Genomic DNA, 1,153,433 nt, shown 5'->3' with positions numbered 1-1,153,433 from the left:
TATGCTCTGAATCAGCGTCCTATATATGGTACTGTTTCTCCTATAGCCCGGATTCACGGGTCCAGGAATCAAGGGGTGGAAATGGGAATGGTCCCACTTGCCATCACCCCAAGTGACCCATAAGCTAGATTTTTGCTTCCTGTTCCCGCAACCTTATGCTCTGCTGGACTACAAATCTTGGTCCCAGAGGGGGGAGTGCTTTTGCCAGGAGACACAAAGAACATTCTATTGAACTGGAAGCTAAGACTTCCCCCTGGTCACTTTGGGCTCCTAATGCCCTTGAGTGAACAGGCTGAGAAAGGAGTTACAGTGATTGCAGGGGTGATTGATCCAGATTACCAGGGGGAAATTGGGCTGCTCCTCCACAATGGCGGTAAGGAAGAGTATGCCTGGAGTGCAGGAGATCCTTTAGGGCATCTGTTAGTGTTACCATGTCCTGTTGTCAAAGTCAATGGACGACTGCAACAACCCAATAGAAGTAGTGTGATAAATGGCCCAAATCCTTCAGGAATGAAGGTATGGGTTACCCCTCCAGGTAAAGAACCAAGACCTGCTGAGGTGCTTGCTGAAGGTGGAGGGAATACAGAATGGGTAGTAGAAGAAGGCAGTTACAAATATCAGCTAAGGCCACGTGATCAGTTACAGAAACGAGGACTGTGATTGCAATGTTTCTGTCCTGCCTTGATAACAGAGTGTTATATCTATACCAATATTAAGATTGTATCATTAGCTAAACTGTTGAATTTATATTAGACCCATTGTATTAGAGACTAAGCTTGTGTTGGGGGGAAGATTTTGCGGTTCCGGTTGTACGTGTGATAGTTATGCGATGTTAGGCGGAATTATGAGCTTGTTACTGTTTTCATTTGGAAATTAAGTATGATGTAAGGAGACATGATTTGATGCCAAGTTGACAAGGGGTGGACTTGTGATAGTTAAGGTGTTGTCAACTTGATCTGTTTAGTAATCCACAGGCTGCTTCTAGGAAGGATCAACTAAAGGAGGAGGTCTTTCCCCCAGGTTGAGCCCTTCCCCCAGAGTGGGCGGTCCCGCTCAGAGAGGGACTTGATATAAGGAAGCTCTGGGTAGAAGAGTTCCCTTTTTTCCTTCCTTCCTTCCACTTGGCTGCGGGAGCTGCTCCCTACCTTCTAGCGTGGATTGAAGACCAGTGCGGACTAAAGACCAACATCAACTGAAGACCCACCTGGATCGAAACCCAGCGGCTCCTCAGGAAGCCTCCAGGCTTTCCGGCTCCTCAGGAGGCCTCCAGGTTTTCCGGCACCATCTGCAGTGCCGGTCGGGACTGCTGAGGCATCTGGCCACGTGGACTGAGCAGCTACCGGGTTCGGTGATTCTCAGGCCTGCAACTGCTATTGGACTACTGTAAGCTAATCCAATAAATTCCCTTTATAAAATAATTCATTCTAGTAATTCTGTTCCTCTAGAGAACCCTGACCAATACAGTAAATAAAGAGTAGAGTCAAACTATGCTAATTTTAACATTAATTTACAATTTCTCTTATTTCCTTCCATACCTGAGCCTGTCCAAGACAACATTCTACATTGCTTATATACAATAGTTCAGTGCTATGGACAAATCACTGTAATTAATTTATTAATTTCCTCAATTCCTGTAAACAAACTCCTGAAGAGTATATAACCTAAAGGATCAATCAGTTGTCACCAACTGATGTTCAGGATTTCTAGCATCTGCCTGAAAGCTACAATTGATGAATGCTCTCAGACTGACAACTTCCATGTCCAAAGAGTTTCACCAAACTGTTGATTCAATCTAGTAACTGAAGAAAACAGACACCCATAACTAGATGCTTTTCTTTTCCATTCCCTGTATTAATTATGACAGACATGTGAAAAGGATTCTCTGACTTGTTACTCCATTCAGCTGACACTGAGACTGATACACACTGGCACATATTTATTCAGAGTAACTGTTCACACTTTATTGCATGTGAGTACTTGATTAGTACTTGTAGAGAGCTGTTACATTAAAGCTTGCAGGAACCGGGTCTGATTTCTGAAAACACAGATTATATAGCCCAGGAAAGGTCATCATGGCTCTGCATCCCTGAGTCCCCTTAAAAGTATGGGATGGAGAGTGGAAGGTCGGGAGATGAAACTGTGACAGGGGCCATAGCCTGTGTGTTAAGTGTCAGCACCCTCCCTGGGATCTCAGCCTTGAATCACACGTTGGGGTCGTCTAAGACAGCAACAGTATTACATGGTACTCCTGCGCAGGGATTGGCACCCATACAGCTTAGGTGGGTATTTGAGATCTGCCACTTTCTAGCTGAGTAATCATGGCCTTGGGTATGCTAGAGGCATACTACCTAGTGTCTAGAGCACATCTGTCACACCACAGACCTGTGAGACCAGCCAAAGTATCGTAGAGGTAGGTCTCCTTAGACATGACCACAATGAGCCAACCATATTCCCCTCTACCTCAGACCTCAAGTTCTGTCCCTTAGAGAGCAGAGCTGTGCAGGAATGAGAGGTTTGGTGTGCCCTCGCCTCCGGTTGCCCACGTCCTTATGTGATGGTGGCTGTGACACATATAAAAAACTACTTATCTTAATGAATCCCTAATTTACAAAATCAACTTGTGAAAATGAGCACCAAAAGAGCATAAGGGAACGGGTGGACAAGAGGAGATGAAGAAAGGCATTAAGCAGGCCAAGGCATGAAGACTGGGAGATGTTTGCCTCCTGATACTTGCTTTCCTGTACTTAAATTATAGATACTGAAAACAAAGTGTGGTACCCTGAAACAAGTTTTGTTGCTAGTTCTGGAAGCACATATACAAATTGGAAAATTATATGGAAGACCTAAGCCCCGAAGGGCCAGTGCAAGTGAGGGAACAGTACACAAGGCTGATCTCCCCGGCAGCTTGTGTGGAACAGGTCTGTGTCTCACTGAGGACATGAAAGCTGTGGCAGGAAACTTGCCTCCCCTGAGACCGCAGGAGGAGAGGAAGGGCAATTTCCTTCTGTGATAAGGAAAGACAGCAAATAAGTGGAACTTCTAGAGAGAATACAAACACTACAAGATCATAGTTTGTAATAGCAATGATTAGTCTGGAAGGAAAATGCATTCTTGTCAAAGCTAGATAGATGGCATAGAGATACTTTTAAAAATACAGAAATGTAAAGTATCAAAAAGAATTAAAAATTCAATCACGATGACTAAATTGTATGTTGAAGTACAAAAATATAAAATAAAATTCTTCCCTAATATAACATTCCTAGCACAGAACTCAGGCTTAAGATTTCCCCATAAACAGTTGTCAGCAGTCTTCCTTCCCATGTAGCTGTACATAGCGGACACCTTTATGTGGTGGTTTTTGTTGTTAATTCTACTGTATTACTTCTAATGTCTGCTGATCATCTCATCACATTATGTTTATTTTTTAACTAGCATAAAATGAATTCCACTTTTAAATGCAATCTGTTTCCTTTGATCACTATATTTAATGCAAATGCTCCTTTCTGCCATTGGAAATCTTTGGATTGTTTCTGCTTCATCATTGATTATTAAAGAATATGACCTCAATAAAAAGAAGGACCCTCAGTGAGAAGGGGCCAAGGGAGAGGTAACATGAGAATATACAATTTGGTAATATGAACAATATGCATGATGTCAATGCAGTAAAGTTCTCAATTAATTAAAAAAATAAAATAAAACAAAATAAATTATACCTACATACTGTTGCAGTTACTGTTTCAATACTGGGACAAACACATGACCAAAATCAACTTGTGGGAAGAAAGGGTTTCTTTCAGACTTACAGTTTCCAGGGGAACCCTCATCATGGTGGAGGAAGGTTGTTCACTCCATCATATTTAGAGAGCACAGAGATAAAACCAACAAACAGCAAGCACAGCCAGGGCTCAAGCTGGCTCTGTACAGACCCAGTAAGGCTGGACTCAGGATCCACCCCAGTGGCGCCTCCTCCAGCAGGGCTGTGTGTGCTGAAGACTAAGTAGAAGCTTAGTCAAAAATCAGTGTGGAGGTTCCTAAGAGCTAAAAATAGCTCTACTATACGACCCAGCTATAGCACTCCTAGGCATATATCCTAAGGACTCAACCATGTTTATTGCCACTCAATTCACAATGGTTGGGAAATGGAACCAGCCTAGATATCCTTCAACTGATTAAGTGGATAATGAAGATATGGCACATTTATACAATGGAGTTCTACTCAGTGGCAAAGAAAAATGAAGTTATGAAATTTGCAGGAAAATGGATGGATCTGGAAAGGATTATACTAAATGAGGTAACCCAGGCCCAGAAAGCCAAACATCACATGTTCTCTCTCATATGCAGATCCTAGATACAGATGACTGGACTTCTGTGTGAGTAGGAAGAAAATTCAGTAGCAAAGACCAGTAAGCTAGAAAAGAGATATAAAGGGAAGAGGAAGGGAAGGTATACTTAATAGTATGGTATTGCATATAAGTAGAAGAATAGATTAATGTGGGTGAAAAGGCCCAGGTGAGGTCAGGGAAAGAGATTGAGTAAAGGAAAGGAGGAGGGAGAGCTAATCAGAATCTAAGAGAACAATGGAACACTCAGGATGCATAGATTGTTGCTAGAAAATTTCCAGTGCCAGGAATGGGAAACCTTTCAGTGAGTTATTGGCCAGGGAGGACCCTGATGCCCCCAAAACATTGTAGGCCATTGCCAAAGCCATTGGTTTTCCACCAGGAATAGATGATAAGACCATATTGCTTATTGACCAGCTGAGAGAAAGCTGGAAGAAGCCATTCTGTATGCAGTTCCATGGGAGAGAGAGAAATCACAAGTGAAGATACTCAACAGTGGACACTGCAAGCCTTAAATTTTGCCAGCCAGGCCAAATGAGCCAACGGATTCAATATTGGCATGGCAGTCATGGTAGAAACCAGCTGCCCTCTAACTGGACTGGAGGCCTGCTCCATGGGAGGGAATACATCCCTTATACTGAAAACTAAAAACAGGGGTAGCCATTAGCCCTAGGGGTGTAACGTCTGCTGCTGTCTGGCTAAATGTATATACTATGCTTATCAAACTGCCCAGTAAGCATTTCTCTTAATGTTCATACCCATATATCAATGCTACTCTCACTTTTGGTAGAGAACTTTCTCTTTTTAGATGGCAGTGACCTTGGGATGATTCAGAAGGCATTATGGAGCTAGAAAGAAGTGACAGACCTACACAGCACTGAAATATCTGTTCCACACCTTCTAAGGCTCAAGGTCTATTGCAGAAGAGGTGGCGGAAAGAATGTAAGAGTCAAAGGAAGGGTAGGACTCCTTACAACGTGCTCCCCTTAGACACAAAATGGCCTGGATATCCATGACCTCACAGGGCCTGACACTACCTACACAAGACCATCATAATAGGAGGAAAAGACATGACATCAAAATAAAAGAGAGACTGATTGAGAGGGGGAGGGGATAAGATGGAGAATGAAATTTCAAAGGGGGAAGTGGGGGGAGGGAGGACATTGCCATGGGATATTGTTTACAATTGTGTAAGTTGTTAATAAAAAAATAATAATAAGCTTGTAACTTGGGTCTCCAGCTGCGCAGCTAGAGGAGGTGTCAGTGGGGCAGATCCTAAAGTCCAGCTCAGAGGTGTGGAGAGAGCAGTTCAAGCTTCTGTGGCTTGTGTTCGTGCCTTGCCAGTGGTGCTGGTTGTTTGGTGGTCTCTATCTGCTTGAGTCTAACAAAGGGAGTCAGATTTTCTTGCCACTAATGGAACTTCTGTATCTGTAAACCTGAGCTAAACCCCTTCCTCCAATTAAAAAAAAAAGTAACCAGGGCTGGAGAGATGGCTTAGTGGTTAAGCGCTTGCCTGTGAAGCCTAAGGACCCCGGTTCGAGGCTCGGTTCCCCAGGACCCACGTTAGCCAGATGCACAAGGGGGCGCATGTGTCTGGAATTCGTTTGCAGTGGCTGGAAGCCCTGGCATGCCCTTTTTCTCTCTATCTGTCTCTCTCCCTCTCTCTCTCTCTGTCACTCTCAAATAAATAAATAAAAATGAACAAAAAATATTTTAAAAAAATAACCAAATCTGGGCTGGAGAGATGGCTTAGTGGTTAAGGCATTTGCCTGCAAAGCCAAAGGATCCTGGTTCAAATCTCCAAGACCCACATAAGCCAGATGCACAAGGGGGCACATGCATCTGGAGTTTTTTTTTTTTTTTTGCAGTGTCAGGAGGCCCTGGCATGCCCATTCTCTCTCTCTCTCTCTCTCTCTCTCTCTCTCTCTCTCTCTCTCTCTCTCTCCCTTCTCTCTCTTAAACAAATAAATAAAATATTTTTAAAATACCCAAAGTTGATGGGGACACAAATTTACATTCAAACCACCACATAAAACTTAAAAACACAAGCTTTTACTATATAAGATTATCTAAGTGGAATTGTGCAGGAATATGAAGAATTTTATTTACAAATTTTAATTTTGATAAAAAAATCACAAAATTATAAAATTACTATAATAACTTAGGCTCCCAATCACATGTAACAATACCATTTATATATATATATATAACTTAAATTACTTGTTTGTTTGATTTGATCTTTTTATTTTGGAGGAACTGAAGATTGAAACTTTGGCCTTGTACATGCTAAACAAATATGCCACAAGTTACCCTCAAGTGTTTTCAAAATTCCAGTCATTCAAATGTAGGAAAACCATTTCAAGTTTTACTTACAAACATGAAGTATGATTTTGTAGGAACTCATTTAGATTTCTTAATATTTCTGTAAATAGTATTTGCTTTCTGATTTTTTTAATAACAACTTCCATGATTATAAAAATTACCCCATGGTAATAACCTCCCTCACCCCACTTACCCCTTTGAAACTCCACTCTCCATCATATCCCCTCCCCATCTCAATCAGTCTCTCATTTACTTTTGATGTCTTGATTTTTTCCTCCTCTTATGATGGTCTTATGCAGGTAATGTCAGGCACTGTGAGACCATGGATATCTAGGCCATTTTGTATCTGGAGGGAGCATGTTGTCTGAAGTCTTGCCCTTCCTTTGGCTCTTACATTCTTTCTGCCACATCTTCCACAAGGGATCCTGAGCCTTGGAAAGTATGATAGAGATATTGCAGTGCTGAGCCCTCCTATCACTTCTTTCTAGCACTATGATGCCTCTGAGTCATCCCAAGGTCACTGCCATCTGAAAAGTGAAGATTCTCAAACAAAAGTGAGAGTATCATTAATATAAGGGTGTGAACACTAACAGAAGTTCTTACTCTGCAGTTTGACAAGCATAGTATATACATTTGGCCAGACAACAGCAGACGTTACACCCCTAGGGCTTATGACTACCCCTGTTTTAACTTTTCTGTATCACTCCTAGGCATATATCCTAAGGACTCATCTCATTTCCTTAGAAATACATGCTCTACCATGTTTATTGCTGCTCAATTAAACAATAGCAGGGAAATGGAACCAGCCTAGGTGTCCCTCAACTGATGAATGGATAATGAAGATATGGCACATTTATACAACAGAGTTCTACTCAGTGGTAAATAAAAATGAAGTTATGAAATTTGTAGGAAAATGGATGGATCTGAAAAGGATTAAACTAAGTGAGGTAACCCAGGCCCAGAAAGCCAAGCGTCACATGTTCTCTCTCATAAGTGGATCCTAGCTACAGATGACTGGGCTTTTGTGTGAGAAGGAAAAAAACTCAGTAGCAGAGGCCAGTAAGCTAGAAAATGGAACAGAAAAGAAGGGAGGAGGGCACTTAATAGGATGGTATTGTATATATGTAAGTAGAACAATAGATAAATGGGGGTGAAAAGGCCCAAAATGAGTTCTGGAGAAGAGATTGAGTAAAGGAAAGGTGGAGGGACAGCTAATCAAAATCTAAGAATATATAAATAAAACATATGTAATCCTAGTTTTTTGGACAATGGAACATTCAGGAGCTGTTGATTGTTGCTAGAAAATTTCCAGTGCCAGGGATGGGATATCGTCCAGTGAGTTGTTGGCCATGGAGATCCATGATGCCCCTAAAACATTATAGGCCATTGCCGAGGCCCTTGGTTTTCCACCAGGAATAGATGGTAAGACCCTATTGCTGAAGACTCCATATTCTTGGGCTGCAAGGCCACTGAGAAATACTGCTGGAACTGAACTGATAACCTCCCCCATGTAGACCAGTTTACAGAAAGATGGAAGAAGCCATTCTGCATGCAGTTCAATGGGAGAAAGAGAAATCACCAGTGAAGATACTCATCAGCGGACACTGCAAGCCTTATAATTGGCCAGCCAGGCCAAATGAGCCAACAGGTGCAATAGTGGCATGTCTGCTATGGGGGAAACCAACTGCCCTCTAATTGGACTGGAGGCCTGCTCCATGGGAAGGGAATGCCTTCTGATTTTATGACAGACCATTTCTTACTTATTATAAGATACATTAAAACTTTTAAACTGTTAATTTTTGGTCTCACATGCTCCATGAATGCTTCCATGATATGTTATGCTGAATTTTCAGGTTTTTAAGTAGCATCTGTTCATATTTGCTCTATGACTTTAGGTTTAACATTTTTCAGGTAAAAGAGTTTTTCCAGTTTCATGAAACATAACTTTGGAGTACATCAACCCAATACTATCTAGTACTCTCACAATATTGAACTGCTATCACAACAACCTAGTTTCATGTTTTATCATTTGAAGAGAAAACCTTGTAACTGCCCCACCCACTAGCAGTCCATAAACTGGTTTTATTTTTATAGCTATGTACTTGCCAGTTCTGGATGTTTCATAAAAATGAAATCAGAGAATATGTTATCATTGTACCTGACATTATTTATCCAGGTCTGGATATTTCATATAAATTGCATCAGAGGATATGTTATCATTGTACCTGACATTATTTACTTACCATAAGGTTTTCAAAGGTACACCTTTGTTGTAACATGTGTCAATACTCCATTCTTTTTGTGACTGAACAATATTTTTCATCTACAATGAGTATGTTTTATTTATCCATTTAGCAGTTCAGGGATATTTAGATTTTGGTATGAAATTTTGTTTTTTTGTTTTTGGTTCTTTGGGTATATATAGAAAAAAATGAGTATCTGAATCATATAGTAATAATTTACTTGATTTATTGATAATATGCCAAGATATTTCTCATAGAAGCTGTGTATTTCATATTGTTACAGGCTATACCATGAGGGTTCCTATTTCTCTACATCTTCACCAGCATTTGTTATAATGTTTAACTATGTCCCACATGCACACAGTACACACACACACACACACACACACACACACACCATCCTAATAGGTGTGAAGTAGACTCTCAATGTGGCTTTGACTAGAATTTTCCATACATGGCAATGATGTTCAGTACATTTTTATGTATTTTCTGGTCTTTTGTATATCTTCTCTGATGAAAGAAAAATGCAACATTTCTCCATTTTTAAATTAGTCTTTTTTTTTTATTTTTGTGTTGGAAGTGCTCTTTATAAATTCTGGCTATTAAATCCTTACCAGACAAGTTTATTTATTTTTTTAAAATATCTTCTCCCAGTCCATGAGTTTTCCTTCCACTGTCTGTAGTATCCATGGATACGCAGATTTATTTTTAGCACTCAGAGCTTCAGTCATCTGGAATTCAGTTTTTATGTATGGTTTGAATTATGGGTCATCTTTATTTTGTTCCAACCAGTTGATCAAACTTTACTGGAAATTTCACCATTTATCTTCTTATTTGAGATTATACTTTTCTATGTATTATATGCTTGTTGGTACTTAAATATAATTCTGGACTTTTTATCTTTTTTTTTTTTTTTGACAGAGAGAGAGAATGGGCATGCCAGGGCCTCCCACCACTGCAAACGAACTCCAGATAGGTGTGCCCCTTGTGCATCTGGCTAACGTGGGTCCTGGGGAATCGAAACTGAGTCCTTTGGCTTTGCAGGCAAATGTCTTAACTACTAAGCCATCCCTCCAGCCCGGGCTTTTTATCTTTCAAGTTGATAAAAACAATTTTTTGTCATTGTTCTTTTCTTCCTCAAAACTTTTCTAGGAAACACAACCATACCAAAGCATCACTAACATGGTTCACTGGGTCAGAAACATCCAGAAATGATTCCTAGATTTGATAATTTTTCACAGGCCTTCCTGAATCCCCTGTGTTCTGTCAGGAAGGCCATCCTCTGATCTCTTGCATTCTACCAAGTCCCTGGCCAGTGCTACAAACAAAGATAGCTAGAATTCTGACTTTAGTACCTTTTATCACCAGGCTGGTGGCACCATCCTCAAAACTCAGCACTATTCTTCCTCATCCTTGGATTTTCTTTATTTTAAAAAATATTTTCTTGGGGGCTGGAGGGATGGCACAACAATTAGGGTGCTTGCCTGCAAAGCCGAAGGACCCAGCTTCGATCCCCCAGGACCCATGTAAAACAGATGCACAGTGTGGCTCATGCATCTGGAGTTAGTTTGCACTGGCTGATGGCCCTGATATGCCCATTCTCTCTCTGTCTCTCTGAAATAAGTTAATAAACATTATTCATTTGGTACATTTTTAAAATTAAATTAAATTTTTAAAAAAGTTATACCCTTAAGCTAGGCGTGGTGGCACACGTCTTTAATCCCACACTTAGGAGGCAGAGGTTGTGGATTGTTATGAGTTTGAGGCCACCCTGAGATTACATAGTGAATTCCAGGTCAGCCTGGGCAACAGTGAAACCCTACATCAAAAAAAAAAAAAAAAAAAAAAAAAAAAAACAAAAAAAGAAAAGAAAAGTTATACCCTTATATCTCTTCTCTCAATCCTCATTCCACTAAAGTCCCTCCTCAGTGGGGTTATTGGTATTTACTGTGAGGTCCTAAAGGCCTCTGTCAGTCTCCATGGGCATATCTTACCTCAAGCTATCCCTACCCACCCTATGGCTCTCACCATTTTTGTGCACCTTCCTAAACAATGTTCTTTGAGCCGTGGTGAGTATTTTAGAAATCTGATTTAGTGTGGGATTCACTGTAGCCTCTGAATTTATGTTTTGATGATTTGAACTTTGGATTTTCAAATATTAACTATTTAGTGACTGCAGAGACCTACTCCCAAAACACCACAGTCACTATTTTCTCCAAGACCACGAGCGACTAGCGTAGTTGAGAGAGGGCAGCAGTGTTCTCTTTCTGTGCTTGAGTAGCAAGTATCACATGAAAAGACATATTATTATGTGAACGTACATGATATGATTTTACTTGTGAATCTTTCAAATAACACAATTAATCTCTTTTCTAGTTTTCTGCATCAATCAAGTGGAAAGCAATTGCTAGAAGGATGGTGCAAGAAGATGGGAGAAAATCCATTTTATACTGAGTGACTAGTAAGAGTTATGAGAGGTTTGGGAAACCTAGTAAGAGGTATGCCATAGTGTGTCCATTTCAAAGTACATGCACCAATGGAATAACAACTCACCCATGCTGTTGCTGAGTGATGGCAATATTTGTTGATACTAACAAACCACTCATGGAATGGGCTACATGATTGGTGGATTCATAACAGAAATTGATATGCTCACCCTTCTTCCTCAAAATAACCTACTCAAGACAGATTCTGATGCCTACAGGAATATTTAGATAGATATAGTAGGAGAGTCCAGAAGTCAGGCCCAGAATCGCCTCCTCCCATAAGAGGCAACAACCACATCAACATTATGGAACACTGCTAAGAAACTTTTGCTCTTTACAACCAGGGGAAATATTATTTATTGCTGTTTTCAGGATAATTTACCCACATAACAAGATGCTATACAACTTCTTGTATTAGAGGTACAAAAGGAAAGCAATAAGAAAGGGTACTCAAGAGGCCCTGTTGTTCTGGAAGCAATCCACATTGCCTTCGCTGTAGAGCAGGTGTTTACGTTCACCGGGAGACATATTCTCTGAGGCTACTGCAAAGGTGTGCATTCTCAGGAGCTGGAACATTCAGGCCACTTAGAGTAAATGTCACCTGTCTCTACTCTAGGTAAAGCATGCCTTCATCCATTATCTAAATCACAAGAGCCAAACAGCTTCTCCAGTAAGCTGAGCTACTTAGGAAATGAGACAAAGGGAGATAATCTCCTCCACGAGCCACAAATAAGAAGAGTCCTTGAAATTTAAAATTTGTAGTTCAGCTTTGTAAAGCAAAAATGTGGGCTGAGGATATTTCTACAGCTCCCAAATAAATAGCTTACAAGACAAGACAACTCAGGTTGCCTGACATTGTGAGGGTAGTTTAAAGTTCATGCAAAGGGACTGTGATAAGAGAAAGAATTCATCCTTGGTATCTTAACACTTGGGGAGTTCTCAGCAAAATATCAATAGGGATGCCCAAAGCACCCCTCTGGGTTCTCCCAGGAAGATTCTGGTATGCTGTCCCAGGAGTTGAACAGGAGTCCAGGTAGGCTTGGTGAGTATCAGGTGTCAGCAGCTGACAGAAGCATCTTGAGAAACAGACCATGTCTTATGTTCCTTATCCTTGGTTGGAGGACCGTTGTAAGAAATGAAATCAGTGACAGTCGGTTTGATGTCATAACAAACTCCATAATTTAAGATGCTCATCTAGTGGTCAGCCACTCAGAGCAGAGCTCAGAACACCCAGGCTTGTTATTAATTCATGTCTTGTGTGCTGAAGTGCTAATGAGAAATAATTAAAGAAAACCAATAACCTCCTACCTCTTCTCAGGAATTGTAACATGCATGCTCAGTCAGTTAAGTCTTAAGAATTATAAGTTTCAACTCTCTCTGCTATCTAAAAGAAGAAAATAGAAACAAGAAACTTGAAGTAGCAGCCATATTTGTGTAGATACAATGGGAACAATATTTGGAAGTGCATCATTCTGGTTCGCTAAAGAAAAACTAAAAATTGCATTTCGCTTGAAGCCAAGAACTTCTGAAATTACTTTAAGAGCAAGTAATTATAGGAACAATGCAGAGGTGAGCATCAAGCAACTTTACCTCACCAGGTGTGGTGGTGCACACCTTTAGTCCCATAAGTTTGAGACCACCCTGAGATTAAATAGTGTATTCCAGGTCAGACTGGATTAGAGTGAGACTCTACTAAAAAAGGAAAAAAGAAAAGAAGAGAAAAAGAAAAAGAAAAAAAATACACTTTCTTTCAAACCAAAGTTGTTCCCTGACCTCCACACATGTGCACCTGTGCTCACACACACAAACACACATACATACCTACATACCTACCTACCTACATACATACATACATACATACATACATACATACCCTACCACACACACATATACATGCCACAGAAAATAGAACATAGGTGTCCTATATCCTACATCCAACTTCCCTCATTACTGACGTCTTACATAACTATGGCACACTCTCCACATTCACTGGGCCAGGGTTGATAAGTTGATATAGCCGAAGTCCATTTCTCATGTGCATCCACTTACGTTTTACCGCGTTCCTGTTCTCTCTGGGGACACCGTGCTCACACTGCATTGAGTCACAATGCATCCTTAGACTCTGACTGGTGGATGCAGTAGTTTGAATGTAAAATGTCCTCCATAGACTCACGAATTTGAATACTTAACCTCCCGGTAACGGTGCTGTTCTGGAAAACTGTGGAATCCTTAAGAGGAGGAGCCTTGCTGGTGGCAGCGTCTGGCTAAGGGTGGGCCTTGGGGTGCTTTCCCTGACATCATGGACTCTACCTTCCGAAACTAAAAGCTGAAACCCGCCCTTTCCTTCCTTAAACAGCTTCCAGTTGAACATTTCGTCCTAGCAATGAAAGTACCTGTTATAGCTGTGAAGTTTCTTCCAGTACCCTTATAGTTTTGTCTTCTTTTACACATGTGTGTGAATAGCATGTATGGTGTGGTGTATGTGTGTATGCATGTGTGTGTGTGTGTGTGTGTACGTAGACACATGTGACTCATACAACACATGCAGAAGTGAGAGAACACTAGGTGTCCCTCTGTCACTCTTCTGCTTTGAGGTAGAATCACTCACTGAATTGGAGCAGTCATTTTTGTTTCAATCAAACTGGCTGGCCCATGAGCCTCAGCAATTCTTCAGTCTCTACCCGCCCCCCACAACAGAACGGGAGCCATGGTCTTGCATGGTCATGCTCAGATATCTGTGTGGGTGCTAGGGAATCAAACTCAGGCTGAATCAGACCCTCCTGGGCCCTCAAGCTTGTGCCACAAGTGCTCGTACCCACTGACATATTTCCCCGGACATGCTGTCCTTGTTTGGGATGACCTGGACAGTCTCATGGCTACTTGGTGACATAACCCCAGATGTCTTGCTCAGGGATGGACTAGAGCTGTGGGTTTTTCTAAAAGAGTTTGAATCAGCTGTAATGCAAAGTGGATCATCAGTGTAATCACTTGCTTTGTGTCTTATTCCTTGAATTCTATTCATGGTTGTTTTATTGGCTTGCCATATGACCATGGAGATAAGATGCCTCTTTCTTGCAGTATTGATAGCTGTGTCTTTTGAGGGATGGGTTCTTTTCATCTAGGTTTTCAGATTTGGGAGCATGAAACTTTCATGCCCTTCCTGTATTATTTTCTTTCTGTCCATCACATCAGTAATAATATTATATCTTTTCTTAGTAGAAATAGACATAAGATTGGAGAATAATCACTCTACTTACTAAAACTAAACTAGGAATATTGAAAATGATACATAGGAATTAAAACAAAAACATTAGGACCATGTAATATTATTAAATTTAAACATCATTTTGGCTGGTAGAAAAAAATACAATGTTCTGAGAAAGTTGTTTGAAAAATAGTAATAATGGAACTAATGTCACAACAAATATATGAATATATATACCTACAAATATATATTGTACAATATCATATCATATTATACAATATCATATTTAATATTTTCCCAGCCAGGTGTGGTGGCACATATCTTTAATACAAGCACTTGGGAGTCAGAGGCTGAAAAATTGCAGTACATTTGAGATCAACCTGACACTACATAGTGAATTCATAGTCAACCTGAGCTAGGGTGAGACCCTACCTCAAAAAATCAAAAATAAATAAATAAAAGATTTTCTCATTCCTTCATTATATCCTCACTAGAAAAAGCAATGAAAGACATTTGGTGTATGAAGTAAATTAAGCAGTATGTATGCGTTTGATAGAATTAGCCCTTGTGATAAGAGAACAAAGGAAGTGGCTACCTATATAAGACAGATCCAGTAAAACAAAGATTGTTATAAGTTGATGTTATTTTCCAGCAAACTCATCAAGTTAGAAGTTGTAGAACTCCATGTTATAAGTAAGATATAACCAAAGAACATAGACATGCAGTGGGCTATATCCAACAGTTCTGAGCCATAAAAATGTCCTGGAAATGAACTCTCATGACATATTCAGGGACCTGGCAGAAAACAGATCTAAGTGAAGTTGACATATGTTAGGATTAGAATGCAATGGGACCATGACAAGCAGATGTATGACACTGGTTGTTAGGAATCTAGCTAAGAACCATTTAGTAGTGAAAAGCTGTAATTTAACATGCACTTGAGTTCACCTCAGCTTCAATGGCTACCAAGATGACAGCAGTGATACTAATTCTAGACTTCACCCATCAATGGATAAGGGCTAATGGTATGCTGCTGTCCTGGTGAGAACTGGCTTGAAATTGAGTGGAACCAAGCATTTGGGGAAAGATAAAAGAAATTATTGACTAGATTTGAAAAGGACTGGAAGTGATAAGGCCAGCAGCTGATGCCTGGTTGCCTGTTGCCAAGCCTAAGTCAACTCTGGCCAATTGAATCAGCTCAGTGTTGGAACTCCAAGCCAGAGAGACCAGCTGTGATGCTGCTGGAGCATTGCCAGAGAAGCCAGAACTCATCCCAGTCAAAAGGCAAAAATAAGGGGAAGAGAACTTACTAAGGTCAGTAAATAAAGATTTGTATCTGTTCTTAGATCCAAAATACTTGAATTCCATAATCATGAGTTTGGGCATAAGTTCAAGAATAGCAAGCAATTAGGAGAAAGATGTCAAGGAGGACTTAATAAGAGAGTTCAGCAAGAAAGTTAACTTGCCATTATATGGTCAAATTTTCATTAGATACTGTTCACATCATTCCCATGTAACTATTTGGATATGTAAGTATTTATTCAGTAGTAACTACATGCTAAGCAATGAGATAAATCTAAGAGGTATGGCTATAAATAAAATACTGCCCTTCCTTCATGCAATTTCAGGTCTACTAAAATAGCAAAGAAAAATGTAATTTGTGTGCAGTGTAATATGAGTTATTTCGGAAAAAAATATGTGGCACTGTGGAGAACTTAGATAAGCCACTGAGACTTCCCAGATCACCTAAGGGTTTCTTAGAGGAACAGGTCTTTAAGATAATATCAGAAAGGTGAACAGGAATCAATTTTGTGGTGTAAGTTTAGAAATGATAGAATCTGGAAGGGAGGGGATGACACACTCTGAGCAGTATATTTCATTCAGTGTGATTATAGTATAGCAAGTGTGTTTGTGTGAGAACTGTGTGTATTCATGAGAACATGAATATGTATGAGTTAGCATTTGAGTTCATGTATGTATGTTTGTGCATGGGGAATAATAGTGAGGGCTAAGTGTAACCAGGTATTGAAGGACCAGATACCAAATGATCTTGTGTACATTACTTGCTTTTTCTGTCAAGAACAATGAAGCACTTTTGGTTTTAAAACACAATCACTTTTGAAAATTTCTTAGTTTTTCTTTTACAAGTGACAGTATCTCCACCGTAAATAAGCAGTAGAAGTCACTGTTTAACATAAAAGAAAAAGTAGATTGAGGGGTGTGACTGGAAACAAAGTCATTACATTGCTATGAAGTTTTTCTTTTTCCTCTGAGCTTTGAACCTAATGGTGTCTCTCTTCTTTTGCAAACACATTTCTTCATATTGTTCATTCTTCATAGTGTCATGTCTACCACAGCTGCCATCTTATATCTGTAAGTAAGGTAACAAGCAAGAAGAGAATGAAGTGAGCAAAATTCCAAGACTTATCAGGTTATGTTGTACTGCACATTTTACCTTAAGATAGTTAGAGAAGTGATACTGATATAATTGCATGAGCTTTTCATAAGCATAAAATTTTCTCCAGCCATAAGCAGAAGAATTTAGAAATTCAAAAGACAAGACAGATCTGATGTGCTGTTATTGGCCTGATAAGAGTAGAGGATTCCTAATGGCAAGGAATTCAGGCAACTCTAGGAGGTGAGAAATGTTCTTAGTTGACAATTAGCAAGGAAACTGAGGCCTTAGCTCTACCATGAAAAGAACATGAATTCTTCCAAAAAGAGTGTGGAAGTATATTGCCCAGAGAGAACTCAAGCCAGTAAATACTAAGTCTTGTGGTATAAGCAGCGATCTTATTCTTTGATGGAGTACTCATCAATCCATGTGTGGGCTAAGAAACGCTTGTTTCAGGATTGTGGAACTTTATGTAGCAGTAGAAAATACAAGATTTTCCCCTTGAATCTTGACTCTATTAAGTGCTCATATTATTTCTTTGACTGATCCCCTGTGCAGTATATGTCTGAAATCTAAACCCTTCACCACAGCCAGCATAAGTAAGGACAATCTGATTGGCCCTAACAAGTCATAATTGGTTGCACAAAAAATGGGATCAAAGTGGGAAGAGTAACTTGTAAACAGTAATCGCATGTAACATTGTGCAGATTGTGGATGAGGCAGCAGATGTGCAGCTGGTCTGTTTGCAGAAGGTGAAAGGGGCCTGTACAGCAGCAGGCAAGGACTTATTTCAGCACCACGTGATCATGCTGGCTAAAGAGTGAAGAAAGGGTTACGAAAGCTGGGGCTGAAGACCGGCACTCTGTGCGAAGACGCTTATAGTCACGTCTTGGATGCTATCAGTGGAGCACAAGAAAGGCAGGAAGTAAGAAATCTAGAGGCTGGCACACACTAGACACTGAACAGTTTGTTGAATAAATAGATTCATGAATGAAAGGATGAAAGACCATTGATGGAAATGTGAATGGCTTCTAGAGTCATTTGAAAGATTTTACCAAAATTTGACCAAAGCACTAACATCATTCTATTAAACTATATTTTTAACTATGCAAACTGAGTCTCCAGGGCCATACAACCCCAGGATTCTTCCACAGAGAAGGCATGTCAGACTATACAACAGCCTGTGCAATGTCTTCCTGCATCACTGGGCGTGATTACATAACACCCTGGATGCCTTCAGTCTGCCTTCACAGGCTGTCACTCATGAACCACGGCAAGCTGACGCAACTGCATTTCCTCCTTAGCCATAAGACTCAGATCCTCACTGTCCATCACCAAGGTGATCCCCCTTACTTCTTCTCCATTAATTTGCATGACTAAGATGCCCTCCCAATCAAATAAGGCCCTTTGTCTCCAGGTCCCTGCTGTGTCTTGCCTTTACTGAAAGCTCTTACCTGGGCTGAGGGCTTGTTTCTCTGTGACATTTTCTATTTCATTAACTCTGAAAATGTACTTTGGTAGGCAATGTTACTTCTCTGCATGAACACTCAGAATTATGGCTACATGTTGAGATGTAGGCCCTATTAAGTATCCAGAGCTGGACAAGAGGAGCTGGACCACTGGACCAGGGGGACTGATAACTGGACAAATCCTTTGGCTTCTGCTGCTAATGGTAATTGATGTTTGCATTTGACCTAGCTTCTCCTCACGTGTCCTGAGGTTGCAGCACCTTAGTAGTAGTACTATTTCTTGTGAAGTCACGTCCTTCATACTTAATAATCATATTCAACAAATTTTGAAAGCCATCATGCACTTGGAAAATAAAACCCCTTTAGTAATTTGACTAAAGATTAGCCATAGGAATGTGCTTTAATAAATATGGTCAGGACTGAGGAGATAGCTTAGTGGATAAAGCACTTGCCATGCAAACATGTCTGCCTAGGGTTTAGATGCCCAGCACCCACATAAATGCCATGGTGGTCCACCTGTAATCCCAGTGCTCAGGAAGAGACAAGGGATTCTTGGGGTAAACTATCTAGCTAGAATAGATAATCAGTGAGCACTGAGTTAAAGTGAGAGATCTTGCCTCAATAAATAAACTGGACAGCAATTGAGGAAGAAAGTCTATATCAACTTCTTCCTTCCACACATAAACAAACACATATATATGTATACATAAATTTATATGTGTATGTGTATATATATGTATAGACTGTGTATGTATATATGTGTACATAATATTTATATTATATACACATAAATATTCATGTATTATATATTATACATATATTGTTATACAAGCATGAGAGCCTTAGTTTGATCATGAACACCCACCCATGGGCATGTCCATGCAGGAAGGTAATTCTAGTCCTACTGGGAGCAGAGATAGGAGAATTGCTGATACTTGCTGGTCAGCCAGTCTGATAGGGAAAATTGCAACTCTAGGTTCAGTGAGAGATCTGTGTCATGGAAACAAAGTGGAAGAGTGAAAGAGGGGTATGATAGTTTGACTAGATGTTCCCCAATAGATTCAAGAGTTTTGTTCAAGCTTGTAATTTGATGTCACTGTGGGGGGGGGGGGGAAATCCTAGGGTCCAGTCCTAAGGTGTGTTTGGGAGAAGATCTGAATTCCAGCCACACGTATTGATAGTGCCTTGGGATCCTGGAGTGAGCTTGCTTATGGGGCAAGGGGTGGTGTTTCTCTCTGAAAGGGGACCAGCTTCTTCTGCCATGATGGAACTTTGCCTGGATCTGTAAGATTTGAATAAATGATTGCTCCCATAACTGTATCTGGTTTGGAAGTTCATCCCAGCAACATGAAGCTGACTGTGATATGGAGGATACCCAATGTTCTCCTTTAGCCTCACATGCATGCACACAGGGCATGTGCATATTCACATTATACACGTGTATAACACACACACACACACACACACACACACACACACACACACACATACACTGAAGAAAATAAATGACAATGTGGCATGGACTTCAGATGTGAAGCATGCATGAATGGTGCTGAGGAGCTGAACAGGGCAGGGGAGTTGATAATTCTTGTCTTCTAGAACTATTTGGAGTACATTTTCTTTCTCTTATATTTGAACACCATAAATAATGCATATATCATTCACATCCATGTTTGCTTGGTTTCTCTCTAACACATTAAGGAGAATGTGATCATTCAAGACCCCTACCGTTGGAATCTTTTTTTCAACATGTAGTTCCTAATGTGTTGCTATCCTCACTGGATTTTATCTCTGCCAAGTCTAGAAAGGAATTTATGCAGAGAAATTCCTGTTTCTTGTCTATTCATGTATCAGCTACTGTGTTTGGTATTCCACAAATGCTCAACTTTACTCATCGAGGAAGTGAGTAGTCAGTGATCACTCTCCTGATTTATTGACTATTTAACTGAGGCAGGCTCTGCTTTAAGCCACACTGCTGTAGGCGGGAGAGCCAGGTCCGCTTGATGCCTGACATGTTACTTCAGCACTACTGCACTGCATCCAGGGATTGGCCACCATCAACATGCATGGCCTAGCAGGACACTAGCTTTTACAGCCATGATGTCCCACTCTTGGCTCTTTTTTTTTTTTTCTTTTTGGTTCCAAAACACATCAAGTCTTCCTTCATGTTTCTGTTTCTAAGTACATGTAATTTATAAGCATGCATGTGCACATATTCACTCCAGAGGTCACTACATTTGTGCTATAAAATAACTGCTTAAATTCTTATCTGTTAGATTTTTTTATTAAGTAAAAACTTTTTTTGTATGAAAAAAATCATGTGTTGCTATCATACCATTCCCCTCCTCCCTGCCCTCATTCCACTGAGGGTCCTCCTCCAGCGGGTCGCTGCTGTTCATCATGGGGTCATGGTGTACGAGCTGGGAGAGCACCCATCCTGTGGACCTTACAGCCTTTCCTTCTCCACAATGTTCCCTGAGCCTTGGTGGGTGTGTTAAGTCTGCTTTAGTGTTAAGCTCTCAGAAACCTCTGGAGTTCTGCTTTGATGTATTTTGTGTGTTCTCCAAGTCTATCACCATCACTCTGGAGCAGGCTGTCACGATCCCCTTGAGAGTGGCACTCATGCTTAACTTACCAAATCCTCTGCGGTTTCACCTGAACCTGGCTGATGTGTGAGACAGGGCTTGTCTCATGAGAGGAGGAGGGTTCTTTTCTTGTCATGCTCCAGATTTTGGTTTTCCCTGGTTTTGTCTGCCATCTGTAAAAGTAAAGCAGATATTCTGGCAGAAAGTACCAATAGCATAGGTTAAGGTGGATAAGCACTGTTAATTAAGAGAGATTTTGATGGGTATAGCATTTCTTATGACCCAAAGACTCATAAGGACTCTTCTCTGGAGTCTGCGACCTTCATCTCCCTAGGATTCTGACTTGGTTCCCAGTACTAGCTATGAGGTCCTATCCTCTGAGCAGGTCTCTTAGCCAATCAGAGAGCCACTGGTTACCACCTAGCCTGCATGCCACTGTTGCACAGGTTGCTGAGATTTTTTTTCCAGTCTGTTAAAAGATTTATTATTGATTCATACCCCCAGGCTGCAGTTCCCCTGTCATCCCTGGGTAAAGTAGATGCATGTTTTCTATGATTTTATCTAAGCCCTCCTGACAAAAGTGATCCATTGGGATTACATTTCATATTTGGAATCCAAAATATTATGTTTTCTAACATCTAATATCATAAATTCTTCTCCTTGCTTTACATCCTTAAAAAGTCAAATCAGTAGCCCCTTTGAAGCACCTAAAGTAACCCCAAATCTGTGACATCCTCATGTATTATTGGCTAATATCCTTTGAGGTCCATACAACTCTCTTTTGCACCTTTGCTCATACACCAAGAATGAAGAATGATGTCTGCAAGCCAACATCAGGATTAGAGCAGAATAATAGGGGCCTTGCTCTCATTTTCGTATAGCAACACAATTTGGCATTACCAATGGACAGAGCACCTCTGTGGGATCTTTGGGGTTCTAGTAGGAGATGGTGATCCCAGATAGAATGAAGAAAGACATTCTGTGAAGCCAGACCTTCACTCAAGTGGCAGTCTAACCACTGTGCTCCTGAATACACACCTTACTCCTGTGGACTTAGCTATAATATTCCAATGTGGCCTGAGTCCAGCCATCATTATCACCTGGCAAGGGTTCCATGGGAAGCAATACCTGTTATACATCATTCCTCAGCTCACAGACCTGTTTATCTCTGTTCTAGCTATGGTTCACAAAGAAGTTCTATATTTAGTTCTAGCCCCTCAGCCATAGTCAGAGAATGTCCCCGCTCACCCTATGACCCAAAAGGAATAACTCTTCTCTATCCTCCCAGAGTCAGGACTGCTAGATTTTGTTGATATGTGAATAATGAAGCAAACTTGTGACTCACTGCTGCAGTATGAGATAGTCTAGCCCTCCCATGGGCCTCCCAGGAACCAGTGGGAGCCACACTGGGTCACACACCTGATAATTGAGCTGACGAAGCAAGTGCAGCACCTGAACTGGGCCACTGTCCTAAGTCACTAAGGGTTTTGAAATGTCCCAGCTGCCCAGGAATGAGGGTGTCTCTATGGCCACCTGAATATTCCAAGTGCTGATAGGAAAAACTGCTATCAAATATTTTCAATAGAAGTAAAGGAGAAAATAGGGAACAGACGAACAAAAGCTGAGGTAGCTCATGACCATTATATCTGTTCCCAAGAAATGCTATGGGACTAATTCAAACTATGATGAAACAATGCTAACTAACATGAAAAGAATATGAAAATGTATAATGCACTAGTAAAGGCAAACAAAATTCATAATGCTCTAACACTGTGGTAAATTTTTAACACTAGCATAAACATGGAAAGAAAAAAATCATTAAATATAACTTTAGCCACATCAATTTGCTAATGAATGTATAATATGAAAAAGGTAATGTTTGACACCCATGCCATGAAATGGTTGGAAATGGGTAGAAAAGAGGAGAGGTATCCTATGAGATTGAATTTGCTATCAGCCTAAAATAGTTGTTGAAGTTAAATAGTTATCACCCTGATACAATGTGTCTCTGATTGTCATTTTCCCTCTCTTCTGCAACTTCAGTTAACTGTGGTAAAGCACAGTCTGAAAACACTAAAATTCAGAGATAAATAATTTATAAGTTTAAAATTGCATGCTATTCACATACATAAAGCCATTGTTCTCCATCCTTCTCGATTCCAGAATTCCCACACCTATCTCAATCTAACAGCTTGCTTATCAGACTGCCTGTCACCATATCAAAGCAATTATGAATAATTATCCTCAAGTTACAATTATTTTACTTAATAATGGTTCCAAAGTGAGACAGGGCTGATGCTAGCAATATTGACACCGTATTTGTGATACACTGGATCCATATGGATGATTTGAAAACCAGGTCCCCTTCTCAAGAGCCTCTACTCAATTACATATAGTCATTAAAAAATGAATGATATCTGACAAGTCCCTTTTCCAACATGAAGTAGCATACAGGTGTGGAGACAAGACCATAATTCTGCCTACCACACCACAACCCTAGAGACCTGCGCATGATCTAAATCTCAGAGTGCCTCGTCATCCAGATTTTAACTTTCAACATGAGCTCAGTCTTTTCCTTAATCATAACAAAATCAAGACTAAAATCAAATATTTATTTGTCTTTACTTTTCAGTGCCCTCCCCTTGAAACTTTAGAGGAATAAAATAAATTACAAATGTAAAAAAAAAATATTGACACAGTATACTCTTGCAGATGTCTTGTGGCATCATTAATTAATTATTGTTGATATTCAGTTACTGTGTGTAATTTAAATTAAAATTTAGCATAGATATGGTCACATAGGAACAAATATAGTCTATTAGGGTTTCAGTATATGCCTGTGGTTTCAGGAATCCATAGGGCATCTTGAAACATATTTGCCTCAGTTAAGAGGGGAATGCTTGCCGGGCGTGGTGGCGCATGCCTTTAATCCCAGCACTCGGGAGGCAGAGGTAGGAGGATCGCTGTGAGTTCAAGGCCACCCTGAGACTACAGAGTTAATTCCAGGTCAGCCTGGACCCAAGTGAGACCCTACCTAAAAAAAAAAAAAAAAAAAAAGAGGGGAATGCTTTGCAAACTGGTAGAATATTTTATGTAAATTTCTTGGTAAACACAAAGAACTCCATTACTAAGCTCATAAACTAAAAAAATAAGGAGATTAAAGCACACTGGTCCAAAAAAAAAAAAAAACTCACATAGGAATAAGTCAACTAAGAAAGAAAGGAACTATAAAAAGTCAGAAAACAATTGACAGAATGGCAATAGCATGCTTTTACCCTGAAAGATCTCTATAAATGTAAACAAAGTGAATTCTCAAGTCAATGACATTGTATGAATACATTTAAAATACCACTAGTAAAAATTCATAGTGCTTACAAAAACTCATGCTTAGCAGTAAAAGTACAGAATGCACACAGTAAAAAGATGGGTAAAGATACTCAATACAAATAATAGTAAAAATAGAGTAAGGTGGATATTCTTAGAAAAATTGAACTCTCATCTTGATCTGCCTCAAGAATCAAAGAAGAAAACTGTAATAATGAAGTTGTCAATTCATAGGTAAGACACGTGTTAACATGCGTGTATACAACATAAGAAAACCCAATAATATACTCATAGACCCAAAGAGAGAAACTAATGATAAAATAATAATAGGATTCTTTAATGCCTCACTTTCAACAATAGAGAGATCATCCAGGTATAAAATAAAGTGAGGAACATAACACTTAAATGACACTAAAGCCCATATGAAATTAGCAGACATACACAAAATTTTATACCAAAGCAGTTCTTCTGAAGTGGAATATTCTCCAAGATATATCATAGACTATGACATGAATCTTAACTAATTTATAAAGAATGATATAATATGAAGCAGTTCTCTGACCACATTGCTATCGAAGTTGGTAACAGTATAAATATGGGCAATTCATACATACGTAGAAACTGAAAAATACACTCTAGAAAGACCAATGGGTCAAAAAATAAATCAAGAGGAAAATCAAACAATATAAAGAGCCCAATGAGATTGGAGATGAAACAGAAAAAAGCAATGGAATGAAGTAAAAGCACATCTAAGAGAAAAGTTTATAATAGTGAATTCCTACTTAAAGAAAAATAAAATATCTCAAATACACAGCATTACTTTCTTCCTCACTGAGGTATGTAAGAGGAAATAACTAGTTTAATAACTTTATACAAGATAAATGTTACATACCAAATAGCTTTTAGTGTAACCATATGTGGTAGTTTGAATGTGTGTGCCTCATAGACTCAGGGTGTGTTTGTTTTATTTAGTTTTATTTATTTATTTGAGAGAAACAGGGAGGGGGGAGAGAGAGAAAATGTGCCAGGACCTCCAGCCACAGCCAAAAAACTCCAGATGCATATGCCCCCTTGTGCATCTGGCTAATGTGGGTTCTGAGGAATCAAACTGAGGTCAGTTGGCTTTGCAGGCAAGTGCCTTAACCACTAAGCCAACTCTCCAGCCTGACTTGGGTATTTTATTAAAGCTTGTAACTTGGGCTATCAGCCACCTGGCTGGAGGAGTTATCACTGGGCGGTGAATTCTAGAGTCCAGCCCTAAGTGTGCCAAAGGTATGCAGAGCTCTGGGGGGGGGAGGGCTGTCCCTGCGGTTTATTGCCTATTCCTGCTTGTTGTTTTTGGTGTCTGCTGGCTGTTTGGTTGTTTCTCTCTGATGGAACGTATGGAAGCACCTTTCGCCCCTGATGGAACTTCCCCCTCGATCTGTAAGCTTGAAATAAATCCTATAAAATGTTTCCAGTTTGGACGTTCATCCCAGTAATGTGAAGCTGTCTACAACAGCTGGGCCTCCATGTATGTCCCTCACAATTATTTTTGGTATCTCAGGAAACAGTGACACTTGCTGCTCAAGCTGGCTAGTGCACTGGAATGCATCCTGTGCATCTCTTCACTTGCATCATGACATCAAGCACTGACTTGCCTTCCTACACTGCTAATCAACCACTGACCCTAAAACTGCTGAGGTCTTGTGAGTAAATCCCCGAGAAACGAAAAACATGAATCTTGCCTAGTGTGGTGAACATACGTCTGATCTCAGCACTTGGGAAAATGAGGCAAGAAGATTGCAAGCTCCAGGCCACAAGTTTAGACCCAATTTCTCTTGGTTAATGGATGTCAAATAGAAAAATAGACATTGGTGATAGATGGCACATAGACTGACAGATAAATGATAAAGGCACACATATTTGTATATATATATGTATATATACATATATATGCATATACATATCATACATATGCATCTAAATATATCTTTACATAAAACATATATACATATATAGAAATGTTCACCAAACTTCTAGACATGTCAAACACTATGAACATGGTCAGATTTAGATCCAACTGAAATCATTTAATCACTGAAAAAGCACTAGGTAACTTAATTTATTAAATGTTGCTCTCTGTTAGAGTTCAATATTATTATACTCCTGTCAGAAGTATAATATTTAATAATTTGATAATTATTATATAATAATTTAGTAATTATTACATAATTATTATTATATCATATACTATATTATATATTATTATATATTAAATTATTATATAATAATTTAATAATTATTAATATATAATAATTAAGTCAATCTTAATTTGTTAAATCTCACAAAATGTTTAATATTTTTTATCCCTGAGTTTAAAAACTAAAATTAATTGTAATGAATCAATTATATTTTCATAGTATGACCATGATGTCAGAAGAATTTGTGTATGAATTGTATTTATTCATATATTTCAATCTATGTACAATATTATTATTTGTTTCTCAAAGGCCAAACATTGTGCACAGCTAAATGCCCACATGTGACATTACTGAAGGAATAACATAGCTTTTATTGTTCAATTTTCTCATAATTTCTGCTACATTAAATTACACTATTACAAATTAATTACAAGCTGCACAATGTTAACTTATTTTTATTGCTTAACTTAGCCAAATCAAAGAGTATGTTTTATTGTGCAATTTGCTAAGGATGATCAAAAGTAATAGTGCAATGCAATGATGATTCAGCTGTTAAAAGCACTTGCTTGCAAAGTTACTGGCCCAGGTTCAGTTCCCCAGTACTTACTTAAAGTCAAATGCACAAAGTGGCCCATGTATCCAGAGTTCTGTTTGCAGTGCCAAGGAACCATGGCATGCCCATACTTTCTCCCTCTCTCTCCTGGTAAATGCATAAATGAATAAAACTATAATTTTAAAAAGTGGGCTGGATAGACAATTTCACAGGTAAGGTATTCCCCTGCAAAACCTAGGAATACAGGTTCAATTCCCTAGGACCCATGTAAGCCAGATGCTCAAGGTGGCACATACATCTAGAATTCGTTTTCAATTGCTGAAGGCCCTGGAGCACCCATTCTGTGTGTGTGTGTGTGTGTGTGTGTGTGTGTGTGTGTGTGTCTGTTTCTGTCTCTCTCTCTCTCCATATATATGCACATGTATATATATACCTACATGTATATATATACTTATATGTCTATATATATGTAGATAAATAGACGTATATATTTATGCTATAAATTTAATCATTTAGTCAGTGTTGATTAAAAATATTACATTTTTCCTACTTGCCAAAAGTTTATAAAGCAAAGATTTCTAATGTCTAGGTTAAGAATTGTTTTGTAAACCAGAAGTTTTCAAATTTAGTGCTGCCAACAGTCAGCCAATATACTATTTAAGATCTCGGGCTGAGATGGCTCAGTTAGTAGTTCTTCCACACCAGCATGAGGACTTAGGTTCAGTATCCAGCACTCATGGAAAAGCAGGTGGATATGCCTGACATGCTAGAACTGGTGATGAGGAGACAGGAAGATCCCAGGGACTTGCTGGACAGCCAGTCTGGCCAGCTTGTTGAGAGTCTCTGAAGGGTAAGACAAACATATGGTATGCCTCCATTTAGTCTGAATTTAGAGGTATTGCTCAGTGAAATTATATTGTACCTCCAGATTACACAATAAGTGAAATTTCACCTTATTAATGAAAAGAGACAATCTCAGAAATTCAGAACAGAAATTCTGGCTGTGTTGGGCAAATCCTAGAAATGAGAGGCTCCAAATCCCGTCCATCTTTAGAGGACCTCCTTGAAATTAACACTGAGTGTTTTAATAAGAATCTAATTGAACGTTTGTTACTATGACTATTAGGCTTCTTTGTCACCGATGACATCCCATGATGATCCAATGATGAGGCAGCAGACTTCCTCATTCCCTTCACTGACTATCACACCAATACCACACTTCCCTAATTTCTCCAACTATTGCCCAGCCAGTTCTGAGCAAAGCAGAGGCTCTTCTGCTTGACAAGAGACTTGCCTAATAGGAATCCTCCTCAAACCACAAAACAAACAAACAAACAAAAATATGACTTCACTCAGCCCCATATGATGGCCTCAAAGAAACGCTGAAAAATGTGCTGTCATAGCTGACTTCATGAGAATCTCTCCACAGGGAAAGTTTACCCTACCTACACTCATAGAAAACACACAGGAAGAGAGGGAGAGGGAGGAAGAGAGAGAGAGGGTGCAAAGTGGAAATTGCAAGATTTAAAATGTAAATCTTAATAAGAAACATGGCCTAAGCTGCATCTCCTCCTTCACAGTGTGCTATGGTTTGTATGTGTTTTTTTCACCCTGTGAAAATGTGGTGACCTATTAGAAGATCGATCCTGAATTTGATATCATCAATAGGTAGTTGTACCTTTAAAAAATGAAGCCTAGAAGGAGGTGACAAGACTAGCCCAACACCTTCAGTCTAATGTTCTGTCTTGCAATCTCCCTGCCTCATGCACTTCTGCTGTTGGAGTGACTTTCTGCTCTTGGAGTGCCTTCAAAGGGATATAGACAAGGCAGCTTTGCAAAAACCAACACTCTTACTGTCTAGACTTTCTGCCTATAATACATAGCAAATATCCCTCTACTATACAAATATGCTGCCTCAATGTATTGTTATTATTAATATTATTATTATTATAACAAAACAATACTCATACAAGGCAATTCCAGTCCCCTCAAAAGATTACCCAAGAGGGTATCAGAAAGCAGAGATTACTGGAGTTCAACTTAGACGCTGCCCTCTCAAAAACTATGATATATGTCCCTCAAAAGATTGCTAGAGCCTCCTTTATTGTTGAAATTCCACCAATTCCCATTGCTTGCTTATGTCTCTTAATATCACTACAAACACATAAAACCTATGATAGAAGGTATATGATAGCTTTAAGGTAAATTTGTATTCCAATGCCTAACATGGAATCCGGAAATGTAAAGAGTAAAACGATAACTTAGAAGAAATGTACTTCAGATCTATGATATGCTTCTTTAACTTCCGAAACAGAAAGGGACTCTATTTAACATGACTTTTCCTAACAAACATTATTATTATATATACCTACTGTACAAGACAGGAAAATTTTATCAACCTTACCATAAATGACAATCCCAGAAATATTTACGGTAGCACACTCTTATTAGCTGATAAAATACTGATATCCTCTCAGCTTGGAACGATAGATACAGTTCTTCCCACAAAGTGTATGGGTGTTTTGTGTTAGTTTATTTAACTTTAGTGACTCAAAACATGCATTTATATCTTAGCTTCACTGTCAACCTTTGACTGATGTCAGCCCTCCTGAAGTAGTGTTTGCACACATATAAAGACTTCTTCACCTTCATACTAAGCAGCAAGGAGAAGAGTTCAAATTCATTTTGCCTGTAGATTGGGGACTTTCGGTCCTACTCAGTAGGCGATGCTTTTTATAAATGGAGATTTGTTCCACCTCTAAAGATCTGGCCTCAACACCATCAATTCCTTACAGCCATTATATGCTCCTTTCATCCTTAGAATGTTGTTTCTTTTAAATTTCTGAGGATGATCTCTTCAAGTTTGCTTGTTCCACTTGACCCTGAATCCCTGGACAGTGTGTTCTCTTTTGATCAAAGCTCCATTCAAACACCTGTAGATAGCTAGTCTTTTCCTGAATGTAATCCAACACTATAGGACTACAGCTAAACAATGTCTTAAATATTACAGACGTATTCTCATTCTTTTGCTTCCATTCCAATTTTCAGCAAATTAGTAAATAAACACATGAATTCATCTTACAACCCAAAGCAGAATATGTGACATTATTGAAATGAATTCTTCCAACAATATTTTGAACATGAAACAGTAATCTCTTACTTTATTCAGAAGGAAAAAAAAAATATATATATATATAATTTAACTCATCAAAATCTACTCTCTAGGGAAAAAACAGATAGAATTGGGATCCATTTTTCCTCTGGCTACAAATCCCATTCCCTTTTGCTTATATACATTTTTAATGTATACACATTTTATTTAAATATATATATATATATATATATATATATATATATATATATATATGTAAAATTTTAGATGGTAAGTGCTATAATTTGAATTGTAATGTACTCCACATGGTCATGTTTTAAATGTGTGGTTTCTAGATGGTAGCATTATTTAAGAACTTTTAAAGAGTAAAGCCCATCTGTCAGAAGTAAGTCACTGTGGCAAGCCTTTAAAGTTTTTACACTGACTCTAGAGCTTTTCCCTCTCTCTTTCTCTCTCTCTTTCTCTCTCTCCTGGTCTGCCACAGTATCAACAGTATCTACCAAGCTACCACCACTTTACCACGCCTTCCCTGCTATGATGGACTGAGACCACTGACCCTGTTAGCTGAAATATTTCATCCCTATGTTATTTCTGTAAGGCATCTGTCATAGTGACACAAAATTAAGTGACATGATAAGCAATTTCTCATCTATTTGAAATATTTTTCATAGATTTTAGTGTGGAGCTAAAGTAGAATTTATTTCATTTACTTTGTAATTGTGATTTAGTTATCTAGCTTTATTTCATAGGAAGTCATTTTAGAAAATTTTACATCTAAGATTATATAAACTCCTGCAAAACTCACCACTCTATGAGGAGTTTTCTCAGAAGAAAGATTTCTTGTCTTCCCCATTACTAGGTGCTCTCTCCCTCCCTCCCTCTCTCTCTCTCTCTTTGTTACCCATGCTCAAATCAGATAACGATATCCTCTTGGGGCTCAGAACTGCTTTTCTCTGAATCTATGAAGACCTAGAAGCCAGGAAGATACTGCTGTTCATTCCTTCTTACTTCTATTCCCCTATTCTCACATCTCTTTTTTTTAACATAGGTCAGGCTGATGACTGAAGCTCACTATGTAGCACCGGCCTTTTGTGAATGTATGATTCTTATGCCTCATCCTCTGGAGTGGCAAGCTTACATCACCATCCCTAGCACAGCGTTCAGCACTGAAATCCTCGTCAGTATATCATTGGCACCATTGCCTTTCTTTCTCTTTGTCAAACTAACTTGGACTAACACTTTGTCAGATAACTTTGTTTGGTTTCTGAACCACTTAAGCTGACAACAGGTGAAGATAAGTGTATACATGTCCAGGTTCACTATTTACTCAAAACATTTATGGGCATCCCCCTCAAGTGGACACATGGTTTTCACAGCAGTGTTGTTACTATTGATTCACTTTTACATTAATTTTCATGACTAATTCACACTTACTCTGCCCTCAGAGCTTAAGGTCTCTCCCATGGTCACACTCATTCCATGGTCTTGTTTTCTATTCCCTTGAAACAACATAAGCAAGCAAAAGTAAATGTCCTCATGCTTTCCCCACCTCATATATAATGCTGACACCTGCACACAGACACATTGCCCCCTTTAGTTACTATAGAAACACATTTAGTCTCATCAAGATATTCTAGTCCTTATAAGAGACAATTCCTCACAAGGCTCAAAAACTTTAAGATATCTTGCAATACTAAACACCTGGGCAAATAAAAACCAACCAAATATAAGAAATAATACCAAGAGATTCCTTCTACCCTTGGCTCATTTTCCTCCATCGTTCTGTTTACATATGTTCAGTTTTGTTTATAATCACAGCCAGAACACTAACTGCTCTATGAGTCACCAACCTTATTCATACCAAACCAACTCATGTGTTTGTGTGTGTATGTGTGTCTGTGTTCTTGTGTACAGCATTATAATTAGTTTCATGCAATGTAACCACAAGTGAAAATTGGTATGTCCACTGCCACACCACACTCAACATAAGAAGATAAGATTTTCAATCTCTCACCTCCTACATCAATTTATCTCTTGGATTAATTGATCTCCTCATTAACACCTAGATTATTCCATTGTAGTCTTCCTAAAGATATGCTTTAAATTGTTAAATAATTTTTGCCACATAACTCAGAGTGGAACTGTTCCTAAAGATAACCCCAAATTCAAAGTCACTCTACCACTAATTTGTAAGATTTTACCACCTGGAACAGGCTAATTTACTCATCTGAACTTTAGGCTTCCTATGTTTAAGATAGAAATACATCTGAAAGTTCTACCAATATTAATAAAGCCTCATGTTTCTTGAGCAGACTTACATACGTAACCTCACTTAATCTTTTAACCAACACTGTGAAGTAGAAGCTCAGTAGGACTACCATTTTCAAGGTAATGATAATAAGATTTGGTGATTTTCAACATTTCTGGCATCACACAGCCAATAATAATAGGAAGAGGGGTAATTGAACCCATACATTCCAATCCAGAGTACACATATATACACACTGATAGGATTATTGTAAGAAATAAGTGGAGCACTTTGTGTAAAATTCTTTAAGTGAAAAAAATGCTCAATGTATTTTGTTTTTAATTTTTTTATTTGGGCTAGAGAGATGGCTTAGCAGTTACAAGCTTGCCTGTGAAGCCTAAGGATCTGGGTTCAAGGCTCGGTTTCCCAGGACCCATGTTAGCCAGATGCACAAGGGGTGCATGCATCTGGAGTTCCTTTGCTGTGACTAGAGGTCCTGGCTCACCCATTCTCTCCCTCCCTCTCTCTCCCTCTTTCTCTGTCACTCTCAAATAAATAAATAAAAATAAAAAAAATAAATGATCACACCAAAACATTCCTTTAAAAATTATTTTATTTTATTTATGAGAGATAGAGGCAAAGAGAGAGACTGAGAAAGCAAGAGAGAGAGAAAGAGAAAGTGTGTGTGAGGTCCTTCAGCTACAGAAAATGAATTCCAGACGCATGTGCCACCTTGTGCATCTGGCTTAAATGGATCCTGGTGAATTGAACCTGGGTCCTTTGGCTTTGCAGACAAATGCTTTAACCACTAAGCCGTGTCCCCAGCCCCATTTTGTTTTTATTAGATTTGCAGAACTAAATTAATACCATCAATACAACATTCTAATTTCCAATTTAAATTTTCTCACTTACAAGGCAGTGATATCATTTGCATAATCATATTATGTAGGACATGGTACCGGTTTTTAGTAATAGAAAGTAGTTGGCATTGATGTCTAATTCCAGCCTTCTTAATGCAACATATACTGAGACAATATGTGAATAAAGAAGAACCAAGAAATCAATACTTGATCAATTATTCTAGTACTTTGTTCAAGAAATTCATGAAATTCAATATCTCAGTCTATTGTTTTCTCAGCTTCCTATATAATTTAATACTCACAACTTAGTAAATTACCTTGCTTAAAGAATCATCACACTCAGGGCTGGAAAAATGGCTTAGCAGTTAAAGCGGCACTTGCCTGCAAAGCCAAAGGACCTTGGTTCAATTCCCCAGGTTGGCCAGATTTACAAGGGGACACATGCATGTGGAGTTCATTTGCAGTGGCTGGAGGCCCTGACATGCCCATTCTCTCCCCTTCTGTTCTTTCTGAAATAAATACATGAAAATATAGTTTTTTTAAAAAAAGAATCATCACACTCAGAAAGCACTATTACTTATAAATTCTCATGATTGCTGATCAAAATAGCAATTGGTACAACTTTCTGGAAAAAAACTTGGCCAACTTGTCAAAAAAGCCTTAAAGAAAAATATTTTTTAAATATTTTATGCATTTTTCTCAGAAAGATGAGAGAGAAAAACAGACAAAGGGGCATATAGAGAATAGGCATACCAGGGCCTCCAGCCACTGGGGAAACAAACTCCAGATGCATGCACCACTTTATGCATGTGGCTTATGTGGGTCCTGGGGAATCAAACTTTGGTCCTTTGTTGGTAAGTGCCTTAACTGCTAAGCCATCTCTCCATCCCAAGAAAAATGTTAAAATGTGAATGGGAAAAAAGTGGATTTATGGATAATATTCTTGAAAAATGGCAGATTTAAGATCTCTAAGCATCTATTGTCCAATATTGACAATTAGAATAATGGCAAAAATGTGGTATACACACAAATACAAGACAATGAAGTCTTATTCAGCCATAAAGTACAAAATAATGTTTTCCTAAAATGAATGGAGCTACAGTCATAATTTTAAGCAAAAGTAAGTCAGTCACAGGGAAAATCAATATCCTATGTCTGCTCTCATATGCAAAATCCAGATTTTTTTCAAAAACACATGAAACCAGAAGGTTGACTTCTTAGGAAGAAAAAAGAGACAATAAGAAAGGGACAAGAGGGCTAGAGAGATGGCTTAGCAGTTAAGCGCTTGCCTGTGAAGCCTAAGGACCCCGGTTCGAGGCTTGGTTCCCCAGGTTCCAGATGCACAAGGGGGCTCATGCGTCTGGAGATCGTTTGCAGAGGCTGGAAGCCCTGGCGCGCCCATCCTCTCTCTCTCCCTCCATCTGTCTTTCTCTCTATGTCTGTTGCTCTCAAATAAATAAATAAAAAATGAACAAAAAAAATTTAAAAAAAAAAAGAAGAAAGGGACAAGAGAAGGTAGTAGGGGATCCAGTGCAATGCTAATAGTATGATATTTGTGTATGAAAATGCCACAGCTCAATGTGGCTGGGGACATGTCTTAGCAGTTAAAAGCAAAATGCTTGCAGTCTGTCAGTCTCGGTTACATATTTGTGAACACATATGATGTAGCACGATTAAATTAAGTAAGTATAAGCAATTTAAGAGTATCTATAATTATCAAAAAATTGAAGCAGGGCTGGAGACATGTTATAGCAGTCAGGGATACTTGCCCGCAAACCATATGGCCCTGGTTTGATTTTTCAGTTCCCCCATAAAGCCAGATGCAGAAAGTGGTGCATGTGAATGGAGTGTGTTTGAAGTGGCAGGAGGCGTTGGAGTGCCCATTCACGTTCTCTCTCCGTCTCTGTCTTTGTCCCTGTCTCTCTCTCCCCTTGCAAGTAAATGATAAATAACATTTTTTTTTTTCTTTTTCGAGGTAGGTTCTCACTCTAGCCCAGGCTGACCTGAATTAACTATGAAGTCTCAAAGTGGCCTCAAACTCATGATCCACTCAGTGGAGTGGAACCCATAGCTAAAGCTGGAAACAAGTCAACCATATCCAAACATGAGCCTGCTCTCCATTATGAAGTTCCCACCAATTGTTGGCTACAAGAAGGCTTACCCTATTAAATTCTATCTAAAAAAAAAATGGCTATCCCATTATTCTGGTGCTAAATTTACTCTCCATTGGAGAATATGCTTCTCTTTTCAAGATACACGCAGATCCTAAGTAGAGAACCACTCCATCATACCTCCAAACACCCTGGCTGAAACTAAAAATAATTGGTGAAACAAGCAAGGGTGCTGTTGTCTTGGTGAACCTGGTACCAACACAAGGGTGAAGGAAATCGACACAGAGAACAATCAATTCTTACCAACTCAGATATACAGAGACACAGATGCTCCCAAGACCTCATCATTGAAGCAGACCTAAAATTAACCCAACATGGCTCAGGAAAATTTGCAGAAGAGGGGGAAGAAAGAATGTCAGAGCCACACGTTGTGTCATGATACACAGAGACACTTCCTCCTACCCATAACTGAAGGCTAACCTCACATTTTATGACCCATATACCCCAACAAGAAGGAGCCAGGTGGAGGGAGGAGGACAGGGAGTAGGCTAACATTGGTACCAACTTGACTGTATTCACTGAGTACAGAACTAATTTAAAAAAAAGAACAATATCTCTAATACCAAGCCAAATAGGAACACAAACACACAAGAAAACTATAGAGCAATTTTGCTCATGAACTTAATGCAAATCCTTCAATAACATACTAACAAAAAATTAAACATGTTTTTAAAAAATCATATCCCACGATCATATTGATTTAATTCCAGGGATGTATAGATGGATTGATGTAAGCAAATTGATAATTATAATATAGCATGTAAGTATTTTTAAGAAAAAAACAACTCAGTCAGATCATCTCAACATATTTATTTATTAAACATATTCAAAATGATAAAATTTCTGTAGAAATTAGGAGTAGACAGAATATACTTCTGTATAATAAAGGCTATATTTGCAAATCTTATACTCAACATTGTAAAAATAGGAAAACTTAAAGCATTTCTAAAATCAGCACAACAATGTTTATTCTTTTCACCATAATTCAATATTATCTTGGAATTATTAGCCAAAATAATAAATTGAGGAAAAAAACAAAAAGGAGACAAATCATAAAGAAATCAACTAATCCCTACTTGCTCAAGGTAGGATCCTATATTTAAAAGATGTTCTATTAGAGAACTCTTGACTCGATAATCACTTTCAGAAGAGTGTTGGGGTACAAAATCAGTGGAAATATCAACAGCTTTTCTATATACACATAAAAAAACATACGTAGAAAGTATGGAAAGTCTGGGGGAAAAAAACCTCATTCATTATGCCTCCCACCAAATATGTATGGATAAACTTAATCAAGGAGTTAGATATTTGCAATGAAAATTTTAAAGCTTTATAAAAGGAATTGAATAATACATTGGAGGTAATAAGACATCTCACATTCATGGACTGGCTGAATTAATATAGTAAAAATGTCTATACCACTAAATGTAATCTACAGATTCAATGTAATCCACCTATATGTTCTGATGACTTTATTCACATGAATTAAAAATTCTAAAATTCATATGGAAAAATAAAATATGCAGACTAGTTAGTGAAATACTGAGCAAAACCACCAAAACTGGAGGCATCATAATACCTAAACTCAGATTATACTATAACCATAGTCAAACCCAGGAAGTTCTGACCCCAAACAATCACATAGATGAATGGGAATAGAAGACTCAGAAGTCAGACAACACAGTTACAACCATCTTATTCTCAAAAAAAGGTGCCAGAAATATAGATTGGTAAATTAGTTACTTTTCTCATGGCTGTGACAACATACCTGACAAGAATCATCTTAAGGGTAGAGGGATTTGTCCTGACCTATAGTTTCATAGGATACAGCCCATCGTGGTGGGGACAGCGTGGCAGGTGGACCAGGTGGCCATTTCTTACGTTATATGTATGCTCAGGAAGCAGAGGGTGAATAGGAAGTAAAGTCAGGCTATAATACCTCAAGACCACCCCCACTGACCCACTTCCTTCAACAAGGACCCACCTCTTAAATGTCTCTTGACTTTCCAAAATAGTACAGCATCTGGGGGTGAAGTATACAAGCACATGACCAGGACATTTCACATTAAAGCCATAACACATAAGAAAGAGGAGAGGCCTAGAAAATGGGGTTGTGAAAGCTGGATGTCCAATGTAGAGGTGAAACTATGTCCCTTTTATGAGTGAAAATCAACTCAAATGAAGCAAAAAATATATACCTTAGTGTAATATTTTCAAATCTGAAATTACTAGAAGAAGATATAGATAAAATACTATATATAAGGGCATAGGCAATGATTTCTGAATGGGATTTCCAAAGACCACAGGATATCATAACAGGAATTAGCAAAAGAAATTGTATGAAATCAAAGTCTTCTGTGCAACAGAGGAAAGAATCAACAGAATTCAGAGATAGCCTACAGAACACAAGAAATTTTGGGTCAGCTATTGATTAAAATCTTGAATATATATTAAAATTTTTGAAGTTAAAGATAAGAAAGATATTCTTTCAATCAACAAATAGGCAAATAATTTGAACAATTATCAAATAAAGAATAGATAACCAATAAATATATTTTAAATGGCTCAACATCCTTGGCCATTAAGCAAATTCAAATCAAAACTACACTGAGATTCCATCTCACAGCAGTCATAATAGCTCTTATCAAGAAATCAACAGAATATGTTAGCAAAGATGAAATTGGAGGAGCCTTTACGTACTGTTGGCAGGACTGATATTATTGCATCTACTATGCAAATCAGTGTGGAGGTTCTTTAAAAGTGTAAAAATAGAACTACTGTATGATACCACTATGCCATTTGGGGTTCCTATAGGAATCTAACTCATTTTTTCTGTTGTTGTTGTTCATCAACAACTGAATGAGTAATGAAAATGAGGTATGCATGCTGATTGGAGTGATATTTGGCCACTGGGAAAAACAATTCACATCATTTATAGTAAAGTAAATAAAATATTATCATTCTATTAGGCACGATAAGGCAGACCCAGAAAGGCAAATAGAGCATGATTTCTTTCCAAATTAAATCTAAACTTTAAAAAAGAACACATCTTGAAAGGAACAAGGAGATTATTTTCTTTTCAGGTAGATCGATAGATCGATAGATCGATAGATCGATAGATCGATAGATCGATAGATCGATAGATCGATAGATCGATAGATCGATAGATCGATAGATAGATAGATAGATAGATAGATGGATCGATCAGGTAATTAACACATTTACTCATATGCTACTTGCTTTTGAATTGCAGATTTTTCAGCAAGCATGGACTATGCAATGTCTCATTTCCTCACTTTGCATAACATTCGTCACTTTTGACTGTATAAAATCTGTGGTCAACAAATGGAAAATCATTAAATATTTCATTAACTAACCATAATGTCACACTCTATGGCACAATATTTACACCCATATGCTTTGTCATATTCACCTTACTTTTAACTTTTAGCTGGTTCCTTTCTCTAATTGTGAACCTTTGCAAATAAATGATCTAGATAACAGAGTCATACAATGGCTTAGGAATGTCCATTTGGGCTAAGTAATCTTGCAAAATTGCTTTACTTCTAGGACTTAGTGTTTATTGCTAGCAAAATAAGGTTATTTAGATATAAGTCTTAAACCTAAAATAATATTATTCAAAGAGCATAAACTTATTTTTTTTTGCTTATTTTGTTTATTTATTTGAGAGTGACAGACAGAGAGAGAAAGAGGCAGAGACAGACACAGAGAGAGAATGGGCATGCCAGGGCTTCCAGCCACTGCAAACGAACTCCAGATGCATGCGCCACATTGTGCATCTGGCTAATGTGGGTCCTGGGGAGTCGAGCTTCGAACTGGGATCCTTAGGCTTCACAGGCAAGCGCTTAACCATTAAGCCATCTCTCCAGCTCCATAAACTTATTTTTTTAATCTCTAAAAGTTTCTGATAAAGAATAAGACCCCAAAAGAAGCCTCAGTCTATCAAAAATATAAACCATCATGTTATTAAGCACACAGATATCAAAAGACAAAACTGGTTTTGAAAATCTCTCTTGCCACAGATTAATGAAGACACAAAGTTTTGGAGTGCTAGAGGCAATGATTACAGGTTATTAACTTCTTCACCATTAAGAAGACACATGCTAATTTGCATTTCTGAATATGCATGAGCAGCTTTCAGCCGAAGAAGAATTCTGCCAGTTGTGACAAGGCCTTCACCCAAACTGTGACATGTGTGTTAAGTGATGGGGAAATAGAGTTTCCATTTGCAACAGTAAGGTTGAAGATCTGGCCAGATTCCCTGTTGGCTCTGTGGGCGAGTATTTCACTTTCTAGCAATCAAATAAAACAAAATCAGTTTAAACTGACTTCCCTTGGCATTAGTGCTCATTGTGAGTTGGATAGCAAACTCAGTTATGTAGACAAGTAGAAATATTAGTAAAATGAAGGCTGAAGGACTAGGGAACACCAAGAAAATCACTGGAGCATTTTTAAATTAATTAAATTATATAACTGATGTGTAAAAATATAAAGTTATGCATATTTATGATGTGACATGTGATATTTCAATGCATATGCACATTGCATATTCTTGAAGTTAGGTAAAATAAATCTATTTCCTCCATTATTTGCCAATTCTTTATGGTAAAAGTATTCAAAATCCTTTCTTCTAGCTTTTTGACAAGCATTAGGTTTGTTGCTCCTTTGGTGTTTTTAGCATCTTGTCAGAGTTGTATTACATTTTTTCTCAAAAAACAGACTTGATATCACCATCTTCATTTTATACTGACATATCTGGGTTCAGAAATGTTCTCTGGAATCCAGTTTTTAAAATAATGAGCAAAAGAACTAAACAAACAATTTTTACAAGAAAACATTCAAATGCTGAAAGAGGTTCTACATCATGAATAACTGTGACCAGAAGTGACCCTACTCTACAATAACACACTAAAAGTTCTTACTCCTGTCTACATGTAATTTTACTTACCACCTATACTTAATGCCCAGTGGGTGGAGCCTTTGGGGTGTGTAGCCTTGCTAGAGGATATGTGACTCCTAGGATGGGCCTCAAGGTGCTTTAGTCCGGGTCTAAGTCTGGCTGCCCTTAGCTCTCTTCTTTACTTCCTCCTTGCTGCTGTGGAGATGTGCCTACCAACTGTCTACTCCTGTCATGCTTTCCTTGTCATAATTAAGTCTCCTCTTAAACCTGTAAGCCAGACATAAGCCCTTCCCTTCCATAAGGTGCTTCCTGCAAGGTGTTTTGTCCCAACAATGAGATGGTAACTGCTGTAATTAGAAAACAATCCAGACTCATAAATTAATCCTAGAGCATAAGAGGCACAAAATTCACTTAGAAAGGCACAGGAAAGGAACCACAACTTACCAATACCACAGCACTGGACAGCCACTTATTTTGAAAAGGGTACTATTTCTCGGCCTTTTCCCCTATTGCTTAGGTGATGAGGATAATGAAGAGGGAGCTATTATTTACCCATTCCCCCATGACCTAGATGATTATTATTATGATGGTAATAAGGTCTACACTGCAAAATTATGGCAGTCTTGGTGAAATATATAAAGTCACATGATAGTCATTAGCTCAGAATAACTCCATAGACATTAACTTCCTGGTGCTCAGATGTGCCCAATTACAAGAGTTACCTACTCAGAAAGCTTCAAGCCAGGAAACGCCAGTGAAGTATGTATATCTCTCTTGGACCAGGTACAGTATACCACTCAAGAGGTAATAACATTGTTTAGCCCAAAGTTGACTAATCACCAACTAGGGCTACTCAACAGGACACTAACTGAAGATCAAATTATCATGCAATGAGAAAAGGTACATGTAATACTTTACCAATATTTATCTAGAATAAATATTCCTAGCAACAATCTATTTTAGTTCATGTCACTTCGTACTGGGTGACTGTCAAGCCCCATAAGTTATCTTACTTTTTCTTTAATATCTATCCTTCAAGCTGTCAGAGAAAAAGTCAATCAAACACAAATCCAATGTGGATATGGCTACACACTCCTATAAAACAGTATGTGGGAGGGTGAGGCAGACAGAGCAGCATGAGTTCAAAACCAGCCTATGCTACATGATATGTTCCAAGCCAACCCAGGTTATACAGTGAGATCCCCATATAAGGGAAAATAATTCATTTCATTTGTTTTATTTTATGGTGTATATATTTACTTTTTTAGATGTGGACATATTTTTTATGTAAACAACACATATTAGCACCATCCTTTCCCTCCTCACTGCCCCTTTTCTTAAGAGACCTTCCTCCTTGGGTATGCAGGCCAACCCCATGGGGATTATGGGTCATGCATTATGTGGGTGGGGAGAGGCAATGTCTCTGTGCAAAATGTCCCAACTTGTGGCTCTTAACAATCTTTCCACACATACCCCTTCCACAAAATTCCCTGAGCAGTACTAAGAGCCCTTCCCCTCATCCCTGCCTCCTTTCCAAAGAGGGAGCTCCTCATTGGGATCATAGTTTATCCCAGTGGGTTTGTGGCTTATCAGTTGTAGAAGCAGCAGTCACTTATTGGGGATACATAGGCCTGTGGGCATGATGTCCCAACTTGGGGTTCTAACAGTCTTTCCACCCCCTCTTCCACAAATATTCCCTGAGCCTTACTGGGTATGTTTTAAGTCTACTTCAGTGATGGGCTCTGAGGAGCCTCTGTAACTCTGCTTTGGTAGGTGTTGGGTGTCCTCAGTGTCTGTCTCTTCACCCTAGTGCTGATTATCAGATTCACCATGGAAGCAGCACTCTTACTCATTTCCCCTATTCCTCTGTAGTTTCAGTGGGGGCTAGGCTGAACTGTATTGGGTAGTTTATTTCCTTAGGTTTTGCTTGGTCTGAAAAAGAGAAGCAAATTCTCCAATGGAGAATGAAGTCAGTATGGTTAAATGGGATAAGCATTATTAATTTAGAGAGAATTGGATGCAAACCCTAGACATTATCTAAAGCAGTAGAACAATCCAATGAAAAATATTCTAGATTCAGATAGAATAGCAGATGAACTTGCCTGATTCTGTCATTCTCTTACCTATACCATGCAGTCTTTGAAAAGTCCAAAGGACTAACAGTCCTGGGAGTTGTGAAAACTAGCCACTAGCTGAGATAAAATTGATTGGTTTGGAGAATTTTTTTAAAAAGTCCTACGTAGAAAATTCTCTCCATTTTCCCATTCAAAGGGCTTATTTTTATTTGACTTGACTCAGAGCTCACACTGTGGAAAGGACCTACTCTTGGGAATTTGTTGAAAACAATCAGAATCAATTAAATATTACAGCCGCCTAAGGCAGATTACATGTTGGAACAAATGTGACTCTGGCTAAAAAAAAAAAAAAAAAAAAAAATAGTAATTTTGGAAATGATAGGTCTATAGAACCTTTAGAAAATTGTAGCATGGTTTTGTCATGACCATAGGCAAGCTGTCTTTTGGACTCTGTAAAAGCAGGTAGTGCTGTCAATTCAGGATTTAGAAAGTATGGGACCAAAAAAAAAAAACAAAAAACAAAAAACCCACAATACTTTTTGAGTAAGGAAAAACAAAGGGCTGGTTCTTTGAAAAAGTAAACAAGATTTACAAACCCCTGGCCAATTTGATCAAGCAAAAAAAGGAAAAGCTTCAAATTAACAAAATTCAAAATGAAGAAGAAGAGATCACAACAGACATAAGTGAAATTTGGAGAATCATCAGGACTTATTTCAAAAACCTCTACTCCACAAAAATGGATAATGTGGAGGAGATGGATAAATACCTGGACACATACCATGTATCAAAGCTAAACTCAGAGAAGATTAACCACCTCAATGAACCCATCTCACTCATGGAGATTGAAAATGTAATTTAAAAACCTCCCCAAAAAGAAGAGTCCAGGACCAGATGGCTACTCAGCTGTATTCTCTCAAACCTTCATGGAAGAACTCAAACCAATCTTCCTCAAACTGTGCCACACAATTGGAGAACAGGGAAAGTTACCCAACTCCTTTTATGAAGCTAGTATCACCCTAATTCCAAAACCAGGCAGAGATGCCACAAGAAAAGAAAACTACCAACCTATTTCCCTGATGAACTTAGATGCAAAGATCCAGAACAAAATCCTCTCAAACTGAATCCAACAACACATCAAAAGCATTATCCACATTGACCAAGTGGGATTCATCCCAGGAACACAGGGGTGGCTCAACATATGGAAATATGTCAATGCAATACACCACATAAACAAGGTTAAACATAAAAACCACATGATAATTTTGATAGATGCAGAGAAGGCCTTTGACAAGATACAACTTCATCATCAAAACATCGGAGATAATTGGCATAGTTGGTGCATATCTGAACATAATAAAGGCAATATCCAAAGCTCCAAAGGCCCAAATAATTCTTAACGGAGAGAGATTGAAGGAGTTCCCACTAAGATCAGGAACAAGACAGGGTTGCCCACTTTCCACTCTGCTTTTCAATCTAGTACTGGAAGTCCTAGCTCAAGCAATAAGACAGGAGAAGGAAATAAAAGGGATACAATTTGGAAAGGAAGAAGTTAAGTTAGCTCTATTCCCTGATGACATGATTGTATATGTAACAGACCTGAGAGACTCCATCCCAAAACTCCTGAAGGTGATTAACTCCTATAGCAATGTAGCAGGATACAAAATCAATGCACAATAATCAGCAGCCTTTCTATATGCAAATGACAAAGATACAGAGAAAGAAATAAGGGACATGGTCCCATTGTCAATAGGAACAAAAAATAAAATAAAATAAAATACCTTGGAATAACATTAACCAAGGAAGTGAAAGATCTATACAACAAAAACATAAAAACACTCAAAAAAAAAAAAAAAAGAAAGAAAAGAAATTGAGGAGGACTTGAGAAAATGGAAAGACCTCCCATGCTTCTCAATAGGCAGAATTAAAATTGTGAAGATGGCAATAATACCAAAGGCAATATATAGATTTAATGCAATTCCAATTAAAATCCCTACAGTGTTCTTCACAGAGATAGAAAAAATGATCTCAAATTTCATATGGAAAGGCAGAGGGCCTCGCATATCCAAACATATCCTCAGCAAAAAATATATCTCTGGAGGCATCACCATACTTGATCTAAAGCTATATTACAAAGACATAGTAGTAAAAACAGCATGGTACTGGTATAAAAACAGGAGTATAGACCAATGGAATAGACTTGAGGACCTGGACTTTGGGTCAAGCAACTATAGCTACTTAATATTTGACAAAGGCCCTAACAATATAGGCTGGAAAAAAGACAGCATCTTCAACAAATGGTGCTGGACAAACTGGATAACCATATGCAGGAAACTGAAACTCGATCCACACGTATTGCCATGCACTAAACACCCAAGTCCAAATGGATCAAAGACCTCAGTAAAAGACCAGAAACTCAACTACTACTGGAAGAAAATATAGGAAGTACTTCTCATGATAAGGGAATGGAAAAAGACTTCCTGAACAAAACCCCAGTAGCTCACAAGCTCACAGTCACTTGACTAATGGGATCACATGAAGCTGAAGAGTTTCTTTACAGACAAGCATACAATAAGCAAAGCCAATTGATTACTCACAGAATGGGAGAAAATATTTGCTGGCTATCCAACTTACAGAGGCCTAATCTCTAGAATCTACAAAGAACTCAAAAATCTAAACAGTAAAAGGTCAAACACACCACTCACAAAATGGGGCAAAGAGCTGAACAGACAGTTCACAGAGGAAGAAATACAAATGGCAAAAACACACTTAAGAAAATGTTCATCATAAGAGCAATGCAAATTAAAACAACTATGAGATTCCACATTACCCCAATAAGGATAGCAAACATCAAAAAATCAAATGACAATAATTGCTGGCGAGGATGTGGAGAAGTAGGAACACTCATTCACTGTTGGTGGGAAAGTAGGGTGGTACAACCACTTTGGAAAGCAATATGGAGACTCCTGAAAAAGCTGACTATAGAGATACCAACAGATCCAGTTATTCCCTTGCTAGGCATCTACCCTAAAACCTTCAAACCACAAGCCAGAGAGATTTGCTCAACCATGTTTGCAGTGGCTCAATTCATTATAGCTCAGAGCTGGAATCAACCCAGATGTCCATCACTAACTAAGATGTGGTATATGTACACAATAGAATTCTATACAGCAGTAAGAAATAATGACACATTGAAATTTGAGGAAAAATGGTTGAACCTGGAACAGATCATTCTCAGTGAACTTACCCAATCACAGAAAAAAAAAATTGCCACATAGTCTCACTCATCTATAGCACCTAACCTGAATCTATCCCAGATACCTTACATGTCCAGGAAGCATCTCGTAGACTAGACACTAGGATGGATGGGGTGGGAGGGGAGGGTTTTGAAGGTGTGGGAAACACAAATCTAGACCCAAACAGCAATGGTACCATAAAATTCTACTTCCTAAAAGACAAACCAAATGGCTGAACCTTTACCAGGCCCTTATAGGGACTGAACCACAAGACACTGGAGAGGGTAGGGTCAAGGCTAACCTTAATCTTCTACATCTTCCCTCCCTCCCTCCTCTCTCCCTTTCTCTCTCTCTTTCTTCTCTCCAACTCTTGTATATTAGTTTTCTTTTTTCCTCATTTTCTTAGTGGGCACTGGCCTGTAACTCCCAATACCAGCATGGGGCTATCATCCACAGTGAGGTTTTGATCAAAGAGATCTACAAGGTTTCCTAAAAGACAGACAGAGTTCTGTCAGAGTACTTGATGACCCAACAAAGGTTAGTGGTAAGACCCTACTGCTGAAGACACTATATGCAGTTGACACATAAAATGGAATGGCATGGCTGGAAGCTAGAAGAGAGTCAGTCCCCAGACAGTCAGTCTGTCTAGTGCCAGAAGGTGCTACATGGGTGACTGGGGGAAAATAACTAATATCTGTCCAAGCAACTCATGGTCTAACCTACTTAGCAGCAAATAACCAATTGTGATGCCCACACAGTGCAATAGTCACACACAGTAATGTTGGGGAACCAACTGCTCTTGATTTGGCTAACTGATCCCCTCAGTGGTATGAGACCCATAGCTGGAGCTGGGAAACAAGTCAGAACCATACCCAAACATAAGCCCACTCTCAAGCTACCATTAATCATGGGGTACAAGAGGGCCTACCTACACCTATTAAACTCTCTATCAAAAAAGTAAGTGTTATCTCATTTGTCCTGGTGCTAACTTACTCTCCATTGGAGATCCGCTTCTCTTTTTCAGGTAGATGTAGATCCTAAGGAGCCACCCCATTATACCTCAAAAGGGCCCCGGCTGAAACTAAGAAAAATTGGTGAAACAATCAAGGGTGCTGTTTTCCTGATGAACCAGATACCAGCCTGAGTGGGAAGGAGACCAACAGAGAAAAATCAACTCCTACCAAATCAGAGAGCCAGAGCCTCAGAGGCCCACAACATGTCATCACTGAAGCAGACCAAAAATGAACCCAACATGGCTCTGGGAAATTTTGCAGAAGAGGGAGCGGAAAGAATGTCAGAGCCACATGTTGGGTCATGATATGCAGAGACATTTATCTTACCCATAACTGTGGTCTAACTCCACAGTGCACGACCCATATACCTCAACAAAGAGGGGCCAATAGGGAGGGGGTAGGTCACAGATGAACCTAATAATGGTTCTAAACTGACTGTACTTGCTGAATACAAAACTAATTAATAGAAAAATTAAAAATTAAAGATTGATGGTGTTAGTCAGCCCTATGAGTTCATCAGTCAAAAAGACAGAACACATACTTCCTTGTCTGTGATTTCAGGCCTGTTTGCACCAAAGATGGGGTAAAGCCATGAGTAACACAAAGAAAAGCAGAGTGGACAGTCCTTTGAATTGTTACTTCAGTGTGTATGCTCTTCGTTTCCCCGTTTATTTTATCCCTCATTTTTGGAGGGTGCTAAGGATTGAAACCAGGGTCTCGTGTGTTGAACGTAGACTCTAGCTGAGCTATTTCTCCAGCCTCTGCCCTCTGCCAGTTTTCTTTCCTGCCTTGTGTACCGCTTTCCATTTACTCAGTTTTCTTTTACTTTATCTGCATTTTCTGTTTGTGAACACCTTTATTAAATGTTAACTTTAATATTGTCCTTACCACATTTTAAAATTTGCTCTTGGTTGCTCCTTCATTAAACATGGCTTTACAAGTTACTATAGTATTAACTGAATTGCTTCAGTTATTATAAATCTATGCCTGTGGGCTGGAGAGATGGCTCAACACTTGAGATGCTTGTCTGCAAAGCCCAATGACATGGGTTTGGTTCCCTGGTATTCATGTAAATCCAGATAAAAGTAGCCCATGTATCTGGAACTTATTTGCAGTGGCTAGAGACCCAGGCATACCCATTCTCTGCTCATCCTTCTCCTCGCAAATAAATATATTTTTAAAATTTGTCTCAGGCTGCAGAGTTGGCTTAGTGGTTAAGCGCTTGTCTGTGAAGCTTAAGGACCCCGGTTCGAGGTTGATTCCCCAGGACCCACGTTAGCCAGATGCACAAGGGGGCGTACGCATCTGGAGTTCATTTGCAGTAGCTGGAGGCCCTGGCGTGCCCATTCTCCCTCTGTCTTTCTCTTCCTGCCTCTTTCTCCCTCTGTTTGTCGCTCTCAAGTAAAAAAAGAATGGTTCCCAATAAACTATTTAACATTTTTTAAATGTATGTTTAGAGATTAAACGTAAGTCTAAGGATATAATGTATGAGAACAATGTTACATCAAATGGACACTACCAGTGAAGAGACCTAAATTATTTTCTCTTTCCCGGGTATCCCAGTTTGTGCCTATAATCCTTGTATTTGTGATGTTGAGGGAGGAAGGTCAAAAATTCAAAGTCATTGTTGGCTACATAGCAATTGCATGGCCAGCCTCAACTATGTAAGGATTTCACACACACACACACACACACATACAGGCATGCACACACACGTGCACACATACAATCATATTTTAAGAGGAACAAAATATTTATTCTGGAGTTGTAAAATAGATTGAAAAATTTAAAAATTCACTAGAAAGTTGCAACAGAATATTTGAGCTGATAGAAGAAATAATTTGGAACCTCGGTATAAATTGATTAATATTATCCACCTTGAGCCAAATGAATATTTAAAAAAAGCAAACAGAGCTTAATGGACCTATGGAAAGTCATCAAGTGTATAAATGAGAATTCTCAAAGAAGAGAGAATGGAAACAAAAGGATAAAGCAATAATGGCTAAACATGCCTCAAGTTTGATTTTAAAAAACCATTACAGTGAACCACAAGTACAATCATATTTTTAAAAGACCCACACCTTGACACATACTAGTCAAACGATGATAAAGCAAAAAGGATTGTGGTGGTTTGATTCAGGTGTCCCCATAAACTTAGGTGTTCTGAATGCTAGGTTCCCAGCTGATGGAGATTTGGGAATTAATGCCTCCTGGAGGGAGTGTATTGTTGGGGGTGGGCTTATGGGCTTTATAGCCAGTTTCCCCATGCCAGTGTTTGGCACACCCTCCTGTTGCTGTGTCCACCTTATGTTGGCCAGAGGGTGATGTCCACCCTCTGCTCATGCCATCGTTTTCCCATGCCATCATGGAGCTTCCCCTCAAGCCTGTAAGCCAAAATAAATCTCTTTTTCCCAGAAGCTGCTCTTGGTTGGGTGATTTCTACCAGCAATGCGAACCGGACTGCAACAGTAAAGTGGTACCGAGGAGTGAGGTTGCTGCTAGATATCTGACTGTGTGGCTTTGGCCTTTTGGAGCTGATTTTCAAGAGGAATGTGGAAGGATTTGAAATCTTGGCCTAAGAAATGCCTTGCAGTGCTGTAAGTACAGCCTGATGGACTACTCTGGTCTGAGCTACAAGACCTGAAAGCAACAAGAACTATGGACTGTGAGGTTTGGCTTATGAGGGTGAGAAAGAGCTTTGCTTGGACTGGTCTAGCAGTTTGTGTGAGAAGCTTGCTCTTGTGCCCATGTCCTGAGAAGTTGTGTAGGGTTGCTTTGCGTAGAAATGAACTGGTGTGTGCAGAGGGATATGGCACAGAAAGAAAAATCTTTGGGTGAACTGCTGCCCGTTCAGCTGCAACTGAGAGATTACAACCTTTGAGACTGGGCTAGCTGACCAGCACTGGGGCAACAAGAAGAATGTCGACTCTTTTGAAGGGGCTCCTGTGCTCAAGGAGTGTCCTGTTCTTCAAAGTCTGCTTTATTCCCCACTGGATTAACAAATTGGCACCCTACCTGGTATCATGAAGTATAAGAAATGCTGGAAAGAGGGTCATTGAGTTTGCAACACGGTCTTGTGTTTTGGAAATGGCCATGGGCAGTGTGAAGCGGGTTTTCTGGTTGCCTGCATAGAGACCCCATGGGGCCATGAGGATGAACCGTGGCTTGCAGTGGAGACCCAGTGGAGATGCCGGGACCATGAGATGGCTGCCAGCCCCAATGAAGTTTTCCAGGACCGTGAGTAGCCTAGCTGGAGGGGCGGAATTGGGATGCCAGAGACTTGTTGCTGGTTAGAATTATCGGACTTGGAGATTTGTCACTGGTTAGAGTTGCTGGACTTGAAGCTACAGAGTTTGATATTTGCCCTGGTTGTTTTAAACCTTGTGTTGGTTGAATGTTTCTTTGCTATGCCCAATGCCATCTTTTGCAGTGTGAATATTTATTCTGTGCCATTATGGGTTTTTTGAGGTTATTTTTTGGTATTATGGCTCAGTTTAAAGATCTTGGACTATGGGGATGTATGAACATCATTGGAATTGATAAAAACTATGGGGACTTTTAAAATGAGATGAATGCATTGCAATTTACATCATGTATGGATATCAGTTTATGGGGGCCAGGGGCGGCATGTGGTGGTTTTATTCAGGTGTCCCCCATAAACTTAGGTGTTCTGAATGCTAGGTTCCCAACTGATGGAGATTTGTGAATTAACGCCTCCTGGAGGGAGTGTATTGTTGGGGCGGGCTTATGGGCTTTATAGCCAGTTTCCCCATGCCAGTGTTTGGCACACCCACCTGTTGCTGTGTCTACCTTATGTTGGCCAGAGGGTGATGTCCACCCTCTGCTCATGCCATCGTTTTCCCCTGCCCTCATGGAGCTTCCCCTTGAGCCTGTAAGCCAAAATAAATCTCTTTTTCCCAAAAGCTGCTCTTGGTTGGTGATTTCTACCAGCAATGCGAACCGGACTGCAACAAGGATCTTCCAAAAATCTGGAGAGGCAACTCATCTTATACAAAGGACTTCTATATGTCTTCATCTGATTTCTGACCCAAAGTTGTGATGGTCAAAGGGCAGTAATATGGCATTTCTAGTGTGCTACAAGTAAAACATAACCAAGAAAAAGAAAGAAAACAGGTGGTAACCAACAATTTTGTCTCCAGAAAAATTATCCCTGAAAACATAAGGGAAAATTAAGAAATTCTTCATAATAAAAATTTATAGAGCACCCCCCAAGCCCCCAAAGATATCTTCAGCCAGAAATCCTAAAAGGAGAACTTTGACTGTGATGGAAGGCAGCTAAGTAATATCGCATCAGATGAGGATATAAAGAACACCAGTGCACTACACTTATTATTATTAGGAACTATAAAAAATTTTCACTCTTTTTTATTGACAACTTCCATAATTATAAACAATAAACCATGATAATTCCCTCCCCTCCCTCACTTTCCCCTTCACAAATCTACTCTTCCATCATATCCCCTCACCCTCCAGATCAGTCTCTCTTTTATTTTGATGTCATCTTCCTATTACGAGGGTCTTGTGTAGGTAGTGCCAGGCATTGCAAGGTCATGTATATCCAGGCCATTTTGTGTCTGGAAGACTGCATTGTAAGCAGCCCTACCCTTCCTTTCGCTCTTACATTCCTTTCCTCCACCATTTCTGCAATGGAGCCTGAGTCTTGGAGGGTGTGATAGAGATGTTTCAGTACTGAAAACTTTTATGTCACTTCTTCTCAGCACCGTTGTGTCTTTTAAGACATTCCAGAGGTCACTGCCATCAGGAAAAAAAAAAAAAAAAAAAGGTTCTCTAATCCAAAGGAGAGAGTGGCATTAAGTACTTGAGTAGGAACATCAAGATAAGTGCTCAGTGGGGAGTTTGGTGAACAAAACGTATACAGGTAGCTAGATATCAGCAAGTGTTACCCTCTAGGGCTCATGATATACCTGCCATAGGTATTCAGTACCAGACATGTATTCCTACCCATGGAGCAGGGTTCTAGTTCAATTAGTGAGTGGTTGGTTTAACTCCTAACAGACCAACTATTATTGCACCCACTGGCCCATTTGGCCTGATGCCAAATTTACAGCTTTCATTGTCCTGTGTTGTTTATCTCCACTGATGACTTCTCTCTCCCGTAGGGCTGCATGCAGTGTAGCATTTTCTGACTTTCTGTCAGCTGGTCTACAGGGAAGAAGTTTTCAGCTCAGCTCCAGCTTGATTTTGCAGTGACATTTCAGCCCAAGCATGTGTAGTCTTCAGCAATAGAGTCTTACCATTGATTCTTGTAGGAAACCAAGAGTTTTGGCAAGGGTCTGTAATGTTTTGTGGGGCATTAGAGACCTCCCTGGCCAAAACCTCATTGGGATGTATCCCACCCCTGTTCCTGAAATTTTTCTAGTAACAATCTATGGCTTCTGGGTGTGCCATTGCCCAATAAAGTAGGTTTCCATATGGCTTATTCATAACCTCTTAAATTTTGACTAACTCCCCATACCTTGATTTACTCAATTTCATACCCTGACCTCACTTAGGCCATTCTACCCACAGTAATCTGTTGATGTATTTACATATATTCAATACCATAACCTTAAGTCCTTTACTCTCTTCTCTCCCTTATAGCCCCTTTCTGGCTTACTGGTCTCTGCTAACAGTTTTTATTCCAACTCACATACAAGTCTAAACATTTGTAGCTAGTATCCACATAGGGGAGAAAACATGCAGCATTTGGATTTCTGGACCTTGCTTATCCATAAAGGACGTCTTTTAACAATAACTTCCCTATCTGACTTAAAAGTTAACCACATATAGCAATAAATTGCAAAAATCTGTTAAGTGGCTTGAAATGTATAAAGATATAATGTATACGATAGCAACATAGTGAAGAAGAAAAAGATGGAGATATACATTGGAGCATACTTTTGCATCATGTGGAAATTAAGTTGTCTTAATATGAATTTTCTTGTTTTAACATAAAATGTTCATTTTAATCTCCAAGATAATTCATTGAGGAAATGACACAATACATTTGTAAAAAAGTATAATTATACATTTAAACCTTCTTAAACCAACATAGAACAGTGATTGATAACTAGAAAGGCAAAAGAGACAAATATTAAAAACAAATAGCAAAACAACAAACATAAATTTTATCAGTAATCACATGAAATGAAAATGAATAAAATGTATCACAATACAGAGATGGACACAGTGAAAACAAAGAAATGGAAAATAGTACTCAACTACATGCTGTTTATAGAGGGTACACTTTATATGAAAACATACCACAAGTATAAAGACATATGATGAAACGCCTGGGAAAAGATCTCAAGTGACCAAAAAAATATCAGATAAAACATACTTCATTGGATAAATTCTCATTGGGGACAGTGAATGGCATTTTATAATGTAAAACATTTCAAGATACACAAACACATGAAACAGGAGCTCTAAAATACATGCAAGATAACGTCTTCAGAAGTCCCTGTAATATTCAAGATTATTTCTGAAATCTGTGCAGAGTGCTGGACACTTCCCTGCATGCACTCTGCCTTACACAACCAGACTTTTCTCCTGACTTTTCTCATACTCCTTTCTCCTATGTATACAAGATAATTGACACTTCTTCCACATTTCCTTTTCCAATCTAACTTTTCCACCTGTATTACTTCTTCTTTGAGTGTCTTAATTTCCCTAATAGGCCTCCTTGAAGTTTCAGCTCAAATACTCATTCTTAAAATAAGAATCTTCAGACACTTTAAGGAACACCAAAATATTTTCTCCTATCTTTACCTGCCTTTATATTCTTATGTCTATTATAATTCTGACTTGTATTTAAGCAATCATGAGAGTCATTGAACAGAAAAACCAGGCTCTGGCAACCTTATTTAACCCTACAGCTACTGTGTATCTAGTACAGGTTATGTTCACTGAAATGAATGTTTGCTGGACATATTAATAACAGAACCTTATTTATGTCTACCTTGCTTTGTGAAAACCACCCACAATGCACAACCCACATTACCCAATAAGGAGTGTCCCTGGGGAGAGGGGAAGACAGGGAGGAGGCTAACAATGGTACCAACATGGCTGTATACCTACTGTGTAATTAAAAAAAAATAGAAAAATAAAATAGGTTGGGTGACTTAAATGACAGAAATGTATTCACTCAGCTTAGAGTTGGGAAGTCTCGGATCAAGGGGCTAGCTCGGTCAGGTCCTGGAGAGGCTTGTCTTCCTTGCTTGCAGATAACACGTTTCTTGCTGGCTGATTCTGTGGGCTTTCCTGATGTTTCCACAGTGAGTGAGATAGAAAGAGGGAAAAACCAGAGACAAAGATAGAAAAAAGTATCTTTCTATTTTTCCAAAGACAACAATTTTGTCAGATTAATATCTAACTCTCATGAACTAATTTAACCTTAATCATTTCCTAAAATACCAGACTTCTAGAATAGTCACTCTGGGATTTAGAACTTCAACATATAAATATAGTGGGTACATAGTTCAGTCCGCAGCAACAAGCATCAGTATATTCTGTTCTTATCATGGGTAATGCTCAGGAGTGGACTGGAGTGCTGGAATTCATCCTGGTCCCAATCACTTCTGTACTTTCTTGTTTTGCAGATGGTGTATTGACCTTGCTGTTTGGTGGATTCCTAAGGTCAGTAAGATATGTTAATTTATCACTGGGTAATCTAAAAATGAGTTTCCATTTTACCAATCCTCTTGTTTTGCATAAGGAGCCTCTTGTCCCAGCCTGACACTAGTAGAAATAGAAATATACCAATTAAATTATTGTTCTGAGTATCAAAATTCTCACTGGAATACGTTGGAAGGGAGCAATTTTCTTCTCACTTATTTTCATGAATATACATAAGATTGAAACATTGAAACTAAAACATGAGTCAGTCTGTAACCAATATGAAAATGTATCTAATTTAACTTTTTACTTTATAGCTAGAGGTAAAATAAAATAGAAAACATGAATGGAAAAAGATGACAAAAAATCACCAAATATTTATACAGAGCTTCACAGTTTAGAAAGAACATACATGTACTTCCCTTTGAAAAGGAGGTATTTTAGCTGTCAATGCTTCACAGATAGGATTCTGAAATGCAAATTTGTCCTAAGATAATTCAAGTGTTACATCACCAGTGCATTTAAATAATTCCATCCCCTAATTTTAGATTCAGTGTTTCTCCCATATCTCTAGCTGGCTAAAAAAAATATAAAGCTTAATTTTAATTTTGCTCAGTATGTTATGTATTATTTTGATACATATTAACTTAATCTATCTGCCCACAACAGTCCTGTGGGTTGGGCATAAGGAAAGTGTGGATGCATTTTTTAGGGGTTTATTAACTCAGGGTAGCCACCAATTTGTCCACATAGAAGTCCCAATTTCCAGTGCACCATGGCTCTGCCTTCTTGGATAAGTGGCAACCCCTCATCCTTCTTAAGGCATTCTTGTCTCATGCCATTTCCCCTCTTTAGTTATAACTCTGGTCTCCAGTCCTTTGGTGTATCAGTCACTCACTATTCTAATTGCTGTGACAAAATACTAAGCAAAAGCAATATGAGAAATGAATGGTTCTCATTTGGCTGTTTGAGGATATAACACAATCCATTATGGTTCAGAAGTCAGGTATGGGGGTTTGATTCATGTGTCCCTCATAAACTTAGGTGTTCTGAATAACAGGATCTCAGCTGATGGAGATTTGGGAATTAATGCCTCCTGGAGGGAGTGTTGTTGGGGGCGGGCTTATGTGTGTTATAGCCAGTGTCCCCTTGCTGTGTTTGGCCCACTCTACTGTTCCTGTGGACAACCTTATGTCCACCTTATGTTGGCCAGGGTATGATGTTCACCCTCTGCTTATGCCATCGTTTTCCCATGCCATCTTGGAGCTTCCCCTCGAGCCTGTAAGCCAAAGTAAACCTCTTTTTCCCATGAGCTGCTGTTGGTTGGGTGGTTTCTCCCAGCAATGTGTACCTGACTCAAACAACTGGTGACAGAGGCATGAAGCAGCTGGTCACATTGTATCCACAGTCAAGAAATAGAGACAAATGCTGGGGCTCAACACACCTTTTCCTTTGTTAGTGCAGGACTCCAGCCCAATGAAAGGAGATGCCACATTGAGAATACACGCTTCCTCCTCAGTTACCACTCTGAAAATGTCCGCACAGACATGCCAATGTGTCCTCAGTCAGGAAGTAGAGATGTATGGATGCTAATACCCAGCTCTCACCCTCACATTCAGTCTCTGGCCCCAGCCTATGGATTGGTGCTATCCTGGATTAGGTTGGGACTTCCCATTTCAATTAGCCTCATCTAGAAACTCCTGCACAGACATGCCCAAGGGTTGAAGTGATTCTAGATGCATTTCAGTTGACAGTAGATACTAACCATCAGATCCTGTCTCCTTGGTGAATCTAAATCCAGTCAAGTTGACAGTGAAAATCAACCACCACATCTGGAAAACTTGAGCTCTTTCACTTGGTTCGTTAGATCATCAATTTTTATTTGTAGAAAAAAACTTTAGTAGTTTATTATAACTGTTAAGACAAAACATGCACTCAACCCCGCCCGGCTAGACACCTGTTTAGATAACTCTTTCCTTCTGGAAAATGCACCTTTGGCCTAAGGCTGTGCCTAGTGAGGAAAGTCAACATTCAGACAGCAAAATAGAAAGCACAATGGAAGATTTAATGTATGCTTAAATGCTTTGAAGATAAAAGGTGATACTAGGTAACATCTGGGAATAGACAGCACAGAGAAAAACATACTGACAAACAAACTATGATGAGAACAAATTCACTATGTGCTCGCGTGCTTGTGTGAGAGGCTCTCCTAAAGACGACAGCAGCAGAAAGGCTGAAAGGAAAAGCACAGAATGCTGCTAGACAAAGAGGAAGCAAGAGAGCTGTTATAAGTAATAGTAAAATTTGATTCAGCACAAAATGTCTTAACTTAGATAAAATATGGAACTTCATTAAAATACCTATTATAAACTAAAGAATTGTCATACTATGCAGTAAGTAGATAAAAGTTTTCAATAAACCATATTGTCACCAAATTCATAAGGCAAAACATAAAATAAAATAAGGTACAAAGGTAGAAATGTAATCGTCCATAAGTAGTTGAACCATCTCCTTCAGAATATAGTGTCAATAGTTAAGAAAGAATTGAGAAGCTGTATGTATCAATAAATGGGTTAAAACTATCCATGGCTGACTAATTCAGTAATCTCAAAAAAATGCATGAGTATTTTTCTTCTAATAGTCTATAAAAGTATTTACAAGAACTTATTTCTTGGGGTGGAGAGATTGCTTAGTGGTTATGGCACTTGTTTGTGAAGTCTAATAACCCATGCTCAAATCTTCCAGTCCCATGTAAGATAGACACACAGTAATGGAAGCATGCAATGTCACACATGCACACAAGGGGTGCATGTATCTAGAGTTCATTTGCAGTAACTGAAGCCCCTAGAATGTCCATACTTTCTCTCTGCCTGCCTCTTTCTCCCACTCTGTCAAATAAAAAAATATTAATTTATTTCTTCAATGTAAGAAAACCCCAATGAATTTTTAAAATAATAGCACACAAATAAAATCACTAAGGACATGACAACAGTTTTAAGTTAGTAGCAAAATCATGTAAATATTCTATCCTATCAAAATGTTTAAGGCTGCAATAATTTGTAAGTCAAAAGGAAAGTAAAAATAAATATATAACTATAAAATTATAATAATGAAAACATGTCAGTGAAAATATAAGTGAAGACACAGCAATAGTTAGTGGAAAATTAAGAAATATTTACATGACTATGAAAGGGAGAAAACAAAGTAATTGAGTATTGACTTGAAGAAGCTAATGAGCAAAAAAATTAACTGAAAGAAAACAGAGTAAAATGCAAGAACTAATGAAATGTTCAAACAATGGGATCAATAAACAGCTCCATCATATTAGTGTGTGCTAATAACACAAATAAGGAGGTTTCACTATGACATTTTCCTATATGTACATGAGGTTCTGATTTGATAACTCTGCCCTCTACTAGTCACACATATCCAGCCCTTCCCACTTTCTCCTTCCCATCCCTAAGTAGCTCCACCTCAGATTTCACATAAATAGGAAAGCATGTAAAACCTGCCTTCCTGAGTCTGGTTTATTTTCCTTAACACGTTGATCTCCAGTTCCATTTATTCCCCTGCAAGCAAAATGATTTTTTATGGTTGACTAACACCCACCCCATTGTGAATACACCACCCTTTCTTTAGTCACTCATCTGTGAATTAGCCAAGGGTGAATTAGCTCCTTTCTATGCTGACTTTGATTTCCTCAGGCACATGCCCTGAGGTGTATGGCTAGATCAGGCATTCATGCTCTTCCTGAAAGTCTAGTTCTGAGGAGAAAATGGCAATGCACCAGATGAAATATCATCAAATCTAATTGAAAAAGCAAAACTGTGAATATAAAGTCAATTGCTTTTTTATACAATGAATAACATAGAATTACAAAAGATCATTTTGCTGTCTTCAATTATTAGTACAAACATAGCCAGGTAGGAAAGCAGGTAGAAAGTTCTTACTGCCAAACCTCCCTTCAGGAGGTACAGAGCATCAAAGAGGAGATGGAGACATTTGTCAAAACAACCATCTCTCCAACAACACCTCAGGACTAAATTATCACCAGGTGATTCTAACCATGATGGAATACATAATTAAAATATGTTTAAACGGTTTCGAGAGGTAAAAAGACAAGCAAAACTTACAAGATATTTTGTGAAGGAAATAAATTCAAAAGTGTGATTAATGTATGAGATACTTCCTTAATGAACAAAAGACATTTAATAAAATTAATTTTGCAGCTGGGCATGGTGGTGCATGCCTTTAATACCAGCACTCAGGAGGCAGAGGTAAGAGAATCACCATGAGTTCAAGGCCACCCTGAGACTACATAGTGAAGTCCAGGTCAGCCTGAGCTAGAATGAGACCCTACCTCAAAATAAAATAAAATAAAATAAAATAAAACAAAAATGGATTGCAGTAGGTCTTTCTAAGAAAAATATTAAACCTACAGGCCATTAATAGACCAAATCATTTGACCTCATAAAAATGAAAAACCACTATGCACAAAGCCATAACAAACTGGGACAAAGACAAAATTTTCACATAAAATAAATAAACTTTGCCTTTAAAGCACATGCTTACTGCTTGTCTAAGTTTTACGATTTGATTTAAAACATTTATGGACTGCTATTTTTCATTTATCTGACTGGTAAAGATTATAAAGCTGGCACAGATGTTACTGAGGTTAAAGATAAATTGGAAGACATTGTGAATTTTCATGTCTACCAACATGAAAATCCTTTAGTCGTCTCTGAAATTCCATCTCAAGAGACTTCCCTTGCAGATATCATTTGCACAAAAACTTTTGTAGAAATGTGTTTATTTTAACTTTGTCTGTATCAGAAACTTCTGAACGTGACTAAACATGTGTCAGTTAGACAACTTAGCAATTTAATTTCCTGAAACAGAGAGAGGATTGGTGAGACATTGGCACATTATGTGAATTAATAAGAAATGTTTTCAAAATGAGACTGGTAAGAAATGAAGATATGAAACTTTGTACAGAGCATGCATACATATGCTATATCATGTGTGTACATACACCTGTCATACCTTAACAAGGTCCTAGGCTCTGGGGACAGTACTCACTTCCCACAGGGATCTGGATGATGAAGTGCTGGTGATAGCACGATACAGAGGGATCTGGGAGATGCAGCACTGGTGACGGTACTCATTTGTCACAAGGATCTGGATGATGAAGTTTCTTGTTCTCAGTGATTTATTTTCCACCAGGTACTCCTTGGAATCTTTATGTGTTTAATTTTTTTTGTCGTTGTTTTGTTTTGGTTTTCGAGGTAGGGTCTCACTCTAGTCCAGGCTGACCTGGAACTCACTACGTAGTCCCAGGGTAGCCTTGAACTCACGGTGATCCACCTACCTCTGCCTCCCAAGTGTTGGGATTAAAGGTGTAGGCCACCTCGCCTGGCTTAACTTTTTTTAATACATAAAAATTCTCAAAAGAGGGCTTGAGAGACAGCTTAGTGGTTAAGGCACTTTCCTGTGAAGGCTAAGGACTTTCCAGATCCCACATAAGCCAGATGCACAGTGATGCCAGTGCATATTGTCACACATTCATATAATGGGCCATGCGTGACTACAGTTCAACTGCACTGGCTGGAAGCCCTTGTGTGCCAATATCCTCTCTCTCTCTCTCTCTCTCTCTCTCTCTCTCTCTCTCTCTCTCCCTCCCTCCCTCCCTCTCCCTTTCTCTTATAGAACAAAGGCCAGTCTATTGGGCCTACCTCAAAAAAAAATTCTCAAAAGAAATTTCCAGAAGGATATAAACAAAATGTACTCCCAGATAAAAAAGATGCTGGTTGAGTCAGAACTAAAAAAAATATTAACCCAGGACAAAGTTCATGGATCCTTTGGCATCCCCTCAAACCAATCCCAGAGTGTTTGCTGTGGCTTTTAAATAGGCAGTAACAATGGTAGTAATAAAAGTCCACTGGCTATGTCATGCTCTGGGCTAGGGCCTCGCTGAGCGCTTTGCAGGAATGGCACCATTCATTTTTGTAATGTGAGTGTAGATAGCGTTCTCATTGCATTGTGGATGGGAGGGACAGAATCTAGACTGCAGCACAAGATTGTCATCTTCCCTGATTGATAGAGTGCCAGATAAAGACATAAGCAGGAGTCTTCAGCCTCCTGCTCAGAGAACAACACATCATCATGTAACTAATGTCATTCAAGGCAGGAAAGTTTTATCGAATGCCACCATACAAAGTGGAGGCCTGAGAAGGGACAATTTATTTACCTTGTGATGAAAATTACTATTCTTATTGTCTGTTGTCTGAGAGCTTAACTTTATGTTAAGTGGGATCATGATTGTAAGCTTGTTTTACTATGCATCAAATGCCAATGAAATAAATACTGCTCCCTGGTTTACATACGTGGTGTTAACTTTATATAGGACAAAACTTGAAGATTAAGTCACCCCACTGAATTATTACAAAGGTCAGATTTTGAGTGTTAGAGCCTGTCTCAGCTTTGCTTTGGCTTAGTTGAGAAATTAATCCTTAAGCAATGGTCAGTAGAACTCCCCAAGCCAGTGGTTCTGAAATCTGTTGTCATAAACTTGCAAAGAAATGACAAATGCAGACATAGCAGGAGGGCAAGTTAAGCAATATTTTATTTTACCTACTTTGTTACTTTGACTAGAGGTCCTTATGTCCCTAAGGATATAAATTAGGCAACAAGAGTGAATTAAATTGGTTATCTTGAATGTAAATGGGAGTTCCGCCCTTGAGGATATAAATTAGGCACCAGGACAAAGTGGATTGATTACTTTATATAAATATGGGGACTTCTGATTAAAAAAAAAAAAAAAGGAACAAGAACACAAGGACTCGTGGTCAATATCTTAGTGAGTAAGGACTTTCTGGAATTCAGAACCTGTACTCTGTGCTCTGGGCTTGTCATGAATGATGATTTTTTAGAGTTTTTAACTCTAACTAACTGTCTATAAAACAGAAGCTACTTAACTACTATTCATATCAACATGACTAGCCGAAGTCTCCAGGGTAAGGATCGTAAGTAGCTTATCCAGCAGTGAGCAGGACATTTGGGAGCAATGAAGAAGTCTGGCTTCTACCAAGATAAAGTAAAGCAACCTGCACCATCATCACAGTAACCACTTCACATGTTTCCCATTTCAAACGCAATGCTCCCTCAACTCTAAATAAAACCCTAACCCTAGGACGTGCTCCTTTTTATACTTGCAAAGGAATGTGTGTAATTGCTGCTATCCTAGTTCAACACTGAAAAGTACTGTTTCTTTGAGTGAAAAAAAAAACAACAATAACAACACAGTTTCTGTTTGGAGGTAAATAGAATAAAAATGTCTCTTATTTCGCTTTTCATTTTTGCCGAGTATATATAAATTAACTCTGATGTGTAAATTATGAACATAGTATGACTTCTCCATTTGTGATTTCCTTTCTTGTCTAGAAGATGTGGTGAGATCCAAGTAACATGACATAAAATTCATCCTTTTAAATTCAAGTTTTGTATTGTTACAAGATCTTACAATAATCACCACAAAATAATTTTAGAACAGTTTTATTGTGCCAAAGAAAACTCATATCTGTTAACAAGTATACTAAAGCATCTATTGTCCCACATCTACCAGCAATCACTTCCCATTCTCTCCTCCCCAGGCCTGGAAGGTGACTTAGGGGCCGTTACAAGTGTGCTTGCTCTGGGCATCTCATAGCAGATAGTTGTAGGACGAGTGGCCTTACTCTCTCACATGCTCTCTAGATTCTGTTATACCAGGGTGCTCATCAGAATTCTATTCCTCTTGGAGCTGAATAGCATTCTGTTGCACAGATAAACCATGCTTTATTTATCAATTCATCAATCATTGGACATTTAGACTGCATCCTCTCTTGGCTAACATAAATAACATTGCTATGAATATTCATGTGAGTCTTTCTGAGTGGACACCAGTTTTCAATTATTGAGAGGAACTACCAGAAAGCTTCAGCAACTTACATGTTCCAAGGCCCTGAATAATTACATGAAAATCCATATTGCTGAACCGTATACATCTACGTTTTTCTTACACATATCTATGATAATTTAACTTGCAAATTGGGCACAGTAAGATGTTAGCAACAACACGTAATACAATGTAACAATTATAACAGCATACTGTCAGAAAATTTTATGCATGTGACTTCCATCTTCAGAGTGTCAAAACAAACATTAATATTCTTAGACCATGGTTGTCCATAAGTAACTAAGCTGACAGAAAGCAAAGCCCCACCAAAAAAGTAAAATTACAAGATGTGTGTGTGTGTGGATTCATGTTTAAACCACAAAGGATCTATAACAAATCAGTACTATCACTGTTACTATTAAAAATTGAGAATATATTATATATGATTCTTAATTATAAACAGAGGACATGCAAGGAAAAAATGCTATTGAGGATTATAACAGAAAGGGACTTGCAGGATGCATATCTGGGGGTTCATAGACTCTAAAGGAGGGATCAATAACATGACTCAAAAGGCAGGCAGTGCCTTTGGCAGTTTGAGAGGAAAGAAAGAAACCCAAGTAAGGCCATGCAAAGGCGGTGGTGAGCCAGCTGCTGGCCTTCCTGGGTGAGCCTCGAACCATAGCCCTGTACCTCCACTGCCACTGCCACCATTGCTGTAGGAATAAACATAAGCTACTCCCGATTCTTATGTCGCCTGCCCCAGACTCCAACACCTGAAGGTAAAAGTCAAGTCCCATGAGTACCTGGGAAAGGAATTCCCTTCCTGCCCTTGATTTTCTTGGTCAAATCAGAATAAAAATGTCTCATTGCAGATAATATAGTTAATAGCATAAAATAAGGTGCCAGGCACACTATGCTAGTTTAACAAATGCATTCTCTTCCTCCTTCTATAGAGAATATGTCTCAGGTCGGGAGGCCAGAGGTGGTGTTAACAAGTAACTCCCAGTTCCCCTGTTCCTGGCCTCTATATCCCAAAGTCCTCCTTCACGTACTGGTGAGCAACTGTATTCCCAAGGACAGTTGCCTTTCCGAGCTCCTATCCATTTTAGATCAGTATTTCTCAATCTTTCTATGCCTTCCAGTTACCTGTGGAGTTTTTAAAACTATTCATGCCTATTTGCTTACATGATGCCTTTGAAAATAAAGTCAGCATGAAGCGCTATGCTTCTATCATAGCTCTTGTCATTCCCAAGACTCTTAACAGGCCAAGAGGATATTGGAAGGTGTGAAATATGATAGTATAATAGTCACCTATGAACCATTGTTTCCGTCAGGCGTAGGTTGAAAATGGGAGGAAAACAGATGATATCTACAAGAGAACCTGATTCCTGCAGACTCACCAAGTCATCTATTGCTTAGAACCCTGACCTGACAAGGACAAAGCAATAGAAAGAGATCCCTGCTTTCATAGCTTAACTTATAAAGCTCTGTCCCTGCATTAACTGGGAACAACACAGGGCACATGGAGAAGACAAGAGCTCTGAGTCCAGGTGACCAACTACAGACCTCCTGAAAAAGATGAGCATCACTGAATGGAGATGCTGCTGTGCCACCTGCTGCTACTGGACTTCAGCAGGGAAGAAGAAAATGGCTATTTTCCCCCTGACACTTTTCCTGATTGTGCCTTTTAATAAATCTTATATTGCATATGTCACCTTGGGTGGTATAGTCATATTTTCAACCTTTTTGATAACTTACCTCTACTGCCTTAGTGCTGCTAGGCTATAGGTGCTTTAATCACTTATACAAAAATTTGTTGCACAATCAAAGGTGAAATGTAACCCAAACAGAATTACTAAAATTCTCCAGTTCTCCAGGCTGGAAAATTAAAGTTCTGGAGAAAATGTTTAAACTTTTTGCATTTAATCTCCCTGTGTTTGCTCTTCCTTGAAGCTCCCCACCCTCGGTTAATGTAAGTGTGGGTGCCACAGGGGCACATGCAGCCTGGGAAGAACTCACCAAGAACCTCTGGAGAGGAAGTAATTGCATGTCAATGGGGAAAACAGCCAGTTCAAAAAATTATCTTCAAAAATGTTACAGCACTTAAACAGACTCCCAACTTGGAAAGAAGAGGGAGGACAATTTCTAACTCCTTAATGAACAATGCTCTTAGATAGCTGTCAAACATACAATCAAACTAATTCTTCATCCAAATTATTTTAGGTCATTTTTCTTGGGTGGAGTGAAAACATGGCTAAAGTTCCTAATTCAATATATTCATTAATTGATACTTAGATTAATAAATGTCCTTCAAGCTTTGAAGTCTACAATGCCCAACCTCCGTGCTAATGAATGGAGCCTGCCCCTGTATAGTTATAGCTCACAGATGAAGGCATAATTTTTTAAAAAGCAACAAGATGTATATATTTTGAGAGGTAAAATATGATGATTTGATGTATGTAATATATGTTTGGGCAATCAAATTAACTAACACATTCATGTTATACATTAGATAACCCAAGTTGTAGCTAACCATCTTTCTTCATAATCAGTACCTTCCCATCTCCCCACATATCCTGCCCCAGGAACTACAATTCCACTCTGTTTCTGTGAGTTTGAACATTTTACAGATTCATATTTACCTTTCTGTGCTCAGTTTATTACACTTATCACAACATCCTCCATTGATATATTCATGTTATATAAATGGCAAGAGTTCCTTCTACTTATGTCTGAATAATCCTTCAGTGTGTGTGTTTGTGTGTGTGTTCAAAATTTTCTATGTTCATTCATCTATTAGTTTGATGTCTTGACCATTGTGACTAATTATCAAATGGACACAGGGGTACAGATTTCTCCAGACAATGATTTCGTTTCCTTTGGATATAAACCAGGAAGAAAGATTACTGTATCATAAGGTAATTTCCTTTTTAACTTCCTGAGGAGCTGCTCTAGCATTTTTCTGCAAGGAGTTCTTTCTTATACATAAGCCAATAACTTTTGATAACCACCTTTGAAAACAACCATTTTCACAGATACAGGGTGGTGCCTCGTTTGATTCACTTTGTCTCATGGTTAGTGGTATTGAGAACTTTTGCATGCACCTACAGGCAGTTTGTACCTCTTCTTTAAAGTCATGTGATGGTTAAGTTCTATCGTAATTGTGGTCAGAGCAGAAAACAGGTAAGAGACACACTGCTAGTGTTTGTAGGAGATTTCCAGGAAAGACTGATGGAGTTAGGAAGAAAGTTGTCCACTGTGGTCAGCCAGGCTTTCCCACTGCGGACTGTAGACAAAGAAGATCCAGCGGAATATGAGGCCTTTTTCCTGGATTCCTATGCTACTTGCTAGTGAGAGCATGTATGCTGTGCGACCATCCCTCATAGACATCAGCTCCTAGGTTCCTTAGCCTTCCGACTTGGACAGAAGCCCAATGGTCCTCTAGAATTCCTCCAGGCCCTAGGGCCACATTACAACTGCTGAGGCATAGAACTCATGGACTGAAACAACTACTGGTTTCTCTGACTCTCCAGCCTGCCATGAGCCAGTACTGAGCTGCTCTGTCTGTATTGTGTAAGTTTATCTAATAAAGCCCCTTTACCATATGGATTCATTCTATCAGGAGAACCCTGACTGACACACACATGTCTACTAGAGTTATTTTCCCCATTGGGATTTTTTTATTTGTTTGCTTACCTTCTATTTAATTCTGCTCATCCCTTGCATATTGTGAATAAGCAGCTTTCAAGTATTTTCTCCCAGGTGTTAGGTTCATTTCTATTCTATTGCATGTTTGTTGTATAGAAGTATTTTTTAAGTGTGATATTAGTTCTCATGTGTTTGTTATGGCTTTTGTTGCCCACATTTGGGGATTATATCCCAAAATCTAACTACCAAAGCCAATGTCAAAGACATTTTTTTTTTGGTTGCTTTTCTAAATTCTGTGATTTTAGATTTTATATTGAAATGTTTAATACAGTAGCACACTTTAAGCACCAATGTAATTCTTTCACTTGTGAATATTCAGTTTTCTTTACATTATTAATGAACAAGACTTTCCTTTCCCCATTATAAACCTTGACACCCTTACCAAAGACTGATATACCATTCATAGATGGATTTCTTTCTGGGATTTATTTTCTGTTTCATTAGTTTATATGTCTGCTTTTATAATAGTGGTATACTATTTTAATTATCATATGTTTATACATTTTGAAATTGAAAGTTATGATTCTTGTCTGACTTTCTCAATGTTGCTTTGGCAATTCATTGTATTTTATGGTCCATACAAATTGTAGGATTGGAGCTAGGGTATGGCACAGCAGACACTTTGCCTAACATATATGTGAGACCTTAGGTTTGATCTCTGAGACAGCAAAAATAATTTACGATTCTTATCTTCTTTTTCTATGAAAAATACTTTTGTAACTTTGATAGAAATGATAGTATATAAAATCACTGTACAACAATCAGTTGTGTTTCTACATGATAACAGTGGTCAACCCACCAAGAAAATTAAGAGAACAATTTCAGTCTTTTAGAATAGTTTGAGAAAATGGGCATTATAATTTTCTTTAAAAGTTTGATAGAATTCAGCAAAGTCATTGAGTCCTAGACTTTTCTTTGAAAACTTTTTTTCTTTTTTTTATTACTGACTCAATGTTACTGCTCATTACTGGTAATTCAGGGTGTCTATGTATTTGTGGTTCAATTTTTGTGGGTGATGTGTGCCCAAGGTCCATACTAGCCAAAGCAATCTACAGAGTTGAAGTAATCTCTGTCAAAATACCAATGGCAGTTTTCATATAAATAGAAAAACATCCTAGGCTATTCAATTTTGGGCAAATTCATACACCTATCACCTTTAAGAGAATTGTGAATGGAACCAGTCAGGGTTGCAGAAGGTGAAGTTATTGGACATGAGGCTTCAGCCTGCACCTTCTGGTTTCCTGGAAGCCAAAGTAGAAACATCAACAGTCAAGGAAGGTTAGGAATTCAAATATTAGCTTTCCCACTTGTTTTTCTCAACAGCAAAATCCAAATCTCCCTGAATTTAGGCCTGCTTGCTATGAGCTTAAATATATAGCATGTATACTATGTTATATATTTTAAAATATTTGTTAGCGTATAAAGCAACAGATTTTCTTGTCACATTTTTCAGCATGTTTATCCATGTATTTTATTCGTGTCTCCCTTCCCCACTGCGCTCTCTTGCTCCCCTTCCCTGCTCTTGCTGGCTCTTTTATACCTCCAACCAGCTTCCCTTCTGCTTTCATGCCACATACATCCTCTTCTTCCTTAAGATCTCTCTTCCCATCTCATAGTCCCCTCTCTGGTTTCATGATTGCAAAGGCCAAAACTCACACAAATCACCTCAATAACTAAGACTTTCTTTTAAAAGAAACAGGACAGCAGGCATCTCTTTGGCGTTACTGTTGGATGAAACTTGGGCTTTTGCTTCCTCTTCCCAGCTTTCAATGCCTTTACAGAGTGCTCATTTTTTCCAGTTTCTTTGTTGCTCTCATTATTCTGGTACTAGCTAGTGAGTTGTCCCTGTATTTGATCATTTAAATTCAAATAAAAAAACAAGCGGGGTAGCTAGGGAGACGTCTTAGTGGATAGGAGTACTTATCAAGCAAGTATGAGAGCCTGAGATGGCCTCAGTTTGATCCCTCACACACATTTTTTAAAATATTTTTTGTTCATTTTTTATTTATTTATTTGAGAGCGACAGTCACAGGGAGAAAGATAGAGAGAGAGAGAGAGAGAATGGGCGCGCCAGGGCTTCCAGCCACTGCAAACGAACTCCAGCCGCGTGCGCCCCCTTGTGCATCTGGCTAACGTGGGACCTGGGGAACCGAGCCTTGAACGGGGGTCCTTAGGCTTCACAGGCAAGTGCTTAACCACTAAGCCATCTCTCCAGCCCCCCTCACACACATTTTAAAATCAAGGTATGCCCATTCATGCCTGTAATGCCACTCCTGTAGAAAACAGAGACAGGAGAATTGCTGGGGCTTGTTGCTCAGCCAGGCAACCCAAAAATAAATAAATAAATAAACTACAGCTCCAGGTTCAGTGAGAAACTCCATCTCAAGGGAACAACAAAGAAGTGATAGTGGATAGCAGTGTCTTCCTCTGTCCCCCACACATATGTGGATGAAGTATGCACATCTACACACACACACACACATACACATGCAAAACAGCAAGGAGGTATAATTTTCTATCACTCTTCTTTCAATTCTTCTATTACCCAATATATCATAAGTCATTTACATTTATTATAACTGGGTCAAATGCACAGCCTGTCTCCAATCCTTGGCTGTTTGCTACGTGAAGTTAGCCTGGACTCTTCTCCTCTAGTAGAGATTTCAACCAGGACTCTACGTTCAGGCAATCTGTGTGTGAGTCCTAGGGTTTTAAAAAAATCCCCTTGGAAATAAAGACACACACTGGACAGAAATGTAGATTCAGATCCCACGAGCTAAGTGACGTTGAGACAGTATATCACCTCTGTTCTTGTGATTTTTCCTCTGTAAACTGGTTTAGCCAGGTGTGTTCCCATAGTCTGGGACAACTCGAGAGCTGTTGAGTCCTACCTCTAAACCTGAGGAAGAGCCTTCCCATCAAGATAGCATCCACTTAACCACGCTTCAGCTCCCAGGATAATTACCAGAATCTGCTTCTGTTTTTCAGAGGGGAGCAGGATCTGAGGAGATAAATGATCCATCCTAATTCAACCCAGCCAAGGTTGAAGGAGACAGACACTGAAGACACTCAACACCTACCAAACCAGAGATTCAGAGGCTCCTAAGAGCCCATCACTGAAATAGACTTAAAATTGACCCAACATGGCTCAAGGAATTTTGTGGAACAGGGGGCAAAAAGATTGTTAGGGCCACAAGTTGGGACATGATGCCAACGACTGTTACTCTCATGGGGATAACCTACTTCCCCAACAAGGAAAGCCCCTTTGGAAAAAGGGCAGAGATGAGGGAAAGGATGGTACCAACATGGGTTCTTCCCACACTAAGTATGTCCATAACTAATAGAAATAAATTTTTTAAAACTTTCATGAAAGCCAGGTGTGGTGACGTATGCCTTTAATCTCAGCACTCAGGAGGCAGAGGTGAGAGGATTGCCATGAGTTCAAGGCTACCCTGAGACTACATAGTGGATTCCAGGTCAGCCTGGACAAGAGTGAGACCCTAGCTCAAAAACAAAACCAAAAATTTTTACCATGAATATTCAGATAGTGATGTTATTTTTACTTTGGTAGTAAGGTTATGTAACAGTTAAGGACAAAAGTTTTAAGCCACAAAAATTCCATGTTGTCTTTGCCTAAATGCTAAGACTTTAGTCTTGTTGCCTGATAGCTCAGTCTCTCCATTTATAAAGTGATTAGAACTATTTCCCTTGGAAAGTTTTGTCTTATGGATTAAATAAGATGATGCATGCAAATTACTTATGTTAGTCTTGTACCTACTTTAATAAACTGTAGTTTACCAAAGAAGATTGGGTGATTCACCAAAGATTACAAAGTAATACACTGTATTCCAAAAAGAAGTATCCAGTCTTACAGTAAACAGTAATCATTAGTTATAAGCCAATCAAGTCTAATCCATTCCCATTGTTACTACAATGGTTGTACCTGTGCTTTAAATTTAATCTGATGGAAGTAATACACAAATATCCCAGAGGAGGATAACACTTTATGGTTTTCAAATTTTCTTGCACACTATTTGCAGTCACCACATGTCTGTGAGAGGAGCTAAGGAGAAGAGTGCCACCTCTTGTTGCCTAATCCCTAAGAGGAGGTAATAATACTGACCCCACAACAGGCTCTGAAGAGCCACCATCACTTGTCTGTGATTATTGGAATAGCACTAGTATTCAGTAACAGACCCATCTCTTCCCTTCTGCTAATTCTATCCTGAGCATCATTTATGCATTCATAGTTTCATTAATTTATTTACTAGATCACTTATTTCGAAAACAAATATCTGATGTTTCGGGTTCTATGCCAGAAATTGAAAATATCAACTTAAATACAACATCATATTGCCAGCTCATCCTGTTTGCTTTGTACCCGCTGCACTGATTTAGTAAGGTTTCTGAAGTTGCCCCAAGTAATTTCAGAACACGTGCTGGCTAGCCATGTACCTAACTGGGAACAGCCACTCCTGCTTCACTCTTGGTCCTGCCTTTGGCACAGTGTACCTGCTCTTTGACACCTAGTAACATGGCTACTAGAAAAAGATGAAAGCTTCCCCTAGCAGACTGGACACTATCTCCCCTCTAGCAAATCAAAATGCATTCATTCACGTAAAGCTAGAAAAAAAATTATTCTAAAAGCCTGAAAGCGAGAACAGCTCCATTAAGTAGACAAATGGCCCTGACCACTTACTTCCCCGGGCTGCAGAGCTGGATATTTTGGAGTAATTACTTGTAAAGAACGACTTAAACACCATTTATTTTCCCAACTTAATCTTCCTACACATCAGAATCCTCCAGTCTTTCTCACCTAACCTCTGTAGCCTGAATAATATGCCTTTCTTAAAAGGTGGTTTGATTCAGGTGTCCCCCAAAAACTTAGGTGTTCTGAATGCTAGGTTCCCAGCTGATGGAGATCTTGGAATTAAGGCCTCCTGGAGGCAGTGTATTGTTGGGGTGAACTTATGGGTGTTATAGACAATTTCCCCTCTCCTGTTGCTCTTGTCCACCTTTTTTGGCCAGGGGGTGATGTCCACCCTCTACTCATGCCATAATTTTCCCTGCCATCGAGGAGCTTCCCCTCAAGCCTGTAAGCCAAAATGAACCTCTTTTTTTTTTTCCCAGATACTGCTCTTGGTTGCATGATTTCTATCAGCAATGCAAACCAGCCTGCAACAGTAAAGTGGTACCAAGGAGTTGGATTGCTGCTAGACACCTGACTGTGTGGCTTTGGCCTTTTGGAGCTGATTTTCAAGAGGAATTTGGAAGTATTTGAAACCTTGGCCTAAGAGATGCCTTTCAGAGCTGTAAGTACAGCTTGATGGACTATTCTGGTCAGAGTGGAAATACCTCAATGCAGTAAGAACTATGGACTATGAGGTTTGGCTTATGAGGATGAGAAAGAGCTTTGCTTGGATTGTTCTAGAAGTCTGTGTGTAAAGCTTGCTAGTATGCCCATGTCCTGAGAAGTTGAGTAGGGTTGCTTTGCATAGAATGGACTGGTGTGAGTAGATGGATGTGGCACAGAAAAAAATCTTTGGGTGAACTGCTGCCAGTTCAGCTGCAATTAAGAGATTACAACCTTTGAGATTGGGCCAGCTGACCTGCACTGGGGCAACAGGAAGCATGTAGACTCTTTTTTTTTTGGGGGGGGGGGCTGAGTGCTCAAGATGTGTCCTGTTCTTCAAAGTTTGCTGTATTGCCCCCCAGGGATTAATAAATTGGCACTCTACTTGGTATTGTGGAGTATAAGAAATGCTGGAAAGAGAGGACTTCCGGTTAAGATGGCGGTGTAGGTACCACGCCAAAGCAGCCTAGGGGGGAAAAAGACCAAAAAAACTCAGCAAAATACACACTTTTACTAAAAAGTGAGGTGTATAGGAAATTGAGGCGGCAGCGGAGAAGTAGAAGAGTTATAGAGCATCCAGAGCCCGCACAGGCGGGAAAAGCGGCTCCGGCAGCTCGGCCAACCCCCACAGCTGCGGCGCAGCAGAAAGCCGCCAGACTTGGCTCCAGCCGCAAGAAAAGCCAGGTGCGGGACTTCCCCTCACACCGCGCTCTCCGCAACTCAGAAACGTGAGGGGAGAGCGGCAGCGAGCAGCGGAGGAGAAGACCGTGAGGTAGAAGAACACGTGGAGCAGTGAGACAACCAGAGCAACCGCGGCTCCCTCCCCTCCCCCACCGCCTGAGCCCAGCTCCAGCGAACACAGCAGCGGCCCGGGACCGGCCACGCCAACTTGGGCTGACAGCGGGACCCAAGCAGGAGCAGAGTTCGGCAGCAACTTCAGTGGCTCCAGCACCGGTACCAGCGGCCCCAGCAGCAGCGGACCCAGGAGCGGCAGCGGCGGCAGATCCCGCAGCAGCGGCTTCGGGGGGAGCAGCGGCGGTGGACACGGCAGCGGCAGCTTCACCAGCGGTGGTGGCTCCGGAGGTGGCAGCTACGGCAGCAGCAGAGGCAGCAGCAGCAACTCGGTTTGCCCCGTAGGAAAAGCAAGTGCCCAGCTCCAGAAATCAGAACAGCAGCCCGACGACCCAGGCAGCAACTTGACTGAGACCAAAATCACCCAAGGTAACTGGGATTGCACCAGGGAAGGGTCTCACTTGGTCACAAGCTGACTTGGATCCCTCAACAGACCAGAAATCTAAACCTCTTTGTTGATAGAGGATCTGGTCATTATAATAACTACTCTTGCATACATACTCGGGGCTGTTTTTGATTGAATGTGTACAGTGTTTAGTTAAATTTTAGAATCTACCTGTATTTTATTCCACTCAGCCTGCTTGAATACTCCTAAAGCAGGGAAACTCAACCCCTAAGAACATCTTTGTAGATACTCTGAGAGTCTTAAGAGCCACACCTAATACCTTAAGGTCCTACCCTGAAAATATATTACATCAAATCAATTGATACAGCTAAGAATACACAGCTAGCTAGAAAATCCAAGCATTAACTTAATCCAAGATGCAAAAATATATACATTATAACACAAGAAACACTAAAAAGGAAGACAATATAAATCCACCTAAAAGTATTAATGCATCAGAAATGTCCTCCAGTGAGAAAGAGTTAGAGGAAATGCCTGAGAAAGAGTTCAAAAGAATAATTATAAATATGTTCAAAGAGGTCAAAGAACACATGAAAACAATCAAAGAAGAAATCAAAGAGGAAATCAAAGAGGAAATCAAAGGAATCAAAGAAGAGGCAGGACACCAATTTAATGAAATAAAGAAGGCAATACAAGACATAAATAGGGAAATAGAAATAATAAAAAAAAAAACCAGTCAGAATTACTAGCAATGAAGAACACAGTTAATGAAATAAAAAACTCTGTAGAAAATCTCACCAGTAGGATGGATGAGGGAGAGGACAGAATATCTAAGCTAGAAGACCAGTTGGCAGACCTAATGCAGTCCAACAAAGAGAAAGACAAACTTATAGAAAAGTATGAGTGGGAATTTCAAGATATTCGGGACACTATGAAAAGATCCAATATAAGAATTCAGGGCATAGCAGAAGGAGAAGAAATCCACTCCAGAGGCATAGTAGGCATCTTCAACAAAATCATAGAGGAAAATTTCCCCCAAATTGGGAAAGAGGTGCCAATACAGATACAGGAAGCCTTTAGAACCTCAGCCAGACAAAACCCAGAAAGAACCTCTCCTCGCCACATTATAATCAAACTTCCAAACACACAAACCAAAGAAAAAATATTGAAAGCAGTTAGAGAGAAAAATCAAGTTACCTACAAAAGCAAGCCCATCAGGATTACAGCAGATTATTCAACACAAACTTTTAAAGCCTGAAGGGCTTGGAGTGATATATTCCAAGTTCTGAAAGATAACAACTGTTAACCAAGGTTACTTTATCCTGCAAAGTTATCCATTCAAATAGATGGAGAAATAAAGACATTCCATGACAAAAGCAGGTTAAAGGAGTATTTGAAGCCAAAACCAGCTCTACAGAAAATACTTGATAGAATCCTCCATGCTGAACAAAAGGAAAAGCACACATATAAGGAACCTAGAAAAAACCAGCTATACTCAAATACCAGTTAACAGAAGAGAGCACAGGTAGAACCAGTAACACACACACACACACACACACACACACAAAAATGGCAAACATAAATACACACCTTTCAATAATATGTCTTAATATCAACGGTCTCAATGCCCCAACGAAAAGACATAGATTTGCAGACTGGGTTAAAAAGCAGAATCCTACAATTTGTTGTCTCCAAGAAACTCACCTTTCTACAAAGGATAGACATTATCTTAGGGTGAAAGGTTGGAAGACGGTGTTTCAAGCAAATGGGCCTAGAAAACAAGCAGGGGTTGCTATCCTAATATCAGACAGGGTAGACTTTAGTCCGACGTTAGTCAAGAAAGATAAGGAAGGTCACTTTATATTGATTAAGGGCACACTCCAACAGGAGGACATTACAATCCTAAACATATATGCACCTAACATGGGGGCTCCCAAATTCGTCAAAGAAACACTATTAGAACTAAGGTCACAGATAACACCAAACACAGTGGTGGTGGGTGACTTTAACACCCCACTCTCATCAATTGACAGGTCATCCACGGAAAGAATAAACAGAGAGGCATCTGGACTAAATGAGGTCATAGAAGGAATGGACCTAACAGATATATACAGGACATTTCATCCAAAGGCTGCAGAATATACATTCTTTTCAGCAGGACATGGAACATTCTCTAAAATAGACCATATATTAGGACACAAAGCAAATCTTAACAAATTCAGGAAAATTGAAATAATTCCTTGCATTCTATCTGACCACAATGGAATTAAACTACAAATCAGTAGCAAGAAAGGCTATAGAGCATACACAAAATCATGGAAACTAAACAATACACTACTAAATGATGAGTGGGTCAATGAAGAAATCAAAAAGGAAATCAAAAAATTTATAGAGTCAAATGATAATGAGAACACAACATACCAAAATCTCTGGGACACAATGAAGGCAGTTCTAAGAGGTAAATTTATAGCCTTAAGTGCCTATATTAAGAAATTAGAAAGGTCGCAAGTAAACGACCTAATGCTTCGCCTTAAAGCCTTGGAAAAAGAAGAACAAGGCAAACCAAAAATCAGTAGACGGGAAGAAATAATAAAGATTAGGGCAGAAATTAATGAGATAGAAACAAAAAGAACAATCCAAAGAATTAATGAAACAAAGAGTTGGTTCTTTGAAAGGATAAACAAGATTGACCAAAAGAAAGAGAGAAGAGACACAAATTAATAAAATCAGAGATGAATAAGGTAACATCACAACAGATTCCAGAGAAATTCAAAAAATCATAGAGACATACTATCAAAGCATATACTCCACAAAGTATGAAAATCTGAAAGAAATGGATGATTTCCTTGATCTATATGACCTACCTAAATTAAATCAAAATGAGATTAATCACTTAAATAGACCTATAACAAACATGGAGATCTGAACAGTTATCAATAATCTCCCAACTAAAAAAAGCCCAGGCCCGGATGGACTCACTGCTGAATTTTACCAGACTTTTAAGGAAGAGCTAACACCATTGCTTCTTAAGCTTTTCCAGGAAATAGAAAAAGAAGGAATTCTACCAAACTCCTTCTATGAGGCCAGCATCACCCTGATACCAAAACCAGGCAAAGATAGAACAAAAAAAGAAAATTACAGACCAATCTCCCTCATGAACATAGATGCAAAAATTCTCAACAAAATATTGGCAAACAGAATACAAGAGTATATCAAAAAGATCATTCATCCTGACCAAGTAGGCTTTATCCCAGAGATGCAGGGATGGTTCAACATACGCAAATCTATAAATGTAATACATTACATAAATGGGTTGGAGGACAAAAATCACATGATCATCTCATTAGATGCAGAGAAAGCATTTGACAAAATCCAACATCCCTTCATGATAAAAGTCCTACACAGACTGGGAATAGAAGGAACATATCTCAATATAATAAAGGCTATTTATGACAAGCCTACAGCCAACATATTACTAAATGGGGAAAAACTGGAAGCTTTTCCACTAAAATCAGGAACAAGACAAGGGTGTCCACTGTCCCCACTTCTATTTAATATAGTTTTGGAAGTCTTGGCCATAGCAATAAGGCAAGAGACACACATAAAAGGGATACAAATTGGAAAAGAAGAAATCAAGTTATCATTATTTGCAGATGACATGATTCTATACATAAAGGACCCTAGAGATTCTACTAGCAAGCTGTTAGAGCTGATCAAAACCTACAGCAATGTAGCAGGATACAAAATAAATACACAGAAATCAGTAGCCTTCATATATGCTAACAACAAACACACAGAGGATGAAATCAGAGAATCACTCCCATTCACAATTGCATCAAAAAAAATAAAATACCTTGGAATAAACCTAACCAAGGAAGTAAAGAATCTATACAATGAGAACTTTAAAACACTCAAGCGAGAAATTGCAGAAGACACTAGAAAGTGGAGAAACATCCCTTGTTCCTGGATTGGAAGAATCAATATTGTGAATGCAATCCCTATCAAAATTCCAAAGGCTTTCTTCATGGAAATAGAAAAAACAATCCAAAACTTCATTTGGAATCACAAAAAACCTCGAATATCTAAAATAATACTGAGCAACAAAACAGAAGCTGGTGTTATCACCATACCTGATTTTACCCTATACTATAGAGCCATAGTAACAAAAACAGCATGGTACTGGCACAAAAACAGACATGTAGATCAGTGGAACAGAATAGAGGACCCAGATGTAAGCCCAAGTAGCTATAGCCACCTGATATTCGATAAAAATGCCAAAAATACTCATTGGAGAAGAGACAGCCTCTTCAGCAAATGGTGTTTTGAAAACTGGATAAATATCTGCAGAAGGATGAAAATAGATTCTTCTCTCTCGCCATGCACAAGAATTAAGTCCAAATGGATTAAAGACCTTAACATCAGACCGGAAACTTTGAAACTGCTAGAGGAAAAAGTAGGGGAAACCCTTCAACATATTGGTCTTGGCAAAGACTTTCTGAATACAACCCCAATTGCTCAGGCAATAAAACCACAGATTAACCACTGGGACCTAATGAAATTACAAAGATTTTGCACTGCAAAGGACACAGTGAAAAAAGCAAAGAGGCAACCTACAGAATGGGAAAAAATCTTCGCCAGCTATATATCTGATAGAGGATTAATATCTAGGATATACAAAGAACTCAAAAAGTTAAATAATAAGGAATCAAATAAGCCAATCAAAAAATGGGCTATGGAGCTAAATAGAGAGTTCTCAAAGGAAGAAATACGAATGGCATATAAGCATCTTAAAAAATGTTCTACGTCACTAGTCATCAGGGAAATGCAGATTAAAACTACATTGAGATTCCATCTCACTCCTGTCAGATTGGCCACCATCATGAAAACAAATGATCATAAATGTTGGCGGGGATGTGGAAAAAAAGGAACCCTTCTGCACTGCTGGTGGGAATGCAATCTGGTCCAGCCATTGTGGAAAACAGTGTGGAGGTTCCTAAAGCAGCTAGAGATTGATCTACCATATGACCCAGCTATAGCGCTCCTAGGCATATATCCAAAGGACTCATCTCATTTCCTTAGAAGTACATGCTCAACCATGTTTATTGCTGCTCAATTTATAATAGCTGGGAAATGGAACCAGCCTAGATGTCCCTCAACAGATGAGTGGATAATGAAGATGTGGTACATTTATACAATGGAGTTCTACTCAGCGGTAAAGAAAAATGAAGTTATGAAATTTGCAGAAAAATGGAGGGACCTGGAAAGTATTATACTAAGTCAGGTAACCCAGGCCCAGAAAGCCAAGCGCCACATGTTCTCTCTCATATGGGGATCCTAGCTACAGATGACTGGGCTTCTGTGTGAGAATGAAAATACTTAGTAGCAGAGGCCAGTAAGTTGAAAAGGAGACATAAAGGGTGGAGAAAGGAAGGGAGGAGGATACTTAATAGGTTGATATTGTATATATGTAATTACAATGATTGTAATGGGGAGGTAATATGATTGAGAATGGAATTTCAAACGGGAAAGTGTGGGGGTGGGGAGGGAGGGAATTACCATGGGATATATTTTATAATCATGGAAAATGTTAATAAAAATTAAAAAAAAAATTAAAAAAATAAAAAAATTAAAAAAAAATAAAAAAAGAAATGCTGGAAAGAGGGTCACTGAGTTTCCAACACGATCTTGTGCTTTGGAAATGGCCATGGGGAGTGTGAGCAGGTTTGCTGGGAGCCTGCATGGAGATCCCATGGGGCCATGTGGACGAACCATGCATTGCAGTGGAGACCCAGGGGAGATGCCGGGACCACAAGATGGCTGCTAAGGAAAGCTGCCAGCCCTGAAGCTTTCCAGTACTGTGAGTAGTCTAGCTGGAGGGATGGAATTGGAACACCAGAGACTTGTTGCTGGTTTGCTGGCTAGAATTAGTGGACTTGAAAATTTGTCACTAGCTATAGTTGTTGGACTTGGAGCTATATTTGGTGTTTGCCCTGTTTAAATCATGTATTGCTTGAATATTTCTTTGCTATGCCCAATGCCATGTTTTGCAGTGTGAATGTTTATTCTGTGCCATTATGGGTTTTGGGGAGGGATTTTTTGGTATTATTGGTAAGCTAAAAGATCTTGGACTGTGGAAATATATGAACATCATTTGAATTGATAAAAATTGTAGGAGCTTCTAAAGTTGGATGAATGCATTGCATTTTACATCATGTATAATTATCAGTTTATGGGGGCCAGGGGCAGAATATGGTATTTTCGTTCAGGTATTCTCCATAAACTTAAGTGTTCTGAATGCTAGGTTCCCAGCTGATGATGATTTAGGAATTAATGTCTACTGGAGGGAGTGTATTGTTAGGGATGGGCTTATGAGTGTTATAGTCCGTTTCCCCATGCCAGTGTTTGGCACACCCTCCTGTTGCTATAGTCCACCTTATGTTGGCCAGGGTGTGATGTCCACCCTCTGCTCATGCCATCATTTTCCCCTATCATCTTGGAGCTTCCCCTCCAGGTTGTAAGTCAAAATAAACCTCTTTTTCCCAGAAGCTGCTCTTGGTTGAGTGATTTCTACCAACAATGCAAACCTGAATGTAACATTACCACCAGTTATTCCTCTCCAGACATATTTCCACATTAATATGTAATTATATAAGTCTCACAGCAACCTTCTGGATAACACAAAATTCATAATTTTATCTCTATTTTCAGGTGAACAAACTAAGGTATTGATAAAGTGAGTTGCCGCAGCTTTCTGACATCAGATGTCCTTATATACAAAGGTTGTGTGCTTTTGATAAAATTATGAAAAAAAAAGTTAGAACCCAGGTCTGGAAATCCCTAGGACTCACAGCCTAGCTAGTCTAGCTGAATGGGTAAGCACCAAGCTCAGAGGGACACCCTGTCTCGAAAGAAAATGCAGCCAAGAGCAATTGAGGAAGACTCCTGAAGTCAACCTCTAGCCTCCACATGCGCGCACGTGCACACACACACACACACACACACACACACACACACACACACACACAAAGAAAAGAAACAGAGGAGATGTGTGGGCAATGTTTCCCAACTTCATCCATACTGTGGTGTATTTAAATATCATAACTTCTATATGGCAGTCTAACAAGTGAATTTATGTGCCTGTCATCTGGCAAATAACTCCAGGTAGATGCCCCAGGCTCTGCTTGGCTGCCTCAAGATTGGGGAGTCAATAAAACTCAGTCCTCTGTAACCAAACTACAGCACATCCATTGGAAACTTTCCCTGAATCATATAATTACATGGGAAAAAAATTAAAGACAGAATCCTGAAATCTTCCCATTACCCTTACATAGTCCCACACTGGATAATTGTTATTTCAAGAGAGAAGACAGCTTTCCAGAAAAAAAATTGGAAAAATATTTTTAAATCTACATTAAAACCTCAATTAATCATTATGTTAAGAGAGTAAAAGTGTGGGTGAAATATGCAGCTATTTAATAACTCATGAATATAAATCAGAGGCTTTAAATTGTTCTTTAAACAAATATTTGGACATTCATTGTTATAAATAATTATATTGCTTATCTGACACAAAGGAAAATTGAAGAAAGCAGTTTGGACTTCAGACTCATTTGACTTTCAGTGGGCTCATTTCCTGAAAGTACAAGCCCAACAAAGTGGCTGCCTAAATCACCACCCTTGCGAGAAGTTCCCACTGGCCCTTCATGATCGCTCAGTTTCTTCAATCCTGCTGGTCACCATCATCTCTTCAGCTAAGGTATTTTTGTTTATTAGGCTGGAGTAATTGTCAGATGTTTATATCCTTAGAAGAAGTTCATTTCTCATAAATCTGACTGTCAAGAAAACATGATTCCTGGTCAGCGAAAGAGATGTTTTCCTGACACTTACAGGAGTCTGTCAGGTCATTCTCCCCAACTCTCCACGCAGGGGCCCTGGGAAAGAAAAGAGCTGGGTGGATGGGGCAGGTAGAAGGGGACTAAAAAACATTTTTTTTTTTTTTGAAGAACCTTACTTTGGAATTCTTTTGCTGCTCACGGGTATTTCTCTCTTCCACCTGTCTGCCCCCTTGGAAGAACGTATTCTCACTCTGACTGTATTCTTCCCTTCAGCAGACTGGAAGTTTTCCTTGATGCCAATTACCAAAAGGTAGGCATGGAGCATGGTATCTGGAGTCTTCCACAAGCAAAAGAGAAGAAGAGTGGGAAGCCCAAGGATTGCACCCACTCTCCCTCTCCTGTCTGAATTCAGCAAAGCAAGAATGAAACTGGTCACGCTCCTCTGCCCAGGCCTGCGACAGCAGAGTCTTCTGTCCCTCCAGCCCAGGGGACACAGCAGTGAGCTCAGGCCATGGAAGCTGAATTTCAAGACTTCTGGCAGCACAATTTTCTATAGTTAGTGAGCTATGGAGATAAGAACTTTTGCCTTCCAATAGCTATTCTATGCTAAGAAGAAAGAATTTCCTGACAAAAATCCCCCCTGACTGAAACAGTTGTAATATCATGAAATTGAGGATTTATGAAATTATTGTTACTCTGGGATCATCCATGCATATATCAGCAAGAACTTCCCAAGGATTTTATTGACTCAGAAAATACTTTTTTAAAGAACATAAAAGGGTATAGATTTCTGATATTTGAAGCTAGTAATCTCCATTAAGAAAATTTTCAATGTCTCTTCAGATCAAGGAAATAAGCAATAGCCTGCTTAGCCCATACCTAAAGAATTATACCTTGACTTATTTGTGTGACTCAGAAAATACTAAATATTACTTTTTAAGCAGGGTCTCATTATAGCCCAGGCTGACTTAGAATTTACTCTGTAGCCTCAGCTGGCCTCAAACTTGTAGTGATCCTCCTACCTTAGCTTCTCAAGTACTGGGATTAAAGGCATGTGTCACCACATATGGTAAAAATATTAATTTTAAAGAACATAGAAATAAATGTCTGGTACTTAGAAGCAGAGATCTCCAAAACAAAAATAAAATAAAATAATTAGTGTCTTTTCCAGATCAAGGAAATGAAAATTGGCCCACTTAGCACATGCCCATATAACTGAAAATCATAGACAAATTTGGAGGAGTCAAAGTGCAGCCCACCAGAAAGCATTCTTCTGATAGTTCTGGTCTTTATATTGATTATAAAGCTACAAGCTACATGAACATGTATTTGCTTAGGGATGAAGAAAGGCCTTGGGGACTGGAGAGATGGTTTAGCAGTTAAGCACTTGCCTTAGGCTTAAGGACCCTGGTTCAAGGCTCCATTCCCCAGGGCCCATGTTAGCCAGATGCACAGGGGTGCTCACGTGTCTGGAGTTAATTTTCAGTGGCTGGAGGCCCTGGAACGCCCATTCTCTCTCTCCCTCTATCTGCCTCTTTCTCTGTCGCTCTCAAATAAATAAAAATGATAAACAAAATAAAGGCCTTGGCCTAGAATTCTGTGAGCAATGAGACCCTCAAAAATCTGTGAGATGTGGACAAGCTTTTATGGATTCACTCACTGAAGGAACGCCAGCTGAGGATCCCTGTGACTGTACTGGGATTATGATGCAAGCACAAAACTTCCCAGAGACTGCAGGAGGAAAGGTACCTATGAGCTGGAAGGTAGCTTAGAAAAGATAAATAAATAGAAGCAGATGAATGGACATTAAAAAAAAAACAAACTCAGCATTGTTACCTCCTTAAGACCTGCCATGTGTGGGTCCATCATCATCCTGACAATGGATGATGCTGGGGAGAGAGTGACAAACAGACATCAAAATAGAGGAGGGAATAGTTGGGAAGAAGGGTACAACAGAAGAGTGAGGGACTGTGTGTCATGGGAAGGTATCAGTAGGAAACTGTGATCAAAATACATTATGTGCATGTGTGAAAACTGTCAATATAAAGGTTTTTAAAAGTGTAATTTTATTTCAGTTACACAGCTTCTGTCAAAATAAGCAGAAAGTGGTCATGCCCAGAGAGCTGACTGGATCAGGCTGTGCTGTGGCTTTTCCCATCGGCATGATTTTTCACCCGCTGTTTCCTCTGCTTGACCCACTGCCTGCCCCTACCATTCCTCCAGATCCCATGGACTTCGAAAGGCAGCTCATGAAGCCCTTGCCTTCATCACTGGTCCTGGCCAGATCACTGCACTCTGGGATGCTAATGGTTTTTATTCATATAGCATAGTTCAACCTATGCCAACAAATAGTGATTCATGAGATCAGGGTCCTGTTCCTCTATCTTATTGCTTTCTGTGTTCAGGGTGGAAGTTTAGGATTGGCTCAAAACACAGTAAGTGCACAATAAATGTTTATTGAACAGTCCTCAGTTGTAGCTCCCTGCAAAGCTTAATTAGTAGGGGGACTTGGAGGAAGTTGGCACATGTCACCATATATCACGGCTCCCTCTTCCCTTATGTTCTGATTTCAGAAAAAAAGAAAACCTTGTTCCCATCCCCAGGGGAGGCTAAGTAAGTGGGAGCTGCCTGCTGCCTCTGCCTGGAGTCTTGTGCAGGCTTACTAAATTTAACTCACTGTCTCTCTTCCCTTCCTTTCCTTCTTAGCAGAAGGCAGACAACATGACTTTGAAACTCAGTGGCAAATACAGCGGTGGAACAGACCAAAAACAGTGAGGCAAACCTGGGTGCCTTTTTTGGGGAAAGAAATTTCTTGATGTTTTTCAAAGCTCACATCATTTCTATCATCTAAAAGTGTCCCAGTTTCGAGCTCCTTCATCCAAGATCACTACATATCCATTGTAATGCACCTTGTAATTCACACACATCCTTTTCCTCTTCCTTCCCTGGAGTCAAAATTAAAGAACTCCCAGTGTACCTGAGATTTCACCTCTAGATGTTACTAATGCAATAAGGACTTCTCCAGTGGTAATTGTGTGTAAGCTAGAACACTTTGGGCTATGAGACAGGCCAGAACAAGCAAATCTACAGAATCAGAAAATGCTATATTTGGAAGCGGCTTGGGAAACCCTGTGCTTCTTGTTCTAGATAGTGAAACTGTGGGTCCTGAAAAATGGAGGTTTATATTTGGGATGTGTTTTCAACACAAAGCAAGTTTGTGTTCCTTGTCTAGGGAGGTGAATTGTAAGTACAGAGAATATTAAGCCATCACACACTAAGGGTCCCAAGCCGTTCAGACTGACAGCATAGTAAGTAAAGAAAAGAGCAAGTTTAACCTCAGTGAGCACCCATCGTCATTGGGAGCCATCTCCATCACCATCACTAACAGCCATCGCTGGTGACTACAGGCCACACTCCTTGCTAAGCGATGCCAGGTATTATCCTGTTTAATCTTCTCCATAAGCAAAGAGGAGGTTTTTTATCAATAACTGCAAATGTGAGAAATATGAGACCTTTAACATTCAGGTTTTAAGGTTTAGGGAGTCAGAATTTGTAGACTTACATTCTGTTGTTATTCCTTATAGCTATTGGTATTTATTACTTCCACTAAGCTTCTTTTTACCGACCTGTACAATGGGAAGCTGGTGTCACCTAACTCATTTTGTTACTATGAGAATCATATGATGGTAATAGTACATCAAAGTACTGAGCATTGAACCTGGTCCTCTATCGGTGACCCATACTCATTAGCTGTTAGTGTTTGTGTCATTACTGTTATGTTGCTGTCCTTGTTGCAGCTTGTTTGATTCAGTGACTAGCATGGTCGTGAACTATATCTTCGGGAAACACCAAAGTATACTCTGAAAGAGCACAAGGCAGTATGCTGCATAAAAGGTCTATAACATCAATCATAGTGATAGTATGTACAGACAGTTCAGTACATTCTCTATGTGCCCAGCAATGTGTTTTTAGGAGACAGTGATCAAGCTTGATATCTAAGAGTTGAGCATAGTGATGCATGCCTGTAACGCTAGCACTTGGAAGAGTGAGGCCGGGATGTTGTGGGTCTGACATAAGCCTCCTGAACATAATACCCTGACTCAAAAAACCTGGCAGGAGTTGGGAGATTGGGTATTGGTATTTGGAATGAAAGGTCCTTGTGAAGATCTGAGCACGAAGGTAGAAATCCATCATGGAAAGCACTGACTCCCAGCAATGGAGTGTGAGCTGTCGTTGAGGAGAGCCACCTCCCCAGCAGAAGGGGAGACACAGCTGAGCTCCTGGGAAACCCCACAATGGCAGGAGAAATACCTTCACAAAAGGAATTTCACTGACATCCTCAGTGGTGTGTGCAAAATGTCCCTGTGGGAATTAGGGTCCCTGTAGATTAAGGACATAAAAAAACAACCTACTATTCCTTCCTCAGAGCACAGGAGTGTTTTAGTCAGGGCTGGATATCAGTAGACAAGCCAGATGGGGGATGTTGAGTGTTGGCTTGAAAGGTTTGTCAGGATGGACTCTAGATGTCTTCTTGGATTGAAGGTCATCTAATGGCTTGAGTGGATAACTAAGTCCATTTAAATAGTCAAAGTAGGACGGAGGAGAATAACTAAATGCTACGATGTCAACATTCATTCATTCATTTATCTATTCACTTATTTCCTGAACATTTAGTGGCATATGCTAGGTGGAAGGTCCTATGTGGAAAGGAAGCAAGTACAACATGGTACCCATCAGTGAGAAATGTGGGTCTTACTTAGGATGACTACGGGACCAGGGACAGGAGCTGGGTGCTGACGACTAGGGCTTGAGTGAGAAAGTCACTTTCCCCAAGTCACACAACTAATAAGAAACAGTTCAGCCAGTACATAGTTCAGCCAGCCAATCCAAACATTAGAGGAAAAAATAAAGGAGAAAGACCATCCCAGTTTCCATCCTCAAAAGCGCCCAGCTTCTCTTTTCCAAAGGGGAAGCGTTTATATTTGGCAGCCTCCAATTGCTTCTCAGTCCAGTCTACATAGCTGATTGCAAGATTTTAGGATGTCACTCTTTGATTAGGGACATTAAAACAAGCTGCTGAGCTACCCTGGCCCAGCACAACAGGGGCTCGATTGGGGTGTGAGTCAGCCAGGAAGCCACAGTGAATGTCAAGTGCAAGCATCCCAAAAATAGCTGCCCAGTGGGCATGAGGCTTCAGTAGCTGCCCCAGCCTGCCAGCGTGAGAATTGGAGATGGCAGCAAGCATGACAAGATGAGTCTAAGCCAAAAATAATCCTCTTGTCTCCAGAAGCCTCTTGACGTGGAAAGAACTTCAAGGAGAAGGAGCTGAGGGTGCTGGACACAATGCGGGTCACAGTGAGCACACGGGTGTGGTGACATAGCCGAGGCCCAGGACCCATCTGTCCTGAGACCACCCTGGACTACCAAGAGGTTTTTTAAAGTGATTTTTGTTGTGGAAACACGAGATCCTCAGCAAAAGAGAAAAATGAAATGAATTCAATTCACAGCCCAGAATATTCATTAATCATGAGAAACAAGGTGAATTGAAAACAGCAAAAGACACAGGCTTTCAGACACCAAATACTTAAGCAGGACTCATAAAGTGTTAGGCAAATGACTTGGCACTGGAGACCCAATAATAATCAATGATTAAATACTGAATATCTATCACATCCAAGTTCATTAAGCAAATGCTCCCGGGATTGTGCTTTCAGAGGGTGCATAATGTATCATTACTTCTTTTTGGATCATATTTAAGATAAACACTACCCCAAATGGACTACAGGAAACAAAAAAAAAGGTGATTTTTTTTTTTCATATAATAGAAGGTCCCAAGTAGGAAGTCTTTAGATATGGCCTGATCCAGGGATTAAAGCAATTTCACCAAAACTATCTCTCTTGCTGCATTTGTCAGCCCCATTCTCCTCTGTTTTGATCCCACTCTTGGTGTGTCTTTGATGGAGAGAAGAGGGGCTAAGAACTCTGAGCTTTCATACTTGCAGCTCATGCAAAAAGTCTCCTGAGCTGGCTCAGTGGGTTCAAGGCACTTCCTTGCAAAGCCTGATGGCCTGGGTTCAATTCCCCAGAGCCCATGTAAATCCAGATGCACAAAGTGGTGAATGCATGTAAAGTTTGTTTGCAATGGAAGGAGGCTCCCTCTCTCTCCACCAATAAATAAATAAAACAAACCGTTCTCAAAAGACACTCCTGAAATGTTTCTGGATTAACTATGATTAAAGTGATTAGGGGAATGTGCTTATCCTGAATAATAAAATGTTAGTGGGATACAGTGAGTGTTGAATTCTAGACACAGCCTCTTAGTAGCTGCTGGTGGGCTCAGATACACAGAATCTGCATGAACTCTAAGAGAAGACTGGTTTCTGTAAGGAAAACTTGTGCTTTGTAGAGAAAAGGTGTCCATATTAGATAGGCAGAAACTATGACTGCATACAGCACATACATAATAAGATGGATCCTGTTCTGAAAGAGTTAAGTGGCAGCTGAGTTCTATTCCTGGCCCTGCCATTAAAGAGCTGAGTAACACCAGAAAGATCCTCCCTTCTCAGAGCCTTGGCTTCGCTTCTGAAATGAAGATTTGTTCCAATTTCTCAGTAGTTGGTTCTTTTTGTTTAATTACATTTTATATGGCAACCTTATACCCAATTTAGACATCTGACAAACACGCACCTGCTTTCTGGAAAGATGCATTACCCATAATCCTCCCTAGGATAACCTCTGGAGCTCCTTGGTTAAGAACCCTGTGGAACTGGTACATCTTCGAGCACTTAGTAGGCATTGTACCAGCTGTAAGGGAAACAACAGAGACAAAATAAAACAGGAAGCAAATCAAAGGTCCGTTGTGCAGTGAGTTACCACTGTTAGAAAGCACAGATGAATCCTACTAAGCAACCTGGGGAACAGAAGGCATGGACTGAGACCAACTGAGGCATTTACCCCACTCATTGGCTTTGTCTGAAGACTACCCATAAAGTGTGAAGACACTTGCTCTGTCCTTGCATGACCATAGAAAACCTTCAGATAAAGAACAGATAGTTCTGTCTGTGGAAGTGTTAAGTAGTAAATGAATAAGGGGTAGTTACAGCAATGACTGTTACATGTTTTGAAAGATAACATACTTTTATTAAGAATATTCTGCTTATGGGCTAGAGAGATGGCTTAGTAGTTAGGGCATATACCTTCAACACCTAAGGACCCAGGTTTAACTCCCCTGAATCCACATAAGCCAGATGCACAGGGCAGCTCATGTGTCTGGAGATCTTTTGCAGTGGCTAGAGGCCCTGGCATGCGTACCTCCTCATCCCCCCATATCCATCTATTATCCATCTATCTATCATCTATCTGTCTGTTTATCTACCTATCTATCATCTATCTATCTATCTATCTATCTATCTATCTATCTATCTATCTATCATCTATCTATATGTCATCTTTTTATCTATCTCATCTCTAATAACTACATTTAATTATGAAAGTAAAAAAGAACATTCTGCTCCTGCCAATGTGTATAGGAATTCCTTCTCTCAAAGACTGTTTAGATTGACAAGTGGTGGGTAGGGTGCATCAAGAGACTCCAGGAGAATATGATAAGTAGTAAGGATTGTTACAAGAGTTATGAGATTGCATATGAGAATGCTCCTGTAGTTTGAACATATCCCCTCCCCTAAATTATTGAAACTAAGGGTTATGGTATTTAGAAGGGGATATAAATAAGCCACAAATTCTCCACTCTCTTTCATAGATTTGTACCTTATGCTTAAAGGTTTGATCTTTTGTTGTTTGTTTTTCACTTTTCTGTCCCTTTGACCAGGTGAAGACAGCATCCAAAGGTGTCATTGTGGAGGTAGAGTCTGGCACTTATTCCACATAGAGAATGCAGATACCTTAATCTTGGACTCTAGTCTTAAGAACTAAGAAATTTTTGTTTGTTTAAAATGTCCTGATATCAAGTATTTTGTTTAGAATAGATGGTGTCAAGGAAGACTTCTTGGAGAAATATCTCAGCTAAAATCTTCAAATTAATCATTTACCCTCTATGCTTCCCAGATCAGGAAAATTCCATTACCTTTATTGGGAATTACTTCATGATATATACTGAGTTGTTCCACCTAAAAGAATTTTCCTGTTGAAATTCTGCTCCCTTAGTTACTTAGAATATTACCTTCACAGAGGTTATTAGCATGGGCCATGTAATTAGTTACTTAGAATATTACCTTCACAGAGGTTATTAGCATGGGCCATGTAATTAGTTACTTCTTCATTGTTATGAACAAATACTGGACCGGAAGCAATTTAAGGAAGGAAAAGTTTTATTTTAACTCATGTTTCAAGAAAGGGAAGGCATGATAGGCTGTCTGGTAACATATCAGCCAGAGTTAGGAAGCAGAAGATGAAGAAGGTAAGGCCAGGCTATCAATTTCAAGTTCAAAGAGGCACTTCTTCCCAAAAGGATCTACCCCCTAATGTTTTCACAGCCATAAACACTGCAACCAGCTAGGGAACACATGTTCACACATATAAACCAATAGGGGACAATTTATTTTCAAGCTACAATAGGCCCTGATACAATATGATGGCCACTCTTACAAAAAGGGAGACATACACAAGGGGAAAACCTTGAGAAGATTCAAATTATAATTCTGAAAACCCAGTATCTACCAGAAACCAGAAAAAAATATTTGACAATGACCCTTTCTTCATGGCCCTGAGAAGGAATTGGTGCTATCGACATCTTGATTTCATAGCTTTAGCCCCATAACTATGAACCAACAAAGTTCTATCATCCATACCATCCAGTTTTTGGCACTGTGTTGAACCAGTGCTACCCAATTCCCTACCCTTTCATTATCTATGGATTTAAAGACTTAGCCATTATTTTATTGATTGATTATCTACATTTAAGAAAGTGATGGAAAAATAATGTAAATTAAATTTAGAAGTATGTCTTATTGATAGTCATTACAATATATCTAGAGAAAACAAATATACATCCAGTACTCAAAAACTATTATTTGATTCAGCAAATAAAAAAGTTCTCACCCAGAAATTGCCTTGATTCAACTGTCATCTTACTCATTAACATAACTGAAACCATAAGTGTTGAAACAACAGCCATTCATCAATCATAGCCAAGCAAAAAGGAACCAAAAACCTCCAAGAAATCAGCTGGCTCTGTGGAGTGTGTCATTTTTTTAATTTGTAGATTGTCTGCTACATAGTCTTTATATATCAAGAATGATAGTAAAAGTGGTGGTTTAAATGCACATTATCACCATGGCCTTATGTGTTTGAAAACTTACTCCCCTGTTGATGGAACTATTCAGGAGCGTTTAGGAGCCTTTAGGAGGCAGAACTTTATGGGAAGAAGTATGTTGTGGGGGGAGGGCCTTGGGATGTTGTAGTCCAGCCCTGCTTGATGCTTTTGATTTTTTCTATTCTCTCCCTACTGATGAGATGATGTGACATTGGCAGTATGCTCTTGCCATGCTTCTTCCCCACTGTGATAGAAACTTCTCCTCAAAACTGTAAGCCAGGGGCTGGAGGAATGGCTTAGCAGCTAAGGTGTTTGCCTGTAAAGCCAAAGGACCCAGGTTCAATTCCCCAGGACCCACGTTAGCCAGAAGCACAGGGGGCGCACACCTCTGGAGTTCATTTGCAGTGGCTGGAGGCCCTAGCACACCTATTCATTCTCTCCCTCTCTCTGTCCTTCCCTCAGCCCTCTTTCTTGCTCAAATAAATAAATAAAAATAAAATATTAAAAAAAAACTGTAAGCCAAAGTAAATCATGTTTTTCCATAAGCTGGTTCTTTCTGGTCAGATATTTTTGTTTCTTAGTAGTAAAAATCATAATAATAATAATAACTGCTACATTAACCTATGCACATCTATCTATGCATCATGTTTTTTGAAGAGCCAGTAGTCGAACCTTCATGAAGACGTTACTGATACACACCTGAGCTGCTGCCATGCTGGAACTGACTCTTCCCTTGGGACAACTATTCCAGGGTCAGGTCACTATTAGTACAAACATTCCTCCATCAGAAGGTTCCAGCCACCAAGGAAACCCTACTGGCTTGTACCAATAACCAAGTTGCAGGAAACCCCTGAGTCTTTCCTCCCACAGGACCAGTCAGCAACAATGCACACTTCCTGTCTTGTCCTTGATATCCTTAGAATTCTTCAGACAAAAGGATTGGGAATGATAGACTTGGATAACTCTATCAAAGAGGTGGTGTATAACTTTATACTCGTGTTTCCTTATTAAGACTGCCCTTCTGATTCTCCCCTAAGCATGAGAAATGCTTATTTTTACTTTTTTTTGTTTTGTTTTGTTTTTATTTTTATTTATTTATTTTTGGTTTTTCGAGGTAGGGTCTCACTGTAGCCCAGGCTGACCTGGAACTCACTATGTAGTCTCAGGGTGGCCTCGAACTCACAGCAATCCTCCTACCTCTGCCTCCTGAGTGCTGGGATTAAAGGCGTGCGCCACCACGCCCAGCGAGAAATGCTTATTTTTACTAAGTCATTACTCCTAGCACTAGAAGTAAAAGGGCATGACAAATCTTAAGTGTGAGATTCCAGCCTGACCTGGGATTCACTATGGAGTCTCAGGGTGGCCTCGAACTCACAGCAATCCCTCTACCTCTGCCTCCCAAATGCTGGGATTAAAAGCATGCACCACCACTCCTGGCAAGATTATCTGCTTTTTTAGGGAAATTAGTATTATGTAACTTATCTTGCTTTGCCAACTACCAGAGTCCACATGCAAGGACTGGAAAATTTAGTCTCCACAAAAGAGCATTGGACCTGGAATTCACAAATTCCATCCTACTCCATTTACAAGCAACATGATCATGGGCAACTCATTTTACCTATCTGAGCTCCAGGTTTATCTTTAGTAAAATAAACAATACATATGTAATTCGCAAGCTTCTTGGTAAGTTAAATGAACATTGTATATGAGGCATCTTACAAATGTAGTGTCATGCAAGCATATGGTGTGTTGAAACTCACTGTACAGAAAGCTCCGTACTTAAGAACACTATGAATATTTGGTGGGAGTCCAAGAATATGCATCTTTACAACCCTTCACTTTCACAAAGGATTTCTGGTATGAATCATTCTTCAGACTCAACTAGATTTTCTCACATAAAGCCATGAGACTGAAATAGTATTTCAAAGCTAAACCTTAAATCACCATGCTAGATTTGGAACTAGGCCCAAAAGTGATATTAATATGAACTAACCCAATTAAGTGAAGTTCAAATGTTATCTATTTCTCAAAGCTGTTTCCTATTTAACTCTCAAAGCCTTCTCATCCCCTCTGTGGTCACTTGCAGTCTGGGATCATAGAAGTCCAGCTGTCCCTGAGCTCAGTAATATCTTAAAGAACAAACTGGAAGAGAGCAAACTGAAATAAATACATTATTGGTCTCAACTTACTATACTTTTCACAGGCAGTAGTCACAGATAGTAGTTCAGGAAACACACACCTCCTCAAGATCAAGAAATTAAATTATAAACACACCCTGAGAATCCTATGACCCAGAGCCGTAGACAAAGTCAAAGGATTTAATGGGACTTAGTCCCCTGGGACCATCTGTGCAGTGTTCGGGTTCTAGTTTCGCTTGCAGGAACTATAGAAATGAAAGTGTAGTCTTTACTTTCACTCTTAACACTGCCTGGCTGGCTTTGAGAAAATTACTTACTAACTTACCAAATCTTGGGTTCTTTATCTCAACAATGGGAAGTGACAATAAATCTCATTTCAGAAAGCTAGTGTAATAAGCAAATGAGAAAATACTTAGCACCAGATAGCAAGGAAATTATTCATAAAAGTTAGCTAATAAAAAAAAGTGCTACTTGGGCTAGAGAGATGGCTTATCGGTTAAGCGCTTGCCTGTGAAGCCTAAGGACCCCGGTTCGAGGCTCGATTCCCTAGGACCCACGTTTGCCAGATGCACAAGGGGACGCATGCGTCTGGAGTTCGTTTACAGTGGCTGGAGGTCCTGGCACGCCCATTCCCTCTCTCTGTCTCTCTCTGTTGCTCTCAATTAAATAAATAAAAATTACAAAAGTACTACCAAGCTGGGAGTGGTGGCGCACACCTTTAATCCCAGCACTCGGGAGGCAGAGGTAGGAGGATTGCCGTGAGTTCGAGGCCACCCTGAGACTACAGAGTGAATTCCAGGTCACCCTAGGCTGAAGTAAGACACTACCTCAAAAAACCAAAAAAAAAAAAAAAAAAAATACTATTGATCAATCTCTACCTTATTCTCTGCAGTCACAAGATTAATTGTAGGATGCAGAAGTAACAATGGATTTCAAGTGTACTGATCATTGTTCCACGTGATTTATGACTGCTATGCTATTTACTGTTTTTATTAGTAGGACGATGTCTGGGTGCCTGTGGGTGCAAAGAGCAACACAAAAATTAGTGAAGGTTGGAAACTCGGGGCTTGCTCTGATGCTGTTGATCTCTGTATGTGTGCAACTGTCTGCCCCACACTCTTGAGTTTTACCCCTATAATTGCAAGCGAGTTAATACAGGTTGGGACAACGTCCATATTGAAAACAGAAATGTAAATGATATATCAGACCCGTCTTCCTTCTCCTTAGCGTCCAGAAAGTCAAGAACTACTCTCATAGAACCACAGTAGATACTGGCAGCCCTAGTACATGGAACTCTGAGGAAGCTCAGGAAGGAGGAGCCAAAGATTAGCTAGAAAGCAAGAGAAAGGCTATTGAGCAGCGCTTTATTTTAAGATTTGTTTTTTTTTTTTTTAAGTTGCTTATCATAGAGAGAGAGAAAGGGAAAATATAAATAGAGAGAATGGGCATGCCAGGGCCTCTAGCCACTGCAAACAAACTCTGAACACACATGCCACCTTGTGCCTCTGACTTCTGTAGGACCTGGAGAATTGAGCCAGGGTCCGTAGGCTTTGCAGGCAAGCACCTTAACCACTAAGTCATCTCTCTAGCCCAAATTGGGCAGTTCTTAAGGGTATCTACCACACTTCATGAAAACCAAATGGAAACGGCATTGTCATCTCTATTTGCAAAATTCAGAACTCCCGGAAAGTAAAACATTTGCAAGCCAAATATTTGGCCAAGGGGGAGCTAGGATCAGTATTAGCTCTGTCACCTCAGAGTCCCGTACACTTTGCCATAAGACACATTCACAATAGACATGAAAATGATCTAAATTTATATTTACATATGTTCAGAACAGGCCTTCAGCCTACAATTTCCTTATTCCTGAAAACAGTTTATTTTCCATTAAGACAAATCCATGGATTTCCTGCCATGGGCACCAGATGTGGACCAAATTAGCCACTGCCCTTTCTTTCTGCATGTTTTCTTTACCAGTCTCATCCTTAATGAAATGCCACTTCAGTGCACATCACTTCAACCTAAATTTTAGGAGTTGAAAAGAATCACAATGAGGTCTTAACAATTGTGCAGGACAAAGAAACAGTCCAAACTGAAAAAAAAAAAAAATCAAAGCTTAATCCCTCTTACTTAAAGAGAAACTTGGATGTGTCCATTCGGGTGGAACTTCTTAAGAGCTTAGAGTAACAGAATTCCTTTGTGGCCTTTCTAATCCATATTTAATTTTTGGATAAAATTAATAAAATAAATGCACTGATGTTACAGGCTGCCTAACTTCCTAAGGGTTTTAGAGCCTTTTCTATATGCATCTCCCATCTGTCTTTGCCAATATATGGTACCATTTGTAATGATAAGAATAATTGTATCTGTTTTGCAGACAGAAGAACTAAGACATGGAGAGGTAGAGTTGCTTCAGAAAGAGCAGACACTTGCCAAGTTAACATTGCCTTCATACTTACAAATCTGATTAGGCCCTGTCCCAACTGCAACACTAACAATTTATTTATTTATTCTAGGGCCTCCCGTGTTCAGCCAAGCACCTACCGTCATTTCAGCAAGCATAATGGAAAGGAAACTTCATCTTGTTGTCTAGCAGCACTGGATCAAGATCCCTAGATACAACTTTGCCCATGAATTCCACTGACTGCTCCCCTTTGGGTTAGTGCTTGTTTCCCCAAACCATTACTTCATGGGCCTCAGCCCCACATCAAAAATGTCTCCCATGTAAGGAGTTTCACACTGTAAGGAATATTGAGAAGGAGGTAAACACCCTCAGCCTACAATTTCCTGAAAATACAGTGTTGGTAGAAGTGCTTGCCTCATCCAATAGAAGTAGGAACATCTCACAGTAAACAATGTTGGCTCATTGCCTTCATTTGTTTACAACTGAGGTCAGTCCATTTGCCACAGAACAGTGGAAAAAATACGGGTTTTGTGAAAAGACAAAACTGAGTTCTAGTCCTATTCCTGGCATTTGCTACCTATGGAATTCCTCCTCTGTGGTTTGAATGTGAATGTATGTCCCCTGTAGACTGAGGTGTTTTATTAAAATTGTAACTGAGATTTCCAGCCACCTAGCCAGAGCCCTAATGTGCCAATGGGGACAGACCTGAATTCTAGCACAAAGGTGTGTAGAAATGTCTGAGTTTGGGGGTCCTGCTTGCTACAGGTTTGTGTTTGCTAATTTTGTCGTTTGCTGGCTGGTGGTGGTTTCTCTGCTTGGGTTTTTGAATGGGAGCCAACTTCTTCCGCCACTGATGCAATGTCCCCTGGATCTGTAATCTTGAAATAAATACCTTCCTCCCATAAAACTGGTTCGAAGTTCATCCCAGCATCGTAGAACTGTCTAGGGCACCTCCCTAAGTTGTTTAACACCTTTCTTTGTGCCAAATGCCACATCTGTGAAAGAGTGGCTCATAGGAAGAGGCTTCAGTGGTATAATACTTCTTGCCACCATACGTAGAAACTGTAGTGGGTATGTGATACATTCACCATTGTACAATTAAAAGGGGAAATGCACTGGGGTTATCCGCTGAATGACTATGTCCTTGTAGGCTGTGAGAAGTCCAAGCTCTAGTCTCTAGACCTCTCTGTTGTGGGATGAGGATATCTAGGTTGACGGAGGGAATGTCTGTACTCATCAAAATAACTTATCCTAGGAAAGGATGCAGATTTGGAGCTGCATGAAAATGCGTCTGAGGCAGTTGGCGGAAGAGATCGCGCTCGTCTGGCCGCCGGGCTCAGTGTTCTCGTTTTACCCGCGTTTGGGCGTCTGCTCCGCGGGGCGGGCTGGGGGTGTCCCCGTCTTGTACTTGGTGGTGGTGGTTGTTGGGCGTCCCCAGTGGCTCTCGGTCGCCTGGCTGGGGCGCAGCGCGGAGGCCCCCTCCCACCGCCCCGACCGCGTTGCACGGAGTAGGTCCGGGACCGTCGTGCCGAAGAGCGGACCCAGCTTGGCCCCCTCCCTCCGCCCCCTCCCTCCTGGTCTCCGCCGCGACGTGGCTAACAACAGCCCGCGCTGACCGGCCACTCGCGGCGCAGCGCCCGGCGGCCGTGGCCCAGCAGCAGCAGCAGCAGTGCAAGCCGGCGGTGTCGGGCAAGCCGGGCAGCGTGCTGCCGCTGTGCGGCAACGAGAAGACCACGAACCTCAACCCCATGAGCCTCACCAGCATCCTGTCGTCTCCGAACTTCAAAGTCCAGCTCCACGAGCTCAAGACCCACCACGAGGTGGTTGGTGGACGAGATCTACTTTAAGGTCACACATGTTGAGCCTTGGGGAAAAAGGAAGCCGGACAACCGCCGGCCAGACGGGGATGTGCGGAGGGGGTTCGAGGTGTTGGAACAGGAGGAATTGTTTCTACAGCTTTTTGCCTGTTATGCAAATTATTTACCCTGAAGTTAACTCGAAAGCAAGTGATGGGTCTCATAACACACACAGACTCAAGAGCCCTTGGATTTATGTATATAAGGTATACACAGCCCCCTACGGATCTATGGGACTGGTTTGAATCCTTCCTTGATGACGAAGAGGACCTAGATGTGAAGGCTGGTGGAGGCTGTGTAATGACCATTGGAGAAATGCTTCGTTCTTTCCTTACAAAACTGGAGTGGTTTTCTACCTTGATTCCAAGAATTCCAGTTCCAGTGCAGAAGAATATTGATCAGCAAATTAAAACTCGACCTAGGAAAATCAAGAAAGATGGAAAGGAAGGCGCTAAGGAAATAGACGGACATGTTGAGTGTAGACGTTCAAGATCTCCAAGGAGATCATTGAGTCCACGGAGGTCCCCAAGAAGATCAAGAAGTAGAAGTCATCATCGGGAGAGCCATGGATCTTCTAGTTTTTTGTTTTTTTTTTTTAATTTTTTTTTTTGGTTTATTTTTATTTATTTATTTGAGAGCGACAGACACAGAGAGAAAGACAGACAGAGGGAGAGAGAGAGAATGGGCACGCCAGGGCTTCCAGCCACTGCAAACGAACTCCAGACGCGTGCGCCCCCTTGTGCATCTGGCTAACGTGGGACCTGGGGAACCGAGCCTTGAACCGGGGTCCTTAGGCTTCACAGGCAAGCGCTTAACCGCTAAGCCATCTCTCCAGCCCCTGGATCTTCTAGTTTTGACAGAGAATTAGAACGAGAGAAAGAACGCCAGCGACTAGAGCGTGAAGCCAAAGAACGAGAAAAAGAAAGGCGACGATCCCGAAGTGTTGATCGAGGGCTAGATCGCAGGCACAGCAGGAGTAGGGAAAGACACAGAAGCCGCAGTCGGAGTCGTGATAGGAAAGGGGATAGAAGAGACAGAGATCGGGAAAGAGAGAAAGAAAATGACAGAGGTAGAAGACGTGATCGAGACTATGATAAGGAAAGAGGGGATGACCGAGAAAAGGAGAGGGACCGGTCAAGAGACAGGTCCAAGGAACAGAGAAGCAGGACTGAGGTAGAAGAGAAGAAACACAAAGAAGACAAAGAGGATAGACGTTATCGAGATGACAAGAAAGAGTCCAAGAAGGAGAAAAGGCGCAGTAGAAGTAGAAGTAGGAGCCGAGAAAGGAGACTCAGGAGCAGGAGCAGAAGTAGAAATGCAGGGAAGCAAAGTAGAAGCAGGAGCAAAGACAAGTCCAGTAAACACAAAAATGAAAGTAAAGAAAAACCAAATAAAAGAAGTAGACGTGGCAGTCAAGGAAGAACTGGCAGTGTTGAAAAATCAAAAAAAAACAGAGCCCCAGCAAAGAGAAATCTAGAAAGCGTAGCAGGAGCAATGACCGTTCTCACAAACGAGATCGTGGTGATAGTAAGGACCAGTCAGACAGACAAGATCATCGGAGGAGCCAAAGCATAGAAAGAGAGAGCCAAGAAAAACATAAAAACAAAGATGAGACTGTGTGAAACATTTGTAAAATTGGATCACATTGAATCCTATTAAATGTTGATTAAATCTGCTTTTTTCTCCCCCCCAAGTTGAGATCGTGCAGTAGTTCCACACTCTTCAAGCTCTATGTAGGCTGCGTTTTCATTTTGTGTAGGGAAGTGCCTTTGTAATCCCATTTATTGCATTGATGTTTTCACCCAATGAGTTGGTCCATGATGCCCAGATTGTTCTTGCATTTTTATTGTTTGTTTTTAAAATGTACAGTCTGTACATATGTCCTGAAAATGTTCTACTTCCTTTGGCATGGTAGCCATGTTGGTTAAATTTGTATAAGGCAATAAGCTGCCAGTAATTCTATTTTTGTTTTGTAGGTGTGGGATTATGCTTGTGTACTGAAGTAAGCATGGCTGTACTTTTCATAATAGAATGCTAAAGACTTTCGGAATGGATCTTGGATGTCCTATAGGAGAATTACGTGCTTTCAATGTACATGAAGGCAAGAGTTGTAGGATTAACATTCTTGTCCACTGTATATTGCCTTGGAAGGCTGTTGTTAATATGGTACACTTAACATTCTCCACAGTTAACTTTTAGAGAGAATTTATAAGAGATTTAAATTAGGCTGTTTTGATCAAAAGTCCTTTTAGCATTCTACCTCAAAGGGACACTTGTTTAGTATGCCTAAAATTTATCCATTTAGTTTTGTTTTTTATTTGAAAAAAATACATGACATGTAATCTTTTTTTTCCCTTGAATTCTTTCTCAGATTTTTAAAGAACTATATTAAAGAAGAAATGTCTAAAGCCTAGCATTCTTGCAGCAGCCCTATACTAATGTGGAATTGGGGAGAGGGTGGGGCAGATGAGTAGAAAAGCATATTCAAGCCTCAGGCTTCCAAAGCATTTTTATAAGTGGAATATACTTAAATTATGAAACAGCTTGATATAGTATCCTTTTTTTAAGATTCAAAACTTTTTTATTGACAATGAAGATTGCTGTTTGAGTTTTTAATCTATGACAAGTATTAAAAGTAATGTTGTGCTGCATTATTTAAGACTATCAGCAAATTATTTGATAGATTGTTCTTATGACTTGTATTCTGATTACAGAGAACCATCATGAGTGTGGAATAAATACTGGATTAAATCCTTTTAAAAAAAAATGCGTCTGAGAAGGGAGTGAACTTGGACCTGAGAGGTGGCCAGACTCCTAATGAGGGTACGGGAGGAAACCCAACTCAAAATGACCTGCCCTTTCCTTGATGTTCCTCCCTAAATCCCACGTCTTCCTGAAGAGTACATACCTTACCCATCTCTTGTTTAAAACACTTTCACCACTATCTGGTCAGATGGGGACAACCTGGCTCCTGGGGAAATGTAAATAACTGGAAAGCTTTAAAAACAGTTCCTATCTCCAGAAGCTAGGACATGAGAAATCAAACAATGAAGTATATCACAAGAGAAAGTGAAATGGGGAGGGAAGCCACCAGAGTGTTTCCTTAATGAATATTCCTTTGTTTTCTTAAAATTTTAGTACTGAACACTTTCTTTAGCTATGTGTGTCTCAAGTCATAAATAATTCAAATTTTTAGTGTTCTTTAAGTATTGACAGAATATAGCATACCAATGAATATGCCTCTATTTTTCTATACTATAACATGCCAAAAATAGAAGCAAAAATCATAACCTCCGTATGGAAAATAAAAAGGCAAAGAAGGTGTGAGGCCTTTCCCGGTTGTGCTGGTTTGATTCAGGTGTACCCCAAAAACTTAGGTGTTCTGAATGCTAGGTTCCCAGCTGATGGAGATCTTGGGATTAAGGCCTCCTGGAAGCAGTGTATTGTTGGGGTGAGTTTATGGGTGTTATAGCCAGCTTCCCCATGCCAGTGTTTGGCACACTCTCCTGTTGCTATGGTCCACCTTATGTTGGCCAGGGGGTGATGTCCACCCTCTGCTCATGCCATCATTTCCCCCTGGCATCGAGGAGCTTCTTCTAAAGCCTGAAAGCCAAAATAATCCTCTTTTTTCCCAGAAGCTGCTCTTGTTTGGGTGATTTCTACCAGCAATGCGAACCTGACTGCAATAGTAAAGTGGTACTGCCGAGTGAGATTGCTGCTAGACCTGACTGTGTGGCCTTGGCCTTTTTGAGCTGATTTTCAAGAGGAATGTGGAAGCATTTGAAAGCTTGGCCTAAGAGATGCCTTGCAGTGCTGAAAGTACAGCTTGAAGGACTATTTTGGTCAGAGTTGAAAGGCCTGAATGCATTAAGAACTATGACTCCCCTTTGCCCGGCTTCACCCAGCTGCTGTGCTCCGCAGGGTCCCAGGGCAGGCTTAATGGTTGCGGGACTTTTCTCCTTGGTATGGCCCTGAAACGCCAATCTCTGCTCCTGCCTCAACCCAAGAAGCCCATACATGCCTCTGTGCTGAAGCCCGCTGACTGGTCGGCTTCGCCGGGCTTGCAGAAGGGAGAAAAAGAACAGCAAGAAGCCATTGAACATACTGATGAAGTACAAAATGAAATAGACAGACTTAATGAACAAGCCAGTGAGGAAATTTTGAAAGTAGAACAGAAATATAACAAACTTCGTCAACCATTTTTTCAGAAGAGGTCAGAATTGATTGCCAAAATCCCCAATTTGGGGGTAACAACATTTGTCAACCATCCACAAGTGTCTGCACTGCTTGGGGAGGAAGACAAAGAGGCGCTGCATTAGCTGGCCAGAGTTGAGGTGACAGAATTTGAAGATATAAAATCAGGTGACAGAATAGATTTTTATTTTAATGAAAATCCTTACTTTGAAAATAAAGCCCTCTCCAAAGAATTTCATCTGAATGAGAGTGGTGATCCATCTTCAAAGTCCACTGAAATCAAATGGAAATATGGAAAGGATTTGATGAAATGCTCAGGTCAGACACAGAATAAAGCCAGTAGGAAGAGGCAGCATGAGGTGCCAGAAAGCTTCTTTCCCTGGCTTACAGACCATTCTGATGCAGGTGTGGATGACTTAGGAGAGGTCATCAAAGGTGACATCTGGCCAAATCCCTTGCAGTACTACTTGGTTCCTGATATGGATGATGAAGAAGGAGAGAGGGAAGATGATGATGATGATGATAATGATGATGAAGGATTGGAAGATATTGATGAAGAAGGGGATGAGAATGAAGGTGAAGAAGATGAAGGTGGTGATAAAGGGGAAGAAGGAGAGGAGAATGAAAGAGAAACTGACTAATAGAAAAGAATACTGATGGATTCCAACCTTTTATTTTTATTTTATTTTTATTTTTTAAATTTTCTTCAGTCCCTGGGAGCAGGTTGCTGTCTTTTCTCCCCCCAACCTCTCATGCTCAGTAGCCCTAATTTTGAGGTCAATTTTTCTCAACATCAGGGTTCTCATCTTATTTTGGGAAATTACCCTGATCAGAATACAACAGGAAAATAATCTATTTTTTAAAATTTGTTCTAAATTCATTTTTATCCCTTCCTGTCTAAACAAGAACTGTATGGAATCAACACCACCACTGTGCTCTGTGGGAAAAAAGAAAAACCTTCTGCTCCTTTTGCTCTGACAGAAGCTGAAGGGTGTCGGCCCTGGGTAGCAGTGCATAGATTTTGGCTTCTTTCCTCCTTTCTCTGTATATTGGGCTCAGAGATTACACTGTTTCTCTATGTGACTATGGACAGTTAGAATTTACCAACATGTACCTGTCTACTTTCTCTTGTTTAATAAAAAGAAAAAAAATATTTTTTTTAAAAAAAATGAGGTATAGAAGGTCAGCAAAGGGTGGATTTGAGATGTCTGGGTGGGTTAAGTGGGCATTTTGACAACATGGCTTTTCCTTTGGCATGTTTAATTGTGATGTTTAATGGACATCCTTGCAGTTTAAGATGACACTTTAAAATAAAATTCTCTCCTAATGATGACTTGATCCCTGCCACTTTATGGGAGAATCAACAGAACCTGTAGAATTTATTTGGAATTGACATTCTCTATTATAATTTTGTTTTATTTTAAAATTTTCTTTGTTTTCACTGCGAAGGAAAGATACTGCTCAGTTTTAAACGTTAAGTGTACCGGTTGCTTTGTTACAATACAACTAAATGTGTACACACAAAAAAAGAACTATAGACTGTGAGGTTTGGCTTATGAGGGTGAGAAAGAGCTTTGCTTGTATTGTTCTAGAAGTCTGTGTGAAAAGCTTGCTGGTATGCCCATGTTCTGAGACGTTGTGCAGGGTTACTTTGTGTAGAAATGAACTGGTGTGAGAAGAGGGATATGGCACAGAAAAAAAAAAAATGTCTTTGGGTGAATTGCTGCCTGTTCAGCTGCAATTGAGAGATTACAACCTTTGAGATTGGGCCAGCTGACCTGCACTGGGGCAACAGGAAGAATGTGCACTCTTTTGAAGGGGCCTGAGTGCTCAAGATGTGTCCTGTTCTTCAAAGTTTGCTTTATTCCCCCCTGCGATTAACAAATTGGCACTCTACCTGGTATTGTGGAGTATAAGAAATGCAGAAAGGATAGGGTCATTGAGTTCGCAACACGGTCTTGTGCTTTGGAAATGGCCATAGGCAATGTGAGCAGGTTTGCTGGGAGCCTGAATGGAGATCCCATGGGGCCATGAGGATGAACCATGCATTGCAGTGGAGATGCCGGGACCACGAGATGGCTGCCAAGGAAAGCTGCTGGCCTGATGAAGTTTTCCAGGACTGTGAGTAGACTAGCTGGAGGGGCAGAATTGGAATACCAGAGACTTGTTGCTGGTTAGAATTATCAGACTTAGAGATTTGTCACAGGCTAGAGTTATTTAAATCTTATATTGGCTGAATGTTTCTTTGCTATGCCCAATGCCATGTTTTGCAGTGTGATGTTTATTCCATGCCATTATGGGTTTGGGGGAATTTTTTTTTTTTTTTTTTTTTTTGTATTCTGGCTTAGTTAAAAGACCTTGGACTATGGGGATATATGAACATCATTGAAATTGATAAAAACTACAGGGACTTTTAAACTTGGACTGTATGCACTGCATTTTATATTGTGTATGGATGTCACTTATGGGGGCCAGGGGCAGAATGTGGTGGTTTGAATCAGGTGTCCCCATAAACTTAGGTGTTCTGAATACTAGGTTCCCAGCTGATGGAGATTTAGGAATTAATGCCTCCTGGAAGCACTATATTGTTGATGGTGGGCTTATGGGTGTTATAGCCAGTTTCCCCATGCCAGTGCTTGACACCTTCTCCTGATGCTATAGTCTACCTTATGTTGGCCAGGGGGTGATGTCTACCCTCTGCTCATGCCAACGTTTTCCCCTGCCATCATGAGCTTTGCCCTCAGCCTTGTAAGCCAAAATAAACCTCTTTGTCCAACAAGCTGCTCTTGGTTGTGTGATTTCTTCCAACAATGTGAACCTGACTGCAACACTGCTCAATGATAAATAAAACTGGATAAGGTCTCCTGTGATACGGTACCTCTCCAAGCCAGTTTCTCACTATGTTTCAACTAAGCCAGTGCCTTTCAGCACATGAGTTTGTCCTCTCCCCTCACCCTTCCTTACTCCCTCGACACACACTCAAATTACTTCAAATGGAAATGTCATTTAGATCAAAGTATTAGAGATGCATCAAGACTTCTAAAATTGCACACAGATCAAAGTATATGAAGTAATATATTTTCAGGATCCCCTTAGGATTATCATCAAAATAATAAAGAGGCCCTTTTTCACCTCCTACACTAATTATAACACAGTCACAACACAGTCATATATTCACATTCACTAAATTGGAATTTGTGAAATTATACACAGAAATGAGTGCACTGTCATAGTTTATGGTTTCAGAGAAAGACACATATATTTTGTGCATGTGAAAATGGGGTTCCTTCCTTGAGTTTGAACTTAACCTAGCAAATAACCAAAGGCTACACTTGTTTCCTTTGCCCACTAGATCCAAGCAGTATAACCTCACTCAGTCTGCTATAAAACTCATCCCTACCTCTGCCAGCTAAACCTTTAAACTCCAATAATCCACAGCATGCATCTCTGATGTCTTCCCATGGCATTTTAAACACCAGAGGTGTTTTAGTATAAAGAAAAAAAGGATGTATTTTAAAGTCATAAAATGAGTTATACATTCTTGGCCCCTGGCTCACTTGTAGAAACTTATGCTCACTGGATCCAGTCAATAGGCATCACTGCAGTTTCTCCATTTGCTAGTTAGTTCCTGGTGAGGAAACAGCACAACCACACCTCTGAAAACTGTAGTCAGCAAACTGTTTGATAACTGTAGAGAAAAAGATATGAATTCTGACTTTTCTGAATGCTTTCAGTGAGACCATTTGGTGAATAAATAGTAAAGCTAGATCAAAGAAAAGTGAAGAAGAATCAAGAAGTCAAATCCCACATCAGGAGTAGCGAAACAGAAGCAATGGAGATGAGGGGACCTGAGTCTGGTGTTTTTGTTTGCACTTCAAGCATAGCTATGGCTTCTGCTATGGTGGGGACAATAGGAGGAGCTCATCTATAACCTTGGGATCCTAATTTACAGGAGGCATTCTCATTTTGCAAAGAGACACAGAGCATGTGAATGAGCTGTCTCATTGAGTCAAGCTCTTGTAGCCTACATGTTTGCAGACTGTTGAGAATATGATGGGTGTCCCACCCCTGAGGATGTGGGCTAGATCTTTTGATAACAAGTGAGTTGTTGCAGGAATCATGGAGAGTTTGTCATGGTTCTGACCTCCTGGACAACAATACTGAGGGCAATTTTCATACTGAGGACTATCATAAATGGCCCAAGTGATAGAAAGTATAGACAAGTCAAGATTAGACACCTATTCTCTGAGCCAGAATGTTAAGTTGCACAAGGCAGAAGACATTAGTGCATATGTCTATAAACAGATTTGTACCTGAGCAACAATCCAGTGTCCCGAGTTTTGAAATGAATTATTCAGGAGAGCAAGAAGCTGTCCCCAGACACTTGCCACATGTTTAATACTCTCTGGATTACACACTGAGCCCTTCAGAAACAAGGTAGATAGATGTGTGTTGCCCACCTCAAACTTTAAAACTAGTAATCAGAACATGCTAATTTATTGTAAATCTTACATGCTCAAGAAATAATAGATTTTTCTTCCCATAAGCTAGCTAAAGGCAAATCAAATAACACTGCCTGGAAATCAAAGAGCATGACTATGGTTGAATCTTTAATAACATGAAGACTCATTTTCCTCTTCACAGTAAGGATACATTTATATCCTTATAAAAGCAGAAATAATTCAAGGACAAATTCTGTCTGTTCTCTCTACTGATCAGTGTTTGGAAGGTCATGGAACCAAAAGGGATTAGCCATGGAGTGAAGGACTAAAACTAGAGACTAGAGCAAAGTGGTGTTAATCATGGTCATGAACACCTATCAAAGGATGTGTTTCCAAAGAAATCCAAGCTCATTCCAGAGAAAATAAAGTCAATGGGGAAGAAAAAGAAAGGTTGAAGGTCAAATGAGAGAGAAAGAGGAAAAAAAAAAAGAGAGACAAAGGCAAGTTGAAGTTTTATGTAATTTGCCTTTATGAAGAAATAATGAAAATGTTAATGATAAACACCTTGGTGGGGATTCACATAGGACTCTGTACTAGGTGCTCTTATAAGTAATGTATTTTTACTGCTCCAGAGATACTTACTTTTCCATATTCCCATTTTATTTATAAGGAAACTGAGGCTCAAAGAAATGAAATTCTTCTTCCATATCTCATATGATTAAGTGGCAAGGCTGTGCCTCAATCCTAAAGGATTACAAACATTGCCTCTGGCCACACAGAAAATATACCTCCATATCATCCTCAACTAGTGTGGAGGACACCTTCTACTTCCGCATAATCATCACCTACTTTAATTCTCATCAAACTCTAGTTTCCCTTAATTTCATATGGTTTGTTCATGAAAATTCCTGCCACATAAATTTTTAGCATTTTTTTTTTATTTTTCATAAAGGTTAGTCTTACACCCTTCTTCCCAGCCCCATTTTCATGAGGGCTCTTCTCAGTGGGGTCATTGGTATTCACTGTTGAGAAATTTTCTTAAGGAATGAAACCATTAATACTTGGACTTACAGATTAAGGAATTTCATATGTAGAAATTTATGTACCATTTCTAGTGAATTTAACAGCTAGCAACCATTTGAAAGAATTTTTCTTTACAATTTTTGATGTTTCTTACAAAACAAATGCATTAACATTCATAATGTTTTCTCATTGTCAGTAATTAAAACAAACATGCTCAGATTCAAAACCCAAGGGACACATCCCTGCCCTAGCTTACATAAAATCCACATCACATGAATCTGGCTTCATATCCATTCTGGTTAGTGGATACATGAGACCTATTATTTTAGAAAACCTGAAAAGAGATTATGCACACTCCAAGGAAGCTCAACAGGTATTTGATTTCATAACATAACTGTAATCGAATAGACCATGATACCAGGCAAAATCTTCGACTGAGTCCCAGCTCAGTCTTAGCTGGCTTGATAGTCTTTGGATAATTACTGTCCTCTGTAAATTTCACTTTCTTCTTCTGTAATAACAGTAATAATAATAATAACAATTTCAATAAGTGCTTTCTACTAATTTAAACTACTAAGAATGTTTATTTTTTCTAAACAAGACTTTGAAAAATAGCATAAGGAAAGATAGCTTTCTACAGGAAGCTATAGATACTGAAGCTTCTTTGAGATCAGAATGCAAAGTACCTTTAGAGACCATATAAGTTCCACTCAGTCCTGAAGCCTAGATGTCTCTGGTCTTTCTCAAAGCAAGGGCTGAAGGCTCATCACTCCATGAGCACAGTAACACATGGAGATAATTTTTGGTTTCTGCTTACAGTGTATCTCGTCTGACTTTTTCCACATGAACAAATGCAATTGTGCCATGAATTTCCCAGTGTAGCCTCCCAAGACAACAGGAGCTGCATGACTCACTACCATGATCTCCTTTATAGTCAGGGAAAAGAGAAACATACCTCAGGATAAAACTCAAGATCATATTCTTATCGGGAAACACAGCCAATGCAGAAATCACAGCCTGTCTTCCAAAACACACATGGACACACTGTATATAATACCTGGTTCTCAGCCAGGCATGGCCACCTGCTTCTGTAATCCCAGTCCTGTAGGGGAGCAGAGACCCAAGAATCACCAGAGATAACAAAAAGAAAAAAAAAAAAACACTCCAGAATCTGTAAAAGACTCTGACTCAAACATGAGAAAGCGCAGAAGAGAAGAGTGATGGAGCAGGACACCGACCTTTCTCCTTCAGCCACTGCCAGCAAATTCACGGGGTGCCATACGGGTACATATACATGCATACACTGTGTGTGTGTGTATGCACACACACAAAAGTACATGTGCACAAACAAAAATAGCTGGTTCTTAGTCAATTCTCACTAAAAAAATATCGTAAATGTTGAAAGGATTGAAAATTTAATTCTGGCTGTCAAAATAGCAGAATTGATGTGGTTGGTAGCTAGATTGTTTGTGCATACCCTGTCTGCCATAACGCTTTAGATACATCTCATCTTTACAGGATCTTAAAAATACTATTATGCTGGAAAAGGAAATTTAAGCTCAGGCAATTACTATATACTGCCTAAGGACACAAAGCTATGGATGTTGAACCAACTCTTACTGGTTGAAGGCTTTATACCTTCAAATACTATTTGCAAGGAGTAGGAAGCTGTCCTGGATGAGAGTCTGAGACCTTTGGCTTTGTCTAGGTCACTAATAATCCATAGGCCAAATGAGCCCATATCTTCAGAAAGAAGATGAGTGAGCCCTATAATAAGGGACACAGCTGACCATGGGAAATGGGACTTACAGGTCAGCCAGGCCACAGTTCCTGGTTATTTGGCTTTCCCAGAGGTCAAACTCCAGAAGTCTAAGTTTCCTGAGCCATGGGTTAGCAACAACATTCCATGGTCTATCAGCCTGAGCACTTTCTGTGAGGGGCAAATTAAAAAGGAAATTGTCTCATAACCATAAGCATTGTACAAATGTGAGTTATTATCACTAAAAAGTTCATTTAAACAAACATTTTATCACATGAAATCCTGAAGCAATGTCTGTTTGGTAATGTTTGTCAGCTAACTTTAAATTATTCATTATCTTTCATATAGACCTATTGAGCACATGCTGTGGCCAGAGTTTGTGAAATTCATGGAAACATAAAAATTAATATGACAAGATTTCTATTCTTGAAATGTTCTCAGGATGGAGGAGGAGGAAAGCAAGAACTGAACTAACAAGATCTGAAGCAATTAAGAAAATGTTACTTCATCAAATTTAGTAAGAAATATAAGATGTGTTTATTTAGGGCTGGAGAGATGGCTTAGTGAGTAAGGCACTTGCCTGCAAAGCCAAGGAACTCAGGTTACACTCCCCAGGATCCATGTAAGCCAGATGCACAAGGTGGCACATGTGTCTGGAGTTTGCAGTGACTAGATGCCCTGGTATGGCCATCCGGTCTCTCTCTCTCTCTCTCTCTCTCTCTTTCTCTCTCTCTTTCCCTGCCTCTTTCTCCCTCTCTTAAATAAATAAATAAAAATAAATATTTAAATTATTTGCCGGCTACAGCAAGGTTCAGAGATTGAAGACCAATGCCTTCAATATCTAATCACAGGGACACTAAGCTGACTCTTGTATCTTTAAATTATTTGTTTATTTATTCATCACAATTTCCCCATTACTTTTCCAACCACCATCATACTAGAGATAGAACAATACAGAATATTGTCTATTTATGACTGTCATCAAACATTCCAATTTTTTTGAGAATTGAAAAATATTCATTAATTATCTGGAGATGTTTAGCAGTTTCATGATGAGGACTTTGTAAAATTGAAAGTGATTCATTCACCAACTGATGTGACCATGTAGCATGAAATATGACATAGAAAGGATGCTGACTCAGCCTGGCTGCAAGGTGGTGGAGGTAAGAACGACAATAAGGGAAGGAAAAGTCACATTCTTCAACCATTGATAAGTTGCACAACTTCTGGTAAATAATCCACCACCCATGTTTATGCAAAAAAATATTCCTGTTAAACTCAGTGGGTTACAACATTGCTCATCCTGGTAGGGCTTGTGGTAGAACAGGGGTTAGTGATAACTGGGGTAACAGTAATGGCTTCAGTTATGATGATGGGTGTGTCAATTGATGTGGAAGATGGGGAATGTAGAGGTGGTGGTGAGTAAGATAGAGGAAAGTCAATGTATGGATAATGGTAGATGACAAACACATAGACAGACTACTTACTGTTTCTTAAATAATCTTGCTTTCAGATTTGACTTCACATCCATACTAAGAACAAAGAGGTAAAGAGTGGATTCCATTCCCTTAGAAAATCATTCCTCTCATTAGACAAGGAAAGAATGGTAAAATGGACAAGACCTGTGTGTACCAGTAGTGAGAAAACCTGACAAGCTAGAAGTAGTCAAAAACTTTTTTAAAATGTATTTTTATTATATATTGAGAAAGAGAGGTAGATAGAGGGAGAGAAAGAATGGGGGCACCAGAACCTCTAGCTACTGCAGACAAATTCTTGATGCACGCATCACCTTGTGCATCTGGATTTACATAGGTACTGGGGAATCCAACCTGGGTCCTTTAGTTTTGCCAGCTAGTGCCTTAACCACTAAGCCACATCTCCACTCCAGTAGTGAGACACCCTTGATGGAATTTCAACCTCAACCGTCTTCTAGACAAAGGTCTTCTAGAAAGACAGAACAATTGATCATGGTTTCCCATCAGAATTAAATGAAAAGACTTTATATCTGAAAAAGCTACATGCTTCAATTGCAGAAAATGGGAAAATCAAGCTGCAGTCTTCCTCCTTGTTGGCTAGCTTTGACAGTGCTGGGAGGCACTACGTAGATGTTAGGGGAAAGGTGATCAAAAGTCTTACTCAGCTGTGGACCATGTATGGATGCTACACAACCAGCTTGACATGCATACCATGCTCACTGGTAAAACTTTTTTCTGATTGAATCTGAGGACCACTCCATGAGAAAGAATTCATGTCTGATATTGTGAATCTGGTTAAAAACCTGTGGATAAGGAAGTCACAGGCCAGTGTGAGGGAAACTACTCTTATTTTGTTTTTTTAAATGAACAACTTATGATACACAAACACACACACACACACACACACACACACACACACTGCCTTCTAATATTTCTTATTCACATAGATCAGTGTTGCTTTCAGCTTTGATTAGAGAAGCTTGTTTTTACAGTTGGGAGCAGTTACTGAAGAGAGTCATAACTGGTCACCATGCTGAGAACAAAGGAGGTTTGAGGGTACCACCAGGAATGGAACAACTGTATCACCTCCTCCAATGCTCAGCAAACATCACAGAAGAGGGGGAATAGAGACTGTCAGGGCCAGAAGACAGAGAGAAGTTCTGTGGGACACTTCTGAAAATGTCACTGCTGTTGCACAAAGAGTGGGCCATGGTCATATTCCATCACAAATGGGTGAGGGGCACATGAACTCCCTCCCTTCCCAAGGAACTATAGTCAGTTAACCACTTCTGGGGAAAGAAGAGTCACATACCTCAACCATTGATAAGTTGCACGATTTCTGGTAAATAATCCGCCACTCATGCTTATGCAAAAAAAGTATATTTTTTATATATATATATATATTCCTGTTAAACTCAGTAGGTCACAAAAATGACCTCAGAGGAAAAGGGGAACTAGTCAGAAAGAAGGAGTTTAGCAGAAAGGGAACAAGAGAAGGTAATGAGTGAATGTGATCAAAATATATTATAGGGCTGGACAGATGGTTTAGTGGTTAAGGTGCTTACCTGTGAAGCCTAGGAATGCAGATTAGAATCTCCAGGTCCCATGTAGCCAAGTGCAAAGTGACACAAGCATGCAATGTTGCACATGTGCACAAGGGGGCGCATGTGTCTGAAGTTCATTCACAGTGACTGAAAAGGCCCTGGCATGCCCATTCTCTCTCTCTCAAAACATAAAATAATTCATATATATATATGTGTATATATATATATATGTATATATATATATATATATATATATATATATATATATATATATATATATATATATATATGATACATATTGCATAGATACAATTATTTTTAAAAATGAGTTCTAAAATGAAGAGCAATTGAGAGGAAGAAAATATTCCCAGAATGTTTTAAGAGTACATAGGTAAGGAAGGACCTTGTATCGTGATCGGTGATTCACTGAGAAGACTTACAGAACTCAGTAAACAGCTGTGCTCATAGCCAAGACGTACTGAGAGAGTACAAAACACACTCTGCAAAGAAAGCTGTGCTTAGGGCAAAGTGAAAAGGAAACAAGACTGAAGATGCTAAATCTTCTCATAGATCATACAGAACTGCTTAATTTCTCCAGGACAGGTTTTAATCACCATTGTACTTTGAATGTAAATGGATGTCCCCCATAATCTCAGGAATTTTCTTAATAAGGTTGCTCTTCTTGCTTAAGTCTCCAGAGAGCTGCTGAAGGGGGCATTTCACTGGAGGTAAGTCTGATTCCAGCCCCAAAACTTATGGAGAGCAGTGTTGAGCTCTGTCTAATGTTTCTGCTAGCTGGTGTTTGCAAGTGATAGTGTTTGCTTTCTGCAGTTGCTTCTCTCTGCTAGGATCTACCTAAGAAAGGCAGCTTCTTCTGCCACTGATGGAACATTCCCTGGATTTGTAAGATGAAATAAATCCCTTCCTACCATAAACTGTGTCTGGTTGGGTATTCATCCCAGCAAGGAAGAGCCAACTACAGAAATGACATTTGAAGGATGTTTTTACCAAGAAAGCTCACCAAAGACACAGTGCCTAAAGTTTTACTGAGGGATCATCATTATATAAATAGCCTATACATAGCATATACCAAAATTCTAGACTTTGGAGGAGTAAGCAGGGATTAATATGAACCATGCCATTTATAAAAACCCATCACTTATGAACCATTTATATTATCATAGGGAATTACTTATCAGTAAAGTTCCAATTCCAGCTAAGATCTACCTTTGCCCCTAGGTGTCACAAGGACAGTGGCTTCATCTTTCCTGCATTCACCTATTTTAAGAGAGTCACTGAAGGCCCTGGCTGGGAACCAGCATCCCCCAGACACAAGAGACTTCTTGGGAAAAATGTCACAAGCTCCTTGCAAGAAAAAGTACCATTGCAATAGCACTGTTTTTGACCTCCTTGAGGTAGTGGATAATTACATAGCCCTGGGGATTGGTTTCACTGATTAAAAGGAGTCCAAGTGCATGACAAGCAGATGTGTAGTGAAAGCTGTGCTTACCAGGGTAGTTTTGAGATGATGAGGCCTCTAACACAAACCAATCTAACTACCTAGAAACTGCATCTCATAAAAGAAATACTTGCAAACCCAATCTCCTTCCAGTCAAAAAGTTTTAGGTCCATACCTAGACTTAGTACTCATTAGTTAGTAACTCTAGTTAAGTCACTTTGGTCTCATGAGGTTGTATGCTCTATTTGGAGAGGTAACAATCAGGACCACAGCACTGAAACAAACACATCCCTCAGTGATTGCTGTACTCCTACCATTTGCCCATACAAAAACACTCTGTTGTGCTGGAGAGATGGCTTAGCAGTTAAGGCACTTGCCTGCAAAGCCAAAGGACCCAGGTTCTATTCCCTGGAACCCATGTAAGCCAGATGCACAAGGTGATACATGTGTCTGGAAGTTTTTTGCAATGGCTGGAGGTCCTGGTGTGCCCATTCTCTCTCTCTTCCTCTCTCATTCTGTCTAATTAAAAAGTGAAATATTAAAAATGCTTGGTTAATGCCATTTTATGACTTCTCCCTGAACTCCTGCCCACTCATTCCTAAACCGTCTCAATCAGCTATTCTATATATAAATGTGTTTGGCAAGTGTCTATAATAAATCTGTATTAAGATTTCTTCATCTGCAAAACAAATAGAACCTGCCTTTATAACCCCACTATGTTGTTGAAAATAAGAAAAATAAAATGATGCCTGAAACATCAGAAATTCTAGGTAAACATCAAGTTTTTAATCTTTTCATTATATATTTTTAATTTTTTTATTAGTTATGTACACCGTGTGTATACAGCCATGTTGGTACCATTGTTAACCTCCCCTCTGCCCTCCCCCCCCACAAAGGGACCCTCCTAGATGGAGAATGTGGGTCGTGCATTGTGGGATTAGCCATCAGTTATGGGGATGAAGCAATGTGCATAATGTCCCAACATGTGTCTCTAACAATCTTTCTACCCCCTCTTCCATGAGATATTTATAGCTATAAATATCTCAAAAAAAGAAGTTCAGGGTTCTTTGTCAGTCTTCTGTCTCTCCTGGCTTAACCAGAGTTACTAGGTTCATATCTGCTATGCATTGGACTTGTGTTTCCCTACACAAGACCCTAATACACACAGGTCCCAGTTCTTAGTACCTGATTATGACGTTGTTTAGACATGAAGTCATTAAAGATATAATCAAGTCAACATTAGGTCATGCAGAATTATGGTGTGCCCCAAATCCAATGGCTGCTATTTTTAGAGGCCAGAGGGCTTTGCACAAAGAGAGGTAATCATGTAACAAAAATTACAATGGCTATAATAATGCATCTACAAGTTGAGGAACACCAAGAATTTCTGGCAGCCACCAAGCTAGGAAGAGACAAGGTCACACCTTTTACACTGAGCTTCCGACAAGAAAGTTACACTCCACATATATTGATTTTGGACTTTCATACTACAGAACTATAAAGAAATAAATTCCTGGTTTTTCAGCCAACCAGGCTGTAATAATTTGATACAGAAGCCCTAGAAAAGATTTATTATCCCAGAACCTCCACAGTATCGCTTCGTGATTTGGGTTTAATCCCTTCATTAGACCCGGACATGTCGATCATATCCAGGTGACCTGAAGCATGGGCAAGCCTCCAGTCCAGCGGCTACTGGAACACTACAGTAGGCCCCAAGTCAGATCACAGAAAAGCCAAAAGAGACATGTTTTCTCCACTGCCCTGAAAAGATGGCTACAACTGCTACATGTTCATTTTTATGAGTGAGTAGAACAAAGCTGAATGAGTTGAAATTCCTCAGCTCTGGCTGCACAGTGACAGTACCAGCGACCACTGACCTCCTCAGTCAGGCTCTCTTCATCATATGTACGATGTCCATTTGACCCTTGGGAAGGGGTGAGGAATTGAGGAAAGTGAAACAACCTGTTAGGATGAGGGGCAAAGGCACCTGCAGCAGGAAGCGTGAGCTTGTGGGGCCTTTGTACAGATCACCAGCCATCTTCCCTTAAGTCAGCATAGCAAACAAAGGGAGGGCTACTTTCCCAGGGTCTCATTGGTGGGTTTTCTGTGGGTGAAGAGCAGACTCTGCTCCCTCATTAATTTTCACAGCAGCTCGGTTTAGAGGGATTTATGACCAAGGAGTAAAAAGAATGATTTGGGTTACAACGTGGCCAGGTCATGTTAGCAGGCAAGGGCACAATGTTTCATTTTCCAGGCTGCTGACTTTCTTCTTAACTCTCTTTCTTTGAGAACGTAAATAAGGGAGAGACATTGAAAAATGATCCTGAGTTTCTTGGTGGTTGAACCCAATTTGGAATCAAAAGAATAAAAGCTGAACAATTGGAGAAAACAACCCAAGAAGGTTTGTAAGCCATCAGGGAGGGGGGAGCTCAGGCACAAGGAACCAGGCTTTCTGCTCTGACCGTAACCCCCTCCTGTCCTGCCGCACCCTGAGTACTCCTGGACCAACTTCACACACTCCACCTCTTCTGTGAGATGTATGAAAGAAAAGCGCCACCCACTCACACAGACTCTGATAATCACCATGTCTGTGAGCCAAACAAACCCTCCCAGCTCTGCGATCCTGAGCAAATTCCTCCATCTCTCTGTGCCTGTGTTTACAAGGTTTTAGTTCAAAAGCAAGACAGGAGACAGAGATGTGTGTTTATAGCTGAACAGCAAAGTTCTATTCGCATAGTTCATCATCCAAATTTTTGTTTCTCATATGATCATATATATGCCTGAAATAGAGAGTGAGAGAGAGGGGGAGGAGATGGAGGAAGAAAGAGAGAGAGCAAGGGTGTATGAAGTCATTTAGTTCAATATGAAACAAAAAAAAGCTGATTAAATGTTCTTCTGAGGATTTCGGACAGATCATGGCTTTCAGAGCAGTAGCCACATCCATCAGTGAACTGTATTACACTGATTGCTAGAAACTGACCATTCTGCAAGTCCCACATCTACTGGAGAAGAAAGGCAGATACGGAGAAGTGAGGTCCCAGAAGAACCACACATTTCCTCTTACAATTCTCTTTCTAGGGAGAGAGATGTTGGTGATACATCTTTGCTATGTTATGCAAAAACAGCTTTGTAACTCATGACAAAATAGTAACAATTGCTATAATTACACGGAATTTCAGGCAAGTTGACTTGATTGTGGGTTTTGTCAAATTGCAGTAGCAATCATTTTATCCATGGGCCTATTTGCACTATAGTAATGATCTTGGCCTTAACCATACCTGAGTTTTAATTTCATCTAAGAACTGAAAGCATTGGGCAAGTTACCTTGTGCCTGTCTGCTTATCTACAAAAGAATGGAAACAAGACCATTCTACTTCACATACGGTCTGTGTGAAATAAAGTCCTCACTCTAAGAAGCATTTAACACAGTGAATGGAACATGTAAGTGACAATAAATAGCAGTCATTGCCATCTTCTTATGAGAAAAGCCTCTCAAAGCCCTTAAAAATGTATCTGCCACACCCCCTTTTTCACTTAGAAGGGTGACTGATGTTCCCCTATTTCATTATTCAATCTCCCAAAAGATTTCAAATTATACTTCAAATGAACTTCCTGTATAGTCAAATCAGTATTCCTAATTTTCAGAAGAAATGCTAATTGCTCTCATTTGGGCCCTTGTTCTTAGATCTTGAGTCCCAAAGGGACAAAAGATTCTCAGGGTCCTGATACAAATCTCCATGTCCTTTGAGGGCAGCAGCAATGACCCCTCTAGACCAATTACTTTTCCTTAAAGACAAAGCTCCAGGTTTTTATAGAAAAATGGGCCACTTCCTTGTGACAAAAGTCTTAGATTTTGCATCAAGACTTTGAAGTGTCTCTAGAATTCTTGGCTAGAGGATTGTCCAATCCTAGTAATCTACATCAAAGAAGCCAAAAAAGAAAGATGATCGAACATAGCACAAAGAGGCCAACATTGCCCTGCTCTGTATTAGTGGACACTTGGAAATGGTTTAATGCTTGACAGTGATATATCAATGTGGTTACATGTTCATTAACAGTGTAGTCAACTACAGCAAGGCTAACTCTAAATTCTCCACTGTGTCCTTGGCTGCCAGCCCACTCATTTATTCCTTTAGCCTTTCTGACACCCTTATATTTTTTAATGCTTACTCCATGGGAGACACGCTATGCCTAACTTCAAGAATATAATGGTTAGTGAGACATTATCTCTGCATTTGAATCATAGTTTTGAACAAGTAGCTAGGAAGCTAATTAAATATTATCAGAAAGCATGACAAGTACTTTAATCCACAAACTCTGAGAACAACTCGATAGGCATGGAACTTTCTGCCTTGAAAATGTAGAGATGGAGGCAGGGGAGTGAGAAAGGGAAGAAAGGAGAGGAAAAGGGAAGGATGAAAAGAAGGGAGAAAATTAAGGTATCAAGCATTCTGGAGATAGGTGATAGATATCAAACATTTGCGAAAGATCAAGCTATGGCATCTATGGGAGTTAGTGGTAAGTTTAGAATGGGAATTTTTAGACTAAATAGAAAAAGTCATACCAAGATAACAGTGGCTGGAATGGTGACAAGACACAAGGACATAGGGTGTTCACACCATCAGGCCACCCCCTCGGTAAGGTTGGCTTTCCACTTTTCTCAGCAACAAACCCTGTAGTCAGGAAACAAAAGAAGAGAAATAAGACAGAGAAGTGGTAGAAGTTTGTGAATGAAAAATTTGCTAATTATTTTAATTAAGATTTTATATATTTTTACATTTTCTTTTGTTTTTAATTGAGTAGAAAGTTCATATGGATGCATCGGGTGTTGGCACCATCATTTCCCTCCTCCCTGCCCCCAGTCCACTGAGGGCCCTCCGCAGTGGGATTGCTGGTGCTCACCAAGGGGCTGTGGGTAATAAGTTGTGAGAACAGCGGTCAGTCATTGTTGGGGGGAGGGAATTCCTCTGGATATTCCCTCCCACCCTGCGACTCTTACAGTCTTTCCACCCCCTCCTCTGCAAAATTCTCCAGGCCTCAGCAGGTGTATTTTAAATCTCTTTAACTGTCGAGCTTTGGTGCATTTTGAGTGTGCTCAGTGTCTGTCGCCATCACCTTGATGGAGGTTGTCAGGCTCACCGTGGAAGCAACACTTTCTCATTTTGCTAATTCCTCTGTGGTTGACTTGGACCCTAGCTAATGTGACAGAGGTGGCTCATCTCACGACAGGGACTCCTGCCTTGTTGACAGAGTTTGGTTGCCCTTGGTTTTCACTGCCTTCTGTAGAAGAAAAGCAGATTCTCCAGTGGAGAGTGAATTCAACATAGGTTAAAGGGGATAAACAGAGTAGATATTTTGACAGGTGCAACCTCACATTTGGCCAAAGACTAGTGGGGGCTTCTCACTAGAGTCTATAATCTTGGTCTCCATAGGATCCTGACTTGGTTCCCAATATTAGTAATTGGTTCTTTTCTACTTAGGTCTCTTAGGAAATCAGAGATTCACTGGTTACCCCCTAGGCTGGGTGCCACTCTTGCACAGGTGTACATTTTCATACATATTTTTTATACTTTTATTAGATATACCTTCATTTTCCCCCTCACCCCCTGTTAGCCCCATTGTACTTTCCATCACATACTAGTGCCTATGCCATGGAAGAGAATGACTTCCCCACCTCCAGCAACCAATAATGGTCATTGGCTGGTTACAGAGGGAATTTTTCTCCCAATCCTGTTCCCTGTCCAAGACTGAATGTTAGATAGCCCCACAATGTGCTGGTCTTGTGCAGGTAGCTACAGCTGCTGTGAGTTCAAATGCAATCGCCTTGTAGTTCTCCTCATGTTGTCTCTCATATGTGGATCTTACCTTCAAATCCCTAGACTTATGACTACAACTTGAATTAACTTCAGAGAGCAGAGTTAGAAAAGGGCTAAGAAGGGGATGATAGTTAAGGAGAGAAGATAGTGGAAGACAAGTGATATGAAAAGAGTGTGGGGGCATGAGGAGATGGCTCAAGGTCAAAGGAGCTTGCTTATAAAACCTGCTGACCCAGCCAGGGTTCATTTCCCCAGTATCCATGCAAAGCCAGGTGCACAAAATGATGCATGTAGCAAGAATTCATTTGCAGCTACAAGAGGCCCTGGTACACACATTCATTTATTTCTTCATTCACTTATTTATCTAAATAATAAAAATATTAAAATGAAACAGTGGGAGAGATACTGGGGCTGGAAGTGGTTAAACAGGAAGGAAAGTGGGGAGAAGTGTGGAGAAAGGAATTGGGGAGGGATAGTCAAAAGTTAAGAGATAGGCAAAAAGCTAAAGAAAATCTACTAATTAATTAGATAATGATGTTCCTAGTAGCCATAGGCTATCAGATAATATCATTGCCAGGCTTAGTAACTTTTAAAGGGAGAGACTTGAACATGTTTGTGGTGATGTGATTCAGCTGTCCCCCATAAATGTAGGTGTTCCAAATGATAGAACACCAATTTATGACAATTTGGGAATCAAAGCCTCCTGAAGGCAGTATACTGTGGAGGGAAGGATTATGGGTATTATAGCCAGCTCACTCTTGACAGTGTTTGGCACACTCTCTATTGCTATTGTCCACCTGATATTGGCCAGGAGGTGATGTCCACTCTCAGCTCATGCCCTCATTTTCCCCTGCCACCATGCAGCTTCCCCTCACGACTGTGAGCCAAAATGAACCTTTTTGTCCACAGCTGCTCTTGGTCGGGTGTTTGCTGCGAGCAATGTGAACCTGACTACAACAGTAAATATGGTACCAAGAAGTGTGGTCATTGCTGCTAGACACATGACTGTATGCCTATTGGCCTTATGGAGCTTATTTTTGAGTAAGAAATATGGGAGAATTTGAAATTTTGGCCCAAGGGATGCTTTACAGTGCTCTAAGTACACATGTATGCACCGGTAGACATGCAGCATACACACACACACATTAACTCCACACACAGGCACATAGGCAAAATAAATAAATAAATACAGTCTTAAAGAATTTGGTAAGGAAAGTATTTAGAGTACATGGGTGGGTGACACAGAGGACCATTTTCTCCAGTTATAGGAGAAAATGAAGAAAAGCAGGGGACAGATCTTATTTCTTAAAGCTTATTGCAGTAAAACATTTTGAAAAAACTACTTGAAAATAATACCAATTGTCTATAATCTCTTCCCAGGGGTAGAACTCCTTCTTAACTCATTTTTGAGGCCAGCATTGGTATAATATAAAATCTAGACTAAAATTTTACAAGGAAAGAAAACCACAGACCATTATCTCCAATGAATATAAAATCCTCAATGAGATATTAGCAAACCAGGTCAGCAACATAATTATAAACAATTTTACATGACAACCGAGTAGGATTTAGTCCTGAAATGGAAGACTTGTTTAACAGTGCAACATTAATTAGCATATCAATAGAAACTCTTGTATTAATGGGCTCAAGAAAAAAAATACCATGCCAACAGATACAGAAAAAGAATTTGCCAAAATTTAACACCTATTCAAACATTTTTAAAGTTTTGGTACATTATAATGAGAGAGAAACTTCCTTTGCTGGATGAAGAATGTCTATGAAAACCCACAACCCACAACATACATAAAGATGCCACTAAAGTAAAAGAACATGTCACCTTCATCAATCCTATCCCTACCCTAGTGGAGACAAGCGCTAACATAATAAGAAAAGATATGCAGGTTGGGAAAGAATTAACAAAATTCTCTTCGTAGATAGCAGAGTTATATGGAAAATGCCAAAGAGTGAATGGCAAAATTCATAGAATTAATAAGCCAAGGTCTCAAGAGTCTAGGCTATGAGGTCCAAAAAATGCCAGTTGTTTTCCTATTACATTTGGAATGGTTAAATTCTGTTGTCAATATGATCACATTAGGAACACCTCTCAGGCTGGTCTTTGAGGGCATTTCTAGGAAAGATTAACTGAGCCAGGAAAATCTTACTCCACCGTAGGCAATACTTCCAGTGGGGGGCTGCATACAATGCATTTCTTTTATGGTGATGTCCATGCTACTTGATGGTGCATGCTTTTTGTCTGACTTATGTTGCATGCTTGTGTCAACCATTCAACTAGCCTCTGACTCTCTAGCCTGAATTCAAGTTCATGGACTAAAGAGCCACCATGTTCTCTAACTCTCCAAACTATAGGCACCCATCACTGGAATGTCCAGCCATTTTCTTGCAAGTTAATTCAATATATCCCTTTTTAATATGTATTTGCTCTACTGGTTCTCTTCCTGCAGAAAACTCTGACTGAGAGAGTAAATGATGAAAAAAGATAAGTTTTGGAAACTAACGACATAACATCACTTATGTTATAATCAAAAATTTTCCTAAATCTAAATTGAACTACAGATTTAATTAAGTCTGAACCAAAATGCCAGCAGCAACTTTGTGAATATGCACAAGCTGACTCTAAAGTGTGTGTTGAAAGACAAAAAATTCAAAATAACCAACAAAATATTGAAAGAAAAAAATAATCAAGGGCAGGAGAGATGGCTTAAAGGTTAAGGTGCTTGCAAAGCCAAAGGACCCAGGTTCAATTCCCCAGGATACACATAAGCCAGATGCATAAGGTGGCACATGAATCTGAAGTTTGTTTACAGAAGCTAGAGGCCCTGGTATACCCATTCTCTCTCTCAAATAAATAATAAATATAAAATATTTTTCAAAAAATTAGCACTAAGGCAATAGCTCAGTTAAATATGAGAAAAAAATATAAGACACATCTCAAGTAAAGAAACATGATATCATATGAATATTTGAAATAGTATGCAATGTCATAGTCCATTGGGGAAGTACAAATTAAACAAAATGAGATGCTACATGCCATGAGAATGCTGGGTCTGGAACAATAGCAATCATTTTAAAAGAAGAAAGCAATGAGCTAAATTAGTTAACATCCTGTGATCTCTATTGGTAGAAACCCATCTCAGATAGGTAAAGTGAAATGTAAATAGGATGGCTTGCATATCTTGTAAGACACAATGATGAGCCTTAGGAGCAAGAACTGCATTTTTCAAGACCTTTCTGTCTCCATTATCCCTTTTCTACTTTCCCTTTATATCTTACTTCTAACGGGATGTGGTGATTTGATTCAGGTGTCCCCCATAAACTTAGGTGTTCTGAATGCTAGGTTCCCAGATGATGGATATTTGGGAACTAATGCCTCCTGGAGGGAATGTATTGTTGGGGATGTGCTTATGGGCATTACAGCCAGTTTCCCCATGCCAGTGTTTGGCATACCATCCTGTTGCTATTTTCCACCTTATGTTGGCTAGGGGTCATGTCCACCCTCTGCTCATGCCATTGTTTTACCCTGCCATCATGGAGCTTCCCCCTTGAAACTCTAAGCCAAAATAAATCTCTTTTTCCCAGAAGCTGTTCTTAGTTGGGTGATTTCTACCAGCAATGTGAACCAGACTGCAACATGGGGTCTTTAGTGTATCATCCCAGTTGCATCTTTCTTCCTATTTTTCAAGAGTTTCTGAACAAATGAAGAATGAAAACACAAAAAAAGACACACGGAAAACAGAAATACCATCTTCATTACCTAGAAACAATAGATATTATTACTTAGACAAACAGGGTTATGGTCACTAGAATTAGGCATATGCAGGCAAGTCAACATCCAGAGTGATCTCATCCAATGGGAACAGCTGGCTTCAAAAGAAAGAGAGTCAAGGGAGAAGGAAGCAGGATACTAGGTTAGCTCAACTCCCCAGTCTGTCCCTGAGAAGCAAAGTTCAGCATGGGGCTTCCCACACTTACCAGTCACAGGTAGTCTAGCTTCCCTGAGACTTCCCACTGAATGAGAAGAACATGGAGAAAGACCAAGAATATGTTTAGGGTCTATGCCTTGCCCATGGCAACCAGAGAAGCAGAGACCAGGACCTTCCTCACCAACACACTCCACCAACCAGCTTTCTCTGTGCCACAGAAGGGTGGATCCAACAGCCTAGATGTCTTTCTTTCCAGCTTGAAACCTTCAAAAGGTTGGACTATCTCCCTTCCAATGTCCTTGTAAGCCACCTCACGAAGTCTATTGGTCTTTCCTGGGACAACTTCATATCCCTAACAGACTTACTGAATTACAAACAAGAGGACCTAAGCATCAATAAAACCTGAATATGCCAACACCTGAGTTTAGGAGATAATTTCTAAAAGAAAAGAGATATGAAAAGTTGCTGATGAGCCATAGCTGAATACAGTGAATTCATAAATACACAAATATTGTTACCTCTAATATCTAAATCCATCCTCTGACAAGTCAAATAAAAAAAATAGTGTCTCTAATTTATTTATATTTTAACATTTTAAGTTTTTGTAAATTTTTAAAATAAAAATATTTATTAAAATTATAATTAAAATAAATTAAATATAAAATAAAATGAATTAAAAATTATAAAAAATACATAATCCCTTCCCTTGACCCTCCTTTGTCCATCCCCCTTTCCCACCCTGTCCGCTGAACTTCCATTTTTTCCCCTACTATTGCAGTGTGTGCAATTTAGACTGCATCACTTGTCACATCAGAGTTATTGAAAGCATTCATCATGGATGTATGTACAAAACCTGACCCTGTGAAACTGATGTTATTATCCCCACTTTATAGAAAAAGAGATTCAGAGAGGTTAAAAAATTGCCTGAGTTTGCATACATAGTAAACGTTGGATCTTTGCTTCACTAGAAGGTTTACTATAGGGGATTACTATGCATCCCTATTTCTGACTGTCAGCACCATGGGCCTCTCCACCACACCTGCTGTGCTTTAATCCCTCATCTCAGACACGGATTTTTTTTTCCAATAGTCCTTCTGCTCTTAGATGTTAAGACTCTGATTTAATATGCATTGAGTTTATCACAACAATCCACGTTTGAGTCACTGCTATGAAGTGGGAACTCACAGAGAGGTCTACAAAGCCACCAAGCCTGGCAACCAAAATTCCAGAAAACACTGGACTTTCTTTGTACCTGTCTTCCATATATCACCCAAGTTGCTCTCACTGCTGAAGTCTGCATAGAAATATTGCAGACAAGAAGATCTAGTTGTGCCATATGGAAAATCTCTCTCTCTCTCTCTCTTTCTCTGTCTCTGTCTCTGTCTCTGTCTCTCTCTCTCTCTCTCTCTTTCTCTCTCTCTCTCTCTCTCACATACACACACACAAAAAAAAAAAAAAAAACCACCTTCAGAATTAGGTAATACTGTCCCATGAAAACATCAAGTTTAGAGATTAGGTATGGAGAGAACATTGCTATGACTGTAAACTTATCTCTGACATCCAACTATATTTTTCCTGACAACTGTTAAGGTGTTTTATTTACAAACTTCCAGATATGAGGAACATTCTTCTCTGTATTTGTAAATGTTTTACATTGACTCCAACTAAGTACAGTTTCCATTCATTGCTCCTGGCTTAAACTCCAAAGCACATGTGTATCAAATTCACTTATTATTCCAGGTGTTAGCCCTGCAAATGTTTAAAGTCCATAGTTAAAGCTTTCTAAAGCCTCTGTCTTCTAGGCTATTACCAACTGTAAGCATGGATCATTTGAGCTGGGTGGAATTTGTGACTTTTTTTTTTTTATTTATTTTGAGAGTGACAGAGAGAAAGACAGATAGAGGGAGAGAGAGAGAATGGGCGAGCCAGGGCTTCCAGCCACTGCAAACGAACTCCAGACGCGTGCGCCCCCTTGTGCATCTGGCTACGTGGGACCTGGGGAAACGAGCCTCGAACCAGGGTCCTTAGGCTTCACAGGCGAGCACTTAACCGCTAAGCCTTCTCCAGCCCTTGTGACTTTCTTAAGACTGTGTTTTCACCCTGAAAATTATATGTCCTTTGCTGCAAGGAACTAAATTCTTAGTTGAGAAAAAAAATCCTAAACATTCTTATTTCTGATCCAGCCTCTGCTCAAGATAACCTTAAGGAAACATAGTTCATAATGCCACCAGATGGGCTGGGCAGGATCTACAATGTCCGTATGTCTCTCACAACTATAGCTCTTTCTCCTTTTGCCCTTGTCACTGAATCCCTCTGCTTTCCACTTCCCTTCTGGTCCCTTAGGCCATCTCTCCCATTTTGCAGAGTCACTGTGTTTCACAGATTCTGATGGTCTTAAATCCTTCTATTTCTTTGTTTCTCTCTCTTTCTGTTCCTTGATTTTCTTCCTTACTGTGTCTTTCTGAACAAGGGCTTAAGGAAGTAAAAAGAAATCAAATCAGGACATAACCTCTCTGGATGAGATTCTCTACAGTGGATGGAAAGTTTCTGCCAGCTAAAACCAGCCCCAGTAATAGTCTCAGTTCATCCAGCCTCTTAGGCTATATCCTCCTCCTCCAACATAGCAGGTGGGTGATAGAAGAATGAATAAGTAAGGGACACTGGAAACGTGGCTGTGCCAAGAGCTAATGGTCTATGAAATGAAAATGCTTGGCCCACCTGCTCTGCGTGGCCACTTCACAGTGGGGACCTGCAGCTGGCCCAGGTCGGTATGGAGTAAATAAGGAGGATACTTGCCCCAGATATCAGTTGACAGAGAGGACTAAGAGAGTCTGCCAAATGCAAATAGCTCAGGCCAAGATTGTTCCCTTGCCAATGTCTTCCAACCCTCCAAATACATTGTAGCATGAGCTGCAAAGGACTCCAGGCGTCAGGAGGCATGAGCCTGACTCACTCAAGGCTTTGCCACTAATTGACTCTGACCTTGGGCAGGTCACTTCTCCCTTCTAGGCCACTAGGCTTTCATCTGTACAGACAGAAGCACAAACCCCTCATGCACTATGGAGATGCTTTAATTGTGAGGTTGTTGTAAAGCAATCTGGTAGGCACGATTTACATACAATTTCTGTATCTGCTTCCCATCAATACACATTTTTTAAATGTTGCATGTTTTTATTAACTATTGACATACTCAGTATATAAACAGCGCATGTTGGTACCATCTTAAGTCATCCCTGCCCCCCTTCCAAAGGGACTCGCCTCCATGGGGATGCCCATTATCCCCATAAGGATAGCGGGTCATGTATTGTGGGGGCAGTTATGGGGAAGAGGCACTGTCTCTGTGCATAATGCTCCAACTTGTGGCTCTAACCATCTTTCCCGCTCACTTCCTCTTCCTCAAATTCCCTGAGCCATGTTGGGATCATTTTAGGTCTACTTCAGTGATGGGCTCTTAAAGAACCAGAGATCCATACACATTTAGGGGTTTCCTCATAGTACTGTTCTGAGAAGCCAAACAGGAAAGAAAATGGGAGTGAATGAAAATACGAGACAGGTCCACATTCCCTAATTTTCTCACAGACATCTGAGGAGTTACAATGGAGGCAATGTTTCGAGGTCCTCTACAGAGCCATGCGGAGATGTGGTGCACAGGGAGGCAATGTTTCGAGGTCCTCTACAGAGCCATGCAGAGATGTGGTGCACAGGGAGGCAATGTTTCGAGGTCCTCTACAGAGCCATGCAGAGATGTGGTGCACAGGGAGGCAATGTTTCGAGGTCCTCTACAGAGCCATGCGGAGATGTGGTGCACAGGGAGGCAATGTTTCGAGGTCCTCTACAGAGCCATGCGGAGATGTGGTGCACAGGGAGGCAATGTTTCGAGGTCCTCTACAGAGCCATGCGGAGATGTGGTGCACAGGGAGGCAATGTTTCGAGGTCCTCTACAGAGCCATGTGGAGATGTGGTGCACAGGGTGCGGCAAAGCCTGCTCTAGCTTTGGTTGTTATGTTCTTCCTCTTGTAGGCTCTTGAGGCTGGTCGTTCCACTTTCTGCATGGAGTACCCCCAAAGTATTCTCTGGAGGTCTGGATCTGTGCTCATATGATCATATGGCTGGATTTTATTATGCAAGGTTTTTCTTTCACCATCTATTATGAGGGATATTTTCATGGGGTACAGTAGTTTGGGTTGGAAACCATAGTTTTGTTTTGTTTTTTTTTTTTTTGAAGTGCTCCATTCTAAGCCCTTCTGCCTTTCAGGGTTTCCACTGAGAAATCTGAGGTAATTCTGATGGTATTGCCTTTGTTGTGTCTGGCTTGCTGCTATTAGCACTCTCTCTTTGTTTTCATTGTTTAGAGTTTTCACTGTGATGTGTTTTGGAGGGTTTCTTCTTTGGTTCAGTCTGTTTGGTGGTCTGCGAGCTTCTTACGTCTCACTTTTGAGAGAGTGGGAAAGTTTTCTTTAATAATTTTGTTGAGTATGCTTTTCATGCCTTTGGCTTGAATTTCTTCCCCTTCGGGTACATCCATGATCTGGATATTTGTTTTAAGGTGTCCCACAATTCCTCATATTCTGGTCACATGAGATTTTTTGAGCTTATCAAAGTGTTTGGAGTCCTGAACCAGTTCTTCTGCCCTGTCTTACAGATCTGAGGTTCTGTCCTCCAAATGACCAACTCTGTCACTGAGTGTTTCTATGGAGGCTTTTACAAGCTGTTTGATACTGTTTTCTATTGAAATTTTCTGTATTGTATCCATCCCTTTTTTGAGTTTCAATTTCGTGTCATGGTTTTATTTTTGTAATGTTTCTTGGAATATATTATTGTGTTTAATCACATCTATATTAGGCTAAATCAGCTCATTGTTGAGAACCTCTATTTTCTTACCTTCAATTCAATTATCTCTCTTTTGAGGTCTCTCTGGATTTCCTCCACAGTTAAGCCTAGTGATGAAACCTGTGTTCTGGGAGAGAGAGTTCCATTCACTTTCATTTATGTGATTGTTATTATTGATTTTTTGATGAGTTGCTTCCAGCCTCCTCTATGTTTTCATTGGACGCATTATTTTGAGAGCAGGCAAACTTGGTTGAGCTCTCTCAGTTTACTGAGTCCTGTTGCTTTTCTTGCATTGGGTCTACCAATCTCGAGATAAAAATCTGTTTTATAATGGGGGAAGCAAGTTTTTGCCCTTGTAAGGTCTTCAGTTAGTGTTCTACTTAGGGTTTGAACTGGATTGGAGTGGAATGACCTGTGTCAACAGACGTGAGGATTGTGGAGGATGCAAGTGTGCCTGCAAGACGGAGCTGGTGGCTGATAGGAGAGCTGTGGTGGGAGGTGTGGAGTCTATTCTGCTCACGATCACAGTGGCGCCTTGCCTCTTGGGTCCAGTGGCTATAGCACTTGGCCCTGCTCCTCCCATACTGTACCGGCTGAGCAGGCTGTAGAGCACTCAGTGGTTGCCAGACGTTGCGGTGCTCCCTGTCTGGGACAGGAACAATGTCCCCAGGGGCACAGGTGGGTGAATACCAGTAGTGGGGGGGGGGGGCGGCTAGGGGCCAGGAGGGGAGTGTGTGGCACTGGGCTCCACAGACCAGGCTGGAGGTTGGGTCCAAAGAGTTATCTGGTGTAGGGCTGTTATTAAGAGGAGGTAGCCAGCAGCTGACTTGACAGGATCACAGGAGGTAGCTGAGGCCCAAAGGATCTGCTGAGGTAGGCGGTAGGGGTGGGGAAGCGGACCCACTGGGTGCTGTGGCACGGATTGGGTCCCACAGGCCCCAAGCACATCAATCCTCACCTGCCCTGAGCAGAAAGGCCCCAGACATGTTCAGTCCTTCACCAGCCTGGAGTGTACACAAACGTGCTGACACTCCCCTCCAAAGCAAGGCCCCAAACACACACCACACCCCTCACACCCCAGGAGCTCACAGGCCCCAAAGAAAGATGCAGGCCCCAAACACGCAGAGCCCTTCACTCACCTGGCACTCACAGTCCCCAAACACACCACACCCCTCACCAGCCAGAATGCACAGGCCCCAAACACACTGGCGCGCCTCCCCTACCGGAGTGTGCAGGACTCCGAATACGCTGCTCTCCCTCTCATGTTTCTTAAGAAGCACAGAACTTTATATAATTTCTCTTATCACATGCCTCCTTCCTTTTGGCATCCATGGTACAATGAGATAATGTGACAGTATTCTTTATTTTCTGCAATCAGACAGACCCAAGTTCGCTGCATTGGGTATCAGTTGATTGACTTTGTCCCACTTTCAGCAGCCTGCTTCCATTGAGTGGCCTATTTCTTCCCATATTCTTCCCATCTAGTGATTCAAATTAAGTCCCCTAACTCCCTGGTGACTGGGAATGTGGAGGTGGAATCTATGATGCTGGCCCAGCCAGGCATCGAATCCAGTTCATCCACCCTCGAATTTGGGTCCAATCGTGGACAAAACCAATTAGAATCAGTCGACAGGGTTTGTTGGATGCTGAGCTGGGAGAACAGGGACCTCGATTTTCAAGTAACAGAACTGAAAGTTTATGAATTGGAACATAAAAATTCAGCCACTACCCTGTACTAGGGCAGTAATAATGCCTGAGATAATCCGTGAAGATGGAACCTTGGATAACAATGATCGGCAGGCATAGAATGGGCAAGAAAGAAGAACTAGCTCCTTCTTCTGTGTCTGCATAGTCTCTAGGGGGCTGAATGTTCCAGAAGGTACAGACTAATTCACACACTATTCAAGTTTTCTACACATCGCAGGTGTCAAATAATTATCTAAGTATGATTAATGATTAAAACCAGAAGAACTAAAAGCAGAATTAGAAAAGGACAGAATGTGGCAGGAGAAAAGGAAGAGCCATTTAAAAACCAAGCAAGCTGGACAGATGACTCAGCAGTTAAGGAGCTTACCTGCAAAGCCTAACAAACCAGGTTCGATTCCCCAGTACATGTGTAAATATAGATGCACAAAATGGTGCTTGCATCTGGAGTTCGTTTGCAGTGGCTAGAGGCCTTGGTGTACCAGACTCATTCTCTCTCTCTCTCTCTCTCTCTCTCTCTCTCTCTCTTCCTCTTTCTCTTTCTCTCTGTCTTTCTTTTAGTATCTCTCTGCTGGCAAATTAATAAAATATGTTTGGCTGGGCATGGTGGCACAGCCCTTTAGTCCCAGCACTTGAGAGGGAGAGGTAGAAGGATCGTCATGAGTTTGAGGCCACCCTGAGACTACATAGTGAATTTCAGGTCATTCTGGGCTACAGTGACACCCTATCTCGAAAAAAGAACAGGAAAAAAAATCAAGCAACTAAGTGGACTTTTTCATCATCACAATGTAGGAAGAAAATTTTTTTTTCAATTATGTCATTTATTACTTCTTCTCACAACTAGTAGATCTGGGGCTACAGCTCAGTGGTAGAAAGCTTGCTTAGCAGAAAATCCCTATCACATTTTTCATGTCATTTTCTAGTAAACAAGACCCTTTCTCAGTCTTACTACATTTGCTTCTCACACAAAACCTTAAAAGACTTAGTAACAGGAGGGACGTTTAGTCTATACCAAGTTAATCAAGGTTTATTTTCTGTTGTAAAATTAGAACACGTTCAACCAAAAGTCATAATTGACCATAAAATGAAGTGAAAGAATAAAAAATAGCAGTCAAATCCTATTCTCTCCCCCACTCTCTCTCTCTCTCTCACATATCCTTATCCTACCCTGAGGCAAGCATGCTGTTGTGTTTATTCCAAATGATGGGCTTGTAAAGACATTTACATTAGTGAGATCATAGTAAAAACCTATGCCTGTAACCTAGCTGTTACATCTGCTTCATCACCACATCAGGCCTCCAGGTTTCCACACTGTTCATGAGCATCAAACACACTTTATTTATCCATGTTTCTATTGTTGGATACTGACTACTTCCAAATTGTTACTGCAATATAAACCCTAAGGATAAATCTGACACCATGAGACAGAGTGAAGGAATAAAGCCAACAGTGTTCTGGTGACATTGGTCAAACCCCTGAATTAAAGCTCTGCTATAACCAACAGTTATTCCTGGGTTTATCAGTGACATATTACCTTTACCATTTAAACCAATACAATTTTTGTTTCTTGTGACCAAAAGTCTCTGCAGTGATAACTTTTAACAAAAATTAACTAGTTAGCCAGGTGTGGTGGCACACACCTTTAGTCTCTGCACTAGGGAGGCAGAGGTAGGAGGATCACCGAGAGATCGAGGCCACCCTGAGTCTACATAGTGAATTCAAGGTCAGCCTGGGCTAAAAGTGAGACGCAACCTTGAAAAACCAAAAAAATAAATAAATACATGAATAAATGAATTAACACAAGTCCAAAAGCAGAGGCTGTTTGTTACACATGTTCTCTGCTTACGCATCTGTGATGGATTAAGTGTCAAATTCCTGCATAGCATCACATGTTTTTAATCATGGCTTAGTCTCAGTCCCCGGCTGGTGGAAGCACTGGGGTTGGAGCCTTGCTGGAGGAGGTGTGTTGTGGGCAGACCTTGAGTTTTATTAGTACAGCCCCCTGGGTGTCCAAGAGCCAGATCACTTGGACAGCTTCCTTCCTACTGCTCTGAACTACAAGGCTGACTGCTGTGCTGAGCTTTCCTCACTCTGATGAAGCTTCTACTCAGAACCAGAAGCAGAAATGCACCCTTCCCTTGACCAGCTGCACTTGGTCAGGTGTTTTGTTCCTGCCATGAAAAGGTAACTGAAGCACCATCACCTCCAAAGGTCTGTTATGTAAAGTGCAAGCCTTTCTCTTGGAAGAGAAGCAAGGTCACATGCATGATCCCAGTGTCTCATCCGAAGGATTCTCCTGTCCTCTCTCTTGTCCTTTCTACCCTATCTCTTTGCAAAAGAACTCAGTGATAACTTCAGGCATGTGATCAAGACTGTAATGAAACTTAAGAGACAGTCATGAGTTCAGCCATGGCTTCTTACCAATAATAACTGCAAGTCAATTCAGCTAATGCTACTGCTTCCCCTGTTCTGAGTTCCAGAACTCGGAGGTTAACTGGGAAAGATGGGACATGAAGAGCTGTTTTACATAACAACATAACAAGTTTGGTGTTTTTTTTTGTGGGGGGTGGGGGTTCAAGGTAGGGTCTTGCTCTGCTGTAGCCCAGGTTGACCTGGAATTCACCATGTAGTCTCAGGGTGGCCTCAAACTCAAGGAGATCCTCCTACCTCCGCCTCCCGAATACTGGGATTGAAGGCTTGCACACTCGGCACCTAACAAGCTTTATTAGGCTGGTCTTAGATCTGCAGGAGAAGGGATGACCTTCAATAGAGGAGACTTCCAGAGACAGATGGCAAGAGCCACCAGCCAAAAGGGGGAAAAGGTGAGAAACTACCCAAAGGAGGGGAGAAAGTGGGGAAAAGACCTACATTTCTAGGTGAGGTGGTCCAATAGCAACTGGGCCCCAATCTCCCCTCCTGCTTGCATATCACATGTGGCCTTTCGCTCAACCTCCACACCTTTTCCCATTTATCTCTCTATACTCACTCTCTGGATCAGATAGTTACAGAAGTTAGAAGCAGCCTAGAGTTTGTCTGAAGACATTGGACTAAATTCCATGAGTTAGGAAAAATAGACAGGTTTTGCATGGCTGAAAATAGGTTTATTTGGGCTGTATTTAAAGCAGAAAGAGTAGGAACAGGAATCTGGTACCACATCCAGTAGTCCTAACCATGCTCTGAAGAACAAGATGACCCTCTCTGAGGAGCTGCAGTTAGTGGAGGCTAGGGAACTGAGAAACAGACATTCCTGCTGAAAGGACCCACATGCCCTGGTAAATAATCCCCCACATGTGTCCTTGCAGACAACTTGAATTAAATTCACAGAACTACCCCATACTCAAGGAAAATAACAGTGACATCAAAGTAAAACAGGGGCTAGTTGGAAAGAAAAATGGGTTCAGTGAAGGAGGACAGAGCAGGAGTCAAAAGAAGGTAATAGGAAGGGATTATGAACATATATATTTTTTAATTGTCAATAAAAATGAATAATATAAGAGCCAATATGCCAGGGTCCACTTTCATTCATTTATATGACAGTACCTGATATTGTAGGTTTTAGAGTTCAGGGCATTTTCTTCATGATGAAAGAAGAAGCACCTTGGGAAGTCTGTGCCTGTGAGAAGAGGAGTGCCAAATAGATAGTAACACGCGTCCTTTGTTTGCCTGTCACAACCAAAACTCTGTTTTATAATACGGTGCCAGTATTATATCCCACTCCTTATTTTGTTTTATTTTGGTCCAGTGGTCTCCAGTCTGAGGTACTGCATTCTTTTATGTCATTCATCTTCCCAAAGCCAACTCACAAAAACTAGGGCTCCTTTCCCCCAAAACCAGCCATAAAAGCCAGAATGATTGGTACAACTGTCCACCTGCCTTGGAGCTGATCATAAAAAAGACTCTTATTCCAGAGAGAATCTCCCCAAACTCGATAGGAGAAAGATTACAATCTGTCAGCCAACAGGAATCCCAGCAGGCAGGCCTTTCTGGGTTTCTCCATTCAGTCCAGTTCCAATGTCTCAGATCTTTTTGTCCAGCTAACTTCTACATTGCTGTCCATCCTTCATCAACTGCTAGAATTAGAATATCTGGTTCACCCTGGGATCTTGGATTTGCAATCGGAAGGTTACTGTGTCAGGCAAACCTATAATCAAATAAACTCATTTTCTTTTACTCCTATGATTCTATTGTCAGTTTATTTTAGCTGAGTCTATTATTAAATTGTCAAAGGAACTGTTTGGTCATTTCTACACTGATACAATCCATGTCCAGTATTTATTAGCTTGGTGAAAACAAGCAAGTTAAAAAAAAATGTTCTTAGCTGAAGTAGACCTAAAATGAATCCAACATGGCTCAGGGATTTCACAGAAGAGGGGGCAGAAAGACTGGTCGAGCCAAAGGTTGGGACATTACATACAGAGACGTTGCCTCTTCCCCATAACGGATGGATGGCCCCACAGTGCACAACCCACAATCCCCATGGGGATAACTGGCATCCCCAGTGAAGAGGCTTCATTGGGGGTAGAGCAGGGATAAGGGTAAGGATGGTACCAATAAATGCTGTTTACGCACTGGGTATGTCCATAACTAATAAAAAAAAAAAGAAATACAATAAGGTCTTAAGTGAAAAAAAATATCCAGTGTTAGGAAGTTTGCACAACACTGGGTGCCTAACCCTTGGTGTCTATCCTGGTTCAAGGTGTGAATATTTTGAATATTGCCCTTGAAATACTTGTGTTTATACATAGCTAATAATATCTATGTCTGCCTGCCTCATCTTCTGGAGGTTAATCTGTAAAAGGAGCTGTAATATTACTTCCATAATTTGTCTAGAGTCAGATTCCTGAAATAATACAAAAATAAGTTAATAGAAAAAAATTGTTTAAGCCCGTATTACTCTACCAGAAGAGAGAAATAAGAATTCCTAGGCTAGTATTTGAGCCAATCCTATGAGACAGCATTCCCATATGGTCCTATCAAGTGCCTTAGGAAACTGAGATACAGGTTAGCCCTCCCTTACCTGTATGCCACTGCATGTACTGACACTTCATCTAGAAAGATCACCTGCCAGCAGGGCTGCTCCAGTTAGCCCTTAAGATTCACCTCAAGCTTCGCTTTACAGAAAGCCTCCCATCCCAGGCCTATACCTCATGCTGGAGTGACTCCTCCACACACTCCTTCATGGGCACCTGAGACCTCCTATAATTATACCACTTATCTCGTGACATGCTGCCAGTTGTTTGACTGTGAGTTTTCTGCAAGACCAATTAGATCAATGCTACAGTGTCTTACATGTTTGTTGCTCTTTGGAATTGAGGGCACTTTTAAGTTGTTGTACACTATAGCCATGTTCTGGCTATCCGCTAAGGGCTCAGTATTATACCCTGAAAGAACTATTATGAAGAGGGACCAGCATTCCCTGTCTCTGCCTCTTAATTTTTTGGCTTGCTGTGTCTTCTCAGAATAACATTCTGGAAGAAAGGCAAACTTAACTGAGCAAACCTCTCTGCCTTCTCCCTTTGAATGCTGGGAGAAGATCAAAGATAACTGAGCAAACCTCTTTGCCTTCTCCCTTTGGGTCTGCTACCACTGAAAGGAAGCTTCCTACGCCCGTGCAGATATGAGCAGACATGTGACTTCCCATTATGAAGGCCAGGCATTTGTTGTCCATTCCAGAGTCTCTCCAACTCATGTGTTTTTACAAGCCTAGCATTTGGACAATGATGAAACGTTTTTCTTTTGCTCAGATATGTGCGTATGGTGTGTAGTGTGTGCATGTATATGGGTGCATATGTGGATGCCATCACATGTGTGTGCATGCACTTATGGAAGAATCTAGAGGCTGATATCAGATGTCATCCTCAATCTCTCCACCTTATTTATAGAGATAGGGTCTCTCACTGGCGCACCTCTCTTCTCAATGCTGGCACAAAGCACCCAACCAAAAGCAGCTGATTTGAGGAAACTTGTCAGTGTTGAGGGAAAGCTTCATGATGGCAGGACAAAGGATGGCATAAGCAAAGGCTGGACATCACCTCTGCCACAGCAGGTGGACAACAGCAGCAGGAGAGTGAGCCTAATTCTAGCAAAGGGGAACTGGCTGTAACACCTCTAAGCCAGCCCCGAAAACACAGTCCTCCAGCAAGGCTCAAGCTCCCAAACTGAAGTCAGCTGAGAATGAAACATAAAAAAATTGAAAAAATTGAGAAAAAAAAACACAATAACTGGGCATGGTGGCACATGCCTTTAATCCCAGCACTTGGGAGGCAGAGGTAGGAGGATCACTGTGAATTCAAGGCGACCCTGAGACTACATAGTGAATTCTAGGTCAGTCTAGATTACAGTGAGACCCTATCTCATAAAAACCATAAAAAAGAGGTTATGGAGGACACATAATTCAAAGCATTATCTTGATGAACCCAGTTCTCATCAATTTGGCTAGTCTAGCTTGCCAGCTTGCCCTGGGAATGTGCCTGTCTCTACCTTCTGAGACCTGGGATTGCAGGCACATGTCTGCATGCCTGGCAGTCCTGTGGTTGGTCAGGATCCAAACTCAAGCCTTAATATTTGCACAGCAAGCACTCTACTAACTGAGCCATTGCCCAGAACCTTTCTTGCACAAGTATGACAGTAAAGAATAGAGGAAGCAAAAGAGTGTCTATGTATTCTGTCCAAACTAGCAACATCATGTTTGTGGCATCTTCTTCTTCTAGTACCAGGACACAGATATAGATTAAAAAAAAAAAAAAAAAAAAACCTTCAAAAATTCACATGCAGGGCTGGAGAGATGGTTTAGTGGTTAAGTGCTTGCCTGTGAAGGAGCCTGTTTCAAGGCTTGATTCCCCAGTACCCACGTAAGCTAGATACACAAGGTGGTACATCCATCTGGAGTTCATTTGCAGTGGCTGGAGGCCCTAGTGTGCTCTCTTTCTCTCTCTCTTTCTGTCTCCTCTCTCTCTCTCTCTCTCTCTCTCTCTCTCTCTCTCTCTCTCTCTCTCTCTCTCTCTCCCTCTCTCCCTCCCCCCTCTCTCTCTTTCTCAGATAAATAAATTATTTTAAAACTTTTTAAAATGTAAAAAAATAATTTAAAAAATTAAAAATCATATGCTGCCCAAAGGGAAGATGGGTTTGGTGATCAATCTATCTGTCTAGGACAGCAATTTTGTTTTTACTCCTACCATGACTTATTCCATTATCCTATCTTGAAAGTCCTACTTTTTTTCCCCTACTAGAACAACCTATTGCATCCATTCTGCATGTGAGGCTTATTTACATCAGACCTGACTAGGAGAAGTAAGAGAATTTAGAGCAATTATAAAAGCCCCTGAAAGAAAATTTAAACTGTTAGGCCACAGGTATTTTTGTGTGTGTGTGTGATGCTAATGAAACTCAAGCTTCGGGCTTCCTCGCTTGCAAGTGTTTATTCTAAATATACATACATTTACATACCTAATTTTATACTCAGAATTTTATATGATTTTCTTAAAAAGAACTGCCTAAATGATATGTTTCCCACTCCGTACCTGCTTTATCTTGTCAACTGTTTTTTGAGCCAGGGTCCCTTGTAACTGTCTAGCCTCAAACTCACCAGGTAGTGATGATATTCCTGCCTGCACCCCTCCAGTGCCGACAGCACAGATGAGCGCCACTGCTCCCGGCCTGTCAGGTTCTCTTTGAGTTTTATAGCAAAAACAGTCATTTCTTTTCAGTCACCAGTGGGTCCTGTTAACAGGCCAGGCTCTGACTTTGCACATCTAACAACCTCCAGGAATTGCTGATGCTATGGAGATCACACTTCTTTTCTAGTGAGTTGTGCAAAATGGTCTAGGATACATCAACCAGGAAGCCTGTTCATTTATTGGAGGTCATGCAGATGGTGGAGTTCCACTTCCTGCCTTGCCACTGAGCATATCTACCTACCACTGTCCTATCATGCAGTGTTAACCAATGATGGGAGCCCTTGCTTCCTTCAAGATTATCTTTTCTATCAAGTTCTGTTTCTCACAAACATACCTGATACTAATCCTTAGTATGAGTTGCTTGACTAAAATCAGCAGAATTCACTTTATATAAAAGTTAAAGCAGAAATAAATTTAAGTTGTGAAACTAATATAAATCACAGGGTCTAGATCATGATGCTATTCTTATAGGAACAACTAAAGCAGAGGAAGAGATGGATTTTTCTGTTGGATGCTCTAATCTCAGCTAGCCACCATTAGCAACTGTAATGGTACAGACCAGAAGCCAGGAAGTTCTTACATCCTGAATAACCAAAGCTCACAACCACAATGTGCTCTGAAAGACACACTTGCCCACCTCGGGCTGGTTCCTCACATGACTTGCTGCCCCTGCCCCCCCTCACCTCCATCCAAGTCTTTGGCCTGTGCTACAAGGGAATCCAGAAATACAATTTTTCATTACCTAGCCTTTACAAGAAAAAAGCACATGAAAGAAAGATATTAAAACTGGTGCTAAATGAGCCAATCTGTAGACCCTGGACAACCAACAAAGACTTAAATATTTTATTTATTTTATTTATCTGATAGAGTATCTGATAGAGAGAAAGAGGCAGAAAGAAAGAATGGGAGTGCCAGGGCCTCCAGCCACTGCAAACGAACCCAGACGCGTGCGCCACCATGTGCATCTGGCTTATGTGGGTCCTGGGGAATCAAACCTGGGTCCTTTGGCTTGCAGGCAAATGCCTTAACCACTAAGCCATTTCCCCAGCCAACTAAGGCTTTTGAATAAGTCATGTACTTACTCATACTGTCCATCACAGTGTTAGCCGAGACAGTCCCTCGACTCACTCCATTTGACTCTGGTACTGCTTCTGTGTAACTATCCATCTCTTATTCCCATGTCAGCTGATGGAAAGTTCTGGGTCTATTAATTCTAATTCTCAGAGGGGGAGAGAAGAATTTTCACCAGGTTGATTCCTGCTGGGCCTATCTCTGTCCCATCAGTCATGTCTATAGACAGTAAAGCAGTAAAATATGAAGACCCCCAATCTGCCCCTGCTGGAGAGGAGACCTGCGGAAAGAAAAAGACATTAAAATAAGAAAACTGGCCACAGGCTGGAGAGACGGCTTAGCAGTTAAGGCACTGGCCTGTGAAACCTAGGACTCAGGTTCGACTCTCCAGGTCCCACATAAGCCAGGTGCACAAGGTGGCACATGCATTTGAATTTCGTTTGCAGTGGCTGGACGCCCTGCCTTACCCATGCTCTCTCTCTTACTCTCTCCCTGTCTCTAATAAATACATAAAAATTAAAAAAAGAAAACTGTCTGTATTGTGTCTAAACTGGATTTTGGAGGGAAAACATAGACAGTTTTAGTGAGAAGGAGATAGAAGAGAAAGACAGGCACTGAGGGCTTGGAAGCATCAAATGTTAAGCCCATTGTGTTGGGCTGTGTCTTTATTTTTCCTCTACAAATATTTGAAATCCCTCCCACTACATATACTTTTTTTAAAAAAGAGAGAGAAAAAGAAATAGATTCCATCTCTTGGCTTTTGTTTTTCATAAGCCCTTTCACTCTTCTTAGATATATTACTTAATTTTATCAAGTTTCTGTGTCAGTAAAATGGAGATGGTTGAATCTATTGCTTCACAGTGTGAATCAAATGGTATAATGTATGTGAAAATATGGGTGAATAGTAAAACCATTGTATAAATAGAAGTAACTAAAATACAAATTGTTTGTTCAATTCAGATTTTTCCAAGACACAAAAGGTGATTTTTGACATCTCCCAATTAACCCATGTGCCCTCCCAGTTCTGAAGGACAACTGTAAGGTGAGGTTCTAGACCAGGCAGCCAAGTCACACAGAGATAGAATGTCCCTGTCCCACCTGTGCTGGGTCAGCAAAGATGCCCCAGCGCCAGCCCAGATGCTAAGCTCCTTGCCTCTGAGGCCTCACCAGAGCTTCATGAACATGCAAGCTTTGTTCCTGTGACTCCTGCAGCTGCTCCCCAAAGATGCTGTGTCCAAAATATTGTCAACTTTGCACTTGCTTGTGGCATCTCTTGAGGGTCAAGGACAGTTAAAGCTAGAAAGATTTTAAGTTCTGCACTCCCAAACCTCACCTTCCCTTGCCTTAGGCAAATGGCATCAGAAGCTATTCTGTTATGCAAGCCAAAATATATGACATTCCTCCCTTTCCTTACCCATCCACCGTTTGCCCACCCATCAATAGTCCCAGCTGCCACTACTTAGAAATTGTATCCTAAATATGATCACCTATTTTGGACTCCATCACAACCCACTGAGATCAACCAAGCTACCACCTCACCTAGGCTGCTGCAGTGCTCTTCTCCACAGCTTTTCTGTTAACACACGTGCCTCTGAGACCTGCGTTCCAGAAGAGAGCAGAGTGCACAAAATCAGTAACTCAGAGAATCTTTCTGTTTAGAATGCTGTGATGATGTTCCAAAGCTGCATCTTTATCATTCTTTCCCTCCCTCTCTCCCTCTCTCTCTCCCTCTCTCTCCCTCCCTCCCTCTCTCTCTCTCTCTCTCTCTCTCTCTCTCTCCTCTCTCTCTCTCTCTCTCTCTCTCTCTCCTTCCTCTCAACCTACTACTTAAACACATTTGCCACCTTACCATTCCTCAAACAGGCCAAGATTTCAAGCTTGTTCTACACACCTCACACATTTGATTGTTCCTAACATTCACACTGTGGATACTAAACAAAGGGTTGGATAGATAGATAGACATATGGACCAATAGAAAATAAAGGGATCTTTAAATTTCTTTCTTGACAAATAACTACAATTTAAACAAATTGTAGCAAGAAAGTCAAGGAAAGTCAGAGGACAGGGGAACCCAACTTTTAATAATGCTAACTGTGAAGGGTCAGATGTCATATAGCCTCTCAATTGCCCTGATCATGAGGAGGGAAATATTGAGATTTTCACAGACAGAAATTATAGATTATCCTGAAGGAGGGAGATTGTTAAGGCCAAGGTGAGTTGAGACAGACCTTAGCACCATGTGTGCTCCTCATTTCCTCTTAGTGGGTGTGTATCCATAACCCTAACAGCGGTAGAACTTCTGTACCTCTAAAAAACCATCGTACACTTCCTAATAAAATATATGGGAAATACCAGTGCCATGCTCAGTTGCAGACAGCACTCAAAATAAATGTTTGGATTTTTTTTTAATTGTCTCTTTTCTTAAACATAAAGTATAGCAAGTTAGGACATCTAATGCTTTCCACTAAAACACATGCCTAGGTCATGGGCTACAGAAAGTATTCCACAATTATAGTAATTAATGGCCCCTTAGAAAGCTATTGAGATTTCAGAAACTCCCCACACCCAACTGCTTCCTGTGATTCTTGCCCAGGTCTTACTGATGCCTAGGACATGGCTAGATATCCAGGACTTCAGATTAGAGGAGTCCTTCCAAAGCAAAGCACCAGAGCTCTAACTTACTAGTAACCTCATTTTTTCATGGGAAAATAATATTCTTTAATTTCTTAAGGTGGAATGAAAACAATCACAGTCCCAAGGAATACTGAGCATTCTGCAACTTCTAACTTTCTTACTGTCCACATGGACATGGAGAAGTCTAATTTCCTCCTAATCAAGCTTGAAAGAGAAAGAATAGTGAAAGTTGAAGAAGGAAAAGAAAGAACTTCCATCTAAAGGCACTTAATATGATCCCTGGAACGAAGAAGGTACTTGATTATATGTCGTCCCTTTCCCCACAACCGCTCCCAAGCATAAACCCAGAATGGTGATTGTGGTTCGGCATTCCTCAGATAGCTTAACTGAGTTCTAATTATGATTGGGAGCTTCTTCCTTTCCTTATATAATTATATCCACCATTCAGGTAAGAACTGCTTGGATTCTAAGCCTGTTTAGGACTTGGCTTGCTACCTAACCTGTGACAAGTTATATAAAATCTCTGTAACTCAAGTCTTCCTATGTATAACAATACAATCATTCCATGTGGTTGTTATGAGCATCCAAATGAGTTATGTACAAAAGGTTTAGGATAGTCCCAGGAGATAGGAAGACCTAGTCTGTTACCATACAAGAGTTAGGTAAGGGACACCTTTGCAACATAAAGTCAGCTTTACAGAGATGCCTTTCTAGTACCTGTTTTCTGTACTTTCTGGGGTGATAATTAACTTTCTGTAGCTTAGAAAACAGCACAAAGTTATAATGAGGTAAGATCTCCCTTGGGCTGGTGCTGGGTGTGAGGATTAAGATTCAACTATGCAAAGAACTATTACTTTAGAACTGAAAATCATCCTTCAAATGATCAGCAGAAGGAACAGCTTTTTCTTCATACGTCTTGGGTTTTCTTGAGACTTAATTTTGGTGTCTAGAAGTCTGAGTTGCTCCCTTGGTTTGTGTACTTGGGAAGTAGTCAGCACAAAGAACTGGAGGAGAGGAAGGATGGGTCAGTTCAGGGTCTCCACCAGCATGCGATATTTTGTCATTCAAGTTGCCTAGGTTTATGCTATTCTACGCTTGTATCTCTTTTGTTGTTTTAGGTTAGCCATGGTAAATGAATTTCGTCAGATATGGAAGCTCTATCTACTCTGTAGGTAGATGTTGCTAATAAACAGGAAAAAAAAAAATGAGTCAAAGACCAGAGCTACATCTGAATTCACCAGTAAATGTGGTAATCATTGATTAGTACCTTCTGCCATGGAGAATGGAGTTACATGGGTCCAAGGACTTTGTGCTCTCTTGATCTATCCAGTCCTGTCTCAATGTCCTGCTGTGATTCTGCCACAACATCAGAATAAAGTAGCCAGGTGTAAATAAGGCACAGTGATAATGTCCTGTCTATACACAAAATCACGCACATCTTCCCGAGCTTTGTGTGAACAAACTTTCTCAAAATGTTTATGATATACAAAACACCATATAAGTGAACTTTGGTTGTTATCTTTCCCCAACCCAGCTTCTTTATTTTTAAGATATTTACCTTTATTTATTTATTTGAGACAGAGAGAGAGAGCAGCAAATAAATAGAAAGAGAGAAAAAGAATGGGCATGCCAGGGCCTCCAGCCACTGCAAATGAACTTCAGATGCATGTGCTACCTTGTGCATCTGGCTTATATGGGACCTGGGGAATCAAACCTGGGTCCTTAGGCTTCATAGGCAAATGTCTTAACTGGTAAGCCATCTCTCTAGCCCCCCCACCCAGCTTCTAATTGTGTCTGTATTACATGACCTTCACCTTTCAGACAAAAATAGAAGAAAAAAACCATGAGAGTTAACCTGAAAAGAACCCTGAATATCAAAACCTTGCCTTCCAAGATTTGAAAGCTACAGCATAAGGTTGAAACAGGAGCTTATCTGGAGTGGAAGAGTAACCATTTAAAGTGTGATTGCCTGACTTCAAATTCATACCTTTTGTCTTAGCTTGTACACAGACAAGTTATTTTACCTGTTTGGACTTCAATTTTCTCATATTTCAATTGTGTAATAAAGACCAGGTTCCATTGCGGAAGAGGTGGCAGAAAGAATGTAAGAGCCAAAGGAAAGGTAGGACTACTTGCAATGCACTCTTCCAGACACAAAATGCCCTGGATATCCATGACCTCACAGTGCCTGACACTACCTACACAAGACCATTATAATAGGAGGAAAAGATGATGGCATCAAAATAAAAGATAGAGTGATTGAGAGGGGGAGGGGATGTGATAGAGAATGGAGCTTCAAAGAGGAAAGTGGGGGGAGGGAATTACTATGAGTTATTGTCTATAATTATGGAAGTTGTCAATAAAAGTTTAAAAAGTAGTTATTCCTCCAAAACTATGATGATCATGAAAGATTAAAAAAAAACTTAGAACGGTGCCTATTACATCATAAGCACCCCATACGTTCCAGCTGTTCTTATTTTGAAAAACATGGATGGGTTTTATTTTCTTGCCTTCCATGACTTAGTTTTTAAAATTCTCACTAGAAAAGAAGAAAAATATTTGAAAGCCTATAACATAGTTACCTGTTGGTGGAATTTTTGAGAAGAGTTCTATCAACCTATCTCTTTCCCACATCTGGACTTAGCACCAAGAATGAGTAAAGGAGGCTACAATAACATGCAAAGAGAAAGAAATGTAAAAACGTTTCAATTGTGTTCCTTTCAAGACATTATACTTCATTTACACATGAGTGCCCAAGGAAGTAAGTGATGGTCTGGATAGCTGGTAACAAGGTCTGAGAAAGAGAAACCTTTCTGCCCGCATGTTGCCCAAGAGTTCAAAGAGGTCACTGAAAAGAGGGCTAAGGGCTCCTGCTTCCCCAGGACAAAGGAAAGACAATAGCTCACTGTCACATAGGACACAACTCCACTGTCGCTTTGCATGTGAGGTGTGGCTTTCTGGGAGGTTGTAGGTATAGGAATTGTGGGGGGAAGGGGGTTACAGTAAGGTGATAATATTGCCAAAGGATGGGGCTTGAGGGGCTCTTCCGTTCAGTTTAGTTTAGTATATATAAATTCTTAATTTGGGAGGCAGAGACTTTAAGCTCTGGAAAGTTGAAGGTGACCGCCACTCCCTCTGCACGGAAGTGGCCTACAAATTCACTTTGCACCGCTGAACCTCTGCTGCATTACGCCCTCCTGGCCCTCTGCACCCTTTCTCATGAGCAAGTCTCTCAAAGGCAAAGCCACCAGTCCTTCCTGGCCCCACGACCGTGGCTTCCAGGCTCTGGACAACGTGCACCCCTTTACTCAGACAGCAGCCTGGCAGAGGGAGGCCCACCTGTGAGCCCACTGATCACACCCACTCTCCCCCGAGGAGTCAGGACACAGGGGCACTGACAGGAAAGCAGGGTGACAGCTAGCTTCCCTCTCACCACCAGCTGCATGCTCTTGGGCCAGTCAGGGCGCTGTGCTGGGCCTAGGTTGATCTGTGCAGTGAGCTGTTAGAAGTCAGCAGAGCAGAGCTTCTTCTTATCTTGAATGGTCCATGACTTGCCATTTCATGCATCCACCCTACCACTTTGCCCTCCTTTCACTGCCTTCCTTTCCCTTCTCTCCGTGGCTCCTGCTCTGCCATGTGGTTGAGGCTGGGAAGCGGCTCTTGGCCCATCCCAGACAGAGTATTTTTGCCAAACTGGACTCTGGAGAGAGAAGCTCCTGCTGGATCCTGCTGTTTCCAGTTTCCACTGCCTCCTGGTGCCAATCAGCAGTGGCGACAGCACTTTCAGAAGGACATTTTTAGAATGGGCTCTGGGCAGAGGAAGCAGATTGCGTAATAGCTCTGTTTTAATGATGGAGCGAGGGCGAGGGAAGCAAGGGAGAGCTTGGCCCAGACTCCGGATTTTAATGAATTGTTAAAGGAAGAACTCTCAGTACGGAGAATTGAGACAAGACGCTGAGCCAGGCGAATTCCTCATTTGTATACTGATCACCGGCACCAAAACGGGATTGATTGTTTTCACCGAATCTGCTAGTTGGGAAAGTTAGACAGCTGGTCAGTTCAGTTAATAGTTACTGTGTGCATGTGTGTGCATGTGTGGAAATCCAGCTCATTTATCCAATTCAGTGGCTGCTTATTTCCTCCAACTGGCTGGAAAAAAATACGAATATGTAACTTTTAAAGGTTTGTTCAAGTATTATTTCCACCTTGATTTCACCTTCTGAGAACTCTCATAACACTGTCTAGACGCTTTTCTCATCTCCTTGGAACAGAAGCAAAAATGTGTGGCTTTGCACTTTTATTGCTCCACAACCAACCTGAGGGCAGAACCTGTACCCAACTCACATCTGACCCTACACCATGACTTGTAGGATGCCCAGAATACAGTGACCATTTCATGAAGGCTTCAGGATGAATGGATGGATGTAAAGTGCCATGTTGCCACAGTGGGAACCCCTCAAGGAACTGCTGGAAAGTGGCACGTGAGCTGCTGGGGTAAAATGGCCACAAACATTAACCAGAAGGGGATCCTGCCAGATGAAAATTTAACCAGACAAATGATATGAACACACCTGTGCAATAATAGCACTCAGTCTAAGTGGGTAAACAATGGCTCTCTGACTGGATAGGAGACCCCCCTCCTAAATAGGAAGGAAACCATAGCTGGTACCAGGAACCAAGTCAGACTCCCATGAGGACGAGTGTCATGGACTCCAGTGAGAAGCTCCCACTAGTTTTGGCCAAAAGAGAGGCTATACCTGTCAAAGTCTCTCTTGACTATGCTTATCCCCTTTAATCCATGTTATTTTACTTCCCATTAGAGGATATGGTTTCTCTCTTACAGAAGGCAGAAAAACCAGAGAAAACCAAATCCATCAATATGACAATAAAAGATAGCTGATGCCCTATCATTAGATGAGCCACCTGTTGCACTTCAGCCAGGATCCGGGTGAAACCACCGAGAAATGGGTGAGTTAAGCATGAGCGCTGCTCTCATGGTGAGCCTGCAGCCTGCACAAGGCTGATGCTGTCCAGCATCAGGGTGATTTCTATAGTCAGCTAGGACACTCAGAATGTTTTAAAACAGATATCCAGAAGACACTGAGAGCTTAACACTACAATAGACTTATACCCTCCTAGGCTCGGGGGGCACTGTAAGGGGGGGTAGAAAGATTGTAAGAGCCACAGGGTGGAAAGGAATATCCATAGGCTTTGACCACTCCCCCGACGATGACTGACTATTGCTCCCACAATTTGTAACCCACAACTCCATGTTGACTACAAGTCACCCCACAGAGAAAGGCCTTCAGTGGAATGAGGGTTAGAAGGGGAATGGAACCAACATATGGTTTGTCCATACAACAAAGTTTCTAATAAATAAGTAAAAATAAAAATCCCAGAAATAAGCCAGATGAGGGGACACAAAGCAAACATTTTAGCACCTGGGACACTATGGCAGGAATTATCTCTGGTGGTTTGAAAGTAACATGTTCCCCATAACCTCAGGTGTTTGCAATTAAGCCTTAGCTTTGATCCCCAGCTGGTGGAGCTTTGGGGAGCTGGAAACTTGCTGGAGGGTGCATCACTAGGGGTAGACCACTGGATTTTGACAGTTAAATTACTCTTGCTGCTTCCCCAAAATGTTGTGACAAGATGTGATACCCCATGGTCTGCTCATGCCATGTCTTCTCCTTCATGATGAAAATTCCCCTTGAAATTAAAAGCCCAAATAAACTTTTTCCTTCCATAAGCAGCTTATGGTCAACTATTTTGTCCCAGCAACTAGAGAGTAACCATACTCTGTCACTAGTTTGAGGGCAGCTCGCCTACATAGCAAACCATTCTCAAAGAATTGAGCAAAATATCCCCAAATGGGAGGTTGTAAGATTTCTGGGAAGACATACTCTATCATATGTCAGCAGTTGGTGAGTCCAGAAGGCACAAAGCCTGTTTCCCATGTTCCAAAGCCTACCGAGCTTCTCTAGCCTATTTTTCAGTGTTTTTCAATCTCCCTCTACTAGCTATGCTTAACATCAGCCATGTTCAGATCCCCAGCTTCAGTGACAGGACCGGTGGCGGCCGTTTACAGAAGTGACCAGAGAGTCAGGCCCTGCGCCTCACATGCAGGACTTCACCTCCTACAAACCATGTGATGAGCATGAGATTAATACTCTATGAATTTTGTGTCTTACCTGTGGGTACCATGTACAGATGAAGGAATCAGAATTTGAATGTCTTAGTTCAAATAGGGATGAATTATCAAACCTTAAAAAGAAAAATGTCCAGTATTACTGTGGTGATTAATAGGAGTTTTAGAATTTTCATCTTTCAATTTTCACCTTAAGAAAACTAGCCTTAAGAAGTATATATTAAAATAAGCTGTTAAAAATAAAAACATTACAATGAATTTTTAACTATAATGCTTTTGATGGAGCATATAGACTAGGTATTAATTTTTTTAACAAGTCCTGGAAATATGGTAATGCTGACAACTGTTGTGAGTTACAATTTGCCATAAGATATCAATCACTTGACTGTTAGACATAAATAGCCCAAATTCATTTAAAAAATATTTATATTTATTTCTTTGAGAGAGACCATGAGAAAGAGGTAGACAGACAAAGTGAGTATGGACACATCAGGGTTTCTTACCACTACAAACAAGTTCCAGTTACATGAGCCACTTTTGTGCATCTGGCTTTAACATGGGTACTGGGGAATCAAACCAGGACATCAGGTTTTGCAATAAAGTGCCTTTAAGTGCTGAGACATCTCTCCAGCCTCCCAATTTCTTTATAATACCACTGAGTATATATCCTATACCTACTGAGGACCAGGCATGCTGCCCTTGAGGTGACAAAAAAAAAAAAAAGATGCAGAAATTCAGTGTAGGAAGAAAGGGAGCAAAATTTATTCTTGTACTATAATTTCTAGTCCGGTGTTCTGTATAACGAGTGGGGTCATTATAGAAGAGGACAACATTGGCACCAGAAGCTACGCAGGCATGGTGCTTAATTGTCCCATATATATGATGAGACAGCCATCAGATGATTCTTAGCATTTAAAGGAAAGTTCTACAGAGTCTGGAATGGAAAAGGTACATTTTGGGCACTCCTTGGGTGTTTTCTGCCAAGTCAGTGTTTTGAGATCTTTAGATATCATCAGAGTTTGTGCTCACTCTGCATATCCCCGATTCTTTCATAGTACATGGTTCTGTCTTCCATGGCCTCTGCAGAAAAATGAGAACTTCCTAAGAGAAAATGACCTTGCACTGCACATATGGAGTTACTCATTTCCTGAGACAAAATAAGTTGGCAGTGGTGCTTTCTCCACCAAGGTAAAAACACAAACACCTTAGTATAATGCTTCCAGCACTCCAGACCTTGCAAAATGGCTTTTTTTGTGAACAATTTCTGAAAATAAAAATAGCCTCTTTCCCCTTTGATCTTAAAAGATGAAATTTAACTGTTTTTTTTTAAGTTCAAAAGATTCTTATTTCTGCTCTAGCATTTTGCCCATCTCTTTAGAAAATATAAGTGGCTGTGAAGTACTTCAGATAATAGCTCTCACCACCGTCCTGAGAATTGGCATGGTGCTCCAAAGAAGAATAAGGTTTTCCTTTCCTGAGTGACAGAAGTCAGAAGCTCAGATGTGGGAGTTACCTTGAGAGCAGCAGAACTGTGGGGATTCTCCAAAGATTCAACGTCTTACTCCTGCCAAGACAACACCTTGGAGATGGCCACACTTCTCCCCAACATACATCTCCCTTCACACTTTAGCTAACTTGAAGATCCCCTTCCTCCGAGTTACAGTGCATTAGACATGTCAGGGTGCCGCACTTACCCTCCCACTGTGGGACAGAACCTAACAACAAGAAGCTTATGGGAGGAAAGGGTTTGTTTCAGGCTTGTAGATTCGAGGGAGGTCTCATCATGGTGGAGAAAGCATGGCAAACTGGCTCACAACTTCATGTGTCAGCAGCAGGGCACAAACAGACTGATTGACCTAACTCTGAATACCCAGTTGGCTGAATAATAACCTCAAAGTCCCATCCCAGTGACACACCTCCTCAAGCAAGGATCCACGTCCCAAGTGCTCCACCACCTGGAGACTAAGTAGGGAACTTAATAGCAAATACTTGAGGCCATGGGGAGCATTTTTAATATAATTTTTATTTATTTATTTATTTGCAAGCAGAGAATGAAAGATATACAGAGAAGAGAGACAGACAGAGAATGGACACACCAGGACCTGTAACCACTACAAGTGAATTCCAAATGCATGTTTCCCTTGTGCATCTGGCTTATGTGGGTCCTGGGGAATCTAACCTGGGTCCTTTGGCTTTGCAGGCAAATGTCTTAACTGCTAAGCCATCTCTCCAGCCATTTTTAATATATTTTTTAAAAATTATTTATTTATTGGGGAACATTTTTATTTTTATTTATGTATTTGAGAGTGACACACACAGAGAGAAAAAAAGGCAGAGAGAGAGGAAGAGAGAAGAGCACACTACGGCCTCCAGCCACCACAGATGAACTCCAGATGCGAGCAGCCACTTGTGCATCTGGCCAATGTGGGTCCTGGGCAATCTAGCCTCAAACTGGGGTCCTTAGGCTTAACAGGCAAGTGCTTAACCACTAAGCCATCTCTCCAGTCCATGGGAGGAGTTTTAATTGAGAATTTTAATATATGAAGATATTGCAAATTTGTCATATTTTCATCAGATTGTACTCTTATATCACCTCTCCCTGGCCCCTACTCCATAGAGCAGTAGTCACTGGGAAGATTCAAAACGCATCCAAGTAGGAAATCAAACATGGCTGAAAGCTCAACACTGAAGGAGACTTTTAACATGCCCTCCAAAGCTTAGCAAACATTACAGAAGAGGAGACAGAAAGCAGGTAAGAGCCACGGGGTGAGAAGGTAAACTCTCCTGTTTGGCTATCCTTCCTATCTAAGTTTCCTCAGCCTTCCAACATGATCCAGTGGCTATCCAAGGAATCCTCCAGGCCATCAACGCTGGATTGGGACTGTTGAAACATCTAGGCACATGGACTGAGTGGCTACCAGGTTCCTTGACTCTGAAGGCTGCAGGCAGCTATTGTTAAACTTCTATAAGCTAATAAAATGAATCCCTCTTTTAATACCAATTCACTTCTGTTGGGGCTCTGTTCCTCTAGAGAATCCTGACTACTACGGTGAGGGAGCAGAGAGCAACGGATGCTGGTGCTCAGCCAGCTCTCTCCTTTGTATACAGTCCAGGGCCTCGGTTCACAGAATTAGTTTAGGTAGGTCTTTCCACCCCAGTTAACCTAATCAAGATAGTTCCTCACAGGTATTTTCAGGGGTTCATTTTTCCAGGCCTGTCAAGTTAACAATCAAGGTAAACCATCGCAGAGATGTAAGTACAAATGAATGGGGGGTGTGGTTCTGCCAGGTAAAGGGCACTCTCTAGTGAGCAGCACAGGCAGCCAGGCAGAGAAAGGGGCTGTGTCTTCTCAGAGCTTCCTTACAGACAGCACACTACAGGGAGAGCCTCCCACTCTGGAGGGAAGACTTCCTACTTCAGTTAATCCTTTGTGGAAACAACCTCAGAGACCAGCATAGAATTCCTAATCTGATCAAATTGGTGACAGAACTTAACACTCATACTCACTGTGAACTGAATATGACTAGGTGCCTCAAGTTCCTACTGTCATGCTTCCCCTGCGAACTCTTCCATCCTTAAGTTGCCTCTGGTCAGGTATGTGATCCCAGCAATGAGAAGTCAACTGGCACATCACCTAACACTCTTGGACTGGGAATGCCTGCTTTCACTTGCCAGTAACACCAGATCATCTGTAAGGATCTACCTTGCCCCACTACCTCATCTGTCAACACGTTCTTCAAATCTTCAGATCAAGTTACTTCTCTATCCTGGGCTTTCCAACTATTTGCTCTCTTACTTGGTGTCTCTTCCTCATTTTTCTACTGTTTAGTTTAGAGGTAAGAAGAGCAGATGAAAGCAAGCCAGGGCAAGAATGTTGCTGTGTGGAAAGCCAACTCTCCTTCTAAAACATTATTGTATATGGAAGAATCATAGTTAAACATCCTGACCTTTTGCCTTTGCTCCTCACATTGATTCAGTTATGTGATTGGCAGGCAAGTCTATCAGTCCACATGTCTGAAAAGTCATAAACTATTTTGGTCTCTCCTTGCATCCCCACTTGAACCTGTGGGAAGCAATGATCTCAACATCACTTTCCTCTGGGAAGGCCTGGGGGAGAAGAATGGACATTTTGGTCACTTAACTAAGCAGGATTCTCAAACCTAATCTGAACCATTAGTAAAGAAATGCTTTGTTTTTCCATCTGCTTCTTATTTTTTTATCTTCTCTCATTAGTTGGTTAAGAGCTCAAGTGGGAGAAGAGAATGCTATAATTGGTGCTACATATAAAAACTCTTAACAACTGAACAAATTGGAGATAATGTAAATTGCCTTACGAGGAGTTTCCATTTGGTTCAATGTCTCACATTCATTTCATCATGGGCACGTGAATAGAATTGTAGAAGAGCAAGGTGTGCGCATAGGTCTCTGTTTCGGAAGTAGGAGACATTAGTGAGTGCGAGGGAGAAGAAGCCATGAGTAGAAGGAGCATCCGTGTACGAAGGTAACAACGTGTTCTCCAGTTCTGAGCCCACTGTGGTTTCAAGCTGAAGGCTTCTGGCTCCTGTTTTATGAATCTCCTGCACAAGGACCTAGCGCTAAAAATCCAATCACTGACAATTCTGCCCTCTGTCTTCTCAAAGTAAGGGCCCTCTTCCCTTGTCCCTTCCTCATCTCCTTCAGTGATAGCCTGCTGGTAAGAGTTCAGACCACATCCTAGCCATGTCAGCAAATCGCCACAACAGGTTGCTGATTCATGTGCAGGGATCCATCCAAGTGTGTTCTGCAGTCTTTTCTTCCTGACATCCTCCTCTCCAAGCAGGGATGTGTTCCTGCCATAGTTCTAATGGAGTCTGCAGCTTTTCAGTTACATAAGACTCACTCAGTAATAATAGTAGCCTGTTAAAAGGGTGATGTTTAAAGAAAAAATATAAAAGGGATAGTAAACAAGTCTGAGGGGGAAAAAAGGCAGAGGAAGAGAGAACAGTCAGACAGAATAGAAAATAGGAAGAGCACAGTTAATGGGGAATAATATAACTAAACCAGCAAACAATATTTTTCTAAAGCCCTAGAATGTTTCTGACACTATTCCCACCTATAGCTAAGCATGCATACATACAAAAGCACAAGCACACACACACTTCACAATGTCTCCTCTGTTATCTGGCGTGGGAGGAGGAGCCATGCTTATTTCCCCACCTCTCTTTCCACAGCAGCTAAGAAATCTTCTCTTTCTCCCCATGAGGCAAAAGGAATAGCTAAGCTAATTTGTATGTGAATCGGCATCCCTGCATATTTTATTGAAGTTGGAATTAACGTGTTAGAAGTTACCAAGCAATAACCAGCAAATATATTTTAAAATGCTCCATGTCATTAGCTATCAGGGAAATGAAATCAAAACCACAATGAGACATCATCTTATCCAATGAAAATGACAATTATCAAATAGATAAAACACAAATGCTAGCCCAGAGTGATGGTACATGCCCGTAATCCCATAACTGAGAGGGTTAAAGCAGAAATATATGGAGTTGAAGGGTACATATGGAGACCCTGTCTCAAGAAGAAAATCTTTCACGCTGTACAAAAATAAATTCCAAATGGATCAATAGCCTACACATAAGACCTGAGATGCTAAGAGCTAGAGAAAAACGTAGGGTGTACACTGCATCATATAGGCATAGAAAAGTAGGACTCTAGTCACCCAGGAAATAAGATCAGTGATTGGCAAATGGTACCTCATGAAGTTAAAGAGCTTCTGTGCAGCAAATGAAACTGTTATTTGAATACCAACACAGCCTGACAGAAGATCCATATCTGAAAAAGAGAAGCAGATTCTCCAACGGAGAGTAAAGTTAGCACCAAATAAATGTGGTAACTATTGTTTTGTAGAGAGAGCTTAATGGAGAGTAGGCTCATTTTTGGATCTGGTTCTGACTTGTTTCCCAACTCCAGCTATGGGGTCCATTCCACTGAGCTGATTAGTTAGCCAAATCGAGAGCAGTTGGTTTCCCACCATGGCTATGCGCCACTATTGCACTTGTGTGGGCATCACGACAGGTTGTTTGCTGCTAAGTAGGTTGGACCATGCATTGCTTGGACAGATATTGGTCATTTTCCCCCAGTTGCCCATGTAGCACCTTCCAGCATTAGACGATATTAACTGTCTGGGGACTGACTCTCTTCCAGCTTCCAGCTATGTCACTCTATGTTACATGCCAACAGCTAGGGTGTCTTTAGCTGTAGGGTCTTACCACTAACCTATGGTGGGTGATCAAGTGCCCTGACATAAATCCGCCTTCTTTTGGGAAACCTTGTAGGTCTCTGTGACCAAAAGCTCATTGTAGATAATATCCACCTGCTGGTACTAGGAGTTACAGATCAGTGCCCAAGAAGAGGAGGAAGAAAATGATGTGATTAAAAGAGATAAAGAGATGAGAGGGAAGAGGAAGAGATTGAGAGAAAGAAACAGAAACTGAAAGAGAAACAGGAGGAGATAAAGGTCAGTTTTTCTCATACCCTCTCCAGGGCCTTCTCACCAGCATTTTGTTTTGTTTTGTTTTGTTTTTTCGAGGTAGGGTCTCACTCTGGCCCAGGCTGACATGGAATTAACTATGTAGTCTCAGGGTAGCCTCGAACTCACAGCAATCCTCCTACCTCTGCCTCTCAGGTGCTTGGATTAAAGGCATGCGCCACCATGCCCAGCTCTCACCAGCATTTTTATGGGTGTGTGTGGTGTGTGTGGTGTGGTGTGTGTGTGTGTGTGTGTGTGTGTGTGTGTGTGTGTGTGCTCTGCATGTTTGTGATGTCTATGCACTTACGCACATATGCATGCATGCTGGTGCACATGGAGGCCAGAGGTTGACACCTGGTGTCCTCCTCATTCTCTCTTCACTTTATTTTACTGAGGCAAGGTCTTTCTCTTGAACCCGGCACTTGTCTTGTCTAGCTAGTCAGCTCGCCCTCAGTATCCTGCCTCAACCTCCATAATGCTGGGATCCCAGGTGGGCCACCATGCCCGCCTTACATTTACATGGCGTTGGGATCCTGTCCTCATGCTTACATAGTAAGTGCTTTATCCACTGAGCCACCTCCCTATTTCCAATACCTGTTTTCTTAATGATTGCCATTCTGACTGGAGTGGAATCCCAGTGTAATTTTAATTAGAATTTCTCTAGTGTCTAGTGGGAATTTCTCTAATGTCTAGTGAGGCTGAAAATTTTTCATGTGTTTCTTGGTCATTTGTATTTAATCTTTTGAGAATTCTCTATTCACTTTATTAGCCCTCTGATTGAGTTGCTTAATTTTTTATTGTTTCATTTTTTTTGTGTTCCCTGTATAGTGTAGATATTAATCCTCTGTGAGATTTATACCTAGTAAAGATTTTATACCACTTTGTAGGCTGTCTCTTCACTTGATTAACTATTTCCTTTGCTGGGCAGAAGCTTTTAATGTCATGAGATTACATTACATTACTGTTAGCATTATCACCAGAGCAATGGGAGCTATATTCAGGATGCTCTTGCCTATGCCTATATCATGAAGTATTTCCCTCTTTTTCCTCTACAGTTTCAAGTTTCAAATCTGAAATTAAGGTCTTTGATCCACTGGGAATTATTTCTTGTACAGAATGAGAGATAAGAACCTGGTTCTTTTTTTCTTTTGCATATTTACATGATTTTACATATAAATATCAAGTTTTTTCACTACCATTTGATGAAGAGGTGGTCTTTTCTCTAATGCATAATTTAGGTATCTTTGTTAAAAATCACGTAGCTGCAACTGTGTAAGTTTATATCTTCACCCCCTATCCTAGTCCTTTAATCTATATGTCTGTTTAGGTGCCAGTTCATGCCATTTTTGTTACTATTACTCTGTAGTATACCTTAAACCAGGAACAGTGATGCCTCTAGTATTATTATTTTTGCTCAGCATTTCTTTGTCTGCCCAGTGTCTTTGGTTCTTCCACGTGAATTTTAAGATGGATTTTTGCAATTTTTGTGAATAATGATATTGCAATTTTGGTTGGTATTGCATTGAGTCTGCAGATAGCTTTTGATACTATTGCCACTTACACAATATTAATTTTTCCAGTCCATGAACACAGGAGAGCTTTCCATATTCTAGTACCTTTCAATTTATTTCTCTGGCATTGTAAAACTTTCACTGTAGAAATCTTTTACTTCTTCAGTGCATTGGTTTCTTTTTCTCACTGTGATGACTAACTACCGGACAAGGAAGAGTTTACTTTTGTGTATGGTTCAAGTAAACACAGTCCATCGAGGTGGGGAAGATAGCAGGAGGCTGCTAGTCATGTTGCATCTGTAGTTAGGAAGGAGAGAGAGAATAAGCCATGCAATAGAACTCTAAGATCCACATCCTCTCCCTAGTACACACTTCCTCCAACAAAGCTCCACCTCTTAAATTTCCACAATGTTCCCAAATCGCACCACCTGCTCTGAGCCAATTTTCAAACACATGAGTTTATGTGGGACATTACACAGTCAAGCCACAATACTTGGTTAAGTCTATTCCAATGTAATCACAAGTTGCAGATGGTATCTGAGAATGTACCCAGACTTTCCAGGGTAAGGTCTATGCTGCTGGATTAGGGACTCACATTTTTTAAATTATTATTAGCAACATTTTGTATGGATGTATCATGTATTGGTACCCTCTTTGCCCTCATCCCTTCCTCCATTCCGCTGGGGACCCTCTTCAGTGGGGTTGCAGGAATTCCTTATGGGGATGTGGGATCCACATTTTTTAACTCTTTTACTGATAATTGTCATACATATACATAATATATTTTGATCATAATCCCTCCCACGACCTTTTGTCCCACTTCTGTCTCATTTTTTCCACTAAATCCCTTCTTTCCACTTAGACACACTTCTATGTGATGTCTTCTTTCAATTTTGCTTTCGTCCATCATCCATGATGAAATGTTGATGTGCCCGGTACTATGTAGGTTTTGTGCAGGCAGTGACAGTTTCTGTGAAGCCATAAATGAAATGGCCACTTCATATCTGGAAAACAGCATTCCAAAGCCCTCTTGGGGGACAACATTTTGAGAATTTTTGACCTAAACACATAAAGAGAGAAATGGTAAGTCTTAAATTTTCATAAACCTCACCCTAGTAGTAATTCCTAGTATGCTTCACACCCCCCTCCTGCGTCACAGAAAGGCAATGGCCTTATTTATCTATTTCTCAATAGTGTCCCCACTGCCTAGCACTTATTAGAAGCTCAATGATTGTGCACTAATGAGTTGTATATAACACCTGTCCTGACTAATGGGTCATCTCTATTACCTACCAAGGCAGTGAAGTATTCAACATAGAATTCCACTGAGGATCAGAGGCTGCAGGAAATAAGGCCTCAGAGCTGCCTCTGTGCAGACACAGACACTGTGTGGTCGCCCAATGTGTCTATTCCCACTAATACTTGCCCTGGGTGAAAATTAGGAAAAAGAAGTAGAAGCTGGGCATGTTTATTTTGCTAACCAGGAAGGTGAGTCTGAGCAGTCATTCCTGCTTCTAGCCCTGGGTGGGAAATCAGTGTGGAAGTTAGCATTACTGTGGCTGACAGCAACGACATGCAAATTTGCTTGGTGTAGGGTTGCTAACAATCAGAGGTGCTCTGACTGCTCATTGACATTTTTTAGACTATATTCCACTGTAGCTGGAGCTGTCATGAAGAAATTATCTCAGAAATAAAGTAGATTTGGCCCAGGAACATCTATATTTCATGTGCCTACTTCTGCAAGGATGCCTTAGTAATTGATTTAAAAATAATCTGTGACATCTGTTGATTCTTCCACTTTTAAGTTTGAATATCCATCTTTGCCTTTTTGGCAAAAATAACAAGATGCTATAAAGCAGAAAACAGGAAGCCAACTTCAGCAACTACATTAAAATGCCCTACATTTCTCCTGGCACTTATGCAAACCAGTTCTCTGGTCAGTCTGGCCTGATGCCAATAGTTCCCTCAGACCCTTGTGAGGACGAATGAACATTGGATATAAATACATGGACATGTCTTTCCATGCTTGACTGTTGCCTGAGACATAGGTCAGTCATTTTACAGCACTGAAACATGGTGTTTGATAATTCTAACTTTTACATATGTCCCAGGACTGAAGGATCCAGTGAAACACACAGACAAAACCACATCTGCCTTTAACATTCAGCTGGAGGAATATTCTGAAAGGCATTCTCATGTGTTCTTGTTCAGTAAGCTACAAAACTTACTGCAAAATGGATTTTTATTAGAGTTAAGGGAGAAAATTGCATGAAATGGGCTTTAACAATAAGGACTATGTAAATATTTTCTCACTGTTATTGTTATTACTGCCTGGAACATCTGAAAGACATTTGGGGCTGTAAGTTATGATGCCCAAGAATACCTCTACCTGACAGATGCTTACAGGGTAGCTGTGGAAACTCTCTTCTGTGATGTTTTCTTCCCTTCTCTCTTCTCTTATGGTCTCCTTATATAAATAAAATTTAAAATAGTGTGTCTCCTTAATTTCCCATTACTCTATCCGATCCAGAGCCAGGGCCCTGATTTGAGCTCCTACCAAAACCTGGGGCACTGCCAGCAATTGTTACACTATAGGATCCTTACTCTTCCAGTGCTCTACCCCTTCCTCCAAATGGTGAGATCCTTGGATTTGAACCTGATAATATTGGATATCTAATTTGAGGTAAAGTAAGTATTCAATCAGCGTATGCACTTCATCAGTCTATGATAAGAATTAACAGCATGCCTTCCATCTGTGTCTTTTGTTAGTTCCCTAAGGGGAACCTATGGGAAAATTAAATGTCACCAGGTAAATGCATTTGGTATAGATTCCGATGAGGACTATGTGCAGAATGGTGAGTACAGGACTGGGATCCTAAATCTGCCTGCATTACTAAATCTGTGACTTTGGCCATGGAATTAATTCAGTTTTGCTCTAGGCTAGTTTTCTCCTTTGAGACATAAATAACTCATAGCATTAAAGGAAAGGGTAAAATTGGTGCTGCTGATACTGGATGGGCAGATACTGGCTTGAGAAAACAGCAGCCATGGGACCAAGCTACATATTAAGAGCAAAACAGTTAAGTCTGACCCCCTTATTGGACTTTAGCCTAGGCAAAATTATCAATTATCAGACCAACTTCAGCTCCAGCCAAAGAGGGACCACTCTGGTCCAGAAGAATGTGTGACTACAAGCATTCAATTTGCAAAGGGGGGTTAAAGTTTGGTAACTGAGCATTGGCCATAAGCATAGTTTCAAAAGGTACCTTCTATCTGATGGGAATATGACCAATATGTGATGCGTTCATACTATAAAGTACATAATGAAAATAATTGATGGCTATGGTGGTACACACCTTTAATCCCAGGACCCAGGAAGCCTAGGTATGAGGATTATCATGAGTTTGAGGCCATCCTGAGGCTACAGAGTGAATTCCAGGTTAGCAAAGACTAGAGCAAAACCCTACATCAAGAAAAAAAAAAAAAGAAAAGAAAAGAAAAGAATTAGTTAGGGCTAGGAAGATGCCTTAGCAGTTAAAGCACTTGCCTGCAAAGCCAAAAACTCAGGTTGAGTTCTCCAGTATCCATGTAAGCCAGGCACACAAGGTGGTGCAGACATCTGGAGTTTGTTTGAATATTCTAATCTTACAATGAGGTTGAAGTACTCTCAGTGAGTGAATTGCCAAGAAAGTCTGAATTCAGAGTAGAAAAAAACTTATGTCTATTCCAACAGGTAATAGACCAATTTAATCTTAGATTTGAGTCTTAGACAAAATATTTCTCAAATGATCAACTTGCCTGTATCTAGAGCAAAGTAAAATCTAATTCAAAGGATAAGGTATGGATAAGGATAGATACAATAAACAAGCAGAAATCTCACACCTTTTATCCATGTTAGCTACTCAGCACTATCTAGACTAGAGGCTGTGGTAACCAATCAGTGCTTTGAACAACAAGAGGCCTTCAAGTCTCTGTAAAGTCACCTCGGCAACTGCTCTCACGACCCACATGTCACAGGTGTTCTTTATATTCAGGAAGTTAGAAGGCTGTCTTAAGTTTTGGATGATTAACAATCCCCCCCAACCCCTTCCTGGTTGTCGTTTGTGTAACCATCTTCAAATCCACTAGTTTTAGCTTGTTCTGGTCCTAAGAGGTTCCTACCTTGAAAGCAAGCAAGACTTGCTGCTTAGCATGTTTGAAAACTTAACCATTAAGTGAATGTAGGCAGTGAAGGCAATGGAGAACATGCAGTATGCTTTGAACAGCTAATCAGAGGCCCAGACATTGTCTTTCATCCTCACGTGGTGGTTCCTACCTGTTACAGTATGAATAGGATTATACTACTTCAGATTCACACATGTTTGAAGCTAGGGACTTTCAGAGACAATCAATCTAAATGAGGTCATGAAAGTGAGATGCTATCCAATGTGACTAAGGGCCTAATAATAATAATAATAATAATAATAATAAACCTCAAAGCTCACTTGCTCTCTCTCTTCTTTTCAATCTGACCTCAGACTGAAGAAAGCATATGGGAGTTGTTATAGTCAGTTCCATGCTGCTGGGATAAACCTCAAAACAAGACACAGTTCATGAGAGGAAGAGATTTGTTGCAGGCTTACAGATCCAGTGGAAGTTCTATAATGGCAGAAGAAGCTGTCCCCCTTTCACAGATCCATGCAGAGAGGAAACCACCACCAATACCACCAAAACCAAGAGCAAAAAAAAACCAAAAACAAAAAACCTGGCAGCCAAACAGCAGGAAACCCAGGCAGAGCCCAAGCCTGCTGCATACCTTTAGGCTAGAATTCAGATCCAGCCCCAGTAACACCCTAGGGCCAGACCCTAGGATCTGCTCACAGTGACACCTCTTCCAGCCAAGGCAGCTATAAATCCTAGTTAGAGCTTTAACAAAAACATTGATTTTTGGGGGGGACATAAATTTAAACCACCACAGGAGGTAGCAGAGAGAAGGCTCCAGGTTCAACTAAAAATGAAATGGCTTGCCAGAAACCAAACCATCCTGAACCTTGATCATGGATTCTTAAACTCCAGAACTACAAGACAAAAAAAAAAAAAAAAAAAAAGATTATTTAAGCAACCTACTCTGGAGAATTTTGATATGATAACTCAAGCTTACTAATATCAAACATAATTGATGAATGTAAAGAAATGAACACATAATGACTATCATATTTCTCAGGTAGTATAAGTGTATAAAATGTCATTTGATGAGGTATAAAAGTTATTTTTTCTTCTTTTAGCATTAACATCCTAGTCTTTACAATGGGGTAATATTACTCTATAAATCCAGTGGATGATGCTCATATCAATGCAGAAAACTACATCAAATATAATTGACTAATTATTTGGAACATCCCTTCTCCAAGCGGTAATGAATGCTTTTATCTCCAGCCTTTAGGTAAACTCCGTGAACAATGGAACTCACCGTCCTTTTTCTTATACCACTGCCCAATTTCTGGTGAGTGAATGTGTAAAGTGCCTCAAACTTTCCTTCATGCCGAATTCTCCTACTGATGCCTGTGCCTCGCTGCTTGCGTTGGTCACATTTTGTTGCTGTGAAAAATATCTGAGCTATACCACTTAAGGAAGGAAAGTTTTATTTTGGCTCAGAGTTTCAAAGATTTCAGTCCATGGTGACTTGGTTCTATATCTAGGTCTGGACCTGTGGTGAGACAGAATGTCACAGTACAAGGTTATGACAAAGGGAAGCTGCTTACATAATGGTAGCCAGGAAACAGAGAGAGGCAAGAGACCTCTGGACAAGATACACTCCAGTGACAAATGTCCTCCAGCTAAGCCCAACCTCCTGATAATCCATTCAGCTGTGGATATACCACTGGATAAATCATCAATGTCAGGGTGGGTGATGATTCAATCACCCCTCCAAAGCTCATCAGTGGGCACCAAGCCTTAATATGAACATTTGAGGACATTTTTAGCTTCAAACTATAACACTCCCAGAAATGCTGCTTTAATTAGCAGGTTATGAGTCTAGATATTGAGAGTTTCCTAAATCAAGGTCCTTCCCAGGTGCTTCAAATGCCAATCACAGTTTGAGACCCACTGAGTAAGAGATAGGGCAGAGAAAGTTGAAAAGTCCTTATTTAAGGAGCTGAATAAACACATCCTTGTCATCTCTGAAAACCCTTCCTAAAGTTACCAGTAACAGCAGGAATGAACATGAATCAGGATCTAGCTACACTGCAGCACAGGCCAGAGTACTTTGCACCTTTTTGTAGGGAGGGGGCATGTTTGGGGGGGTCATATTTGTGTGTATATGTGAGAACAAGTGTATGCAGACCACGGCATTCCTGTGGAGGTCACAAGACAGATTTCAGATGTCAGTCTTTGCCTTATATATCATTTTGAGGCAGGGTATCTCTTTCTCTTTCTCTCTGTTGTTGTTGCTACTAGTTACTTCCCTCATCTCACTGTATGCTTCCAAGAAAATTCTACAATCTCAACTACCATCTTCCCATCATCATGCTGGAGTTACAGAAGCCCACAACGTCGTGCTTATGGGACCACAATGGGTGAATTCAGGTACTCGGGCTTGCTAGGCAAGCACTTTATTCCTAGAGACATGTCTCCATTGAGCCATGTTCTGAACTTTTAATTTCATTTGACCTTTACATCAACCTAAAGCATTACAAACTATTCTTATGTGCATGATAAAGGAGCTAATTTCACAGTGACAGCAAGAAATCATGATCAAATAAACCTTGTTACAAAAAGTAAAAGACATGGCACAAAAGACAAGATGCCCTGGCGCCCACATACCCTGTCTTAGCCTTACACTCTACTGCCGTAGGCTGTTCAGAGAGCTTTGTGTACTGAGCACAGGGCCAAAATGTAGGTGTCCCAAACACTGACTGGGTCTGCTCTCACTCTTAGATCTTGTCCATGTAATCCAAATCCAAGCTCAAATTCTTAGTCCAGGGATTGATGTCTAAGCCACATTCTAGAAAGCTTCAGAGCCTGAGAAATAAGTACAGGGGTGTCAGCTAGGGAAGCAGTAACTAGCTAAAGCTGATATTACTACTGCCTCAGCCAAAAGCCCTCTGTCAGCCAGCACCAAGCCAAGCCCTGGCCTTTAGAGGCTGTGGTCAGGAGTAGCCTGGCAACATGTCCCAGTGCTACCAAAAGCTGCAAGGGAGAGCCAAGAGCATCCAGACACAGGTAGGTGAATGAAGCTGACAGCAGCGCGGAAAGTCTTTGACTCTAAGAGTCAAAATAAATCAAGAAGGCTGGAAAATCATGTCTGCTCTCAGCACATCATGAAGAAGAATGTTATAGGAGCCAATGTTGTGCTGCATACATGTGGATTAGGACAGGGCAGAGAGACAAGGGGAAGTTGACCCACTTTGTGGCAGGATTATCAGCAAAGAGTTTTTGTTCTTTTTTAATGTGACACTAGTGCTGTTTGCATAATATATGACAAATTGATGATAATTTCAAGTTATAAAAGAGCTATCAAGAGCACATCAAAATAAGATCTGTTCTCCTGGTCTAAATTTTGTTTAGAAAGCAGAGTGGAAAATGGTAGGAAAAAAAAAAAAAAACATCCAAACTAAAAATACACTTGAGCATGTCATCCTCCTACCCTTTTGTTCCAACCCTCCTATAATTGTCACAAACCTAGAAATCACATAGATCATGACTGTATTTTTTACACATTTGAATCCATATATCTACATATATACTTTTACATGTATCTATTTATATACATGTATACACTTACCATCATTATAAGATGAAGAAAATGCTATCCTTGTTTATAATATTTTTTCATATTATGTCAAGATTATTTCTGTATAATGTAAAGTAGTAACATACATTTTTAAAGGCATCATAACATTCTCTGTGTTCCACCTTCATAAACACCCTACTTTGGAACTTGTTCATTACAATAAACTGGAATGGGTAATTGATGTTTGCCCATAGAAGACATGCTTATATGGGATTAATGTACCAAACCATGTGGCTTTAATATGTATCACAAAGTTCTCTTCACAAGTACATGAATTAATATACCCACCAGGTAGTATCTGTAACCTACATTATTACGTGCACTGAACATTAACCTTTTTAAATTTATTAGCTGCATCTTTTTCTGTGCATTTTATAAGCAGGGGTTTAATTGCCTCTGTGTCTTTCCATTCTCTAATTATCATTTGTATTCCTTTTGTAATCACTTCCTTGTGATCCAATTGTACAATGGCAATTTAATGAATCCGTGTATAACACCCACTGTCCCTTGCCTAGACCTAGAGTCTATTGCACTGAAGGAGAGTTGGACTCTTGGAGGTCAAAGCATGAGCTTTACTAGGGATGAAGCTATTTACAGCACATTACTTGACCATGTAGGCAAATGGGATTGCAGAAATATAACTCTTGAATATGAAAGATCAGTCCACCCAGCCCTGTGGTAGCTGGATGACTGTGTGTCACACTGTGCAGGGGCAGGGCCTTCTGTCTAGGATGACTGCATGGCTAGAAGAGGCTTTCCAATGAAGGGCACAACCCACAGAATAAATAAAGAGGTGAGCCAAGTTCAGAGTAAGGAGCTACACTCTGCTTCGTGGATAAGAAGAATCAATGAATGGAAGGAATAGACAGAACTCTGCCCCTTGCATCAACCACACCATGTAAAGAAGGTAGGAAAAACTGGGCTTCCTGGTGACGGATACAGTAGAATGGCATTCAGGTTCCTCTGGGAGGGTATAACTGAAATACCACATTACCCAGACTCCTTCATAGCGAAGGCCTTGAATATCTGAGTCAGGAGTACTTGTTTAAAATTGAAAAGACAGAAAGGGAGTAGAGACCATTCCTGCCACTTTTCTTTTCATAAGCATCATTCTGAACCTTCTCAGTAAGGTCCTTGGAGTTCACCATGGGGTAATTAGGATCTCTGTGAGTCTCAGGTGGGGAAGTATCTCAAGATATTTCTACCTACCCTGTGGCTCTTAATTCTCCTCCTCCCTCTTCCACAACATGTGGTAGCAATTTTTTTCTGTTTTTTTTTTCTTTAATTGCATGCAGAAAAAGAAAGAAGAGAAACAGAGAGAATAGGCTAGTCAGGCCCTCCAGCCACTGCAAATGAGAGAAAGATGCATGCTCCACTTTGTGCATCTGGCTTTACATGGATACTAAGGAATAGAAGCCTGGATTGTTAGTGTTGAATTCTCTGTAGCCTTGTATTTCTGCTACGATGTGTTTCAGTTCACTTTCATGTTTGTTTCTATTTCCCTGGAGGCAGTTGTTGGGCCAGCATTGGGAAGAACACTCCTATTGTTGCTTCTTGTGCAGCTTATCCTGGACCCTGCTCAATGTGGTAAAGGTGGCACATCTCATGGTGAGCAGTCCGCTCTCTTTCCTTGTTGAATTGGTGGATCTTGGGTCTCCCCAGTGTTCTCTGCCATCTGTAAAATAAAACAGATCCTCCAATCAAGCAAGAGTAAGAGCAGCTTTGATTCAGGGGAGCATGCATTTAATTTTGAGAGACATTTTGAAGATAACACCTACTCAACTTGTCCAGAGAACAATTAGGGCTTCTCTTTGGAGGTTGTGAGCACTGTCTTGGTACAAAGCACCAGTCATGAGTTCTCTCCCACAGAGCAGATGTCATGTCCATGTGGTTACCCACAATGCCATGTGTCACTATTGCACAATTACGTGCTTGTTGTCCATCTGGTGGGAGCATAATTTGCAGTCTCACCTGCTTATTCATACTGTTGGTGACCATTAATCACACAGTAGCTCCAATAGCACTTTCCAGCTCCATGAGGCTATGTCAGGAGAGGACTTGCTTTCCTCTTAGTTCCACGTGGTCCTTTGCTGTATTGGAATGGCAGCATGTGGTGTCTTTGGCAATAAGGTCTTACCTTTTAGCTTTGTTGGGTAAGAAAGTGCTTGGCAATGGCCTACATAGCATTGGGGAACCTCATAGATCTCCCTGGACAGCTGTTCACTATAAGGAGTAATGCACTTCTGGTCCTGGGATTCACAAGCCAGTGCCTATGGTTTCAGGATTAAGGTTTTCCACCTTCTACTGGGCATGTTGGTCTGGTCCATCCATATCCCTTAGTAGGAGGTTTTATCTTGCATACTGGTATCACAGGGGCAATTCCTAATGTACTAAATACTTTAGTTTTTAGTTCTCTATAGCTACCCCTCCCCACCCTTCCTTCCCTCACCACATCCTTTCACTCCTAATATTCTTTCTCTCTATTCATTTGTCTTGTATTTATTCCTTTCTTCCCTCCCTGTTTTCATATTTTCCAGGTCTCATTCTAGTTATATACTCATAGTCCTGATTCATATGCCCTTTGCCTTCCTCTTCTGCTGGTCAATTTTAGGAACCACATATGAGAGAAAGCTTATGTGTTTGACTTTCATAGACTGGCTAACCTCACTTAGGATGATACTTTCGAACTCTATTTATTTTTCTGCAATTTCATTATTTCATTTTCCCTGAGTGCCCAGTAGAGTTCCATTGGTTATATGTAGCATATCTTCATTACCATTTGTCTGTTCATGGGCATCTGGATGGATTATAATTCTTAACTATTATAAATAGAGCAGCAATAAACATGGTTGCGCAAGTATCTCTAAGGCAATGAGTGTAGTCTTTAGGGTAAATGCTCAGGAGTAGCATGGCTATATCAGATGTTAGACCTATTTTCATCTTTTTTAGGAGTCTTCATACTGATTTCAATGGTGTTATGTTTGCCTTCCCACCACTAGTGAAGACAGGTTCCTTGTTCCCCATATCCTCATCAATATTTGCTGTTATTTTATTTATTTATTTATTTATTTATTGATGATTTCCATCCTGACTGGACTAAGTTAGAAACTCAGAGTTGTTTTATTTTGTATTTCCCTAATGGCTATGGATGCTGAACATTTCTTTAAGTGAGTAGTGGCCATTTGTATTTTTTCCTGTGAAAATTCTATTCAATTTTCTAGTCCAGTTTTTGAATGGCTTTTATTTTATTGCTTAGGATTTTTGTTTTGTATTTGTTTTTTAGTTCTTTGTAGATTGTAAATATTAGGTGTCTGTTGGGGACTACCTGGTGAAGATTTTCTCCCATTCAGTGGGTTGTCTGTTGGCTTTGTTTTTTGTATGGCTATCTGTACAAAAGCTCTTTGGATTCATGAAATCCCACTGGTTGAGTGTTTAATTTACTGAGCTACTGAGGTCTTATATAAGAAGTCTTCTGTATCTTGAAATGTTCTCCCTACTTTTTCTTCCAGTCATTTTTGAGTTTCAGCACTTATATTAAGGCCCTTAATTCATTTGGAGTTTATTTTTGTATAGGGTAATAAAAGTGGTTCTAGATTCATTTTTCTACAAAAGGTTATCCAATTACCCCAGCAACATTTGTTAAAAATTTTGTCTTTTCTCCAATGTGCAATGTTGACTTCTTAGTCAAAGATCAGGGACCTCCCTGGCCAACAACTCACCAGAAGGCATCCCATCCCTGGCACTGAAAATTTTCTAGTAACAATCTATGTCTCCTGAGTGCTCCATTGTCCAAAACAGTAGGTTTCCATATGGCTTGTTTATATCCTCTTAGATATTGATTAGCCCTTCCTCCACCTTTCCTTTACTCATATCTTCTGCTGACCTCACTTAGGCCTTTTCACCCACATTAATTTGTTCTTCTATTTACATAGATAGATAGATAGATAGATAGATAGATAGATAGATAGATAGATAGATATCACCCTATTGAGCTGCCCCTTTCTGTTCCCTTTATATCTCCTTTCTAGCTTACTGACTTCTGCTACTGAGTCTGTTTGTATGTCAGTATCATGCTATTTTTATTACTAGGGCTTTACAGTATAATTTCAAATATGGTATGGTGATACCTTCACCAGTGTTTCTTTTGCTAAGGATAGTTTTAGATATCTGAGGCCTTCTGTAGTTCCATATAAAAGCTGAGAGTGTTTTTCTTCTTCTCTCTGTGAAAAAAAAATGATCCTGGAAATTATACTGGTATTACATTGAATCTGCACATTGCTTTTGGTAGAATAGCCATCTTCACAATGTTAATTCTATCAATTCATGAGCATGGACGGTCTTTCCATCTTCTTGTGTCGTCCCAAGTTTCTTTCTTCAATGTTTTTATGTTTTCATTGAATAGGATTTTTGCTTCCTGTTGTTAGTAATATTTGACATTTTTGGTGGCTATTTGAAATGAGACAGCCTTGCTTATCTCTTTCTCTATGTGTTTGTCTTTGGAGTATAGGAAAGCCACTGGTTTTCGTTTGTTGATTTTGTATGCTGCCACTTTGCTGAAGGAATGTATCACCTGTACAGTTTTTTGGTAGGTTTTTCTTGTCACTAATGTATAGGATCATGTCATCTACAAATAGGTATAGTTTGACTTCTTCACAATTTTTCAACCCTTTTATTTCTTTCTCTTATCATATTGCTTTGGCTAAGTATATTGAAGAACAGTGGTGAGACAGGGAACTCCTATCTTGTTCCTGATCTCAATGGGGATGCTTCAGGTCTTTCTCCATCCAGTATGATTTGGGCCTTTTAGGTAATTTATAGACTTTCTCATGTTGAGATGTGATCCTTTTATTCATATTCTCCCCAGCATCTTGGTCAACAAATGGTGCTATATTTTGTACAATAACTTCTCTGCATCTACTAAAATGATCATGTGATTCTTATGTTGAAGTTTATTTATGTGGTATATAACACTTATCAATTTTCATGTGTTGAACCATCCCTGCATCCCTGGGATGAAGCCTACTTGATTGAGGTGGATAGTACTTTTGTTGTGTTGATGAGTTTGGTTTGTGAGTATTTTATTGAAGATTTTCTTTCATCTAAGTTCATCAGGGATATCAGTGTGTTATTTTCTTTTTTTGTTGTAACTCTGGTTTTGGAATTAGAGTAATCCTGGCTTCATAGAGGGAGTTCAGGAGCACTCCCTCTTTTCAAACTGTGTGACATAACTTGGGGAAAATGGTTTCAATTATTAAATGAAGGTCTGGTAGAATCAGGCTAAAAATCTATCAGGTCATGGACAATTTGTTGGAAGATTTTTAATTTCATTTTCAATCTTCTAGGATATAATAGGATTGTTTAATCTGTTCTGGATTTAATTTTGGTAAGGGTATGAGTCTGGGAATTTATCAATGTCTTCAAGATTATCCAATTTTGTGGAATAGAGGTTTTGCAAATACATTTTGATAATTCTTCCAATTTTCTTGGTGTTAGTTGTGACCTCTCCTTTTTCAGTTTTAATCTTGTTAATTTGAGACTTTCCTTTTGCTTCCTTTTGTTCAAACTGGCCAGGGATTTATCAATCTTCTTTATTGTTGTAGTTAGGCTCACATTTGGGGCAGAAATCAACCAAACAAGAGCAGCTTGTGGGGGAAAACTGGTTTACTTTGCTTACAGAGGGGAAGATCCATAATTACAGGAGAAAATGATGGCATAAGCAGAGGGTGGACATCACCTTCTCACCAACATCAGATGGACAACAGCAACAGGAGAGTATGATAATCACTAGCAAGGGAAAATCTGGCTATAATATCCATAAACCCTCCCCCAACAATACACTGCCTCCAGGAGGCATTAAGTCCTAAGTTGCCATCAGCTGGAGACCTAGCATTCAGAACACCTAAGTTTATGGAGGATACCTGAATCAAATCAAAATGAAAGCATCTATGTTTTCACAAAACAAGCTCTTTGTTTTGTCAATTTTTTTTTGATTTTTTAATTAGTTTTGTACTCAGTGAATATAGTCAAGTTAGTACCATTGTTAGCCTCCTCCCTATCTGCCCCCCTCCCCTTAGCCCTCCTTGTTGAGGTATATGGGTTATGCATTGTGGGGTTATCCCTCAGTTATATGTAGGAGGAAATGTGTCTGTGTATCATGACCCAATGTGTGGCTCTGACATTCTTTCTGACCCCACTTCCACACATTTCTCTCAGCCATGTTGGGTTCATTTTAGGTCTGCTTCAGTGAGGAGGTCTTAGAAGCTCTGATCTTAATTATTTCTTTCTATTTGAAACTCTTAGGATTGGATTGTTCTTGTTTTATTAGTGCCATTAGTTCTCTCTATCTTTGTTACAGAGTTGTTTAATGCTATTAATTTCCCACTTAAGACTGCCTTCATTATGACTCATAAGTACTGGTATGTTGTGTTTTCATTATTATTCAGTTCTAGAATTTTACAACTTCCTTTCTGATTAGTTCCATGACCCATTCTTTGTTTAATAGCATGTTATTCAGTCTGCATAAGCTGGTGTGTTTTCTATTGTTTCTCTTACTGTTGATTTCTAGCTTTATTGCATTGTGGATATAATGCACAAAGTCATTTTTCCTGAATTTTTGAAGCTTTATTCCTTCCCTAATATATTGTCAGTTATAGAGAAGGTTCTATGAGCTGCTGAGAAGAATGTGTATTCTGTGGAATAGTGGTGAAATGTTCTGTAGTTGTCTGGTTTAATTGGTCCATGGTGTTGTTAAATCCCATTATTCCTTGTTAATGTCCTGCTTAGATGATCCTGTTGATTAATGATAGTAGGGTATTGGAGTCCCCTACTGTGGTGTTGTTGAGATTTCTGATTTGCTGTCAAGCAGGTTTTACTTTATAAAATATAGCTGACCTCTGTTTGGTGCATATACATTTATGGTTGTGAAATCCACTTACAGGATCATTCCCTTGATGAGTAAAAGATGGCCTTCTTTGTGTTTTTATTAATTACTTTTGTTTTGAAGTTTATTTTTTCAGATATTAGTATAGCCTTACCCAATTGCTTCTTGTTTTCATATTCTTGGAAAATCATTTTCCATCCTATCACCCTGAATAGGTGTCTATCCTTAATAGTGAGGTGGATTCCTTGAAGATAGCAGATGGATGAATCCATTTTTTTGATCAACCTGGAAAACATGTTCTTTTTTTTTTTTTTTTTTTTTTTTTTCTATCCTAGGCTGACCTGGAATTCACTATGTAATCTCAGGCTGGCTTCAGGGTCACAGTGATCATCCTACTACAGCCTCCAGAATGCTAGGATTAAAGATGTGTGCCACCATGCCCGGCAACCTGTGACTTTTGATTGGGGAATTGAGACCATTTGTATTTAAAGTTAAAACTGTGAGGTTTGATTTCATTCCTGCCGTGCTGAAGGCTTTGTGGGGTTTTGTGCTTTCTTGAACTATGTACATCTTCATGTCCGCTCTAGTTCTGGTCACGGTGTTTCACCTCTTATAGGCTCTTAAGGTTGGCTGTTAGACACTTCTGTATGGGGTCTTCCCTATAGCATTCTCTGTAGTGTTGACTCTGTGCTCGGATAATCACAGCACTGGATTTTATCACGTAAAGTTTCCCTTTATCCTTCTATTGTGAGGGATAATTTCACTGGGTACAATAGTTTGGCTGGAACTCATAGATCTTCAAACTTTGCAGCAGTCCATCCCGAGACTCTGGCTTTCAGGGTTTTCATTGAAAAGTCAGAGCTGCTCTTCTGTTTCTGCTTTCAGCACTCTGTTTTCATTATTTAGAGTTTTAAATATGTTGTGCCATGGAGAGTTTCTGTGTTGGTCCTGTCTGGTGTTCTGTGAGTTTATTGTAACTGGATGGGTCTTTTATAAGAGTGTAAGATTTTTCATTATTAATTTTGATAAAGATGTTCTCAATACCATTGGCCTGTATTATCTTCTTGTATGCCCATGATCCAAATATTTGGTCTTTTTAGTGTATCCCATAATTCCCTCATATTCTGTTTGCATGATATTTTGAACTTATCATAGGTTTTGGTCTCTCACTCAGTTTCCTCTGTCTTCTTTTAGTTCTGAGTTTCTATATTATATGTGACTTAATCTGCTAGTGATGACTTTTGGGAAAGATTTTAAAAGAACTATTTTATTTATTTTTTCTGTTCCTTTTTATGAGATGAGGTCTTTCTCTAGCCCAGGCTGACCTGGAGTTCACTATATAGTCTCAGGCTTGTCTTGAACTCACAGCAATCCTTCTGCTTCAGCCTCCAAAATATTACATTTTTCTGCATCATATCTATCCCTTAATTGAATTTCCAATGTCAGGTCTAGGTTCAATTTTCTTGATTTTTTTGGGGGGGGATTCATTTTTGCAATTGATGATCCCAATAAACATTATTCAGCTGAGTGTTGAGATCACCTATTTGGTTGACTCACCTTCAATTTATATATCTGTCTTTTAAAATCTCTCTGATTTTCTTCAGTTATGTTAAGATGAGTGATGAGAGTTGTTTGGTGTAATTGATGGTTCTGTTGCATTTCATTTATGTGATTGTGGGTGTTTTGATGATTTTCTCCCAATTCTGTTATCCATTTGGTTATGGTGTGATTGCTTAAAAGGCTTGTCATGCTTTCATTTGGGATTCTATATCTGCTATATCCTCTATGTTTTCATGGGAGACTTCCATTGTGTGAGCAGACATTGTTGGTGGGGATCTCTTGACTTGTTTTTCTGTCTCTCTCTCTCTCTCTCTCTCTCTCTCTCTCTCTCTCTCTCTCTGTGTGTGTGTGTGTGGGGGGGGTGGGTGGGTGGGTTGAAGTCTTCCTATCTTGGCATAGATGTCCTGCTTTGTTAAGATTGCAACAAATGGTGGCTATTGTGGGATTTCAACGAGTGATCTGTTCTGGTTAGATCCAGATGGAAGTGCATTAGCATTACATCTGTAGGTTTTTGTTGGGTGCCCTTGGGTCTGTAGAACATCTTCCTTTAGTGCACTATTTCTTAGAAGTTATGAGTGAGACCCTAGGAGGCCTGGAAAAGTTTGTAGCTTAGCAGAGTCTTGTGTTACCCATGCTGCCAACTTTTGGCCCTGGATGGTAAGATTGGCTGCAAGTGTTGGTGGCAGTCTTGACAGGGGGGGGAGGGTGATCCCACTCAGGGCCGAACTTTTATTAGGAAATCTGGAGAGCTGTCTCGCTCATGTAGCTGTGTGGGTGGTTTTGGACCCTGTTGGGGATGCTGCCCTTAATTTGTGGAGTTGGTGGGGTATGCAGAAGGCACTGGCATTTTGGTGAGGACCACTTTGCATGAGTGCATAAGACATAGTCCTCATTTAAGCAAGTTCTTCTGGTTTTCAGTCACTATGTGGTATTCAGGCAGAGTACCCATTAGTGCACTGCAACAGGACGGTGTGCCCAAATGCTGTGTTTGTGGAGGCTGCCTGTTAGAAAGCCTGAGGAGTGATGGGATGGCATGCTCCAGCCCCCTACCCTGGAGGTCAAAGCGACTTTGAGCCTGTGAGTGCCCAGCTGTGCCCGTTGAGCTCATTGAAGTCTACCTGGGCTCCCACCTGGTTGTGTGGCCTACTCTTCAGTGTTCCTGACTGCCCCGGTGCCCTGACATGTGTCCAAGCTGTGCAGGTAGTGAGCACACATCAGCAGCCCTAGGGTGATGGCTTGTTGCACAGTGCACAGGTATAATCCCAGCTCACTCCATTGTTCCTGTGTGGAGGTCAGGGAGATCTTGAGCCCATGTGTCCCGAGCTGTGCCACACCAGTGGATATCAGAGGAACAGGCTACCCAGTTGTGTGGAGCTTTGGTTACCCATGAGTGCCCACGAATGCCACAGCGCCCCACCTGTCCCCGAGCCACACAGGTAGTAGAGCTATACTGAACATACACCTGTGGCACCGGACTAATTGCTTCTTCCAAAGTGCACAGGTATGGTCCCAGCTAACTTCTCCTGCCACACTCCACCCTTTGCAATCCACCCACCCTCTGTGTGGAGGTCTGGGAGACTTTCACAGGCCACCTGTGTGCACATACAGCTAAGAACATTTGCCTCAAGCCAGTATTTATGCAGAAATCTTCCCAGATTAGCAGATGGCTTCTTGTTCTTTCTGTCCACTTACTTACAGCAGAGAACATAGTTCTAAAGTGACAGCTTCCCAGCTGAGGGGCTTTCAGACCAGAAAAGGGCCAGTTGCTCCTAGAGTGACCCTGTTTTTTAGGTGATCCTGACAGCTTAGCCAAGAGGCAACTTCCACAGTCTCTCCAGTGATTGTGAAAGCCATTTAATTTATTGTATTTGGTCCACTTATGCTTAAACATGACAGAATAAATTCTGACCTTTACAAATTAAACTAATGATTGGCCCCTCATCTTTTTTTTACTATTAATAATAATCTAAATCTCTTCCTCTGACCTCACTTTGGGCCTTTTCACCCCTGTTAATCTATTCTTCTACTTACATGAATAGATTAACAGGGGTTAAAAGGCCCAAAGTGAGGTCAGGGGAAGAGATTGAGTAAAGGAAAGGTGGAGGGAGGGCTAATCAAAATCTAAGAGGATGCAAATAAATCATATATAATACTCCAGTTTCGGACAATGGAACACTCAGGAGCCATAGATCGTTGTTAGAAAATTTTCAGTGCCAGGGTTGGGATACCTCCAGTGAGTTGTTGGCCAAGGAGGTCCCTGATGCCCCCAAAACATCATAGCCCATTGTCGAGGCCCTTGGTTTCCCATAAGGAATAGATGATAAGACCCTATTGTTGAATACCACATAATTGGGTTGCAAGGCCACTGAGAAATCCTACTGGAACTGAGTTGATAACCTCCACCATGTAGACCAGCTGACAGAAAGCTGGAAGAAGCCATTCTACATGTAGTTCAATGGGAGAAAGAGATACCACCAGTGAAGATACTCAATAGTGGGCACTGAAAGCCTTATAATTGGCCAGCCAGGCCAAATGAGCCAATGGGTGCAATAGTGGTAGGTCTGTCATTGTGGAAACCAACTGTCCTCCAATTGGACTGGATGCCCGCTCCATGGGTGGGTGGGGGGGAACACATTCCTGATACTGAAAACTTAAAACAGGGGTAGTCTTGAGCCCTAGGGTTGTAACATCTGCTGATGTCTGGAAACATGTATATATTATGCTTATCAAACTGCCCAGTAAGCACTTCTCTTAATATTTATACCCTTATATTAATGCTACTCTCACTTTGGGCAGATAATCTCTTTTCAGATGGCAGTGACCTTGGGATGACTCAGAAGGTATCATAGTGCTGGAAAGAAGTGACTGGAGTACTGAGTAACATCTTGATCACACCTTCCAAGGCTCAGGGTCTAATGAGGAAGAGGTGGCAGAAATAATGTAAGAGCCAAAGGAAGGGTAGGACTCCTTACAACATGCTCCATCCAGACATAAAATGGCCTGGATATCCATGACCTCATAGTGCCTGACACTACCTACAGAAGAACATCATAAGAGGAGGAAAAGATCATGACATCAAAATAAAAGAGAGAATGATTGAGATGGGGAGGGGATATGAGGGAGAATGGAATTTCAAAGGGGAAAGTGTGGGGGGGAGGGTATTACCATGGGATAATTTTTATAATCACAGAAAATGTTAATAAAAATTGAGAAAAAAGATAATCTAAAATATGACATTAGGGCCACTACAAATTTCCATGATATGCTGAATTGTGCAAAATGTATTATTCCTTGCACTTGTCATTGGAATGGCATGGCACTGAGGTTTTAACTACTGATATTTATACTGAGAGATAAAGGTCAGATGTACAGGACCTAATATATATTGAAGAGCAGACACTGAACTATGGTGTAGGACCCACAGCCTATACTTATACCATTCAAATGTCTTTGCCTATTTTCCCAGGATGAAAAGGAAGTGTGCCCAGGTTTCCTTTAGAATAGGTACTTGGTGTTCACCATGGGGTTACAAATGCATCAGCCAGTCTCTTGGGAGTGGAGGTGGGGAGGACTAGACCTCAGTATACTCCATCCCACTGAATGGCTCTGATATTCATTCCACTTCCTCGTTCACAGTGCACCCTGAGCTTTGGCAGTGTGTGTTTTAAGTCTGTTTTACTGTTGAGCTCTCTGCAACCTCTGGATTTCTGTTTTGATAAGTTTGTCCTCAGTGTCTATCACCATCTCCCTGGAGCTGATTGTCAGGCTTGCAATGAGGGTAGCACTTATGTTTAAATTGCCACATCCTTTGTAATGTCCCCCGGGTCCTGGCCAAGAAGTGGGAGAAGGGGAACTGGGATATAAAAGGATAATAGCAGGAGAATATAACCAACACACGGTTTGCTCAATAAGTTCATAGTTAATGAAAAAAGGAAGAAGGGATTCAATAGAGGGGGCTTTGGGAAGACAGAATGGGGAATGGTGGTTGGCGATTATAATCATGGTATGTTATCTATGTTATGAAAGAATAAAATGATTAAAAAATAGATTCTTGTATATTTTCCAACATCTGAGGAGGCCTTCCCCCCAACAACCATGTTGCTATTCAAACCAAACATCTAAGAAAGTCAACTTACAGCCTGAATTCACAGCATTACCCAAGGCCCTCACCAAAGCTTCCGGGACTGTTTCCTCACTTACCAGATGATGAGGCTATAATTAACTGAATAGAAAGTTCCCAGCACCAGCAAAAAGAAAAATTTACAGCTCAACAGTGAGGCCTTGTGAGGAGATCTCACACCCTCACTAGGACTATTTAGAAACAAATCTCCTACAGTTCCTCCTGGAGTACAGGGATTTTCTTTCCTCACCATTTCCCAAACAATGAAGAAAGCTGCTATGGTCAATCTTGCAGCCTGTGCCAATAAGCTGGGGAGCCCCTGCTTGCTTTGACTGCTGTTCTTTGCCCTTTCCCCAAAGCAGAAACTGCTTGCTCAAGGAGTCAGAGTCCAGCTGAGGTCTGATGCTACTGCTTCCAAACACTCCCTCACTGGTATTTGCTCAGCCAAAGAACAGAGGCATAGAGAGGTGCAATAATATAAGTTACACAGCCACGAGGTGGAGCAGTCAAGATGGAATCACTACAAGTTTGGCTTAGGAATAATGCCTCACTAAAAGAGTTTCCTTCCACAAAGCCATGGGGCAGACTGAATGTTATAAACAGTACAAGTTGGCTCAGAGCTTATTTTTATGTTGATTGGTTGGTTGGTTTGGCTTTGGGTTATTATTTTTTGTTGTTTTGTTTTTTCAAGGTACGGCCTCACTCTAGTCCAAGCTGACCTGTGATTCACTGTGTAATCTCAGACTGGCCTTAAACGCACAGCAATTCGCCTACCTCAGCCTTCCAAGTGCTGGGATTAAAGGTATGTGCCACCATGCTCAGCAAAACATCCAACTATGTGACCCAAGCTGGCCTAGAATTTTCAGTGATCCTCCTGAATCTGCCTTTCAGGTGCTGTGATGACAAGCAAGAAGTATCACACCTGGCTCAGTGCTGGTTCTCGCTGTGATTCCTCAGCCACAGTTAGGGCATTACTAAAACTGGCAGATGTAGCAATTACCTACTCAAGGTTGGGAACAAACACCTAACCAGAAGCAGTTTATGGAAGGAAAGGGTGTACTCCAATGTTTACGGCTTCAAAGGGAAGTTTCATCATGGTAGGGAAAGCTTGGCAGAAGAATAGCAGGGTTTCACAACCCATCAGTAGTAGGGAGTAAGTAGAGAAAATGAGCTGAGGGAGGCAAGCTGGACTGGGCCGTAATATCTCAAGGACCACCCCCAACAACACACCTCCTCCGGCAAGGCCTCTCCTTCCAAAGACTCCAAAAGCTGGGGATTAAGTGTGAGATTTAATCATAAACACATGAGGCTATAAGGAACATTTCAAACTATCATAGCTGTGCCAACAGATATTTATTCTTTTCAAGACATTAAATATACAATAATGAATAAGGCAGTGATAATTCCTACCCATAATAAATGTACAGTTTTGATGGGAAAGAGTGTGTGCTTGGAATGCTGGCTGAGAGGGTTAACAGAAGCAGAGAGATCACCCCATCGTCATCAGTTTCTCAAAGTGGAGCATTGATGTTTTGATTGAATAATCCCCACCCACAGACCCCAGGTCAAGCTTCAGTGACCTCACTGAGGCACTACAGTTTGCCACTTGCCTTTTCTCAACAACTTATGATGTCACTTACATCATTATATTTAATTAGTAGTGCAGTAATAACTATTTTTTGTATATATGTGTGTGTGCCTACATGGGGGTATGTAAGTGTGTGCACGTGTGTGTGTAAGGTTGTGGAGAGAACACATGGTGGGGGGTGCACATGTGTGCAGGTATGGAGGCCAGAGGCTTATGTCAGGTGCTTTTATAAACTTTTTTTTATTGACAACTTCCATGAATATAAGCAATATAACTTAATTTTCTTCTCCCACTACCCTTCCATTTTCCCCTTCCAAATTCCTCTTACACTGAATACCTTCGTCTTTGAAAGTATCTTTTCTGTTTGAATGTCAGCATTTCCCCTCCTATCATGCAGGTGCTGTGTAGGTGTCATCAGCCACTGTGAAGTCATAAATATCAAGGCCACTTTGTGACAGGAAGTGAGTATTTTAAATACTCCTCTGTGTCCTTTGGCTCTTACCTTCTTTCTTCCACCTTTTCTGAAAAGGTTCCTGAGTGTTAGTTGTGACTTCTCAGCACTCAGGAGAGTTTTGAGTCAGTGGTCACCATCATCTGAATAGGGACACTTCTCTAACCAAAAGTGAGAGTAGCATTAATATATGAGCATGAACATCAGTATTTAGAGGACAGTTTAGTGGGCATAAAATATCCATGTATCCAGACAATTGTAGTGGTGTCAATCCCCCAGAAGTCATGACCTCCCCAGCCACAGGCTTTTCATTAGGTGTTCAGTGCCAGGCAGGAGTTTCCTCCTATAGAGCAGGCCTCAAGTCCAATCAGGGAACATTTGGTTTCCCCCATAACAGACATGCCACCATGGCTAGCTGGACAGCCATAAAACTTAAGAGTCCACTGCTGGTTAACACCATTGATGACCTCTCTCCTTCCCAAAGCTATGAGCTGCATAGCTCTTTCCAGCATCCTGACAATTATTCCACAGGTAAGAGGCCTCAAGATCAGCCCAAGCTTCTTTCTTAGTGACCTGCAGCCCAGAGTTGTGGAGTCTTCAGCAAACGGATCTTATCATTTGGTCCTAATGGGCAACAAAGAGGCTTAGAAATATCCCGCAATGCTGTGGCAGCATCAGAGGCTTCTCAGGCCAGTAAACACAGTCACATCCCTGGCTCTGACAGTTTTGTAACAATAATCTATGGCTTCTGGGAACAATATTATCTGCTTCTACAGGATACTTCTGTCCAAACTCTTTTCAACTTATATATTATTAGCTAGTGAAGAACTAGGTTTCCAATTGGCTTATTCATACATTCTTAACTTCCTCCTACCACCCCCTACTTAAATTATTTCCCCTTAGACTAACCCTCCATCCATATCCTGCCCCTCTACTTACACATCTACTACACCCTACCATTAAGTCCTCCTTTCTCTTCCCTCCTTCATATCCCATTTCTAGATTCCTGGTCTCCGCTACTGACTTTTATTTCAACTCACATACAAATCTAAACATTTGAATCTAGGATCCATATATGAGAAAGAACATAAGGAGTTTGACTTTCTGGGCCTGGGTTGACTCACTTAGTATAATCCTTTCCAGATCCATCCATTTCCCTGCAACTTTCAGAAATTTCATTTTTCTTTATACCAGAGTAGAACTCCGTTATGTAGATATACCACATCTTCATTATACATTTGTTAGTTGAAGGGCATCTAGTCTGGCTCTATGTCCTAGCTCAGGTATATTTTTTCATGGCTCTCTACTTTATTTATGGAATAACTTGAGCCCAGAACTCAGTGATTTAGCTAGTCTACCTAGCCAGCTTTCCCTGGGGATCTCTTGTCTCCAGTTCACAAGTGCTGGGATTGCAGGTACAGGCAGGTCACCATGCCCACCTGCGATTTATGTGGATGGGGAGCGTCCAACCTCAGGTCTTTACACTTACACATCAGTGTTTCTACCACTAAGCTACCTCTAGCCACATTGATGCTCAGGATATTCTTTCTAGATGCTGTTCTAAGTAACGTGTATAAAGTCATAATTTCTCTCAGGTGGAAGGAGAGGACCAACACCCAAGGTTGTCCTCTAATCTCCACACACGTGCAGCAGCATGTGTGCCCACATATGCTCATTATTCATACACGCATATACATATACATAACATGTACACAAAAAGAGGAAAATAGAAATTCTAGATAGCAAAAAAAAAGAATTCTGAAAGATTCTGGACTTATTTCACAAAACGGAGAAGTTACAACATTCCCTGTAGCACAGTGAAGCTCTCTACTCTGTCTCATGAGGAAACGATGGGAGTCTCTCATTCTGTGACACTCTGAGTTCATTCATGAATAGTTCATGAGCACTGCTCACCCTCCATTTTGGAAGAGAATAGAACAACTATCAAAGCTTGGGATTTTCTAGTTTCATAAAATTATGAAATCTATCACCTCCCACGCTCTCTAAGGCTACCCTCCAAAGCTGAACTAACAGGTGCACACTCAGCCTTTGCTTGGATGCCTCTGGAAGTTACACGTTAATTACTCCTGGGGTCACTTTATTGTCCTATTAGAAAGCTCAGATGCTAGAAATGGCTGAACAGCTTAAATTTGCTTCCCTAAGCATCACCAGACAGACCTGTTGCCTCTTCTAAGTTAATAATATTTCTTCAGCTCTCTGATTATTTTCCATCCAATTCCAGCCCCTTCCACCTCCTCTTCCCACGTCCCACTCATTATCCAGCTTCTCCACAGGAACACTTTGCAGCCTCCTTCTCGACTAGATTTGTTTTTCTTGAGGAAAGAAAACAGACATCAGAGAATTAGCTTTAGATTGCTAATTAACATCCCCAGGGTTGCAGGAAGAGCAGTTTATCCTTTTCTCTTCTCAAGGTAAATTAGTAACATTTACTCTTCTAGAGTTTATGTCCTTTACCCTTATCTTGTTAATTAGTTAGATGCATCTGCAGTCCTGATTGTGAAATCTGTGCTGACCTACGCCTTGCCCAGGAAGTACAGACAACCGAGAATATGGTTTACAGAGAGCTGAGATGTAGATGGTGAAAGAGAAGTAAGTTTTCCACAAAGACATTATACTAAAACAGAGAAATGAGGTTGGTAAGAATGCTCACGTTCATAAGACAGGAGGGCAGCTGAAGGCACTGACTGAAAATGATAGGAAGAGAATGACTTGGAGGACAGAAGAATGTGACTGGTGACCAGATGGTGATGAAACTGTGGTGGCCACATTTTTGGTCACCTTCATCCAGTAGGTTCCGAAGTGACCAGATGGCCTACAATGACTGGACAGAAGTGGAATTTATGAGCCAAACTGGTATAGTCAGCCCTCCATGTCTGTAGGGTGTTGGTTGCAGGCACATCACACTTGCCCAAATATGCAAATGACCTTTCTATGAAGTGCTGCGGTATTTGCACATAACCCACATACATTCTCTGTGTTCTTTAAATATCCCCCAATTATTTACAATACCTAATGCAATGTAAATAGTTTTCATCTTCTGATGTTTAGGGAATAGAATCCATAGATATGAACCCCATAGAAATGGGGTTCTGACTGTGCTTCTTCCCTTTTCCTCAAGAATGATGAGCTAGAATAACTTCAAAGCCCATTCTCATGACTCATCTCCCCTGCTAGGCAAAGAAAGACTTCTGGAAATGAAGTCTACAATGATGGGAAGAAAGTCTGAACCAGGATATGATGGAAAAGTAGATCCATGGTCATCCTCACTGAGCCTGTGTCTCCAGCCGTCCCTGCACCTTCAACTCCTACATAGTCACCAGTGGGTACAGACAGCTACACATGCAGGTTAGAAGCCTGGGCGGTTCTGCTAGGCTAACCATTAAAAGTCTCACAAGTTCGAGGCATCAGTGAGACAAGGTATCTGTAGGCTCAGATGTCAACTCTGGTTCCACGTTCATTCAAGCTATTGACAGAATTTGATTCCATGAGCTGAGAAAGCTGAGGTGCCCTGTCCTTCCTAGCTGAAATGGGGCTCCTGCTTGGAGAAGCCACTCCAATTCTTTCTCACAGGGCTGTCGTTCCACCAAGCTAGAAAGAGAACCAAGGTATGCACCTGATTTTCCTCTTCAATCTTCCTCTTTTGCCACCACCCAAATAAAGCTCTCTGCTTTTAAGGGTAGATGGAAATAGAAAAGACCAACCCAGAAAATTTACTGTTTATACTAACTCATTTGTTTTCTCTTTTGACTTTATTTTGTTTATTATTATTTATTTATTTGAGAGCAACAGACAGAGAGAGAAAGAAGCAGAGAAAGAGAGAAAGAGAATGGGCGTGCCAGGGCCTCCAGCCACTGCAAATGAACTCCAGATGTGTGTGCCCCCTTGTGCATCTGGCTAACGTGGGTCCTGGGGAATCGAGCCTCGAACCTGGGTCCTTAGGCTTCACAGGCAAGCACTTAACTGCTAAGCCATCTCTCCAGCTCAAACTCATTTGATTACATCATCAGTAACTGTGTACTTCATTACCTACATCGGTATCTTATTGAGTAAGTGGGGGTGTACTCTTGGGAATATGTTTAGAATTTTACTGACTATTGAAGGCAACTTAATCCAGACTGTAGGGCTCATGTAAGGCTGCCTGGAGGAACTTGCAAGCAAGCTGAGTTTCAAAGTGGAAAAATAGCCAGGAAGAAAATGATCATGGAGAACAAAGGTCCTTACCCATGGCTTAAGCAAGTGCAGACATACAGAAGAATGGGATATTACTCAGGATGTTGAAATGAAGACTGAGAGGACAAAGGGCAGTGAGAGGTGAGAATGGAGGTGGACACAGAGGCTCTGTGAAGACAGGATTAATGAGGACCGCTGCTCCTCCTGAGCCCCAGTCAAGTGTATCTATAAACTGCCACAAGTCTAAAATTAAAGAATTCGACTTCTTAGCCTCTTCAGAAGAGGGTGTCTGGAAAAAGGCTGGATATTGCACATCAAAATGCCCCAGACACCAACAATCCAACACTCAATAATGTGATCGACTTCTCCTCTTCATTTTTTTTTTTTTTTTTTTGTGATCTAGTTTTCCTTGAATCCTGTTTCACAAATTCCTTCTTTCAATATACCTGGACTGAGCACATTTTCTGCAGTTGCTAGGCATAAACAATATCATGATAAACAGATTAGCTTTCAGGCACCTGAGAAGCTCACAGAACAGAGGGAGGAACTGATATGCATTCAAAAAAATCACAAAGCATGTGAAGATCATAATAATAGAGGCTGTGATGTTGAGGAAGCATTCCATTATAACTTAAAACTCAATCCTGTCCCTTGGTACTGGGACTGGTTATTTTATTTCACATCCACAAACAGAAATGATGGGAAAGGACCCCTCACAGAGCAGTTCTGGGCATGATAAACAACTTACAAGAAAATGTTTAGCTCCAGGTTGAAATACAGTTCAGGCTTTGATCTTTGTTGACTGAATGAAAGGATTTACTGAACTTCTACTTACAAATGTGCATTATATGTAAGAAACTGCAGGTTGGTAGTCCAGATTGCGTACCTTTTTCCCAGTATCCAGCCATCTTTTCATGCAGCGTCTTATTAAAAGTCCCTTTCTCATGCTGGTCGTGGTGGCACACATCTTTAATCCCCACACTCAGGAGGCGGAGGTAGGAGGATCACCATGAAATTGAGGCCACCCTGAGACTACAGAATTAATTCCAGGCCAGCCTGAGCCAGAGTGAGACCCTACCTCAAAAAACAAAATACAAACAAACAAACAAAAAAGTGTCTTTCTCTAATGTCAGTTTAAAATGTTAAACACTACCTGCTCCACTACTTGTACATATTGGTCCTGCATAAGAAATATCATTGGAGAAAAAAAGAAATTCTTTCACTGTGTGTATGTGTAAATTCTAAATTCAGGAAGACAACATTCACAGGCACCTTAACCATCTTTATCACTCTCCACCTTCCCTCTTCATTTCTTTCATCTGATCTATCTCTCGCCTCATTATTTCCTTTTCAGTAGTAATTGTCATCATTGCCTCACAGTGACTGTAGTTACTTGCACAAGACCTGGGCAGTGTTGCTTCTGTCAACATTATGTCATGGATCATGAAGAGGATAAAGAAAATGAACTCAAGGTAGAGGAGGGGCTAACTGGAAAGAAGAAGGGCTTGAGTGGCAGGATGCAGAGGACAGGGGACAGTAGAAGGCAGTGCAAGGGGATTATTATCAAAATGCATTATGCACATGTGCAGAAATTGTCGAGAAGAAAAGTTTTGACAAAACAGAAGAAACTTTCATTCAAATCCTTCATTTTAAAAAACCTGTAATCATTAATGAAATAGCTAAGAACTGTCCAGGCACTTTACAAATGTCAATGATTTTTATGATACCTAGGTAAGCAGACATTAGAATCTTTTGCCTGCTATTTACAGATCATGAACAGAAAAGAAAAACAGACAGATCATTAACCCTAGGTCCACATAGCCAGAGGAGAGCACAGCTGAAATTTAAGCACTGACTCCTAAGTCCTGCTTATAATTAGACCTTCATGTGGTGATAATCTTGAACAAAATGAAATGGATCTCTTCCTATAGACCAAGTAGCTAGAAATGCCTTTTAGTTATAAAACATTAATCAAAGTGTGATTTTACCAAGAAAAGTCATGAAACTTTCTGACCTGGAAGTGCAGAGTCATCATTCTGTGGTGGGCTCATCCATCCTAAGAGGCAAGCCGTGAGTGGCCACAAGGTCATTCTGCAGTAGGACCCCTTCAAAGGAACTGCTGTCCCATGGTCATCTCCTCTTGCATCAGTTACAGACCTAAGAACACAAGCAGACCGCAGACCTCCCTATATACTACTTGGACATGTCCACAGAGCCTGTTTCATAAAAGCAAAAGAAATAGGTCTTCTAATCTTGTTTGTAGATCAAGACATTGAGGTCAAGCCCCACCCCCTTTGGTCACACAGAGCTACATATAGAAGGATGGGAATTTATTTAGGTAGCAGCATTCTCAGGAAGACTGTGCCTTATTCTTCCCTGAATCCACACAGCCAATCATAGCACGCAGCAGGTGCTCTATACATGTGTGCTGATGATGAAATTGAGCACACTGCTCCTCTAGAGATGTCTTTACATCTTCTCTAGGGCAGAGACAGAAAAACCCAAGGGTTTCATTTATAACATCTCAAAAGATGGCTGTGTCAGTTATTTAATCTTCCTACAGCATAGCTTTGTATCCAAAAGGGAAGGTTGTTCATCTTCATCACGTGGGCAGTTCAGTTACTAAGCAGCAGGCTGAGACGGAGTAAGTTGTTTGGTTCAGTGTATATTTCAATTCCAGAGATAGATGATTGTGCTCCTAATGCACATAGCAGAAACAGGGAGCCTTATGGAGCTGTTCTTTGGATTTGAGGGGTACATCCACAGCTAAGATGCTGACAGAGATTTCCGAAACCCAGGGTCCTGCCTCCACAGAGTCCCAAGGATGGAACATGTGTAGGATCCTGGCTCTTTTGAATAGGACAAGGATGTAGGGTTGTATTTCTGTTGTATATAATATTTATCTAGAGAGAGACATACATTTTGTGACATACCCAAGTTCAAATCCCACCCTTTTAGAAAATAGACTAGATGTGGTTCTTACATAGTCAATGTACTTAACCAGCTTTTAATTCAAGAAATATCTCCTCAAGAGACAACCTACAGAATGGGAGAAAATCTTTGCCAGCTATACATCTGACAGAGGATTAATATCCAGAATATACAAAGAACTCAAAAAATCAAACAATAAGAAATCAAACAACTCAATTAAAAAAAAATTGGCTATGGAACTAAATAGAGAGTTCTCAAAGGAAGAACTACAGTTGCATAAAGACATACATAAAAGGGTCTTCTATATCCTTAGACATCAGAGAAATTCAAATTAAAACTTCTTTGAGATTTCATCCCACTCCTGTCAGGATGATGATCAAGGAAACAAATGACCATAAATGTTGGTGAGGATGCAGAAAAGGAGGAATTCTTCTACATTGTTGGTGGGAATGTAATCTGGTGCAGCCATAATGGAAATCATTGTGGAGGTCTTGAGACAGCTACAAATAGGCTGAATGTATGACCCAGCTATAGAACTCCTGGTCCTACATCCTGATGACCCAGCTATAGCACTCCTAATCATATATCCTAATGACGTTTATTAATACCTTAGAGATATTTGCACAGCCATTTCTGTTACTGCTCTATTCACAATAGCTAGGAAATGGAATCAGCCTAGATGTCCCTCAACAGATGAATGGATAATAAAGATGTGGTACATTTACACAATGGAGTTCTATTCAGTGGTAAAGAAAAATGAAATCATGAAATTTGCAAGGAAATGGATGGATCTGGAAAGGATTATACTAAGTGAGGTAACCCAGGCCCAGAAAGCCAAACATAGCATGTTCTCTCTCATATGTGGAACCTAGCTAAGTGTTTAGACTTGTGTGTGAGCTGGAACCAAAACTCAGTGGCAGAGACCAGTAGGCTAGAAAAAGGCTATAAGGGAGGGAGGAGAAGGAAGGTCTTGAGAGGATGGTACTATATATATGTAAGTAGAAGAACAGATAACAGGGAGGACCAACATTTAAGCAAGGCCAGGAGAGGAGATTGAGTAAAAGAAGGGTAGTGGGAGGGTCAATCAAAATCCAAGGTATTCTGAATAAGACATATGAAAGCCTACTTTTTTGGACAATGGCACATCCAGAAGCCATAGATCGTTACTAGAAAATTTTCAGTGCCAGGGATAGGATACCTTCCAGTGAGTTGTTGGCCAGGAAGATCCCTATTGCCTCCAAAACATTACAGATTACTGCCAAGGCCCATGGTTTACCACAAAAAGCAGTCATAATATCCTATTGCTTAAGACTTCACATGCCTAGGTGGCAAGGTCACTGAGAAATCAAGCTGGGGCTGAGCATAAAATCTCTACCCTGTAGACTAGATAACTGAAAGCTGGAAAAAGCTGCACTGAATACAGCCCTATGGGAGACAGAAGTCATTAGTGGTGAAAAGTGTGGACACTGGAAGCTTCAAGTTCAGCCAGACAGGTCAATGACTGAACTGGTGCAATAGTGGCATGTCTGCTCTGAGGGAAACCAACTGCTCTCTAATTGGATCACAGGCCCTCCCCATGGGAGGGAATACATACCTGGTACTGAAACCCTAATAAAAAGCCTAGGGCAGTGGAGATCATGAGCCTTAGGGGTATAAAGCCTGCTCTTATCTGACTAAATACATATATTATGTTCACCAAACTGCCCTGTAAGCACTATACTTAATGTCCATATTCATGTATTAATGGTACTCTCACTTTGGGTTAGAGAAGCTTCTCTTTTCAGATGTCAGTGACCACTTGGATAACCCAAAAGTCATCATAGTGCTGAGAAGAAGTGATGGAGGAGGGTTTGGCACTGAAACATCTCTGTAACACCCTCCAAGGCTCAGAGTCCATTGTGGAAGAAGTGGCAGAAAGGATGTAAGAGCCAAAGGAAGGGTACCACTCCTTAAAATGCAACAGTCCAGACAAAAATTGGCCTTGATATCCACGACCTGCAGTGCCTAGCAATAACTTCACAAGACCCTCATTATAGGAGAAAAAGGTGATGACATTAAAATTAAAAAAATAATTGAGAGAGGGAGACTAATGGAGAGAGTGGAGTTATGAAGGGAAAAGTGGGGGAGGGAATTATCATGTTCTTTTGTCTGTAAATATAGAAGTTGTCAATAAAATCTTTCAAAAAATAGTATCTGCTCAATGCTACATCCCTGCTGGATGCTCAAAGGAACAAATGTCCTTTAGCTACTAAGGACTAAGTCATCTTGGGCAAAGACTGGTGTGACTTAACAAAAGCTTCTTTTCCCATAGTTCTTGGTGCTGGGAAATACATAATCAAGCTCATATCTACTCCAGTTCCTGTCTTCCTTCATAGATGGCTTCTTACTGTGACCTGGCGTGATGGAAAGATGTTTTCCTTTTCTTCTTCTAAGGGTGCCCATCTCATTGGATCAGGGCCCTACATTTACGGCCTCATTTAGCCTTAGTTGTTTCTGTCTTCAAATATAGTCATGTTAGGGATGAAGACTTCATTCAGATGTGCCAAAATTCAGTCCAAAGCAGCTCCACTTTGGGAGAGTTGGGAATCGGAAGGAATGAGTCTGATGTTAGAAGAAGCCAAGTTACAAGCACGCCAGGTACTTGGCGATGGCAGTGGCCTTTCTTATCCACTTACGTTCCTATTCGGCCTCTAACCCAGTGCTGGTGTCAGCTTCACGGTGTAGACACCAGCAACTGCCCACCTCAAAATTCAATGCCTTTCCTGCGGTTCCTTTGGACTCCCCCTACATATGTGTAACTAATGTTTATTCATTAGTCTCTTCCAGTGGAATAAGATATCCTTGAAGGCTAAGACTATATTTTATCTCTGTATCAACTGAGCTATGGGAGCATCTCAACATACAATGTGTTTGTTTATGGGTTGATGGATAAATGGATGAATTTGTTGCATGAGTAGACAGATGAAGAGGTGGACAGGTGGATCAATGGATTGATGTATGTATTGCTCAATGGATGGATAAATGGATCAATGAATTGATAGGTAGGTGGATGATCAGTAGATTGGCCCATCAATTAATTAATCAATCAATGGATAAATATGTGGGTGGATGGATGGATGGATGAATGGATGAGTGGATGAATGGACAGTTGGATAAAGATCGTCCCATCAGAAAGATCAAACACAGAAACATCTGAGAGTTGAGAATCTCAAGCTAGCAACTGGGCACTGCCAGTGGAAAACCTCTCCTTACTTTTGGGCTGGGCTTTAGAAGAAGGTCCAGTTTCTAGGGGCAAGGCTGGCAAGAGGTTCATAAGAAATGGCAGCGAGATAACTGAGACCTCATGACCTCATGTAACTAACCAAAGTAGGAAAGAAATACAAACAGCAGCATCAGAAGAAGAAAGTGAGGGTGGGATGACCCCACCATCCTCGGCCGTGCAGCTGGAGATCTTGACAGGACTTCTGGCTGGCTAGATGTCTTCAGGCAGAGCTGTCCTTGGGACTGCAGGTGGAGCTGTGGTATCAGTTAAGAGGAAGAGCCATGAGGCAGTTCAAACAACCCCCATTCTGTGTGGTAGGCTGCATGAGAAAGATTGGCATGCCAGGGCTTTTTGAGCTCTATAATGGAGGGCTAAGCAAGCTTCCATCTCCTCGAGGATGCAGATATCCTCTAACCTTCCCTGTCCTGAGGTAGCAATCCAGTGCTACAAATTTCATGTCAGACTGTGCAAGATGGAATTGGGTGTGAGATGGTTCTTCCTGTGAAAAGCAGAAAAAATAATTTAGAGAGTAGAGATAAATATTTAAGTTGACATTTAAGCAAACCCAGGGTGGTCAGATTGAGGAAGCTACTTCACAGCAGGAACAGTTCGTGATGGGACATCATGCCAGGTCTCCTCATGTGTCGATGAATTCCTCATCATGATGGAGGGACAAGTAAATGCCACTTTATGAATGTGACCCTGTTTGTGGAGCAATATTTTTCATTTTGATTACATTTGTAATTAAGTTTTATTCTGAAAAATATTTGGAAGTAATACCTGTGGTCCCTATAAATGAAAAACCAAATTGCTTTGGCAGATTCAGATATTTCCTGTGCAAGAAAAAAGAAGGAAAAATCACACCATTTAAGTTCTGGATGTCAAAAGCATTCTGGCTCCAGAAAAGGCATTTCTTATGTTTGTCCATACTTTCATCACATTCTTATTCACCAATAGACTAATACTCTCTCAAACTGAGCATGGTGGCACATACCTTTCATCCCAGTACTTGGGAAGCTGAGACAGAAGGATCACCATGTGTTCAAGGACAGTCCAGGTTAGATTGAGACCCCACTTTAAAAGTAAAATCAGAAGATTGATATACTTTTGTGAACTTAAAGTTATAATTTTTTAAAAAAAATTTGTCTTCTCTAAAAGGTTAAACTCTACTTCCCCATCCACATCCCCTCTCCCATTTCCCTGAGGCCCTTCCTCCATGGGGTTGTTGGTATTCACTGTTGGGTCATGAAGGCTTCCTTCTATGTGGGGTACCATGTCTCAGGATATTCCTTTCAGCTCTGTGCTCCTACAATCTCTCTGCCCCTCTTCAGTAATATTCCCTGAGCCATGGTGGGCCTGATACTCTGATTTACAGTTGAGTTTTCTGTGGTTTCTGCTTCGATGGTTTCCCATTGGCTATGTTGTCTCTGTCTCTTTCCTAGTGCTGGTTGTGGACTTGTAGTGAGAGCCTTATTAGTGTTTCTGCTTCCTGTGCTGACAAGGAATTCACTATGTAGTCTCAGGCTGGCCTCGAACTCCAAGCAACCCTCCTACCACTGCTGCCCAAGGGCTGAGACTAAACATATGTGCCACCATATCTGGTTCCTCTGCTTCTTTATTTTATTATTTTTATTTATTTATTTATTTTCAGATAGAGGGAGGGAGGAAGGGAGGGAGGGAGAGTATGGGCATGTCATATTGACATGACAAACCAACTCCAGACATAAGCACCACTTTCTGCATCTGACTTTATGTGGATGCTGAGGAATTGAAACTGGGCCAGGGTTTGAAAGGAAAAAAAAAATGTGTCTTTAACCACTGAGCCATCTCTCTAGCTCCTTCAAGTTCTGTTTCTATTTTAAAAAGAGAATTATTTTCTGTTTTAATTTTTATTAGCCCATTAATTGTAAATATCAGTGGGGTTCCTTGTACTATTTCTATGTAGTCACACCATGTGCAATGATCAGATTATTATTCTAAGTCCTTTGATTGAGAAAGAGCCAATAGACTGTATGTCCCTAAGAAAAACGCTGGATTTGAATTCAGATGTGAGAAAAGAAAGTGGAGAGATGCTTTTTGGTTCTGTTTGGCCTCATCTCTCTGTCCTCTCCCTGTGAAAGTGGCCTCGAGATGACTTTGCAGGGGCTTGTCACTGTCATCTGGGTATCTGGGCTTTACTGAGCACTTGCTGTGTCTGACTAGTTAGTTGCACTAACATCTTGTTGAGTGCTATCACGTTCTTCTCCACATTTCCATGATAGTGCTGCTCTCATTGAGCCCATTTTCCAGTGGGGATAACTGAGGCCTGACAGCTTTTCCATGGAAGCATGCATCATGGTAATGTCTGCAGTAAGCACGCCATTGCTCACAGATGTGCTTCTGCCTCAAGTCCTAAACCTTTAAATAAGTTAATTCACAGATTCAAGGGGAGTTGGTCATTGTGATGTTAAAGATCTCCAAGCAGAAAGACCATCCTGATCCATAAAGACCCAGTGTATCACGGGCCCATAAGATAGAGAAAAAGGGAAGCAGAAGAGATGATGCAACAGAATAAGTGTTCAATAGAATGTGATTTCTGGCCTGGAAGATGAGAGAGGTTGCCACATTTGGAGTTATGTGGAAAAGAGTGTAAGCATGGTATGGCAGAGATCTTCAATAGAGCCTACATGGAAGCCACTCCATGAAGAGACTTCCCAAAAGTTAAGCACAAGCCCCAGAATCCAGTCATGCTCAAAGCCAGTGATTCCTAAGCTGGTTCTATTGCATGAGACTATACTATAATCTCTCATATCTGAGTGGATTTGAACTGAGTTCTGTGATACACGCAATGAGTCCCACTAACACAGACTTGCATTAGGGTTATTTTGAACACTTACCCTAGGCTGCCACCTGGTAACTCATGAGACATAGAAGGGGGATTGCCGACCTGTGGGACAGAGGATTTACATAAACTGTCATATAAACTGTGCAGGACACCCAGGCCCAGTTGAATAGACTGACATTCCAGGAGATATCTAGTCTTGGACAGAAACTAGAGGGCCCAGCCTGGGAAGATAGACAGATGCCAAGGCCTCAAATGTACCATATGCCAAGACAGGGGCAACTATAAGCCAAAGTTCATGTCTTCCATATGCACACCACGCTCACAAGCAGAAAGACTTGCTTCACTAGATGGCTGGACTGAGGAAGCTGATATGCTTTCTTCTACTCAGCTCCTGAATAGAAGCAGAACCTAGAGTTGCAGATGGTGCCCAACCAGAAAGCTCATGGTAGAAAGGCAGAGACAGGAGAAAGAATGCAGGGGAGGGGTGGAAAGAGCCGTATATCACAAGTAAAAGGAGGGAGACCAACATTCCATAAACACTCCCTGCAAGTCACAGGTGACACAAAGAAAGTGGTAAGATTGTGAAGAAGGGCTGAGACACCTTCCAGGTGAGTTAGCAATGTTGCTTTCTGGAGCCTTTGGTAGATGGCCATGAAGCCGGCAGTACCTGGTGGTGCATGTCATGGGGATGGAGATGCCAATGGTCAGAGTGACGCTGATGGTGTGTAAAGAAGCAATGACAAAGGCAGTAGCTGGTGCTGAGTATCGTGGGGGTGGATGTGCTGATGGTACTGATGGTTAGGGTAATAGTGATTGTGTATGAAAAAGCAATGGGGCTGGAGCGATGGCTTAGTGGTTAATTCATTTGCCTGTGAAGCCAAAGGATCCAGGTTTGATACCCCAGGACCCATATAAGCCAGATACCCAGGGTGGAGCATACTTCTGAAATTTATTTACAGTGGCTGAAGGGCCTAGCATGCCCATTTCTCTCTCTCTCTCTCTCTCTCTCTCCTCCCTTTTTCTACCTCTCTCTCAAATAAAAAAGTAAAATAAAAATTTGGAAAAAAAAGCAACAATGAAGGCAGAACCTGTGGCAGGTATCATGCAGGTGGAGGTAGTGATGATGGGATGACAGTGATTGTGTTACACGGAAGCCATAATGATAACAGGCTAGTGGTGGTGAAGTTGTTAGCATCCCTCATGGTACATTGTTTCAAGTAATCCTCACAATGACAATATGAAACAGGCATTTTTCAGTCCCATTAGGGTGATATCTGTTTGCTGGCCTACATATCCACAGAGGGTGGGAAAAGGGAGCAATTTCACCCACGAGTATCTGACCCCTGCGTTAGTATTTTAGCTTAGTGTTTCCACTCTCCTGTTCTCCAGACACTTAGGACGCCATGCTGGGCTTTACAAGCAATGTCACACTGGTGCATCCTTAAGCTCATAGAGGCTTTTGACACACGGGCCCCTGTATCAGTGGCTTACACTATTTCAAACAAACAAACAAGAAAGAAAATTAACAGCAAAGCATTTTGTTGGACCTTATTTAATTTCACTTGTTTTACAAAGTATCACTGGCCAAGAAAACACATAAAGAAGCTGTTTTAATAGTGCACAACTTAACCACCATGTGATTAATCACAACTGCATTTACCAGTGTTGGAAAGTAGCCAACCATAAACTGAAGTGGAAACTTACTTACTCAGGCTATAATTAAGACTTTGTACATATGGAAAGTAGGCAATAAATAGGGGTGGCCAAGAGTCCAAACTGCCACTGGATGTTAAGTCATTAGCTCCTTGGGATGTTTCTATGTAGACTATGAAAGCAGATGGTGCAAGCCCACCAGAGAATGAAAAGAGATGGGTACTTGACCAGCTCAGCCATGTCCACAGAGCTGGAAGCTACATCCCCCCTCACCCTAAGTGCTGGGATATTTTTGTTTTTGTTTCTGTTTTGTTTTTTGTTTGTTTGTTTTGAAGAGGGGTTGCTTGGCCAACAGGAATAAGCATCAGAATTTTTGACACAGCTCATTTGTGAGCAAACTGTGTGCATCTTGGTCCTGCCACTAAGCCCATAGGAGCTCAAACTCTTCACCTATAAATGAGAACCTTGAGGTAGATCACTGTAGGCTCTCCAAGGTTCATCTGAGAACCTTCATGTGTTTGTGTGAGGTGTGTTTCCCCATGCCAACTTCTTTGTAAAGTCTAGGTTTCTTATCATAAGAAATAGTCAGAATGGGCTGGGTGGCTTAGTTTTTAAGGCACTTGCATGCAAAGCCAAAGAATCTAGGTTCGATTCCCCAGGACCCATGTAAGCCAGATGTACAAGGACAGGCATGTGTTTGTAGTTCCTTTCCAGAAGCTGGAGGCCCTAGAACTCCTATTCTCTCTCTCTCTCATAAATAAATTTAAATTAAATAAACAAAAGAAATAACCAGAATGTGAAAGAGCAATAACTTTTTCAAAATGAGGTTATTATTTTCAAAATCCAGTATTCTTCCCCAAAACTCATTTATATGTTTTATATACTTTTATATACTGTAGTTGTGGCCAAGTCTTCTTCTTTCAATATTATTGTGAATATAGAGTTTGCCTATACCCCATCTAGACCCTCTCCCTGATAAAAATGCTCCCCTTCACATGGGGATTTAAGGAAGGCTATTCTAATGGTAAGAAGTCAGAAAGTTTGCAGCTTCTCTGTCTTTTTTCATCAAAAATTTTAGTCAAATAATTAAAATCTGTTCTCTTCATCCTCAACACACCACTAGTTCCAGTAGGCAGAGGAGGGCTATTCAAAGATGGCCCACAGTAGATTACAGGATATTTAAAGCAGTTTTAGCCATGGTATCCTAGTACAGGATCATTTTTCTCATGATTTGCTTTGCTATACTGTGAAAAATATTGGTCTAGAGAAGATAAAACATTTAAAAAATAGTCCTTTGCTACAAGTAGCTTGAAATGCCCTGATTAGGAAATGTGTATGCCTGATTGTTACAAAATGAAGTAATTTTAATATGAGAAGGTATAAGTTGTGATGCTTAATTCACTCATCCAATATATGTTTGTGACTATCACAGTGAAGGTTATGGGAAGTGATAGGAACACTTAATGTAGAATCAGACTACTTGAGTTCAAATCCTGTTTCTGACACTTACCAGCTAGGTAACCTTGGATAAAGTTCTTGACTATATTTGAGCTTAGTTTCTCTATCCTATAATTGAGCACACTAACAAGACCTATGGTTACTGTGAAACTCATCTTGGTGCTGGAATGGGATAAGCACCCATTGGCTAAAGAGGAGGTGAAAGAAAAAGAAGAAAATGAGGAGGAGCTGAGTGTTTTACCAGGTGCTGCATCTAGAGATTGTTCACCTTCTGGACAATAGAAGTGAGGCAATGCTATCATTAGAGACAAAGCTCAGAGGGTAGTAAGTGGGGTTGGGGATGGTGGAGGGAGGGGAATAAGAAAGTTAAGTGCGGGCTTCCAGAAAGACAAGCTTGAGAGGAGGAGCTCCAGACAGAGGGAATAGCATGTTCAAAAACACAAGGGTTGAAACACAAAAGTCATTCTGAGACCCAGCCCTGAAGAATGAATGACGCATGGCAGTGTGTTGACAGGGGAAGGGCAGTAAAAGACACTGTGGTCCTTTTATATGGTCACTTAACATAAACCTTGACACAAATTTCCATGTCCCACTGGGGCCAAAAGTCACTAATGAACACCATGCTGGAGGTTTGGATTTTGCCTACAAGTTAGTGAGACGCATGAAGGAATGAATGAGGGAAGAAAGGTAAGCACACTGAGCTCATTTGGAAGCTGGGACACAGGCTGGAGAGATGGAGCCAGGGAGCACAGTGGCATAGCTCTTGGGCTCTTAGAGATGGCCTCATTTGTTGTCCCAATGTGCAGGTAATGAGACAGAAGTTTGAAAACCAGTGGCTAACCTGTGGCTCATCTATAGACCTTACAGTTGCCAGGTGTTGTGGATTGCAAACCCCATGCCCATCCCCATAGCCCACACAGGCCATGGATGATGCCTCTGTTCCTACCAACAACTTTGTGCATCAAGAGATCTCTCATATGTGAATCCTAGCTACAGATGATTGGGCTTCTGCCTGAGAAGGAAAATACTTAGTAGCAGAGGCCAGCAGAGGAAGGGAGGAGGGTACTTAATAGGTTGATATTGTATATATATAAGTACAATGATTGAGATGGGGAGGTAATATGATGGAGAATGGAATTTCAAAGGGGAAAGTGTCAGGGGGGAGGGAGAGAATTACCATGGGATTTTTTTTATAATCATGGAAAATGTTATTAAAAATTTAAAAATTAAAAAAAAAGAGATTTAGATATAGGACTGAAGAGATGGCTTAGCAGTTAAACACTTGCCTGTGAAGCCTAAGGACACAGGTTCGAGGCTCCATTCCCCAGGACCCACATAAGCCAGATGAACAAGGTGGCACACGCATCTGGTATTCGTTTGCAGTGGCTGGAGGCCCTGGCATGCCCATTCTCTCTCTATCTATCTGCCTCTGTCTCTCTCTATCTGTTGCTCTCAAATAAATAAATAAAAGCAAAAAATAGAAATAGAAGATTTAGATCTAGAGATCTAGTCCCCAATTCACTCTTGATTCCGGAAGCCAAAATTACCAGAAAGGAAAGAATGGTAGCTGTGGATTTTCAGTCCATGAAGAACGTGTGAGAACACGCATGTGCCTGCACTCCTTCTTGTTAGCATGAGCCACACTCTCAAAACATCTGGTACATAGGAGAGTGCCAGGGCGCACACAATCCAACATACATACCACACTGGAAGCTCAAAGGCGGACCTGAGGAAACATGAATCCAGTGTTCCCAGAAGAAACTGAGGAAATGTGCAAACGAGACAGGACAGACTTCAGCAGGGTAGAAGTTGAGTAGGTAAAAACAAGGATAAATTCCAAGCCCTCGAGGTAACAGAAAAGTGCTGATATTTGGGGGCCACTGGAACTTTAACTAACCATGTACCCCAGAGATGTGCCTTAAGTTTTCGGGGAAGTGGTGAACTTTACAGGTGAGTGCTAGAGACATGGTGGAACTCACAGTGCCCCAAGGTTCCAGAACCAGTGGGAGGAAAGACGGGAGAGATCATTTGGGAATGGCACTTTGAAGGCCACTTCCTGGAAGTAGTGATGCTTGCAAGACTGGAAGGATTTGGTTGTGGAGAAGAAGCGATACTCTCCATGGGGTACATTACAAAGAAAGCCGTGGTGAGTGGACAGCTCTATACAGACTGAGGAGATCTGTGCTCTCTAGAAACAAAAGAAATGTGTTAGCAAGGATCTGGGAAGCAAGAAGTCTAGACAGGGTAAAGTCCGACGGCAGACAACATCAAATAAAAGAGATGGAAGAGGCTAATAGATTTAATGAAGTATTCAACTGTAGAATCTTTATTGCACCAAAGTATATGACCCTGAGGACAAGACCTGACAGAGTCCCTATGGCTTCACCGAACATCTGCTGTGAATATAGCATGAACCAGACACTTGATTCAGAACTCAAGACTCTGGGGCACCTGCCACTGCTACATTCACTAGCCTTCTCCCTCTTACCCCCAGCACTTGTAAGACTTCCACACTTTCTTTTCTGCTTCAGCTCCAACCTCTCCCCTGATATTTACCTGACCTTCATATAAGGATTATGCACTCAAAGAATTCACTTTTAGTGTGTCTCTACTAAATTCCAGGCACTGATTTGGGCATGCAAGAGGTGGACTTTTAGTACCGCATGGCCTCCGATACACAGCACTTATCATATTGAGAGGGAGTCAGGTAGCTTTGTGCAGCAGTCAGGTTGGCTGGACCCCTGACGGTATCCTTGCAGTCTCCGCTGTGCTAGAGATCAAAGTAGGATCTCATGTCTCATCTCTTCTCTAAATCTGTTTGTCCACAGATAGCCTGAGACCCTCCTGGGAGAGAGGTCCCTTTCCTAGGTGGTTACTCAAATTCATCCCCCAGAACTTTGTGTCAGGGCTAGCCTATTCCTGAGATAGCCCCTAACTCATACAGACCAATCAGCAGTGTCTCTGGCTCAGCTGAGCTGAAAGGTAGGACCCACTACCATAAGGTTATAAATACATTTACCAGTGGAGGACAATCTCTCTTGGCAGCCCATTCAGCACCATAAACCTCCAGGTTCTGGTGAGTCTCCCCTCATCTCAGCCCAGTCCCGACTTTCCACACAGGCTCTCTATCCCCTCCTGCCCTCCACGTGGCAGGACCCCTTTATATTTTCTTGTCTTTCCTCTCCAACACTCTCTTTTTATGTTTCTTCCAGGCCTACCACATGGGCCCTCAGACGACGTGGATATATTCATTTTCCTTCCTCTGGTTCTGTACTTCCCTCGATAAATATAATAATTTAATCATTATCCTTTACAGTCTTATTTTATCCAATTCTTTTGTTAGAAGTAGACTCAAACGTGGGGTTTGGGTTCAAGAACTATATTCCTTAACTCTTAACACCCTGTTTCAATATCATGCTGTGATGATATATTTCTTGGTGTGTCTCTTCCACTAAAACATCAAATCCTTGAAACAAGACCTTTATTTCATTAAAGTTTGCCTCTCTGGTCAGGGGTGTTGGCACATGTCTGTAATACCAGCTCTAAGAAGCTGAATCAGGAGGCTCAGAGGTGTGAGGCTAACCTGGTTACATAGTGAATTTGAGGCCAGCCTGATCTACCAAGACCCTGTGTCAAACACACCACACATAAAACACACACATCATCACCACCGTCGCCACCACCACCCCATCAGAAAAGTGCCTTCTTGGGCTAGAGTGATGGCATAGCAGTTAAGCACTTGCCTGTGAAGTCTAAGGACCCCAGTTCATGGCTCGATTCCTCAGGACCCACATTAGCAAGATGCACAAGGGGGCTCCTGCATCTGGAGTACGCTTGCAGTGGCTAGAAGCCCCTGGCGCGCCCATTCTCTCTTTCTCTCTGCCTCTTTCTCCCTCTGTCTGTCACTCTCACATAAATAAACAAAAATATTTTTAAAAAAGAAAAGTGCCTTCTCTAGAAGAGCACCCACAGTGTAGGGAAAGTTGCTTAAATGTTAGCTGACGTGATTAATGGGTGAACCACTGAATGAATGGAGGAGTAGCGGTACATGTGTGATCCACCACAGGACATACACACATCCAACACAGGAGTTGACTGAGCCTGGAGGTTGGAAGGAGATGAGGGCAGATACACAGTCATCCCCATCTCCAAGATACCAGGTTTGGGCACATCAGATCTAAGATTGTGTGGAGAGGGCATTCTGAATCCTTTGAATTATTTCAAGGAGACTGCTACTGTCAGGTTGGCATTGCTGGTAGAAATCACCCAACCAAGAGCAGATTCTGGGGGAAAAAAAAGACGTTTATCTTGGTTTATAGGCTCGAGGGGAAGCTCCACAATGGCAGGGGAAAACGATGGCATGAGCAGAGGGTGGACATCACCCCCTGGCCAACATAAAGTGGACAATAGCAACAGGAGAGTGTGCCAAACACTGGCAAGGAGAAACTGGCTCTAACACCCATAAGCCCGCCCCCAAGAATACACTGCCTCCTGGAAGTGTTAATTCCCAAATCTCCCTCAGCTGAGAATCTAGCACTCAGAACACCTGAGTTGATGGGGGACACCTGAATCCAACCACCTCATAGCCCAACAAGGCTATTACTCCATATAACATAGTCTTCGGTCTTTAGTAAGGAAAACAGCAGAAGTTCTCAGCTGTGTGAGGTAGGAAAGAGACTACATCAAAACAGAACCTTAAAACACTGACAGCATGATGTAGCAGAACAGGGGTACCTTCCAGATGTCGAAGACTGGGCCAGTCTCAGGTTCATTACCCACTATTTGATGCTTGTGCAGTCTTGAGAAATTGCCTCGTTTTTCTCTGAACCTCAATTTCCTTATCTGCAAAGGGACAGCAGCATAATGTAGTAAAGATTCAATAAAATCATGTCTGAAAGGACTCGGCTTGGTGCCTGGCTCATAGTACATCTTCAATGCATGATGGCTTTAAAAGTATACAGGAAAATTCGGGTGGAAGGCAGGGAGAGGTGATAGGAACAGTGAGCAAGAGAAGCAGGCTGGAGGAAGAGGGCTGTGGAGCTGTGTGGACGGAATAATCTCGGTATCCGTGTGCCTTTCACTTGCCTGCCAACTAAAAGCATCTCAACACCTGTTAGTTGTCTTGCCCCTCCTTCCTCCTAGCTCAGTGTTCAAGACAGCCCTTCTGAGATGGAGGGTGCCAAAGCCAAGAATCAAATGTGCCCGGTTCTGAGACAGAAACAAGGGCGCCACCTACTGCCCGCAACAGGCATTTCCCTTGCTCCAAGGGCTGCTTCTAGTCATCTGGCCTCTTGGTCAAGCTGCCCTGTCACGGGAGGTCCTCTGTGAGGCCCAAGAGCAGGGACGTGGACAGTCATGAGTGGGAAGGTGCCATGCGAAATGTTCCCTCTGAATCACTGCTTTCTCTCTCTCTCTCTCTCTCTCTCTCTCTCTCTCTCTGTCTCTCACTCCCCCTTCTGTAAATCACATGTGAAGATTATAGTTCAACAAATTCAGGTGCCTCAGCAGAACCTCACTTTCCAGATAAAGTGAACAAGGGGAGAGTTGAAGACAGCTCAGAATCCATGGACACCGGTAGCTGAACTTGGCCTTCACTGCCTTTTCTTTACTCACCCACCATGCTGCCATCTAGAAATGAACAGAGGCATGCAGTTTCTAGACTCTTCTCTCTTCTGTTCACTCACCCCTTTACTCCCATCCCCTAAGTTTTCCAGGTATGGTCCTATTCATTTCTCCTGCCTTCACTCCCTTCCTATTTTTTAAAGCAATTCCCAATGTCTTAGGATGGCCTTCAGGTCCCAAGAAGAACTCTATATTTGATGGTGTTTGAGCACTCTGTCCTCATTTATGGGTTGACTCAAGCCTGTTCATTGTGTAAAAATCACTGTAGAGTTACGTGTTCTAAAAGCTCCTCCACAAATACCCAGTGTGTTCAACACTCTTACGCTGATTTTACACTTACTCAGAAATCCAGAAGCTGCTGAGAGCTCAACACTAAAGTAAACTTAAAACACATCCACCAAGGCTCAGGGAACTTTGCAGAAGTGGGGAGTGGAAAGACAGTAGGAGCCACAGGGTGGGTGGGAACATCCCAAGGCATTGTCCCCCACATACACATTGACTGACTGCTGCTCTCAAAACTCATAACCCACAACCCTATGGCAATGCCAGCAATCCCACTGAGAAAGGGCCTCAGTGGAATGAGGACAGGGAAGAGGGAAGTGATCGTACCAACACGTGAGGCATCCATACAAAGTTTCTACTTAATAAAAAAAAAAATTAAAGTTCCAATGTCTACTTCTAGGGATAGAGCAATGGCAATATAAAGTTCCTGGTCTTGGGGAATTTACAGATTGGAGTAATAGTTGCAATTAACAAGGAATTTTGATGCAGGATAATTTTTTTATTTTATTTTCTGTTTTTATTATTTTCATTTATTTTATTACTCCCCTCCCCCGCAAATCCCCTATTCCACTGAGGGCCTTTTTCAGTGAGGGATTATAAAGATCTCAGTCAATATCTGGGCAGGGGGACCATGCTTTGGGATATTCATACCCATTCTGTGGCTCTTACAATCTTTCTTTCTCTTATTCTGCAATGTTCCTTCAGCCTTGGCATGCATGTTAGAATTCTGATTTAGCATTAAGTTCTCTGAAGACTCTGGATTTCTGTCTTGGCGATTTTGAGTGACCCCAGTGTCTGTTGCCAACTCCCTGGATCTGGTTGTCAGGCTAGTGGCAAGAGAAGTATTCATGGGACTGCTTCCTCTGAAATTTCTCCTGAGTCTTGGCCCTTAGCAGATGTGGTAGAGTTGATATATCTTATGGCAGAGCATTTTTTTTATTGTAACATTGATGGATCTTGGATGTCTCTAGTATTCTCTGCCATCTTTAAAATAAATTCTCCAAACAAGAATGATACAAGGTTGGATTAAAGGGGATAAGCATAGTCATTTGAGAAACTTGTTGATCTATATACCCACTCTTATCTAAAGAGTAGTGGAGGCTTCTCCCTTGAGTCGATGAGTTTCCAATCCATGGGATTGTGACTTAGTTCCCAGTACCAGGTATGAGTTCTCTCCCACTGAGTGGGCCTCATTTTCAGTACATAACAGTTGGTTACCCACATAGGCTGTGTGTCACTCTTGCACAGGTGGGTACTTCTTGCCTGATTGGTTGATTTTTGTGGCTTGCAGGATCCCCTGCTTATTCATGGTGTTGGTAGACATTATCCCTCCAGCAGCTCCCCTAGCATTTTCCAGCTCTATGAGGACTAACTGGGCACAGAAATCTTGGAAGCACAGAGTAGAAGCTTCCATGTCAATCTAGGTTTACAGGCTTGACAAATATATGGAATGACAATAGTAAAGGAACATAAGTTAAGAATAGTCACACAAGGAACTTAGTTTCCCAGAAGAGCTAAATGGTAAGGCCCTATTGCTGAACACACCACAGGCTGTGAGCACAGAATAATGGGAGAACATACTGGAAAGGAGAAGGAAGTCAGCTCTCTGCTGGTTAAACCTCACAGGACTGGAAAGTGATATGCAAGCTACTGGAAGATAAAGATCACCAATTCTGTGAACAAGCAAGGGATCCTGCAAGCTACAAAATCAACCAACTGAGTAGGAAGTACACACCTGTGCAGTAGTGGCACACAGGTAATCAACTGCTCTCTGACTGGATATGAGGCCCACTAAGTGGGAAGGAATTCATACTTGGCACTGAGAACAAAGTCAGAATCCTATGGAGAGGCAGATCATAGACTCTAGAGAGAAGCTCCCACTGTTCTTTAGCTTGCAAGATACAGTATACCCCCCAAAAATATGAAATCAGGGGCTGGAGATATGGCTTAGCAGTTAAGGCACTTACCTGCAAAGCCTAAGGACCTATGTTCAATCTCTCCTTAGATTCCGTGCAAATCAGACACACAAAGTGAGGGAAGGGCAAGGTAGCATATGCCCTTTAGGTGGCTCAAGCTTCTGGAGTTCCATTGCAGTGGCTGAGGCCATGGCATGCCAATTCTCTCTCTCAAAAAAAAAAAATATGAAATCACTATAGGCAATATGTTTACCCACTTTGATTCATGTTTCCCTTACCCATAGTTGAAGAATCTCTTGGTTTGTTGTGCAAATGACAGCAAATACTGGGCAGGACAAAGGTCCAACAATACAACAAGTAAAGATATCCAACAGCCTAGCACGACGTGAGTCATCTTTATCACATCTGCCAGAGCCCAGGAGATACTACAGAGGAAATGACCATTTAAACTCCATTGCTGCTTTCACTGCCATCCTGACAACATAATCCAGGATAAATTCAGAGCATTCAGACAGCTAAACACTAAAGGAGGCTTACACACCTGACAAGCCTCGGGGAGCCTTGCAGAATTGTGGGTGGAAAGAATATAAGAGCCACAAGGTGGGAAGGTGTATTCTATGACATTGTCCCCACCCCACCCCAAGACTGAAGGTATATTCATGAATCCAAAGTGAATACCATCAGTTCCACTGAAGAGGGGCCTCAGTGGAATGGGGTGTGACAGAGGAGATATAAGAAAGTATAACTTAATGGGAATATGATCCGTATGCAATATATTCCTGCTTTAAAACTCATATTAATAATAGTAATTATGAAAACAAATAATCAGGCAAGAGGGTTACTATGGGAGATAGTGTGTGCAAAAATGGGCTCTTATAGGGAAATAAGGGGGCTAGTACACATGGACAGTACAAGGTTTACTATTCCTAGCTTAGGTACTAAGCATGTGTAGATGATGGCGCTTACTATCTCTGTCCTTTTCTTTCCTAGGAAGAGAACACAAAAAGTTCCTGGCAAGTGCACACGTTGCCCTCTTGAAAAAAAAAAAAAAACTTCTGCCTTCTGCCTCTCCATCCTTCTCCATGGCCACTCAGCTGAAAATGAGTCATGTATCTGCAGGTCTCCTTCACTACTTCTCAGTTTATAAAGAGCCAGAGAAACAAATTATTTGTTTCTCCCCTTCTGGTTTCCAGATTCATTTTGTTTCTAGTCTGTTAAGACAATGACCCACTTACAGGTGGCTGTGGGAGCCAGTGGTGGAGATACATCATCAAATTCCCATCACGATTTTAAGAAGATCAATTTGGCAGCAGGTAAATTAAGAAAAATCTGCTGAAAAGCTGTTTTTAGGGCCAGGGAGTAAAGACAGTGGTGTAAGTTCAACAATCACATCATGGATGGACAGAAAGCAGGGTGATGCGACTGATTTTCATGAGCCCTTGTGGAAGAGAGGGGGCTCAGGGATGACTTCCAGGTGTCGCTTTGGCCACTAGAGTTTTATGCTGCTGTTCTCTCAGATGTACAAGAGAAGAAGAAATATAAGGAGAGCAATAGGGTGCACTCTTACTACATGCCAGACCTGCTCAGGTTTTGTTACATAGCAATCATTGAAGACATGAAGAAAATCATTTTTACACAGTGGAAAAGGCAATACTTACTAATTACATAGGAGATGTTTGTGGTAGGATATAATTAGTGGCAAAAATGTATGTTTGAAACTGAAAATAACTCCAAAGGATGCTGAAGGCTTAAAATCATGGGCCTGGTTTCCATTTCCCCATCCCCTGCCTCCTTTTACCCATCAAAGTCTTCCAAACTCAGTTAAATTACATCCTAAATAGACACTACCCAGGCAAAGCTACCACAGTGGGAGTGACAAAGATATGCTCGAAAAGAAGTGGCTCCAACAAATATATTTAAAATGCCCATAGCTATACTTCAGAGTATGCTGAAGTTGATGGAAATACATTCTATATGGTGTGAGCATAAATTCTAGGGATAGGTATTGGGCAAAGTGGACCCCCATAACTTTCCTGTGTGGGAAGTGGAAAGGGTGTGGGGTCCAGTCAGATAAGCTTGTGTTCACACCCTGACATGAGCCTTATCAATGAGCTTTGTGGTGTCAGGCAAGTGAATTAACCTCTGTATCAACTCCCTATGTGGAAAAAGAAAAGCCATGCTTGACTTTCAGTCCTAAGAAATGTCATGATGGCACAGAGTAAGCAAGCAATGTGTCCATTGCTTTCTGCTATGCCTTCAGAGTTTCTGCCCAAATGAATTTACCCAAATGAAATAACAGAATCCCTGAATACCACGCAACTGTGGAACTGATTACAGTGACAGTTGACACAAGAGTTCTTCAAGTCCAAATCATGAAAGGAAAATACTATGAACTGATCTCTAGACAGGAGGGTTGTAATGTTAAAACTGAACATCTGACTAGGGAAATGCTCAAGTGGCTAAGAGTTCTTGCTGCACCAGAATGAGGGCATGAGGCTGTCTGAACTCTATAGCACCTACATAAAAATTAAGCATAGCCATGGACTCCTGTAACCTCAGCCCTGAGCAAGGTTAAACACCACAGAATGACTGGAGCTGACTGGTCAACCAGGATGACCAAAATGTTGTTTCGTTTTGTTTTTTTAAAAAAAAAAAAAAAAGCGAAACAACTGGCAGCTGCACATTCAGAGAGACTCTATCTCAAGGAAATAGAGCAAAAGAGCAATAGAGGAGGAAACCAATGTTTTCTCTGGCCTCTGCATGTGTGTGCATCTGCTCATACTCATGTGCAGATGCACACATGCACACACCCATGAGAACACACACACACACACACAGTATGCAAATAAATCAAATGATAAATAATTTAACTGAACATGAGCTGGAGTTATGGCTTAGCAGTTTTTGCCTTCAAAGCCAAAGGACCAAGGCTCAATTTCCCCAGAGCCCGTTTAAGCCAGATGCACGAGGTGGCACATGCATCTGAAATTTGTTTGCAATGGCTGGAGGCCCAGGCATGCCCATTCTTTCCCTCCCTCCACCTCTCTCTTCTCTTCTCTTCACTTCCCTTCCATCCCTTCCCTTCCATCCCTTCCCTTCCCTTCCCTTCCCTACTCTCTCTCTCTCTCTCTCTCCATGTGTGTTTGTGTCTTTCTCTCTCTCAGATGAAAATACAAAATAAAATAAAAATTCTACATCATGAATACACTCAGCAAATTGCAAATAGTATATAGGTGTCAGTGTCTTAAAAGTACAGTACTGGGTTGAAGAGATGGCTTAGCTGTTAAGGCACATGCCTGCAAAGCCAAAGGATCCAGGTCTGATTCCCCAGAACCCACATAAGACAGATGCACAAGGTGGTGTATGTGTCTAGAGTTTGTTTGCAGTAGCTAGAGGCCCTGGTGTACCCATTCTCTCCCTCTCTCTCTCTCTCTCTCTCTCTCTCTCTCTCTCTCTCACTCTCTCTCACTCTCTCTATATCTCTCAATAAATAAATAAAAATAAAATATTTTCCTAAAAAGTATAGGACCAACTTCCATGTAGGTCCTTCTTCAACTTTGGTGCCCATACCATATACACCAGTTGTGGGGCATAGTCTGGTCCAAGTCCACATTCATTTCTGCTGTCCCCCTGGCCTCCTGATTCCCTGCTTCTATGAGCAGATGTCAAAACCAACTTCAGCTGCTCCAGATACAGCACGGGAAGTGACTATCTTTCTTCAACTGGACAAAGGAATGCTATTCTTTTGCTCTGTTTACAAACTATTGTGTGAAATAGCTGATTTTTTCATGACTAATTCTTTTTCTCCCTATCAAAAATGTACGTATTGATGTACTAGATACCGGTGGATTCCATAAGTTCCACCAATAGGGGATGAAATTTGTGAGGGAAAATATGTGAGCTGTACTGAGCATGAACAAGTTTCTTTCTCACTCCTTCCAAAATAATGCAGGATAACTATTTACCTAGCATTTTCATTCTATCAGGTATGTTAAGTAACCTAACCATGATTTAAAATATACAGAGGATGTGCATGGCTCGTATGCAAGCACTGTTCCATTTTCCATTAAGGAACTTGAGCATCTCTAGACTTTGGTATCCGTGAGGGCATTGGGTCCAGGTACCTGTACATGCCAACGGACACCTTCACTCATGCAATTGGTTCTCTCTGGCCCCATGTATACACGTGCTCCCCAACATGTCCCCTAGTGAGAAAGTGATTTAATTTTTTAATTAAATATTTTATTTTTTAATTTTTAAATATTTTTTTTTAATTTTTTATTTTTTTTATTAATTAGTTTTGTATTCAGAAAATACAGTCAGTTTGGTACCGTTATTAGGCTCATCAGTGACCTGCAAACCTCCCCCTGGCCCCTCCTTGTTGAGGTCATGCATTGTGTAGTTAGCCCACAGTTATGGGTAGGAGAAATGTCTTTGCATATCATGATCCAACATGTGGCTCTGACATTCTTTCCGCCCCTTCTTCTGCAAAATTTCCCTGAGCCATCTTGGATTCATTTTTGGTCTGCTTCAGTGATAAGGTGTTGGGGGCCTCTGGGCTTCTGGATCTCTGATTTGGTAATTGATTTTTCTCTGTGTTGATCTCCTTCACACTTGTGCTGGTACCCAGTTCACCAGGAAAACAGCACCCTTGCTTGTTTTGCCAGTTTTCCTTAGTTTCAGCCAGGGCCTTTTTGAGGTATGATGGGGTGGCTCTCTACTTAGGATCTACATCTATCTCAAAAAGAGAAGCAGATTCTCCAATGGGAAGTAAGTTAGCACCAGACAAATGTGGATAACCCTTACTTTTTTTTATAGAGAATTTAATAGGTGTAGGCCCTCTTGTAGCCCACAATTGATGGTAGCTTGATAATGGAGAGTAGGCTTATGTTTAGATATGGTTCTGACTTGTTTCCCAGTTCCAGTTATGGGTCCTGTTCCACTGAGGGGATCAGTTAGCCAAATCAAGAGCAGTTGGTTCCCCAGCATGGCTGTGTGCCACTATTGCACTTGTGTGAGCATCACAACAGGTTATTTACTGCTAAGTAGATTAGACTATGAGTTGCTTGGACAGATATTGGTCTTTTTCCCACAGTAGCACCTTCTGGCACTAGACGCGCTGACTGTCTGGGGACTGACTCTCTTCCAGCTTCCAGCCATGCCATTCCATTTTATGTGTCAACTATTTAAGGTGTCTTCAGCAGTAGGGTCTTACCACTTACCTTTTGTGGGTCATCAAGTACTCAGACAGAAATCTGTCTTTCTTTTAGGAAACCTTGTAGGTCTCTCTGATCAAAAGCTCATTGTGGATGATAGTCACATTCTGGTACTTGGAGTTACAGGCCAGTGCCCACTAAAAAAAGGAAGAAAAAGATAACTAATATACAAGAGTTAGAGAGAAAAGGCAGGGGGAAGGGAAGCTGTAGAAGATTAAGGTCAGTTTTCATCATACCTTCTCTAGTGTCTTATGATTCATGTGTTCCCTCTAAGGGCCTGGTGAAGGTTTGGCAATTTGGTCTGCCTTTTAGGAAGTAGAATTTTATGGTACCATTGCCGTTTGGGTATAGATTTGTGTTTCCCACCTCCTTCGATGCCTTCCCCTCCCTCCCCACCCATCCTATTTTCTAGTCCATGAGATGCTTGCTGGGTATGTAAGGTATCATGGGTAGATTCAGGTTAGGTGCTATAGATGAGTGGGACTATGCAGTGATTTTCTTTCTGTGATTGGGTAAGTTCGCTGAGAATGATCTGTTCCAGGTTCAACCATTTTTCCTCAAATTTTATTGTGTCATTTTTTATTACTGCTGTATAGAATTCCATTGTGTGCATACACCACGTCTTAGTTATCCATTCTTCTAATGATGGACATCTGGGTTGATTCCAGCTCTTAGCTATTACAAATTGAGCTGCTACAAACATGGTTGAGCAAATCTCTCTGGCCTGTGGTTTGAAGGTTTTAGGGTAGATGCCCAGTAAGGGAATAACTGGGCCTCTTGATACCTCTATAGTCAGCTTTTTCACGAGTCTCCATATTGCTTTCCAAAGTGGTTGTACCATCTTACATTCCCACCAACAGTGGATGAGTGTTCCTACTTCTCCACATCCTCGCCAGCATTTATTTTCATTTGATTTTTTGATGTTTGCTATCCTTATTGGGGTAATGTGGAATCTCATACTTCTTTTAATATGCATTTCCCTGATGATTAGGAATGATGAACATTTTCTTAAGTGTGTTTTTGCCATTTGTATTTCTTCCTCTGTGAACTGCCTTTCAGCTCTTTGCCCCATTTTGTGAGTGGGTTGTTTGACTTTTTACTGTTTAGATTTTTGAGTTCTTTGTACATTCTAGAGATTAGGCCTCTGTCAGTTGGATAACCTGCAAATATTTTCTTCCATTGTCTGGGTAATCTATTGGCTTTGCTAATTGTATGCTTGTCTGTAAAGAAATTCTTCAGCTTCATGTGATCCCATTGGTTGAGTGACTGTTTAAGATCATGAGCTACTGGGGTTTTGTTCAGGAAGTATTTTTCCATTCCTATACCATGGAAAGTTCTACATTTTCTTCCAGAAGTAGCTGAGTTTCTGGTCTTATATTGAGGTCTTTCATCCACTTGGCTTCAGGGTTCTATAGTCCAGCCCTATTTGGCACACTCGGCTTGCTCTTGCTACTTTTTCCCTACTGATGTGGAGATTTGAGACCTGGCTATCTGCTCCTGTCTTGCTTTCCCCATTATGATGAAGCTTCCCCTCAAAACTTTAAGGCAAAGTAAATTCTTTCCTTCCATAAATTGCTTCCCATCAGTTTATTTTGTCCCTATAACAAGAAGATAACTGCCACAAGAGGAAAAGACAGAACAACATTTCTATAATGACTAACACGGGCTAGAACTAAAACTTTGAAGTAAGAGGTTTTAAAGATGGGGGCAGCTCAGTGGATTAGATACTGCTATGAACTTTCTCCAGGGTCACACTGAGAATTAATATGTGAGGAGGAGAGGGATTTTCTGGGTCTAAGTCTCTACCAGTACCTAGCAGGAGAACCAAACAGTTTCATCCTACCCCAGGCTACTATCTCCCAAGCCACTATCCTTTCTACTAGGAAATTCATAGCTTTTAGACACTTCTAGAAAGCAGCTAGAGTAATCACTGGCAGTGTGAATTATTCAAGACCCATGTCCCAGTTTTCTTCTTCTAGGTCATGACAGCCCTAAGCTGGCTGAACGTGTGTACACGTGCACGTGTGTGTGTGTGTGTGTGTGTGTGTGTGTGTGTGTGTGTGTTGTGTGCTGTGTGTGTGTTTTGTGTGTGCATGCACACATGAATGTGAATGTGAATGATGATGTGTACATCTCCTGCTTTTTTCCCTATTTTCTTCTGTTCATGGCTACTCAAGGACTTTTATTGTGACCCTAACATAAGGCTTCATGTGATAATACTCTCTTCCCATTCATTCACTTAAGGCCCCGGTCTGCATAGGACCATCCTGACCTCATTATTCCTCTCCACACTCTGGACTATCCTATCCCTAACTTCCTATTTTTAAATTTTCTGAAGGAGAAACCAAACTGACCTGGTTTCCTTTTCTATTCTGAGTCACAATTCCGACCTCTGGCTACCTTAGCCTGTCCACAGATATGGCTGGGGTGAGGACAGATGACCCCCCTCAGAAGCATGCAACTATGACATTGATTTGCACTTAATAGATAGCCTTTGTAGAAATTAATGCTTCAATAACTCATAAGAATTAATACTAAAAGGACTGGATCACAGTGTAGAATGAAACAAGAAGTCAGCCAAAGTCATTTCCATCACCTTTTATCTGTGATTGACATTTCAGGTTTGTTGATCTTATAGAACAGTGAAGCAGAATTTCTACTTTATGAGAGTGTTGTGGGACTGAATTAAGAGATGCTGGGTAGAGTGGGTAGAGAATGGTGAGAGTAATATACCTCAAGGTATATTAGGCTTGTTTTTTACTCCTCAGCTAGAGGATTAGAGACAATCTGTATCTAATACTTCACCAAATTGAAGCTGGGCTCACTGAGGCTAGAGCCTGTGGAGGCTGTAGAGTAGTAACATTGGCTAGAAAAGCCCATGGAACTTTTTCTAGAGCAAAACCAAGACTCAGATTCCACTGCAGTCTTAAATTCCTATGAGAAAACATCTCAGTGGGTTTGTAGAGAAGAAAAGTCATCAACAATCTTACCCATCAGAGGATCTTGAAAGCTATAAAACCAACAAATCAAGCAAGATGTGCCTGCTGGTACAATAGTGGTATGGAATGACTGTGAATCGTACCACCTGAGAATCAGAAATGAGACCCTCCTTAAATCCACATCTTGTAGCATCTTTACCTCAGTCATCAAGCCTCCATATCTATAAGAAACAAATGTTTGCTACTAATCAGCCACTATAGTATTGTAGCTGTCAAGTCAGACCACAACACTGTCTTTTCCTAAACCAGTCAGACACATCCAGATCATCCATGTAGTATGACTGAGTGACAGGGCTTTGAGAAGTAGAGGAGTTCTTTTTTTTTTTTTTTTTTTTTTTTCCTGTCTACCTATTAGCTTGCTGACATGTTATATTCCATTGGGGAGAGGGCACTATAAGAAGTAGTCCTGTCTAAAGGGGTCTTGGAATCTCCAGAGAAAGGGTTAATCCATAACTAAAGGCTTGATTTAACAGTACAGATTCCAAGTGGTCAAACACAGTGGAACACCTACAGGAAGTAGCGAGAGAAAGCTATAAAAGGCAAATAGAAATGTTGGAAGAAAAATAATTTCAAAAAAAATGATTTTGAGACTAAACTGAAAAGTGATTTTCTATTCCATTTCCAGGGCCGTCTCAACACCATAATAGAAATAGACTCATTTATAATGACATTGATTGCGTTGTGTGTACACCTAAGAATATAAAATAGGAGGGGAGTACATTCCGTTTTTAAAGAGGTGGCGATCACAAAGAAAACGCACTCATCATTTCCCCGCTACTCCCTCTGGATCTTTTCTGCATGCTCTGACTCCCTGCCTCGCCAAACAATTTAGTTTTATCCACAAATGAAGCAATTTGCGTGCTTTGAGTCTGGCTTTGTTTGTGTATTACTGAGAAAATGTCCTCTGCCTCCACCATCAATTATAATGAACAATATTGTGAACATTTATTTGAAAATAAATTTAGGAGAAACATAACAGAGAAAAAGAGGGAGAAGAAAGGGGGATAGAATCTAATACAGAATGAGGATATAAATTAACATTTCCACCAATAAAATTCAGGCACTGTGCCAATTTATAATATAGGAAGCAATGCATCTCTTATTAAGATGAAAGGGCCTCACTCTGGTTAGGCATGGATATGTAGACCTGACTGCATTGCTGTCTCTCCCTCCTCCTTATGGTCTTCCTCACAAAAATATCTGTCTTGCCATATACTGGATTTTCTGCAGTGAAAGGTGATTTAAATATATTAGATACTTTAATACATGAATATATTGAAAATTGTTCATATTCGTATTAGATTATCTTCCTATGTCCCCTCTCCCCCAATTCCATTTGCCTGACAGCAGAACTCGCATTTTAATGGAAGAATATTATTCTTTAATAAGAATATTTACTGAAGTCAAAGTTTCTCCTTGAACATCAGTGGTGATGAAAAAATAGGTTACTTAACTTTGTATTGGTGCTTTTATACATTTCGAATTAGAGTGTCAATTTCCATCCTGAGACTACATAGTGAATTTCAGGTCCACAGTGAGACCCTACCTCAAAAAAAAAAAAAAAAGGTAATTTGAAAGAAACATTTTTACAAAATAAAATCCAAAACCAATAGTCCTAATCTGGTAAGATCTCTTTCTATAAATTTCTGCCAACATGAATTTGTTGTTGTTGTTGTTGTTGTTTGGCCAAAGTATTTTATTCATTCTCAGGTGATAATCATAATTTATATAAAAATTAGCCACATACTTAATCACAAAATCACTGTCACCATAAAAAGAAACACAATAAAATGCTGATTAGGAGCTAGTTTTAAATTAGAAACATTGTAAATGTGTAAGAGGATTTAGCGTAATAACTGCTTTAAATGTTGATTTTTTTTTTTTTTTTTTTTGTAATGAATGATCCAGTAATGCAACAAGACCAAGGATAGTTTGGACATGATGCTGTCAAAGAAAATGGATGCCAACTGATGCTTCATGACTCCACAGTGATTACCGATGCCCCCGCTGAAGAGGGCCCTCGGGTAATGTGAGATGGGAAAAGGGACATAAGAGGATAGCCAACAGGAATAGGACCAATCTGCAGTATGTTCATCTATTAAAGTTACCCCAAGAATATTTTTCAATGGAGAAAAAGAAAATGGCTGCTCTACAGCTTCCGAGAACAAAGGAGTAGAAGGGTGGGAAGTGGGGGGATGTGAGCATCTGAAGTTTACTTAGAGCTCTTCCTTCAAAGAGCCCGGTGACCCAGGAAGAATGGTGCTGACCTCAGTTCCCTTAACTCTAAGAAGGGAGGAAAGAAGGAAGGAAGGAAGGAAGGAAGGAAGGAAGGAAGGAAGGAAGGAAGGAAGGAAGGAAGGAAGGAAGGTAGGAAGGAAGGAAGGAAGGGAAACACATTTCCATGCTGTATTCTGGGCAATATTTACCTGACAGTACTCACTAAGACCTCAAAACAACTTAATTACAGTAGAAAGGATTACTGTCACTGTTTGATAGATGAGAAAATGAAAACAAATAGAGGTTGTGAAAATCGTGCAGATCGAAGAGCTAAAATGTTCTGGAGACAAGATCCAGACCCTGTGGACAATATACAAAGCTTAGGCTTGTATCTTTCATACTGGCTGGAGACATTTTAGGGACCATCCTATATTCCAGACTAATGATGATTATTTTGAAAAAGCCAATCCATCTAAAATACAGCCAAAAACAAAAACGCTCAATTGCCAGCCCGTCTTCCAAGAAAATATTATAAAATATTATAAAAGGGTACTTGTGACAACAGAAGGGAGGAAAACACAGGGTGGGGACTGGAGGAAGACAGGGAACAGATAAGAGGAAGCATGGGAGCCAACAAAAACAAATTGTATTTGAAAATGCCATAAATAAGAAGGTTGGGTCTGGAATTCTAGCTCTATCCTGTCCTCTCCTTGGGCCTCACCTCCTGCCAGTGGACTTTATATGCTATGCCTTCCAATGACAGGACAGTTGTCATCCCACTGTCCTCTAAGGAAATGACTGCATAAAAGGGGTCGTGGTCCAGCCTGGGCGTGGCATGTCAGCTATTGTTGTCACTGCACTTCTAATTGTGTTGCGTGTAGTGTATGTGTTCATGTGTGTTGGGACTCATGTGTGTTCAGGTGCATGTGAAGGTCAGAGGTGGACATCGGGTGTCTTCCTTTATCACTCTCCATCATATTTACTGACACGGGGTCTCTCACTTGAACCTAGAGCTCACCAAATTTGTCTAGCTAGCACTTGTCCTGAAGACCCCCTGTATCTGTCTCCTGAGGGCTGGGATCACAGGTGGACTGCCACACCACCCCGCACTCATGTGAATACTGACTCTACTAACTAGGACCCCAAGCTGGTGTGAGTACTGCTTTGCCAACTCTGCCACCTCCCCAGCCCCTATCACTACGATTTCACTCAGTGCCTTTTTATATTCTAGGCTCTAGTCTGAATAATCCATAGGGATGGTGCTATTTCAAAACGTCATAATTTCAGTGAGTCACTAGACTATCCTCATATTACCAAAGTTTGAGGATGAAACGAAACCTAGCATATAAAGTCCGTTTCTTATTTTACTTAGCAACATGTCCTCTGGGTTCACTCATGTTGTCACAAAGTGCAAGAGTTCCTTCTTTTTAAGAATACATAATATTCACATGTGTATACATATACATATATATGATAAGAAAATAATTAATATGGGAATGAAGATTGCTCAATTAATTGGAGGGGAGGAAGAGGACCAGCGAGATGGAGGCATGGGGAAATGTGATAGAAGAGCTGGAGGGGAAAAAATGATAATTTTTTAAGAGCTTATTGCTTAGGTTTTGGTCTATATTAAACCCTCCCTTAAAAAACTTATGGCTGTTGTCATTACAACACTATCATTGGTTTTGTTGCACTTTTGCTATGACTTTATTATGACTCATGGAGAATACAGTACAGATTAGAACCTGGATCCATGTGCTTCCCAATCCTGTGCTTTCGTTACTCCATAACGTCTATCAGGAGATCAGCAGCGAAGATGTTGAGAGTGGAAACATGTAAAGTGAGACTGGCAGGCAGGCTGTGCTCAGCAGTGCATTGCCAGCGTTCAAGGACACAGAGACAGCAGTTTGTGTTTTCTTTTCTGCATTGAGGGATGTGGTAGGACACAGACTGTACACTTCATGAAGAAAAATGCTTAAATACACTGATGAAACCTTGTCACAACCTCTCCTCACCAATAGTGGATGGAACCTCCACAACCATAACTTGTGTCTGACCTTGGAATTGCTACGTAGAAGTTACGCAGCCACCAGGCAGGGTGGAGCACGCCTTAATCCAGCATTCAGGAAGTGGAGGTAGGAGGATCTCTGTGAGTTCAAAATCAGCCTGGCACTACTATGTAAGTTCCAGGTAAGCCTTGGCTAGAGTGATACCCTACGTGGATTTAAAAAAAAAAGAAGAAGAAGAAGAAATGAAGCTACCCAGCCATCTATGAGAGACCCCAGGAAGAATTTCTGTGATGTAGTATCATGGAAAAGAGTTCATTAGACTTTTCTCTTACCACAGAAATTCTATGACCCAAGGGCTGGGAAGATTTCTCATTGGCTAAAGGTACTTACATAGAATTCTATGCTTCATGAAGAGCTAACCCTGGCAAACTTCTCTGCCATGTCCCCACTAAGTCACCAAGTTGCAAGCCTTTCCTGCTAATTGCCTTCCATTCCATCCCCTTTAAATAGCAGAGTCTTCAACTGTGTCTTATAAGGTTGTGATAAAAATACATCTGGCTTTAGTGGATTGATATGGTACTCCTCTCAATGGATTTTAAAAAAAATTAATTAAACAAGTAGATATGTTGATTAGAGAGCATTAGGAGACATTAAAAGAAGATTTGAAAATCAGAAAAAGGAAAATCCTGTAATCATCACTATTAATAAATTAATGCATATTTCTCCAGACTTTCCCTTAACTTTTGCAATTTAAAAGATGAATTCTAAAAACAGAGACATGGCTCTAAATATAGAAACATTTCACACTATGACAGGGTGGTAATTATACAATCTTCACTGCAACTCACCAAATATTGAGCACATAACTATATGCCAAAAGTCATGAAACTTACTGACAAGACACAACGCAATGAGTCAAGATCCCTGCTCTTCAGACCCTTGTGCTCTGGTGCAGGGTGTGAGCATGTAAACATTCTAATAAAAGCATGACGTCAGGAGGGCTGCAGGCACAATCAGCATATGTGGGTCTGTTCAGGTCCTGACGCAGAGTAAATGCTCATTATCTACCATCAATGAGCATTCAGCTTTCTACACCTGTCTTAACTGGTTCCAGACTTAAAACGATCTTAACAGTTGACAAGCATTTTTGTTTTAATCTTTACTTCAGAAATAAATGGGGAAATGAAGCAAAGTGGAAAGACTGTGCTCCAGAGACATCCAGGCTCGTCGTCAACTCCAGTATCTGGCTCTGCATGGCCACATGGCCTTAAACTGGCCAGTTAACAGATTCAATCACCTTTCAGGGTTCCCACGAGGTTGAGAAGTAATACGTTCAACGTGTCTGACATATACAGATACTCTCTAAAAGTGGAGCTTTTGTTACTGACCATAGCATGGCATAAGTTAGTAATTCACCCAAAGCCATATGAGCACTACACAGAGCCTGAAGCCAAGCCCAAGTCTGAATCTGACCCTGTCTTACCCTCTTCAGTAACACTCAGAGCACTCAGGCAATCATCTACACTGGGCCAGGGCCAGAGAAAGAACAAGCACCACAGAAATATCAATATCTGCATAAAGATCCATATATGCATACAATGTGTGTATTTCTTAATTTTTTCTCCTTAAGTGACCAGAAATAAAAGGTTAGATAAAAGTTATTGGTTATTTTTCCTATTAAAATATCTGCAGTTCGACTTTGTAATTAACGGTCCATAATGTCAACACTATGCAAGACTAGTTAGAAGAGGACAATAAAAGGGCTCGTGGTGATGCCTAAGGGCAGATCCATGCTACAACTGCAGATCTAGAAAAACAACTCTGCTCATAGACCTGGGCCATGATTTCTAGCTATGGCTCCACTCTTCTGTGGAATAGGCTGAAAAAATCGCACCCTTCAAATCATCTGTTTCTCCTTGGTGGGAGATGAGGCCATTGTTCAGAGATTCTCAACTTTTTGGCAAAATATACATATATATACATACATACATACATACATATATGTGTGTGTGTGTGTGTGTGTATTGTTATGTTTATTTATTAAAGAGGCGGGAAAGAAAGTATGAATATGCCAGAGACTCCTGCCAGTGCAAATGAGCTCCAGATGCATGTGTTACTTTGTGTATCTGGCTTTATATGGATATTGTGAAATCAAGTCTGGACCATCAGGCTTTGCAAGCAAGTGTCTTTAACCAGCAGGCCATCTCTCCAGCTCTCTTAGACCCTTTTAAAAAATATTTATTGGGAGCTGGAGAGATGGCTTAGTGGTTAAGCACTTGCCTGTGAAGACTAAGGACTATGGTTCGAGGATCTATTCCCCAGGACCCACGTTAGCCAGATGCACAAGGGGGCACATGTGTCTGGAGTTCCTTTGCAGTGGCTGGATGCCCTGCCCTACCCATTCTCTTTCTCTCTCTTTCTCTTTCTCTCTGTGTTTGTTGCTCTCAAATAAATAATGAACAAAATAATAAAAGAATATTTATTGGAACCAGGTGTGGTAGCACACTCCTTTAATCCCAGCACTCGAGAAGGTGAGGTAGGAGGATCACCATGAGTTCAAGGCCACTCTGAGACTACATAGTGAAATCCAAGTCAGCCTGAGCTAGAGTGAGACCTTACCTCAAAAAAATGTGAAGAGATAATGGCTTAGCAGTTAAGACACTTGCCTGGAAAGCCAAAGGACCCAAGTTTGATTTACCAGGACCCATGTCAGCCAGATGCACAAGGTGGCACGTGTATCCGGAATTTCTTTGCAGCAGTTGGAAACACTAGTGTGTCCATTCTCTCTCCCTCTCTCTCTCTTCTCTCTCTCTCTCTCTTTCTCCCTCCTTTCTATGCCTCTTTCTCTGTTTCTCAAATAAATAAACAAAGCTAAAAATAAATTCTTATAAAAGTATTTAAGAGAGAGAGACGGGGAGAAAATAAGTGTATGGGCACACCAGAGCTTCTTACCATTGCAAACAAACTTCAGACACATATGCTACTTTGCACATCTGGCTTTACGTGATTTTACAGAATTGAAACCAGGGCCATCACACTTTGCATGCAAGTACCTTTAACTGCAGAACCATCTACCCAACCTAGCCCTTTAAAAAAAAAAAAAAAAGGCAGAACAGAGATAGTGTAGAACACAAATATAGAAAAGTGGTTAAGAAGAAATCTCTAGCTACCAAGGAAATGCCACTGACCCCAGGTCAAGAGGTTGGTGTGCTGTATCAGGAGCCACACCATCCAGGAACTGCCACCCAGCCCGCTTCGGCAAGAAATCTTGAAACTTTGATTTTCAAAGGAAGGTTTTTTAAATAATTTCTAACTCCAAAACACAGTTTTATTTGCAATACAGTGCACTCAAACAAACATCCAATGAAACGCTTACAGAATAACTCCTGTCTTCACCACATGTGATACATCCGACATTGCTTGCCCTGGCCTGTTCTGTTTTTACCACTTAAAAAAAAAAAAACACAACAATGGTCACAATATATAGTTTAAGAAGGAAAAACACTGATTTGGAGACTATCTCATCCGCCCCCAATACAATGCCCATGGAAATTATCATATCCTTAAGCTAATCATTAAGAATGACAAAGTAGGACTGAAGAGATGGCTTAGTGGTTAACATGTTTGCCTGAAAAGCCAGGTTCAATTCTCTGGGACTCATGTAAGCCAGATGCACAAAGTGGCACATGTGTCTGGAGTACATTTGCAATGGCTGAAGGCTCTGGTATGCCCATTGTCTCTCTCTTTCTCCTTCTTTCTGTCTGTTTGTTAAGTAAAATAAAATAAGATAAATCTTTTAAAAAAAAAATGACTTCATTCTCTGTGGGAGAATCTGTTTCTGTTTTTCAGAACATAACAAGACCCGAGTCAGCACCAGGGTGGTGGACATAGACCGTGAGGAGATTGAACACATACCAAAGCAGAAATCCAAAGGCGCCTGAGTTCATCACTGAAGTAGACTTAAAACACATCCGCCGGGCTGGAGGGACCCACTTAAGACAAATGTACAAGGTAGCACATGTATCTGGAGTTCGTTTGCAGTGGCTGAAGGCCCTGGCATGCCCATTCTCCATTCTCTCTCCCTCTCTCTCTCTCTCTGTCTCTCTCTCTCTCTCTCTGTCACTCCCTCTGTCACTCTCTCTCTCTCTCTGTTGCTCTCAAATAAATAAATAAAAATAAACAAAGTTTTAAAAAAATGCTCACCAAGCTCAGGGAAATTTGTGAAAGAGGAGGCAGAAAGACTATAAGAGCCACAGGTCAGGATGTGATGCTCAGAGGCACTGCCTCCCTCCAAAAACTGACTGCTGCTCCTACAGCGCCTTTCCCACAACACAACCCCATGGGGAATACCAGAAACCCTACTGAGGAGGGCTTCCTGCTGAGTGAGGGCAGGGAAGAGGGAAAATAAGGTGCCAACACATGATGTATCCATACAAAGTATGTTCTTAATTTAAAAAAAAAAACACAAAATAATCTAAAATTTTTGAGTTTACCAATAATAAAGTCTTTCTTCGTTATATTTACTTAGCAACCTGGGCACCTGTTGCATACTAGATCCCTTGGAAGCTGAAAGTCCGTGGCTGGTGGGGGGAGGGCTGCTGAGTGGTGGTTAATCTGTCAGTTATCACCCAATGCATTTAATTGTGTGGCTCGCATGGATTTCAGTTGTCTACTGTGGACAGGACACTCAGGACCATGCCATTTGTTTCCTTTTCCCATAAGATGTCACTTGAGTCTGGCATGTGAGCCCTTCTTGACCTTGACTCTGCTTTATGCAATGGAAAGGTCCTAACTGTACCGACCTAGGGCTGGTTGCAGATGACAACATACTGTGCCTGGAAGTGAATCACTATGATGTTCTTTCCTCAGTCTTCACTCTCAGGGATAGCAAGGAGGATAGCACGTTCAAGGCCAGTCTGGAAAACAGTGAAAATGAGTTTATTTTAAGTGGCCTAACCATATAGCTTAGTGGTAGAGCATCTACCTAGTTACATATACAAGCTCTAGAGTTAATCCTCAGTGCTGTATAAAGTAGAAATATACAGATAACAAGTAAAGTAAAAATTTTATTCCACATAATCTAAACATTAAGAATAATTTTACATATGTAGATGTATGTAAATATATGTATATAAATCTTACATATAGTTTATAGATATTGACAGATTAAAAACAGTCTTATCATTTTCTCTCTATTAAATAATCTAACATTTCTTTGAAAGACTTCCTGTTTCCAGCCTCCACCATCTGTGAAGATATAAATTCCACAATTCCTCTTTAACAACTTAAACATTGGTTCTTGCTGTTACGAGTTCATAGCTACCATATGTAGAAGCAATTATGAATAGAGTTATTCATGGTAAAGCCTTAGAGATCCATAAATAGACATTTATTACACAAAGCTGGTGTTAAATACATTTATTGCTTTACTCAACCGTGACAGAAAGGAAGTATTTATATCCACTGCGGTTACTGTCGTGGATTAGTTTTTATCACAGTGACCTTTGTACTGATATCAGAGGGACATCATATGTATTTGATCAGTTATCTTCAATTTAGGGTGGTTAAACCCTCACCACCCCCCAGGGTGACATTTAGTACTATCTGAAGATGCTGTTGATTGGCACAACTGAGGATGTCTTTACAACAGATAGAGACCAGGGATGATACTAAGCATTCTTCACAGAACGCATCCTTCACAGAACACTTCACAGAACAGATCCTTACAGCAAAAAATTATCCAGGCCAAATGTCAGTAACCAAGGAAAAGAAACACTGCTTTAGATGCTATAAGCCCCAAAACTGGCTCAGTTACAAACAGAAACAGCGTAGGTTAATGATAAATGTTTGTGATTTAAGGAATGAATAATTGAATAAGTGGATAAGTAATAAGTGATTATCATTTGCTTCTAAGGGATTTTATTTTATTTGAGACAGAATCTCACTATATATCCCAGGCTGTCCTGGAATGTACCATGTAACTTTGGATGGCTTCAAACTAATGATCTTCCTGCCTTAGCCTCACAGGACTGGGATTATGGGCATATGCCATCATGCTCAGCAAAATAATGCATCTACTAATACCATTATATTTAATTGACATATATACTAGATTATAAGCATGAAATGACCTGTCACCTGTATTTGCTGTGTGTCGTGGTTATCTTCTCATTGCTGGGACCAAACACCCAACTGAAAGCAGCTTATGGGGGGGAAAAGAGATTTATTTCTGGCTTACAGTATCCAGGGGAAGCTTCAACATGACAGAAGAAGCTGGATGACTTCATCACCCATCCACAGCAGAGAGAGAACAGAATAGCTGCAGCTCAAACTGACTCTGAACACACAGTAGATTAGACTCAAGATCCACCCGAAGGACACACCTCCCCCAGCATGACTCCACCTGCTGCAGACTGAGGAGGAAACTTAACCAAAAATACCTGAGGCTGGGACTAGAGAGATGGCTCAATGGTTAAGATGCTTGTCTTCAAAGCCTAACAACAAGGGTTCAATTCCCTAGTACCCATGTAAAGCAAGATGCACAATGGTATATGCATCTGAAGTTTGCTTGCAGCAACTGGAGGTGCTGCATGCCAATTCTCTTTCTTGTTTTTTCTCTCTCATTCTGTCTCTTTCTGTGTCTCTCTTCTCTCTCTCTGCTTGCAAATAAATCAATAAAATATATTTTTAAAAATATATCTGAGGAGCTGGAGGGATGGCTTAGTGATTGAGACATTTGCCTGCACAGCCAAAGAACCTGGGTTCAATTCCCACTAGCCACATAAGCCAGATGCACAAGAGGGCACATGTGCCTAGAGTTTGTTTGCAGCAGCTGGATGTCCTGGCGCACCCATTCTCTCCTTCTCTCTGCCTCTTTCTCTCAAATAAATAAATAAAACTAAGGTTTAAAACAATACCTGAAGCTATAATGAACATTTATATTCAAACTAGAGTGTGTGGTATGTGTGTTAACACATTACGGCTAAACAAATAAGCCACCAAAATATAATTGTAACAAATTGTTTCTTTTCACCATTATCTATTAAACCTTGTTAGGAACTACCTCTGTCCTTCATGTTGAAAAACATGTGGCTTTCTCTCACCTTCCACCTAATCCCACCCCACCCTCTAATGATAACTTTGGATGTTAACATAAAATTTCATGTCAGTCTTTGTTTTCCCTACGAACAGTAAGTAAATCCTAATCAGCAAATCTCATCAAGAAAGTCCCATCCCATTTGCTCAACTCTGACAAGTATTATGCATTCTGTGATGTATAAATTACATATGAAGATTATATGCTAAAAGAGCTGGGGCAGAAAATGCAGGGCTAGCTGCTGTCCATGCAAACACACAATAACAAGAATACACTGAGCTCTGGGCCGCAGTGGAGATAGAAGCTTCCAAGGGATGAAATCTGTGTTGTTAAGTGGATGGAAGAGGTAATTACTGCAAGAGATCTTTTGTTTTCTATTTTTGTTTTGTTTTTAAGCCCTTCCCTTAAGGAAAGAAAATATTTAGAATATCGTAACAACATTTAGTATATCATTTTCCCTAAAACATCCCATCTAGAAGAGTATATCATTCACAGGAAACATTAACTTTAGTTTTGTTAACCCTTAAAAATATACAGGAATCCATAACTCTCTAAAGTGAGTCCGATTATTTTTTTCCAATCTTTCTTTTCACTCTGCCCATCTGTCATCATATTCTTGACTTCAAAAAGTTACTAACTACTGTTGTTGAACCCGTAACCATATGAGTTAATACTTTGATTACAGAACATGTGTAAAAGGCTGAGCTTAAGAATAGCGTGCATATCTTTCTCTTTTAATTAGAAGCACACCTCTGCAAGATAGGCTCTTGTATTGTTTCTATTTTGTACGTGAAGGCTTAGAGTGTGGAGGCCAAAATCAACCTCAGCAGTTAAAACTCTAAATCCCACAGGCCCATGATATCACTGTTGGCCTGGGTGAATTCAATCTAGTTAGCTATGCACATGACTTTGAGTGAGTTGTGCAGTGTCTCTAATCCTTTCTTCCCTGTAAATTTGAGTCCATAATAATAGACAACTCGCTGGGCGTGGTGGTGCATGCTTTTAATCCCAGCATTCAGGAGGCAGAGGTAGGGGGATTGCTGTGAGTTCAAGGCCACCTTGAGACTACATAGTGAATTCCAGGTCAGCCTGGGCTAGAGAAAGACCCTACCTTGAAAAACCAAAATAATAATAACAATAATAATAATAATAATAGCCATCTCATCAGTGTCTTGTGAGGTCTAAATATAAAGAGTTCAGCAGCACTGTCTGTATGAAGTAAGAAATACATGGAAACAGTTGTATAGTCTGAGGGCTCAGCTTCTTATTGATACATTTCACATGAGGAGACAACCCCAAAGTGGGCTTATGACTTGCCCAAGTGGGAGATGAGCACTCAGGGGCTACATCTCAAACATCCGGCCTAAATTTAGAGTGGTTTATGGTACCCTCCCACCTCATCCAGCAATAAGGAAAAGCCTCTTCCACCCTCCTTACAGGAGCCATGTGAAAATAAGTAAACATAAAGGCCATTAATAAAGGTCACCTCAGTCCAAAAGTCACTTCAGGTTCTATAATTCTCTTTTTTAATTAATTCTGTACATACTCAGTGTGTATGTAAACAGCCTACTACTAAGAGGGGTTCATAGATCTGACAACTCTCCAGACATGTGTACTCTGTGCTATGACTCAGGGATGAAGACATCATGTATTGTAACTCTATCATACTAAACCAAGACCTTCAGATCTACAAAGTAGCCAAACAAAAATTAGAAAACAAAGACAGGTATTGTTCCCTGGCTGTTAGAAGTAACACACTACACTTTTACTCACATTTTTGTCTAGAACCAGTTCCGTGGTCCCATCTTACTTCAAGGAGAACAGATAAGTTCAGAATTCCATAGACCCAAAGAGAGGAAAGAGAAACAGGATCTGTTGAATTCATAGCTATCAAGGTTGCCACATGAATCTTAGGAGTGATATAAAATAACTTCTTAGAGTATTATTAATGTTTACAATTCTACAAAATTTCTGGCTTGAAGCCATTTAAAATACACAATGAACGTTGTGAAAACTTCAATATACACATATACATAAATATTTATGTAAAATTCAAAGTTACATTAAAGAAAAACTTTATAAAATATTTATGCAAGAATCTTATAATACATATTTTTTTTAATTTTCGCTAAATGTGATAACTGTGTGGATATGCACAAATGTCCAGAAGAACAGGCACTGGTGTATTAAGCCTGCTTCTCTGTAGAATGTGGCATCACGTATAATTTACTCCCTCATGCTTCCTTTTGCATTTACTATGTTTTATAATTATTACAATAAATAGTTATACTTTGTTATCAGAAAAAGGAGTTTATTTCCTCCTAATTTACTAAAGTAATGTGCCTGCTGTGCCAAAACAGAGTATTATTACATTGCTCCAGAGTGGAGTTACCTTTTAGTGCTTTGAAGTCCGGGATTAATGAAATCTACCCAATGGGAGCAGGGCTTTTGACTTCTCCCAAAACGATAAGCCTAAAAATAACACCCCGCAAGTTTCAGACTTCCCATGTGAGAAACACCAAAGCCCTAAACTTAGGAAAAGAAATCAGCAAAACGTGAAAACATAGGCACAAGCTCTGCCAGGTGGTGGATGGGGGGCGGGGGACAGAAAGCAGCAGAGACCTCAATGGAGTGTCCATAGATGCCACCAACACTCTCCAGGAAGCCATACTGACAGTTGTGTAATTGCTCAGGGGCTCAGATCTGGTCTGAGATGAGAATAAAGGAGAAGTGGGAAGAAAGAAGAGTGAGGGAGATGAGAAAATCCAAAGAGGGAATGAAAAACCCTGGGACAGAGAAGGAAGGAAAGGAAAGAAAAGAGAAAGTAACAATAAAAGGAGGAAGAGCTTAATTACACGTGTGTGTGTGCGTGTGTGTGTGTGTGTGTGTGTGTGTGTGTGTGTAGATGCAAGCGTGCAAGTGAGTATATGTTCTGCATGTGAATGTATGCTCTGCCATTTATTACCTTTATTATAACTATGCTCTGAATTAAGTACTTAGCCTTGTCCATTCCATTTGTGTTGCTGTCATTGTTGCTCTTTGAGGTAGATTTTCACTCTAGCCCAGGCTGACCTGGAATTCAGTACATTATCTCAGGGTGGCCTCCAACTCATGGTGATCCTCCTACTTCTGCTTCCGGAGTGCTGGGATTAAAGAAATGTGCCAGCACACCTGGTTCAGCCCTGCTCATTTTTATTTTTAAATTTTATGTACTTGTTTCAATCTAAATAACATGTGAAAGTCTAGTACTCTCACACAGCAATTGCCATCTACTCTCTTTTGTCTTCACCCCAAATTCCTCTCCTAAAAGAGATCATGTTCAACTCTGCTGCTGTCCTGAATATTTCCTGTGCTATTTCTAAAGAATAGGCTGCATGGGAAGTTCTTAACTCAGAAGCTGCCCTCCCCCTTGACTGGTGAAAGAGAAGAGTATGAATGAGAAAACAGACTATTCCAAAGACAGGAACAACTTCAAAAACTCACAAAGATAGCAATAGGATTCCTGGAAAGTACAGAGAAAGATGCTGCTAGCTTCTAAATTTCTTCCATGTCCTGAACTCACTGTTCTCTGTGGGTCCCTGTCTTTCAGTTCTGCATCTATTTCAATTCAGACTTTCTTCAAAGATGGTGGTCCTTGGTTCTTTCTCTTTGATAAGGAGGTGACAGGACCAGCTTGTCACTGTTGTCTGGGAGTATTTCTGTCTTCCCGTTGCTATGAAAAGATGCACATTTCCCAGAGATAAATCCTGCCGAGGAGAAAAAAGCCAAGCAACTCTAACTCTTAGTCCCAAATGGGCCATGGCTGAGCTCCCTCTGCTCAGGATGCAAGTCTTCCCACAACCCTCCTTACCACAGACTGGTGTTCTTTAATTCAGCCATATTCCAGAGTTAAATCCCTTGGGTCAATACCACCAGAGCTAATTAACTTCTGAGAAAGCAGAGAAACAAATCAAAGGGGGAAAAAAAAAAAAAACCTTTAATCAATATATTAGTTACTGTTCTCATCAACATAACAATGTACCTCATAGGAACAGCCTAAGAGAGGAGAGGTTTATCTGGGCACACTGTTCAAAGGGTTGCAGTTCATCATGCTGGGGAGGTGAGGCAGCAGAAGAATGGGGCAGCTGCTTGTTTCATTGAAGCAGCAGAGCCAGGAAGCAGAGACATCAACATCAACTGGATAGTAGAGCGAGCTGGGCTATAACTTTCAGTGGTCCACTCTCATCAGTCAGGCCCTACCCTCTTCATAGCCTCCCAAAACAGTCGGCCAGCTGGGGACCAAGAGCTCAAAATATGAGGCTGTAAGGATCATGCATTTCATATTCAAACCACATCCCCATGCTATTGTTTTCAGGAACGCTATAGAAGACTCACATAGTTGAGCTTGCATTTTCTGGCTACAGTCCACTGTTAGCCTTAAGGCTTCCATTTCTGCAATCGCTTAATGTGTAGTTGAACCTGAACCAGTCCCCAGGTCCCACTTAACCAGCTGCATCCCCGTCATTGCTGGATTCGCTTGGTGCTTCCAAGGTCAGATCTTTTCCATACTGTCATTTTCACAGTGAGTGTAGAAAACAGTTTCTTCCCCCATGTTTAATCAGTTGATCTCTATGAACCACTGATTGTGTCGGGAAGTTGAACACAAAAGTAATGATCACTGTCATGGTTTTGCTTTATTTCTTATTTGTTTGTTTTTAGTGGGAAGCTGCTATATTTTTTTAGCCTTAAACTTTCTACTTGATTCTTCTTTTTATCTATTAACTTTCAATTGACAAAAAAAAAAAAACCCGCATATATTCATGGACTGGGTATGAGTATATGTTATTGAATTTCTAAATCAGGCTAATAAGCATGCAAGAGCTCACTCCCTGGTCTCACTAACCCAGACTGGTTGAGAACTCACTCTATAGCTAACCTCAAACTCATCCTCCCCTGTGTCAGCCTGTGGAGCGCTATGGTTACATGCGTATACAACCATGGCTGGCCCTCGCACAGACTCTTCTGTGGTGAGAACCCTTAAAGTCTATTCTCTTATCAACTTTCAAATATACAGTGCATTGTGATTGACTTTAGTAGCTATGTTTCTCTATGGATCCCTTGAACTCATTCTTGCCTAAGCGGAATTTTGAGCCCTTTTGCCAGCTTAACTCTTCTACCAGGGCTTATCCTTTTCCACCACCATTCTGCTCTCTGCTTCTATGAGCTCAGTCTTTTCTTACAAGAGCTTAGTAAAATGAAAGTGAGAGTTCATGAGTGTTTCCAGATTTCATGTATGACTTTTCTGTAAATTTTGCTATAAACTAAAACTTGTGACATTTTCACTCAAGAAAAAATGATTTAAAATAATGGGTTTTTTTCAGCAGGAAACATTACTATTATCAGAAAAGTAATTCATAACTCTTAAGCTGAAACATATTTAGGTAGTTTTCCAAAGAGCCTTTTCTCCTCTACTACCACTTGTATACCCATCAAGTCTAGGAACAATGTGGTATTATCAAACATTGAATTCTGTCTGCCATTGTAATTACAGAACATGAATGAAATGAATATTACATTCTTACAAAGCATATGATCACATTTAGCTCTTATGATTCTGTAAGCCACATTTTAATCTCCTTATTTTTAACAATAAGAGGAAACTTAGGCTCAGGAATGTTAAAGTATATCTGAAATCACATTACCAGAAACAGAAGGTAGAAGAAATGTTATTTGAATTTGTAATTCCAAATGTTCAGAACTTTGGGCTCTGAGTAGAGAAGTCCATGCAAGGTAATGCTTCTATGCAAATGGCATGGGCCAAAAGGTAAGATGAGGAGGTCAGAATCAATAACAGAAACATGAGTTCCATCTTTAGCCACCAATTTAGAATTACCCAAAGAGTTCATCTGCCATAGTGCTGTCATAATCAAGGACAAAAAATATGCATGTGAGGGATAGAGAGAGGACTTAGTGGTTAAAGTGCTTGCCTGCAAACCCTAAGGAGCCATGTTCAACTTTCCAGGTCCCACGTAAGCCAGACTTACAAGGGGACACAGCATGCAAGGTCGTACATGCACACAATGTGGCACACACATCTGGAGTTTGATTGCATTGGCTTGAAGTCCTAGCACACCAATTCTCTCTCTCTCTCTCTCTCTCTCTCTCTCTCTCTCTCTCTCTCTCTCTCTCTTCCCCTCTCTCTCACTATCTTTTATAAAAAAAATTGTAAAAAAATTGGCAAGTCTGTGACTTGTCTAAAGGTCCTCAGTAAGTTAGCACCTGGGCAAGAACATGAATCTTTGTCTCTTGGCTCCTGCTTTACTTTTTTATTTTATTTTATTTTATTTTCTCACTACATTGTACTTCTTTAAATACCAGTCAAAATCTAATTACCTGTTCCTTGTCCAGACTGTGGATAATTTCTGTGTGAACTTGAACAATAACCCAGCCCAGAGCCAGTGGATGAATAAAACACTTGATCTAACTCCTTTGGGTTTGTTGAAGGCACATCAATATAGTGAACCAGACAGTGTTTCTAAAAGCTGAGGTGATAAGGAAACTAGATGTTAGGTAGATAGGCAAGTAGATGGTAGTGGATAAATGATATATTAGATAAATGATATAAATTATATAGAAAGAGAGAGAGAGAACCTTTATTTGACTTTGTATACCTTGCTCCCCACACTAATTCTCAAATTGAAAACTTAATTACCAATGTGACAATATTATCAAGTGGGGATTGGGATAGATTAATTGGAGTGGCGCCCTATTGAAGGGACTTCTGAGTTAACTTGCATATATGTGCTGGGTCCATTAAGATTCACCATGGATGATGGAGAGGTCATGAGGTGCTGTCCCTCCCTGAGCAGGTATAGGCAGCTAGTTGTGGGTGGGGGACTGAGAGAGATTTTCTACAGTAGTATAGTTTCTAGTAGGATCCATGTGCTCTGGTAAATGATTGTCCACCTGTGCCCATGCAGGCAACTCTAATTGTACTCAGTGGGTCACATCTGTACACAAAAAAAAGAAAGAAAAAGAGACATCAAAATACAAAAAGGACTAGTTGAGAAAAAGAAGGGGTTCAGTAGAAGGAGGATGGGAAGCAGAGATCAAGAAAAGGCAGCAGGAAGGGAATTATGATCAAAATGCATTATATACATGAATATAATTGTCAGTAAGTAAAAACTACAGCAAAAGGAAAATTTATTCTGTACTATATATGTGCATATTTGTTTAAATCATCATTCCTTAAACAATACAACAAAACAGCTGGTCCTCAAGTTCGTTAGGGAGCCATGGTGCCTCAAGTGGACAGTCACTCTGAATCCAAGCAATTGTTTCCATAAGTATGGAGTCTGGAAGCCAAGCAAAAAGAAATGTCTATTTCCTCCATGCCGAGGAGCACATATTCCTTTGCAGGCACAAATAATGATATTGCTATTGCATGGCCTCCATCATATTCCCCACATGCAATAATGACCCCATAGTCTGGTTTTGGAACTAACAGTCAAACAGACATTTATATTAAATGGGAGCAATGTTTTTCCTAAAACAACAGAAAAATAAATCCCTTAGCAAGAGTCCCAGAAATGCTTATTACTTTCAGAAAATATTTTTTTCTTCCCTCTTCAATGTTTGGTGAAGATTAAAAAAACAGAAGAAAAATGGCACTTCCTTTCTTGTTTTGATGTGTATGAGCTGAAAACAAATCAGAAAGGATCCCATTTTAAAAGTCAATAAAGTTTGTGGAAGAATTGTATAATACAGAGTTACCTAATATAGAATCATCACTTGTAAACAGAAGGAGGGTAGTACAGGTTTACAGATGTACTAATTAAAGAATTTGGCCCAGGGGCTATTGTATGTTCCTGAAATGTTCTGATGCATCAAGACTAGGGGCTGGAAAAGGCCACAAGAGATCATTTGATCATGTCCCAGCTCAAGTACTAAGCCAGAAAACCCCTCTATGCCCTTGTCCATAAGCCTCCAGAAAATAAAGAGAATTTTCACCCTCCCTTTATATCACAGCCAGTCAGAGTCAGTTTTCACTGTGCACTTAGTACCCAGTCTGATACTGTGACAGTCTGAATACAGAAGCTCCCTCATGGCTTCAGGTATCTGTAATTAAGCCTCTTACTCAATCCCCAGCTGGTCGAGCCTTTGGTAGGTGGAGCCTTGCTGGAGAGGTGTGTTTCTGGGGGTGGGACACAACTTGAAGATTGCTAGTCTAGGCACCGCATGTTCAAGAGCTCAGTCATTCTCGCTTCCTCCCTGCTGCTGGGGTACGGGGTTGCAAGCCAGCTCCCTGCTCCTGCCATGCTTTCCCCAACTTGTTGCAACTTCCCCTCCCAACTGCAAGCAAAAATAAACCCTTTATTTCCATAAGCTGCTTCTGGACAGGTGATTGTTTCCAGCAATAAGAAGATAACTGCTGAGGCACTTACCTGCAAAGCTAAAGGACTTTGGTTCATATCCCCAGGACCCACGTTAGCCAGATGCACAAGGGGGCACGTGTGTCTGGAGTTCATTTGCACTGGCTGGAAGCCCTGGCACACCCATTCTCTCTCTCTCTCTCTTTCACTTTGTCTCTTTCCCTGTCTCAAATAAATGAAAAATGAAATATAAAAAAGAAGATAACTGCTACAAATATTAATTGAAAAGAAAAGAATTGTTGGCAAAGCTTAAGCAACCAGGAGAGAAGGAACATTCTAGAACATCAACGTGATAGGTTCTCAGGATACAGAGCTTGCTCTCCTCCCCTTGTATTGTGTGTTATCCACTCTTCCTACACCACTCAAATGAGGATAAAATAGTCCTTACTTCGCATGGTTGATGAGAAGATCACAAAACAACACCGGCTTTGCATTCAGACGGCTATGACCCGGATTGAGAAGGCAGCTTTTCCTTTCCATTTTCAGTGTGCTACTGTCAGTTCTCTGATTTTCTCAGCTCATTTTTCGCCTGTGGAAAATGATAGAGCATCATGCCATAATGAACTTCTGTGAAAGTTGGAGGGAATTTCCACATATGGTAGGCACATGTCTAAAAAAAATGAGTCATTGCTATCTTGATAGTCATACATAATAAAGTTGTACATACAATTCAGGAATCCTCTCCATCCAATGGCTCTGTTGTAATCCCATGCTATGAGTATATTGAGCCGTGTACATGCTTACAGCATGAACGAAGTTGATTTTCTCCTATCACTTCTTTTTCCAGGGCTGCTTCACAGAGCCACAGTGGCTGGTAGCCCTCTTGCTTCACTGTTAAAGCCTGGCTGCAATACGGTGCCAACCCTCATTATCTATGAGGGCCAATTGGGGCATAAGGCTTTTGTATCATCTGCACTCTGTCTGGAAATTCTTGTCTGCTCTTTCCACCTAGTCAGGTGGGTTCTTTAAGAAAGATCCAGCCAGGACGTCTTTTCCCTTAGTTTCAGTACTTCTGCTGCTAGGAGGGTTTTCAGACCCCTAGCCGTTGGGTTCGTGGCAGTAGGCACAGGGTGACCATTCCCACGCCTGTCTCCCTTCTGTTGGTTTGGAGGCAACACTCACTTCACCTTTGACACTGGTGATAACGCCAAGGTCTCGGCTCTCTCACCATCATCTTTGCAGTGGGGAGATGGCACAGGTCACAAAGACAGTGCTAAGTGGGCCATAGCATGTGAGCTGCGTTTTAACGAACCTGAGCCAAATTCCTGACCCCGTGGCCCATTGGCTCCTTAGCGCTGCCGTGTCTCTGTACTCTTCTTTGTTCTCAGATACAGATCGTAAATGCCAAGTCATCCAGAATCTCGTGATACTTTGTCCTCACCCTTAACACTTTAAAAAGCATCACATAAGTTGAATGTACTGTTAGAACTCAGTGTTGTAGTAACATTGATATCCCACCATGGAAACAAGAGGGCTGTTTGTGGAATGAAATTCATCTATGAATGATTATTCCTGTTCTTCTTTTGGCCAGAGTAATTACGGAGTTTTCTTCAGATAAATAATACATTCACAGCTAACATATATTTGGCTCCCAATACACAAATACTCTTGGCTTCCTTCCTATTGTCTATCTTTGGTCAGATTCTGAAGATTCAGGTTCAGAAGCTCATTGTTAACACCAGTAAAAAGACTATAAGCTTTAGCAGATATAAGTTTATTTTCTCCACACAATTACTCTGCGCAGTAGTCATGATTGTCCCCTTTGTATGAATAAGGAAGCAAAGCCAGTGATAAATTGGAAAGCTAAGAAATCTCAAATCTATTTTGCAAATTAGAGCTTCTCTGGTCCCCACCTTCAGTGCTTTCTACTTCTTGCTGTGACTGCTTTACTTACACCTCCAGACTCTTCTCAAAAGTGGCTTTCTTGAGACAACAAAGGATAGGCAAGAATATAAACACTGCCTTTAGAAGGCCTTGCATTAAATCAGAATGGACCACCTAGCAGCTCAGCTGTGGAAAGCTACTGATCTCTCTGAATGTTTATTTATTTTTAAAAAATCGGGCTGGAGAGATGGCTTAGTGGTTAAATGCTTGCCTTTGAAGCTTAAGGACCCCGGTTCGAGGCCTGATCCCCCACGACACACATTAGCCAGATGCACAAGGGGGCACGCACATCTGGAGTTCGTTTGCAGTGGCTGAAGGTCCTGGCATACCCAATCTCCCTCTCTCCCCTCCCCCCCTCTCTCTTTCTCTCTCTCTTTCTCTCTATCTGCCTCTTTCTCTCTCTATTTGTCTGTAACTCTCAAATAAATAAATAAAAATTTCAAAACCAGTCAAGGGCTAGAGAGAAGGCTTAGTGGCTAAGGTGCTTACCTGCAAAGCCAAAGGAGCCAAGTTTGATTCCTCAGGACCCACGTAATCCAGATACACAAGTGGGATATGCATCTGGAGTTTGTTTGCAGTGGTTGGAGGTCCTATCACACCCATTTTTTTCTCTCTCTGCCTCTCTCTCTTTCTCTATCTCTTTCTCTCTCTCTCTTGCTCAAAGAAATAAAAAGAATCAAGGTGCTGCCTTATTGAGAGTTATAAATACTAAACACAGCACTACATCCTACAGGTGCTGGGTAAATATCAAACACCCTGTGAAAGTTAGCCAGCAAAACACTCTATGAAAGTTTTATCCACTGTTCCATCTTCACTGCTCTGCCTCAGTACCTCCTTGATATTATACCTCTTTTTCCAAAACTCAGAGGCCACCCCAATTTGTCATTAACTATGTATTTGTCTGTGACTAACCTATAAGATTCCTAAAAGAGACACCATGGTTGCTTTTCATGTCTATCCCTACTATACCTGATACAGATACCACCACTCGCAAAATCTACTCACAGCAAACTATAACAAACTGAAGAGTGACTCTTCTCTGTATTCTGTTCTGGAGACTGTAAATGCAGCCATTAGGAATGAAAGTTTAGCAGAATTAATGGATAGTTAATACCATATTGCTTTTAAATTTTTTATTTATTTACTTATTTGAGAGAGAGAGAGAGAAAGATAAAGAGGTAAAGAGATAAAGTCAAAGAGAGAAAGTCTCTAGCCACTGCATATGAACTCCAGATGCATGTGTGCATCTGGCTTATATGGGTGCTGGGGAATTGATCCTGGGTCCTTCAACTTTGCAGGCAAGTACCTTGACTGTTAAGCCATCTCTCTAGCCCAATACCATATTATTAATATGAAAAATGTGCAATAGATATATCTGCGTTATGGATGAAACAGTGTTCTAGGAACACCATTTATAAAAGCCAAAAACTAAGCATGAACCAAATATAATTTGCAACCAAATAGATAAATATAGTATAGCTATGTGTGGTGGTTTCAAAGTAAATGCCTCTCCCCCCACCCCAACATAGTGTTAAATTGCCCCGGCCAGCAGGGAGTCAAACAAGGACTTGAGGAGAAGCTAACCTGAATAGGGGGAGGCAAACAGACACAAGAAGGAGACCAAGCTAGGTATTTGTCAAGGTCTCAAAGTTTATTTTTACACATAGGTTTTTATAGGGTTGTAGGGGGAAGGAGTCATATTCAGGCCAGAGATTACAGGATTACTGGCTAAATGCAATTTCTTTGTTTCTTCATCAATTACCGGCAGCACCAGGGGAGGCTATCACCCAGGCGTAACGGCTTCTTCGTTTCTGGTAATAGATCATTAGATGAGGAAATAGAAACTTAACTTGCTATGTGGTGGTTTCTGTCAACATGGCCCAGGTTTGGTTCATAGCTCCCAACATTAAATGATTCTATTCAAGTTTCCTACATAGTCCACAGCTGATGAATCTTTTGGCTGGTGAAGCCTTGCTGGAGGAGGTATGTTGCTAAGGCTGACGTTGGGGTTGATTGGTCCACCTCACCGTGTGTTTAGAGCCATCTTGCTTGTGCTTTTCTTTCTCTGCTGTGGATGTGTGATGAAAAGAGCTTCCACTGCCATGCTGAAGCTTCCCCTCAAAACTGTAAACCTGAAATAAATCCCTTCCTCCTTTAAGTTACTTCAGGTAAGATATTTTGTCCTATCAGTGAGAATGCAACTGCTGCATTGTGTGGGGAAGATTATAGAACAGTGAAAATTGAGTGAACGATAAACATATGGAACCACGAGAATGAACTCACAAATATAATGCTGAGCAAAATAAACCAGACACTAAACAATAGTAATGTACAAGTCCATGTGTGTAAAGTTCAAGAGTGGGTAAAAATTAGTCCACAATGGTCCACAGGAAGACAGAAGTTTTAGGGAGTAATAACTCAGAGGATGATAAAGGGAACTTCTGGGTGCTGGTCATGGGATTTTCTCTCCAGACTGCTTACATGGCTTATGGAAATTCAGCAAATTTTACTCTTCTGTCTTCATGTTTCATATCAACAAAAATGGTTAAGGAAGACTCAAGAATGACTAACAAAAAAAAATACAATGCACAGTAAGTTTTGAAGGAGGAGTCTGAAAAGACCGGTAATAGTTTACCTGAAAACAGCAACTTCCCACTCCTCTGCAGTCTTATCTGTCTTCGCACCCACACCCTGATTCCAACTGTATGTGTTGCTTTTCTCATTGTCATGACGAAATATCTGACAAGAAGCCACTTAAGAAAGGAAGCGTTTATCTCAGCTTGCATTTCCAGAGGACAGTCTATCGCAACAGGAAAGGCACCGCGGCGGGAGCACGATGCTGTCGGCCACCTTCGGCCCACAGCGAGGAAGCAGAGCGCGAAGCTGCGCAGCCCGCTCTCTCCCTTAGATGCGGTGCAGGGCCCCGGCCCATCAGCCAGTGCCTGACCTAAAGCACCTTTTCACAGACATGCCCAGAGATTTGTTTCCACCCTTCTAACTCCTTTCAAATTCACAACTCAGATTAGCCAAGACCCTGACTATATAATATTACTCAGCATTAAAAAATAAATACAAGCCATTTTATTGCATTCACTGAAATTCACTACAAATTTCTCAACTTGCGTTACATTCCTAACGCCTTAGCACATGGTGCAGAATCTACCTAAGATACTCCTGCTGAGGGGAGTAGGTCCAAATTTGGTTTTAAACTATTTCCTTCCTTTTAGATCGTGTGGATTGGCTTTCTTGCTTGTAAGTAGATTAAGAAATCAAGGAAATCCAACTACTTTATAAAGAAACTGCATTATTTTTCATTAAGGTTTTTTTGTTATACGAAACTATTGACCAGACAGAAAAAGTTGTGTCCCCTACTTGTTCTGAACCGTTCATGTCTTGCTACTAGGACACTGTCCCAGCAGTTAAGCCCCAGTCATTCTACTCACCATCTATTCCCAAAGGTGAATTCAAGTATCCTAGTGGCAGGATATGTTCCTTCATGTCCCCTACCCCCAACATTGCCAACTAATCTCTTGATCTACATCTTTTGTACAATTTCTGCAAACTAGATGGCTGTCCCACAAAATGACCCCATCTAGATATTGCGTAGTCTGCTGAAACACGTGACGTTGTTTCTCAAGCATGCTCCAGCAAGCAAGGAAGAAGCAGTCCATCAGCCAGCAGAGCAAGACTTACATTAGCAGCCACCACCTGCAGAATCACTTCCGATACAGATTTATGACACAGCTTTGTAAGAGTGCAGTGACAAATCAGGTCATAAGTTCTAAAACAGTGCTGTATCCCGGGGGAGGGGTGTACATATTTCTTTCATTTCTTTTCAACTCGGTACATTTTATCTTCTTGGAATAAAAGCTGAGATCATGAATTTAGATACACAAGCCTACTTACTAAGACATGAAGGAAAATGAAAATACTGTTCAGAGAGCTTTCGAAACTTTTTTTTTTTTTTTTTTTGGCGTGGGTTCATGGAAGTGTGCTAAATAATAAGGCATGCTTTTCTCCTGACTCCCAAGTCCTTATCTTATGCCCTTCCATCAGATATGCAGCTATTACTGGAGCTTTTCTTCATTTGAGAGAGCGTTCTGAGCCACCTAAGAGAGCTCCAGAGGCTCTACATGAACGCAGCTGTGGAACTTCATGAATACTAGCATTAAACCTTCTTTGCCATAATTTTTATATACTTGCCCATGTGTCACCCTGCATTCACAATTTCATCCTTGTTTCCTGGATGGAGAACAGTTATCAAGTTGCCTGTTCGCATGCAAACTAAGCATTCTAACTAACGTGTGAATTATCTTCTTTGTTGAAAAGAAATTCTTACTGAGAAAAATCAAAAGACTCAGCAAAGATAAAATATACTGGGTGTTTCAGTTTTCCTATCACTCTGTCACAGAAAGAAACACATTGCTTTGATGTTATTGATTCTCCTCAAAGCCCTGCTGTTTTTCACCCAAAACCCTGTGCTCTTATGGCTGCTTAAGAATTGATTTCTGGAGTGATCTTCGGTTTGTTTGTTTGTTTCACAGTATGACATGCTAACGGATCCATAAGCTGCCACGCTAGCTACCGTTGGTCTCCTTTGCTGGGAACAGACTTTAAATTGCTCCTGTCATGTACTTTGACCACCTCCCCCAAGCTTCCAGAATCACTGAAAATCATCACTCCCCATTGTGATATTCCAATCTGACCTTGAGCAAAGTCAACCTTGCTGATTAAAAATACTTTCTACTTACTTAAAATGTGAGCAATATTCCCCCCATTCAATCCATTTTATTACTTTAAAAATGAGGTTTTCTTAACATTAATAAAATGCTTTTTGCATCATATGAGACTCTCATCTGATTCAAAATACTCTCCACAGGATATTCCTGGGGACCACAGAGGACTTGTTGTGTATTTGCAAACTGACTGAGTCACTTGGGGTTCGCTATCTTCCTTTTCTGCTTGCCTGCTTTGGTGTTTTGTTGCTGCCTTTGCTGCTCTTAGAAATGAAATTTCCCTGAAAGTGCTTTACATCCTTGTCCCCATGGCTGTGGCTCAGTTAACGCACAGAAGAGTGATACCCACTACTGCTGTGACCAGCACTTCAGGGTGACTCCAAGGGAAGGAAGCTCCATTAGAAATACAAAAGTGGGAAATGGTGTGTGTGTGGGGGGGGGGGGGGAGCTCTGTCCCAATTTAGATCCAAGGCCCTGTATTTTTTATATATTTTGATTCATGGTGTTTTTATTCTTAGGCTTATGCATGTACATACCATAAATAGCTTATGTATGCACCACAAATAATGATCTTGACTTAAATCCAACTGTCTTGAGAGAATTTTATCCATTTTACGGCATGTGATTTTAAGATAACAGGTTTGTTTCCTAGGAAGGTATCTGGCTATGGTAAACAGAGCACGGGGTCTGTGACAAGGATTTAATTTATTTTACCTAATTGGAGGTAGGAGAAGCTGCATTTATCAATTTGCATTGGCATGCTGTAAAGTGAGAAAAATGTTTTATCTCTCCACAATTCTTTATACCTAGCTTAGAGAAAAATAGAAGTTCAGTGTAGGAGCTCATAAAAGAATGGAATAAAGACTTATTTAAGCAGATGGGAATGGTAGATAAACAGGAGGCTCTGCTCCTCTGAATAGCATTACCCTGGGCCTGCATTGTTGAGCAAACTCCTTAAGGGTAGATCAGCAGGAGACTCCTGGTCACAGGCCTACCTCACACCCCCAGCCACTTCCTGTAACTGACCAACAGCCCTGTTTACACTTTCCTTTTTTGCCTTCCCTATCACATGGAATTCCTCACCATGTTTAAAATTAAAATGTTTAAAATTATAGCTGTAGCTGTAACAAGTGAATTGTGATTTACGGGTTAACTCCCATTCTGTTTTTTCTATAGCCATCATGTGATTATTTCCAGTAAAAGCTGACACTCCGAACAGTTCAGGATTGCATCCTGAGATCCCAAACTCTGGGATGCAGACCTGGTGCACCACCAGCTTTCTTCTATTTTTTTTCCCTTTAACCCAATAAAACTTTGCCTCACATTCCATGAATCGATGATCTTACTTGTGCAACACCAGACCCATAACAATGCATGTTTACTTTTACACACTTATACCGTCAGCATCATTGAGATATGATAGTGGTCTCCAACCTACAACCACTTCTCTACTTGAGAGAAAAGCTAGTTCAACCACCTTCCTAGGTGGCCGATTCTGTGCCAAGCTCGGGAGTGACTCACTATGGGAAATAGCCTTTCCCTACGACCTCAAGGCCTCTGCAATTGACTTTCCTAAAACAGCAGTCTCGGATGTTACACACAAGCCCCTTTCCTTAGGAATAGGCAACAGGCTTACATCAGAAACAAGCTGAATAGCAGTCATGGTATATGTACTATTTACAATGAAACAATGCCTTCCACAAGAAATCCCTACTTCATTGTAACACAAGAACGCTTGAGATATATTCAAGTGGCCTTTAGACTTGCCCAAATAGACTCTTCCCATAGGCACTATAGTTTAGGGTCATAATGAGAACCTTCTTTATATTAAATAACAGAAAATATCCCTGTGCTGTGACTTCCTATTTTTTGCCTTGTCCATAGATTATAGAGGGCATTTAATTTTTTTTTTTTTATTTCTGGGATTCAGTTATGAAGTCAGCTCAATCAAATTCAGTAAGAAGTGATGGAGAACCTCCAATAAGTCACGTACATGGGCTGTTATGGGGTCTGGTGTCTCACAAGTAAGACCATCGACTCATGGAATAGGAGGCCAAGTTTTTTGGGGTAAAAAGAAAAAAAAGTCTGGTATACCAGGGCTACACCCCAGATTCTGAGTGAAGCCCTGAACTGTTCAGAGTGTTAGTTTTTATAAAAAAGAAATAAGATGGGAATTAAGCTATAAATCATAATTTACATGTGACAGCTATAGTCATAGTAAAAGGAGGAACTTGTAAATAGATATGTTGGTCAGTTACAGGAAGTGCCACCTGGGGGTTGCAAGGTAGGCCTGTGACCAGGAGTCCAGCTTATCTTAGGAAGCCCCACCTGAGGGGTGAGAGGTAGGCCTCTGACCTGGAGTCCCACTTATCTTTAGGAGTTTGCTCAACAATGCAGGCCCCAGGACGTGTTATTCAACCCAGTAGAGCATCTTGTTTTCCTGTCATTAGCAGACCCTACTGTTTGTCTGCCATCAGCAGAGCCTCCTGATTTCTGTATTTCTCTAGGCTAAGTATAAAGAAATGTAGAGGAATATAACATTTTTCTCCATTTTCTCCATTTACAGTACTTGCCAATCCTTGGGATATAGTGATTAAAAAAAAATAATACAACTCAATATACTACATTCCTGGCATATGTAAAAGACATGAGTGTTTTTCCTGTGCAGACTGGTTATTTTTATAAGAATTAAATACAGCTGCTGTAGGATCACCAAGTAGAGATTTTTTTTTTTTAATTGAGGAATCAGAAGAGACTTTCTGAAGGAAAAAATACCCAAGTTGACTGATAAAAGACAAATAGACCCACCAAGTAGGTCAGAGTACAGATGCTAAAGGCAGGGAAAGAGTTGCAAACCAAGATTGTGAGAGATACAGCCTCTGGTATTCTTGGACAGATTCCAACTATTAGTTTTTATAGAAACTGAAGATGAAGGATTAGGGAAAAGTAACATAGAGGTTGTACTTGTGAATAATAAGCCTTAGGAACATCTGATTTCCCATCTCCACACCATGAAGATTTGAAATTTTTTCTCCATGATATTTTAGAAAAGAAAGCATAACAAATCAGTTTCTAAAACAAGGTAATGCATTTCTTTCCATTAACAAAACACTTCTACATCTAGACACTCAACAGAGATGGCTTCTGGTTTGGATTTATCAGTCATCAGTGACCAACCTTGAAGCTTCTTTTATTGACCATTGCTGCCAGACATTGGTAGGTAAGAATACTGCAGAGAAAGGACCTCAGAAACGGATAGTTTTTGGTTGAAATGGCATGGCAATATGCCATCTCTAACCCCGGTTACTTCAATAGCTTCCTGTTTGGTCAGCTTCTTCACATGTTTAAAATTGGGAGGCTGTCACTCAGAACAACTTTGACCACTTGTTAATTGCATTATAGATCATTTGATCCACCAATAATACAAAAAACATAGGAAGTATAAAAACTGAATTTATTATAATTGACTAAACTATTACAAACTCCACCTTAATGGGTCAGTAGCATATACAGTTTTGCATGCTTACTATGGCATCTAACACTGTAGCCAGGGTGCTGTGCTCCACAGTCATTCATGAATCCAGATCTAGCCATGTTGTAGGACAACTGCCTTCAACAATTCTCTTTTTTTCCCCATTCCATAGCATATATTAGTTACAGAAACTAATGAGTTTTGACAGACTTTAAAACCTCTATAGAACAGTAGTAACAAAAACAGCATGTACTACCACAAACACAGACACACGGATCAATGGAACAGAATGAAGGACCCACATACAAACCAAAGCACTTACAGCCATCTGATTTTTTAAGAAATACTTTATTTTTATTTATTTGACAGAGAGAAAGAGAGAGAGACAGAGACAGAATGGGTGCTCCAGGGCCTCCAGCCAATGTAAACAAACTCCAAATGCATGTGCCACTTTGTGTATCTGGCTAACATGGGTCCTGGGGAATCGAACCTGAGTCCTTTGGCTTTTCAGGCAAATGCCTTAACTGCTAAGCCATCTCTCCAACACAGCCAGCCATCTGATTTTTTGTTGTTGTTTTTATTTATTTATTTCACAGAGAAAAAGGTAGAGAGTGAGATGGAGAGAGAGAGAGAATGGGCACACCAAGGCCTCCAGCCACTGCAAACAACCTCCACATGCTTACACTCCCTTGTGCATCTGGCTAGCATGAGTCCTGGGGAATCAAACCTGGGTCCTTTGACTTTGCAGGCAAGTGTCTTAACTGCTAAGCCATCTCTCCAGCCCCCCATCTGATTTTTAACAAAAATTGCCAAAAATATTCAATGGAAAAAAGACAGCCTCTTTAACAAATGGTTCTGGGAAAACCATATATGTATAGTTAGGAAGATGACAATATATCCTTATCTCTCACCATGCACAAAAATCAAGTCCAAATGGACCAAAGACCTTACTATCAGACCTGAAACTCTGAAACTACTTGAAGAAAAAGAAGGGAAATTCTTAATATACTGGCATAGGCAATGACTTTCTGAATATAACCCCAGTTGCTCAGGAATTACAATCACTAATCAACACTGGGCCCTCATGAAGAGCTTTTGTACAACAAAGGATACTGTGAATAGAGGAAACAGGCAATCAATAGAATGGGAGAAAATCTTTGCCAGCTATGCATCTGACAGAGGATTAATATCTAGGATATACAAAGAACACAAGAAACTAAATGATAAGAAACCAAACAACCCAACCAAAAAATGGGCTATGGTACAGAATAGAGAGTTCTCAAGATAAGAAATACAGATGGCCAATAAGAATCTTAAAACATACCTGGGCATGATGTTGCGCATATTTAATCCCAGCAGTGGAGAGGCAGAGGTAGGCGGATCACTGTGAGTTTGGGGCCATCCTGAGACTACACAGTGGATCCCAGGTCAGCCTGAGCTGCTAGAGAGCAAGACCCTACCTCACAAAACAAGAAAAAAAGAATATAAAAATATCCTTAGACATCACAGAAATGAAAATCAAAACTACTTTGGGATTCTATTTCACTCTTGTCAAAATGGCTATCAAGAAAACAAGTAACAATAAGCAATGACTTCTGGTTAGGATGGCAAACCTATAAACACACAGAACTCCAAGGGTGAGCACACACAGTGCTAGAGGTAGGCTCCATGCCCAGGCCCCTCCCCAGCAAGGGTTCTCACCCCCAGTGCCAGCCTCAGTTGATCCTTTTACCTCCTGTGATTATGCCAAATGGAGCTGCTGGCTGCCTCCATGCACCTATGCCCCCACTCCACCCACCTCCTTGGATCTGCAGTCTCACCTGGTCCTGTGGAGCCCAGAAGCCTGACCCCCACCTCCCACGATGACAGCATCCACTTACCAGCCTTCCCTTGGCGCATCGCCCCTACTCCAGACAGGGAGCACAGGATTATCTGGCAGCCACCCACCAGAGAGTACCAGTAAGTCCTCCACAGCATGCTGAGGAGCTGGGATAGAGTAGGGGAGCTGGGGAAAGGCACTGCTGTGATGGATACTCAAGAAATTTGGGGCCTCCAGCCATAGCATCCCTATCAACCACCAGCCCAGGGCTGCTGGTGCACTTTGCAACCTCCACAGCTTGTGCATGCACAGATTCAATGCCATCCTACTCCAATCCAGTCAAATCCAAAGCAGAACACTCATTGAAGATCCTGCAACGGCAAATACTGGCTTCCTCCTTAATAAAATAAGACTTCTACTTCAAGATGAATAGACCGAGGTGCAAAAGCAATACGAGACAACAAACTGAGCGATCTCCACTAAGATTGCCTTGTCCCATAGTGGAAGTCTCCAAAGAACAAAAAGAGGGGACGACAGAAATAGAATCCCAAAGTGAAAGCACAACAAGCTTACCTAAACTCAAGGAGACCCTGTGGTGATTTGATTTAGGTGTCCACCCTTAAACATATGTGTCCTGAATGCTAGGTTCCTAGCTGATGGAGATTTGGGAATTAATGCCTCATGGAGGCAGTGTATTTGGGGGAGTGGGCTTATGGGTGTTATAGCCAGGTTTCCTTTGCTAGTGTTTAGCACACCCTCCTGTTGCTACAGCCCACTTTATGTTGGCCAGGAGGTGATGTCCACCCTCTGCTAATGCCATCACTTCCCTGCCATCATGGAGCTTCCCCTCGAGCCTGTAAGCCAAAATAAGCCATTCGTTTTTAAGCTGCTCTTGGTCGGGTGATTTCTGTCAGCAATGAGAACCTGACTGCAACAGTAAAGTTGGTACCAAGAGTAGCGTTGCTGCTAGACACCTGACTGTGTGGCTTTGGCCTTTTGGAGCTGATTTTTAGGAGGAATGTGGGAGGTTTTGAAACCTTGGCCTAAGACATGCCTTGCAGTGCTGTAAGTACAGCTTGATGGATTATTCTGGTCAGAGTTGAAAGACCTGAATGCAATAAGAACTATGGACTGTGAGGTTTGGCTTATGAGGGTCAGAAAGCTTTGCTTGGACTGGGCTAGCAGTTTGTACGAGAGGCTTGCTGTTATGCCTATGTCCTGAGAAGTTTGTTCAGGGTTGCTTTGCATAGAAACAGACTGGTGTGAGCAAAGGGATATGGCACAGAAAAAAAAAAGTGAAATATTTGGGGGAACTGCTGCCCCTTCAGCTGCAATTGAGAGATTACAACCTTTGAGATTGGGCCAGCTGACCTTAACTGAGGCAACAGGAATAATGCAGACTCTTTCAAAGGGGCCTTAATGTTCAAGAGTGTCCTGTTCTTCAAAGTCTGCTTTATAAACCCCTGGATTAACAAATTGGCACCCCACCTGGTATTATGGAGTATAACAAATGCAGGAAAAAGAGGGTCATGAGTTTGCAATGTGGTCTTGTGTTTTGGAAACCGCCATGGGTAGTGTGAACCAGGTTTGCTGGATGTCTGCATGGAGGCCCGATAGAATTGTGAGGATGAACTGAGGGTTGCAATGGAGGCCCAGCGGAGTTGCTAGAACCTCAAGATGGCTGCCAAGGACAGCTGATGGCCCTGGATAAAGTTTTCTAGGACTGTGAGTAGCTTAGCTGGAGGGGCAGAATTGAAACCCCAGAGATTTGTTGCTGGTTAGAATTATAAGACTTGGACAATTATCACTGGCTAGAGTTGTTGGACTTAGAGCTACAGAATTTGATGTTTCCCTGGTTATTTTGAATCTTGTATTGGTTAAATATTTCTTTGCTGTGCCCAATGCCATCTTTTGCACTGTGAATGTTTATTCTGTGTCATTATGGGTATTGGGGGATTTTTGGTATAATGGCTCAGCTAAAAGATTGTGGACTATGGCTAAGTTTGAACTCATTAGGCTTCATACAAACTATGGGGACTTTTAAAGTTGGAATGAAAGTATTGTATTTTATATCATGCATATATATCAGTTTATGGGGGCCAGAGGTGGAAAGTGCTAGTTTGATTCAGGTGTCCAACATAAACTTAGATGGTCTGAATGCTAGGTTCACAGCTCCTGGAGACAGTGTATTGTTGGGGGCAGGCTTATGGGTGTTATAGCCAGTTTCTCCTTGCCAGTGTTTGGCACATTCTCCTGTTACTATTGCCCACCTTATGTTGGCCAGGAGGTGATGTCCACCCTCTGCGCATGCCATTGTTTTCCCTGCCATCATAGAGCTTCCCCTCAAGTCTATAAGCTAAAATAAACCTTTTTCCCCACACACTGATCTTGGTGGGTGATTTTGTCAGCAGTGTGAACCTGGCTGCAACAGACCTTGACCAAGTGAATCACTGAACTGGGAGCAAATCATCATAAAAAGCAACAATTGCATAAATTAAATGTAATGGAATCATCTCTCATAGTAGAGAATACTAGATCTTAACAACACCATAGATCAATTAGACCTAATAGATATCTACAGAGCTTTCTACACAAATTCTACAGAATGCACATCCTTCTCAACAGCCCATGGAACCTTCCAAAATAGACCATATATTAGGTCATAAAGCATGCATCCATAAATTCAGGAAAAGTAATGTAACTTCCTGCCTTGTATCTGACCACAATGCTTTAAAGCTACAAATTAACAACAAGAGACGCATTAGAAAAAAGCACCCTCTCCCTCTCTCCCCTCTCTCCCCTCTCTCCCCTCTCTCTCTCTCTCTCTCTCTCTCTCTCTCTCTCTCTCTCTGCCTCTTTCTCTCTCTGTCTGTCGCTCTCAAACAAATAAGTAAAAATAAACAAAAAAAAGTTTTTTTAAATCTGAGCTGGAGAGATGGCTTAGCGGTTAAGCGCTTGCCTGTGAAGCCTAAGGACCCCAGTTTGAGGCTCGATTCTCCAGGACCCACGTTAGCCAGATGCACAAGGGGGCACATGAGTCTGGAGTTTGTTTGCAGTGGCTGGAGGCCCTGGTGCGCCCACTCTCCCCTCTCTCTCTTCTCCCCCTCTCTCTCTCTCTCTCTCTCTCTCTCTCTCTCTCTCTTTCTGTCTATCAATCCCAAATAAATAAGTAAAAATAAACAAAAAAAAAATTAGAAAAAAGCATCAATTCCTGGAGATTGAGCACCACAATATGGGAGAAATAAAAATAAGAGAATCATAAAATTTCTAGAACTGAATGACAATGAAATTACAACATACCAAAACTTATGGGACACAGTGAAGACAGTACTAATTGAAAAAAATGTAGCACTAAGTGCCTTCAAAACAAAGACAGAGACATTGCAAACTAATAACCTATCCATCCACCTAAAGGTGTTGGAAAAACACAAAAACAATCCAACTTTAAGATTTCTCGGCAGAAAAAAAAATAATTAAGGGGTGGAGAGATGGCTTAGCGGTTAAGCGCTTGCCTGTGAAGCCTAAGAACCCCGGTTCGAGGCTCGGTTCCCCAGGTCCCACGTTAGCCAGATGCACAAGGGGGCGCACGCGTCTGGAGTTCGTTTGCAGAGGCTGGAAGCCCTGGCGCGCCCATTCTCTCTCTCCCTCTATCTGTCTTTCTCTCTATGTCTGTCGCTCTCAAATAAATAAATAAATAATGAACAAAAAATAAAAACAAAAACAAAAATAATTAAGATCAGAGCAGATATTAATGAATTGAAAACTAAGAAAACAATTAACAGAACTGATGAAATGAAGATCTAATTCTTAAAAAAAAAAAAAAAAAAAGATTGATAAACCCCTGGTTAATTTGATCAAATGGAAATAAAGTTTCAATTAACAAAATTATAAATAAAAAGGGAGAGGTCACAACAGACATTGATGAAATTGGAAAAATCGAGTCTTCTGTTCAAGATGGCATTCGCCTAACCATGCCTCACCTCACAGGGAAGGAACGGCAAGATCTCTGGGGTTCTTTGGGGGTTTTAGTGGTTTGTAGATCAAAGTAGGAAAAAAGTAGGGAATTCGCTGATTCCCATGCTGTCTGGAAGCCCACTAGTCCCCCAACCCCTCAGCCACCCTTCCCAGCTACAGTCTCAGCCACAGCCCAGCCACACACAACCAGGTTCCCTTGCACTAACCACAGGCTAGATGGAGCCAGGAAAGCTGGCTAGCATTCACTGGCGACCTCCAGGCGTGGCCACCATTCCACCCACCACCCCTTCACGTGTGGACCCAGACCAGCAGGCTAGCATTCCCTTTCCCTCCCTCCTTCAGTTTTCTACCACCAGGGACCTGCGACTGCCAACCACCCCCCCCCACACACACACACACACATCACCTGAACCACAGCAGTCCTACATCTCTGCACCACCTTGTCACAGGACCTGGCAGTTCCATCCAGCCCCTGCTATAGGGTCCCGACGGACCGCTGTCCCACCATCTCACCCCTCAGCCTCTCAGAACCCCCATGCAATCCCATCCTCCCTCCATCCTAGCCCAGCCACAAAGCCACAAGGCCAGTCTGCTTGCTCCCATTGCCCCCTCAGATGATGTGACAAGGGAACTCGACAGAGGGAATGGAAACTACATAAAAAGGCAGTAGAAAATGCAAGCCAAATTGAACAAGTCCAAAACTCTATAGATGCTCTCAAGAATAGAGTCAGCCATGTGGAGGATAGAAACTCAGAACTGGAAGAAGAAACAGTTCGTAAGTCCAAAGGTTCAGTAAGTTCAAAATTTCTGTAAGTTTTTGTGAACAGAACGTGAGGGAACTGGGGGACACCTTTAAACATCCCAACATTCATATCATGGGAATACCAGAAGTTGAAGAAATTCAGACCAAATGCATGGAGAACTTATTCAACAAAATTATCGATGAAAACTTTCCCACTCTCTCAAAAGAATGTCCCATCAACTTACAAGAAGCTAACAGAACTCCAAACAGACTGGACCATTGATAAATGACAAAATGCAAGTTTGTCATTTGCATTTGGCCTTGATATTCATGGCTTCATAGTGCCTGACGCAACCTCCACAATACCTTCATAACAGGTGACAAAGATGATGACATTACAAGAAGGAGAGATCTTGAGAGATGGCTTAGTGGTTAAGGTGCTTGCCTGAAAAGCCAAAGGATCCAAGTTCAATTCACCAGGACCCATGTAAACCAGATGCACAAGGTGGTGCATGTGTCTGGCATTTGTTTGCAGTGGCTGGAGGCCCTGATGTACTCATTCTCTCTTTCTATCTGCCTCTGTCTCTCTCTCTCCCTCTCTCTCTCTCTCTCAACAAATAAATAAAGTAAATAAATAAAATAAAATACAAGAGTGACTAATTGAAAAGAAGAAGGGATTCAATGGATTTGAGAGGGGGAGAATGGGAGTGGGTGAGGAAATTATAATGGTTTGTTGTCAACATACTAAAGCTATCAACAAAGTTTTCTTTTAAAAATGCTTCTATGGAAAAGAAAAGGAGAACATAGAAAATCTCTCGGTAAAGGGGGGTGTTTGTCTAGAAATGACATATATAACTTTTGTCAGAACACAGTAATGAAGCCCAAAACTGCTTGCCAAAGAAACTGGAAATAAAGGCTCCCTGCATGCTTTACTAAATAAAAAAAAAAAAAAAAAAACTGAGAATATTTAAGTCAAACACATAACATTTCAGACCCTCTACACAGGAAAGAAAAGCTACAGTTGAACATTTTCCTTTGTAATATTGATAACTGACAAAAGGGAATATTTATTACCACATAGTATCTTTGTATTGGACATTAGTCCATTTGCTTATGATAAATTCATACACATTGCAAGTGGCAAATGACAAACATTTGCACTTCTAGACCTGGATATATAAGTGTGTGACAGCTAAAAGGTTTTTAAATTTTGTAAGCTACTACCTAGAACCAGAAGTAATAAGAGTCTGAATTTTACTAATGAACACTGCACTCTGGGGAAAATATTCCTTTTCCATTTTCCTTCTATGTCTATACCTTCAAGGCTGCTAGAATTTTCTCCTTATAACACAATGTCACATTCATAAGAATACTCTGCAATTCACATAGTAATAGAATTTTCCTCACTGGCCATCGCTGCAGTAGAATCAAAGCAAAATTGAGAGGGGAAAAACTGTAACTTCTCATCATCCAGGAGCAAAACATCAACCTGAGAATAGCACCCCACAATGTGTGCCCATGTTGCCTAAGCATTAGCCTTTTGGGAGCAATGACGGAAAATGACAAAGGTGGTTTTGGTTCGTTGCATCGGGTTCTTACAAAGCCTCACAAACTTTTCAGGCAATTTAGGTGGATAGTGTTTATCATTTCAGTGCCCAGCCATATCTATAGCATTACAGTCTCTTTTTCTAACTCACCAGACAATTTCTTGCCAAGCTTTAGATGTCACGTGGGAATATAAAGCAAATAATTTATGAGAAGTCATGTTAATCTCAACATGTACCTGTATAATGCTTTTTGGGGAGTGGTATCTCTTAAGAAGGTAGTAGAGTAAAAATGACATGAAAGCAGAAGAAGGATCACCGGCTGAAGGAAGGACAGGAAAAGATCAAGGGGTGTGGGGAATCAACAAAACCTAAGTATGCATGAAAATGCTCTAATGAAGCAAAGCAGTCTGCATGCTAATTAGAAAAGAAAGAAAGAATAAAGCCATCCTATAGTACAAGACTTTAAGGAGGAACTTTTGAGAACTCAGTTTTATTTTGCTTTCTATATTACACCTTTCACCCTTTGCATAGTTAACATTTTAACAATGCGGATGATATAAATAGCTCTCTCATACTGTGAGCCCTGTTATCAACATGATGCGCTTAATTATTTATTAAGTTGTGAATCTTGCAACTTGGTTCTCTCCAAACACAGGTGGTTCTTCTCCTCCCTCAGTGTGCTCTTCCCTGACACCTTCATCCTCCTGGACTGTGATTATCTATCCTGTAGTCAGGAATTTGTGGCAGATATTAGCTAGTTTAAGGACAAAAACAAAGACCTGTGACAATAAACGACAATAAAAGCAAAATTTGGGTGTTGAGATTATTTCATTCCCTCCTCACACTCTCTCCTTTACTCCCTCCTTCTCTCTATCCCTTCCTTCCCTTCTTAGCTTCCTTCTTCTTTCCTTCCTTCCCCCTTTCTACCTCAAGTAATGATTCCATGAACTATCTAGGGCTTATTTTCCTGGTAGAAAAAAAAAGAGCTCATCAGCTCTCAGCTTATAACACTTTATTTAAGAAAAAAAAAAAAAAAAAAACTCTTTCTTAATCACAAAGTTAGTTCTTTCAGGTGCCACCATAAGAATTTAATGGACAATGGAATCCTGACTAAAATGAAAGAAAATTTATAAATATATATATATATCACCATTACAGAGACATAGTAACAAAACAGTATGGTACTGACAACAAAACAGGCATGTAGATCAGTGGAACAGAAGACCCTAATATAAATCCATGTAACTTCAGCTGCCTGAGTTTTCACAAAAAAACCAATCCCCTCCTTCCCAAAAAATAAAAGCTTCATTGGAGAAAAGGTAGCCTCTCTAACAAATAGAGTTAGGAAAACTGAATATCCACATAGAGGAGAATGGAACCAGATACTTATCTCCTACCCTGTACCAAAATCAATTCTAAATGGATTGAAGACTTTAAAATAAGGCTGATAACTCTAAAACTGCTACGGGAAAAGTAGAGAAAACAGATGAAGACATAGAGAGTGACTTTTAAGTGGGCATAATCAATTTTGTAGAAGATTAAAGATAATTTATACACACACACACACACACACACACACACACACATATATATATATTGTAGAAGATTGAAGATAGTGTGTGTGTGTGTGTGTGTGTGTGTGTGTGTGTGTGTGTGTGTGTAACAAATCATAAGCATTCAGGGATAAAATGATAGACAAGCAGCTTGGGTGGACAATGAAACTGGGGAAGACAGAGCTAAGGATGAGAAGAACCTAGTGACGAGGAAACCTAGGAAGAGAGAAAGAACTGTAAGATGTGTCATTTATAATAAACAACTATACTCTAATTCAACTCCAGTGTACGCTTCTATGGTGGCTTCTGTCTGTTTGTCAATTTGACAGAATTTTCTAGATGAGTGTCCACCCTAACTGTGAGTGTTGTCATTCCATTGACTGGGATGTGACACTTTGATATTAATTCCCTGCCATGCTTTCCACACTCTTGTGGACCTGCCCTCTGGAACTGTGAACCAAAATAAATTCCTTCTTTCCCTAAGCTGATTCTGGCCAGGTATTTTGTCCCAGTAATGAGAAAGTGATACAGCTTTCTCCTCCTCATCTTTAAGATTCAGAATAAATAGGAACAACAACCAAAAACAAAAAAAAAAGTAAGACTTACACATACTTGTTCTTAAACACTGGAGGATACACACTCCCCAGAAAGACTTCCATTTCTTTCTATTCAAAGTTGAGTCATGCAGGCCTACACATTGGTTCTTTAAATTAATTATTGCTTTGCTTTGTGATCTTGTCAGACTGTGTCAGTCACAGAGTTCCTATTTTGAAATCATCAGTATATTTCTTTCTACTGGAGATGCATACCATATCTTTATAACCATATACTAGAACCTCTGTATCATCGTAATCATCAATTAGGCTACATGACACACTTGACCTCCACCCTGCCTTTTCCAACAGTGTCAGCTAATTTAGTTTCCTTCCGGAGGATCCTTCTGTCATGCTGGCATCACGATTATCTCAATTTTGGCTTAAATTCTTTCCTACTTCAGCCAGCCAATAATATACATTTTAAAGGAGAGAATTTATATGTGATGCAGAACAAATAAAAATGAATTAATCTCAAATACACTAATTACCAAAATACAGGCCTGGAGATATTTTCTACTCTTGTTACTTGAGAAGGGATTCATGAATTCATTCTTTTCAAGGTTAAGTAAGCACTTGGTATGATGTCATAGAAGTTCCCTCTTCATGACCCACAGAGCTGTTTCTCTGGTTTCTTCTATTTGTATATTGGACCCTAGCTTGAAGTTTTGAGTTATTCATGAGCTTTTTCTCAAGCCAAGAGAAAGTCACAAGAGGATGCATGGCTCTACTTCTTAGCTCTTGATGTGGTTAGGAAATTGCAGCTTCTCCTTTTGCCCCAGAGAGACCCCTTCTTAGAAGCCAGCCACTATGTGACAAGAAGCACAGGCCCCAGGTGACCAGTTGGCAGTCTCAGCCTAGCACAGCTGTTGAGTCACACACATGAATGAAGACGCCTCCAGAAGATTCCACCCTCAGCAGGCTGAGTCACCTGGATCATTGCCCCAGATACCATGGAGTAGAAAGGCCACATCACAGTGCAATGTGCTAAATTCTTGAAGGAAATTCAGTGAGCATAATCAAGGGATTGTTATTTCCAGGGGTTGTGTTATGGTCAAATTATATCTAAGACCTTCTTTATCCTCCAAATCACACACGTGATCTGAGGACTCCTGTGTATGCTTATAGAAATAGGAGTCATCTCAGGGCAGATGGAAAGGAGGAAACACAGAAAGTGAAGCTTGATGTAAGTGAACCAGGAGTCCTCCAGGAACAAAACACAAAGGAAGAAGTTGGGGGGGGGGTGACACATGCCTTTTATCCCAGCACTCGTGTTCCAGAGGTAGGAGGATTGCCATAAGTTCAAAGCCACCCTGAGACTACATAGTGAATTCCAATTCCAGGTCAGCCTGGGCTAGAGTGAGACCCTACCTCAAAAAAAAAAAAAAAAAAAAAAAAGGCAGAAATGATTTAACACAGTGCAGGTCTCTAGAATTTAGTACAAAAAAAAAAATAGAGAAAGCAGAGGACAGGCCACAGGTTGTGAAGCAAAGACTTATGGTGACTTATGGCTGGTGACTTCAATCTAAGTTTCAGCAGGAAACTAGAAGATCTTTGTAAACCAATGATGATTATATTCTAATCATCAACTAGGACCTGAAGGCTCCAGTGTTGACTATGGGAAACTAACATTTTAGGAATGGGTCCATCTATGCACATTACTTCTGAGACGGATATCTGATACTCGCCCATCTCTCCCCTTTTCCTTATCCCACATCCAATACTGGGAGACAAAAGTGCAGATGGGTGGATGAGTAACTGTGAACCTACCTCTCTAGTTTTGATCCCTGCTAACACCACTTCCTAGCTGTGAACTCTGGCAGCTCACTTTATTTACCACCTCCAGAACTGTGTCCATGTTGCTACAGGGAAATTGCAATAATATCCACAATATGGGCTTGTTTGAAAGATCCTGTGAGTTAACACGTAGAAAGAACTTTAAGCAGTGTCTGGAACAAAGTCATTCTTTAATAAATTTTACCAACTAGCATAATGAGTAATCATACCCTGGCAATCATATTTCTTAATTGCATTCCCACGTATTATTCCCTCCCTTCTTGTCCTCAGTCTTCACATCTTCTACAGTGACCCCCAGTGTTATTAATCTACAGAACATGCTAGCACTCGAGGCAAAAACAACCAAAGGCCTCCCCACGCCATTCCATGGTAGTACATCACCCATTTTCTTTCCTACCACTTGCATACCTATGGCCTTTCTTCTGCTATCTGCAAAGCTTTTCCACACATTCATCTCCTCTGCCAGCATTGGCCTTTGCCCTCACTTCCCTCGCTTTAATACGGTCACATATAAGGGGCAGTGTTTGGCAAAACACATACCCATCCTAATGAGAACACACTGGAAGAAAGCTCAATTCTCAGAATTGTTTCTGTTTGATTCTAAAGCAAAAGGAAGGAAAAAAGATATAAGCAAGTAAGCCCACATCAAGGAATCTGTCTTTAATTAGTGCTGTCTGAATTCCTCTGTAAGAGCAGTTCAGTTGAAACAATTCACTCTCTGATGCATAGGTACAGGGACTCTGGCCACTCTCATGCCTTCACCTCCCAGTGTACGGCTGTTTAAATAAATAAAATAAAATAAGAGCCCAAAAAGCATTTCATAGCTCCACAGTTCCTCTATCAGTGTGGAAGGAAGAAAACAGAAAGGGTGTTCAGAGCAGTTCAGCACATGAAATCATGATAGAAGAAAACCTGGAAGAACATGGTCATTGGTGTAAATGTTTGTCTTTCTTATCTTAGTCACCTTGACACCTATCCAGAAAACAGATGGGAAAGGAGTGTGCACACACAAGCACACCAGTGTGACATGGTCACCTGATGTTACATATTTTGGAAACAGTGTGTCTGCTTCCTATCCCCCCTTGTCACTAAAATGTGACCACTGCCCAAACCAGGATTTGGTATTTTGCTCACCATGATATGTAAGTGTACAGCAGCAGACATACCAGATAGTCAACAAATATGAGGCATGCGTGAAGAATGACAGAATGGTGGAGAAATGTCATTACACTCAGAACCAGGAGTTTACTCAAGGCTAGGGAGATGGCTCAGGGGCTATAAACACTTGCTTGCAAGCCTGCCAGCCTAAGTTGGATCCTGTGCAGTGCTCACATAAAGCAGGAAACATGTGAAACATGACTAGAATCCCAACCTGCCTGCAACAATGGAAGGCAGAGCCAGGGGAACCCAGAAGCATGCAAGCAGCAGCAGCCAGAGAGACCTTGTCTCAACAGGCGAGATGGAAAGAGAGAACTAACCCTGAGAAACACTGTTCTGAGACCCCATCTCAAATGAAGGTAAGGTAGAAAGAGAGGAGAAATACCTTGAAGTTGTCCTCTGATCTCCACATGTGCATAGCGGCATGCATCATACACACTGTATCACACACACATACACACACACATGAGTTTTCACAAATAAATAATAAAAATAAAAAAAGCACTTTAAAAATAATCAGTACTGGGGACTGCCGTTTAAGATGGCCACTGCCTAGCTGCACCACAGTTCCCCGGGAAAGAAAGGCAAGAAATTAAGGGTTCACTGAGTCTTTTAGGGAAGAGTAATCTCCAATAGATTGCCAGTGGGAAGGCACAGAGGGGGAAAAACAGGGAATCGCTGATTCCCTCGTGGGCAGGTAGCCCACCCCTCCCCCCAAGCAGCCACAGGACACACAGTCCCAGCTTCTGGAAACTCCCGCACTTACAGTAGGTAAAGGGTCCCAGGCCAACATAGTTCCACTTGCCTCACTGCACAGGGGCAATCGCCCTGATACCCCTTCCCACGAGTGACCTTGCCCAGGCTACCCCATCATACCTCAAAAGGGCCCCAGCTGAAACTAAGAAAAATTGGTGAAACAAGCAAGGGTGCTATTTTCTTGGTGAACCGAGTACCAGCAGAAGGGTGAAAGAGATCAACACAGAGAAAAAAATCAACCCGTACCAAATCAGAGATCCAGAGACCCAGAGGCCCCCAACACCTCATCACTGAAGCAGACCAAAAATGAACCCAACATGGCTCAGGGAAATTTTGCAGAAGAGGGGGTGAAAAGAATGTCAGAACCACATGTTGGATCATGATATGCAGAGACATTTATCCTACCCATAACTGTGAGCTAACTCCACAATGCATGACCCATATACCTCAACAAGGAGGGGCCAAGGGGAGGGTATAGGTCATGGATGCGCCTAATAATGGTACCAAACTGACTGTTTGCTGAATACAAAAGTAATTAATAAAAATAGAAAAATAATCACTAGTGGCATGTGTGCATGTTCCTATGTGTATATGCATGTGTGTGTGCTTTTGTGCATGTACAGGTGCAGGCATGCATGTGTAAGCCAGAGTCAAAGTCAAAGATCTTCCTAAATCACTGTACAGTGAGCCTCAGGTATTCACAGTCTCTGCCTCCCCTGCACTGGTGATGATAGGCACATGACACAAGGCCCAGCTCTTTTAAATTTAGGTTCTGGGACCTGAGCCCAGGTCTTTTTACTTTCCTCACTAAGCCACATCCCAGCCCAGAGTCATGACTTCTTAGTTTCATAATCTTACCTCAGGGAATTAACCTCATTTATTCCCTTCAGATAGAATCCGGCTCTGGCTTCTGCAGACCCCTCTCACTTGCCATGGTTGTTTGTTGCTATCTTTGTTATTGCTTATTGACTGAGGTCCAAGAATATGCTGTGAAGAAGAAAAGAAGTTTGGGAATGTTTCTGTGTGTGGTGTTTGCATGCATGTGTGTATGTGTATTCGTATGCATGTGGGCACATGTGTGTGTAGGTGTGTGCATGTATGTGAAAGCCAGAGGTCAGTATTTGATATGGTTTGACTCAGGTGTGCCACATAAACTTATGTGATTTGAATGCTAGGTCCCCAGCTGGTGGATATTTGGGAATGGGAACCTTCTGGAGGTGATTTATTATTGGAAGTGGCTTATGGAAGATATAGTTAGCTTCCCCAATATTTGGCACCCTGTTCTGCTGCTGTTGTTCACCTGATATTGGTGAGGAGGTGATATCTGCCCTTTGCCCATGCCACATTTTCCCCTGCCACTAAGTAGTTTCCCCTCAAATCTGTAAGCTAAATTAAACCCTTTACTGCCACAACCTGCTCTTGGTCAGGTGTTTCTGTCAGTAACATGAAGCTGACTGCAACAGTAAAATTGGTACCAGGAGTGGGGTATATATCACCTACTCATGAGTCATACTCTCTGTCTAATCTTTAGGGGCCAACTTTACCTTATATCTTCCTATAGACCTAGAAATGAAGACAGGTGGGCACTGAGGGGCACCAGCATAGTCTTGTTCAGCACCTCCTGCAGGGAAGGTCTTTGTTGGCTTCTTTGAAAAAGAAGGATTAACTGACCTCCATAAGCCCTTACTTTAACTGGAGGGCCACAGTGTGGTTTGGAGTCTCCTGGGATCAATGTCAAGTCAGAGCCAGTGTCCAGTTGGCTTCAAAATGTCTGATTATTTCATTTTCCCCAGTATACAGTTACCCTGGCAAAAGGCCATAGGTCCCTCTGAGGAAGGATAGGACTAAGCTTAATTTTGAAACTTTTGGATGTTGTGGGAGGGTCCTTCTACAAGGGGACCTGGAAATCCCTTCATTCAAAGGCCTGGATCTATAAATTGGCTCAAATCTAGAAACTGGTTAAGAGGTCTTGATTCTCTGTTGCTGTAATTCAAAGTGGCCATTTATTCCTTTGCTCTGGACCTTCTCTGCTTATACAGATCAAGCAGAAACTTAGCAGACTTCTTGTCTGTTTCACTTCTGGGAACAGCATGACTAATCAGCCAGTGCCAAAGGTCTACATGAGTCATAGTGTTATGAACATTGTTTAGCCTATGATGTCCATTATGGCAAATATTCTCACCTCACCTTTGGCAATTCAGTACCACCATGTGGCTCTTGTTACTCTGAGATCCAGTTAGACCCATTGCATCTAACTTACCTAATGCAGCAGCTGTGGCTTTCCACTGTGATGTCTTTACGTGTGACAGAAACTTCTGGAAACTTGAGTGTGCTGCTGCTCCATTCACAAATCTGTTTCTTGTAGTCTTAATGAAGGGCCTCGGTGGTGGTTTGACTCAGATGTCCTTCATAAACTTACATGTTCTGAATGTTGGTTCCCAGCTGATTTGGGAACTAATACCTCCTGGAGGCAATGTGTTCTTGGGGACAGGCTTATGGGTATTAGAGCCAGTTTCCCCTTGCCAGTGTTTGTCACACTCTCCTGTTGCTATCGTCCACTTTATATTGGCCAGGAGGTGATGTTTTCCCTTGCCATCAAGGAGCTTCTCCTTGAGTCTGTAAGTCAAAACAGACCCTTTTTTCCCCAAAATCTGTTCCTGGTTAGATGATTTCTGCCAACATTGCAAACCTGATTGCAACACCCTCCCATTGTGAATGCAAAGATAAGTTTACATGACAAATCTATCCCAGCATTCCAAGTTCTATGACCCTTTTAAGCTCTTTATCAACATTAAGCCAAGGGCTATCAGGCAGCTCAAGCTCATTCACAGTGTCTATCTTTGGATCCATACTTCAGCTATCCAATCAAATTAACTCTTGGCACCTCTTCTAACTGCATAAGCTGCAGTGTTAACTCTAAAATCTCTGCCTACTGGACCCATTTCAATAAATACAGCATGATCTAATCTTATCTTCCTTCCTCCATCATCCCACACCTTTAAAATCCATGCCCACACATATTCATTGTGGTGGCTTGATTCAGGTGTTCCTCATAAACTTATGTGTTCTGAATGCTATGTCCCCAGCTGGTAAAATTTTGGGGGTTGGACCCTCCAGGATTGTTGGGGATGAGCTTATGGGTATTATAGCCAGTTACCAATTTCCAATATTTGGCACACTCTCCTACTGCTATTGTCCACCTGATGTTGGTCAGGAGTTGTCCACTCTCTGCTCATGCCAGTGCTTTCTCTTACCACCATGGAGCTATCCCTCAAGGCTATAAGCCAAAATAAACCCTTTCCTTCCATAAGCTGCTCTTGGTCAGGTGTTTTCTGCCAGCAATATGAAGCTAAGTTCAACAGTAAAATTAGTGGGTTCATTGCTGCTAGAAACCTGATTGATGGGCTTTTGGTCTTTGGGGACTAATTTAAAGGGGGAATATGGAAGGATTTGAAACCTTAGCCTAAGAAATGGCTTGCAGTGCTGTAAGTATAGCTTGGTGGACTGTTCTGATCAGAGTTGAAAATCCAGTAAGGACTATGAACTATGAGGTTTGGCTTATGAAGGTGAGAAAGAACTTTGTCAGGACTGGGCTGAAGCAGTTTGTGTGAGAGGCTTACTTCATTCTGCCTACCTATGTCCTGAAACCTTGTCCAGGACCACACTGTATAGAAATGGACTGGTGTGAGCAGAGGGATATGTCACAGAAAAAAAAATGAAATCTTTGTCCTGAAACTGTTACCCATTCAGCTGCAATTGTTTGAGAGATTAAAACTACTGATATTGGGCAGCTGACCTGCATTGGAACATCAGGAAGAATGTGGACTCTTTCGAAGAAAGGACCATGAATGCTGAAGGAGGTTGCTGTCCTTCAAATCCAGATTTCTTCCCCCTAGATTAACAAGTTGGTGGCCCACCTGGTCTTATGGAGTGCAATAAATACAGGAAATAGAGGATCATTGAATTTGCAACACAGGTTTGTTTTTTGGAAATGGCCATGAGAAATGTGAAGCAGGCTTGTTGGATAACCTGCATGAAGACCTGGTGGATCCATGGGGATGAACTGTGGACTGTGTGAAGATAAAATGGAGATGCCAGTACTATGGGATGACTTCCCAGGACAGCTGCCAGCACCAGGTGAAGTAGCCTAGCTGAAGGGGTAAAATTGGAACTCCAGAGACTTATCACTGGTTAGAACTATCAGACTTGGAGACTTGTCCCTGGTTAGAGTTGTCAGACTTGGAGCTGCAGAGTTTGATGTTTGCCCTATTTGTATTAAATCCTGTGTTGATTTCTTTGCCATTCCCAGCGCCATCTTTTTCAATGTGAATGTTTATTCTGCACCATTATGTTTTTTTTTTGAAGAGGGGGGTTAGTATTGCAATTAAAAGACCTTTGACTATGGAGATGTTTGAACATCAGTGGGACTGATAAAAAAAAAAAAACTATGGTGACTTTTAAAGTTAGCATTTTACATTATGGGTGGCTATCAGTTTATGGGGGACAAGGGTGGAATTTACTGGCTTGATTCAGGTGTCCCCATAAACTTATGTGTTCTGAATTCTAGGTCCACAGCTGGTAGAAATTTGGCAACTGGAGACTCCTGGAGGTGATGTATTGCTGGAGATGAGTGTATGGGTATTATAGCTAGCTTCCCCTTGCCAATTTTTGGTATACACTCCTGCTGCTGTTGTCCACCTTATGTTGGCCAGGAGATGGTGTCCACCCTCTGCCCATGCCATCACTTTCCCCTGCTATCATGGAGCTCCCCCTTGAATCTGTAAGCCAAAATAAACCCTTTCCTCTCCCAGTCTATTCTTGGCCAGGTGTTTTCTGCCAGCAACTTGAAGCTGACTGCAACAAGTTATATTCCTTAGCCACCTTCTTTTGTTGAGACAGGGCCTCTCACTGGTTGAAGAGCCCACTATGTTGACTAGCTAGTCACTAAGCCCCAGGATCTGCCCATCTCCCCTTCCCCATTGTAGGGATTATAGGTGTGTGTAGCCTTACCCAGCTTTTACAAGGGTGCTGGGGATCCAAGCCCAAGTTCTTGTGTTGCATAGCAAGCACTTTATCCATTGAGCTATGTCCTCAGCTCCTCAGCAGAACAGAATTTAAAGACAAGTCGCCCCTGTAAAGCTAATACTGCAAGAGAATAGAACCAAAGACAAACACACCAGAGGACATTGGGAGAGGTCTTTAACAAAAAAAATAATAAGAATAAGAAAATTCACAGAAAAAAAAAAAGGAAGCGAGGAAGCCAATAAGGAGAGGAAAATCACCAATGTGTCGCTAACCTTTGTGAAATCATGAAAAAGCAGATGCTGTTATAGTGTGGGAATTAATATTGAAGGCAACTGATAGCTCTGCCATACTAGATCCTCCTGGAAAGGACCACGGGGACATGGTGCATTGCATCAAGACAGAGGAGGAAATGCCCCCCGGTCCCCACTGCCATTTGGCCAAGTAGAGGAGCCTAACTTACAAAGAAAGCAAGCTAGCAGTTGATTCAGGACTTGGCAGTGTTGAGCCAGAGGGACAGTTGGGAGGGCCTTGCCATCATTGAAGAGGAACAGCGCCACACAGCGTCCTGACGCTTGGGCTTGTTCCACCTGTGACATTTTTTTTTTTTTCCACAGCTAAAGGGAAGTGGAGAATTTCTACAAAGACATATTATCAGTTTAAGTGAAACCAGTTGACTCTTTGTCAAGTATAATTGATGTAGTCATTCATTTTACACTTTGAGGGAAGAAGGATAAATTATGAAAGAAAACAAAGGGGATGCTGGGGCAGGTGCAATTATACGCCATGAAGCCACAATTCAGAGACGGCAAGGAAAGGCAATTAGCACGAGAGCCATTCTCGAAGGATTCTAATTTGGAAGAAGGCTGCTGTCCAACTGGGCAAAGACAAACAGAAGGTTGGCACTTAGCTACTGATTGTGCTAAGCGCAGGGGCTGAAGAAAGATTCGTAATCCATTACTCAGTGGAAGTGAATGATAAGTCTGTGAGAACAGAGGGAGGTGTGATTAACTTGACATGACTAATAGAAAAAAGTAAGAGCCTGGATAGGACCCAAATCCTGGGGTGGTGGTTTGAATGTAAACTGTCCCCCATAAGCTCTTGTGTTTGGATGTGTGATCCCCAGCTGGGAGGCTATTTGGAGAGGTTGTGGAACTTTTAGGAGGTGGAGCCTGGCTGAAGGAAATATGTCACCAGGAGTGGGTCTTGCAGGCTTAGCTTGCTCTTCTCTCCTGCCCTCTCTCCTCCCTTCCCCTTTCTTTCTTGTATTGTAGCTTCCTGCTCAGGCCTGTCTTGCCTTCCCCCACTCCATGATGAAACTTTTCCTCAAAGCTATAAGCCAAACTGTAATGGGAATCTTGGGGTTCCTTGGTAATACACCAATGTACACCAACACAGCAACAAATTTGGGATATCCACGGATTCTTGTCTCATGAATTTAAAGAAATTAAATCCACAGACCAGAGAGTAAGGTTTAGAGAGACTTTATTAGATTAAGGAAAGAGAAGGAAGTACCGTGAGCAGCTGCTATGTGGAGCCCATGGGGGAGTAGGAGCCCCACTCCCCATCGACCCAGCCCAGGTGGGCTGAAAATGGGGGGGGGGGGCTTCCCAGAACACGGACCTGGAGGCTCAGGTGCCAGAAAAGATAAAAAGCCAGAAAGAGGCCTTGCCTACCTAATCAGCATCTATTTACAATCTAACATCCTCCTCTCCACCAGCTGAGCCATCGAAGGGACACTTTATAATCCACTCCAGTGGGCTTCCCTCACTGTCTCAGGTGAGTTCTGAAAGACTGCTAACTAGGCTATTTGGTTTGGACTCAGGGTGTTTGCTGGCTCAAGAAGAGGCCAGCCATGATGCCAAAATCTGGAGCTGAGCTTAACCAATCACAATGCCCAGACTGAATTTCAACCTTAATTCTAGGAAAGGAGAAATGCTTCGCAGGGAGGGACTTGGATTGTTTATGGAAAAACAGATCTAGGTACTTCCCTTAGGAAAGAGTTAAGAGAGGAGAGATCCCTCTCTGATCTCTAGCAAAATGGAGAGTGCAAGGTTAGACTCAAGGACAATTCTGCTTTTTACTTTTCAGGCCCGGCCACTCTAAACTGACTCACTTCCATAAGCTGTTTTTTATCAAGTATTTTGTCCCAGCAACAAGAGAGTAACTGATATACCTGGCTATACTATTTCCTCACTGTGAGTTCTGTACACATTACCTTAAATATCTCTGTATTAGTAAGATTTCACCACTGTGGCAGAATACTTGACAGAAACAACTAAAAAGGAGAAATAAATTGTTATTTTATATTTTTGATAATTTCATGCATACATACATGTACTATATTTTGATAATATATCCAGCCTCTATTACCCTTTATTATCCTCTCCCACTCTTGCTAAACCCCTTCTTTTACCCAACTAGTGCTCTTGGAAGGATTGATTTTGGCTGACGTTTTCAGTTTCTGTTGGCTGTCTTGTTTCTGGGCCATAGTGAGATAGATCATCAAGACAAAGTTGTGAGCCAATTTGCTCACCTCATGGCTTCCAGGAAGCAGAGAGGTGGAGGAAGGGGCCAGAGGCAGGAAATACCCTTCCTTGGCACTCTCCAAGGACCCTTTCCTCTTACTAAGTTCAGCCTTCTAACAGTCTATCCAGCTATGAACTTATCAATGGGTACATTAATGTCCTCTTGGTCTAATCATTAATTATGCCAATAGATACACTTTATCGACGAAGGTGCTTCCTGAGCCACAGCGTCCTCTATGCAAATGAGGATGATGATGATGACCGTACCACATTGAGAGAGGAATCAAATAACCTCATGTACCTGAAAAAGCTTACCACGATGCTAGATAATAGAACATGACAAAAACTTCAGGCTGGGTTTCCACATCAGAAAAACTGCAGAAAGCATTTCACTTGGAAAAATGCCCTTTTAACTAAACTCCAAGAATAAGGTGCTTCCGTTTTCTTTGCTGAAGAACAATGACTTCTCACTTGAGGATGTAAGACAAGATGAGGTGCTGATACAGTAAGGAAGACAGCAGTTTTCCCTCCAGTCAGCCTAGCCAAATGATATTCCACACGGTCACTGGGTGACGACTGTCACATCCAGGACACCAAGACATTCCCCAAGAACATATACATTATTATTCATGAAGAAAGTCCAAGGGTGGAGAATGTTCCCTGTATCCCAAACCCCCTTCTGCAGACCTGCAATCAGACTGGAGTCTCCAGACTGAAGTTGCTTCTTTGCAGACTCGTTGCCTATGGCTGAAAACATCAGGTCTGGGAGGTATGTGTCAAAGTCCACAAGAAAGGTTGTTCTTGTCATTTAGGAGAGTGTACCACTGCTTTCCGCCTGTAATGGAACCAGCAGCTTTGTTGCTGAAGGAGATTAGGCTTATTCTTTTTTAATGTTGTTTTGTTTATTTATTTATTTGAGAGAGAGACAGACATAGGTAGAGGCAGAGAAAAAGAGAATGGGCATGACAGGGCCTCCAGCCACTGCAAACGAACTCCAGACACATGCACCCCTTTGTGCATCTGGCTTATGTGGGTCCTGGGGAATTGAACTGGGGTCCTATTCTTCGTAGGCAAGCGCCTTAACCACTAAGCCATTTCCCCAGCCGGTAGATTAGGTTTATTCTATTCTGGAGATACTGGTTCTCAGAAATGCCTGTTCTCCTGGCTGGAAAACAACACATACTTAAATAGTTCTCAGCTGTAACACTGAAATTTGCACATTCCTGCAAGTCCTGATCAACAATCACAGCACCACTTCAGAGGAGAGAAAAATAAATATCCATTGTGAAAATGAAAAGGCATCATTCCCTCCACACAGCTAAGCGTCAGGAAACACCGCTGGTCTCCATGCCTCGCCTACAGCGCCACCTAACGTTCAGCAACAGGCACTTTCCTGTGCAGAAGCTGCTCTGCTTCAGGAAACATACAGAAGTGGCGGTGTTTCCACCTTAAATGAGGCAATCAAGGAAAATAGAGATCGGGGCTGCACTAGTCACAGGGGTATTCTACGATAAAGGAACGGACACACCTACAACCTGAGAGACTTGTTAGTGTGAGGGAAAAGAGAGGCGTCAGTGAGTTAAATATAATTCAGTAGGAAAATAATCATTGAACACCTAGTATATGCCGGCAATGGCCAAGTGCTAGTGTGCTGTCCTGCTGAGGAGGACGCCAGTTTTGCCTTCAAGGAGCTAACTTTAAAGCAATTGACGTGCCCGGTGGCTAATATGGGATCCAGTTACAAGAGGGGTACTTAGCATGACGAAGGCATTCTGGTCTGGTTTTTGTCTCTGTAACAAGTACCTGACCAAAATGATATAGAAAAGGAAGGATTGATTTGGGTTCACACTTTCAGATCAGTCCACAGTCAGCTGCTCCGTTGACTGGGGCCTGATGTGAAGCGGAATATCACGGTCATGGGAGCACAGTAGAGCAGAACTGCTCCTCTCATGATGGCGAGGAATTGGCAGGCCCTTCCCAGCGACCTCCAACTAGGCTCCACTTCCTACTTTCCACACTGTTCAAAAACTATCATCAAATGATGAGTCCAGTGAAGTCAGAGATCCAATCACTCCGGGTGCCCCGAAGAGTACGAAACCCAAACACGCACTGCTGCAATGGGAGCTAAGCTTCAGCACACAAGCCTTCTGGGCGGACATCCCACTCCAAACCATAGCACATCCCTGTGCAAGCATGGAACACAGCCAGGGGCAGCCAGAATGAGTGTTTAGAACACTATTCGAGGGCTGGAGAGATAGCTTAGCAGTTAAAGGCGCCTGCCTGTGAAGCTTAAGAACCCAGGTTCGATTCCCCAGTACCCAAGTAAACCAGGTGCACAAGGTGGCACATGCATCTGGAGTTGGTTTATAATGACTAGAAGCCCTGGCATGCCCATTCTCTCTCTCTCTCTATTTGCCTCTCTCTCTTTGTCTCTGTCTCTCTCTCAAACTAAATAAATAAATAATAAAAAATATTTTTAAAAACACTATTGAGAAAGAGAAAAGGAAGGCTTATTATGGCTGTGGGCTTTAGTCGATATATTCAGGTGGTGTCATCCAAACTTAGGGCTCATCCAAGACCTGCCTGGGGATGCCCTGCTGTTCTGTTGGCACTATCATTCACCCCTCTCCCCTCATTCATCTACATGGCTAAATGGACTAGAGTGAGTACCTCACCCCTCCTAAGCTGACGGTGGAGAACTGAGCCCAGCCAGCCTCTGCAGGCAAGTGGAGTTGAAATGGTACCAGCCTTGCTGTGGAGCAGCCCAAATGCACCGCGTAGACCGAACTGCTGAGAACAGAAGTCTGCAGTGGGGAGAGGGCTTCCTTTAGCAGTTCTCCTTCCTCTCTGCAGTCAGCATCTGTCTGCGCATAATCTCTTGGCCCTCCTAGTAGGAATCTGCCATCTGTCCCTCCCATGTGTGCTTCGCACAGCAATGAAGTGACTCAGCTCAAGCCCTAGGCAAGTCTTGCCACTCATAGGATAACCTCGCTCTTCTCAGAGCTTTTGAGCTCAGAATAGATGCCTCCTCCTCCTCCATGATCATCTTGGGATCTGATCTTCTATTGACTGACCTTCCCCTCTCCTTACTGCACCCATCTCCCCAGCCTTCCTGCTGAGTATGGGACTTGGGGTTCAAACCTTTAGCACTTTTGTACGCACAGCCAAGAATCACTTCACCCAGGAATCTACATAACTCAGTTATCTCCTTTAGTGTTGGCCCAAATGTTACTCTTAGAAATATCCTCTCTGCTTGCTCAGTTACAAATCAAAACTTATGGGCTGGAGAGATGGCTTAGGGGTAAAGACGTTTGCCTGCAAAGCTATAAGACCTCAGCTCGATTCCCCAAGACCCACATAAACCAGATGCACAAGGAGGTGCTTGAATCTGAAATTCATTTGCAGTGGCTGTAGGCCCTGGCACGCACATTCTCTCTCTCCCTCTCTCTGCCTCTCTCTCTCTCTTAAATATTTTTTTTTTTTAAAAAAATCAAAACTTCTGTAGCAGATGTGTCCAATCTGTGGTCCACAGGCCACATGTGTACCAAAATTGCTATTGTTAGAAAGGAGTTTGGGGTCCCAGAATAACCAAACTGTCCAAAGTATTTTGGCAGGGCTTACACTTCTGCTGAGGTGCGTGCAGCAATAAAGACTTCAGACAAGAAAGCATCACAGTGAGACGGGCATTGGGTCCTGGCCCTTATTCTGGTTAGTGAGGGCTTAGGTTCACATTTTGACAGGATTCGCTAAGCTTTGGTTTCAAGGACTGCAGGCCCAGAAGGGGCTTTTCCGCTAAATGACGTCCTCTAGAAATGAGTTTCTCTATCTTATATAGCCCTTTGATTTAAAAAAAGGGGGGGGGGGAGCTGGTGATATGGCTTAGTAGTTAAGGAGCTTGCCTGCGAAGCCAAAAGACACAGGTTTGATTCCCCAGGACCCATGTAAGCCAGAAGTACAAGGGGCACATGTGTCTGGAGTTTGCAGTAGCTACAGGCCCTGGTGTGCCCATTCTCTCTGTGTCTGTCTCTCTTGTTCTCAGCTTGCAAAGAAAATAAAAATTTAAAATAAAAAAGAAATAAAATGACAGAAGGAATAAAAAAAAGGAACATTTAAAAAAAAAAAAGACAATGTCTACTCACATCGGGCGGTACAATCTTCCTGGTATTCCAATGTAACCCCATACATACACTGAGTTTCTTTAGCTTTTTTCAGCTTCTTTGTTTGGCTGGCCTTGGTTTTGCTTATGCTTTTTGAAAACATGAGGTTTTTATCACTATCTTGAGGATTAGATGTCTACAGACCAAGGCATGCACTGAGTTGCCTCACAGCCTATAAATTTCCATTCTGGAGCCAGGCATGGTGGCGCACACCTTTAATCCCAGCACTCAGGAGGCAGAGGTTGGAGTATCACTGTGAGTTCAAGGCCACCCTGAGACTACAGAGTGAATTCCAGGTCAGCCTGCACTAGAGTGAGACCCTACCTCGAAATATAAAATAAAATTCCATTCTGCACAAAGGAATCTAAATGTCAGGTATTTGATGTTTATTATTCATTATCTGTGTTTGTTAAGATAATAAAGTTAATATTAAGATATATATCATAGATAATATGCACATATATACAAAATATACATAAATAGACCATCATATTTTTATTCTTACAGCTATGAATACATCCATGATGCATTTTAGATGACAATGTCATGTGGCAATGTCCTAAGGTTAGACATTCCTGATCTGCAGTATTCCCCTACCCCAGTTTCATCTTTTGCCACAGAACTTAGAAGCAGACAGCATTTGGCATATTTTATTATGCGTTTCACTTATTCTATCTTTAACCCTATATCACCTCCCACTAGCATTGTAAGACACTTCAATTAATTAATCAGCTAATGAATTTATTGATTAATGGAGCAGGTATGTGCACTTCAAGGAGTTGTGGAAAGAGCTCTTTCTGGGTGCCTGATCTTTTTCTGGACCCTGGTTCTGGAGACTCTGTGCTATGAGCCTGCCACGGGACTCTAGAAAACACCCTTGAATCATTTTCAGAATTCCTTTCTTGTGCAACGTGGCTCCTCCAAGAAGACAATCTTTATCAGAAGCAACTGTGACCTCTTCTAAGAGACACCCAAAATTGGGATTGGGCCTGTTGGCCTTCCCCCCAGGAAAGGGTGGAAAAGATTCTCAGACTTCTACCTAGGGTCTTGGATGCCCGGTGCCAGCTGTACGCAATGATGCAGGAGGCCTCCTGGTCTCCAGAGGAGACCAGCGATATGGAGGGTGGAAGCTCAGGGGCGGAGAGCTGTGGGAAGGGAGGCTGTCATCCCACTGGGACGGGACTTTGACGCTGTGGCTGCTTTGGGATGTCCATGCTGCTGTAGGTAACCCCTCATCCACACTCTGTAAGAAACCCAAGATGCTCATTGGTTCACTTTGGATACACTTTGGGTGGAATTTGGACTTGAGTCTGTCAGAGGTGCCCTACCTGGGGGTAGGGGAGCAAAATGTTCATTGGCTTTGTCCTCAAAAATATTTCATACTACATCTTTCTTTGGCTCCCTAAAATAGCATAGTTCATTTTTGTTTTATTTTCAAATGCAAACTTCTATCCTATACAAGGGTGTAAAAGCCTTTGAACTGGAGGAGTCTGTAACAATGCCCCCTCATGCCCTGGGGTGCACTTGCTTGTTCTGCAGAGGTTTCTGCTTGGCTGCCTGTCGAGGTCCTCTCTGCCTGTCCTGTCGGAAGCAGCCCTTTCCTGCTCCCCATCACACTGCTCCTCCCTGCATGCTCATCATGTATATGTTTGTTCATTGTCTAGGAGCCCCTACTGGAGGGAAGCTGCAGTACAGCAAAGTAAGAATATTTTGTGTTTTTCATTTTGTTTTTGGCAATCTCATACATGTACATAATATATTACAGATATAATATTCACCTCCATTACTGTCTCATATTTCTCCCACTCCAGTTCAACCCCTTCTTCTTCCCAATTAAGCCCCTTCCCACTTTCATGTCTCTGTGTTTGTGTGCACGTGTGTGTGTGTGGGTGTGTGCGTGCATATGTGTGTGTTCCCCATTGTCGCAGTCCGGTTCGCATTGCTGGTAGAAATCACCCAACCAAAAGCAGCTTATGGAAAAAAGAGGTTTATTTTGGCTTACAGATTCAAGGGGGAAGCTCCATAATGGCAGGGGAAATCATTGGCATGAGCAGAGGGTGGACATCACCCGCTGGCCAACATCAGGTGGACAACAGCAACAGGAGAGTGTGCCAAACACTGGCATGGGGAAACTGGCTATAACACCCATAAGCCCGCCCCAATGATACACTGCGTCCGGGAAGCATAAATTCCCAAATCTCCATCAGCTGGGAACCTAGCATTCAGAACACCTAAGTTTATGGAGGAGACATGAATCAAACTACCACACCCACTAAGTTGAGTTATGTTTGCTTGCATGGGTGAGGGTTATTTACTGGAGTATGAGGAACTTTCCAGTGGCTATACTACTGAGGAACATGGTTCCCTTCCTCCAGCAAACATTGACTGCCAATAGCTACTCTAGGAGGGGTGAGGCCTCATGAGCTCAACCCCATTGGTGAAGGACTCAGTCCTATGCAGGAAGCTATATTTGCTATGAGTTCATGAGTTTAATAACCACATCATGTCCAAAAGGCAAAATTCTATAGTACTCCTTTTTTTCTCTCCAATCTCTCTTCTGCAATGTTTCCTAAGGATTGGTAGAGGGAATATAGACATCCTGTTTAGGGATAAGTACAAAACAGTCACTTATTCTCAGCTCGCTGACTGCTATCTTGTCTACACTAACCTCTGCCCACTGAGAAAGGAAACTTTTGTAATCAAGTCTGAAAGCAACACAAATCTATAGGCATAGGCATAAATATTTAAAAGGTAATTTGACAACCTGCTCATTTAGCAGCATAGCAGCAGTAGCTTCCCCACCACACACACTGGGCCTATGACCATCCCAGCCATAGGTTTTGGATCAGGTTTATAGCCCAAGGCATGAGTTCCCTCCAATAAAGCAGGCCTTAAATCCGATCAGAGGACAGTTGGATGCCCACATAAGTCATGCCACTCTTACGCCAATGGGTACATCTTGCCTGGCTGATTGGTTGTATAGTTCACAGGGTCCACTGTTGATTGAGACTGTTGATGATTTTTCTCCCCATCCCCAGGGCCTCAGAAGAGTGCACACCACCTTCCAGAATTGTGAAAGGTATTCATCAAGGAAGACTCCCATCCCATCTAAATTCCAGCTTGAGTATCTATGTGATACAACCACAGCGTGTGATATATTCCGCAGTAGGGAATTCTACTAGTTTTGGCAGCCATCCAAAAGCAATAGCCTATATTATTGTTTTAGAGGCCACTGTAGCCTCCCCGACCAACAACACACCCACACACAATCAGAGTTCTATGTTTCTCATTAAAATTATTCATTCTGTACCAGCTCTTGTCACAAACAGCATGGAGATTGCTAAAAAAAAAAAAAAAAAAAAACCACAATTGAGATCAAGCTAATTCTTTTTTTAAACTATTTTTACTTGTATTTATTTATTTGAGAGAGAGAGAAAGAATCAGAGAGAGAGAGAGAATGTGTACACCAGGGCAGGACCTCTAGCTACTGCAAACAAACTCCAAACACATATGCCACCTTATGCATCTGGCTTACATGGGTACCAAGGAATCAAACCTGAGTCCTTAGGCTTCACAGCCAAGCACCTTAACCACTAACCCATCTCTCCAGTGTCTAAGATAATTCTTTTATAATTTTCTTAACCACTGCACCTTCTTCCCAGGCCCTGTTTTCTAATTTCTAAGTAATGTGCATACATACCATTTTACATAAAGTCATACCTATTCTGTCATTTGGCGATGGGTTGGTTTGATTTCATTGTCTTAACATGTTTTTTGTTCTTTTGAAAGAAGTTCTTTTAGCACTGCTTTCATCCACTGGATACCATCTGTATAAGTCAGAGTTCTCTAGAGGAACAGAAGTGCAAGAATGATTTAAAAAAAAAAAAAGAATTTTTTGGAGTAGCTTATGGTAGTCCAATAGCAGTTGCAGGCCAGAGAATCAAGGAACCTGGTAGCTGCTCAGTCCACATGGCCAGATACCTCAGCAGTCCCCATCCGACACTGCAGAAGGCACAGGATGGTCTGGAGGCTTCCTGAGGAGCCTCAGTGTTTCATCCATGCTGGTCTTCAGCCCACGCTGGAAGCCAGCAAGCAGCTCCGGCAGCCAAGTAGGAAGAAGGCAGGGGGCGGGCTCTTTTCCCCCAGAGCATCCTTATATTAAGTCCTCCTCTGAGAGGGGCCACCCGCCCTGGAGGAAAGGTTCACTGTGGGGGAAGGACATCTTCCTTCAGTTAATCCTTCCTGGAAGCAACCTCTGAGACCCTCCCGAAAGGGATTTCTGTGGATTACTAAACAGCTCAAGTTGACAACATCTTAACTATCACACCATCATTTCTGTGAACTCAGCAATTGTTCTGAGAGCCTTGCTCATGGACACCATTCATGGCCAAGAACAGAGGAAAGGAACATGGCAGATGTCTTTGACCAGACAGCATACACTTACAGACTTTCAAGTTTGGTTAGACAGAATAGCAACATTGGACTGTGGCTGCTGGACTCTAACTGATGCTGAGCCAACTGGTTTGTTCTCTCTAATCTTACTCCTCTTGCCTGACACTTGCATGTAGATGGTAACACGGGAACCAGGCACGAGGAAAGAAAGACTTGCACGCAGTCAGGTACGTGAAATTAATAGCAATCAGGTGGCATTGTTTTCATGTAAATATGGTTTATCCCATTTAACAGCAAAATTACAGACCAAAACTTGTGTGTGGATAGGGGTGCAAATGCTACGGTGTACCTGTGGAAGTCTGAGGACCTCAGAGTGACCTCTCCTTCCACCTTCTTTGTTTTCATTTTATTTTTTTACAAATTCCATAAGTATAAGCAATATACCATGATCATAATTCCCTTCCACCACTCTTCCAACCCCCCTTAACTGAATTCCTTCTTTCCAAATACTCTCTTATTAATTGTTATTTGTGCCATTAATTTTTATTAATTATGAGATTTTCTATGTGAACATAGCATATGACACATACTGTTCATATTTGCACTGGGTTATACTCTTGTACCCCCTTCACTGCCCTCATCCCGTTGGCAGCCTTTCTTAAGGAACTATTGTTACTGCCTGTGGGTTCATGGATGCATCAGTCAGTCTCTGATAGAGAGGTGGCATGACAACGTCTCAGAATACTTCTTCCCACACTGTGGCTCTTATAATTTTTCTTCCCCCTCTTCTGGAATGTTCCCTGACCCTTGGTGGGCATGTTATACGTGTCCTTTAATGTTAAACTCTCTGAATCCTCTGGATTATTGCTTTGATAAATTTTGAGTCTCCTCAGTGTACCATCATCTTCTTGGAGGAGGTTGTCAGGCTAGAAGTAAGAGCAACATTTCCTCTGTCTGTCTCCTGGGCCCTGGCAGATGTGAGAGAAATAACTCAGCTAACGCTAGGCAGTGGGCATCTTTTCTTATATCTATGGATCTTGGTTCTCCCCAGCATTTGCTGCCACGTCTTTCTGAGAGAGCGACTCTTCTTCCTTTTGCCACTGCATACCCCAGTCTAGCTGGCCTGTGAGCTTCCAGATCTCCCTGGAGCCACCTCCCATTGCCGTAGGCTCTATGAGATTACACATACATGTGCCACTTTGTATCTGCTTTACGTTGGTACTGAGGAATAAAACTCAGGTATAAGCAACCCCTGTAACCATTGAGCAATATCCCCAGCCCAAAAGTCAACCTTTTGGACACTTACAAATCAGCAAAATGGAAGACTAAGGCAAGCAGTTAAGTTTTCATCTTTCCCTCTGGGAGTTCAGCGACTGAACCAGCCCTGTTTCACTTTGTTCAAGGTGATGTGTCTTCTGCAGGGCTCATGCAAAATGGAGCAGATTCCACAGGCAAGAAAAGACTGTAGAAAGGACCATGGAGCACCACACCAAAAGGCCACCAGATCTGTGCCACTCAGAAGACAGCCCTAAAGCTTCTGAGCCCACATTGTGCTAGGCCTTTCATTAACATTCATTACCATGTGTGCCCGACCAGTGCTATTTTTTTTCCAGATCTGTTAATTCCTTCTCTTCCGCTTGCTGTTAGACATATGTTTGAGACTTAAACATGCTAGAAATACCAAGTGTTTAAGAAATAAGCCATTTACAGATTATATCAAAAAGAGTTAAACTCTTCAAAAGAGAGTATATGAGCATATTCCACCACCTACACAATCTCTAATCAAATGAAAAAATAAGTTAGTGTTCAGTGCTATGGTATAAATCTGAAATATTTTTTCCCACAAATCTGTGTGCCATAAAGGTTTTTTTTTTTTTTTTTTTTTTTTTTTCTAGCTTGCAAGGACTAGGAAGTGGTAGAATGTTGAAGAGCCTAGTAGGTAATCTTCCAGTCACTGGTGGTAAGTTCTCAGAGATGGTGACCCAGCCTCTTCCATTCACTTCCCGACTGCCTTGAGTCAAGCAGCTCCCTCTTCCCCAAGTCTCACCACAATATGCTGTCTCGTCATAGGGTCCAACCAACCATGGTCTGAAGCATCCAAAATCACAAGCCAAAATAAAGCTCTCCTCTTGTGTGTTGATAGCCTCAGAAGGTTGACAGACGCATTCAGCATCACGAAGTATAAATGCAGGGCTGGGGAGATGGCTGAGTGCCTGACTTTGACCCACAGAACCCATGTTTTTAAAAAGCCAAGAACTGTAGAGGTGGCAACCGGTATATCCCTGGGGCTCTCTGGCCAACAAGCCTAGCCTAACAATTAAGCTCTATGCCAGTGAGAGACTCTTTCTCAAGAAATGCGGCCAGGAAGATAGCAACAAACACTGATGAACTGAAACACAACATAACAGAAATACAGAGGTTACAGAGAAGTCAACACTAACTGAGAACACACCTGCCAAGGCTCCCAGACTGTTCTGGAAAAGGGGGCAAGTAGATTGTAAGAGCCACAAGGTAGATAGAAACACCCTGAGAGATACAGCTCCTCCCTCCAGAGTCACAGGTGCCAGTTATTCCACAGTGAACACCAATAACCCTACTGAGGAGGAACTACAGAAAAATGGAGACCCAGGAGAGGAGACATTTTATAACTTATGTTAACAATTTAATTAACAAATTAGTAAACAAGAAAAATTTCCTTAATGTAAATAACCATTAGAAGTTTGTGGCATATGACTATCAATAATGGCTTCTCCCCACAATCTTTTCTCTGGCTTCCCAGTCTACAATCCTCATGACTGCAACCATGTAAAATGGGCTCAATTTCTGTCCTTCAAAATTCACATGTAGGAAAAAAAAATTCACATGTAGAAATCTTGACCACCCGCCAACCATGTGATGGCATTAGGAGAAGACCTCTTGAGAGGTGATAGGTCCTAATAGAAGATCCTTTATGTGTGGGAGTAATGCTCTTAGAAAAGGCACCAAAGCACCTTTCTCCATTTGCCATATAGCAATGCAATGCAAAGTCATTGGCTGCAGCCTAGAAGCTGGTCCTCCTAAGAACCCAGCCTCACTGGTGCTCCGATCTGAGATTTCTAGACTCCCAACTGTGTGAAATGAATTGCTTCTATTTGTAAGTGCCTCCATCCCAGTTTACAGTACTCTGTGCTTTCAGCCCAAATTATATAAGACACCATACTAACGCTTTAGCTTCTTGGAGCCTTAAGTCTCCCCTTACATATATTTAAATTGACTCTGACTTTCACTTTCCCCTGCAATTTATTCCCTTTTCAGTCACCAGCACTTGACTGACTAACAAGATTTTGAATGGGAGCAATACAGACATTTGTTTCTCTGGCAAAGAACATTTTATTCATTTAGTTCTGTTAAACAATTGTAGAAGATTAAAGCTTCATCGAAAACAAACCAAACCTTGCAGAGGAAGACGGAGATGGAGAGGGAGAGAGAGAACACACTCCAAGACCTCTTGCTACTGCATATGAAATCCAGACACATGTACCCCTTTGTGTATCTGGCTTTAAACTGGCACTGGGGACTTGAACTTGGGTCAACAGGCTTTGCAAGAATGTACCTTTAAGCACAGCACTGAGTCATCTCCCCAGCCCAAGGTATGGGGTTTTATTTTATTTTATTTTTATTTATTTGAGAGAAAGAGGCAGAGAGAGAGAGAGAGAATGGGTGTGCCAGGGCCTCCAGCCAGTGCAAACCAACTTCTGATGCATGTGCCACCTTGTGCATCTGGCTTAGGTGGATCCTAGGGAATCGATCCAGGGTCCTTTGGCCTTTGCAAGCAAATGCCTTAACCGCTAAGCCATCTCTCTAGCCCAAGGTATGGGGTTTTTGGTTTTTTGTTTTTTGAACTTTCTATTTTTTTTCTCAATTTTTATTAACATTTTCCATGATTATAAAAAATATCCCATGGTAATACTCTCCCCCACCCCACTTTCCCTTTTGAAATTCCATTCTCCATCATATCCCCTCGCCATCTCAATCATTCTACTTATATATATACAATACCAACCTATTAAGTACCCTCCTCCCTTCTTTTCTCTTCCCTTTGTATCTCCTTTTTAACTTACTGGCCTCTGCTGCTGAGTTTTTTCCTTCTCACACAGAAGCCCAATCATCTGTAGCTAGGATCCACATATGAGGGAGAACATGTGGCACTAATACAGGCATTTTTTAAGAGCTCTGAACGTGTCAGTCTCATTCATTAATCCCCAATTAAATGTCTGATACTATCATACCACAAGCTGAAGCCATCCAGTAAATGCCTACCTCATGCTAAGATAATGTAATTAACACAAGTGTGCATTGGTGGATGTGTATGTATGTCTCACTTAGTATGTGTTTATTCATTTACTTCAATTCATGTGTTTGTCATGTCATCTCACTTAAGTATGTAATAAAATACACATTTTTGGTGTGTGCAGTATGTATGTGCACATGTGTGAAATTGCACGAACACCATGCACGTGTGCAGAGGCCAGAGAAGGACGCTGGATGATCTCCTTAATTACTCTTCCACCTGTTTCCTTGACACAGCTCTCTCACTTAACTTAGAGCTAGTGCTAGTTTTGGATAGACTTCCTGACCAGTGAGTCCCAGTGACCCTCCTATCTCTGCTCTTTCAGTGCTGGGATTACAATCACACACAGCCATACTTGGATTATTGTATGTGGGATAGTGATCAAACTAAGGTCCTTGTGCTTATGCAACAAGTGATCTTACCAACTAAGCCATCTTACCAGGCCCTGAAATACTCAACTTGAACATGAAGATACCCTGTAAATGAGGTGATTCTTCTCTCTCTCAATCTCTCTCTCCCTCTCCCTCTCCCTCTCTCTCCCTCTCTCTCTCTCTCTCTCTCTCTCTCTCTCTCTCTCTCTCTCTCTCTCTCTCTTTCACACAAAGCTTGTTCTTCTTTATCCAAGCATCCAGTACACTGGGCACTGCTCATGAGCCCTAATCTATGATTTCTTCTCTGAAAATGAATTTATGGGAATATATTTCATGTAAAATTACCTCCTATGAAGAGTATATTAAATTTCTAACTTGGGCTGGGTCTGGTGGCATAAGCCTGTAAGTTTGGCAGCTTGTGAGGCTGAGACAGGAGGAACACAAGTTCAAGACGAACCTAGGTTACATGTAACTAACCTGGGCATCTTAGCGGAAGCATCCAAAGAGAGCTTGGGATGTACCTCAGTGCAAGAATGCAGGGAAATAGGTCAAATCGCACTAAAAAATAGTTATTAGTTAGCCCTAAGCAATTGATACCACTTCTAGATGATGTCAGCAATTTCTACTAACTGGTTTCTTCCTCAACACCAAGTTTTCCTTTATAGACAGAAATAAATCCTTCTGAACTATCACTGGGGCTGGAGAAATGGCTTAGCAGTTAAGGTACTTGCCTGCAAAGCCAAAGAACCCCAGTTCAATTCCCCAGTACCCATGTAAGACAGAAGCACAAGGTGGTGCATGTGTCTGGTGTTCATTTGCAGTGGCCGGAAGCCTTGGTGTGACCATTTTACTTTCTCTATAACTGGCGTGCTCTCTCTCTCTCTTAAATAAATAACAAATAAATAAAAAAATTTTTTTTTAATTTTTAACCAAATGTCTGGAGTTGTACTGTTAAACCAAGGTCAAGTGTCACTGTGTTGTCTGCAGCTGTTGTTTGTAGTTATAGTTATGCAGGTCTGAGTCTGTTCCCCAAGGTTTCATGTGTTAGAAGCTTGGTGCCCAATGTGATGGTACTGATTTTGATTATTTCTATCTGGAAAATAAAATTTGTGGGAGCTAGGTTACTGAAGGGGCTGCCCTTGGCAGAAATTAAGGTAAGGTTTGTTGTTTGTTTTTTTATTGAGGTAGGAGGTAAGGTCTTGCTCTACACAGGCTGTCCTGAAATTTACTCTGCATTCTCAGGGTGACCTTGAAATCACAACAATCTTTCCACCTCTGTCTCCCAAGTGCTGGGATTAAAGATGTATGCCATAACACCGAGCCTTATTTTTTTAAAGCTTTTTTTTTTCATCTGGTAATTTTAGCTTATTTTATTTATTTGAAAGATAGAGAAAAAATGGGCATGCTAGGGCCTTCAGCCCTGCAGATGAACTCCAGATGCCATCTTGCGCATCTGGCTTATGTGGGTCCTGGGGAATCAAACCTAGGTCCTTTGGCTTTGCAGGCAAGAGCCTTAACCACTAAGCAATCTCTCCAGCCCTGTAGTAAGTTAAGTTTTATGGGAGACCTAGCTCTTCGAAGAACAAGTTGTTGTGAGAATATGACGGATGCCCATATCACTGTCTGGATCCCTATTTTGCAGTGTGAACTCTACTTCTGGCAAGAGCTCCTCCATCTGCTAAGAGGCCCTCATCAGAATCAAGCTAATGCTGCTGCCTCCATGCTCTTGAATCCACAGGACTGTGAGCTAAAGAAATGTATTTTCTTTGACCAGTTAGCATGCCCCAGGTGATTTCATGATTTTAACAGCAAACAGACTAATACAACAGTGTACCAAGATCTAAATATATCTAGACAATCAAAATATTATATTTATCCATTATTTGGAAAGATAGCTTGAAAGTATCCTTTCAGATATTCTTCAAAGTGAAAATGCTATGGGGGTTGGCCTCTTTCTTGCTTGCCCTCCTTATTATCCACACTCAGGTGAGAAGATGCTGATGACAAAAATGCCCTTGGGCCCTTGGACTTCAGCAGAGATGCTCCCACTGGGCTCAACAACTTTCATTGAATCCATGTAAGACATTCTGTTCTTTAACTTCCTGTAGCACACTAGGGCAATAAAGGTTTTCAACATCTTTTTAGCATTCCAGCCAGCTTCCAAAACATATGCTGGTTGCATTTTAAAGAACACAGAAAAAATAGCTCTAATATGTACAAAAAGTTTATAGGGGAAAAAAGTGTAGCAGAAAGCAGGGAGAGATAAAAATTGCTGAAGATTCTCTTTATTTCCTGTTAAAGTTGAATCAAACCCAATTTGTCGAGCCTGGGATGGGAAAAGTATAATGACTTTCTATTCAGGGAAGCTATGGAAATCAGAAATTCTTACAGTATTGACTTACTGCAAGGAACAGAAAAGGTCTGGCTTTGGGGAGTGGGGCTGATGTGTGTCCTGTTCTGTGAGGTAGACAGCTAGACATCCATGAGCTTGAAAGTCATTGAGGCTGACCCCTCTCTCATAATCAGCACTGGACCGCCACTCACTTCTGTGGCCTTTGTTCCTGGTAATCCTCTAGTTTTAAAGGAGAATGTTTCATAATTGCCTTGCCTTTGGATCTGAATTACCAGAAAAAGCAAAGAAGAAATATCACAATTTAAAATGCTGGGCAAGGGAAAGGGTTCAGTCAGTCACCCAGTTCTGTGCAAGCATGAGGAACTAAGTTGGACCCCTACCATCCACATAGAGGCAGGGCAGCCATGGTGGCCCACTTATAATCCCACTGAATGAGTCTCAGGAGAAGCTAGCTTCTTTTAGGCAGTTTCATTTAGGGACAAAAACCCAAAGAGAGAACCAGAAGATGCCACCCTGACTTGTCAGGAGTGGAGCTCCTGTCTGATCCAGTTTCATTCACAGCAGCTGCAGTGCCCTCGCCTGCCTTCACAGTCTAGCCCAACTACCTAGATGGGCTGACCTTCAAGATCCCCAAGAAATAGACTTACTCTATGACCCAGCCACACCACTCCTTGGCATACATCCTGAGAACTCTATTCACTACCTTAGAGATACTTGCTCATCCATGTTTATTGCTGCTCTATTTACAATAGCTAGGAAATGGAACCAACCTAGATGCCCTTCAACAGATGAATGGACAACAAAGATGTGATAAATTTACACAATAAACTTTATTCAGCTGTAAACAAAAGTGAAATTATGAAATTTGCATGGAAGTGGATGGTCTGGAAATGATCGAAGTGAGGTAACCCAGGCCCAGTAAGAAGTCTCTCATGTGTGGATCCTAACTTTGAATGTTTAGATTTGTATGTGAGTTAGACTAAAAGTCAGTAGTAGAGGGCATGAATCTAGAAAGGGGCATGAAGGAGGGAGGAGAGGGCATAACTTAAGGGAAGGATATTATAGGTATGCAAGTATAAGGGCAGAATACTGGGAGTCGAATGATCTAGGTGGTATCAGGGGAAGGGATCGAGATAGGAAGCATGGGAGGAGGATTAATCAAAATTTAAGATGGTATGAATAAATCATATGAAAACCTACTTCTTTGCTAGCCAATAATATATATGTTTAAAAGAGAGAATATGTGTGGAAATATCATATTGAAGTGGATAATGGCACACCCAGAAGCCATAGATTGTTAATTAGAAAGCTTTCAGTGTCTGGGTTGAATACCTTCCAGTGAGTTGTTGGCCAAGGAGGCCCCTGATGCCCCCAAAATACTACAGTCCACTGACAAGGCTCTTGGTTGTCCACCAGAACTGGATGGCAAAATGCTATTGCTAAAAACTTCACATGCTTGGGCTGTAGGCCACTGGGAAATCAAGCTGGACTTGAGCCGGGACCCTGCTACCTGTTGACCAGCTGCCAGCATGCAGCATTTGGGAGAGAGAAGTCATCAAAGAGGTTAACTAGCAGTGAACGCTGCAAGGCTTATGGCTGTCCAGATAGGCCAAATGTGCCAACTGGTGCAATGGTGGCATGTTCATTATGAGGGAAAACAAGTGCTCTCTGATTTGACTAGAAGCCCACTCTATGGGAGGGAATCCATGCCTGGTACTGAAAACCTAGGCAAAAGCCTATAGCTAGTGTGGTGGTTTGATTCAGGTGTCCCCCATAAACTTAGGTGTTCTGAATGCTTGGTTTCCAGCTGATGGAGATTTGGGAATTAACGCCTCCTGGAGGCAGTATATTGTTGGGGGCAGGCTTATGGATGTTAAAGCCAGTGGCCCCTTGCCAGTGTTTGGCACACTCTCCTGTTGCTATTGTCTGCCTAATGTTGGCCAGGGAGTGATATCTACACTCTGCTCATGCTGTCATTTTCCCTGTGGAGCTTCCCCTCATGTGTGTAAGACAAAATAAGCCTTTTCCCCCCACAAGCTGCTCTTGGCCAAGTGTTTCAGCAATGCAAACCTGACTGCGACAGTACTGTTGGTACTGAGTGGGGGATTGTTGCTAGATACCTGACTGTGTGGCTTTGGCCTTTTGGAGCTGACTTTGAAGAGGAATGTGGAAGGATTTGAAACCTTGGCCTAAGAGATGCCTTGTAATGCTGAAAGTACATCTTGATGGATTTTCTGGTTAGAGTTACAATAGTTGAATGCAGTAACAACTATGGGCTGTGAGGTTTGGCTGTGAGGGTGAAAAGGAGCTTTGTCTGGACTGGGCTAGAAGTAGTTTGTATGAAAGGCTTGCTGTTACAGTGTGTCCTGAGAAGATGTGCAAGGTTGCTTTGCATAGAAACAGACTGGTGTGAGCAGAGGGATATGGCACAGAAATGAAATCTTTGGGCTGAAACTTCTGCCCCTTCAGCTGCAATTATATGAGAAATTACAACCTTTGAGACTGGGCCAGCTGGCTTGCACTGAAGCAACAAGAAGAATCTCTTTTGAAGGGGGCTGAATGCTCAAGGAGTGTCCTGTTCTTCAAAGTCTGCTTTATTACCCACTGGACTAACAAATTGGCCCATTACCTGGTATTGCGGAGTATAAGAACTACAGGAAAGAGAGGGTCATTGAGCTGCAAACTGGTCTTGTGTTTTGGAAATGGCCATGGGCAGTGTGAAGCCGGTTTGCTGGATGTCTGCATAGAAACCCCATGGGGTCATGTAGATGAACCATGGATTGCAGTGGAGACCAAGTGGAGATGCCGGGACCACAAGATGTATGCTAAAGAAAGCTGCCAGGCCCAGATGAAGTTTTCCAGGACTGTGAGTAGCCTAGCTGGAGGGGTGGAGTTGGAACTCCAGAGACTCAATGCTGGTTAGAATTATCAGACTTGGAGATTTGTCACTGACTAGAGTTGTTGAACTTGGAGCTACAGAATTTGATGTTTCCCCTGGTTGTTTCAAATGTTGTATTGGTTGAATATTTCTTTGCTATGCCCAATGCCATCTTTTGCAGTGTGAGTGCTTATCCTGTGTCCTTATGGGTTTTTTTAGCGGGGAGTGGCTTTTTTGGCATTATGGCCCAGTTAAGAGATCCTGAATAATGGGAATGTTTGAACATTATTGGGATTGACAAAAACTATGGGGACTTTTAATGTTGGACTGAATGCATTCTAATTTTGATCACATATGGTTATCAGTTTATGGGGGACAGGAGCAGAATGTGGTGGTTTGATTTAGGTGTCCCTCATAAACTTAGGTGTTCTGAATGCTAGGTTCTCAGCTGATGGACATTTGGAATTAATGCCTCCTGGAGGCAGTGTTATTTTGGGGGACAGACTTATGGTTATTATAGCAAGTGGCCCCTTGCCAGTGTTTGTCACACTCTCCTGTTGATATTGTCCACCTTATGTTGGCCAGGGGGTGATGTCCACCCTCTGTTCATGCCATTGATTTCCCCTCAAGTCTGTGAGTCAAAATAAACCCTTTTTCCCTAAAAGCTCCTCTTTGTCAGGTGATCTACCAGCAATGTGAACCTGACTGCAACCACTAGGAAGGTCATAAGCCCTAGGTGAGTAACAACTGCAGTTGTCTAGCTAAATGGATATATTATGACCACAAACTGCCCTCTAAATACTTATGTTTATGCCCCTATATGAATGCTACTCTCATTTTTGGTTAGAGAAGCTTCTCTTTTCAAATGGCAATGAACAGTGGGGTGACTGGAAACTCACCATAGTTCTGAGAAGAAGTGACAGTGCTCAGCACTAACTGAGAGTCAAAGGAAGAAAGGGTAGGACTGCTTACAATGCTGTCTTCCACAAAATGGCCTTAATATTCATGACTTGCCTGTCACCATCTACACCAGACCAAATAGGAGGAAAAAGAGATAATCTCAAAATAAAAGAGAAACTAATTGAAAAGAAAAAACTAACTCAGTGGAGGGGATTTGGGAGAGGGCAAATGAAGGTGGTGGGAGGTAATTATTATAATGTATTGTCGATATTTTTTAAAAATAAAATACCTAATGAAAAGGATAAGGTTAGAGGTATGAGGTCATTGTTTATACCCCTTAAATAAAACCTATTTCCTTCCTAATAAAGCCTTACTATTTTATACATTTATCATGATGTTTAATAATATTTTTCATCTATTCTGTTATTTGTTTTATTTTCTTTTGCTTTTGTCTCTATTTCTTGGACAAATACCACTGACCATGAGTACAGACATGACATTCTAAACTGAACAAAATATCATGAGATTTCTACCTAGATGAGAATTTCTGGTAAAGAACAAAGACATACTACTGTCCCCTCCTGCCAAGTTAATGCAAATGGACTTTCAATCACCTGGTCAGGAAAATACTTTGCAGGAAGCTGTTTGTTCCAGAAAGTTCAAGAATCATGGCACATCTGAAGACATGTTAAGAAGATCAGAGGATTGAGAAGATGGTTCAGTGGATAAAAGAAATTGCTTGCAAAGCCTGATGGTCTGGTTTTGATTCCCCAATACCTACATAATGTCCGATGCACAAAGTGACACATGTGTCTGGAATTGGTTTGCACTGCAAGAGGCCTTGGTTCACCCATTCTTCTTGCTCACTCTCTTCTCTCTTCTCAAACAAATAAATACTTTTTTTAAAAAAAATTTTTGTTAATTTTTATTTATTTATTTGAGAGTGACAGAGAGAGAGAGAGAGAGAGAGAGAGAGAGAGAGAGAGAGAGAGAGAGAGAGAGAGAGAGAGAATCGGCACACCAGGGCTTCCAGCCACTGCAAACCAACTCCAGATGCGTGCGCCCCCTTGTGTATCTGGCTAACGTGGGTCCTGGGGAATAGAGCCTCGAACCGGTGTCCTTAGGCTTCACAGGCAAGCACTTAACCTCTAAGCCACCTCTCCAGCCCATAAATACTTTTTAAGATGGGAGGAATAATTATCCTCTTAACTTATGACCCCAGAAGTGTCTTTCCTCAATATCATGGTTTACAGACACTCTTTGCTAAGCCTGCCCACCTTCTATGATCTAACTCAGCAAAACATTTTCTTTTACTTCTTTCAGTCTCTCCCTTTCAGACATGACACTATCCCAAGCCTGCTAACTTTGGCCCTCTGGGCTCTCTCTCTCTCAGGATTATCTTCCGGGCACCTGTTCATAAACTTCTATTACTGAGCCTATCTGCTTTTATGGACCTCTAACTGAGAAAGATAACTTTCTCTCTTCCTCCTTTCCTTCTTTCTAAGATCTTTGCTAAGATCTCTAGCTTCCTTGTCCTGATATCTTTCTCTCTCAAATTCCAATAAAACAGCGCTTCATTTACCTTCTGAATATGTTTTCAAATTATTTTCAGTATAAAGCTAAGAACCTGCAGGAGGGACTCTGCGCTTTCCAGTGATAGTGCCACTCTCTATAGTCAAGGGATTAACTGTCTGAGTAACACATAAACCTGTGAGAAATCATACATTCCAGCCCACAGAAATAAATACCCCAAGTTACTGGTAATTTTGTTCCACCCACCCACCCATCTTTGCTATTTCCAAAATAAATAAACAAATAAATCCTTCTCATTGTTACAGTGGGATATATAGTCTGTATTGTTGCGGTGGGATATATAGTCTGTATTTTTCTTTCAACAAAATGAATCCACACTATGGCAAGGAGTCTTCTTTACTTTTAGTTGTTAAAGAATAGTATAAATGAGATAATTATATTTTTACGTTTTGAAACTTTTAAAAAAAATTATTTTATTTCAGAGAGAAAGAGTGAGAGAGAGAGAGAGAGAGAGAGAGAGTGGGGTTGGGTGTTCCAGGGCCTTCAGCCACTGCAAACAAACTCCAGATGCATCTAACATCTTGTGCATCTGGTTTATGTGGGTACTGTGGAATTGAACCTGGGTCCTTTGGCTTTGCAGGCAAGCCCCTTAGGGCTAAGCCATCCCTCCAGCCCACAAATTTTATTTTCCAAATTTAAAATTCAAATTCTGGGTCTGAAGACATGGCTTAGCAGTTAAGGTGCTTGACTACAAAGCCTAAGGACCCAGGTTCAATTCCCTAGTACTCATGTAAGCCAGATGTGCTAGGTGACACATGCATCCGTAGTCCATTTGCAGTGGCTGAAGGCCCTGGCACATCCATTCTCTTCTCTTCTTTCTCTCTTTCTCTGCCTCCCACCCTCCCCCCTCCAAATAAATAAAAACATATTAAAAAAATCAAATTCTGTCATGATCAATAATCTGATATATTTAGGCATTATATATTTTTTAATCTGTTAAAATATTTTTGGCTATTTTGTACATGCATACAATACATTTTGATTGTGTTCAACCTCCCATGACCCTCTCTTGACCTTCCTACCACTCCTGTTGGGATAAGAAGAATGAAAAGCGGATGAACTCAAGAGACTTATGTTCTGTATAATTGGCATGACTTGATTATGAAAATGGGTGCAGAAGCAGAGGAAGCTAGAGGTCACAGAATTCCAGGAATTTAATCTGGGTGAATTGGAAAGTACCGTGATCACTAATTTAGATGAACCACTTAATTAGATTAAGAAACACTTGGGACATTGCTGTGACACACCTTTGAATAAGTCTGCAAGGGGACTGATTTCTAGAGCAGACTAGCTGAGGGAGGACCATCCTGAATGTGTATCCCCATGGGCCATAGTCAGTGCTGGACTAAATAAGAGAAGAAGAAGGCCAGATGAGCACTGGCCTCCCCGCTCTCTGCTTGCTGCTCCTGTGAGATGTGGGTCATCCTAGCCACATGCTCCTACTGCCATGGAGCTTCATGATGCCATATTTTCATCACCACGGTGATGGGCTGCATCCTCTTAGACTATGAGTCCAAGTAAGTACTTCTTTCCTTGTTACCTCTGTTAGGTGTTTTGTCATGGCAACAAGAAAAGCAATGAATACATTACCTTACGCATTCCATTAACCCAAGAAATAGAGGGCGATTGTGCTTTTATGACCTACGGATAAGAGAATACTGGTGTCTTGGAGAGCAACAGAGCATTTCTCAGCTTTTGGATGGGCTTTTAACTTAGGAGTTAGGATTCTGGACAGTCATGGGCAGACCAAGCTTCCATAGAGTCAGTAGCCTCCAGGATCATGTCTTAGGAATTCAATTAAGGAAACCCACAGACCAAAGAGGGTGAAATTCAGAAAGATTTTATTACAGAGCTTAAAGAAAGACAAGAAAGCAGAGCTCCTGTATAGCAGGAATCACCCCTGGAAATGGGATACCATTGATGTTTGTTTCCTTAGAGTTAATCAGGCTTTACTTGGCAGGTTGGGGAGCACATTGGTGTGTCAAGTTCCCATGTCACATCTGCTCTCCAGTGAGGAGAACCATCTTAGGGATAAAGTGATGAGCAAAATCCACACCCTCTCTTACCTGTCCAAGGACATTTTCCACTTTCAACCAAGTGGCAAACTTAAACTGTCTAGCCAATTTCTGACTTTGCTCTTCATAGCTACAGCTTCGCTCAGATTCACCCATGTGACTTAATTCCCCCGGGCAGGTACACCATTATAAGATGCCTATCCAAAAATCAGCAATAGAGTAGAAGGAGGCCACCAGATATGCACTTGTTTTCCCAGAGAAGTCTAGGAGTGAACTAGTGGGGGATCAAGGTTTCAGAGGCTGGTATCCTCAGCATAACATCAGTGAGTTCTGGTATGTGTGGTTTGAGCTCTGCTCCTGAATATATAGCTTGACTGATGGGTTTGATTTTTAGGGGGAGTTCTTGAGTTACTTTTACTTTCATACATTTCTTATCTGCTCAAACCTGCTAGAAAGGTGTGATGAAGGGTCTCTAACAATGGCTCCCCTATAAGCCTGATTCTTGGTAACCACAGCTTTGCAGGTACTCATGAACCTGGCCTTGCCTTGTGAATAAGAAATAACAGAACAGAACGGTGGAATGACAGTGCGACTTCTAAGACCAGGTAGATGACTGTAGCTTTTACCTGTGCCTCTTAAAGTGATGGCTTTGGGTACTCTTCCATTTAGAACCAGCCGTCCTGCTGGCAGGCACTCAAGCCTAGAGGCTTTGTGCAGGACCAGGACAGATGCCAACAGAACTAAGACGTTAATTCTCTTGGTTGAATAGGAAGAAATTTTCTGTCCTCTTATTCTCATAGATTTTTATCTTAGGAAAATGGTCATTAGAAGTACTTTCTGTTCCCTTGGAAATGTATATAAGTCATTTTAAAGCTAAATATGTCTTTTATTGTCTTTATTACTCAGAAATGCCTTTCTATAAGTCCTGGGAGCCCTTCATTCTGAATGTAAATATAAAGGCAGATAGCTCTCATCTCCCAATTCCCCTAAGAAGATTAGGGAGCCTAACTCTTCCACTGGTATCTTTCTACAAATTGCAAAACCTCTCTTGTCACATACATATAAGAACCTTGTTTTTCCACATATAAATCCAACTTGCTAACAAAAATGGTCATCCAAATTGTATAAATGCAGGATCAAGTATGCAGGACAAATATATTTTCCATCCTCTTACCTGAGGGCCAGTGTCTCGTTTGAAGATGTATGTGCAGTGAGTTATATCTGGCTGGTCGCCACATCTAAGCAGGTTGCCTGTGAGGCAGGCCCATCACATTCTGGCTTCACGATGACTCAGTAACCAAGCTGCTTTCTTTCTCTACTACCTTGCTGACAGGCTTGGGAGGAAATTTTATTCTACCATCTATCTCTCCAACAGTGGGTGCCTTAGCAGTCAGCCTCAGGTGAAGGCACGCCATAGCCAGTATCAATTGCCAGCCATGGAAGACAGTGATGTGATATGCACAGTCCACCACATTCCCAGATGCTGACACATTCAGGCACAATCTGACCACACGTATGTGAAGCGCACCGCCAGAACTGCCCAGCCCAGCCCCGTCAACCATAGAAGCATACACCTTACAATAAGTTATTTCAAGCTACCACATTTTGAGAGGAAAGAGGACGAGATGAGCAAAACAAATTATTTGTATCTTGCAACTTAGATCTCTAATACCTGTCTGTGTTCTTCCCCTCTGCAGGGTAAACACCCTGGGAGATGTGGGTCCTTAATCTCTGGACCCCGCCTTACAACTGCTGATAATTTTTGAACAAAGTAGTTTTGAATGTATTGCCTGCTTCAAACTCTTTTTGGCCAGATTGGTATTTAAATAAAACGAAAACAACAAATTGGATGCAATACGTGTCAGCTGAACTGAACTGAATATTTTTATCTAACAACTGCCTCTAAAAAGCACTTGCTTCTGTTTGTTTACACACACTGTGGATAATTTCCCGGCAGTTTCAAGCCAATACATGTGAAATGATGCTTAGGGAGTACTAAGACCATTTTATCTCTTCAAAACCATTTCTGACTGCTGTCCTTGCTTCATTGGACAATACAGTCACCTCAGGTGATACTTGGGTTTCCATGCCTACCTTTCCCCCATTTTAATGATATAATTAAAAGCTCCCTATTTTTTGAGTATAGGGACCTCTTTCATAAGCATCCATAGAACATTATAAAGACTGAAACAAAATGATTAGGCACAAAGTTCTCTAAAGGGACTCATTGTTCCGTCTCTCTGGAGCATCAGCCTGTGCGTGTAACAATTACGAGATTATGTTTCCGCAGACGCATGCTGTCTCCTGTGATTTGACTTTCCCATTCCCCTGACAAATTACTGACTCAGAGTTTTGAAGATGAAAGCCAGCCAGACGTCCGCTTCATGGTTGGTGTTTTTTTTTTTTCTTCCCCTGCACTACCAAATGCCTTCTAGTTTAATTTTAATTGAACTTTGGAAACTTAAAACTGCTTTCATTAGTTGATCTGGATCCTTTCTGATGGGTTAGTCCCCAGCAGAGATTCTAAGGAAACACGAGCCCAAAGCATCAATATTCTGCCCTTCCCTATACCCACTTTTTATGCCTCCCATGGCAGGAATCCACAGAGCAGCAGAGAAAGGACCTCTGTAAAGGAGGCGAGTGAGTGAAAACCAGACTGCCATACACGGCCCAGGCTACCACTTCATGTCTATCTAGCCGAAGTCTCTAACTTACTGAGTTATCTGTGGAACTAGGGACAGTGACCCAGTGCCTTGGAGCAAGAAGAATTTCAACCATTTGGAGGAGTTAGGTGAGACAGTGAGGTCTGGGAGAATCCACGCACAGTCTCAGGAGTCTTAATTAAAGAATAACTTTTGTGGGGTACGGAGTCGCACAAGTAAGACCACTGACTCACAGAATGCTAGAGGTTGGGGTCTCTGCGTACAGCCCGAAGTGCTTGGGGTGTCAGCTTTTATTGGAGAAAACCACAAGATGTTCACTGAAAAAAAAAAAAAAAGCCAGGATAGGAGTTAAACCACAAAGTTACGCAAGTTACTGTTAAACAAAAGGGTCAGTACAAAAAAGCCACAAGTTATTTGTTACATGGGTCACATGGGCAGGAGTGAGGCAAGAAACTTTGTATGCTGTATAATCACAGAGGTGTTTAGAAACAGAGAGGTACAGGAAGGTCATGGTACATTGCACAGAGGGGTCATCCCAGTTGTTAGATAACAAAAAATACTGGCTTTTTGCAATAAGGCCTGTGGTAATGATTCCTGGAACTTCTCCTTTATCTATCAGGAAGCCAGCTTGGGTGCTGGCCTCCATTACGTGTGCCTGCAGCAAGGGCTGCACAGGAGGAAGCTTAGCCAGGTCTATTGTGTCCCTTTACATTCCATTTTCCACTTCCCCCTCTGATCTGAGAGTAAGCCAAATCCTTGACTCCTGAAGAACAGTGTCTAGGGTGCTTTCATCTAAGTGGGTGTATTGCATACACAACACCATGACTTTAACAGAACTTACTCTATTTCTAACATAAGGGTCCGAAAATCACTGAAGAAAGACCCCAAACTCAAATAGTATGTAAAACACAGAGAGCGTTTATTCTGCAGAATCATCCAGCATGCGGCAGTCAACCACTCATGCAAAATGGCGAGCTCGAGAGGAGCACGCAGGCCTCTTTTAAACACAACTAGGGGAATTCCAGGAATGTTAGGTAATATTTTTAAATGATTGGCTAGGCAAGCAGCCGTCGCAGCTGTACATCTCTTACTGGATGGGGCAGAAGGTGCGAAGGGGTTATGAAAGACGGAAGGGACATGTCTGGGTATGTTTGGACATGTCTCCAGGAACTGAATCAGCCCCCACAGCCCACCATCTTGGGTATGCCCTTTGTTCATGGTTTTTCCCAGAAGTCTTGTCTACCTCTCTGGGAAACTGAAACTTAGGCTTAACTGTAAGCTGGAGCAAATCTGATCCTCTCACTAACATATTTGATCAAAGTGTTAATGATACAAGGTCCTACAGTGAGGCCTAAGACTAATGACAGTAAAGGCCCAGCAAGCGCAGACATAAGAGTAGTTATTCACGGGGACCAGTTATACGCAGATGGAACCAGCTACCAGTGTCTTGTCTTTGAAGTTCTCTTTCTTTAAGGTCTTCTCTAACTAGGGCTAAGATGTTTCGAATTATTCTCGACTGATTGGCATAACAGCAACAAGATTTTACTTAAGGCCATACATAGGCGCCTTTGTTTGTAGGTTCCTTTGTTTCATAAAAAGTAAGTCTAATCCTCTTCTATTTTGTCCCCCCCTTTCATGGCCATTGGAATTGTTAGGACGACTGGTGGGTAGTGACCTCCATTATGTGTGTCTAAAGCTAAGGGTTGCACAGGCAAATGTTTAACCAGGTCTATTGTGTCTCTTTACATTCTATTTTCCAGTAGCTAGGAAGCTCAAAAATGACAAGAATGCAGGTGATGCCTGGAGCATTGGTCTGTCTCCTTGTAATGTGCTGAGTCAGTATCACCTTTGAATACTGTCTTATCCAGAGCAACACAAGAAATCTCTCTCATATGTGGATCCTAGCTGCAGATGATTGGACTCCTGTGTGAGTAGGACTCTGGACAGGCTGGGTCATTTCTTATATTTCATCAACTCCTTGGCTTCAGGTTGGCCTAGAATATAAATTCCAAAAGTATCTGTGGAGAGACTTTCGGTGCTCTAGCCAGATAGAGTGGCCAGGAAAACGCTGGGAAGATGGCACTGGGGCTGGGAGCTGAGTTAAGTGAGGAATGACCTCTGGAGAGTAAAAGCAGCGCTGCACACACAGAGGATTCTAAAGCCATACATTTGAGCCAAGGTTCAAGGAGATAGCCAGAGAGGGAGGTAGAGCACAGGAAGTGGGACCTCAGAGGGGGAGGGGCCAGAGCCTGAGGATGGACAGCTTTGGTTGCCCTGGATACTAGACTTCTCCCTCAGATTAATGATATATAAATGAGAAACCCCTTGCCTACAATGTAAGAGATAATTTAGAATAGGAAAGCTGCAGTGTAGTAAGACTTGGGTTGTACACATGAAAAAGATTGTTCAGGAGTTCTTGGGTATAGCCCTCTTCTAGCCCCAAATACCCTGATGTAATTGTTCTCAGTGTACATAAAGTGGTGAAATTCAGAGCCATGGCGTTGGGGAAGGATATTGGTTATGAGCTGCTACGGGCTGAATTGTGTCGTCATTCATATGTTGACACCCTTAATCCTCAAAGCCAGAGTGTGGTTTTTAGGTGGAGGGCCTTAAATAAGCAATCGCATTAAAATAAAGTCATTGAGATGGACCATGATTCAATAGGACTGGTGATCTACAGCACATCAGGTCATGGGTATCTAGAGGGGGATCATGTACACAGCAAGAGAATCTGGGTTTATGCAGGAAGAGGCCCCAGATGAAGTCAACCTGGCTAACAGCTCAACCTCAGCCTTTCAGCCTTCAGAACTGAGATAATCATTTCCTGTTATTGAACTCATCTGATATGTGATATTATGTCATAGTTACTCGTAAAAGCTAATACCATCAGTTGTGGCCATCTAAGATCTGAAAGGTATTTCCTGCCCTTTGCTAAGGTGGAGAGGTTGCAAATGAAGAAAATCCACACTAGCGTTCAGCAGGAGTCACTTTGTGCTTTACTCCAATTCCAGGTTCCTGATTTTCTCTGGGGAGATGTGCACTCTAGAATCATTTCTTTGGGGAGATTGGGATATCAAAGACTCTTACCACAGTGGCCTGATTTCCCACTCTGTAACATCTGTTGCCTATTTGTGATAAATTGGGCACTGTGTAGATAATCTCACTTAAGCTCCACTGTGATGTTATAACGGACATGTGGCTATTAAACTTTTCTGTATCAGAGAGAACTGAGCTTTAGACATGGCAAGTAACTTTCAAAAGGCCGCTTAGCCATCTATGTCTCAGCTCATTTTCCTTTTTATACTTGAACACTAACATTGATACTAAAGAATTATCAGTTAGAACAGCGTATAGCCCTGGGTGCTCACCAAAGCTGTCTATGTTTGTGCAGGAATAGAAACATATTGAGCAGTCTCTCCATCACTCATTCTGTAGAGAACAATCTCCAGTCTTTGGCCTTCCCAGCGATGAGGCAGAGTCCACGTCACACACTGGAATCTGAGATGCCACGACTTCAGTTTTCTACCCACTTCTGTATCAAAACACTCCTCTCCACACCAGAATCTGAAAGTTTTTCCTGACAGTAAATGCCAGCTGTAAGTTCCACGGAGTTTCTACATGCCTGCTCTATCTTGGCAGCAGAAGCACGAGGCAACTGGTCACACGGCATGTGAGCAAGGAAGCAGGGTTGAAAGCTGCTATGCAGATGGCTTTCTCCTGTTCATTTAGTCTTGAGTTTTAGACCATGTGATGCTATCCCCTACGTTCAGGATGGGTCTTCCCTCCTCCGTCAAATCCCTCTGGAAATGCCCTCACAGCGGTGTCTGCTGGGTTATTCTAAAGGCAGTAAGGTTGACAATGAAGATTCATTAGCACACTTACCATGAGTGTCGGACTCAACACTGTGTCTGCAGGAGAATCTGTTTTTGCAGTGAAAGAAGAAAAATAGTATACTGTTTACAGAACATTGACCTATACCCTGTTGCCAGAGGACTTCTGTAGCAGTGGGAGGCTTTTTGAAAATTCCTTATAACACGGTCTTGCTAGGCTAGGTCACAGTTGTGCATATAAAATGTAAGGCATGCTCTGAGGCAGGTAATACTGTGTAGGCTGTTTCTTCTACAGCCAGGTTTCATTGCACTCCATTTCCACAAGTATGGAATTTAATGACTTAGGAAATTTAGTGACCAAATGAGGAATGTTTCTCTCAGGATATTCAGCAGTATTTTGTTTGAACAGAAGCTACTCCACCATCTGCCCATTCATACTTCTCCACTATAGGAACTGGGGAAAATGAGATCTAGGGCATTGTTTGAGATGACTAATTCTGATGAAGTAAGAGAGGCTGGACTACTTAGTCCACAGCAGGGAGGCGGGGGATATCTCTAATGCCCAGGAGACCTGCTACGGCATTTGTTTGAGCTGGAGCCTTGGATAGTGATGACAGTTAATGGAAGATAACAGTCACCCATGCTACTGAACTAGAATGAGCATGGGAACCCTGAGACACCTTAGACCTGGAGTTAGAATGGAAACAGAAATGCCTTTATGTGGGCTTCTCAAGGAGAGAGATGACATTATTTCAAGTGTATTGAATGAAGTAAGGGTTCTATGGGTTGGTTGGTTTTAACAGAGACTGTACCACCTGGACAAGGTATTTTCGAGGCTTAGAATCTACCTGCTATAAAAACTGAGACTTCAAAGCACCCATTTCCCCATAAGAGCTCACCAGAGGGTCCAGCCAGCTTGGCTTCTTCCCAGAACCCCTAGCCAACAACTCTGCACACTGCCTGTTGCAGTCTGGTTCGCATTGCTGGTAGAAATCACCAACCAAGAGTAGCTTCTGGGAAAAAGAGGTTTATTTTGGCTCACAGGCTTGAGGGGAAGCTTCATGATGGCAGGGGAAAACGATGACATGAGCAGAGGGTGGACATCACCCCCTGGCCAACATAAGATGGACCATAGCAACAGGAGAGTGTGCCAAACACTGGCATGGGGAAACTGGCTATAAAGCCCATAAGCCCGCCCCCAACAATATACTCCCTCCAGGAGGCATTAATTCCCAAATCTCCATCAGCTGGGAACCTAGCATTCAGAACACCTAAGTTTATGGGGGACAACTGAATCAAACCACCACACCACCCAAGACTCTCACCTCGGAAAGCATTTCCCCCTCCAAAAGGCAGAGAAGCCTGTGCCCCCCCCACACACACACACTCTAGCTCACTCTCGGCAGCTTCTTCCTGACGTAAGGTGCATGCCTCTTTTCTCTCCCTTCTCTCTCTCTCTCCCTCATCAGCTCAGATTCCCCTCTTCTGCTCCCAGGTTCTGCAGTCCCTAGCTCCTGTCCTCGCCCCTTCTGTTCTAAACTGCTCCCTGCCCCAACGACTGGCCCCTTTTCCTTTCAGCCTGGTCTGATGGATCCTTCTACCTCCCTCCCACGCCAAACACTTCACTCTGACCCACTCAAAATAAACCTCCCTACCCCAATAAAGCTGCCAGCTCCTAGTCCTCTATCTCTCCAAACTTTGCAGCTTATTGATATCAAACACCCACATGGTGGGGACTTTTGTCTGTCTAGCATTGGAAACCTCTTATATTAGACACTTGTACACTTTGGATGCTCAGTGTCCATGTATTAAAGGGTTCGGCACCCTTTAGGAAGTGGTGGATCCTTTAGAAAGTGGAGCCCAGTGAAAGATCCTTTGATGACCAGGGCATGCCCTTTCTGAGGACTGTGGGACCCTGACCTCTTTGTCTTTTTTTTTTTTTTTTTTTTTCTGCTCATGGCTTGTGTAGTTTTGCTCTGCTATATGGTCCTTGCCATCAGTATCTGAAACTATTATGAAATGCTCAGTGCAATGGATCTGCTCAATCTTAGCCTAGAACCTCCCAAATTGTGGACTAAAAAATCCTGTATTTTTATAAGCTAATTATCACAGTACTTTTTTGTTAGTGAGATAGAAAGCTAACTGACCCAAGAATGCTTGCTTAAAAAGGTAAAATTCTTCTTTCTCTAGAACTTAAATGCCAGTTACTTGTTTCCCCACCTAATCTAGCAGCTGATATTGGACCTCAAACATACCAAGTCTCCCCACATCAAACTCTGAGGGTGGAAGTCATGATGACAAAGAAAAGAAAGCAGGGGCCTCTGTGGATGGGTAACCGCAGGAGAAGCAGAAGGCACCGTGAGCACCAGGGGAATCGGTGGCAGCACGCAGGGTCAGTGACAGGGCTCGGGACAACGCGTCCCCGCTGTAGGCAGCAGCACCAGGCCAGCTCTGTGTTACTCGGCCGCAGCCACAAATATGAAGCCTCCAGCTTTCCCAGCTATCCTGTGAATCAGCCAGTACCCTATACTGGCATCTTATTTTTGCCTTGAAAGTGTAAGACTTTGTATCTGATGCTTTAAATTTCGTACCCAGGCTGATCTATGTAATCGTTCCATGAATACCAGGTAGCAGGCACTGAGCTATGTACTGATGCCACAGTCAGCACACTAAGATATACAGATATGGCTGCTCACAGTCCAGAACAGACAGGTGGTCATAGGATAATACTGAAAACACACTCAAAACGGATTGTGGTTTTACATACATACACATTTTTTTGAGTCCAGGATATTACTTTTTTATGACATAAAAGCTTGAGTGTTTAGACTGAAAAGAAAGAGGAAAAAAAATCTTATTTGTGAGTAAGAATGGGATGAATTAGACATAAATATTATCTTCTCTTTTATAGGCTCTCTTGTTTCTAGATCCTCTGTAGCAGACATGCATTTCTTTTAAAATGTATCTTTCCCACTAAGCAGATTATATTTTGTGCTCCATTTGGAATCAGTGGGAGGCTCAAAGATTGTTAGTTAATGCAATCCTAATGCAATCAAAACCTGCTTTCTACTAGCCTACATCACATAACAGCAATGAGAAACTCTCACTGATTTATGGAAGCTTATACTTAATGTATTAACATGTCTTTCTATGACGTAGAGCATTGCTTCATTTTCTTGATAGCATGGACCTAAAACAGGAAAGGCAGGACAGACTATTCTAAGAAAAGTTTTATTGAACATTAGAATGTGTAGCTGTGAGGGAAATGGTCCTTAAAAGATTTCTAATTAAATTAGATCCCTTTAAAACTGAATTATTAAATGTCTAAATTCTGGCACCTGCCTCATTATGTAGCATTATTGCCTTTTTTCATGATGCATGAAATCTCATATCGACAGAAATGGTTACATTTTTCTCTTTCTCATTCCCTACAGCACATTCTTCATGCTGTGTTTCTCTGAGTCATCTAATAGTCCCTTATGTTCAGACTTCTGTATCCCACCAAGCTTGCCTTTTGTGGTGTTATTTAAAAGTGTACCAAACTTCACTGTGGTTTTGCACAACTAGCTCAAGGCCAAGCTTAATAGCACAATAGGGAATTTCATTTGCCATTTTATTTTGTAAATTATTGAGGATCCCTTGGACTGATGCACTTTTAGATTTCTTTTGCTTTTTAAAAAATATATTTTATTTATTTGAGAGAGAAATAACTGACAGAGAGAGATAGAGAGAAAGAGAGAGGGAGTGAGGGAGGGGAATTACAGGGCCTTCAGTCACTGCAAATGAACTATAGATGCATGTGCCCCCTTGTGCATCTGGCTTACGTGGGTCTTGGGGAATCGAATCTGGGTCCTTTGGCTTTGTAGGCAATTGCCTTAACTGCTAAACCATCTGTACAGCCCTCCTTTTGCTTTTGTTGTCATTCCTGGTTAACTACTCCTCTTTCCTTCCTATGTTCTGTTGTCTTCTTCTATTTTAGACTTTAGTTCAAAATGTGTTTCCTGTTGTTACTAGTGGTCATTCAAACACCAAGCCTCCATGAAAGGCACCTGTGAATTATTAAGATGCCCTTTGGTCTTAAAAAAAAAAAAAGAAGAAGAAGAAGAAGTAAATCCTCTCAGCTTGACATTTAGAAGTAAAAACGTCACATGGAAAGGGAACTTGGACCTTAAAGTCTCACCTGCATTCTCCTGAGGTCCCACACTCTGCTGGTTGCTACTCAGTCTTTACCAAAGCCCTATAAACCTGGCAGGATGCATGATTCAGTTAACAGAGGCTCAGAAATTCCTCAGCTCTAAGTTTTAGTGCACAGTCCTTTCCTTATCTTCTCATAGTATCTCAGATAAAACTGTTCATTCTGATGTAACTGGGCCAACCTAGGGTATGGACTCTCTCTTTATCTCTCTCTCTCTCTCTCTCTCTGGATAGAGATGCTGATTGCCCATAGGGAATTCCTGTTCATCTCAAAGGGTCTCAGTGATACCCAGTGTTTTTTACACCTAAAACAGATCTTTTAAACATCCCCCATATGACAAAAATATTCATGTAATAAAATAATTCAATATCATACCAATTCATTTTTACTTTTATTTATTTACTTTAAAACCCCACAATTTTATTTAGATATTGTATTTTGCTAAACTTCTGTTAAATGAATCAGCTATTCTGTGCAAGAGTCTCAACACCATTCAAAAGACTTTACTCAAATAATTCATGTTTGAAACACCTATCCTATAACATGCAAAAAATACTTAAAAGGTAGCTAATTTTGATAATGTTAAAGACCTGCAATTAGAGAAAATTTTGAGAAAGTCCAGAATCTAGCTTGCTTAAACATGGTTTTAATACAAAGTTGAAACATAGCTTAAGTGCCAGAAATCCACCAAAAATCTTCTTTACATTAAACTCCTAAATCATTTTTTGATGAAAGATGATATATATTTGCCATCTGCAGTTTGAGCAGTCTAAATCTCAATCACATTCTCAAGGAGTTTACTATTTCTACTCATACATAAATACACACACATGTATAAATATATATGATGAATTTTATTCACTCAATTAATCAAATAATCTTTGGGGATATCATTTTTACTTTTTTTTTTCAAGATGGTTCTTTTTTAAAATTTTTATTAACATTTTCCATGATTAGAAAAAAATATCCCATGGTAATTCCCTCCCTCCCCATTTTTACTTTTGAAACAATCAATTTGGCAATGATTTTGTTAAAAATCTTATGCAAAATAGCAAAGATTTTCACTTACCAAATATTATGCCTTTCAGTTCACAATATTCTGTTTTAGCTTTTAAACACAAATAAAAACTCCAAGTATTAATGAAAAATTGAAGAACTTCAAATTTTATTTCTTAGTCATGGAGCTATCATTGTTTATTCCAGATCTACTTTTTGGTTATAAGGATATGCTGTGCTGCAGGGTTTGAAGGCAGAGAATGAGTCAGAATCGACTGTAAGCAACTCAGAGCCACTGTAAACTCAGTCTCAGAATGAACATTATTCATATGTATCAAGTCCCAGCTTCTCTTCTCTTCTTCTCTTTTTTACTTCTCCTCTCTAGTTTTTTTCTCCTTTCCTCCTTCATCTCTCTTCTTTTTTTTTTTTTCAAGACAGGGACTCACTGTGCTTTGCAAGCTGTCCTCAAACTCTTGGACTTAAAGAGTCCTTCCTCTTGCCTCAGCTTCCCAAGCAATTAGGACTGCAGGAATGGGCCACTTCAATCAACTAAAGTCCAATTTTATAATCAGGTGTTCTTCAAAGCTTTTTACATATGGAATATTAAACTAATGGATAAGCAAGGAAAGCATGCTAATTATACATCATTTTAGACATCAACAGTAACCACAGAAATTGACTAGACCAGATCAATCAGACTATTGCAGAGTATTTTTTTTTGCTGACATAGTTTCAATAACCAAAACATGGTAATGATAAAAAACAGATGTCAATTGGTTTTATTGATGTTGTTATAATCTCTCCATGGCATGGAACTCTTTACAGACTGCATCTGAAATAGACTGCCTATTGGCCAGGCTCTGGTATGCCAAAAGAGAGGCCACCTAAGCCTTCTCTACTAGACAGCTCTGTCTACCCCTATCTCCCTTTAACATGAAGTACTTTTAATTTAATTTTCAACACTTACAATTTATAATTCTAACTTTGTTCCTGTACTTACCTACTATACTTCGGTCAGTGTGAAATAGAGTCCAGCAACCAAGTGTCTCATATACAGTAAACATTTAATACAATTTTTATATAAATAAATAAGAATCATGTCCAGTTAGCCATTGTCATGATGATGAGACTATGTGATAACAGCTGGCAGTTATATAAAATTATGGCTATGAAAAGTTATGCCTTGGCCAGCTTACGCATCCTAGATGAACCATAGAGTGTATGCAGCAGATGTCCATATCATGAGAACTACAACTGTTAGTAAGGCTAGGTATTAGTGCCCCTATTAATGTATCCTTTCTGTAGTCATATAGATAAGAAAGCTGGGGTTGAGGGAGGCTCAGTGGACAAAGTGCTTGACATGAGGACATGAGTTTAGATACCCAGAACCCACGTTCTGCAATGGATGCCTGTAATCCAGCATGTGTACAGCTGCTATATGCTGTAGAGCAGAGATGTTAGTGAAGGAAAGAGGAATTCTCCCACCCTTGCTACAGAGAGAAGAGATGATAAGGAGAAAAGCATCCAATACAATAAAGTCAAGAGACAAGATTGACTGTGTGACAGGAGCAAGACTGAACGTTAAAAGGGCTGACTTTCTTTATTTCTTCCCTTTACTGTATAATTTTATGGCAAAAGATGAGATGCAAGACAGATGTTTAGGATGTTCATCCACTGTCTTTTCAGATTGCTCACTCTCTGAAGAAAGAGTAGCTTAAAGATTCAATTCCTGGAATTTGTCGATGTGACAGAAGGCATTGATTATTTCTGGAATAGGTCACAGACTGTGTGATCAGATATAATTGTTTTAGGATCCTCATTCTTGTATCTCTTTGACTCAGTTTCCTTATTTGTAACAAGTAGATAAATGCCACTTATCTTGTGAAGTGGTGATGAGGAATAAATGAGATTTTGGTATTAGATTAGTTTTGTGGTGGTTTGATTCAGGTGTCCCCCATAAACTTAGGTGTTCTGAATGCTAGGTTCCCAGCTGATGGAGATTTGGGAATTAATGCCTCCTGGAGGGAGTGTATTGTTGGGGGCTGGCTTATGGGTATTAAAGCCAGTTTCCCCATGCCAGTGTTTGGCACACCCTCCTGTTGCTGTAGTCCACTTTATGTTGGCCAGGGAGTGATGTCCACCCTCTGCTCATGCCATCGTTTTCCCCTGCCATCATGAAGCTTCCCCTCGAGCCTGTAAGCCAAAATAAATCTCTTTTTCCCAGAAGCTGCTCTTGGTTGGGTGATTTCTAACAGCAATGTGACCCAGACTGCAACAAGTTTGTTTTAAGAACTACCAGCCAGCTCACCTTTATTAGGACCTCACTCGTTAGTGTGGTGTCTGACAGCTGAGTTTGTACAGTCTGTAACTGGGGAGCTAACTGTATTGATGGCACCAGTGTCCTCTCTATACCTACCACCTTTTCCCTGTGGCTTTCTGTTTCTTCCATTATGATGATGGACATTGTCACGTGTTCTGTTTTAGCCACTGGCACTTGGATTTTAGCACTTTATCCTTTGAAACTCTGTGGGTGTTAAATGGGTCACTCTAAGCTAGGCCAGTGAGGGTGAAAGGAGAGGTGGAATGGGTCTGAGTTATCCCAGAAACAGTGATGCTAAGTTAGTTTTTCTCAAAGGAATCTACCAACTCAACACAGATGCATGGATGTGTCTGCTTAATTTCTGTCACATCTGGGCCAACTTAGTAGAACCATCCAGCTGGCACATAAAGTCATGATGAATGGTTGTCTTTTTAGTCTCCAAGTCTCTGAGCAGTTCGTCTTACGGCGTTAGTGTGCCGGGAAGCAACTGTTGTACTTACTTACTCTCTGTTGAGCAGCTCCAGTTGATTGGAACACAATGGGCTCTTCATTCCATCATATTTTCTGGGGGCTTTAGAGCTAGGCTTATTAGAGATATATTCAAGCAGGGCTGGTGTTTTAAGATTTACCTTATGAACATTTCTGACTATACAAATTGTTCAGAAAGAAGGATAGATGGGTGAGAGCCATGAGTACCTCTACAGCTCTTGGTGAACCTCCACTGGATAATCCTGACCATCTGAGCTGTCTGTATTCCTGCTAAGCTTTACATTAACTTAAAATGATTTCTGATTATTGTAAATGAAAGACACATTAGGAGGTAGATTTTAAAAAATATATCTTTAGGTATTTTCTGACAATTTCTTACATGTATATAATGTATTTTTGTCAGAGTCCGATTGTCCTCTGTTATGTATTTTAAAAAATCTAGTGATTTGTCTTATTTTGATAGGTATTTAATGGCAGTAGTGACAAAATCTGATAATTCCATCAATTAGGTATTAGGTAAGTTGCTTTCCCCAAATTTCATCCAAGAAAATTTTAGTCTTTGATATATACATATAGCAAGCATGATCACATGCAGCATATTGTCTCAACTGTAAATGCCATTAGCAGTCAGGTATATTATGGATGGTCTTTTGGAAAAAATAAGAAGCTTAGCATACTTCCCCCACATTTTAAGAACTAATCAAGAAGAACATATATTTACCTTGGAAATTATAGTGTACTTTCTTGTAAATATCATAAATTTTAGGATTTTTAGTTAACATATTCTTCTGAATCTCTGGCATATATAAACATGAGGACAGACTTTTTTTTCATGAATTTGATAAAATATTTGGTTCAGTATTTAGGCTTATCAAAATTTATCAGGATTTTAACTAAATTTTTATATCTATTTCCAAAGTCATAGCATCATGAGTTTTTTGTTTTGTTTTATCTTTTTCTTCACTGAACTTCCAATCATTTCTCTTGAAATCAGTTGAAAGAATTTTCGATAGAACTCTGCACGGTGAGCACTTACACCTGACTTTGGAAAGCATTTACTATTGCTTATTACCTACACAGACGATTGTTTGGAGGGTATTAGCATTAATATTGCACCATGACCTACATGCACACTAACTTTTTATTTTAATGCTGTGGTATTTTTGAACCAATTTAAGCAACAATGAGAATCACAAATTTTACACTAAAATTCAACCAGATGTGATTCTACTAATAAAAACAGCTGTTGGAACAACTGCCTAGACCAAGGCATAATTAAGGCAGCCTGTGACAACCACCAGTGTACAGAAACCTACACACTTCCTTCCATAGCTTGTGACTGTGAGCTGACACCAAATGTCAATAGCATCCCTATTTCAGAAACATTTAAATGAGAAAAGAAAAAAAGTACATCTTATAATCCAGTAAATATGGTGGGCTTTAATATTGCTTTGTTTTTAGATGCAGTCTAACTGTATTTTCCAGGCTGTTCTCAAACTCTTGAGCTCAAGTCATCTCCATGTCTAGGCCTCCTAGTAGCTGAAACTAGGGCCCTGGCACCACATTTGGCTAATTCCTGCACTTTGAGATAAGATCCAAGACACAAGGAGCACGATAGACCACTCAGAATGCTATTCATAGTTTCGCCCCTGGTTCTCTAAGAAAAAGACGTTGCACATCACAATTCCCCATACTGACTTCAGTCTTATGAGTATGAGATATAGACCTACTGCTTCTTTGTCTTATTTCACCATATATAAATAGAATATAGTTGTAACTGGACTTATGCTTCAAAGGAATGAAGTACTCTTCTTAATTTCTAACTACTACCCTTCCCAGGTAAATGTGATTAATGGTAGTAATGTCTAACCATAATTCTATTACCTTATTTGAGACAAATTTAATTGGCATCCCCCAACTTACTAGTTATAATGAAGACCAAGATATCATAATTTATGGACAATTATTTCTTACAGAAACAAACATTGCATTTCTCACTGGAGGCAATATTTTAAAATTTATTTCTCTGAGAACAAGGAACATAAGTAGAATTTATTTTAAAACAATGTGAAATGGTCACAATTTCTTATTCTACCTTTTTATTTCCCAAGTGAGTGGCAAACACAACTATGTCATGATTATAATTCTGCTTCCAGTCTATAAAGCAAGAGTCAATATAAAGCCTGCCAGCATTCTTTAAGGAATTAAAAACCAATAGAAGTCATGCATCTTCCTGTGGAGGACTTGACAATTCTCTCTGTAGGACAAATTCAAAGAGAGACCATAATTGCCTCTTTGTCAGCATGTCTGGATCTGCCTCTCCTCTCGGACCCAGTTTACTCTTCAGTTGACTCTACAGATAGGCTGTGGTTAAGAGCTTGAGTTTGGAGGAAAACATATCTGAATTCAAATTTCGAAGCGATTACTTGTGTTACACTTCAGACTCATTTAATCACCCAGTATCCTCACCTTAAAATGTTGAGCATACTCCTCTACTTAGTTTTTGTGAGGATTATGTCAAGAACAAAATAAGAGGTGAGTAAATTCTTTTTTTTTTTTTTTTTGCGTTTCAGATAGTTTTATTGTTTGTACGCAAATAACTTATCTGAAATTAAGATTTGCAGTCCATACTGTTAGTGGCTACATCTGTCCATCTGTCCCATCCACCTTTCTTTATTAACAATTTCCATGGTTATAAAATATATCCCATGGTAATGCCCTCCCTCCCCTACTTTCCCCTTTGAAACTGTATTCTCCATCATATCCCCTCCCCCTCTCAATCAGTCTCTCTTTTATTTTGATGTCATAATCTTTTAGAGGTGAGTAAATTCTATCCCCATGACTATTTTTATTTTTTTGGGTGTGTACACTATGTATATTCATATGTGTGAGGGAACGTGTGTGTGTGTGTGCAGATGTGCAGGCATGTGTGTACATGTGCACATGGAAGCCATAGAGCAATCTCAGGTATTCTCCTCAAAAACTCTAGCCACTTCTTTTTGAGAAAGGATCTCTCAGTGAGCTCCAGGGATCCCCTTGTTTCTGCCTCCTCAGCAAAGGGATTACAAGTATGTACCACCATGTCTGGCTTCTTTACATGGGTTCTGGAGATGAAACTCAGTACTTATGCTGACAAAGAAAGCACTTTACCCACTGAGCTCTCTCCCCAGTGCCATGGTTATTTTTTACGCAAAGATTCTAATAATGACTCGTTTGCTATAACAACAAAGGGGCACATAGCTGGCTCAGTAGCTTAAAATATCTACTTATTTAGCTTCTGCTTCCTTATGTTGACAATTTGGGCTGCTTTCAGCTGGGTGGTGCTTATTCTGTTTGGTCACTCATGTTTGAGTCTCTGCTCTGCTGTTTGGTCAGCAGGAGCTGACTGGCTCACCAGTGGCCACTGTCGCTATTATCTTCTCATTGCTAGGACAAAATACCTGAGCAGAAAAAAAATAAGAAAACAGCTTGTGGGAGGAAGGGGGCTATTTTTGCTTACAGTTTCAAGGGGAAGTTTCATCATGGCAGAGAAAGCATGGCAGAACAGGCAGCAGGGGCATCACACATTGTCACAGCAGCTGGGAGGAAGCAGCAAGAGTGGGCTCCCTGGTGCTTCAATAATAAACCCTAAGGTTTGCCCCTGGTGACACATCCTCCAGCAAGTCCCCACCAGCTGGGGATTGAGTATGAAGCTTAATCACAAACACATGGGGCTTGGAGGACATTTTATATTAAAACCACCACAACCCCTCTGGATGGTTGGGGTGACTAGGACCTCTCTTCTCCAACATGATGATCAGTATTTGTCAATATTTGTCAATATTTCCATTTGCCAAAGCAAGTTGCATAGCCATCCAAGGTTCAGAGGTGGGGAAAGATTTGCCCGTTTTGTTACCCATTTAATCTCTCCAAACTTATTTTCCTCATTAAAAAAAAAAAATATCAATGAGAGTAGTGTGCTTACTGTCTTTACGTCCTTCAGGTTCATTTCTCTCCCTTTTCTTCTTCCCTTCCTTCCTCCTTCCTCCCATTTTGTCTCTTTTCCCATTCTTTTTCAAATCTATCCCAAGTACCTAATACATTCTGTGTCAGGAGATAAAGCAATAGGTAAGATGTGATTCGAATTGTCATGGTGGCATTGTAAAGAACCTTGCTACATAGAATGCCACTATATTAAAAGGAGTGTTGTCTCTCCCTTGTAACAGCTCCACTCCACCCTGTAGTAAATAGCAATGAGAGATAATGCTCTCCCCTAATTGTTTAAAATGATAGTGTTTCTAAGGGTTTGCAGCTGTTTTGTCTGATTTAATCAAGAACTCTTAACCTCATTATCTCAGGATTTTGCTGCCTTCCTCTTACAATTTTCCTTAGAAAACACAGATAACAGGCTGTCTAGCATAGGTGATGGTCAGGAGTGTCCTGGTTGGCACAGAGAATGCTGGGTAATGAGGAAATCTATCCCTTACATTTGGTCTTGTAAGCATCTTTACTTACCCAGGGTAGTATATAGGTGAACAAACTTCTCTAGCAAGAAGTGTGTGGCATCAGGATTGAGAATAATAATAAACAACAGAAATGGATTCATACTGGGCAGGAGATAATGAACGAGAACCTCCATAAGCTTCCAGGCTCCTTGAGGGCAGCCAAGCACAACTGTGGTGCGTAACAGAAACAAGAACATCTGGAGAATCTCCCACCTGGGCCACGGTCCAGGCTAAGCTATAGACCAGCCTGACAATCTCTGAGTGAGAGCCAGGCTTTGGGATTTTTGTACATTCTCCTGGTGGTTCCAGAATCCAATCAAGGTTAAGAACCACCACCTTCAGGAAATTCTCACAACACTGATTTACCTTTTTGCACCCTGGCAGAAAGGATGACACAAGGGAGTGTTTCCTCATTCATTCAAGGATTCACAATTCTGTCCCGGGAGATCAAAGATTGTCAAAAGATCAGACAGGGGAGAAGATACAAGTCAAACCCAGGTTTCCTAAGTCCAAATCTGCTTTCCACTCCTCATTTATAAGGCCACAAGTCACCACGAAGCCATGGGAGGAACAAAATAGAATAAAAAATTCAAGAGACATGGGCTGGAGTGATGGCTTAGCGGTTAAGTGCTTGCCTGTGAAGCCTAAGGACCCCAGTTCGAGGCTTGGTTCCCCAGGTCCCACGTTAGCCAGATGCACAAGGGGGCGCACGCGTCTGGAGTTCGTTTGCATTGGCTGGAAGCCCTGGCGCGCCCATTCTCTCTCTCTCCCTCTATCTGTCTTTCTCTCTATGTCTGTCGCTCTCAAATAAATAAATAAAAACAAAAAAAATTTAAAAAAAATTCAAGAGACAAATTACTGATGCAAATATTTAGTGTTAAAAATATTATTCAATGAGAACATAAAATTGCAACATCATGACCTTTAGGAGGAAGGTTTCAGGAGAAGTAAATTGTCTTTTGTTATTTCCCTGTAAATTTGCTTACAATTCCCTTGGAAGCAGTATGATCGTGCTAATTAAAAGTGAATCACCTCAGAGCAGGCTTCAGAAATTGGAACACACACTGCTCTAAACTTGGAGCAAGGCTATTTTGAACAATTGGTGCTAAAATCTAATACTCTAATAGGATATTGACAGTGACCTTTCTAATATTATTTTGAAATTTTAATTATTTCTGAGAGGGAATAAAAGGCTAAGGGATAAAGAACTTCTATTTTTAATGGTCTATATTCTTAAAATATTCCATAAACATATAATAGTAAGTATTCTCCTACTGAATGCTAATGAATGTTTTTATTGATTTGAGACCAAAATTAGATTTTGAGACTATAAGTACAATTATGAAATGCTATTAATAATAGTTAATGTATAGATCATTATGCAACATTATGTATGTTACAAGCCTGATCAGAATGGAGGTATGAAAGGCAGCATTTTAATGCCCAAATCATGTTGCTTCTTCACCCACCTGTATGTGCAACCTTCGTCACCTCTCCCTAGAGCCTGCTCCAATTATTTCTGGGAGTTTCTGCTATCTTCCATATGTCATAAAAGGCCCAGGGGACTTTCAGAGATGCAGGAAGGTATGCAAATGAGCTTTGGGCCTTGTAAAAAGTGCCCTTGCCAGTTAGCAGGTTCAAATAGTTCCTCTCCCCTATTCAGTACATATCATCATTATCTGTGTCTGACCTTTCTTTTGTTAATTTTTTCTTCATTTCCCTATTTTTAGTCCTCTTTCTCTCCTCTCCTTATGTACTACTGTGAATATCAAAGCTGTTTTAGATGTATGTTTTTAACTTACAGATGTACTACTGTGCTATAAATATCAATGATCTTCAATTATGTCACTCAACTCAGTATTTTTAAGATGAAGCCATACTGTCGATATGCCTGCATAGCCTAAATGAATCTACCACAAGTTACCCGTGATGAACACCTGGGCTGCCTCCTCTCCACCTACCATGAATAATCTTGCAATGGATCTCTTTACCTCACCTTCATGGGCTCTGTGAGAAATTTTCCAGAGTATAAACCCAAGAGGTTGATCACTGGGCGTATGGCAATCTTAATTATACTCAGTACTACCAGGAATTTGGAAGGATGAACAAAAATTTCCTAGAGTTAGAGGGATAGGCAAGGCCATGTCAGCTGAGAAAATAGCATGGTACAAAAGAAGGAAGAGTGCTACTGTATCTGAGAGGTCTTAGGATCCACATTATTAGGACCAGGGGAGGAGGTGCCTGGGATATGGCAGTGGTGGGGTAAACTGGAGAGATTTTGAACTAGACCTTGAAAGGCCTCTATAGTGGTTTGCATGTGGAATGTCCCCCACAGATTAATGTGTCTGAATGTTTGATTCCCTCTTGGTGGCACAGTTTGGGAAGGTTTTGGAACCTTTAGAATGTAGAGCCTTGCTGGAGGAAGTGTGTAATGGGGACAGAGTTTGAGGTGGCATAGTCCCCATTTGGTAGTTCTATACTTACTACACCCTTTGTGCTGATGTGAAGATGTGACAACAGCTGTCTGTTCCTGTCAGGCTTTCCCTACCATCACAGACTTCCCCTTGAAACTGTGAATCAGATGTGAAGCCTTTCCTTCCATGAGCAGATTCTAGTTGGGTGTTTTTTCCCAGCAATGAGAAGGTAACTAACATAGCCTACTGTGTCATTGTGATAGGTCTTGAATTCTGAGCTATGATAAACGTTTAGCAGGGCAAAGGCATCAGTAGATCAGCATGTTAGAAAGTACACTCTTTTCTGCAATCTGACAAAAACCCAAGTGACAACACTAGAGTGGTTTACACTCGAAGGTAGCGCATCCTTTCCTGAAGAGGTATCTGGCAATACCTTGATGTGTGCCACACCCACAGTGTGCCTGGACAATTGATGGGCAGTGTGGAGGAATGATTCCTGCCTCTTAGAGCAGGTCAGAGGAGAGAAGCACTAGCTCACGGGGAGTGAATGGGGAAAGGTGTTTGCAATAGTGTCAGGGAAAGGATTAAGAGAGGCTCAAGGAGCAAATGAGGTGATGACAGATTCAGGGTCCTCAGCAGTAGAGGATGAGGGGACACTTGGGCAGAAATAGATCCTGAGGGTTCTAAAAGTTAAGGGGCTCTGTAGGAAACAGTGCTACTAAATCTTATGTATAGCAAAAAAAGAAGTATGTATAATATAAACATTATGGCTCTATTATGCCTGACTTTCAGCTGCTCTTGCTCAGAATTTTTGTTTGTTGATCTTATTTTTGGAAACAATACAAAACCAAAAGGCCAGAGAATTTTAAAAAAAAATGAAAACATTATTGGCCAGACTATCTCAAGACTTTTGAGATATGCATCTTTTTTGAGGCAGTGAAAGCAGAGATGTCTGCTTTTGGGAATTGTACCTGTCCTTGCCTTCCAGAGCAGTGTGTCCTCTGGATCTCCTCTGTCCCTGATTGAACTTTTGCTGGTTCCACATCATTCTCTGGCTTTGAGCTCCAGCGTCTGTCTCTAGGACAAAGATCTCCCACACATTTCCTATCTTGGGATCTTTAGAAGGAGCCAGAGCCCATCTTCAGTCTCATATGACCAAGTGTCTTTGGATCTTTTCAATGAGATGTCTCCCTGGAAGCCAATATGGCAAAGAGAAGCTCACACCCTTTCTTCACACCACTCACTAAAGCTGCATTCCCTTCCAATTTTTGAGCTTCTTTCCTGGCACTATGGCTTTCCTTGTTCCAACCTTGGAGTTACATAACTAACAGATGCCTCACTGTTGCTTCCAAGACTGCAGCCAACAAATAACCAGGGTTTCTTTTTCTGCATTAGGATCTCGCTCTAACTTTTCCACAAACACCAAGACTAGACACCTAGCACTCCTGCTTCAGTATCAAAGCCTCCTAAATGGCTGCTTGCCTAGAAAGTTAGCCAATCTTCTCTGCAGAGTCCCATCACTGATAATTAATGCTATCACCCAGGTAAGAAACACAGAATGGTTTACTAAAAGATGAACTCCAGATTATGTTGCTTACTGAGTACTCTCACATTACCTGCTTTGCTGTTGAACTCGTGAATAGCATGCACATAACCTAATGCAGCCTCTCTTATACCTTAAATCATCTCTAGATTACTCATAATGCCTCCGAGTTATAAAAGTGCTGTGTAAATAGTTGTATTCTTTGGGAAATAATAAGAAAAAGAATGCATGCTCATTACAGATTTTTCTTTAAATATTGTGAGTTTAAGTTTGGTTGAGTCTGAGGATGAAAAACCCACAGAGCCACTCTATGCACTTGACCTATAGCTAGAGAAAACTGACATACTCTAGACCCCTACCGTTGGCTCAGCAAGGTTATGTGTATCATAACAAAATTATCACTAGTCATCTATATTCATATTTTTAAATACGAACAAAGTGTTCTTTGCGTTTTCTGAAAAGTGTACAGCCCAGTGGTAGAACGTACATGCATATGAGTTTTACTAAAATTCCAAGGGAAAAGTGCTGCATCATCTGCAAACCATGATGCTGTTCAAGTCTTGGGAGAAAAGTGAGAGCAATGACTTTATAGGTGATAAGAATGCCACAGTGCATTGACTGCCTTGATGGTCTGGCCTTTCCCAGGAGCGAGGAACAGTCTTTTATGTCTTCTGCACTAGTTTCCTGTCATCCACTTCATGACTTACTCTAAATTGCCTTCATTCTCGCTGCAGCCTCCCAGGGCTTTGCTAATTCAAATTCTGCTTTCTTCCAAGTTCACCCAAAGACTAATTTCCCTCATGCCCTTCCTGGCACTTCACCTTCTTCTCTCAGGTCTGTACAATGTCATTTCTTAACCAGAAAGTTGGCACTACTCAAATCTAAATATGCATTTACATCATCCCACATGCCCTTAAGCAATTTTAGCTCAGGACCTAGAAATGTGCTTATTAATGGACCCCAATCCTTCTGGATACAGATGATCCTGACCTGTTTTGAGATACACCTGGGACTGGCTTCTACTTCTGCACAGCCCACCGTGTTTAGCAAGGAGTGTGTGTGTGTGTGTGTGTGTGTGTGTGTGTACACGCTCGCGCATCATTGGTCTAGGGGCGGTTCTAGCAGGTGTTCTTCACAGGCCCTTCAGTTACTAATGATGGCCAGCTTCCAGCACAGAAGCTCAGCCAAGTGTTCAGAGCCCTCTTGGGAGGAGACCAGGTCCTGAGGATCAGATCACTTTGACATTCTCCAGAAACGCAAAAGCAAGTGACATTTCCGTCCTCTGGGGGTGGGAGGGGGGAGGAAAGTGCAACTACCGAGGCATATGCCCCTGATGAGTCTCCAAGCGCTCTGAGGCTTCCAGAGACGGCAGAGCGCAGTAAGTTAAGGAGCTTGCGGGTGGGGGGAGGGCGTTCACAGATAGTTACTTCCCTGAAGGCCACCACCCTCACCATCCTAAAGGGATGCAACCCAAGAAGGCCGCAGTAAAAGCGAAAACCCTCCACATCAGCAGTTCCGAAAGATAGATAGATAGATAGATAGATAGATAGATAGATGATAGATGATATATATATATATAGATATAGATAGATAGATAGATAGATAGATAGATAGATACATAGATACATAGATGGATAAACCGAAGCTCGAAATGATTCTATTTGGCTGCCCAGGACAGCGCCGGTTCCCCGGCAGGGGGCGGGGCCTCCAGGCCAGCGGGGGCGGGGCCTCCAGGCCAGCGGGGGCGGGGCCTCCAGGCCAGCGGGGGCGGGGCCTCCAGGCCAGCGGGGGCGGGGCCGGAGCCGCGGCGGCGCGCTGACGTCACGGCGTGGGTCCGTCCGGCGCGGGGCGCGGGGCGCGGCGGGCGGTGGCGGCAGCTGCGCTGTGGGGGCCGCGGCGTGGGCGTCCGCTCGCTCGCTCGCTCGCCTTCCCGCTTCGCCACTCCGGGGTGTCCGCGCTCCGGTGCGGGCCGGCCGGCCGTCATGTTGCGGTGGGCGCGTCCTGCGCGGCCCCGCTGAGCCTCGGTGCGGCGGCGAGCGCGCCTCGGTCACCATGCCTACCCGTGAGTGTGCGGCCGGACGGGTCGGGTCGGGACGGGACGGGACGGGACGGGACGGGGCTCCCGGGGCGGTGTCGTTGGGCCCAGGCTTCGGGCAGTCTGTGGAAGGACGGACGGACGGGCGGGCGGTGCGCAGTGGGCCCAGGAAGTGCCCGCGGGCCGCCCCGTTTACTTTGGTTTCGCTTTAGTTCCCCCCCCCCACCCCCGGGGAAGGGTGACGGGAGCCCGTGGGGGACACACTTGGGGACACTGAGGCCGGGGCGTTGCGCCTAGTGTCCCGACGCACGGCGGGCGGCGGCGGACGGAGTCGGCTGCCTTAGGTCGGTGGGACTCGAAGTTCAAAGTGGACGTGAGCCCGCCGCCCAGCTTCGCGGGGACGTTGGCGACGTGCTGGGGCGCACGGATGGTCAGGGCCGTCCCCGCGACCTCGTCGGGACAGCCCGCCGCCGGGAGCCCCCTCCGGCATGGGCATCCTCTGCTCTCCTGAGCGCGCCGGGTGCCACCGAGGGCACAGGAGCTGGGAAATTACTAGGTGCGGCGGGGAGTCTTTTTGGAGGGACGCGGTACTACGCTACTACCGGCGACCCCTTTTTAACGTGACCCAGATAATTGCAGTGTGACTTTAAACCCCGGTGGCCCATATGAGTGCGTGCAAACTGGGGTAGCTCCTCATTCTGGACCGACAGGAAGCTTGGTTCTGATGGATTTGAGCATCGTCTCAAGTAGGGCTCTATTGAGTAAGTGTTCTCTGTGGTAGTCTGGGGAAGATATTTAGAATTCCTAACTACTCTTGAATTATGTCTACATAATTCAGGACCTTGTATTTCTAGTCACCATTAAATGCATGATTCTGTCTAATGTGTGTTGGGAGGGGGAGGACTTATTTCTTCCTAATAGAAAGGTTTACGTAATAGCTGTTGGAAATCTTTAATTTAATGTAAAGTTTACTATAAAGCTTTTTAACTCCTTAAACATGGAGTTGGATTTTGTTTTCTTTAAACTGTACTGTCTTTTTTTTTTTTTGGACTTTGAATCCAGCACATTTGTCAGCAGTTTATGGCTCTGTTTTACTTAGCTAGCTTGGAGAAATACCATTTACCATCATATTCATGACTATCATTTTGTGACTTCCAAATTCATATTCCTGTTATTCAGTGAATATTTGAGATTAGCACCTTGCTAATCTGAGAAAGCAAAAGGAAGGGAATGTATTGGTAAAATGGTAGTCAATATCCTATTAAATCACAGGTTTTTAGTTATATCTCTGCATTTTCTGGTTTCGTAGAGGATATAGGAAACTTGTATCTTTAAAATGATTTGTATTGCACGATGAAATTTGGATGGGCCACGGTGTCAGGTTTCCAAAGGTCAGGGAAACATTTGCTTTATGTATGGTTGTTAATATTTGTCATGGTGCATTTCCTGTGACCCGATAAAGTATACAGCTGGTAAGCGATGAATGGTGTTTGCCTTTTCTGTGACTGTGCAGTGCGCATCAGTTCTTGGAAATTCTGTGTCTGGAATCGACTTACAACATATTAAGCATATAAGCAGAGTTCTAGCATTGTTGCTCTCTTTTGAAGAATATGTAGTTCAAATAAGTGGTTTTCAAAACTTTTCAAAAGTTTTATCTAAATAAGTAAAATGCTTTTCCACAAGATTGAAGGGCTGAAGAGGTTCACTGGGGGGCTCTTGTGCTTCAGTGTTATAAAGGCAGTTCTTCTATACTTTATTCTGTTTTTTTTTTTTTCCTGCTATTGAACTGGTGCGTGTAAGTAAAACTCAGCTTTGTATGTTATAGCCATAAGCACATGCGTGTCTCATGACAACTCATGTCAACTGCAGTTGTTTTAGAGATCCTTGTGGAAGAATGACTGATAGGAAGGTGCTGAGACAGGACAGTTCTTTTTAGTCGTTCCATTATCAGCCTATGGTTTGAAACAATCATGGTGCCAATTTCAAGACTGTGCCACTAAATGATCTTTCCAAACCTGCATATGTTATTTGACACATTGTTTTGCTAAAGGTCTTTATTCCATTTCCCATTTAAAGGGTTTTAATTTCAAAGGTTTTCAATCTGAGTTGGAAGGAAAGTAAAGGCTTCTTAATCCAGTCTTTTTGCTTTCTTTTGAGAATAAGGTGTGTGTGTGGGTGTGTGTGGGTGTGTGTGCGCGCGCCCTGCTCTCAAACGTGTGATTTTTTTGCCTTCCAAGTGCTGTGGGATTATAGGAGTGTACCACCATACCTGGGGCTTTATGAATTTTGATGGCTTTGAACCAGCACTTGAACACAGATCTGAATCCTTTAATTAGTATCCACGTTGAGCCTAGATAACGTATATTTTTTTGTAGCCCAAAATAAGTTAAAAATGCTATCTTCTGCTTGAATTACATTAAAACATTACACTAAAACATACACAAGCTTGGCAAGGGTTTCTGTGTGATTACAGAAAAGTTTGCGTTGGCTGTCATCTTGTCACAGGAATCTGTCATGTGTGTGGTAAAGAAATGCTTGCTTATAGAGGCATGGACTTGAAATTTTAGTCAACTACCTTCATAGAAGGGGCTTGGTTATTCACATCTTATGCAAGAAAATGGGTCCATCCATCAGAGTGCTCCGTGACATATGTTAATATATGAAAAGTTTCTATATATTGTCTAGAGGAATCCAAATTTTCAACAACCACTGTTTATAATTAAACTGTACTTTCTGCATGGGTAGTGCTTTATTTTGTTATTTGTACCTTGACGTTTCTATCTGGTTAGATTTGTTAGACTGGTTATGTGGGACCCCTTGTCCACCCAGACTAATTATGTTTAACTTTACTTTTCAATCTATTCTTAGGGAAGACATTTAGAATTAAGTTCTGAAATGTTGAGTGGGAGTTAGTTAAGTGTTTACTTTTAGAAATACATTACATGCTGGGCTTTTCATTGTTGTGACAGTGCCTGAGAAAAACAACTTAAAGGAGAAATGAGTTATTTGGGCTCACAGCTTCAGATGCTTCCATCCATAGTCTGCTGATTCCATCACTGTTAGGCCTGTGATTCAAACATGGCTAAAGGAAGGGCATGGTAGAGAAAGCTGCTCATCTCATGGCAGATGAAGCAGACAAACAGAGAAGAAGGTTCCAGAGACAGAATGCACAACCTTCTTCCACAACTAGTCCTCACTTCCCAATAGTCCAGTCGAGTATGACTTCATCAGTGGATTCATCCATTGATTAATTTAGTGTGCCCATCATCCACCCAAAATTTCATCATTAACACATGGTTGGGGCATATAATACTGGGACTATAACAAATACAAACCAAAGCTTATTTTCACGTTGCTGGATTTTGAGCATTTGTGTTCATTCCTACTCATTTATATTCTCATTTTTCTCTCATCATCTCTCACATTCTTCTTTCTTTCCTACCTGCCCTCCTTACTTCTTTCCTTCTTCCTCCACACTAGAATATTTATGTTGTGTGTATCTTGCCAGAATTATAGGTGAAGGTTTTGTTGTTGTTCTCCTTCACAGAGACCTTTGCCTTGACACTGCTTTGGCTGCTGCCTGGGAGACTTTCTGTTTTTGTTGCCACATTCATGGCTACCCCGGCTGCTTTAAAATGATGATGGTGAGATAAGGCAGTAGGAGATGGATGCCAGAATTTGCCTGTTATTTTTTTAATTTTTTTTTCTTTCTTTGCAAGGAGAGAGAGAGAGGTGAGACAGAGAGAATGGGTGCACCAGGAGCTCTAATCACTGCAAGCAAACCCAGGTGTATGTGCCACCGTGCCTCTGGCTTTATGTGGGGACTGGGGAATTGAACTCAGGTTGTTAGGCTGCGTAGGTAAACAGTCCCAAAGTATTCCAATCTGAATTGTTGGACACATAAAGAGGAAGAAGCCAGTTTTCTAAGAAACTTAATCTGCCTGGATTCCTACCATGGATAATTTTGAATGGGCACTTTAGGCAAAGATAGCTGTAGCTATATTCCTATTTTTCCTGGGGCAATGATGATTTCTGGCATCACCACATTGTTCCCTGTCCACCTGTGTACTCTTTAAGAGGAAGAACAGTCTTTGTGCATTTGGAGGCAGAGCCCCCCTCCCCCCCATTTTGTGGGTCAAGTGGACATATTCTGAGGATAAAGCAATAATAAACACATTGCATGGTTCAGCTCTGGCTAGAAATGTTCCAGTTGTCCTGTGTACTGGTGGCTTTGGTTCCAGTGGACAGACACCATATTTCCCCTTGGTTTATTTTGTTCGTTTCCTTTTTAAATGCTAGATGGCGTGACATTGAATTTTAGTAAAAAAAATAAAAATAAAAAGGAACATTAATCAAGTATTCATAGTATCTTGAATCACATAGTGTTTTTCTCAGAACACCACTTCCATTGCAGCTCCATTGCTGTGTATACCCTTCTTCACTTTCTTAGAGATTCCATTGTGTTACAGCGGTGACTAGCTACTGGAGCTTTCTGTTGGAAGTGAGCACTTCTTTATTCTGTAGAAGTGGACAGTTTTCATTGATACCATGGTTGGAAATTGGTTCCAGACATTTTCAGAATTAGGGAGGGAGGCACAAAAAATCCCACCACTTGTATGACAACCAACCACTTCAGAAACTACATGGTGGACCAGAAGTTAGGACACGTTAGCTAGGTTCAGGGTCTTACATATTTTTGCTAAGTGAATGAACCCTTTTGAAAAACTGATGAAAGACATAATGATTCTTTCCAGGAAAAATACAGGTTCTTCCCCAAAGTTTTCCATGTGACTTGAGGTGATGGTAAGGCATATTGAGGATCTTCCAGGAGGAAGCAGAGGGAGAAAAGTATGAGGAAAAATATGACTTATTAGTTGAGGAAGGAGTCAAAATGAATATCACATAGAACAGAATGCCAGCATTCTTTATACAGATCTGGAAGCCGAATACTACCAACCCTATGTAGTTTGGGCACAGGCGAGCTATTACAAAGGGCAGTACAGTGATTAATAAAGGTTTGGGGAATATGGCTCCATTGCATTAAGAAAGAAAATGCAGATCGAAAGCCTCTTCTTTATGTCCTGTTGGATTTCCAGAAGAGACTAACAGTGCTGAACAGTGGCAGTGAAGGAGAGGGCAAGGTGGAAGTGCAGTTGGTAGCACATTCACAGGGTCTGACGCAGGGACCAGGACTTCTCACTTTTGAGAATCCATTATTAAGAAATAATTAAAAAGAGACTGAAAGCTGGGCGGGGTGGCACACACCTTTAATCCCAGCACTTGGGAGGCAGTCTGTAAATAGTGAAAACCCAGAAGCTTAATGTCCAATAATGGAAAATAGATGCAGATTACTTGCAGAATATTCTTAAGAGTAAAATGCCATGCAATCATTTAAAATAGTGCTTATGGGAGCTTGGGAGATAGCTCAGTGGATAAAAGTGCTTGTTGCAAAGCATGTTAGCCCAGGTTCGACTCCCCAGTATCTAGACAAAGCCAGATGCACAAAGGGGTGAATGTGTCTGTAGTTTGCAAAGTGAAGAAGCATTGGTACACCCATATTCATATTCTCTCACTCTCACTCATATTTACTCACAAGTAAGTAAATAAAAGTACTTATGAAGTCAGGATCTATGGATCTTAGCACTTGAGAGACTGGGGAGGGAGGATTGAGAGTTTTGGGCCTAGTCTGGGATTACAAAATAAGACTGTCTCAAAAAAAGAAAAAGCCCAAATGGGGCTGAGGCTATGGCTGACCAGTTAAATGGCTCACATTCTATTGTCCAGTGTCCATGAAAGGTGGGTGCTAGTGGAACATGCATCTGTGACCCCAAGTGTGATCACAGCTATGGGAAGTGGAGCCAGGTGAATCCAAAGCTCCAGGCCAGCTTCTCTGACCCGCGTTTGCCATGGCAGAGACCCTGTCAGAAAATGTAGCGCAGGTGCCTTAAAGTTATCCTCTGAGCTCAACATGCCTACCCACATGCAAATAAACAATACAAATACAGATGAATGAATAAAACACTTCCTTTTTTATCTTCATTATTTTTTCCTCTGTCTCCCCCACCCCCATTTTTATAGCATAGTGACTTGCCCTCCATCCCTGGCTCACCTGGAACTTGGAAACCACCTGGGTGGCTTTCTGATTTCTGAGCTTCTGGGTATGTGCCTGGCTACTTTTTATTTTCATATTTTAATTTAAGTTTTCCAAATTTTCTGCACTTTGACCACTTTAATATAAGAACTTTTTCATATGGAGGTGCCTGGGCCCCTTGCCACTGTAAACAAACTCCAGACATTTGCGCCACTTTGTATATCTGGGTACTGGGAAACTGAATCTTGACCTGCAGGCTTTGCAAGCAAGAGCCTTTACTGAGCCATCTCCCTAGCCCTAATATAGTAACTTAAAAATAGCTGTAAGATAACTTTTTAAAACTTTTTTGAAAATGAGACATTAAAATGCTAAACTGCTTCTTCCATTAGCTGTAGACAAGAATTTGAAAAACCTACCAGTCACACAGTGTTTACTTTCTGCTGTGTAGGAAAGCAGTCATAGCTCTCTGGTTGTTGTCATGGGCTCAAAAATGTATATTTTGAGAATGACTTGAGCAGAGGTTGGCAGAGTATGTTCTCGAATAAGAAGCAGCATAACGGGACATTTTTCTGATCATTTGTATTTTTTGTTTGAAGTCATTTCTGCTGTATAAGTGCTGGTTTCAGTCTTGAAATCCTGAGAGAGAGAGATGAGTCATTATGGGGGAGTTCAGTTTATTGGGCGTTGGTAGATGTCTGTTAGCTTTTTGGAATGATTGTTGAGTGACTACAGTTCTAGGCATGTCAGATCACAAAGTGAATGTTGGCAGTTCCTCCTGTGATTAATATGTCAACTCTGTCAACATTCCGTCTTGTGTGCCAGGTTCATTCAGCTGGTGAAGTGAGCCAGCTCTTAAAAGTGTTCTGAAGCTAACCGGAGCTAACAGAGTTTTTCTCCTCCCAGGTGAGGCACCCCACTTTTCCTTTGCATGCTCATCAGCTTCTCTAATTGAGTATAGCAGATGGCATAATTCTAACGCTTATTGAAGAAGGAATAACTGTTTAGATTTTTTTTCACTGTACCTCTGAATTAAATTTGCCTATTCTGAAATTAGATGTTAACCCTTCTGCTTTACAGGCTTTAAGAGGCGTTCTCTTCAACTAACACTGTCCTGGTGTATCTTCTTACTTAATTAGCTGCACCTTTTGTTTTTACCACACCTACCCCAGGGTTCCTCTGCCGCTGCTTAGTTTTCTGTATAATGCTAAGTAGTCTTTACACCCATGCTATTTAATTGGGTTTTTGAATAGCTGTCTTGGCAATTTGCCACCAGTTTATCTGTGCTGAGGTTGAAACTAACTTGAAATTGCTCCCACTTCCAGTGAGTGAAAGATGCAATGCCAGGGTCTGCCATGGTGTAAAGCTTCCAGACTATGCACCTTGACAGCAGACGGGCCTGGGAGTTGAGTGGGCTGCTCACTTATGACATGTGACTTAAATTGATTTATTTTAAGAACTTGGTTAAAAGTGTTTTTACTAGCTCTTTGACCCACTCAGAGGAAAAAGATAATATATTCTAGGGATTTGTAGATGCAAAAGGATTTAGGTAAGTGTATTTTAGAGCTAGAAATGCTTTGCAACATGTTATTAGAACCAGCATGTTGGCAGAAAAGGGCAGTTGCTTTGGCCTTATTCTACCATCTGCTCAACTGGCTGGGGCAGGCACTGGAGGGCTAGAGTACTCATTTGAGGTAGAGAAATGTTTGAGATTCCAGGCCCAAATCCTTGTTCTAGTCTGGACTGAATTTCAGAAGTTGAGTTTCTTCTTCACTTTGTAGTTCTCACTGGAAACAGACAGTGACTTGTTTACTCCATGCCTCTTTTTCTCTTGGCTCCATCCTGCTTTTTTGGTTTTACAGGGTGGGTACTCTTAGCACAGTACCGCAGTCCCAGGCTTGTCACAATGTACCTGCTTCATGAAGTGGAACAGTTAGGTCCTAGAGAGCAGTGGCAGACAGATAGGCAGTTCTGCTTATAGTACCTGTATTTTCCAGAGCTCCTTCCCTTCCATGGCACAGAATTGCTGTGGCTGGTTTCTGAGGGGTCTGTGTTGGAGGGTGGTGCATGCAGGGAAGCTTGAGCTGCTTGCAAAGCTTTCAGACTGCTTTCTGTGCCAGTAGCAGACTACTGTGTAGAGAGGAGACTGAAGAGATGAACAGGTGGCCCACCTAGCTTCAGTTGGAATGGCCCTATTTTTATCTCACTTGCTGGTCATATTTGACATCTGACTTCAGTAGGAAAATAATTCTGTCTGCTTTTAAAAAGTAGATGCTGGGCTGGAGAGATGGCTTAGTGGTTAAGTGCTTGCCTGTGACGCCTAAGGACCCCGGTTCGAGGCTCGGTTCTCCAGGGCCCACGTTAGCCAGATGCACAAGGGGGCGCATGCATCTGGAGTTCGTTTGCAGAGGCTGGAAGCCCTGGCGCGCCCATTCCCTCTCTCTCCCTCTATCTGTCTTTCTCTCTGTGTCTGTCGCTCTCAAATAAATAAATAAATAAATAAATAAAAAGTAGATGCTATGAGATACTTTAGAATCAAGAGCTCAGAGATCTTGAGGCAAAAACTAAAACCATTTAGCTTTGTGGTTTAAGGTCTCACCTGCTTTGGTGCAGTGTCCAGGGTTGGAGATCTTAAAGTCTCTTCTTGTAGTCATTCCTGTCCTTGGCAAAGCCAGTCACAGACGTTCTCTTTCAGCTTTTCTTGTGTTCTTGATGCATTTCTGTAGGGGCTTACTCACTTGTACATATTTTAGCACTCAGGTTTGCAAGGCACTGCTGGTAGAGAATACAGAGGTGGATAAAGCAATCCATAGCTCCAAAAAGATTATCCCATGTATTGAAGGATATATAGGTAGCTGTAATGCAGAACATGGATAAAAACACCTTGAGAAAGGGGGGCTGTGTGGGTTGTGGGAAGAGACTGAATTTTTGACTGGAAGAAGGGCATAAGGAGAAGATAGGTGGAAGATAATTTCAAAAGCCTGCATGCATTAAAAGATACGACAGAGGCTGGAGAGATGGCTTAGCAGTTAAGGCTCTTGCCTGTGAAGTCTGGGAACTGCTGTTTGAGTCTCCAGGTCCCATGTAGCCAGACACCCAAATGATGCAAGCATGTGATGTCGCACATGTGCACAAAGGGGTACATATCTCTGGAGTTATTCACAGCAGTTGAAAGGCTTTGGTATGCCCATTCTCTCTCTCTCTCTCTCTCTCTCTGTCACTTTCTCTCTCAAAAAAAAGAAAAAAAAAAAGATGACAGAAAAAATGATTGTAGCAGAAATTCTGGTTTGGGGAAAATGATGGTAAATCATGGTGGAAAAATAGGTGGGTGAAGTGAGACATAAATCCTGTAGAAGGCAAACTTCAAAGACCGTGTGTGTGTGTGTGTGTGTGTGTGTGTGTCTGTCTGTCTGTAGAGGGGAGAGAGATTGAGATGGGAATTTTGTCTTTTGAATGCCTACATATGTTACTTCTGTTAGACGCAGGACACAGTGGTGTTCTCATGTTGGCTGTACAAATGTCACAGACATTGTAATTCCTCATGAAGCTTAGTCTGAAGGACAGGGAAAATGCTGAGTACTGATTGTCCAGGCAGTGAGCTATAAGAGGGCCTGTACCTGTTAACCTTAATATGGAAAAATAGCCTTTGTTTCAAAGCCTGGTCCATGGCACACTGTGTGTATATTCGAAGAATGACTAAAGAAATATAAAGGTTATAAAAGAGAAACACAAGTTTCTGAGGAATCTTGGAGCCAAGGTTGTAGGGAGAGTATAGAGGCTTTGGAAGTACACCATCCTGAGGGACGGGTGTGGACTGGGATGGCAGTAGTGGGCTGGGTTTCAGGGGACAGATCTGAACACTTGAGGAAATACATGTGTAGGACTAATGAGGGATTCATGATTCACTTTGGTTTCTGACTTGACCATGTGGAGGAGTTGCTCTGGTTTTTACAAGGACTTAGAAGGAGAAGCAGTTGGGAGGGTTGAGGTGGAAGATGATCCCATTTCAGAAAATGATAAGTGTTGATGCAGTGTCTTATGGCCAATCCCAGTGGTTTGTAAGGATAAGAGGTGATGAAATCAGGAAGAACAGCTTTGAAGCAGGAGGAGGGAGGCCAAAGGCAGAAGCTGCAGAAGGCGCTCATTCAAGGGTGGAGTGAAGCAGAAGAGTCCAAGGGAGCAGGTGGACATTGTTTTAAAGCCAGTACCTTTGCAGCACATATTTGCATGACAAAGACTAGGTGGAGTCCAGTGTCCTTCAATTTGCAGTAACATTTGAATATTCCACACTAGTAAGAAAAAGGTACTAGACAGTCTTACCTTTTGATAGGATCCTGTGATAATAAAATTGATAAAGCATTAGGAAAATATTTTCATCTTCACAGTGGTCGTCATAGTCCAGCTGCAGAGTGTACAGTCCTGTGTGTACACCCTTCACTTTCTTCACAGTGGTCGTCATAGTCCAGCTGCAGAGTATACAGTCCTGTGTGTACACCCTTCCGTTTCTTCTCAGTGGTCGTCATATTTCAGCTGCCGAGTGTAGAGTCCTGTGTGTACACCCTTCAGTTTCCTCTCAGTGGTCGTCATAGTCCAGCTGTAGAGTGTACAGTCCTGTGTGTACATCCTTAACTTTCTTGCTGCTGCTCCCTAGGAGGGGAGAGATTGTCAAGTTGTAATTGACTGATAGCATGTTACTTTTAATTGTGTAGTTTGCAAGTAGAAGTTAGGGCCGCTCCACATATGTGATCTAAAAATGAAGCATGCAGGATCATACTGCTAGTAACTTGATTTTCAATCGCTGTCTTGTTTGAGAATTCTTACAATGTGGAGTCATGAACGAATTGGATACTTTGCTGGCCGCCGATATGTGTTTGGAAGCAAAGTTACTGTAGACCTGCTTGCTGGTTTCATAGAAAGAACTGCGGGGCAGTTAGAGACCATCACTGAGCTCTTGGAGTTTTCACTGTGGTTTTTGTTCCTGTGCTTCCTCACACTGTCCTGCTGTCCTGCTCCTCCTTGTGTGTTCCTGTCTGGGCTTTTATGTGAATGTCATTGTAAGCAAGCTCTGCTCTTTCTTTCAGAGACATAGAAATACTGCTGTCCTTTCTGTTTAGCCTACCTGGATAAGCACAGCAATACATTGCTTGAAGGTGGAAATATCGTTCCAGCCTTTTCTAAGACATTAGGAGACACAGTTTAGCTCCTGTGCTTTTGCCATAAGGGCAGTAGATTCATCCACTTTTGTTGATTTGGCCTTTTTAAATGAAGACTTAGCTATTTGCATAGAGATGAGATAATTTTCTGTTAATGATTTTTATTTTTAATAGTAAACCTGTTTTTATGAGTGCTGTGGTGATTTGATTCAGGTGTCCCTCATAAACATAGTCGTTCTGAATGTTAGGTTCCCAGCTGATGAAGATTTTGGAATTAACACCTCCAGGAGGCAATGTATTGTTGAGAGCGGGCTTATGGGTGTTATAGTCAGTTTTCCCTTGTCAGTGTATGGCATGCTCTCCTGTTGCTGTGGTCCACCTTATGTTGGCCAGGGTGTGATGCACACCCTCTGCTGATGCCATCATTTTCCCCGACCATCATGGAGCTTCCCCTTGAGCCTATAAGCCAAAATAAACTTTTTTTTTTTCCTCTAGAAGCTGCTCTTGGTCAGATGATTTCTGCCAGCAATGTGAACCTGACTGTAACTATTGATATAAGAAAATGAACTTTTTAGCTCCTTTGTCTAGTGGCACAGGAAAGAGGGTTTATACTCCATGCATTAGTAGCAATGACACACATCTTTAAACTTCAGGTAATTTCGTATACATTGCAGTCTTATGGTAGTGTAAGACTTTGGTTTATGACCCATTTAATAATACTGATTAGGGGCTGGGGAGATGGTGTAGTGGTTAAGATGCTTGCCTCCAAGGCCTAATGACCCAGGTTTGATTCCACAGTACCCATATAAAACCAGATATACAAAGTGGCACATGCATCTAGAGTTTGTTTGCAAAGGCTAGAAGCCCTAGTGTGCTCTCTCTCTCTCTCTTTCTCTCCTTACAAGAAAATAAATAAAAATAAATACTAATAGATTTGTTTGCATTCTTTGAGTTTTGATTACATAAAATTTAATCCTTTGGGTATAGTGTGACCACAGTGTGTTTGTGACAAAAGAAATATGTGAATTGGTTTTTTTAAATTTTATTTTAATTTATTTGAGAACGACAGACACAAAGAGAAAGACAGATAGAGGGAGAGAGAGAATGGGCGTGCCAGGGCTTCCAGCCTCTGCAAACGAACTCCAGACGCATGCGCCCCCTTGTGCATCTGGCTAACGTGGGACCTGGAGAACAGAGCCTCGAACCGGGGTCCTTAGGCTTCACAGGCAAGCACTTAACCACTAAGCCATCCCTCCAGCCCTGAATTGTTTTTTTAAAAGAGATCTTTAAATGTGCACGAGTGCCCACACTGGGAGGGAGGCAGAGGTAGGAGGGTCATTGTGAGTACAAGGCCATGCTGAGAGTACAGAGTGAATTCCAGGTCAACTTGGGCTAGTGTGAAACTCTGCCTTGCAAAAAGAGAGATCTTGGGTGTGAATATAAAATGTTTGGAAGTCTGGAGATGTAGCTTGGTGGTAGAGCTCTTGCCGAGTACTGCTTGAGACGCTGGCTTCAAGCCCATCCTCCAAAGGAAAATGGCTTAGATTTTCTGTGTTTGAGGTGGAAGTTTAGGGAGACTGTATCAAGCACCAAACCTTGAAGGTTTAAGTTAGTGATTAATTTTTTTACTAAACTTTTCATTTAGCTAAGCTTTCCTAGCAAATCCCATATTGTGTTTTGTTATCTTCAGTCTTTGAATAGTGAACTACCTTAAAATATATATTCTATTTAGATACACACTTAGATTGCAACATTACTATTTAACCAGAAAATTTAATCACTTCAATTCAAATGAAAATCTTTTAGCATATGGCTGAGATGCAGTGGGTGTTTTAGGATCTATAAGAAGAATCAATGCTGTTGGTATAGTCAGTATATTTCTTCCAAGAATAATTTGGAATTTACAAACACTCCCACGGATTTAACACCTTTGTTACTTTATGACTAACAAGGGAACAAAGCATTTATTAAAAATTTTAATTTTAAATTGATGGGGAAATGTAAAGGTGTTTTGAATTTTGCCCAAAATAATTTATATTCTGCTTGTGAAATATTCAGAGGATGTTTGATTAAAAATAACCTAAACCAACCTAGTTATCCAGAAAGACCATAGTAATCATCTGTGGAAGATTTTTTATGTACCAGTTGTGAAGGATTGCTTTTCTTTGAGTCTAGGGTTCTCTTTGTGCCTACCTCTAAATTTCCCCTTTTACAAGGACTGGCACCAGTTGCATTTGGTTAGAGACTACCCTAATGACCTCATCTAATTTGATCATTACACTGTGAGGCACTGGGAGTTAGGAATTCAACATAGGGATTTTGGATGGTTTTCAGACATGAAAGTGAAACTTTTTCCTTATTTTTGTTTATGTTTTCATTTTAAAACCATGTTTATAAAACTGATTTGGTGTGAATTGTTGGCATAGTCACTTTTTCTTTTACAAAGACACCAAGTATTCATTTATATAAACATAGTAGATACATGTAGCACTTGAAAAATTAAACCACAATTTTTTACATTATGGTCTGTTGTTTTTTATGCTACTGGGATAGGAAAGGGATGTTTACTTTTGACTCAACTTCCAATGGATGAATAAAATTTTGTGGGAGCCAACAAGTTTTTTGGTCTTTAGAGTTTATTTTACGAATGACATTTACCTATTGCATAGAAAATTTCAGTAGAGCACTGGCTGAGCTGTGCCTTACATGGAATCCTGTTTGTGTTAGATTCCTAAGTCTGCCATAACAAGGAACTGCAAAACAAGTTGCTGAGGACAAGAGTATTTTCTTCTCAAGTTTTGGAGTCAGGAACTCCTAAATCATGGTTTAGTTGGGTCATGTTCACCTGAAGGCTCTAGGAGCTATTCTTGCCTTGCTTAGTTTATGTAGTCCCCAGGAAAATTTTTGGGGAACACAGTTCCAAGCACAAGTTCTCTGTTGCTTTTAAAATTTAGGTGCACTTTGAAGCTCTCTTTGGTCTTCAGGATCCTAAGGGCTTGTCACAGAGAAGCGTCCTTGAGTAGCTCCAAACTTACCTGCTTAGCCAAGAAAATAATGATGTTTGCTTTTTACTTTGTCCTTTTGTCTTAACTGTAAACTACAAAGTTCATTTTGTTTCTTGCTTTCCTTACTCAGTTTTAAAAGTGCTGTTTGAAATTGCTGAATTTATTATTTTATAACTTGTTATGTATTTCACCTCACAAAGCTTTTGTAGTTACTCACAAAACTTTTGTAGTTAGAATTCATGTTATCTCACTACTGAATGCTTATTATCTATAGTACTTTTCTTCCTCCGTCTTTCACTCCTTCCCTCCATCCCTTCCATCCTTCCACAAGTGCCGCAGACAGGCAAAGCTGGGACCACCAGTCCAAGGGAGAACAGGGCCTTGGGAGGTGGGCAAGGAGTCCACAAAGTGACAGACAGACACACACACAAGGTGAATATATCTGAGTGTATTTTACTGAAGTAGAGCATCAGGTTCTATACAATTCTGGCTGCATAAGCTTAGCCTTTGTTTATTTAAGCGGTACAATTTCTATGAATAGCCTGTTCCAGGAGAGGCACAAATACATTGATTAAAGATTACAATCACAAATTTAAGTTAATATCTCACCAAAATCAGTGTTAGACAGTCATTGGTTACAAATGATGTTTGTTTTTTACCCTGCTTCAAGCATCAAGTATTTTTAACAAAAGTTCTAACTAACAGGGTGACTTCATAACTCTAATATATTTTCTTCCTTGAATCATGTCATAAAAATGTAGGTATATCAAAGCCTGCCTTCTCATATTTGGATCCCAGTTGTTTCCTAATGCTTTCTTTTTGTGCTTTCATAAGCAAGCACCAAAATGGCCTCGACCTAGCAAGTCTGTTCACAAAAGTTAAAGATTACCAAGAAACATGCTTCCCATCATTGTTTATTAGTGTATCCCCATTCCTATACACTCCTGTATAAGGTGATGGTTCATCGATTAGTTCTGATCCTCATGATTCTGACTATGGCTTGAAACAACAGCGGGGTCTTTGGAGGAAGCGTCACACCATCAGGTGACTCAATTTTATGGAAACTTGTTCCATATCTAATTTTTAATAAATTGTGAAAGAGCATCATGCTGCTGTCATATGTCAGGAACAGAACAGTAGTAAAGAAGAAAACAGCTATTAGCAGCAAAAGGCACTACAAGCCTGGAGAATGCACGTCCTTCCAGGAGGCTTTCTTCCTTGAAACTTTTGCCTAGGCCTGGTGAACAGGTCACGCAGACTCCACTGGAGTCGGCATGGCACACAAGGGTATTTTGTCCAGAGAGAATGAGTATATTTCATTGAGGTGAGAAAGTCTGGAGCTTGATTGGATATTGGCTTTACTGTTTTCTTGGGAAATGAGGCTAGAAGGGTAGAGATTGCATCCAGGCTTGTTGATGAGCTCATCCTCTTGAGGAAGGATAAGTAAACTAGATGCTCTTGATTTTGATGGAGCATAGCTGACTGCACTAAGCTACCAATCACATCAGCTTTTTAAAATGAGTATTTGGGATTTTCTTTAGGATGCTCTAAAATCAGTACTTCATAAACTATAGGTCTTGTATTAATAATCTTTTATCTTTTTTTTTGTCTTCTTTACTTCTTTTATTATCATCATAGTCTCTGCATCAAGATACATAGCAACAATAGCAAGATTCTTCTTAAAGCTTAGTATTAAATATTAAATATCTTTCCCCATTTAAATTTTACATTATTCTGCTAAGAAAAAAAAATCAAAACTCAAGTAATCTGAAGTCTGGACATATTTCCATGATTAGCTGGGGTACATAAAAGTTGGTGGATTTACTCTTCCTGCTGTGTAAGCAGGTCTAGGCCCTAGAAAGATGGGACTAGGTTATAATTGTTTTTGAAAAGTGTGCTACAAAAATGATGGCTTGTTATAAGCCAGGTTACAAAGTAAGGAAAAGGGCAAGGAAGGGATATTTTCTTCAAGATAAACAAACAAATATAGTTTATGAAGAGTTGCAGGCCATAATTTTTTTCCCAAAATGGTTGGAGGGGGAAAATTTCAATGTGAGTTCTAAAGTCGTGTGTCTGTGAAGGACCAGTAGTTGCCTTGTTGAGAAGGTGACGGCTGAGGAGGGGGATGGCTGCGTTGACCATTCACACCTTCCCCAGGCAGAGAATGAAAATGGAAAGTTCATTGCCCAGTGGCTGTGAAAGTGAGCTGAAGCTTGACTGGTATTGAATTCCGTAAGAGGTTTCTTCTAGAAACAAACAACCCGGACTCTTCCTCTTGCTTCAGCAAAGAAGTTATTTTTTAAAAGCACTTGGGAAGTTCCTTCTCCACCCCTCAGGTGGGAAAGCTCAGAGCAGGGAGTCATCAGTACAGCCACCTTCTAGGCCATAACGGAATTCCTGAAGGTTGGAGACGCCATAGAAGTGAATAAAAGCTGCTGCCACCACCAGGACATGGAAAATCTGATGAGACTGGAACCATATGTCAAATTTTCCAGGAAAGAAGCGTTCAGGAATGCGAGCAGCATAAAGGCCAGCTCCGGTGATGTACATCACGGCCATGAGGGAGAACCAGCCCATCTGGCCCATGGTGATGGCCTTCACAAAGTCCTCTGCAATGATGAAGTGCATGGTAGGCACAACACCACTCAAGCCAAGTCCCAGGAACACTCCTGCTCTTGTCTGACGGTGCTTAGGAGTGGCAAACCAGTCCCACTGTGCCACAATGATGGCAGAAGTGCCCAGGACACAGACGACGGTGAGGTAGATGAGCCCAGGCTGTGGGGAGCAGTAGAAGGAATAATAGAGCCAGGGGACAAAGCTCCCCATGATGAGTAGAGCAATCCCTGAACAGTCCAATTTGGAAAAAGTCCGGGAAACCTTCTCTGAATGACAGTAGACAGTGTGGAAGAACCAAGAGAAGCTGAGGCAGAGCACTGCACCCAAAAAGAACATCCCAAACCACTTTCTCCTGCAGCGGAGCCATGAAGTACATATTTGGTCGGAGCACGGTCAAGATTCCCAAACACAGAAACAGCACAAAACCAAGTAAATGGGTCCAGATATTGCCAGTTTCTGTGTGAATGCGAAAGATGCTCTTGAAGCAAGCCCGGAAAGAGGGCATAGGTGGTCTGTGGCCATGTAGCAGGTAGTCATTGTCCTTCAGCCAGTCAGGAAGTACATCATATGGGATGACCCTCCAACGTCCCTCCCAGACCTTATACACAAACTCCTCCATCTTCTCCATGGCATGGTGGGCCTGCAGGGGAAGTGTCAGTACGCGCACCTCCTCCTCTTCTTCCTGGGGCACTGGGCAGGTTTGCTCTTCTTCAGCTTTGGTGGTGGTGTTGGCAGTCCCTCCTTGCCCTTCTCCTCCAGCAGGGGTCCCAGTTCTGCCAGCTCCAGTGTGTCGGTTTCCCTGTTGCTGGCAGGAGCCCCGCTGCCCTGTGCCACCGCAGATGCTTTGTGGGAAGACATCTTGCTAATATCTCAATACCCTGTAGCTTCAGCTTGGGAAAAGGGTGGGGGTCTCCCAGGTCCAGGGGGCAGAGATCTTCCTGTGGTGGCAAACAGGCTGGGCGGGATGCCTGTGCGGGGGGACACCGCGGACCCGGGCGCTACATCCCGCGGCGCTGGAGGCGGCTGCGCCCGAGCAGCGCCCGATCCTCAGCTGCCTCTCTTTTATCTTTTTGACATGTATTATTTCCATTCTTGATATCAATGTGACATATAATGGAATATTTTGTACTTGTATTTCTTGGAATGTGTTCATTTTGTGGTATATAATTGTCAAGACCTTTACTAAGGCATCTGGAGAAATGTCAGGTTGTAAATTGGAAATGCCACATTCAAAGACTTCTGTGGAAGGATAAATGTCTATTTTTGTGAGTATAGATTTAAACTTTAAACATTCATATCTTTTTAGTATAAAGTGTTTGTTTACCAAGAATAGTAGATTTTCTTGGAACCTTCATGGCAAGTTAATTCAGAAGGGAAGTGTAAAGATGTACTAGTGAGCCTGGGAGCTAATGTAGATGCGGAGGTGTGGCCCCTTCCTTAACTTCTTAGCTGGTGCGCAACCGCACGACTGCGAGCGAGCGTCCTGATTGTGTTAGGAGCTGCCTCCTCACTGCGACTTAGGAAATTGATGTGAGTAGTGAAGGTAAAGGAAGTGTTGACGCTCAGAAAGTGGCAGATTTCAGGGCATTTATGATTGTAGACTTTTGGATTAGGAGTGTTGAAACTTCTAATGTGTAATAACTGACACTTTAATACTATGTAACATTCTGTGCTGAGCATTTTCTTTTTTTTTTAAATTTTTTATTTATTTGAGAGCGACAGACACAGAGAGAAAGACAGATGGAGGGAGAGAGAGAGAATGGGCGTGCCAGGGCTTCCAGCCTCTGCAAACAAACTCCAGACGCGTGCGCCCCCTTGTGCATCTGGCTAACGTGGGACCTGGGGAATTGAGCCTCGAACCGGTGTTCTTAGGCTTCACAGGCAAGCGCTTAACCGCTAAACCATCTCTCCAGCCTGCATTTTCTTAAAGAATAAGGGGAAGCAGGACATGGTAGTGAGTGTGAAGCCAGCCTGGGCTACAGAGTGAGTCCTAGGTAAGCCTGGGCTAGACTGAGACTCTTCCTGGGGTTGGGTGAACAGAGATTCCCTCACCATTAACAGCTATATATATTTAGTAGTCTTGAAGCAGACCGTCATCTGTCTGTTCTTCAAACCCAGCAGCAGCTCATGTTTGCAGTATCTGTGAAGTAGGGTAAAGCTTCTTTTAAGGGTCCTGTGTTGCATCCACCTCAGACCAGTAATGACAGTTGGAGAGTATTGAGATGTGTAAACATTATTGTGAAGAAATGATCATATTTTGGCTTTAAAGGATATAAAAATAGAAAAATTTTAAAAATGGTACAAAGATACCTAAAATATGCATGGCTTGTTGGTAGATAATTACTAGATATCAGTATGGTTTAAAAACAGATGTAAACATAGGCTCCAAAATCAGTATGGCTTTACTTAATTATAAAAAGGATATATATGTATGGCTATATTCTGTCAAGACCTTTTCTTTGGAACCAGTGTGAGTTTAATTAATAGGCTACAAATCTGGTTTTTAATTTAAAAGGTTTCATGTTGAGTTTATTGATTTGCACTTTCAGATTTACCTTTTATCTCTTTCCACTTAATGGAAATTGAGTTATCATTTATTATTTCAGAAGAAGGCAAAACATGACAGTGACCATACTGAAACATAGTAAGAATAGCTTGCCCTTGTGATGGTGTTGGCAACAAATGAATGGACGGACACACACCATTGGTGACATAGCCCTGAAATCCCAGAAGTAAAGGCAAAGGCAGGAGAATTGTGACTTTGGGCCATCCTGGGCTAAATTGTGAGGCCTTTTGATAAACAAAGCAATTCACTGGTGGATCATGTGTCTAGCATACTCAAAGCCCTGGGCTCAATCTCCACTACCACAAAATGAAACAAACCAGACAAGTGCAATATTACAAAACTACGTGATCCTTGTGATAGTCACCCTGTAACCAGAATCCACAAATTGTCTGTTGGCAGAGATGGAATTCTAACAACCAAAGTTGAAAAATATTATTTACTTCTTGCATAGTTTGTGAGCATCTGGAAGACAGATAGTCTTGTATTTCTGATCCCTTGCAAGTACTACCTCATAAGTCTTATTTTAATTGATTGGACTAGTCATGAGGTAGTTAAAATACTCCTTGGCTGTCTATCTTGATAAAACTCAAATGTGGAACTTCTGTTAAGGCATGTCTTATTTGAACCAGCCGAATGCCCAGTCTAGATCCTACTGGCAGAATTCTCTGCTTTCTTCATCTGTTTGGTGCTGGTTGCCAGATGAAGGAAGGGTGGGGCTGGCAGACCTTGTGAGTTTGGTTTTCACTTCAGATATTTACTTGCTAGAATGCTCCTCTTGCTGTTACTTTATTCTAATCAATTATTTATCTTTCCACATTTACATTTATAATCTTAAATTCTGTATTTTAGATAGGAGGCTTTTTCCTAAGGTTGATTAAAATAGTACCAAATACCAAAACAATAGTAACAAATATATTAATACTTTTCTACAAAGGACATCCTTTTTAATTTTTCAGGCTATGTAATTATTCCCTTTTGTTCTTCTTCAAATGAAGAGTCTGACCAACAGTGATTTTCAGTCTGGATATTCCCATCTTGACCTCTTTAGTTATGGTATGAGAAAACCATGTGTTGTGTCTACCTGCCTGTTTAAGTGCCCTGTTTTCTGTTGCAGTCTCATCATTCTTGGCACATTTTGAAATGCCTGTTTATCTTGTGTCCCTGTAATTGGACTGTTTTAGAGTGTACAGGGTTCATAAAACTGTCTGGGCTGTCATGGTTTTCTTCAGATCTTTCTTAATTTTCCCTTCCTTTCTGTTGGTCTTCTCTTAAATGTTTGCAATTTGAGGATTCTCTGTTTTCTTTTCTATTCCTATAGCAACCTGCCACAGCTGTTGCTGTAGTTCTAATGTCTCTGCATCTAATTGTCTTTTCCTAGCAGATTACAAGTTACTAAAAGCAAGGGATTGTGGTCTGGCTTGAAGTCGCCTTGTGCCGGGGGTGTCGTGGGCTTCACTCATACCTACTAAAAGAGATTGGTGTGCATGTTTTTCCCAATCAGAGGTGGTTCTGAGCCACATGTATTCATTAGGTTTTAGATTGAAGCAGTCATATACTGATCCCTATGGGTTTGAAACTAATTGAAATACAGAAATATTTAAGTCATCTTAAGTCAGAATGTCAGCTTTTCTTGCCAGTAAAACTTGTGTTGTGACACCTTTGCCCACCATGAAGATTTCTCCTCACTTTCTTTTTCTGAAACCCTGTTCTCCTCCTGGTGTATCTAAGGGACGTTCCAGGTCAGCAAAAGAAGCATGCCTGGACTTCTGCAGGGAGAGCCCATTGATGAGACACCACTGTGACCTTGCAGTGGCTACCTACTGACATCCTTCCAGACTCGGCGCTCATCACATGGAAGCAGGAAGAGTGAGTCCTGGAGGGCCGGAATGAAAGAGAAATCTTGAGGATCCCTTTGTTGGCTCATTTACTTAAGGAACTGTGTGCTGGACCTGTGCAGTGGCTGAATATTTAGGGTTCTTTTGTTTAGGGCGTGCTTAGTTCCTTTTAGACTCAGCAGAAGTCAAGTTGCTCTTCCTCTCTCATTTAGCAGAAGTCTTCTCTAGGACAGAGAGGGCCAGGGAGTGGAATAGATCCTTCAGACCCTGTAACTCTTCCTGCAGCCATAGTGCATGACAGCATAGGGTTGGCAGATGGGAGGACACAGTGCTCTCAAGTATAGACACACATACCGGAGTAGTCTTAGAGAAAACAAACTTTTAAAAGTCTTCTCATGTTTCTGTTTTCCTTTACTTGTAATGCTTGGCTTAGGATTGTAAAGGTCATTTAGAACCTCCTTGTGGTTTATTTCCAGTGTGAGTCTGCCAAGTATTCATGTACCCAAGGTGCTTAGCACATCCACTCCCCAGTGAAAGATGGTGGCAGCACTAGTGACAGATTCTCTTTTATTATTATTTTTATTACTTTTCTATTCAGCAAATACAGGAAGTTTGGTACCATTATTAGGCTCATCCATGACCTACCCCCTCCCCACTGGCCCCTTCTTGTTGAGGTATATGGGTCATGCCTTGTGGAGTTAGCCCACAGTTATTGGTACGATAAATATCTGCATATCATGACCCAACATGTGGGTCCGACATTCTTTCCGCTTCTCTTCTGCAAAACTTCCCTGAGCCATGTTGGGTTCATTTTTGGTCTGCTTCAGTGATGAGGTGATGGGGCCTCTGAGGCTCTGGCTCTCTGATTTGGTAGGAGTTGATTTTTCTCTGTGTTGTCTCCTTCCCCCTTGTGCTGGTATCTGGTTCATCAGGAAAAGAGCACCCTTGCTTGTTTGGCTAATTTTCCTTAGTTTCAGCCAGGGCCCTTTTGAGGTATGATGGGGAGGCTCTCTCCTTAGGATCTGCATCTATCTGAAAAAGGGAAGCAGATTCTCCAACGGAGAGTAAGTTAATTCCAGGACAAATGAAATAACACTTACTTTTTTTTTTATAGAGAGTTTAATAGGTGTAGACCCTCTTGTATCCCATGATTGATGGTAGCTTGATATTGGAGAGAGGGTTTATGTTTGGATATGATTCTGACTTGTTTCCAGCTCCAGCTATGGGTCCCGTACCACTAAGGGGATCAGTTAGCCAAATCAAGAGCAGTTGGTTCCCCACCATGGTTATGTGCCACTATTGCACTTGTGTGGGCATCACAACTGGTTATTTGTTGCTAAGTAGGTTAGACCATGAGTTGCTTGGAGAGATATTAGTTATTTCCCCCAGTCACCCATGTATCACCTTTTGGCACTTAGATACTAGATACTAGTGACAGATTTTCATTATGACTGCACCTTCTTGATACACTATCATTTATTCTTTCTGATACTCACTAGATACCCTATCCTGCATAGTATTTTACATAATTTTTACATAATACATAATTTTACATAATTTACATAATTCAGTTATTGGTGATCCTATAGGTATGACCTACATGATAACGTTTTATTTTATGTAACACATAAGGCCTGTTGTAAGAAAAGTCATACACTGGATTCTTTTAAAAAATTTTTTATTCATTTATTTATTTGCAAGCAGAGAGAGAGATAGAGAGGTGACAGAGAGAATGGGTGTGCCAGGGTCTCTAGCCAGTGCAAGTGAACTCCAGATGCATGTGCCCCCTCATGCATCTGGTTTATGTGGGTACTAAGGAATTGAACCTGGGTCCTTTGGCTTCACAGGCAAGTTCCTTAGCCACTAAGCCATCTCTCCAGCCCTATACTGGACTCTTTACATGTGATACAAAGTAGACAAGCAGTTACTTAGAGGAATGCCTCACAGTTTAGGTATGCATGAGAGTCATTAGTGGGGCAGACTGATTTGTTGATATAGGAATTCTGGTGTCCACTACCAGGGGCTGATACAGGAGGTCCTGGTAAGAGTACTCACTTGTGAAAGTGCTCCAGGGAGTTCTTCAGATGGCTGAGGCTGTCTTGAGAGAAGATTCGTGGTGTTATGGAGACAGTGATAGGTTTCTGCAGAGGAAGCCTTTCGCCAGATGGGAATGAATGGTGAATGTTGCAGTCATGTTCACATTGCTGGTAGAAATCACCCAACCAGGAGAAGCTTGTTTGGGGGGGAATAAAAAGGCATATTTTGGCTTACAGACTCAAGGGGAAACTCCATGATGGCAGGGGAAAATGATGGCATGAGCAGAGGATGGACATTAGCCCCTGGCCAACATCAGGTGGACAATAGCAACAGGAGTGTGTACCAAGCACTGGCAAGCGGAGACTGGCTATAACACCCATAAGCCCACCTCAACAATACACTGCCTCCTGGAGGATTCAATTCCAAAATCTCCATCAGCTGGGAACCTAGCATTCAGAACAGTTAAGTTTATGGAGGACTCCTGAATCAAACCCCCACAGTGTAAACAGAAGTCTTTCAAGAATGTGGATTTTTGCATGGAGTGATGGTAACTGTGCCTTGCAAATGTGTTAATACTGTGTGTGGTAGAGCATTGATATATTGGAATATATAATTCTAAGAGGCAGAGTGAATTTAGATTCATTTGTTTACCATTGGTATGATTTTATTTGTATCCTTTGTTTGTAGCAAAGGAATTAAACCATTTTCTGTAAAAACCAATTTCTTAGCAGTCTTAATCTCTGTGTTTGGACATTGTTTTTTATTTATTTGTATTTGCACACTGCCCCTTTGCCTGGTAGTACCTTGAACAAGTAATAAACATCATACAACTGTAATTCCAAATGTTGTAGTATTGGGGTTTTTTAAAAGTTATTGTATTATTATTTTTTTTCCTTTGTAGTTATTGTTTACCAGAAAAACGAGAAGAATTAAAGCCAGGTAAATGCTTGAAGTACTTTGGGTTTCTTGTCACCTCACTGTCTCTGCAGCTCCAGTTGATGATTTTCTTCACTTTCTGACATGATACAAAAGTTGACATGTTAGAAATGTCCCAGCGTTCAAAGAGAGCAAGTAGGAGAATCTAAGGTCTTGGTTTGGGAAGAATGGCCAAAGTTTATGTCACTGGTTGTAACATAATTCTTACTAACACTCCTGATTTCTTTCAAGATGCTAAATTATATTAAGTTCCTCTGAACTTGGTACTCTAGATGAGTGATTTGCAAAGTGAGTTGTTGCTGTTGCTGTTAACTAACAGCAGAGCGTTTTTTTGCTGTATTAATAACTTTCTGTATTTTGATTTTAGTGTGAGCATTTTATAACCTTACTTCAAGCAGTACTGCATCTTGTTTGTGATGAAAAGTTTTGTTTGCTTCTGGGCTTTAAGTGTTTTTGTTTGTTTATTTTTCGAGGTAGGATCTCATTCCAGCTCAGACTAACCTGGAATTCATTATATAGTCTCGGGGTGGCCTCGAACTCACAGCAGTCCTCCTACCTCTGCCTCCCAAGTGCTGAGATTAAAGGCGTGTGCCACCATGCCTGGCTTTAAGTGTAATTTTGAACTGTGGTAGCTTGTGATGATTAATTTCCGTTGTCAGTTTGATAGGATTTCCAATCACTGCTGACAAAACTCTGGATTATGTCTATGAGGGAGTTTTAGAATAGGCTAGTTGAGGTGGGTGGGGTTACTCTATGGGTTGAGGTCCTGGACTGCATAAGAGGAGAAAGTGAGCTGAGCTCCAGTGCTCATTCTCTGCTGCCTCCCTGTGGACGAACGTGACCAGCTGTTTCATGCTTCTGCTCTGACCTTCCCCACCGTGAGGGACTTCAGCCTCCAACTAGTATATTTCTACAGATCAGATTCTGGGGAAGTTTTTACTGGAATTTAACTTATAACCTTTTAGAGAGCAGGTCTTGATTGTGACAAACAAAGCACCTTTTACTTTATAAGTAAGAGGTACAGTATAAACCCACTGGCTGGTGACATCTGAAAGAGGCCCAAAGCCACTAAATGCACACCTTCCTGGATAGCCACCCCTTACAAGCTGACTCTCCTTGCACCAACCTGATCATAAGCGCCCAGCCGACACTCACGGATCATGCAGAACTGCAGGGGTTTTGATACGCTTTTATCATATGAGGTCCTGGACGTCTCATTGATTTGGAAACCATTTTCAAAGAGCAACAATTTCTTGATGCAGCCAAAACTTCCGCATCAGTTAGTTACTTTCTAGTTGCTGGGGTACAAAACTGACAAGAAGCAACTTAAGAGAGGAAGAGTTTACTTTTGTTTTATTTCTTTTTGTACAAGTTAGTATTTTTGTTAGGCTGTGTTTTAATAGAACCTTTAAAACTTATTAGTATCTAATATTTGTTTTATCAGTTTCATTATGAATTCTCTGTAGCCTTTTCCCTTTCCTCTATTTTTTTTTCTTTAAATCCTGCTTCCTAATTTTACTCTTAGGTTATTACAAAAATCCCGCCTTCCCTCTGAAACATGCTTGCTCTGTGAAGCGAATCAAAGTACAGTGGTTTGATATGAGAGAAAAGTCACTGCTTGCATGTTGTTACAGTCACAAGTGAAGAAGGTATTAATTCTTTTTGTAGTTATAACAGTCCCACTAACATCACTGTGGGCTTAAGTCAGTATTGCATCTGTCAAAAAGGAAGGGAGTCATGCACCATTCCAGTTTTCAGTTCTGTAGCATCTGCTTACCTCAAAGAGACAGGGACACACAAGTAGTTCACTCTCCTTGCTGTGGCTGTCAACCAAGCACCTTGAAGAGGCTCCAGTGATGTGTCCTCAGAAAGAGGAATAAGCCACACGTCATGTCCTGTGAGCAGTGGAGGCTGAGTGTCCTTCTTTCCGGCCGTGGCTGGTCTCTTTGTCCTTCGTGGATGCACATTAAGCCCAGTCGGGCAGAGGAAGTGAGCAGGGATTACGTTTTCTCATTTTAATTTTGCATTAAACCAATCAATGATTTCAGGGGTTTTCACAGAGCAGCTGTCTGTTGGAGTGTTATTCCCCGAAAGCTAGGAGTATTCTTGCTTTTATTGCTTTGGTCCTTGGGAATGCTACTTAGTAGTATTTAAGTCATTCTTGGTAAACTTGGTAGATGATAGTCAAGTTAAACCTAGATATAATCTATACATTGACTTATTTTAAGTAGACCATATCTAGGATCCTTTGTAATAACAGAAAAAAAGCCAGTGGTTGAATATAGATTAATAGGCTGACTTGTAATAAAAGTTACCTTTAAAAAACACTGGTAGTAGATGATTGGGCTTCTGCATGAGAAGGAAAATACTTAGTAGCAGAGGCCAGTAAGTTAAAAAGGAGATATAAAGGGAAGAGAAAGGAAGGAGGGTACTTAATAGGTTGGTATTGTATATATGTAAGTACAATGATTGAGATGGGAGGTAATATGATGGAGAATGGAATTTCAAAGGGGAAAGTGCGGGTCGGGGGAGGGAGGGTATTACCATGGGATATTTTTTATAATCATGGAACATGTTAATAAAAATTTTGAAAAAAAAAGAATAAATAAATTTAAAAAATACTGGTAGTATCTAAGCAGTTTGAAAATATATGTGGAGTTTACTCCATATGTAATGCCTATTATAGAGCAAAATACTGCAGTCGTAGGGAGACCATCTGAAACAGAGCTGAAAGTCTATTCATGTCTGTGTTGCCCTTTTCCCCCCATAATATTTATGCATCTGGGAATAAAAAACCAAGTAGTGAAATTGAGAATGAAAGAAGAGATGGTATATAATTACATGTGGAAAGAGTCATGTAATAAAATACTCCTCTAATGGATTAAAATCCTTTTAAAGGGAACATTTTCCTGAAGATAAGACTCTTTGTTCTCCCATCTTAGTCCACATCTCTAGTCACCAAGTTCTTTTGTTTGTTTCCTTTTGGACATCTCCCAGGCTTCTTTTGGGCTCTGACCTCTGAAGTGTGTTTGGGTTTCTGTTTCTTTGCAGCTGTGCTTCGTCGCTTCACTTTACGCTGTAGCTCAGTCCTGCTTGCTCCTCAGGGGGCCTTAGCATTCCGGTTGTGTCACCTGGAGTGTAACTGTGTTCTCTGTGTTCTCTCGGCTGAGCTTCAGTGACCTTTTTGACTGTGCGGTCCATTTCACATAAGTATTTCTTGTCCTCTTATGTCTATGACTTGTTTTAAAATGTAATTTTTAAACCTGTGTCAACCTTTTTAATTTTCTTTTTTTTTAAATTATTTTTATTATATTTTATTTGAGAGCGACAGACACAGAGAGAAAGACAGATAGAGGGAGAGAGAGAGAACGGGCGTGCCAGGGCTTCCAGCCTCTGCAAACAAACTCCAGACACGTGCGCCCCCTTGTACATTTGGCTAACGTGGGACCTGGGGAACCGAGCCTCGAACCGGGGTCCTTAGGCTTCACAGGCAAGCGCTTAACTGCTAAGCCATCTCTCCAGCCCAACCTTTTTAATTTTCTGATGTTGTTCAGAATTGTTTTTACATGTGTGTTGAAGTACTTCAGTGACTTCCATATTATAGTCTAGCCTCTCTCTCTCTCTCTCTCTGTCTGTGTGTGTGTGTGTGTGTGTGTGTGGTGGGGGGAGCAAGAGACAGAGCATGTGTTAGATTTTGGGAATTACAGAGCTAGAGTTCTTAAGAGTGAATTTTTTTTCTGTCTCTGTTCACTTGGATGTCTCTGCAGAGACTCGAAATGTGAATTGTTAAAAATACTTGAGTTTGAGGTGCCAGGGAGATGGCTTAACAGTTAAAGGTGTGTTGCAGTCCGGTTCACATTGCTGGTAGAAATCACCCAACCAAGAGCTGCTTCTGGGAAAAAGAGATTTATTTTGGCTTACAGGCTCGAGGGGAAGCTCCACGATGGCAGGGAAAAACGATGGCATGAGCAGAGGGTGGACATCACCCCCTGGCCAACATAAGGTGGACTACAGCAACAGGAGGGTGTGCCAAACACCGGCATGGGGAAACTGGCTATAACACCCATAAGGCTGCTTCCTCTCCCAGAGGTTGATAAGGCTTACCCCTTTGTGAGGACTTAGAGATGCTGGAGTTCAGGAGATGAAGTTTTCTTGATACGTCTTTTAGAGAAGAAACTTAGGAGTGTGTATGACTTACTAAGAACAACAAAAAGATTGTTTCATAGTGACGCCCACATTCAGATACTTTGTATGTTAACAACTTAGGAGTCTTGATTATGATGGGTAGGTGGCAGGGGTTTCTGCTTACTCTCTCAGGCTCAGATGTTCCTCCTAGACATCCTTAAATCTGCTTGCATACTACTGGAGTATTCACTTGTCACTGTTTGGGTCATAATTTCCTCTCCTATGTGAGGGTAGTTACCTCACTTAAGTCTTCTGATTTCTTTTTTTTTTTTTTTTTTAAGATTTTTTATTTATTTGAGAGTGACAGAAAGAGAAAGAGGCAGATAGAGAGTGAGAGAGAGAATGGGCGTGCCAGGGCTTCCAGCCACTGCAAACGAACTCCAGACTCGTGTGCCCCCTTGTGCATCTGGCTAACGTGGGCCCTGGGGAATTGAGCCTCGAACCGGGGTCCTTAAGCTTCACAGGCAAGCGCTTAACCACTATGCCATCTCTCCAGCCCGAGTCTTCTGATTTCTTGCATCATAGTTAGGGTTCTGAGTATCACATACTTTAGGAGAATACTGGCCCACCTTTTGCTTTATTGTGTGCAAACCAAATTTAAAGGCTGAATTTGTATTTCTTACCCTTGTTTATAGCTTAAGGTGTTTTGTAGTATGCCTTGCCCCTTTCCTTCTACAGAAAGCTGGAGTGTGCAAGTGGGGTAGTCTTAGGCTCAAGTAAGTTTGTTGGATACAAGCAGAAGTTAGGATGATCAGGAGTAAGGACTGTTTTAAGGAAAAAGGGTAGGCTTACTTCCCTATTTAAACTAAAAGAAAATGATTTTTATTAAGCTAGGAGTACAAGTACTTTTATTTTATTTTAGCTAATTGGCCTTCTTAGCAGAATTTGATATGGTTATTGTCAAAGGCTTGGTAGCTTTATATTTGATGTCAGCCAGAAGTTAGATAAGCTCTGCACCTTCTGCTAATTAATTAAAAGTAAAATGAACTAGGCACTTACTGAACAGTAAGCAAAGGGATCAAGAAGCAAGCGGGCCAACTGAGCAGACAGCAGTCCGACATGAAGGACTACAGTCAGGTACCTGCAGCTGACCTGGAAAAGCCGTATGAATTTCCTTCAGGGGAGTCCTCAGTGTTCCTATATCTGAGTAGGTCTCGAGCTTTCCTCTTGTGTGCTTTTATGCTTATAGTTAAGAGCTTGTGATTGTTCTTTTCACCACGTTCTAACTTTATGTCAGCTTTCATGTCAGTGGACCCTCCTGAGACATTCTCTGTGATCAGTTCTTGACACAGCAGTGCTGTCTTCCTCTGTTGTATGCAAACTTTATTGCTGTCAGAGTTGTAGACAAAAGTGTTTAAAATAACTTACAGACGGTCTGGTACTTGAATGTAGTGTGGCAGCTACCCTTTGAAGCCATCAGATGGAGGTTGAGATTGCTGTTCCTCTGACCCCGACCTGTTGAGCAATAGTTATGGAGAAGACATTATTATTATTATTTTATGAGAAGGAGAGAACGTATGTGTACTCAAGTAATTAACCCATCTGCCTGTGAGACAGTGAGAGGCCTTGGGTGGTTCTCCGAGGTCTGTCCGACTGCAGAGCCCATGCTCTACTCTCCTCACTGCCTATTGCACATTGGCCTTCGGCCCATCTGCTTCCCCATAGATCTCAGCTTCTGGGAGTCGGGATTATTGCTTGCATTCCAAATTTACTCATTCGAAACCCCCTTTAAATGGAAAACATTGTGTAATATCAGAAAACACCACTGTAAGTGAGCTGTAATAGTTTGCTAAGAATCTTTTCACTGAAAATACCAAAATTGATAGAATACTTAAAGCATTGGGACTTGTTTTGCATTCATTTTGCTGTGACAACTTGAGTTTACTGCTTGGCCCAGCATTCTAAGCAAGTATTCACCCTAATCTTCTTATCAGATAAAAGCTTTGAGTCATCCCTGTTCCTTTGTGTGTGTATACTAGCTGCACAGTGCACAGTTGATTTTATTTTATTGCCAGCACAATATGTATTTCAAGATTTTTTTGTACTAGGTATACTAGACACAGAAATATCATTTTTGATTTGTGTTAATTTAGCTTTTCTTCTTTGCTATAGAAACCTTTGTCTTGCTTTTTAGTCTAACTAATATTCAAGTATTTTGATGTTAATCTGAAATATTGCCTCTGAAGTATATGTTGTCTTTGGAATGTTTTATTCTATTAGGAAACATCTGAACAGTGGTTCACATTTAATATTATCGGCATATACAGCCTAAACACATATTGCTGAATTATTTGATAACTCCCAACAGGCTGTAAGTTCTATCAGGCTACTATCCCACTTGCACTTTCTTGTGTCTAAACTATAGGAAGAGCCCAGGGTATTCATTGCAGACACTGGATTCTTATCCATCCTTTACTGTGACCAAGTTCCTAGATTGCCTTTGCTGCAGTTTCTGTAAAGTGGTAGTGATAGTCTGGCCTTACTCTTTGATGGGAATATTAAACAGTGTATGCACAGTACTTTCTGATCATGAAATAAGATGTGCAAATCTCTGCTCAGTTTTATTTATTTTGGCCAGTGCTAGGCACTGATTTAACACTTGGTAACTAAGTGCATGAATGAATGATGCATACTTTGTAAGAAATGTGAGCTCTGGAGAAAATTACTTCTTAAGTAACATTACTGTTTCTTCTGTTTCAATTTTTTTTCATGTTATTATTTTGGCTTCTATATAAATATAGATAATACTGATAAATCCTCCCAACCAGCTTTATAAATCTTGGGAATCATTTTATATTGTCTCAAGACCAGTTTTCTTATTAAGTTATTGGTTTGCAGGATAAAAAAAATATCCCTCACGTTCACAGTTCTTCCCGGATAGGTGATGTTGCTTATCCAAGTCACATAGCTATTCAAGTAGAAGAACTGGAATGAATCCGGATCTTCTGGGTCCTGCCTCTTTCTGTTTATTTATTAATCTTGTTTCTGTAAAGGGTTTATAAGTTAGACACATATCCTTTGCCATATGTGTTGTAGATCCTAAAGTCTTTGCTTGCATTTTTTATTTCGTTTCAACATGTTTTCATAGACTAGAATATACTCATCACAACATTAAGCTATTTTGGAATATACTGTTTGTGAAATACAAAGAATGACTTAGTAACAAGTTACAGGTTTGAAGGTTGTGAAACATTAGGAAATTTAAACAAATATTGTATCAGTAGGTACTGGAAGTTTCAGTGTGATAATATTGCTGGAGGAGGGATGTAAACACTCCCTCTGTGTAGGAACCATAGAGGAGGATGGGAAACAGGACAGGAACCTGTAGGAACAGGTCCAGGTAACATGAAATCTGAGCTGGGCTGGTAAAGTGGAAAACATAGTAAGGAAGGTATTGTTGAAGTAGATAGAATGCAGATTTTTCTAGGGAAGCTACTTGAGTTGTAATATGATTAATGCTGTGGAAAGAAGAAAGTAGAGCAGGCTGAGGCTAGCCATTTACCTGAAGAAGATAGTTGATAGTCTGCTAGATAGCTAGTTAGAGGAAATTTAGAGGGACCTGACATGTTTGTACTGGAAAGGAGATGCAGGGCTGGAATGAAGGAGACCAGCGTGTGCAGGGAGTTGCTGGAAATAAGAAGAAGCTAAAGTCAGGTTTGGTTCCTGTGTTTTCTTAATAAAACAGATTTGGTACAAGATGTATATGTGACCATGAAATTCTTAGCAACTTTCAGGTCTTTGAGAAAGAGGTAAGAAATTTAACTTTCCCATTTATTGCTGTATTTGCGTGCCTTTATTCTGTGTAAGGTGATGTTATCTTTAAATTGCTTGTAGTATACTAGAAATGTTAGAATTTCTGGGTCATTGTGCGATATTAATCTCTGCGCCTACCCTCTCTTTTTAAACAGGAGTGTGTTGCTGCTGTTCTGCTCTGCGTCCTCGCTACAAGCGCCTGGTGGACAACATATTCCCTGAAGACCCAAAAGTAATTTGATCTACCTCCACTGACCCTTCTCTTTGCTGACCCATTCTACCCCTGCTCACCTCCCTAAGGTTTCCCTAATTTCATTTTTCTACTTGTATCCCTTCGTCTCATCATGTGTACCAGTTTTTAAAGTAGTTCTCTTTTTTAACTTTTAAGTGACTCTTGCTTGCCTGTCTCTTTCATGTTAGGCACAAATCTGGAGTGAGAGATGCTTGATTTTCTTTTGTAGTCATCATTCATCCAACACCTATGACCTGGTGCCACATCATTTATGCTATGTGCTTAAGTATTGCTGTGAAGTTAGACATGGCTCCTATGCTCAGCAAGCTCATACGTAGATAAATATGTCAGCAATGCAGTGGGGAAAGGAGTTGCGGGGTGGACAGAGAGGGGTGATAATCTAATTAGGCTTAGGAAATAAGAGTAAAGGAATTAAAATCTAAGATCCAAAGAACAAGTTGGGATGGGCTGCACAGTTTATAGAAGAGAATTGAGGTCATAAAAGAATATTTTAGATAGAGTCTGCTTTTTACATAATGTTTAGTCAGGTGTGGTATATGTACACAATTCCAACATTTGGAATTGGAAGCTAAAGTAGAAAACTCAGAGAGAGGCCAGAGAGAGGCCAGTGTCAGCTACAGTAACGAAACTCTATTCCCAAATGCCACCATTACTACCAACATAAAAAACAATGAAAATAACCTGCTTACTTTAAAAAAAGTAAACTAAAATATATACGGGAGGAATCCTGATTTCAGAGCTACTGATTTGAGTGGTTTTGTTGGATAATACCATAGATTTTTTTTTTAAAGGATCCATTAGACTTGTGTTAAATGGACATAAAGTGTTGTACAAACAAACTTGATTTTTCAGAATTGACTTTTTTAAATGGAGCCAACTATATAGAAGTCTGTGCTTATAATGTTAATTTAATGTCAATACATGCTGCTTTTAAATGTATTTAAATGGTCCTATATGTATTATATATAGATGTTTAAACAAATGTATATATGACACATTTTAACAACTTAATTGTTAAATTAGCCATTTAATTTAATTTAGTTGTTAATTTGTTTAACATTTAATTGTGAAATTGTTTAATTTTAAACAATCTAATATAATTTCATGTTGGGATATTCTACTTTTAATTAAATGTTTAAACAATCTCATGTATATGTTTAAACAGTCATCACACATGTATATCAAACGCATATATACATACATGTGTATGTATGTATGCATGCATGTGAAGTTAACTATAAGTACTGTTAGTAGCCAGAGATCCTGGATAATTTATGGCATGTAAGAAAACTATAAATTATGATACCTGCTTTTAAGGAGGCTTCCCATCAATTGAAATAAAGCATATTAAATATTACATAAGTAAAATACAAGTAGTAACTGTTTGTCTCTCAAACAAGAAGGTACCATTGTGAGTGTGCAGTCTCTGGGAATCATTCTCAGAGGAAGTGAGATTTTCTCAGCTTTGAAGGATGTCCCCATGTAGAGGTAGAGATTGTTGCCTTCATTGCAAATGAGGGGAAAGAGAATAAGCCTGGACTGTAAGGTACATTCAAGGTAAAGGACAAGTTGGTCCTTTAGACTCAGTCCAAATGAAGATTCCTTTCACCTAGTTGTTCACCATGGTTTCTGATATGAAATTCCATTCATGTGTGTCAGTAAATTCAGTATTCAGGTAATTGTATTACAGAGGTGTCTGGGCCACAAGGTTCTGAAGGGTAGATAGCTGGCAGTGGGAGGGACGTGGTGGGCAGGCTTCAACATCCACTCCATCCACTCACCTTTAACTTGTAGCTGGTGTTGAGTTCTGAGCATCCGAAATGGAGCTAACAACATATGCCCCTGGAAATGGGTATAGCCTAGGTATTTTGTCAAAGATTCAGAAAACACTTATTTAAATCGTTATGGGCTGGAGAGAAATCTTAGCAGTTAAGGCGCTTGCCTACGAAGCCTAGGGATCTAGATTTCCCAGAACCCCCATAAACCAAATGTGCATGGTGGCACTTGCATCTTGAGTTTGTTCACAGTGGCAGGAGGTCCTGACATGCCCATATTCCCTCCCTCCCTTCTGTCTTATAAAAAAATAAATATTTAAATAGCAGTTACCTGTGAAATAAATTTTTAAAAGGTGCTTGAACCTTATACATATGTGATAATCATTACACATTTGTCATATTAACTTATTAAACAACAGCTTAAAATCTTGTAGGGTGTCTGAAATGAGTCTGACAGATTCTTAGATGCACAAGTATACATGCCATAGTCCCTCCCTTCAAAGCTCATTCTAGTGAAGGACAAATGCAAGATTTCCTATAATTATCAGCCATGTGAAGGCAAGTGTGACATCATGCCATGGAAGCAGTAAATAGTACCCATCTCAAAGTGCTCACAAGGAGTCGCTGAGAAAATGCTGCCGTTTGCTGAGCATCACTTCTTTGGAGTCTGTCATAGTGCTGGGCATGCCATTGGGTTGGCATTTAGTATTTGTTTAATGAGTGAAAAAACAGTATGTTGAGTATAATAGTGGAGATAAGTGCAGCAGGCTAAAAGAATGCACAGTCGGAGCATCTCACCCCTTCTGGAGAGCTTGGGGAGGCCATCTGATGCTTTTCAAGGGAAGCTGAGCTCTCAGGGTGAATGGTGTCACCTGGGAGAACTCCAGAAGGGTACCTCTGCCTCTAGGAGGGCTGGCAAGGTAGACAGCGAAAGAATTGATTGACAGACGATTGTGAACTATCTGATATTACTGCAAAGAAGCAAGTGTGAGCAAAGTAGGTGGGTCCAGAATATGTTAGGACATGGCAGCATGTGACCAGGTGGCCGAGGGGCAGATGAGGTAAAGCACACATGCAGATGGTTCACTGTGGATTCACCGTTTAAAGCAATCCTGTGACCTCCTGGCCCATCTTGTCCTGTTTTCTAAATAGCACTTAGTTCTTGAATGATGCCTGGTCAAAACAGTGAGCTAGACTGACTCATCAAGGTGGGGGAAATCAATAGAATCTTCTTTATGGCATGGAGACAGATAACTGGTTTCTAATCTTAGGTCAGACCTCTTACTGTTCATGTGATCTTTTTTTTTTAAATACACTGATGAAGCATAGATCAATAGCATTCCAAATATGTTCTCATTCATTAATTATAGTAAACTTACACTGATACCAGTGAGTTCTGAGTTACTAAGAAAGCTCTGTGCTTACTGTTCTATATGAAGTGGAGTATAGACTAATAGAACATTGAAAATTGATGAGCTGAAGGAAATTCATTTTGAAATGTTTTAAACTGAATATAAAATATATTAAAATATGTCCCATTCCCTATACTGTATGGTTAATTAAGCTAGTCTTTGTCCTTATCTGTAAAGGAAAGTGTTGAAGACAGTCATTGTGAAGAACTGCTTAAGTCCTTTTGCCATAATGGGGTAATTTATGAGAAACTTGTATGTATTTGGAATGGTTAATATTAGCACTAAGAAGTTTAATACCCAGAAAACTTTGGCATATATATAGATTAATTTCAGTCCAAGAAGATCTGAGTCACACAGCGCACTGGTGTAGTGGTATCATGCAAGATTCCCAAGAAGATCTGAGTTGGCAACAATTAAATGAAATAATGAATACAAATAAATAAGAAAACATGGATAATTGATCTTGTCATTACTTTCAGGATGGTCTCGTTAAAGCTGATATGGAGAAGCTGACATTTTATGCAGTATCTGCTCCAGAGAAGTTGGATCGAATAGGTGCCTACCTGGCAGAAAGGTTGACCAGGGATGTCGTCAGACATCGTTCTGGGTAGGAATCTCGGTTGTGGCTAATGTCTTGTCTTTGGAAAATTCCTCCCAGGAAAAGTTATTCTGTAAATTGTTGTGCCATCTAGTCAGGTGAAGATAATATGTGAAGAATAAAGTGTTATAATGTTTATAGATATTGTTGTGCGTACCTCCTGGTGGTATAGACTTCATGTATAGACTCAGCTTCAGCATCCATTCATATTTACAGTTTCTGTCATGGGAAACAGGAAAAGAGAACAGTGAGATGCTTAAAAGGTGTGGTACTGTCCTTATAAATCACTTTCTAAGTTGAAAGCAGAGATCTGGTCACTATTTTTTTTTTGCATGTGTATGGTATGATACTTGTATGTGATATATGCACATGTATCTGCCCCTGTGGCACCCCATATGATGGAGCACTCTCCTAGGGTAACTGGAGCTGAATGCCTGGTGTCCTACTCCATTGTTCTTGTGTCTGGTCTTGTTTTGAGTTGGACTCTCCTCTGTTGATTCCATAGCTTGTGGGACTCCAAAGATTTTTTGGGCTTTTGCTCCCCTGTAGGGCTGAGGTTGTAGGTGCACCTGACCATCCACAAATGTTTACATGGGATCTGGAGACTCAAACTCTTGATAGCCACAGACCATCATGCTTGTGCAGGAAGCATACATTACCACTGAGCCATCTTTCCAGCCCCCTAATAATTTTTTTTTTTTTTTTTTTGACACAGCCTTCAGAGGAGTACAGAGAATCATGTTGGGATAAAATCCTGAACATGCTGATTTGGAACTGTAGTGGTTAAACCTATGCCTATAAAGAAAGCTGTCCCATCTTAACCTATTCTCTGGGCTGGATGGTGGTAACTTTGCAATTTGAAAAGGAACTACTTTTCTGTATTGCTATTTTCTGATCCTTGTTTCATAAAGTACTCCATTTTCCAAGCAGTAATGTTGGCTTACTGGGCCTCCATGTTACCACCCAGAACCTTCTAGTGGTTCATAGATAGCACAAATAATTCAATAGTCAGCTGGTAGATTATCTAAAGAATGAATTATATGTTAAGATTGAATCCTTGTATGAGCATTAACAACTATTACATACAAGATTTAAGAATGGTTTGTTTATAAATTTTCTGAGACATTTTCTTAGCATATTCTGTTACCGAGACTGTTTTGTCAATAGATATTTCCAGATATAAAGTGATCATGTTGGAAACCTAAGGTGTTGTTTTAATAACTGTTTGGGGACATAGACACACAAATAGGATTAACAGCCTAGATAATGCCTGTGGCTTTCAGAGAAAATTACACAAGCATAATGTTAAAGGAATTCCGCAAGAGCTGTTTGCAAAAGGAAATAGAGCCGTGCAGTCTGGTGTTGGTATGCTTCATCCTGGGGGCTATTTTATATCTGAAATTACAGATACTGTGTGAAAATTAAGACTGTACTTAGAAGGTGCTCAGTTGTCTTTCTGTGTTTGCTGCATATAAATAAACTTGGTGTAATTATTCCATGAAAACCACTTACAGGGAATGAGAGCTAAAAGTGCTTTAACATTGTTTGTCTGTTGATCAGGTACGTTCTAATTGCCATGGAGGCATTGGACCAGCTTCTCATGGCCTGCCATTCTCAGAGCATCAAGCCGTTTGTGGAGAGCTTCCTTCACATGGTGGCAAAGCTCCTAGAATCAGGGGAACCAAAGCTTCAAGTTCTTGGAACAAATTCTGTAAGCAAAACTACTATTCTCTTAATAACTTTCATTAGCATATCTAGAATTAATTTCTGCTTAAAATTATTATATCTGGTAAAGGCCAGTTCCCTAATTATGGCACTTTAACAACCAGTATAGATAGAATAACTAGAACACTTAATCTGGACTCTTTCCTGTTGCTCCTTAACAAAACTTGTGATAACAATCACAGTGGACCTGCCTCTCATGAATTTGTACCTCTTCTCTTGAAAACTTCCTGTTAAAGCTTCTTTGCATGTGTTCATTGGCTGTTTGTATGTTGCTGGATAAATGTCTGTGCTGACCTTCTGCTTATTTTATGCTGTTTTATTGTTAAGTTATAAAAATTCTGTATGTATTTTTGATACAAGCCATTTACCATAGAGATGACTTACACATATTTTCTCATTCTGTATGTAATTCATCTTCCCACTTTCTTGATGGTGTGCTGTTACACACTAAAGTTTTTAATTTTGAAGTACATTTGATTTGTATTCTTTGTCACTTTTTTTTCTTCACTGTTTTTGGTGTCATTTCTTTTTTTGTTGTTGTTGTTTTGTTGTTTTTCAGGGTAGGGTCTTGCTGTAGCCAAGGAAGGCTGACCTGGAATTCACTATGTAGTCTCAGAGTGGCCTTGAACTCACAGTGCTCCTCCTACTTCTGCCTCCCTAGTGCTGGGATTAAAGGTGTGTGCCACCATGTCCAACTTGCTATCGTGTTTAAGAAACCGTTGTCTCATGGAAGATCATCAAGACTTAGTCCTGCCTGTGATTTCCTTTAAGAGTTGTATAGTTCATTCTGTTACTTGTTCAGTTGTATTGTGTGGTTGAAGTCAAGGCTTCAGTTTCATGTATATAGTGCATGTGGACTTTCAAGTGTCCCAATGTACTGCTTGTTGACAGACTGCTCTTTCTTCCTCCCCCAGCACTTGGTCTGGGCAGAAGCATTTGTGTCTTCACTCCTCCTTAAATGACTTTGGAATTGTTCCAGCTAACTGCACTCATTTTCTTCTGTCCTGAACCATGCATAGTTTTCAAAGAAGGAATGGAAATGTTATTGCAAAGGAAAATAAAATACAGTGATGGCTTTTTCTTTAGCTTCATTTTATAATTTCAGTTCTCCTGAAAAACTTCAAGGTACTCAGCCTACATGGATACTGTTTCCATCTGTATTTTTGCCAACAATCACCAGAACTGCATATCACTTGCAATTGCTTATGGTTGATTATTTTCTGACATAAGGAGAAGTGTAGGTATTGACTGCAGCACGGATTCCGGAGTCTTTTCCTATCTTGGTTTGAATTATGCCTGCACCTCAGCTATATAGCTTGGGCGAGTTATTTACCCTCCTTTTGCCTCAGTTTTTTGTCTGTAAAAGGAAGGGTAATTATAGTTCCAGTCTGGTAAGACCAGTAAATGATAGAGCATATGAAGCACTTAGTACATGGCACTGGTAGTTATTTATTATTCCTGGGAGTAGTCGGCTGTTTAAAAAAAAAGCAAGAGAGTATTTGACTACAATCCTTATTAGGAAACCTTAAAACGATTTTATCCATTTATTTCAGAAGAAAATATTGAATATTTCCAGATAAAATTAAGTTAATTAAAATTAAGATATGATGGGTTTACGTTCAGGCATGTTTTCTACTGAAGGCTTTTCCAATTTCCTATATAATTAAGACAAGGACAGTTTAGAGAACATGGTTTAATAGGTTTGGGTGGGGGTGTAAGGGTGTATTTTTCCAGAAATTTCTTTACTTTCAGCCAGCAGTGCCATTAGAATTAGTTTCATGAGTCATTTGGGCAAAAGACCAGTAATATACTTTTAAGTGGATTTATTAAATCAAATGTAAAATTATCTTGACCAATAATACTATTTACGTAGTATTCCTTGAAAGTCGTGGTTTTGTAGTAATACTATGCCTCATATTCCTAAATATGATGGGTATTGATTAAATGTTTATTGATAATCTTTGTATTTTAATTCATTGACATTTGTCTTTCTATGCCAGTGTCAATCTGCATGACAATAGATGTAATTCATTTAGATTCTCCTCTGTGCTAGGAAATTGTTATTTTTACCTTTTTATTATAAACTGTTACAAATGGATAACTATAGAAGGTAATGCCATATGCCTATATATACACTGACCTAGGTACAATAATAAGAAATATAAGTATCAATAAATACTAATATACATACATAGTTTGAGCATCTCTAGTCTGAAACCAGAAGTGCACCAAAACTCACACCTTTTTGATCTTTATTAGGATTTCAAGATTAACCATAGTCATAAATTTGAGCCAAATATCCCATGCATTGTCTTCCATCATCTGAATAAGTCTGAAACCTGAAGCACCCTGGTTCCCAAAATTATAAGTAAGGGATGCTCATTCTACTGGTTATAAACAAGTATGCCATTATTGTAAATGTTAACATTGCAACTTCTAGGTTTTTATTTTTCTTTTTTAAGAGGTAAAATAGGGTGTGTGCCAGAGGACACTCAACTCCTGCCAAATCAGAGATGGAGATACACAGAGGTTTCCAAGAACCCATCACTGAAGTAGACCTATGTGAACCCAACTTGGCTCAGGGAAATTCGTGGAAGAGGGGGCAGAAAGATTGTTAGAGCCACAAGTTGGGACATTACACACAGACACACTACCTCTTCCCCATAACTGAAGGCTGCCCCCACAATGCACAACATACAATCCCCATGGGGATGACTGGCTTCTCTAAGGAGGAGGGTCCCTCTGGAGAGGGGACAAGGATGAGGGTAAGGATGGTACCAACATGTGCTATTTATACACTGAGTATGCCCAAAACTACACACACACACATGCACACACACACGGGGGGGGGGGGGGAGGGAGAGGGGGAGGGAGACATGTATATATAAATTAAAATAGGATGTGTGCAAGGCTTTTTGTATATATTGCATAAAGTTGGAAATAATATTCCTTGTTTATATATGAGGAATTGCAGCTATATAACTTGCTGTATGTACTAGGAATTCCATCCTATTTCTTCCCCCAAGTTGGTACACTTCCAATACAAATGTACCATCAGTTTTGTGGAATGAGAAATTAGGGAAAGTTGAGATTGGTTTCATTTTTCTTTCTCCTTTCTTTGTTTAAACCTCGTCACTGTTTTCAAGCCTTGTTGCCAATCTTAATCATTTTCTTTAAATATTGTTAACAGTTCACAGAGAATAGTGCATGAAACCATTCTTTAAGGTAAAGCCATGGTCCTCACAGCCACTTTTTTGTCCCTCCAGTCCCTGTATGTTTAACAAATGTTTGAGAACATTTGATGTATTCAGTGGAAACTGGAGTGTAAATGGAATCCAGGAGGCTGGAGATACCACCTAATATCTAGTAGTACACAGGGTAGTCTCTACAGCAAACACCAGCACAGGATTTTAATAGTGCTTTTGGTGTGAAATCCTGAGGCTGGAGATTGCATTATGGCCTTTTTGTGCCTTTTTAAACATATCAGATTCCTATTTATATTTTCTTCTTTATTAGTTACATACATACTCAGTGTGTAAATAGCTATGTTTATACCATCCTTAGTCTCCTCCTTATCCCCATTTATATTTTGATGCAGAAAGAAATAGAGCTAACTTTGTATTGCCTGTTTACTGTATTCAAAGAACTGTGCTGACTGGCTCTTGCGTGGGCCTCTCCAGTGCTATAAGTTTGTGCCTCTCACAGGGGCCCCACCCAGGGAGCAAACCCGAATCCATCTCCCAGTCTGCTCATAATCTGCTCAGTGCCATCTCGTTTCTCCCTTCCTACATGTGCTAAGTCTGAAACAGTGTCTTTTTATTGAAGTATTTTAGCAGAGACCTTAGTGGATTTAGAAGTTAGCATTAGAGAATGTTCAGAGTTCAGGGAATTCGAACTTTTACACAAACTGTCCAGGTTCCTCTAGAGCAGAGCTCCCTATTTTGTATTCTGTTGTTCATTGTGCTCAAGGGAAGGGGTAGCTGCTGCCGTAAACAGTTACCCAGGTAAGTCTCCTCCAGTAAATGGCCAGAGAATTAAGGTGTTTTTCTTCTAAAAACTCTCTTGAACATTGGAGATTTTAATGGCCACTTTTATTTCTCTTTTTTAATATTAAAAGTAATACAGGTTTATTACACGTCTGGAAAATTCAAAGCAATAAATGATGGGGAACATTATGTATATAGATTTTATTGTGTTTTATTTCATTTCAATTTTATGAGCATTCTCCCATCATTAGTGGTTTATTTTTATGAAAAATATGCATTCACGTTTAGTTTGATGTTTTCTAAAACTGTTAGTATAGTATAGTCAGTGTGTAGTATAAGAGTCTGGGGTATTGGAGTCAAATCCTGAACTCCTATGTCAGTTTCATCATTCCTGTTACCAGTTTGATCATTTGATTCAACCCCTGACCTTCAGTGTTCTTGTCTATATATGAGTAGTGAATTGACATTCTCTTGTAGGAGTTAGAACAATGAGAAAGAACTCAGGACTCAATGTGAAAACACGTAACACATAGTGTCATTCAGAATAGTAACCCATTAGTTTATTCTGAGGCAGGAACAGTCTCTGTGCTCTTTTCTATGTAATACAAACCATGTAAAAACAGTTCTAGCCAAATTAAAGGTTTTTTTTTTTTTCAAATTTATTGTGTATATCTTTCAGCTTTGTTTCCACTGGAGATCAATAATTCTAGTTATCTGATGCTGTGGTTGAATACATATTTTAGCCATAGCATTTTAAAGCCGTATCTATATCTGTATCCTAGAAGCTGTTTATGTGAACAAATGGAAATTAACGTTTGCTGCTGTAAGCCACTTGGTAAACAGATGTAATAAATCCTGTAATGAGTAGGAGTGCTGTAAGACAAGGTGATGATGTCAGGGCGGCCTGTAATCCTGGCTTTGGGGAGGCTCAGGCAGGATAATCTTGATTTTGCGGCCAGCCTGTGTTACCTACTGACGCCTTGTCTCAAAAAGAAAAGAGAAACCATACCATTCTGTAGAGATTAGACTCCAGCAGAGCTTGTTCCTGTCACAGAGGAGGGAGCAGAGAAGCGTTCTGGAGCACGACCTCTCCTGGAGCGCATGCTTGCTCAAGCGAGGTGGGCTGCAGGCGCTCTGCAAGGTGTGGAACGCTCTGTTCTTGGTTTTCCCGAAGTTCATTATTAACAATTTCCTTGTGCATATGCACAGTACTTGGTGTTACATGGATTCCATCTGCTTCTTTCTTGAATGTTGTTCGTTTATGTTTACAGGGTGTAAATGGGTTTGTTCCTTACTTTCAAAAGGGTGATGTATATTGTTTGTATTGTTATTTTGTTTTTTAGTTTGTCAAATTTGCCAACATTGAAGAAGATACACCGTCCTATCACAGACGTTATGACTTTTTTGTATCTCGATTCAGTGCCATGTGTCATTCCTGTCATAGTGATCCAGAAATACGAACTGAGTATGTATTGTTTGACTTCATGATTTCTCCTGAGTAATATGTAGAGGAACTTATAGATGAGTGCTATGTTTACATATCACCCAGTGATTATCAGAGCACATGAAACATCCCTTCCTGTTGCTGTTAGAAAGTAGACCAGCCAACTGAAGTTGCACAAAAGCAGCTGAGATTCAATGTTCTTCATGCTTGTCTCACTCTGCCCGTCTCATTTCTTCCCTCTCTGAAAGCCACGTGATATCCTTGACACTCAAGGTATGCTCCTCTTCTGGGCCTTTGGACATACATAGGCTTCTCTGGCTAGAACAATTCCCAGTAGACACATGACTTCTCACTTCATTTTGTCCAGATTTTCCTTCACATGCTACTTTACACAACCAATGTTCATATATTTCTATTTATTTGCAAGGAGAAAGAAAATATGAATGGATACTCCAGGGCCTTCTGCTATTGCAACCACTCTCCAGAGGCATGCACTACTCAGTGTATCTGGCTTTACGTGGGTCCTGGGGATTGGATCCTAGGCTATCAGTCCAAGTAAGCCACTGAGCCATCACTCTGGTCCTTCTATCTCTGTTTCTCACTCTGGAATATAAACTCCAGGAGGGCAGGGGCTTTGTTTTGAGAACACAGAGTACATGAATACTGCTGTTCACATAAGGAGGCTCTCAAGCCCGCTCTGAACAGATGAGTTGCACCAGTGAATCATTGTCACCAGGTTTGTCCTGACAACTGACTTGGGCATTTAAAACATTTCTTGTGGATACATCCTAGTAAAAATCTTGAATTGAATTCTGATCTGAAAACAGTCTATAGGTTGATTATCTATATGGAAAATGAGAAAATTTGACTTTAAGCTCTGAAGTTTGAGAATTACTAATATGCCTCAAACAAAGGAAATCAGCCTGAATTCAGAGAGTTCTGTTTGTGGAAGTTTAAGATTTAGCACATTTAAAATTTTTATTTATTTTCTTTCACAACAAATATGGGAATGTCTAGAAATACAATTAGGTTTTAGCTAGAGTTTGTAGGCTATAGTGTTGGTTTATAAAAATGTGAACAAATGTGAGGGTTACTGTAACCTGGAGGAAGAAGGAAAGCTGAGAGTTATTTTGATAGTGATTTTCAGATACAATTTATTTTTGTCTGACTCTTCATTTCATTTTTCTTCATTACAGTAAAAGCCATTGGGAGTCCTGTTATTTTTTGTCACAGTATGTGACACCTTTGAAATAAGGATACTAGAATTGTCTTATAATTTCCTATTCATCTCAGTCACCAATAATTCCCTTTTTTACATCCTAAAGGAAATTTTAAAATGAATGTTTTTAACCATAACATTTATGAAAGGCTGTGTTTAAGTAATTCAACTGTAAATTACTTTAAGCATCTGTCTCCTCCTAGTGATGGATCTTTTAGTTTGTTTTTTTTTTAATTTAATTTATTAGTTTTCAGCAAATACAGGCAGTTTGGTACCATTGTTTAGGCTCATCTATGAACTACCCCCTCCCATTGGACCCTCCTTGTTGATGTAAATGGGTCGTGCAGATCTTTTAGTTTTTTGAGGTGGGGTCTTGCTCTAGCCCAGGCTGACCTAGAATTCACTATGTAGTCTCAGGGTGGCCTCCAACTCTCAGGGATTCTCCTAGCTCTGCTGTCCAAGTGCTAGGATTAAAGGCATGCACCACCACACCAGCAGATCTTTTGAATATTAGAAAAGCAATTTGCAGTATTTCATGTACATATGGAAGGGTCTGTGCTACTTTTTCCTACTTCTAGATCTTCCAGTGCTATACAATATCTGAAGTTGGAGCATGCCAGTCTTTATTTTGCCTCTGAAACAGCTGAGCTGATTACAATTCTAAAGATAGGTGCAGTTTTTCTTTTCGTCACTTTAAGTAAAATCCCATGTCATTTTCTTCCAGTGTGTTTTATATCCACCTTCAGGTTTCACTCTAGATCCATAGTCATGTGGAACTTAACTTTGGCAGTGGGTTATAAGGTTGGGAATTATTAAGGTTTTTTTTTGTTTTGTTTTGTTTTGTTTTTAATACTGCCTTTGGAGAAGTGGATGCCAAACTTTGCAAACCATAGTCTTTGGCTCTGAATCCAGTTTCCTCGTGACTTTTCAAATACAATGGGAAGGGTCATTCGCCTTACTTTTACAATGCCAGCAAGAACGCACATTGGTTGAATATTGTGAGCTGGCTCTTATTCAGACACTGTATGAATTATCTCCTGACTCTGCAGCATTCTTAAGCTGGAGACTATGTGCATGTTCTGTTTCACCGATGAGGAAACTGTAGTTCTGCATTGAGGGCCATGAGTAGAATGTGCTGTGGAGTCTAGATGTAAGATCCGAATCAGATGCCAGCTATGTAGCTGAAGTGGCTCTTGGTCAGTGGCATGCACTGTATGGCCCCCCCCCCCAACAAGAGCATCACAATGCTGCTACTCAGGAAATTGTGCTCTGTGCCCCCTTGTCCTTATAACAGCAGGTGTGTAAAGACATGACCCTTGGGGGAAATGTTGCATTTGCCTAGCATGATCAGTGCGCTCCCTCTGTTTCAGAAGCATCCTGTCGACAGCTTTGAAATTAGCAATGCTTGTCTTCATGTCTTCCAGGCATCCTGTTCTGTGATTACTGTGCTGTTCTAGATTCCTATGTTGTGTCCCCATGCTTTGTACAGTACTGTGACTCCTTCCTTCCTGCTTTCTAGTCTTTACACCAATTGATAGTTTCTGGAAAACAGGATTGGGTAAACCTAATAAAACTTCAGTTGTTGAGTATTTGGGGTAGGCAGTGACAACAGAGCAAAAGGAGGCAGTTTGGCTGGAAGGAATGCCTTGTGAGACAAAGATGTTAGCTGCTTGAAATTTCATCCTTCTGCTACTGTTTCCTTGGCATATCTTATATTGAACACACACAGCTTTCTTTTCTTCCCAAGGACAGTGAGGAAGAGCTTTTCTGAGGAAATGGGAGACAATGAACTGGATAGTGTGGCCTTGATAATGTTTCATGATTCTTTCTAGATCACATGTCTCTTGTAAAAGAAGTGGCTTCTCTTCTTTCCTAAGTGATATTTAGCTCTGGGGAAGGCAAAAGAAACACAGAGCTGCTCTGCTCACTCACTTATGCTTGAGGTTCTGCCTGTGAAAGTGTTGTCATCATCTTAGGAAAACCTTTGCTTATTGAAAATATGTGCACTATATGTTTTTGTATTTTCAGCCTTTTAAATTTTAAATCTGATACTTGCCTGGTTTAGATTTTTGGTATTGTAATTTCTTACACTTATGCTTTTTTAAGATATTTTATTGTCCAGAGAACAATGTCAGCATTCTCTCAGATCTATGAACAATTGTTTAACCTTTTATCTTGGGTCATATTTTTCATCTGTATAGAATCCGAATTGCTGGAATAAGAGGTATTCAAGGTGTGGTTCGCAAAACTGTTAATGATGAACTCCAGGCTACCATCTGGGAACCACAGCATATGGATAAGATTGTTCCTTCCCTTTTGTTTAATATGCAGAAGATAGAAGAAGTTGACAGGTATTGAATAAGGTCATTAGACTTGAGGCATGCAACTTTTGCATATATTACCTATGCTTGCTAGGATAAAACCGCTCTGTTCCTTTGATTATGTAAGGGGTAGCCTCATTAACTTAAGCAGGTTTAAAAGTATAATACTTTCCTGGAATTATTAATTTGTAACCATCTTATATGACTTACTAGACATGAAATGTTATTTCTACAGTGAGGCCCTCAGTTTCTTATAGAATGAATTTATACTTCATTACTGCTTATCCCAGATTATTTTAGTTAACATTAAAGTTGCAACTGTGAAAAACAGAAATTATATCTGAACTGTTATTCCGTAGAGATCCAGCATGCATTTCCATAGGAGTTAAAACCAACCAAAATGAAAATAATAGTAATTGCTGTTTGTTATATATATTTTTTCAAGACAAAGATAGACACTTTCTGACTCATTTCTGTAAGATATTTTGAATGGAATATTGGCTTTGAATATATGCTAGTTTCTTTTTTCCCCTGCAATGTTCAGGAGAACCTGGAATGGTATACCCTAGTCTCCTTTTCCAAGTGCCAGAGCAAGCATTCCTCCACATGTCTGTTGTACTACTCAGAGATAATGTGCAAGTCTGCTGCACAAGCTCTTTGCCCTATGATTCTGGCCTTGTTATTTTTATTTTTTTTGAGGTAGGATCTCACTCTTGCCCAAGCTGACCTGGAATTCACTATGTAGTCTTGAACTCATGGTGATCCTCCTACCTCTGCCTCCTGAGCGCTGGGATTAAAGGTGTGTGCTACCACGCCTGGTTTAAATACTCAATTTTATTTGTAACTTCAATGATTGTAGGTATAGGATCAAAATAAAGTTGTTTTAGAAATGAGCTATGGTTGATAATCTTCTGACAGCACATATTTATTCATTTAAATTTATGCTAATTATAGAAAGGACTTGTGCTTAATCCCTAGGTGTGACTAGCTTTGTAAAACTTCCCTAAAAGCATGAAATTTGCTAGATGTGGTGGCACACACCTTTAATCCCATCACTCAGGAGGCAGAAGTAGATGGATCACTGAGAGTTTGAGGCCACCCTGAGACTACATAGTGAATTCCAGGTCAGCCTGAGCTAGACTGAGACCCTCTCTCAGAAAACAAAAGCAAAAAAACCCATGAAATTTGATATATATTATGTACATACATCTAATACAGATACATATCTACTTTTTATTCCTGGTACTGTAGCGAAGGCTTAACATTTTCCTATGTACTATGTAAAAACCACTAGCTGGTTGGGCAGTGGCACGATAGGAAACAGACCATAGGTTACCCAGTTTTAAATTGCATTGTTTCATGGTGTAATCCCAGTTCCACAAATGTGCTTTTATATTATTATTGCATTATAGTTAGAATAAAACAGTGTCTCAGTATATGAACAAAAGAAGTACTGTTCACTGGAAGCATCTCCTGCAGATGTTCTTACTAGTTTTTAGAATTCTTAGTGCACAGGCTGTGCCACTGTTTCCAGCTCGTTTTCTTTGTGTTCAGATACAGTGGGCGTGGGGTACCTGTGATGGTCTCTCTGGACCCCGTGTGCTCACTAAGACTTTGGTGCAATAGGGAGTAGCCGTGTGAGAGCAAACAAGTAGCTGCTGCCAAGGGCTTTCTTGTAGAGGCCGTTCCATTAGTGCGCTTCCTGGCTGAATTTAGTTCCCCTGTTTGAAAGATTATTGTTGGTACTGTGTGAAGTTACAATTAAGCTTTAATGTTGTTTGCAGATAAAATGAAAAAAAAATTCAACATTTATCACAAAGTGCATTCTGTTGAACTGTTAGAGCTAACATTGAAATTCTTGCATTGGGCTTCTTTCTCTTTCAGTCGCCTGGGCCCGCCTTCTTCTCCTGCAGTGGACAAAGAAGAGAACCCAGCTGTGCTTGCTGAGAACTGTTTCAGAGAACTGCTGGGCAGAGCGACTTTTGGGAATATGAATAATGCTGTTAGGCCTGTTTTTGCGTGAGTAGTTTCTAGTTATTTGTGACTTTGCTGTACTAGTCATGTACTGCTCTCTCTCTCTCCCTCCCTCTCTGTGTTTCTCCCCCTCCTCCCCGTGTGTGTGTGTGTGTGTGTGTGTGTGTGTGTGTGTGTGTACGCGCGCATATGCATGTGTTTGTGTTGAGACCACAGAACAGCCTTAGATGATGTTCCTCTGTCTCTTACTGGCCTGGAGCTTGCCAAGTAGGCTCAACTGGCTGGGCTGCGAGCCCCAGGGATCCCCTTGTCTTCCTCTGCTTTCCCACAATTGAGGTTACAGGTGCACACCACCATTGTTGGCTTTTTCACATGAGTAAATTCAGTTCCTCATATTTGGCAAGGCAACTATTTGACTGAGCCGTCTCTCTACCCGTCAGGTAATTTTTTACAGGGGATAGATACTTTTTTACTTGTTTTTAAATTGTTCTTAGCATAGAACGTAATGGGTTTAAACTTTTTTTTTTTTTTTTTACTTTTATGAGTTAGTTATTACTAGAGCCAATGGAACATAAGGCATTATATGTTTGGGCATTGGTTGAACCATTTGTCTAGTTTTTTTTCCCTTAAATATGAATTATAATGTGCTTTCTATCCTATCTGTCATTTAGCATGAGTATCTCCTTACAGACTGTAAAATGCATATTTGCAGGGAGATATTTAAAGTGATATATATTGTTTTACTGGCTATGACCAGTCCCTCCCACCTCAGCCATTTTCTTTCACTTAGCAAGCAGCTTTCTTTATTTCACTCTCCTCCTTTACTCTTCCTCTTCTCCCCTCCTCCTTCCTTCATTCTTCTCCCCAGCCTGGCCACTGTAGAGCCTCTTCACTTCTCTAAATAAGTCTTCCAGTGAGGGCCTGACAAGAACAAGAGTATTAAATGTCTCGGTGGTCCTCACAGGCTGTCTGTCCTCCAGACTATTCGTAAATCTTGAGACTCTGTGTAACATCTTACAAGCCTTGTTAAGCTTATGTTAAGCTCAGTCATCAAATGGAAGTTAGGGTTACTATGTAGTCTATGTAACTGCTAGACTTTTGTGCTGGTCTTTCTCTTGTTGAAGTTCACCATATCCTTTTGCCTTCTGACTACAATAATGGATTTAGCATATATTAGAATATTCTGTGTGTAGCATCCAGAATTCTTTTCTTAGGGCAGATATTTTTAACAGAGTTCAAAGATATCCTTTAAATACAGGAATTGATAGGTCACAAAATAATATTAAAAACTGAGAATCACTGTATTTGCAATACAACTTAAGGCCTTCCCTCCTCCCAACCACATAAGATCTATCGTTTAAAGACCCTGTGGGCTTGGGGAAATGTTACTAAAACATCAGTATTATATGGAATATAGTAAAAGCAGTTTTTTGCCTAATGTCCAGATATACTAATGTAATAGAACTCCAGTCTGCCAGCCTGTAAGATAGTTGTTATCAAGTTGAATTGAGTAATTTTAATTAATTGAATAATTCTTTTCTGCATAGTAGATAACTTAAATCCTGATCATGTGTTAATTAAGTAATATGTTAGCTAAATATTATGTAGTTATAAACTATTCAACTAGTAACTAAATGTTAAATGCCCTCTACAAATAAAGTATCAGTAATAGGTAAACATTTTATATTTAAGCCTTGTATTAGTCAGGGTTATCTAGAGGAATAGAACTAATGGAATGAGTCTATATGATAAGGGAGATGTATTAAATTAGCTTATAGGATATGGGCTGAGCAGTTGGACAATAGCCGTCTGCAGGCAGGACAATCTGAGAACCCAGTAATTGCTCAGGCCACGAGTCAAAATGCCTCAGCAGTCCCAGTCTGGCACTCAGACCTGGAGAGTTCCTAGAGAGCTATTGTTCCTCATTCCATGTTGCAAAGCTGAGGAAGCTGTGTTCTGCCAATGAGGAAGTACAGGTGGCAGAAGCTGGGCATATGTGCACACCAATAAGTGGCATGGGCAGCCAAGGAAAGGCCTGTGCACTGGTGGGGCATCATTATATGTAGCCCACCACCAGACAGGCTCCCACTCTGGGGAAGGGCTCCCTCCCTCCTCCTTTCATTCCTTCCTAGAAGCACCCTCAAGAAATAAGAGGTGTGTCTCTTAATGATCCTTTTTTAAAATTAATGTTTTATTTATTTGCAAGTGAGAGGCAGATAGCTAGATAGGGTGAGAGAGAGAATGTATATGGGCACACCAGGCCTCTAGCCACTGCAAATGAACTCCAGATGCATGTGCCACCTTCTGTATCTGGCTTTATATGGGTACTGGGGAATCACACTCAGGTCCTTAGGCTTTGCAGGGAAGTGCTTTAAAGACTGAACCATCTCTCCAGCCCCAGTAGTCATAAGTCTGTAAATAATTAGGGGAAATCTTAGCTTCAAATTGTAAAATGCACAGACTCGCCCTTTGCACATGTTAGACAGTGCATAAAGGACAGATTTGAACCAGGGACAGTCTGGTAGGTGGTTGCAGTAATAAAATTCTTTATAAGACTGTGTTAAGAATTGAATGGTAGCATGGGATGAAAAGCTTGTGTTCAAACTAAACATGTCGAGTGATCAGCCCTGGTATGAGAATTTTATGTACTGGCCTGGTTTTCTTCTGCACATTTCAGCAGGTTTAGTTTTTAGCCCTAACTTTTGGTCCTGTGCATAGGTGACCCTCAATCAGTGAACCTATGCCTACTTTGCAGTACTTCCTACATAATAACCTGTGTATATAAAGCTAGGCCAGTGCATATTATGCATAAAGTCATAGGACCCAAACACATGGACAGTGCTTGCTGAAGTTCAGCAGAGACAAAAGTCTATTTTTTTGTTTGTTTGTATCATTTCTTCATTGGTTTTTAACCAAACTTCCAAGTGATTTTGAGGCATGTTGTCTAGAAACATGAATGGGAGCCACTAGTTTAGGGAAATGAGCCTTTTGTAAAGGGAAACAATATTTGGAAAGGCTTTTCCTCTCCTGTTTCCAGTTCTTCTTAAACCTCTTTGCAATGAGAATCTGCCTACCTGCCTCTGGCTTCCTCCTCCCCGCTGCATGTGTGGTTGAAGTTTCAGAAAAGGCTTGGTTCCCATGGCTTCCTTCAGAGGCCAGATAAAGTAGGCAAGCTTCTTGACAGTATCTTCTTCAGATTCCTTAGAGGTCTCATCTTCCAGGTACTGAGCTGTGCTGGGATCTCTGATCTGAACTTACAGCCTGTGTAACCTTTGCCTGGAGCCTCCTGTGTCTGGGATGCTCGGCAGCACTCAGTGAGGCATGGGATTGGAGACAGGGTCCCAGCACTGTCTGCTGTCACCTTAGTAGGTGCTTGTACCATGCAGTTGGGCTGAGGGACTTTCTTGCTACTTCATATACTTACTTAAGGTCTTATGTGTGTTTAGTACTTGTTTTGTGACAAGACATGGCCTTTAAAAGAAATAGGATTTTCTTTTAGATACTCTTCTGTTAAGTTTTTCTCATTGAAGGTTTGAAGGACGAAGATATAATAAAAACCTGAGGGACTGGAGGGATGGGTTAACAGTTATGGTGTTTACCTGCAAAGCCAAAGGACCCTGGTTCGATTCCTCAGGACCCACGCTAGCCAGATATACAAGGGGCACATGTGTCTGGAGTTCGTTTGCAGTGGCTGGAGGCCCTGGCATGTTCATTCTCTCTCCCTCCTTCCCTCCCTCTCTCCCCCTCTTCCTTCCTTCCTCCCTTGGTCCTTCCCTCCATCCCTCCCCCTCTGTCCCTTCCTCTCTCCCTCCCTTTCTCTGTCAAATAAATAAATAAAAATTGAAAAAAAAACTAAAATTCTTAATTTTTAATTGTTACTTACAGGCATTTAGATCATCACAAACTGTGGGATCCTAATGAATTTGCAGTTCACTGCTTTAAAATTATAATGTATTCTATTCAGGTAAGACATTAACTGTTTATCATCTTTATACAAATCAGCTTCATTCCGTATAGACAGCATATCACCAAATAGAAAACTATAGGACAAGCTGATTATGGTGGCACACGCCTTTAATCCCAGCATTCCGGAGGCAGAGGTAGGAGAGTTGTGAGGTCAAGGCTACCCTGAGACTACAGAGTGAATTCCAATTCCAGGTCAGCCTGGGCTAGAGTAAAACCCTACCTCAGAATACCAAAGGGGGTGGGGAGTAAGAAGAAAAGAAAACTGTAGGACATGAAACAGGTTCTTCATTTATATCTTGTCTCATTTGCTGTTTATTTTCCAGGATGAAAGAAAACATTTAATAAGAGGGATGAGTTCAGTTTCTCATGCTGTAACTTGATTCTTTCAGTTTACATTCTTTTTATACCCTACTTTATTTTTGCCTGATTCTTTATAAGTGGAATGAGCATATGCCCTGGTTTGCTTCACCCTTATTGACTAAAGTGTCCTGGTTGGATAATAAACTAAGTAGCTATGTTCTTAATAATGTTAACAAGGTTCCCATATTAACAACGTGCACTTTTTCCTCTATTGAAAGCAAATGTGAAAACACAAACTTGGTTTTTAGTTTAGAATGTTAATAAAATGACCATATATTTTGAAAGAAGTGTCAAAAATACTTAGAGATGAAATCTGCTATGCTGATAGAGACTGAACAGTCTTCATAGCTTTGAGTAGAGTAGTTATCATGAGTAGGGGACAGCTGTTTCTGGAAGAACAATTATCCCCTCCACTTTCTCACCCTTCCAGCTGCCCCCTCTGTTCTCTTACGTAGTCTCACTTCTGTTTTTGTTATCTGTATGCATATGATATTATTACATATCAAGATAAATTCTAAGACCCAAAACACAGAGAAAGCATGCAGTATTTGCTTTCCTAAGACTGATTTCATTAACTGAATATGAAATTTTCTAGAAAACAACCTGCCTTTGTTCATTATGGCTGAAAAAATTCTTAGTACGAAGATCCATCACCTTCTTCTTAACATAAAACTACCCGTTGCAGAGGAGACACAGGTACCCAGCCTGTCTAACACAGTGGGCCTATCTAAAGGCCAGCAGAGAAAAGTTTCAGGAACCCAGGCACTTCAGTCTTATAGCCAGATCCACAATAGTCATGACTCTTGGGGTGGGTATTGGGTTGAGGGCAGGAAACCTTAATATTCCATTTAAAATAAGAAGCATCACTGGTGGTCAGTGCTATTCTGGATGATCTTTGTTTATTTTAGGTAACAAGATCATTCATTGTAATTGAAGAAATTCATTTACCTGTGATAAAATCGTGTCTGTATGCTCTGATTTAAAATTTTCAAGTATTGTTATTTTTTTTTTTCTTTGAATACTGACTTGTGCCTAGTTAAGATTCTGACTATTTGGCACTGTTAGATGTCCATACTAGCATTTATCTGCTTTAAGTAAGGGTCAGATACTGTAATTTTCAAAATTGAATTATAAAAATTATGTTTGAAATCATTATGTCCTATTCTGAAATTATTAATATATAGACATATAAAGAAAATGAAAAATTTCATTATCTGTCTCTAGAGTGTTTAAATACTTAACTATAATTCTAGTCATATTTACTTTTTAAATATTTTGTTTATTTATTGGAGAAAGAGAGAAAGAAAGAAAAACAAAAAGAATAGAAAAAAAAACAAGGCAGATAGAATGGGTGCACCAGGGCTTCCGGCCATGGTAGGTGAACGACAGTCACATGTACCACCTTGTGTATGCATCTAGCTTACATGGGTCCTAGGCAGTTGGACTTCAGTTCTTAGACTCAACAGGCAAGCTAACCACTAAGCTGTCTCTCCACCCCCACCCCCCATATTTACTTTTTAAAAACTAAAATGGACACATTTTATAACTTCCTTACTTTACTCGGGATATCATCAGTACTGTGCAGTGTCTGTCCTTATTTGCCAAAGGAATGGTTGTGGTGTCTTCATGCTATCTCAGAAGTACCAGCCCCTTAGACTTGGTGCTCAAGTCCATGTGCTTGTTAGGGGTTCTACCACAGCGCAGGGACTTACCACACCTCACGGTGCTGTTTGCCTCCTTTAGGCTCAATATTCTCACCATGTGATCCAGGAGATCTTAGGACACCTGGATGCTCGGAAGAAGGACTCTCCGCGTGTTCGTGCAGGAATTATTCAAGTTTTGTTAGAGGCTGTTGCCATTGCTGCTAAAGGTTCCATAGGTGAGTAGCAGTTAAAAAAAATTATGTATATTTCAGTGTTTTTTTTCTAGTAAGATGTAACAATACATGAGATACTCTTTAAGACTTTTTTTTTTTTCCTGAAGGCATGCACCACCACTCCTGACAATCTTTGGTCTTTTAAATTTATTTATGTATTTGAAAGAGAGAGAGAGAGAGATAGAATATGGGTGCTCCAGGGCCTGCAGCCACTGCAAACGAAATCCACCTTTATGCATCTGGTTTATGTGGGTTCTGGGCAATCAAACCTGGGTCTTTTGGTTTTGCAGGCAAGTACATTAACTGCTAATAATGTCTCTCCAGCCCTGTTTTGGTCACAGTGCAGGGGCACAAAAGAGTCTCATGTAATATTACCCACAGGATATGTATGTATGTAAGGACCATAAAAAACTAAAGTGAATTTGGTGTTTATATTTGGATCCCACTTCTAACAGATCTCATTTTATATATGTAAATATTCTAAATTCTAACACTGTGATCCAGTCATTTAGGTGAATGTTTTCCTTCACTGTAATCAATTTGTGCATAGAAAGTTTCACCTAATTCTGAAGTATAAAGACAACTTTGCTCATTTGCAGTGACTGGAGGCCCTGGTGTGCCCATTCTTTCTCCCTCCCCCTCCTCTTTCTCTCACTCTCTCTCTCCTTCCCTCCCTCCCTTTTTCTCTGTCACTCTCCAATAAATAAATAAAATTTAAAAAAATCAATGTGGAAATCTATTTGCTAATGCAATATCCTAATATTTTAGTGTTGAATAAGGGTGAATATTTTGGATATGGTCTTTTTATTATTTGTCTTATTGTTCATCTCAGAAATGAAAGTGGGATATTGAACTAGTGAATTAGATGGCCCAGCTGTTAAAGGTCCTAGCTTTGCAAAGCTTGCAGGCAAGCCCAGGTGTGACTCCCCAGTACCTACGTTAGCTAGTTGTACAGTGGAGTTCCTTTGCAGTGGCAAGAGATCCTGGAATGCCCATTCTTTCCCTTTCTCTCTGTTCCCATCTTCTCTCCCCTTTCTCTTACTCCTCCTCCTCCTCCACAAATAAGTGAAAATATTCTTTAAAAGAACTATGAAATTAAGCCCTGATGATATATTGACTCACCACACCTGGTAATGTCTAATGTGTTGTGCATTGTGTGCTAAGCTCTGTACATTCATGCAGTCATTTATTCATGACTCTTTTCAGAGAAGCTTGCAGAAGTGGAACCCGTAATTCAAATGGAGTGTGATAGATGCACTGATGGAGGGGAAGGAGCAAGAAAAGTCAGTTGAGTTGAACCTGACAAGTAGCTAATTTCTCCTAACTAGGGAATTTTATCCCTCTCTTAATTTCAGAAGGTATAAAATGAATTTCTACTGCAGTGAGATAGATTATTCTAATTTTATTGATTCTGCCTTATCATACAAGTTAAATATTTTCTTAGTACATACTATTTTGAGGAGACATGATCTGGTGGAAAGCTTTAGACAGTTCTTTTGTGTACACACATGCTTTGTATGATTTGTACTAGAGTCAAACAGTGAGTTATTTTTAGATAGCCAGCAAATATTTGTTTCTGTGACCAAGAGAATTTGTTACTTAGATATGGCGCACATTTTTTAAAAGAACTGGTTCGCTCATAAACGATTATTAACTTGTGACTATTTAAGAAGTAACCTAAATTTGTTGAGTGACAGAACAGTTGCCTTCAAGGATAATATTCCTGAGAGCGTGCGCTCACTCTGTCCTCCAGGGGTGACATTGATGAGAGCGTGCGCTCACACTGTCCTTCAGGGGTAACATTACTGAGAGCGTGCGCTCACTTTCTCCTTCATAGGGCCCACGGTGCTGGAAGTGTTCAACACGCTGCTGAAGCACTTACGCCTCAGTGTTGAGTTTGAAGCCAATGGTGTGCAGCGGGCCTCCGAGGGCAGCACCAGCCTGACTTCCAAAGACAGCGATGAGAAGGTCGTGCAGAATGCCATCATCCAGACAATCGGTGAGTGTTCAGTGATTCGGGTCCTCCATGTTCAGTGATTTGTCAGCTCACATAAGCTTCTTCACTGGTACAGTGCATTTTTCAATGATGGCTTTCACTTTGAAATATTTTTGAAAAAAAGTCATAAAAATGGAACATAGAGGGCTGGAGAGATGGCTTAGCAGTTAAGCGCTTGCCTGTGAAGCCTAAGGACCCCGGTTCGAGGCTCAGTTCCCCAGGTCCCACGTTAGCCAGATGCACAAGGGGGCGCACGCATCTGGAGTTCGGTTGCAGAGGCTGGAAGCCCTGGCGTGCCCATTCTCTCTCTCTCCCTCTATCTGCCTTTCTCTCTGTGTCTGTTGCTCTCAAATAAATAAATAAATAAAATTAAAAAAAAAAAATGGAACATAGAGACTTAGGTCTTTTACCTATTTTCATGCTTTACTATCTTATGCTCTTACATTTGCTCTGCTTCACCTCCATCTCTCCCCATGCACCATGTGCATATGAACATTTATGTATGTATATATAGGAAATATTACTTTATATATATGCATTTTATAAATCATTAAATATAACAAGTTGCACAGGTCATGGACTTCTACTAAATTCTTAAGTATATTTTTCTAGCAAATAGATATATTTTTATGTAACCAGTTTCCCAATCACTTGATTGAATGTCAGTACTGTAATTTGCCAACCTTCCATATTTCATTTTTGCTGATTGACCCAATAATGTTTTTAAATAGTATTTTTTCCTTGGGTACAAGATACAAATAAACATATTGCACTCCTGCAATCTACAAGCTATAGGTGGGACACCCCTGCTTTAGTCCCTTTATTCTGGAATATTTCTACAGTGACATGGACGTTTCTCATAAATAAACTCCCCTCCATTTGTTTCTATTGATGTTTTATTACTCATTTATTTGGGTGGAAATTGATTTGGTTTAGTCTATTGCCTCCTCATGATTAAATTCCAGATGTGCATTCCCGGCTGGAACACTGCGAATGCAAGATGTACATCCTGAGGTGCACTGATAATAATTTTGATAACTGAGTGGTGGTTTTCATCCTTTTTCTCTGTGATGGAGTTCCATTTTTGTCCCTTCTACAAACAATCTGAGTTGGTCTCTGCTCTTCATCTGTGCGTTCCCTTAGACTTTGCATCATTCCTAATTCCTGCTTCTACTGATCTTACCATGATGGTTACAAATGATTTTGAAACTTCAGCACTCACTCCCTCTGTAATGACCCTTTGCCACTCAGTGTTGCATTGAAGGCTAAATTACTTTATGTTACGAGGTTGTAATTTATTATGGTGTTCACATTGACCAAGATTTGTTCAGTGGGATTGCCAAGAAGTTGTGGTTTCTTCTGTTTGGGAATGATGTTAGAAACTCAAATATAGATATTGTCTTTTAGGGTCTCCTTTTCTTCCCCCTTCCCCACCCCTGTAGTCAGTGAGTATAAAGGATAGCTTCCTTGAAAGAATAAAGCCAGAAGACTTTGTTGAACTTTGTTGCTTGTTGTATTCTCCTCTTTGGACCCTTTGGCATTTCTGTTCATAATTACAATGTCAGCCAATGTAGGTAAGGTGCTTTAGAAACTGCTGATCTTGTTGAAGGCTCCTTCTTAATTTAAGAAAAGGAAGAATAGGGCTGGAGAGATGATTCAGTGGTTAAGGTGCTTGCCTGCAAAGCCCAAGGACCCAGGTTTGAATCCCCAGGGCCCCCCATAAGCCAGTTGCACAATGTGGCACATTACATTAGCTGGAGGCCTTGGCATGCCCATTGTGTCTGTCTTTATCCCTCCTTCCCTCTCCCTGTCTCTTTGTCTTCCCTTCCCTTCCCTGCCCCCCCATGTCTCTTTCTCTTAAATAAATAAAAATATATTAAAAAGAAGGAATACATTATGAAGCAGTTGTATTTCTTTACTGCAATGACTACTTTAGTCTTTTAAGTCTTGTTATATCTAATGGACATGGAGTAGATCAAACACTAACAGAGAAAAATAAGACTTACTCTCATAGTTCTGATTCCTAAGCTTTGCTAAATACCAAAATTATCTCAGGACCTCTTCTTTCAAATATCACTTGAGTTCTGTATGTTGAATTACTTTACAGAGTTAAACTGCAAACCTGATTTGTAATGGCCTTTAAAGATATTTAAGTCATCAAAAACCGTAGCAACAACCTAATATGTCCATCTTGGTGGGCTTCTGTAATACCAGTACAAGCAATTTGCAAAGGGAGGTGGAAACAGGAAAATTTCCAAGAAGCTCATGAACACAGCAAAAGGAGGTAGAAGGAAGGGACCAACTCAGAAGCTAATATCTGACCTACACACATACTGATACACCAAGTAAATATAAATAAAATAAAGGCTGGTCCTGGTGGCACACACCTTTAACGCCAGGACCTGGGAGACAGAGGTTGGAGAATTGCCATGAGTTCAAGGCCACCCTGAGGCTACATAGTAAATTCCTAGTCAGCCTGGGCTAGAACACGAACCTATCTCGAAAAACCAAATAAAGATAAACAAATAAAACTAATTTAAAACATAGCTGTTATGTGGAAACATGAACTTTTTCGGTTTGTGAAATGTATCTTAATGTATTTTCAGGATTCTTTGGAAGTAACCTCCCAGATTATCAGAGATCAGAAATCATGATGTTCATTATGGGGAAAGTGCCAGTTTTTGGGACGTCTACTCATACTTTGGATATCAGCCAACTAGGGTATGTTCTCATGCTGTAAACTGAACTTAATATTGTCTTGTTTTCTTTTTCTTAAGCCTAGAAAAATGTTAATTTTTTTAACTCTTAGTAATAAGAGTCCATGGGAAGCCGTATTTTTAGTATTCTAGATTGTTAAGTGTTGGGCCGATCCTTGCATGTCTTCCAAGTCATGTTTCAGCTCCCTGCAGCTTCTCAGCATCTTTAAAACCAGAGGGAAGACAATTTATCCTGTGCATTGTGTGTAACACTCACAGACAGGCTAAAGCTTTCCTGTCTGTACTCTTAAAACTAATGTTAGCATGCCAGGAATGTTGATTCATTCTGGGGGATTCTCAAACGGAAAGTGACTTTGAAGATGAATTCTCTGTTTCCCTCAATGATTTGATTTGGTGATATGCTTAAGCTTTAATTTATAAATGTTTTTGTTTTGCTAATTTAATAAAAAGAATCACATTGCACCTTATATATGCAATTATTGAGCATTCATCAGAACTTTTTAAAAACACTTAAGGTGTAAATGCTGAGTACTACATTTGATCATACACATCACGTGTGTGTATCACTGTATCCATAAGTTTGTGTAATTAAAACAATAATTACTATAAAGGCACCGTAACTTAAAGAAAATATTAACTATAAATATAATGGCTGAATACATCTTGGTAACATAACAATAAATGGTCAAATAATGAATAAATAGAAAAAAGATTATTATGGGTCTTAAGAGATGGTACAGTGGTTAAGGCTGCTTGCTTTAAAAAGATTATCAATGGGGCTGGAGAGATGGCTTAATGGTTAAGCACTTGCTTGTGAAGCCTAAGGACCCTGGTTCGAGGCTCGGTTCCCCGGGTCCCACGTTAGCCAGATGCACAAGGGGGCGCACATGTCTGGAGTTCGTTTGCAGTGGCTGAAGGCCCTGGCGCGCCCATTCTCTCTCTCTCTCCCTCTCTCTGTCTTTCTTCCTGTGTCTGTCGCTCTCAAATAAATAAAAAATGAACAAAAAAAATTTTAAAAAAGGTTAACACATTTCTTTTAAAATTACTGTAATTGTATATAGTTGTAGGGTGTAGTGTGAGAATTTGAATATACAGTGTGTAATGATCAAGTAAATTAATAGTTAGAATTTTATCTGAAACTTTGAAAGAATTTTTTGATGAGCACTAATGATCATACATACATACATACATATCTGTGTGACATTTCAATGTTTATATAGGGTGTTTAGCTGTGTATTCATATGATTTCTCTTTCATACATAGAGCCAGCAGTTTAATAGTTTTATTTAAATTTGATGTTTTTACATGTGGCTGTTTTAATTTATATGAAATTTACTGTATAACATTATCTATGACTTAAGTTATTATAAAAGTGAAATCTCTGGGCTGGAGAGAGTGTTTTGCAGTTAAAGCATTTGCCTGTGAAGTTGAAGGACCCAGGTTTGATCTCTCCAGATCCCACATAAGCCAGATGCACAAAGTTGATGCAAGCACAAGGTCACACATGCTCACTATGTGGCCCAAGTGTCTGGAGTCCGATTTCAGTGGCTAAGGCCCTGATGCACCAATTCTCTCTCTCTCTCTTTCCTTCTCTCTCTGTCTTTCTCTCTCTCACTTTCACTATCTCTCTAAAAATAAAAATAAAATGTTGGGCTGGAGAGATAGCTTAGCGGGTAAGCGCTTGCCTGTGAAGCCTAAGGACCCTGGTTCCCCAGGTCCCACGTTAGCCAGATGTACAAGGGGGCGCACGCGTCTGGAGTTCGTTTGCAGTGGCTGGAAGCCCTGGCGTGCCCATTCTCTCTTTCTCCCTCTGTCTGTCTTTCTTTCTGTGTCTGTCGCTCTCAAAAAGAAATGAACAAAAAATATTTTTAAAAAAATGTGAAGTCTCTTTACCCAATTAGAGTAAGGCTTTAAATCAGTCAATAGTGCCTAAGTGCAAATTCATATTAGTAACACCAGTGTTTTCTGTTTTTCAGGGATTTGGGAACCAGGCGGATTCAGATAATGTTGCTAAGATCTTTGCTTATGGTAAGGAGTTCAATAGAGGTGATGTGGATGTTTAACCTGCAAGAATGGAAAAGATTAAAGAACAGGTTCAGTGGGTCAGGAGTACTGGCTGATTCTGGAAATTCCAGAAATGAACATGACTTTGAAGATGTACTGTATCTTTTTCACTCTACCAATTTGATCTGATAATGTGCCTAAGCTTTAGTTTCTAAAAGTAAGTGGGATTTCACACTGTCAGAGTTCTGTTCTTTTTAGCATGACCATTACTTCTGTTTTCTCCTCATTTCTCCTGTTATTTTAGTTTGATCTTCAATATGTTGAAATCCACAGAAGGCAGAAATAATTTCTGTTTTATAGGTAGAATACCTGGGCTCAAAGGCTTTGATTAGATGGAGAAGGACTTGACAAAATGTTTTTGTTTGTTAATTTTTGTCCCTTATAATCAGGTAACTTCTGGCTACAAAGCCAAGACAATTGTCACTGCATTGCCAGGGTCATTTCTTGACCCTTTACTATCGCCATCTCTCATGGAGGATTATGAGCTGAGACAGTTAGTTTTGGAAGTGATGCATAACCTCATGGATCGCCATGACAATAGAGCAAAGCTGCGTGGCATCAGGTAATGTGCCTTGTCCACGTGGCCTTAATGAGTTTTTACTTTTCCAAATTACTGTGATCAGTTATGTGATTTTTTTTAATCTAGAACTTTCAGTTATTTGATGGTGTCAAAATGATTTACTAATACATTTAAAACAACAAATGTTGAAATATCATCTCTCTTCAGAGATCTGTTAACTACTAATTAGATGGGTTTGATTTTGCTTAGTTTTGCTTTAAACTTAAGAATGACACTAGTAGTCAAAATAATGTAATTCTTAATTGAACTTTCTAATTCAGTAGTATCATTTCATGTGACATATTTAAAATGCTCTTTGAAATTAATGTTAAATAAATTTAAACTGAGTGAAAAATATACTTTTCTATAAAACAATATTATAGGTAGATATGCTAATCATTACAAGTGATGTTTCTTTTCTAGGATAATACCAGATGTGGCTGACCTGAAGATAAAAAGAGAAAAAATCTGTAGACAAGATACAAGCTTCATGAAAAAAGTAAGATAATATAAAGAGTAAATTCCTGATGTAACTTAGAACCGTTTAAGTTGTCATTCATCTGTGATCTTAAAATGAAGTCATAGAATTTGGAGCTGAAAGATCTCGCCCTGCCACCTTCATCCTCCCCACGCCACGTCAGTCTTCATGCTGTCTCCTCCGGCGCGTGTGGGACAGGGCACTGGCGGGCTTTGGCAGTCCTTTTTCTTCTCTTCTCTTTACCATGTACGTCTTTCTTTGAGGGAAAACGAGCAGTGAGGAATTAGAAGAGGGAAAGTGGATATAGTAAACAGTCAAGTGGAAGGAAGAATGCAGGGGGTAGAAAGGTCTAAAGGAGACAGAGGAAAGGATTAAGTAAAGATGGGATGAGTGAGTACTATAGAAACTATTTTTAATAGGATCTTTCTCCAGAAGCAATTCATATCTTTGATCATACTTTATAAAAAATTTATTTTGATAACTTGATGTACTTCTTGATTTACTTTTCAGTTTATTTATTAGTTTAAAATGTTTAGCTCCATGTGAAACTTACTTCTACAGAGATATAAAAAACAAAGTGGACTCTCCAGTCGCTCATGGAAGACAGGATGACATTTGTACAGACACTACCTTTTCATTGCCAGCCGTGTGTATTCACTAGGTACCGCAGGTTACTGGTCAGCCTGAGACTTGTTTATCCATTCCCAGCTGCCTCATTAGAGGCATGGTCTTTTTGTTCTTGTTCCTTGTTGTTATGCCAGGCTAGCTGGTCTTCAAGCTTCTGAGAAATTCTACAGTCTCTGCTTCCATAAGGTGTTTGCCTGCGAAGACAGAGAACCCAGGTTTGATGCACCATGACCACATATGTCAGATGCACAAGGTGGTGCATGTGTCTTGAGTTCATTTACAGTGGCTGAAAGCCCTGATATGCCCAATTTGCGTGCGCTCACACACGCTCCCTCCCTCCCTCCCTGCCTCTTTTTCTCTTTCTCTCTCCCTCCCTCTCTCAAATAAAAATAAATTTTAAGAAATGAAAAGTCCACCATGGCATCCTGCTTTTTCGTGGGACCTGAGAATCCAAACCTTGGTTCTCACACTCACCCATTACTAGCCCTTATTTTAGTTATTTTAAAACAGTAGTTTAATCAAAAGCATTCCACATGTCCCATTTTCCTGCCTGCCCTCTCTCCTACAGGGAATCACTGTTCTGATTGTTCTTATATTTTGTATTAATCTTATGGGTATCTTTCGTGGTGCAACAGTACCAGCATCCCCTAAGTCATCCTCTTTTGGCAGACATTTGAATTGGTTGGAGTTGCGATGTTATGAACACTGCTTCTTTAAGCATGTATGGGCATGTCTTATGCTGTGTAATTCCCACGTATCTAATGCCCTTTTGAGAGGAATTCCTGAGTAACAGGCTATACATCTTCAGGTTCTCTAGATAATGCCAGTTTACTTCCTACTTCCACTGCTTGTGTTCACATCACATTATTAGCATAGCATACATTTGCCAGTATGAATTCCTTATGGGGTCAAAACCTTAACTCCTTGAATGTAAGCTCTATCTTAGTCCTTGCTAGTGATATTTAGGAGCCAGGGGATTTAAGAGCATTCTTAGGGTTTGAGAAGACCTAACATATAAGACCTTTCCTTTTTTTTCCCACCCAAGTACAAAACCATTTGAGAGAATGACATACTCAAGATTCAGAAGGTAGAGGTTTGAATATCAGCTTCAGAAATAAAGGAATAATCTGGTAGATGAACATAGCTTCATGTCTGGAGGTTAAAAATGGGGTGGGGGCTTGCTAAATACTGTGCCAGGCTTAGGCAATTGCTGTCCCAACTGGAAAGTGACCTATCTTGTTACCAGGATGAGAGCCATCAGTGCATGTTAGAGACAGCAGGATGTGGACTTACTCCGTCCAGATAGCTGAATGCTGTTCTTGCACATCTGCCAGGTGCGGCTGCCAAGAAGGAAGCTCATCACTCCATATGCCAGTGTGTGGTCCCAGTGTTCTTAGCCCTGGACACATTACAATCACCCTGGGGACCTTGGGCTGTAGAAATACTAACACTTGGCCAGAGTTCAGTCAGGTCTTAGTGAAGGAGGAATGTCCATGGGGAGAAAAGGGGAGAAGAGGAACTTGGCGGCCATTTCTGTTTCCCAGTGATCTTAGCTGCAGCTAGGATTGAGATTCAGTGCCCTACATGCTTGCTAAAAATGAGGAACTCAGAAAGCTTTCAACTTTATATTCTTTATTAACAGATATGGGTAATACTTAGGTTAATTAACATACTTAAGTTTGGTTTATGAGGAAACCTTTGTGACCTATTCCTATAGATATGCTTTAGGAGATGGCTTAGCAGTTAAGGCAGGAGCCTGCAAAGCCCAAGAACCCAAGTTGCATTCCCCAGGACCCATGTAAACCATATGCAAAAGGTGGCACATGCTTCTGGAGTTCTTTTATAGTGGCTGAAGGCCCTGGTGTGCCCATTCTCTCTTTCTCTCTCTCTCTCTCTCCCTCTCTCTCTCTTTCTCATATAAATAAAATAAATAATTTTAAATAGGCTTTAGGCTCCCCTGAAGACCCCAGGGGAAGATGTAGCTATACTTAATTCCCAGACAGCTCCTGAGCCATGCATAATGGTTTTTCCCAGAGAACATTTCATTTAAGCAAAATAGTCTTCATTATTGCCAAGGCTGGGATGCAAAAGAACTCTGCCATCCATTTTACTTCTTACACTAATCCATAATTTACTTTTGTTTTTGTAAGTTATTACAAATTACTTTTAATATTCACACTGGAATGATTTTTGTGCTTCATTTTTTTTTTTTTTTTTTTTTTTGGTTTTTCGAGGTAGGGTCTCACTCTGGCTCAGGCTGACCTGGAATTTACTATGTAATCTCAGGGTGGCCTCAAACTCTTGGCGATCCTCCTACCTCTCTGCCTCCCGAGTGCTGGGATTAAAGGCGTGTGCCACCATGCCTGGCTCTGTGCTTCCTATTTTTACTTTAGGTTTGTTCTTCAACACCCAAGTCTGTTTGTAGTTCCACACTGGCCTATTAATGGTGATCATTGAAATGCAGTTTGACTTTCTTATCTGCTTAAATTATTTTCATGTAACATTACTGAATAAAATAACTTCTTTATTGAAGGTTATATACATGTGAAGTCTTTTTATTACAGTTTAAACAAAATTATCTTTTTCCATGTCTTGTCAGAATGGGCAACAGCTATACCGACACATATATTTGGGCTGTAAAGAGGAAGACAATGTTCAGAAAAACTATGAGCTACTTTATACTTCCCTTGCTCTTATAACTATTGAGCTAGCCAATGAAGAGGTGGTCACTGACCTCATTCGACTGGCCATTGCTTTGCAGGTATGGTTGCCTTACTTTTCACTGTAACTTTCTCTTTTTTTTTTTTTTTTTTTTTTTGATGATGACTCAGACATCATTCTTAAGAACTTGTGTATATTCAGGGACATGAGTTTTGGCTGTGGAGGTGTCAAGTTGTGATCTAAGTTTCTCAAGGCTATGATGACACTCTTAATTTTTTAAAAAAAATATTTAAGGAGGAGGTGAGAGAGGAAGAAGAAGAGGCAGATAGAGACTGAGAGAGAATGGGTATGCCAGGACCTCCAGCCACTGCAGATGAACTCCAGATGGATGTGCCACACTGTGTACCTGGCTTATGTGGGTGCTGGGGAATCAAACCTGGGTCCTTAGGCTTCACAGGCAAGCACCTTTACAGCTAAGCCATCTCTGCAGCCGCGCTCTGAACTTTTTAACAATTGAGCATGGGCTGTATGTTCAGTATCACTTAAGGTTTTTAAGAAGGGGATGCGAAGGCCAGTCCTTGACCTGTACCTCCATTGGAATGGAGAAAACAGTCATTAACTAATAACTGTATGTAACAGTAATGGAATTGTGTATTCTGTGATGAAAGAGCCCTGTGCAGTAGTATTCCCTCTGTTCACGTGCATGTATACATGGGGTGTGTGAAATGGTACGTGTACCTACAGGAAGTGCTTTCCTAAAGAAAGCATTTATGTTGAAAGATGTAAATGTTGAGATGGGAATTTTATCTCCTCACATTTTTGCAGCATCCCATACTTCCTGCAGTTTTCTAGTGTGATCATGAGAAAGTGCTGATGGCACATGGGAACTTGACGTTCGTTTCTTATTGTAGGACAGTGCCATTGTCAATGAGGACAACTTGCCAATGTTCCATCGTTGCGGGATCATGGCCCTGGTCGCAGCCTATCTGAACTTTGTGAGTCAGATGATAGCTGTACCTGCATTTTGCCAGCATGTTAGCAAGGTAATTCAGTAGAACAATTCTTAAACCTGAATTTTGTTCAGAAATGTTTAATTTTCTTGAAGTGATCCCTGTTTCTCATTTTGATGTATTATTAAGAAATTCCTGGTGCTGGAGAGATGGCTTAGTGGCTAAGCGCTTGCCTGTGAAGCCTAAGGACCCTGGTTCGAGGCTCTATTCTCCAGGACCCACGTTAGCCAGATGCACAAGGGGTCGGACGCATCTGGAGTTCATTTGCAGTGTCTGGAGGCCCTGGCATGCCCATTCTCTCTCTCCCTCTTTCTCTCTCTCTCTCTCTCTCTCTCTCTGTGGCTCTCAAATAAATAAATAAACAAAATTTTTTTAAAAATTTAAAAAAGAAATTCCTACAAAATATAAGGTACTAGATTGAAACTACAACTAAAACTAAGTACCATCTTTGTTTTCCTTGATACTTGTTTTTTGTTAGATTATTTTAAGATCATGGTTGAACAGAATATGAGGTTTTATTCTGAATCATTTTTTTTCTATTTTTTTTTTCCTTGAAGCCATTATGAATCTTATTATCTAAATTTTCTTAAGCTGTATTGTTTCAAGTGTTCTTAAGGTAGATCTAAAAGTTGAGCAATTAATATGCATCTCTGATTTTTATCATTTGTTAACAGTATTTAACTTTTTTCATCAATAGCTCTAATTATCTGATTTCATATGTATTTGGAATTCCTAACTTCCCTGCAGAAAAAGGTCACAATTGAAGGCAGTAGTGAGAGAACCTCATTTTTATGAAACTTATGCATATCTTTCAGTCCATGATAAATGTAGGATTTTGGTCCCTTCTAAGAAGAAGAATAAGAAGAAAACACATTCATTACAAAGTACTTAAGTAAAACTGTCCAATGTCTGCTATGTGTTATGAAGACAGAGTGTGCTCACTTTGAGTACTTCATGGTCAGTGGAAGAGCCAGACCACAGTACATGGAGGCACAGGGCATGGTGACTCAAAAAGACATTTCTAGGGCTGGAGGGATGGCTTAGCATTTGAGGCACTTGCCTGCAAAGCGAAAGGATCTTAGGACCCACGACCCAGGACCCACGTTAGCCAGATGCACAGGCTATACATGCATTTGGAGTTCCTTTGCAATGGCTGCCCATTGCAGACATGCCCATTCTCTCTTTCTTCCCCTCTTTCTTTGTCGAATAAATAAATAAAAATAAAACAAGAAAATTTGTTTTTCTTTTTTGAAAAAAAGACATTTGATTTTTTCTTTTTTTCTTTTCAAAATATTTTTTTGATTTATTTATTTATTTATTTGAGAGAGAGAAGGAGAGAAAGAATTAAAGAAAGAAAGAGCCAGGGCCTACAGTCACTGCAAACAAACTCTAGATACACACACCACCTTGTGTATCTGGCTTACATGAGTACTGGGGAATTGAATCTAGATCCTTAGGCTTCACAGGCAAGTGCCTTAACCAGTAAGCCATCTCTCCAACCCCCCTTTAATTTTTGCTTATTTGAAAGAGAGAGAGGATTGATGCAAATAAAAATAGAATGAGCCTTCAGCTGCTGAAATTGAACCCCAGACACATGCATCATCTTGTGTATCTGGCTTTTGTAGGTCCTCCAGAATCAAACCTAGATTTATTGGCTTTTCTGGCAATGTCTTAAAAGCTAAGCCATTTCTCTAGCTGTCCCCACTTCCCAACCTCTTTTTTGAGAAAATAGTGTGTTTAAGCAAATGTAGTCATTTCATATTTTACTTTACATATTTTACTGCCTGATTCTGGTGTCTACTGAATGCTTTAATGTGAAAATAAAATGAATCGATAGTATTTCATATAAATGATTACTTGTTCTGAGTTGCTGTGCAGATTTTCCTAGCAAGGTCCTAAGGTGTGAGGTTTTTTACTTCAGTTTTGTTTTGTGTCTGGGTGTTTTTCAGGTTATTGAAATTCGTACTGTGGAAGCCCCTTATTTTCTACCAGAGCATATATTCAGAGATAAGTGCATGTATGTTTATTCTTTTATTTTAAGGAAGAACTGACAAGAGAAATCAGTCAGTCATGATTATAAAGGAGTAAATATTACTACTGTGATTTTCTAGTGCTTTATTATAGTTGTTTTCTGTTCTGTCATTTAATTCATCTAGCCTTTTCCTTTGCATAATAAAACTTTTGCATATTATAAATGCAGTCTTATGCACACATGTAGACAATCCTGAAAATATAGGACCTATCCTACTTTATAAAATGTGATGATATTTTCTTAATTGGCATTTTCTTAGTAGATCCTCATATGTAAGTAAACACTCCTTTTAAGAGAACCGCATGGTGTTGGTTTTTAATAATAGCTAACAGCACTCATAAGATGTTGGGACAGAGACAAAAGGAAGTTGATAGGCTCTTCCAGCACTGCCGTCGCGCTGGGGTCTCGGGTAGCGCAGCAGCGCTGGGAGCACACACAGGCGATCACACCACACCAGGCCAGAAACCTGGAACCTGTTGCAGCCAGGCTCTAGCTTCATGCTCCCGAACCGGCCCTGGTCTTCATTCAGTCTGTGAGCAGCTTCTCACCTGCTCCTTTCCTTATTCCTACTTTTCATGAACACAAGACAGAGCTCAGTGCTCACTGTCCTCTGACGTCCAGGTGCAGTGTTACACAAGACTGAGTTCCTCCTGAAACCTCGCAAGGAGAGGAATCGTGGCCACATGAGACTGACTGACCTCTTAAAAATGTACTAATTTTTTAGGAGTTACCAGTTAATTTAAATTTAAGTTTGGAACATTGGAGCTTTTGCTCTAGAATGTTTTTCCCTCATTTATTTTTGCTCAGAAATGAACACTTACGTGATTGTTTCTTTGATCAACTTGACAGGCTTCCAAAATCCTTGGAGAAGCATGACAAAAATGTGTACTTTCTGACCAACAAGATTGCAGAGTCACTTGGTGGAAGTGGGTACAGTGTGGAGAGGTTGTCAGTTCCATATGTGCCCCAGGTAACAGGTGAGAAGAGACCACAGCTCTTATTCTGGGATTGATTATGCATCAGTCAGCTCCCTACGCTTAGTAATGAAGCTTAATGCTTGACTGAGTATAGTCTATCTCTTTTTAGTTATTTTAAATGCTTTCTGTTTTTGAGCTTTATTTTTGAAAGCAAATCTCTACATTTATAAATATGATTTTATCAAAGGAAAATGAAGTGGTTGAGATTATATGCTTCTTAATACTTTATGATATTAATATATTCTGCATGTATATGTGTGTGTGTGCATACACACACATATGTTTTGCTCTCATTTACTTTTGCTCAGAAATTAACACGTGATTGTTGCTTTGATCAACTTGACAGGCTTACTATATACATATGTATGCATGTATGTATATGTTTGTGTGTGTGTCTATACACATACATACATATATATATAGGTAGATAGATATATTTGAGTTGTGACAGAGAAAAAGAGGCAGGCAGAGATAGTGGGTATGGGTGTAGCAGGACCTCTTGAAAGTATATAGACTCCAAAACATGTGCCACTTTGTACATTTGGCTTTACATGGGTACTGGAGAATCGAACCTGGGCTGATGTCAGGGTTTGCAATTGAGTGCCTCTAACCACTGAGCCATCTATTTAGCCCCCGTTTATACTGTTTTTAAATTTTATTTATTTATTTATTTGAGAGCGACAGACACAGAGAGAAAGACAGATAGAGGGAGAGAGAGAGAATGGGCGCGCCAGGGCTTCCAGCCTCTCTGCAAACGAACTCCAGACGCGTGCGCCCCCTTGTGCATCTGGCTAACGTGGGACCTGAGGAACCGAGCCTCGAACAGGGGTCCTTAGGCTTCACAGGCAAGCGCTTAACTGCTAAGCCATCTCTCCAGCCCCCATTTATACTGTTTTTAAAGCAGCCATGATTGCTGAACTTAAAGGAGGTAGCACTTGTCGCTTGAAAAGAGTCCTGACTGCCCTGAAAAGAAATTTGAATGCTCTTGACCTTGGGAATACCCTTTGCTTTGTGAACTCTGTTTCTTTCCTTTTTCACATTGCCCAGAACACTTCTGTTGTATTTAAAGGAAATTTTTTTTTCACTAAAAACTAAAACCAAAGTGTGTCTTATACTATGATATTCAGTTAATTACTTGAAAATCACATTTGGTTAAGTAAGAGAACTGTTTAAATTCAGCCAGATAATTTTATAGATTAGTCAATAAGATCTTGCAATTTTTACTTGGATCCAGAACATACTCAGTTCTTATAAGACCTAGTCATAGTAGTCTAATATACTGTAAAAATACTGTAAGATGCTTTTAAATTTTATGTCATCAAAGATTCTACTCAGGGCCCCTGAGGCTATGGTGGTGCAAGCCTTTAATCCCAGCACGCAGGAGGCAGAGATAGAGCCCAGCCTGAGACTGCATAGTGAATTTCTGGTCAGCCTGGGCTAGAGCAAGGCCCTACCTAAAAAAAAAAAAAAAAAGAAAGAAAGAAAGAAAAAGATTCTACTCATTAATTCCTTGGAGGGAAACTGCTAAGAATAGGGTATTAGTGGAAGACTAGGTATGGTGGCACACACAATTGTACAGGCTGAAGCAGGCGAATCACCAGTTTGAAGTTACCCTGCACTACATACATAGTAAGACTTCTGTCTCAACAACAACAAAAGTGGAAATTTAAAATTACAAAAACAGGCACATTAGTAGAACTGTGTAATATAAATTAAGTTTTTAACAACTACTTTTAAAATATAAAATTCTTCTACTTTGGATTCAGCTCTCTTCCCTTCAGGCCAGAGCCCGCATAAACGCAGACACGAGTGCAAAGGTAAACCCAGCCGGCAGTGTGTCTCCTTCCCGAGCTTATGTGCTGTCCTCTAGTGGAAAGGTCACCGTACATGCTTCTAGACAGTCGAGCCAGTGGCCCGCATGTCTTACTAGGGATAAGTGGAGCTTTCATCTTCCCTGCCGTCCTTATAGCCATGGTTGTATTATTCTCCTGTTTCCTTTTATCCTGTTGCTTTAGTTCCTAGTTTTGAGTGAAAGCTTAGTACTGTTTTTTACATGGGATTGTGCTTTTTCTACCACTAAACAAGCTGTATTCCCCTTCATAATGCTTCTCGCTCATTTACTTTAAAAAATTATGGATATTTCAGTGTATATTATATAGCTTCATATAAATTCCCAAAAACAAATAGTTTTTCTGATTATAAAGACTGGAGGGACGGCGTAGCACTGGTGTGTGGCTGTTACCTTAGTGAAGAGAGAATCAGTACTAGAAAGTCATCTAAGAGTTGAGGTCTGAATGAGGACATGTTTTAGAATAATGGCATTCTCAGAAGACCAGTGTGTGGTTTAAATGTGAAATGCTAGAACTGGTTTTAAGTCACGCCAAATAACTGATAAATTAGAAGGTAGAGATGCTGAGCTGGACTTGGGAAGAGACACTGAGGTGTTAGTGTCCTGGTCTGCCCCCACAAGTCCCTTTAGAGGGCCTGTCAAGATGCCTGCATTGCACAAGGGAACTTAGGCAATCTCTGGGAGAGCTACAGAACCCAGAATGTGTTGGGTGAATAGATCCCTTCTAAAAGTGGGAGGAGAGTAGGACCCAACTTGTTGCCACTGTCACTTGTAAATATTCCCTGCATCCTTAAGTATTAAAAAGAGCAAAAGTCTCATACTCTTAATTTTATAAAATGGTTGAAATCTGAAATGGGTAGAGACTATGTATTAAAAAAAAATCACTGTAGCATTTCTGAATAACAAATAATACAACAAAATAATTTTTCTTTCAGATGAAGATCGTCTTTCTAGAAGAAAAAGCATCGTGGACACTGTATCTATTCAGGTGGATATTTTACCCAACAGCTCACCTTCTGATGATGTGGTAAGTTCCTGGAAGTTTGTAGTGGAGAACTGTCTCAAGAGAGATGTTATTTAAAAGAAAATTTTGCCCTTCATATTTACAAATGGGAAACCAACTACATTGTTGTGAGAAATTATTTTAGCTATTTGTTTATAATTTTAGTCAACTATTTCTCGTGCTTGTAAAGATTTGTAAACTTAACATTATATGTAATATTATTATATTTTTGCATCATAATTCAGTATAACAAACAATTAATTGTAAAATAGAAACAAGTGGTGTTTTTAATGCAAGTATGAATTGTTATGTGAGGCCTGTTGTTAAGTTTGTAAGCCCTCTAGATCCTGTTTATTTTAAAATGCATGAAATATAAAGCACAGGATCAAATAGAACTGGGCTCTCTTGTGAATCCCATGCTCACTATCTTCAGAGTTCCTCTTGAGGAAAATGGATTATTGTTTTATAAAGTAGATATAACTAGTGTAGCTTAGTGACTTCACTGAACTTTGTCCTCTTTAATGACTGTGACATTTATGGCATGATACACTTAATGCTTTTTTTTAAATTTTTTTTTAAATTTTTTGTTTATTTGAGAGCGACGGACGCAGAAAAAGAGGCAGAGAGAGAGAGGGAGAGGGGATGGGCATGCCAGGGCCTCCAGCCACTGCAAATGAACTCCAGATGCCTGTGCCCCCTTGTGCATCTGGCTAACGTGAATCGAGCCTCGAACCGGGGTCTTTAGGCTTCACAGGCAAGGGCTTAACTGATAAGCCATCTCTCCAGCCCACATAATGCTTTTTTGTCTGTTTGAGTAGATCACAGTATTGTATCCTCCTAAGACAGAGGCAGAAAAAGCAGCCAGTAGTCTCAGGGCTTATTTCCCATAAAGAAGTTTTGGTAGCCAAGTAAACAGTGCCAGTCTGTCAGTCAACCGCCACCTACTTTTCATTAATTTTTTTAAATTCATTAGTTTTGTACTCAGTGAATGCAGTCAATTTGGTACCATTGTTAGGCTCATCCATGTCCTACCCCCTCCCTCCCCCTGGCCCCTCCTTGTTGAGGTATATGGATTACGCATTGTGGAGTTAGCCCACAGTTGTGGATAGGAGAAATGTCTCTGCGTGTCATGTCATGACCCAACATGTGGCTCTGACATTCTTTCTGCCCCCTCTTGTGCAAAATTTCCGTGAGCTGCCCTGCTAGCTGTTTCATTATTTCTCATTAGTAAAGCTTGAGTATTTAAAGAATAGCCACACACAGAAAAGTGAAAGGAAGGCCTGTGGCAATAGCTCAATTGATAAAGTGATTATTTTCAAACAAGACCCATGTTTGATACCCAGAATCCATATAGAAATGTTAGTTGGGGGGGAGGGAGGATATTACCATGGGATATTTTTTATAATCGTGGAAGTTGTTAATTTAAAAAAAAATTGAAAAAAAAAAAGTTAGATGAGGTGGCTAACCAGCCTAGCCTGGTGAGCTCCAGACAAAAATAAAATAAAATAAGATGATAAGATATTAAAATAGGTGGGCTGGGCCTGGTGGTTCCTGTCTTTAATTCCAGCACTTGGGAGGCAAAGATGGGAGGATGGATGGCTTGAGTTTAAGGCTACCTTGAAACTACAGAGTGAGCTCCAGGTCAGCCTGGGTTAGAGTGATATGAACAAAAACAAAGCCAAAAAAATGTAGATAGCATTCCTGAGGATAACACCCAGGGTGATCCTCTGACATGCATGCATGCTCTTACTATGCACATCTGCATTAAAGCAGCCAAGAAAAGAGCTGTCCCTATGAGCGCTTCCCAGTCTCCCTCTCCTCCAGCTACTATCCGTTGCCGTCAGCTTGTTTTCCGGAGGTCAGGTCACTCAGTGGTCAGGAATCAGCCACCCTCACTGTCTCTGCCATTCCACTTTCTGCTGCATGGAACCACTTGGTCATAGTAAGAAATTATTAGAATAGGAGATGGGAAGATGGTACATGGTTAAATATGCTTGCTTGCAAAGTCTACAAGTCCAAATAAGCCAACCACCAAAGAAACTATTAGAAAAATAGTAGTAGTTGAAGAGGGAGTCAGTGTTTATTTTGAAGCCTTGGTCAGGAAGGCTGGTTAAAGCTTCTGGCTAATTTAAGCTTAGTATAATCACCTTCCGTAAATACCCCTCTCCAAAGCCAGTTTCATTTTTCACTTCTTACAAGAGTAAGAAAGAGGAAGAAAGTAAGTAAAGAAGATCTTGCTGGCTCTGTCTTTGATGGCTGTAAGTGTGCTTCTTTTACCTTTTTAGTGGAGCAATTGTTTTAGAACCTTCATTAATAGGCTTAATCTTGTTAGAAGTGAAATATATTTTAGTGACTTACATTTTCCATTCTTTTGCTTGCTTTTTTTTTCTGTTGAAAATCTCTCCAGCTTTGGTCTGGAGAGATGACTTAATGGTTAAGGCACTTGCCTGCAAAGCCTAAGAACTCATGTTTGAATCTCCAGGTCCCACGTAAGCTAGACCCATAGTGACATGAACATGCAATGTCGCACATGTGCACAAGGGAGTGCATGCCTCTGCAGTTCATTTGTAGTGACTGAAGGCCCTGACACATCTGTCCATTCTCCCCACCTCTCTTTTTCTCTATCTGCCTTTCTCTTTCTCAAGTAAAAACAAAACACAAACAAACAAACAAACAAAAAACTATGTTTTACACTTCAGATTGTTGCAGAGAATCAGCGTATTTTGATAAAAATGAATAAAAAATATTTGCATGAAAACTGAATGTAAAAGGAAGATTCTCTTTTTTTGCTACCGAGTTTGTTCCAAGTGTTAAGAGCGCAGCATTTTTAAAAAAATTATTTATTCATGCACACATGTGTGTATAGGTGCACCAGGGGCCTGTGAACAAATGCCAGACACATGTGCCACTTTGTATCCAGTGATATGTGTGCTAGGGAATTGAGCCTGAGCTGGCAGGCTTTGCAAGCATGCATCTTTAACTGCTGAGCCATCTCCCCATGGAGAAAAGATACTTAGTATAAACGTTTATATTAAAAATTATGAGGTATGGGGCTGGAGAGATGGCTTAGCGGTTAAGCGCTTGCCTGTGAAGCCTAAGGACCCCGGTTCGAGGCTCGGTTCCCCAGGTCCCACGTTAGCCAGATGCACAAGGGGGCGCACGCGTCTAGAGTTCGTTTGCAGAGGCTGGAAGCCCTGGCGCGCCCATTCTCTCTCTCTCTCCCTCTATCTGTCTTTCTCTCTGTGTCTGTCACTCTCAAATAAATAAATAAATAAAATTATAAAAAAAAATTATGAGGTATGGAGAGATGGCTTAGAGATTAAAGTTTTGATCTGCAAAGACAAAGGACCCAGGTTCAATTCTTCAGGACCCACATAAGTCAGATGCACTAGGTGGCGCACGTATCTGGAGTTGTTTGTAATGGATAAAGACCCTATAGGGCCCATTCTCTACCTCTTTTCCTCTCTCCCCCCCTTTTTCCTTCTCTCTGTCCCCCTTTCCCTCTCTCCTTCCTTCTCTCTCTCTGAAATAAATAAGAAATATTTTTAAAATCATGAATACATTATCTTTTCCTGTTTGCTTTAAGTCCTAAGCTCTATATGTCACAAACTGCGCATCTGTAGAGTACAGATCAGGAGTCTCAGGTACCTAAGCATGTGTGAGGCTCAAACCCACTCACCATCATGGGATCTGCTTCTGTATTTTAGAAATGGTTGTCCAAGTGCTAGAAGGCAATAAATAAATACATACATAAATAAAATAAAATTAAAATTAAAAAAATCATAGCAAGGACAGGAGAAATTCACATTGGTTGGTTATTCACCAGATGCTGGTAAATATTTATTCAAGCTTTAGTAAGTAAAAGTTAATAAAATAGGGATGCTAGCTTTCTGAGTTCTTCCCTTGCTCTTTCTCCTATTCTTTCATTGTTTCTTAAATTCTTGAAGCTTTTAGCCAAATGTAGGAACAGCAGTGAATTTTTTATTATTATTAGAATGCTAGTGCTAGATTGCTTCTAGATACAGCTAATTAGCCAGAGCCTAATCCTGTATGTCTGCTCCAAATGTCTAGAACATGGCAACTGAAGATTCCCAAGTTTTACCCTGACTTCAACTAGAAATGTGAACCTTCGGTAGCAAAGCTGAGGTAGTGGAACTCTTGCTGCTTGACTTCCAGCTAAGGCCTTTGTGTAACAGAGAAGCCAAGGTGCAGAATGCCAAGTCTTTTGCTTTCCTTGGTATGGCTGCCTTAGAGTAGCAAAAGAAGCTCATGAGCTAAACTGGGATGGCCACAGTCCCAGGCAAGTACTCGTGTGCCGTTGCTTGAGTTTTATCCAGAGATGCTGTGGTAACTAAACGTGAGGCTCCTTCTGATAGTGTTTGGATGCCACAAAAGGTATCATTGCCCATTTTTATCACAAAAGCATTAACTTTCTTAAACTCCTAAGACAATTTAATACATTTTACATGTCTCAAAGCAAGAGACATTTGAGAGCCCAATTAAAAGAAGGGCTGTCAAATAAAACTTGGTGGTTGGTATTAGAGGATCACAAATCTTTTTATTTTCCGATGGACATTTCCCAAAGCAGTGAATCCTGTTTTTATGGCATTTAAAATCTTCGGATATATCACGTTGGTTTTGTAAACTGTATGTAGCCACCAGGTTGCAGAGGCTGTCAGGCTACCATTTACCATATAGCTAAAGATGGATGTGTAACCTCAGCCTCAACTGTTGAAGCATTGCCCACTCCCCTAGCCACAGTTGGTCACTGGGCATCAGATCTTGTGGCCTGTCAGGTACCAGAGCCTATGTCTGTGACTTGAGGGTGGCTGAGCACTTGTGCATTCTGCCAGTCTGATGCTCAGCTGTGTATCTGTTCAGGGAACCACTGCACTCGGGTTAGTGCTGTAGAGAGTTATGTGCTGTTCTGAATATAATCATAGGACAAGCCAACACACAGGAACATGTCATTGTGAAAGTGCTTAAATGACTTCCAGCTAGGTAAACACTCACTTTCTTGACTGTTTTACTTCAATCCTTTTCCTCTAGGTTAGTAACACTGAAGAAATCACCTTTGAAGCTCTGAAGAAAGCAATTGGTGAGATATGGTGCTCCTGTGGCTCTCCTCATAACTGTGGCTCATCTTAGCGTTAGTGCTTTTTGGATGTCTGGCTTTATGTGAGTGCTGGGGAATTGAATCTTTGCCAGCAAGTGTCTTTGTTGGCTGGGCCATCTCCCGAACTCATCTTTGCCTTAGTGCTTTGTAAATGACAGAGTGAGTAGAAAAAGCATGCAAAAAAAAAAAAGTACTGTTCGTCTCCATATAAATATATCATTCACTCAAATATATTATTTAAGCTTCTTTCTTTTTTTTTTTTTCTTTGGTTTTTCAAGGTAGGGTCTCACTGGAGCTCAGGCTGACCTGGAATTCACTGTGTGTTTTCAGGGTGGCCTCAAACTCACGATAATCCTCCTACCTCTGCCTGGGATTAAAGGTGTGCACAACACGCCAGGCAAATTTAAGCTTCTTGAATAGTCTCATCCTACCTGTATTCTGCTGGACACAAACACAGCTCTACCTCATAAGCTCAGTGGTGTAGACAAGGTAGACGTTTTCTGCTTTACTACCTGACAGACCATATAACAATCCCTTTCATGTTGTTGTAAGGTTTAGGCAGTTTGTCTTAACTGGTCCCATCTGTATTTCAGTTTAGGTTAGCAAATTAAGTGAATAGTTAAACATAAAATCATTTTCTGGGAAAGATAGTGTTTTCACCTGTAGAAAATTACTCCTCTCATGTTTATCTACTTATTTAGTAAAAGACAGGAAGGTATCCTGTAAAAGAAGGTCATGTGTAACTTCAGCTGTTAGGTTTTTAATATGTATGTGTGTGTTTGTTTGTTTGTTTGTTTGTTTGTTTTTTGAGGCAAGCCCAACACCTTTTTTTTTTTTTTTTTTTTTTTTTTGGTTTTTCGAGGTAGGGTCTCACTCTGGTACAGGCTGACCTGGAATTAACTATGTAGTCTCAGGGTGGCCTCGAACTCTCCGGTGATCCTCCTACCTCTGCCTCCCAAGTGCTGGGATTAAAGGCGTGCGCCACCACGCCCGGCCCAACACCTTTTTTATGCAAGGTGGGGGATGGAATTGGTGTGCCAGGGCCTGCAGCCATTATAATTAAACTCCAGATGCCCCTGCCACCTTGTGCACATGTGCCACCTTGCACGCTTGCGCCACCTTGTGCATCTGGCTTACATGGGATCTGAATAGCCCAACATGGGTCCTTAGGCTGCGCAGGCAAGCACTTCAGCCACTAAGCCATCTCTCTAGACCTGTACATTTTTCAGTCTAAAGTAAAACATTTTATAGATGTTACACCAGTTGTTCTTTTCCTCACAAAAATAGCTCTTTAAATTGCTCTGGATTTGATTGTAAATCATTAGCTCCCATGGTTATTGACAGGATATTGTGAAACTCTGGCCTCCTTTTAAATGTTTTTGTTTTTTATTTATTTGAGAGTGACAGACACAGAGAGAAAGATGCAGATAGAGAGAGAATGGGTGTACCAGTGCCTCTAGCCACTGCAAACGAACTCCAGATGCATGCACCACCTTGTCCATCTGGCTTATGTGGATCCTGGGAAATCTGTCCTTGAACTGGGGTCCTTAGGGTTCACAGGCAAGCGCTTAACCGCTAAGCCATCTCTCCAGCCCTTTTTACTTTTTTTTTTTTTTTAATTTTTGTCCTCCTTTTAATGGGTCATATAAATACCCACACAGACACCAATGGGATGGAAGAACAGGAGAAGGAAAAGAGGCGTCTTGTGATAGAGAAGTTCCAGAAGGCACCTTTTGAAGAAATTGCAGCACAGTGTGAATCCAAAGTGAGTGGACAGTGGTGAGGACCTGTGGGGTGGGGATGCTTGGTTACTGGTTTCCACAGGCTGTAGACACCTTAGCAGAACCAGGGAAACATGGGACTAAAACCTTTGAGGTTAGATCATTGATGCTGTAGTAGTTTCTTTATGTGATGAAGCCCATAGAAGTGGCAGATTCCACACCTGTCGGTAATGACTGGTTACTTTGATACTTTTAAAAATATTTTATTTTTATTTATTTGTTAGAGAAAAAGAGAGAACGGAAATGCTAGGGCCTCCAGCCTCTGCAAACGAACTCCAAACGTGTGTGCCCCCCTTGTGCATCTGGCTAATATGGGTCCTGGGGAATTGAACCTGGGTCCTTTGGCTTTGCATGCTTAACTGCTAAGCCATCCCTCCAGCCTTTTGATACTTTTTGCAGTGGTTTTCAGTTGATTTTGCCCTGGGTATTTTGTATTGTGTGCTTATCAGTTGGTCTGTAACAATGATACTATGATTGGAAAAAAAAGCAAGAAAGAACCTTTGCATTAAATTGTAGCCGATGATGAAAACATTCTGTGCTGGGTTCAGTAGTTACAGCCACACTTTGTCCTAGTAATTGCATTTGTATTCATGTGAATCTGGAAAATAATAAATCCTTTAACAAATTTTTCTCTTTTGCAGGCAAATTTGCTTCATGATAGACTTGCTCAAATCCTGGAGCTCACCATACGGTAAGGGTTCTGTTCCCATAGCAGCAAGAATTCGCTAGAGCCCTACGGTTTGTGGCTGCATATGTGTAAATGGACGCGCTGTGCCTGTGGATAAATAAGATCACACTGTGACCCTCTGTCCCATGCTCGCTCTGTTTACCAGGCGAAGTCTGGCACCTTTTCTTGTCCGCTTGTCTCCTACCATCTCTGGCTTCTTGTAACCCATGCTTTCCTTCACAGTAGTCGCTAAGGACGTCTGAGTGGTTTGGCAGACCTACATTCCAGTGTTGTGCTTAGGCAGGAAACTGTTTAGATTTAGCCATTCTTTTTTTTTTTTTTTTTTTTTTTTGGTTTTTTTGAGGTAGGGTCTCACTCTAGCTCAGGCTGACCTGGAATTCACTATGGAGTCTCAGGGTGGCCTTGAACTCATGGCGATCCTCCTACCTCTGCCTCCCGAGGGCTGGGATTAAAGCCGTGCGCCACCACGCCCGGCCTAGATTTAGCCATTCTTGACATGCTTGAACTATAGTTAGATCTGGTTCGACCTCATTGTCCTTTCTACAGCAATGAGAGTGCTGCCAGTGCAAATGCTTATTGGAACCACTGACCTTCCTTGTGCTCTCACACCTGTGAGTTATTGCACTCCAGCACCTGCAGTGTCTAACAGATAGTGGTCATTCTGTATCTGTCCGTTGCAGGTAATACAGGATTTGAGGAAGAGGCTGTCACTCGGCTCCCTGCTGAGAAAGTACTTCTGTGTAGTGTGACTTTGGCTTCAGTGGAGAAATTGGTTGTCAGACAGGTGGCCCAGGACAGGAGCCACACAGGCCTTTGCTTCTGGACTTGTTTTCTACATTAGCTCTTTCCTTTATTTTGTTAACTTGATGAATTAGGTCTGTTTTCCTTTAATCCTATGTCTCAAGATGGCAGAAACTGGTAAATATTGTAGCCACTTGAGGTTTTTTACCTTATTTTCTGTTTTCATATGCAAAGCACGTTTCATCAGTATCACAGTTCCTTCCAGACACCTCCTACTAAAAGAGAGGATCATTCCTTCACTAAATGTCAGGACAGAGAGTTGGACTAAAATATGCAATATGTGTTAAACCTCATTTTCAGAGAGAACTGCTGACTAAGAGTACTTGAAGCCTTGATGTCTGCTAGTTAGTTATCCGTGTGTGTCCTGTGTCCTTGACCTTGTGCCCGTGCTTTATTTCTTCTCTTTCTCACCACAGCCCTGAAAGGGGAGGGGGTGCTGTTTTTCATCTGCAGGTAAACACACCAAAGCTTGGAGAAGTAAAGTAACTTGCCACAGGTCACATGCCTAGACAGTGGCAGAGTCACGATAAAATCCAAAGCCTTGCACTTAAGAGGAACTCTGCATACCATTTTAGTTTTACTCACATCAGTTGTATGGGTTTAATATTTTAGGACCAGTATTATAACTTTTGTCTATACTAATTATACACTACTTATTAGCATTTATTGGGCATTTTCTAGTAGTGTTAGTGATACTCCAGACATGGTACTGACTGAGTGCATGTTTTCATTCAGTACTTACTATTGACCCTAAAAGTAAGTAGCCATTATTCTCCTTTCATGTTTGTATGCACAGGCTCATAGACGTTTGATCTCTCATGCAGGCTCACCTGGCCAGGAAGACATGTCACAGTGGTGTGTGGGATGCAGAGAAGCTAAGCAGAAGGCCCTGTGGCTTTATGCTTTCAGTCCTGTCTTGGATGTTTTCTTCTGCTAGTTTGGCTAGCCAGATAGAGAGAGGAGGACAAATTAGCCAGAGGACAAATTTTGTGCTTACCAAAAAAAAAAAAAAAAAAAAAAAAGCAGAAGCAGTTACTTAGTTATGAAAGATAATTTATGAAGTTAAGATTTGTTTATAATAGTAATCGAAAACATTCTTAATCATAGGGTACTAGTAAACACAAACTAGTATTTATTTGAAATAACTAAATTATGTATTTTATATAACAATATATACTGTTTGGCCTGGTGGCACATGCCTTTAATCCCAGCACTTGGGAGGCAAAAGTAGGAGGGTCGCTGTGAGTTTGAGCCCACCCTGAGACTACATAGTTAATTCCTGGTCAGCCTGGACTAGTGGAAGACCCTGCCTCGAAAAACAACTAGTGATAATAATACATACAATAATATAAAATAAATAATTATATATATGTAAATTAAAACTCATAACTTGTTCTTAAATAGGAAGTTAATATAAAGATAACCAGTTTTCAGTAGATTATAGTTTTAGTCAAAACGTGCACAGAATTTATTTATTTATTTATGCCAGGACATAGAGTGCTGTGGGTGGGCCCACATATGGGAGCACTCTACAGATGCCACAGCCCTTACCCTTTACCCTGAGGGATGGAAAGACATGGTAGGTCTTTGCTGCTTCTAACAGGTTGGCTTCCTGTAGGCATAGGATAGAGGAAAATTGACAAAGAATACTTATGACAAAGATAAGATTTCAGATTTTCAAGGAAAAGAGTGAAGTTTCGTTACTCTGACCTGAACACTTAAAAAAGTGGTTTGCCAGTAAACCATGTAACTCTTTTCTAAAATAGAACAACTAGCCCTTCCTTTAGAAAAGTATATAGAGACACCAGAATTTGTTCTGGAATATTTTTTGTGCTCTTGAGAGGAGGTGGGTCATTGCTAACTAAAAAGGTCGAAATAAGGAAGTTAATTTTTGTATGTATAAGATTCTTAATCATTTGGCCAGAAATGTTGAGGATTCAATAATGAATTAGACATAGATTAATGAGATTAATTTCCTACTTTGACTATTTAAGGAAACAAAATAGATACTATAAGTCTATTGTCCAAAGAGATGGGCAAGACAAAATTGTGCATACTTAAAAATAGACTTGTCATGGATGGAGAAATGGCTTAGTGGTTAAGCATTTGCCCACAGAGCCAAAGGATCCCAGTTTGATTCTCCAGGACCCACATAAGCCTGATGCACAAGGGGATGCATGCATATGGAGTTTGTTTGCAGTGGCTGGAAGCCCTGGCGTGCCCATTCACTCTCACTCTCTACCTCTTTCTCTCTCATATAAATAAATAAAGTATATATTTTTAAAAATAGACTTGTCAAGAGGGAATTATCATGGCTTATTGTCTATAATTTTGGAACTTGTCAGTAAAAAAAAATTGAAAGACTTGTCAACATTATTTGTAGTAATGAATATAAACCTGTTTCTTCTCAGTGGATTAAATAAGTGATATCAATATGGTGAAATACCTTATTAGCATCAATGAGAATAATGAATACAAACTTTTTACTTGCAAAATAAAGTAGCTTATATGCATGCACAGGGCAATTCCATTGAAAGAGGGCTAGGACACTGCCTGGTTTAGACTTGACGAGCAAGCCGCCTCTGCAACTAGTTCTCACGGTCGCGTAGCTGGCCGGCACCTGTAGCATGCTGGTCGTGCCAGGTGAGGTGTCTTGCTTTGCTAGCTTGCAGGTAGTAGATTCAATCCTCTGAAATGAGGAGCTTTTTTAAGTGCGCTGGTGACACTGCATGTTGTTCTCTTACAGTCCTCCTCCCAGTCCATCTGGAACTCTGACCATTACTTCTGGGCATGCCCAGTACCAATCTGTCCCAGTCTATGAGATGAAGTTTCCAGACCTGTGTGTGTACTGAGTTGCTCTTGAAGACGGCAGAATTTTAAAGAATTTTAAAGCCTCAACGACAAGGCCCAGATGATTCTTCAGGAATCACATGATGCTTACTGACGTGCGTTCTGAAAACGACGAGGGAATGTGTCTCTACCAAATGCTCACTGTGCCCTGTAGGGTACTTAGAAGATAAGTCTGTGTCGTGCTTATTTGTTTTCAGGTTCATTCATTGTTATTCCACTGTTGAACAGTATATTTTAAACTGCTCAAGTTTGACTTTTTAGGAACAAAAAGGATTGAAAAATGTATGAAGTGTCTGCTGGTTTCTTAGTGTCTACACAGGTACTTACAAATCAAATTTCTTTTGGTTTTGTTTATCTGAAGGAAAAAAAACACACAAAAAACTATGTTCCTAATCCTGGAGTTGCAAACTGTCACATGCTTTTTGTCCCCATGCCTTAGAAAAGTTGCCTATTGTAGTAACATGTAGTAGGCATTCCTCAATTTGTTGACCACAAGAGAATATTCACTGACCCTAAAAATCGCCATACCTTACTGGTTCTTGTAATACTGTGTTTTCTGCTGAGAGTTTGCACACTTGAGAGGCTTAGAGCTTACTCTCTGAGTACTGAACTGTGCAATATTTTTTTACATCATAAGATGTATTAGTTTATAGCTTTGCTTTGAAACTATAGTAGTATTTTCTGTGGTCCATTAAGTAATATATGTATATATACATATATATTTACTACAGAAAAGAGAGGCATTAAAATAGCTACCAGTTCACCTGTGAAGAGTCTATATTGCAATTTCTTTTAAATAAATTAATTTACATTTCATATTATACATTGTTTCAAATCTTTATAGTCTGTAAAATTCCCCAGTGTACTGCATTTTTAATTTGTAAGATTTGAACCAAAACTTGTATGCATGTATGTTTAAGAATAGTTACATGACAGTCAAACAGTGCATATGTCTTTGCTGAGGCCCCCTGTGTAGTCTGCTTTGATTCCATCTTCTGATGCCGCAGGGCCAGTATGTATTCATGCATTTTAGTGAATTCCATCCCATGGTGAAAATGAATATTCTTTTCAATTCTTAGAAGTTTCTCTTAAGACATTTTTATGAAATTGCCTGCTTATAGTTCTGCCTTTGCAGATTTTATTTTCTTTTAACATAAAAAGTAAGTATACCAAAGTTGTAATTCAAAAAAAAAAAAACAGTTTGGTTTTGGCTTTTGTTTTTTTTTTGAAAAATTTCAGTGAAGAGTGACTGTTGTTAACTTTGTGCTTGGCTTGTTGGGCACCATAAGCAGAAACAGAAAAAAGAAAAGGGTGGGTAATAGGGCGTCCATGCTGGAAGTGCTTGAGTGTTTAAACCAAAGCCTGCCGTCTTCAGAAATGTAAAATGACCCTGAAGAGTGTTGGTTCGGAGGGTAGTGTGGCATCCCTAGCAGGTGAAATAGCCCTATTGCAGCTGTCACTGCAGCTTCCCTCTCTCCACATTTCATATTCCCCCCCCCCCCAGCTTTCTTCTTCTGTGCTGCGGAAGGATTTTAACTTCTGACTGTGTTTAAAGTCTTAGCAGGGGGACATGCAAAAGCAATCATCATCCACTCGGATGTCATTTTATAAATGAACACTGTGTGCTTTCGTATGGAAAAATCTATCACTTAGTTGTGTAAGAAAGATGTAGACTCGTTTGCTTTCATGCAAAACACACTCTGCTTTACACAATTCATGTTTCAGTGATTTAAAAAAGCATGTATTGCATGTAAAGGAAAACCCTTACCACTGATGTTTACCATACTTTTCTCTTTGTCTTTGTAAACTGTTGATTTGAGTTTTGTTGCCGTTGTTTTTAAGTCACAGTGGACTTCTAGGTATCCTGAGTCGAGCAGGTGCAACGGGCCTGTTCACAAGGGTTCCCCAGAACTAGACTGCTTCTCACACTGGCCCTTCAATGACTGCCATGGGCTCGGCTTGGACTAGGTATGCAGGCTGGGTTGTAGCCAGTTTAGATGCTGAAACTTGAGGATTTGTTGAAGTTCATTGTATTAGTTTATTTTGTAAGTGTATTAAACTCAAAATAAATTGTTAATTTTTCTGCTGTGTACAGCTGTTTATATTACTCTTCTGTGTGACACTGAGCCATTCGCATCTCAGAGTTCCTCCCCTACACATGGTGTCTCTGGCTGCTTATGTGGATTTAGTTGAAGTTCACCTGAACATGTGCATTCATATTTATCTTCCTCTCACCAAACTCATCTTGTAATGTAAGGCTACTTTACCAGCAATTACCTTTCCACCCCCTAAGATGCTTTTTTTCATGTCTAAAAATAAAACTTAACTCGCTTGTCTCATTTATACTGATTTATGTATTAATGTAAAGTTTTAATGCAAAACGTTACTATGCAATCATATGTAAGCATTAAGAAGTTGATTTTCTTGTGGATAAGTAAGTGCATCTCTTTTATAGGATTAATTGTACTCACCCTTGGGTTTCGTTGTTGGGTTCATCCATGAGCGGCATCGGGACCATAACTGCTAGTGAGCCTGAGAGAAGTGAGCCTCAGATGGAGTGCTCACACAGCTCCTATCGGCTGTGCTCACCCTGGGATTTCTGTCCAGCACCATCTCTTGGCTCCAAATAGGGCATGAAGCTTCTCTTAATGAATCCAGGATCCATTGTCTAGTACCATGCATGCCAATCTACTTGGCTTATTCTTCACTTGCATAGCTGTGCCCCACAGCAGACTGTAGTCAGGGGCTTTTGGTGTCAGGCTGAGTAACAGAATGACAAGGAACTTGGGCTCTGGATTCAAACTCAGCACCCCTAATCCTGACTGAGTGGTGGTAGGGACCTAGAAATGGCAGACAACATGTTGTTCTTTTTCTAAGCTTAGCTGAGAGGAGTAAGAGAACCACTTGAAAAAGCTCACTGCGTCAAGCCTACATTACAAAGTGAGCCTTCAGTTATCTCACAATCCTTGGGATCGCCAGACTAGCTTGTAAGGAACCTGGGCCTCTCTCTCTGAGCTCTCTAGTCTTAGGACAGTCATTCCACATTTCTGAACTTGTTTATTCAGGTATAAAGTCACTGCATGAAATGCTATCTCATAGGCTTTCTTCCTATAGGAACTTGCTGTGATCTTGTCATTTGACAAATGGCTGATCTCAGCTACCAAGTCTGAAGCAAGGAACAGAGCCAAGGTAGAGCTAAGACTCTGCCTGTCGGTTTTGCTCTCTCCAGCTTCGCCTCACACTGGAGTCAGAGACAGCTGATAGTATGTAAAGGCAGTGCCTCAGCCTGAGACACGGCTAGTGTGCACGTGTTTCTTTTGGAAGCAGTCCTGGTGCATCTGAGCAAGGGGGGGTGCGGTGAAATGGACATTGATTTCATTTTGCTTTTAAGTATTTTACTTTCATTTGTTCTTTGTTCTTTGACAATTTCATGCATATGCATTGTACTTAAACCACATAGGACCCCCCCTTCTCCCAGCCTCTCTTTTCCTAGTCCCACTAGAAAAACCCATTCTTCCTCCCACATACTCTGACTCCACCTCCTTCAACAACTTATTAACTACCAATAGATGGGGAGGAATCAGAATCTCCTCCCCATCCATGACTGAATGATGATTGATGGCCTATCTTTGACAAGTACCTGCTGCCTTAAGCATCCTTTTTTTGTTTTTTTGAGATAAGGTCTCACTCTAGCCCAGGCTGACCTGGATGGCCTCGAACCCCTGGTGATCCCCCTACTTCTGCCTCCTGAGTACTGGGAATAAAGGTGTGTGCCACCATGTTCGGCTAAGCACCCATTTTTAAAGTGTTCTGAGGAACAGAACTGTCCCCACAATATGAAAATGGGGAAAGCTTTTGTCCTTGACATGTGCTTATGGTCAAGGGTTTCCCTCTGCATATTAATTTTTCAACCCCTGGATGGCATGTTCTTTAGTGAAGAGCTACTGCCCAGGGAACACCTCCTTATTCTTAGAGAAGGCTTGGGTCAACACCCAGAAGGGGAGAAACAGAAAACACACTACCAGGGATCTACCACTATGTCCATGGGCGCACAGTAGTGAAAAGTGGGAGTGTGAGAATATGAGGTCAGGCACAACGTTCTAATTAGTCCTCATTTTAAAAAGAAAATCGAGGGCTCAGGATACAGTGATGGGCGATTTCCCATGACCTATGGCTGTTCTCTTAGTAACAAGAGTGGCACATGCCAGATGCCAGCTTAGTCCTTGGCATACATCATCAGCAGTTTATTGGTGATACACAGGAAATTACACTCCCATTATTTTCAGTAGAAGAAAGTAACTTCCAGAAGCTAGGGAATTGATATATTTTCTGTAATGTCATCTAACCTTTATGCACAAATACTTACAACTAAACAGTTCTTAAAAACAAGACAAAGCAGATACAAGCACAACAGGGAAGGAGACCAACCCAGAGAAAAATCAACACCTACCAAATCAGAGAGCCAGAGCCCCAGAGGCCCCCAACACCTCATCACTGAAGCAGACCAAAAATAAACACAACATGGTTCAGGGAAATTTTGCGGATGAGGGGGTGAAAAGAATGTCAGAGCCACATGTTGGGTCAGGATATGCAGAGACATTTATCATACCAATAACTGTGGGCTAACTCCACAAAGCACGACCCATATACCTCAACAAGGAGGGGCCAATGGGGATGAGCCTAATAATGATACCAAACTTCCTGTACTTGCAGAATAGAAAACTAATACAAAATAAATAAATAAATAAAAATAAAATGCAAAACAAACAAAGACAAAGCACATGGTTGGAGTATTTATTGAGCTTCCACAGTGTGCTACAGAAAATAGAGAAACACCTGTCGCCTGTCTTCTCCAGTACATATTTCTACGTGAACTGATAAACTTCTGAAGTGTGTGGGTACGGGTCTCACTGTCCCTGTTCCCTCTGAGCTTCTGCTAAGGCTCAGTGGACAGGATGGAGGGCTAATGGGCTGTGACAAAGCAACAAAGCAGAGCAACAGACCTTGCTGTACTCAGGAATCTTGTCTTCCATGGAGTGGTTTGGATGCCGAGGGACCAACAGACTTCCCCAGAAACCTTTTGCTTCTGAGGTGCTCTGTGTGGGCCATGGGCTCCTCGCTGTTCTCCTCAGAGCTGGAGCCCACAGAAGAGACCGAGTGTCCTCCGAGCAGCCTGTCCTCGCAGGACACGGGCTTGCCCTGGCACTCGTGTGTGTCTGCTGACTTGAGGCTTTGGTTGTAGGAGGCAGAGGCCATGCACTCAGCCGTGATCTGGTCACAGGCACACAACAGCTTCTCACACAGGCTCTGCCCCACACCTTAGAGAGAGCAGAGAGGAGAGGACATGAGACATCAGGCATGGGTTACAAAGGTCACATGGCTGGCAGCCCACCCCTCAACCCTTCCCCTCTGCCTGTTGCACACATCCTCTGGCTAATGTTCCAACTCGCTCAGTCCTCCCTGGATTAACTCCTACTTGTCTAGCCCCTGCTTGCCCTCCATTCCAGATGGCTTTCCTGAGTCTCTGTGGAAAGTAGTGCTTTTTTGGTAGGCTCCCATCGAGCCTAACTTTGGGCATTTTGCTTCCCTACAGTTTGAGTTAATCATGTACAGCCATGGATACCCCCTTTCCCTTCTGCCTCACAGAAAACCTTAATCACAGATCCCAACTGTCCAAACACTTAATTCACTCCAACACTAATGTTTGCCAAGTCAGGGCTTGGGAAATACTTGTTGGCCCAATCTAGTATGCCTGCCTTGTTTGCATAGCATTTCTCTGGCAATGGAATTTCATGCCCACACTGTTCTTGGTGACCAGATAAAAATTCAAGGATGCCCCGTTAAACTGGAATTTCAGATATGCCTCCAAGTGTGTCCACTTATGATATACATTAAAAATTTTGTGTTTATCTGAAATTCAAGTTTACCTAGGCTTCCTATGTTTTCTGCCAGCTCTGGCAAGCGTGTCCTTGCTTTAAGGAAGAGATTGCCTGCAGTGGAGGTCCTGTGACCCAAAGGAAAGAACATGCTTGAAGGTGCCAGGCAAAGATAAGCTTTCTGCAAATGTCCTTGTTATCTGCAGTGAAGCTAAAGGTCTTTTTCCCTCCATCTTATCTTGAAGTGTTCATTAGCCAGAATCTCTTCTCACGGTACACCACACGGACTCTCCTTACCTTCTACAGCGGCCTCACCCTGGCCACAGACCTACTGACTATAGCTAGCAGCAGACTCAAGGAGAGGGGGATCGATGGGCAGAGTGGAGGCATACATAGTCTTTGTCCTCCCCAACCCCTTCACCTAGGAATGTTAACCAGTACCTAGCGTCTGGCGTAAGCTCCCGTGTTTGTTCACAGAGGGCCAACACTGGTTCCTGGATGCTGAGAGGGGAGGGTGAAGAGTGAGCCTGCCACCAGCAAGTGTGTCACTGCAGCATGATGATAGTGACCCATTCTTAACTCCTGGACTATAATCCACCCGGGCTCCTGTCCACTGCTCATGGTTCTGCTAATGGGCGCTCAACACACTGACCTCAGTCCTACCCCTTGCTCTCACTTTTTACCCCTGAGTTCCTGGACATTCCAGTGTGACATGCTTTTTCTTTTCCTCTGCTTGGAACACCCGTGCCCAACACAACAGAAGCTGTTAGGCTCCTGTCAGATCTCATCTCTTCTGACCTCTCCCAGATCCTCCAGCCCTCAACTGCAATCTCCAGACACAAAAACCCCTGATGTATGGCCAAGGACAACTGTACTTCTCAGGGTGACCGCTTGCCTGTCACCCCTCCATGCTATGAGCAGCTTGAGACAAAGATTAGACAGGTTCATTGTTGCTACCATTTGAACCAGAAATGTCCCGCACAAAAACTGGTTCCAAAGCCTTGGTTGTCAGCTGATGGGATTTGGACTGATTGGATCCAGAATGTTCAACCCTTTGCGAATGGTGGACTCCTATATGCTGGCGTTGCTGGGAGGCAGTACAAGTTCGGGAGTGGGGCCTAGTTGGAGGAAGTGACTGGGAGTGTGTAAGGTATAGCTCTTCTCTAGCATATCTGGTGTGTGTGCGCGCGCATGTGTGTGTGTGTGTCATGTCTATAATCTCCCCTAGTTCATCACTGCTTGCCAGCCACCATGAAGCAAATAGCTTTGCTCAGCCGCGCAGTCCCTGCCTCCACACCAGCCCACAGCATTGAGCCAAGAGAACAGGGAATGACAAAATCAATCTGTCCTTCTTTATGTTGATTTTTCTCATGCATTTTGTCACGGTGACAAACGCTAACACAGTTAATGTCATTGTTTCTGACAGAAGTTTGTTGGATAAGTGGACAATTGAATGAGCGAGTGGCCCAGAAGCACACGGCACAAATGGTGGCGGGAGACAAGATGACAGAGGTGCCCATGAGGTGCTGAGGGCGCAAGACAGCAGGAAGAAGGACAGAATCCTGGCCAATGGGTCCCAGACAAAATGAGGATGAGACCAAAACCTTACTGTGTATTTATGGAGTGCTAAGGGAAACGTTTCGGTTTAGGTATGAAGCAAGCCTGCAGGAAGTGTGCCTTCTCCTGTGCCCGGAAAGCAAAGCAGAGTGCCCACAGCCAGTTCGGAGTAAGCTCTGACAGGCGCTCCCTTGATAAGGGCACCAATCAGCTCGCCAGGGTACTTCACTGTTCACTATGGGGAGGACCAGAGCAGAGGGGCCCCCTCACCCTTCAGCAGAGCTGCCCAGTACTTCGTAAAACTTCTCAGAAGGTGTCACTGAGGACAGAGCCAGCTTGAAACCCTCTGGATCATGAAGGGGAAGCCCTGGGTCTGAGGCAATGCCTTCTTATGGCCCAATTCCCAGTTCTACCATTTCTTGTGCCTGCACAGTTGTGGGCCTTGGCTGCCTCCTCTATAAAGAGGGTCAAATAATAGAACTGCGTCCTTGGACTGATGTGAGAGCAGCTGTTCTTTTCAAGGGCTTTTACCAGCACCGAGAACATTGTAGTAGGTATGGGCTAGCCAGGTTATTCCTTATACTCTTAACTAGCTTGTTCTTGAGCCTTTTTGTACATGGACACATGGGATGGCATGTCTCACAGTGAGTAAGGGCATGAGATCACATTCTAGGGGAAGGTGTGCCTGGCGTTGTATGAATGCCAGTATGAAGGCTATGAGAAATCATGGTGCAGCCTCCAGCACTTACACTTGGGTGCGTGGTCCACACACACCACCGCTGATCTAGAATGTCTTCCACGCTGGCAGCCCAACTGCCTCACCTGCTCCAGGCAGCAACGATGGTTCAGACAGCACCTAAGACCAAAGAAACCTTTGACCTGGGCTAGGACTGTGACACTCCATGAGGCACGCGTTTCATCTATGCTCTGGGATAGCGAGAGACGCCCTCTGCTGCCCAAGGTTTCCCACAGACCTGAGGCCTACTTGTCCTCACTCTCTAGGACAGTGAGAGAAGCCAGGGCCTTCTTTCCTGTGCATACATACTGTACTTAAAGCCATTTCCAAGGCATCATCAGTCACACTGTGGGAGCCTTGGTATTTTTTTTTTTATGATTCTGTTAATAGTAAACATGGTAAACTGCATATTTATCACATTAACTTTCTTACAAATGGAAATAGTGTGTTTAGGAAGGGGTTCCTTTTTGAGCATGCACTGATCTGTGTGAGTAACAGTGGCCTCCACTGAATCTAACCTACATAGAGCAGTTAATCCCACATCTATCTGTAGGAACCCTTTTAGCCTTTATCCTGAATGAACACACAAACTATCAAGACCAGTGTCTAGCACAGGGCGTAGCAAAGAAGAAGAGCAAGACCCCAGGAAACAGAATTCATCAGTACCTTGTGTTTGGACCCCGCCTTCTGTCCTGACAACCTCACTCACCATCTCCTGTGCCCTCCCCGGTCACATGATGTCCTTAGACTATTTATGATGACTACAGCCAATAGGGAGCTACAATTGCTCACCAAACTCTTCCTTTTCAACTCTTTCCTGCCCTTTAACAACTTTCACCACCTCCTGGAGACCATAGCCCAAGCAAGGGTGATAGTCTCATAACTTTTTTAAAATATTTTGTTCATTTATTTGAAATTGTGTGTGTGAGGGAGTGGTGGAGGAGAGTATGGGCACACCAGTGCCTTCAGCCATGGCAAGCCAACTCCAGACACATGTGCCACGTTGTGCATCTGGCTTTATGGGGGTCCTGGAGAATTGAGCCCAGCAGGCCATCACCAGGCTTTTGCAAGCAGGTGCCTTTAACTTCTGAGCCACACAGCTTCACCATTCACTGGATACCCACTCAGAAGAAACAGCCCACCGCACGCCGTCATGTTAACCTGTAGCTGAGCTCAGTATCTGCTCTGTTCTGCAGCTAGAACAATGGATCCATACTGTTTATGCATTTTCCAGGGTGAAGAGTTGAAAATCAATACAATAGCCAGTGAGTGCATCAGAAGTCATGGGTAATCAATACCTTCTTGCAAATTGCATTGCTCCTAATGGACTAAACACATGGTGTTGAAAATATGTCCTTGCAAAACATGACACCAGTTCCACAAACTGCCTTTAAGGGTTTCCACTTGCGATTTCCAGGTGTTTAGTTTGGTCTGTCGTGCTAATGAGCATCTCCACTGAGACTGGATATACAGAGCCAGCTCTTGAGAGACGAAAGTGAAGCCCAATGCAGGCATGCTTAGCTCTCACCTCTCATGGATGCTAGAAGCATCAGCTCCACTTGCAGCCCACATTCCCCACACTCATACCCCCACACTCATACCTGTCCATGGCATCCCTTGGCTTGCCTCTTCCTTCTCTTCCACAGTAACAACCATAGGACTCAAATTCCTCCGGGCAGCGGGATGTCAGACAAAAGAGCATTTCTCCAAGCTGCGTGTTCACCTCGCTCCCCAGGTGCAGGAAGGCGAGTCTGTCACAGGCTGGTTAAGAACAGCGTTCCAGTTACTTTCTTGTTACCGGCACAACCAAAAGCAGCTTGTAGGAGGAAAGGGTTTATTTTAGCTTACAGAACAGACGCAAAGCTGCATGTTGGCATGAACCAAGGCTGGACACCACCTCCAGGCCAACGTTGGGTGGACAACAGCAACAGGAGAGTGTGCCAAATATGCTGTCTATAAGCCTGCCCTCAACAGCACACCTCCTCCAGCAAGGCTCCAATCCCCAAACTGTTGTCAGTTGGGGACCAAGGATTCAGAACACATAAGTTTATGGGGGACACCTAGTGCAAATCACCACAAACAGGGATTCTCAGGAGAGCAAGTAGAGTTCTCTAGGTTATATAAAAACAACTCTGGAATGGCCTCAGATCACCCCTTGCCTTAGAGAATTATGACTTGACCCTCTCTCTGTTTCAAACTTTTTCTTTCCTGGTTCCTAAAGCTCTACTAGACTTACTAAATCACCCTAAAGAAAGGTAACATATCTGGACCAGAGATGCTCCATGAGCCACATTTCATTCCTGAGCAGAGCCCAACATCCAGGGGGAGTCTCATCTGTCTTCTTAAGCTTTTGAGCCACATCAGGTTAGCACACTTGGTGGGCCTGCCTCTCAGGGCTCTTGGTTTTCTATCCCTGCTTCTGTCTTTCTCTCTCTCCTAGGCTTCCTCCTCTGCCTACCACTTTCAAAAGCAGCGTTCTCCACAACCCTTCACTGGACACCGTGGGAGGCTTGCCAGCCATGGACAAGGCCTCCCCACCCCTTTGTGTCCTACTGTCTGGGGCTCCTCTCCGGTTCAGGACCTTTGGGAGGGCATCCAAGGGAGGAGAGTTCAAGAACTTCATCTTTCTGGCAACCCAGCATCTGCTTCTAGACCAGTAGGAGCAGAATGATGAGGGCACTAGGCTAAGACAGTAGACCCTGGTTTCTGTCCCGGGCTCAACCTCAAAGAAGCTGACACGCAGTAGGCAAGACATGAACCTTTGAGCCCCCAAGTGCTTGTATAGTAAGAGGGATGATGTCTTCAGGCCACACCAACAGAAGAGGGTCCTAGTTAGATAAAGACCTAAGGGGCTTTGTTAACTACCTGCAAGACCCCAATATCAGGGAAACTGGACATTCCTCTGGATGCCAGGTCTTTTCTGTGTGAGTAACAGTGGCCTCCACTCCATCTAACCTACATAGAGTAGTTAATCCCACATCTAACTGTAGGAACCCTCTTAGCTGTCATCCTGAATGACCACAGAAGCTATCAAGACCAGTGTCTAGCACAGGACCTAGGACAGGACCTGGGGGAACATGACCAATTTCTGTCCAGGCAACTGTAAGCCATTCTGCAGCAATTCTTTAGTAGAACACTTTCCATTTCTTCCTCTGAATGGATCTGTCTTTTAATTTTATTTGCATACTTTTGAGGCAATGTAGAAATGCAGTGGGTTTGACTGTTTCTTCCATTTCTGGTTGGGCTCAAGGCTCATTTGTAATACATCCTTATCACAGATTTATTGGGAATAATGACATCTGCCTACCTTTTCCAGTTGCCACCCGAGGACCACTGTTAACAGATGACACTGCCAGCCCCAAAGGTGTAACACCAGCAGAGATGTGAGGTACACCCTTAGCTGTGGCAATAATCCCTGTAGATCCTGAAAATACACATCTTGATGATTCAGCGTCAGAGTGGCTCAAAGACACAACATGGTCAGGGTTAAATGCAGACAGAAACTGAGAAAGCATCAGTGTCAGGAGAGTATGCCTCGTTCTGGGTTTGCAGACATGGAGACAGATTCTTAGGGATCCAGGCATTCTTACGGGAGGACCTCCACGTTTCTAACCTAAACACCACTGGGAGCCTGGGCTAGACCACTTGGATGGCAGGTCCTGGCTGACACACATGACAGCTGCACAGGTCTGAGGATGTGACATATGTAAAAATGTGCCCCTTTCTCGGGAGACGCATCTGGATACTCATAGTAAGTGAAGAGACAGAGGGAACAGCGGAGAAAGTAAGAGGCCTTGTCCATAACTCGTGTAGGTAGATACGTAGACAAATGAAAGTCCTCCTCGAACCCCATATCTCCTGGTTCCAATGCTGAAATAGCTTCTCCTGGTACTCAGAATAATGTGCAGGTCCTGTCTGTGGCCGGCAAGGCTGCCCAACTATGGACTTTGTCCAGCATTCCTACTTCCAATCATTTATCCAAACAAATTAACCAGAACTGGATGAGCATAACAAAACTGAATCTGTACCTTCCATCATAGCAGAGGGATATAGTTAAATAATGATTCCATATAAGGTTGTATTCTGCCACTACAACTCCTGTTGTCGAACTGTAAGACATAGTATCTCATATTGTTCATGAGATAACTGATACAGCAAAGCCATGGAGGCTCTCCAGCTCATGTTGATGTTTATAGGTTTGCATGGGGCAAGGGGACTAGAAACTATCTTAAAAGTCTGGTGTCTACTTTTACATTGTGGAATTACAAGTGATTTAAATGAGTAACTATGGCTCTCCAAATGCAATTCAGGCAAATGCAAATTAAAACAACTATGAGATCCCACCTTACTCCAGTAAGGATAGCAAACATTAAAAAGATCAAATGAAAATAAATGCTAGTGAGAACGTGGAGAAATAGGAACCCTCATCCAGCGTTGGTGAGAATGTAAGATGGTACAACCACTGTGGAAAGCAATATGGAGACTCCTAAAAAAGCTGATTATAGAGTTTCCAACAGACACAGTAAATGGCTTATGGGCATTTACCCTAAACGTCCCATGCTCAGTTCAGAGAAATTTGATCAACCATGTTTACAGCTCTCAAATTTGTAATAGTTAAGAGCTGGAATCAACCCAGATGTCCATCACTAGAAGAATGGATAACTAAGATGTGGTATTATCTACACCATGTAATTCTACACAGCAGTAAGGAAAAAATGACACAATGAAATTTGAAGAAAAATGGTCAAACCTGGAACAGATTGCTCTCAGTGAACTTACCCAATCACAGAAATATAATTGCCACATATTCATCTACAGCTCCAAACATGAATCTACCCAAGATGCCAACATATCTAGCAAGCATCAAGAGGACCAGACAATAAGGGTGGGGGGGGCAAGGGACAGGGAGGGAGACACAAAGCTGGACCCAAACAGCAAAGGTACCCTAAAATTATACATCCAAAATGACAGACCAAATTGTTGAACCTTCACCAGGCCCTTCTTAGAAGGAACACCTGAATCACAAGGCCCTGGAGAGGGTACGATGAAGACCGACCTTAATCTTCTGTTTCAGTTTCTCTCTCTCTCTCTCTCTCTCTCTCTCTCTCTCTCTCTCTCTCTCTCTCTCTCTGCCTCTTCTTTCTATCTCTTTTATATTACTTGTCTCTTCCCTCTTTCATTGCTTGGGTGCTGACCTGTAACTCCCAGTACTAGCATGTGGCTATCATCCACAATGAACTTTTGATCAGAGAGACCTACAAGGTTTCCCAAAAGAAGACAGATTTCAGGGTGGAGAGATGGCTTAGCGGTTAAGCGCTTGCCTGTGAAGCCTAAGGACCCCGGTTCAAGGCTCGATTCCCCAGGTCCTATGTTAGCCAGATGCACAAGGGGGCGCACGCATCTGGAGTTCGTTTGCAGCAGCTGGAGGCCCTTGCGCGCCCGTTCTCTCTCTCTCACTCTCTATCTGCCTCTTTCTCTGTCACTCTCAAATAAATAAATAAATAATCTTTGAAAAAAAAAAAAGACAGATTTCTGTCAGAGCACTTGAAGACCCACCAAAGGTTAGTGGTAAGACCCTACTGCCAAAGACACCATATGCTGTTGGCACACAACATGGAGTGACATGGCTGGAAGCTGGAAGACAGCTAGGAGAGTCAGTCCTCACGCAGTGCGTCTACATGGCGACTGGGGGAACATGGCCAATTTCTGTCCAGGCAACTGTAAGCTATTCTGCAACAATTCTTTAGTAGAAAACTTTCCATTTCTTCCTCCAAATGGATCTGTCTTTTAATTTTATTTGCATACTTTTGAGGCAATGTAGAAATGCTGTGGGTTTGACTTTCTTTCATTTTTGGTTGGGATCAAGGCTCATTTGTAATACATCTTTATCACAAATTTATCAGGAATAATGACATATGCAAAGGCAAGAGAAACTAAAAGGCACGTACCTGGAGGAGGTGTGGTCCTCACAGCATCTATGCCTTGTAGACCTTGGCTAGGCTCTGCCCCCAAGAGAAGAGAGACAGGGTGAGTGTAACCCTCAGCCCCTCACACCCTGGTATGCAGATGGGCAGCAGTAAACACAGACTTCCTACATAGCTCAACATAGCAAGGTGACGGTGGGGCCCCATGAGCCTCCAGACACAAGCTCACTGGCAAATGAAGCCGCGACTTGGCAGGCTGGAAGTGACTGACAGGTACTAGACAGGCTGGAAGTGAGGAACCTAAGTATAGAGAGGCTGACAGTGTGTGACAGGTATTACACAGGCTGGAGGCATGTGAATTTGTTGTAACACTATGGAGGTAAGATTTCTCTGGAATTTGAAGGGGGACAAATGCTAAAGGAGAGAAAAATCACATTTCTGATCAGAGCAAACATGCAGCCCATGGGGACAAAACTATATGCTGCTGTGTGGCTCCAGGAAGGATGCAGAGTACAGATTCTCCTCATAGAGTAAGTTTTTCTCTTTTCTTTTTAAATATATTTATTTTTTGAGAGAGAGAAAGAGATAAAGATAGAGAGCGTGGGTGTGCAAGGGCCTCCAGCCACTGCAAACGAATTCCAGATGCATGCTCCACCTTATGCATCTGTGTGTCCTGGAGAATAGAACCAGGATCCTTTGGCTTTGCGGGCAAATGCCTTAACTGCTAAGCTATCCCTCCAGCCCCATAAGTTGTTCTTTAAAGAAAATTGTGTGTGTGTGTGTGCATGTATGCACACCAGGGCCTCTTGACACTGCAAAGTACTGCCTGACCACCAGAACCTTACACGGCTTGTGAACGGAATCCACCCTGCAGGCTTTACAAATAACTTTTAACCACTGAGCCATCTTCCCAGCCCCCCTCAGTTGTTCTTGTTAACTGTATGAAGCTCCTATTTCATTCCCTATGACACAACAATAAAGACTTGACCATTTCAGTTCACTTATTGACATCCCACAGTGGCCTGCCACTGGAGGCCTCCTCAGAGCTAGAGAGTGGCAGGATGTTTCTGGTTGTATAACAAAGAGCCAGACATGGTGACTAAAATGGTCTGTGGAAAGGGAGGAGCTGCCTTAACGTAAAGTGCTCAAAGTGCTTGCAGATCACAATGATAGTGTTGTTTAAAAGCCAAGCTTTGAAGTTGACCGATGGTGACAAATGCCGCATCAAAGAAAGCATCAGCCCCTCCCTGCCCCCCACAGTGATAGACTGTCCTCACCAGAATCAAAGTCTCCTCAGTTGACCTATGATGGGCAAATGATACTGTCCTTAGAGTTCCTCCTCAGTGGGGACAATAATGGGACTCCTAGAACCAGTGAGGAGGACTCCGAATGTGTGTAAGGGGCTTAAGAACATGCTGACATATTGCAGGCTCTCAACAACAGAGGTGACCACTTGCTTAAGCATTCTGAGAAATTAGCCAAGAATTATTATCAGTTAACTTACTAGTAAAGAACCATGATCAAAGTGTACGGTTAGGTCAATGAGACGTTGGCCCAGATAGTTTTAGGTATGATGGTCACTGTTGCATAATGGGAAGAAAGCCATCTTCAGTGTGGTTCAGAGATCAGGTCAGCATGGTGCTTACTTGGCGACATGGAACTTTTAAGGCTCCCCCTCTCCAGGCCTTGGTGTATTCTAAGAAATGTTTTCAATAATATTCCCTTTGGGTCTTGTCTAGTACTGGTCATCAGGGTTGAGCACTGTTTGGACAATGTCTCCACTGGATCCCACACTGCTCTCCTCTGAAATCCCTCTGCTTACTTGTCCTGGACACTGTGGTGGGCAGTCTGCCGGCTCTGGTCTCACTGGCCAGTGTGGTGCATAACTCTGGACCTGGGTGGGATGCTTGAGCCAAGCAGAGTCATTGTCTGGGAAACAGGTTTGAGGAAAGGAATGGGGAGGAGGCCCATGGCAGCAGCATGGGGGTCACAGCAACCGCCGTGCGCAGGCAGCCCTAGGGCCGCAGACAAGGGCAGGGCGAGCCAAGCACAAAGAGTCACGGTGGGTGAAAGGACGCTATTGCCCCAGGTTGAACAAGGCCTTGCGGGAAGGAACAAGGTGAAGTTTGGCAAAGCAGTAAGGCAGGAGCCTCAGACTCATCCAGTCCCAGCCCTGCCCCTCAGCTGTGTCTTGGACAGTTCATCACTACACCTCATAATGTGGATAAAAACAGTTCTTTCATAGCCCTGGATGAGCATGTACGAGGCCGTACACATTATGCGAGTTGTCCACTGTTGAGCATAATTTATGGTAAGGCCTATTTTTTTTTAATAGCTATACCAGAATCTATACCTTGAAGTAGGGCCTGGTCCCAATTCTCCCATGCTTACTCATTTATCCCTCATGTTACATGGAAGAATGGGCAAAGCCATGCCTTGTTAGAGGCTAGTAAACTATGGTCGAGCCCTCAGACTATTTCTCTAATGGGAGAGTCCAAATTTTTGACATTGTAACATGATGTAGTCATCCACAAAGGTATTGGGGCACGTTCCTAACTCTCCTGGGATGCGTGTTGCTTATGGGCCATTTCACTTGCCCATCCATCACCTGTGGCTGCTGTCATGCTACTGGAGTAGATATGAGTATTTCTGACAGAAATCCCATGTCACACAAAGCCCAAATACTTACCTGGAAGATGGCCAGAAGTGAGCATGTGGCCCTGCTTCTATCCTCTCGAGCCAGCAACAGTGGCACCAGAAGGGAACTAAGAGGCTCCAGGGAAGGGGGTCTACAGCCCCGAGGGCTAAGCATGGATTTAGCATGCTTGCTACAGTTGGATTTCAATGAACAATAAATAGCTTTCTGACAAAAGTTTGTCCTGTGCAATACTGAAAGCATCCTTACACTTGAAAGTATGTGTTGCCGACCTGAGCAGCTGTGCTGCACTTCACCTGCGATCCTCCAGGCATAGAGACAGGAGAGCCAGAGAATGCCAAAGCAGCAGAGGAGGGACTCAGGTTTGGGGAGGACCAGGGCCCTGGGATTTACCTGGGTGGGTTCCATGATGAAGGAAGCAGGGGGCATTTTAAGGGAGCTGACGTCATGGAGGCGTGGGGTAGGCAGAATCAAGGCAAGGGTGTTTGAGTCATATAGATACCAGACGCCCTTCTACTCACCTTCTTCTGACAGAGCTGCCAGGCTAGTGTCTGTGGGCTTTGCAGGAACCCCTAGGAAAGAGAGCACCCCCTATAGCAATGATGGGTCATTGTACAAAAATAAAACCCAGGGGCCTTTAAACAGATCCTCAGGTGGCTATTGGGCCCAGAGAGGAAGGATCTAAGAAAGGTGTCACAAGGGAAGAATTGTGAGTGTTGTCTGAGGATTCCCTTGCTGTCGTTCACCTCTAGGGACATGGACTGTCCAGCACTATGCCTGCTCAAGAAGATACAAAGCCACTGGCGGGTTCTGGTGGAGAAAGATGGCTCTGTGGGGCATGGGGTGGAGACAGGGAGGGACTGTAAAGCCCAAGGTACTCTAAGCCAAGAAGAACCTTGCTCAGAAGGCAGGGGAAGTGGTAGGGAAACACCAAAAAGACTGGAGTTAGAAGATGTACAGAGGTATAACACACACTCATGCACCACACACCCTAAACATAACGCTGCACATTCACATATTCACACACCATAGTCATACCTACACACATTCCCACGTAAGCACCTACACACATGTGCACACACTTCCGTTTGCTCTTTAACCCTGAACATGTTCTGAAAGAGCGACCTCAGCCTGGAGAGGACTGTTGGCACCGACAGAGCACGTGGATGAACAAGGAATGGCAGACTTAAACTTCACTCTTGTTTTTATCCCTAAGGCCCCCAGACTTAGTATAATAATTTCTTAGTCTGAAAAACAGCCTGTCCTCTCCTGAAAAGGGGCTCAGGATCACAAGCTCCATTTGCTCGGGGTCTGGAGAGGGACAGGGAAGGCGGAAGGGAGACACAGAGGCCAAGAGTTCCATTCCAGGAAGGCCTTAATGGCCATGAGCTCACCCAGTGGGACCCTTACTTATCTGAGCCTGAGGCCCTGCCCCATTTCTGACTACAGAGGGAGACGCAAGGAAAGGGTTTGGGGGTCTACACCTCACCGGGTTAAGCCCATACCCATTCATTAGCAAGGGGCAGAGTGGGCACCAGGGACCCTTTGATATTAGATATTTGCATTGCACTGACCAAAGATAATCAGTCCTTCTAATGGGGAGGAGCAGAATCAGTGGAGGCAGGCCTGACGGAGGGGAGTGCCTACACCTGCTGTCATCATCATCATGGGGCCCTGTGGTCCCAATAAGAGCCAGTCTCCCAGGGAACTTTACCTCCAGGCAGCAGCGTCACCTGCTCTCTCCTGCTGGTCGACTCTGCAAGAAACACATTGGAAAGTTTGTAAATCACTGTGAGTGGGGGGGGGGGGGGAGGGAGGCATCTTTGAAGATGCACTTGGCATCTTTAGATGCCAGTTGTTGCACTCCACCTCCTAACTAGAGGCACAGTGCCACTGCAGGTTCAGGACCTGTTTCTCCCACCTGAAGTCTGAGCCAGGCAGAAAGAAGCATCCAGAAGGTTCATGGAAGAGTTGATGCCAGATTGAGCCAAGCACTCAACTGCGGTTTTGTCGCAGGTACACAGTAGGCGCTCACAAGGATCCTCGGAATCTGTGGACACAGCAGAGGCAGAGCAGGGAACAAAGATCAAACACGGAATCCTCGGAGGTAACGCAGGTTCTGAAATGGGACGTAGGTACTCATCTATCCCCACTCCTTTGTATGGGGGAGCCAGCCTGAGGGACTCCCCCATCCCCACCCACACCTCGGACTTCTGCTAGGATTTTCGAGACACATGAAATAAGTTCCCCTGGAGTCACATAGTAAACAAGGTGGTCAGCTTGACAAACTAGAATATCCATGAACACAGGCCTCTGGTCGTGTCCATGAGGGATTTCCTAGGTTAGTTGAGGTGGGAGGCCCCTTAACTGAGAGAGAACTATGCCATGGGCTGGGGTCCTTGACTACGTAAGAGGAGAGAGCTGGCTTAGCAGTCGGCAGGCACTGATTTCTCCTTCCTCACTGTGAGCTGGATGTGACCGGCTCCTGCCACCACGCCTTCCCTGCCAGCGTGGACTGGCCCTGGAACTGTCAGCAGAAAGAAACCCATTTTCCCTTAAGCTGCTTCTGCTCAGATATTTTGACCCGGCAGCAAGAAAGTAATTGCTAAAGAGCCTGTGCTTCTGATTCTTAGAACCAGCAGTCACCATGAGCCTCCATAGTCCATTGCTGCTTCTAGCTCCACTACGCACCACTGACTTCTGACCATGTGCCAGCCGCTGCATTAACCATTCTGCAAGCATGGCTTCATTTAATTTCCACAGCAGCTTTTTAAAGGAGAGTTCCTCCTCCCTGTGTTGAGGTCCAGGTAAGTTAAGGAATTGTACCACTATCACACACGGTGTAGATACCAACCTATCTTCCCCTGACATACTCCCACGATGGTTACAAGTACAAATTATAGATACCATAGTCTGCTAAACTGCTGCTTTGATTTAAAAGAAAATACTGCAGATGCCATTGAAGACCCTCACGCATTTAAGCACCAGCAACGACAGTGTGGATGATAGTGACAAAGCAGGTGGGTCTCAGGAGCCATTGTTCTGCTCAGGCCAGGGGTCTTGGACTGGCACTCCTTGCCCCAGACCTCTGGATGCCCCGGAGGTGCTCACCACATGTGATCCTCTTGTTGGCACAGTCCACGTCTGCACTAAGCTTGGCAGGATCCTGGAGACAGCCTAGCTCAGCAGCCTCTTCATAGCACCTGCGATGCTGGAAGCAGCACCTGGGGCAGGTGGGGCAGGGGAAGACCAGGGTTAAGGTGCAGACAGACAGACAACCTCGGATCACCCTGCTCTTTGTATGGCCCTTGGCATTGGTATGTGTTTTATTTATTTATTTATCAATTTTTTGAGAGAGAGAGGGAAGAAAGGAGGGAGGGAGAGAGAGACAGAAAGAGAGAGAATGGGTGCACCAGGGCTTCCAGCCACTGCAAACGAACTCCAGACTCATGCACCACCTTGTGCATCTGGCTTATGCGGGTCCTGGGGAATCGAACAGAGGTCCTTTGGCTTTGCAGTCAAATGCCTTAACGGCTAAGCCATTTCTCCAGCCCGCATTGGTGTGTTTTAATGCTCATCATATGCAAACATGAGCACATGCACACTAAGGCACACACTTGCCACCTGCTGTCTTAGGAGCTTCATACGAGTGACGTTCATTGCCTCTGTCCACTGTATAGGTTTCGTGACCGGCCTCATAGCCCGAGCTCTCAGCCGGATGACTTAGTGTGGTTCAGGAAAGGCTATGATGAGCGTGAACTGGTCATTGTCAAGGCACTTCCCTTGCTTGCTACTTTCTACGTGCACTTGGCCAGCAAAGGTCACAAACAGCAGCTTCCACTCTCCAGCCCTTCTGCCTGCCTCCAACAAGAAGACCTCATCTTCTTGACAGCACCCCTGTTTGCTGGGGCGGCAGAAGCAGCTCTGTCACTTTCTTAAGCTGACCATTGAAGTCAAGGTCATTGTGTGATGCATCTTCAGACATTTAAATGATGAAATTAACACCTGACTCTAGGAGCGATGATACATGCATGTAATTCTGTCAGGAAGGTCAAAAATTTGAGATAAGGCTGGGCTATATAGTGTGGCCCTGTGACAAGAAGGAAATCACGGGGAAGAGAATAAGGAGGATAAAAAGGGGCAGGAGAGGAAGAACAGGAAGAAAAGAGATAAATGAAGCAGCCTCCCTGCCCTTCCCAGTGAGTTCAGCACTGGATGAGGAGGAGGGTAGTCAGCAGTGCGACCAGCTCCTCCAGTGAAGCTCTGGGCACTGGGAAGTGCTGAGTGACAGCCTGCGGCTGGATCAGCAAGGAGCCGCTTGGATTTCCCAAGACAATGTTATTTTTAAAAACACAAAATAATCAGAGCTGGGGAGATGGCTCAGTGGGTAAGAATGCTTGCTACAATATGAGGGCCTGAGACCACCAGAGTTGGCTTCCCCAGGACCCACATAAACAGCTGACTGTGGCCACTTGTGTCTATAACCCCAATCCTGTACAAAGCAAAGAATGGAGAATCACCAGGGTTTGTGATAACCACACAGAAGACCGGAGCTCAGCAGACATGACTAGGGGAGTCTGTGTTCTCTGCTAAGCTTTAGATGTGAATTGAGAACTGCCCGGATGTCAGGAGAGCTGCACTCATTGGGAACCAAACCGTGTCTGAGACCAGGAAGATGGATAGGCATTCAGTATGAATGGGGCTGGCGTGGAGAGTTGTGAATGACTTACAGATGATACCCCAGGCTAGGAGCCATAGCCTCTCATGTCATGAGGGGGGAATTGCGGCTCTCCTGGCCTTCTCTCGCCGCAGTACTGGATAGGGGGTGTTCCTGGGTGGACTACCAGCCCTGCCATCCATGCTCGGGGTGTGGGGAAGTCCTGAGTAAGGACCTGCAGCCGGACCAGCTCCACAGTGTGCTAGGGATTGTCTTTGGTGAATTACCTATCTCTTTTCAAAATAACCTTGTTGGCCATGAGAAAATTGAGTCTCATGAATAATAGTTGACACACTTTTGAGCACTCCAGGGAAGGTCTGAGTACTTGCAGTAAATGCTCACTTAATTAGCCTGCTGTGGATGGAGAATCTCCAGTTCAGGATCCCAATTCTAGGGAGAAATGAAGGTGACGCCTAGGAATCCGTAATACAGGGTAGGGCAGGATGGAACCTGGGCTCACACTGTAGCTCCTGACACCATCCACCTCTTCCTCAGCAGGAGGCCCTCCTGAGCTCTGCAGACCAGCCAGCCCGCACCCTCATCACAGCAGTGATTTCTTGTTACCGCAGCCAATGTTTTCTGAGCAGTGACCCGCTGGAGACGGCAAGCATGCCACTTAAGGATCACGAGGAATCGAGTCCTGAAGGGCTGCACGACACAGTTCCAGCCCGGCTTCCTCTTCCTTGGAGTCCAGTGTGGCCCCTCTATAGAAATATCTTTGGCTCTCTGTGCTACAGATATCTATGGTTTTCTTTGTATAATGTTTGTCTTTTTCTGTCTTTCACTTGGTACACCAATCTCTAAGTTTACTTTTCCAGCAAAAATTGATGTTAGTGAAGTGTTGGTCAATGTATCTGAAAGAAGCCCCAGCATAGAATTGGGAAAACAAGAAAATGGGTCAGAAATGATTGTTTTCCTTAAAGACCTTAAAGGAAGTCAAGTATGGAGTACAGTACACTAAGGAGGAAACAATGAACCTCCTGGAACAATGTAAAAATTGTTCCATGACTAGTTTCTCTGAATGGTGGCCATAGCAGCAAACTGACTCTTTACCAAGAATCCTTACAGGAAAAACAACTGAGGTTAGAAAGAGTTCAATTGGGGAGACCAAAGTCTAAGTATTGGAGGGACATGGAAAGGGGAATTCTAAAGAAATGGTTGGGGGATAAATGGGTTTATTGGATCAACGGTCAATGGTGGGAACCCCCATTTTGGGGTTGTTCTGTCTCTCACAATATAGCAACTGAAAGTAGGAGCTCATGAAACCACAAGCACTTGATCACACGTACATGGGAAAAGTGTAAAAATAGTTAATCATTATAGGGGCCTGAAGGCTGTGCTTGAGGTACATAATTATGAGATTGTTTGATGTTAAGAAATAGCAAGATGTTTCTATGAATTCTGTGGAACTGTACTTTTCTTGAAGTTTGCTCTTGCATGACATGATCAGAAAATAAAAGACTTAGGTTAAGAGCTGTGGCAGCAGAGAGAGAGAGAAAAAGAAAAAAACAGAGAGACAGAGAAACTCTCCTGCCTTCAGCATTAGCCTGTCAGCTTGCATCAGAACTTGACTTTGAGTCGTTATAGCGCCACTCCCTTTCACACTTCTCTTTGGGGACCCTCCTTCAATCCAGGGCTGGACCTCAGCAGTGGTTACACTGTAGTCTCTGTCCTGAGCCCATGGCATACGTTCTCATCTAGCCCTCACCTGTGTGCCAGGTAATAGGTGAGATAATTGCTGGGAGCATTCATATATATGGATGCTGAGACACTTGCCTAAGGCCCAGGTTGGTCACACAGAAAGCTGGTGCTGTCACGAAGAGGTCAGGTGGCTCTTGAAGTGTCAACAGGCTTTTAGTGGAAAACATGGCAAGGGAGAAAAACTGCGCAGACGTGTGATGGCCTTGGCTACTTGGATACAGCCACCACTGCTGTCATTGCTACTATGACTCCAGTCTCATCCCTGCTGTTACTTCTGCACGCCTCCACTCTGCTGCTGTGGTCACTAACACCCTGGAACGTTTTGATTCCAGGCAGGTACCAATCCCTTCGACTTGAATGTGGTCATTTAATGTTACGTAATATCTCTGTGAAGTAGGTGTCACTATTGCTTCCATAGCCAAGGCCTTGGATACTATTTTCACACCACCTGACGATTTGGGCTTGCGTAAGACCTGAGTCCCGCCCCCAGAGCCCATGTAAAAGCGGAGGGCAGTGGCACACACCTATGATCCCAGCCCTGGAAAAGCAGAGATGGGAGGCTACCTCGACACTCGCTGGCCAGCTAGTGTATCCCAGTAAGTAAGCTCTAGGTTCAGTGAGAGACCTTGTCTCAAAGAAAGTAAGGCGGGGAGTGACTGAGGAAGACACAAGATGTCCACCTCTGCCATCCACATGCACACATGCATCATACATGCTTGTTACCCACATACACATACACAAAAGGAGAATTCTTTGTATTTAAAACAGCTGTCTAGATCTGCCCACCCAGTAGTCACTCAATAGATAATTAACTTTGGAACCAAGATCAAGGCAGAAATAATCTGAACTCTGGGATTCTTGGACATTCCTACTCCCCCTCATTTGGGATGTATGAAGTAATTGAAACTGGGTGTCTCCCGCTGTTCTGTGGGCATGGGCACCTCGGGGCTGTGATCATTCTTCCCAGGTAGGAGAGAGTGCTGAGTGCGAGCTTCATGCCTTTGACTCAGGTCTACAAGGTTGAAGGGAGCAATAAGAGTGAGGGTGGGTGAAAGGAAAACTTGTTCCCCCAAATGGCACTGGTTTCACACGCCCTACAGAACCACCTGTTTCCATCCAAACCTCAACCAGCTGCACCTTTAGTCCAGAGGCCATCACACTGTCTCCTGCAGGACTGGAGGTGGGGCTGGTTTGTTGTTCATGGCCAAGTCATTATTCACTATCAACCAAGAATATATTACTTTTCCATTAGTTTATTTTTAATCTGTGAAAAAGCAACTGGAGGTTGACCACCTGGTCAATCCGTTAACTTACTGAGCTATGTGTGCCAGTCGCTGTAGCGAGTGGGGCGGGAGACAGACCCGCACACCCTCTGGCCTGGGGAGCAAGGGCCACAAAGAGAGGCCCAGAGGTTGGAGAGCGCAGAAACTGAGTCAACCACAGACAGTGTCCTCAATGAGAAATTCCCGGGTAGGTGTCAGCTGCCCAAGAGTCTGCCATGGAGCAATTGTCTCCTTACCTTCTCTGAGCCCACATAAGTAAATGCACACACCCCCTGGCATTGGGTTTATGAGATTTGGGGCCAAGGGCAATACCACCGGGCTGGGACATTGTGGGGTTTGATTTCCTATCTCTATATGGCTTCTGTTGCTGCTATTGCTGTTGCTATGGCTATAGCCTCTGTGATTACTACTGCCATCAATGGTAATTACTCTTGGTAGTATTTATTGCTATTAGCCACCACTTCTGTGGTTGCGATTATGACTTAAGTTCTATCCCTGCTGTTAGTACTGCGCTACTCCAGACTGCTTCTGCGGTCACTAATACCATGGAGCACTTTACATCCAGGCAAGTCCCAATCCCTTCAACTTGAACGAGGTCATTTAATACTAAATAATATCTCTGTGAAGTATGTGTCACTATTGGTTCCATTTCAAAAGTAAAGAAAGTGGAACACAGACAACCTAAGTAACTTGAAAAGTTCGTTAAGAGCATAAATGGGTATCAGGCTTTTGTCAGTGGTACAGCAGGTGAAGATTTTCTCTCATTTTGTGGGTGGTCTGTTGGCTCTGTTTAGGGTATGTTTTTCACACACTAGCTTTTTAGATTCAGGAGATCCCATGGGTTGAGTGGTTGCTCAATTTCCAGGGTTACTGGGCTCTTATTCAGGATGTCCAGGTGAAGCCATAGAGGGATTAGGGAGGTGAGCGTGAGTGCTGCTCTCATGGCGAGCCTGACAACCTGTGCCATGGTGACAGCAGTAGACACTGAGGACACTCAGAATGCGCCAGAGCAGAAATCTGGAACTTGCTGAGCGCTCAACGCTAAGTAGATATGTAACACACCCTCCAAGGCTCAGGGCACATGGTGGAGGAGAGAGCAGAAAGATGCTAAGAGCCACAGGGTGGGCAGGAGTGTCCCGAGGCAGTGACCCCCCCCCCCCATGACTGCTGCTCTCATCACTCATAGTTCATAACTCCATGGTGAAGACCCGTTCCCCACTGAGGAAGGCCCTCGGTAGAATGGGTGCATGGAGGAAGGGACTAGAACCCACACATGATCTGTCCATGCAAAGTTTCTACTTAATAAAATAGAAAAATAAAAATAGAGCAGAGGATGAGAATTCCTTAGTTATGGAAAATATGTCTTAAAATTTGAACATATAGGGAGGAGAAATGGTTCACTGGGTAAGAGCCCTTGCTACATAGGCAAGAGGGCCTGAGAGGGCTGGACACTGTCTGAGTTCTCGTTCCCAGCACCCATGTGAAGAGCTGGGAATGGCTATGGACCTCTGCAGCTCTAGACCTGTGTTGGGGAGGGGCACTTTCAGAGGAATGGGGACAAGACATCACTGAGGGCTTGTGAAAAGGGTAAGCTCTGAAGTCAGTGAAAGACTCTGTTTCAAGGAAATCCATGGATGGGAAATAAAGGAAGTCACTCGATGTTCCCTTCTGGTCTTGGCATGCACAGAGCACACAAATCTATACATGGGCATAGTTACATACATACACCACACCCATGCCACACACAGCACACCACACATGCAAAAAGAAATTGAGCATATGGCACACAAAAAAATTTTTTTCAAGGTAGGTTTTCACTCTGGCCCAGGCTGACTTGGAATTCACTATGGAGTCTCAGGATGGCCTCAAACTCACGGAGATCCTCCTACCTCCGCCTCCCGAGTGCTGGCATTAAAGGCGTGCCCCACCACAGCTGGCAAATTTTCCAAACTGATCACTAGCCCATATGGCCCTCCTGTTCCCATACTGGTTAAAGCTTTCTTAATGCTTTTCAGTTTCAAATGTCATTGTCAATCTTACAATCTTGTTTCAATATGCACTTCTCTTGTACACAGGAATATAACACATATTCATTGGCCATTTTTTTTGTGTATGTGTATGTGGGGTGTGTATGTGTGTATGTGCCAAAAGACAAGTGTTATGCTCAAGTACCTCCAGTTTTTCTTAAACAGGGCCCTTCATTGGCTTGCATCTCACCAACTAAGCTAGACTGACTGACAAGTGAGTTTACAGGATCCTCCTGTCACCATCTCCACGGCGTGGCATTTGCGCAGGAATGGGTATCAGAACACAGCTACTCATGCTGCTTGGCAGGTACTTGACCCGTTTAGCTTTCTCTTCAGCCCCGTTACCTATATGTTCTTATATTTCCCACTAGGTAGTATTTGCATCTTTAGGGCAGAAGCAATATTCTGTTCATCATAAGCAGTGCTCATATGTTGTTCTAGAAGCCTTCAGTTTGCTTGTCTTCTGATGGGCAGAAATTCTCTGAATAAAAAGTAATTCTCAAACTTTATTATGCTGATAAGTCCCATAGGGAGCTTATTTAAAATTTATACTTTCAGGCTTCACCTAATGTTATCCTGGGTGGATTCTGGATTAGGTTCCAGGAACTTGCATTGTACCATGCACCCCAGATGATTCCAATGCAGGTGATCCCAAACATGGAGCAACACTGTAGTGTAGCTTGGCATACTGGCCATGACACAGGCTTTGGGCAGCTGTCTGCCACCAGAGCCCATGACTCACCCACCACTGAGATGGAGGAGAGCTCCCCACCATCACCATCATCCCACAGAAGGAAGTAAGAGAATTAAGCTCTCTCCTGACTCCCTAGTCCTCTCCAGGTCATTGTCTAGTCTGCGTTATGTCCAAGGTGTCACCTGGCAGACCTGAGGCATGTGGTGGTGTGAATGTGAAATATCCCCATAGCTTCTTGCATTTTGAGCACTTGGTCCCCAGCTGGTGGCAATTTGGGAAGGTTGTAGATGCTCTGGCTGGTAGAGCCTTGTTGAATATGTATATAATAGCTGCTAAAGCTCACCTGTGAGTCGTACTCACCTGTCAGACTCGTCCAGGGGCAGTCCTTCCATCTCAAATCTACAGGAGCAGCCATAGTCTTCAAAGTCCCGGGGACAGAGGCCAGCCACACATTTCATGCCATTCACAAACTGGAGCAGCAGGGGGAAGTTGGTGAAGACAGCCTGAAGCCAGGTGAAGTGGGAGCCCAGACAGTCTGCAGATGGGCAGAGGGCAAGTCCTGGTGGGCATGGGGACTCAACTCCAGGAGGAGCCTTGCTCCTTGGACTCCCCACAACCCTGGCTGAGGGAACATCATCAAATGGTAAGCACCTACTATATACTTGGACTTTTGTGAGAGAAAGGAAAGGAGGCAGGTGTCCACCTAGTAAATATTTACTCCTTCCTTATTAACAAAACTGACAATTTCTCAGGGAAGGTAAGCCTTTCTCGAAGTCTCTGAGGACATTTTACAGTTTCTGAGCTGGGTCAGCCCATACTTGCATGCCAGTGGTGAACTAGAGCTGAGCGTGTGACCCAGACTTGGTCCCAAAATACTTAAGGGGAAGTTTGTTAAAAGATCCTGGAAAATACTCGTTTCCTAATAAAACACAATGACATCCTCTGCTCTATACTTTTCTCCTTCCTTAACTGTGCATAAGCTGGCTACAATTGCAGCAACTGCATTGCAACCAGGAGGTCCCAAGCCTAACATTCAAGAAAAGCAATATTAAGCCTAAGGACCCCAGTTCGAGGCTCGGTTCCCCAGGTCCCATGTTAGCCAGATGCACAAGGGGGCGCATGCATCTGGAGTTCGTTTGCAGAGGCTGGAAGCCCTGGTGTGCCCATTCTCTCTCTCTCTCTCTATCTGTCTTCCTCTCTGTGTCTGTTGCTCTCAAATAAATAAATAAATAATTTAAAAAAAATAAAAAAAAAAAGAAAAGCAATATATTCAGGCAGGACCACAGTGGAGGAGGACAGGCAAGCCTGCTGGGTCTCTGCTCCCTGGATGGAGCTACTGCACCTGTCCTGATAGCTTCAGATCACTTTCTGTGTGGCAGAATAAAATGTCTTCATGACCCGTGGATATCTATCTGGCTCAGTGCGTCTCTAGTGACAGAACTAGGACTATAAAATGATAAGGCAGGGTTGGAAGGGAGGCGTATAGACACACAGGTTTTGAGCACTGACCATGAGCAGGAAACTGGACTAGGTATTTTCAATACCACAGTAGTTAAGAGTGGCCTAGTGCATGATGCTACAAAACATTTGCCATAGACCTCCCATGGATCCCGCCATGTGGCACTATTCTATTGCTTCCATCTCATAAGTAATGACAATGAGTCATGCCCAAAAGACCGGCCAAGGGCACGGACTCACTCTAAAGCACGAAGCAAATGAAACTGACCAAAAAAGTTATGAAGTTATATTTCTGACTATAAACCTCAGGTTGGCCTTCTCACTCTCGTCTTTTCTGGCAAGGGAGCATTCCATGCTAAAGGGGGTGACCCACAATGCCTGTATAGAGTGCACAGGGTCCCAAGGAACTGTGAAAGGCTGAAGTGCAGTCCGTGAGCACCAGGTTCGCTTGGTCATTCTAGTTTCTTCCCACCTCAAACATCCTTTTACCTAAGGCTTCACTTGAAAAACCAATTCAATACTGATGGAAAAATGTATCATTTATAAAGTTTTCATGTATATATGTGTTCATGTAAATATGCATTTTCATTAAAAAATGTGCAGGCCACATGCAGTTAGTCACAGGCATATTTTATTATTTAATTCGTTTTTGTTTGAGGCAGTGTATCACATTAACTGGACTGACCTGGAATGAGTCCCAGGCTGGCCTCAAACTCACACTGATCCTCCTACTTCTGCCTCCCGAGTGCTGGGATTAAAGGCACGTGCCACCATGCCTAGTCCCACAGGTACGTTTTGGATGCAGCTCCATGCCCAGCTTCTTCTAACCCAATAGCCAACCCCGGTGTTCCTGCCAAGGCCAAGTAGTATAGCTTTCATGTGACAAGCACTGTTCATAGTTGACGGTAGGAACCCTCGTGATGCTCCATCCATTGTAGAATGCTCGACCTTTAGAAATCCTTAAGCTTGGGGCTGGAGAGATGGCTTAGTGGTTAAGCACTTGCCTGTGAAGCCTAAGGACCCCGGTTTGAGGCTCAATTCCCAAGGACCCACGTTAGCCAGATGCACAAGGGGGCACACGTGTCTGGAGTTCATTTGCAGTGGCTGGAAGCCCTGGCACGCCCATTCTCTCTCTCTCTCTCCCCCTCTTTCTCTGTTGCTCTCAAATAAAAAAAAATAATAATTTATCTAAAAAAGACATCCTTAAGCTTTACATGTATTTGTGGTTACAGAGAGGGAACCAAACTGTAGTGGAAAGAATTAAGCCCTGTGTTCAGAGAAATCTCCCTTCTAGCCCAGAAACCTTGAGCAAGGCATTCAGGTCAGCCTCCTCACTTGTACAATGGGGAGTAGTACCCTTCCCTTCCTGGCAAGTTTGTAGTCAGGACAAAGATGAAGGTACAGAGTGACCGCTTGGCTGGCTTGTAACAAAGTGTCACTATCCCGACAAGGATGTGGGTACACTGTGGACAGCTGGCTGAGTAATTCCAGGGTATTCAGAGATAGACTCTCTTTCCAACCCTAATGCTTGGTGGAGAAAAGCAATTCCAGGTTTACTTACCAAAAATCTCAGCCACACTTTCCACATTTTTAAACACCCCATTGAAGAATGTGGTATCTGTGTAGAAGGAAGGAAAAGGGAATTAGTGCTTGGGTTTCCACCTCCTTTGCCCTTCCCGTCTAGTGAGGCCAAACCTTTCTTCTTTTCTGAGGACAAACTTGATCTTAGGCTAACCTTCTGGTACCCCAAGTTATCCTTGGAACCTGATAAAGATGAAACATGGACTATGCTACTAGGCAGTATTGCTCAGGGTACAACAACAACAACAATAATGATATAAATAAGTAATCGTCCCCTGGATTGAGAGGAATTATAGAATACAAAAGCATGGCAAGACGTCATTGCCCTGGGTCCCTGCAGTTGGGATGACTATTACAATTGTACATGTCTCAGCTAGACATCCTAAATTTTCTATCTATTGTCTTGTTAATAGGGTGCCTTCTATGGAGAATTAAGCCTCTGGGCAAAGTCTGGTCTGTGGCCAATCTATGTGAGCCCTGTTCCCTTGTCCTGAGCTGACATCCAGGGTCTGCTGGACCACTGGGCACATCGTGACAGTTCTCCTCCTGCTGGAGAGGGGGTGCCACTGTGGCCCACTGGCAGGCTGTCTTTCCTAGTCTGGATCTTGCTGAGTACCCAGTGTGGCCTGTGAGTCAAAGTCATAGGGTGAGGGCTGGAGAGATGGATTAGTGGTTAAGCACTTGCCTGTGAAGCCTAAGGACCCGGTTCAAGGCTCGACTCCCCAGGACCCATGTTAGCTAGATGCACAAGAGGGCACACACATCTGGACTTTGTTTGCAGTGGCTGGAGGCCCTGGCAAGCCCATTCACTATCTATGTCTATCTGTCTCTTTCTCTGTCTGTCTGTCACTCTCAAATAAATAAATACATAAATAAATACATAAATAAAAAGTCATAGGGTGGGCATTGCATTTCCTATGAGAATTATGCCATTTGGAGAGAGGCCACTTGTCATGTCAGTCTGTCTGGGGCTCGTCACTCACCCCTTTACTTGAATGGGTGCTGGGAGCCCTCCACCACCGAGCTACATTCGCCAGCCTCCAACTTGAAGTTCTGTCTCTGATAGGTTGACAGTGGGCTCTCAGTTCAGGGAAGACCTCACTAGCTGGTTCATATGCAATATGTTCTCCAGCAATGTGCATATATGGGTCTACTAGAGAAATCCTTATAATCGTCATTGAGACAATGTCCCTGCCCTGAGGAGCAGCAGCCCTCCTTTTCTATAAGCAGAGCTCTGCACTGTGTCATCCACCCCTCTTCCGTCTATAGGGAACCTCAGAGCGCAAACTGGAGTCCAGGCACAGCCCCCACCTAATCCTCACAAGGTTGCATTGACTCTCTTTCCAGGTTTCCCCTCTCCACTGTCCTCAGTCTCAGATGAGAGGTCTTGGGAAGGGCCAGAGAGATGCTTTGGAGTTCCATTTGAATAGCTTTGCTTGCACATTCTACCACTGAAGGACTCCGGGACACATTTAGAAAAGGATAGTTCCTCTACCAGTATCCTAGAGGTACTCCGCTTCCAGGAAAAATCCGAAGGATTCATACTGGTATATATTTTTGACAATTGGTATATATATATATATACAATCTCTATCTATCTGTCTGTCTGTCTATCTATCTATCTATAATATAATGTATTATATGTGATTACAATCCTCTCTCGCTTCTCTTCACCACTCTCCCCCATCCCTGCCTCCCTTCTGCTGAAGCCTTTCTTCTTCCCAACTAGTCTCTGTTGTTGTTGTTGTCATAGTGTGTGGGTGTGACCCAGTGAATTTAATCAGAACTACCTGCATAGGCGCAGGTGGGGTTATAGGCAGCTAATGGCAGCTGGGGGAGTGAGGGACATTTTCTGCCATGATGTAGGCACTGGTGGACCTACTGATGTTTGGTGAAAGTCCTGGAGGCAAATCCTGTGGAAGGTTTGGGGTGTCCAGAGCATGGCCCCCTGTAAATAAGAGAGAATGAAGTTAGTGCAACATTGCCACCACTGCTGGCTGGGTGAAGGTGACAGCCTGCAGTACAACAAGGATGCCCATGTGTGACTGATATGAGCAGTCGGAGATAAAGGGGCGGCCGGCGTAGCCTGGTGTTTCCTAGGGGTTGGCCTTAATAGTGGTATTCCTGCTCAGGAAGGGATAATGCCTGACAAGTTCTTTGCTGTCGTTACATGTGAAGCTACAGTCTCATTTAGATGGTGAGTTTGTTTGGCGGCTTCTTTTGGGGAGGGAGAGGTACGTGTGTACATGGGTGAATTTGATGTGTACATGTGTATATGCATATTCATGTGCGCACATGTGTATGTGGAGATTAGAGCCATAAAGCCCTCCCCATGTTATTTTTTTGATACAGGGTCTCTTAGTGGACCCAGAATTCACCAGTTTAGTTCTAGTAGCTCGACAGTGAGCCTCGGGGACCCTGTCTCTCCAGTGCTGGTGTTACAGGCGCATGGCTCCATGCCAGGCTTTTTACATAGGTGCTGGCATCTGAACTGGGGTCCTCACGTGTCCATGGAAATAAGTTTGCCAACTTTACCATCTCTCCAGGCCCCGGAGGCAGAAAGAACTGCAGGCACGGGAGAGACAGACCCAGGTTTCCAAGGAGCTTGACACTGAGATCATGGCTGTCCCCTGACTATTAGCCTTTGCTTCCCCTGAGAAGCAGGCTCAGTAAGCAATTCGACCCCAGATCCAGCCAGTCTGGAGTAGGAGTCACTCCGTTTTCATCAGTGCCTCAATGACTGTGCAGTTGACAGGTCTAATGTCTCACTTTGAACAATGTCACTGGGAGTTACAATGACAGGGTGGGAGGTGACACTATGCTCCAGCACACCCACTGCTGAAGCCAGCTCTTCAGCGTGGAGGGCACGTGAAGGCAACCAGGCTGGCCTGGGCCCACAGATGGGAACCAGCATCTGATGGCCTCAAACCCATCCTAAGGTCCCGCCAACATCTTCTCCTGTGATGGAAGAACGTGGGCTGTCCGAACCTGGGTCACGATTTGCGCCTTCATCAAGTTGACAATTATGCAGATACCTGTCAGTGTGTCATGATCCAGAATCTTCTCCCATCAGACAGCCATTAGCTGATATCAGCTGTGACAGAAGCCTGTGAGGTTCCGTGTTTGGGAAGATGCCTCCGATGGTCCTGGATCTGATGCCGGGCTTGACCACGGCAGGGTGATACAGCTGGTAGCCTCGTTCCTGGGCTTCGATACTCTGACCACGTGGACTTGCCCTCCTCTCTTCTATGTGATCTAACCTGTGCACAGGGTGTGGCCTCTGCCGGGAAGCTTGGCCATGACCCGACCTGACTGACCCCGCTCACCACAAATGGGACAGTTTGAACAGTACCTTTCTTTTTTTAATTTAATTTAATTTAATTTTTTACTGACAACTACTATACTTACAGACAATAAACCGTGATATTTCCCTCCTCCATTTTCCCCTTCACAACTCAGCTCTCTATCAATCCCCTCCTTCTCTCCATTAGTCTCAATTTCATTTTGATGTCATCATCTTTTTCTCCTATTATGAGGGTATTTCTAAGCACTGCGAGGTCATCCTCACTCTGCCCCTGACTTTAGAGGATTCTGGGTTATTTGCCCATCTTCTGGTACTCTGGGCTTTGACCTTCCACCCTGGTGACATCTACAACAGTACTTCCATGTTGATTCTCTGGGGTTTCCTACATATCTGTCCTTCCCATGAGACTAGGGATCTCCTGAGGGTAGGCTCCTCTTCCTCATGCTGCTTCAAGGCCCGCTGCTCACGTGGTACACCTACCAACAGTCCACACTGCTGAGTGAGTTGAAAGAAACCATGCAGGCTGACTTGGAGGGAAAGATAGGGATCCCAGAACCCAGTAATACCTTGGTGACCCAAGACTGCGAGCCCTGTTCCAGCACCAGATAGAGAAGGAAATGAGAGCAGTCAAGATGTGTGATGAGCCAGAGCTAAGCAACAGTGGAGAAGTAGGGAAGGTCATAGTGAGAAGGGCAGCTGTGTCTCAGCCTCAGGCCATGAGGAAGGAGAGCTATGACTTGAATTTTTTTTTTTTTTTTTTTGCTGCCAATCTGATATCATTGTATATTCTTCCAATTTTAAACCCCTGGCTCAAACTTTCAAATGATACATTGTGCTAAAGGGAACTGCACATCGCTTTGTTTCCAGCACAAGTTTGGTTCCTGTTTTCTATATTTTTTTAGCGGTTCCATTGGAGAATGATTCTCTCCTGTCTGGGAACAATGGTCTTTGGCAGTGTTCTCTAAAATGCAGACTTTCAGACCAGGAGAGGCACACAGGACTTCAGCTCCATCGGAGACCTCACCCCAGAGACCACGCAATAGCTTGGGCATTTGGGCATGAGCACCCCAGAAATGAACTAATCAGCTTCCCCCGTTTCCGCAGAGACTATGAAAATGCTGATACTTCCTGATGACTGCATCCCCGCTGTCCTCTGCGCAGATAAGCCACCTTCCTCTCTGGACAGGACGGTGGCTCGCTGCCATGCAGCCTCATCATGTAGGCATCCCTTACCTCTGCGACATGTGCACTCTGCTGGGCGTCCAGGTTTGACCTTTGTGCCCTGCTCTGCCCTTGATTACTGGTAGTATATTGATGGTCACCTATTCACATTAGTGACTTTAAAAAAAAAGCCATCCTGGATTTTAGGTTGTGTGTCCCAGAGACAGATTTAGATCATGCACCAAGTCCACCTGAGGTGGGAGTGAGGGATCCAGGGGCGGGAGGACAGAGGCGTGTGATGAGAGAGGGAGTCGGGTAGGCTGGTCCGAGGACCAGAGCCGGTGCCACAGTTTACACGTAACGCTTCATCTAGTCTCCCCAGAGCTACAAGGTTGTGATCGCCACGTACAGCCATGAAAACCAAGACCCAGAAATGAAGCAACACTGTCCTCTGGCCTGGCACGTCAAGCTTTCCTGGATCTGGCTTTGTGGCCTCTGCTCCATCATCCCCCACCTTGAACTTTATACCCCTTCCTGTTGACATCCAAGACCACCCTTGCCACCTACCTTTGCTTGCACTGCACCCTGAGTCTAGGGTTCCCTCCCCCCACCCCGGTCCTGATATTCTTTCCTAACTGACCCTTACCCACGTTTTACAGTCTCACTTGAAGTTGACGAAGCCCCCTGGCCTCCTTTGTTGTACAAGAGACAGCATCTCGTGCTAACTTCATTTCACACACAGCCTCCTCTCAGTGCGCCCCACCCCCCTCTGTTTCAATGATCCATTTATGCCGTTGTTTCCACATTACACTAAGGACTCACTGAAGATGATCACTGCAGTCTTACAGTGCGTGTTTGTATTTTCATTGTGTACGAAAGAGCACAGGTTCCATCACGTTGGTTGAGTGACTGAATGAACGAACACTCCATAACTGAACCACACCCCCAAGTGCCCTACCAGAATCACAAAGCAAACTTAGAGGGTATCATTTCTAGGGACTGAGCAACAAAATCTAGAAGCAATTTTGGGTGGGATTTATGTATCAGAATATTATACACAGAAGAGGAACCAGGAATTCCTCCACCCCTTTCTTCCCAGCACCGTTTTTGAGGCTCAGTAGGAAAATAGTACAAGTGAGAACTCACGTGCCCCACGGGGCTGTGGGTTAACCTCCAAGGCACAGCTCCTGGATGGGCCAGGTAGACGGTCTGAGGAGTCCCTTTCCTAAGCTGAGACCGAATGAGCAGCACGTGACTTGTGCCTTTGGACAAGCGAGGCAGCTGGAGGGCGTCGAAGCGAACGCCTGCTGGCTGCGCGGACAAGGAAGCGGCGGGTATGGCTGGCTCCGCACTGTTGCCCAAAGGCTCACTCGCGGGAGACTTGGGGTGCTGCTGGGAGGTGGAAACCTCAGGAAGGAGCACATGGTTGGAAACAGTAGGAGATTATGGGTGTGCCTTTGAAGCGAAGGTTCACCGGGGTCCGGACCCCATCTCTCTGCTCTGCGGTGAGCGGCTTGCTTTCCCACATACCGCTGCCACAGAGGCCTGCCTTATTGCAGGCCTGCGATGAAGACGTCGACTGAACCTTGTGAAATCATGAGTCAGACTAACTCTTTCCTCTTTTAAGTTGATATTTTTTTTTCATATTCTTTTGTTCACTGTGATGGAAAACTAAAACAATGCACAGATCATCGGGCTGGGATTCCGTAGGGGACGGACATAGGGTGGTACCCCCAGGACTCCAGGCTTGGCAGCACAACTGGCTGGGTACCCTGCGGCTGTGTTCTAGTAGCGTCTGCTTGCAGGTCTCACCCTCCCCTATGCCCACATCCCCTGTGGCTATTCCCAGCCCATGGTGGTACAGGCAATGGGCTGGGTTCCTAGCGACCAGAGGTGTCTTCACATCCACGCTTCCTGGATGATCTTGCCAGTCTGTCCTCAGACCAAGTTGCCATCCAGAATGTGTGTCCTGCCCTCCATCTCCCTCTCAGTGCAGAGATGTCTGGTGGCCACCTGGCCTGTCCTGCTTTCTGCTCCACTTTTTCTCACAGGTACACAGAAGTTTCCTTCATAACCCTCTCATCTCTATAGGCAGAAATCCCTGAGACAGCTCTTTACCCTATAGCTGGAGATAAGTTGGTTGGGTGCATGGTCCTATTTGGATGGTGGCCACAAATGCGCCCCGCAAAACTACCTTTAGGCACAACACATTTAAATTCATACATAATCTGTATATTTCCACCTCATGTTTCCATGACTGTGACTTGTTGGATGCCAGGTGTTTGTGTTTGAGGGTAAAAAAAAAAAAATCTCTCAGAGAATAACAAAAGCATTTGTCAAATAGTATCTAATAATGGGTATTATTATCATTTTGTTACTGAAATACAGAAGAAGCAAGAAATGTACTGGAGGGAATGGCTCAGTGAGTAAAGTGCTTGCTGTAACAACATGAGGGCCCAAGTTCACATCCCTAGCACCCCTACACAATGAATGCCAGGCATGGTGGAGTGGATTTATAATTCCAGTACTGGGGACGTGGAGACAGGGAATCCTTGCAGCCCACTGGCCAGAGAGTCTAGCGTAATTGGAGAGGACTGAGCTTAACTAGACATCCTGTCTTAAAGAATGAGGTGCAGAGGAGCCTCCCAGCACTAACTCTGCTCTCCACAGGCGCACCACCCGCGTGCTCCCACTTACATTCGACTCACGTGGAGACACACTCCAGAGAAAAGAAAGAAAGAACGGAGGAAAATGGTCATTGTGAAACTTGTTTTGTGTGTGTCTCCTGCCTGTATTTGTGGGTGTGGGAACACACACATGCAGTGGTCAGAAGACAACCTTGCCTGTTCGTCCCCACCTTCCACCTTTTCTTTGTGAATGTTTTTTAAAAGTATCTGTGGTGGTTTGATTCAGGTGTCCCCCATAAACTCAGGTGTTCTGAATGCTAGCTCCCCAGCTGATGGATATTTGGGAATTAACGCCTCCTGGAGGGAGTGTATTGTTGGGGGCGGGCTTATGGATGTTATAGCCAGTTTCCCCATGCCAGTGTTTGGCACACCCTCCTGTTGCTGTGGTCCACCTTCTGTTGGCCAGGGGTGATGTCCACCCTCTGCTCATGCCATCGTTTTCCCTGCCATCATGGAGCTTCCCCTTGAGCCTGTAAGCCAAAATAAATCTCTTTTTCCCAGAAGCTGCTCTTGGTTGGGTGATTTCTACCAGCAATGCGAACTGGACTGCAACAGTATTTATTATTTATTTATTTATAGCCAGTTTATTATTATTTGAGAGAGAGGCAGAAAGAGGAAGAGAGAATGGCACAGCAGGGCCTCTAGCCACTGCAGCTCAACTCCACACACATGTACCACCTTGTGCATCGGGCTTTATGTGGGCACTGGGAAACTGAACCTGGGTCCTTTAGCCTTGCAGGCTAGTGCTTTAACCACTAAGCCATCTCTCCAGTATTTAAAATAATTTTTAAAAATATTTTATTTATTTGTTTATGAGACAGGAAAAAAGGGTGAGAGAGAGAGAATGGATGTGCCAGGGACTCTAGCCCTTGCAAACAAACTCCAGATGCATGTGCCACCTCCTGTATCTGGCTATGTGGGTACTGGGGCATCTAACCTGGATCCTTTTGACTTTGCAGGCAAGTGCCTTAACTGCTAAGCCCCTTTTAATGATTTTTACTGGGGACTTTAATATATGAAAATATTACAAATTGGTCATATTCTCACTGGTTTCTCCTCCTCTGTGCCCTCTCCCCATCCCACTGTGGAGGTAATCACTGCGAGGTCACGACTGCACCAGTTGGCTTCTGCATGGAGAACAAAGCCTCGTGGCGTACTTTCCCACCGAACGGCTCTTACATTCTTTCTGCCCCTTTTCTGCGATGTTCCCTCAGCCTTGGAGTGTGTGTTAGAAACCTACTTCATTAGTTAATTAGGAGATGTAACTATCTTAAAAAGCGAAAGGAAGGGCTGGAGAGATGGCTTAGCGGTTAAGCGCTTGCCTGTGAAGCTAAGGACCCCGGTTCGAGGCTCGGTTCCCCAGGTCCCACGTTAGCCAGATGCACAAGGGGGCGCACGCGTCTGGAGTTCGTTTGCAGAGGCTGGAAGCCCTGGCGCGCCCATTCTCTCTCTCTCCCTCTATCTGTCTTTCTCTCTGTGTCTGTCACTTCAAATAAATAAATAAAAAATGAACAAAAAAAAAATTAAAAAAAAAAAAAAACGAAAGGAAGAGAGAAGGATCGTCTCGGTGGACGTACTCTGCTTCACGGAAGGTGTTTGATCCTAAAGCCACCTTGTTTTCAAGGCTGGGCCCCTCGTTGCTGTTCGGTGCTGCATGTGGCCGGGCCAGCTGGCCGTGAGCCTCAGGGCTTCTCCCGTCTCTGCCGCTCGCTCACCATGGGCACTGCGGAGGCTGGCTTTACATGGCTCTGGAGCACTTATGTACTGAGCCATCTCCCTATCTATCTATCTATTGGTTATCTATCAGCTATTTATCTATGTGATGGAAGTAAAAGCAGGGGTATTCAAAGAGTAGCTCTGATCAAAAGGAAATTAAAAGAAGAAAATATTAAGTATCGAGGAAAATAAGTTTTGAAAAATAGAGGGAAACATTTCACTTAAAATGAATGGTAGGGAAGAGACTGATAACCTTCCCACTTCCACCTCTGTGAACAAGCTGCGTCTAGGCATGGATGGGATTTAGCATCACTGAATTGGGGTCTGGGGAAGGGAGGAGCTGCTGACACCAACTTCAGTTACCCTGGCAATGAGAACCCAAACCATGACAAGAATGTTTGAACCAAAGAAGAAAAATAAAAGGAAGGAAGGAGACTCAGGAACCAGTGGCCAGCTGTCCTGTCTCTGAGTGAAGGGCTTGGTGGGACTTGGAGGGGGTGTTAGCTGGCTGGGAAGGCTCTGACTCCTGCAACAAATGGTTAACTTGCTATTTCTAACTTGCAAACTTCTGGGCCAGATTACAAACTCTTTGTTCTGTCTGCTGACTTGGGTGATGGCCAATGCACAAGGATCAACCAACGTTGATGGATTCACATTTGAGGTGCGTGAACATCATTGCTGTTTTGAAAAATGCCTAGGAAGTTGAGGGTGAGTGTGGTTCAAGAGTTGCTCTGAAGGTGAGGGGGAAGGAGCAGAGCACTCACACCACTGACAGGAGCTGCCACAGAAGGAAACAAGTGGTGGGTGCTGTGACAGTCTGTAAGTACACACACAAGAAAGCATGTAGGGGGCTGGAGAGATGGCTTAGCGGCTAAGGTGCTTGCCCGCAAAGCCAAAGGACCTCCATTCAATTCCCCAGGACCCATGTAAGCCAGATGCACAAGGGGACGCATGTATCTGGAGTTTGTTTGCAGTGGCTAGAGGTCCTGGAGCACCCATTCTCTCCCCCACTCTCTCTCCCTCCCTCCTGCCCTCTTTCTCTCTCTCAAATAAATAAACAAAATATATTTTGAAAAAGGAAAGCAAGCAGGAAAAAGGCCTGGTGCCTGGGTGAGGCAGACTTGATGTCATCATCCAGAGTGCTAAGGAGGACTTGGGGCGTCTTAGGTTTGGATGGTGTGAACTCACTTCGCATGTGAGGATGGGAGCATTTGCCCTTAACATTAGATGCACCTGCTGAGAGGAAGACAATGCTGCAGCATGTCAGGAAGACTAACCTGTCCTCGGGAGTTTACAGTCCAGGCCCACGAGCTCACGACCAAAGGGAGTGAGGGAGTGGAGCCACTCTTCCAGGTGAAAGGAACTTGTTCACCAGTCACCTTACTTATGGCTGCCCACCTTTTCCTGTCCTGTGTGTTCACATACTGGCCAGGGTTCTCACCAATGAGCAAGTGCATAGATCTACAGCTTAACACGGATGCTTGCCTCCTGACACTCATGAGGCAGGAGGATGAAGAGATGCTGACGAGCACATCAAGTGAAGCCTGGCAACAGCTCCCAGCGTGCACACGAGACAGTAACGCGCTCAGCTGGCAATGCCGTGACAAACAGCGCTACTCACCGACCCAGGGCACCATCAGCACACTCACTGCGAGGAGCACAATCATGGTGGGAGAGCAGACGACGGGACTCAGGCACAGACCGGAACTGCTCCCTGGGAGAGAAGTGACAAAGACGCTGTCGGGAACCCCAAGAGCGCCAGCAGAGGTGTCACGTGTGCCTCCGTGCACCACAAGGCACGTGCTGAAGGAGGAGTCCCGAGAGGGTCCCTGCCCCAGCTTGAACACTAACGTGCAGTTTGGCATGATGAGATAGTGTTCCCTGGTGGAAACTCAGATTCTCCATCTGTAAAATGGACACCTAACTGTGTGCTCCTTGAAGACCCAGCCATGGCTTGGCCTATTCACTCACTTATTACCGCAAGCCTCACATGGGGGAGGAGGCAGGAATTCAGAAGCTAGGAATTCACAGAGAAGAAACCCAGCTAGCTCCCAGAATACACCAGCATTTCAAAGATCTTTAGCAGGCTGGCTTTGAACCTAGGATCACTCCAGATATGATCCAATCTGGTGACCACATGGTGGCGCTGTCTACTAGCAAGTGGTTTCTCCCAGCAGCATTTCCACCTGCCACTGCTTCCTTGGCTTCTCTTTTTTACTTACTTCATTAAAAAAAAAAAAAAAAATCATAGTGGGCTAGAGAGATGGTTTAGCGGTTAAGGCGCTTGCCTGCAAAGCCTAATGACCTGAGTTTGATTAGATTCCCTGATTAGGTCCTGGTCCCGGGGCCCACATAAAGTCAGATGCACAGTGGTGCATGCATCTGGAGTTTGTTTGCAGTGGTCGGGGACTCTGGCACGCCAGTTCTCTCTGTGTCTCTGTGTCTGCCTTTCTCTGTGTCTCTCTTTTTGTACATAAACAAAAATATTTTTAGAATCCTCGAGGATATGCTTCCCGTTGAGCTTCCTGCCCCCCTGCCTCGTTGCCTCTTTTCACCACCTTTCTCACCTCTCCCTCCTGTTTGTCCCCCTTGTTCCTCTAAGAAACTACAGTCACTTATTGTTGAGAAAGATGCCAGAAATGCAGATGGAGAAAAGACAGCCTCTTCAACCCTGACTGGGTGCTGGGACAATTGGAGCTCCACATGTGGAAGAATGAGCCTCGATCCTTCTCTCTTAAGTCAACACCAAATGGATCAAGGATCTTAGTATAAGGCCCAAATCTCTGAAACTGCTAGAGAAGAGAAAGGAAGAGAAGTCCGTCAAGATACAGACATAGGGAAGGACGTTCTGAATAGGGACCCAGTCGCTTAGGCAATAAGGCTAGCCACCAGCAATGGGACGTACCGCAGGAGTGCGGTGAGTAAAATGTCCCAGGCAGTGGGTCACTGTCTGAAGCAGAGAGGTCACTCACATGTGCAAGGATCATGCATTGCAGCTAAAGGCTTCCTAGTGTGGGTTTGGAAAGCTCGCCGCGCCCCTCCCGCACCCTGTTTGCCTGACATGAAGGAGGAAGTTACTTTGGGACAGTGGACTTCCGCATTTTCACCTCTGGTCCACGTTTTAGAATTGAATCCCCCTCAGGCCATTCTGGTGTCCACCTACACCAGCTGAAGGCCACAGCCATCCAGGATGACACGTGAGCAATGGCACGGTGACGTGGCCCTCTGGCTCCTCCCGCACATGCAGCGCTTTTATTTTTCTCACCATGTTTCAGGGATGCTCTGCCGCGAGCATCCTGTGTCTCAGTCTATTCAAGCTAAGGACCACCTTTAACTTCGGCCAGGGCTGAGCGTGGCCCTGCACACACACATGCACCTGTGCACACATGAACAGACACGTGCATCTACAAAAGTCACGTGGGCAGGGAGAGTGGGGGGTTCCTGAATGGGTGCAGAGTTTCAGTGGGGAAAGGCCAGAAAGTTCTCCAGGCAGATGTAGAGACTTCTGACAGCTCAACCGCCTGCTGAAAAATGACTAAAAGGGCGAATTTCATGCTATACTTATCTTACCACGCTTCTTACAGCAACGTTATGAACACGAGGAGCCAATTCTCGTGTTTATTATTCCTTCGCTGTGTCTAGTCCCCACTGACCTAGATCTCTGCACAGAGTGCTAAGACTTCTTTTTAAAGTCACAAGCCTCCTTTTCCAGATCAGGGCTGAGATGGTCCTTAACTTGCCAAACTGCCTTTGAAAGAGACACAAATGCAGGGGAACCACATAGTTACCAGAGCCAAGCTTCAACCTAAGGCCATCTGGCCACATGCATGCATAGCCCACCTGCATGTTAGGCACACACCACATTACTCTAACCTAAGCCTTTGCCTCATGGGCATTCTCCGTATTGCCCCATGCTGCCTTGCTGGTCATGTGATCCAAAAAAGCAGCCTTGTGATAACTGTATATAACTCATGATGACTGTTAAAACTCACTCTTCAAGCCCTCCGAGTGTGGCCTGTTTATGCCTGGGATGGGACCAAGAGGCTTCCCCAGGCCTTGCCTTGGTCTCCATGCCATGTGCAGAGTCCTGGATCACCAGGCCACCACCTTGTGTCAAATGCCATTGTCCACCTGTGCTGTCTGAGAGCCAGGCCCCTGCTGGCCAGGCAGACCTGGCTGGGCTGGGGAGATAGACTACGCTGAGTTCTCTGAGTTGGGTACTAACACCGTCTAGAATTCATTTTTCTGGGCGGTGACTAGCACATGATGGTGGGTTTTTTTTGTTTGTTTGTTTGTTTTGAGGTAGGGTCTCACTCTAGCTCAGGCTGACCTGGAATTCACTATGTAGTCTCAGGGTGGCCTCGAATTCATAACGATCCTCCCACCTCTGCCTCCCGAGTGCTAGGATTAAAGGCTTGTGCCGCCACACTCGGCTTGTTGGTGGCTTTTTCATGCGGCATCGTGAGGAGCACAGGGGAGAGGTTCGTGTACGCAAAACGCCAAAGGAGGCAGGAGCTCAGTGCTCAGCCGCAACAACAGCGATGATCAGAGTTGCTCGCCAGGTGCTCTGGGAGGATGTTTGGCCCCCGGGAGCTGAAGGGCCCTTGCTGAGGTGGCAGGAGGGGTGTTTTACTAGGGGCTTCCAGAAGGTGCAGCCCACCTGGCATTTCATCTCCTCTGAGAGCTCAGAGTGCCTTGAGGAGTAGTGTCCTGCCTTCAGGGAGCCCTAAGGATAGGATGTGACTCCCCATTCTCCTGTCTTGGCTCACTCTTTTATCTTCTTCCTCTTTCCCTCCATCCACTCTTCCTTCTAGCTTTTCTTTTCTCTTTCCTCCCTTCCTCCTCTCCTGTTTCTCCTCCCCAACACTTTCTTCCTCATTCTATTAGTCTTTCCATTTTTCCCTCCTCCTCGTCTTTTCTCATCCCTCTTTCCTCCTCCCCCCTCCTCTACCTCACACCGCTGGGAGAAGAGGGTGCTTACCGTGAGGCTCCCTCTCAATGCACATTGGATGATCGAGTGATGCTGCAGCGGATGAATAAAGTCTTTTATAGCCCAAGGAAAGCTGTCCTGGTCATGTGAGCATCTCAGGAGCTTTGCACGCAAGCTGGCAGGTGGGCTGCCTCTGGGGGAGGAGGTATCTTAATGCTATGTCTTGGCACAGCAAAAGCTCTATATTAAGCGGCCCCATCTTGAGGGCCGGAGGAGACCCAGGCTTTAATTAGAGAACAATGGCTACCCTGTTCCACACACCGCACCTCACTACAATGACTCAGAGGCTCTGTGATTATGTCTTGGGGTCACTAGGGCAAAACTCTTGGGGAAGAGAGATGAAAGTAACAGGGGGACCCTTTGATGAAAGGGGCAGGCTTTCTTTAGCCTAGTCATTTCTGTAGCAAAAGGATCTCTGGGGTGATTCTTCTTAGAGGTCTCTGTTCATATGGGGAATTTGATGCCTCTTTCCCTTTAGGATTGTCTGCCTAAGCTGTAGGCTTCAGTGATGCAGAACTTAATAACTGGATACCTCAGGTTCCACTGCCACCCATACTGTTGGGTAGCGGTATACCCCACTGCTGATTGATCTTGGCTCCCACATCGACTAAATGCAGACAATCCTCAAATCTTGTGAGGTATACCAGGTGTAGTGCAGAGAGGTTTTCGACCTCCTCTTCCTCCTCCTCCTTCTCTCTCTCTCTCTGTATATGTGTGTATGTGTGCATGTGTGTATGCATGCATGTTTTAGTGTGTCCAAATGCATGCTAACCTCATATAGGTCATTCATCTTTTGAGATGGGGTGCCATCAAGACTGAAGCCTTCATCCTCTCTCCCATACACTTGGACACAAGTAAGTTTGGCTGTGAACTCTCTGAAGAAGCCAGACTCACCAGATAGTTATATCAGGGTGCAGTGGAGTCACCCCAGCAGACTCCACTGAAGGGCTTCTCCAGGAAGGAGCTGTCCCTGTGCGCTAAAGCTCCTGTCTGTAACTGTTAGGTCACCTGGATACACTGGAGACCCGGGCCACACTGGCCCAGCCCTGTCTCACAAGCACAGAAGAGCCACTGCTTCTAACACTGTCAAGACGGTGCAGACATATGGCTCAATGTAGCTAAACTCATGTTCTTGGCATCTCAGATCTATAGCATAATGCTAAGATTGTAACCACTTACTTAGGTAGTTGTTCTAGTCCTTTCCAAGGGAGTTGAGGATTGTTCTTCCATAGTCTACAACAGGATATGGTTTAAATATGAATTCCCCCCCAACACACACACACACACACACACACACACACACACACACACAACACGCACGCACGTGTGCAATCGTGGGCTGAGTGCTTGGTCCTAGCTAGTGGCACTATATTGAGAAGTTCTAGAAACTTCAGGAGGTGGAACCTAGCTGGGGGACGTATGTCACTGAGGGTCAGATGATTGGAGTATCTTGTCCCTTGTTTCCCTCTCCTGCCCTGTCTCCCCCCCTGTCTGTCTGTTTCTCTGTGTCTCTCCCTCTGGTTGGTGTCTGCAAAGAGATGAAACTTTCCTCTCACACATGTTTCCAATGTGTTCCAGAGCCTGAGGCTGTGAAAGGACAGAACCCTCTGAAAATATGAACTCAAATAAATTATTCCTCTCTAAAATTATTTATATGGCATGATTTTTCACAGTGATATAAAATTAATAAAACAGCTATATCTCAATATTGCCACTGGTGACATCTGGGGGTCAAGTCATTCTTTTCTATGGACATTGTCCTGGTATTTCAGCATCTCAGTTCCACCCACTGGATGCCATAAGAACTCCCTACCCCAACCTCCTGAAATTGTCACAACTGAAAGCAATGCTTCTGGATTGTCAAGGTTGAGAGCCACCAACTTCCAACGTCCCTGGCGCTGACTTCCTCTTCTCTGCTAGAATCGAATGAGAATTACTTTTCCCAAGTACACACACGTAAGAGAAGAGCTGGTCTAATGAGAGTTTAATGGCAGATTTCATTAGAGCAGCAACTGACTTCTTCATTCTCACAGGCCTATACTATAGTGAACTTGGTAAAAATAGGATGATACATATAATCACAACACTTGAGACACACCCCGGGGCCAAGTTGCACAAACATACTTCTCCGTCTCCCTATCATCCCTCCCATTTTGTTTCACTGACTTTCTTTCTTTCTTTTTCTTGAAGTTTGGTCTCTCTCTAGCCCAGGCTGACGAAGAATTAGCCTCAGGCTGGCCTTGAACTCGCAGCGATCCTCCTTCCCAAGTGCTGGCATTAAAGGTGTATGCCACCACACTTGCCTCTCTGGCTCTCTTTCTATTGTCAACTTAGTTTGTCTTTGGCACATGAAAGAAAAAGAAATAAGAGTGCAGTTCAAGGAAGTTGCCCGGGTAACCAAGCAATCTCTTCTCATCTGGAGCACACACACACTATCCCATCTCTTGTCCCCTCAGTTAACGCTAGTGACCACAGAAACGTGAGTTGGAACCCTCATTCCATGTCATCCCTTGAGGGTTGCTCATCACACTAGTCTTTACCTAAATCAGGATTCACTTGGCTCAGAATTCTTTGGCTCAAGCCTTCCTTAGGTTCTGGGCAGTTCACATGTGGACCCTATTTGTTTCCTGTCATCGTGGCTGATGTGATTGAAGGTGTGTGATTATGAGAAGCTGACCCTCAAAGGTCCTCTGAGCTCTTGTCCTTGATGTTAGGTTAGATCCCTGAACAGGCCTCAGAGGTACCCCACATTTGAGCCTGTCCAAGTTTATTGTCATTACCTAGTCACTGCTCCCAGTCAATGTGGTAGCTGAGTCCACGCAGGGTCTCAGGCCCTGCTCGTGGGCTCAGGCAATCTCCACGCTTTATTTTCCTTGTGATAAGTTGCTCTTTGATGAAACTTGGACATCCTTCCAACCAAAGCTTCTTAATTTATACCACATTTATCCATTAGGAGTCTGTTTACCCCTAGAAAGTTGCCTGCAACTGTCTCATGGTAGCAAACTCAAAGACTATTCTCAAGCTTCAAAACTCATGACAACAAATTCTGATAATATAAACAGTTGCATAACTCAAGCATTCAGTGATTTAAAAGGAATTTTTCGGTGTGCCTGGACAAGAACTGTTTGACTGCTTTTTGTCATAAGTTCAAACTCTACGTGACCAAGCCTCTTCTTGTTCACAGCCAACATCAGGGCCCTGAACCATCTTCTAATGAGGGAAACTGTTATATACTTGGCTTAGGAACAGAAAGTGACTTTTCTCACCAAAAGGACCACAAAATTAATGACTTTGCAGAGCGCTATGGTGACACTGTAGAGAATCAGCACGAGGCACATATGTCCTTGGTGATGAGGGACATTGGGCTCCACACGGGGCCACCAGAGAGAATAAACTTGCTTCATCACACTTCTCTGGGAGTCGGATATTTACAAGGAAATCAGGGAACTGGCAGACTTGGGAGGAGTGAAAAGTGACTGGATGATATGAAGGGGACGTATCAGCATGTGGGTGTGTCCCTAGCGGGACTCAGTGGCGAGTCATTAGGCAGAAATCAAGTTGCTTTGTGAGTCACATGATTTATTAACACTGCATCCCTGTCAGTCCTGCTCACTGCATCCCAAGTTCATATTGGTGCCCCGTGGTTTCTTCCACGCTAGGCCGTAGCACGGGGGACTGCTCTGTGGTCCCCCAAGCGGGTAGCTGGATGGTCACTGTCCAGCCCCGGGGTTCAAAGTAGGATTAGGGAGCTCGCCAGGGTAGTTTCTCTAGATCCACGGCTAGGGTGGGGTCCTTACCCCTCTCAGAAGTGGTGGAGGAGCTGGCAGCCGGTCCTGGTGGAAGTTTCTTGGCGTCATTGTGGGGGCAGATCCCGGACACGGTGTCCCTGTCTCTGCCGTCAGAGCCCTTTTTTGTGTCTGGAACCTCTATCTGTGTCACAGTGTGCATGGCCAGTGGTAGCTGCTGGCGTGAGCGTGCCTGGGTGTGGGCGAGTCCCCATGCTTGTCTACGGCACGTTCTGACTTCACTGTGTCTTGTCTGCAGTGTAGCCATGTCTACGTTTCACATGTCCCGCATTGTGGGAAGCACTTTTCATATATGCATTACTTATTGGGAGGCGTGTGTTCCTAGTATGTAATAAAAGACTACTATCAGCAGATATCAGATTCTCAGAGGAAGAGCTGCTCTCATTGCCTTGCCCCGAAGATCATTCCTAAACCTTCCAAGCCCACAAGGAGGCTCACAGTACACTCCCTTTGGTCCACAGGTTCTGAAGGCACATGACTTACAATAGAGGCCTTGGGCCACATAGTTTCAAGGTCACCTTTTGAACAGGCTGGAGACTGCGTCCACAAGTTCTTCCTACATGACTAGCTTCTGTAAAGTCTGGACACCAATGTTTATGAGATTCCCTGGCTGAAGGTCCTCTGCTGGAGAGGCTAGTGCAATTACTGCCTGCGCCCCCACGTGGAGAGAAGACCTGGAGGTTCATGCCTGGGCTCGCCTGGAGACTGCTCTACATGGGTTCACCTCTGGTGACCTGTGTTAGCATCTCTTTGCTACAATGCATGGTGAGTGTGATCATATCAGGGCCTTTATAAGCTCTGCAGACTGACTGATTCAGAATCTTCTTTGGAACCTCTGAATACAGTAAGACACACAGAAGAGAAGTCAGGACAAGATGTCAATAGAAACATCTCACTCTTCCTTCTAAGGAAAGGTTTCATAACCTCATTTTAGGGGCTTAGGAGATTATCTTGATCCCATAGCATGGCAAGTCTGATTAATTGTACATAATCAAGTCATTAGTCAACTATATAGCAAATAACATAAGAATCTCTTTAGAGGATGGACTCACTCTTCTTCAGTCTGTCCTCTTGTAAACTTCCTAAAGTCTCAGGTTTGAACACCATCAGGCACTGTTAGAGTCTCTGTGCTGGCATATGTAGACTAGTGTATACCTTCCCCCTCAGTTCTCCAGGCATTATGAGGGTTTCTTGAGCCTAGATCTTAGGTTCCCATGACTCTGAAGTCGCTGGGGAAGCATCACACAGATTTCAATGCATTGCACAACTTCACAAGGGAGAACCAAGTGTTGCTTCAAAGAGAGCCTCTTTCACTTTGTTCCTGGATGACCTAGCTGGAGCCTGCATGGATTTTGCAAACATGGCCAAGCAAGGGTGAAGACTTGGTGCTTTAACTCACTGTCAGCTTCTTAAACAAACATGCAGACATTCTCACGGCATTTTTGCTTCAAGGCTGAGAAAGTAAGAAGGTAGTCAGTACGTGGACATGGAAACAGTACAGAGACATAAATCACGACAGTGTCAGCCACAGTCAGGTTCACCCAGAGGACAAATGCAGGCCAGTGTGAAGACAAGGAGTCACTTGGAAGGGATCTATGTGAAACCCCCTTCTCGGCAGCAGAGTTAATAAAGAACCAGCACGTTTTCCCACTCTCTGTCCAGTGCTCTCAGCCCTAAGCTAAGCTGTGTATAACTTATCTCCCCAGGTTTCATGACATGAACGCATACTCATTACTATGAAGTTCAGTAAGGCAACAAGTGGTGTGGATGGAGATGTCAACAAGGCCAGGAGGAAAGCAGCGCTATTGGCGTTTTATGATGGCAAGATGTTCTCGTTCCTTTCTGTACACCAAGTAGAGGGACGTCTGACCTTGACCACCAAACCCACATGCAATGTTTGGCTTTTATAGTAAAGAATGGAGGCGATGGTAGGAAGAGGAAATGGGACACATAGTATTATGGATGTGCATAAGAAACAAGGGACCTGTGATTCAGGGAAAGGAGAACAACTGAAGAAAGATGTTAAACAGAGCACCCACAGTACATATGGAAGCTAAGAGAAAAGTCAGGAAGGCATTGAGGGAGAAATGAAGCCCAGGAAAAGCCTGTGAGAGGCTAAGGGTCTGGGAAGTGGGAGATGATGGAGGGTCAAAAGAACAAAGACACTTTGTAGAAGTGTTGGCTGAGTTCTCAAGATCCCATTTAGTCCATAAGGAAAGATTCAGTGGCTAAATTGCTTGTTAAAGGTAGCACCGTACAGAACTGGACCATGTGAGTACCTGCTGATAACTAGGTCATCAACAGAAGGGGCTCTCCCGAGAGGAACCTCTACTGAGAGGGCCAGGATTTTCAGCAGCCCCTGGGCCAGACAGCTCAGGCTGAAGGCATGAAAACACAGCTAAGGTGTTGGTGTTGGGCAGGACAAACCAGTCCAGCCACTTTGGGCTGTAGAAGTAGGAGAAAAACCAAAGGCTTTGAAGGCATCAGGACAAGGATGGGGGAACCATGAACTACTTTCTTGCTACCTTCAGTTCCTTAAATTATTTGTATACATTTTTCTTTGGTTGGGAATTCCAATGTTCATGTGAGCTTTGTCTCATGTTTTATTTTATTTTTAAATATTTGTATTCATTTATAAGGAAGAGAGAGAGAGACTGTATGGGCAATGCATCAGGGCTTTTGCCACTGCAATTGGATTCCAATGTCTGTGCTACTTTGCACATCTGGCTTCACATGGGTACTGGGGAATTGAACCAAGATTTCAAGTCTTTGAAGGCAAGCACCTCTAACTGCTGAGCAATCACTCCAGACCATCATTTTATTTTTGTTTTTCTCTTTAGCTTGCATGTGGGCTCATAGCTCAAGTTAAAAAAGAAAGCAACAGTATGTGATTGGGCTGATGGTTTTGTTTTTCTGAACTCATTGAAAACACTAAGGAGGGGAGGTGGAGGGATTTCTCAGTGGTTAAAGGGGCTTGCTTGCAAAACCTAATGGCCCGTTTGGTTCCCCAGTGTCCACGTAAAGCCAAATGCACAAAGGGGTACATGTATCTGGAATCGGTTTGTGGTGGCAGGAGGCCCTGGCATGTCTACACTCACTTTCTCCCTCTTTCTGCCACCCCTCTTCAAATAAATAAATAAATAAATATTTTTTAAAGAAAACTCTAAGGGGTGTCTGCATAATCACAAATAACCTACAGTCTCTGTCCAGGCTTGGTGTTGACTCGATCCCTAGCAGTTCTCTGACCCCTGCTAAAGTGAGACAGAGTGTCAGGGGACAGAACCTTTCACAGTCTGTGCACACTGCTGAGCTGCAACCTGGGCAACCTGCGTACTTACTGCGCGAGTGGGACACCTTCTGCACCTTCTGACAGATCAGGGTTGCGTTCTTCAGAAACCAGGAGTAGTGCTCCAAGCAGTACCTGAGGGTGAGTCAGAGATGAGAGAGGTCAATCTCCTGGGAGTGACCATGAGAAGACAACCAGAATCAAAATAGTTGTTTCAGAGCCGGGTGTGGTGGCACACACCTTTAATCTCAGCACTTGGGAGGCAGAGGTAGGAGGATAGCTGTGAGTTCGAGGCCATCCGGAGATTACATAGTGAATTCCAGGTCAGCCCAAGCCAGAGCAAGGCCCTACCTTGAAAAAAACAAAATAAGGCCCTACCTTGAAAAAAACAAAATAAATAAAAAATAAATAAAATAGTTGTTTCACAAATAGGAAAGTGGCCAGTGATCCTAGGGTGTGTGGGAAAAGGCAGTCAAGGAAGCTGGTTTGGAAAGAGCTCAGACTTTGAAGATAACAAAACTGATTTTTAATCCCACATCCACAATTAATTATGATATGTGACTTTAGGTTGTGTATGTAATTCTCTAGACCTTTAGTTTCTTCATATACTAATGAAAGATAATAAGGCTTAATAATATGCACAGAGATGTTGAATAGTACTAATGTAAAAGGCTCAATAAATGACAATGTTTATTTGTAATTCTGGGAGGTTCCTGCTACTGTTAGTGGTGCAGCAGATGCTTTCTAAGGTACTATTTGGCTCTTGGTTTGGGATGACAGTATGCGCCTCAAAGCATTCCAGTGAAGCAGTCACTGGTGGGTCCCAATTTAACCAAAGACAAGCTGAGCCTCAGAGATTAACTAACTTCTCCAGTTTGCTTTCCAGTGGCTATGTGGATTTTAACTCTGGTTGTCCAGCTGGTACTAAAACACCCTGCTGTTCAAATAGTCCAAGTGTCTGGCCCAGTAGCACATAGCTTCTAAGTAGTAGAATCTGATTTTAAACCCGAGTCTGCCTGACTTCCAGCCTGGCCTTCCACGCAGCACAGTAAGCCAGCTGCTGGCTGTGGGGGCTTTGTTTTATATCCTGGTCGCCATCACTTTTGGCTGGTGAGCCAATGTACAAGGCCATTTTCTGAGAGTTCTACCACCAAGTCACAGGAACCTTCTAACACAGTGAGGGTGTCAAAGTACCCTGGGGTATCGTCTGCCTCAGAAAGCGATGCCACCAAGTGGGCAACACAGAGCCATCTGAGGAGCTCTGAGACTCTTCAGATGAGGGCAGGACCCGTGTTACCACGTGACTCGTGCTGTCTCAAGCTAAAAGCTATCATCCTGGGGCTTCATTCACCTGGCCTGTGTTGTTACTTCTGTAAGGCAAGGCCTTTCCCATTTTCTGCCTTAAAACCTCCAATTCATATGATTCAAGATCTGCTACCGTACTTGTCATGCTAGTTTGAAACTTGCCAACTTTTTTTTCTTTTCTTTTTTTTGGTTTTCCTAGGTAGGGTATCACTCTAGCTCAGGCTGGCCTGGAATTTACTATGTAGTCTCAGGGTGGCCTCAAACTCACAGCATTCCTCCCACCTCTGCCTCCCGAGTGCTGGGATTAAAGGCGTGCGCCACCACGCCAGGCCTGAAACTTGCCAACTTCCCTGCTAAATAGTGCTTTGTCTTTGAATCTCCACATCCCTCTTACTCAACACTCACACTGAGTCGCCCATTCTCCTACTCTGTTCTGTATGTGGTGCTTTATTACTTTATGGGACAATTAACCATTCAATGAAGAAACAGGGGAAGGGAAAGATCAGGTAAACAGCTACTGCATTGTTATATGTTTCACTCAAACCATCTCCATGGAAACATCTTCCTTTCCCTCTTATTCTTACTCTCTGGGTAATATAAATGTTTTCAAACATGGAATTTTTTTTTTCCAGAGGATATGACAAACAGGCTTTTGCTTGAAGAGATGTCTTGGTTCTATCACTCAGTTTATTTTATCATGTTTATAACCACTTCTGTCCTCCAGCAATGAAGTTCTCTGTTTCTTGGTCTATTTATGATTCATCTGTATAGATCTTATCTCAGTCTACCACATGACTGACAGGCAGTAAGGCCTCAGTACATGGTGTTGATTTGCAGAGTTAGCAGGAGAAGCAGCTAATGAAATGAGTTGATCATGGATGATAGCAATGCTTTGTCTGGAAGATTTTCCCTTTACTGTACTATTGGCCCTTGCTGTGGAGAAATGCCTCTGCCTCACTTGCTCACAGCTGGGGCTGTGAATCTTGCTCATAAGCTTCTTTGGAGAGAAGAAACATGTGCAGTGATCGAGGCATCCTAGGTCAAGGCTGGAAACGGATGACCGGAAAAGGATGCAGACCTGAGCTGGAGGCTCAGAGGCAGCAGATAATGGAGACTTGAGAGCAGAAGGGTCTGTGAGTATGAAGAGTTTGAAGATGACATCGGCGCCCTGAGAAGCTGACTTTCAAACAACTGGGGCAAGGCTGTTCACCTCTGGCCTTTTCTTACAGATCTACGGACAATAGTAAGTCTCAGCAGGTAGGAGAGCATGTCAGCATTGAAGGGCACCAGAATGTCTGTCCCAGATCCTCTTCACAAAATGGGGTCTGTTGTTTGTTTTATTTCATTTTTACAATCTTTCCATTTGTCAAGCAATGATTATGATGACCTCATGGAAGAACTGTGGTTGATATAGGCAAATGTTTGGGTTATGCTTTCCTATGAAATTTAACTCAGCTAAGGGCACTGAAATTCAAAGGCATTCAAAGTAGTGGTAATTTTACCTGATGCAATGTGACTTATCTCTGTTTAACTCAAACTCAACTCACTTTACCTTATCCAGATTCAACTACTTAATCCATTTCATCTCATCCTAACTTAGCTCCACTCAACTCAATTCAACTCAACTTAGTTCACTTTAATTCAACTCATTTTTACCCACCTCAGCATAACTCAGCTCAACCCATGTCAGTTCATCCAAACTCACCTCATATCACCTCAATGCACCTCAGTTCATCCCCACATGACCCAGTCACCTGGGCTGAAATCACCTCAGTTCAACCTGACTCAGCTCATTGCATCCCATCCCATTCCTACAAAACCAGCCCAGTGCAGCTTACCTCAGCTATATTTATTTTGACCAGTGATGAGCTTGGGAGTACAGAAATGAATGAAGTCCTCCCAAAGCTTTCCAGGAAACGACAGCCTAATGGTGGGCTCACAGCATGGTATAGCTCTTGAGCCATTCCTGTTGCTGGTCTGGAAACTATTTGGTACAGAGAAACCATACAGAATAAACCCATAGATTTTAGGGTTGAGGAAGAAGCCACAGCCCCAGGTTACCTCACGGCCTCTGAGCTGGCGTCCCTCCTCTGGCCCACACAGAGGCACTGCTGGAAGAAACGGCACAGCTCCATCAGGCATGGGCTGAGCTTCGGGATAGCCAAGGAGAGAGGAGTGGCTGCCACAAACCCCTCTTTGAGGAGCGGCTGCGGACACCCTAGAACACAGAATCCCAGACCAGTCAAATCCAGAAGAGCTCAGGAAGCAATGCATCTTCCCATGGGTAAGCCCATACCCGGAGACAACAGTTAGGCCCTGACCCCGAGATAGCTGCAAGGCAGTGAGATAACAGAGTGAGGCTTCATCATTGCTGGCGGAACATGGTGAAGAGCTTTCAAAGGGAGCAGCTGGAAATCAAGTATCCATAGGAGACCAGACATGGATTCCCTCCCTGAAGAACACATGTTAGAGAGAAACCTGAAGCACTGAGCAGAAATGCTTCAGGTGAGGGCATCTCTGATGGCAAGGATAGAGTCCATGATGTCTTAGGATCATACAGGCTTGCTGAGGGGAGAGAGGATGCAGAATGCCTTGACTAAAGAAGGTATGGTGTGTGTGTGTGTGTGTGTGTGTGTGTGTGTGTGTGTGTGTGTGTGTGTAGAGAAAGAAAGAAGGGAAAGGCAAGTTGAAAGATGAAACTGGCAAGCTGGGTCAATAGAGACCTGGGCTCTGGGTTCTCTTCCTTCAATAGGTAAAGGTTAATTAAGTGTCTTATGCCCCAAATTGTCTGATTGTAGCTTTTAGGAAATAAAGACAAAATTAAAAATAATTGCTAATTTTTAAAAATCTCATCCTGTTGGGATCTCCCAAGTCAGCTCCCAGTGAATACACCTGGGCATCCTAACTGGGAAATAAGGAGATCCAGGCCAAGCACACAGAGCAACTGGGATGAAGGGGTGAATACGGAACTCCATTCATACCAGGTACACGGCAAAGTTCCCACCATGCAGAGAACAAAACGTTATGGCTAGGATTGCTATTGTGCATTTATTCAAACTTACTGAGCAGCTCCTACATGCCAGGCATTGCAAACAGACAAGAAATGAAACAGTGAATGCGAAGCAATAGTTCTCACCGAGCTTACCATCTAGTGGCCCAAAGATTATGCAAGATGGGTGTGGTGGTTTGATTCAGTGTCCCCCATAAACTTAGATGTTCTGAATGCTAGGTTCCCAGCTGATGGATATTTGGGAATTAATGCCTCCTGGAGGGAGTGTATTGTTGGGAGCTGGCTTATGGGTATTAAAACCACTTTCCCCAAGCCAGTGTTTGGCACACCCTCCTGTTGCTGTGTCCCATCTTATGTTGGCCAGGGGGTGATGTCCACCCTCTGCTCATGCCATTGTTTCCCCCTGCCACCGTGGAGCTTCCCCTCGAGCCTTTAAGCCAAAATAAACCTCTTTTTCCCAGAAGCTGCTCTTGGTTGGGTGATTTCTACCAGCAATGTGAACCGGACTGCAACAGTAAAGTGGTACCGAGGAATGGGATTGCTGCTAGACACCTGACTATGTGGCTTCAGCCTTTTTGGAGCTGATTTTCAAGAAGAAAGTGGAAGGAGTTGAAACTTTGGCCTAAGAGATGCCTTGCAGTGCTGTAAGTACAGGTCGATGGACTATTTTGGTCAGAACTATGGACTGTGAGGTTTGGCTCATGAGGGTGAGAAAGCTTTGCTTGGACTGGGCTAGCAATTTGTGTGAGAAGCTTGCTCTTGTGCCCATGTCCTGAGAAGTTGTGCAGGATTGCTTTGTGTAGAAATGAACTGGTGTGTGCAGAGGGATATGGCACGGAAAGAAAAGTCTTTGGGTGAACTGTTGCCAGTTCAGCTGCAACTGACAGATGACAACCATTGAGACTGGGCTAGCTGACCTGCGCTGGGGCAACAAGAAGAATGTAGACCCTTTTGAAGGGGCCTGAGTGCTCAAGGAGTCCTGTTCTTCAAAGTCTGCTTTATTCCCCCCTGGATTAACAAATTGGCACCCTACCTGTTATCGCAGAGTATAAGAAATGCTGGAAAGAGGGTCATTGAGTTTGCAACACGGTCTTGTGTTTTGGAAATCGCCATGGGCAGTGTGAAGCAGGTTTGCTGGTTGCCTGCATAGAGACCCCATGGGGCCATAAGGATGAACCGTGGCTTGCAGTGGAGACCCAGTGGAGATGCTGGGACCATGAGATGGCTGCCGAGGAGCTGCGGCGATGAAGTTTCCCAGGACTGTGAGTAGCCTAGCTGGAGGGGCGGAATTGGAATGCCAGAGACTTGTTGCTGGTTAGAATTATCGGACTTGAAAATTTGTCACTGGCTAGAGTTGCTGGACTTGAAACTACAGAGTTTGATGTTTGCCCTGGTTGTTTAAATCTTGTATTGGTCGAATGTTTCTTTGCTATGCCCAATGCCTCTTTTGCAGTGTGAATATTTATTCTGTGCCATTATGGGTTTTTGAGGTTATTTTTTGGTATTATGGCTCAGTTCAAAGATCTTGGACTATGGGGATATATGAACAGCACTGGAATTGATAAAAAGTATGGGGACTTTTAAAGTCAGACTGAATGCATTGTATTTTACGTCATGTATGGATATCACTTTATAGGGGCCAGGGGCGGAATGTGGTGGTTTGATTCAGTGTCCCCCATAAACTTAGGTGTTCTGAATGCTAGGTTCCCAGCTGATGGATATCTGGGAATCAATGCCTCCTGGAGGGAGTGTATTGTTGGGAGCTGGCTTATGGGTATTAAAACCACTTTCCCCATGCCAGTGTTTGGCACACCTTCCTGTTGCTGTGTCCCATCTTATGTTGGCCAGGGGGTGATGTCCACCCTCTGCTCATGCCATTGTTTTCCCCTGCCACCATGGAGCTTCCCCTCGAGCCTTTAAGCCAAAATAAACCTCTTTTTCCCAGAAGCTGCTCTTGGTTGGGTGATTTCTACCAGCAATGAGAACCGGACTGCAACACTGGGCCAGGAAAGGCTTATCCACAATCAAGAACAATGACCTAACACTCGGAAATTAGCAAAAAGGAAAGCAGCTGCCCTTTGAGTGCAGTTCCTATTACTGTCTAGTAGAAGTCCTGGGGGCTGCCTGATGATGCATTAGTATGCACTTTTCACTGGCATCCTACTGAATTTACAGCCCTGCAGTGGTACAAGTTAATTGATAGCAATGCCAATAATTTGTCTGAGAGCAATGTAGATTATTGTAAATTAATGTAATTTTTAATGTAATTTGTGCAACAAATGTTCACTTTATTTTTGTTCATTATTTTTAAAAAGGATTTATTGGTGAAGAACATCAACTGGCAAATTCATTTAACGTTATTCCCTAGACTGATTTGATCAATCCTTGCTCCTCAAATTCCTCACTTAAACAGCTTTAACATCATCCTGGTTTCCTCATTACTTTCTGACTTAAATAATATCTCTGACATGTTGACATGCTTTTACTACAGTTTTTTTTTGGAGGTTTTTTTTAAGTACTGAAGATTGAACCCAGGGCCTTGCTTATGCTGAGAAAGTTACATCTGAACTACATCTCAAGTCATAATTTTTAAAATTATAATTTAGAAGAACATACAAATGAAGGGAGGGTCAATGTAGTTAAAGAAGAACTTTTCAAAAATGTAAAGATGGGGCTGGAGGGATGGCTTAGCAGATAAGGCACTTGCATGTAAAGCCTAAGAACCCAAGTTCGATTCCCCAGTACCCGCATAAGCCAGATGCACAAGGTGGTGCATGTGTTTGGAGTACATTTGCAGTGGCTAAAGACTCTGGTTCACCCATTCTCTCTCTCTCTCCATGGCTCTCTCCCTTTCTCTCTGTAAAAATAAATAAATATTTTTTAAAATGTAAGACTGCTTTTTTTCTGAGCTAACTAGAACATTAAACCCTCCAGAAAATTGCCTGATTTCAGTCAATGCATCATACAAGGTATTTCCTCTAACATTTAGTGAGCAATTGCTATGAACAAGGCACTATCCTAAGTTCTGTACATGTCATCTCATTTAATACTTATACAACCTTGTGAAGTAGGTATTGTAAGTACCATTTTACCAAAGAGGATACCAAGGGTCTGAGTCATTCTACAGTGGATCAGTCATACAACAGGGAATAAATGAGTCTAGAAAGATCAAACTCAGAGCCGAGGCTCAGAAGCACCAATTTCTTATGACACAGTATCCTTAAGGCTTGATTTCCACACTTCACTTCACTGCAACTCCTGTTCTTACTTCTTTACCCCAGGAAATGATAGAAAATTTCCTTGTTCCAGTTTGTTTCCTGCCGACCTTATTATACTATCCTCATGTCCTCTTGATGCCACTGCCTAGTGTCATCCAAATCTCCTTCTACATGTGGTGACTTCCTAGTTCTAGCCACCACCATCAACAGCCACTGTCATCAACAACCACTGTCATCAATAGCCACCACCAACAGCCACTGTCATCAACAACCACTGTCATCAATAGCCACCACCAACAGCCACTGTCATCAATAGCCACCACCAACAGCCACTGTCATCAACAGCCACTGTCATCAACAGCCACTGTCATCAACAGCCACCATCATCAATGGCCACTGTCATCAACAGCCTCCACCATCAACAACCACTGTCATCAACAGCCACTGTCATCAACAGCCACCCTCATCAACAGCCACCACCACCAACAGCCACCGTCATCAACAGCCACACAGCCACCACCATCAACAGCCACCACCATCAACAGCCACCGTCATCAACAACAGCCACCACCATCAACGGCCACCGTCATCAACAGCCTCCACCATCAACAGCCACTGTCATCAACAGCCACTGTCATCAACAGCCTCCATCATCAACAGCCACCACCATCAACAGCCACCACCATCAACAGCCACCGTCATCAACAACAGCCACCGTCATCAACAGCCTCCATCATCAACAGCCACTGTCATCAACAGACACCACCATCAACAGCCACCGTCATCAACAGCCACCACCATCAACATCCACCATCATCAACGGCCACTGTCATCAACAGCCTCCACCATCAACAGCCACTGTCATCAACAGCCACCACCATCAACAGCCACCGTCATCAACAGCCACCGTCATCAACAGCCACCGTCATCAACAGCCTCCACCATCAACAGCCACAACCATCAACAGCCACCACCATCAACAGCCACCACCATCAACAGCCACCATCATCAACAACAGCCACCACCATCAACGGCCACCGTCATCAACAGCCTCCACCATCAACAGCCACTGTCATCAACAGCCACCGTCATCAACAGCCTCCATCATCAACAGCCACCACCATCAACAGCCACCACCATCAACAGCCACCGTCATCAACAACAGCCACCGTCATCAACAGCCTCCATCATCAACAGCCACTGTCATCAACAGACACCACCATCAACAGCCACCGTCATCAACAGCCACCACCATCAACATCCACCGTCATCAACGGCCACTGTCATCAACAGCCTCCACCATCAACAGCCACTGTCATCAACAGCCACCACCATCAACAGCCACCGTCATCAACAGCCACCGTCATCAACAGCCACCGTCATCAACAGCCTCCACCATCAACAGCCACCACCATCAACAGCCACCACCATCAACAGCCACCATCTTCAACAGCCACCATCATCAACAGCCACCACCATCAACAGCCACTGTCATCAACAGCCACTGTCATCAACAGCCACCGTCATCAACAGCCACCACCATCAACAGCCACCACCATCAATAGCCACTGTCATCAACAGCCACCACCATCAATAGCCACTGTCATCAACAGTCACCACCATCAACAGCCACCACCATCAACAGCCACCATCATCAACAGCCACCACCATCAACAGCCACCACCATCAACAGCCACCCCCATCAACAGCCACCACCATCAACAGCCACCGTCATCAACAGCCATCACCATCAACAGCCACCATCATCAACAGCCACCGTCATCAACAGCCACCACCATCAACAGCCACCACCATCAACAGCCACCATCATCAACAACAGCCACCACCATCAACAGCCACCACCATCAACAGCCACCATCATCAACAACAGCCACCACCATCAACGGCCACCGTCATCAACAGCCTCCACCATCAACAGCCACTGTCATCAACAGCCACCGTCATCAACAGCCTCCATCATCAACAGCCACCACCATCAACAGCCACCACCATCAACAGCCACCGTCATCAACAGCCTCCATCATCAACATCCACCGTCATCAACGGCCACTGTCATCAACAGCCTCCACCATCAACAGCCACTGTCATCAACAGCCACCACCATCAACAGCCACCGTCATCAACAGCCACCGTCATCAACAGCCACCGTCATCAACGGCCACTGTCATCAACGGCCACTGTCATCAACGGCCACCATCAACATGAAAGCCTCTTCACTGGTCGTCTGCTCCAGCCACCAACTCTTAGTCACCACTCTGAGGCTGACATCACAGTGAAATGCACATCTGGTCACATCACTCCCTTTTGTCTCAGTAAAGGGACTGGGTTTCATGATATTGTGGCAAGGCATTGGGTGTTTCGCTCTAATTGACCTCTCTGGTGTCAGTCTTGATGACCTTCACCTTCAGTACCAGGCATAGAGCTCTGATGACCCTTCAGAGTCCCTGGGAACACCAGTCCTTCTGGACCCCAATGACTTTGCTTATTTTAAACCTCTGCAGGAGTATATGCTTAGAGATTTCTTATTCATGGAGCATTTTCTCACTCAGACTCAAGTGCTACTCTTTTTTTTTTTTTAAAAAAAAATTGTTTATAACATTTATTTATTTGAGAGTGACAGAGAGAGAGAGAGAGAGAGAGAGAGAGAAAGAGAAAGATAAGAGAGAGAATGGATGTACCAGGCCTCCAGCCACTGCAAACGAACTCCAGATGTGTGCACCCCCTTGTGCATCTGGCTAACATAGGTCCTGGAAAATCGAGCCTTGAACCGAGGTCCTTAGGCTTCACAGGCAAGCGCTTAAAAACTAAGCCATCTCTCCAGCCCTCAAGTGCTACTCTTGATCCCAGCTGTAAGCAGAGAATGCTCTCTGGTATATGTAAATGCTAACTGTTTCTGCTCTCAGGAACCTTGCCTCACTCTCCCTTTATTGCATTGTTCTCTCTTTGTTATGTGCGCACACGTGAAATGAACACAGACTTTGGAATTAGGCAGAGCTGAGCTAAAAATTCAGTCTCATTTATCTGTAGGATTCACCTAACTTGTTTGACGGGGTCCACATTATAGATCCTCTACAATTATTGGGCCGAAAAGTAATGGTTCTACCACTGGGCTAGACACAAGTAAGATCCCAATAAATGTTTAATGCAGGAAGTACTGAATGATTGGAAAAAGATGTTGTTGAATTTTTTTTAATTGAATGAGCAGAATGATTTACTTGAAGATGCTAGAGCAACTTTATTTTATATAATTATATATCTCAGATGATTGCTAAACAGATGGAGATATTTTATAGAAATAGAAGATAGATAGATAGATGATAGATAAATAGATAACAGATAGACGAATAGATAGATGAGAGTGAATGGATAGAAAGATACCTATCAGATAGAGAATTGATAGACATGTAGGCATGAGGAACCAAAGCTAGATGATGGAGACAAAGAGTGATAATAGATACAGCTAAAGATACAGATATTGACATGATACAGATATAGTTAACTTTCTAGAACTCAATCTGACAACACCCCTGTCCACATCACCAGTGTTTCTCTTAGACACCCAGGGAGAAAAAGGGGCATAATTTCTTGGTGGCACAATTGTGTCTTTGTATCTGAAAGGCCCATTCATCATTCACTGGCTGCAAGGTCAGAAGCAGAGCTGAGGTGATAGGAAACAGGATATTGAGCAGGCTCCAACAATTTAATAATGTCCTGTTGACATATGATTGACCAGTCCCAGAGCATTCAGGAAGGTCATATAGAAAGGCATCCAGGAATGGGAGGTGCCTGAGGACACCACTAACTTTGAAAGGCTTACTTTGTCTCATTCATTCTTAGGGAGCTGGAACAACAGAAAAGATGAAAGTGGGATGGTGGAGTTCAAGCTGGAAAAATGAAGAATAAAGAAAGGAAGAGAGAGATATAAAGGGAGGGTAAAGCAAAAACATTCACCTCTCAGGTCTAGGGAGTTAAAACCCAGCTTCAGATACAAGCCAGCAATGCTCTTTCAAACAGAAGCACCACAAATTGCCTAGTAAATGGGGCTTGGGTTTGGAGTCATTTTTCATTCCTTTTCCTTCTGTACTGACAATTAAATAGCCATGCCTATCATAAGAACAGCTTCCATTAGCAAAGTGCCCGTCACACTGTTCCTTAGATGTTCTCGCCATGAAATTTGATCAAATTAACTAACATAGAGCTCTATAATACCAAGACAATTTCATATACATTGTCTCACACAAAACAAAAAAGGAACACATATCTTTAGTATTTAACCATAATAATTATTAATTTTTTTGCTTTGCATTCCAGAAAACCGAGTCCCAGAAGCTGAGAGCTGAAGGTCCACTCCGAGTGTGTGTTAGAATGGGATTCACATCCTATTAGTCTGAATATACATTCATCAAGTGAAACTATTATACTGTACAACTTCATTTAATGTGAACAAAAGCATGAGCAATGATTGGATATTTCTACTCACTTGAAGGTCGGTGGGGTGCCGGGACCAGGGCTGGCTGTTGCTCAGGGGTGAATGACCATTCTACAGGGCCAATACCTTCCAGGAGCCAGGGAGCATTACCCCAAATTAAAGTGAAAGGGACTTCAGTTATTCTTTACACAATCATAGAACGCTAACACTTTTAAGCACAGAGTTTTAAAAATCCATAGGAGAAAGATAGCCAAGGGGAATTAGCTTATCCAAGATCACAAGGCAATTTAACATCACAGCAAGATGGTGCAACCATTCTCTTGCCTGTTCCTTGTGAGACCAATAAAATATAATAACTGGCTGCCTCTGTATGCATACAGGTGCCCTGTCCCACCTCAGCCCTGCCCCACACTGTGCTTTCCCCCCATGGTACTGGGTTTCTTCATCTGCCCATACAACCTCACCTGTCTGTGGGTCTCTGGGGGCTGGTGCCTTGGTTGGACTCGGAGTTTGTGTGCCTGGAGTGACTGCTTCTGGAATGAGAAGGAGGAGATGTGAGTCTGCAGCTCCTCACGGGGGGCATAATATGGGGGAGAAGATGCTTCCCTAATTCATCAATTAGAAGTGAGTGAAAGATGGAGCCATAACAGAGGAGTTCTCTCACAGTCCAGGGAACGGATAAGTCCCATCAGTAATTGGCACAGTGTGACGGCCACTGGGAACCAGGTTATGTCAGTAAGATATGGTGGCACTACCCTGGAGAGTGACGGCGCTGACCAGGCAGTGTGCGATTGTGCTGTGGGTCTCTGGGACAAAAAGAACATGGCATGTTTGTCATCTCTCCATGTCCCGTAGCATACATATGGACTCCGTCCCCATCTCTGGTAAGTCATCTGTCAATCATTTTCACGACATTCTGGTCTCAGCTCAATATTTCTTCTTATCATAAAGTCTTGATTTGAGGATCTGGAGTCTGGCCTCTGGCAAAGCAGAAAGGCAATCCGGTTTTATCCTTGTCAGTGAGCAGAAAGAAAGACTGAGGTCCGTGAGGAGGCCAGCAGATGGTACCCAGTTCAGTGAGGCAGGAGACATCTACTGACACAAGGCGCGCTGGGCCAGTAAGGAGGATGGCCTGCCGGGCAGAGCCGAGCTGGTGCAAAGATGTGGAGGGCTGATCCCCACTGTGCTCTGGCTGGGATACACAGGGTGCAGGCGGAGGATGAGGAGACACCAAGAAGCAGCTGGGACCATGACCTGGTGTTCCACCTCTCACTGCTTTGAAATGACTCCCTGCTCCTCTGACGGACTGTGAGCCTTGTGGTGTCCAGTTCAACATGGTGGCCACTCCATGTACCACCATATGAGTGCCAGAGATTACTAATGTGTGGTCATCCACACATAGCCCATTGTGGACAGGAGTCCTGACTTCTGGTCATTTTCCCATTAGGCACTGATTGGAATGTAGTCCCCAATACAGAAATGTCAGAGAGCCTGATGCCTGAATAGGATTCTGTGTAATTGTAGAAAGTGATCAGTCTGAGCCGTATCTAAGCACACCACGACTTGTCCATGCCTGCATTTATGGCATGATTGAATGGCTTTGGGCTCACAGAAGTTTGGAGTGAAAGGGACTGATGGTAGATGGCTCCCACAAGATGGCCATAGTGACTTGATGTAGCTGGCTGAAACAGCCCCAGGGAGTTATATTGACTGGGTGCTTTGCAGGCATTATATGCTGAGCCAAATACCATGCAGATGTCATTCAAAGATGAGAGAACCAGATTCAATGGGTCAGGAAAACCACCTATGTATAGTGTAAAGCAAGATCTCAACACACTGTGTCTGAAATGGAGAGCAGAGGTCAGTGTTCCCAGGTGGCTGTTGTCCCACTGATCAAAACCAAATGCTTACCTTTAATGTCCCTCATCGTAGCACAAGGCTTCATGGATAGACCTCAAGCCGTTATTGACTGTGTTAGGGATTAGTGTTATCCACAGGGCATTTCCACAAGGTTTTAATCACTACTCATGTGTTTTGAATGCTTGGACCTCAGATGGTTGCAGGCAATTTGGGAGTGGAGCCTGGCCAGAGGAGGTATGTTGCTGAGGGTTAACTTTGGGGGATGATGGCCCATCTCCCCCTTGCCAGGGCTTGGCTCACTCTCCTGTTGCTGTTGCCCACCTGCGATAGCAAAGGTGATGTCTCTGCTCACACGGTGCTTTCCCTGCCGTCATGGAACGTCCCCTTCAGACCGTAAGCCAAAATGAATACTTTCCTCCAATTAGCTGCTTTTGTTTGGATGCTTTGTCCCAGGAGCATTATGGTAACTACACCAGATTTTAAAACCAAATAACTTTCCAAAACAATTTTCGCATATGGGTAAAAATATGGAAAATTAATGGAAGTAGGATAAATAAAGTAAAAAAAAAAAAAACCTCAAGATGAATCTAATTCATAGTTATCATCTGGGAACTATAAGGTTAGATATAACATTAGTATATTATAAATTTCTTTCCCATGGGTTTTTCTTATTTTCCATTCTGTTCATTATATACATACATGTATGCATGCACATACATGAATACAATGCTGAAATCAAACTTGACAATTTAGTCCTGTGTCAAGCTCTCCTCATTACTTAGTGATACTAGTGTATGTATGTGTTGTATATGCAAATAACCAATATTATATATCACATGGTATATACCCAATGGATATTTAATTAATGTTGTGATGTTAAAACCATAGCAAAATACAGTTATTGTGTCTGGAGGGAGCAATGTTGACTTCTAATGGTCATATGTTTTACAGTGATACAAAGAAATGAAAAATAAAGCATTGACTTTACATGAATGTAAATGAGGAAGCTAGGGATATAGAAGGGGAAAGTTAAATGGAGAGGGAGGGAAAATAATGAAGAGTAATAGAGAATGTGAATATGATCAAATTACGTTATGTGCATCTGCAGAGATATCATAATAAAACTCACTGTGTATAATTGTCTATTAAGAAAAACATTAAGAGAGATAGGGAGGGAAGAGAATTCATTCATTTGCTCATAAATGAGAAGAAATGTGGTGGGATGAAGAAAATAAGAGTTGGAGCTATAATCCTTAGCATCACTGCTCATTGTGTTTCCTTACTTTTCTGTAGACATATTACATTTCACAGCTTAAGAAAGGCTTTCAAAATAGACACTTTCACGTGTAATTCCAAGGGGTAGAGCACGGGTGAGTGTCCTCTTTCACCTGAGGCGGTGTCTGGCTCCACTGGGCCACCAGATGTGTCCTGTGTCCCAGGAGGATGCCACTGGCTCCTTGTGCTCATAACCTTGTGGGCCTCTGCAGGATGTGTCCGTGTGGAGGGACGGCTTTCCCAGGGTGGCCCTCCAGGCATGGTGTCATCAGTGGTCTGAGCCCTGGGCATGGAGAGTGTGGAAGCCCATGTCTGTCTGTGGTCTGTCATCCATGGTGTTCTAGCCATCCTTCTGGTAGCTGTGTGTTCAAAAAGACAATCACAGCCTACTGCTACATCTCATCACCTTGATAATACATAAAATCACAGATAAGATGTCATCAAAAGTCATTGCCATGTGTGTGCACAATTCAGACAACCCCCAGTTTGACATAAGTAGACTAAGATCAATTTTGTTTGCTTTAGCACCAAATACAAAACTCCAGAACTGTAGAGATGGTTCAGTGGGTAAAGTACTTCTCACATAGGGTGAGGACTGGAGATTGGATCCTGGCACCCATATTAAAGTGGGACACGTCTATAATACAAGCACGCCCATAGGAAGATGGGAGATAAGCCAGGCAATTCCCCGGAAGCTTGCCCAACAAGCAGGCCAGCAAATGCAGCAGCAGATAATGAAAGAGACACTGTCCCAAGCAAGGTAGCAAAGGAAGACTGACCCTTGAAGTTACCATCTGACCTCTGCACTGGCACTGTGGCATGTGCACACCTGCGCACGCATGCATGCACGCACGCACACACACATACACACACACACACACATGCACACACGCACACACACTCCTTCAAACTCCTTAAACCTTCAGTCAGGTAGAGTATGTATTTGGGATTCAAGAGATATCTACCTCAAATTTAAGAAATGCATTTCTAATTTGATGTGATGTGATGGGAAAATTGCTTGAGGCGTAGAGAGCGAGCGGGATGCATGAGTTGATCCCTGGCCTTCTCAATGCTCTGAAACCTGAGTAAGTTACTTCACCCCTTCGTTCATGGATTCATTTTCTCACTCTCCTATTTCTCCTTCTCTTTCTGGCCCTTCTTCCCTCCATTCTTTAGCGCTGAGAACGAAACGCAGGGCCCTGCCCAAGTGACTTGTGATTTGAACGTGAAATGTCCCCATGAACACTTGGACATTGGGTCATCAGCTGATGGTGCTATTTTAGAAGGCCATGAAAACTTTAGGAGGCAAAGCCTCCTTGAAGTCAGTCACTGGAGACAGGGTTTAAAATTTTACAGTCCAGCCCCACTTCTTGTCCACTCTGTTTTGTGACTGCAGTCTCCATGTGATGATCAGCCTCAGCTCTTCTCACTCTAATCCATGATGCACTGTACCCCCTCACACTGTAAACCAAAATGAACTCTTGATTTAAGTTGCTCATTATCAACTACTTGGTCACAAAACAAGTCAAGTAACTGACACACTAGACAAGTGCTCTGCCACTGAGCTCCATCTCCAGCCCTTCTTTTTAGTTTTAGCATTAAACTGGTGACACAAATGATTTCAGTAAGTAACATCATAGGGCTATCCTTAGGTTAAGCCAAATGTTTCCTAATTCCTTTAAAAGTTTTTAAGTAGTTTCACTATATTATCCCGTGGGAGAAAAATTACAATTAGTTTCTCAAGTTCCATAAAACTAATCCTATTAGAGAATTTTGTAGCAGTGAGTTAAGTAGAAAGCAGCTGTTTTCAAAATATTCAGACTTCTCATCCATAACATAGAATGTCTCTTCATTCACTTGAATATTTCATTATCCTCATTAAAGTTGTTTTTTAGTTTTCTTATACAAAGCAACACATTTCTCCTCAGGTTATAACTAGGTGTCTTATGACTTTTCTTGCTCCTGACAGTTCTATCTTTTCCCATACTCTGCTGGAACATTTTCTAATTCTGCTTAATTGTCATGATGGATTAACCTTTCATAGTAAATCTATCAGCTTCCTGAGTGTGAAGTTGGATCGTCTTCTTCATCCGAGAGTCCTCTTTTCCTTGCCTACCTGACTTCTGTCCCCTCTCTCCTCCTCCAGCAAGTCGGTCCCTGCTTTACAGGTGGGAGGCTCTCACTGACCTGCTGGATAAAATATTCCTTTGTAGACTGGACCATGAACATAGCCAGATGAAAACTAACCTAAGCATGTCAGCCATGTCAGGAAATGTTGGTTTCACTATTTCCTGTAAATTTCTGGGGAGATGGCTAAATACCTTATAAAATAAAAATACACTTTGTGCCACAATGTACTCTAATGACGTGAGACACTTGTGGGGAGGGAAGCTGGGCGAAGACAGTCAGTAAACTCTTGTTGCTATGTTTGCAGCTTCTTATGATCTTAAATTATTATCATTAAATTATTTCAAAATGTGAAAAGCTATTAGTGTGAATGTTCAAGGCACACATTACACCCCGACTTTTGCTGTCTTTGCTTGACCTAACTGAACTATATTTACATTATGATGAGGAATAGTTTAAGGTGGTGGAAATAAATGCAAATATTTTACTTATTTATGTGAGTCTAGAAGGAGCAGAAGAGAGACACAGCAAAGGAAAGAACATTTTAGAGCTGTGAATTAAATTTGGAACAGTTCTCTTTAAAATAATCAGACTTATACAGAACATGGGCTGTCTCACCATATATTTGAATATTTCAAATATCATCTTACCTGAGGCTGGGGGTATATGAGAGGCATGGCCCTGTGTGGCTGTAGGCCCAGCAGGTGGCTCAGGAAGCATTCCTACGTTCCCTGAAACCTCTGAAGGAGGGCTTATCTCTGTCCAGGGAGGAATACTCCAAGCAGATGCCCCCTGTGTGCGCACAGTCCAGTGTATAGGGCTTGAAGTTGGTAGAGTCGGCTGTCTTTGGCTTGTGGGCCTTGAAGTCCTAGCTGTTTCACTGGTAGCTGCACCTACAAGGAGCCAGTCAATGGCAGCATTAGCATCCTTGACACTTCAGATGAACAGAGCTGTTGAACCACTGAGAGACCATCAAGGCAGCCAAGTAGAAAGTAGAGAGGTGCTGGGAGATGGCTCAGTGGGTAAAATGCTTGCTGGGAAAGCATGAGGACCTGAGTCCGGATGCCAAGCTCCTATGTAAGAGCAGGGTAAGACAGGGTGTGCTTGCACTCTCAGTTTGTAGGTGGCTGTAACGGAGGACACAAGAGACAAGGCCAAGGGGACGGTGGTGGACTGGAGGACCGAGAATGCATTCTCCAGGCTAAGGCCCCCGGAGCCTGTGCTGCTGACAGCCGAATTCTGAGCGGTGAGGGGACATAACCCAAGCCCTGGTTGATAGCTATGGCTTTCGTGGAAATGGGTAGATATTTTAGAGACTTAGAAGGAGCACTGGGTCAGTACCTGCACGGGGGAGGACTTGAGCTGGAAAGCTCTCATCTGAGATCCCAGCTGCTGAGCTCAGGGGGAAAGGACCTGATGGCAGTGAGGCAGAAGCAGGGCCGGTCGGCAGGTGTGAGAGGGCACGGGGACGGGGTGGGATCGGTGGGAAGGACCTGGCATTATAGAGCGGCAGCACCCTACGTCAGAGTCAGAATTCTAAGTCTCCACCAAAGCCCAAACAGTTGATATAAGAAATAACGTGTAAGTCAATAGGGGCCACGGAGAACTAAGAAAAAGAAAAGAAAGGTGTCCCTCTTAAGGAGGCAATGGGACTGTGGCTACTCAACTCCAATTGATGTTGTCATGGAAACCATCTTCTGCCAGAAATTCATGTAATACGTGTGAGTATACATATACATGTACATACATACACATGTTCTCCCTCTCTCTCTCTCTCTACACACACACACACACGTGTGTGTATGTATGTATGTATGTGTGTGTTATTTCGTACAATCCTCTGATTTTTATCATAATTTAACCACAGAAAAATACGTGATGGCAGAGCTCATCTTTAGTCTGATGGCAAGGAGCACGCTGGCCTCTATGGTAGGAATTCGGGAAGCTATACTCACCCAAAGCTTTGGACAGACCACTGGTAAATGTGTAATTGACAACAGGGGATTTCTCCACAATATCCCGGAAGTCAGAAAAATTCCTTCCTGCAAAAATCACACCAACAGGATGGGATCTTGGGCTGGTCTTTGGGAGTGCGGGTAGTGCTTACTGCTCAGCTAAGGAGCTCCAAGGGGGCTGTCACTCACCTGACTTCCCTGCCATCACACAGAGGAAGACACAGTCGGATTCATTGGTCTGACTCACTGTAAGATAGACCAGCACACACCCAGACTTAGTGAGGACTAAGCAGCCACTTCTCTGAACCTGCTAGAATCCTCCCAGTTGGACTTTAGTTAGACTGTCCAATTATCTGAACCATAGGAGTAGCTCTGGTTCAAAGACAGGGCCTTCAGGGACTGTGGTTAGAAACTGAACCCCACCAATAAACTGAATGGAGATTACCTGAAGATTTCTGGCAGCCTGGCCTAGGGTAGGGGCTAAAATGGGAAAACCGCATTAGGCTTGAGTATATCCCATGAGGAATGGCAATCCTTAAGCTTGCCAGGCATTTGCAAGATACACACCTGAGAGGATGGAGGTTGACTTAAAGATTTCAGTGAGGTAGCTGGTAGAGTTTCCAACGATGTCCACCAGCAGGGCTGCGAAATCTGCAAAACACATTGGAGAGGTTTTGAATTCAGATTCAGAAACTGAAGAGGAAATATATTTCATTTGAATTTTTTTCAGAATAGATGCTTTGATTGCTCATGTTATTAAAGAATATTCACATACAAAAATTACTAATTCTTTAAAAGATAAGGTCTAAGCCAGGCATGGCGGCACATGGCTCTAATCCCAGTACTCAGGAGGCTGAGGTAGGAAGATCACTGTGAGTTTGAGGTCAGCCTGGGACTAATTGAAGGTCAGCCTGGGCTAGAACAAGACCCTAGCTCAAAAAACAAAAAACAAAAAAAAATTTAAAAAAAGGTTGAAATCAAGCAAGAATAAAATGTTAGAATTTATTCTTATACACTACTTTTTATTTTTAATTTTATTAAAAAATTATTTATTTATTCATTTATTTGAGAGAGAGAAAAAGATAGAGAGAGAGAGAGCCAGGGCATCTAGCCACTGCAAAAGAATTCCAGATGTATGTGCCACCTTGTGCATCTGGCTTAAGTGGGTACTAGGGAATCAAACCTGGGCCTTTAGGCATTGCAGGCAAGTGCCTTAACTGCTGAACCATCTCCCCAACCCTCCTTTCTACTTTTATTGCCTCCTCCCCACCACCTTCTCTGCCCAGACCTAAGAACCAAGAATGGCTACATTGTAGAATTTTTTCTGTGTTTTCTCCATTACCTCACTTAACTTTTTTAGAATACCAAATTTATTTGAAAGGAAGCAAAACCACAGGTATCTAAGGTGTGAAATTTACATAATTTTGGAATTTGTAAATATGCTCTCAAGTTCCTGCAGACTATGAAAAGAGACAAGTCATTTTATACAATCCCACTAGGACATCTATTGCCCACCTTACTTAGAGGGCAGATAGGGAAGTTTAGGAGAATTCAGCAACATTTCTGGTTACAGAATTGTTAAGCTTTTTTTCTCAGAACAAATTTTGAATGAGACCTTTGCTTGACACAGTGAGTGTGACTGGCTGGTAAAATTTCCCAATATGATTCTAGAGAAGTGGCTGCCACCTTCTCTATTCACATATGCCTTTCCAAAATCCAACAAGTTCTTGGCTTCCCTCATGAGGTGGAGGGAAATGTGGGGGGCAGGACAGGAGCTGTTGTAGAAGCTTCAGTCACTTTTCAAAAGAGAAAGCTTTGTGGGTTTGCTGGGCGATTTCCAATCATGCCTTATATAAGTGTCTCTTTTACTAATTAGAAGGATGGTGAGTTACTTGAAAGAGAAAGCTGGCTTCAAAATAAGAGTGCAGGGCTGGAGAGGTAGCTTAGCTTGCCTGTGAAGTCTATGGACCCAGGTTTGATTCTCCAGGACCCATGTAAGCCAGATGCATCTGGAATTCATTTGCGGTAGTTAGAGGCCCTGGAGTGCCCATTCTCTCTCCCCCTCTCTCAAATAAATAAATAAAATGAAATATTGAAATAATACAGAGCCCAAAAATGTAGAAAAACATAGTATGACAAACAAGGGTTTGTACAATGGCCCTGGACCAACAGGAGGTGGGCGTTGATGCGTGTGATCCTGGGGCACAATGGGATTCTGGATGTCTGTGTGGTCACATGGCTAACCTGGATGAGAACACAGAAGCATATCTCTATAGGCGTCAACCCCACCCTTGGGCTTCTTCCTTTCTATGCTATGTTGGAGAAACTGCTGTAGTATCTCATTACTCTTTCTATCTATACTCTTTCTCCTTTGATTATTAACTTATTTACTTAGTGAATATTCACTGAGTGTCTGCAGGTACTGGAGAGTTTTGTAATACATATAGGAGAAGTTGAAGTTAATGGAAAAGCGAGACTCATGAACTAAGCAATAAAATGCAATGCTGGAATCCACTATTAGCTTTGTATAGACGCTATGAGCACAGCTCTGGAGCCAGACACCCAAGGCTTATAGAAATGCCCAGGGTCCTATAACATGTAGGAAATCTTGGACTTGAGCTGAGAAATGCCCTGGACCAGAGATTCTGCAGCTCCCTAGATTCCCACCACTACTAATGTAATTATCTGCTCAGCACCTTCTGCCTGCTCCCCCTGTGAAATCACATTTACATCTTGTTTATTAGGCTTGGAATAAAATTGGTTATCACTATTTCAAGGATATTCTTTGCTTCCATGGAAATTTCATTAACTAATTGACTAGCAATGCTCATAGATGAGTTATGTCTGACAACTTTCACATATAAATAGAAAGTAGAAACACAACATTTTTTTTGTTGCCAATTAGTACTTATTTAAAACTGTCTGAATATGCAGTGTCAGCAAGGGTGTGGAAAAACATGCACTGGAACATTGCTAGTGAGAGTGTAAAACATATGCAAGAATTCTAGGAGAAATCTTAGTAATTTGAATCACCACCAGGTTGTTTCTTTGTCAGCCAACAATTCCACTTTGAGGGCTTTATCCTACAGAGATAATTGAGAAAGTGCTTCAAATGATTTGTACACAGGTGTTCATTATGACATTGTTTATAACTATAACAATTATCAGGAGTTTCTATCAAGGGAAAATGAATAAACAAATCATCACCCCAAAGTTTTAGTGAATTTAATGCCTTCATTTGAAAGGTTTAGGACTATTTATAAGCACTGGGATGGAATATTATTTTTTTAAATACATGCTCTGGGTCTGAGGAAATGTCACAGTGGGAAAAGCACTTGCCACATAAGAATGAGGACTGAGATTGGATTCCCCAGTGACCACATAAAATACTGGGCATTGTTGTGTGGGGGGAGATGCTTATCATCCAAGTGCTAGTAAGACAGGGAATTCCTGGGGCTCATGGGCTGAATCAGTGAACTTGAGGTTCAGCAAGAGAGCCTGTCTCAATAAGTACAGAGACTCTGTCACACACACACACACACACACACACACACACACACACATGTCCTCACATATATGAACATGCATGCACAACACATATATAGATGCATGTAGTATGGTTGCTTATATTTTCCATGATGCATGGAATTTTGATATCACAGTGCTTTGTTAAAATCAAGAAAATATGAACTATTTTATTTAGGGATAAAGAAGAAAACATATGTAAATAAACCCCAGAAGGCTTTATGTCATTGTAGAAAATATTAAGTAGAAAATAGGCTTTAAGATATGCTCTTCCAAATTGTTTTAGTGAGAGAACATCAAATTTTACTTGGGCACATGGTGATTTGTGACTGTATTTTTTTATTATGTATGTGTATATATGTATAAGTTATATGTGTTTGGCATGTGAATGCAGGTTCCTGCATGCTACGGTTCACATGTGGAAGTCAGAGGACAACCTCAAGTGTTGGTCCTCACCTTCCCCCTTCTTTTGAGGCAAGACCACTGTTTTTACTCATAGATTTTCCAGACTACTTGGCTAGTGAGCGTCAGGATTTTTCAGTTTCAGCTTCCCTACTTGCCATAGGCACACTGAGATCACAGACTGTTGCACTTACCCTTCTCATTGCTGGAATAAAGCCCCTTACCAAAAGCATCTGATGGGAGGAAAGTATTTATTCTACCTCAGAGACTTGAAGGGAAGCTCCAGAATAGTGGGGTAAAGGCCTGGCATGTGCAGAGGCTGGACATTACCTCTTCCAAAGCAGGTGGAAAGTAGAGTCAGGAGAGTGAGCTGATTAACCCTGGAAAACTGGGGGTTAATAAACTTCAAGGTCCACACATAGTAACCCACCCCCTTAGCAAGGATTCACCTCCTAAATTGCTATCAGCTTGGGACCAAGTATTCAGAACACATGAGTTTCTGGGGGACACCCAAATCAGGCCACCACATTCTGCCCCTGGCCCCCATAGATTGATGACCATCCATGTTGTAAAATTTAAAACATTTAGTCCAACTTTCAAAGTCCCTATAGTTTTTTTTTTAATCAAATTTTAACACTGTTCAAACATTCCCATAGTCTAAGGTCTCTTAGCTGTGAGCTATAAAACCAAAAATACATAATGGCACAGAGTAAACATTCACACTGTAAAATGTGGCATTACAACCAAAGATTTAACCAAGATCTAAAACAGACATGTCAAAAACACCAAATCCTGTAGCTTCAAGTCCTACAGCTCTAACTAGTGATGATGCCTCTGGAGTTCCAATTCTGCCTCACCATCTTGGTTGCTCAGAGACTAGGGAAGACTGAATTCCAAGCTGGCAGCTCTCCTGTGTTGCCATACTGCAGTTCTGGTGTACACAAAACATCCTTGGGTCTACTCTTCAAACCATAGTTCATTCATACCATGGTTCCTTGGGGCCTCCACACAGGGAACCCAGCTATCCTGCATCCACATCAGCCAGCGGCTGTCTCTAACAAACCCAAAACTACTTTGCATATCAAAATGACTCCACCTTCCCTGCATTTGTTACACTCCATATACCAAGCTACGAAATTTGTTCATCCAGGCAGGGGTAGGATAAAACTGACTTTTAAAAGCAGTATACTTCTTCAGCATTCAGACCCCTACTTTCAAAAGTCAGCATCTTCCTGCTGTCCCAATGCAGAACGGCTGGCCCAATCTCAATGGTTGTAATCTCACGAACAATTTCAGCCTAAAACTTCCAGTTCTTTCTGTACCATATCCTTCTCCTCACACCATCCATTTTTGTAACACTGTACAAGTTCTTAGGACACAGAAGAATGAAATATGCCTCTCACATAACCTGCTTTTAGCCAAGTCTGGACAAAGTTCTTTCTTTCCCTTATAAGCCAAGCTTATAGAGTCCATAGTTCTTTCTACATTTAGGTTTTGCAACCCTGACCAGAATAGTTCATCAAACACTGCTTATAGTACTGCAAGACATCTCATAGGCTAACATTTCAAATTCTTCTACTTTCCTCATGAAAATCAGTTCCAAAATACCAGAAGCCACATAGTCAGGTTTCTATCAGTAATGACCCCACTTCTCAGTACAAACTTTCTGTTGGTTTCCTTCACAGTTCTGCTACAAAACACCCAAACAAAAGAGGCTAATAGGAGGTAAATGTTTATTTTGGCTTACAAACTCTAAGGGAAGTTCCATGATGGCAGGGGAAAGGCATGGCATGAACAGAGACTGGATATCATCTCTGCCACCACAGATGGAAAACAGTGGCAGAGGAGTGAGCTGACTAACACTGGAAAACTAGGGTTAATAAACCTCCAGTTTCACCCCCAGTGACTCAGCCTTCTCTAGCAAGCCTTCATTGTCCAAATTGCCAACATTCAGAAGACATAGGTTCATGGGGATGACTGATACTGCACAGACACTTGTGTTTTAGGTGGGTTCTGGAGACCTGAAGTCTAATAAACATGCTCGTGTATCAAGTACTTTACCCACTGAGATATTTCTCCAGAACCATGGCTTTCTTTTTCTAGTTAAAAATATTTGGGGATTTTTGCATGCATAGGAAAAATCTGGCTACCTCCACACATTGTGCATTGTTTGTGGCTTTTTGTTCTAAGTTGGTTACACAGTAGCTGTTGTATTAGTGACAGATGATTAGGTTGTTCTGTGGCTATTTGAATGCAGAATCCCCTATAAATACATGTTTGGACACTCAATTCCAAGCTAATGGCATTGCTCAAGAAGGTTGTGGAGCTCTTTGGAGATGGGGCTTACTGGAGAAAGTGAGTCACAGAGAGTGAGAGACAGACCTTGAGGTGTTATAGTCTGGCCTCCTTCCTATACTCTTCTTCCTCCAAGCTGGTGTGATCATATGACACTGGCTTCCTGCTCCTGCCATACTTTCCCAACCATAATTGTCTTTACCTTCTCTGGAAGTAAAAGTCAAAATAAACTCTTTTCTTCCCTAACCTGCATATGGTGGGGAATTTTGTCCCTGATACTACAACTAAATAATGGTAATGTACATTTTATTCTTACTGCTTTGTGAATGCACAGCTATTTCTCTGTAGTGAAACCAAGAAAAGAATTTTGTGGGAGGAAAAAAGTTCATGTATTTAAGTCATAGATGCCATAAAAATATCTAAAATGGCACATTCAAAATTGGGAAGGGTGGAGACTGAGTGTACCCACCTGATAAGTCACTGGTCCTATTGTTTAAACAATAGCAGTATCTGGTAGGGAATGTGGCCGGGTCTACTGTCTTTGGGTTGGAAACTGTGAAGAGAAAGGATTTCCTCAGTGATTCTGACATCAAGACTAACTCCTTCCCCTCACCCATCACTGGGGAGTGGCCACACTTACTGTTGTAGATGGCCACAGAAACCTTGTGGAAGGCAAAGGAGCTGTAGGAGGTGATGCTCAGCAAAGAGAAGAACTTCTTGCCCTCAGCTGAAAGAGGGAGACAAAAAAGCAAACAGATACCTGCCACCAGCACATTGAAGAACCCGCACTGGCTAGCATGGTATGCCATGTCTGTGATCCCAGTACTGACTGGGCAGCTGAAAGAGGAGGAACATATGCTTGTAGCCTAGCTGGGACACATTGTGAGACATTATCACACATACACACACACACACACACACACACACACACACACACCAAAAAAGAAGCAAAAAGAGAGCATGTGTGTGAATATGAACAAGGTTCAATGATATATTTGTATGTAAATGTCATAGCTTGCCTGCAAAGCCTAATGACACAGGTTCAATTCTTCAGTACCCACGTGAAGTCAGATGCACAAAGTAGCACATGTTTGTTTCTGGAGTTCGTTTGCAGTGGCAGGAGGCCCTGATGTGCCCATTCTCTCTGCCTTTCTCTCTTCCCTTTCTGCTTGCGTATAAATAAATAAATATTCTTAAAGAGCAATGAAAAAGGCAACAAAAGAAAAAGTGAGAGACACAAAAAAGGACAATATTATAAGCAACCAGGTAATAATAAAAATCAAGACTATAATAAACAAATGCTAAAAAGACAGTAATAAACAACAAAATGACAAAACTGGAAAAAAAAAAAAACCCTACTGTAAAAGTAGGAGCAGCTTGGCTACCTAGTCTACTAGAGGTCTGGCCCTTTGCTGCTGTCATATATTTTGCATACTCGGTAGCTTTAAAAATAGGAAATTTGGGCTGGGAAAACAGCTTGGAGGTTAAAGGTCCTTTCTTACAAAGCCTACCTTTCAGTGTTTAATACCCAAACCACTCACATAAACAGCATTCAAGAAGTGGTTAAACATCTGGGCGTTCATTTGCAGTGGCAAGAAGCCCTGGTGTGCGTACACACACAACACACCCATACACATGCGCACAAATAAATCAATAAATAATAAGATAAAAATTAGAAGTTGCTGTTCTCCCAGCTTTGCAGGGGTGGGAAGCCCAGAATTCTGAGTTGATTTAACCCATGCCTCAGATTATTTTTACTTGTGCCTGACTGGGGCCATGGTTGCCATGTCAGGACCCCTGGGCCTAGGGCACACAAGTTGCCCATAGCGCCCACTGTGTCTCAGCTTCCTGAGCATAGCTCCATCGAAGCCTTGGGCCACATACTGGCTATAGACCAGGCTCATTTTTTATAAGCTCCCTGGGAAGATGGAGTACAAACTGAAGCTTGAATATGCCAGGATGTACTTTTCTCAAGCTTTTCTGGTGATAAAATTCACCAATGGCATTTAGTTAAAAGAAACACACAGTTGGGTTCCAACTGAGACCATGTGAACCAGACTCTGCAAGGCAAGGGTCTAGCATTGTACATTAATAAATGTTCCTGGAGCATGTTGCCACCGAGTGAGTTTGGGCTACATCACAGGCTTGAATTAAACAGACCTGGATTCTTCATTCTTTCTTTTTTTTTTTTTTTTTTTTTTTTGAGGTAGGGTTTCACTCTACTCCAGGCTGACCTGGAATTCACTCTGTATTCTCAGGGTGGCCTTGAACTCACAGTTATCCCCCTACTTCTGCCTCCCAAGTGCTGGGATTAAAGGCGTGCACCACCATGCCTGGCTTGACCTGGATTCTTAATGGTATCTACATCTGTGAAACAGGGGTGAAGCACCACTCCTGGGGGTTGGAGGGGAAGAAGGGTTCTTCAAGGGTGAGAAGGCACAAAGATTTTGAAGCTACAGTCAAGGCCGTGTTCTGCAGAGCCCAGTGCTGGGGCCTTATAGAGGGCCGGACGGGGCTGCAGTGGATTCATGGGCGTAGACCACATGCTCTTTAATGTTCCCATCCTCCCAAAGGTCCCTCTGAAACTACACCATAGTCATCTGATCATCATAACTGCCCAGGTAGCTCCACATGGGTGGCAGACCTCCTGTGAGCAGTGAGGAGGGTCATGGCTTCGTGACTGTACCTGCCAGGCCCAGGGTGGGCTTGGGACCAGCTCTCAGGTAGCATTTGAGATGAAGACCCCAGGGGACGCTGTGTGGCTGACATAGACTGCCAGCTGCTCCGCTCCTTGCCTACTTATTGTGTGCATTAACTATTTCCTCTCTCCGTAAAGAATGTGAGTGCTCCCACATGGATTTTATCAAGGCTTTTCCCCGTTTCACCCCCCAAACAGGATAATGAGTGTCTGGCATGAGGTAGGTGCTCCATAAATATTTACTGATTAAAGCAGAATGAGAATAAGAAAGGAGGTAAAAGATGTCTCCAGGTATTCTTCACGCTCTGCTGTCATTTCGAAAGGTTTTTCTAGACATTTGTCTTCTGATTCTTGTCATAATAGAGTCATGATTTCCCATTCATTAGGTTCATGATACCTATAATTCTTTCTTTGCTAGAAGCTAAAGTAAAAATAGAATATGATTGGAATCATACTGTAAGCACCCGGGACTCCCTTTGGCTTAAAGAAAACAATTCAGAGCCACATTGACTTAGTGCACTCACTCTCAGTGCCTGCAGACACAGACGCCACGGGAAATGCCGCGCTGCACTTACGGCGTCTTTGCTGTGCCGTCTGCTGTCATAGCGCTGCCACCCTCCTGCTCCATGGCGACGTGTTCAGGTCACCACGGGTTAGTAAGACAACAGACTCTCCACTCTGAGCACACAGGCCTTGAGGCACAAGAGCGATGCGATGTCTCTCTCCTAGGTCTCAAGTGGTCCACAAGAGAAGCAGGTAAGAGAAGATAGGATACCTTACCCGGACGGCTTACCTTTTAGAGCTCTCCTCAGCATCCCATTCACAAGCTCCGTCAGGTTGAGGGCAGACAGATCCACTGACCATGCCGGGAGCTCTGAAAGATATCGAAACACGGTATCTCTGCTGGGTTTTTCTCTGCAAAATAGATCGTATCTCATTTCCAAATTTGAAGAACATGGGTTTTCTCTTGAGATACGCGTTAGCATAGATTGAGGGCCAGGTGCCAAGGGCTCAGAGATAATAGGCAGTTTCTGCCAGCAGATCAGGAGATGGCAGCCAATGACACACATAACTCTTGTTTTTAGGGACAGTTTTTAATGTCTGTTTGAAGAAATTAGGTGTGGGCAGGATATCTCTCACCCACACTTGGATATCTGAGCCCATCTCATGTGCTCTCATCCGCTCTGCATTTTTTTAAATTATTTTTATTTATTTATTTGATTTGAGAGTGACAGACAGAGAGAGAAAGAGGCAGAGAGAGAGAGAGAGAGAGAGGGAGAAGGAATGGGGGCCCCAGGGCTTCCAGCCACTGCAAACGAACTCCAGACAGTGCCCCCCCTTGTGCATCTGGCTAACGTGGGTCCTGGGGAACCGAGCCTCGAACCAGGGTCCTTAGGCTTCACAGGCAAGCGTTTAACCGCTAAGCCATCTCTCCAGCCCTCCGCTCTGCATTTGAGAGCGAATGCACAGGGTCAAAGATGAGCCCGGGCGTCACCAGTCCCTGGCTTTTTTTTTTTTTTGGCTTTTTGAGGTAGGGTCTTGCTCTAGCCCAGGATGACCTGGAATTCTCTATGTAGTCACATGGTGGCCTCGAACCCACAGCAGTCCAACCATGTGGAGAGACATTGCTTGTTAAAATTTCTCTACAGCCTGGGTGTGGTAGCTCACGCCTTTAATCCCAGAACTTGGGAGGCCGAAGTAGGAGGATCACTGTGAGTTCAAGGCCACCTGGAGATTACATAGTGGATTCCAGGTCAGCCTGAGCTAGAGCGAGACTCTACCTCAAAAAAAACACCCCACCAAAATCATTCTCTTCAACGAGGAAGTGGTTCATCAGGGAAGGAGGGGAACAAGAAAAGGTAATGGGAGTTGCACTTGAGGAAATCGTATTCTATACGTGCATGAAAATGGTATTACGAAGCCCATTCTTATGTACAATTAATATATGCTAGTGAAGTATATGAGATAATAAATAATTGAGATAAAATCCTCTCTTCTCACAGCTGTTCTTTGAGGATTCGGAAACAAGCATTGACCAGGTGGGAATGGTAGTTGATGCTCTGAATATTTTTTTAAGTATTGGCTTTTCCAACTTCTCCTTAACACCCAGGAATAATTCCATGTTATTTTCCCTCACATGAGGATGGGAAATTCTTCCAGAGACATGGGAGAATTTGCTCAGGAGCCCACCTACCTTTAAGTTACATGGGAGACTTACCTGTGGAAGCAAGAAGCTCCACCCGCTTTTTCTTCCTCTCTTCTGCCCTGTGGACAGACACTGGGAAGGAAAACACTCTCATGAGGCAGTGCACATCCACAGTTCTCACCTCCAGGAGCTGGAGAAGGCTTGACGGAACTCTCAGGTTCAGCGGTATTGGATTACCTAGGAACACTAAGGAGGGCAGGTCCCAGCTATTCCTGAGCTTGGCCCCTGCTTCCAGTTCTAATCTCCTATCTGCTATGGGTTAGACAGACAGACACATATTTATAAATTCAGCAGCTACAATGTAGAGTGTCTACCAGGCATGTCCAACCTGTGGTTTATAGGCCACATGCATCCCAGGATAGTTATGAATGTGGCCCCACACATTTGTAGACACCAAAACATATCTCAATGTCAAAAGGGGGTGGGACAGCCTGGTCTCTACTTATTAGTTGAGTCAGGATATGGTTTCAGAAAAGAGAAGCCATTTGCTTGACTTTGCACAAAAGAAAAGTAGTAGTGAAGGCTCAGACCTATTTCCTAGAACTGCAGAACAGTGCCCTTGACTGCGAGTTTCTGGCTCCATGGGGCTTCCTGCTTGTGGTTTGGGAAGGAGGAGGGGATTCATGACAAGTGAGTGTCGTGAACACCTCTACCAGGACATTGACCTGGCCCCGAGTGGAGGAGAGAGCCTGTTTGTGACCAAGACGGACCTGGAGGAAGATGGATACTCACACTGCACCTGTTGCTGTCATTGGTACAAGGCTTGCTCCTCATGTACATTTGGATACAGAAGGTAGAATAACCAAGGCTAAGATGCACCCAGCATGCCCAAGCATGTCAGGATCAGGCCTGGCATCCTTACCTGTTGCACCAAGAAGGGCACCGTCTTTTTCCTTCTTGAGACCTTTGCTTCCAGTCACTGCAACAGAAGTTTCTGCCAATGAAAGAGTATCCTAGAGCCTCTCATGGTCTTCAGCACCCTTAAAAATAACCTCTTCTACCATTCCCTTTGAAGGATGGATGGACAAAGACCCAGGAAAGTGAGGTGATGGACCTGAAACCCACAGCAGGCAGAGCCCAGGACAAAACTGAAATACAGGCAGCTCTGCCCACTAACCCTAACCCTAACCCTAACCCTAACCCTGATTGTCCCCTCTCCACTTCACTGTGGCAAGAATACACGGCGTGAGATTAATCCCAGCCCTGCTTCACCCTTCACAAAGTTTTGAGTACATAATCTGGTTCTTTTCGTTTGCTTTTTTTTGGAATTGAAGTTTGAATCCAGGGCCTCACACATTCTATGAACGTACTCTACCACTGATCCCTATTTCTAGCCTTGTTCTTACCTTTTTTTAAAATTACATTTTATAATTAATTTCTATTTTATTTATTTATTTCCAAGGAGAGAGAGAAAAATAAAGAAAAAAAGAGAAAATGGGTACACCAGGGCCTCCCTCCAGCTGCTGCTAGCAAATTCAAGGCGCATGTGCCACTTTGTGTATCTGGCTTTACATGGGTACTGGGGAATCAGATCCAGGTCGTTAGGCTTTGCAGGCAAGTGTCTTAACCACTGAACCATCTCCCCAGCCCTTTACTTTCTATTTTGAGAATGGGTCTCATTCAGTTGTCCAGGCTGGCTTTGAACTTGCTGTGTAGCCCAAGCACACTTTGGACTTCTAGTCTCCTGCCTCAGCCTCTTGAGTATCTGAGACATCAGGTCTACACCACCAAGCCTGGCGGCGCATTGCTCTTAATTATAGGCACCAAGTAGTAAAGCAGATCTCTGCAACTTTTCATCTTCATACTTCTTGAATCTCTCCATTTCCTCCTTCCTTTTGTACCCTCCATATCTATGGGCTTGTCTTGTACACTTCTTACATAAGTGAGAGAGTCCAGTATTCTGTCTTCTGTGCCTGGCTTATTTTACCCGGTGTTTGTCTCCCAGGTTCATTCATGTTTCTGCCTAAGGAGGCATTTTCCTCTTTTAAGCAGTCCTATTGCATTGTATGCATCTACTACATCCACTTCTCTAGCTTCGGTTGCTTCCTCCTGCATTTCAGGTAAAACTGAGGTCCAGTCACCTGTTGACTGCTTCAGCCAGTTTGACTTTTTACAAGTTATCAAGCTTCTTGGTTAAATATCAGTGATCATGAGGTTAAAAACAGTGGATGAGAGCTGTATATGGCCTAACAATGGTGATGTTTGAATTAAAACAGGTCACATGACAGTAAAACAAACTGTGACATTGAGTATTAAACAGACCAAACAGCTATCAAACAACCCGTTATCTGGCCTAGAGAACTCAGCTCTGTTCCTCTAGGCATGGAGTAGCAGAATACCTACCTAGTTGTGGCAATGAGGCTGAGGGAGGAAGCACCGGTTTGATTGCTACCTGCCCAGGCACCAGAGTTATCTGGGCAGGTGAAGGCCTGGGATCACCTTAGCTCTGGGTCTCCAGGCTGCAGTGATGGACAAACTGCAGGGAGGCTACAAACTGCAGGAATGGAGAAACGACAAGGATTCTGCAGGCTGCACGTGTGGGCAGGCTAAAGGGATGTGACAGGCCTCAGGGACGTAGATGCTGCAGCAGGAATGGATGGCTCAAGGGAGCATCAAGCAGAAGGGATGTGATACAGGACACAGGGAAGGCTGAACACGCTAAAGGATCGGCTTTTGTCTTTCTTAAAAAAATACCTTTTTTAAAGAAATACCTGGCTTGAAGACTTTCTATATCTTTCCAGCCACGGTGGCAAGCTTGACACAATCTGTGACTAAAAATTATTCTTGAAATCACTCTTTTACCAAAGAAAAGGTTATGTCTGTAATCCAGGCTTTAGAATTATGAATCATTAATTTTGGCAGCCATTTTTCTTTCTCTCTCCCACAGTGATTTTTTGTTTGTTTGTTTTTGAGATAGAGACTCACCACATGCCCCTGAGGGGTCTCAGACTTTCTATGAGGACCAAGCTGGCTTCTATCTTGCAGTTGTTCTACTGGTTCTGCTTTCTGGCTACTGGGATTATAGCATGCCACCATTACTGCAAGTAGATGCCTGAGTAGGGAGTTATGTAGCAGCAGTATTAAAATTAATTGCTGGGTGGGTTATATCGATTCATTTTCTGAACTTGGACAGCCACACACCATACTAGCATCTTCCTCATGGCAGGCACCCGGTGCATTCTGCACTAGAAACAGTGTGTTACTTTATCCTTCATGATTGCCTTTGCCATGGATTTTTTATCTTATTAAGAAAAGAAAGTAGAAGGGCCAAGTAGGGTAAATCCTGTGAAAAATTATAGTACTTATGCTCAATATATTGGCATAATTGATGTCTAGGAAGACAGAAGAGGCTGGTTGGGGAGTGTTTTATCTTTATTTAGTCTTGTATCTTTTACCTTTTAAAAACATTTATATTGTGTGTGTGTGTGTGTGTGTGTGTGCATGTGTCTGTGTGTGCAAGGAGGGGAGAGAGAGAGGAAGAGACTAAGAGAGGGAGAGAGAAGAAAGAATGGGTTCATGGGCTCACCAGGTCCTTCACCATTGCAAATGAACTCCAGACATACACCACTTTGTGCATCTGGTTTTACATGGGTACTAGGGAAGCTAATCCAAGCAATCATGCTTTGCAAGCAGGTGCATTTAACTCCTGAGCCATCGCCCCAATGCCACCCTTTTGCCTTTTAAATCAAACAAATGCTCTAATTAAATTAACTCACAGTGAATATCAATAACCCCACTGAAGAGGGCTCTCAGTGGAATGGGGCCAGAGGAGGGGGATATGAGGATAACCTGAGGGGAATAGGACAAACATGTAATTTATTTATACTGTGAAATTCATAACTGATAAAACTACAATAAAAAACAAAAAACTAAAATAAAAATATTGCTGGGCATGGTCATGCATGCCTTTAATCCCAGCACCTGGGAGGCAGAGGTAGGAGAATTGCAATGAGTTCTAGGCCACCTTGAGACTATATAGTGAATTCCAGGTCAGCCTGGGCCAGAGTGAGACCCAACCTCAAACACACACACACACACACACACACACACATTTTTTTCTATAGAGAGCTGGAATGGAGAGATGGCTCAGCAGTTAAGTATACTTCTCATGCAAGCTCCAGATCACAAGTCAGCTGCTGAGCATGAGTACGTGTGCCTGTCACACACTGCTGTAGGGAAGCAGAGGCTCGACAGTTGTCCAAAAGCTCAGGAATCACTAAGAGACCCAGGCTCCAATCAAGATCTGGCCGAAGAGCTGTGGATCAGCACGCCTAACATTTTTCTTGAACAACCATAAGTGAGTGTGCCCCACCACAAGAAGCATATGGGGTGCCCTTGGGCATGTGTATGCGCATACACCACACTGAATTCCACACTCTACAAACAACATGCACATGGGAGAAAAGAGACAATGAAAAATAAGAAACAGAGGAGATGGCTTAGTGGATGAAGTGTCTGCTGTGCAAGCCTGAGGAACTGAGTGCAGATCCCTAGCACGCATGTAAAGCCTATCTACAGGGAGGAGGCTGAAACAGGAGAATCCTTGGAAAACTAGTGGGTCAACTAGCGTGGCTAACATAGTGGTGAATAGGAGACCCTGCCTCGAACAGATAGAAGGTGAGAACCACCACCCAAAGTTGTCCTCTGACCTCCCCGTTCACACACACACACACACACACACACACACACACACACACATGAATAAAATAATATTTATGAAATAAAGAGTAACTTTCACATCCCCATAAAAGCTTAAAATCATATTGGAAAAGTTATTCTGCTTGTTTACTAAACATTTTGGAACAGAAGTGAGTCCCCTGACGTCTTTCTGTCACAAGTTATTCATAATTTCACAGAACAGCCAGTTTCATCCCATCAGCAAAAGGAAAGACAAATAAAGGCAGGAAATCACAAAGGTGCTTTCCTTTACAAGTCTTCTGCCACTGATCGCAAACTACGGACTGGGTACATGGACCAAGACCCTGAGTGTCCAAGTTGTCTACGAATGATAAAGGAATGGCTCAGAGAATTGCCCCCTCACTGCTAAAGTGAGGCAGGTAAGCCTAGCAAACAGCTTAGCTAAGAAGGATTCCACATGGCTTGCACAGAAACTCTTCCCCTGCTGTGGAGGTTTGAATAGAATAGGTGGCCCCCAATATATTCAGTTGTTTGTTTGTAGTTGGCAGCTGCAGCCACCTGGCTGGAGGCAGTGTCACTGGGTGGATCTTAAGGTGTGGTGGTGGGTTTCAGATTTCAATCTAAAGATATGCAAAGTGTGCCTAGCAGGAGTTCCTGAAGTGTGCTGTGCTGTGTGGCTTTTTGGCTTTTGGGCTTGTGCTTCTCTCTCTCTTCCTGGTCCTGTGAAGGCAGGCCAGTTTCTTCTGCCATAATGGAACTTCCCCAGATCTGTAAGCTTCAATAAATCCCTTCCACCATAACTGTATCTGGTCTGAAAGTTCATCTCAGTGAACCTGAAGCTCTCTGCAACACCTGCCTAAACAATGTGCCTGAGAACCTGCTGTGAATCTGGAGCCCCCACCTGCACTGAGCCACACATATACCCTGCTCCAGATAATGAAATAGATTTCCCCTTCCCTAGTGATCTGCTCGTTATGCTCTTACATATATACAGGACTGGAAGAGTGGTGCTGTCAGGTGCCAGCAGGGGCAGGGGGATGCAGTCTGGACGAGTTTGGGGGACATGCTCAGTAAAGCAAACTGTCTTGTAGGGGACTTTTAAGGAGAAACTGCTAATTAGCAACTTTCACCAGTGTATGACTAGGTGTACACATGATTAAAGTCAGATGCGTCATGGGAAAGAACATGCACAGCAGAAAAAATATGTTATATTACTCAAAACTGACAATCAAGCCACAGGGCCACCCAAACTATTCCCTTAAAATTCATTCAGCCTAACCTCCCTTTAAAACCCAGTATCCACATAAAGCCAGATGAATAAACTGTTGCATGCATCTGGAGTTTATTAGCAGTGGTTAGGGACCCTGGCACACCAATTCTCTCTCTCTCTCTCCTTACAAATAAATAAAATAAAATATATTTTTAAAGGGGGGCTGGGAGATTGCTTAGTGGTTAAGGCACTGGCCTCAGGGCCCAGGCTGTATTCCCTAATATCCACATACATTAGATGCACAAGGTGGTGCCTGATCTGGAGTTCATTTGCAGTTGCTGGAGGCCCTGGCATGCCCATTCTCTGTCCATCTATCTGCATGTTTCTCTCCTCTTTCACACAAAAAAGTAAATAAATACATTTTTAAAAAAGAAAGGGGCTTTTTTGCAGCTCAACTACTTATGTGCCTTTCTGTATTCCTTTAGTAACAAGCCAAGAATCTGGAACCATGCACACAGAGACCACCAGTTCTAAAGGTATTAGACAGAGACATATTCGCCACTTACAGTTAAAATAAGACTCAGAGAGCACAAAGAGTCTGTTTTAGTCCAGAGTGAGCTGGAGGAGCACTTTACCACCTACCTGCTTCACGTAGGAAAGTCATTCCTTTTTCTTTCTTTGCTTCTCCTTTAAGGCCAGAAGCTAAGGTCAAAATAGGTTTCATTAGGAAAAACTATACAATAAGACATAACATCACAGAGAATTGAATCCAGATTATGCATTTCTCAGATGAAAAACCTGTGATCTGAACTATGACATGATTTGCTTAAAACCCCACATGTATTTTATTCATTAGACCCTTAGTCATCAGATGCCTTTGAAGAACTATAATAATCTAGTGATATTATTATTGTGCATCTGAATTTGCTAGATGTCAAGTGTGTTGGGAAATGTATCATGTCAAATGGTATCGATGGCTGCAGTGGGCACGGTGAGGGTGGGTGACAGGTAGCCTTATCTCATGATGATAATTTGGAAGCCTTCCTTTGGAGAGCATGATAGCCTGAGATCTGAGGCAAGTAGTATCTCTGTATTATCTAAGGGATTGAGGTGTATGGGATGTGCCCAAGTCTTGGGTTGGGTGGTGAGCATTTCTCTAAGGAGCTGACTAGTGGACAAGTGGGTGGGGCATACAGATAGAGCATGTTTCAAGTGGAAAAGATGCAGGAGCTGGGATTCTATTCAAAGAGATGTACCACGTCACTGGAAAATTGGTAGGGAGTTAAGTAGGGGAATGGAGTTGAGATGCAATGAGGTGATATCATCATATGTACAGAAAGATCACTTAGGCTGACAAGTGGGGAATGAAGCATGGGGAGGCAAGAGGAGAGAAGCAACAGACTGGTTTAGAAAGATCCCTCAGTGGCTCAGGAAAGAGAGGATGTGGTCTGAACAAAGATGGCAACCAGGGAGGCCTAGAGCCTTCTGTGGAACTCAAGTGCAAAGATGTTAAGAGGAAAACAAAAATGCTCATTTGATCAACATCACTGAAGATTCTGGGTTGAAATGTGGACTTCGGAGAGTCTCAAAGAACTAGAATATTCAAACAGCAGGTAGAACAGACACTTCTGGAACTGGCCACCTCCACCTGTGTTCCAGAGGGACAGGACACACACGAGGCCCATGAACAACCTCACAGAAGGTCCATGTAGCAGGATGCTGGACATGTTGGGACACTCTGGCCACCTGTGAGCAAAACAGAGAAAAGACACACATAGGTATGTGTACACATAGACTACACTTTGGGACCAGAACACAGGAAGTTATTAGGACTATAATCTGAAAAATTCTTTGTACTAGTCATGATAAGTTAGGTCATGCTAAGATAACATATGAATCCTATAATTTATTTGGCTTAACTCTACAATAAAGATAATTTTTTGCTTATAGTTTATAGTTGATTGTATGTGTTTCAAACAGTTACTAGGAAGCCTTAGTGAATAGTTGCTATGGTAGTTTGAATGTATGTTCCCCATAGACTCAGGTATTTTATTAAGTTTGTAAGTTGGGTCTTCAGTCACCTAGCTGGAGGAAGTGTCACTGGAGGTGGATCCTGGGATTTATCCCAAAGGTGTGTTTGGGGTGGATCTGACTCCAGCACAAAAGATGTAAGAGAGCAGTCTGTGCTCTGGTGTGTCAATGTTGATTTCTCTCTCTGTTTGGGTTTATGAATGGAGCCAGCTTCTTCTGCCATTTGATAGATCTTGCCCTGGATCTGTAAACTTAAAAATAAATCCCTTCCTCCCTTAAAACTGTGTTTGGTTGGATGCTTAGCTAAGCAACATGGAACTGAGCCCACAACACATGCTATGCCATCTTGCAGTTGTCTGGCCAACTGGTAGCTGTGGACTCCTTCATTACCAACTCATTATGGCGGTGGAGAGAGCTGAGGGGTTAGACGCTAACTCTTAACTGCTTTGTCAGGAATTGACTTAGTTGCTTACTTATAACCCACTCTAGAATGGTTCACCTGCTCTAAATGGCTGCAGGAACACTAGGAATATTGGAGATGGTTGCATGCACACTCAGGAGACATTCATGTCCTGTCTTTGAATGTTCTGAGTAGATGGGAAATGTCCTTTATTCATAAAGAGGAAGGTGCTATGAACAGGAGCACAGGTGAGATGGAAACCTCCCTGTACTCGTAGCACTGGGTAGGAGCGATCCTTTTAGTCAGAACACTTTCTCCTGTTCATGTTCACCTAGTGAGTCCAGAACCAGCATTATTTGATGCTTGAGGCATGAGTTCTGAGGTGGGCAGGTAACATGACAAGTTAAGTGAGGATTCTTTCCTCTGGCAGCTAGGTTGCTATGGCAGCATCACTATGTGCTTCTGACCTGTGTGTATAAAATAGTCATAGCTTCCTTGAAGATATCTTCCAGAGAGTAAATGACATCGTGAAACCCAATGCCTAGTGTGACTGTTAGAATAGAGTAAGTACCTTTGCTCTTTGTCCCTGGTCCTTCCATTCCTCTTTTTCATCTGACAGAGGCTCAGCATCTCAGTAAAGGTATATAGAATAAACAGACACAAACTGATAGCAGGAAGGTAACATTACCTATATCCCTATGATAGGCACATATTTCTTTGTTTCTTTTTTGATCCTTGATTAAAGTGAGTTCTTTTACTGCAAGTAAACATGGCAAATCTTACTACTTTAGGACTCCAATGATCACTTCCCGGGGAGGAAAGGCTGCCTTTCCTTTCAGGTTAGGTTTGTATTCACTGCCATTGACTGAGTCAACTACGTGTTTGGTGGAAAGTGAGGAGATTGATCAAATGTAAACAGAGAATACACAGATTTGAGATCAATGGGAATACTATTTTTCATATATCTCATTGAACATTTGAGACAATGCTGGTTTAGAGAGTCAGAGAGATCTACAAAGAACTTTACAGTTTATAGAAGCAGATGGGCTGGACTTCAAGTCAGACTTCAACTCATGGCAGGACTAACCTCTTCTGCCTGTGCTATCTTTACCCTTGCAAACCTAGACTATTGTGGAACAGTTTAGGGGTAGCAAGAAGCCTGGGTCTCAGGTCAGACAGACTAGATTTGAATCCTCATTTGGTCATTGTGATCTGAATCAAGCTAGATCTTCCTTCTACCCTAAAACACTAGTGAGGCTTACAAAGTCTGGACAGTTGTCCAAAACTTTACCCAAAAACTATGATCTTATTCCATTATACTTCCATGGTGATTATAATAATCATCTGTAAATCATTTTTTCTGTCGGTAGCTCTCTCAAAGAAGCAAGTCTGCAACGATGTGACAATAGTAACATCCTAGAGGGATTAAAATAAGCCACCCCAAGACATGCTACTTTGGCACATGAATTATTTTGAGCTGCAAGCTATTGAGAAATGACAGATGCAGAAAGAAGCCTTCTTGGGTTATCTGACTAAGCGCATACATTTCTAAGAAACAAGGTCTGTCCTAAATTCCCTCTGTGGGAGGGTTCTAGAGCCATGAAGAAGATGGAAAGCGGGAACCGAGCTGCGTCTGCACAGCCTTCTGGTCTCCTCACGCACTTACTTTCCCACAGTGCACACCACGAGAGGCTCAAAACCCTCTTTCTCTGACATTACTGATCTTCTACACATTTGTTGACCTCATATTAAAAAGGCATATGAGCTCCAGGGTCTAATTTCCTCTGTGGGATTTTCAATCCATTCCTGGGAGGACAGACATAGCTCATGCTGAACATTCTATTTCAGTCCATCTTGCTTTGTCACTTCTATTTGTAGCTCCAGACATCCAACCTAAGAGACTAGGGGAAATAGGGTTTTCGTTTGTTTTCCTTCCCACAGTACAATTTACTAAGCCTCCATTTTGGAGCATGAACTCTATTATTTTATGTTCACCCATTTAGAGAGAGACGTTGAAAACATCCTGTTACACAATAGAAAGGCTGGGGATCAGAAGTGGAGGCCTTAGCTTATGGTCCCACCGCAGAACAGAAGCTGGACATGGTGGCTTGTATCTGTAAACCTAGCCCTCGACAGGCTGACTAAAGGAGGAGGATTGTCATGACTTCAAGGCCAGCCTAGACCACAGAGTGAATTTCGGGCCAGGCTGGGATACTGTATGAAACTTTAGATGAACAAAACCAAACTCAAATAAAGTGAACAAATAACCAAATAATTATAAAATAACCCTCAAAGACTCAGGAATCACTGTGGAAAGGTGGCAGAAAAATGTACAAACCAAAATGTAGAATGTAGAGAGGAGTGCCTTGGAATGCTGTCTCCAGACATAAAGTGAGTGTTGCATTCATGACCTCACAGTGGCTTATCTACACAAGACCTGCATAATATGATGGCAAAATAAAATCATTATATCAAAATAGAAGCAGGACTACTTGGGAAAAAGAAGGGGTTCAGTGGGTTGAGGGATTAGGAAGGCGCTAGGAGGAGATTATGACCAGGGTACATTGGACATATGTATGGAGGCTGTCAATAAAATATTATTTTTAAAGAGGCTAAATTAAACTGAGATTTGAACAATAGTCCATCAGATACTTATCTCTGACCTTTTAATATTCTTCATTTCTACATTTCTGTTGCAAAATATCTCCCTAAAGAGCCATGGAAAGACTCAATGCTGAAAACGAAGAAAGTTGATCATTTTCAAGCATTTCGAAGGGCAGAAGGGCTGTGAACTGAGACGCTCTGTGGGAGGAGAAGGGCTCAGGAGTGCCATTGCGACTGAAGAGCCAAGGTCTGCTCATGAGTCTCGTGAAACTAACTCACCACAACATCCATGTTTTACCAGCAACAGCTGAGATGTGAACCGTAAGAACAAAACTTCTGGAGTCTCAATTCAATGTTGTGTTATTTCCAATTAGCAAGGATTGCACAAACCACCCGACAGTTCATTTAAACTGATAAACAAGCCTACCTTTTTCCCTGCACCGAGCAAGAGTAAAGATGTCCCTTTTGATGTACAGCAATCCCAGTGGGCAAAGGGGAGGAGACAGACGTAGCTAAACCACCAGGCTTGGGCAGCACTGTCCGTGTGAGATATTCTCCCTAAGTTAGTGTGGTCAGTTTTTCTTAGCTAGCTTCCTGCTCGGGGTCACCCCCCTCTTCCTGGAGAGGATCTGGAGGGTAGGGGGTCGAGGCACTTGCCCAAGGTCACTAAGCTAGGGGCAGCAGCCCTAAATTTCAATCTTGGACATCCTGCTGTATCTTCTGTGGAACTACTCAAACAGGCCAGGGGCTGCCTTCCAGAAGCATCTAACAAGATGTGCCATCTATATTTGTTGTGCTGGGACTGTCATACATACTGTCTCGTTGGACTTCTCCTGCTGGTTGTAATTACCTCCCCCCTACAATGTAAAGCAAGTGAGACTCCGAGGAGAAGCTGGTCCCAGCCATGCAGCCCAGAGAGAGTGAGAGAGCGAGAGTGAGAGAGAGAGCGAGAGCGAGAGCGAGAGCGAGAGAGAGAGAGAGAGAGAGAGAGAGAGAGAGAGCGAGCGAGAGCGAGAGAGAGAGAGAGAGAGAGAGAGAGGAGTATTCATCAACATCCATGATGGACTTGGGGTTGGGGGTGAGCACTGACTCAGAAAGTAGAACTCTGTGCCAGTTACCTTACTGCCAACCATGTCTCAGAGCATTCTTTTCTTCTCATTCCAATTCCTTGGATTGTGGGTCATTTTCCTTTTATCACAGAAGTGAGGACAAGCCACCCTCCCACTGTTTGATAACTGCTTGAAGATCCTAATCAATAGCTTGGGAAATCAGTAGACTTGTCAAGTCTCTACACAGCACAGTGTAGACACCAAATGGCAGAAATGCTCTGGTATCATTCAGCATCCGGGAGGCAGTTTGGAAATTAGAGGGATGCATTCCTTAGTTGGCCTCATGCACTTGAGGCGGGGAAGGGGAGACCAAAGGCAGCTTAGAATATCTATAGTGTACAACTTACCCGTCTCTGAAGCAGGATGAATGACTTCAAAGAATTTAGACCGCTGGGAAGATTAACAGTGAGGTCGGAGTGGTGGGATTTATATGAGTTCTTAGTGAAAGATACGGGGAGTGGGGATAGGGGAAGGCTTGATAACTTTGCTTTAAATCCTCCAGAAAAAAAATGGAATAATAATCTCCCCCCAACCCAAAACTCTGGCAATGAAAGAGGATCAGCTCCATGGGAGAAAAAATGCACATGTGATAAGCTGAATGGAGTCTGTGAGCAGAATAACAATGCAGCCATTCAGTGAGGGATGGGAAAACTTTCCTGACAGTAATTACCAAGCCCAGGGAACAAAGCAACAGTTAGCAAGTGATGATTCCCCTTTCCTGTCCTGCAGGTATGTGGGCCCAGCATCACCTGGCACATGCCAGTGGAAGTCTCTGAAGCAATGGGGGAGGGCTCAGCTCAAGGTTGGCGGGTCCCTGGAGCAGAAGAGCCAAGCCAGGGAACCACCTGGTGTAAACACAGTCTGATAACTCAGGCAAGTTATATAGTTTAAATGTCTGGAAAAAAAGAGAATGTTTTATTGATATAAAATTATGTAAGCAAATTTCTGTACTATTTATTGCCATATTGAATAATACTGCTATATAAAGTGAAGTTGATTTTCTTAGACCACCGAGATGCTCAGATAAGCGGACCAAGTCTCTACCTCCAGCCCTCACATTTCTGTTTGGGGAGATTATTGGTTACCTCAGAGTTGCTTTTATTATCTATAAAACAGAGTTTACAACAGTAATCAGTGGATAGGTTTGTCATATGGCCTTAAGGGTTTATACAACCTAGTTTGTGGGAGGCTTTTGAAAATGTCCCCATTTTGTAGGCTCTCTCTCTCTCTCTCTCTCTCTCTCTCTCTCTCTCTCTCTCTCTCTCTCTCTCTCTCTCTGTGTGTGTGTGTGTTTGTGTGTAAAATGTGGTGTGGCCATCCATATGCTCCCCTGTGGCAAGGAGTGCTTGTCTGTAGTGATTGGAGGGGAATCTCTGGTGTCTTACCTGTGTTTCCTTGAGAAAGTGTCTCACTATTTTCTGTTGGACGGACTGAACATTGAGCACTGGTAATCTTGGTCCATGGCTTCCCTCATGACTTGGGTTACAGGTATACATTGTTTTCCCACCTAATTTTTTGTTGTTGTTGTTTGTTTGTTTTCAAGGTAGGGTCTCACTCTGGCCCAGGCTGACCTGGAATTCACTATGTAGTCTCAGGGTGGCTTCGAACTCACTGTGATCCTCCTACCTCTGCCTCCTGAGTGCTGGGATTAAAGGCCTGCGCCACCACGCCCGGCTTCCACCTAATTTTCTTTTGAGCCTAAGTCTGTTTACTGATTTCAGAGTTTGGGAAGCTCCGATGATCCTTGAGGATTATTAGGTTTTTCCCTCTCCCCACCTGCACCTGGCAGTACAGGAGTTACAAGTGTCTGTGCCTGTACCTAGCTGTTTAGATGGGATCTGGAAGTTCAAACTCCAGAAGTGTCAGGTCCCCCCAGGCTCTCAATGCTTGCTCAGAAAGCAACTTAACCATGAGCCATCTCTCGAGCCTAGCTGCCTAAGCACTTCTGATCTTTTGGCTGCTTTCTGTAAAACATGCTGGTTGTGCTAATAGCAAGAACAAAAACCACAGCCCTTGTCCTGCTTCTGTGGCTCTGGGCAGTGTTTAGCTTCTGTGAACCCCATTGCCATCAGACTTGAAAATGCAAGTAACGATTCCTCAAAGACATTGAACAGTCTTTGAACGCGAAAGTCACAAACAACATAACACAGTTGTCATTATATTGACCTCTAGCATCCCGAGTCAATCCATTGATCCCACTGGAACCCAAGTCCGTGATTGCAGATGTGAGCACCATCTCTGGCTCTTCTTCCCTTCTCCCTAAGCAGGGATGCTCCTATCAGCATCATGCTCCATGTGACAGTTTAAATATAGGATGTGTTTGAATGCTTCATCTCCAGCTGGTATCACCATCCCTGAAGGTTGTGGAACCTTTGGGAGATGGAGCCTTGATATAGGGAGTGTGTTACTGGTGCATTTCATAGTCTAGCCCTGCTTGGCATTTCAACCTCTGCTTCCTTTATGCCAGTGTGAAGACATTGCATCAGTTGTTTGTACCTGCCACGCTTTCTCTTATAGTTTCCAAAAGAAACACTTTCCTTCCGTCAGCTTCTTCAGGTTGGGTATTTTGTTCAAACAATTTAAAAGTAACTAACTTAATCCTATCTCTGAGCAGATCCACATCTTAATAATAATTTTAAAAGACATGAAATTGAATTTTTGGTATGTGTGCAGTATGGGTGGTGTGTGTATGTGTGGGCAACATGTCCCACACATGTGTATGAAGCCAGAGAAAAATGTCAGGTGCCCACTTCTATTTCTCCTGTCCAAGTGCTAACCAGGCCCAACCCTGCTTAGCTTCCGAAATCAGACAAAATTGGGCACATTCAGGGTGGTATGGCCATAGATCCCTTCTATTTCTTACCTGTGTTTCCTTGAAACAGAGTGTCTCATTGAGCCCAGAGCTCATGTTGTAATTCAGATGGGGTGACCACTGAGCACCAGTGATACTTGGATCTTGGCTTCCCTCAGGACTGGGATTACAAGTGTGCATGCCTATGCCCCAATATTTATGAGGGATCTGAGGAAGTAAATAAGGGGTGACTCAGGCCCCCTCAAGCTCTCATGCTTGCCCAGCAAGTGCTCTTATCTGCAGAGCCATCTACCCAGCCCCCTGTGATTGTTCACTATTAGTTGGCAGTATCATCCAAAATCCACTTGCTCTGACGCCCAAGCTGCATTGACACTGGGCTGCTCAGGGTCAATTTACATGAACCAATGCATGTACTCCTTGATTGCTGCAGAAATACCAAGTTGATTCTAGGTCAACCTTGGGTTATAGTGAGATCCTGCTTCAAAAACCTAAACAAAGCATGACAATAAAGAAAGAAACAAATTAGTAAAGGAAATGGATTTATTTACGATTTGGCTCAACCAGGAGGCAGAAGAAGTTTACCCCTCCCCCAACTATATCTGTGGATGTAGATCTCGATTTATATAACGCTAAGAAACAAAGGCACAATAGTGAGATACTTAGCCCTTTCCTGCAAGAAAGGTTCCAGACCGGGAAGACTTCTTTGTCCCTAGGTCTATTTCTCTGTAGGGGGACACGGACACCTTTGGACCTGCTTTCTACCTCGGCCAGTTGTTGGCTTCACTTCTGCATGCGTGTTAAACAACCAGGATGATCGCTCTGGTGACAGATGTAAGTGCTCTCTGGGAAGATGGTCACTCAGTTGGTCAAACGCTGGCCTCACAAGCTTGTAGACCTGAGTTTAGATCCCCAGGACCCATGTAGATGTCAGACATGGCTTACAATCTCAGAGCTGGGGGAGCAGAGACAGGAGCGTCCTCGGTGCAAGCTAAACTGGTGAGCTCTGGGTACAGTGGAAACACTATTTCAATAAATATTGTGTAGAGCAATAGACGTAAACACAAAACGTTGACCTCTGGCCTCTACGTACAGTCACACTGATGCATGCCTGCCTGTATGCACACATACTTTCTCTCTTCCCCACCACCACGTGTACACATGTATACACATACCATACAGACACATATATGCCCAAAATTAGGATATTTCCTCTCACAGGGTCTTTTCCATGGGATCATGGTTAGAAAATGATTATCTATCATATGGACCATGTTTTTGCATCCTCAGGTATAAAGTAGAATCTGACTTGCTGCTTTGCTATATAATACATATAATAATATTATACAATACATATTGATGAGTATGTATGTATGTGCATTTCCACAAAACAAAACAGTAGAGAAGAATTGTTAAAAGGAAATGGGTTTATTTATAGTTCTAACCAAAACTAGAGAGAAAATCTCTCAAGTTATCTCCATTCTGTTATAATTTATAGAAAAGATGAAACAAAAGGTAATATGCATTTGGGTAATTAGAATATGTTCCCCTGTTCATTCTTACTCTAATATTAGGATTTCAGGCTATTCTCATTCCAGCACGAGATTTCCTGGGGAAAGCTTAATTCTTTAGTATCCCTGCTACACAGTTCTAAAATCTGGAGTTTGAAAGTCAAAAGTATCACTGGCTGGAGGGGTTCTGAGGAGGCGCTGAAAATTAGTTATTTTCTCATTGCTGTGGTTATACTTGACAAGAAGCAACTTAAGGAAGGAAGGGTGCATTTCAGCTTACAGTTGGAGGTGACAGCCCATCCTGGCACAGGAAGGCACGGCAACAGAAGCCTTAAGCAGTTGCTCACATTCGGCCCACAGTGAGAAAGCAGACACTGAATACTGGTGCACTTGGGACAGGCTGTATGCAACACCTCAAGGCCCACCTCCTAGTTGGCACACTTCCTCCAGCAAGGATCCACCTCCTAAAGGTTCCACAACCTTCCAGACCAGTGTCACCAAGGTATCTGAATGCATGAATCTTTGGCAGACACTTCCTTCAAACTACCACCAAGGTGTAGCCTTGCATTCCCACAGCAGTCCTCAGCACTGTCCAGGCTCCTTGCTTCCCACTTGTGCTGACAGCAGGGCAATCATGGCTGAAGGCAGCCACGCAAGGGTATGGACTGGGCTCTCCTGAACATCCCCAGCCCTGGTATCTAAGAGCTCTGGTGTTGCTAAGCCCACTCTGTGCGTCCAGTGCCTGTTCAAGGGTGCTTGCTCTGGACTTCTGGTTTCTGCACTGCACTGGGTGCTTTGACACCTCACTGACCCTGGGAGCTCTGCTCTCTCTTCATGAGTCAATCCCTATTTGCCCAGGAGCATGATTTTCCAATGCATAGCAATGACTCAATCCCATTCCTCAACCAACTCTTCTACTCAGAGCCACTGCCTGGCTGTCCTGAGCCTGAAGATAGATGACACAAGACCCCACTGACAGGATTCTAACTGAGGCCCTCGGCTTGCTTACCAGGTTTTGCCAGTCCCTTCCCAAGAAAATCATGCTAAAGGCTCTCCACCACCTTCTCCTTTTCCCTCTGCATCCTGACTGGCTCAGGACTCCCTGAATACTTCCTGAAAGTCTTACCATACCTCCTGCTCTCAGGGTATCATGAGCAAGTGCCTTCCTTTGGGATCATTATTTCTATGGCTACACTTCTTACTATACCTAATGAAAGCAAATCTCGAAACTCTTATAATAAGAGTTTCACCAATCTCCAGGACTTCCTCCTCAAAACCCTCTTCACCACTGAACAACTAGTCTGAGAAAATACCAGAGCTTCCTGTGGCCTCCCTTTGCAGCAAGGGCAGTCTATTCTGGTCTCCTTTCTGTCTCTAAGGATGGATAGAGTGAGCTTGCAGAAACTTCCTCCTAACATCTTCCATCAACAGTTTCTTCCTCACTACAAGTTCACTCCCATGAGAAACTATGCTGTTAATCTTTCCATACATACATACACACAGACAGACAGCTCTTCAACTGCCCACAGATTGATCACAGTCCACTCTCCATCTCTCCCTTTCCTTGCAGGGACACTTCTCAGACTGTGTGATGGTTTATATTGATTGCCAATGTGACAGGACCTAGCATCACTTGTGAGGGGTTATGTAGAGTACGCTAACCTTTGTGCACATCTGTGAGGGATTATCTTGATGAGGTTAACTAAGGTGAAAACACTCACTTTAACTATGAGTGTTGGCATTCTATGGGCTGAGGTCCTGGACTGTACTGCTCTGCTTCCTTTTTATTGGACTGGCCTTGTGCAGCTGCCTCCACTCCGGTCATCATGCCTTCCCCTGATAGACTGTAACCTAGAATGATCAGCTAACATGAACCCTCGTTCCCTTAAGCTGAGAAGGTGACTGACACAAACGAGTAGTTTGTTTGTTGGACACAGGCAGGACCCTGGGTTAAAGCAAACCTAAGCTGTCTGACACAAAGGCCCCAGGCTACAGAAAGGTTGCAGCAGCCTGAACCATCAAGGGGCTCTTCCCCCCCCATACTTTGGGGTTGCAGTGAGCCAGGATCCTCCCCCCATTCTTGGGGGTCACAGTGAACCTGAATCCCTGGACAAAATCTCAGACCCCGAGATTGACAGGAAGTAAGGCCACTCCCTCTCCAAGCACAGGATACCTGGACATTCAGATAAGACTTAGGCTTTGCCCATAACCCTGTGACCTTTGGCCAGTTGCCTAGAAAACCCCTTATATGGTATCAGCCAGCAACCTTTGCACAGCCCATCCCCCTATATCATATACCATTGCCTATGTGCTGGAATGTATGTCCCCATGTGCTAATTAGTCATCAGCAAGCAACCTTGTACATCCAATCCCTTTAGGACCGTCAACTCCTTATAAACCCATTACCCTTTTGAGAAAACAGCTGTTCACAGAAACTGGTCCCCTTGCTTCTGATCTTGTCCCTTCAGTGCATTTTCAGTAGCCACAGAAACAAGTGTTAGTGTAAGTATTTCTCATCAGCCCTCTTCCCAAAGCCTGTGGGGACTTCCCTGCTGACTCAGAATGCAAACATGTAGTGGTCTGTAGGTCCCTCTATGACAACACCAGTTACTTCTTTATTTTGCTAACTCGTTTGACTGTGTCCTGGCCTGAGACTGATCTGCTCGAAACAAGAAGACAGGCTGCTGGCACTATTTCCAGCCTTGATGTGGGGACAGTACCTAGGGAAGCTACACTTTTCTCAGGGGAGATGCCTTCCACGTCACCAGTGTGGTGTGGCCATTCTAGGACAAACAGGATGCTCGTTCTTATTGAAGAAAGCTACCATTCTTAGAAACAAGAGCTGGTTCCCAGCAGTGTCTGGGATGTGAGGTTATGAATGGGTTTGTGTCCATTTGTACAGACGGAATGGACTTTTTCTCAGGGATATAGTTTTTCACCTATTTATCTATCATGCCATTGTCTGACACTGGACGTTCTGTTGGGGGAAGATTTCATGGTGCAAGATGCGTGATATTCTCCTAGTGGCAAAGCCTCCCATAGGTCTTATCCATCACAGATCTAGACTTTGCTTGTGGACAATGGCCTTGAAGCAGCACAGCAGCAGTTGTTTGCTCTGGCTCCAAGAGGCTACTGGCACTCTGATTCCTGCTCATGACCAGCTTGCCCAGGACTACCCAGATATGTTATTGGCTTCCAATAGTGGTTTCATTGCCTCTGTGATGACAGAACTTCAATATGAGATGAGATTGTGGGACCCCTTATGCCCACTGTTGGATTCTCCTACAATTGAGTTGCAGTTCTCAACATGACAATAGCTCTTCATTTTCATCAATCCTATCTCATTACTTCGTTATAAGGATTAGCTTCCTGGACCTGACCATGCAGGATTAGGTGTCCTAAATTCCATGAGAAATTTTTATGCTGTTGGTAGATCTGGGATAGATATCCTACCATCCCAATGTGACCTATCTAAACCCTGATCAAATCCTTATAAGCAACCCATTTTCAATAAATCTCATAGTGTTAAGATGACTTCTCCAATGTTAAGATGACTACTTTTACTCAAGTTCATCTCAGACAGATACATCCATCCACTGCTGAGTTGCTTGAGAAACAAAGAGGCTATGTGAAAAGTCTTCATTCAATGAATGGAGATGTGTCTATGCCTAGCCCAGCTAAGAGGGACCCTTATTCAAGTAGAAGTTACTCGTGAATAAGTAGCCTAGAATCAAGCTTTGCAATCGGACATCTTGAGTTTGAATTTTGGTTCTAGCACTAGCTAGCTAGGTGATGATGGATAGTGACCAACCTCGTCTAAGCTGCCTTGGCATTCCAACCTACAAAACTCAAGAAGTTGGTTGAAGACTTACAAGGCACCATAGTGCTGAGAAGTGACAGAGGAGTGTTCAGCACTGAAATATCTCTGTCACACCCTCCAAGGCTCAGGGTCCATTGCCAAAGAGGAGGTTGAAAGAATGTAAGAGCCAAAGGAAGGATAGGACTTCTTACATTGCAATCTTCCAGACACAATTTGGCCCTGATGTCCATGACCTCTCAGTGCCCAGAACTACCTACATGAGACCCTCATAATAGGAGGAAAAGATGATGACATCAAAACCAAAGAGGGAATAATTGGGGAAAATGAAGAGTGGATTTGCAAAGGAAAAATGGGGAGGAGGGAATTCTCATGGTTTGTTGTCTATAATTATGGAAGTTGTCAAAAAAAGTTTTAAAAAAATTTAAAAGGACAATTCATGGAAAACACTTAGAAAAACGTCTATCATTTGTAAGTGGTCAATAAATATTTGCTATTATTCTTACTAAGTTTAACAAACTTAAACCAGGGAGAGGCTTGTGAAAGCTGGCTCTGGAGAAGAAATAAGACCTTTGTAGCTATAGGAAGGTTTCTGAGCATATTTCTCCTTGAGTAGTCCACACATACAGCACCAAGCCCATACTGGCTTGAACAATTTGTTTATAATGTCTGATACAGTCACCTCCTGCTATTCATGGCTTTGGGTAATCTTATCCCTTGTACTTACAGGCAAAGACTTACTGTCTAAGTTTTAAAAAAATAGAAAAAAAATAGAGAAAGAGAGGCAATGAGAGGGAGAGAGAGAGAGGATAGGTGCACCAGGGCCTACAGCTTCTGCAAACAAACTCCAGATGCATAAGCCACCTTGTGCATCTGGCTTATGTGGGTCCTAGGGACTCAAACTTGGGTCCTGTGGCTTTTCAGGCAAGTATCTTAACTGCTAAGCTGCCTCTCTAGCCCACAGCTAATTTTAAGCCAAGACAAGATGTCAAAGGTGGCAGGAAACCAGTTCCCTGGTTAAATTACATAAAAACACAATTTTCCTCTTTCCCAGACTTTTTCACTACTCATTTCAATGAAACAAATCACTATATTGCAGCAGCTGTACGGAGAAGTCATGCAGCAAGGAACCAACCAGGAATAGCCTCTTCCAAACGCCAGTGAGGAATGCAAGTCCCTAGATAACACGCTCCAGAAAGGAGCCATGCCTAATGATGTCTTGGAGGCGCCTTCTTCCTGATCTGTTGCTAAGGACACAGCTCCAGCTGACATCTCAATAACAGTCTGTGAGGCCTGAAAAGAGAGGTCTCAGGCAAGCTTGCCCTGGAATTCTAATCTTAAGACTCTGCGAGGTAAGAAACTCCTGCTGTTTTTAGCTGCTACACTTGGGGAAGTATTGTTTTGGCTCCATCCACTCCGTTTCATTCTCTAGAGCTTCCTCTTGCTGTCCAAGTTCCTGAGGGCAAATGTTAGTAAGAGTTGATTCCTATGTTTAGGAAATTCCCAGGCTAGTTGTAGAGGTACTGGGCAGGCTGATAGCACAGAAATCAAACATCATGAAATGGAGATGTTGTGGTAGGTATTCCTGAAGGACAAAATCAGTGTGGAAAATAAACCGTGGTCAGTTGGGCGCGGTGGCACACGCCTTTAATCCCAGCACCTGGGATGCAGAGGTAGGAGGATCACTGTGAGTTTGAGGCCACCCTGAGGCTACATAGTTAATTCCAGGTCAGCCTGAGCCAGAGTGAGACCCAATAAATAAATAAACCGTAGTCGAGAGGCCAAAGAATTTGGAAAAAGCTTCTCCAAGGTACTGTTTTAGCAAGACCTTTTAGTGAATGCTTCCCTGGCAAAAGAAACTGTTTTACCAACACAGAACACATTCAGTAGCCTGTGATGTCTGGGGAATGGTAGGTCTTTATAGAGTAGAAGAGCATAGGATATGTGTATATGAAGGTTATGCGTGTGTGGGGGGACATGACACGTGACTGGAATATAAGGACCGAGAGAGGGACATGGCTGACCACCAGTGATGATTATATTATAAATAAAAAAAATAAGAATATAAACAGTAGATGGTATTGAAAAGGGCTAAAAGAAAAAGCAGTGAGGGCACACAATGGATTTCTGTTTCTGAGACAATCACTGTGTCACAGATCTTTCGGGACCCAATAGGACAGGAAGCAACTAAAGTCTGTGAGATCAGGAAGACAGCAAGTGGCAAGTAGAGGATCTTGGGGTCTCGGAGCAGAGCAACAAGGCACACATCAGAGGCTGTGCATGGTGAGGGTGGAGGTGGACTCAGGCCTTTGTCTTGGGAACATGGATGGGACCATGGAAATGGAACAAGGATGGATGTATATGGTGGTAGGCATGTGCCTGAGATGATGGCATTTGTTAATGAGGGCATCGTGACAGGAATTGTGACCACAGGCATCAGAGAATATTGCCCAACTCTAGCTTTGAGGGGATGCTTTTCTCTGAAGGGAAACCCCTAAAAATGCTGAGGGTGGTTGGAGGGTTGCGGCAGAAGTCATATGGAGAGTCCTCTTTTGACCAGGGATATAGGGAGAGATTTCTTCCCCATCCTGTGATCTCCTTTTGCTAAAGATAGCAGGTTGCAAGAGCTTTAATGTGTCTGCAAGGACTTCTATTCCCCAACTCCTCTTCCTCTTGGCTACATTCCAAGCATGGAGCTTCCTTACACCACCTGGCATACTTGCTATTTTTCCAGGAGTATATATGAACATACCACTGAATTGCTTTCTACAGGCAGAGATTTCATGGAAACAAGAGTGTCACAGACAACCTCCCAGGGCTGGGCAGATGGTTCAGATGACTGAGTATGAAGGGTGACCCACACCCAGACTGATTCTCCAACACCTCCAGAAATAGCTTGTAACCCAAGTCCTGTAGGGAGCAGAGACTAAGGAATTGTTCATAGAATTGACTGAGAAATTCCTGCAGCTCACAGAAAAAGCAGCTCCAGGTTCAAAGAGAAACTGTCTCAGGAAATACACGGATGAGAGATAGAGTAAAACACCCCATGTTTTCCTCTGGCTTTTGTGTGTATATGCATGTAGTGCAAAGAACTGTACACATACATGCATATACAAGCCACATACACCATCACACATACTACATACACATAGAGAGAGAGAGAGAAAAAGAGAGAGTCAATCTTCCTTTAAGTAGAACTAGCTTTGTCTCATGTCTTACACATCTTCCTCCCAAAGTCTGGAAGTCTCTCCTCCTCACCCTCTTCTTCTTGGTCACTTTGCTCAATCACACTGACTTACTCCACGCAGAAAACACATTCTCTAAAAAGCACCCCATCCCTTTGGCATGAGTTAGCACCTCTCTTGATTTCTTCCACCATTACACATCTCATCGAATTGAAATGATCTTAGGGTCACAAAGTTGTGACATGTTGTATCTTCAATGCTTGGTACATAGTAGACCATCAATTATTATATCTTAAGTAAATAAATGGGTTTCTTGAACTGAAATAAATTGGGTTTTTGCAGAAAAAAAGAAGGATTTCTATAATAAGGGTTATAAATATCCAAATATCAATAACAATTGGGAAACTGGCCTACAAAGAGATCCAAAAGTATAAACCACTAATCAGGAGATACCTTGACAACATTTTGCAATTAAATTGATGCCATGAATGTATTTGTAATTCTAGTGATTCTGAGAGGAAATTTTTGTCTTTCTGATTTTATCCTCTGGGAGACAACTGCATGTTGTGACATTTTGTCACCATTCAATAGTAACACGAAAACCCACAGGATCAATAGTCATATTTTTATGCTGAGCAAACCTATATGGTCAATACATTTCCTCATGTGGAGTTCTTTTAAAGACTATAGTTCCCAACATCCCTTGCAGGTGTGAGTACCATATGATTTAGTTTGGCCAAGGAAAATGTAACTAGAAGTGGTGAGTCACTTTGAGTCCATGGCAGATGGAAGCTGGTATGGTTTTTCCATTTTATGCCCACCTAACCTGATGCTGTGGCATGAAAGGAGGCAGTACAAGTATACAGAAGTCCATGATGGACCTCGTTCAAATCTCTATATCACTCATCTATATACCTGTGCATACCCACATATATGTGTTTGTGTGTGTGTGTGTGTGTGTGTGTGTGTGTGCATGGTTATATGCATGCCTTGGCGTGCATGTGGAGGTCAGAGAACAACAGGCAACTTCATGTGTTGGTCCTTGCCTTTCACTTGCTTGAGGCATATTCTGTCCATGTTTGTTGTTGGGTAACCCCAGGTTACCATCCAGGTTTTTCTAAAGTCTCTACCTTCATTCTCATCCTAAGGGTGCTGGGATCACAGGCACTAGTGAGCTATAGCAGCTGGCTGTGTGGCTTCTGGGGAGCTGAATTCCAGTTTGCATGGCAAGCACTTTATCCACTGAGTCGTCTCACCAAGCCTCAACCCCTCACATGCCTTGCATTGAGGCATCCTAGACTGCACTGTGATTTGAGTAAGAAATAGATTTTTTTTGTGTGTTAGACCATTGCTGTTTGTAGAGATTTTCTGTCATATCTGCCAGTATCCTAAGGGATACAATTTCATAGAGTTGTTCTGAAGCAAGTAACATTCCTCCATAGAACCACTGGAACCTCTATTTATTAATAAGTGGTGCAGACTTTATTGATTTTAAGATAGAACATAAAAAAATCAGGTAAGAATCATTTGCATAATATATATGGAAATCAACCTATTAAAGTTGTTCAAATGTTGGACAGAGCCAGAATATAAATCACACATAGTTTAAAAATCACAGGAAATTATATTATAAAGAGCACTAAAGGGCACTTGTGGAAGAGTTGTGTTCCCGCGTAAGCCAGAATGTGGAGAGCCTACTCGTGTCACAGAGACAAATCCAGGGAGCAAGGCACCAGAATTCTAGGCCATAGAAAGGGGTGAAAGAAACTACAATCCAAAATGAAATACAGCGGGTTCATATTACTGGAAACCTCAGCTTGCTCTTCCATGATTGGTCTTTTCCATCACTGCCACCTTTGACTGAGGGGAGAAAAGGGAACATACCCACTTGACACAAGGGAGAGTTCATCTCTTTGAAAAGGAAGGACTGTTAATCTGATGAAATCTGCCTACCCTCCCACTCTGGCTGTTGTAGTCACATGGCATGTGCACCTCTCCAACAGCTCCAGGTCTGCCAGCAAGCTGAAGGGATACCCAGAGCCTGTACCTGGCCCACCACCCGGGCTCCTAGCCTTCTGGGGTGGTTGGAGGGCTGAGCTGATCTCCCCTCCATGGGAACTTTATTCAGTGGGGTGCAGGAGGCCCCAATCAGCAGATCTGGTTGGCTTCCATGCAGAACCCTAGTCTTTTAATACAGAGGAATACAGACAATTGATTTGAGCTTTCTGCCTCCCAGAGAACCATTTTTAAAGACTTACTTGTTTCTGCAGGATTTCAAAGCTCTGAAATAAAGGTACAGTCCAGAGACAAAAGATGGAGTCAAGAGAGACTGGGAGACAGCTAAACTCATTTGGATACAAACAGTGACAGGAGATCCTTGGGACAGAGGACAGAGGACAGAGGGTGTTTTGTGGGGATATCTGAAGCCAGAAAGTACTACAGGCTAATGGATTCCAAATGTGAATCAGGTGAATAATTGATGTACCATCTTTTCTGCCTCTGACAGCTGGATTGAGAAACCATTTAATGATCTGCTGAATAGCCAAAGGGAACAGCTGACCACCACCTCTCTTCTCTCCTGGGGATCTGTGGCCTGCGGTCATTTTACTGGGAAGCTGACTACACAGAGGACAGCAAGGACTTTTGGGAGGACACAGGACCTGACTTAGAAGCATTTCTACTGCCCCAGGAGAGCTGAGATGGGGTGAGGGCAAAATGAGCTTTGGGAGGTTCATGGCTTTGGGTAAAATCCCAGGTCTTTCTCCTGTGACATGTGACCTTTGGCCAGATGTTTCTTCTCTCAGCTTCAGTTTCCTTGCCTATAATATGGACACAATAATATGCCCATCATAGGCTTGCAGAGTGGCTGGGACAGTCATCAGTGACAGCTGTCACTTGTCCTGCACCTCACAAGGAGAGCTTAGGGTAAGTTTTTCATCCTTTCCTGGACCCCAGGCTCAAGGGCAGAGGAGGAAAATGGAGCATTCAAAATAAAACATGTCCCCATCGTTCATTACTCTTAAATTCCCATTACAGACTGTGTGGCAAGCATAAGAGGAATTACAAATAAGTTATTAAGCACTGGGCTAGGTTTTGGCTGATGAATTTGAAGTCATTATTAGGTTCTATAGAACTGGCTCTTGACTATATGAAAATTACTTTTTTCTCCTGATACTTAATCTCAAAAGATTGCTATTTTGGAGGAAAAAATATTAGACAGAACAACAGTCTTTTCAACTATTCCGTCAAGTAATGCCATCTTGGAACTTGATCACCTTTCCTTTTGATTCTCTTGGGAGCTTTTGGATCAGCTTGATCCTGGGGAGAGCTTAGACATCTTGCCACTGTGTCTCACAGACTGTTGGGAGAGGCACAACAAAAGTGGAAGCTTACTGCAGAGAGCCACGTAGAAGTCATAAGACGAGCGTTTACTCCCCAGAGTAATATCCTAGATGCACAAACATAAGGCTGTAGGGTACCTGGCAATGACCTGGTAGGCTTGGAGATCCTCTTGGAAAATGTAGGAGGAACCAGGCCAGGCTCAGATGAGACCCAGAGATCCCAATGCAAAGGGACTCCTTTGATACAGCTGACTTTATGCGGCAATACAGATCCCCAAAGAAATAATATTCCACTTTCTTAAACCCACAGAGAAGTCTTAAGCATTTGGCCTATAACTGAGAACAACTGAGGTATGAGTGAGCTGTACAAGTCTGAGTGAAGGACCAAAATGATGAAACAGTCCGATCTCCGATTTGGGCAGGACGCGGAGAGGAAGGAGCAGGAGCAGTCAGAGGCATGGAGAGCAGGAGCACCCCTGGCTAAGGGGTGTCTTCCTTCTTTTCTCAATAGTACCCTGCAACAGAAGGTTTGGCTAGGCCTTTAGATGACCACGGACATTTGTTAGAAGGAACACTGTCGTTTTCCAAGACATGGAGCAACGATTCCATTCCAGAGATGAGAAGTCATCTTAAAAAATATATCCAGTTCAGCAGTTTCTCAAGGAAGCAATAAGGTTCCATTTATTTTCTGGGCTCAATAGCATTGCTTTGTTTTTTCCAACATATGGACCAGGGGTCAAGAGACCTGGGGTCTATGTTTACTCCGTCAATCAATCTCTCATGTAATTGCTTAGGGACCTGGTAGCAGCTCCTGCCCTCTGAGCTTCTGCTTCCTGATCTAAAAGAGAGGTGGGTCTTCTGGGTAATTGAAGTCTCCTCTTGTTATAAACATCTTAGAATCTGTGCAATTATATCTCCTTGCATCTATGATACTATGCCAAAATACACTTTTCCTGCACAGATGCTGAGGACAATGCTGTTGAAGACTGGGATCAAAGTTTTCCAGAACTCTCTTCTGAGAGAAGTCCTATTTGCTTCAAGGGTATTGTCCAGTACCATAATTCCACAGTAGAGTTTCCTTTCATAGTTAGCTAGTCCTCCCGCTTGTTACCTCCTATAAATCACCTATCAAGAGAATGTTACAACATTTAGCACTCTTTGTCCAATGGGCTTCCACAGCCTCTCCACTGGGAACCAGCATTCTTGCTGTTCATTCCAATGCTCCTTCTCTTCCACATTTTGATGGAAAAAACATAACCATGCTTCACTGTGGACAGGTACATAGTAAAAGAGCAATTGAGAAAGTGCTTGATTTTATCATGTAATAATTGGGACTATATTCCCACCAGCCTTTCTTCTGAAAAATATTTTCTAGTAAAAATGTAGCATTCATGAGTGATATCGATGAAGGCATTAGAGTGTAAAGATACTGCAACAAAAGAACATGAGTACCCGGATGGGGTATGATTCAGTCACTGTACTAAGGAATTTACACACAGTTGATTGTCTCATTTAAAATTTCAAATAGGCTAGAATATTAAATGCTTTTTAAATGTCTCGCACATCAAAATTTCATTCAAGTTGTCTCTATATCCATCTTATCATTTGACAGCATCATTACCATTCCATCATCTCCATCACTATGAAACCTATGCAGGCAGCCTGGCCCCTGGCATCCCTTGCATCCAGACTCCAGTGAGAGACTACCCATTGCTTTCTTTAGGGGTTAGTTGACTCAATGTTGAGTAGAATAATGTCAGTTAAATGGGAATGTTGGATTCAGAGAAAGGATTATTTCTAAAGTTCATCCTACAATGAGCAAGCTTTCAAGGATGTGCGAAGGCAAATTCTTATGGCTATCTCAGGGTTTCAAAAGCAAAGAACAACTGTGTAGTCCTGGATGCCTTGGAAAAATATTCACAACAACCCAAGAACAGCTTTGCAGCATCTTTGAGGGAAACAAGGGGTTGGGGGAGTCAGAGTGTGTTTGGCAACCATTGAGAAGTAAAGCTGTCCTTTAAAGACATTCCTTCCCTTTTTTTCCCCCATAAGTGGAAGGACCTTCTTGTCTTCAAATAGATGTGATGCCATGACTTGTCCTATGGCATTGCTGCTCCACACAATGACAGAGAAGGAGGCCAACTGCTTGCCTGGCCTCTGTGGTGGCAGGGGTTCAGAGAGGAGAAAGCTGGAGGAAAACCTTCTTTAGAGCTCCTATGTCTTCACGGCTAGTCCAGATTTACATACTCAAAACCAGTGAACCCATACTCAAAGTCCCCAAGTCCCCCTTCAAAACATTCAGCTTCCTCTGGGGAGGTGGGGGTCAGCACCATTTGATGCGAATACTTGCTCTTGCTTTCTATGTTGAATTTCCAGCTTTCTAAGCAGTGGCATTCCTATTGGTGGACAACTGCCTGCAGCAATGATCAGATACTTCCCATGCCTAGTAGGAAGAGTTTGGAAGAACCTCTAATATTTGAGGCTACCAGGTTTTCTATGGTGAAACTGTGGCCTTTAGTCTCTGAACTTCTGTTGCTCAGTTCCTGAAATGCACTGGTACTTAATAAATCATATCTAATAAAGAAACAAATGAATTTCACTTTATTTCACTCTCTTATTAGCATGAATTTATGAAAATCTTTGTTTTTGGAAAATTGTGAGTAGAACCTGTCATATAAGATTTTCTATAGGTAATTGCTTTCTCAGCTAACAGTGTCTAAGAACTGCCTTGCACTGAATAGACACAAGAAGCATAACTGTTAGATAATTGGTTTGGTTGGATCTAAATACTTTGATGTTTTCTAGTTATCTTTTCATAAAATTTTGGTTTTATAATATCAGTGTGATATCTAATGAGTATGAATTTTAAGTTCTGAAAACAAATATAGTTATTGGAAAGAACTTTATCAAACGTGTTTTTTCTTTCCCTACCACAATCCTATTTTTTGTAAACTTTTGGTGTTTCTTGTATGCTAATATTCTCAAGTATTTTTTATCTCTGCCCAATAGGGATTACCTTTACATTTGTGTTTGTAAAATTAATTAATCTCATTCTCATTGAATTTGATCTTGCTAAAGTATTACTTGTTAATTTGTAGTGTGTGTGTGTGTGTGTGTGTGTGTGTGTGTGTGTGTGGTTTTGTGTGTGGTACTGGGGATCAAAGCCAGGGATTTTTTTTTATAATAGGCAAGTACTCTACTACTGAGTTATAACTCTAGGCCCATTGCTTAAATTATATATATATGGAGAGAGATAGAGAATTGTTTCAGAAAAGTAATCCTCATTTATATGATAAAATTCATCACAATTTCAAGGGTTTCTGCCAAAAACCACTATTATTTCCTGAGCAAGTTGCAGAGACACTAGTATAGTTTATAATCTGGGGAAATGTCAGCCAATACTGTTGGATTATTACATCATAATATTTCTTTGATTACAGATATTTATGGAATCACAAACTGTCAGGCTCAACCTCAAATTCTGAACTTCTGCTTCTTCAATGCTAGCCATGTTGGTCTTATAGTCTATGAGTAGATGATGTGAACAGGTTTGTCCTTCCCCATATATATAACCTAGTACCAGAACTATTCTACATCACCTTTCTCTTTCCCATTATTTTTAGATAAGAAAGAACTTCTCTCAAAGTTCTTATCATTATTCATTTATAAAATTTGTATTTTTGTCTCTGCTGTTCTTGATACAGACAACTTACTAGATATTGGAAACAAGGACACACAGCCAATTCTTGCTTCCATGACACTGATCCCACAGGGAAGCAAGATTATTCACCTAAGGCTTAAGAAATGTAAGCTTCACTTCTTTGTACATTATTCAGAGGACTCAATATGATTATAGAAGGTTCTGAAAGAATGTTAATGTTAGGAATAAATGAGTGCATATGTAGAGAGTTTGATTCATTCTCAATCTTTTGCTTGTTTTCAATATCTCATACACATAAGAACTGGACTAGTAACATGTTAGATGGTAGATGTCATAGTCATTTCTAGTGAAATATTCTAGAAAGATCAGATTCAAGAAAAAAGCCACTGGGAAGAGGCATAAGGTTATTTAGATGATAGCTTCAATGGCATTACTGAAGTGATATTGAATAGAGGAGGGGAAGAAGACCACATGGTCTGTGGCCTTTGCCTTTCCAATTGTCAGGTCAAATGGAAAAACATAGGGAGAGAGCTTTGCATCCAATATGTCCATATTCCTTGTGCCTTGGACTTCAAGGTCAGTGTCCATCAATCTATTCACTAAACCCTCTATCTAGGATATTCTTCTATAATTTACCATAGTCACCCCTGGCATGGAAGTGTAGCCTTTGGTTTTAAGTTCCTATAGTCAGGCACTAAGTTTGCATCATTACTAAATTCTCAGGACCTACTGGCATGTGGATTGAAAGGAACCAATCACTAAGAATTCTCTGATCAGTCCAGGGCAGAACAGTAGCATGAGGAAATAATGTTTTCCAAGGTAACCATGGCCCATAACACTGAGTAATTTCATCAGTGGCAGTTGTGTAAAAATGTGTATTTAGGCTACTTCCATCATCTTGGTGGTAACCATGGCAACCATCTACAACCATGTTTAGCTGCTTACAGGGTTGAGAGAGCAATACCATGGTATGGGCATCTAGCTCATGCAGCCAAAGTGTAACAACCTTTTGCATCATTGTTTCATTGAGCAGCAACAGCTCTTAAGAGGCCATAGGGTGGCTTGTGCTTAACATTAACACTTCTGCAGCAGAGCAGGGCTTTCCAGGTTGTTGACTGACAATTTAGCTTACAGCTTTGTGTGGCTTTTGTTGAAAAAAATTCAGAGGAGTAAAAGTACATGGTTCTGGAAATTTTGCCTATTTGCCTATCAACAACTGGATTGCTTGGATTATTTTTTCTAGATCCCAAATGTAGTGTGTTAAGCAAGCACGCTTTGCAGTAAAAGCAGAAATTACCCCTCCCTCTGAATAAACTGTAGGAACTGCTTCCTGTTAACAAAGAGCAATGGTGATTTGGAATGATTTATAGTCTCAGTGTACAAATGGAAGAGTGGTACAAGATGCCAGGGCAGGGAGGGAATTAGCAGATGGAGGCACTGAGTCCTTACTGTCCATGATACACCTAAGTAACTCCGGCACATCACTTTACTTGAGCCCAAGATTTCTCATTTTGAAATAGAAGGGCTTGGCAAAGATAATATCTCTTAATTTGAATTCCTGCTTTGAATGGATATAGTGTTCTTAAGTATCATGGGAAGAGTGAGTTGTAATCTCATTTTGAAGACACTGAAGCTCCTGCCCAGAGAGGAACCCCATTTCAGGTAAATCTTTGGCTACATAAGTTGGGAACTATTTTAATTTTTTGTTTGTGGTGAGAGAGAGAGAGAGAGAGAGAGAGAGAGAGGGATTTCTCTCCAACAATTCATAAGATATGTGAGCTCCTACAGTTGGGATCATGAACACCTTTTAGAGATGAGGAAAGTGAGGTTCGGTACTGACCAATGGTAGGCCAGGTGAGTTCTCAGGGGATTTTTCTAGATTTTGCATCATAAGATAATTGCCAAATTCTTGACTTTAGGGATTGCATGACTTGTTCCTTTTCTCATGGTTGCTCAGTCTCCGTAGGCAGCCTCATTGGAATGAGATAATGTTTTGGTTGAAAAGATTATTTCATTGGTTTAGAAAACAGTTAACTACTGGAGCATTGTATGCAAAGGGGAAGCAATCCTAGAAATAACTGAAACTACACTCTCTGCTTACAAATCAAAATCTAAACCTGCCAGGCAAACAAATAGCACGGCTCGTCAATTATTCTCCCTGCGCTGGTCCACTCGTGATTAAAGGAACAGCACATAGCTGTGTATCCTGGGAGAGACTAGTGGTGCCGTTTACATAGTGCCAAGTCATGCAAACCATGCTGGAAAGGAAGCGGCTTCATTGTGGTGACATGGGAAGGAAGAAGGCCGTGAGAAGCCCCTGCTTGTAAGGGGGCCACCACGCACATGCATGCGCTTGACACAACCACAGAAGTCCTCCCCATAAGCGCTGGGTGTGAGAGTTAAGTGGACTATACAAAGTCTATGGACAGTACGAAGAGGAGTCAGCCAGTGACCCCTTCTAAGTGGGCTTGCTGGAAGGAGTCCATATAGAATCTGAAATGCCATCCCCGGTGGAGGACAGAGGCATGGAGCCGCTGGGTGTGAAGGGGTCTGTGTCCGTGTCGGTCTCACCCTCAGCCAGGTACCGCTTCTCCCTCATCCAGCTCGACCCCCCACTGGGGCCAAACATGTAATCATCATCTCTGTCCTGGGAGATGCTGAAGCCACTCGGAGACCTCTCCAGTTCCTCGTGATTGACTGACATCAGGGACAGGGGCGTGTCGCTGTCCCTGGTGACACTGCGTCTTTGCCTGGGTGAGACGTGGTCCGAGTAGAGGCCATGGAGTTCCGTTTGGGAGTGGTAGCTCACGTGGGAGTCGAGAAGAGTCAAGATAGGCAAGACCGTGGGCCTCTCTGCGTACGTGCCTCCCGAGGAGGGAAGGGCAGCTTGGACCTCTGCAGAACTGGGTCCTCCTCGGGGCCGGTTCACAGGGTCATGTGCAAAAAATGTATAGGGACCAACTGTGTCGATGGGCACCTGCTGGAAGCTGTAGGGGAGCTCAGGGGGGCCTGTCTCAGAATAATTGCAGATGATGGTTTTCAAGTCGGAATACCTGCTGTCGTCTTTCTTCTCCCCGTCTGCTGGTGAGGCGGTCCCCTTGGGGGGGTAGCACTCCGGGATGTGCACCTGCAGGCGCTCCATGTGCTGCATATGCATGTCCACCAGGAAGTCCAGCTTCTTCCCCATGTCATGTACCTGGAACCCACAAGGGACCTGGGGTTACTGCTCGCCGGAGGAAAGTCAGCACTCCTGGCTGGGAGGAAAGACTGTGCTATTGCTTCTCAGAAGGGAGGCCTTGTAGGCCCGAGTTATGCCCACAGCTCATGCCTGACTCTGTCGCCTGCAAGCATGCCATGCATACATATTAGAGTTAACCTAGAAATAATTCAAGAAAGGCTTCCTCAGAAGAAAAGGATGAAAGTACAGAGATGGCATGAGGATAAGTGTCCCAGGGCTGCTAAGACCTCGAGGGAAGGAAGGGGCCTTGCTACTGCCACTTCCGTCCAGGGATGGGAACACTTGACCTGTGTGCAGCGTCTTACACAGAGGAACACAGAGCGGCAGTGTATGTCCTATGTAGTGATGTAAGCCCAGGGCAGAAAGGAGGTTCTCATACCTGGGGACATTTTTCAGGCCATTGGGCAATGGAAGAAGCTGCTTCTGCCTTTGCTGTCATAAACTGGGAATGGATTTGGATGATTATGACTATGTGTACACGTGTGTGTACGCAGGTGCGTGCTCTGGTTCAATTATGACAAAACAGCTGTGAGCGCCCGTGTGTATGACGTTTCTCTTCCGACAATCCACATTCACCAGGTCAGGATACTGAATCATTTGTACAGAGTCCTTGGGCAGTGGAACAGGTCAAGGCCAAGATGTATCTGGAGCTTAGTTGTAGCTAACACCTAGACAAAAACTAACGGGTTCTATTCTATGTACTTTATTGACAGTTAATTTGTACAATTTTGTAAGGTGACTACTGTAGTGAATTCTCCTTCAAGGGTGCGCCAACAGCGACACCAAAAGAAGAAAAACTTCTCAAGAGTCACAGAGCAAGTGAATGGGAGAGTTAGGATTATAAATTGAAATTTTAAAATGAGAAATGAGATTCTTTATGTCCCATTCAAATTTTTCCCCATTTCTCCTGCATGGATCCAATTTTGTGAAGAATCAAAGGGCAGACCTGCACCCTGGAAGACACGGGCAGTGCGGCTGTGTCTAGTGCAAAACTCACCAAATGCCGCTGGACGATGTGGCACTTTTCTGCGGTCTGCAGAGATGAGCTGTGTGGGGTGCAGTGAGGGTTTCTCTTTGCACACCAAATGACCCCTCACCCACAGATTGTCCCCTCCAAGGCCTGTCACACAGGCCATCGATGGGTAGGGGCATAGGAGCAGAAGCTCAGGAAATGGAAGGCAGGGAATTAACCTTCCTAAACCATCATGGAGCAAGAGATAATAATAGCGACTGTCAGCCATACTAACTCACATGTTTTAGGTAATTCCCATGTATCAGCTCTTTATTTTATCTTTATTTATTTGTTTGATTGAGAGAGAAAGAGGCTATCAAGAGAGAGAATGGGCATGCCAGGGCCTCCACCCAGGGCAGACACACTCCAGATGCATGCGCCACCGTGTGCTTCTAGCCTCCGCGGGTTCTAGGGAATGGAACCTGGAACCTTAGACTGCGCAGGCAAGCACTTTAACCACTAAGCAATCTCTCCAGCTCAGTATCAGCCCTTTCAATCCTCAGAAACTTTGTAAATTACTGAATATTGAAAATTTCAGACAAGCAGTTCTGAGGTTCAGAACAATTAATTAGCATTCAAGTCATCATCAGCCACTAAGGGCAAAATGAAGGAATACATTTGCATATTCCTTTCTTGGGAAGTAGGTCGTATGAGTCAAGTACTTTATCTCCCTGTGTGGAAAAATGGAACTTGAAAATAAGTTCTACATATTATCCTTTTGGTGAGGGGAAAGAAGGACTTACCTGCCTTTCAACTTTTACAAACTTTCCCATCATGCTTTGGTCTTCAGTTTCTGATGTGGATGTTCTGGCTACAAATGGTTCATTCCTAAGAAAACAAAACCAACAGTTCTATAAAACCATATTATCTGTTTTCACTTTGTAGGCATTCCAGCTAGGCAAACCATACACAGGGGACCATCATTCCTGTTCTCATGCTGACAAAGCCTGGAGGAGGTCCATTCCGTAAACACGAGTCAGGAAAAGCCAGAATTTTCTGTCCTTCTACACTGTTGACTTCATGCTTACCTTCACTGTAGGGAGACTTGAGGACAAATAATCAATAATTCAAAGGAGTTAAGTACTCTAAGGCATGTTGGGCATTTTGTTAATTTTCAAATAAAACCAAGCAGACTCCTATAATCAGGAAACTGGTTATTTTCAGTTTCAGACACTACAGGAAGAAATGTCAGTTATATGGTCTGAGAGGAGGGCACAAAGTCATTTATACAGAAACTTTCAGATACATATAGCCTAAAATAGCATTTAAACTCTCTTTCCGTTTTAGTGGAATGATAACGTCACCCACGTATAGGATCCCAGCTGAGATTTGCGGGTAGGCATTCCCCATGGGTCTTCCCCCAGCCCACAGCACAACAGTCCATGGCCACAAGCCATACCTGGGAGACTGCTGGGAAGGGTAGGTGAATGCTGACCCTTTCTGAGACTTCTTATGTTTTGGAGTGGATGGTGGTCCAGGGGTGAAAATCATATCTATCCTGAAAGAAACAAACAAAGGGGATGGTTAGATTATACAAAGCTTTGTTTTTGCATGAAAATAATTCATTCCATTTCAAATTCAAATGTGAATTTGAAGTATATCAGAGGAGGGGAGAAAGAATAAGCAGAGATAGCGAGAAAGAAGAAGAAATCAGTATATTGTTGCCTGTTTATACCTGATGGTACCAAGAACATTTTTTTTTTCATCTCGAAGGTACAGGGAAACCGACAGTCTACTGAGATGGAGGTGAAGCTGCACCTTATGCTTTACAGAAAATGCTGCAGGGGGTACAACCCTTATCTCATTATGCAGATCTTTTATACCTACCCAAATCCCACAACTAGGCATTTTTACTGCCAAATCTTAGGCTCTACTTTCAGTTGCACAGACCCCTGCTGCTCCCCGTGCATCTCTGGCCATGGGGCACAGTCCAGTCCTAGCACCTGCACTTTGCTTCTGTTTTTGCACAAAATACCACTTCTCTTTTATTCTTTGGATCAAGAGAATAAAAATGTTCCCACCATGCTGTGGAACCGAGGGAGCAACATGATTATGATACTGGGTACGCAGACATAGTCTTGGGTCAGATCCTCCCTGCAAACATAGCTGCCTGTCAGTACGCAGGGTGGGCCTCATTCACTAGAAGGCGGAAGTCCTCTCTGCCTGGCCCACGGCAGTATTCACACGGCTGGGGATGGGTAGCTCATCATTGCACGCAGGCAGCTTCTAGACACAACTCCCAGAAAGACATTTTTCAGATAAACAGCAAAATCCATGACAGTATAACATTCTGTGAAGACTCAAGTTAGTGGGTACTTTTGGAGTCTGGCATGTCCTACTTTATCTCCGAGATAGTGATATCTGCACAAAGAACAGCATACACAGGGCTAAGAATGTGCTTCCACATCCATTTTTCAGCAGGCATGGAACCCTGACTTTCTGTCTGTCACTACATGATGCTGTCCAAGTTGACATCCCAATTAAAAACAAAGTAAGGTCATAAACAGGAACAACTCTAGCCTGGTACCATTATTAATATCCAAGCCCCTCAGAGTGGTACTACTGTTAACTTAGTAAGAAACTCCAATGGGGAAATGTTCCCTGGATGAGGAAATTAAGGTCCAGGGAGGATTCATGTCAATTTGAATTGTGTTAATTTCTCTTTAGGTCCCTTATATGGGAGAACGTATGTGTGTCATGCTTATTTCTAAGTGAATGTTTGGGCAGTCCTGTGACATATATATATATATATATATATATATATATATATATATGTATATATATTTGTGTGTGTGTGATATATATACACACACACACATACATATGGGTGTATAGCATATATGTAGTATATTAGTTAATATCATTACAAGGTCTTTGTGTAATATATTCTCCAGGTCTTATGATGATGCTATATGTGATATAGACATATTTATATTATTAAGCTCTCTAATTTCTAGCTGGATATGTTTGGGTCAGCCATTTGCCACTACAGCTTTGGTTTCCTCATCAGAATTATGGCACTTGTTATGACATAGAATATTAAAATATTCTAAGGGACTAGACACTTATATGAAGAGTTCTTAGGTCTTCAATGAAGATAGGATTATCATAAGAAAACAACACAAAATAGTGGAGTCACATAATAGTTGGACAAAATTACTATTTCCATATTTTCACTTTTTTTTTTTTTTTGGTTTTTCGAGGTAGGGTCTCACTCTAGCTCAGGCTGACCTGGAATTCACTATGTAGCCTCAGGGTGGCCTTGAACTCATGATGATCCTCCTACCTCTGCCTCCCAAGTGCTGGGATTAAAGGCATGCGCCACCACGCCCGGCTTATTTTCACTATTACAATAACACTTGAAGTTCTTCATAAGACTGAAATTTTATGTTAAATTAGGTAGCTGCACACAGTTTATATTTTCTTATTTTTGTCATTAGCATTGAAAGCATCCCAGTTGAACACATGCCTTTTCTCTCTATTAGGCCTGACCAAGGGCTGACCTTGGCCATGGCAGTGTCATAGAGCTTCTCCACAGCTTTTGGTCTGCTGTTTCTTGGCATGGACATAAAAGTGCTTGGTGAGTGTTTCTCTCCTTGAAGGTTCTCTTCTGCATATTGAGTTACTTCTGATTTCCTTTCATCTGAACCTCTGCACATCACTTGCTTGGATTCCTGAGTGGGTGAGTGTACACGTGGGAACGTCTTACCTTGTCTGAAGGTACTTTATCCTGGAAAGCATGTCGAGATGTCCTGCAGAGTACTGCTCAATCACATCCTTCACATCATAAGGCCTCAAAGTCTCCTTGAACTTTTTTTTATAGAGACGGAATTGTAGAATTCTGAAAGGCCAAGAAGAGACATTTGTATCGCATAGATAGAGAGTGATGGAAATCATAATGTGCTACCAATAAACTCAGGGACAGGGAGAGAAAAGGAGGAACAATAAATCCCTTAGGGAGAAATTTTGGCTTTGGGTTCTGGCCCGAGTCCTTAGCAATAGGCTAGTGTCATCCTTCACTCATTTAAATAATTAGAAAACTACAGCAGTAACCAGAGATGACTCGTTGAGCATCTGTCTCCTGGAAGACGCTGAGCCACTGAGCATTGTGCTTTATGACCAGTTTGCTAATAGATCAAATTACAGAGGACATAGCAGCTGTGGCTCAAAGGATTCCACATCTCCCCAGGGCCAGGCAGCTCATATTGGCAAAGCTGGACCACAAAGCCAGGCTTGTCTGCTAATGAGTCCCAAGCTCCTGTCATTGTCCCCAGGACACAACATTCTGTCTGAGCATAGCTGATGTTTCTGCTCTTCGGTAGCTGTTAATTTCCTCATTGCTGTGACAAAATGCCAGACAGAAACAAGTGAAGAGTGGAAGGACTTGTTTCGGTTTATGGGTTAAGAGGACGCGTCCAACATGGTGAGGAAAGCATGGAGCTCGGACTGGGTCCTGTTTTTGGTGGTGGAAGCATAAGACAGTCTCAACAGACTAGAAAATGGAGTGTTTGGGACAAAACACAAGTCAGGATTCAATCCCCAAGCCCCATTCCCCATGGGCTCTCCTTCTGCCAGCTAGTTCCCATATACAAAAAGGTTCCACCACTTCCCCAAATAGCAACACCACCTTGGGCCCAAGTGTTCAAACACATGAGCCCATGATGGACATTTTACAATCAAACCATAACAACAGCACCTTTAATTGTTTTGTCATGAGCTCCTTGAAAAGTTAATTTTTTTTTGTTTTCTTAGATTTCATAGGTTTATTATTGTGGTAATATGAATGGAAATGTCCCTTATAGCCTCATGTATTTGGGACTAAGCTGCATACTTAATCTCTAGCTGGTGGAGCCTTTGGAAGGTGAAGCCTTGCTGGAGGAGGTGTGCCAGTGAGGGAAGGGCTCGGAACATTACAGCCCAGCTTCACTTGCCACACTGGGCTCATTCTCCTTCCTCCCTGCTGATGCGATGTGTGAAAACTATCATCTGCTGATCCTGCCATGATGAGACTTCCCCTGGAGCATGTAAGCCAGGAATAAGCCCTCTCCCTCCATCACCTGCTTCTGATTGGGTATCTCTGTCTCAGCAACAAGAAATTAACTTCTCTACGTGTAAAATACAAACAAGAACCAGTGGATGAAGTCAAGCCCTTGCTTCTGCCTACCTGGGAGTTAATAAGGTCATCCAGATGGCTGATGTCCCCTGAAAACCCCATGCTGAGGCTGAATCCTTTTGTGTCTAGTGTCAATATAAACTTAGAGGTATAGTCAATGACTCACAGTTCTGCAGTCTGGGGCAGGAGGCTATGCCTACCCCAGGCCCTTCCAACTTGCATGGGCTTGGGTCTTCTCAATGGTACATATCAAGTTCATGTTGTCTTAACCCATTGCTCTAGCTTCTAAACTTTATTTTGGCATATATTGATTACAGCATCCAGGTTTTATGCCATCCTTCTGAGTTTCATGCTATTTTATGTCTGTGCTTTACCCAGCTTCACCTAAGGTAGGAATCAATGAGCTGTGGCTCAGTTAAATACCTGCTCACAGTCTGCTTTTGAAAGGATGTCATAAAACGTAGCCACATGTCTTCATTTATGGACTATCTGTGGCTGATTTTGTGCCTCAGTGGCAAAGATGAAGACTTGCAACAGAGACCTAGGGCTGCATAAGCTAAGATATTTACTCTCTGGTACTTCTCAACAAAAGCTTGCCAATTCTTTAACTAAGATATCATATTAGTGCTAGCAATCAGGGCAGAGATAGGAGCTTGTAATATCCCAACAGAGCCTTTCCTCTGCTCAACAGATTCCTCAACTACTTTTCTTTGAATGAGAATGCCCAATTGGATATGGGTCCAGATGTCTGTGTTTTTATCCAGTGGCCGTTCTGTTATATCAAACAGGTTACAGTTATTCTTCCCTGCCCAGTTGGATTGAGAATCTTGCTGAAAGTATCATGACTATCTCCTGGGGAAGCAATTTGGTTTCTAAAATTCACTGAAACCTTATGCAGTGCATGCCCATATCTTGAACATGTTTCTTTAAGTAGTAGCATAGTCTTTGACTTTCTTTTGAAGAATTCTACAACAAGCAAGAAATAGCCAGAGTAGATTATAGTCTCCTCTCATGCAGAAAAAGATATCTGTAATTAATTACATTGTTAAAATTTTTCATTAAAAATAAGTATACAAATGAAGCCAGGCAAAAGAAAAGCTATATTGAGTGTGACATGCATATAAAACCCCATGTCAGCATACACTCTATCCTGACACAATAAATGCTCACTGAAGCCAGAGAAGGCTGTCATGGTGGGAAACACTGTCAGGAGGACTGTGGCAGCACTCTTTAAAACAAGGAAAGCAGGAGTCCCTATAAAACCTGGCTACAGGAGGAATTTTTAAGACCACATTATGCATACAGTGTTTAACAGCCACGGGACCTGGCTCAAGGTGATTAGAGGTGGTACTGGTCCCTTTTCTAAAGCCCAGGTATATTTCTCCCGCTGTTCTCTGTGAGAGTAGAGTTGGAGCCTGGGAAGGCATACAGGTGGGGAGCTAGGTCATTACCTGACAGCCCGGATGACAGCCTTCAGGGTAGGGATCATGTCTTCCATGAGGAAGTCATTCCCATAGCCCCTGTCTTCAGCCATGGGATCCCCTGTCCCCGCATCTGAAGGTAGCAGGAGAGACACAAGCATCAGTGTAGTCCTCCACACGTGGAAAAGCTCAGGGACCCATTGTTGAGTCATAGCACCCAGATAAATCAAACCCTATCTTCATTTCAGCCTTGTGCAGCCATACCACAGCTTCAGCCGTGACACCTTTCCATCCGCACTCAGGCCCAGGAGTCTGAGTCAGAGTGTGATCAAGTTATGCTAAGGCTGGAGAAGAAGGCAAGGAGACAAGCCTGGGGAGTTCTACGGGACCTGATAGCCCCAGAAGGCAACAACAGGTACTCATGGAGTTCAGAGTGAGACAGATACCAGTTGTGATCTTGCTCTGTCAATATTTTTGCTGGTGACCACAGGCTACCACTTTCTGAGCCTTTCACACCTCAGAGATCTTGGAGAAGTTGTGACACGGTGAGGTTCAGGGCCTTAGTGGTCTCAGGTACTGAGGACACTGCATTCTTCCTTGTCCTCCCTTCTCATAGGTGACAGAGGTGTATAAGGCCATGGCTCCTACAGTCCTGCCAACCCCTCTTTCCTGTCCTTGGAACCACTGTGCACATCTGCAGATGGCTCTGCACCTGCCCCTCTGCCTCTGTCACCCTCCGTGACAATCAATTTGCTCGTCATGGCTTCCCAGAGAAGTTTGCACTGAAGCATGGATGTTCTGGCCTAGCTAACTTGGGGCCCTTCCTAGAGCATTGGTCACAGGACTAGTCACAGATGCTTCCTGCCCAAGGCACGTGAATAAGGCTAGAAGTTGGTTGAGAGAGGGTCAGGAGCCACTGCTTTGTGGACTCAGGTTTTCAGTGGATGGAGGGCGAGGTGAGGAAGGAGGAAAGGAGAGGTACAGAAACTGAGAGAGAAGAAGGGAGTTACCTTCAGAACTCTGCCAGAAAGCGTAGGCTTTCATGCGGAAGGCGGTGCGGAAACGTTCTTTGTTGTTTAAGCCAGCAGGCTTTGGCTCTTTGGGTGGGCTTTCTTCTATGGCATCTACATTCAGAGGGGCAAACAGCTTTCCTTTAGTATTGCTACCACGAGGATTAGAAAGGCGAACCCGATCCAAGAGACCCAGCTTTTGGCTACAAAATAAGCAAAAGTGAACAATTTTCCTCCTTCAGTGCAGGCTCTCATAATTTCCCGTCCCTCCACAAAGACTCACACATTCTGCTATAAGGATGAGTGGGAACTGAGCATCCACAACCCTCATCTGATAGAATAGTTTAGAATTGGATGGGGCTGGGCTCAAGTGCTATCTCAGTAACTAGTGCTTACACCTTGGGCAAGTTTCCTAACTTCCCTGAAGATGTTTCCACGGGCGCTTAAGTGAAACTTAAATGAAATGCAGATATAGGCCCCTGTCCTTGCTTTCAATCTTATGGCTGAGTATCCGCTGCCAACCATAGTCTGACAATATCACTAAAGTGCAGTGAAGAATTAAGGAAAGTGAGGGAGAAAAAAAAAAACCCACAACAACCAAGCACATTCATTTAGCTGTTATTGTAATATCTGTCATAATTTTATTATGTATCTTTGTTAGTCGCTTGCTGCATGTGGTGATTTGAATGTCAAATGTCAAATATCCCCAAGTGTTCAGGACTCGACTTCCTACTTAGATCCCCCTGGTGGAGCCTTTTGGAGGTGCAGCTTTGTGAGCCAAGCCCTATCACTAGGAGCCCGCTTTGAGGAGTCTGAGTCCAGCCTACTGGGTGTTCAGAGTCAGCTAGCTCTTCCTGCTTCTACCCTGTGGCTGATGTACAAAGACAAGAGCCGTTGTCTTCTCTGCCATGCTTTTCTCCACCATGAAGAAACCTCCCCTAAAAACTGGAAGTCAGAAGTAAACCTTTTATGTCCATAAGCTGCTTCTGGCCAGGTGTCTTGTCCCAGTAACAAGAAGAAAGTACTCAATTTCTAAATTAAGTTTTATCATAGTATACAGGCATTAGGAAAACACACAGTATATATATATATATATATATATATATATATATATATATATATATGTTTGTATATGGATAAATACTATCAGCCATTTCAGGTGCCCACTGGGGCACATGGAACAGATCCCTCATGGATAACACAGGGTTATTAATACATAGTTTTATATCACAAATATTTGTTTTGTCCTCACTACTTCAATAACTTCCTGTCTCTCCTCATCATTCCATGGTGCCAAATTAGGGACCAACACAGAGAAATCCTCTTAAAATTACACTGAGTGACAGGAATGACATGAAGCAGGTGCCTTTTACCTGCTGTCCGCAAACAGACATCTATGGTAGAAGGTTTCACGAGCTTAGATGGGAAAAAGCTTATCTTTAAATTACTAACTTCTAATTAAAATTTAACATTACTGTCAATTACATATGCACATAACCAACTCCATCTCTAACCTCAATGCCTATGCCTGTCCACATAAATCACAGGAAATTTTATATCCTATAACTTCAAGGTATCATCCATACTTATCATCCAATATTATGGGGATATTCAACATGGCCCTAATAGTTCAACTAGTCAAAGTTATTCCTATAGTGTCAAATAATTAATCATGAAGAATCACATGTCTGACCACATCTCAGATTCTAAGCATAAACTCTGTTTCAATACAGTTTTTTTTAATATAAATATACATTACACTAAGTTATTATTCCAAGGATTCCATGGTCTTTGACATACTGCCAGGAGGTTTCTGGCACAGAAAACAGTTCGTTACTGAAATATAAAGTTTCTCTTTTCTGAAAAGTCAATTGCATTGCAACTGGAAGCCCAGGACCACCTTTCCTATCTGGCTGGCCTCAGGCTTCTCTGAGGTGGGGAGAAATGATCTAGTTGCTACAGGATGCTTATTCAAGGTTTGGCTCCCATGAACACTAGTCTCTGTGTTCTATTTCTCAGCCACTACTTTCTTGTGTTAGGGAACATTAGGAAGGAGGTCTTTGTGCAAATATTGTGTTTGAACCGAAATAGACTATGTTTGGTGCCTTCCTCTCCATTGTGTCAATGGAAGGCTTGGCATACAGCAGGTGCCCATGCTTTGCAGGAGAAATGAGGTGAGTGGATACGGGTGGTATGATCAGTTCTTCATGGTCTTGAGATAATGTGTATTCTGTAGTGTGTGTCTGGTTATGACAATCATGAGCTTCTGCTAGAAGATGCTGATATAATTTGGTACAGTGCAAAAATCCTAGGGTTCAGAATCTCCTGTTCAACCTCTCCTACCAATCAGATGATGTGCTCCAACCATCCGGTCCTCATCTGCTGGTGGCAAGGTTGGGGTGGGGGACTCACACACCTGTTTCACAGAATCTGTGATGGCATTGCACACACTAACAGCTGCAAGGTTTCCTGTTCACAACCTGCCATGGAGAGTCCCTGAGAAATACTGAATGAATGAATGAATGAATGGTGAACAATAAATTGTTAATCCTGACTCCCTGTGGTCCTCTTTCACCCAGCCTTGCTTGCAGCCATTTGTTTGAAGAACTCATTAATAAACAGCCCAAGGTAAATTTATAACGCTATCACTCACCTAGCTCCATCTTCCCTGAGCTGAGGTCACAGTAACTGGAGCTGCTTCCCTCACCAGTATGAGGTGAGTGACCAACAGGACAGGGAAGATATTGGGGCCCGTAAGCTAAACATAGTGTACAAAGCAGATAAGCAAACACACATAGAAGGCAGTCCTGCCCGAGAGACAAGTAAGACAGTTTTTGTGACACTCGTTTACCCGCCTTACTAGATTTCTAAGTGGCCCCAGTGTTTGCTCTGAATTTCAATCTCAACATCCACCCCCCCCCCACACACACAAAGGTCTTCCTGCCTACAGTGTCATTTCTTGCAATGGCCACCAACCTCATTTCTATGTGCCATTTAAAGAGCCAAAGAAGGGGTACCACTCCTTACAAGGCAACTGTCCAGACAGAAACTGGCCTTAATATCCATGATTTCGCAGTGCCTAGCAACACCTTCACAAGACCCTCATAATAGGAGAAAAAGACAATGACATCAAAATAAAGGAGAGGCTAATGGAGCAAGGAGGGAATATGATGGAGAACGGAGTTGTGAAGGGGAAAATGGGGGAGGGGAGGGAAATATCATGGTTTATTGTCTGTTAAGTATAGAAGTGGTTGGGAAGATGGCTTGGTGGTTCAGAGCGCCTCACTAAGACTGCTGAAGTTCATTTCTCCAGCTGGGCGTGGCCCATCCACCTGTGACCCCAGGCTGTGGGTGGCATAGGGACCAGAGAAGTGCAAGGTTTGCTGACTGAAAAATGGCAAAAAGAGTAGTGACAAGAGGAAGACACCCAGCATTCTCTTCTGGCCTCTGCATGTGTGCACAGAAGGCGTGTGCACCTTCACACCCATGTGCATACACTACACACATCACACCACACATACTACCCCCCACACACATGCCCCAAAAATAAAATAAAATAAACCTCTAGCTGAGCGTCTTTTCTTGGAAATTAGGTACTCTTCAAGTGCCTTAAGGACATATTTTTCCTGTCCCACTATGTGACATACTTTGTAGAGATTATTTATTTCCCCCTCTGTTTTCACGCCAGGATTATGTAGTAGACTCAGTATAGCCCCTGCTGAGCACATCAGGTCACACACACAACATAAGGTCATAGATTTCAGAATGAAATCAGCCTGGTTGGAGATACTCTGGCGACCATGCGACATAGGACATGTAACCTGTACGCTTTGGCCAGCAGCTTCCTCCCATGCAAGATGGTGACCACATGTCCACACTTCTCATGGCTGAGTACGAGTTAAATGAGGTAATGCATGTAAAGTGCTGAGCCCCCCTTCCCCCGTAGGATGCAGGACAACTTTAATAAACTCTGGCTCTCATTGTTATCTTGGTAAATAATCCTCTTTTCAGTGAAGCTGCAGAAGGCTGGTAGCATATGTGAAAAAAATCGACACAATTCCCTGGGCATCAAAGCAGGGTCTTGTGTTTTGATTTTGTAAATATGCAAGCTGAGATAATCTTAGGGGTTTTGTATATTATCCTATAGAGCTTCTTAATGCTGGTCTCCAAACTCACCGTCCTCATTACACTCAGCCTCCGTAGAAGATAAGTATGGGAGGCACTTCATTCCAAATAAGTGAGGCAAGACAAAATGAATGATAGCTATTCTGTCCTGACTTAAAAAAAAATTCAGCACAACTGCTGAATGTCAGAAAGATAATGAAAATGCCTTCTTCTATCTGTTCTGGGATTTGGATTCATTTCCTTGGAATTTAAATGCCTCTCTGCAATCCCCAAGAGTCTGAGTTGCTTTGGCTGTGTTCATTTGATACACTATTGGTCACAGATAACACCCTAGACTGTCTTAGGAACCCAGATATGTTGGCACAGAGGACATGACTAGGAATTACTCATTGCCATAAGGCCTAAGAGGCTTATGGAATTCTTCCTCCGGCAAAGTGAATTCTCAACTTACTCCTTAATTGGGTTTCCTGAAATCCAAGATCCCAAAGGATAATCACATGCAAGGCAAAGTTTGAGCCTGAAATTCAAAACCCTTCTTTGCCCTTCTCTATATGGATTTCTAGTGCATAGCATAGGTCGTGTGCTTGGAGGGGACTAGAGAAGTCACAAATCCCTTCTTGGAACCATTGTTATATTTTCCTGAAACTCAAAAGCCTCTGATTTGTTAAGGGCAAACAATCTCCACACACAAAAAATCAAAAACCTAAAAGTAGATGGGGTGGGCATAAATAAGTGACAGTGAGGTTGCTGAGTCTTGGCAGATAACAGCCGAGGGCCTGAGCTCCTGCCTTGGGTGTCAGCAACAGGGAAATCTAGCCCTGTTGTTAGTTAGACCTCTGATGTGCTATGACCTCCGCCTGGTGAATCTGCATGCTTCTTTACTTCTAAATAATTCTTACTTGTGCCTGAAACTTGGCCAAGACATCAACGCCCAGGCTTACACCTCAGCATATCCAGATGTTCTGTGTGACAACAGTATGTGTTAGAGAACTTGGCACACTTGAGACTTTTCATCCTTGGTGCCTGGCCACCATAACTCAAACTTTGACTTGCTGGGGTCTCTCTTGCTAAATCAGATGTTCTCAGATGAGTTACTTTGACCTCTCAGGGGGCACTGGCAGCATCTGGAGACACTTATTTTTTTCTGGAAAAACTGAGGGGATACCACTAGCTGCTTGTGAATAGAGACCAGAAATTCCACTAAGCCTCTCAAAGTACAAAGGACTCATCATACTCATAAGAAGTTGCCTGTACTAACTTCAAAAAAAAAATTATTGAGAACTTCAATACATTGACATACTGTAATTTGATCATATTCCCATCCTGCCTCTCTTCTGTCCCCCTCCCCTGCCCCTATTCCATTGAATATCCTGCTCGTTCCAACTAGCCCTAGAAGCTTCACTATGTAGATGGCAGCAGAAACTGGGCAGACTCAACAAAGTTGAAAATGAGAGATGGTTGAGAGCTCAACACTAAAAAAAAATTTATGCCACACCCTCCAAGGTCAGGGAGCACTGTGGAAGCAAGTGCAAAAAGAATGTAAGAGGGCTGGAGAGATGGCTTAGCAGTTAAGCGCTTGCCTGTGAAGCCTAAGGATCCCGGTTCGAGGCTCGGTTCCCCAGGTCCCACGTTAGCCAGATGCACAAGGGGGCGCATGCGTCTGGAGTTCGTTTGCAGAGGCTGGAAGACTTGGCGCGCCCATTCTCTCTCTCTCTCTCTCCTTCTATCTGTCTTTCTCTCTGTGTCTGTCGCTCTCAAATAAATAAATAAATAAAAATTTAAAAAAAGAAAAAAGAATGTAAGAGTCACAGGGCAAGAAGGAGGACTTTGAGCCACTCTCCTGAGACATGATCTAATTAGCGTGTTCATAATCTCACAGTGCTTTCCAGTGTCCCCACAGTCTGACACAGAGGATGAAAGAGGACACCCAGACAGAATAAGGACTTCTTGTCCTAACTTTTCAGGGTGCTGAGTTTATAAACCAGGAGACTGGATTTTAAGCAAGAAACTGGCTCATTCAATTAGTACATCTATCACCTAGTGCAGCTCTGTCACATCTCATGTACTAAAGGCATTCTTATGCTGTTGAGTGAAGGAAAGAAGAAGTAAATTTTCTGATCTTCTGATTAAGTGCTTCAAACTTCAGTGGAATGAGGGTATGCTATCTAGTGGAAAGACAGGAGACTTTACCATAGAGATATCAGTTCAAATCTGTACTCTGTTCCCAGATTCCAACTTGGACAAATCATTAATTCTGCAACTTGGTTCTGATTCAGTTTTTTTTTTTTTTCAGTTGTCATATGAAGTAAATATTTTATAACAAAAGTGTGCTCAACATCTTATAAACTCTTGGCTTCTGGTCACATGGTTAGTGTTCAAAATGGTGAGTAAGCTAGATGCAGATCTCATCTGCTTGTGACAGATCAAGAAAACACAAGTGTACAGCTGATTGCATTTTAGAATGGACTGGAAGGAAACAGACAAAAGCCATGCTCTACAAGGAAGGAACTGGAGTTTTCCATGCAGAAGAGACTGGCTGTGTACACAGGGAAACCACTCTGGGAAGGGGGAGGTCACGACTTTGATGCAGAGTCTATGGTTTTATGGTAGAGTAGCAGTAGTCATCCCTGGTGAGCTCTGTATCCTGACATCTGGATGTACAAATGGGTGTGCGCTGATTCCTATTTTTGAGCTCAATGAGACTTGAGGGTGGAGAAGAAATACAAAGCTGAGCTTGGGACATGTTAGTTTTAGGAAGACTGTGAAGAATCTTGTATGCTTGATGTTGCTATATTCTCTCAGGCCCTAGAATGGCTAACAGAACACCTGAGGGACTGTGGTGGTTTGATTCAGGTGTCCCCCATAAACCTAGTTGTTCTGAATGCTAAGTTCCCAGCTGATGGAGATTTGGGAATTAATGCCTCCTGGAGGAAGTGCATTGTTGGGGGCGGGCTTATGGGTGTTATAGCCAGTTTCCCCATGCCAGTGTTTGTCACACCCTCCTGTTGCTGTGGTCCACCTTCTGTTGGCCAGGGGGTGATGTCCACCCTCTGCTCATACCATCATTTTCTCCTGCCATCGTGGAGCTTCCCCTCAAGCCTGTAAGCCAAAATAAATCTTTTTCCCAGAAGCTGCTCTTGGTTGGGTGATTTCTACCAGCAATGTGAACCGGACTACAACAGTAAAGTGGTACCGAGGAGTGGGATTGCTGCTAGACACCTGACTGTGTGGCTTTGGCCTTTTGGAGCTGATTTTCAAGAGGAATGTGGGAGGATTTGAAACCTTGGCCTAAGAGATGCTTTGCAGTGCTGTAAGTACAGCTTGGTGGACTATTCTGGTCTGAGCTGCAAGACCTGAAGGCAGTAAGAACTATGGACTGTGAGGTTTGGCTTATGAGGGTGAGAAAGAGCTTTGCCTGGACTGGGCTAGCAGTTTGTGTGAAAAGCTTGCTGTTATGCCCATGTCCTGAAAAGTTGTGCAGGGTTGCTTTGCGTAGAAATGAACTGGTGTGTGCAGAGGGACATGGCACAGTAAGAAAAATCTTTGGGTGAACTGTTGCCCGGTCAGCTGCAACTGAGAGATTACACCCTTTGAGACTGGGCTAGCTGACCTGTGCTGGGGCAACAAGAAGAATGTAGACTCTTTTGAAGGGGCCTGGGTGCTCAAGGAGTGTCCTGTCCTTCAAAGTCTGCTTTATTCCCCCCTGGATTAACAAATTGGCCCCCTACCTGGTATCATAGAGTATAAGAAATGCTGGAAAGAGGGTCATTGAGTTTGCAACACGGTCTTGTGTTTTGGAAATGGCCATGGGCAGTGTGAAGCAGGTTTGCTGGTTGCCTGCATAGAGACCCCATGGGGCCATGAGGATGAACCGTGCATTGCAGTGGAGACCCAGTGGAGATGCCGGGACCATGAGATGGCTGCCGAGGAGCTGCCGGCCCCGGTGAAGTTTTCCAGGACTGTGAGTAGCCTAGCTGCAGGGGCGGAATTGGAATGCCAGAGACTTGTTGCTGGTTAGAATTATCGGGCTTGAAGATTTGTCACTGGTTAAAGTTGCTGGACTTGAAGCTACAGCATTTGATATTTGCCCTGGTTGTTTTAAATCTTGTATTGGTTGAATGTTTCTTTGCTATGCCCAATGCCATCTTTTGCAGTGTGAATATTTATTCTCTGCCATTATGTGTTTTTTTGAGGATACTTTTTGGTATTATGGCTCAGTTAAAAGATCTCGGACTATGGGGATGTATGAACATCATTGGGATTGATAAAAACTATGGGGACTTTTAAAATGAGATGAATGCATTGCATCTTACATCAAGTATGATTATCAGTTTATGGGGGCCAGGAGCAGAATGTGGTGTTTTGATTCAGGTGTCCCCCATAAACCTAGTTGTTCTGAATTCTAGGTTCCCAGCTGATGGAGATTTAGGAATCAATGCCTCCTGGAGGGAGTGTATTGTTGGGGGCGGGCTTATGGGTATTAAAGCCAGTTTTCCCTTGCCAGTGTTTGGCACACCCTCCTGTTGCTATGGTCCACCTTCTGTTGGCCAGGGGGTGATGTCTACCCTCTGCTCATGCCATCATTTTCTCCTGCCATCGTGGAGCTTCCCCTCAATCCTATAAGCCAAAATAAATCTCTTTTTCCCAGAAGCTGCTCTTGGTTTTGTGATTTCTACCAGCAATGTGAACCAGACTGCAACAGGGACCTAATAAATATTTACCAAAGAAGTGACTAAGTCCATGGACATTGTGTCACTGCAGCCCAAAGGAAAGTGTTTCAAAGAAGGCAACTGTCTTGGATTGTTTGATGTGAGAACTTAAAGCAATGCAATAGGCCCAACCCACAGCAGCCAATTCTACCCTCAGCTATTGAGGCCCTAATTTACATGTGTGTGTGTGTGTGTGTGTGTGTGTTCATATATATGTGGGTGCATATCTATGTAGGGGGTATAAGACACGTGCATGGAAGGCAGAGGACAACTTCCAGTGTCACCCTCAGGAATGCAACCCATGTCCTTTGAGACAGTCTCTTCTATTAGTCTGCATATCACCAACCATGTTAGTCTGGATAGCCAGAAAGCTCTAGCATCCACTGCCCCAGTGCTGGGAGTATAGGTGGGTGCCATCATGTCCAGTATTTATGTGCGTGCCATAGATCAAATATAGCGTGGTAGCTACTTTACCCACAAAGCTATGTCCTAATGCCTTAATCTGATTCCTCTAATCCTCTGTTCTTTAGTTTTTCCAGGTGGAAAGATTGTAGTTTGGCACCATTTCTGCATCTCTTTTTGAAGAGGTTTATTGTGATGGTTTGAATGGCTGCCCCCCCCCCCCCAATAGATCCAGGAGTTTTATTCAAGCTTGCAACTTGGCTGGAAGAGGTGTTACTGGGGACAGATCTGAATTCCAGCCTAATAAAGGCAAGGTTCCTAAACTTGGCCTGGGGTTTCTAGAGTGTGCTTGCCTATGGTGGTGGGAGTTGCTTTTCTCTCTCAGCATGGGCCTATGAAGGGGACCAGCATCTTTCACCCTTATGGAAATTTCTCTATGTCTGTAAGCTTCAATAACTCCCTTTTTCTATAACTGGGCCTTGTCTGGAGGTTCATCCCAGCAACTGAATCTGACTGAGACAGAATTGGTACCAGAAGTTGGGTATTGCTACAAGATGAATCTAGCCATGTGGATTTGAGTATTTTAGACCTAGTGTTGCAATCCGGTTCGCAGTGCTGGTAGAAATCACCCAACCAAGAGTAGCTTCTGGGAAAAAGAGATTTATTTTGGCTTACAGGCTCGAGGGGAAGCTTCACGATGGCAGGGGAAAACGATGACATGAACAGAGGGTGGACGTCACCCCCTGGCCAACATAAGATGGACCATAGCAACAGGAGAGTGTGCCAAACACTGGCATGGGGAAACTGGCTAATAAAGCCCATAAGCCTGCTCCCAACAATACACTCCCTCCAGGAGGCATTAATTCCCAAATCTCCATCAGCTGGGAACCTAGCATTCAGAACACCTAAGTTTATGGGGGACACCTGAATCAAACCACCACATTCCGCCCCTGGCCCCCATAAACTGATATCCATACATGATGTAAAATACAATGTATTTAGTCTGACTTTAAAAGTCCCCATAGTTTTTATCAATTCCAATGATGTTCATACATCCCCATAGTCCAAGGTCTTTTAACTGAGCCATAATACCAAAAAATAACCTCAAAAAACCCATAATGGCACAGAATAAATATTCACACTGCAAAAGATGGCATTGGGCATAGCAAGGAAACATTCAACCAATACAAGATTTAAAACAACCAGGGAAAACATCAAACTCTGTAGCTTCAATTACAGCAACTCTAGCCAGTGACAAATTTTCAAGTTCGATCAACAAGTCTCTGGCATTCCAATTCCGCCCCTCCAGCTAGGCTACTCACAGTCCTGGGAAACTTCATCAGGGCCGGCAGCTCCTCGGCAGCCATCTCATGGTCCCGGCATCTCCACTGGGTCTCCACTGCAAGCCACGGTTCATCCTCATGGCCCCATGGGGTCTCTATGTAGGCAACCAGCAAACTTGCTTCACACTGCCCATGGCCATTTCCAAAACACAAGACCGTGTTGATACCAGGTAGGGTGCCAATTTGTTTATCCAGGGGGGAATAAAGCAGACTTTGAAGAACAGGACACTCATTGAGCACTCAGGCCCCTTCAAAAGAGTTGACATTCTTTCTGTTGCCCCAGCCCAGTCTCAAAGGTTGTAATCTCTCAATTGCGGCTGAACAGGCAACAGTTCACCCAAAGATTTTTCTTTCTGTGCCATATCCCTCTGCACACACCAGTTCATTTCTACGCAAAGCAACCCTGCACAACTTCTCAGGACACAGGCATAAGAGCAAGCTTCTCACACAAACTGCTAGCCCAGTCCAAGCAAAGCTTTTTCTCACCCTCATAAGCCAAACCTCACAGTCCATAGTTCTTACTGCATTCAGGTCAACAGGAGGGTGTGCCAAACACTGGCATGGGGAAACTGGCTAATAAAGCCCATAAGCCCGCCCCCAACAATACACTCCTTCCAGGAGGCATTAATTACCAAATATCTATCAGCTGGGAACCTAGCATTCAGAACACCTAAGTTTATGGGGGACACCTGAATCAAACCACCACACCTAGTATACTTGAGTAAGGGGAAACTTGGTGCTTGCAACTGAAGACACCTTTTCAAATTATAATCTAAGTATTATGAACTATCCTGATGAGAGTTTGAAGATGCTAAATGCATAGAGAATTGTATTTGGAGGTGTGGCTTATGAACTTTCCAAGGGGAAGGAAAGACTGCAGAGAACTTTATTGGAACTGGGCTACTGGAATAAGGGCTCTGCATTCTACTGCCCATGCACAGGGTTTGATCATGGTTAAATTTGTAGGACTGATATTCTTAGCTAAGATATAGAACTGAGGAACTTAAAATTTAATGTTAGAAAAACTCAAGCAAGTTTAAAGTTACTGGTATAGAGACTGGTTGCTGAAGCTGCTATTGTCAAACCCATTAGCATTTGGAAGTAAGATGGACCAACTACTTTATACTAAAACAGTGGAAATGATGCTGGAGGAAAGGCTGTGATAGGAATGAAAATTCTTTTGGAAAAGAGTTGGCTGGAGAAGGAAGAAGAACCTGCACGTCAAGGTTTCAATTTATTTCATCTCTGTATTAACAATATGGCTCCGTCCTGCAACCTGATTTGTGTTGAAAGCATTAAAAATGGTGGAGTGGATCGTGAAGTGCACATGGTTCCTGGAGCTGCTGCTGAGATGTGGCATGAAGCAGGGTGTGACGACCCTGTCAGGCTGACAAAGCCATTGGAAGATGGGACTGTGGTTTGCACTGGAGACACAAGGATGTTTAGATATGCCAGGAATGTGCCAGGGCGACCATGAAAGTTGTTGGCTATGGCTGGAATTTTCCCTGCCTACTCAGCCCAGCTAGACCAGTAGAATTGGAAAATCTGGACACTGTCAGTCACTGATCATCATATTGGGCTCGACCTGCAGGCTTTTTATGTTTGTGTGATGGCTACTGAGTTTGCATTGTTCGAGTCTCTCTTTGATAGGTTTTATAGCAGTTGAAAATGTTTACCCTGTACCTTTATGTGTTGAAAATATGTAACTTGTTTTGACCTTATAGGATTCACTGTTAAGTGACAGCCTTAAATCTCAGATGAGACTTGGCACTTTAGAACTATATTAAGTTGGTAACATCTGTGAAGACCTTTGAAGTTGGACTAAATAAAATTTGTGATATTTATGGTTATAAATCTATTGGGGGGCAGGGGCAGAAGGTGATGGTTTGAATAGATTTTCCTCAACATATTTGGGACTTTTATTAAAGCTGCTAACTTGGCTGGAGGAGGTGTTGATCCCTCCCTTAGTGCAGTGAAAAGATCCTCTCTTCATCTCTTATTCTGGGGAGAACTTAGGGTTCTCTTCTTTGTGACTGCTACCCCAACCATGTGTCTGTCTGTTAGCAATTCACTTGGTACTGATTTTATTGAATGATATACCCCATCAGACTGTGAATAATTACTTTACTAGATGTTGAGTTCCAGTTCCCTAGAATATGTGGCATCATCCTTAGCTAATGGATGAACATGTTCAGTGTTTATGTTAGATATGCAGAAAGAAAGAAAATGAGAGAAAGAAGGAGTAACATAGAAATAAGGGAAGGTAGAAGAAAGAAGGAAAGAAATGAGAAATAAAGGAGGAATAAAAAAGACACAAGGCAAAGGTTCTGATCCTATGTCAATCTAATGCCAGAGCAAATCACAAACCATATGACAATGACCCTGGTATAAAAAAAAAAAAGCATGAAAATGTGTGGGCCAATCAAAATAATAATGCTGTCAATAATAAAAAAAATATCCTTTTGTATTATTTACCAGGGGTTCAATACTATGCTTAGCAAGCAATAGTTATTACAGTTCTAGAAGGTAGATGCTCTTATAATAACTACTGTATACATAAGAAAATGGGTTCAGAGGTTAGAAATTCATCTAAAATAAAAGCCTTAAAAATGGCTGCCACGTGAAGTACTTCATATAGCAAGACAATATAGGTCCAGGACATTCTGCTACAGTGTCTGCAAACATCACACAGGTGGGACCTGCCATACTTTCTGAATCACCAAACCCATCTCTGCCTGATAATGCTGCAGGAGCTTGGGCCTAGGTGGCAGTTGGCTGGGATGGAAAGGGGAGGGGTGGAGATAGCAGAGACAGGAAGGAGACTAGACCAACTCCTGGAAGGGGAGGAGGCAGCAAAGGAGGATTAAAAGAAAAAACACCACTTAGAAGTAACTCAAATATGTTTGATAATCATTTTTGCTTCTCTTACATTTGAAGAGGTTAGTAAATTAAGCTTGGATGAGCCCAGTGGCAGTTTTGGTTTGAACATTGTGTGGGAGTCTGTGAAGATGCTTCTAAAATATCTGCATCTGGAACTCTGAAGACACAGCTCATCTGGAACTCACTGAGAAAGCCAGTGGGAGATACTCTGTGCTCTCTCCTCTGTCGTCATAATATTAAGTCCAGTGAAAGGCTCCCATGGAGTTGTCTTTTCTTGATTAATGTGATGGGTTGGATGTGAATCAACCCATGTAGCATAATGTATCTTGGTTACCTGTTCTCCAGCTGGTGGAATTTGGGAAGGCTGTGGAGCCTTGGGAGGTGGAGCCTTACTGGAGGAGATGGTGCAGAGGGTGACCCTTGAGGTCTATTAGTTCAACCCACTGGGCGCTCAGAGGAGTTCACTTGCTGCTGCCTCCAAGCTCGTGTGACAAGATGTGATGCTCAGTTGCCTGTCATGCTTCATCGCCATGAACTTCACCTGAAGGCTGTAAACCAATATAAACCTCTTCCTTCTATATGCTGTTTTTGGTCAGGTGTTTTGTCCCAGCACGAGAAGGCTGAGCTGGCAACATGAAGAAAGGATCAACAGAGACAGTAGAGTGGAAGCACTGTGCAAGCTGAGCTGTGAAAACAGCAAGGCAGCCAGACACTTGACGGGTGAACAGGCAGAGATAGTCAGGGCACAGGCAAGGCAGTGACAGGGCATGGACAAAGCATGGACAGGGCATGGACAGGGCATGGACAAGGCATGGACAATAGCTGCTAAAAGAGACAAACAGCAAGAGTGAGTGCGGAGCTGAGGCTGAAGAAAGTTAAGGCTGTAAGGAGCTGGAGAGGAGAAACTACAGGCTCTGTTCACCAGCATGGTCCCAGAGCACTAGGAAGTCTTTACAACTAAAGCCCTCATTCTACAGCTGGAGAGTTGTAACATTGGCTGCTTTCGAGGACTAAGGAACCTCCAATACCTAGGCATGCTTGGAAAATGCAGTGCCAATCACAGCCAAAGGCTGATGAATCCTGACTTCCAGAGCTATAATACTTGAGTGACTAATAACCCTCATACCAAGGGCCAGGATAAGGACGGCAATGCCAGGGGTGCCACCTGCTGCTGCTCCCATTTGCCTGCTGCTCACACCCCTGGGCTTTCCAAAACAATGAAAGGGGAAGGGAGAATGCCAATGACCAGAAACTAAAGAACCTTTTCTTTCCCTGTACACCATTTCTATCTAAACAGAGCAAAAGACCCCACCCAGCTGACTGGTAACAGTCCAAGGTTGAAACAAGTTCACACACTACACTAACAATGATGTGTCCTCTGTAGATGTCATCCAGGTAAGATAAGCTCTTACTAACAAGGATGGGCTACTGATCCAATGACAGTTCTTGTCATAATAAAAAGAAAATTGTGATTTTATAGAGACAGACAATTTCACAGCTGGAAAATCCCTTTGATGTTAGATACAAAGAGTGGGATGGTGGCTTTATAAGCCAAAGATTACCAGTCACCATAGAAGCTAAGAGACAAGGAAGAGTTGTTTCCTAGAGCCTGTGGTGAGGGTGGCTCCAGTCAACCACTTGAATTCAAACTTAAACCGCCTGAACTGTGAAAACAAATAATTCTTTTTGTCTTAAGTCATCTAGTTTGTAGTAATTTGTTATGGTTATCTGAGGAAACTAATATGTCCTTCAATGTCAGTTGTGTGGAAGGGTATGCATTATTCCAGACTTTTGGAAACAGGAAATTTGTGTGTTACAATCAGCTCCTCCTTGCTGGGACAAACATCCACCCAGACCCAGCTCATGGGAGGAAGAGGTTTATTTCAGGCTTACAGCGTCTAGGGGGAGTTCCATCAATGGTAGAAGAAGATGTTTACTTCCACAGATCCAAACAGAGGGAAACAACTGCAGCAAGCAAACACCAACCCCAACAAGCTCCAACTTCTAGAGCTCAGACAGCTCTGAGCTCACCTTGTAGGGCTGGATTCAGATCTGCCCCCAAATACACCTTTAGGGCTGGGCTCAAAGGTCTACCTTTAGTGACATGGCCCTGCCAACAGGAATCTATGTGCTAGGGGCTCAAGTAGGAAGTTTAATCAAAAATTACCGTGTCTATGGGGCCATGCATTCAAACTATCATACTCAAACTATGACACTGTGGCCAGTTCTTGTGTTCTAAAGAATGAAAAGATCATGGGAAGGGAAAAATTTGCATGAAGTGTGTACAGAGAAACATCTTTTCTCATGTTTTTATAGTCATATGTCTCTAGTCTTTGAAGAAGTAGGATATATATCCTAGCTTTTGATGAGCTTCTTCACATGGAAGAAGGTAAATTATCTGGTTGGATTATGGTGAGTGTAAAATAGCCCTTTGCCATCCTTTCTTGATTGAGTGGGTTCCACCTTAACTATCAGTATTCACATATAGCTTTTTTCCCTAGTTATTCATGCCTGAGTGGGGTCTTTCAGTCCATAGCATCCCTGTAACTGGCTGGTACAGTGTCTGTAATGTCTCTGTGCTGCTCTCAAGGACAGACTCAGTGGGAAGTATTATAAGCTGTCACTCTCATGGCCAATCAAATAAAACCTATGCAGTAATCCTTCTCTGGCACCTATGCCTGTGTCCCCATTTAATCATAGTTCAGAGTGAAAGGGGTTTTACTAATAGCCGTGACACCCTAATTATTACTAAAGGAAAATAAAAGTTATGCCTTCACAACCTGTCAGAGATCAATCAGGAGAAAATACATTGCCCAGATCTCATTTCCACATTTAAGTTATTCTCTCATCTGGAACAGTGTTTCAGGGCCTGGACAGCAGGAGAAAACACTAACAGCTATGGGATCATATTCAAGCCTCTTGTTTTGCTCTGGGTAACAATTTTCTCATCAGTAAAATGAGGGGATTGGGTTAACTGATCTCTCAGTTCCTCTTCCCCTATAGCATTACTGATTCTAGGGCACAGTTAATTCTTTCCTGCCAATATCACTCTGTGATATGAATTTCATGTGGCTGCTGTCAGAGGAAGATGGAAAGACATGAACAGCAGCCTCAGGCCATGTGTTCCCTTACCACACAGCGGATGTTGGCTCTGTGCCTTTTTGTGCCCCTCTGGCTTCCTCTCCTGGCAGGGACTCCAGCTATGACAGCCCAGATCAGGCAAAGGAAAACAAACAAAGTGAGGGGACACCTGTAGTGACCGCTAAAGTAGCTGCTTTCAACGATGCAGGTCTTCACAAAGTGGTTGAGACCAAGAACTATGGACCAGTTAGATATAAGCCCATCTCTTGCTTCTTTTTAGTTATATGACCTTGTGAAAACTGCTTGCCTCTCTAAATTTCAGTAGTCACATATGAGTATTAAAAACAGTACCTAGCTCTGAGGGTGGCTGTGAGGCTTGGATGTACATAGGAGCCATGCCTGGCAAACAATGTGCATTCATTATGTTACTGTCATTGTTCTTGAATTCTTTGATCCAAAGACTAATCCTCTGATGAATGGTAATGATAAAATCACAAAGTAGGAGAAAAGAAATGTTCCAGGGACAATTTTTCTTCCTCTTCAAAGACATATTTAGAAGGGTGCTGAAGGATGTGGTTCATACTGAATTGTCTAAAAATACACACTGAACAACTGGGCTCAAGCAAGCAGTTGTTGTCAATATAATTACCTGTTTTCTGAATTTAAAACATGCTAATTTTCATCAAAAAATGCTTCTGATGGCCATACACTGAATATTTATCATTTATGTTTATAATGATGGTCCTAGCACAAAAATTCAAACTTTTTCTTGTACATTGTATAGAATAAGTGAGGTTCAGTATTTATGGTTTAATGTTGTTATATCCTGATGTAATATTATTATTAATAGATTGAATATGCTGTAATAGACAATTACTATTTTTTGTCTGCTTGTTATTTCATTCCTTCATCTTTTGGGGCATGGAGCACCATCTAATTTTTAGGAATTTATTTTCCATAGCCTCTCTCTTCACTCAGATGACATTAATGGAGATTGCCAATCATAGGACCTTATACCCTGTGGTAGTTTGCATAGATGGCCCCCAATATATTCAGTTTTTTATTTGTTTGCAGTTTGCATCTACAGCCACCAGGCTGGAGGCAGTGTCACTGGATGGATCTTAAGGTGTGGTGGTGGGTTTCAGATTTCAGTGTAAACATATGCAAAGTGTACCTAGCAGGAGTTCCTGAAGTGAGCTGTATGGTGTGGCTTTTGGCCTGTGTTTCTCTCTGTGTGTCTCTCTACTTGGACCTGTGAAGGCAAGCCAGCTCCTTTGGCCGTTATGGAACTTCCCCTGGATCAGTGAGCTTCAATAAATATCCCTTCCTCCATAACTGTGCCTGGTCTGGAAGTTCATCTCAGTGAACCTGAAGCTGTCTGCTAGATACCCTGACCTATCTACTAACAGGTGGAAACATGGCCCAGAGGTTGGTCAGTAGTAACTTCTGTTCTCCAAGTCATAGAATTTGCCAGTGGTATGGATAATATATATATAAAAAATTGAGCTTATCCATGTCCTTTTCTGGATCTTTTCAAACTGATGCTCCTGAGTGATAAGTTTACAGAAGACAAAGAAAGATAGACATTTGATGTGGGGCTGTTAGCACACGTAGGTTCATCAGTGAGGTGACAATAGGGTGAGGTATGGAGTCACTGTGGGTGAAATAGAGACGAATAATAAAGAGAAAATTAAGACAAACTTGTCCTTTGTACTAGGGGCTCCCACCCTCACTAATTACTATTTATGTGAGCCATTATATTCCTTTTTAAAGATCAGGTAGGTTAAAATTACTTTAGGATACTTGATAATAAAGATTTGTTCCATCTATCAACCCACCCATCCATCCTGGCATCTATTGATTCATTCATCCATCCATTGACACATCCATACACCCATTTAGTCATCTATCACCTAGCTATCTTTTTTTTTTTTTAACCAAGTTTGCAAGTACAGAAATCTAGCCAAATGCCAGGATAGGTCTGGGTTCCTCAAAGACATCTAATCTAGGAAGGAAAGCAGATGAAAAACAAATCTTCAAAACTTGCCAGCACCCTGAAGCAGGATTGGAAGGAGACATTAGACAGAACCCTAACTGAAGCAAAGGACAGACCCATAAGAAGACAGAGGATTGCCCTTGGCTGTAGGAGAACATGCTGTAAGGTCACATATCTGTTGGGATAACCAAGCTCATTCTGTGCACATTAAGATTAAGGAGGGTGCATGGACCATCAGTGCTGCAGGAGAGTCCTCACTTACAGGGTAAAAAGAGAAGGATGGCCCCAACCTGGCTATTTCTGTATGTGACAGAGGTGCATGGCATGTGAACATTTGAAATAAACTTTCTTGAAAAATGACATGGAAATATGATACCTCTTTTTTATTAGGCTAGTTACTCATTCATTCAGCAAATGTTTATGGGGTGCATTCTATATTTCAGGCTTGGAGAAGAGACTATATATCAAAGCATATATATATATATATATATACTTTGATATATGTGTATATATATATATATATATATATATATATATATATATATATATATATATGCTTTGGTATATATATATCATATATACATATACACACACACATATATATATCAAGGAATATATGTATATATGTACATGCATGGATATATGCAAACATATATTCTTTATGGCAGATGTTCTCAGTCCTACCTATGGACACTTCAGTGGACCTATTCAATCCAGGTAGGAAGGAGTGGAAGATATCAACTGTTTATAGTGAGCCTATGATTGAAGTTGGCTATTTTTTTTTAACTTTGGGGTTAAATTCAGAATCATAGATCCTGAGAAAGAAGCATAAAATTATCAGACCAAGGGCTGGAGAGATGGCTTAGCGGTTAAGCGCTTGCCTGTGAAGCCTAATGACCCCGGTTCGAGGCTCGGTTCCCCAGGTCCCACGTCAGCCAGATGCACAAGGGGGCGCACGTGTCTGGAGTTCGTTTGCAGAGGCTGGAAGCCCTGGCACGCCCATTCTCTCTCTTCCCCTCTATCTGTCTTTCTCTCTGTGTCTGTCGCTCTCAAATAAATAAATAAAAAAAATTAAAAAAAATTATCAGGGCAAATCTCTTAGTGAACTGTGTGACTTCAGCCGGATTTATCTTACATTCCTCAAACAAGCCCACAGAAATCAAAGCAGTCACTTTATAAGCACACAGAGCCTTGAGTTCCCAACAACAACTTGACTACATGGATATGTTTTCTCATCTTCAATACTGGACCAGGATTTGGTAAGTCACAGAGAAAACAACTGTTTCTTCAAGTTGACAAACAAATGTGTGGGCCGCCTGTGTCAGAAGGAGGCAGTAAGAAGAACTTCAAGTCTGACTCTGACAATTTGGAGAAAACAATAGGATTGGAACATTAGTTGATTGGCAGCCCATTGAAGAAGCTACTTATGAGCACCAGTAAGTATTGATCTAATGCATGCATGTGTAGCTGAGCATTCTGTAATCCTTTTGCCACCTGTGTTCTGGGGAGGAGGCATTGAGTCCTCTGTTCACAATTCACCCATCCTTCCTCCAGACCTCTTCCTCTAACTCCAGGCTGTGCACCTGACATTTCACTTACCAACCTGCCAACCCCACCTACCACCCTTCAAATCCTGGTGAAGGGTCTATTCATTTATATAAGTAACCTTGTTCTTTGCTGATGAGGATAAGCCAGCAAGCACTCATCTCTAACCTTAAGAAATTAGGAAACAGATTTTCTTTCTGGACCTTTTTTCAAGAGCCTGAACAAGCTTTCAAAGAGCCCCTTTCCATACTTATAGGAATACTCCAGGAAAGCCTCAAATGCACCTATTTGATTTCCAATTAAACCAGAAATTTAATCCAGTGCATAGTGATACTCTACTTATACAATAACCACCCCTTTATCTGAGAGTTCCGTTACCCATAGTCAACTTCAGTCTCAAAATACTACATGGAAAATTACAGAAATAATCAATTCATAGGCTTAAAATCGTGTGCTGTTCTGGGTAACATGATGAACTCTCACACACTGTTCTGCCTGAGTGGTGACTCATCTTGCTTTAAAATTTGGAACAGGTCCAGAGAGTCCCTGACCTTGGACATCTTCTGCAGCAGCATAGGGAGGATGTGAAGGAAAGGGTCCTAACCCCAAGCCTCCTCCTGCCTCTACAGCAGCCGGCAGTAAGTGTGGCTTACTTGGAAACCTCACAGTTGTGGGGATCATAAATTGCAGTCTTGATTTGCTTTCTCAAGTACCATCTGTGAGCCCAAGAAGCAAATGAAGAAAGGTATATTGGCAATCATATCTTAAAATTCAGACCTGACTTTGAATTTTGATTTTGCTACTCAGTCCCTGTGTGATTGAGGAGAAATAAGTCAACCTCTCTGAGTCTCAATTTCCTCATCTATCAAGACGGATAATTAGGCTCATCTTATATTGTGATTGTGTGGCTCAAATGTGATAACATATCCAGAATGTAGCTCAATCAGTAGCTGCTGCTATGATTTACATTAAGTTGCCCTTGACTAAAGCCACATGAAATTGGCAGGGGAATAAGTGGTCAGCAAAAGGAGTGAGCTCCCGAGACTTTGACCAGCGTGGTTGTCTAGGGGCCATCAACCATGCAGAACTGTTCCTACCTCCCCAGCACAATGATGAAAGAAGGATATTCAGGATCAGAAACATACCTGGCTGCTGCCTCCAGCTGTTCTTTCCTATGAAAAGAGGGAGAAACAATACACAAAGCATTAATTGCATAAAATGGTTGCATTTTGTCCCCAAGTTTGCCTCATAGCTTCCCTTCCTAGGACAGGTAGAGCAGAGAGAAGTTCTGGAACAAAATGGCAAGTGTGATCAGGAGCCATGAGTGAGGCAGGTCTCCCTAGTGACCCCGCGCCCGACTGCCAGTATTTGGCTCTGTGCTCCCAGATTCTTCCCAGTTGCCTGTTTGCTCATTTATTCATTGGAACAAAGGTTTCTGAGCATGAGTGCTATATCAGCCCCTGTGCTGGACTCAGTGGATTTTTTTTGGTAGGGGAGAAAGATCAGACAACCAGGAATGCCAAAATACATGTATATATGTACATATCCCCCAGCTGTTACCACCATAGTCAACATTGCCACTACTGCTAAAATTGATTGAGTGGTAAGCTACTTCATGCCCTTATCATTAGATACTATTTAAGTGCCAGTTATGAATTAATTTACTTAATCCTCATAACAACCTTTTACAAAAGAGTTAAATAAATTACATAATTCCTTGGTTAGGAAGAAGAAACAGCATCCAAACCCAGGCCATGTGGCCCACCCTGTAATCCTGCACACATATTTATGACTCTGAGCTTTTACTCAGGCTCTGCCTAAAACCTTCTAGCAGAACAGTCTTACTCACCCACTAAGTCCACCAGGGCCCCATGTCAGCCAGGGCATTCTACCCTGTGGTACCTAGAAGTGGTTCCCCAAGACTGTGATTTGGGAGTTCAGTGTCTTCCTTACCCCTTCCTCTCCACTATGGCTCACGAGAACCTCCCTTGCAGACTCAACCAGCACAGGCTGAGCAACCTGCCAAGGACCAGATCTCGGGGCTGCTGCTTTCACACAGCTTTCTAAGTTTCTACTTTTCAAAATGAGTATCATTATTCAAATCCTTTGACTCAACTTGTACCCAATTCCTTCTGTAAAATAACCATTTCTTTCCAGAGCAACAATGGAAAGACGATAGGCTTGGGCATGAGAACTGGGCTCCAGTCTTTGTTCTATCACTACTAGCTGGATCACATCAGGCAAGCTAATAAATCTCACTGATACTCAGAGTCTTTACATGTAAATATGGTTTCAGGAGCTGAGAAAGAGAGGAGGAGAAGAGTAATTATGAATAGAGGAAATATTTCTGTCTGATGGAAAGAAATTGTTCTGGAATTAGTGTGTTGAATGGTACCAGCTTTGTGAACATATTCAAAACTACCAAATTCCCCATGCTAAAAGGGTCGTACTTTTTAAGGTATGTGCAATCTTGTGTGCAGCAAAATTCATTGATACATCTCAATAAAACTATTGCTAAAAAGATAAGCAAGCATCAAAAATCCTTTGGGAGGCAGGAGAAGACACACAGGGTGTAGGGCTGCTTCTCTGTCATTAGCATGTAGTGTTGGTGGGGACTCAGGGACATTCTTTTCCCTTGTTTAAGAACGGTTGCTAAGCACATTTTTCTAGTAATTTAGTACTTTTGTCCTTGAAGAAAAAATAAAGCAATGTTCTTTCTTAGTTTAAAAGCCATTCCCATATCACAGCAGCTGTCTGCATTACAATGTGGTTCTCCAAGTGTCTGACAGCTAGGACAATACCTTATTTATAATAAATCAACCAAAAAGAATAGGCCCATTGCCAAGGCCTTGGGATGCACAGAAAATGAAAATCATCTTGGTTCCATATCCAATGTGGGTGTACCGGCACATGTACTTGTATCCAAGGTCATTCTGTTTTGTTAAGGGTGACACACCTGTCCATACTAGGATGATTCTGATGTACGCCATCTTAAGCCCTAGACAATTGCAACAGTAAAAGAAAAAGTTTTCTAAACAAACTTAACTATGTAAATTACATTCTGAATAATTAAGTCTAAGTCAGAAGACATATTAAGTAAAGTTAGTACTAAGTAAACCCAAACGTGTCATTCATTCATTTAAATCTTCACTCCTCTTATCTCTATAACCCTTCTACAAGTTACTGGTCCCTAATGCTTTTCTGAGAACCCCTCTCTTGTCTCCCTTTTTACTGCTTTCATCTTGGCTCATGCTATCAGACCCTCTTAAGAATCAAAGTATGGTGGAGTTCAGATGGAACAGGTTGCGTTGCAGGTCCTGAAGGTCCTGATTGGGTTTTGAAGTTTCGTCTCTTTGTTTCCATCACTGACTGAAAGGTGATGTACAGGGTAGAGTCAACAGAACCCCAACCCCTTCTGTCTCCTTCAATCTCTAGCACAATCTAGACATGAGAACAGTAGGATGACCTAAGAGAGTGTTTGGGGTCCAGTCATAAGTCCTATAAATTCTAAGCTGGCAAGGAGCATCTTGCTTTAGAAACCCAGGTAATGAGAGGAACATGGGCTTTGGCAGATGTTGAGCAAAATGTCCTTCAGCTCACTGAACTGAATCACACCTAATCACATAAAAAAAATTCAGCTCATTTTTTCTAAGTGTACACTATGGGTAAATTTGTTAGAATAAAAACAGGGCTCCTGGATAAGATGGTTTTCCTACCACACCTCCATCAGAATCATTGAAGGTGGATGTTGATATTGCATTTTCAGAATACCACAATTCTAGCACACCTTGACATTTGAGATTCTGTAACATCTCTCAGAGGACCTGAGAGGCTTACATATCCTGGAACATGTTGGGTGTCCAACCTATCTACCTTTTCCTACATGGTAGCCATGGGAAGATAGTATGTATACACAGTCCCTTAAATCAACCTTAAAGTCCCTTAAATCAACTTCCTGACTTTTAGAATACAAAACATTTTAGACTAAAGAGGATTTCTCAGTTCTCCTCTTCTACCTTCCCTTTGCTGAAGCTCACAGTGGTCTACAGATACCAGCCACAGCCAGGTAAGATAGCACATGGCAGATTACCATGGTGGGTGACTGAACTTCTCCCCCTTCCTCTGTCCTCTAATTATGCTGAAACATTAATGGGACTTTCCAATCATAGCTACTTCATAATGTCCAACTGCTTACCTCTTGCTGAACACTGGAATTATCTGGTAAGTAAAAGCTAGGGACACCTGGCCACATTCCTGAGGATTAACTTAATCAACCTGGGTGTGGTCTGACATTAGGTGATGCTAATGTGTGGTTTACATTAAGACCATTAAGACCATAGCATTGACCTAAGGACATCCTTTAGCTCTGGCACAAAACCAGCCTATAGAAGGGAAGGTCAGCCACATCTTGAGCATTCAGACAAATGTCCACTTGCCTGAAAAATGGAAAAGAGACAACTGATTCATAAAATCTCCAGGTTGCCACCAGGTCCATCCTGTTGGGGTTGGTAGCATAATATCTCCAGGCAGCCTGAGAATAAAAGAGAGGCAGAAATGACATGGTGACATGAAATTTTCACATAGAATTTGAATGCAACTTAAGATAATATTCACAGAATCTAAGGATCTTGTACATTTATAGCTTCTTTGGGAAGAAAAACCTTCCTCAAAACTATAGTTAGTTTTGCTTTGGGCTGGGCTGTGGAGAGATGAACTGGAATAGAGGGATGAGGATATAAAACCCCTGGCAAGGAACAGGACAGTACTTTCCAGAAGCTTCTCTGAAACTTCTCAGTCAATTAGACAGAAAAGCAGGTATTTCTCTGTCTCTGCGTGTGTGCCACTCTGAGTCTACGTGACAGCATGGAGGATAGTTTTGACTCCAGGATGCGGGATCCGCTAGGATGCGCTAATGGCTTGGATTTGGGAGATAAAGGAGAAATCAGGCTGTTTAGGACTGGGACTGGACTGGAAACCATGTCATGTGGAATATCATTATGGTGCCATCCCTGCTGGCTCAGACACTATTTTCTGTGTCTAATTTTTCCAACAGCCCATATAACCAAATGTTCATGAGGCAGAAACTCCTTCTGAAGTATCACAGGAAATGCTTCTGCTATCTTATAACTTTCACTGCTCTGTCCCCAACCCATGGTGAAAGGAGTGATGGTGATAAGGAGGGGCAGGTATCCAACATTCCCTGGTCCGTAGTTGTTCAGGGGCAGGACAGATGGGTAAAGTGGTTTGATATTTGGGCATGTTTGGCTTTTCTTCCCCCCCCCCCCCCTGCCCTCTCTCTCTCTCTTAGCATATGGGCTTTCTATTGCTGGCAAACATGAGGGGACCACATTAGCTCACTGGATAAGTGCCTGCTTGTATTGTTAGTTTCCTCTTCCCTGTGGGTCATTAGATCAAGCATAGGGTGGGAAGTAGAATAAACAGGCAGCTCAGAAAGGCCACTCTTAATATTAGCACCACAGCAGATGGTTTCGCCCTTGAGTCCTGCATCCATTTCTTGAGTGGCTTAGAACTTAGGTGGGAAAGCAGTAGGATTTTTCACTGTCAACACACACAGAGGCCGTATAGGTGCCCTGGTGATGGTGATGGTCGTGACTACCCATAAAGAGCTCATGCAAGCTAGCCCTCTGCTGCCAGTGGTACACACACACACACACACACACACACACACACACACCACACATACACACACACACACCACACACACACACACACACACACATACACACACACACACACACACACCACACATACACACACACACACACACACACCACACACACACACACACACACACACACACACACACATACACACACCCCCCCCACACACACACACACAGTATTCCTTATCCCATTCTCAGGCAGACAGACCTGGATGAGCTCAGCAGCTGGTTTCCTTCTCTTCTCAAAGTGCTTCTGACGGTGCTGCTCCTGCACCTTGAGTGCCAGTCCTGACCCCAGGATGCCCTGCAGGGAGCAATCAGGCCCATGTCAGCACCACTGGGCTTTTGTGTTAGGTCAGCCCCACTGCTGGGCGGCAGGTAAGGGAGGCTCCCTGACTCCTCAGCCCCACTGCTGGGCGGCAGGTAAAGGAGGGCTCCCTGACTCCTCAGCCCCACTGCTGGGCGGCAGGTAAGGGAGGGCTCCATGGCACTCTGCAGTCTTGCAATGGCAACGCTGCATGGTGGAGAGAAAGGGGAAGATTCCTTCCTTCCTTCCTTCCTTCCTTCCTTCCTTCCTTCCTTCCTTCCTTCCTTCCTTCCTTCCCTCCTTCCTTCCTTCTCTTGGAGAGCAGGCTTCCAGTTCTGACTGCTACAGTCCAGCTGTGAGGCCTTGGACAAGGTTCTTATCTAGGCTACATCACCATCTCTTCCACAGGGCTGTCAGACCATAGTTCCTACCTTGCAATAATCTTAAGAAAGAAACAGAAAATGTCTAGGGCTTGCTTTGGTAAGGAGTATAACACAGAATAGATATTAAATATCAAGAGTATTTTGGGTCAAGGACTATATGCAGAATCCTCTAATTGGGTCTGTTTGATTCCCATGCTAGCACAATGTGGGTATAGTAGATGGAAACACATGCTATCGGAGGTGACGGAGACTTAGATATGGTGCAGTACCTCCAAACATCTCACCTGTGTCACAGGTGAGAAAACTGAGATTCAGGAAGATCATAACAAAGCAAAATAGCTTAGGAAAATACAAGGAAGTTGAGATTGCTAATGGATATCGGGGCACACAGTCCAACAGGTGCCATCTATTTTTACTGTCACCAGTCCACTTTAGGAATGACCCAGGGAAGTAATTCTATCACATGTCAAGAGGTACTATTGAGAAAAATTCATTTTCTCTTAATATAAAGCAGTAAATGTTAGGATCAAGGAAGTGAGCTCACATGTATGAAGAGCCTGTATGTACAAGGTGTTGTGAACACATGGGTGTGACAGACTCCCAGCCTCCCTGGATGTCAATCCTTGAGACACAGGTGGAAATATGTAAGACCATGTGGAGTCAGAATAATGCCCAGAGAGGGAGTGACTAACTCAGCCTAAAGAAGGCGCAGACTTGAACTTGGGTTTTGGGAGAGGTTTTGGTGGGATCACTTAGGGCATGGGGAAACAGTTCAAGACACAGGAGGGGACAAGACAACCATGCATAAAGGAACAGATGAAATGATAAGATACACACACACACACACACACACACACACACACACACGTATATATATCTGTGTGTGTGTGTATGTATATATATATGTTTAGGGTAGAGAAGGGGTTTAAAGTTGAGGCTGAGAAATTGAGCTGGGGCCAGGCAGTAAGGGCATCCCTTGTTCTTGGATTAGAAGAATCAATATTGTGAAAATGGCAATCTTACCAAAAGCAACCTACATTAATCTACATTTAATGCAAACCCATCAAAATTCCAATGGCATTCTTCATGGAAATAGAAAAAAATCCAAAAATTCATTTGGAAGAACAAAATATCTCAAATATCTAAAACAATACTGAGCAACAAAAATAAGGTTGGTGGTATCACCTTATTTTAACCTATGCTACAGAGATATAGTAACAAAAACAGCATGATACTGGCACAAAGGCAGAAATACAGATCAACAGAACAGAACAGAGGACCCAGATGTAAGTCTGGGTAGCTATAGCCACCTGATATTTGACAAAAATGCCAAAAATACCCATTGGAGAAAAGACAGCCTCTTCAGCGAATGGTGCTGGGAAAACTGGATACATATCTATAGAAGGGTGAAAATAGATTCTTCTCTCTCTTCATGCACAATATTAAGTCCAAATGGGTTAAAGACCTAAAATTCTGAAACTGATAGAGAAAAAAGTAGGGAAAACCCTTCAACATGTTGGTCTTGGTAAAGACTTTCTGAATATAACCATAATTTCTCAGGTAACAAAACCACAGATTAACCACTGGGACCTCATGAAGATTTTGTATGGCAAAGGACACTATGAATAAAACAAAGAAGCAACCTACAAAATAGGGAAAAAAATCTTTGCCAGCTCTACATCTGATAGAGGATTAATATCTAGGATATACAAAGAACTAAAAAATTAAATAATAAATCAAACAACACAATTAAAAAATGGGCGATGGAACTAAATAGAGAATTCTCAAAAGAAGAAATACAGATGGCATATAAGCATCTAAGAAAAATGTTCTACGTCACTAGTCATCAGGGAAATGCAGATTAAAACTACATTGAGATTCCTTCTCATTCCTGTCAGATTTGCCACCATCATGAAAACAAATGACCATAAATGCTGGCAAGGATGTGGAAAAAGAGAAACCTTTCTATACTTTTGGTGAGAATGAAATCTGGTCCAGCCATTGCAGAAATCAGTGTGGAGGTTCCTAAAACAGCTAAAAATAGATCTACCATATGACCCAGCTATAGCACTCCTAGGCATATATCATAAGAACTCATCTCATTACCTTAGAGATACTTGCTCAGCCATGTTTATTGCTGCTCAACTCACAATAACTGGGAAATGGAACCAGCCTAGATGTCCCTCAACTGGTGAGTGGATATTGAAGACATGGCACATTTATACAATGGAGTTCTACTCAGTGGTAAAGAAAAAAAAATTATGAAATTTGTAGGAAAATGGATGCATCTGTAAAAGATTATACTGAGTGAGGTAACCCAGGCCCAGAAAGCCAAGCATCACATGTTTTCTCTCATATGTGGATCTTGGTTAAGCATGATTGGGCTTCTGTGTGAGTAGGAAGAAAACTCATTACCATAGCCCAGTAAGCTAGAAAAGAGATATAAAGGGAAGAGAAAGCAAGGGAAAGGGTACTCAATAGGATGGTATTGTATATATGTAAGTAGAAGAATAGATTAATGGGGGTAAAAAGACCCAAGTGAGGTCAGAGGAAGAGATTGAGTAAAGGAAAGGTGGAGGGAAGGCTAATCAAAATCTAAGAGGATATAAATAACTCATATGGAAACCTACTTTCTTGGACAATGCAATACTCAGGAGCCATAGATTGTTACTAGAAAATTTTCAATGCCAGGGATGGGATACCTTCCAGTGAGTTGTTGGCCAGGAAAGTCCCTGATGCCCCCAAAACATTACAGGCCATTGCCAAGGCCCTTGGTTTCCCACCAGGAATATGGTAAGACCCTATTGCTGAAGCCTCCACATACTTGGGTGCAAGGCCACTGAGAAATCCTGCTGGAATTGAGCCAATAACCTCCTCCATGTAGTCCAGCTGACAGAAAGCTGGAAGAATATTCTGCATGCAATTCAATGGAAGAGAGAGAAATCACCAGTGAAGATACTCAACAGTGGACACTGCAAGCCTTATTTATATTTTGCCAGCCAGGCCAAATGTGCCAATGTATGCAATAGTGGCACGTCTATTATGATGGAAACTAACTGCCCTGCAATTGGAGTGGAGGCCTGCTCCATGGGAGGGAATACATCCATGATACTGAAAACCTACAACAGAGGTAGTCATGAGCCCTAGGAGTGTAATGTCTGCTGCTGTCTGGCTAAATGTATATGCTATGCTCATCAAACTGCCCAGTAAGCACTTCTCTTAATATTCATACCTATATATTAATGATACTCTCACTCTGGGTAGAGAACCTTCCCTTTTCAGATGGCAGTGACCTTGGGGTGACTCAGAGGCATCATAGTGCTAGAAAGAAGTGATAGGAGTGCTCAGCACTGCAATATCTCTATCATACTTTCCAAGGCTCAGGATCCCTTGTGGAAGATGTGGCAGAAAGAATGTAAGAGCCAAAGGAAAGGTAGAACTCCTTACAACTTGCTCTTCTAGACACAAAATGGCCTGGATATCCATGACCTCACATTGCCTGACACTACCTCTACAAGACCATCATAATAGGAGAAAAAGATCATGGATTCAAAATAAAAGAGAGACTGATTGAGATGGGGAGGGGATATGATGGAGAATGGAGTTTCAAAGGGGAAAGTAGGGAGAGGGAGGGCATTACCATGGGATATTGTTTACAATCATGGAAGTTGTTAATAAAAAAATAATATTTTTTTAAAAAGTACTTACTGCAGGAAGGGCAAAAAAGGAGACACCAATTAAGGAAAAGGTTGCAGCAATCAGACGTCCTTCCCAGGTTTTGGGTGTCTTGTCTCCATAGCCAATAGTGGCCAATGTGATCTGAAGAGAGAGGAGTTCAGATAGAAGTTCTTCAGGGAGGAAAAAAAAAAAAATCAATGACTTATGAACTGAGCTCTGCCTCTAAGCCTCTGTGCCTGCTCAGGTGTTGTTCTTGTGTGTAACAAGATTCCTATGGGAGAAAAGGCACCAAGTACTAGGGAACTTTTGTGGGAGCTTTATGACCAAAATTTGTGTCTAAAGTTGTCCTACTTACAGTCCACCAGTGAACACATGCTTCAATAATTTCAAAAAAGTAATATACTTTGCATTTGGGTTTGTGTGTGCATGCACATATGTACAGTTGACCCTCTGTGTCTACAGATTCCACATCTTTGTATTTAATCAGCTATGTATTAAATATATTTGAATAATAGTAATAATACAACAAAATAAAAAAATGCAACCAGGAAGCATAGTATGACAGCTACGTACACAGCACTTATATTTGAGTATGTACTAGTGTTAATAATGTAGAGATGATTTGTACCTACAGAAGGATGTATGTGGCTTGTGTGCAAATACTCTAATGTTTTATATACAAGGGACTTGAGCACCAGCAGAGTTTGATATCTTTGCAGGGAGTGAGGTTATCAAAACCAATTCCTTCTTTACACTGAGAGATGACTGCATCTGCGAATGTGTGAACTTATACATGGCATGATTATGAACTGTGCCAAACCTTCTAATGGCTGAGAGGCCTTAAATTAATCAACTAAGTTCCCTTTTCTGATCCTCATCTCTCATTTCCTACCTCAGTTCTAGGTATTTGAACTTAAAGGTTCATTAGGCACATATCAGAGTGATGCTAAAAAGCACAGTAAGACTCCAGTGAGTGTCAGCTCACTGTGGGATGTGGCTGTGCATGTCCAGACGTGTCCTCCAGGCTGGGTGTACACAGGTGCAGTTGTTTGCATGTGTGTGGCTTGTCTGATAGCAGCCTAGGGCTAATTGACTTAGATGACCATGACTGTTGTGAGCTCTGGCTTTGAATACACACCATAGAACTGTCCATTCTGAGAGTGCTCATTGTTGGTGAGAGTTTGCTCTCTTCTGTGCACAGACTCAGGGGTGGAAGAAGACCAGCTCTTACCTCAGACTGCAGAACGCAACTGCCTGATTGTACCCAGGCCAGGTCTTCCCACCTCTCTCTGCGTTCAGCAGTCAGTCCCCTCCCCAGAGGGCTGGCCTTCCAGAAGGTGACTCACCAGGCCCCACCACAGGGCATCTGCATAGGTCTCAAACTCCTCTTTCATCTCCTCGCCTTGTGCATCCACCTCTGGCACATCTTTCTCCACCAGGTAGACGAGAAATGAAGACAGAATGAGCGTCAGGAAACCGATATACCAGGCTGTGATGAGTTCCTGGAACAGTCGGCAGTGAGTGAGGGAAGCACCGGCGTCATCAGGAGTCTGGCTCGAGTCGGACATGCTAGAGATTCATTCTAGATTTACCAGCTCTGTTACTGGGGCAAGTTCCATTCTCTGACCCTCCCCTTCCATTATTGTCAAGTGGGATCATGAATACAGACATTATTTCTATTATTCATGAGTGAAACCATGTGGATTCTAGCAGGAGAGGAAGACTTCCATTCAAGGTGAGCTGGATAGCACAGTTTGTGTGGCTTCAAGGGAAGGCTAGGAGGAACACCCAATGCTCCTAAGATACACTCAGGTGGTAACTAGACCATGTGTATTCTGAGATTGTCACTGGAACCACTGGTAGAATTCAGATAAAGAGTGGGTTTTTTAAAATTATTTTTAATTTTTATTTTTTATTTAGTTGAGAGCGACACAGAGAGAGAGGCAGATAGACAGAGAGAATGGGCCTGCCAGGACTTCCAGCCACTGCAAATGAACTCCAGATGTGTGGGCCCCCTTGTGCGTATGGCTAACATGGGTCCTGAGGAATCGAGCCTCAAACCGGGGTCCTTAGGCTTCACAGGCCAGTACTTAACTGCTGAGCCATCTCTCCAGCCCAAGAGTGGTTTTTTAAAAATATTAAGTGGTCTTATGTTGATTTAAGACTTATGAAAATTAAAGCATATGAAGTGGGGCGTGGTGGCGCACGCCTCTAACCTCAGCATTGGGTGGCAGAGGTAGGAGGATCGCCGAGAGTTCAAGATCACCCTGAGACTACATAGTGAATTCCAGGTCAGCCGGGGCTTCAGTGGGCCTCTACCTCTCAAAACCAAAAGTAAATAAATAAAGCATATGAGAAAGGTGAGAGCTGTGATTTTTAAGGATATTACCGCTTAGAGAGAACACCTAGTTAACAAGTCAGCGTGTAAGTGGGTGAAGAGGCAGAGTGAGGAGAGTGGAGAGGTGGTGATGGAAAAGAATCACTGGAGCCTCCACAACCCGAATGCACACTCCCCAGTGGTCTCTCCTCATTCTCTTCCAGTGCCAATCATGATGGGCTGGATGGGAAGGATGTCAACGTTATAGAGAAGCCCGGGCTCCTAGTGAAGCATCTCTGAAGAAAGTGTTAGCCTTGCCATCTTCCCCGTGGTTGATCATCCACAGTCAGCCTGCTGCCTTTGGGTCGGGAGAGTCTCACGGACAGGGCTGCCCCCCACCCATGTGAGTGCCTTGTGCACTGTCCATGCTGCAGGGACAACTAAAGATCTGTGAACATTTTGCAGAATCACGTAACCTTTGCTCCACTTCCTGGAACAACATTTTCTTTCCTCACTAGAGATAATAGTGTTCTGGTTTTGAATCTGGATTCTCCTAAAATACTTCTTCCCCAGTTAGTAGGGATGGGAATGCCATGGGACCATTTTAGGAGATAGGATCTAGCTGGGGAAAATATGCCACTAGGGTGGGGGTTTCAAGGTTCCAGTCGTACTCTTTGTGTCCTGATTCTCTATGACATGGGTAGACTGCGCTGCACACTCCCACTGCCATGGACTGGACAGATCCACCATGGCGCATGGAAACCCCCTAAAGCCTTGCGCCAAAATAAATCCTTTCCCTTTAAGTTGTTCCTGACAGGTATTTTGTAACAGCAATGAAAAAGAATACAGAGATCACCTGATTTTGCTTTACCATTGTTTTCTAGAAACTTTGCATCTCTAACACCTCATTATGCTTATTTGTTCAGAACATCACCTCCCCGGGACATCACATCCACACAGCCCTCCTATGCGCTCACACCGTAATAGAGAAGAAGAAGGCCAGAGGCTGAGCAGCGCTGGAAAATTTGCAGGTCTTCTTCCTCTGAAAGGATCTGCCCCAAAGGAAGTTTAGGAGAGGAAAAGCAAGTTGCATAGTCCCTCCCCAGTAGCTATCTAAATGCCAGTCTCTTGCTTGGTAAAATGTGGTGTCTGTTTTCTCAAACCCTCTGGACCCTGGATGCAAGTCAGACATTTCCTTCAGTGCCTAGCTACAGAAACAGCTGTCTGCTCATGTGCATTTGGAGGAGCCGGCAGTGCTGGATTATTAAGAGGTGGTATAACAGCATCAATGGGGAGTGAAAATGGGCCCCAAGTCTGTGATTTGCAGTCATTTAGAACACTCTTCAAGGTAATTTTGACTGAACACACTTCTTTCTCCAGCAGCTCTGTAGCAGAAATTGCCTCCTCCACATGCCGAGGTTCCTGGCGGTCACATTAGGGCTAAGGGGCTGTTGTCCAGCCAGTGTGGAGAAGTGACAGATACAATTGCTTTCTTGTCCCTTAAGTCTACTCTGCAGGATGTACTAGACCTTCCTCTCCAGGGTCAGTGGCTTTGGGCCTTAGTGTCCAGACATGAGACCTGCCCAGCATACTCACACACTGGGAACAAGGCAGTAATGATTAGTGCTATGTGGCAGGGATCCTGGGGTTTATTTGTTTTGGGAGTAGTACCTGGCCTGTGCTCACTGAAAAATCCACTTTAAAAGTCTAACCCTGTGTAACACGCTCCTTCCTTTCTGTACGTCCGAGTACTCAAGGGGTCAAGCATAGAGCTTGACCAAGAGTGCAATGAATGGATGGAGAAGTGAATTGTATGTGCTTATCCAGCAAGGGCAGTGATGTCTCTTGGGAGAAGTTTCCTCTCTGCTGCAGAATCCTAGACCTTCATAAGCACCCATGCCCTATGCTGCGGAGCACAGCGAGAGCTCTGTACATCCAGGCACATGAGCAGAGTTCTGCTCAGGAGCCCTCCCCTCCCTGGGAAAGAGGTCTATCTCAGGTGAAGAGTGTGACTGCAGTGTGAGACTGTCTTTGCTGAGGAGCTACTTGCACATAGTTCCCAGCCATTAAATAGAAACTGGGAGATCCTGGGAATTGATTCTAACCTGCAGGGAGGCAGGACTAGATTCAAAACCAGACATTTGTGTGCCAAAGCTGTGCATGGACATGAGGCTATGACTGGACTTTGGAGTGTGCTGGGATCATGACCTCTGTAAAATGAAGTCAAGGAAGAAAGAAGTCTGAAAGGGAAGTTCTAACCTTCCCAATATTTGTGGCCAGAGGTAACACTGATAGGAAGTAAAACACTTGTGGTAAGAAATTTCATTCTGAGGTGAAAGATTCCCAGGGAATTTGTTTTAATTTCATTTCATTTATATAGTCATGCTGCATAGTGATTTTGCTGTAAATAAGGGACTCATGCATCACCAACTGAAGTATAACTATCTTACAAGCACATTCTGTGAGGTTTCCACAATAACAAAGTCACCTAGTTACATACTAGTCAGAAGATATCCCCATTATGTATATGCATGTATGTGGTTTATGAACAAGAACACATTTGAAACAGGAAATGCTTCTGTTAGTTACTTACTACTTTCCAGACACTTACATACACCTTTCCCATGAGAACAGTTAGAAGGAGCCTCATTTTACTCCTGAGAAAGCTTGCTAAAAGTAGAGTGATAACTTTAAAGTCTTGCCATTAGAAGACAAGAAAGCTAAATTTTGATCAAAGTTGCTATGTGTCCCCTAAGCATGTGTCTAATGTACTGTAAGATGCTATCTAAGGAGAAACACCCTCTAGTGAATGTATGTTTGTACCTGAGCTATAACAACCAGGAGCTGTGGGGGAGCTATGGGGCTGTCCATTTGGAGGCACCATGGTCAAGTGAGTACTTACAGGGAAAGCTCTGAGCTCCTAGATGTCAAATTGCCCAGGTTCACATCCTCAGGTCCAGCTCCCTAGAGTCAGAGTCTGAGGCTGGGGCTTAGTACATGTGATTTATATACATGGGATTTCTGATGAGGTGGTCATCTGGGCTTCCAGTAAAGGCATGGCCACCATGGTCAATGCACAAAAAGAGACTCTCTCTGAGCTGGATATGTTCTCAGGACTACTCATGTATTAATGCATTTCTCTTGTACCAACCTTAGGAGGGATTATTATTTCCACTACATCATGTCCTCTGTAAAATGAGAGCAGGCACACACACAGCCTCCAAGTTGATGTTGATGTTGATGGACAGATTATCACGCTAACTTTGGAAACAAGCAAAGTGAGCACTGATGAGGGGTAAGATATTTGATCAGAATAATTTGCACATGGTGGAGTTGAGACTAACTGAGGTCTTCCTGTTGCTCTGGCCACACCTGCATATATATGCCTCTTCTCCTCTTGTCTTGTCATCTTCAGTAGTGGTAACATAACTACCTTTACATGGCATAAGGGACCAAATTCCACTAAAGGGCACAGGTACATGAGGAGACCATGTGGTCTATGGCTACTCCATTGCACTCACTTTGCTGTGGGCACATATGGCTGAGCCCAGGAGCTTCCAGGTACCACCTCTTCTGTCCATCCGCAGCATCCGCAGGATCTGCAGGAAGCGCAGGCTTCGCAGGGAAGTGGCCAGAACATTGCCTTGGTTTCCCACAGCAACCACTGGCACCGAGGCAATCAGCACGAAGATGTCTGGGAATGAAAACAATGGCAGATACAGGGGGAATAAGGTCAGGAGAAAGCAATGCACAGGACCAGCAGTCATCTGCACAGGGCAGATGAAAATATAACAAGCAAGAGGCCGATCTCGTCACAGTTGTCTTGAACATGATATCAAACCTCTGATGGTCAGCGGAGTTATTCTCCTGTGAATTATGAGGAATTTGAGCTGAGATTGAAGCCTGTTAACTCCAAAATTGACTCAAGACCCCAAAGCTACAATTCCCCCAGGATCCCCATATATAACTTGTCATCTGCTATCAGGAGAAGTGGGGGTCGGGGGATGTTCAGTCTACAGAAGTGCAGTACAATTCTCAGACACTATTTTTTTCTCATTAGTTATTTATTTGTTAGAGAGAAGGGGAGGGAGGGAGAGAGGGGCATGCCAGTGCCTCTAGCCACTGAAAATGAATTCCAGATGCATGCACCACCATGTGCATCTGGCTTATGTGGGACTTGGAGACTTGAACCTGAGTCCTTAGGCTTCACAGGCAAGTGCCTTAACAGCTAAGCCATCTCTCTAGCCCTCAGATAATATTTTAACATAGGTTCTCCCAGAAAGCATGGCACAAGATGGGAACTTAGGTGCAATTTATTGGGAGATTACCTCACATTGAATAAGTGGTGGGGTGGGGTGTGAGTGTTATCAAGGTCACTGTAAGATTCTTTCAGCTGTAGGCAGACTACCTCTAATATCATTAATATTGATTGCTAATTTGATTGGATCTAGGATAATCTCTGGTCGTGTCTGTGAGGGCATTTCTAGATGAGGTTAGTTGAGGCAGGAGGCCCATCTAACTGTGGGCAGTTCCATTCTATCAGTTGGGCGCCTGGACTGAGAAAAATACCCGAACATTGGTATTCATTTCTTGCTGCTTCCTGACTATGGATGCAAGATGACCTGCCATATTAAGCTCCTACTTCTTTTCCATCCAAGATGTGATAGACTGTGTGTACCCTTAAACTGAGAGCCAAAATAAATGTGTCCTTCCTCAAGTGGCTTTTGTCAAGTATTCTGTCACAGCAATGAGAAAAGTCACTAATATGACCTCCCATGATCATCTTTCTAGAACATGGCCATCAGTCCACCAATCTTCTGACCCATGACCCTGCTAGTTGAGGGTCTGTCCTGGGATGATTGACATCCTTATACTTCTCATCTGATCTCCCCAAGCTTCACAGCAGGCCCTGGGGTACTCTGAGTAGGGAGTAACAGGACATGTCTACCACAGACATGGCTGAAATCAGAGGTGGGTCGAGGGTGAGACAGTTCTGCAAGGGCCTCCTAGCTCCTAGAGTCACAGAGTGTAGAACGATAAAATGAAAGAGAGGCTTTTCTCTCACACTGAGGTGGTGTCTGATCCTCATGTAAAACAGCTCTCCCATTGTTCTAAGTAGGATTAATAGAGACCGAAAAAAGAGAAAGAGAGAGATCCACCTCCAGAGCTCGGGTGATGGCTCAGTGTGTAAGAATGTTTGTTATGCAAATATGTGGACCTGATTTTGATCCATTCATGCCTGTAACTCTAGTCCTCAGGAGTGGAGGTAGAGACAAGAAAATTGCCAAGGTTGCTGGTCTGCCATTCTGACTGAAAATGTTAGCTCCAGGCTCTGTGGGAGACTATCTCAAGGAAACAAAATATAGAAAAGGACACCCATCCCATTCTGGGTATGTGCACAGGTGTGTGCAAATGGATATAACACATGCACCACATGGAAGGAAGAAAGGAAGGAAAGAAGGAAGGAAGGAAGGAAGGAAGGAAGGAAGGAAGGAAGGAAGGAAGGGAAAAAGACTCAATGGTCAAGTTAATTTAGGAATTACTTGATTACATCAGAGTCATTTGCTATTGGATTTCTACTAGTCATACAAATGAAGTACAGTCTCTCCAACGTTCTTTCTCTGTCATTAGACTTGGTTTTTACTGGCTCCCAGGATTCCGTAGCAAACTTTCTGTTAAGTTGTTTCCATGTTAAGGTCCTAATTTACAAAATGACTAACTTAAATCTGCCACACATATAAGAGTCCTCAAACGATCTACCAAACACCTGCTTTTCCTTCTGAAAATTTCATAACTTATCACTGTCATTTAACAGCTTCTTACTATTAATCTTAAGTGGTCAGCCGAGGAGAAAACACCAGGGCTGTTCTTTTATCATAATTGAATATTGGACATGAGCCGGTAATCCCAGGTGCTCTGTGAGGCAGGAGGATTAGAATAACAAGTTAAGGCCTGCTTGGGCCACAGAGTTGAGACCCTGTCTCAGAATTAAAAAGAATCCTTAAAAAGGGTTTATAACCTCAGTGTTCTTCTCTCGGGTGGCACCTACAGCTTCTGCCTGTCTTATGTCACAGGACATAGGACAGAGGCATTCTCCACACATAGGGCTTCTGGGGACAGTGTCAATCATGGTAGCTTCTTAGGATTTCAGGAATTTAAGGTCAGCTTCTGACGCCTCACCGGGATGGCCATCAGTCATTTCTTTTAGCTCAAGAAACTTGCCAGCAATGTGAACTTGGTGACAGACAGTCCAACACAAGGTTAAGGGCAGGTCCAGCGCTGATTCAGCTTGGGTGGTACAGGAGAGTCAGGAGAGCAGAGAAGCGGACTGCTTCCATCACTGGGTCATTTTTACTGTCACCATAAATGCTACTGCAGTCAACACCCTTGATGGGCATAGGAGTCTACATCGTTTCTAGAAAGATCTTCACATAAAACATTGCAACAGAATTGACTCTAGCTGTGACACTGACTGGAGCAAAACCATGCCAGGTGTGAGGACACCGGTCTCTCCTCAGTCCGCAGGGACAGTATCAGTACCACCAGTTGTACAGTTTCTCTGATGGAATGGATGCAAGGGCTTGTAAGCTACACACGCTGTGAAGGATCCAATCCAAAGCTCCCAGCAGCGTGGCTCCATTGGCACTTTCGCCTCCTTGGGTGACTTTCCATCCTAAATAAGGCATGTTATCACTTGGCTCTAGCACACTGTCCCCTTTCCAAGTAGAAATTGGCATGGGTGCTACTGTGTCATGGTTGTAGCCAATTTCCTTAATGTAGGTGTTGACTTCTTCAAGATTTTCTCCTTATTTCTTCTGGCTGTAGGGTACTCAACAAATTCTTATTGTTAGCACCAGTTATTGCATGTTTCACACTCAGCGTGTAAGCCAGAAGGGCCTGCTCTCAGATCTGCTGGTTCTTGGAGATACTAGTTTCAAGTTCAGCATCACCAACAGCAGCCATTAGGACAGTATAGACAGCCTGGGATGTATCTTTTTTTTTTTTTTTTTTTTTTAAGAGTCTCTGTGCTGAAGCAGCAATAACAGTAACCTAATACTAGCGTGTGTCCAGCTTCTAGAGAGAGATGTTGATAGTGACTCCATACTCACCCTCATCTTTCTGTCTAGAGACCCAGCTATATTTTAAGGAGCCATTCTTATCTCAGCAGCTGCCTCCATAAATTTCCAGGGGTCCTTTTGTTTATATCATATTTTTAGAGTTGCATTTTCTAGAAAAAAGCTACACCTATGTTGAAGACTTTTCAAGGGTGATTGATGATTGGAACTTCATGACTGTGGAGAGTTGGGATGGTTCTGACTGTGGTGGTTTAACTTAATATATATTCCTTAAACTCATGTGTTTGAAATGCTTGGTTTCCAGCTGACGGCAATTTGGGAGGTGGAGCCTTGCTGGAAGAGGTGTGTTATTGGGTAGGCTTAGAGGTGTTATAGCCAGATACCCTGTACTAAAGTTTTGCTCATTCTCCTGCTGCTGTTTTCCACCTGCTGTGTCAAGAAGGTGATGCCCAGCCTCTGTCCCACCATCTTTACCTTGCAAGCATGGAGCTTCCCCTCAAGACTATAAACCAAAATAAACAACTTTCCTCCCATCAGCTGATTTTCACTGGGTGCTTTGTGCCGGCAACAAGAAGATAACTACAATATAAAAATGGTACCAGAGGAGTGGGGATATACTGACTGCATGGCTTTTGGCGTCTTGCAAGTGATTGGTGGGAAGATTTGAAACCTTGGCCTAAGAGATGACTTGCAGTGCTGACGGCAGAGTTAGATAGACCGTTCAGGTCAGAGTTGAAAGAACCCCCCCCCCCCCCATGCAGAAATCATGCAGGCTTGGCTTATGAGGAGAAGAAAGAGCTTTGTCAGAAGTATACTAGAGGCAGCTTCTATAAGAAGCTTGCTGCATTCTTCCTGTGTCCTGAGAACTTGCAGGAGGTTACATTGCAAGTAAGCGGACTGGTATAAGAAAAACAATATGTCACAGCAATGAAAGTTTTAGGCTGGAGAACCTGCCTGTTCAGCAGCAACTATGTGAGATATCAGCACCACTGACACCAGGCCAGCGGTCCTGCATTGGGAAAATAGGAAGAATGCTCATTCTTTTGAAAGTAGGAGGTTTTGAATGTTGAAGGAGTGTTCTGCTCTCCACATTCAGATTCATTACCCATGGATTAACAAATTTGGTAGCCCACTTGTTATTGGAATTGGAGTGTAATAAATGCAGGAAAGAAAGGGTCATTGAATTTTCAATGTGGTTTGGTTTTTGGAAATGGCCATTGGGCCATATGAGACAGGGTTGCTGAACTCCATACACGGAGACCCCAGTAATGAGCATAGATTGTCATGGAGATCCCAGAAAGAATGATGGGATGGTTGCCAAGGAGAGCTGCTGGCTCAGGATGGATTCTTCCCCAGGCTGTGAGCAGCCTAGTTTAAGGGGTTTTCACAGGAGACTTTTCCCTTGGGGAGATGCAGACACACATCTGCACCCCAAAGAGGGCTCACATGGTAGACCAAAGGACATTATTGGGGTTCTCTTACAGAACATAAAGAAATGTTACTTATAGGATTGTGGGGCCCCTAAAGTAGCCATTTTGATGGAAAATACTGTGTGAAAATTATTAGTTGGATGCTCCTGACTAAGCTTCAGGATAAGCGCTTACTTAAGCATCGGGAGTCCAGAACAGCCACATCATGGAAAAATCTCATTCCACCCTGAATGACTATTTCCCATGACTGCTTTTAGAAGCTTCTTGTTCCTGTCCAAGAGTATGAGACCACAGAGCAGCCCTCAGTGGATTCACTGTGCTCCTCCCTCAGCCTCAGGATGAGGGCTTACTTACAGAGCATGAGACCCCACAGCAACACTACAGTGGAGCTTAATATACAAAGATTACCCCCGTGGATGCTCCTCCCTCAGCCTCAGGGTGAGGGCTGACTTACAGAGCATGAGACCCCACAGCAACACTACAGTGGAGCTTAATATACAAAGATTACCCCCGTGGATGCTCCTTCCTCAGCCTCAGGGTGAGGGCTTACTTACAGAGCATGAGACCCCACAGCAACACTACAGTGGAGCTTAATATACAAAGATTACCCCCGTGGATGCTCCTTCCTCAGCCTCAGGGTGAGGGCTGACTTACAGAGCATGGAGATTCCGGAGATACCACCTCAATGGAGCTAAGTGGAGTTCCTTGTTCCTAGCTCTTTTCCTCTCTATATATTCTCTCTTCCCTTTCCCAGTTCACAAGATCTTGTGCATTATCATATACAGCTCGTGTGGGGGGCCATCTCATTCTCAGAGGAGGGTCATCAGACCTTCCCCACACCATCTCCTGTGAGTTGACCCAGCTGCTTTTTTTTTAAATTTTTATTAACATTTTCCATGATTATAAAATATATCCCATGGCAATTCCCTCCCTCCCCACCCCCACACTTTCCCATTTGAAATTCCATTCTCCATCATATTACCTCCCCATTACAATCATTGTAATTACATATATACAATATCAACCTATTAAGTATCTTCCTCCCTTCCTTTCTCTACCCTTTATGTCTCCTTTTTAACTTACTGGCCTCTGCTACTAAGTATTTTCATTCTCATGCAGAAGCCCAATCATCTGTAGCTAGGATCCACATATGAGAGAGAACATGTGGTGCTTGGCTTTCAGGGCCTGGGTTACCTCACTTAGTATAATACTTTCCAGGTCCATCCATTTTTCTGCAAATTTCATAACTTCATTTTTTCTTTACCGCTGAGTAGAACTCCATTGTATAAATGTGCCACATCTTCATTATCCACTCATCTGTTGAGGGACATCTAGGCTGGTTCCATTTCCCAGCTATTATAAATTGAGCAGCAATAAACATGGTTGAGCATGTACTTCTAAGGAAATGAGATGAGTCCTTTGGATTTATGCCAAGGAGTGCTATAGCTGGGTCATATGGTGGATCAATATTTAGCTGTTTTAGGAACCTCCACACTGTTTTCCACAATGGCTGGACCAGATTGCATTCCCACCAGCAGTGTAGAAGGGTTCCTTTTTTTCCACATCCCCGCCAACATTTATGATCATTTGTTTTCATGATGGTGGCCAATCTGACAGGACTGAGATGGAATCTCAATGTAGTTTTAATCTGCATTTCCCTGATGACTAGTGACGTAGAACATTTTTTTAGATGCTTATATGCCATTCATATTTCTTCCTTTGAGAACTCTCTATTTAGCTCCATAGCCCATGACCCAGCTGCTTTTGATAAAGCTTGCAGTAGATGTTTACACCTTTCAATGTGAAGGAAGTTTGTCATACAATAGCAGTGGAATTGGAATACCAGAGACTTTGTCACTGGTTACAGATGTTGGACTTGCAGGTACTTGGAGTATTTGATGTTTGCCCTATTCGTTTTACATCTTATATTGGTTAAATTTTTATCTGCAGTGCCATTTATTGCAATGTGAGTGTTTAGTCTGTGCCATGATGTATTTTGGTTTCATAGCTCACAGCTAAGAGATCTTGGTCTATGAGGATGTTTGAACAGACTTGGGATTGATAATAGTTGGGAATGATAATAGCTAGGGGACTTTAAATTTGGGACGAATGCATTACATTTTACAACATGTATGGTCATCAGTTTATGGAGGCCGGGAGTAGAATGTAGCATTTTAAATAATGGGTGTCCCCATAAATTTATGTGTTCTGAGTGCTTGATCCCCAACTGATGGCAATTTGGTAGGTGCAGCCTGGCTGTAGGAAGTGTGTTTCTGGAGGTGGACTTAGGGGTGTTATGATCAGCTCCCACTTGCTAGATTTTGGCTCACTATTCCACTGCCACTCGCCACAGCAAGGAGGCCTTGTATAGCCTTTGCTCCACCATATTTCCTGTGCCATCATGAAGCTTCTCCTCAAGATGGTAAGCCAAAATAAATTAACTTTCTCCCATCAGCTGCTTTAGGTTGTATGCTTTATCCCAGCAACAATATGGTAACTGCAATGCTACCCCCTAGGTACATCATCTTGGATTACCTTTAGTCCTCTCAGTAGCTGGTCACTGTTCACCGCAGTGTCTGGTGAGGCAAAGCTAACCTGAGTCCTGCTAGGAAAGCTCATCGTGGCTCAGTAGAGATGGCTCCATGGGAGCACATCTGTCATGGAGGCGCCCAGGTTCCACAGGCCAGGATGACTTATCCTGGGAAGGAAGCTCTTTGAATTTGGACACAATCCATCTCAAAATTATTCCTTGCCACACCCATGCACACACAATATCCAGTTATTGTAAAAAGAAAAGGAATTTGCTTCATAGCATTGTGCTGGCCAAAGATATGTAAGGAAGGAAAGGACAGCAAGGGGAGGAAAGTATGGAGTGCATATCAAAAGAGAGAAAGAAAGAAAAAAGGAAGAATAAGGAAATAGGTGAAAAGCAATAACTAAAAAGGCCTCCAGCATCATACTCACATACATATTATGCACCCTACTTGCATTTGATATTCAAAAAAAAAAAAAAAAAAACTGAAAGCCTCCAAAGTCCAAGCTCTGCAGCAGGTGGGAATAAAGCCACAGGTGTTCCAGTGGACAGGGAACCAGTATACAGCAGCCCCAGGCTGCACGGAGGGAGACACTTAGGACATGAGCACGGCCCCGCTTTGTCCTGGTATTTCACCCATGCCCAAGGGGTTATGCTCAGCCTTGGGGGTCACTTTCAAAAGGAAGGTAAGGAATGGATAGCCCTTCTCAGAAGTCAGGGACTTTGGTGCTGCAAACATGTTGTGTCAGGGGCAGCTGATGTCACCTGGCACATTTTCCATGGATAAGAAAAGATGCATGTTCTTATCCTTGCACCTTCTTCCCAGGGGACCGATCCTCTATGACTCCTGCCTTAGCTCAGGGAACTAGTTTCCTGTCACTACATGGCTTCTAGGAGCATTTTCTGATGGTAACACTGTTCACTCTCAAAGTGCCTGCACCTGGATTGAGGTATTCCAGTGACAGTGCCCAAAGCCATGCTTAGATCAAAATAGAAGCAGAATAGTGGTTGGAGGGGTTACAGGCATTTGATTCTCCTAGAAATGATGCAATGAAATAGATCTGCTGCTCACTATGTAGCAATGGCCTCAGCTCTGTAAGTCTTGGTTTCTATCTCTGTAAGATGAGTAAAATGTGGTCTGACAGAAATACATTTTTTAAATATTTTTTTAAAGATTTTTATTTATTTATTTGATTATTTGAGAGTGACAGAGAAAGAGGCAGATAGAGAGTGAGAGAGAGAATGGGCACGCCAGGGCTTCCAGCCACTGCAAACGAACTCCAGACACGTGCACCCCCTTGTGCATCTGGCTAACATGGGACCTGGGGAACTGAGCCTCGAACCGGGGTCCTTAGGCTTCACAGGCAAGCGCTTAACCGCTATGCCATCTCTCCAGCCCCAGAAATACATTTTTAGTGACAACTCCAACCCTTTCCAGCTTGGAAGATGGAGGCAAGTTTGGCTGTCATGGTAACGGGATGTGCCGCTAGTCTAGGTACCAGTGACACTAGATACCTTGCATCCCATGGCTTCTTCCCAACCTAGATACAATCAGTGAGCCTGACCACTACCCTGGCAAGACGCCCTTTCAACATCCCGATGGGTGGCGTGAGTTATCAGAATCCTTCCAGCCATGTCAGAGGCTGCGCTGCCCTCCTCTTCACAATACCATGAAATTTCCTCCGACAGCTAACGTAGGAGAGGAATGAGGCCTCCGCGGGGCTCGGTGGCGGGGCTTACCCAACATGCACAGGGGCTTCCTGGCAAACTTCAGCCTTCCCCGCCAGCCTTTGTATCGGCAGCAGCATCCTGCAGCCCAGATCCTCAAAGCGAACTCAGCTCCAAAGATGAAAATAGCAAATGTTTCCTGCATGAAGAGCATATGGGGAGTAGGTTAACTGGGGCCCAGGGTCAGGACGATCAAGCCGTCCTCTGAAAACCAGCAGAACCAAGCTTCTGTGTCCCTGCTGCTGCGCTGGTGGGAGGCGCTGACGGTGGGGAGAAAGATATACAGGTCACCTCTACCTGATCTTACGTCTTTGTTCTCATGTGCTGACTATTGCTTCTACTATTTAGCTTGCAAAGTGGGTTCTTGGCTGCATTTTTTTCTTTGTATATTTATATGAAATTATATTAAATATAATATATTTATGATAATATATGTGTATCTATCTGTCTATCTACAAATAAGAGGTAGGGAGAGAAAAAGTAAGTATGGGCATGTCAGGGCTTCCCGCCACTGCAAGTGAACACCAAACAAGTGCCACTTTGTGCATCTGACTTTACTTAGGTACTGGGGAATCAAACTCAGGCCATCAGGCTTTATAAGCAAGTACCTTTAACCACTGGGCTATATTCCCAGCCCCTAAGTTTTAAAAACATAGACATTTTTATTTATTTATCTGTAAGCAGAGTAGGGGAGGGAGGAAAAGAGAGAGAGAAATATAAGAAAATGGACATGTCAGGGCCTCTTTCCTTTTCAAATGAGCTCCAGGTACATGGGGTACTTTGTGCATCTGGCTTTACATGGATCCCGGGGAGTCAAACCCAGGCCAGTGGGCTTTGCAAGCAAGCATTTTTAATTGTGGAGCCATATCCCAACCCTTTCCCTATGCTTTTGTATGAATCAATCATTTTGTAAAGTCCCATGGATGTGTTAAAAAGGTGATGACATCAAATTAAAAGAGAGACTAGTGGAGAGAGGGAAGGGATATGAGGATATGATGGAGAGCAGAGTTATGAAGGGGAAAGTGGGGAAGGGAAATACCATGGTTTATTGTCTGTAAGTATAGAAGTTGTCTCTTTCTCTCTCTCTCTCTCTCTCTCTATATATATATATATATATATAGATAGATAGATAGATAGATAGATAGATAGATAGATAGATAGATATAGATAGATAGATATAGATATATAGATATATATATCTCCCTAAAAAGTGCAATAAAAGCTATTGTTCCTAACAGTGTGTTTGGATCCTGGTATTGCTAATTGTGACTGAGGGCTGCTCAGCATAGCTCTGGGGCCAGGCAATGCCTCAGGACTTCCCTTGCATTGTCCTCAATTTTAAATTTTGGGAAAACAAAGCAGGGGTAGGGCTTGAGATGCGTTCATGTGAGCTTTCAGAGGATCAAGATGCTATGCTGTATAATTCTGTGTGTCCCTCTTATCTTCATCTGGAACAGCAAATCTTTGTGTGGAATGCTGTGTCCATGAAGATCTGGCCAGGTGAGGGACTGTGGCTTTTTCTTGAGCCTGGACTTGGCTGAGGACATAAGAAAGGCACAGCAGGAAATACCACATCCAGAGGTGACCTCCTTGTCATTACATGGATGTCATCAAGATGCCCAAGCAGAGCTCAGCTACAGTGGCCCCAGCTCACCAGCAGTAGAAGCCAGTCTCCAGACACTGTCTCGTACTCCTTGAAGGTAGTCAGCACGGCCAGAATCAAGCACCCCAAGACAATCAGGAACCTATAGTGGGGAGAAGAAAGAAAGGAAGGAGCTTTTAGGCATGGTTGGGCAAGCAAAGGCAGGAAAGGGGGTCAGCTAGGAGGTTACATCTTCGACCGGACACTGCCAAATGCTTCATATTCCAGTCCTTGTGTGAGGCTAGAAGTTGGATAGGTTTTCTCTTCTCAGATTCTTGAAGGAACCCAAGAAGGCTGAGAGGTTAAACAAGCTGCATCCTATTACTTACCCAGCTAGCTTGTAGATTGAGTTATTTGGTGTCCCTGAACACAGCTGCTGATCAATAAAGAGCTGCACAGCTAAATGTGTTTCCAACCCTGCCTGGGAACTGCGCCAAGACCCCCAGCCTCCTTGTGCATTGGAGCATAATGCATAATTTCAACTATGTCTGAAATCTACCTACTGTAGGCCTCCTTAGGGGATAATGAGGGTGATGATCATGGTGATGAAGATGAAGATGATGGTGAACACATAAAGCATTCCCACCACTACCGTCGGGTGAAAACCTGCCACTTTTCTCATACCAGTTCATCACCACCGCAAGTACTAAGGTCAACATGACCATTCACCTGCTGAAAGGATTTAAAGAGCGAGATTGTCTAAGATATCAAGTGGTTGGTCCTGTAATGTGAACCACCAGCCACAGCTTCATGACATCCTTTGCCATAAGTTGTCATTGAACAAGGAGGTGGAGCCCAAGGCCTGGTCAGTGTGCGGGAAGAAGAGAAACTTGGAGTCCCCAAGATGAAGTTGTGGAAATTGGAGTGTTTACCCAGACTCAAACTCATCCCTACTCCCACACTGGTGTGAAAGTACACCTTGGGACAAATCCCCAAGGTGTGCTCAGTGGTCCCCAGTGAGTCAGACCTCAGTGCAAGCAGAGCCCATGGCTTACTTCTAACAACAGGATATGGCACAGATGACGGGCTCCCTTCCTTTATTTGCTGTGTAATAGGGCAAAGGCAATGGGGTGGCCGTGCCTGTGGCTATCACCCACTGCACACGCTCTGTCTCCACAGACGGAAGCTCGAGAGTCCTTAAGTGGTCCCACTGTGAGCGACCCGGGAGGCTGTGCGGTAAGGAGCTGCAGTGGTTAGCTGGGTGGGACGCCTGTTCTCAGCCAATGATAGCATGAAAATGGGACCTATCTACAGTGGTTTGAATCAGACACTTCCCATGAGCTTTTGGGTTTTAGGTGCTTGGTCCCCAGTTTATGGCAGGTTTGGAGGTGAAGGCTTATTGGAGGAGGTGTGTTGTTGAAAGGTGCGCTTAGAGTGTTATAGCCAGCTCCCTTCGCTAGAGCTCAGCTCACCCTCCAGCTGCTGTAGCAAAGACGTGATGTCCAACCTCTGTTCCACCATCTTTTCCTTATAATCATGAAGCTTCCCCTCGAGACGTAAGCCACAATAAATCCCCCCCCCCCCAGCTTCTTTTGGTTAGGTGTTTTTGTCCCAGCAACAGAAGTCAGCTGCAACACTTTTACAACTGTAAGGAACATCATCAACCATCAAGAACAAAAGAATGAATATGGCCATGTCATAAGCCACCAGGACCAATATCAACGATCCAGAGGAACCCAGTGGTGGCTTACAACCACGAGGCCCAATCACCATCCATCCAGAACAGAACACAGCCATGCCCTGGACTGCTGGGTTGTGAGACCGCGATCCAGCTAAGCCAGAAGCCAGTGTGGCTACCAGCCACCAAGTGAGTGGCACTTTGTCACAGTGATGAAAACTCATAATAGAATGAAAATCCATGGCCTACACATGCAACCTGCACAGAAAGGGGTGACGACATGGTGTCTAGGGGACGTTTTCCTTGGCCTGTAAGGCTACACACCCAGAAAGCGGAGGTTGTGCTAGCTCATCTCTGTATCCAGGGCCTGTTTAGAAAGTTGGTCACAGTGGTTTCAGAAGTTAGAAATTCCGCATTGTTGGAATTAAAGGCCTAGACTGTAAAGCAGCCCTAGAGAGATGGGCAAGGGTTCCCTGGGCTAAATAAAGACTTTACGCTTGGTCCTGCAGATCTTTGAAAAAGTGCATGGAGATGTAGCTCAGTGGTACAACATGGGCCATACTTCAAGTGCAATCTCCCCCCCCCACACACACACACAAACACACACACACGCACAGTATCTGTATATAGATAAACCCCTTATCTATGGTTTTGTTTGTGGGTTTCAGGTACTTGTGATCAGCTGTGGTCTGAAAATACTAAATGCAGAATTCTAAAAATGAGCAATCAAGAAATTTTAAGTAATGGTATTAAAATATCTTGTCATTATTTTATTAGTTACTGCTGTTAATGTCTTAGTGTACCTAATATAGAAATGAAACTTTATTGTAGGTCTGCAGGAAAATTATCGTGAGTATAGCATGGTTCGAGCTAACACTTCAGGCATTCACAGCACATCTTAGAATATGGATAAGGCAAGGGGAACAGATGTCCAAGGATGGAGGTTAGAGGGTGCTGTCCTTACAGGCTGATGAGAAGGAGGCTGGAGAGGTGATGAGGGACCAGCAAGAGGTGGGTTCTGTGGGGTCTCAGCATGACTAGTGGCAAGGAGGTGGGAGGCAAACCAGAGGAGCATTAGCAGGAGGGTCTCATGGCTGAGGAGCAAGATGGACATCAGGATAATACTGGTGTCCTGCAGGACCATGAAGACAAGAGGTTTCATGTAGAATGGCTGAGGGTGAGGTTCAGGTGGAAATCTCCATAAGACCAATAAAAATCTAATCAAAAGCTTAAAGGAGATGTTTAGGGTGAAGACTTCACACCCTTGTAGCTTTAGCAGGTTGGTTTTATAGTCAGGAGAGGGCATGGCTAATTTATCCTAAACCAACAACCCACTTTTCAATACAGTTCTTACCTGTGGGGAGCACGCAAAACCATCGTCAGCCAGCAGGGGGCAGCAAACACCCACGTAGCTCTGCATTTCCTCCCGCTGACATCATTGGGATCTACGTTATGATACTGGAGCACAATCACTACTTTGTGAAGCTCAAAACATCCAGGAAACAACCCTTAACCAGAAGAGGAAAACCAGCACTTGAAATCTTCAAGTTTCAGTATGTTCTTAAAACCGGAACTGGATTCAGGCAGATTGCATGTCAGTCTCACAGACAGAAGCCAGATGTGTCCTTGAACCCTGACACCTTTTTCCCTTTGGGCCTTTGTCCTTTGCCTCTTTAGGTTACTCTTCTACAGTACTGACTGTTCCCTCCCCTTTCTTATTTCTCTCCCCTCCTTTTCTTCTTTCTTCCCCCTTCCTTTTTTCCATTTTCCTTTCTATTCACCTCTCCCCCAGGTCTGCTCTGTATCCACTGCCTCTCTCCACTTCTGCATTCTCCAGGCCTGAGAAAGGGTTTGTGGCCAAGACCTTTAGGAAGAGCCAACAGGGCGCTCTTGTCTGCAGCTGTAGACTGGGTTTGCAAAGGATGCCAGTCAATGCCAATGGTATCCACACGCCCTTAAAACCCATGCAGTCTTCTGCATGCTTCTCCTTAGTACTCTTTCCTCATACTATGTGGTCTAGACTGCATTAGGATGCACACAAGTTGGCACTGTGTGGCACACGGAGATCAGAACAACCCAGTGTCATCTTGTCTAGGCACACTCTGTTTCAGACCTCCCCAGGAAGCAGATAGGAACATAAGCTTTTCAGACAGAGATGTGAGGGGAGAACCACACTGAGACAAAAAGATGCCAGTCGGGGGCCATTCTCTCCTTCACCCCAAATGCGACAGTCAGTGAGGGGCTGTTGCAGTTAGCTTCTTGTTGCTGGCACAAAGTACCAGACCAAAAGCAGCTTGTGGGAAGATGGTGCTACAATTCCATCACGCACTGGTGCATGCAGTCAAAGTCCCTCTTTGGCTATTTATAAAGAGCTTCCTTTTCTCATTGTATCAGGTCCATCCAACCTTTTAGACACATGCTATGTTTTTGGAGGGTGGAAGCTGCTGACTGGGAACAGGCTCACCAGCTTTCTTGGATCAAGCCTCTCTTCTCCTCTCCATAACAGCAGAAGTACGCAGTGACCCCCTGACGGGGCCACCAACACCCTGTCCACACCCTGCTCACATGTGACAATTTCAGGGCTATGCTATCCTAGCCTTGGAAGGTCACATTTCCCTCCCTGTGGGGTGGCAACAAGAGCCATTACCTAGGTCTTTCCAGCTTCCTGGGCTAGGTTCAGCTGGGCCCAGCAAGCGGAGATGTTTCAGTCCATCTCTTGTATTTTATGACCAAAATACCAAGAGGATAGCTAAAAGGCTAGGAATTGCTTATGTTCTCACAGTTTCAAAGGGTCCAGTTCATGGCTCCTTAGTCCCATGCACTTGGGCAGGACACCACGGTGACAGGAGCATGTGGTAAGCTGCTCACTTCATGCTGGATAGCAAGCATACAGGCGATATAGGGCAAGATGTTACCCCAAAGAAATGTGCTAGTGACCTCATTCCTCCAACTACGCCTACCTCCTACCTTTCACCAGCTCCCAGTAATTCCATCAGATTAGAAATCCATCCAGGGACAAAGCCATTCTTTAGATGAGAGCCCTGAGGGTCTAGTTACCTGGAGATGACCTCACAGACACATCCAGAGCTGTGCTTCACTAATCTCCTCAGAACTTCTTAATTCTGTTAGCAGTTAAAATTAATCATTATGGAAAGCAAAACCCTACCTAGAAAAACTAAAAAAAAAAAAAAAAAATTAATCATTATAATCCTCCCAAAATGACTATAAAACAAAATGTTAAGTCACATAGTATTGCACAATTTGGGTACTAAAATATATCTCTCAATTAACACTTGGTTCAGTCCTTACCTATTCTGATAGTGCGCAGTTGAGATCCTAACCTGTATTTTGTCAATGCTGAGACATAATTAACACAAGTTTTGTATTTCAATTCTGTTTTTTGAGATAAAGTACTGACAAGTCGTTTTCTTTCCTTTTTGTTATGAATGATTAGCTTCCATTTGCACTAATTTCTGGTTAATTGTGGCATAAAAGCCATTTTTTAAAAATCGTCATAGAGGGCTTGAGAGATTGCTTAGTGGTTAAGGCACTTGCCTGTGAAGCCAATGACCCAGGTTCAATTCTCCAGGTCCCATGTTAGCCAGATGAACAAGGTGACACATGCATCTGGAGTACGTTTGCAGCGGCTGGAGGCCCTGGCACACCTATTCTCACTCTGTCTCTTTCTCTCTCTATCCCTCTTTGTGTCTCAAATAAATAAATACAATAGATAAATTAAAATGTTTAAATATAATCCTCATATGATATTCAGCTATACTGAAAGAGAATTATCCAAAAGTGTTAATACGTATGCAGAATTCTGGCAAATGCTAACTTATTTCTTCTGTTTGTGTGCTCATAAAATGCATTAAAATTGACTTAAGGGCTGGAGAGATGGCTTAGCGGTTAAGTGCTTGCCTGTGAAGCCTAAGGACCCCGGTTCGAGGCTCGGTTCCCCAGGTCCCACGTTAGCCAGATGCACAAGGGGGCGCACACGTCTGGAGTTCGTTTGCAGAGGCTGGAGGCCCTGGCACGCCCATTTTCTCTCTCTCCCTCTATCTGTCTTTCTCTCTGTGTCTGTCGCTCTCAAATAAATAAATAAATAAAAATAAATAAAATTGACTTAATAATACACAGGAAAGAAACACTTGCCCTTCAAGACATTTACATATATATATATATATATATATATATATATATATATATATATATATTTTCCCCCCCCCCCTCAGGCTGACCTGGCATTCACTATGTCTTCTCAGGGTAGCCTCGAACTCATGGCACTCCTACCTCTGCCTCCCGAGTGCTGGGATTAAAGACGTGCACCACCATGCCTGGTTTATGACATTTATATTCTTGAATTAGGGAAAGAAAATTCACACTGGAAAGCTGGAAAGTCTTCATTTCTATATCTACATCTAGATATGTTACAGCCATACCAACCTATAGATCGACAGATGTGTAAAATAGATATTGATTTTAATCATCTATTAAAGATTAGAAAACTGTTGTCCTCAGACAAAATTTGGCCCATTGCCTGGTTCTGTAAATAAAGTTTTATTGGAACACAGCCACACTCACTTGTTAATGTGTTGTCTATGGTTTTTAACAGTATCTGCATTGGGTAGCTACAGCAGAAATCTTCTGGCTCACAACAGTTATGAACTTTATTATCTAGTGCTTTGACTAATTAAAAGTTGTCAAGATATGAATACTTGAGGGAAATTTAATCCAATCAGTATAACCCTAGAACAGCTTACATGCTTAATACTAAATAGAAATAATGTCTAAAACTTAAAAGTCAGAGACAATCTTAAAACACCTCTGTTGTAAGTCAATGGGACATTTAAAATGATTACAGGATAAAGCAGGGGCATATCTGAGTTTTTTGAGGCTATCTTTCAGGAAACTGATACAAATGACGGACAATAATTAGAATAGAGCCTCTAGTTAAAGCCCTTTTAGGACAGGAAACATTGGCTTGAATTTCACGGTGCGTCAACATGCACAACCCCCTCCTCCTCTTCCTCATCCTCAATCCTATGAACTAACCTTAGCTTGTTATATAATATATATTGGCAATTGCTACTATTATGAATAGGATTATTATTTTTACTATTACAAACAGCGCCTGGAGGTCTTGTAAATTTTCAAAGAGTAGAAGCAATTATTGTTATTACAATACATTTGAGCTTCAACAAACATACATCACCCTTGAACATAGAGCCTCCTGCATGTTAGGCAAATGTCCTATCACTAAGTACATGTTTTGTTTTCTTAGCTTTTATTTTGAGTAAGGTCTTCCTCAGTCTCTCAGGCTAACCTTAAAGCAGTCATGTAAGTTGGCAGACCTTGAGCTTGTCTGGAACTGCTGCTTAGCCTCCCAGGTGGCTGTGATCATAGGCCCGAGTTCACGGGGGGGGGGGGGGTTGTCACCTCATTTGTGGTTTGTAAATAAACCAACAACCATGTGTACATGGTGCTCCAGCATCCTGTCTGCATGGTCCCAGTGGGTGCTCCCTTGAGCCGTGAGACAAACTTCTCCATGACCCATCACACACTGTGGGAAGCTTCTATCAAACAAAGACCAGGCCCCTGGGGCTGAGCACACTGGGTTTTCACATCCTGGCTCCCCTCTGGGCTTCTGGCTCCTCATCTGAAGGGTGGAATGAGGTACTTGCTGCCTGGTAAGTGGACTTGGGAGATAATGGATATAAAATCCTTACTGGCAGGCAGTAGGCACTCAGCAAATGTAGCTTCCCCTCCAGTTTGCTGACAAAGGCATGCTCACTTACAAATTATTTATAATTGGGAGCACAAATTGGGAGGCAGATGGATTGAGTTTAATCTTGACTGAACGATTTGTTGTTCTGTGACTTTGGATAAGAACCTTACCTTCTCTGATCCAGCAACCCCTCATGTTTCTTTTTTTAAAATTTTTTATTAGTTATGCACACAGTGTATACAGTCATGCTGGTACCATTGTTAGCCTGCTCCCTATCCTTCCCCCTCTGTAAAGACCCTCCTCTTTGGGGAATATGGACCTTGCATTGTGGGGTTAGCCATCAGTTATGGGGAAGAGGCAATGTCTCCGTGTACAATGACCCAACGTGTGGCTCTAACGTTCTTTCTGCCCCTCTTCCACAAATTTCTCTGAGCCATGTTGGGTTCATTTTAGGTCTGCTTCAGTGATGAAGTCTTGGGAGCCTCTGTGTCTCTGGATATCTGGTTTGGTAGGAGTTGAGAATTCTCTGTGTCTATCTCCTTGATCCTTGTGCTGGTACCAGGTTCACCAAGAAAGTAGCATTCTTGCTCACTTCCCTAATTACTTAGTTTCAGCTGGGGTCCTAATGAGGTGTGATGTGCTAGTTCTCTCCGTAGCTCATATTTATTTTACCATCCCCCCAGAGATTTTATGAGGACTAAACATACCTCAGTTTCTCCATATATAAATCATGGATAATGAAAAAATGTTAAGATGAGTGCTTGATATGTATTAGCCATTACTATTATGAATAGATTTGTTATCTTTATTATTACAAACAGAGCCTTGGGGTTTGGTAAATTTTCAATAACTGGAAGCAATTATTATTATTAAATACATTTGGAGTTCATCAAACATATCTCACCTATGGGGCACACTCCCAAGAGACACTTTAACTATATTTCATTGTCTTTCACACACCATCAATTACAAGGCATACCACAATTGCATCGCCTTCTAAGAAAGGGAAACTGCCAATTAAATTATGACAGCCCTTGGTTATATTTCAAACACTTGCTCTTGAGATACAAAAGTGGGAAAATATGTATGTCTGAATTGATTAAACAAGTAGGTGTAGGAATCTTTTGCCAAGACCTTTAAGATAAACCCTTTGATGTTAAGACGTGATTTCAGGTACTTCTCTCTGGGTATGAGGCAGGTTAGAAGCAAACCTTATGTCTCAGGAACCAAGAGGGACCATTCCTCTAATTCTAACACCAAATATTTGCAACCTACACCCAGTACACCAAATGTACTAGCAAACTACATCTTTCTAATTGAAGTAATATCTCCCACCTAGTCTATCTTTCCCCATCTATATGATTAACCCATCATCGTTTCTCTCTGGAATCCCTCTGGCAAGTTCTTGAGTGATCTCTAATATCTACCCTGGCCACTAAATCCATCTGCCATAACCATCATCTGTCATGTATTCTTCTGCCCACTTACCACCTGACCACTACTCTCATTATAGCCTTTGTTATGATAAGCTTCTTTTCTCCCTTTTCTATTATTATTATTATTAGAAATATATTGTGTATGGATACATCATGTGTTGGTACTCTCTTGTCCCTCATCCCTGCCCCTGTTCCACTGGAGATGCTCCTCAGTGGGGTTGCAGGTATTCCCTCTGGGATTGTGGTTTACACATTGTGGGAGCAGCTGTCAGCTATTTTTTGGGGGAAAGGAATGCCTCTGGGCATGATGTCCTAATCTGTGGCTCTTACAATCTTTCTGCCCCCTCTTCTGCAAAATTTTCTGAGCTGTGTTGAGTGAGTTTTAAGTCTCTTTCAGTGATGACCTCTTAGGAGCCTGTGGATCTTTGCTTTGGTAGGTGTTGAGTATTCCCAGGATCTGTCTTCTACACCCTGGTGTAAACCCTGGTGGTTTCAGCTGTGGAATGGCTGAAGTGTGAGGGGTTACGATCAGCTTCTTTCTCCCTCTACTTCCAACCCACTCTGCATTCTCAACTGTCCACGCTCCACGATCACATAGCTCTTCATGGGCAAGTTGGTTCCTTAGAAAGCAAATCTGGGTTTGAAGTCTGGACTACATTTCAAGGCCGTTGCACTTGGTCACCATTGCCTGGGAACCTGGCTGTCCTTATTTATGAAGCCAGGCTAATAAGATGCTGTGTGAGCACATCCAGAAAGCTGTTATACCTGAGTACGTTTTGTGCACCAGTGAAAGTTGGCCGTTTTAGACCTCTGCCAGCCCTGCCCAACAGCTGCACCATAGGCCTGCCCGTCTCCTCGTCAACTTCCAACCATGGCGATAAGGTGACAACAGTAACACCTGACAGAACCTCCCCAGTGTGAACTAGGGGGGAAATACGGAGCTTCTTTTGTGTTCACTCAGGAACGGTGACCCCAGAGTTCTCGCCTCATGTCACCAGTATCAGCTTTATTGCCTTTTACGTAATTTCTTCAAGATTTCTCATAGGACACACAGTACCACAGAGCTGGAAGGGGCTGTGCAATACTCATTAAGACAGAGAAGCAGCTGCCAACATCTCTTTGTTGCAAAAGTCTGTATGACTCTACAGGATGGTCAAACAAAGCTTATATTTTAAAGCTTCTATATGCCTTAAATGAAAGTCCAGTTAACTACTCTGTAAACAAAATATTCCTTGCTTCACACTGTAAGTATTATTGCTGGAGGTCAGAATACATCTTTCCCTGGACACACACTCTGACATCAGAATGATGTCAAGCCAGAAGAGGATTCTTGATTTGTCAAACACTGTAGAACACTCACTCTGGACAGTCAGGAAGCACTATGGACAGGCATTGGATGAAAGAGAGCCTACCTTAGTGGGAAGAGAGTGAACTTTACAATCAGAGGCTACCTTTGATCCCAGCTTCTCAGCCTCAATCTGGAAAAGCAGGCTACAGTATTTGAATTCTCATAGCCTGGAATTTGTTTTTAATTATTTTTGATTAGCATCAGAGTTTCAGTTTTCACTGTGGAGGTTTCAAACACAATTTGTTTTAGTTGATTTCCCTCATGCCCCTTGTTCTCATTCCCCCATCTCCTTGTGCCCTCCATCCTCTCCCCCATGTCCTTTCCACTTCCACGTCACATGCGTCCTTTTGCCCTCCCCCTTCCTGGGCATCTGTTTTTACTCTTGGTCTTCTTTCTAGCTCTTTAGACATATGTTCTGTGAGATTGTGGTGGAAATTGATAAAAGAATGTGAAGTCCAGGCAGATGCAGCAGTAAGCACAGATGTTAAAAATGGGGGATGAATCCTCAAGCGATGATGCAGTGGTAAAATGTTTGCTGCAAAAGAATGAGGACCCAAGTTTGGATCCCCACTGCCCACGTGAAAGCCAGGCCTGGTGATGCATGCCCATATTCCCAGTGCTGCCGAGGCAGAGACAGGAGGATCCCTGGGGCTCACTGGCGAACTAGTCTTGCTGAATTGGAGAGCTTTAGGTTCAGCAAGAGACCTTGTCTCAACAAGTAAGGTAATGAGTGACTAAGAGAGACACCTGATACTCATTTCCAGCCTTAACATGTGCACCCCTACATGCACACACACACATGTAAATACACACATACACACACAACACAGGCAGGCACTGGTCACAGCGCCTTGGTCAGAGCTGAGACCATTTAGAACAGCTGTATTTATTGCTATTATGGTGGTTTGATTCAGATGTCCCCCATAAACTCAGGCCTTTCCACCTCATCCTGCTGGTTTCTGTGCCCCCCCCCCGCCCTGTGCTTATACCCTGACAACCTGTGCTTCTTCAGCTCCCACCATAAACCCAAAACATTCTAACTGATGATTTCCTAGTCACTTTGCATGTCTACAGATACGTCGACCCTGTGCATATCCAAATGTCTAGATTTGGTAGATACTTAGTGGAGACTTTCTAAAGCAAACCGTGGAAGTAAAACTCCAAGAACCATCATATTGAAGTCAAAACCTCATAAGTCAACAATATTCATTTCTCCTGGCCCTTTCTAGCCCAAGGACAGAGTCATATACAATGTTTACAAATTTTCATTGCCATAATGTTGCAGTCTGTATTTTAGCTTACTAGAGAATAAATAGTCTGCTTAGCTATAAAACATTCAAGATGATCATGTTTAATGAAAGAGCAGCATTCTATGACCTCAGCACCCTGAAATATGTATAACCACCCCCTTTTGCCAGAGTGCTAGCTCCCTCTTGCCTTATGCACTATTTGACAGCAAATCTTTTTGCATCTAGGTTTGTTTCATAGAATACCAATTCCTTGCAACAAATCCCTGGAATGTCTTTGTGAACTGAAGGTCCCAGGAAAAAAAGCCTCACCTATATTGAAGACCCTTCAAGGTTGATGAACTGATTAGAATGTTCTGATTGTGAAGAGCAGGAATGGTGCAGATTCAGAGCCAAATGGTCTTGGGTTTCCTTGCTAGCCACTTTCCATCTGCTCTTATGTCTGACCTACCTAGCATCCTTGTGACAATTGGGTAAAATATTTTGGGATGTATTTATTTCATAGACCAAGGCTTTTACCAACTCCAGAGCTGAGACCTACAGGAGAAATTTTCCTGCTTTGCTGTAACCCACACACCTGTTTTATGACTTTCTTTGGTTCTGTGTCTTTAAAGACTTCATGAAACCATTTCCATATTGAAACATGTTATTGGTGCTAACCAGAATCTATATTCCCAGACTATGGTCACTTATATTTGGCCCCAGAATAAGATATATCTTATTCTACTTGAGGTGCAAGCAGTGTTTTGTGTTGACATCTTTAAAACATCTAAATATATTCTTTTTTTTTTTGGTTATTCGAGGTAGAGTCTCACTCTGGCTCAGGCTGACCTGGACCTGCTCCCCGAGTGTTGGGATTAAAGGCGTGCGGCACCACGCCTGGCCCTAAATAGATTCTTGATTTATTTTGTCAGACTGCTTTTTTCTTTTTATAATATATTTCATGTATTTATTTATTTGAGAGGAAGGGAGGGAGAGAGAGAGGGAGGGAGGGAGAGAGAGAGAGAGAGAGAGAGAGAGAGAGAGAGAGAGAGAAAATGGGCATGCCAGGGCTTCCAGCTACTGTAATTGAACTCCAGATACATGCACCTCCTTGTGCATCTGGCTTACGTGGATCCTAAAGAGTTGAACTGGCATCCTCTAGCTTTGCAGGCAAATGCCGTAACCATTAAGCCATCTCTCTAGCCCCAGACTGCTTTTTCTAAAGGGACTGTCTGCTATACCCAGGAACATGTGTGAACCCTACATCTAACCCAATTTCACAAGAACTGGCTATTCTCATTTGTGAATTGTCTTAGTGTGCTTTTTATGTGCAGTTATGTGTCTATGTGATGTCTGTGCATGCATTTGTACACATTCTTACATTTGTAGTTGCACACGTGAGGGTGTGGAGGCCAGAAGTCAATGTCAAAGTCAAAGTCAATGTCTCTCACAATTGCTCTCCACCTACTCTTTTGAGAGAGGGTATGTCACAGAACCTGGAGCCCATGATTTGTCTAGACAAAATAGCCAGCAAGGTTCACAGATCATTTTTCTCTGCATCCACGGTGCTAAGATGACAGGCACCACTGACTTTCCTGGATTTTCTACAGGTGCTGGGGATCTGAATCAGGCCCTCATGCTTCACAGCAAGTGCTTTACCCACAGACATGTCTCCCTAGATCCTGTCTTGCTGCTTTGGTCCCTGGAATTTGCACATTAGTAGAGAAAAGAAGTCTTGCAATGAAGGACTGAATCCTTCTTAAGAAATCCCATCTGGGGAAGAGAGATTCTAAAAGAAAGGGGCAATAGCCCTCCCAGTAGCTCTGAACATAGCTCATGCAAGCAATTACCTTCTCCGCATGCAGAGCAGCTGAGTTAGACTCCAACCCTTTCAACTGCTCAAAACTGAAGACAGTGGGGCAATGCCAGCATGGGACTGGCATGCTATTTACCTGTGTTACCATGATCTGGGGATTTATCTCATTCCAACACAAAAATTGGTCCTATAAGATCCAACCCAAAAGATGTAAACATGTGTTGTTTTCCTATCCCATTAGCACCTTCCTACATATAGCTCTGCTGTTTCTTTAGAGTGCCAAACATCTGGTCACAGAGTTAAGATGTGGGTCTCACACTGCTTCCCCAGCATGATACAAACATGGATTATTCTTTTTAGTCTGCAAAGCTTGTTGGAATGGAAAATTTAGCGCCTTGACATTCCCAAAATGTGATAGATTTTTTTGGAAAATAAAACCAAGCACGTGTATCACACAGCCATTAGCATGGTGGAGAGGATATTTCTCTGCTCAGTTGCACTTCTAGAAAACAATGGCCATCACCGCTGATACTTCTTGGAATTTCCTTCTCTTCCTAATTACTGTGCTCTTCACAAATGTTCCGTATTTGCTCACCAAGTCCTTCATCCAGCGCATGCTTCTTGAACAATTAATCAAGGGACAGGAGTGACCAAGACTCAGTCCTGCCCTCAAGATACTTATAGTCACATGAGAAAAGAAGCTATTTCCAAAGGAGAGTACCCACTGGATGTGGTTCCTGCTACTGACCCCTGACTGATGGTCCATAGCACCTAACAGCTCTTGGAGGTTTCTAGGCATCAGTAAGAATTTGACAAACTGCAAAGCATCCTGGGCTTTGAGATCCTTTTTTGTCACCAGTTTCTAAGGCCAGATACACAGAGATCCAAGCAAGAAGGCCACTCATCAACTGGTGATATGAGGAGGTATCTCAAGCTTGATTCTGTTTGCTATGCTCTCTCACTTCTTGGTCAGCATCAAATTTATGAAAGGAGATATAATCTTGAAATGTGAGAGGGCCTGAAGAAAGGTAACAGGGTGCCCGTGTTTTGGTGAAAAAGAAAGGATGGGGAAAGAGTATGAGGACCAGGGCAAGATTCTAAGGCGTTGCCATCACATGACTCTGAGACTTAATTTCCTCTCTCAAACTTAATTTCATTCCTGGAAATGGCTGTAGTTGAGTGCCTTCTTAGAGCAATCCCAAGTGCCTTCTGGGAAGTACATATATGCAAATTTCTAGTCCACTGCCTGACACACAGTAGGCTTTCATCTCAGTTTTATCCCTTGCCCTTCCCTCTTGAGAAACCTTCTGCATAAGCATCAGCCTTGGCACTGTGTGTGTGTGTGTGTGTGTGTGTGTGTGTGTGTGTGTGTATGTGTGTCCATGCGCATGTGTGCATGTAGGCCACAGAACCACATCAAATGTTGTCCTCAAGTATGTTACCACCTCTTTTGGAAATAGGGTTTTTCACTGGCCTGGATTCACTAGTTAGGCTGGACTGCCTGACCAGTGGACCTTCAGGGATCATTACGCTCTCCACCTCCCTAGTGCTGAGATTACAGATATACACCAACACCTGGCATTCCCATGGGTACTGGGATTCAAACTCAGTCTCTCATGCATGCAAAGCAAGTACTTTACCAACTGAGCCATCTCTTCAGTCCCTAGGCTTGGGACTTTTATTTGCATTACATTCTGGAAAGACATCACAAGGGAGCATTCTTGACATCAGATTATTGCCAAGGAGGCAGAAAAAACAAGAGTGCTGCTCTGAATGGTACCTAGACTTTCAATTCCTTGGAATATGATGAGCAAGAAGTAGGGAGGCCCTTTCTCAGGAACCATTTACCTTCAAGGTGAGAGCAGTGGGCCACTTGTGGGTGTTTAGGCTTCTCAGCACACTGGGTTCATTGTCTCTGAGAACAATGTATAGGTATATTTCATGCTTGCTGGGCTCCATTTGTCATCCATGAGGGAAACTGATCTCTCTATAAGATGCCCTCCTCACTGTCTAATCTCCTAATGTTCTCTGGGCTATTTCTATTTTTCTCTCAGTCTGGCAACATTTATCATAGCACTTTGGAATGAAGTTGTCATCAACCACTCATTAGGTGGACAGGGCGTGGCCTTCCTTAGGAAAGAAGAGCTAATTGCAGAGGAAGCATTGACATTTTAAAGGAACTTGTTTGGTATGACCAATCACATTATTGCTCAGTCATCGTCTTTGAGCTATTGAGAAATTCTGGGTACAATGTAGGTAACCTGCATGTATGTAGGCTATATCTTGTCTCCATATGAGGGCACAATTTTGCATTTCTCCTAGGAAGTTCTAGAAAGTTATCGATGAAGAAGAGCCTTGTCCTTGGGTACAATGAGGACTTGGGTGCTCTAGTAACACCATGTCCCAATGAGTGATCTGCAAAGGTAACTGCAAATTAAAATCACCTGAGGATTATAACAAGTAGAACACCAGTAGCTGCCCTCCAGCCACGCATCCTCTGAAGGACTTACTCTGGGTGAGGTGAGAAGGAACAAGCCATCAGCTCCTGTGGATGGCTGTTGTAGAAGACAGCTTCAGGTTCATTGAGATGAACTGCCAGGCCAGGAAAAGTTATGGAGGAAGGGATATTTATTAAAGCTTACAGATACAGGGGAAGTCCCATAAAGGCAGAAGAAGCTGGCCTGCCTTCACAGTAGAGAGAGAGAGAGAAGCACAAGCCAAAAGCCACACAGCACAGCACACTTCAGGAACTCCAGCTAGGCACACTTTACCTATCTTTAGATTGAAATCTCAAACCCACCACACTTTAAGATCTGCCCAGTGACAATGCCTCCAGCCAGGTGGCTGAAGATCCAAACTACAAGCTAACAAAACACTGAATATATTGGGGGCCATCTATCCAAACTACCACAGCTGTGGAGTCTGTGGAATTTGAGCCCTGTTTAACTGCTAAGCAGTCAGGGACAAGGCCACAGACAGTGGATGGGGCTTGTTATGATTCGAATGCATAATAATCTCTCGTGGGCACATGTACTGGGTCTCCAGCTGGTGGTGCTATTTTGAGAGCCTTGGGAAATTTTTGGAGGTAGGGTACAGTTAGATGAAGTGGGTCACTAGGAGAATGCCTCTGATGGCCATGCCTGCTCTGCATCCCTCCTCGCGTCTCTGTTTCCCACCTGACATAATGTGAGCTGCTCTCCTCTGCTATGTGCTCCTCCAACCAACATCAGCTTCTCTCCAAGTGCCCAGGGCCGTGCAGTCATGGAGGAGCCTTCTGAAGCTGCAAGCCAAAATAAGTACTTCTCTCTGCCAGGTTCTTCCTTGCTGCTGGGACAAAAGATTGCTTGACCAGAAGCAGCTCGTGGACGGAATCGGGTTTGGCTCAGCTTATAGTTTCAGGAGACATGTCATCATGGTAGGGAAGGGATGACAGGCCTTACCAAGAAACAGACATTATATTGTAACCTGTGAGCCAGTAAGGAACAGAGCAAACTGGACGGGAGCCAGGTATAACATTTCACCTGAACCCTTCCCAACATTCCTCCAGCAGAGCTCCGCCTCTTAGAGGTTCTACAACCAACAGCACCATCAACTGGGGATTAGGTGTTCAGACACACCAGCCTGTGGTAGGGAGGGTTCCATACTACATTCAGACCACCACACCTTTCTCCCTTACATTGTTTGTATAAGGTATTTTTTTATTCATAATGATGAGAAAAGTAGCAAACATTGGACTGGTCTCTGCAGTCAAAAGAGTGGGGTTTGAATCATGACTCAATGCTTTTTTTCTAGACATTTTACTTGATGGGTGTATTTTGTGTGAATTTCCTCTGCTGTGGAACCAATGAACACAGGCTTAGCAGATTAAAACCACCCAGCTCTCACCTCATGGTGTCTGTGGCTGGGAAGTCTAGTACTAGTTTCCCTAAGATCCTCAGTTTAAGGTCACAGCCAAAGCATCTGTGGGGTTGGGAGCTCAACAGAGGCTCTGCTACAGAACAGGCCACTTCCCAGAGCTCTAGGGTCCCTGGCAGAATTATTCCCTGTGACCGTGAGAATCGCTGCAGCTTGCTTCGTCGGTCAGAGGAGAGGGGAAGGTAGCAAGTAGGTGTGCACTTTGATGTGACCTCAACGTTCAAAGTGACCATGGGCCTTCGCCTACTCTCAGCTGGAGAATGGGAGATTACAGCTGGCTCCTGGGCAGTGTGAAAATTGAACACAGTGGTCCACTCACAGGGCTTGGTAAATATGACACTGACGAAGCCCTGCACAGAAGGCGTCATGTCTGGCCTCTGCAGCAGAGAGCATGGGGTCTTCCTCTGGCCCACAGTGCTGTGCCCAGTCTCTGTTTCTATCGCACTGCCTGTGTCCATGCATCAGGCCCACCAGCCTCTCAGTGAGATCCTGCCAAGTGCCAGGCATTAGTCAAAATGTAAGGCATGCATCACTTTTCAAACCCTCATTAAAAAAAAAAAAACAAAAAACTATTGATAGATAAGCATTGGCACTTTCAGGATGCACAAAATCAGACTTATTGACTCTAAAAGGCATAAGAGCCAGGTATGGTGAGGCATGCCTCTAACTCCAGCATTCTACAGCTAAAGCAGAAAAATCATGAATTTGAGGCTAGCCTGGCCTACATAGGGAGATCTTATTTCAAAACCCAGACAGTCAAAGACAAAAGCCCGCCAAAACGCAGAAACAATAAAAGACATCAGTGAAAAGTCCGCTTCACGGCTGGAGAGAGGGCTCAGCGGGTCAGAACGCTTGCTGAACAAGCACGAGGCCCGAGTCCCGTCTCTGGCGTTCAAGCCACGCGTGGCTGCAGGTGTCTGTCACCCCTGGACGTAGATGGGAGGAAGCAGGAGGCGCACTGGGACTCACCTGTCAGCCAATTTAATTGTAAAAATAGCAAGTTCAAGGTTCAGCGATAGACTCAGCCTCAGGGGAAATAAGGCAGGCAAGCAGTAGAGGAGGAGACCTGCATGCTTTTCTAGCCTGTGCACGGAGTTTGTATGTATGTGCACACTCATGCATGTGCTGCAGCACACACACCACACCTGCCACACACACACACACACACACACACACACACACACACACCTAAAAAGCTGGGCTTCAGTAGAAAGTTGTGCATTGTTTAAATCATACCTTTCTGATTGTCTGTCTAAAGTTTTTCTCCATCTAGGAGCTATTTTACAACTCAGGAAACTATATATAAGGATAGCAATACAATGCTAACTCTGGTTTTTTAGCATGCCAATTCCATCCTGTTTAATTGACTCCCGTCCTTCTCCTGTGAGTAAAACACGATTGCTTCTATGCTGCATTGCTTAGGGGATAATAACAAAACACAATGTGTATGCATATTCAGTACAGACACACATTTTTCCTCAATATTGCCTCAATCCATAGCTAGCTGAACCAGAACCCACGATACAGAAGGCCAACAACAGAATCCAGTGTCACGCACAGGTGGATGTCCACTAGTGCTTTCGCTCTCTGACCTTGACTGTCCTTGACTCATCACACAGAACCCAGCTCCTGTGTTCACTCCCAGCCACAGGAAGTCCTGCTTCCCACATTTCCTGTGGCTTCAGATTCAAAGCCTTCACCACAGGCCTTTCCATAGGAACCTGCCCAAGTCATTCTACTGGAGCAGTGAGTACTGTCTCCCCAGACTCCCACCCTGTTGGCCTTGAGACCCTCAGTAAAGCAACCACAATGCCATCTCACTTTGCAGAATGACTTACAGAGCACTGAGGCGGCCTGACTCTTTTTTTAAAAAATATTTTATTTTATTTATTTGAGAGAGTCAGAGAAAGAAAGAGAGAGAGAATGGGCATGTCAGGGCCTTGGGCCACTGCAAACCAAATCCAGATGCATGTACCTCCTTGTGCATCTGGCTTACACAGGTCCTGAAGAATCAAACCTGGGTTGTCTGGCTTTGCAGGCAAGCCTCTCAACTGCTAAGCCATCCCTCCAGCCCCTGCCTGACTTTTTTACACATTTATCATTGCAGAACCGCAGGGCATTCATCAGTGATGTATAATTGACTTCCTCGGAGACCTCAGCACAGGCCTTCATATTCATCAGTTCTCAGTCCACCCACATCTCCAGCTGCTGCCCTGGGCTTGGAATTACAGTTCTGATGGTAGAATGCTGTCTCTTCTGACTCGTCATCTAGATGGTCACTGTCCTACAGGGGCACATTGGACTCTACTTCACTGGTCAAAAGGCTCCCTCCCTCCACTGCTTCCTGGCCTCCACATTCCTTACCAGCCCTCACTTCAGGGAAAATCAGGATTTATTAAGACTTGGGATTCCTCCTCTGTCTACATCCCAGAGTTGTAGAAAGAAGATCTGGTCTTTCTACACTGTGAGAATTAATCTCTGGTTGCCATCTTGACAGGATTTAGAGTCAGCACAGAAACAAATCTCATTTTCTAAACTAGATTAATTTAGGTGGGACGTTCTACCCTAACTATGCAATAGTGTCATTCTATCTGCTGGGGTCCTAGACTGAATGAAAAGGAGAAAGTGAGCTAAGCAACAGTATTTACTGCTCTCTGCTCCTCCCTGATGAAGTGGTCCTGGGATGCTGGCTGCCTGCTCCTCCTGGAAGACATGATGATGGGATGCTGTCTTCCTATCCTTGCCATAACTTCCTTGCCCATGATGGACTTCTCCCAAAACTCTAAGCTGAAAATAAACCTTTTCCTTCCTTAAGCTGCTTCTGGATAGGTGTTTTATCTTAGCAATGAGAAGGTAGCTGCTACAACATGTCAGAGCAGTTTCTCACAATGTACCAGGATCTGTCTAAAGGGCCATGCCAGGAGCAGATACACTGAATCCCTGAAAAGTGTACCTGTTCCCATCATGTGGAGCTGGGGGACAGCTGGTCTGGACTGTCTCTCTCTGAGACACAGGTTCTGATTTTGTAGGGGAGTGTGCGGCATCTGAGGGCACCTCTGAAGACCACTACCATCTTGGTAGGGACATGACAAGTTTGATAGAAGTCACGTGGCCCCAGGAATGAAGGCCTAGAACCACTTATCATGGTCACCTTGATCTCAGGTTCTAATGGGGATGGAGTAACTGAGTAATCAGTGCTGCTTCCCAAGGCTGAGCTATGGGTTGCATGGGAAACAAGTCATGAATGCAGCATTTCAAACCAGATACTTCCCCTCTCTCTCTTTAAAGATGAATATGCTGAGTTTTCTCCTTGAAAGGAGGACAAGGAAAACCGGAGTGACTCAGAGCTAATGGAGCGAATGCGTTGTGCGAACACGCGTTGTTCTTCGGCGTAGAGCGGGGCAGGCTGGGAGGAGTCCGAAAGGACCCAAGGGTGAGCCAGGAGGCCTGTGTTCTTGACTTACCTCTGAGCTCGTGTTCTCTGAATAATTAGGTGATTAATACATCCATAGGTCCTTCCAATTCTAATAGAAACACGTAAGGGCACAAAAAGTGTTAAAATAAGTGGGTTAATATTTTTCTCCAAACTAACCTTAATTTTTTTTTTTTTTTTTCACACTCCAGCCCAGGCTGACCTGGAATTAACAATGTAGTCTCAGGCTGGCCCCAAACTCACAGGGATCCTCCTCCTTCTGCCTCCTGAGTGATAGTATTAAAGGAGTGTGCCACTACACCAGGCCTAAATTTGAATTTTAATGACACCAGTATCTTCTTTTTTCGCTTTTACTTTTTTTGTCCTTTCCTCCCTTATCCCATATCTCCATCCCTCTTTACCTCTTACATTATTTCTAGGAAGGGAATCCTTTTAAAAATAGATGTTGACGGGCTGTTGAGATAGCTTAGTGGTTAAGTGCTTGCCTATGGAGCCTGAGGACCCCAGTTCAAGGCTCTATTCCCCAGGACCCACGTTAGCCAGATGCACAAGAGGGTGCATGCATTTGGAGTTCATTTGCAGTGGCTGGAGGCCGTGGTGTGCCCATTCTCTCTCTGTTTCTCTGCCTCTTTCTCTCTCTGTTTGTTGCTCTCAAATAAATAAATAAAAATAACTTTTTAAGAAAAATAGATGTTGAGGGTGGAGAAATTACTTAGTGGTTAAGGCACATGCCTGTGAAGCCTAAGGATCCAGGTTCAATTCTCCAGGTCCCACGTAAGCCAGACGCATATGGTGGTACCTGTGTCTGGAGATGGTTTGCAGTGGCTGGAAGCCCTGGCTTGCCCATTCTCACTCTCTATTGTTCTCTCTCCCTAACAAATAAAAAAAATAGACCTTAAAAAATAGATGTTGAGTGGAAGTGCAATAAATATGGAAAAACTGGTGGTGGACTTCGGGTGGTAGAGAGTACGCAGTCATCAGTCATCTTGCTTATTTTGCCACGCTTGCCATCCCTCCTACCCTTTCCCCGCTTCCTTCCTTCCCTCCACCCTTCCCCTTCTCTCCTCCCTCCATTGTCTTCCTTTTCCTTTTCTTTCCCCAGGCAAATGCACTTGTTTGCAAAGCAATGAATAGGTAGGATTCCTTGGGTGAAAGTCACTGTTTTGTTGAATTGGACACCTGGGGATACAAACACTGTCACAATCACCAGCCCTCCTCTACCCATCTCCCGGCTGAGACATGCCTGTTCATGCCACGGACAGGGACTGTTGGGAGGCAGGGCCTGTCTGTGTCTGGTTCCTGGGCACCTGAGTGAGGTTCCTGCAGGTGCTGCAGACCTAGCCGCTGAGTGAAGGTAAGTCTACTAGAACTCCTTAGCCTACCTCAGCCAGGACTGAGCAGAACTCCTCCGACCGCTGCTCACTCATAGGTACAGAGGATCTTCTAAACCTCACCTGGCACTTTGTGATGACAGTTGGGCTTCTATTAGGTGGAGCAAGCCTGTCCCTCCATGGCTGGAGAAGGCAGATTGAGTAATCAACACAGGTGGCTTGTCACTGCAACCCAGCCTACTCATGACTCTTAATTATGCTAATCTGTACTCAGGAAAGTCACTGAATCTTTCTAAACTTAACTTTAATCACACATAAAGATGGACTAATAACACTGTTATCTGATATGGATGCCATGTAGTTATGTATGTGATGGAAGCCTGGAGTTAATTTTAAGTATATGTAAACAAAAAAAATACTGGAAGTCAAGTGTTGTAGTTAACAACATTAACTCTAAAACACAATACCTAAGGACAGTGCTATGATTCACAGTGGAGGCAGATAAACATCTATACTGCTTCCTTTTTTCTAAGTGATGATTAAACAAATAAGAGAAAGAAAAAGATTCCAAAGTCTTGCTTGGGCAGTTCTAGTTATCCCTGAAAGACTGCGGCAGAGGCTCTCTATGCTCTTCCCAGATTCTCTCTTTAAGGACCTTTAATGTGTTCTGGCTCCCTGCCTCCAATGAGCTTGTGCTTGCTCCCCTCTATGGAGGAAAGAGCCCATGTCCTCTTGGAAGCGATCGTCTCTATGGTTGGGAGCAGAGAGCCAAAAGTGTCCTCTTAGGTAAAGATGAGACTTAGCTAACAACTGATGGGTGGGGGACAAGTGTGCAAATTACTCTTTTTAAAATCTTTTATTGACATATTTTATGTATGTACAAGATGCTCCTTGGCCCTTTTGTCTTTTTTCTACCCTGCCCCTATAATCCTTCCGCTGCATCCTTCCTCCCTCCAACTAGTCCATTTACTTTTCTTTTTTAAATTGATTGTGAATTTTATTGTATGAACCTATCTGGCATTGGCCATATTCTCATCAGATTGGAAGGAGATCCTGAAGCACTGTCCCTGTCTCCTAGCAAAGACTGACTGATACATCCGTGACCCCACAGTGAACACCCATAACCCACTGAGGAGGCCCCTCAGTGGATGGGGGGAGGGCATGAGACAATATTAGAAAAGATGATTCTTAACACACACAGAAGAGGGTGAAAAATATCACAAAAGGGGTGTGAACAGTGTTGGAAGGGCTCTAAGGGGACACTCTATCACAGGTTATTTGCATCTTAGGAAGTGCTAATTAGCACAGGTTCCTCACAGGCAAGCCTAGGGAGCTTTGTGAGAGCCTGGGAGCAATGCTATTCTGAACTTTGCAAAAACTCAAGAAACTGGGGTACTGGAGCCAATCCAAACCACGATGTGCTCAAGCCCCTTCACACCAACTCATCAGATCCCGTCATTAAATACTCAGGAATTTTGCAAAGCTAATAGTTGTTACTAAAGGCACCATTATATAAACTTACAGTTAAAAGTATGTTCACAATCAAGATATTAATGTCCCGAATTCATTGTTATGTAATGCTTTTTCATTTCCTTCTTTTTATGCTCTTAAGGTCATCTCACCTTCTATGCCTACATGGTGGAAGGCTATGCAACAGTGCACATTCTGCCCAACACTGCTCAGAGATGTCACATTGGTAGCTTGATATTTGCCATGAAGGGAGTATTTGCACCAAAGAAATCTGCAAACACGATAAATCAGGGCTCTGCTATCACCCTGCTCAGAGCTGGATGTCAAACACTTGTCAGCACACCACTGGAGAAGAGTTCAGACAGGGTTCAAAGGAAAGAACTCAAAAGTGTGCACTCATTCCTATGGCTGATGCTTGCTGACCACCTATTACATGCACTTTGCATTGAGTCACCATTTCATCACCATGAGTGTGTTTTTAATAGAGTGTGAAAAGACCATGCAAAGCAAGTGTTATCCCTGAATCCTAAATGAAAGAGATCTTATGTTCTCATTGCAGATAGGAAGTATAGAGGAGAGGGCAAGACTTGGGATGAGGTATAGCCTTTAAAGGCACTTAAGCCTCCAGTGACCCATTTCCTCCTGTGAGGCTCCACTTCCTAAAGTTCCAGAGCCTCCCAAATGGCAACACCAGCTGAGAAAGAAGTTTTCACACTTGAACCTGTGGGGGACGTTTCGTATCAGTAGTTATACATACAACCAGCCCTGCACTCCTAGGAACAGGACCAGGAGAAGACAGAGGTAATAAATGGGACGAGGCTCTGAAACAATACATTCTGTATATATTTGAAAAACCACCAGTTAAAAAGTTTAAAAGAATCTGATCTGTTTGAATTCACCAGCCATGCACTTTCCCTGCACAACGAAATGGTGGTAAATACTCTTGAAAATTATTGATTGATAAAGAAAATCTTTCCCCTGCTTCCCAGAAAATATGATGGATTTATTTTACCAGACATGATAGAAAATGGAAACCTGAACACTGATACCAGAAATGCCATGAGGATCATCTAGCATCCCGTCTCTTTTGTTTTTTACCCTTGATCGTGGAGTGATGGAAGGACATTGTCTGTGTGTGTGCATACTTTCAAAACTCCTTTCTCCCTTCCTCTCCTCTCCTCTCCACTGCTCTGCTTTGTTCTTCCTTCCCTTTCTCTTCCCTTTTCTTTTCTTCTTTCCTTTAAAAAAAAAAAAAAACTCTTCTTGTATGCTGACTCTTGGCTAGGCTCATCACTGACCTCTTCCCCTGCACCTGTCTCTCATAAACATTTGCATGTAGGACTTGCCCAAATCTTTCTGATTTGGATGAGAAAACCCAGGAAGGGAAAATGATTGGACCAAGGCCAATGCCAACAAATGGAGCATCTGAGAATCTGGTGCAGGCCTCTCTGCTTTGGAAGTGCTTTTCTGTTAACAGTTTTGTCAGATACCAACATGTCCAGGAATCTCCTAAGGGCCTTGCTAAATGGAGATTTGGAGTCAGCAGGTCCAGGGCAAGTCCTGACAAGCTCCCAGGAGATGTCAATGCAGAGATCAATCTGGGCGGACATGACCTTGCCTATACTGCTTGGGTCATGTCCAGCTCTACACAGTTCATTCTGTGGTCTTGGGGAAGTGTGCAGCTGATGAACTACACTGGTGACTTAACAGGTCATGTCAGTTACAGTCTCATTGCTGTGACAACATACCTGGCAGAAAGCGGCTTATCCTCCATCAAGGTGGAGGCAGGAGCAGAACAGCAGCTGGTCATTGCAGCTACAGTAAGGAGGCAGAGGATAAACAGGAAGTGAAGCTGGGCTATAAAGCCTTTTAAGGCTTGCCCCCAGTGATCCAGTTCCGCCAACTAGAGCCCATCTCCCTACTAAATGTCCAATAATCTTTCCAAATACAAGCACCAGCTGGAAACCAAGTGTTCAAACATAGGAGCTTATGGTAATAAAAGGAGGCATTTTACATTCAGACTACATCACTGGGCCAGGAAGGACCTGTCTCCAAGGCTGGCTTGCTTCTTCCCTCTCCTTACTCTCTGACTCCAGGTGCTGTACAGCCTCATGTACGTTTAATTTTCTTGCACTTTCTCTTAGTCAATCAAAGAGCAGCTGCCTGTATAAACAACACGTGAGCTTGAAGTCTTGATCCCTTCATTCATTTTTCAGAATAGTCATTGTGAGCTGCTTGACTGTAAGCCTAAGGATGCCTCTCTAGTTATCAGACTCCTTTAGGCAAAAGTAAGCCACCAAAGCCCTTGCCCTACCCAGGTCTTTAATCATAGCATCTTCACCTTTATCTGCTATGGGTACTGTGACAACATAAAATTTAAATTAAAAAAATAAATTTAAAGTTTCAGTTGTGAAAGAAAATAATGAACTCACTTGACCAACTGTCTTCCATTTTACTGATGAGGAAAATGAGTCCCGGAGAGGTGCAGCCATTTCTAAGCCTGACTCCAAGATGTGTGGATATCTTCTTTGGATCTCTGGCTCCCTTTCCTTAAGTGGTGTGCTCAATCTTTCTTGTTATCAAATATTTCTTCTCTTAAGATCCATGAAGATCATTCATGGGCTGAAAGGAATGTACTCATGGCTGCACACCTATTCCAAATCCGTCCCTTGTGATTCTAGGCACGGAGAAGAGCAGAGATGTGCAGACACCAGATTGCTTGTTACAAGCTTCTGCAGGCCAGCTTAATTGCTTGGCCATGAGGTCCTGGGCTTGGGGTCAGTTAGGGCTAAATAAACACCACTGCCTGCAGCTACTGTGCCACCTCTCTCCTACAGGAAGAAAATCTTTAAGACACCACAGAGACTCAACCTGATTCTTAAGATCTCACAAAGTGTCAACTGATCTGTACCAGTGTACTGGACCCAGTGATTGAGCTCATTTTCCAAAGTACTATGCTTTTCAAAGAGATCAATAGCCTCCTACTCATCCCCAGCTTATGATGAAGCTAATCCTTCCTTAACTCAGAAAGCAAACTGAACAAAGGCCTCCATTCATCAAGGTCACACAAGCAAATAATGATACCTAAAATTGGTGTGTTTCCATTTCAGCCCTTTTATCTCAAAGCCTTTTAGAACAAGCAGCTAGAAAATATATTCATGACAGTTTCGTCAACCTCTCCAGGAAGAATATATAGAGGGAAGCCTACTGCTCCCAGAGCAAGGAGTAGACCCTGGGTTTCTAACTCTTCTAAATTGCACGGTCCAGGGAGCTCAGAGAAGGCACTGCTCAGGGCAGGAGAGGAGAAAGGAAGCAATGCAGCACAAGCACTGGGCTGCTGGAAAAGAGAATATTCCAGGAGGATCCCAAGAAAAGCAATGTCCAGAAGCTGGGAGAAGAGGTGGAAACAGGGAAGAGCATGCCAGGCTACAGGAGTAACTGAGTCAGATATAGAGGATTTAAAATCAGCACCAGGGGGCTGGAGTGATGGCTTAGTGGTTAAGCGCTTGCCTGTGAAGCCTAAGGACTGCTGTTTGAGGCTTGATTCCCCAGGACCCATGTTAGCCAGATGCACAAGGGGGTGCATGTGTCTGGAGTTCGTTTGCAGTGGCTGGAGGCCCTGGCATGCCCATTCTTACTCTCTCTCTCTCTCTGTCACTCTCAAATAAATAAGTAAATAAAAATAACAAACAAAAAAAAAATAAAATTGGCACCAAGCATTCTATTATATTCGAGTGTGGTCTGGTTCAAGGAGCCTAGGGAGAAGGGAATATCTTTCATACCGTATGTAAACAACAATATGTGGGTAGGAAATGGAACATTCAGTAGTGTTGACATGCTGTGTGCTTAGCGTGAACTTGCAAAAGTATAACTTAGTACACGAGACGCAGGACTTCACAGATCATGCTGAGAGTAAGAGCCAGTGAGTTTACTTAGAGAGAAAACTCTCAGGTCAGGATCAGCGAGGGCATGGCCAAGGTCCTGAAGGTGAGGCAGGAACAAATGGAAGCTGAAAAACACTTGGTCAACACTGCAAAACATCGATGGTCATTTCTGGTTGTCTTATCAAATGACATGCTGTGTGTGAAAATGCTTTTTCATTCATTCATCCATTCCCAATGTGCAAATTTACTTATTTACCCAGTCAGATGAGACAAGATACTGTAGATCACAATGACTTGCTGCTCATCAAAGGAAGAAAGGAACAGGTAGGAGATTTCTAAGGATTTTCTGGGAACTACTACTATGTGCCAACTACTAGGGTTTCAGGTAGGAATGAGGCATAGTGTGTCTCCTCAGGAGCTTGCTGTCCAGCAGGGAGACAGGCAAGTATGCCACTCTGTATCCGTTTCATTTCCCTCTCGTATCCTGAACACTGCCTTCTCTGGGTCTCAGTGGACTACACAATTCAGCAAGCATTGAAAGAAAGTATGTATCCCATGGATATGTATGTAAGATACAAAAACATGTGCTGTATTTTAATTGTGGGCTATCTCTACCACCTTCTGGAAGCATGCAAGTATAACTTCTAAACCAAATTAGCACACAGGGCGTTTACCCTTAAATCCCTGAGGTGGTGGGATTAGAGTTGAGGGGAGGGTCTTAATGAGGGCATCTTTTTTTGGATGAGTGACACAAAAGTAGCTAAGGGGTTTGAAAGCATGCATTCTAGAACACAGTGGCAGTTGGAAAATCAGTGTGAGCTGCAACTATCTATCTTTTTTCCTGCAGTGAATGCCCCACACTTTAGAATGCATGGGGATGACCTGCAGAACTGACTTCTGAATGCACATTTTAGCTCAATCCATGCAGCATCTAATATGCTTGTGGGGTACAGCTGGGGTACTCAGAAGCTTATGCAAACCCTGGGGCAGGGGGAGGTGGTTCTGAGGCTCTAGGTGGGTACAAATTGTTAGTTGCAAAGAGGGGAAGAATTATGTCAACTGTTGATTTCTTACTAAGAAACACAGTGCCTGGCAGATAACAGGTGTTAATAAATGTTTGTGAAATATATAAAAAATACTCAATTATTAAAATCCAATAAAACTCCAAGCCTCAGAAATATAGTTTGTTCTCAAATGGATGTAATTTTTTTTTTTTGAGGCAAGCCCAACAGACTGGCCTTTTTTTTAATGTGTGTGTGAGAGAGAATTGGTGGGCCAGGGCCTCCAGCTACTGCAATTGGACTCCAGATGTGTACACACCCTTTTGCACATGTGTGGCATTGTGTACTTGCATCACTGTGTGTCTGGCTTATGCGGGACCTGGAGAGTTAAACATGAGTCTCTAGGCTTTGTAGGCAAGTGCATTAACCTCTCAGCCATCTCTCTAGTCCCAAATGGATGTAATTTGACTTAAAATTTATATTTGCCTTCTTTCAGAAGTTAATGGATATAGCCCATAATTAAAATAGAGAATCTGGATGAGGGATATTTTAAAGTTTAATTTCATTTAGTGAAATTAATTAATTATACTTAGTGAGGTAACCTAGGCCTCAAAAGCAAACATCACCTGTTCTCTCTTGCATGTTAATACTAGCTACAAATGAGTGGACTTCTATGTGAGTAGGAAGAAAACTCTGTAGCAGAGGCCAGTAAACTAGAAAGAAGATATAAAGGGAATAGGAAGGGAGGGAGGAGGGACTTAATAAGATGGTATTGTATGTATGTAAGTTGGGGGTGAAAAGGCATAAATGAGGTCAGTGGAAGAGATTGAGTAATGGAAAGGTGGAGGGAGGGCTAATTAAAATCTAAGAGGATATAAACAAGTCATATGGAAGCCTACCTTTTTGGACAATGAAACACTCAGAAGCCATGGATTGTTACTAGAAAATTTTCAGTGCCAGGGATGGGTCACCTTCCACTGAGTTGTCGGCCAGGGAGGTCCCTGGTACCTCCAAAACATTACAAGCCATTGCTGAGGCCCTTGGTTTCCTATTGGGAATGGATGGTAAGATCCTATTGCTGAAGATTCTACATACTTGGGGTGCAAGATCACTGAGAAATCCTGCTGGAGCTGAGCTGAAAACCTCCTCCATGTAAACCAGCTGAGAGAAAGCTGGAAAAAGTGATTTTGCATGCAGTTCAATGGGAGAGAGAGTAATCACCAGTGAAGATACTCAACAGTGGACACAGCAAGCCTTAAATTTGGCCAGCCAGCCAAATAAGACAACAGATGCATTGGTGGCATGTCTGTTATGGGGTAAACCAACTGCTCTCTGATTGGTCTGGAAGCCCACTCCACGGGAAGGAATACGTCACTTGTACTAAAAACCTACAATAGGGGTAGTCATCTGCTGCTGTCTGGCTAAATGTATATACTATGCTCACCAAACTGCCCAGTAAGCACTTCTCTTAATGTTCATACCCATATATTAATGCTACTCTCATTTTTTGTTAGAGAAGCTTCTCTTTTCAGATGGCAGTGACCTTGGGATGACTCAGAAGGCACCATGGTGCTGAGAAGAAATGACAGAGGAGTGCTCAGCACTGAAACCTCTCTCACACACCTTCCAAGGCTCAGGGTCCATTGCTGAAGAGGTGTTAGAAAGAATGTAAGAGACAAAGGAAGGGTAGCACTCCTTACAATGTGCTTATCCAGACACAAAATGGTCTGGATATCCATGATCTCACAGTGCCTGAAACTACCTCCATAAGACCATCAAAATAGGAGGAAAAGATGATAACATCAAAATAAAAGACTGATTGAGATGGGGGATATGATGGAGAGTGGAGTTTCAAAGGGGCTAGTGGGGGTGGGAAGGGAGGGAATTACCATGGGATATTGTTTACAATTATGGGAGTTGTCAATAAAAAGTTTAAAAAAATAAAGTTTAATTTCCTTCATTGGATAGCCACTGGGCTCCCTCCTGGTGTTGGGGACTCTGAGAATCTACATGCCCTTGAACCAGAAGATCACATTTTTCCAAAGAACATTTTGTCTTGCTATTTCCTAATTCCAACTATCTTTCTAGTAATTCATCTCAATTAGTGAGGCCTAATGTACCTCTTGCCAATCAGCAGGAATGTACTACACCCTCAAGATCAAGATATAGGACTTGTCCTCTATCAGGGTCCCAAGGGGAACAATTGCATTCTGTTGGTTGAAGCAATGAGAAGAATATTGTCACCAAATGAAAAGAACTCTTAAAGTATCCTCAGGGTTCTTTCCTTTAAATTTATTTATTTGCAAGCACACACACACACACACACACACACACACACACACACACACACACAGAGAGAGAGAGAGAGAGAGAGAGGGAGAGAGGGAGGGAAAGAGAGGGAATGTATCAGGACCTATAGCCACTGCAAATGAATTCCTGATGCATGAACACTTTATGCATCTGGCTTCACATGGGTACCGGGGAATCGAACCTGGGTCATTATGCTTTGCAGGCAAGTGCCTTAACTGTGGAGCCATCTCTTCAGCTCCCTATCCTTACAGTTCTAAGAGGGATGCAGTGCTGAGACCCTGCTTGGACTTAGAAGACAGAAATATTCCTCCTCCAGAGCTGAGTGTATTCAAGGGGAAGTCAGGTTGTCTATCTAGAATTACCAGAGTCACGTTTGGAGAGAGACAGGAAGATCATGGCTGGGAAAGCAGGGCCATGTTTCCTGTTTTCCTAAAATCTCATCAGATGTAAGGGACATCAGGTGTGTGTTAGGATATGGAGGACAAGATGGGCAAGTACATGAGACCCAGAATAATATCTTTTACTTTATGTATTAGTCAGTTTTACCACTGTACAAAATACCTGAGGCAGGCTCTTTATAAATAAGAGGTTTGTTGAGCTTGTGGCTATGGAGGCTGTGTGGTGCAAGCTCTAGTCAGGACCCTCCTTGGTCATGTGCACAACTCTCTATATATGGTCCCTCTTTTGTAAACGCACGAGGTTTCGATCATGAAGTCTCACACAGGCAGGTCCCCAGGTCAAGGCAGGCCTAAGCAAGCTATCAGACACAACTAGAGCCCCAGGCTGCAGAGAGGTCACGGAAGCTTAAACCCTGAACTGGGGACCTGCAGGAGTGAGGCTTCTTCCCCCATTCTCGGAGGTCGCAGGGAGCTTGGACCCTCGGACAAATCTGGGCCCCTGAGATCTGCGGCAATGGGGTCCGTCCCTCCCAGCCGGGACACTTGGAAGTCCTGATGAGACTCAGGCTTCAAAGCCCTGTGACCTTTGGTCAGTTGCCTAGAAAACTGCTTATATGCTATCAGCTGGCAGCCTTCACACAGCCCAGCCCCCTGCAACCTGCACCCTATACCTCTCCCCACCACTACATAGATCACCTGACTCTCTCCCTATGTGCTGGAATGAATGTCCCTATATGCCCTCTAGGCATCAGCAAGCAACCATTGAAACCATGAATCCCCTCGGAAGCCTCTTCCCGCTCTCTCTCTCTCTCTCAACGCTTTTTAAATACTCAGCCCCCTGATGAATAAACAAGCTGTTCTCTGAAGCTGTCTCCTGGGTCTTTCTTCCCGTCATACTCACAACCACTCAAGACCTTGCTCCACAGTTGCCTGGACGCCTCCAGGGTGCGGGTGCACAACGGCTCCCTGAGGAACCAGGGACCCACAAACACCACGGTGGAATTAACTTCCCATGCTATTAGCTTAAAGCCTTAAGGATGAATTTGCATGAGTTTGAGGAACACAAGCCAGATTTACACAGCAACACTCTGCGTACATGTGAAGCTACTGTTGCACTTCCTATTACCTGGGAAGCTACTAGGTGATGGCGGTGTAATGAAAATACTCCTGGAACCTTGCAGCAGCCAGTGAAGACAACTTCTTCCCAACCAGACTCAGTCACTTCCTGAAAGTGGGCGTAGGGGAGGTACTGACACAATGGAAAGTGATAATGGCTACAAATCAGAACTCTGAGAGAAGTCAAAGAATATTCCACAGCACATCACAGCCTAGAGAGTGCAGGCTAACAGCCTGCAGGAGCTGCAGGCAACCAGGCATCTAGAAGCAGGGCCTCACCCTGGTAGCACTGGCTGCTGTGGAGTAATGGTTTCCTCGTCTGCTGAAAGTTCGTTAGACAAACTTGCTCTCAGCACTGGCTTCCCATGTATTTAGTATGACTACACATGGTGTTAGATCCCTGAGGTTAGGAAGAAGTGACTTTTACACTGTGTGCCTACTGTGTGCCTCAGTGCTTTTTCAACCTCTCTTCTGTGAACTTGGTGCTGTTATGCCAGCTTATCAGGTTACGCGCAGACTGAGAGAAGTAAGGAAGGGTGCTCAAGTGCAAGCGGAGGTTAAAACCAACAACAGCAGCAGATGGCAGTGTGCTTCTTAGTCGGCTTCAGTAGGGAAGGACGAGCTCCAATGGGAAAAATCAGAGCTGCTGCACTTAGCCAGAGAAAGCCCACTCACTGTCAACAGACCAGACGTCCTGGCAGTTCTGCCTCTGTGTAGACTCTACTCAAACCCAATGCACGTGACTTCCCACTAGCATGGCCTTTTCTTTTTATAAATAAAATTTTATTTATTTATTTATTTATGACACTGAAAGAGGAAAAGTGTGTGTGAGAGAGAGAGAATGAGAGACAATGGCCACACACCAGGACCTCTACACACTGCAGATGAATGAACTCCAGACACATGCACCACTTTGTGCATCTGGCTTTACATGGGTACTGAAGGGCTGAACTTGGGTCCTTAGGCTTTGAAGGCAAGTGCCTTAACTTCCAAGCCATTTCTCCATCAGTAGTATGACCTTTTCTTTTCAAGAACCAAAAACCTTCAGCTTCAAAGTGAAAGGTGAAATTCTTTTATTGAACAAGAACAGAGGGCTAACAACACTGAGTAATGAAGTTGACCATCTATACTTTCACTCATCTACTGGGACAGGGGCTGGAGAGAGGGGACTCTGACAAACCAGGCATGGGGATTACAGAAGAATGAAAGATCCTTGCTTTGAAGGAGCTCGGAGCTCCTGTGAGTTTTAGATTGATTGCCATGTGAAAACACTTAGAAAATTGTTCTGAGCATAGTTAATATTAAAACAGGCAGCTCTTACTGTTAGCATCTTTTTGTTAGCATCTCTTCATTCCCCCTGGAGTCCAGTTACTATTGGAGGTGATCTTGGGGAAGGGCTGGAGGGAAGGGCCTAGACGACTTTCTCTAGAGCTGTCCTTTTAGCTGACTCTTATAAGTAGAAGTAAGTCAAGTAGAAAAAAGGGAAGGAGTTCTGCCTGATGAAACCAGCCAGCTGGAGGCCATATCCTAAAGAGCTCTTTCCTTTTGATGAATTTGACAGTTAAATAAAGACCATTCAAGGCCCAGGGTCTATGGTATACACCTGTAATCCAAGCACTTGGGCAGCAGAGGCAGAAAGGACACAAACTCAGGGACAGTCTGAGCTACAGAGAGAGACCCTATCTCACAAAAAAAAAAGAAAAAAAAAAACAACAAAAAAAAAAGCACCGAACCAGAACAATAACAAAGGCAGCACACTGAAAGTTTTCCACAGGGGAAGAAGGAAGTCATGGTCACCTTCATGTTTGAGGAACAGAATGGCATGAAGATGTGATGGGAACGTCAACTTGAGTGAGTCTAGAATCACCTAAAGAAAAATCTCTGGGCATGTCTGTGAAGGAGTCCTTAAATTAGGCTAATGGAGGTGAAAAGACCCACGCTTACTGTGGCTGCATCATCCCAAGGCTGTGACCCGTAACTGAGTAGGCAGGAGAAAGGGAGCTGAGCAGCAGCATTCCTCACTCTCTGCATCCTGACCGGTCACGTCCTATTCCTGCTACCGTCATCCCTGCCACGGTCCCCTCAAACTGCAAGCCAGAAGAATAAAAAAGAAACTTCTTCCCTTAAATTGCTTGGTGTCAGGTAATTTGTCACAGCGACAAATTAAGCAGCTAATATAATGCTGTTGTGGGTAGGCAGCAGCAGAAGCCAGTGAATGCGTAAAATCAAGTAATGTGGTTTTGTGACCCCAGCACAGAGGCTACAGTCAAGGATGACAGGGGTGGGAGTTGTGTGGATAGTAGATGCCCCTCACTGAGGTTTGGAAGAAAGCTGATGAATTTAATTTTAGTCATGGTATCTGCTGGTTGTATTCTCACTGATAATATCTAATCAACAGAGGATGCAGCTCTTTTTAATTTTTTAAAATTTTATTTATTTACTTGAGAGAGAGAGAGAGAAAGGCAGAGAGAGAGTGGGCACACCAGAGCCTCCAGCTGCTGCAAATGAACTCCAGGCGCATGTGTCACCTGGTACTTCTGGCTTACGTGGGTCCTGGGGAATTGAACCTGGGACCTTTGTCCTTGCAGGTAAATGACTTAACTGCTAAACCATCTCTCCATCCCGGGCTGGAACTTTTAATAGCCTTGGACCAGGAGCTAGAAATTTGGAAGTTGTTAGCTAGCATGAAACAGAGCATTCCAAACAGGCAGATACCTACTCTTAGACTTTACAAGAGAAATATACTTACCATGAAATATACTAAGCAAGTTACCACATATAACATCTTTCTCATACCTGGGACAAAACCTAGGTAAAGAGAAGTCCTAGGCTGATTGCATGAATATGCCAATGACCTCCTCAACCACCAACTCAAAAAAAAAAAAATGGGGGAGGGAACTGTATATACATTAGCTCTCGTAACTGACATCCTCCAAGAACCTTTCCAGTGCAGTATGTCGGTGGGGTCCAACAAAGAAGGGCAAGATGGGGTCTGATCACTCAACTGTCCATAGCTGGGAAGGGTTATGGTGTTGAAGCAATCCAGTCTTAAGAAAACATATTTTAAAGTCCTAAGGCCCAGTACCTCAAATCATGACCTTAGTACAGAGTTCAAGTTAAGAGGAAGTCACTAAGGAGAGCTTAATCCAATAATTGCTGTTCTCAAGAACAGGAGAAGTGGAGGCACAGAATCAGACATGCAGAGGGAGACAAGGTGAAGACACAAAGAGAGAAGATGGCCTGTGAGCAGAATGACCCACACATCCGCAGCCCAGGACGGCCTGGTATAGCCATCCGCACTGCAGCTAGAAGAGCCCCATGTTTCTTGCCTGGAGCAGCGAGGGAAAGATTGACCTTGCCCATGTCTTGAGTGCAGACTTCTGCCTCTTCTACATACACACTTCCTGGGGATTTCAATTGACTAGGCTGTGGTGCTTTGTTATAGCAGCCCATGGGAACAAGTCTACTTTAGACATATAGGTCTCTTCAAAAATGCTTTTCCAGGGTTGGAGAGATAGCTTAGCAGTTAAAGCACTTGCCTGCAAAGCCAAAGGACCTAGGTTCGATTCCCTAGGACCCACGTAAGCAAAATGCACAACATGGAGCATGTGTCTGGAGTTTGTTAACAGTGGCTTCAGGCCCTGGCGTGCCCATTCTCTCTCTCCTTCTCTCTCCTTCTGCCTGACTCTGTGCCTCTCAAATAAATAAAAATGAAAAAAAAAAACTGCTTTTCCAGCCCTTCCTTTGATGTTGATGTTTATCTTGTATTGGGGTGAACTGTGTTCCCTCCCTGTGACAGTTAATCCCAGTTGTCAACTTGACAGGATTTAAAATCACCATGGTGTTGTTGTGATCTTCACACTGCTGGAATAAGTTCTATGACCCAAAGCATTTGTTGCAGTCAGGTTTGCATTGCTGGCAGAAATCACCTGACCAAGAGCAGCTTTTGGGGGGAAAAAAGAGGTTTAATTTGGCTTCAGGCTCGAGGGGGAAGCTGCATGATTTAAGAGGAAAACAATGGCATGAGTAGAGGGTGGACATCACCCCCTGGCTAACATAAGGTGGACAATAACAACAGGAGAGTGTGCCAAACACTGGCGAGGAGAAAGTGGCTATAATAGCCATAAGCCCGACCCCAACAATACACCACATCCAGGAGGCCTTATTTCCAATTGCCATCAAATGGGGAGACTAGCATTCAGAACACCTAAGTTTATGGGGAAGACCTGAATCAAACCACCACATTCCACGCATGGCCCCCATAAATGGATAGCCATCCATGATATAAAATGCAATGTATTCAGTCCAACTTTCCAAGCCTCCACATTTTTATCAATACTAATGATGCTCAAGCATCCCCATAATCCAAAGTCTTTTAACTGAGCCATAATACCAAAAGGTGCCCAAAAAACCAATAATGGCACAGACTAAACATTCACACTGAAAAAGATATCATTAAGTATAGCAAAGAAATATTCAGCCAATACAAGATTTAAAACAGCCCGGGTAAACATCAAACTCTATAGCTTCAAGTACAGCAAATGTAGTCAGTGACAAATCTCCAAGTCTGATAATTCGAACCAGCAAGTCTCTGGTATTCCAATTCCACCCCTCCAGCTAGGCTACTCACAGTCCTGAAAAACTTCATTGGGGCCTCAGCTCTCCTTGGCAGCCATCTTGTGGTCCCAGCATCTCCATTGCAACCTATGGGTCATCCTCATGGCTCCATCGGGTCTCCATGCAGGCATCCAGCAAACTTGCTTCACACTGCCCATGGCCATTTCCAAAACACAAGACCACATTGCAAACTCAATGGCCCTCTCTTTCCTGCATTTCTTTTCTTTCTTCCTTTCTTTTAAAAATATTTTATTATTTATTTATTAGAGAGAGAGAGAGAAGAGAGAGAATGACTTCAGCAGGGCCTCTAGCCACTGCAAATGAACACCAGATGCATGCACCATCATGTGCATCTAGCTTACATGGGATCTGGAGAATCAAACCTGGATACTTAGGCTTCACACCTAAGTGCCTTAACCACTAAGCAATCCCTCCAGCCCTCCTGCATTTCTTACAGTCCACATTACCAGGTAGGGTGCCAATTTGTTAATCAAGGGGGGAATAAAACAGACTTTGAAGAACAGTACACTCCTTGAGCATTGAGGCACCTTCCAAAAACTGCATTCTTTCTCTTGTTCCAACGTAGGTCAGGTGGCCCAATCTCAATGGCTGTAATCTCTCATACAATTGCATCTGAACAGGCAGCAGTTTGGGTCTAAAAATTTCTTTCTGTGCCACATCCTTCTGCTCACACCCTTCTGTTTCTATGCAAAGCCACCCTGCACAAGTTCTTATGACATGGGCATCACAACAAGCTCTCACACAAACTGCTCCTAGCCCAGTCTAGACAAAGCTCTTTCTTACTCTCATAAGCCAAACCTCACAGTCCATAGTTCTTACCGCATTTAAGTCTTGCAACTCTGACCAGAATAATCCATCAAGCTGTACTTATAGCACTGCAAGGTGTTTCCAAGGTTTCAAATTTACCCACATTCCTCTTGAAAATCAGCTCCAAAAGGCCAAAGCCACACAGTCAGGTGTCTAGCAATAAATGATACTACTCTTTGGTACCAACATTACTGTTATAGTCAGGTTTTTATTGCTGTAGAAATCACCTGACCAAGAGCAACTTTTGGGGGAAAAAGGTTTATTTTGACTTACAGACTTGAGGGGATGCTTCATGATTACAGGGGAACATGATGGCATGATCAGAGTGTGGGCATCACCACGTGGTCAACATTAGGTAGCAACAGAAGAGTGTGCCAAACACTGGCAAGGGGAAGCTGGCTACAACACCCACAAGCCTGCCCCCAACAATACACTGCCTCCAGGAGGCTTTAATTTCCAATTGCCATCAGCTGGTGAGACTAACATTCAGAATACCTAAGCTTATGGGGAACACCTGAATCAAACCACAATAGCATCTGAGGGGAGAGAAGTTTTCATTGTGGCTTACAGTCTCAAAGGAAAGCCTCATTGTGGCTGAGGACAACAAAGTGGGGCATAGGCTGGACATCTCCTCTGTCACGGAAGTTGGGAAAAGTAGTAGGATAAAAAGCCAAGTTCTGGCAAGGGGGCGTTGACTATAACACACCTAAGCCTGCCCCCAGCAACACATCTCCTCTCAGCAAGGCTCTACCTCCCAAATTACTATCAGCTGGGGGCCAAGCATTCAAAATACATAATCATGTACGAGGGACATCTGACTCAGCTTCATCATGGTGGAGAAAGTGTGACAGGCCTGACCAGGAAGTCTGGGTCACATCTCCATGTCAACAGAAAGGAAGGAGCCCAAGTGCTGGGCTTTGGGCTGGGCTGTATTACCCCAAAGTCCACCCACAGAGACACACCTCTTCCAGCAAGACTCTACCTCCCAAAGGCCCCACAACTTGCCAGCGGAACACATGAGTCTATAGGGGACACTTCACTCAAAGCACCACATCAGAGCTGCACATAGATGACTGGAGGGTCTTGTTAAATGTCAGGGAAGGCGCAGACCTGCTCCCACGTGACGGGCCATTCTTTGTGTGATGCCATAGAACTTTCTACCACAATTTCTCTTCTTGTTGCCATGTCAGAGAATTCTTGGTTACATGCGTTCATCTTCTTCTGTACTTCTAGGACTGTGCTCCACCCAGGACAAAAAGAGAATGAAGAACTGAATGTTACATTCCCCCAGGGCATCAGCTGATATTTTAACTTTCTTTAAGGACCAACACAGTGGCCACATAGTAAACACTTGTTCAATGCCATGTGCATCCCTAACCTCCAAAACAGAGCATCTAAGTATAAATAACCAAGGTCATAACTAAAATTCACCCTGCTTACAGAAGGTCTAGGTCAAACACTACCATCCACTTATCTTATCCACTTCTATTAAGAATAGCCCCAAACACTTACTCCTTTAACTTCACTTGTACCCTGTATGGTCACATGACATTGTGCTCAATGAAATCTGAAAATAAAAAGTCTTGGAGTTTTCCTGAGGAAGGAGTTCCTGGGTGTTTTATTGTGCCTTGTGCATGGGTTTAATATGTGTGGATGCAGCATTTTTAGGATCATGAGGTAACCAACGTGAGGGAAAACCACAGTGATCATGACCTTGACCTTCACCTTGGCATGATTGAGCGATCGAACAGGTTTTGGAAGCTTCTTGCTTACTACATTCAATTAGTGGTGACTCACCCATGCAGCCCAGAGGGATCCAAACTGGCGCTGCCCTTTCCCAGGCCAGGGCAATTCACCTGTGGCCATAGCTGAGGTGAGAGCCTCATATTCAAAAGTTAGAAGGGCAACTGGATTAGATGTGAGGAAAACATGTTTTCAAAATCAATTCCAGCCAGTGGCCAATTCCACATGTCTCTTATTGCTTGATTTGGATTTGGTTAGAAGCAAATCTTCCACCCTGTTTTATTTTTGTCTTGCTTTCAAATCCAGACTTCACAAAACCCATTTCATAAAATGCTTTCAACTCAGAGGCTGGTACCGAAAATGCCAAAGCCCAGGTTTACTCACTGACAGCTTAACCTTGACATTCTGCCAGAGTGTGTGGAAAGCCCAGCACACTCAGGATGCTCTTGAGGTCACCTCTGAGTTGCACTCTTAATATTAACATGGCCTAATTGCTAACAAATCACACAGGAGGGCTACTCTCAAACCATGGATTGAGGTTTGACTGGTACCCGAGACTTTCAATGTGAACAGGAGGAACGTACGGTTCCTTTCCTTTCATTCATCACCCACACGAACATGTAACTCCTCTTCTGCCTGAGTGGCTCCCCTCATTTCCTTGTGCCTTAACCAGAGGACATGGAATAAAAGTTGGCTTTTATTAATATTTTACAGCATCACAAAAGAGAAGAATAACACAAGTTAAACATGCACACATTATATATATGTGTGTGTGTGTGTGTGTGTGTGTGTAATGTGTGCAAAATCTTTTATTTGTGGCAGGGGGGGGTTCAAGGTAGGATTTCACTGTATCCCAGGCTGACCTGTAATTCACTGTTAAGTTTCAGGGTGTCCTTGAACTCACAGCAGTCCTCCAACCTCTGCCTCCCAAGTACTGAGATTAAAGGCATGAGCTGCCACACCGAGCTGCAAGTCATTTTTGAAGACTCGAAAATAGTGTTAAGTTGTCAGGGCCCAGCATTCTGTGCATTTCAGTTGAAACAATATAGTAAAAGATCTATCTTGACCCATTGGATAAACAATTCAATAGAAAGATCACATCATTTATTGTCCAAGCCAATGAAAGCTGGAGGCATGGAAAATTATGTTAGGATCATAGGTGTAAACTAAGGGAGACCTGGACAAACCCAGACATATGGACATCCTGGGCACATAGCTCAGAGCTGACTGGACATGTGCACAAAGGAGAGGAGCCCACCCTGCTTTCAGATTTGAAACAGCACGTGAATCGGCACTCGTACAACCCCCTAGCCTGATGCAGTCCTCATGACACTGCATATCCAGCGCCCTATCTTTGCTTTGTATCATGAGTCTTAACATGGTCTTTATAATCAAGGACAAGGAAACTGGGTCTAGTAGGAATTTGATTCTCCCAAGACGGCTGCATCGCTCGGTAGGGATGAAGCTGGAAAATCACGTGGAAAGTGGTTTCTTCTTGGCAGGTGGGCGGCCAGACAGTTCTTCCACAGGACTCCTTGGGGATTGGTTTGGGGAAAGCTTTAATAGAATTCTTTGTTTTTAAAAGGAATCTTATTTTTTTAATGTGTGTGTGTATGTGTGTGTGTGTACATGTGTGCCCTGCTATGCATGTGTTACAGCATGCATGTGGAAATCCATTGATAATTTCTGGGTCAGTCCTTGCCTTTCTGCTTCATTGGAGTCCATGTTTCTCTCTGGATCTCACTGTGCTATTATTGTTTCCCCCACACTCTCCAAAAGCTTCCTAGAAATGCTCCTGTCTTGGCTTCCCATCTTGAAAGTCAGTGTGCTGGGACTACAGAAGTTCATCAGGAGTCCTGGTTTTTCATGTGGGTGGTGGGACTAGAACTCAGGTACTCAAGCTTGAGTGGCAAGTGCTTCATCCATTAAAACATCTCCCCAGCTCCTGAATGGAAGTCCTAGCCAACCTCAAGGCAGAGTTTCTATCTGTGGGTGGTGGAGGCAGGAGGCAGGCACACAAGAGATTAACCTGGACAATTTCCAGGTAGAAAAACATAAAGCACTCATGGAGCACATTTTGAACTCTGGACGTTGTAACAGGTACACGAGTGTTGTGCAACTAATTGCACTAATTTCCTCTTTTCAGATTGGGAAACTGAGTCTCACCAATTTAGTGACTTGTTCACAGCAAGGTACCTGGTGAGTAGCAGGTCAAGAATGTTGCTGTCCATCCCCTCAGCTTTTGCTTCATTGGAAAACCTGAACCTCATGAGTGTCGGCTTCTTGCCTTGATGACTGTGCCTCAATTCAGCCTCATCTAACCCCACCTGGGCTATGCAGGCGTCTTCATCATCTGGCTTTGTGCAATCCATCCCTTATACAACAGCATCATTTAAAAAGCAAATCAGATCTAGCAATCATGGTTATGCAAACTTGGGTATATATGAAAAAAAAAACAGTGAGTTGTGTATGTTAAAATGAAATTTGGATTCTATGTGGATTATATCTTTAAAAAGATGTGGATCAGCCAAAACCCAACAATAATAAAAACAACTTTTAAAAAGGTAACCAGGAGCGCACCATTCTCTTTTTTTTTTCATTTCCCCTTGTGGCTCCGCACAGGGCAATGCTTTTGATTGACGGGAAATTTCCTGATGTCCTACAAAGACCCTTGTGATAGGAAACCCACCCCCTGGTCATCCATCACCTTGACCTCCACCCACTCTGAGCCTGCCATTCCTGGAACACTTCACACAAACGCCAAGGTCAAGATAGCTGCTTTGATTTGATAGTGGACCTATAGAGTTGGATATCTTGCATGATTTAGATCTCAACCCACATTTCATTGTCTATGAAAGACTGTCCCTATCTAGTCAGAAAAAGCTAACTCCTTCCCTGTCCAATCAGAACAAGCTATATCTTCCCCTGTCCAATCAGAACAATGTAGTACCTCTCTAAGCCACTTTCTATGGCATCACCCTGTTTACTTTTGATGTTATAAACTCTCCCTGAAGTCATGTGATATATGGTGTATTACTGTCATCTTGTCCAGTGTGGCATCTGGCATCTGACAAGAATTAGTGGCAAATAGGGATTTTTTCCCCCCTGGATAAATCTACAATAAAGTCCCACTGTTTCCCCATGCAGCCACTCACTAATGTAATAGTGGATGTGGGCAACACTGAGAAGGATGTCAAGCTAGGTGCACTATTCTTCTTCTCTATTTCACTAATGGTAAGAGTTATGGAATCCTTTACAAAATCACAACTTTACAATAGTGATGACCAACTGTTTTGTGTAGAAAAGATTTGATGATGCCAGAGAGTCAAAGCATTGAAAAGCCTTTATAAAGGGATAATTATTTTCCATGCAGGTGATGCTTAACCATGAGCCCGGCCAGGTTATTCAATTCCAACATCCCAAACAACCAGCAAATCCTTGAAGCTTGCTGGGATCTAATGCCTTTTCCTGTAAGTGACAAAGAGGAGGAGGTAGGCATGGGGACGACAAAAGTATGACAGAACACCTGAAGTGACTGTGCCAACTACAATGACTAAATAGTCATGACTGTCTTTCAATGAATCCCTACCAGAGCCAAGTCCCATGCTGCGTGGCTCACGCACACCCTCTCTTCACAGGACCATGGTAGCAGGCAGTGACCTCCATGGTTCCTTGTCCTTCTGAGAACCATAAACATGACTGATAGCACTCCTGCATCTTGCGTGGCACAGCTGGCTTTCAGACAGGGAGATTTCTTGGGTGAGCCTGACCTCAAAGGAGATTCTCTAGTGCTGATTCTAGAGGCAAAAAGGCTATGAGATAGTGGGTGGCTGCTGAGAGCCAGCCAGAAAGGAAATAGACACTCAGTCCCACAGCCACAGGAACTAAATCTTGCCAACAACTCAGATGAACTTGGAAGAAATCCCAGGATCCAGCCTAGAATGGATCCAAGTCAACACCTTGACTGCAGCCCTGTGATACTTGCACAGAGAACCAATCCATACTCTCTCTGGACTTGGAATTTCTTATTCTACCTAGGCAACATGCCCATTCTTCTCTCATTTCTACTTTTGCCTCTCCCACCTCTCCTTGTCATCTGGTTTCTTTGGGTAACAAGGTTTTCATAAGCTTCTTAACATATGCCATTTTTAAGCTTCCAGGAAGAGAAGGATGATGGCCTTTCTCAGGTCCAAACCAAATTCCAAGGGAAATACATCTAGTTATTCAGCTTTAGTTGGAGTTCAACCCCAGACACCCTGCCAAATCATCTGCTCATGGGTCATGTGTTCCCAACCTAGGAGTTCATAATATTACCATGTGGAAGTGGAAGGAAAGAGGAGAATATGTAATAAAAAGAAATGGTGAAGGCTACTCCATACATGTGCACAACAATAAAGCAAGGCCAGGAATGACTTTGGAATGGAAAAGACAAGGTCATGGGAAACTTCATGGCCACCTTATCTAATGACTCATCAATTGATAGACACAAAGTCCTGGCAGAGTCTTAATTATTAGAGAACTGATGCATTATAAAGGATATCCTGGAGTTCTTATATCTGGCTACTTGGAGATTTAGTTTTTCTTCATAATTAACTACAACCCTGAGATATAGATACACAGGTCTGGTGGTTTGATTCAGGTGTCCCCCATAAACATAGGTGTTGTGAATGCTAGGTCCCCAGCTCATGGATATTTGGGAAGTAATGCCTCCTGGAGGGAGTGTATTATTGGGGGTGGGCTTATGGGCTTTATAGCCAGTTTCCCCATGCCAGTGATTGGTACACTCTCCTGTTGCTATTGTCCACCTGATGTTGGCCAGGGGGTGATGTCCACCTGTTGCTATTGTCCACCTTATGTTGGCCAGGGGGTGATGTCCACCCTCTGTTCATGCCATTATTTTTCCCTGAAATCATGCAGCTTCCCCCTTGAGCCTGTAAGCCAAAATAAATCTCTTTTTTCCAGAAGCTTCTCTTGGTTGGGTGATTTCTACCAGTAGTGCAAACCGGACTGCAACAACAGGGCATGCTGGAAATAGGGCTTTCCCACCTGGAGCTGCTAAATTTCAGTTCTTTCTTCTGCCTAATTTTATTCCATGGGCAGATAACTCCTGCACACACATTCTGTTCCTCTGTGCAGGTTGCTAAATCCAAGAAGGTATAATCAACCTTATTCTAGCACACGAATAAATAAAGGCTGAGCTAGACATGGAGGGAATTCAGCACCTAGCTCTCAGGTTATTACTTGGAGAATTAAAGTACATTTCATGAGTGGCACTGATTTAAGAGGCTAGTGATGTAGGGGAAAGCAAAATGAGATAAAATAATTTGAGAAAGGAGGAGGGTGGAAGTAGATTGCTAACCCTTCAGGAAGCATTGGATATTAGCAGCAAAACCAGTAGATAACTAAGTCTAGAAGAGCACGGTAAGTGTTTCAGCTTGTTAGTGCCATGAGTCCAAGGACATCCAGTGAGTGGACTGCTCACATGATTGACACGAACCTTACATACCATTAAAAATAATAATGGCACATCCAGAAGCCAGAGATTGTTGCTAGAAAATTTTCAGTACCAGGGATGAGATGTGTTCCAGTGAGTTGTGGGCCAGGGAGGATCCTGCTACCTCCAAAACATTATATACTACTGCCAAAGCCCTTGGTTTCCTGTGAGAAAGAGATGGTAAGAACTTCTTGCTGAAGACTTTACATGGCTGAGTGGCAAAGTCACTGAGAAATCAAGCTGGTGCTGAGCAGGAAACCTTTTCCCTGTAGCCAAGCCAACTGAAAGCTGGAAAAAGCTGTACTGTATGCAGCCTTATTGGAGACAGAAGTCATCAGCTGTGAAAAGAGTGGACGCTGGAAGACTCATGTTTGGCCAGACAGGCCAAATGATGGAACAAGTGCAATAGTGGCATGTCTGCTCTGGTGAAACCAATCGCTCTCTAACTGGACTGAAGGTCAGCTCTGTGGGAGGAATATGTTCCAGGTACTGAAAACCTAATCAAAATCCTATAGCAGGGGAGGTCATGAGCCTTAGGAGTGTAAAGCCTGTTCTTGTCTGGATAAATGCATATATTACTCTCGCCAAATGGCCCTGAAAGCATTACACTTAACGTTCATACTCATATATTAATGCTACTCTCACTTCTGGTTAGAGAAGCTTCTCTTTTCAGATGGCAGTGACCACTGGGATGACCCAAAAGGCAACATAGTGCTGAGAAGAAGGGACAGAGGAGTGTCCTGCACTGAAACATCTCACACTCTCCAAGGCTCAGGGTCCAATGCAGAAGAGCTGGTGGAAAGAATGTAAGAGTCGAAGGAAGGGGTACCACTCCTTATTTACAACTGTCCAGACAATATGCAAGACCTTGCAGTGCCTAGCAATACCCAAACAAGACCCTCATAGTAGAGAGACTAATATATATATATATATATATATATATATATATATATAATGCATTTGAAATTGAGCTCTAACTCATGAGAGCTGAATGATCTTGGATGAGTCATTTCAACTCTGAGCCTCAGCTTCTGTTGGCAAAATAATACCTGAGTTGTTGTGACTCTTTAGGAGTGTTACGCAATAACACCAAGAACAGTGCTTGGCACTAAGAAGGTGATGGAAGCTATGCCAGCTTTTCCATTCCTCATTTTACTTACGAGCATGGCCTTTGATGTCTGATGGTATTTAAATCCTGTTTATGCTGCCGATTTTCTTACTCTGGAAGTGTTCTGGGTCTAAAAGAGAGTCTCTGGCTTGGACTGAATACAGCATTTCCAAATAAGCTGGGAAACTGCAGGAATGAAACCCTCAATAGTATATCCTCATGCAGATCTGAGGTGACTATTTTGGTTTAGATATGAAACATCCCCCACGGACTCCTGTCTTTGACTACTTAGTCCCCAGCTGGCTGCATTGTTTTGGGAAGTTGTGAAGCTTTTAGGAAGTGTGAATGGGCTTGAGAGAGTCACTGTGAGGCAAGGTCTCAAGGGCTATACTGTGGCTCCACCTCTGGCCAGGACATTCTGCATCCTGGACCCATGAGACATAGCAAGCATCCTCATTCTCTTTTAGCCAAAGACAGGAGCTGTTTCCAAAATGCTGAATGCTGCCATCCATTCCTCATCATGATGGACTACATCCTCTCAAACCATAAATCATAATAAGTCCTTCCTTTCTTGAGATGTTTCTGTCTGCCAAATAATTCTTTCACATCAACAAGAGAAGTAACTAGCACAGAAAATCAGTGCTGAAAGTGGAGTTGCTGCAACAAATTTGGCCATGCAGTTCATAGGTCTTCAGAACTGGTTTGTGGGAGGGCTGCAGGGAAACTTGAAATGCTGATGAGAGAAAAAGTAGCAAGCTCTCAGTGGAGCTTAATGAGCCATTCTGATGAGAGCTTGGAAGATCAGATGCTGATGGAAAGGAAGAGGGGAAAGAATGAGCTTATGGGGCTCAACAGGGGAAAAAGGTCTCTATTGAGCACTGGCCTGGAGGCATCCGTTCTACTTTCTTTTCTTTTCTTCTTTCTCACTCTCTTTCTTTCTTTCTTTCTTTCTTTTCTTTTTTTTTTTTTTTTGAGGTAGTGTTTCACTCTACTCCAGGATGTCCTGGAATTCACTATGGAGTCTCAGGGTGGCCTCAAACTCATGGTGATCCTCCTACCTCTGCCTCCCAAGTGCTGGGATTAAAGGTGTGCACCACCATACCCAGCCCAGTCTGCAAAGCATCTGGCCACATTCTGCGTGTATGCTAAAAATTGAAGTGAGGCTGAATTCAGAAGTAACATTTTTTTTTTCTCTGAAGCAGATTTCAATGCAGCACACTACTCAGTCTGGGGCATGGGTGCTGCTCATTGCTTTTAGTCATGTTTACTACAGGAAAGATCAGAGAGTAGAAGAGAAAGATATGAAAACTGCAGCTTGGCAAGGAAAGGAGTGTGATGTGAACCTAGTTGAAGGTGTGGATGGTGTTGTAGTCAGTTCCACATTGCTGGGATGAACACCCAAACCACACCCAGTTTACGGGAGGAAGGGGTTTATCTCAGCTTACAGATCCAATGGGGAAGTTCAAGAAGCTGCTTCCACCCACCCAAGAAGAGAGAAAAACCATCACTCCAACAGCAGCAAACACAAACCAGCCGCACCAGCAGAGACCCTGTCTGAGCTCAGACCTCTGTGCACACCTTAGGGCTGGACTCCAGTGTCTGCCCCCAGTGACATGCCCCCTGCAGCAGGAGAATGCCTGCTGGATGCTTAAGGTACAAACTCAATTTTAATAAAACACCTGAGAACTGGGGGACATACATTTAGACTACCACAGACAGATGGAGTGGCAAAGAGGAAGCTGTTAAGAAGATTAGAACTGGGGCTGGAGAGAAGGCTTAGCGGTTAAGGCACTTGCCTGCAAAGCCAAAGGATCCCAGTTTGATTCTCCAGGACCCACGTAAGACAGATGCACAAGGGGACACATCCATCTGGAGTTTGTTTACAGTGGCTGAAGGCCCTGGCATACCCATTCTCTCTCTCTCTCTCTCCCTCTTTCTCTGTATCAAATAAATAAATAAATAAGCTATATTTTAAAAAATTAGAACCATTAAAGAGAAAACATTCACTTCACACCAAGACAACAGCAAAGGTGAAAGACCGCCGCTTATTGTAGGCTCCAAGGTAGAAAACTGAAAAGCTAATTAAAAGAACACTCATATGAAAGAGGAGTTCCTGAAAAGTTAAGGCTTCTAGGATGCTCTGCTTCCTAGGGAAGTGTTTGCCCAGGGTAGCTGTGGAGGCTGTGGTCCAAGGGGACCAGGCTATGTACCCAGCATACATTAGAACTTTTCATAGTTCAGAAAGTATCGCTTTTGCTGGCAGGAAGGATGGAAGAGTTGCTGGGCCACGGAGGCTTGTGCCAAGGTTCCAGAGAAATAGCTGATGAGGTTAGGCAATGTGTAGCAAGGTTACATTTTGTATAAGGAGACTCCACCAAACCACTGTGAAGGTGCAAAGGTGCGTCGCACATTTCACTGCGGGAGATGTGAAGAACACGGCCTGTCTGCCAAGGAGAGCTACAGGGTCAGGAAGGAGCCCGTCTAAGCCAAATGCTGTGTGTGCCACAGGCAACAGGGCAGTGGGAGTGAGACTGCCCAAGCCTAGAGCTTCGATAGCAGCATCGCCAGGCATGGACCTGCATGGATTTGTGTTTTCCCTGGTGGGTTTTGATGCTATTTTGGTCCAGTCTTTCCTTACTATGCCTCTGTCGTGGTTTGATTCAGGTGTCCCCCATAAACTTAGGTATTCTGAGTTCTAGTCTCCCTAGCTGATAGCAATTAGAAATTAAAGCCTCCTGGAGGCAGTGTGTTGTTGCTGGTGGGCTTATGGGTATTATATCCAGTTTTTCCATGCCAGTGTTTGGCACATTTATGTTTGGTCCACCTTATGTTGGCCAGGGGGTGACGTCCACCCTTTTCTCATGTCGTCATTTTCCCTGCCATCATGGAGCTTCCCCCTCAAACTTGTAAGCCAAAATAAACCTCTTTTTTCCCCACAAGTTGCTCTTGGTTGGATGATTTCTACCAGCAATGCGAACCCGACTGCAACAGCCTCCATCTGTCTCTTTCAGAATGGGAATGTTTTTCTGTGTCATTGAAAATTATAAGTATGTAATTTTTATTTTATTTTATAGGGACTCATAGCTAAGAGGCTGCTTGGAGTCTCACTAAAGACTTAGGAACAGTATTTGAACTGTAAAACTTTGGGGGACTTTGGAGGTTGGATCAAATGAATTTTGCCTTCTAACATCGACATTAGCCTATGTGCCAGACATGAGGGCATGTGTTTAGAGTACATGAAGAAATACTACTGACAATATGTGCCCTACAGTATGGAGACGGGGCCATGATCACTTGTGTCAGGGTTCAGTGGCTTCCTGAAATATCTCTGGCATCGAGGCAGGTGTGGGATGCCTGGGTGAAATGTAATGTAAAATGTCCCAACAGCTCATTCATGCGTTTTTATACCTGGTCCATTGGTGGTATCACTGTTTTGTGAGGTTACTAAATCTTTTAGGGGGTGGGTCATGACCCAAAGAAAGTAGAAGCTGCAGGGACGGGCCTTATGAGTCAGAGCCTGGTCCAGACGCCATTGCCTGAACTTCAGAGATGTGAGCAAGCTGTCTCTCCCTCTGCCATGTCTGAGAGCCACACCCACCACGGAGAACACCACCATGCCTGCCCGTCCACGAAGCACTGTGTCCTCTCAAAGCATGAAACAAAACAAATCCTTCTTCTCTCAAGGTGTTTCTGTCAGGCATTCTGCCAGGTCAACAAGAACAGTAAAAACACAATGACAGATTGAGAGGAACCCAGCCTGTCTTCCAGAAGCACATGCTGTGATTTTTAACTTCCAGCCACTTTTATTCTCTGTCCCGCACGATTCTACCTGTACAAACCCACAGAAATAAAGTCGCATGTCCTCCAGACAGCTACCCCACACCCGGTGAGCTGTCAGAGATACTTCAGGAAGCCACTGAACCCAGACGAGAGAGGTCGTGGCACTGTCTCCCCACTCCAGGGCACAAACTTGTCAGTCGTGTTTCTTGGTGTACTCTGAGTATGTGACCCTCATGTCTGGCACACACAAGCCTCTCAAGTAGATCGTTGCCAAACAGATGAAAGTCAGAACCAGTGAATAAGGCCAAGGGAACCCAGTGCGTACCTGTGTTGGTGGACTTGCATTGCTTTCTCCTTTAATGTTCACAGAAACTCAGTGAGATATTTACAGCTGCAATAACCATTTTATCAATATGAGACTCAGCTATGCAAAAATAACACGTTGAGGACCACGTAGCTGGGACATCGACACTAATGTTCCTGTCACACGACTTATTAGCTTCTAAGTACAACGTACAATTCTTCTCACCTTGTAAAGACATTATATAATAGAATTATTTTAAATAGTAGTTTGCTGTAGTTATTATTACCAGCGCTTCCTTTGTCCTTGGATAAAGGTAGCAGGGAGACGTGTTCCTCCCATTGTGCTCAGGAACAGGGCCTGAGAGGAGCACTGAGCCACCTCGCTCAAGACTGCATCCGGCACCTCACAGTCAAGGGCATATGGGCAGATCAAGGAGATTTTAATTTGCTTAGGAACCATCCCTCCCTGTTCAACCACTTAACAGCAAGACGATTTCTTCTGAGGCAGGAAGTAAACTCAGCTAAATTTCTCTGCATGCATTAGTAGGAAAGAAATATCTATTTGCATCATGCAGATGGCAAGTGGGAAGTCAGAGCTGTTGACCTAAAAGGTGGTTAATGCATCGGCGAGATTCTGCCCAGCAGGATTTTACTAGTTGATTGGCAGACATATAAACATACTTATGTTGTAGGACAGTGTACAAGGAATTATGGGGGAGAGGTGCATGGCAGAGAGTCAATCTGTGTAGGAAGTGAGACATCTATGAATTTGTGTACCCTGCCTCATCTAATCTTCATGGCAGACTTAGAAAACTGGTATTTTAAAATTTAGCCATGCCAGAAGACAGAGGTAGGATATTAACCTAGAACTCTGTGAGTCCAGAGCACACACTGAACCTGTGTAGTGCACCACCTTCATTATTTAGCTTTACAATAATGTTTTCTTAGTTGTTTCCCTGATGAGAGAGGTGACTTTAAAAGTAAAATTTATAGTGGCTAAGGACATGCCTCACAGGTTCAAGGTACTTGCTTGCAAATCCTACCGACCCAAGTTCCCACATGGATCAAGAAGACCCTGATGTGTGCATGTGCACATGTGTGCACACACACATACACACGCAAATAAAAGTTAAAACTAAAATTTATAGACAAAATTGAATTACAAATTCCTGCCCTTTTGTTCCTTGCTAAACCTTCAGCACCCAGGACAGTGCCAGACACAAATTCACCAGTTAAACAAAGTTTTATTCAAGAACCTGCAAGGGCTCTCTGAGGTGCCCAGTATTACATATTCATGCTGTCTTTTAGGCATGTTGCTTATGTCAACCCTGAAGAATGGGTCTCAGTTTCCTAGCTTTATATATTGGAACACAGTGGCGTCAGCGTGCCTCCACACGCAGCCTGGACCACCTCTGTTTTCTACTAGTTGTGAAGGCAATGGTCCAGTCTTCAGATGACTGTGGAAGACCAAGAATTCCAATCCCTGCTCCCGATGGAACTCTATCGTGAAGAAAAGATATCAGGTGGGGGGACAGCAAACAAGGGGGGAGAACCTTCTCGTTAGTGTGCCAGTTAGATCAGGATGTGTGCCAGGAGGTGTAACATCCATAATATTGATTCCATTCCACAGATGGGTGACCCAAGGCTCGGGGGGGGGGTGTCAAAGAACTCTCCAGAACCTGTCAAACTGGGAAACAGGAAGTAAGGAGTGGTGTTTCCACATGAGGTCTGTATCTGATATACTTTCCCATCAGGTGGCAGGTCTCAGGTATCACTGCGGAAATGCTGAAAGAGGGAATGGATACATGAGCTGGAATTGTGTCCACAGTTCCAGGAGGAGGTGACAGACGTGCCAGTTTGACACTGACAGAGGTGAGAAGGGAAGGGGAGATGTAGACAGAGGTGTTTCCGAGTCCTGTGGGTACTACAGGACGTAGTATCTGGGGCTCTGAGAGATTGCTATCCCTTTCTTGCTTGGCCTTGTCCTGTCTCCTGAGGGGCAAAATCTCTAATTCATGTCTATCAAATGCACTGGGAACAAACTGAGTCTCCTCTGCATCACCATGCCGCTCAGTTTCCTCATCTGCATGCCAGGGATGAGGCTCCTGTACTTATTTGAGTAAGGACTGGCACAGACAAGCTGAGGCCAATGGGTATGGGGCAGCCCACCTGTACCAGAGAAATGGAGAGAGGGAATCCCTGGGGCAAACCAGCTAGACACACTGGTGGGCTCAGTGAGATCTGGGTTCCATGAAAGACCCTGTGCCAATAAATAAATAAGCAGTTGAAGACACCCATTGTCAACCTTTGGCCACTACACACACACACACACACACACACACACGGATACCACACATATATGCACGTACAACAGACAATATGCCTAAAATGCTGAGAAAAACAACGTCTCTTACATTACCATATTTGGGTTACCAAGCCTGGGGCTTCATTCTAGAACTGGTCAGGCCTCAGTAGCTCCTGTGGAGACCTAAGGCTGACTTCCTTCTGAGGTTTGTGATCATTTCAGCTCCTCATCAGAAGGATCTAACCTCTGACCACATTTCTCGCCCGCATGAAGTTCATTCCTATAAATAATCATGTTCACTTTCACCACTGTGGAGGACTCCTAATCACTCAGCAAAGCACTGTTCACACACATTCTCACACAGAACTCTTCCTTAATCTATGAATCACTCTCTGTTTATGTTAAGTTTGCAGCCTACGCATGCATCTAATGTTAAATTTAGCAAGTGGACTCCAAATATAGAAGGATCATATGAGTAGGTTTATTGGCTTAAAGATCAATGATACACTTAGAAATCTGTGGCATTTTGCCACTCCTCTCCATGCCTAGCAAGGACTCAGTTGCTTCCATCAGCAACCTTCCACATTAGCCATCAAAGTGACCTAGGTTGACACTTGTGTTTTTCATAACTATACCATGCTCAATGTATTATTTACTTATTCAATGGCATCTGAGGAATTAAAGTATTGTAGACCATGTAAACTGCTTTACCCTTTCTAACTAGTGCATAGTATTCCATGGTGTAGGTTGTCACTTTGATGAAGCTATTCCTGGTCAGATGCTGCCCTCTATCCTTGCATATGCATTCTTGGGCAATCACCATTTATTTACTTGTCTACCAGTGCAATTGAGAGTGACTCTGGAATGGAACCCAACCAGGTTGGTCTCCACAATCCTCTAGTTTAGGAAAATGTCTGCTATGGATTTATGATGAATTAATGGATGAAGAGGAAAAATCAAAGGCTCCTTCTACAATCCAGAATTCCTTACAGAAATAGAAGATCATTATTGACACTTCCTTTTAATCCACTGATACTGGGACTTCAAGGCATGGTAAATGTCCCACCTGAGGTATGGCCCAGGGCCCCAGTTGTTGTGAGGGTGGTTGGCCGCTTAAAGCAAGCACATGGCCTAGCTTATTCTTTAATTCTTGTGCAAAGTCACAGAACCTATGGGACAGGCAAAGGACATTGAAGGAAAACCCGAGGAAATAAATAAAAGTCTCAAAGTAAACAAATGAGAAATTCCAATAAACCACTTCTCACCAGGTTTTTGAGGCACTTGGGAGCACATGCCTGGAGCAGCCCATTTCTGCAGAGACTGAAGAGTCTATGGAAATAATTCTCCTGAGAAAAGTGCTGCCTTTACATCCCAGCTTGGGTTATCCCTGGTGTGGTGATTTGAGTCAGGTGTTCCCCATAAACCTTGGTGTTCTGGATGCTAGGCTTCCCAGCTGATGGAAATTGGAAATTAAAACCTCTTGGAAGTGGTGTATTGTTGGGGGTGGGCTTATGGGTGTTATAGCCAGTTTCCCCATGCCAATGTTTGGCACACTATCCTGTTTCCATTGTCCACCTGATGTTGGCCAGTGGGTGATGTCCACCTTCTGATCACGCCATCATGGTGCTTTCCCTTGATTCTTTAAGCCAAAATACCCCTCCCTTTTTTCCCCATAAGCTGCTCTTGGTTGAGTGATTTTTGCCAGCAATGTGAACCCGACTGCAACACCTGAGAGGTTCATTTCTTTTATGAAGCTGGAAATGTAAACAATGTAAACAAATGTAAACAATGCTTCAAGTGGTTATTTAGCAAGAGAGGGGTAATTTCTTTGCATAGGCAAGCTTGATTGCTTCTATAATAGATCCTTTGTTCATTAGTTCTCTCTCCAAGAAGCCAAACATATTTTATAGTTTCAGGCCATGCATTTTCGGGGGGGGGGGCATCATTGCATCGGTTCACTTGATGGAGTGTTCCACTTTAGGGGCGACAGCACCCTCACTCTGCCTGCACTGTCCCTTCCATCTCAAGGTCCTGCCTTCCCAGTGCCTCTCCTAACCAATACTGCTGACCCTGCATTCCAAGCAACACTTCCTCCAGGAACCCCTCCAGGTCTTTGAAAGTATACAGTAGGGGCTATAAGCACTGGCCTGTGCTTGTGGGAGACTCACAACTGTGTAAGCTTATGCCTGACACTCTCTCTGTCTTGTTTCTGTAATTTACAAATAAGCTTACTTCCTGACATAACCAGAATGAGATTTCTACAGAGTGCCGGGGAAATTATTCTATGTCACTGCCTGGGAAATTATGGTCATAGAAGGAATAAATGTCATTAGACATTTCTTCCTGGGGTTTCCTCTGTCCAGACAGAGTAGGGGTCTCTCTCCTATCTATCCACAGCATCACATGATGCCACACTTTGGGTCTCATACAATACTCTGGTCACGTATTTCTCTGTAGTTTCTTCTATCTGTGACCTCCTGGAGAACCTAGTTTCTCCACAAACACCAACAACCTTGTGATTTTGATGAACATATATGAATCTTTCTATCTTGTTTAGTCTGCACACAACATATAAATGAGCTGGGAAACTTTCCCATAGTTTTGAAGAGGAGAAAAAATATGAAATTCCAAGAGGTTGAGAGACATCACCGGGGGCCCTGATGTGTGAAGGTCCAAGTGTTTGTCCCCTCACTGAGTCTCTTTTTACCATGAGGCTTTCTTATTGTTAATGCAAATTGGGGTTCAGGAATAATCCTTAAACCCCATACCCTAAGTTTATGTCTGCATTTTAACCAAAAATATTGCATAAACCAGACTGAGATGAATGACTTTATTTATTTATGAGAGAGAGAATGAATATGGAGCACCAGAGCCTCCAGGTGAGTGAGCTGCAGGTGCAGATGCCACCTTGTGCACCTGGCTTATGTGGGTACTGGGGAATTGAACCTGGGTCCTTATGCTTCACAGGCTAGCATCTTAGCTGCCAAGGAGTTTTTAACTTCCACATTCTATTAAGACAATATCATGGATAAGAGGGAGAAGGGCCTAAGGGGTGAGGAAAGGAAAGTGGCTGGAGAGGGAGAGCATACCATATGGCCAGGGAGCCCATGTGGGAGAACGAACATGGGCCTTTGAAGCAAAAATGTGAAAAGGCCTTTTTTTCTAAAAGGCATGTGCTCCAGAGAAATTAAAAGGTCATAAAAACAGTAATAAAGATATCCCTCCCTACACGGCTAAGCCAGGCTGCCAGAGTGGGAGAGATAGTCTGACCTGTGCAGGAGACCGAGGCATAGAGTTATGAGCAGGCTAAAAGCCAGAGGGAGAAGACCTAAGAGCCCAAGTAAGATATTTTGAGTCAGGGCTCCAAAAGAGATTGGCATACCTGCATCAGGTGTGTTAGCCAGTCGGCCAAGGCTCTGAGAAGGGACCCACCCACGCCCGGGCAGGGTGCATGGCTTGAGGCAGCTGAACTAGTTGCAACAGGGCCAGCCAGGGTATGATGTAAGCTCCCCCGACTGTGAGCCTGTCCTCTGTCTAAGTGTCTGAACCAAAGCTATCTGGCTAAACTCTCTCATTACCATCTGCTAACTCACATCTCACATTCTCCGTCCAACCTGATGGTTGGGAGCAGACATGACAGTAGCAAACGCTGACGTGCCACTGCAGGTGCCAGGGACTACACTGAGCACTCTGTTACTACAGCAGAGCCCTCTTGCCCGTGTTTCCACTTAGCATGGATTCAGTTACCTGTGGTCAGCTGCAGTCTGAAAATGTTCAATAGAAAATTCCAGAAATTAACAGTTAACAATCTAAATTGCAGGCTGTACTAAGCACCCCAATGCAATCTTGTGCCATTCCACACTTCGGATGCGACCCTCCTTGGCCGCGCTGCGTATGCTACCCACCCATGAGTCACTGGGCTGCCTTGGTGATCAGATCCAGTTTGATAGTACTTCAGATCAACAGTCCTTATTTTCATTAAACATGGCTTCAAAGTGCAAACGTAATGGTACAGGGGCTGGAGTGGTTGCCTAGTGGTTAAGGCACTTGCCTGAAAAGTCAAAGGACCCATGTTTGATTCCTTAGGACCCACATAAGCCAGATGCACAAGGCGGCAAATGTGTCTGGAGTTGGTTTGCGGCAGCTGGAGGGACTGACATGTCCGGTCTCTCTCTTCCTCCTCTCCCTCTCTCTCTTTTATGTGCATACTCTCTCTGCTTCTATTTCAGATAAATAAATAAAACAAGATTAAAAATGTAATGATACAAAGAAGAACAAAGGTGCAAAACCTGTGAGGACAGAGTAACCCTGGTTCTATGTGGCCATGCTGCACAGCACCTGGGAAAGATCAGTACCTAGAAAAATTCATACTCTGTGATTTCAGTCACATGCTGTGAGTCTTTGTCACTGGAGGAGGAGGACTAATGTGATAACTCAATTCTAATCCTATCCCTAGAAGTGGGCATTGCTACTGTCCCTGTGATAAAGGGTTACAAAAAGCATTAAACACTTTACTGTGGAGGACGTGGCCAGTAAGTGGTATAGCTGGGATTTAAGCCCAGGTATATAGCTTCATAGTCACCTAACATTATAGTTCTATAAAATGCACATATCCAAATATATATCTGCGGGCGGGAGACATGGCTCAGTGGTTTAAAACTCTTGCTCGCAAAGCCTGATGGCCCTAGGTTCAATTCCTCAGTACCTACGTAGAGCCAGACACACAACGTGGCACATGCGTCTGGAGTTCATTTGCAGTGGCAGGATTCCCTGACATCACGTCCATCCTCATTTTCTCTCTCTGTCTCTTTCTCTGAAATAAATAAATAAAACATCACACTCACACACACCCCTCCAAAATTAACGCTTACCACTTCAAATGCCAGACCCTATGTTAGCTCCCAAAAGCTGATCCTCATACCTCTTTCAGCCTATAAGTCTGCACGTGTCACACTGATAAGATGACAGCCATGTAAGTACACGAGAGGGTATGTGGGTATTTTGTTCATCTTGGTCTGCCATCTCCCCTTCTTCCTCCACTCTCTGATTCGAAACCACACATATACACCATCTCCTCGGGGACTCATGAAACGTGGAGCAAGGTGGGGTGGAAAGAATGTTAAGAGCTGAAGGGCAGGGAGGAGTGCAGTGGAATTCAGTCATCTGGACATGACGAGGCTGTTACACTCATGAACTCACACCAGACATGGTTACCTGCACATGATGGGGCCAGTCAACATTCTGCTAGAGAGAAGGGAGGGATAGCTAAAGGTTGCTGGGGAGGAGAAGGCAGTGTCTAAGGAGAACAGTGAGACAAGGGGATAATGAGATGCCAGGCACGACCTACACAAGACCCTCATAATCAGAGGAAAAGAGGATGACATCAAAATAAAAGAGACTGATTGAGAGGGGGAGGGGATTTTATGGAGATAGGAGTTGCGAAAGGGAACGTGGGGGGGGGGAGGAATTAGCATGGTTTATTTTCTATGGTGATGGAAGTTGTCAATAAAAAAGTAAATTAAAAGTTGATTTATTCATATTGACCTGTAGGGGGAGCTCAAGACCCTCTCTGGTTTATTCTGGATAATTTATTCCTCCTTCTCTTCTTCCATCCTTCCCCTCTCCCTTCCTCCCTCCTTCCCTTCCTTCCTTCCTTCCTTCCTTCCTTCCTTCCTTCCTTCCTTCCTTCCTTCCTTCCTTCCTTCCTTCCTTCCTTCCTTCCTTCCTTCCTTCCTTCCTTCCTTCCTTCCTTCCTTCCTTCTATTTCTTGTCCTCCTTCAGTCTTTTGAGATAAGATCTTACCAGGCTGATCTCAAACACAGGGTAAGGCTCTACCTCAGTCTCCCAAGTGTTGGTATTACAGGCATGCAAGCGCCATGCCCAGCTTGCCCATTTGTTTCTTCTCATAGTGACACTCAATGTACTTTGCCCGTCTTTGCACTCCTCTCCTCACTCGCTCCACATAGCTCACCTGGACTGTAGCTTCTCAACCCCACTAGGAAAGGTACAACCCTTAACTAGCCAATCAGCAGATGGCTCCTGCTCCCTGCCACAGTGATTGGCTGAGGAAGAGAAGCAGCCAAGTCATTTCTTTTAGGAATAACACAAGGACAGTAGGGAAAGAGGTAACCCTCTTCACCTGGATAGCCTATGGTGACTGGCCTGCTTACTGGGCGCCTGCCTCGAGGAGGGGCTATTCTAACCCAGAATGCCCCCTGCATGGAGAAATCCAGAGCGAAGGGACAAGAGCTTCCTGACATCACAGGCCATGGACTCAGCCTGCTTGAGAGGGTTGTGGTATCAGCAATTCTTATTGAAAACAAAGCGTCCGCCCTGTGGAATGTCTTCCAAGACAGAGTCTGTATTTAGGCCTGAGATAATTGCACAGCTAATAACTTATGGTAATCATTTCATCATGTAAGGCCATGATACATTTTAAATAGTTCACAAAGTCTTACATTTCAAAGGCAAAGCTAAAATTAATTGACATCTACCTGAAAATGGAGAAAAGAATTTGGGGTCCTTGATGGCCTAGTTGTGTATGAACATGAGCCGATTAAAAAAGCACTCTTGGAAGGGATTTGCAGTCTACATGAAAACCATCCCCAAGAGGACTGGTGGGACTCAAGTTGTGAGTCTGGTATTTCCTGGAAGCGTCCAGCCCCTCCCCAGTTCACGGGGCATCCATTCTGCAGGCTGGCCCTACCTGGTAAGATGCAACTAACTGTCCTTCTAGATGCTCACATCCATCCCTACCAGGTACCCAGAAGGAAACATTACTTAGGGACTGCTGTGTGTAGCACAGCTATCCCTCATATTCTCAGATGGATCAGGTCAAATCAGCCAAAAGACACAACTGTACTGCCCTTCAAAATCCTGCTTCCATTGAACGGTGTGGAAGTTGTCAATGCACACTGAAGGTCTGGATCACAAAAAGCTTCTAAAACGCCCATTCCCTGTAAGAACAGACCCTTAAAGGCAGTGAATGTTATTCCCTATGATACACTTTGGAAAGAAGGCTGGGGACTTCTGGACGGTGTGGAGTTCCTAGGCAATTGCACTGTTTGGTTTTGTGGTCTCTCATGAACAAGGCAGTTTATGTTCCTGATCAGGTTCCTGTCCTGTGATGCCAGCAAGCTGGCTGAGAGCCACGCTGCAAGTCTTATGAAGCATGGCACTCATCCCTAACTCCTCCTCATTCCTCTTGGCATCTCATTCTAGTTTTCCTTGCTGCTCTGGCTCTCATTGTCAATGTGACATGTCATCAGAGGCTACCTCCAGGGTCTAGGAGACAAGAGTTCACACGAAATAAATAGCTAAGAGAGTGCTCGGAGACATGGTTAGGGTGTGTCAGCTAGGCCTCGTGGGCAGTAAGGATGTCCAGAGATATCCAAGGGAACTGGCCTGGTGCAGAGTTTTGTCCTCACAAGTGTATTCCCACTGGGATCATTACATGCTTCAGCATGAGCTGAAGAGTCATCGCCACTGCGTCTGTGCAAGTGGGACAGGTGTGTGAAGTTTTCCTGTAAGGTACGTTGTTTATTTCCACTGTTCTGCATCTTGCCTAGGAAACCATAGGATCTTTGTGTGGGCTTGAACCTCTGAGAAAGTTATTAACTTCTTCTGTCCCAGTGGGGAGGTGCATGGGCCATCACTGTGTTTGACCCCGGTTGGCATTTTCTGCTGTTCTTGTCTTGCAGTCCCTGCATACACAGATCTGAGGGTCCTTATTGAATCAGAGTTCTTGACATCCTGGTGAAACTTTGTCCTCCCATTCACCTTTTCGCTCTCACTGGCTCTGGAATGCCCCATATCTTATATAACCCACGTGAAAACATCACACCATCAATGGAAAACACCTTTCCATTTCTCCAGAGAGGAGTTTCACGAAGCTCTTCTGAATCATTTCCAGAACTCACCCTCCCGTCCAGTCAGACAAGAGCCTCTAGGGACAGAAGGTATCCTGTACTGTCCTCTGTTTTTGAAGGGGATAAAAGCCTGCATACCCCACTCCCAGAAGCTTGCTTTCCCACAAAGGCAAGAGCGGCAGGACTTAGGCACCTCTCCTGGATCTGCATGTAGCTGCTGACCTCGGACAGGCCACCCTTTCTCTGCTTGTGCTGATGTGACCTCATCTGCAAGTCAGGCATTGAGGACACCTTTACATAGTTCAATGCCACCAGGGTGGCTGGACCTAGCAAGGTGCCTGCTGAGAGAAGGAAGGACTGTCAACTGAGCACACGCTGAGTGCCAGGTATCGATATGCAGGGACTGATATTACCCTACCTAAGAAGCAACCGAAGCACCGAGGAAGCAAGGCAAAATAGAGGCCGCCGGCAGACACAAGTTCTAGGGTCTGCGCTGATGGTGTGTGACTGCAGGCACCCGGCGTCATCTTGCAGGTCCTGAAGTAGCAGCTGTCCATCAGGAGTCTTCAGACCTCTCATCTCTGTTTCTTCTGCTTACATACTTCTGATCTTCTCCTTCCTCCTCGTTTCCGTGGGCTCAGAGTGAATGTCTGAAGAAGACACCTTACTGATTTCTTAGCTTCTCACTGCTTGTCCTGGCATCCCCTTCTCAAGGCCTGTTCGCACACAGCACAGAGAATCTGACCATGACTGACTTTGCAGTGACTTGGACAACATTCCCATGTATTCATGGCCTTTAAGCAGAACCTCTCAAAATTCAATATAAAATACAAGCTTATAAAACACAAGCTTTTTCTTCATGCTGAAGGTCCAGAAAAACCCATCAGTCTTCCTCTGTGACCCATATTCTAAAGGTGAGGAGAAAAAGCAGTCCAGGTGGAGAAAGCAGATGGGACTAGCTCCCCTCAAGAAGTCACAGTACATGGGCAGCCTTGGGTGTGCACAGTTCCTGATGCTTTCACTCCTTGCTTCTAAAAGTGGGACCCGGGTACCAATATCACCTGGGAATGTCAACCCTCAGGGCTCACCTAGACCATGTGAGTTACATTCATGTTTTAATAATTTTTTAAGAGGGAGAGAGAGAGAGCTAGATAGAGGGAGAAAATGGGCATGCCACGGCCTCCAGCGACTGCACACCCCAGATGCATGCGCCCCCTTATGAATCTAGCTTACATGGGTCCTGGAGAATCGAACCGGAATCTTTTAGCTTTGCAGGCAAATGCCTTAACTGCTAGGCCATCCCTCCAGCCCAGAATTCACATTTTAAATAGAACTGAGGAGCCACTTCCAGGAAGCGTATAAGGGTTATCTGGAGTGAGCATAACAGAATATCTTTCCCACAGCCTCTTGCACTCTAGGAAAATAAATGATCCATGAGTCACAAAGATCCCTAAGGAACAAAGGAAAAATTTCAAACTGCTTTTTTGTAAGTAAGTTAGGAATAAAGAGAAGCTAAACCAGCCTATTTCTTGAGCAGCTACCCTGTCACAAAGCAGCTGGATATATGAACATGGTGCGCATGTCTGCTAACGCCCCCTCTTATCCTACTTTGATTACGTGTCTCTGCCTCCTCAAGGTAATGCACTCTGAGGGGTTTACGTGTGTGTACATTATTGCTCATTGTGTTCCCAAAGTTTGATAATAAAGGTTTTGTGGATAAGTGAATAGAAAAGACTTCTCAGGAATGGTAAAGTAGAAATGTCCTCTTTTCCATAAAAGCAAAACATATGAAAACAAACTTTTTACACCTGTGAACTTTATGCAACACATAGAAGAATAGATGGTTGTGGTTCTACAAAATTGGTTAAATTTTTATGAAGAGAGCTTTGTTCCATTTTAACTTTCCTGTATCCTATTCCTCTCTCCATATTCCTGTGATAGTCTTAAGACCCAGTGGTTCTACGAAGTACGGTCTAAACCTACATCCCAGAACTTTCCGGAGGGTAAAGAGTGAAGTTTGAGGGCTGCAGAGATGGCTTAGCGGTTAAGCGCTTGCCTGTGAAGCCTAAGGACCCCGGTTCGAGGCTCGGTTCCCCAGGTCCCACGTTAGCCAGATGCACAAGAGGGCGCATGCATCTGGAGTTCGTTTGCAGTGGCTGGAAGCCCTGGCGCGCCCATTCTCTCTCTCTCCCTCTATCTGTCTTTCTCTCTGTGTCTGTCTCTCTCAAATAAATAAATTAAAAAAAAAAAGAGTGAAGTTTGAGTACTCCAAAGCTCAGTCCTCAGACAGCTGACGAGTGTACCTGGACACTCCTATAAAATCCCAAATGCAGGGTTTGTCTTTATTTTACATGACTAGGTGTTTGCACAGTGAGAACAGACTTCTTCCCTCAGAGCCTTGTGGACAGAAATCAGTGGCAAATGTCAAACACTGTGGCTACCTGAAGTAACCGAGTTGGGAAAACCAAAACCTTAAAAGTAAATCTGTTCTACAGAAGGTCCTGTATATTACATACTCTGGGGAATCAGGAAAACCAGGTGCATATATGTATGCCCATGTCTACATTCATGTCAAAGAAAGGCCTCATAAGACTGTAAGCACACATACACACACACACACACACACACACACACACACACACACACACGTATGTATGTATATATGTATCTGAGAACATATATATATATATGGATATATATATATATCCATATATATTAAGACAAAGCTCTATAAATGAACAAATAAACAGCTCCCCCAAATTGGTACTTGGAGATTTGTCCTTTAAGAAGTACTGAAAGCAATCTTTAAAGCTAAAATTACTTTAGACATTAATTTGAATTCAAATGAAAATATAATTAATGATATCAGCAAAGATTACATAAGGCTAACATACAAGATGTTAAAAATACAGCATTTTGTAGTTATCTTTTCTTTATCTGATTTAAAAGACAATGGTTGAATCTGTATTACAGTCATATGATTTGTAATGATTTTTTTCATGTTAATAACAGTATCACAAAGGTCTAAGGAAGGAAGGCACCTAAGCAGATGCAAGCTTTTTAAAAACAATAATTAAAACTATATTAATCAGTGCTAGAAATATTATGAATTGTAAACCCTCTTCAAATAGCCGACAGAAAAGTTAAATAAATGACTAGAAGACCACACATAGGCAAAGAACACTTTATACAGAAGGAACACAGCTGGAGGCATCACAATCCCTGATCTAAAGTTGTACTACAAAGCCATAGTGACAAAGACAGCTTGGCACTGACACAAAACAGATACTCAGACCGATGGAATAGAATGGAAGACCCAGAAATAAATCCGCACAGCTATGGTCACCTACTTTTTGACGATGACATCAAGAACATACACTGAAAGAAAGCTAGCCTATTCAACAAATGGTGCTGGTAAAACCTAGATATCCACCTGCAGAAGAATGACATTAGACTCACATCTCTCACCATGCACAAAATTAATTCAAAATGGGTCAAAGACCTGTATGTAAAACCATAAATGCTAAAAATACTAGAGGAAAACCTAGGCAATGCACTGGAAGTTATAGCTATAGGCAAGCACTTTTTGAGGATGACTCTAATAGCATAGGAACTGGTCCTGAGGATCAAGAAATGTTACTACATGACATTAAAAAGTTTACTCACAGCAAAAGAAACTATTAGGGCTGAAGAGATGGTTTATTGGTTAAGGCACTTGCCCACGAAGCCTAAGGATCCAGGTTCCACTCACTAGATCCAATGTAAACCAGATGCACAAGATGATACAAGCATGTAAGGTCACACGTGCACACAAGGTGGTACAAACATCTAGAGTTTGATTACAGTGACTGGAGGTCCTGGTGTGCCAATCTCTCTCTCTCTCTCTCTCTCTCTCTCTCTCTCTCTCTCTCTCTCTCACACACACACACACACACACACACATAAATAAATGTCAGTCTTTAGTGCTTGCCTCAAAAATAAAAGGAAACTCAAACAATGACAGGTGTGGCATATCTAGAAGATATAAAGAACTGTGAAAACTAAACACTAAAACACAACCCTGATAATCAATATATGGGTTAATGAAATGAAAAGACAGTGCTCAAAAGAAGAAACATAAATGGTCAATAATTAGTTTTAAATATTTTATTTATTTTTTTGTTTATTTGACAGTGTGAGAGAGAGGCAGAGAGAGAGAGAGAGAGACAGAAACAGAGACAGAGACAGAGAGGGATAGGGAGGATGGGCGCACTAGGGTCTCCAGCCACAGTAAATGAATTCCAGACTCATATGCTACCTCGTGCCTCTGGCTTACGTGGGTCTTGGGAAAGTGAACCGAGGTCCTTTGGCTTTACAGGCAAATGCCTTAACCACTAAGCCATCTCTCCAACCCAATAAATATATATATTTTTTTAATGTTCAACATCCTTAGCTACATGTCCTTTCTCACATGTGGATCTGACTTTCAATGTTTGTATGTAAGTAAGTAAGGTGATGTGAGACTGAGTATGGACTATGATTCTAGACAGGAGACTGTGAGAGGGAACATGATGTGATAAGAAAGGAGGAAAGAGAAAAGGACAGCAGAAAGAAAATACCAGAATGAAATATAATTTTTCCAAGCTAATAGGAATTTATTAAAAATAAATGGTTGAAGAATTTAAGAAGTATATTAGAAAATATCCATTTAATATGAAATAAATGGTAATGGAATGACAGAGTAATGAAAACAGATTTCAAATGTATAGCAGAATGGTAGATGCAAATCTTACAGTTATAAGTTATCAGATAAATTATGAATAGGTTAAGCACCTCAACCTAAAAGTAGAGACTGGCAGAGTGGAAAATAAAATATGTCAAGCTGTATGCTACGTATAAAAGACATACTTTAAACACACAGAGATTGATATGTCAAATATAGAGTGCAGGGAAAGATGCACCACCCATACAGTGACCAATAGAGAATGGAGGAAGAGTGTACAATTAGATAAACTGGGCCAAAAGACAATATACAATGTAGATTATTTTATAATAGGAAACAACCCACGAGAAAGACATAGAAATTGTAAACATATGCAACTAATACCAGGGCCCCAAATACATAAAGCAGGAAAGATAATTGAAAGGGGAAATGTACATTACAACAAAATCTCTTGAAATTTCAACACCAAACTAAATAGTGGATGCACTCTCTAGTGAGGAAACCGACAACGAGCTAGAAGGCTTATGTAACAGTCTAAAGCAACAGAGCTAGCAGACATCTGCAGAACATGCCACCCAGCAACAGCAGATACACATTCTTCTCAGTGCACATGGAACATTTCCCAGGATGCACCATATGCTGAGCTGGAAAACAAGCTTTAGAAAATTAAAAAGATTGAAATTATACACAATATGTTCTTCAATCACAGTGTTATAAAATTAGTAGCCAATAACAGAAAGAAGTTTAGGAAATTCTTAACCATATAGAAGTTGGACAATGCAATACTAATAACGAAATTAGTTGAAATTAGAAGAAATCACAAGGTGTATTAGAAACATATCTTAAAATTTATTTATGTAGTTGAGAGCAACAGAGAGAGAAAGAGGCAGATAGATAGATAGAGAGAGAGAGAGAGAGAGAGAGAGGGAGAGAGTGGGCATGTCAGGGCCTCTAGCCACTGCAAACAAACTCCAAGTGTGTGTGCCCCCTTGTGCATCTGGCTAACATGAGTCCTGGGGAATTGAGCCTTGAACCAGGGTCCTTAGGTTTCACAGGCAAGCGCTTAACTGCTAAGCCACCTCTCCAGCCTGAAACATTTTGAAATGAATAAAAACCAAAGTACAACTGCATCTAGACATGAAACACAGCAAAATGGGTAGTTAAAGAGGAATTTATATTTGTAAAATTCCTATATTACAGAAAAGAAAGGTATCAAGTAAATAATCTAAACTTCTGCTTCAACAAACTGCAAAAATAAGAAACTATTATATAAACAGAAGGAAGAAAGCAATAATTTCAAAACTAGAAATCAATGAAGCACAAAACAGCAAAACAACAAACAAAATTAACAAAATCAAAACTCATTTTTTACTATTTTATTTTTATTTATTTATTTAGTTGACAGAGAAGGAGTCAGGGAAGGAGAGAGAGATGGAGAGAGAGAGAGAGAGAGAGAGAGAGAGAGTGAGAGAGAGAGAGGGAGGGAGAGAGAGAGAGAGAGAGAATGGGTGCACCAGGGCTTCCAGCCACTGCAAATGAACTCCAGGCATGTGTGCCCCCTGTGCATCTGGCTAATGTAGGTCCTGGGAAATAGAACCTGGGCCCTTTGGCTTTGCAGGCAAATGCCTTAATGACTAAACCATCCCTCCAGCCCAAAACTCATATTTTAAAAAGATTTACAAAATTGAAAACTCTTCAGCTACAGTGGCCAAGAAAAAAAAAAAAAAAAAAACAGTTGCTAAAAGTAGGAATGAAAGAGAAGACATTGCTAAGAATTTGAATGAAATAATGATTTGGGGGAGATTCCATGAAAAATAATATGACCATTTGTTGAAGATACTGTCTTTTTTCCAGCCTATATTGTTAGAGCCTTTGTCAAATATCAAGTAGCTATAGTTGCTTGACCCAAAGTCCGGGTCCTCAAGTCTATTCCATTGGTCTATACTCCTGTTTTTATGCCAGTACCGTGTTGTTTTTATTACTATGGCTTTGTAATATAGCTTTAGATAAGGTATGGTGATGCCTCCAGAGGTATTTCTTTTGCTGAGGATATGTTTGGATATGTGAGGCCTTCTGCCTTTCCATATGAAATGTGAGATCATTTTTTCTATCTCTGTGAAGAGCACCATTGGGATTTTAATTGGAATGGCATTAAATCTGCATATTGCCTTTGGTAGGATTGCCATCTTCATAATGTTCATTCTGCCTATCCAGGAGCATGTGAGGTCTTTCCATTTTCTCAAGTCCTCCTCAATTTCTTTTTCTTTTTCTTTTTCTTTTTAGAGTGTTTTTGTGTTTTAGTTGTATAGATCTTTCACTTCCTTTGTTAACGTTATTCCAAGGTATTTTTTTGTTGTTGCTATTGAAAATGGGATCATGTCCCTTATTTATTTCTCTGTATCTTTGTCAGTTGCATATAGAAAGGCTACTGAATTTTGTGCATTGATTTTGTATCCTGCTACTTTGCTATAGGAGTTAATCACCTTCAGGAGTTTTGGGATGGAGTCTCTTGGGTCTCTTACATATACAATCATGTCATCAGCGAATAGAGCTAACTTAACTTCTTCCTTTCCAAATTGTATCCTTTTTATTTCCTTCTCCTGTCTAATTGCTTGAGCTAGGACTTCCAGTACTATATTGAAGAGCAAAGGTGAGAGTGGACAACCCTGTCCTGTTCCTGATCTTAATAGGAATTCCTCCAGTCTCTCTGCATTAAGTATTATTTGGGCCTTGGGAGCTTTGTATATTGCCTTTATTATGAAGTGATGCTGTATCTTGTCAAAGGCATTTTCTGCATCTATAGAAATGATCATGTGGTTTTTGTTTTTAACCTTGTTCATATGGTGTATTACATTCATACCCAGTAAGCTTCTTGTGGTTTAGACAATAGGATGGATGGGGCGGGAGGGGAAGGGAAAGGGAGGTGGGAAACACAAATCTAGACCCAAACAGCAATGGTAACATAAAATTCTACATTCAAAAAAGCAGACCAAATATCTGAACCTTCACCAAAACCTTAGAGGGAACACCTGAGAGACAAGACATTGGAGAGGGTATGATGAAGACTGACCTTAATCTTCTATAGCCTCTCTCTCCCTCCCCCCCCTTCTCTCTATCTCTTTTATATTAGTTATTTTTTCTTCCTTTTCTTAGTGGGCACTGACCTGTAACTCCCAGTACCATAATGCGGCTATCATCCACAATGAGTTTTTGATCAGAGAAATCTACAGAGTTTCCTAAAAGAAAGACAAATTTCTGTCAGAGTTCTTAATGACCCACCAAAGGTTAGTGGTAAGACCCTACTGCTGAAGACACCATATGTGGTTGACACGTAAAATGGAATGACATTGCTGGAAGCTGGAAGAGAGTCAGTCCCCAGACAGTCAGCGTGTCTAGTGCCAGAAGGTGCTACATGGGCGACTGGGGAAAATGACCAATATCTGTCCAAGCAACTCGTGGTCTAACCTACTTAGCAACAAATAACCTGGTGTGATGCCCACACAAGTGCAATAGTGGCACACAGCCATGGTGGGGAACCAACTTCTCTTTATTCGGCTAACTGATCCCCTCAGTGGTACCGGACCCATAGCTGGAGCTGGGAAACAAGTCAGAACCATATCCAAACATAAGCCCACTCTCCATTATCAAGCTACCACCAATTGTGGGCTACAGAAGGGCCTACACCTATTAAATTCTCCATAAAAACATAAGGGTTATCCCATTTGTCTGGTGCTAACTTACTCTCCATTGGAGAATCTGCTTTTCTTTTTCAGATAGATGTAGATCCTAAGGAGAGAGCCACCCCATCATACCTCAAAAAGGCCCCAGCTGAAACTAAGAACAATTGGCAAAACAAGCAACGGTGCTGTTTTCTTGGTGAACCAGGTACCAGCACAAGAGTGACGGAGATCAACACAGAGAAAAATCAACTCCTACCAAATCAGAGATCCAGAGACCCAGAGGCCCCCAACACCTCATCTCTGAAGCAGACCAAAATGAACCCAACATGGCTCAGGGAAATTTTGTGGAAGAGGAGGTGGAAAGAATGTCAGAGGCACATGTTGAGTCATGATATGCAGACATTTATCCTACCCATAACTGTGGGCTGACTCCAGAATACATGACCCATATACCTCAACAAGGAGGGTCCAAGGGGAGGGCATAGGTAATGGATGAGCCTAATACTGGTAGCAAATTGACTGTATTCACTGAGTACAAAGCTAATTAAAAAATAATATGACCAATAATTAGATATTTTAGATGAAATGGACAGGTTCATAAAAAGACATGAATTACCAAAATTGATTTATGAAGAACAGAAAATCAGAATGGGTTTTAATAAATAAGAAGATTCAATCAGTGGCAGTGAAATATCATCTCCCACATCAAATACCATAACTATTTGTAATTATTGATTTCTACCAAGCATTTAAAGAAGGATCAGCACTAATGCCTTGAGAGATCCTTTCCTCCTCATTTTAGGTCAATAGTATCCCATCACAAGCTGGATAAAGATATCAATAACCAAAACCAAAAGCCCAAGATACATTATGAAACAGTTCAAAATATTTTAATCAACCCCTGCACCGTGAACCCAGCACCAGATGAAAGCAGTTATCTACGGTCACTCCTGTGGTTGGAATGTGAAATGTCCCCCCATAGCCTCCTGTGTTTAGACACTTGGTTGCCAGCTGCTGGCTGTTGGGAAGGTTGTGTAATCTATGAGAAGTGGAACCCTGCTAGAGGAAGTGGGCCCTGTGGACTTGCCTTTCTTCTCATTCCTGAATATCAGCTCATTATGAGAGCAACGGCCTCAGGCTCCAGCCTATGGTTCTAGGGTAGAGCCCACCATGGTGGGGACGGTGGGGCAGCTGGAGCCTGAGGCCGTTGCTCTCATAAGTAGCTTCTGGTCACAGATTGGTCATAGAAAGGAGAAAATGATGATGAATTTTGTCCCCAGTAATACAATGCCATTCAACAATTGAAACTAGCCAATAGAGCTTAACATTAAGAGAATGAATGACAAAAATAAATCTTAATCATTATTTTAATAGATACAGGAGAGCATTGATAAAAATTGATTGCTATTCATGACAAAATGTCAAGAAACTAGAAATAAAAGGAAACTTGCTCAACTTCATAATAACTACAAAAAAATTCTAATGCTGATGCCATACTTGGTGCTCAAACAGACATTCTATCAGAAAGACCTAACAATCATAAACATACATGCTATTACTTGTGGAACTCTAAAGCAGTATAACAAACAGGACAAAATTGAAAGCAGAAATATACAATTTAACAAACATTAGTTGACATTTCAATGCTCCATATTCAATAATGAATAAAACAACTAGCTGGGTGACAGCAATGAACTAGAAGACTTATGTAACAGTTCAAATTAATTAAGTTTAACAAGTCAGGCTATTCATTCTTACTCCTTCTAGTCAGCATTGCCAAACAGAGCCTACCCAGGACAAGTAGGTAAGAGAAATAAAGATGAAAAACATCTTAATTAGAAAGGAAGAATTAAACTATATTATTTACAACTAATATGATCTTGTATATAGATTATCCCAAGGGATACATTAAAAAAAAAACTATTGGAACCAACAAATGGGTCAAAACTTGAAAATAAGTCACATTTCTATACACTAGCAAGAAATATTCTAAAATTTAAGATGAAAATAAAACCAAGTAGGTAATAGCAACAGAAGTAATAAAATACTTAGGAATAAATTTAATTGAAAAAAATAAGGCTAGTACAGTGAAGATTAAACAGATATATTTAAACTATCTTTTTAAATACATAAATGTTAAGATATTTTTGTGTTCACCAACCAGAAGACTGAAACATGAAACTATACCTTAACACCAACCCCTTTCAATCATTCAATTGCAGAAATTTAGAGATACTTGCTCAACCATATTTATTGCTGCTCTATTCACAGTAGCTAGGAAATGGAACCAGCCTAGATGTCCCTCAACTGATGAGTGGATAATGAAGAGGTGGAACATTTACACAGTGGAGTTCTATGCAGCAGTAAAGAGAAATACAGTTATGAAATTTGCAGGAAAATGGGTGTATCTGGAAAGTATTATGCTTAGTGAGGTAACCCAGGCCAAGAAAGCCAAATATCACATGTTCTCCCTCATATTGGATCCTAGCTACAAATTACTGGATTTCTATGTGAGTAGGAATAAAACTCAGTAACACAGGCCAGTAAGCTAGAAAGGAGATATAAAGGGAATATAAAGGGAGGGAGGGGGACTTAATTGGATGGTATTGTATATATGTAAATAGAAGAACAGATTATTGAGGATGAAAAGGCCTAAGTGAGGTCTGGGAAGAGACCGAGTAAAGGAAAGGTGGAGAGAGGGCTAATAAAAAACCTAAGAGGATATAAATAACTCAGACAGAAACCTACTTTTGTTTGGATAATGGAACACTCAGGAGCCAGAGATTATTGTTAGAAAATTTTCAGTGCCAGGGATGGGATACCTTCCAGTGAGTTGTTGGCCAGGGAGGTCCCTGATGCCCCCAGAATATTACAGGACATTGCTAAGGCCCTGGTTTCCCACCAGGAATAGATAGTAAGACCCTATTGCTGAAGACTCCACATACTCAGGGTGCAGGGCCACTGAGAATTCCTGCTGGAGCTGAGCTGAAAACCTCTTCCATGTAGACCAGCTGACAGAAAGCTGGAAAAAACAGCCATGTTACATACAGTTCAATGGGAGAGAGAGAAATCATCAGTGAAGATACTCAACAGTGGACACTGTAAGCTTTATATTTGGCCAGCCAGGCCAAATAAGCCAATGGGTGCAATAGTGGCACAGCTGTTATGGGGGGAAACTAACCGCCCTCTAATTTGACTGGAGGCCCCGCTCCATGAGAGGAAATACATCCCTGATACTGAAAACCTACAACAGGGGAGGTCATGAGCCCTAGGGGTATAGCATCTGCTGGTGTCTGGCTAATTGTATATACTATGCTCACCAAACTGCCCAGTAAGCACTTCTCTTAATGTTCATACCCTTATATTAATGCCACTCTCACTTTTGGCTGGAGAAGCTTCTCTTTTCAGATGGCAGTGACTTTGGGATGACTCAGAAGGCACCATGGTGCTGAGAAGAAGTGACAGAGGAGTGCTCAGCACTGTAATATCTCTATCACACCTTCCAAGACTCAGGGTCCATCATGGAAGAGGTGGTAGAAAGAATGTAAGAGCCAAAGGAAGGCTTGGAATGTGCTCCTCCAGACACAAAATGGCCTGGATATCCATGACTTCACAGTGCCTGACACGACCTACATAAGAGCCTCATAATAGGAGGAAAAGATGATGACTTAAAAAAAAAGAAAGACAGAGACAGATTGAGAAGGGGAGGGGATATGATGGAGAGTGGAGTTTCAAAGGGGGAAGTGGGAGGGGGAAGGGAATTACCATGGGATATTGTTTACAATTATGGAGGTTGTCAATAAAAAAAAAAGAAAGAAATTGACAATCGATTTCACTTGAGTGGAGTCTGTAGTTTTCCTTCTAAAGTGATACAGGCAAGCCAGGTATGGTGGTGCACATCTTTACTCCCAGCACTCGGGAGGCAGAGGTAGGAAAATTGCCATGAGTTTGAGGCCACCCTGAGACTCCATAGTGAATTCCAGGTCAGCCTGGGCCAGAGTGAGACCCTACTTGGTTAAAAAAAAGAAAAAAAAAGTGATGCAGACAAGTTTCAAGTATAATGATTGGGTTACAGGAAATACATGGTAATATATTTGCTTTCTAAAATAAGGATTATAAAAGGTGTGTCGCCCCTTCCCACAAGGAATGAGGTATTCATTTCTTAAGTCATCATTCATTGAATGGGTACTCTTAGAACTCTTCTTTTTATGATATGGGAACATAGCCATGAACTGAGCAGGGAAAAAGTAAACTTTCCTCTATGGGAGACTTACATTTTTGGCAGGGGATTAGACATTGTAAAAGCTAATCCCTGCATAAGGTGTGAGGTTGTGGTAACTGCTGCAGAGCTGGGAGGTGGCCTGAGGAAGAATAATAAGCCATGATGTTTTCTCAGCATGGATTGTCCCCAGCAATCCCACCCTTTCAAAGATCAGCTACAATTAACTATTTCTGCTGGAAACTTCATATTTTTTTGGTTTAGATCATTAATCTGTCTAACCGTCCATCCAACAGTTTACTATCTGTTTATCCAGCCATCTCTAATGATTCAGTCTGTCCAACTTGCCATCTATCTACCCTTCTAATCACACGCTGGTCACCTTGGTCATCCAGTCATAGATTGCTGACATATAATTCTAATGGCATAAAATCCACGCATTTGATGTGGAAATTCCCAATGTTGAGTGACTTTGGCCAGTTTCTTTTCTCAGGATATTATTAGCGTGTCAATGGAAACCCCACCGGGGTGTGGTAGCGCACACCTTTAAGTCACAGAATTCAGAAGGCTGAGGTAGAAGGACTAGGAGGACTGCTGTGTGTCTGAGGCCATCCTGAGACTATAAAGTAAATTCTAAGTTAGCCTGCCTTACCTCAAAAACAAAACAAAACAAAAAAAAAACAAACTGATAACCACCATAAGAAATGTACATTCTTTTTCTTTCTAAAATATAAAACTGGGACTAAACAGATGGATTGATGGTCAACAGCACATCTTGGTATGATGGTCTGAAGAAGCCCAAGAAACCACTGAGTTGGACTCACATAAACAGCTGGACATAGCCATGCATGTCTGTCATTCCAATCCTTTAGGGGAACAGTGAACCAAAGTCATTGGGGCTCACAAACAAACAGCAAACTGAAATCAGTAAGAGTCTGGCTGAAGTGAAAATGGGTAGAAGAGCAATGGAGCTAGACACCCAATGCTCCCCTGTGACCACCACAGCTAAGTGCACTGTGCTATGGGTAAGTGCACGGAAAATGCCACAAGGAGCAAATGCACACGCATATGCCCCCACACAAGCAAAACTCGAATACGCATGAGGGCCTGAGACATAGGAATATGCAACCAAGTCAGCTCTGGAGTGAGATGAGAAAGGGTGAGCGAGCTAGGTGGAATCCACACATGTCTTCAACCCTTCCCCCCGCCCCCAGCTTAGCATGGGGTTGCCTCTTCCTGATATTGTCATTCTTTCAGGTGCAGCCACCTCCACATATTCCTGCCTCTCTGCCCCAAGCAAGGCTACCCGCTGTGTCCAGCAGGGCTCCCCTCTTCTCAATGGACCTGCAGGATATGCTCTGCCTTCTGTTCTCATTGTGCATACACAGCCATTGCTCTACAGGGATTCTTTGACAATCTAGCTTCCACATCCCCTGCTCTGTGGCACATTTCCCAAAGGCTAGGGGATGTTTTGATGCTTGGGAGAGACAGGCAATGTGCAGTGTTCCCTCTGCTTGCTGCAGGGAGGAGGTGGGTGGTGGTACGTGTGGATGGCAAGCACAGTGGAGACCAAGCTGGCGGGAGCAGATGTGACTGGAAGGATCTGAGAGCAAAGAAGCATAGATGGTTGAGAGACAATGACTCTGCTGATCACAGTGGGGAGCTCCTGTTTCCAGCCTCCACTGGCACAGCCCCTGGGTGCCCCTAAATGCCCATGCCAGCATCTTGCTTGAGAACTGGAGTGAACACTCCTTACGTGGTTGCAGGACTGGGGCAAAAGTCGGTGAAGGAGGCTGATCTCGTGCACAGGCTTTAAGAGCGTGTTTGTACATAGCTCGTTCCCGCTGGAATCACAACAGCTCCAGAGTCCACCAACTGTTGAACAGATAACCAGTTGTGCTGCAACCACAGGATGGAATTACATTTCATGACAAAAAAGAAACGAAATGTCACAACATAGATAGATGTTGAAGCATTATTTTAAGTGGAAGAAACTAGAAAAAAGACAAATATTATTACTATAATCTATAATTCTATGTATTACAATATCCATCATAGGCAAAATTGTAGACTAAAAATAAATTAGTGGTTGGCTTTAACAGGAGATTAGGCAGTGATTCCCTTCTAAAGGTTATATTATCTCTCTTTATTTTGAATGATAAGATGTTCTAAATTTGATTTTGGTGATGGTAACATAACTGTGAATATAATTTGAAACACATTGAGCTGTACATTTTAAATGAGTAAACTGTATGGCAAATGAGTGATATGCTAGTAAAAAGCTCTTTAAAAGAAATTTAAATGAATGCTGAAATCTTAGAAATTAAGATGAATATTATTTTTTAGTCACTCTTGCTTATTTTTATTTATTTATTGACAGTGACAGAGAGAGAGAGAGGATGGGGCCGCCAGGGCCTCCAGCCACTGCAAACAAACTCCAGATGCATGTGCCACCTTGTGCATCTGGCTTAAGTGGGTCCTGGGGAATTGAGACTAGAAACGGTGTCCTTAGACTTCACAGGCAAGCGCTTAGCTGCTAAGCCATCTCTCCAGCCCAAGACGAGTAATATTTAATATAATACTTATTTCATACATAAAATTTAATCAACATTTTGAGTTACACAATCGAAATCCATGATGAAAAAATATGGCTATGTTACAAAATGATGGGCTCTGGACAATGGAGCTTGGTAATCTCCACCCGCCTGACTGGGGGCCAGTGCTTTGTCACTGTGTGGCTCAAGTGGGATTAATCGTATCACGACCTCTGCCCTACTAGGCTGGCGCCATCTTCATTGTGCATGAAATGGTGATGTCACGTCTGGATGAAGGGGGCCCTGGGTCTGCTTGCTCTGGCTCTTACCTCTCAGTCTCTGGTCAAGCCTCTGCCTTATAACCTGTCTCCTCCTACAGGCATCCCAGATTCCAGGCACTCTCTCTGGGCCTTCCAAGGCTGGCTTCCTGAGATTAGAATCCTGGTCCTGGGTCTTACAGTCTGATTCCTATTAACAGACTTACCTGCCATTGACTTTTCTACCACCCACCCCATCACTGTTCAGTTCCCTAAGGTAGGGGCAAGTATGGGCATCCAGGCCTCAAAAGCTATAGCTACATTGCCTTCAGGGATGGAGCAGTCAAAGATGGACCATTACGCAGAATGGCCAGGGGCAGAGGCATTGTGAGCTCACTAGAAAGACTCTGAAGTTAAATGTACCATAAGGATCAAAGAAAATTGGTGGCTGAAACCAAAAGAGACAAAGGACTGGAAAGATCATGAGTGGCAAAGTTACAAAGTCAGAATGAAGAAATGAGTGCCCAGGGCTTCTGCAAGGGCATATGGAGGGGCTGCTCAAGTCACAACAGCTGTTCAGGTACTCTGCTCTCCTATTAATGCTTTTAACTTGGGTTCCCAACGCTGAGCTCTGCATTGCCTGTGCCTCATGCCTTGGACCCTGGGGACTCTCAGCAGACAGAAGATGTCCCAGAAGGTCAAGAGAGGATTGTCCCAGCCGGGGCTACTGAGCAATTACAAGACTTGCTCAAGTTGACCCAGAAAGCAATCATGGAAATTCAAATTCATCTTGGTCTGTCTCCAAAAGTGATTTTTTTTGTTGTTTATTATTTTTATTTATTTGAGAGTGACAGACCAAGAGAGAAAGAGGCAGAGAGAGAGAGAGAGACAGAGAGAATGGGCATGCCAGGGCCTCCAGCCACTGCAAACAAACTCCAGATGCGTGTGCCCCCTTGTGCATCTGGCTAACGTGGGTCCTGGGGAATCGAGCCTTGAAACAGGGTCCTTATGCTTCACAGGCAAGCACTTAACCACTAAGCTATCTCTGCAGCCCATCCAAAAGTGATTTTTAAATTTTTTTATTTATTTACTTGAGAGAGAGAGAGAGAGTGAAACAGAATAGGTGATCCAAGCCCTCTATCCCCTGAAAACAAATTCCAGACACATATGCCACCTTGTGCTTACATGGATCCTGAGGATTCAAACCTGTGTGCTTTGTCTTAACAGGCAAACACCTTAACCACTAAGCCATCTCTTCAGCCCCCAAATGATATGTACTACCATTAAGATGTACTCATGAAGCCGGACATGGTGGCTCACACCTTTAATCCCAGCACTTGGGAGGCAGAAGTAGGAGGATTGTGGTGAGTTTGAAGCCACCCTGAGACAACATAGTGAATTCCAGGTCAGCCTGGGCTAGAGAGAGGCCCTACCCTGATAAACAATGACAACAAAAAGATCTTCTTGCTGTTTTACTCCTATAACCCAAACAGTTGCTGCATGAGTTGACTTGTCCAGCCCAGAGGTACTTCCTCCCAAGTGTCAAGGGTCTAAACGGCTGTGCTAAAAGTCACCTGGAAACTATGCACCACTGAGTTGTACATTTAAGAGCAGGGCCCCATCCCTTCACCCTTAACCATCAGAATTCAACGTCATACCGGGGTCATCCATTCTGAGCCTTCTTGTCTGGCACTTGTTACAAAAGCAATGAGTCCACCAAGACTGGTGCACAGTGAACTTAATGAACAAGGCACAAGATGGGTCTGTAAGGAGAGCTGACAGAGAGAAATGGGACTTTACTCAGTGGCCTCTAGGCAGGAATTGCCACTTGGAACATACGAGAACTTTCTACAGAACAACATTAACACTTCATGTTCAGGGATGCCAGCACAGAAACGCTGTCATTCATGTCAGAAAGAGCATCATGTGGAATGGAGCCCAGGGCCACTTGCCTGGATTCAAAGCCACACGGTGCCATTCTCTAAGTATCTTGCTTCTCTGTGTTAAAGTTCTTCATCTATATTTTAGATCGTGATTCACCTATGTTCAAGAAAACCCAGAATACAGTCTAGCCCTCAGTTAACATGGAAGGGGGCACTGCTACACTAATTTATCCATTGTAGCTTGAAAATCTCCATAGGCTAGAGTTGAGAACCATGGAAAAAAGAAAAAACCTGGTGTGTAGGTAGGAAGAATCCAGGAGTGGTGGTTTGAATCAGATGCCCCCGCTCCCCGTAAACACGTGTTCTGAATGCTTAGTCCCCTGCTGATGGCAATTTGTAAGGTGGAGCCTGGCTGGAGGTTCCTGGGTCAGGCTTTTGGGTATTATATCCAGCTTCCCCTTTTACTGCTGTTTCTCCCCCACCATGGCAGAGGTGATATCCAGCCTCTGCTCATCCGATTCTTTCCCCTGCCATCATGAAGCTTTCCTTTGAGACTGTAAGCCAAAATAAAAACTTTCCTTTCCGCTGCTTTTGGTCACATGTTTTGTCCTAGCCATGAGAAGACAACAACAATACCAGGCCAGGGCTAAAACAGACCTTGAACAAAACAGCCTCTCTGGGGTACCATTGCTTGGCTTGTGAGAACAGCTACCTCATAGGGTTTTGAAAGGACTGATGCTAACAAGGTCCAGAGCTGGCCCAGCACCCGCTATGCTGGACAAATCACAGCCCTTGTTAAGAAGGCATTCTAGACAGGTTTTATGAGCCAAATACCCACATGCCTTCTTTCTCTAGATGCCACAATTCTGCTTTTCCAAGCGGGAAGTTCATATTCGCTTGTAACAGCAGCAAAGCCTGCCCTGTCCGTGTGCGTGCTTACAACCTCGGAGTGGGGCACTACCCATGGCGGCGAATCCATTGTCGCCTACAGACCCTCCCAGGTGTACTGCAAAGGGAAGGAGAAAGGGGCATTTCCTGTGCAGAGTAGCCACCAGTCCCACGGGGATTGCTGTCTCTACTAACGTCTCTCGCTCGCTCTGCTAACCTCCAGACAGCATGTGGAGATGGGATCTTTTCCCATGAGGAAGCAGCAGCCAGCCAGCCTCTGTTCAGAGAAGCTTTTATGTCGTACACCCTGGCATCAGGGAAACAGATTTTTAGCAGGGAAAGATGCAAGTTGTTAAACATGACGTAACAGTGTCTCGTTGACCCTGTGTCCGCTACTCATATGGGGCTTAGCTCATTTTGTTTTTAATATAGCATCTGTGAGTCATTTGTCTTAAAGTTCTTTTCCCCTCTAGAACAAGGGGAAGAATAAACCTCTCTTCTCCCTGCCCCCTTCTCTGTTCTTTCATTTTGGTCCTCGGGGAGATTATAAACTCCTTGAGCACTGGACACCACCTTTTATTTCCCTCACTAATTACTGGCCCCACGCTGACCAGCCAGGTTGAGTGGAAAGAGTCAGGAAGCCTGCCTCTGCCATCATCACCTGCAAGAGGAAATTTTCACCAACCATTTCTTTTCTCATGACTGCCAAGCCTGCCCTCTGGACCACTGCTGTTAAAGTGGGGACCTCCCAAAGTGTAACAAGGAGCGAATGATGCCATTCCAGTAATAATGCCTTTCAGATAACAAGCCCCCCTTCCCGGCTGTCTTAAACTTGATATTTCCAGAGTCTAAGCACTTGTTGTTGGTGGACACGTGTCCAAAGGTAAATTCTTTTCAGAAGCAGAACCAAACTGTCCCTACACATAATCAAAGATGGAAAGCCAATTACTGCTTGTCCCTCCCAGGGGATCAGAGGGAAATCTAGGAAGGTTTCCTGAGCTTGGAATCCATCGTATCAAGTTGCCATAGTTTTGTGGATGAGATACCATGGTCTCTGTTTTTCAGATGGGACATGGAAGAAGGCAATGCTGAAAACTCATCACAATCCTTTGTATTCTTTTTGCATGTTTGGTTGCCAACCCCAGCCTGCCTTGCAGCAGTTATGGCCAGTGGAGTGGGAATGCTGTTGAGACCTGGAGCCTCACACCTGTTACACCCCCCCACCCCATTCTTCCCACTTCATAGAAGCAGGTCGGGGCAGTGTTTCTCAAACTTGAGCTCTCAGAATTCCCCAGAGGGCAGGTACGAGGCAGGCTTCCTTCCAGAGTTATTGACTTGGAAGATGTAGAGGCTAGGAATCTGCCTTCTGTGTAAGTCCCTAGACCCTGCTCCTGGTCCAGGACCACCCTGAGTGGTATGGTTTTGTATGGCTGAGATAAAACAAATGACACAAAGAACTTAAGGAGGGAAGAGATTTACGTGGCTCATGGTTTCCATCCATGGTCAGCTGGATCCATTTTGTCTAAGCTGAGGTGAGGAAGAGCTTCATGCAGAGGGCAGAGCTGCACGCCACCTGGCTGCTAGAATGCAGAGCCAGAGCTAACATGTGGAGGTCATGGGCATGAGGTGCCCTTTTAAGGTATGCCCCCAACAACCCACTTCTTCCGGCTAGGTCCCCTTTTCCACAGCTCCGTCATGTCTCACTCTGCTATTGAAAATTTGAACTTACCAATCGATTAAAGTCCACTGGTTAAGTCAAAGTCCTCATGAGGCAATCATCTCTGGCAACCCTCTTTGGGTATCTCCCCACCCAATCATGACAACCAAGGTTAAATGTCACACTTGAGAGCTTCCCTTCTATAGCAAGACACACCCACAATGTGAAACATGCTCTACTCCAGGCTGGCCTATTCACTATGTAGTCTCAGGCTGGCCTTGAACTCACAGTGATCTTTCTACCTTTATTTTTTAAAACATTTTATTTATTTATTTATTTGTTTTTTTTTTTTTGAGGTAGGGTCTCGCTCTAACCCAGGCTGACCTATTCACTATGTAGTCTCAGGCTGGCCTTGAACTCACACTTGAACTTTTTCTACCTTTATTTTTAAAAAAATACTTTCTTTTATTTATTTATTTATTTATTTATTTATTTATTTATTTATTTATTTATTTGCAAGGAGAGAGAGAGAGAGAGAGAGAGAGAGGGAGGGAGAGAGGGAGAGAGAGAGAGGATAGATAGAGAGAATTGGTGTGCCAGGGTGTTCCGCTACTGCAAACAAATGCCAGATACATGCACTACTTGTGCATCTGGCTTTCCGTGGGTTTTAGGAAATTGAACCCAGATCATGAGGTTTTGTAGGCAAGTGCCTCAACTACTGATCCTTCTCTCCAGCCCAGACCATTTTAGTTTTCATAGGGCCTAGCTTATCAATTCTTCCTTTAGTGGATCACACCTTCTGTATTGTATCTGAAATCATAATATAATCATAAATAATGTGTCCATATTTTCTCTGGTATTATCTTCTAGGAAATTTTTGGTTTTGTGTTTTACATTTAAATTTGTGACCCTGTTTGAATAATTTTTGTGGATGCCTTGCTACAGTAGGTAAGAAACTGTCATTTCTCCACTGTATTTCTTTTGATAGAATGTACACTTTTAACAAGCTTTCTATGGTTCTCATGTATTTGCTATAACGAGCACATTTTAAAAACACTTCTTTGAAGACATTATCTTGTTGTTAGCGGTGAATATCCAAACACCCAGCTCTCTCCGTGTTGCTAACTGGTCTTCACATCAGAGACAAATCACCTGTTATTATAGCACCTAGAATTACCTTAAGAATGGACAAATCTTGGGCTGGAGAGATGGCTTAGCAGTTAAGCGCTTGCGTGTGAAGCCTAAGGACCCCGGTTCGAGGCTCAACTACCCAGGACCCACGTTAGCCAGATGCACAAGGGGGCGCAACGCATCTGGAGTTCGTTTGCAGTGGCTGGAGGCCCTGGCGCGCCCATTCTCTCTCTCTGTTGGTTTGCCTCTTTCTCTCTCTGTCTGTTGCTCTCAAATAAATAAATAAACAATTTAAAAAAATTAAAAAAAAAAGAATGGACAAATCTGTCATCGCTGCTGGGCTATGTGCATTTTGAAGACATGGGCCCAGTTTCCCCTGCATATTTCTCTCTTGGGTCACACCTGCTCTCTGGTATGGCCAGTACTGAGCACAGACTCAATAAATACTTGTCATAAAAAATGTCTTGAGGAGGGCTGGAGAGATGGCTTAGCGGTTAAGCGCTCGCCTGTGAAGCCTAAGGACCCCGGTTCGAGGCTCGGTTCCCCAGGTCCCACGTTAGCCAGATGCACAAGGGGGCGCACGCGTCTGGAGTTCGTTTGCAGAGGCTGGAAGCCCTGGCGTGCCCATTCTCTCTCTCTCCCTCCCCCTCTATCTGTCTTTCTCTCTGTCTCTGTCGCTCTCAAATAAATAAAATCTTAAAAAAAAAATGTCTTGAGGAGATAAGCCAGCCCTTGCATCTCAGTCAAGGCCCAGGCAAAACCACAGGGGAATTAGGGAAATAAGCAAGAGCGCCACTTCCATGGTGAGCCTGACGATCAGTGCCAGGGTGAAGGAGACAGACCCTGAGGACACTCAATACCTACTAAATACCTACTAAAGCAGAGATGCAGAGGCTCCTGAGAGCTCATCACTGAAGTAGACTTAAAACACACCCCTCCACAGCTCAGAGAGTTTTGTGGAAGATGGGGTGGAAAGATTGTAAGAGACACAGGATGGGTCGTCACGCCCAGAGGTACTGCCTCCCCCAGTCACTGGCTGCAGCTCCCACAAGGCACAACCCACAACCCCATGGAAAACCTGAGACCCCACAGAGGAGAGCCCCTGCGGAATAGGGGTAGGGTGAGGTAAAAGAGGGTACTGACACATGATACATCCATACAAAGTAAAGAATAAAGAAAGAAAAGTGACCCACAAAAACAAAAGAATGACTGTGCATTCCCCCAACATCAGATTGGGTGGGAGGGCTCCACGCATTCCTCTCTGAACTTTATCCTCTCAAAGTGCTCATCTTTGCCCAGCACTTCCCAAATGGCCCGTTTTCTGTGAGAACTGACTTGTCTAGCCTCCCCACTCGCTTACCAAACCCTTGCAGCTTCCCTGGAGATGCCGAGGCTGCGTGCTTCTTGTGAGGAAAGATTCGGCAGACTGCACCACCCCGCCTCGCTCCGTAATCAGGAAACTGACTTCATGCTTGCATTACAACTCTGGCAACGGCCGTGGACGCAGCCAGATTGGAAGCGGGTGGTTGGAAAAGGCCATTTTTCTAAAAATACCAAGTTAAGATTTCTCCACTTTCCAACTCTATGAAAGAGAATCTCCATATGTGGGGAGTCCTAGTCACAGGAATTTTATTGCAGAAATGGGCACATTTTGTTTTCCAACATGCTTGCTGGAGGTTGTCCTTCTGTGGGGGACAGAAGGACAGGCCCACTCCACCTCCCCTTAACTCTTACATGGGCAATACTGAGCATCTTGCCACCTTACTAGACTCATTTGTCAAGCAAGTAAGGAAGTCTAGACTTAGGCTGTTGGGCAAACCCAGTCTGCTTCCTGCTTTTAATATTTTTCCCATCTTTCTTACTTATTTGCATGTGTGTGTGTGTGTGTGTGTGTGTGTGTGTGTGTGTGTGTGTGTGTGTATGGGTGCATACGTGCCACATGCACGTACAAGTCAGAGAACAAGCTTGGGGTGTTTTTCCTTTCCTTCACCTTCTTTTGCAACAAGGTCTCTTTTGCTGCTGAAGTTTTCAAGCTTGCAGATCCCTCGGGGTCTTCCTCCCATAGTCATAGGTAGGCTGGAATCACAGACACAAGAGCCAGCTTCAGGTGGGAGCTGAGCATTGACCTTGAACTCAAGTGGACATTCTTGCAAGGAAGCACATTTAACTGCTGAGCCATCTCTCCAACTCCTTGTTTTATGAATAAAGACTATTTTATTTTATTTTATTTTATTTTATTTATTATACAGAGAGAAGCAGAGAGAGAGAGAGAGAGCTGGCATGCCAGGGTCACTGCAAACAAACTCCAGATGCTTGTGCCCCCTTGTGCATCTTGCTTATGTGGGTGCTGGGGATTTGAACCTGGGTCCTTAGGCTTCACAGGCAAACACCTTAGCCACTAAGCCATCTCTTGCCCATTCTCTTTAGTGTTGTGTATAGAAGTAACTGTTGGCACTTACCCTGGTACACTAAGCCATTCTAGCAGAAATTTCTCTTTATTATGGACATATTAGCCAGCCTGCTTTTCTAAGAATATTTACACAAAATGTTTTCTTACAGAAAGTTTTTCCTAGCCCCTCCTCTGTACTCCTTTACTTCTGAAATATGACACACCCAGTTTATTCATTTATGCTAAACTGAGTATCTGGGGTGGGCCCAAGACTATTATTTTGAGCAATTTTACCAAGAGATGTGCCTGGCTAGCAAAGGAGGGCACGCGAAGGGACAGTCATGTAGCAGGAATCCGTGAGTCACTTAGTGACTGAGTAAAGATGAAGAGTTGCTTGTTCCCAGCCATCAGCACCTTTGCGTCCTGATCTCCAAAGCTCAGCAGGTATCTCTGGCAGCCATGGCTGCCAGGAATTTTATTTCTGGTAAATTTGTTTGACCTATCCTGTGTGGGAAAACTGCCAGCCCTTCCCTCTTCCTTCCACTGTTGGATTAATTCACGTGATTTCACCAGCATGTTGCTTTCCCAAACCAAACTGGGACAGGAAAAGTTGAAAGTGAATATAGTAAATGGGTAACAGCGACTGTAATTAAAGCACATTTCACCTAGAAACGTGCTCACTGTCGCTAACCTCCGCGGTCCTCCTTTGTGGAGTGGTGATGTGCTTTCCCTTCCTTAGGCAGGCAAAGCAGGTCAAGCAATTCACTGCACTGCACAGAGTAGAAAATGGAAAGAGTGGAGACCCTGCTGTTAGCAGGATCCGATGGGAACACACGTGGATGGTGCTGTCATCCCGACCTGTATGCAGACCTGGTTCATTTCTCACGAGCTCTGCAGAACTACCTCAGGCTTTGCTTCATCTTTCTGAGCCTCTGTTTTTGTTAAGTGTATTATGAGCCCAGGCCGGCCTCAAACTCCAAATGTACCTGAAGATGACCTTGAACTACTGCCTCCTATGTCTAGTTGATGAGTTATTCAGGAACCGATGAGGGTCTTGTGTGCCCTAAGCAAGCTTACTAATAACGGAGCCCTCTGAGCTTCTGTCATGGCAAGAGCTTACTTTCACCTTGTTCATGTTCCATTTAGTTCGGTTCTCGAATCCAGAGTATGACAGATGAACCACACAGTATGCCAGGCCTGGGGCATGTCTCCCTTCAAGGAACTTGACCTCCAGGTGCAGAGAGATAAGTCAACAAGTTTATAAAGTTCAAAGGGTGCAGTGCTCAGTGGGGGCTGCCACATGGGCACTTATTTAAGTGAGAGGGTGACTCTGGGCTGGCACTTGAAGGCAGAGAAGGTGCTGGTCATATGGAGGGAGTGATGTCAGTTTGAAGGTCAGTGTGGGCTACAGTGACACCCTACCTTGAAAAATAAAAGTAATAGTAATAATAATAAATTGAAAAAAATTTGCTGAGGGCAAGGTAAGTATCCAAGTTTTGGCATCCCCAGGGGGTGCACAATGGCCAATACACACTAGCCACTCAATAAATATCTATGGAATAAACATGAATAAAAAGAAAATAGGACATTTGGGGTAATATGGAACGGTGCTTTCTAAATTACAAGGCACTGTAGGTGTGAATGACTGTTTGCTCCTATTTATTTGTCATTTACATGCAATTTCAGATTGAATGGACACAAGCTCAATGAACTCGTTGCAAGGTCTACTGGGAGAAAACAGCAGCCTGACCGATTCCCCAGCCAGTCCTTGCCGTCCCCATGGTGACAGCAAGGCAGAACTTCCATCACTGGGAGCGGATCTGGACAGAGCTGTGGGGAGTCTTTACTCCAGCTTAGAGGTCCAACGCGTGTCTCATTGGCTTACGCTTAGAACTCATGGGGCTTCCCATACGCGCACTCACTCTTGGACACTCGGTGTCCCCTTTGGAGCCCCGTATTGAATCCAAGTAATTAACTGAGCTGCCATGGCTGACCCCTGCGCACTTGGCCGATGCTGCCGGGCCACTCCGAGCACTGGTACCTGCGGCTGGGCTCTTTGCCCAGCAGGGGGACTGCAGGGCAGGCCACTGATTTCAGGGTCATTCTCTAGGCAAATGAGTTACATGATATAAAAGTCCTGGTTTTATCTTTGCAGCTTATTTGGAGATATAAAGGCAATGCAAGCAGCAACATTGGGCCCTCATCAGAAATAGTTTATTGAGGGCTAGAGAGATGACTTAGCGGTTAAGGCATTTGCCTAAGAAGCCTAAGGTCCAGGTTCAATTCCCAAGTATCCACATAAGCTAGATGCACTAGGTGTTGCGTGTGGCTTGAGTTTGTTTGCAATGGCTAGAGGCCCTGGAACACCTCTCCTCTCCTCTCCCCTCCCCTCCTCTTCCTCCTCTCCCCTCTCCTCCCCTTCCCTTTTCTTCTCTCCCCCTTTCTCTCTCTCTCTCACACAAATAAATAAATAAAATATTTATATAAAAAGAAATGTTTATTGACATTTTACCTGGCTTATTCACCCCACGCTCCAGAATAAGGTACATTTTTGGGTGCTGTGGAAGGAGGAGGTATGAGGTGTAAGCCATCAGACGACGCACAGAGGGTGGAGAGATGTCCATAGAATTCTTTTTTCTAGGGAGCCTGTTGCTTCCTGGGTACTCTCTCTCCCTCTTTGGCTTCCAACTGAGATTCTTGATGGTGGGGAGCTCAGCCCACTGTAAGGCAGCCTACTCACCTATTCTACATCCAGACAGGGATTGTGGTCAAGGCCATTTCCTTATGTTGACTGAGCATGGCCCCTTTACCTTCAGCTCACACTGTATCCCATCCTGCCCTGGGCCGCACTTGCATCGTGTGGCACACCAGAGCCGCCCTCCCTGCTAGTCTCTTCAACCCAGAGGCAGTGCAGGGTGTGCGGCTCAGGGAAAACCCACAGAACCAGGGGGCATCCCTGTGCCACCAGAGAGCCAGGTGACCCTCAAGAGGCCACATACTTGTCAATCCTATAGGGAAAATTAATGCCAAAAGGGGCACAGATCTCCAAGCAGTACTGTGAGACCAAAATGCAAGTGGTAACACCCGTGTCTGGAAGAGTTCCTGAAGGATCCTGCCACTTTCCCACCATCTTAACACAGAATAAACTCACCACATCACTGAGACACACACACACACACAAAGAAGAAAAACATACCAGAACTGGCTTCAAAATGCCAACATGGAAAATAGAATTAATATTTTTTAAAAAAGGAAAGGAAATTATCTTCTTTGAAACTTAACAATGTACTAGGCAAAACACTTGCTACTTTTGTGATTTATTGCTTCAATTTTCTACTTATAATTGACACACGATTTCTAAAGAAATTTTTTAATGAAACAAACAGAAATTTTAAAATAAAGTATTCCAGCAGAATGTAATAACAATATACCAATTTCATAACTTATGCACTGAGTAATGATGGTAGGAAAATTAAAAGTCTTTGCTTGCCATGGCTAAACTATCATATATCTGTAAGAGGAGAGCGTCGCGTAGCGCGTGAACACTGGGATGCAGAGCATGCAGGCTTCCAGCCTGAGCGGCTCTGTTTCGCGCAGCATCTCTTGGTGCTGAGCGTCTTGAGTGGGTGAGTGGGGCAAAGCCCACTCACCGCCGTGCAGGCAGCCCCAAGGCCGCATGAAGTCATGCAGCGCAACACCAGCTAGCGCTGCTAGAAACCCCTGGGATTCGTGATGCGTTTGATTCTGTATTCGTTTTTAGTTGTTGAGTATTCAGAAACCTTTTAATGTTGCCAAAGTTTTCTCACACGCCCTCTATCCAGTTCCCTGACCCTAGATAGGATTGCCACATACAGTTTAAGAAGCTGAGCTGCAAAATACTAGGATCAGTTCTTTTTGTCTAATCCTGTCTTGGTGTCCAATGTCCAATTTCTGTCTCTTACCACTACTCTTAGGGACCTTACTGTCCTCTAATTTTATGAGGCCAACATTTTTAGCTTCCACACATAAATGATAACTCACTTTTGTGTTTTCTATTTTAAGCTTACAATCTCTCAGACAGACACGATCTAACCCCATTTCAGAGATTCGAACCACTGTGACTCAGAGATGTCAAGCACCCTAGATCATACGCCTTCTCAAAGCTCACTCAAACTGAGGACTTTTAACCAGACTCCAATCTTTTCTTGTACCCCCAGCATCTGGCCATACCAAGGTTAGCCAGAGCTTTGTCAGCCCTGGAACAGATGGAGAAAATGCTGGATACTCAGGTATGCACAGGAAGTGCTGTGGGTCTCAGAGAAGGATCGTCATGGGGGCAAGATCAGCGTGCAGGAAGACCCAGGAGACCAGCAGGGAAGGGAAGACCAGCTGGAGAGACAGATTTCTTTTCACATCTTCTGGAAACATCTAAAAATTACTAGCCTTCTATATATCAAGATTTTTTTTTGTCAACACTCTGCTCAGAAGAAGCCCAAATGAGCAGATGGGGGAATGCACAGACCCACAGACATTGATGCTGGAGAAATCCCTGCTAACAACCCCCAAAGGGCAGGCCCAGGACCTGCTCTCTTGCCTCCTCCCTCCTGATCGCCTTCCCTGCAAACTCTGATGGTGCTGTGCTCCTACTTCAAGCAGGGCTGGATTAAGTCTCCTCTGGAGCCCCCAGGGGTATGAGCTGAGGTGGAGCTTCTTTGCAGACTGAACCAGGATGGGCACAGGTTTTTGGTCTTGCTTTGCTTCTTATCCCACTTTTGCCTCTGTCTTCTGCCCCTACCTGCCTCTTCTTCTTTATGCTTTCTGTTTGAGGGGTAACTTCTCTCTGTGACCGAGATTTTCTGAGTCCTGCTCTGTGACAGGAACTTGCTCAGTGCCATAGGGCACGACTCAAACAGCTCAGGAGAACACAATGATGCAAAATCCACCTGAGATTTCTGCAGACATGGAGAATCCCTACCTGCACTGCCAGAAGTTTACAGCTAAAGATGCAAATTACCTTCACACAGGGTGGTGAAACCAGAGAAAGTTTGTAATGTAGATCATTCCTAATTTGGGTTGCAATTTGATTTTGTGTTTCCTATGCACACAGTAAATAAAACAAAGAGAGGAAAGGAGGGGAAGAGAGAGAAGGTGAAAAGGAGTAGATAGGGAGAAGTAGGGGAGGTAGGAATGGAAAAGGTAGGAAAGAGGACGAAGAAAAAGGATAGAGGTAAGGATAGGAAGGGAAGGAAAGAAAGAAGAAAAAGGAAAGAAGAGAAAACTGGAGAGCAAGTAGAAAAGTCAAGAAAATGGAGGCTGGGAAACGAGGGAAACATGGAAACGAGAACAGGAGATGGAGAAGAGAGAAGCTGAAGAGAAGGAGAGGAAGACAGTGTAGAAGAGAAGTAAGCAGGGAGAGGGGGATCAGGAAGGGAAGGGAATGTAGGAGGGAGGCTAACTAGCATCAGTGTGGACCAGAAGGGGATGTGCACAATAGTGAGTCTGATGTTTCCTGGCACTATCATCTGAAGGAGTGGTTGCCTGAGAACCAGTGAGAACAGGCAGTGAGATCATCCCTCCTTGTTCCCACAGCGATTTCGTTTAATATCAGTGAATGGGACACCCAAACACAGTTGGATAGAGGCTGAAAAATACTGTCTATGTGAGGGATTCTGACCTAGTTGGAGACAAAAATGACTTTCTTCCTGTCCAAAACTGCGGCCTAAGGACCAGCCTCCTTAGGATGGGTTGAGACATTAAACTCACAGAGTCTATTGACTTCAAAGCCTGAATCCAGATTTGATGAGAAACAGAAGAAACGCATGCACACTCCAGTTTAAGAAGTTCTGTTCTAGAGTGTCTCTCCCCAGGACTCTTAAGACGTTTGTCCTAGAACACCTCTTCTTGCGACTTTTAATCACGGGTGGCTCACACACATATGTTCTCTGTCCTTCCCACGGTTCTTAACTTTAACAGCATATTAATATAACCTAAGAGACTTTATAAAACATGCAAGTATTGGATCCTATTGCAGCTACCTTCTCAGTGCTAGGACAAATACACAACTAGAAGCAGCTTACCATAGGAAAGGGTTCACTTTAGTCTTACAGTTTCCAGGGAACACTTCATCATAGTGGAGGAAGCTGACTCACTGCATCATACACCTGTAGCAGACAGCACAGCCCCAAGCAACAGCATGCATGAGCTGACTCTGAAAACACAGGCCTGGCACCCCAAGGTTCGCGCCTGGTGACACACTCCCTCTACTAGGTGGGGACTAAGTGGTACACTTAATCACAGACACTCGAGGCTATGGAGGACATTCACACTCAAACCACCGCAGGTTCAAATCATCTGAGGTGGACTCATTTGTTTGGCATTTGAGGCAATATTAGGTCTGGTGGTTTCATGTGTTGGAATATCTATTCACCAGTTGCTGGCACTGTATGGGAATGTTGTGGAACCTTTAGGAGATCGATCCTGGCTGGAGGAAGAGTGTCACTGGGAGCATTCATTCCTTGAGGTTTTGTAACTTGGCTCCACTCTTGCTCCACATCCCCCTGCTGATGAGATGCCAGCTTCCCGCTCCCTGCCATGCTTTCTCTGCTCAGAACTTCTCATCAGAGCTGTAGTAAAAAATAAACCCTTTCCTTCCCTAAGCTGCTTCTGATCAGGTATTTTATTCTAACCACAGTAAGTGACATCAAGTTAAATAAACCCTGAATGCAGAATTTTCCACATGTTTTACATGGCCAATGTTGTGGGACTGACACCTTAATTGGTTGGATCTGACATTTTCCTTCAGGTCAATCATGTCACAATTTATTTAAACTGAGTGACACCTAAATGGTATCTGATAAGAGGGTCTTCCTCCACACATGTAGCCACAGAAATGTTTAGTATTGAGAGTTGAGTAAAAGGGAAAGCATTCTTTCCTGGCGCATAAGGAAATAGTTGGTAGATATCTGCTCTACCTGAACTCCACTATTTCCTTTAAGAATTCAGGCACATCACAATGGTATTCATAGTACCTGAGTCTGTGTCACTTATGGAAACTGCAGCTATGCTAATATCATAACACAACTAAAGAGAATATTGTGAAATAACTTCTAATCTTTTAACTACTTTCAATTAAAATCATTATTAGGCCTGGTGCCACTCTTGTTATTTAATGCAGTAATGAAAAATGCTCACGTATTACTATTAAGCCTTGAAAAATTGTAACTGTATTTCAGCATAATTATCTCCCTTTATACTAAATTATATCTGATGTTTATTTAAATACATTTTTTCTAAGAATTCCCTTGAGCTGTCTTTACACAGAGAGCAGATAAGAATGCTGACCTTAGTGACTGGCTTTCTAGGATCACACCTGGGAAGGTGCTTGTCTTGTGTGTTTCTCTACCTCCTCAAGCCCTGGGGCGATAGACAGGAGAAACGTGAACCTGAAACAGGGTCCTCAGCTGGTAATGTCAAGTACAATGAGGAACCAATTGCCATTCTCTTTAAATCAGTGTCAAGGCCACAAGCTCACTGTCCCTCACAGCACCTGAGCTGTGAATGTGGTTCTACAGATGAAGACATGAATGGCCTAGTCTCTTCTTGGCCCTTGGTTCCTTTCAGGATGGCAAGGACACTCATTACAGGAGGGCAGAGGCCAGCCTTTGTGTTTGGATGTAGCTAATTTTCTCTCTTTTACTTCCCCAAGCTGGGGGGAGCGGCAATGCACACAAGTCAGGGAAGATATGGGCTTCTTATACAACTTGGGGATGTGGCTATCTGTTCTGCTGCTCATGACATACATGATTATAGACACATATACCATACATATATGCATATATACAGCACTCATACACATGCTAACGTATTTGTATACACACATTTTCTTGTAAACATATACATATACACATACATATATAAGGATTCCTGCATATACATAATATATATTACTTATGTGTGTACACAGGTGCTGTTGAGCAGCTATAAACCATCAACAGAGTCAATATACAACCAACAGAATGGGAGAAATTCTTCACTAGCTACACATCTGACAGGAGTTTAATATCTTGACTATATAAAGAACTCAAAACAATGGGCAATAGGAAAATCTACCTTATCAAAAATGGAACTGGGAACTGCAGTTTTCAAAGAAAGAAATACAACAGACTGGCCAACAGACTGGTAAAAAGTTGTCAACATCTTTAGCCATCAGGGAAATGCAAATTAAAACTACACTTAGATTTCTTCTCACATCAGTCAAAATGACTACCATCAGAAAAAAATCAAATGACAACAAATGTTGGTGAAGGTGTGAGGATAGAGGAAACATTATTAACTGTTGGCGGGAGTGTAAACTTGTAAGACAACTGTGGAAATCAGGATGGATAGTTCTCCAAAATCTAAAACTAGATATTACCATGCAACCCAGCTATACTACTCCTGGGCGTATATTCTAAAACTCTACAGTTTCCTATAGAGATACGTGTTGAGCCATGTTTGTGGCTGCTGTATTCACAAGAACTAGGAAATTGTTGCAGTCAGCTTCATGTTGCTGGGATGAACCTCCAAACCAGCCACAGTTTATAGGAGGGACAGAATGGATTTGAAGCTTACAGATCTAGGAGAAGTTCCATAAAGGCAGAAGAAGCTGGTCCCCTTTCACAGATCCACACAGACAGAAATACCACCAGCAGCACCATAAGCTAGCGCACACCAAGAACCCCAGGCAGAGCTCGAGCACTCTGCATACCTTTGGCTGGAAGTTCCAGATCCATCCCCAAACACACCTTAGGGCTGGACCCTAGGATCTACCCACAGTGACACGTCTTCTAGCAGAGAAGCTTTAACAAAACTCCTTTCGTTGGGACGGGGCATCCATTCAAACTACTATGGAAATGGAATCCACCCAGATGCCTACTAACTGAAGAATGAGCAATTAAGATGTGGTACTGGCATGCTATCAAGCTGTAAAGAAATATCATAAATCCATTAACAAGTAAGGTAAGAATATTGAAAGATAGTTATTGTGTATTCAAAATAATTTACTGACCACCCAAGATAGTCAGACACAGTTCAGAGTTAAAGATAAAGCAGTGGGTAAATAAAATAAAATAAAAATCCAAGTTTCTGTTCTCATGCCTCATACTGTAGGGAGGAGAGACATGCCATGAAGGATAAACATTCAAAATAATTTCAAAGAAAGATAATTTCTATGGTGAAGGTATTCCAGGGAGCCACGACTGGAGGTAAGAGAAGGACCTTTAAATTGGGTAGGCAAGAAGGGTTCTGGATAGATGTGACACAGTCTGAGAGTTGAGGATCCAGCAATCCAGCCATGGGGGATTAGTAGCAGGGGTATTCTAAAAGGGTGTGGTCTGATGTAAAGGACTGAGGCAGAAATGAAATGGCCATGATGAAGGAGAGTGGTGATTCGCCATTTCCTTTGTGTTCAGTGTGGTTGCCTTCACAGCATACAAAGTATGAACGCCTGCAGCATGCAGGTAGAAAATAAGCACAGAGCTATGCTGAGCACTATCCCCAGGATTAAGTGTTAGGGAGATTTTGTTTTGTTTTTTAAGTTTTTAAAAATACTTTTATTTTTATTTATTTATTTGAGAGAGAGAGAGAGAGAGAGAGGGAGAGAGAGGGAGAGAAAATAGGCATGCCAGGGCCCATACACACTGTAAACAAATTCCAGATGCATGTGCCACCTTCTGCATCCTGGGGAATCGAACCTGGGTCCTTTGGCTTTGCAGGCAAATGCCTTAACTGCTAAGCCATCTCCCCAGCCCTGTTACAAAGTTTTGAACATGAAGCAATTCCTTCGTCTGCTGAATAAGCCTGAATTCTGGCAAGACCAGAAAACTGTAGTAACAAAAGAATGGCTGCTTAGCTTGGGGCAAAAAGGGAAAGCTGGGAGGTGTGGAGCTCAAGTTTATAGGCACCTGCTCTATTCAATGGCAGGCAGAAGCTGCTTCATCTGTTTGTCTACATCATCCCCATGACAACATGACATTGACTCTGCAGCACACATATGGAGACAGATTGAGGCCCAGTGTTTACCTCACCTTCTGACACTGATATGATGCTATCCGTTTGATAGCTACCATCCCTGGAAATGCAGCTCAGTGGGGTCTTATAAGCAACCCAGCTTATACCTTAAACCTGAGGGTTTAGCTTCCAGATGTCTCCTAAGCTAAGAAGGCACTCCTAAATTTTAACTGAGTGAGAACCTTCAGTCATGCCTCTCTTGCTCAGGTAGGGAGTCACAGAGGGACTCCTAGGATTTCACTACTGCTTCCAAACCATCTGTCCCCATTACCAAGTTTAAGGAGCCAACCCTACTTTGTTCTTATTTTTATTTTTATTTTTTTAATATATGTGCTGCCGAAGTAAGCACCCTACTTTGTTCCTGACACATACTCCTGTATCTCCCAGGCTCCCTTTGTCTCCTCTTCCCTCCCACAATACTTATTCCTCCTTGTTCCCTATCTCCTTCCCTCCTATTCCTCCATGAGAATGATCCCATTTCTAAGACTCCTGCTTTGCCAGGCTGCCTGGCACAGGGCTCTCTTCTCCCTAAGATGCCAGCCCAGCTAAACACGAGACAGCCACCAATAGCCCTCCCTTTCCCCAGCATCAGATGTCAGAGCTCTGCTGTCCCAAAGCTTCCAAAATAGAATTGTGCTATGGCCTCCACTTAGCAGGTCACTCTCCTGATGGGGAAATCTGTTTGCCACATGCCAGCAGCTACGCCTGAGTAATGCTAGGATATTCAGGGGCCAGAGGGCCGGCGGAGGGCAGTGGGAGGGATGCTAGCAGCAAGGCAGCAGACCTGGCAGGGGTGAGCCAGCATGTTAGCAAGGAGAGAAAGGAACCCAGTGTGGAAGCCCAGAGGTGCCTGGGCAGAGAAGAGAAAAGGAAGGTGATGGCCAGGAGGATCCAGGAGGAAACAGAACATAAGGCAGGAATGAGAGAGAAAGACTAGAATTGTGTTCTACTGGGCTGACGGTAGCTACAGAAGATGTTACTCAAGAATCTGCTTACTATTCAAATATTGACTCTGTGCTTTTGTCCAGATATGCATTATCATTGTTTCTTTCCAGAGAGGCAGTAAGTTCAAATGTTTATCTTTGATTCTCTAGCACACAGTCTTGGCCTACTAACAATGTGGGATGGCTCCATCAGTGGATCCTGTGAGCACGGTTACGGGTCTTGTTCTTACACCATTGCATTTTCCTGCCTTTCTCTCAACAGGAATCACACCCATCGAGAAAAGATCAGTGTAGTTAAGTGAACAAATGGGATGTATTCCTTTCCGTATGTTCTTCTGTCTTCTGCTGGCAGAGACCCCAGCTCCGAGTGGGGGACCCTCCTCCTTGGTGTTGCTTGAGTCATCATCAGTGCAAGTCAGTATGTGGGCTGCTGCTTCCAGAAATTTCTTAATAGATCCTTTTCATTACTACTCCAGGCTGAGGGGTGGGGGTAGCGGAAGGAAAATGGTAAAGTTTTCAACAACATATCAATTGGGATTCGAAAGTACTCTTTTAATAGTGAGAAACAGATGTGTGGAGGTGACTTGCTGCTCTTACCTAAGGTCTGTAGAAAAGAAGTTGTGGCATTTGTGTGACATACTCTGTGATAAGACATTTTATCATGAGTGTAGGAAAATTGGGATGACAAAATCATCAACCTAGTAAGAACAAGACTGGGGCCCCAATCTTCTGTTATCTCTCCTGCTTCAGGGTCTTATTAGGCCCGGGATATACAGATGGGGTCTCTGCGTGGCTCAAGTCAGGGGAGCAGATGCATTACTGACTGGAGGGCAAGCAGTGAGTTACACGCTGACTTCATACCTGGAACAAATGAAGTGAGCTGCTGTAGAGAGACCTGCTCTACTTATAACAGGAGGGCCAGGAAGAGTCCTTTTCAGGAAGTGATGCAGGGGCAGGAGAGGCAGAGTCCAGGTGAAGAGGGGTAGCGGACAGTTCTGCTCTAGAGATAGGAAGCCTCCTAAGTTACATTCTGCAACTTAACAATTAATCAAGAAATACCAGTTATACTTCAATTCTACATCCACTCATTAGCATCTACCAGATGCCAGAGCTGACCAGATGCAGCCAGGAAGTGGCCAATGGAGCATTTGAACTCATATCTGTGTGCATGTAAATCTCTACTAGAAGGCTCTCTTACATTCTGTTTTGAGGTGAAGACCTCATGCAGGTGGAGAAAAGAGACGATTGTCAGCCTGGGTGTGGGGAATCATTTCAGTGTTTTCTGAATAATTTCCATAAGGAAAAAGGAAAGTTCAGGACATATCATGGAGGCTTAGGATTGGACACTTGGGATGTTTTGATGGCAAAGTATTTTAGACACTGTCACTTGATCTTCCCTTCTCATTTTCAAGTCATTTTCTGTGGCCAGGACACAGACCACAGACAGCTTGAGAGGAGCCATAGACCCAAGTGGACATCTATAATGAGCAATGGATGCTCCCTGAGGCATGGAAAGGGGTTAGCCATGGACCAGATGGAGTGGTTGAAACTCAAGAGGAGTGGCTGGAACTCAAGGCAGGCTGAGGAATGTGGGCCTAACCTAATATTTTCCTAAATTCAATTTTTAAAAACATTTACTGACTTCATAATTCTATCCCTAGGTATATATCCAAAATAATTTCAACATAACTTCCAAATGAGTGTTTGCAATAGCATGAGTCACAATAACCCTAAGGTAGAAACAACCCCAAGTGTCCATGAAGGGATGAATGGTAAACAGTGTTGGTCCATCTACACAAAGAAATATTAATCATAAAATGAATGAAGAACTGATGCATGTTTCAGTTGGGGTGAATTTGAAAGGATTAAGTGTGAGATATTCCTGATTCACTTGCATTGTTCTATCTGAATGAAATACCCAGGAGATAAATACATAGGAATGCATTAACTGTGAGATATTCCTGATTCACTTTCATGGTTATATCTGTATGAAATACCCAGGAGATAAATACACAGAAATAGAAAGATAACTAGCAGCAAGTTCCACAGACTGGAGAAGCATGAGATTGAGAATTACTGCTTAATGGCACAGGATTTCAACTTGTGGTAGTGAAAATGCCTAGAACTGCAGGGAACAAAATGCTATAAAATATCAAGGCTTACCCTGCCCCTACCCCCCTCCCCCAGTGACCTACTTCCTCCCCCTAGCAAAGCTCCACCGCCTGAAGATCCCACCATCTTCAGAAACAATGCAGTGGGCCAGGGAACAAGTATACAAACACATGAGTCTATGGGGGCCGTTTCAAAGTCAACAATGGCTACACATTGTGAAGTTACTCTCTGAAGAACCTGATCCTAAGAACTTCGTCCTCATCAGCATTCCCACGGTACCCTTTCTGCCTACCTCCTGTTTCCTTTGGTCTTGGGAAAACAATTTTCCATGTCAACTTTCTTTAAAATTTTCTGCAAAGTAATGTAAGCTGCTCAATAGTTTCTGGACTTTCTGCTCTTCCCTAACAAACAAGTCACCCTCATTGCCTTGCCTCTGTTAGGCTTGATGATTAAAAAGCCCTTGAAGTACTCCTAACTCCACCAAGGTCAAGACCACCCACGCGGTCTCCTGATTCTCCAGCACTGCATTGTTTCCACTTCTCTACTTGTAATGCTCTTTGTCCCTGTCTCTCTCGCAGTGCCACACATTTGATGGTAGTTATTTTCTGGTGTGTCTTTTGCTCTCTGGAGTTTGAGATACTTCAGTACAGGATGAATGCATGTAAACTCTCCAGTGAAATGAACCTTTTATCAGAGTCCCTGACCCAATGTTCCACAAGCTCCTTGTCTATCTATGGATGTACCAGGACGTCTCGCCAGCACGGAGACACAATTAAAATACTAAAGCGCCGCTGACAATGACGGGAGACTGCTACTTGTCCTACTGGATGGCAAGACCTTGTGCAGGAACATGATTAAATGGCTCATTATGCAAGGCAGAAGTCACAGGTGGCAGACACATGTCTGCTATTCAAACACTTGATGTGTACTTCTACATGATTCTGAAAGCAAAAACTGCAAAGGCAACGGGTACAAGGGGTGGGACAGATAAGTTCTCATTTCAAAGCTGTATGGAGATTAGATGGCCAGGGTATCATTTCATATGACTATGCACCCAGAAAGCTGAAGAGATTGAGAAAAGCTGTGAGCATTCTCTGAAGGAGTGCTGATAAAAATGCATACCGCCCTGTGTTAGATATTTGTCATATCTCATCACGTATATGGTAAATGATTTGAGTGTGAGGTTTCCTGAGGTTTTATGTCACATTACATAGAACCTAGTAGATTAAAACCATAGAAATTAACTCCTTCAGAGTTCCGGAGTTCATAGGTCAGAAATGAGTATCACTGGGCTAAAAACAGTGATTTTAGGCCTACCTTTCTGGTAACTCTAAAAGAGAATCCTTCCTTATACTTCCACTTTCTTATGGTTTGTGGCATATCGCTCCAATCTCTGCATTATTATTCCACTGTCCTCTGTTCTATATACACATACAATCTCTGCATGCCGCCCTCTCAGAGGGATGTATGTGGTTGCATTTAGGATTTCCAAGGATAACATGAGTTCATCTTCCCACTTCAAATTTCTTGGCCACATCTGTAATTTTATTTTATTTTATTTTAGCATGTAACGACCTATAGATATTTGAGGGATAGGAATCTACCACTCTAGCACAAACAAGCAGGAAATATCTTACGTTTTATGTGAAACTGCATGACAAGTAATGCAGTTATGCATCTTTATTTCCTTATTGTGTTGGAGACTCTGAGTGTATCCTCCACTCTGTACCTCTTGCCCTACGCAGGAAAATCCCAATTTCTGCAAACAGGGCTATGTGAGTGGAACCAGTCTCCCTCTAGCTCCTTTATAAACTCTTTTTTTTTTTTTTTTTTTAATTTTGAGGGATCTCCAGTTTCCACATGAAGCAGAATTTAGCTTATCTTTACAAGGTACATTACAGTCTCATGAAATATTTCCGTTCCACATTCACTCATGTAAGCTGATGCATCTGAAATCCTAGGAAAGAGTAGAACATCTTGCTGGAGAGATTGCTCAGTAGACGAGGATAGACTCCTGTCAAAGCACTTGGTTACCCGCCTGAAGTAGAAGGTAAGATCCTATTGCTGAAGACGCCATATGCTGCCCATGTAGACCATCAGATGATCCATCTGGAATCTTGAAGTGAAATTGGGTGTTAAGGGTTCAGGAAGGTCCTTGAAACCCAAACCCTAGCTTTCTATTTGCAGTTAACAAAAGAATGAGGAAATAAAACTGAGAAAGATAATTATTAAATTATTATACTTATTGAAGGAAGTACAAACCAAGGGAAGAAAAATGAGTATATTCATGTGTTCTGAGAGCCCATGTGATAAACCTGGAAAAAATGTAGAGAGGACAGAAAAGAAAGTACAAAGAGCTTCTGCCATGCAGAGGACAGGAGGGGGTAAAGAGGCCAAGTGGAAAGTGGGGATCAGAGGGTTCTCCCCTCATCTCAGACCAGCCAGGCCAAGATGAGCAGAATCTCACCAGAACTTGGAGTTTCACAAGTAGTCAGGCAGTCGAGAGAGCTTGTCCTCCCTTGTTAAAACATACCTATAGGGCTGGAGATATGGCTTAACAGTCAAGGCACTTGCCTGCTAAGCCTAAGAACCCAAGTTCAATTCCCAAGTACCCACGTAAGCCAGATGCACAAGGTGGCAGTGGCTGGAGGTCCTGGCACACCCATTTTCCCCTTCTCTTTTTTTCTCTTCACCCCTCTCTGTATCATTCTCAAATAAATAAATAAATAATTTTTTTTTTTTTTTTTTTAGTGTAGTTTTAACCTTGTGGTTGTGGGTTTCACCTTCTGGCTCAGGTGAGCCAGAGAGATAGCTGATTGGTCTGGACTAGAGGATGGCTCAGGAAGAGGCCAGCCATGATGCCAATTTTTGGGACTGACCTTGGCCAACCATACGGTTAGAATTAGATTTAAATCCTAGGAAAGACCTCTTTCCTAGGAGGGGCCCAGGTTGTTTGTGGAAGAAACAGCTCTCCTTTAGGCAAGAGATAAGGAGTCAAATCATCCTTTGATCTCTAGCAAAGTGGAGACTTTAAAGGGAAGTCCAAAGACATTCTTCCTTTGTATTTTCGGGGGTCCAGTCACCCAAAATGCCTAACAAATGTATCTGACTCCCTCTCAGAAGTAAGTCAATTCCTAGATGGCTAGCCTGTATAGTGCTGGAAAGGACTACATGAGCTGCTGGGAGAAAATGGCCAACAACATTGCCAGCAAGCAGGGGACACTGCTATACAAAAGCAACCAGCCTGACAAGATGTACTCACCTGTGCAATGGTGGCACCTGGCCTAGGTGGGTGAACAATAGCTTTCTGATTGGCTAAGTGGTCCACTCTACGGAAAGGAAACCATAGCTGGAACTGTGAACCCTAGGGGGACCAAGATTATGGACTCCAATAAGAAGCTCCCACTAGTTTTTGCCCCCCGCCAAGCCACACCCATCAAGATCTCTCTAAATTAATAATGCTTATCCCCATTAACCTATGCTGATCTAACTTTTCATTAGAGAATGTGGTTTTATTTTTCAGATGAGTGAGAACTGAGTACAGTAAAAATTTATCAACAAGGCAAGAAAAGACAGCTGACTCCCTGGAAAGAGATGAACCACCCCTCGCCCATCAGCTAAGGCCCAGGTGAAACCACAGAGGAACTGGTCAGATGAGCAAGAGGGCTGCTTCCATGGTGAGCCTGACAACCTGCTCCAGGTGAAGGACACAGACACTGAGGACACAAAGCAGAAATCCAGGAGCTGCTGAGAGCACAACAGTAAAGCAGACATAAAACACACCCACCGTGGCTCAGGGAATTTTGCAGAAGTGGGGGCACAAAGATTATAAGAGCCACAGAGTGAAAGGGAATATCCAGAGGCATTGCCCCTTCCAAATGACCGGCTGTTACTCTTAACAACTCATGACCCACATCCCCATGGTGAATATCAGCAATCCCACTGAGGAGGGACCCCAGCGTAATGGAAGCAGGCAGGAGGTAAATGATGGTACAAAAACATGGTGAGCCTATACAAAGTTTCTACTTGATTAAAAAAAAAAAGTGTTTGAGTTTTGAGGGTATTTTGTAACTTATTTTTAGGAAGTAGACAGATGTATTGACAACCAAGGTACAAACTTTGGAAGGTAACCAGGCTTAGGAGGAAAGATGGCATTACTAAAATCTACCCTCTGCAGACATGGAGCAGGTGTCCACTCTTGAGAGAACCATACATGGAAGAAGTTGTGGTTCTAGGAGTGGAAGTCCTCCAAGGTGATGAAGAACCCACAATTAGAAAGAGTAAGGAGGAACCCAGGACAGGTAGAGTCATAAAACTAAAAGAAGAGGAAATATTCAAGAGGGCAGAATGTTGCGGGTCACATACAGTGAAGATGGAAAAATGTCCATTGCATTTAATATTGAGAACTGGGGACTTGGCACAGCGTACTTTGGTAGGTAGCAATAAAACCGAGCCAGGCTGGGGAAGAGGGAGACAGGTCAAATAGAGGCAGAAAATTGAGATGATAATGTTGAGGACTCAACACCTGAAGTACTTAGTGTGAGCGCCTAATAGGTTAACAGTAGACGTTCATCTTTGCTTCCTCTTAAACACAAATTTGGCTTTCTGCTTTGGACCCTGAGAGAGATTAACAAAAGCCTTTCTTTGATGAGTCTGGAAAAAGCACCAAGAGAAAGGATCTCTATCTCTGGAATACAGACTGCTGCTGTGAGATATACCAGGGCTACTTATTGACATCTTTGTTTTTTTAAGACATTGCTAATGTCACACTCTCAAAGTGTCTACCATAATAAAGACTATTTGTTAATTGTGAGTATGAAGATAAATTAATTCTTATACATTTGTTGGATTTTTAAGCATGATTCTCAATTATGTGTAACCAAGATTAGTTCAGATAATATTATCCCCAGTGTTCATATTATTCATTGTACTCATTAAAAAATCCACATGAGACATCACTTGGGAAGACAAAGGCTTTCACTGCTTTAAGAAAATCAGTGACATAATATATAAAACAAGTTATCTAAAATAATATTAAAATAACACAAAATGCCATCTATATATAATCTGATATAGAGAAAACTATTGAAGTAGACATAAAGAGAGGCTCCCAGAACCAGGCTACCACCTTTCACTAAGTGTCAAAGGCAAGATGAGGAACCTACAGGGACTATGATACGAATAAATAAATAACAATAAGCACTTTGTGGGAAGAAAAACACTTTAAAACAATCACCTCCTTTTCACAGATGATAAACAAAAGAAAGCTATGCCCAGCAACACCCTGCAAACAGTGCAGCCCCCAGCAGGCAGTAAGCAGGGCTGTTCCCTGGTTGGGGGATTCTAATACCCTCTGTCTCCCAGTCAGTTTCTCCTCACCTTGGTACTTGTACTGATTTTTAACACTGGTCACTCCCCACAGAGGGTTTCTTATGTCTCTTTTGCACACATCAAGTTATCATTTCCAGGAGACATTGTTGACTGACCTTTTGCTCCTCTAATTAACAAATGCTGAAATAATAAATTACATGAAAGGTAGAAAATTTTCAAGTGTGACTGGGATAAAGAGCTCCTTCCAGGTAGCTAACCTGGACCTTCTACTATGCAAAGCAGATGATTGCTAATGATGGTCACAGTGATTGAGTACTTAGATGTATTTCCAAATGTGGTCTTGGTCTTTAGACATAGCTTAACCCAGGAGGATAAGTAAGTTACTCATATGCATGTGTGAGGAAACATAAGTTCATAGACCAAGGTGCATAAAAATAACTTAAAGCTGGGTGTTGGTGGCACACACCTTTAATCCCAGCTCTTGGGAGGCAGAGGTAGGAGGATTGCTGTGAGTTCAAGGCAACCCTGAAACTCCAATGTGAATTCCAGTGAAAGTCTATCTTGAAAAACCAAAAAATAAAATGAAGATAACTTAAACAACTGGAATCTAAACCCACGTGGTTTTTATTTCAGAGGTAAAGTTATCATATTGCATTTTTTGGAGGGGGTTAAGTCGATAAATGGAAGAAAGGAGAGAGGGACAGGGAGGAAAGGCAAATGGTGACAGCTGCATATGAAAAGATGCATGGATGGATGAATAGTGAGATGGAAGAGCAATGAATGAGTGCATGGACAGTTGAACATATGAGTGCTGGTTTTAAGTTCAGTAAAATCCATGAATTTCCAAGAGAATTCAGAGAAATGATTTAACAAAGGCTCTCATGTTATTTAATCTGGCTTCACATGACAGAATAATGTTTCACTCACTGCAAAGCTGAACCTCTCTTTCGGTGATGTCTGACTAATGAAGAGATGGTTCTCCAGATCAAGATGCTGAGATGAGAGCCTTAAGTGAGGGGTGGTATAATTGCGTAGGGCTCAATTGTCATAGAGTTCTGCCTGATGTGGAAGACAGCACTTCAGAGACTAAAGGGTAAAGTGCCATAAGCTAGGGGGCAGTAAGCAAATGATTCAGGCAGGGACCTTGAACATGAGGCTGCAACTCTGAGTGTGATACATGATCAGAATGCTTTCCTTCACAATCACATTTATTGAAATGAGATTCTTCATGGGCTCTGAGATTATTCCTCTAATGTTCTCCTTGGGGTTCAATCAAGTGTTTGTTTTCTTGTATGCTTTAAAAAAGCGGGTTTTATTCCAGCAATGTTAAAGGGAGTCAGGGCAGGGAGCTTTGGATGACAGGGTTTCTGACTGTGAGCAGCAGTAGTTCCCTGAGGACCACCTTAAGGAAGAAGGGTGAATTAATGAGAGAAGAAAACTGTGAAGCCAGTGTCAGGAAGGCAGTGATGTGGACAGCGCCATCAAATGGGCTGGGGTCTCAGACTGAATAGAAAAGAGAGAGAGAGAGACAGAGAGGGTGGTGGGGGGGTAAGTGCCAGCATTCATCACTCTCTACCTCCTAACTGTGGGTGCACTGTGGAGGGCACTGACCCAGGCTGCCGCCGCCCTGTCTTATGCTCTCTGGCAGACTCCATGTGAGCTGAAATAAGTGATTTCTTCCTTAAGTTGCCATGGTCAGGTATTGTGTTGCAGCAGTCAGAAGAGGAACTCATACAAGTGTCACCTCTTCCGTCTCAGTCAATAGATGAATGAGGGAAAAAGTATAAATGCATTTTCAAAAGTCATAAGGATAACAAAGAAGAAAGGAGGGGCATATTAATATTAAATCCCTAAGAGGCATCCTGCACCAAGATCTGAGAAATGCCCTGTCCTCATTCTGGAAAATGGAATATAATTACAGAGGAGCCAGACCACTTCAGCCTGTAAGTTCCATTGCTTCCTCTGTAATCAGCTGTGCAACCTTCCCAAAGTCTCCACCAAGCAGTAGCTTTCCTGCTTTTCTGACAAATGAAGCAATTTAAATTCTGCTTATAAGGTCACAGGAATGACCAAGGCCAGCTGATTGGAGAAATGCTTTACCTACTGGCAGAGGGGCCTCTGGCTTACGAAGTGTCAGTGGCCCTTTCCTCTCAGCTCTTAGAACGCAGTGTTCTTGACTTTCAGCATCTACAAGACTAGCTTGTCAGCATTCTTGTGTGTGGCCCCAAGTAGAGTAAGCCCTCTGAAGACAAGATTCATGTCCCATTCATCTTTGTCTCTTACAACATGCCCAGCACATAGCTAGCAAGCTCAAGAGACAGATTGACTAAATGTGTCTGGTAAGGAAAGGGTGGGAAAGGACAAGGAATGGCAAGAACAGATTGCTTCATCATGGAAAGTGATGCTGTTTTCTTCACGTCGCCCTCCTGACAGGGAAAGCCCCTTCACTGTCATTTCCCATGGCAGAGTGTCAGAAGCCTGGCTAGCCAGATGACAGGAGTGCCCTGTACGGAACTATGGAAACCCATATTGGATTCATAATTTCTATTTTTGCTCTCGGTAGAAAAGACTATTTCCATCTCCAATCTGAGGAGCTGTTGAAGGCAAGCACATGGCAGCTCTCTGACTTTCAGAAAGTGGCATGCTTTAAAAATAGATACTTTCTAAGAGGGGCCTTATTAAAAGCCCCTAATGGTCTTGGGGTGGCCGTCGGACATCCCAAACTCTGGACACATCAGTCCTCAGAACCATGACTCTATAAGCATAGCATCAGTGGCAGATAAGCTACCTGGGAACTTAGCTTCTCCTACATGTTCTTAAGGAGACTCTCTGAAGAAGACCATCCAGGACACTAGACCTTAAGCTGCAGCAGTGGCTATGGAAAGGGCCACCTCGTGCCCTCTGGGATGTGATTCTTTGCAGGACCTCAGTGGGCCTTGCCTGCAGGGGCTTAGCACCGCTGACCTCTCAGACCTGGCATGAGAACCAGAGCAGATGAACAAGGGATTTGTCATCCATCAAGGACCACCCAGGGCTCCCTAGCCACAGGAGGGCGATGAGCGTTGACTGGAGTCCACAACGGGTGACTGAGGCAGCTGGGGAATGTAGAACATCACTAACTCAGCCGCTGCTCTTCCAGCTTAGCTAGAGAGCTGACCGTCGTCAGTACCCACACCAAGAAGGGACGGGTATTCCACGCCTTCGTCCTGCCTCCTTCACGTCCCTCTGACACCCACAGTCTCCATCCGCACGCCACTCTACCAAGAAACTCTGGCTTCCAGCAGCCCTCCTGCTGCCCCCAACTCTATGATGCCCGCGTTGCAACTCCACCCCTGTGGAAGTGACCGTCTCATTGCTGGGACAAAACACCGTAGCAAAAGAAGCTGGTGGAAAGAAAGAGTTTATTTCTGCTCACAGTTTGAGGGAAGTTATTCCACAGCAGAAAAGCAGGGCACAAGAAGGAAACTGCCACACATCTCACTTGAAATAGTCAAAGTCATGGGCTCGGAGCAGGGCTAGCAAACCTCAAGGCCTTCCCCTGTGACACCTCCTCCACCAAGGCCCACCAGCTGGAGACAGAGTGTGAGGCTTAACCAGAAAAGCACGGGGCTACTGGGGACATTTCACATTCACACTCTCACAAGCACTATGTCCTTATGCTGGCCTGCTGGCCTGTGCCTTCCTATAGTGAGTATGTAAGTAAGCGTGGATCCTCTAGTCAATAACCAAAACTAAGCCCCCTCTTTTTTTTTTTAATTTATTTATTTATTTATTTGAGAGCGACAGACACAGAGAGAAAGAAAGATAGAGGGAGAGAGAGAGAATGGGCGCGCCAGGGCTTCCAGCCTCTGCAAACGAACTCCAGACACGTGCGCCCCCTTGTGCATCTGGCTAACGTGGGACCTGGGGAACCGAGCCTCGAACCGGGGTCCTTAGGCTTCACAGGCAAGCGCTTAACCGCTAAGCCATCTCTCCAGCCCTAAGCCCCCTCTTTTATGATGTGTACACTCAGAGTACCTTCTCTAGGCTTCCATGGCTCCTTACCAGACCCTTGCTCACATATCCCACCTACTTTCCCTGTGTACGCTCATCCCATTCCCTTCAGCTCCTATCTCCCTTCTTGCTGTATACTGTGAACTCCACCTACCATGCTCATCTGCACTAGAGTCTTCTACCTGGACCCTAGCCCACCCTGGTAGGAAGATTCTACTCATCTCAGTTTCATCAGGAATCCTTCCCTGACTGCTGTAGTACTGACCGTGTATTTTACTATCAAATCCTAGATGATAGCAGACCTGCAATTGGAGGATGCACTAAAGAAGGATTTGTAAACATCTACTAAGAATGGCACGGTGGACTGAAAGGGATGGTGGAAGAAGGTTTTGATTGATGGATGATAGAACAGAAGACAGTAGGAAGATGAAGAAACCACGCCTCTAGCCTGATACCTGGATAGGCTCTGCCATTCACTGTATGAGGGGGAGGAATGGCACCAGGATGGCAGCAAGGTGAGTCTGAGACTGCTGCGAAGCACACAGAGTAAGAGCAGGTCAGCTGTAGGGATTGCATAGCCCTGGAGCTCCAGAGAGCTTGGCCAGATGAAGCAAGCCCACAGACAAGCCCACACATCAGAACTCAGAGCAGTAAACATGATAGATGGGTAGACAGGGTGGAGACAGAACAGAGGGAGCCCAGAGGGAAGAGCAAGTGCTGGGGGAAGCTGCAGACCTCTTGAAGAAGTAAGACTTACCGGATGTAGGTTTAACATAGCACTGAAGCAGTGATCTCACAGTGAATGAAGTAACAGCATGTGCACAGGTACTGAGGTATAGCTTGATGGTACAGAAGTGGCATTGGTTAGCACAGTAAGGGAGGGACTGATAGCAGGCCAGACCAGAACTGTATCACTTGATCTACAAAGTAATCCAAGGAATGAGGTATTAAGATTCTTCTCTTCCACTGAATGAGAAAGAAAGCCCTGGGTCTTTCCTTCCTGCGTATGCCAACTCTGACACAGAAGTGGCTGATCCCTTGTGACAATCAAGGCTTTCCTGGGGGCTTCATTTTGCTACAGATGTTACCTAACCCATACCCTTTGCTGGCATGTAAGACTTGAGCTCTTGCTCAACGTGGATACCAGTGTTGGGGGGTCTGCGCTCAAAGCTGCTGGAGGCAGCAGTGGCCCGGGTAGACAAGATAATGATGATATAGGGGCAAGACCATTTCCTTTGAGTTCCTCCTCTTAAAAGGGCTGGCCCCATCTAGTCCTCCACAGACGGCATCAGAACACTCTGGGCTCACGGGAACTGCTCTCCCAGCCTCAGAGTTCCCAGAGTTCCTCATTCTCCTGCTCCTACTTCTCCTTTGGTGGCCACACCATGTCCTGGCTACTGAGTAAGGGTGACTCTGCCCAGTTTGCCCACCCCCAAGACCCTTCTGCATGGTGGCTATTTGCCCCACAGCTGCTCTGGACATGTAGAGATGCATGTGTCTGGGGATGTCAGTGGGTTTCCTTCCCTGATGCCAAGAAAAAGAAAACTACTAAATGACATGGCAGCTCCAGGCATTGCTGGGTCATCACCCTGCTAGGGAACACATTGGGAAATGTGTAACTGGGGAAGAAAGACTTGAATGAAAAGGACAGCAGCCAAAGATAGCGCCAGCCAGGGTTGATCGGTCATCACCAGGGAACAGGGCTGGGGAAGAGGGGTGTGGGCTAACCTGTTTTCTTTCTGCAACAAACAGATCTCGTTGACCTGAAGGATGTCAGCCCACGAGGCAGATGAGAGCAGAATCAACAAGCCAGACCTTAGGAGACAAGCCCATGAAAGTGGCAGTAATGACAAAACTCTCAATTGCAAAACTTTCCTCTGTATCTACAGTGCACCTCCTTCCATAGCCCTGTCCTCTGCAAGTCTATGAAAAAGACAGCGGCAGCAACGGTGGAAAGCGCCTGGACCAAGATAGTTTCTAAGGATGATAGTGACCGGTATTCAGAGATTCCATCGGTTTGACTGCAGAGGCTTAGTGGAAGAGGATAAAGTTGAAGCAGATCTTGAGGGATGAGCAGGACTTTGTCAAGAGGTTCAGATATAGGTCATCCAGGTGAGGGGGTTGTGGGAGTCGGAACTAAGTCTCTCAGGAGGCTCAGAACTGTGTTTCCCTGGCCCTGCCACTTACCAACCAGGAGATAATGGTCACCTTCACCTCTCCAGGGCTCAACTTGCTCATGTCTAAAAAGTGGCCATTGGGAGAATCCCCAAGGGGTTATTTATTGCAGCACTGTCCAATACAGTAGCCCTTATAACCCTGTGGTCATAAACATGTGTATTAATCCAAATTATATAAAAGTTAAAAAGCTCCAGGCACTTGCCTGCAGCAGTGACAGTATAAATGATCAGGAGCCACACGTGCCATGTGGCAAGTAGGTTGGATGGAGCAGATCTGAAACACTTCTGTCACTATCAAAAGTTCTACTGGACAGTAACGGTTTAGGGGATGGGAATTCTGGGTATCAAAGGCAATTTGAATTGTGTTAGGTATGGAAAAAATGTTCAACGGCATAGTATAATTCTATCCACGTCATTGTAATTTGCAAAGGCCTGGAGCAGTAATTATCAAAGTGGGAGATCAATGTAGAGAGAACTACAGATAAGAAAAAAGAAGTCATCCCCCATTTGTACACAGGGAAGAAAGGAATGAAGGCAGAGCAGAAGCAAGAGCAGGAGGGAGGGAAGGAGAGAGCTCCCTGGCTCTGTGGAATCTTCCTTCTGCCAGTGCCTGCTCTCATCTCCTCAGACCACCTCTCTGAGCTGCCCTGCTGGCTGGCTTCTGAAAGGGCTTGACTAATGGAAGAGAGAAAGAAAGCAGAAACCAATTTGCAAAATGAACTCTGACCTGCAGGAGGGATAAGCTGAGGTGGCCACTGACGTGTAACACGACTTGAGCTCTGAGTCTGAAGGACCAGCTCCTTCTATTGGGCGTGTTTCAAGATAAGGCCCCAAACTGTAAATGGTAGCTCTGCATGCACTCACAAATTTGAGAGATAAGACCACAGAATACCCAGCAAACTGCCTGCTTCATAAACTCTGACCAATCCCTGGCCAGACCACTTTTTGCTAACACTACCTTGAAGCCATCCTTACTAACGCCAGCCCCAGGGCCTCGCCGTCACATTCCCTAAGGCCCCGGGTTTAGTGAGTTGTTAAGTTTGTGCTGTAGGCTGTTCATAGCATCTCACAAGCCCAGCTTGGTACATCAGCTTTCCTAGGTGGTGAGCACTCCACAAGGAGACAAAGGCAGGAGGACAGAAAGGAAACGTGGAGCCCCTACTCCCTGGCCTCAGCATCTGTTTGTTGGCCCCTTTCTGACAAGCTCTAGTAACAACCACGCTGTCCTGGTCTTGTCCTCTGGAGCTGGCGGCTGGCAAAAAGCTTCTGTAGATTTGAGCTTATTCCCTTCCCTTGCTCACTGACAACCCCAACTTTTTCCATTAAGGAGCTTCGTGAGTAAATTAGAGGTCTTAATGAGAACTGGTGTAGGTTATGGTCTCTGGCCAAGTGATGGGTTAAGCCTGTTTCCTTGGGTTTTTCCTCATAGCAGCATGTGGCAGATGAGGAAGCTGACTCATAAGGTCAGGCCCCACCCATCAGCATCAATATGATTTCTGTCCTGAACCCACATGTGTATTTGTCTGAAATATGTCCCACCTCTCCTGAAGCCAACGTTGTGTTGGTTCCTGGAGGTCTTTCTCCAGTTCATGCTTTCCTCTCTCTCCTAATCTTGGTAACACTCTGACTTTCCATTAATTTTTCACAGCTTCCACTCAGGATCAGACCTACCTCTTTTACCTCCGCTAAAAAGCAACCACCCAAACAACTCATGTACACTCCTTGCAGATCTCTGAGGACCATCTCTGGCTTCAGTTTAAGAAGACGTCAGTCTCCTGAAACCCAATACCACAGACATCAACTGTGACTTAGTGAAAGAAGGGGACCAGGGGAGCCTCATGTAGTTATTTTTCTTCTTTCTTTCTGTATTTACACATCTGTTTCCTATCTGAGTGTGTATTGGTGCATCACAGATAAATCTATACCAATATATGTGCATATGACTCTAACCCACAAAATTATGGTTGTAATCAGGTAAGCTAGCAAGGGATGGCATGAATTAATAGTCAGTGTAAAAATTAATGAACTCAAAAAAAAAAGTTAATGAACTCTTCCCGGATGGGTGGTACTGGAGATGTGAGAGACAATTAGAGGAGAATCTCATGAATGACAACCCTTAGTTATGTTCAATATCTCTCTGTCTCTCTCTCTCTCTCTTCTCCCCTCCCACCCCCACCCACACACAGACAGACACACACACACACTACTCTTGGGAAGAAAATAATCTGCCTACCCAAAGGCAGGCCTTGTGAGCCTCCTGTATACAGTGAGCTGAGCTGATGATGGAAGGATCCACCTAGGGAATGTAGTAGAATTATAAATGGGCAAATCAAGACAGTAGCCAGGTGAGTCAGAGTCTGGGGGAGTAATGGTCACGTGTGCGCTTTGATCTAGTGTAGTCACTGAATGTGTGGAAGGATGGTTCTAGTGTGGCATATGACTGGATCTGACTCAGTCACCCAAATGTGAAATTACTCATTATTATGAACGGAGATGAGCCTAGAACTGAAGAGTTGAAACCTCGCAGCCTGTCTGTGGTACCCCAAGGCAAGTATACTTGCCTCAGGCCAGTGGCCGGGCTATATTGATCAACCAAGCAACCTTTGGGACCCTTGTTCAGCATTGCCCCATGTGGCAGAAAGCAATTACACCAAAGTGAAGCAATAGAAGAAAATGTTGCATTTTTCTTCATAAAAGCTTTAAAAAGACAAGACTGTCTCCTTTCAGGCTGACACAAGCCCCAGAGACCGTGACTAACTTAGACACCAGTGGTCATCCTGCAAGCATATGATAGATTAAAAGACAGAAGGGAGTTGGTTACTTACATCACCTTGGGAAAGCTGATGCTTAGTTCTTGTGTTTTCACATGCTGTCTGAGTTGGGCTACATTCAGCTATTTCTCTGGTTTTAATCACCTCAACTATAAGTTATGATTCCAGATCCAAATCTCTCTGAGGACTCCAGGCTCATCATAATCAGGCCAATATTTTGTTCACTGCAAAGTCCCCAGAGCCCAGCAAAAGGCACACAGCACTCGTAACTGCTCATTTAATTGAATTTATAATCCCAAACAAGAGTTATTCCCAGCAAGTTTAGCCTTAAGGCAAATTCAAGAGCTAAATCAGTTTTGAGCCAGGATGTTGGTTACCAAGCAGTGCTGAGTCCACAGAAGAGCTGACGCATGTCCATCCCTTTGTAATAGAAGATCAGAGAGATACAGCCACTCAGGGAGTCTCATAGCCACCAAGCTACCCTGCGTTTTCTTTATGCTCCCTGGTGACACTGAAGAGTGAGCCAGCATCCTTTCTCCCTGACCAGGCCACTGGCTCTTCCTATGAGGATATACCTCCTGTTCTGTACTTGCTGCAGTCCCAGAAGCCAGTGCTAAGCGTCCTGGGGCTTCCTGAGCCTCTTCAGGCAGGCCCTGTGGGATGCTGGGAGTCAGAAAGGAGAAAGAACAAAGAGCTACAAGGGATTTCTACAGGGGGCTGGGGAGCAGCAGCTCCTAGATTCAGGTTGAATTCAGAAGAGATGGGAACTGAGTTTCCACCTGGCTGTGAGCCTGGGTCCCTCTCTTCCTGGTTCTTTTCCAGGGCCCCGGGGCTTCCTTCCCAGTCAGCAGCTCCAACGGTCATCAAACCAGGCCAGTGAGGAGAAGAGTAGGTAGGGAGAGGGCTCAGCATGGATAGCCACAGCAGCCCTGGAGGTGGACAGATGGAAGACTGGGGTGCCAGGGAAGGAGGCTATGAACTCAGCCTGCCAGAGACAGGCTTGACAGGGACCTGGAGCCAAGAGCCCATTTCTCCTGTTAACTGAAGTTCCTGGAAAGGAGTTGCACCCACATTGATCATCCTACAAGATTGCTTAATTAGAACTTCAGTCGTCATGGACAGGGAGGCATGCTGCAGGTCCAGAGCCAAATTATCTTGGGCTATCTTAGCCCCTTAACTAGCCATTTAGTGTCCACTTCTGTGTGAGATCTAACATCCTTGTGATCATAGGGTAAATCATTGTGGAATGTATTAACAGAGTGCATAGCTTCCACCAGCCTAGAAGCTGAGGCCTATAGCAGAGATTTTTCCAGATTTGCTATAACTTGCTTACCTGATATTTCCACCAATGTGTTTTAAAATTGACTTGATTTATGACTTTGTTTGCTCTGCTACTGCACAAACATCATGAAACTGTTACCATGTCAGAACATCAAATTTAGGGTAACTTGAATCTGTGTGTCCCCAAGCTGTGGTTACTCATATTTAGTTCTTATTTTCTTTGAGATGAGGTTTTTGTTTATATTTTTTTTCTGTTGACACATGGGAAAATATCTTGCTCAGAGGAAAGTAGTGGTCTCCAAGCTCCTCATTCAAGATCTTTGTGAGGTGCATATGCAAGGAAAATCTATCCTATGACTCAGAGACTTTGCATATGTGTTTTCATAATTACTGTCATGATCAGTGAGAAAAGTGGCACCTGTGAATAGGAATAGTTATTTAACCTTTTTAATGTGGCACTCTTATCTTATGAATGACTTGGCTTATTTGTTCATATAATTCTCATAATATAAGACGGTTAACACCCCCATCTTATAAACAGACACAGGGGCTTGGTCAGCTTATGACAATTGCTCAAGATGGCTCAGTTGCTAAGTAGCAAGATCAGGTCTGATCTTTCTGACAGAAGAGTCTGGACTGTTACTGAGGGATCATCACTGTCTGCTTAGTCATTCATTCCAGCGATTTTCACTAAATACCTACTGTTTGCTGGGTACTGTTTGATACCTTATTATTGTAATTTCTTGCTATTTGCTTGAAAGGGCAATTTCCAGGGGCATAGCCACTGCACGGACCAGTACTCACTCCAGAGGAGGTAGGTGAGCTAAGGAATGATTCTACTCCCTTGCAAGATGGGGCACTTCAAACATGTGGGCCTGGTCAGTAGGTGTGCCTCAGAGAGGGAAGTCCCCAGCATTGCTGACAGCAAGCTGCAACATCAAATAACAATAGCTTCCCAGAAGAATGCCCACTTGTGGCTGATAAAAATGTTCTAGAAATGACAGCTTATAGAAAAATCTATATACAATTTACCAGCCAGGTGTGGAGGCACACGCCTTTAATCTCAGCACTTAGGAAGCAGAAGTAGGAGGACCACCAAGAGTTCGAGGCCGGCCTGGGACTACAGAGTGAGTTCTATGTCAGCATGAGCTACAGTAAGACCTTGAAGCCCCCTCCCCCCCCCCCCAAAAAAATCAAAAGTTATTCAAAGAGTGTCCACTTGTGTCAGGTTCCAAACAAAGGAGGAGCTGGTAATGGCCCAGGAAGAGTTTTGCAAACATGAACAACGTTAAAACACAGGGAGCAGCTGGGCATGGTGGCGCACGCCTTTAATCCCAGCACTTGGGAGGCAGAGTTAGGAGGATCGCCATGAGTTTGAGGCCCCCTGAGACTACAGAGTGAATTCCAGGTCAGCCTGAGCTAGAGTGAGACCCTACATAAAAAAAAAAAAAAAAAAAAAAAATGGCCATAGGGAGCAGCTCAAGCCTACTTTCTACTGAAATAGGTGCCAATGTCAGAATTTTAATGCCAGCTGTTTCACTCAGCAGAGAGCTCAGGTGTGAAGTGCTAAAGCTGCAGGGGCCCAGGAACCTTGCAAACCTTTCCCCGTGGCAGCTGGTCAGACTCACCACCACTACTTTAGTTTTGTCTAGGTACCACCTCTACTGCTCATGACTGGACCTATGGATTTTCAGTCAGTCTTCTTTTCCATATCAATGAGTTACATCATGAACAAAGAGAACTTCATACCTCAAGTTTTAGCAGGAAAGCCGGACACCCCACGCAGAAAGGGATTATTACAGGAATAGGTGTAGGAGACTCACGATATGGTGGAATGAGTAGCTTTAAACTGAAGGTGTCTAATGTCCCCGCCCCCAATATGGGGTGAAGGACACAGTAGCAGTAGGAATGGGCCCCACTCAGATCTCCGAGTGGCCTCGAACTTGCTGGGACGTCCACACAGACATTTTGTCCTCCCCCAGTCTTCTTTCTGCGGCTGCTCACGGCGTGCTGGCTGCCTGTCTGAGTAACTAAGTGTACAAGCTCAGGTCTGTCTCTATGTTATGTAAACATGCCCTGGCTCCCGTTTCGACCTCAGGCCTGCCTTTCCCTGAGCATGTTCTGCTGTGCACAGCTTCTGGAAGAGTCTTTCTCTCTAGTCTCCATGGGGAGTGCAGGTGTAGGGACGAGGGACTGGACTCAGCAGAAGAGGATCCTTGATGAGGTTGGACTGGATGGACCTGTGGCCTTCTGTTTCCTTTAGTGATGTGATTGGTCTTCAGCTGCCCTTCCTGAGAAATGAGGGGTCAGACACCCCACAGCCTCTCTGGGTGAGGCCAGCACTACAGGTGGTCCTAGAGGCGCCTGGAGGCACATACAGATGAGCACCCCAAACAGGCTTAATTCAAGATGATTATTGCACCCACTCGCTATTCTGGAGTTGGAAAAGTGATAGGTAAGCTGAGTAGTCTTAGTAGTCAGAGTGTATTTGTAGAATTACATCTCAGTAAATATGGGAACTGATTCCTTGAAATTTTTCTACAATTTAGATAGTTGAAAAATAGGTGATCACTGGGGAATGGAAATAACCACATCATAGTCATCAATGACTCGCTTCAACAGGACACTCACCCTATCCCAGTAAAGTTATCTGTTCATCCAGACTTTACCGAGCCTCTCTGATGTCAGGGAGTTAGCTCCGTGTGTAAAACATTCCACTTGCTTCCATTCCATCTGTGTGGCATGCTATAAAGCATACAACCAAATAATGTAACAGTTGAGATATAACACTATCCTACAGCTGCCATTTATTTTAAAAATCTGCAAGCAGAACTGGGAGATATGTAAAAGAATTCTATTAAGGAGTCAAAAGATTAAAGTGATATCCATCTAATAGGCCTTGCCCAGGAAGCTTGCTCCCATGTTCCATTAAAATACCAGTGAGAGGGGCTGGAGAGATGGCTTAGTGGTTAAGGCACTTGCCTGCAAAGCTATAGGAGCTCGGTTCAATTCCCCAGGACCCACGTAAGCCAGAAGCACAAGGTGGCGCATGCGTCTGTAGTTCATTTTCAGTGACTGGAGGCCCTGGCACATCCATTCTCTCTCTTTCTCCCTCTTTTTATCATACTCTCTTGAATAAATAATATAAATTTAATTAAATTAATTAAATAAATAAATATGAATTATAGATTTAAAATGAATAAAATTCAAAAACAATACCAGTGAAAGGGCTGAGGATAGAGTTAAGGGACAGAGCTTGCCTAGCACGCACGTGGCTTAGGATTCAATTCTCAGCACCAAAAACAAGATATCAATAAAATCCCAGTGAGTACACAAGTAAAAATTAAAATTTCCAACTCATAGCCACACTGAAAATCAACAGTGATAAACTAATTAGTGTCTGAATTAGGAAAGACTGGCCATGTTTAGTGTGCATTTACATGTGCTTAGGGCCATGTCTGACACATGCAAACACTGAGTAACTGTGATTATTTGTTTCAAGTCAAAAGAGATGCGCTGAGGGAAAGAACTGCTGGCCTCGGTAGTCATTGTCCCATGAAGGAGAGGGACGGTATCAGGCTGCCGGGGCTGAGTAGGTATAGAGAGAGCCCAGTCTCTATGAAACAGGGCTAGAGAGATATAAGAAGACAATTTGTAACAAGCGAAGAACAGCAATAACAGGCAAACACCTATGTTGAGAAGATGGAAGCAAAGGCCTTTCATAGAAACCGGTCCTGGACTCACACAGCAGCTTTGGTTTCCAGCCTAGGACAGAGCCTGGCATTTCCATTACCATTGCTGAGGGAGGACACAGGAGACCCCAGACCTCCCCCCCAGCTAATAGCAGCTAATGGCTGCTGGGAGGGAAGAGTTAGGCTCATCCGTAGTGTAGATGCTGGTAAGTTGCCCATTAAACAGTAAATAACCTTCCAACCATGATCATGCAAATAGCCCAGATTTAACTGAGCAGTTAAAAGATATGAAAGTAAGAGTGAGTGAGGAAGAAAGGTGTTAATGAGAGGAGTAGGGGATACATGAGTAATTGTGGAACTAAGATCAAAATGCATTATAAATGGATACAAATTCTAAAATGAAAACAACTCATGGTTTGGCGGGACATGAGTCTGAGTGGAATCCCAGTTTCACTGCTTGCTGGGTCAACTTGAGCAAGTCATGTCATTGTTCAGTGCCATGGGCTCGGATGATCCCTTTTACCCCAGGACCGTCATACAGACTGCGCCGAGTACTCTAAAAGCGCTTGGCTCTGTGCACACCACAGTCAGCTCGCGGGTGGGCTACAAACACCCTGCAACATCAGCTGCCTCTGGGATGAGACAAAACGTCATCAAGGGTGACCCAGTGTCTTTCTCAGAAGTACTACAAGGGTTTAAAACCAGCAAGCTGTCGCTTGACTGGATGTACCTTTAAGACACTTGAGGAAAGTCATTATCCACGCTTGAAGGAAACCTAGCGAATTGAGACTGGAAGGGTCCTGTGTTGACATGAGAAATCACCCTGCACACTGAGGCAGGATCCCACCCACGTTCACAAGGAACACGAGGACCCATGGTGTCACAGTATCATCTTTCTCAAAGCTGTAGTCAGAGAAGTAAAACAGAGGCAAGAATTCAGCTTCAGAGCTGCCGCCAGGAGCACAGGGGATGTTCACTGAATCCTCAGGAGGCCTAGGCACAGCCTGGCATGGCGGCACACACCTTTAATCCCAGCACTGTGAGAGGCTGATGTAGAAGGATTGCTGTGAGTTCAAGGCCAGCCTGGGACTAATTCCAGGTCAACCTGGGCTAGAGCAAGACCCTACCTCAAAAAAACAAACAATCAAACAGAATCCTAAGCACTGTCAAGCAGTTCCCTGAGTTCCCAACAGTCTCCACAGTAAAGTTAGGAGAGAAAAGCTTGCTTATACACTCAGTGAGCAGAGAAGTGACATGAAGAACCAATGGAGAGAGGTCAAGGTGCCCAAGAGGTCACAACAGAAAGAGCAGTGTGTGATATGTTGGCTGTCATGGGCATGTCCCCAGTGTCTAGTAGGGCTGTAGAGATGGCTCTATGAAAAGCTCTTGCATGCAACTATGAGAACCAAACTTCAGATCCCCAGAGCCCACAAAAACCAGAAGCTGCAGCTCAACTGTCTGTAATCCCAGAACATGGACAGCTAGATGACAGGCCAAGCCAGGAAAACCCCTGGAAGCCAGTAGGTCAGCTAGCCTGCCAAACACAGGCACAAACAAAGAGAGACCCTCTTTCAACAAGGTGGGAGGCGAGGACCAGTGCCCAACACCATACATGTACAGTGGCATGTACATACCTGTACTCACATGTGAAAACATGTACACACACACACTCACACACACACAGAAAGAAAAGATTTAAAAAGCAAAACAGCAAATAAGTAATAAGAGATTATGAAGTAGTTGCATATAAAAAAATACAATCTCTCACATGTTGCAGTTCTTGTATAAACAACTAGGGAAGAATAAATTAAAGGTGGCGTTATGGGCTAGAGAGATGGCTCATCTGTTAAAGTCCCTTGCTTGCAAAGCCTGCCAGCCCAGGTATAATTCTCCAGTAACCACAGAGAGCCAGATGTACAAAATTAGAAGCCTTCCTGTGCCACACGGGGGAAGAGGCTGAGCTGTGAACCCAGTGGGGTAAGGGCTGAGAGCACATGCTCCTCGGGTTTGATGTGTCCCCCTTAAAAGAAAAGTTGTAGTACTTCATGGCTCAATTTCGCTTGGCATCATTTAGGTTGGAATACAGGGTTGTACCATAGTGCTTTTCTTCAAGTTCTCCCAAGTTTCTTTGAGTAAGAAAACAACCGATTTCCCAGGATAGCTTAGTTCCTTTTTCCCCCTGCAAGGGCAATCCATATCCTTTATTTTTCTTATATCTGAAACATTTCTATTCAATTAGCTAATTTCTCCCTGAAGTCATATCCCTCACCTTAATAAGAGGAAAATGAGGCCACTCCATGTATTATTAAACTTCATTTCAGGCTGAAATTGAATTACGAACTACCAGGAGTTCCTCCCTTGATCACCAGCCATGAGTCTGTGATTCATGCTTCCGGCTGGCTTTCAATCTTTGGGAAGGAGCGAGGGCACTGTCTTAAAATAGCCTGAATGTAGCTCAATGAATATTTTTGAGAAGACAATATTTTTTGGAAACATCTTTAGAAATATTTTCTTTCAAATGACCCTCGACCAGGGAGCATGCTTCAGGCTTGAACCTGTAGGCTGTTGTTTGCTTCCCTATTTGTTTCTCTTTTTTGTGACTGTAGTGGTAGTTCAGTCCCTCCATTTATTTCCAGAGGAGGCAGTGATTCAATAGGTCGCTTCACTCCAAACTCCATCATGTCCATGGTGCACTGTGGCATAGGATCTCTTGGCAACAACCTATCCTGAGAGACTGTGTGCATATGCTCAACTTGCCTAGTGTCCCCTGAATAGTTCATGAACCTGCTTTTGGGGTGGCTTTATGACAGCCCACTCCCCCATCTCATCAAGTAGGTAATAAGGAGAGAGATGGGAAATAATGGTTACACACAAAATCTCTGCAGTCAGACAGTCTGGGTTTGAACCATAGCTCAGCCACATCTGTAGCTCTGTAGCTCTGGGATTTGGGATGTGCAGCTGATGTGCCCAAGGCCCTGAGTCCTCATCTGTGAAGTAGGGGCAGCCAGAGTTTTTGTGCAGTATGAGGCTCTGGCAGGATCCTGGGGTAGTTCAGATACAGCATCAGCCCAGAGCAAGGCTTCTCATGAGCATAGCACAATTCAGTGTGGGATCAGACCTGCAGCAGACCAGCTGTGTGGCCTTCACAAAGCATTCACCTCTGTAATGAAAGTCACCACCCAAATGAAAATGCCAGGCTGGGGGCTGGAGAGACAGCTCAGCAGTTAAGGTGTTGGCCTGCAAACCCTAATGACCTGAGTTTAATTCCCCACTATCCATGTGATGTCAGATGAACAAAGTGGCTAGAGAACCTGGTGTGTCTGTGTCAATTTTCACTCTCTCTTCTCACTCTGCTTACAAATAAAACAAAATTAATTTTTTAAAAAGAATTACAGGCTGACTGGAGGGGATGGCGTAGTTTCAGTCAATAAGCAAATTTTCTGAGTGTCAACTCTGTGAGACACTGTTAGGCACAATCCATTGTCCCAGGAATCTAGGCTCTTTACTCTTGATGGATACCTAGATCCCATGACCTTAAAGAAGCACTTTGGATTGTCAAGAGATCCATTTGTACATGAGTCCAAGAAGCTTGCAAGGGATGGAGAGCAATAGTAATGAACACTAACAACCAAGCAAGATCATAACAAAATAGGACCATGATCCCATTACCCCAGAGGGGGGCTCGGAGAAATTATAGGGTGAAGTCAGCCCAGGAGACCTGTGAACAGGAAGAAGCAAAAGAATGGACATGTCTAGAGAAATGAGCAGACATCCTTGGGGTGCCATTAATCCATTGAGCCCCACATTAACAAGTTTTATAGACAGTAAAGTCTTCTCATAAAATCATAGTTATTGTGGTAGTTTGAATTTATGTCCCTCCCCCCCAAAGACTTGCAACTTGGATTTCCAGCTGTCTGGCTGGAGGAAGTGTCACTGTGGGCAGATCCTGGGGTCCAGCCCTAAGGTGTTACTGGGGGCAGATCTGAATTCGAACCAAAGGAATGCAGAGTGCTTGAGCTCTGCCTGGGGTCCCCAGAGCTTGTGGTGCTTCTGGTGGTTTTTCTCTCTCTCTGTGGATTTGGTACAGAGACCAGCTTCTCCTGCCATTATGGAACTTCCCCTGGATCTGTGAGCCTGAAATAAATGCCATCCTTTCCACAAACTGTGTCTGCTTTGGAGGGTCATACCACCAGTGTGGAACTGACTATGACAGTCATATACTGCATGGAGAAACTGAGGTTCATGTAGCCTGGGTTGCTGATGAAAGCTGAGGTTCACATGCCTCCTGGGATGATAATTTCATACTATCTCTATCATTTTAATTTGAAGATCCTTTTCTGATAGCCCAAAATAATGAAATCACAGCCTTTGCCTTCCTGAACTGGGGAGACCTTAGACATCCCAGAACTTGAGGTGAGGGAGTTGACAGCCTCCTTAGGTGTCCCTCTGCCCATGAAGTCCTGGCAGCATGGTGGTGCCAGTCTGTCTGATCCCCCTGTTCATTTTCACCCTGCGTAGGATCCTTCACAGCAGTGACCTTGGTCTTATTTTCCTTTGCTCCAGAAGATTCAGTGCCTCTGCTGACAGAGGGGAAAGGTTCAGTCAGCATACAGGCACCTCAAAATTGCTCCTTAGACCAGAGGTGATAGCAAAGGTAGACCTCTCACCCAGCTGAGACGGGCTGCCCAGGACTCAGTGGACCCCAAGGCTCATCTCGACTCTGGGCTCATGGCCCCATAGGAAAAGGATTTCTGAGGTCCCACGTGAAGCAGCTGCTCGGCTGGAGATGACCCATGATAGGACAAGTACCCGTGGGCTCTGGCATCCTCTCAGGCCCATCCATAATCCTTGCATCACTGACACAGCGTGATGTAATGGGCTTTCCATTGCCCTAATAGTCTTGCCTGACAGGGTGGATTTATCTCAGCATGTGTGGGAACATGGGGCCTACAGCCTATTCGGGGCTCTGTGGTGGAGGACTTCCAGCAAAATGAAGAGTTTATTGAAGCTGAATACGCTTACTTAGGCCTTAACTTCTCAGTTCCTTAAATATGGATTCCCCCAGCTTCCAAACACCTATGTTGACCAGCTTTGGAAAAACTGAGCCCTGTTCTTGAAGTCGAATGGATATTTGAAATAATAATAATAATAATAATAATTCAACTCAGCCTGTATCTTGTTGCTGAGACAAAATATCTGGCCAGAAGAGGCTTCGGGGAGGAGAGCACTTATTTTGGCTTACAGTTTCAGAAGGTAGAGTCAGACCTTCATGTTGGAGAAGCAGGACAGGAGGAGGCAAACAGAGTCAACCTCATGTCAGCAGGGAAGAAGTGAAAGAGAACAGCAAATGGGGCCAGGCTATAGTACCTGAAGGCCTACCCTCCAGCGACCCAACTCTTATATGCACCACAATTTCCCCAAACAGCACAACCAGCTGATGAGTATTTAAATACATGAGACTATGGGGGAGATTTTCCATTTTTTCACATGCCAGCTGCAATTTCTAATAAATCCACAGAATTAGTTTCAAAGCTATCTATTCTGACTATATAATCCTTCATATATGTCCATATTTGTATATACATATATAGTTATATATACATATATAGTTGGATCTGTTCAGGACCCAGTTTCCACAGCATTCTCACATATAGTATATTGGCTCTAGATTCCAAATGACAATGTTAGGATCATAGGCTTCCCATTCATGTCATGAGCCACCTTGGACAAATGATTATTGAACTTCTGGACTTCTGTTTACTCATCTGTTTAGTGAGACTGATGCAGGCCATGCTTTACATAGCTGAACAGCTCCATCCTCTTCACGTTTCAATGCTGGCTGTGCCCTGTGGGGATGGCACTAACTGGATGCTATATAGAGGTAGCACCTGAGCTCAGGAAGGTTACACGATTTGCCCTATGTCACTCAGTTATCCAAATCTACGACCTGTGTCTCACTCCTGTCTGCCAACCAGTCACTTCCAGGTGGAAATTTGCCCAGATTGTGATCAAGGAAATGCTAACTGTCCCCTCTCCCATTTCTGAAGATAAAAAGCATCTGACACTCTCCTCAGGGCGAGAGGCAGAACCTGAGCTTCCAGAAGGAAACCCCACACCAGAAGTAGCATCCTTGCTATCAGAATCAGAGCTTCTGATGCTGTTGTGGGCACCACGCAGGAGAGGGAAGCCAGAATGGATTTGGAGCTGCTTTTGCTTATAACAGCAAACACATGAGCTCTGGTGCCTGGTGAGGCTTGAAAATATTCACAGCTTGCTGGCACCTCATCCTCACCTGTGGAGGCCCTCTGTTCACACAGAGTGCTGAGGACCTCCTTCAGACTCTCAGGCCCTCTCCACGGGGGTGCCTTCAGCCTCACCTGCCCAGTGTTATCTGGGTACAGCAGAAAAAATGAAAACAAATACCAGAGCTGGATGTATGTAATGGCTCACATATGTGAGCCCAGCACTTGGGAGACTGAGGCAGCAGAATGGCTACAAGTTCAAGGCCAACATGGGCTAAATAATAAATTTTGTCTCAAGACAAAAATAAAATTGTCAGCAGAGATCCTGAGATCCTCTGCCCAGACCACCATAACAGAGTTCCGTGCGGCCTGTGCTGTCAAGTACCGTTGAGTGCTATGATCATGAAGAATACAAAGTCAGTTGTTTGCAGATGCAAAGTAACCTCATTTCGTAGAGACTCCATTCTGAGTCAGTCAGTCATAGAAAGTCATGATACCCAATACTTAAAGTTGTCAACCCCCATGCAAACATCCTGACTCCTTACTATTTGATAACTTCCTAATATCCTACTAATACCTGCCTACAGCTCTCCTCTTTGCCTTGCTAAAACTGTCTCCATCTCACCCTGCTAAAGCCTGGCATGCCACCAGCATCGTATAGAAGTATCAGGCTTACCATAAACACCACCTCTTTCCTCAACCTGCAACCAGGTGCCAAATATATCCTGGGAACCCAGTTCCTCCTTCTCTTCCTTCTTCCTGGAGGCCACTGCAGGCTCCTGCTTCCATCCTCTTCTCAAGACCCCTCCCTCCACCCTTTGCCTCACACGTACAAACAGATACATCTTGGCGGGAAATCCGGCTGTGTCACCTCATGGCTGCATGCCAGCTCCCATAGGAGAAAAATGCAAGCATCTCTTGCAGCAAGCCCTTCAAAATCTCATCTGGTTTCCTAATCATGTTCTTTGTAGCTTCTTCATGTTATTTATGCCAGCCCCAGCTAATCTACATTTCCAGAACATGCCATCCACAACCTCTGTTTTATTCCAAAACACTCTCCACATCAACAAATGAGAGGAAACCTTACATACTTTTAAGACCCACATCATATGGACAAAGGACTCAGCATGTGTTGGTGAGTAAGTACCTGTCCAGGCTCCATCTCCACCCAAGCAGCAGGCCCTGGGCTGAATGTCTTCTAGCATTACTTGACCCCGCACTGGAGGGGTCGCTGTTCAGATGATACCCTCACTGCACATGGAAGACCTAGGCAGATGGCTCAGTGGGCACTTCTGGTTGAATATTGACAGAGTTATGACCTTGTTACTGTCTTCATTTGATATAAAGAGATGTGGTTTGGTGTCAAGTTGACAAGGGGTGAACTTGTGCTATTTAAGCTCTGACATCAACCTGATCAGGTTAGGAGTCCACAGCCAACCTTCTTTGATGGGTCCCTGAGGTTGCTTCCAGGAAAAATTAATGAAGGAGGAAGTCCTTCTTCCAGAGTAGGTGGCCTTCCCAGAGGCAAGCTGTATGTAAGGAAGCTCTAAGTCTCTCTCTCTCTCTCTCTCTCTCTCTCTCTCTCTCTCTCTCTCTGTCTCTCTCTCTTTTTTTTTTCCATTCACTTGCCTACTTGATGGTGAGGGTCTTCACTTGTATGCACATCCATAATGTTTGGCTATTATTTTAGATGTTTATAGGCCACCTGTATTTTTTCTTTTGAGAACTCTCCATTTAGTTCCATTAAAAAATATTTTATTTTTATTTATTTGAGAGAGTTGAGAGACAGAGGCAGAGACACACACACACACACAAAATGAGAGAGAGAAAAAGAATGAATGGGCACACCAGGGCTTCCAGCCACAGCAAACTAACTCCAGACACATGTGCCACCTTGTGCATCTGGCTGGCTTTCATGGTTCTGGGGAGTCAAACCCTGGTTCTTTGGCTTTGCAGGAAAGCACCTTAACTGCTAAGCTATCTCTCCAGCCCCCACATAGCCCATTTGTTTTTAACAAAGTTGTTTGATTTCTTATTATTTAACTTTTTGAGTTCTTTGCATAGCCTGGACATTAATGCTCTGTCACATGTGGAGCTGGCAAAGATTTTCTCCCATGCTGTAGGTTACCTATTTGCTCTATTCACAGTGTCCTTTGCTGTACAAAAGCTTTTAATTTCATGAGATCCCAGTGGCTGATTAGTGATTTTATTTCCTGAGCAACTAGGGTTATATTCTGAAAGTTGTTGCCTATGCCAATATGTTGATATATTTCTCCTACTTTTTCCACTAGCAGTTTTAGAGCTTCAGGTCAGATATTAAGGTCTTTGATCCATTTGGACTTGATTTTTGTGCATGGAGAGACATAAGGATCTATTTTCATCCTTCTATATATAGATATCCAGTTTTTCCAGCCAGCTCTCTTTGTTGAAAAGGCTGTCTTTTCTCTAGTGCACAGTTTTTGGTATTTTTGTCAAAAATAAGGTATGTATAGCTGCCCAGACTTACATCTGGGTCCTCTATTATGTTCCATTGATCTACATGTCTGTTTTGTGTCAGTATCATGCTATTTTTGTTATTATGGCTCTGTAATATAGCTTAAAATTAGGTATGGTGATACCACCAGCCTTATTTTTGTGGCTCAAAATTGTTTTGGCTATTCAAGATTTTGTGTGTGTGTGCTTCCAATTGAATTTTAGGATTTTTTTCTATTTCTGTGAAGAATGACATTAGAATTTTGATGAGAATTGTATTAAATGTTTAGATTGTTTTTGGTAAGACTGCCATTTTCACAAAATTAATTCTTCCAATCCAAGAACATGGTATGTCTTTCCATTTCCCATGTCTTCTGCAATTTCTCGCTTGGGTGTTTTAAAGTTTTTATTGTAGAGAGACTTCACTTCCCTGGTTAGATTTATTCCAAGGTGTTTTTTTTTTTTTTTTTCCTGAGGCAGTTGTGAATGGGAGTGATTCCCTGATATCCTCAGCATGTTTGTATTAGTATATAGGAAAGCTCCTGATTTTTTTACTTTGTATGCTGCTACATTTCTAAAAGTGTCTATCAGCCCTAACAGTTTGCTGGTAAAGTCTTTAAGGGCCTTTATGTATAGAATAATATCCTTAAATAATAATTTTATCTCTCTCTTCCTTTCCAATTTTTATCTCTTTTATGAGTGTCACTTTATTGCTTTGGCTAAGATTTCAGTACTATATTAAACAAAAGTGGGGACAGTGGACACCCTTATTTTGTTCTTGAATTTAATGGAAAAGCTTCAGGTTGTTCCCCATTTAGTATTATGTTGTCTATAAGCTTGTCATAAGTAGTCTTTATTATGTTGAGATATGTTCCTTCTATTCCCAGTAGGAGTTTTATCATGAAGGGATGTTGGATTTTGTTAAGTGCATTTTCTGCATCTATTGAGATGATCATGTGATTTTGTCCTTCAGTCCATTTATATGATATATTGCATTTAGCAATTTGCCTATATTGAACCATCCATGCATCTCTGGGAGTAGCCTACTTGGTCAGGGTGAAAGATCTTTTTGATATATTCTTGTATTCTGTGTGCCAATATTTTGTTGAGAATTTTTGCATCTATGTTCATGAGGGAGACTGCCCTATAATTTTCTCTTTTTGAGTCTATCTTTGCCTGGTTTTGGTACAAGGGTTATGCTAGCTTCATAGAATGAATTTTGTAGTATTCTTTCCCTTTCTATTTTATGGAGAAGTTTGAGAAGCACTGGTGTTGGTTCTTCCATGAAAGTCTGTTAAAATTCACCAGTGAATCCTTTTGGGCCTGGACTTATTTTAGTTGGAAATATATATATATATATATATATATATATATGCTTGAATCTTCATTCTTGTTATAGGTCTGTTTAAATGGTTTGTCTCATCTTGATTTAATTTTGGCAGGTCATGTAAATCTAGGAAACTGTCCATTTCTTTCAGATTTTCAAACTTACTGTAGTTTATGCTACCCTTTGTTGGAACTGGAACCAAGTTTCCTTAGCCTTCCAACACTGACTGAAAACCAGGAGCTCTGTAGGAATACTCCAGGCCTTCAGTGCTAGAGTGGCACTACTGAGGTGTCCAGCCATGCGGACTGAGTGATAAATGGGTTCCTTGACTTTCAAGCCAGCAGACAGCTATTATTGGACTGCCACAAACTTAATCTAATCATTTTCCTTTTTAATACCAATTCATTATATTGGTTCTGTTTCTCTAGAAAACACCTTCCCATTCAGGTATTCCACTAGCCTTAATACTGGTTGTGGTCATTCTTGAACTTATCACCTGTAGTGGTTTGAATATGTGTCCTATAGCCTTGGGTATTTTTGTTTACGCTTCCTACTTAGTCTCCAGCAGGGGGAGCCCTGCTGGAGGAGGTGTGTCACTAGGGACAGGTCTTGAGACTAGGCTGCAGTGTGCTCAGAGCCAGCTGGTGCTAGCTGTCCTCCCTCTCTCTGCTGCGGATGTGTAATGCTGTAAGCTTTTCTTCATCATGATGAAGCTTACCTTCAAAACTATAAGCCTGAAATCAGCACTTTCCTCCCATAAGCTGCTTCTGGTCATGTGTTTTGTCCCAGCAATGAAAAGGTAACTACACTACCACACAATCTGCAATCTTCCTGCTGTATTTTCCTCCTCAGAACAGTTCTAACCACAGGATCCATCTCTCCGTATGGATGTTTTTTTCATAAGCCTCAAGTTGCATCGCTTACCTTGCCCCCCTCAAAGTCTGCTCCTGGCCTCTTAGGGAATGGTAACATCACTGAACTTATTTTCAAGCCGACACCTGAGCTTATTTCTCACCACTTCCATCTCCTCACTTTACATGTCCATGGAGTATCTACTAACTCCATTTCTCATTCCCCCACACAGGTTAATTTCCATCCTCATTATCTGCCGAACCCAGAAGATCACTGTCCCTCTCAGCCTTGCCTTCTGCTGCCTGTCTCCTACTGAAGGAGTCTTTGCAAACATTACCTGAGGACTGTGGGTACCGTTCAGTGGTAGACTATTTCTAACACATGCAATGTCATGGGTTCTATCCCCAGCAACACACACACACACACACACACACACACACACACACACACACGCTATGCTCACAGCACCCTACAGAAGCCAAAAAGGAAGCTCACATTCTTGACATTGGCAATCTGGTCCCTGACGGCTTTTCTGGCTGGCCTCCGCTCCCATGCCCCACAGTTGGTGGTTCAGCAATCACACACTGCCTGGCTTCTGTGACATTATCCCACTGCTTCACAACCCGACACTTTGGCTCTTCATGCTTTTCCCTCAATCTGTAACACCCTTATGAACATTTTGCATCTGAAATGCCCTTCCTGCCTTTCAACACCATGTTCAGACATCAATGCCCAGAAGCTTCACATGATGCCTGTCCTGTCCCCGAAGGAATTCCTTCATTCTCCAATCTCCAGTGCAGCCACGGTTCAGTGTTTGCACTTCTACTTTACCATGCATTTCACTTTGTTCTCTTCTTGGAAAAAATAAAAGTATACAGTTCTTCAGAGCAAGGGCTATTTTATGTACTTATAGTTCCAAAAAAAGCATCTTCCTATTTGCCAAATGAAACATGTGAATAAATGCACAAATCAATGGACAAAGGGGTGAAGACAGTCGACCGTGCATTCCTATTTTGCCATCTAAACTGCCCCTTTCCCCTCACTTTTCCCTAACCCAGAAACCACGTCTTCAAAAAGCCCATTGTACTGAACTCCACAATACTCTTAAGGTAAAGGTGTGTGACACAGCTAAATTGAGGACCTAGTATAATTACCAAACATGATTGTTTACTAAGACTGTTTACTAACTTATTTGGCAAATGTGATGTGCCACACACTGCCTTAGGTTCTTGTTTTGTATGTGTATGTATGCATGGTGTGTCTTCATGTGGGACTGTTTCTATGTATGTGGATACATATATGTGTAGGTGCATTATACTGGTGTGCACATGACTGTGGGAGCCAAAGGTCTAAACTGAGCATCTCTCTCTCTCTCTCTCTCTCTCTCACTCACTCACTCTCTCTCTCTCCATATATATATATTTTGCTTTCCACCTTATTCATTGATACAGGCTTGCTCGCTGAACCAGAGATCAGCAATTTGGCTAGTCTAACCAACTAAGTAGTCCAGGGGATTCGCTTGTCTCTGCTTCTGAGCACTGCGATTATAGACACACACTGTCATGGCCAGCATTGACATGGACTTGGGGAGCAGACTCAGGTCCTTGTGCTTATGCAGAAGTGCTTTTCACCCTGAAGCTCCTAAACATATTCTCAAGTCATCACAGGGAGGGTAAGGGTGATGAGAACATCAAAACTTTTCTTTATTTCCAGGACATGTATGGTGTGCATGTGCATGCATATATACATGATTATTTCATATGTACATGAGCACATGTGTGTTGAGGTGCTCATGCCCATGTCTGTGCATGTGTACAGAGGCCAGAGGACAACCTTGGGTGTCATTCACCAGGAACTTCATGAACCTTCTTTTCAGACAGCCTGGAGCTCACTAATTAGGCTAGACTGATTAGTCAGTGACCCCCAGGGATTTGACCATCTTTCCTCCCCAGTACTGGTATTACAGTCACATACCACCATGCCCAGATTTTACATGGATACTGGGGATCCAACTCAGGTCCACATGTTTGTAAGGCAGGAATTTTACCAACTAAGCTATCTCCCCCGCCCCCATCACCAGACTCACTTTTAGAGTAAAGCTAAACAGTATTCTTCCCAGACTCTCACAGCTATTCAAGGAGGACATGGGGTTGACAGGTGTGTGTGGGGGGGGAGGGGTACAGCTCTGCTGCCTCCAGACTCCAACGGTAACCACCCAACTATGCTCCCTTCCAAGCTCTCCCACACGGAGCCCCACTTGCTCTTTTGCTGTTTGGAAATCAAAGTCAGAGGCTTCCCAATCTGAAGAAGCACAGGAATCATTTTGCATCCACTGTCCTAGTTAATTGAAAAAAAAAAAAATAAGGGCAGAGTGTTCCCTGGCCTCAGTCCCACTGCTTCTAGGATTGCCACACATCACAGCTTGGTAGGAGCCCTGGAGTGGGCTGAGACAACACCCACATGGTGACAGGTTGCCTTCCTAGACTTCCCTGAGGCCCTGGAGGTACAGATGGAGAAGAGAGTCACATGGGCAGCAAAAGAAGAGAAAAAAATCCATCTGTAAAAGATGCAGATTTCAACAAACACCAGTCCCACAGTATAGAATGGGGAGAACAGTGGAGTGAAGAGAGATGGGTTCTCTGTAGGCTCAAACCGACCCTTCCCTTCTTGAGCTTCAGTTTCCATATCTGAGAGAGGAGATGGTGGCTGGTACTATAAACTAAATTGAATACATCAACATTTCTATGTCAGACTTCTAATCGACAGGACCTCAGAACGTGACTTGTCTTTATAACAAGAAGAAATCTAGGCATAGACACTTATAGGGGAGACTTGAAGGGACACATTTTTCCTGGTTGAATTCTGATAATGGATGTCCTTTTTACACCCCATTTTTCCTGGCAAGAATGATGTACATGCTAGACTCATGGCCACTGAAGAAAGAGTGAGACATCATGGATAGGTGTTCTGGTTAATCTTCATTGTCAACTGGATTTAGAATTACCTAGGAGACCTACATAACTCTGGTTTAACTGAGAAAGAAAGACTTAACCTGAATGTGGACTTGGTGTCCAGACTGAATACTACATAAAAGGGGGAAAGGGGACAGACAGATCTGATAAGCGACAGCACTTATCTCTGTCTGTTTCCTGACTATAAATGCAGTGTGATTGGCCACCTCACACTCTTGCCATAGTGTCTACCCCTCATACTGTTCTCTTCAAACTAAAAGCCAAAGTCAACCATTTTAAGTTGATTTTTGTCACAGAAATAATATCTGTAATTAATACACTGGGCTACATTGTTCACCCCACTGAGTGTCCTCTTTTGAGGCTATAGATGGAGAGAAGCTGGGAACAGTGGTCAGTAGTTAGAATACTTCTGAAAGATAAGAGACTGAATAGTGGGGTTCAAGTTCACCATGGGAGAGCTGTTCATTGAGGAGCTGTCTTAGGGTCACCTCTTGTCCTCCTCTCCAGCCCTCACAGCCACTCCTCTCCTTTTACCTGCCGCAGGACCCCTCATTTTATACTACTCTGCTTCTCTGCCTATTCCTGGAACTTCGTTTTATGTCTCTTATTTCCTTAACACTGCTTTTCCCCTTACATAAAACTGAGATAATTTTTTAGAGCTTGCTTGATCTCTTGAACGAAACTATGCATGTATTGCTTTAACTAAAATCTGGTGAGTGTCAATACAACACCGCGCTGACTATATGAACAAGAATCCATGGGAATAAAGCAGGTGCTGATGGCTGATTTGGGGTGGCAGGTCGATGGGTTCCACACCATTCGTCTCCTAAGCTAGGCAACGCTGCACAGTGTAAGCAGATGCTGGTAACTACAACTCTGTCCTCTGGGCCCTGATAGTGAGTGAAGTGTTCACAAGTCCAGCACCTGCAGGATGCCATCTTTACACGGAAATCCCCAACGAATCTCGTTTCCTTAGTATGAGCCATTGATTAGTTCTAATGGAGCAGTAGAAAGAACTGATTCTCCATCTTGGCCTCACATAGGTGCAGGGGTATTAGAATTGTAGTTCTTTAAATAGCAATAAGTCTAATTTCAAGCAGTCAAAATAAATCCCAAGAGCCAAGAAAAGACAGGCAAGAGTGAGAAGGAGGTGACACAGGGAACATGAGCAGAGGCCAGCACAGGGGTCTCGAGCCAACAGGGTGGGAGGGGCAGGAGTGGGTTAACCTGGGGTCAATGTCGGCTCTACCAGCCCTTCCAGCTGTGCGTCAGGGAGAAATGGGGAGAGTAGACATAAATATGCACTCTCCTTCCTTCATGTCCTCAAGTTTTCATCAGAGGGCTTCCTTCCCAGGCTTCTTCTCACTTTTGTTCACACGGAGCTTCCTGTTCCTGTCATCCTGACCTACACAGCAGCTGCGCAGGGACGAAAGGACTGGCCGTGGATGTGGAGAGTGACCTGAATTCTCTGAGGTCCAGGCAGATGGAGCGTCCAGGGCCAAGCCCTGAAGTGGTGAGAAAGATAGGCCAGCTCAGGGGACACAGACCCTCCTGGGACACCTTCGTGTCCATGGCTCATGGCATAACCCAGGAGGAAGTTGCAAACCCACAACGCACATCTCCTGAATTCCCTGGATATCTTATCAGGTCTCCCAAAGGTCTCCAAAGTCATGGATCCTAATCTCAGTAGATCCTTACTCTAGGCATTACACACAAGTCACTGCATAAAGACCACTCTCAAGTGGAAAGTGGATGACATCAGGATGTGTCTCTGGGAGGCAGGTCCTTGAGAGACACATCCCGTCACATTCTCTCCCCCATACTTGAGAGTGGTTTATATCTGGTCATTTGTGTGTAATGCATACAGTAAGGACACATGTGACTTCAGATACTTGGATATAAAAGATATTGGGGTCCTTCATGTGAGTGTTTTGACCATTAGTCCTGGGAGACACCACCTGTCATATCAGGAAGTAGGCTTGAAGAGTGACTTGGACCTGTCAAAAACTACCTGGCTGGGGGACGGGGAGATGGCTCTGTGGGTGAAGTGTTTGTCATGCCAGCATGAGGACCTGAGTTTGGATCCCTGGCACTGGCATAAAAGCTGAATGTGGTAGCTTGTGTCTGTAATCTCTGACTTCCTTCCTCTATACCCAATCTCCTGAAGGTTCCCAGCAGGGCTGTAGGCTGGAGACCAAGGCTTTTGTCTGGGGATGTTGAGGCTGGGGACATTCCCAGTCATGGCTAAAGCAGAGTCCTTTGTTAAGCAGAAATAGGGATAACAAATGTGGTTCAAAATTACATTAACATGATCACTGACTTTGGGAAAAGTATTATCTTTGACCCAAATGGGGAAATTGCTTTCTTATTCTCTACCACCCACTGGTTAATATGTTGAAATAGTTTTGTTAGCACCAGGAATGGCCAAGGTCAGCAGAGGGGAAACTGATGAGAAATTCTGTCCATTACCTACTTAGCTATAAGTTAAGGTACTTAACATCTGAGCCTCAGTTTTCACATCTGTAGGGTGGAAACGGTGCTGGGCTCCTTCCCAGACTGAGTTTCACATCCAGCAAGATGAAGGCAGTGAGCATGCTCCCTGGTCAAACACATTCTGCAAGTCACACATTGTGCACAGGACACTGGGCTTGTTGGTCAGGGGCTGAGCTAAGAGAGGTTGGCAATGCTCAGCTGATCATCCAGTTCCCCCGCGTGATGGATCCAGGGCCTCAGAGCAGAAGCCCTGACACTTCATAAGGGGCCCGGGTCACAAAACACACAGGGTGCTCCTGCCCTCAAAGTTCCTCTAAAGTGCACAGCATACCCCTCCTCTAAATCTGTCCAGCTTGGAGCACATGAAGACAATGGCTCAATCCTGTGCCAACTGGCACTGCTTCAGGGCTCACGAGTTGGTGATCTTGCAGGGGCTTCACCTGCTCCTAGTTTTCTTTCTTACTGACAATACATTTTTTTCCCAAGGTAGAGTCTTACTCTAGCTCAGGCTGACCTGGTATTCACAATGTAGTCTCAGGGTGGCCTCAAACTCATGGCAATCCTCCTGCCTCTGCCTCCAGAGTGCTGGGATTAAAGGCATGTACCACCACACCCGGCTCTCACAATACTTTTTAAAAGTGTTTCTTGAATTCTTCCAAGTCTTTGACTTCCTCCACCATAGTATCCCAATGTGTGCCTCAAATGCCAAACCAGACCTTATTTCTTATTACCAAGCCTTTACTCAAGATGTGTCCTCCACCTAGAACTCCCTTCATCCTCCTTGCCTAGCTCAGCTCACCATTACTCCTTCAAGAAAAGTTTTTGGCACTTGTTTCTCAGCCTGGCTCCTGCCTCTCCCTGGTGCAGCGAATGCTCCTGCTTCTCCACTCACTTGTTTGGTTTGTAGCATCCCCATGTTACCAGTGCAGGTATGTTCCAAAGTACATGAGTAGGGATGGAAAGATGACTCAGCAGTTAAAGGCACTTTTTTACAAAGTGTGTGAACACTCTGAACATGAGGAAGGCATGCGGTTCACCTTTGAACCACAGCACTTACACTGAGAGGAGAGATGAGAAGTCAATGGTGAATGGATAGAAGCATGCATGTGTGTTGGGTGAACGCATGAATGGGTGGATCTTCACAAACATGAGCTTGTGCATTGGTTGGTGAGTGGTTGGATTGATGGATGATGGATGATGGATGATGGAAGCATGCATGCATAGGTGTGTGGATCAGTGTGTGCATGAGTAAGTAGAGAGATGATAGAATCAATGGGTGGATGGATAGATGGATGGATAGGTGATGAACAAAATAAGAAAGACTATGCCTTCTAAGACGGGGCTGCAAAGGGAGGCATCCCCCACCACACATTGTTGGGAAGGTACACTTTGGAAAGAGACACTTGTTACCTTCAATGTGTAGCCCGAGCAATTACTCATGACCTAAGGCAGACTAGCCTTACTAGCCGCTTCTCTGAACCTTGTGGGTACAAATGTCTTTATTGCATCAGTAAGAAAATCCACAGAGAAAATAAGAGAGGAAAGCAAGCCTGATGAGAACAATTCCATACTTCCTGGCTTATGAATATTTCATGAGTCAGATGCTGCCCCATTAAATGCAAGCTCAGAATAAAAAGGCCTCTAAAACCTGGGAATCAGCATTTCAGAGGGCTTATTTTCTTTTATAAAGATAATGCCTTTTCCCTATAAGTAACATGGAAATTTATATACATACATACATATATATATATATATATATTTATGTTTATGTTTCATATACATATACATATAAAGGAAAAATGTGTGCATTCCTCAAAGTCCCACCACTTTGAACTAGCGCCTTTAGTGTCTGATGCACTGTCTATGTACTTGTGGGCATGGTTGGATGATACCACAAATCCAAATCCTATTCCTAAACACAGCACCTTGAGTTTTTCTTATGTTATTGAACTTTTCTGACATCACTTGATTTCAGAAAACTACTATGTGAAACTCCATCTAGTGCATTACCACTTTGAAAGCCATTAAGGTAACTGCCACCCTGTGGTGGTGACAAGTGTAGTTTGCTTAAGTCTTCTCATATTGCTGGCCACTTGGGCTGTCTTAAATTTTCTGGCTGTTTCAAAAGATGTCACAGGGAACATAATTATCAAACACCAAATTCTTTCCTTAAATGGGTTTTCCAGACTTGCATGCAAGAGTCACAGGCCCATGGCTCTTTCCACCCACACCCAGTTGCTTTCTGTAAGACTGCACCTGAGTGCTCTCCCTGCAGAGGCACAGCTTGTTCTGCATGTCATCCATGGGTGGATGGATACAAAAATACATAGACAAAAGGATGGACAAGTGGTTCCTATGTCCAGGGGTGATGATCATAAATATCTAATAAGGGTAGGCTGATAAGTAGAATTCAGCCCTAACTGGTACACTCAAGACCACTTCTTGTCAGGAAGATTTCACACCCAGCTTAGCCATTAGCCACATCACTTTCCACTGTCTACCAAAGCTATTTATAGCCTGTCTCTTCTTTAATCTTTCTGCCACTTCCAAATTTCAGATGCCAACCCTCTCTGCCCCAGGTCACATAACAGCCTCTACACTTGTCTGTCCATATGTTCAATTTGCATTGTCTTGTATCTATCAGCTAATAGGGTCTTTCCAAAGCTATGATTCAATATCCAGTGATTTTGAATACACAATGACTACCCACCAAATGCCAGGCCAACACTATCACTTTCTATCTCATAACTACACTGGAAAGTAGGATTTATCATTCCCTTGTAAATACAGTGAACAAATATATCAACAGTTATATCTCTATCTATTTGTTTATACATATATACACATATCCACAGTAATAAGGCCAATAAGCCATGTAATAGGGAATCAATGGAAGGGAGCCACTTGCCAGAGCTATGTGTCCAAAAATTTTCTCTTACCTCCTATCTGCCAAGCTAATTCCTATGTGTAACAAAAAGTGTCACACATTTCCTCCTTGCAGCACTGGTAGCGCTCATTCTCATTCCTCTGAAGAAATCTCTATCTTGGGTGCTGTTGCCATTACCTTCACATTGCTGGCGAAAAACACCAGGCCAAGAGCAACTTGTGCAAGGAAAGGGTTTATTTTGGCTTATAGGCTCAAGGAGATGCTCCATGATGTCAGGGGAAAATGACAGCATGAACAGAGGGTGGGCATCACCTCCTGGCCAACACCAGGTGGACAATAGCAGCAGAAGAGTGTGCAAAACAGCAGAACAGTGTGCCAAACACTGGCAAGGAGAAGCTGGAAAACACCCATGAGCATGGCTCCAACAACATATCACCCCCAGGAGGCACCAATTCCCAAATTGCTACCAGCTGGGGACATAGAATTCAGAATATATAAGTTCATGGGAGACACCTGAATTAAACCATCACATTCTGCCCCTGGCAGAGAAAACTGATGACCATCCATGATATAAAATGGAATACATTCAGTCTAACTTTAAAAGTCCCCATGGTTTTTATAAATCTCAATGATGTTCAAACATCTCCATGGTTGAAGATCTTTTAACTGAGCCATAATACCAAAAGAAAAAAAAAAACACCCTACAATGGCACATAAATATTCGCATTGTCACAGATGGCATTGGCCATAGCAAAGAAATATTCAACCAAACAAGACTTAAAACAAACAGGGCAACATCAACTCTGTAGCTCTAAATCTGGTAACTCGAAACTGACAAGTTTCCAAGCCAGATAATTGTAGCCAGTTATGAGTCTCTAGAGTTCCAATTCCACCCCACCAGCGAAGCTACTTGCAGTCCCAAGAAACTTCATCCAATGATGGCAGCTCTCCTTGGCAGCCATACTATAGTCCTAGTATCTCCGCCGGGTCTCTATTGCAATCCACATTCATCCTCATGGTTCCATCAGACTTCACTGTAGGTAATCCAACAAGCCTGCTTCACACTGCCCATGGCCATTTCCAAAATACAAAACTGTGTTTCAAATTCAATGAAGTTCTCTCTCCTGCATTCATTATACTCCATAGTAGCAGGTGGGCTACCAATTTGTTAATCCAAGGGATAATAAAGCAGACTTTGAAGAACAGGACACTCTTTCAGTACTCAGATCCCTTCAAAACACTGCATTCCTCCTATTGGCCCAATGTAGAACAGCTGGCCCAATCACAATGGTTGTAATCTCTCAACCATTTGCAGTTGAATGGGCAGCAATTTCAGCCCAGAGATTTAATGTTCTTTTTTTTTCTGCTCTATATCCATCTGCTCATACCAGTCCATTTCTACTTAATGCAACTCTACACAGGTTCTCAGGACATGGGCATAATAGTAAGCCTCTCATACAAATGCTTTTTGCATAGTCCAGACAAAGCTCTTTCTCACCTTTATAAGCAAAACCTCACAGTCCAGAGTTATTACTGCATTCATGTCTTTCAAATCTGACCAGAATGGTATATCAAGCTGTACTTATAACACTGTAAGGTGTCTTTTAGGTCAAGTTTCAAATCCTTCAACATTACTCCCTCAAGCCTGTTCCAAATTCCCAAAGCCACAGTCAGGTTTCTAGCAGCAATTTAACCATTGCAGTTAGCTTCACATTGTTTTCAGAAAACACCCAATCATGAGCACTTTGTGGGAATAAAAGGTTTATTTTAGCTTATAGACTTGAGGGGAAGCTTGATGATGGCAGGGAAAATGATGGCATGAGTAGAAGGTAGATATTGCCTCCTGGCCAATATCAAGTGGACAATAGAAGAGTGTGCCAAACACTGTCAGAGGAATGTTGGCCATAAAACCCATAAGCCTGCTCCCAATAATACATCACCTCCAGAAGCTTCCAATCCCCAAATTACTACCAACTGAGGACCTAGAATGCAGAGCACATAAGCTTATGGGGGGGGGTACACCTGCATCAAAACACCACAGGTACCATTCATCCTATCATGAGGGCCTGTTAAATCATTTTCAGATCATCAATGCTCTAATGCAACCAATGGCCCTCCTCTAAGATGATCATATATAGAGGTAATGATTCCTAAACTTCCTGTAAGTTGTTCACACTGCATATTGTAAAAGGTTCCAGCCAAAGGGCTTCCAGAGGAGCATGATCTTCATCTCATAGTCATATCCCATTCTTTGCCAATGGGAGACCTCCACTACATATTTTTTTCTTCTAGAAATGTTGAGTGCCACTTTTGCTCTAATTTTTATAAGAGTTTCTGAGGAACTACTGTTGGCCCTGCATGCACATATGATTTCAACAGAAATGGGGGCCCTGAAAGCCCAGACACGGAATAGCCAGGGGGCATAAAGGTCCTTTGGGACAAGGATTACATGGTCCGTCCCATCTCATAAACATCAGAAGCATGAGACGAAGCCAGGGATGTGGTGTTGGTGAACACATTTCTAAAGGCAAAGCACTGTCCCCAAGGTGCAGAGGAATACACGTCCCCAGAGGCTGCGGGCTTTGCAGTTTGGGAATCGAGATGCAGGCACCAGTGCTGCAGGTACGTGCACATGCCGAGGCCATGCCTGGCGCATGCTAACACTCAAGCTTCACCATCTTGACTGCTTGCGGGCTGTGTCTGCTCTGGAAGTCTGAGCTTAGAAGACTGATAGTACAGAAATGAGTTTTGCAAAACAACCACCAGGAGAGAAACTTCCTAAAGTTCATGTCAATGTTATCAGCTAAATATTTTTCCAAATCAGTCTGAGGTACTGACAGTGGAAACCATTTCACGGCTACATAGAAATAAGCTGGGTAGGGGAGAGATGAGTCATGGGTCATAGCCTCAAAAGGTTGGCCAAAGTGGCTTCTACGTTTTCCCTTCTTTTTAAACTTACTAAAGACCTAGAGATGGTCTCGTAAGAGGGCACATAATCACAGATAGGAGGGCCTGGTGGGCAAGGGCTTAGGTAGGGCTTAATGGCCACACACCACTATACAAAGTCATAACCAAGACTGGACTTCAAGCCTGACTCTCCCCTGCACAGGGGAGTTACTGGGAGGTCAGAGCTGAGAGTTGGCTTCCTGGGTTTGGACTTTGGCTCAGTGACTTCTCTGCTATGTGTGTGAAACTTCTGCCCTATGAGAGATGTAAACTGTAGGGACCTGGGGTGCTGACCCAAGAGGTTGCTGAGTAACACATAGAGGTGCATAGAAGAGGAGGAGCACCCACGTTGTTGGTAGTATTTGGACAGTGGTAGCACTTGGAAGTTGGTGACGGGGTATGCTCGGAGAGAAGCTGAGTGTCAGCCCTAGACTTACTGCCTACAAGCCCAGCACTCTTGTCTGATCTGCTTCTGGCAGGAAATAGTCAAGCAGGAATCTGGCTGTGGGGCGAAGGAAATGGTTTGGGGCCAACAACGGATGCTGGGGCCTCACAGACAGGAACTCCCAAGCCTTCTCCAGTGGCCCCACACTAAGCCTTCTTTTCAGTAGGCTTTCTCATGGGGCAGAGGCGGTGGGGAGGCTGGATGGACCCTGGGCACCTCTGCAGAAGTCGTCAGAGCGCATGACTGGGACTGACTGCAGGGACAAGCTGCATACTGAAAATTCCGCTTCCCACTTTTATATAAAGAGCATAAAACAAGATAGAAAAGGCATCAAAATGGGAAGGATCTGGACCCAAGCACTTGCCCTACCACTGATCCTGCAACTGGGTGGTCTTGGGCTAGGTCCTCCCCCTCCCCACCTTTGTGCCTCAGGTGACTCTTGTCAACATGCTGAGTTGAACCAGAGCCTGGAAAAGGGCTCCCCCAGAGATGAAATGCATTTTGAACAAGAAAAACAATCTATGTTGTTCCATATCTTTTATTTTCTTCATCCACCAACTTACTGATCACAGAATTCAAACTGGGCAAGCTCAAGGAGCCCCTGTCGCCTCAAAAACGCAAACAGGACGAGTTTGTCCTTCACAGATTTCAAATGCTGAACAACGTGGCACGACCCTCCAGACACCAAGAACCCCTGCACTCCCTACTCGATGATCTCTCTGCACTCTCATGAGCCACGGTCATCCTGTGCATTGATCTCAGCAAACCTCTGCTCAGCAGACATGTGATCAGTCTGGATCATTAGCTGGGGAGAGAGATAGAAGACTCACGTGAGGAATAAAGGACCTCGTCTCCTGGGCTACTGACATTTCTTCCCACTGTTGCCCAAACTGACTGATCAGTCCTAGTAGGCAGACCGGCTTTCCTCTTCTTGGAGCCTGGTGTCAGGCTACACAGAGACCCTGGGCCTGAAGGTGGGGAACTTTCATCGGGATACTGACAAAAACAAATAATAATAACAATGGCACAATGCAATGCAAAAGTCTTCTGGGGGGTGGGGGAGACTGAGCAATCTCCTAAGGGGTAGCTTCATTTTTAAGCACTGAAAACCATAGCTTCCTTCCTCGCATCTACATGGGGCAGTGACTACATGCCAGGACCAAGCTGGATGCTCCAAGGAATTCTCAAACCTGTCCAGGAATAAATGAATAGGAAAAAGTTGTCCCATAGGAAGCCATCAGGGAGAACATGGCCTGCATGCTTTATTGGTTGCTAAGACATTTAAACTTTTATTTTTATTTAGAGGAAGACAGAGAGAAGAGAGACAGAGGCAGGTTCGGGGGAGAATGGGCAGGTTAGGGTCTCTGGCTACTACAAATGAACTCCAGACACATTTGCCACCTTGTGCATTTGGGTCTCTGTGGGTACCGGGAAACTGAACCTGGGTCCTCAGGCTTTGAAGGCAAGTGCCTTAACTGATGAACCATTTCTCCAGCCCATGCTGAGACATTTTAGAAATAAGTAAAGTTAACATCAGTTCCACATTTGCTCTGCCTTATGTCTTGTTGACAAACTAGGTCCAATACCACTGGGCTCCTTCCCATGTGGCAGCAGTCCAGAGCAGCAGCAGTTGCTCCCTTTAGGGAAGCTATAGTTTGCCAGCCCCCCACCAGCCCCACGAATCCCTAGGGTCTCTCATAAGTCATCTGGCTCACTTAGGCACCCTACAGGCCCCTGTGGATGCTTGGGCTCCTCCTGCTAGACCAAATATTTCAAACTCATAATCAAAATGCTTTTCCCCCTTGTGTTAATTTTATAATAAAAGTATTTCAGGCTGGAGAAATGACTTAGTGGTTGAGATGCTTGCCTGCAAAGCCAAAGGACCCAGATTCAACTTCCCAGGACCCACGTACGAGTTGGAGCAGGCGTCTGGAGTTTGCAGGGACGGGAGGCCCTAGTGTACCCATTCTCTCTTTTTGTATCTGCCTTTCTCTTCTTCCAAATAAATAGATAAAAGTAAAATGTTTTTTAAAAAGTATTTCAACAGTTCTGAGAGTATAGACATAAAAGAAATCTACCCTCCACTAAAGAGAGCAAGGATTATATGCTGTCCTTACTCATGAGATAAGCCCATTCTTCCAGTCCTTCAACCAAGTTTGCTGACACATTCTAGCCTTTTGTTTTTGAAATAGGGTCTCACTACATAGCCCAGACTTCCTGGAAGTCATGGTGATCTTCCATGCTCAGCCCCCCTCCAAGTGCTAGGAGCACAGGTGTGCACGACTATGCCCAGCTCTTTTTTCATTATTAAATTTACTTTTATGACAACTTCCATAATTGTAGACAATAACCCATGGTAATTCCCTCCCTCCCCCATTTCCCCTTTAAATTCCACTCTCCCTCATACCCCTTTCCCCTCTCAATCTATCTCTGTTTTATTTTGATGCCATCACTTTTCCCTCCTACCATGATGGTGTTATGTAGGTAGTGTCAGGTACCGTGAGGTTATGGATATCCATGGCATTTTGTGTCTGGAGGAGTGCTTTATAAGGTGTCCTATCCTTCCTTTCACTCTTACATTCTTTCTGCCACCTTTTCTGATATGTTGTAGTTAAAAAAAAAAAAAAATCCAGCTCTTCTTTTTTTTTTTTTTTTTTTTTTTTTTTGTTTTTTCGAGGTAGGGTCTTACTCTAGCCCAGGCTGACCTGGAATTCCCTCTGTGGTCTCAGGGTGGCCTCAAACTTTCATCAATCCTTCTACCTCTGCCTCCCAAGTGCTGGGATTGAAGGTGTGCACCACCACACCTGGCACAGCTCTTCTTTTTAAATGACTAACAGGTATGTCAAAGATATTGCAAGCCCACTTTTTAAAGTCCAATATACTGAGAGCTTGGAGGTTAGCCCATGAGTTGATGTCTCTACCATGTGCCAAGCCTCCAGAAATGTGCACAGGTCATTCATGCAAGCCTACTGATACTACGTGGTATGGGGACTAATTGGAGTGGCCAGTTTTGAATTCTTGATACTCCTCTCATCCTGTTGGTGGGTTATTGTTGACAGATCTGCTTGTTCGCTCACTTTATTCATCCATCCATCCAGCCAGCCCATCATTGATTCATCCTGTTACTCATCAGTTTATTTTTAAGAGTCCAGAGCTGTGTGGAAACCCTTCTTGTGGCGTCCACTCAACACTGCTTAGATTATAGTTCTTTGTGTTCAGATCCTGGTATCACAGTTTGGAACCAGAGCCCTCAGCTGTGTCCTCAGCACAGCTCCACAGGAAAGCTCTACATCTCCATTTCCATTATGGGTTGGGACTGAGAACACATAGCTGGTGGAGGGGAGTGAAGGTAGATCTCAATGTATTAATTACTTCTCCCACTGCTGTGATCAAATACCTAACAAAAGCAATTAAGGAATCAAGGGGTCCTTTTGGCTCACTGCTTGATGGTAGAGTCAACCCATCACAGCAGTGAAGGAATGGCCGCCGGAGTAGGACAGGAGGGTCCCTGTTGCAGTCAGGTTCACATTGCTGGTAGGAAGCACCCAACCAAAAGCAGCTTGTGGGAGAAGGAGGTTTATTTTGGCTTACAGGCTTGAGAGGAAGCTCCATAATAGCAGGGAAAAACAATGGCATGAGCAAAGGGTGGACATCACCCCTTGGCCAACATAAGGTGGACAATAGCAACAGGAGAGTGTGCCAAACACTGGCATGGGGAAACTGGCTATAACACCCATAAGCCTACCCCCCAAAATACACTCCCTCCAGGAGGCATTAATTCTCAAATCTCCATCAGCTGGGAACCTAGCATTCAGAACACCTGAGTTTATAGGGGACACCTGTATCAAACCACCACAGTCACTTTCCATTCACTGTCAGGAAGCAGAGCGAAATCAGTGCTGGTGCTTAGCGGGCTTCCTCTTTCCCCATTTCTACTCAGTCAGGGACCATTAACTCATGGGATGTTGCTGCTCACATTCAGTATGGGTCTCCCTTTAAACATCTATGGAAACGCTGTCACAGACGTGCCCAGAGATGTGTCCTAGGTGATGGCAAATCCAGTCAAACAGAAAATGAAGATTCACGACCACACTCACTGTACTCATAGGAAACACACAGCCTTATCAAGAACCATGTGGGCCTAGATGCCCTGGATCACCCCAGCAGGACAGGAGGAGGATTCCACTAAGCTATGTAAGTGGCTTAGGTGGGAACTTCTTAAAGGACTGGACTGTCAGCTACTCCTACACCTAACAGGTACTCCCTCCCCAAGTTTCCAAACTGGAGGTAACATTCCTGCAGGGATGCCACCTGGTACCCTGGAAGTCTGCTTGTGATGACCCCAAGCTCCACAGTGTGCAATCCTCTATTTCATATTTCCTTTTCTATCCTGTAATAAAAGCCATATCTACACCAAATCTTCTCAATGAAGACAGCAGGAAATGAAATGTGGTTTGCAACCAAGATGCGACTCCCTCCAGTTTAAAAGACTGTTGCCGACCAGGGAAAGATACATTAAAAAGTCGTGTCTATTCACTGTGCTTAAATAGGGCTTGTTGCTATATAATTATTGGTCTATGCAGAAAGGTATTTCTGGCTGGAAATGTTGGCTTCCTTGGGTCAGATTTGAATGGGTGAACAAAGATACTGAGGGAAGTATCCAAGGAGAAAAATATTGTCCCACAATGCACCATAATCTCCTCTAATGACATACAGGTTGCAGTGAAATCACCACTGTTTCCAGAGAATCATAGACTCAGCATCTACTCCCTAGCAATAGGAAGTAAGTAGCCCTTAAGTTTACTAAACACTTGACAGCCTTTACAGTCATTCCCAAATGTGTCATGTTCCATGACATTGCCAAAGCTAGATCTGTGCATGGTTAGTGGAAGGCACCTGCCAGGTTGTCATCAGAGTAAGCTGCAGGTCTTTCTTACCCTTCACATCCTTTACAGCATCAATGCTATGGTGTCCAGAACACAGCCTACATTTCCTCTTGAAAGACCTTACATTTCCTCTTGAACGACCTTACTAAAGACATGAATTGACAAGTGCATTTTCTGTTTAAAAAAAAAATTGTTTGAGACATGGAAAGACACAGAGAAAGAGGCAGAAACACACACACACACACACACACAGAGAGAGAGAGAGAGAGAGAGAGAGAGAGAGAGAGAGAGAGAGAGAGAATGGGCACACCAGGGCCTCCTGCCACTGCACATGAACTCCAGGCTCATGTATCACTTTGTGCCTTTGGCTTTACGTGGGTTCTGGGGAATCAAACCTGGGCTGTCAAAGTGTGCATGCAAATGCCTTTAACAGCTGAGCCATCACTTCAACTCGACAAGTGCATTTTCATAGGGTCATGACGTGGAGGAAAACCCAGGTATCTTAAATGGAAGAATGAAGCCATGATGGAGTATAAGACAAAGGCATGACACTAGAAGGAAACCAATCTGGATTTGATGCCTAGGCGAATCCATTTCTCACATTATTCCTGTGGCAGAAATGAAATTGCATGTGTAGAATTACAGTAGTCTTTAGAGATATAAGATAGACACTCCCTAAATTTGGTCTAATAGCTAAGTGAGGTTCTGAGCAATCTACAGTTGACCACTTATTAACCCTTAGAAAACTTCACACAGTGGTTCAGTAATGGTACCCTTGGGCAAATGAAGAATCAGAGGCTCAGAGGAGATAAGAGGTATACCCATGGTCATGCATTCATCAGGAGGGGGACCAGAATTGAAGCCTTCAGAGCCCAGGTTATCAAAGTGTGGTTGGTGGCTCCATTTACTCTGTTTCTATTCCCAGGTTGACCTAAGCAAATGCACTATAGGATCTGGGTGCAATGGATACAGATCCAGGAATGGTGCCAATAGGCAAAGCCAAGGCCAGAGGGGTGGAAATAAAGGAAACTAAAGTACAGGCTGGTAGAGTTGGGCTGGGAGGAGATGTTTCATGGAGACAAGTTTGCAGAAATGGCTCCTGAAGGCTTGAATGAAAGGACAGAAGAGGTTAAGGACAAACGAAGGGAAGAAACCCAAGGCAGAAGACAAAAGACCAAGAGAGAGTTATAAGGCTCTCAACAGCAGCCTTACTGTACCTGGTCAGCCACATGTGGCTAATGGTGAGGTCTTGTGGGGCTATATTCCCTTCAATGTTAACCTTACCTTGCTGAAAGTCTATGGGTAAAACTCTGCTTTTCTCTGATTCTCAGGACACTGACAATCATGAGCCTGGTGAAGTGTAGAACAGCAATGGCTCAGCAGTAAGAAATGACGAGGGGATTCTGGTTAAATCGCAGAGCAGTGAATCTTACCAGGCTCGACTGATTTCTTTAACAGACCTGTGGTGCTTTGAGTGCAAATACCCCCATAGCCTCAGCTGCCGGTGACTGATCTCCTTAGTTCCCACCACGTAAAAGCTCTGGGAGATGGAGCCCTGCTTGAGGGAGCATGTCACCAGGGGCGGACCTTGGGGTGGTGTCCAGCCTTGTGTCTGAGTCAGCTAGCTCTTACTCGCGCGCTTGCTGTTCTCCCTCTGCTATGGACGTGTGATGACGTGAGCCAGCCGCTTCCACTCTAATGCAGCTTCTCTAGGAAACCGCAAGCTGGAAATAAGCCCTTGACTCCTGTACACTGCTTTCTGTCAGGGGTTAGTCCCAGCAACGAGGGGGGAGCTGCCACCGGAGCCACTCGGGCCCATTGTAACTTCCTAGGCTGCCCTTAGGATTGAGGAAATACAGTGAAAATTAACTCATACTCAACGCTGGGAAGTGTCAGTTACCTGGTGGTCCAGGAAGTGACTCCACCACCAACAGACTTTGACAGCTCACTCCCTGCCAGGCACGAGTGAGATACTGCATAGAGTAATCAAAGTTGGCCTCACCAGTGCAGTCAACAACAGGCTAGGAGGTGAATACAGTTCTAGTAAGCCCTGTGAAGGGAAAACCCACATCCAGCAAGTGCGTTTTGGAGCAAGGGGACACTGGGGAGTAATTCTGTCTTCACACTTTCCAGCTGATAGGTTAATGCATGCATGTGCTACCCCACTGTGGTGGTTTGATTCAGGTGTCCCCCATAAACTTAGGTGTTCTGAATGCTAGGTTCCCAGCTAATGGATATTTGGGAATTAATGCCTCCTGGAGGGAGTGTATTGTTGGGGGGGGAGCTTAAGGGCTTTATAGCCAGGTTCCCCATGCCAGTGTTTGGCACACCCTCCTGTTGCTGTGGTCCACCTTCTGTTGGCCAGGGGGTGATGTCCACCCTCTGCTCATGCCATCGTTTCCCCCTGCCATCGTGGAGCTTCCCCTCAAGCCTGTAAACCAAAATAAATCTCTTTTTCCCAGAAGCTGCTCTTGGTTGGGTGATTTCTACCAGCAATGTGAACCGGACTGCAACAGTAAAGTGGTACCAAGGAATGGGGTTGCTGCTAGACACCTGACTGTGTGGCTTTGGCCTTTTGGAGCTGGTTTTCAAGAGGAATGTGGAAGGAGTTGAAACCTGGGCCTAAGAGATGCCTTGCAGTGCTGTAAGTAATGCCTGGTGGAGGCTGTGTATTGTTGGGGGTGGGCTTACGGGTGTTATAGCCAGTTGTCCCAAGCCAGTGTTCGGCACATTCTCCTGTTCCTATTCTCCACCTGACGTTGTCCAGGTGATGTCTGCTCTCTGCTCATGCCATCCTTTTCCCCTGCCATCGTGGAGCTTCCCCTCGAGCCTGTAAGCCAAAATAAACCTTTTTTCCCCACAAGCTGCTCCTGGTTGGGTGATTTCGACCAGCAATGCAAACCTGACGGCAACATTAGCACGGAACTTGTCACACAGTGGGAGCGCAGGAAGTAGTTCCTGTTTACTAGGAATACGGTCACACAACACTGCCAAGGACAGTAAAGGGATGACGGTGGTCACCGTGCTGGGATGGTGACAAGAGAATTGAGAGGCTTTTGCTGCCAATGGTGACGATGACGATGACAGTAATGACGAACGTGGTGGCGACAGTGGTGGTGGTGATGGTGGTGGTAGTGGTGGTAATGAAGGCGACGGAGAAGATGGCGGTGACGGCGATACTGACTGCGGAATGCTGACCGAGGGGCATGGCCATCGCTCGTCCAATCGCAACGGGTCCACAGGTCTGCTCTGCGAGTGAGCCTGGAACCTGAAGACATGTGCACACCCCGCTCGGGTTTTCAGGTTCCAGAAACAGCAGACCAGCATTTCCACACTGGAATCTCCAGCTACATTTCTTGTGGTCTCTGCTCATGCAAGCACCACCTCACTAAGAAAATGCCAGGCTCCCTGAGCTGAGCTAGAGCCTAGGGAAGTGGAGGTGGAGCATTTCCAAAGGTCACGATGACTCAGCTATCCTTTGAGAAGTGCCGGGTGACAGGGGAGGGTGATGCTGTCAGGGCAAGAAAAGACTGGAGCTCTGTGTGCCACGCTGCCTCGTGGCCAGAGCTTGCCCATCTTCCCTCTCACCCATTCTGCAAGTCTAATGAGAACTCCTCAATGCCTTCTCCATTTCAATCAATGGCAACTACTGGTCCAGTTCCAAATATTCTTAGCGAACTCCTCCATGTACTGTCCTCCAAACCTCACAGGAGGCCCTGCATGGAAAGCAAACTCAAGAAACAACAATTAATCCAGCCTTGCTCATCTTCAGGCCAGATCCTGAGAGCTTAAACAGAGAGTCTCTCCGGGATCTGCTCCCTGCAGAGGGGGTGGGGGTGGCACATAGGACACTTACCTTGCATCGGCAGCATCAGGGTGGAGAAGCCGAAGTTTGCTTTCAGTGCCAATTGCTCTGCACTGGCTGGCGTACACATGTGCGTTTGTAAGGCACCCGCCTGGCCCCCCATAGATGCTAGAACTTGTATCCCCAGGCTGAGTGGTTACATAGAAGACTTGCGCTTCTAGATTCCATGATTCTCGGAAACTGGCTATGCTGCTGAGAAGTAACAGGCCTGGGTTTTAGTCGTGCCGTCTAGCAGCACTGAGATCCCGCCAAGCCCCTCACTTGCCTGCCGTCAGTGTAGTTCCAGAGCCGGGTGAGGCCCCTAGCTTGACGTCCCAGCCTGGCCGGCAGCCCTGTGGGGCTGTGTGTGCTTGTTTCTCCTTGGCCTGCATGGCAGATCGCGTGCCATGCTACGCCTCCAAGAGCAAACACGGCTGCATCCTCTCACCTTACAGAATGACCCGCTTGTGGGGAAGAAGCAAGGAAAAGTAAAAATGATCACAATTATCTACAAAATAGCCAACCGTTATAAACGTAGGGGAGTGAAAGGACAGGTCCTGTACACCAGCCTAAGTTACTTAAAGCACCACATCAAAGACAATCTTCACTGAAAGGGACAAGCCTTAAGCTGAGACCAGAAAGGCTGCTTAGGAGATGAGGGGGCCAGCCCCTGATAGTGCTCCCAGCTGGGAAGGGTTCGACACCTCTTAGTCCCTGTTACCTTCCTTATGTTTCCATTTACACTAAAATACCACACTATAAGGACTGTTATGTGTCCCTACCAGAGATTCTAATTCATACACTGGAGGAAACAGATTCCTATTTTCAGCGTCTAATCAGGACCCAGTCCTGAAGAGGGTCACAGCGCAGGCTGTGAGCTGTCAAAGGGGTGCCAACACCTTCAGAGGCGGCTACTTAGCGCTCGAGACAGCACTGGGTAAACTGACACCAGAAGCTTTGCTGACTTGCATTAAGAGCTACCAGAGATGATGTTTTTTTGCAGGTTCTGCAACAGAATGCCTCCTCTCATGAGGACACTCAGTATTGTGCTACGTAGCAGAACTTTCTGTGATAGGAAAAAGTTCTGTATTTTTACCATTCAGTGCGGTATTGTTTGCTGCATGGGTGTGTGTCTACAGAGACAGAGGGAGAAACTACCTTTCTGACTACATTCAATTTTGACTTAAATGTAAATAACCACACTTGGCCAGTAGAGAGCCAGAGCTGATCTGTCGTCCCTCCCTTCATGGTACCTCTGCCATCTGATTGGATCCCACAGCTAGCAAGTCTTGCTTCCAAACTGCACCATGTCCACTTTAAAGTGACCTTCTCATGACATTAAAGGCTGCGAAATAGCTTATGATAATGTTCAACGGTTTCTGTTTCTTTCTCGTACCTGACATGTTGGCAGGTCTGAATCCTAGGTTTGCTGTCACGGAAGCACGTCCTGTGTTACCCAGTTGCAGAAGGGAGCTGGATAACACGTGCATCCCTACGCAGGTCCTAACCTACTGCTAGATGAGCAAAGCTTTGGGTGCTGGATGTAGTGAGTAGCAGAGTGCATGTTTAGTATGAGTGAGGCCCCAAGCTGAATCCACAGTGTCCCCCCACCAGAAAAGAAGGAAAAAGCTATTAATTTCCACTAAAAGAATTGGACATTTACATGAGCAAAATTGAGCTAGGTCTGTTTTCAATAGCCTTGGTTTATTAGCTACTTTCTTACTGCTGTGACAAAATGCCTGACAAAAGCAACAGAATGAGGGGTTTATACTGGTTTCCAGTTCAAGGTTACAGTCCATCAGGGTGGGACAGGCGTGGCGCAGGAGAATGAAGTGTGGGTCCACAGGCTTCAGGAACAGACTAAGCAGCGTCTCTGCCGCAGGTGACTGGAGGTGCTGCTCATGACTTTCCAGCTGCGGAGGGCTCCTGAAGTGCTTGGGCTCCTCCAAGTCAATGCTCAGTAGGGTGTGCATGAATGTTTTGACATTTACATTTGTCTTGCGGGGCCATGTGATACCTGCAGTTTAACATAGGTCCAACCACGCCATTATAAGGAAGTTCCTTCCAACAGAAGATGCTGAGATCTTAGTGTCTCCTACGAGAAAGTGGCAGACAGTGTTGAAGCAGCGCAGGCTCTGCATTCCCTCAACACCCTGTAGCAGTTGCCTTCTTGTTGCTGGGACAAAGCACCAAGTCAGAAGCAGCTATGGAAGGAGAGGGTCTATTTCGGTTTTTATAGTTTCAAAGGAAAGTTTCATCGTTGCAGGAAAAGCCTAGGAGGAGCAGACAGCTAGGCATCACATCTCCACACATCAGCACTGAGCTCTGAACACCCTGTGAGGCTGGACTAGTAAACCTTAAGGTCTGCTCCTAATCCCTTGTCTCCCCCAGCAAGACTCTACCTCTCAAAGCCCTACTAACTGGGGCCTAAGTAGGGGGTTTAGGCATAAACACTTGAAGCTACGGTGAACATATTACATTAAAACTACCACAAATCCCCTGGCTGGTCCCAGTGCCAAGCTTCTGATATCCCTTGTGTTCTGGTATTCCTAGCAACCCCAGGGAGGAGATGGTTCTTGCACAAGGCCAGTGCAGGCAAGCTACCTGTGACACCAAACCAGGATCTACAGCATCACTCTGCTGACACGCAGCATCATGCGTCCCCTGAAAGGGGCTCACCAGCAGGCCTCTGCACTGCTCCTTGCAGCTCAGAGACTGCACCAGAGGAGAAATAGTTAGTAGAGTCTTCCTTTCCCTCTGCTTTCTCCTGCCCAGCTCCAGTGACAGCCCAGAGCTATTCTGTAGCACTTCTCTGCCACAGCTTTAGTTCACACAAATATTGCTCATAACTAGACCAGAAGACCAAGGAAGACACAGTCCCAACCCCAAACCTCACCTGCCCACCTTGTAATCCCACAAGCCTTCTCCTTACGAGTTTTTAGTCATAATTTAAAGAAAGAGCAGCATCATAAATTCCAGAGGAGTTGCTTTTTAACAAAGAAACTCAACACATTTTGCTAATGACAGGAGGCTTCAGGCATGGGAGTGTTCTTGTTTAAAGTAGGATATCTTTACACAAACCATGTTCTTCTCCAACCCACTGCTAGTAGCCAGTAGTCCAGCCCCACTCCCCCTTCACTGGCCTCTCTGCGGCCCCCTACCTCTTACTTCATACACTTCTAATTCCCCCCAAATAGAGGATCCAATTAAAGCAACATTACAGCTAACAATCTAGAAGGTACTGCATGAATGCATGGGGCACACACAGAAAGCCCAGTATATCCTTCACCCCGGGCTAGGGTTCAAAGAACCCTCCCATAGAGGAGGCTGGTATGGTTTGACCCTTCCAGCTCCATCTAGGTTGAACTGGCTGTGCGTGACCCCTGAGACCATCCCCCCAACATGCATTCACTCATTCTAAACTAACCAGAAGAGAAGCCACAGCCTTGACTACTCCCTTAACAAATTAAGTTCCACCTTAGCCAGCAGCACCCCAAGACTGATGGGCATTCCTTCTCTATCCCAAGAATGTCCAGAGAGCAGGCTTCATTCATACCATGGACACAAAGTCACTTACACAGAGTCAGCCCCACAACGAGGGTTGGGATGCCTGTGACCCCTACGGAAGACAAAGGGGCTCATTCACCAGGCTCACACTAACAACCCAGGGTGTGTTGAGCCTCGCCATCCTGTGGGAGGCACTGCCATCACTCTGGTACTGGGAAGAGGCTGGCAGATTCCCTTTTAGCAGCCTGAGTAACATCCATCAGTGATCCTCCTCAACCCATGTTTCAGTTCATTCTCATTTTAATCCCTAGAGACAATGGCTCTGGTGAGGCCCAGCAAGCACTCTGATCTCAACAGATGTGGATTCAAACCCTGAACCTGCCCATTGGCAGTGGGTACTTTACGACTCCATCTTGCTATCTGTATTGGCTCACATGGCCCAAGCCTAGTCCTCTCGCCAGACCATGGGTATTATAGCACCTTACACTTATTCTGGACAGATCACTGGTTTATTTTCTCTAATTCATTCAATCATTCATTCCTAAAAAACTGAACTCTAGGATGACCCTGCTAACAGCCCAGGACCGGACAAGAAGACTCAGAGAGGTCACGGGCCTTACTGACAGTCACAGAGCGGCAAAGGGACTTCTCTCGGATTCATAGGCAGTGTTCCCACAGAGGTACGGTCATGGGGTGGGGGGACCACGGGATGAGCATACCTTCCTGCGACTCTTAGCATCTTTTTGTCGTGTGTGTGTGTGTGTGTGTGTGTGTGTGTGTGTGTGTGTGCTCTCATTGCTCTGGAGCTCTCCAGTTAGGCTGGTGTGTCTGGCCAGTGAGCCCTGAAGAGCCTCCCATCTCTTCCTCCTCATCACTAGGATTACAAACTCATGTCACTATGGCCAGCTTTTTAATGTAGGCTCTGGGAATTACACTCGGGTCCTCATCCTTACAAAGCAAGCACCTTACTGGTTGGATTATCTCCTTCAGGTACATTTCTCACAGTCCCCGTGGGTTGTGCTGCCGGCACCCAGCGGCCTGAGGCCAAGGGGTGCGGTATTACACCAGACAGCACAACGCCCAACACCTTCTGCCAGGAACGCCCACAGCTCCAAGGCTGGAAGTGGGGAGCAAGACGCCTGGGACATCAAGGCCAGGGGCTGGTGAGAGACCAAGTCAGACGCTATGGTGGCGGCACAGCTGCCCCACAGTGTTTGGAGGGGAAGTGGCTTCATTCAAAGAGGGAAAGACCCAACCACGAGATGGCGCACGCAAATGACGACAGTCGCCTGTGCTCTTTCCCTCTTTCGTTTCAGTTCTCATTTTGACGGAGATAACACTGTTTTAACACTGCTGTGCAGCGATGCTCGCTGACTCATGGGTCATGATTTGCATTGATTTGCACAGCTGAGCTCCGGGGGGCTTTGGCAGCTTGGTGGTGAGCTCTAGTTGGGAATGTTCTTCCCTCTTTGTGGGGGGGGGTAGAAGTTAGTGTCGCTCCTCCAGCCCCACTCAGCGCCCCCTCCCTTGGCCTGATGACTGGATAATTAACACTGGATGGGCACCTGGGAGGAAGAGCATGCAACAGGAGCATGGGGCTTTGACAGCAGCTGTGGAGAGTAGAAAGGAGGAAGGGAAAGTGTAGGAAGGGAAGGAGAAGGGGACAATGGCCAGGGAAGGGAGGAGAAAGGAAGGGGTGAAGGAGGAACGAAAGAAGGGGAGGGGGGAGGAAAGGTGAAAGAAGAGGATGAAAGAAAAGTGGAAGGAATGGAGGGAGAGGAAAGAGATAAATCGATGGGCAGCTCCAATTTGCACAGCTGATCACATGGGTTTTGACAGCTCTATGGTGGGCCCTCCAGTTAGGAAGCAGTTTCCTTCCTTCCTCCTCTGGGGAAGGCCATGGGCTCGGGGCTCACTGCCCGTAGTGATGGAGGCGGGGAGGGTCCATCAGACACAGAAAGGGCCAGAATGGAGAAGCTAAATACTTCATGTTGCCACTTTCACAGAGGAGGCACTTGGGGGCAGATCTGGAAAGCACTCAGGGTCTCTCCTCGCTTTCGCCTCTATAACTTGGCAAAATTGTATCTGCCACGACAAACCTGGTGTGTGCCATATTAAGACAAGGTCAGACACAAGACGCCACGGCTCTCTAACGTGCCTGAGGGTGAAGGTGATGGGTCTCCTGGCGGTGGGCGTGTGTTCATACCTGCCTGCTATACCACTCATGCCCTCTGGCCCGGGATGAAAGCTCTGCTGCGTGCACTGATCAAGACGGAGCTTGGGCTCTACAATTCTGTGGGATGCAAGAGCGCCTCTGATTTACCTAAGTGCCTACTTCATGCTCCACACCTGCCAACACGCCACTGCATAAATCTGAGAAAAAAAAATGCCCATGTATGCAAAGGCTATTTAGAAGGGACACAGCTGGCTGCTGGCTGCCCTCCTGGGATGGACTTTGCTAGGACGGTATTTTCCATTTTCTGGGCCTTTCCCCTCCCTCTCACATACAAAAACATCTAAGACGCTGATACATAAACCAGCATGTCACCCGATGACTTTGGTGAGAACAATTGCCAAGGCTAGCAGACAACTCTTTCATAGGCCAACCTGCCCTGCACAGCAGCTGGAACTTCCGGTCACCTTGGTAAGACAGGATTCCAAAGAGGGGGTACCAGTTACCTAACATGAATATTTCCTGGTGCCAATCTTCTAGACAGTGCGGCATGTCCATCATCTCAAGAACACAGAGCTGCTAACACCACACAGGTCCTGCTTCTGGTCAGCACACTCCTGATCCCCACAGATGACGCTCAGAAGGCATTGCCCAGCTTCTCCTCAGACTCTCACATGCACACCTCCTTGGGGGCTGCCTCCACTTCCAGTGGCCATATTCTTTCCTCAGAGGTGTTTCTACCACCAGGAGGAGCTGGGTCCTTCTCTGGACCAAGAGCCATTCTGCCTTGAAGTCCCAGGTTCTCCTCGAAGGCTGAGGCCAAGCCAACCATGGTCTCTTTCTCTGGCTGCTGAAGTGGGTGGAGCTCCCTCACCAAGCATTTTGCCCATGTGGGCCTCTGCTCTGTGCATTCTCAGCAACCAGCCACTGGCTTACAAGGGACCTGGGCTGTGGGTTGCTCCTTCCAGGAGGTCACCCTAATATTGTTTCTGTGGCTATCCCCTCCGAGGGCAACGCGCAAGAGCCTTGGTTCTAAAGCAGTCCAAGGCCAGGAAACGCCTTGTTAAAGATAGAACTGTACCTTGCTGTCTGTGCTACTTAATGAAGAGCGTGTCTATTTATGGAAATGTCACCCCACACCTCTAGAAACCAGAGCGAGGTCAGGATATAGAATGCTCCCTTCACCTCGCAGCAGAGCTGTGGGCTCCAAGCGCATAAATTACTGCTATAAAAAGACCTCAGGCTATTTGTTACTCCGTGGTGAGCAAGGTCCCCACTTCCACTGGGAGCACTTTTCCTTTTTCTAGCAGAAGCTGGGATACGCATAGGGCCTTTCTTGTTCTCTCTGCTCACACAGCCACACTGGCTTGGGAGGAACAGCAGCTGGTCCAAAGCCCTCCAGGGTTTCCTACCTGGAAGGATCCTGTCCTGGGTGGAGCAATGACTGGGCCCTTTCCTTGGAATATGCAAAGTTGAAACATCAGCACCCTTCTGGGCAAGAGCAATTGCATTTCCTGCTTGTGGGAAAGCAGATCTGAAAGATGGACGCTGTTAGGCACAGAGATGCAGGGATCAGAGGGCTTGCTGGGAGGTTCCCAATAAGTCAGCATCATGTGGTCTGAACCTAGCATCCCCTTTTATAGATGGCTCAGTGAGGATCTTGTCACTTGAGGGCATGGTGTCCAGGCTTTGTGGAGGTATGAAGGTCACTCTCCCACAGTCATATTTGATGACATTCCCTTAGGTATTTTGTCATGAGTGAGTTCTCCTTCTGTCTCTCTCTCTCTTTCTCTCTCTCTTTCTCTGCCTCTATCTCTATCTCTTCCTCTCTGAAATAAATAAATAATTTTTAAAGAGCTCCCTGGCTTTGAAGCAGGCCCTGTTTCCTGATGCACTCTGGCCAGCAGCAAAGCCGTATCCATCCAACTACTGTGGTAGCTCTTGGTTGTCCACATACGATTAATGTCCCTCTCCAAAGCCCCGGTGCCTGACACTTGGTAGATGCTACATAAATGTTCATTGAGTCGATTATGTTGAGTGATTGCCCACAAATGGGATGGTCTGTCTGGGAGAAAGTCAGTTTATCATTAGAACAGATTTTTAAAACACAAGAAAAAGAAAACAAATAAAAAACACCCACAGGGTGATGGGCACATAACAGAAATTGCTTACTCCAGAAGCAATTTTGGTTTGAAGGTTAGATTGGACTAGATGTCTGTTAAAATGTGTGCCAGGCTTGAGGTTTCCTAGCCTTGTTGCTCAGGGGAGAAGATAGTCAAAACAACCTCATGCATGATCACAACAAAAGGCCCTGGAATTCTGGGAGTTGAATCTCATTCCCGGTGAGGTCCAGGAACATCTGGGAATCCATCCTTTCTAAAGGTGCCAAAGAATGATGTGTTGCTCACCCCATCAGGCCATCTGGTATGAGCTTTGCTTGACTCGAAACAGATATCACACCCACTTTCTTCTGTGTGCCTCCTTTAGTTTGGGTTTTCCCAAAAACAGAGCCTGAGTAAAGAGTGGTTCATCTGGGAAGTGATGCTAGGAAGCAGGAGTGGGAAAACAGGCTGGTTGAAGGAAGGAAGCCTAGAGGATTGGCAATGTGTGAACGTATTATGGGCATAGGGGCCTAAGTCTCCCCAGACAACCTGAGATGCCTGCAGAAGAATCCAGAATACCTGCAAGAAGGAACAACAGTGTGGCACACTTACCTCTGTCTCCACCTTTACTGTGGCCAGTAACTTTATTACATTTGTAGAATGGATTTGCATCGATCAAACCACCCAAGGTCTGCTTTTAAAAATATATATATATATATATATATATATATATATATATATATATATATATATATATATATATATATGTTTTTTTTACTTCAGAGAGAGAGAAAATGGATGGATGGATTCACCAGGGTCTCTAGCCACTGGAAACAAACTCCAGATGCATGCACCACGTAGTGCATCTGGCTTCCATGAGTCCTAGGGATTTGATCCTGGTCCTTAGGCTTCATAGGCAAACTCCTTAACTGTTAAAAGCCATCTCTCCGGCCTGCCAAGGTCTGTTTTAATGTGTAAACTACCCCAAGGGTTCACATCAATCAAACCACCCAACATCTGTTTGAAAGTGTAAGCACTGGCCAAAAGGAAATGTTTGGTGACTAGAGTGGACAGGAGAACCAAGGACAGATGCAGGCCCAAACTCATTGCTCCCAATGCTGCTTTTCATCCTACTGACCCTGGATCATCTTAAGACAGCTTCTCTTACTCAAAATCCACATGACTGCAAGAGAATTCCCAAACCATTAGTACCACATTCACAAGTCTTTAAGGAAGGATGACACCCCAACCTCTGCCTGCTTCTGCTCCAGCAGAACCTGCCCCCTGTGACTACTGCATTCTGTTGTCAATTTGATCAGATTAGGAGTCAAGGAGAAGACATGCCTCTTAGGAGGGGCTGTGAGGGTGTTAAGGGGAAGAAGTCCTTTCTACAGAGTGGGTGTCCCTGATGTTGGTGGATTGTATATAAAGAACATCTGAGAGAACACAGCCCCTTTAACCAGGATGCCCTTGCTACTTGATGGTGCCTGGTTTATACCTTGCTTCCCCCACTATCTACTCATACAACACCCCTATTTTGGCTGTCCTTCATGGGCACTGGAACTGTGTTTCATCAGTCTTCCAATTTGGACTGAAGACCAGTAGCTCTTTAAGAATCCTCCAGGCCGTCAGTGCCAGATTGGGACTGCTGAGGCATCCAACTTTGTGGACTGAGCAGTTACTGTGTTACTCGATGCCCAAGCCTTGAGACAGCTCTTGTTGGAATGCCCAGCTCATAACTGTAAGCTAATCCAATAAATCCCCTTTATAATACTTATTCATTCTTTCAGTGCCATTCCTCTAGAGAATCCTAATATACGCCTCAGTCATTTGTCCTTTCAGTCTATCCTCCCCTAAATGGGCTTGTGCTCTCCCTTCAAGTTGCCTCTGCCAGAAAGACCTTCCATCGCTATTCCCATCCATGCAACCTTCTCGGTCCTGCCTTTGACAGGCCAAGTGAAGAATTATGACTTCAGTGGAAGTTCCTCCTTTATGAACGCTTAGTGAGTTGCTTTGCATTGTGCATAAGGTTGGTGTCTTCCTCCCTATATGGAGATCTTCTTGAGGTCAGAGACAAGTTCTTAGCCCATCTGCAGAGCCTGGAATAAAGCAGCACTTAGTACGTATGGATGTTGCTGGAGTAAACGCATGGCTCCAATAACCTCTTCCCTTCAATGGCCCTAAAGGGACTTCCAGTTTAGAATGCAGAAGGATGAGATGAATTCACTTCTGGAAGCATTTTCCAAGTCCTAGGTCCACAAGATGTATCTAAGGAATGCATTCTGAGGTCTAACAGGTTGACGAGATAACTCCATCCATAGACACCCCCCCACACACACCTCAGGCTCTATATAGAACCCAGCTCTGTTCAAGTTAACAAGCTGCATATTTACACAGCAACCAAAACCTCCCACCAACCTTTGTTCCATTGCTTTATATGCCAATTTTCAGCTGGAGGAAGCAGACACAGAAGGAAACACATAGGTGATGGAAGCCTCCAGGTGTCTTTGGTTTCTTTCAGCTCTGGACTCCCTTGACCATCAACTCCTGGCCAGCCACTGCCAACACTTATTTGATTCAGAAGAGAAACTATCATCCCAGAGTTTTGCAGAGGAGGCAGGGAGCTTGTAGCCATGACTGGAGCCACGGATGACCCCCCTCCACCCAAAAGAATGGACGAAGCCCGAGATGATAACTGACTTTGCATGACTGCATATGACTCATCGATAAGATTTCTGCCCACTCTGGAAGCCAGGGACCCCTAGTCTACACGACAGCCCACAAAAAGCACACACACAAATACCATCAATGCAGCAGGGAGGAGAGCATCAAGTCTGAGGCTATCCCACCCCACTGCTGGGAAACCGCCTCCAATACCCTAAGAATTATTCACGCCAGCACAATGCGCCTGTCATCTCTCTGACCTTTGCCCCACACTTGATCTCCCCATACCCATAATGCCCAAATGACAGATGCAAAAGCACCAATACAGCATCAGCTAACATACCAGTTTAACAGGAGAGGGGTGCACAAATTACCTACCACTGATAAAAGCAGGAACGTCTTTGTTAGTTAAAAGAGACATGCTGTTTCCTCTTTGAGATCAAGGGTCTCCTGCTCAGCAGCCTATAGCCATAGTCGGTGACTGAATCGTTTCCAACTTTTGAATACCTCCAGCTTTGTGTGAAGCTCGTTGCCTTTGCTCTCTGACAGGCGCGGAGTGCTCTGTGGGTTCTTGCTATGACCTGCTGAGGGCTCGCAGAAGGGGCGCTTCCTCTCAGCCTCACCCGGATCCAGCCCTCACCAGGACCCCTTCACTGTGCAACTTTTAAGATGCCGCTGCTTGATCGCTGTGGTTTGGACAAGTTAGTAGGGCTAGAAGAAGGCACACGATTGAATCTTCTCACAGACTCAAGGAAGAGAACCCCTGGAACACACCCAGCCACACACCTGTGACCAGGTGAAAACTCAGTGTCCCCATACGCTGATGTTGGTTTTCCCAGGCACATCAGGTCAAGCACTCACGTGGCAGGTGAGCAGAGCCCTGTCGCAGGAAGCCTCAGCATTCACTGCCCACCCCTGCAGACTTTCCTCCTCACTCTCCTCATCTTGCCCACTCGCGTGGATCTGACCTCCTTCTTCCACCTGTTCTCTTGCACCCGTGATCTCATGGATAGAACACCAACACAGTGTCGTCTCAGGCCTAATTCTGGCCCCCCCTCCCCCCCAACACCACTGATCTTGACCTCTCTGTGTCACAACTGCCCAGGATGACCTCTGCTTCCCAGACTCCACAGCACAACTTGGCTAAGGGTCAAGCGACCTTGCTTGGGATAAGCCAGGGGATGAATTCCATCGTATGGCTTGCAAAACTCTAGCAATATGTTCCCTCAGTACATCCTGATAACTTCTGCATCCCCTCCTCCCAGCACTTGCTATTCCTTTTTAAAAAATATATTTTATTTATTTATTTCAGAGAGAGAAAGAGGGGGAGAGAGAAGAGAATGGAAGTGCCAGGGCCTCCAGCCACTGCAGACAAACAAACTCCAGATACATGCGTCCCCTTATGCATCTGGCTTACGTGGGCCCTGAAGAGTCGAATCAGAATCCTTTGGCTTTTCTGGCAAACACCTTAACCACTAAGCCATCTCTCCAATCCTGCACTTGCTATTTCAGTAACGCTGGCTTCCTCATTGTGTCTGGAATTAAACAGGTACTTCCTTTGTCTGCACATGTATAGCACTTCATCATGACCCACATCTCTCTTGGCGTATGATTTATTTATTTATTTATTTATTTATTTAACAGAGACAGAGGCAGGGAGAGAGAGAGAATGGGCATGCCAGGGCCTCTAGCCAGTGCAAACAAACTCAGAGTGTGCCCCATTGTGCATCTGGCTAATGTGGGTCCTGGGAATTGAACCTGGGTCCCTTTGCTTTGCAGGTAAACACCTTAACTGCTAAGGCATCCCTCCATTGTTTTTTTTTTTTTTCTCTTTTTTTTGATGTTTTAGGCAAGATATTGCTATATATTCCAGGCCAGCCCTGGATTCATGATCTACCAGCCTTAGCTCTTGATTGCTGGGATCATAGATTCAAGCACTTGTTCAACGATGCAATTTCTTTGGCAGAAGCAAAGCTGCCTAGAAAACACCCCACTGAAATGGCAACACTGTCTCACTGGCTCATTCTGAATAAACTTCTGTACCCTCATGCCAGATCCCTCAGTAACCCTCACCCCCACTGGCCTCAAAGCAGAAGCCTTCCCCTGTGACATATACACATCCTGTCAAAATCAACTGGACATCTTTTACTCTCTGAATTTCTCCAAGGTGATGGTTTGAGGTTCATCACTGATGGTGTCTTCGATGAACAGGTCTACTTATCCAACCATGAGACACCTATCTGTGGGAAATGTTTCTGACATAGATGTAAAATGACCTGTATGGATTCAAAATAAGGGAGAAACCAAGAGGTGAACAGGAAGGAGATCTAATTAGTCAGCACTAATCGTGATCCAAGAAACAAAAATGAAATTAAATTCCTTTATTTTTTATAAAGCTAGAAAAGCTCAGAGGGCAAGACAAGAAGATTCTTGACTGTCAAAGAAAGAACACACTGGTAATTATGTTTTGGAAAATTAACCCAAAGAAGCAGAGTTTAGACCAGTAAACTGTCCATTTGTATGTATAAGCCAGGACCACAGGCCAGAAAAGTCTTTTGGTAATGCTTATAATAATGCAATGATGGAAAACAGCAACTCCTTCTATACCCAGGGATAGGAATATTGTGTTATTAACATATTAACACAATCATGTCAGCAAATATTAAAAAGTTATGCTGAGGGCTGGAGAGATGGCTTAGTGGTTAAGCACTTGCCTATGAAGCCTTAGGACCCTGGTTCAAGGCTCGATTCCCCAGGACCCACGTTAGCCAGATGAACAAGGGGGCGCACGCATCTGGAGTTCATTTGCAGTGGCTGGAAGCCCTGGTGCGCCCATTCTCTCTCTCTATCCATCTGCCTCTTTCTGTTTATGTCTGTCACTCTCAAAAAAATAAAGACATAAAATTTTTAAAAAAGTTATGCTGAAAATATTGATGTTTTGCATACATGAAATGAGCAGTACTTTGAAGAATAATGCAAAACTGTAAAGAAAAGGGTTGGAGAGAGATGGCTTAGTGGTTAAGGCACTTGCCTGCAAAGCCTAGGGACCCATGTTCCACCATCTCTCTCTAGCTCCTATGTAAGCCTGATGCACAAAGGTAAAGGCAAGCACAAGGTCTCACATGCTCACTAGGTGGCACAAGTATCTGGAATGCAAATGCAGTGGCTGAGGCCCTGGTGTGTCAAATTCTGTCTCTCTCTTCTCCCTCTGTCTCTCTCTCAAATAAAAATAAAGAAATAAAAACACAACTAAAAAGTGTAAAGAATAAACCTGTAGGAAACTCTCTAAAATGCCAACAAATGTTTTACAATCTATGAAAGGCTTGGACAGTTTTGGTTTTCCTTCTTTTCTTACTTCCCTTTCCTTCCTCTCCACTCCCTCAACCTCCTCTCCCTCCTCCTCCTCCTTCTCTCTTCTTTTTTTTCTCTCTCTCTTTCTTCCTTCCTTTCTCTTTCTTGACACAGGATCTCATGTAATCCAGATTGGCCTTGAACTCCCTATGAAACCAAGTGTTGCAGTTAGCTTCATGTTACTTGCAGAAAATTCCCTCCCAAAAGCAGCTTGTAGGAGGAGGAAAGTGTTTATTTTGGCTTATAGACTCGAAGGGAAGCTCCATGATGGCAGGGAAAACGATAGCATGAGCAGAGGATGGACATCATCTTCTGGCCAACATCAGATGGACAACAGCATCAGAAGAGTGTGCCAAACACTGGCAAGAGGAAGCTGGCTATGTCACCCATAAGCACGCCCCCAACAATACATCACCTCCAAGAGGCTCTGATTCCCAAAGTGTCATCAGCTGGGGACCTAGCATTCAGAACACATAAGTTTATGGGGGACACCTGAATCAAACCACCACACCAAGGATGGCCTTGAACATCTGATCCTGCCTCCTCCACCTCCCTAGATCTAGAAGAAAAGGCTTGTTTTATAAGGTGCTGGATATTGAACCCAGGGCTTTTTGCATGCTACACCAGCCCTCAAACAACTGCCCTATAGCTACAATAATAGTTTTCTGTTTTTCTGAGTGCCTATGAGTGTGTGGTAAATGTGCATGTGTGGGTGTTTGTAGGTGTTCAGGCACCTGTGAGTATGTGTATGTGTTTGTGCATGTGTGGAGGCCGGAGATCAATGTTGGTTTCCTTTTTCAACTGCTTTCCACTTCGTTTTTGAGGCAGCATCTCTCACTGAACTGAGAGCTCACTGATCCAGCTCTACTAAGCCAGTGAACTATACGGATCCTCCCTTCTTTGCCTCTCCAAGGATGGAATTACATGTATGTGTCACTATTCTCAACTTTCACATGGGTGGTGAGGATCCAAAGTCAGGACCTCATGCTTGCATGACAATCATGATTCCCACTGAGCAATTTCCCCAGGTCCCACTAATTTTCTTTATCAATATTTTCTATTACAGATTTAATAATATTTTAAACATCGTCATTAGCTTCATACTATAGAAAAAATAATCTTTAAAACCTCAAAATACACTCACAACTACATCTCAGTCCAAGACTACTAGAATTTTTGAATCACACAATCTGTTACGTGTCTCGGGAGGTCACCCTTTTTTTTTTTCTTTAACCTAAGGAGAACATTTAATTCTGGACACATTCATGTTCAAACAAAGACTTAAGGACCTGCCAAAACCTGGTTTTCAAAGCCCTCTGTAAACATCTTCTGAACATCCACCAGCAAGTTCCAGCCAAAGCTGAGAGGAAGCAAAATCTGTGTCCTTGAGAAGTTCAGGTCAGTTGGGGAAATCAATGTTCAAATACACAAACAAGAAAATACTGACATGCTGGGACCTGCTCTCCCAGGAGCCTGTGTTGTGTGCTTACTCCACAGTAAGCTTCATATGGTCTGGATGGATGGAAACAGCCACCAAGGCACCCGAACACCAATCAGAACATGCAAGCTACAGTGTGATAAGGACCCACAATTAGCCAGGGCAGAGGGAGAAAGCTGGAGAAGACATGAAGCCAATGAGCACAGAGGCAAACTGGCTTGAAGAGCATGCAGTCTCGTGGCCACACAACCATGTTAAGGAGATGTGTGAGGACTGGAATACACGTGAGGAGACAGTGAAAATCTGAACTTACGAGACTTAAAGAAGCAAGATAAGGAAACCCATCAGGCAAAGATCTGAACAGTGAGGGGGAAGCCACAAACACTTCAACAATAAGAGCTTCACAGAGGGGTGCCTGGAATCCTGTGACTACTACCCCCATGTCAAGGCACAAGCAGGGCATGGTGGTGAGAATCCAGCCACACAGTTAGCCAAGCCAGTCACTTGCAGAAAAGCCAACAAGATCCAAGCACCGCTGGATACTGTGCACTAGTCTCTTAAAGGGCACCTCTAGTTCTGAAGGGTAGTAGTCGATCAATTACAAAATATCAAAGGGTATCATTTGGCAAATGGGTTTGGGAAAGGCTCAGTTAAAGACGTGCCTGTGTTGCTGGATTTCCCAGAGCTAATGAAGAGCACAACTGTCTGAATGATGGATGAATGTTTTCCAAATTATTTTGCCATTGGGCCCTTTTCCCATAAATTATTAGCATCCTTTGGAAGGCACTTTGGAAAATGCCATCAGACAATATGGTGGTGTGTGGAGGGGTACAAAAAGCAGAGATGGTAAACATACAGTCACAGAGGAAAGACTCAGGAGCATCTCCAGGTGCATTCATGGAAACAGGCACACGCTGTGACCACATCCTATAGACGCCTACCCGGAGTGAACTAAGTCAGTTGCATTTAGTCACTATCTACCTTTAATGGCTTCTTTCAGCCCATTGATGTAAGCCAGAAACTAACAATGGCTCGAGCAGGCTGACAGTATTCATTAGCTATTGCTTTTTAAACCAAATTCCATGTTTAGGTTCCTCAGAACCTCTACATTGCACTGGCTCCCATTTCCTGTTTACCTTCTTTCCTTCCTTCCTTCCTTTCCCTTACTTTTTCCATCCTTCCATCCTTCCCTCCTCTCTCCCCCTTTTCTTCCTCCCTTTCATACTTTCTGAGTGCCAGCTCTGCACCAAGGGCTGAGTCCCAAGCTGGGTTGTCCTATTCCTAGTGGACTCTGATTAAAATGGGGATATCTTGACTCAGATGCAAACCTCTTTCCTTTTAAAAATGGTCCACACATCTCATTGACATTCATGCGCTGTTCCTGGCTAGAAGCAATGTAAATTTACCTCTCATTGTGACCCCATAGTTGCATGAAAATACTGTCCCGAAATGCCATTAGTTTCACCTCCTCACTCCATCTTCTCTGACACCTAGTCAATGACTCTCCAGCTCTAATTCATCACATCAGACATAATGCAAAAACTGAATTAAAATATTCCAGGGAAGGTGAATACAGATGATGACATAGGATGTGGTCAGCATTATTAAAGGCAACTTGAAAGCTGATGAACCTGAAACAGCTCAGGGAGAAGTTATTTTGGGCAGGAGGAGGAACCACCTAAGTCTGGGGATCTGAGTGCTCACAACACAGGTAGGCAACAAATATCTTATGCTCTGGGCTGACAATGTCTTACCCTGAATTGGTAAACATTTTTTTCAATGAATCAGGTCTTTCAGAATCACTCCAGGGGGAAGTCAGTCTGTTTCTTTAAAATAAAATCTATTTATTTATTTTAGAGAGAGAGGCAGATCAAGAGAGAGAGAAAGAGAAAGAGAGAGAATGGACGCTCCAGGGTCTCTAGCTATTGCAAATGAATTCCATACACATGTACCACCTTGTGCATCTGGCTTACATGAGTATTGGGGAACTGAACTTGGGTCATTAGGCTTCACAGGCAAATGCCTTAACCGCTAAGCCATCTCTTCAGCACAAGTCTGTTTCTTATCCTGGGAGATGCCAGGAAATAAAGTGGTGACAGCCCACCACTGGAGGGACTGGTCCTGATGTCTTAGTGTGGATTATAAAGAAAATATGTGCTTAGGTCACTGTCATATACTTTGGACTTAGGAAAGAAGGTTCTTGCAAGGCAAATGAACAGATGAGTGACATGAAAGGGTCAGTAGGTATGCCAATGTCAACAGCAGAATTACTGTTATCCTGTTTTATTAACCATGTAACATCAAACCCTGATAAACTTCCTGCATCAGAAATCAACATACAAGCAAGGAGACCATTACTCTATTTACAACAATAATACATAACATATCTATAAGCAATCTTAACAGCAATGTGTGAGTCTCACTTAGGAATCTATCCTTTTTCCTCATAGGCTATTTAACTGGCACCACTCAACAATATTGTGAGTATTACAATCTTTACTCTAATCTTGCTCATTTATAGATAGAGGGCTGAGCATGGTAACTTGGCCAAACTCATGAAGCTAGGAAGTGGCCGTCTCCGACTTTCCTCTTTTATCTGGTGATAGCACGTCAGTGACTCAAGTCACTCAGGCAGTTCTGACATTTTCTTTTGTGGTTATTTAATTTTTGCTTTTGCTTTGTTTATTTCCTTACTCATTCAGGTAACATTTACTAACTCTTATCCCCAAAGCCAACCCTGAAGCCTGACACTCTGTGGCACAATGAATCGTGTTGAACATGCTAACGAGCAAGAGACAAACACACTTTCAACTGAGCTCCAACCTAACTCAGTACTAAGGCTCTAACATCTACTTGAGTGCCTACGCCGCACTGGGGGTTGTGCTAGGTACCTTCCACTGTGAACTGACTTAATTCCTACAGTAGCCTCAGGCATTCTACCCACAAGTGAGAGCAATGGACATCTGGCAGGTCTTCCCAGTCACTACAGCTGCTTCTTGCTACTCCACAATGTAGACCATGGTTGAAGGGAGTAGGGTGCTAGCTGAGGTGAATTCAAGGTGTCCAGGCCAGTGCTGCCACTTGGAGGCTGTGTGCATTATTAGGCAGTTCCCTCTACCTCCAGATGCCTGTTTGCTAAGTTCTAAAACAGACACAGTGTTCATATTGGCATAGGTCTCATGGTTTGTTGTGGGGTTAAGTGATGAATACTGGTTATGATCAAAAACAGAATCCAGGCTGGAGGAATGGCTTAGTGGTTAAGCACTTGCCTGTGAAGCCTAAGGACCAAGGTTTGATTCCCCAGGACCCATGTTAGCCAGATGCACAAAAGGGTACACATGTCTGGAGTTCGTTTGTCATGGCTGGAGGCCCTGGCATGCCTATTCTCTCCCTCCCTCCCTCTCTCTCTCTCTCTCTCTCTCTCTCTCTCTCTCTCTCTCTCTCTCCTCTTTGTCAAATAAATGCATAAATAAAAATAAAATATTTAAAAATACAATAAAAACTGAATCTAAAACAAAGTAAGCATCCAACATGTTAATCTACTTATCTAGTTTGAAAGTCCTACTTTGTCTGTTAGGTTAACTTTATAAATGAATATAACACAATTAACACTGTTAGGATACCTAGGGTTCTTAATGAGAGCTAGCCAAACCCTCTCATTTGACATGGACTTTTGTTGTCTAGTTTCATGATATTTTAAAGTTCTCTTCATATATCTTGATACATTTTTCTTAAACTTATTGATGGTACTTTATATATTATTATAGTAAATAGGTTTGGAGTTTCATTATTGTATGTTGATTTCTGCCTATTTTTTGTCTTTCCTCCTTATTAAATTTTCTATTAATATTTTTACTTGATTTAAATTTTCCAGCCATTAATTTTGCTGTCTGAAACTAGCAGTAATTTTCTCTTCTTTGCCAATTTCATGCTGCTACATTACTCCTCTTGCACAGTCCCACTGGCTGCTTTCACTAGCACGGGATCAGGAAATAGTGTTGGGATGGACGCTCTTGCTTCTCATCCCTGTATGCTGAACATCGCCATCAGTTTCTCATAAGCATGAGGCTGGATTTCAAATCAAGTTAACATATGTTACCAAGTAAGAACATATACAACAATGCAATTTTACTAAGAAAAGTTTCAAGAATAAATACTGAATTGGGCTGAGAAGCAACGGTAGCATCTGTCAAGATAATCATATGCTTGTTTTCTTTATATCAATTTATTCAGATGCTAATGTGATTCTAATGTTACATCCCTGAAAAAGTCCATTGAGTAGCAGAAGTTTCTTGCAGTGTACTGGTGCACTCTTCACTAATATTTTCTTTAGAATGCCTGCTCCACATTCCTAAGTGATACTGGACTTCTATCTAAGCTGTTCATCTTAAGAGACTGGAATTATCCAGAGGGAGAAGGTTGGAGGGATCAAAGAAGGTGATGTCACATGGAAGAAGCCATCCTAACTCAGGTATCAGTGTGGACAGGAGGCTCTTGGGCTGAGGCCGCCTCATACAAAGCCCGAGCTGGTCACCTGCCTCTCAACCTCCAATACCTATTTGAAGTAAGCTATATGGAAGTGTTTTTCTCTTGCATATTGATCATATTAATCCTTGTTTGTTTCCTATATTAGCATAATTTTCTTCTTGCTTCAGCAAAATGATAAGAACTTGAGAAATTCTCGAATTAAACTCCAGCTACACAATGGTGGGTAAGAGCAGGACCAGGACTTGTCATCAACAAATGAATTCATTCACATACATTCTGCCATTCATTTGTCCAACTTAATACATTGGTCATAGCACCTGGGGAAGTGAGATATAGCCCCTGCTTTCAAGATCTAACACTACAGCATGAAAGAATAGTAAGCTTAGTTAATCTGCATGATAAATTAAGCCACTAGATGAGGCTTTTTTTTTTTTTCAACTGGAAAACCCTTTTTGCCACTGATTTTTCTGAACCCTTTGGTGCCTGTCAGCAGAAGCTTAGAGATAAAATCAAACAATGAGCAGCATTGCTGGGCTAAGTTGGAGGCAATGGCACTTGCTGAGTTTTACAAGTACTTCTGGTTGACCTACAGCCATGGGGTCATCATGTCCTTTCTGCTAATGCTTTCCTCCCAGATCCCTTCCTAGAATGAAATGCACTCAGGAGTCACTGTGCTCCATGGGAAATGACAAAGCTCCTGGGGTTCGTCTCTTCCCAGAATGTTTCAGAATCAGGCCTCCCAGAGAACTCGAGCCTGTGGCTGGGTGCCCAGGAGGTGATTCTGAAAATGACATGGGGGTAAAGAGGTGGCTCAGTGGGTGAGAATGTCTCCTGTATAAACTTGAAGGTCTGGTGGGGGCTGAGAATGCTTAGGTTCAAGTCCCCAACACCCATGTGAGCAGCTAAACATGGCCATGCATGTCTGGAACTCCAGTTCTGTGGGTTGCAGAGACTAGCAAGGATAATACTATGATTCACATGAACTCAGGGATTACTAGGTGTTTGATAGATAATGTTGTATTTCTTCCTTATGGCCATTTTATTTGGTAATGATGTAGATTTGTTACAATAATATTTTTATGTAGAATGGTGTTGAACTTACAAAAAGCTTAAGGAGTCAATACAACAGCTCTCATGTACTCACACACTTCCCCACTGTTGACATTTTACATTGCAGCAGCACATTTGTCAATAACTAATGCATTCATTCTGATGCGTTATTAACAAAATCACATTGCATGCAGATTTCAACAGCTTGCTCATTATTGTCCTTCCTTTTCTGATCCAGGATCCTACTGCAGAGTCCATGCACTGCTTAGTTGTCCCATGCATTGGGCTTCTCTAGCATGTGACATCAACCACCAGCCTTTGCTTATGATTGAAGATCTTGACCGATTTGAGGGACAGGAAGGTAGCTTACATATGCTGCTTCTCACACTGGGACTGCAAGGTACCCTCCTCCAGATAAGACTGGGATTTCAGATTGTCAACTTGATCAGATCAGGACTCAAGTAAGAGATATGCCTGTTGGGCAGGTCTGTAAGATTAGCTGGGGGGCAATGACCTTCTCTGAGAAGAGAGCAGGCAGTCCTTCATTGGCAATCCACATATGATAGGGAATCCTTCCTTTTGGCTGGGCTGCCATTGTGACTTGCTGGTGTGTGCACGCCCCCTATTGCAGCTATCCTTTGCAGATACTGGAACCCAGCTCTTCAGGAACCCCCTAAGCCTTCAGCACCAACTTGGAACTACTGAGGCATCCAGCCTCATAGACTGAGCAGAAATCTCGTTCTCCAACTCTCTAGCCTGCAGACAGCTACTGTTGGACTGCCTAGTCTGTAACCTGTAAGTTCATCTAATCAACCCCCTTTAAAATATAGTTTTTCTATCTGTTCTGTTCCTCTAGAGACCCCTGAGGAATACACACATGCTGGGGAGGTAAAGTGAAAATGTCATTCTCATCACATAGCATCAGGGGCACGCGTTACTAACATGACTCTGTTGATGTTGACCTTGAGCACCTGACTGAGGCTGTGCTTGTCAGGTCGTTCCACTGGACATCTGCTCTGTTTTTTTTTTTTTTTTCCATTTATCTATTGAGCTAATTAGAAGGAAGTCACAATCCACAGGCCACACTTAATGAGTGTACAGTTACACTACACTTCCTGGAGTGGGTGTCCTTGCATAAGCTATATTCCGATTTTTCCCTCAACAGAGATGAGCATGCCGTCTATATCTTGATTTCCAATGGCATCATTGTCCAATAAAAGGAACCTAGGCTCCTTAGAGTGCAGGAACTATAAAGATGAGACTGAATATCATGAGACAAGGTAGGAAGGGGCTCATTCAGAAAGAGAGAAATGTTAAAGGGACAGTGGCCTGAAAAATACCAATGGCTACACAGCTGAATCAATTTGATCAACAAAATCAATCATGTAAGATTAGGTTATAAGTCAAGGTAAATAACTAAATATCCATGAGTCCATACTGGCATAAATTATTGTCCTGCCTCTTTTTAAAGATAATGACCTAAAATGCTTGGCAAGGTTTAGCAACTTGCCTGTGGCAATTTGAATGCATGCCCCATAAACTCGGGTATTTTATTAAAGCTTATAACTTGGCTCTCCGGATTGGAAGAGTTGGTCACTGGGGGTGTACCATGGGGTCCAGCCCAAAGGTGTGTCTGTGGAAGGATCTGAATTCCAGCCCAAAGATATGCAGAGAGGTCTGAGCTCTGGAGGATGGGGGGAAGGTCCCTGCTTGCTACTTTTGGGTTTGGTGTGTGTGCCATTGTTGGTGTTTTGCTTGCTGTAGTTTTTCTCTCTGCTTGAATGTCAGGAAGCAGCTCGTTCTCCTCCTGATGGAACTTCCCCTGGATCAGTAAGCTTGAAATAAACCCCTTTTTCCTATAAACTGTGTGTGGCTTGAATGTTCATCCCAGCAATGTGAAACTGACTACAACATCAGCCATGACCACACATCAGATAGAGGTGTGGATGGAAACACATACAGTCTGAGATCAGAAACAAGTTCTTGCAGCATTTGCCCTGTGTATGCCAGTTAACGCCCCTGGAGGTAATGGTGCTCAGGATATAGGAAGACACACCATGTGACAAGGCGTTTGGTAAACACCTATTGTTGGAATTGTCATTATTAGACCTTCCTCAACCACAGGAGAGTGCTCACCTGTACTCTCCAGGCCTCACCCATACTGTTCTGGTCTCCCTTGTGGTGATGTCCTTCCCTCAATCCTCTCCACCTTGAATTCTGCCCATCTCTCCAGGCTCAGCTGACACCTAGCCATGGTGAATCAGACATCAGAACTTTTGCTGAATATTATCAGGCTCCTCCACATGTTCTCTAATAGTGCAAGACCTCAATTTATGGAGTCCCCAAGTAGGCAAAGACTATGACCACACAAAATGATCAGTAGCAATCTGAGGCATGCATGAATGAATGCATGAACACGTGAATGAGTGAGCAAATGAGCTACTGTTTGTGATGTCCTAGATGGCAAGCTCAGTATCTAAGGGCTAGAAGGTACTCAGTGTGCACTTGCTAAATGGATGGATGAATGAATGATGGATAAATTGATGGATGAAATTTCTTACAGAAGCCTGACCCTGTGGGAGGAGCAGTTGTCATCAAGGTGACCTATCATGGCCTGCGATGCCTGCCTGGGCAGAGTTTAGAATGCCCCTCACTTGCAGGAACAGCTGTTCCTGAGACACTAGTCTGTCCCCTGGCAATGTCTATGCTTATACCATTAGAGCCCTGTGTTTGCTCTCTGGCCTCAAATGGCCCTAATCAATCAAAAGGTGCTTAGGACAAATCCAGCCTTGAGCAGTGGGGGAATCCAGTTACACTGTGGGAAGCACCTATTCCAAGCCAAGCACATGCTGGGGAGCAGAGCCCACTGCCAGGAATACCCTTGTACTGGTCCTACTGGAAATAACCTCATGTCAGGAACAAGAGGCCTCATTTCTCAAATGGCAAACAACACACACCAGGCGCTATGCCAAGTGCTTCTCATAGCTGATCTTTCTTAGCCCTCACCACTCCTGATGGGCTGGGGTCACTGACTCCCTTTTTACAGATTGGGAGACTGGAAGTGGAGAGGCAGCAATTGGGTAAACAGAAGCCTGGACACCTCGAGCCCAGACCATGCCTTTAAACCACTGCTCTGGGTTTGTACCCTGCCCATTTAGCAAATCCTCCACAGAGCAACTCATCTGCAAGGCACAGCCCCTTCTGTGCCCTACGGCCCTCTCAGTTGTGAGTGCACAGGAAGATCCGTACAGATAGGAGGCTCCTCGCAGCCTTGCCTCACCTCAGCTTCGGTTTGACAGAGCAGGAACTGAGTGTTCTGGTCTCCCTCGCTTGAGTGGGAGGCGCTAAGCAGGCCCTCAATGTCCACTGTTTGATCAGCAGGTTCACTGGACTCTGGTCATTTCCTGGGAAGCTGGTAGCCACTGTGTAGAACTGCAATGAGATCTACTAGAAACAACACTGAATCAAAGCAAATGAGTAGTGATTTGGGTAAGAGACTTTTCTCTCTGAAACTTCATCCTCTCTGTAAATGAAACCAGCAGGCTATCTCCTGCGGCTGTGGAATCTGAGCACCAAGTCACTCAGAGACGTGAGGAGTCTGCAGCCAGAGAACAAGGCAGACATATGTCACAGGCTCTGGCTAGGTGTAGTGAGGACAAGCAGTGAAGCCTTCAGTGAGTAGGGAAGGAAGACTCTGAGCCAGCCTAGGTAGAGGGGAGACTTCTGAGTGAAAGAGGAGCCTGACCATGTCCTTAGGATGAGATGGGAATGACAGACCCCTAACGGTCCCTTGTGGCTACTCTGAAGTCAACCACCACCAGGGAAAGGCAGGTTTCTCACACGAGACCCCTGAAGTTTGTTCAGTTTAAAGGAGAAAGAAGCACCACCTGACACAGGAGGTGGCTGGTCCCTCTGAGGAGCTAGGACAACCAGGCAAAACCCAGCAACATTCTCTGGGAAAACAAACAAAGCCCTGCTCCCTTAGCTTGAAGAACACAGGCTGCACCCCCACCAGAGTTCCCTGGGGGATGGGTGAGTGTGGTGCAAACAGAGCCTCCCTGGGGATGGTTCAGCGTGGTGCAAACAGAGCCTCCCTGGGGATGGGTGAGCATGGTGCAAACAGAGCCTCCCTGGGGGAATGGGTGAATGTGGTGCAAACAGAGCCTCCCTGGGGATGGGTGAGTGTGGTGCAAACAGAGCCTCCCTCGGGAATGGTTGAGCATGGTGCAAACAGAGCCTCCTGGGGGCAGGTGAGCGTGGTGTAAACAGAGCCTCCCTGGGGGATGGGTGAGCGTGTTGAAATGCAGCAGAGGCGGCTCGGGCTCCTCCACGACGCTCTGCACATGGCAAACACATTACGCTACTGCTCTCGGTTAAGCACTCTTCTTGCCATTGGGTCTCAAGAACTCTACCAAGGGAATGTGGAGCTACTGACGACCTTGTTGTGCACCACGAACAACCAGTCTTCCGGAGGCACCAACTCCAAGGATCACAATTGCTCCCCCAGCTCCTGGTGTCCACAGGGTCTCCTTGCTTCATCTTGCAGCCACAGCTAAGGACACGTCTCTAGCTTTGGTGTGACTGCTTCTATGCTACCCACACCTTCATTCCATTTTTAGAGTTTCTGTCCCAAAAGGCAATGTTTCTTTCCTTGTATGCACCATCAAGTAAGGCCTGTGGGATTTTCTCTCCAGGACTGCAGCTCCACAATGGACCTGTAGTCGTTGTCCCCAGTGCTGTCCCCATCACCACCAGCTACATGTTTCAGGGCAATTTCCTGTGCATCTCAGTCCCATGTCCCTCCACTGCCAGTACCAGTCCCCATAATGTCCTAAGGTGCAGAACGCAATGATACTAAAACCCTCGGAGCAAAATCTAGCAGAGTGGATGGCGATGGGTGTCCACCCTGGGGTTTGCACTCAAAGCAGAAGTGCATGCTGCCTGCAAAGCCATGCTCCTAGGAGGAAGTGCTCTGTAGAGAGGGGCAGCAGGAGGAGGAGAGAAGGAAAGAAGGAAGGGAGGGAGGGAGGGAGGGAGGGAGGAAGAAAGAAGGGTGGGCAGAACATGACTAACAACCTAGAATCCCACAGAGTTTCCTTGACCACAATCTCCGATTAGGCATCAAGTCTGGCTTTGAGGTGGACACCGAGGCTCACTCCAAGTATGATCTCGTGTATGAAATGTCCACCTCTGCATGAGCCCCTGCCCACTGGGGAAACACTTCTTTATGCAAGCAATAAGATGGACTCAAGTAGTCAGGCCATCCAATCTGACAAATTCCTACAGGATCTCTGTTGCAGTTAGCTTTGTGTTCATTTTACATCGTGGACAGTTACCAGTTTGTGGGAGTGTTGCAGTCAGCCTCGCATTGCTGGCAGCAAACCCTCAACCAAGAGAGCATGTGGGTGGAAAGGATTTCTTTTGGCTTAACGACTGGAGTGGAAGACCCATAATGGCAGGGGAAAACCATGGCATGAGCAGAGGGCAGGCATCACCTCCTGGCCGGCAGCTGGGGCCCTAGCATTCAGAACACATGTCTATGGGGGACACCTGAATTGAAACACCACATTCTGCCTCTGGCCCTCTATGGTAGTTTGGTTCAGATGTCCTCCACAAACTTATGTGTTTGAGTGCTAGGTCCCCAGATGGGAACAATTTGGAAATTAAAGCCTCCTGGTCGCAGCGTATTGTTGGGGCAGGCTTATGGGTGTCATAGCCAGCTTCCACTCACCAGTGTTTGGTCCACTCTCCTGCTGCTGTTGTCTACCTAATGTTGGCCAGGAGATGATGTCTACCCTCTGTTGATGCCATCGTTTTCTCCTGCCATCAAGGAACTTCCCTTTAAGTCTGTAAGCTAAAATAAACCCATTTCTCCCACAACCTGCTCTTGATCTGGTGTTTTCTACCAGCAATGTGAAGCTGACTGCAACATCCCCATAAACTGATAACCATCCATGATGTAATATGTAATGCATTCAGTCCAACTTTAAAAGCTCCCATAGTTTTTAATCAATCCTAATGATGTTTAAAAGCCCTCATTGTCCCAGATCTTGTAACTGAGCCATAATACAAAACAAAATCCATAATGGTACAGAATAAGTGTTCACACCGCATAAGATGGCATTGGGCATAACAAAGAAATATTCAACTGATACAACTTTAAAGCAAAACAAAAAGGGCAGACTCTGTAATTCTAAGTTTGACAACTCTCCAGAGACAAGTCTTCAAGTATGATAATTCTAACATGATGAGTCTCTGGAGTTACAATTCTGCCCCTCCAGCTAGGCTACCCACAGTCCCCGAAAACTTCATCTGGTACTTTCAGCTCTCCTTGGCAGGCAACTCATAGTACTCCATCTCCACTGGGTCTCCATTGCAACCCACAGTTCATCCACATGGCTCCATTAGGCCTCCAAGCAGGTAATCCAAGAAGCCTGCTTCACACTGCCTATGACCATTTTCAGAAAAAATCAAAATTGTGTTGCAAATTCAATGACCCTCTTTTTCCTTCATTTTTTTAATACTCCATAGTACCACATGGACTACCAATTTGTTAATCCAGGTGGGGAGTAAAGCAGACTTTGAAGAGAAGGACAATCCTTCAGCATTCAGGCCCCTTTTAAGAGTCTGCATTCTTCCTGTTGTCTCAATGCAAATTAGCTGGCCAAATCAAAATGGTTGTAATGTCTCAAACAACAACAGCTGAATGGGCAGCAGTTTTGTTCCCAAGATTTCTTTCTTTCTTTCTTTTTTTTTTTTTCCTGTGCCATATCCATCTGCTTACACTAGTCCATTTCTACGCAATGCAACCCTGCACAAGTTCACAGGACACAGACAGGCAGAACACAGCAAGCTCCACATACAAACTGCTTCTAGACCAGTCACAAAAAAGTTCTTTCTCACCCTCACAGACCATAATTCTTACTCCATCCAGGTCTTTTAACTCTGACCAGAATGATCCATCAAGCTGTACTTACAGCACTGCAAGGCATCTCATCTCTTGGGCCAAGTTTTCAAATCCTTCCAGACACCTCTCACAAATCAGTTCTAAAAGGCTGAAAGCCACACAAGTTTCTAGCAGTAATGATTCCACTCTCAGTGCCAATTGTATTGTTGCAGTCAGCTTCAAGTTTCTGGCAGAAAACACCCTACCAAGAGCAGTTTGTGGGAGGAAAAGATTTATTTTGGCTACAAACTTGAGGGGAAGCCCCATGATGGCAGGGAAATTGATGACATGAGCAGAAGGTGGACATTGCCTCCTGGCCAACTTAAGGTGGACAACAGCAGTAGGAGAGTGTGCCAAACACTAGCAAGGGGGGGCAGGCCCCAATAATACATCACCTCTAGGAAGCTCCAGTTCCCAAATTGCTACCAGCTGAGGACCTAGAATTCAGAACACATGAGTTTATGGGGGATACCTGAATCAAACCACCACAGCCTCCATTGTCAAGTGAGCATTAACAAACCAACTATCTATCACTGAGACAAACAGTGGAGAAAGGCCCGATCAGTGGCATGACAACATCCCTGTGCACGTCATGTTAGCCCTTCTAGCCACAGCTGTTTGTCAACATCACTGAAACTCATAACAAACAGGCCTCCTGTGACAATGACAGTTGGGGATGGACTTTTAAGAGGCTGCCACATACTAATATGACACTAATCTCTGTCTGTGCCTTAGTCCACTGTGTGGTGCTGGAACAGAATACCACAAATAAGGTAAGTCCTAGAGAAAAGAATTGCATTTCCTTTTCTTTTCCTCCCTCCCTCCCTCCCTCCCTCCCTCCCTCCCTCCCTCCCTCCCTCCCTCCCTCCCTCCCTCTCTCTCTCTCTCTCTTCCTTCCTTTCTTTCTTTCTTTTTTGGTTTTGCAAGGTAGGGTCGCACTCTGGCTCAGGCTGACCTGGAATTCACTATGTAGTCTCAGGGTGACCTCAAACTCTCAGTGATCCTCCCACCTCTGCCTCCCGAGTGCTGGGATTAAAGGTGTGCACCACCACGCCTGGCTCAAGAATTGCATATCTTATAAGGGTAGAGACCGAAATAGCAAATAGCAAGGTGCTGGCATCTGGTGAGGGCTTTCTTGCTGTGTCATCATCTGTTTAAAAGACAAGAAGCTGAAACAGCATTTGAGGAGGAGCCAGAGGAACTGTTCAGGCTTTTCAAACAAACCTGCCTCCAAGAGAACTACCCACTAGTGCGAAGACCACATTAAGCCTTTCGTGAAGGTAGAACCCTCATAACCTACGTCAGCTCTCTTCAGGCCCCATCTATCACGCAAGCATGGGGATTAGGCTTCTGTCAAGTGAAGGCTGGGGGACATGTTCCCACACAGTCATGAGTGAAGAGTTGTCTAATGATGCCAAACGTATCATTTTTCAAAGGACTTCTCTATGCCAGCCAAGAGCTAACTGCTTGATGTGTATTGATTTGTCTAATTATCACATCAACCCTACAAGGTGAATACATATATACTGTCACCATTTCACTCAGAGGAAACTGAGGCAAGCACAAAGGTATCAACTGTCATGTCCAAGGTCACACAATGCACAAGTGTCAGAACAGCATGAAAGTCACAATCTCTGTGGCCCAGGGTAGGTTCTGCCTCAGTTGGCTATGTTGTAAGAAATTATACCAAGTGTTTGTTCTGTCTTTGCTCTCAGTGTCACCACTGGGCCATGTTTAGCGTGTGACACACACCTGTTAAGCTCTGGTGGTGAATGGAGGAAGACAGCTTCCCAGGGAAGATCCCATCATCTCCTGTTCAGGCGCATTCCACTAGCTTCCACTCAAGGATGAGCTTGCCAGTGGCTATTCTTCCTCCAAGATCCCTGCAAGCCCACAGCCTCCACACTGAGTGTGGTTTAGCAAGATCAATTAACAAGAACAGTATCAACCCTCTGCCCAAGGTGGGGACTAGCATGTGACACCTGAATCCGCACCAGCAGAGGCTACCTGCAGACCCAAAGCCCTGGACAGATCCTCACATCCACGCGCCTGACTTGTCTTGGCGAGAAATGCCCCAACTCAGAGTCAGACGTCCTGTCTTGAGCCCTGGCCCCACCTGACTTGCTCTGCCTCTTGAAGAAGCCATTTGTCCTCCTCTGAACTTGTTTTCTTGTGTTGGTGGTGCTCCAGCTCCTTCGCTCCCTTCAATGCCACCTCAGCCTCCTTTCTGCCCTGCCCCCCTCACCTCCCAGAGCTCCACCAGACCGGAGCCTCTTCTCAGCCGCGCCCCCTCACTCTCAGAGTTACAATAGGCACTGCCTTCTGTCGGAGTTCTCCTCCGTGCCTCCGCACCAGGTGAGCGCTCACTTGTGCGGACCTTCTACTCTCTGCACAAGTGGGCGCTGCCCAGCACATTCCTAGCACCCACTATCTCCACCTGAATCACTCGGGGTAGGAATTGTTTCCTTCAGAGAACTTGGGTTCTCTGAGGGAGAAAATAGGTGTCCTTCTCACACCTGTGACTCAGCCTGGAGCCCTGATCATTCCAGACCCTCATTTCTGTATGCTTTCACCTAACAGGACTTGGAAGAGTCCTGCTTAACCCATTTCTCTCCTTAGCTTCATCCATCCACATTCCCATAGCACTACCCCAATGCTTCAATTACGGGGGCATGTTTCTTTCCCCCTATCTTACATTTCTAAAATCAGAATGTCTTAAATGGATGGGCACATTTGATGTTTCTGATATTTCTCTTTTTGAAAAGTTATAGTTAAAGTGATGGCCTCACAATTGGAGCTGTTTTACATCATAATACGTGTAATTACCCTGTTGCAAATAAGAGCCTGGCAATCCACAATTGTGCTTTCAACCCAGCGCCTCCTCCCTACAGTCTCCACGCTGTTCTTCCAGTAACCACCCTAGTCCTGCGTGCACCACGATCGCTGGTCTCAGTAACTCGGAGAGGTGTTTGGGAGGAAGAAAGCAACAGGGACGAGTTCAGGCAAGGAAGCTTCCTTGACAAGGGCTGACAGGGAGAGACAGAATGCTTCTTGGTTCCAAGTACAGTATCTGGAAAAGATGTCTCCTCTATGCATGTGACTGTCTAGACACCCAAGGGACTGGTTACAACCCTTTTGTCTTTGATACTTGTAATGTTAGCTACATGTGGTTCTCTCTTGCCCTTTGACCATCTGTTTTTATACTCATCAGGGTGTCTGACCCTCCTTGCCATCCTATGTGGAAATCTAAGCAAAGGTGAACCCCCTCATCACACTGAAATGAGGCCCAGACAGGTAAAGAATACTGGCTTAAGTCAGAACAGATATCAGAAGAATCAGAGCACAGCCTGACATTCATGGTAGGGCTCTGCCACGAAGCACTCCCCAGTCGGTAATAACTGGAAGTAATGAGCGAAAGAGGAGAATGCTGGCTAGGGTTAAGCTCAGCTATTTCAAAAGTAGGAAGGGGCCGGGGAGATGACTCAGCAGCAGTTAAGGGTACTTTCTTGCAGAAGCCTGCTGGCCTGGGTTCCATACCCATGTAAAGCCAGATAAAATGGTGCAGGCATCTGTAGTTCACCTGCAGTACAATAGGCCCTGGGGCCCATTCTCTGCCGTCTTTTCTTTCCCCTCTCTGAAGCCCCCTCACTTGCAATTTAAAAGGTAGGAAGGAGGAGATGGAGAGCCCTGACCTCTACAGGGAGCACAGGTGAAAGGGCAGAAGACACCGGAGAAAGTATGAGGTAAGGAACAGGTAGGTCATGCTGGCCAGAGATTCCACTTACCTCTCACTCTCCCTCACAGGTGTTCAGCTACTATTTTTAGACCTGGATGACTCTTTTTACCCCCATAAAACCTAGTCAGACCCTATATTAGTTGCAATTCATGACATTAATAAAATAAAGGTAATGATGATAACAGTTTAGCCTAACACCATGCTATGCGGATGTAATTCATACACAATCTATTGAAATAGTTAACAGGGACATTGCTCAGTGCTTTTTTTTTTTGCAGAGAAATAAACTGAAGTTTAGCTGCTTAAAATTATAGGCAATCCCTAAGGTAAAAACACTTTGTACCCTGGTTTTTGATGCTTACACAAATAAAAAGAAACAATAAAAAAAAATTTAATTCTCTAACATCAAAACACTTCTTATACCTCAGTTTCCATAAAATGAATACAGCTTTTCAACCATTACTCTACTCTGCTTTCTTTCCACCAAGGCAGGGTACCTTCCATCCTCTAACTCTCCCTCACTCATGAGACTTATCATTTGACTGACATCACCACTGTGCCTGTCTGTGTCTCAGGATGAGGTGACAAATCCTATGGCAATGAAAATATTGTGTATGGTGTTCCTATGAACAGATTTTTGATGTTGCTTTGCTGCCAGAGTTGAGAAGAGCAACAGACAAGCTGATAAAGATTAGCTGACTAACCTTTATATAGTGTGGGCCTCAGAGCTAAAAAGAAAATATTGGGACAAAAAGTTAACTGGCACTGGTCCCATTTCATCCTCTGTAAAATGAGGACAACAAGGTTCTTGTTGAGGAGTAAATGAAATCATTTGCTCAAAAGCACATGGATCTTGGTCAACACTGGTATTGTTAGATTCTGGCCTGTAATATCCCCCATCATGTCCTTATACAGAGCCCATCCTGTGACCATAAGCAACACCTTGTACAGATACACTGATGATTTTATTTTGGGAAGTAACTTCTTTGAAAACTGGAAGAAGCTGATGACACCCATAATAGAGACATATTTTTCAAAAATCAAGTAACATAAAATGTGATGAAGAAAGTAAATGTAAGTTATACTCTAAGCCTATGGGATTAACAATATTGCTACAGTGATTGTCATATTGGTATCATTCTTCCCAGGGACATTTTCCATGTGTTGCCTTCCATGTGTCTTTAGTATCTGGTATTATGTACTCCAGCAGATGCTATTGCCTGCCCACTCCCTGACTCTTCTGCTCCAGCTTCTTTGCTGAGTGAATTTCTTTTCTGCTTTCTTTCTTTCTTTTTTTTTGCAGGATGGATGGACCATATGCTTCAAAGGAGGTCCCTTCTAGTCCCCCAAAGTTCATCTTGACTAAATGACAACAGGTCATAGTCATTCCGTTCTCCTGCTAACAAGCATATGGTCGAGTCTGGGTGATAAGATATGAGAAGTGGAGAGAGATTGGGTAAAAGACTTTCTAGATTTGAGAGATATCTGTGGGAAGAAACAGAGTCTCTTTCCTGTTTCTAAAAGTAGCTTCAGGAGGATGTGACATTTGGAAAAGCAGCAGACATTCCAGTCACCAAAGCAACTCATGGTCTACTTCTGGAGGAGAAGTCTGTGTGAGCCAGAGACGTTCAGCCGTGGACTTTCCCAAACATGCTTCTTGTACTGTGGGGTAATAAGTGCCCTTGTGCATGTCACCTTTATTTCAACTTCCTGTCACTTGCAGCAAAAACTGTCCTAACTATGGAAGTGCCTTCTAGAACTTAGTCAGTGTATGCTTTTTGCCTACTCTGTTGCATGGGGGTATCTCTACGCATCAATGCTCTGAATTATAAGAATGTCTATAAAAGACCAACCACTTCCCAATACAACCATCCTTCAGTCTCCCGGGAACACTGAGCACACCCTCAGATGCTCAAGTCCCTTGTATAAAATGGTATAGTATTTGCATAACACACGCACACTGAGGTGCACATCTACCTGCATTGCTTTAATCTATAGTTACCTATGATATATAAATACTACATAAAGACTTGCTACACTGGACTGTTTAAAACTAATTACAACAAAAAAGTCTGAATGTATTCAGTACACCTGGGTTCTTTGAAGATTTTCCATCTTCACTTGGCTGAACCCATGGATGCTGGACCTGTCAAAGCAGACGACTGACTGTACCTGAAGAAACACATTTCCTGGACCATTTCATTTCTAATTCTCTCAGCAGGTCTATGGTGCTAAAATCATGATCCCTGTTTTTTTTCAGATGAAAAAGTAAACAGAGCTGAAAGGAGGAAATATCAGCATGGACATGGAGGGGCAGGAGGGTGACTTGGGTTTCTAGGTGCATTCCAGGTTTCTTTCCCAGCTGCTGGACCTGGTCATTGGTAATGGCTGGAGTATCCTGCTTCCCAGGTGTAATAAGACCACGACCCAGAGCCCTAGTCAGCAAGGTGAGGCCTTTCTCCCCACTCTTGTTACTCATATTCTATCTGGTCCTCCCTGTTTGCCATCTCCTAATTACTCCGATTCTGAAATATGCGAAACAACAATATCCTCTGATGGCCTCGTCCTATAATTTCACGTAGCAGGTCTCCTCAATAGAAAGTCCTTAATTTTAATTGCATATTATGTTCCCTTTCTGAGGGCAAGACAGCTATTTATTCATCCAGCTAATTGTTCCAGAGACAAAGGCATGGAACATATCACACCAAATTAAGTGTTTGCTAGTGGTTACAGCTACTGGGGCTCTATTACAGGCCCCTGATTTCTGTTTCTTGAGCTCCTAAGGAAATCTTGGCATCTTTTTTTGTAAACTATTTTTTTGGCTTATCCTACCTATGATTATACAAATGCCAACAAATCCCAGAGTTATACTATTACCAGTGATGATAACAGTGATTAGACAATGTATAGATGTACGAGGCATATGTTTTACAGAATACAAGGAGGAAAAGAGTAAAAAGAGAGCAAGAGAGCTTTTTAAACACTTGCTTGTGCCAGCCATTGGACTTGGCATGGGGAAAAATCAACCCATTCCCTGTTTGTCCTTCGAAGCTCCTAGAGCCGACACAATCTGATTCAATTGAACAGAAAGGAATTAAACAACTGGGAAGTAAAGGCAATGTTCATACAGCATCATGTGTGTTTTGAGCCAGGCCTGGGTGGGATCCAAGTTCAGGCTCCCATGGCCTGCCACAATGATGCTGACCCCTCCAAATATCACAACACACGAGGGGGTGGGGAGGAGAAAACTGTCATGGTCACATTCACAGACATGAAGGGATTTCCCAGTATGGATGCATCAAGCCGAGGCTCAGAAGCCAGGTAAGGAGATGCCGGCTGTCACATACATCAGCCCCTGAGAGTAAGAAGGCGCCCCTCCTCTGCTGCTCATGACTGGGTGATGCAGAACCCAGTCTGCACACACTACATCCACTCCCCTATGTCTCTTCCTTCTCCACATGCACACCCAGGGCGCCAGTGACTCAAGTCCCACCCACCAGACCTGAGATGACTGGATTTGTCCTGGGGAGTCAGTGCTACATCTGTTTAAGAGAAGATGCCTAGAGGCCACCCTTCAGTCACTTTCAGTAGGCACCGGCCCTGCCTTTTCCAGGTGTCACGCAGATAGCAATGTGACAGACACTGCACAGATCTCCACCCCAGGATACAGTCCCATCTCATCACCAATTGCTATAAAGTAGGGCTGCAAGGCAGATATAAGGCAGGAAGTCACAGCTGATTTCTACAGCAAAGGAGAGGGAAAGAGAGGTCTTTGGCGTGCAGTTAGAAGAGAGCAAAGCAAAAATAGGCGGTGATGGCAGCCAAGAAGCACAGTCACCTGAAGGTCACCTGCCACCCACAGTGCACTACAGGGACCATGCACACACTTTAAAGAGCCCCCTTCCATATGCGTGCAAGACTGACCCACTGCCCCTAAGTTCATGGATGTAGAGAATGAGCCTCTGAGAGGGAAAATGGTGTGCTTAAGTCGGCATAGTTGAGCAATGGTAACAGGCAGCTTCAAGCCTAGCTGCCTGATATCTTCACGTATACCCTGTGTTGGGCAGTCACCACCTCTGGCTCAGATAAGCACTTACAGAAACCTGGGCCCTTACAGAAGCCTGGGCCAAATACATCACTACACTCGCCTCGTCTGGTGGTTCTGAATTTGTTGCCAGGACCAGTTTCCATGAGGAAGTGACTCTGTTACTAAAGAAATTTAGTTATGCGGCTGGGAAAATGGCTCAGCGGGTAAAATGCTTGCCACACAAGCATAAGGACTTGAGTTCAAAACCCCAGCGTCTGTGGAAAATGGCAGGTGTGATGGCTAGTCTAGCCAGATTGGTGAAATCTGAGTTCAGTGTGAGATACTGTGTCAGAAATTAAAGTCAGCCAGGCATGGTGGTGCATGATTTGAATCCCAGTACTGGGGAGACAGAGAGGTAGGAGGATCACCATGAGATTAAGGCCACCCTGAGACTACATAGTGAATTCCAGGTCAGACTGGGCTACAGCAAGAATTTACCTCAAGAAAAAAACAATTCAAGTCAAGAAAGACTTGATGTTGATTTCTGACCAACACACACACACACACACACACACACATCAAAGAAAATAAGATGGCAAAGCAATATAGACGCCTGATGGTTGACAAACATGTCCACGCACACCCCTACACATATGTACACCTACACACACATGCCACATACATACGGGTATCAAAATGTGTGATTATTCTGGTATCACATAGCACAGAGGCCGTCAGAGCTCCCAGACTCCAGGGCCCCATGATGGACACAAAGCTGGCTTGGTAGGCTACTTTAGAGAGGACAGGATTTTTCTATGGATTGAATATTCCCTGGAGATAGAGCTCACAATCAAAGGAAGTGGCTGTGTGAAGCCCAGACTGAAAGAAGAAGAGGAAAAAGATGGGTGGAGGAAGAGAAAGGTGAAGTAGAAGAAATAGAAGCAGGAAGTTATGGATCATGGACTCAGATCATGATAAAAGAACAGTCACAAAACCCTTCCACACCCACAGCCTTCCACAGGGCACTTTGGCCTCACACAGAATAGCCTTCCATGGGGCAGACGCCTGTCTAACCTTGCAGGAATGCTGCCCTTGTGATGGGCCCTTGAACACTCTTGCTACTACTGTTGCATGTGGCCATGGACTGCTTTTCAAATGACTTGACCTCCATTCCTCCAGAGACATCCGTGGCCTCCACCGTCTGTGTGCTCTGCACTGCCATGCACCCTGCCCATTCCAAGCAATACTCTTTAGAAATTCACTCTTCAGAAAATGCTTTGCTTACAGTCTGGAAAAGCACTCACAGTCAGCTTAAACCTAGAGCTCATCCATGCAGCAGGTACTCTTCCAGGTGTTTGAGATGATCAACGAAGGAACAAACACTGGCATAGGACACCAATACTCCCATCGTGTATGAAGGCGGAAAATACCATAAACAATCATGAACCCTAAAGTGCAGCTGTGAACCTCAGCAATCCAAACACACGGGGTGAGGGGGGGCTTCCTTGTTCTCAGGTGAGTCTTCTCTGGGAGACTGTGGTGGTTAATCTCTGGTTGTCAATTTAACCGGAGTTGGAATCACCATGGAAACAGATTGATGGGCATGCCTGTGAGGAATTTCCTAGATTAGGTTAAGTGAGGAGGGAAGACTCATCTTAACCATAGGCAGCACCAGTCAGTCCATGGGCCGAGGTCCCTCGCTGAATTAAAAAGAAGGAAGAGAGATAAGCGGCGGTATTCATCACTGTCTGCTCCCGCACTGTGGACTGTACATGACCACCTGCCTCACATTCCTGCTGCCTTGCTTTCCCTGCCATAATGGGCTGCAACACTGAAGTGTAAACTGAAATAAACCCTTACCTCTCTGTTTCTTGTGAAGTATTTGGCTCTGACCTGTCTAGGGCAAGAGCAAGAGACAGCAGTGGGTGGCCAGGCTGGCCATGTTTGATAGGATGACAGCAGGGAGGGGCCGGGCCCGGAGATCCAGAGGGGCTATAACAGGTCCCAGTTCTGCCCCTTCTCAGGTTAGCCTACTGGCTGGTATCATTGACACTCTCTGAACCTCGGTATTCCCATCTTCCTACCTGTAAGGTGGAGCTCAGGCAAGCAAGAATCTGCTTCGGAGTGATGCAGGGAGGATGAGTGAGCCTGTCTCTCCAGGGCCTGACTTAGTGCTCCCAGCTCCCAGCAGTATTGTGAGAAACACCTAGTTCTTCCCAAGCTTCTCACTCAAGTAAGAAAATAAACATGGAACCCAAAACAGTCCTCTGTCTTCAATCCCCATAAATCTGGGGACTGTGTTCGGAGACCAGGTGCTCACTGGCACCAGAGGGACACAAGGTGAGATGAGAGAAGAGATTGGCACATTTGTGCAGGGATGCCTTCAGCTGACAGGAGGCATCCCACTGTGGGGGCTGAGAATGCTACATCAACTTATAAAACATGACTGTGCAGAGTTTTATGTGCAGATATAAAATCTATTGTCATGGTGACAAAGCCTGGGCAGGGAGGGAGTGTGACAGCCTCCAGGAAGCTGGGAGTGCAACGTTGGGTAAACCATAGGAGTCAGAGAGCCTTGGGCTCAGGAGAGCCATGAGGATAGGAGATGCGTGCTAATTATACTCTGGTCAATTCACTTAGGCTGAGAATCTCCAGCACCCCCCAAATTCACATATTCAGAGCCTAGGTGTCATGTGACAGCACCTAGATCTACAGAACTTTAGAGACAAGGACTGAACTTTGCTCATCGACACACTCATAGCCCACAAAGCAATGCTTTGCACAGACTTCAGAGGGGAGGCAGGCAGGACCCTCATGGAAGGGGCTCATGGTGAGGTATGGCATGAGGGGCTCATGATGGAGGAGGTGTCTCTCTGCAAGAAGCTCTTTTGTACATACACGTATATGTGCACAAGTTCATGTGTGAATAAGTATATATGTATGTGGGTGCATGTAAAGCCTTGTGAACACCATCTGCCTTTTATTGAAACAGGATCCCACTGCCCTGGAGGTAGCCAATTTGGCTACATGGACTGGATAGCAAGCCCTGTAGATCATCTGGCCTTTACCTCCTAGCACTTGGATTATAAGTGTGTGCCACACCTGGCATTTATACTTGAGTGCTAGGGATGGAGCTCATGCTTGTGAGACAATCACTTTACAAGCCATTGTCCCAGCCCTGACAACATGTACCCTTTCTTATAGCATGAGTCTGATCCTCTGAGCATACCTAGGCAGGGAAGCAAAATGTTTCTGCCATTTCCTGGGTATGATTTTGGGCAATCCAATAACCTCTCTGGGCCTCCATTTCTCCTCTGAAAAGTAAGAATGGCAGGAGTGGACAGAAGATAGCATCTAGAATTTCCACGTTAAAGGTTTTCGATCACTAGCTGTAAGGTACTTGGTTAGGCTTAATAGAAGAGGCTGGGAATAAGTGTAAACCTTCAGCTTATCACCTGATTAACTCCTACACACCCCTCAACCCCCAAATCATGCCTACCATGCCCAAGAAGGCTGTCTTCCAATGCGATCTGCTCCCCTAACTTAGCAAGTCATTGCTAGGTCTGGTTCCTTAACAGGTCTGCCTCATAGCTCTACAGTTTGCATTTTTGTTTTTGTCCTCATCCTTATAAGATGTTGTGGCTATCTCTGACCACCTTTTCTAGTAGAGACTAAAACCACCACATTTTACAAGGTTAATAAATTGAAGAATGAATAGATGATTTTCCCAAGAGAAGAGCAGATAGAAAAATGTATACAATTTAAAGTCATGTGATGGCTCCCAGAACATTAACAAGCAGAAACAAAGAGATCAGGTACAATGGACGATTAAAAAAGCAAACAAACAGCAAGCACAAAGACTTCTCAGCAAGTGCAAAACACCTCAAAAGCCTGGAGGGAAACCACACAGGGACTTAACAGGGAGACATCACCAGCCAAGGCTTCCTTACCTGTCAGCTGCTCATTCATGCGGAGCAGCAGTGGAGAGACACAACCATATAGTCTTCTGAGAAACACAGGTTCAAAGCTTTTTTTAATTCTTGAAAGTAAATTCTGGACAGCCAGAAGATAGCATTTACCCCTCCGATGAACAGAAGCAGTGTGCTGAAGTCACACTGCCGGATATTTGAGTACTGGCACTGCCACTGAATGCCTAGGCAGAAACTTGATCTCTTGTTGCCTCACTTTTCGTCTGCACACTGGAACAATGGGCTGGGGAGGTAACTCACATGATAAAGCCCGTGCCTCCCTAGCGTGAGGACCTTTGTTCAATCCGCAGAACCCGTATAAAAATAACAGGCACTGGGGCTTCAGAGGAGGTTTAGTGGCTCAGGTGCTTGCCTGCAAAGCCACAGGACCTCTGTTCAATTCCCCCAGACACCACGTAAGCCAGATGCACAAGGTGGCGCACACATCTGGAGTTTGCAGTGGCTGGAAACCATTGTCTCCCTTCCTCTCTCTCTCTCCATCTTTCAAATAAATGAAATATTTCTAAAAATTATCTCTCAAGAAACTAACAGGCATGGTGACACACGTTTTTATTCCCAGTTCTGGAAAGATGGAGGCAGGAGGATCCTTGAAACTCACTAGCCTATCTTATATGGCAAGCTTCAGCTCAATAAGACACCATGTTTCAAAACACAGGAACAATACCTGTGGTTGTCCTTTTACCTCCCCATGCACAAAACACATCCCCTTTCACACATGCATACACACACATAAAATGGGAAGGCAATAGTGATATACCTACACCACAGGACAAGGAGAGCCCCGAAGGGGATAAACCAATGATAGTGTGTCACCCACTGACAGGGACAGTTAGCTACAGGAGGTGTTGACATGCGGACATGCTCATCAGGTGCAGCAGTGCTGGGGAAATGCACCAGCGAATAGTCTTCCACAGGCAGATGTGACTGAAGAAAACCTTTTCCTTGAGATCGTGGCTCCTTTCAGGGGTGGCCCACAGCCAGTAATTGTCTTGAACAGGAATTCAGGCCCAATCCCCTTGATCTAGGAAGACTCTGAACCCATGGTCACAGCTTAGAGACCACAGTGGAGATGCCTGAGGGCTACGTAGGACTTCCTTGTCACTTAGCCTCTCCCTCTGTTCTGCGCCATTTACCTCTTTCTTTCTTCCCTTCCACAAGTGCCAAGTTCAAAAGCATCCCTGAAAAATGGCTTAGATGCTAGGCTTCACCTTAGCATTTGCTTGCTGGGAAACTGAATCTGCCAGCAAATAGACCAGCAGACACCCAAGAACAGATCATCACCTCAACCAGACCAGCTACTTGAAGATAGGGTGACTGCATTGCAGACTTGCCTTTGGACAATGGGTACTACTTTCAGGACCTTGGCCAGCTCCATCTTCTATGGGTTTAGAGTATTTCACAAGTAGATCCTACAAACATTGTGTCAGACCAAGGGTCTTAGAGTAGAAGAAGTGTGAAAATGTGCCCACAACAAATAAACAAAAATAATACTGCCAAGTAAACAGCAAGAAAATATAATGTATAGGAAGTATAAGTTTAGGCAAAACGGTAATGATGGCAGATCCCAAACATATAGGCTAAAGTAAGTTATGATTGTCTTAAAAGCATTCAGACAGGGCAAAATATCAAGCATAGACAATTGTTACACTGAAACACACCTAGAATAAAGTGAGGCCATCATCAAGGAAACTAATGTGAACAAATGCTGGCAAGGATGAAGGAAATGAAAACTCTTTTTCACTGCTGGTGGGAGGGTAAACTGGTGTAGCCACTATGCACAGTAGTAAGGTTTCTCAGTCAGCTGAAAGTAGAGCTACCACATGACCCAGATATACCTGGCCATATACCCAAAGGACTCTGTGCCCTACAACTGGCAAGTCTGCACATCCATGTTCAATGCTGCACTAATCACCATAACAACGTAACTAATCACCATAATCATTCTTGAGAGACAGATGAACACACAAAGGAATTGTGGGACATATGCACAATGGAATTTTATTCAGCACTAAAGAAAAATAAAAATTTCAGGAAAAATGGAACTGGAAAATATTATACCAAGCGAGTGAATAGTCCAGAAGGAGAAAGGACATGTATTTTCTCTCAGATAAAGATCCCAGCTTTGAGGAAGAAGAGATGGCTTAGTAGGTAAGGCGTTTGCCACATTTGCCTGAAAAGCCTAAGGACTCATGTTCAACCCTCTAGATCCCAGGTAAGCCATATGCACAAGGTGATGCAAGTGCACAAGGTTGCACATGCACACAAGATGGCTCACATGTCTGGAGTTCAATTACAGTGGCTACAGGCCCTGGCTCACCAATTCTCTCTCTCTCTCTTTTGGTCTCACTGTTGTTATCACACATAAAAAGGGCCAGTGTGTTTGACTTGCCTCAAAAAAACATCTGAGATGTGACTCTTTAGATTTCTATCTTGAAGTTGAAGTAAGTGTTTAGAAAGACCAGAAATCAAGAAAGGAACCAAAGGGAAAAGGGAGCCTTGGGGTGAGGAAGTAGTAGTCACATATGATGTGAAAATTGAGGTAACAATACTCAGTTGGAAAAGATTTAAATAGGAATGGGCTGGGAGAAAGGGAAAAAGAGGAGGATTAACCAAAGATAAGGATGTATTTAAAAGACATATAGAAACATATTACTTTAAACAGAGAAAGGCTTCTAGTGGAGGTGAAAGGGAAATGTCTGCATAATAATCAACAAGAAATCACCAAGTCTCAACTGTCAAGCTTGATGTCAGTTTTGGCTACATTAGTAGTACAGAGAGTTATTTCCTTAATCTGGTCAGAATGACCTGAAATCAAGAAGACATACCATGCTTAGCAGTGAAAACATAAAGACAGTTTCACTGACAGTGTGCAAAGGACTTGAAGCAGAAGCTCTAAGATAAAACCACAAAACAAAGAATTAATAAAGCAGCCTTGTAAATAAAAATGTGAAAATCTGAAAGAACAGAGAAGTGACAAATTATGCAACATAAGCCATGTGTATAAGAGTAATAAAAGATGTCCCTAAAAAACAAAGACCTCTTGAAGAATTTTAACAGTTATAAAAAATCAAAAGGTAGCATTTTCAAAAAATTAACATAAATTGGAAACTTGAATAAAAATGTAATGTGATTTGTATCTATCAAATTAGCCCAGATTTTAAACACTAATGCTACACATATTCTGGAAAGCAGGTATTGTCATTGTTTTCTTGGAGAAATCAAAACTGATTCAGAATTTTAAAAAAGAAATTTGGTAATAGGCTAAAAATATTTATAAGTGTTAATACTTTGACCTACTGACTTTACTTCTGGGAATATGCTCTAAAGAAAGGAAGTAAAATACAGGAAGACATCCAGCAAAGGATGTTTTCATGCTCTACCTAGCAGGCTGGGGGTCAAACTCAGTGTTAGAGCATGGGCTTAGCATTTGCAACACTCTGGGTCCCATTTCTAGCAACACACACATGCATGCACATACGTGGGGCAGGAAGTATTTACATGTTCAATACCAAGTCTATGTATGATGGAATAGCAAGGAACCACTTGAAATCACCAAATAGAGAGAAATTAACATAGTAAGAACACAAGTGCGACACACTTAAAGTGAACACACCATGTTGGTGAATAGACCTGAACTTCTGTAAACATATAAAGGAATAAAGATGGGAGATAAATAACAGTGTGCATTCATTTCGTTCATTCTTCATTCCTTTCAAAAATACCGATTAGGGGACTGGAGAGATGGCTTAGCGGTTTAGGTGCTTGCAAAGCTTAAGAACCCATGTTTGACTCTCCAAATTCCATGAAATCCAGACACATACAGTGATGCAAGCGTGCAAGGTCGCACATTTGCGCAAAGTGGCACATGCATCTGGAGTTCGATTATAATGGCTGGAGGCCCTTGTATGCCAATTCTCTCTATACCTCTCTCTGTCTCTCTGTATATATATATCTTTCTCTCTTGTTCTTGCTCTCTTGCATTAAAAAAAAAAAGCCCAGCCTGTTGGGCTTGCCTCAAAAAAAATTAATTATTGAGTTAGAGAGATAGCTTACTGATTAAGGTACTTGCCTGTGAAGCCTGTGGCTCATGTTCAACTCTCCAGGTCCCACATAAGCCAGACACACAAGATGACGCAAATGTACAAGGTCGCTCATGTGCACAAGGGGCATTCAACCGGAGTTCAATCTGGCATACCATTTCTCTCTCTTTCTCACTCACTTGCTCTTGCTGTCACTCTCTCCCATAAAAAAAGGCCAGTCTGTTTGGCTTGCCTCAAAAAAAATATATATTGATTATGCTCCTAACTACCAAGTTTGGTTCCAGGAAATGTCAAAAAAAAAAAAAAAAAGTGAGGGTAGAGCACCTGCCTAGAAGGGGGGAGGCCTGGATTCTACTCTCAGTACTGCAAAGCGAAGAGCATAAGGCACCTTCTTCATGAAATGACCTGATGCGGTGACTGCTGGGTAATGATGGCTCCTGTGTTATTCATGGACTTGCTATACTTTCTCCTAAACATCTGTCAAGAAACACACTTTTAATACAGCACACTGGTTCCATGCTGAGCCTACAATTTGGACAGCTGGGAAGTATAAGCTAATTCATGTACTGATGAATCAGATATTTCTTTTTTAAAAAAAATTATTAATTAGTTTTGTCCTCAATGAATACAGTCAGTTTGGTACACTTATTAGGCTCATCTATGTCCTACGCCCTCCTTGTTGAGGTATATGGGTCATGCATTCTGGAGTTAGCCCACAGTTATGGGTAGGAGAAATGTCTCTGCATATCATGACCCAACATGTGGCTGTGACATTCTTTCCGACTCCTCTTCGGCAAAATTTCCCTGAGCCATGTTGGGTTCATTTTTGGTGTGCTTCAGTGATGAGGTGTTGGGGGCCTCTGGGTCTCTGGATCTCTGATTTGGTAGAAGTTGGTTTTTCTCTGTGTTGATCTCCTTCACCCTTGTGCTGGTACCAGGTTCACCAAGAAAACAGCACCCTTGCTTGTTTTGCCAATTGTTCTTAGTTTCAGCCGGGGCCCTTTTGAGGTATGATGGGGTGGTTCTATCCTTAGGATGTCTGGCAACATTTGGCATGAATAAGAAAAAACAATATACCTCTACCTCACACCATAAACAAAAATCACTTCCAGATAGATGGTAGACCTCAATATGAAAAAAAAAGAATGAAACTTCCAGAAGAAAATAATGAAAAATATTTTGCTATTTCACATCAAGGGATATATAAATTACTCACTTAACTGCATTAAAATTAAGAGATCTGAGCTGAGCATAATGGTGTGTGCCTTTAATTCCAGCACTCGGGAGGCAGAGTAGGAGGATCGCCATGAGTTCAAGGCCACCTTGACTCTACAGAGTGAATTCCTGGTCAGCCTGAGCTAGACTGAGACCCTACCTTGAAAAACCAAAATCAAGAGCTCTAAGCTGGGGAGATGGCTCAGCAGCTGAAGGCACTTGCGTGCAAAGCCTTATAGCATAGGTTTAATTTCCTGGTACCCACATAAAGCCAGGTGCACAAAGTGGCACATATATCTGGAGTTCATTTGCAATGACAGGTGGCCCTGGTGTGGCAATAATCATTTTCATTTTATCTAGCTTGTCTTTCTTCCCTCTCTCTCTCCCACCAAAAAACTTAATTAAAAAATTAAGAACTCTTCTAGGCATAGAAGCTAATTCCTTTAATCCTAGCATGAAGGTGGCTTAGTTAGGAGAATTCTGTGACTTGGACATCATTCTGGGTCTACAAAGTGAGTTTCAAGTCAGCCTGGGCTACAATGAGACCCTGTCTCAAAAAAAAAAAAATAGCTAGCTAGATGATGATAGATAAATACGTAGAGAGTACATAGATATAGCTAAATAGATGATAGATAAATAGATAGACAGATAGTAGATATGATATAAAAAAGCATCTTTGTCCATTAAACCAAGCAGCAACAACAAAAGCATCAAGAGAAAAAACTCAGAATTGGAAACATTGCAAAAAATTGGAAAAATTTATTTGCTACACATATGATTATTAATTAAGAGCTTTTATCCAGAATATATGAGAAAACACAGGCAGAGTAGTGAGGAGTCTGGCGTACCCACAACATAGAGGAGGCTCTCCAGTGGCTTTTATCCAAATGAGAAGTGAGAAACCTCACAAGCCATTGGGGAAATGCAAATGAAAGCCACAAGATACTTCCTCACACACAGCAGGGCAGTGAAAATTAACATGAGTGGCAATAGGAATGGCTGGTGATATGTGGTGCAGACAGGACTCTCATAAGCTTTTGCTGGAAGTAGGATCTGGTACAACCACATTGGAAAGCACGCAGATACTCTCCTACATTTGAAGTAAGGGTAAATGTACCCTTCCCCCAGCAGTATTTTCATTAGTATAAACTGTATAAAAACATGTACTTATATGTACCCCCCAAACACACATACCTCAAACTTCTAACTGCCTTATCTATCGTAAAAACTTACCCAACTGTCCACCAATTAGAGCTCTCTCAGAGCATGGAGCAGGATTCCAAATAGCAATGAGAACAAATGGGCTAAAGCTGTGTGCAACAACCACCAAGAAGAGCAGAGATGCCAGGCGTAGATCAAACAACCTAGACCGCCCAGAGTATATAAACCCCAAGCAGGCAAAGAGAAAGCACAGACTAGGGACGAATTCTGGGCTAAGGTAGGCAACAAAAAATGCGAGGGGGAGGGCTGGAGAGATGGCTAAATGTTTAAGGCACTTCACCAGGGTTCAATTCCCAGTACCCATGTAAAGTCAGATGCACAAAGTGGCACATGCATCTAGAGTTTGTTTGCAATGTCTAGAGGCCCTGCAGTGCCTTTTTTTTGTCTCCCTCCCTCCCTCCCTCCCTCCCTCCCTCCCTTCCTTCCTTACTTCTTTTCTTCCTTTCTTCCTTCCTTCTTTCCTTCCTTTCTTCCTTCCTTCTTCTCCTTCCTCTGTCTTTCTCTCCTACCTCTTCACCCCTTGCCTCTCTCTGCTTGCAAATAAGTGAATAAATAGTAAGGTACCAGAGAGGTTCATATTAGGATAGGAAGAGTTGTGTTGTGGTAAATCTGGCTAGAAGTGGAAAGGGACCAGATGAGAGCCCAGAAGTGCTGAGGTAATTCTTCCTGTCATAGCTACACCCTTCACCACAATTACCTCGCGTTCCTGGATTTGCTTTTCTTTGAGTGCCATAATTCTCAATTAAAAAGATACTAAGGAAACACAACAGCAAAAATGCCAATGCCTGGGCCTCATCTCAATGAGTCAGACTATCTCGGATGCTATGGCACTATAGACACTCCAGGTGACTCTCGTACACCTAAGATCTGGGACATGTGGACACTCGGTATTAGAGAAAGCATGAGCTCCAGTCTGTGAGCTTCAGCTTCAGGGGGTAACCACTCAGCTCTCCATGTGTATGACTCACTTTCCTCTGGTGTAAAATGGGTGTGAGCACAATACAGTCCTGATGGGGTACTAAGTAATGCATATGCCCACACATATGAGAATTGCCTGGCACGTTGCTACTGCCCAGCGAACACCAGGATGGTGTTTCCTAATGATAGGGAAACAATCCATGTTATGTTTTTTTCAAGGTACAGTCTCACTCTAGCCCAGGCTGACATGGAACTCACTCTGTAGTACCAAGCTTGCCTCAAATTCACAGTGATCCTCTTACCTCTACCTCCAAGTGTTGGGATTAGAGATATCTACCACCATGCTTGGCAATACATCTAATTTTAAATGTATTAATGTGACTAGGAGTCAATACTGTTCTAAGCATTCGTTAGACAGTCCAGAATGCCATTACTATTAAATATTCTATAATCTCAGGCAATAGAGATGTTTCTCTGTTGTAGAAAATTATCTGATTTGTGTCTGGGAATGTGTACACAGCTCAGTAAACAGGTATCATTCAGAAACCTTATGCCATGGGAACCAGTGAATAGGACCACATAGGATACACATGTTTTCTAAAGACAAAGTCCAGTTTGTTCCTGTGCTAATGTCAGGAGAGTGGGCACTCTGCTCCTCTGGACTGAGGCTCATTTGTTCTACAAGTTGGCATCTTACCCTGTGGTGTCTCTTATCTGTGAGACCAGAACTTGGGAGGCTCAGGCAGCAGGAGTTTCACAAATTTGAGGCCAGCTTGGGTTGCAGAGTAAGTTCCAGTCAATCTGGGGCTACAAAGAAAGACTCGGTCTCAAAAAATAAGCAAATAAAGAGAAATAAACAATGGGGGCTGGGAGATGGCTTAGTTTGTGAAGTGCATGCCTGAGCTTGATTTCCAGAATCCTGGTAAGAATGTCACACATGGTGGTGAAAATGCCTTATATTCCAGAGCTGGGCTGGCGGAGACAAGCTGGCAAAACCATCGGTGAGAGACTGTTGCAAACAATGACCAGCACCAAAGAACAACACCCACGATTGTCCTCAGGCTTACACATGCACCTCCAGACAGACAGACAGACAGACAGACAGACAGACACACACACACACACACACACACACACACACACACGGGGGGGGGGGGGCTCTGCAGACAAGAGTATCAAAAGACAGGATACTAAAGTTAGGCCCCACCCTCTCCAGGCTGGATGAATTGGAATGAGGCACACCTCTGCAGTCTGCATAACTGCAAACTGAGGGGCTGACAAGGCAGCCTTGTCCAGAAGTGTTGATGCAGTGGTACCAAGAAGAGAGAGAGATATAAAGCCCTTAACACAGAGATTAAAAGGGCTTGACATATCTACATCCAGCAGGCAGCAGGATAACAGACAAACCACTTTCTGTGGGCAGAGCTGTGTCTTAGGAGCCTCTAACACCACAGCAAATATCCCTGATCATGTGGCCAGGCTGCTCTTGGGAACACAGCATGCAACAGAAAGACAGGAGTCCGGAAAAATCCTCCCTCAGGGGTCTACAGTCACCACACAGACCAGAGAAAACATCTCTCAGTGGCGAACAGAAGACTCCAAAATAGCTACCCCAGTTGTCTTCGCCCTGCCCTGCTCAAGAGTCTCATCCAAATGCCAGCCGGCCACGCTGTGCATGGATGGCCCCAAGTCTCCGAGCCGACTTGAATGCGTCCCCATGCAGATGCTTGCAGTGTCTGGACAGCCACTGTCTTGGAAACTTCCTCCCACACTCACAGTGAGTGGGTGTGGATTCTGGGCTCTCTCCAGGCAGAAACAGGAAAGTGGTCATCCTTTCCTAAGCCGCACCAAGTGTGCATCTCTCGCTGACAGACAACAGATGTGCGTGTGCCCTGCAGGCATGGCCATGGTTGTGTGTGCGCACATCCTGCACTCATAAACCACTGTGGACTCCAGTCACATAAGCAGCCCCAAACCTGAGCTTTGAATGCTGTGAGCGCCTCTTCCCCTGGAGGAACATTGTTGGTTATGATGGGATTTCTCTAACTGCTGACGTAAGCCACTTCTTCACCTGGAAGCCAGGGATGGGGGGAAAAGAGGGTGAGTCTTGAGCTCTTAGGTCAATTTTGTTGACTTTTCCAAGCAAAATCCTTTCAAACTCATCTTCTGTTCTGGCCTTGGGTTAATGATTTCCAGATGAGAGTTTACCATGCCTGCTTTGACCTTCAAAATACTGGCCTGTGACCCCTGTCCAAGGTACATGGCCTGATTTCAACTGCACCCCTCTTCCTCACCCCGTTTCCACCACACTTGTTTCCTTTCTGCTCCTCAAAAATGCCAGGCATAGGCCAAGGAGATAGCTTAGTCAGGAAGGTACCTGACTGGCACGAAGGATGGCTTGCATTTGATTTCTAGAACCTCCATAAAGAGTCTGGACATGGTGGCATACACGTATCCCAGTGCCGGGGAGGCAGGCACAGGAGGACCCCTTGGGCTTGCTAGCCAGCCACTCTAGCCTGATTGGTAAATCCCAGGCCACGGAGGGACCCTGACTCAGAGAAGGTGTTCAATGTTTCTGAGGAACACTATTCAATGTTGCCCTCTGGCCTCCACATACATGTGGTACACACATACACGCATGTGCGCACACACACATACACGTGTCCACACAAGCATTTAAAAATGCAGGTGCATTTCCACCCTAGGGCCTTGGCACTGATCCCTGAGTGGCTGTTATCTCACACGTGTGCGTGGCTGACTCCCTCATCTCCCACAGTCCCACATCCGAGTCCCCCCTTCCCGGTGACTTCCGTCTCGATTCCCATCCCGGTAAGATCCCTGAACTTCCCCCACGTTTACCACCCTTGCCCTATTGTACTCTACTCCCTCGCACTTTTCATCTCATAGTGTCGTATTTTTAGTATATGTGCTCCAGAAGCAAGCACACACCATCCCATAACCTAATGTTGTTTTTTTAAGTTCTATATTGTCTCCCATGCAAAACCCAACCTATTAACAACTTCCTGGTTTTCTTCAGCTCAGTCCCTAGCATGGAGCTCACAGCAGGTGTGACGTGTTCTGAATTGTTGCTGCCATTTGCTCTTTTTCCTGTGAAGACATGAAGAGCTTCACAGGAGGGTCTCTGTCCAAATGCTGCCCAGATAACAGGCCACCCTACTGACAGAATAAGAGCCAGGCAGTCTCCATTTATGGGTAGGTTAACAGGCCCCAAAGAACACAGGTGTGGAGCTGCTGTGGGGAGACTAGACGAGAACTCTAGTCTGATTCCATATGGTGGTCAGGAACTACTTCCTGGACTTTCACCCCAGGAAGTTTCCGTGGCTTTTCCAAGTCTGTGTTCTCCCCCACCCTGGGACCACCAAGCAGCCAAGGTCCCCCATATATATTTGAACTTGACAATGAGGCTCATCCCAACTGAATGCCCAATTGACATCTTGAAGATTATAAGAAAACCCAATTCAAACCACCATGTAGTGACCTGCTCAGGACCCTCTTGGCTTCTTAGCTTGGGGGCTTTTCTGTTTGACTTCTACTCTCTCTTAAAGTAAGTCTTTCAGAACCAACCCATCTTTGTGGTGTGTATGTCAATTGATTCTTTGCTAAATGCAAGACAAGAGCGTGAAAGCCACCATTTAGTGTGGAGCACTTTAACCCTAACCAGAGCTCAGGAGAGCTCCATCGCTCTCAAGACCCACAACAGAACTTCAGTATTTACATACTCTTCTCTCCTCTTCCCATGGTCACTGCATTTTCTCCCAAGTGTATCCACCAGATGTGATCTAGTGTAAACAGGGCAGAAGTATTTGTCTGCCCATGACCACTGCTCCACTCTAATCATCTTAAATAGGGTGCTACCAATTAGAGAAATCAAAGCATAAGAAGAAGGTTTGGGGTGAGACTCCATCTCTTCCTTTCAGCTGTTCAATTCCGCCCTTGCATCACAGAAGCTCAACTAGCAGGGTATACGTAAGCAGGGATAAATTCCTAAATAAAACTTGCTATGCAGGGCAATGGAGATGGCTCTGTGATGAAGGACTCAATTCCTGTTATAGTTACCTTCATGTTTTTGGGACAAAACACTCAACCAAAAGGAGCTGATGGGAGATAGGATTGATTTTGGCTAACAGACTATACGTTAGGGAAACCTTCATGATGGCATGAGCACAGGCTGGACACCATCTCTGCCACAGCTGAGCTCTGGAAAGGGACAGCTGGCTATAACACCCATAAGACTGCCCACTCCCAGAAGCATACCTCCTCCAGCAAGGCTCTACCTCCACCATTCTCACCAGCTGAGGACCAAGTATTCAAAACACCTGAATTTGTGGGGACATCTGATTCAAACCACCACACTCATGCCTAAGTCCCTGAATTTAATCCCTGGAAGAGCAACAGAGAACAGTAACAGAGTGAGAATCCAGAGAAATCCTGCCTCAAGTGGAGTAGAAAGGAGCACACACACACAAACTCCATGTGAAGGTGCAGGTGTTGGGGCAGGTGTGGCCCACAGACTATGTGGCACAAGGGCTGACATACAGGAAACACTGCATCAAAAACTACTGAACGGATGGGCTGGAAAGAGGGCTTTGCAGCTAAGGTGCTCGCCTGCAAAGCCTAAGGACCCATGTTCTATTCTCCAGATCCCACATAAGCCACACACACGAAAGTGAGGCAACTGAAAGGTCGCACATGCCCAGTAGGTGGCGCAAGCATCTGTAGTTCAATTGCAGTTACTGAGGCGGTGGCATGCCAATTCTGTGTCTCTCCTCCCTCTCTCTGTTTCTGTCTCTCTCTAAAATAAATAAATAAAACTACTGAATGGATGAGCTGACATTGGAAACATGGCTCAGTTTCTCCAGGTTTCAGCAAACAATCATAAAAATCATATGACTTCTGGCCTGGGGTGATGGCCTGGTGTTTAACAGTGCCTAATGCACAGGCATGAGGGTCTGAGGTGCCTGAGTTCAGTTTGCAGAACCCATGTCAAACAGCTGGGCAGGATAACTCTGAGTTGAATGAGAGACTCCATCCCAAGGAAACAGGGAGATGAGGAAAAGAGGATGACCAATGCTCTCCTCTGGCCTCCACATGCACATGCTTAGGATGTGCACATCTGCATTCACGATACACACATAACAACACATACCATACCACACACACTCTACACACACACGCACACACACACACAAACCAAAAAAAGTCATGCAGCTCCCCATCACTCCATTATTTTCATTGGAAAATAAAACAGGCCAGGCTAATCTGTGTAAAGTGTCCTCTTAATCCAGTACGGGAGGTTACAGTGCAACATAATGACCCTCATCGTCCCTGTGGGGCGAAGCGGGCTTCAGTACAGGCGATGTGGGCTGAGATGAAGCAAGAAGTCCATGGAACTCTTAGACTATGAGGCTTCTGTGTATTAAACAACCTGAATCCATGAGCAGCCAAAGTGGAACATTTACTTATTTAACCAACACTGAACACCAAGGAGGGCTTCTGTCTGCTGCAAGCACCCCTAAAGTGCCCCTTGGCCAAAGCTGCCTGGATATCCTCAGGGGACAAATGGAGCTTCTGCCCAGAGATACAACTGGATTCAAGGCCAATAATCAACTGCAGAAGCAGAGTATAGGACAGAGCTGGGTCTGCTGGAACGGGGCCTGTGCCGCCCCCGGCCCCGCCCCCGGCCTCCAAGCTAACGTGATTAGTCTACTCCAGCACCCCTCATTTGGACTGCACCGATGGGGGTGTAATGGAAATGGGTTGTGCTTCATGAATGTTCTCTGCCAGCCTCTGCTTTTTTTTTTTTTTTTTTTTCTGGAGCTTTCCATCCACACCATGCCCTAATAGAATTATCAGAGGGTCTAATGCAATAGCAAAGGGATGGCTGAGAGTCTGTTTTCATATGCTGCAGCTCAAATGAAAACAGTACCCTACTCCACTCAGTGCATCTTGTGCTATCATTAATAACTCTTTTGAATTCTCCTAAGCACCGTAGCTCAGGGTAATTCAGGCTCATAAAAACAAAACAAAAGAAGTTGTGAGGACATCTATCTGATAACAGTATATCCCACCCAAAGGAGATTTCTGACTCCCCAAGCATTGCAGGAGCTGGGGCAGAGCTCAGGTGGTCATGTGCTTGCCTGCACAGCATGCACATAGCCTGGACTTCTATCCTCAGTGCAGCCTAACACCAGATGTGGTAGTCCATATCTGCAATCCCAGTACTTGTGAGGCAGCGACAGGAAGGTCAGAAATTCACTTATAGACTTACATAGTAAGTTTGAGGCCAGCCTAGGCTACATAAGATATTGTCTCAGAAGTTAAAAAGAGAGGTATTTTGGAACTTTTGCTATGAGTTTGGGATACTGTAGAAGTTCTAACATTAGCTCTCTGGAAGCTTCCCCACAGGTAGCAAGTATCCTCTCACAGGGATGAATTTAAAGCTCTCGGAGCTTAAAGGAATTACCTACATCACACAAAGAGAATGTTTATAGCACTTGGGTATATAGATATACAAATAGGCATACACACCAAACATTTACTGGTAATAAATAATAAAGAAATTTATTTTTAAAAATAATTCTTTAGTATACATATAATTTTACTAATGAGATGGATGTGTTCCTTTGCTTCATACAATACCATCTAAAGGCATACCAGTTTGATACTTACATGCTAAGGAATGATGGTAGGGAAGTGCTCATTGTCTTTGTTTTCCGTATTTAAACCATTATGAATCCACGAGCAGAAAACTTTGTATGTACAGTAAAAACATTGCAATGCATAAGAGACAGTAGTCTTGACTCTGAGCTAGGTAGGGTGTTTCAGGCAATGAATGTGTGCTGGTGTTCCATGCCTTGATAACATGCACAGGTCCAAGTGTGCTCCTTGTGTGTTCAGAACCAAGAAGGAAGTGAAGTCATGCAACCTGGCACAGGTGAGCCCTGCCAGAGACACCTTAGATTCATTCCACATTCGATTGTGAATTCGTTTTTGGTCTTTGTATGTTCAGAAATCTTTTACTATTGCCAAATTTTCCCAACCCCCCCCACATTCAGTGAAAGAATTCACGTATGTACAAGATGACCATCCAGTTGAAGACACTTTGTACTAGCTGAATCAACTCCTATGTTAAAAGTAAATCCCAGAGAAAATATCCTAAAGCACATAGACAGACTCAAAATTGTTACCTTATTCCAACTTCAAAAACATGCTCTTCGTGTTTTAATGCCTATGACTACCATCCATCTGATATCTGTTTCTCTCTGTCTTTCTCTCTCTCTCTCTCTCTCATTCTGTTTATTTTTCTATTCAACTCACTCTATAGAGTCCTAGGAAAGCATATCCACTATGAAGAAGATAAAATTTATCAAATATTTACACCTTGTGCCAAAAAGCCATGGGGGTGCATGTGTATTTGAGTGGTGATGTGAGATAGCAGGTGACAGATGGTGTTAAAAGCAAAGTGAGAATTAGAATGCTACCAGCTTCCACATAAATTTGTAAGATCATAAAGCTTTTAGAGAACTGTTTTTCTTCTTTGCATGAGAGGGAGACTGGGAAAATTGGAGTGCCAGGTCTGCTAGCCATGGTACTAGAACTGCAGACATGCGTGCCACCTTGTGCACACGAGCCACCTTGCACATTTGTGTCACTTGTGCATCTGGCATATATGCGGTCTGGAGAGTTGAACATGAGTCCTTAGGCTTCGCAAGCAAGTGCCTTAAGTGAAAAGCCATCTCTCCAGCCCTAGGGAACTGTTCTTAAGAAACAAAACTAAATATTATCCCAGAATCCAGTGTCCACTGTCCAAAAGAAGTTTTTGATGAGTCAAAAGGGAGGGGTAAGAATTCCAGACCTGTGACACACTTTGTTAAATCACAGATGTGGTCCTTTTAAAGAGGCCCCGTTGTCCAGAGTCCAAAGCAAGGTGGATAAGACCAGCCATTCTCCTATCCAAGTAGAGACAACCTTGAATAACTCACTCTCTTTCTTTTCTTTTCTTTTCTTTCTTTTCTTCCTTCCTTGCTTGCTTCCTTCCTCCCTTGCTTCTTTCCTTCCTTCCTTCCTTCCTTCCTTCCTTCCTTCCTTCCTTCCTTCCTTCCTTCCTTCCTTCCTTCCTTCCTTCCTTCCTTCCTTTCTTTCCTGTGCACCTGTTCATGTGTGTCCTTCAGTGGAGTTACAGGACAACTCTCAGGTCAATGCCCTATTTCTATCGCTTTTTGAAGCAGGGTTTTACACTGTTGTTCATTTCTCCCTTCTGGAGAATTCTCCTGTCTCCTGCCTCTCTTGTCTCCACAGACACAATAAGGTTACAGAAACCCATCATAGCTTCTAGCTTTTAAGTGGGGTCTGGGCATCTGAACTCAGGTACTCAGGGTTGTATGGCAAGCACTTTATTCTCTGCTTCCCAGATGGCTCTTACCTGGTGCCTTCCCAAGAGCAGGAGCAGCAGGCAGGGCCAAGAAACTTCTCTCCATTAGAGACCGTGAAGAAGACCTAAGAGACCTTCTGTAATTCTACCGCACCAGACACACCCTTTTCCCCCAGAAAATCATAACAAGGGACATCTCCCTTATTTCCTGGAACTGAACAGCTTTGGCATCAGGACCCCATCGTGTTGCTTGTGGCATGAGCTAGTATGTCTCCTAACAGAGATCCAACACTGAAAGGCGATTCATCTCCGCCTCTCTTGAGCCTTTGGACTGGTCGGCCCCCTCTCTACTATCTGTCCCTCTTTCACTAGCTGCTTAAATTTACTTTGTGTGTGACATAACTCCCCCCCCACACTAATGTTGAACTTTCTTCAGTCTCCATTTTATTTCATATATATACATTTTTTTTTTTTTCTGGTAGGGTCTCGCTCTAGCTCAGGCTGACCTGGAATTCACTATGAAGTCTCAGGGTGGCCTCAAACTCATGGCGATCCTCCTACCTCTGCCTCCCGAGTGCTGGGATTAAAGGCATGCGCCACCATGCCCAGTTACTTTTCCATATTTTTTGAAAATGCATGAGAATCAAATAAAATGGAAAGATACCAACTTATACCAATTTTCATTTATAAGATGATTTGTTCATTATTCACATTTTCTGAATCTTCTATGTACTTTCCTGTGCCAAAAATAAGAATCACTTGTCAGAGTCTCAATTTGGGGTGCCCCCAGGAACTCAGCGTTTTATTAAAGGTTACTTGCATAAGCCTTTCCCTATTAAAATGCTATTTCAATGTTACTGGTGATATATGAATTGTGTAAATCAGCACAAGTTAAGTAGCTGGATACAGAGACAGAAGCAGAGATTGGTGGATGCTACAACTATACAGGTGGGAAGAATGTGGGGGGAAGAGACAGAGGCTGGCTAGATGTACAAAATTAAAAGAAGAGACAGAAGAGAGAGGAAAACAAATATAAAAGAGACTATGTGACTGATAGATTGAATCCAAGTATATGCAAGTATATGAGAAACCATGTGACCAATAGGTTGAATGGACTTTCAGACTCCAAGTGTCACTGCCACTTGCCCAGAGGGCAGGGGGGCATTGAACTTCAGAGCACATGTCCCTCACAATCCTAGCCAAGTGTCCTCTGAGCCAGTTCATCTTAGACACCTGCAAGTGAATGGGCAAACTCCTCCACAAAAGCAGGTCAAGATACACACGCAACGTAGACACTCATTCAGAGAAACATCCCTGAGACTACAGTACAATCTAGTTGCTCCCCAGGTTTTTGTTTAAAATGTTGCAATGAGAAGAACACTGCATGAGTTACAGAAGAATTCTTCTCCTATGGAAGCCACAAGGCAGCATAAGCCTCACCCTTTGCGGACCCTGTTTCTTCTGCTGCACTTGACTGTGTGTGAAGCTCTCAAAGGCAGCAGGGATGTGAAAAGGAAAGGTACCCCCTACCTGTCCCTTGGGAAGATACAGTGGTGCTCTCTTCTTCCCTCTGTCTACTTCCTTCTGCTCCATTCCTTGCCATCATGGCCTCGGCAGCATTTCAGAACCAAAACCCATGGAGATGAACTAAAGAGGCAACTGAGTCCAAACAACTGCGCTGCAGCCCAAAGCCTAAGGTTTGGGTGATTCTTTACATTACACAAGACACCAAGCAGGCACCAGAAACTTGCTAATTCTGGGCAACAAGATAAATTCATAGGCACCTCTAACAGAGTTAGAGCCCATTGCACTGTCATACGTGTGAGGTGTCCCCATCCTGATGAAACATTCAAGGAGGGGATAATTCTACCCACAGCCAGTATCCTCTGCTCCTCACCAGCCATTTGAGAGCGCTTCTCTTCTCTTCTTCCTCCTCCTCCTCCACTTCCTCTTCGTCTTCTTTCTCTCCTCTATCTCTCTCCTGCCCCTCTCTCTCTCTCCCAGCCTCAGTTTTCTTTCCTGTAAAATTGGATGCTTGGGGCATTTACCCTCAAAGGACAGAGTGACCAGGGTTGAAATGACCTTGAGTCTGCACAGCTAGGGGAATTAGCTACTTGGATGATCCTGCAACCAAGCTTCCTGCCTAACTTCTTACCCACTGTAACAACCTATCAGGAGCCCACTGGCTTCTGCCTTCTTACTGGACAATTCTAGTTTGAATTGATGGATTTTAGAATTCACTCCATGCTCTTCCTTTTGGGGTTTCTTCTCAGTGTAGGATCAAGAGACTTTCTCAAACCTGATAAATTCTGTCATTTCAGGGTCCTTCCAGCTGCAGGAACGTCTCAAAGACCCAAGAGTTCAGGTCAAGGCCTGTGAAGCCCATAAGGCTAAGTAACCCTGGTCCTGTCACCCTCTTATTTCTCTGACATTATTACTGGCTTCACAATACCACCATTTGGCCTGAACTACCCTGCTGGGTGCTCTAGAACCCGTATGGGTCCTACAGGCATGAAGGAAAACAGCTTGACACCCAGATTCCCTCTCCCAGCTCAGCAATGGTCCTTGGATAAGAGATCTCCCTATGCCAAGGCTTCCTTACCTACTAGTGGGGAACACTTACAGAGACCCCAGAAAAAGCAGTTGCTGGAAGTAGTGCCATATGAGTGACTCAATAAATGCCAGCTGTCATTATCATTTCCAGCCCTGCCCTCAGCATAACCCAGCTCTTCATTTAACTTTACCTGGCCTTCGCTTCACAGAGACCTCTCTGGCCTGTCCATAGTGTAGCATGTCAGAAACTTCACATGGGAGAACTGCCCAGTAACAAGAATGGCCTGAGGAACCAGTCATCTTTGACAAAAGTAATCGCCGTTTTGTTTGAGACTTGCAGAACTGAAAAATATCTTGAGACTGGGTAGTTGACACCACATGTGCATCACCATGCCAGTAACGTCACCCGTGAAAAGGTGCCCATCAGTCTACGCTCAACCATCTCCTGTGTAAACGACACCGAAAGCAGCGTCCTGCCAAAAGGGTGTTTTAGCCTCAGTCTTCCATGGTCCTAGGCGTTAGCTCGCTGCTTAAGAAAGTTCTCTCCACTGTTTGGCTCTGTCAGAAGTGCAGATCTAGCCTTTGTCAGGTGACACAAATGCCAACCCTCGTTCAATCCTCACCACCTTCCATCCAGAACGCTGAAGAAAGCTGCTCAGTGACACCCCAGCTCCTACACTGTCGTTGAATGTGCATGTGTGTGTGTGTTGTACACGTATGTGTATGCACGTCTGTATGCACATAGACACACACATGTGTCTGTGGTATGGGTGGGTGTGCATGTGTGCGTACCCAAGTGTGTGGAGGACAGAGGCCAAGGAGCATCTTCTTCATGCCTTCTCTATCTAATCTCAGCCTCTCCCACCAAACCTAGAGCTCACTCACTGGGCTACACTTGCTAGCTAGCAATCCCCAGTAATGCTCCTGTTTCCATCTCACTAGTGGTGGGATTACAGGCACACACCACCACACCTAGTGTTTTACATGGGCCTTGGGGATCCAAACTCAGGTCCTCATGCTTGTGGGGCAAGCATTTAACACATTGATTAATCTACCCAACTTCCCAGCTTCTACTTTTTGTGTTTTATGATGATGATTGATGATGATTATATCAACATGTTTTGTAAGGATACATCATGTGTTGGTACCCTTTCTTGTCTCTTCCTTGCCCCCCATTCCATTGGGGATGCTCCTCAGTGGGGTTACAGTTATTCCCTATGGGACTGTGGTTTATGCATTGTGGGAGCGGCAGTCAGTAATTTTTCGGGGTGGGGGGAGGGAATGCCTCTGTGCATAATGTCTCAACCTGTGGCTCTTACAGTCTTTCTGCCCCTTCTTCCACAAAATTCCCTGAGCCATGGTGAGTGAGTTTTAAGTTTACTTCAGTGATGAGCTCTTAGGAGCCTCTGGATAGCTTTCTGATTGGCTAAGAGACCGGCTCAGTGTAAAGGAACCCATATATGGAATTGGGAACCAGATCAGAATCCTATGGAGACAAAGATTATGCTCTCCAGTATCAAGCTCTCACTAGCCTTTGGCTAAAAGAGGGATTTTTAACATGCATCAAATTCTCCCTAAATTAGTAATGCTTATTCCATTTAAACTATGCCGACTTCACTCTCCAATGGGGAAATCTATTCCTCTTTTGAGAAGGTAGTGAGACTCGGGGAGATAAACTACCCCCTCGCAATTCAGCCAAGCCATGGCTGAAACCACAGAGAAGTGGGGAGATAAGCAAGAGTGCTGCTTCCATGCTGAACCTGATAATCAGCGCCAGGCTGCCGGAGACAGACCCTGAGGACATGCAACAGCTCCCAAAGCAGAGACCCAGCTCCTACTTTTATCATTCTCTACAATTCCCTCTTCATCAGGTCCCAGTGTGAGCAACGCAGAGGAAATGGAAAACAAGCCAGTTCCCTCCGGAGCCTCCCTTGTTGCACGCAGAGCCCAGCACAGTCAGCAGGTCCTCCTTGGCCTCCCCATGCCAAGTTCTGCCATCTGGTTCTCGATATTCTGTCCTTGAATAAGCTCTGAGCCCTGTGGACCTTGAACTGACTCTCCTCCCTACTGTCAAGGGTAGCGGACTCCATTGTAGTATGTTGTCTGAGGCTGCCTGTTCAGAAAGTCTTTTTTGTGATGGCTGTATCAAAATTACCTTTTGACCACAACGGCTATGATCTACCTCTGTTCTCGTCCATATGTCTTAAATTAGGGAGGCTGAGCTTCTTCTCTAGATCTCAGCACTATGAGGCACTGCATTTTCAGCTCACCATATATAATAAGTGTCTGGAAAATGTTTGCTAAGAGACAAATACAAACATCCAACCACCGAGATCATGGCTGGGGGAGAGCTGAGGCCGCATGCTATTCCTTGTCCTTGAGTTTAGCACTAGACCTTACTTTCATTACACAGCTTCCATTCTTCTTAGGAAATCATCATAGAAGCCTGGAAAGATGGATAAGTAGCTAGGTTGCAAAGCCAAAGGTCCTAGGTTCAACTCCCCAGGACCCATGTAAGCCAGATGTACAAGGTGGTGCATGAATTTGGAGTTTATTTGCAACATCCAGAGGCCCTGGAATGCCCAAATTTCTCTCTCTCTCTCTCTAATTTTTTCTTAAAAATAGAGTAAAAAGTAAACTATAATTTTTTAAATTAAAAAAAGTCATCATGGGCTGGAGAGATGGCTTAGCGGTTAAGCGCTTGCCTGTGAAGCCTAAGGACTCCGGTTCGAGGCTCGGTTCCCCAGGTCCCACGTTAGCCAGATGCACAAGGGGGCGCACGCGTCTGGAGTTCGATTGCAGAGGCTGGAAGCCCTGGCGCGCCCATTCTCTCTCTCTCCCTCTATCTGTCTTTCTCTCTGTGTCTGTCGCTCTCAAATAAATAAATAAAAATTTAAAAAAAAAAAAGTCATCATATGCTCTACAGCCAAATCACATTTCCTGTTTCCTTTAGATTTACTGGAATAAAAACATACAACTTTTCAGAAGGTCTGATTGTTGAATCCAGTGGGCTTATGTCAGTCATCCTTTCCTTCCCTCATTCATCACCAGGGCATACAGATTGCAGTCCATATATGACCTGGGCTAGTCTGGAGACAAATTAGTAATAAGATATGCCCCTGCTCTCTGTGTGCTGATGGTTTAACAGAGAAGACAGCGTGTAAACAGGCAGAGACAACCTGGAGTGATCTGAGCTATGGAAGAGTGAGTGTCGGAAGGCTTTCTGGTACCGTAACACGTCACCACTCTCCAAGTAGCTTAAAATTGGCTAGAGAAAAGCTCCCACACTGGGCAGCAGACAGCACAGATGTGCTAATTCTCTCATTCACTCACCCAGGTGCCCAACACCTGGATTATGGAATGTGCGCCGCTTATGACATGAGGGGATGAAGATGTTCAAATCTTAAATCTCATACAACTCACATTCTCTTCAGTCTAGCTCAGAACTAGGTTCAAGGCTCATTTAACAATGGCTTGATTTATACTGCAAGAGTTGAACCCCAAGTCTATCTTCCTATAATCTTCTGCTCAGTGTATCTCATACAATAACCTGAACTAAGGCGACGTTTGATATTGCAAGACAAGGGTCTTCTGAGCTACAAGAAGAGGGTTGTAATTATTGTAAGAAATAACAATTCCTGTGCCTGAGGATGCTGCCACAGGTACTCTGCACTGGCTCTGGCACTGGGGAAGTCTAGGTGGTTCCAGGGAAGCAGAAGGCATCCTTGTAAGAGGATCCTCCATCTTGAGTCCCTTTGGTAAGGAAAACATCTTCAGAGCCACATCTAAGCATGGGACAGAGAAACAGATCCACCAGGTCCTCTGGCAGCCTGGTGATGTGCATTCATACCCAGAGCCTGGCTGTGCCTGAGCTTATACCACTTAGTCAACTTTTTCTCTCTTCCTCATATCGTCTCCCATACTCTTGTACTGTGATTATGAAAACGGGTGTCTGTTTCACTCATGGGCTCTGAACTGTCTGTTCGCCTCTTCGACTGCAAGGTCCACAGGCAGGTTTCAGCATCAAGTTGGGCAGTTTACAAATAGACTTGGCAAAAACTCCAACAGGGAGGCTAAAAATGGGTGTATGGTCACCTGAGGGAGACCAACAGAACAGTCCGGCCAGGACCAAGTCTATATATAAGCACCTGCCTTGAACCTTGTGCTAGGAACCAGAGTTATCCTGAATGAGAAACCATGAGTCTGGGCCGTGGGAATCCTACAGCAGGCAGCATGCATGGGTAGCATAGAGAGAAGGCACCATTTTATTAGGCAAGGAAATACAAAAACTCGGCCACTGGAATGTTCTGTGTCTCTATAATTCCCAGAAATATGAATCCTGGCATTGGGAAGAACTGGGTCGAAGGAAACATTAATAATTCCAACAAATCCATCTGCAACTGAAGCTATAAAGACTATCTTCCTGGCACGCTACCCTCATCCTAACATCCACACTGAGACAAAACATGATGTTTGGCACTTGCACCACATGCGGTGATTGCCTTGGGATGGGGAAGGAGAACAGCCAGCTAAGGTCTGGTCAGGAGCAGCTGGTATACTAGCCCAGGGAAGCTAGAGTCTGAAACCATGCAAGCTTCTCAGCAAGAAGCCCAGCTCTCCAGGGAAGGAGCTCCCTGTGTTTGCTTTTGACTTGTGGTAGGAAATATTAACAGTCTTCAGAATGTATACCCTGGAGATCACCCTGTTTACAGCTTTCTGTTGTCCATAGGGTACAAGTGGTGTGTGTGTGTGTGTGTGTGTGTGTGTGTGTGTGTGTGTGTGTGTGTGAATGTGTGTGAGTGTGTGAGGGGGAAGATGAGGGGACATGTATGAATCAATAATCTAAGGATGGTGCAATGTTTTGGCTACAAAATGTCCCTGACAGGCTAAGGTGTTTCAACACTTGGTTCCCAGCTTGTGACGCGATTTTGGGAGGTTGTAGAACTCTTCAGAGGAGGGGGTCTCTAGCTGGAGGAAGTGGACTGCTAGAAAGGCAGATCTTGATGGTTTTACCCCAGCCTTGCTTCCTGTCTAATACTGAAACTTAACAAGCCATGACACAAGATCCCACTGCCATTCCTAATCTGCCATAATGGAGTGATAGTCCTTGAAACTATGAGGCAAAAAGAAAAAAAAAAATCTTCCTTCCATAAGTTGCATCTGTCAAGTATTTGCTCACAGAAACATAGAACCGTACAGATGGGATGGGCCATTTCCTTTGCTATTATTACCTCTACCTAAGGCTTATTAAATGCTAAGTTTACCTGTGCCTTAATGAAAAGGAATTCAGATTAAGAATCAGCCCTCAAACCAGGCTACTTTCCAGATTGAGCAGACAGCTTGCTTATTTACAATGAGCAGTTAGACAGAGTGTGTTCTCTTATTCTTGCTCTTATAAAACACAGCCCATTGCTAAAGGAAATCGTCCAGCCCTTTACAATACAGAGACACACTGAAGACTGTTATTAGTAAGTACAACCTCTCATATGTCTCCCAGCAGAGTACAGAGTGACCTAATAGGTTGTTTATGAATGCTTTCCTTGGCTCATTGGAAAGCTTTGTGTGTGGTTTCAAAACAATTTCTAAGAGGTGTAACATGGGGGATTTTTAAGGCAGTAAAATGATTCCATACACAACTGCATTGGTAGATACACAGTGTTGTGCACTGGCCACAGAGCTGAACAACACAGTGAGCTGTTTTAGTGAATGATAATGCACCAACACTGGCTCATCACTTACATACAACAAATGTGCCACCCCAATGCAAGAAGCTAAAAATAGGAGAAATTCTGTGTGCAGGGTGAAAACATATATAAGAACTCTATTCTATTTAATTTTTATCTTTCTTTTATTTTCATGTGTTTGGTATGTGTATATGCATGCTTGCACATATATGTGCGCATGTGTGTGCATGTGTATTGAGGCCAGAGGATAACCTCTGGTATTATGTTTAGGAACACTCTTCATCTCTCTGTATTGTAATGTTTTAATTAATTAATTTATTTATTATTTGCAAGTAGAGAGAGAATGAGAGAGGGAATGGGCACACAAGGGTCTCTTGCCATTGCAAACAAACTCCAGACACATGCACCACTTTGTGCATCTGGCTCTACACGGGTACTGGGGACTAGAACCCGGACCATCATAGCAACCAGGTAGCTTTAATGGCTGAACCATATCTCCAGCTCTCCAGCTCTTTTTGAGACAACGTCTCGCAGTAGCCTGGAGCTCATAAATTAGGCTAGACTAACTGGTCAATGAGCCCCATGGACCCTCCTGTCTTGTGCCTCCACAGTGAGGGGATGATTGGCAGGTGCTACCACGCCTAGCATTTACGACAGGACAGGGCTGAAGTCAGGTCCTCACACTTTCATGGTGAATCCTTTACTGACTGAGCTATCTCCACAACCCTAGCTTTCTCTTTCAACCTAAGACTACAATGTAGGATTAAAGTGTATGAACTAATTGTTTTTCCAAGATAAAATAATACGGAGATGAGGAATGTCTTAAAGACAGTCATACCTATAGAGTGTCCTGGTCCTGACAGCCACCACAGCCTACCTAGGCCAGTAGTTAATCTGGGTCACCCTATCCCTGTAGCTGGACAGTCTCTAGACAGCAACCAAGATGATACTGGAAGTCAGTGGCAATGGATGGACAGAAAGGCCATATCTCTCCCAAGAAGGTGGGGCCCCACCATCTGAGAAAGCCTCCCTGGCGCTTCAGTCCCTTCTTTTCCCCTGGTGAAGTTTTCTGACATGCCAGTTTGGCTAGGGACAGTCCCCAGTGACTCAACCAAACATTAAATATTTCCTGGGAAGTTAATTTGTAAAGGGCTTAACGTCCCTCTTCAGCTGATCTTAAGATTAATCTGAGTATCTACAGGATTTTCTTCAGCCAACTGGAAGACCCTAACAGCAGAGGTACAAATTCTCTGACAAATAGGAAGTCCACCTCTAGGTGAAGGCTTCAGTCCATACAGAGAGCCCCATCCACCCCCTCCCCCAGCCTCTCAAAATAATTCCAAGTGTGCTCTGCAATCACAGAATCACTTGATATATATCACCCATTTTTTTCTGCTCCTTTCTTGGGTGGTCAACACCATGGGATACTTACATAGAGAAAGAATTTAATGCTCAGCAAGCATTTTATAGAACCCTCAGGAATTTCATGTATGACAAACAGTGGACCACAAAACCTATACAAATGCTTGGAGACTGAACACTACACTCAAACCAATATTGGGACATTGAAAAAAAAATTAAGGAGGAAAATTTTAAATTCCTAGAATACAAGTGAAAACACGACTTACCAGTGCCTTGGCATATAGCTAAGGCATTTCTAAGGGGGAGGTTCATAGCTATGAATGCTTATATCATGGAGACCTCAAATAAATAACTTAATTATGTACCTCAGTTCTTAGAAAAAAATAAGAACAATACAAATGCAAAAGCAGTAGAAAATAAGAAATAATAAAGATTAGGAAAAACAATGAAATGGAGACCAAAAAAATCATTAAAAGAGTTGGTTCTTTGGGGCTAGGGAGATGGTTCAGTAGCTAAAGGCACTTGTTTGCAAAGCCTGCTGTCCCAGGATTAATTCCTTAGTACCCACGTAAAGCCAAATGCACCAAGTGTCATGTGAGTCTGTAGTTCCTTTGTGGCGACAATCAGTGTAAAAGAGGCCTTGGTGTGTTCCCTCTTCTCTTTCTCTCTGTCTCAAATAAATAAAATATTTTAAAGAGTTTGTTCCTGAAAAAGTTGAAAACAATTGGTAAAACCTTAGCTAGTGTAAGCAAAATAAAGAAAAAGAAGTCCAAAATAAGAACATTGAGATGAAAGGGGGAAGGTTACAACAGATTCCAATGAAATCTAGAAAATCATCAGGGAATGTTTCAAAAACTTACATTACAAGAAAAAAAAATCCCTAGAATTTTTAGAAGCAATGGATAAATTCCTAGACATAGATGACCTATCAAAATCTACTTAAAAGGATATGAACAGTTTAAACAAATCTATAACAAGCAACAAGATTGAAGCAAGAATTTTCTCATTAAAAGAAAACTGGTACTATATAGATTCACTGCTGAATTCTATCAAGCATTTAAACAAAAACTAACACCAATGCTTCTTAAACTTTCATAAAATAGAAATGTAATGAAAACTACCAAACTCATTCCATGACCGAGATAACAAAAACCAGGAAAGGACAAAATAACAACAAAAAAGAACTATGGGTCAATATTCCAGATGAATAGAAACACAAAAACTTTTTTTTGTAGTTTTTTTTTTTTTTTTGAAATGTACAGACTGAATTCAAGGAGACACGGAGAACATACACCACAATCAAGTTGGTTTCTTTCCAAGGATGGCTCATCATTCATGAATCAACAAATATAACAGAACACATACACCATATTAGGGGCAGGAATCACATGACCATTTCAATCAATATCGAAAAGGCTTCTGACAAAGTTGCACATCCATTCGTGATGAAAACCCAGAAGAAAGTAGGAATAGAAGAAACATGCCTCAGCACAGTAAAGGCTGTCTACAACAAGCCCATAACTAACCTTATGCTAAGTGGACAAAAGCTGAAAGCACTCCCTGTGAAATCGGGAAGTCGTGGGTGCCCACTCTTTCTGATCTTGTCTTCACAACAAACACCTCCTCCAGACGTGGCATGAGGACCCGGGGTGTCTTACCCCAACCACAGGGGAGTGAAAACTGTTTGTGTACATGTCTTTAGGAGGGAAAGCTCAAATTTCCTGGGGAAAGTGTGGAGGAATTCTGAGAGGGCACCAGGGCACTGAGGGAGCAGATACCCATATGCTTGAGCTAGTCCCCATTCTTCAAGTGTGTTGCCGATTTCAAAACTCGGGCAGAGAGACATTGGCTTCTGCTGGAACACACTCAACGAGCTATGGGGAGGGAGCAGTACCCTCCATGAGCTACCAGTCTTCACACCCAAGGTAGCTTTTCCAGCTTCACGAAATTGCCAGCTCCTGAGTCCTCTCATCCCACCTTAGACACTCACCTGTAATGAACTGAAGAATAAAGCTTGCTTCCAAAAGACCTCATGTGGCATGAGGTTTCAGGGTGAAACAGCTATTTACGCACTCACATTTACCCACTACCCACTCGTGAACTTCAAGCATGATTAGCTAGCTGGTGAGTCTTCCAGCGCACCCCAGAACTCTGACACGGCACCTACTTGGCTTGCAGAGACAATTAAGGGGATCCTGCCTTCAAGAGTCTGTAGGTAGCGGTGGGGCCGGAGGACAGACATGCAATCCTGGCGTAGTCAAGGTGTGCATAGTACTTTTAAGATACCAACCCTTTTTCCATTCTACCACACCACTACAGATTTGGTTCTGGAGTGATGGAGCTCCTCCGCCATGCCCAGAGATCAAACAATCTGTCACAGACAGAAGGCAGGACTCCAGAGCGTGATCCGGAGCAGGACATCAAGATGAGGGGCCAGTTCCTGCCCTGAAACGGAGCTATTTCTCCAGGAAACTTCACTCTCCAGCAGCATGGAGGTCGGGAAAAGCAGAACAAGCGAACACTCCTGCACAGAACAGCCAGGCAGGCACATCCCAGGTGGGCGGCTATGCGTGGGTGACTTCAGTTCTCCACACAAGAGCTTCCTGAATTGAGAACTAGAGGTAATAAGGCCAAGTTTTCTAATTTCACATAACTATGGCGATGGTGACAATTTACAGGAGAACACAGGATGTTTCAAAATATTTCGCCCCAGTTTCCGCGTAGATATGGGTTACACAGAATAGATGATGTCCTGGAAGCTTAGGGGCCACTTAGCATGGTGGGAAAATATGTTAATGATATACTCACTAATGAAAAAACATGGAAACATAAAAGGTTATTTTTCTCCCCATGGTATGTGAAAAATAAATTTTATTAGCTGGCTGGGGTGGTGCTGAGGCAGAAAAATCACCTCTGCTAATCTAGCATGGGCTATGCAGCAAGTTTGAGGTCAGCCTAGGCTGTGTAAACAGTGAGATCCTGCTTTAAAGATAATTTCGTGGGCTGGAGGGATGGCTTAGCAGTTAAGGCCCTTGCCTGCAAAGCCAAAGTGCCCATGTTCCATTCCCCAGGACCCACATATGCAGATGCACAAAGTGGCACATGCATCTGAAATTCATTTACAGTGGCTACAGGCCCTGGCATGCTCCCCTTTCTCAAATAAATAAAAATAAATAACTAAGTGTGTACATATATGAGTTACTTTACTCATTACTATAACAAAAGATTTGACAAAGGCAACTGAATGAAAGAAGGGTTTATTTTGGGTCAAGGTTTGAAGGGATCTAGTCTACCCTCATGATAGGAAGGCAGGCCCACAAGGAGATGAGGGGACTGGTCACATTATATTTGTAGTCAGGGATCAAAAAGATGAATGTTGATTCTCATTTGGTTCTTTTTTTGCCCTTTGACCAGCCCTAGGATGGAATCACTGATATTCAGGGTGGGTTTTGCCGCCTCAGCTAACACTCTCTAGAAACATCCTCACAGAGCAGCCCAAAGGTTCATCTCCTATGTGATTCTAAATCCAGTCAAGGTGGCAATGAAGATTAAACATGGTAATACACTTGAATATACTCATGAATATATACACCCTGGTTTCCCTCCTTTGGTAAGAGCATCTATAACCTACTACATGTTTAGCAAAGAGATAAAATAATACACTATGATTAGATAGTCCATGGTGTCCAGACTTTCAGCCTGTCCCTCAGACAGGACATATTTTCTTCAAACTTCCCAAAACAAAGTTGTTGGTTTTCCTCTTCACTCTTTCATGTGGAGGATGAAAGTGGATTTAGCTAGATTAAACTGGATTCAGAGCAAATCAGTGTGTACAGCATTTGTTGTCCCTGAGAATCAGCTGGTGGTTCAGCCAGGCTCCAGTGCCAGAACCGAGGCATTGGGGAACTTTGAGTTTCTTGCCATGCCTGTCCTCATTCCTCCCCTCTCTGGCCCGATGAGGGGAAATTCACTGTCCCTTGGACACTGCGGTCCCTTGGCTGTGTCCACACCTTCCTCTAGAGAAGCCCCACACATAATGATGAGAAGACTGGAGTGCTCACACACTCCCAGCCCAGCTACAAGACTAGCTCTCTCACACCTTCACTGCCCTCACTACCTGGGAGACGTGTCAAGACTCCGTCTTCCTGGAGCCTCCTGTAGAGGGCCTGCTCCATGAGAAACTGCAATTCAGGTAAATCATACGTTGAGGAGCTCTACTAAACACAGAGAAAAGGGTTGTCACCAGTCAAGAATGTCCAGTTCCAGGATCCATCACAGAATGGGAGGAGACCAACCAATGTTGAATGATCAGCTCCTAGAAGTTATTGGGTAAGTAGCTTAAGGAATGAGTGGGTAAATCCATTAAAGTCGTAATAATGGACTCATTCCCTTTCCCACCCACCCATCCACTTAATTAATAATTAAACATATCAAGGAGCTATAAAACATAGCGGGCTATCAATGCAGGGTAACATGTTGGTGTTTTATAATCAGCAGAGATTGAATTCAGACGCCTACTTCTCCAATGCAGCATGTAGAAACTGACTTTCTGAAATTCTCCTATAAAGCTCTGCCTCGTCCCTCTGAGGGTATACATTCAGGCTCCAACAACATCAGGATCTCATCTGACAAAGGCCATCTCGTGAGGGTGGTTCTTCTGTTCTCGCCACCACCTGCTGTGCACTTCCGGGTCCACTGCAGTACTTCCTGTGCCCCAGAACCAGGTACTGCTTTGACCTTCAGAATAATAAGCAGCATGAGTCCCTGTCCCCTGCTCTAGGCCTAGACACACAGGGTTGAATTCAATACAGGCCCTGCTATAGGCAGGTTCATAGGATGTTTCCACTTGATGCTCATTCCCAGCATGCATGGCTTGTACAATGCCCTTCCTGGGAGTGAGCAGGTTTGTGAATGCAAGAGGCTAGCTCTCCTGTGATTGGTTGGACTCTTATAGCACAAGGGATTTTGCACGTATAATTAAAGTTCACTAGACGTTCAGTTAATTATTAGGTTAATCATTAGTTTGGCGAGGTGGTTTGGATGCAAAATGACTTCGATGGCTTCAGGTGTTCGTTATTAAGCTTCCTGCTTAGTTCTCAGTTGGTGGCGCCTTTTGGAGGTGGAGCCTTGCTGGAGGAGGTTTGTTCCTGGGGACAGAACTTGGGCTTGGTTAGTCTAGCTCTACTGTATAGTCAAAGCCAGCTGTCTCTGTCTCTCTGTGTGCTACTGATATGTGAACCAGCTGTTACAAGGAAACTGCTTTCCAGACTGCCAGCCTGAACTACATCCTTTCCTCCCATAAGCTGCTTCTGGTCAGGTGTTTGGTCCCAGCAACGAGAAGGTAACTTGCTACAGTGGGCCTTATCTAATAGGGTGAGCTCTTAGAGAGTGTTGGGGGGATTGCTTAGTGGTTAAGGCGTTTACCTGCAAAGCCAAAGGACCCTGGTTCAATTCCCCAGGACCCACGTTAGCCAGATGCACAAGAGGGCACACACGTCTGAAGTTCGTTTGCAGTGGCTGGAGGTCCTAGTACATCTGTTCTCTCCCTCCATCTCTCTCTCTCTCTCTCTCTCTCTTTCTCTCTCTTCCTCCCTCTTTCTCTGTCAAATAAATAAATAAATAAAACTAAAATGTTTAAAAAGAAATACCTTAGAGCAGCAAGGCAAGTAAGGGACGAGCAGCCATGTCCTAGGGAGGAAGGGGGTTAGCAGCACAAAATGCCAGACAGCAAGAGAGCCCAGGCTCAGTCCTACAGCCATCAGAAACTAGTCTCCACCAACACCACCAGCCAGGAGGAGGGACGAAGAGTTTGGGCTTCTAATGAGGCTGCCTCTATTTCCACCTCCTGAAAGCCTGTTTGCAAACAGTGCCATCGTTTCTGACCTTAAGAATCTGTAGTGGGCTTTGAAAGCTGCTCAGTTGCGGTGATTTGTTTTGTAGCAGTTTAAAAAGCAGTAACAAAAACAAAAACAACAACAACAACAAAAAAAAACTAGAGTCTCTTTCTCCAAGGAACTCATCAGCACCTCAGGGTGAGATCACAGGCGTCATTACTCTGTGATACTCTGATGCTGTCTCCAAGGCAACAGCGACTTGTAGCCTTATCACTTATCAAAAGCTTAGGGAGTCCAACTTGCCTTCAGCTTTCTAATGTTCATAACCAACTAGGTCACTTGGGATAAATGTCCCTCGCTACGATTTTAGGTGTCCTGTGCTCACCCTTTGCTCATGTACAAGGTCAATTTCAGAAATGGTACATACAAAATGAATTTTTGCCACTAACTCATCTTTTTCTCTTGTATGTATTTGTGTATATGAATGTGGCATATGCCTGTGTGTATGTGAAGTCAGATGTGATGTGTGTGGGCACAGAAGGGTACAGGTGTGTGTGCACATGTGTGTAGAGAACAGAGGATGACATCATGTGTCTCACTCAATTACTGTCCACTTTATTTATTGAGACAGGATGTCATGCTGAACCCACACTCACTAGGTCAGCCAGACTAGCTAGGCAGCATCCTCCAGCAACCCTTCTGTCCCCACCTCCCTAGGGGTGATGTTCTATGGAGTCACCACCATGCTAGGGCTCTGGAGATCTGGAGCTCAGGTGCTCATGCGTCTGTAACGAGCACTTTAACACTGAGCCACCTCTCCAGTCCACAACTCATGTTTCTAAAGTGAGAACGCATTTAAGAATTTTTGATACCACCACTGATTCCACAATAATTTAAGTTAAAATGAACAGAGCATGGTGCTGGAGAGATGGTTCAGTGGGTAAGACACTTAGCTGCCAAGCCTAAGGACTGAGGTTCGATTTCCCAGGACCCCCATAAGCCAGATGCACAAGGTAGCACATGCATCTGGAGCTTGTTTGCAGTGGCTGGAGGCCCAGGCACGCCTTCTCTATCTCTCTCTACCTGCGTCTCTCCTCTCTCAAGTAAATAAATGAAAAGAAATTTTAACAACTTTAAAAACATGAATGGAATAGGACTATGAAATTGAAGGTATTTCAATAAGAGAGTGTTTAAATGATTAGGAAGGAGGAGAAAGAGAGGCCAGGAGTCTGTAACAAGAAATCCTTTGAGCTGCTTGAAAGCCTGGAAAAAGAAGAAAGGGCCTTGGACAGCTGCTGCTGAGGCAGATGGGAGGAGCCTGACCACCAGGAAGGAGAGGGTTATTCCTGGGGCTCAATTAGGAAAGGGCCCAGCACAAATTCCACAAGCAAATGCACTGCAGAGAGAGGACCCGCCACAGTGCCTGGCAGGCAGAGTTACTCAGTAACTGTCTTCAGTGGGAGCCGCATCACTTTCTCTTACGTAGGAAGGTAAGGAGAGAGCAGGGGGCACCAGACACGTTACCTTCACTGTAGCGCTGAAGAAACTCAGAGTCCTATTTTTCCAACAAGAATTTGGGATGCACTCAGTTCTCCAAATGTCAAGGTCATGTCATTTGACAGTGACTTGGGAGAGATATTTTTAGAGACTGCTTAATTTATAGATAGTGTGACAGATGGCAAAATGGGACTGTTTGCCTCGGTTTCAGTCAGGCCGTCATACAAGAGCTACCACCACTTTTCCAGGAGAAGAACAGTCTGCTGCCGCACTGACTTCACCGCGCATGCAAAGTACCTGAGCCCTGCGCCAGCAGCTTCCAACTTAGGAGGTCTTCAGTGGGCCCAGGAAGCCCTTTCCATGACGCTGCAGGCCGGCTTGCTACACACAGGTGGCCGCTTCCAGAAGCAGGTGCTGGACCAACCCAATGAGATATCCCACTGCAGGCTGCTGAACAAACACTGGATGTGAGAGCCAAACCCATCAGCTCTCTTAAAAGCATGCAAACACATCACTTGAGAAGGTGACCATGGCAGGGAGCATGTTTAAAGAGAAACGTCTTGGTCTCCTATAAGTCCGTGTTGCAGTCAGTTCCTTCTGCAGGGACAAACATCCAACCAGATACAGTTGATGGGAGGGAAGTATTTATTCCAAGCTTACAGAGTCCAGGGGAACATCATCAATGGCAGAAAAAGCTGGCTAGCAGAGAGAAACTAGAGTGAGTAAACACCAACACTTGCAAGCACGAAGCACCAGAGCTCAAAGTGCTGTCCACACATCTGTAGGCTGCACTTCAGATCCACCCCCAAACACACCTTAGGGCTGGCTTCCAAGATCCACTCCCTCCCCACCAGTGATACAACCTCCACTTTGTAGCGGGGATCTGCCTGCTAGCGGCTCAAGTGGGAAGTTTAATCAAAAATGCCTGAGACTATGGGGCCATGCATTCTAACTACCACAGTCTGCATCCTCTGGAGATGGTGAAGAGGCCTTTAGCTTCTCCCACACACTGTCACTTCAAACCAAGAGATCCTCTGGAATTTCAAAGGGGAAAGTGTGGGGGAGGAGGAAGGGTATTACCATGGTATATTTTTTATAATCATGGAAAATGTTAATAAAAATTGTGAAAAGAAAAAAAAAGAGATCTGCTGAAGAGTGTGTCACATCTTCAGATCTTGGGGACGCAGCATGAAATGGCCCTGGAGAGGCCCTGGGGAAGAATGCAGAACACAGGCAAAGTCACTGTGTTCCTTGTCACAGGGGTCCAGTGGCCTTGGTTCCCAGGTATCTTTGAAGGATGGAGAAGGTAGGAACAATCCCACCCTTGATGGCAGCAGAGCTTCATGCAGCTAGACAGGCTCTCTCAGGAGGAGAAATGGAGGTGGCCCTGTGTGTTGTGGCTCAGAGGACAGCCGTGGAGAAATATTGCCAGAGGTAGAAACACAGGTAGTATAGAGGTGTGTTGAGGTCAGCTCCCAGAAACCATGAAAGGCCTGAGAAAGAAGCCAGATGTTCTGGATATCCACCATGGCCAGAGAAACAAATGGTCATCACCATTGCCATCACCATCATCATCACAGTCAAGTGCCCAAGGCCTCCCCATGCCCTTCCACCCTTTCTCTCCACATTCTTACTCATAGGAGCCGAAGGCTGCTCAATTCTGAGCAGGTTGCTTCCTACACTAAGATCCTTCCTGGAACTCAGTACAGCTGCAAAACTGTCAATTCTGTAAGCACAAAGACAAGCTGTGGGCTGCAGAATTCTCATCAAGGAATGGATCTCCAGTTTCCAAAGGTCCCAAGGGCAGGAGAAAATGGGAAACAGGGAAGTGCCACTCTAGCTGTTACATCTGCCCCAGACATTCACGCTATTAAGTGAAGTGTTTTGCCACCTGATTTGGGCATTGATTTGGGACCAGCTGGCCTTTGTGGGTCTGGGGGTACTGGGGTCCGACCCTCAGTTTGACTCCAGCCTCACTGCTTTCTAACTGTCAACTCACAGGCCCACAGGGCTAGAGTGAGGATGGCGCAGCGCGGCTGGCGCACAGCAGGCCCTGCCCCCTGCTGATGCTAGAAAAGCACTTTGTGCGCCAACACTGCTTCTCCAGCATGAATGTCTTCAGAACCTCAGAGGACGATGATTAGAAATGCGAGCTCCACTACTTTGCCCCCAGGAAATGCTAATTCAGGAAGATTCCATGCGGCTCCGGGAACTTGCCATTTAACCTTCTTTTCAGGGGCTTCTGGCTTGGGAAATCCATACAGCACAACATTTGAGGAAAATATTCACAGGAAGTCTATCCAAAGGACAGGAAAGGGGATGGACATTTCTTTCCCAAAGGAGTACTCAACCATCTCTAACCAGAGTCTATCCAGGACCTTGAGGATTTGGAAATATGTTAAGCATGCAATAAAAATACTTTCAAAACTTCACCAGATACCTGAGCTGTCTGTGCACACTTGTGCATTGTCTATGTAGAGCTCAGGAGTTGAACTGAGCCAGGATCCTCCCCTCATACTCAGGAGGTTGCAGTGAGCCTGGACTCCTGGACAAAATCTAGGACCCCAAGATCTACAGGAAGTGGGGCCACTCCCTCTCCAAGCATTGTATACCTGGACATTCAGATAAGGCCTGCGCTTTGCTCACAGCCCTGTGACCTTTGACCAATTGCCAAGGAAACTCCTTAGCAACCAACAGCCTTCACACAGCTCATCCCCTGGGACCCTCTTCCCACCACTGTGTAGATCACCCGGCTCTCTCCCTGCGCGCTGCAGTGAACATCCCTAGGCATCTGCTAGCAACCTTTGAACCCACCAATCCCCTTCAGACCCTCTCTCAACTGCTCATAAGCCCATTTCCCTGACAAACAAATGAGTTCACAGAGACTGCCTCCCAAAAGTGGTTCTTTTCCTGGGCAACCTTGTCCTCCATGGTTGCCTGGACGCCTTTGGGGAACCACGACCCCAAGGATCCAAGGACACACACTAACCAACAGCAATGCCACTGGAAAAGTACCCAGATCCCCATGGACATCGGTGAGAGGCCACAGTGATTACCTGATGACCCTAACAGGCTTCCTTCGATCACAAAAGGGAATCCAGAAGGAAGGGCGGCATGGCCACCACCACTGTCCCGGGACAGCAAGGAAAGAAAGGACTATGAGCTCCTATGGGCAGCACACCCAGGGCTGCATGTCATACCTATGGATGGACCCCCACTTGCAAATCAGGGTTCTGCTGTGATTCCATTCAGCTCGGCTTTGCGGACCTCATCATCGGCAGGAAAGTGGCACTGAGTGTGCTGTTGAGGGACAGGCACTCAAGAGATCGTGTTGAGGGAGTAAAAGGATGAGAGAGTGAATTAATGAATCGATGGCTGAATGAATGAAAGCACGAACTTATCTCCCACTTTGCAAGTTTTCATTCTTCAAGGCAATCTACAGGAACCAGCCAGCATGCTTGTGCCACAGTACAAAGGATGCTGAGTTCTGTTCCACTGTCCCTCAGTGGCTTCCACTGGCTCGCATGCAAACTGAACTGAGCCGTATGCAAACCTACGCAGGTGTGTCAGGGCCTCCATGACCCAGTTCCTGCCTGGACTTCAGACATCATCTCTAGTGGTTTTCTGAACGCACTGTGTGATATGATTTAAATGTAAAATGAAATGTCTCCATGATGGCTTGTTTTGATCGACCACTTGTTTGGATAAATAGATGCCTTAGGCATTAGTGATACATACCTTTGGGTGTGTCTGTGAGGTATTTCCAGAGAGGTATAGTGGAAGAGAGAAAACATGTCCTGAATGTCATTAGTTTCCTTCCATGGACTGAGGTCAAAGACAGACTAAAGGGAGGGCTGGAGGGATGGCTTAGCGGTCAAAGCATTTGCCTGAAAAGCCAAAGGATCCTGGTTTGATTCTCCAAGACCCACATAACCCAGATGCACAAAGAGGTGCATGCATCTGGAGTTTGTCTGCAGTGGCTAGAGGCCCTGGATCTCTCTCTCTCTTCCTCTTTCTCTCTCTCAAACAAATAAATAAAATACATTTTGAAAGGACAAAGGGAGAAAGGCAGCTGTGTGCCAGCCTTCAGCCCTCTGTGCTTCCTGGTCCACTGACATGTGAACAAGCAGCCTCATGTTCCTGCTGCTACAGGTAAAGGTCTCTATGTTTCCATGCTTCCCTGTGCATGTGCACGATGGATGCACCCTCAAACTGTGAGCAAAAATATTCCCTTCCTCCCCTAAGTTGCTTTGTGTCAAAAATTAATTTACAGCAGCAAAAAAAAGCATGCACTTTGCTCCCTCTCTTTATGTCAAAACCCTTCCTTAATCTGAGTCATTGCAGACCACCTTCCAAGTGTGCATGAAATCACCACCTCTCAGAAGCCATCCCTCACAGGCTCAGGCTGGGTGGAGCATCTTTCAGTCAGCAGTGACTCAGTAAGCAAATCCCTAGTCTGTGTCAGCGACCTCCTTCCTTATGTTCCCAATGCCATCTGTACCAATCTCCATGTGCCTCCCTTCTCCCACGCCTACCACGGGCATACTGTGGGAATCAAGCAACTATGGGGACAATTAATAAATTGGTTCTACAATTCCCAAGAGGTGGGTGTTCCCCGATGGTTAAAAACACTGCCAAGCGTTGCCAAGGACACTACGAGATGGAAAATACCCCTTTCCTGCCGCAGCAGAACAAAGCGTCCGCCCATCTGGTAGAGGGTTCGCAGATTCTCCGCCTGTCTCCTCCAAGGAGCAGGGCTTCCTCGGCATGTCTGTGTGTCCCGCTGTCTGCAGGCACACACGTGACTGGGGATTCCCATCTGCTCGCGCACGCCCACCCACGACAGATGAATTCATCTGCAGCGTGTTGCCAGGAGCAGTCTCACAGCCTCGTGAGAGGAGACTGGGATGAATTACTCATGACAGGGGAAGCTGGCCCCAGCCTTCTCGGGCAGCAGGCTGGAGAAAGCCCCTCTACTGCAGGGCTCAATCCCGAACACAAAGCAGGAACAACAGGAACAGCGACCAGGGATTGAGTGCCTGCCACGTGCTCTGTGCTCTGTTGGAAGCTCCGTCTATACCGCGCCATTCTAATTCATTTTCGCAACAGTTCCTGGGGTAGAAGGAGCCATTGTCCAATTTCTAAGCAGGGGATCAGCAGTACAGAGTGCGGGAAGCACAGACCTGCTCCCACCAGCAGCCTCTGATCTCCAGAGGTGATATTCCCCCTGCAAGGCACCAGGCGAGAGAGGGAAACCCGGGGAAACCCAGGGATGCCCTGAGGCAGAGCTGGGAAATGCCGATCTCCCCTCACCCCTCTGCCATTAGTATTCAGAGCCATGCGCATATCAGGTGGGAGGACCCACTGAGAGCCCCTGGCAACCCCTGCTTGTCAAATACTGCTGCTATTTCCAGCAGCTTCGCTACCAGAGAAGCCTTGCTGCGTTAGATATGGCTGAATCCATGCTTCTGGAGGGGGTGTGCAGTTAGTCAGCTAAGTAGTGACTCGGAGGAGTCATGAGGAGCTAGGGAGGAAGGGGAAGAAGGTGGGGCGGGAGTCCCCAGGAGCCTCACACCTGGCCCAGTTGCCAATGTGAAATCTCATGGGCCCATCACGAGAAAGCCAAAGTGAAGGGGTGACTCAAAGCCTGCAAGAAGAAAAGCAGGCAAGAAAGAAGCCATCGTGGGTCGGGGTGGGGGGGGGGCACACAGACACAGTGACAGTTCGAAATTCAGGACTTGCTTGCATCCCAGGGCATTTAGAGTCACCCGTGGGATTGTATACACAAGGACAAAGCAGAAAGAGACCGACAGAGTGAAACATAATGAAGAAGGGCTGAGTCAGGGCTCCCGAACGCCAACAACTACCCAGGGACCTGGAGACATGCTCCAGACAGCTGTACGAAGGACACGTGGCAGTCACTGTGTCACTCTGGTGTTCTGGATGTCCTCTGTCACCTCACTAGGGTAAAAGAAATCAAAGACCCCCTAGCAACTCTGGAGCTGCTGCGGGAACCTGCAGGAGGGAGCTGCACACTCTGCCCCCGCCTCCACCTCACGTGGCTTCCCTGTGTGCTTCACGTCCTCCCCTGCCCCGCAGCCTGGGTTTCCTTCCACCTCTGCCCCTCAGCCTCATGTCACTTGCAGCCTAGGTGTGGAAGGTGTGAGAGCAAGCAGCCTCCACTCCAGTGCCCAGTCCACCTTGGAGCATTAACACGTTGGGAAGTACCCTTGCCACCCTGGCCACGAGATGCCCCTGACCCCAGCTTTCCTCTAACATGCCCTTGCCCATGCCTCCTAAGTTTGGAAGCTCCCTCCTGCAGGGGCCAAGTCTCAGCCACATCTGGCTTTCTGGAGCCTGGCTTGATTCAGCTGCTGTACCCGATAGCAATGGCACCTGGCCTTGAGACTCTTGTCTTGACAGTGACAATGAACAGAGACCCTATTGCAGTCAGGTTGGCATTGCTGGCAGAAAACACCCAGCCAAGAGCAGCTTGTGGGGAAAAACGTTTATTTTGGCTATGGACTCAAGGGGGAAGCACCTTGATGGCAGGGGAAAACAATGGCATGAGCAGAGGGTAGACATCACCCCCTGGCCAACATCAGATAGACAACAGCACCAGGAGAATGTGCCAAACACTGGCAAGGGGAAGCTGGCTATAACCCGTAAGCCCACCCTCAACCATCCACTGCCTCCAGGAGGCTTTAATTCCCAAATTGCCATCAGCTGGGGATTCAGAGCCCCTAAGTTTATGGGGGACCCCTATATCAAACCGCCACAGTCCCCAAATGCTCTGGCAACCCTTCCTGTCTGCACTGACTGCACCCTTCTCAGGCCCTCCTCTGACACTCTCGAAGGTCCAGCTCTGCTGGCTACCAAGGATTGAGGGACCATGAAAATCACACTTTCTCCATGCAGCAAATACTGAGATGTGGGGGGCCAAAGACATCCCAGCTATTATGGTGCTTGTGGGTCTTCCAAGGGTGATGATACACACAGTACATCTGTGAAGTGAAGCTCTCACAGGACACAGCCTCAGTGTCTTGACAACTGGGAGCTAAATTAAAAAAAAAAAAATTGGAAAATATTGATTCATACACACCACGGACCAGCTGGAATTCACCTCCCAACCACGGTGCCCTCGGGTCTCAGAAGAGAAATGTAAGGCTCAGGAGGGTCACATGAGTCACCACAGACCACTGTGGTTGAGCTGAAAAGACGCAGGCTTGGCAAGGCTGCACACGAGTCAAGGGACCTTCTACCCACGGAGAGGGGACATTTGTTTCAGGGCGCACAAGCTTACTGTTTTGTTTTATTGAATGTTTCTAAACAAGAAAGAATTTTTCCCATTGATTTAATAAAAACAGAGATCTATAAATCTTCATGACTAAGAAGGTATTTCTGTCTGAGCTGGGCCTTTGGACTTCACCTCTTTGGAATTCTAAAATTTGTCTTCTTGAAATCCCAGTGCTTAATAATTCATAAATTCATTCAAGAGTTGAAAGCCCCAAGTTAGCTACTGGGACCTCGTCACTGAATTGTAGAGAGGAGTAAGATACGGATGGAGCCTGCCTTCTCCTGAGGAGGAGTCAGAAGCGGGGGGGCGGGGGGGCTGAAAGTGGAAGGTACGAGAAGGAAAGAGGATGGCGCAGGAGGCTGTAGACTGGTAGTGCTGCCGGACTTTGAAGCAGGGAAGAGCTCCCAGGTGGGCCGAGACATGAGGAACCCAAGCAGAAGAGCTCCTCCCACAAGCTGGTGCATATGTGACCTCAGGGAGGGCAGAGGAGCCAACAGCTCACTAAGAAGAGCTCTCATTTGGTCCTCCTTCGGTCTGGACAAATTGATCACAGTGAACCCAGTGAGCCTGATACCGGATAAATCCTGGCAGGTCCTGGATCTCAGGTGCAGGGACGGGGGCAACTTAATGAGGGGAGTGGTGTAAAAGGTGGGGCCACACGTAGCGGAATCAGCAAGGAAAGGTAAAGGCCCCTGGAATTGGCCACAGCATATTGGTATGTGGGGAGCCAAAGACACTGGCTATTATCTGCACATCTGTGGGAAACCTGGAGGAGGCAAGTAGATACCAGAAACTAGGACAGCTATTAACTGCACAGCGAGAGCTAACAACAGAAGCCGTGACCAAGCCAGCCCAGCCTGGGGAGTCACGTCCTCAATCAGCTGCTGCCCTCCCCTCTTCTGCTGGGATCTGTCATGCTCTGCCCCCAAGTAGAATTCTGGGGCATGGGAACTCTGATGACATGCACACGATGTCTCCCTTGGAGCAGGTGGAGGATGGCTTTGGAGACACAGACAGAAAATTCCCAGCAGCCCAGGGATGGCTGTGGGAGACGCTGTTTTCCCTAGTCTGCTTATTATTTCTGTCTTAGTGATGTTAAGCACACTCCATGGGGTGGGCAAGGGGCATGACCACAGCAACAAGAAGGCCTGCAGACTCAGATAGAGACAAATGAGTTCATTTGTCCGTTCATCCATTCATTCCGGGCACCACAGCAAGGGCATCAGTGAACTGTGTGGGTGACATTCGTCCCGTTCAGGTTAAATTGTGACTGGGCTCACTCCGCCCAGTTTGTTCAGGAAGGAGGAACAAATGATGGGGATGGTTGCCACGAAAGGCAACTGCTGGTTTCTCAGCTCTCCATGCTGCCTCACGAGGACCCATAAGAAGACAGCTATTCTGCTTGGATTTTTCTGTCTCACTCCGTGGCAGAATTCGTCCCCTGCATTAAAGTGTAGCCTAAGCAACGTATAGGAACACTTAGGGTGAGCCGCCAACCAGGCCAGGTGCCTCCAACCAGGCCAGAGAGTTGCTCGCAAGCTGGTGTGCACCGTGCTGTGTGAGCTGTGGAGTTGGAAGGATATGAACGTGCAGACCCATGAACCAGCGGGACGACCCAAAGAGGAACTGGAGGATGCATCTGGAAGAACAGAGGCTTGCCAGAAGGCAGCAATGGAAAAGCACTCCTGGTACATAACCAAGGTACTCCTTCTCCCTTTTCCACAGTGCTCCCACCCTCTCCTTCCAGAGTTTTCCTGAAATTGCATGGTCAGGGGCAGAACAGGGAGCCTGGCTGCTGTGACTGTGCCAGCCCCCACAGGGTTCCTCTGTGTGAGTGCACCTTTACCCACTCAAAGTGACCCACAGCGAGTGTGTGGGGGGAACAAGTACTCCAAGGCCCGAGGACAAGATAAATATAAGCTCAAAATCTTAGGTTCTTGAAGAGGACTGGCAGCAGAGGAAAGCTACCTGACAGAGCGGGGGACATTTCAGCTTCTATGAGGGAGTGATGAGGCGCTGAGGGAGGCGGGGGCGGAGGACAGCAGGCCAGGGAATCACGAACTTAGCTCTGCTCCACTGGGCTTGTGTGTAGGAAAGATTTTTTCATCCCATACTTTCAGGTTTAGCCTTCTTATTTGCTTTACTAAAGACAGGCAGCTATAAAAAGGGCTCAAAGAAAAGGTACCGGAAGGTGGGTACTGAGGCCACATAGAGCTCAGTTGAGGCTTAAGTGAACCTGTCAATGTCATGTAACCTAAGGAAAGTCCATCTCTAAGGCTAGCTTTATCTATCTGTGGAACATGTGTGACATCACCCTTATGCAGATTGAGAAGGACAGGCAAAGATGCAGAGTGATGTCCAGAATTCAGCATAGACACCAGAAAGAGCAGCCACCTCCAAGAGAAAGGAGTGGTCTACAAAGGTCTGTGAGATGTTCCTAAGCCCCAAGCTAGACCCTCTCTGAAATGAGAGGGAACGCCACAGCAACAGGACTCACGCCCCCCAGCCTAAGCCCTGGCTCTGTAGCTGCTCGTTTTTAAGGCTGTATAAAATGATGGAGCATTTGTCTGGATTGCTGAATTTACAGGTCACAGTCATGGCTGAACGGAGAGGCCGCCTTAGCAAAACATGAGAAGTAAAACACATGGGCATGGTATATTCACTCGCTCTTCTCTCTCTCTCTCTCTCTCTCTCTCTCTCTCTCTCTCTCTCTCTCTCTCTCTCTCTCACTCATTCACTGTTAGTGTTGTGATTCCACAGATGGCCAACCCCACACCATGAGTCCAGCATCTTGAATCATGATAGCAGACAGAACCCATCTCAGCCTTAGAGAACTTGCCAAGAAAACTTTCATGGAGCTCAGAGAAAAGATGGGCCATGGCTACACCCCATCACCCTGATACCTTGTACCTTCAGAGAGTACTTTTTAATTTTTTTTTCAAATTTTTATTAGCAACTTCCATGATTATAAGAAAATATCCCATGGTAAATACCCTCCCTCCCCCACCCACTTTCCCCTTTCTCCATCATATCCCCTCCCCATCTCAATCAGTCTTTCTTTAATTTTGATGCCATGACCTTTTTCCTTGAGTACTTTTTTTAAGAACTATTTTATTTCTTTATTTATTTGAGAGAGGGAGAGAGAGGAAGAGGCAGAGAGAAAGAGGGAATGGGCACACCAGGGCTTCCAGCAAAGGAACTCCAAACACATGCGCCCCCTTGTGCATCTGGCTTATGTGCGTCCTGGAGAATCAAACCAGGTCCTTAGGTTTCGCAGGCAAGTACCTTAACTGCTAAGCTATTTCCCCAGCCCCAAAGAGGACTTTTTACAAGTAAGAAAATTGAGAGCCACTTGCCAATGGCCAGCATGCTCGGAGACTATTCTAAGCGTTCTACCAACTTTACTTTTTATTTATTTATTTATTTATTTATTTATTTATTTATTTATTTATTTGAGAGTGACAGAGACAGAGAGAAAGACAGATAGAGGGAGAGAGAGAGAATGGGCGCGCCAGGGCTTCCAGCCTCTGCAAACGAACTCCAGACGCGTGCGCCCCCTTGTGCATCTGGCTAACGTGGGACCTGGGGAACCGAGCCTCGAACAGGGGTCCTTAGGCTTCACAGGCAAGCGCTTAACTGCTAAGCCATCTCTCCAGCCCCCCAACTTTACTTTTGACCAAAGTTATGACGGTAAAGATTTTTAGCTCCTTTTAGAGAAGAGAAAATGGAGTGCCAAACAAGAGAAGTGGGACTGAGGGAATAGATCAGGCAGTAAAATGCTTGTCTCACCAGCATGAGGACCTGAGTTTAGTCTCCACAGCCCACTTAAAAAGAAAATCTGGATGTGGTGATACATGTAATCTGGGAAGGCAGAGAGAGGTGGATTCCTAGGGCTTGCTAGCTAGCTAGTCTAGCTGATTTGTGAGTTTCAGGCCAGTGGGAGACTCTGCCTCAATAAAGGTAGAAGGCTGGAGACAGGGAAATGGCTTAGTCAGTAAAGTGCTTGGCCCTCAAGCATAAGAAACTGAATTCAGACTGCAGAACACACAGAAAAGCTAGGCATTGGGTATGATGATGCATGCCTTTAATCGCAGCACGAGGGAAGACAAGCCAGGCAGGGGGATCCCTGAGCTTGAGGCCAGCCTGAAACTACATAGGGAATTTCAGTTCAGGCTAGGCTACAGCAAGACCCTACCTCAAAATTAAAAAAAAAAAAAAAAATCCAGGCATAGTAACATGCACCTATAATCTCAACACTGATGGGGTAGAGGCAGGAGGACCCCCGGGATTTGCTGGCTAGCTAGTCTAGCCAAATTGATGAGCTCAAGTTTCAGTGAGAAAACCTGTCTCAAGACAATAAGACAGAGAGCAACTGAAGAAGACACCCAGCATTGACATCTGGCCACAGTACACATGTGCACACACATTCACATGAATTCACACACATATTTACACACACACATGTATCCATATACACATGCCCCCCCAAAAAACAACTGATGGGGGCTGAGGAGATGGCTTGGTGGTTAAAAGGTACGTGATTACAAAACCTGCCAACCTGAGTTTGATCCTCCCCAGCTCTCACATAAAACTGATAGAGAGGCTGTAGAGGTGGCTCAGTTGAAGGAACTTGCTTGAAAAGCCGGATGACTAGGATTCAATTCCTCAGCACCCATGTGAAGCCAGATGCACAAAAGTGGCATATGGATCTGGAGCTCATTTGCAGTAGCAAGAGGTCCTTGCACAACCATTCTCTCTCTCTCTCTCTCTCTCTCTCTCTCTCTCTCTCTCTCTCTCTTCCTCTCTCTTTTCTCTCTGCCTCTTTCTCTGTCTCTCTCAAATAAATAAAAATATTAAAAATAACTGTATAACTGTAAATCTTTTCTTTCTTTGATTATTTTGGTTTTTTGTTGTTTTTTTGAGGTAGGGTCTCACTGTAGCTCAGGATGACCTGGAATTCAGTCTGTAGTCTCAGGGTGGCCTCAAACTTACAGTGAACCTCCTACCTCTGCCTCCCAAGTGCTGGGATTAAAGGCCTGTGCCACCACGCCAGCTCTATTTCTAAAATAAATAAATTTTAGAGTGGGTGGGAGAGATGACTCAGAGGCTGAGTGTGCTTCCTGAGAATGCCAGAGTTCAAATCTCCAGATCCCAGGTGTTGCAGTCACTTTCTAATGGCTGTGACAAAGCATCCGTCCAAAAGAAGCTGATGAATGGCAAGCTGTTTGCTCTGGCTTACAGTCTCCAGGGGCAACTCCAGGATGTCAGGAGAAAGCACGGCATTGGCATGAGCAGAAGCTGGATATCACCTCTGCCACAGCAGATGAGAACAGCAGCCAGAGAGTGAGCCAAACAAATACTGGCAAGCTTGGGCTAATAAGCCTCAAGGTCCACCCCCAACAACACACCTCCTCCAGCAAGGCTCCACCTTCCAAGCTGCCACCAGCTTGGAACCAGGCTTTCAAAACACATGAGTTTATAGGGGACATCTGATTCAAACCACTATACCATGTAAAACAGCCAAGTGAGGACACATGTTCTTATAAGCCCAGCTGCACGGAGGAGCAGAGACCCTAGGACCTTCAGAGCCCCACAAGCTCTGGAGTAAAAGGCTTCTGCTCAAAACAAGACCAGGCAGAGGAGCGATGCAGTGGGACACCTGATATTCCACTCTGACCACTGGAGGCGAACAACTCCCACATGAGTGTATGGGGTACTGCAAGGGCACACACACACATGCATATACAGCACATGCATTCTTGCCTATGTGTGTGACCACACACATGCACACGTGCACACACACACACACACAAACTTGAATATAAAGAAAATAACTTTTACAAAGAAATGGGAGGGGCCTCGGGAGATGGCTTAGAGGTTAAAAGAACTTGCCTGCAAAGCCTACAGGCCTGGGTTCAATTCCCCAGTACTCACACAAAGCCAGATGCACAAAGTGATGCATGCATCTTGAGTTCATTCATGGTGGCAAAAGGCCCTGGCATTCCAGTCACACTCTCACAAAGTCTCTCAATTAAATAAAGTAAAAGTTTAAAGACAGATGGACGGTGCCTGAGGAACCATACCCACAAGTACATATGGACATGGCGTGCCTGCAAACACACATACACACCAAACATTTGCAGTGTCTTGCCAAGGTGCCATCATCATACAACATTAGTCAGGACAACTCGTGTGGCTGCTGCATTCAAGGCTGCAACCAGAGAACCTGTGTTCATACAAACATGCTGCTTTCTCCCCAAAGAATGACAACAGAGCTGTCACATTGCAGTATGTGAGCTCCATCTTGGTCAGTTTAAGCTCTGCTATCGTTATTGAAGAAAAAAAAAAAATCTCATTTCACAAAATGCCCTTGGCAAATAAGTGTATTAATCAACTTCTCATTGCTGGGACAAAATACCTGACAAAAGTCAGTTTCCGGGAGAAAGGGTTTATTTCAGCTTACAGTCCCAGGTGACAGCCCAGCACGGCAGGGAACGCATGGTGGCCGGGGCCTGAGGCAGTCACTTTTAGCACAGTTAACAGACGTCTCTCACCTTGACTAATGTAACCCCTCACCGATGTGAGCAGAGGTTTGCTTCCATGGTGACCATAGACTCTGTCAAGCTGAAAACCAGAGACAAGTCATCACGGTGAGCCCCCAGAACCAGCTCCAATGTTAGTCAGGGAAGAAAAAAAAAAAATGAAAGAAAGTCACAGCACTTGCTCCTAGTTGACTTAAATTTGGAGATCACACAGCTAGAAACTTCCTTGTTAATTTTCCACTAGCTTTGCGGTAGGTGGCACTTCCGACATGTGAGTTATGGGAACAGTTACCTCAGCTGCTTTGGTGACACTTGAGTGCTGATGTTGCTGAAAATCCTGGCACTTTGCTTAAGCCTGTAGATGTCGGGTGTATGATTAAAATGGGACGGATCACAGACTGGCATCTCCTTTGCCATCTTAACCTGCGGGTAAGGCTCATCCCCACCTGTGTTCGTGTTGAGCATTTGAGAGATGTTTTTTCCAAGTCTATAATGGGGTGAACCGGCCCTATTGCCTTTAGGAGCTAGTGTGTGTTCCTTCCAGCTTGCCCTTGTGCTTTCCCTGGGGCTCAAACCGTGAGGCAAGGGTGCTTATGCAAACCAGTTCCTGAGGTAAGTCAAATGCACATGAGTCTGAAAACCTCACTGTTAGGATGTTTGGGCACAAGAAGGTAAACACAGTTTGGAATCATGCCTATGACCCATGGAAAGTTACCAGATTAGGCACATCAACAAGTCAAGAAAAGTATGGCTACTCCTTTGTTTAGCAGGAAGACCGGTCCTCCTTCCCCTTAAGCCAGTGTTGGCTCCTTTCTGCTCCTGAGTGAATGTCTCTATAGGGCATCCTTGCCTATCTTGTTTATAACATCCAACTTGGTCTCATTTCTATTGTTTCAAAATCAAAATAATCTGAGACTTGTCTCACTAAGGTTTGAAGGTATCCCCAAGAAGTTCATATGCTGAAAACACCATGACTGTCATGGTTAATCTGGATTGTCAAATTGTCTAGATCTAGAATCACCTATGAGATGACTCTCTGAGCATGCCTGTGAGGGATTTTATAGGTTAGATTTATTGAGATGGGAAAACCCACCTTAGCTGTGCAGATAGCCTTCCAGGAGTCTGAGAAGAAAGCAAGCTGAGCTTCCAGAAATCATCTCTCTCTGCTTCCTGACTGAAAATACCACATGACCAGTTGCCTCCAGCTCCTGATTGCCATGCTTCCCCACCGTGACAGACCACATCCTCGAACTGTCACACAAAGTAAGCCCTTCCTCACTGAAGTTGCTTTGGTCAGGTATTTTGTCATAGCATTAGTAACTAATACAGCCTTCAGATATATATGTTGATGACATTTGGAGATGAACCTTGAAAATTAAATGAGGCCCCTGGGTTTATAAAGAGAAAAAGGGGCATGAACTAGGATTTATACTCTGTCTCTCCATGTGATGCCCCCTGTTGTGTTAAGCAATAAGAAGCCTCCCTTCAGCAGATAAGGACAGCATGCTCTTGCAAATCTCACCTCCAGAACAGTATGCAAAATAACCCTCTACTTTTATAAATCACCTGCCCTTGGGTATTTTTGTTATAGAAGCCAAAAATGGATGAAAACAGACAACCAAAGTCTGGGTGGCTCATGTTATGGTTTGGATACGGAATGCCTCCTACAGGCTCATGCGTGTGAATGCTTACTCCCCACTTGGTGCAACTGTTCTGGGAGGTCGTGCAAACTTTGGGATGTCAGGCCTAACTGGAAGAAATAGGTCACTAGGGGCCAGGCCCAGAGGTTGAGAGCCGCACCCTAGCTCTACCTTGGTTTCTTTGCCTCCTGTCTGCTGCAGTGTTTTCACACACCTCACCTTCCTGCTGCCGGACCTTCCCCACCACAATGGACTATCTTCAAACCACAAGCCTAAACAAGCCTCCCTTTCCTTAAGTTGCTCCATGTCTGGCATTTGGTCACAGTAATGAGAAAAGTGGCCAACATAGCCTATAAACAACAGGAGCTCACTGTTCACAGGTCTGGAAACTGGAACCCTGAGATCAGGAGCAAGCTTGTTTGGGTGGTGGTGTGGGGCCTCTCCCAGGCTGCAGGCTGCCCTCTTCTCTCGCTGTCTTCACATGGAGAAAAGAGGGTAAGAGAGCTCCAGGGAATCACTTCTTACAAGAAAATCTATCCCATTCCCAAGGCTCCACCTCTAAGACCTAATCACTTACCACAGACCTCACCTCCTATGCCATCACACTGGGGACGACGAGTTCAACCTATGAATGTTGCAGGGTACTCAGCCCAAACTGGCTGGACACACATTCAGCTGTGCAAGAGACACATCAGTCACCATGGACACCGAGGATGGGACCGTCAGTCCTCTGAGCTGCCACAGCTGGGAGACACCCAGGGACGTGTGCAGCCTGTCCCTTTCTCTGACGGCTAGAAGCATCAAGCACTGGAACTGGGTGTCCCTTGCCAGTGCCCGGGCTGGCGTGGGCTGTGTTCCTGATTCTGGAGAGGAGAAACCGGACTCAGCAGCACAGACAGGGTCACTGCGGTCACAGCAGACCTGGGAGGGAACATCCTTCAGGCAGGCTCAAGTGTTTACTGCGCTGCTTTCTGCCTCGATGAAATCTGTCTGCGGAAAGCCTCCGTGTGCTCCAGACGTGGCGACCAATCCTACCCACAAGCCCCATGTGTCTGCGTTGCAGCGCAGCTTGTCCCCTGAGCCTGCTAGGACAGTGCCAGATTCTCTGCTTTGCTGAGACTTTGTGTACCTGGTATCACAGCATAGAACACCCCTACGTTTATTCGGTGTGTGTGTTTGTGTGTATGTGTGTTCACACGTACGTGAGCACATGTACTTGTATGGGCATGAGTGTGGGGGCCACAGGACAACCTGAGGGGGTCATTCCTTGGGAATGTCATGTGTGCATGAGTGTGGCCGCCAGAGGACAGTCTAGGTACTTGCTCCTCAGGAACATCATCCACCCTTTTCTTTCCTTCTTCTTTCATTTTCTTTCTTTCTTTCTTTCTTTCTTTCTTTCTTTCTTTCTTTCTTTCTTTCTTTCTTTCTTTCTTTTTCTCTCTTTCTTTCTTCCTTTCTTTCTTTCTCCTTCTCTCTCTCTTTTGAGAGAGGAGCTCTTATTGGCCAGGAGCTTACCAATTAGGCTAGACTACCCAGTGAGCTCCAACAATCCTTCTGTCTCCTCCTCCTTAGTGCTGAGGTCGCATAAGCAAGTGCCACATGCCAAGCTTTCTTACACAGGTTCTGGGGATCAGACGCAGGTCTTCATGCTTCCAAGGTGAGCACTTTCCTGGACTATCTCCCCAGCGCCTGCATTTCTGCAGGACAAGAACTGTGCCTGTCCTGCCTGCCATCCTAGGTCCTGCACCAGCAAGTAACAAGTGTTCTAGCCTGCTCGCTGGGTTGGCATAAAATACATTTGACTTTCAATCCAAAAAGATCCACGATAATATTTAGAGGAATCCAAGGAGGCCCGGCTCATATGAGCCAATGTGAGGCTAGAGAAGGAGGTGTGAGCACAGGAGAATGTTTAAGGGGTTTATGCAGTCATCGTGTCTACGAAAGAGGGCTTGGCTGCATCTTCTAACTTTAGATTACGTGTGTGTGTGTGTGTGTGTGTGTGTGTGTGTGTGTGTGTGTGTGTCTGTGTGTGTGTGTGTTTGACACACATTTTTATGCTCCAGTTATCTGTAGTAGCTAGGAGTGATAATATATTTTTAGATATTTGAAGATGAAATATATTCATATTTATGACACATCCAAGCCCTCCATAAAGGGGTAATTTCCCTCAGCCAAGAAAAAATCCAGAGAAATGAAATTCTCACAATTCAGTCTCAAATTGTTTGATAAGAAGTCTCAAGAAGCCAACACTGAGAAAAGGGAAATATACCTGATAACAGAAGGGCAGCTTATGAGAGGAAAGGGACATGTGCTGCAGATGAGTTCTTATAAATGCTTCGCCCCTGCAAAAAGAGATCAAGGAAGGGACATGCAGACCCCAAGGAGACACAGGAACAGGGAAGATGGACAAAACCACACTGTCTCACTTGCAGTGAGGTGGGACACAGGATTGGGCCTAGGAATAGATCCAGAGAGAAAGGTATTTTATCTCCCCCTCCCCCAGTGGTGATTCTGTCTCCAGCAAAGAAAAGTGTGGCATCACCCTTGGCAAGCAGGATCTATTAGGAACAGAGCACAGATTACCACCATGTGAGAGACTGGCCTAGAGCTGACCCTCCACCTAGATCTGACTACAGAATCACACAGGAGGGAATTCATATTGTTTAAAGGAAGTAAGGGGGTGGGTAATGACTGGATCCTGAAAATAGGCACACACAGCCTCATTTCCCAAGACAGCCAAGGTGAACCCAGGATCAGACCATTCTGCAGGCCCTAGCTCCCCTTTCTGCCAGCCTCTCATCTATCATCTCCAGCAGGACCATTAGGCCTGTGGCTCAGGGGCTGCGCCACCAGCATTAAGGACAGCGGAAGGCTGTCCTTGCACCAGACCTGCTGTTTTTGCTACACTGCTGCCTTGTCAGAGTCTCCCACCACCCAACCTCAGACAACGGGCAAGGATGCTGTAGTCCATGTGTAGAGCCCAGCTGGGGACAGTTTCCTCTCAGAATGACAGCCTGAGGGATGAGATGAGCCCAGTGTCTAAGTTTTGCATTTACATTTCCCTGAGCTTTCTGCCCTGCAGGTACATACACTCCTGCCCTGATCACCTATGATCACCCTGATCATGGCTCTGCCACCATGAGGTTTGGCCCAGATCTTTCTGCCTTCCTAAACTTTCAGGAGCACATGACCACTGAAAACACATTAGCCAAGTCCCAAGAAGCCACACAATGAATGAACTGAATCATTTCCCAGCTACCTCTCTCCCCTCTGGACCTCAGACTGGGCAGGACTTAGCTTGTTACCAAACACAAACCCTCACTACTGCACACCTATCAAGACAGGAACAGCTGTTGATGAGAGAGACCTACAAGGTTTCCCAAAAGAAGACAGACTTCTGTCAGAGCACTTGATCACTCACCAGAGGTTAATGGTAAGACCCTACTGCCAAAGACACCATATGTTGTCAGTATGGAACATGCAGAGACCTGGATGAAATCTGGAAGAGAGCCAGTCCCTCGTTAGCCTGTCTAGAGCCAGAAGGTGCTACAGGAGCTACTGGGGGAAAGTAGCCAACATCTGTCCAAGCAAGTCAGTTTCTAAGCTACTCAGAAGCAAACATGACGTGATGCTCAAACAAGTGCAACAGTGGCACACAGCCATAGTGGGTAACCAACTGCCCTTGGATTGCCTAACAGATCTGCTCAGTGGAAAGTTGCCCATATCTGGAACTCGGAAACAAGTCAGAATCATATCCAGATAACAAGTTCACTCTATAATATTTAGCTCCAACTAATACTGGGCTACAAGAGAGCCTACACCCACTAAATTCTCTCTAAACTAACAATGGCTATCCCATTTAACCTGTGCTGACTTCACCCTCTATTGGAGAATTTGCTTCTCTTTTTCAGGTGGAAGCAGGACCTGAGGAGAGAAATGGCCCATCGCACTTCACCACGGACCCAGCTGAAACCAACAGGAACTGGGGATATCAGCAAGAGTTCTGCTTTCTTGGTGAACCTGATATCAGCACCAGGAGACAGACACTGAGGACACTCAACTCCTACCAAAGGAGAGACACAGGCTCGTAAGAGCCCATAACTGAAGTAGATCTAAAGGGAACCCAACATGGCTCAGGAAATTTTGCAGAAGAGGGGGCAGAAAGAGTGTTAGAGTCACAAATCAGGACATTGTGCACAGAGATGTTGCCTCTTCATCATAACCGATGGCTTCCCCCACAGTGCGCAACCCATAATCCCCATGGGGATAACCAGCATCCCCAATGCGGAGGGTCCCTACGGAGGGGGCACAGGGATTAGGGTAAGGATACTACCAACAAGTGCTGTTTACATACTGAATATGTCCATAACTAATAAAACCAAAGTAAAATTTAAAAAAAGGAAGGAACGAACAGGCTGAACAGATGGCTTAGTGGTTAAGGCACTTGCCTGCAAAAGCTAAGGGCCCAGGTGCAAAGCCAGATGCAAAAGGTGGCACATGCATCTAGAGTTTATTTGCAGTGGCTGGAGGCCCTGGAGCACCCACTCTCTCTCTCTATTTGCCTCTTTCTCTTTCTCTCTCTCTCTCTCTAAAATGAATTAATTAAATATTAAAAGGAAAGGAAAGGAACTAAGGGGCAAAGGTTAAGAGCATGGTCTTCAGCTAGGCCACTTCTGTGACTTCTCTACTGCCTGGGGTAGTTCTGGAATGTCCTCAGTCTTTATCTATAGCAAGAGGTCATTATCAGCTCTCACCTCACGAAAGACAGTCCCTTGAGAAGAAGGCACCCTTATCCCTTTGGGAAGCTCAATAGACTGGGGTTCAGAGGTCAATAACTTATCAGAGCTACAGTCTTATCCCAAAACTCACATTCCTGACTTGTGAGCTGCACTGACCTGCTCAGGTCTGAGGCTGAGCCCACCCAGCAGCCCGACCCAGCAGATCAGCAATTACAACAGCGGCTGGGAGACCCGAGAGCCCCCAGTGTCTCGGCTCAGCCAGCTACACCCACATCCTGAATGAGCAAAACTGGTTCAAAAGAACCATTACTGGGCTTTAAAGACAAAAACCTGCATGTTACCTGAATGTGTCCTCCATCATTTCAGCCAGTGCCCCCCAACCAAAAGACTGCCAATTATTTTTCATTTTTCTCAGTGTATCAAATGGCTGGTTCTCACTGAAATGACCTTGCTCCTATAGGCAAGCTGCACACACCCACATAGCTGTCCCCAGGAATGGCGGAGCAAGGAGATGGCGGAATTATCTCCTGATCCACTGGGCACCAGCACCCCATTATCCTGCCTCAGAACCCCAGCAAGAGAGCTGACGTGCCCTCTGGGCCTGAAGCTCTATCTCTATGGGTCCCACTAGTTGCAGCTCCCAGGTGATTCCAGTAACCCCAGCTCCAAGGATCCTCGCCTCTACATCATGGCACTATGGACTATATCAAAATCTCCCTCCAAGTGTCCTCTAATTTTATGGATGAGAAAATTAAGGCCAAGAGTACAAACAGGATTCTCCCAAACCTCAAGGCTTATTTGGGGAAGAGCAGAGCCCTTGGCACCTGGGCTGTCCACTTTCCTGACCCATAAAAGATGGGTGTCTTGGGACACCCAGGTGTATTAGTCTCCTGGAACAGTTGGAACAAATGTTTTGAAACTACAGAGTGCTATCTGGTCACAATGTAGGAGACCAGAAGTCTCGGGTCAAGGCAGATGGGTCAGGTTGCTGCTGAAGCTCCTTCTTACCCTACCCAGTTTCTGGAGGCTTCGAATGCTCCTTGGCTTGTGGAAGCAACACTCCAAACCCTGGCTTTTTCCTCACATGGTCTTCTCCTCTCTCCGTGTGTCTCCTCAACAAGGTCACTGTCACTGCATGTGGGACCCACTCAGCCAAAACCAGGAGAACCTCACACCAAGACCCTAAACTTAATTGTACCTGTGGAGATAAGCTCCTATTCATGGGTTCTCAGGTCAGGAGAGGGGTGGGGAATCAGTCATTTTAATGTAATGAGGATCTGCTTTAGAAATCAGGGACTGGGGCATTGAGGAGATAAATCAGCAAGAAAGGGCACTTCCCCTGAGAACATGAGAAGGCCTGATTTGCCTGCCCTGGGATTGAGTCCTAAGCACCCACAGACGCAGCGGCATGCGTCTACACCTGCCTGTGGCCCCAGTTCTGTAGGAAGCAGAGAGTAGGGGCTCCCAGGTCAGCCACTCTGACCAAAAATGGCAGCTCTGGTTCAGTGAGAGGTTCCATCTCAAGAAACTCATGGATGATGGAGGGAGGATCTCCAACACCCTCACGCAGACCCCACATATAGTCACAGATAACACCGTGACATGTGATACGAGATGAAGATGCCAGTGACCAGCTGTGGAAGGTGTACTGCATGGCTGGCTGAGGGCTTCTGTGTGATATACAAACCTGAAAGCTGAGGGGCGGGCTGGAGAGATGGCTCAGTGGTTAAGGCATGCTTGCCTGAAAAGCCTAAAGACCCAGGTTCCATTCCCCAGGACCCACATAATTCAGATGCACAAGGTGGCACATGCATCTGGGGTTCCTTTGCAGTGGCTAGAGGCCCTGGCATGCCCTCTCTCTCTCATAAATAAATAAACAACTTAGTACCCTCTGACCAGCATCTCCTCTTTCCACCACGTTTCACTTTTAGTGACCACCACTCGGCACTTCTATGCCCACGAGTTTGACATTGTTATGACCCCACACATAACAGCATGTGCCTCTGGGCCTGGTGAACTTCCCTTAGCATAAAGTCATCAGGATTAAGCTCTGCAGCTGCAATCTGCAGCATTTATTTTTACGCCCAAATAGTACTTACACATCATCTTTATCTACCGATGGTCAACTTAGTAAATCTTTGCTGTTATCCCTACTGTGGGAAAAGCATGGAAGCACAGATGTCTCTTTAACATACCGGTTTCATTTCCTTGACGTATACATACATGCGCAGAGGGGGATTGTTAGATCATGAGGTAGTTCTGTTTTCAGCGTCTGAGGAGTACCCGGACTGTTTTCTTCAAGGGCTGCTGGAACTCCTGCTCCCAGCAGCAGTGCCTGTACTAGGGGTTCCTTTCCCCACATCCTTGTCAACACTTGTTAGCTTCCATCTTTCTCATTATAGCACTCAGCTGCACGGCAATATCTCACTGCGATTTTAACAATCTACTTCAAGCATCCTGATGAATAACATTGATACATTATGTATTTTCAAATAGCTAAACAGGTGGATTTTTAATGTTTTCATCACAAACAGCAGATCACTATTTCTTGTAATGGATATGCTAAGTAGTGTGATTCGATCATTCAAAAATGTACACATGCATAGAAACACTCCATTGTGTTCCATAAATATATATTTAATGCTTATCAATCAAAAACAAAATAAACCTTTTAAAATAGTAATACTAGTACTGAAGAGATGGATTAGTGGTTAAGGTGCTTGCCTGCAAAGCCTAAGGGCCCATGTTTGATCTCTCTCCAGATCCCACTTAATTAAGCCAGACACACCAAAGGGACACAAGTACACGAGGTGGCACAAGTGTCTGAAGTTCGATTGCAGTGGCTGAGGTCCTGGCATGCCAATTCTCTCTTTCTCTCTCTCTCTCTAAATAAAATAAAATAGTCATAATATTGTCTGCTACGAGCCATCTTACTGAAGATTAGGACAACACAACCATACACAAGACACTTCCCAGATCGTCATCTTCACCATCACCTTTCTCGTTATGCAACATCTACCTTTGGCTTTTTCTTTCTCCGACTTTTTAAATATTAAAATCAAAGCCATATTTCTTTGCATGACATCTGTGACCTCAAAACCTGCACAGGGTGTCTACAGTAGATACTTGGAAAGTTACTATAACTGCATACACATAAAGTTGTTGTTTAAAGGAATCCCTGGAGGGCTTCTTTCATGAGGTCCTGGGCAGTGAATGTTATTCTGCTAAGGAATCGGCTGTCAGCAGTCATGGCCATGTCCTAGTTATTAAGTGGGGCACAACTCCCGTTGGCTCAATGAATCTGGGCTTTCTAGCCTCCGTCCTGTTCAGCCCCACTGGCTGGTTTTCCCACTTTCAGCTTCTGAGACAATGCCTGAATTAATTCAGAATGTTTTTCTTCTCCCACCACCACAGTATGACAACACAAGGCGAAATTGAGAAGGAAATGAATTCTATCCTTAAACAAAGCTCAGGTGCAGCAAAATACACACACAGACGCAGCAGGCGGGTGGCTGACAAGACAGGAAGAGCCTGCCACAGGCTCCGCAGTAGACGGTGCCCAGGCCTTGGGGCTAGCATGGGAAAGCGATGGGCTTTGGGGTCTAGCAGTTCAGCTCAACTCTCAATGCTGCCCACATCATTGGTGTGAGGCCTCAGTCACGGTGGCCTTGATTGTCTATAGCACCAGGAGAACATTTATCTCGGCCTAAGTATTTTTCTGTTTCCTTCTATCTGTGTCATACTTTGGGCTACCTTCCCACTTTATGACAGGTAGAATTTATCTTTCATCCTGAGTTCTTCACTATTTCATTTCTTTAAAAAAAAATGTTTATTTTTATTTATTTATTTGAAACAGAGGGAGAAAGAGGCAGACAGAGAGAGAATGGACGTGCCAGGGCCTCCAGCCACTGCAACCAAACTCCAGATGTGTGAGCCCCCTTGTGCATCTGGCTAACGTGGGACCTGGGGAATCGAGCCTCGAACCGGGGTCCTTAGGCTTCACAGGCAAGCACTTAACCACGAAGCCATCTCTCCAGCCCCTTCACTATTTCTTAATCCTCTGTGGTCTGTTATTTGAAGGGGGTTCTATGTGGGTTGTCCATGTGTGAGGGGGTGGGTGGTATGAGACTGCCCTGGCCTTTTCCTAGATACCAGTTTCCCCTAAATAAATCCCATGAATTATGACTTCTCTCTAAATAAGCACAACAATTCATAACTTATCCTTTTCGAGTTCAGTTTTATAAATACTTTGTTAAAAATAGGATAAAGAGGGCCAGAGAGATGGCTTAGCAGTTAAGGTGCTTACCTGCGAAGCCTAAGGACTCATGTTCAAGTCTCCAGATCCCACGTAAGCCCTAATGTGCAGGGTCACACATGCAAACAGGGGGGTGCATGCCTTTGGAGTTTGGCTGCAGTGAATGGAGGCCCTAGCACACCAATTATCTCCCTCTCTCTGTCTCTCTTGCTTTCTCTCTCTCTCTCTCTCATATAAAAAAGGACAAGTCTGTTGGGCTTGCCTCAAAAAAATGGGATAAGGATTCAAAAGTTGGGGTCACAAGTCTGAGAAACCCCCTCCCAAACCCCAACTCCTGCATCCAGCACAGGTTACCACTAATGGAAAGACAGTGAGTACAGGGTAACATGAACAGACTCGCAGGGCTCTGCTGTGCGTACGACAGGAAGAAGGACTAAAAGGGTTCAGTCCACATTCTGAAACTAAAAGAGAGTTGTTGCTCCCCAAACACTGAGAGGATTGTGGGGCTGCTTGGTTTAATCAGGGCTGAATGCATTCTCCCAAGGTTTGAGTTGGAATCTTAGTCCATAAGGTGGTGAAGTTAAAGAGATGGTGTAGTCCCTTGAGGGTGGGGTCTACGGCCAGGTAAGGCTTCCTAAGACCACCATGTTTGGGAGGAGTTAGGACTCTCAGAGGAGTGAGTTAGTTTGCATGAGAGCAAGTTGTCATAGAAAAAGTAAACCTAGCCTTTGTAGCCCTCTGATTGCATGTCTCGCCATGTGAGTTCTCTCATACACACACACACACACACACACACACACACACACACACACACGCACACACACATTCCTGCCGTGATATTATCTGTCCTATCATTATTCGCCTTCATTCGTAGCAATACACCTATTTTGTTTATAAAGGTCTCAGCCTCAGGGACTTTGCCATGGCAATAACAATAATAACAAACAAAAACCCTGATACAAGGGCCTAGGGTGGGCTGCTGGTGTCTGACATGGGCAAAGGTGTGAGTGACAACAGGAATGAGAACATTAACGACCTTCCTTCCCCACACACCGAGCACTGGGCTTTTCCGAGTCCCCCTCTCAGGGTCTCAACTTCTCTATCTGTACAATGAAAGAGCTGAGCTCAGAGACTTCTGAGATCCCACCCTTTCTTTTTGATCAGTGTCATTAACCTATTATCAGATCACAGTGAAGGGCTTGGACAAGGCTACAAATCTCTGGAAGGGGGCATCAGAAACCGATCCCCACCATCTTCCTGGCTATTTGTGTTCAACTTGCCAGGTTAATCTTAAAATCCTGGCAGGTGTGACTCCAAAGCAAACCAGGGGCTTGCAAGCTGTATTTGCTCCCTGCAACAGCAATTTAAGTTGTAAAAATAACACCCTTTGTTCCAGCAAGGCTTGGGATCTAAGCACCAGGAATCCAAGGCCTGTGCTCCTCTGAATCCCCGGAGGAGGCGAAGGGGAGCTCTCCAGCCCCACTCAGAGAGAAAATCCACGCTGCAATCCTCAAGGAGCAAGTGCAACCAACACAAGCAGAGAGAGGAGTTGCCCAGCTCGGTCTCTCTTCACTCAAGGGCCCAGATCTCTTTTCCATAAAATGGCATTTAATTGCGTTAAAGATTTTATGAAAAATCCCCCATGGACCAATGATAGGCAGTGCTTCCTAGACACCATTTGTCCAGCAATCACACCCACGCTGCCTTTGCTCCTATGCCTCAGCGTGAAGATGCTCACTGGGCCTGCTGTCAGTCAAGCTTCCCCTAGAGCCGTGGCTCTGTCTAGGTTTGGAGTGTGGGTACCAGTCTTTGTGGCTCTCTCTCCCTCCCCCCCCAACGCCCCGCCACATTATCTTCCTGTCTCATGTTTTCCTCCTGCTTGTCTGTCTGCTTCCCTCCCCCCCCCCTCTCTTTCCCTCCGTGTGTGTGTGTGTGTGTGTGTGTGTGTGTGTGTGTGTGTGTGTGTGTGTATCTTCCCACAATTCCTCTGCAACCCCGCCTCCTCTCTGGATCCTTTTCTCCCTTTCACTGACAGCATCGTCATCGTTTTGCTGCTATCCAGGACCTGGTGTCATTCTTTCAGCCTGGGGGAAGTCTTTTCTAGCTTGGAATGTCTGCCCTGGCTAGTGAGAAATTCTTTGGAAACACTCCACTCTTCAAAGCTACTTGCACATAAGGCAACTTATTTACAAAACATTATTGCAACAATTAACATAAACTACTTAAAATAGCACTCAGAGCCTCTGGTCCCTGGAAACCAACACATGGAAATTACTCAGCATTCTCTCCTTGCCTGCCCAATTCCAGACGAAAGCACACACGCACATACATACACACTCACATACATGCACACACCACATCTTTCTATTCCAAGGTCCATGAAAGATGACACATCCTTAAAATACTATCAACTTTGTGATTTACTTTATTACATCTCAAAAATGCTATCTTAATTTGTGACTAAATCTTAAATTATATTCTCATTTTGTAAAAACTATTGTGCATATCCTTCACCATGTACATTACTTAGATGCATTTTAGAAACAAGTGAGAGAGAGAGAGAGAACAGAGACAGACAGACAGACAGACTGTGGTGTGTGCATGCCACTGCACGCATTCTGAGGTCAGAGGACAACCTCAGGTGTTGGTCCTCACCTTCCATCCTTTCTGAGACATGGTTTCTTGTTCACTGCTGTGTATGCCAGGCTGGGTCATAAGCTGCCAGGGACACTCCTGTCTCTGCGTCCCGTCTCACTATTGGAGGACTAGGATTACCAATGCTTCTGCCACCGTATCCAGCTTTATATGGATTCTGGGAATCCAAACATGGCCATTTGAGAACATCCTTACAATTGCCACCAAACTATACTCACTCAAGTTACACAAGTAGACATAAAGAACCCATTGTTTTCTGGGGACCAGTGTGTGAGAAGAGACCATCACTGCTCAACCCAAACTTAAATAGCAATGGAGGAGACAGGCATCCAAACAGAACATCAGTATGTCTATAATAAAGGCAGTAACAGAAGGAACACCTGGGTGGGTGGAGCTACTCCATGGCTTCTAAGCTTAGTTCTTTTTCAAAATGCATTATCTATCTATCTACCTACCTACCTGTCTGTCTATCTGCCATATGAATGCATACGTGTTCATGTAGTGTGTTGGTGCCGTGGTGCACATGTGGTGTATGTGTGCCTCCGTGCACATGTGGTGGTCTGAGGACAACGGTCGGGTTGCTCTTCCTCTGTCCACCTCACTTGTGGAGGATTTCTTATTCTGGATTCTCACCCTACTGTCCTTTGCTGTGCTCATCATGAGCTTCTGGGAAATTCTCCTGTCTCCACCTCTCATCTCAGTCAGTTCCAGCAGACTGGGAATGCAGAAGCCTGCCAAAGCTACTGGTTTTTAACATGGGGTCTGGGGATCCGACTCGGGTACTCCAGCTTGAAGGATGAGCACATTATCTGCTGGGTCATCTCCTCAGCCCCAGGCTTAGTTCTTACAGGGTGGGTTAGGCATTTCAGGCCCTCTGGGATGGGGAGGTGATGATGCCAGGTTTAAAGCATCATATTTGTCAAAACATTATTTCAAAGCTCTTTCCAGCATGCATCTGTCTCCTTCCTCATAAGTATAGGGCCAGGCACATCATGTGTGCTTGTCATCAAGCCTGAAGGATTAGATGATGCTGATTCCTCTGGGCCAGCAGGCATGGTCCCTTGCTACATCCACAGCCTCGGCACCTAGCCCATGCCCGGCCACTAAGAGATGGCCTTCACATGTGGTTTGAGTGAACGTCTGGGTGAGGGAGGAGGAAAAGGCACCTCTATTACTATAAAGTCCATGATGGAACTAACAAAGAAAACACAATCCCATTGACATGATCATCCAAACAATGAAGAAAGCTTTTGAGGGGCTGCAGAGATGGCTCAGCAGCTAAAGGCACTTGCTTGAAATGTCTGATGGCCCAGGTTCAATTCCCTAGTAACCATGTAAATCCAGATGCACAAAGTGGCAAAAGCATCTACAGTTGTTTGCAATGAAAGAATCCCCAGTGTGCTCACTCTCTCCCCTGCCAAATCTGCTTCCAAACAACAACAACAAAGAAATCCTCCATTAAAAAGAATTTTAAAAAATTAAGAAAGCTGTTGACAATTTATAAGATTAGTAATTGTAGGAGCTGAGGAAGTACCTCGGTGGTTAAAGGTGCTTGCTTGCAAGCCTGCTGACCTAAGTTCAGTCCTCCTCTGTGTCCATGTAAAGCTGGCCACAAAGTAGTACATTCATCTGTAATCCCAATATGATGACTGCAATGGGAGACAGAGCCAGAAGATCCAGGATACTCACAAGCAAAGAGGACAAAGCAAAGGGAGAGATCCTGTATCAGAAGAAGGTAGAAAGAGAGAAGGAACATTCCAAGGCTGTCCTCTGACCTCCACATGCATGCTATGGTATTCCATGCACATACACATACACACACACTAATACCAAAAATAAAGAATAACGAAGGAATATTCTACTATGAGATTTCACCCATCGAAGACATGGCCAGTTCTCAACACAGATGTGTTTTTTGTCTTATTCCAAAGACCAAGTACTTTCATATCCACCCTCAAGGATTTTCATAGTGTGATCAGAGTTTCACGGCTCAATTCCCTTCTGTGATGGTCCTGATAAAACAGAAGCAAAGACTCCTGAAAATAGGAGCTTTCCAATCAACCTGCCCGATTAGTTTTCTGCTCACATCTTAGACAACTTCCAGATTCAAGCGGTTTGATTCAGCCGTCCATTCATTCAGCACTTACTCATGCTGTCCCCACCAGGCTCTGCCCCTCTTGGCACAGAGTTATGCCGTAAATCTCCTGGAGCTGTCAGCTGCCACTCAGAGTTCATAACAATCAAAGCCCTTGCTTCTTCCCTGAGCTACGCCTTCGTGTAAATGTCCACTCATAGCTTCCTTTATAAGCATCATCTAAAATTAGTTTAGCTGAGCCAATAGTTCTTATCACTGCACATATTAGAATCCTCAAAAAGGTGAAAACATAATACTATCTCTGCTCCCATCCCAGATCAACTAAATGAGAATCTTCAATGTACAAAAAGGGCACAGGCAGAAAGTGTGTCAAACATTTTAAGAGTCTCAAACAATTCTAGCAGGCAGGCCTATTAGGAAATGGGAAGTAAGCCCCTCTTCAGCACCCTCCAGTAAGATGATACACCGAATCAGGAGCCAAAGACTCCAGTGCCAGCACATCATTGGGCAATTTGCTCCCTTCCTCTTCGGGCTTTGTTTTCTCCATTGCAAAATAAACTTGCAAAACTAAGAGACCTGCAAGGGTTTTCCTGCTTCCCTAGTCAAAGAGTCTATGGTTTTCAAATCTCTTTGCAAACCTCTCTGCTGTAGAGGATGAACAGTGCCTACAGTGCTGAGGAAAAGCAATGAAGAAATCAATCATCCCAGCCCCGGCACGGTCAGTACCGTGAGTCAGCTTCGCCGAGAAAGCACTGTCTCACTGCAGGGAGTCGCTCCCCACAGGACAAAACCGGAAGCCTTTTCCATTTCAACTCTCAAAGCTCTCAGATGGTGGCATTCCGTTTCCTCCTTGCCATCCTAACATCATGGCGTTCTCTGGTCTCCTCTAGTGTGCCTCAACTCCCTGGCCAAAACCTTGGGGTTCACTTGCCCCTGCCCCTCACTTCATAGCTCATGAAAGTTCTGAGTAAATGGAGCTGGAGAGATGGCTGAGTGGTTAAGGTGCTTTGCTTTGAAGCCAAAGGACCTAGGTTTGATTCCCCAAGTATGCACGTAAGCCAGATACCCATAAGGGGGTCATGCATCTGGAGTTCATTTGCAGTGGTTGGAGGCTTTGGCATGCCCATTCTCTCCCTCCCTCCTTCTCTCTCTCTCTCTCCCCCCCTCCTCTTTATGTCTCTCTCAAATAAAAAAAAATATTTAACATTTAAAAAAATTCTGAGCAAAGGTAATCTCCAAGCTAAGGTGCTAACTTTGTGCCTGGAAGCAACTGGGTATCCTCCACCCCAGGGTAGACCAGATTCCCACGCACGCCTTCCTCAAATTCCCCCTAGGGAGTGCGAAACTCAGCTCATTTGAGTGCCAAAAGTCTCTCACATCACTTAAAATCCTAAATGCCACAGGTCAGGATTATACCACTCTATCAGGACCCATGAATCACACAGTCCCTGAGTTGGGTCCTCACCTCCAACACTGACCCAGTCCAGGTATCACCCTCCCAGGACAGGGTCCCCAGCTCACATCAGAATCACATCATGCCAAGATCCAAAGGGGTAAGAGAGAGAGTTCTGGAGCTTAGCTCCCTACGATGATATTCCTGTATAACACCTACATTATTATTTTTCTTATTGCTGGGATAAAATGCCCAACAAAAGCAACTTAGGAAAAAAAATATTTTATTTTGGCTCACAGTTTGAGGTGACAGTCCATCACGGTAGGCAAGGCATTGGTGGCATGAAGCAGAACAGGTTACACTGCATCTGCTGTCAGGAATAAGAGACATGAAGGTTGGTGCTTAGCTAGCCCTCTCCTTCTGATGAGATCCAGGACTGTAACCCATGAAGTAGCACCACTCACATTTAGGGTGGGTCTTCTCACCTCAATTAACCTAATCAAGAAAAATCGCTCAAAGACCTGCTCAAAGGTTTATTTCCATGGGGTGATTTTTAGATCCTGTGATGTTGAAAAATAAGAATAACCATCACACCCAACCAGCTTCAACCTCCTCGGGGTCAGTGGACACAGAGTCTTCCTTGGTCAGTTCAGAGCTCTGGACAGGTCACCATTACCCTACATATCTGGACCAACTTCTCCCAGAGAAAAGCAGGGCACTGGTCAAGAAGGAAGGATGTCTTCCCCATGGGCCTCAGCCTCTTTTGTCCCACAGGACAGGACTATGGAGCCCTGCTCCCCTGCAAGAAGAGCCCGAGGTAACCTTGTGTGTGGACTCTGCTATTTACTGTGGCCCTTACAGGGCATCTGCACTACTTCAGGAAACACCTGGTGATGACCCATCTCCACCATGCCAGTTTTCCTCATTCCTGCGGGGTCCAGGTAAGAACCAGCCAGGGCAGTACTCCACCCCCCACGGAGATCCAAGAGTGGGGCACCACAAGAGGCAATGCTAGCCCTTCCCATGCAGGGCCATCAACTAGATGTAGGGCTTGGACTCACAGCTCAGTTAACGTTCCATCACGAGCTCTGCCTCCTTGGTTAAGTATCAAACAGGGGATGGAGTGGCAGAGGTTTCAGAAGAAAGGAGGAAGCTGGTTAGGAATTTGGCAAAGATCTTTCTGGAATCATTAGAATACGAGGAGCTGTGCATGTGGCTGGTGTTCAGTTTTAATGTATTTAAATAAATTCCTGATTGATTTAAACCCTGGACTTGAAAACAATATGTCCAATATTTTGACAGATTGTAGTGTTTTTTTTTCCTCAAGTTCTTGCCATATTCATTTTTCTGTCTTAAGCACCAGATGACTTGGCTGGTCACATCTCTGCCACTGGAGAGCTGAGTTGCCATGGATTCTCACTCTGGCCCTGATTAACTCAATTCCAGTTCACTCCACAGACATGCATGCAGGGCCTGCAAACTCCTCTCCCATCAGCCACACTGTGGATACAATGATGTAGGTGATGTGGTCCCATGGGAGTGAGCATTTCTGTTCTGCAACTTGGGAGTTGGTGCCTCATGGAGGTAGTGTATTGTTGGGGTGCACTTATGGGTGTCACAGCCAGTTTATCAATGACTCCCCTCAAAAACCTTGCCAGTGTTTGGCTCACTCTTCTGCTGTTGTCCACCCAATGTTGGCAAGGAGGTGATGCCCATTCTCTACTCATGCCAGTTCCCTCTGCCATTATGAAGCTTCCCCTAGAGTCTGTAAGACAAGATAAACCCTTCCCTCCCATAAACTACTTTTGGATGGGTACTTTCTACCAACAACAAGAAGCTGACTGCAACAGTAATTTGGTACCAAGAGTGAGATTGTTGCTTCTAGAAACCAGATTCTGTGGCTTTGGGATGGCCTAAGAGACTCCTTGCAGTGCCATAAATACAATGTCATGGATCATCCTGGACAGTGTTGAAAGACCTGAATGCAGTAAAAGCTATGAACTGGGAGGCTTGGCTTTTGAGGGAGAGAAAGAACTTTGTCAGGACTGGTATAGAAGCAGTTCGTGTGAGAGGCTTGCTGCATTCTGTTTGCCTGTGTCCTGAGAACTTGTGAAGGGTTGCATTACATAGAAATGAACTAGTATGAACAGATAAATACAGCACAGAAAGAAACAATATCTTTGAGCCAAAACTGCTGCCTGTTCAGCTGCAATTGTTCGAGATAGTACAACTTTTGAGATTGGGCCAGCTGATCTGCATTGGGACAGAGGAAGAATGCAGACTGTTTTGAAAGTAAGGGATCTAAATACTAAAGAAGTTTTCATGATCTTTGATGTAAGCTTTATTACCCCCTGTGTTAGCAAGTTGGTAGCCAACCTAGTACTATGAGTATAACAAATGCAGGCAAGAGAGGGTCGTTGGATTTGCAGTGCCCTTTTGTTTTTGGAAATGAAGATGGGCAATGTGAAACAACGTCGTTGGAAGTACCTGCAGAGAAGACCAATGGAGCCATAAGGATCAACTGTGGGTTACAGTGGACATCCAGTGGAGACACCAAGACTATGGGATAGCTGCCAGCACCTGATGGAGCACACCTGTGGCTATGAGCAGCCAAGCTGGAGGACAGAACTGAAACTGCACAGACTTGTCACTGGTTAGTATTATCAGAATTGCAGACTTGTCACTGATTGAAGTCATTGGACTTAGTGTTATAGAATTTGATGTTTCCCTTGTTTCTTTTAAATCTTGAATTGGTTCAATCTTTGTTTGCTATGCCCAGTGCCATACTTCGCAGTGTGAATGTTTATTTTGTGCCATGCCATCTTTTTTTTTGTGGTATTATGACTCTGTTAAAAGTCCTTGGACTACGGGGATGTTTGGAAAGCACCACAACTGATGAAAAAAAAAAAAAAAAAACAACTATGGGGGCTTTTTAAACTTGAACTGAATGCATTGCATTTTATGTCATGGCTGGTTATTAGTTTATGGGGACCAGGAACAGAATGTGGTGGTTTGAGTAAGGTGTCCTGCATAAATTTATGTGTTCTGAATGCTAGGTTATCAGCTAGTGGCAATTTGAGACTTTGATCCTCCTGGAAGCAGTGTATTGTTGGGGGTGGGTTTATGGGTGTTATAGCCACTGTCCCATTGCCAGTGTTTGGCACACTCTCCTGCTGCTGATGTTGGCCAGATGATATCCAGCCTCTGCTCATGCCATAGTTTCCCTTGCCATCATGAAGTTACCTCTCAAGTCTGTAATCCAAAATAAATCATTTCCTCCCATAAACTGTTTATGGTCAGGTACTTTCTGGCAGCAACAAGAAGCTAAGTGCAACACTGGGAATATAAATTCCATGCATGCACAACAATCACTTCATCCAGTGAGCCATGTCCTTCCTCCCCAACTCCAATGTACAATTTTCTCTTTTGTTCACTCATCCTAAGCTCCTACTGGCTTACTAAATGCTGAGCAACTATTTACTGAGTAGTTGAATCAGCTCATACTCCCATAATAACTACCTACCCCAGGTATTTTTACATAAAGGAAAAAAGGTGGCGACCTAAAAACACTAAACTACTTCTCAACTTTATTCCTCAAATTCAGATGAGGCTTACTATAAATAATCTAAAAATTTTGAAGTTGTGTATGTGTGTGTGTAGAATATACTTAGATATGCGATGTAGTATGTATGGTCCATGCACATGCATGTGGAGGACACAAGAGAATGCTGATGCTCTTGTCAATCATTTGTCTATGTATTCCTTGGAAATGTTATCTCTCCTTCAACTTGGAGGTATCATTTTTCATCATCAAGTCCCAGAAATTCTCCAGGCTCTGCCCTCCATAAGACTGGAGTTAACAGACTTGCATAGATATGTCCATCTTTTTAGGTGGGTGCTGGGGGAACTGAATTCAGGCAATCTTATGCCCTCTCAGGCCATCATGCTTAAGTAGCAAGCTCTCTTACTGCTGAGCCATCCTCCCTCATCTAAGAATTTTTGAGCCAAATCAAAAAAAAAAGGGGGGGGGCCTGGAGAGATGGCTTAGCGGTTAAGCGTTTGCCTGTGAAGCCTAAGGACCCCGGTTCGAGGCTCGGTTCCCCAGGTCCCACGTTAGCCAGATGCACAAGGGGGCACACGCATCTGGAGTTTGTTAGCAGAGGCTGGAAGCCCTGGCGTGCCCATTCTCTCTCTCTCCCTCTATCTGTCTTTCTCTCTGTGTCTGTCACTCTCAAACAAATAAGTTAAATTTTTTTAAAAAAAAAAAAAAACGTGAATAGAGATGTCAGGTACAATCTCATATAAGCTGTTGGGCCATGTATGGGACATAGACAAGGATGAGGAAGAACTGAACATGGTCCACATTAATGCTATCTACTAGTGATGGTTAAGAGATAAAAGATAAGAGAAAAATGAACTACTGGGTCATGGTACTAAAGGGACAATTTGAAAAGGCTCTAAGAGACTAGGCAGGAGTGTGAACCTCATGAAGCATGTATCTTGGAGTCTGAAAAGCAACTGGTCCTAAATTTTATCCCTCTAAACCTTTGACCTCTCATGGCTGGGACTTACTCATCTCATGAGCATATACTAAGTGCCCACCGACTTCCAGGGCACTGTACCAGAACTGGGTGTGCAAGAACAAACCTGTATGACATTTGTGGGGGCACAAGCTCACACGCCTACCATAGATAAGGTCAAAAGAACAGCCAGGCATGGTGGCGCATGCCTTTAATCCCAGCATTTGGGAGACAGAGGTAGGAGGATCTCCATGAGTTCGAGGCCACCCTGAGAATACAGAGTGATTTTCAGGTCAGCCTCAACTAGAGTGAAAAGTCAAAAAAAAAAAAAAGGAAAGAAAGAAGGAAAGAGAGGAAGAAAGAGAGAGAGAAAGAAAAGATCAAGAGCCAAGGAACAAGCAAAGCAGTGGTGTCCTAGACCAATACTCTCCTGCTAATTTAGTTGTTTGATGATTTGTTTTACTGTAACATTTGGCTCTTTGATTTGTTAGCATATCCGCACTCCTGGTACATAACAACTGCTCAAATATTCTGAGGACAGAAATAGTGAGTCAAGTAAAAAGGGCATGAGCAGGTGTGGAGTTGTTCAGGGAGCAAATGGCACCCAGAGTCCCAGTGCCACATGACTTTGAGCTTCTCAGGGAGCCAGAGTGGGAATGATTCTCCCGAGATGAGGAACTAACTGCTCAGGGGTCTCACAGTGGTGGAAAACGCAGGGTGCTTCAGTGGAAACCATGCTTCAATTTCTCATCTGTTTCCTGATCCACACGCTTCCTCACAGTGTTGGGCAGCGCAGCCAGCGAGCTGCAGCTCCCACTTAGCCACAGGTCAGGAGGGGAGAACGCAGCACCCTGTAGTGTGCTATGTTTCTAAGCTGCAGTGTGTAGGAGGTTAAGGGGCTGAGTCCATTCGGCCAACTTATGCTGGGTTTACCAGGGTCTGTGTAGAGGAGCGCCTGTGCCTGAAATAGGACGGTAGACCAACTTCACTCTGGTGGCTGCCTTTGGTGCATTTAACCTTCAAAACAAATTTGACGGACACTTCATTATCTCTATTTATCCATGTTTATCATCTGTGCATCCATGAAAGAACTGAGAGTAATCTGCTCAAAAGAAACTGAAGGGTCAAGACCCTCTACATGAACGTCCCCTCCACACACCCTATGCCCTCATTTAGTTCCCGCTCTCACCACAGAGCTGATTTCTCCTGCCCTGGCTCTGCCAGGGTCGGGCCCTGCAAATGGAACAGAGTCCAAATGGATTAAAGGCCCTTATATTCACAACTCATAATTATCCTGTGTTTATGCCATAATGCCCTTGCCTTCATTTCAGCAAAAGCATTAATTATATTCTATAATCAAGACTATTGAGTAAATGCTAAATAAGACAAATTTTCTTGAGTCAATGTTACAGTGTCTGAGAACGTATGTTTTTCGATTTTATTTATTTAGTTGTGAAAGAAAGAGTGGGGATGAGCACCACAGCCTCTTGCTACTGCACACAAACTCCAGACACAGGCACCACTTTGTCAATCTGGCTTTATCGGGGCATCAAAACTAGGCTCTCAGGTTTTGCAAGAAAGTACCTTGAACTGCTGAGGCATCTCATCAACCCACAGACAGGTTGCTTTATTTTAATTTTTTTTATTTGAGAGAGAAATTAAGAGGCAGATAGATAGAGAGAAAGAGAGAGGGAGAGAGACAATGGGTGAGCCAAGGCATTCAGCCACTGCAAATGAAATCCAGACACATATGCTACCATGTGCATCTGGGTTAAGTGGGTCTTGGGGAATTGAACAGGGGTCCTTTGGCTTCACAGGCAAATGCCTTAACAGCTAAGGCATCTCTCCAGCCCCAGAAATAGTTTTAATTGGCTTAAATTTGGTGAAGTTTCACTCCGCTGAGGCAGTAACCACTGGAATTGATCAAACAACACTCAGATCTGAAAATGGGCCCTGCTTTTCACAGTGCAGTAGTAACTTACTAAAAAGGGTTACAGATGATAAACACTGATCCTATAATATGTTATGGGATATTTTAATCTGATTACATACATTAATATCAATAATAGTCATTTTTAACATTGCTCCAACAGTATATAGATCCACACACAATATTTTAAGGTTTTCTTTCAAAATTGAATATATATATATATATGGAGAAAACTAAGCACAGCAATGTGCTGTTCAACTTTCTTTAAATCTCTTCAAATGAGAATACACTGTAATTTATGATGCAAGGAAAGCAGCCTCCACAGACAGCAGGTTAGGGATTATTCATACATGAATCTTCTTTAAGCTGCCATAGATTTTTGCTCCCTTGTTTAAATTTCCTTATATTCTATTGAAATGTCATTTCTTGCATGAATTACATGAAAGGGTTTTTGTTTGTTTGTTTCTCTAAAGTTTTAAAAATATTTTTAATCCTTTTAAGAGGGAAAATGCCAAAAACCTTATATTTTTCATGAAATATGATTCACGGAAACTGTGTAGCTAGTACAGACTTAAATTTTATTTCATTTCTTCCTAACACCACTTTAGAATCATTCACCACTTTTGAACATAAGACCCAAAGAACACAGGCCAGAGGAAAAAAAAAAAAAAAACTTTCTTGCAGTTGGAAGGGAGGGTTCTGAATGTGGCCTGTAGCAGTGGTCACCAGAGAGAGAGAGAGAGAGAGAGAGAGAGAGAGAGAGAGAGAGAGATAGACAGAGAGAGAGAGAGAGAGAGAGCCTTTAAAGCCAGAGCCTGACATTTCTGGAGGAAGCCAGGGAACCATGGGTGCTGAGAGTACCAGCTTCACACAGCAAACTAGGACTGGCCCTTTCTCCACGTGCCCCAGGGCAGTCCACAGAGCAGGCTCCAGTGGGGGGAGCAGACACGAGGCACAGGAAAGCCCCTGGGGTTAGCTCTCCCTGAGCTTCTTAGGTTGGTGCCCTTGTGACCACACAGGGTCCCACCACTGTTCTTACTGGCCAGGCCAGGTGAGCCTCCTACCCTTGGTCTGACGATCTCCAAGGGAAGCATTGCAAGCACTAACCTTTCTGCCAGTTTGCCTTCCTGATGGCAGGCTGGTGTAGGGATGGGGAACAAGTCCCTGAGAGGCTCTCTGAGTTCCTGGTTCTGGAATGCATCCTTGGCTGAGCTCTGTGCCTCAGTTTCCTAACATGAAATGGGACAGCACTTCTCCCTCTAAGCAAACATGAAACCCTGGGTATGCATATTCTTTGAAAATTCAAATGAAGATTTATTTTTAAAAAACTATTAAGTTAGTTATATATGCAAATTAATGTGTTCATTCCAACCTACTCTTTTCCTGTCTTCATCCTGTTAAACAATTCCATTCTTGACACCTCTGAAAACACTTTTTGACTGTCCCAGCTCATCTGCCCTAGGCATGCCATCTTCACCACATCAGGGCACTGGAGAGAGACATTTGTTGAAGCCTTGGCAGCTCACGCTAGAAACTGCCTCAGGCTCAAAAGCCCACTCACTCTTAAGAGAACCTTCATAAAACCATTACTATGTGGTCCCAGCTTCACTTTCAAAGGTCTTTAAAATGTTTGTCTGAAACAGATTAACCTGCATTTGTGAGAGGACAGCCCTGGGAAAAATGGTTAAGTCCATTAAAAGCTCTGTGTGTGTGTGTGTGTGTGTGTGTGTGTGTGTGTGTGTGTGTGTGCGCGCGCGCGCACGCTCGCACATGCATGCATGCAAAACCAATTCCAGCACTGTCTGTGGTAACATTCCAACCACTGTATTATCTTCCCCAAATAGCATCTAGTTGTCATTAAATCAAACCAGATCTAGCACCCTGTAATGCTAATTTCATTAAGGTCTCTGTTTTCCTTGGATACACTGATGTCTTTTCCAGTCACATGGGCCAAGCCATCTCTATCCCTGGAATTCTTGGTCTGAATCCAAATATAGGAGAGAACAGTAATAAGACCAAAGTCTCTGTTCCAATCCCACCTTCCATCTCACATGGTCTCATGTGAGGCTCACTGCCCTGGGCCCTTAGACATTTCCTTGGAAAAGTCTTGCCAGAATCCTTTGCTGTACTGTAATCTATGATTCTGTTGGTAAACAGAAGAAGGGCTTACCCATTACAGAGTCCTGCAGAGGGTAGAAGGGGCTACTTGCATGGTAAAGAAGAGGGAGTCTCTGGAAATAAAGGAGATGGACAGGGATCCCCTGGAAAGATAACCCTCAGTCAGCATGGGGGAGGGGCAGGTGTGCCTGGGGGATGGGTTAGTGATGAAGGATGTGCTGGTAGACTACCTTGTCTTAAGTGGGCTATTCTGCAGGAAATTCATGGGGAAAATAAATACCTGGGAAAGACACAGGGAACCTGAGCTCAAGTAAATGAGAGGGAGTACGGGCACAAATCAGACTTTCTAAAGTAACTTTTTCTTCAGGACACTGCGAGGGTTTGAGAAAAAAAAAAACAAAAAACTAGTATACAACTGTGTAGATCTTGAAGAGGAGCTTTGCAGAAGGAGATCTACGTGATCATCTAAGATCCAGGGAGCAGCTGAAAGGGGCTACTTAGCAATGCCTAGCCTGGCTGACCATGCACAGAATCTAGGTCAGCCTTCAACCACTCTGTAACAGAAGATAAGGATGCCTTCCGTGGACCTTCTGTTGCTTAGAGTCCCCATAACCCTGGACTTTCAAAATGCCTGCCCTTTATCCCACTCCCTATACCATACTCTACACTGAGCTTTACCCTGAACCTATTTTTCTATCTATGTTTAAATTTTCCATGCTCCTCAAATTCCTCAAAAATTCATATTTACCCATCCTGAGTAATGTTACTTCCAAACTGAAGGACAAAGAATGATGGGAACACAGGAGACCCAGATAATCCCACTCATTCTCATGTGCATATTGAGAGCTGGGTTGATAGCGCAGGAAGAAAGAGTGCTTGCCACACAAGCATGAGGCCTGAAAGCATGTGAGTTTGATTCCCCAGAACCTTTTTCATGGTCAGCCCAGCCACGCCGGGCAGGTCTTGTCCACCACACTGTGCACAGGAGAGCACTGACTGTGGCACGGCGAGGCGAGCAACAGATCTGCTCTGCGCGCTTTTTGCCACCTCAACGCCCCAAGAGCTGAAGACCATACACGGTTTCTACACAGCCTCCCCAGGAGGCTGAGTCTCTGTCCATGCAAGGCACCTGGGATGTTGTTAATTTGATTTTTGTGACAGCGCAATCATGTCTGCCTTCCCCTATGAGGGCATAAATGGTGGATTCGGGGCACTGGAGAGATGGCTCGGCAGCTAAGGTGCTTGCCTGCAAAACCAAACAGCCTCAGTTTGTTTCCCCAGTGCCCATGGAAAGCCAGATGCACAAAGTGGTGCATGTATCTGGAGTTCAAATGCAGTGGCTGGAGGCTTTGGCATGCCCATTCTCTGTCTCTTGTCTATCTCTCTCTGCTTACAAATAAATAAAAGTTTTTTTTTTTTTAAGAATAAAACATAGAATTAATAAAACATAGAATCAGAATGGGGTTGTGTTCCTTGCTGCTCCTCCTGGTTGCGAGTGGGAGCAGAGTGAAACGCCAGGCTTGGACTGCCAACATCCAGTTTCTTCATGGTTGGCTTCTAACAAAATGGACTAGATTCCTCCCCAAGGTCACTCGCCAGCTATCTGGAAGTCTGCTGAGTCTTAGCTTCTGGGGAGCAGGTATGTGTTTCCAAAAGGGCTTGCCTGTCTTCAACTATCTTAAGGAAATTAAACCATCCCCTCACCCTAGAAGCATGCAGGGCGGCAAACCCACCCCACAGCACAAAATGCACTTGGCCCTTTTGGACATATTCCTGCTTCTTGTTTTATTTATCAGACTACCTGGAACCTCAGCAGAATGTGCACACACTTTCTTCTTCTCCTTTCTAGATTTGGAGGAACAGAAAAGAATCGAGACATTTATACCTAACAACACCCAGTCCCTTCCCCCACCCAACAGCCTCCAAAAGGAATCTGCTCACATATAGCAGCTCCATGCACACAGGTTCCTGCTCTGGGAGGCTGAAACAGCTCTGGCCATAAATCCTCATTGAGGGCTGGTAATCCCCACGCAGAGGGATGACAAATGCTCTATTTAGCACTATTTCCAAGGAAATTAGAATTACAAATTGGTGCTATCGCTGAGGCCCACTTGGGCATAATCTTTAGAAATAAAAGTGGGAGGGCTGGGAGGCCCAGCATTTGACTGGCAGGGTCACCATCAGCCTGTCCCCGTGGTGGGAATCACCCCTTCTGTTCCACACCATCACTTAGAGCCCAGGCTGGACGATCAGTCTGGCTTTGTTCACAGCTGAAGGCGTTACAAGCCAGGTAAGCAATCACTGCCACTAAGAGCACAGAAAATTGCTTCTTTTATTGGTTAGATTATGGGGCTAAGAATCATTTAATTGAAACACAGCATTGATGAGAATCAAAGGGATTTGAAGAGGGAAGAAATCCATGTGTCAGAGATCACAGAGAGCATCACTCCCAAGAAGAGCGTGGAGAAAAGGACTCCCCCCCCCAAAAAAAAAAAAACTCCATTCATCCTTCCCACCTATGCTTCTTCCCATCCCTGGCATCCAACATCCTCCCAGATCTACAGCCTAAATGGAGTTCAGGGTGGACATAAGCACCTGGGCTCCAAAGCCCTGAGCACCCTAGAGGATGGTCAGGCTGCGTCTTGCTTTGTTTTCCTAATGCTGCACTTAGCAGAGAGCTGAGAGCAGCGTATATACACAGAGTCCAGCCCCTGTTCTTGTCCTACAGTAGTCCCGATGACATCTAAAGCCTTTCTTCCCCATTTATTTGTTTTTTTTGTGTGTGTGTGTACTTAGCAACTGTTGTCACAGCTGACAGCTAGACCCTGCGGTCTGATTTTCATGAATATGAAAGAATTTGACCCTAATACCAAGTTGTAAGGTGATGTGTGTTCTCTCTGCTTCCAATCAGAAACCCAGAGGCACGAAGAGCTTCAGGAAATTGCCTAAAGTGCCACCCAGGTAAGTCAGAGCCAGGATCCAAGCCCAGGCAGTGTGGTTCGAGCCCACCCCCGGTAACCGGGTAATAATGGGGAGACACTGCGATCGCTCTGTCTGTCACCCCTTCTGCCCAAAAGGGCCTGATGAGAATTCTGAGGAGGTAGCCCAAAGGCCACACCTACGTCCTTGCATTTGGTTCAGTCATTCCCTGCTCATCTAGGCTGTGCTCTCCCTCTCAACCTGGTCATCTACTTGCTACCACCAGCTCCGGCACTAAGCTGTTTCTACACTGTGTAGGGCGAGTGTGGTGGAGTCTGGGTTCTCTATGCTGCAACCTGGGTCAGGTCTCCTACCTCTACTGAGAAACTCCACCGGGCATTAACCATGGAGTCAATCATGTCATTCCAACTAGTGAGCCAAGACTCAGAAAAAAGCATAACTTTGAAGCCAAGCGTGGTGGCACACACCTTTAATCCCAGCACTCAGGTAGGAAGATTGCCAAGAGTTCGAGACCACCCTGAGACTACATAGTGAATTCCTGATCAGCCTGGGCTACAGCAAGATCCTACCCCCCACCCCCCGCAAAAAAAAGTATCATTCTGTGAGGTATGAGAAGGAATGACACAGACACAAAAACTGGATGTGAACCTGGCCAACACTTGTCACTTGGCATATCTCCTTCCTTACCCATAAAAATAAATGAAATAATAAGCACGTGTGATATAACTGTGCAAATCAAGTGTGCTGAGAGAAATCAGTTGAAGGCAAGAGCACAGTGTAAGACAAATGGAAGGCATTTGTTGATCTTGGTCCTGTGTCTGTTCGTGCAGCCCAGCTGGAGATGTGTCTTGCTGCTCTGCGCGATGGCAGGTGGGAAACCAAGAGGAACCTCGTGGCACGGGGCATAGAGTTTGCATTGGATCAGATGTGGGATCTTGGCCACACCTCTCAGCATCTCTACACCTGCTCCTTTTATATAAAATGGAGAAGAAAATGAACCCTGCTCATCTCTCTTGATTACAAGGATTCAAGCTTTGGTGGTTTCAAGGTTGATTTCAAGGTGTATGAGTCACTTCCCTGCTGCTGTGAGCCAATACCTGACGAGAAGCAACTTCAGGAAAGGAGGATTTACTTTGGCTTACAGGGCCAGGGAACGCAGTCTACCATAGCAGGGAGGGCATGTGAAGTGGTTGACCTTGCATCTACAGTCAGAGCAGACTGAAAGTGAGCCAGGCTATAAAACCTCAAGGCCCACCACCACCACCACCACCAGAAAACCCACTTCTTCCAGCAAGGCTCCACCTCTTAAAGGTTCCACAACCTCCCAACACCCACATCAGCTGGGGTGCTGTCCACATTCCACATTCAAACCATAGCATAAGGTGATCTGAGCTCACTAGCCGGTATTCTCAGGATGCAGTTGGTGAGAGACCACAGGGGTCTTGGACTTCAGAGTCATAATTAGGCTGCTGAATGTGTACAGACACCATGCTTGGTGCCTGATCACCACGTCATCCTTCACAGTTACAGCTTGTTTTACAGGCAGGAAAGCTAAGGTTTAGAGAGATCTGAAAACAAAACAGAACTACAACAACAACAAAAAAGAAGGCCTACAGCTGTCATGAGAAGAGGCAGAATGAGACCAGGACCCGAGTTCCAAATGCCCTTAACTGTGGAATTTGCTTTGTTATCTTCCATTCACTGTCACTGCTTAGGAAGCCAAGAGTTGATATTTCAGAAAGAAGAGAGCGGAAGCTGGAGATGCACCTCAGTTGCCAGAGTGCCTGCCTACCCACGTACAAAATCCCAGGATTGATCACCAACACTACATGAAACTGGGTGTGGTGACATATGCCTGAACTCCCAGCAGAAGGCAGAAGTACCAGCATTGCCTTAAGTGTGAGGCAAGTCTGGTCTATACAGCGAGTTACAGGACATCCATGGATATATACTAATACCTTGGAGATAGAGATTGATAGATGATAGAATATAGATAGATTATGATATGTAGATAGATGATGATGATGAAGATAGATACATAGATAGATAGATAGATAGATAGATAGATAGATAGATAGATAGATAGATAGGTGAAAGACAGAGCCCAAGATCAAGAGGATTAGGTAACAAAAACACGAAGAGGAAACTCAGGGCAGAACCACCTCCCAGGAAGAACTACGCCAATCGCTGAGTTCCTTTCTCCCACCCAAGGCAGTCCTGGGCTCTCCTGCTGCACTCACTATACACTCAATTCCTTTTTTTTTGGGGGGGGGGGTTCAACTCAATTATTCATGGGCAGAGATACATTATCTTTCATTTCTTTTTCCCTAATGCCTATCCCTGTGCCCAACAGAAATATATTTGAGTGAAAATGATTAAATGAATGGACGAAAAATGTGATGAATGAATGAACAAATGAGATAGCTCAACTATAGCATGAATATAATGCAGTGAAGAAAGCAGCCCACTTGTGGAAGCATTGACACTAATTCTCCCAAACAAACTACCTTCTGTCCTTTGGGTCCCTCAGCATTGGACTCCTGTAGTACAATTAGCCAATAAACTGTGAATAAGCAAATGAAATCATTACTCTCAACATCAGTGAATATACTGAGCTCTTGCTGTATGTCAGGCATTTCCCAACCAGAATCCCATTCAATACCCAATGCCACCCTATATATGACAAAATCCAGATTCCTACAGGTTACAGAACTGGCGTGAGGTCATACAGTTACTCAAAACTTGCTTCAGCCCTGAGTCTGGGTTTCTGGAGATAGAACTCTGATGGTTTGCTGTATTTTTTTCAAGGTCACCTATGTTTGATCACCTGTGATTATCAAATGCCAAGGCCCTTCCAAGAGGAGGGTCTATAAGAGTCAGCCAGGTGACTATTTCCTTTTTTAAGCAGGAAATGCAGCCAGTGATCTTCCTGTGTATACTCAGTCCTCCCAGCTCTGGAGCAGATTCTGCACTGCTCTTTACCACATCGATTCACTTGCCAAGACAAAGTTTTGTCTTCAGCCAACACGATTACTGCCCAATTAATCATTAATTTGGTAAGTGCTGTGCAAAAGAGCTTGGCAAACTGCACCATGACATCAGTTTACCTGACCTGAGGACAGCCTGCCCAGAAATAACACGGATGGCTAAAGGGAGCCCCAGGCTTGGGCTTCCTTTGCTCTAGCAAGGTGTGTGTTCTTAGGTAAGCCCCTTCCCATCTCTAGGCTTGGTTTCTCATTCTTTAAACTGAAATGCAGAGGATATGATTAAATCCAGGCATAGCAACCAGGCTGAGTCCACATTTCAGCAGAAATTCCCAGGGAACACATAATGACTGGCACTTAACCAACCCATATTTAACTACAGGTAATTTACAGAGGATTTACTGCAAGTCTGAAAGCTATTTTGCGAGGGAAGAGATGTATATTTAATATCGACAGTATAGGAGTTCTCTGTCTGTCAGCCTATAAATTATACCGCATCAGGAGGACAACATTACCAAAGGGTTGTTACACGCGAGCTGCTTCCCAACCAGAAAGCAGGATTTATAGAAAGCTACAGAAAAGATGTAGGAGGAGATGTATTTAAAGCCAGAAGCATGTGAAGTGTGTGTGTGTGTGTGTGTGTGTGTGAGTGTGTGTGTGTGTGTGTGTGTGTGTGTGTGTGTGTGTGTAAAAGGCCTTAGGAGATCAAAACTTAGACATAAGAGAACATCTATTACATCTCATTCTGACTGGTGTGGCCTTTGGTTCAGTCTTAACCAGCAGACATTCTTGACAGTTCTGGGCACGGAAGGAGATAAGGGAGAGTCATATGAAGCTTGGCCATGGATGAGCTCACACAGGGTGCTCATCCTCTCCTGTGGATCTCTCAGTCCCCCTAAGAATCCTTTTGATGGTTACCTCTGTCATAGTAGGAGCCAAATCCATATGTCACAGTCAGAGAGCTGAAGGCATCAAAAAGCACCACATGCAAAAAGATATTTAACTGTCAGTGACAGTGTGGCTTTTCATAACTGTAATGTACAGCCAAGAGGGCGCCCAGGGGCATCAGAATGGCACAAAGGTAAAGATGTCCAAAGTCTCCTGGCCAGAGTCAGAGGGATGTCACTGTGACACAGAGAGAAAACACAGTGACCACATAGATGTGTGCAAGGAAAGAGAAGCAGAAAACAAGCAGGAGAAAGAGAAGCAACTGAGGGATTAAAGAAACACAGGGGCACGCCTTTAATCCCAGCACTCGGGAGGCAGAGGGAGGAGGATCACCGAGAGTTCGAGGCCACCCTGAGACTACATAGTTAAAAAGAAAGAAACTCTGGAGACTAGAGACACGGCAGTTAAATCACTTGCCTGCGAAGCCTAAGGACCCATGTTCAATTCTCCAGGTCCCACATAAGCCAGACATAGAAGGTGACACACGTGTCTGGAGTTTGATTGCAATGGTTTGAAGCCCTGGTGCACCAATTCTCTCTCTCTCCCTGTCTCTTTATGTCCCTCTCTCTCTCTCTCCCTTGCTGTCTTGCATTAAAAAAAAAGGCTTGGGCTGGCTTAGCGGTTAAGCGCTTGCCTGTGAAGCCTAAGGACCCCGGTTCGAGGCTCTATTCCCCAGGACCCACGTTAGCCAGATGCACAAGGGGGCACACACGTCTGGAGTTCGTTTGCAGTGGCTGGAAGCCCTGGCGTGCCCATTCTCTCTCTCTTTCTCTCTATCTGCCTCTTTGTCTCTCTGTCACTTTCAAATAAATGAAAATAAACAAAAAAAGAAAAATTTAAAAAAACAAGGCTAGTCTATTGGGTTTGCCTCAAAAAAGAAAGGAAGGAAGGAAGGAAGGAAGGAAGGAAGGAAGGAAGGAAGGAAGGAAGGGAGGGAAAAAAGAAAAGGAAAGGAAAGGAAAGGAAAGGAAAGGAAAGGAAAGGAAAGGAAAGGAAAGGAAAGGAAAGGAAAGGAAAGGAAAGGAAAGGAAAAAGAAAAAGAGAACATCAGAGGTCCTGGAAGATGACTCAGCAGGAAACAGTGCTTTCTGGTCAAGCATGAGGACCCAGATTCAATTTCTGGCACCCAGGTAAGAAGCTGGACATGGTTGTGCATGTCCATAACCCCTGCTCTGGGAAAAGGGCAGAGCCAGAGGATCCCTGGGGCTCCAAGGTCAACCAGTCCAACAGCAAAATGCTGAGCTCCCGATTCAGAGAGAGATTCTATCCCAGAAGGTGGAAGAGTAGCAGGGAAGGACTCTGTGGTCCTCCTCTGGCCTCTGCACACACATGCACACAGAAGAGCAGAAAGGAAGAAAAGAAACAGAGGGTTTTATGAGCAAGTTAGGTCACAGAGCATAAAGTGAACATAAACCATGACAGAGACCAGACAGAACAGAAAATCGATAAAAATGCCTAAAGTTGATTCATCAAGAGACAGCAATACAAAGACATGATTTAGGGGCAAGATGTGAAAAGCAGCCCCCCCCCCCAACAACAAGGGCTTGAGATAGAACAAGAAGACAGGGCCATGATTTTCCAACTTAACCCTGCATCTATAGCATGAGGGTTGAAGGATACGCACATATTCCTTTTATTTTTATTGATAAAAATAAAAAGTGATTAAAAACGTTTTAAGAATGGAAGAGAAGGAGGCCACAAGATGCCCATGGCACCTGGAAAATACCCTGTAGTACTGGTCACCCACCAGCCCTCCAAGCTCCCGAGCCTTCCTGTCTTTCCAGGCACTGCACCCAGCCACTGGCTGGCTGGGGCTCAGGAGCTGACGCAGGTGGAGCAGCTGTGACAGCCATGCACAGTGAGCGTTAGTGTCTGTGAATGACAAGCCTCCCAGCTTTGCCTAGGAGCTTCTGCAGTGCTCCGTGGCACCTGCCTTGCTTCCCCATGACCCCACCGCAGATACACAGGTGGGGAAGCAGGTCTGGAAGTGTGCACCTGACTCCAAGTACATCAGCGAGTCCCAAACTGGTGAACCAAAGATGTAAGGTCTTTTTCTCACAAGGAGGGGAAAAGGAATCAAGTGCAGATGCTACATGAAGGATGGAGAGAAGGAAAGAATGATGTTGCGAGTGACCGTGGCTCCAACCGCATGCACGCCTGGAGGCAGAAGCACGAGCAGAGTGCACACACATGCTCTCCACCAGCCACGGCTCCTGCTTCCCTGGCCCTAAGGGAAAACCACACCCGATACTCCATCCAACTCTTGGCCTCCTTTAGGGTCCATGAACCAACAAGCTCCCTGGGTTGCCTTTGCTGGCTTGAGCTGAGGCATCCAGACTCCAAAGAGCCAAGAGGGTTCACAAGACAACATCATGCACGTCCTCCAGGCACATCCCAAGAGAGGGGCCCGTGCCCTGAGAGAAAGGTGCAAATGGAGGATGAGGATGAGAAGGAGGAAGGGGAGGAAGAAAAGATGGGAAGAAGAGTCAGAGAAGAGGAAGAAGTAGGAGGAAGAAAGGAGGAAGAGGAGGAGAAAAGGAAGGAGAGGAAGAGGAATAGAAGAGGAATGAGGAGAGGAAGGGGGGGGGAGTAAAAGAAAAAAAAGAGAAGAAAGGTAAACAGGGGATTCTTTATTTTACAGCCAGGGAGCAATTCAGCAAAAGCCAGCCTCTGGTCACAGCTAGGATGCTATTCTTTGCATTTCCATCTTTCCAACCCACGTTCTGTGCCATTTGGATTTCATGGTCTAAAAATATCTTGCAAACTTCCAAGTCTGTTGGCATGGGCTGGTGGACTCAAATTTTTAATCCATTTGCAAATGTTGTACACAACTTTTTTCTACCCCTTCAAAACCTATTTCTTGCTGAATCACTTCCATCATTCATTTCGGCCTTTGTTGTGAGCAGGAAGGGCCTCATCTTGAACATAAAGGTCAGACCTGGCCCCCAAGGGATCCTGCAGGCCTCAGAGTGAGTGACAGGAAGCAAGTTGGCTGCTGGCTGGAAAGCAGAGAGCTCAGGCTTTGGGGGTCTCTACTCTGAGCAAAAGTCTAAGCCTCTCATCACTTTGCTCACCTGTGAAGTGGGAGTAATGAAATCCAGCTCAGCAGAACTTCTGCCAAGATCTGGTGGCTTAGTGCATTGCATGAGCCTCCACACACGAGGCAGAAGGTCACAAACAAGCCCCTTCGGAAGGCCAGCGGCCATCTTGGAAGGCAGTGTGTAATGATCACATGTCTTCCTAAGCTCCCAGAGCTGCGGGCACAAGAGGCTTCAAAGCAGACTGCAATGTTCTCTGTGGTCTACACAGCCCACCCACTTCCTCCTACAGCAGCTTCCCTGTATCTCTGGCCCACGACCCCTATGGGGGATGCCCCTAGTATACCTCAAGTGTTTGCTTCCCTCATCAGCAGCCCCCCTACGAAAGCAGCCGCTTTCTCCTTCTGGTCACTCTTTCCTCCATCTCCAGACCAGCACAAGAACACAGGCCTCTGCTATCATTCTTTCCTTCAGTGCTCTGATGGGCTCCATGCTCTTTTCCATGGCCATGGCTGTAGTGTGAATAGCCAGGCTAGTGGCTGACCCCAAGCAGTGTCCACCTCTACCATACAGCAGGGCAAAATCCTAGCCCAACATCACTAAAGAATGAAGAGGGACAAAGTACTCAAAAGAAATCATGGAGCAGGGGCTGGAGGGATGGCATAGTGGTTAAGGCACTTGCCTGCAAAGCCAAAGGACCCACGTTAGATTCCCCAGAACCAATGTAAGCCAGATGCACAAGGTGACATATGCATCTGGAGTTCGTCTGCAGCAGCTGGAGGTTCTAGTGTGCCCATTGTCTGCCTGTCTGTCTGTCTGTCTCTCTCTTTCTCTGTAAATAAATATTTTTTAATTTTTTTTAAAAGAGAAAACATGAAGCAGCTAGTGGGAAAGGTGGACGCTAGTTCTGGGGCAGTGGTCATAGGAGGCCAGAGCCAGCGGAGGCCTTAACGTTTACAAAGTAGAAAATTTAGGTCCAAGGTGGGCCCATGGACTTGTCTGAGTTCACCTCCCAGGCAGGTACTTGACCTGGCAAACATCACCATGACTTACTTCATTCTACACTGCTCAGGTCCAGCCATGGGAGCTAGGCAGACACAAAGGACTGGTTTGGGTTTGAGGGGATGATGTCACCAGGGCACCTATGTGAGTTGGGCACAAGTCTGGTTCACCACTCTGTGAGCAGAGAAAATAGGCATCTTCCTTCAAGAGAAATGATACCACTTCCTCTAGAATCTTCCAGAGAATAGGAAACATTATGTGTTACTATTAGCAAGTTCTTGGATTCACCATCAGGTGATCTTATTGTTGCTCCTACACACTGTTCTTCACATTGACCTGTGTGACGCTGGTCACCCTCGGGACAGAACTCAGGATGCTTGAGGTCAGGCCCACTTTCCCTCTCCGTGCTGGGAGAATTGGTCTGCTCAATGCAGGCTGTCCTCGAGCTACTGTGCTTTCCTCTTCAAACACATTCCAGTGAGTCTCTGGGTTGTTTACTCAACACCTAGGCACACACGGACTCATGCACATGCACACGCACCCACTCATAGTGGGACAGTCCCAAGCTTGGAACTGGGGACATCACAGAAAACTTGAGTTTGTCTTTACCTTCCTGGAGCTCAGAGTTTTTCAGAGAAATCGGCCAATTCCCACACAATGTACTGTTTGTGATAAGAACAGCTCATGACAGAACTCTAGCTGGAGGGATGTGGCCCTGGAGAAGACAGAGGGGTGTGTTGGCAGGGACAGCTTCACCTGGAACCTGCACAGAAGGAGGTGAGAGGAACAAAGTTCTTGGGAAGAGGAAAGACAAGTCCTGGGATGTTCTGGGAAGGACTGCAGGGAGCCTGGGACCAGGCGATGCTGGGTAAAGGCTGACCCAGGGACAGGCAGGTGGCAACACTGGCCAGGAGGATTGGTGAGGAGTTGGGCGCATCCCAAATTAACAGGCAGCACCACAGGGCTTCCAGAACAGGAACATAACTGAGTTCGCACTGGAAAGAGAAGCCTTGCTGCTGGCTGGCGAGTGTGAGGGGAATGAGCCAGAACTGAGATGATGAAGGAGGAAGGCCCCAGACACTGGGTGCCCAGAACCAGCAGGTAGGGCTGCCCGAGACCAGGAGCCACACCAGAGCCCCGCAAGCCGTCCCGTTGGCTCTTCCTGCAACTGGGCCTGTGCTGTCCTGATGTTCCTTCACACACATGGTGTGTCTACTCAGGATCATGAGACCAGTGGCTTCTTCCTTGTCCCCTCCAAAACAACCAAAGTCCCCACACATCTCTAAACACACACACACACACACACACGCACGCACACACACACGCACATACATCCTGCCAAGGGAAAAGTCAACTCCCATCCATCTATTTACTGCCATCTTGGGGCACAGATGACAACCTACTCAACGACTGACCAAAATACACCCACACAATGGACTGGCTACACACTGCCTATAGCCAAGGTGGTCCTGAGGACATGACAGGGTAATGACCCCACCCAGCAGAGGGCAGCACCTCCCTTCCAGCTGCCAGGCTTGCTCTGGGAAGCCAGCCACAATGAGAGGCTCTCCACACTTACACTCAGAGCTGCGTTGTTTGGAACTCATCTCCAGTGCTGCCTGACCAAGGGGGTTGGTCTACATTGTTTCCTCAGGAGAGGCTGTGTGTCTAGAGGGCGCTTGACTCTGTAGGCCTGCCATGGAACTGGGATCTAGGAGGGATGCTCGTGGAAGACCTTCCGAGACAGCCCAACACAGCAGAGGTCGGAGAGTCCTTCCTGTCTACTGGACCTCAGGGACAAAGGCCCAGAGAAGGACAAGAAGGGAAGCAGAGGCCTGTTGTGGGTTCCCTCCGACCTCCAGCTATGTGTCCTCAGGCACGCCCCCCAACCTCCCTGAGCCTACCTCTCTTCATTTCCAGGCTGCAATGGAGTGAGGTGAACATCCTGGGCAATGTGCCTGGGGAGCTGTACTTTAGCCTTAGCTTTCTTTGCACTGGGCTTACTATGCATCCACACTGCCCCAAGTGCTTCCTGTGAGCTCATTTTACTCCATGGGCACTCAAAACGGAGAGAACAAGAGAACCTCTCCTTCACAGATAAAGAAGTGAGGTCCAGAGAATGTGGGATTGTCTAGTTAACCCAGCAAGTGGTCATCTCCCCACCATCTATCTCCTTCTTTCTGCCCACTCACTACCTACCAAGGAGCAGCAGATAGAATGGGCTGAGCAGACAGAGAACCTCGGACAGGAACAAGGGTGTGGTTACAAGCGCTAATGCGGATGTGCACCCACATTCACAGCGGTGCCCCTGATTGTGCCAACATGCCGCTGTGGTTGGAAAGTGAGATGTTCCACAGAGGCTCATGTGTTCGAACACTTGATTCTCACCTGAGGGTGGGCCTTGAGGTGGGGACTAATTGGAGGCTGTGAGTCACTGAGGGTGTGTCGTGAAGTTTCTTAGACCAGCCACACTTCCCGTCCCATCTCTGCTTCCAGTCTTTGGAAGTAATGTGACCAGCCACCTCATACCCCTGCTGCCCACCATGATGGGGTCTATCCCCTCAAACAGTAGCTTGCTTCTTGTGAGATATGTGATCACAGCATTGAGATAAGAAGTTAGAGTAGTCCAAATAAAAATGGTGCCTTTCAGGGACTGGGAAGAGGCCATAATGGGAAGTTATGGTTTAATGTACAGTTTCATCTCTGCAAGGTGACAAGACCTGTGTATGGGATGGTGGCGAGGACTGAAAGATGTGTCCTTAGCGTTCCTGAACTGTACGAGAGGAAAGGGTTAGGCAGTAGATTTTAGTATGTGCACATTTTCGCAAAGCAATATGGAAGAAGGTCATGTTTCTCCATGGACTACCCTACCCATGCTGAACGCTGTGCATCTTTTGGCTTTATTCAGTCCTTTAATTGTGGGGTTTTTTGTAACTATTATTTTTTTCATTGACATCATTGGTACACTTTATGGCTGAAATCCTGGAGGGCCTTCATTCTTCATCATCATCATCATCATCATCATCCCAGCAGATACCTCCCACTTTGTGCTGGTGCACTTTCATGTATTTACCTATATTAACTTACATCATGTCACAGCCACCTTTTCCTTTGGATACAAGCAGTATCCCCATTGTATCGACAAGGACACTGAAATCCAGAGAAGTGAAGGGACTGGCCCATAGTCACACAGCTGGGATGCAGGCCACCTCCTATCTGGCTACAGAGCCCACGTTCGCAACATGAGCCAGCCCTGCGTCCACGGTCTCCCTGTCCCATAAAACAGAAGTGCCTGGGCTCCTGGCAGGGAGTTTGCACCAGGAAAGAAAGGGCCTGCATCCTGCGGATACTCCAGTAACAGCTGCAATGTTTCTGACTCTCCAACCACAGTGTTTTCCACTGCTCTCTCTCTCTCTTTTTTTTTAATCCAGATGGAAGCGATGAGGTCCCTAGCTTAATTTGTTTCACACAGTGACACTAATTAATGTTCCAAACACCAGGGACCGAGGATTGAGGTGTGTGCATATGTTCAGATTGCGTGTGTGTGTGTGTGTGTGTGTGTGTGCATGCACACACTCTTGCCTGTGGTTTGTGTTGAGTAACTGTTTCCTACAGCTATTTTTTTTTTGGCTTGAATATGTATATATGTGTGTGTGTAATTGTATTGTAAGCAAATATGTATTTGGGTGGGGGAGTATACTGTGTGCATGTATGTGTGGTGGCCAGGGGAATAAACTGGGTATCTTCCTTAATTAACCTTCTCTGAACCCACAGCTCGCCAATCCCACTAGACTAGCTAGCCAGCAAGTTCCAGGGATCCTCCTATCTCTGCCCTTCTAGTGCTGGGGTCATAGTGCCGTGGCCAGGCTGCCTCATTACATGGGTGCTGGGATCCTAAGTCAGTCCTCTTGCTCGCACGGTAGGCATTTTTGTTTGTTTGTTTGTTTGTTTTTGGAGCCAGCTCCTCTATCCCATCACCCAACTTTAATATCTATGGGGATTTTTTGGGGGGGGATTGTCTACTGGGACTGTTTTATTTTAATATGAGTCAAACTGTTTCTAGTTCAGAACACAAGTCAGGCTTTCTTGAAGTCATCAAAACTACTATCATCTACCACACTGGCCCCATTTATGTGGTTTTGCTCTAACTGCCTGTGGTGTGAATGCCAGGGACCTACTGCCACATGCATTTTACAGTCATCAACTGAGAACAAGACATCCAGACCAGAGGCCAGTGGTTCTCAAACTCATAATAACCAGGCAAGGTATATTTTCTTCTTTACTATGAGGTTGGTGATCAGCATTAGCTCTGCAGGGCATCCACACCTGCCTTGCCACAGCCCTCCATCAAATATGACAGAAGTTCAGCCTCATGTCTCTGAGTCTCTGATCACAGGTATGCTGTCTCCAAGTCTAGATCTGCTCTCTTAGCCAGTAAGAAAGGCAAGAAAATTCCCATACAGATGCACCTTCAAAGTTTCCCTTCATCTTTCAATGCTAAAAGTTGACAATGCAAGCTCCAGAGGCACTCCTGTCTACCATCTAAATGCCACAATACGACAATGCCCAAATGTTCCTCTTCACTCTCCTAACCTTTTGAATATGTGCATCATACCTTGAGCTAAGCATGCCCAAAACTGTGTCTACCAGAATGACTTCTTCCAGCTTTCTGCCAGCTGGTCTACATGGAGGAGGTTATCAGCTCAGTTCCAGCAGGATTTCTCAGTGGCCTTGCAGCCTGAATATGTGGAGTCTTCAGCAAGAGGGTCTTACCATCTATTCCTGATGGGAAACCAAGGGCCTTGGCAATGGCCTGTAATGTTTTGGGGGCATTAGGGACCTCCCTGGCCAACAACTCACTGTAAGGTATTCCATCCCTGGCACTTGAAAATTTTTGAGCAACAATCTATAGCTCCTGAGAGTTCCATTGTCCAAAAAAGTAGGATTCCATATGATGTATTTATATCCTCTTAGATTAAAGAGAAATCCCCAGTGAAGATATTCAACAGTGGATACTGCAAGCCTTATATTTGGCCATCCAGGCCAAATGAGCCAACAGGTGCAATAGTGGCACATCTGTCACAGTGGAAACCAACTGCCCTCTAATTGGACTAGAGGCCCACTCCATGGGAGGGAATACATTCCTGATACTGAAAACTTAAAATAGGGTTAGTCATGAGCCATAGGGGTATAACATCTGCTGATGTCTGGAAAAATGTATATACTATGCTTATCAAGCTGTCCAGTAAGCACTTCTCTTAATGTTCATACCCTTATATTAATGCTACTCTCACTTTTGGTAGAGAATCTTCTCTTTTCAGATGGCAGTGACCTTGGGATGACTCAGAAGTTATCATGGTGATAGAAAGAAGTGACTGGAGTGCTCAGTACTGTAAGATCTCTATCACACCTTCCAAGGCTCAGGGTCTAATGTGGAAGAGGTGACAGAAAGAATGTAAGAGCCAAAGGAAGAGTAGGACTCCTTACAACATGCTCCCTCCAGACATAAAATGGCCTGGGTATCCATGACCTCACAGTGCCTGATACTACCTGCATAAGACCATCATAAGAGGAGGAAAAGATCATGACATCAAAATAAAAGAGAGACGGATTCAGATGGGGAAGGGATTTGATGGAGAATGGAGTTTCAAAGGGGAAAGTGAGGGGAGGGAGGGTATTACCATGAGATATTTTTTATAATCATGGAAGTTGTTAATAAAAATTTGAAAAAAAAATGTGTCCACCACATTTTGTCCTTGAAGTTTGACCTTGAACAACATACTATAAATGTACTACTTGACTGAGCATGATCAGGGATATGCAAGTCTATACTGTTAATCTTGAAATTCAACTAGGAGGCAAACCCCTGGGCATACCTGTGAGGGCGTTTCTAAAGAGGGTTAAATGAGGTAGCAAGATGCACCTCATGGGTTGAAGGAGTCCATGGGTTTGGGTCACAGACTGCATAAGGAGGAAATAACCAGCAGGGGAGCAGCATTCATCTCTCACTGCTTCCCACCTGGAGAGGCAACGTAAGCAGCTGCCTCAGGCCCCTGTCACCGTGACTTCTCCACCATAAGAGCCGGTGTCCTCTCAAACAGTGAGCCAAAATAAATCTATCCTTCCATTGCTTTTTACAGCAAATTTTATTACAGCAATGAGAAAAGTGACTAATACACTCCTCCTAATGTACATAAACAAGCCTAGGCTCCCCAAATGAAATCCCTATCTTCCTTATATGAGGAGGCCATGACTATGGAAGCAACTGCCATGCTTTCCTTACCTGCTGTCAGGAATTGATAGGAACTAACACCTTCTCCAATCTGATTTCTTGGCTATGCTTGTTTTGGCTTTGGACACACTAAGAGATGCTGACACGTTTCATGTGCTTCCCACCCTGACTCAGCATGGCTTCCTTCAAGGTTCTGAATGACTCAGGAACTGGGTCCGACACTAAGAACCTCTCTCTAAGCCCCAACATCCAATTATGGTTACTTAACCACAATATCCTCAACCTGATAATTAAGTAACTTCTGATCATTTCTTCCTAGAGTATTTGGAATCACAATGAGTGAGAGTCATGAGGTTGTTCATGGTTCTAATACCATCTCATACTTTTGATCATTTTAAGGAGAAAGGCAGTGAACCATCAACTCAGAAGTTCCCCCCATGCAGAGGACCCAGCCCACAGCCATGCAGACAAGGCTTGGAGACTGGCAATAATATTGTATCATCATTCCCAGACTGGAGTGGTCTCCCGGTGACCACAACATTGCAAACTCATGGGACCCCCACCCAAAATCCACTCTATTTTCTTCCCTAACAAAAATCTGTCTGGGAATGCACTCGATTCAGACCAATTTAAGGCTATTGTGGTGATCCGAATGGCATTAACTTCCATTTCTGTCCAATGCAGAGGAAGCAGGCAACCCAGTTTGAGTGGATATATAAAGAAAACCTAGCCGGGAATTGTGGCGCACGCCTTTAATCCCAGCACTCGGAGGCAGAGGTAGGAGGATCGCCATATGTTCAAGGCCACCCAGAGGCTACACAGTGAATTCCAGGTCAGCATGTACTAGAGCAAGACCCTACCTTGAAAAACTAAAAAGAGCTGGAGAGAGGCTTGGGGGTTAAGGTGTTTGTCTGCAAGGCCAAAGGACCCAGGTTCAATTCCCCAGGACCCACGTTAGCCAGGTGCACAAGAGGGAAAACACATCTGGAGGCCCTGATGCACCCATTCTCCTTCTCCCTCCCTCCCTTCTCCCTTCCTCTCTCTCTCTCCTTCTTTCTCTGTCAAATAAATAAATAAAAATAAAAAATATTTTAAAAAACAAAAAAGGAAACCTACTGTCTCCTCTGAGGATGGCCCCAAGCAATGTGGCTCTGATGAACCCAGCCAACAGTGGGACTTGATGTCATATTTTACAGCAGCCATCATTTCATGGGCATCATTTCATAACAAGGTCAGACGAAAGGGTAATAGAAAAAGCAGACAAGTTTGGCAACTGGAATGAGGGTCCTCGCTTGACAACTCAGTAATTGTGGGACATGGGTGCAAGCTTTCATCTGACTGAGACTTCCACACTAAACAACAGGTCTGAAAATTTACACATCTACCATGCCACATGCATGAGACCTACCAGTTAATAACTTCTTAAAAATTTGTTCACGTTTTAGGACAGTTTGGGGATTTTCTATTTGGTGTCATCATTGTTTTTGTTTGAAACAGGGTCTTATGCTACCCGGCACTATGTAGACCAGGATGACCTCAAAGTCATGTTGATCCTTCTGCCTCAGCCCTGTTAGAACCACTTTTATTTGGTTGTTTTGTATTTTTTTTTAATTGCAGTTTTAGGTATCATCGTGGCATTTTAGAATTCAATGTTTTAGCTGATTCTCTTCCCCTCGAGTTCTCTCATTTCCATACCCTCCCTTGTGTACACCTTTTCTCCTTACTGTTTACATCTCACATTTTTTGATTTACAAAAACAATGAGAGCACAGCACAGAGAGTTCTCATACAACCTGTACCATGACCCCTGTTGCTAACATCTTTAGCTAATAAGGTACATGTTTTATAATGAATGGATCAATATTTATTCATCTTATGGTATTGTTTTAGTTTATCTAATTCCCTCTCTTTTTCCCAGGATCCTTTATAGGAAACCATTTTTCATTCACTTGTCACATTTCTGGAGGCATCTTTTGGCTATGACAGTCTCTCACTCATTTTTAAAAATTAAGTATGGACATACTTAGTATGGTTGATACCTTCCTTTACCTCATCCCTGCCCCCTTTCTGAAGGGAGCCCTCCTCATTGGGGTCACAGAGTTACCGTCGTGGGGATTGTGGGTTATGCATTGTGGGAGCAGCAGTCGGTTATTAGGCACTGCCTCTGGGCATAATGTCCCAACTTGTGGCTCTAACAATCTTTCCACCCCCTGGGCCATGTTGGTACATTTTAAGTCTACTTCAGTGATGAGCTTGCAGGAGCCTATGGATCTCTACTTTGGTAGGTATTGAGTATCCAAGGTCTGTCTCCTTCACACTGACATGAGGGGTATTTTATCTCCCGAGGTTTCGCTCTGGTCTCTCTCAGTCATTTTTTGTCTAGATTGTGGGAACATGGATCAGGTATTTTGAGGAATGTTTCTTTGTGGTAATTTGCCACACACACACACACACATACACACACACACACACACACACACTTATAATGAAACTGAGACTGTGTGATTTGGGGGAGAAAAAATAGAGAAAATTGTCGCTTTGTTACATTAAGCCAAGGGAATATGTTAGCAATATTACTAGCAGTTTATGCTATCCTGGATCAATCACCTGGTTCAAGGTAACTTTGGTCCCCTAGAAAGTTATTCTTCTGAAATAACTTGAGGAAGGAGAGGGTTAAACTGAGCTTAATTTCAGAAGCATAGATCCCATCATAGCAGGGGGGGGGGCATGGTGGAAGAAGCAGGAACACAGCCCCTCACACTGCAGTCGGGAAGCAAAGGGCAAACAGGAAGTGAGGGCCAGGCTATAAAACCAAGTGGTTCCCCTCAGCAACCCACTTTTTCCAGTAATGTTTCACCTCTTGAAGTTTCCTTAACCTTCCCAAATGGTGCCACTGGTGGAAACAAGTGTTTGAGTACATGAGGCTATGGGGACATTTTCACTCAAACCACAACACCTCTTGTCTGTTTGGAAGCAAGTCACAGTGAAGCCATGCACATCATGCCTGAGGGCAGAGACTAAATAGAGACATGAAGTTTCTCTTCACAGGAATGCATGTTGCCTCCCACTCCTGCCTATCCACTTAATCATTTATTTATGCTGGTATGGACTTGTGGGCTCTTATTTTATACTGTGGTCAGGCTCCCATGCTGGTGTGACTCATGGGTCCTTATTTCATGCTGTGGTTATGCTCCAACACTGCGTTGTCTCTAGATCGCCCAGCTTAGGCCATAGGAGTACTTTCTCTTGGCTCTTGTGTCCCTCTGGCACATTCCCAACACTGGGATTTTATTTTTTAAGCAGTTTCTTCTTTTCTGGCATTACAAGATGGCCTTGGCTGGTCTGTGTTCCTTATACCTTTGTCTTAGAATTGGTCATTTCTTCATATATACTTCCTGCCCATGCCTCAGCATTAGTCACTTCTTCAAGGACCCCACTGCCTTCCATGGCACAATGGTGGTATACCCCTAGACCTGCTCGCTGTGCTCACTGTTTACAAGGACTCGATTTACATGGTCTCACAGTGCAAGGAAGTGCATGCGTGCATCCTAGCCCAGGCTAGGACACATATTTCCAAGTGTTATTTATATAAAATCACCTATGTTGATATTAAACTTAATGCAATTTTTCATGCATATTTCCAACTCTAATCCATTACAACACAGATCTGCTGGACTCCTCTTGCTTTGCCATCAAGTCTTTCTTCAATAGTAATAAAGTTGCCCAGACCTACAGCACAATCTTTGTTTTTGCTGTTCCTCTTTGGGCCTGACCGTTCTACGAACTTACACAAATGCAGTAAATCATGTACCCAACATTGCAAAGTGTGCAGAATTACGTCCCTGCCAAAATGCCACCTGTGCCTCATTCATTCACTTTCTTCCCCACTCCATCTTCCTCTGGCAATCATTAGTCTTTTTGCTGTATCTATAGTTTCACATTTCCCACAATGCCATATGTTGGAAACCATAGGGTATATAGTCTTTCCAGACTAGCCTCTGTCACTTAATAATACACATGCAAAGTTCATTCATAGCTTTGTAGCTCATATCTGTTTATTACCAAACAACACTCCATATATACAATAGTTTAAACACGCACCTATTTATGGAGCTGATGGCTGTATCCTTTTTGTTTATTATAAATAAAACTACCCTAAACACTTGCAGGAAACTTTGTTTCAGTGTGTACATAAGATTTCAGGTGAGTTGGGTATACGATAAGAAGCAAAATTACTGAACACTATCTTCAACTTTAACCCATTAGAATACTGATATTACAGATGCCTCTTGCTTTTCTATACACTATACAACAGTGAGAAAGTTAGCCCAGCTCCACCAACACCACCATTTCCTTGACTGCTCTGAACACCATAGAGACAATGTTTTTGACATTGTGAGAAATAAGCTTCTGCAAACAACCTGATGTGATGCTCGCACAAGTGCAAAAACAAGTGGCACACAGCCATGGTGGATAACCAACTGCTCCTCGATCGGCTAACAGATCCACTCAGTGGAAAGGAAACCATATCTAGAACTGGGAAATAAGTCAGAATCATATCCAGATACCAAGTTCACTCTCCAATATCAAGCATCTACCAATCTTGAGCTACAAGAGGGCCTACACCCATTAAATTGTCTCTAAACTAACGATGGATATCCCATTTAACCTGTGCTGATCTCATTCTCCATTTTTCAGATGGAAGCAGGACCTGAGGAGAGAAATGGCCCATCACACCTCACCAGGGCCCCAGCTAAAATCATAGTGTAGTTGGGGAAATGAGCAAGAGTGCTGATTTCTTGGTGAACCTGGTACCAGCACAAGGGTGAAGGAGAGAGACACAGAAGACACTCAACTCCTACCAAACCAGAGATACAGAGACTCCTAAGAGCCCACCACTAAAGTAGACCTGAAACGAACCCAACATGGCTCAGGTAATTTTGTGGAAGAGGGGGCAGAAAGATTGTTAGAGCCACACATTGGGAAATTATGCACTGAGATATTGCCTCTTCCCCATAAGTGATGGCTACCCCCACAATTCATTACCCACAATCCCCAAGGGATAACCGGCATCCCCAGTGAGGATGGTCCCTTTGGAGGGGGGTAGCAGGGATGAGGGAAAGGATGGTACCAACATGTGCTGTTTAGATACTGAGTATGTCCATAACTTAAAAAAAAAGGAATATAGGAAGTGGAAAGGTCTAAGAGGGATCAGAAGAGGGAGATGATGGGATTGGGAAAGGGTCCCACAAAACTAAGGACATTATGAATAAGCCATATAGAAACCTACTTCTCTGTCAGCTAATTAAAAGATGTAATGTGAAAAAAAAAAAGAAAAGAAATAGGCTTCTGTAGTGTGTATCATTTTAAATTCCCAGCAACAGTGTTTGAGTTCCTGTTATTCCACATCTCTCTCGACAGTGGCTACGGTCTTAGGGATCACAGCCACACCCATTCCACCATCTTCGTTTACAATCTTCTAAGGAAGTGGGGCTCAACACCAGTTCACATGCCTCTGGCCAAAAATATATGACACCTAGTCATATATTTTGTCTATTTTAATAGTTTTTTTTTTTCTTGAATTTCAAGAATGCTTTGCATTTTCAGTCTATACCAGATCTGTTTTACAAATATCTCCTTCAGGGCTGGGAAAATGGCTCATTTGGTAAAGTGCTGGCTGTGCAAGTGTGAGCACCAGTGTTTTGATTCCAGTGTTCACATAAATGTCAAGCGGGTGTGGCATCCCATCTATAATTCCAGTTCAGAAGGCAGACACACGAGATCCTTAGGCCACGCTGGCTAGCTAGACTAGCTGAATTGGCGAGCTCTGGGTTCAAGTGAGAGACCCTGGCTCGGTAAAATAAACAGGCTAGCAATTAAGGAAGACACCTAATATCAACCTCTGGCTTCCGCATACATACACAGCCACATACACATGCATACACATCCATGCACACACAAAAACAAACAAGTAATTCCCCCAACAATTGAGTTGGTTTTCATGGTGTTGAATGCTGAGATCTCTATGTGTTTGAGATATTCAGTGCCAGACAGGTTTTAAAAGAATTCCTCTGCCCTTCAGTCTTAATTCTTTTCAGTGTCTTTTACCCACTAACTATTGTCACTCAAGAGAAACCCCTAAGGACTGTGTGCAATGCCATCACTTCAGTTCTGACTAGCAGCATCAAGTGAGAACTGTACAGACAGCTAGGTATTTCATGACCTTGCACATATGCCAACAATCACCAAATGGAACACTTGTAAAGAGCAAAGTCTTATGGCGTGTAAATTATATTTCAATCACAAAACAACTCACGAAATCAGCAGGTAGTGACTATCTGTGTGAGAACAGATAGTCACTGACCAACCCCTGCAAATGCATTCAGAGTATCTGCAACCAATGTCCAGCTTGCCACTGTAAACCTGAGAAAGTGAGACAGCCCTTTTGAAGCTTGGTATCCCGTTGAAAAAAGTTTTATACACATCTGATGGTACTGTCACAATGATTAAATGTTCTTGGGTTACATGGCACACCTAGGAACCTGGGGGAAAAAAAATCAATAAAAAATTAGAAAAATTAGTCCTCTGATGGTAATTGCCCCCAAATTGATGAATTTTTTTTTCAATTTTTAGCTTATTTTTATTTGTTCATTTTATTTATTTATTTTATTTTATTTATTTGGAGAGAAAGAGAGAGAATGGGTACACCAGGACCTCTAACCACTGTGAATGAACTCCAGATGCATGTGTCACCTTGTGCATCTGGTTTATGTGGGTACTGGAAAACCAAACCTGGTTTCTTAGCCTTCACAGGCAAGCTCCTTAACCACTAAGCAGTATCTCCATCATGAAGAGTATTTTTGTACTCTTCTATGAACACTCATATGAGAACACATATAAACAGGGACACATGTGAGGATTTATGCCTCATTCAATTCACACAATTGTAGTATTCAAGAAAAGCAAGAGGGCTGGAGAGATGGCTTAGTGGTTTAAGGGGCATGCCTGTGAAGCCTAAGGACCCAGGTTCAATTCCCCAGTACTCAAGTAAATCAGACGTACATGGTGGTGCATGTGTCTGGAGTTTGTCTGCAGTGGCCAGAAACCCTGGCATGCCAATATATATTATCTCTCTCTTTCTCTCCCACCCTGTCTCTCTCCCTCTTTCTCTCTAAAAGCAACAAGTAAATTCAATGAAAAGAAAGGTAGGAGACATAGCCTTTAGGTATCATGACATTTTTGCTATCTGGAATTCTTGTGCTTGAAGCTGGGAATGAATTTCAGTTAGTAGCCTGCAGGAAATTCTGAGTTTGATCTTGAGCATCCCATAATGTGTTCCTGAGGGCACATGCCAATAATTTAGTACTCAGGGGGTTAAAACCTGGAGGATCAGATGTTCAAGGTCATCCTGAGCTACACAGTAAGTTCAAAGCCATTCCAGACTACATCAAACAAGAAAGAAAAACAGAGGGATGGAGAGAGGGAGGGAGGGAATGAAGGAGGGAAGGTTTAGCTCGGCCCATGGCTTATTTACATCTATGAAGTAAGCTATGTTAAGTTGGTAGGATTCACAATGCTAGTCAGCATGGCAGCCCTCAGTACCCACTCCCGGAATTATCTGGGTTAACTGGGCTCCTGTTATGTACCAGGTTCTGCACTTGTACAGAATAGCTGATCCTGTAGAGGACTGAGTCACGAGGGAAAGTCCTAAAATACAATGGTGAGTGTGACAGAAAAGGAGAGTCAAGCAACAAAGAACACTGGGATGAGACATGCCAACATTGTCCCCACCTCCACCCACAGAGACTGACTGGTGTATTCGTGACTCCACAGTGAATACTAAAAACCCCACTGAGAAGGGCGCTCAGTGAAATTGGAGGGGGGAGAGGAAATCCAGTGGGAATATGACCAATATGCAATATTTTCATACAGTAAAGTTCTCAACAAAAGAGGGAAAGAGTGGCAGCCAAGAAGATATAAGGAGAGGGAAAAAAGTCTAGAGGCAGAAAGAACCTAGAAGAAAAGTCTCTAAGGTTGTTACTCTAATAGAGCCACGATCCTGGCAGCCAAAATGAAGAAAGATATATGGATACTACAACATTCACTGTTCTATAAGATTAAAAAATTACAATTCATTGAAGAGAGTTAGTAATTCAAGCACCACTAACACCGTCAAGATCCATCTTTCCCTTTTCTACAAGTAAGCAGAATAAACAACCTGGTGAGAAGTTAAGTGAACTGTATAAACACGGTCCTAGCCAACTGGAAGTTGTGTGGTCTACACACGAGGCTTACTTGGCATACAACCTTTTCTTTATAAACCTCTCTTTCCCCCTCACTGAAAATCCCCTTTAATCTACTGATATATGTCAATTCTAGCAGAGATTTACTCATAGAATAAACTTGGGGTAGAAGTAATTTAGACTTCAACATTGCTTTTATTCCCCCAAATCTTAGCAGACTTAGAAAAGGATGGGGAAATGATAGCTTTTCATCCCAACACCTAATGTAAGCTCATGTAAGATTTTGCACCTTATGAGCCCGTCTACATCACCATTATCCTGCAGACATGCTCGCTCTCAAAGTCAGCTCTCATCTGTACCGTGAATTCCGTCACCGAGGCTGTGCGCCTCTGGGGTGCTGCGCTCAGTCTATTTCAGAGCATGACTGGGAACCTGGTGTGTGGCATGGCACCAGGCTCTGGGCAGAGGAGAAGGCAAGCCTTCTCAGATGTAAGAATCCCCACAAAACAAGACTGAGCTGAAACCCACATCTTCCACCTGTGAAATAGCTCAAGCCAAGGTCTTCCCAGCTTTGGGTTCATGATTCTACTTTTCCTCTGGCATCAATTTTAGCCCCTTTCCTTTTTTGATAATGAATCAGCCTTGGATTGGAAATAAGCAAGGCAGCCAACGTTGACTGTGCATGAGAAGATGGGGGAAGGACAGTTGCTGCCTCATCCACATGACACCTGTTTTCTTGTGAATGAAAACCTTCTCTGAGGCAGTTCAGCAATACTGATGATGAGCTGCAACTGAACCCCAAGTCAGCATCAGTATACGGCACAATATTGTCATTTACAGAGTTCACGCAGAACTACACAATTGCATTACCAATAATAAATAATCGGGGGCTGACAAGATGGCTCAAGGGACAAGAGTGTTGGCTGTACAAGCGCAAGGAGTTGAGTTTGATCCACAGGACCCAGTTAAAATGTCTGGCATGGCCACTCATGCCTATGACTCAGCTCTGAGGAGGGTTGAGGGAACAGAGGCAGGAAGATCACTACAGCTCACTGGTCAGCTGGCCTCATCAAAAAATAGCAGCTCTGGGCTGGAGAGATGGCTTAGTTGTTAAGTGCTTGCCTATGAAGCTTACTAAGAACCCCCGTTCAAGGCTCGATTCCCCAGGACCCACATAAGCCAGATGCACAAAGTGGCGCATGCATCAGGAGTTTGTTCGCAGTGGCTGGAGGCCCTGGTGTGCCCTTTCTCTCTCTTTCTCTCTCTCTCTCCCTCTTTCCCTCTCCACCCCCTTCCTTCTCTGTCGCTCTCAATTTTTTTTTGTTTATTTTTATTTATTTATTTGAGAGCGACAGACAGACAGAAAGAGGCAGAGAGTCAGAGACAGAGAAAGAGAGAATGGGCGTGCCAGGGCCTCCAGCCACTGCAAACGAACTCCAGATGCATGCACCCCCTTGTGCATCTGGCTAATGTGGGTCCTGGGGAATCGAGGGTCAAACCAGGGTCCTTAGGCTTCATAGGCAAGGGCCTATCCACTAAGCCATGTCTCCAGGCCCATACATACCACGTGCTGTGTAAATAAATAAAATAAATAACTGGATCTGTGAGCTTCAATAAATCCCTTCGTCCATAACTGAGCCTGGTCTGGAAGTTCATCTCAGCGAACTTGAAGCTGTCTGCTACACACACGTACGCACATACACACACACACACAGAGAACAGAAAGAAGATGTGTGGCCAGGCCCCTTCTTTGTACTCTTCCTCAGAACCCAGTTCTAACAAGTGCCACAAGGAGCCTTCGACAAATAAACACCATTTGCACCTGTTATGCATATGTTCGTATGAGTGTGGGTGCACATATGTGTGTTTAGTGAACATTCACTTGTATGTGTATGTATGTGAAAGCCAGGTATCAACTTCAATCACTCTGAACCTTTTTGTTGTTGTTGTTCATTTTTATTATCTTATTTGAGAGTAACAGAGAGAGAGAGAGAGAGAGAATGGGTGCACCAGTGTTTCCAGCCACTGCAAACGAACTCCAGACGCATGTGCCCCCTTGTGCATCTGGCTAACGTGGGTCCTGGGAAATCAAGCCTCAAACCGGGGTCCTTAGGCTTCACAGGCAAGCACTTGACCACTAAGCCATCTCTCCAGCCCATGCACCTTATTTTTTGAGTCAGCGTCTCTCAATGAACCCACACCTCACTGGCCAGGGATCCTGCTTCCTAACACATGGATTACAGGTGGCATCATTATGCCCACCTTTTACTTAGGGGCTGGAAATCTGACCTCAGGTCCTCATGCTTGTGCAGTGAGTATTTTGCTTACTGGCCCATCTCCTTGGAACTCTCCTTGATCAAGGGATTTATCCTCCCCCTGGGGGCAGTCTCGAGCCAGCAAGTACAGAGCTCACAGAGCATCCTGGGCTGATCCATGAGGCCCGTGCAGGGTCGCAGTAGGAGGACTGAGCCTCAGGTGCCCTCGGGGAACCAGCTTGATAAAGCATACCTTGCCTGTGCTTCCTCCATCCAGTCTCATTTCTCTTGCTTTTCTCAGATTTATTTGCTATATTAGTCATGCTTTTATTGCTGTGATAAATCCTGAAGACAAGCAATGCAAAAGAAGGCAAGGTTTATTTTGGCTCCCTGTTTCGGGGGGTTGCAACCCAAGGTCATTGCTTCGGGCCTGAGTCACAGCCGTGGAAGTGGATGATGTAGGAGTCTGCTCACCTCAGAGTAGCCAGGAGTCAGACAGAAACAGAGAAAGGGAATGGTGGCAAGTTCCATCCCTCAAAGGCCTTCCCCTAGTGACCTCCCTCCAGATACTCTCCTCTTCCAGCTAAAGCTTCCACCCGTGCCAACCCTTCAATATAAGAGCCTGAGAGTGGGACTTCATAAACCATTAATATTTATTTTTCAAAAGTTTCTTGAAATCACCTCCTAACTCATACATCCTTACGGTTGATTCTTAGGGGAAAGAGTATGGTGAAGACATTCTCACTCTTTATATATCAAGGCTAGAAACATATGAATACACATACTGTGTGCTCCTAGTACTAAAATCTCATGGGTGGTGCAAGTCTATAATCCCAGTGCTGGGGACTCAGAGACAGAAGGATCTCTGGACTCGCTGACTAGCTCGTCTAGCCAAAAGTTCTCAAGTTCACTGAGAAACTCAGTCACAAAAAATAAGGCAGGGGCTGGAGGCATGGCTTAGCAGCTTAAGGCATTTGCCTAAAAAGACTAAGGACCCAGGTTCAATTCCCCAGAACCCACACATAAGACAGATGCACATGGTAGTACATACATCTGGATTTTTTTTTTTTTTTGCAGTGGCTGCAGGTCCTGGCATGCCCATATTCATTCATTCATTCATTCATTCATTCATTCTCTCTCTCTCTCTCTCTCTCTCTCTCTCTGCCTCTCTGTCTCTCTCTCTCCCTCCTTCTCTCTCTCTCTCTCTCTCTCTCTCTCTCTCTCTCACACACACACACACACACACAAATAAATAAAAACAGCTGTTTTTTTTTTAAAAAAAATCATAAGGCAGAATAGCACTGAGGAAGATGTCCAATGTTGCTCTTTAGCCTCCACACCTATGTGTACACGCACTCACAAACGCATGGGTACCCATACACATAAACATGCACACACACATACACATGCAGTCTAAGAAAAAATTATAGGTGGAAGTCACTGGGGCAGGGAGTCTACACTGACTCTGAAGGAGAAAAAATGAAAACAAGACAAACTATGCCAAAGAAAGCATTCTCGTCGGGCTTTGACGCTGGCGGCGTTCTGGGGACACCGCTCAATGCCCAGGGCAGGCGGCACAGGACTCCCCGGAGCAGCAGCCCCACCCCTTCCATCAGCGTTGACAGCAACCCCGAAGGCAGAGGACACTGTGTCCTTGTTTCAGATGAGAAGACCGAGGTCACCAGAAGCAAAATGAGACCTACTAGAAACTACAAAGCAATTCAGCAGAGGACTCAGATGTGAAGCTAGGTTTCCTGGTGGGTGGGCTAGTGTTCCCTGAGTTCCAAGGCACACGGCAGCAGAACTATCCAGAATGCTTATTTAAGGGCGCAGCAAAATCAGTAAGTCAGGCCTCTTTGGGAGGAACAGAGCAGTGCCAACCCCACAAGTGACTTTAGGACAACCCAAGTCGTCACCAACATGACGGTGTCAAATGCCTTAACTCACAGGAACTCAGTGGAGGCCAGGAGTCTACAACGACTCGGGGAGAAATCGGGGAAAGTGGATGTTGGCTCTAGGATTTCAACAGGAAGTGAACCCCTCTTCACCTGGGGACCTGCTGGACCCAGGTATACATGCGCAACCCTTCATCCTGCACGTACCGTCCACATGTATGCACAGTCCACCTGAAAGGGTCAAGAGGAAGCTGCGGCCCTCACTCCCACCTGACTCCCCAAGGAAAGCACCCAGCCTTTCTGAGATACAGAGAAGGATCCCATCCAGTGAGACGGTACTTGGATGGGCTTTGATTACTATCATCACAAGACAGCTGCAAAACCAGAGCAAAGAGCCTTCCTCAGAAGCACTCCCAGCCTCCAGATGTCAGCGGAGGAGCACTAGGGAAGATGGGCCATGGAGGAAGAGCTGCTCAGAGTCTTTCGCAGCAGTATGACCTTAGGCAAGGGTCTAATTATCTGAGACTGTTCCCTCCCCTTTGCAGTCACTTCCCCCTCTCTGACAGCCCCTAATTGTATAATCTGCCAAGTCCCTCCCTCCATGCCAAGCCCACAAATACCATACAGTGCTGTTGAGTCACGGACAAAAGAGATGGTGAAGGTCTGGTGGCTCTGGGTTTTGGGACTGCCAGGTCCCAAAGGAGAAGCATCTGCGAGTGATCCTGCTCTGTGTGAATGAACGTAGGTAGAAGCTGCTGCTTTAGAGGAAGGCAGGCTGAGAGATGCACAGATTTTTATTAGTGGGTAGCTTTCCTTGAGGATAGAGCTTAGGAGTCCAAGTCTTGTTGGGTGAGATTTCAGATCACTGTCGAGGCCACAACTGTGTAGCTTTTAGAAACGCGTACCTCCAGATGCTGCCCTCTCTCTCCCTGTCACATCCCTCACTCCCGTTCCTGCGATTCCTGCACCAGCCTCTGCAGTGGGTCCTGAGACATCCCATTCACTTTACAGGGTGTGTGATGATGGAGATGTCTATTCCGCACAGCTAATAATGACAAACCCAAGGGGGCTTGGGACACCCCAAACCAGACCGCATAACACAGCATGTGAAAGCCGTACTTGGTCCACATTTGAAGGCTGACTGGGAAGCAAACCTTTTCCCTGCATCTTGTGCCACCGGCCCAAGTGTTGGGGCCCACAGCAAGGCAGCCCGTGATGGTGAGCATATGTGGTGTAACAGAGCTCATACCCTGCGAGGGCACAACCCCCTGCCCTGACGATCAAGCACCAGGCCTCGCCCCTTAGTTCCTCACTGGCATTCTATTGCTGCACTGCTAGACAACTGAGGCTTAGCTGTTTTACGTCTGTCTCCACAGAGGCAACCCTGTGGCTCACCTCCCTCAGCAGCCAGGCAAAAGGTTGGAGATGTCTAGGCCTTGCAGGGGACTTGGCTCAAGCAGCCTTGAAACAAACCAGTGAAGCACACCGGGATGCACGTTTCTGCCAAGCATTTGTCACTGGACAATGTCTGAGGCTGAGAGGGGCTTGCTCGCATGGATTCCACAGAGGACTTGGGACGCTAGGAAAACCTCTTCTTGGGTTCACACAGGACCCAGCAGAGAAAGATAAGAAAGATGCCTGTCATCAACATGCATGAGCAGCCTTGGTGTGTTTGTGGGTTTTTAAAGTACTTTAATTATTTAAATATTTTAAGTTAAATAAATAATAGTAACACGTATGTATGTATGTATATTTCTCTTCTCTGGACTTCATCGGGTGATTATTCACACTGTTAATATTTTGCCACATTTTCTTTGGTTTTCCCCAGGTGTGTGTTATACACTCACACATCCACACACTCACATTTTCTAAACTATTCAAGAATTACAGGCATTATGACAAGGAATGAGTAAACCCTACATCCCTTGAAAAACAGAGCAAAACGAGACAAGAAAAATGAATACTCACTTACATAACCACAACAGAATTATCACGCCCAGGAGATTAAGCTCTGAGGCAACCACGCTATCAAATATGAACGCTGTATTCGCATTTCTTAAGTATTCCTGTCCAAATATCCTCCACTGTTAGTTTCCAGTCCTGGAGTCACAGATCAAGTGTTGAACGTGGTCATCAGGTAGGTCTCTTTGGCCTGTTACTTGAAATGGTTGTCCCTTTCTTTTCTTTACTGGTGGGTGTCTGTCTACTTGCTTTCTTGGCTGGCTGGCTCAGGACACAGACCCTAGGAAGAAGACCTAGCCAGGTATCTAATTCGGATGTGTTTTTACTCTTGATCACATATGGCTCACACAGAACACGTGACAGGCACGCTGTGCATAGCCACTGAATTACATCAGGAGGAGGGGAGAGGCTATTGTGTCTCATTACATGCAAGCTTAATAACGTATGCTTTACAGCGGAACCTGTCATATTTCCTTTCAAGCACCTCCTCTCTGGGTGGTTCCCAAGTGCGTCAAAAGTTAGAATGGTCTTACAACTCACAGTAGCTTCCCCTGGGAACTTCAGCTTGAAAGCTGGCACCAAGGCGCACAGCACTTCAGTCCTCTTCCACTCCATACAGCCATGACTAGGGGACAGAGCACCCCACAGGGCCATGACTCCTGTTTGCCCCCAGCCCTAGTGGTCAAGTAGTCCCAACAGCCTGGATCAATCATGTGACTTCTCAGAGCTTCAGATTCATTTGTTAAGGCGAGGCTCTGCTCACCCTCCCTGCCAGCACTAATGCTACCAGATATGAGCCCAGGGTAGGACTGCCTAGAGATGAGATACCATGAGGCTTTTGCTATCTGTGGTGGTTTGAATAGATGCCCCCCCCCAATATATTCAGTTTTTTATTTGTTTGTAGTTTGCATCTGCAGCCACATGGCTGGAGGCAGTGTCACTGGGTGGATCTTAAGGTGTGATGATGGGTTTCAGATTTCAATCTAAAGATATGCAAAGTGTGCCTAGCTGGAGTTCCTGAAGTGTGCTGTGTGGCTTTTGGCTTTTGGCTTGTGCTTCTCTCTCTCTCTCTCCTTGATCCTGTGAAGGCAGGCCAGTTTCTTCTGCCATTATGGAACTTCCCCAGGATCTATAAGCTTCAATAAATATCCTTTCCTCCATAACTGTGTCTGGTCTGAAAGTTCATCTCAGTGAACTGGAAGCTGTCTGCTACACTATCCATTCCTTACCTGACGCCTTCATTCTATCTGAGGGCTTCAGAATTTCATGAAAAAGGGAACCTGGAGGAAGGCAGAGAGATCAGAAAGTGAGAGAAAAATAAAATTATTACAAAGAGAGGCATGCATGGATTTCATGAATGGTTCAAGAAGGTGGCGGTGGTGGTTTGAATAGATGGCCCCCAATATATTCAGTTGTTTTATTGTTTGTAGCTTACATCTACAGCCACCTGGCTGGAGACAGTGTCACTGTGTGGATCTTAAGGTGTGGTGGTGAGTTTCAGATTTCAACCTAAAGAAATGCAAAGTGTACCTAGCTGGAGTTCTTGAAGTGTGCTATATGTCTTTTGGCTTTTTGGCTTATACTTCTCTCTCTCCACTTGGTCCTGTAAAGGCAGGCCAGCTTCTTCTGCCATTTATGGGTCTTCCCCTGAGTCTGTAGGCTTCAATAAATATCCCTTCCTCCATAACTGTGCCTGGTCTGGAAGTTCATCTCAGCCAACCTGAATCTGTCTGCTACAGTGGCCGATTAAATATGCTAGGCAGGAAGGAGAACCAAATTGAATGTATTTAAGGCATGCCAATAAATTCATGTGTGTTTTACATTTGTCCAGTACCCTTAATGTGCACCCACATTATGTCCCCCAGCCAGTCCTTGGGTCGAACCACATGGTCTTGTCTACTGGATGTCCCTGGAGCCATCCCAAATCAGAAAGCTCTCAGCAGGTGTCCCTCCCGATCAGCTCCCTTTGGTTTGCCGACAAGTGGTAAGTGACCATACTCAGCTGGCTGCAAAGACATGGCCATGGCAATAGGATGCGTGCATAGTGCCAAGCTAGCACCAGTGCCAAGACAAGGCCAGCATCTTGTCATCCCCAGCATCAGGACAGTCACAATGCCAGCGTGCAGGACTTCTCAGAAGACCCCTATTCACATCACCTGAACACTGAGTGCCTTTAAGCTCCAGAAGTCCTCCTCCTCTTCCTCCTCCCCCTTGAGATATGTGCTTTCATCCCTATCTTCCAGGTCATTCCAGCTTAGCTCCTACAAAGTCGCAGAGACTTAAGGCAAGAGTCAGATGTGAACTCTGAGCCCAGTCAGTTTATAATATCACAGTCTCTCTCAGCCAGAAGCAGGCTGTGATCAGCTTCCCCAGAGGTCAAGCATGGACTCATACCTTGCCCATCTCACCATGTTCCAATATGCCCAAGAACTAGTCTCCTAATGAAAGCCCTGAAATGCTGACGTTGGCTACAACGGTAAAGCTGTTACCACACAGCCTTGATTAAGCAGAATCCTGAGAGGATTCATGCATCCACGCAGCAAATGCTTACTTAGTACCTACCATGGGCTCTGTAGACTCCTGGGAATTGAGTGCGCTGAGAAAGAATGCCACAGGACCCCCGCCCCCAGCCCCGGGCTCTCAAGCAGTTTTCAGCTCATTGGGCAGACAAGCAAACACATCAGTTCAGTGCAATGTACAAAATTCTATTGGATGTGAAGATGCGGAGCAGGAGCCCCTTCTCATCTGGCCAGGGGTCAGAGGCAGACTTCTTTGAGATGACACTTATCTCCTGAAACTGAGCCAGGTGAGGGGCAATACCCAGGAGAAAGTAGGCGGTGGGCCTTTAAGGAATAGGAATCAGGGAGGGAGAAGTGATTGATCTCCCCGTTTCCTGAATTCTATCTTTAGGGAAAAACAAATAAACCTCATCTCTCCTTGTGTCTGGTTTATTTTAAAAGAGAGAGAATGCACTGAACGGTGAGCCCATGGTCAGCCTGATATCCTGCCACCTCCTGCCATTAGGCGCAGCCCAGAAGAATGGAGGCTTTGAAGTCTGAATTTCAATGCCTTGTGAAATCCTGAATGGTCAATGAACATTCAGCTACATTTCCTTCACTGAGCTCCTCCTGAACAGGAGGGGGGATGCAAAAGTCACCCACTTACTAAGCACTGCCTCACTATTGGGAGTTCAAACCCAGCCCAGCATTTTCCCTATAAAACACTCAATTGATGAGGATCCACAGGCCCCAGCCTCTACCATCCAACCTGACGTTTCCCTAATGCTGGCTCTCTGGGATCTGCTCAGATCCTGCTTTAACTTCCAAGTTCCAGTTTCCCATCATTTACCAACCTAAACTAGGAAGACAGAGGCATGACCAAAGGCCTTGTTTACCAATGGGCAAAGGGGTGCCCAGTGATATCTAATAAAATAACCCAAATCTCCTAATTGGAAGAGAGAGTCAAAACTGGGATCTGGGTTGAATGTGAGGTCCAAAAATGTTAACTGTGTGATCTATGGCAAATGACTGTGTCGCTTCTATCTGTCAGGTCTGTAACCATATAATGGAAATGATAATTACTACCACATTAGGGTCTTGTGAGAATCAAGTGAAATTTGCATATATGTGTGTGTGCCAGGCTGGGGTATCGGACATTCCCTTCTCATTCTCTTAAATTTTCCCAGGCCATCTCTGGGACACTGAAGTTACCCACATGGCATTCTCAAACCTGCTTGTACGTGATGAAGTCATTCTGCACTAAAATAACAATGGTGCTCTGTCTACAACGGGCCTTAGCTCACCCAGCTACTCACTCCCCAGACTACACAAGACAGCGCTGCAGATGCTGACTGGGAAAGGTGGTAAGAGAAGGAGAAAAGGAATCAGGGGCTTCAAGGAAACGCGAACACACAGCGAAGGAGCAGGGGCAAGGTCACGGTGCAAACCCATGTGCAAAGGAACGCCGGGGTCTGATGGTGTTCTGTGCACTCAGAGGACTTGTTGCGCCTTTTGCAGCCACCACATATCCCAGAATGCTCTTCTCTTCAATTTAACTAAGCAGAGGCTAGAGACGGAGAAAGATGAGTTCATTTTCAATCCTGTTTCACCATGAAAGAACCACCATGCTACATCTTCAACCAGAATCCTCCCAACACCTGCAAACACATCAGTGCCAAAGGCTCGCCCTCGGGAAATCCATGCTCCTGGCCAAGATGCTTCCTCCATCCTCCTAGGGCTCCCTCGGTTTCCAGGGAGGCACCCCTCTGCAGGCTTTAATAATGTGGAAGAAACCTGTTGCTTACGGCCGAGGTTCGGGGTGAACGCCCCCCACCTGGTGGCCAAATCAGGAAAAGCACCTCTAATCTCGGGAGACTGGCAGGTAGCCTAGCTCCAGGTGCCCTGAACCCTTCTCCACGTCAGTCCTGGGTGAACTGGGGGAGGTCAGGGAGGGAAACCCACTGACTGAGGGGCAGGGGCAAGATCCTGGCCAACTTCCTTCTCAAGCCCTGGCAACCATACAGCTGCCTAAAACCAGCTACGGGGACGGCTAAGCGAAGGTGAGCTAATAGAATTCCAGTGGTGGGTGGGTAACTGTGCCCCTTAGCATCTTCGCCCCGCCCCTGCCCCCCAAAGTAGGCGGATTTTCCAGCCTACGCTTCAAGTACAGTGGGACCCCATCTTCCTCCCGGCCCTGCATTTACCTCTAGGGTAGCATGGAGACGCTTGCTCAAGGAAGAGTCCCTGGGGACAAACTTCCCTCTTGGCCTCTCAAGTGCCCCTGTACCCTAGCCAGGCCAAAGCAGGGGGTGGGCAGCAGGTGAGGCCAAGGAACTATCAGAACGTACCTCATGAGGGCGTTTCAACCAAAATACCCGCACCCCACCTCCCGGATCCATTAAGCCTTAACCCTTCACATTAGGCTTGGCAACTCCCGCCCCTCTGGCGTTCATTTCACTGCAAGAAACCAGCGATGTGCGTTTTGGCCTGTCTACACCCCCAGTTAGAGAAACACCAGCAAACAGACCAAGGAACAGAAACATACACATGTCACACACACACACACACACACAGAGAGAGAGAGAGAGAGAGAGAGAGAGAGAGAGAGAGAGAGAGAGAGAAAAGAGAGGAGAGAGGAGATGTGCGCACCACTCCCATCCAGGAAAAATCATCTAAACTCAATGGCGATCCTAAGAGAAGGGATCCACCTCCAGCAGCCACTGCGCCCAGGGGCCGGTTTCACCCTGCTCAACCTCCGCCTTAAGTAAAGAGATCTCCTCAAATCTGTTACGCTTCCATGTCAGTCAACACCCCCAGAAGGTGCTAGGCGCGTGCACACACCGGTCCAGTCTGCACACGAGCTCGGGAACCACGCTTTGGTTCCTTAGAGCCCCGGCGTCCAAGAGCGACTCCCTGTCTCCCTGTAACGAAGCATGCACTGGGGCTAGGGCGGCCCCTACTCAGCCCCGAAGCCTTTGGGAGGTCAAGCCCCAGACACTTCTGAGCTCTGGCCGGCCAGGGCCCGAACCCCGGACCTGCGCGGGCCCCGCGGTACTCACACGAGCGCGTGGTAGAGCAGCGCCCAGCCCCGCGGTCTCTCCAGGGCGTCGTAGATCAAAGTTTGGATGCGCCGGTACTTGGCGTTGTTCCTCTTGACTGGGCGGCTCAAGGGGGTCTTCGCCAGGAGCCCGATGCCCTGCGGGGTCCTCCGCAGCCCCTCGTCGCGGCCACCGCCCTCCAGCAGCAGGGTCCCGTCTTTGTCGGCTCCGGCCCCGAGCGCCAAGGTGACTTGCTCCACGTCCCCCGGAGCCAGCCCCACTTTCCGCTCCTCGTCGCCGGCCACCGCCGCCGAGTCCCCGCCGGCTGGGTTAGCAGCAGCTCCGCCGCCTCCGCCGCCCCCGCCGCCGCCGCCTCCGGCCGCCCCCGCCGCCCTGCGCGCCTTGAGCCCCATCTGCCCGGTCCCCGCCGGCCGCTTCGCCTCCTCCGCTGCTGCTCGGGGAAGAAGGGGCGCTCGGGGTGCGTGGACGCGGCGGCGGCGGCGGCGGCAGCTGCAAGCCCGGGAACTCCAATGCCATGATCCGCGCGCCGCTCCCCACCCACCCCCCCGAAAGCAGGCAAAGGCGGGCCTCCCGGGAGGCAGGGGAGGCCGGGTAGGGGGTGGGAGGCCAGGAGGTCACATCCCGAGCCACTCAGCCGCTGGACCCCCGAGGGGCACGGGCCGGGGACGGCGGGCAGCCGGCGAGGGCGCGCGAGGCTGGCGAGGAGGCGCTAGGGCGCGCGGCGGCGGGAGCCTGGCACCGGCGCTCGCGGGCGGCGGCGGCGGCGGCGGCACCCGGGCCAGCGAGCCCGAGACAGCATCGCAGTTTATTTACAAGCCCGGTGCCAGCCGCCCTCCCGCCCGCCCGCCTGGCACACGCGCCGCCGCCGCCGCCTCCTCCCTTCTCCTCCTCCTCCGCGCTCCCACCCGCGCCCCGCCCGCACGCTCCAGCCTCAGCCCCGCAGCGCCGGCGCTCGCAGCCGGCCTCCCTCCCTCCCTCCTGGCCTCCGTCGCCGGGGTGGGGCCCCATTGTCCCGCCCCGTCGTGGCGGGAGGTCCTGGCGGCGCCCCGCCCCTCCCCGCCGCCCCCCGACCCCTGCGCATCCCGGGGCATCCTATCGCCGCCGGGGCCACCGCCCACCATGATGCGGATTGCCGTGGGCGTGGGGGGCTTCCCCGAGCGGGGGGAGGAATGAGAAGGGGGAAACCTGGGACCGTGGGTGCCGTTTTACGTTCGGTGCCCACCCTCCACCTCCGAGGCTTGTGCGAAAGGAAAACCCAAGTTGCTGGGTGAGCCAAGGCCAAGCGGAACCCCTCGCTCGGGGTCTGCTCGCTGCAGGGAATTCCAAAACGAGGGAGTGTGTTTCTCTGGCGACAGGGCACTGCTCTCTGTCCCCGGTTTGAGGTCCCTGCGCTCATAAACCTTGTGGTCTAAAATGGCATGAAGAAAGCCTTAAGGAGAACAGCTAGCCTGCGCTGAATATCATCCAGACACCAGGCAGCAGTCAGGGCTTCAGTGATCTGGGGCGCTGCCTTGGTGGATGGTCCTGGAAGGCGCCCACGGAGGAAGTGACAGTTTCAGCCAAATGGCAAGTTGGAGCAACTATGTCAATGTCCAGAAAAATCTTTCAGACAGCAAGTGTGGAGGAGAGGGAGAGGCGTGGCTTGGGTTTTGCAGAGGGCAGAGGGAGCTGAAGCTGCAATGGGCAGTGGGCAGATCTGGTCAGCCACTGGCATAAAACCAGGGGCTCCTACAACCCCTTCACCCATCACGGCAAAGTTAGAGAAGCCTTCCCCACAGTCCCGGGTACCTTGCCTCTTCCGTTGGCCCGCTCTGCCCCTCAGGACCATGGGCTGGGGTGGAAGGGAGGGGCTGTGAGTAAAACCAAGCGTCCAGCCCTGATCAGGTTTGAGTGGAGAACCCTTAAAGAGGGGAGAGGAGCGGAGGGAGGGGAGGCCAAAGGGAGGGTGGTGTGGGGGTGAGAGAGAGAGAGAGAGGATGACCATGTGGAAGGAAGGAGTGTTGGAAGAGGCCCAGAAGTACCTGGGTCAAGGAGCAAGGAGGTTAAACTCTAAGGGTGGAATCATTAGCACCGTGTGGTGTTGGCGCAATTATAAACCGCTTGTTGCGTTAGAAGAGTTGGTCCAGCAGCTGATTCTAGTTCACATAAACTGAGAAGGCTCACGGGTGCGCTCCGTGGACGTGGATATTGATGGTCAGATGGGCGGGGGGTGGGGGGTTGTAAGGATCCCTTAAACAGCGTACAGGAATGTGACCAGCACTGTGCTCCGCCAGGGTAGGGTCACCCCTGGCCCCAGCATTTTTGCAAAGATGAACATCCTAGGACTTGAAATGTAGTAATGGTCAGCACTTGTCCTAGAAAGGAGAACAGGCCTAGAGAAAGGGATAGGCGGGCCTGCTGGAAGCTGAGCGGCCCAGAGCGTGGCCCCTCCCAACAGCCCTGTGGGAACAGGCCAGGCAATTTGGTTATGGGGCTGTCCCTCAAGGGTGTAAACTTAATCCAACCCTGATTTGGCAGCTAATGAGCATTAGGCAAGGGCATCAAGGTGGCGCTGCATGAGGCGATCCCCATGGCTTTATGAGAAGAAGGACAGAGACCACGTGCGCAGCCCTGTGGCATTTCAGCGCTCTGGCTTTGGAAGGCAAATGTGGGACCTTGCCTTTGGAACAAGCGATTAGCCACAATGAACCTCTTGTCTTATCCAGACTCCACTATTTCACTATGGCAATGAAAACTGAGTGAATACAGTCCAATGGCAACCACGTAGAAAACCATTCTCCTTTTACATGTCTGCACCCACTGGGAAGTTGCTCTTCCTCCACAATCCTTTTCTGTGGTACTGCTTCATATCTATCACTACCTGAAGTTATATGTATTTGTGTTTACTTGTTTCCTGTTACTTTACTGTTACTGTTTTATATATTAAATACATGCACACACATATAACCATAAATATATATATATATATATATATATATATATATATATATATATATATATATATATATATATTTATGGTTATATCTCAGGAGTGTTGCGTTAGAAGAGTTGGTCCAGCAGCTGATTCTAGTTCACATAAACTGAGAAGGCTCACGGGTGCGCTCCGTGGACGTAGATATTGATCTCAGGTTGGTAGCTCTATTTTGGAAGGTGCTGGAAACTTACAGAGGAGGTGGAACTGAGCTTGAGGAAGTAGGTCACTAAGGGTGAGTTCTTGAGCTATCTTGGCCCTGCCCCTTCCTATCTCTGTGTCTCCGGTTTCGCACACATGAAGACACCTCTACCATGTGCTCCTGTAGCCATGATGCTCTTCCCAATCACAGGTGGACAGAACCCCTGGGACCCTGATCTGCAATGAACCTTTCCTCATTTAAATTGTTGGTCAGAGGTCCCAGTGATGTGGTTACAATGAGGAGAAAAGTCATTGATATTCTTGCTATGTGAAATCAAGTACTAAGAATTTTATCCCAAGCCGGGGGTGGCGGTGCACACCTTTAATCCCAGCACTCGGAGGCAGAGATAGGAAGATTGCCATGAGTTCGAGGCCACCCTGAGACTCCATAGTGAATTCCAGGTCAGCCTGGGCTGGAGTGAAACCCTACCTCGAAAAAAAAAAAAAATTATCCCAAAGCCCATATGCGTGTATGTGCTTAGTACTAAGTTAAAGAATAAATGATGATAAATGAACAATGCTGAGCCCCCAGCACATGCAGAATGGATGGCCTTTTTAATGTTTTCTTATTTATTTGCAACAAGGGAGAGAGAATAAGAATGAGAGAGAATGCATGCACCCATGCCTCTTGCCGCTGCAGATGAACTCCAAATGCATGTGCCACTTTGTGCATCTGCTTTATGTGGACACTAAGGGATTGAACCAGGGCCATCAGGCTTTGCAAGCAAATGCCTTTAACCACTGAGCAATCTCTCCAACCTTCAATGGATGTTTCTTATGTGAAATTTTTGAGGTTTTTCTTTTTTCTTTTTTCGCTGTTTTGTTTACCACTATGATAGTCTGGATCCTTGTAAGTCTGAGTTCTTGCAGCCTAAGAAACAAGGTGGCAGATGCATTTTGATGGCACATAAGAAGCCTCACTAGACAAACTTACAAGATGGGCCTAGGACCCTGTAGAAAGAAGACAGGGGCATCTACTATTCCGCAATCCTTCAAAAGCTCGGTCTTCAAAATGACAGTGTGGACCTTCGGGTACATGAGGAGACAGCTGTCTAGATGGAGACTCAGATGGTAGTATTAGTGTTTCAAGATAAAGTGCAGGGTCTCTTTCATGCCTCTCATAAAGGATGAGGTAAACTCAATACCACAGTCAGGACTCTGATGTAATTAAAACCAGTGATAAGGGAGGGAACTGCCAGGTAGTTGAGTCTGGGAAATTGATTTATTTCAATGGTTTTATAATCCAATGGAGAGTATCGTTCGAATTTCTAACAGAGGGTTTTGAAAGGTCATGAGAAGCAGCATGCACTGTGTCATTTAAAGGGCTATGTAATCATAACACTCTACCATGTAGACTACAGATAAAGGGAGTTACATATCCCTATCCCACTGGAAGGGAGTCTTTCTGAGCCTAAAACCCCTGAGAGCCTCAGATGTCCTGTGGGTGTGGTGCCAGGACAAAGAGGCAGTGACACAGTGTCAGCAAGGAACAGGCTGCGCTGCAGAGCAGACAACAGGACATCCAGGCACTCCTGCAGTTGAGTGCCAGTCCAACCTGTGACATTAAAAACCCAACGACAGGCTGGGGAGATGGCCCAGTTGACAAGAGTGCTTGCTCCTCAGACATGAGTCCCTGACGTCTAACCCCAGCACCCACGCACAAAGCTAGGCATGGTCATAGCTGCGTGGAATCCCAGTGCTGAGGGGACAGCCACGGAAGGCTTACGAGAGCTCTGCTTCAAGTTCAGTGAGAATCTATCTCAGAGAAATAACATGGAAGAATGATAGAGAAGGGTGCCAAATATCTTCCGCTGGCCTCTTCACACACATACTAAGGGCATATGTATTTGCACACACATGAATGTTATTTACACACACACACACACACACACACACACACAAAATCCCACCTATTCATTCGTCTTCAAATTTGTCACCTGCTTCTCTACCTTTGGTTTTTGTATTCGTCGTTTCTGTTGCTAAAGCAAAATACCTGAGATTGGGAACATTCCTGAAAAAAGGTGGCTCATCACAGTTTGAGAGATGGAAACCCCCAGGTAGGGTTACCCCTCAGTACAGCCTCGACTGTAGGACTGACTCCACTGGCTGAGATACGTGGTGGTGGAGGGCAGGGGTCTCGAGTCACGCTACACCAGGGCAGAGGAACTCCTGTACCCTCACTGGTAAGCAGGTCCAAGGGACACGTAGTGGGCAAGAGTATGTCTGTATGTGTCACAAACAAAGGAGGGTGGCTTACACACAGGCGTTTAGATAGTTCCAATTACATGACTTGGAACTTAATGCAAGTTGTTGGGATCATATCTAGCGATTATGGAGAGATCAGGCGATAAGACTGGAAGCCAGAGATTGAGAAGGGCCCAGTCTTCCTCTTCTATAATAGCTGATCAGATAGGAAAGGTTTGTTCATGGGCTCCATGAGACCCATCTTGATCTGAAGGCAGTGCCATCAATGACCTAATGGCCTTCCATGGGCAATTTGGCAACCACACTTCCAGCACGGGAGTCCCTAGAGGACAAATCCCACATAAATCACAGGACTCCATCAGTCCTGTTCCTGGCCTTCAGCTCATGGAAACATACGGCTTACAGATGAACTTCACCCTTGCCAGGGAGCTGCTCCTGGAAACGACCAGTCAGAGAGAAGAGTCCCGATGTCCTCTGAGCCTGTGTCTGCCTCTCCCTGTTCTGCTTTGGGTACAAATCTTTAGTGGTGGAACAGGGTTCACCATGGACAGCACCCCTTGCTTGAGATGGGGTATGTAAGACAAGCTACATTTGGAGGTCCAGTAATGCAGGGCAAAAGGAGATGTTAGGAGAAAGAGGCTCCCAAGACTCTCTATGTACAATTTTTAAAATAAATTCTTGAAAGCCCACTGTCCGCAGGCCCTGAGACGGACGACTCCCTTCCTTTGGTACGTGCCATGCTCTGTTCTAACCTCCCCGGACCTTCTCTTCCTTCACATGTGGCAAGCTTCCTGGGAACCAGTGAGAAGCAAAGAGGACAGCGGTATGCATGTCCCTCTGCAGAGGATGGCAGCTGAAGGGCTGGTTCTGTGACTGGAGCTGAGTGACCCTGGACAAGCCACTGGACTGACAGCTAACCTGTTTTCTCATTGACACAATGGAGGAGTGCCTTGCCCTCGGTGGGTGCTCTTCCTTGGTCCCAGGGCCACTCCCAGGTGTTGGGGCCGAGCAGTGCAGCTGTGTTACCCATGCACCTCACCCCAAGGTGCAGCACGCTCAAGTCCCACATGACGGGGGACGAGCCAAATGGTGTTTCCTTTCAGTCTTCCTGGCGATAACTGAAGGACCCCCCTCAGAGATTGCTCTCAAATTGAAAATGTGTTTCTTTGCCTCACCTTGCAATTGCAATTTTTAGGTTGAAGCTTTAAAGTGATTTTGCATGTTTCTCGATGTTGCTTTGTCATTCTATAGTAAATAATTATCCTGGGTAAAGTAGTCTATGCATTGAATGAATTCATTCATCCTTCCAGTGAGCATTTAAATATTGCCTGTTTCATTCATTGTTGTCCATCTATGGGAAGCAGGAAGACTTGAAGAAAATCCAGTAACTAAGTTAATAGTTAGTGGTAAAGATGAGATAAACAAATGCAAAATGATGTAGTTGCCATTGTCATCACTGCTTTCCAATGACATGGCCTGTGACGGATGCTCATCGTCATAATATTTATTAAGTGCTTGCTGTATACCTGGCCCTGGACTGAGTGCTTTACAGAGACTCACCCATCCTGTATCTGTTCATATTCGTTATGAAGAGAAAAACACGTGGAGGTTAAGCACTCTGGTCAAAGTTACATGGCCAGTCCAGGAGTCAAGCTGGGGAATCTCTGATTACATGGTCTGTTTTTACCACCACAGTACAGGACTTGTACCGGGTGCTGTGCTAGGTGTGGGGTTTCGCACAATCAAACACGTTGTGGGCAAGATAGAGTGTGGTGTTTCCAGAGCGAGTAGGTGAGCTGGCTGGAGGCAGGCTTGAATGGAGCACGGGCCTTACAGGGCAAGTTTGGGTCTCCGCCATCCTAGGAATGTGGGACTCCTAGGATGCGGGATGCATTTAGCACAGATGGGTGTTATTCAGTGTGGGTGATTTCAGAAAGGGCCTCCTGATGATGATGAAGGAAAGGTTTGTGGGAGAAGTTAATTCCAAGCAGTAACGAGCTGAGAGGCCCTAACTTACAATTCACAGGGTCTTGAGGCAGCATTAGCACCTGAAAAACCACAGGGCTGGGTCCAGGGTCACCTGGTTTGTTGGAAACAGGAATAAACACACCCAGTAGCTCAGGCTCCCTCCTCCTGATGACTATGAGCTCCCTGCTTAGCGGAGCATCTCTCCTCTGGCCCTGGTATTTGGTTCCCTGTGAGGTCCGGTTCCTTTCTTTCCACCAAACTGAGTTTCTTCTCTTTGGGTTCTGATTGTTAAAACAACACGCCATTCACCCAAGCCACTTATCCCACTTTCCTGGTGCTAATGAGCCCAGGGACGTGGGGCGAAGTTCAAGAACATCTGGATGCTTGGGCAAGAGGGCTGAACAGTAAGGAGAGACAGTGTTCAGTACCTCGGATAAAAGAACATCAGTCATTTTCCTCATCTCCTATGCCTGCTGCTGGACCAACTCTGTAGATAGATAGCTGACCTCGGTGCCTCATTCCCTGCCCTCACCCACTCAGGCTCACTTTGCCTTTGTGACAAGAAGAAAAGCACCATGACTACCAGAAAGGACTCCTCGAGCTTATTCAAATAAAGGGTTAATTATGCCCTAGCTGGTCACATGGACATATCCCACTAAAGTCAAGGTCTTCTTCATCTCCCTTGCAGAGTTCTCTGCAGAGGGGAAGCTGATGGTTGGTTGCTAAGTAACTGGACAGAGGTTGTGGATGCCGACACGATGATGCTGAGAAGGCAGAACATGAGCTTTTGAGACAGCCTGTTCTGGATATGAGCTGTGTCCCTGAAAATTCCAGGTATTCGTCCCTGGATAGGTTAAATGACAGTCTTACTCAGCCTTGCCTGCAAGATAAGAATACCATTAACTATGTTAAAGTGATGTGTTGGTATCCAGAGAGTTAGCATGTCCAGGTTGGCCACATAAAGCACTTAATAACTATTAATGGATAAACCATGCCTGTTGCTATATTAGTTACTGCCATCATATTGGATTTCGAAGAGAACTTTTGGGTATCAAGTCTTGTGGTTTGAATGTAAAAGTTCCCCATAGGCCCATGTGTTTGAACATATGACATGCTGGTCCCCACAAAGATGCACTATTTGGGAAGGTTTTGTAATCTTTAGGAAGTGGAGACACGCTGGAGGAAGTGAGTCACTGGGGTTGGGCCTTGAGGTGTTACAGCCTGGCCCCACTTCCTGTTTATTCTCTGCTTCCTGACTGCTGCAAAGTAACACTAGCTTCGTGCTCCTGCATCGCATCCCCACCACCATGGACTCTAACCCCTGGAACTGTAAATCAACATAAACTCTCTCCTTCCCTAAGCGTTTGTGTTCAGGTTCTGTGTTCAGAGCAATGAGAAAGTAATTGATACAAAGTCCAACACCTTTTATGGCAGTGGCCCAGATCTTATGTCACAACCCAATTTGCATAATAAAATATACATTTAACCAATCTGGATATTTTCTATTCCCTATTTTTAAAATGCTGATTGCAAACCCTGTAGTTCACTAGGGCTTCCACAGCAGAAGACCCCAGACTGGGTGGCTGAGACAGCAGAGATGTACTTCCTCACAGCTCTGGCAAGTCTGAGATCAACATTCAGCACGACTGTCTTCTCCAGAGACTCCTGTATTTAGCTGGTGGGTAATGACCACCTTGTCACTGTCTCCTTCCTCAGTCTCCCCTCTGAGCTACCCCCTGGTGTCTCTTTGTACAATTTCATACGAATGCTGATCACACTGGAGTAGGGCCGACTTGAACAGCCTCAGTTCAACTCAGTTAACTGTTTAATGGTCCTCTCTATCAATGTAGTTCCATTCTGAGTGAGACACAAAGAAGCTAATGACATGAATCTGGCTCAGCGATCCCACATTCCACAGGGTGGTTATGAATCTAGCCTACCAGACATGAATCTAGCTCAATCTATAGCAAGTCCTTTGCATCCTGCTTAGACAAGTCTAGCAGGGTGTGAGGGTTCACTGTCTCCCCCTAAACCTCACTGTTGAGTAGGCAACACTCACTGGGACAGTTGTCTGGCCAGGCCCGGTGCTTAGCATCTTTCTTTCTTTGCCTCACTCGGCTGCCAGTAGCTGGCTATGAAGCACTATGGCCCACAGAGGCATTCAAGCAGTATGTGCATCTCACACTAGTCCAAGAATAACAGCAGAATGTTAACCCAGAGTTTTCTCCAAAGCCCAGATGGGGGTGTCCCCAGTAGTAGAAAGATTTTCATATTGAGGTAAAAAATCTCCCTGACTCATATGAATATCACAAAAGATCATGACATTCAGGTATCTCCTAAAAGGCCAGAGACGGAACGAGTTTTCCCGTGTATGCACCTCAGGTTTCAATCCAGCGTTGGCACTTCCTCCATGGCCTCAGGGAAGCTGTATCAGCAACCTCTGAAAATGGAAGTCTGAGTGACATCCACCTCATATGTGGTGAGGGTCAAGGTCCACCATAGAGACTCAAAGTCCCTAATGTCTTGTCATATTATAACTAAGCATTTGGGCCACGTTCTTAGTCTGTCCCATCCTTAATCTCTTGGCTTCATTTTGTACTATCAACATTGCCCCTGTGCAATAGATCTTCTTCACCATAACATTCAAGGTTTTCAGAGGATTCCTAAAACACACAGTGATTTAACATGTGTACGATACTGAGGTATTCAATTAGTTGTGTCATTTTTCCTTTGACGCTACTAATTGGTCAAGGAGAAAAAAGAAAACATTTCTCTTCATCTAAGGAAGAACACAAACGTCTCTTTAATGCTGACTTCTGGCTCCTTAAATCTACATGCTACTTTAAAAGGCGTTTAATATGTTTCAGGCCAGGCTTTGCAAACTCAGGCTTCGGTAAAGTGCTATGCATGACACCTGCCACAAGAGGGAGCAGTTCATAAGTGGTAGCAACAGGTGTGAATGGGATGATTCCGAAGAGGAAGAGGGGGGAACGACAAAAAAAAAAAAAAAAAAAAAAAAAAAAAAACAGAGAAACAGGAGGAGTTGCTCAGGCCCCTCTGGGAAAGCATGTTCCTTCAGTCTGTCCCCCATGTCCTGGGGGAGGATCCATGTGCCACACATTGCACTTCCTACCCTAACACCAAACTGTCTCTGTGGGCAATTCCTCCAAAAGTTTAACATACCCTAGAAGCCTCTTTTTGGTTCTTTTTCAAGAAGTGCTTTCCCTATTTGTGGCAACATAAATTAAAGACAACCTGATGTGAAACCATGAATATAGTATGCTCCACTTAAGGTGGCGTGCATCGTGTGACCACTTGTTCATGTAGTCACTCAGGATGTGAATTCTTCCACATTGTGACCACCCCAGAGCATAATTCCGCAAAGCAAAGGGCGAGATGGTGGATTTAGTAACTGACTGATAGTGGCCAGACACATTTGACACTCCAAAGAAGAGTCAAATGTCCCCATGTAAAGCCATCCCTCTCTCTATCTTGGCACCAAGCAGCAGACTGTGTTCATTTGCATATTTGACTATAGACTGTCCACCACATTTTCTTTCACTTTTGAAAAAGGACAAATGTGCAGTTCTGGATTTTTTCAAAACCTTTAACATAATGTGATATTGACTGAAATGAGGAGAATTATTTAGTTTCCAAAAGTATATGCTCTACCATGTCCACAAGAGGCCTACGCTTTCCATTAACACCAGGCTTGTTCCCATAGCTTGTTTTGGTCAGTAATGTATGTGCACGGAGGAAAGTGAGCCATGTCTGAGCCTGGGCACTGAGAGGATCACAGGAGGGCGGCTGTACTTGCTTCTCTGGAGCCCGGGCCCTACCATGAGAACAACATATGCACAAGGAGGCATGTAGAGCAGAGCTGGCCCACCACAACACACACCTGTGAGCAGATGAAGAAATGCTTATGATGGAACGTAATTAAGATTCTTCATTTTCTAAGGAAAAAAATAGCATATTGGCAAAAGACATGATTTGGAGTCTGTTGTGGGATGCAAAGATCTTTCAAGGAGTCATCTCATCCCACAGGTGTATCTGGACCTTTGCCTGGCTCCTGTTGGCAGTTCTATCTTACCTCTCTACAAGGATAGAGGTTAGCTTCCAGAAACTGACATAAAACTAGCCAGTCACTTCCAGTGGAGATGGAGTAGACGTGGAACCTGGAGGAAAGAGAAGACCGAATGCCATATTTTAGACCTGTGTTTGATTGTTTCGCCTTAGCCCAGACTGACCTAGAACTCACCATGCAGTTCAGGCTGGCTTTGAGCTCATGGGGCTTCTCCTACCTGGTCTTTCAAGTGCTGGGATTGAGGCTTAAAGGTGTAGGCACCACACCCAGCACTTCTGAGATCTTCTCAAATATCACTCTGGTTTGCATCTTCCAGTACAATCATTTTAACCTTCCTGCTTCTTTCTGTTGTACGAAATCTCCTCTAAATTGGACTTCATATGCTACCAAATTCCTCATTTATAGTTGATTGGACAAAACTACTATATAGACATTGACATGTATGAGATGACTTCAACTTTACAAATAAACATCATGTTAGAAGAGGAGCCTCGGATATGGCAGTTCGGGTCTGGGCTTGCTCTTAACTGGCTGAGTAACTTGGAGAAGCTACATGACCTTGTCCGTGAGGTGAGGGTGTGGGACAGATGATTTCTTGATTGACTTCTGAAGTTGGTCCTCCCAAGCTCTTATGGGGAGAAGGAGAGTTCTCAAATGGAGATACTGAGAAGTGGAAGGGCTCAAAGCTTTCCTCAAAGAAAGAGGACACTTCTGCCCCTGTGATCTCACCACCTGACAAATGCCAAAGAGCCTCAGAGGACACCATGTGGGGCTTTGCAATTAAACCTGAATCTCAACTTCACCAATTTGTACCTCTTTGACCTTCATGACTGGTTTCCTATCTCTAAGCCTCATTTTCCTGACATATGATATGGTTGCAACAATGTATGTTTTATAATGTCACTATAAAATGGCAAAGGAAATGTACTTGATATGGTACCTCATATATGGTGGCATCCCTCAAAAGGCCACTTTGTCTTCCAAGTCTCTCAGCAATCAGAAGAAGCTTGCTCTGGAGTCATAGTGGCCCAGGGTTCAAATGCAGCTCTATCATGTTTGACCATTAGTTGTAAGTTAGAAGACCTCTTGTGCTTCAGGTCTCCCAGATGCAGCATGGAGATATTAATACTGTTTTCCAGTGCTGCTCTGAGGGTTGCTTGGGCAATACACAGGACTGCCAAACCCAGGCAGTATAATGTCACTTGTTATATAAGTAATAAAGCTATCATTATTATCACTAATCTGCAAGGATAACTAATGAGACAGAGTGAAGGTTGATTAAGGACCAACAAGCACCTTGGTGTGGAACCATGGGCAGAACTTGCCTTAGAACCGGACTGACATCAACAGGGAGTTAACCAGACTAAGGAGTACAGATTGGGAGAACCAAACTCGCTGCTGGAAGAAACAAGTTACATGATACAAGAGTTCCTATTTAATCAAGAAATTATATGAACACTAACTTCTAAAAATGTTAACGGGGCATATTATGTATTCATATGCAATTCTGGAAGATTTATGCCAGTCTTAATGGCTGGAGATGCCCTTCAAATTTTCCATCTGCCCTGGAATAGGTCTAATGTGATCATAAACAGGAAACTGACTGGGCCAAGGGACATGCAGTTCTGTTTTGTACCATAAAATATAGGAGGCTGCTGACATTGCATATTAATTAGCTGATCCTTGCCTTTCCAAATTAAGAGCTCAGTTTTGTATTACTTGCACGGATGCAAAACTTGGCTCTGTGGTTTTGAGTGCATGAAATCTCATTCAGGGAAATATTTTTGGAGCACCTAATTGTTTCTAGGATCTTCCAGGCTTGGCAAAGAACGAGGTAAAACAGAATCCAGACTATGGAATAATCTCTCACCATCTAGGAAGATGACGGGGGAGGAAAAGAGTCAACGTGCTGGCAGTCAATTGTCCCAGAATCATCTAGGCATTCCCAAAGCAGCAACGCGGCATTAGCTTGTAGCCACTAGGAATCTTGAGAGTCTCCTTCCTCCCTCTATGTCTTTTGTCATGAAACTAACAAACTGCTCCCCTATTTTCATATATATGTTTAAAATTATTTTCACATTTAATAAGTAGTTACTGACAACTAATACATGCCAGACAATCTACTAGGTGCAGAAATAAAGCTACAAAGAAATCTGGGAAAAGAGTAGTAATTCAGAAAGCACGAGTTCAAGTTATGGAGTGAGCAGATGACAAAGAAGTGTTGTGTGGTGTTGTATGAATGTGAAATTATACTTGATGTTATCCTCTGCACCACCCTATACTAAAGGGGGCAAAGCAACACATCTTTTGTAATTCTCTTGAAATCTATACCTGTCTCTGCCTTGGGTGTTAGGACTTTAGCTAGGAAGACTGGAGTCTGCCCGTGACTCAGACGGACAAGGACCCACTTCCAGCATGGCTTTTGCTTTTGCTGGGAGTGGTTAGAGGCTAGGCTGGCCTGAGACTCAGGCAGAGAGCCTACACATGCCTTCCCTGCAGCTGGGGCCAAGTGTCTAAGAAACTACCCAGCCTCAGGAGACATCTAGTGTCACTTGGGACATTCACGTGGGTAGAAGGACTCAAAGGCAGACCTTCAGGAACACAAGACATAGGCTCAATAGAATATCATCGAGTGATTTCTGACTTTGCTTCAAAACCAGCACCCTTCTTTAAAGTCAACCCATTATCAGGTGAAGATTTGGCTTTAGAATAAGTCAGACCAGGAGGTAAGGAGTGATAAGGCAGACAGACCTCATAGAGAATAGTTGAACCACCCAGTACATGGCTTGGCTTGAGCAGTAAACACACCCTTCTACATACACAGTGTACTTAGTAGCCCATTGGAGACTGGGAATTCCCATCTGTACCAAGCTGCATGCACACTCACTCTATATGATGAACTGCCTTTCTCCTGCTCTTAGCCACCAGGACCATTCTTCATGATCAGTACCCACTGAACTAAAATCGTTTTTTTGTTTGTTTGTTTCAATACTGAGGATATTTTATTAAGTGAAAAAGAGTCAATAAAGTGAAGGACATTTTTTGTTTGTTTATTTATTTATTTGAGACAGAGAGAAAGAGTGAATGAGCACACCAGGGCCTCTAGCCACTGCAAATGAACTCCAGACACAGGTGCCACCTTGTGTATCTGTCTTACATGGAACCTGAAGAATCGAACCTGGGTCCTTAAGCTTTTCAGGCAAGCACCTTAATCTCTAAGCCATCTCTCTAGCCTCTGAATGCCAAATTTTAAATAAAATATATATGTCCACATAATTATAACAACAACAAAATACTGTGGCTATATATTATAATAATCATAAATATGATTATCTCTCAGTAGAGGAAAAATTACTGTTTTCTTTGTTTCTTTTATTTTTTAAACTTATTTTTATTAGTTATGGGCATACTTGGTATGTAAACAACACATGTTGATTCCATCCTTTCCCTTATCCCTGCCTATTTTCTGAAGAGACCCTTTTCATTAAGGATGCAGGTCATCCCCATGGGGATTGTGGGTTGTGCATTGTGGGTACCACAGTCAGTTATGAGGGAAAGGCAATGTCTCTGTGCGTAATGTCCCAGCTCGTGGCTCTAACAATCTTTCCACTCCCTCTTCCACAAAATTCCCTGAGCCATGGTGGGTGTGTTTTAAGTCTACTTCAGTGATGGGCTCTTAGGAGCCACTAGATACCTGGTTTGGTAGGTATTGAGTGTCCTGGAATAAACTATTAAATAGATTGGGGACCAGAACAGCAGGGGCCATCCACCCTGGACTAAACTTTGTCCTCTAAATAAACTTGGAGGGAGAAACACCTGTTGACATTTTCTGCCTATGTATGCTGTGCACACATATGATTGTAATCAGATGCAACATGACAAGGAACATGCACAATAGAGACAACATTGTGTAACCCAAACCTGCCAGTCAAAGTATTAGACCATCCAAACTATGTCCGCAGTCACTGATCATGCTCTCCTCAAACTATAAGGAGAAGCACCAGACCACTTCCTGGGGATCTGGAGTACTCTCCACTTGAATGGTCCACTGTCCCCTGGGCCATGTGCTTCCTGTGGCTTTGTGCCTAATTAAATGTCCTTCTGCTTTGCTACTTACATGCAGTTTCTTCACTTCCCTGAGAAAGATGCCGAAACCTGGAAACACCCAGAGAGCACCAGTAACAGTGGAGCAGCCATGCATCCCTGTAGACAGCAGACAACACTGGGTGGCTGTGTGGGTCAGTCACTAGGCTAGGGGAGCAGGTTGAACCCATGCATCCTCTTCTCCCCTCAGGGTTCATGACTGAGCAGGAAAGTCAGGCGACCAAACGTGGTCATAATACACTTTGATTACTGCAGTGACAGAACGCACAGAGCTCTATGGACCCACCGAGAATGAAAAGTTCCCTGAGTGAATTTGAATAAGGGATCTCTCTGTCCTCAACTTGTTTATCTTCATAGTGAGGCTAATAAGTTCTACTTTATAAGGCTGGCACAGGATCAGATGGGATAAGTGATCTGCAGTAACCCTGTCGGTACATAGTACCAGGCTATTTGACTGCAAACACCTCTCATCACTGCTAATTTTGTCCTATTTGCCTGTAGGCTCACTTGTTTGCTTGCTCTGAGGTCCCCAGACTGGGAAATGAGCCACGCAGTATGCTGTACACAAAATGAGCTATTCCCACCCAGAAAGAGCTCTCCTGCAGACCCCAGTGTGGCTTACTCCTCCACCTTTTGTAAAAGCTGCGGGGATTTCTCAGAACCCCTCTATGGATAGTTCCGTCCTATAACCCCATCCTCCATGCAGTCTTACTGTTTCTGTCACAGTCATGTCTGTTGTGTGGCTGAAAGCAAAGTCTACTAAGACAGGGGGCTGTGTTTTTTTCCTACTGAGGGGCTACAAGCTTGCCTCTCAGAGCAGAACAAATGAGGACTCTGGTGAAGGGTCTGCACTGAGCCAGAGGGTGAGCAAGGGTTCTCATAAGCTGGGGGAAGGGTTCAGAAATTTTCTCTAAATACCTTAAGGTAAGCATTATAGACTATCCTTGGAGGAAGTGGGGTGTAAGCTGGTTTACGGTTTTATATCATGCTAGCTGCCCCGGTGAGAAGATAAGAGGTCAGGACCAACAGAAGGAGATGAGTTGGATCCACTTCTGGAGGCAGAGGAATCATGGATGACTTAGGTTCTGGTAGATAGACTGGGGACAAGGAGACAAGGACAGCTTGAAGGTTCATCGAGTGAGGCGGGCTAGTCGAACATGCTGATTGGCATGTAAGGAGTGGGCAGAAGAAAGAGACAAAGAGGACTGATAAGTGTGTGATTTGAGTTACAAGGCACAGCACGATGCCATTTACTGATAAGAGTAAGACTAAAGATATGTGTGTGTGTGTGAGAGAGAGAGAGAGAGAAAGAGAGAGAAAGAGGAGGAGGAGAGAGAAAGAGGGAGAGAGAGATGTATGAGTATGTGCATAAAAAGTGATTTTAGGCCATCAACAATACAGACTTTGCCTTGGTGTTCTTAAATGTGTAAAATACATATAGGAGGAGATTCATCCTGCAGGAGAATTCCCCATCTAAAATTCATCCCAAAGAAATAATCAGCAGTGTCCTGTGATTAGAGTGCTCGTCGCTGTATCATTCACCATTCATGGGTCAAATAATCACAGGAAGCTGTTCCAATGCCCAGCACTATGAAGGTGGACATGCTGACAATGGACTCTCCACCACCCTTCAGAAGGCTGCTTGCAAGACTGTACCAAGACTGAGTTGTTTATTCTTATTGTTGTCATTATTAAATAAATGGCCAGGTATGTGTTTACTGCATGGTGTGTGCCCGTTGTTAGGGAAATATCCACAAAAATTGCATTGGTAAACTGAACTGAAAGAACTGTCATGGTCATTACTACAGAACACTTGCTCTGGTTAGGAAGAAGAGAGGAGAGATGTGCTTGTGTAGACTGTGACACTTCCTCCTGTTGGAGAAGGCTTAGCTGAGCCTGATCCTTTTCCCTTATTTATCACTGCTAAGTAGCTGAGTGACCTTGGTGGTACCAAGGTTCCCACCAAGGGATATTTTGTCTCTTGGTTCAGCTCATCAGATAAAATGAAAGCTAGTTGGCAATAGCTTAGATTCCTTACCCCTACAGGTCTCCATGGAGCAGATGTGTCAGGCTTCCTGACCACACAGTGATTCAACCAGAAGGAGTTGTTGTGTTTATGTCTTCTGCACACTTGCGGCTCAGCTCCTGTGAGGGAGGCATGGAGCCCCCCAAAGGCATCTATGCTTCTCTGAATCTCAGCTTATGGATTTCAGCAGAAGAGGCAGAAGCAAACAGGAAGTAAAGCAAATGGGCAAATGAAGAAAAACCAATGATAGGAAGAAAAATCACTTAGCCGTAGTCTTTAAAAGAAAGCCAACTTCAATGTTAATTGATTTCAAATAAAATGTTTCTAGCTGACTTTATGAGATGTAGTAGATGATGGAAAGTTGTTTTTGCATTAGGCATGAGTATCTTGGGGGAGAAACTATACTCCTGCAAAAGTTTTATCTCCCATACCTTCAATTTGTCCCCACTTAGTCCACCCAAAGCAACTTTTCAGAAATGAAAATGTAGTTATGTCCCATATACCCCTAACACCTTAAAGATCTGGGCCAATGCGTACCATTTCCTATGAGACAAAGTCTGAACAGCTGACCTGGCCACTACCAACTGGTATTAGTTACTCTTCTTGTTGTTATGACTAAAGAGCTGACGACAGCTGAGCTAAGGGAGGAAGGGGTTGTTTTAGCTCACAGCTTTGGGTTACAGTTCATGCTGGTGGTGAAGGTGTGGTGGCAGGAGTGACTGTCAGCTAGGAAAGAAGGATCATGAGGCTGCTGGCTCACGTCTGGGCAGGTCAAGAAGCAGGGGCATACTGGTACTCAACTGGCTTGCTCCTTTTCCTGATTTTGTTGATTGAGTCCCACAACCCATTGAATGGTATCACCCAAATTCAGGATGAGCATTGCCTCCTTAGTCAAATCTCTCTGGAAATACCCACGCAGGCATGCCCAGAAGTATATCTCCTAGGTGATAAATCCGGTCAAGTTGACAATGAAGATCAATTGTCACACTACCCTTACAACACTGCTCCCCACTCACTCTTCACTCGTGTCTGTCCTACCCCAAATTTAAGGTTCTGTCTAAACCTTCCACCTTTGCTCATGCCCTTCTCTTGTCCTTGAAAGGTTTCCCTTCCGTGGCTTCCCAAGAAAACATCAACTCATCTTTCCCAATTCAGCTGAGCATACTCTTCTCTATGAAGTCTTTTCTGACATCTCCTGTCCTAGTTGGATTTGATGGCTTTCTCCTTCATAAGCTGGGCTCAACACTGACTGCTATCCTTCCCCACACACTCCATTGCATCCGTTTCTTTATTTCTCGATCCCCTAACACAGGTTCAAATCATTGAGAACAGAAATCGTGCTGTTTCATCTCTGGTATCCACAATACTTAGATGATAGTGTCATTCATTCACACGATAATAAATATATCCAAGACCCTCCTAAGCTCCCATACTGTGCCTTATCCATCTCAGCAAAGGCAGAGGAATAACAAGGATGGGTGGAGGGTTTTGTTGTTACTTGTTTGTTTCTTTGTTTTTCCAAAATATCCTTATTCCTTGGCAGCATTTTTTTTTTTTTCAGTTTAGGTATATTAAAAATCACAAGCCTCAGCCTCCTTTGCAGTGATAAAGTCACATGAAGAAGTTAAAGCTAGTGGAGCTTGAATGGAAGTGATGTGTACAGCTTCCAGGTCATTCTTGTGATTGGGAGGTGGGCGGAGGGGGGGGGTCTTTCTCTTTTGTTCTCCTTCTCCTTGTGGCTAAAAGTAGTCACAATGGGAGGAGCCGGAGCTGCATTTTGAATCATGAAGCGGACGTTACCGACTAAGCATGGGAGAGCTGCCAGTTAGAAGTAGGATAATTTTCCTTCATCGTCAAGTCTTCATACCACTCCTCCAGGGCCTTTAAACTGATGGGAGAAAGAGAAATCAATGGGACACTTGTTAAAAGCAGTGTATTTGAGGTCCTCCCTCTTACAGTGGCCTCTACAATGCCTTGTTTTATATATTAGGGTCTAAAGCAGACACTGAACTTATGCGATATAGACAGCACACATGACTAAATAAGTAGATAAGGAAGAAAATGAATAGTGCGGGGTCTAACCAGAACCAGACAGAAAGAGTAATAATGAGGAATAATTTAGTAATTTATCACAATGGGCAGATAACATCACTCGCTATTAGCTTAAATTATTTGAAGTCTGTATGCAGGCAGTACTCCGCCTGCGGTTCGCGCCACACACAAAGCCGGGGAGAGTCTGCACTTTTCTCTCTGCACATGGCCCTCACTCGTTCCCTCCTAGGCTTTCCCCAGGCCACAGCTCTAATTTGGATCCTCATTACCTGCTACCTTAACTATGGCACTGGAGAGTGAGCTGTCCTCTCCACCCTCCTAGGCTTCCCCAGAGCTGTTGCCATGGCAATCTTCCCCTGGCACAGTACTGATCAAAACTGTCAAGGGCTCCCCATAGCCTTCAGGTAAAAGGCCAGCCTCCTTAAATTCGCTCTCTGCTTTGGCCCACCCGACCTTCAGGGCCTCACTCCCCACTTGTTTCCTCACCCTCGTTGTTCCCCTGGTCTGGACATAGTTGCCAGTTCTTTCCTTCAGGTCTGTTTCCAAACTGGTCTCTTTCCCCAAAATGTCTTCTTCATGTAGCCTCACTGCTACTTCTGCTTGTTAAAATCCTATCCTTTTTTCAATGTCCAGCAAAACCTGTTTTATGTCTCTTTTTTTAGCATTAGGATAAAAAGAACACTATGCTCTCGGTACATATCCTGTCTTCTGTACTCCTAATATAGCACTTAGCACAGTTGGAGGTGTGGTAGAGTGCAAAGACAATATTAACAGCATCAATAATAATAGCATCTAGCCCTTTGCTGAGTGCCTGCTAGGTGCCAGGGCATAGCCCAAGTATTCGGCTGTACTGAAGCCTGCCTAGTCTGCAGAAATCCTGTGGGATCGTTTCACTGGAGGGCTGAGGAAGCTAACAGTACAGAGAAGGTATGGGTCACCTGCTGGGATTCTGAGCCTAGACATTTACTAAACACTTGAATATAAGCGAGTTATTTTATATCACCATGTCTTAGTGTCCACATCTCCCAAGAATTATATAGAGACTATATACAGACAATCAAGCCAGGTACACACACAGTATGTGTTCAGTTCATACTGGCTCCTTGAATACAGAGTGACATATTTTTATTTCTTTTGGTCATATGTGCTGGTGTGTAGATTGTGTGGTATGATTTGTGTATGTGTGATGCATGCATGCATGTGTGCAAATGTGTGTGACCCATGAACACACATGTGTGGAGGCCAGAGGAGAACAACGGGCGTCCTCCGTTCTCACTGTTCTCTGTTCTCTCTTTGAGTCACTATCTCTCACTCAACCTGGAGGTATAGTTGTCAAGCACACTGGCTCCTGTCTCTTCTGTCTCTGCCCTGCCCCCCAGCAGGACTGGGGTTACAGGCATGAATTGCAACACTTCACTATTTATGTGCAAGCTGTGAGAGGAGTCGCATCCTCTGAGGCTCTCTCAGACCCTCATGTTGGTATGGCAAGCACTTTACCCACAGTGCCATGCCTCAGCTACAGTTTTAGTTTTCTGCATCACTGAACAGGGCACATGGTTACAAACTTTTTTGTTTATGCTAAAGATGACATTTTGTGTTGGATGCCAAAGTCCTGGACAAAGTCAGCCCAGTACTTGTTGATGCCAGGAATGGCAGACTAGTCTGTTAGGACATAGAACACTGGGTTTCCACTGACACTTCCTTCTTAGCTCTGTTAGTAATGAAAACAATACATGTTCACTCGCAACATACTTTAACTCACTCACATGCTTCTCTTGCTGCTAGACATAACCAGATATCACACCTCACTTGGTTATCTGAGCAAGCGAAATGAAGATACCGTGTGTTGCAGTCAGCTGCATGTTGCTGGCAGAAAACACCCAACCAAGAGCCACTTGTGGGAGGAAAGGGTTTATTTTGGCTTACAGATGCGAGGGAATGCTCCATGATGGCAGGGGAAAATGATGGTCAAATTGCCACCAGCTGGGGACCTAGCATTTAGAACACATGTGTTTATGGGTGGCACCTAAATCAAACCATGTCTCTTCCTCCTCACTGCCTGCCCTCCAGGATGAGACAGACGGTGAGTGTCATGGGGCATGCAGAGAGGGCAGAACTCTGAAGATGGGAGAGTGCAAAGAAGAAAACAGTCTTCTCTGACCACTTATATGAAGACCAACGTGTGAGAAAAGGTGGAATTCTGGCTAGTTTAATCCACTGTACCTGAACTCTGCCACATCCACCAAACTCTACCTTAGCTCCATTGTCATGAAATCCCAGGTGAATGCCACTGCATTGCCTGGTACCTTGGAGAGAGGATCTCAGCCCAGTGGGCCCATATGTAAAGATCAGATATCAATGGCACCTAGGCTATAGGATTTGTGTGAGTAGAAATGAGACAATGCATATAAAATCACACATGCTATGAGATCAATATGTTTTAGTGATTGCCATTATTACAAACCAGATGAAATAGCTGTTTTCCAAATACCTACCCTTATGTCTAGCTGGGGTACCAATTCTGTTCCTGAAATAGCTGGTGCAATGAGCTCATCCTTCCATGTTTACAGAAATTGCTCCACAAATACATTTCTTTCCAGTCCCTCTCACTGATGTCATCCTTGTCCTCCCTCCCTCCCTCGGCCTTGTGCTGAAGCATGACACGGCTCATCTCATCCCAGAAGGAAAGCAGAGGGAAGAGTTACACACCACTGTCACCACAACACTTCTAAGACGGCTGATGGAGCTCCAGGGAGCATACTCCATGCCCAAGAATGACGCACATTTCTGCTGTGACTCTCCCAGGGTGAAGGACAGCTGGACACCGTGCAGCATGTACCATCCTCATTTATGTCCTCTGTGGTCACAAACTCACTGGCTCACATGGTAACACTGAAGATGAGAATGCGAAATGATTAGCTCAGAGTCACACAGCTGGGTGGCAAGGAACAGTAGACGAACTCAGACCTCCTTCCCTCACACTGGTTTGCCATGGGAGAATGAGACATCACCAGCATTCACAACTTCAGCTGCTTTGGACATCAGGAGAAATCTTCTGGAAGAGACTTCTATCCTCTGTCACTTTCTCTTAAGCTGTGATGCCTCCAGAGGCCCCCTTGCCACTGGGAGCCTCACCTGAATACATCTTAACGAAGCAGGCTTTCTGGCTTTCATTGAATAAAGCTGTTGCTTTACTAAGAAGCAAACTCTTTGGTTCCCTACGTTACTTTCGGTATTTCTCCCTTCTCCTCCCCATCATCCCCTTCCCACTGGATCCCTTTTTCTTTCAATCTCTTCCCTTTACTATTTTGATGTCACTTTCCCCCTCCTCCATCACGCATAACAAAATATTGGTGGGTTCAATATTACACAGGTTTTATACAGGTAACAACAGCTTCTGTGAAGTCATGAATGTGGCATCTTCTTTATATCTGGAAGATAGCTTTCTAAAGCACTCTTCCCCATCTTTTAGCTCTTCCATTCTTTCTGCCACATCTTTTGCAATGATCCTGGAGCCTTGAAGGTTGTAATAGAGGTGTCTTATTTATTGCTGAGTGCTCAATTGTCCCTTCCTACCATAACACCAATGAGGGTTTTTTTTTTTTTAAATTAATTATTTATTTATTTGAGAGCAACAGACACAGAGAGAAAGACAGATAGAGGGAGAGAGAGAGAATGGGCGCGCCAGGGCTTCCAGCCTCTGCAAACGAACTCCAGACGCGTGCGCCCCCTTGTGCATCTGGCTAACGTGGGACCTGGGGAACCGAGCCTCGAACCAGGGTCCTTAGGCTTCACAGGCAAGCGCTTAACCGCTAAGCCATCTCTCCAGCCCAACACCGATGAGTTTTGAGTCACCTCAGTATTTATGGACATCTGAAAGAGAATCCACCAAAAATGAGAGCAAACTAACATATAGTATACACATTAAAATTTAGAGGGTAACTTGATGGCATAATTTATCAATTCAGCCAAGCAACAGTAGTAGATCTCCCCCCCCCACCCCCCCCCCAGCCCCCGGTCAGGGCTTATGACCTTCCTAGCCATAGGATTTTGACTGAATTCTCAGTACCAGGGATGAATTCCCTCCCTTGGAGTAGGCCTCAAATGTAATCAGAGAGCAGTTGATTACCCCATAACAGACATGCCACTATCTCCAGGTTGTTATTTGTTATGTGTGGTGTACATGTGTGTATGCATGCCCATGTGTGTCAGCACACATGTATATACGTGTGTATGTGGAGGCCAGAGATTGAGGTGAAGTGTCTTACTTGATTACTTGCCACGTTACTTTCTGAACCCAGAGCTCTGTGATTGAAGTAGATGGAGGAGAAAACACGTCTAGGTAATCCTCCTGCCTCTGTCTCTCCAGCAGTGCCTGGCATTTTGGGTGGGCTCTGGGAATCCTCCTGCCTCTGTCTCTCCAGCAGTGCCTGGCATTTTGGGTGGGCTCTGGGAATCCTCCTGCCTCTGTCTCTCCAGCAGTGCCTGGCATTTTGGGTGGGCTCTGGGAATCCTCCTGCCTCTGTCTCTCCAGCAATGCCTGGCATTTTGGGTGGGCTCTGGGAATCCGAGGTCAGGACGCCATGCTTTTGTGGCAAGAGCTTCACCAAGACAGCCATCTCCCAATGACCTTAGGTTATATTTTAGTTTAAGGAAGACAGAGGCACCACATTTGACAAGTGAGAATTTTTTTAAACAACAAAAAGAAGAGTCACTGTTCATTAAATCTCTGTGCTAATTGCCTATGAGATATGTTTCTGAAGTCCCCATGGTCTGAAAGCCAGACAGGACACACAGACAAGTGGCCGACGTCTCAGGCCTCCCTTCCATCCTAACATCTTAATTATGACTCATGTGATATACTGGATTTTACTCGAGGCTTCATTTTTGAGGGGAAAAAATAAAAGCACCATGAGTAGAAATAAAAAAAAAAAAACAAAGCTGGGCTGGAGAGATGGCTTAGCGGTTAAGCGCTTGCCTGTGAAGCCTAAGGACCCCGGTTCGAGGCTCAGTTCCCCAGGTCCCACGTTAGCCAGATGCACAAGGGGGCGCATGCGTCTGGAGTTCGTTTGCAGAGGCTGGAAGCCCTGGCGAGCCCATTCTCTCCCTCTCCATCTGTCTTTCTCTCTGTGTCTGTTGCTCTCAAATAAATAAATAAATAATGAACAAAAAAAATTAAAAAAAAAAAAACAAAGCTGCATCAAATTCCTGGGCATGTTAAAAGTTCCCTGACAGGGGAGAAGACCTTGCCTTCTAACTCTTGCTCTCCCATTATAAGTTCCCGGGCAAACATCCTTATCTCTCAGAGTCTCCAGTTCATTACTTACACAATGCAAAACCAAGTCTCAATTTGGAGGATTGTTTTAAAAATTAGGATATGGGTCCTTCCTGTTGTTACATCCCATTCAGAAATCCCGGAGCCAGTCTGGTTCCTTTCCCCATGTCTGGCAGAGGCACTTGAAGAAAACAATGATCTGTAGCTTCTGCAGTCAAGGCACAAGGAAGCCAGCAGTTGTAGGTGTTGGTTGATGACACAGAGTCTTGAGTTCAAGCCAAAAATGAAGAAATCAAAGTTAACACCAACGTGGGCCATACCTTTAGATCTACATTTTTAAGTGGGCATCCTAGGTCGCTGTTATACAAATTGAGACAACTTCATTGTCCTCGTGACTGGATTTAGCATTGCATAGGAGACACACCTGCAGGGGTGCCTGTGAGTGTGTGTCCCGGGAGGTGTGAACATAATGTCATGCCGCAGGTTGGGATCCCAGATTGAATCAAAAAGAAAAGAAAAATGAGAAAGTGAACTGAGCAACAGTATTTATCCCAAACCAACAGCTCAATGGGACATATCCCTCCCCTACATTATAATTTTTCTGTAACAACCTATGGCCTCTAGATATAGCATTCTTTACCACTGAATGGTACTTGTGCCCAAATTCCCTCTCTCTTTTTTTTTTTTTTTTTTTTTTTTTTTGAGGTAGGGTCTCACTCTAGCCCAGGCTGACCTAGAATTCACTATAGAGTCTCAGGGTGGCCTCGAACTCACGGCAATCCTACCTCTGCCTCCCGAGTGCTGGGATTAAAGGCGTGCGCCACCACGCCCAGCCCCTCTCTTTTTAAATTATATTTTTAAGTTATCTCACAAAGTAGGTTTCCCTATGTCTTTTTCACAGTTTTGTTTGTTTGTTTGTTTTGTTTTTCGAGGTAGGGTTTCACTCTAGTCCAGGCTGACCTGGAATTCGCGCTGTGTTCTCAGGGTGTCCTCAAACTCTTGGTGATCCTCCTTCCTCCATGATGGGATTAAAGGAATGCGCCACTACACCCGACTCGCGCTTTTAGTTTTAATTAACGCCCCCCTTCTCCTTCCTCTGACCCTACTTTTTACCTTTCTACCCAGGGATTCTGCCACTCTTCTTACATATCTACTATCCCGCCCTCGATCCACTTCTTTCTACCCACTAATCACTCCTTTCTAGGTTCCTGGTTCGTATACCAACATATATACAAAGTGAGGATCTGCATGAGAAAGAGCATGTGTAGCATATATGTTCCTGAGCCTGGATTGCCTTACATAGTTTCTAGATATTCACATATTTTCTAGAATTAATTCATTTTTCCTTACACTGAATAAAATACTATTGTGGTATCTTATTTTTTAAATTATATTTTATTTATTTCCAAGAAGAGTGAGATAGAAGAGAGAAAGAAAAAGAGAATGGGCAGGCCAGGGCCTCCAGCCACCACAAACACACACCAGAGGAATATACCACTCCACGCACCTGGCTTTACGTGGGTACTGGGGAATCAAGACTGGGTCATTGAGCTTTGCAGGCAAGTGCCTTAACTGCTGAGCAACCTCTCCAACCCTGATATCTTAATTTTTAAAAGGTAAAAGGTTTCTTGTTTGTTTGTTCAGATGGGATCTCACTATGTATCCTAGGTTAGCCTCAACCTTCATACCCTTCTGCCTCTGCCTCCTGAGTGATTAGGACTACAGGCATGTACCACATGCCTAAGATGATTTTAAAGAATGAAGGAATGGCTCTTTCACCACCCAAAAATAGCACAGGCCTGAAACTTTGCTGTAATTAAAGTGTCCTCAGTCCTTTGGACCCCTGGAGCAGGGTCCAGCAGGAGGTGAGGAAGACAGATGCCCCTGTGGCTGATGGCTTCATCCCAGGGCTGTAGCTGACAATGCTCCTTGACCCAGGTCTCCAGAGCTGTGGCTGGTGACATTCTGTCACTCTAACAACTTCATTAAAGCGGATGAGGGCAGAAGTGACCCCAGGTCTAGATAGCTGGAAGCAGATAGATGCTTTTCATTTTAAAGCTCAGCAAAATGGGTTTTAGCAAAGCCCTGAAGAGCTTTACAGGGGAAGTCTGTCAAGAATCATCACAAGCATCCATCTTTGAAATGACCCCATCAGCAGCAGCCTTTATACACAATCAGATCAGCATCGAGTCCCTGCCTAGAAAATTCCCATGCCTGGGAGTCCGTCCCTCTTGCAGGCATCTATCTCTGATTCCCTTTAAAACATCCATACAATAGGTCATCCAGCCTTTATTACTGACAAGGGAGCTCCTTGTCTCTCAAAATTTATAACTATGCATGTTCTGGTCAACAACAGAGCATAGATGATGGTGGTCCCCAAGAGATGATATCACCAAGTGAAGTTAGAGCTGCCTCAGCTTGTATAAGTGCACCGTTTGCACAACGGTGAAATTGCCTATGTGGTAGTCACCCAGAAAAACATTTCTTAGAATGTGTCTCCATGCTTAATCCAATTAATAGAAATTACTGAAACCCTCTGCTGCTTCACCTTGCAAAATGCCCAGCACAACTCAACAAGGGAGGAGCAATTAGTGTCAAAAGTGAGGCATATGCAAATGAACTCACAAAACCACACCACTGGTAAAGGGGAAAGCCATCCTGATTACTACTCTGTGCCTAGGCGAGAGCAGACAGTGTGACCACTCTGTTCAATTTCCCTTTTAAGGAGGCCTAGTGCTACCTTGATATTTAGAAAACCTGCCCTTGTCTCGAGGACAGTCCACATGCCAGCAAGCACACTTTTTCAAGATATCAGGTCATCCTGCTTTTATACCTTGAGCTACAGAGAGCATCTATTCTTTTTATTTTTGTCTTTCTTCTGTTTCCTCTTCAGTCTCCTCTTTTCCATGGAAAACATGGGTAGCGTTTTACTCTCCATAACCAACTGTCTGGATTTTTCAGAGATTGAGAAGGTTCCTGAGATGTGGACAATTCCAGAAAGCAAGGTGAGAACATTTTATTTTTATTTATTTATTTATTTGACAGAGAGAAAGAGTGAGGGAGAGAGAAAGAATGGGTGAACCACGGCCTCTAGCCACTGCAAATGAACTCCAGATGCATGCACCACCTTGTGCATCTGGCTTATGTGGGTCTTGGGGAATTGAACCTGGGTCATTTGGCTTTGCAGGCAAACACCTCAACTGCCAAGCCATCCCTCCAGCCCTTGTTTTGTCTTCTTTACAAGTCTTGCTCTCAGTGATGATGTCAGTCAAAACTGTTTTTTTTTTTTCTTTTTGAGAGAGAGAGCAAGAGAGAGAGAATTGGCATGCCAGGGCCTCAGTCACTGGAATCAAACTCCAGTACTTGCACCACCTAGTGCACATGTGCATCTTTATGCTTGCGCCACCTTTGTGTGAGGCTTACATGGGGTCTGGAGACAGACTGAACATGGGTCCTTAGCTTTTGAAGGCAAGTGCCTTAACTGCTAAGCAATCTCTCCAGCCCAAGTCAAAACCTTTTTTTTTTCTTTTTTAACGTGATACTGGGCATTGAACCTCATACATGGTAAACACGTGCTCTACCAGTGAGTTATATCTCCAGTACTCAGTGAGCTATATCTCCAGTTTCCATTTTACTACTTTTTTTCCATGGGAATAGAGACAGTCTAATTATGCTGCATGCAGGCACAAGCAGACTTTTGCTAAACTGCCCAGACAGGCCTTGAACTTGTGATCCAACTCCTCCTTGGACTCCTAAGTATCGAGGAGGCTAGGCCTCTACCACTGGACCTGGCTAGGCAAAATCATCACTGCAAATGCATAAACTACCTCTACTGGCTCAATCAAAAGGGAGAATTCAGGGGTTCACGGGATGAACAGCTCCGGAGTTGTAGATAAGCCAAAGCCCAGTGATGGTATGTCTTATCCCGGCTTTCACCTTAATTCACTGTGCCCTATTAGTTCATCTAGAGGAACCAGCCCTGTGTTGACAGGCCACTACTTTCCAAACAAAACCCCAGTCTCACGACCATGGCCCTGAGAAGGGCATCCCTTCTCAAAGAAGCCCATTCAGGACATGGCTGTCTACTTCACCCCACAGGGCCTTGAATATGCAAGTCTGGGCCTGGGTTACCTTCGCGTTCTCCTCCTCTTGTCCCTCATGGAGTGCTTGGCATTTGTTGAATGAGTAGCAGCTGTCTTGTTTGAGGGGGAGATGGCTCATTGCTGCACAGTCCCCAGCCCGCTCCCCTTAATCTCAGCTGCAGAACTTCAGCTTCGCCACGCCTGGCTGGAAGGCACCATTCCCCAGATGTCCACACTGCAAGCCGAGGCCATGAGACTCACTTGTAGCCAGAGCTGGCAGTGGGAGCGTCACGGGGACTTCTTGGAAAGTCACCTCCGGAGCTGAGCCAGAAGGGAGGGGCGGCAGCTTTCTCCTGCTGCCGGCTTGGAACGGGAGCTTGCTGTTGGACCTCCGCAGGCTTTCCTGAGTTCTGACTCCTGCTGAGGATGGAAAGCATTCCATGAGGAAGGCAGACTGGCTAGACTGGCTCTCTGAGCAAGCTGGAATCTGCCATTCCAGCCCTGGATCACCTGCACGCCACATGCTTGGTGTGAGAAATAAACTCTTATTTCAAAAACTGTTGGTTTGTGTTTTCCTGTCCTATGTGTTGCAGGCAGATGGCTTACTTTTATACTCAATAATCCATTATCTGTTTAAGTGAAGAAAGGTGTGTGTAATTGGCTAAATGGGGGGAATTAGACTAACCTTTCTGCTATTGGGTCTTGTAACGGAAGCTTATTCGGTCATCCTCATGTGAGTGTGTGTGTAAATGTGTATGTGAGTGCACATGGATGAGTGCCTGCCCACACAGGCGCATATGTATGCATGTATATTTCATTCACCTTCTAAAACCACTAATCTCTCATGTGTCTATTGAGTCCTGAAGGAGTGACGAGTTTATTATTATTATTTATTTATTTGGGAGAGAGAAAGAGGCAGATAGAGAAAATGGGTGAGCCAGAGCCTCTAGCCACTGCAAACAAACTCCAGATGCATACACCACCTAGTGCATCTGGCTTACATGGGTCCTGGGGAATGAAACCTGGGTCCTTTGGCTTTTCAGGCGAGCACCTTAACCACTAAACCATCTGTCCAGCCCAAGTGATGAATTTGAAATCAAGCATTCCTAAACCAATATGTGAGTGGACCTCTATCACGCAGCTTCTAATTGAAGGCACATAAGAAACTACTGTAGAGAACTGGGTGGCCAGGGAAGGTTAATTGCAGAGCTGACTCCTATGACCCAGGAGGAGTCTTCTCATTTAGAATAAAGTTTGATACTCTAGACCAACATTTGTGCTGCCTGGCTTGTGTGAGGTTAAAAACTGACCCTGGCTTTCAGCTTGACAGTAATGAAGGGGACAGATCTTGAGGAAAACTCAGAAGATACTTAGAGGTCCCCTCTTCAAAGGAAGAGGTTGTCCTCTCTTTGTGTAGAGGCAGAGTGTTTCTAGAGTTCAACAGGAAAAGAGGCTGGTCTTCCATCCCCAACAGTTTACAGGAACTGGGGGTGTAAGATTTTCAAGCTCAATCTATTCAAATAGTCCCACCTGAGGTATCACAGTCCCACGTTTTTCCTACTGAAGTTCAATGTTGATACAAGAGACTTGTCACAATTGTATGTAGTTTCTTCTGGGACTCTAGGGTGTTTTATTTATTCACTTGCTTGTTTCGAAAGGGGGCATCTGGCTATGTAGCTCAATCCAGCCTGCAACTTGTGATCCTCCTTCCTCAGCCTCCTGAGGAACTGGGGTTACACTGTGCATCATCACACCCGACTCTGAAACAGTTTGTGAAATAATCAGATTCTAGGTCTTATAGTCAGCACAGTTGCCCCATAGATGTAGGAGAAAATATTCTCTCCTTTAAAACTGCCTGGGAGGGCTGGAGGGATGACTTAGCAGTTAAGGCGTTTGCCTGCAAAGCCAAAGGACCCAGGTTCAATTCCCCAGGACCCACGTTAGCCAGATGCACAATGGGGTGCATGTATGTGTCTGGAGCTCCTTTGCAGTGGCTGGAGACCCTGGCATGCCTCTCTCTCCTCTTTCTCTATTTATCCCTCCCTCTTTCTCTATCAAATAAATAAAAATAAAATAAAATATTAAAAAAATAAAACTGCCTTGGAGACTGTCTTAGGTGTTTTACACTGGTAAGTAGTTACTATGATTTTATGTTTCTCATTCTTAAGACCTTAAATGCCATCAAAACTGGTCACTCCACATCACTCTTTTCATGATTATCATTGTCTCTGCATAGGGCAAATGCAGCTACCACTGGATCTGCCAAGCCTTGAATTCTACATGTACTTCAATCCAGTTTATGGCCAGTGAAACTTTAGTAATAGTGATGTGGTTTCATGTACAGGAGTTTATGACTCCACAGCTAAAGAACAGTTTTCCAGGTCCTCACAATTGTGGGAAATTCAACTCAAAACCCTCACCTGGAGGGTCTGTTTACTTGTATGACTTTTAGAAACTAGTGTCTTGCCCTGGGTTCCCTAGAAAACAGAGTGGGGGTATGTCTAACTGGATGGGTATTATGCCAGGAGAGTAAGAGAGAGGTAGAGAAGAAAACAAAGCAAGAGCTTGCTGGCTAACGTAGGTGCTGGCCTGGTCAGGCGGTCTCCTTTAGAAAAGCTTTAGGGAATCGATGTATCAGAGGGAGGTAGAGCAAACAAACTTCATATGCCATGCTTCCAAATCCATACACAGTAGAATTAACACACCTGTGTGTTCAGTGAGTATTTTGTGTCTCTCATGGGCATCACTGAGGGTCGGAGTGAGGACGGCTCCGCGTGGCTTGAACCTGGCTGGTCAGCTACTTCTATTCCTTCTAAAGACCCAGTGACAGGGTAAAGAAGGCCAAGACAGAGCCAGGCGTGGCAGCTTTCATCCCAAAACTTGGGAGGCAGAGGTAGGAGGATTGCCATGAGTTCAAGGCCACCCTGAGACTACATAGTGAATTCCAGGTCAGCCTGGGCTAGAGCGAGACCTTACCTCAAGAAAACAAAAACAAAAACAACAATAAAATAAAAGAAGGTTGAGACAATGACAGTGTTAAGACATGATACTATTCTCAAAATGACCCAAAGTCATAGAAATGGTGGAAAAGAGGGTCATCCTGGACAAAGCACCTCAGGTCCTTCAAGTACTACACAGCCAGGCTAGAGTCCCTGTGTGATAACTGTCCTTCTTTTCTGTCCCCCACTCGACGTATGCATTTTCCTGGCTTGCCTGTGTCCTGAAAGGCTGGCGCTAAGGAATATATAACCCCACTTGACTTTCTCCATATTTTCTGCTTGGGTTCAGCCAGTGGAACACAGCAATAGATCAGAACAGGGTGGAGGGAGTTTTCAGAGCTTTTCTTATCCCTTTGGAGCTAAGTCTGACTGAGCAGTGAAGGTACCCTCCATGTCTACTGGGTGGCCTTCTGCTGTGACTCACCAACACTGGCTCTTCTTCCTGTCCTACAGGCCTCCCTTGGGTCAGTGGAATCTCTCCAGTATCCTTTGCCAAGAACAAACCTTTATAAACATGCTAAAGAAATTTATCGAATTCCCTTTAAAGTACCACCTGAGTCCCCTCTATTTCCTACTGAGGCTCTATTGGGGCTGTCTGTCTTTGTTTTCCATCTCTTTCTGTACTTTTAAAATGAATTCTTATTTGAGCTTTTTAATTTTAAACATTCTTATTAAATTATTCTATAGCAAGAATAATCTGATATATTTATTTCCTTTTCATATGTGGTATCTTCTTATAAAGTCTTTGTCTTTATTGTATGTTACATTTGTTAAGTGCATTTATTTCTTCCTTGTGACATTTGCTTAGTCACCATGTCGTTTCTTTGTGTACGATGGCACCTCCTGGGCTGCTTTCTGAAGACAGTCCATTTTCTTTGATGCTGTGAGCTGATTTACTGACCCTTTCCTCACTGTAAACTCAAATCAAGTTATTTTCCCTCTTCAGATGGGCAGTGTGAGAAACAGATGTTTATTCATCTTTCCATATTTCAAAAATAGATAAAATGTTTGAAATACACACATGTAAGTTTGCATGTATGCGTGTGTACTCACAATTCACACAGCATAGAAAATGTCACAGATCAGTAGCTATCTAGTTTTCAGTAGTTCCGTCTCTCTCTCTCTTTCTCCCTCTCATATTTCCTTGTTTGCTTCTTCTAGTTACAAATATTCTAGGTCTTTCAAGAGGCACTTGGGCTTTGAAGGTTGTTCCAAGTCACAGATGTGGGAGCATGGCAAATCTGACAATGCATGGGCAACTATTATTAATTGTCTGGGTTATAGTTTATGATTGTTTCTCTAGTACATTACTACACACTATGAGGATTTGAAGAAATGAGAATTTATCTTATAGCTCAGGAAGTGTAAAAAGACAGTGTCAGGGCTGGAGAGATGGCTTAGCGGTTAAGGGCTTGCCTGTGAAGCCTAAGGACCCCGCTTCGAGGCTCGGTTCCCCAGGTCCCACGTTAGCCAGATGCACAAGCAGGCGCACGCGACTGGAGTTCGTTTGCAGAGGCTGGAAGCCCTGGCGCGCCCATTCTCTCTCTCCCCCTCTATCTGTCTTTCTCTCTGTGTCTGTCGCTCTCAAATAAAATATAATAAAAATAATTAAAAAAAAAAAAGACAGCGTCACAGGCCTTGTGGAGGCCACAGGGGACTGTGCTAAGTTGAAGAGTATTCCTCTCTCCCAAGTCTATGTTCATCCCACAATTTGAAATATTGCCTTATGTGAAAATAGGATATTGAAGATATGGCTAAGTTAATGACTGATGTCCTTATAAAAAGAGAGTGGTTGAAGAGATGAAGAAGACAGGTGAAGTTGAAGGCAGAGGTTGTAGTGAAGCAGGTACAAGCTAAGGAATGTCAGGAATGGCGGGAAACTGCCAGAACCTAGAGGAGGTAAAGAAAGATTTTCTCCTCCTTCTTTGGGTGGGGAAAGGCTCCAATGACACCTTTGAATTGAAACTTCTAGCCTCTCAAGTTTTGACAAAATCCATTTCTCTATGATAAGACTATGCATTGAGGCACTGTTTCGGCAGCTCTGGTACACAAACGTACTTCCTAGGTTGCTTGCTATGTACGGTAATAGCACAGCGGAAGTGTCGCTCACTGTGTGTAATAGTGGGAAGCTGACGCCAGCCACCTCAGTGGAAGCTTGGGATCTTCTCCATCAAATTCTGGCTGCTACAAAATGCCTCCACTCCTCACATTGTATCTCCACATCCCTCCGATCTTTGCTCCCATTGTTGCACCTCTTTCATCAGACTCTTTCCTACTTGACATTCTTTTAAAATGACCATTATGGGCTGTAGATATGGTCTAGTGGTTAAGGTGCTTGCTTGCAAAGCCTAAGGACCTGGGTTCAACTCCCCAGAACCCACATAAGCCAGATGCACAGGGCGACACATGTGCACAAGGTCATCTATGCATTTGAAGTCCAATTGCAGCAGCTGGAGGCCCTGGCATACCAATTCTCTCTCTCTCTCTACTTCTCTTGCTCTCTTTCACATAAATAAATAAAAATGACCGTTATGAATACACTTGATCCACCCCAAGAAAAACCCTTAACTCAATCACACATGAAATGCCCTTTTATTACAGAAGGCAACATACTGGTTTCAGGGAGTAAGATACAAATATTTGGCAGGGAGAGGGTGGCTGGACTGGATCTTGGAAACTTGCATCCAATGGCCTACAGTGCATTGGGTTAAATAACAATTAAATTATAAGGAAAGTGTCAGCTCAGAGTGGTTTCAATATCATGACCACTTCCTGACCACACAAGACCTGAGTATCTGCCACCTGTCTGTAAGTCTAAGAGGACCCAGAAGATACCTTCTCATTAAGGAGGAAGTTCCATGGAGAAGCCTCACTGGTTGGCTAACTGAAAAAGATTGATAATTGGAAACATTGTCAGGTTTGCTGACATCGATAGTACTGATAAGATTCCTGAAGCAGTGACCAAGGAACATTACTTAACTTCTAGGGGAAAGGTGAGCTCAGTTACTTATTGATTCCAATGGCTTTGGATCAGAGTGCTTTGACCCATGGTCATCACTGGCTTTGGATAAGAGATCATGGTGGTTTTATGGGCAAGACAGATGGATTGCTTATTATGTATAATAATAAATAGCACACCAGAAGTATTGCTTACTATTTATAACAATAAATAATTGAGAGCTGGCAAGCAGAAATCTTATCTCTGCCACCTCAGTGGAAATCTGAGGTTGCCATCAAGTTTCCAAACTTAGTTATGGACACAGTCCAATTGATTGAAGGAAAAACAAGGCTTCTCTGAGGAAGGACCCTGAAAAGTCAGCATAAGTGTATACATAAGCATTTTGCCAATCCTTTCTCAGAATGCCAAGACCATTGACCCGAGTAAATGCCCATCAGGGAAGAGCAATATTCAGGAGACTGCCGCATGCAAAACCTGAAAAGACACTGATAATACTTGGGGTCTTTATGTCACTGCAGTTAAAATGTCATTATAGGTCATTTCCTGTTAGGGTAAGAGTATATGAAATAGAAATTGTAAGCAGATCATTAGCTTAAGTACATCGCTCCATGGTTCTAATCAACCTTAGGACACAGGATGGTCATGGCAGCAGTCCATGAGGTCTTAGGCATCATAAGCAGTCTTGACACAGTTTTCTTGAGCTACAGAAAACTAGGTTATGGTAGTAGAAAGCACCAAGAAACTTGGGCTTTTTCCTTTCTTACATAACAACCAAACTAATTCAGACACTCTCGCCTGTTTCCCTCAGCCTGCACAAGTCTCTCTGTTCCATGTATGCACCGAAACAGTTTGCTAACTAGTAATTATTCTGATGGGAAGAGCTCAGGCAAATATTTAAGGTAATCTTATTCAGCAGCCATTCCAAGCTGTATTTCTTTCCTTATACTTACGTAGGGACTGGAAAGTAAATATCTTACTCCTGTCTGAATTTCAGATGTGGTACAAGAGACATAGCAGCCACCATGAACGCAGAAAAAGAAAGCAGGGCAACTACAGATGACAAACCTGGTTCTGTGATAGGAAGGGTGTCACTTGGTTTTCATGGCTGTGAGAAAATGCCTGAGAGAGCAACTTAAGGAAGGGAGGATTTAGAGGGCTCAACCCATGTTGGGCCTTGAGAGGCCCGGACACGAGGCCTAGTGGAACTTCCGAGCCTAGCTAACGTTTGGCGACCTGTCTCTGGCCAGCTAGGACTCAGCAGGGCGCCGAATTACCTCTGGCCTGCTACTTCTGCAAAAAGTTAGAGTTCCCACACAGCTTAGAACCAATCATTTCAAAAGTTGCCATATGCTATTGGCCCTTACACCTCATCCCCTCCTGAGATCCCCGCCTTTGTTCCCAGCATTACATAGGCAACCGCCTGTAACAATAAAGTGAGATCCTGCTTTGACAAGTCTCCTGGCTCAGTGTGTTTCTCCCCGGTGACTAGGAGAGGTTCTGCGTCGCCGACACTCACCATCCCGCTCAGCCCGGGAAGAGATCTGCAGGACCGGCTCTCCTACAGCCCTACCTGCCCGTGAGCCGGCAGATGTTTTTTGGTGGAGGATGTGGTCTCTGGACATCATTATTTCTGGGCTTATGAATGATGAGGCAGAGCATCATGGACATTCATGATGGACAGGAGTTAGAAAAAGAGACACAAGAAAGATCTTTTAAAGACATGCCCCCAATTACCTACTTCCTCCAACCAGGCCCACCTCATAATAGTCCATCCACATATGAATGCATCAGTAACCTCTCTAAAGTTGGCAACTGGGCCTTTAACATATAAGACTTGGGGAAAGGCAGGGGAGACCCTTCAATTAAAAGCAGAACAGAATCTTTAGGCATGACACTTAGTCTGACAGCTGTATGAGGTACATGTGGAAGGATTACCCACTTCATCTGAGCACTGCCCTCGTGGACTAGTGGGATTATTTGTACTTGCTCCAAATTCACCTCTTTCAAGCCTCTCAATAATGGGATTTTTAAATATATATTTTTTGACCTATGGTCAGTAGGGAAAAGTTCTATGAGAAAGTTCATATTGTGTTCCATATGCACAGTGAAGTCTAAGGCACTTAAACTGAAGCTTCACTCCACTTTTATTTTATTTTCCTTTATTTTATTTATTTTTTTGAGGCATTGTCTTACTCTGTTCCAGGCTGAACTTTAATCACTCTATAGTCCCAGGTTAGCTTCAGACTCATAATGCTCCTCCTACTTCTGCTTCCCAGGTGCTGGGATTAAAGGTGTGCACCACCACACATGGCTTCATCTGCACCTTTACCTCATTAATCATCAGGAGGAGACAGGAGGTTCAAATATTTGAGGAAATGAGAACAACACACTGCTCTGGCTTGACTCAAAAGTGTGAGTTGGTGGACGTTTTATGTACTAATTGCCTAGCACGATGCTGGGAGCCTTAGTTTGTCATTTCCTGTGTAGTAGGGAGAAAACACTGATGGCAGTTTTGTCAGGTAGGTAGAATTACTAAATGGAAAATGGGAAGGTGTAGGAGATAGCGTGGACAACTACAATGTGCCTGGCGAAAAGCTAACTGGCTCCACTTCTTAGACATGTGCACCCTCTGGACTAGGGAGTATGTCTCATTCCTCTCCAGCATCACATGAACCCGCACAGGATCCAGTCCAATATCATATGGATCCACACAGGATCTAGTCCAGCATCATTTGAACCCACACAGCATCCAGTCCAGTATCATATGGACCCACACAGGATCTAGTCCAGTATCATTTGAACCCACACAGCATCCAGTCTAGCAACATATGGGCCCACACAGGATCCAGTCCAGTATCATATGATCCTGTACAGGATCCAGTCCATCATCATATGAACCCACAGGGGATCCAGTCCGGCATCATTTGAACCCACACAGGATCCAGCCCAGCATTATATGAACCTACACAGAATCGTCTAGCAACATATGGACCCACATAGAATCCACGCCAGCACCATTTGAACCCACACAGGATCCAGTCCAGCAACATATGGACCCACACAGAATCCATTCCAGTATCATATGATCCTATACAGGATCCAGCCCAACATCATATGAACCCACACAGGATCCATTCCAGTATCATATGATCCCATGCAGGATCCAGCCCAACATCATATGAACCCACATGGAATCCAGTCCGGCATCATTTGAACCCGCACGGGACGTAGTCCATAGAGGTTTAGACGGTTTGATAGGATAAGTGACATATGGTAGAAAGTTGTGACACCTATTTAAGCACAATCCCTGCTGGTCCTATGCCTCCCAATAAGAAAATGTCCAGGTTTTTCCAGAAGGAAGTCTGACCTCAGAATCACTTTTCTTTAAAGATAGCTTCTAACGAGATAGGAGGACCTCTTGTAGGTTCAAGGCCGGCCTGGAACTACAGAATGAATTCAGCCTAGGTGGAAAAAAAAAGAAAAAAACATGATGGCTGCTAAAAGAACTGCTTGGGGAAAGTAGGAGCTTAACATCTGCAAATTTCATGCAGCATGACTTTGCCCCCGCCTAGCGTTTCCTTCATGACCTTCAGAGTGCACACCTATTTCTGAGCATCACACAGAATAAGGGAGAGGAGAATCTAGCTATACTGTAGGAAGGAGCAGGCAAGGCTGCTCCTAACATGGTCATCATACTGCTGGATATGAACAAAAGGGAAATGGAGCATCTTATCTTAGTGTATTCAGTCTATAGAAGTCTGCAGGAAGAGGCTGGGGAATTGTTCAGTGGTTAAAGTTGCTTTCTTGCAAAACCTGATGGCCTGGGTTCATTTCTCCAGTACCCATGTGAAGGCAGATGCACAAAGTCACACAGACATCTGGAGTTCCTTTGCAGTGGCAGGAGGCCATGGCTACTCATATTTTCTCTGTCTCTTTCTCTCTGTCTGTCTTTATCTATTAAACGAATAAGTAAATAAAGTTATTTTTAAAAAGGAAGTATGCAGGAAGCAGGAGCCCTACTAAGTTGATGGCCAGATGTGAGGGCATGTGCAAGGGTGTGTGCTGCTTGACGTGCTTGCCTGAAGGGCAGTCCGTGGGCTGGAGCGCTTCTGCCCCTTGTGCCGGCAGGCCCTGCCTGGGAACAGCATGATCTGTGCTGTGAGCAGCTTCCTGTCTTCCTCACTAAAATCTGCAGCCAGGGTGGGAGGACTGAGCATCGTCCTTACAGGCAAGCAAGGTAGACACCGCACTCTGAGATTACCAGAAGACATGGAGGGCAGTGTAACAGACTGGGGTCTCTACCAACAGAATCAGGAAAGGCAGATGCAGAAAGAAAGGTGGGGTGCTCTGGCCATGAGAGAGGGGCTTGAGTGCATTGAGAGCGAGGCTGCCGATGGGTTGGGTCACTGCAATCAGCATTTCTCACTCCCAGTCCCCTCCTTAGAGGACATCAGGTGGATTAGGAACAGGAAACTGGATCCTGGAGATATTGGGTGTCCTGTGCAAAGGTGAGCAGACAGTAAGGACAGAGCGAGATTGGAGCCCAGGCAGATGCCCAAGCTGAGTTCTCACAAAGTACCACAAGGTGACTTGGAGGAATGGTTTCCTTTTCCCTCACAATGAGCCCCTGGGCAAGCTGGTCTTCCTTGTCTCTTTGTCTACTTGTATGGGTATGACCAGAACATCATTGCAGCCTGGAGTTGAGGGTAAGCCTGAGCTTGGCTGAACCACCTCTCATTATGTGGGACAAATGCTTCCTTACCAATGAGTTTCTGTCACTGTGTATAACAGATCCCATCCTGTGGAGAAGGCATTATTATTTCTGTTTGTGCAAGATACAACCCTATCTGTAAGATGAGAGTTTACACAGTTCGCTTTTCTTCTTAGTTGAGTTAGATGACCTAATTGGACACTGAATGCAGCAGTTCCCTTCTTGTTGCTAGGAAATTTAAAAAAAAAATAAAAAACATACCTAAGTAGAAGCAGCTTAGGGTAGGAAAGGGTTTATTACTGACTTACAGTTTCAAGGGGGAAATTCCATCATGGTGGGGAAAGCAGACATGAACAGGAAGCTATCTCACAACTTGTCATATACCTGGGTGGAAATAATCTGAGCGAGTCAGTTAGAACTGGCAAACTGGGCTTATACATTTCAAAGTCCGTCTCCAGTAACATACCTCACCCAGCAAAGTTCCGCCTCCCAAATTCCTAGCAACTGGGGACCAAGTATTCAAAACACACAAAGCTTTGGGGAAATTTTACTTTCAGACCACCATGCTAACATTACAGCTGATAAAACGTGAATCAACCGTACCCAGAGAAGCACAGCTGAGATGTCGGAGCCCTGGGACAATCCCCGGCACCCAGGCAGGGCCTGTTCCTCATTCACCACTCATGGCCGAGAAGGGTCCCTACCAAGCCGGGGATGAGCACAAGGGTCAGCAGGTTGGAAGTTACCTGCCTCAACACTGTGATAAGCAAGTAGAGACTCACTTTGGAGCAAGGTTCCTGTCCCACCAGGAACTTGAAGGGGTGTCTCGGCAGTACACTGAGGGGCAGGTGCAGACTTGGGTCAGCTCTGCCTCAGGGCAAGGTGCTGTGTGACCTCAGACAACTTCCTTGCCCTCTCTGGACCTCATCACTTCTAATGTCCCCATACGTGTCCTGGGTTCTTCCTCTGTGACAATGTTGGGCTGCCAGGAGTAAAACTAGTGTCAGGTCATGGGGGGACAAGTCAGTTGAAAGCAAATACAGCCATGCGTGGCACCATAGCGACAAAGGACCTACAGTGTTCTCAGACATATGCAGAGCCACCCCAGCTGGGCTAATATTGGCCTGAACCTTGGGCAGCTCTTAGATTTCTGGTCTGTTACAAACACCCCACCCCCCCGCCCCACAGACTAGTTCTGACCAGCTGGCAGCATGCATGACAAGGAATAGAATTAGAATTAGAGTGCCTTTACACAGGGCATGGCCTTGCTGGCATGACGCAGGTCTGCCCCCTCTTCTGTCCTTTTGCTTTAGCTCCTGGTGACAATGGCATTTAAGCATTTGAGTTTATGTCTCCCAATGAGATGCTTGTCTTGCCCAAGCCTGCCTTCCCTCCCATCTCTCCCTGGCCACAGCACGAGAGGGAAGCTATGATTTGTGGGCTGCCCTTTCACTGCAGCGTGAGCACCATAAATACCTCCATCCTCCCTTGCCCTGTGGGCTGTGCCCGGCCTCCAGGCTGCCTAAGGGGCTGGAGGCCAGTGTGAAGGGGATTCTCTCCCATGCATTATTCACACCAGTGCTTCCCTCTCTATTTTTAATGTTCAGCGTGGCGCGGTTCCCTCTGCGGGCTATTTTTAGCATCATTGCTGCCAGCTGACAGCAGAGAGACAAAGGCACCAAGGCACCTTGAGAATGACAAATGGTGGTTTCAGAGATGAAAATAGAAAGGCTATTTTTCTTCCTGGTAAGAAAATGTCTGTAGTTGCAAAGCTGCTTGGGCTTGTATTGAATTTATAATTGGAACGCATAGGCTGCGGGCACATAAATGAGTTACACACACACACACACACACACACACACACACACACAGAGGCACACACACCCTTTGTCCCAAAGTCTTAGATGCTCATCTCCTTGTGAAGTTTCCTCTGGTGCCCTCCATGGATCCCTATGCCCCTGACAGCCCTCCTTCCTTTAGAAGCAGCTCTGGACTGCAGGATACACATGGTATTGACCATGTTTCCAGCTCTCCAATCTGTTAACTTCTTGAGGGCAAGGATTTCTCTCCACTGTCAAGTGCTAACCCAAAAGTAGTCTGAGCCCTCACAGATGAGCCCCGTCTCTCTGCAGGCACACTCCTCATGGTAGCAGCATCATGCCAGGCTCCCCAGGCACCATGAGAGGAGATGAAACAATTGCATCATAAGTTTCAGCAGAAAGTTTCTGTGAATCCCACCAAATCGTTCATGTCTTCCAGGTTAAAATGATTGACTGTTACTCTTGATCACTCCACTTTCTCCCCTTTCCAGTCTATACTCCCTCTAGGTGGGATTTATTGAGGTACCCTATAATAAGACCTGCCCAAACAAGTCCCTAGACAAAGCCTGGATCTCTCAAATGTTTCTTTCTAGAACCTTCCTATTGGGGCACCCAGGCATGGATCTACAAGCCTATATACCTCAATTGAGGCACCCTACTCCTGAGGAAGGCAAGTACATAGGATGGTTTAGGCACCCAGGACATTTCTTGGCTGGAGCGGTAAACACGCCATAGTGACAAATATGTGAAGTAGATTTGATTTGGATTCTGCATTTGAAGCCATGGTTGACCAAATACCCATTTCAGCATTGTTCCCACATAACATACTGATTGTCATTCTCAATCTGTGTCCTTGAGCTTTCTTTACCGTTCCAACTGCATCTCCAAAGAAGCCCTTCCCTTGCATAGATAATTGTAATCTTCAGGATGATGAATCTCATTGTCCATCCATCCATCCAGCCAACCAATTACTTAACCATCCAGAATAATTGACTAGATCAGATTTTCTATTAGCCTGGCATATTTATATACCATATTTAATGCAACCCTGCTCATCCCCTTATTTTAACAGGCATGTTACGGAAAATGAGAAAGACGTATAGAAATCCCATTAAAAATATCACAACTGTTCATTTGGCTAGAAACAATAACCACAAGGATTTTCTTGAATCTGGGAAGTGGAAAATAACCAAAATAGCCATGGTGGATGTGAGGCTTTCTCTTTCTGAGCCCCCTTCAGAATCTCCTTATAAAACCCCCAGGCTGATCCTACTCCCATGTACTTTCTCCAGGGTGTGTCAGTCACTTTGTCATCGTTGGGGAAAATGCCTGACCAGATCAACTTGAAAGAAGGAAAGCTTATTTTGGCTCACAGTTTCAGTGAGTTTCCATCATGGTGGGGAAGACGTCACATCTCACCAGAGTCAGGAAGCAGAGTGAGTGAACTGGACATAGAGCCATGCCACTGCACCTCACGGCCTGCCCTCAGTGACACATTCCCTCCAGCAAGCCTATCCCTCCTAGAGGTTCCACAGCCTTCCAGAACAGTGCCATTAGCTGGGGACCAGACACAGTCATGGAGGAAGGGATTTATTTGAAACTTATGAATCCAGGGGAAGCTCCATAAGTCAGAAGAAGCTGGCCTGCCTTCCCAGGCCCCAGCAGAGAGAGAGACCACAAGGCAGAAACTCCAAAAGGCATGCTGCATAGCACGCCTCGGGAAGTGCAGGAGGAGTTCAGGCACTTAGTCAGTCTGTAGACTGGAATTCCAAATCGACTGCCACACCTTAGGGCTGAACCCCAGCATCTGCGCAGTGACACCTTCTCCGGGGAAGTGGCTGGACGTCTTAAGAAGCATTCATAAACTCCTGAATCTGTCGGGAGGCGGGGCATTTAGTCAAACTCCCACACTTCTTTAACTGATTTTTTTTTCAAGTATTTTGTCTCACCAATGAAATATTTCTGTCAAATATCACAATCTCAGATCCTTTGCTCCTCCATATCCTCAGAACAAAGCATGTGCTCCGGAAGTCAGACATGTACATGACGTTGACCTTGGCCCCCAGGGCACTCTGTTAGCTTCCCAGAGGAGCTCCCGAGACTTATAATGATGGAGTGCCATCATCTGGGCTTTTTTAACTTTCTTTGTTTTTGAGTTAGGGTCTCACTATGTATTCTAAATCATTCTCAAACTTATGATTTGTCTCCAAATGGTGAGTTTTCAGGCATTTCTCACAATAGGATGGGACTGGTTTCTGAGGGCAAGATGAGGACACCTGAGTGGGCGGGCGGGCAGAAGAAAGGGCAGCGCAGAGAAACCGAGCGGAAAATACAAGCTTTAATCATCCACCAGTTGTCTCCTGTCGTGGGTTTGGAGCTAGGCACTGACAAAGCAGTCTCCTCTTCAGGCTGATGGATAGCTATCTGTATTTGTCCTCCTTCTAACCCTGCTCCAGGGACACCCAGAACTGGATTCCTGGTGGCTATATCTGATCCCTTTCCTCTGGAGGATGCTAGAATGTCAGAACTAATGATCGTTTGCACTACCTTCTGTTTGCCTTTTTTTTTTTTCAGTGTCCATTTCCCACAGCCATTTCCTCTGAAGATAGTATTCATATAAAAACATTTAATTTGGCTTATTAGAGTTGAGTTCATTTTAAAGAAGCAAGATGCTATGCCAGGAGTCCTAGCTTTGATTACGACCTCGCATTCTCTTCAGGACAGCCTGACAGGTGGACAGTGCTCAGATCTTGCCTTCTTCACACCTGGGTTTGAGCCCAAGCCCTCACTGTCTGTGTATTGTTAGGTAAGTCGGTTAAGTTTCTCAGCCTCAGTTTACACATCAGTAAAGTGGCTGCAATCCAGAGAATCAGAAGAATGCCAACAGCAGCTAACATCTCTGAGGTTCTACTTGTTTGTCTAGCACGTTTCAGGTCCTGGAATTTGCTTGGCACCTCTCTTCCTTCCATGCAACTAGTCAGGGGTTCACCCTGGTCCCAGTGGGGGGTGCTATAGTAGATGCAGAAGCAGCACCTCTGAAAGGTTAAGAAGAAAGTGGGGCATGAGAGGATTATATAATTCCCTAATGCCTACAGGGTGGGTAGAGCCAGGAGATCTGACTCAGTAATCCATGTTTTGCCCCCCGCCATGCAATTTAGCCAGCTACCTCTCTGACCACTGTCCTGTGTCTGCTACATCATCCTTGGGTCTCCATGGTGGGTATTGTGAAGATATTGACCCATAGGATATTCTGCTCTGCAGAGCTCACCCAGCTATCAGTGTTAGAGAAGAAGTGAAGCCCAATTTTCCCAAACCACACGTCCACCATGATTTCATTGCAAAGCCCATGAGGCAGGGGCTGGAAGTCCCAGCTTAGCTTGGGAGCTCAATGTACAGAAAGATCCAATTATTTGCCTGAAATTTCATAGTGAGGTGGTAGCAAAGTTGTAATGCCACCTCTCTTTCTTCTAACCCTGTTCTAAGGCATTGTCCCAGAGAGAAATACTGTGACAAATAACCCTGAGTGCTGATAAAGAATTCCTTCATCATTTTCTAGAAACAACACAAACACTTCCTATAACAGAAATGTAACTGGCCAAACAGAACTTTCTAGGGATGGGAGCCTGTAATAATTTTGTGTATGTATGTGACAGGGAGGGTGGTTTTAGAGATAAAGGTCTTATTAAGAAGAAGGGAGGGCTGGAGAGATGGCTTAGAGGTTAAACGCTTGCCTTTGAAGCCTAAGGACCCCGGTTCAAGGCTCCCTTCCCCAGGTCCCACGTAAGCCAGATGCACAAGGGGGCGCATGGGTCTGGAGTTCGTTTGCAGAGGCTGGAAGCCCTGGTGCGCCCATTCTCTCTCTCTCCCTCTATCTGTCTTTCTCTCTGTGTCTGTCACTCTCAAATAAATAAATAAATAAATAAATAAATAAATAAATAAATAAAATCATCATAATAATAAATTTAAAAAAAAAAAAGAAGAAGAAGGGACAGAGCCAAACAAAGAAGGGAGACACTAAAGGAGTTTAGCTTTTCAATACAGGTTCAGTGAAGACTGAAAGACATTAGCCCTGTGGCCTGCAGTGTGTCAAAATGTGTGTGTGCATAAGTATGCATGTTAATAAGTTAGATATTCCTGAGTGTATATGGGCATGGGTGTTTGTTCCTTTCAAAGGGAACATGGAGTAGGAAAGGTCTAAGCCATGCAGGAGTGAGAAAAAGAAAGAGTGCAGAGACCAGAAGTCTGCAGTGTGTGTGTGTGTGTGTGTGTGTGTGTGTGTGTGTGTGTGTGTATGTATGTATGTTTGGGCCACAGGTACATGGGTGGGACTTATGCTCAACTCCAACTGTATTTCTAAGCACGGAAATAGACATGAAATGTATTCATTGCCCTAGAATGGCAGATTTGCTTATTTGTCTCCTGACCACGGGTCAAACTGTCACATCTGTGATGGCAGAGGCCATGGGAATAACCACATATGAACTGTTCTCCTAGAGATCTATATGTCTATCATCTAAAGGAAAGAAAACCTGAGAGGCACTAATATCAGAACAGCTTCTAATGACATCAATGTGTTGAGTCCAACTATGGCTGGATTGATCATGTAATGACGTTGTTAAACTATATCTAATAAAACAAGTGCTGGGGAGACACAAAGTGGGTTACTGGTAAGGTGAAGGTGCTATGGCAGAGTTCAAGGCCTGACCGTCTACATGGCTTTCCACATCCTGCTCCTACAAGTCTGGCCCCAAACTACCCGGAATGTGGTCTCTACTGCTGTTTGACCAAAAATCGATGTGTGAGCGAAGCTCCCCTGCCAGTACTCCATCCTGCCCCTCAGACGCCCTCCTGTGAAAAAACACAACCACACTTCCTGACCTTTAAATCCAAAGCCCTACTGTGTACAACAGTTCTGCAGCCTCCCTGAAGTCCTCTCCCATGAATTTTGCACTATTTGGAACCCAGAGTCTGTTATTCATATTGTATCAGGGATAGGGAAGGAGGCAGCATGCAATACGGACAGGCACCTGGATCATTCTGAATATCCCATGAGTGGGTGCTGGCTGAAAGTCTTCGATGATTTTAAATGTCTCAAATATTCACAGAACTGGGGACTGCATCTCACCTCTGAAATTAGCTGTTAAGTGTGAAGGGAGCTAGCTAGCTGGTTTTGCAGCATGAGGTCTGAGATGTTATCTTATTATGTCAATCAATAGATAATTTTAGTAGATGCATTAACAGCATTGAAATAAAAATTTGGGGTAATCAGTGGGTGAATAAGAAATAACAGGCATGAGAAAAGTTTTATTATCTACACTTCCTTACCCCAAACACCATTGACAATCCTTTGTCATAGATGGTTCTCTTAATAGTTAATACTTAGTTTCTTCTTGAGCCCCTATATGCATGTGCATTGCTTCATTGTATTGTAGTGGTTTATATTGATTGTCAATTGACATGCCCCAGAGACACCCGAGAGGAGTTATCTACACCAGGTTAATGTGTGACGGCTTATGCTGATCACATTCACTGCTGTGGGAAGGTCCATCGTAGCTGTGGGCAGCACCATTCCAGGGCCCGGGCTTCTGAGCCATATACGAAGGAGAGAGCTGGCTGAGCAGCTGCACGCATGGCTCTCTGCTCCCTCACTGTGGACTGAATGGGACCAGCTGCCTCAAGCTCCTGCCGCCACGCCTCCCCCACCATGATAAACTGAAACTCTAAGCTGAAGTAAACCCTTCCTCCTCTAACCTGATTTTGTCAGGCATTTTATTCCAGCAACAAGAAGGTAACTAATATATATATATATGCTCTTTATAACATTTCCTCAAAAGCCAGACACATAAAGAGGGTATAATTTATCTTCATCATTTATTTACTCCACTCCAATGCGATAGCCACAATAGGATATTGAAGGTGTCCCCGAGAGATGTGGGAAAGCAAAGATATATCAGAAAGGGGAAGGGGGTGTTCATGTGTGTCACCATAAAGCACGTGACCCCTTCTGCTGCAGCACTGTGCTGGTCTCAGTAGAGGAGAAGAGAAAGGAAGAGAAAAGCCAGAGGCCAGGCTGTTGCTGCTGTCTTGTATATTTGGCCTGCTCTTTCTTAGATCCATCCACTTCCTACTTGCCATAGCCTCATACATTTTCTGGGGCTCCACTACATTGCCACTCTGACACACCTCCTGCAGGGTTCTTCCCAGTGTCTCTGCTGAACCACTTTCGCAGTCCTGTGGGATTTTGTTTGTTTGTTTGCTTTTTACAGTAAGGGCTCACTCTAGCTCAGGCTGATCTGGAATTTACTATAGGGTCTCAGAGTGGCCTTGAATTCAAGGAAATCCTTCCTACCTCTGCATTCTGAGTGCTAGGATTAAAGGCATGTACCACTACCACACCTGGCTCCTTTAGTGTTTTTTTTTTTTTTTAATTTTTATTTATTTATTTGAGAGCGACAGACAAAGAGAGAAAGAGGGAGAGAGAGAGAGGAGAATGGGCACGGCAGAGCCTCTAGCCACTGCAAATGAACTCCAGATGCATGTGCCCCATTGTGCATTTGGCTAACGTGGGTCCTGGGAAATCGAACCTCAAACTGGGGTCCTTAGGCTTCACAGGCTAGTGATTAACCACTAAACCATCTCTCCAGCCCACTGTGTGTGTGTTTTTTTTTAAACTGAGCCCCCTTCCTGTGATTATGTCACCAGTTGGGAAATTTCTTTGCTCAATGGAAGAAAGAATTCTCCAAGATTCACAAAGTACTGCTCTGTCCATATGGCTATTTATTTCATTAGTAATACTATTGATAGCATTTTAACAGATTAAATGCAATAAAATGAGACTAGGGGCACTGGGATTTTTTTTTTTTTTAACTAATGGAAAGACACAATCTACACCAAGCCATATGTTCCACTAAAGCTGGAGAGGATGCACGGGAGTGGACTTGCAGGATCCTTGAACTATAGCACATTTATAACATAGAATTGGATAGTTTATGGACTCCTGGATACTTTCCTGAGACACCTATTTTAATATTTTATCAAGACCCAGGAACAGGGCAGAATTGTCAGGCTACCGTCACCATGGCAGGTGGTAGGGGGGGTGGAAAGCCTCAGGTAGTGGACATGAAGGACTGATGGAACAAGTAGATATGGTGAGCGAACCAGACAATTCTCAGGAAGCCTTAGAGGATGCCGGCTCTACTAAGAGTGCTCTGGTAAGAGGGCACCGGGGATGCATCTCCTGTGCAGGTCTGAGAGACCCTTAAAGACCCTTGAAGATAGCAATTGGAAGAATAGGGTCAAAAGCAATAGAAGTCAGGTAACTTACAGAAACAGGGCTGACCAGTCAGGTAGAGAAGCCAGATATACCAGGGACTGCAGAGATGGTTTATAGAATGAACATGTTGTCTATTGGGGAAAAACAGAATAGAGGAGGGTAAGGGTAATACACACCTTACATGAGCCAAGGAAATAAAAAGTAGTAGCCACATTTTTCTGTAACTAGCCAGGGGTGGAATATGGACAAGAAGCACCCAGATCCTGTTCCTAGGAAGAACTTGCTGCAGGTGCCAAGGTGGGATTGGCACACCACTGCTTCAGGTCTCGTCCAAGACCACACTTTCTGATGGCAGCTAATGACCCAGTGAGGGGGTCGTAATCCCACCATCACTAACCCTTGTGGTTTTCCTGCAGCTTTTGTGAACCTTTATCAATGTTCCTCTAACTACACCCCTCTCACCATGTTCTTATTTGAGAGTGTCATGCCTCCTGATAATAGCATAATAACCACAGCTGGCATAGTTTTGGGATACGTGTGAATAAATCATCCGGGGAGTCGGGGGGATGCAGTTTAAGATTCTGTTTCAGGTCCTGGGAGATGTCTGTGGGTAAAGTGCTTGCCACACAAGCATGAGGACCTGAGTTGAGATTCCTAGTACCTGCATAAAGTGCTAGGAGTGGTATCTCATGCCTGTAATCGCAGTGCTGAGAAAGTGGAGACAGGAAATCCCTGGAGCCTGCTGCCTGACTGGTCGAGGTTAATCAGTGACTCAAAAGAGCAGATAGAGTGAGGAATCCCTGTGACATCAGTCTCTAGGCACTACATGCATTCATATCTGCACACAAATGTGTACCTGCACACATGTGACTGTACATGCACACAACACACACACACAAACAAATGCAAAAACATTTTGCTTTATGTGCAAAACACAGTTAAACTCAGGGCACAGATATAAACACAGGCTTGTCACATGAATCCTGCTCTAAGATTTTGGAGGATTTTTTATATGCTCTCATCAGCGCATACATGGAGTGTTTTGTTCTCATCCCAAGTGACCACCTGGCTGTCTTCAGTGTCACCCATTGGATTAGCCACCATCCATCAGCCCGCAGATGATCTCCTCTCCACACTGCAGATCTGGCCAGCATCAAGAAAGCATTTGTTCTCTGGGGGCTTCCAAAAATATTGACAGCTCTTGGATGAGATTCAATACTAATTTGGGGACTTTCTCCTTTCTTTTCCATGGTGACAGCTTTCCTGACAGCGTGAAGCTAAGCATTTCTGCTGTTTAAGTGCTGTGTCTTTTTTTTTTTTTTTCCAAGAGAGAACGATGAGCTCATCTCCGTGGCTCTGTCTGAGGAGCGTGAGTGGCAGGAGGGCTCCCGTGCTGGGCTGTGTTCTGCTCGCTGGAAGGGCGACAGCTCCTTGCTTTGGCTGCGCTGCTGGGGATGGGCTCCTCTGCTTCCACCACAGATGCTGTCTGCGTTCTTGCAACGAGGCACCTTTGCTTCTGAACATGGCACAGCTGGCATTTTCCCTACCAGCTGGCCATCCAAAGCCCCTCACCATAGTGTGTCTAAGTGGGCACATTCCTCAGATGTGCCCTTTGCTATCCTGTCCTGACATCTGCTGTTCCCTCCATGATGACTGCATGCTACCCACATGGGTACAATTCCTCCTTACCTGGACATTCCCCATGGAGCCATCTGCCCCTTGTTGCTCATGGTGGATTTACTATGTTCTTTATCTGAACATCCCTGCCACACTTACGTGGCATGTCACAGTTTTCACTTTGCACATATTTTATTTAGTTCTTAAGATGTATGATGTCCCATGTGTTTGTTGCCAAGCTCATCTTCTGTGCCAGTCATGGGTCCTACCCGCCCAACAGGCACAGTTCTCTTGGAACATATCAGTGCTGCCCTTCCCTTTCCCTGTGAATTTAGGTGCTGCCACATGACTTTCTTTGCCTGAGAAAATAGAACTGATAAATCATTTCTAGGCTGACGCTTTAAATGCCAGTGTGTAATTGTCTTGTTTTTATTCCTGCCAATAGGATATGCAGATTCACGATCGGCTTCACTAGTAGCGTGGCTTCTCGGCTAGGCAGTGGGCAAGGGCTGCTTTACAAGGAGGGTGTTCACAAGTGGGTACAACATCACTAATATCATTGCCAGCACACTACTAGTGCTAGTGCATTGAAGACTATGATGGGGTGAAACAACTACCAGAAATATTTTCAAAATAATCTATGTGTGTATAAGAAAGACAATAAATCTTCTTGGAGAGACTCATGGAAATAAGTCATTTTGGAGGAGATTCCTGGAGCATCAGTGCATATTATCCAGACTGTGAAGATAAGGATGGGTTGGCTCAGAGAGAGGGGAGACCATGGGAGAGTGGCTGACGTAGAGCTGGCAGTGGGAAAAGAGATGTGGTCTATGAATGGTCTCTCAGAGAGCATGACAAGGAGGCATGACACCCTGGCTGTGTTTGTGAATACTCACATTTATTATCAGATGGCACAGAGCTGGCACTGAGTAAATGATTGTCTTCTTTCTCTTTCCATGTGAAACTCTGCTTTTTCTCTTATTATTTTAAAGATATGTGTGTGCATACAGTATGTGCAGCACTGTAAGTGTGTGTGATTATGAGCATGTGTGTTCAGATGCACATGCATAGAGCATGCTCTGGAGGAGGCCAGAGGAGGACATCAGGAGGTGTCTTCTTCTGTCACTCACGTGGTACTTTGAATGTACCATAAGCCCAAGTGTTTTATTAAAACTTGTAACTTGGTGTGTTTGGGGGCAGCTCTGATTTCCAGCCCAAAGGTGTCCAAGAGCAGCAGCCTGAGGCCTGGAAGGACACCCTGCTGCTTGGTGCCCATTTGTGCTTGGTGCTGGCTGGTGGTGCCAGCTGCTCAGTGGTGTCTCTCTGCTTGGATTCATGAATGAGAACCTGCTCATTCCACCATTTGATTGAACTTCCCCTGAATTTGTAAACTTGAAATAAATCCCTTCCTCCACCAAATTGCATTTGGTTTGGATGTTTATCCCAGCATCACGGAATTGACTACCACTCATCCACATGCCTCCTGGAGATAAACCCAAAGGCCTGCAGTGAACCTAGAGTTGCTGTGTTCAGTTATACTGGCTGAGTAGAACATCCCAGTGGTTCTCTGGTGTCTGCTCCCCACAGGACTGGGGTTATGCATATGCATGGCGATGCTCAGTGGCTTCAGTAGGTGCTGTGGAATTGAGCTCAAGTGAATCAGGCTTTGTCAGGCCCTCATCCTTATGTAGGAAGCACTCTTACCTGTTGAACTATCTTCCTCTGGCCCCAATTATTATTGTTGTTGATGTTGTGGTTACCATAATTTTAGTTAATATACAAAGTGATGGGATTCACTGGCTTTTTCAAGCATACATGCCATCATGCTCTTGTTTGTGCCTCGCTTGTGCTCCCTATTCCCTGCTCTAATTGTTCACCTCACTCTCCTCAAATAACCCCTCCTCCTGCTTGACGTCATATATGTTCCATCATTCCTTTTTGTTACTCCACCATTAGACCTTTCTTCCCTCTTCATCCCCTTTCTACTTTCAGCACACACACACACACATACACACACACAAACTATCTCTATAAAATACTTGCGAACCCAATTCAAAGCATATTAAGAATAACATATGCCATGACCAAGTTGGTTTCATCCCAGGAATATAAGGATGGTTCAACATATGCAATTCAATGAATGTCACACTGCACATAAATAGACTGGTGGACAGTATCAGTTATATGATAATAAGCAGCTTATGGAAGGGAAATGTTTTAATTTTATTTACAGTCCCAGAAAATAGAGTCAATCATAGTGGGGTAAATATGGATAGAGCAGAAAGGCATTGCCATATGTCACACTGGCAGGGAAGAAGTAGAGAGAGCAAAACCAGCAGGACTAGATTATGAGACCTCAAGTCCTTCCCCCAGTGATACACTTTCTCCTGCAAGGCTTCACCCCCCCCAAAGGTTTCACAAGCTTCCCAAATAGCATTAACCAGCCATGGATTAAGTATGAGCTTTTGATGGTCATTTTGCATTCAAACCACCATATGTACAGAAATGACATGATTATCTATGATTTTATTTTTGAGAACAGGAATGAGGACTATTTCACATAATATATAAACATTGTACATAAAGCCCAGGGTCTATTCCCCTACTGCTTGCCTTTTTCATTGGCAAATAAATGGCAGCATTTTCAATCAATGCCTGATTTAAAACTACTTATGCTTCCTCCCTATCTCCAGGAGAAAATCCATATTCATGAAGAGGCCTTCAAGGTCCCTTATGATCTCTCCCCAAGTTACAAATGTTCTACATCCTGCATAACCACATGTGCTGTGCTTTGAACCCTGGGCTTTTCTTAAAGACCTATTTGCTCCATTTTTTCCAAGAAACATCATACTCATCATTCAGATCTAATTTAAGAGTGAAATTAAGTTATTCCCCAATACCCTGCCTTCTTCCTATTGGGTACATCTTCTCCTCTCAAGGGCGTTTGTTTTCCCCTAGTCACTTGTAGGACTCAGGATGTTTAGTATCTGTGATTCCATGTCAACTGGGTGTTTTCTTTTCCCTCTGTATCAGCTTGTCTTCTTGTGTTCTGGTTCTTATTTAAGGAGGCTCGCACATTGCACATAAAAGCACTGGGCCATGTGGACAGTAGACGTGGAATGATTCTGAGGATCCCTGGGAAAAAGGAAACCTGGAGTGAGCTCCATGAGTGTTCCAGTTCTCTGGATGAGGGGACTTTTGAGGAGAAGGTAGAGAAAGACGAATCTCAAACAGCCAAGATTTCTGGCAAGCTGGATGGACAGATCAAATGTGGGGTCCTCTAAAGACCATAGTTTGTGCATCTGGAATCCAGAAGGAAGGGAGAAGATACACAGACAGAAAGCTCTGGAAGTATGCATTGGAACTGCTTAAGTCTCTAAAAAAAAAATGATGAGAGAAAGCAAGGCACTGAGAGAGCGAGAATTGGTGCACCAGGGCCTTAGCCACCGCAAACGAACTCCAGGTGCATGTGCTAACTTGTGTGCATGTGCCACCTTGTGCATCTGGCTTACATGGGTTCTGGGGAGTCTAACCTGGGCCCTTAGGCTTTGCAGGCAAGCACCTTAACCACTGAATCATCCCTCCAGCCCTACTTAAGTATTTAATCAAATACTAATCATGTTGCAAAGAATGAGATAGCACTGAGCTAAGCAGTAGCTAACTGCAGACAGAAGCTCTGTGCTGAGTACAACAGTGCTAGGGATAAGGGCTTCTAGGTAGTTGAAGAGACCTGGAGGAACAACTCCATTACATTTCATTGGGGTTTGCTGAAGTTACTCTGTGCTTACGTCACCTTTGCATGCTGGGATGGAGGGGAAGCTAACCTCTTCTCAAGTCCTGTGCAACAGTTTGGGAGGGGCCATGCACAGTAAGCCTGATGAGCCCCATGTGTACCCAGAGCCAGTCCAGGTGACGAGAGGATGAATCACAAGCAGAGGCTGCTGACACGTGGAAAGGTGACTGCTGCACCATCCACAACCTATGAGCACGCAGTGGATTCTGGAAAGGTGACCACATGTTCTTTGACTTTCCCCCCATTGAGAAGCAAGACATAGCTCCTTCTCGGTATTGTTCAGGATTCTCTGCAGGAACAGAGTCAGTAGGATGAGAATGTATTATAAAGGGGGCTTACCAGATTAGCTGATAGGATATAGGCTGGGCAATGCAGTAATAGGTGTCTGCAGCCTGGAGAACCTGCGAGATACTCAGTCTATGAGGCTGGCTTCCATAGATGTTCCAATCTGGCACTGAAGACCTGTAAAATTGCTAGAGGGCTGCTAAAGTCCATGTTGGAAGGCTGATAAAGCTAGATTCTAATCTCCACAGAGGATAGCAGCAACATGGTAGATATATGTGCCAGTAAAACATCTAGGTTATGGGTAGGTAGGTGTGAATTTAAAATTCTGTTGTCAACTTGATCCAATTAGGAAACATGTAAGACAGACCTCTTGGTCCCTCCTAGAAAGGGTTGATGGAAGGAGGAAGAACTTCTCCCAGAATGAGTAGCCTTCCACTATATAGTAAGAAGTCCCAGGAGAACTTGATGCCTTTTGCCTAGCTCTGTGGGTTTTCATGCCAGGGAAAGAAAGTAAGGCCCTGTTCAACACCCTGTCTTGCAAATGTAGTTTATTTCTGTGTACCTTATTAACTGCCAATTGATTTTAAAATTTATTACAGTGTAAATACTACACAAAACACCATATACCTATCATGTGCTTTGAAGACTAACATTTTAACAAAAGCATTTCCTATGGCATCAAACTTTTTCTAAAAATAATTTTTGATGCATATAACTTATGACCTCATCTGTCCCTTGCATAATAGATGACCTAGAAGATTTCAGCATTATAAATAGGCCAGGAAAGCTATCCTTGTATGTAAGATATTTACATGTGATTCTGATGGCTTCCCAAGGTGAAGGGATCGGACATCGAATCTGAGGTCATAGGACACAAACAGGTATAATCTTTCTGAAGCTCACACTAGGCCTGAGGAGCCCAGAGGTGACAGATTTTGAAAGGAAAACTCAAGACAAATGGGGCTTTCCCTATCCCCAGTGAATGACATCATTTCTTGGTGTCCCTGCCAAAAGCAACTCTCTGCTGGGTGGACTGTGAAGCGTGACTGCTTTTTAAGCCAAGGAAAGACAGTGTGCAATGGGATTTTACTTTTTTTTATTTTTCAAGTGAGTAGGAGGCCAGCTGGCTCTTGATCTGAGTTTAGACAGAGGAAAACTTGAATTGAGCTACTGCATTTTTTTCTCTCTTTTAAATCAGAGATGCACATGAGAATGTTTTCTCGTGTCTAAAGCTTTCCTCAATAGAAGCAGAATGCCCTGAGACTGGAAGGTGGTTTCCAAACTGGGATCAGATCCTGACTCATCAGCTGGATGCACCCTAGTATTGTATGTGGCCCTTTTAATCACGTTTTCTTCTTGCTGTGCTGAGGTTCTTGGCACAGCCTCTAAGTTAGGAAGGATTAGAAATAGTAGCTCCCGCCCAAACCTGTGCTCTGAATTCCAGACTCCATCTGCCAACACAGGGCTTCTGCTTGCAGAATGGTACATGCACGAGCCTGAGCTCACCACCTGCCTCTGCTCCAGAGGGAGGTCCTGGAACCATGATTCCAGACTCCTGTAGTGGACATTTCCTTCTAGCTTCAGTGCCACCCTTGACATCTCTCTCTCTCTCTCTCTCTCTTTCTCTCTCAGAACACACACTTACCATCTGTGAGCCATGCTATGTCTTTCTTCAAAACATATCCAGAATCCAGTCTCTGCTCCCAGCCCTCCTCCTATCTAAATGAACATTACCTCTCTGCATTGTCACCAGCACTTTTCATGGGCCCATGTCCTTTCTACTTGTTCTATAGAGAAGGCAGAGGGATCTGGGCATGGTGGCGCACATCTTTAATCCCAGCACGTTGGAGGCAGAGATAGGAGGATTGCTGTGATTTCGAGGCCATCCTGATGCTACATCTAAATAGCCCCACTTGTCTTTAGTGAATTCCAGGTCAGCCTTGGCTAGAGTGAGACCCTACCTAAAAAAAAAAGAAGAAGAAGAAGAAGAAGAAGAAGAAGAAGAAGAAGAAGAAGAAGAAGAAGAAGAAGAAGAAGAAGAAGAAAGAAGGAAGAGGAGGAGGAGGAGGAGAAGGTGACAGAGGGACTATCAAAAAGTTCTTATAGAGCTGAAGGTTAAGGCACTTGCCTGTGAAATCTGATGACCCAGGGTTGACTCCCTAGAACCCAGGTAAGCCAGACACACAATGTAATTCATGCACGTAAGGTGATATACACATCTGGAGTTTGATTACAGTGGCTAAAGGCCCTAGCACGCTAATTCTCTCCCTGCCCTCTCTCTCTCTCTCTCTCTCACACACACACAGTCTTACACATAGCTCCCATTCTCACTACCTTCCTCCCAGACCCTTGATTCCTTTGGATCAAAATTTACAATCTGAAAGTGAGAGTTGTAGCAATAGCCCCATCAACTCTCTAGGTACATCTCCATCTTGACTTGCCTCTTCCTCTCCAGCCATGGTCACCTTCCAAGAATTTCACTCTGGGTTAGAGAGGTTGCTCAGCAGTTAAGATGCTGGTCTACAAAGCCTAGGGACTTGGGTTCAATTCCCCAGTACCTGTGTAAATTCAGATGCACAAGGTGGTGCATGCACCTGGAGTTTGTTTGCAGTGCCTGGAGGTCTTGGTGTGCCTGTGTCCATTCTCTCATTCTGTCTCTCTCTCAAATAAACAAATGGCATGTTTTATGTAAAAAAAAGTATTTAACTTCTCACTACAGGGCCTTTGCACCTATTCCTTAGTGCTTGGAACTCTCCTCCACCATGTGTTAGTTACTTTTCTCATTGCTGTGATAAAATACATGCCAAAAAGCAGCATGAGGAAGGAAGGGCTTATTTGGCTCACAGTTGCAGGGGACACATTCTGTCACGGCAGAGAAGGCCTAGCCGAGGGGCAGCTGGTCACACTCAGTCTACAGTCAGGAAGCAGAGAGATGACTGCTGGTGCTCAGCCTGCCTTCCCCTTTTCACTCAGCATGCGACCCTACCCGGGGAATGGTGCCATCTATAGTTAGGGTGGGTCCTCCCACCTCAGATAACCCAATCTAGAAACTCTCACAGACATGCCCAGAGATTGGTCTCCTAAGTGATTCTAGGTCTTGTCGACTTGAAAATGTTAACCATCATAACCAGGAAGTCAATTTTGATTCCGACAGCCCTCGGAAGTCTGTGTTTATATGATGATGTCATTAAATGTCTTCTAAGAGTAGCCTTGGCACTTTGCTATCCACAAAATTAACATTATCCTTCTCATATTCTCTCTCTCTCTCTCTTACACACACACACACACACACACACACACACACACACACACATACACATACACACACATTTAATTTTCTTCTTTATGTATAGTAAGTTTTTGGTTGCCTATTCATGCACTTATTTTCTACTTCATCAGAATAAAAATTCAGTAAGAACAGAGGCTTTTTCCCTTTCTGCTTTTTGCTTTCTCCTTGGGCTGGGACTCGAGTGTTTGATATTTGAACAGAATGAAGGGCAGAGTAGGTGCTCAGTAAGTGTTACTTATTGCCATCAGTTTCACAATATTGGATCAGCCTCACTTAACCAAATGTGCCCTGAAATCATGATGCTGAGTTCATTTTTCAGTTATCTCTGAATTATTGATGAGGAAAGAATATAGTTAAAATTGTGTTTTATCACAATAACTGTTTTCTAAATGAAATGATGAAATTTACAAGAAAATGGACGGGCCTTGAAAGATTTATATTAAGTGAAGTGACCCAAGTTCAGAAAGTCCAAAACCACATGTTCTATCTGAAATATGGAAGTAAGAGAGATAAAGATGGTCTGTAGGATAGATTTTTGAAATCATTCACCCCCAGCACAAGTGGACCCATAAGCAGACCTGCTGCACAGACCTGGCCCAGGGAGTTGGAAGTGGGACATAGGGGTAAATTTTCCTGCTGAGTTTCATCCCAGAGTTGCCCTGGTGGCTTCTCACATACAGCACCATTTGTCTTCAGAAATACCAGGCCCATCAGGAGCTCGCATTTCATCATAGTGACTCCTTCAGCAGTAACCTTCCCATTAAGTGTGTGGTCATCTTTGATCCAGGTAAGAGAACTCTTTCTGGGTGTTGCAGTCAGGTTTGCATTGCTGGTAGAAATCACCCAATCAAGAGCAGCTTGTGGGAAAAAGGATTTATTTTGGCTTGCATACCCAAAGGGAAGCTTTACGATGGCAGGGAAAATGATGACTTAAGCAGAGGGTGGACATCACCCCTGGCCTACATAAGGTGGACCATAGCAACAGGAGGGTGTGCCAAACACTGGCATGGGGGAACTGGCTACAACACCCATAAGCCCGCTCCCAACAATACACTCCCTCCAGGAGGCATATCCATCAGCTGGAATCCTAGGATTCAGAACACCTAATTTTATGGGGGACAGCTGAAGCAAACCACCATGCTGGGTCATGAGGCAATCAGAGCCCTGTTTGAGTTGGCTTTACTTTGTAATTTAATTTTCTTCTCAGATGTTAAGTTTAACCCTTGTGAAACACTTAAAGGCCTGAGACTGTCTATTTTGGGAATCACTGGGGTTTCCCGGGAATAATTCTCCATCCAGCAAGGCTAACCACAGCTGGGCCACATGAACCCTATTTGTAGGAAGCATCCTTTGGGGCTCCCATGTGTTTCTTTTAGGGTTTCTTCATCCCATAAGGTTTCAAATTCTCCTCTCAGGGTTCCACATGTTCCCTCATCCAGCTAAACCCCAAGATCCTCTCCCATGCATGGGCACCCATGACAGTATACATTCCACACTGCAGGCACAGGTGATGTTTCTATGGCCCCAGGGAGGTGACTTGACCACACTATAGACCACCTATCTGTTCCCTAGAGACATAATGTGCTGTATTAAAAGGTATGTGAAAAGACAGTTGATTACTCCCACACAATGGTTGATTATCTTTAAGGGATAGCTTTGGAGTGGCTAAGGAGTATGTACCCTCCCAATGATGGGTGACAGGGGAAAGGCACAGAAGTTTCAATAGTGAACAGAGACCTACTTTTATGTAAAATACAAACATTAGGAAAGCAGGACAGAAGAGGAAGAAATCCAAACCAGCAGGCAGAGTCCTCAGCTTGGAGGATACACAGCTACAGCAGGAAGGGGCCGAGACCAAGAGACAGGGGGAGCCTCAGAAAATGCACTTGTGAACTGATAGCAAAAAGTAGGTAGGGAAGGGAGGGAAGGACGAAAGTTGAAAGTTGAAAAGAATAAAGGAGAGGAGTGAATGAAAGAAGTAGAAAAGGATGAAGGAGAGGAAGTAAGAAAGAAAAATAGAAATGGAGGAAGAAAAGAAGGTGAAGGAAGGAAGGGGGAAAGGGAGGGAAGAAAAGGAGGAAGAAGAGTGACTATATGTGGGAAAAGAGAGAAAGTATGTGTGTGTGAGAGAGAGCACCTTGGTGATTAGACTGGACAAGAAGTAGAATGGTAGATGGAGGCGTAGTGACCAAAGAAAGGATGAGAGGATGAGAAAACACAACCAATACTGGGCTCAACCTATGGTAGAGTTGTAGTCAAGAATCCTCATAGCATTTATGCCTTAGAAAAGATCTTTCTTCTACCAGCATTTGGTCTTGAAGCAGTGGTGGAGAGCCATTTTTAAACATTCTCTCTTCTTCCTTCTCCTTTCTCTCTTCCTCCACCTGTTACCTATTATTTTCTCAACAAAATGCTTTATCTCTTTTATCTATTTATTCCCTTTAGCCCATAAATGCTTATTTATTTTCATTTTTGTTCTTTGCCAGCTTTTATCTTTATTTACTTTAAGTGTGTGCTGTATTTACCTTCTCATTGACTAGGGCCTTTGAGTCAGAACCTTGGACAGCTACACACCCTGGGAAACTAGGCAGTGAGTGAGAGTCATATCCCTTTTGAACCAAGAAGTAAGGAAGCCAACTGGCTACCAGGACTCCCACAGGGGTGTGTGTAATGGGGACTCACCATTTGCAGGGTACTAGGATGTGCAGCTGCATCACAGGTTACCATAACCCCATACAGCGTCCCCACCAAGGGACCAGACACTTGAAGGTACCAAGTGCCAGGCCCTGTGGGGGAGAGTTTGTAGCTACCCAGTCCTGACAAGCAGGATGAAAGCCAACCAAGAGTAAGACCTGCTACCCTGCCCACCGATCGTGCCCTCTGTTGCTAGGCAAACAGTGTGAGGAAAAACAGGAAGCCACATAGCAGATTTGGTTCTCACAGGCACGCCAGGAAAATGGTCAGAGAAAAAAGAAGCTAGTGGGTAGATTACAAAGTCTGCACTCTTAGCCATGCAACTTGCAAAGACAGGCTCCTGTCTTTTATTTTCATTTCATTTTCACGTTTTTGAAATTAACTAGAAACTTTGTATGGATACATCATGTGCTGGCACCATCATTTCCCACCTGCTTGCCACACATTCCACTGAGGGCCCTCCTCAAGGGGGTTGCTGGTATTCACCATGGGGTTGTGTCTTATGAGTCATGAGAGCAGCAGTCAGTCATTTTAAGGGGGGCAGTGCCTCTGGATATTCCCTCCCATTTTGAGATTCTTACTATCTTCAGGCCTCTCTTTCACAAAATTCCCTGAGCCGTGGTGGGCAGGTGTTAAGTCTACTTTAGTATTGAGCTCTCAGCCGCTTCCGATTTCTGCTTTGATACTCTCTGAGTACCCTCGGTGTCTGTATCCATTTGTTGTTGTTTTTCTTTCTTTTCTTTGATTGCTTCTCTGTAAAGACCATTGAAGTCAAACTGAGCAGTTTAAACATTTACATATAAATGTAATACATCATTTTTTTGTGTGTTCTTGGTCTTGCCCTGTTTTGAAGTTGGTTTTGTCTTATTGCTGTTTTTGTGGGATTTTCTCCTTTATTTTGTTTTTGTTTGTTTGCTTGTTTGTTTTGATAGCCCCCCCCCCCCACACACACACACAAAGAGGACACAGGCTATCCTGAGACTTGTGGTCTCCCAAACTCAATCTTCCAAGACATGGAGTTGTATATGTGAGCTGCCATCCCTACGTTCTAATATTTAAATTTTTTGTTTATTTTTACTTATTTATTTGATAGCAACAGACAGAGAGGGGAAGGGAGCGCGTGAGAGAGAAACAGTGGGAGCATGGGCATACCAGGGCTTCCAGACACTGCAAATGAGCTCCAGATGTGAGTGCCCCCTTGTTGGCTGATGTGGGTCCTGGGGAATCGAGCCTCGAACCAGGGTCCGTAGGCTTCACAGGCAAGTGCTTAACCGCTAAGCCATCTCTCCAGCCCACATTCTAATATTTAGTCTTTAATTCTCTCTTCTCTTACCTTCTTTCTTTCTCTCTCCATTATTTTTTTTAGCTGAGTAAGTCAATTTATTCCTTTAGGTATCTGCAATGATGAGCCCAACCTCCATTCCTGGCTCAATGGTGATGGAAGTAATCTGCTTAACAATCTGAGAAGGACTGTGTGAATCAATGAGTCGCTTGTGGATTCTCATCTGGAAGCCATCCCACGTCTTGCAACCTTCACCACAAGGTGTTTTCCTTGTAGTTGTTCTCAGGGTCTTGGTGGGCATGCGAACTGGTCCTTTCTCTTTGAGGTTCTTGTCACTGACTCCTCTGATCAAGTCAGCCACACCACCTCACCAGGGACTTCACACTGCGACTGGTGAGGGTGACGCACATGCTGTGCGTGGCCGCCTCCAGCTCATGGGGGTCTTTCTGCTCTCTGTAAAGGCCATGGCTGCGGCGCAGCTCCTGTCTGGCTTGCTGCTTGGGAAGAGAGAGACGTGGCGAGTCAGGAGCAGGACTGGACGGCAGCTCTGCTGCACCCAAAGCCACATCTCGGAAATGAAGTCTCCCTCCATACTTCACCTTTTCTGTCTTCAGTAGAATGTTTTATCTCGTTGCCCCATCGATATTTGTTTTCATCTGTGTTGTCTGTCAGTTTTTAGCTTTATGTACCTTTAGCTTGCATTGTATTTACCTTCTCATTGCTGACACAAAACACCCAACTGAAAGCAGCTCATGGTAGGAACAGATTTATTTTGGCTTACACTTCTGAGGGAAAGCTCGATGATGATGGAGAAAGTTGGTAGAGCCAACATCAAGTAGACAATGGCAGCAGAACAGTGACTAACACTGGAAAAATGGAGTTGATTATCCTCACAGTCCACCCCCAGTGGCACATCTCCTCAGAAAGGCTCCACCTGCCCCAGTGCCGTCAGCTTGGAACCAAGCATTCAGAGCCCAGGAGTCCATGGGGGACACGTGATTCAACCCACCACAGCTTGATGTCTTCCTTATCTTTCCTTTTCTTTGTCACTTCCCTATTTACTTTCTTTCTTCTATTTTTTTTTATTTTTGCTAATATTATTCACTAGTACATATTATTGCTTTCCGTATCAACCAATATTTTCTTGGCAAGCATAACATGATCTTTACTCCTTTATTCCTCTGAAGTTGGTTTCACTGGTAATTGCTCTATTTCCACAGTGGGGTGTTTTCCGGCTGTGGTTGTTCATGCAGGCATTTTCTCCTCTCGGCGGGGAACTTCAGGCCTTGCCTTGGCTGTGGTGCTGACCACACCTCTGTGCAGGTGAGAGGAGCTGGCCCTGGACACTCCTACTACCTAATCCCACCGAGGCATTTTTTAATAAAATTTCACATGAAAATGCTGATATTAAAACAGATATAATTGAAATCCAGAAGGTCATTGGATAGCATTTTGAAAACTTAGGCTTCCATAAATTGAAAACTCAGCTTACCAAAAGAAATACCTTCAGCCCTTATACTTACCACAGCACTACTGATAATAACCAGGGTACATAGCCAGCCTAGGTGCCCATCAGCAAGAGAATGGACAAAGAGAATGCTCTATATATGTATACAATGGGGTTTTATTCAACTATCAAGAAGAAAATATATCATTTGAATAAAAATGTGTGGAATGTGAGATCATCACGTTGAGTCAGTTTTCCCCCACACTAGTACTTCAGATGTTGTCTTATCCACACAATCTAGGAAAAAGAAAAAGTCAGAAAAGTAAAAGAGGGCATGGGAGGGGCAAGGGACAGGTAAGAACGTTACAAGGGATTGACTATGATGAAAGTACATTTTATGCACATATGGGCATGTCATAATGAAATACCTTAACTTGTACAATAATATATGGCAATGAAAAACTTTCAAAAACATTTGAAAACTGTGACAAACAGAAAGGATAAGCCAGAGACAGCATAATTCCAGCCCAGACCAAATAGTTATAGGAGCCGTGGGCCCTGAGCACTGCCCTGTGGGGCAGGGGGTTGGGAAGGACACCAGCAGACAGGGAGGAGCTGGTCTCCTCTGACCTTGGGATGTGCTAAATTCCCGCTCTAGGCTGAAGGCGGGGTCACCGAGGGAGTGCTAACTGCATCTAGCCACACTTCCAAAGGTAATTTCACACCCTGCCTCAGGTGCTGGTGAGGCATTATTAATATGGGGACACTTTAACACCACTTCACTGTGCTAGCTTAGCAACCTGACTAATTAATAGGGCATAAATGGAATAAAGGGCTGGTTTAAAGGAACACTGTAGTAAAAAACAAAAACAAAAACAAAAATACAGGCCATTGTGAAGTTTAAATCTAAAGAGGCACTTGGTATTCTATGTATGTCTACAGAACTGATCTATGGTGGCATTGACAGCCATATCTGGAATTTTGTATATTTTCCTTATAAATCAGTATACTGTGATATATATATTTTAAGGAAGGGGTCTGAAATAAGACAGATCTGGGTTCAACTTCAGACGAAAGCAATGTATGAAAGCCATCAATTTCAATGAACCTCATTACCCACCTGTTAAATGGGGATATGAGGACCAACACTACAGATGATTTTGGGGAGACGAGACTGGGATGTGCTTAGCATTGTGTTGTCCATGGTAGCTACTTTATAAATGAGGCAAGTATGATGATGTTCTAGAATAGCAAAGCATTGTTGAAGTGGATGCAATGAAAAAATAAATCTTGGATTATTAAATCCTTAGTGTATCTGGAATCAAAGGAAAGGTGCCCAGTGTAGACTCCCTTGAGCACTTAGGAAATAGCACAGGACTGGCAAAAAGAATCCATATAAAACTACTGGAGCCCTGGGCTGAAGAGATGCTCAGTGGTTAAGGCATTTGCCTGAAAAGCCTAACGACCCAGGTTCGATTCCCAGTACACATGTAATGTCAGATGTACAAACTGTCATATGTATCTGGAGTTCATTTGCCCTGGTGAACCTATTCTCTCTCTCTCTCTTTCTTTTTCCCCTGGAAATAAATAAAATATATTTTTTAAAAAACTTCTGGATTGCGTTTCCCCAGTTTCCCTTACAGTAGCAAGTCACGGCCATAGGTAAGTCTTCAACAACAAGGTCAATGGTATTTGCCCTGCCAAGTGGATGGTGAACAAACCTCTTTTGTCTTTTGTTCCTCTCTGATTTTTCTCCTGCCTGGAATGTTGTCCATGATGCGTTTGAATTCTAAGGAGGCCTTGAACTGCTATGTTAAGTATGTTTATTAAGCTGTTCTCTGTTGAGCTTTTTATCACTTGCAGCCAAATATATATTCTGATTGTTGGAATTTTGAACTGTATGCTAGAGGCAGGCATAGACTTTAACTTTCTAACTCATAGGGCACAGATTAAGAAAGAGTAGTAAGATTGTAACAGGTACAGAGGCTACTAAGGGCTGATTTGAAAAGCTAAGGGTCAGAACTGAGTGACAGAGTACTGACTGGAAAGACAGAGGCAGAGACATTTCCTCTTCTTTATTGACTTAATTTTTGTTTTATTTATTATCTTTTAATTTAATTTCATTTTTATTAGCATACAAACATAAAATTAGGTTTCATTATTGCATTTTTTAACCCAATTGTTTTATTTTCCTTTTCCCTCTCTCAACTTTGTAACCTCCTCACTATAATCTCTTTTATACTTTTCTGACACATATGACCTTCTCTCCTTCCCTATTTCTCTATACCTCTTGGGCTCTCATGGTCTCTGACCTAGTTTCATAGCTTAAATTTTCTCACCTCCTCATATTTACATACACACAATTTTCAAAGTTAGGATGCACGTATGAGAGAGAATACATAATTTTTGTCTTTGTGAATAAAAATCTTATTGGAAAGACAGAGTCAATGATCATTTTCAAAATTTGAGTCTGCAACAAAACACCTAGCAAAGTGACCTGACTGGGATGAAGAACAACTGAACCTTTGTGGGCCCTTCAGAGATCATGCCACTTGAAGGAACCCCTAAAAGATCATACCACTCGAAAGAACCCCCCACCAAGAGATCATACCACTTGAAGGAATCCCCTGGAGGGAGGGAGGTAAGATAATGATTAAGACCCCACCCTGGTCCACTGCTGCTGTGCAGGGCACTGAATCATAAAACTGCCCCAAGACTCATCTTCCTTCCCTGTAAAATGGGTGAGGGGAGATTCAGCCTGGCTAAAGAAAGTCCACATGCTGTCTATGTAAAGCCAACCATGTAGCTGGACAGATCACATCAGCACAGCCAGATGTTGTAGCCCCATCTTGGAGCAGAGAAGAACAACAATGGCCCTTCTCTGTGGACATTACCTTGTTTACCCCTCACACACATGCCTGAAATAGAGACTGTGCCTGCTTCCTTTTAAAGGCTAGGGCAAGGTAAATGAAGTGCTGTGCTCCTGTGGTGATTTGAACCATACCTTCCCTATACACCCATGTGTTCTGAATGCTTGGTCCCCAGCTGGCGGCAACTTGGGAGGTGGAACCTTGCTAGAGGAAGTGTGTCGCTGGGGAAGGTTGTTATAGCCCAGCTCCCCCTTGCCATAGATCAGCTCTCCTGCTGTTGTCCACCTGCTGTGTCCAGCTTCTGCTTTGTCATCTTCCCCCTGCCATCATGAAGCTTACCCTCAAGACTTTAGGACAAGCTAAATCATTTGCTGTCATCCATTGCTTCTGGTTGGGTGTTTGGTCCCAGCAGTTCGAAGGTAACTGCAATAGCTCCTATACTGTGAGGATAAGGTGGAATTGGAGCCTCTCCAATGGTGTAGCAACGGGATCCTTATGCACTCATGCTACCTGCTGGATTTGGTGGAGATTGCTAAACTCTGGGTAACAGTACTTGATATTGTTATTCAGATCAAAGATTCCATTCCCTAGCCTGTCTTGGAGCCCAGACTCTCTATGTATCTACGTCTTGGCCAGTGAGCTGAGGGAAATGAGTAGACATGTGTGCAAACACCAAGAATTTTGAAAGACAGTTTTCATGAGCCTCTACAATTCTCCAGTCTAGGGTCTCCTACAGGACTGGGGTGGCAGAAATGCATGACCATGCCTGACTATCTATGTGAATCCTGGAGATCAAACTCAAGGGACCTCTTAAGCCTCCTCAGACATCATACTTGCACAGAAAATGCTCTTAACCACTGAGCCATCACCCCAGCCCTACCCGTGAGTTACCTACAAACTTGTACTTTTCCCCTTTGTTTAGATTGACTGTGACTCTCATGGCTGCCACTCCTCCAGCCACTTGAGGCCCTGAAGTAACAACCATAGAGAAGTTATGTTATTAGCTGAAGGGGCAGGAAGTTAAATGGCTATTCGCCAATGAGACCATGAAATCTCCACAACAGTTCTGGATTCTGTACTTCCAAAATCCTGATCAATGAGGAGAAATTAATGTTGTTATTTTACACATTCAATTTGTTGTCTATTATATGCATCCAAATGTATCTGAGCTAACAGAGCATAAATTCTAACTAGCATAGCTAATGTGCATGTTGGTGTTAGTGGCTTGTAATCTTTGCCTGGGGCAATGGACATCAGATGTAAAGTCCTGGTCAAGTGCAAGGAACAGTTGCAGAATAAGACACAGTGCAGACCAGGGACCACCCTCCTCTGTCTACTCCCCTCGGTGCAATCCTAGGGACCAAGCATCATGCCTGCTTGTGGTAAGCTGCCACCAAGGAAGGGAACACTGGCAGTGGTTACCTGAAAGGGACAACAGAAGAAAGTGGTTGTTGATAAGAGAGAAGGAAAATTAGAGTCTCAGGAAGGGGAGAGAGCCAGAAAATAAAAAAGAAAGAAAGAAAGAAAGAAAGAAAGAAAGAAAGAAAGAAAGAAAGAAAGAAAGAAAGAAAGAAAAAGAAAGAAAGGAAAAGGGTGACTATCCACCAGAACCTGTTTGGAGTTGGGTAAAGGATTTCTCTTCATGAGTAGGAATATAAAAATAAAAAATAAGAACAGTTCCCCACCACCTTCTCCCCTGACTTAGAGTCTAAACTATACTGAAAAGAGCTCTTAACATTAGCTCTTTATGCATTATTCTTATCACTTCCAGTGAAACCTTGGCATGGTTTATTCGTCTGTTTGGGTTTGGGTTTAGGGTGTATGGATAGATATGTTTCAGCTATTTTCTATCATCACATTTCCCCATCCATTCCACTCCCACATAGACAGTTCATTTCATTTTGCTTCTGTCCTTCTAGGTACTTTTTCTTACATTTATTTTGGCATATGTGCGTGTTTTAGAAAATTGCATTTCCTGGAGCATGTAACTTTAAAATTTTCACAGATCATGCTGTGTGTACTTTAAAGTTCATTCCATTTCTTACCCCCCCCCCTTGATACTACTCAAAGATCTAGCAGTTTTTCTGTGTGTAGTTCTAGCTAGTGACGTCTGACACTGAGACAAGTAACATCTGTAGTGCAGCAGGTTGCGGTCCATCCATTTCCCCAACGTTGGGCACCTTTTCTTTGCCATCATGGACATCAGTGCTCTGCTACTGTTTTGATTGGCAGTGGAAGTTCCTTCAGGATGAGCTGTGACATGTATTATCTTGAAGGCACATTCTGTGCTTAGTGTCCAAGGCCATGTTTACCTGATGGTAACAAAACTACAGAATCACAGCAAGAAATAGGCATTTGGTATACACTATATTGCTCACAAAACTGTCTAGGAATACTGAGCTGCCCCAATCAGCTCTGGGGCTGACAGAAACCCCACCTGAAAAACAAAGAACCCAGATGCCAACTATGCAAGCATCCCTTTCTTGGGAAAGAGGTCTTGAGGTTCCTCTGGTCACTCTTTTGTGCACTAGGAGTGTCTTAGAGAAGAACTCCACCTAATGGGGCTAAAAACTGCCCTTTGAGAGATATCTTGGGAACAGACTTCAACATCCTAAGAATAGTGTTGGCTCAGAGTAGAGTTTAGGGACTGCACCCAACGTTGCCTTTCACAGCACCAGAGGAAGCTGGATGAGTCCTAGCATAGATAGAGCTTGGGAAAATGCAGCTACTTAAGTAAAAGTCCACCACCTTCTTGAGGTGGGGGAAATCCACAGAGTTCAGCAGAGATTGGCACATTCCCTAAGCTCTGCTGTTCAGCTTCAGCTAGAGAAGGAACTGTGTGGACAATTCCTGAGCAGACTAAGACCAGGACTGGTCAAACTTACATTACATGGAGCTCAAATAAGGATTTTGGGGTCAGGGTGGTCATGGAGTGATGTAGGTTTAACAGAAAATTTTGATGTGCTCATCTTCATAGAGTGTGATATCTCCAAGGAAATGAAAGCTCATGTTAGAGAAGAGGGTCAACAACACTGGACATGCCAATAGAGAGAAAGGGAGAAACTACATGTGAAAAGAGTAGACATGCAGGGCAATCCCACCGAGCATTAGGATGCAGTGCCTGGCTGCAGTAGGATAAGGGGAAGACACAGTCAACTCTACGCCAGTGACACTTTGTATCCCCATAGTGAGCAGTAAAAACAGAATGACTTCATCTTACCCAGAATCAAGCTATTTCACATCTCGGGCCCCCAACGAACTGCTCTAGGGCCCTTTTAGTAAAGGAAAGCCTGAAGTGGTTGGAACTTTCAGGATGGTCAGTGACTACAAGGTGGGCCGTGGTGCCAGAACTGACAGCAGAGTCTGGAGCCTGGGGGGCGGGGGGGCGGGGAGATCCTCAGAGGAGTATGCATAAGGATATAGGAAAGCTGGTACTTGGAGGGGTCACAAGGAATAGCCAGGGCACAAACTGGAGCTCTTCCATCTGAGGGGAGGAGTGGTCAGCCAAGCGAGTTAAGGCCATGATGACCATTTCTGAAAAGTCAAATACTGATGGCTTGGGAAACTTGGGGCACATTAGGCAGAACGTAAAGATAGCACCTGAAAGAAATATGTTAATTAATTAACAGAAAGATGATTCCAGGACACCATTCAGTGTTACTCTTGAAGAAATGCAGGCAGAAAAAGAAATTTTAAATCTTATGCCTTTAGCTGAATAACCTAAGAATCATTAAGTGGGACTTAATTCCTAATTCTGAACACCCCTTCTAAAATACCTATGAGAGTGTTTGTATGGCCAAGTATTGATTTGTGAAATTTCATTTATAGAATCTTCTGAGGGCAGGGGTAACAGGGGTTGACATAGGTTATTAAAATACTAGGGGACATTAAGTGTGCTTATCTTTTCACAATTGGCCAAATATTTTGCTAATAGGAACTCAGGCAAGAAGCCACCTTTTCCTCCAGAGTAGAAATGCTGTGTCACCTTAGTCAATGAGTTTCATGGAGGATAGAGAATGTTGAGGGATACTGTGTTTGCCAAGGATCTCTGGCCCCATGTGTTCTTGGAGATCCTTGCTCCCCCTCCAGCCAGAGGTGGAGATGGTATCCTCTCTCCCAGATCCTTTTATGGTGAAAGTGATGAAAAGAATACTGAGGCTCCCTACAACCCTGGGTGGTATGGACAGAGCTCATGGGTCACTGATCAGTGTCTTCTGCCATGTGTTTGCCCAGCACTGCTGTGGTACCATGACAGTCCACCACATCAGAATTGGTCACCATCATTTCAACAGTTGAGGAACTTGTCCTCGTACATTTTGTCCAGCTTTACCCACCACCAGCAAGTGCTCCACTCTCCCTGTGCCTTGGTGGCCCAACCTCCCTCCTGTCCAATCCTAAAATGGGTTCAGCTGGGGTCCTTAGATATGCACATCACCCTCCTCAATTCATTCAGGCTACTGACAGGGATCAGAGAACCCGCATCCCTGCCTGGCTCTCAGGAATGGTAGAAGCTTTGCAGTTGGGGGCAGGTTACAATGAAGACTTAGTGTCCTCAAGTCTGTCTTCTAGCTGATCATCAAAGAGAATGCCACAGTCTCTCATTGCTTTCATGACATGTCTCTGCTTCCCAGTGGCACCATCTTATGGAAGGAGAAAAAGGGACAGCCCTGGCATAAGAGATGTTGGGGCACTGGATGCTGACAGTAGAAATGGATTGATGGAACCAGCAGGATTCAGTTCGCACTTGAATATCGGATATCAGAAGCCATGATGGGTTTTCTCATCTGGATAATTAGAAAGTGAATCCCTATGTAAGCAAAAATGACAGAACATTGAGAAGAAAACAGTGAAGTGATACTGAGCCAATTATGCATTGTTTAGTAGAGAAGGAAATTTCATGCTCAGCCTACTGCCTGGAGAGGAGGTTACAGAGGCACCTGCACCTGGCTGGAAGCAGAGGCCACAGGAAGACAGATCGTCCCTGAAAAGGTGAGGGGGGAGGGGGAGCCAGGGTGACAGCCCTCTGCATGATGGCTGGACATGATAGAAACCTCAGCAGACCGACAAGAGCCAATAGAACGGGCTCTGGGAACACACCATCTCCTGGTGTCTGATAGGACTCACTACCAACAAGTGTTTGGGACACGTGTTCTGAATAAAGAAAAGCATGGCAAAGTTGTCTGTTGGGAGCAAACACCAAGCCAGAGATGATAATCGCTGGACAGGAGACACACAAAAGAACAGCTAATTTTAGCCAAGTCCTGCTACGGTGGCAGACGCATTGGCCTGACAAATGTCAACTGCAGATGGGGGGAGCACTCGCCATCCAAAAGTGTCACACAGGCTGTGAGAGACTGTGAATGGTGACAGACACACGCTGCACGGCGCAGCCCTAGCTGTCACACAAGGGTAGCCTTCCTCCCTGCGAATGAGGATGACACCTGCGCTCAGGCCTGCTGTCTGGAGGCTTCTATACTATCCAGCGGTTTCCGCCTATGGCCATTTCTTGACCTCTGCAGGCTACTCACAGGCTGGAGGGAGTGTGCCAGGCTGCCATGGCAGCTAGGAGCAGCTATGCCAGACTTAGTGGACGTGCTGGGCAGTGATGAAGGGGGGATAGTGCAGGCAGCTGGGGAACAGCCAGAGAAGCACCGCAGAAGTGAAGTATGTGGGTTGAGAGTGTGGTCAGCAGACCTGGCAGAGCTTCTTGCTTCTGAAGATGGGGGGACTGAAGGACTTCTGACCCTGGAGGCACTGATGGTGAGGCATTAGCAAAAGGTACTTCAAGAAGAGACTAAGAAACCCTGAGTGGGCTTCAGGTACTTGACTGCAAATCCTAAGGATCCAGATCTGATTCCCCAATACCCATGTGAACCAGATACACAAGATGGCACATGCATCTGGAGTTTATTTGCAGTAGCTAGAGGCCCTGGCACACCCATTCTCTGTCTCTCTCTCTCTCTTTCACTTTCTCCTTCTTTCTGTCTCATAAATGAATAAATAAAACATTTTTAAAAGAAATCCTGAGAGGCGGGGAGGGAAAAGGGCATATTTGGGGAAGCTTAGGATGACTATCCAAGGCACTGGGTTTTGGAATGACTGCTTATTGTGAACATTATTTCAAGGCTTACTTCTGACCTGTGGGTGGGATTCAAGCACACTATTTTCTGTCTCCCTTAAGCTTTTATCTGCCTTCAGTGGAGTGGTCCATCCTGGCCTTGAAGGTTTAGGCAGGACCTGTGGCATTTTCTTTAAGTCCCACATCATATGCAAATGTCCCTCCAGCCATTTGAATCAGTCTCAATCTCCACTTGGTTATGAGATCCTCACTCTAATAGGCAAACCCTGGTTTCCAGTCCTTTCAGCCCTTCTGTCTTCATTCTTGCCATGGTGAGGATGGACTCCTGCCATGGAAGAATGACGGGCCACAAAAGATTCTCCCTTGTTATCCTTATCAGCTGCTCCTCTCCTGGACTCCAGGCAAAAGAAAGAAGAGTATATGAGCTCCTTTCACCATGTCTTTTTTGTTACCCTGCTGTGCCCAGCAGCATAACCATTAACAGTCCACCAACAGTTCCACTGTCATTTGCTCTTGGTAGAACTGACCAGTGGTAATTTCTGGCAAGCAATTAAGGGGAGAAAATAAGTAAAATCAAGGAGATGGCGCCCCTACCTCCACGCTCCCACTTCAGCCCCATAGGGTGCCCACTACCCTAGGGTATCTCTCAGGGTACAGGTGATTGATGTTTCCTTTTCTTTAGAAGAATATGACACATGGAATGCCAAGAAACAGTGGTCTTAGTGCAGTCCTCCAGGGCTCACCGCAGCAGGGTTGCAAGCAGCCAGAGGACAGGGCAGAAATAGCCCGGCATGGCCATTTCTGCCTAGCCCTTGTTCTGGGGCTCCCATTGGGCAAACTCCAAAGCTCATTACACTGAGAGCCTTTGCTAGCCAACTTTCCCCCTCTTTGATGTATAGCTAGGTCCTTCTAATGGAAACATTCCCTTCTAAAGTGAGCATTATTAAGATTCAGGAAGAAAATGGAACTTACAATGACCAGGAAGTAAACAAAACTCACACAAGGGGGGGGAGCTCCTGAAATAAGATTCACAAGGCCCCTGTCCAGTATTATATAAGCAGTAACAAGTGCTGAAGAGACTGGCCAGTAAGTCCTGTGGGGAGCTCCCGAGATGCTGCTTTCACGAACTGTAACAGTGCCAGGAGGGCTCTGTGGTGATGCAGCTGCCTCAGAGTCACCAATGAACCTGTAGGCAATCCCTCACCATGCTCCTAGAGGTAATCCCAATAAACGCACTGTTTGACTAAGTTAGCCTTGGGTGGGATCATTTCTTTGGTCTCTCTTTGGAACCCTATCTGGTGTGAATATGTTGTCATCTCAATCCTTTTCCTTTACAAGTGTCAAACCTGTTTTAAAAATTGAAAGTCTAAGGACTTTCCCTTCTTTCTTTTCGAGGATGCCCCCCAACTCCAGTCTACCCCTTGCACTTTGGGTCAGCTTGATGTTTGCTTCCTAGAGGATCCAAGTGCGTGAGCCTTCCCTAGATCCTTCCAACTTGATCGTTCCTGTCGTCAACAATGACTGTGCATCTTGAATTCCTTGCATATAAGTGTTTTACTTTCAGGCCATTCTGCTCGTCTTTGCCAGAAAAGAAACATGCCTCCCCCAGTTTTGTATGTCACAACAACTGCCATATTTAGCTTGAATTTTGGGGGTCAGACACTTGGGAAACTTCAGTGGGGAAGTTTTGAGGTCCTCCTGCTGGCACAATCTCATATGGGCAGCTCTGCACCTGTCTGAGGCACAGAACTGAAGATGGCACCGTCACTACCCTGGTGCTGGCATTGGGAGCTCTGCTGGGCCTGAAAACTGAGTGCCAAGCTTATGCATGGCAGGTATGGCAATCACGAGTGACAGCTCCTGACACAGAGACAGGACACCCGGAATGAGTGCACCCTCGAAAAGACACCAGCTCAACTGGCATGTCGTTTTTTTTTTTTTGTTTGTTTGTTTTTTTTTTTGCCACTAGGTGGGATAGCCTTGGAAGCCAGGTAGCATCATTTCTGCCATCTAGAAGTAAGTCGCTAAGGTTAGCCCAGGTTCAAGATGAGCAGAGAGATTCCACCTCTTGATTAATTTGCAGAAAAATCATTCAACTTTCCACAGTGACTAGTATGGAAATGTGAGAAGCCAACATTCAGCCCAACACGTGGCCCCTTGAAGATCTCGGCGCAGCTGTCACTCGCTCTGCTCAGGCGCCTGTCCTGGATGGCCTTGCCCACCGTGGAGGAAGCAGTCCTCGCTCTCATTGAGAGGCACGCATGCTTCCTGTGAATCGAGTTAGCCAGCCTTCTGCTCACAGTTGCTACCAAATCCCTCATCTGTGGACGTTCATGAGGAAAGCCACATTCACTGTCATTCTATTTCATGGAATGTCACTTCTGATCAGGGAACACAACTTACAGTGAACAAGTATGCAGTGGAATGATGTCATAGGATTCGATGGATTTGCGGTGTTCATTACCACCCTGGAGCAGCTGGCGTGTGAACATAGAAGTGGCCTTTTGAAGAATTAATGGCAGTGCCAGTGGGTGGAATGATGTTATGCATGGGTGGTGCAATGTTTCTTGGGATGCAGGGCATGCTCTGAGCCCCTATCCACTACAATATGCTGTTTCATTCATAGCCACTGCACACAGATCTGGAACCAAGGGGTCCAAATGGATTTCTTTCACTGTTACCCTCAACCACCAACTAGGCAATGTCTGCTTCCTCCCTGCTCCAACCACTGTGGACTCTGCTACTTTAGAAGTTTGCTCCCAAAAGGGGGAACCAAACATCCTTCTGTGAATAGAATTCTGCCTTTTCACTGGAAGCTGAAACAATCTGGACATTCTGGAACCCTTGTCTAGTGAACCAGCAAAGAAGCAAGCTGGTGTGGTGTGCTGCTGGCTGGGTAATTTGATGGCCCCAGGACAAGGGGAAGTTACTACCCGAAAGATGCTTGGAGAAATGTAGAAATAGAGGAATATAGGTGAAATACAGAAGGTTCTTCGGGGCTTTCCTTAATGCTTCTAGGATGTGTAGTAATAGTACAGTGATAACTGATAGCCCATTGAAGACAGGACTGGCATTGGCATAGATGCTGTAGAAATGACCTCACCAGCCCTGGAATGCACACCAGCTGAGGGGCTTGCTGAAGGAAAGATCTGTTAATGAATAGCCGAGGAAGCAAGCCATAAGCACCAGTCACCACAGTCTGTAAGATCAAGAACATTACTGGTCCCAGTGCCAGCCCAGGAGCTTGTCCGTGAGCCTAAGGAGGAGCAGACACGATAGAGCAGTTTTTTAGACCAAATAGCGCCCTGGCTGCCACGCTGCTTCTGCATTGCAGATTAGAAGTCTCTGGCTGAGCATCTGTACCCACGCTTCTTCCTCCAGCTCTCCCCTCCAGATCCTCCCCCATTTGTGTCGGATGGCCTTCCCATGACCAGCTCCTCATCCCCATCAGATCTACAGTGTCTCCATTTTCCTGCCTGAGGTGTTTTGCTCTCGACCGAAGCACTTGCAGCGCCCCTCCTGGAAGCCCAGTAGGCCCTGTCTGAAAACGCCCGCCATCACCCTCCACCCCATCCTCCCGAGGCTCCTCACAGGCATTACCACCACGAGACATGGGTTATTTATTTGTACAGTTGGTACCTGTTTAATCACTTGCATCACCTGCTCCGTGTTAGTACACAGAATTACCTGAGGCAGACAAGCTCTGTAAAGCAAAGGGGTTTAGGGCTGGGGAAATGGCTCAGTTGGTAAAATGCTTGCCTTGCAAGTGTGAGGATCTGAGTGTGATCCTGAAATACCCAAGTAAAAATGCTTGAACGCGGCCAGGCGTGGTGCCTCCCGCCTTTAATCCCAGTACTCGTGGGGTAGAGGTAGGAGGGTCATCGTGAGTTCAAGGCTACCCTGAGACTACACAATGAATTCCAGGTCAGCCTGGGCTAGAGTGAGACAGTATTCTGAAAACAAAAACAAAAACAAAAAGCCGCATGTGGCAGCACACACCTATAATCCTAGAGCTGGGGAAGGAGACAGGAGCACCCCTGGGGCTCACTCGTTAGTCAGCTTAGCCTAATGAAGGAGCTCCAGGCCAATGTGAGGGGAGTAACTTCCCTGAGGCTGGCACTCCAGCTTGTTCCTCTGCCTCCACATGCACCCACACACACAGACATGTGCACCCACACAAAGCGAACATGCACATATGGCTTAAAGAACAGGTTTCACTCTCAGTTCTCAGGGTTCAAAGTCTCAGGTACCCCATTGTCTTGGTCTCTGTGGGGACATCTCAGCAGGTGGTGTCACATGGTGGTAGGGGCACATATGCAAGCAAAGAAGTGTGTTCTGAAAGCCAGAGATGGCTCAGGTCAGCCCCAAGTTTTAACAACTACTCCTTGGGGGAACTTTTTCTTCACAATATCCTCAGATTCCACCCAGCAGTAAAACACTGGAGAGGCGAGGCTTTGGCAATCAAGCGATCCACGAATCTTGGCTCAGATGTCTCAGACGTGGCCAGCAGCAAGCCACATAGAGGAAAGACACACCCCTGGAGGCCAAGGAAATATCAGGCAAGATTCAAAGCTCCACAGTGAGCCTTGGGTGATAGAGTTCACTCCTTTCCACAGAGGCTGGGGCCACCCACCACCACATCCATACAACCTGAGTGACTTGCTGTCAAAATGTCTCAGCAGGTTCATGTCCAACACTCCTGCCTCCACCAGTGTTTCTCATGGAATCTACCACTCAGACACTGTGGCAGGATATCTCCAGGCCCTCCAAGACCCTGCGGCATGATGTCCCAGACAGTCTGAGTTGTGATTGTTCCTTGTTTTGAGGTTTCCCACTCCTAGAGATGGAGAATGACAAAGTTGATTTCTTTTCCAGGGCTGCCCAGCCACCTAACTGGAGCCATCACACACAATCCTATTTGTTGTGAGGCCTGGGAGAACTGTGGGCTTATGTAGGTAGAACCACAGGTCTTTTGTCACCAGAGCTGCCTAGTTTTACAGAGAGTTATCTATCTCCAGCCCCAAGTTGCTGGGGCTGGAGCTGTGAGAAGTTTCCTAACTTCTGCTAGGACAGTTAAGTTCAACTTGATTGGATTAAGAAATGCCTAGAGCATTAATGAGGTGTACCTTTGGGTGTGACTGTGAGTGCTTTCCAGAGAGGATTACCTGAGGGCACACCTACCCTGAATACAGGCAGCTGCATCCTGTGTCTGGGGTCATAGCCCAAATGAAAAGAGACAAGGGGGCTGCAGAGATGGCTTAGTGGTTAAGGTGCTTGCCTACAAAGCCTAAGAACTCATGTTTCATGTTCCACTCTCCAGGTCCCACATAAGCCAGACTCACAGTGTCGCATGTGTGCAATGTCACACATGTACACAAGGGGGCACATGTACCTGGAATTAGTTTGTTTGCAGTGGCTGAAGGCCCTGGAGCACACATTCTCTCTCTCTCTCTGTCTGTCTGTCTGTCTCTCTCCCTCCCTCTCTGTTTCAAATAAATAATAATAATAAAGAGAATGGGAGACAGACCACCGAGTGCTGATATTCCCATTTTTCTGCTTCCCTGTCCACTGAGATGTGAGAAAGCAGCTGCCACAAGCTCCTGCCGCTATGGGGCCACCTGTTACCACACCTTCCCCACCAAGGTGGACTGCACCCCTTCAAACTGTGAGCCAGAACAAACCTCTTCTCTCCTAAGTTGCTTCTTGTCAGAAGTGTCACAGAGAGCTGAGAAAAGCAACTGATACAGCAGCCTTTCCATTTTGCCACGATTTCCAGCTTTCCCAGTACCTTTGTCATGGTTTCCAATGCTCTTCTTCTTGTTCTGTCTTGGGAGTGAAGTCTGTGCTTCATTACCTCAACCCTCCTAATACACAGAGTCACATAGAAGAAGGTCCAGCACTTCCTTCTGAAGGCAGTAATCCTAGTGCCCTAAAAACCTCCACTAGTGTCCACCAGAGGTTCCACCACCTCCCTGTACCACCACCATGAGGACCAAAGTTCCCAGCACATGAACCACTGGGAAAGCACACTTCCGCCACGCTCAATGCACAGCACTGCAGAGCAATGAGTAAAGAGCTCTTTCATGTGAAAAATGCCCAATGAGTATTCACTGAGTAGAATTTGGAGAAGTTTGATTTAAATGGCAATAAACCATGACCAGGTCATCCTTCCTACAGTGTGTGTGGAATAATTAATTCATAGTTTTCTGAATAAAGAGACAGAAGTAAAAATATTTTGAAATATAAGGGAGGTAAAATGGCTAAGAAGATGATGAAGAGAGGAACAAGGGAAAAGGAACCTAAAAAATCGGGGGGGGGGGATTGCAGAGGAGGAGAGGAGAAAGAGAGATGAAGTGCCCTGAGTGGTTGAGTGACATGATATTTCTTGAGGAAAATTAGGCAAATGAGTATAGTTCCCCAGCTACAGATGATATCACTGAGGCTCAAGGAATGTGAAGACCTACATTTGGATTCCATCTGAGGTCTACATGAGCCCTCAGATGGAATCCAAATATAGAGTATCCAATGTTACAGCTCATATCTGACCATTCCATATGAACCCAGAGAAAGCAGACATGTCATGAGAAGAAAGACTGAAACACTGTTTAAAGTCACATTAAACGTTTGAGCTAGATCTGAGATTACAATTTTAACATCTGAGCTTGACCAATTTACTCAGCTCCTTTTACCTGTCACTCAATCTATTGCAAAACAGGCAGCTCTGTGATTTATAATCAACACTACAGGTAATAATTCTGTCATTTTACTGAATATTTTCTTTACCCAGTGGTAATGATTTATATTGATTGCCAACTTAGCAGGACTGTGAGCCACCTATGAAGAATTATCTAGATTAGATTAGCCTCTGTGCATGTGTATAAATGATTATTTTGATTAGCTTAATTGCAGTGGGAATACCCACCATAACTGGGGAGCGCCATTGCATGGGTGGAGTGCTATACTGTGTAAAAAGAAGAGAGTTGGCTGAGCACCAGCATGCGTCCATCCCTGCTTCCTCTCTGTGGACTGAGTGCGACCAGCTGCCTCACACTCCTGCCACCACGCCTTCCCTGCCGTGATGGACTGCGACCTGCAACTGTAAGATGAAATAAACCCTTCCTCCCTTCAACTTGTTTTGCCAGGTATTTGTCCCAGCCATGAGAAAGTAACTGATATATAAACCCTCATTATAAGAAAAATGACAGGTTAGAGCATATTTGAGGAATACACTTTAATTCTAAAATCACTTCATAATATTATTATACAAAGTAGGAGTTGAGACAATAGCAGTGGTGATGATAGTTAACTGTGCGTTGACCCCAGAAGTGATGCATCGTCTCTCTGCACCACACAGCATGGGGCCTTTCAGGTGACAACTAGTGACTACACAACCTGGTGTTTCAAATAAGTGGGGGCACTTCAGGGTTATCATCAAAGTCTGGATCTTCCTCATTGGGTACAATTTTGGGTTGAGAGGCCAGTTTCCTGGGTGTGTGTTTTTTCTCTTGCACTATAGTAGCCACATTAGGACAGGAATGCTTACTGGGATCAACTTCCAGTTTTTCAATTTGCTTGGTCCTACAAAAAAGAAAGACAAAAGGAGATTAACATCCTTTAAAATTAAGCTTTGAATAGATTCAACTCATTAGTCATTTGGTCAGTAAATATTAGCAAGTACTATCCATGTAGCATGGGGAAAATAAATAAGAAGACAGAGATGGCCCCTGGCTTCCAGCTACATGGAGTATTCAGGAAGCAAGATTTTTACCCATGGAGAAATAAAGTACTAAAAAGAACTATAGAGCTGTGCTGACAGAAACAGGTGGAGTGCAGGTCACCTGAGGGACTCTGCTTCCCTCAGAGTTTTGTAGATAACTGAGAGAATACAGCAAGCAAAGCCAGGCAGCCAGGTAAATGGGACACTCATGCTAGGCAAGTCTTACTCCTACTGCAGCTGACCAGGTTTTGTATTTTGGCCAGAGGCTTTTAGACAAGCTCAAGTTCATAATCCTTGCTGATGCGGTTCTATTCTCTCCTGGCGTTCCTGCTTTGTGAGGCTGACCATTCCCTGCTGCGGGGCTCCTTCCATCCTAACAGCCAGCAGTAGTCAGATGAGTCTCCTCACGCTGCACCACTCTGACCCTAACTCTCCTGCCTCCCTCTTTCACTATCTTGGCCTCACCTGCACCACCCAGGCTCTTCCCCTACTATGAAGCCCCTTGACACTGTCTATAGCACTCCCCAATACTTACAATAACTCACTCAAAGACTCTGGTATAAGCACATGCACATCTTCAGGGTCCCTTCCTGCCTGCCACTCCTCCCTCCAAATGGAGACATGGTACTAGGATTCATATCTGAAGCTTCAGAAGTCATCTGAAACTGAAGAAATGGCCACAGGAACTGCAGAGGTGTTACCACCTACAGCTCTGTCCACCAAGCTTATGAGCCTCCTATGAACCTCTTACCTCTACACCCATTGTTATTGGGAGAAACTAAACACCTTAAATTTCTAAGAATTCCACACCTTTTTTCAAACCCTTTTGGCTTTGGTAGATACAGTCTTACAATGTCACCTCTAGAACACACTGTAATCCCAAACTGGTCTTGAACTTTCAATCCCCTGCCTCAGCCCCTGAGGGATGAGATTACAGGTGAATACCACCACATCATGTGGTATTCCATGCCTTGTAATCACATATGACCTAATGCATATTTGGCATGAGATGCCACCTGTGTAAAGAAACACTAGGAAGAGAATGGAGAATAGTGTGCCAGCAACTGCTTGTGGCCAGGACGTGACCTGATGTGAATCCTTAGACAGTTTATAATTATAACCACCATTCTGTATAGCTACTTAGCTGCAAAAGTAATAATTAAGATATGACAGTGATCACTGACATTGACATTGCACCTTCTAGTTTAAAGATATTTTCTATCTAAATGTAGGCAGTTATAGTCTTTAGGATCTAGTTAGCTTTATTATTGAATAAGGTTCTACTTGTGAAAGGACATGATATCCATGTGTTAATTAGTAACTGCCTACGTTCATCTATGCTAATTATGCTGCCATTGACTTTAAGGAAAGCAGCCTATCCCTCTTCTGGTGTGCCTCTGGGGCCATCCAGATCTTAGTAATAAAAATAAGCTGAGCCAATGGACAGTTGTCTGCACCTCACCTGCCTCCAATGTTGTCAAGGATGGACGAGTTGCAGTTGAGGACTGTAATTGCTCATGAGTTTTTGGGGTATGAATAGTAAGGTGCTAAACCTGGGGCAGTGAAAAAGAAAGGGGATTTTCTTGCTTCTGTTTCCTGTTCAGAGGCCCCAAGGATAGATGTCCCTTGCTGGTTTTGCCCACCAACGGACACAGAACCAGAACCTCTGGAGTCTACTAAGCATATGCAGAAGATGCATGGATAGATTTATCATCACGGAAGTAAGGAACATGTGCCAAAAACTGATTATTGAGAGTCAGACACGTTGGAGCTTACATGTTCAACTAAAGCACACAAAGAAAGAGCCAGAGATGTGGCTCACTCAGTAAAGAGCTCACTTTGCAGGCATGAGGACCTGAGCTCAATTCCCAGAACCATTATTTTTAAAGCCCAGTATGGTGGCACATGCTTGTAATCCAATGCTTAGAGGCAAAGAGCCTTGGGCTCTCTGACCAGCATGTGTAGCCTATTTGTGTTCTAGATCAGTGCAAGCCTCTGTCTCAAAAGAAGGAGGGTGGGATCATGACATGCGTGGTGTGCTCCTCAGGAACTACTAAAGTGCAAGAGCCCAAGGCTGTCTGTTCCCAGAGGGCACTTGATAGGCTCTTGATGCTATGCCCAGATCTCTTGACATCTGAGGATGGGTTTAAGCCCCTGAGTTTGCATGTAGGCACAGCTTCAAAAGGCTTCTCAAGTTCAGAGTAAGTAAGGAGTGGCCGATGCCCATTACCCCTCAGGACCTTGAGGAAAACTGCCGTGGTGGAGCAGGGGAGCCTGAATTGGCACCACAAGCTGGGAAGTTCACAGCATCTTCTGGTAATTTAAAACCCTAAACTCATGATCTAGATGAAAGAAGCTACAGACTCATATGTGTTCTGATGCACCCACAAATGCTTCCTGACCAAGCATCTCTCCTCGGCTGCCAAGAAGCTCCTAAAGTATTTCCCAAGTCAGTGGATTTGAGGCAGGTTCACTATGAACTGCATACCAGCTTGTGTGAACCCAGTGAGGCTGAAAACACACACACACACACATACACACACACACACACACACACACACTGAATTAACTTATTATTTAGTGAAAGGCAGAAAGAGACATGACTAGACTCATTGGAAACTGATGTCTCAGAATTTAAAAAACTGCCTAGGATCAGATGACTACCATTGCTGAAGAACCTGAGGAAGTCTTTGTGGGTTTGATACTGTGAGAAAAGTCTTGGCAGAAGTGTTTATGAATACCCCATCTGGAGAGAGACTGGAACAGTCTGGCCTATTAGATCAGTTTCCCCTTATCTCAATGTACTGTATTCCCAGAATATCTCTCTATTAGTTTTGTCAACAACACGGTAAGAAAATGTAGGATTGCTGGGCGTGGTGGTGCATGCCTTTAATCTCAGCACTCGGAGACAGAGGTAGGAGCATCTCCATGAGTTTGAAGCCACCCCTAAATTACATAGTGAATTCCAGGTCAGCCTGAGCTAGACTGAGACTAAAGGAGAGAAAGGAAATCTAGAACAGATTGTCTGAAGGCTAACCAGTAAACTGTCCTGCATGCAGCAGCTCATAGAAAACTCAGAATCAGGAAAAATGGAACTTTCTATGAAAGCAGGTGCACCAGTGAGAAAAGAAGCCGAAACACAACAACAAAAAATTCATACAAGCCAGGCATGGTGGCACATGCCAGCACTTGGGCGGCAGAGGTAGGAGGATTGCCGTGAGCTTACATGTTCACAAGCTTACAAGCCCACCCTGAGACTCCGTAGTGAATTCCAGGTCAGCCTGGGCTAGAGTGAAACCCTACCTTGAAAAACCAAAGGAAAAAGAGAAAAAAATATTCATAAAAATCACTTTGGCTATTTGAAAACAAGAGCATGGAATGCACAATTACATCTGCAACATCTAAGCTGTTTTAGACTTAATAGTAATATGAAAAGCCTTGTCTTTGGAATTGGTATGAAACCAAAATGTCTGTATTCACTCCCAGTGTTAATTACTTCTGTGTTACTACGGCCAAAATACTTGGCAGAGAAGCTTAAGGTAGGAAAGATTTATCTCGCCTCATGGTTTCAGTCTACCATGGAAAAGGGTGGAATTATAGTTCAGTTCATGGTGGCAGGAACAGGTAGCAGATGCTATCTACATCACAGCAGACCAAGAAGCAGAGACATTGTGATACAGATCAAGGACTTGTTACAATGTTCAAAGGCATACTTACAGTGTCTTAGTTCTTTGAGCTAAGACCCACTTTCTAAAGGTTTCATAGCCTCCAGCTGGGGACCAAGTATTCAAAATGTGAACCTATGGGGACCATTTCAAATCTGAAGCATGACATTCCACTCCTGGCCCCCATGTCTCATGGTTATCTCATAATGTAAAAATGCATTTAGCTGAAAGGGCTCTGTGGGCTTGTCTTGCAGAACTCTGAAAAATGTTTCTGCACATGGCCCTATGCACAACTGTGCTCTTATAAAAAGCAAGTGTTTGTGTGGGCAGTTGAAGCCTGTGGTTGGTGGAGTATCACCAATTCCTGAAATGTACTCAACACGCAGTTCCCATTGTGCCAATGAAAATCCTTGGTTTCTTTTAATTGTAATAACCTTGTTTAATAACTTTGGCCTCTTTGTAATTTAAAATGCACTTCCTTTTTGTCCATAACTTTTCACTGTACGTCTTTTTTTGCTCCTTATTCTCACTCTAAACCTGGTTAAAAGCAGACAGTGATAACCATGCCACAGTTAAAATGCTATGTTTTATTAAAATATCCACTGCCAAATTAATTAGTTTATTGCCTTTGAATTCAGTCTTACTCAAATTATTAAACTACATACAAAATATATATCAATTATTTACAAGAATGTAGTAAGAACAGTCTCTAGTCCAATTCCAAGTGTAGTCCTTGTTCCCACCTAAAACTTTATGAACAGTCCTTACTGTCCACATTTCTATTTGCATTATGGTTTTCTGAATTCCCAGTAGAATCACCCATTATGTTCTTCTGACAAAATTCTAGGACATCCATAGTCCACATCTCCAAGCTCTTCTATTTTTTTTTCTACAAACCAGTTCCAAAGGTTTATGCACCACACAATCAGACTGAGTTGCCACCATAACCCCACCCCTTACAGCAGGTTTCTGAATTATTTACTTTTGAATTTCTGTGACCAAAATACTTGACAGAAACAATTTAACATAGAAAAGATTTATTTTGGCTAATGGTTTAAGTTCATCATGATGGGAAAGACACAGTGAAACTTCTCAGTTCATGGTAACTGAAATAGTGACAGAGGGTTATCATACCATGAAGAACCAGGAAAAAGAAAGAACATGGAATAAACAAAGGGCCAGTTATACCCGTCAAAGCCCTCTCCCTATGGACATACTTCTACCAACTAGACCTCAAATAACACCATCACCTGAGGAGCAAGCACCAGAAATAGGAGCTCATGGGGACATTTCAGATTCAAGCAAGACTGTCCTCTATTCAATATTATACTGGAACACTTCCTTCTGCAATAAGGCATGAAATAAGGTTTGTGAATAAAGTAGCCACTCTTTGCAGACATACATAATCTTAAATAACTCACAATTACATAATAATAGAGATTAATATGGTTGTGGGGTAAAACTTGAAATAAGGTGTTAATGCATGCACAACATTGTGACTCAAATAGATGACACAGAAGTGTATAATTAAAAATAATTAAATAGGCTGGGCACGATGGTATACACCTTTAATCCCAGCACTTGGGAGGCAGAGGTAAAGAGGGTCACTTTGAGTCTGAGGCCACCCTGAGCATGCATAGTGAATTCCATGTCAGTGTGGGCTACAGTGAGACCCTATTTTGGAAAGCCAATAAATAAATAAATAAAATTAAACATAGGTAGATGGTTATCTTAATGTTGTATATGCTAAAATAAAAAGTGAAGCTTTAAGTCTGTATACTAGCAACAGACAATAAAAATATATATTTATAATAGCATCTAAATTAATCCTGTACCTGAGATTTTAAAAAACAAGGTCTTGGGGAGATGGCTCATTGGGTGAAGTGCTTTTTACACAAACATGAGGCCCCAAATCTGGCTCTGTAGCACCATGTAAAAGTGCCAGGGATGGCATCTGCTTGTAGCCCCAGAACCGGTAGGTGGTCCAGGGGAGTTGGAGAGCTTTAGGTTTAGCACTGACCCTTTCTCAAAAGAGTATGGTGGGAAGTGACAGAGGGAGTCCCTGGAATCAACTTCTAGCCTCTACATGCACATGCATACACATGTACCCACATATACGTTTTCAATCACACAAATACAAACACATATATGCACATGCACAACATACACAGACATATACACAAACACACAAATGTGTGCATGCATACCAAAACTAATTAATGAAACATGGGCACATTTATCTAAAATGTTCAAAATTGTGTGTGTGTGTTTGTATGTGTTTGAAAGCAAGAAAGAGAATGAACATGTTTGGTACCATCTGAATGAGGTTCATCTACCTGTTTCATATGCTGATTGGAGGGAGTTGATGGCCTCCTTAAGAGCTGGGGCCTTCAGACAGGGTCCAAGGTCACTGGTGAGTACTGCCCTCAGAATGCACTGCTGGCTGTCTCTCATCGAGTGCAAACCATGAGATCTAGTGATTGTAAAAGCCTGAACCTGGCTACTGATTTTCTCCAGGGCTTCCTGTGGTGGGCTGAGATTTTTCCTCATACATGTACTTCAACTCTGAAGTCACACACCTGGGAGGATTTGACCAGAACTGAGCTGACACCAGCATATGCTATCGGACTTCCAAAACTGTGAACCAAATAAAGCTTTTTTTGTTTATAAAATTAGCTTCGCTCTGGATTTTCATTGTTTAATGCAAACTGGACTGATGCACTTTGTGTGTGAAACCTGATGAGTGGATTCTAAAATGAGCATGGAAGAGCAAAGGGCAGGACAAGCCAATCTCCTCTAAAAAGGACTTGTAAAACTATGGAAATCAGGGAAGGGGAACAGAATAGAATCCAGAAACAGAACATAGACCTGCACATAAGGATGACTGACACAGGGACCTTGAGGCCCAAATTATTTATTTATTTATTTATTTGAGAGTGACAGACACAGAGAGAAAGACAGATAGAGGGAGAGAGAGAGAATGGGCATGCCAGGGCTTCCAGCCTCTGCAAACGAACTCCAGACATGTGCGCCCCCTTGTGCATCTGGCTAATGTGGGACCTGGGGAACCGAGCCTCGAACCAGGGTCCTTAGGCTTCACAGGCAAGCACTTAACTGCTAAGCCATATCTCCAGACTGATGCCCAAATTTTTAATGAGAAACACTAGGCCAGGGAGCTAGGCATACTGGAAAAATTAAGTGCTCACGAAAAGCAAAACTACAGACCCTTGTAACATAAAGGTAGGATAGGTGTCCTAAAATAAGGCAAAGAAACCACAAAACCATTATCATTTTATTTTGAAATCAATAACTCCAGTTCTCTGAAAGACTATGAGTAAGAATGCTAGCCCGGGGTTCCACAGTCTTGACTCTGCTCTCATCAATTGTGGGATCTTGGGCAAATTTAACTTCTCTGCACCTGAGTAAGTGAAAAATAAGCATATTTACCTTGCAGCACTACTTTGAAGATGAATGCATGGTGCTCTGGCAGGGCCAGGTCTCAACAAATACCTTCTCTGCAATGCTGTGCATTTCCCTTTATGCTATAGGGTCATGGACTGCAGTAGTTTACAGGTCTTTCTCCAGTCCAGATGGACAAAACCTATTTCCAGTCCTCTCTCCAGCCCCTCTGTTTCCCCATCCATATCACTCTAGTTAGGAGAGAGACAGGACCTCTTCCAGCGCTCCAAGTCCTGTTGTGTCTACATCCTTCTTCCCTGCAGACAAATGACCTGCCAAATCTCAGACCCATATGCTTCTGTAACAGGTCACTGTTTGGTTAATGCAGCTCGGCCACAGGCAGAATGCACAGAACAGAAATAGTGTACACAGGAAGTGTGTCAGTGATCAAGAAGCTCCATGACCTTCTCATAGATAGCTATGTAGGGCTGCGAGGGAAACATTTCTCAGAAATGAAGCGTTTCACTATGATGCCTCAAATCCTACACTGTAATCACAGCAGCTATCTTCTTCCTGGGATCTGAATGTTGGCTCCAAACTACAATGATCTGGCCTCCCATCCTGGGAATCCCTCAGAAATCAGATTCTTTCCATGGGTTGAGGGTGTAGAGGGTTAATGCTGGTGGAATAGTCACACAAGTAATGATACCCCGGAGACTTTTATCTGCAGTGGAAATTGATTATGTTGGGATATAAAAATACATTTCCAAGGTTACAAATAGAAAATCAGTTTTCAATAGGAATTCAATGCAATACCTGTTGCTCAAATAAATCCTATGCTTAAAAAACTCCATAAAATTTCAACAGTTGTCTTTGACCATACAGATACCTAGTTGCTTTATTATGCAAAATGTAAATATAGTTCTTGTTCAGGTATTTTTATGATAATTCTAGTTTATATATTTGTATCAAACAGAGTTTGCCTCAGTCCAAAATAGATATCACCATCTGGAAGGTAAAAGTCCTGAAATGATGAGAAACAGGATAGCTAAACAAGCTGAGCTCTAATTCTAGAGAATTGAGAGCCTGGTGCAAAATACTGCCAGGGCTGTCATGTTTAAAGGAGATTGGTTGGGCCTGAAAGTTTCCAGGAGGCACAGTGGATCACAGGAAACAGAAAGACACAAAGCAAGATCTCTAACATTGTGAGTATTGATAATGAGTGAATATGGAGGGAGGGTGAGGTGGTTTGATTCAGTGACCCCCACAAACTTAGGTGTTCAGAATGCTAGGTCCTCAGCTGATGGCAATTTGAAAATTAAAGCATCCTGGAAGCAATGAGTTATTGGGGTGGGCTTATGGATATTACAACTAGCTTCCACTTTCCAGGGTTTGGCACACTCTCTTATTGCTTTTGTCCTCTGATGTTGGCCAGGAGGAAATGTCCACCCTCTGCTCATGCCTTCTTTTCTCCCCTGCCATCACGGAGCTTCCCTCTCGAGTCTGTACGCCAAAGTACACCTTTTTTTTCCCACAAGCTGCTCTTGGTTGGGTGATTTCTGCCAGCAATGCAAACCTGACTGCAACAGTAAAGTTGGTACCGAGGAGTGGTATCACTGATGTTTGAAACCTGACTGTGGCTTTTGCCTTTTGGAGCTGATTTTCAAGAGAAATGTGGATGAATTTGAAACCTTGGCCTAAGAGATGACTTGCAGTGCTGTAAAGACAGCTTTATGGACTATTCTGGTCAGAGTTGAAAGACCTGAATACAGTAAGAACTATGGACTGTGAGGTTTGGCTGGTGAGGGTGAGAAAGAGCTTTGTCTGGACTGGGATAGAAGCAGGTTGTGTAACAGGCTTGCTGTTATGCCCATGTCATTAGAACTTGTGCAGGGTTGCATTGCACAGAAATAGACTGATATGTGCAAAGGATATAACACAGGAATGAAATCTTTGGCTTGAAATGTCTACCTGTTTAGCTACAATTGTTTAACAGACTACAACCATTGAGATTGGGCCAGCTGAACTGCACTGGGACAACAGAAAGAATGCAGACTCTTTGGAAGGGGCCTGGAGTATCTAGGAGTATCCTGTTCTTCAAAGTCTGATTTACTCCCTCCTGAATTAAAAAAATGGTACACAACCTGGTATTGTGGAGTGTGAGAAATGCAGGAAAGAGAGTCATTGAATTTGCAACACAGGCTTGTGTTTTGGAAATGGCCACGGGCAGTGTGTAGCAAGCAGGTTTGCTGGAATGCCTGCATGGAGACCCAATAGAAATGTGAGGATGGACCATGGGTCACAGTGAAGACCCAGTGGAGTTGCTGGGACCACAAGATGGCTGCCAAGAACTGCCTGCCCCAGATGAAGTTTCCAGGACTGTGAGTAGCCTAGATGAAGGGGTAGAATTGGAACTCCAGAGACTTGTTTCTGGTTAGAATTATCAGACTTGAAGACTTGTCACTGACTAGAATTGTTGGACTTGGAGCTACAGAATCAGATGTTTGGCCTTGTTGTTTTAAAACAATTTCATACTGGTTGAATATTTCTTTTCTATACCCAATGCTATCTTCTGCAGTGTGAATGTTTATTCAGTACCATTATGGGTTTGGGTTTTTTTTTTTTTTTTTTTTTTTGGTATTATGGCTCAGTTAAAAGACCTTGGGGATGTTTGAACATCATTGGGATTACCAAAAAAAAAAAAAAAAAAACAACCAAACAAACAAAAAAACAACTATGGGAATGCAGTGCATTTTACATCATGGATGGTTATCAGCTTATGGGGGCCAGGGGTGGAATGTTGTGGTTTGATTCAGGTGTCTCCCATAAACTTAGGTGTTCTGAATGCTATGTTCCCAGCTGGTAGAGATTAAGAAATTAATGCCTAGGGCAGTGCAGTGTTAGAAGCAGGCTTATGGGTATTATAGTTAAGTTCCCCTTGCCAGTGTTTGGCACACTCTCCTGTTGTTGTTGTCTATCTGATGTTGGTGAGGAGGTAATGTCCACCTTCTGCTCATGCCATCATTGTCTCCTTTCATCATGGAACTTCCTCTTGAGTCTATAAGCCCAAATAAGCCCCTTTTTTTCCCACAAGTTGCTCTTGGACAGGTGATTTCTGCCAGCAGAGCCAACCTGACTGTCACAGAGGGTCCTACTGGGAAATGACATACATACATACATAATACACGTGTGTGTGTGTGTGTGTATGTGTGTGTATGTGCATGCATGCATGCATCATACATATTTTGTTTGTATGTGTATGTGTTATGAATGCATGTATGTGTGTGTGTCGCCAGAAATTGATTTCTGATATCTGATTTGATTGTTCTTTGCTTCATTTACTGAGGTAGTATCTCTCATTTGAACCCAGAGTTTGCTGAATTACAGACATGTGCACTACTAACCAGCTTGCCCCAGGAAGCCCTTATCTATGACTCCTTGGTGCCGGGATTACAGGCTTCTACACTCACTTGACATTAACTTGTGTGCAGGGGGTCTGAACTGTCCTCACACTTGCACCTACCATTGCTGTAGGTGCACTGGAATTACAAACATGTGCATTACGTGTATCTAGTTTTATATCAGTCCTATGGATATGAACTCCAGTTGTCAGGCTTGTGCAGAAAACATTTTGAAGCACTAATCATCTTCCCAGCACCATCCCTAGACACTGTGTTTTGTTTTTAGGGAGTAAGAGTCTAAGAATTTGCGAACATATATGAATATACATGGTGTAAGTATTTGTCAACTTCATAAGTTTTTTATATATTACTTATTTGAAAGAAAGAGACAAAGAATGGGCAAACCAGGGCCTCTAGCCACTTCAAACTATCACCAAATGCACACACCACCTTGTACATCTGGTTTACATGGGTTCTGGGAAGTCAAACCTCTCCAGCTCCAAACTTTAAATAATGACCTCATCTTGAAGCTTCTTTTCCACCAGTGGGTAACAAGAGGGCAATACAATAAAGTCAAAGGCAGTCTGGGGGCATGGTACCTTTTATTTGTTTGGTCTTTGCTGCAGTCCAAGGTGGTTTTCACAGACTTGGATTTTTGTCGACCTCCAGTGATAACTTCTTCTACCTAAAATAAAATCATAACATGTATCAAGTAGTGTGTTACTCCCTGAGATACTTGTTAAAAATTTTTATGCATTTATTTGAGAGAGAGAAAGAGGTAGAGAGAGAGAGTGGGAGAAAGAAAGAGAATGGGCATGGCCTCCAGCCACTGCAGACGAACTCCAGATGCATGTGCCTCCTTGTGTATCTGGCTTACGTGGGTCCTGGAGAATTGAACCGAGATCCTTTGGCTTGGCAGGCAAATGCCTTAACCACTAAGCCATCTCTCCAGCCCCCTGATGTAATTTTAAAAGTAAATATCATAGGTATATGTGTAATTTGTTAAGACAGTTTCTCAAACAGCTTAATTTTTCTCTCTGCGTTTTCCACGAAAGAGTCCCAATTTAAGCCACTATACACTGTCAGTTCACAAAAGTCTTGAAAATCCTCCAGCCATCCAATGATTACCCAAGCCAAGCACAGGGATTTTGTGAATTAATTTATTCAACAAATCTATTTTATCTGAGAGTGAACAACGTGCCAGCCACTTTATGGAACGGTGCCGGTGGGACAGGACACTGTGTGGCGCTCCACAGGGCCGTGCAGCAACAAAACGCCCACTACGGCTTCAGCCCTGTCCTCCCGTCTTGACCTGGCTCCGAGGATATTATGAGGGAATCAGTGCGCGACCTCAAAGATACCATCTGCATTGCCATCATTTCTGCTCACTAAATAAATTCAGTGTTAAACACGTTGAGGACTCAACAAATAAAGCTGATGGATTCTATTCAACAAAGAATATTCAGACCCAACTGTGCCTCAAGAAACGCATAAGCCACGACGGTGTGCAGGAAGAAGAAACCAGATCCCAGCTATGCAAAAAGCCTAATCTTACCAGGGTTATTCGTGTTGCATGCTTTTCTTACCACGCCCACACACTTCCCAGCAGCATTCCTGCGAGGCAAGGATTGCTTGTGGGAAATGGGAATTTTAATACTGTGTTTGTGTTGTCTGGGTGCAGTGACCAAGACAGGGATGTCTGTCCATCCTGTTCAAGTCCTGGGAGGGGCATCCTTCCTCTCACCATCTGCACTTCTGCAGGAGGATGGTTCATTCCTAGACACACATGCCCAGCAGCCAGGGTCACTGTTCTAAAAGGTGAGAGCCGCCTTTTCTGTCCTTCCTGAGATTTGGTGTATTGTACAGTTGGCATCCGAGGCCATGAAATAGGCTAAGGGAAAGGCTTCAGCTTGGCCTTTAAGGGTCTTCAGCCACTGGCTACATCTGGCTCAGACAAGCACATGACAAGAGGGGACTTGGTGGCCCTGCTTTAGTCTCCACTCCAAGTTTATTCACACTGTACATGTAACCAAATTAAGACAATTTTTTTTCTGTCGGCTACGAATTTTGTTTGTGTTCCACTGGACTCCAGAAAGTATAGCCCTTGTTTATTACATGGATGCTTCTGTGAGTGGATGGTGGATGAACAACGAGGAAAGAATCCTGGCTTCAGAAATGAAATGTGGAACTTGGGGTGCACTCTAGTGCTTCCCTCCACAGTGAACTTATGCACATGATGGCACGAAAAGCAAACATTGCCATAGTGCGGCTTGTAACTTGTATTGTGTGTTACAGCGATGTCACATCTGCATGCACATGGGACGTCCCTCGGCTCCCTTCTCAGCACGCAGTGAACTAACGCGTTCGCCTCCCATGCAAAAGGCCAGCAGGTGCCAAAAGGAAGATGGACTCCAGCTCCACCTTCCGGTTCAGGCTTTGAGCACCAGACTAGGGAGATTATCCCTGTAATTCACAAATAGTTAGTGAGATGGCCAGATTTTTCAGACATCCTAGAAGCAAAAAGCAAAGAATGCTACAAAATCATTAAATTCCAAGACTGGAAGAGTTTACTGGAAGTCCTTTAGAAGCGGTACCCATAATATGGCAAACCAACGGCTTTAGGAGAATGCAGTGGGAAAAGGAGGGACTCAGGCCTCTGCAGTGCTCGCTGCAGGAGTGGGGATGGCGGCTCATTAGGTGCAGCAGGTGGCGCCTTAACACACGGGGCTTGAGGATCTCATTTGCTATTTTAAAATACATTCACTAAGCCACACGTGGTGGTGTACGCCTGTAGTCCCAGCACTCAGGAGGCAGAGGTAGGAGGACTGCCATGAGTTTGAGGCCACCCTGAGACTACATAGCGAATTCCAGGACAGCCTGTGCTACAGTGAGACCCTACCTCAAAAAGAAAAAGAAAAAAAAATTCACCATTTTAGTTTTATTGTTAGCCTTTAATTATTGTGGTGATTTGATTCAGGTGTCCCCTGTAAACTTGGTTGTTCTAGAAGCTAAGTTCCCCCAGCTGATGGCAATTGGAAATTAGCATGTCCTGGGAACAGTGTATTGCTGGGGGCGGGCTTATGGGTGTTATAGCCAGTTTCCCCAGGCCAGTATTTGGCACACCCTCCTGTCCCTGTTGTCCACCTTGTGTGGGTCAGGGGGTGATGTCCACCCTCTGCCCATGCCATCGTTTTCCCCTGCCATCATGGAGCTTCCCCTCAAGCCTGTAAGCCAAAATAAACCTCTTTTTCCCGCAAGCTGCTTTTGGTTGGGTGATTTCTACCAGCAAACCTAACTGCAACAATTATTTACTAGTCAATGATTTAAAAAAAAAAAATTAAGAGAGAGGGAGAGAGAGGTAGAGAGAGACACTTGGCATGCCGGGGTCTCCACCCACGGCAGTCAAACTCCAGACGCATGCACACCCTTGTGTGCACGTGTAATATCGCCCATGCTTCACCTTGTGCATCTTATGTGAATTATGTGCATCTTATGCTTTACCTTGTGGCTTATGTGAATTAGGGAGTCGCACATGGCTCCTCAGGCTTTGCAGGAAAGTACCTTAACTGCTAAGCCATCTCTCTAGCCCAACCAATGACTTTTTGAATGTTCACATAGTATGGTATATGAATGCTCACACTACTTTAATATGCAAACAAGTAGCTTTCTTCCATTTTTTTTTAAACGAGTGGGATGGATACAGGTATTTCCTCATATCCAGACCTATCCTTAAGAAACTTGAAAAACTATTCAGTTGCCAATGATTCCATTTGTCAGTTATGAAACCAAATTAATGCCATTTTGAAGGGAAAATAAAAACAGTATTAAGAAAAAAGGCTACATTTTTTGGGAGGAGACAGAGGGTAGTGGGATTGCCTCAGGCGCAAGACGTGTGTGAGCGCAGCCGCACGGTCCAGCAAAGGCGCGCAGTTCTGCTGCACGCTAACATCCCCAGCGGCTCCTCAGTTCCTGATCAAAGGTGCTGTGCTACTCACAGCTCAGCCTCTACAATGTGATCAGTTCAACCAAGAAAGTGAAGTCATAACTTTATTTCATTTCAATTAATTTTCATTTCTGTTTACTGAGCCACAGAGGAAGCACAGCCAGAGCTAGACTCAAACCGATATGTTGTGGTTTGATATACAATGTCTCCCAGACAGGCTCAGGTGTTGGGGGCCTATCCAGATGGTAGTGATATTTTGGGAGTTTCTGGAAACTTTTTAAAAAAAAAATTAAAAAATATTTGGGGCTGGAGGGATGGCTTAGCAGTTATGGTGCTTGCCTATGAAGCTTAAGGAGCCATGTTCGATTTCTCTCCAGATCCCACGTAAGAAAGATGCACAAAGGTGATACAAGTGTAAGGTTGTATATACGTACTAGGTGTACAAGCATCTGGAGTGTGATTGCAATGGCTGAGGCCCTGGTGCACCAATCCCCCCCACTCTCACTACCTCTAAAAAAAATAATTAAATAAATAAATAAATAAAACCTTTTAGTCATTTATTTGAGAAAGAGAGACAGATAATGGGTGTGCCAGGGCCTCTTGCCACTGCCAACAAACTCCAGACACATGTGCTACCTTGTGCATCTGGCTTACATAGGTACTGGGGAATCAAACCTGAGTCCATCAGCTTCATAGGCAAGTGCCTTAGCCCTCTCAAACTTTTGAAGGTAGGACCTAGATAAAGGAAGTAGGTCACTGGTGACAGGTCCTTGGGGATCTTGCCTTGGCCTCTTCCTGTCATTGAACTCCTCCTACTCCTGGCTACCCTGAGTTGAACAACCTCTACTCCATCACACCTTCCATGCCATGGAGAGTTGAAACCACAAGACAAGATGAATTGTTCCCTTAGTTTGTTCTGTCAGATATTTGGGCACAATAGTGAAAAGTCTATCACAGTATATATGATGGTACTGGAATTAGCTGCCTGGGTTCTTCTTCATGTCCAAAGAATGTCATTAATTCCAGTTACCCCTAATTCAACTGTGGTCTTGGACTACACTCTATGTGTTCCTTGGTATGTCCAGGACCTAAAACACCTATGTGAGTGTGAAAACCAGGGAGCCCAGGATCCAATCTCTCTGCTCAGTGCGGGCTCCAAAGGACATTTTTCTTGGCCAGATCTCAACAACTCTTTTTTTTTTTTTTAATTTATTTATTGGAGAGCGACAGATGCAGAGAGAAAGACAGATAGAGGGAGAGAGAGAGAGTGAGCACACCAGGGCTTCCAGCCTCTGCAAACGAACTCCAGACGCGTGTGCCCCCTTGTGCATCTGGCTAACGTGGGACCTGGAGAACCGAGCCTCGAACCGGGGTCCTTAGGCTTCACAGGCAAGCGCTTAACCGCTAAGCCATCTCTCCAGCCCTCAACAACTCTTAAGGCCACAAAGCTTTATAAGGGTTATTCAGGCCTCTGTTGGGTCAGCATCACTGCTTAGCTTCTGTTCCCCACTCCTGTTGACCCTTGTGTACTACTCCAAGATAGTCTGCCTATGCGTCTCCAGGTTAGAATCTGCTTCCTGGGATATAGTGGTTCCTTAGTACCATTTCTATTTTTTACCATTTCAATGAGTTCAAATGTGGTCAGTGTGAGCTAAAATGAATTAAAATATCAGCCTAGGGAGTTTTTGAACTCAAGTACAAGTTTTATTTTACTTCATATTGTAAACACACTAACAAGAACAAGAGCATGTGCATAATTAACGTCTTAAAACACCCATTTCTAACACTGTTATTTGTCATGTATTAAGCACAAAGATTCTCTGTGCTTATGGAAATGCAAATAGAGTAACTAATTTGGAACTTTTCTTCACAGGGAATTTGCTGTGCACTAGAATCTAAACGGGCTTCTTATTTTTAAAAGATATTTTCAGCACAGTTAGTTTCAAAGATCCTTTTAAGTTATAAAGTTACAGAGAATTAAGGACTCTGTGGTGAGAAAAATAGGGACATTGCTATTCATGTTAACACAGATGTTCCTCTTAGCACTGCCACCCCTAATTAAACACAGGTAAAACCCTTCGGGCAGGCTTTACCTTGGACCACAGGCTCTGAGCTCCATGGCTTGGAGATCCTAACATCTGCTTTCCTACGGTCCTTAGGTCCCGGGTAGAGATCTCTGCTCATTAACATCAAGCACTGTCTTCATCTGTACTCAATGTGCTTAGGAATGACTAATGGAAAAGTTATAAGGTCCAAAGTACATTCAATAAATTAGATAATGTGATACTAATAGTTTTCTGAACCCACAGAGAGAAATGTAATCAACTACTTGGAAAATTCAATTGTGGTGCAGGCACAAAGGCACAAGTTAACAACTCAGTATTGCATTATTTTAACTTTCAGAGTCTTGCAGGTAGAAGCTGGGAGCGAGCATGGTGGGCAGTGATTGAGCTCACATTTCCACAGAACACTGAAGGCCTGTTAAAGGCCATTCCTATGGCTGGTTTTTCAGTCTGGGTGTGGGTCTTAATTAGCTTCCAAGGCAGCAGCCTGTGTTCAGATAATCTTGACTTTAATAAAACGTATGTGGCTACATTTCCAACTAAGACTGTGTGAGCTGTGCAGACATAGAGTAGGGGAGGACCTGGAGAGTTGGGAACTCACGCCCGGACCAGCCAGGGCACAAGCAGGCTGGGTATGGGATGGACCTGGGACATGAGGAACTCACTGCAGAAGATGGGTTAACGACCTGGATAGACAGGTGGACAGAGTAGGGTGGACCTTGGGAATTGGGAGATAATTCTATCAAGCCCAGCAGTGGTAGGGCTGGGCTAGGCACTACTGTGCAAAAATACAAGAGAGACTTCATACAGCATAGGCATTGCCAACATATGACTATCTTAACAATAAGTACCTTCCTTAATGCTTACTGATTCTAACCTAAACAAGAATGAGCAATCACTTAGTTTTAGGTTAAGGTGTGTTATTTGTAAACTGAAGTAACTGGATGAAGAAAATAGAATTTAATCAGAGCTATTTAATAAGAATTAAAATATAAAGTAATCATTCTTTCACTTTTTTGGTTTTTTGAGGTAGGGTCTCACTCTAGCCCAGGCTGACTTAGAATTCACTATGTAGTCTCAAGGGGGCCTCAAACTCATGGTGATCCTCCTATCTCTGCCTCCCGAGTGCTAAGATTAAAGGTGTGCACCAACCATGTCCAGCTTTCTTTTACTTTTTCAGCAAATTTAGCCTGACTTCTTAAATAACCATGTATATGACAATCCTAACACACACTTTATCTACACATTTCAATTATTACCTCCATTAAATATGTTCAGTAAAATAACTAATGAACATCTATTTTGTGTTAAGCACAGAACTAAAAGATGACTAGGGAATAACAGATTTAAAAACCTCTGATTATTTCATGAGGGAGAAAGATACATAACCAGCTAAAATACCTAGATTGACTTGTGACTGAGAGACATATGCCCAGTGTTCTAAGAAGTTTACTGTAGGATGTGATATATCATAAGAATTTGAAAGGAAGAATGTGAACTTTCCAGAAGATGGAGGTAGAGGATGTTCTAGGGGGGAGGAAAAAAAAGCATAAGCAATGATAAGAAGGCAAATGTAACATAACCCAGGATGGGGTGTTAGGTAGAAAGCACCTGTGATGAGACCTTTGTGATTTTTTTTTTTTTTTGCTTCAGTCACACAACTGATCTTTTAAACCACTCAAGAGTGGTGTTTAAGCTTGCTTCCCACTCAGATGAAGTATGCAATGTTGACAACAATACCTGTAAATTCCCATAAATTTAGCCTGACTTTTCCAATAATAATATACACAAAATGGGCTGGAGGGATGGCTTAGCAGTTAAGGCACTTGCCGGCAAAGCCAAGGGACCCAGCTTCAATTCTCCAGGACCCACGTTAGCCAGATACACAAGGTGGCACATGCATCTGGAGTTCATTTGCAGTGCCTGGAGGCCCTGGCGCTCGCTTGCTTGCTCACTCGCTCTCTCTCTCTCTGTTAAATAAATAAATAAATAAATAAATAAATAAATAAATAAATAAAAGTAATATACACAAAAGTCACAAAAACTTTGTCTTAGAAATTTCATTTCTTCTCACAGTTCTAACTGTTGCCACCATTAAATTTTCTCAATAAGATATTTATGTTTTTCAGTACTAAAAGTGCTTTCTAATTTCACTTTTATTGTAATACTAAGGATTAAGCACAGTATCTCACATATGCTAGGCAAGTTCTCTACCACTGAACCACATCTCTAGCCCTTCCTAGTTTTGTATTAGATGCTAAAGGATTTGCACTGTGCTTCTCAAACACCCTCTAATGAGAACCGGTAGACAGTAGCCTGTGAGTCTATTATTCCAAGTTATTTCCAACAGATTCTTAGGATCATGCAAGTTTTGAACTTTGTCCTGGCCAATCCCATAGTTTCTAAGCTTTTCTGTTACTTGCTGCTGCTGTTGTTGTTAGAACACTACTTTTGTGCATGTAGACAAATGCTTTAACCCTGAGCTATGGCTCTAAGCTTTGGGCTTTTCTGAATGCATTTCATTCATAGAGCCCATATTTATAGGATGTCTGTAACAGACCAAGAAGTGATCTAGGATCTGGGATGATGTGGTGCTCTAGATGAGTGATAATAATCATCTAATACTCCATTATGTGTGCATACTGTTCTGCAATGGACTGGTTTTGGAATATTTAGGTTATTTCCAATTTTTCATAATTATACCATGGTGTCTAACTATGTACAAAAATTTACATCATATTTGCTGTGGAGAGAGTAAAAAATTACAACTCTTCAGTTATAATATATATTTTAAGCTTGATATATGTTAACTTATATTTTTTAAGATTAAATCATCTCTGATTTCCTCTAGTAAATTATGACAGTATCACTGCACTCTTGCTAGCACTGAACTATTAATTTTTAAAAATTCTTATAAAAATGTATTTACTTATTTATTTGAAAGAGAGATAAAGAGGTAGATAGAGATAGAGAGAAAATGGCTAGAGGCATTCCAGGTCCTCTAGCCACTGCAAACGAACTCCAGATGCATATGCCACCTTGTGCATTTGGCTTGCATGGATCCTGGGGAATTGAACCTGGGTCTTTTGGCTTTGCGGACAAGCACCTTAACTGCTAAGCCATCTCTCCAGCCCATAAAAATGTTGTTTGATAGACAATTGGCCGCAGTGTTTGCATCTGGAAGAGCAAGATGAAGAACAGTGATGGAAGGTGCTTGCTTTGCGAGGTACATTACATAAGACTTTTGTGTTGCTGGGATCAAATCCAGATCCCAGAGAATTTTTTGGAGGTAGAGTCTTGCTCTAGCCCAAGATGACCTGGAATTTACTATGTAATCTCAGGGTGGCTGCAAATTCATGGCAATCCTCCTACCTCTGTCCCTAGAGTGCTGGGATTAAAGGTGTGCACCACCACACCCAGCTACCTAATAGTTTTAACTGTGTCCTGTAAACATTGTATTACCTCTGTAAAGTAAAGAAGAAGTGTAAAAAGATTTTATTAGAAAATATGAGGGAATTTTTTCATGTCCTTTGCATTTCTCTCATAGCTATAATTTCCTGTTTTATATTAGGGTTTAAATATTTTTTTCTGAAATGCTTTTATGAATGTATACATAGTACCTTCTAGTTGATCTTTTGTGTAATTTTTCTTGGCCATAGGATATCTGAGAGACTTCATATTAACCCGCTCACTTGCTTATTTACTGTCGTTTGTCATCTTCACAAAAGTGCAAATTCCTGAAGACAGTAATATCTTTGCTGGGAACATATTAGGCTTCAGATATTTTGTGCTAAAGAATGGGTGAAATTTAAATAAACAGTAAATATTAATTGAACAGTGGTTTTAAAATACAACTTTTATATCTCAGACAAAAGGAATGCCATTGTGAGTTGGGGCTGAGCTGGTGGTTCACACCCTGAAGGCAGAGCCATCCCCTGCCTTAGAGGGCAAGGCTAGAGCAACAGAGGCTGTAAGCAAGGCCTTGCTGCACACCATAATCTGTTTTCCTTTTTCAGAAAGCAGTGAGAACTGAGGACAACCAAAATCTATCAACAAGACAAGGATAGCTGATTGCCTGGAAGGAGATGGACCACTGCTCACACAGCAGCTAGGGCACAGGTGAAACTACAGTGGAACTGGAGAGATGAATGAGAGTGCTACGTCCATGGTAAGCCTGACAATCTGGGCCAGGGTGATGGAGAAAGACCCTGAGAATACTGAAAACATACCAAAGCAGAAATACAGAAGCTGCTGAGACCTCAGCACTAAGTCAGACTTAAAGCACACCCACCAGGTTTCAGGGAATTTTGTGGAAGAGATAGAGGAAAGGATGGAGAAGCCACACAGTAAAAAAAGGCTATCCAGAGACATCTCTCCACCCACACACAATGGCTGACTGCTGCTCTCACAACTCATAACCCACAAGTCCATGGTAAATACCAGCAATCCCACTAAGGAGGGCCCTCAGTGCAGTGGGGACAGGGAGGGGAGAAGTGATGGTACCAACATATGATGTGTCCAGACAAAATTTCTACTTAATAAAATAAGAAAAGAATTAGATCCAGAGAATACCATAAAGAGTTGCAAATCTCCCAAGATTTCAGTTGGATCTCAAAGATATTCTTTACCCCAGGAGTCTGACTGAGCTGGTCATCACAGGGTTTAAAACCCACCTTTAACTTGTCAAAGGCATCTCAATCTCTGATTGGTCTCTTAGAGCCCTTAAAAACCTACAAGGTGGGCTAGAGAGATAGTTTAGCAGTTAAGGCATTTGCCCATGAATTTTAAAGACCCAGGTTTAATTCCCCAGTACCCACATAAGCCAGATGTATAAGGTGGCACATGCATCTGGAGTTCATTTGCAGAGGTTAGAGGTCCTGGCATGCCCATTTTCTCTCTCCCTCTCCCTCTCTCTTTCTCTTTCTCTCTCTCTCCCTCTCTATCTCTCTGCCTCTCTCTAAAATAAATAAGTAAATAAACTATTTTAAATACCTAAAAAGTGCTTTTTATTTTTTTTACTATTTTTTCATGTTTAGAAATATTTCTATGCAGATAGTCAAGGTAGATATTTACCTTTGTTAAAATAATACTCATGTATTGAATCTATATGAAATTTAATTTGATGTATAGTATAAACTGACATTCTTCTCCAAGTAGAAAATATTCTCAAGTTGTTATATATTAATTTATACATTAATTCCATACCTTTATTTAGTCATTCAATTTCAAACAATGTGTATTTTTGAGTATTTCCAACTTGACACTGGTTTAGACACAGTTCTTGCTTCAGGGAACTTATGGTCTAGTGTAAGAGAAAACAAGCATGCAGGCTGGCATAGGACAGTGTGATACAGGCACAGGGTACTCTGGGAACATTAGAGACCAACAAGATCTTCCTCGGTGGCTTGGAGATATTTCCATGAGAATATCATCTGTGCTAGCAAGGAATTGTTCATTGGAAAAAGGGGAAAGTGCCTTCCATACAGAGAAATAAACCTTGTGAAATGTTTAAAAACAAGAGATAATTGAGAGTTCTCAGAAGTGTGTGCCATTCTTGTGTTTATAGTGAGGCATTAGAAAGGAAGAGGGTGAGCCCTGATCTTACGTACATAACCAGGGTCCAGGCCTGTAAGGTTTGTAGGCCATCACAGTAGTTAGGACTTTATTCTACAGCTGAGAAAGATCCACTAATAGGCTTCAAATAGGAAAGTGATATAATAAAGCTTTCAGTCTGGGAAAATTGGACAGCAGAGTATCTGTTTAAAGAAAGAGCACATGAGAAGAGTAAATCCATTCACAAGAGCACAGAAATCATAAGCTAGATGACAGAAAAGTGAATATGGGAGATATGAAATGTGAGAGGTAGGAAGGAGGTAAAACCCACCAGACTGAAATTTGGGGAAGGAATGGCAGAGAGAGATGACAAAGAGGACATCAAGTGAGTATGTTCCTGCAGGAAGGGGATTTGAGAGGTGTGGTAAGCTTGGGAAAGAACTAAGTCATTCACATTTTAGAACCAGATATGTAGGCATACACCTGTAATCCTGGCACTTAAGCCTACAGAAGGAGGATCTCTGGAATACTGAAGGCAGTATGAGCTACAGAATTGCAGGTCAGCTTGTACTAGAGAGAAACCTTTCCTCAAAAAAAATGAGTTTAACTTTTAACTGAAAATCCTGAAGATGCACACTTAAAAGGCAATGTTTGAGCAGAAAAGTAATTAAAACAACTACAGCAGGTAAGATGAACCAGGAGAAGTTAACAGTGAGGAGGTGAGTGTTGAATAAGGAACAAGAAGCAAGTTAAACATGTAAGGAATGAACAAAAGACAGGTTGATGCTGAAGACATTGCAAAAGAATGGACAAAGGAGTAGAAAAGTAGCATGTGATGTCACAGAACTCTGCATAAGAAGGAGGAGGACCCAAGGGCTCATACAGCAGAGAGTTTAAGCACAACAGTTAAGGAACTTATCTGCAAAGCCTAGAAACTGGGGTTCAATTCCCCAGTACCCATGTAAAGCCCAATGCACAAAGTGATGAATGCACCTAGAGTTTATTTGCAGTGGCTAGAGACCCTGTGATGCCCATGTTCTCTCACTCTGACACCTCCTTATATTTCTCTGCTTTCAAATAAATGAAAAATATATATATTTGTAATTTTTATTAGCATTTTCCATGATTATAAAAAAATATCCCATGGTAATTCCCTCCTCCCCCCCCCCACACTTTCCCCTTTGAAATTCCATTCTCCATTATATTACCTCCCCATCTGAATCATTGTACTTACATATATACAATATCAACCTATTAAGTAGCCTCCTCACTTCCTTTCTCTTCACCTTATGTCTCCTTTTAAACTTACTGGCCTCTGCTACTAAGTGTTTTCATTCTCACGCAGAAACCCAATCATCTGTAGCTAGGACCCACATATGAGAGAGAACATGTGGCACTTGGCTTTCTGGGCCTGGGTTACCTCACTTAGTAGAATCCTTTCCAGGTCCATCCATTTTTCTGCAAATTTCATAACTTCAATTTTCTTTACCGCTGAGTAGAACTCCATTGTATAAATGTGCCACATCTTCATTATCCACTCATCAGTTGAGGGAAATCTAGGCTGGTTCCATTTCCCAGCTATTACAAATTGAGCAGCAATAAACATGGTTGAGCACGTACTTCTAAGGAAATGAGATGATTCCTTTGGATATATGCCTAGGGGTGCTATAGCTGGGTCATATGGTAGATCAATCTTTAGCTGTTTTAGGAACCTCCACACTGATTTCCACAATGGCTGGACCAGATTGCATTCCCACCAGCAGTGTAGAAGGGTTCCTTTTTTTCCACATCCCCGCCAACATTTATGATCATTTGTTTTCATGATGGTGGCCAATCTGGCAGGAGTGAGATGGAATCGCAATGTAGTTTTAATCTGCATTTCCCTGATGACTAGTGACGTAGAACATTTTTTTAGATGCTTATATGCCATTCATATTTCTTCCTTTGAGAATGCTCTATTTAGCTCCATAGCCCATTTTTTGATTGGCTTGTTTGATTCCTTATTATTTAACTTTTTGAGTTCTTTGTATATCCTAGATATTAATCTTCTACCAGATATATAACTGGTGAAGATTTTTTCCCATTCTGTAGGTTGCCTCTTTGCTTTTTTCACTGTGTCCTTTGCAGTACAAAATCTTTGTAATTTCATGAGATCCCAGATATTAATCTGTGGTTTTATTGCTTGAGCAATTGGGGTTGTATTCAGAAAGGCTTTGCCTAGACCAATATGTTGAAGGGTTTCCCCTACTTTTTCCTCTTGCAGTTTCAGAGTTTCAGGTCTGATGTTAAGCTCTTTAATCCATTTGGACTTGATTCTTGTGCATGGTGAGAGAGAAGAATCTATTTTCATCCTTCTGCAGATATATATCCAGTATTCCCAACACCATTTGCCGAGGAGGCTGTCTTTTCTCCAATGAGTATTTTGGGAATTTTTATCAAATATCAGGTGGCTATAGCTACTTGGCTTACATCTTTGTCCTCTATTCTGTTCCACTGATCTACATGTCTGTTTTTGTGCCAGCACCATGCTGTTTTTGTTACTATGGCTCTGTAGTGTAGGTTAAAATCAGGTATGGTGATACCACCAGCCTTATTTTTGTTGCTCAGTATTATTTTAGATATTCGAGGTTTTTTGTGATTCCAATTGAATTTTTGGATTGTTTTTTTCTATTTCCATGAAGAATGCTTTTGGAATTTTGATAGGGATTGCATTAAATGTGTAGATTGCTTTAGGCAAGATTGCCATTTTCACAATATTGATTCTTCCAATCCAGGACAAGGAATGTTTCTCTACTTTCTAGTGTCTTCTGCAATTTCTTGCTTGAGTGTTTTGAAGTTCTCAGTGTAGAGATTCTTTACTTCCTTGGTTAGGCTTATTCCAAGGTACTTTATTATTATTTTTTTTGATGCAATTGTGAATGGGAGTGATTCTCTGATTTCATCCTCTGTGTGTTTGTTGTTAGCATATATGAAGGCTACTGATTTCTGTGTATTTATTTTGTATCCTGCTACATGGCTATAGGTTTTGATCAGCTCTAACAGCTTGCTAGTAGAATCTTTAGGCTCTTTTATGTATAGAATCATATCATCTGCAAATAATGATAACTTGATCTCTTCCTTTCCAATTTGTATCCCTTTTATGTGTGTCTCTTGCCATATTGCTATGGCTAAGACTTCCAAAACTATATTAAATAAAAGTGGGGACAGTGGAAACCCTTGTCTTGTTCCTGATTTTAGTGGAAAAGCTTCCAGTTTTTCCCCATTTAGTAATATGTTGGCTGTAGGCTTTTCATAAATAGCTTTTATTATATTGAGATATGTTCCTTCTATTCCCAGTCTCTGTAGGACTTTTTTTCATGAAGGGATGTTGGATTTTGTCAAATGCTTTCTCTGCGTCCAATGAGATGATCATGTGATTTTTATCCTTTAACCCATTTATATAATGCATTACATTTATAGATTTTCGTATATTGAACCATCCCTGCATCTCTAGGATAAAGCCTACTTGGTCAGGGTGAATGAACTTTTTGATATACTCTTGTATTCTGTTTGCCAATATTTTGTTGAGAATTTTTGCATCATGTTCATGAGGGAGATTGGTCTGTAATTTTCTTTTTTTGTTCTATCTTTGCCTGGAAGGGGTTTGGTAGAATTCCTTCTTTTTCTATTTCCTGGAAAAGCTTAAGAAGCAATGGTGTTAGCTCTTCCTTAAAGGTCTGGTAAAATTCAGCAGTGAATCCATCTGGGCCTAGGAAGCATTAGGTTGTTAACTTGCGACCTTTCTAATTTCTTAGTATAGGCACTTAAGGCTTAAATTTACCTCTTAGAACTGCCTTCATTGTGTCCCAGAGATTTTGATATGTTGTGTCCTCATTATTGCTTGACTCTATAAATTTTTTGATTTCCTTCTTGATTTCTTCATTGACTCATTCATCATTTAGTAGTGTATTGTTTAGTGTATGCTCTATAGCCTTTCTTTCTACTGATTTGTAGTTTAATTCCATTGTGGTCAGACATAATGCCAGGAATTATTTCAATTTTCCTGAATTTGTTAAGATTTGCTTTGTGTCCTAATATATGGTCTATTTTAGAGAATGTTCCATGTGCTGCTGAAAAGAATGTATATTCTGCAGCCTTTGGATGAAAAGTCCTGTATATATCTGTTAGGTCCACTCCTTCTATGACCTCATTTAGTCCAGATGCCTCTCTGTTTTTTGTTTTTTTTTCCCCAGGATGACCAGTCAATCGATGAGAGTGCAGTGTTAAAGTCACCCACCACCACTGTGTTTGGTATTATCTGTGACCTTAATTCTAATAGTGTTTGTTTGATGAATTTGGGAGCCCCCATGTTAGGTGCATATATGTTTAGGATTGTAATGTCCTCCTGTTGGAGTGTGTCCTTAAGCAATATAAAGTGACCTTCCTTATCTTTCTTGACTAACGTTGGACTAAAGTCTACCTTGTCAGATATTTAGATAGCAACCCCTGCTTGTTTTCTAGGCCAAGTTGCTTGAAACACCGTCTTCCAACTTTTCACCCTAAGATAATGTCTATCCTTTGTAGAAAGGTGAGTTTCTTGGAGACAACAATTTGTAGGATCCTGCTTTTTAGCCCAGTCTGCAAACCTATGTCTTTTCATTGGGGCATTGAGGCCATTGATATGAAGAGATATTATTGAAAGGTGTGCATTTATTTGCCTTTTTTTTTTTTTTTGTGGTTTCGGTTCTACCTGTGCTCTCTTGTGTTATCTAATATTTGAGTATTGCTTGTTCTTTCTAGGTTCCTTATATGTGTGCTTTTCCTTTTCTTCAGCATGGAGGATTCTATCAAGTATTTTCTGTAGAGCTGTTTTTGTCTTCAAATACTCCTTTAGGCTGCTTTTGTTATGGAATGTCCTTATTTCTCCGTCTATTTGAATGGATAGCTTTGCAGGATAAAGTAACCTTGGTTGACAGTTGTTATCTTTCAGAACTTGGAATATATCACTCCAAGCTGAAAAATATTTTTAAACACTTATAAGTATGACAAAGATATGCACACACATTATCTAAAGTTATTAAAGGATAACCAATGGGAAGCAGAAACTAGAGGGAAGCTGCTCTGTGACAGAACGGGTTTGTTGAACAAGAGGCAGACCTACATGGCCTCCCACCACAGGGTTCTCCTGATTCTTGGTGGATGGCAGCTGGAACTCATGAAAAAAGATGGACTGCTACTGTCTAGAGGAGTCAAAATTTGGAATTCATGTTTACGAAACTGGTTGAAAAGGAAAGAATCCACATTAAAGGACTTCAAAACAGATAGATATTCCATCCAAATCCATATGGGGACTTGCTTCATACCAGACATAAAAGTCAATTTGTAATAGATTATAGACCTAAAGGTAAAAATTAAAATGGTAAAACTAGAAGAAAATATGAGAGACTCTAAAGCTGAAAATGTCAGGAACAAAAAAGGAAGCAATCACCAAAACAGAAATAAAAAACACAGACACTAATAAGAGCTGAAAAGATTCTGCTTAATATCCAATAAGTAAACAAGTAGTGGGGCATAACTATTAAAAAAAAACTCTATAACTTTTGTTAAAGTATGAAAATGCTTGGTGGGGGTCCTGGTTTAAACTAATATTTGGCACCACTGGAAAGCAGATGTTATTCCCAGCACTAAATGATTTGAGGTCTCTAAACTCATAAATCTTACTTTTAGGTAGATTAAGACAAATCACACATGCAACCAAACAAATAACTATTTCCCACAGTCATAAGTACCTTAGCCCAGTGCTATGGACAAAAAAGATGATTATACTACCTCCTAATGACAAAAATAACTGAATGAAAGAACTTAAAAGGAACAAAGATTTATTTTTGTTTTGGAGATTTCAGCCCACTGTCACCTGTCCTTACTTACTATTTGAAGGCCGGAGTGGCCCAGTACATCATGTCAGCAGCTTGTGGTGGAGCAGCCTTCACCTCATGGTAACCAGGTAAACCAGGTAACCAGGGGCATTCAAGGACCAGTGACCTAGCTTCCCTCCACTAGATCACACCTCGTAAATTTTCCACCACAGTTCAATAGCACCACAGTCTGGAAGCTAATAGTTAAACACCTGAGCGTTTGAAGGGCATTCAAGATACAAACAAGGGCTAGAGTGATGGCTTAGAAGTTAAGGTGTTTGCCTGCAAAGCCAAAGGACCTCAGTTTGATTCCCCATGACTCATGTAAGCCAGATGCACAAGTGGCACATGCATCTGGAGTTCGTTTGCAGTGGCTGGAGACCCTAGTGCACTAATTCTCTCCCTCCCTCCCTCCCTCTTTCTCTCTCTCCCAGTTCAAATAAATAAAATAGAAATTAGAACAAAATTTAAAAAGATACAAACAAGATCAAGGACTGAGTAAATGTGACTAGGCATAGCAGCTCTGGTATTTAGGAACTACAGCTGTGAGGAGGTAACATTTGAGCAAAAATCTGATTGATACAAAGGAGCTGGGTGTGAAAAGGAGAAGGGGGCAGGGTGCTCTGCAGAAGAAAACAGCAAGTCTTGTGGTGAGATAGCATCACTATGTTCTCAGGGAGGGAGCATGGGGAGGTGGGTCAGGGTCCAGGATATATGATGAAAGCAGGAAAGTAGAAGGTTTCAGGAACATAGGTAGGAGCTGGTCAAAAGCTGGACCACAAGGAATATAAATAAATATTCTTCTAGTTAGTATGGAAGTCAATGATGGACTCTAACAACAGAATAAAATGATCCATATTTTTAAAAGAGCTTCCTGTTTCTCTATGGAGAGTGTATTAAAGAAAAGAAAGAGCAGAAGACAGAAATGAGAAGGCTTCAAAAGTGTCTGCAGAGAGCTGACACTTGTCTGGATAGAGGTGACAGATGGTGGTGTAAACTTACTGAATTGAAGAATATTTTGATGGTAGTGCCAATCAAACAGGCAAGATATAGATACCTCTTAACCTGTGGCTTGGGCATTTGGGTGAATTCTGGTACCATTTTCTGAAGTAGAAATATGACACTTGGAGAAGCAGGTCAGAGAAGGAAATGTTTCACTATAGCATTTAAAACTATGGGTACAAGATGTGGCAATCCAAGGTCTGTGCTGGTCATAATTTAGGCAGTATGTCACTTCATTCTAATGTCTCCAACATTTACAAGTTTTATATCCAAATTAACATGTAGTTACATTCTTATTCCCTTTGTGCCTTAATAACATATTAATATAGCATTTACATCTTCTCAAACATATGTGTTGGTTTACTCTATATTCGGTAGTAAATTTTGCTTCTGTTGACTATTAAATGTGACTTCTATAGTTTTTTCTTTGGAAATGAAAATAAAGTTTTCCTAGGTTTGTTCTTATTATTAACCTATAAAGCTATTAATATTTGTAAGAGGGTATTTAGTATTCTGATAAGGGATTCATTTTATTATCTGAATAATAAATATTTTTCCAATTTGTGAATCACAGCTATAAACAAAGACCTGCTTGTACATCTTATAGTAGAACTATTCTGTTAATATTTCTTTGTGACTCTAAGACCTTGTACTTTACACACAAATAGTGATCAATATAATTAATATATAAAGGAAAACTGGATCTTGCTTAAGATTTCTTTTTTTACAATAGTGTATTGTTTACTTTTATTATTTCTGTAACAAATACTTGACAAAAGCAACCTTAGGTTGGAAGGGTTCATTTTGGCTCACAGCTTGAGGGTACAATGCCAGGGAAGCTTCCCCATGAGAGAAGCTCTACCTGAGGCAGCAGGAGCTGGAGACAGCTGGCCACAGTGTGGCTGCAGGAAGCACAGAGAGATGAATACTGGTGTTCAGCTAGCTTCTACTCCCCCCCATTCATTCATTCATTCATTTCAGGACACCAACTCATGGGGTAGTTTGATACCCATAGGCATGGAGGATTTTTCCTTCTCAGGTAAACCTCTCTGGAAAACCCATCAAAGACACCCAGACATGTGTTTCCTAGGTGGTTCTAAGTCTAGGCAAGTCTCCAAGGACGATTAACAATCACAAGCAGAGCAAGACAAGCATGGTGGAGCAAGCCCTTAGCCCAACACCCTGGGAGACTGAGGTAGGAGGACCACTGTGAGTTTGAGGCCAGCCTAAATGTGCAGTGTGTGTTCCAGGTCAGCTTTGGCTAAAATGAGAACATGCCTTGAAATAAAAAGGATTAAAAAATAGAATGCTTCACATGGATTTATTTAGTACTTTTTTGCTTTAAATTCTATCATATTAATTTTGCCATAACTACTCTTAATTTTGTCCATACACACCAAACATAGTTATCTCTATCCTTTCCTCTGTATTTCCAGTACACATGGGCTCAAGAAATAGACTCTTGGTACTCTTATAAGATAGATGGCAAATAGTTGTTTATCTGTTACCTTCTTATATATTTTTAGCTTTTTTATGTTTATTATACCATGTTTATGTATTTTTACAATTAGTTTCCATAATACATTGTAATTTACACACCTTAAATTAAATTTCCTTATTTTTCCTGATAATATTTATATTCAGGATAAATTTGAATAAAGTGTAATGTAATTATTTAATATTTTTAAAGAAAGTGTTTACATGTGTTATTCTTGAGATTTTCCTATTTTCATGTTTTAATATAAGTTTTGTAGATTGAATAATTTTATTCTACCACATTTACTATTTATACAAATGACAATCATAATTTTTTATTATTTTCTTTATTAAAACTTTTTTATTCATAACTTCCATAATTATTGACAATAAACCACAATAATTCCCCCCTTCACCACTTTCCCCTTCACAAATCCACTCTTCATCATATCCTCTTCCCCTCTCAATTAGTCTCTTATTTTGATGTCATCTTTTCCTCCTATTATGAGAGTACTGTCTGCTGTACAAAAGCTTTGTAATTTCATGAGGTCTCAGTAGTTGATTAGTGGTTTTATTTCCTGAGCAACTGGGGTTATAGTCAGAAAGTCACTGCCTATCCCAATATGTTAATGGGTTTCCCCTACTCTTTCCTCTAGCAGTTTCAGAGTTTTGGGCCTGATATTAAGGTCTTTGATCCATTTGGACTTGATTTTTGTGCATGAAGAGAGAAAAATCTACTTTCATCCTTCTTCATTTAGATAGTTTTCCCAGCATCATTTATTAAAAAGGCTGTCTTTTCCCCAATAAATATTTTTGGCATTTTTGTCAAAAATCAAATGGTTGTAGCTTTCCAGACTCACATTTGGGTCCTCTATTCTGTTCCATTGATCTACATATCTGTTTTTGTGCCAGCACCATACTGTTTTTGTTACTATGGCTCTGTAATATAACTTAAAATCAGGTAAAGCAATACTACCAACCTAATTTGTGTTGCTTAAAATTGGTTTGGCTATTTGAGTTTTTTTTTTTTTTTTTGTGCTTCCAAATGAATTTTAGGATTGCCTTTTCTTTTTCTCTGGAGAATGTTATTGAATTTTAATGGGGATTGCATTAAATATGTAGATTGCTTTTGGTAAGATTGACATTTTCAAAATATTTGTTCTTCCAAACCAAGAACAAAGGATGTCTTTCCATTTCTATGTGTCTTCTACAATTTCTCTCAAGTGCTTTAAAGTTTTCATTGAAGAAATCCTTTACTTCCTTGGTTAGGTTAATTATAAGGTACTTTTTTTTGGAAGCAATTGTGAATGGGAAAGATTCCCTGATTTCATCCACAGCATGTTTGTTATTAGTATATAGGAAAGCTCCTGATTGTTGTGTGTTTATTTTGTATACTGCTACATTGCTAGAAGTGTTTATCAGCTCTAACAATTTGCTGGTAGAGTCTATAGGATCCTTTATGTATTGAATCATATCATCTGCAAATAATGATATTTTGATCTCTTCCTTTCCAATCTGTATCCCTTTTTTTTTTTATGTGTCTCTTTGTCTTACTGCTCTAGTTAAGAATTCCAGTGCTATAGTAAATCAAATTGGGAGCAGTGGATGCCCTTGCTTGATTCCTGAATTTAGTGGAGAAGCTTCATTTAGTATTATGTTGGCTATAGGTTTGTCATAAATAGCCTTTATTATGTTGAGATATTTTCCTTCTATTTCCAGTTTCTTTAGGACTTTTAACATGAAGGGATGTTGGATTTTTGTTAAATGCCTTTTCTGCATCTATTGAGATGATCATGTGATTTTTGTCTTTCAGTCCATTTCTATGGTGTATTACATTTACTGATTTGCATATGGTGAACTATATCTGCATACATGGGATAAAACCTACTTGGTTGGAGTGAATGATCTTTTTGATATATTCATGTATTCTGTTTGCCAGTATTTTATTGAGGATTTTTGCATTTATATTCATGAAGGAGACTGGCCTGTAATAATCTTCCTCCCCCTCCCCTTCTTCTTCTTCTTCCTCTTTCTCCTCCTCCTCTTCTTCTTCTTTTCCTTCCTTCCTTCCTTTCTTCCTTTCTTTCTTTTTGTTCTGTCCTTGTCTGGCTTGGGTATCAGGGAGAAGCTGGCTTTGTAGATGGTGTTTGGTCAAATTCCTTACTTTTCTATTTTATGGAAAATTTGAGATGCATTGGTGTTATTTCTTCTATAAAGGTCTGGTACAACATTAGTGAATCCATCTGGGCCTGGGCTTTTTTTTAGTTGAAAATTTTTTTTTTTTTTTTTTTTTTTTTGAGGTAGGTCTCACTCTAGCCCAGGCTGACTTGGACTTCACTATGTAGTCTCAGGGTGACCTCAAACTCATGGCAATCCTCCTAACTCTCCCTCCCAAGTACTGGGATTAAAGGCATGAGCCACCACACCTGGCTTAAATTTTAATTTTAATTCATTTATTTTCCAGGAGAGAGAGAATGGGAGCACCAGGGCCTCCAGCACTGAAAATAAACTCCAGACACATGTGCTACTTTGTGCATCTGGCTTTTTATGTAGGTACTAGGGAATCAAACCCAGGTCATTTGGCTTTGCAGGCAAGCACCTTAACTGCTAAGCCATCTCTCCAGCCCCTAAATTGCTTTTGTTTTGGTTGGGAGATTATTTTTATAACAGTTTTGATCTCTGTGCTTGTTATAGGTCTATTTAAGTGGTTAATCTTTTCTTTATTTAACTTTGGTAGGTCATGTAATTCAAGGAAATCATGTTTCTTTCAGATTTTCAAACTTAGTAGAATATATGTTCTAAAAGTATGTCCTCATGATTTTCTGAATTTCATTGGTATCTCTTATAATGGTGCTTTTTCATCTCTAATTTTATTGATTTGTGTCTCTTCTCTCTTTTTTGGTTCAGATTTGCTAAGGGGTTATCAATCTTCTTTATCCTTTCAAAGAACTAACTCTTTATTTTTTATTCTTTGTATTATGTTGGGGTCTTTTTGTTTCTATTTCATAAATTTCTGCCCTAAGCTTTATTTCTTCCCATATATTGATTTTTTGTTTCCTTGTTCTTTTTTCAAGGCCTTAAGGTGAAATATTAAGTTGTTTACTTGTGACCTTTCTAATTTCTTATTATAGGCACTTAAAGATGTAAATTTCCCTCTTAGAAGTATCTTTATTGTGTCCCAAAGATTTTGGTATGTTGTGTTCTCGTTATCATTTGATTCTATGAAGTTTTATATCCTTCTGGATTTCTTCAGTGACTCATTCATCATTTAGTCGTGTATTGTTTGGTTTCCATGATCTTGTGTATGTTCTATAGCTTTTCTTGCTGCTGATTTGTAGTTTAATCATATTGTGATCAGATAGAGTGCAAGGAATGATTTCAATTTTCCTGTATTTTGTTAAGATTTGCTTTGTGTCCTAATACATGGTCTATTTTAGAGAATATTCCATATGCTGCTGAAAATAATGTGTATTCTGTGGAATTTTCATGGAATGTTTTGTAGATATATGAGGTTCATTTCTTCTATAACCTCATTTAATCCACATGCTTCTCTGTTTATTGTTGGCTGTGATGACCTACCAATTGATGAGAGTAGGGTGTTGAAGTCACCCACTACAACTGTGTTTGGTGTTACCTGTGATCTTAGCTCTAGTAGTGTTTGTTTGATGAAATCAGGAACCACCATGTTAGGTGCATATATGTTTATAATTGTAATATCCTCTTGTTGGAGTGTTCCTTTAATCAGTATAAAGTGACCTTCTTTATTTTACCTCACTAATATTGGATTGAAGTCTATCCTGTTAGATATTAGGATAGCAATACCTTCTTGTTTTCTAGACCCATTTGCTTAAAATACCATTTTCTTCCTTTCACCCTGAGATATATTCCATCTTTTATAAAAATACGAGTTTGTTGGAGATAATAAATAGAAAGTTCCTGCTTTTTTTTTTAAATTTTTATTTATTTATTTGAGAGCGACAGACACAGAGAGAAAGACAGATAGAGGGAGAGAGAGAGAATGGGCGCGCCAGGGCTTCCAGCCTCTGCAAACGAACTCCAGACACGTGCGCCCCCTTGTGCATCTGGCTAACGTGGGACCTGGGGAACCGAGCCTCGAACCGGGGTCCTTAGGCTTCACAGGCAAGTGCTTAACCACTAAGCCATCTCTCCAGCCCCAGTTCCTGCTTTTTAATCCAGTCTGAAAGTCTGGGTCTTTTGTTTGGGGCATTGAGGCCATTGATATTAAGATTTATTATTGAAAAGTAAGCACTTATCCTTGCCATTCTTCCTGTTTTATATTTCTTCCTTTTTTTAACTCTATTGTACTAATTATTATTATTTGAGCATAGTTTATTTTCTCCTGTTTCCTTATGTGTGTGCCTTTTTTTTTCTTAAGCATGAAGAATTCCTTCAAGTATTTTCTATAGAGCTGGTTTAGTGGTCATATATTCCTTTAGCCTGTTATTTTTGTGTAGAATATCCTTATTTCTTTGTCAATTTAGATTTACTTTTGCTGATAAAATAATCTTGGTTGACAGCTGTTATCTTTCAGAACTTGGAATACATCACTCCATGCCCTTCTGGTTTTGAAAGTTGGTGTTGACTAATCTGCTGTGGTCCTGATGGGCTTGCTATTCAATGTGACTTGGTCTTTCTCTCTAACTATATTTAATATATTTTAATATATTAAATAATAATAATATATATTTAATATATCTTTGGTTTGTGTGTTTTGCAATTTAATTATAATATGGATGTGGGAGGAGATTCTTTCCTGATTTTGTCTGTTTAGCATTATAAAGGCTTTCTGTATTTGAAAAGGCATCACTTTCCCTATATGGAGGAAGTTTTCTTTTATGATTTTGTTGAAAATACCTAGTATGTCTTTGGAGTGATGTTTGATCTCTTCATAGTGTCCCAAATATCTTGAAATTCTTATTTTACCTTCCTGTTAGTCTTTCTCTTTGTTGGACTGTATTAGACCTGTCACCTGGTCTTCTAGCTGTGAGACTTCTACAGTGTTTTCCATTTGACGGTTTCACAGTTCTAGTATTTCTGATTTGTATTTTTTTTATTATTTCTATTTCTTTACTCATGTCTAGTACTGACCTCCTTATTTCATTAAGTTGGTTTCCTGTGTTCTCTTGGGATTCCTTCAGGAGTATTTTCTTCTTCTTACATTTCTTTGAGCATAGATGTAATAATTTTTTGAAATCCATGTCAGGCATTTCATTTAAATCAGTCTTACTGGAAGTCATTTTTGATGGATTTATAATTTTTGGTGGAATTGTATTGTCTTCATTTTATGTTTCTTGTATTTTAATGTAAAGATTTTTCAGACCTTGAGTTAATTTGATGCTTAGGTTTTCTAAATATCTGCAGTATTCCTTCATATGTAAATATGACTTTATGTATCTTCAGGGTAGAGTTTAAGGTGCCAGATATGGCTCTTACATTACTCCCAGGGGGTGGATGAGTTCTCTAGTGGTTTGTGGCACTGGCAGTTGGGGGAAGGGTGGTGTGCTGGATGCCTGGAGTTGTACTGTCGCTACTCAGTTGGTCCTGCTTAGATTCTTCTTCAACAGCTGATCAGAAGGTCCCTGCTATCTTCTCCTTTTAGTTTCTTGAATTTGCAAGGAGGCTGGTGTGAATGGAAAACCACTTCACCTGGCTTCTGCTCCTGCAGCTTGGACTCTGGCTGGGTGCGCAGCTGTGCACACAGGGCCACTGGGACTTCAGTAAGATTCTAGCTGGTTTCCTGTTTTCTGGAAGCACTTGGTCTCTCCTACTTCTCAGCTGTGGTTGACAGTTCCTTATACACCTTCACTTTTTAGTAGGAGTGTATTTTGCTGTTGTTCTGGTTATTTCCCTCCCTAGGCTGCTTTAGCATGGTTACTACACTACCATCTTACCTGGAAGTGGCAGTCATAATATTTTGAGTGTTTTGGAAACTTTGTTCAAAGCAATTTTACTATCTATAAATACAGCAGAGATACACAGCACTGTCTCAACAACAAGGATCAGTAGGTGACTAATGCAACAGAACTGAAGGAGGAGGACCACTCAGTACATCTTTGGCTCAAGGCAACACATGAGGAAAAGCTATGAGGGCTTCTATTCTGACTCTACAGGATTGTGACCTTTGGATATAGAAATCTGTGTAATTCTACTGTTCTATTTGCATTTCTAATAACCCTGTATAAGTACATCACACACAATGTGTAATCACTAATATTTCAGGGATGAGTAGATAAATGAATGATTACATACTAGACCTATGAGCAAAAGCCTCTGTCTATGGATGGAGAAGAGATGGGAATGCTGCAGAATGAAGCCTCAGGCAGGCGAGGTCCTGTTGGTGCTGGGTTTAGTGAGGAGGAAAAAGGAACATGGGGAAGCATAGAAAGTTCCATAAGTTATGACTGTGATACTAGCCTATAAGCCATCAGTATAATTTAGATTTGAAGTGAAAGGGAGAGGCTTAAGAGGCATCTGCTAATGGTTCATCTGCTTCACAAGGTCAACGGGAGCAGGAATATGCCATGTCACTTGGTGAACAGCTATAGAATTGGATTTCTGGATCTTCATGGTAAAAGAGGGTCATGCCTAGTATTTCTGGTTATAGTAACTCTGTTAATTTTAGACCCTGTATAGTCAGCTGCTGTTTTAACTTTATTTCCTCTTCCTCATACTCAGCTCACACTCCGATGGTCCTAATACTATCTAACGTCATTTACCTGGGTCCCTCTGATTGCCCTCCAAGGCTTGAAAGTCTGTAAGAATGGGGATTCTAAAGATCAGCGGTTTGCTGTGTGCTCACTCGCCCTTAACTCTTTGCTTTTATTTTTTCTCCCTATCATTATCTTCTGAGACTGTCTTCCTATATCTCACCAATGTACTTTGGGGGTCCTTTAGACAGACTCACTGGAGAAGCTTCCTAACTGTCATATTCAATGACCCCACTCAACTTGAAGAAGCCTTTAATCCCAGCACTCGGGAGGCAGAGGTAGAAGGATTGCCATGAGTTTGAGGCTGCCCTGAGACTACATAGTTAATTCCAGGTCAGCCTGGACTAGAGTGAGACCCTGCCTTGAAAAGCCAAAAGAGAGAGAGAGAGAGAGAGAGAGAGAGAGAGAGAGAGAGAGAGAGAGAGAGAGAGGAGGGATGGAGGGATTGCTTAGTGTTTAAGGAGCTTGCCTGCAAAGCTAAAGGACTCAGGTTCGATTCCCCAGGACCCACATAAGCCAGATGTACAAGGTGGCACATGAGTTTGGAGTTCTGCAGTGGCTGGAGGCCCTGGAATGCTCATTCTCTCTCTCTCTCTCTCTCTCTCTCTCTCTCTCTCTGTCTCTCTCTTCTTCCCTCCCTCCCTCCCTCTCTCTCCCCCTGCATCTTTCTCTCTGTCACATAAATAAATAAATAATTTATTTAAAAAAGAGAGAGGTGAGCTGAGATTGTTTGAAACCAGCACTTGGCACAACAGCACATCTGGGTCGACAGCAGATGACAGCCATGGATTTAATTAGTGAGGAAGGGACATAAAGGGGACCTGGGATACATATACACTGATTCTTTGTCTCATCTGCACAGAACTTTGTTTATACTAGGTGCTTAACAATTTTTGTTGAATTTTATAAATATTTTGCTTGGTTGGTTAATAATTCATTAATTGTCTATACTTCTTCAGAAAGTGTTTTATTTCTGAGTTTTAGCACCTTACTTCAATGTCTGGCAAAATAAACATGCTCAATCATTCCCTCATCTGGTATTAATAACATCTATATCAATTATTTATGGGAGCTGCTTATCTTTCCCCAGTGCTGTTATACTTAAGTACACACATTTAACATCTTCACCCATGCCTGCTAAATAATTTCTAAAAGCTCCCCCACATTTTTTCATCATTAAACTTCCAAACAGGCTATGTCTGTTAGATAACAACCTGTCTTGACATAAGTCCATTACATGACTGGATAGGTGGGAAGAGTTGAACTAGATTATATGAATAGTGCTCCATAATGAGGCCCAGCCATGAAATTAAAATAGATGACTGTTTTTGAACATCCCTTATGCTAACTTCAAAGGAATTTGTTCCCTTGTAAATGGTTCATCTTATTATGTAATCTCTGATATTTATAGCAATTATCTAATTATATATAATACTGGTGTTCAACATTTAAATATAAAAGTTCTGACTTGTGAAAAGAATATAAGTCATATAAAACAAAAGAAATATGATTCCATACTATCCCTGGCACTCAGTTCATATACACATAAATATCTGATATTTTTAATATTTTTATTTATTTATTTGCAAGCAGAGAGAAAAGAGACAGAGAGAATGGGCATGTCAGGGCCTCCATCAACTGCAAATGAACTCCAAATGCATGCAACTCTTTGTGCATCTAGCCTTATGTGAGTATTGGGGAAACTGGATCATTAAGGTTTTTATATATGCTTGCAGAAGACATCATTCAATATTCTGACCAAGCCCTCTTAACTTCCAATGCCTTTTAGTAGATTTGTAACCACCAACAACTAATCCTCTGTGACTGGGCCATTTTTTTCTGTATCAGTGGAGGCCTGTAAATACTATGATACAAGAACATGCTAGGAGTTTATAACACTCTCATGGCACAACAGGGTGTCCTCACCACCAGGGATTTCAGTAGTTCGTGTATAGACAACCCAGCTCCATCACTCCTTAGGTAGAATCTTTTCTGATAAGTGTTTCACACAATAACCTATAATTTACCATAGAGGTAGTTAGTTTAACAGGAAACTACTGGCTTCCTGCCCTTCCCTATTTCCTGACCAGCATCCCTTAACTCCTCAAACTACTGTACTCAAAGCCCTTTGTAAAACTCAGTTTCTGAGAGGCTGAAATTTTACAACTTAATATCTGCAACAACTACGAGACTCTGATGGTCACCTGAAAGAAGGACAGGAGCCCCACATGACCACATTCCTAAACAGTGACTGGGATCCTACAGCGTCTTATATTTTTGTGAGTGTCTGGTTTACCTCTGTGTGCCAGGTACTTGCTTGAAATAAATTAATCTTCTAAAATTCCCCACGCAGCTATATCCTGATCAGACCTTGGAAGCTAACTACAGAGTCAGTTGGAAATGCACATAGATCTCCATTTCACAGTGTGTATGGGTTCAGAACCATTCTGGCCTTCTAGGGCTATCTGTAACCACTGTTATACCAGTCAGTTCATATTGGGAGGATGGTGCCCTGTATTATGCCTATGTATCCCATAGCTCTTTTATTCTTTCTCCCCCCTCTTCTGCAATATACCTGGGAAAACAATCAAAGTACTGTATGTTCATACATTGAAGTAGTCAATTAAAATAGGTTAGTTTAGTTAATCAATGAAAATAATGAAAATGCATGGAGTAAACTAAACCTTGGAACAACCTATCTTAGCCATGTAGGACCTCAGACCCTAAGTTGCTTCCTTCAGGCCTGTGGGGTTAATTGGGAGCTGCAGTCATTGTACTACAGAGGATCATACCAGGTGTATCTAATCCAAAGAAAGATCCAAAGTCAAAATTAAAAGTATAATTTCTATTGAACATGCTTCACTTTCACACCTTAATAAAGTAGAAAAAATATAATCTGAACCACCATAAGATATGTGTTGTGAAAGAGAAAGAGGGAGGGAGGGGTAGAAGGAGGTAAGGAGGGGAGGGAGGTAGAGAGGGAGGGGAACAGACAGAGTTCTCTACCCATGCATAGTGATAACTTCTTTTAGAATCTATTTCTTGTAGGTTTTTCCAGGTATTACATGTGAGATTACCTTCTCTCAAGTTCAAGACCCAGTCTGGGGACCATTTAGATATTGTGAAGACAGCCTTCAGGGCCTTCTGAGAAACACTTCTGCTTACTCTGAAGTTACAATTCTTCAAATCACATCACAAATTGGGATGAATTACCAGATCCACCTCTGGAGACCTGTGGACTTCAGCTCTTTTTTTTTTTTCTGGAATCACCCAAGAGACTCCTGAAGCAGGGCTTACCACCATTCCTTTGGGACAACATGCAGCAAGAATTCAGTGACTTCTGGGGAACCAGTACTACTAAACTTTATTGAAGACATGTGCTCCATCTTCCTAACTCTCCTCTGTGATTGGTGCTCCTTATCACTTTGTTGGCAATGAGCAGATGAAGAAGGTGAAATCTAACACCATTAGATTACATAGGCAATGAGAATACAGAACAGAATCAGTCCCAGAGTGAATAGTCCATTTCAACATCCAGAGACATTGAAAAGAGAAAGAAGCAACAAAGAAGCACCCCATAGCAAAGGTGACACAGGGACACAGCCCCATGAGATGGGCATAACTAGAGGGAGGATGGAGTGATGGATGGTACAAAAACCTGCTGAAAGGTCAGATGGGAAATGATGATGGCCACAGAATGTAACAATGGGGATGCTTGCAGACCTTAGAAAGATGCTCCAGGGAAAGGTGGTTGGAGAAAATAAGAATGTTTCAAGATCCAGTTATTCCCTTACTGGGCATCTACCCTAAAATCTTCAAACCACAGGCCAGAGAGATTTGCTCAACCATGTTTGCAGTGGCTCAATTCGTAATAGCTAAGAGCTGGAATCAACCCAGATGTCCATCACTGGAAGAATGGATAACTAAGATGTGGTATATCTACACAATGGGATTCTATACAGCAGTAAGAAAAAATGGCACAATGAAATTTGAGGAAAAATGGTTGAACCTGGAACAGATCATTCTCAGTGAACTTACCCAATCACAGAAAAAAAATCGCCACATAGTCTCTCTCATCTATAGCACCTAACCTGAATCTACCCAAGATACCTTACATACCCAGCAAGCATCTCATGGACTAGACACTAGGATGGATGGGGAGGGAGGGGAGGCATCGAAGGGGTGGAAAACACTAATCTAGACTCAAATGGCAAGGGCACCATAAAATTCTACTTCCTAAAAGGCAGACCAAATGGCTGAACCTTCACCAGGCCCTTACAGGGAACACCTGAACCACAAGACACTGGAGAGGGTAGGATCAAGGCTAACCTTAATCTTCTACATCTTCCCTCCCTCTCCCTCTCCCTCCCCCTCTCCCTCTCCCTCTCTCTCTCTCTGTCTTCTCTCTAACTCTAGTATATTAGTTATCTTTTCCCTCATTGTCTTTGTGGGCACTGACCTGTAACTCCTACTACCAGCATGGGGCTATCATCCACAATGAGCTTTTGATCAGAGACCTACAAGGATTCCTAAAAGACAGGCAGATTTCTGTCAGAGTACTTGATGACCCTCCAAAGGTTAGTGGTAAGACCCTACTGTTGAAGACACCATATGCAGTTGACATGTAAAATGGAATGGCATGGCTGGAAGCTAGAAGAGAGTCAGTCCCCAGACAGTCAGCACGCCTAGTGCCACAAGGTGCTACATGGGCAACTGGGGGAAAATGACCAACATCTGTCCAAGCAACTCATGGTCTAATCTACTTAGCAGCAAATAACCTATTTTGATGCCCACACAAGTGCAATAGTGGCACACAGCCATGGTGGGGAACCAACTGCTCTTGATTTGGCTAACTGATCCCCTCAGTGGTATGGGACCCATAGCTGGAGCTAGGAGACAAGTCAGAACCATACCCAAACATAAGCCCACTCTCCAATATCAAGCTACCATCAATCATGAGCTACAAGAAGGCCTACACCTATTAAATTCTCTATTAAAAAAAAAAAGTAAGGGTTATCTCATTTGTCCTGGTGCTAACTTACTCTCCGTTGGAGAATCTTCCTCTCTTTTTCAGATAGATGTAGATCCCAAGGAGAGAGCCACCCCATCCTACCTGAAAAGGGCCCCGGCTGAAACTAAGAACAATTGGCGAAACAAGCAAGGGTGCTGTTTTCCTGATGAACTGGATACCAACACAAGGGGGAAGGAGACCAACACAGAGAAAAATCAACTCCTACCAAATCAGAGAGCCAGAGCCTCAGAGGCCCCCAACACCTCATCATTGAAGCAGACCAAAAATGAACCCAACGTGGCTCAGGGAAATTTTGCGGAAGAGGGGGTAAAAAGAATATCAGAGCCACATGTTGGGTCATGATATGCAGAGACATTTATCTTCATAACTCTGGGCTAACTCCACAATGCACAACCCATATACCTCAATAAGGAGGGGCCAATGGGGAGAGGGTAGGTCATGGATGAGCCTAATAATGGTACTACACTGACTATAATTGCTTAATGCAAAACTAATTAATAATTTTTTTTTAAAAAAAGAATGTCTGTTTCAGGAGTTTTGTAATAAAGGAAATTAGCACAATAAATATCAGGGATTCCAGGAGATATTTTTAAATTTTATTCTGTTTTTGTTTTAGAGAGGGAAAACATTTCAGCAGGCATATAAAAATATATGATTCAGAGAGGCAAAGTTCTATGAAGAAGTACAGAGTAGAAAAGTCTCAAAGAGAGAAAATATTCCATTTGAAAGGTGAAAGGAAGCAGGATGCAGATGTTTGAAAGACCACAGGCAGCTGGTTTATGTGGCTTCTCCAATGGGAAGTGCAGAAGGCAAGGGAGGACTAGACATGCAGTAGTGTACATGACAGCTAAAGGACAACGAAGATACCTTTCGATGCTTCCATTGTCTCAGGGCTGGAAGTTGGCAGGATGAGTTGTGACTGAGAAATAAGAGAACAGCAGAATGAATGGATTTAGGAACCTGGAGAGATGATGAGGAAGAATACAGACCCTTGACATTAGAGGTAACAGTGAGCTCATGCTGGGTATATCACATGTACATGTAAGTAGCAAACTGAATCCCCAGATAACAAAGACAAGGAAAAATGAGTCTTATGTAATCATGGTCTGTTCTGTTGGTCTTAACATGTGACCTTCACCTCTTGTTCTAGGTATAAGCAGAATTAAGCAAGATGCTCACTGACCAAAGCAGTAAATAGATTTTGTTGTTCAGTTCAGATGGCAACGTCCTCAACCTAAGTTAATAATTCTGGAAGAAAACCAAATGCAAATCATGAAGCTTATTCTGGAAGTGTCCCTAAAGCTACCTTATCAACTGAGATTCTAGATGGGAGTTTAACTTAATGACTGGGTTCAAATGAGCAAGCCCCTCAGTGAATGCAAAAATTCAAAATCTTGTTAAGTTTGGCTGTGGTGAGATCATATGTCAAATATTTCCAGGGTAATTAGTGAGGAGAGTATTACGTGCATGTAACTTAGTCTGATATCACATCTTAAAAAGCAGGCTGAAAGGCATGTATAAATACTTTGAATATATGAAGGGGAACACTCCACTCAAATAGGAACTTAAATCAGATATATGTAAGTAAACTATTAAAATGTGCAACAACTGTTCAGAGAACACAATGAAAAGATAAAAAACCTTATGAGGAACATAAGAGTAACATGGAAAACACATTATCCTATGTTCTCTTAAATACATTCATTCCTACCACAATTTATAATTTCAGTACAATGTATATATTGTATGTAGTTTGTCCTTGCCAAAACCACTGTTTAAACTTGGATTTCAATGTAAAGATACTGAAAGTGGTAGAGACGTTAGGAGATGGAGGCTAACAGGAGGTAGTATGACTGACGGGGTATGGCCACCACGTGAAGGGATTAATGCTGGTGTCATGGACTGGATCAATTCTCAAGAGCAGGAGGCTTTGAAAAGGCAGGTCTGGCCCCTCTTCACTATCTTGCTCACTGTCTTAACACATGACTCTCCCCCCACCAGCTCTCTTTCTCTCCAGTCTCATGATCCCTCCATGTGACTCTATCTGTCATGTTATAATACATCCAGACAATTCTCATTAAATGTCTGTACTATGCTGCTTATACCATCTAGAAACAAAATCAAGAACTGAATAAATCTGTTTTCTTTATACTCATCTAGAACCAGGTATTCTGTTATAGTAAAAGGGAACAGGCTACTACAATAATTATAAAATAATATTAATCATTGTACATTATTAAAAAGTGGTAATTAACAATAGTTATTAAATGTACCTTTCAATATAAAAATGTACTATGTCCCAATCACTGTTCTGAATGCTTTAGCCTTATTGGTTTACATAATCCTTGCAAAAACTTTTCATGAAACTGACAGAGAGAGAAAGGGAGAGAGGGAGAGAGAATTGGTACACCAGGGCCTCTAGCCACCACAATTGAACTCCAGACATGTGTGCCAACTTGTGTACATGTATGAACTTGTAAAATTGTGTTAACTTGTGTGTCTCATTTATGTGGGTTCTGGAGAGTTAAACCTGGGTTCTTAGGCTTCACGGGAAAGCTAAGGTGCTAAGTCATGTCCCCAGCCCCTGAAACAACTTTTTGAGTAGTTGAATGCAGTTAATGTATTAATTTATTAAAAATGAATATATTCAAAAATATATGTAGGCCAGATGCATAGGGTGGCAAAGGCATATGGAATTTGTTTGTAGCTCTAGAAGCCCTGGCATACCCATCCTCTCTCTCTCTCCCTGCTTCTCTCTCTAATAAATAAGTAAAAATTAAAATATTTTTTAAAATATCTATTCCTCATCAGGCTGTATTTTAGGTAACAGTGACAAGACAGTGGCATGAGGAGGCACAACCCCCTGTTCTCCTGAAGCTTTCAATCTTGTTGGGAAAGATGGGTATAGTGGTTTGAATCACATGTCCCCATAAACTCCTGTGTTGTGAAAACTTGGACCCTGGGTGGTGGCAACTTGGGAGGTGGAGCCTCATGGAAGGAGATGTTTCACCTGGGGTGGAAATCAAAATCTATTAGCCTCTAGATCGCCAGTATGCCACATAATGTAGTAGAAGTGGTGTTCAACCTATGCACATGCCACGCTTTCCTCGGCCATCATGAAGCTTTCCCTCAAGACTATAAACCAAAATAAAAAATAAAGCTGGGTGTGGTGGCACATACCTTTAATCCTAGTACTCGGGAGGCAGTAGTAAGAGGATCATTATGAGTTCAAGGCCACCCTGAGACTACATGGTGAGTTCCAGGTCAGCCTGAGCTACAGTGAGACCCTACCTTGAAAAGAAAAAAAAAAAAAAGTTAAAAAACTTTCTTCCCATCAGCTGTTTTGTCAACATGAAGGAAACTACAAAAAAATGGTACCAGGAGTAGTGTCGTTGCTTCCAGAAACCTGACTATTATAAAGTTTGATCTTCTGGAACTAATTTGAGGGAGGGATCGGGAAAGATTTGAAACCTTGGACTAGAAATGCCTTGTAATACTGAAAGCAGAGCTCTGAACTATGCTGCTGAAAGCTGAAAGACCCAAGTGCATAAAACTACAGGGAATGCAGGCTTGGCTTATGAGTGAAAGAAAGATCTTTGTCTGGACTGGGTTAGAGGCAGTTTGTGCATGGGACTAGATGCATTCTGGCTATGTCCTGAGCACTTAAGCAAGTTGGGTTTATTAGAAATGGATTGGTATGAGCAGAAAGATATGACACAGAAAAAAAAAAAAACTGTTTCACAGAAAGAAACAAATGTTTTTGGCAGGAGACTGCAGCCCACTTCCGCTGCAATTGTTTTTGAGATTAACACCTACCACTGAGATATGGTCAGTCATTATGCAGTGGGACAGTAGAAAAAATACTGAAATCCTTCACTTCCTTGGTTAGGTTTATTTCAAGGTACTTTATTTTATTTTATTTTAATGCAGTTGTGAATGGGAGTGATTCTCTAAGTTCATCCTCTGTGCGGTTTTTGTTAGTATATAGGAAAGCTACTTTTTTCTGTATATTTATTTTGTATCCTGCTACATGGCTATAGGTGTTTATCAGCCCTAACAGTTTGCTGATAGAGTGTTTAGGATCCTTTATATATAGGATCATGTCATCTGCAAATAATGGTAACTTGATTTCTTCCTTTCCAATTTGTATCCCTTTTATGTGTGTCTCTTGCCTTGTTGCTATGGCTAAGACTTCCAAAACTATATTAAATAAAAGTGGGGACAGTGGACACCCTTGTCTTGTTCCTGATTTTAGTGGAAAAGCTTCCAGTTTTTCCCCATTTAGTAATATGTTGGCTGTTGACTTGTCATAAATATCCTTTATTATATTGAGATATGTTCCTTCTATTGCCAGTCTCTGTAGGACTTTTATCATGAAGGGATGGTAGATTTTTGTCAAATGCTTTCTCTGCATCCAATGAGATGATCATGTGATTTTTGTCCTTCATTTCATTTATATAATATATTACATTTATCGATTTGTGTATGTTGAACCATCCTTGCATCTCTGGGATAAAGCTTACTTGGTCAGGGTGAATGATCTTTCTGATATATTCTTGTATTCTGTTTTCCAATATTTTGTTGAGAATTTTTGCATCTATGTTCATGAGGGAGATTGGACTGTAATTTTTTTTTTGTTCTATCTTTGCCTGGTTTTGGTATCAGGGTTATACTGGCTTTGTAGAAGGAGTTTGGTAGGATTCCTTTGGGAGATTTTTGATAACTGCTTGGATCTCCATACTTGTTATATTTAAGTGATAAATCTCATTTTGATTTAATTTAGGTATGTCATATAGATCAAGAAAATCATCCATTTCTTTCAGATTTTCATACTTTGTGGAGTATATGCTTTTATAGTATGTCCCTATGATTTTTTGAATTTCTCTGGAATCTGTTGTGATGTTACCTTTTTCATCTCTAATTTTATTAATTTGTATCTCTTCTCTCTTTCTTTTGGTCAGATTTGCTAAGGGTTTATCAATCTTATTTATCCTTTCAAAGAACAAACTCTTTGTTTCATTGATTCTTTGGATTGTTGTTCTGGTTTCTATTTCATTAATTTCTGCCCTAATATTTATTATTTCTTCCCATCTACTGATTTTTCATTTGCCTTGTTCTTCTTTTTCCAAGGCTTTAAGGTGAAGCACTAGGTCATTTACTTGAGATCTTTCTAATTTCTTAATGTAGGCACTTAAAGCTATAAATTTACCTCTTAAGATTGCCTTCATTGTGTCCCAAAGGTTTTGGTATGTTGTGTTCTCATTATCATTTGAATCTATGAATTTTTTTTTATTTCCTTCTTGATGTCTTCATTGACCCATTCATCATTTAGTAGTGTATTGTTTAGTTTTCATGATTTTGTGTATGCTCTATAGCTTTTATTGCTACTGACTTGTTTGATTCCATTGTGGTCAGACAGAATTCAAGGAATTATTTCAGTTTGCTCTTTAAAGTTGGTTTTACTCCCCTATAAATGAACAAATTCAGAAGCCTACCTGATATTATGGATATATATCAAATGCAAGTAAGAAGAGAGGTTGGCTCTGCAATGTGGTCTTTTGGAGGTGACCCTTAGGCAATGTTGAGCAGGCTTAATCCCTAGATAGAGGCCATGGGGCCATGGCATGGATGAATCCTGGTTTGCAGTGGAGACTCTAGGATTTTGGAGATATCATGACTGTGGCCCAGATACCTAAGAGAGTTGCTGGCTTGGGATGAAACCCCATCACATGTTTTGTCCCAGCAACACAAAGGTACCTACAGAAATATGTAGGGAAACATACTTCCAGGTGGTGATACTCATGAACACACATGGGAGAAAAAGAGGTAGGGTTAGGGAGATGCTTTTTAATACAGGCCAGGGTCAGGAATGACCTTCTTGATGAAATGACAGAAACTGGGAGGAAAGAAGAGAACAAATTAACAGCTGGAGAAGTAATGCCAGCAGTAGAAGCCAGTGCAAAGGCCCTAAGAAGCACTTTTGTCATATCTGTGAAAGAGTAAGAAAGCCAATCTGATGTGAAAGAATATGGCAGAAAGTGATGTTAGAGATATGGAAGGGGTACGATACCAGGGGACCGTTCCTTTAACTCTGAATGAAGTGGGGAAAGTGACATGGTATTACAAAGTGGTTATTCAGGCTTTCAGGTTGAAAAGGAATGAATATCTCCCCCATTGAATCCTTGGTGGGTAGATGACACCCAGTGGTCTACGTTTCTTGACTGAAAATATCTACTACAATAAAGGAGTAAACTACAATGACTAGATTATTTCTGCACTACTCTTGAGGCAAAGCCAGGAAGCAATCCCACTAAGCCACAGGCAAGATGGGGAAAAGCCTATGAAATGCATGTTCTGTACTCTTCTATCATGTAGGCATCCACTCTCCACTGCCTGATGGTGCTCTGGTGAGAAGGCCAGAGGGGCTGTCACCTCTTACCTCATGTGTCAATTCCAGCCAGACAGTTGCCCCTGATAAATCCACAATAAGTACAAGGGGAGACATAATGCTGGGAAATCTAGTGTCCATGAGCTAAGCTATGAAGATGGGAAACAGAGACAGGAATCTGGCATCATTCCTGGGATTGCAAGGGCTGTGAATTTACTCAGTTCAGAGCACATGATCACTATCACAGACTGAGTGGCAGGTGTAGGATGTTTCCACAGCCAGCCTAAGTGTGTACTTCCTGGAATAAATGTTGGGAGCACTCACTGATGTTAATAGTAAGTTGACAACAGAAAATTTTAGCCTTGACCTATATGACAGGACTTGACTTAAGCTAGGGAAACATGCCTATTGGTCAGCATTCAGTAACTATCTAGCCTCATTGATGAATAAGGAAAAAGAAAAATATCAAGTTAATATTCAATACACTGACTGGGACATTCATGACACCACAGTTAATACCGACAACCTCACTGAGGAAGACCCTCAGTGGAATGGTACAAGGGATAGGAGACAAAGAATATAGCCCCATAGAAATGTGACAAATTTGCAATATGTTCATATATCGTGGTGCCATGCTGATGTCTGTTTGCAAAGTGCTGAGGTGACTAACTTGTCTCTTAGATTTCCCTATAGGATAGTCACTAGTGAGCTCAGAAGCATCTCTGAATTTCTTTTTTTTTTTTAATTAATTTATTTATTTATTTATTTATTTGAGAGCGACAGACTCAGAGAGAAAGACAGATAGAGGGAGAGAGAGAGAATGGGCGCGCCAGGGCTTCCAGCCTCTGCAAACGAACTCCAGATGCGTGCGCCCCCTTGTGCATCTGGCTAACGTGGGACCTGGGGAACCAAGCCTCGAACCGGGGTCCTTAGGCTTCATAGGCAAGCGCTTAACCGCTAAGCTGTCTCTCCAGCCCATCTCTGAATTTCTTGTGGCACCAACAACAACATAGTTCTCACAGCGTTGTTGTTTCTCTGCTTGACAACAAATGTACTCACTATTTTTTTTATCTTGTAACAGAAACACTTAATTGATTATCTATGATCAATCAGTTGGCTACAGGAAAATGAAAGGCTATTAAATCACAATAGAAGCCTTCCTGAGAACTGAGTTTATGTTCTTCCTCACAAATGCTCTCACCCCATCATTTTTCACTTCTTTACCCTGTATGGTATCTACTTTTCCCCTTGAGATCTAAGGGACATCAATGAAGGTGACCCCATGCTACCACATGGGATGAGTGCTGACTGACAAGTTTAATCAAAACTGTTAGCATCCCTTTGGCAAGATGTGTTCAATTGTTCTGAGTGACACTAATCAAGGCTGCATGCTCTTCAACGAATTGGCCTTCTTAGTCTAGAGAAGCTTTGACTCCACACTGATCAGAGAACTTCTACCTGAGGCTCTGATTTTTGCCTGCTTCTAGTTAATGCAAGGGGAGGGCAGAAGGCCTGTTGCCCGAGTTACTCCCAGTGTGCATCTAGATATTCTGGGAAGATCTTGACCCTCCCTGTTTGGGGCCACTCGGCTTTCCCTTCCTTCTTATAAAAGACAATATGTTTCCTTATGATTAGAGGCAATTTGTAGATCAGGGTTCCAAAGATTAGAGCAGGAGACAGTCTAACAATCAGGAAATCGATAGTGAGGATTCCAGATACCTCATACAGACACATTAAAATTTTAAGTTGAAAGGTCAGGTGTGGTGGTGCGCACCTTTAATCCCAGCACTCAGGAGGTAGAGGTAGGAGGATCGCCATGAGTTCAATGCCACCCTGAGACTGCATAGTGAATTCCAGGTCAGCCTGGGCTAGAATGAGACCCTACCTCAACCCCCTCCCCCAATTTTTTTAACTTGAAATTAAGGTTTTTCAGAGCTTCCATCTCTGTTAAGTAGTTCAGAGTACTCAACTTCTGCCTCAGATATCCAACTATGAGATTAAAGTTAAGTTACATGAAAATCTAAAGTTAACAAAGGTAACCCTACCAGCCTTTAGAAGTTACAAATACTGATTTCAACCCACCAGGGAAGTGCAGCCTATAGTTTTATCTTCGATTTTCCACTCAACAGACAATGAGCCTCTTGATTTACTTAATGTTTCTCCAAGCTATAAATCTCTTAGTCTCTTTGTTCTATCACCTATATCCCAAAAATCCACACTTGGGCTGGAGAGATGGCTTAGCAGTTAAGCGCTTACCTGTGAAGCCTAAGGACCCTGGTTCGAGGCTCGGTTCCCCAGGTCCCAGATGCACAAGGGGGCGCATGCGTCTGGAGTTCGTTTGCAGAGGCTGGAAGCCCTGGCGCGCCCATTCTCTCTCTCTCCCTCTATCTGTCTTTCTGTCTGTGTCTGTCGCTCTCAAATAAATAAAAATTTAAAAAAAAATCCACACTTGATTCTTCATCCCCCTTCCATCTACTAGCCTATCACTTGATTCCCATTTTTTAGCAAAATTTCCAAAACAGTCATCTGAAATTTCAAGTGTATCTTCTACACTTGCTAATTCTCTTTACTGCCATTTGTGACAGTTTTCAATTGCTCTGTCCCTTGGAAATGATTCTCGTCAAGACAGCAGCCATTCTGCCGTGTCTAATAATCCTATCTGTACCCTCCTTACTCAGCTTCCTCCCTCCTTCTTGAAAAAGTTTATTCTCTAAGCTTCCTTAACACTAAACTTTTGTTGGTCTTCATAATTCACTGGCTATTCACCTTAATTCTGCGTTAGCTCCTTCTCTTCAACCTCACAATGCAGAAATGTCGCCGCTGCTCCACCACAGGGTCTCTTCTCTCCCAGATCTCTCTTTTGCCCCAACATGACTTTTTCAGTTCCTTTCTCATAATGATGTTAGAGAGGGGCCAGGCTTTCAGTAGAGGTGCTGAGATGGACTGTTTTTAGGATTGAAGCTTTATTAGTAAAGTAGTAAGCATCATGCCACAGGTAGCATGATGGGCTCAATTAAGCTGAAGAAAGAGGGGGGCCTTCAGTTCTCCAACGAACAAAAGGAGTTTCCTGCGTGTGTATATATATATATATATATATATATATATATATATATGCAAGGGAAGGTTCTGTGTTGTGAGAAGTCAGGTGTAGTTACAAGCATGTGCTAAAAGTCACAAAGGCACTGGATATGAGTCTAAAGGTATAGCTCAAATTTGCCTTGGCCTATGTAGCAGGAGGGCTGGGATCATCTAGGTAGCCTTGGGCCCTAGGCAATAGGGCCTTTTAACATGATCCCATTATTTACCACCTATAATTTCTTACCCTACCTGTGGCCCAGTTTTTAGACTGAGCTCAAGACTAATAGCAGTGAATGCATGTCTGAGATGCTATAATGCCAGAAAGGTTAGCTACCACTTATTTATTTACTTTTAAATATTTTATTTATTATTTGTTTGAAAATAGAGAGAAAGAGAGAAACAGGAAAAGATAGAGAGAGCATGACACAGAGAGAGTATGGGCACACTAGGGTCTCATGCTATTGCAAATGAACTCCAAAAGTATGGACCACTTTGTGCATCTGGTTTCACATGGGGATTGGTTTCACTGGGGATTTGAACCTGGGCCATTGGGCTATGCAAGCAAGTGCCTTTAACCACTGAGCAATCTCTCCAGCCCATATCTACCATTTAAAATGACTACATGAGGCCAAAATTCACTTCCCCTAATCCTTCTATGGACCCCCACATCTGAGAAAACAGCAGCACATACCTGTTAGCAAAAGCAGCCTAACTTTTCTACATTCTTTTGGCACTCCTCTCAAAATATATTTTCAGTTCAGTGATGCATCACCTGTCTGTCAACTCCTAGTCAGTCTTCCTCACTGTAGAGCCTTCTCACCATTTATGCTGCTACTGTTTTTGTCACTCTTTGAATCTTAATCCATATATAAGGCAGGATTAACTCTTTACAACATAGATCACATCATTTTATTTCTCTGCTTAAGAAATAGCTTTCCTTAGAATAAGCAATATTTATATTATATGTGGTGACCCAAGAAGTACAAGATAGCTTCTGCTCGTGTTTCTAGCATCTTCTTTCCTCCTTATTCCTTGTGTTACAAATATTCTAGCTAGATGTTCTTTCTGCTTAGTACATCACCTTCACACACCTAGACATTCAAACCACCCAGTCTCAGTTCAAATGTTATTTTTTCACAGGCACCTTTCCTGACCAACTGAAGTGGAGATCTATGTGCCCTCAGTCATCCTTAATCTCATTACTTGCTTTACCTTCAGCATAGTGCTGACCTCCATCTGAAACAAACGGGTTGGTTTAACTGTGCAGTCTGTCTTCTCCTATACCGTTGTCAGAGAAGACACTTGGTTCATCTAGCATCTAGAACAGCACCTGACTGACTCCAGTTTACACTCAGTGAACATTAAAGAATAAAATTATAGTTCACACCATTCTTGTTGCACCTTGATTTATCTAGGAGCTGCCTCCCTGGATTCTCCAATGTGTTGTCAATAACTCATTGAATCACCAGCGAGGCTGCAGTTCAAGGTGGTCCATGAATTTTCTCTTGTGTGTTTCTGGTTTTCTCTTCCTTCCACTTTATTTCTGTCCTACACCACAGACAGTCACTTCCCAGCCACTTGCTGAGCTTCACCCTTCTTCCTCCTTGCCTTTTGTCCATGTTTCGCATTCAGCCCACCCCTCAAAATTAGTCACACATTTCCTTTTCATCAATTTAGTCAGTAGCTCCACTATTTCTAGCATATCCCTTCACTGCTGTTTGTATTTCAGGTTCTAGTAAAATTATTTATTTATAATCTTGTCCTCCACATTAGCTCATTAAAAACTTAAAGTTGGTCTGGAGAGATAGCTTAGCAGTTAAGCACTTGCCTGTGAAGCCTAAGGACCCTGGTCTGAGGCTCCATTCCCCAGGTCCCACGTTAGCCAGATGCATAAGGGGGTGGACATATCTGGAGTCCGTTTGCAGTGGCTGGAAGCCCTGGTGTGCACCCATCTCTCTCTCTCCCTCTCTCTCTTTCTCTCTCTCTCTCTGCCTCTTTCTCTCTATGTTCATCACTCTCAAATAAATAAATAAAAATAAACAAAAATATTTAAAAGCCTAAAGCTTCCTACTCATCTTTAAATCAGCAACTAACATGCCATACCCTTGCTAAAGTGAACTAAATCAAACTGAGCCCCTGTACAATAATCACTTCACAATACACTTTAAAAAAGAATTTAACACAAATAGCATCTCTTTTATAACATAAAAATAAAATTATCAACATTCACTGAGTGCTAATTATATGCATTCTCCTTATTAAAAATGACAGTAGAAAATAGAAATTTAGAAGAGTCATCAACTTGCCCCAAACCACAAAACGAGTAAACTCAATAGCTGGAGAACAAATACAATCTCTTTAGAGAGCCAAGCCCCACTGCATCCCCAGCCATAAACAGGCTCAGCAGACTGGCTTCACTTAGGCAACCATGTGATCTGTCATCTCCAACCACTACCCAGACTCTGGTCTGAAAAGTTGTAAGAACGCAGGAACAGTGTGGAAGGATGTGTCCCCTCGGCCCTGGGTCACACCTAGTCTCGGTTCTCTCTTCCCACAGGCCTTTGTCCTTCCACCAGAACTGCGTGAGCAGATTTCCTGGTCCTCTCAACCACCCCAGCAGGTTAAGTTCCTCCCTACATGACAGACCTGATATTGATCCAAATGTCATTCCCTACCCTGGGCATGCTGATCACCAAATGTCCTGTTGTCTGTGACCTTTTAGCAGAGCTTCTGTCTGGTTGGACTTCTGCAGGAAGGACAAGCTGAAATATCTGCAAAGAAGTAGATGGCATGGGGAATGAGGGCACGCTACACCAGAGGCCACTTCACGAGGTGTTTTGATGCAAACATGATATACTGTTCAACCAACAATGTGCTTGAACTTACTCAAAATATAGATTCCATAAGCTATTCTTGACATGTATGAGCTATTTTACCAGGTTTAATAAGTAAGAAGTCACAATCAATAAAAGGCCATGAGTCCATTTATGGTAGAAAAGTAATTTATAGATAAAATATAAAAATATTTCCATTTTAATGTCTCTAAGCTAGCCCATAAGAATCCTTAGAATTAGATGAGTTACCTAAAATTCTTTATGATAATTAAAAAGTTAAAACTAAAATTCTTAGGTCTTAAGCCTTAAAAATGCTATTTCAAAAAAACAGTAGAATTATAGTTGCCATGATGAACTCATTGGCAACTTAGAGTAGGTCTGATGACTATGTGACTTTAACGTGGCCCTGTTATCAGCTTTTAACAAGTTCAACAGTGAGAGCATCGAGGTCCGCAAGCTGCACCACGCACAAGTCATCCACAAGGTGTACTGCCCCCATGCTGTTAGAAAACATGTGCCTGAAAAGCAGCACCCTGCTTGAGTTTCTATTTTTTATATTTTTAAATAATTTATAGACCTTCCTTCAAACTTCTTTTAACACTGCGATAGTCCACAGGGTTATACCTACCTTTCCTTTGACCATGACTCGCACATACGTTGGCTGTACATCCACCTCGATTAAGGAGGTATCCATGTACCTTCAATATTAAACACAGCAAATCTTGTTAATTGTCAAAAGCATTCAATTAGAGGAAGTAAAAATACCACTGGATGCTTTCAGGACCATTTTAGATGAATAAGGTTTTAAATATCCATGCTAAACCAGTCCTAAAAATTGGCTTTAATTTATTCCTAGTCAAGAGGAAATTCAATATATCAGCAATTTCATTTTTAGACATATAAGTACACTTGGCATTGATTGCCCCTAGCCCAAAAATATCTGAGGTCTGAAATGTCAAAGGTTTGCAAAAAGTGACTTGTCATGCTCCCCCATGAATATTTTAAGTCCCTAGACTTGAACAGCCAGGAAGGCTGAGCGCCCTGTGCTTGGGGCCCACAAGCACCAGCTCAGATGGTCTCTGGGCCACAGCTGTCCTGAAGCTACACCCAGATCTGTGCTCCTGGGTGAGGAGCTGCCCTCTTCCCTCAGGCACAGGGTGCTGAACAACCAAACCCTTCCATGGATGCCAGTGACCCTGGGATAGGTGGCCATTGTTCTCCTTGTCTTGTGACCAAAGTTAAGGTTGTGATTTCACTTCTCTCATTAAAGTAAGGATTTTAGCCAAATAATTACTTGCATGCATTTTTGTGTGTTTTTCTTCAAGGCAAGGTCTCCCTGTAGCCCTGGCTGACCTGGAACTCACTTTGTATATCCAGGCTGCTCTTTAACTCATGGCAATCTTCCTATTTCTGCCTCCTGAATGCTAGGATTAAAGATGTGTACCACCATGCCTGGCAGCTTGTATACATTTTAAAATACTGATTGTGAACATTAGACAATGGGGCAGTGACTCAAAATCACAAACATTAAACAAAATGGCAATGGAAGGGTGAGAGGCCAAGACTTTGGAGCTGTAGAGACTTGGGGAAAATCTATCCTAGTGCCTCCTACATCATTATTAGGCCACATTCCTTAACCCCCATAGCCTCAGTTTCCCCACCACCAAAGTCAGAATATTATAATGCCCACTTTCTAAGATAGGCATGTGAACAGTGCTCAGTACACAGTCAGTGCTAATAAAGTATTATGTTGTGAAATTTAAAAGTTATAGTGGGCTGGAGAGATGGGATAATGGTTAAGGTGCTTGCCTATAAAGCCAAAGAACCTAGTTTCAATTCCCCAGTACTCACATAAGCCAGATGCACAAGGTAGTACATGAGTCTTGAGTTTGTTTGCAGTGGCTAAAGGCCCTGGTGCACCCATTCTCTCTCCTCTCTCTCTCCTTCTGCCTCTTTCTTTCTTTCTTTCTTTCTTTCTTTCTTTCTTTCTTTCTTTCTCTCTCTCTCTCTCTCTCTCTCTCTCTCTCTCTCTCTCTCTCTCTCATAAATAAATAAAAATTTTCTAAAGTTATATAACAAACATTTTATTGTAAGGTTTACCCTCTCTTCCATATTCTTTCCCATGCTCATCCGTTCCTTCCCAGAAGCCCTTTCTCTTTCTCCAACAACCTTCTTCTGTTTTTTTTTTGACAGCACAGCACAGCACAGCACTTCTCACTATTCAATTCTCACTACTCAGGTCAGCAGCTTTCATTTACTACTTGACACTGCCAACCATACCATCATGCATCCTTGAACACCATCCCTTTCCCTGACTGCACCCTTCTCCCTCTGTGATTACTGCCCAGGCACCAGTCTACTTAGTGCCTGTGCCCGCTGCTGGAATACACTACAGGATAGCCATGAGTGTATTTGGAATGTGTCCGTTATGATCTCCCATGCCTACCACAAAATAGGTGTTCTATAGGTAACTATTGCATAGAGACAAGAAGCATATATGATCCAGTGGGTTTAACTGCACTTACAGTCTCATGTGCCAATAAAAACAGCAAGGAACTTTAATATAATCATTAAACTTCAGAAATAATATCTAAAATATGAAAGACTTAAAGAATAAAAGCATGAGAATTTACCTGAAACAAACACAGAAATGGAGGGTGGAGACGTGGGATCACTGAGGAAAAAGCTGGAACCTCAGTGGAGGCAGGGGGCAGGCAGCAAGTGGGCAGAGAATGGATACAGGTAGTAGGAGAGAGCATTTGGTGAGAAGACAAAAGGGCAGGTAAACTAACTTCCATTCACAGAAGCCAAAGCAAAAACACAGATCCCATCAGTTGAAAAGAATTAAACAATTCATGGTGTTGCGGTCAGCTTCACATGGCTAACCAACAGCAGCTTGGAGGAGAAAAGGATTTATTTTGGCCTATAAATTCAAGGGGAAACTCCATGACTGCAGGGGAAAATGATATCACGAGCAGAGGGTGGACATCACCTCCTGGCCACCATCAGGTGAACAACAGCAACAGGAGAGTGTGCCAACACTGGCAAGGGGAAGCTGAACCCCACCAACTACACACTGCTCCAGGAGGCTCCAGTTCCCAAACTGCCACCACCTAGAGTCCTAGAATTCAGCACACATAGTTTATGGGAGACACCTGAATTAAACCACCACACATGGTATATACATACAATAGAGCATTTTGTAGACATAAAAAGGAAGGGAATTCTGACACATGGTACAATATAAATAAACCATGAAGTCATGGTAAGTGAGACCCTAGACATAAAGGCCACATGTTTCACTTGTTTCAAATAGAAAACACCCAGAATATGAAAATCTACAGAAACAGAAAGTATGGTAATGTCTGTCATGGGAAGGAAGAAATGAGGAGTGACTGACCCCTTAATGGTTATGAGATTAGGGGGATTATATTTTCTAGGACTAGATAGTGTTATTCAACATTGTGAATTTACTATATACTACTGAAATGTATGCACTGAAATGTCTGACATGGTGAACTTAAGTTGTGTACATTCTACTACAATTATAGAAGCAAAATCAGAAGACTGAAGGGTTTATGTTCTGGCTCCTCCAGTTATTATTTACTTTGACAAAACTCACTCTCTGAAAATGTACCTTATGTCAAGTGATTCAAGAATAAAAGTCTCTCCTACCTCCTAAAGTTGCTATAAAACCAAATACAAAACAGAGCATGCAAAAAGTCTTTACAAACAAAAAAGCCAAGCTGGAGAGACAGTTCGGTGGACAGAGTGCTTGCCACAGGTATTCATTACCTTCTTGCTGCTGAGACAAAATACCTAACAAAAGTTGGTTTAGGGTAGGAGATGACTCGGTGGCTAAGGCACTTGCCTATGAAGCCTAAGGACCTATGTTCAACTCTCCAGATTCCACATTAGCCACAAGCACAAAAGTGAGGCAAGCGCATGGTCACAAATGCCCACTAGGTGGCACAAGCATCTGGAGTTTGATTGCAGTGGCTGAAGCCCTAGCATGCCAATTCTCTCTCTCGTCTCTCTGTGTCTCACTCACTCACTCTAATCATTATCATCATCATCAATTTAAAGAAGGAAGTGTCGGGCTGGAGAGATGGCTTAGCGGTTAAGCGCTTGCCTGTGAAGCCTAAGGACCCCGGTTCAAGGCTAGGTTCCCCAGGTCCCACGTTAGCCAGATGCACAAGGGGGCGCACGCGTCTGGAGTTCGTTTGCAGTGGCTGGAAGCCCTGGCGTGCCCATTCTCTCTCTCTCTCTCCCTCTATCTGTCTTTCTCTCTGTGTCTGTCGCTCTCAAATAAATAAATAAAAACTGAACAAAAAATATTAAATAAAGAAGGAAGTGTCTATTTCAGCTTACAGACCATCATGGTGGGGGAAGACTGAAGCGTGAAGCAGACCTGGTCACATTCAGCTCACAGTGAAGAAGTACAGGGTAGTGAATGCCAGTCTCAGCCATCTCCCTGCTTTTTACATTGTTCTTGACACCCAGCCCAAGGAATGATGCATCCCACAGTTAAGCTGGGTTGTCCCACCTCAATTAACCTCATCAAGATAATCCTCATTTGTATGCTCATAGGTTAAAATAATTTAGATAACCCTCCACAGTGATCTAGGTCCTGTTATGTTACAGCCTTTATAAACCATCACACTACTCAAGTGTAAGCACCTGAGTTTGATTCCCAAGGATGAGCATTAAATAAAAAACGTCATAATGGGCTGGAGAGATGGCTTAGCGGTTAAGTGCTTGCCTGTGAAGCCTAAGGACCCCGGTTCGAGGCTCGGTTCCCCAGGTCCCACGTTAGCCAGATGCACAAGGGGGTGCACGTGTCTGGAGTTCGTTTGCAGAGGCTGGAAGCCCTGGCACACCCATTCTCTCACTTCCTCTATCTGTCTTTCTCTCTGTGTCTGTCGCTCTCAAATAAATAAATAAATAAATTTTTAAAAAAAGTCATAAGCTATAGTAACATCTCTACAGTGAGAGCAAGACAGCAGGTGGAGAAAGGAGAATTTCCTGGAAGCTCATAGGCCAGATAGCCTGGAGCACTCGGCGGTAAACAACAAGTAACCCTACCTCAAACAAGGCAGAAGGGAGGACCAATATTCAAGGTTGTCCGTGACCTCCAGACATGCACCACAGCACGCACATCACCCTCCATGCACAAAATCCACAAGGGCCTGTATTGTCACATGACTGTAAATGTTCAACACCATGATCATCATTTATTCCAGCATCTGTGAGCCTCCTAACTGGACCTATTTTAGGTGCTGGAGATATATAGACTAAACAATGTTCTTATACTGATCTCAATTTTAAAAAAGGTAAACTTATACTTTTTCCTAATTAAGGAAGGAGAAATGAAAGAAAGTTCTGGGGCAGGATAGGTCTTGCTTCATGTCAGATGGTGGGCAGAGTCCCCTTTGATAAGGTAACATCTCATTAAGGGCTGAGGGCAAGAACAGTAAGGATGACAAAGACACAGGCAGAGGGAGGTGGGTGGACCCTGCACTGGCCAGAAGCTGCTATGGCAGTGAGCCAAAGTTAAGATTTCAAGCAATGATGTGACGTAGACTGGGTATCTCTAGATGACTGCCAATGAAAAGATGGGAGATGACACAGACTGGGGCTCAGTGTCCTGGACCTTTAGGAGATGAGAGTACCAATAGTTTGCTGTGGCAATAAAGGGCAAATGAGTCACCTTGACTGCCATGGTCATGTCCACCCATTGAAATAAAGTGTGAAGGAGGACCAGTCATGAGATGGGAGAGCTCAGAGAAGCATGTCCCTTGTGATCCAAAGACTGCTGAGGGTACCCCCTTGTGTCTTAGATGAACCAACAAGGAGGGTAGTGACCACCTGAGGTGTTGTACCAGACAGCTTCAGGTTCACTGAGATAAACTTCCATACCAGACACAGTTATGGAGGAAGGGATTTATTGAAGCTTACAGATCCAAGGGAAGTTCCACAATGGCAGAAAAAGCTGTCCTGCCTTCACAGGCCCAAGCAGAGAGAGAGAAGTACAAGCCAAAAGCCAAAGGCCACACAGCACACTTCAGGAACTCCAGCTAGGCACACTTTGCATATCTTTAGATTGAAATCTGAAACCTACTACCATACCCAAAGATCCACCTAGTGACATTGCCTCCAGCCAGGTGGCTGTAGAATGCAAACTACAAACAATAAACAACTGAATATATTAGGGGCCAGCTATTCAAACTACCACAGGTATAGTATTATGTGACAGCAGTTTGGGAAAACAAATTTGACTGTCAAAGTGATATGGCAGTCTTAATTGCAGAGGAGTCCTTGGGTCTCAGCATCAGAAAACAGCAAAGCTCTGAGCATCACTTTGCCCCTGTCTGCATCCTTCCAGAATCTGCAGCCATGGCACTGTGGAGTTATTTATGATTGCTACCCAGAAAGAGTACTGATAGAAATGCATGAGGTAAATGCATAATAAAAATGGCTTTACCTATAGACAGCCAGGTCCAGGGAAAACTGGTTATGTTTTTCATCATCTTTCAAAGAGAAGTCAAGTCTAAAAACAACACATTTGGCGGGGGGGAGAGAAAAATTGTATTTGAGGAGATCATGCAGATAACCACTTCATGTAATCAAAAGTAAACTTGATAATTATACAAAATCTTTATGACAAACTTATTTTGGTAATTAGACAATAAAACACCACTGTTAACTCTAGAACTTTAAGTGATCTAGGCAGTACATGAATATATTACTCATGTTGATGTTGGTGACATGTGAGAATCCTGAGGTAGATCACATGCTAAGCACTAGCTTTGTTGCACAGATGGAGACATCTGGTGGCTAAAGCTTTCTTTCCCATTTCACTGAAGTGTGCTGGACCCCAGCTAGAACAAGATGGTTACTCATGGAGATTTAAACACTGGACATTCATGCCCTTGATCCAACATCCTGCTCCTAAAGTTCCCACTGTGCTGTTTTCCTTCTTTCCTTGCCACATTTTTCTTCTCCTCTCACTATTGCTCTTCCCTCTTGTCCTGGGAAAGGTTGAGGTGTGGCCATGGTGTATGGCCTCTCTGGGACAGATAACAAAGAGGTTCACTGCACTGAGTATGGTCAGAAGAAAAGTAGAAGAGTCTGGATAGGCAGGATTCAAAGCATTAGGGCTTCCAGCCACATCCTGTGGCTCACTACATAGAATGAGTTAGTCAATTTTCTTTTAAGCAACTCACTTATTATACTACAGTATGTGTGACATTAAAGAATGTAAGCTAATTGTTTGGAAAGTACAGTTTACGATAGACTTGGCTATCGTCAGCAGGTCTGCTATGGTAGGGCTTCTCATTGTTTCCAGTAATCCAGCCTGACAGGACTACTTCAGGGTCCATATGAGGTCAAGCCTCGGGAACCTCCTTGTATGCCATCCCCTCTGCCTTGCCGGCTTATCCCTCATTCTCCAGTCAGTCAGCTCCAGCTCTCTCTTCCTATGTTACTGGCAGCTAATTTCAGAGATTTTCTGTAGTGAAAATCACTATCTCTCCCTACTATTTCCGATTTATCCCTAGTAAAGAACTCCTGGTGGTAATGAGGTAAAAGGCTATGAAAAACAAAGACCATTTTCCAGCCTGCATTGCATCTAGGTGAGGTCATATGAGGGAATGTGTTGTATGGTATGGTACCGGGATATTCCTTTAGAAATGGCATTTACTCCTGTTCCTGCCTGTCTACCTTATTCGGCTGAGGAGAAGAGATCATAGGAGACACACACACAGGAATCACAGAGAATTCCATAATTCATGTGCTGTTTTCCTGTCTGTGGCTGCACAGAAAGTGGAGACAGATCTTTGTTTTGTTAGTTAAGATTACAGTTTCTGAAATTTAGCAGCAGAGTGGAGAAGTGATGCAGGACAGCAGGGGTCACTGAGACACCGAGTCCTTCATGAGAAGCAGAGCTGACATCAGCACATCAGCAAGGACTGAGTTCTGACAACAAATTCACCCATCTCTGTATGTTTTAGGAGACAGAAAATGTCTGAGTATTTCTGTTTTCTCAATGAAACTTACAAAATAAGTTTCCTTGGTTAATATGGAGGAGCATAAGGTGGTGCTGTTGTTGACGAGGGGAGAAGCTATGACAATCATGTTTAGGCAAGTGGGAGGATGCATGCCACGACAATGCAGGGGGACCTCACTCCACGGGAGACCTGTGGCCATGAACCTCCAGAAAAGCAGGTAGAGGTGATGGTTCACTGCAGACAAGAAAGACAAGCCCAGATAGTGGGGAGAGTTTGCTAAACAGTGTTGGTAGCTATGAGGTGATGCTGGTGGACAGAAGGAAGAAATGAAGGGAGGAAGGGAGAGAGGGAATGAGGGAGGTAGGCAAACATGTTCACATGTGACAAAGTCATCAGAAATGAGGTGAGGCCAATAGAAATGGTGGTCTGGGTGCCAGGGTCCTCCATGAACTGAGAGGACGGAGGTTTGTATGCTGACTAGGGCTCAATAGACAACTGCAAAGAAGCAGAAGATCTGTGGGGAGGGAGCCTATCCTTGGCAGAGCTGGGAAACTTTAGGGAAAAGAATGCCAGACACTGTGCAAATGACTGAAGACTATAACTTTACTTGTGTCCTGTGATGGAGGAAGAATGGAGGGGCGCTATGGAAGCAGGACCTTAGCTCAGCCAGTAAACTTAAGGAAAGCACTCAAGGGAAGGTATGGATACTGATAATGACAGATGTGGAAGCCCCATGGGACACAGTTTGAGCAGGAGTTGAAGACAGGGAGAGAGGGAAATGGCTTAGAGCCATAGGGGAATATGATTCTTGGTGAGGACAGATGACCTGGGAGGTGAAGGAGTGACTGAGTGTGAGAGGAGGGGAGGTAAGAGGTTGTAAGAAGAGGCAGTTGTTCCTAGAATTCCCTAAGGGGTCTGGGGTAAGAGTGGTCAGTGAGGAGGGAAAATAGGTGGTCTGACCAGGAACACAAAGATCTTTGGGAGGAGATCTCCCTTCTTCCCTGCCGAGGCTGAAGATATGGCAGTCTTCCCACTAAAACTTCAAGGTCCATGAAGGCAACTCCTGTCACGTGCACTGCTGTGTCCCCAGTGCCTGGCCTAATGTCCAGCACCGCCTCCCTGTCTGCTAGAAGAAGGTGTATGCTGGGTTGGAGGTTGGAGATCTGATCATGAAAATCACTAGAAGTGAAAAAGCATGGGCATGACAGACACATCATCCGAATAGTTATGAAACCTTGGACAAGTCACTTCACCTCACAGGCCCTAACTTTAGACCTGAGCAGACAAACTCCATCTACCATGCATGACTGCTATAAGGATGAACGATTCCTGGGATGGTCCTAGACTGCCTTTATTGAGGTAGTGACAAAACAAATGAAATGATGGCAGTAAATAGGTTTTGACTAATGAAATGAAGCAAATGAGATTTAGCTCATAAGTTTGTTGATCTAAACTGAAGCTGCAAAAGGCATCTGGGGCCTGCTTTCAAGTTCTCAACTTCCAGACAAACAGACAGACAGAGTAGCTCACCTATTATGAAACTGAAGGATTACCAGTTTGAACTCCTTAACTAAGGTATTTGTGTCAGTGTCTTCCCCTAGCCTTTGAATGCTGTGCTGATGTGTCTCAGAGAAACTGTAGACACGGAGGAGGTGCCTCAGTGCTCTCAGCAGATTGTTCATGGCAGTTTTCAACATTCATAAACACAGTAATAGTGCCGTGGCAGCTTCCAGGAATAAAACTGCAGAGGGTCCAAAGCTTCATGGACACAGAAATAAACCAAGATATCAGGATCACTTACTAGATGCCTAGAGAATTACGCATTTGAAAAACTCATACATGTTTGGCTTTTAAATATGTACAAAATGGCATTTCTATTAGACTCATCCAGCTCATTTAGGGCAGTTTTCCTAGAGCCTGCCCATCAGAAACCATGTGGGGAGAGCTCACAGTGCCACCCTCCACACCTCCATGTGACCCACATACTTGGCCTCATTGACATTCAGCACCTTCCCATCTTCAGTGACCAGAGTCCGGGGTGCTTTCACTCTCTTCTTTTTTTCACTTAAGATTGAGGGTGGTGCAAGTGAACAGGAATGTGGGGGAAGGGAAAATACACAAAGAGAATATAAAACCTGTTACATTTTTGTTAAAAAGTTTAAGAAAGTATAAGCAGACATTTGTGAACATACTAACAATTCACTTATGAAGTCAAATGCTTTTAATTCTATGCTGCAAGTTAAAAACCAAGCCAATTTTACATGGTTATATCTATATCAACATGAAAATGTGACCAAGACAATTTGCCAGAGAGTTTGAATGGTGAAGAAAATTCCTTTTCATGAAATACCCATGAATATTTAAATGAGCCTATTTTATGCATGATTTATCCAGATAACTGTCAATTCTCCATTTGTGCATAGAGCTTCTGCTTTAGTTAAAAATGACAATTTTTGAAGTACCAAATGGAAACTACTCTGTAGAAATAAAAATACCAGTACAGAAGGATCTATGTAAACCGATATTTCTCACAGCATCTTGTATAGTGGCAAACCCAGAAACTGTTGAGAATGCCTATCAATGGAGGATTGATTGGATCCGCTGTGGTGTGTTCACACTAGGAAGGAGCTCACAGCTATTAAAATGTGTTTGTTCTTTAGTTACTGATCGAGAAAAGTGTTGATGATGCAGTCAGCAAGAACAAATATAAAACACATAAGTCTACTGTTTTGGGGTGACAGGAATAGGATCTTGAACCATGTACATGCTAGAAAAGTGCTCTACCTCTGGCCAAGGACCCAGACCACTTCTTTTTTTTCTGTGCTGATACAAAATAAGTTTTATTTTTCATTAAACTATGGGGAAATTTTTGTTAATTTTTAATTTTTTATTTTCATTTATTAAAAACTTTGTTATATGGACAAATCATGTGTTGGTCCCATTCTCCTCCTCCCTGCCCCATTTCACTGAGCACCCTGCTCAGTGGGGTTACTGGTATTCACCATGAAGTGACTGGTGATGAGTAGTGAGAGCAGCAGTCCGAGGTGATGGCACAGATGCAGAGAGGAGAAAGTAGAGTGGTATCAAGCAACCTCTTAACCCTCCCTACGCTGAACAAGAAGCTCAGGAGGAGAAGCGGCCAAAAGGAAACTCATGAGATGATAACGTAGTACATCATTTCTTGTCAAAACAGTACTGTGAATAACTTAAAAATCTTTTTTTTTTTTTTTTTTTTTTGGTTTTCTCAAGGAAGCATCTCACTCTAGCCCAAGCTGACCGGAATTCACTCTGTAGTCTCAGGCTAGCCTCAAATTCACAGTGATCAGTGATCTTCTTATCTTTGCCCCCCAATCACTGGGCTTAAAAGTATATGTCATGGAAAATGTTAATAAAAATTAAAAAAAAAAGTATGTGTCATAACATACAGCTTAATTTAAAAATCTTAAGTAGTGCTGGAGAGGTGGCTTAGCGGTTAAGCGCTTGCCTGTGAAGCCTAAGGACCCCGGTTTGAGGCTCGGTTTCCCAGGTCCCACGTTAGCCAGATGCACAAGGGGGCACACGCGTCTGGAGTTCGTTTGCAGAGGCTGGAAGCCCTGGCACGCCCATTCTCTCTCTCTCCCTCTGTCTTTCTCTCTGTGTCTGTTGCTCTCAAATAAATAAATAAATTAATTAATTAAAAAAAATCTTAAGTAGGTTTATATGGACACAATCTAAGAGATGAGTTAGACAGATGTGTTTAGAAGATACAAAGGTAGGCAATTGTTTGCCTGTTTTAGTGTCCTTTTAATAGACTTTATTTAATAGTCTTATTATTTAATACACTGCACCTCCTTCTGCATAATAGACTGTGCCTCTTGAGCAAACAAAGCTCAATGACTCAGGACAATGAAGGGACATCCATAAATACATGGCTTCACTGTATTCAATATGGACTGGAGTTCAGTTCAGGTACAAGGCTTTCTCTGTTCCTGATTTCTCTCCTGGGGCTAACAGGAATGACCAACCAAAGAGGCACATCTGTCAGGGCCCACAGGAGTAGACAGGCTCCAACACCCTGAACATGGTAACTTTGACCTCCATCCAACTCAGCCTTACTTTGGTAGGTGTCAGGAAAAAGTCAAGTCTCCAGATCCTAGGTTTCTTATAATATATGTTACCCACTCTCTATATGCGTTTACATGCATAGCCCTTAAATATGCTAGTACATGAGCACACATTAGGAATATAGTAAGCATCTGTTAACATAGAATTTCTTTGAAGGGACTTCTAAGACTGCAAAGTAACTTCAGATTTATTGGCCTGTCTTTTAAGCAATAATAGGGTGTTGAAACAGGTGTTTTGAAGGTTGAGATCAGAGGTGAGAGCTTAAGTACCTGCCAGCATCACACAGAGTGCATGCAGTAGGTCAAGACATGAACACATGCTCTCTGCTTCCACCCTCCCCCTCTCCCTCAGCAACGGGTAGACTCTTCATGTACAGCTCACCATGATTTACAAATACCTATTAGATAAAATGATTCCTGATTATTTACCTTTCTAACTTCCTAATTAGTGAGGAAACATTTATGAAAGCAGTAGAAACTTCTAATGGTCTTTGTACTCAGTTTCTTGCTTTTCATTGACAATCATGGGAAACACCCATGTTTAACACATCTCCTTGCCATACACATCATGGCATATCAGAGATAATTGATCTTATTATCAAGCTCACTTATTCAGATAAGTGATAAGATATATTTCACACATCAGACTTAAGCAATAACAAGAGTGGAGTAACAGAGAGTCTGTTTGTAAGGAGTACTCTGAAAAAATAGCTTACTCATTCAACCAGCAAACAAGTTTTGGAATTATATCTAAACATTTCAAAAGCGACATCATACTGCTAGATGCCCAAGAAGGCTATATTATGAAAATGAAATGCCTAATAAAATTAATTCTAAATTTTCATTGTGAAAATTAATAGAATAGACTCAAAAGAGCTCAATTCATCCTGCCAAATGCCCTTCTTCTGTGTACCATATGTAGTATTTCTAACCTAGGCCATGCTATTGCTAGTTATGTGAAAAGTGGTAAAAATGTTGAAGACTTGCAAATAAAACCCTGTCTAAAGTGTCACATAATTCATGATGTTTTAAAAGAGGCATTTTGATGTAAGTGTTAGCCAATAAAAATCAACAAAAAGCTGCATTTTGAAAAGGCAAATATCTATAGGTGATGGATAGTAAATATTTAACATAGATAAAAATTTAAAAAGACTGTACAGTTATGAAAATATACTCCATAGAAATGTGTTGCCTCATTCCCAATGACAAGAAAAAATGAAATACCTTAATTTTTCCTGGGTCTTGCGCTGTTTTTCCACATGTCTAAGTGTTTCCAAACGAGATTCGGGAGTAAATGAAGAGGGTTTATTCCAGAATGCCAAGTCATCGTCACTTTTATCTAATTTATTTGCATTGGATTCCTCTTCTTGTGAGTCTCGTACTTGGAGGTTGTCTTTGTTCTCTATGGAAGAAGAGCTAGACAAAACAGACCCACAGCACATAGCCTGAGAATGGATATATGAGTTTCACCCTTGATGAATCTTACATTTCCTTATAGTTATTTTTTCATAGTAACTTCATCCCTTTGAGCAACAAATGTCTCTGAAGTCTGATCTCACTTACAGGCAATCAGTGGCTCAGCATCCAGTCACACCCTCACCCTCTGTCATCGAAGCACTGCAGTATCCACTTACAATATTCACAGGCCTTGCTGATATGTGTTGCATAGAAGCTCTATAAATAATACAGAAATTTGGGCTCCTATTATATCTATTCAGAAGTATTGGGACTCCTGAGAGGTTCTAATAATCAGCCAGGCATAGAAATCACTGAACCTTAGCAATCACCCCATTTCCAGTCCTGTTCCCATCAACTCCTCCCTTTACTCTGGGTCCCAGAACGTTTGGCAGCATACAAGACTGGTCACTTTACTTCAAAGTTCTTCAGTGATATTCTACCATCGAATTCTCTTCTGAGATATATGAGACCTTCCATGATATGGCCTCCACTTTATTTTTGATGCTTAGCTTCTGATTTTGTGGCTTTATATGGGTGTACACCTCTGTTCCCTGTCTTGCCCAGTATATTAAATTCTCCCTGCATAAATGAGTTAATATTATGTGAACTATTCAACATTTGTTCATCATGAATTTAAGAAATAGTTCTTGATCTAGGTACCAGAGACAGAATCTAGAGCACAGTAGACCATGCTCCACATTGAGAACATGGTTCTGTTCTAGTTAAGGGAAATGATATCATGAAACAATAAGCACTCATCTCCTCATCTTTCTTTAGAATATACACTCCACTAGACAGTGACATTAAGTGAAAAAGCTACATGAAGTCTTTAGTATCAAGCATATTAAGTAGTAGTTATTCAGTGCATATTTGATTTTGTTAGATTTAAAATATTAAAAATTAGATAGCATAATAAGAACATAGAGCAATTTTTCTCAGATTATTAATGTATTAAAATGCAACTAGATACTTAATAAACAAATAATGAAAATTACCAAAAATAAATGTATAGCTGTATAGATACAGTTCTTTTTTTAAATTTTTTATTTATTTATTTGAGAGCGATAGACACAGAGAGAAAGACAGATAGAGGGAGAGAGAGAGAATGGGCGTGACAGGGCTTCCAGCCTCTGCAAACGAACTCCAGACGCATGCGCCCCCTTGTGCATCTGGCTAACGTGAGACCTGGGGAACTGAGCCTCGAACTGGGGTCCTTAGGCTTCACAGGCAAGCGCTTAACCACTAAGCCATCTCTCCAGCCCTAGATACAGTTCTTTATTGTACTGAAAAACTAATCTGTGGGGTGCATCTGTAATAGTCTACAAAAGTCTGACTGTCACTGAATTATTGATGGCATTTTTATGTACAGGACTTTTTACTATAAAGTAATTAATTGGCATACTTTAACTATTGTAATCTGAAATAATAGTTAAAACATAAAAAAGATAACTCTGCTTAAGGAAAACTATCAGAAATATTAGCTAAATAACTTAAGTATCAAAAACAAAATTAATATAAATGCATGTGGCTGGTTTATGAACTACTCATGACTCACTGGGAAATGAACCAAAAAAATCCTCTTCAAATGCTGCTTTCAAATATGCTCCCTCACAACCTTTCTACCCATGAGCAACACCCATAATCCTAGATATGATCTGTTCAACAACAGTCTTGTCTCAGCTAAAACTCCTTCCAGTACTTAAAATACCTACAACTTAAAAAAATGTCATACTTAATTCCAAGTCTTCCACCCTTTTCAAGTTTCTCTCTCTCTCGACCCAGTTCCCTGTTGGGCTGTGACACAGTCTACTCCTACCCTGTTGTCTCATATATTCCTTTCCTCTGTGGCCCCTCTGATTAGGCCTCAATAGATTCCTTTGCTTTTTGAAGCCTTTTGGGTGGATGGACAAGAAGGTTAGTATTTCTCTTGTGAACAGTTCTGCTAATAATCCTCCTGATGTCACTGCCTCTGGGGCCAGTGCTCAGTCACTTGCCTCTTGTGAGTACCTTTTTCATTCTCACAGACTCTAGAAGAGTTCTCCAGCCACACTGTTCCTGTTGAGGTGGCCATCTGCCCTTCTTCCAGCCTCTGAGTCACTGCACTCTTTCTTCTTGAAACCTTGGAGAAAAGCAGCTTTCTACCTTTTCCCAACAAAGCCAATGTCTCACTAGGTCAGTGAAGACCCCACATTGGGCTTTCATGGTGGTGGGGTGACCATGGCACACAGAGACTACATGGAGTCTTAAAGTATGGGCTGTGAGTGGAGAAAGTTGGTACTAACAAGAAACACAACTTGCAAGCACCCACTGACATACAAGAAACAATGCATTATTAATTGCAGTAAACTTTTCTAAGCCAAAAATAGTAAATGATCCCCAATACACTGGTCTTCTTATTGTAATCTTTATTCAAAGCACTCGGAAAAATGCAATGAAGAAAGGATGCTATAGTAGAAATGTACTTTTGAACAGAGGTTCAATATTATAAATATGATGCTAGCAAATGAATGAAGAAATGCATTGGTAAATATACCATTGTCAGAGTGAGTTTACTCTAGAAATTCAGGATTGTTTAATATTAGAAAATATGTTAATATGATTAAACAGAAGGTTATCTCAGTAGATACAGACAGACAAAGCATTTAATAAATTCCTAATGTATGTAAGAACTACGTCTCTTCATGAACTGGGAATAGAAGACAAAACTCAACAACAAACCTTAGAATCATGAGGAATTAGAAACATTTTTTTTAAGTAAAGAAGGAATGTGATTCAGATACCCATTCTTACTATGATCATTTCATCCTAGATTGGATGACTTCACAGACATTAGAAAGAAAATACAGTAGAAGTGGAAGAATAAAAAAGTTTTTTAGGGCAGGGAAGCTGGCTTAATAGATAAGTGTGTGTGATGCAACTCTGAGGACCTGGTCTTGGATCCCCAGACTTCATCTAAAGAAGCTGTGCTGGGCTTCTGTAATCTTCCATGTGCCTGTGGTGAGAATGGAGGCGAGAGTGAACAACAATGAGAAACCCTCCATGAAAAGGAGATGGGGAGTTAGGACTAACCTGGCTACTATCATCTGACCGACACACACGTATTGTAATGTGACCACACTCACCTCAGTATACATGAACACAAACCAAACAGAATTAATTAAATTAAAAACCATGTTCAGTGTTCTGATAAGCAGGGCCCATGGGTTGTTGGAGGCTAAATGTTTGGAGAATCACCTCTGGGATAAATTTTGGTGAGCCAGCCTGGCATGGTGGCACATGCCTTTAGTCCTAGCAATTGAGGTAGGAGGATTGTTGAGAGTTCAAGAGCCTGAGTTCCAAATAAGCCTGCTAGAGTGAGACCTGCCTCAAAAATAAAATAAGATAAAATAAAATATTTTTAGGCTTCTGTTTACATGAAAATGTGGGGTGATTTATAGAAGAGGGCATCTGCTAGGACAGAAAGCAGCTACCTCTACACCCAGAACCAATTACATATGTATTTGTAAAATCCCATTCTACAAGATTTTTAGGAATAAATCTGGTAAAGGATAATGTAAGACTTTTATAGGAAACTTAAAACTTTATTGAGGAACCCAAAAGAAGGCTAAAACAAAAGGGAGTTCAGCAGGAAAAGAGTTGGTGCCATGAATATATGAAAACATCAACTTCCCCCAATTAATCTGTAAACTAAAGACAATTTCAATCAAAATTCTACAACAGATTTTCAGGAAAATTGGTTAATGGATTCTAAAATCCACAAAGAATAAGGAAGATCTAAGAATAGCCAGTGATTTTGAAAAATGAGACTATCTCCTCTCAAATACCGAGGCTCAGTATAAATCTACAATAACTAAAATCCAACTGAAGGTGCTCCTATGCAGAGGTTGAAGAAATAGAGAACTGGACTCATGAGTGAATGATCAGAGGGTAGATGGTAAGAGAGTCACAGCCGATCAAAAGGGAAGACTGACATCTTACCAGTTGTGTAGAGAAAATTAGCTACCTGTATGGAAAATGTTTAGTACCCCACCCTACATAACTGATAAAGATTGAGACCAGATAGCAGATATGACTCTGAGGTCATGAAGCATTACATACGCAAGACAAAATCTTCTAAAAATAAGCTTAACTACATCATTTGAATTTGAATTGTTTGAATTCCACAAAATAGAAACACTTGTAAGTAAGGATAAGCTACAGTGTAGGAAAAGATATTTATAAAACATAACCACCAAGGACATAAAAACTACAACCAGTGAGAAAAGTATAAGATAAGTAAAATGAGCAGAGAAGACCTTATAGGGGAGATAGGCATAGGCAATGAACATGTCAGAATATGTGTAAGGCATGCAAACTCATCTGGGTTTTTACAAATGCAAATTAGATTTTAAAATTTTGGTGCCATTTAACAACAAATTTGTTTAGCTGATGTTTTGTTTTAAATCATATGATGGGAACTCTCCTGGGTTTTTCTTTTTCTTTGTGGTTTTCCTTCTTATGTTTTTTTTAATTTTTTTTAAATTTTTATTTATTTATTTATTTGAGAGCGACAGACACAGAGAGAAAGACAGATAGAGGAAGAGAAAGAGAATGGGCGCTCCAGGGCTTCCAGCCTCTGCAAACGAACTCCAGACGCGTGCGCCCCCTTGTGCATCTGGCTAACATGGGACCTGGGGAACCGAGCCTCGAACCGGGGTCCTTAGGCTTCACAGGCAAGCGCTTAACCGCTAAGCCATCTCTCCAGCCCCTTCTTATGTTTTATTCAAAAATTTGTAAGCCATGTGTCAATGGCTGCCATATTGTTGATATGAGCACAAATTTAGAAAACAACTTAGAGATACCAATGAAGTTGAAAAAATGGTATATAATTGACTAAATAGCAGTGTTAGTGCTAAATGCCCCAGAGAAACAGCCATATTCACACAAGAAAATAAAGCAGGGAGAACAACGTAAATGCCACACACAGAGGGCTGCCCGTCCCAGGGACTACTCACTGCTGGGCACATGGGCTCTCAGAGCTTCAGTGTTCTGATCAGCAGGGCCAGGGATTGGCCCCTAAGTGTTTGGAGAATAACCTTTGGGATAAACTGGAATTTACTCGTCTAATTCAACAATGTTCCACAGTTAAAATGTCAGTCAAGTTTTTCATGTTTCATCTGTACAATCTCAAGAGATCACTCATAGTAAACATACACACACACACACAAAGTTTAATGATGTGCAATTGTATGGTAAAGCCACTAAAATTGGAGGGGATTGATATATGTCAAGTATATGCAAATTTCAGAGTAGCAGATGCCAGTGCAAATGAAGAGAATAAGATGGAGAAGTACTCAGTGGACTTCTATTCGCCTAATGGCATTTTACTTCTGATTTTCAAATAAAACCCAGGTATTGTAGTTTCTTCGCATTGCTGATACAAAACACCCCACCAAAAGCAGCTGGTGGAAGAATAGGTTCTATTTTTGGCTTACAGTCTTGACAAGCAGCTTCATTATGGCAGGGGAATGCATGGCATGAGCAGAAGCTGGACATCACAATCTTGCCACACCAGGTAGACAACAGCAGCAAGACAGTGAGCTGAATTCTGACAAGGAGGAGCTGGCTACACTACTCCTAAGCCCAACCCCAGCAACATACCATCTCCACCAAGGTTCCACCTCCCAAGCAGTTAGAGCACATGAGTTTATGGAGGACACTGGATTCAAACCACCAGACCAGGCAACCTTACAAATGACTGTCATTTACTATATCTGGGTAGTGAAACAATGGCTGCTGATTTAATTACTTTTACAACATGTATGTGTGTCTGAAATACTTTTAAAATTATTATTTTATCAATTTAAGAAGACCATACTATATAAATATTTAAAGTTTTCATTCTATGGAATCACGTGACTATAGCTGCAATTCTCTAAAATAAATAGCATTAAAGTTCAGGCTCACAAAATATCAATTAGAGGGTTATTAATCACATTAAAATCTATTCACTATGTAATTCATAAAATAGAATGTTTTATGATGCAATCAGAATTATTCAATTTATAATTGTGTGATTTGCATTTAACTTTTCTAAAATAGTCCTGCTTTATAAATCGGAGTACACCTGTTAATTTATCTTTTCTGTACATGTTTTGTAGAGATTTATCTGGAGACAATTTTAGATGCAAATTAAGGTTACTAGTTTGGAGACTGCTTTTTCTCCTAAAGGAAAAACACCTTCTGGAGCAGTCACACCGGGTGCTCACGTTCTTCTCCCATAACCTACACCATCACACCCACCAAATTAGTATCCTGGAACATCAGCAAAGGCGCAAACACCTGGGGAGGAGAACACCACTGACTACTCAGTTACGTACGTGGCAGCATGGGCGTCTGGGTGCCAACGCCTGTCAAAGCCTGGCTCGCTTCTCCTCTGCTCCTCTCCATTTCCATCTTCTTCCTCAAGTCTCTTCTGCTCCTCTTTTTTCTCTTTGGATCGTTGGAGGCAGTAAGCTTTTTCCTGATCTCGGATTTTCTGTTCAACTGCTGGATAGTTCTGCAATGCCTGAATCCTCTCAGAGCGCTCTATTTCTTTACCGTCCAACCACTTCAATAAGGAACAATAAACACGGGACAATTATTCAAAGTCAGGCTAACCTGGTATCTCAGTGTTTGCGAACCCAGCCCTCAGAAGGCTGAGGCAGGAAGATTGATATGAGCATGGTTCAACCTGGGCTACAAAGTGAGGCCCTGTCTCAAAAACAGGATAAAAGGAAGCAAGGTAGGAAGAAAGGAGACTGGGGAAGATGAAGACAAAGAGAGAATATCAAGCTGAAGTTGATTTTGACTGGGATATTTTTAATTTGGAAATAATAATATGTCATAGCAACAGAGACCCAAAACAAAATAATTAATGGGAGATATCAGAAATATTGGTCTAAATCATTGTTTAATTTCATTTATTTCATACAATTAACATTGTTTACAAAGTACTTTGTTGAAAATAATTAATAAAAAATAATTAATGACAAGCTTTCAAAACATTTCATATTAATATTATAACTGCACACTATATTAGGAATTTTGATGCTTTAATCAAATCCAAGCTCCTATAGCAATGTCAATTCCCAAAGCTCATCACCAAAGGTCCTTGAATCTTGAACATACAGGAGCTCTAATTCAAATCAGCCCATATTCTGTCCTTGAGGAGAAGACAAAGTATACTATTAATCAATTCAGTCAGCTTTTATATGAAAATTATGATAGTTTTTCAAAATTAAGATGGTAAGACAAACATACCAAATAGTATCTGAAATGGCAAAGTTACTAGTTTAAAGTGATCTATTTATTAATCTAGCCACATTATACAGAAAGAAGCAAGAGAAAAAAATAAGTATCACAGACAATGGTTACCAGCATGCTACCTACATAACAAAATGATTTTGCTTATGCCATTAAGAACCTTGGCTGGGCAAGGAAATACTTAAGAGGTAAAATGCGTTTGAAATGTGAGGGTCAGACTTAGGGAGGGAAGCAAGGCATCATATACTACTGGCTTTGAAAACTAAGGGGCCATATGCTCAGAGACGCGGTTGCCCTCTACAGGCTGAAAAAGGCAAGGTATGGGATTCTCTCCAGTGATCTCCTCAGGAGCTGGGCCTTGACCAGCACCTTGATCTTAGTCAGCCCAGTGAAATTTTTCAGTCTTCAGAAGGTCCTTTCAGAACCTTAAGAGCAATTTGTATTGTTTTAAACCACTCAATCTATGCTAGTCTGTTGCAACAGAAATATGAAGCTATTACACAAGAAAAGCAAAAATTTAGGAAACTATAAAATTTAAGACTATTGAGATAAGTTCACGTTATATATCAAAATTGAAAATGGAGAGCTGGAGAGATGGAGAGATGGCTCAGCAGTTAAGGAGTTTGCCTGCAAAGCCAAAGAATTCCAGTACAATTCTCCAGGACCCACGTAAGCCAGATGTACAAGGTGACACAAGTGTCTGGAGTTCATTTGCAATGGCTGGAGGCCCTGGTGTGCCCATTTTCTCCCTCTCCCTCTCCATCTCTTTCTCTCTCAAATAAGTAAATAAATAAACTATGTTTTAAAAATTGTAATATGGAGATTTCAAGAAATTTTCCATGAGACCCATGTGGCTGCTCTACAAAGGCTATAAATTTAGTTCTGAGTTTCTTGGCATCCAAAGTACAAAAAAAAACCTCAATTATTTAATTTTCACTCCTTTTTAGAATTTTAGTTATGTATTTATTTATTTATCTGAGAGAAAGAGAGAGAGAGAAGGATTAAGAGAATGGGAACACCAGGGCCTCCAGCCACTGCAAATGAACTACAGATACATGTACCATCTTGTGCATCTGCCTTATGTGGGTCCTGGGGAATCAAACCTGGATCCTTTGGCTTTGCAGGCAAGTGCCTTAACTGCTAAGCCATCCCTCTAGCCCAATTTTTACTCTCTTTAATTAGAAATATCTTAGTTACTGGCTTTCCTCTAATATTTAGTTCTAAAACAGGTTTAAAGTAGAGTTTTGTAATTAAGATATTGAGGAATGTCATACATTGTTTCTATAGAAATACATCAAGTACCAGGCTTGATAAGGCCATTTCTTCTAGCATCCTTCACAGAACAGTGAGGCCAGGTTGATAAATTCACCTCCAGTGAAGCTAGGAGTTAAGGTGGTAGTAGTTTTAGTCCACATTCTTTTTCTTTTTCTTTCTTTTTTTTTTTGGTTTCTCAAGGTAGGGTTTCACTCTAGCTCAGGCTGACCTGGAATTCACTATGTAGTGTCAAGGTGGCCTTGAACTCCTGGTTATCCTCCTACCTCTGCCTGTGGAGGGCTGAGATTAAAGGCGCATGCTACCACACCTGGCTTGTAGTCCACATTTTAAAATTAACCTAAGCCGGGTGTGGTGGCGCACGCCTTTAATCCCAGCACTCGGGAGGCAGAGGTAGGAGGATTGCCATGAGTTCAAGGCCACCCTGAGATGACAGAGTTAATTCCAGGTCAGCCTGGACCAGAGTGAGACCCTACCTCGAAAAACCAAAAAAAATAAATAAATAAAATTAACCTAGTTTAAGCTAGGTTTGACATTCTAATCAAGTTGGAAAATTCTGAATAAATATACACAACATAAATATAACAAATCCTTCTAATACTTATAATATGTAAGTAAATACTAATGTGTTTATACAAATAAATATTTAGCATAAATATGTTTTATACATTATTATATCAACTTGGCAAAGCCTGGATAAATATAATTACTTTCAACTGGGATTCTGATAGGCTTTGGAAAACAAGGAGATAAGATGCTCTTAGTTGTATTAGGAACACATTGATTTATTTTATTTATAATTTGTCTTTAAATATGCTGCAAGTAAATGCTGACTTATTTTAGGCCTGTTTTTTCTGAGAGCATGACAAAAGACTCCTCTGTCACCTTCCAGTCAGGAGACAAAAGAGCTCACATAAGAACTCATGTCAAATTTGCACCCGTGCCCTGGCATAGGCTCTGGGGACTTTGGTTTATCTGACGACTCTTGTCAGGCATTCCTCAAAATTGGCCCACATTTTCTTCAGATTGAACCATTTCTGAGTTCAGAAGGCCTAAGGAACACAGCTTCCATTTTGAATGGCATGTTTTCTTATTTCCTGACTGGTTCCTGTAAGGATCCCAGCAATACTGAAGCAGCATGTCCACACTCACTAATGCTAATTGCATGTGGAAAGTGCAAAGAAAAGGAGCTGAAGTTTACTCAGGGCCTCATGGAACTCCGAAAGAAAGAACACCCATATAATTACAGAAGAATAGAATGAGGTATGCAATTACTAGGTAGCGGGTCATGAGTCACAGTGCTGTTTTTCCTGCTAGGCTGCAGCTCCCACTTGTACCTGGGATGGCTCACGTGCTAGGAAAGCGCACTGGGAAAGGGTAGAATTCCCCCCCATGGCCCTCCAGGTGGTTGTCTAACATTAATCACGCCTCTGGTGCCAGAAGTTGAACTGAAGTTCCAAAGCCCAGGACCACAAAATGTGACTTTATTTATAAATAGGGTCCCCACATAGGTATAATTTATTAGCAAAATAAGCATGGCCTGGGGAGAGAGCTCAGCAAGTAAGAATGTTTGTCTAAGTAAGCCTGTGTCCCATCCCAAACACTCAGCAAAAGCTGGCCATGGCCACAAGTGCCTTGTGAGAGCAGAATCCAGAGAATCACTGGGGCTTGCTGGTCAGGTAATCTGACTGAAAATGGCAGCTTCAGGCTCAGAGAGACCCTGTCTCAAGGAAACAATGTGGAAGAGTGAAAGAGTGGTGCCCACATTCTCCTCTGGCCTCTGCACGTGTGCACACGAGGTACACACATCTGCATACACACATGCACATACTATACATACACACACCACACCATGAATATTCCACACCCCCACATACACAAATTATACTGGAGTAGAGTAGGCCTCTAATCTATTATGACTATTGTTTTTACAAAAAGAATACCATGTGCAGTGATTGGGCCCATGGAAAGACAAAGGCAAAGATCAGAGTGACACATGTATAACTGAGCAATGTCAAACACCACCAGCCAATCCCAAAAGCTAGGACAGAGCCCCTGAGGCCCCCTGTCTGACCTAAGAGGCCCCCTGTCTGACCTAAGAAGGATCCAATCCTGCCAGCACCTTTATTTTGACCATCTGGCCTCCAGAGTGACAACAGCAAGTTCTGTCACATCAGTTCCCAGAAACCACTGAAACGTCTACTGCCATCACTCTCTTCGAACAGATCTCACAAACTGTCAGTGGACAGAGCTTGAATTCTAAAGCACATCAGTCTCTGTTTAAGTGCCAGCGCATACACTGATTAATCCTGGTTGTCCAGAACAGTCATGGTCGTCCGTAGCAGCCAATGTGCTGCAGACATTATGAAAAGCAAGACTTGATCCAGTGGTTTACAAGAACTCACAGAGACACAGTGAATATGGGCAAGAACCAGACACACGTTCAAGTCCCACCTGCTCCATTTTCCTGGTGTGTCAGCACAAACCAACAATGTGTCAATTCTGTGAGTGCACCTGTCTCCTGTGTGGCTCTCAGGCATCAATGCACCCTGCACTGACTATGGATGTTTTCATACCCACTGACACTCTCACACCTCTGGGGAGAACACAGCAGCAGTGACAGGATCAGGTGTGAGGATCACATGGCCCCTAGCCCCTGACTTCTTCAGAGAAATGGCTCATAGCCTCACCCCAGGATCCACTTCTGGGATACCCCAGTTCTCACCATTAATTTTCTAGGAAAACACTGTCTAGCTTGTGGGTTAAAGTAACTTATCCCTTGTTTCAAGAGTCAGTTATCTGACTCATTCTCGTAATGTAACAGGTTTTGCATAACAAGAAATCAAACAAGCCAATCAAAAAATGGGCTATGGAGCTAAATAGAGAGTTCTCAAAGGAAGAAATACGAATGGTATATAAGCATCTAAAAAAATGTTCTATGTCACTAGTCATCAGGGAAATGCAGATTAAAACTACATTGATATTCCTTCTCACTCCTGTCAGATTGGCCACCATCATGAAAACAAATGATCATAAATGTGGGCGGGGATGTGGAAAAAAAGGAACCCTTCTACACTGCTGGTGGGAATGCAATCTAGTCCAGCCATTGTGGAAAACAGTGTGGAGGTTCCTAAAACAGCTAAACATTGATCTACCATATGACCCAGCTATAGCACTCCTAGGCATATATCCAAAGGACTCATCTCATTTCCTTAGAAGTACATGCTCAACCATGTTTATTGCTGCTCAATTTATAATACCTGGGGAATGGAACCAGCCTAGATGTCCCTCAACAGATGAGTGGATAATGAAGATGTGGCACATTTATACAATGGAGTTCTACTCAGCGGTAAAGAAAAATGAAGTTATGAAATTTGCAGAAAAATGGATGGACCTGGAAAGTATTATACTAAGTCAGGTAACCCAGGCCCAGAAACCCAAGCGTCACATGTTCTCTCTCATATGTGGATCCTAGCTACAGATGATTGGGCTTCTGCATGAGAATGAAAATACTTAGTAGCAGAGGCCAGTAAGATAAAAAGGAGACATAAAGGGTAGAGAAAGAAGGGAGGAGGATACTTAATAGGTTGTTATTGTGTATATGTAATTACAATGATTGTAATGGGGAGGTAATATGATGGAGAATGGAATTTCAAATGGGAAAGTGTGGGGGTAGAGAGGGAGGGAATTACCATGGGATATATTTTATAATCATGGAAAATGTTAATAAAAATTTTAAAAAACCACAAAAATAATAATAATAATAATAAAAGAAATGTGTTCAGTGGTTTCTCAACTACAGAGAACACTGAAGACTAAGGAACAAATGTCCCCTGAGAGCTGGGCAAACATGTCACAAGCCAGTGTATCCTGTATTCTCTCTGGAAAGCAGGGAAGTATGTGCAAGATGGAAACTTCTAGAACTGCACAAAGCTCATCCTAATGCTTTAATTTTCTCAGTTGTCCCTTTATTTAGAAATCAGACTTTTTCCTAGGTTCTAAAATTATTATATTCAAGGATAAAGTGACAATATATCAACATATTGTGATATTATGACATACAGTTTGGTTTTCAACCAAGGTCAATAGCTTATAACTCATTCCAAAGGAAGGTTATGAAAACTCTGGAACGTCCTGCTGCCGTTAGTTGTCCATGAAGAAATTCTCTGACCTACTTAGTCTTATGGTAGATCACATGGCCTCTCTCACTTCAGAAAGTTCCTGCCATAGACCTCTTGGGGGAGAGGGGCTGAAAAAGTCTGTACAAACCTTTCTGTACCACCCCAACGTCGATTAACAATCATGTATAAGTCATAAGGGACTCATTAAATACACAAAGGACAGTGTTCAGAGGGGTTTCTGGTCACGGACCACAGGGAGGGTCCTGGAGGGTGGCACATCCAGATAGAGTATGGGTGCTCCATGTTCTCTCCCACACAAACCACCTATACATCCCTTCATTGGATCCTGTGTAATACCCATCAATATCATAAACCAGTGAGCACAAGTACTGGATTCCCTGAGTTCTGAGAGCTGCTCCAATCAGTTATCCAAAACTAAAGAGGAACTGCAGGAACCCTCTATAAATACTGGCCAGCCACAAGTATAGGGACAACTACCTGGGACCTGTGAACAGCATCTAAACCAGAGGAGGCTGCCTTGTAGTCATAGGGTGGGATCTGATCTCATCTCTAGGGAAAGTAATAACTGAATGGGGTCAAAAGACACTCAGATGGTGGCCCATGTTGCACAAATGACCCACTGTTTGATGTGTCCAGAAAGTTCCCATGGCGGGCTGGAGAGATGGCTTAGTGGTTAAGCGCTTGCCTGTGAAGCCTAAGGACCCCGGTTCGAGGCTCGGCTCCCCAGGTCCCACGTTAGCCAGATGCACAAGGGGGCGCACGCGTCTGGAGTTCGTTTGCAGAGGCTGGAAGCCCTGGCGCGCCCATTCTCTCTCTCTCCCTCTATCTGTCTTTCTCTCTGTGTCTGTCGCTCTCAAATAAATAAATTTTAAAAAAATAAATAAAAAAACCCTGAAAGTTCCCATGGCATTTGTGGTTAGAAGTCTCCTGTGTTTGGTGTGAGAAAAGAGATAAAGTAAAAGCACTCTGCTGTTTCCTAGACTCGCATATACAGTAGTGATTCTTGGGCGGAGAAGGAATCTGGACCAGCAGAAAGCCCAACCCAGGAGCTTGTGACATATGCAAATCTTATGCTCCCTGTCTGACCAGACTTAGAGATTTTAGGGGATGGGCATAACAACTTTGTCTATTTGTTGGTGACAGGATTTCCCTACGTAGCCCTAATTGGAATGGAGCTCACCATGTAGTCAAAGTTGGCCTTGCCTTGCTGCAATCTTTCTACCTCTGCCTCTCAAGAACTGAGATTATAGGTATGTGGCACTATGTCCAGTGTACCCTGGTTTTAAAAAAGCCTTTCAAGAGACTAGGGACATGACTCAGTAAGAACACTAGCTACACAAACATCCTGAAAGGATCTGAGTTTGATTCTTAGTACTCATGTGAAAGTCTGGGCTTAGCAACTCACACCTATAGTCCCAGTCCTGTCGGGGGCAAAGAGAGGAGAATCACTGTGGCTTGCTGGTCAGTCAGTCTGACCAAAAACAGCAGCTCTGGGTTCAATGAGAGACTCCATATCAAAGAAACAACGTGGAAGAGTAAGAGAGGACATCATTGACGTTCTCACACATATGGTGTGCATACACCACACACCATAACCCCCACACATGACCCTTCAAGAATTCTGATGCAAGCCAAACTCGTGACAGACCTTGCTCAGAAAGGCATTAAGAAAAAGTGACACTGAAAGGCAATGTAACAGTATCTAAGACTTAATACAAAGGTGCTTAGTGGCAGCTACTTCCAAAAGTCTAAACTGAATTGCTGCTTATAATGCTAAAGTATCTGTAATCGTAGTGAATGGGCTTCAAAAAGGTGACTCAAACTCATCGATATATAAATTCTACTCTGTGTGTCTTAAAGGTAGGACAAAAGTATGTGACTTGTTAAAGACTTATGTAATCTGGTAAACACTGTCAAAGGTTTGAAGTCAGAGAATGGCTATCTGGAATGTTCCATCCTCTGAAGGAACACATTTCCTGACAACGCCAAAAACAAGTCAGAAATTTCTGTACTTGTTCGTTTTCATTTTTCTTTTTCTGTGCCATTGCAATAAGCATACCTTTAATTGTTGCAGGTTCACAACGACGAACTCCCTGTACCCATCAAAGTCAGCACACGGGTTACCCATGAGGAAAAGCTCCTTCAGGTGAATATTATGCTGCAGGGTTTTAACGCTGCTCAGCTCGCCAATGAAATTTACAGTCAAGTCAAGTTTTGTCAGCCCCTCACATCCTGTTGAGAAAGGGAGGAAAAGAAAAATAGAAAAAATGACAGTAGCAATAAATGTGTGCAATAGCAAATAGTATAAGCTAGGATTGGAATTGTATGTCTACGCATGTGTGGTGTGAATATGTGCACGCATGTTCTTATGTGTGGCGGTGTATGTGCACAAGTGTATTGTGCAAGTGAAGGCCAGAAGATGATGCCGGCTTTCTCCACCACTCTCCACCTTGTTTACTGAGACATGGTCTCTCACGGAACAAATAACTCAACAATTCACTTAGTCTAGCTGGTCAGCTTGCCCCAGGAATCTGCCTGACTCTGTCTCTTGAATGCTAGGTTGAGAGGCATGTGCCACCATGATGGCATTGACAAGGGTGCTGGGGATCCAAACTGTCTTCATGCTGTGCCATCTCCCAGCCCAAGCGGAAATACTTTTAATTGACTGATCTTTGTACTGCTCAAGAAGGAGGGGTTATTCAGAACTCTTAAGTCAAAGTTTTAGTCTCATATCACTTTTTGATCTACAAGTCTCCTGATTTTTAACTCCCTTGTTCCTTTCAGCCAGAAACTATCACATTTCCAGCTCATGCTGGTGAGGGCCAGGCTGCTTAACCCTGGTGTCTGGTCATTATCTGGCATAGTGAAAGCCTTGGGTAAGCTGCTAGTAGTGTAGGTGGCACATCAGAACAAAACCCCCAACTTACAGAGATGTTGTCTGGAATCTGTCTTCTCCACCAAGGAGGGTGGTGGTAGGGCAAGGCCCCAAAGAAAAGGTGCTCCTCAGAGCAGTGAATCAGAGAAAGTGTTTGCTAAGTGTGGCTGTTTGAACATGATAATGTAAATGTACTCAGTGTTGTTTTTTTTTTTTAATTGAATTTTCAACTTCATTGCCTAGAAGGCAGATTCCTGCTACAGGGTGGCGTGTCCCTGGGGCAGATCTTAAGAGTCAAGCCCTAAGGTGTGTGCAGAGCAATTTGAGCTCTGCGAGCTCATGCTTGCTGCTGGTGCTGGCTATTAGCTCCCTCTGCTTGCATCTATGAAAGGAAGCCAGCTTCTCCTGCCATTAATGGAACTTCTCCTGATCTGTAAGCCATAGATAAACCCCTTCCTCCCATAAGCTATGTCTGGTCAGATGTTCATCCCAGCAGCATGGAGTTGACTACAATACTAAGCTACCAGAGAGAATGGCCCCAAAGCCACCACAACCTGAACATAAGGTCCCGACAAAGGTGGTGACCCGGGAATTTTGATGCTCTAAGGAGCTATAGAGGACACACCAAGAAGTGGAGAGATTCTTTGTAAAGCTAGGTCATGCAGTCATCATTATACAGACAGCCAGATGCTATGAAAACATAAGCCAACTTCCAGTTTGAACCAACTCCCCTTATTCCAATTCAATGAGATCCCTGTGGTTGGGAGTTCAGATGTTGGAATTAGACAGCCTGAGTGCAAGTCTACTTCTGTGGCATTCTTGACAATACAGCCTAGGGCAAGTGGTGTGGCAGTTCTGTTGCCAGACCTGCAATGGTGAGCTGCCCTAGGTAAAGCATTTTGCATGGTGCCCACCACCTAGGAAACTTCGGGGAGCACTTGCTGCGACACTACAGCACACTGCACATGCCCGGCTGTCACATGGCCTCACTCACTGTGAGCCTACAGGGGAAAATGAATAACAGCTGTCTTCTGAACAGTCTTCAGTTTTTACTGAATAACAAGAGCTGGCCTGGTCTACAAGGCAGCCTCTATAGGCTTGTTTCAGATCAAGGCTGCCTTTCCCTGTGACTGACTTATGGTCATGGAAATGACATGGCAAATTTTGCAGCCTTCTGTATCTGAAGAGTCAATCAGGCAGACAATGCACCTTGAACCTGTCAGAACTCATTTCTACAAAGCTCTACACACCCACATTTGCCTGGTTTACTAATCATATTCTATTGTTCTTTAATCACTGCAGATATTTAACTTAAAGTAAGCTTGGTTTCTGGTATCTTAACCTCACCAATATTAACTTTACTCATGCTGGTTCGTAGCTCTACAATCCTATCACATTTGGTGAGTTTGACCTCATTTCTGAAGTTATATAAGGGAACTGGGTTATTTTATGATGAGTTCCCTCCTTCTCACCCTTTCTTGACTCTCGCACATTTTTTAGAATTCTATTGTCTTCTTATCTAGTGAGATTCCAAGGCAGTCTCCACCAATAAGTTAGTTCAACCTTTATGATCCCATATATAAGTCCTCACTTAATATCTGTCCATCTGTCATTCTTCTGTCCATGCAGGAGTTACTAAGTGCCTACTATGTACACAGTACTAATTCTTTAGGGCAAGGTGATAAAAAAAAATTCCCTGGTCCCTTACCTCAAACTTATTTAAGAAAAAGGAAAGGGGAATTAAAGGCATTATAGAAAAAGAGAAGTAAGCTAGAGCCCAGTAGGCAATAAGGAAAGTGCATTCCACCCTAAATCCAAAGTCACCAATTCTTCATTCTCAGTTCCCATTTATTGCTCAGCCCTGTTTCCCTGCTTCTACTCTGTGGTGTCCAGAATGAAAAGTCCCCACAGCCTCATATGTTTGTGGTTAAGCCTCACACTCTTTGAGCCTTTGGTGGAGCCTTTGAGAAGCAGAGCCTTATTGGAGGACGTGTGTCACCAGGGTTAGATCTTGAGGCTTACTAGTCCAGCCCTACTTGGTGTTTACTAGCTATTTCACTCCTGCTGCTACTCCCCAGATGATGTGACAGGATGTGATTCCTAGCCTCTGTTTTGACATAATTTTCCCACCATGATGAGATTTACCCTTGAAACTGTAAGTATGAAATAAACTCTTTCCTCCACATGCTGCTTTTCGTCAAGTCTTTTGTTCCAGCAGTGAGAAGGTGACTATAACATACACTCAACATTACACAAGATTCTCTCCTATAAAGGTGGCCAATGATATTCATATTGGCAATTTTACCAGACAATTTTAACCCATAACACCACTAGACTATTCCATTGCATTTGGCATGATTGCAGACCAGTTCTTTCTGACACTGACCTGCCTTGCAACACTGACTCTCTCCTTGTTCTCCTTGCAATGCACTGTTTGTCTTGATCTCTCATCTGGACTTCTCATCCCTTCATAATAATAATACAACCCAGAGTTCCATCCTGAATTTGATATTCTGTCATTGTGGTCTTCATTGCAATAGTCCTGGTCACTGGTTTAGTTAACCCTGGATTTTGATAACTCCTTCCACATGGATTTCCTACTCCTATATAAATGTGTAATAAGACATGCCATGGTCAATATTTTAAATATTTTTATATATTTTAAATATTTTTAAATATTTTAAACAGAATTCTTTATGTTTCATGTTATTCTCCAATCCTCACCACAGCCTTTCTACATTCTTTATGTCCAAAATATATTAATGTCATCAACATTTGTTATCAAGTGTGATTGTCAGCAAAAGTCGAGTAATGGACTTTAAAGTTAACCCACATCACTTTTCATGTCATGAGTCAAGCCCTCATTGTTAACTCCTAAATTCCCATGTTTTCTATCCATGACAACTTACTACAACACTAACTCCTATTTATATCATCATGTATAGAGAAGATGGACATAAGCTCCTAAACCTATGCAAATGAATACTAAGTAAGCACAGAAATAATTAAGAAGGGAGCCTGAAATGGTGGTGCACACCTTTAATCCCAGCACTTGGGGGACAGAGGTAGGAGGATTGCCATGAGTTCGAGGCCAGCCTGAAACTACATAGTGAATCCCAGGTCAGTCTGGGCCAGAGTAAAATCCTACCTTGAAAAACCAATAATAATAATAATGATGATGATAATATTAATTAAGAAGGGAAAATGGAAAGTATAAAAAATACCCAATAAGACTAGAACCTTTTGGCATGTACATAGCAAGACAGTACTCAGAGAATTTTAAGAGCACATCAAAACCAGAAGCCTGCTGGAAATGGATGCTCTGGCCAACCCTGGGACAATTGATTATCAGACTAAGTTATGGGGGTAATATAATCGACTGAATAAAACAAGATGACATAATTCATCAAATAAAGCAAAATCTATGAAGGAACGATGAATAAAGAGTAGAGAAGGTGAAGTTCTTCCTTAAAGTAGAATACCATCAAGCAAACATAAATAGAGTGGATGGAATCAGAAGGTCATTAATGAATATTAAAATGAATGCATAAAACATAACAAAGAACTGGATACTCATATAATGTCAAAGTTTTTTCCTATAAATTTCTCATTAGTTCAAGGTTAAATGGAGGAATTTTAAGGTAGAGCTGCATAGCAGACATTGGCTGTTCTTTATGGTGGAGCTGCATAGCAGACATTGGCTGTTCTTTATGGTGGAGCTGCATAGCAGACATTGGCTGTTCTTTATGGTGGAGCTGCATAGCAGACATTGGCTGTTCTTTATGGTGGAGCTGCATAGCAGACATTGGCTGTTCTTTATGGTGGAGCTGCATAGCAGACATTGGCTGCTCTTTATGGTGGAGCTGCTTAGCAGACATTGGCTGTTCTTTACAGTAGAGCTGCTTAGCAGACTTTGGCTGTTCTTTACAGTAGACATTGGCTGTTCTTTGGTTTTTATGTGGCATTTAGACACTTCTAGCCTATACATAGTGATCGTAATCCCCATTTTAATTCTCTGTGCAGCATTTGTAATATTTGGTATTTTCCCTTTCTATGGATGCATATGACCTACCTTATTCCCTTGTTAAGTTATCTCCTAGGACCTTTAAAATTGTCTTGCATACTGCTTTACCTACTATTCATGGAAAGGTCTGTTGTCATAATACAGAAGACTAAAAATACTTGTAAGAGGAAGTGGGAATCTAAAGAATTTGTTTATATAGAGAGGCTGGAATGGCAGCTACTCAAGGCTAGTGCTTCTATATGACTAGAGAATTGGGGTGTTGCAGGCCCACAACCATTGTAATCTTGAACAGTCATTAGTCCTTAATAGCCAATTCATATTCATCTTCTGTATCTGACCTAACATCTCTTCAATTCCCAGTTAAATCCTTTCGAATATATTATCTTAGTAGACCATTTCCTTGCAACAACCCAAAGGTTAACAGTTTTCCTTGCTGTGCTATAACCTGATTTTGATGGCGCTGCAAATGTGTTCGGTAATACCTGGATTTGTAACTTTCTTTTGTTCTGTGGCTGACAAAGTTTATATAACCATTTCTACCCTGGAACATTTTTGAACCCATGGTTTTTAGGTCATGTTCACCAAGAGTTTGCGCAAAACAAACAACTGTCATTTCCTTTGAGGTGAGAGCTGTATCTTGCATGGCCAGGTTTGGCATCAGAACATGGAGCCTGACTGGGAGAACAGTCCTCTTTGACTAGATGAGTCACCCCAATTGTTGACAAATGTTAACATGGGTCCTTATGCCCAACTCCTCAGGTAGTTATTTCTGGGACCTAGAGTTTCCTTTTGTTTGGGTCAATAGTTCATTGACTTATTCTGGGCTTATTATCAAACTATCTTATTTGCTTCAGAGCATTTGGTCAGAAATTTTGTTAGGTTTTTTTTTTTTTTTTTTTTTTTTTTTTTTTTTTTGTCTTTCTCTTTTGTTTGATTAGAGCATTCATCCAGAGCATGCATGGGATAGCACTAAACTTCTTTCTCGTGTCAGTTCTCAAATACCTAACTGTGTAATATTTTTCCCTGTGCCCTCTCTTGATTCAACTTTGACCCTTTTGATTTAGAAATTTGATGAGTCTGATTATAAAGATGCCAGAAAGGCAGTTTTCCCCCACCAGCTCTAAGGGGTGAGGTGGCAGGAAGAACCCCAAAGGACCTATAGTGACCTCTCAGGGAAGCCCAAGATAACATGGCCATACCCCATTTCTGAATAAGAAGTAACTTTGTTGGCTCAGGAAGATACTGTAAGGGTGATTGCTTAGTGTCTTGAACCCCCTGACTTTTCTGTAAAAGTTATTGAAACACAGAGGGAGAAAGGACCTCTAGGTGAGACCCAGAAGAGCTTCTCTCATAGGCAACATGTAAGTCTGATTCAAAACACAAATCCCAACAGCTAGCATAGAAAGCTACAATGTTAGGAAGAGGGAAATGGCACTAGAGTGTACAATAGAAACTCAAGTAAGGAGGGCATGTTTGGCTAAAAACTGCCAAGTGGTACTCCACTGGCTTCATGTTTAAGAACTGTATGAATTCAACTTGTAAGTAGTAAAAAACAAATGAGGACTGTCTTGTATTCACTAAACTATAACTAAAGACAATAATTGGAAGCCTTCCTTAAATGCAATTTTAGGGGCTAGAGAGATAGATTTACTGGTTAAAGAGCTTGCCTGTAAAGCCTAAGGACCCAGGTTTCATTCCCCAGGACCCACGTAAAGCCAGAGGCACAAGGTGGCACATGTGTCTAGAATTTTATTTTTTTGTTTGCAGTGACTAGACACAATTGTTGCACCAGGGTCTCCAGCTATTATAACTGAACTCCAGGTGCATGTAACATCTTGTGCACACGTGTGACCATGCATGTTTTCGTCACCTTGTGTGTCTGGCTTACATGGGATATGGAGAGTTGAACATGGGTCCTTAGGCTTCACAGGCAAGCACCCTAACCACTAAGCCATCTCCCAGCCCCAGGAATCTATACTTCCCCTAAGTCCTTCCCTCACCTGTCCTACCTGCAGTGCCTATCCTACTCTCTTCTCTAGTGATCCATCACTAGTGGAATAAAATGTTGTATCAAAGGAAACTACTATTAAGGCATCTTTGAAAACAAAGCCTGGAGGATGAGTAAATTAGGTACCATACATACTTCTTGACAAAATCTCTACCAAAAGTAGGTTGAAAAGGTCTCTTGGGTCGTATCAGGACCTTCTGGGCTTTGTTAAAGAATTTCATATCATTTTGCTGATTATTAAAACAAGATTTTCTGACGTTTGTTAGAAATTTCCATTAGTAAGTCCCATTCTACCTCTCTCTCTTCTAATTAGCTTTAAAACTCTTAAAACAGGGAAAGATATTAAGCTAAGACTGCATAAAAAGCTTTACCTTTTGACCTTTTTAGTCTGTTCCTGGGACCTCTTACATCACAAAGACACAGAAATGTAAATTTTCTAGCTCCTTTCTACTATGGAAACTTGGATTGTGTTATGTGTGCTTTTAGTTTGTGTCCATGTTACCTGTTCATGCGTCATTTTGTCTGTCAGCCTGACTGCTAGTTTATATCTATAATTTGATGTTTTTGTTTGCGAATATGATGTTGGTTTTGCTTCTCAGTATAAGAATTTTGTATAGTAAAGTGATATTTTTTTTTACCTAGAGTAAGCATTTTTTTTCAACATGGAAAAGGAAAGACAATTGTTTAAAAAACAAGCCAAAGCATTTTATAAAAAAAGATTGTAAAAGATAAAATTTAGATAATAAGTGTACAATTAAGGGTGATACAATTGATCCTTTTGTTAAAAATAAAGTACACTGATATATAAATAAAAGCTAACCTTTCACTTACAATAATAAAGCTTTATATTTGTTGAAAATGTATTAGGGAATGGGATTTTATGCTTCATACCTGTACTGAAAGGGCCCTTTGAGACCTAGTGATTAGATTTTATCCAAATGTGTCCAATTTATACAGGCATAAAGGTATCTTAATGTTAAGTTTGTGTGTTTTCCCATTGGGTTAAAACCTTCATTTGTCAGAAAGCCTCTATCCTAGAAACAGGAATAATTCTATTAGAAAGAATCATTCTTACTCCCTACAGGGAGCAAATTGCATAGTAATTGTGAAAATCACTTTAGTGGACAAATATTTAAATATTTTTGTAATGTTTGGAATACTGTACAGAATTCTCATCATGCACATGGTCTTTATTCATCTAGATTGATGGTGAATTCAACAAATCAACTATTAAAATTGATCATAGTCGCTGACTTCCTTAGTCAATGATATTCCCATTAGATCTTCTTAAATTCTATTGGAATGCACTTGGAAAGCATCAATTATCTTCTTATAAAATAATTACTGTATATCGTACAAAAGTGGGGAAAAAGTATAAATTGCTAAATGGCTATTGATAGGATAAACTATTATATTGCTAATGACATTGGAAATGTTAATATAAAACAAACTGCTAGACTAATAGTCAGTCTGTTACAACTGTCTATATTTCCTATCACCACATAACCTTTCCTGGTGATTATCTGTCTTGAAAATGTAGCTAGAGATCCCACAGTATGGGCCTAGAAAAGTATGGAAGGTCCTGTGGCGTACTCAGCCTTCTGCTTACGTTAGGTTAACTGATTCCACTGACTCTTGTTAGAGATACCCAAAGATTTGGAGTGCACTTTTTTATTCTAATTGTACAAGACAGTCAGTCTCCAATGACAACAAGAGATGTGTTAGTGAAAATGTGCCAAAGGTACAGTCAAACAATACTTTTATGACAGACTGAATCTACTAAAAATCAACTGATGTTCTCAAATAGAGCAGAGAAAGGTTATGCCATAAAAAGAAGGCACTTGTAATACAAAGCCTTCATATTAAAGCCGGTATTTCTCATTTAAATGAGTCATCGGTATATCTCATACTGCCATCAGCCACAATTGGAAAAAAAATACAAAACAATACTCATATTTTATCAATGGGAAGTAGATGGGTAATATTATAAGATATCTCCCACTGGAGTCCCATTTTCTTTTCTGATTTTGAAATGAGGAATGAGGTTTGGTTATACCAGCAAAACCTATGTAATTCTAATTTCTCCCAAGTTTGGCCTCATGTTTCTACCCCCATAACTGACAGTATTTGGCACATGGATATAAAACAATATTGGCAGTAGGAAGGAATTTAAGATGACACTCTATCAATTTCTTCTGTAATGTTAATATTCATTTATTTCCCCCACACCAATGTGTGGTACAACACCAAAAAGATAAGACATATAAAATTGTTAGACACAACAACTCATAATAATTTAGACATTAAAGACCAATATTTCCTAAAATTAGAAAACTTATGACTGCACATAGAGCTATGGCTATATAACCAACTTTCCAGAAAAAAATAGAATTAAAAAGAGTAATAAATTATTTTAAATGATTTAAACATCAGTTAATATAGTTAATAAAATATAAATGACTGTAGACACAGGAGGTAACAAACCCAGACTGAAGAGTGCTGAGATACACAGAGGAGATTTTGGTTGGTTAAAATAGCTGCTTTTCTTTAGGCCATGATGTGTTCTTGGTTATCTTAACTTTAGGTATAATATTCCTTATATGTCCACGTCAATGTTATGTCAGGTACAGAGGGCAGAAATGAATCAGACCCAGATCATGATGGCGAAGAACATTACTATGATCCTTTCCCTTAATGTCTTTACTATTTTTCTCTCTTGAAAGCTCCTTTCCTGTCTGCTCAGCTTCATCTTTATCAGAGCCTTCCTGGCTCTGTGGGGCATAAAACAACATTCAGTCTTCCCATGCACAAGATGTGTGGCTTGGCTAAGAGGGGAAACCAAAAACTCAGTTGCCAGTGGAAAAAAGGCATATGGTGGTCTACAAGGTTGGTTATTGCCTAGAACTGTGTGGTTGTGGAGAACTGGAGAGTTCCAAATACAGAGCCACGATTAGTTGGGACTCTCTTTAGTCCCCTTAGTAGCCATTTGGTACCCACCTTCTATATCTGACCTAACATCCTTTCAACTCTCAGGTAAAAAAATCTATGGAAACTTAGATGACAACTAGGTTCCCAATCCTAACACTAAGAGTGTCATCAGATAGCATCTACGAGCTAGAGCAGAGACTTCCTCACTTAGCTGTAACCTGCCTGCCTGATGTCCCTGACAATGATTTAGTAAAATGCATTGATGCAAGACTTTTTTTTTTTTTAATTCGGAGGCTGTAGCAGTTTATGGAAAAAGTACACTTCCACACTGGGACATATCACCTGGGCAACCTGAATCTGTGTTCCTGAAACATGGTTGCCCACATTCGGCTCACTATAAACTACCTTGTTCCCTTTGAGGTGAGAGCTGTGTTTTTCATGAACACATGGTATTAGGTTTACTTTGGAAGGCTCAAGACATTTTAATGCATTTTACTTTCATGTAATAAAAAAGGGACATTTGAAAAACCCTAACAGAAGAAATTTTCGTGTTTTTGAATTTCACTACAATTTTATAGATGGACTCAGGACCCTCTACAGATTCCTAATGGTTTTCAAAACAACATAACTGAATTGTTCTTGGACTTCCTACATATGGAAAAACGAACCTCTTTCTCCACGCTACAGTGAGCATGTCCTGCCCAGCTGGTGCACCTTAAGTCAACCTACCCTGTGGAAGCGGGCACTCCCCTCCTTCAGTCTGTCTGTGCAAGTGACCACTCCCCTCCTTCAGCCTCTCTGTGAAAGTGGGCACTCCCCTCCTTCTGCCTGTCTGTGGAAGCAGGCACCCTCCTCCTTCAGCCTGTCTGTGGAAGCGGGCACCTCTCGTTCAGGTTCAGCCTTTGCCTTCTCCACAGTGCAGGAGTTCTCTGCACTTTCTTCTCTTTCCTCTCTAAATCCCTGTGCATGGTTCATGCCCATGCCCGCTCGTGCTCACTTGCCACACGAGTTCTCGAGACATGTGGTTGTATCCATTTTCCCTTACCCAGTTCATGGACCCTCTCTCTTCCTCAAATATTCCTGAATAAATGCAATATTTAACAATTATCCTCTTCAGTCTGGTTTCTTTCAATTCTTTGGATAAAAACAGACACCAATTCAGGTTTTAGGGTTCAAGGAATCCCGTTAGACAGTGACCTGTGTCTGAAGTCACTGAAATGGGCAACATGGCTGCCCCAAGTAGAAAAGAAGCTCACCCTCCTAGCACCCTAGCCACCCCTTTGGAGTAGGGTGGGATTACCAGAGAAGGGCGAAGATAGGAAATGAGGCACTTTACTCTAACCTGGTGAATATTCAACAAGTGAAAGAGAAAGAGGGGAGGAGAAAAATAGAATTCAATAATTCTTATCATCCAGGATAAAGAAAAAGAGAAAACCTCATTTTCCTATATTAAATATATATATATATATACTGAGATTTACTCAAGTGGGGGGCTGAGAATGGGTGTCCATCTTCCTCCTCCTTCCCCAGTTCAAAATGAACACATGTGCCACAGCAAAAATGCATGTCCCCAAACTACTCTGTACCTGCCTGGCCAAGTCAGGAGGTGGATTATGATGGACTGCTTCTCACAAAATTCAAAAACAACAGCGGCAATGCTGCCCTCTAGTGGTGAACAAACAAAACAGAACCCAAGAACAACTTCACCTGTCCTGTAAGATACTTTCTCTTAACAAAAATAAGCTCCAGATAACCCAAGGCATTTGTGAGACTTTTATAACACTTTAGAATGAAATCTTAATACCACTGACATGCAATTGAGTAAATTTGGTGAATCTACTCTGTCCCTCTAGCACCCTCAGTGGCTGCGCTTCTAGGACAGGAAGGCGCTGACAATCGACACTATCTAGACCCAGCACTGCTGCTGAGTTTGGATCTTGATGATGGCAATTTCCACATTTTGAGGATGAAAACTAAAAATCATGATGTATGTATATGTCTTTATTGATACGGAATCTTTAAAAAATATATTTATTTATTTATTATTCATTTATGAGAGAGAGAAAATGTGCCAGGACCTCTAGCCACTACAAATGAACTCCAGATGCTTACACCATCTCGTGCTGCTAGCTTACATGGGTCCTGGGGGATTGAACCTGAATCCTTAGCTTTGCAGGCAAATGCCTTAACTGCTAAGTCATCTCTCCAGACCCATGAACTCCAGACACACATGCCACCTTGTGCAGCTGTCTTATGTGGGTGGGGAAATCCAACCTGGATCCTTAGCTTCACAGGCAAGTGCCTTAACCATGAAGCCATGGCTCCAACCCCATGGTATGGCATCTTGATAGAGATCGAAACAACTATTTCTACACTGGGAGGCAAACAGAGTAAACCCACCATGTCCTAAGTGCAACCCTCCCAATTTTAGCTATCGGCAGACGGGAGTGGGGTGGGGAGAGCAGCTTGACAGCCTCTGCTCCAGCCCAGCACTTGCAGCAAAGCTGCCAGTCAGCATGCTCCGCCCACTCACAGGGCACCTTGCCCTGTCAGGCAGGAGAGAGGCTGCCTGGGAAAAACCAGTCCCACAGCTGCATATGCGCCCACACCAACTGCTGCACACACCACGTTCTCTATGATTGTGTACATCAGAGAGAAACAGAACAGAAATCACCACTACCAATGAAGCAGGGATTTGGGGAACTGAAGAAAGCAAAATCAAAATTTTAACAAATGTCACCGAATACAGTTCAGAAGATATTTCATGTATAAAATAACAATAAAAACTGGAAAACCAGCAAACAGTACCAGAATGAGTGAGTAGCTTGAAAATCATGGCCCAAACAAAGGGTTAATTGTAAATGAACTGAATTTTAGATTGAGAAGGAATTAACACAGCATAATCATTTTGGATTTAAATTGAGGAAGTGTCACAGATTGCAGAATAAAAAGACAGGAGTGTACGTAAGAAATACAGCTTAAGAAGCACAGAAGGGCAATCTAGGATAAGAAAGATCCAATTAAAAGAAGTTCTAGGGCAATTTTTTTTTTAAAGACAAAGAGGAGAAAGTTATTAGAAAATAAGATAGAGGAAAGAAGGAAAAAAGAAAGGAAAGGTGACAGGGAGAGAAGTTGGGAGATAGGAAGAATATCAACAAGAATTCTGTATCTTTGACAACTATTTTTGAATATTATCAGTAAACAACATCTAAGAATTTGCCACTAGCACATCTGTATGTACCAAAAACAAAATCCTAAAATGCATCTTTCTGGTTGAAATTCCTATTAAAACATCAGGCCATCCCCACCCAGCTGCTTGGGGTGGAGCCTTTAGAGACACAAATGTATTGAAGAAGATGTACTCTTGATGATGATCTAAATCTTTAAACTCAAATCTTAAAAACATAAGGATACTCAATAAGGTAACTACATAAACATAAAAGGCAATATAAATTTATTTTTCTTTGTACTTACTTTTTACTTCCAACTTATTTATAAAGAAATATAAAAAGAAATAAGTATAAATCTATGTTGATGGGCATGTAACATGTGAACATAGAGTTTGTGATGTTTACTGAATAAAGAAGATAGCAATATTGCCGGGCGTGGTGGCACACACCTTTAATCCCAGCACTTGGGAGGCAGAGGTATGAGGATCACTGTGAGTTCGAGGCCACCCTGAGACTCCATAGTGAATTCCAGGTCAGCCTGGGCTAGAGTGAGACCCTACCTCAAAAAATAAAAAAAAAAGAAGATAGCAATATTAACACAGAACACAGATGCATGGTTTCACATTCAATTGAAAGTAAATCAGCATTAATTTGAACTAAAGAGTAATAAATTAGAACATTAATTGTGATTCCCAGGGCATGAGTAAGTATATCACTGAAAAGTATAAGTCCAGTAAATAGAAATGAATTAAAATAGTACACAAGAAAACATCTAACAGAATGAAAGCAGTGATACAGAAACAAAATCGACAAGAAATATGTGGAAAACAAATAGGAAAATAGTGAACATAAACTTGACCCTGTCATTAAATTTAAATGGATAAAACCCTCCAGTTAAGAGGTAAAGATTGACATATGGTTTAAAAATAAAAACAAATACTGCTTTTAAAAAGTTTTGTTTATTTGAAAGGGAAAGATAGAAAGAGGCAGACAGAGAAAGAATTTGCATGGGCACACCAGGGCCTCCTGCCACTGCAAGCAAACTCCAGATACATGTGCCACTTTGTACATCAGGCTTCATGTGGGTTACTGGAGTGTCTTTAACCTCTGGACCATCTCCCAGTCTCTATATGCTAGGTTTTTAAAAATATTTTATTTATTTATAAGCAAAAAGAGATAGAGAGAAGAGAAACAGAGAGAATGTCAGAGCCTCCTGCCACTGCAAACAAACTCCAGATGCATGTGCCACTTTGTGCACTTATGTGGGTAATGGAGAATCAAATCTGGGTCATCAGGCTTTGTAAGCAAGCACCTTACTTCTGAATGATCTCTCCAGCCCCCTATATGCTGTTTTTAAAAGACATGCCCTAGATTCAAAGATACAACTAGCTGGTAAGTCAAAGGACATACAAAGTTACACTAAGCAAACAATAATCAAAACATAAAAGAACTACAGAGGCTAGACTAGTATCAGACAACATTAATTAAGATACCTCTGATAAGATCAAATCATTTATTAAATAAAACAATTTTAAATGTATATGCACCCAAAACTCATAAGGAAAAATCTGACAGAATTAGAAGGAAAGCACAGTCAATTCAACAACAATATCAGAGACTGGTACTGAGCATTGAACCCACAGCCACACAATGCTAGTCAAGTGCTCTACCAATGAGCATTATCCCTAGCCAATGGCCTCCTTTGAACAATGGATAGACTAACTATAAAGAGTATCAACAAAGAAACAGGAGAGTAGGGCAACACTTAAAAACATAAAGAAAAGGAAATTAGACCTGATGGACAACTTTAGAATATTCTACCTAAAAGAAGCAGGACACTTTCTTCTTATATGTGCAGACGACATCCTCTGGGAGAGACAAAATGCTAGAGTATAAAACAAGCCTCAATAAATTTTTTTTGTTTGTTTGTTTTAATTTTTTAAAATTTTTATTAGCATTTTCCATGATATAAAAAAAATCCCATGGTAATTCCCTCCCTCCCCACACCTCACACTTTCCCCTTTGAAATTCCATTCTCCATCATATTACCTCCGCATCACAATCAATGTACTTACATATATACAATATCAACCTATTAAGTATCCTCCTCCCTTCCTTTCTCTTCACCTTATGTCTCCTTTTCAACTTACTGGACTCTGCTACTAAGTATTTTCAGTCTCACACAGAAGCCCAGTCATCTGTAGCTAGGATCCACATATGAGAGAGAACATGTGGCGCCTGGCTTTCTGGGCCTGGGTTACCTGACTTAGTATAATACTTTCCAGGTCCATCCATTTTTCTGCAAATTTCATAACTTCATTTTTCTTTACCGCTGAGTAGAACTCCATTGTATAAATGTGTCACATCTTCATTATCCACTCATCAGTTGAGGGACATTTAGGCTGGTTCCATTTCCCAACTATTATAAATTGAGCAGCAATAAACATGGTTGAGCACGTATTTCTAAGGAAATGAGATGAGTCCTTTGGATATATGCCTAGGAGTGCTATAGCTGGGTCATATGGTAGATCAATCTTTAGCTGTTTTAGGAACCTCCACACCGATTTCCACAATGGCTAGATCAGATTGCATTCCCACCAGCAGTGTAGAAGGGTTCCTCTTTTTCCACATCCCCGCCAACATTTATGATCATTTGTTTTCATTTTTTTTTTATTTTATTTATTTGAGAGCGAGACATAGAGAGAAAGACAGATACAGGGAGAGAGAGAGAATGGGCACACCAGTGCTTCCAGCCACTGCAAACGAACTCCAGACGCATGTGCCCCCTTGTGCATCTGGCTAACGTGGGACCTGGGGAACTGAGCCTCGAACCGGGGTCCTTAGGCTTCACAAGCAAGCGCTTAACCACTAAGCCATCTCTCCAGCCCATGATCATTTGTTTTCATGATGGTGGCCAATCTGACAGGAGTGAGATGGAATCGCAATGTACTTTTAATCTGCATTTCCCTGATGACTAGTGAAGTAGAACATTTTTTAGATGCTTATATGCCATTGGTATTTCTTCCTTTGAGAATGCTCTATTTAGCTCCATAGCCCATTTTTTGACTGGCTTGTTTGATTCCTTATTATTTAACTTTTTGAGTTCTTTGTATATCCTAGATATTAATCCTCTACCAGATATATAACTGGTGAAGATTTTTTCCCATTCTGTAGGTTGCCTCTTTGCTTTTTTCACTGTGTTCTTTGCAGAGCAAAATCTTTGTAATATCATGAGGTCCCAGAGATTAATCTGTGGTTTTATTGCCTGAGCAATTGGGGTTGTATTCAGAAAGTCTTTGCCAAGACCAACATGTTGAAGGGTTTACCCTACTTTTTCCTCTAGCAGTTTCAGAGTTTCAGGTCTGATGTTAAGGTCTTTAATCCATTTGGACTTAATTCTTGTGCATGGAGAAAGAGAAGAATCTATTTTCATCCTTCTACAGATATATATCCAGATTTCCCAACACCATTTGCTGAAGAGGCTGTCTTTTCTCCAATGAGTATTTTGGGAATTTTTATCGAATATCAGGTGGCTATAGCTACTTGGGCTTACATCTTTGTCCTCTATTCTGTTCCACTGATCTACATGTCTGTTTTTGTGCCAGTACCACGCTGTTTTTGTTACTATGGCTCTGTAGTATAGGTTAAAATCAGGTATAGTGATACCACCAGCCTTATTTTAGTTGCTCAGTATTATTTTAGATATTTGAGGTTTTTTGTGATTCCAAATGAATTTTTGGATTGTTTTTTCTATTTCCATGAAGAATGCTTTTGGAATTTTGATAGGGATTGCATTAAATGTGTAGATTGCTTTTGGTAAGATTGCCATTTTCACAATATTGATTCTTCCAGGAACAGGGGATGCTTCTCCACTTTCTAGTGTCTTCTGCAATTTTCTCACTTGAGTGTTTTAAAGTTCGCATTGTAGAGATTCTTTACTTCCTTGGTTAGGTTTATTCCAAGGTACTTTATTTTTTTTGGATGCAATTGTGAATGGGAGTGATTCTCTGATTTCATCCTCTGTGTGTTTGTTGTTAGCATATATGAAGGCTACTGATTTCTGTGTATTTATTTTGTATCCTGCTACATGGCTGTAGGTTTTGATCAGCTCTAACAGCTTGCTAGTAGAATCTTTAGGCTCTTTTATGTATAGAATCATGTCATCTGCAAATAATGATAACTTGATTTCTTCCTTTCCAATTTGTATCCCTTTTATGTGTGTCTCTTGCCTTATTGCTATGGCTAAGACTTTCAGAACTATATTAAATAAAAGTGGGGACAGTGGACACCCTTGTCTTGTTCCTGATTTTAGTGGAAAAGCTTCCAGTTTTTCCCCATTTAGTAATATGTTGGCTGTAAGCTTGTCATAAATAGCTTTTATTATACTGAGATATGTTCCTTCTATTCCCAGTCTCTGTAGGACTTTTATCATGAAGGGATGTTGGATTCTGTCAAATGCTTTCTCTGCGTCCAATGAGATGATCAAGTGATTTTTGTCCTTCAACCCGTTATATAATGTATTACATTTATAGATTTGCGTATATTGAACCATCCCTGCATCTCTGGGATAAAGCCTACTTGGTCAGGGTGAATGATCTTTTTGATATACTCTTGTATTCTGTTTGCCAATATTTTGTTGAGAATGTTTGCATGTATGTTCATAAGGGAGATTGGTCTGTAATTTTCTTTTCTTGTTCTATCTTTGCCTGGTTTTGGTATCAGGGTGATGCTGGCCTCATAGAAGGAGGTTGGTAGAATTCCTTCTTTTTCTATTTCCTGGAAAAGCTTAAGAAGCAATGGTGTTAGCTCTTCCTTAAAGGTCTGGTAAAATTCAGCAGTGAATCCATCTGGGCCTGGGCTTTTTTTTGTTGGGAGATTATTGATAACTGTTCGGATCTCCATGTTTGTTATAGGTCTATTTAAGTGATTAATCTCATTTTGATTTAATTTAGGTAGGTCATATAAATCAAGGAAATCATCCATTTCTTTCAGATTTTCATACTTTGTAGAGTATATGCTTTTATAGTATGTCCCTATGATTTTTTTAATTTCTCTGGAATCTGTTGTGATGCTACCTTGTTCATCTCTGATTTTATTAATTTGTGTCTCTTCTCTCTTTCTTTTGGTCAGATTTGCTAAGGGTTTATCAATCTTGTTTATCCTTTCAAAGAACCAACCTTTTGTTTCATTAATTCTTTGTATTGTTTTTTTTTTCTTTCTATTTCATTAATTTCTGCCCTAATCTTTATTATTTCTTCCCACCTACTGATTTTTGGTTTGCCTTGTTCTTCTTTTTCCAAGTCTTTAAGGTGAAGCATTAGGTCGATTACCTGTGACCTTTCTAATTTCTTAATATAGGCACTTAAGGCTATAAATTTATCTCTTAGAACTGCCTTCATTGTGTCCCAGAGATTTTGATATGTTGTGTTCTCATTATCATTTGACTCTATGAATTTTTTGATTTCTTCATTGACCCATTCATCATTTAGTAGTGTATTGTTTAGTTTCCATGATTTTGTGTATGCTCCATAGCCTTTCTTGCTACTGATTTGTAGTTTCATTCCACTGTGGTCAGATAGAATGCAAGGAATTATTTCAATTTTCCTGAATTTGTTAAGATTTGCTTTGTGTCCTAATATATGGTCTATTTTAGAGAATGTTCCATGTGCTGCTGAAAAGAATGTATATTCTGCAACCTTTGGATGAAATGTCCTGTATATATCTGTTAGGTTCATTCCTTCTATGACCTCATTTAGTCCAGATGCCTCTCTGTTTTTTTTTTCCCAGGATGACCTGTCAATTGATGAGAGTGGGGTGTTAAAGTCACCCACTACCACTGTGTTTGGTGTTATCTGTGACCTTAGTTCTAATAGTGTTTGTTTGATGAATTTGGTAGCCCCCATGTTAGGTCATATATGTTTAGGATTGTAATGTCCTCCTGTTGGAGTGTGCCCTTAAGCAATATAAAGTGACCTTCCTTATCTTTCTTGACTAATGTTGGACTGAAGTCTACCTTGTCAGATATTAGGATAGCAACCCCTGCTTGTTTTCTAGGCCCATTTTCTTGAAACACCATCTTCCAACCTTTCACCCTAAGATAATGTCTATCCTTTGTAGAAAGGTGAGTTTCTTGGAGACAACAAATTGTAGGATCCTGCTTTTTAACCCAGTCTTCAAGCCTATGTCTTTTCGTTGGGGCATTGAGGCCGTTGATATTAAGAGATATTATTGAAAGGTGTGTATTTATATTTGCCTTTTTTTTTTTTTTTTTTGTGGTTCCGGTTCTACCTGTGCTCTCTTAACAAGTATCTGAGTACTCAATAAATTTTTAATGACTGAAATCATAGAAAGTATGTTCTCTGGATTTAAATGGAAAGAAACTAAAACTCAACAAAGGGGGACATTTGTGGAAATTCATGACTATGTAGAAAATAAGTAATTCTATATAAGCTATGGGTCAAAGAGGAAATCACAAGGAAAAATCACAAGAGACATACCTAGAAGTTAATTAAAACAGAAAGAAAACAGCACACCACAAGTTAACGATGTATGGAAAGTAATGCTCAAAGAAGTCATAGTTGTAAATAACTACATATGAAAGTGAAGAAAGATCAAATTAGCAGTCTAACTTTGAACATTCAGAAACTGGAAAACTTCACTGGGGAAATGGTTTCAAGCATGAGGGCCTTAGACTACCTGAGTTTAATCCCCAGCAACCACATAACCCAGTGGGCATATCCACACATGCCTGTAATCCCAGTCCTTCAGAACACATAGACTGGAGAAGTGCTGGGACTCACTGATCAGCCAGCTGTAGGTTTAATGAGCCTCAATCTCAAAGAAACAGCATGGAAGAATGATAGAGGAAACATTCAACATATCCCTGGGCCTCTGCACATGTACACATAGCTGAACATAAAGTTTACTTTGTCATTAGATCCAAATGGATAAAACCCTCCAGCTAAGAGGAAAAGATTGACAAAATGTTTTAAAGATAAAAACAAATGCTGCTTTTAAATTTTTTATTTATTTGGAAGAGAGAGAGAGAAAGAAAGAGGCAGACAGAGAAAGAATGAATATGGGCACATCAGGGCCTCCTGTCACTGCAAACAAATTCCAGATACATCTACACATACATGTGGATACACAGCATACACACATGCAACACACATACTAAACACACACACACCATATAAAGAAACTGGAAAAGAACAACTAAACAAAGCAAAAAAGAAAAAGGAACTGATAAAGGTTAGAGAGAAAAATCAATAAAAAATAAAAGTTGGTTCTTTGAAAAGATTAACGATTTGACAGTTAGCCCTTAGAAACTGCTAGTGTGGAGGTAGGTAGATGGCTCAGGGTAAGGTACTTGCAACTCAAACTGGAAGACCCAAAGTTTGATCCCAATACCTCACATAAAAAGACAAAAGCCCAAGGTGGGCTTCTACCACCTCAAAACTCTCACTCTGATGGTGAGATGGATGGCAGACACACAAACATGCACATGCATGAGTAAGTAATTTTTTTAAAATCAAAAAAATGCTAGCATGGACAGAAAAATAGTCCATTTAACTTTGAGAAATAACTTGAAAGTGCCTCAAAAGTGCTTCTCGCACTGCTAACATGACAACCTGCTCCAGGGAGATAGTAAGAGACACTAAGAACTCAAAACTCATCAAAGCAGAAATCCAGAGGGTACAAAGAGCTTAACACTAAAGTAGATGTATAACCCACCACTAAGGATCAGTGAACATTGCAGAAATGGGACTGGATCAAAAGACTGTAAGAGCTACAGTGTGCAAAGGAGTATCCTGAGGCACTGACTGTCTCCACAGAGACTAACTTAAGCATTTATGATCCCATACGAAATACCAATACCCAGCCTGAGGAGGGTCCTCAGGGGAATGGAGGCAAGGGAAAGAGGATATAAGAGCATAAAACAAGGGCAATGGGGACAACGTGTGATATACTCATACAGTAACTCATAATTAGTAAAAGAATGGTAAACAGAGTTATCATAGGATCCAGTAAGTCCATTCCTAAGTACATACCAAATTAATTAAAAACATGTTTAGGGCTGGAGACATGGCTTATCAGTTTAGGCACTTGCCTATGAAGCCTAAGGACCCATATTGGACACCCCAGATCCCACATGAGCCAGATGCAAAAGGTGACACACGTGCAAGGTTGGACAAGTGTACAAGGCAGTTCATAAATGTGGAGTTCGACTGCAGTGGCTATAGGCTCTGGCACGCCAATATTCTTGTTGTCTCACTCTCTGTCTCATTAAAAATAATTTAGGGGCTGGAGAGATGGCTTAGCGGTTAAGCGCTTGCCTGTGAAGCCTAAGGACCCCGGTTCGAGGCTCGGTTCCCCAGGTCCCACGTTAGCCAGATGCACAAGGGGGCGCACGCGTCTGGAGTTCGTTTGCAGAGGCTGGAAGCCCTGGCGCGCCCATTCTCTCTCTCTCTCTCTATCTGTCTTTCTCTCTGTGTCTGTCACTCTCAAATAAATAAATAAATAAAATTAAAAAAAAAAATAAAATAATTTAGAAAATGTTCATATAGCTGGGCGTGGAGGCACACACCTTTAATCCCAGCACTCGGGAGGTAGAGGTAAGAGGATCACCATGAGTTTGAAGCCACCCAGAGACTACAGAGTGAATTCCAGATTAGCCTGGGATGGAATGAAACCCCAACTTGGAAAACTAGAAAAAAAAATGTTCACATAGGAACTTATATGAGAAAGTTCACATTCCTTTTTTTTGGTTTTTCAAGATAGGTTCTTACTCTAGCTCTAGCTCAGGCTGATCTGGATTCTCTTCTAGTTTTAGGACGGCCTTAAACTCATGATGCCTATCACCTAAGAAAGTGCTGTCCTTGAAGAGATGGCCCCGATACATTCCATGTTTAATTAGTTTATAGTTTGGATCTGCAGCCACCTGGCTGAAGGACATGTCTCTGGGCTGACTTTAGGGTCCTGCCTTAAGGTGTGGTAGGGGATTTGCAATTCCAATCTAAAGATATGCAAAGTGCCTGGAGTTCCTGAAGTGTGCTTGTTTGTGGTCTGGCTTTAGAGTTTTAGCTTGTGGCCTCTCTCTCTCTCCCCTTGGACTTGTGAAAGCAGGCCACCTTCTTCAGCTATTATGGAACTTCCCCTGGATCTGTAAGCTTCAAAAACATCACTTCCTCCATAACTGTGCCTGGTTTAGAAGTTCTTCTTAGTGACCTGAAGCTGTCTACTACACAAGGAAACCACAAATGCAGTGTCCCCAAGCTTTCTTTAGCCACAGAAGAAATGAAGTGCTGAAATGGGTCCACTGTAGAGGATGCATGAAAATAGGCTAAGTGGAAAAGCTGCATTCTAAAGACCAAATATTTTATAAATCCATTTATATTAAATGTTCATAATGGGAACACTATGGAGAGAGAAAGTAAGTTTGCTCACTTGTTAGTAGGAAGTAAATAGTAAATGATATGTTTCTTTTCACATGATGAATATTTTGTGAAATGGATAGAGATGAATAACATAATGAATGTACTGAAAACTGCTGAATTGTGTATTTAAAACAGTGAATTCTATGGTACATAAAATGTATTTCACTTTTAAAATAATGTCCAAAGCTGGAGAGATGGCTTAGTGGCTAGGGCACTTGCCTGTGAAGCCTAAGGATCCATGATCGATTCCCCAGGCCCCACGTAAGTCAAACACACGAGATGACACATGTGCAAAGCCGCACATGCACATAAGCCGGCACATGCATCAGAAGTTTGAGTACAATGGCTGGAGGCCCTAGTGTGCCAATTAACTCTCTCATAAAAAAAAAAAAAAAAAAGGCCAGTCCATTGGGCTTGCCTCAAAACAAAACAAAAAAAGAAAAAGACACAAGGTACAACTCTTTCAATAATTTATCATTACATGATAAATTTAAAATGTATTATAGAGGTTAAATGTAAAATTAAAAAATCATTAAAACAACTTAATATAAAAATATGCTATATTTTGAAATCATAAAAAGATTGGTAGCTGAGTATTGAAAGGTAAGCCTTCTACATAATAGAATCATAGCTAAAATAAATGAAAAGTAGTAGATTAAAGGGAGCCATCTGTAACATGCATAGTGGATTAATATATGGAATGTACAACAGTACATTTTCAAGTGGGCAGATTTGAATTCATACAAAAAGAAGCACTAACAACCAATGAGTATCTAAAAGGTGATAGCAAAGGACAATAATAAGAAATTATCTGGAAAATAAAACAATGGCTAGACAACCATATTCCTAGCCTAGCAGCCAGCACATTGCTGTTGAAGGGTTAGTGAGGCTGTGCAGAAATGGGCACTCACATGGACCATCAGGTGCAAGTATAAGCTGACGCAATCTTTTTCAAGACAAAAATTGGCAGTATATTTCAAATATGAATATTTAAATCTAGGAATTTTCTTCTAAATAAAATCCTAAAAAAACTGCACATGACACAGTGAATGGTAGGAGTATGCTTGTTGCAGTCAACTAGCTTTAGCAAAATACTGAAACCCTCTCAGATATCCATTGGCAGACAATGGTTAGCTAAATCAAACCGAGTATTACAATACAAAGCCTCTTTTCCTAACCATCAAGAAAGTTAGGTTATTTATTTTTTGTAATGTATTTTTATTAGCATACAAAGAATTAAGTTTCATTATGTTTTATTTCAATCGAATTTTGATTTTTACTTCCCGTTGCAGTTATCTTTATGTTGCTGGCAGAACACTTTCGACCGAGAGCAGTCTGTGGGAGGACAGCCTTTATTTTGGCGTACAGACTTGTGGAGAAGTTCTGTGACAGCAGGAAGAGGATGGCCTGAACAGAGGGTGGACGTCACCTCTGGGCCAACATAAGGTGGACAGCAGTAGCAGGAGAGTGTACCAAACACTGTCAAAGCTGGCTATAATACCCATAAGCCCATCTCCAACAATACATCCCCTCTGGGATGATCCAATTCCCAAACTGCCACCAGCTAGGGAACTAGCATTCAGAACACATAAGTTTACAGGGAACACCTGAATCAAACTACCACATTTTGTCCCTGGCCCCCATACATTTATAAGCATCCATGACACAAAATGCAATGCATTCAGTCCAACTATCAAAGTCCTCATAGTTTTTTATCAGTCCTAATGATATTCAAATGTCCCCATAGTCCATAGTTAAAATGTCTTTTTACAGAGCTGTAATACCAAAAAAATTAAGATCCCAGCCCATAATGAAATAAACATTCACACTTCAAAATATGGTAACTTGGCATATCAAAGATATTTTTAGCCAATACAACATTTAAAACAAACAAGGCAAACATCAAACTCCATAGCTCCAAATCTGTCTCCAAATCCAATTATTCTAACCAGTGACAAGTCTCTGTAGTTCCAATTTTGCCCCTCCATCTAGGCTACTCAGAGTCCTGGAAAACTTCATCTTGTGCCAGAAGCTCTCTCTGGCAGCCATTCCATAGTTCTGGGGTCTCCACTGGGTCTCTCCTATAGCACATGGTTCATCCTCATGGCCCTATCAGGCCTCTATCCAACCAGCCTGCCTCACTTTGCCTAGAGCCAATTCCAAAAACAAAATTGCACTGCAAATTCAATGACCCTCTCTTTCCTGTATTTCTTATACTCCATAATACCAGATGGGCTACCAACTTGTTAACCTAAGAAGGAAATAAATCAGACTTTAAGGAACAGGACACTCCTTTAACATTCAGGCCCCTTCAAAAGACTTTGCATTCTTCCTGTTGTCCCAATGCAGATGGGCTGGCCTAATCTCAAAGACTATAATCTCTCAAACAATCAAGCAGCTGAATGGGCAGAAGTTTTGGTCCAAATATTTCATTTTTTTCTTTGCCTCTCTCTGTTCATTCCAGTACATTTCTATGTAATTCAACTCTGCACAGGTTCTCAGGATATGGGCATTGCAGCAATCCTCTCACTCAAACTGCTTCTAGTCCAGTCTAGGAAAAATTCCTTCTCACTCTTATAAGCCAAACCTCACAGTCCATAGTTCTTACTGCATTTATGTCTTTCAATTTTGACCAGAACGGTCCATCATGCTGTACTTACAGCACTGTAAGCTGTCTCCTAGGCCAAAGTTTAAAATCCTTCCACATCCCTCCCTCAAGTCTGTTCTAAATGACCCAAGCTGCAGCAACAACCCCTCTCCTCTGGTACCAATTTTACTACTGTTGGCAGCTTCATGTTGCTGGCAGAAAACACTCTACCAAGAGCAGTTTATGGAAGGAAGGAGTACACTTTGGCTTACAGACTCAAAAGGAAACTCCAGATGGCAGGGGAAAATGATGGCATGAGCTGATGGTGGACATCACTTCTTGGCCAACATCAGGTGGACAACATTAGCAGGAAAGTGTGCCAAACACTGGCAAGGAGAAACTGGCTATAACATCTATAAGCCAAGCCCTGAGATATACCACCTCCAGGTGCATCCAATTCCCAAACTGCCACCAGCTGCAGACCTAGCATTCAGAACACATAGGTTTATGGGGGACATAGGAATCAAACTGCCACACTTCCCTTGCCACCTCCTCTCCCCACCCTTAGCTAGGTAATTTCCAGGATAAAATTAATTTTCAAATAATATTTATACTATGATCCCACTGACGGAAAACAAAATAAGACAAAATCATATCATATTTACCTAAATGGCAGCTGCAGCTACCCCTGGTAAGGAGGTCAGGTTAGACATGTGGGAAATGTATTTCTGTCTTAAATTTATGTATCACACCAGTGTTTGAATTTTTACTGGAATTAATAAATATGAGATTTATCTAAAATATCAATTTTAAGAGCATACATATTGATACTGTATAAGAATGATTTTAAATTTGTATTTAATTCATAATAAAATACAACAAGGAAATACTTACCTTCCAAATTTTCAATTTTTTCAATGTTGTTTAAAGCTAGATTCAAATATTCAAGTTTCTTGAGTTTGCTAACATTTTCTGAAATACAAACATTATTAATTAACCTTTAACATGAAAGACTAATTTTTTATCTTTTTCTTTTTTCTTTTAGAGAAAGAGAATTGACACATCATGTTCTCAGCCACTGAAATCAAACTCCAGGTGCTTGCACCACCTAGTGGGCATATGTGACTTTGTGCTTGCCTCACCTTTGTGCATCTGACTTATGTGGGATCTGTAAAGTTGAATATAGGTCCTTTGGCTTCACAGGCAAGAGACTTAACCACTAAACCACCTCTCCAGCCAAAGGCTAAATATTTTATATAACATGTCTGTGTGTGTGTATGTGCGTGCGTGTGTGCATAAAACCATATTAACAATCTAGAATTTGGAGAGATGGCTTAGCGGTTAAGTGCTTGCCTGTGAAGCCTAAGGACCCCGGTTCGAGGCTCGGTTCCCCAGGTCCCACGTTAGCCAGATGCACAAGAGGGCGCACGCGTCTGGAGTTCGTTTGCAGAGGCTGGAAGCCCTGGCGCGCCCATTCTCTCTTTCTCCCTCTGCCTGTCTTTCTCTCTGTGTCTGTTGCTCTCAAATAAATAAATAAATAATTTTTAAAAAAATTAAAAAAAAAAGGAATCTAGAATTTGTATGAATACATGTTGCTTTTGAAATCCTTCCCTACATATCAGACATTGAGGTTACCTATATAGCTTCCCTTATCTCTGTGTCCTTTTGAATAGAATGAATAGAACTTAGGTCTTCTGATGTCTATGCAACTACAACTCCATGGGACTGTGCTTAACCACATTGGTCCAGGGCATGGTACTCAGTTTCTCCTGCTGGAAGAACCATATGCTGAACAGCCCATGGCAGCCACATGGTATAAGAAGGATGAGTACCCCAGCCATGTACTCCCAGTCAGTGACAGGAGAGCCTGCTTGGTGTGCTATACCTGGAGATGTCTCTCTTGTTACTGAATGTGGAGAAGGATGGCAATCTAGTTCCCACTAGTACTCACACTCAGTCATGAGGGGACCTGCTGTTGTAGGATAAAACACATTGTGGATGGTATGGCTTTTAAAGCATTGAAGTCTTCTCTACCTCAACACACTGTTGGGTAAAATTGTAGACTTCCTTTTTGTGAAGCTACACGGAGCTGGGTTTCTTTTACTTAGAGCCAGCATCAATCTGGCATAGGATTATCTTTTTTACTAAACCTGAAAGCCCATTCAGACAGAACAACAGTTATAGCAAATCAAGACATCTCTGTAGAATAGGGTCTATTAAGCCCAGCTAAAAATAAGACTACCAACACTGCCAAATCCTTTGTATGTGCTATGCAAGATCCTAAGCACTCTATGCATATTACTTGATCCTGATAAAAACTGAGCTAAAAACCACTGCCATCATCTCTTCTGCAACTGAGAACACCAAGGTACAGAGAATTAATCCTCTTGTCCACTGCAAATAAATTTACTCCAGAGGTATATACTACTAAGTCATGACATTCTAGCAAAGATGGCAGGAAACATGATGTTGCTGCGAAGAACTGTGGGACAGCCTCATTCAGGCTGCTTCTCTGTTGGATTCTCAGGTCATCACAAATATCCAATGTGGTGTTTTGTGATTATCACCATTAAGAGTTCATCTAAAATGTAAATCATATGTATAAAAATCCTACAGATCTGAGAATAATTATTTAGCCCCTGGGGCCTAGAATACTCAGTTTTTTAAGTATTTGGGTATAAATTAAAGCTCTTCTTTCTAATTAAATTATTTAAGTAATACTAATGTTTACAAGGTTTCTAGCCTTATCTGAGCATTTGATTGTCAACAGATTGGAGGTTTTCATGTGCCAAGAATCAGGCTACAGTATTTTCATCCTAAACAAAAATCCTCAGTCATTTTTGCTAAAATTGTCATCCAAGGACTGGAAAGATAGCTTAGCATTTAAGGCACTTGCCTACAATGTCAAAGAACCCAGGTTTGATTCCTCAGAACCCTTGTAAACCAGATGCACAAGGTGGTAGCTGGAGTTCGTTTGCAGTGGTTAGAAGCCCTGGCGAATCCATTCTTTCTTTCTCTCCCTCTTTCCTTCTCAAATAATAAAATCTTTTTAAAAAATTTCCATCCCAGGGATCAGCAGTTAAATTCACCTGCTTGCAAAGCCTGGGTCAGTGTTCAATTCCCTGGTACCCAGGTAAAGCCAGATGCACAAAGTGGAGCATGCATCTAGAGTTTGGTTGCAGTTGCAAAAGACCCTGCCCATTCTCATTCTCTCTCTCTCCATCCATCCCTCTCTCTCCTTACAAATAAATAACATGTTTTAAATTGCCATCCCATAATAAGATACCCATTCAGAATACAACCCTTCTTCCCACCTTTTTTATGGGTGCAGCCTCTAAATGCTAGAGGCATGAGGATAAATCAGCACAAGATTTGTTCAGGAAGACTGTCCTCAACTAACTTCTCAAGACCAAGGGGCCAGAATGAGTCCTTGGAGGAAGAAGTAAAAATGTCTAGGCCCTGTCGGACAGTGGGAAGGGAATTTGAGAGCTCTAGCCCAAACCACTCTGGGAGCAGTTGTCCCCAACTTCTACAAACAGAACCTCAGACTTCCAATAGACCAAACCCTTCCTCAGCTGAAATAAGTTTGCACCCCTAAGCTTATGAGACTCCCAGAGAAGCCATTAAAACATTGATTTCTGGGCTGGAGAGATGGCTTAGCGGTTAAGTGCCTGTGAAGCCTAAGGACCCTGGTTCGAGGCTCGGTTCCCCAGGTTCCACGTTAGCCAGATGAACAAGGGGGCGCACGCGTCTGGAGTTCGTTTGCAGAGGCTGGAAGCCCTGGAGCGCCCATTCTCTCTCTCCCTCTATCTGTCTTTCTCTCTGTGTCTGTCGCTCTCAAATAAATAAATAAAAATAAAGATTAAAAAAAAAAAACGTTGATTTCTGGAACCTGGCCCTTCGCACCACTCGCCACAGGTTCCACCCGTCAGTGGGACTCCAGATGGTCCTGGCTCACATGTATCAGGCTGAGTAGAGCCTTCCTCTGCAACCTGCCTGTACGTCCCAGTGAGGCACAGAGCTGAACAAGCAGCACTGCAAACCCCGGCTCAGTGTAGCAGTGCAAGAGTGAACCTTTGAGGAGCAGCTTACTTGCTAAATGAATGCTGAAATGCCCATGGGTGGAGCAGCTCCGAAAAATCCCGTTATTAGGATTTAAAAGAGTGTTTAATTTAAGAACACGTTGGAAGCAAAAATTTAAGCTTTCTCACAGCTCTGAAAAGGCCGCAATACTACGGTACTAATTAGTAATTGTGATGGACCCAGCTGTGGAGATGAAAATCTTGGGAACTCTTTGAGATCTGCACAATTAGCACTGTTCATTCTCCGATGTCCCCATGCATCAAGGCCAGCCGTTTTCTCTAGCAACCTTTCTAACTGAGTAGTGTGCCAGGATTTCTCATTTCTGGTAAAGTGAAAGATGCCAAAAATAATTATCTGAAGAGATATATGATTTTAGTAAATCTTCAAAAATGATGCAAATTTTGACATTTTATAACCCAACATCAATGTTCAATTATCCACAGAATGAGAGGCAACCACAGTTGCAGGTTTCTGGGCCTGGGTGATGCTGACATTTTGGGTTGGGTAATTCCTATGGGGAGTTGTCCTGTGCATCATGTATTGCTGGCGGTGTCCCTGGCCTCTACAGCTGTGGCCAGTAGCAACTCCCCAATGATCTCACACACATGTATGAGAAACAAAACATTCTGCAGACATAGCTAGACGTCCCCTGTTGAGAACCTCTACACATCACCATGGAAAGCTAACTGCAGCTGGGCATAGTGGCACGCCCCTTTAATCCTAACACTCAGAGGTAGGAGGATTGCTGTGAGTTTCAGGCCAGTCTGGAACTACACAGTGAGTTCCATGTCAGTCTGGACTAGAGTGAGACCCTACCTCAAAAGCAAAACTAAACATAAAACAAAAAAGTTAACTGCAAACTTAAAGCCAACCTCTGGGCTCCAGACCTGGGCACCCCTTCTTCCTCGTCAACTAACTCCATCTCTTTCCCTCCAACTCCATTCATGTCTCCCTTGTGTCCCTACCTTCATTTGGCCACCCAGGGCATTCTGGGTGATGGCATGGAAAGCACAATAAGATGGCATTTCATGTCATCCTTATGCCCTTTCTATATGGTAGGTGCTAGCACCATCTTACCAATGTCAAAACTGAGACAGCCAGGTTATCTGACCTGTCACAAAGGTTGTAAACGGTACAGACAGGCTTCATGGCTGGTCACGCCTGTCCAGTCCCAGTGTCTGTTTGCTTCTGCATTCAAGTACACTGCTGCTTTTATGAGTACTGGCAGTGCTTCGCTTGTTTGCATGGAGCAGGACCCCATTAAAGTGCTCTGCAGACCTCCTTTCTCTCTACTTCTCAATGAATTCTTATGACAAGCTGGGGTGGTGAGGGAAGGAAGGACCAAGTTACCCCATGGGTGAATTGGGAAAAAAAAACTAGGCATGCTCAGTTCCTCCTCTCTAGCTTCTGGGGTCTCCCATCAGAGAACACATGGTCCCAACTCCTTCCTGCCATAAAGCAAAGGCCTAGCGAAATAGGGAAACTTGTGGCCGTTTTGTCATATTCTGCTGGGTCATTTATGCTAGGGATAGTGTTAGCAAGCCCACCTGGTTGCAAGATGAAACCATACTCTTCAAAGATTTATTGGTTCTAAAAATGTTAACAGTTTGCCAGGCGTGGTGGCACACGCCTTTAATCCCAGCACTTGGAAGGCAGAGGTAGAAGGATCACCATGAGTTCTAGGCCACCCTGAGACTACATAGTGAATTCCAGATCAGCCTGAGCTAGATTGAGACCCTACCTAAAAAAAAAAAAAAATGTTAACAGTTTGATCTTTGTGTGACTATTGTATTTACCTATCAATTATAATCCAAACTAAAACCCAATACTGGCAGCAATGCCTTGTGCTTCCATGGTACAGCTACCTGTCAAATATGGCCACTGTTTAAGAATGGACTTGTTTCTCTCTCTCTCTCTCTCTTGTTTTTTTTTTTTAATTATTTTTATTTATTTATTTGAGAGCGACAGACAGAGAGAGAAAGAGGGAGACAGAAAGAGAGAATGGGTGTGCCAGGGCCTCCAGCCACTGCAAACAAACTCCAGATGCATGTGCCCCCTTGCGCATCTGGCTAACGTGGGACCTGGGGAGCCAAGCCTCGAACCGGGGTCCTCAGGCTTCACAGGCAAGTGCTTAACCGTTAAGCCATCTCTCCAGCCCTGTTTTCGTTTTTTGATACAGGGTCTCACTGTAGCTCAGGCTAACTTGCTGACTGAATTCACTATGTATTCTCAGGGTAGCCTTGAACTCGCGATGAACCTGCTATCTCTGCCTCCTGTACGCTGGGATTAAAGGTGTACACCACCACACCCAGAAACGTGTTTCTTTTGTTATGAGTGGTTTTTATGTTCATAGCAAAACTAAGCAGAAGTACAGAATTCTCATATATCCTCTTCCCTCTCATCTCAACCTGGATTACCACCTCTACTATGAATGCCCTAGGTGGGAGTGGTGCACTGGTTACAGCTAACAACCCCACTTTGCACATAATTATCAGTCAAGGCTCTTACACACCAAGACCAACCGTACAAGGAAGGCTGAGAAAAATGTTCCACGAAAAGTCTCTCTTCCCTTGTGGCATTTGTGTTGCTATGGGCCCCTTCTAAGAATTTCACTGCATTCTCCAAAGTTCTCCTATTTAAAATGGCTTTAAAAAAAAAAAAAAAGAATCACGAGAACAAAAGAATGAAACTTACCAATTTTTCCAATGAGGTTATTTTGAAGATAGAGAATTTTCAAATCCCGGCACCATTTGTCAATGTGTTCTAGTCTTTCTATTTCTTGCTGATGCAAGGAGAGTTCCTCCAGGGAAAAAATTACACACTCATTGTGCTCAGCATTCCGCCTAATAAGATCTTCTGTGACTGGAGAAAACATGCGGCATCTTACACTTCCGTCCCATTGTTCTCATCGGGTGGTTATGTTACCAGGGCACTACATGGTATTTGCAGCTGTCGATTCTTCAGGTCCAAGTGATTTTCAAAAGGAAAAAGATCAGGAAAACGCTATCCCCCCATGTTTGTGCAAGTTTGTGCAAGGCTGTGATGTGAGTTGAAGAGAAGACACAATAGTGCCTATGTCCGATTTGTCTTCCCATGAGTAAGTCTATCTACAGTTTGCTGTGCGGGTATAGGAAGAGTCAACAGCTGGCAACTAGGTGACACTAGGTCAGACTACATAAGATCCACTATCTGATCTAAGACAGCAACTATATTACTAAATTTTTTGAGGGGAGGGAGGTTGAGGTAGGGTCTCACTCTAGCCCAGGCTGACCTGGAATTCACTATGTAGCCTCAGGGTGGTCTTGAATTCACGGGGATCCTCCTACCTCTGCCTCCCGAGGGCTGGCATTAAACGTGTGCACCACCACACCCGGCTCCTAAGACAGCAACTTTAAGAGTGATGGTATCACTGACAAAAGACAGAGGCCCACTGATGGAGGCAGAAACAACATCATGAACCATCTGTAGATTAACTGGAAGCAAACAGGCAACAACAAAAACATTCTGCATTTTCCCTGTGCTATTAAAAATGTTATTTAGGGAATGAAGACATGGCTCAGAGGTTAAAGGCACTTGCTTTCAAAGCCTAATGGCCTGGGTTTGATTCCCCAGTACACAGGTAAAAGCAGATGCACAGAGGAGCATCATGTATCTGAAGTTCATTTGCAGTGGAGAGAGGTGCCATGCCGGTATACTCATTCTCTTCTCTCCTCTCTCCTCTCTCTCTTTCACTTTCTCCCTTCCTCACTACCTCTCACTCTCCTTGCAAGTAAATAAAAATATTTTTAAATGCTATTTTATTGAACATGTTAGGTTAAATAAGTAAATATTGTATGTCCATCCCAGGAGCCAATGAAGACTTACTTATTGTCCCTTATGAGGTGTCACTTATAAAGCACTAATCTAAATGTTTTACATGTACTTAACAGGAATACACAGGGTTATCACTTGCATTTGTCAGGAAAGAAACTGAAGCACAGTTTCAATAGTGGGTTCAGACCTTTGCCATAAGAGTTATAGCCAAATGGTGCTAAGTGCCCAGCTCATTCCCAGATCATGTGTTATCCTTAACCACTATGGACACCTCATCATGCATGAGCAAGTAAGAGAGATTCTTCAGACTTCCTGATTTACAGAGTGAGCCAGATGAGACAAGTTCTTCACAGAGCCATCAGCGGCCTCACATCTGTGGCCCATCCTTAAGAAGAGAATTGTTGGGCTGGAGAGATGTCTTAGCGGCTAAGGCGCTTACCTGCAAAGCCAAAGGACCCAGGTTCGACACCCCAGGACCCACTTAAACCAGATGCACAAGGGGATGCATGCATCTGGAGTTCACTTGCAGTGGCTGGAGGCCCTGGCACACCCATTCTCCTTCGTCTGTCCCTCCCTCCCTCCCTCCCTCCCTCCCTCCCTCCCTCCCTCCCTCCCTCTCTTCTCTCTCTCTCTCTCTCTCTTTCCCCTTCTCTCCCTGCCTATTTCTGTATCTCTCCCTCTCTCTCTCTCTCTCTCTCTGTGTATCTCTGCCAAATACATAAATAAAATATTTTTTGAAAAAGAGAATTGTTTTTTTCAATGTAATAACATGCAGTAATGTGATCAGTTGTTACAGTTACTCTACTTCCAGTGGTAGAAGACAGGGTAGTTTGCAACTAGAAAAATAACAAGTCAAAGAGGCTAAAACACTAGGGCAGTGAACGTTGCTGCTGCTTGAAGTTCACTCAGCTGACAGGCAGGTGGCTGCAAACGCAGTGCTGGATAAGCACAGTCCAGAGGGGCTGCAGAGCAGTGGAAGAGGGCAGCCCCACCAGCCCTGGCTCACTGGTCGTTCTGCAAGCTGTACTCTGCTCTTCTTGGAATGCCACTGCTAGTATATAGGGTAGTTTATGTAGACTAAAAAATGTAGAAGGAATTGTATCAAAATTAATATCCCCTACACAATAATTTTGGATTAATTGTTGTTTATTTGAGTTTGTGTGGTAGCAATCAACCCAGGGCTTTGACCACTAGGCAAGTGGTCTACTGAGCTATATTCCCAGTGCCCCAGATTGGATCAATACCTTAAATCAACTGATACTGAATACATGGATACAGCTAATGTGAGGACCTAACATCTTTTGCGTAAAGTAACAAGCATCCCTCTGTAATACTCTACAAGAATTCTCTGAGCAAGTAGCAACCTGAACGAAGGAGCTGGGATGGCAGAACCACTACTACCTGGGCTGCAGTAATGAGGTGTGGAACCATTCACCACCACTGACTAAACCTCAAGGGCTAGTGGTGTTTCTGTAACTTAAACTGTAGAAAACCACAGCAGGGAATTGTTAGAGACCTTGCTGCCACTAGAACCAGAATCCAGGGGCCAAAACCATGAGTCCATCCAGAAACCACGCATCATGATCATGGCTAGGTTAAGTATGAACCTTAATACTATTGTCACTTGATCCAATTAGGAATCAAGTGACACACACCTCTTGGATGGGTGGGTGAGGGTGCTTCTAGGAAGTAATGGTGGAGGGAAGAAGACCTTCTCCAGAGAGGATGGCCTTCCAGCGGCGAACTATGTATCAAGAAGCTCCAGGAGAGCTCGATGCCTTTTGCCCGGCTGATTGTGCTACTTGATGGTACGTGCATCTATCCTGCTGCTGCTGTTCTCAGACACTTCATCCGCTTCCAGCATGGACTGAAGCTGAGCGGCTCTCTAAGAATTCTTCAGGACTTCAATGACAGGTTGGGACTGCGTGCAGCTACAGCATTCCCTGACTCTCCTGCCTGCAGGCAGCTGTTGCTGGTCTGCCCAGCCTGCATCATGTAAACCAGCCTAATAAATCCCCTTTGTAATACATGTTCATTCCACTGGGTCTGTTGCTCTAGAAAACCCTGATTAATAAGTCAAGAACAATGAGATTCACTGACCAAGGGGCTGGTGGTGGCTAAATTTTGTTGTCAACCTGATCATATTGAGAATCCATTGGCATTACTCTTAGTCAGGTTTCTGGGGTTGCTTGAGGAAGGATGAACTGAAGGAGAAGTCCTTCCCCCAGGGTGAGCTTTCTCCCCAGGGTGGGCAGCCCTCCCATTGTGAACTACATGTAAGGAAGCGCTGAAAGGAGACAGCCTCTTCCTCCTGGCTGCCTGGGCTACTTACAGTTGAGCGCCTTCACTCACACTCAAACTATCCTGTTGGTTTGTCCTTCATCAGCAATGGAATGTAGCTTCCTCAGCCTTCCACCATGGACTGAAGACCAGCGGCTCTGCAGGAATCCCTCAGGCCTTCAGTGCTGGATTGGGACTGCTGAAGCATCCAGCCATGTGGACTGAGCAGCTACTGGGTTTTCTTGACTTTCAAACTAAGTTCCCTTTTTAAAAAATACCAATTCATTCTATTGGTCCTATTCCTCTAGAGAACCCCAACTAATGCAGGATGACAAGTGTGCCTCAAAACTCTGTTCTGGTCACTTCTTCAGGTTCCTTTCCACAGACAGATCACATCACAGACATTGTATGCACAGGGTATCTGCCCCAGAGGCAGCAAACCGGCCAGGATGACTGGGTGTAGCTGGAGTGGCCATCCTCCTACACAAGCACAAGAGAGGGCAGGATGCAGGTGGGGGAGGAGGAATGAGGGCCAGCCTCCGCATTGCGCTCCAGCACAAGCCTCCAAGGCATCAGAGGAGGTTGTATTAAATGTCTCCTTTAGGGTGGTGATAAAAGTATATTTGCCAAGGGAGGAACATGTACCTTATTTAGCAGCATGATTTATAGCTTGACACTTGGGCCATTACTTATGTTTTCCCCAGATTCTGCCTGAGCTTTAGTTTGATGCCCACATTAAAGGAATAAGCCAGAATGGAGAGAAAGAGCAGGATATAAAGTGCTCATTCAAGCTGTAGTGCCCACATTTGATCTCAGACCCCAAATCAACAGGTAGAAGCCATGGTGGGCTTCAGTATTCCCAGCATGCTGACGCTGATGGTGAGACAGGAGGCAGAGACAGGAGAATGTCCTGGAAGTTGGTGGCAAATGCAGCAAAGAACAGGATGCAAGAATCCCTGCCTCAAATGAGGTGGGCAGGCGAGGGCCAACTTGAAAGTTGTCCTCTGACCTCCATGCATGTGCTACGGCACACACATCACCCCATCAAGCCCCCACACACATATTCACACATACAAAAGCATGACTGAACACATGTACACAAAAAATAAAAAAACCTAAAGGCAAAAACCTAACTAACTTGAACCCCATGGGAGTGACCGAGTCAAATGTATGAGAATTCTGGCTGTGTCTTAAGTGTCAGCTGGTTTCTGACAGGGAATGCAATGCTTGTCTGTCCCACCAGCTTAGATAGCTGGCCACTAAACGTATCACAGGCAACTCCAGTTCTGCTCTCTAAAAGTCTTCTCCACTAGGGGGCTGAGGAGATGGCTCAGTCAAGAAACTCCTGAGGACCCAAACCTGATCTTCAAAACCCATGTAGAAAAGCTGGGTGTAGGCCATGGCTCATGCTCTTGGAATCCCAGCACTGGGGAGCAGGAGACAAGTGTATCCGTAGGGCTCAGTGAACAGGAAGTCTAACCTACTTGCTGAGCTCCAGGCCAAATGGCAGACATTGCCAGGAAAAGAAAAGTGGAAGTTTGTAAGGAATGACACCCAAGGTTGTCCTCTGGCCTTTACAAGAACACACACACACAAGAAGCCTTTCAATTTTTGTCAACCCTGAAGACCTACAGAATGATAAAACTTAAAACTCCTTCTCTTGCTACATATCATCAAATTTAAGTACCTTATCATAGTGTTATTACGGATGTAAAAGTGATCATTTGCATGGTTTGTCAAATCTTCCCTTTTAGAGTCATGTAGAAAGATATTAGGAAAGAATTATGCTGATCCGTATCTCCTAAGCATAAGAATTAAAATGGTAAAAATAACTATTACTTTAAAGGGGTAGGATGAGGGAAGCTTTCTTGGCATGAGTAATTCCCACACAAGGAAGAGGACAGAGGAGGAGGGGAAGTGTGGGGAGGAGAGATTTCAACAGTCATTCTCAGCACAAGGTTCCTCAACAGAACTGGTGGCCTTGAATTCTTGGGGATCCTCCTACCTCTGCCTCCCGAGTGCTGGGATTAAAGGTGTGCGCCACCACGCCCAGCTTTCAACAGCACTATTACATGCACAGTTAGGGACAATTTTAAAAATGGAGAATCACATAGAAAGGTAGAACCTGAAAGTATGAAATTTGCTAGTGAGCCTTTCTGAACCCTTCTCTAATAAGCAAACTGCTGTGTGGTACAGTGTTTCGTAGCACTTAGGGCACTGCTGTTAAACAATACTGCCCCATCGGAAGGCAAAGGAGCAACCAGAGCCCCTGGAAAACATGTGTGAGAACATTTACAGTGCACAGAGATTATAGTGATTTATGTTTTTAAGTGGGAAAGAATTTTTTGCAGGTTTATATACTATCTAATTCAAACCAAATATTTAACCCCAAGGAACATTTAGAAATTCCTACTCCAAACATTATATTGCTTCACTTGCATGAGATGTTCTAAGAATTGAAAATTATTTGGAGGCATTACCCTGTCATCCACCATGTGATATTTTCAGGAATGATGATATTAAAATACCTATTAGATGAGGTATATGGTAGCTTGAATGGATGTCCCCCAATAGATTCGGGAGTTTATTAAAGCTTTAGATCTCCAGCCAACTGACAGGAGAAGGTGTCAGTGTGGGTAGATTCTAGGGTCCAGCCCTAAGATGTGTTTGGGTACAGGTCTGAACTCCAGCCTAAGATATGCAGAGTCCTTGAGCTCTGCCTCAAGTTTCTGTCCAGCAGAGGTTCCTGGGGTGGGCTTGCCTGTGGGGGTGGCAGTGGCGGTGGTATTTCTCTCTGTGTGGACCTGTGACAGGGGGCCGGCTTCTTCTGCATTACAGAACTTTCTCTGGATCTGTAAGTTTCAATAAATTACATTCCTCCCATAAACTCATCCCAACAACGTGAAGCTGTTGATTAAAAGGTGAAAGAAGGGGCTGGAGAGATGGCGTAGCAGTTAAGCGCTTGCCTATGAAGCCTAAGGACCCCAGTTCAAGGCTCGATTCCCCAGGACCCATGTTATCCAGATGCACAAGGGGTTGCACACATCTGGAATTCGTCTGCAGTGGCTGGAAGCCCTGGCACGCCCATTCTCTCTCTCTCTCTCTCTCTCTCTCTCTCTCTCTCTCTGCCTCTTTCTCAGTCTGTCGCTCTCAAATAAATAAATAAAAATAAAACCAAAAAAAAATGTTTTTAAAGGTGAAAGAATATGCTAAGATAGGTAATGAAGCATTGCTGTCACTTTCTCCTTTTAAAAAATTAAAACTGACATAGCACAAACTCAGATGAATTCTGAAGTGCCTCACTCACTGGAGGAGCTAGCCTATATCTATAGGACTGAAAAGATGCTGACAGTGGTGCAGGGTTTGGGGGATCAGGAAGAGTCCCCCACATTTGTGAACCCCAATGCTGGGTCCTATTCTATCTTTGACAAAGTATTAATTAAAATGAACTCAAGAAGGCTAAAGCAGAACCATAAGCATATGTGATGTGGGAAACAGGCACTTATGTGGGAAATACTGCATAGTTCATACAGTTTATTTAGGAGAAACTGAGGTTTTTAAAGAAAGACTGGAGTACAGCCACGGGCACATGGAGGATACTTCATAAAGCTTATTTAAGAAAAATTGAGGATTTTAAGGAAATACTGGAGTAGAGCCACAAGCATATGGAGAATAAAGAGAGTTGTGCCCATGGCTATCCCAAGTTTAGAGAAGTTACCCAGGTAACAGGCCTAGAGTTAGGAAAATACACAAGTGGTAGATTTAGAGACCAGAGGAAAATCATACATGTAATTAAAGTGAGAACTTACCCCAAACTATAAAGCAGAGGCAAGCAGAACAGTTCCCCCAGACCAAGAAACAGCATTATGCTCTCCCCCCCCACCCAGACTCACACATATCCCTGTGGCCAGTGCGAGGAGAGGCAGGCAAAGAGAGGAAAGGAGGAGCTGGAATAGCCTTTGTAGTTGATTGAAATGCTTTCCTAGGGCCATAGTATACTAGACTGTGGACAGCAGGGAGCAGTGTAACTGAATCTCCGTTAGACAGGAGCAGACAAGAGTTCCAATCCTGCCAAGAGCTCCTATTGTCCAAGGAGAATCGGTATGTGGGGTGGCATCGCCTGCTTGTCTCTGGCCCTCAATTTCAAACTGAAACCGCCTAAAAGAAAGAAGCTAGCTTTTTTCTCCTTCATTAGTTCTAACCCCAAGGACATACTTCTCACAAAAGCATGGTGCTGAGGAATCCCAAAGCTGAACCAAAACTGATTACTGAACCTAGTGGTCTCCTTAATTCCTTAGCATGCATATTGGCTAAATTACCTTGTTGAAGCAATGGGAAGAAAGTCAGTTTCTGGGATATTACACGTTGCCCCTGTAATACCTTTGCTTTCTGCAAAGCTTTTTCATACCCTTAGCAAAGGTCTAGAAAATTATAGAGCCAACAATTTAGTATTCATTCTTCTAGGGGTGTGTGTGTGTACATGTTAAATGGCATGCATCTCAGACTGTCCTGAAACTTAATAGCCCAAGACCTTGAGTTCATGGCAATCCTCCTGTCTCATCCTTCTGAACGAGTATGGGGATGACAGGCATAAGCCACCATGCTCATCTCATTTCTTTAGGTTTTTCTATCATGTTTTGTGAACAGCTCACTGGATTAGAATCAAATTGATCAATATATGTTTATAGCAGATTTCACAGACTTTTCAAACATCTTGAAATGATTGGTATAAATATGAAATAAAAGAGAGTTAAGAGAAACATGGAGTTACTAATAGGTGGCTTCTTGCAGCATCTAAATGCTCTTCTATTAGTATTTTCAGTGGAAAATTTTGAAAACACATGACACATCTGAGCTGCTTTTTGCAGGGAGGGGGGAAGGGCTCCGGGTATGGTCTTGCTCTAGCCCAGGCTGACCTGGATTTCACTATGTAGTCTCAGACTGGCCTCAAACTCACAGTAATCTTCCTACCTTAGCCTCCCAAGTGCTGGGATTAAAGACATGTGCCACCACACCCAGAAACTCTACTCTCTTACAGACTCAAAGTCATCACACTGCTTCCACTCCAGCAATACCTTTAAGGGCTATTGATGTAGACAGTGGTATTAAAAAAAAAAATTATGTGGGGCAATGTCAGAGTCATTCAGAAAGTGTAATCCTCCAAAGGATAAAGGAGTAGTCAGAGCTAGTGAGTCAGACAGGTCAGAAGAGGCTTTATGGAGAAGAAACCTGTGTTGAATCTTGAATGAAAGTGAATGTTTGCCAGACAAATTCATGAGGAGAGGGCATCTCCGGCTATCTTGGATGACATAATGTAATGCCCAAAACTGAGAGATTCTTCCACCAGCTGCTGGGAGCCTTGCCAGCAGCCAGTCCTCAGTGGCCCACTGTCTTCAGAACTGCCTTGGCTAACTAGACAGATGGTGGGCTGGGCTGTAAAGCTCAGTCTTTTGCCTCAACTTGAGCAGGACAGAAGGCTCACTCCAAGTTTAGAGATCCTGGACTTGGGCAGTAGGACAATCTGTTAAAAATTCGTCATCACCCTTTACCCAGTACTGCTTCCTTTCAAATCTCCCCACAAAACACTCCAGAATAAAACTTCTGCATGCTAATCATGGCAAAGTCTGTTTCTTGTGTAGCTCCACCTGGAAGCATCAGTCCTAGGAGTGATCCACGACAGCTCATTCCAGGTAAGAAAGAGGCCTGCATTCGAATCTGCAGACAGAACGGTAATGCAAACTCTGTTACTGGCCAACAGTAAGGTCCACACACTACTGGCCCCAGCAGTTAAGCAACTATCAGGACTTTCACTGGAGCTCAGCAGCAAGGATACCAGTGGAAGGGGATACACAAATAAGTATGGTCTGTCAGGCATGTAATTTAAAAAACAGTTGATGCAGTGGACACAGCTAAGCATAACTGATGCAGAAAGACTAAGATGCCAATGGACTATTACAAGCTTAGCTGGGCAACCACAGGACGACTACTGGCACCACGTGAAGATGTGTTCATCTTGCATCCACGCTGCAGAGGAAGCTGAGGTTCGGGCTCATTCATGAGAGTAGCAGAGACGCTAAGAGACATGTCTGGATTTGATGTACCTTCCTAGACTAATACAACTAAAACTTCAGACAAAATATATGAAAGTAATATTTTTAAAACATCAGACATCAAGAAATCAAAAAGGGAACTATGTATTTTAAACACAATAAAAAATGAACAGAACATGTTGCAGTTGCCTTCTTGCTGCTGGGACAAAATACCTGACCAGAAACAATTTATGGTAGGAAAGGGCTTGTGGAAGGCTCACAGTCTTGAGGGGAAGTTTCACCAAGGCAGGGAAAGCATGACAGAGCAGGAGCTGGGCATCACATCTTTCCATGGAAGCTGGCAGGAAGCAGCAGGAGAATGGGCTTGGTAGAACTGGCAAGCTAATTAACCTCAGGATCCCTAGTCAAATACCTCCTTCTACAAGATTATATCTCCCAAACTGCCACCACCTGGAGATTAATTATAAGGTTTAAACAAGCAAACACAAGAGGCTATGGGAGACACTTCACATTCAAACTACCACAGAACAGCCTATCAAAATTTGTGAGATGCAGTTAAAAATTTCTCTAGAGGGAAATGTATAGCACTAAATGCCCATGGCAAGAAAAAAAAAAATGAATGTTCAAAAACCTCGCTTCCACTTCAAAAAAATCAAACTCAAAACAGAAGAAAGTAACAGAAATCAAAGACATAGAAAACAAAAACTACGAAGTAATCAATAAATGTTAAAGCTGATTCCTAAAAAAAAATAAAATAAAATAAAAAAAATAAGGGCTGGAGGGATGCTTAGCCATTAAGGAATTTGCCTGCAAGGCCAAAGGACCAAGGTTCAATTCTCCAGGTCCCACATCAGTCAGAAGCACAAGGGGGCACATGCATGTGGAGTTCATTTGCAGTGGCTGGAGGCCCTGGTGCACCCATTCTCTCCCTTTCTCTCTCCCTCTTTCTCTGTCAAATAAATAAAAAATAAATAATTAAAATAAAAAATTTAAGTTGGTAAACTGGTATTCAAACTCATCAGAAAAAAAGTAAAAATTGCTTTATGGTAAAGGGATAATAGGGAATAACATAAATACTGTTATCAAAACAAATTCAAGAATGTGGACTGAATGTTAACATCTACACATTTCTTTTTCTTGCATCCCCTCTCCCAGGATGCTATTAGTTCTGGGCCAGAAACCCCAATTTAGGGCTGAGAGAGAGCTCAGTTGGTAAAATGTTTGTAATCAAAGGACCTGAGCTGGATTCCCAGTAACTATGCACAAAAAAGCCAGCCAGGCATGATGGCATGATCCCAGCACTGGGGAGGTGGAAACAGGATAGGAACAGCACACGAGCCAGCCATCCTAATCGACTGGGGAATTCCAAGCCAGTGAGAGACCTTATCACCATGTACATGCACATGCACCCTCACCCATCCAAGCCCTCCACCCCTGTGAAACACACACACACACACACACACACAGAGAGAGAGAGAGAGAGAGAGAGAGAGAGAGAGAGACTCCAGTCTCGCTCTCTTCTTCCCTGTCTCCCTTCTCCCAGTCATCTTCGTTTTCTGTTTTCTTCCTTCCCTCCCTCCCATTGGTCTTTTTCAGGACGGTGTATGAAACCCAGGGTGAACCAACCCCAAACACAGTTTCTTGATTGAAAATAATTATGAAATCTCACAATGATAACTGATAATTTAGATAAAACTGCATAAAAGTCGCAATTGTGGACGTCAAAAATGTCTTGATAAAACAGTGGCTCATTGTAATCTTAAAAAAAAAAAAAAAAAACCTGCTCGTACCATCACCTTGCAAGATACTTGGAATATTTTGACATATGTCTGCAGGTAGTAAGGCCTGTGAAATAAAACTTCACTGTGGAGATGAGGTTGAAGTCACCAGCGCAGTCACAGAGCACTGAAGTGGAGGTGGGAAGGGGAGAGGTGTGGGTGAAACCTTGGCCCTGGATCTCAGAGGTCAGAGGTGGCTGCTCAGGGGCTCTGCCCCCCTCCCCCGCCCCTCCTTCCCTCTCCCCCTTTATCCCCCTCCCTCCTCCCTCTCCCCTAGACCCCCTCCTCCATCATTCCATCCCCCTTGCCCGCACCTCCCTCCCCTCCAATCCCCCCATTCCTGCTCCCCATCCCCCTCCTCCACCACCCCATCCCGCTCCTTTCTCCTCCCTCCTTCCCATCCCCCCGTTCCCCTCTCCCCCCCACCCCCCGTAGCCCGGGCCTCCGGGGGGACGACCCTGGGGGGACCTGGCGCTCCCAGTGGCCACAAGGGGATGATGATGGAGGAAGGTAGGGGTCGCTTACTCCGGCCCATGGCGCCTTTCCAGTTCGCTGGCCTGGGAAACCCGGCGGAACCCGCAGGACTCCCTTCACACCTCACAGCAGCGCTTCAGCGCGTGGGTACCGGAGTCCTGCAACCATGGCAACGGAGACTCTACGGAGGCCGCGCGTGGCCATGCGGCGGCGCGTTTTTTCTGGAGGAGCTGCAGAGGAGACACCTGGGTGCCCAGGTCCAAACCTGAGGCTGTTCCACGTGCCCCACCCCGCCGCGACCTTGCTCAGACTGCTTCCCTCTCCCCAAACAGTTGTCCAGACTGATGGAAGAACGTAGGGCGCTCTTACATCCTAACAAGATCTGGCCCCTCGGCGTACTTTGCCCTGCTATACACCTTTCTTTCCTCTTCCTTTAACTGAAGGAAGATCGCATTTCGCTTCCATCCTGTAAAATGAGAAATAATGATCTCAAAAAAAAAAAAAAAATCACTTCAAGCCGAGAGCGATGATGCACGCCTTTAATCCCACCACTGGGGAAGCAGAGGGAGGAGAATTGCTGTGAGTTCGAGGCCAGCATGACACTACATAGTGAATTCCAGGTCAGCCTGGGCTACAGTGAGAGCCTACCTCGAAAAAACAAAACAAAATTTCAAAGAAGTAGGAGGAGGAGGAGAAATCACTTCAAAACTTTACTGAGACGTGTGAGAAATAAAATACATTCAAAAAAACTAAGTAAAGATTAGTTTGTACTGGTAAATTTCATCCTTGTAAAATTGCAGTGCAGCACCCATCAACTTCCTATAATTACATTATTTTCTAAACGCACTATCAACTACTTCCTCGCCCTTTCCCTGCCCAACGCTTTCTGCATTGTAAAGCATAGTGTTCTTCCTACAGCCCCGTGCTCCCCCAGCATTGTCCCCACCACTTTCTTCAAAATGCCCAACAGCTTTAGACCTAGAAAAAGATGATTCATGCTCAGACGTTCAGTTTTCCACATTCTAATGTACTATACCTTACTAGAATTTGTATGTTACTATTTTAAAAGCAAACATTCTCCATTCCATTTGAAAAAGAGACAAATTTGTAAATGAACTTTTTAAAACCATCCCACTCCAGTTACAGTAAACTAATACAGCGCATGGTTCTTACCTTAATTCATGTATGGTGTGTATATTTTTACAGGATTCACCAAGCAATTCTAAGCACAAAGAAATTTATAGGCATTTTCTACTATTACTATAATTGGCCAGATGGAGAGGAGGACTTGATGTGGACAGAGAAGCAGGGAAGTCAGCGGGTGTGTGGTGAAGGAGAAGCAGTGCATGCCCATCTGCTGGCCGTGAGAGCCCTGCACAGAGGGACTTTGAACAGCAAGCCTCAGACTGGAGATGAAAGATAATGGAGCCTTGTAAGCCAAGTCCAAAGATCTAAACTGGAATTGTAGGATTACAGGCACTGTGTCCCCGTAGTGGGAGAAGAACTCTGGAGTTCCAATAAGGCTTCCAGGAGCACACAAGATATCCACTGCCTCTACACAAGTCTCATTGTCATTTTCCTATTTTTTAAAAGCAGGACTGTGGGGAGAAAGGGCACTGTGACAGGAAACATGGCTCAGCCCCATGTTTGTCTGTGAGTGGCACTGGGGAGGTGATGCCAGGAGCTGTACCTCCTCCATCTCCACCTGAAGATGACATGCTGGCAGTCATATCTGCTGTGTCTCTGAGAGGTCTGGACATGACATTGGTGGCTAGTTAATCACCGAGGAGAATGAACTACAGCAAGAGTTCAGCAGATGCCCCTGAGCTTGAACTTGTGCGTTTTGACAGTAAGGGGCTTATGGAAGCTAAAAAGATCTAGCTTTGGCAGGAAGCTGGCACAGTCAAGCAGATAATTCACGTGGGATTAGTTTGTGAGTTAACAGAAACATGGGATCAGGCTCCGTGTAAAGGATGTCAGGCAGGACGCTAGTTCTCACAGCTGCTGCCACTCCTGTGTCTGATGTGTTAACTATGAGTGTCTGGTCTCACCCTCGAACTCTCCACCTCACTCTGAAACCCTCGGGTGGTCATGGGGACCGTATGTTTTGATTCCCTCATGGATTCTTCTAGAAACAGTCTCTACAGCATTGAGGTATAGTCTTTAAGGAGGTGATAGGGTCACAGAGGCAGATTGAGTGCCTTAAAAACAGTTTCACAGGGCTGGGGTGATGGATAAGCAGTTTAAGACACTTACTTGCAAAGCCTGCCAGCTGGGACTCAATTCCCCAGTACCCATGTAAAGCCAGACACACAAAGAGGCACATGCATCCAGAGTTCATTTGCAGTAGCAAAGGCCCTGGCAAGGCTGAAGTGATGGCTTAGTGGTTAAGGCTCTGGCCTGAGAAGCCTAAGAACCCAGGTTCAATTCCCCAATACTCATGTAACCTAGATGCACAAGGTGGCGTGTCTGGGTTTCATTTGCATTGGCTAGAGGCCATTGGCATGCCCATTCTTTTGGTCTGCCTGTCTTTCTCTATCGCAAATAAATATTTTTTTTTTTAAAAAGGCCCTGGCATGTGCATACTTCTTTATTGCTTTCTCCCCATTCCCCTCTTCCTATTTGCAAATAAATAAAAAATATATTTTTTAAAAATTGGTCCATTTTTTTCCCTTCTGTTCCTTATGTCCCGTGAGGACATCTGTTCCTCACCACTAGTGGACACAGTGATGACATATCATCCAGGAAGCAGGGACAGTTCTCACCCAACACAGAATTTGTGGTTGCCTTGATCTTGGACTTTCTAGCCTCCAGGGCCATAAGTAATGAATTCCTGTACTTTACAATCTTCCTAGCCTGGGGTATTTTGTTAGAGAAGCATAGACACAAGAACAGGCCCTATAGTTACCTGTGAACTTTAATGTCTTACAACTATTCTATTCACCCACTCATAAGCAAAGTTTTTCTATTCAACCATTCATAAGCAAACAAAGAATGAAGCTATCATTCTACTTGGTAAAAAATCTCTGAAATCTTTAAATATGGTATGTTCAACACTGCCCACCTGCTTTGAAATGACTAACTCAATTCATTCTCACAGGGCTCTTCAGACACAGTTCATGTTATCAACTGATATTAATAGATAAATAAATGTGAACCCCCGTGATAGCATACTACTGCTGCAAAGTGAGCCTTGATGCTATGTGCAAACCAGAACTCTATATTGCATCATGTTCTAGACTAAAAGCTACCTTAGAACAGGAGGGGAGCTCTTTTCTTGGTGTCTTTTTTTTTTTTTTTTTAAAGCTCTGAGTCATAGATCTCTGCACTGGTCCTGATAGTCAGGTGCCCAATAAGTATTTGTTGAATGACTGGCTCAATGAGTTGGAGAGACAGCCTTTCCAAGAGCTTACATGTAAGGGCACATCTGGGGTTTTAGTTGGATCACCATGCGGGTGTTCTTGCCACGAGGGAATCTAGTGGACCGCACGGGAAGGGTGTGTAAGCCCTGGTCACTGGACAATTCATCTTGGGGCCTTTGTGCCAAAATCTAGCATAAAAGCTAGTGGAACAAGCATGGCTTTGAAGAGCAGAGGGAAGTCTTGGATGAGAGAAAAGAGCCTGGGGATATCTTCTTTGCTTTTAGTAATGGATCGGGCTGAGCTGCTTCTCTATGTCCCTCCTCATGCTAACTGTCTCAGTTACCTTCTCACTACTGGGACAAAATACCCAGCAAGACACAACTTAAGGAAGGAAAAGGGTTAAATTCAGCTTACAGTTCCAGAGGGTAGAGTTCATCATGATGTGGAAGGCATAACAAGAGAAAAAAAAGAAAAAAGAAAAAAAAAAAGCCTGTGTCACCTTGTCCCATCAGCAGGGAGGCAGTAGAGAGAAAAAAACAGCAAGTGGGGTTGGGCTGTAACTCAAGGCCTAATCCCAGAAACACATGTTCTCTAGCAAATCTACACTTCCTACAGGTACCATGGCCTTCCCAAACAGCCGAGACCAACTGTTAAACACATCAGCTGTGGGGGACAGTTTGCATTCAAACCACATCAACATCTTTGTAGTTGCATTTCCCCACCGATAGGGTCCCAGACAGATGTCTTTCCGTGGAAGGAGGCTTCCAACTGACGGCTCCGACTGCACACATTTTTACGCAAGGGGATAAGCAACACTGACCTCAGCTCAAGTCAACATTGGGAGTGGGTGCCAAGCAGTCTGGGTGATGACAGAGCTTCCAGGCGTTCTCAAGATCACAGTGTTTGCAATCTTGGGCTCCTCTGCTGCTCTCTTTGTCACAGGGCCCAGGTCTCTCTGCGAGCACTTTTGGATAAACATGCTTGGATCTGAGATGGGGGACCACTCCATTTTTCAGAGTACCTCTCAGAAAGCTTAAACAGCACATAGCGTTTTACTAACATAACATATTACAGTTTCTTCGAAACAGAGGTATGAGGGACATGAGGCAGCCTCTCTGCAAGCCCCCTTCCATCCTTTCTCCTTCAAAATAAAAACAATTTAACAAAGAAAAAGGTTTGAGATGATCAAACTTAACCTCTGCTTATCACTGCTGGAGAAAGTGAAGGAAGGGCTGCATTGCTCAAGATGATGTATGGTAGTTATCTATGGTTGACTTCTCCTACTGGTAAGCTGGAAGACAGGAAATGAAAGGAGAGGTGGAACAGGGCGGCCAGATAATTACCAGGGCCACCTCGCTTATAGCTGCGGATATGAATTTATGTTTCTGAATAAGAGTTCATTCTACAAACATCAATGCATAAACAATCAAATGGAAACCTAAGAACATTTCAAAATCAAATGTAAGATCATTTTCAAATGGTTATCTTAATTTATTCATCTAAACCTCTGCCTACTTCTAATAATTTCATAAAGGCAAGTGCTGACACTTGATAAATTTAGAGAGTAAGTAGGATGTCCTAAGGGTTCAAGTGCTGGAGTATTTAAAAAATTACTTGGATTCATTTTGTCTTAATTTCCACATTTGTAAAGTGAGAAAACTAAACTGTTTACTAGATCAGATTTTTACAAGAGACAATACATAGTTATTTTTGTTGTTGTTGTTTGATTTGGTTTGGTTTGGTTTTGGGTTTTGGTTTTTTATGGTAAGGTTTCACTCTAGCCCAGGCTGACCAGGAATTCATCATGCAATCTCAGGGTGGCCTCGAACTTATGACTATACTCCTACCTCTGTCTCCTGAGTGCTGGGATTAAAGGATTAAAGGCATGCCCCACCACACCTGGCAAGAGACAATACATAGTTTTAGCCACAACTGACACTCTTCACATCTCAGGCAGAGATGTGAAGTTCAAAAATCCTGGCTACAAATCATTTTACCTTCTAAAGCAGTTCATCTATCAGCTCAATGTCAATGCACGACAGGCCTCTATCAATGCCAAGTGACCAAAGAATTATCCAGCGGATCCCGGCCAGAAGATCTGACCCACCCAATCATGAGAGATATGTAAACACTTATTCTAAATTTGTAGTGAGTTTTAAAGTAACAAAAGGTGGTTGACTAAGAAAACAGCACCCTTGCTTGTTTTGCCAATTATTCTTAGTTTCAGCTCGGGCCCTTCATTGTCACATTGCATTGCCATTTTGATACCTCTCATTTTGTGGGCTTTTTTTGTTTTTTGTTTTTTTTTTAGAGGATCATGGAAAGAAATATTCTAAAAGGAATATCTGGTCCACCATGATTTAGCAGTTTAAAAAGGTCACCTTAGCGCATATCATAAATATTCATAGCACTGGAGAGATATTTCTGTGACTAAGATGTTTGCCTGCAAAGCCTAAGGACTGGTTCTATAGTACCCACATAAAGCCAGATGACAAGGTAGTGCACGTGTCTAGAGTTTGTTAGCAGTGGTTAGAGGCTCTGGTATACCCATGCTCTCTCTCCCTCTCTCTCTCCCTCTTTCTCTCTCTCTCAAATAAATAAATAAATATTCACAAAAACTTCTTCTTTAACTGTTTTATTGACAACTTTCATAATTATAGACAAAAAACCATGATAATTCTCTTCTTTCTTTCACTTTCCCCTTCAGAAATTCATTCTCCATCTTATCCCCTCCCCCTCTTAATTAGTCTCTTTTATTTTGATCTCATCATCCTTTCCTCCTATTATGAGGGTCTTATGAAGGTACTTCTAGGCAGTGCGTCGTCATTGTGTCTGAACAATTCTTTGGAAGCAGTCCTGCCTTCCTTCGGCTCATACATTCTTGCCACTACCTCTTCTGCAACAGACCTTGGAAGATGTAACAGAGATGTTTCAGTGCTGAACACTCCTCTGTCACTTCTTCTCAGCCTTCTCAGTACTATGGTGCCTTTTGGGTCATCCCAGTGGTCACTGCCATCTGAAAAGAGAAGCTTCTCTAATCCAAAGTGAGAGTGACATTAATATATGGGTATGAAAGCTTTAAAAAAAGTGCTTACAGAGCAGTCTGGAGAGCATAATATATGCATTTGTCTGGCTAGACAAATTTAAGGCTTACAGTGTCCACTGTTATCACCTCTGACGACTTCTCTCTCCCATAGGCCTGCACACACTGTAGTTCTTTCCAGCTTTCTTTCAGTTGGTCCACATTGAGGAGGTTTCCAGCTCAGCTCCAACAGGATTTCTCAGTGACCTGGCAGCCAAAGCATGTGGAGTATTCAGCAATAGGGTCTTACCGTCTATTTCTGTGGGAAACCAAGAGCCTTGACAATAGCCTCTAATGATTTGGGGGAATCAGGGACCTCCCTGGCCAAAAACTCAATGGAAGGTATCTCATCCCTGGCACTGAAATTTTTCTAGTAACAATTTATGGCTTCTGGGTGTACCATTATCCAAAAACTTCTTTAAAATCTACAATGCACAACCCAAGCTGTGGCCCAGGATGCATGCTGTCCCAACCCTACTTTTGGATGTCCCACTCCAATCCCTCTTTGGAGTGTGTGCTTTGCTTTGCTAAGTAGACTTCTGCTTGAACTGTCTGTCTCTCAACTTAAATTTTCACTTTGAGGAGACAGGTTTTTAGGATGTTAATATTCTGTCTTCTCAAATTGCCTGCTCTGTGAATAAAGCTCACTTTTAAGGATTCAGTCCCTGTCTCTGCTCAGTGACATCTGAAGTGACAAGCAGCAACAAATTCAAGTATGCTGGTTGCAGGTGCAGCTGATGGAAAACTTTACCAAAGTCAGGTTTGAAAACTGCCTAAACACAGGTTCCCTCATACTTCTGGGGCTACTGAGGTCTAACCTCCCTGGCCAGGATCCACCAGCCCATCCCTACATAGCTCAGTGTGCTCTCCAGAGCCCTTTCTCAGTCCTCAGTCCAAAATTCTATAACTAAAGACTCTCTATCCACTTAAGTAAATAATTCTCACCCAGAAAGTCCAATAGCATGAAATATTAGATTGTGGATTAAGGACCACTCATTAAACTTGAAGGCTTTACTGTCAGAGCAGTTTTTACACATGTTCGAGTAACCCTGCCATTTAACCTCATAATGCCCCAGGAAGGACTCCACCCAGTTAGTCATAGCCACAAAACCACAACCGGGTGGATGACAAGTTTCAAACAGACTCAGAGACCAGGCAGCCTCTCTTGAGCAGGCACCAGGCATGCCCATGCCACCTCACCTGTTGCTTGCTTATTTGCACACCCAATCAGAACTCCCCACTCCTTCCCAGTTCTATTTCACCAGTGCCTCAGGGAAGAAAGGTTGTTTCCGGCTCCTCCTCAGGGGAAAGAACATAGACATCAAATTCTTCTAAGCAGAGACTCGCTTAACACCAAATGGAATCTTACTCATGCTTGATGAGTCTCACAGTGTTGATATGTGAGTTTGCACATGCGAGGTGCTGCTGTTTGTGAGTTTGTGTGTGTGTGGAGGCAATGGGTCTTACTCAATTATTCACCCCGTTGCTTTTTGAGATAGGTTCTCTTATTTAACCCAGACCTCATTGGCTGGGCTAGGCAAGCCCAAGGGAACCTTCTGTCTTTGCTTCCCTAGCTCTGAAATTACAGGTGTGGGCTACCAAGCCTAGCATTTCATGTGGACACCAGGGATATGAACTCAGACCTTCATGCTTAAATGACAAGCACTTTACCTATGGCACCATCTCTTCCAGCCCCTCTAGTGTTCTTCTGAAGTAGACATTTGTCATGTTGCAGTATCTGGCACCTTTCCCCTGAGACTTATCAGTGGTGAGCCCAGAGCCCAGTTTCTAGCTGCGGAAGCCAAAGCAAGCTTACTAAAAGAAGTATCCAGTGTTAGGAGTCACGGTGGGCTTTCACTAGAAGGATCTGTGACTGAAGACACCGGGCAGAGATGCCCTTGTGTTCTGGCCAGATTATTTCACCTGGAAGATAGCTCTCATTCCTGGGTCTAACTTTGTGGCATTCTACAGCACCTCCAGTCCCTGATTTTGCAAGTTTTCCTGCTTCTACTGCAGATCATTAAGACAAAGTATAAAATTCTAGAGGATACTTTTTTCCATATGACTTCCCTCACTGTGACACTCATGGCAAGTCTTGCGGGGTAGGGGATCCTAAAATCACTTTCAATTTTGCTGCATGCTGTTAGGTTCACAGTTACCATTTCCCACAGCAAAGGCGTGCGTGTCCTCTGTAGTTCTCTCCTTGAAGCCCAGATATAGTACTCTCCCAGGAGCACCAAGTAAGTGCACTTCCAGCCTGGAGAAGTGGCCTGGGTTCTGGACTTTTCAGTAGGTCTGTACCACCTTGGAGTGAGTGGTGGGTTGATGTGGTTCATCTCAGCCTCCAGAGTGGACTGACACCATGGGACCAGCGATCTCACCTGCACCCCCAATTACACTGTTGGTGCTTCTGCTACGGGAGGTATGTGGGCACAGTCACTCCTTGTATACACTACACTGTCAGGCTAACCACTGTGAGCCAAGGTCCCAGAAAAACCATGACAGTAGAGGTGATGATCCCCTAATGTTGAGGACAGAATCAGATCTTCTCTTGAATCAGGCCAAACATTTTCCTGCACACCTTCTGATTCCCATCAGTCATACAGTGTTTCTGACTCTGTTGCCAGGGTATTTTTCACTGCTAATAACAAAGAACCCCTCGCTGATCAGTTCTCTGATGCTTTATGATGATGAAAAAGACCCTACTTGCCCTGTGCCAGTAAGGGATGACCAGCAGGGCCAGAGGGTACAGAAGACAGCACACTCCTGTTTTTAGCCAAGACTTTCCCAAAAGCACAGGATTCCCACTGAGAACACACTGTTGAGCTGAGGAAGACAGTGTCCAAAATTTTCCCTTGGTTAATTTATTTGCTTCAAATTCAGTGGTTTTGTCATTTCTTTGGCACCTCCTCAGAGACATGGGGTAGCAGGTGCTGAAGACAAAAAAAAAAAAAAAAAAAAAAAAAAAGAGGGAAACAATTATAAAAAGAAAAAATACTACAAAAGAAACCATTATTTACTAATTTAATTTCTCTGAGAATTGAATAAACAGCAGCTTTATTCAGGCTCCATGTTATAACACCTGGGGCCAGTTCAAGACTTGATGTCCAGAGAGAGATTATTATCTCAGAATCAATGAGCTTCTCTAACTACGGATAGGAACAGAAATATATGCAACCCACAAGAATTAAAACTGTATCACCAAAAAACATTGATATAATCTACAAGGATAAACTTGAAATGAGGCCTCTGGGGAAATTGCAAGTGACTGCCAATTTTGCTAATGATAATAAGTTTATTTTAATTGCTAATATATTCCTAATTACTCTACTTCTTGAATGTTTACTTGACTGTCAGTCATCTTCTTTGATTTATGTTCTTTGTGAAAAGACTTTGTCATATCAATCAACCCTTTTCAAGTTTGGTGGCAGCTGCCAAACATGATGTCACCTTCGCTGTCACACAGCCCTGCTGTGCACCATGTGCCCGAAGGCAGAGGGAGGCCTTGCCTTCAAAATCACCCAGAAGCCATGGCTGTCCATTGCAGTTTAGAGAGGAATAGCATTTTCAAGGTTTTGGTTACAGGAAAAGGACTGGCATTGCCTATGCTGAAAACTTGCTTTTTGTGTTCCTGTGTGTTTTTAGAACTGAAGCCATCTGCCTTTTTGTAAAATGCTATACAATATTTGCACATATTTAGGAGGAGAGCATGAAAATTCAATACATGTGTAGAAGTCACTGTGATGAACCCTATTTTATGTGACTCTTCCACCTGCTCTGATTTCCACCTACTTTCTACTTCCTGCCTATATCCTCCGTGTGTATTTACCCTTCACATGCATGGTATATATATTTTCAAAATCGTGTTTCAAGGAAGCCATGCCGCTAATGTAAAATAAAAAAGTTCTAGTTTAAATGAACATGAGGAACCCATCAATCCACTAAATATTTTTATTTATTTATTTATTTACTTATAACGTTTTTTTCTAGGTAGGATCTCACCCTCTAGCCCAGGCTGACCTGGAATTCACTATGTAGTCTCAGGGTAGCCTCAAACTCATGGTGATCCTCCTACCTCTGCCTCCTGAGTGCTGGGATTAAAGGCAGGAACCACCATGCCTGACTTTATTTTTTAAATTTTTTATTGACAACTTCCTTAATTATAGACAAAAACCCATGATAATTCCCTCCCTCTCCCCCATTTTCCCCTCAAAAATCCACTCTCTATCATATCCCCTGCCCCTTTTATTTAGTCTATTTTTTATTTTGATGTTATCATCTTTTCTTCCTATTATGAGAGTCCTGTGTAGGTAGTACCAGGCATTGTTAAGGGCATGGATATCCAGACCGTCCTGTGACTGGAAGGCTGCATTTTGAGGACTCCTACCATTTCTTTGGTTAATTTTTTGTTGTTGTTTCAGCAAATAGTATTAAGTGCCTGAGACTGGAGACAGAAAAAGATGGCAAAGGTTTCAACATCCATGTATGATTTATATTTGTAGGGATTTATAAACAATGAGTACTACTTAAGTAAGAAGATTTATGGTTCTGAGTAGAATAAGAAAAGTAGTGCAATGGTCAGAGTAGGTTACAGCATGTTATCTGTGAAGAGGCGGCACTTATGATGAAACCTGAGAGTGGGAAGGCAATAGCTATCTGGGGAGCGACAGAAACAGTTTTCGGGGGGAAAGAGCAATACAGAAATCCTCTGAGTGTGGAGAACTTAGGATGCTGTGGGAACAGCAGAAAATGTGGAGGGCAGGTTAAGTGAGGAGGTGATGCTGAGGGAGAGGCAGTACAGACAACAGGGTTCGCAAAGACAGGGTATGATTCCAAATTGGATGGCAGTGACTTGTTCGGATCCACTGTTTTATAAACCTTTTTGGGGTGGTGGTGGCTGGAAAGATGGCTGGCAGTTAAGGTTCTTGCCTGCAAAGCCTAAAGATCCAGGTTTGATTCCACAGCACCCATATAAGTCAAATGTACAAGGGGGCCCATGTGTCTGGAGTGTAATTGCAGAGGCTAGAGGCCCTAATATGCCTACTTTTTCTATCTGTCTCTTTCTCTCTCTTATCCCCTCTCTCCCTCATAAATAAATGAATAAATAAAATATTTTAAAAGTCTGTTTGGGATGAGGGGCAATAGTAGGAAGAGGAAAAACAAGAAAGGACTTTGGGAGATGATAAAAAGAAGGAAGACTTGTCAGAGGGAGGAGAGGAGTGACAGAGACAAGCAGGTATGGTTAGCACAGTAGGAGAAGACTCCCTGGGGGGAGCAGAGCAGGAATGGATGTAAGGGTGTACGGATTACATTTTGGACCAGTTAAGTTTGCTATAACTACTGTCCTGTCAGCCTCTACTTTACTGTTCCCTGCACAGCACTGGTCACATTTCATTGAATAATCACCCAGATGCTAGACTGTCTGCCAAACTATAAACTTCAGGAAAATGGAAGTCATGCATTTTATATTTTCCCTAGCACTTAGCACAGTGTATTCCTCATCAGAGTCATTCAATAAATTAAGAAATATGGAATTAAATCAAAGGATATGGGTAGTCCATTTCCAGTTCTTTATTAACTATTGCAAAGCAGAAGTCAGAGAGGGACAGCTGATACAGAATGTGGAAGGACAAACTACTATTAGTCTAGTTAGACCTTAACTATCCATATTTACTGGGGTGTTTTATACCTGGTACTTGTTGTGAATGTTGGTGACCAAATACTGGAACAGAAATGACTTGCTCATTCATATATATATATATGTATCATCTCCTACATGCTAGGCTTGGCTCTATACTTGGCATGCATTTGGGTTTCTCAGAGAGCAATGTTGACAAAACTGTCCTAGAGAAGCTGGTCTTCAGAGCAAGGATGCTGCCCCTGCACCAACCATTGTCTTTTCCTCATTGTATTTTGATTATGCTGGGAATCATGCCTCCCCAAAGCAAGTGCCCCTCGTTTATCTCCGCAAATGTGTATCTGCTACAGGTCCTGCCTTTGGTGGGTGGGCCCAATTTTATTGACTTCTTGTGAAATGCTAGCAGCTTTTTACTTTCTGCTATTTAATACTGCCTCTCTAAAGCACTTGGCATGGTCACGGTCACTTTTCCATTTTGCAGATGCTGGAATAGAACCTTCGCTGATGACTCTCTTGCTTCGAGTGGAGAGTACAGGACCTGAGGCCCGTTCTCTGCAGCTACACACTCGAGCGCTCCACCGCTCGTGCATGCCGCCTGCCTTCTGCGCTTCTCTTCGTGGCCTCCTTACTCCTTACCACCACCCACCAGGCACTGACGGGAAAGTGGGCCTCTGGGAACCGTACAGTTTTCTTCCCTTTCCTGGGAGTATTTAAGCCAGAGAAAATAATACAATATATTAAATTACTACTTTACTAGAATAAAAAATTTCCTTGTGAAAACCTCAAAACAATATGAAAGGAACATCTTGATATCTATAGCTTTCTAATTCTTTTGTCTCCCAGTCCTTGATGAAGTGCAAAGAATGAAGCATTAGTTCAAATATTTGTTCAAATTTATTACTAAGTATTTGTGTTTGGATAAATTACTTAGCTATTCAAATGCTAAATACTCTCACATGGAAAAGGAAGGCAGTGACCCTTCCAAGTTAGGTATTAATGTGTCTAGCATCATAGTTACACATTAGGTTCCAACTTGGTGGGATTTCTAGTCAAATATTTCATATCCTAGATATTATCCACCTTTGTAGTGTAGACACCTAGTTCACTGTGAGGAATGTAGAGGAATGTAGAAATCTCTTGGTTTTGCCTGATGAGAATTCATTTTATCTTTCTCTGGAAACAGCCACCCCTAATTTTCACCAACGGGTTCCCATGATATCCCCTATAGGAGTGGCTGACTCCACCTCCAGGCTATAGTATAGTATCCCGTATAAGGCCTGGCCTGTAAGAATCCCAAGTCCCAGTGTGAGATTCAAGAGTGAACCTGGAACCCATACTATGCCACCAATGCAACAATGATAAACTTAGACTATTGCTAGGACTCCTAGAGAAACTCTGGAAAGGTGGCTGGTAGCTCTGTGGCCGCTGCACTAAAGAAGCCTAGATGAGAATGAAGCCAGTGTATGGAAGAGAAGAGGAAAGAGACATAGAGACCTCCCTGAGGACATGCTATGCACAGCTCTGGATCAAACTGCCTCACAAGGTCAACCCTGGACTTTGCACTTGGCTGCATCAAATGTTATTGCTCCTTTTCTTCCATCAGTGTGAGTTGGATGCTCCTTTCTTGCATCTGAAAAAAATAATAGCACTGGTCGGCATACTTGCCATCACTTATGTTAAGAGTACTATATGTCTTCAGCCCAAATTGTATCTGTATATCTATCTGTCTGTCTGTCTGTCTACTTTTTAAATCTGAGACAGGTTCTTGCCATGTAGCCTAGTCTGGCCTTAAACTCACTATCTAACAGGATGACCTTGTACCTCTGATCCTCTTGTCTCCACCTCCTCAGTACTAGGATTTCAACCTTACACCACCATGCCCAGTTAGTTCACGTGGTGATGAGAATCATATCCAAGGCCTCATGTATGCTAGGCAAGAACTCTCTCAACAACTGCACTCCTAGTCCTGGGCTCTGATTTTTAAAAGCTGCTTCATATGCATGAATGTGTTTGGCTGATATCATTTTGCCATTTTTAAATGAACCTCTAATTTTGATATTTTCAGAATATTTAGAATTTGAATTTTAGATTTGGGGAGAAATTGGGAAAACTGTGAAGAGTTTATATATTCTAATACTCAGTTTGACCTGTTGTTAATATCTTACATCTATATGATATACTTATTTAAATATTTGACTTATTTTACTTGCAAGCAAAGAGAGACAGAGAAAGGATAGAGACAGAGAGAAAGAGAGAGAGAGAGAAAGAAAGAAAGGAAGGAAGGAAGGGAGGAAGGAAGGAAGGACGAACACCAGGGCCTCTAGCCACTGCAAACGAAATCCACATACATGTACCACTTTGAGTGTCTGGCTTTAGATTTTGCAGGCAAGTGCCTTGAATACTGAGCCATATCTTTAGCCCCTGATAGAGTTTTTACAGAGAATCAATATGAATATATTATTGTGAAGTGTATATTTTAAAACATACAGTGGCTGGGCGTGGTGGCGCACGCCTTTAATCCCAGCACTTGGGAGGCAGAGGTAGGAGGATCGCCATGAGTTCAAGGCCATCCTGATACTACAGAGTTAATTCCAGGTCAGCCTGGACCAGAGTGAGACCCTACCTCAAAAAAACAAACAAACAAACAAAAAAAAACATATAGTGTATATTTTATTTGTATTTCCTTAGCTTTACCTTTTCTACCCCAGGCTCCCATCCAGAATATCATATTATACTTAGTACTGATTCCTTGGCTTCTCTTGGCTATAATGGTGCCTCAACTTTTCCTTGCTTGTGATAACCTTGAAGGTTGAGAAGCATGGCTTGGATTATTTTTGTTAAATGACCTCGAATAGGGATCATCTGTTCTTCATTCTCATGAATAAGTTGGGACAGTGTGTTTTTGTGAAGACCACAAAGGTGCATATTTCACCCAAGACACGTGCCATTGCTGGTGTTTGCCTGAGTCACCTGACTGCCATTGAGTGTGCAGGTCTCTGCACTGTAAAGTTACTTTCCCCATCCCTTTCTCCCTTTCATTTTATCCTCTTTGGAAGAAAGCCATCACATTCAGCTCACATGTAAGGAGTGGAGAGTACTCCTCACCTCCTGCACATAGAGAAGCTATATAGATTATTTGGATTTTGGCACAAGATACTAGCTTAGTCTCCTTCCTCTGTTGTTGTTTTTTTTTTTTAACTTACATATAAGTCTTACTCTTTCATGGACATTTATTTTATAGTTTAGGTCGTTGATCAGTTATTGTTTTCATTGCCATGACCAAATATCAGACAAAAACTCCAAGGAAAGAGTTTATTTTGGCTCACAGTTCAGAGACATGAAGTCTACCATGACTGACAGGGTGCATCAGTGGGGGTGGTTTGGTTTGTGGTATTGATCAAGAAGAAGACAAAGGGAAATACCAGTGTGCAGTTGCCTTTTCCTTTTCCTCTTACTCAGTCTGGGCCCCCAGATCATAGACGGGGTCACTCATATTCAAGTGTTTTTTCTTTCCTTTCTCAGTTTAATATTTTCTGGAAATGTCCTCACAGATATGCCAAGGAAGTTTGTCTCCTTGGTGATTGTAAACCCAGTCAAGTTAACAATGAGGGTTAACAATTGCAGGTAGGAGTGAAATATTGTTATATTTTGTTGCTCAGATTAGCTCTAGTTTGGCCACTGGAAATCCATTCAGTTGCCTCCCAAGTCACTTTGATATGTATGCATCATTGTACCCCTTGATTTTATTTTTATCGCTCTCTTCATCTTTGGACAACTATAATGAATAATGGACACACCCACAGCTCTAGGACAGCAGAGCAAGCTGACCAGGTAACTGTATGTCAATCACACTGGTGAGTGAGGCAGGTGATGATGAAGGGAGGGAGGGGTTAACTGCCACCTTGGGCTGTAGGGGGGAGGACTCCCTGTGAAAGAAGCAGAGCCATGAAAGAAGACGGAAGGAAATAGAGGAGAAGATAAGGATATAAAAAAAGTCAAGACAGACAAGTGATTAGAGACACATGGACTAGTGTGAGAGTGTATAGGAGGGGACAACGAAGGAGAACATTGCACTGCACTTGCTTCAGTCTTTCCACTTGCTCATAAAGTTCAATATAGGCCTGGTTATGGGTGGTTTCTCAAGCTAGGTTTGGTGAGTGGTGAGTTATAGTGTTAGGTTCGATAAGAATTGGAGTTTTGTCAGGAAAGTGCAATGAACGGGGAGGAGTGCACACAAGCGTTGATAACATAGCCCTTAGCATGCAAGTTGCTTGGGAACACAAGGGAAGACGTGGTGCATGATGAGTGAACACTGTCTAAATTAGCAGAAGTTGACCTCAGCAATGGTGAAAAATTGAGGGAGGTGGGAAGGAGTTGAACTTGCAAGACAGTGATGGTTAGAAGAAAAATCATTGATGAAGGATATTCAGTTACTAGTATTGAAAAGCTATAGGGCTGAACTGTGAGACAGCATGCCCAACTTCAAGTAGAAGACAAGATTGTGAGCAGAAAATAAATGGCTGGACAAATAGCATGTAAAAAATATTATGTGACATCATTGTCCAGAGAAAAGTACAAAGCCAAAGTACAATGATGTATCACTCAGACACCCAGGGCTGGCTGTCTTCAAACAGACAGGCAGTACCAAATGCTGGGGAAGCAAGGAAGAACTGGGACACTCACACACTCCTGGACAGGACATTCAATTCTGCATCCAGTTTCAAAAACAGTTTGGCATTTTAATTTTTTTTATTTTAGGGAAAAAGGGAGAGAATTGGTCTCTCCAAGGTCTCAGCTACTGCAAATGAACTAAAGATGTTTGCACCAGCTAGTGGGCACGTGCTACCTTGCACTTTCCTCACCTGAGAGCTTCTGACTTACGGGCTTGGGAGAGTCGAACATGGGTCTTTAGGATTCACAGGTAAGCACCTTAACCTCTAAGCCATCTCTCCAGCCCCAGATTGGCCTTTTCTTAAAATGTTATGCACACACTGCCCATACAACTTTGAAATTCTATTCTTAGTTACCTAGTCCAAAGAAATGAATATATATGTCCCCACAGAGTCCTGTACGTAAAGTTCATAGTAGCAGTCTTCATAATAAGCAAAGGGCAAAAAATGCAAAATGTGTCTGTCAACCTGAATAGAATAAGGGCAAAGAATATTATTTTATCACAAAAAGGAATGAAACATCCATCTGTGCTACAATAGAGTGAAGTTTAAAGCATGGAGCTAAGTAAAAGAAACCAGGCACGAAGGTCACATAGTTCATAGTTCCATTTATAGTAAAGTCCAGAATAAATAAGTCATAGAAGTACATGGTAGATTGTAGGTTTCCCAGGGCTGGGGATGGGAATGAGAAGTAACTGGAAGTTGCAGGGGCAGCCTTAGGTGGTGATAACAATGTCCGAAAAGTGTACTGTAGTGATAACTGTGGATATAAAATCATTGCATTGTAAACCTGAAACAAATGAATTTATATAAATTGTATATGACATCTGATGGCTAATCTCCATTGTCAGCTTGACTGGATCTAGAATCAACTAGGAGACAAATCTCTGGGTGTGTGATTGAGGGAATTTCTAGATTAGGTTAAGTGAGATGGGAAGACCAAAGACAGCACCATGCTATGGGCTGGGTTCCTAGACTAAATAAAAAGGGGAAAGCTAGAAGAACCCTCAGCTCTCATCACTCTCTGCTTCCCGACGATGGGTACAATGGGACCAGCCGCTTCATGATCCTTCGGTCATACCCTCTCCCATGATAGACTAACTTCAAACCATTGGTCAAAATAAACCTTGCCTTCTAAGTTGCTTGTTTTTGATACAACAAGGAAGAATGTAACTAATTAATTATATGTTTTTTTAAGCTATAACTCAAAGCTGTTTTAAAATAGAAAAATAAAGTGAAGATAGTGGAGGCTTGGGAGATGGTTCAGTGGTTAAGTGCTTGTAAGCATGAGGAACTGAATTAGACTCCCCAACACATGCATATAAAATGTTGACTATGGTGGTATGTCTATAATCCCTGAACCAGGGAGGTGGGGATAGGAATAGCCCTGGGGTTACTGACTAGCTGGTCTAGCTCAATAGGTGAGTTATAGATTCAGTGAGAGACACTATCTCATAAAAAGTAAGGTAGAGAAGTGAAAGAGGAAGGAAGATACCTGACTCAACCTCTAATCTCCACACATAAATGTAGACATGGGCATGTTTCCTGCACACACACGACAGCCTACCTGCATATGAACATGCATACCTTCAAGTATTTACATCACACATATATACATGTAAAAAGAATGAAGGAAAAGAGGGCTGGGATGTAGCTCAGTGGTAGAACACTTGCCAAGCATGTGTAAGGCTCTGGGTTCCATCAGCATTTGGGAATGTCTGTCTGCTTGAAGACAGCCAACTCTGTCTGTGTAGGAAGTGATGCACCTCTCTACTTTGGCTTTGTCCCTCCCACTGGGCCATGATGTCACATATCTTTTTAAGCACTATTTGTCCAGCCACTCACATTTTTCATTAATTTTCTTTTTATAATCTTGTCTTCTTCCCTAAGTCAAGCCATCTCTCTCTCCCTCTCTCTCTCTCTCCCTCTCTCTCCCTCTCTCTCTCTCTCTCTCTCTCTCTCTCTCTCTCTCTCTCTCTCTCTCACTCACTCTCTCATAGTTTGGCCCTGTAGCTTCTCATTACTGGCAACTTATTCTCCCTCTAAACAATTCTCAGCATTTTGCATGAGCCGTCACTGTCTTGCTAGCTCAACTTCTTTCCTCGGCCCTCACTTTTTCATCTCTCCTGAAGCCGACCTCTACTAATCATGATACCTTTCTTTCATCTTGCACTGTGTCTTCCCAAGCAACTTGAATGTCATAAACTATATTTTGATCATTTGCTTGTACCTCTTTCCATTTGTTCCACTTTAGTGGTAAAACTACAGTTCTGACAGAGCTCAACACTGTAACTTTTATACAGTTTCGTTCACTTGCTAAACATAGCTTGATATACAACACACAATCAGGCCTTTCTTGAAGTTCATGACCCTGTGGAAAGACTAAAGTAATAGTGAGGCGCACAGCTCTTAGTGAAACCACAGACTTGATCCCTCCTCCTCACCATACTGCCTTCCTCTTGCAAAACCCCTTCTCAGGAGCAGGGTTCTTGCAGGATCTCTGTTGGGACACTGAAACAGTAGATCAGATTCAAGTCAATGGAGTATCACTGGAGTCCCCTCTGTAGTATGAAATAATCCCATCAGGAAATTTCTTGAGCTATGTTAGAATGGGGCAGGTAGGAAAAGGGCATCTTGGAAAATCTGGATAGACTCAACATTCCCAGAACAAGGCCACCTGACACTTGCTTTCTCTGCATTGGAAACAATCCATCCTTTGCCAGTTCTCCACTGGGTCCTGCCCAGCCATCTGCTCATTACACAATTGTTTACTGGGTATGTTTTTTTTGTTGCATGCCAAGATCATTCTGTGTACTGGGTACCCAACAAATTCATGAGGCTTCTATTCTGGAGAGAAAATGGCAAAGCAGAGGGAGAACCAAAACAAACAGGCAAAAATCACACACCACAAATGAACAAGAGCTGTCATTTGGATAATGAGATAAGTGAGTGACCTGGGATCCAGTGTGTGAGGGGTTAGGGGGGTATGCTGGACCAGAGGCAGCATTTATGTGATAAGAGAATTCTGGTCCTGGAAGTTCAGGAAGAAGAGATTTTCTGACAGAGTGTCCCATAGGTGAAAAGAGGCCTGAGGTTGAGTTTACGTTGGTATGTTGTGGAAACAGACAAGAGAATTGGTTTTGGTTGGGGAATCGTGAGCATGATTGCATGGCAGCAGGGATAAAGAAAGATGTGATTTACATTTCAGAAACTTGCTTTGTAGAAACTAGACAGTTGCCTGAACAAATGGAAAGACGTATGCCAAGGGGAAAATTTCACTGGACTGCAACAAATTCCCTTTCCTTGATGTATTCTTTTACATTCTCTTCACCAGCCAAACTCATTCATATGTTATGCATTTCTGAATAATTTACAATATCCAAAAGCAGAAGCTAGCCAAGTTACTATGTGTGAATGGATGGATAAACAAAACATGGTACATCCATAAAATGGAACATAATACAGCCATAAAAAGAAATGCAGGGGCCCCTGAATAGATGGCTTAGTGATTAAGATGCTTACTTATAAGCCTGACAGCCCAGGTCCAAATCCCAAATACTCACATAAAGCCAGGTGCACAAAGTGGTGCATTATCTGGAGTCTGCTTGCAGTGACAAGAGGCCCTGGTGTGCCCATTCTCCCTCTCCCTCTCTTCTCTCTCTCTCTCTCCTTGCAAAGTCAAATAAAGACATGCAGTACTGATACATGCTAGAAAGTGGATGAACCTCACAGACATTATGTGGATGAAACCAGCCAGACTTGAATACTTCAAATCATATGAGCCATGCAGAGTAGATCACTGTACAGAGAAGCACAGCAATACAACAGGTTCTTGGAGCCTGGGAGGGGCTATAGCCGTGATACTCCATTAAGTGAAGGTGTTTGGACAGTTGGTAGAGATGGTAGGTTTACAACACCTACCCAGCTGGCAATGGCTGAGCCTTGGGGACCAAGTGATCATTAGGACTGTAAGGGGCAAATAGAAGGAGGGATGAAGGGGAAGATGAATGGAAAGATGGGAGGACACTACACTAGTAAGATGTAATAAGACTGCACTAGGTTTAGTTCAAGCAGTCCTTCCCTATTAATGAAATATCTAGTGCTACATTTCCTTAAGGGCTATCTTACTCCATGTTAAGGTGGGGCAGGGATGACATTGGTGTCACATGCCACCTGATGGCACTGCCCCTAGTGTCATCACAGCAGGGCCTGGATTTGTCATCTGGTGGAGCTCTCTGCTTCCAACAGGGCAATGGCACATCACTGACCCCAGATGGCAGTTGCTCCTCTAGCACAGTCTCTCTGGGTGTTTTCGTATTTCATCAGCCTGAAGCAGATTTCCATTGAAGACCAGGGTATTGGCTTTGGCTGTCCTTGAATTGAGAGATGATGGGTCATTTTCTCCACTTTTGTTTAATTGAACTTTCTTTTTTATCTGCATTAAATGATGCTGAATCACTTTCAAAATTAAAAAATACCATGAAATGGAAGCAGTTATTGGCAAAGTCAATCCATATTCCTGCACTATGGAAGCTTGCATTTTTTTTTTAAATTTGCCCCTTCTCTATGAAAATAGACTGGGAATACTTCTTCATTCTGTAGCTCGGCCTTCAGAAAAGGACTCGGACATGAAACCACGTCTGTTACAGATGAGGAACACAAGCTTCAAAAAAGCTGAAGAACAGGTCCAAAGTCACAAAGCTAGAAGCAACAGGAATTCCAAGGCTTCTGCTTCTGTTTGTATTTGTATCTACATCCCATGACTCTGAAGCCATACTTTTCCTTTATAACACTCCGCTTTGTGATACTACTTGAAGAAGCATTTGTTTAGCTAGATAAATACAGCCCTCACCAAACTGCATCCCGTTGCTAGTTTTTCCCTTCTACAATGCCTCTCACTCTGTGCATGGACTGAGAGGACAAAGTACGAGTATTAAAGCTGTCTATGGTGGTGATCTGAGGATTGGGCTGCTGCTGCTGGTGGCGGCAGCCTCTGCTACACAAGAACCATGTGTCTAGTACCTGCATAGACTTGTGTAATTCTCACTCAGTGCAGTGAAGCACAGGCTGGGCATGTGCTTAGTGGGAAGGCAGTGGCCTCAGCACTGCAACAGAGCAAAACAGTAGAGCCTAGGCAACATGAGTCCCCCCTTGAAAGAGTTATACAATGAGGCTTTGTTATGGTTTAAAAATGAAATGTCCCCATAGGCATATATGTACAACATTGGATCGTCCACTTCCTATCTCCCAAGGTAGTTTCTAGAACTTACCACAATAGAGCCATCTTGTATTGAGGGCCTTAACTTGTACAGAGTATTCTCTCTCTATGTCTCTCTCTTCTCCTTTCCTTTTTCTCTACTTCCCTCTTGTCTATATGAACTGAACCCCTGGCACCATGAGCCAAAAATCCCTCCATTTTTAAGTTGTTTGTCATATATGTTGGTCACAGGGACAAACAGTAAGTGAATATGGGTTTAGAAGGGAGAATTAGGGGCTGGAGAGATGGCTTAGCAGTTAAGTGCTTGCCTGTGAAGCCTAAGGACCCCGGTTCGAGGCTCGATTCCCCAGGACCCACATTAGCCAGATGCACAAGGGGGCACACGAGTCTGGAGTTCGTTTGCAGTGGCTGGAGGCCCTGGCATGGACATTCTCATTCTCCCTCTCTATCTACCAAGATCTTTCTCTCTCTGTCTGTCACTCTCAAATAAATAAATAAAAATGAACAAAAAATATTTTTAAAACAGGGAGAATTATCCTCACAGTTACGTAGCCATGAATCAGTTTGGTCATAGCCCTCCCTCTCATCTTGTCTGACTCTAGACACAGAGTCCCATGCTGGATTCGTACACTAGAGTTCAAAGCTGTTGCCCAGCAGGATAAGGAACCAGGAATATTATAAAAGTGGAATTGGCTTGAATGTGGTCCTTTTGGTTTGGGTGGAAGGAGTGTGGCACCCTCTCTGCTCACCATGTAAATCCATGTAAATACGTATGTAAAATGGCTTTTGCATTGAAAACACAAGTCCTGATAAGCCGGTCTTTGCTTTCCCGAGGCATTTGCCTTGCTGTTTCCTTTAAGGCTACACAAGGATGGGACCGTTTCTGCAAAGCGGGTGTCGGGCTTGGGCAGCCTCCTGCTAACGTGCCCCTACCCCCACACCAAGGTGCCCTGTGTGGCTCTCTAGCAGGTTTCCTGGCAGCTGGAGCAGATTTCACCCAGCATGGGCCAGATGGAAGGGTTGCAGCAAGCACAGTGGGATAGATTTTGAAGACGTACATGATCAGACCTTCATCAAGGCTTGCTAGGGAAATGTGGCACCGAGGCGAAGGGTGCCAAGTTGGCAGGTGTCTGCATTTTGAGTGAGCAGTGGTGGGATTCCTGTTGGGGGTAGAGGCTGGCTTCTCTTGGCAGCACATGCAAATCATGCAGAATGGAGTTGTTAGGTGCGCCTGTAGTATATGACTCTTGGAGCAGCTTTGCACTAGATGATTAAGGGGCAAGAGAAACGGGGCCATAGATACCGGGGGTGGGTGAATACCATCTTGGCTTTCACTACATCTCTGTGACTCATAACCAGCCAGGCATCCTCTCCAGGAGTAAACCTCCTCCCATTTAAAATAGGGATGCTTTAAAGTTATACTCAGACCCCCATGTTTCCCTGCCCAGCCCAATGGCCTGCAGAAGTGGGGTCATGTGACTCACTCTGCAAGGAAAGGGACTAGTCCTTCCCAGCCAGAGGCAATTAAGAGAAAACATATTGAGGGCTGGGGAGATGGCTTAGCTGTTAAGGCACTTGCCTGCAAAGCCTAAAGACTTGGGTTCCATTCTCCAAGTCCCACATAAGCCAGATGTACAAGGTGGCACATGCTTCTGGAGTTTGTTTGCAGTGGCTGGATGCCCTGGCACACCCATTCTCTCTCCCTATTTTTCTCTGTCTGTCTGCCTTTCTCCCTAATAAACAAATAAAATAAAACCTTTTGAGAAACAGACAACATATTGAGCTGGAGAAATGGCTCAGTGGGTAAAGTGCGTGCTGTGCAAGCATGGAAACCTGAGTTCAAATCCCCAGAAATCCTGTGCAGCACTGGGTTTGGTGACACATACCTGTAATCCTAGAGCTAGGGAGGCAGACACAGAGTCCTTGGAGCTCACTGGCTAGCTAGAGTAGCTGAATGTGTGATTTCAAGGTTCCGCAGGAGACCGGCATCTCAGAGAAAACAGGGTGGAGTGTGTAGAAGGAAGACTACCAATATCTGAGCTGTGTATGTATGCACACCCATGTGCCTGCTGGATATGAACATGCACACACACACACACACCACACACGCAGCACAGCAGACGGGCTTTGAGGACATATGTGGCCAATGGCATGCTTATAAAACAAAGGAGAACTGTCTGTCCTGCATTTGATAAGACCTGGGTTTACCTGTGTGTCAGCAGACATAAGGTGGGACTGTGGTGAGGGCCACAGGTGAGGCAGACAGGACACCCAGCAGGTGCTCCACTGAAGGGGTAGCTGCTGCAGGAATAGCTAAAGGCACCAACGCTGCTCTCCAAACAAAAGGCCTGAGGTGGAGCAGGTACGGTTCCGGGATTTCTGTCACACCCTGCGTCTCATTCATGGGGCTCTGAGGAATTAGCTTCAGAACCTTGAGATACAGAGAAGAAAAGACAAGGTCTTATTTGCAAAACTTTGGCTGTTTTCATTTCATTTTCTGCCTAGTTGAAAGCTGTCCTGGTTAGCACTTTGGGCAGGCATGGCTCCTGCAGGACTTGATCGTCAAGGGGGCATGCCCCTCTCAAGTACCCTCCTCAGAAGCCATGAGCAGTGGAGAGTGCCTTGGCAGTGGATCAGACAAATCTGACCTTGAAATTTAGAACTCCCATTTATACTGTTGGGAGACCTTTGGAAAATATAACTGCTTTAAGGTTAGTTCTTAGAGATGTAGACTGTGTCACGCCTGCTGCTTTCGCCATGGATTCCAGGGCAGGAGAACCAGAAAGACTATGACGCATCTGTCATTTGTATTTATAGTACCAACACCTTATATCCTACTACCTATAATCTGCCTTATAAATATACACCTTGCTTTATCTGTACACGAAGCCCAGTTCCTTTACATATATAAATGATGACCACACATGCCACCAGAGCCACCTCTAAAATATGTTAAAAGAACTAATTTTTCATCCTGAAAATTGATAAAGAGAAAGAATTAAGGGTACATTCCTCATCTCCTATAAAAATGGAACTACCAAGGTTTACCCTGGACTATCAGATAGCAGGAATTTGCAGAGGCACATCCTACTAAGCAAGAGGCTGGACTGGATGGAGGTACCACCTCTTTCTACCCCTAATGAGCTTAAGGACTGAGCGCATGGCAGAAGCTAATGACTCTACTGAGAGGAAGTGTGCCACTCCTGATGAAGAGTGTCATGCTACCTAGGAAGCAGTTGTCCCAAAACCTAAAAAGTAAAAAGGACTTGGTCTCTGTGATCAATGGGAAATGCAGAAAAATAAGGGAAACAATAACTTGTACAACTGGAGTGCAATCAACACAATGGCTGTGGGGGGAAAAGGACAAGCCATCTAGGTACCCCCTGTCCCCGCCCAACAAACTTCAAAGGCTGGGAAAAATGGGAGTTGGAGTTAGTATGCGTGCACTAGAGACCCAAAGACCACTTAGGCAAGCAAGCAAAACCAGACAGATCTATAGGGTGTATACTGGCAATGAATCTACAAAGCAAGGTGTGGAAGGAGTCACAATCAAAATCAGCATAGCACTAGGGGTGTTGGAGCAGGGAGCTGGCTCAGCTAGCTAGGTCATGTCTGTTTGTACATCTGATGCTTAGAGGTGCATTTACCTTATAATAATTTATAAAATTATACATATATTACCTCATTTTCCATATTGCTAGAATTGTAACAGTGAAATTATTATAATGGTTTCCTGTCTCTTTTACAGTGAAAGGAAACTACTTAAGCATGACATCTCACAATTGCAGGGACTTAGTCTGCCTTCTTTGATGTCACATTGCCGGGAGCTAAACTGCCTCTTAATGCATGGTTGGATTACATAGATAATTACTGAATAAATGAGACTCTAAATCAAATACACATAAAGGGTGTCCCTTGCTATAACTTCAGCAAAGTTGCAAATCCTCAGGGAGTAGACTCTAGATTATTGGAAATTCATTGTACACTGAACACAGAGTTCTTTAAAACCACATACTTGCTGCTAGGACTATAGAAATTACAAAGGGTGAAGGGACTGGGGAAATGGATTAACAGTCACAGCATTTGCCTGTGAAGCCTAAGGACCTGGGTTCAATTCCCCAGGACCCACATAAGCCAGATGCACAAGGGGCACATGTGTCTGGAGTTCATATGCAGTGGCTAGAGGCCCTGGAGTACCCAACCTCTCTTTCTCTCTCACAAATAAATAAATAAAATATTTTTAAAAAGAAATCATAAAGGGCCTTTGAAGGAGGCAAGCCAGACAACGGCAGAGGTGACATCCATAATGTGAGGTTCTCCTGGCTGCACACAGGGCTGCAGTCAGGTTCTCAGCACCTCTGTCACAGGTGGGTCTGCAGACATTCAAGTTTAGTAGCTACTGTGAGTGGTGGGGCTCAGGGAAGTCTCCTGACCATGCAGATGCTGAGGCATTTTCCATAGCAACACACTGTAGCAAGTGATCTGGCAGGGTGTTCTGTTCATCATCTGTTGTTATTTAACCATCTTGGCACAAGTCGAGATGACCTTAAAGTATATGACCCTGCCGCTCCTTGGGTCTTCTGAAAGTCTACAAACAAGGTGCTGATTGAGCTCTTGCAGGCTCAGGTGGGGAAGGCTAGGGCATGTGTCACAAGGAACTGAACTCAAACCACTACAAGGATATGGAGGCGTGGCCCTTTCCTTTACTCAGCCTTAGGAAGCTGAGACCCAGGCAGATTGACTCATCAGCTACACCTTGAAGGTGCCCAGGTACGCTGAGTCCCAGCTGCTGGGCCCGAGGAGCTGTCTCAAGCTGCTAAGTTTGCACTATGAAGAGAGGGTTATTATAGCCAATCCTCCCAAGAAAATGGGGGGGGGGTATCAACATTCCCAGCACCTTGTAGGAAAGAAAAATTTAAATTTCTGTATTGGAGATATAGCAAATGAAGTTCAAAAAGATTGGGCTGGAGAGATGGCTTAGCAGTTAAGCGCTTGCCTGTGAAGCCTAAGGACCCGGGTTTGAGGCTCGGTTCCCCAGGTCCCACGTTAGCCAGATGCACAAGGGGGCGCATGCATCTGGAGTTCGTTTGCAGTGGCTGGAAGCCCTGGCGCGCCCATTCTCTCTCTCTCCCTCTATGTGTCTTTCTCTCTGTGTCTGTAGCTCTCAAATAAATAAATAAATAATGAACAAAAAATATTTAAAAAAAAAAAGATTAAGTAATGTTAACAATGGAGCAAGAATCATTGGCCCCTCCAGGTCTCTCCAAACCAGGGCTATTTTTTCCTTAGGGTTACACCTCTACATGAAGCTTTATAGGAGTTTGGTTGTTTGGTGTTTTGAGAGAGAGAGAGAGCGCACGCGTGTGCGCTGGACTGCATGTGTGAGGTCAGAGGACAACGCTGTGGTATCAGTCCTCACCTTCCGTCTTGTTTGAAGAAGGACCTCGTATGCACTGCTGTGTTAACCAGGTGAACTGGCTCAGAGCTTCTGTATGATTCTTCTGTCTCTCTTCCTTCTTGCCCAAGCACAGGGATTAGAGACACTAACGCTAGGGTGTCCTGCTTTACATGGGTGCTGGGGATGCAAACTCAGGGTCACATACTTGTGTGCCAAACAGTGCATCAGCTGAGCCATCTCCTCAGCCCTCTGGGTTATAGCCATCAAAGGAAAACCCGTGTTTCTCAATTCACTACACCTCTGACAGTAAATGTGTAGAAAATGCACACCACGCAATTTTCTGAATCTCTGGGCAGACCAGGGATTCCAGAATTGATTCTGACATGAGCCACCAGTTAGCCAAAACTCCAGAAGTCACAAGTGGAGAACTCAACCTCACAAGACTGTGTTATACCTTAGATGTCCATTTGACATGGTTACAAATTGGGCCTTATCACAGATCCTCCCTCGTGTTCAGAATTTTTCAGTAACAGATAACAGAAGTTGGGGAAATACTTTAGTTACATTTAGCAGTTTGCAATTAAATATATCATAAGGATATAAAAGAACGGAAAGATGAAAAAATACACAAGGCAAGCTGTTGGAGGAGGTGGATGTGTTCGGTTCCTATGGAGTCGGGGTGCACTCACAATCCTGCTGGCAGGTAGGTATGTCCAGCAACCCAGAAAGTCTCCACACCGCACATTTGGAAGATTTTTCCTTGCGGATTCTTCACCATGTAGACGCGATCAATCTCCATCTCCTCCTCCTCCTCTGGTGTATGGGAGTTGGGGCATAAAGTTCCAAGCCTCTGATCGTGGTCTTGTCCTTCTGGTGTCCAAATTCCATCCTGAAACCGCCCAAAAGTCTGCTGAGAAGCTCCCCCTTAGAACAGAATCCCCTCCTGCCCTCCAGGAACTCCCGCTGGACTCACCAGCTCACTGTAAGATGCTCGGGGCGCTCTGCGTCCGTTTGTGATTTGTGTGATTTGTGATGTACAAGGTCCCCATTGCTTCCTGTGTTTGGTAGCTGGCGGCGCTATCTGGGGAGGTACCTTTAGGAAGCGGAGTCTTGCTGGAGGAAGTAGGTCACTTGGGGGAGCACACCTTGAGCTTTTATAGCGTAGCCCCACCGTTCCTTTGTCTTCTCGTCTGGAAGAAGTGGGTCATCGAGGGACACGACTCGAGGTTTCATATTCTAGTCCTGCTGTTCTTTTTCATCTTCTTGTCTGCCTGCATGAGCATGGCTTCCTGCTTGCCATGCCCTCTGGAAATGCAAGCCGAGATAAACCTTTTCCTTCTTAAAGTTGGTCTGCCCTGCTCTGCGCTAGTATGCGTTCACAGCAATGAGGTCAACGGTTGCACTCCCACAGGCTCATATGTTTGAACACTTGGTCCCCTAGTGGGGGTGCTCTTTGGGAAGGTTGTGGAACCTTTAGAAGGTGGAGCCTTGCTAAAGAAAGAGGGTCACTTGGGGTGGGCCTTGAGGTTTTATAGCCTGGACTAACTTCCTGTTCGTAACAGTTATAGTCTGTGACTGCAATGGGATGAACAGCCTTCCATACATTCCCCACCACAGTGGACTATATATGCCCCTTTGAAATGTAAGCTGAAACCAACTCTTCCCTTCCTTAGGTTGCTTCCAATCAGGGATTTATTCACAGCAAGGAAAAAATAACTAATGCCTTCAGCCACCAGGGACAAAAACCTAGCATCTATTTCTTATTCTCTCGCAAGTGTTGTCAACGTTTTGACCACCTTCAGAGAGTTAGAAGTAGCTGGTCAGCATATACGCTCTCTGCTGCAACCAGTTTTATTGTACACTGAACCCGTGACACTATGGAGGGGAGTCAATGCTAAGCTGGCTGCAAAGCGCAGTACAAACTCCTGCCATGTCCGGCTCAGAAGGTGAGAGGAAGGGAAAAGACCACAAGGGATCATGAGCAGCTGTCCTAGACTGCCTTAATTTGCTACTTTGAGGTCAATGCCATCCACGTTTTGAAGGCCCGTGCAATCTTGGTGGTAAATAGAAGTTGCCCTAACCCATTTAGAGATTATAGTCTTATAGTTACAGCAGAGCAAATTTGTCTTGTGATTCTTCTCCATCCGTGTTTGACAAAATGAACTAGAGATAGGTGACAGGATCACAGTCCATCCAACCACTTCAGAAAGACCAAAGAGCTGGGCCGTGAAGAAGAGCCCAGGTGGAGTGAGTGAGGCAGGTCATTGCCGTAGCCCCTGCCGTGGGCCCAGCACTGCTTAGGACAGCCCACCCAGCTTCACTGGTCAGCAATGAAACCTCCAGCACACAGTAGGCTCTCCAGGAAATGTTGGTTAGGCATTCTTTATCTTTGACCATCAAGAAGAAGGAGAGGCTATGGAGACCTCGAACAAAACCAGTTATCTTTGTGGTGTTTCAAGGTAGGGTCTCAATCTAGCCCAGGCGGACTTGGAATTCACTATGTAGTCTCAGGGTGGCCTTGCACTCATGGTGATCCTCCTACCTCTGCCTCCCTAGTGCTGTGATTAAAGGCGTGTGCCACCACACCCAGTTTACACATTATTTTTAAAAGATAGTCAATGACTCCTTTTGAAAGCCTTTGGGAAAAGGGTCATTGCTTCAACAAATAGTTCTAGGGAAATTGGATACCTATATACAAAGGAATGAAATAAGAACTTTATCCCATTTGCTGCTATGACAAAATACCTAAGTGGCAAGAGGAAAGGTTTATTTTGACTCCTTGTTTAAAAAGTTTCAGTCCATGGTGGCTTGGTTACTTCACTGTGGTTTGTGGCATTTCCTCATGGTGGGAGAAAATAGTGGAAGGACACTGATCGCCTCATGGTAGCTGAAAAGCAGAGAAAGGAAGTAGCCTTGTACACCTTTTAAGTTCATTCCTGCAATGGTTTACTTCCTACAAGTAGACTCCACCTCCCAGTCGTACCATCCGCTGGGGACCAAGCATTCATTACAGGAGCCTCTAGGGAACAGTCAGGATCCAAGCCATGCTAAAGATCTAAATGTAAGACCTGAGCCCACAGAATTCTTAGAGGAAAACAGAGGAAGAGCTTATTGGCTTTGGCAATGATTTACTTTTCACTATCTCATCAAAGTCTCAGGCAATAAGAGCAAAAATAAAACACGTGGGAGTTTATTAAACAAAAAGCCTTATGCATAGTGGGAGAAACAATCAACACAAAGAATAAGCAAGTGATGGAATGGGTAGAAATAGCTGAAAACTGTACATCACTTAAGGAGTGAATATCAAAATACTGGATAAGCCAGGCGTGGTGGCATGTGCCTTTAATCCCAGCACTCGGGACACAGAGGTATGAGGATCACCATGAGTTCAAGGCCACCCTTAGAATACAGAGTGAATTCCAGGTCAGCCTGGGCTAGAGAGAGAACCTACCTTGAAAAACCAAAAATAGATAAATAAATAAATAAATATTGGATATATTCCTATAATTTAAAGCAAAAACACAAAGTTATTGTGGTGACTCATGTAATCCCAACATTCAGGAGTCTGAGACTGAAGGTTTGTTGTAAGTTCAAGGCTAGCCTGGGCTATGCAGTGAGTTCTAGGCCAGTTTGAGCTACAGTATGAGACCCTGTCTCAAAAATAAATTCACCCAATTTGAAAATCAGATATATTATTTGAATAAGCATGGCCAAAACATGTGTAAGGGCTGGAGATATCTCTCAGTGGTTAAGGCACCTGCCTGCAAAACCTAATAACCTGGCTTTGATTCCCCAGTACCCACATAAAGCCAAATGCACAAAGTAGTGCATGCATCTGGAGGTTGTTTGCAGCAGCTATGATCCCTGGCATGCCTATTCTCTCTGTTTCTCCCTCTTCTCTCTCTCTCTGCTTGCAAATAAATAAATAAAAATATTTTTTTAAAAACACGTGTGAAAAGATACAAGGATACATGTATAGATTGCATATAATTTGCCAATGACTCCACTTATGTATCAGTATAATTTCAACAAAAAAGTGCTCTAAACGGAAAGGAGATTGGGTTACTTTTCTTGTTGAGACACTATACATGATAACAAGTATAAAGGAAGGAAGTATTTGTTCTGTCTCAGAGCTGAAGAGAGGATGCAGCCTATCGTGACACGGAAGGCCTGGATGCAGGAGTGTAGGCATGGTGTGCCTCAGTCAGACAGACCTGGAAGCTACTGCTCCAGCCCACTCTTCCCATTTGTTCAGTCTGGGACATGGCCTACGGAATGGTTCCACCCATATTCAGGGTGTGTCTTTCCTTCTCAATTAAACCTCCCTGGAAACAACCTCACAGACACCCAGAGGTATGTCTCCCAGGTGACTCTAACTTTAGTCAGGTTGACAGTGACAATTTACCAGCACAACGAAGCTCTAGGCCATGTTGACCTGGAATTCACGCTGCAGTCTTAGGCTGGCCTCGAACTCACAGCAGTTCTCCTACCATTGCCTCCAAAGTGCTGGGATGAAAGGTGTATACCACTACACTTGGCTCAAAGTGTTATTTTGATAGTACCATTTCGAGGAAATGTTTTTACACATAAATTTCTCCTCAGAGAATATGACAGGGAACAAAGTTGGCAAGTTATGCCTGCATTGTGTCATCACCAAGTGAAAGATACAAGAGTGTCTTCTTTCGCCCTTCATCTAGCTGCAAAACAGTGCCATTTTCACACAGTGGTGGTCTGAATGCACTTGTCCCCATGGCCTCAGGTGGTGGTAAGCTTCTTACTTAATCCCCAGCTGGTGGAGTGTTTGAGAAGTGGAGCTTTACTAAAGGAGGTGTGTTTCTAGGGCAGAACTTGAAGATAAGGAATCTTGCCCTACTGTGTGTTGAGAGCCAGCTTGTGCTGTTGTTGTGTCTGCTGTGTATGTATGATGAAGTGAGCCAGCTTCCTCCACCATAAGGAAGCTTCTCTTCAAAACTGTAAGCTGGAGCTGGGCATGTTGGCTCACACCTTTAATCCCAGCACTTGGAGACAGTGTGTTCTAGAGTGAGACCCTACCTTGGAAAAAATAACAACAATACAAAACAAAACAAAAACCTGTAAACCCAAAATAAACCCTTTCTTCCTATAAACTGCTTCTGGTTGGGTGTTTTACCCCAGCAACAAGAAGGTAAGTGAGCCGGGCGTAGTGGCGCACATCTTTAATCCCAGCACTCGGGAGGCAGAGGTAGGAGGATTGTCATTAGTTCAAGGCCACCCTGAGACTCCATAGTGAATTCCAAGTCAGCCTGGGCTAGAGTGAGACTCTACCTCGAAAAACTGAAAAAAAAAAAAAAAAGAAGGTAAGTGAAACACAAGTATTTTTAAATACCCTAATATTTTTCCTTTATTTTGCTTTTAAGTAATTTGTCTGCATCATATTATCACTTCAATTTGAAAGATAATCATGATCTTCAAAGAGTTAAAAAAAAACTTGATAATGAAAAATATTTCAAAAGCATGTCCCTTCTGAGGAATGGCTCTTTCCTGCCAATTTTCCATAACTGACCATCTACTCTATTAGTTTGTTTCCCATTAGTATAATGAAATATCTGAGGCTGAGAACTTAATAAAGAAAAGCAGTAATTTATAGGTCCACAGTTCTGGGGTTCCAAGGCATGGGACCAGCATGTGCTTCACATAGGTTTCAATAGCAGGTGACGTTACAATAATGGAGGAGTAGGGAGAGGAGGCAACCACGTGACTGGGGAGAAAGCTGGAGAGACAGAACAGGGCACTAACCAGAGTCCATGAGAATTACATTACCACTTTCTGAGGGAAGTTACCCGAGGGACCTAATGATATTACACTGGCTTCATTTCCTAAAGATCTCACTACTTTTTAATACTGTCACACTGAGAACCAAGCTTTCAACAAGTCACCATTCAACAGCTCACTTTTGGGGGACTTGTGCATTACATTGTATCTACAAACTGCATTAAATTACTTTTAATGCAGTGTTAACTTCATTAACTTGTTTTCTTTATTCAGTTATGTCAGTGAGGCACTCTGTACTGTGACAAGCATCCCACAGAATTCCCTAGTGAAAATGAACATTGGGAACAATAGGAAGCATTCCTCTAAGGGCTCTGTCCTCAGTTCTTTCCCTGGTCTTTCCTGTTCAATTCCAAAGGAAAGGAAATTCACATTATTTTCATCAACCTATTACCATTATGAGTGGAAACTGGGATTTTAGGAGAGAAATCACATTGCCAAAGTAAAACTTTTTTTCTCAATTATCTAGGTGCTTGTTCCCTTCCAATAAAGCAGTTGATTCCAAGTAGATTGCAAATCAGACAGCTTCCAAAGACTCAGATTGAATCACAGGCATTCAGCAGAGGCATTCCTCGAGGGCTGTCAAGTCTGGATTAGAGACAGGAGAAAGAAATGCATAATTCATCAACACACACACACACAGGAAATGCACTATCTAGTCAGTCATAAACTAGCTTAACTACCACAGATAGAAGGGTGGAACCTCAATTTAAGCTAACTCTACTTTGGTTTCCCTGTGTCAATTCTCAGTACTCTTTTCTCTGAAAGACCAGGCAGGTTTCAACCCTCAACTCTCCTTGGCAGTAAACTGGGTCCCTTTTCAAAATCTTTTCTCTTCTCACCTGCAGCACCTCATGGGTGCAGCCTAGAGGGTAACATGGGTTTTTTTTTTTTTTTCTATATCATTATTCCTTAAAGTTTATCCATTCACTCATCAAATAGATGAATGTAACTTTTTCCATCTAACAATAGAGAGCACATTACTTCTTTTGGTACTAGCAGGGCATATGTGTGCAGACTGGGCAGCCTAATGCTGACATGCCATCAGTGACATAAAGTGACCTTCGTTAAGCAAGGACTTCTCGTGCAATTGCAGAAAAGATGAACAACCCTGACAATCACAGGCCTTGAGTTGCAGGAGGAAAGCAAGTGAAAGAAAGGAAATTGCATCATACTATGGAAAGGGTGTGACGTGAGAAGAATGAAATGCTGAAGATGGGGCACCTGATGGAATTGACCCTCCCACAGGGCCAGATGGGTGTGGGAGCACTGCTGTGTTCTGTTCATGTCTGCTGACCTGAACTCCATGCTGCCCTTCACTGCCTGTGTCCTTTGATTATTAGATGAGGTTGTGAGTCACTCTTGACTCTTGATATTAATAGCTACATTGGATTGGGTGTGTTTATAGTAAAAGGGATGAGTTTGGCATGTTTAAACACAGGCAGAGAGCTCTGGGTTATAGAGGAAGTCCTTCAAGAAATGATGCATCAGATACCTTCCAGGTTAATGAGTCTTTACGAAAAACTTGCCATATACTCAATGCAATGGGGTGGATACAAAAATGAACTCAACTGTCTTTGATTTCAGAAGCCTTAAATGCAAGAGTGTGTGTATACCAAATTAGGGAGCAGGCAATCAAGAAGGAGGGGGGACAAGTGAAGAGTTAAGTCAAAATATATACATAAATAGTCAAAGAAGATTTTCTACCATAAAGGAAGCTGTTGATGAGAATGTTTCTGTCGGATAGTAGAAACATGATACAATTGCTTTTAGTTGAGAACACCAGCGAGTGGGAGGCAATACCAAAGCAAGTGAGATGGTAACACTGCAGGCCAGGCCAGGTCATGTCTGTTCCAGGAAGCCCTGCCTGCCCACACTCCCCACCCCTTTTGGCATGGGGAAACGTCCTTCCTGGTATTCACTTGGCCTCCATGCTAGCCTCATACTTGCATTTACCATACAGAAACATAACTTCACCTTTGACCTTTGCATGTACATAACTCTTGTTAGACTCTGAAATCTTGAAACTGGCCACATGCCTTGTTTTGCAACCTTGGCCCTTATGGTAGAGACTTCTTAAAGTCTGTTGAGAGGAACTGGGTTCTCCATGTGGTAGAGAGTTTAGTATGGCTTCCCAGTGAAGAGTTGGTAGGGTAAGTGATGCCACTTTGGAAATCAGGAATAAAGGTTTCAGAAATTATCCCAAGGTTCTCACAGCGAATATGCAAAGAATTACTACTCAGAGAGATTGTTAGAACTGAATACCTCCTTGAGAATTTGAGTCATAAAGCCTGGGATCAGAAAGAGGAACTTATTCTATGTTTCCTAGCTGATTCTGAAGCAGAGTTTCTACCTACATTACAGAAACTCTGCCCTTGTCACAGTTTTCCTATAAGATGGCAACTTTTCTTTCCAGTTAATTTCTCATTTCATCTTAAAACTCAGACAGAAAAAAAAAAGAAAAGAAAAAAAAACAAATAGAAGCCGGGCGTAGTGGCGTACGCCTTTAATCCCAGCACTTGGGAGGCAGAGGTAGGAGGATCACCATGAGTTCGAGGCCACCCTGAGAATACAGAGTGAATTCCAGGTCAGCCTGGGCTACAGTGAGAACCTACCTCAAAAAACCAAAAAAAAAAAAAAAAAAAATCTCAGACAGAAGGGATTTTGCAATTCTCACTGTCTGACGAACTACAACAAATGTTTTCACTTCTAAAAGTTGAGTTTAAAACTGGTTTTTTGAAAGAATTCATTCATTCACTTACTTCTTGTTCTGGAGCTCAAATCTAGGCCTTGTACATTCTTGGCAAGCTCTCTCCACTTAGCTCCAGACCAAGCCAACCCCTTCGCTCTACATTTTGGGTAGGGCTGGAGATCAGAACTAGGGTGTTGAGCATGCTAAGAAACAGAAATCTTTTGATTATAGACATTCTTGTCAGTCTTGTCTTGACTGGTGATCTTCCTGGCATATAAAATTGAACCTTCCTACAAACATGTAGGTAGTGTTGGATTAAGGCTCACTTCTTAGTCTCCACATAGATCTACAATGATCTAGATTACAGCTAGAAGCAGAAAGTATGCATCTGAGCAGTGTTTTAAACATATTGCATGAAACTCATAGGGCTAAAGAACAGAATTGGTTTTTTTTTTTTTTTTTTTTTTTTTTTTTTTTTTGTATTTCAAGGTAGGGTCTCCACTGTAGGCCAGGCTGACCTGGAATTCACTGTGTAGTCTCAGGGTAGTCTTGAATTCATGGCGATCCTCCTACCTCTGCCTCCCAAATGCCGGGATTAAAGGTGTGCACCACCATACCTGGCTTAAAGAACAGAGATTTTTATGGTGACCCCCTAACCAATTTTCTAATTATCATGTTAAACAAACCTTAGCTATTAGTGACCGTCCCCCTAAATCTGCATGACTTGGCAATGATGGGACATGTCACTAAAGAGGGTCATACCCCAAATAAATCTTCCTTCATCCCATTACAATTTCAGAATCAGCAGCAAGATTTCATAAACAGGGATCCGGAGGCCAATACCCTAATCCAAGTTGCAGACCTTAATCACCAAGCTATGGAGGCTGGTCTCTGCCATCACAGTGAAGTGAAGGTCATTAACGCAGTCCTTTCTGCAATGAAAGGGCACTGAGAAGCCTATTTGAAATTCTGTGAGCATCCTCTAGTCCCAGGAACCCTCGGGAATGTGCTGGCCTGTGGTCATCAGCACATGGTGGGGGAGGAGTCATTAGGAGAGAAAGATCATTTCACGGACAGTTTGCCAGCCATTTGGGAAGCTATAAGATAAAGACCTCTTAATATGAGATATTTATAAAGAATTATGCTATGAATCTATAAAAAGCACTTTTAAAGCAATTGAAAAGAACACTTATTTCCAAAGTCTTGGGGCCTTAAAATTTAAATCAGTTTACTTTGAGATGACTCTAAGAAGCAGGGGAATACCACTACTAGATTGAAGCAGCACCAGAGAGTAGCCTTCTGGTCTGATGGGGACCTTTCCTGTGTGTGGCCCTTGCCATAACAAACCCTGCTCAGATGTCAGACCCTGGCATCTTTGACCAGTGGTAGCACTTACCCAGCACAGGTGGCAGCTTTGAAATAACTGGCAAGGCTGAGAAACAGTGATTTCACAATGCCTTTGGTGGAAAAAAGCAAGATTTTTACAAACTTAAATGAACAAAATTCACATGAGACAAAGGAATTAGGTCTCCCATACAGGACAAGGTTACTTACAAGCAATAGTCACCACCAGTGCACACGTGAAGACCTTGGCTAATTCTCCTCCCATGAGCCACCTGAAACAACAGGAATGCTTAGCTGTAGCGTGCTAACACAGCATTCCAAGCACATGCAATGCTCTTCCAGACCTAGTGCTGACTCAGGACAAAGCAACAGTAATGCAAGTAGTGTAGTACTGGCTAAGGGGTGACAGAGAGACCCATGAAAGAGGCCAGAGAACCCAGAAGTCAGTGCATGTAGATACAGTAAACTGATCTCTAACAGAGCTGCAAAGACAATTAAATGGAATGATAGTCCCTTCAACAAATGGCATTGAAATAATTTGAAATTTGCATATGAAAGAATGAGCCTTCACATATATCTCCTATCTTTTTAAAAATATTTAATTAATTTATTTATTTGAGAGAGACAGACAGAGAAAGAGGAAGAGACAGAGAAAAAGACTAAATGGGCATGCCAGAACCTTCAGCCACTGCAAATGAACTCCAGATGCATGTGCCCCATTGTGCATCTGGCTTACATGGGTCCTGGGGAACCGAACCAGGATCCTTAGGCTTCGCAGGCAAACACCTTAACCACTAAGCCATTTCCCCAGCCCCCATATGTCCTATCTTATACATAGTTAAAGTCAAAATGAGTGATAGATTAAATTGTAAACTGTAAAAGTATAAAACTTCAGGGTTAAATCATGAATGAAAACTGCATGACCTTGTGTTTGGTAATAAATTATTAAATACATGATATGTGAAGAAAATGATTCACTGAACTCTATGAAAACATTTTTAAAACTTTTATCTGTGTGAAAGACACTGCTAGAGGATGTCCAGACAGTGCACAGCCTGGGAGAAAATATCTGTAATGTCACCTATCTAGTAAAGGACTTTGAGCTAAAATGTGTAAGAACAATTGAACCTCAACAATATGGACAAAGACTGATAACATGTATGTATGCAAATGCTATAAAAAACTATTAGCTTGTATGGTAGCTTAAAAATATATCAATTAAAAAATAACACTATATCACCACTGAAGATACTCAACAGTGGACACTGCAAGCTTTATAATTGGCTAGCCAAATGAGCCAACGGGTGCAATAGTGGCACATCTATCATAGTGGAAAATAACTGCCTTCCAATTGCACTGGAGGCCTGCTCCATGGGAGGGAATACATCCCTGATACTAAAAACTTAAAATGGGTAATCATGAGCCCTAGGGGTGTAACATCTGCTGGTGTCTGGATAAATGTATATGCTATGCTTATCAAACTGCCCAGTAAGCACTTCTCTTAATATTCATACCCTTATACTAATACTATTCTCACTTTGGGTAGAGAATCTTCTTTTCAGATGGCAGTGACCTTGGGACAACTCAGAAGGTATCATGGTGATGGAAAGAAGTGACTGGAGTACTGAGTAATATCTTGATCACACCTTCCAAGGCTCAGGGTCTAATGCGGAAGAGGAGGCAGAAAGAATGTAAGAGCCAAAGGAAGGGTAGGACTCCTTACAAAATGTTCTCTCCAGACATAAAATGGCCTGGATATCCATAACCTCATAGTGCCTTACACTACCTACACAAGACCATCATTATAGGAGGAAAAGATCATGACATCAAAATAAAAGAGAGACTGATTGAGATGGGGAGGGCATAAGATGGAGAATGGAATTTCAAAGGGGAAAGTGGGGGGAGGGAGGATATTACCATGGGATAGTTTTTATAATCATGTAAAATGTTAAAAAAAATTGAGAATAAATAAATAAATAAAATTAGACCCACATCAAATATAGGTGGAAGATATGGGCACACACAAAAGTATCTCAAGAAAGAACATGTACATGTGCAGATGAGTATCTAAAAACATTTTCAACATCATTTGTTAATAGATAATGGAAATTTAGAAAGTGAGATGCTAATGTATATTTATTTGAATGGCTCAGCCCCTCAAAGTGAGCCTAACAAATGTTGGAGAGAGTCTAATGCCACTGGAACTCTCCTTCATTACTGAAAGGAATGAGCAATGCAAGGAATTTGAACCACAGTTTGGAACTTTCTTGTAAAATAAAAGGAAGGCTTATTATCTGATCACGTAATACTATTTGTTGATGTAAGCTCAGTTCCATTCAAATCTCGTGTCTGTCAAAAAGAAAGACAAGTCAGAACGGCACATTTATTGTTGTCTTGTGCTGGAACCTTTTATAAAGATGTGTGTTAGAGGAGGTGTGGTGGTTTGAATAAAATAGATGGCCCTCAATATATTCAGTTCTTTATTGTTTGTAGTTTACATCTGTTGGCTTCCTGGCTGGAGGCATTGTCACTGGGTGGATCTTTAGGTATGGTGGAGGGTTTCAGATTTCAATCTAAAGATATGCAAAGTGTACCTAGCTGGAGTTCTTGAAGTGTGTTGTGGCTTTGGCTTTTGGCTTGTACTTATCTCTCTCTGCTTGGTCCTGTGAAGGCAGGCCAGCTTCTTCTGCCATTTATGGAACTTCCCCTGGATCTGTAGGCTTCAATAAATATCCCTTCCTCCATAACTGTGTCTGGTCTGAAAATTCATCTCAGCAAACCTGAATCTGTCTGCTACAGAACTCGGTACCAAGGAGTGGACTGACATGAACCTGACCATGTAGATGTTGATCTATTGGAATCTTTGTTTTGGAGGAATAGGCAGGGACTTTGTGCTTGCAACTGAAGATGTCTTCTGGAGTGGTAAGCCAAGTTTTATGGACTATTCTGATGAGAGTCTGAGAATGCTATGTGCAGACAGCATTGAACTTCGAGGCTTGGCTTATGAGCTTTCTAAGGGGATGGAAAGACTGCAGAGGATTTTGTTGGAACTGGGCTATTGGCATAAAGGCTGGCTGCATCCTGCTGCCCAGGCCCAGAGAGTTTGATCAAGGTTAAATTTATAATGGACTGGTGTGCTTGGCTAGAGATACTGGACTGAGAGATTTAAGATTTTAAGCTGGAAAACCTCAAGCAAGTTAAAATTACAGGCACTGAGACTGGTTTTAGGTTACTGAATCTTCTATTGTCAAACACATTAGCAATCTTAAGGAAGATGGTCCACTTGCTTTACAATGGAAAGGATGCGTGAGGAAAGACTATCATAGAAATGCAAACACTTTTGGAAAGAGTTGACTGGAGAAGGAGCTGCTTTTCAAGGTTATGGTTTATTTTGTCTGTGAATTAAGGATATGGCTGTGTCCTGCACACCTGGTATTGGTTTCAGATGCATGAAAACTGTGAGGAGTGGTCATGAATTGCACATGCTTCCAGGATCTGCCACTGAGATGTGGCATGAGGTAGGGCCTAATGCCCTGAAAGGCTGAAAGAGCCTTTGGAAAATGTGAGGAGTGGTCATGAATTGTACCCGGTTCCAGGAGCTGCTTCTGAGATGCAGTATGAGGCAGGACAAGATGCCATGATAGGCTGAAAGAGCCTTTGGAAGATGGACTGTGGTTTGTATGAAGACCTGAAGATGTTTTGTATATATCAGGACTGTGCAAGGGCTACCATAGAGCGCATTATTGGCCTGGGATGGAAGTGTCCCCTGGCTATTCTGCTCAGCTGGAGGGGTGGAATTGTAAAATCTGGAGACTGTCAGTTGAACTTGAACTGCAGAAGTTTGATGTTTGTTTGATGGTGGTTGAGTTTGCATTGCTTTATTTTCTCCTTGCTATGTCTTATACCAGTTGAAAATGTTTATTCTGTGCCTTTACATGTTAGAAATGTTTAACTTATTTGATTTTACAGGTCTTAATGTCTTAAATTGGTCAGGACTCTGGGGACCTTTGAAATTGGACTGAATATAATTTACAATGTGTGATGGTTATAAATCTATTGGGAGCCAGGGGCGGAATGTAGTGATTTGAATAGAATAGATAGCCCCCAATATATATTCAGTTCTTTATTGTTTGTAGTTTACATCTGCTGGCTTCCTGGCTGCAGGCATTGTCACTGGGTGGATCTTTAGGTATGGTGGAGGGTTTCAGATTTCAATCTAAAGATATGCATTGGGCTGGAGAGATGGCTTAGTGGTTAAGCGCTTGCCTGTGAAGCCTAAGGACCCCGGTTCGAGGCTCGGTTCTCCAGGTCCCACGTTAGCCAGATGCACAAGGGGCACACCTATCTGGAGTTCATTTGCAGAGGCTGGAAGCCCTGGCGTGCCCATTCTCTCTCTCTCCCTCTATCTGTCTTTCTCTCTGTGTCTGTCGCTCTCAAATAAATAAATAAAAAAATTTAAAAAAAAATTTAAAGATATGCAAAGTGTACCTAGATGGAGTTCTTGAAGTGTGCTGTGGCTTTTGGCTTTTGGCTTGTACTTATCTCTCTCTGCTTGGTCCTGTGAAGGCAAGCCAGCTTCTTCTGCCATTTATGGAACTTCCCCTGGATCTGTAGGCTTCAATAAATATCCCTTCCTCCATAACTGTGTCTGTTCTGAAAGTTCATCTCAGCAAACCTGAATCTGTCTGCTACAGGAAGTGAATAGTTTTCTACACTAGGCATTTATAAGAAAAAGCATGCTATGAGAAATAAACCATTCTGGCAGAGTCAGGGATTGAGAAAAGACAGAAGTGGGGGAAAAGCTGTACTTCCATGTGGAGGAAAATTCAACATGAACTTGAAGCCTATGTTTCCATCCCATCTCCTTTTGATTTTGTCAATAGTCACCTCTAACTTAAAAAAAAAATAGAAAGTAAAAATGAATTATCTATTAATTTATGCAACAACGTGGATGAATTTTAAATGCATTTTGACATGTGAAATAAGGAAGACCAAACAGGGTGCATAGGGTTTCATGTTGATTTTAAATTTAATTTAAGTGACATTTTCAAAATGTGTGTGTGTGTGTGTGTGTGTGTGTGTGTGTGTGTATAAAGGAATATAGAAACCAATCTGCAAGAGCTCCTGATGGTGAAAATGTGCACAATTGGGGCTGTAGAGATGGCTTAGTGGTTAAGTGCTTGCCTGCGAAGCCTAAGGACTCCAATTCTAGGCTCAATTCTCCAGGACTCACATAAGCCAGATGCACAAGATGGCACATGCATCTGGAGTTCATTTGCAGTGGCTGGAGGCCCAGATGTACCCATTTTCTCTCTATCTGCCTCTTTCTCTCTCTGATGGCTGTTGCTCTCAAATTAATAAATAAAAATAAACAATTAAAAATGGAAAGAATTTATCAACAAAATAAAGACCTTTAACAAAGTGTTGGATTATACATCCAGAGCATAAAATAAAGATGCATGAGTAAGTGCATATAGATATAAATAAATGTTTAAATTTTGAGTTTTTAACCTTTCTATAATGCCATTTTTTCCTCCAGGATCCCATCCAGACAACACATTATGCTTCATTAGTCATCATATGTCCTTTAGTTCCTCTGGGCTGTAACAGCCTGGTTTTGATGACCTTGACAATTCTGTGGAGGACTGCTCAGATAATGTGCAGAAGGGCCCTCGGCTAGGGTTTTCTCATGGTTAGGCTGAGGTTTTTGAGACCACAAGGTAAAGTTCCCCAGTGCATCCTGTCAAGGGCATGTGCAATTAGCAAAGTGTGTCCCTGTGGTGCTTCCCTTGCTCACCTGAGCGGGCACTGGCCAACTGTGCCACCAGACAGACACCATGTCTCTCTTTCCCTTCTTCCTTAACCAAATCCTTGGAGATGAACACACCTCATGCAAAAAGGTTAGGGAGCTAAGTCCGGCTTCTTAAGGGGAGGACTTCTATAAGTGCATCAGCCCAAGAGCAACACTTCATTAGCTATTCTGTGATGCACAGCACAGGGTTCCCTAATCAACTTGGGTGTTTGGAATGTATGAAGATAAATCATATGAGTCCTCAGTATGTGATTTTACCAAGACTTTTTTAAATATATATATTAATGGATTGAATTACCTTCCAACTTGAGAATGCAGAACTTTAAATTTTTATTTTAATTAAAAAAAATTTTTTTGTTCATTTTTTATTTATTTATTTGAGAGTGACACAGAGAGAGAAAGAGACAGAGAGAGAGAGATTGAGAACGGGCGTGCCAGGGCCTCTAGCCACTGCAAACGAACTCCAGATGCGTGCGCCCCCCTTGTGCATCTGGCTAACATGGGTCCTGGGGAACCGAGCCTCGAACCGGGGTCCTTAGGCTTCACAGGCAAGCGTTTAACCACTAAGCCATATCTCCAGCCCTAAAATTTTATTTTTAATCATAGAACCTCCCCACTGTTTTCTCTTGGTCCCATTGTGATTGAGAAATGCTTTGCAAACCTCATAATTAGGTGGACAGCTTGTTTTAAAATATTCTCACTAGTCCTAAATTTGTATCTCAAGAGAAATGATCTAGGAGTTAGTATTTGAAAAGCAGTCCCTTCAAATGATGGGGAGGTCTTTGACCATCAAGAGGCAAAATGTGAGAACAAGCAGCATTTGCTGCCCAGAATTCAAAGACTTTAAACCCTCTAGATCAAGCTATTCATATTTGGTTCATCATTTCAACAAGTATCAGTGAGCCTTTGTTACTGAGGACACTGAAATGAAAGATACCTGTCCTCTCCCACAGACTCCACATATTCTCACAGTGAAAGATAGTTAAGATATCTGTTTTTATTGAAAGTCAGCATTGGGGCATGCTCCAAAGAAAAGAAAAGCAAGGCATTTGTGTGATATAATGGTGCACTACCTAGAAGGGTTGTCAGGAAGGTCATTCTAATGATACTACACTTTAATAGAGTCTGGGAAGAAATGGAGTCATGTGTTATGAAGCTAAGAGAAATAGAGTTGTGTTATGAGCATAAGATAAATAGTCCCGTGTTACAAGCCTGAGAGAAACAGACTTATGCCTGGCAAAGGAAACAATAATTGCAAAGGCTCTGAGGCATAAACAGGCTTAATACCGATAGAACTTGATCATTTCCTTACAATCTTGAGGAAAGAAAGGCCAAGTCTGCAAGGAAGGACCCATGGGACAGGAGGTAGAGCACAAACATACCTGTAGTTAGGCTTAAACATTGTGAACTCTGAATGCTGAGCAGAAAACTCTGGAGCAGATAATGTATTTTTGAAAGCAAAGCGAAAGCTGCCAGATGCAAGATGAAGTTGCTTATGTCAACCATAACAACAACAACAAAAAGAAATCTAAGAGCTTATAAAGTGTCTTACACATGCTTGTCTGATAGCAATTATTCCACAAGTCCCTACCAGGACCATAGGTTTCCAAGAAGCCACCACACCCTTATTCACAAAGCATTTCCACCAAGACATCTACCAACCAAATGGCCTTCAACCTCAGGCTGACATCATGCTTATTATTAGTCTGTGTGGCCAGAAATTGCTGTTTCAAAATATCTGACATCCTCCTTTTCATTTCTGCCATTACATGTTTCCCCTTGCCTCAGCCTCCTTGAAGATGCCCATGGCTGCCTGTGTTGTCCCAATCTGATGCTCAGTTAGTTCCAAATAAGTATTGTTATCCTTGGGAGGATTTCTTTCTGACTCCTTTGCTTTAGTTGGGCATATCTTAGGAACAAGACACAGTATGGAGAAGTGGACTCTTACTGTAAACTCCAAGTTCCTTACTGAGGACTTCTGAGCACCCTTAAATTCCAGTAAGAAGCCAGTTATCCTTGAAACAGAGGCTGACATATGAAAATATCAAACTTTAAGTGGGACACACTGGCATATATATGCTTTCTTAGAGGATGGGAGAAGGAATAAAAAGGCACTTATAGCAGAAAAGTGAACTAGACTTAGCTGCATAGCTACCTCAAGTGCTCTGAGGAAGAAATCAAGGAAATCACTAATCATTTACAGCTCCACTAATTATGAACTACTAGTGCATGAAAATAAAAAAGGAATTACCTTGCACATGCAGAAATGATTAGGCACACTGCAAGCAGGGTCACCTGCAAGGAAACCCCATACAGCACACTGGGTTCTAGTGGGAAGAACAGAGAGGAATTCATCTCAGATCATTACTGATTAATATCAGGACAACGACTACATAGAAAAGTTCTCCCCCTTGCAGTTTTTCAAATTTTTTAATCTTTTTTTTATGAGAGAGACACAGAGTGAAAGAGAGAGAAAATTGGTGTACCAGGGCCTCCAGCCACTGCAATCAAACTCCAGATGTGTGTGCCATCTTGTGTGCATGTTGTGTGACCTTGCAAACTTGTGTTACCTTGTGCATATGGCTTATGTGGGATGTGGAGAGTCAAATATGTGTCCTTAGGTTTTTCAAGCAAGCCCCCTGTTGTGGTTTGAATAGATGGTCCCCAATATATTCAATTTTTTATTTGTTTGTAGTTTGCATCTGCAGCCACCTGGCTGGAGGCAGTGTCACCAGGTGGATCTTAAGGTGTGGTGGGGGGTTTCAGATTTCAATCTAAAGATATGCAAAGTGTGCCTAGCTGGAGTTCCTGAAGTGTACTGTGCTGTGTGGCTTTTGGCTTGTGCTTCTCTCTGTGTGTGTTTGGTCCTGTGAAGAAAGCAGGTCAGCTCCTTCTGCCATTATGAACTTCCCTTGGATCTGTAGGCTTCAATAAATATCCCTTCCTTCATAACTGTGCCTGGTCTGGAAGTTCATCTCAGAAAACCTGAAGCTGTCTGCTACACCCCTCCACACAGTTTTTAAATACACATCAGTTTAAGCAATTTGTCCTAAATAACAAGATTGAATAATGTGACATTATACAAGTACCATTCATTAGAGAATCCTGCACATAATTAGTTTCCTCCATCCCTGTAAAAGACCTCACACAGTTTGGGGCTTGCCTTTTGCTTTATTGTTGGGAAAAGGCTTTGTAGAATTAATGACAATATTAGAATCTAAGGACCAAGATCATGATGACAATGACAATCACACAAATGAGAATAACTAGAATGTGTGAAGCACTTTATAATTCACAAACCCCTGTTGTAATCTACTCATCCCATCAGCCCAATAGCCTCGCCAGGCAAGAACGATATCTTAGTTCTGCAAACAAGAAGACCAGGACAGAGAGAAATGATGGAACCATCCAGGGTCACACACTATGGAGGTACCAGGGCCTATATTTAAAAATCACATCTAGACAGAACATAATGTTTTGTTTGAAGTGGATCAGGGAAAGACAATTCCAGGTTTCCATACTGGAAGTTGTTGAAGAACAAAAAGAAAACATGAATATGTTATAAAATATTTTTCCCTTGTCACACTTTTTGCAACCTGTAAAACTTATCAACACTGTCACCCCATGGTGGAAAAGACAGCAAGAGTTGCAGGAGTTATAAACTTGGTGTAGGCATTTCCTTCTTGCTGCTGTGACAAAACACCTGACTAGAAAGAAAAGGAATATTGTGGCTTACAGTTTCAAGGAGGAGCCCCCTCACAATGAGGAAAACATGGTAAGAACAGCCAGCCGACTGTTAACACATCACCATAGCAGCAAAAAGAAGTAGTCTGTATTTGAATTCAAGCTGGGCTATATTACCCCAAAACCAATCGCAGTGACACATATGAGGTTATCGGGGACATTTTACATTCAAATTGCCACAGATGGGAATTAAACCAATCATGAACTTGAGTTTTATGATAATTACCTTAACGATCACCACATAAAGACTTAAGGAAATCTGTAAACATACCTCAGTTAATTTTTCAGCTTAGTCTTGCAATAGTGGTTTAAAACTTAGAATTACTTTATAATATGAATGTATTTATTTTTGTTATTTATGCTGAGAATGAGGGGTGATTCAGCTATAAACCCTCCCAAGCCCATGGTTTGAGTAGAATCCTGGAAATTCAAACTTATATCTCTGCAAGCATAGAATGCTTCATGTATATGTGAAATAAATAAGTCACAGTGGGTTCCACAGAACACTCAGCCACTGAGAGTGTTTCTGCTCTTCACCTCCGCTGATTTCACGTGGAATCTGAAAAAACACATTTCCTAACCAAAGGAACAAATGCAGCTTCTACAAAGGGATGGGTTGTGTACGTTTGAATCTATTATTTATTGACTCCTTCCTTCAGCAGTTATTTTTGTTGTTGTTGTTGTTTATTTTTATTTATTTATTTGAGAGCAATAGACAGAGAGAGACAGAGGGAGGGAGGGAGAGAGAGAGAGAGAGAGAGAGAAGATGGGTGCACCAGGGCCTGAAGCCACTGCAAACGAACTCCAGTTGCATGTGCCTCCTTGTGCATCTGGCTTATGTGGGTTCTGGAGACTTGAGTTTCAAACAGGGTTCCTTAAGCTTCACAGGCAAGTGCTTAACCACTGAGCAATCTCTCCAGCCCAGCAGTTATGTTTTTATATCTCCTTTGGCTTAGCTCAAGTAGATCCTCTTTAGGGAAGCCTGCCTCAGTCTTTTCAACTCCCTCAACCCTTGGTGGGCTCCTTCTTGCTCTGCTACTTCCCTCCTTCCATCTCCTTTAGCACACTTTAAACAATGAATGAATTTTCTGTTTTGGTGCCTTATATCCCCTAACCAAACACTTCATACTGTTGGCTATAGTCAGTAGTTCTTTCTTATTTTTTAAGGCAGAACTCAGACTTTCTGTAGGGAAGTTTTTAAATTTTAGTTTTATATGTATGCATATGGTGCGTGTGTGTGTGTGTGTGTGTGTAGCCCAAGTATGCATGTGGAGTCCAGAGGTCAACATTAGGCATCCTGCTCAACCACTTTCCACCCTGCCTTTTGAGACAAGTCCTCTCACTGTAATAAATCTCACCAACTGGACTAGACAAGTTATCTAGAAAGGCCTGGGAATCCTCTTGTTCTCCTCAGCATTAGGATCTCAGATGCTCCAACTGGCATTTTTCATGGGTGCTTCGAGTCCAAACTCAGGTTCTCATATTTGCGCAGCAAGCACTTTACCCACTGAGCATTCTCCCTGGCTCCAGTCCTCTCCATTTTAAGGAGAGCACCTTCTTTCTCTGATCCCCCCCCTCAGCATTTGATCCATGCTGAGGTTTAAGAACTTCCTACACCTATCAGTGACATGATCCGTCTAGCCATGCAACTTGAATCCTTCCAGAACCAACAAAACAAATTCTGGGCTTCTTGTCATAACAGATATAATCTCTTTTGGCTAGAATGGAAATCTGGAAGGTGCAAAGTCACTAGGGGCATGGGAGAAATGCTGGCACAGAAGAGATGGCAGGAAGCAGAAAGTGACAAGATGCTAAGACATTCATGAGCTCTGCCACTGTAAAACTGAGTTTCCCTCAATTGGAAGTCAAAAGCTCCAATTAACACAATGACATCATATAAGACAATGTCCTCAGCATCTGCAACACATCTGGGACAGAATGCTCACTCAAAACGTGCATGCAAAGGAGTGCATGAAAGCCAGAGACCTTCAAGCATGTCAGAACCTAGAGAGGGGGAAATTCCAGTGGCAGTGTACGTGCAGAGTGTCATAGAATCAGATAAAGTTCTCCTAGCATCACCAAGATGGGAGAAGAGAGGACCCCTCCAAGGCAGTCTCGTTTAGAGGGAGCCTTGAGGAAGAGCAGCACCATCCAGCTGGGGAAGTGGGAGAGACATCGCAGCCACAGCAAAGAGCACGCATCCACCCTGGCCGAACACTTCGCAGAGAACACAAAGGCTCCCTCCCTCTGCCAGATGCCAAGATTCTCACCTGTGAGACAGAGATAATGCACTTAGGAATTGCCCCGGCACAGTTAGGGAGCACTGCTCTGTGCCAAGCACTCTGTGGGTACTATGAGACTGAAGGATGACCATGGCCTAGTGCCCATCATTAAGGAGTTCCCAGGCTGATGTGGATGCACAGCAGATAGCAGTGCAAAATTTGAGCAAGAAAGGCTGGAGCTGTGGGAGCTGCAGGAGCACAGAGAAGGGTGGGGTCCTGAGAGGAGACGACTGTTGAGTTTCACTGGGTATTGACAGCCTGATGATAATCTAAACAATCATGATGCCTTTTCTGTCTGTGGAACACCTGGACAAGGAATGTATAGTCCCTTGCATTAGTTGAGTATTCATGTAGATAGAACATGGTATGCTTTGCCCAAATTCTTTTAGTCATCACTTGGTAAGAAGTGGGAATATGTCTATGCACAGATGAGTCTGGCACACTGCTTAGAGACTCTGGTACATTTTCTTCTACATTGGCCCCTAGACTTGTGGCTAACAGTGGGGATTGGAACTTGGAATCTCATCAAGCTGACCAGAGCCAGCTTGGCCCCTTCCCTGCACGTCAGAGTGCATGTTGAGTGACAAATCTGCTACTGGCAAACCCGAGAGTCAGGGGCACCCTGATGGGCTCCTCCCAGGTTTGCTCCTGACAGGAAATACAAAGTATTGTTTCCTTGCAGGGGCATAGCATGAAAGGATATGCTGTTCTTACTTTATTTCAATTCCCTTCCCTTCTTTTGGACACTGTCAAATAATCAGTTAAATATCTAGAGGAACTACCGAAGGCCTGCTCTCAGTTTTATTAAAGTCCAGTATCTTTCCAGGCACCTTTAGGGAGTCTTAGAAAACAAAGCACAGTTGGTCTGGTGCTTGTGAAGGGTCAACCGTGACACCTGAGACAGCTTTTCTGCAAAGGCACCACCTGGCTGCCAGCAGAGGCCCAGGTCCTCTCCTCCTTGCACAGGCAATCCCAGCTCCTGTGTGCATGTCATTGCTATGCTGTCCACAGACTCCAAATAGAAAGAATTCACGGGGTGTGGCAAATGTGAAAAGAACTCACTTGAATGAACCAAAAGCTCCTGCTGTAAATTTTCATGTGCTTTAATCGGGGATGGAAGAGAAGAGTGCTGGGAACTCAAACTGGAGGGTCGTGACAGGATGTGGCCAGAAAAAGCTTCTGAAGCATCTGTGATTGGCTTCTGTGACTCCCAGTCATCGCTCAGAGAGTAGTCTAGATCACCGTCTGGAAAAGCAAAAAAAAAAAAAAAAAGGTTACTGGTGAGTGTGTGTGCATGCACATACATGTGCACATGTGCATGTGCACAACTATGTCCAGTAACTGCCCTGTGCACAGTTTTTAACAATCATAGGAACAGTACCTATGGTGGTTTGAATGTGGAAATGTGAAATGTCATCCCTTCATAACCTCATGTGCTTGTGATTACGCATCCTATGTTATCCCCAGCTGGGGGAGCCTTTGGAAGGTGAAGCCCTGCTAAGAGATGTGTCAGTAGGGGTGCACCTTGGGATTTGTCAGTCCAGCCCTACTGTGTGTTCATATCTCAGCTCACTCTTGCCACTGCTACTCAGCTGGTATATCAAGATGTGGTCCTCAGCTGTCTGCTTTGCAGTCTTTCCCTGCTATGATGAAACTTTCCCTCGAAACTGTGAGTTGAAATCAATCCTTGCCTTCCATCAGGTGCTTTCTGGTGCTTTTCCTGACAATAAGAAGTTAGCAGATGCAGTACCATGGTGATGGTTGATTCAGGCATCCTCCATAAACTTAGGTGTTCTGAATGCTAGGTTCTCAGCTGCTGGCAGTTTGGTATTGAAGCCGCCTGGAGGCAGTGTAATGTTAGGGGCAGGCTTATGGGTGTTACAGCCAGCTTCCCCTTGCCAGTGTTTGTCACACTCTCCTGTTGCTGTTGTCCATTTAATGTTGGCCAGGAGTTGATAGCCACCTTCTGCTCAGGCCATCATTTTCCCCTGCCATCATGGAGCTTCCCCTTGAGTCTGTAAGCCAAAATAAACCCCTTCCTCCCACAGCTTCTCTTAGCTGGGTGTTTTCTGCCAGCAATGTGAACCTGACTGCAACTCCCACTGAAGCACTATTGGAGTAGGCTAGGAGAATCATTCCTGGATGAGCTGGCTTTCTTCAATGAGGGGCAAGAGAAATTTCTTCAGAGCAGAGATAAGGAAAGACACAAGGCATGAAAGTTCAGTGAAGAAAGCTTATCTCTCTGTGGCTAGAACAAAGATTCCCAGCAGGAAAATGAAGCTAGGACTGATTATAGAGGGTAGTGATCTGCCAGCTAAGGAGCAGAGAATCCAGTCTATAGGCAGAGGGAGAGAAGGTACCTGAGCAAAAGTGTCAGCATGTATTCATTCATGTGGTGTTTTGGGCTTTTTGTATATGCATGTGTTGGGTGGTATGTGTGCACACATGTATGTATGTTCATATATGGATGTGTTCATGTGGAGGTCTAAGTGTGACATTGGGTTTCTTCTATTGCTCTCCTCATTTTCTTGAGACAGGTTTTCTTATTGAACCCAGAGTTCACCAATTCAACTATTCTAGGTAACTATTAAGCCGTGGGGACTCTCCTGTCTCTGCCTCCCCACCACTGTAGTCACAGATGCACACCTCTATGCCAAGCCTTTTAGATGAACTCAGGTCTACATGCCTGGATGGTAAGCTCTGTATCCATTGTGACATCTTACGTAGATCAAACGACACACAATGTTGATATATGATACAATCCAGGTGGCCCTGGAAGACATCACGACATGCTCCTAAGACCCATCATGGGCAGGAGACAGGTTATCTCACTCACTCAATCTCTACGTGCTGTTAGGCAGTGCGTGGATGGATTAGAAGTGTGTGTGGTGAGTGTATGAGCCTCACATCTTTACACCATTAAGCTTCATCGTAGAGCTAACACCTTCTATTTCTAATCCACTCAGTCAATCATTCACTCACCTGACATTTATAGAATGTGATTATATATCAGGAAGTGGCCAAGTGGTTGTGGAACAATAGTAGATTACACAGATGTTGCCCATGCCACATGGAGCTTACATTCTGGTAGGGGCAAAGTGGCAGAATATATTGTAGTAAGTGTTAAAACATAAATATTCCCTCTATAAAATACATTGAAATATTAGATAAAATACGGTATAGCAAACTGGGTGTGGTAGTGCACGCCTTAATCCCAGTACTCAGGAGGCAGAGGTAGGAGGATCACTGTGAGTTTGAGACCACCCTGAGACTACACACTGAATCCCAGGTCAGCCTGGACTACAGGGAGACCATACCTCTGAAAAAAAAAAATACAGTATAGCAAATATGTCCTTGAAATTTTTTTCATTCATATAGGCTATTTGATGCACATATAGTTTCAAGAACACATACACTCTCTTCTGTAATGGCTCATTCATATTTTTTCTAGCTCTAAAATTAGCTAAACATTCTTTTCAAAAACATCCAACTTCATCCTAAGCATCTCGCAACAGGGAGTTAGACACATCCTGTAGTAACTCCTAGAAACAAATGATATGTTCGGAGGGAAGTCATCAGATACCATAAAATTCTACTTCCTAAAAGGCAGATCAAATGGCTGAACCTTCACCAGGCCCTTACAGGAAACACCTGAACCACAACACACTGGAGAGGGTAGGATCAAGTCTAACCTAAATCTTCTACATCTTCCCTCCCTCCCTCTCCCTCTCTCTCATCTCTCTAACTCTTGTATATTAGATATCTTTTTCCTCATTTTCTTAGTGGGCACTGACCTGTAACTCCAAGTACCAGCATTGGGCTATCATCCACAATGAGCTTTGGATCAGAGAAACCTACAAGGTTTCCTAAAAGAATGACAGATTTCTGTCAGAGTACTTGGTGACCCACCAAAAGTTAGTGGTAAGACCCTATTACTGAAGACACCATATGCAGCTGACACATAAAATGGAATGGCATGGCTGGAAGCCAGGAGAGAGTCAGTCCACAGACAGTCAGCATGTCTAATGCCAGAAGGTGCTACATGGGCGACTGGGGGAAATGACCAATATCTGTCCAAGCAACTCATGGTCTAACCTACTTAGCAACAAATAACCTGTTGTGATGCACACACAAGTGCAATAGTGGCACACAGCCATGGTGGGGAACCAACTGCTCTTGATTTGGCTAACTGATCCCTCAGTGGTACGGGACCCATAGCTGGAGCTAGGAAACAAGTCATAACCATATCCAAACATAAGCCCACTCTCCAATATCAAGCTACCATCAGTCATGGGCTACAAGAGGGCCTACACCTATTAAACTCTCTATAAAAAAGTAAGGGTTATCTCATTTGTCCTGGTGCTTACTTACTTTCCGTTGGAGAATCTGCTTCTCTTTTCAGATAGATGCAGATCCTAAGTAGAGAGCCACCCCATCATACCTCAAAAGGGCCCTGGCTGAAACTAAGGAAAATTGGCAAAACAAGCAAGGGTGCTGTTTTCCTGATGAACCAGATACCAGCAACAAGGGGAAAGGAGACCAACACAGAGAAAAATCAACTCCTACAAAATCAGAAAGCCAGAGCCTCAGAGGCCCCCAACACCTCATCACTGAAGCAGACCAAAAATGAAACCAACCTGGTTCAGGGAAATATTGCAGAAGAGGGGGCGGAAAGAATGTCAGAGCCACATGTTGGGTCATGATATGCAGAGACATTTATCGTATCAATAACTGTGGGCTAACTCCACAATGCACGACCCATATACCTCAACAAGGATGGGCCACTGGGGAAAGGGTAGGTCACAGATGAGCCTAATAGTGGTACCAAACTGCCTGTATTTGCTGAATACAAAACTAATTAAAAAAATAAAATAAGCCGGTCGTGGTGGCGCACGCCTTTAATCCCAGCACTCGGAGGCAGAGGTAGGAGGATCTCTGTGAGTTCAAGAACACCCTGAGACTCCATAGTGAATTCCAGGTCAGCCTGGGCTAAAGTGAGACCCTATCTCAAAAACAAAACAAACAAACAAAAATAAAATAAAATAATAATAACTGGTAATAATAATAACTGATGGTTCTTGGTTTGATTCTGGAGTAAAGGGTCCAGACTCCCAATGCCAGAACTTCATTGGAAAAGATGGGTGTGAAGAATGATGTTCAGGGACTGGAGAGATGTCTTAGCAGGTAAAGTGCTGGCCTTCAAAGCCTAATGACCCGGGTTTGATTCCCCAATACCCACATCAAGCCTGATGCACAAAGAGGCAGATGCATCTGGAGTTCATTTGCAGTTGCTGCATGCCCATTTCTGTCTGTCTCTCTCTTCCCTTTATCTCTCTGTTTACAAGTAAATAAATAAACATATTTTAAAAAATAAAAATAAAATTAAAGAATGATTCAAAAGACAGGGGTCAGTGGAGGGGGGCTAAGGGGGATAGCGGGAAGGGACTATACAATTTTTTAAAGTTTTGTTTTAATTTTAAAAATTAGTAAGATGACTTTCAACCACACCAAAAGTTTAGCTCCCCAAGTTTGACATGCCTTATGTCACTAATTTTGTTCCTAAGGTATGACTATGGGTAGAATTCTCTAGATTCTGTCTTTGATGGTCAGAGTGATACCCACCTAGAGCTTAGCTTTCACTCCCAAAATGTGAGCCAGTGCAGAGCCCACAGGTTTTGAGGCAAAGTCATTCACAAAACCTGGCAGGAGTCCTGTGTGAGATGCAGGTGGCTTCTGGGCTGCTACCTAAAAGATGGCATATATCCAAAAATATTTTAAAAGAAAACTGCACAGCTAAGCTCAAAAGAAAAGGATCTTCCCAGTAGGCAAGCAGAGGACACTCAGAACTGACCAGCAGGGAGGAAAGTAGGATATAGAAGTCCTAAATAAAGGGCTATTTAAATGATGTGAAAAGGTGTTAGTCTTGGGCTCGAGAGATGGCTTAGTGATTAAAGCACTTGCCTCTGAAGCCAAAGGACCCAGGGTCAATTCCTTAGGACCCACGTAAGCCAGATGCACAAGGGGTGCATGTATCTAGAATTCATTTGCAGTGTCTGGAGTGCCTCGTATGCCCATTCTGTGTCTGTCTTATCTCTTTCTCTCTCTGCTTGCAAATAAATAAATAAAAATAAAAACTTTAATAAAAAGGTCTTAGTCTCAAGAGAGGTTGAAAATTGGGACTGAGTCCCCACTGGGACTCAGAACTCAATTTCCCTAAGGGAAAGATAGGATAAGAAAAGAAAATGTTCTAGCTCTAGGAAAGGTCTAGGCAATGAATGAGAGGCAACAGCCACCTAACAAGGTGAGTTTCAAGTTAAAATCTGTACTAATCTGAGGAGCTAAAATTTAATTAAAAAGTCTTAGGCTGTTAGTAGCCCTGTGGTGTCTGCCAGAAGCCAGGGTAAGATGTGGTATAAAACCATTCAATCTGAACTGCAGACCATGCCCAAGGGTGATGACCTCACAACCCTGAGTTACGTAATGAATGAAGACATCATCTTTAAGAAGCATGGAAAAGATCCAGGTATGGTGGTGTATGCTTTTAATCCCAGCACTCAGGAGGCAGAGGTAGAAGGATCACCATGAGTTCAAGACCACCCTGAGACTGCATAGTGAATTCCAGGCCAGCCTAAACTAGAGCAAGACTCTACCTAAAAGAAAAAAAAGGAAACAGAAGAAGATGATGATGGTGAAGCATGGAGGTAGGTGATGATGCAGGAAGGAGCAGCCTAAGTAGAAGACACCTGGAGCACTTGTGAGATCAGAACCTGGGTTTTAGTTTTGTACATCTGGAGTGACTGGTGTTTGGAGAAAAGGTCCTACTTACTTTACCTTGGAGAAACCCTGAGATGGACCTTTAAAAAATTGTTTCTACTCCAATTTGCAATATCATCTTATTTCTGCTGGTCCATTTAAGACTAGTATTACTTTGCTTGTATGGTTCCTGTGACTCTTGGTTGCATGGCTAAATAGGAACCTGGTTGCCTAGGAAACAAGGCAAATAATCAACAAATGGGACTCCCTCCCGCCCCCCCACAACAAACAGAGAGCTATTGTATAGCTAAGGAAACCTCAATCAAGTCAAGAGGCAAACTACACAGTGGAAGATAATTTTTACCAAATATATATATGTATATGTGTGTGTGTGTGTGTGTGTGTGTGTGTGTGTGTGTGTATGTGTGTGACAGAATATTAGTATCTAAGATAAATTCACAAAGAACTCAAAAACTTAAACAATTAAAAAAAAACAAACAACCCAATCAAAAAAAAATGGGCTATGGAACGGAACAGAGAGTTCTCAAAAGAAAAAATGTAAGTGGCTAATAAACATTTCTAAAAATGTTCAACATCTTTAGGCATCACAGAAATGCAAATTAAAACTCCTTTAGGATTCCATCTCACTCCAGACAGAATGACCATCATCCAAAACCTAAATGACAACAAATGCTGGTCGGGGCGTGGGGAAGAAGGGACCCTCATCCACTGCTGGTGAGAGTATAAAATGTTAAATATTCTTACAGAGAGTGAAGGAGACAGAGGTGGGGGGGAGTAGAGGGAGAAGCTTAGAGGGCTTCTGGGTAATCCTCTCCCTTGATTATATCATGGGTATCCACACATGTCTAAGCTCTTTTAATTATATTATTAACTATGTAATTTCTTTGTGTATCAATGATACTTCCATAAAGCTGTTGACAAAACAGGAGACTAGATGACCAAATTAGTGTGTGAAGTGAGAAAAAACTGGGGCCATTCATTACCAGCGACATATTCATGGGAGGCTCTTAAACAACGATCCTGGAAGATGTGAATGAGATTGTGACGACAGTACAAACATCCCCATCCATAGCTCAAGGTTGCTAAGATGTGAATGAAATAAAAAGTTCACTCTATGAGGCAAATTGAAAAGCTTACACAAAATTTCCTAAGAGATGGCATTAAGTATAATATAAAATATCTTACTACTCAAAAAAATTACCAAGGATTTTTTTGTCTCTTAAAAAGGCATGATTTACCCCAACTCACACTTTCCCTGATTTCTATTTATTTATTCTTGAACTTCAATAATAATCATGACATATAAAGCATTTCAACAAATACCTTGAATTGCTGTGGTGGTTTGAAATAGATGTACCCCATCAGCTCATGTGTTTTGAATGCCTGCTCCCCAGCTGATAGCAATTTGGGTAGTGAAGACTGCTGGAGGTATGTCACTGGTGGCAAATCTAGAGGTTTAGTAGCCCCTGGTTTGCCAGTGTTAGATCTGCTCACACGCCTGCTGCTGTTTTCCACTTGCTGGGGCAGAAGAAGCGTCCAGCCTCTGCTTGTGCCATGCTTTTCCTGCCATCATGAAGCCCCCTCAGGACTGTAAGCCAAGATAAATCCTTTCCTCTCATCAACTGTTTATGGTCGGACATTTTGTCCCAGCAACAAGAAAGTAACAACAAGAAGGTATTGATTTCATGGCATTATATCTAATTTCTTTAAATTGAACATGCTTTACTTCTGTTATAAAAGGACAGGTCTATGTCCAAATACACCTTTCATCTCTTACATAGAAAACAATCATTTACATTTTGCTTAGAGCAAAGCACAAAGCCACATACAGCTATGATCAGCAAGCATATGCATGGGAGAAGCGTTAGTTCTAGAGAAAACCTCAGAGCTCAAGCTCAGAGACACGTCCGGGTGCATCTTGCCTGGCCTTGTGCTGGCTAACTTTGGGCTAATGGGAACTTCCATTCTGTCCTCCCTATGCGGATTCTCTATTCTTTTTCAGGATGACTCACAGACTCCAGGAACACATCCTGAATTGCAGTTATTAGAGTCTGGGGAACTGAAAAATGCCATGGCTGAAGCATGAATTGCAACTAATGAGGAAAGGTGTCTCCACACAGCTGGAGAAGGGGTGAATTGAGGACAAAGTAGGCAAAAAAAAAAAAAAAAAAAATCCCTCTCTTTTCTGAAAAATGAAGCAAGAGAAAATCAGGGGAAGTAGGGTTTGATTACATCTATTGCTCACACAGAAAACAACAAAACAATTTAATTTTGAATTCTTCTGGAGCCTTCCAAGTAGGCTATATTTCCAGAGAAAAATAACATGCTAATAAGCCATGAGGCATTTGGTAAATCCGGAAAACAAGGAGTCTGAGGAACTTTGATTACAGCTGACAGCAATGATGAGAGACTTCCAAGTCTTGTGTTCACACAGGTTGACTAATTACTGATTTTGGAAGGGGGTAGTATGATTTGTTATATTTAGAATATATTTGACAATCATGAGAATCTTAATAAGATACTTTATGTATATGCAGTGCTGTGGTGGCCCAACTGCCTTGCAGTTGTTTGGACATATTTGGAAGAACCAGCAATGGGAAAATTAAATGTGAATTTCCCAATACTTGAAACACTGCATTTAGAACAACCATTGCCTGACTATATTGGTGTGAGTGTAAAACATTCCCAATAGGCTCATGTGTTTGAATATTTGGTCCTGAGCTCCTGGTAATATTTTGGTAGGTCGTGAAATCTTTAGGGAGAGAAGCATCTCTGAAGGACGTGGGTTATTGGGGGTGGGCCTTGAAGTTTTGTAGCCCAGTTCTACTACTTCTCTGCTGAAGAAATGTGACCAGTTGCTTCACATTCCTGCTGCTATACCTTCCCTGCCACGCTGGACTGTCTACCCTCAGATTGTAAGCCGTAACTCTCTTTAGTTGCTTCTCACCAGTCATGTGGTCACAACAAGGAGAAAAGTAGCTAATACTCCCACTCTACCTGGAAGGCATCATTATTTCCCTACCCTTTGCCATCCTGTGGAAACTGGCTTCTCCTAATCACTTACATTTTCTTCAAATTGTCTCATTTTAGACTTTTAAAGGGAAGTTTCTATCAATTATTTATAAGTCCTAAGAGAAAGTGAATGTAAAATACATAAGTACAATAAAAACAAATCTTCATTTAGCTTATGTTAAATATGGCTTCGCAAATGCTCTGAGTCTGTTGGTTAAAAAAAAAAAAAAAGAACTTTATTAAAAGAAAAGAGAAGTCAGCTACCAGAGCTCTATATTGGTTTGGTCTCTTAGTTCTGACAGGATTGTGAGGGAAGTCCAGTAGGAGGATCTCTCACTGAGGGATTCCAGGTCCAGTTCTTCTGGGTCCCTGGGGCATCTTCTGCCCCATACTACACTCTGGGAAACATTGATCGAGGCCTGATCAGAGCTTTGCCTCATATGCCCTAGAAAACCAGGTGAGAGCCAACAGATGGGAACTTGAACAGGTACCCAGTAAGCTGCAGCAACAGTACTATATGAGGGGAAGAGGCTGCCTTCAAGAGGAATGAGGTGAGGTGGGGTTGAGGAGATGATGGTCAAGACATGGGAAGTTTAATAAGGTCTGGAGATGAGTCACACAGCTTGGTGACTGGCTTGCAATCATGTATTGTGCACTTGAAATCTTCCCTGAAATATCCTCAGAATAAAAACGTCAAGAGTGAGGGGATGAATATGCGAATTAGTTTATATGATATCATGAATACATGCATATATATATATATCAAAACAACACTGTCAACAGCATGTATGCATATATATAATTTACATTAACATAATAAAAGTTTTTGAAATAACAAGAGTCAGAAATAGGAAAATCCATAGAGATGGAAAATTGCTTCATGGTCATCCAGGGCTTCCAGGGAATGGGCAGTGACTGATAATGAGTATGGAAATTTCTCTTTGGCAATGATGAAAAGGTTCAGGATTTGGAAAGTGGTCATGTTACATAACGACCTTGCTTTCGAACCCCATTGAACTGTACATCTGTGTTGCAAGTAACCTCTCAATAGGAATGTAATGAGTGTTTCTCTACTGTAGGAATTTGTGCCCATCTCTCCCCTGGCAGCTTGCAGAGAGTTGGTGACATGACTTCTCTTTGCCTACTGAGTGGTTTCCATGCATAGCTGATTCTCCAGAGGTCTCTTGGGCTACAGGATACTTGGACTGACCACTTTTCACTCTAGACACTCCCTGCCATGACTTGGTGTCCTCTTCTCTGCGGGCTCTCCTGGGCCTTTCCTGGGAGTCTCTCTCCCCATGGACTGCAGCACTCAACGGCAGGTGCTCAGACCCTAGGCTCGAACCCTGACCATGCTGCTAGTAGATATGTGGCCCCTAAAAAGCATATGATCTGTTTTGGAACTACTCTGGAAAGTGGGAGTTAGAATACCACCCTCAGAGGCTCTGGAGAATTTGGTGCTGGTCTGCAGAATTCATTACTACTAGGAAATATTGTTTTGGGGGATGCTGTGAAACCTCTTCATATTCTTTCCTAATTGTCCATTCTTCACACTCATCTGTTTGGCTCTGGGATACTCCTTCATCCAGAGACTTGTCTTGCTTCTCAGCTTGCTCTTGTCTCTATCTCCTGAGCCTTTCTTTCACCCAAATTTCTTTCGCTCATTTCCAAATCTTACTCAGTTATCTGTGTCCATAAGTATCTCAAACTCAACCCATATGAAATGAGGTTCACTGGATCCTTTCCATATTGCAGTTTGTACAATTGTGACTTCGCAGAGTGCATCTGTCTTGAGCAGAACATCAGCCCACATACTCTCTTTATGCTCCATTACATTTCATTCCCATAGCAATTCTATATGCTATGATTTTTTCTTGTTTATATACAAAGAAATGGAGGTTCAGAGAGCCAAATTAATGTACCCAAAACGCTCAAGTAGGAAAAGGCAGTTCTAAAACTTAAATTCAGGATTCAGATGCAGTAGCTCATAAGACCTATCTCCTCATCACTCTACCTCCCTAGCTTTCAGCCCTATGAAAACTGGGTTCTTCATGTTGTCCCCCAAATTAAACACATCAGTTTTTTTTTTATTTCCCCCACTTTTTCCACATGCCATTTATTCATGTTACAAGCCTGTTGAAAACTACTCCTTGGTTGTGGGGAGATTGCTCAGTGGTTAAAGACATTTGCTTTTAAGCCACTCAGGTAATCCAGATGCAAAAAGTGGGGCAAGTGTGTGTGGTATTCATTTGCAGTAGCAAGAGGCCCTGGCAACACACACACACACACACACACACACACACACACACACACAAATATTTTTAAATCACCTAAAACTACTCCTTAATTCTGCTCCCTCTGTACTTCCTTGATGTGGTTGTTGGTTTTAATTGCTTTTGAACTCATACTAACTGCTCTCCATCCAATCCTCCCTTCCATGTTATTGCAAAGGTATCTCTGAAAATCCAAGTCTAATACATGCTTGTTCTGCTTAAAATGTTTCAAAAATAGCCTTGACCAGTTAGACAAAGTCCATCTCCTCGACACGGTTCACACGGTTCTCCAACCACCCACCCCCTGTTTTTCCAAGACATCTTCTATGTTCTCCTTCCTTCTCTCCATGTCCTGCTTTACTTGCATTTTACTGGGAGTATTTGGGGCACATTAATTATCCTGGCTGGTCCTCTATCCCTTACATATAAAGGATAAAAATAAGAGCATATAGAATTGCTGAAGATGGAGTATAATAATTCATTTACAAGTATCAAATGAGCACAGAATGTATGTGTTCGTATTAAGGAACTGTTTATATAATAAGCCATTAATCTCTTTCACTTGTGTGTGCATGTATAATATGGTGTGGTGGCAGTGTGTGTGTGTGTGTGTGTGTGTGTGTGTGTGTGTGTGTTGTCTGAACATGTATATACCCACGGGATCCTCCATGCTCACACTTGCAGGGGTTACACTCCCCTCGGGAGTTCCGAGGGGCCTGTCCGGTGTCCTACTCCATTGCTCTCCTGCCAATTCTCACCTGAGCAGGAGCCTCTTACTGAGCCCTGTGCTTGCAGGATTTTCTTTCTTTCTTTCTTTCTTTCTTTCTTTCTTTCTTTCTTTCTTTCTTTCTTTCTTTCCCTCCTTCTTTCTTCCTTTTTTTGTGAGCCCCAGCGATTCTTTGCTCTCTACTTCCCACAGGACTGTGGTTACAGATATGGATGGCCACAGCTAGCTGTTTATATGGGTCCTGAGGATTGAAGTCTAGTAACCACATGACATTTAATGATTCTTAAATCTAGTATTATATATACATGCACACATATACACCAGTGGAGTCTTTTTACATATTTTATGTGTGGGAGTACGCGCATATGTGTGGGTAGGTATGTGTGCATGGAGGTCAACGACAACCTTGGGTTTCCTTCCTCAGGAGTGTCATCCTTTTTAAAGACAGGGTCTCTCACTGGCCTGCTGCTTACCAATTGGGCTAGACTGGAGGGCCAGGAAACCTCCCGCTGCCACCTGCCAGAACTGAGAGGGCAGTGTCTCACTTTAGCCCAGCATCACCGAGAACTTACTCAAGCTAGCCTTGAACCCCCAGCAATCCCAAGTTCTGTGATTAAAGGGGTGAGTCACCATTCCTGCCATATCTTGTCTTAAATGGAGGAAACTGAGACTCAGCAAAGTAACTGTGACCCACTGTCTCCAAACTAGAAGTTGAACCCTGGTACCCAGATGATTTCTCCAATACAGGACTTCTGAATCTGAGTCTGTTATCATTTCTCCACCCATATCACATTCACAAAAAGATACATTGGAAAATCGCCAGTATTTTGTAACTACTATTGTCTAACTGATATACACATTTGAAGTCTGATATGAACACATATGTATTTTCGTCACACAGAGAGTGTGGTGGAATGCCAATGAAAAATTTAAAATATGGCTCTACCCTCTTGTGTCAAAATGACAGTTGTCTGTGAAGTAGACATTGGTCCAAGGCTCCATGACCATCATTACCCATTCAGAAGTGATATTTCGCTACGAAATGAAAGATTCAAGCTCACGGATTTCGTTGCAGTTGTATGTATCCAGCCTCTTGACACCCTCCAACCAGCTGTCCTCACTTGGGGATGAGTCTGCGCCTCCAAAGATACCACCATGCAGCCAGGATTTAGAGGTTCTGAGGTCGAAGAGAGAAGAAAGGGAACGGCGAATTCTCTTCTTCCTTCTAAATATTCTGGGATGAATGAGAGTAGCGTGGTAAAAGGTGAGTGGCAGTCACCTCAGCTAGAAACAGAAGGTGGGGGGGGGGGACGGGGCTCCATGCGTAGAGCTGGTTACTACCCACGTCCCTGCTCTCCATTCATCTCCCAGCTTCCCAGAGTTCTACTGTGTGCCTAGGACTTGGATCCTTGTCAAGGGTTCTGAGACAAAGCCAAAACCTACGTGTACACAGGGTGAGCGTCTACTCTGGGAGAGAGGCAAGGAAGACCGCTCTGCCACAGGAGCTTCTGCCGAGCTTACTGAGTGCGGGTTGCTTTCCCAGTGCTTGGTACAGATAAGCCCGCAATAGCCCCACAATAACCCGACAGTTTTTGACCCATTCCAGAGATCATTTCTGACTCCATCCAACTAGCAAATTCTATAGTTGGGAAGACAGCCCGACCTAGGTCCACAGTTTTCTGCTCTTGATCACCGTGTTATGTTGGAAATACATGCGCTAAAAGAATTTTCCTGAAGGCGCCCAGAGAGCAATTGGAAGGATGAGACTGAGAATTAAAGACGTTTCTGAGATAAGTGAGTTGTAAACTCCGTGAAATGATTGTTGAAAAAATGAGTAGATTTCATACTGGGTTCTGAGAGGAAATGAAGCTGGAGAAATACCCACAATCCCCATGGGGTTGACATGTGTCCCCAACCCCCAATGAGGAAGACCTCTTCAGAAAAGGGACGGGAGGTGGTGGGGGGGAAGGATGGTACCAACGTGTGTTGTTTATATACTAAATATGTCCATCTAATAAAAACAATTTAAAAAAAGAAGGCAGATAATGGTGTGTGTAGTGGGTGGGGAGCATGGGGATTAATACTGGTGCAAATAGGAGACCAAAGGAACGTGTGGAAAGGGAAGGGAGTGGCAGTGCTGTGATTTGGCTTGCATTTCCAAAAGACTCTTGGTCACAGAGGATGGCTTGGAGGAGCAAGATTAAAGGTAGGGAGAATGTTAAAGACACACAGCAGGACTGGAGAGATGGCTTAGCAGTTAAGGTGCTTGCCTGTGAAGCCTAAGGACCTAGGTTCTATTCTCCAGGTCCCACAAAAGCCAGACATACACAGTGACACATGTGTCTGTAGTTAGATTACAGTGGCTGGAAGTCCTGGTGCACCATTTCTCTCTCGCTCATAAAAAGGCCAATCTGGGGCTGGAGCGATGGCTTAGGAGTTAGGCGCTTGCCTGTGAAGCCTGGGGACCAGCTGGAGGCTCGATTCCCCATGTTAGCCAGATGCACAGGGGGCGCACGCATCTGAAGTGCGTTTGCAGTGGCTGGAGGCCCTGGCGTGCCCATTCTCTCCCTCTCTCTCTCTCTCTCTCTCTCTCTCTCTCTCTCTCTCCCCCTCCCAAATAAATAAATAAATAATTTTTTTAAAAAAAGAATATTTTAAAAGGCCAGTCTGTTGGGTTTGTTGAAAGAAAGGAAGAAAGGAAAAAAAGAAAGAAAGAAAGACACAGCAGAGTTTTTGTGTGCCTGCCTTATTCCTAAGTCATTATGCTACTGAGAAATACCGAGGGGCTGAACTGGAACAGCAAAATGCAAAGAGAAAATAGGACACTTCTCCCATCACAACATTCTGCTGTCCTACGGGGCAGTGGCTACAGCTGCTGTGAGAAGATGCATTTAGAGCTGCGGCTTCCCCCAGGGTGCCACTGGACCATGGCAAGCCTCGACTCTGTGTTAGTTCCGTGACCCCTAAATCAACCAAGAGGATTTTATTCCTCTGAATTGTACCATGGTTTCTCAGAGCCCCGGACGTGTCTCCATTTCCCACTTTATTTTAATAGCCATCCCACACCTTTTAATACTCAATTCATTACCACCATCTGTAAGAAGCCTGTGTCTTCTTCCTCCCCAAATGAAATGGCCATTTTCCCTTTCCCTACTGGGCACCCCGCACAGACGTCTACCCTAGCATCTGTAATCATTTTCTTTCATTTTTTTCTCTTTGTTTGTGGCTATCCCTGCCTTGGATTCCCCTTTGATTAACACAGACTGGAGCAACAAGGAGCACCTTATGAATTTTTTTTAAAATTTATTTATTTTCAAGGAGGGAGGGGGGAGAGAGGGAGAGAGAAAGCACATTCCAGGGCCTCCAGCTCTTGCAAATGAACTCCAGATGCATGCACCATGTTCCACTTTGTGCATCTAGTTTTAGGTAGGTACTGGGGAATTTAACAGGGTCATTAGGCTTTGAAGGCAAGGGCCTTAACCACTGAAACATCTTTCTAGCCTCATAAATGATTTTTAGTGAGTGAATGAACGGGCAAATGAGTGACAGGTAGAGTGCCTTTGCATAACATCACCTACTTACCTGACTAAGTTCTCCTTGTACATTACACTGGTCTGGGAGGGATTCAGAGTGATGTGGCCATCTCTGTCACAGAGGAAACTGTCCTCTGTCCAAATGTAGTAGCCATTGGTAAGGAGTCTGGGGCTTCGACGGCAGATGTAGTGGGATCCTGTCAGTGGGTCTATGGAGCAGCATTCAAAGGAGCTGTCACCATCCAGGAAGTCACACTCAAGGCTACAGGGGAAGAAGAGGAAGTCCATTAACTCTCCATTGAGTACAGGCCATCACACAAAACCCACATGTCAGTCAGTACTTTACATCCATGACCCTCAGATATTTCCTCAGTCCTTAAGACTGTTAAAGAACCTTCTGGGCTTTGACACTAACCACATGACCTTTAATGCTCCTTTCTACTTGGAGTTTTGGTGACACCCCTGTGGCTCACAGTTTCTTCCCCATAGGATAAACATGTGCTCTTGACATTAATCTGTTTTCTGGGCTAAATATATTGGCAACAGCCTCTCTGGGATTCTGGAAGCTCATAGTTCCCATCACCCACTGCAGTTTGAATGCTACATGCTTCACCCTTACTTTTGCAACCATAGCAGATAAGCCATATTTTCCTTTCCTGTCTACGTATAAGAGCTATTCAGCTACTTGTAAACATGTCCTTTCTTTCCCATACTAAAAAGTTTCCCTATTCATTCAACACAACTTTATATGGCATGAGATCATTTGGGTCCATTAACTTGAATATTGTAACTGCTTTGCTCTTTTTTCTAGTTTTTATTATTATTATTTATTTTCAAAGAGAGTGAGAAAGACAGAGAGAGAGAGAAAGAAAGAGAGAGAGAGAGAGAGAGAGAGAGAGAGAGAGAGAGAGAGAGTGGGAGGGAGGGAGGGAGGGAGAATGGGCTTTCCAGTGCAAACTCACTCCAGATGCATGTACCACTTTGTGCAACTGGCTTTAAGTGGGTACTGCAGAATCAAATCCAGGTAATCAGGCATTGCAAGCAAGCACCTTTCACTCCTGAGTAACCTCTACAGCCCCATGTTTTCTAGTTTTCAAAGCATCTTTTCTTGTATCTTTCTCAGCAAGGAAACCCACAATTTAGGTATGGATGGAAGAAACTGGGACTGTCACCTCTATTATCATAGGATCTATATCTTAAAGGACAAAAGATTCTTTTTTCTGCTTCCTCCCCAGTTGCCAACACATTGTCATAATATTGAATCAATTGCCAATTTTTAGTATTCCTCCATATATTTAATCACCCCCTTCCCTTTCCAGACTTTTGGTCCCAATATAGTAGCTTAGAAATATGGTAAAGACTAAGATCAAAAGGTTTTGCATCTAAAGAGAGCTAGTTTTATACCTGGAGTTTGAATCTATGTTTGGCTACTAGCTAATGGTCTATTTTCCTAAAACTTCATTTCCTATAATTAAGGGTCCTGGCTGGGCATGGGGGTGCTTGCTTTTAATATCCAGCACTCAAAATGCTGAGATAGGAGGATCATTGTGAGTTCAATTCCAGCCTGGGATATAGAGTGAGTTTCATTTCAACCTGGGCTAAAGTGATATTCTGCCTAAAAAAACCAGATCTGTGTCTTCATTTCATAGAGCTACTATAAAAATTAAATGTCAAAAAAAATTAAATGTCATAATTTCATTAAAAAGTTATTTACATCTATTTCTTCCTATTCTAAGTGAACTATGCTAAATCCATTGGCTACTATGTGAACATGTTCATGTTTTGTGCTCTTGAGTTCTGTCATATGACACCTTTAATGTCTCTACAGGATGTCATAATAAATGTGCTCACTGGTGTTAACAAGCCCTTCCTTTAAGGCATCGATGAAAATACCATATAGTAAAGGTTGAGACTAGTGACTTAGGAAACACCAGGAATGCTGAGTACTTTCCAGATACTTACGAATCCACCTCATCGTCATGCTTCTTATGGTTTCCCCTCTTTACACATCAGATAAAGGGAGACTACTGAAGATATTAATTGTTCAAAATCTTATGGCTTAGGAATGGGAGAGGTTAGGCAAGTAAGAGTGTATTTTTTCGGCCTCCTGCCATGTACTTTTCCTCTACAACATTTTGCCTCCTTGAATATTGATGGCATAGCTAGAATATACTCAGCATCTGAGAGACTATGGAGCTCTGGATCTGTGTTTCTTATTTCTTAATTGTTTATTTATTTGTTTGTTTGTTTTTGAGGTAGCATCTCACTTTAGCCTAGATGACCTGGAATTCACTACGTAATCTCAGGGTGGCCTTGTACTTACAGTGATCCTCTTATTTCTGCCTCCTGAGTGCTGGGATTAAAGGTGTGTGCCACCATGCCTGGCTAAAAATATTTTATTCATTTATTATTTGAAAAAGAATTAGAAATAAGGAGGGGGGAGGGAGGGAGAGAGAGGGAGAATGGGTGTGCCAGGGCCTCCTGCCACTGTAAACCAACTCCAGATACATACACCACCTAGTGCATCTGGATTTATGTGGATACTAGGGAATTGAATCTGGGTCCTTTGGCTTTTCAGACAAGCACCTTAACCTCTAAATCATCTCTCCAGCCCTGGACCTGTATTTCTAACTGCACTCTACTTTCTGAAGTTCAGTCTTAAACAATTATCAACCTCACTTTCTTTAATCCTGGGTATTCTTCCTTTCTTAAGCCCTTAACTTTGTCTGTCTCTCTTTGCCTGATTGTTAAAGAAATGCAAAACTACTCTCCCAACCTCAACAATATAGCAAACATGTCTTCTTCATCACATTAAATATTTTCAGTGCATAACAAAATTATTTCAAAATCTTGACTCTCGCTTGTGTTCTTCCACAATACTTCTAACAGCTGATTGCTTTTCAGTAGGTTCTTTACTGTGGATTTCAGAACCCATACTTCATATAAAGCCAGTAACTTGATCAACTACCCAAAGACCAAATCCTTTCTCGCCTTGAGAGGACATGGGAGAGCCATGCTTCCTGGGGTAACACAAAGACTGGTTGTGGTTGTGTTGGGGAAGGGGCAAATACAGCTGGAATATTTTAAAACTTTTATGTAATTATTATTTTTCTTTACTTGTTTATATGCAAGTGTTGGGGGAGCCTGCAGAGACTCTTACTGCTGCAAACAAATTCCCATCTGGCTTTATGTGGTTAGCTGGTAGAGTTGACCCTAGGCCAGCAGGATTTTCAAGCAAGCCTCTTTACACACTGAGCCATCTCCCCAGACCTTTTACGTAATTATCCTCACATTGATAAACTGTATCTCATTCTTCCATATATATTTTCCTCCTCCATTCCTGACTATATTAATGAATTACTAAATTTATTGCTGAATTTCTGACTATTTTCAATATAAAAGCCTATATACAATATATGCATTTCCAATAAATAGAGTACTATCCAACTGAACTTATTTCTTGAACATGTACCATGGGTCTGGACCCAATTTTGCACCTTGTCTACTGTGCAAGCTTTCTAAAAGCTAAGTATCACTATTATACTCCTTTATAGCAAGAAAAATACTTAGGCATACAAGGAGAAAATTACTTGGCCATTGTACATAGTGGCTATGCATCCGAGCTGTGTTGCAACTCTAGATCACTGACTGTAAAACATAAGTTCATTTCCACCTACTACTTTTTCATACTTGTCTGACTTGTGGTAGTATCAGGGATCTACAATCAAAGGAAGGGAAGGTTCTAATATCAGTGTTTAATCCCTTTATAGTACAGATACATGCCCCAAAATAGTGAGGAAAATGTCCTCATTTCTGTAGAAGGACTAAAAGACAAACAGGTCACTGGGGAGAGGGAGGAAGAAAGCACTGGAGGGATTCCAGTGCTGTCCTTAAATAGAATAGTAGAATCAATTTGAGTGGAACATAAAAAACTGACCAGCTTACACATCAGTATATAATACTTTACATCTTGGTTCTGACAAAATGATACAGGAAGTCAAATTTTTTGGGTGTGTGTGTGTGTGTGTGTGTGGTATATAGTAAATGTGGTTGTGGTGGTGTGTGTGGTGTGTATGTGTAGTGAATGCATGTGTGTGCAAATGCATGCATGCTGTGCTCACTCATGTGGAGGCTAGAGAAGAATGACAGGTTCCTCTGCCTCTATCGCTCATCTGCATTGTTGCCTTGAGCCAGAGTTTCTCATGGAACCTGAAACTGCTGTTTTCTGTCAGACTGGTGGACTAGCAAGACACAGAGATTCTCTAGTCCCCAGCCTACACTGATCTGGGGTTAGACGAATACACCTGACTTTTATGAGACAGAACAACAGAAAGAGAGCACAAGACTGACAGAAAGAGGAGGAGAGAGAGAATCGGCATGCCAGGGTCTCCAGCCATTGCAATCGAACTGCAGACTCACGTGCCACCTTGTACTCATGTCTGACCTTGTGGACTTGTATCACCTGTGTGTCTGGCTTATGTGAGGCCTGGAGAATCGAGCATAGGTCCTTAGGCTATGCAGGCAAGTGCCTTAACCACCAAGCCATCTCTCCAGCCCAACAGCCTGGCTTTTTATGTGAGTTCCAGGGACCAAACTTAAGTCCACTGAAGCCCTCCTGCTTGTGTGGCAAGTGCTTTTAACTACTGAGTCATGTCCTCAACCATATGAAGGCAAAATTGAGAGAAAATGCAGTTGTGGACAAGAATTCAATATAGTTGCTCCAATCCACAAAGAAACAAGTTACACTTATCTACACATACTAAAAAAATAAAAAAGTACACACTCCCTCTCCCCACAAAGGTAAGGTCTCACTCTAGTCCAGGCTGACCTGGAATTCACTATGCAGTCTCAAGTTGGCCTCAAGCTCACAGTGATCGTCCTAACTCAGACTCCCCAAGTGCTGGAATTAAAGGCAGATGTCACCCTGCCTGGCAAATTCTTAAAATTAGATGAGGTCTCATTTTATTAGTGAATGGGACTGGAAATACAAAACCATACGAAATGCAGGTGATAGCTAAAATGAGGTTTTAAACAGGACACAATCAAGTGTGCAGGAAGGAAGTTTGATTGATTTGATTCAGAAAAGCTCCATGACATACCTTGGGAAAATGCTTGTGGGAGACAGTTTCCCAGCCAGTTCTCTGTCTGCCCTGGAGGAATCTGCAAAGGAAATGAGAAGGATGTTTCCAACATGCACGGCTAATGACAGGGGTGACATGTCAGCAGGTTTGACTAATGTCCCAGCCTCAGCAAAAGATGAGTAGTGTAGAGCCATGGCAACATCTAAGGAATCAGACTGGCACAACCTGTCACCAAGCCCCTATGGGAAGTATGAAACAGTCCAGGCTGCAGTCTCCTGTCCTGCATCACAGTCCACAGTGAGAGTTTCCCTAGGGCAGGATGAGGCTATCAGAGTGTTAGCATCCACACTCAGAGGTTCCCTGTGCAGGGTGAGACGATCATACTGTTAGCATCCAAATAAGCTTTTTGAAAGGCATGAAAAGCATGTTGTGTGGAACAGGAGGTAGCCAGAAGTAATCACTCAGTGTGGTGGTTATCGTTGCTTATTCTTTCATCTGAAGAATTCAATATTGGCCTGGACTCTCCCTCATTAGTGATTTTTAAGATGCATTGGCTCTAAGGTAACAATCAGACAGATGGAATTATTGGGAGAAAATAGTTTTGATTTCCTTAAGTATGTGATTCACTAAGTATGATGTAAAGCATCCATTCATGCATTCCAGGCTGAACCACAGGCATGACAATGGACTTTCCTGGAGATGGCTGAGGCTGGTGAAGAGTCTAAACAAGCAGTCCACCCTCACTGACAAGTACTACCTAAGGCAAAGATGGGAATTCAGACGCTAAAACAAGGCTGGCTGTTTATTAGGAGAAAGCTGTGGGTGTGTGAGGGAGAGTTAATGTGGGGCTTGGAGAGAAAAATGGCAAGAGGAAGGAAGAAACTTGAAACCACTACCGTTTTAACCACACCCTTATTTTCTGCAAGTAGCTATCAAAATCTTTCAGCATTTTTGTAGACAGTTTTGCATCTTAATAGTAGCTGATAAACAACCTCTTTTCATATTTCACATTTTTCTCAGGCATCTAAAAATGGTGATTTTTTTCTCTTATACTCAAAGGAAAAAAAATGCCACATTTCTCTCAAGGAACGAAATGAAGTCAAAATCATTGCCAAAGCGCATACTGGCATTTAAGAAGCATGAGTTACTGACAGATGGTTAATGGCCTGAGTATCAGCAAAATCAAAGCAAGGAAATTGCTAAGAGGACTCTAATCGTTCAAAAGATAATTGCACAGAACCGTTCTACATTTACTTGCTATTGGCGTCGACATCAGTGGAGAGATTTGGTACATCTTGGGAAGGCCGCTTGTTCAAACTTCACAGATTTTCTGCAAAAGACGTTAAAAAAAAAGATGGACTATATATTAAAAATAGAAAAAATGATGCCAAAACAGATGGCATCTACTAATTGCACCAGTCGGGTTTGTTTGCTGAGATAGTGCAGCAGTGTAGGTTTGAAGGAAGGAGACCAGATGGTAGGGGCTGTGGTCAGGTTGGGTCTGCCTTGAAGACTTCAAATTCTATGTTTCATTGTCTCAATCAGTGGGTCTGAATGTCAAAAATAAGTACAACATTTTATGTGGGAAAATGAAAATTGTACTTACAAAGGTTGGCTTGTCATCCAGATAAAGCAGTCTGAATTGCTTAATTAAGATAGCTGAAAAAGAACTAGAACCCTAGAAATAAACTCATGTATATTTGAACTATCCAGCACAGGTCAGCCTCACCATCAAGTTTGCAGACAGGGCTTGGGGGTAGGTGCCTGTCTTTTGCTTAACAACTTGAACCATTGACAAGTGGCCAGGGGAAGGTGGGTGCTTTATGTCATGGCTATCAGCCTAGACATTCCTGAAAAGCATGAGCAGTATTGAACTAAAAATAGCATAATGCCAGACAGATTTCAAAACTCAGTGACATATATTTTACTTTTCCAATCACAAGTTAAGCATACATCAATGTGTGTAAGTTAAATAAACTTTGATCATTTACCCTTCACATAGGTCCACCTTCTGGTCCTTATTGAACATTTTATGTATTGCTACCCTAGTAACTTCGTAAGGTGGGGCTACATTCTTCTTTGGTTCACCAGTTCTATGTGTGCTTTTCATAAGCTTGACTAGTAACGGACTCTTCAGCATACCACATCAATCAGGTCAACTCTACAGCTCCAAATCAATTCTTTCAGAAAAACATATATAAACCTTTCTAGGACCTCCATCATTAGCTGAAATGAGCCCTTTAAAGATGACAGGAGAAGTTTCTGGCATTCCTTAGGAGATCACCAAGTCAATGCACACATTTAAAAATTCATCTATTGAACTATAAGACTAATGTTTATAATCAGGCTTATTAGGATGTCCCATTTCATGTCTGATTAATGAAATATGAATATATCCAACCCGATGTTAGTTTTGCTCAAGGATTAACTTATTTTTTAAGATAAGAAAAAATTTTCATCAGAAAGCAAGCTCCTGCTGTGTTTTCTGACAGACATGTGTCTATTTCTGTCTGCATAAATATAATGACAGTTAGTCAAGAATTAGTAACAGTGAAAACAACTTGCGTTAACAGCTCTAGAACTCTTTGAAGCAGACGCTGTCTACCAGTTCCGTGAAAGCAACACATCTATTCTGAAATACAATTTGCTCATACATGTTCTTCCAGAGGGAGTCCCGGTCTGTCTCTTCTTCCAACTGATTAATGACAGAATGATGACTGAAATACGGAGCTTCCTGTGGGTGACAGTGGAGAAATCAGGACTGGGCAATCCTTCAGCCGAAAGTAGCGTCAGACTGTCAACAGGTGCTGTAGTCTCTTGACAATAGAAATTCAGTCCTCCCGTCCGACAGATGCTATACACACCTCTGCTGCGTGCAGTCATCTGCAGAGAGGTTTGATCGGCAGTGGCCTCTGGATGTACCGCTGTTTCCTAGAATAGAAGAGCGTTTATTTCTTGGGAAGCGCAGCTTGACAGCCTTGCTTGTTTACTTTCAAAAACAGCCTGTGTAACCAGAGGCAGGGCAGCTGAGTGAGGTCACACTTCCTGTTGGGCTCACAGCCGTGGTGTTTGCTCTGCGGAGCATGGTAAGGTTGTAGATAATCTTCCTGGCCAGCGGCAGGGGATCTGCAGCCCATGAGGCAGGTCAGCTGGCTGCCCCATTGTCATCCAGGGATGCTTCTCGGAGCTCATGGGTCACTGAGCTATACATACATGAGAAAAATTTCAGTCAAGCAATTCTTTTTTTTTTTTTAAATTGAGTTAAATCTCTCACTCTAGCTCAGGCTGACCTGGAATTCATGATGTCATCTCAGGCTGGCCTCAAACTCACAGCAACCCTCCTACCTCAGCCTCCCCAGTGCTGGGATTAAAGGCATGTGCCACCATGCCAATTTAAGTAGTTCTTTTTGTTGGTCATCTTTTGGTCACATTCAATTATGATTAGGGCATAGTTACATCTTTTATTCAATCACTTGAATTTGCAGAGGAAATGAACCAATTCTATTAAATTCAGAGTACTATAAACAAAATAATTTTATAAAAATTTCTATAGTTCCAATGTGTTGATTTAACAAATATTGAATTCTTCCAAATACTCAATAGGTGGAATTTTACACTTAAATTTTAGTAGAACCCAGAGAACTTGACAGCATTTGTGCATCCTTTCACATATATGCTATTTAAGTGCTCAAAGAAATATCATTTCTGGGAAGGCTGAGGTAGCATTGTGTGTTAGCTTCAGTCACACGGAGATTAAGATGTTCTATATGCTGGTTGTGGGACTTGAGACTTGTCACTTAATCTCTACAAGTTGCAATTTTCTCATATATAAATATGCATATATATATATATATATATATACACTGACATATGTATGCAAATATATCTCATATATAAATGATGCATAGTTCATAGGACAGCTTGGAGAATCAAATGAGATGACATATAGAGAAGTTGAGCTCAAGAGACAGTTCAGTCCATAAAGGACTTTGCCTTGCAAGCATGAAAGCCCGAGTTTGACCCCCAGAACCCATGTGGAAATTTTCGGCATGGTGGTGCTCACCCATCATCCTGGTCCTAGGCAAGAAGATGTCCTGGGGCTCCATGGTCTGCTAGTCTAGCCTTTTTGGTGAGCTCTGCAGTGACTGACTCTGTGTCAAAAAAAGGTGGACAGTGTTCCGAAAGCATGACATCCAAGGTTGTCCTCTGGGCTACGCCTGCACACACGTGCACACACACACACACACACACACACACACACACACGAAATTAGAAATGGATTAGTCCTCATTCAAACATGCAAGATGTATTCCTTATTGTCTTTTATATACCCGGTTCTCTTCTGAAGCCTCAACTGGTCAAAAAAATTGACCTCATCCATTCTTAAAGCTCCCTTCAGTCCCAAGGTTTTGCTAACACTGGAATATTCTGTGAAATGTGTTCAGGCAGCAGAAGGTGTCAGGGGGATTCAAACCCTGGTGAGACAGGGCCTAGCTTTGTGTTCTTAACCTAGGACTTATTTTCTTTTGGCCATACATTGCACTAAACACTATAGCATAAGGTCTTGTGTAAACCTCACATAGCCCTACAAGGTCAGTGTGATGGTTATCTCCATGGACAGAAGGCAAAGTTGAAGAGATTTCACATGGGTCTTCTGCTTAACACCACCAGAGTTGGAATTCCATCCCTGTGGCTTCTCTGGCTCTCCTACCTTCAGTATTACAGCCACTTGAAATCTTGGAACTTCAAGATACCTCCCTGATTCTCCAAGGCTTTTTTCTCACCTCTTATTCTACTGCTTCCTGCTATCTAAGAAACCTTTCACCTTACTTCCTTCTTTCTCTACTTGCTCAATTGTCTTCATCAGATCTTCTCAGCCTACAAAGTACCCTTTAGTGTTTTCATGGTCAACATGCCCCTCAGCTATAAGATAAGCTAAGAATACTGTCATGTCTCCATTTCTGTAGCCTCAGTATCAAGAATAGTGAACCATGTAGAATAGGTCATCAATTAGTATTTGTAGAATAAACAGAAAAAATGACCTTAAGTCCAGAAAGATCTGACCTTGGTGTTTCTAAAAGAACATTTCACAAAATGCCAAATCCTCTATTACCAACAATAGCTGTGCAAGATAAATAATGTAGTTAAGTACAGGAAAGCCTACAAAACATGAGCTTTTACAAAATTGCAGCCCCTAGAAATCTTTTAAGTGATATTGGGCCTGTGATCATACATGTGAAAATTGGTCTCACTATTTACTTTTGGTCACGTAGCATCTCTTAATACTTACATTCAGGAATAACGATCAACTGTGATTCATGAGGATGAAGCAGACATGAGTAGGAATGAGGTAGCTTTGGTAACCAGCTCCTGGGTGAAGCCAATGCTGCTGGTCCAGGCAAAATGTTTGAGACAAGACTTTGGGACATTCCAGGATATATTTTGAATTTGATAAATTAATTTTAAATCATCTAAGCAATAAGCCAGCACTTCTTCTTGCTTAGTTTCCCCATACACTTAAGATGGAGCTCCCTGCTGCTGAAGCCTCATCTTCCACTGACACCTGCTGTTTCCTTAGGCAGCATACTGTTCTATGAATGGCTGGTGCCAAGAAATGGGAGGACATCTCCCCTACTCCCTACATAGAACCCGACATGCTCTACATCTCCATTGCATGGGCTTTTGATACCAATATCCCAACTATCTCTTGGTTTTCTCTCCAGTGCATCCTCCAAGCCACATTCAGAATGATCCTTTCAATACAAATGTCTGATCATGTCATCCTCTAACTTATTCCTTCACTGGCTTGTCATTGCTACTCTTTCACAGTGAGTTCCCCGTCATCCTCATCAGCCATGAAGTCCCATGAGGCCCAGTCCTGCCTGTGCTTTAGCCTCATCTTGCACTGCAGTGGCTGGAGGCCCTGGTATGCCCATTTTCTCTCTCTCTCTCCCTCTCTCTCTCTGTCAAATAAATAAATAAATAAAAATAGAATGTTGTTAAATTAACAACTTCCATGATTATAAACAATATCCCATGGTAATTCCTTGATGCCTTGTCCCTCTTGGGTTCTGCATTCTATCAAAAACACAGTTGCCATATTTATTCTATTTTTTTTAATTATTTATTTATTTATTTATTTAAGAGCGACAGACACAGAGAGAAAGACAGATAGAGGGAGAGAGAGAGAATGGGTGCGCCAGGGCTTCCAGCCACTGCAAACGAACTCCAGACGCAGGCGCCCCCTTGTGCATCTGGCTAACGTGGGACCTGGGGAACCGAGCCTCGAACCGGGGTCCTTAGGCTTCACAGGCAAGTGCTTAAGCGCTAAGCCATCTCTCCAGCCCTATTTATTCTATTTTATCTCATTATATTCCCTATGCTCATGTCTGTGTCTATAGGTCCTTTTAGACATTTTTGGTTTAAGCTATTGCCACATTTAATTCAGCAGGTCACCCATTTATTGGGTGTTTGTATGTCACATGAGTAATTTATGGATACTGTCACTAAAGGGAAAAATTGGGGATCATGCCTATCAATATTTGGAGAATGTAGTCATGACACAGATGAAAAGTATATACTAAGACAAATCAGAAAAATGTTAATTTGTAGGTATCTGTATGTAAACCTTAATCCTTCTGTAATTAAACCAGTTTCTCATGTCCAGAGAGGAATCCAAGAATGACTCTCCAGTGTATTTTTCTTTTTTTCAAGGTAAGTTCTCATTCTAGCCCATGCTGACCTGGAATTCACTATGGAGTCTCAGGGTGGCCTCGAACTCATGGCAATCCTCCTACCTCTACCTCCCGAGTGCTGGGATTAAAGGCATATGCCACCATGCCCGGCTTTCCAGTGGATTTTTCTGACTTTAGAATCTATATGTCCAAATAATTAGATTCATTGCAGTACCTTTAGTATTTGCTTTTATTCTTATCAATCTCAATCTTCCTGTGTTGTCACATGGCTTTTGGGGATTTATATAGTATTTTTTGTAATTAGAATTCCTGACTTTCAAAAATTCTATAAATGTATCCCTACTATTTTGAAAGTTCACAGTCAAATAGAAGAATTTTGTTCAAAGAGCAAAAAAGAGACAGACACACAGAGAGAATAGAGGAACAATATCTAAGAGAGATTGATTAGCTGATAAAACACCACAATAAAATCTCAGTAAAGCGATCATCTTGAAGGCAAGAGCAGTGTCTGATGCATCACCATAATCCCCAACAACAAGCTCAGGCTACTTCTAAAGTATCCAGAAACTGCTCAGAAAATGTGTGTTTTCATGTGCTTTCCTAAGAGTGAAACTATGGCTACCCCAGAGGTTGCAATGATGGGCAAGGATGCCTGGAAAGGGTGAGAAAGAACCACTGGCAAGTCCTACTCTATCTGATTTAATTCTTGTTACACTTCTATGAAGCAGGCTTAAAAATCCCCAATTACAGGCTGGAGGGATGGCTTAGCAGTTAAGGCATTTGACTGCAAAGCCAAAGGACCCAAGTTTGATTCCCCAGGACCCACTTTAGCCAGATGCACAAGGGAGCACACATGTCTGGAGTTTGTTTGCAGTGGCTGGAGGCCCTGGTGTGCCCATTTTCTGTTTCTGTCTCTCTCTCTCTTCCTCGTTCTCTGTCAAATAAATAAATAAACGAATAAAAATAAAATATTTTATTTTTTAATTAACAAATTCCATGATTATAAAAAATATCCCATGGTAATTCCCTCCTCTCCCCACTTTCCCCTTTGAAACTCCACTCTACATCATATCCCCTCCCCTTCTCAATCAGTCTCTCTTTTATTTTGATGCCATGATCTTTTCCTCCTATTATGATGGTCTTGTGTAGGTAGTGTCAGACACTGTGAGGTCATGGATATCCGGGCCATTTTATGTCTGGAGGAGCATGTTGTAAGGAGTCCTACCCTTCCTTAGGCTCTTACATTCTTTCTGCCACCTCTTCCACAATGAACCCTGAACCTTGGAAGGTGTGATAGAGACATTGCAGTACTGAGCATTCCTCTGTCACTTCTTCTCAGCACCGTGATGCCTTCTGAGTCATCGCAAGGTCACTGACATCTGAAAAGAGAAAGTTCTCTAACAAAAAAGTGAGAGTAGCATTAATATATGGGTATGAACATTAAGAGAAGTGCTTACTGGGTAGTTTGATGAGCATAGTATATACAATTAGCCTGACAGCAGCAGACATTACACCCCTAGGGCTCATGACTACCCCTGCTGTAGGTTTTTAGTATCAGGGATGTATTCCCTCCCATGGAGCAGGCCTCCAGTCAAATTAGAGGGCAGTTGGTTTCCCCCATAACAGATGTGTCACTATTACATCCATTGCCTCATTTGGCCTGGCTGGCCAAATATAAGGCTTGCAGCATACACTGTGGAGTATCTTCGCTGGTGATTTCTTTCTCTCCCAATGAGCAGCATGCAGTGTTGCTTTATCCAGCTTTCTGTCAGCTGGTCTACAGGGAGGAGGTTTTCAGCTCAGTTCCAGCAGGATTTCTCAGTGATCTTGTATGTGCAGTCTTCAGCAATAGGGTTTTACCATCTATTCCTGGTGGGAAACCAAGGGCCTCAGCAATGGCCTGTAATATTTTGGGTGCATCCCATTTACTGGAATAGAGAGATGGCTAAGTGGTTAAGGTACTTGCCTGCATAGCTAAGGAGTGAGGATTGATTCCCCAGGTCCCAGGTCCCATGAGATACACAGGTAGCACAGGCATCCGGAGTCTGCAGTGGCACACACATCTGGAGTTCATTTGCAGTAGCTGGAGACCCTAGCACAATTCTCTATCTATTTATCTATCTATCTATCTATCTATCTATCTATCTATCTATCTATCTATCTATCTATCTATCTATCTATCATCTGTGTACCTCTTCCTCTCTCTCTTTCCCTCCACTCTCAAATGAATAAATAAATAAAATATTAAATAAAAAGTTCCCATTTACATGAAGAAAAGTCAATTAGAAAAGGTTCTAGTCCTCAAAGGACTGGCAATGAATCATGTCTAGTGTAATTCCTGGTCTTATTCTGAATTTCTGGCTCTGATAGACTTCATTGGTTTGGGTTGTTATGGGGGGGGGATGCAGTTGCAAAGGGCAAGTTAGTGGATTAATGTACTTCATATTTATAGTTTCCTATGATCTTCAGGATGCCTATATTTCTAAAATGGGGAGGAAAAAATGGGGGGGGGGAGAGGAAAGGCTGCTTGCCCTCATCAGGGTAGAACTGGATATGTTGAATGTTTTGCAAAAGTACAAAAGAGGAAGTAATACAATACCTGACCACAGGGTATGTTGCCTCAGCGTCTCACAGATGCAAGCCAGCAAACCACCACTGTGGCAATGCTAGTGGTGACAGATCCTCTCGCTGCCCTCTCACGGAGGTGACTGCTCTATCTGGATGTTCATCAGTTACCTTGGAGATGTTGGTGTTGTTTTCTTGGGTCAGACAAGAGGACAGACATGGAGACAAATTGCAGGTGTCCAGTTGCAAGTGAGCCTGCATGTTTCTCCATGTTAAGACTTGTACAGCACTTAAATTCCCTCCACTTAAGCACTGGGATAAGCAACAGATCAGTTAGCTGGTTCATCGCGATTTTCCTTAGTCTAGGGAACATGGTAGATGTTCAATGAGTGTTTGCAGGAAAGACATGGAAATGCAACCGTACTTTTGTCAGCACTTGAATCAAAGCTATAAGGTATTAGTCATTACAGGATCTGTATAAAACTCCTGAATGAAGCACACTCATCCTTCAGAGAATAATCTGAGTGCCCCTCCCTTGATGCATTCTTCCCTGATGTACCCATCAGAATTAATGTAACTCTACAGTGTCCCTATTCCATACTGACTTTGACTTACCTTTTGTAGCAGGCAGCCTTAGATTGCAGCAATGAACTTCCACACCAGACATGGTTATGGAGAAAGGGATATTCATTTGATGCATACAGATCCAGGGGAAGTTCCATAATGGCAAAAGAAGTTGGCCCATTTTCACAGCCCCAAGCAGAAACAGAAAAAGCCACAAGCCACACCAGCACCATAAGCACACACACTTCACAAACCCCAAGCAGAACTCAGGCCCTTTGAATGTTTTTAGACTGGAATTCCAGATCCATCCCTGCACCTAGGGCTGGAACTCAGGATCATCTCAATGACATCTACTCCAACCTACTCCATCCAGGTAGCTGTAGATCTAAATCACAAACCTTAATAAAATCTTGAATATATTGAGGGCCTTCCATTTAAGCTACCACTGCTTTCTACTGTATTTTAAAAAATATTTTATTTATTTATCTGTTGGGGAGAAATAGGCAGGGAGAGAGAGAATGGGCACACACCAGGGTCTCCAGCAACTGCAAAAGAAATCCAGACACATGAGTCAACTTGTGTATCTGGCTAACGTGGGTACTGGGGAATTGAACCTGATTATGTCAGCTTCACAGGCAAGTGCCTTAATTGCTAGACTATCTCTACAGACCTCTCTATTGTGTTTCATTGTTTTTTTATCCATCCCTCCATCATGAAAAGTTATTTTACCATAGGAATAGTTTCATTTTTCTTCCTGTTCCCTTGCTTGACATCACTGTTTAGCATTAATGTGGGGGAGTTAAATAACATCTGTTGATTTCTATAAATGAATACATGTCCTCTAAAGTCCTATGTTGAAGCCCCAACCCTCAAGATGATATCTGGTATCTGGAGGTGGATCCGTTTGTAGTTAATTGTGTCATGAGTGTGGAAGCCTGGTGACTGAGCTTACAGTGCCTTTAGGAGACACAAAGCAGATCATCTCCCTCTATATGCTGAGGAAACAAGGAGAAAGTGGCCAATTACAAACTGAGGAGAGATCCAGGAACCAAACTTGTTTTGATCTTGAACTTTTCAGCCTCTATAACTGTTAGACATAAACTTTTATGGTTTAAGCCACCTGTTTATGGTATTTAGTTACTGCATTGCAAATGCACTAAAACTTTAGGTAATTAAATAAATGAGCAGCAAATGAATGAACATGCTTGTGCATGCTGACTGCTGTATATAAGAATGCCACTGGATGGGGCTAGCTCTGTCCCCAAGAAAAGCAAGCATCAAGAGATTAAAAATATTGGTTGCTGTGTTCTGCAGAGCACTTGTTCCTCCCCAAAGTTGTGCCAATTCCCAGAAAAGTGTTTCTAGGTTGTACTCACTGGTTGAAGCAGGAAGATGAGTGCATGACCAAGCTCTAACATTTACATTTCATTTGGCTTGATTTTCTGAGTTTGAAAATCACAAACCATATTCTTAGCTTTGGTAGATGGCTATAAATTGAAGTTACAATCAATCTAAGCCATTTACAGTAAATATTCATTTTTTTTGTTGTTCAACTTTCATCTTTCTTTCAAATGGCACTATACCAATTTTGCTTTAAGGAATCCCCTGATTTACACCTCTCATCCCATGGGGTTGGGGCCAGTCTCCACGCCCACCTTTTTCCTAGGGTGTTGGTAGGACAAGCACCACTATTGGCACCATTCCAGTTTCAGGGTTGACGTTTATTTAGGACAGTACCAGAATGGCTTTTAGGACTTGTTCTTTATTTTCCAGGACATTTTAATGACAAATACAAGACTGTGAGGGACAAAAATAGAATAGAGAGCCTACAAATCAAGCCAGCCCCAGGGAAGTAAAGGGAAATATTTGATAACCTGATCCCTGGTTCAAACTGACCCAAAAGGAAGAGTTATTCTTTAGCTCTCATTTTCCTCTATAGCAATGAGTTCTTGCTCAGAGAAACTTGTGGAAGTGGGGAAGAAAGGATATAAGAGCCTGAGGATGGGGAGGAGTTCTGTGAAATGCTGATTTCTAGAAATGATAGAGCTTTTACATTCACAACTCACAGCAACTATGGTTTCCATACAAGATTGTGGATGGGGGATGTGTCCACAAACCTGACTTTTCCCAGAGTAGGCAGTTGCTGGAGGAGGAAGAGTTATGTTCTTTAACTTTTTTTTGTTTTATTTTTATTTATTTATTTGAAAGCGACAGACAGAGAGAGAAACAGGCAGATAGAGAGAAAGAATGGGAGCTCCAGGGCCTCCAGCCACTGCAAATGAACTCCAGGTGCATGCGCACCCTTGTGCGTCTGGCTAACGTGGGTCCTGGGGAATCAAGCCTCTAATGGGGTCCTTAGGCTTCACAGGCAAGCGCTTAACCGCTAAGCCATCTCTCCAGCCCAAGAGTTATAGTCTTTAGTAGTATAGCCACTGGTCATTTCCCCATAGTCCAGTAAATAAATTCTCACCCATGCTCATGCTATTTAACTCAATAGGTCAAAAAATAAAAATGTGAAAGTAAGAAGGGGATTAGTTGGGCAGGATTTTAATGGGGACGAAATAATATAGGGCAATGGGGTGTGAATAAAATCAAAACACATTAGATACATATTTGAAGTTATATAAAATAAAAAGAGAATATATTCACATTAAGTTTAAGCCTGTTTTCAGTAAAATTTCAATCACAGGTAACCAATGAATGCTAACATCCTATAGGTCTGAAACTTTTGTGTATGTTAGAACTATTTTTGATGAACTGGGTGTGAAGGCTAATGCCTATATCCCAGGGGTTGGGAGGCTGAGGTAGGAGGGTCACCCTGAGTTGAAGACCAGCCTAAGCTATAGAGCAAGTTCAAGGTCTGTCTGGACTAGAGTGAGAACATGACTCGTGCCCCTCCCCCCCCGACACACACACCAGTTACTCACAAAAGAATGATTTAGGGTGGTTTACTAAAATCTAGTAGCCAGAACAAAGTATAAATTAGGACCCAGTAATTTGCATTTTCACAAATAAGCCAGGTAAGTAATGCAGGTAGTTGGGAGACTGAAGCCCAAAAAACACTGACAGGGTGACTGAAAGTGACACCAGTGAGTTTTTGAAAACCAGAAGAGGGCAAAATGTCACAATAGCAGCTGAAACTCAAGAACCCATCCTCCATTTGGGTTTTGCCAATGCCAAGATGCATTGAGAAATCAGAATTTATTCCCATGTTCAGTGCTGTTCTGCTTAAGGGGCCCTCTTCTGGTTTTTCACTAGAACTTACTCTTATTTGGGTGGCATGCTCAAAAATCCTGTCTGTGGAACCCACCTGGTATTCTGATGTAGTTATTAATAGGGCTTCCTTCCACTCTCTGAAGTGTCCAGGGTTGAACAATAACATTATATGGTCACTTCCTTGATCCAGAGCAATATGCACAGAAATGGAGTTCTTTGTATTTTTGGCACTTGTTGAACCAAATACACATAGTTTGGAAATCTGAGTAAGACTAAAAGGGTGCCATCTCTAAGTCTTTTTTTTTTTTTTTTTTAACGTAGCCCAAGCTGACCTGGAATTCACTATGCAATCTCAGGGTGGCCTCTAATTCATGGCAATCCTCCAACCTTTGCCTCCTGAGCCCTGGGATCAAAGGTATATACCAGTACTCCTGGCTTTAAAACATTCTTGCCAAACTTTTACATTCTCAGAAACTTGAAAGGCTCCTAAGTAACATATGTCGATAAGTAAATGTAGTAGATATGTGTTTCTTTATCTATGCATCTTTGTATCTATCATAAAGTCATCTTAAATGCCCCATCATCCTTGGGCTATGGCTTATTCTAAGAAAGTGGCTTATAGGCCAACAATAATAAGGGAAGAGTACATTAGACATGTGAATAGAATGCTGTTATGAACATCTGGAGACACAATGCCTGTCGGTTATCCCTGGCCTGGAGATCTGATTACCACTGATACATTCTAGAGCAACTATCACCTTGAGTGAGTTGTTAAATAGATAAGGAGACAGAGACAACATAAGTGAGGTTCAGACTGAAAGTCAGAACTGAGATGAAAGTCATCTCCCTGATGGAGAACTACCATGATACTGGAAGGCACTATGTAAGCTGCTAGGGGAGAAAAGTCATCTACAGTCTGAACAAACAGTGGATCCTGAAAGGTATAAAATCAACCATCCAAAAAACTAGATATGGTGGCGTACACCTTCAATCACAGCACTCAGGAGTCAGAGGTAAGAGGATCACCTTGAGTTAGCAGCCACCCTGAGATTACATAGTGAATTCCAGTTCAACCTGGGCTATAGCGAGACATTATTTACACACACACACACACACACACACACACACACACACACACCCCTAACCATCCAGGATGGCTCAGAGGTTGAGGCACTTGCTTGAAAATACTAATGACCCTAGTTCAATTATTCAGTACCCATGTAAAGCCAGATGCACAGTGTTGCGTGCATCTGGAATCTTCTTACAGCAGCTGGAGGCTCTGGTACACCTACTCTCTCTGTATGTCTCTGCTTATAAATAAATAAAATATTAAAAAATCAACCAGCCAAGTAAGATGTACCCATGAATGCAACAGTGTCACATAAGTTATGGGTATAATCAATTGCTCTCTGATTGGTTATGAGGCCCACTCAGTGGGAGAGAATTCATGGTTGGTATGGAGAAATGAGTCAGAACCCTATCATTTGAAAGGTCATAGACTTAAAGGGAATCTTCTACTATTATTTGGCTAAATAGAGTCATTATGTCCATCTAAAAGCCTTCTAAGTGTGTATGTTTAAACTCTTTGATCAATGCCTTTCTCTTCTCTTTATAGATGTTGGCAAGAAACAGGGAGACTCAAGACTCATCAACATGACAAGAAGGGAAAGCCCAGGGCTTAGCACTGGATGAGTCATGCCCAGCAGGACTCAGGGAGCACTACAGGGATTGAATATAAGTGCTGTTCTCACTGCCAGCCAAAAAGCCATCTCTATGGAGATAGTAGTAGACACTGAGGAGACTTAAAACTCATAAAAGTAGAAAACCAGAGGCTGCCTAGTGCTCAACACTAAAGTAGATTTCTACCATACCTTGCAGGGCTCAGAGAACATTAGGAGAGGACAAAAATCATGTAAGAGCCATGGGATATGTAAACATACTTTGGGGCACAATCCTGACATGAACTGACTAGCACATTCATGAACTCTCTATGGCTACCAATAACCTCAAGACTAGCAGAGTTTGCAGAACATTTTGACATGGAGGACTGAGGAGGACAAAAATAATGGGACCACAAAACAGAAGAAGAACTACTATGGAAGAGGAGGGTCCTGAGAGGACGGGAGCAGGAGAGAGGGGACAAAAAGGAGTAAAGGTAATGGTAACATGATCAAATTACTGTATGTTCATATACTGAAATTCTCAATAAAAAAATAAGAGGTTTGTCAGCCAAAGAAAATGGCATTAATGCCATTTTCAAAGACCCAGAATGAGATTTTCCAGACGTAACTATTGTAACAACAGACTCCCCCATAAAAGTGTCTACTAAAATACCTTGAATTGCCTTTTCTCCTCTGATGCTAATTACACATGTGAAATAAACATGCAACTATACCTTTTATGTGTTGTACATGCAACCAAGGACAGCTGATATTTACTAGTGGCTTTTCCCTCCATTAAGATTCACAGGCAGTTGTTAAATATTCCAGGAAGTATTATGGTTCCACATTCATATTTCTAGTGTTGGGAGGAATTTAGATCAGTGATTTCTGCCTAACAAGTGTTGTTTCAAGATAATTTGCCCACTGCTTGTTTGGTTCTGCTCAAACACAGCTGTATGTCCTTTCTTTCTATATTTGGAGATGGAGTGATGATGGCTAGAATCAGCCATCTGGAAGAGGGGTGTGCTGGGTGGGAGAACAGAGAGAGGACATGGTGACATGCAGCTCAGCTATGGCTGGGGCACCATGCTTCTCTATATTGTGTCTCTGCCTTGATCTCGAACTTCACGTGTGTAGAGCCAAAAGAGTGAAAACCAGTCTTTATGAAGTTGCTGTTAGGTTTTATCAGGTGTAGACCTCCTTTTTGAATAAATTATATAACCCCTTTCCATTTTCCTGAAATCAGAATCATAGATATAATGAGCTACACACATATTTAAAATATCACCATGGTATAATGGTAACATAAAGCACAGCTGTTATAGAAATATTGCATAATAAAATATCACCTTCAGCTTTGATTCACAGAGACCTAATGTGGTCATTAAGTGGTGCACCCCAGTTTAGATTTACCATAAAATTAGAATTTACAAATACAGATGCATCCTAGCAGAACCTGAAATACTTTGAAGGGCTCGGGGTAATGTTAACTGAAAATATGAAATAAACACACAGTAATACCTTTCATATGTTGCATATGAAACCAAGGATATCTAGTATTCATTGGTGGCTTTCATATCTTTTTTTAAATTTTTATTAACATTTTCCATGATTATAAAATATATCCCATGGTAATTAGCTCCCTCCCCACCCTCATATCTTTTAAGATTAATATGGGCTGGAGAGATGGCTTAGCGGTTAAGCGCTTGCCTGTGAAGCCTAAGGACCCCGGTTCGAGGCTCGGTTCCCCAGGTCCCACGTTAGCCAGATGCACAAGGGGGCGCACGCGTCTGGAGTTTGTTTGCAGAGGCTGGAAGCCCTGGCGCGCCCATTCTCTCTCTCTCCCTCTATCTGTCTTTCTCTCTGTGTCTGTCGCTCTCAAATAATAAATAAATAAAAAATAGACAAAAAAAATTAAAAAAAAAGATTAATATACATTTCAGAAAAGTAGTCTTTGTCTTCTATAGTGGCTTCATTCTTGGAATGCTGTCCTTTAAAGCCTTACAAAGATACTTTGGGTTTACATATGCGCCTTGGTTTTAGGAACAATTTTAAGTTGGTTTTCCATCCACATGACTGTGGGAGTAGACATTCAAAACTTATTCATGACCTGGAGCAATTCTTTAAGATATGATGTTTTGCTGTACATTTCAGGATGTCTCCAGCCCTGAACACCCTCTACTCACCAGTAGCAGTTTCCTACTGTAATCATGTGGCAATGAACACAAGCAACTAAGTCATAATTTACATAAAACCTCATTCCCATTTTTATTCCAAGTTGTATTATTGGAGGGACTCCATATCAGGTTCCAATTAAAATGAAAGAACTTACATTTGAAGTGAGTCGGCCGACCCCCATCAAAAAGTGGAGAGTGGGGCTGGAGAGATGGATTAACAGTTAAGAAGCTTGCCTGCGAAGTCTAAGGACTTAGGTTTGATTCCCAGTACCCAAGTAAACCAGATGCACAAGGTGGTGCATGTATCTAGAGTTTGTTTACAGTGGCTGGAGGCCCTGGTGTGGCCATTCTCTCTCTCAAATAGAAAAAAAAAAATGTGTGACACACACACACATACATTTTTTTTTTTAAAAAGTGAAGAATGGGGCTGGAGAGATGGCTTGGTGGTTAAGCACTTGCCTGTGAAGCCTAAGGACCCCGGTTCGAGGCTTGATTCCCCAGGACCCACGTTAGCCAGATGCACAAGGGAGTGAAAGCATCTGGAGTTCATTTGCAGTGGCTGGTGGCCCTGATGCACCCATTATCTCTTTTCCTCTATTTGCCTCTTTCTCTCTGTGTCTGTCTCTTTCAAATAAATAAAAATTTTTTAAAAGTGAAGAGTAATAACATTTATGCTATCCTTTATGTGTATATTTTATTAGAATTAGAAACACCTCAAATTTCAAGTTGAATATATCTTTTTACAATCACCTATGTGCCAGTAGAGTTTCTTCCAGACTTCAGCAAGATTTAGCTGTAGAGGCAAAGTCAAAAACTTGATTACAGGCTGTCATAGGACACCTTTTCCCTGGGTGACAAAGATATATGTCTTCACCTCAGATAGAGCACAGAAAACAGACCAATGAATGATTACACCAAAGCCAGTTTGGGTGAGCCAGTGTGATTATTGGGTTACTTACAGAGCAAGTTAAGGGGTTGCTTACAGGAGCAATAGATGACTAAATGGCAGCTGTATCACTAGAACACCCACTCCAGCATAGGTGACAACTCATGGAAGCTAGAGCCCATAGCAGACAGCTCTAGTGACATAACTTTCAGGCTGTTCAATGGGAGAGTCTTTCCTCCAAGCAGTTGACTTCCCTTTATAGAGCCTTGGGGCAGGGCCTTGCCATCCTTTCTCAGATTTACTGACTTTCTGAGTTTCTGGACTTCGTCCCCTTCAGAAAGGAATGTTTCAGTTTCTAATGAACATAAACTCATGAAGTGCTTGAGTGACCCTTAAGTTCCAAGTCTCTTGGAGTTGAATTAGAGCCTTCGTCCCCACTTGCAAGGAATCTGCTATATAACATTGATATTGCAATTGATCCTGGAGAAAAATTTCCCGTTTTTAATCCTACTTAGTGGAAGGTTGATTTTCTTTCCAAAATTCTTAAAAGAGTGGATCAGCAAGTCTCAGGATGATTGTGCTGTGTAATAAATGACCCTTGATTTTATATATATATATATATTTGTCCTAGTCTGTAGAGCACGAAAATTGTGCAATTGTGACTGGTGTGCGGTATATGTCCAGCATAGCATCTGCCATGAAGTGTCCATTCAGGAGCCATTTTCTGGACTTTGGAATAAGAGCCATTGCTCTGTTGTTAACATGGATGGCTTGGACATCTAGTAAAGTGTGTGATGCATTTATGAAAGTCTGTCAGGGTCTTAGAAACAGCGGTTTGGGGAACCTGCCTCCTGTGAAGCGAACAATCCTCATCAAAGGCCTCCTTCCTACTCACCTCCCAGAGCCCAGAGCCGCTAGCTAACCTTGGCCCCGCCCACTCACACACGCCCCGCCAAGCCCCGCCCCCCGCGCGCGGCCCTCCAATAGAACGCGCGCGCCGAACACAGCCCTCCGCTGTCACGTGACGCACCCAAGCCCGCTTCCGGCGCGTCGCGGGCGGCTGACGTCGCCCAGGCCGGCGGCGCTTC

At 43.0% G+C, this 1,153,433-nt stretch overlaps 6 protein-coding genes and 3 pseudogenes across 10 annotated transcripts; 3 read left to right on the top strand and 6 right to left on the bottom strand.

Annotated features, from left to right (window-relative positions):
* The first annotated feature begins 96,198 nt into the window (after positions 1-96,198).
* LOC123458751 lies at positions 96,199-97,912 on the top strand (annotated as a pseudogene).
* Positions 97,913-100,040: 2,128 nt separating this feature from the next.
* On the top strand, positions 100,041-100,910 carry LOC101593602 (annotated as a pseudogene).
* Positions 100,911-307,778: 206,868 nt separating this feature from the next.
* Positions 307,779-394,197, top strand: Efr3a (EFR3 homolog A). Of its 2 annotated transcripts, none has more exons than XM_045142747.1 (23): positions 307,779-307,840; positions 340,143-340,219; positions 343,907-344,034; positions 345,586-345,736; positions 351,080-351,201; positions 354,601-354,750; positions 356,605-356,739; positions 360,580-360,658; positions 362,764-362,899; positions 364,734-364,895; positions 367,499-367,613; positions 369,586-369,637; positions 370,063-370,235; positions 370,656-370,731; positions 373,937-374,098; positions 374,910-375,041; positions 376,958-377,025; positions 377,890-378,017; positions 380,802-380,893; positions 385,919-385,967; positions 387,647-387,750; positions 388,408-388,457; positions 392,002-394,197. In XM_045142747.1, the coding sequence occupies exons 1-23, from the start codon at positions 307,831-307,833 to the stop codon at positions 392,105-392,107; spliced, it is 2,457 nt and encodes an 818-aa protein (XP_044998682.1). In that variant the 5' UTR covers positions 307,779-307,830; the 3' UTR covers positions 392,108-394,197. The 2 variants fall into 2 exon arrangements, with proteins under 2 accessions (XP_044998682.1, XP_044998683.1); XM_045142748.1 differs by having other exon boundaries at positions 307,783-307,840; positions 340,143-340,287.
* LOC123458550 lies at positions 323,739-325,727 on the bottom strand (annotated as a pseudogene).
* Positions 394,198-396,953: 2,756 nt separating the features above from the next.
* On the bottom strand, positions 396,954-436,272 carry Oc90 (otoconin 90). The gene is made up of 16 exons (XM_045144411.1): positions 436,165-436,272; positions 432,805-432,897; positions 424,198-424,263; positions 422,296-422,352; positions 419,637-419,811; positions 411,966-412,078; positions 410,776-410,904; positions 410,569-410,610; positions 409,372-409,426; positions 409,146-409,158; positions 408,021-408,060; positions 406,223-406,276; positions 403,582-403,698; positions 401,876-402,035; positions 400,288-400,394; positions 396,954-397,423 (listed from the first exon to the last, which is right to left on the bottom strand). Exons 1-16 carry the CDS (start codon positions 436,187-436,189, stop codon positions 397,119-397,121), a joined length of 1,551 nt encoding a protein of 516 aa, XP_045000346.1. The 5' UTR covers positions 436,190-436,272; the 3' UTR covers positions 396,954-397,118.
* Positions 436,273-441,388: 5,116 nt separating this feature from the next.
* On the bottom strand, positions 441,389-481,166 carry Hhla1 (HERV-H LTR-associating 1). The gene is made up of 16 exons (XM_045143562.1): positions 481,088-481,166; positions 480,082-480,141; positions 474,454-474,510; positions 473,604-473,663; positions 472,179-472,259; positions 469,328-469,414; positions 469,157-469,240; positions 463,033-463,116; positions 462,655-462,711; positions 462,466-462,552; positions 461,161-461,397; positions 455,713-455,781; positions 455,300-455,374; positions 446,632-446,788; positions 443,318-443,400; positions 441,389-441,432 (listed from the first exon to the last, which is right to left on the bottom strand). Exons 1-16 carry the CDS (start codon positions 481,164-481,166, stop codon positions 441,389-441,391), a joined length of 1,401 nt encoding a protein of 466 aa, XP_044999497.1.
* Positions 481,167-498,348: 17,182 nt separating this feature from the next.
* On the bottom strand, positions 498,349-858,486 carry Kcnq3 (potassium voltage-gated channel subfamily Q member 3). Its single transcript, XM_045143089.1, has 15 exons — positions 858,095-858,486; positions 562,572-562,662; positions 560,930-561,056; positions 551,672-551,844; positions 547,180-547,335; positions 545,864-545,974; positions 541,674-541,769; positions 540,219-540,313; positions 536,928-536,954; positions 515,702-515,904; positions 514,722-514,824; positions 511,867-511,998; positions 509,557-509,655; positions 508,901-508,985; positions 498,349-507,103 (listed from the first exon to the last, which is right to left on the bottom strand). Exons 1-15 carry the CDS (start codon positions 858,484-858,486, stop codon positions 506,366-506,368), a joined length of 2,628 nt encoding a protein of 875 aa, XP_044999024.1. The 3' UTR covers positions 498,349-506,365.
* Positions 858,487-937,399: 78,913 nt separating this feature from the next.
* On the bottom strand, positions 937,400-1,064,300 carry Dnaaf11 (dynein axonemal assembly factor 11). Of its 4 annotated transcripts, none has more exons than XM_045144176.1 (12): positions 1,064,183-1,064,300; positions 1,052,431-1,052,694; positions 1,046,548-1,046,625; positions 1,020,684-1,020,856; positions 1,012,286-1,012,515; positions 1,005,693-1,005,884; positions 1,002,352-1,002,429; positions 998,841-998,906; positions 992,985-993,054; positions 992,198-992,293; positions 948,965-949,050; positions 937,400-937,761 (listed from the first exon to the last, which is right to left on the bottom strand). In XM_045144176.1, the coding sequence occupies exons 2-12, from the start codon at positions 1,052,609-1,052,611 to the stop codon at positions 937,584-937,586; spliced, it is 1,428 nt and encodes a 475-aa protein (XP_045000111.1). In that variant the 5' UTR covers positions 1,052,612-1,052,694; positions 1,064,183-1,064,300; the 3' UTR covers positions 937,400-937,583. The 4 variants fall into 4 exon arrangements, with proteins under 4 accessions (XP_045000111.1, XP_004656387.2, XP_045000112.1 ...); XM_004656330.2 differs by having other exon boundaries at positions 1,052,431-1,052,598; positions 1,064,183-1,064,287; XM_045144177.1 differs by lacking the exon at positions 998,841-998,906.
* Positions 1,064,301-1,097,749: 33,449 nt separating this feature from the next.
* Positions 1,097,750-1,137,488, bottom strand: Tmem71 (transmembrane protein 71). The gene is made up of 10 exons (XM_045144214.1): positions 1,137,236-1,137,488; positions 1,135,836-1,135,911; positions 1,134,600-1,134,660; positions 1,129,550-1,129,762; positions 1,127,029-1,127,201; positions 1,114,244-1,114,426; positions 1,109,407-1,109,482; positions 1,101,554-1,101,615; positions 1,101,396-1,101,456; positions 1,097,750-1,097,895 (listed from the first exon to the last, which is right to left on the bottom strand). The coding sequence occupies exons 2-10, from the start codon at positions 1,135,873-1,135,875 to the stop codon at positions 1,097,844-1,097,846; spliced, it is 921 nt and encodes a 306-aa protein (XP_045000149.1). The 5' UTR covers positions 1,135,876-1,135,911; positions 1,137,236-1,137,488; the 3' UTR covers positions 1,097,750-1,097,843.
* Between the last annotated feature and the right edge of the window lie 15,945 nt (positions 1,137,489-1,153,433).

Source organism: Jaculus jaculus, chromosome 2 (assembly GCF_020740685.1).
Source record: "Jaculus jaculus isolate mJacJac1 chromosome 2, mJacJac1.mat.Y.cur, whole genome shotgun sequence".
Classification (NCBI taxonomy): Eukaryota; Metazoa; Chordata; class Mammalia; order Rodentia; family Dipodidae; genus Jaculus; species Jaculus jaculus.
This window is presented reverse-complemented; position numbering and strand designations above follow the sequence as displayed.

Coding starts and splice junctions, on each gene's coding strand:
- Efr3a (XM_045142747.1), top strand. Junction 345,737..351,079: donor AAGTTCTTGGAACAAATTCT/GTAAGCAAAACT, acceptor TTTGTTTTTTAG/TTTGTCAAATTTGCCAACAT. Junction 367,614..369,585: donor TTGGATATCAGCCAACTAGG/GTATGTTCTCAT, acceptor TCTGTTTTTCAG/GGATTTGGGAACCAGGCGGA.
- Oc90 (XM_045144411.1), bottom strand. CDS start 436,189: ATGTGCATTGAGAGGGAGCCTCACG. Junction 419,812..422,295: donor AAGTGTGGCTGAGATTTTTG/GTAAGTAAACCT, acceptor GCCCATCTGCAG/ACTGTCTGGGCTCCCACTTC. Junction 410,905..411,965: donor CAACAAGAGGATCACATGTG/GTGAGCACCTCC, acceptor CTGTGTCCACAG/ATTCCGAGGATCCTTGTGAG.
- Hhla1 (XM_045143562.1), bottom strand. CDS start 481,166: ATGTCCAGCATCCTGCTACATGGACCTTCTGTGAGGTTGTTCATGGGC. Junction 480,142..481,087: donor CCTGTCCCTCTGGAACACAG/GTGGAGGTGGCC, acceptor TTTTGACCTTAG/CTTCTGGCCTTAAAGGAGAA. Junction 469,415..472,178: donor GCTGAGGAGAGCTCTAAAAG/GTAAGCCGTCCG, acceptor TCCCTCTTTCAG/CTGAGGGCAAGAAGTTCTTC.
- Kcnq3 (XM_045143089.1), bottom strand. CDS start 858,486: ATGGGGCTCAAGGCGCGCAGGGCGGCGGGGGCGGCCGGAGGCGGCGGC. Junction 514,825..515,701: donor TTTCTGGCAGAGTTCTGAAG/GTAACTCCCTTC, acceptor TGCTACCTTCAG/ATGCGGGGACAGGGGATCCC. Junction 507,104..508,900: donor TTGTAAAAGTTGAAAGGCAG/GTAAGTCCTTCT, acceptor TGTGGGTTCCAG/GTACATGACATGGGGAAGAA.
- Dnaaf11 (XM_045144176.1), bottom strand. CDS start 1,052,611: ATGTTTTCTCCAGTCACAGAAGATCTTATTAGGCGGAATGCTGAGCAC. Junction 1,046,626..1,052,430: donor TAACCTCATTGGAAAAATTG/GTAAGTTTCATT, acceptor TTTGTATTTCAG/AAAATGTTAGCAAACTCAAG. Junction 998,907..1,002,351: donor CTGAATGTCAATGAGGCCAA/GTATGTGGGTCA, acceptor TGTTGTTTTTAG/ACTTGACTTCTCTTTGAAAG.
- Tmem71 (XM_045144214.1), bottom strand. CDS start 1,135,875: ATGTACCAAATCTCTCCACTGATGTCGACGCCAATAGCAA. Junction 1,101,616..1,109,406: donor ATCATTTCTGCATGTGCAAG/GTAATTCCTTTT, acceptor CTGTTGTTTCAG/GTGGCTCATGGGAGGAGAAT. Junction 1,101,457..1,101,553: donor ACTGGTGGTGACTATTGCTT/GTAAGTAACCTT, acceptor TTTCCACCAAAG/GCATTGTGAAATCACTGTTT.